This window comes from Scyliorhinus torazame, chromosome 23, assembly GCF_047496885.1.
Source record: "Scyliorhinus torazame isolate Kashiwa2021f chromosome 23, sScyTor2.1, whole genome shotgun sequence".
In the NCBI taxonomy this organism is placed as follows: domain Eukaryota; kingdom Metazoa; phylum Chordata; class Chondrichthyes; order Carcharhiniformes; family Scyliorhinidae; genus Scyliorhinus; species Scyliorhinus torazame.
In genome coordinates this window covers 16010382-17163814 of record NC_092729.1, presented here as the reverse complement: position 1 = coordinate 17163814, position 1153433 = coordinate 16010382, and the positions used below count along the sequence as shown (strand labels likewise).

At 48.7% G+C, this 1153433-nt stretch overlaps 1 protein-coding gene and 4 long non-coding RNA genes across 7 annotated transcripts; 2 read left to right on the top strand and 3 right to left on the bottom strand.

Moving 5' to 3' along the window:
* Positions 1–134850: 134850 nt before the first annotated feature.
* LOC140399708 (leukocyte immunoglobulin-like receptor subfamily B member 2) lies at positions 134851–185891 on the bottom strand. Of its 3 annotated transcripts, none has more exons than XM_072489236.1 (4): positions 185611–185891; positions 146076–146372; positions 140733–140843; positions 134851–135029 (listed from the first exon to the last, which is right to left on the bottom strand). In XM_072489236.1, exons 1-4 carry the CDS (start codon positions 185885–185887, stop codon positions 134989–134991), a joined length of 726 nt encoding a protein of 241 aa, XP_072345337.1. In that variant the 5' UTR covers positions 185888–185891; the 3' UTR covers positions 134851–134988. The 3 variants fall into 3 exon arrangements, with proteins under 3 accessions (XP_072345337.1, XP_072345339.1, XP_072345338.1); XM_072489238.1 differs by lacking the exon at positions 185611–185891 and adding an exon at positions 154984–155085; XM_072489237.1 differs by lacking the exon at positions 140733–140843.
* A 199952-nt stretch (positions 185892–385843) lies between these two features.
* LOC140399707 (uncharacterized) lies at positions 385844–389238 on the bottom strand. The gene is made up of 2 exons (XR_011937801.1): positions 388854–389238; positions 385844–386166 (listed from the first exon to the last, which is right to left on the bottom strand). It is a non-coding gene; the product is annotated as an uncharacterized lncRNA (long non-coding RNA).
* A 59730-nt stretch (positions 389239–448968) lies between these two features.
* Positions 448969–458042, bottom strand: LOC140399706 (uncharacterized). The gene is made up of 2 exons (XR_011937800.1): positions 457909–458042; positions 448969–449146 (listed from the first exon to the last, which is right to left on the bottom strand). It is a non-coding gene; the product is annotated as an uncharacterized lncRNA (long non-coding RNA).
* Positions 458043–636322: 178280 nt separating this feature from the next.
* On the top strand, positions 636323–655183 carry LOC140399705 (uncharacterized). The gene is made up of 2 exons (XR_011937799.1): positions 636323–636617; positions 654897–655183. It is a non-coding gene; the product is annotated as an uncharacterized lncRNA (long non-coding RNA).
* A 324-nt stretch (positions 655184–655507) lies between these two features.
* LOC140399573 (uncharacterized) lies at positions 655508–1145295 on the top strand. Its single transcript, XR_011937728.1, has 3 exons — positions 655508–655564; positions 1111480–1111529; positions 1145246–1145295. It is a non-coding gene; the product is annotated as an uncharacterized lncRNA (long non-coding RNA).
* Positions 1145296–1153433: the final 8138 nt, after the last annotated feature.

Here is a 1153433-nt window from a genome sequence, read left to right as displayed (position 1 = left end):
GGACGATAGTGACATTTAAGGGGCATCTTGACAAATACATGAATAGGATGGGAATAGAGGGATACGGACGCAGGAAGTGTAGAAGATTGTAGTTTAGTCGGGCAGCATGGTCGGCACGGGCTTGGAGGGCAGAAGGGCCTGTTCCTCTGCTGTACATCTCTTTGTTCTTTGTTCTTTGAGTCTTTTGTACGTTCCAGAAGGATGGGACAGTCGAAACCCTTGAGGAGTATAAAGAAAGTAGGATGGTACATAAGCGGGAAATTAGGAGGGCTAGAAATGGTTGTTGGTCAGTAGGATTAAGGTGAATCACGAAGCGTTTTATTCTGCTGTAAAAAGCAAAAGGGTGGCCAGGGAAAGGATTCGACCACTTAAGGAGAGTGGACAGGAATCTATGTGTTGAGCCAGAGGAAACGTGCGAGGTATTAAATCAGTACTTTGCATCAGTGTTGACCAATCAAAAGGGTTTTGTGGGAGATGATTCTTGGGTCGGGTGCGTCGACCGTCATGATCATGTTAACATCGAAAAGGAGGAGGTATTGGGTATTTAAAAAAATATTAAGGTAGATATGTTTCCAGGGCCAGATGGGATTTTCCCCAGAAATGTGACGGAAGCAAGGGAGGAAATTCTGTGAGCCTTGGCTGACATCTTAAAAATAATAATCTTTATTGTCACAAGTAGGCTTACCTTAGCACTGCATTGAGGGTACTGTAAAAATCGCCTAGTCGCCACATTGTAGCGCTTGTTCTGGTACACTGAGGGTGAATTCAAAATGTCCAAATTTCCTAACAACACGTCCTTCGGGACTTGCGGGAGAAAACCGGATCACCCGGAGGAAACTCACGCAGACACATGGAGAATGAGATAGCGGGAATCTAACCTGGGTCCCTGGTGCTGTGAAGCAATAGTGCTAACCACTGTGCAACCATGCTTCCCGTGTCCTGCCGTGCCGCCTTTGAATCCTCATTGGCTGTAGCTGAGTTCCCAAAGTACTGGAGAATGGCTAATATGAAAGCGCCGTTTAAGAGAGGTAGCAGCCATAGTCCAGGAAAATGTAGGCCGTTGAGCCTTACGTCTGTAGCAGGTAAATTATCGGAGAGAATTCTTAGGGACAGGATTTATACCCATTTGGAAACAAATGGACTCATTAGCGATAGAAACCATGTTTTTGTGAAGGGGAGGTTGTGCCTCAGTAACTTTGTCGAATTTTTGACGAGGTGACGAAGATGATTGATGAGGGGAGGGCGGTGTATGTTGTTTACATAGACTTCAGTAAAATCTTTAACAGGTGTCTCATGGCAGACTGGTACAAACAGTGACGTTCAACGGGATCAGATGTGAGTGGAAAGATTGATACAGAACTTGTTCGGCCATAGAAGGCAGAGGGTAGCAGTGGAAGAATGTTTTTCTGAATTTAAGGTTGTGACTAGTGGTGTTCCACGGTGATCTGTGCTCGGGTCATTTTGTTTGTAGTACACATAAACGATTTGGATGAACATGTGGCTGTTCTGATTAGTAAGTTTGCGGATGATACCAAGGTTGGTGGAGTGGCAAATAGTGTTGAAGATTGATAGAGGATATAGCAGGCCAAAGGTAGAACAAAGAACATATAGTGCAGAAGGCGCCAATTCGGCCCATCGAGTCTGCACCAACCCACTTAAGCCCTCACTTCCACCCTATCTCTGGAACCCAATAACCCCTCCTAAGCGTTTTGTCCACGAAGGACAATTTATCATGGTCAATCCACCTAACCTGCACGTCTTTGGCCTGTGGGAGGAAACCGGATAACCCGGAGAAAACCCATGCAGACAGGGGGAGAATGTACAGAGTCCACACAGACAGTGTCCCAGCGGGGAATCGAACCTGGGTTTCTGGTTCTCTGAACCCACAGGGCTATCCACTTATCCTACCTGGGCAGAGAAATGGCAAACGGACTTTAATGCACACAACTTGTGCATTAATACATTTGGGTAGGTCAAATATTGAGGGGAAATATACCGAAAATGGCAACACTCTTAAGAATATAGAAAGTCAAAAAGATCTGGCGTGCATGTCCACAGATCTTTGAAGGTGGCAACACAAGTGGACAAATTAGTCAAGAAAGCATTTGGAATGCTTGCCTTCATTGGACGAGGCATCGAGTAAAATTACTGCCACGTCATGCTACAGTTGTATTGAACCTTAGTAAGGCCACACTTGTAATATTGGGCACAATTCTGGTCGTCACACACCAGAAGGATGTGCAGTCTTTGAAGAGGGTGCAGAGCACCTTTACCAGGATGTTGCCTGGTCTGGAGGGTGTTAGCTAAGTGGAGAGGCTGAATTGACTCGGACTGTTTTCATTAGAAACACGGAGGTTGAGGGGTGACCTGACAGAGGTTTACAAGATTATATGGGGCATGTGATTGCCTGCATGGGCTGGCACTCTTTCCCAGAATGCAGAGGCTAGTCCCAGAGTTCTCCCAGTGAGCCAGAGAAGACACAGCCAGTGTGAGACAGCAAAGAGTGAGTTTGGGAATTTGAATCTAGGTGGGAATTGAATCCAATCAAATTGGTCAGGCAGCTCCTTTTAAATTTCAGGAGTTTAATTTAATTTAGATTAATCTAGAATTGTGCAGTGTAGGTTAACAAGGGCTGCCCCACCCACTCACATAACTGGTTGGCAGTTAAGTGTCAGTCACTTTAATCTACCTTGATCTAAAAGCAGGTGGGGAGGGGAGTCACCTCAGGACAATTTCAAGGGAGCAACTTGTAACTCACTCTCAGTGAGTTCTCCCAGTGAGCCAGAGAGAAGACAGACCCAGGAGTGAGATACAGCAAAAAGTGAGTTTGGGAATTTGAGTCTAGGTGGGAATTCGAAGCTGGTAGGGTGGTGGTGCTTTTTATCCCAGGTAAATAGTTTTTCTGTTTTCTTTTTCTTTTCATTGGTATGTTTATTTTTTTTTCCTTCGTTGTCTTTTTTTTTTAAATTGTAGTTGTTGGAGTTAACCAAAGGTTTACGACACGGCAGGATATCTCAGACCAGTGTCATGCTCCTCGTGTGCGATGTGGGAGCCCAGGGACACGTCCACTGTCCCTGGCTCCTTCACGTGCAAGAAGTGTGTCCAACTGCAGCTCCTGTTAGACCGCTTGACGGCTCTGGAGCTGCGGATGGAATCACTTTGGAGCGTCCGCGATGCTGAGTACATCGTGGATAGCACGTTTAGCGAGTTGGTCACACCACAGATGAAAGTTACTGAGGGAGATAGAAAATGGGTGACCAAAAGACTGAGCAAGTGTAGGAAGGCAGTGCAGATGTCCGCTGCTGTTATTTCCCTACAAAACAGATATACCGCTTTGGATACTGTTGAGGGAGATGGCTCACCAGGGGAAGGCAGCAGCTGCCAGGTTCATGGCACCGTGGCTGGCTCTGCTGCGCAGCTGGGCAGTAAGAAGCATGGCAGGGCTATAGTGATAGGGGACTCAATCGTAAGGGGAATAGACAGGCGGTTCTGCGGACGCAATTGAGTCTCCAGGATGGTATGTTGCCTCCCTGGTGCAAGAGCCGAGGAAGCACATTCCCTTTAGAGTGAAGGGCAAGGCTGGTAGAAGTAGGGAACCCTGGATGACTCGAGATAGTGAGACTCTGGTCAAAAGGAAGAAGGAGGCATATGACGTACATAAGCAACTGGGACCAAGTGGATCCCTTGAAGAGTATAGAGATTGTCGAAATAGAGTTAAGAGGGAAATCAGGAGGGCAAAAAGGGGACATGAAATTGCTTTGGCAAATAATGCAAGGGAGAATCCAAAGAGATTCTACAGATACATAAAGGGGAAAAGAGTAACTCGGGACAAAGTCGGGCCTCTTAAGGATCAACAAGGACATCTATGTGCAGAGCCACAAGAGTTGGGTGAGATCCTGAATGAATATTTCTCATCGGTATTCACGGTGGAGAAAGGCATGGATGTTAGGAAACTAAGGGAAATAAATAGTGATGTCTTGAGAAGTGTGCATATTACAGAGGAGGAGGTGCTGGAAGTCTTAAAGCGCATCAAGGTAGATAAATCCCCGGGACGTGATGAAATGTATCCCAGAATGTTGTGGGAGGCTAGGGAGGAAATTGCGGGTCCCCTAACCGAGATATTTGAATCATCGGCAGCCACAGGTGAGGTGCCTGAAGATTGGAGAGTGGCGAATGTTGTGCCCTTGTTTAAGAAGGGCAGCAGGGAAAAGCCTGGGAACTACAGACCGGTGAGCCTAACGTCTGTAGTAGGTAAGTTGCTAGAAGGTATTCTGAGAGACAGGATCTACAAGCATTTAGAGAGGCAAGGACTGATTCGGGGCAGTCAGCATGGCTTTGTGCGTGGAAAATCATGTCTCACAAATTTGATTGAGTTTTTTGAGGGAGTGACCAAGAAGGTAGATGAGGGCAGTGCAGTAGACGTTGTCTACATGGACTTTAGCAAAGCCTTTGACAAGGTACCGCATGGTAGGTTGTTGCAGAAGGTTAAAGCTCACGGGATCCAGGGTGAGGTTGCCAATTGGATTCAAAATTGGCTGGACGACAGAAGGCAGAGGGTGGTTGTAGAGGGTTGTTTTTCAAACTGGAGGCCTGTGACCAGTGGTGTGCCTCAGGGATCGGTGCTGGGTCCACTGTTATTTGTGATTTATATTAATGATTTGGATGAGGATTTAGGAGGCATGGTTAGTAAGTTTGCAGATGACACCAAGATTGGTGGCACAGTGGATAGTGAAGAAGGTTATCTAGGATTGCAACGGGATCTTGATCAATTAGGCCAGTGGGCCGACGAATGGCAGATGGAGTTTAATTTAGATAAATGTGAGGTGATGCATTTTGGCAGAACGAATCAGGCCAGGACCTACTCAGTTAATGGTATGGCGTTGGGGAGAGTTATAGAACAAAGAGATCTAGGAGTACAGGTTCATAGCTCCTTGAAGGTGGAGTCGCAGGTGGACAGGGTGGTGAAGAAGGCATTCGGCATGCTTGGTTTCATTGGTCAGAACATTGAATACAGGAGTTGGGACGTCTTGTTGAAGTTGTACAAGACATCGGTACGGCCACACTTGGAATACTGTGTGCAGTTCTGGTCACCCTATTATAGAAAGGATATTATTAAACTAGAAAGAGTGCAGAAAAGATTTACTAGCATGTTGCCGGGACTTGATGGTTTGAGTTATAAGGAGAGGCTGGATAGACTGGGACTATTTTCCCCTGGAGCGTAGGAGGCTTAGGGGTGATCTTATAGAGGTCTATAAAATAATGAGGGGCATAGATAAGGTAGATAGTCAACATCTTTTCCCAAAGGTAGGGGAGTCTAAAACTAGAGGGCATAGGTTTAAGGTGAGAGGGGAGAGATTCAGAAGGGCCCAGAGGGGCAATTTCTTCACTCAGAGGGTAGTGAGTGTCTGGAATGGGCTGCCAGAGGTAGTAGTAGAGGCGGGTACAATTGTGTCTTTTAAAAAGCATTTAGATAGTTACATGGGTAAGATGGGTATAGAGGGCTATGGGCCAAGTGCGGGCAACTGGGACTAGCTTAATGGTAAAAACTGGGCGGCATGGACTGGTTGGGCCGAAGGGCCTGTTTCCATGCTGTAAACTTCTATGATTCTATGAGTCTATGTCTCGGAGCGGCTGCAGGACATTCTGGGGGAGGGGAGGGTGAACAGCCAGCTGTCGAGGTGCACCTGGGCACCAACGATATAGGTAAAAAAGGGGACCATGTGCTACAAGCTGAATTCAGGGAGTTAGGAGTTAAACTAAAAAGTAGGAACTCAAAGGGAGTAATCTCAGGATTGCTACCAGTGCCACGAGTTAGTCAGAGTAGGAATGTCAGGATAGATAGGGTGAATGCGCTGCTCGAGAGGTGGTGCAAGAGGGAGGGATTCAAATTCCTGCGGCCTTGGAACCGGTTCTGGGGAGGTGGGACCAGTACAAACCGGAAGGTCTGCAATTGGGCAGGACTGGAACCGATGTCCTAGGGGTGGTGTTTGCTAGAGCTGTTGGGGAGAGTTTAAACTAATGTGGCAGGGGGATGGGAACCGATGCAGGATGTTGGAAGGTAGTAAAACAGGGACAGAAACAAAAGGCAGTAAGGGGGAAAGTATAAGGCAGAGAAGCCATAGTCAAAAATTTAAAAGGGCGACAGTACAAGGTACTGTGACTAAGGGGTGCTCAGTGAATAGTACCAGTAATACTGAAAGGAATAAAACGGAAAGTAAAAACATTAATGGTAAGCGACGCGGAACGTTGTTACATGAAGATATCGATTCAACGACAAGTAAAATTAGAAAATTTAAGAGGAAATATAACTGAGGAGAGGTTACTGATCGAGGTGTTAAGATTCAGAACAGAGGTAAAAAAGCCAACATAAGTGTACTTTACCTGAATGCTCGTGTTATTCGGATTAAGGTAAATGAGTTGATGGCGCAAATCGCGAATGACGATGATTTAGTGGCCATTACTGACACATGGTTGAAAAATGGTCACGACTGGGAGTTAAATATCCAAGGGTATCAAACTATTCGGAAGGGCAAAGTGGATGGTAAGGGAGGTTGTGTATCTCCGGGAAATAGTAAGGGATGACATCGGTGCTATGGAGAATAAGGTTGAATCCATTTGGGTGGAAATCAAGAATAGTAAGGCAAAAATGTCACTGATCGGAGTAGTCTAGAGGCCAACAATAGTAACAATATGGTGGGGCAGACTATGAACAAAGAAATAACGAATGCGTGTAGAAATTGTACAGCAGTTATGATGGTTTTTTAAAAATCTACATGTCGATTGGTTTAACCAGATCGGTCAAGGCAGCCTTGAGGAGGAGTTTATAGAATGTATCCACGATAGTTTCCTAGAACAGTATGTATTGGAACCTACGAGGGAACAAGAGGTCCTAGATCTGGTCCTGTGTAATGAGACAGGATTGATTCAGGATCTCATAGTTAGGGAACCTCTCGGAAGGAGCGATCACAATATGCTGGAATTTAAAATACAGATGGAGGGTGAGAAGGTAAAATCAAACACTAGTATTTTGTGCTTCATCAAAGGAGATTACAATGGGATGAGAGAAGAACTAGCTAAGTTAGACTGGGAGAAAATACTTTATGGTCAAACAGTTGAGGAATAGTGGAGAACCTTCCAAGCGATTTTTCACAGTGCACAGCAAAGGTTTATACCAACAAAAAGGAAGGACGGTAGAAAGAGGGAAAATCGACCGTGAATATCGAAGGAAATAAGGGAAAGTATCAAATTGAATGAAAACGCGTCCAAAGGAGCAAAGCTTACTAGACTAGAGACTAGAAGACTGTGAAATATTTAAGGGGCAACAGAAAGCTAATAAAAAAGTTATAAAGAAGAGTAAGATAGATTATGAAAGTAAACTTGCTCAGAATATAAAAACAGATAGTAAACGTTTCTACAACTATATAAAACAAAAAAGAGTAGCTAAGGTAAATTAGAGGATGAGAATGGAGATTTAATAATGGGAGATGAGGAAATGGCTGAGGAGCTGACCAGGTTTTGTGGGTCGGTCTTCACAGTGGAAGACAAAAATAACATGCCAGTGGCTGATGGAAATCAGGCTATGACAGGTGAGGACCTTGAGAGGATTGTTATCACTAAGGAGGTAGTGATGGGCAAGCTAATGCGGTTAAAGGTAGGCAAGTCTCCTGGCCCTGATGGAATGCTTCCCAGAGTGCTAAAAGAGATGGCTAAGGAAATTGCAAATGCACGAGTGATAATTAAACAAAATTCACTAGACTCTGGGGTGGTCCCGGCGGATTGGAAATTAGCAAACGTGACACCACTGTTTAAAAAAGGAGGTAGGCAGAAAGCGGGTAATTATAGGCCAGTGAGCTTAACTTCGGTAGTAGGGAAGATGCTGGAATCTATCATCAAGGAAGAAATAGCGAGTCATCTGTCTGGAAATTGTCCCATTGGGCAGACGCAGCATGGGTTCATAAAGGGCAGGTCCTGCCGAACTAATTTAGTGGAATTTTTTGAGGACATTACCAGTGCGGTAGATAACGGGGAGCCAATGGATGTGGTATATCTGGATTTCCAGAAAGCCTTTGACAAGGTGCCACACAAAAGGTTGGTGCATAAGATCAAGATGCATGGCATTAAGGGGAAAGTAGTAGCACGAATAGAGGATTGGTTAATTAATAGAAAGCAAAATTTGGGGATTAATGGGTGTTTCTCCGGTTGGCTAGTGGTGTCCCTCGGGGATCAGTGTTGGGCCCACAATGGTTCACAATTTACTTAGATGTTTTGGAGTTGGGGACCAAGGGCAATGTGTCCAAGTTTGCAGACGACACTAAGATAAGTGGTAAATCAAAAAGTGCAGAGGATACAGGAAATCTTCAGAGGGATTTGGATCGGCTAAGTGAATGGGCTAGGGTCTGGCAGATGGAATACAATGTTGACAAATGTGAGGTTACCCATTTTGGTAGGAATAAAAGCAAAATCTATTATTATTTAAATGATAAAATATTAAAACATGCTGCTGTGCAGAGAGACCTGGGTGTGCTTGGGCATGAGTCGCAAAAAGTTGGTTTGCAGCTGCAACAGGTGATTAAGAATGCAAATGGAATGTTGTCCGTCATTGCTAGAAGGATGGAGTTTAAGACGAGGGACGTTATGCTGCAATTGTATCAGGTGTTTGTGAGGCCACACCTGGAGTATTGTGTTCAGTTTTGGTCTCCTTACTTGAGAAAGGACGTACTGGCACTGGAGTGTGTGCAGAGGAGATTCACTAGGTTAATCCCAGAGCTGAAGGGGTTGGATTACGAGGAGAGGTTGAGTAGACTGGGACTGTTCTCGTTGGAACTTAGAAGGATGAGGGGGGTCTTATAGAAACATTTCTACAATTATGAAGGGAATAGATAGGATAGATGCGGGCAGGTTGTTTCCACTGGCGGGTGAAAGCAGAACTAGGGGGCATAGCCTCAAAATAAGGGGAAGAAGATTTAGGACTGAGTTTAGGAGGAACTTCTTCACCCAAAGGGTTGTGAATCTATGGAATTCCTTGCCCAGTGAAGCAGTACAGGCTCCTTCATTACATGTTTTTAAGATAAAGATAGATAGTTTTTTGAAGAATACAGGGATTAAGGTGTTCGTGCCAGAAAGTGGAGATGGGTCCACAAATGATCACCCATGATCTCATTGAATGGTGGAGCAGGCTCGAGGGGCCAGATGGCCTACTCCTGCTCCTAGTTCTTATGTTCTTATGGTCTTATTAGAGGGAATAGGTTTAAGGTCCGTGGGGCAAAATTTAGTGGAGATTTGCGAGGCAGTTTTTTTACGCAGAGGATGGGGAGTGCATGGAACCCGCTGCCAGGGGAGGTTTTGGAAACAGATACATTAACGGCATTCAAAAGGCATATTGACAAATACATGGATACGATGGTTATATCGGGCTACTGCACTAGGAAGTGCTGAGTATTTTGGCCACAGTTGATATCATGACTGCTAAAGCCTTGGAGAGCCGAAGGGCCTATCCCTGTGTTCAATTATTCCTTGTTCTTTGTTCAGTCAACAGTGCTTTTTCCTGGATGGTGTTGTGCTTCCTGAGTGTTGTTGGAGCTGCACTCATCCAGGCAAGTGAGGAAAATTTCAATATATCGTGACTTTTGCGTTGTCGACGGCGGACCGGCTTTGGGGGGAGGGGAGGGGGGGGGGGGGGAAGCGGGGGTTACGAGGTAAATTAATCGCCGCAGGATTACCAGTCTTTGACCTGCCCTGGTAGCCACAGTAGTAATATGGGCAGCCCAGTTCCGTTTCTGATCAATGGTAACCAAAACAATGTTGATTGTGGGGGATTCAACGATGATAATGTCATTTAATGCCAAAGGGTGGTAGTTAAATCCTCTCTTGGAGGAGCTGGTCATTGCCTGGCATTTGTGTGGCGCGAATGTAAGTTGACATTTGTCAGCCCAAGCCTGGATATTGTCTAGGCCTTGCTGCATTTGGACATGGACTGCTTCATTATCAGAGAAGTCGCGAATGGTGCTGAACATTGTGCAGTCATCCGCTAACATCCCCACTTCTGACCTTATGATGGAAAACAGGTCGCTGATGAAGCAGCTGAAGATGCTTGGGCCTAGGGCACTACCCTGAGGAGCTCCTGCAATGAGGTCCTGGAGCTGAGATGATTGACCTCCAACCACCACAACCAATTTATTTGTGCTAGGTATGACTCCAACTAGCGGAGAGATTTCCCCTGAATCCCATTGCCTCTAGTTCAGCTAGCGCTCATTGATGCCATACTCGGTCAAATTCTGCCTTGATGTCAAGGCAGTCACTCTCACCTCACCTCTGGTGTTCAGCTCTTTTGTCCATGTTTTAATGAAGGCTGTAAAGAGGTCACGGGCTAAGTGACTCTGGCAGAAATTGAACTGAGCGTCCGTGAGCAGGTAATTGCTGTGTAAGTGCCGCTTGATACCACTGTTGATGACTCTTCCATGGCTTTGCTGATGATAGCGAGTAGACTAAGGTGATTGGCTGGGTGCATTTGTCCTGTTTCTCGTGTACAGAACAAACCTGTGCAATTTTACACATTGCTGGGAAGATGCCAGTGAGTTAGCTGTACTGAAACCTGTTTGACTAGCTGTGTGGCAAATTCTGGAGAACAAGTATTCAGTCCTATTCCCGGAATTTTGTCATCGCCCATGGTCTTTGCTTTATCCAGTGTATTCAGCCGTTTCTTCATATCACGTGGAGTGAATGATACCGGCTGAAGACAGACATCTATGATGCTAGGGATCCCCGGAGGAGACATAGATGGTTCATCCATTGGGCACTTCTGGATGAAGATGTTTGAGAATGCCTCAGCCGTGTCTTCTGCACAAAAGTGTTGGCATCGTCCATCACCGAGGATGGGGATATTTGTGGAGCCTCCTCCTACAGTGTCTTCATGCCTCTCTGTGTAGCTATCTATCTATCTAGCTGTCTATCTATCTATCTATCTATCTATCTATCTATCTATCTATCTATCTATCTATCTGTCTATCTATCTATGCCTATCTGTCTATCTATGTATCTACCTATCATCTTTCTATGTATCGACCTATCATCTATCTATCTATCTATCTATCTATCTATCTGTCTGTCTATTTATCTCTCCTTCCCTGCCATCGGTGTGTCTGCCGGTCTGTCCATCGATCTATCTCCTGTCGATCAGTCTGTCCACCGCAGTTAAAGATGCAGAATTTGCGACCAAGTGACTTGTGAGGTAAAGCACCTGAAGGAAATTTGCACCAATAATGAAGTAATTCTCGACAAAAGAAAGTATTGATGTTTATACAACCACTCTCTACCCCCCCCCCCCCCGCCACCCCGCACCTGTTACGATTAATTAATGTGCGATGAGAGGGTTAGCTATTGCGATAAGTGCTGCATTTCGAATGTCATTAAAAATTCTGTGGAGTTCAGAAAGATCCTTTCACATAGGAATGTTGTAAAGGAAACCGCACTTCCTGTAGCGGGAAACACACCTGATATCTTTCTGCGAGCAATTGGGTAATTTTTCTAATTTGTTACACATGTCAGGAAAGGAAAGCATTTGGGAAACAGTGATAAGATTGGAATGAACCAGCAAGGGTTTGCGAAAGGAACTTTAACGAAGGCTTCCGATAGGTTTACGTAGCAGATGCTAGACTGGGCCTTTGGACTGTATTCGGGTTACATACGGCTGTGGTTTGCGAACTCGAAATATACAAGCCCTAATTGCGTTCTGTTCATGATGAGGTGCTGGAATAAATAATACTGGGGACAAAACTTGTTACGTATAGGGTGACGGGACTAAATGCACTCTTTCAAAGCGTATTGAGGACCGAAAACTAGCTCGGGGTCTAAGCTGTGTCCAAAACGCTGTTACGTTTCCCGGCGACGTGGGCAGCTGAAGTGAATGGGTCAGAAGATCAATGATTGTATTTATTGCAAATAAGCTTGATGTTATTCAACTAATGTGGCAGGGGGATGCGATCCAATGTAGGAAGTCGGAGGGAAGTAAAACGGGGCCAGAAAAAAAAAGCAGTAAGGGGGAAAGTGAAAGGCAGAGAAGCCACAGACAAAAATTAAAGAGAGCCAAAGTACCGGGCACAGTGACTGAGGAGAGTGTGAAAAGGGACGTGGCCAATGCAGGATTGAGGGTGTTGGACCTAAATGCGCACAGTGTACGGAACAAGGTAAATGAGCTTGTTGCACACATTGAAATTGGCTGGTACGATGTTGTGGGCATCACAGAGACGTGGCTCCAAGGGGATCAGGGCTGGGATCTAAATATCCAAGGACACATGTCCTATCGAAAGGACATTCAGATGGGCAAAGGGGGCGGGGTTGCATTGTTAGTAAGGAATTAAGTTTAATCGATAGCAAGAAGCGATATAGGATCAGGAAGGCATAGAATCTCTGTGGGTAGAGTTGAGGAATTGCAAAGGTAAAAAGACCCTGATGGGAGTTATGTACATGCCCCCTAGCAGTAGTCAGGATGTGGGTCAGAAAATAAATCAGGAGATAGAAAAGGTATGTAAAAAAGGCAATAGTACAATAATCATGGGGGACTTCAATATGCAGGTGGAATGGGAAAATCAGGTTGGTCGTGGATCCCAAGAAATGAAATTTGTGGAATGTCTAAGAAATGTTTTTTTGGTGCAGCTTGTGACAGAGCCTACTAGGGAACAGACAATTCTTGGTTTGGTGATGTGTAATGAGGCAGACTTGATTAGGGAACTTAAGGTGAAGGAACCCTGAGGGAGCAGTGACCACAATATGATAGAATTTACCCTGCAGTTAGAGAGGGAGATGCTGCAATCAAATGTAACATTATTACAATTAAATAAAGGTAACTACAAACACATGAGGGAGGAGCTGGCCAGAGTTAATTTGAGAAGGAACCGAGCAGGGAAGACAGGGGTTTTGGGGGATTATTCGGAGGGGCACAACAGAAATTTATCCCAAGGAGGAGGAAACAAACTAAGGGGAGAACAAGGCATCCATGGCTGACGAGGGATGACAAGGACAGCATAAAGGCTGAGGAAACAACATATAAAGTGGCGAGGATTAGTGGGAAACCAGAGGATTGGGAAGCCATAAAATCGAGCAGAGGACAACAAAAAAAGCAATATGTGGGGGGGGGGGGGGGAAGATGAGATATGAGTGCAAGCTGGCTAGTAATATAAACGGAGATAGGAAGAGATTTCTTCATTATATAAAAGGTAAGAGAGTGGCAAAAATAGACATTGGACCACTAGCAAATGTGGCTGGAGAAGTAATAATAGAAAACAAAGAAATGGCAGACGGACTGAATAGTTACTTTGCTTCGGTCTTCACGGTGGAAGACACCAATGGTATGACACAGCTCTAGGAGAACCAGGGGGCAGAGGTGAGTGCAGTGACCATTACTAAGGAGAAGATTCTGGGAAACTGAAAGGTCTGAAGGTGAATACGTCACCTGGACCGGGTGGACTACACCCCACGGTCCTAAAAGAGATAGCTGAGGACATTGGGAGGCATTAGTGATGATCTTTCAGGAATTACTGGAGGCAGGAAGGGTCCCAGAGGACTGGAAGGTAGCTGATGCAACACCACTGTTTAAGACGGGAGGGAGGCAGAAGACGGGAAATTTAATGCTTCGGTCATTGGTAAGATTTTAGGGTCTGTTATTTTATTTTAAATTTAGAGTACTCAATTCATTTTTTCCAGTTAAGTGGCAATTTAGCGTGACCAATCCACCTACCTTGCACATCTTTGGGTTGTGGGGACGAAACCCACGCAAACACGGGGAGAATGTGCAAACTCCACACGGACAGTGACCCAGAGCCGGGATCGAATTTGGGACCTCGGCGTCGTAAGACTGCAGTGCTACCACTGCGCCACCGTGCTACCCTTCGAGTCTGTTCTTAAAGATGAGATCGCGAAGCACTTGGAAGTGCATGGCAAAATAGGACTGAGTCAGCACGGCTTTGTCAAAGGGAGGTCGTGTCTGACAAATCTGTTAGAGTTCTTTGAGTGGTTAACAAGCAAGTGAGACAAAGGACATTTCCAGAAGGCCTTTGACAAGGCGCCGCATCGGAGACTGTTAACTAATTTAAAAGCCCATGGTGTTAAGGGTAAGATCCTGGCATGGATAGAGGATTGGCTGACTGGCAGAAGGCAAAGGGTGGGGATAAAGGGATTTTTTAAAGATGGCAGTAGTGGTGTGCCTCAGGGGTCTGTGCTGGGACCACAACGTTTTACAATATACATTAATGATCTGGAAAAAGGTACTGAAGGCACTGTTGCTAAGTTTGCAGATGATACAAAGATCTGTAGATGGACAGGTAGTATTGAGGAAGCAAGGGGGCTACAGAAGGACTTGGACAAGCTAGGAGAGTGGGGAATGAGGTGGCAAATGAAATACAATGTGTAAAAGCGTGAGGTTATGCACGTTGAAAGGAGGAATTTAGGCATGGACTATTTGCGAAATGGGGAAATGCTTCGGAAAACAGAAGCACAAAGGGACTTGGGAGTCGTTCACGATTCTCTTAAGGTTAATGTGCTGGTTCAGTCGGCAGTTAAGAAAGCAAATGTAATGTTAGCATTCATGTCAAGAGGGCTAAAATACAAGACGAGGGATGTACTTCTGAGGATGTATAAGGCTCTGGTCAGATCCCATTTGGAGTATTGTGAGCAGTTTTGGGCCCCATATTTAAGGAAGGATGTGCTGGCCTTGGAAAGGGTCCAGAGGAGGTTCACACGAATGATCCGTGGAATGAAGAACGTGTCGTATGAGGAACGTTTGAGGACTCTGGGTCTGTACCCGTTGGAGTTTAGAAGGGTGAGGGGGGATCTTATTGAAACTTACAGGATACTGCGAGGCCTGGATAGAGTGGACGTGGAGAGACTGTTTCCACTTGTAGGAAAAACGAGAACCGGAGGACACCATCTCAGATTAAAGGGACGATCCTTTAAAACAGAGATGAGGAGGATTTTTTTGAGGCAGAGTGTGGAAAATCTGTGGAACTATGTGTCGCAGAAGGCTGTGGAGGCCAGTTCACTGAGTGTCTTTGAGGCAGAGATAGATATGTTCTTGATTAATAAGGGGCTCAGGGTTTATAGGGAGAAGGCAGGAGAATGGGGATGAGAAAAATATCAGCCATGATTGATTGGCGGAGCAGACTCGATGGGCCGAGTGGCCTAATTCTGCTCCTATGTCTTCTGGTCTTTGTCAGTGTCCTTTCGTGGAAAATGAGAATGCAGTGTATTTCTGAAGCGATGAGCTCTTGGGAAGCAAATGAACAAGTCTCTGTGCGATTCTGAATAACCAGAAGCTATCATGTAGGTGCAGCCATATTGTATCAATGGGAATGGGATGATGGAAATGTTCTCATGGGGTTTTAAGCACAACGATGTATTTTTCAATTGCATTGATCCTCGGTGCGACTGCACCTGGAATATTGTGCCCGGTTTAGCCCCCTCCCCTCCCACACATCCCTCTTTCAAAATCGCTACTCTTGCCAGGCGGGGGTAGTACAGCGGGATTTGAAGAAACAACCGTGGGATGGTGAGATTGTGCTCTCAGATTTGATTGCGAAAACAGGCCCTGAAATCTGTACAGTTTCCAAGAGGTGACCTCAATGCATAGAACAATGAAATAGAACAGTACAGCACAGAACAGGCCCTTCGGCCCTCGATGTTGTGCCGAGACTTGCCCGAAACCAAGATCAAGCTAACTCCCTCCTTGTCATTCTGGTGTGCTCCATGTGCCGATCCAAGAACCGCTTGAAAGTTCCTAACGTGACCGACTCCAGTATCACAGCAGGCAATCCATGCCACCCCCTAACAACTCTCTGAGTAAAGAACCTACCTCGGTCATCCCTCCTAATTCTCCCACCCTGAACCTTATAGTTCTGCCCCTTGTAACAGCTATATCAACCCGAGGAAATAGTCTCTGAACGTCAACTCTATCTATCCCCCTCATCATCTTATAAACCTCTATTAAGTCGCCTCTCATCGTCCTCCGCTCCAAAGAGAAAAGCCCTAGCTTTCCTCATAAGACCTATCCTGCAAACCAGGCAGCATCCTGGTAAATCTCCTTTGCACCCTTTCCAATGCTTCCACATCCTTCCGAAAGTGAGGAGACCAGAACTGCACACAATACTCCTAATGTGGTCTCACCAGGTTCATGAACAGTTGCAGCGTAACCCCGCGGCCCTTAACCTCAAGCCCCTTGTTAATAAACGCTAACATACTAAAGGCCTTCTTCACGGCTCTATCCACTTGAGTGGCAACTTTCAGAGATCTGTGGACATGAACCCCAAGATCTCTCTCTTCCTCCACATTCATAAGAACCCTGCCATTGACTCTGTATCCGCATTCAAATCTTTGCTGCCAAAATGAATCAACTCGCACTTATCAGGGTTAAATTCCATCTGCCATTTTCTGCCCAGCTCTGCATCCTATCAATGTCTCTTTTCAGCCTACAACAGCCCTCCACTACATCCACTACTCCATCAATCTTGCTGTCATCAGCAAATTTACTGACCCACCCTTCTTGAACTATTCTGACCCGGGAGAGATTGCGGACGGGAGGTGATTTCGCACCAGGGGACAAAGCTTCCCACAATAAGGAGAAAGCCATTTCAGATATCTTCGGCAACAGTTTTGCTGAATCTTTGGAATTTCCTCATGCCCGGAGCTGTGGAAGTTGCGTCAATGAGCATAGTCAATAAAGTTATGGGCAACTTAATGTACATGACATGATATAACCAGGGGCTGGTTTAGCTCACTGGGCTAAATCGCTGGCTTTTAAAGCAGACCAAGGCAGGCCAACAGCATCGTTCAATTCCCGTACCAGCCTCTCCGAACAGGCGCCGGAATGTGGCGACTAGGGGCTTTTCACAATAACTTCATTAAAGCCTACTCGTGACAATAAGCGATTTTCATTCATTCATTTTCATTTTCATTTCATTCTGAGACAGGTGCTTTCAGGTAAGATTATCCACCATCATCTAATTGGATGGCAGATCACTTTCGACCTTCCCACAGCCTTGTAATTTCCATCAACTATTTAGATGGGGGACCCAAATGTTGCATTTTCAAGTTTGATGTTGACACTGAAATTGGTGGGAATGTGTGTGGTGAACAAGGTGAGAGACTTCAAGCTTTAAATGATACAACACATAGAATCCAGAAGAAAACTACTTGGCTCAACAAAAGCATGTCCATCCTCCTCCCAAACCGAAAAACCACCTAAACTTTACATTACTAAGGGGCAATTTAACATGGCCAACTCAACTCACCTGAACATATTTGGAGTGTTGGAAGAAACTGGAGGCTTCGGAGAGAGGCAGAGACTGTGTCAACTCCACCGAGACATACATCCAATGCTGAAATTGAACCCGGGTCCCTGGCACTGTGATGTAAAGGTGTGAACCATTGGACCCTGGGTAAATGGGAGAACACCTGAAAGGCAACGTGGATAAATGTGAAGTTCTCCACTTTGGCCGCAGAAACAGTATGGCAGAGTTTAAAGTAAATGTTGATAGATTTGGGAATCTCTTCCGCAGAACAGTCCTTGATGTCCCAGTGCACCAGTTACTGAAAGCAAGCGTACAAGTACAAGAGAAAGTTCGGAAGGCAAATTGAATGTTGACCTTCATTGCGAGAAGACTTCAGTACAGCAGCAATGGTGGCTTTCTGCAGCCGGACAGTACCCTGGTGAGACCACATCTGGAATATTATGGGAATTACTGGTCTCCTTACTGAAGAGAACAATATTCTTGCCAGAGATGGAGTGGAGCGAAAGTTCACAAGACTAGTACCTGGATAACAGGATTGTTGTATGAGGACAGATGGAATTAACTGGAATTAAGAAGAATGAGAGGGGACCTGATTGGAATTTAGACAGGTCTAGAGAGACTCGAGGCATCAAAGAGCTTGCTTCTGTTTGGCGGGTCTAGAACAAGGGGCCACAGTCTAGGTCGTAGGCCATTCCTGACCGAGATACGGAGGAATTTCTTCACTCAGAGCTGTGGTTTTCCTCGACCATGCCCCACCGCAGGTTTTGGAGAAGCAATCACTCAATATATTTGAGAAGGAAATAGATAGCGTTCTAGATTCTAAAGGTATCGAGGAATATGCGGAGAGCACCGGAGCATTGTGTTCACATAGAGGCTCAGCCATGATCCTGTTGAGAGACGGAGCAGGGTCGAAGGGTCAAATGGAATTCCCCTGTTCCTAATTTCTACGTTTCCCATTTTAATATTCAAAGAATACAAGGAATAATACAGCACAGGAGCAGGCCCTCCAGTCCTCCAAATCTGCCTCGAACATGATGCCTCTCGAAACTAAAACCATCTGCGCCTCTGGGGTCAGGTAGCCTCTACTCCCATTCTATTCATGTCCTCGTGTTGACGCCGCTTAAACGTTCCTGTCTTTCCTGCTTCCACCAGTTCCCCCAGCAGCGAGTTCCAGGCACTCAACACCCTCGCACCTTAAATCTGCGTTCCCTCGTAATTGACTCTTCCACTCTGGGAAATGAGCCTGACTATCAACTCCTTCCAGGCCACTGATAATTTGTGAATCTCGAACCATTCGTGTTAATCCAACCTCACATAATAGCTACTACCATGCATATCAGGCAACATACTCGGGAAGCCCATCAGTAACCTTTCCAAAGTCGCCTCAACTTCTGGTAGTGTGACAATCAGAATTGTGCACAATCGTCCAAGCATGTTCGCACTAAGGTTCTCTGCAGCTGCGGCATAACTTGTATTTTCTTATACGTATTGCCCCTGTCATTGAAGGCAAGCTTGTCATATGGCATCAAAGAGGTTCACAGCATGAAAACAGGCCCTTCGGCACAACTTCACCATGCCGCACAGTTTTTACCACTCAGCGTTTCCCAATTGCCTGCAATGGGTCATATCCCTCAATACCCATTCAATATCCATTTCTCCCATATAACTTTTTAAATGCTTCTTAACTACCTAACCACCCGTGTTGTCGTTGAATCCCCATGTTGTATTTGGGGAATTCACGATTCCGGTGCTTTCGAAATCGAGAGGCACTGGTGATATATTCCTCCTCGACACGGACGTGTCGTTTGCCTGTTTGGTCTGCAGCCAGAACATTGTGTACAACTGTCAAAACGTTGCCTCAACATTGTCTACGTCGATAGGAATCAGCACAATGTTTGCTTCAACATCTGAAGATGTAGCTTTTTAATTAATTCTAGGATTTCGGGGTCGCTCGCTGGGTCAGCATTAATTGCCCAAAAGTACACTGCAAAATGACATAGCGACGTTGATGGAGGAGACCGATTGGTGGCAGATGAAGTTGAATGCATACAGACGGTGACATAGTGGATAGCACTGCTGTCTCACAACGCCAGAAGCCCCAGCTCAATTCGGCCTTGGGTGACTCCCTATCTGGTGTTCGCACGTTCTCCCCCTGACTGTGTGGGTTTTCTCCGAGTGCTCCGGTTTCCTCCACACAGTCCAAGGATGTGCAGTTGAGGCGCATTGACCATGAAAATGTGCCCATTTTTGTCCAAATGTTTAGGTGGAGTTATGGGCCAAATTTTTTTTAGAGGATCGGAGGAGAATCGATTACCTGAATAGCCTCCACCTGCACTCTAGCGATCCTATGGATGCGAATACGTGGAAAATCATACATTTTGGGAAGAAAATGGAATGACAATGAGAACAAGGTGTAAAATAATAAAAGCGTTTGAAGAACAAAGGGGTCTGGGTGTATCTGTGCAGAGATCATTGAGGGTGGCAGGACCTGTGGAGAGAGTACAAAAGAGGGGGGTTTAAACTAATGCAGCAGGGGCATGGGAACCTCGATTGTAGTTTTAGGGTAAGGGAGAATGAGAGTATAGAGGTCAGGAGCACAGATTTGACGTCGCAGGAGGGGGCCAGCGTTCAGGTAGGTGGTTTGAAGTGTGTCTACTTCAATGCCAGGAGTATACGAAACAAGGTAGGGGAACTGGCAGCGTGGGTTGGTACCTGGGACTTCGATGTTGTGGCCATTTCGGAGACATGGATAGAGCAGGGACAGGAATGGATGTTGCAGGTTCCGGGGTTTAGGTGTTTTAGTAAGCTCAGAGAAGGAGGCAAAAGAGGGGGAGGTGTGGCGCTGCTAGTCAAGAGCAGTAATACGGTGGCGGAGAGGATGCTAGATGGGGACTCTTCTTCCGAGGTAGTATTGGCTGAGGTTAGAAACAGGAAAGGAGAGGTCACCCTGTTGGGAGTTTTTTATAGGCCTCCTAATAGTTCTAGGGATGTAGAGGAAAGGATGGCGAAGATGATTCTCGATATGAGCGAAAGTAACAGGGTAGTTATTATGGGAGACTTTAACTTTCCAAATATTGACTGGAAAATATATAGTTCGAGTACAATAGATGGGTCGTTTTTTGTACAGTGTGTGCAGGAGGGTTTCCTGAAACAATATGTTGACAGGCCAACAAGAGGCGAGGCAACGTTGGATTTGGTTTTGGGTAATGAACCAGGCCAGGTGTTGGATTTGGAGGTAGGAGAGCACTTTGGGGACAGTGACCACAATTCGTTGACGTTTACGTTAATGATGGAAAGGGATAAGTATACACCGCAGGGCAAGAGTTATAGCTGGGGGAAGGGCAATTATGATGCCATTAGACGTGACTTGGGGGGGATAAGGTGGAGAAGTAGGCTGCAAGTGTTGGGCACACTGGATAAGTGGGGCTTGTTCAAGGATCAGCTACTGCGTGTTCTTGATAAGAATGTACCGGTCAGACAGGGAGGAAGGCGTCGAGCGAGGGAACCGTGGTTTACCAGGGAAGTGGAAGCTCTTGTTAAGAGGAAGAAGAAGGCCTATGTGAAGATGAAGTGTGAAGTTTCGGTTGGGGCGATGGATAGTTACAAGGTAGCGAGGAAGGATCTAAAGAGAGAGCTAAGACGAGCAAGGAGGGGACATGAGAAGTATTTGGCAGGAAGGATCAAGGAAAACCCAAAAGCTTTCTATAGGTATGTCAGGAATAAGCGAATGACTGGGGAAAGAGTAGGACCAGTCAAGGACAGGGATGGGAAATTGTGTGTGGAGTCTGAAGAGATAGGCGAGATAATAAATGAATATTTTTCGTCAGTATTCACTCAGGAAAAAGATAATGTTGTGGAGGAGAATGCTGAGCCCCAGGCTAATAGAATAGATGGCATTGAGGTACGTAGGGAAGAGGTGTTGGCAATTCTGGACAGGCTGAAAATAGATAAGTCCCCGGGACCTGATGGGATTTATCCTAGAATTCTATGGGAGGCCAGGGAAGAGATTGCTGGACCTTTGGCTTTGATTTTTATGTCATCATTGGCTACAGGAATAGTGCCAGAGGACTGCAGGACAGCAAATGTGGTCCCTTTGTTCAAAAAGGGGAGCAGAGACAACCCCGGCAACTATAGACCGGTGAGCCTCACGTCTGTAGTGGGTAAAGTCTTGGATTATAAGGGACAAGATTTATAATCATCTAGATAGGAATAATATGATCAGGGATAGTCAGCATGGCTTTGTGAAGGGTAGGTCATGCCTCACAAACCTTATTGAGTTCTTTGAGAAGGTGACTGAACAGGTAGACGAGGGTAGAGCAGTTGATGTGGTGTATATGGATTTCAGCAAAGCGTTTGATAAGGTTCCCCACGGTAGGCTATTGCAAAAAATACGGAGGCTGGGGATTGAGGGTGATTTAGAGATGTGGATCAGAAATTGGCTAGCTGAAAGAAGACAGAGGGTGGTGGTTGATGGGAAATGTTCAGAATGGAGTACAGTCACAAGTGGAGTACCACAAGGATCTGTTCTGGGGCCGTTGCTGTTTGTCATTTTTATCAATGACCTAGAGGAAGGCGCAGAAGGGTGGGTGAGTAAATTTGCAGACGATACTAAAGTCGGTGGTGTTGTCGATAGTGTGGAAGGATGTAGCAGGTTACAGAGGGATATAGATAAGCTGCAGAGCTGGGCTGAGAGGTGGAAAATGGAGTTTAATGTAGAGAAGTGTGAGGTGATTCACTTTGGAAGGAATAACAGGAATGCGGAATATTTGGCTAATGGTAAAGTTCTTGAAAGTGTGGCTGAGCAGAGGGATCTAGGTGTCCATGTACATAGATCCCTGAAAGTTGCCACCCAGGTTGATAGGGTTGTGAAGAAGGCCTATGGAGTGTTGGCCTTTATTGGTAGAGGGATTGAGTTCCGGAGTCGGGAGGTCATGTTGCAGCTGTACAGAACTCTGGTCCGGCCGCATTTGGAGTATTGCGTACAGTTCTGGTCACCGCATTATAGGAAGGACGTGGAGGCTTTGGAGCGGGTGCAGAGGAGATTTACCAGGATGTTGCCTGGTATGGAGGGAACATCTTATGAGGAAAGGCTGACGGACTTGAGGTTGTTTTCGTTGGAGAGAAGAAGGTTAAGAGGAGACTTAATAGAGGCATACAAAATGATCAGGGGGTTGGATAGGGTGGACAGTGAGAGCCTTCTCCCGCCGATGGATATGGCTGGCACGAGGGGACATAACTTTAAACTGAGGGGTAATAGATATAGGACAGAGGTCAGAGGTAGGTTCTTTACGCAAAGAGTAGTGAGGCCGTGGAATGCCCTACCTGCTACAGTAGTGAACTCGCCAACATTGAGGGCATTTAAAAGCTTATTGGATAAACATATGGATGATAATGGCATAGTGTAGGTTAGATGGCTTTTGTTTCGGTGCAACATCGTGGGCCGAAGGGCCTGTACTGCGCTGTATTGTTCTATGTTCTATGTTCTATAAAAGCAAGGAAGTTATGATGAATTTACGAAAAACACCTGTTGGACCTCAGCTGGAGTATTATGTACATATCAAGGATGTGAACTCATTGGGGCGAGTGAGAAGAGGTTCACAAGAATGGTTCCAGCGATATCAAACTTCAGTTATGAGGTTTAGTTGTCGAAGTTGGGACTGTTGAGCTTGGAGAAATAAACGTTCAGAGGAGTTGGATGGCGATGTTTAAAATCACGAGGCAGCTGTAAAGAGTAGATATGGAAACACTGTTCCCACCGGTGAAGGGATTGAGAACAGAGTGGATCAGATTGAAGCATATTTGCAAAAGAAGCAAATGTGATATGAGGAGAACAAGAAGTACTTTATTGACAGGACCAATTGTTCGGTTCTGGAATGCTCTGCCTGGAAGGTGGGGACGGGATACAGTCGAAACATTCTAGACGGCATTCGACAATTACTGGAATATAAATAATATGAAGGAATGCAGGGACAAGACAGGGATGGCATTGAGTCATAATGCTATTTGAGGAGCAGTTGAAAAGACGATGGCCCAATGGCCACCTTCTGCACCACAGCAATCGTTTGATTCCGTCAGTATGACAACGTCCCCTTCCCATTTCTTTCCAAAATTACACATCACCGGGAAACGTGGTACAACTTGGAAACACAACTTAGCAAAGTCGAATGCCTGTCTTCAGTGCGTGATTAGCGTGGAATAGACGGCAGTGATAGCCAACCAGGCAGTCCAGAAACTTAATGTCAAGACCTCAATGAAGAACATAGAACATAGAACGATACTGCGCAGTATAGGCCCTTCGGCCCACGATGTTGCACCGAAACAAAAGCCATCTAACCTACACTATGCCATTATCATCCATTTGCTTATCCAATAAACATTCAAATGTCCTCAATGTTGGAGAGTTCACTGCTGTTGCAGGTAGGGCATTCCACGGCCTCACCACTCTTTGCGTAAAGAACCTACCTCTGACCTCTGTCCTATACCTATTACCCCTCAGTTTAAAGCTATGTCCCCTCGTGTCAGCCATTTCCATCCGAGGGAGAAGGCTCTCCATGTCCACCCATCTAACCCCCTGATCATTTTGTATGCCTCTAGTAAGTCTCCTCTTAACCTTCTTCTCGCCAACGAAAACAACCTCAGGTCCATCAGCCTTTCCTCATAAGATTTTCCCTCCATACCAGGCAACATCCTGGTAAATCACCTCTGCACCTGCTCCAAAGCCTCCACGTCCTTCCTATAATGTGGTGACCAGAACTGTACGCAATACTCCAAATGCGGCCGTACCAGAGTTTTGTACAGCTGCAACATGACCTCATGACTCCGGAACTCAATCCCTCTACCAATAAAGGCCAACACTCCATAGGCCTTCTTCACAAACCTATCAACCTGGGTGGCAACTTTCAGGGATCTATGTACATGGACACCTAGATCCCTCTGCTCATCCACACTTCCAACAACTTTACCATTAGCCAAATATTCCTGTTATTCCTTCCAAAGTGAATCACCTCACACTTCTCTACATTAAACTCCATTTACCACCTCTCAGCCCAGCTCTGCAGCTTATCTATGTCCCCCTGTAACCTGCTACATCCTTCCACACTGTCGACAACACCACCGACTTTAGTGTCGTCTGCAAATTTACTCACCCACCATTCTGCGCCCTCATCTAGGTCATTGATAAAAATGACAAACAGCAACGGCCCCAGAACAGATCCTTGTGGTACGCCACTTGTAACTGAACTCCACTCTGAACATTTCCCATCAAACACCACCCTCTGCCTTCTTTCAGCTAGCCAATTTCTGATCCACATCTCTAAATCACCCTCAATCCAGAGCCTCCGTATTTTTTACAATCGCCTACCATGGGGAACCTTATCAAACGCTTTACTGAAATCCATATACACCACATCAACTGCTCTACCCTCGTCTGCCTGTTCATTCACCTTCTCAAAGAACTCGATAAGGTTTGTGAGACATGACCTACCCTTCACAAAGCCATGCTGATTATCCCTGATCATATTATTCCTATCTAGATGATTTTAAATCTTGTCTCTTATAATCCCCTCCAAGACTTTACCACTACAGACGTGAGGCTCACCGGTCTATAGTTGCCGGGTTGTCTCTTCTCCCCTTTTTGAACAAAGGGACCACATTTGCTATCCTCCAGTCCTCTGGCACTATTCCTGTAGCCAATTATGACATAAAAATCAAAGCCAAAGGCCCAGCAATCTCTTCCCGGGCCTCCCAGAGAATCCTAGGATAAATCCCATCAGGCCCCGGGGACTTATTAATTTTCAGCCTGTCCAGAATTGCCAACACCTCTTCCCTACGTACCTCAATGCCATCTATTCTAATACCCTGGGTCTCAGCATTCTCCTCCACAACATTATCTTTTTCCTGAGTGAATACTGACGAAAAATATTCATTTAGTATCTCGCCTATCTCTTCAGACTCCACACACAACTTCCCATCCTTGTCCTTGACTGGCCCTACTCTTACCCTAGTCATTCGCTTATTCCTGACATACCTAAAGAAAGCTGTTGGGTTTTCCTTGATCCTACCTGCCAAATACTTCTCATGTCCCCTCCTTGCTCGTCTTCGCTCTCTCTTTAGATCCTTCCTCGCTACCTTGTAACTATCCATCGCCCCAACTGAAACTTCACACCTCATCTTCACATAGGCCTCCTTCTTCCTCTTAACAAGAGATTCCACTTCTTTGGTAAACCACGGTTCCCTCGCTCTACGCCTTCCTCTCTGCCTGACCGGTACGTACTTATCAAGAACACGCAGTAGCTGTTCCTTGAACAAGCTCCACTTATCCAGTGTGCCCTTCACTTGCAGATTACTTCTCCAACCTATCCCCCCCCCCAACTCACGCCTAATGGCACCATAATTGCCCTTCCCCCAGCTATAACTCTTGCCCTGCGGTGTATACTTATCCCTTTCCATCACTAACGTAAACGTCACCGAATTGTGGTCACTGTCCCTAAAGTGCTCTCCTACCTCCAAATCCAACACCTGGTCTGGTTCATTACCCAAAACGAAATCCAACGTGGCCTCGCCTCTTGTTGGCCTGTCAACATATTGTGTCAGGATATTTGTACAAAAAACGACCCATCTAATGTACTCGAACGAGATCTTTTCCAGTCAATGTTATGAAAGTTAAAGTCTCATATGTTGCCTAGTTTCTCGTTTGGTTGCATGTTTCACTTCCCTCTTTGTATTGCCCAACCTGACAACCGTGCCCACTGCATCCTGCTGTCAGTGGAGTTATATGATGGGAAAGGAAACAGACTCATCCAAACCCACAATGGGGAAGTTCGTTGTGGTCATTGCGATTAAACAGGTTTCATTGCTGAAAGTCCGCAGTTTCGGATCAAGTAAACAGCAATCTTAATGCCACGTTACATTTTCTGTCTCACATATATGTAGAGAGGCTGAACAATGAACACCTATGCTTCATTCGGCAATTAGCGAAACACACACACAAACACAAATGTATATATATATATAAAACACTTTCGATCCGGATCTTTCTGAAATAAACCTTGTTTCACGAAATCATCAGCTAATGGAGGCTGTTTGCCGCCATCAACAATCATTTCATCTTGGGACTTATATGGGTATTATTTTTTGGGTAAAAAATTGTCCTGAATTCATCAGGCTGCGTCGGCACGTGGTCAATGTGGGAGAGATCCCCAAGCCAGTACTGCAAGCTATAAATTGCAGCACACTCAATTCATAATGCAAGATTAGCATGACGACACATTGGTTAGCTCTTCTGCCTCTCAGCGCCAGCGACCCACTTTCGAATGTGGCTTTGGGGGACCGCCTGTTTAGAGTTTAAATGGTCTCCTTGTGTCTGTGCGGGTTTCCTCCGGGTGTTCCGTTTCCTCCCACAGTCCAAAGATGTGCAGGCTAGATTGACTTGCCATGATAAATTGCCCCTAATCTCCAAAGGTATGCGGATTCGGAGGATTGGCCAGGGTAAATTGTCCCTTAGTGTCCAAAGTTGTGTTGTTTTATGGGGACAGGGCGGGGGAGTCACCTAATGCAGGGCGCTCTTTCGGAGAGTCGATGATGACAGTAGTCCTTCAAAAACTGTCAGCATTCACTCATATCTCAGAAATGTTTTAAACATCATGGAATATATTCTATGAAGCTGAAGAATACAAGATGACATTTCCAACATAGGAGCAAATGATTATTTCTACAAACGTCCTGGTACATCATAATAAACACAGTGATTTACAGGTTTCCAATATTTCCCTGTTTCACAAAGAAAGAATGGGGCAAGATGACAGATTTCAGGAGGTGTATGCGTCGTTTAAAATTTGGGCTGGCTTATGCAGGTGCCAGCATTGGGAGTTTACATAAAATCATTGTATTCAAAGGAGGAGAGCTCCCACATTTATCAGACAGAGTTATGGCCAACTTGTCCAGAAAACTGATTTGCTTATGTTGACAGTTATCTGCACATCAATGGAATCGTGTGCCCCTGCAGGAAACACATCAATAGGGCGAGTTGCCTTCCAAAACTGTGCATTCCTCCAGTGCCTTAGTCAGCCGAAAGACAGCACTCAGTCATAACAGATCAATACATTAACAAGTTAAATATGGAGGCAGAAGTAAGGTGCGCTCCATGAGATCAGTGAAAAACAAACAATACTGGTTGGTTGGATAAAGTCGTCTGCTTAGCCTAGATGTGAAAATTTTCGGAGAGACAGCAATGTGCTGGATGTATGACTTTAGCTGTATAAATATAGTCAGATATTGAAATGTGCAGAGTGCCATATCGGATCCTTCTCTGGATTTGAACTCTCCCTACTGGCTGGAAGAATTCCGCAGTCTAAACCGGTACCCAAGTCTTCAATGATTAATTTGTGGAATTCATCCACAACAATTTAATGTCGTCGGCAGGATACTCTTATTGAATCGTCGGACTGGCTCTGCACAAAGGGAGCGCATCATTTATTTACCAAACATTCTGAGTGTTGCAAGCTTGCCTGAGGCCGGTCTGGTCAAGTATCATAAAAGTCTGTAGAGTAGAACTCACAACAGGAGGCAAATGGATAGATTGCAGAGCCATTTATATGGGCTAGACTGGCTGGAAATTGCGCAGGCGGCCGAGGCTCGGAGACAGACAGTAGTTGAAGTCACGTTGATAATGGAAGGGATAGTTCTAAACAGGTCGGAAGCCAGACCTCCATAGGATAGCCAAATGGGGCAGAATGGTGCTGTCGTGATGTAATATTGAAACATAGCTGGTATTTAGGAATCGAAAGTGAGGTTATATGAACAACGCTGAATTTAAAAATATTCATGATTTTTTAAAAAAGTCACTAGGACTGCAGAAAAGAGCAGAGAAGATACCTTCAGCACGAAAGAAAGTCCCAAAGAGCTTCAGGGCTTGACCCCGAGCTCTATAACAGAACAAGAGACTGAGATTATAGTTAAACGTACTAACTGAAGTCAGGAGACAAAATTGTATTAACTAGGAAAGGCCTCATTAACGAGCTTGATTAAAGAATAAGCCAACCTTGAGCGAGAGGTTACTGGTGTATTTTGATAACATCCCGAAAGATGTTCAGGAAGGAAATATTGAGTTGTATAAGGTTCTAAATACAGTCGGCTACAGGGATTGTGTGTTCGTGGCACAGTGCAATAAAAAGGATGAGGCGTTAATGGAACCGGTCAGTAATTTGAAAGAGAGACTGCCCCATTCGTTCAGCTCTATGGACAGGAAATACAAACCAGACTATATTACACAAGGTGCACAATAAGACCAACAATGGAACCCAGGAGAGCTATCGTGGCTCTGTAGAAGCCATGTTACTCTTTTAAAATGTGCACAGCTACTGGAGAGGTCCCGAAACAGATTTAGTAAGGAGTGGTGTAAAACAGATCCCTTTATATGTTGGATTACTAGGGTCAAAGCAGGAGACGTTTACCTACAATGCCCAAGTTGATGTCAAACATTATGTTGTGAAGGGGGGTGGTGATGCAAGAAATTAGAATGGGACAAAGAGTTAAAACGTTGAGAAAGTTGTGTTATGGTACATTGTTTGAACAAAGGTAGTGTAGGATTGTGTAACTGCAGGTCTGGGCTGCGCCCGTCCAGGTTCTGCAGAACAATTAACCCTTTCAGGAGACGTGTTATTTTTTTTTAAAAAATACCTCCACATAGCTTTTGCGTTTTCAATGCAAATTCTTAAAAAATAAAATCACAGGAAGGTTTTGAAAGATTAACGAACTAACGGCAACCTCAACCATAGATGGATGACCCCGCATCAAATTGTTGAGAAGCAGAAATGAAGCAATTTTACCACAAGAATAATGTGGAAAGACCGGCTGCTGGTTTTCTTACTGGCTTACAGCGTAGCGGTTACAGGAACATCTACTGGACTGGATTTCTGAACAAAGAATTTGCCCAAATATTCTCCGAACAGTTTCTGGCCGGTGAGAATATGTTGCAATTTAAGTAGTACAAGCTTATTATAATTTCCTCCGAGATCATTTCATAGTGCAGTACACACATATTGTCGGCACATAGCAGACTTGGGGTCATGTACACATTTTCCTGGATCGGAGGCCAGGGACACAGTGGCGAGTGACTCACCTCCTAATTCCTCACAGATGTCCATGGTGTGATAGAATACTTTCCACTTGCCTGTATTAGTGCTGCTCCACAAACAATCAAGAGGCTCGACATCACGGATCACAATGTAATCCGTTTGATCGATAACCAATCGTCAAATTTTACTCTCTCCACCATTGCAGGGCTATATCCTTTATCATCTAAATATTCATTTCAGGCGCTCTTGGAGGCTCATAAGAGAAAACCTTCCAAGAGCACTAACGCTCCCAATCCAGAACAGCAGGAGCAACGTACACATTAGATCAGGCCACCTGAAGGTTCCCTGACAAGCCGCTCACCATCTTAACTTATAAATGTAATACCGTTCCTTTATTGTCTCTCGGTGACATTTCTGGGACTTCCTGACTGGGAGGGGATGGGCCTCATGCTTCACCTCTTCAGATTCCGTGCAATCTCATCTTAGAAATGGCGCATGCTCCATGAAGCAGTATAGAAGATTTTCAGTCGAATGATAGCAGTGTTTCAGGAGTGCTGGTTACTTACACCACACGGGCTGCAATGGTAAAGGACACAGTTCAACACCATTTTATCAAGGGAAAGAAGGGGCTGCCATGAATGAATAAAGTACCAACATAAACACTATATCTCGCTTTTTTACGATTTAAGGAACCTCTTTTAAATCCATATCTGAACATTGCGTCCCTTTAATTCCTGTCTTGCTGGCTGTTCCAGCATTGCAGATTTAGGGTTTAAACTGCTGGCTTTCGGTTTTAATATCTCTCCCCCCCCCCGCACCCTAGCCCCCCTCCCCGTGCTTTATATGCTCGTTGAACTGGCCCAAAAGGATTCCCCCCCATGTTGTGTTCTGTGTGACAGGGTCACGTGAAGTAATTTTGATTGACTTGGCCGGCAGCCCGTTGGCGCTTTTGGAATTGCTGGTCTTGTTCGATTCTCGATTGATATTGCTGCAGTCCCTCACAACCTTCTGGACAAGAAGGCAGGATGCATTTTGGTTTTCATTCTCTGCTTTGACCTAGGAGGCAGCGCACAGTCAGCCTCGATTCTCGCTATCACCTCACTGCCTGTCGAGTTTTAATGCTTCCAGCCAGCCTCTGGAAGTGCCAGTGGAGGCTAAAGATCTCTTTCAGCTAAGGATTTGTGCCTGAACACCTTCCTCTTCCTGCACAACGTGGGAGCTGTTAGCAAGTAGTCATTTTGGTTATCATTAGGCAACTGTGGGGACACAGATCTGAATTCACTGTCACCTGTTGAATTCTTCCTGAGGTTACAGAACAAAGAGAGGGGCTGTTTTACAACTCATTCAAGAAGTTCCTCTTCAGAACTTCATTGTCACTCGGTGAGGGCTGGTTTTCCATCTGGTAGCCCTGACATAGAATTGCACAGTCTTGAGTGGAATCTTCTCTGTCAAGCCCAAGTCACTGAAAGTCAAGGCAACGTCCCAGGCGAAGCATTGTAACCTGGGCGTTCAAATTGAAGCCAAATGCTAGAACATGCAAACCAATCGATGGTACACAACACCTTGCATTCCGAGGTCACCAACTGCAAAGGCCGCTATGTCAGCAGCCAAGATTATCATATCTCCTCCTGTATAATTCCTATTATTTATATCCTTCCGCTTCCCCACTGTGTGACTTTCTTGTGGGAGTGTAGGGTAGAAGTGGTGTGATGCAAGTAATTGGATCAGCGGACTGTTGCTCTATTATTACCAGGATATATTTATATTTGCTATTGTTATGAATAAACTGTTTCTTTGTGTTTTTTCTGAGAAATATGGTGCTTGTAAGTCATTGTTGCATTCTTGAGTCAAATAACTCAGGAAGATTATTGGTCAGTTCACGTACGTTGGGGCTCTGGGGCCTGTGGGGTTGTAATCTACCGCGCACTAGCCGACGGTGTCATATCGAAGGACCTTAGATGGTCCTTAGCACTTTGAAAACAATGCCTTGTCTTTCTGACACATGTGCTCACACCAGTCCAACGCCGGCATCTCCACATCATTTCTGACACATGGTCACTGTTACGTGGGAACTCCGTCTGTCAATTTTCAAAGTGCAATTTCCGACATATTGTACAGTGATCATTTGCATTTCATCAATTTGAGTGGTGAATAATTTTGGCTCAGATTCACTGGATTGTTCCCCTGACCTTCGTCCAAATAATATTCTCTTCTGCCTTCACATGGGAGTGCAGAAAAGTTTCAATGCAGGAAGGATGACACATTGAAGCGTGTAATGTCCCTCAACATTCCCTATCATTCCTGAGTAGGATCCACAATATGAGTGTTGCCTATTCAGTACCACTTATATACAAGTATGGAATAAACCCAGACGTGAGCCAACTAAATGCACTTATTGAGCACAAATCATTGAATGGAAGAAACGGCGCACTTATGTATGGTAGCATTGTGGATAGCACAATTGCTTCACAGCTCCAGGGTCTCAGGTTCGATTCCCGCTTCGGTCACTGTCTGTGCGGAGCCTGCACATCCTCCCCGTGAGTGCTTGGGTTTCCTCCGGGTGCTCTGATTTCCTCCCACAGTCCAAAGATGTGCAGGTGGCCATGATAAATTCCCCTTAGTGTCCAAAATTGCCCTTAGTGTTGGACTGGGTTATGGGGATAGGGTGGAGGTGTTGACCTTGGGTCGGGTGCTCTTTCCAAGAGCCGGTGCAGACTCGATGGGCCGAATGGCCTCCTTCTGCACTGTAAATTCTAAGATGATATGATTTCCACCATGGGCAGAATGCGACTTGAATGAAAACCAACATTGTTTGAACAATGAACTGCTCACTATTTGAGCAGTTATTTAATCCTTCATTTGAATTGTAGAAGAGTGCATCAATACTGTATGAACCTTCCCAAAAATTCGCTGAACTTTATATCAATGGACAGTTCTATGAAGTGGACAATTTATGATGTGCAGGTTACGTAGATTGACCATGATATATTGCCCCACATGGTCCAAAGACATGCAGGTTAGGTGGACTGACGACGCTGAATTGACCCTAAGTGTTCAATATTGTTCAGGTTAGGTGGACTGACCCCTTAGTGTCCAAAGATGTGCTAGTTAGGTGGAGTGGTCATCTAAAATTGTCACTCAGTGTCCAAAGATGTGCAGGTTGGCTGGAGTTACCATTCCAAATTGACCCTTTGTGTCCAAAGGTGTGCAGACTAGGACGATTGGCCATACTGAATGTTCTCTTCGTGTTCAAAGATCTTCAGACTAAACTGATTAGCCGCGCCGAATGAACCCTTAGTGTGCAACGGTGTGCGGTTCACGTGGGATTCCGGGAATAGGTTGGTGGACTGGGCCTGGGTATGGTGCTATTTTAGCTTGTCGGTGCAGTTTTGATGGGCCGGATTTCCCCCTTCCGATCTGTAACTTAGTGATTCTATGCTTCATGTTTAAATTACACAGGTTCCCAGCAAACCAAAACACAGGGCGGACAAATGGACCATGAAACAATTGCGTTCTCCATAATGAGTTTTCCAGTGAGCATGACGACTGGTTTTCCTTTGTAGAAGGAATCGAAAGTAGGAAAAAAAAACATTTCACATTTAATCAAACCATTTATCAGAGATTACAGGATACACATCCTTGCACAGGGAACAGGAGTAATCTTGAACGTTCTTTGGAAAGGTCTGTCTAAGATGGCTCACTGGAAGTTGCAATGCTGCTGCCGGTAAAGTTTATTTAGCTTTGGGCGCCTCGACTCAGATTCTGCTCATTTTTATCAATTACATTCCACTGATCTAAGGCGTTCCGTACAAGAACCTACGTATACGACGTGCCAGGTTTTGGGCACATCAGAATGAATTCTATCGCGACACGAATATGCTCCCATCTGCAACGCACGCGTTATAAGCAATAAGAGATATCAACAAAAGCTTCAATATAGTTGAACAATAGGCTCGAAGGCGTTAATCTGTAAAAATTCTTAATCTTTACCAGCGAGGTTTTAAGCATAATTAGATATTGGACAGAAACGAAAATCTGATCATTGGAGTTGCACACCTGGGGTAAAACCATGCTTCATTCTGTGCTCAAATTGGGAAATCAGGTTTCGGAAAATGTGTCAGCTTCACAATTCTGCAATAAGGGAGTTCATTCCATCTGACACCATCCGAGGAAAAAGGCTCTCACTGTCCACCTTATCCAATTCTCTGATCATTCTGAATGCCTCAACTAAGTCACCTCTTAACCTTTTTCTCTCTAACGAAGACAGCCTCAAGTCCCTCAGCCGTTCCTCATAAGATCTTCCCTCCATACCAGGCAACAATCTGGTAAAACTCCTCTGCACCCTTTCCAATGCTTCCACATCCTTCCTATAATGCGGCGACCTGAATTGCACGCAATACCCCAAATGCGGCCGCATCAGAGTTGTCTATAGCTGCAACATGACCTCATGACTCCGAGACTCAATCCCTCTACCAATAAAACCTAACACACCGTACGCCTCCTTAACAACCCTCTCAACCTGGGTGGCAACTTTCAGGGATCTGTGTACCTGGACACCGAGATCTCTCTGCTCATCCACACTGCCAAGAATCTTACCATTAGCCCAGTACTCTGTCTTCCTGTTATTCCTTCCAAAATGAATCACCTCACACTTTTCTGCATTAAACACAATTTGCCACCTCTCAGCCCAGCGCTGCAGCTTATCTATGTCCCTCTGTAACTTGTAACATCCTTCGGCACTGTCCACAACTCAATCTGCAAATGTACTCACCCATCCTTCTACGCCCTCCTCCAGGTCATTTATAAAAATGACAAACAGCAGTGGCCCCAAAACAGATCCTTGTGGAAGACCACTAGTAACTGGACTCCAGTCTGAACATTTCCCATCAACCAGCACACTTTGTCTTCTTCCAGCTAGCCAATTACTGATCCAAACTGCCAAATCAACCTGAATCCTATGCCTCCGTGTTTTCTGCAGTAGTCTACCGTGGGGAACTTTATCAAACGCTTTACTGAAATCCATATACACCACATCAACTGCTTTACCCTCAACCACCTGTTTGGTCGCCTTCTCAAAGAACTCAATAAGGTTTGTGAGGCACGACCTACCCTTCACAAAATCGTGTTGACTATCTCTAATCAAATTATTCCTTTCCAGATGATTATACATCCTATCTAATATAAACCTTTCCAAGATTTTGCCCGCAACAGAGGTAAGGCTCACTGGTCTATAGTTACCGGGGTTGTTTCTCTCCCCTTCTTGAACAACGGGACAACATTTGCCAACCTCCAGTCTTCTGGCACTATTCCTGTAGGCAAAGATGACATAAAGATCAAAGCCAAAGGCTCAGCATTCTCCTCCATAGCTTGCCATAGAATCCTAGGATAAATTCCATCCGGTCCAGGGGACTTACCTATTTTCACACTTTCCAGAATTGCTAACACGTCCGCCCTATGGACCTCAAGGAGTTCTAGTCTAATAGACTGAATCTCAGTATTCTCCTCGACAACATTGTCTTTTTCCTGTGTGAATACTGACGAAAGATAATCGTATAGCAGGTCTCCTATCTCCTCGGACTCCACGCACAACTTCCCACTACAGTCATTGACTGGCCCTACTCTTACCCAGGTCATTCTTTTATTCCTGACATGTCTATAGAAAGCCTTAGGGTTATCCTTCATCATACCTGCCAAAGACTTCTTATGTCCCCTCCTGGCTCTTCTTAGCTCTCTCTTTATGTCCTTCCTAGCCCTGACTGACCCTTCATGTCTCATCTTTACATAAGCCTCCTTCTTCCTCTTGACAAGTGTTTCGACTGCGTTAGTAAACCACGGTTCCCTCGCTCGACCACTTCCTCCCTGCCTGACAGGGACATACTGATCAAGGACACGCAGTAGCTGTTCCTTTAACAAGCTCCACATTTCCATTGTTTACATCCCCTGCAGTTTCCCTCTCCACCCGATGCATCCTAAGTCTTGCCTCATCGCATCATAATTGCCTTTCCCCCAGATATAACTCTTGTCCTGCGGTATATACCTATCCCTTTCCATCACTAAAGTAACCGTAATCGAATTTTGGTCACTATCACCAAAGTGCACACCTACCTCCAAATCTAACACCTGTCCTGGTTGATTATCCAGTACCAAATCCAATATGGCCTCGCCTCTCGTTGGCCTATCTACATACTGTGTCAGGAAACCCTCCTTCCATACATTGGACAAAAACGGACCCATCTAAAGTACTCGAACTATAGCGTTTCCAGTCAATATTTGGAAAGTTAAATTCCCCTAACAACTACCCTGTTGCTTTCGCTCCTATCCAGAATCATCTTTGCAATCCATTCCTCTACTTCTCTGGAACTTTTCGGTGGCCCATAGAAAACCGCTAACAGGATGACCTCTCCTTTCCTGTTTCTAACCTCAGCCCATACTACCTCAGGAGATGAGTTTGCTGTCGGGCACTGTTTCCATAGACTATGTTACTGTACGGCACTGTTTAAATTTTGGTTACTGTAGTGCACTGTGTACAGAGTCTTTGTTTATAGCAGTGTACATTTTACATATGCACGGTTTACTGTAGGGCATGTTTGCACAGACTCTGTTTACAGTAGTGCACAGTATACGCAAAACTGCTTCCCGTAAGGTTCTGTTTACATACGGTTTGTTTTCACTCTGTTTACTGCAGGGCCCTGTTTACGTAGACTCTGTTTACAGCAGTGTACGGTTTACATAAACACTGTTTAGTGTAGGGCACAGATTACACAGACATTGTTAACAGCAGATTACGATTTACAGAAACACTGGTTACAGGAGGGCACTGATTATATAGACTCTTTTTACAGCAGTGTACGGTTTACATTAACACTTTTTACTAGAAGTCACTATTTAAAAAGGGTCTGTTTACATTAATCTAAGGATTACTTTCACTCTGTTTACTGTATGGTGCTGTTTAAATATTGTTTACTGGAGGGCACTTTTGCATAGACTTTCCAGTAGTGTACGGTTTAATTTCTCTGTTTACTGTAAGGCACTGTTTTCACCGACTTTCCTTACAGCAGTGTACATTTTACATACACACTGTTTACTGTAGTGCACCGTTTACATAATGTGGAGTTGGACTGCGGTCAGCACAGTAAGAGGTCCAACAGGTTTGTTTCAAATGACTAGCTTTTGGAGCACTGCTCAGTACAGCAGTGTACTTTTTACATAACAACTGTTTCCAGTAGGTCACTGATTACAAATACTCTGTTTACAGCTGTGCACGTAATACGTAAACGCTGTTTACCGTAGGGCTCTCATCGATGTACGGTCCACATTAGCACTGTTTACTGTTGGCACTGTTTACATAGACTGTTTACTGTAGGGCATTGCTTAAATACTGGTTACTGTTTGGCACTTTTTATATAGACTCTGTTAACTGTAGGGCACTGTTTAAATACTTTTTACTGTAACGCACTGTTTGCGTAGAACCTGTTTATAGCAGTTACGATTTACATAAACACTGTTTACTGTAGTATACTGTTTACATAAACTCTGTTTATAGCAGCGTACGATTTACATAAACATTGTATACTGGAGGGCACTGTTTACTTTGACTCCGTTTACAGCAGTGTACGGTGTATCTAACCAATGTTTTCTGTAGGGCATTGTTTACATAGTCTGTTTATGACAGTATAGGGTTTACATAAACACTGCTTACTGTCTTGTACTGTTTACATGGACTCTTAATACAGCAGAGTACGGTTTACGTTGACACTGTTTACTGTAGGCATTGTTGACAGAGACGCTGTTTTGAGTTGCGTCCGGTTTACATTAACACTGTATACTGTAGGGCAGTGTTTACATGGACTTTGTTTACAGCAGTATACGATTTAATAAAAACTGTTTAATTTACGGCACTGCTCACATAGAATTTATTTACAGCAGTCTACGGTTCACATAAACACTGTTTATTGTAGGGCACTGGTTACATTAACTCTGTTTACAGCAGTGCACATTTTACATAAACACTGTTTATTGTAGGGCACTGTTTACATTAACTCTGTTTACAGCAGTGCACATTTTACATAAACACTGTTTAATAGGGCACTGTTTAATAGACTCCGTTTACAGCAGTGTACGGTTTACATAAAAACTATTTACTGAAGGGGACTGTTACATAGACTCGTTTTCATTTCATACAGCAAGCCACGGCTTATATAAACACTTTATACTGCAGGTAACTGTTTTCATGGACTCTGATTACAGCAGCGCATGGTTAACTTTCACTCTGTTTATTGTAGGGCACTGTTTACATAGACCATGTTTACCGTATTGTACGGTTTATACAAACACTGTTTACTGGAGGGCACTGTTTACCTAGACAGTGTACGGTTTACATAAAAACTATTTACTATTGGGCACTGTTACATAGACTCTATTGAGAGCAGGGTATGGCTTATATAAACACTGTTTACTGGAGGGAACTGTTTACGTGGACTCTTTTTACAGCAGTGCATGGTTAACTTTCTCTCTGTTTACTCGAGGCCACTGTTTACATAGACAAGTTTTACCGTATTGTACGGTTGACGTAACCACTGTTTACTGTAGGGCACTGTTTAAATAGACCCTGTTTACAGCAATATATATTTTAAATAAAATCTGTTTACTGTACAGCACGGTTTATATAGAATCTGTTTCCAGCAGTATACCGTTTACACTGTTTGCTGTAGTGCTATATTTACAAAGACTCTTTTTACAGTAGTGTATGATTTACTTTAACATTGTTTACTACAGAGCACTGTGTACATAGACTCAGTTTGCAGTAGTGTACGGTTTACATAAATATTGTTTACAGTTGTGCACTGTTTACATAGACTGTTTAGCGTAGGGCACTGTTCACATAGTCACTGTTTACAGCAGTGTACGATTTACAGAAACACTGATTACTGTCGGGCACTGTTTACATAGACTCTGTTTACAGTAGTGTATGGTTTAATTTCACCGTGTTTACTGTCGGGCCCTGTTTACATAGACACTGTTTACTGTAGGGCACAGTTTAAATTTTGTTCACTGTAGTGCACTGTTTACATAGTCGCTGTTTACAGCAGTGTACATTTTACATAAGCACGGTTTACCGTACGGCATTGTTTACACAGATTCTTTTAACAATTGTGTACAGTTTACGTAAACACTGCTTCCTGTAGGGCTCTGTTTAGACAGACTCTGTTTACATTAGTGCACGGTTTACTTTCATTCTGTTTACTGCAGGGCATTGTTCACATAGACTCTGGTGACAGCAGTGTACGGTGTATCTAAATGTAGGACATTGTTTACATAGACTCTGTTTACAACAGAATGCGGTTTACATAAACACTGCTTACTGTAGTGCACTGTTTACATCGACTCTTATTACAGCAGGTTACTGTTTTCAAAAACGTTTTACTGCAGTGCGCTGCTTACAGAGACTCCGCTTACAGCAGTGCACGGTTTTCACAGACACTATTTACTGCAGGACACTGTTTACACGGAATCTTTTTACAGCAGAGGACGTTTTACGTCTGCACTGTTTACTGTACGGCGCTGTTTACATAAACGCTGTTTGCCGTGATCTCCGGTTTACATAAACAATGCTTACTGCAGGGCAGTGTTTACATGGACTTTGTTTACAGCAGCATACGACTTAATAAACTCTGTTTAATTGAGGGCACTGTTCACATAGAGTTGTTTACTGTGGTGTACGGTTCACATAAGTACTGGTTATTGTAGGGCGCTGTTTACATTCACTCTGTTTACAGTAGTTTACATTTTACATAAACACTGTTTGCAGTAGGACCCAATTTACATATACTCTGTTTACAACTTTGTACGATTTACAGAAACACTGTTTACTGTAGGACACTGTTTACATAGACTCTTTTTACAGTAGTGTATGATTTACTTTAACATTGTTTACTACAGAGCACTGTGTACATAGACTCAGTTTGCAGTAGTGTACGGTTTACATAAATATTGTTTACAGTTGCGCACTGTTTACATAGACTGTTTAGCGTAGGGCACTGTTTACATAGTCACTGTTTACAGCAGTGTACGATTTACAGAAACACTGATTACTGTCGGGCACTGTTTACATAGACTCTGTTTACAGTTGTGTATGGTTTAATTTCACCGTGTTTACTGTCGGGCCCTGTTTACATAGACACTGTTTACTGTAGGGCACAGTTTAAATTTTGTTCACTGTAGTGCACTGTTTACATAGTCGCTGTTTACAGCAGTGTACATTTTACATAAGCACGGTTTACCGTACGGCATTGTTTACACAGATTCTTTTAACAGTTGTGTACAGTTTACGTAAAAACTGCTTCCTGTAGGGCTCTGTTTAGACAGACTCTGTTTACATTAGTGCACGGTTTACTTTCATTCTGTTTACTGCAGGGCATTGTTCACATAGACTCTGGTGACAGCAGTGTACGGTGTATCTAAATGTAGGACATTGTTTACATAGACTCTGTTTACAACAGAATGCGGTTTACATAAACACTGCTTACTGTAGTGCACTGTTTACATAGACTCTGATTACAGCAGGTTACTGTTTTCAAAAACGTTTTTCTGCAGTGCGCTGCTTACAGAGACTCCGCTTACAGCAGTGCACGGTTTTCACAGACACTTTTTACTGCAGGACACTGTTTACACGGAATCTTTTTACAGCAGAGGACGTTTTACGTCTGCACTGTTTACTGTACGGCGCTGTTTACATAAACGCTGTTTGCCGTGGTCTCCGGTTTACATAAACAATGCTTACTGCAGGGCAGTGTTTACATGTACTTTGTTTACAGCAGCATACGACTTAATAAACTCTGTTTAATTGAGGGCACTGTTCACATAGAGTTGTTTACTGTGGTGTACGGTTCACATAAGTACTGGTTATTGTAGGGCGCTGTTTACATTCACTCTGTTTACAGTAGTTTACATTTTACATAAACACTGTTTGCAGTACGACCCAATTTACATATACTCTCTTTACAGCTGTGTACGATTTACAGAAACACTGTTTACTGTAGGACACTGTTTACATAGACTCTGTTTACAGAAGTATATGGTTTACTTTCACCCTGTTTGCTGTAGGGCACTGTTTCCATAGTGTCTGTTACTGTAGGGCACAGTTTAAATTGTGTTTACTGTAGTGCACTGTGTACATAGTCTCTATTTATAGAAGTGTACATTTTACATATGTACGGTTTACTGTAGGGCATGTTTGCACAGACTCTGTTTACAGTTGTTCTCAATTTACGTAAACACTGCTTCCTCTAAGGTTCTGTTTCCACTGACTGTTTACATTAGTGTACGGTTTGTTTTCACTATGTTTACTTCAGGGCCCTGTTTACGTAGACTCTGTTTACATCAATGTACGGTTTATATAAACACTGTTTAGTGTAGGGCACAGATTACACAGACATTGTTTACAAAGAGTACAATTTGCAGAAACACTGGTTATTGGAGGGCACCCATTACATAGACTCTTGTTACAGCACTGTACGGTTTACATTTACACTTTTTTTACCAGAAGGCACTGTTTAAAAAGGGTCTGTTTACATTAGTGTAAGGATTACTTTCACTCTGTTTACTGTATGGTGCTGTTTAAATACTGTTTACTGGAGGGCACTTTTACATAGACTGTTTCCAGTAGTGTACGGTGTAATTCCTCTGTTTACTGTAAGGCACTGTTTTCACCGACTTTCCTTGCAGCAGTGTACATTTTACATACACACTGTTTACTCTCGGGCACCGCTTACATAATGTGGAGATGGCGGCGTTGGACTGGGGTGAGCAGAGTAAGAAGTTCAACAGCTTTGTTTCAGATGACTAGCTTTTGGAGCACTGCTCAGTACAGCAGTGTACCTTTTACATAACAACTGTTTCCAGTAGATCACTGATTACAAATACTCGGTTTGCAGCAGTGTACGGATAACGTAAACCCTGTTTACCGTAGGGCTCTCATCAGTGTATGGTTCACATGAGCACTGTTTGCCTTTGCCACTGTTTAATTAGACTGTTTACTGTCGGGCATTGCTTAAATACTGGTTACTGTTTGGCACTTTTTATATAGACTCTGTTAACTGTAGGGCACTGTTTAAATTATGTTTACTGTAGTGCACTGTTTATATAGTCTCTGTTTACAGCGATGTACATTTTACATAAGCACGGTTTACTGTACAACATTGTTTACACAGATTATTTTAACAGTTGTGTACAGTTTACGTAAACACTGCTTCCTGTAGGGCTCTCTTTACACAGACATGTTTACATTAGTGCACGGTTTACTTTCATTCTGTTTACTGCAGGGCATTGTTCACATAGACTCTGGTGACAGCAGTGTATGGTGTATCTAAATGTAGGACATTGTTTGCATAGACTCTGTTGACAACAGCATAGGGTTCACATAAACACTGCTTACTGTAGTGCACAGTTTACATAGACTCTTATTACAGCAGGTTACGGTTTTCAAAAACGTTTTACTGCAGGGCGCTGTTTACAGAGACTCCTCTTACAGCAGTGCACAGTTTTCACAGACACTGTTTACAGCAGGACACTGTTTGCTCATACTATATTTACAGCAGAGTACGGTTTACGACGGCACTGTTTAATGTAAGGCGCTGTTTATATAAACGCTGTTTGCCGTGGTGTCCGGTTTACTGTTTACTGTCGGGCAGTGTTTACATGGACTTTGTTTACAGCACAGTAAAAAGTCTTACAACACCAGGTTAAAGTCCAACAGGTTTTTTTCAAACACTAGCTTTCGGAGCACTGCACCTTCCTCAGGTGAATGAAGAGGTATGTTCCGGAAACATATAGAAAGACAAATTCAAAGATGCAAGACAATGCTCAGAATGCGAGCATTTGCAGTTAATTAAGTGTTTACTGATCTAGAGATTGGGGTAACCCCAGGTTAAAGAGGTGTGAATTGTCTCAAGCCAGGACAGTTGGTAGGATTTCGCAAGCCCAGGCCAGATGGTGGGGAATAAATGTAATGCGACATGAATCCCAGGTCCCGGCTGAGGACGCACTCATGTGTGCGGTTCTTGCCTATATGTTTTTGCTCGCCGATTGTGGGTCGTCGCGCGTCCTGATGGCCGCCTTGGAGAAAGCTTACCCGGAGATCAGAAGCTGAATGCCCTTGACTGCTGACGTGTTCCCCGACTGGAAGGGAACATTCCTGTCTTGTTATTGTTGCGCGATGTCCGTTCATTCGTTGTCGCAGAGTCGCATCTTTCAGCGTCTGTAGATGTCTGTTACCCTCCTCCTCGTCTGAGCAGATCCTGTGTATACGGAGGGCTTGTCCATCGGGGATGGCTTATTTACTGTGTTTTGGGTTGAAGCTGGAGAAGTCGAGCATCGTGAGGTTATCCGTGGGCTTGCGGTAAAGCGAAGTGCTGAAGTGACCGTCCTTGATGGAGATGAATGTGTCCAAGAATGCAACTGATTTTGGAGAGTAGTCCATGGTGAGTCTGATGGTGGGATGGAACTTATTGGTGCGATCGTATAGTCGTTTCAGTGATTCTTAGCCGTGGGTCCAAAGGAAAAAAATCTCATCGATGCACCTGGTGTCTAACGTCGGTTGAATGTCCTGTACGGTGAGTAGGTCTTGTTCAAACTTGTGCATGACGATTTTGGCATATTGAGGTGCGAATTTGGTCCCCATGGTTGTTCTGTGCGTCTGGATGAAGAACTTGTTGTCGAAGGTGAAGACGTTGCGATCCAGTATGAAGCGGAGGAGTTGCAGAATTGCGTCTGGAGATTGGCAGTCGGTGTTGAGTACTGAAGCCGTTGCAGCAATGCCATCGTCATGGGGGATCCTGGTGTAGAGTGCGGAGACGTCCACTGTGACAAGGAATGTTCCTGGTTCAACTGGTGCATGGGTGCTGAGTTTCTGTAGGAAGTCCGTCGTGTCATGACAGAAGCGGGGCGTACCTTGCACAATGGGCTTCAAGATGCCCCCGATGTAGCCAGAGAGGTTCTCACACAGGGTCCCATTGCCTGAAACGATAGGATGGCCTGGTGTGTTGGCCTTGTGTATTTTCGGGAGGCAGTAGAGATCTCCAATGCGAACTTTGTTTACAGCAGTATACGATTTAATAAACTCTGTTTAATTTAGGGCACTGTTCACATAGAGTTGTTTACAGCGGTGTACGGTTCACATAAATACTGGTTATTGTAGGGCACTGTTTACATTTACAGTAGTTTACATTTTATATAAACACTGTTTACAGTTGGACACAATTTACATATACTCTGTTTACAGCAGTGTACGGTTTACATGAACAATATTTACTGTAAGGCACTGTATACATCGACTCTGTTTACAGCAGGCTACGGCTTTTATAAACACGTTTTACTGTAGGAAAATTTTGCATGCACTCTGGTTACAGCAAAGCATGGTTAAATGTCTTTCTGTTTACTGTAGGGCATTGTTTACATAGACCATCTTTACAGTATTGTATGGTTTACACAGACACTGTTTACTGGAGGGCACTGTTTACCTAGACTCTGTTTACTGTAGGGCACTATTTACATCGGCTCTGTTTACAGTTGCGTACGGTTTATTTTCACTCTGTTCACTGTTGGGCACTGTTTACATAGATCATAGAATTTACAGTGCAGAAGGAGGCCATTCGGCCCATCGAGTCTGCACCGGCTCTTGGAAAGAGCACCCGACCCAAGGTCAACACCTCCACCCTATCCCCAATACCCAGTAACTCCACCCAACATTAAGGGTAATTTTGGACACTAAGGGCAATGTATCATGGCCAATCCACCTAACCTGCACATCTTTGGACTGTGGGAGGAAACCGGAGAACCCGGAGGAAACCAACGCACATATGGGGAGGATGAGCAGACTCCGCACAGACAGTGATCCAAGCCGGAATCGAACCTGGGACCCTGGGGCTGTGAAGCAATTGTGCTATCCACAAGACTACCGTGCTGTCTCACTCTCTCCCCTCACACACTGTCTCTCTCTCCTCACACACTGTCTCACTCTCTCTCCTCACACACTGTCTCACTCTCTCCTCAAACACTGCCTCACTCCCTCCTCACACCATGTCTCACTCTCCCATCACACACTGTCTCACTCTCTCCTCACACACTGTCACACTCTCTCTCCACACACAATGTCTCACTCTCTCCTCACACACTGTCTCAATCTCTCCTCACAAACTGTCTCACTCTCTCCTCACACACTGTCTCACTCTCTCCTCACACACTCTCTCACTTTCCCCTCACACACTGTGCCATTCTCTCCTCACACACTGTCTCACTCTCTCCTCACACACTGTCTCACTCTCACCTCACACACTGCCTCACTCTCTCCTCACACACAATCTCACTCTCCCCTCACACACTGTCTCACTATCTCCTCACACACTGTCTCACTCTCTCCTCACACACTGTTTCACTCTCTCCCCACACACCGTCTCACTCTCTCCTCACACACTGTCTCACTCTCTCCTCACACACTGTCTCACTCTCTCTCATCGCACGCTGTCTCCCTCTCTCTCCTCACACACTGGCTCACACTCTCCTCACACACTGTCACTCTCTCTCCTCACACACTATCTCACTCTCTCTCCTCACACACTGTATCACTCTGTCCCCCTCACACACTGCCTCACTCTCTCCACTCACACCATGTCTCACTCTCTCCCCACACACTGTCTCTCTCCTCGTACACTGTCTCTCTCTCTCCTCACACACTGTTTCACCCTCTCCCCGCACACACTGTCTCACTCTTTCTACTCGCACACTGTCTTTCTCTCTCCTCGCACACTGTCGCACTCTCTCTACTCACACACTGTCTCACTCTCCTCACACACTGTCTCAATCTCTCCTCACACACTGTCCCACTCTTTCTCCTCACACGGTCTCACTCTCTCCCCTCACACACTGTCTCTCTCTCTCTCTCCTCGCACACTGTCACTCTCTCTCCGCACACACTGTCTCACTCTCTCCTCACATACTGTCGCACTCTCCCCTCACACACTATCTCACTCTCTCTCCTCACACACTGTCTCTCTCTCTCCTCACACACTGTCTCACTCTCTCCTCACACACTGTCTCACTCTCCCTTCACACACTCTCACTCACTCTCCTCACACACTGTCTCACTCTCTCCTCACACAATATCTCACTCTCCCCTCACACACTGTCTCACTATCTCCTCACACACTGTCTCACTCTCTCTCCTCACACACTGTCTCAATCTCTCCTCACACACCGTCTCACTCTCTCCTCACACACTGTCTCACTGTCCTCACACACTGTCTCACTCTCTCTCCTCACACACTGTCTCACTCTCTCTCCCCTCACACACTGCCTCACTCTCTCCCCTCACACACTGTCTCACTCTCTAATCAGAGACTGTCTCACTCTCTCCTCACACTCTGTCTCTCTCTCCTCACACACTGTCTCTCTCCTCGCACACTGTCTCTCTCTCTCCTCACACACTGTCTCACTCTCTCCCGGCACAGACTGTCTCACTCTCTCTCCTCGCACACTGTCTTTCTCTCTCCTCACACACTGTCTCATTCTCTCCTCACTCACTGTTTCTCTCTATCTCCTCACACAGTCTCACTATCACTCTCCTCACACACCGCCTCATTCTCTCTCATCACAAACTGTCTCACTCTCTCCTCACACAGTCTTACACTCCCCTCACACTGTCTCACTCTCTCCTCACACACTGTCTCTCTGTCCCTTCGCACACTGTCTCACTCTCTCCTCACACACTGTCTCACTCTCTCTCCTCACACACTGTCTCACTCTCTCCTCATACACGGTCTCACTCTCTCTCCTCACACTCTGTCTCTCTCTCCTCACAGTCTGTCTCTCCTCACACACTCTCTCTCTTCCCGCACACTGTCTCACTCTCTCCCCTCACACTCTGTCTCACTCTCTCTCCTCGCACACTGTCTCTCTCCTCACACACCACTGTCTCACTCTCTCTCCTCACATACTGTCTCTCTCTCCTCACACTCTGTCTCACTCTCTCTCCTCACACACTGTCTCACTCTCTCCTCACACAGTCTCTCTCTCTCCTCTCAAAATGTCTCACTCTCTCCTCACACACTGACTCTCTCTCTCCTCACACACTGTCTCACTCTCTCTCCCCTCACACACTGCCTCACTTTCTCCCCTCACACACTGTCTCACTCTCTCCTCACACACTGTCTCACTCTCTCTCCTCACACACTGTCTCACTCTCTCCCCTCACACACTGTCTCACTCTCTCTCCTCGCACACTGTCTCTCTCTCCTCATACACTGTCTCACTCTCTCTCCTCTCACGCACTGTCTCACTCTCTCCTCACACACTGTCTCTTTCTCTCCTCACACACTGCCTCACTCTCTCCTCACACATTCTCTCTCTCTCTCCTCACACACTGTCTCACTCTCTCCTCACACACTGTCTCACTTTCTCTCCTCACACACTGTCTCACTCTCTCTCCTCACACACTGTCTCTCTCTCTCCTCACACACTGTCTCACTCTTTCCTCACACACTGTCTCACTTTCTCCTCACACTGTCTTACTCTCTCTCCTCACACACTGTCTCACTCTCTCTCCTCACACACTGTCTCACTCTCTCTCTCCTCACACACTGTCTCACTTTCTCTCCTCACACACTGTCTCACTCTCTCTCCTCACACACTGTCTCACTCTCTCTCCTCACACACTGTCTCTCTCTCTCCTCACACACTGTCTCACTCTTTCCTCACACACTGTCTCACTTTCTCCTCACACTGTCTTACTCTCTCTCCTCACACACTGTCTCACTCTCTCTCCTCACACACTGTCTCACTCTCTCTCTCCTCACACACTGTCTCACTCTCTCTCTTCACACACTGTCTCTATCTCTCCTCACACACTGTCTCACTCTTTCCTCACACACTGTCTCACTTTCTCCTCACACTGTCTTACTCTCTCGCCTCACACACTGTCTCACTCTCTCTCCTCACACACTGTCTCACTCTCTCTCTCCTCACACACTGTCTCACTCTCTCTCCTCACACACTGTCTCTCTCTCTCCTCACACACTGTCTCACTCTTTCCTCACACACTGTCTCACTTTCTCCTCACACTGTCTTACTCTCTCGCCTCACACACTGTCTCACTCTCTCTCCTCACACACTGTCTCACTCTCTCTCTCCTCACACACTGTCTCTCTCTCCTCACACACTGTCTCACTCTCTCCTCACACACTGTCTCACTCTCTCTCCTCACACACTGTCTCACTCTCTCTCCTCACACACTGTCTCACTCTCTCTCCTCACACACTGTCTCACTCTCTCTCTCCTCACACACTGTCTCAATCTCTCCTCACACACTGTCTCACTCTCTCCCCTCACACACTGTCTCACTCTCTCCCCTCACACACTGTCTCACTCTCTCCCCTCACACACTGTCTCACTCTCTCCCCTCACACACTGTCTCACTCTCTCTCCTCACACACTGTCTCACTCTCTCCTCACACACTGTCTCACTCTCTCTCCTCACACACTGTCTCACTCTCTCTCCTCACACTCTGTCTCACTCTCTCTCCTCACACACTGTCTCACTCTCTCTCCTCACACACTGTCTCACTCTCTCTCCTCACACACTGTCTTACTCTCTCCTCACACTGTCTCACCCTCTATCTCCGCACACACTATCTCACTCTTCACTCTGATGGACGTCTCCTATTTGCTGCTGCCGGTTGACAGGCAGCAGTGTTAGCCAATGGGCACATAGTGGTACCGCCCCTCACGTCACGTCGCCGCTCGATTGGCTGACAGCGGCTTGACGCCAGGTTCACAGCGCTCTGGCTCTCGCGGGGGGGACTTGAAGGAGGCGGGCTCGTCAGCCGGAGCCCGCACCCCGTGACCGCCGTCTGCCAATCGGAGAGCGGGAGGTGCGGACAGTGCGCCTGCGCCGGGCTAAATTCGGGGCCTTCCCAGTAGCTGCAGAGCGGCTGTTGGAGCAACGCTAACATCATATTAAACTGGTGAGAAGGTGATGCCGGCACTGGGCAGGGCGCAGCGAGCAGCACGTTAAAGTTCAGCAGGTTGAATTCCAACAGGTTTGTTTCGAATCACTAGCTTTCAGAAAGTTCAGCTTCTGTCAGATCCTGTGCCGAGACTGATTCTACATCGATACATGTTGAGTGAATATTCTTTGTCACCATATGGCACTGATGCTCTCCTCTGATAACAATATAATCTCACCTCCATCTCGCCTCTAATTCTTGCCTGTCCTTCCTGATTATCCCTTGGATAAACAGTTCAAAACTTTGTCCACTTTTCAGCCTTGTTTCCATATTTACAATCGTGTCATGCCTGTATATCTGGATATACTCTGTTAATTAATCTACATTAACGGGAATTCTCCGTATATTCGGGTACTGTGCCGTTACATTTTCAACATTTTTACTCACAGTTTTATATTATGGCCCTATCTGCTGCGCGCTCATCTTTCCTCTTCTGAGGGCAGCACGTTGGCGCAGTGGTTAGCATTGCTACCTCACGGCTCTCAGGTCCTATGTTCGATCATTGCTCTGGGTGACTGTCGTGTGGAGTTTGCACATCCTCCCTGTGTTTGCTTGGGTGTCGCCCCACAACCCAAAGATGTGCAGGCTACCTGATTTGGCCATGCTAAATTGCCCCTTAATTGGAAAAAATGAAATGGGTTCTCGAAATTTAAGAAAAAATCTTTCCTCTCCTGTATTCTACTGTTCTCCATTTATATTTCCTCTCTGCTACTTTCTCCACAGAGATTCCCATTCCCCTGCCAGAAGTCAAAACTCTTCGCAGGAGTACTGGCAAGTACATCTGTGAGGATATCTTCCTCCGTCCTGCTCGGGCGGAGCACATCCATATATATCATAAGTTGCAAATGTCAGTTGATTAGAAGCATGTTAATTTGCAATATTCCATAAACTTGTTGGTTAAAACACAATCATTTTCAGGCTCACTCACTCCAGGCAAAACAGTTCTTGCTGCTGTCGTTCAAGAGACTCTTAAACGGACCCTCACGTCTCCTTAATACATGAAAGTCAATGGACTGAGAGATAGTGCTATGTGCAGCTTCTTGCTATGCGTTTTCTGTATTTAACACTGAGACATCGTACTTTGTGAAGGATATGATTGACAGCTTCAAATTCCTCGCTGTAAACATCACCAGCAATCTGCCCTGGTCCACCCACATCCGTGCCACGACCAGAAACGCATGACCGCGTCTCTGCTGCCTCAGGAAATGAAGGAAATGCCACATGCCCACAATGACTCTAAGCAATTGTACAGATGCAGCATCCTATCTGGCTGCATCACAGCCTGGTATGGCAAATACAACGCCCAAGATCTTACGAAACTGAGAGCCATGAACACTAGCCAGTCCATCACGCAAACCCACCTCTCATCCATCGCCTCTCTACACCTTCTGGTGCCTTGAGAAAACGGTCAGCATAATCAAATACCAATCCCACACGGGTCTCTTTCAACAACTTCTATCGGGCAGAAGATGCAGCTGTTTGAAAACTCGCATCAACAGATTCAGAAACAGTTTCTGCCAGGCTGCTGTATGCCCTCGTATGCGCTGAACTGATCTCTATGCATCTTCTCTATGTGGGGAATAACAGTCTATGCTTCACCCAATGTCTATATCTGGGTACTTACATCATGTATGTGTCGTATGTTTTATGTTTTTATTGTTTGGAGCGATCTGCCCCGACACTACGCAGAACTATATTTTCCCCTGTATTTTTGTACAGGTGACAATAAATCAGAAGTTAAATAACACTGAGATATGTTCTGTAGGAAACCTTTTGCTCAGTTTGTGCTGACATAACACTGAGAGATAGTTCTATGTGAAGTCTCTTGTGAGGATTTTACTGAAGATATTACTGAGAGATAATTCTATGTAAAGCCTCATGCTAAGGCTTTACGGTCCTTGATGAATTGTACACCGCTATAAACAACCCTTAAATGGGATACCTGGAGGCCTTGTTAATCGTGCCATCAGACATCAACTTGAAGAGTATACTGCCAAAACACATATCCAGTCACACCAGGGCCATACATCCTTGGCCACTGCAACACAAACATCAAGGGCGCCTCCCTCTCCATACCGCGATCATGCTTTAGGTATTCGAACCACAAAATGGTGAACCTTTTCCAGGCATATATGCAGAAGCGTAAGCGGGAGGATCTGGTTAAAAAGGCCGAACAATGCTGGTCAGAGGCAATGGCAGAGCTCATTGCAACTGGTTCAAGAGCTCAGCTACCATCCTGCCCGAAATTCCACTTCTGTCACACGCTCCACCAGTAAGTGCGCCGAAGATGATGTGACAAAGAAGGTGGTTTGTGCGTTCCCCAACCGGAAACCATGGTTCAACTCGGAGATCCACTCTCAACCGGGTCTGAGGCGTTCAGGACGGGTGACCCTGAACTACACGAGAAATCTAGGAACCCCAAATCTATCAAGGACACCAAAGACAATACAAGACTAAGCTTGATTCCCAGCCGAACGACACAAATCCTAAGCCCTTGGCAGGACTTAAACGGCAAAACAAAGCTGAGTAGAATCTCTGGCCACTGAGCATCCCTGGATGAAACAGTTTCGAGCAGGAAGCCAGAAGACCGCTGTCAACTGCGCCAGCAGCCTGGGACAAACGCAGATCTAATGTCTCAGCCTCAGAAGATATATTGGCCTTCTCGACAGTGAACCACCGAGCGCCACGGCACCTGCCGGAGTTCCAGCTCGTCCACACAGATCCCACGCGGACCAATTGGTGGGTGTGTTCGCGGACATTTTCAATCTCATCCGACTTTGTTCCAAGGTTCCCACCTGCTTCCAATGGACCACTATCATTCTCGTTCCAGAAAAGCGCAAGGCAACATGCCCAAACGTCTCGAAACCCGCGGCACTGGCATCAATTATCATGAAATGCTTCGAGAGGTTCGTCATGAACTCCATAGTTCCAGAGTACCAGATCCACTGAAATTGGCCCCCTGCCATAACCAGTCCACAGCAGATGCTATCACCAAGGCCCTACACTAACATCTGGAGCGCCGCGACAACTAGGACTCCTATGTCAGACTCCTGTTCATGGACTACAGCACCGCTCCTGCAGCATCCCAGCCAAGCTCATATTCAACTCCAAAACACAGGACTCCACTATTTCTTCTGCAATTGGATCCTCGCGTTACTGACCACAGGGCACAATCATTAAGGATAAATAAAACGCCCCATCTGCTATTGTCGTCAATACCGGGTCCCCACAAGGTTCCGTATTTAGTCTGCGACTATACTCGTTATACACATACGACTGTGTGGAGAAATGCGGTTCCAACTCAAACTCCAAGTTTCCTGATGAATCGGCCGTAGCAGGTCGGATCTCAAAAAACGACGCGTCGGACCGCAGGGAGCAGACAGAGAACTTGGTAGCATAATGCTATGAGAAACATCTCTCCTTCAATGCCACCAAAACTAAAGGGTAGTGTTGTGCACGGCCATATCTGCATCAATGGTCCGAGGTGGAGATGGTTCACAGCTTCATATTTCTCACTGTAAAAATCACCAACAATCAGTACCAGTCCTCCCACGTCGATCTCACCAAAAATGCAGCATAGCTCCCACATCTGCTTAGGGTATTAAGGGAATTCCGCATGTCCACATTGAATCTTATGAATTTTACGGATGCACCATAGAAAGCACTCTGTCTGGCTGCATCACAACTGCAACTATGGCAACTGCTCGGCCCTATACCATAAGAAACTGCATGGAGTCGCCAACACAGCCCAGTACATCACGCGAACTCACCTTCCATCCATTGAATCTGTCTACACCTCCCTCTGCCTTGGGGAAGCGGGCGGTTTATGCAAATACTCCATCAACTATCCTGTCTACCAACCTCTTTCTCCGAGAAGATACAAATGCCTGAGAACATGCACCAACAGATCGAGAAACAACTTCTTCCCCGCTGTTACCAGACTGCTAAATGACCCTCTCATGAAATGTACTTATTTTGGTATGCATCCTCTCTACATTTGTAGCACCACATTCCGTATGCCTGATTCGATATCTATGTATTTACGTCAAGTATTCATCATCTATTCTATGTTTTTCATGTATGGAGCGAAATGCCTGGACTCTACACAGAACTACACTTTTCACTCTACTTTGGGACAGGTGACAATAAGTCCAAAGCTAAATTTCACTGAGAGACAGTTATAGGTATCTTGCTAAGTCTGCGCTGCACATAAATCTGAGAGATAATTCTGTGTGAAACATCTTGCTGTGGTTGTGCTGTACACAACACTGGGATTCTTTCCAATTTGAGTTTGTGTTGTGCATAGCACTGAGAAATAGCTCTATGTGAAGCCTCTTACTAAGGTTGTACTATTCATAACGCTGAGAGATAGTTGTATTGAAAACTCATTGTTAATAATGCACCTTTTAAAACACTGAATTCTTGTTCTATGTGAAACTTCCTGCTATGGATGTACAGTACATAACTTTAAGAGATAGTTCGATATGAAGCCTCTTGCTAAGTGTGCTGTACATCACACAGTTGACATTTCTATATGAACTTGCTGCTCAGCACAGCACCAGGATCTCGGGTTCGATTCCCAGCCTGGGTCACTGTCTGTTCAGATTCTGCACGATTTTCCCTTGCCTGTGTGGGTTTCCTCCGGGTGCTCCGGTTTTCTCGCACAAGTCCCAAAGTCGTGTTTGTTATTTGAATTTGACATTCTAAATTCTCCCTCAGTGTACCCAAACAGGCAGCGGAATGTGACGACAAGGCAATTTTCACAGTATCTTCATTGCAGTATCAATGTAAGGCTACTTGTGACATTAATACATATTATAGATTATTATAAGAATATATTGTACATAACACTGAGAGATAGTTCTATGTGCAGATTCGTTCTAATTATCTGCTGTGCTGAACGACGAGATATCGTTCCATGTGAAACCTATTTCGAACGTTGTACTGTACACAATGGCGTGTTCAACAACATCTAGATTTCCCCAGACTCTGTCAATCCTAACTAAAGACACCCTCACCCCAGACCCACAACCACGATGACAAAAGGACCTATCATGTTGACAGGGAAAAATAAAGATTATGATCCGTTCATCAGCAATTCTAACCGTTCTATACATCACTGACACGCATACACCCGTTCTAGACTGGGTAAATATTCATCTCTATTCTAATATAAAAAGTGATGGATTGAAAGAAGTTAACAAAACCTGTTTGTTCAGTGACTGTAATTAATATCAGTCTCCAAGGATCCCAATCATGTCACTGGAGGGTTTCGCTCTGCTGTTAATAAGAGGTTCATTTGAAAGTGTTGTCCCAAACTGTCAGCGGGAGCATCAACTTCAACACGGGCAAAGTTCAGCGGCTGGAGAGAGACGGAGAGGAGGGATCAGAATCTTTTAAACAAGCGATCGAAACGTTGCAGAAATGGATCAGAATCTGAGGCCAATCGATGTGAACGTTCCAACAATGGAGAGGTCTTTATCCCTCGGTCTTTACTATATTTCGCAAAGTTGGATTTCATTAGAATCCAGGATTGAAGATGTACTTATGGTTATTCAAGCGGGATACTATCCGATGCTTGCTATTGTTGGTGTCCCTGGTAAGACCCTGTCCAGATATTAATTCTGTATTAATTCTATATAACCTGTTTAACTGTATCACTCTTCTTGTCATTTACTCTGCCCTATTTTTTGCTGCTGTTTCAGTGGATTCTCTAAATCTAATTACTGATTGTACGAATCATTGTTAAATGTTTTAGTGATTTTTTATACTCTCCCGTAGCGCCTCGTGAAATTGTTGTGAAGTCCCTATATGCAGCTACTGTATTGGTAATTCACGTTTCTTTCAGAAACATTTTTTCTTATTCAAGTCCCGAGAACATGGGCAATGACTTAAGTTCCACTCACAAACTCTGGTCCCTATCCAATGACCCCATTCCTGCACCTGAGCCTGGTGCAGACTGCAAACCATCTTTGCTCCCCTTTAACGTTGTGCAGATTTCTGATCTCATATCCACCCCATCGTTAATCATGTCTATTCTGACCTCCAGAATATCATCTACGGGCTCACGCCAGCTCGTTAATGTGATTTTCAGACAAGACTATTTCAATTCTCTGTTGACCAGCCTCCCAGTTACAAAGCTACAGAATCAAAGCTCATCTCAAACTATGCTGCCCATATCCGAATCTCTGACAAAATTCTGGTGCTCACTGACCTCTATCACCAGCCACTCTGGCATAGTCTTAATTTGATCATTTACCTAATCAATTCCCTCCAAGAAACTGACCGTCTGATTGTCCAACTCTATCTTCATTTCCCAAAACGTATCGGCGTGATCACGTTCCAATAGAGCGTGAAACTACGCCCCTACCCCCACAATCTTCCCGTCCCGATCCCAACATCATATTTCTCCCAAACATCCGCTTTCACTGAGGCAGCCCCTCCTGCGTCTGTTTTGTGTAAATCTCGATCCATGAATGGTGCAGCCACACTGCTGATCACTTCCAGTCTGGCTTGTCCATCTCCTCAGAGACGTCGTGTCAATGTGTATCCAGCTTGTGTGGGTAATGTGAAGCAGCTTCTGAAAGTCATATCAATTAGCTGTTTCTATCAATGTAGCAATCCCTATGACTCAACTGTCCAATTCGTGTGCTTCAATTCCACCTCCAATTTGTCACATTCCATGGTTCCATATATCCACAACACGTTATCTTTAACAATGTGTCAGAACCCATGTTTGTTCTGTCCCAGAGGAGATTGTGACTTACTTATATTATTGGAACGGTAGTGAATGTGTTGTGGATGAGTTTCTGGACGTTGTGTTGTGAACTTTTACGTATATTCAGGGAGCACATACATTCAGTGGACTTGGTGGCCCAGCTCTGGGCAAAGCATGGGGACCGTACTTCAGCATATCAGTGTCTGTAACATTGCCAACATAACACCATAAGACCAGAAATCATAGGAGCAGAAGTAAGGCCATTCGGCCCATCGAGTCCACTCCACCATTCAATCATGGATGATTTCAACTCCATTTACACGCTCTCTCTCCATAGCCCTTAATTCCTCGAGAAATCAAGAATTCATCAACCTTTCTCAAAGACACTCAACGTCCCGGCCTCCACCGCCCTCTGTGGCATTGAATTCGACAGACCCACTACTCTCTGGCTGAAGAAATTTCTCCTCATCTCTGTTCTAAAGTAATTCCCTTTTATTCTACGGCTGTGCCCCCGGGTCCTAGTCTCCCCTGATAATGGAAACAACTTCCCTACGTCCACCCTATCTAAGCCATTCATTTTCTTGTAAGTTTCTATTAGATCTCCCCTCAATCTCCTAAACTCCAATGAATATAATCCCAGGATCCTCAGACATTCTTCATAAGTTAGGCCTACCATTCCTGGGATCATCCGTGTGAATATTCTCCGCTGGACCCGCTCCACTGCCAGTATGTCCTTCCTGAGGTGTAGGGCCCAAAATTGCTCACAGTATTCGAAATGTGGCCCAACTCATGTTTTAGAAAGCTTCAGAAGTACATCCCTGCTTTTATATTCCAAGCCTCTTGAGATAAATGCAACATCGCATTTGCTTTCTTAATTACGGACTCAACCTGCAAGTTTACCTTTAGAGAATCTTGGACTAGGACTCCCAAGTCCCTTTGCACTTCAACATTATGAATTTTGTCACCGTTTAGAAAATAGTCCATGCCTCTATTCTTTTTTCCAAAGTGCAAGACCTCTCACTTGCCCACGTTGAATTTCACCAGCCATTTCTTGGACCACTCTCCTAAACTGTCTAAATCTTTCTGCAGCCTCCCCACCTCCTCTATACTACCTGCCACTCCACCGATCTTTGTATCATCGGCAAACTTAGCCAGAATGCCCCCAGTCCCATCATCTAGATCGTTAATAAATAAAGAGAACAGCTGTGGCCCCAACACTGAACCCTGCGGGACACCGCTCGTTACCGGTTGCCATTCCGAAAAATCAGCTTTTATCCCAGCTCTCTGCCTTCTGCTGGACAGCCAATCGTCAATCCATGTTAGTACCTTGCCTCGAATAACATGGACCCTTATTTTACTCAGCAGTATCCCGTGGGGCACCTTATCAAAGGCCTTTTGGAAGTCAAGATAGATAACATCCATTGGCTCTCATTGGTCGAACCGATTTGTTATCTCTTCCAAGAACTCTAACAGGTTTGTCAGGCACGTCCTCCCCTTACTAAATCCACGCTGACTTGTCCTAATCCGACCCTGCACTTCCAAGAATTTAGAAATCTCATCCTTAACAATGGATTCTAGAATCTTGCCAACAACCGAGGTTAGGCTAATTGGCCTATAATTTTCCATCTTTTTCCTTGTTCCCTTCTTGAACAGGGGGGTTACAACAGCAATTTTCCAATCCTCTGGGACTTTCCCTGACTCCAGTGACCTTTGAAAGATCATAACTAACGCCTCCACTATTTCTTCAGTTATCTCCTTTAGAACTCTAGGATGTAGCCCATCTGGGCCCGGAGATTTATCAATTTTTAGACCTCTTAGTTTCTCTCGCACTTTCTCCTTTGTGATGGCTACCATATTCAACTCTGCCCCCTGACTCTCCGGAATTGTTGGGATATTACTCATGTCTTCTACTGTGAAGACTGACGCAAAGTACTTATTTAGTTCCTCAGCTATTTCCTTGTCTCCCATCACTAGATTACCAGCGTCAGTTTGGAGGGGCCCAATGTACTTTTGCCTCCCGTTTGTTTTTAATGTATTTAAAGAAACTTTTACTCTCTTTCCTTATTTCTCTCTTTGTTATCCTCTGTTTGTTTTTGTAGCCTTCCCAATCTTTTGACTTCCCACTACTCTTTGCCACATTATAGGCTTTCTCTTTTGCTTTGATGCATTCCCTAAATTCCTTTCTCAGCCATGGCTGCCTACTCCCCCCCTCTCATTAACCTTTCTTTTCTTTGGGATGAACCTCTGTACTGTGTCCTCAATTACTCCCAGAAATTCCTGTCATTGCTGTTTCACTGTCTTTCCCACGAGGCTCTGCTCCCCGTCGACTTTCGTCAGTTCCTCCCTCATGTAGTTACCTTTATTTACCTGTAACACCTTTACATCTGATTCTACCTTCTTTCTTTCAAATTGCAGATTGAATTCTACCATATTATGATCACTGCCTCCTAAGTGTTCCCTTACTTTAAAATCTTTAATCAAGTCTGGCTCATTACATCACACTAAGTCCAGAATGGCCTGTCCCCTCGTGGGCTCCATCACAAGTTGTTCCAAAAAGCCCTCCTGTAAACATTCAATGAATTGCCTTTCCTTGGGTCCACTGGCAGCATTATTTACCCAGTCCACCTGCATACTGACGTCCCCCATGATCACTGTGACCTTGCCTTTCTGACATGCACTTTCTATTTCTTGGTGCATTTTGTGCCCCTGGTCCTGACCACTGTTAGGAGGCCTGTACATAACTCCCATTATGGATTTTTTGCCTTCGTGGTTCCTCAACTCTACCCACACAGACTCCACATCATCTGACCCTATGTCGTTTAGTGCTATTGATTTAATTTCATTCCTAATTAACAAGGCAACCTTGCCCCCTCTGCCCACCTCTGTCTTTTCGATAGGTTGTGAATCCCTGGATGATTAAATGCCAGTCCTGAACCCCCTGCAGCCACGTCTCTGTGATGCCTACCACATCATACCTGCCAGTCACAATCTGGGCCACAACCTCATCTACCTTGTTCCGTACACTGCGCGCATTTAAATATAGCACCTTTAATTCTCTATTGACTGTCCGTTTTTGTTTTCTTAGTGTGGTGGACCTTGGTTTACTGAGCCTTTCCATACACTGTGGCATATTTTGTGGATGTGGACTATCGTAGCCTCTCTTGGGTTATGTCTTTTCGTGCTTTTTTGTATTCCTAAGCAGCTACGCTTCCCACTGATTACTTCATCTCTTGGTTCCCTGACTTACCCTTCCTCGCCAATCTCTAGTTTAAAGTCTTATTGACCACCCTATTTACTCTTTTCGACAGAACACTGGTCGCAGCTCGGCTCAGGTGGAGACCATCCCAACGGTATTGGTCCCCCCTGTCCGAAAAGTGATGCCAGTGACCCATGAAAAGGAACCCCTCTTTCCCACACCACTCTTTCAGCCACGTGTTAACTTCCCTTATTTTGCCTCCCTATGCCAATTTGCACGTGGCGAGGGCAGTAATCCGGAGATTATGCCCCTTGACGACCTATTTTTTAATTTGAATCCTAGCTCTTTATAATCTCTAAACAGGTCCGCTTTCCTATACTTGCCTTTGTTGTTGGTAGCGAAATGGACCACAACAACTGGATCCTCCCCCTCCCTATCCAGTATCCTTTCAAGCAGGTCAGAGATGTCCCGCACCCTAGCACCGGGCAGGCAACATACCATGCGGGACTCTTTATCCTGCTCACAAAGGATACTATCTATCCCCCTGATAATAGAATCCCCTACAACTACAACTTGCCTATTTACTCCCTCCCCTTTAATAGCCTGCTGAACCATGGTGCCTTGGTCAGCTGACTCATCCTTCCTGAAGCCCTGTTCGCCATCCATACAGGGACCAAGTGCCTCATACCTGTTGGACAGGGGCAAGGGCGGAGGCTCCTGTGTTCCTGACTGCTGTTTCCCTTTACCTGCCTGACTTGCAGTCACACCCTGCTGTCCCTGGCCACTGGCAGTATTTAAACTACTTACTCTGACAGGTGTGACTGCCTCCTGAAACACAGTGTCCAGGTAAGTCTCCCCCTCCCCGATGTGCCTCAGTGTTTGAAACTCAGACTCCAGCTCATCAACTCTGAGCCGGAGTTGGAGTGGAGACTGCAGAAAGGAAAGCTCTGTAAAGAGAGAGGAGAGGAGGAGCGGTGTTTTACATCAATGCAGTAGTATTGTCGCTGAACTAGTAATCCAGTGATAAAGGGCAACACTCTGCGGAGACAGATTTCGCCATAGCAATTGGTGCAATGTGAATTAAATAAGAAACAAAGTGTGGAATTAAAACTCTAATGATCACCTTGAACCCATTGTCAATTGTTGCAAAAACCCATCAGGGTCAGTAAAGTCCCGTAGGGAAGAAAATCTGCCATCCTTCCCTGGACTGGCCGACAAGTAATTGCAGAATCATTGCAAAGCGGTTGAATCTGAACTGCCCTCTGAAACGGACGAGGAAGTTACTGAGTTGCATCAAAGTGCTAATAGTTCACAAAGAGGTAAAACTGGATGGAGCACCCGGCATCAACCGAGGAACCGGAAATAAACAACGGCAAACACAATCCTGTCGATCTGCAAAGTTCTCATTTGTTAAAATCCGGGAGATTGTGTGGAAGTTGGGAAAACGTCATCGGCAGGTAATATATCAGCTTCATGCGATCATAGACATTATTGTAGAGGGAGGATAATTGATGAAGCAGCTGAAGATGGATGGGCTAAGGGATGCCTAGGCTGGCATTGCCACCAGGAATACAGAGACCAGGACAGAAGTGGGAGAAACGCGAGGACGAGGAGGAGAACTGTTACTTTGTAAGAAGCTCCACAGGATTAACACATCCGCCTTGTCCCACAGTAACACATTATACGGGCAGAATGTCGTCCTAATTTCGTGTCTGAGAAGCTCCAGAGGACAAGCAACTTCCTCTTGCTCCTGAGTAACAGACTTTCAGGGCGAATGGTATGCTAACGTTACTGTGTAACAAGCTTGACAGGATAAACAAGGTTCTCCTGTTCCACAGCGACAGCCTCGTGCGGCTGAATTACCTCCTCCTTTTCATGCTGAGGAGGTCATTGGCTGACACGTGTGACACCTGAATGTAAATCGCCACTTAACAGCCCCGATATTACCCAGGATCTGCTGTGTACAGAGACGGACCGCTTCAGTATTTGAGTCACAAACGGTGCTGAACATTGTAATATCATTAGTGAACATTCCAAGTTATCTCCTCACGGTAAGTTCATTGATGAAGCAGCTGAAGATGTTTGAGCCGAGTTCACTCCCCTGAAAAACACAAGGGGTTACGTGATGGAGCCAAAAATCACAACCATATTTCTTTGTGAAAGGTATGTCTCCAATCAGAGGGGAGATTTCACTTTCTTTGCCGCTAATTCCTGTTTTGATCGGGCTCCTTGATTCCATACGCGATCAAATGCTGCTTTGATGTCACTTTAACTCTTACTTCAGTATGTTGTCCATGTTTAAAAGAAGGCTGCAATGATGTCAGAAGTTTAGTGATCCTGGCACAACCCAAACGTCTGTGAGTCGGTTATTGCTGAGTAAATGCTGCTTGATGGCACTGCTGATGACCCCTTCCATTGCATTGTTGATAATGGAGAGCAGACGGATGGTGCGGGAATTGTCCAGGTTGGAATTGTCCTGGACTTAGCATACAGTGCACACCTGAGCAACTTTATATATTGCCGGGTCGATGTCAGTGTCGCAGCCCTACTGGAACAACTTGGCTCGGGGGCAGGTTCTGGATCACACGCCCTCAATACTATTGCCAGAATATTGTCAGGGACCATAGCCTACACATTATGCAGTGCCTTCAGCTCTTTCTTAATATCATGTGCAGTGAATAATATTTGCTGAATATTATCTGCGATGCTGGGGACACTGGGGAGACCGAGATGGATTATCCAGTCTGTACGTATGGATGAAATGTTTTGCGAATGCTTCATCCGTGACCTTTGCATTGTGCTGGGCTCCCAGAGTAGTGAAGATGGGATACCTGTGGAACCTCCTGCTGCAAAGGTTTAGTTGCAGCATAAAAACAGACGCTTCGGCGCAACTTGCCCATGCAGCCCAGTTTTTACCAATAAGATAGGCCCAATTTGCTCCATATCCCTCTGTACCCGTCTTTCCCATATAACTGTCCAAATCCTTTTTAAAAGCCAAAATTGTACCTTCCTCTTTTACTACATCTGAAGGTCGTTGCAGACACTCACCACCCTCTTTGTGAAAATAATTCCCCCATGGACCCTTTTGCATCTCTCCCCTCTCACCTAAGCCTGCACTCTCTGATTTTTGACTCCACTACCCTGGGGAAAATATTGACTATCTACTTCATCTATGCCCCTCATTATTTTAGAAACCTCTACAATATTTCCGCTAAACCTCCTACGCTACAGGGGGAAAAAAGTCCCAGTCTATCCAGCCTCTCCTTAAAACTTGAACCATCAAGCCCAGGTAGAATCATATTAAATATTTTGTCCACTCTTTCTAGTTTAATAAAATACTGCCTATAATAGATTGAACAGAACTGTACGCAGTATTCCAAGTGCGGCCTTATTAATGTCTTATACTACTTCAACAAGACGTCCCAACTCCTGTATTCAATACTCTGACCAATGAATCCAAGTATGCCAAATGCGTTCTTCACCGCTTTGACAATCTGTGACTCCACTTTCAAGGAGCAATGGACCAGTGCTCCTATATCTCTTTGTTCTGTAAGACCCTCCAATACTCTTCCACTACTTGAGTAGGCCCTGCCCCGATTCGATCTTCCAAAATGCATTACCTCGCATTTATCTAAATTAAACTCCATATGTCGCTCATCGGCCCACTGGCCCAATTGATCAAGATCCCGGTGCAATCCGAGATAACCTTCTTCACTCTCCACTGTGCCACCAATATTGTTGTCATCCGCAAACGCACGAAACATGCCTCCTAAATTTTCATACTAATCATTAATACAAATGATGTTTAACTGCCCACCGCCATTCACGGCTGGATAAAACTGACAAGAAATAAAGAACATTACAGCACAGGAACAGGCCCTTCGGCCCTCCCACCCTGCGCCGATCCAGATCCTTTATCTAAACCTATCGCCTATTGCCCAAGGATCTACTTCCCTCTGTTCCCCGTCCGTTCATATATCTGTCCAGATGCATCATAAATGATGCTTTCGTGCCCGCCTCTACCACCTCCGCTGGCAAAGCGTTCCAGGCATCCACCACCCTCTCCGTAAAAAACTTTCCACGCACATCGCACTTAAACTTTACCACTCAATTGTGAGACTAGCGAAGATGAAAAACGACGCATACATAAGATCTAGAATACTTAAAACTGATGAAGCTTTGGAGGGATATCGGGAAAGTAGGACAAATCTCAAACGTGCAATAAAGAGGGCTCAAACCGGTCATGAAATATCTTTGGCTAACAGGGTTAAGGATAATCCCAAAGCCTTTTATTCGAATATTAGGAGCAAGAGGGTAACTAGAGAAAGGATTGGCCCACTCAAAGACAAAAGAGTGAATTTATGTGTGGAGTCAGAGGAAGTGGGTGAGATTCTTAAAGAGTACTTTGCATCGGTATTCACCAAGGAGAGGGACATGACGGATGTCGAGGCTAGGGGTGGATGTTTAAATACTTTAGGTCAAGTCGGCATAAGGAAGGGGGAAGTTTGGGGTATTCTAAAAGGCATTAAGGTGGACAAGTCCGCAGATCCGATGGGATCTATCCCAGGTTACTGAGGGAAGCGAGGGACGAAATAGCGGGGGCCTTAACATCTATCTTTGCAGAATCCTTGAGCACGGGTGAGGTCCCGGAGGACAGGAGAATTGCTAATGTTGTCCCTTTGTTTAAGGAGGGTAGCAGGGATAATCAAGGGAACTATAGACTTGTGAGCTTTACGTCAGTGGTAAGCAAACTGTTGGAGAAGATTCTGAGGATAGGATATATTCACATTTGGAAGAAAATAGACTTATCAGTGATAGGCAGCATGGGTTTGTGCAGGGAAGGTTATGTCTTACAAACCAAATAGAATTATTTGAGGAAGTGACAAAGTTAATTGATGAGGGAAGGGATGTAGATGTCAAATACATAGAACATTGAACATGACAGCGCAGTACAGACCCTTCGGGCCTCGATGTTGCGCCGACGTGTGAAACCGCTCTAAAGCCCATCTACACTATACCGTTATCGTCCATATGTCTATCCAATGACCATTTGAATGCCCTTAGTGTTGGCGAGTCCACAACTGTTGCAGGCAGGGCATTCCACGCCCTTACTACTCCCTGAGTAAAGAACCTACCGCTGACATCTTTCCGATATCTATCTCCCCTCAATTTGAAGCTATGGTCCTCGTGCCATCCGACGAAAAAGGTTATCACTGTCCACCCTATCCAATCCTCTGATCATCTTGTATGCCTCAATTAAGTCACCTCTTAACCTTCTTCTCTCTAACGAAAACAGCCTCAAGTCCCTCAGCCTTTCCTCATAAGATCTTCCTTCCATATCAGGCAACATTCTGGTAAATCTCATCTGCACCCTTTCCAATGCTTCAACATCCTTCCGATAATGCGGCGACCAGGATTGCACGCAATACTCCAAATGCGGCTGCACCAGAGTTTTGAAGAGCTGCAACATGACCTCATGGCTCCTAAACTCAATCCCTCTACCAATAAAAGCTAACACATCGTACGCCTTCCTAACAACCCTCTCATCCTGGGTGGCAACTTTCAGGGATCTACGTACATGGACACCGAGATCTCTCTGCTCATCCACACTGCCAAGAATCTTACCATTAACCCAGTACTCTGCCTTCCTGTTATTCCTTCCAAAATGAATCACCTCACACTTTTCTGCATTAAACTCCATTTGCCACCTCTCAGCCCAGCGCTGCAACTTATCTATGTCCCTCTGTAACTTGTAACATCCTTCCGCACTGTCCACAACTCCACCAACTGATCCAATTTCTGATCCAAACTGTTAAATCTTCCTGAATTCCATGGCTCCGTATTTTCTGACGTCGCCTACCGTGGGGAACCTTATCAAACGCTTTGCTGAAATCCATATACACCACATCAACTGCTTTACCCTCATCCACTTGTTTGGTCACCTTCTCAAAGAACTCAATAAGGTTTGTGAGGCACGACCTACCCTTTACAATCCCGTGTTGACTATCTCTAATCAAATTATTCCTTTCCAGATGATTATACACCCTATCTCTTATAAACCTTTCCAAGTCATTGCTCACAACAGAAGCAAGGTTCACTGGTCCATAGTTACCGGGGTTGTCTCTACTCCCCTTCTTGAACAAGGGGACAACATTTGCTATCCTCCAGTGACTATTCCTGTAGACACAGATGACTTAAAGATCAAAGCCAAAGGCTCAGCAATCTCCTCCCTAGCTTCCCAGAGAATCCTATGATAAATCCCATCCGGCCCAGGGGACTTAACTATTTTCACACTTTCCAGAATTGCTAACACCTCCTCCTTATGAAACTCAAGCTCTTCTAGTCTGACTGCCTGAATCTCAGTATTCTCCTCGACAACATTGTCTTTTTCCTGTGTGAATACTGGCGAAAAATATTCATTTAGCACCTCTCCTAGCTCCTCTGACTGCACGCACAACTTCCCACTACTGTCCTTGACTGGTTTAATCTTACCCTAGTCATGCTTTTATTCCTGACATATCGATAGAAAGCTTTCGAGTTATTCTTGATCATACATGCCAAGGACTGCTCATGGCCCCTCCTGGCTCTTCTTAGATCTCTCATTACGTCCTTTCTAGCTAACGTGTTGCTCTCGAGTGCCCTAACTGAACCTTCTTGTCTCATCTTTACATAAGCCTCCTTCGTCCACTTGACAAGTGTTTCGACTGCTTTAGTAAACCACGGTTCCTTTGCTCGACCACGTCCTCCCTGCCTGCCAGGTACATACATAATTAAGGACACGCAGTAGCTGTTCCTTGGATAAGCTACACATTTCCATTGTGTCCATCCCCTGCTGTTCTCCTCTCCATCCGATGCATCCTAAGTCTTGCCACATCGCATCATAATTGCCTTTCCACCAGGTATAACTCTTCCTCTGCGGTATATACCTATCTCTTTCCATCACTACACTAAACGTAATCGAATTGGGGTCACTATCACCAAAGTGCTCACTACCTCCAAATCTAACACCTGTCCTGGTTCATTACCCAGTACCAAATCCAATATGGCCTCGCCTCTCTTTAGCCTATCTACTTACTGTGTCAGGAAACCCTCCTGCACACATTGGACAAAAACGGACCCATCTAAAGTACTCGAACGATAGCGTTTCCAGTCAATATTTGGAAAGTTAAAGTCCCCCATAACAACTACCCTGTTGCTTTCAATCCTATCCAGAATCATCTTTGCAATCCTTTCCTCTACATCTCTGGAACTTTTCGGAGGCCTATAGAAAGCCCCTAACAGGGTGACCTCTCCTTTCCAGTTTCTAACCTCACCCCAAACTACCTCAGTAGACGAGTCCGCATCAAACGTCCTTTCTGCCACCGTAATACTGTCCTTCACTAACAATGCCACCCCTCCCCCTATTTTACCACGTTCCCAGAGCTTACTGAAATACCTAAACTCCGGCACCTGCAACAACCATTCCTGTCCCTGCTCTATCCATGTCCCCGTAATGGCCACAACATCGAAGTCCCAGGTACCAACCCTTGCCGAAAGTTCACCCACCTTATTCCGGATGCACCTGGCATTGAAGAAGACACACTTTAAACCACCTTCCTGCCTGCAGTTACACTCCTGCAACTTTGAAACCTTACTCCTGACCTCACTATTCTTAACCTCCTGTATTCTGGAGCTACAATTCAGGTTCCCTATCCCCTGCTGAACTAGTTTAAACCCTCCCGAAGAGCATTAGCAAATTTATCCCTCTGGATATTGGTACCCCCTGGACCAGGTGTAGACCATTCCGTTTGTAGAGGTCCCACCGACCCCAGAATGAGCCACAATTATCCAGAAATCTGAAACCCTCCCTCCTACACCATCCCTTCGCCATTTGTTCAACTCCTCTCTCTCCCTATTCCTCGTCTCGCTAGCACTTGGCACCGGTAACAACCCAGAGATAATGACTCTGTTTGTCCTAAATATAAGTTTCCACCCTAGCTCCATGAATTCCTACCTTACATCCCTATCCCTTGTCCTACCTATTTCGTTGGTACCTATCTGGACCACGGCTTGGGGGCTGCTCCCCCACCCGCTGATGGATTCCGAAAACACGAGCCGAGACATCACTTACCCTGGCACCTGGGAGGCAAAACACAAACAGCGACTATCTCTTGTTCCCACAGAATCTCCGACCCTGGACTTCAGTAAGGCGTTTGATAACGTTTCCCATGGCAGGTTTATTGAAAAGGTGAAGTGGTATGGGGTTCAGTGTGGACTAGCTAGAGGGATAAAGAACTGGCTGGGCAACACGAGTCAGAGAGTAGTGGTGGAAGGGAGTGTGTGTTTAAAAATGGAGTAAGTTGACAAGTGGTGTTCCACAGGGATCCGTGCTCGGACTAATGCTGTTGTGATATACATAACTGATCTGGACGAAGGTATAGGTGGTCTGATTCGCAAGTTTGCGGATGATACTAAGATTGGTGGAGTTGCAGATAGCGAGGAGGTCTGTCAGAGAATGCAGCAAAATATGGATCGATTGGTGAGTTGGGCAGAGAAATTGCAGATGGAGTTTAATCCAAGCAAATGCGAGGTGATGCATTTTGGAAGACCTAATTCAAGAGCGGACTATACGGTCAATGGAAGACTCCTGGGGAAAATTGAAGTACAGAGAGATCTGGGAGTTCATGTCCATTGTACCCTGAAGGTCGCAACACAGGTCGATACAGTGGTCAAGAAGGCATACAGCATGCTTGCCTTCATCGGATGGGGTATTGAGTAAAAGAGTCGGCAGGTCATGTTACAGTTGTATAGGACATTGGTTAGGCCACATTTGGAATATTGCGTGCAGTTCTGGTCGCCACATTACCAGAAGGATGTGGGTGATTGAGAGAGGGTGCAGAGGACGTTCACCAGGATGTTGCCTGGTATGGAGGGTGCTAGCTATGAAGAAAGGTTGAGAAGATTAGGATTGTTTTAGTTGGAAAGACGGAGGTTGAGAGGGGAACTAATTGAGGTCATCAAAATTATGAGAGGTATGGATAGGGTGCATAGCAACAAGCTTTTTCCAAGAGTGGGGGTGTCAATTATAAGGGGTCATGATTTCAAGGTGAGAAGGGGAAAGTTTAAGAGAGATGTAGGTGGGCAGTTTTTTTTATGCAGAGGTTGGTGGGTGCCTGGAACGCTTTGCGAGCAGAGCTGGCATAGGCGAGCACGATGGCATCATTTAAGATGCATCTAGACAGATATATGAACGGGCGGGGAACAGAGGGAAGTAGATCCTTGTAAAATAGGCGACATGTTTAGATAAAGGATCTGGATCACGCATGCTGGTAGAGCAGAAGGCCCTGCTCCTGTGCTGTAATTTTCTTTGTTCTTTGCTCTATTTATTTCGAACGATCCGTGCGTTCAGGTACAAATCCTGAGGTTTAGCCCTTTTAAAGATCCTTGCCCCGTCCGACTATTGCTTACAGTTTTATTATCTGAATCAGGCCCTTGATTTATCGGCCTATCATCTTTATTATTCTCCATGCTCTAATCCTGGTGTTCCAGGTTCTCCCGAATCTGAATAGTTACATAGGTTCCCACCCTCTGCCATATTAATTTGAACCCTCCCGAATCTCTCTGGCGAGAACTCCCAACAACGACTTCGGCTCCGTTCCTGTCCACGTGTAACCCCTCTAGATTTTCCTGGTCCGCCCTCCCCCAGAACCGGTCCCAGTGCCCCAGAAATCTGAAAACCTCCCGCTCACACCATCGCATCAGAAACGTATTCGTCCGACACAGCCGACTGTTTCTACTCTGACGGCTAGCATGTGGCAGTGGTACTAATTCTGCGATCACTGCCTTTGAGGTTCTACTTTTCAGGATGATTCTGAAGTCGCTGTATACGGCATTTCGGACCATTTCACTTGTTTTTCCTATGTCGCTTGTTCCAGTGTATACCACGACCACAGGCTGTTCACATTTCCCTCCATAATGTCCTTTCACCTCTGCAAGAAATCCTTGACCCGAGCACCAGGGAGGCAACATACAATCCTGGAGTATCGTTCATGGCCACATGAACGCCTAACTATGCCACTGACGATTGAATTCCCGAAAAACATTGCATTCCCACAATTTATACTCCTTCCCTCTGAGGTAGAAGCAAACGTGGTGCACCGTATTTAGCTGTTGCCGCTTTCCCCTGACAGGTCATCCCTCAACAGTATCCAAAGCGGTATATCTGTTTTGCAGGGGAACAGCCACATGAGATGTCTGCATTGCCTGCTTTGCTCTCGTTCTGAGCCTGGTGGTCACCAATGACCTTCCTGCCGGTGGGGTCTGAGCCCGTGGTGTGACCACCAGCGACGCCCACATCCCGGAAATGAATTCAAAAAAGGAAAGGTGTGGAGTCACGTTTCCTGAAAGTAGGGGATTGAGGTGCTGTATCCTCGGGAGAGGTGCGAGGATTTAGGGGTGGATGTTTTGGCCTCGGAAGTGTGTCTGTACATAGAGGGAGTGGGAGGGTGCCTGAATGGTCCAATGAGTCGCAAGGTGGGTCACAGCACAGGACTGGGAGTATATGGGTGGGTTGAAGTATGGACAGTGAAAGGTGTGGGTGGGAAGGAGGGAGGGTATCTGTGCACGGAAAGGAGTGGTAGGAAGGCAGTGCAGTCTGCACAAGGCAGGAAGTGGGAGGGAATGTGGCTGCACTGGACCGCAATGGGAGTCTGTAGAAGGAAGGGAATAGGAGGAAGGTAATGTGTCTGTACAGGCCAGAGATTGACAGGGAGGGAAGGAGAACCTCTGTATAAAGCAGGGAGTGGGAACTGCGGAATCAGGCTTTAAGGCATGGAGTGGTAAGGAGGGAGACTTTACAGGCCAAAGAGTGGGAAGAAGTCTGTAGCGGCCAGAGTGGAAGTGAGTAAGTGTGGACACGCCAGAGAGTGAGAGGGTTGGAATAATCCTGTCCAGAGCAGGCAGTGAGAGGGTGGGATTCTGTGAAGGCCACACAGTGAGTGGGAGGGAATGAGTCTGCACAGGGAAGAGATAGGCACGGTCTGAGTGTCCACAACATGTAAATGAAAGGGAGTGAGTCTCCATAGTGCCGGACGTTGGGGGGGAGGAGGTCAGTATGTGCAGGGCAGCGAATTCGAGGCGTGTGAGTCTGTACAGGCTATGGAGTGAGTGGATTGGAGTGTGTCTCTACATGCGAGGGAGTGCGAGGAAGCGGATGAGTATTTACAGGCCATGGAGTGAGTGGGATGGAGTGTGTCAGTCCAGATGAGGGAATACGAAGGAGGGGATGAGTCGGTACAGGCCAGGGGGTGAGTGGGATGGGAGTGTGTCTGTAAAGGCGGGGAATGCTAGGAAGGGGATGAGTCTCTACAGGTTGGGTGTTGTCTAGCGGATCATTAGGAGGTGGTCAGCAGCAACCCAGGGTGGGGGGAGGGGGAGGAGGGGGTGTACTTTGTGTTTACTACTGTGTTTAGGTAGTTGTAAGAGGTTTATTTATGCCTTCTTTGTTTTACTTTTTTCCGAAAGGGGGGGGGGGGGGGGGTTTGTTGAAAATACGTAAAAATTTGGATAAAAATATTTAGAAACAAAAAAGGATTGAGTCTCGACAGCCAAAGAGTTGGAGGCAGGAATTGAGTTTGTACAGCAGGGAGTGGGAGCGAGTCTGAATCGTCCAGAGAGTGGGAACAAGGTTGACAGCACAGGACAGTGAGTAGAAGGCAGGGTGTAAATATGGACAGTGAAAGGTTTGGCTGAGAAGGGATTGGGAGGGAGTCTGAAGGTAACAGAGACTGGCAGGATGGGAGAGAGTCTGAACGGGGCAGGTAGTGGGAGCGAGGGAAGGAGTGTGTGTGAATTGCAAGGAGGTGAGAGGGAGGGAGCCTGTATAGAGCAGGGGGTGGGAGGAAGGTAGACTGTACAGTCCAGATAGTGTGAGGGAGTAAATGAGAGAGCGAGAACAGGGCAGGGAGCAGAAGGGATGGATAATGCCTGTAGAGGACAGAGAGGGAGGGAATGAGCGAATCCGTAAAGGGCAGGGAGTAGAAGGGAGGGAGTCTGTAGGTTCCAGGCAGCGGCAGTGACGGTGTACATTGGTACAGGCCAGAGAGTGTTGGGGCGGGGGAGCCTGACAGGCCAGAAAGTGAGAGGGAGGGAGTGTACCTGAACAGGGAGTGGGGGTCTGTGGTTCATGGCACCGTGGCTGGCTTCGCTGTATAGAAGGGCGGGAAAAAGAGTGGCAGGGCTATAGTCACAGGGAATTCAATTGTAAGGGGAGTAGATAGGCGTTTCTGTGGTCGAAAACGAGATTCCCGAATGGTATGCTGCCCGGGTGCACGGGTCAGGGATGTCTCAGATCGGCTGCAGAACATTCTGAACGGGGACGGTGAACAGCCAGTTATCGTGGCGCATACGGGCACCAATGATGTCGGTAAAAAACGGGATGAGGTCCTACAAGCAGAATTCAGGGAGTTAAGGAGCCGAGTTAAAAAGTCGGACCTCAGAGGTAGTAATCTCAGAATTGCTACCAGTGCCACGTGGTAGTCAGAGTAGAAATGAAAGAATAGGCTGGATGAAGACGTGGCTTGAGAGATGGTGCAGGATGGAGGGGTTCAGATTTTTGGGACATTGGGACCGGTTCGGGGAAGGTGAGACTTCTACAAATTGGACGGTCTACATCTGAGCCAGACTGGAACCAAGGTCCTTGGGGGGTGCTTTTGCTAACCCTGTTCGGAAGGGTTTAAACTAATGTGGCAGGGGGGTGGGAACAAAATGAAGAGGTTAGTGGACCGTAAGGAGGTAGTAAGTACGACGTGTAAGGAACTAGATCATGAGGTCAGCGTGACTAAGAGGAAGAGTAGGTAGGGAGCAGATGATAAACGCAAATGGACTGGTGGTCTGAGGTGCATTTGTTTTAATGCAAGAAGTGTATTGGTAAGGCAGATGAACTTAGGGCTTGGATTGGTACCTGGGAGTATGATGTTATTGCTATTACTGAGACTTGGTTGAGGGAAGGGCATGATTAGCAACTAAGTATCCCAGGTTGTCGATGCTTCAGGCGGGATAGAGAGGGAGGTTAAAGGGGTGGAGGAGTTGCATTACTGGTCAGAGAGGATATCACAGCTGTGCTGAAGGAGGGCAGTATGGAGAACTCGAGCAGTGAGGCGATATGGGCAGAACTCAGAAATAGGAAGGGTGTGGTAACAATTTAATCGATTTACAGATGTCTGCGGGACACAAGGAGACCATTTGGCCCGTCCCCGGGCGAAGATGTCAACAGAAACGTCGGCTCAGGGTTTTTTGGCAGCTCAAGTGAATATATTTTTAAAATATTTTGATTGGCAAGAAAGAATTGCTGCAAAATAAATCAACTCTAAGTGACATATAGAATGCAGGAATGTCCCTTTAATAAGTACATGGAGCGTCCACACGGGAAAAGGGGACAGGTGGCTGCCACCTCGACCCTATAATGGTGCACTCGACCCTCTCCAGGGTATCAGAGCTGGGCTAGATCTCCCAACTAGGGGAGGGGAAGCCTTCCACCCCGTCAATCTCGCCTCCGAGCCATCGACGAGGCGAAAGACCCCTCGTATACAAGCGTTAAAGAAGGGATCCGGGATCTGACAAGTTTAGAGCAAAACCAGAAGGCATGATACCACGGCCCTCAAAACCAACATATGCACATATCCCCCACCCCTGAGGAAAATACCACTCATCCTTGCCCTGGCCAAGGCCGCCTTGTGCACCACCTTCAACTGGGTCAAGATGAGCCGCGCGCAGGGGAAGGTAAAGCTGACCCCGTGAACAGCCTCACTCCTGACTCTCCGAGGGTGCTGGAGGCGGGAACCCCTAAACCTTTCAGACGCATTCGGATGAGCATGTGGAGAGCCATCGTTATACAGGGCTACGGATCGATTGCTAGAAGATTTGATGAGGCTAGATAGGTGCTTGATGGACGGAACCGACATGATGGACCGAAGTGTCTCTTTCTATGCTGCCCTTTCACTCCACAACGGGAGCACGTCTTCGCTCTTCAAGAGGGCGACATCTCTAAACATCGCAAAGATGCAAATAGATTCCCTGCAGGGTGTTACATTCGGAAAGACAACTTTCTGCTTCTCGGACGTGTCCACCCTGAAGGCCAACACACCCGGTTTCTCCACAAATGCCTCCAGGCATTTTTAATATTATTATTAAATCCTGTTCCAGGCTACGGCCTGTTAAAAACTTGGAAAATAACTGATGTCCAGTGGCAAAGCAGCGGATGTTATTGCAAAACACCCGTCCAACCCAGACACTCACTCAATCCTGCACACAAATTCACCAACACTCTCACTGCCACACATTCACATATACACACACGCTCACACACACGCCAACACATATCCATGTAGACACCACAAACAGACCTGCACACTCACACCTGCGTTCAAAAACACACACACATATACATGTACTTACAGTGCCTCACACACACGCGGACGCGCCCTCACACACACATACATGGGAACACATTTACACACAAACATTGGCACACGCTCTCTCTCCACACACACCACACAAACACACACATGCATAGAAACAGACACTACACACACTCTTACATAGACGTGGACACACTCACCCTTATAGACAAACCCCAACACTCACACGCAGGCACATTCTCACACACACTCCTGAAAAACGCACACTCGCACATACACAAACACATACCTTAGCATACACAGGCACAGATGTGTAAAGTTATGTGCGTGTGATTCTGATATTCTCTCAAGGGGATGGATTCTGACATTTCCCATTAGAGGGTAGATTGGTAAAGGTTTATCTGTGTGCGATTCTGATATTTTGCATTATGGGGTAGACTGGTACAGGTGCTTCTGTGTGACCCTGTTTTTCCCCATTAGGGTAAAGGATTGGGAGGGTAGGGGTGGAGGGAGAGAACCAGGGTGAGAGAGAGTTAAACAGAGAGAGGGGGTTTGAGTAATGTTGGAGACGCAGTGGGAGAAATACATGGCTGTATCTGGATGCTGTGTTGCGGGTGAGTTTTCCTGCATTGTGGGACTGCCCGCGAGATCTCAGTGTGCAGAAATGTCTTCATTGTAACTTTAATCATTCACTCATTGACGAGTGGGGATACGACTTTTGGAATTTAGTTGTATAATACTAAAACATTCCAATGTTCACTCTGGTGGGGACATTTAATACAAATAGGAAGACAGGAGCCTTTCAGAGGGCATTTTAATCCAGCAATCCAGGGCCTGGATTGAAAAAGGCTGCAATTGGGGCTCAGTTTAATTCGCCAATCACAGTGTCCGAGGTTTGCTGTAATGAATGTCACGGTACCCGGTAAAAGCCCAGGGGGACGCTTGAATTGAATTTTATTGAGTTTCTGCTTGTAAATCCATCTTCTCTCTCTCTTTCTCTCTTTCTCTTCTCTCTCTCTCTCCCTCTCTATGTCTCTCTCTCTCTGCCTCTCTCCCTCTCTGCCTCCCTCTCCCACTCCCTTTCTCCATCTATCTCTCCCTCTATCTCCCTCTTTCCCTCCCTATCACCGTTTCTCCTTCTCTTTCTCGCTCTCCCTCTCCCTCTCTTTCTCCATGAATAAGAGAATGGAAAGAGAGGAAGGGGGACTGAGGGAAACAGGAATAGACAGCAGAATAGAGGTAGCATTTGATGGATGGATCTCAGGGGAGGGAGGGTGATAGTCAATTCTCCCCCAGACCCCCTTTATCATGGGATACTGTCGGTGAACTCTGTCTCTCATTCCCCTCTCCCCTCATTGGGAGATATTGTCTGGTGATTGTACTCGGGGTGTGTGCGTGCATGGGAATATCACATTCTGCAATGTGTGCATGTGGGGTCAGTTATCCGACGACAGTCCGATTCAGAATGAGAGTTCAGGGAATATTTGTTGAAACTCTCTTATTCCTCTGACATATTTTTTAAATGTCTGAAATAAAATATGACCATTTCGTAAACCTGGTTGTCTCAATATTTTTGAAAACATGAAAATACTGTATTTGCCAGTGCATCTATTACTTTAGAGAACATTTGCAGCCTTTATTCCCATTGTGGCTGCTCTTCCTCCTCCTCCCGACCGCCAGGGGCCCTATAGCTGTCCGTGCGGCGGCTGCTGCTCCTTCCAGGGTCTCCTCTTGACATCGCATCCCGTCCTTCCCACACATACAAAACGCAGGTTGAATGCCGGCCGTCACCAATGCAAGATGGCTGCCTACCGACTCCTAAAGAGAATGCAAGATATCTGCCTACAGTCTCCTATGGAAATGCAAGATGGCTGCCCACAGTCTCCAATGGGAATGCAAGATGTCTGCCTACCGCCTCCAATTGGAATGCAAGATGGCTGCCTACCGTGTCCCAGGCAATGCAAGGTGGCTGCCTGCGTCTCCAATGGGAATGCATGATGGCTGCCTGCCGTCTCCAATGGGAATGCAAGATGGCTGCCCACCGTCTCCAATGGGAATGAAAGATGGCCACCTACAGTCTCCAATGTGAATGCAAGATGGCTGCCAACATTCTCCAATGGGAATGCAAGATGGCTGCTGACCGTCACCCCGGAAATGCAAGATGGGCACCGAACTCCTCACCTCACAACACAAGATGGTCCCTCACCATCTGCCCAGCAACTCAAGATGGCCACCGAACGCTTCACTAGGTAACGCAAGATGGTCGCTCACTATCTCCCCGGCAAAGCAAGATGGCCTTCGAACGCCTCACCACGTAACGCAACATGGCAAATCAGGGTATGGTGGCTGGTGATGGGCACTTACACCGGCAGTGGCAGGAGAAAATAATGGCAAATATATGAAGGACTGGCAGCATATTTAGGTAGAGAAAACAGGTAACATTTCGAGTCCAGATGACTCTTTGTAAAGGTTTGACAAAGGATCATCTGGATTCGAAACGTTAGCTGTGTTCTCTCCTTTCAGATGGGAACGAACCTGCTGATATTTTCCAGCAGTTTCTCTTTTGGTTTGAGATTCGAGCATCCCCAGTAATTTGCTTTAAAATAGGAGGAGAGTGATGCCGTGTAGGAGGGTTTTCTGCTCAGGGTTTAATTAGTTGAATAATCGGAATAAGGGGAAATTTCAGCACATTCTGAAAATGTTGTCTGAACTGAGTCTGTGTCACGGCATAAATCGCAGTGTTTGTGCAGCAGCTAAGGAGCTGCAACATGAAGCCCAATTCCCCAACATAACTATCTAACGATATAGACGTAGACCTCAGATAAAACATCCGGATCCATATGGAATAAAACATTAACACTGACCACAGCAGGATGAAATTAGCCGAGATAATAAACAGTAAAATGATGGATTTCCTCCGACAATCCATCTCTGGGTCGCTGAGACTATCTCTACTGCTGTCAGCCCGCAGTCTCCTCCGGGCCCTGCTGCTCACGACAATGTGTCTGACGGTGAAAACATTCAGCAGCAGAATCAGGGCGAATGGAACACACGGGGTCAGAATGTGGTGGAGGAACTCGATTGTTGCCCAGACCGGAGAGAACTTCACAGTCAATGAGACAACACAAAACCAGGGTTCATTCCACAGCTGATAACAACGTAAGAACATAAAATACCAGAAAGTGTTCTTCAAACAGCTCAGCACAGTCACTGTTCCCAGAACCACAGCCGCCGTTTTCTCGCTGCAGTATTTACTTTTCAGCTTCGGGCAACAAATGGCCACGAATCGATCAAAGGTGAAAGTGACGGTGAACCAGACAGAACAGTCAGTAGCTGCATAAAGCAGGGCGGCGTGGATATTACACACGGGGATGAACCGCAGGAAATTAAACTGTTCAATAAAAATAATGGGAATGTGCCTCAATATCAAGTCGAGCACAACGACCAGTAGATCCCCCACTGCCATGGCCACAAGGTAACAAGTGACACATTTGGACAGTCCACAGTTGTTTCTCTTCAGGATCACAATTATGATGAGGTTCGCTGTGAGGAAGGGAAATTAACAATGACATTGATCATCATGCTGGGGAAGACATTACCAGTTTCATCGAAACCAAAGAGAAAACGTTGGAAAATCTCAGCAGATCTGGCAGCATCCATAGGGAGAGAAAAGAGCTAACGTTTCGAGTCCAGGTGACGCTTTGTCAAGTTTGACTAGTTCGACGGAGGTGGTGTTGACAAAGACAAACAAATGCACACAAAAACACTCTCACAGGCACAGAGATAAAAATACACACACTCACACACGCTGAGAGACACTAATGCAAACACTGACAGACACAGACACACATATATACACACTCACAGAGACAGAGAGAGGCGCGATTACAAAATATAGACATATATGTTCACACACTCACAGACATAGAGACAGAAATACACACACTCACAGACATAGAGATACAAATACACACACTCACAGACATGGAGACAGAAATACACACACTCACAGACATAGAGATACAAATGCACACACTCACAGACATGGAGACAGAAATACACACACTCACAGACATAGAGATACAAATACACACACTCTAAGAATCAGAGAAACACTGATTCCACTGATTCACCACTCTCTCGGTGAAGAAACTTCTCCTCCCCTCAGTCCAAAAGGGTTTACCCCGTACCCTCAAACTGTGATCCACAGTTCCGTACTCTCCCACCATCGGGACATACTTTCTGAATCTAGCCTGTCTAATCCTGTTCGAATTTTGCAATTTTCCACAGGACCCCCTCTCACTCTTCTAAACGTCAATGAATGTAATCCTAACCGATTTATTATCTCCTCGTATGACAGTCCCGCCATCTCAGGAATCACTCTGGTAAATCTTCGCTCCACTCCCTCCATAGCACGAAAATCTTTCCTCAGATAAGTGCACCAAAACTGCAGACAATACTCCAATTCCCGATATAGTTGCAGTCAATAAAAATAATAATCCTGGAACTCCCTCCCTTAGAGCACTGTCGGTGTTCCTACACCACGTGGACTGACCGATATCCATAAGCAATCCTGGAATTCACTCCCTATCCGCACTGACGTTGTACAGAAGCTACATGGACCGAATGATTAATAATAGCAATTATATTACGTATTAGCTGACAGCACTCTGGGTGTACCTATGCCACAGGGTCAGACTGATGTCCAATAAAGAAAATGGATCCCCTCCCAAACAGCACAGTGGGGTTGTTTTTTTAATTCATTTACGGGACGTGGGTGTCGCTGATTCGGCCCAAATATATTGGCCATCCCTAGTTGCCTAGTTGAAGATGGTGGTGAGTTGCCTTCTTGAAAAGCTGACGCCCTGCAGGGGTAGGTACACCCACTCTGCTTTTCGATAGGGAGTTGCAGTTTAGTGCCCCAGCGATAGTGAAGGGACGGCGATATGTATCCAAGTCAGGATGGTTACTGTTTTGGAGGGGAATCTCTAGGTGGTGGGGTTCCCAGCTCTGCTGCTCTTGTTCTTCTTGACAGCAGTGGTCGTGGGATTGGAAGGTTTAGTCTAACCAAACGTGCTATGTTGCGGCAGTGCATTTTGTAGATGGCACACACGGCTGTCACTGTCTGTGGAAGTGGAAGAAATCAAGCGAGCTGCTTTGTCTTGGATGGTTATTTCAGGACATTCTGGAATGGTCCACTCCAATCGCACGGACTACGAGGTAAGATCCGGGAAATCAAGACGGGTCATCATCGGATCTGAGGAAACAGCACAAGGCATCAGCTACCTCCAGAGGCCGGACAAAACAGCACATTGTTCCCAGGATTGCTTGAACCCAGACCAAACAGCACATTACACCATGCGGTCTGCTGAGGTTGGTCCAAACAGCACATGGCACCATGCGGTCTGCTGAGGCCAGTCCAAACAGCACATGGCACCATGCGGTCTGCTGAGGCCAGTCCAAACAGCACATGTCACCATGCGGTCTGCTGAGCCCAGTCCAAACAACACATGGCACCATGCGGTCTGCTGAGGCCAGTCCAAACAGCACATGGCACCATGCGGTCTGCTGAGGCCAGTCCAAACAGCACATGGCACCATGCGGTCTGCTGAGTCCAGTCCAAACAGCACATGGCACCATGCGGTCTGCTGAGCCCAGTCCAAACAGCACATGGCACCATGCGGTCTGCTGAGCCCAGTCCAAACAGCACATGGCACCATGCGGCCTGCTGAGGCCAGTCCAAACAGCACATGGTACCATGCGGTCTGCTGAGGCCAGACCAAACAGCACATGGTACCATGCGGTCTGCTGAGGCCAGTCCAAACACCACATGGTACCATGCGGTCTGCTGAGCCCAGACCAAACAGCACATGGTACCATGCGGTCTGCTGAGGCCAGTCCAAATAGCACATGGCACCATGCGGTCTGCTGAGGCCAGTCCAAACAGCACATTACACCACGCGGTCTGCTGAGCCCAGTCCAAACAGCACATGGCACCATGCGGTCTGCTGAGGCCAGACCAAACAGCACATGGTACCATGCGGTCTGCTGAGGCCAGTCCAAACAGCACATGGTACCACGCGGTCTGCTGAGGTCAGTCCAAACAGCACATGGTACCATGCGGTCTGCTGAGGCCAGTCCAAACAGCACATTACACCACGCGGTCTGCTGAGCCCAGTCCAAACAGCACATGGCACCATGCGGTCTGCTGAGGCCAGAATAAACTGCACATTGTACCATGCGGTCTGCTGAGGCCAGTCCAAACAGCACATGGTACCATGCGGTCTGCTGAGGCCAGTCCAAACAGCACATGGCACCATGCGGTCTGCTGAGGCCAGTCCAAACAGCACATGGTACCATGCGGTCTGCTGAGGCCAGTCCAAACAGCACATGGTACCTTGCGGTCTGCTGGGTCCAGTCCAAACAGCTAATGGTCCCATGCGGTCTGCTGAGGCCAGTCCAAACAGCACATGGTACCAGGTGGTCTGCTGAGGCCAGTCCAAACAGCACATGGTACCATGCGGTCTGCTGAGGCCAGTCCAAACAGCACATGGCACCATGCGGTCTGCTGAGGCCAGTCCAAACAGCACCTGGTACCATGGGGTCTGCTGAGGCCAGTCCAAACAGCACATGGTACCATGGGGTCTGCTGAGGCCAGAATAAACTGCACATTGTACCATGCGGCCTGCTGAGGCCAGTACAAACAGCACATGGTACCATGTGGTCTGCTGAGGCCAGTCCAAACAGCACATGGTACCTTGCGGTCTGCTGAGGCCAGAATAAACTGCACATTGTACCATGCGGCCTGCTGAGGCCAGTACAAACAGCACATGGTACCATGTGTTCTGCTGAGGCCAGTCCAAACAGCACATGGCACCATGCGGTCTGCTGAGGCCAGTCCAAACAGCACATGGTACCATGGGGTTTGCTGAGGCCAGTCCAAACAGCACATGGTACCTTGCGGTCTGCTGAGGCCAGAATAAACTGCACATGGTACCACGCGGTCTGCTGAGGCCAGTCCAAACAGCACATGGCACCATGCGGTCTGCTGAGGCCAGTCCAAACAGCACATAGCACCATGTGGTCTGCTGAGGCCAGTCCAAACAGCACGTGGTACCACGCGGTCTTCTGAGGCCAGTCCAAACAGCACATGGTACCATGCGGTCTGCTGAGGCCAGTCCAAACAGCACATGGTACCATGCGGTCTTCTGAGGCCGGAATTAAACAGCACTTTGTACCAGGGGGGTCTCTTGAGGCCGGACAAAACAGCACATTGTACCAAGTGCCTGCTGAGGCCGGACAAAAAAGCACATGGTGCCATGCGGTATGATGAGGTGAGTCAAAACAGCACATTGCACCAGGGGATTTGCGGAGGCCAGATTCAACAGCACATTGTACCAGGGGGCTCCTGAGGCCAGACCAAACAGCACATTGTACCAGGGGATCTGCGGAGGCCAGATTCAACAGCACATTGTACCAGGGGATGTGCTGAGGCCAGACTAAACAGCACATTGTACCAGGGGGTCTCCTGAGGCCAGACCAAACAGTTCATTGCACCAGGGGGTTTCCTTCTTTTATAATTGAAAGTGAAATCCATCTTCTTTTTCTAAGCCCCAGTAAGTATCCAGATAGTAAAATTATAAAATCCAAACTAACAGAAAATAAAGGGAAGCAAGGTGGCTGATATACAAGATTTACAAGAGGATCCTTACATATGAAATGAATGAAAAAATTAAAATCGCTTTTTGTCACAAGTAGGCTTCAAATAAAGTTATTGTGAAAAGCCCTTAGTCGCCACACTCCAGCGCCTGTTCGGGGAGGCTGCCGTGGGAATTGAACCGTGCTGCTGGCCTGCCCCCGGTCCGCTTGCAAAGCCAGCGATTTAGCCCTGTGCTAAACAGCCCTAGCGAATGGTCCTGACAGATGGCATCGGGACAAATCAGACCAATTTAGGCCACATCTCATCAGAAAAGATGCACTCCGTTGTGAGGACAGAGTATTCCTCTTGGTTTCCCGGGAGGTGTTTCCCCCCTAGAAAGACAGCCACTGCTGCAGGAATTACAGTGCACACTGTAAGTAACGTGCGAAATCTTTGTCTGTTTTGTGTTCCTCGTTTCAATCCCTCTCTCCGCAACTTTGCGGTTTCGTTTTGGAACGCGGAACTAAGCCAATTTGCTCAAACCAAAAACACTCCGTGTCTACTGCCTGCGTCCTTTTACTGCCTGTCCAGCTGGCTGGGTTGAAAATCACAGCCTTCTGTTTTTGAACTGAACCCACGCTGCAAGCTACTATTTGGACTGATCCCAGATCTCCCCTTTTCGCTAATTGGCACAGCCCGTGATGTCAGTTTGTTGGAATTGGCAAGCACCCAATAAATGTGGTTAAAATTCTGGAGCAGCGCCTTCTCTCGGTTGATGTTGGCGGGGCCATTGAGAACCTTCTGGAAGAAAGTCGGGTCTTGTGATGTCTACATTTTTTGTCCTGGGTTCCGAGAAATATCCAAGGATGAAGCAGCTTTACAACTCTCTTTCTCTCAGCTCTCTCTGCCCGGCGAGTTAAAGCGCTTCCAGCCACACCTGTGGAAATCACACCTGTTTGTAAAATTGCAGACAGCAGCGAGACCTGCGAAAGGAACTATTGGTTTAAATCTTCCACCACGTCTCCATCAATGTAATCCAAATAGCCTTCAGGCTCCGGCTGCATCCATCATTAGGTAATCACTGGCAACAAAGGTCGCTGCTCCGGCAGTAAAAAAGAAACACCTCACACCCATTAATCCCTGTTACCTACCCCCTCTCTCCACGTGTATCAGTCCTGGGATGCGGTTTGTGGAACAGTTTGATTAGCAGACAATTGCTCCATTCTTGTCATTGTTTATTCGTCCTTTCCTGTTATAAATAAACAGTTTGAATGCTTTATGTGGTGCCTGTAACTCATTGGAGCATTCCTGGGCCAAATATTTCAACAGGTTTGTAAGAATTATTTGATAATTCACATATGTCGCTACTCCGGGTCGAGGGAGACTGGAATTGATGGAACGCTCGCCCAGGGCTTCATATCAAGACCCTGGGGATAAAATATGGGAATGTTGGCCAGAAACTACATATGGTGACCCGGCATTCATAAGGATATTCAGCCACGGGAGCAGAGCAAACTTTGCCACACATGGTCCACCTGAATCCATTAAAGTACCTCGTCCTTCGTGGACGAGATTACATATTGAATTCACAGGCGCATTCCTGGGAGGAATATTCCTGATACTAGTGGATGCCCACTCCAAGTAGTTGGATATTCAGGAGGTGTGGGCTACAGCCGCACCTGCCACCACACACACTCTGCTTGGTATGTTTGCGATCCACGGCCTTCCAGGCAATGGTGTCTGACAATGAATCTACGTTCACCGGGGAGGAATTTCAGAACATTATAAAATAAACCACATCCATCACATTCAAACAGCCCTCCAGGAGCCGCCGTCGGGCGGATTAGCAGGAGAGCAGTTCAGAAGTTCAGTCTGTTGTGAGGAAGAAACCCAGCTAATCCAACTTGGCTAACTTCCTTCTTTGGTACAACACTACCCGCCTCCCCCTGCTTACAACCACTGGAGTTAGGTCGGCAGAGCGATTCATTTGTCACCAATACCAGAGTCATTCAGAACTCGTTTTCGCCACCTTGGCGGGGAAGCTGGAGACCACCCAATAGAAGCAGCAGAACTCGGTAAAAGGAAACAAAGAACAATGAACAAAGAAATGTACAGCACAGGAACAGGCCCTTCGGCCCTCCAAGCCCGTGCCGACCATACTGCCCGACTAAACTACAATCTTCTACACTTCCTGGGTCCGTATCCTTCCATTCCCATCCTATTCAGATATTTGTCAAGATGCCCCTTAAATGTCCCTATCGTCCCTGCTTCCACTACCTCCTCCGGTAGCGAGTTCCAGGCACCCACTACCCTCTGCGTAAAAAACTTGCCTCGTACATCTACTCTAAACCTTGCCCCTCTCACCTTAAACCTATGCCCCCTAGTAATTCACCCCTCTACCCTGGGGAAAAGCCTCTGACTATCCACTCTGTCTATGCCCCTCATAATTTTGTATACCTCTATCAGGTCGCCCCTCAACCTCCTTCGTTCCAGTGAGAACAAACCGAGTTTATTCAATCGCTCCTCATAGCTTATGCCCTCCATACCAGGCAACATTCTGGTAAATCTCTTCTGCACCCTCTCTAAAGCCTCCACATCCTTCTGGTAGTGTGGCGACCAGAATTGAACACTATACTCCAAGTGTGGCCTAACTAAGGTTCTATACAGCTGCAACATGACTTGCCAATTCTTATACTCAATGCCCCGGCCAATGAAGGCAAGCATGCCGTCTGCCTTCTTGACTACCTTCTCCACCTGTGTTGCCCCTTTCAATGACCTGTGGACCTGTACTCCTAGATCTCTTTGACTTTCAATACTCTTGAGGGTTCTACCATTCACTGTATATTCCCTACCTGCATTAGCCCTTCCAAAATGCATTACCTCACATTTGTCCGGATTAAACTCCATCTGCCATCTCTCCGCCCAAGTCTCCAGACAATCTAATTCCTGCTGTATCCTCAGACAGTCCTCATCGCTATCCGCAATTCCACCGACCTTTGTGTCGTCTGCAAACTTACTAATCAGACCAGTTACATTTTCCTCCAAATCATTTATATATACTACAAACAGCAAAGGTCCCAACACTGATCCCTGTGGAACACCACTGGTCACAGCCCTCCAATTGGAAAAGCATCTCTCCATTGCTACCCTCTGCCTTCTATGGCCTAGCCAGTTCTGTATCCACCTTGCCAGTTAACCCCTGATCCCGTGTGACTTCACCTTTTGTATTAGTCTACCATGAGGGACCTTGTCAAAGGCCTTACTGAAGTCCATATAGACAACATCTACTGCCCCACCTGAATCAATCATCTTAGTGACCTCCTCGAAAAACTCTATCAAGTTAGTGAGACACGACCTCCCCTTCACAAAACCGTGCTGCCTCTCACTAATACGTCAATTTGCTTCCAAATGGGAGTAGATCCTGTCTCGAAGAATTCTCTCCAGTAATTTCCCTACCACTGAAGTAAGGCTCACCGGCCTGTAGTTCCCGGGATTATCCTTGCTACCCTTCTTAAACAGAGGAACAACATTGGCTATTCTCCAGTCCTCCGGGACATCCCCTGAAGACAGCGAGGATCCAAATATTTCTGCCAAGGCCTCAGCAATTTCCTCTCCAGCCTCCTTCAGTATTCTGGGGTAGATCCCATCAGGCCCTGGGGACTTATCTACCTTATTATTTTTTAAGACACCCAACACCTCGTCTTTTTGGATCACAATGTGACCCAGGCTATCTACACCCCCTTCTCCAGACTCAACATCTACCAATTCCTTCTCTTTGGTGAATACTGATGCAAAGTATTCATTTAGTACCTCGCCCATTTCCTCTGGCTCCGCACATAGATTCCCTTGCCTATCCTTCAGTGGGCCAACCCTTTCCCTGGCTACCCTCTTGCTTTTTATGTACGTGTAAAAAGCCTTGGGATTTTCCTTAACCCTATTTGCCAATGACTTTTCATGACCCCTTCTAGCCCTCCTGACTCCTTGCTTAATTTCCTTCCTACTTTCCTTATATGCCACACAGGCTTCGTCTGAAACACGTCACGTAAAGTTGTCAACCTGGTCTTTCCATCAGGCCCACATTGGTTACCCGGCAGAATTGTGGTGAAGACTGGTCCAGTCTCATACATGTTGGAATTGCAAAGCAGACGAGTGAGGAAGTACTTGGACCATTTAAAGAGGTGAGAGGTCACACAGCCAATGTTTGAATAGTTGGAACCAGCTGGTATTACCACTGTCCCCGTTGCAGAGCCGGAAAAGAGGGAACTGGGGAGTTCCATGGAGGACCCGCCGATGACCCCGATGGAGCTGGAGAGATGGTAATCCACGAACTGCTGACAATGAAACTGTGCCATTGGTGGAGGATCCGGGTGGTGGACTGAGGCGATACACCATGCCTCCGAAGTTCCTGGGAGATCCATCCTCTGAAAGGCTGTTCTAAATTGCCTCTTTTTCATGTCTCAAGCTTTTCTGAGATAGTTGATGCAAAATGACTCATGTTTTATGTATGTTACTGAGGGACATTAATGGGTAGGAATGTAATAGCGCTGCTCATTTCAGGGGTGACCCCTTGCGATCCACGTGACCAGCTCGAGGCCTCTTATGTGTGAGCTTGGACTGCGACCAATGGGGGAAACGTGGGGAACCTGGAGCAGGGAGCCTGACACTGTGGACCCGTGAGTCCCAGAGTAAAAAGCTGCTTCAGATACCTCTGTGCCTGTAATTAGTTCCCCCATCCTTGTTCTCAATACACCCGAGTTGTTCTACAGGAAGTGTCCGCAGTGTTGCCTCAACCCACCAGTTTCAGGTTCACCGCTACTGAGACGGGCTTTTCAATTCCGGATACTGAGAAGGTCAATGAAGTTGTGATTGAAACGGCCACTGACAGCTCCATCCTCACCTCTGGTGTGAGGCTCCAGGTCGATTTGGAGGAGGGGATGCAGCACTGTGACCATCGCCATGTTGAATCAGAGTCACCTCAATCCTGCTCCTTCATTAGGTGTAGGATTGAGTTTGATTCGATCCATGAGCTCACAGAACCACGGAAACAGACATTGCACATTAATGCCCTTCGGCCCATCGAGTCTGCCATGACGCATGGAAAATAACTGGCCGACAGATCTAACCCATTTACTAGTACCAGGCCTATAGCCTTGAATTTTATGACGTGCCAAGTGCTCATGAAGGTGCTTTTAAAAAAAATTTGGAGTAACCAATTCATTGTTTTTTCAATTAAGGGGCATTTTGGCGTGGCTAATCCACCTACTTTGCAAACCTTTGGGTTGTGGGGGCGAAACCCCCGCAAACACAGGGAGAATGTGCAAACTCCACTTGGACAGTGACCCAGAGCCGAGATCGAACCTGGGACCTTGGCGCCATGAGGCAGCAGTGCTAACCATTGCGCCACCGTGCTGGCCTTTCAAGGTACGCTTTGAAGGATGTGAGGCAACTCGCCTCTACCATCCTCCCAGGCAGTGCGTTCCAGACCATCACCACCCTCTGGTAAAAAAGGGTTTTTCCTCAAATCCCTCCTATCACTACTGCCCCTTACCTTGAACTGTCTCCCCTCAAAACTTACGATTCAACTAATGGGCACAGCTACTACCTATCCAACCTGTTTATGCCGCCCATAATCTTGCACACCTCGCTCAGGTCGCTGACAGAGATCCTCGTTTATATATTTGTAATATGTCGATCGATGGGCGACTACCAGATGGATTAATCATTGAACGATTTATTTAATGTCAGCAATATAGAGAGTGAATGAGATAAAAGCTACCAGGATACAAGACTCCAAGTTCACAACTGGCGGGAAACCCGGGCTCCAGCCCCACGATTCACACGCTGCAATCCCAATAGCCGATCGAGTCTCATGACCCTCCCTGACCCATTAATTTACCATTTAATATCCACAAATAACAAAGGAACTACTTACAAAAATGTAAATCACATGTCTCTCAAAAGAGTCTCTCATAAAATCAGTCGTTCAGAGGACCGTAATCCCCTGAACGCGGCACAAATCATTGGCGAGTGCTTCGGAAGTAGAGCTGACTCGTATTAGGCCCTCAACGAGCTGAATATCGATAGGTGACGATGTTTCCATTCAGGGAGTTTTCTCACTCCGCCCGGAAGCTATGCTGGGTTTGTCCTCGGGGTAACTTGCAGCAGCATTACTTTCATCCACATCCATCTCACTGCCAGACAAGTCTACAAGGGGCAGATAGTTCCTGTAGCTCGGTGTGTGGTTCAATACTTCTTCAGTGGGCCAGGTGATTTTTTAAAAACATTCTCCCTTAAACCTTTATCTTCTCTGACACTTGGCCTTTTTTGGACACGACAGTTCCCAAAAATCTATTTGGTCCAGCTCCGAAATTCATCACATCAACCAAATCACCCTGCACAAATGTTCTTTCAACTTCCTTTAAACCACTGGGTGTTTGCTGCTCATTATGCTGGGCCTCCACCCACCCGACAGATTTGAAAAGACCAGTACAAATGTGTTCTGATATCTGTCCATCAGCAGTTCGCCGGGTATTGCACCCGTGGCAGTGTGAGGTATAGTTTGATAGGTGAGTAAGGACCGGGTCGATCTGAGTCTCAAAGTGGCAGATGCCTGCATTTTCATGATCGCCTTGAACGTCTCTAACAGCAGGTCGATTGGAAGCAGGGTGGTAGAGAGCTGTCCAACCATGTTGGGTACCGTGGGTCCTCATGAATGATAATACTGAAGACTTGTGCTCCAGAACTTGCTCCATCCCGAGACAAGCTGGTCCAGGACTGCTACAACACTGGCATCTACCCGGCAATGTGGAAAATTGCCCAGGTGCGTCGTGAGAACAAGAAACAAAACAGATCCAAACCAGCCACTTATCGTCCTATCAGTCTATTCTCCATCGTCAGCAAAGTGATGGCACGGTGCTATCAAGCACCAGCCACTCAGCAATAACCTGCTCACGGACGCTCAGTTGGCGTTCCGACAGGTTCACTCAGCTGCTGACCTCATTACAGCCTTGGTTCAAACCTGGACAAAAGTTCTGAATTGCAGAGGTGAGGCGTGAGTGACTGCCCTTGACATCAACGCAGCATTTGACCGAGTAAGGCATCAATGAGCCCTAGCAAAACTGGAGACAATGGGAATCAGTGGACGACTCTCCTCTGGTTGGAGTCATACCTGGCACAAAGGAAGATGGTTGTGGTGATTGGAGGTCAATCATCTCAGCACAAGATCATCACTGGAGGAGTTCCTCAGGGTAGTCTCCCAGGCCTAACCATCTTCAGCTGCTTCATTAATGACCTGCCTTCCATCATGAGATCAGAAGTGGAGATATTTGCGAATGACTGTATAATGATCAGCACCATTCGCAACTCCTCAGATAATGAAGCAGTCCGTGTCCAAATGCAGCAAGACCTGGAAAATATCCAGGCTTGGGCTGACAAGTGGCAAGTTATTCGCACCACACAAGTGTCAGGCAATGACGATCTCCTACAAGAATTTAATATCCCTTTGATATTAAATGGCATCACCATCGCTGAATCAACCATTATCAACATTCTGGGGGTTACCATTGATCAGAAATTGAATTGGACTAGCCACATTAATATTGTGGCTACCAGGGCAGGTCAAAAGCCAGGAATCCTACGGCGAGTAACTCACCTCCTGCCCCCAAGCCTCCCCCTCCCCCAAAGCCAGTCTATCACCTACAAGTCACAAGTCAGGATTGTAATGGAATACTCTCCACTTGCCGGGATGAGTGCAGCTCCAACAACACTCAATAAACTCGACACCATCCAGGACAAAGCAGCCTCGCTTGATTGCTTCTCCTGCGTCTATTGCTGCGTCCGGGTATTTGAATGCCCATGCCTGTACGCCCGCACTTACGGGAGGTCACGCTGTGTATGTGCGGCACACCAGTCACTTAAGTCGCTGGCTGGAGAGAAAGTTCCAGATCATATTTTCCTGAAGGAATCTGTTGAAGTCATTCCGTTTACTTTCGGGCCCTGTTTAAATATACACTGTTAACTATAGGGAGCTGTTTAAATAGACATTGTTTACAGAATGACACGATTTAAATACTGTAGTGGACTTTTAAAATAGACTGTGTAAACGTTAGAGAGCTACTTAAGGCCCTGTTAACAGTTGGACCCGGTTCAAATAGACTCTATTTACTGTACAATACTGTTTAAATAGATTCTGTTTTCTTTAGGGCACGGTAAAAAAATCTATTCAGATCATCGAAATAGACGCTGCTTACTGTAATTTACTTATTTACAGGATTGTGTTTACCAGAAGACTCTGGTTAATTACAGTCGGATTTCTTCATGTCGGCCACGTTTTAAACGGAGTCCGTTGACAGTAGAGGACTGTTAAAATATACTCTGAATTCTATAGGTCATTCTTTAGACCGTTTAATCTGGGGCACTGTTGATGTCGACTATGTTAACAAAGGACATTATTTAAAAATACTTCTTTTACTGTGGGATAATGTTTAAAGAGGAACTGTCGACTGTAGGATACGGCTTCATTCTACTGTATCTGTCCTGTAGAGCACTGTTTAAATACATTCCATTCACCGTCGGGCGCTGCTAAGAAATCTGTTTGAGGGTTCTGTTTTTAAAAAATGATTGCTATGAGTAAAGTAATACTGTAGGGTATCGTTTCTGTAGTTAGAGTTTACTGTATGTTACTGTTTCCATAGATGTTGTTTACAGTAGTTATGGTATACATAAACACTGTTTATTGTCGTGCTATGTTTACATACAATCGTTTTCCATTGGGCCCTCCTTCAAGTAAATTTACTGCAGGTCATTGTTTAATTACACTGTTTACTTTAGGGCAATGTTTCAACACACTCTTATTCCCGTAAGTCACTGTTTAAAAACAATCTGTATACTTCAGGGCTCTGTTCAAATATATTTCATTTACAGCAGGACACCATTTCAATAGATTGATCAGAAGAACACGGTAGCATGCCTCAATGAATACTGACCGGTGGCCCTAACGTCTATTATCATGAAATGCTTCGAGCGGAAAGTCATGAGATGGATCAACGGCAACATCCCAGACGGTCTCGGTCTATTGCAGGTTGCCTACCGTGGCAACCGATCCATAGCAAATGCTATCTCTCTGGCCCTACAATCAACTCTTAAACATCTGGACAACAAGGACACCTACGTCACTCTGCTGTTCATAGACTACAGCTCTGTCTTCAACACCATTATCCCAAAAGACGAATAACCAAACTCTGCAACCTTGGACTTGACCCCTCCCTGTGCAGCTGGATCCTTGACTTCCTCACCAACAGACCGCAATATGTCAGTTTAAGTAACAACACCTTCTCCACAATAGTCCTCAACACCGGGGCCACACAAGCATGTGTGCTCAGTCCTCCACTGTACTCCCTGTACACACACGACTTGTTGCGAGATTCAATTCCAATTCAATCTATAACTTGGCTGATGGTGCGACTGTGGTTGGTCTTATCTCAAACAACGATGAATCAGAATACAGAAAGGAGATAGATCACTTGGTTACATGGTGTACCGAACACAATCTCTCTCTAAATGCTGGAAAGACCACGGAACTGATTATCGACTTGAAGAAGCCGTCGGTTAATGATTTATATTATTATTGTTTACATTTATCAATATATATAAAGGAAAATAAAATAAAACGAAACTGATTTATATTTAAAATATTTATATATATTGCAGACGGCTGCGATATGGATGAACGGACATCGCACGACTCTCGCCAGGCAGGAATGTTCCCTTCCAGTCGGGGAACATATCAGCAGTCAAGGGCATTCAGCCTCTGATCTTCGGGTAAGCGTTCTCCAAGTCGACCTTCAGGACGCGAGACAACGCAGAATCGCCGAGCACAACTTATAGTCCAGTTCCGCACATATAAGTACGGCCTCAACTGGGACCTTGGATTCATGTCGCATTACATTCACCCTCCCACCATCTGGCCTGGGCTTACCAAATCCTACCAACTGTCCTGGCTTGAGACAATTCGCACCTCTTTGACCTGGGACTACCCCTCACTATGGCTCTGTAAAGGCTTAATTCCCTGCAATTGCTCGCATTCAAAGTATCGTCTTGCATCTTTGACTGGTCTATTTATATATGATTCTCGAATCCACCTCTTCATTCACCTGAGGGAAGAGCAGTGCTCCGATAGCTAGTGTTTGAAACAAACCTGTTGGACTTTAATCTGGTGTTTTAAGACTTACTATATGAAGTGAGTTTGAAGTCACAGGAGATTACTTTAACAATGGTTTAACATGAGGCTGTTAATTCCATTGCAGGAAGGATAATGGATAGAATGTGGTGCACACTCACTCTCCGGGAGATTGTCCGACTAAGGTATACGGGTTCGCTGGCCCCGGGTTCTCTGGGTTCTTGTGTCATTGATGCGCCCGATCCTAGATCATAAACTTAAATCACTCACTTGGCAGCTGTTTTTAAAAGTTGGGATTGCCCTTGTGTACTGGTCGCGGGAATTCCTTTGTGGATTTCCTTTTTCCGGACCTCCTCTTGCCGTCGAGTGTTCCCGAAAAACCGTGATCCTAGTTAATGTATTTAAACATTGCGAAACAGTTAACAAAGTCTATTTAAACAGTCACCTACAGTAAACTGAATCCATGTAATCATGCCCTAAAGTAATCAGTCTGTTTAAACAGTGCCCAGCAGCACACAGTCTGTTTAAAAAGTCAACTGCCGCAAATTGAATCTATTTAAACAAAGCCCTGCAGTAAATTGGATCCAATTACACAGCTCGATAACGAAAACCGAGTCTATTTAAACAGCCTCCCTGCAGTAAACAGATCATACAAACACCACTCCCGACGGTTGTGTATTTAAACAATAAAGTAAACTTTACACCGTGCTCTGCAGTAAACAACGTCTACATAAACGGACGCCTAAAATAAACAGCCTAATTAAGCAGTGCACTATAGGAATCAGACTGTATTCAAAAAGAGCTGTAGAGCAACCAGTGTTTATATGTAAACCGTGCACCGCATTAAAACAGTCGATGTTAACACTGTCCTACATTAAAGAGTCGATGTAAACTGTGCACTACGGTAAACAGTCACTGCAAACAGTTCCCAACAGCAATTAGAGTCGATGTAAACAGTGTCAAAACAGTAAACAATCGATGTAAATCGTGTCCTACTGTAAATAGTTTATGTAAACAGTGCACTACAATAAACAGAGGCTATATAAAACAGTGTGTATTGTCACGTGTACTGAGGTGCAATGAAAAGTATATTTCTGCACAGTCTATGTTAAAAGTGCCCGACAGTAAACAGTGTTTATCTAAACCGGACACTATTGTAAACAGAGTCTATGTAAACAGAGCCCAACAGTAAACAGTGTTTATCTAAAGAGTACACTATTGTAAACAGAGTCTATTTAAACAGAGCCTGGCAGTAAACTGTGTTTACCTAAACAGTACACGATTGTTAAAAAGAGTCTATGTAAACAGAGCCCGACAGTAAACAGTGTTTATCTAAACAGTACACTCTTGTAAACAGAGTCTATGCAAACAGAGCCCGACATTGCTGTAAACAGTTCTCTAGAGTAAACAGTATTAAACCTTACACCATTATAAACAGTCTATAAAAACAGTGCCCGGCAGTAAACAGTGATTCTTTAAACCGTGCACTGCTGTAAACAGTGATTTGTAAACCGCACCTTTCTGTAAACAGAGTCGATGTAAACAGTGCCCTGCAGTAAACAGTGTTCATGAAAACCGTACCTTGCTGTGAACAGAGTTCATGTAAACAGTGCCCCACAGTTAACAGGGGTTATATAAACTGCACAGCGCTGAAAACAGCCGAGAAAAAAGCGCCCTACCGTAAAGTGTTTTTGTAAACCGTACACTACAGTAAACAGTCTATGTAAACAGTGTCCTTCAGTAATCATGTTTATGTAAACGGTACACTGCTGTCAACATAGTCTATGTAAACAGCGTCCAACAGTCAACATTTTCTGTAAACCATACACTCCTGTAAACAGTGTCTTGTAACCAGTGACCTGCAGTAGCCAGTGTTTCTGTAAATCGTACACGGCTGTAACCAGTCTATGGAAACGGTGAACGACAGTAAACAATGTTTATGTAATCCGTTCACAGCGGTAAACAGAGTCTATGTAAGCAGTACCCTACAGCAAACACTGTTCATGCAAACTGCACACTGCTGTAAACAGCCTATGTAAACAGTGACCGACAGTAACCAGTGTTTATGTAAACCGTACACTGCTGTAAACATACTCTATGTACACAGGGTCCTACAGTAAACATTTTATGTAAACCATACACTGCAGTGAAAAGAGTCAATGTTTACAGTGCCTTACAGTAAACAGTGCTTATGTGAGCCGCACAGTGCTGTAAACTGTCCAAGTAAACATAATGCCCTATTGTAAACAGTGCTTATGTAAATCATCCCTGCTGTAAACAAAGTCTATGTAACCAGTGTCCTACAGTTAACAGTGTGTATGTAAACCGTACACTCCTGTAAGCAGAGTCAATATAAACAGTACCTTACAGTAAACATTGGATACATTGGATAGTCAGAGGCTTTTCCCCAGGGTAGAGGGGTCAATTACAAGGGGGCATATGTTTAAGGTGAGAGGGGCAAGGTTTAGATTAGATGTACGAGGCAAGTTTTTTACGCAGAGGGTAGTGGGTGCCTGGAACTCACTACCGGAGGAGGTAGTGGGAGCAGGGACGATAGGGACATTTAAGGGGCATCTTGACAAATATATGAATAGGATGGGAATAGAAGGATACGGACCCAGGAAGTGTAGAAGATTGTAGTTTAGTCGGGCAGTATGGTCGGCACGGGCTTGGAGGGCCGAAGGGCCTGTTCCTGTGCTGTACATTTCTTTGTTCTTTGTTCTTTGTAAACAGTGTGTATGTAAACCATACACTGCTGCAAAGGCTATATAAACAGTGCCTTACAGTAAACAGTGTTTATGTAAAGCGTGCACTGCTGTAGTCTATTAAAACAGTGCCCTAAAATAAACAGTGTTTAAGCAAAACATACACTCCTGTAAACAAAGTCTATGTAAACAGTGCCTTACAGTAAACAGTGTTTTTGTAATCCGTGCACTGCTGTAGACAGTCTATGTAAACAGTGCCCAATTGTATACAGTGTTTATGTAATCCGCGCACTGCTGTAGACAGTCTATGTAAACAGTGCCCTATTGTATACAATGTTTATGTAATCCGTGCACTGCTGTTGACAGTCTATGTAAACAGTGCACTATTGTAAACAGTGTTTATGTAAACCGTACACTGCTGTAAACTGAGTCAAGGTAAACAGTCCCTACAGTAAAAAGTGTTTTTGTAAACCGTACCTTCCTGTCAACAGAGTCTATGTAAACAGTGCGCTCCAGTAAACCGTGTTTATGTAAACTGTACACCACTGTAAACAGTCCATATAAATAGTTCCCTCCGGTAAACTCTTTTTGTAAACCGTACCGTCCTGTAAACAGTCTATTTAAACAGTGCGCTACAGCAAACAGTGTTTATGTAAACTGTACGACGCTGTAAACAGTCTATATAAACAGTGCCCTACGGTAAACAGTGTTTATATAAAACGGACACTGCTGTAAACAGTCTATGTAATCAGTGACCTACAGTAAACAGTGTTTATGTAAACTGTGCACTGCTGTAAACATACGCTATGTACTGAGCGTCCTACATAAACATTTTATGTAAACCGTACACTGCTGTAAAAAGAGTCTATGTTTACAGAGCCCTGCAGTAAACAGTGTTTATGTGAGCCGCACACTGCTTTAAACAGTCTATGTAAACACAATGCCCTATTGTAAACAGTGTTAATCTGAATCGTGCACTTCTGGAAAGAGTCCATGTAAATGGGGCTCTACAGTTAACAGTTTTTATTTAAACCGTGCGCTGCTGTAAACAGCGCCTATCTAAACTGACCTAGAAGTGTTAATGTAAACCATACACTTCTGCAAACTGAGTCAGTGTAAACAGTGCCCTACAGTAATCAGTTTTTAAGTAAACCATACCTTGCTCTACACAGAGTCGATGTAAACAGTGCCCTACAGTAAACACTATTTATGCAAACCGTATCATGCTGTAAACAGAGTCTATGTGAACGGGGTCCGACAGTAACCAGTCTTTAAGTTAACCGTGTCCTAAAGTGAACAGTGTTTATATAAACCTGACACTGTTGGAAACAAAGTAAATATAAACAGTGAACTACAGTAAAGAGTGTTTACGTAAACCATACACTGCTGTCAACGGTCTATGCAAACAGTGCCCTTCAATAATCAGTTGATATGTAAATCGTGCACTTCTCTAAGCTTTGTACGAAAACAGTACCCTCTACAAACAGTGTTTATGTAAACCGTATGCTACTGTAAACATACTCTATGTAAACAGCGTCCAACAGTAAACATTTTATTTAAACCGTACACTTCTGTAAAATAATCGATGATTATAGTGCCCTGCAGTAAACAGTGTTTACGTGAGCCGAACACTGCGGTAAACAGACTACGTAAACACAGTTCCCGATTGTAAACAGTGTTTCTCTAAACCGTGCACTGTTATAAACAAAGTATATGTAAGCAGAACCCTACAGTTCACTGTGTTTATGTAAACCAGACACTCCTGTAAACAGAATCCATGTAAACAGTGCCCGACAGAAAGCAGTGTTTATATAAACCGTACATTGCTGTGACCAGAGTCCGACAGCAATGTTTACAGAGTAAACAGTGACCAACAGTAAAGTATTTCTGTAAACTGTATACTGCTGTAAACAGGCTATGTAAACGGTGAACTACAGTACACAGTGTTTTTGTAAACCGTGCACTGCTGTAAAAAGTCTATGTAAACAGTACCATTCAGTAAAACAATGTTTGTTATACGTTCACAGCTGTAAACAAAGTCTATGTAAACAGTACCCGACAGCAAACACTGTTTATGCAAACTGTACATGCTGTCACCAGCCTATGTAAACAGTGCCCTACAGTAAACACAGTTTATGTAAACCGTGCGTGCTGTAAACATTCTGTGCATACAGTTCCTACAGAAAACATTTTATGTAAACCGTACACTGCCGTAAAAAGAGTCTATGTATACAATACCCTGCAGTAAACAGTGTTCATGAGAGCCGCACACTGCTGTAAACATTGTACGTAAACACAGTGCCCTGTTGTAAACAGTGCTTATGTAAAACGTACACTGTTGTCAACAAAGTCTTTGTAAACAATACCCTACAGTAAACAGTGTTACTGCTAATCGTGCACTACTGTTAACAGCGTCCATGTAAGCAGAGCCCTACAGTTAACAGCTCTTATGTAATCAGTGCACTGCTGTAAACCGAGTCTATGTAAACAGTGACTTACAGTAAACAGTGTTTATATACACAGTGCTTTGCTGTAAACCGAGTCTATGTAAACAGTACCATACAGTAAACAGTATTTATGCAAACAGTATACAGCACTGAACAGACTATGTAAACAGTGCCGTATTGTAAACAGTGTTTATGTAAACCGAGAACTGCTGTAAACAGAGTCAATGTAAACAGTGCCCTACCGTAAACATTGTTTATGTAAACCGTACCCTGCTGTAAGCAGTTTATGGAAACAGGGCCCCACAGAAACCATTATTTCCGTTTTCCGTACACTTCTGTGAAGTAAGTATATAAGCAGCGCCCTAAAGTGAACAGTATTAACGCAAACCGTAAACTGCTGTAAACAGTCAATATAAACAAAGCCCTATTGTAACCAATGTTTATATAAACATTACACTGCTGTAAGCAAAGTAAATGTAAAAAGTGCCCTACAGTAAACAGTGTTTACGTTAACCATACACTGTTGTAAACAGAGTCTGTGTAAACACTGCACTACAGTAAACTGTGTTTATGTACACCGTGCACTGGCGTAAACAGAGACTTGGTAAACAGTGCCCTACAGTAAACAGTGTTTACGTCAACCAGACACTGCTGTAAACAGAGTCTGTGTAAACACTGCACTATAGTAAACTGTGTTTATGTACACCGTGCACTGGCGTAAACAGAGACTTGGTGAACAGTGCCCTACAGTAAACAGTGTTTACGTTAACCAGACACTGCTGTAAACAGAGTCTGTGTAAACACTGCACTATAGTAAACTGTGTTTATGTACACCGTGCACTGGCGTAAACAGAGACTTGGTGAACAGTGCCCTACAGTAAACAGTGTTTACGTTAACCAGACACTGCTGTAAACAGAGTCTGTGTAAACACTGCACTATAGTAAACTGTGTTTATGTACACCGTGCACTGGCGTAAACAGAGACTTGGTGAACAGTGCCCTACAGTAAACCGTGTTTATGTACACCGTGCACCGCTGTGAACAGTCGATATAAACAGTGTCCTGCAGTAAAAAAAGGTGTTAATGCAAACCGTACACTCCTGTCTAAAGAGTCTCCGTAAAAACCGCCCCACAGTAAACAGTGTTCATGTGAGCCGGACACGACTGTAAACAAAGTCCATGTAAACAGTGCCAAGCAGTAAACAGTGTTTCTCTAAACCGTGCGCTGCTATAAACTGTGTCTTTATAAACAGTGGCCTGGAGTTAACAATGTTTATGTAAACCGAACACTGCTGTAAACAGTCTATGCAAACAGTGACGGACAGGAAACAGTGTTTATGTGAACTGTACACTGCTGTAAACAGGGTATGTAAACAGTGCCCTGCAGTAAACAATGTGAAAATAAGCCTTACACGGCTGTAAAAACAGTCTATGTAAACAGCGCCCTACAGTAAACAGTATTTAAATAGTGCCCTACAGTAAAATAATCGATGTAAACAGTGCCCTACAGTAAACAGAGTGAATGTAAACGGTGTACTGCTGTAAACAAAGTCTATATAAACAGTGCCTAACAGTAAGCTGAGTCTATGTAAACCGTGCACGACAGTAAACAGAGTAAAAATAATCCATACACAACTATAATCTGAATCCATGTGAACAGTGCCCTACAGTAAACAGTGTTTATCTAAAATGCGCACTGTTTGCACTTTACTGGTATTATGATGTTAGTGGTATTACGGAGACTTGGTTGAGGGAAGGGAAAGACTGGCAACTAAATATCCCAGGGTATACATTCTTCAGGAGGGATAGAGACGGAGGTAAAATGGGTGGGGCAGTTGCATTACTGGTCAGAGATGATATTACAGCTGTGATTAAGGAGGGCACAATGGAGGATTCGACCATGAGGCAATATGGGTAGAGCTAAGAAATAGGAAGGGTGCAGTAACATTGTTGGGACTTTACAGCAGGCCTCCCAAAAGCGAGCGTGAAGTAGAGGTACAAGTATGTAGACGGATTAAAAATGTAGGGGTAATAGGGTGGTCGTGATGGGAGATTTTAACTTCCCCAACATTGAATGGGACTCATGTAGTTTTGGAGGCGTAGATGGAGCAGAATTTGTAAGGAGCATCCAGGAGAGTTTTTTTTAGAGCAGTATGTAAATAGTCCAACTGTAAGGGGCCATACTGGATCTGGCATTGGGGAATTATCCCAGTCAGATGGTTGAAGTTTCAGTTGGTGATTACTTTGGGAATAGCGACCACAATTCTGTAAGTTTTAGAAAACTCATGGACAAAGACGAGAGTGGTCCTAAAGGAAGAGTGCTAAATTGGGGAAAGGCAAAGTATAACAAAATTTGGCAGGAGCTCGGGAATGTGGATTGGCAGCAGCTCTTTAAGGATAAATCTACATTTGAAATGTGGGAGTCTTTTAAGGAAAGGTTGATTAGAGTGCAGGACAGTCCCTGTGAAAATGAAGATGAAAATGGCAAGATTAGGGAACCATGGATGACGGGTGGAATTGTGAGACTAGCTATGATGAAAAACGAAGCATACATAATGTCTAGGCGACTTAAAACTGATGAAGCTTTGGAGGATTATCGGGAAAGCAGGACAAATCTCAAACGCGCAATAAAGAGGGCTAAAAGGGGTCAGGAAATATCTTTGGCTCACAGGGTTAAGGAAAATCCTAAATCCTTTTATTAGTATAGAGGGAGCAAGAGAGTAACTAGAGAAAGGATTGGCCCACACAAAGACAAAAGAGGGAATTTATGCATGGAGTCAGAGGAAATGGGTGAGATTCCTAATGAGTGCTTTTGTCGTGAAAATCATAATAAAGACACATTCCTCGAGGTTCGATTTCAGGAAATTTATTGACACAAATATACTTGTGGAAAGAGAGTGTTTCAGCTGCAAAGCCAAGGCACTGCACTCTGGGTTATGCAGTCAAAAACCATTATATTTATAGGTTGAAATAAATAACTTTGAAGGGATAAAGCTTGGGAACATACGCAAGAGGAAATATGAATGTTTTGCCCTTGGTTTAAAAACAATTCGAGTGCGCATTTTGGTCTCCTTCGGAAGAACAACTTATTATCATAATAAGGCCAGTATCACATACTAAGCAGTATTTGGTTTACATTACTTGACCTCCTTATTTTCGCTCAAAAGCAGTGTTAAAATATAGTTAAGATTCCCAGCATGCTTCTAAATTGGGAACTCATTAACTTCCCTTCCACAATTCCCTCCTTGCTGATCTTTTGATCAACACCTTTTAGTAAATTATCGTGTCCTCCATAGAGAAGAGTTGTTTATAATGTAAGGGGAATGGACGTATGACAGTTCCCTGCGTGTTATGAGCTGGTAGCAAGGAGGCAAGGCGGCTAGAGCTGTTCTCCCATGTTAGTACAATAAAAATATCTTGTGCAACATTAAAACAGTAACCATACGACAATCAAGATTACAACGGTGATTATAATCCAGAACATAATCCTCTGTCCTGACGATCCTAACCACCCAAAGCCATAGTGTCATCCCTCATTTTCATGTAATCTTGTCACCTCTCTACAAATGTGATCCACCAGATTATCAATTTTTCTGAGTTATCAGGGATGTATGTGCAACAGTCACTTCCAATCAGGGCACAAGTGCCTCCCTTTTCAGCTAACAAGAAATCAAGAGCCCTTCTATTCAGCAGGGAAACCGTTCTTATAGCAACCATCTCAGTTTCTATCTGGTTAACAGCTTCTGCAGTGTCATTAGCTACCTGCTCAAGGATGTCTCGTAGTTCGCATGCATTAGTGGCTATTCCTAGTGGTGGTATCATTATTCCCAGCATTTGTGCCCATGTCATAACACTGCGTGTCGTCCTGTGATGGGGATGGTCCTGCAATTGCTGAATGTGATGCACATAAGGGACTACCTATCCCAAATAGCAGGAGCCTTCCCAATTTTCTGCTGTGGCCAGAGATAAAATACGTGCCGTTCTATGCGGTCAGGCTTTCTTTACTATCAGTCATCATTAGTCTAATCGATCCCCTTCCCAGAAGCCTCCACTAGTTTGATTTTCAACTCCTGACCAATCAAAGATGAATAGTCCTTTAGCTGTAAGGTGGAACATAGGGGGTTGCAAATTCAAGTTCTGGTCTCACTGACTTCTGCCGACTGGGTAGGCCCCATATGGTTTATGTTTCTTAAAGCATATGCTTCCTTTTGGGACGCCAGTATAATTGGGAAGGATCAAACAGGGCGTTTGACGTGTTACATTAAACCTAGGCCCCCACCATTCCTCAAACGTATTCATATCGTATCCAGCCAATCTCCAATCGAACATACTCTGTGTATCTTCTCCACGTCCTGTACTATTTTGTCTTAGAGCCCATTCTGCTATCTCTTTACTGGCGAATGGGATAGGTCGCACAGGGAAGCCCTCCTCCAAGCATCTGGGAATTTGTGTACAAACCCAACAACTGAATTTATTTACCCTCTCTGCGTATGAGTGGGACATGTATATCAAGGTGTTAGTGTTCAGTTTACCCTCTACATGATGTTGGATTAATATGATAATATAAAAACATCAACGCCATCATTCTCTTCAGGTTAGCGTCTCACTAGTACTCTCAAAGTTCCGTATGATGTAGTTTACACGAGTTGCGTGGATCCCATCTGGATTTTCTTTTACTTTAACGGCTGTTCGGGTTGTTAGCAGCACTTGGTAGGGTCCATTCCACCTGGGAGAAAAATAATGTTTGTTTAGTGCTTTCACACCCACTTGATCTCCAGGTTTAAAGGGTGTGTATTACCCTCTTTTGGATGCATCTGAGCGTTTTGCACCTTTTCATGTTTTTGTTTTTTTTTCCAGCAGTTTCATACATGGCCTGGGCATATTTTAGTGACGCCTCATCTGCCCATATTAAGGCTACTGCCGCTGGAGTCATTGGTGGTTTAGTTTCAGTTGTCATGGGACGTTGCAATTATTTTCTCATTCGGGGTGAAACGATTTATCTGCTTTTGCAGGGCATACATTACTATGGGTATGGCATCTGGCCGTAGCAGCCCATTTTGTTGACGTACTTTTGTAACTGCAGTTTTAATTATTCCATTCGCCCTTTCCACCATTACTGAGGATTGCGGCTGATATTGGATATGCAATTTCCAGTCAAATCCCGTGGCTTGTGTTCGGGCTTTGGTCAATTTGCTAGTGAAATGAGTTCCCCTGTCACTGTTAATACCCATTGGTATCACAATCCCAGGATATTCGTCCTTCAACACTTCAGTTGTCTGATTTTCCACTGGTTTATCAACCACAGTAGGCATCACTCCCACCTGCGATCCAGCTCTATCGTTACCCAAGATAAACTGCATTCCTGGACAAGACAATTTCTCTATTACTCCTACTCCCACTTCACCTGGCACCTTCTTATCAATCAACTCTTGATCAGGCTGTACAATCTTTTGCACTTCCTTCGCTTTACCTGGGTTTTCCTTTACCACTTTAACAAACCCCACAGTCTTATCCTGTTTTACCACATCAGCCTTCCCAGTGCTGTTCTTCAACCACCAAGACTGTGACTTCACATGGCCTAGTTTATTACAGTGAAAACATTTGAAACTTTTCACTTCTTTTCCACCCTCCTGGATTTCTTTTTTAATCGGAGGTACACTCTCCTTATTATCTCCCATCAGATGACCTTTACCGTTACCACTTGAGTATTTCTCATGTCCCCAGTTTCTGTCCCTCACAGGCTGAAACTGATGTCGGAAACCAAGCTCTGATTTATGAAATAATTCATAATCATCTGCCATTTCTGCTGCTAATCTCGCAGTTTTAACCCTCTGTTCTTCCATATGAGTTCTCACTACATCTGGAATTGAATTTTTAAACTCCTCCAAAAGTATAATTTCTCTGAGAGCTTCAAACGGTCTATTTTCAAAGCCCTTATCCACCTATCAAAATTGTCTTGGTAGCAACCTGTTTTTAGCCAAGAGTGATGCTCCTGTAGAGAGGCTTGCTCCTGTGCCTGTTTTACCTTTGGTTCTGTTATTGTGGATGGAAGTTCAATTGCAGCTGCTAGCAGTTGTGGCTGCTGTTTGAGAGCCCCTTACTTTGCTATGTTATCAGCAAATCTATTGCCGCATGAGACTTCATCGTCTGCGGCAGTGTGCGCTTCGCACTTTAAAACGGCTTTCTTACTGGGCAGCTGAACAGCATCTAGTAAATTTAAAACCAATTTAGCATGTTTAAGAGGTTGGCCGGAGGAAGTTATGAATCCCCTGTTTTTCGATAACTAGCCAAAAACATGTACTACCCTAAAAGCGGATCGGGAATCAGTATAAATATTGACTGTTTTATTTTTAGCTAGAATGCATGCTTTAGTAAAGGCAAACTATTCTGCCGCTTGAGCAGACATTCCCGAAGGCAGAGCAAAAGCTTCCACTACCTTGAATGGAGTTACTATTGCATCACCGGCCAGGAGGGTCATATCATTTGGTCGATTTGCTGACCCATTGGTGAGAAAGATGATGTCTGGATTTTCTCGTGGGTGACTCAATAAAACAGGTCGAGAGGTTGTGGTGGCTTCAACCAATAGTAAACAGTCTTGATCATCCATATGTTCTGTTTCTGAGGGCGTGGGTAAGAGTGTAGCAGGATTGGCAGCTGGCGCTCGCTTGTAGGTAAAGTTGGTTTAAGGGTGGATTACTTCGTACCCAGTGTGTCGAGCCGCAGTAAAATGCTACGTTGCGGATGAATTATTTTTTCTCCTATGGCTGCTGTGGCTGCTACTGCTCTTGAGCAATTTGGCAGACCCTTTACCACAGCACATAGGGCCACCAAGTAAGCGGCAAGTGGTCTTTCCCCTCCTGAATGCTCTTGCACCAGGACCCCCTGTTGCAAATCCCCCTGCTTCATTCAAATAAAGAGTAAAGGTTTTGCTGAAATTAGGACGTCCCAAGGCAGGGGCTCTAATCAGGGCTTGTTTCAAATTACGAAATGCTTGCTCCCTCTCTGGGATTCAGGTAACAACTGAAGGGGCATCCTGCAGGGTAGCCTTTCGCAATACTGTGTCCATTTCTCTATCGTCCGGAGCCCACTGCCTGCAATCGCCTAACATTCCGAGGAAGGTAAAGGTTTCCTTTTTCGTGCGTGGAGTTGGCACCCTTGCTACAGCCTGTCTTCTTTCAGACCCAAGCCTCCGCTGTCCTTGCTGCAGCTGAAATCCCAAATACTGAACTGTCTCCTGACAGAATTGCAGCTTGTCCATTGAGACCATACGCCCTCTTTCTGCCAGATGTGGTAGTAACAAAAGGGTATTCTGTTGGCAAACTCGCCCTCCCTCTGAGGCTTTCAATAAATCGTCATCATATTGAGGGAATGTTGAGCCTGCCGACAACTGGCACTCGTCCAAGTCTCTTTTAATAGTGTTAATTCCGATATGTAAAGCAAATAGATGATGACTTTCTGGGTGCAATGGTATGGAGAAAAAGGCTGAGAAAGTCTCCGTTGTTGATGTTATAGAAGACAAAATGACATTTGTGTCCGGCACAAATGGAGCAATAGTGATAACAGTTTTATTGATGGTTGTAAGATCTTGCACAAACCACCACTCGTTGGGTCTTCCAACCTTTAGAATGGGGAGTATAGGGGGTTACAGGGGCTTTGTGTTCTCTTCAGCACCCCTTGCTGTCATCGTGCATTGGTCACTCCCTCTATCCCTTTTTCTGCTTCCAGTGTCAACCTGTATAGTTTTCAGCAGGGCAGGGCAATGTTCTTCTGTAACTGCACCCTGTGCACTGGGGCAGAATGTACTTTTCCAACATGATTTTTATGTTGGGCCCATAGATGTGCCAGTACCTGGGCCAGGATTGAAGGGAGTAAATGATGGCTCTCTCGGGGAGGTTGTTGTGTTTCAAATGTGGCGGGCCATTGTTCTTCTTTCCAGGTCACTTTGCCCTCCTGTTTGCCATAAAATTCTATCAGGCAATTTTGTCCGTCCATTTAAATATAAATCCCGTGTATTACTTTTTTCCTTTGGCCTCTTTGATCACTTCTCCTATTTGCTTTGCCTTAGCGGGATGTCATACGGCCAATGTTAAATGGGGTTCTGAAGGTAAACACATCCTAAAAAGGTCCCTCTCACTGTGGGTCAACTGTACTAACATTCCCTGTCCCACACTCCCGAAAAATAAAAAGGAGTGGCATGCAATGATGTCTGCTGTCCTAAGTGACTTTGCGTTTATAAATTGAATGCGTGCTCATCCTCACGAGCATAACAAGTCGTGCAATGGGTCACTATATTCTCTCATCTGGACTCTATCAGGTGTTTTAATAGATGTGCCCAACGATGATTAATCTTTTGTAAGACTTCCTGCAGTATAATTTTTTTTTAAACAGTGGTACTGTAAAGGTCAATGTTCAGCTGCCACCATAGAACACAGACACAGAGCGATTGGGCGTAGGCTCAGAAGTTATTACATTTTTCAGCTGGTGAGCTTGTATTTGAGACAGTTACATAAACATTCCATTTTCAATTCGATGTATTACCGCTCCTAATTTCCAGAGTGTCTTTCTGCCTAATAGGGTCAGGTGTCGCTAGTTGCGGGACATCCTTCCTGGGGGTTAAATGCTTCTTGGCCCCTTGCATGATTGCCTCTTTCCCTCTATTTGCTGACCAGTGTTCGAGGGACTCATTTCCTTCGTTCAAATGTTTATCATTATTGGGAACCATCCCCATTTATGCCGGGTGGGACTGCAATTCAAAGCTTCAAAGCTGACAAAGGTGCACCATAAGAGTATGTTGGAAGCAGCAACACATCACCTGGGAGTAGGCTATAAATAGCACAAATTTAAATCAATTTCCAATGATTGAATTTATAGGCATTAGCTATTCTTAGAGACGTATATTTTTTCTTTGTCAATTCAGAAAAGATCAACTGTCTGCTGAAATGGTGAATGGTTCCTGCAGAATCTCAGGGGCGGAGAACTTGGCATGTTGCCATTTACGTCTTTTCACATAATCTAAAAACTTATTCATCTTCAATTACTTTTATTCGTAAAGGCACTTTTTAAAAAACTGATCGTAATTTCCAATGTTTCCGTTCATTCGAGAAATCTCAACAAAAATCACTTAAGTTGTAATCTCGGACTCACAATGACAGACGATAAAAAATACAACCCACTTCATGCTTTGACTAAAATTAATTGGTTAAAGAAAACACACAGATTCTCACAGCTCACACATATCACAGTTAACCGTTAGCCTTATCTCACGGCTACAGACAAATCTCGCTTTTACCTTAATCTTCTATTTACTTTTACTCCCCTGTTTTTTTTCCGAAAGGGGGTCAGCTTCATTAGATTTCTATGCGGGACATGTAGGTTTTCCTGCCTCATTCTGTTGCTTTACGATTGTTTCTTTTCATTTTCTGACTCATTTTGACTCCCTTATCTGTCCTCTTTAAGGAGTTCACCTTCTTTCTCGCTCCGGATATCTTTACCAAGTCTTCGGGACGAACTGTGAGGGAGCGGCGAGTTTCGTGCTCATCGTTCCTTCTGCAAAATACTTTAGAACATATAAATAACAATAACAACAACCGCGGAAATCGGAAATCATTTACAAATACGACAGGGAGCGCACACCGCTGTTTATCCTTTCACGAACCTCGAAGTCTTTTTTAAAAAACAATTTTAGTCTCTGAGGCCACTTTTTCTTCCCATGCAGCTGTCATTAATTCAGTAATTAAGGTAACTCTCCGAGCATGAGTCACTGGTCAGTAATTAAGGCTGCCGAGCCGCAGACCCCCCTTTCAGCTGGGGACGCGCTTTGGCTCTCTCCCTTTCAGCTGAGAGAGTCCTGTTTAGAGATTCGGGGTTCACATCCCGTTAAATTAGGGAAACTGCAACGACTACGCCAATTTGTCGTGGAAATCATAATAAAGACAAATTCCTCGAGGTTCGATTTGAGGAAATTTATTTACATAAATTTACTTGTGGAGAGAGAGTGTTTCAGCTGCAAAGCCAAGGCACTGCACTCTGAGTTATGCAGACAAAAACCATTCTATTTATAGGTTGAAATAAACAACTTTGAAGAGATAAAGCTTGGGAACATACGCAAGAGGAAATATGAATGTTTTGCCCTTGGTTTAAAAACAATTTGAGTCAGCATTTTGTTGTCCTTCGGAAGAACACCTTATGAGAGAGCTAGTGTGAGAGAGGGAGAAAGCTGGAGAGAGAGGGAAAGAGAGAAAGCGAGAGAGAGGTAGAGAGAGTGAGACAGAGAGAGACCGAGTGAGAGAGAGAGATGCAGACAGAGAGATACATGGAGAATTAGATGCAGAGATAAATACAGAGTGAGAGTGCGATAGAGAGATAGTTCTATGTTGAACCTTTTGCTACGTTTGTGCTTTGCATGATAGCGAGAAATATTTCTGTATGAAACTTTCTGCCAGGATTGTGCTACACATGCGACTGAGAGGTAATTCCATTTTAAATTCACACTAACTCTGTGCTGTACATACATTGAGGCATAGTTCAATGTGACATAATTGCCAATTTTCTGTTTTACAAAACACTGAGAGATAGTCCTGTATGAATTATCTTGCTTTAGTTTTTGCTGTACATAACACTGCGACCTCATTCTTTGTGAAGGTCCTGCTAAAATTGTGCTGTACATAACACTGAGGGATAGGCAAATGTAAAGCTTCTTACCAATATTGCGCTGTACATTACACAGAGATATTTCTATGTGAAGCTGCTTGCTAAAATTGCAATCTACATAACACTGATTGCTAGTTCTATGTCAAGCTTCTTGCTAATGTTACAGTGAACATAACACTGCGAGATAGTCTACGTGTTGTTCTTGCTACGTTTGTGCTGTACAAAACACTGAGTGGTAGTTCGATGTGAAGTTCATGCTGAGATTGCACTGTACATAACACGGAGAGATAGTTCTGTGTGGAGCTTCTTGCGAATATTGCACTGTACATAACACTGACAGATAGTTCTGTGTGAAGGTCTTGCTAAGTTTGTGTTGTACATAACACTGAGAGATAATTATATATATATATTTATATATACATACATATAAATATATATGTATATATATAAAGAGAGAGAGTGAGAAATGGAATTTAAATTGAGAGAGAGAGAAAGAGAGGGAGGTAGAGATAGTTACCGAGAGGGATGGAGAGAGTTATACAGAGAGAGAGGGGGATCCAGTGAGAGAGATAAATGAAGATATAAAGAGAGAAAGCGAGTTCCAGAGAGAGATATACAGAGCGAGAAAAACAGAGAGCGAGAGCAAGACGGAGACGGATACAGAGAGACACATATAGAAAAATAGATACTGAGAGACATAGAGAGAGATGCACAGAGACATACATGTGTGTGTGTATATATATATATATATATATATATATATATATATATAGAGAGAGAGAGAGAGAGAGAGAGAGAGATAGAGGTATAGAGAGAGCAATAGAGAATATCCAGGGAAATATAGAGCGGGATACACAGACATATATACCGAGAGCGAGAGATAAATTGAGCTACAGAGAGAGATACAGAGATTGAGATACAGAGAAAGAGATACAGAGCGAGAGAGAGATACAGAGAGACAAAAAGAGAGAAGCGAAGCAGCGAGAGATGCACAGAGAGATATATAGAGGGAGAGAGATAGATCGAGCGATATAGTGAGAGAGATACAGGGAGATAGATACAGACATATATAGATAGAGAGAGAGAGAGAAGGATACAGAGAGATATAAAAAGAGAGATACACAGGGATAGGTTGATACAGCGAGAGAGATAGCGAGAACGATATAGAGAGCGAGTTACAGAGAGCGCGAGATAGGGAGTGATATATATAGAGAGATATACAGGTACAGAGAGAGATACAGAGAAAGATAAAGAGTCATGCAGAGAGAGACATGCAAAGAGAGAGATACACAGACAGAAATACAGAGAGAGAGATTCAGGGAGTGAGATACGGAGAGCGGTGCAGAGAGAGGTACCGAGAGAGATACCAAGCAAAGAGATACGGAGAGAGAGATACAGCGATATAGATACAGAGCGAGATATACAGAGAGAGTTAGAGAGAGGAATATATAGAGATAGATACAGACTGCGAGAGAGATAAATAGAGCTATACAGAGAGAGATACAGCGATTGAGATGCAGAGTAAAAGATACAGAGAGATAGAGACAAAGAGAGCGTGGCAGGCAAACAGCTAGGGATACACAGAGAGATATACAGAGAGAGATACAGTGAGAGATACAGTGAGAGAGATGGAGAGGAATGGATACAGAGAGAGATGCACAGTGATTATATACAGCAAGAGATAGAGACATGAACGAACTGAAAATCGCTTATTGTCACAAGTAGGCTTTAAATGAAGTTGCTGTTAAAAGCCCCGAGTCGCAATATTCCGGCGCCTGTTCGGAGAGGCTGGTACATAGGTATACACAGAGAGAGATGCAGAGAGAGATATACAGACGCAGAGAGATAAAGAAAAGGATTGAGAGAGAGGGGTGGGAGGGAGAGAATGAGAGAGAAAGAGAAAGAGAATGAGAAATACAGAGAGGCAAACAGAGGGCTTGAGACAGACATACAAAGAAAATGATACAAGTGAGAGATACAGGGAGCGAGATTCTGAGAACGATATAGAGAGAGGTACCGAGCGACAGACACCAAGCAGAGAGAGACAGGGAGATAGATACAGAGACATACAGAGAGAGAGAGGGAGGTACAGAGTGAGATACATATATAGAGACAGATATAGCGAGTCAGAAAGAGAAAGTCAGTGGATAGAGAGAGAGATACAGAGGGAGAGGGGTAGCGGGGGAGAGAGAGAAACAGAGATACATTGGGAGAAGTGCAGAGATATAGATACACGCAGAGAGAGATGCATATATATATATAGAGAGAGAGAGAGAGAGAAGTAGAGAGATACATAAAGAGTGAGATGCAGAGAGCGCGTGAAAGAGATATAGAGAGAGATCTAAAGATACCGATAGAGATATACAGAGAGCGACAGCGAGACAGAGACGGATACAGAGAGACACATTCAGAAAAATACAGAGAGCGCGAGATACAGAGAGACAGATATAGAGAGATATGGAGATACAGAGAAAGATATAGAGGCATGCATAGAGAGACATGCAAAGAGAGAGATACAGAGAGAGAGATACACCGACAGATATACAGAGGTTGAGTTCAGGGAGTGAGATACAGAGAGCGATACAGAGAGAGGTAACGAGAGAGAGAGATGGCAAGCAGAGAGATACAGAGAGAGAGATACAGAGAGAGAGATACAGAGAGAGAGGTACAGAGAGAGCTATAGGGAGAAATGTACAGGGAAATACAGAGAGGGATGCAGAGATCGAGAGAGAAATTGAGCTAAAGAGAGAGGTACAGAGAAAGAGATAGAGAGCGAGAGAGAGAGAAAGAGCGAGACAGAAAGGGAGACAGTGGAGCAGCCGGAGATACACAGAGAGATATATACAGAGAGAGAGATACATCGAGCGATACAGTGAGAGAGATACAGCGAGAGATATACAGACATATATATGTATACAGGTATATAGAGAGAGAGTTAGAGAGATATATATCAAGAAAGATATGCAGAGAGAGCTTGATAGAGAGAGAGAACCAGCTAGAGATACAGCGAGAGAGATAGGGAGAACGATAAAGAGAGCGAGATACAGAGAGTTCGAGATACAGAGAGAGAGATATGGAGAGATATACAGATATAGTGAGAGATACAGAGCAATATATAGGGTCATGCAGAGGGAGACTTGCAAAGAGAGAGATACAGAGAGAGAGATGCACAGACAGAAATACAGAGAGAGAGATTCAGGGAGTGAGATACAGAGAGCGAGACAGAGAGATACCAAGCAAAGAGATACAGAGAGAGAGAGAATCAGAGATATAGTTACAGAGCGAGAGGTAGAGAGATGCATAGAGAGTGAGATACAGAGAGAGCGAGATACACTGAGAGAGATGGAGAGATAAATATAGAGAGAAGTGCAGACAAAGATAGGGGGGACATAAATATATCTATATATAGAGAGATAGAGAGAGTGAGATAGAGATAGATACAGAGATAGAGGTACAGATAGAGCAATAGAGAGACATATACAGAGAGAGAGATAGAGAGCAATATATAGAGATAGATACAGACAGCGAGAGAGATAAATAGAGCTACACAGAGGGAGATACAACGATTGAGATGCAGAGTAAAAGATACAGAGAGATGGAGACAAAGAGAGCGTGATAGAGGAAGAGCGAGAGATACAGAGAGAGAGATACGGAGAGAGAGGTGCAGCATGCCAGATAGTAGGCGGGATAGAGAGGAATGGATACACAGAGAGATACACAGATATATATATAACGTAAGAGTTGGAGACAGAGATAAACACAGAGAGAGATCCAGAGAGAGATATACAGACGTGGAGAGATATAGAGAAGGATTGAGAGAGAGGGATTGGAGGAGGAGAATGGGCGACAAAGAGATGGAGAGAGTGAGAAACACAGAGAGACACACAGAGAGAGCTTGATGCAGAGCGGGAACCAGTTAGAGAGGTGCAGCGCGAGAGATACGGAGAACGGTGCAGAGAGAGCGAGATACAGAGAGCGCGAGATACAGAGAGCGCGAGACACAGAGAAAGAGATATAGAGACGGAGATAGAGATACTGAGAAAGATACAGAGGTATGCTGAGACAGACGTGCAAAGAGAATGATACAACGAGAGGGATAGAGGGAGCTTGATTCAGAGAGCGATACAGAGGGGGGTACCGAGAGATAGATTCCAAGCAGAGAGAGACAGCGAGATATATACAGAGAAATACAGAGAGAGAGGGAGGGACAGAGGGAGAAACGTATAGGTAGAGAGATATAGAGAGTCAGAAAGAGTGAGACAGTGGAAAGAGAGAGATACAAAGAGAGAGATATAGCGGGGGAGAGAGCTACACAGAGATACATTGGGAGAGGTGCAGAGATCTTGATACACACAGAGAGCGATGCAGATTCTACATATAGTGATAATGGCATAGTGTAGGTTAGATGGCTTTTGTTTCGGTGCAACATCGTGGGCCGAAGGGCCTGTACTGCGCTGTGTTGTTCTATGTTCTATGTTCTATATATGTACATACATATAGATGGAGAGAGAGAGGTAGAGAGACACATAAAGAGTGAGATGCAGAGAGCGCGTGAGAGAGAGATGTAGAGAGAGATATAGAGACACACAGAGAGAGAAGTACACAAAAGGATATAGAACATGTAGCGAGAGACATGCAAAGAGAGATATGCAGAGAGAGAGTGAGATACACAGACAGAGATACACAGAGATAGAAAGAGAGAGAGAGGGGGGGGTGGAGGGAGAGAATGAGAGAGAGAGAGAAAGAGAGAGTGAGAAATACAGAGAGACACAGAGAGAGAGCTTGATACAGGGAGAGAACCAGTTCGAGAGATGGAGCGCTGACGATATGGAAAAAGATGCAGAGAGAGCGAGATACACAGTGAGCGAGTTACAGAGAGAGAGATATCGAGAGAGATAGAGAGATACAGAGAGAGATACAGAGAACGATATAGAGCCATGCAGAGAGAGACATGCAAGGAGAGAGAGAGATACAGGGAGTGATATCCAGAGAGCGATACAGAGAGAGGTGCCGAGAGATAGGTACTAAGCGGAGAGATACAGAGAGATATACACATGGATATACATCAGAGAGAGAGGGAGGTATAGAGGGAGAGATGCAGAGGGAGAGAAGGGGAGAGACAGTGGATTGATAGAGATACAGAGATACATATAGAGTGGGAGAGAGATACAGAGTGGGAGATACATTAGGAGAGGCACAGAGATATAGATACACGCAGAGAGATATGCAGATGTATATTGAGAGAGCTAGAGTGAGAGAGGGAGAGAGCTGGTGAGAGAGGGAATGAGAGAAAGAGAGAGGTAGAGAGAGTGAGCCAGGGAGAGAGCGAGTGAGAGTTGCAGGTAGAGAGATACATGGAGAATGAGAGACAGATAAATACAGAGTGAGAGTGATATAGTGAGATAGTTCTATGTTGAACCTGTTGCTACGTTTGTGCTTTGCATGATAGCGAGAAATAGTTCTGTATGAAACTTTCTGCCAGGATTGTACAGCACATGCGACTCAGAGATAATTCCATGTTAAATTCTTACTAATTCTGTGCTGTACCTACATTGAGGCATAGTTCATTGTGACGTAATTGCCAATTTTCTGTTTTACAAAACACTGAGAGATAGTCCTGTATGAATTATCTTGCTTTAGTTTTTGCTGTACATATCACTGCGACCTAATTCTATGTGAAGGTCCTGCTAAAATTGTGCTGTACATAACACTGAGGGATAGGCAAATGTGAAGCTTCTTACTAATATTGCACTGTACATAACACTGAGAGATATTTCTATGTGAAGCTTCTTGCTAATGTTGCAGTGTACATAATACTGTTGGATAGTTCCATGCATAGTTCTTGCTAATGTTGCAGTGTACATAACACTGCGAGATAGTCTACGTGTTGTTCTTGCTAAGTTTGTGCTGTATATAACACTGAGTGATATTTCGATGTGAAGTTCATGCTGAGATTGCACTGTACATAACACGGAGAGATAGTTCTGTGTGAAGCTTCTTGCTAATATTGCACTGTACATAACACTGACAAATAGTGACATATGAAGTTCTTGCTAATATTACACTGTACGTAACACTGACAGACAGTGCTGTGTGACGTTCTTGCTAAGTCTGTGCTGTACATAACACTGAGAGATAATTATATGTGAAGTTCTTGCTAAGTTTGCACAGTGCGTAACTGAGGGACAGTTCTACGCGAAGTTCTTGCAATGTTTGTGCTGTACATAAGATTGTTCAACAGATGTAAAGTTCAACAAGATCCTTTATTTCAGCAGTCTCAATCAATCCTGATGATTTGATTCATTGTCACATGTACCGAAATACAGTGAAAAGTATTTTTCTGCGGCCGAGGAACGTACACAGTACGTACAAAATAGACACAACAATAATCAACAGAAAACATTGACAAATGGTACATCGACAACATAGTGATTGGTTACATTGCGAAACAAGGGGCCAAACAAAACAAACATAGCAGATACATGAGCAAGAGAACTTAAGATGACGAAAGAAACCTTCATCTGAGACACATAACCATGATAACAAAATGACCACTCAGCTATCCAAGGAAAATGTAAAGATTATGCTCAGTCCGCCAGCCATTATAACCGTTCCATCCCTCACTGAGTGTCATGCACCCCATTTAGACTGGGTAAATATTCCAATCTATTCCGATATTTTAAAAAATGGATTGAAATGTGTTACGTGAGCCTGTTTGTTCAGTGATTAATGTCAGTCTCCATGGATCCTAATTGTGCCACTGGAGGGTGTCGCTCTTCTATTAATAAGGGATTCCTTTCAATGTGTTATCCCAATCTATCAGCGGGAGCATCAATTCCAACACTAACAGAGATCAGCGGCTCCAGAGAGACCGAGAAGAAGCATCAGAATCTGAGAACAATAGATTGGAGCATTACAACAATGGATCAGAATGTGGGAACAATCGATCGCAACGTTCCAACAACGGATCCTAATCTGGGAATAATCGATCGGAACATTATAACAATGGACAGGAGTTTATTCTGGGGTGTTTATTGGCTTTCTAAATATCGGGTTTCATATGCAACCAGGATCAAATATGTACTCTGGATTATTCAAGGGGGATACTATCCGATCCTGGCCGTTGTAGGTGTCCCTGGTACGTTTTCCTGTTTATAATTCTATAAACCTCGTTTAACTGTATTACTGTTCTTGTCAATTATCTTGCCCTGTTTGATGCTGTTGTTTCAACTGAGTCTCCGAATCCAGGTTTCACTCTGCAACAACACTGCTAAACGTTTTAATGTTTTGATACTTCACCCCCTCCTCTGGCTCCGAGTGGAATTGTTGATAAGCCCCGATATGCAGCTGTTATATTTGTAATCCCCATTTTAAATGTATTACTCTCCTTATACAAATCACGGTAACATGGGCACTGACTTCAGTTCCATTCACAAACTCTGCCCCTATCCGCTGATCCCATGCCTGTACCTGAAGCTTGTCCAGACTGATTACCACCTCTGTTAACCTTTAGCCCTGAGCAGATTTCTGATCCATATCCATTCTGCCGTTAATCGTGTTTACTGTCACCTCCACAATATCCGCTGACACACCCGAGCTGTCAATGAGAATTGCAGACTCGGCTATTCCCATTTAGGGGCAGTACGGTAGCACAGTGATTAGCACAGTTGCTTCTGAGCTCCAGGGTCCCAGGCTCGATCCCTGGCTTGGGTCACTGCCTGTGCGGGGTCTGCACGTTCTCCCCGTGTGTGCGTGGGTTTCCTCCGGGTGCTCCGTTTTTGTCCCACCGTCCAAAGATGTGTAGCTTAGGTGGATTGGCCGTGATAGATTGCCCTTGGTGTGTAAAAATGTTGGATGCAGTTGTTGGGTTATGGGGATGTGGTGAAGGTGTGGGCTTAGGTAGGGTGCTCTTTCCGAGGCCGGTGCAGACTCGATGGGCCGAATAACCTTATTCAGAACAGCAAGTTCTATGATTCCATGCTGACCAGCTTTCCAGTTGCAAAGCTGCAGAATCTAAGCTCATCTCAAACTCTGCTGCCCACATTCCAACCTGTAACCAAATCCCCTCGAACCATCATCTTGTACTCACTGACCTTTATCACCAGCTGCTCTGGCAAAGCCTTGGTTGTCTCAATCATCTGATCCAATCCCACGATTACGTTGTCCGTCTGATTGGCCAAAACTCTATCCATTTGTCAAAACGTATCTGCTTGTTGACGTTTAAACAGAGCCTGAAAACAGAGCTTCCCGCCCCCCACAATCTCCCCGTCCCCAGTACCGCACACTTTCTCTCTCTGACACTAGATTTCAATGATACAGCCCCTCCTGTCCCTGTGCTGTGGAAATATCGATGCATAAATTGTGCATCCACACTGCTGCACTGCTGGTCACTTCCAGTGTAGTCTGTCCATCTCCCAGCTGCACAGATACCGTGTCGGGGTGTGTCCAGCTTGGGGAGGTAATGTGAGGCAGCTTCTGAATGTGACATCAGTGAGCTGCCTTCATATTAACTCACCTCTTACATCAGTGTGTTGTCCATGTTTGAACGAAGGCTACGATGATGTCAGCAGTCGAGTGATCCAGGCACAACACAAACTGAGCGTCTGTGAGCCGGTTATTGCTGAGTAAGTGCCGCTTGATTGTTTTGTTGTTGATCCCTTCCATCACATTGCTAACGGTCGACAGCAGACTGATGGGACGGCAATTTTCCAGGTTGGATTTGTCCAACTCTTCGTGTCAGGGCAGAGCTGCGCAATTTTCCACATTGCCGGGTAGATGCCAATGTTCTAGCTCTACTGGAGCAGCCTGGCTATGGGCCAAGTTGTGGGGCCACAGGTCGTCAGTCCTATTTCTGGAACATGGTCAGGGACCAGAGCCTTTTCAGGATCGTGTACCGTCAGCGGTTTGTTGATGCCATGTCGAGTGAATCAAGTTTGATGCCATCTGTGATATTGCGGACCTCCCGGGGATCATTCCATCGGCACTTTCGGTTGAACATCGTTGGGATTGCTTCATCCATGACTTTTACCCTGATATGCTGGTCTCCCCGATTATTGAAGATGGGGATACTTGTGAAACCTCCTGCTGGAATGGATTGTTTTAGTATCCACCACCATTCACGGCTGGCTGTGGCAGGACTGCTGAGTTTAGATCTGATCTGAGGGTTTTCATACCTCTGCTTCTCCTGTGTTGTAGCTTCAACAGGTTGCCTCCTCATTTTCAGCTCTGCCTGGTACTGCACCTGGCATGTTCTGCTGCACTCCTCATTGAACCAGGGAGGATTCCCTGGAGCGATGTGATTGGGAGGTTGGGGAATAGGATCAGCCATAAAGTTACAGTTTGTAGTTGTTACAATTCTGCTGCTGCTGATGGACAACAGCGTCTCATCAAAGCCCAGTTTTGAGGTGCTCGATCTATTTGAAATCAATGCTGTTTAATGCGATGGTGGTGCTACACAACACGATGGAGACTCTACTTAGAGCCAACCTGATCTCCATTCCTTCCCGGTCTGGCTGCGGCTCAGTATTGTTTTATTCAGTTACGTTGTGGGTGTCGCTGGCTCGGCCACCATTTACTGACAATCCCTTGTTACTCTGCATAAGATGGTGGTGCGCTGCCATCATGGCCTGTGTCATGGGAGTGTCGTTTTATGAATGGTTTTTGTCTTATCACAATGCTTCAGTGATATCATTGTGTGGATGGAGCTGAGTTGTGGTTGTGAGTTTTTTCGTTTCGCTTTCACATGTGGCTGCTGTGGACTACAGACAGAGAACAGAGGTTTTTTGGGCCTTCCACCCTATCTTCATTTTAAAAGCTGTTCCAGTCAGCTTGTTAACCTGAAAGAGGTAATTGCTCTCTGGAAGGATTTCAAATTTGTTGTTTGATAAGGGGAACAAAGTATCAGTAACAACAGTCTTATACAAGTGGGAAGGCCATATGCTGAAAAAAGGGTTTTTTGGTTTTACTTGGATTTTGTTAATGAATTGGAACAGTTAAAGGGGGGATTCATTAAGGGTTATACATAAATTACTGCAGCTGTGTGGGGTCTTAATTTTCGCAATTAATACAAATACTTGTTGTGTGTGCTTATACAAATGTTAACTACAGTCTTAGAAGAAAACTGTTTTTAAATTCAAACGCTAAAGAAGTCTGTTGAATACCACCTGAAAGGAAGGCTTTGTGCTCATCCTAGCCAATTTCAACATAAAAGTTGTAGGTCAGGTGGGCTTCATAATATACTTTGAAACTTTTTCAACCCTTGCCCATAACACCTGGTGCAGTCCCTGAGGTGTAGGTGGAGCCACGGTGCTGCTCTGGAGGGACTTCCAAGATTTTGACTCAGCAACAGAGAAGGAACGGCGAAGTATTTCCAAGTCAGGAAGGTGCGTGACCTGGAGGAGAACCTCCAGGTGGTGGTGAACCCAGGTATCTGCTTTTGTCCTTCGAGTGGTCAGGGTTGTGAGTTTGGAAGGTGCTGGCCAAGGAAGCTTGGCGAGTTCTGCATTGCATATTGGAAATGGTACACACGGCTGCCACTATACGTATGAATGTGTGGCTGTGAGTGTGAGTGCAACTGTGTGTGCGCGTGCGTTTGGGAATGGCTGGGTATGAGTCTGGTTGTGTATGCGTGCATGTGGGACTATATATGTGTGTGTCCGTATGTGTTTCTGTGTAGGTCTGAGTGTGGGTGAGAGTGTGTATTGGTGCGTGTGAGTTTGGGTGAGTGGGTTGTAGTATCTGGCGGGGCAACGTGTGCGTGGGAGCTTGTGTGTGTGTGAGATATGTGTGGGTGTGTTGGGTGTATGTGCAGTATTGTGTGTGGTGTGTGGGTAACTGCGCTTGTGTTGTATACATATATGTGCAGATATATTGGTGTGTGGCTGGCTGTAGGGTGTGTGTGAATGTGCGGGTGTGTTCGTATTTGAGTGTGGGTGTGTCTTGATGATTGTGTGGGTGACTATGTGTGTTTGATGGGGTGTGCGTATGGCTGTGACTATGTGTGCGTGTGCGTGCGCGAGTGTTTGTGTGGCAGATTAAATTTCCTTTGTATGTCTGTGTAGGTGTCTGGGGTCTGTTTGGGTATGTTTATGTGTGTGTGGGTGTGTTGTTGTGTGCATGTGCGTGTGTGCCTTGGAGTGTATGTTGGTGTTTGTGTGTTCGCGTTTGGGTGTGCATATGGTTAGTTTATGTTTGTGTGTGGGTGTGTAGATGTGGCTATACGTGCGTGGGTGCGTGAGCGTGACTTTGTGTGTGAGTGGTTGAGCGTGTGGGTGAGTGCGTGTTTGTGCATGATTGTGTGTGAGTGTGCGTATGCATGGAGTTGTGTGAGTGTGAGTGGGATAATGTCTGTCGGTATGACTGTGTGTGTGGGTGAGGGTTTTTGTGTTCATGTTTTGGAGCTTGTTTGCATAGTTGTGTGTTTGGTGTGCGTTTTGTGTGTGGGGGTGGCTCGGTTGTGATTGAATGTGTTTGTGTGTGAGTGTCTGAGAGTTTGGCTGTGTGCGTATGTGTGTGTGGGTGTTTCTTTGTTAGTTTGTGGGTAAGAGTGTGGGTATGTGGGGGTGTTTGTGGATGTGTGTGCGGATTCATGTATATGTGTGTATACTTATGTGTGTGTGGGAGGGTGACAGTCTAGGTGTGTCTGTGTGGGTGAGAGGACGCGTGTCTCTTTCTATGTCATTGATTGTATGAGAGTGTTTATTTGAGTGTGCGCGAGAGTCTCTGTATGCGTGTCGATGTGTGGGTAAGTGTCTGGATGTGTCTGGATGTCGTCTGGGTCCGGGTGTGTGTGCATTTCTGTGTGTGTGTGGCTGGCTATGTGTGGGTGGGATGTCTCGATATGTATCTGTATATGTGTGTGTATTTGTGGATGTGTGTCAGTGTCTGGGTGAGGGCGTGTGAGTGTGTGTGTGCATTTGTGAGTGTTGGTGTTTGTGGGAGCGTGTGCTGCGCGCATGTGTGGGTAGTTGTGCGTGTGTTTCTATGTGTGAGTGTGTGTAGCAATTTTAGTGTGCCTGTGAGGATATGTGTGAGTATATGCGTGGGTGGGTGTGTGAGTGTCAGTCTGTGAGTTTGTGTGAACATGTATGTGCGGGAGCTTGTGCGAGTAAGTACATAGAACAAAGAACATTACAGCACAGGAACAGGCCCTTCGTTCCTCCAAGCCTGCGCCGATCACGTGCCCTATCGAGACCAACCACCTGTATCCTTCTATCTCCCGTCTGTTCATGTGCCTTTCCAGATAAGTCTGAAATGTCGCTAACGTTTCTGCCCCAACCACCTCAGTTGTCAGTGCATTCCTGTCCACCACCACCGTCTGTGTAAAAAACTTCCCCGCACATCTCCATTGAACCTTTCCCCCCTCAACTTGATCTTGTGCTCCCTTGTAATTGTCATTTCCGCCCTGGGAAAAATCCTCCAACAGTTCATCCTATCTACACCCCTCATAATTTATAAACTTCTACCAGGTCGCCCCTCAGCTTGCGTCACTCTAAGGAGAACAATCCCAGTTTATTCAATCTCTCCGCAAAGCTAATGCCCTCCATAACTAGGCAATATACTGGTGAACCTTTTCTGTATTCTCTCCGAAGCCTCCACGTCCTTCTGGAAGTGCGGTGACCAGAATTGGACACAGTAGTCCAAATGTGGCCTAACCAACGTGCTATATAATCGCAACATAATTTTTTGAGCTTTCATACCTCGTCCTAGGAAGCCAAGCATGCCATATGCTTTCTTACCACCATTTCCACCTGTGCTGCCACGTTTTAGGATCTGTGGATTTGCACGCCCAGACCTCTCCGTGTCCCTATGCTCCTGATGGTCCTCCCATTTATTTTATAGCTCCCATCTGAATTGGTTAAAACAAAATGCATCACCACGCATTTCCCTGGGTTAAATTTGACCTGCCATTTCTCTGCCCAATTTTTCAGCCGACCTATATCCTGCTGTATTATTTGACAATCCACCACTATTCGCAACTCCGGCAATCTTAGCATCATCCGAAAACTTGCGAATCAGACCCGCTACGTTTTCTTCCAAATCATTTCTACATATTACAAACTGCAGAGGTCTCAGTACTGATCCCTGCAGATCACCACTGGTAACAGACCTCGATTCGGAAAAACACCTTTCCACTGCTACCCTTTGTCTTCAATGGTCAAGCCAATTCTGGATCCATCCAGCTGTTTCACCCCTGACCCCCATGTGATCTAATTTTTTGCACCAGCCTGCCATGAGGTACCTTATCAAATGCGTTAATAAAGTCCACGTAGAGAACAACCACAGCCTTTCCCTCATGAATCATTTTTCTCACCTCCTCAAACAAGTCAATCAAATTAGTGAGGCATGACCTCCCTCGTACAAAATCATGCTGTCTGTCGCTAATAATACCATTCACTTCCAAATGTGCATAGATCCTATCTCTGGGAATCTTTTCCGAAAAATTAATTATCACTGACATCAATCTCACGGGCCTATAATTACCAAGATTATCCTTGCAACCCTTCTTAAATAATGGTACAATATTGGCTATCCTCCAATCCTCTGGTATCTCACCTGTGGCCAATGAGGACACAAGGATTTCTGTCAGAGGCCCAGCGATTTCATCTCTTGCCTCCCTGAACAATCTGGGATAGATGCCACCTGGCCCTGGTTATTCGTCTAGTGCTTTGTAACACACCTAATACTTCCTCCCTCGTAATAACGAGTATTAGAGTGTGTGTGAGCAAGTGTGTGTTGGTGCATGTGGGAGTGAGCAGTTGAGTGTATGTGAGTTCGTGTGTTCTTGAGTGTGTATGTGAGTATATGTGCGTGTTAGAGAGTGCGTGTGCGTGCGAGAGTGTTTGTGGATGTCGGGTGTGCGTGTGGGTGTGCGTGCGTGTGCGTGTGTTTCTCTGCGCGTTCGGTTATGACTTCGAATATGTGCCTGTGTGCAGGTGTATGGGTGAATGTGTGTGTCTGCGTGTAAAGCTATGTGAGTGGGTGCGTGTGTGTGTGGGTATGTATATTTGGGGATCTGTGTGTGGGGGAACAGTTTGTCTGTGGGGGCGTTTGTTAGTGTGTGTCGGTCAGTGTGTGTGAGACAGTCTAAGTGTGCGTGTGAGTATTTGTGTGTGGGTGCGTGTTGCTGTGTCTGTTTGTTTGTGTGTGGGTGGGTGTTTGGATATGGGTGTGCATGATTAGGTGGGAGCATGATTTTTGTATCTATGGGTGCACATGTGAGTGTGGGTATGTGTGTAAGGGCATGTGTGCGTGGATGCGTGTTTAGGTGTAGGTGTGCCTATCAATTTGTTTGTGCGTGGCTGTCTGTTTGGGTGTGGCGAGGGTGTATGTGTGTGTGTTTATCGGCGTCTTTGAGTGTGTATGTGAAGGTATGTGTGCTAAATTGTCTGTGTAGTGGGGGGGGGGTGTTATGGGTACGTTTCTGTGTGTTTGTGTGTGTTTTTATGTGTGCCTGTGTTTGTGTCCCTCTCTTCTTCCAGACAGAAGAGGGCGGAAGAGACTGACCGGGATGCGTGGGGTCCTTAATTTGCTGGCTGCCTTGCCGAGGCAGTGTGGATTGTAGACCGAGCCAATGGATGAGAGGCTGGTTTGCATGATGGATTGGTGTGTATTAGTGTTTATGTGTGTCTCTGAGTGTGTGCATTTGTGTCGCTGTGTCTGTGAATGTGTGCATTACTGACTCTCTGTGTGTCTGCGAGCGTGCGTATTACTGTCTCTCTGTGTGTTTGTGTGTGTGTGTATTTCTGTCGCTGTGTCTGTGCGTGTGTTTATTCGTGTCTGTCTGTTTGTGAGTGTGTTTATATGTGTCTCTTTGTCTGTGAGTTGATCTATTAGTGCATTGTGTGTCTGTGAGTGTGTATTCGTGTCTCTGTGTGTTGGTGAGTGTCTGTATTTGTCTCTCCTTCTGTGAATGCATCTATTAGTGTCTCTGTGTGTTTATGTGAATGTGTATTAGTGTTTCTGTCTGTCTGTGTGTGTATTTCTGTCGCTGTGTCTGCGACTGTGTATGCGTGCATCTCTGTGTGTTTTTGAGTGCATATAATTGTGTGTCTGTGTCTGCGAGTTTATCTATTAGTGCGTCTGTGTGTCTGTGAGTGTATCTATTAGTGACTCTGTGTGTTTATGTGAGTGTGTATTAATGTTTATGTGTGTCTGTGAGAGTGTGTATTTCTAACGCTGTGACTGTGAGTGTGTGTATTCGTGTCTGTGTGTTTGTGAGTGTGTGTATTTGTGCCTCTGTGTCTGTGAGTGTATCTATTAGTTTCTCTGTGTGTTTATGGCAGTGTGAATTAGTGTTTATGTGTGTCTGTGAGTGTGCATTTCTGCCGCTGTGACTGTGTGTGTGTGTATTCATGTCTGTGTGTTTGTGAGTGTGTGCATTTGTGTCCCTGTGTCTGTGAGTGTATCCATAAGTGACTCTGTGTGTTTATGTGAGTGTGTATTAGTGTCGCTGTGTGTTTGTGAGTGTGTGCATTTGTGTCTGTGTCTTTGACTGGTTCTATCAGTGTCTCTGTGCGTTTATGTGAGTGGTTCTTAGTAGGTATGTGTCTGTGAGTGTGTGTATTTCTGTCGCTGTGTCTGTGAGTGTCTGTATTCGAGCCTATGTGCCTGTGAGTGTGTGTATTTGTGCCTCTGTAACTGTGAGTGTATCTCTTAGTGACTCTGTGTGTTTATGTGAGTGTGTATTAGTGTCGCTGTGTGTTTGTGAGTGTGTGTATTTCTGTCGCTGTGTCTGTGAGTATATCTATTAGCGTCTCTGTGGCTTTATTTAAGTGTGCATTAGTGTTTATGTGTGTCTGTGAGTGTGTGTATTTCTGTCGCTGTGAGTGCGTATATTCGTGTCTGTGTGTTTGTGAGTGTATGCATGTGTTTCTCTGTGTCTGTGAGTGTATCTATTGGTGTCTCTGTGTGTTTATGTGAGTGTGTATTAGTTTATGTGTGTCTGTGAGTGTGTGTATTTCTGTCGCTGTGACAGTGAGTGTCTGTATTGGTGTCTGTGTGTTTGTTAGTGTGTGTAGTTGTGCCTCTGTGTCTGTGAGTGTATCTATTAGCAACTCTGTGTGTTTATGTGAGTGTGTATTAGTATCTCTGTGTGTTTGTGAGTGTGTGCATTTGTGTCTGTGTCTGTGACTGTTTCTATTAGTGTCTCTGTGTGTTTATCTCAGTGTTTATTAGTATTTATGTGTGTCTGTGAGTGTGTGTATGTCTGTCGCTGTGTCTGTGAGTGTGTGTATTCGAGCCTATGTGTTTTTGAGTGTGTGTATTTGTACCTCTGTGTCTGTGAGTGTGCGTATTAGTGTCTCTGTGTGTTTATGTGAGTGTGTATTCGTGTCTCTGTGTGTTTGTGAGTGTATGTATTTGTGTCGCTGTGTCTGTGAGTGTGCATTAGTGCCTCACTGTGTTTGTGAGTGCCTGTAATTGTGTCTCTGTGTCTGTGAGTGTATCTATTAGTGCATCTGTGTGTCTGTGAGTGTGTATTCGTGTCTGTGTGTTTGTGAGCGTGTGTATTTGTGTCTGTGTGTGTGTGTGTGAGTGTATCTAGTATTGTCTCTGTGTGTCTGTGAGTGTGTGTATTACTGTCCCTGTGGGCCTGTGAGTGTGTATTGGTGTCTCTCTGTGTGTTTGTGAGTGTGTGCTTTTGTGTCTCTGTGTGTCCGTGAGTGTGTGCATTCGTCTCTCTGTTTCTCTGTGAGTGTGTGTATTTGTGCCCCTGTGTGTCTGTGAGTGTGTGTATTTGTGTCTGTGTGTGTCTTTAAGTGGGTGCATTAGTGTCTTTGTGTGACTGTGAGTGTGTGCATTAAACTCTCTCTGTGTCTGTGAGTGTGTATGTTTGTGTCTCTGTGTGTCTGTGAGTGTGTATTAGTGACTCTGTGTGTGTCTGTGAGTGTGTTTATCAGTGTATATGTGTCTATGAGCGTATGTATTAGTGTCTCTGTGTCTGTGAGTGTGTGTACTGGTGTTTATGTGCGTGTCTGTGAGTGTGTGTATTAGTGCATCTGGGTGTGGAAGTGAGTGTGCTTATTACTGTCTCTCTGTGTCTGTGAGTGTGTGTAGTAGTGTATATGTGTCTGTAGTGCCTTTGTGTGTCTGTGATTGTGTGTGGTAGTGTATATGTGTCTGTGAGTGTTTGTTTTCGTCTCTCTGTGTGTCTCAGAGTGTGCGTATTGGTGTATCTGTGTCTCTGTGAGTGTGTGTATTTATGTCTCTGTATGTCTGTGAGTATATATGTGTGTCTCCGTCTCTGTGAGTCTTCGTGTTTCTGTGTATTTGTGAGTGCATGCATTCATGACGCTCTGTGAGTGTGTGTGTTTGTGTCACTGTGTCTGTCAGTGTCAGCATTTGTGTCTTTGTGTGTGTCTGTGAGTGTGCGTGTTAGTGTATCTGTGTCTGTGTGTTTGTTTATTCGTGTCTGTGAGTGTGTGTATTTGTGTCTCTCTGGGAATGTGAGTGTTTGTGTTAGTGTCTCTGTGTCTTTGTGTTTGTTTATTCGTGCCTGCGAGAGTGTGTATTTGTGTCTCTCTGGGAATGTGAGTGTGTGTGTTCGTGTCTCTGTGTCTGTGAGTGTGTGTATTTGTTTTATTTTATTAACACCACCTCAATCACACTGGTAATGTCTTCCTTGGCCTGATGTATCATTTCATTGTTTATTTCCTTTCCTCTCAGTGAACATCATCACAATTGTGATCATGAAGAGGAAAAACTGTGGACTTTCCAAATGTGTCACTTGTTACCTGGTGGCGATGGCAGTGGGGGATCTACTGGTCGTTATTTTCGACCTGATATTGAGACACATTCCCATTGTCTTTGATGAACAGTTTAATTTCCTGCGGTCCATCCCCGTGTGTAATATCCACGCCGTCCTGCTTTATGCAGCCACTGACTGTTCTGTCTGGTTCACCGTCGCTTTCACCTTTGATCGATTTGTGGCCATTTGTTGCTCAAAGCTGAAAAGTAAATATTGCAGCGAGAAAACGGCGGCTGTGGTTCTGGGAACAGTGACTGTGCTGAGCTGTTTGAAGAACATTTTCTGGTATTTTATGTTCACAGGTCGGTATTGGCTGAAGAACGACCCCGGATTTTGTGCTCTCACAGATGATGTTAAGTTTTCTCCTGTCTGGGTAACAATCGAGTTCCTCCACCACATTCTAACTCCGTGTGTGCCATTCGGCCTGATTCTGCTGCTCAATGTTTTCACCGTTAGACACATTGTCCTGAGCAGCAGGGCCCGCAGGAGACTCCGGGCTCACAGCAGTGGGGACAGTCCCAGAGACCCAGAGATGGAGAGTCGGAGGAAATCCATCATTTTGCTTTTTATTATCTCGGCCAATTTCATCCTGTTATGGTCAATGTTAATGGTTTATTCTATGTGGAGCCGAATGTGGTATCTGGGGAATTACTCTGTATGGTTAGATTATTATGTTATGGAATTGGGCTTCATGTTGCAGCTCTTGAGTTGCTGCACAAACACTGCGATTTACGCCGTGACACAGACTCAATTCAGACAGCAGTTGAAGAATGTGCTGAAATTTCCCTTTGGTCCAATACTTCAATTAATTAAATCATGAGAGGAAAGCCCACCCACACGGCATCTCTCTCCTGCCAGTGCCGGTGAAACTGCCCATCACCAGCCAGCCTCGCCCTGAACTCATCCTAATGCCACCTTGTGTTACCTTTGGAGGTGGTCGGCGGCCATCTTACGTTTTGTGTGTTTGAGCGGCTGGGCCGGGGGTGCTGGGCCAGGAATTTACACCGGGACGAGCAGCAGCCTCCGCATGGGGATCTGTAGCGGCGCCTGGTGGCTGGGAGGAGGAAGAATAGGAACGGCGTCAGGCACAAGTTGGGCATGAATAATTCCCCCATTGGTGATCAGATAGGTGTGTGTGATTCTCCTAAGGCCCATCAGCTGGTCTGTGATTCCTAGACGACAGATCAGCTGGTTCTGAATGATTCCCACATGGGCGATCAGCTGGGGCTGCATGATTCCCACATGACCATTAAGCAGGATGTGTGGGATTCCTATCATTGCTGATCAGCTGGGTTTATATGCCTCCCCCATGGCCGATGAGCTGTGTGTGTGTGTGACAACCCCCATGGTGGAACAGTTGGGTGTACGTGTGATTCGCCCACGGCCGATCAGTTGGGTATGGGTGTGTGCACCCCTCCGGTAGATCAGCTGTGTAAGTGTGCTTCCCCCATGGTCGACCAGCTGGGTGTATGTGCCTCACCCACATCCGATCAGCTGTGTTTGTGTGCTTCACCCAGCTGCGTGTATGTGCCTCACCCACATCCGATCAGCTGGTGTGTGTGCTACCCCCATGGTCGATCAGGTGGGAGTTTGTGACTCCACCCCAATGGCCGACCAGCTGGTGTGTGTGCTTTCCCCATGGCCGATCATCTGTGTGTGTGTGTGTGACTCCCCAATGCCCGGTCAGCTGGGTGTGTGTGCCTTAGTTTGGGCTTGCGACAAAGCTACAGTGGAAATGCGGCTCTGTGTGATTAGATTGGCCTTGATGCAGGATTACTGGGACAAGAGGTCCTGATGGATTGGCTTGGAGATTGATCCAGGGCTACGGTGAGAGAGTGTGGAAGACCGATTAGTTTGGTCATTCATAGAGTGCTATCGGGAGAGCAGGGGCAGTGGGATTAATTTCAGACCCCATTTGGAATATTGTGAGCAGTTGTGGCATCCATATCAAAGGAAGATATGCGTGCACTGGAGAGGGTCATGAGGAGGTGCACAAGAATGATTCACGGAATGAAGGATTTGTCATACGGGGAGCTGTCGAGGTTTCTGGGTATGGGCTCGTTGGAGTTGAGGATGATGAGGTGAAAACTAATTGAAACTTACAGAATACTGAGAAGCCCAGATAGAGTAAACGCTCTGATGGGTTCTAACCCCCAACCTCTCTGCTGTGATCTGTCCCCCTCACTCTGCTGGGTTTTGCTCTCCCCCTCCATCTGCTGAGATGTGCCCACCCCACTGCTGGATTTCCCACTTCCATCTACTGTGTTCTGCCCCCCTCTGCTGTGTTCTGCCCCCTTCTTGTTTCTGCCCCCCCCCCCACTCTGCTGGGTTCTGCCCCCCCCTCTGCTGGGTTCTCCCCTCCATCTACTGGGTTCTGCCCCCACTCTGCTGGGTTCTACCACCCTCCTCTGCTGGGTTCTGCCCCCCCCTCTGCTTGGTTCTGCCCCCTTCTGCTGTGTTCTCCCCCTCCATCTACTGGGTTCTGCCCCCCTCTGCTGGGTTCTGCCCCCCTCTCCCTTCTCTGCTGGGTTGTGGCCCCCCTCTGCTTAGTTCTCCCCCCATGCTGGGTTCTCCTCCTCTATCTACTGGGTTCTGCTCCCCCTCCTCTGCTGAGTTCTACCCCCTTCTGCTGTGTTATGCCCCTCTGCTGGGCTCTCCCCCCCTTCTGCTGGGTTCTGCCCCCCCCCTCTGCTGGGTTCTGCGCCTCCGTCTGCTGGGTTATGCCACCCCCTCTGCCGCGTTTTGCCCCCCCCCCTCTGCTGGGTCTGCCACTTCTCCTGCTCGGTTCTGCTCCCCCTCTGCTGGGTTCTGCCCTCCTTCTGCTGGTTTCTGCCACCACCTCTGCTGGGTTCTGCCCCTCCTTCTGCTGGGCTCTGCCACCCCCTCTGCTGAGTTCTGCCCCCCTCTGCTGAGTTCTGCACCCCCTCTGCTGTGATCTGCTACCCCTGCTGTGACCCCCCCCACTCCTTTTCTCTGTTTTGCTCCCCCCTCACTCTGCTGGGTCCTGCCCCACCTGCTGTGTTTTGCCTCCCCCTCTGCTGGTTTCTGCCCCTCCACCTCTGCTGGGTTCTGCCCCTCCCCATCTACTGGTTTCTGCTCCCCTTCTCTGCTGGGTTCTGCCCCTCCATCTCCTGTGTTTTGCTCCCCCCTCTGCTTGCTTCTGCCCCTCCACCTCTGCTGGGTTCTGTCGCTCCCTACTCTGCTGCGTTCTTCCCCTCCACCTCTGCTGGGTTCTGCTCCCCTCCTTTGCTGGGTTCTGCCCCTCCTTCTCTGCTGGGTTATGCCCCTCCCCCTCTGCTGGGTTCTGACCCTCCCCCTCTACTGGCTTCTGTCCAACCCCCCTGTGCTGGGTTTCCCCCTAGCTGCTTATTTCCCCAAAATGTATTCACCCCCAAATTTTATTACCCCCTCAATTATATTCCGCCAAAATATTTCCTACCCAAATATCGCCCCCAAAATATCCCCCAAAAATATTTCCCCCAAAATAATATTTTCCCCCACCAAATTGACCCCCCCCCCCCCCAACCATATAACCACAGATCAATTTAGTATTTTTCATATGTTATTGCTATATGGATAGAGAGCTGGGGGTGTGGGCTTCTCCCCCTTACTAAACCCTGACCCACATGGAGACAGATTAAAATAAAATGACGGTGCAAATGCCTCCTGTGTGCCCCAGTATTTAATTTATTAAATACACCAAACCCATCCTGAACCTGCGTTCCCTCCTGCTCCCACACTCCGCCTTGTTCACTGGAATGCCTCACCCAATTCTTGGAGTGAAAATCCCACGAGTCTCCAACTCCCCCCAGAGACACTGAGACGCCTGACCGCCCCCCCCCCCCCCCCCACTCCCTTCAAAATAGACCCCAACCCTTGAGTAACCATACGTCAAGTGTATTCTGGGGGTGTAATAATGAAGGACAAATGTTATGGGCCAGGGTTTAGAAAACTCCAAAGTATATCATGGAGTTCACGCGACCTAAAAGTGTTGATTGATTTTGGTTACTTTGACCACAAGTGCCTGCCTTTCAGGTTTTATTCAGCAGAGGTCTCGCTTTTCAACAAAAAACAAGCTTTATTCTACAAACTTAGTTAACATTTGTATAACCACACACATGCAAGAATTTTTATCAACTACAAACATAAATATCCCTACAGTAATCTATTCCTAACCCTTAATGAATTCCCTCTTAACTGTTCCAATTTAATAACAAATCCCATAAACCCAAACCCCCTTTTCAAAGTTGCGGCCCAGCACATGGCATTCTTACAATCTTTACGACTTGGTATGGATGCTCTTGTTTCCTTTCCAAAACAGCAGGTTTGAATTCCTTCCACAAAACATTTAGCTCTTTTAAGTTATCAAGTAATCTCAAAACAGCTTTTAATTTAAAAAATATATATATTTTTTATTCTCCTTCTTTTTCAAATTTTCTCCCAAATTTACACCCACCAACAATAAACAATAATCCGTAACAAATATGTCAATCCGCATATCAATAAAAACGATCCCAACCTCCCATCAAACCCCAAACAGTAGCCCGCATGTTCACAGAAACAAATGACAAAAAGGAATCAGGAATCACACATAGTCGCCATTAACACACACAGCCCCCCACCCCACCCCCACCCCACTCCCACCCTCAAACCTCCCATCCACCCACCCCAGCTAATGTCCGATGTTATCCAGTTCTTGAAAGTTCATGAAGTATAATGCCCATGAATTGTAGAATTCCTCCATCTTTCCCCTCAGTTCAAACTTAACCTTCTCATGAGTGAAGAATTCCAACAGGTCCCCCCGCCACAGGGCACAGGGTGGCGAGGTTTCTCTCCAACCCAACAGAATCCGCCTCCGGGCGATTAACGAGGCGAAGGTGACAACATCTGCCTCCGCACCCGTTTCCAACCCTGGCTGGTCTGACACCCCGAATATGGCCCACCGAGGGCCCGGGTCCAGTTTCACGTGCACCACTTCAGAAATTACCCTAAAAATCTCCATCCAGTAATCCTCTAGCTTTGGACAGGGCCAAAACATATGAACGTGATTAGCGGCCCGACCCCGCAACGCTCACACACAACGTCTGCTCGTTCAAAGAATCGGCGCATCCTCGCCTTCGTGAGGTGCGGTCTTCACCTTCAGCTGTATCAGCCCCAACCTCGCGCACGAGGTGGAGGCGTTCACTCGCCGGAGCACCTCACACCAGAACCCCTCCTCTATATCGTCTCCCAACTCTTCCTCCCTCTTTGCTTTGATCCCTCAGTCCCTCAGGCCCCAAAGGCCGAAGGAACTCGGAAAGAAAGAACAACGGGGAAACCGCCGAAAAAGTCCGAAACATCGCGCACCAGCGGGAGCCTCTTCTCGACGCAGCCACCCCGCTCGCGAGCGCCACCAGAAGTACAGAATCTCACCGGAAGTTCAGAATCAAATCAGCTTTTAAAATGAAGATAGAGAGACACTTCTTTCAACCTCTGCAGTACTAAACCAGTTCAAACTCAAAGCGAAAGTAAAACTCAGAGCCACAGCCCAGCTCCACCAACACAATGACATCGCTGAAGCCATGTGATAGGACAAAAACATTTCTTAAAGGGACACTCCCATGAGACAAAGACACATTGACGTGACAGGGTTGAAATTGATTTATATACCATATTTATTTTGATGTTATCGTTACTATGATATAAACTACCAATGCCCTAATAAATTGTTCTTTAAAAAATTTTAATATTTTTCTCTCAGCTCTTGTATGGGGATTTCTCGTTGAGTAAAGATTCTCTTTGCGTCGTCCCAGCGTCAAAATCACCTCTCCTTGGGGAGAGAAAGAGCAACCTGGAAATTGATGAAAGCAAAACATTATTGAAATATAAAGACACAGCAAGATACCAAGAATACTCCCACTTCGATAGTCACAATCTCAGTTTTATAAAATCCATTTTATATACACGTCCAAACAATGGACCAATTTAATTGTTGAAAACACATCAAATCACACTGTGGATGGGGGACTGGATGGAGGGATGGTGGGGAATGGAGGGAGGTACTGGGGAATGGAGGGAGCGAGTGGCGAGTGTAGGGAGGTAAGTACACCAGTGGATTGGCAGTGAGTACTGACTGGAGACTCGCTCTCAGGGCCTGTGTCTCTTCCTCTTTTGTTTAATCACCAACTCCGACTGCCTCATTGGGAATAAAGGCACAGACACTAATGAACCCCCCTCCCAATCACTGTCCAACCGATTCTACCTGCACTTCAGGATTGGTATTTACCCTCCCCCTCCCATTTACTGTCCAACTCACCCGCTCTACCTGCTTACTCTAGTATTGGTGTTAATCCTTCCCCCCTCCGATTTACTGTCCAACTCACTCAACTACATGTCCACTCCAGGATTGCTGCTTAACCTCCGCCTCCCAGTCACTTCCCAACTCACCAACTCTACCTGCTCACTCCTGGACTGCTGTTTAACCTCCGCCTTCCATTCACTGCCCACCCACCACCCTACCTGCTCACTCCAGGACTGGTGTTTAACCTCCGCCTCCCATTCACTGCCCACCCACCCACCCTACCTGCTCACTCCAGGACTGGTGCTTCATCTCCCCCCTCCCATTCACTGCCCACCCACCACCCTACCTGCTCACTCCAGGACTGGTGTTTAACCTCCGCCTCCCATTGACTGCCCACCCACCCACCCTACCTGCTCACTCCAGGACTGGTGCTTCATCTCCCCCCTCCCATTCACTGCCCACCCACCACCCTACCTGCTCACTCCAGGACTGGTGTTTAACCTCCGCCTCCCATTCACTGCCCACCCACCCACCCTACCTACTCACTCCACTTTAACATATCAACAACAACAAGGCAACAATAACATTGTGTCAATATAACAAAACGTTTTTACTATCATGCAAACATTTCAAAAATAAAGGGAAATTGCAAATGCACGAGTGATAATTTACCAAAATTCACTAGACACTGGGGTGCTACCGGCGGATTGGAAATTAGCAAACGTGACACCACTGTTTGAAAAAGGAGGTAGACAGAAAGTGGGTAATTATAGGCCAGTGAGCTTAACTTCGGTAGTAGGGAAGATGCTGGAATCTATCATCAAGGAAGAAATAGCGAGGCATCTGGATGGAAATTGTCCCATTGGACAGACGCAGCATGGGTTCATAAAGGGCAGGTCGTGCCTAACTAATTTAGTGGAATTTTTTGAGGACATTAACAGTGCGGTAGATAACGGGGAGCCAATGGATGTGGTATATCTGGATTTCCAGAAAGCCTTTAACAAGGTGCCACACAAAAGGTTGTTGCATAAGATAAAGATTCATGGCATTAAGGGGAAAGTAGGAGCATGGATAGAGGATTGGTTAATTAATAGAAAGCAAAGAGTGGGGATTAATTGGTGTTTCTCTGGTTGGCAATCAGTAGCTAGTGGTGTCCCTCAGGGATCAGTGTTGGGCCCACAACTGTTCACAATTTACATAGATGATTTGGAGTTGGGGACCAAGGGCAATGTGCCCAAGCTTGCAGACGACACGAACATAAGTGGTAAAGCAAAAAGTGCAGAGGATACTGGAAGTCTGCAGAGGGATTTGGACAGGCTAAGTGAATGGGCTAGGGTCTGGCAGATGGAATACAATGTTGACAAATGTGTGGTTATCCATTTTGGTAAGAATAACGGCAAAAGGGATTATTATTTAAATGATAAAATATTAAAACATGCTGCTGTGCAGAGAGACCTGGGTGTGCTCGTGCATGAGTCGCAGAATGTTGGTTTTCAGGTGCAACAGGTGATTAAGAAGGCAAATTGAATTTTGTCCTTCATTGCTAGAGGGATGGAGTTTAAGACTAGGGAGGTTATGCTGCAATTGTATAAGTTGTTAGTGAGGCCACACCTGGAGTATTGTGTTCAGTTATGGTCTCCTTACTTGAGAAAGGACGTACTGGCACTGGAGGGTATGCAGAGGAGATTCACTAGGTTAATCCCAGAGCTGAAGGGGTTGGATTACGAGGAGAGGTTGAGTAGACTGGGACTGTACTCGTTGGAATTCAGAAGGATGAGGGGGGGGGGATCTTATAGAAACATATAAAATTATGAAGGGAATCGATAGGATAGATGCGGGCAGGTTGTTTCCACTGGCGGGTGAATGCAGAACTAGGGGGGGCATAGCCTCAAAATAAGGGGAAGTAGATTTAAGACTGAGTTTAGGAGGAACTTCTTCACCCAAAGGGTTGTGAATCTATGGAATTCCTTGCCCAGTGAAGCAGTAGAGGCTCCTTCATTAAATGTTTTTAAGATAAAGATAGATAGTTTTTTGAAGAATAAAGGGATTAAGGGTTATGATGTTCGGGCCGGAAAGTGGAGCTGAGTCCACAAAAGATCAGCCATGATCTCATTGAATGGCGGAGCAGGCTCGAGGGGCCAGATGGCCTACTCCTGCTCTTAGTTCTTATGTTCTTATGTTCTTATGTTCACTACCCTAACCTTTACATCTGATCAACTCCTCGAGAAATGCAATCACATTCCTTAGGCTCGACATCCCTCTGAGAAAACCATGGTGGCTATGACGGATCAAACGTAGCCTCTCCAAATGTCGATTAGAATTGCTGCTCCAGAATGTTCCAACTTATTAAGACGGTATTTTGAATCTTTTCATTTTTTATTTATTTTCTTTTACACTATTAATGCTTATGTCATTGACTCATTCAAGGTGTATTTTTTGAAATTTCAATTGTAGATGATTATTCTTCAATCCCTATGAGTGGTGAAGGGCTTTCCGATTTTTTCTACCTGTGACATTACTATATGAATTTGCAATAAAATATAACTTGCCCTGTGACATTCTTTAAAACTAGTCATATGCTTTCACTTAAAATAGGACATAACGTTCATGCAGTAAACGCTAAGAATGGAATCATGAGTGTTCTGTCTGCTAACTTTTGTTGTGTCAAATTAAAGTTTGATTGGTACAGAACTGGTCAGGTCATAGAAGGCAGAGGATAGCAATGGAAGGGTGCTTTTCTGATTGGAAGGCTGTGACTCGTGTTGTTCCGCAGGGATCAGTGCTGGGACCTTTTCTGTTCTTAGTATATGTAAATGATTTCGTGGAAAATGTAACTGGCCTGATTAGTAAGTTTACAGACGACACAAAGGTTGGTGGAATTGCGGATAGCGATGAGGACTGTCAGAGGATTCAGCAGGATTTAGATTGTTTGGAGACTTGGGCGGAGAGATGGCAGATGCAGTTTAATCTGGACAAATGTGAGGTAATGCATTTTGGAAGGTCCAATGCAGGTTGGGAATATACAGTGAATGGTAGAACCCTCAAGAGTATTGAAAGTCAGAGAGATCTATGTGTACAGGTCCACAGGTCACTGAAAGGGGAAACACGGGTGGAGGAGGTAGTCAAGAAGGCATACGGCATGCTTGCCTTCATTGGCCGGGACATTGAGTATAAGAATTGGCAAGTCATGTTGCAGCTGTATAGAACCTTAATTAGCCCACACCTGGAGTATAGTTTTCAATTCTGGTTGCCACGCTACCAGAGAAGGCTGTATAGAGGGTGCAAAAGCGACTTACCAGGATGTTTCCTGGTATGGAGGGCATTCGCTATGAGGAGAGGTTGAATAAACTCGGCTCGTTCTCACTGGAACGACGAATAGAGGGATTCGGACCCCGGAAGTGTAGAATTGTTTAGTTTAGACGGGCAGCATGGACGGCAGAGGCTTGGAGGGCCGGAGTTCCTGTCCCTGTGCTGTCCGTTACTTTGTTCTTTGTTCTTTGTTCTGACACACAATGATGTCTCCGACAACACTTTGCGAACTTTCTGAGGTGTGGGAAATGCTGTTTCCTTGGAGATATTGTCTCCTTTCCTCAATGGAAAATGTCCCCAAAGTCACAACCTTCAGCTTTTTGTAGAACTTGTGTTTCAGGACACGAGGGCAAAACATTTAATTTCCATTTACCTGATTATGCTATGTTGCTTGTGTTCTTTCTTTGTTTATTTGGCGATTCATTTTAAGATGTCATGTCCAAATATATTGTTTCCCTTGTACATGGAACAAAAAAGAAAGAAAAATACAGCACAGGAACAGACCCATCGGCCCTGCAAGCTTGCGCCGAGCATTCTTGCATTCTAACCGAAAACCTTCTCATCTGTCAGGGTCCGTATCCCTCAATTCGCATCCAATTCTGTATTAGTCAACACCCTTTAAACGTCACTACCGTACCTTCTTCCACCGCGTCCGCCAGCAGCGAGTTTCAGGCGTCAACTGCCCTCTGAAATAATTCCCCCGCACATATCCTCTAAACGTTGCCCCAGAACCTGATGTTTCGTTAATATTTCTTTGCTAATTTTCCGATGTGCCATACAATGCACAGGATTCTTGAATGCATTTCAATGCACTTGAAGATGATTCTAACCTTATCAGAAGTGCCATGATGGAAAATATCCCCAGGGATCAGCTTCAGCAGTCTGCTGAAGTGGTTAAATGTGTTTCAGGACAAAAGATCTAAAACAAAAATACATTGAACTGAATTTTTAAAAAAATGTATGTTGTTTATTTGTATATTTATTTTTTCATTTCAACATTTTCTATTGGAAATTAATTGTTTACCTCATATATGTAATTCCGTTATAATTATATTATATTTAAATTCGTCCGTATGCACATAAAGTTGCACACATATACACAAATAAACGCACACATTTTCGCCCACACTGACCCATTGAAACGTAAACACACATGCGGAGATATATCAGTCAGAGACATCGTACTGGTAATTGGCGAACCTGAATTACATCCTTTGCTGCATTTTTGAGCAATAACAAACTTAACTATGGTTAAAAGTCCCAGATTTGTGTGACATCTTTAATAGAGTTTTTTCACATTGTGATCTCTTCATTGTCGCTTCACATTGTTGTTTCACAATAAACTGCATCAGCATCGTCACCTGTCAAATACAAGGTGAATAATCGTGAGTAATACATCTCTGATATCATCCCGTCGTAATAACCTATACAGGCACACATTAATGGTCAACAATCTTCCCGATGCGCAATACCGCCATTGTGAAAAACAATCGTCTGCTTCCACGTCTTTCAGCAAGAACCCTGTGCGACGATTAGCTGTGGCAATTTCTCACCTGTTCAGTTCCTTTTTAATTATACTATGATTGCCGTCGTCTCGGTTGTCGCCTCGAGAGCGCGTTTTGAGAGTACATTCTACAATTTCATCCCTGTCAATATCGTAATTTTACTGCATCTGGAAGCAACATATATTAACTAACCAACTAAACAATTATAGACCACAGCAAGAAATTTCTACAATCAACTTACCTGCCTCTGAATTTATGTGGAAACTCTCGTGCGTAAAATTGATACCCCTCCTTCACTTTATAGAACATGGAACATTGAACATTACAGCGCAATACAGGCCCTTCGGCCCTCGATGTTGCACCGATCTGTGAAATCACTCTAAAGCCCATCGACACTAATCCATTATCGTCCAGATGACTATCCAGTCACCATTTGAATGCCCTTAGTGTTGGCGAGTCCACTACTGTTGCAGGCAGGGCATTCCACACCCTTACAACTCTCTGAGTAAAGAACATACCTCTGACATCTGTCTTATATCTATCTCCCCTCAATTTAAAGCTATGTCACTTCGTGCTAGACATCACAATCCGAGGAAAAAGACTCACTGTCCACCCTATCCAATCCTCTGAACATCTAGTGTGCCTCAATTAAGTCACCTCTTAACATTCTTCTCTCTAACGAAAACCGCCTCAAGTCCCTCAGCCTTTCCTCATAGATCTTTCCTCCAGACCAGGCAACATTCTGGTAAATCTCCTCTGACCCTTTCCAATGCTTCCACATCCTTCTTATAATGCGGCGACCAGAATTGTATGCAATACTCCAAATCCGGCCGCACCAGAGTTTTCTACAGCTGCAACATGACCTCATGTCTCCGAAACTCAATCCCTCTACCAATAAAAGCTAACACACCGTAAGCCTTCTTAACAACCCTCTCAACCTGGGTGGCAACTTTCAGGGATCTATGTACAAGGACACCGAGATCTCTCTGCTCATCCACACTGCCAAGAATCTTACCATTAGCCCAGTACTCTGTCTTCCTGTTAATCCTTCCAAAATGAATCACCTCACACTTTACTGCATTAAACTCCATTTGCCACCTCTCAGCCCAGCGCTGCAGCTCATCTAAGTCCCTCTGTAACGTGTAACATCCTTCCGCACTGTCCACAACTCCACCGACTTTAGTTATCATCTACAAATTTACTCACCCATCCTTCTACGCCCTCCTCCAGATCATTTATAAAAATGACAAACAGCAGTGGCCCCAAAACAGATCCTTGTGGTACACCACTAGTAACTGGACTCAAGTCTGAACATTTCTCATCAACCACCACCTTTGTCTTTTTCCAGCGAGCCAATTTCTGATCCAAACTGCTAAATCGCCCTGAATCCCATGCCTCCGTATTTTCTGCAGTCGCCTACTGTAGGGAACCTTATCAAACGCTTTTCTGAAATTCATAGACACCACATCAACTGCTTTACCCTCATCCACCTGATGGTCACCTTCTCAAAGAACTCAATAACGTTTGTGAGGCACGACCTACCCTTCACAAAACTGTGTTGACTATCTCTACTCAAATTATTCCTTTCCAGGTGATTATACATCCCATCTCTTATAAAGTTCCAATATGTTGCCCACAACAGAAGTAAGTCTCAGTGGTCTATAGTTACCGGGGTTGTCTCTACTCCCCTTCTTGAACAACGGGACAACATTTGCTATCCTCCAGTCTTCTGGCACTATTCATGTAGACAAAGATGACTTCAAGATCAAAGCCAAAGGCTCAGCAATTTCCTCCCTAGCTTCGGGGAGAATCCTAGGCTAAATCTCATCCGGCCCAGGGGACGTATCTATTTTCACACATTCCAAAATTGCTAACACCTACTCCTTATGAACCTCAAGCCCTTCTAGTCCAGGTGCCTGAATCTCGGTATTCTCCTCGACAACATTGTCTTTTACCTGTGTGAATACTGACGAAAAATATTCATTTAGCACCTCTCCTATCTCCTCGGACTCCAAGCACAACTTGCCACTACTGTCCTTGACTGGCCCTGCTCTTACCCTAGTCATTCGTTTATTCCTGACATATCTATAGAAAGCTTTAGGGTTATTTTTGACCCTACCTGCCAAAGACTTCTCATGTCACCTCCTGGCTCTTCTTAGCTCTCTCTTTAGGTCCTTCCTAGCTATCTTGTAACTCTCGAGCGCCCTAACTGAACCTTAATGTCTCATCTTTACATAAGCCTCCTTCTTCCTCTTGACAAGTGTTTCGACTGCTTTCGTAAACCACGGTTCCCTTGCTCGACTACTTCCTCTCTGCTTGACAGGTACATACTTATCAAGGACATGCAGTAGCTGTTCCTTGAACAAGCTCCACATTTCCATTGTGTCCATCCCCTGCAGTTTTCCTCTCCATCCGATGCATCCTAGGTCTTGCCTCATCGCATCAGAATTGCCTTTCCCCCAGATATAAATCTTGCCCTGCGGTATATACCTATCCCTTTCCATCTCTAAAGTAAACGTAATGGAATTGTGGTCACTTTTACCAAAGTGCTCAGCTACCTCCAAATCTAAAATCTGTCCTGGTTCATTACCCAGTACCAAATTAAAATGAAATGAATGAAATGAAATGAAAATCGCTTATTGTCACAAGCAGGCTTCAAACGAAGTTACTGTGGAAAGCCCCTAGTCGCCACATTCCGGCGCCTGTTCGGGGAGGCTCGTACGGCAATTGAACCGTGCTGCTGGCTTGCCTTGGTCTATTTAGACCTGTGCTAAACAGCCCCAGTGAAGTTACTGTGAAAAGCACCTAGTCGCCACATTCCGGCGCCTGTTCGGGGAGGCTGTTACGTGAATCGAACCGTGCTGCTGGCCTGCCTTGGTCTGTTTTCAAAGCCAGCGATTTAGCCCTGTGCTAAACAGTTTTTCCAAATCCTATATTGCCTCGCCTCTCTTTGGTCTATCTATTTACTGTGTCAGGAAACACTCCTGCACACATTGGACAAAAACAGACACAACAAAAGTACTCGAACTATGACGTTTCCATTCAATATTTGGAAAGTTAAAGTCCCCCATAACAACTACCCTGTTGCTTTCGCTCCTATCCAGAATCATCTTTGCAATCCTTTCCTCTACATTTCTGGAACTTTTCGGAGGCCTATAGAAAACCCCTAACAGGGTGACCTCTCCTTTCCCGTTTCTAACCTCAGCCCATACTACCTCAGTGGACGAGTCATCATCAAAGTTCCATTCTGCCACCGTAATACTGTCCTTGACTAATAATGTCAACCCTCCCCCTCTTTTACCACCTTCCCTGAGCTTACTGAAATATCTAAACCCCGGCAACTGCAACAGCCATTCCTGTCCCTGCTCTATCCATGTCTCCGAAATGGCCACATTATCAAAATCCCAGGTACCAACCCATGCCGCAGGTTCACCCACCTAATTCCGGATGCTCCAGGCATTGAAGAAGACACACTTTAAACCACATTCCTGCCTGCCGGTACACACCTGGAACTTTGAAACCTTACTCATGACCTCACTACTCTCTACCTCCTATATACTGGAGCTACAATTCAGGTTCCCAAGCCTTTGCTGAACTAGTTTAAACCCTCCAGAAGAGCATTAGCAAATCCGCCCCTCCCCCCAGGATATTGGTATCCCTCTGATCCAGGCGTTGACCATCCCTTTTGTAGAGATCCCACCGACCCCAGAATCAGCCCCAATTATCCAGAAGTCTGAAACACTTCCTCCTGCACCATCCCTGTAGCCACACGTTGAACTCCTCTCTCTCCCTGTTCCTCGACTCGCTATCACGTGGCACGGGTAACAACCCAGAGATAATAACTCTGTTTGTCCTAGATCTAAGTTTCCACCCTAGCTCCCTGAATTCCTGCCTTACAACCCTATCCCTTTTCCTACCTATGCCGTTGGTACCTATGTGGACCACGACTTGGGGCTGCTCCCCCTCCCCCTTAAGGATCCCGAAAGCACGATCCGTGACATCACGCACTCTGGCACCTGGGAGGCAACACACCAACCGCGAGTCTCTCTCGTTCCCACAGAATCTCCTATCAATCCCCTTAACTATGGAGTCTCCAATGACTAATGCTCTACTCCTCTCCCCCTTCCCTTCTGAGCAACAGGGACAGATTCTGAGCCAGAGAATTGTACCCCATGGCTTACCCCTGGTAAGTCGTCGACCCCCAACAGTATCCAAAGCGATATACTTGTTACTAAGGGGAACGAGCACAGGAGATCCCTAGACTGACTGCTTCCTCCCAGCCCCTTTCACCGTCACCCATCTATCTTTATTTTTCGGAGTAACTACATCCCTGAAGCTTCTATCTATGACCACCTCTGCCTCCCGAATGATCCGAAGTTCATCCAGCTCCAGCTCCAGTTCCCTAACGCGGTTTCTGAGGAGCTGGATACGGGTGCACTTCCCACAGATGAAATCAGCAGGGGCACTGACGGCGTCCCTCACCTCAAACATTCTGCAGAAGGAACATTGCACTACGTTCCCTGCCATCCCCTCTAGATAAAAAAAAGAAAAAGAAAGAAAGAGCTTACCTGTTATTCACTCCCCTTCTCAGCAAGCACTCACTCGGCAACCTCTGCGCCCCACAAGATAACACCTGAGGGAAAATAAAAGAAAAGCTACTTACCAGTCACTAGCCAGTCCCTTACCTGCAGGCTGTGACGTCACGGTTCAACTTCTTTCGACTTCTACCTGCCCTCGAGCCTTCCTCGTGTTCTTTACAGCGGTTGTTTTTTTTGGTCAGAGGAGGGGATACGGACGGAAACACTGAAGAAGTGTTCCGGGTTTAAGTGTCACTTGACAACAACTCCTCCACAAACTACCTTCAAGTAAGGGTGAGCACACGGAAGTATGCAAATTACCCCCGCAACAGCCAATCAGCAGCTCCGCTCTACTGCCCTCTGCTGGATAATTCAACATAATTCAATAACTATCTTTTTCCATTCACGGTTGAATTCCATCGCTACATGTTGCTGGCTGAATTTGGTGTAACTCTTTGTATTTGAGACATAGTGATCATTTTAGTTAACCTTACCATATTGATATTCCTGGTTTAGGTGAGATGTTCATCCCGAGTTCAACAGTGTGTTTTGAATAAATGTAAATCCAGCAGCTGCCGAATTTCAGATGGTATTGTAGTTAAATGTTAAAGGGAACTACGTACATATCTACTTAGTGGAAATGTGACTGATGTGTAAATGTTCAGATATCTGTCACGAGTAGCAATTTCAACTGGTTTTCTCAATAACAAGAAAGTATATGCATGTAAACACAGAACTATAATTATATATATACATTCAGTGTACATATACTTTAACAAATATATGTATTTCACATATCTTTTTTGACAATGACTGAGAACATATTGTCTGATTGTTTCGGACTCTATACGGCCTTATTTAAATTGACAGCATTCAATAACGAAGACTTAATACTTACTCTGTGAGTAGCAGTTTGCATTGGTATGTTACTATTATATCCAACATGAATTGATCAATCTATCCGGTAGGTTTTCAAACATACCTGCAGGAACTGGCTTTCTCTTGGTCGGAATAAACTCTCTTCCCAGAATAATCACGATTCCTAACACGATCAATGCAGCGAGACTGAAACGGATTGGGATTGAACTGGAAACTAAAAGATTATGAGGAGAAAATGAATGACCATTTTAGTGCGTCATAGGCCAGTAGTGAACGGGATGTGTTTTAACATTTCCATTAAATATTTTAGATTTTAGTTGAACTGAATTTCTAACAGCTCTCGTCGCTTGATTGGAATCCATGACTCCAGAAAATTGTCATGTGTTTCTCGATTACTAGTCGAGTGAACACGCCACTGCGCCACCGCTTGTCCCAGTAAATTGATGCATTCCCTACCTATCCAATAAACATAGAACATAGAACATAGAACAATACAGCGCAGTACAGGCCCTTCGGCCCACTATGTTGCACCGAAACAAAAGCCATCTAACCTACACTATGCCATTATCATCCATATGTTTATCCAATAAACTTTTAAATGCCCTCAATGTTGGCGAGTTCACTACTGTAGCAGGTAGGGCATTCCACGGCCTCACTACTCTTTGCGTAAAGAACCTACCTCTGACCTCTGTCCTATATCTATTTCCCCTCAGTTTAAAGTTATGTCCCCTCGTGCCAGCCATTTCCATCCGCGGGAGAAGGCTCTCACTGTCCACCCTATCCAACCCCCTGATCATTTTGTATCCTCTATTAAGTCTCCTCTTAACCTTCTTCTCTCCAACGAAAACAACCTCAAGTCCATCAGCCTTTCCTCATAAGATTTTCCCTCCATACCAGGCAACATTCTGGTAAATCTCCTCTGCACCCGCTCCAAAGCCTCCACGTCCTTCCTATAATGCGGTGACCAGAACTGTACGCAATACTCCAAATGCGGCCGTATCAGAGTTCTGTACAGCTGCAACATGACCTCCCGACTCCGGGACTCAATCCCTCTACCAATAAAGGCCAACACTCCATAGGCCTTCTTCACAACCCTATCAACCTGGGTGGCAACTTTCAGGGATCTATGTACATGGACACCTAGATCCCTCTGCTCATCCACACTTTCAAGAACTTTACCATTAGCCAAATATTCCGCATTCCTGTTATTCCTTCCAAAGTGAATCACCTCACACTTCTCTACATTAAACTCCATTTGCCACCTCTCAGCCCAGCTCTGCAGCTTATCTATATCCCTCTGTAACCTGCTACATCCTTCCACACTATCGACAACACCACCGACTTTAGTATCGTCTGCAAATTTACTCACCCACCCTTCTGCGCCTTCCTCTAGGTCATTGATAAAAATGACAAACAGCAACGGCCCCAGAACAGATCCTTGTGGTACTCCACTTGTGACTGTCCTCCATTCTGAACATTTCCCATCAACCACCACCCCCTGTCTTCTTTCAGCTAGCCAATTTCTGAACCACATCACTAAATCACCCTCAATCCCCAGCCTCCGTATTTTCTGCAATAGCCTACCGTGGGGAACCTTATCAAACGCTTTGCTGAAATCCATATACAACACATCAACTGCTCTACCCTCATCTACCTGTTCAGTCACCTTCTCAAAGAACTCAATAAGGTTTGTGAGGCATGACCTACCCTTCACAAAGCCATGCTGACTATCCCTGATCATATTATTCCTATCTAGATGATTATAAATCTTGTCTCTTATAATCCCCTCCAAGACTTTACCCACTACAGACGTGAGGCTCACCGGTCTATAGTTGCCGGGGTTGTCTCTGCTCCCCTTTTTGAACAAAGGGACCACATTTGCTGTCGTCCAGTCCTCTGGCACTATTCCTGTAGCCAATGATGACATAAAAATCAAAGCCAAAGGTCCAGCAATGTCTTCCCTGGCCTCCCAGAGAATCCTAGCATAAATCCCATCAGGTCCCGGGGACTTATCTTTTTTCAGCCTGTCCAGAATTGCCAACACCTCTTCCCTACGTACCTCAATGCCATCTATTCTATTAGCCTGGGGCTCAGCATTCTCCTCCACAACATTATATTTTTCCTGAGGGAATACTGACGAAAAATATTCATTTAGTATCTCGCCTATCTCTTCAGACTCCACACACAATTTCCCATCCCTGTCCTTGACTGGTCCTACTCTTTCCCTAGTCATTCGCTTATTCCTGACATACCTATAGAAAGCTTTTGGGTTTTCCTTGATCCTTCCTGCCAAATACTTCTCATGTCCCCTCCTTGCTCGTCTTAGCTCTCTCTTTAGATCCTTCCTCGCTACCTTGTAACTATCCATCGCCCCAACCGAAACTTCACACCTCATCTTCACATAGGCCTCCTTCTTCTTAACAAGAGATTCCAATTCCTTGTGTAAACCACCGTTCCCTCGCTCGACGCCTTCCTCCCTGCCTGACCGGTACATACTTATCAAGAACACGCAGTAGCTGATCCTTGAACAAGCCCCACTTATCCAGTGTGCCCAACACTTGCAGCCTACTTCTCCACCTATTCCCCCCCCCCCCCCCCCCCAAGTAACGTCTAATGGCATCATAATTGCCCTTCCCCCAGCTATGACTCTTGCCCTGCGGTGTATACTTATCCTAAAAGAATCCTTCATGATACTGAGCAATTCCATTCAATCACCTGTTAACATTCTCAAACTCCCCTGGGCGCGTGCGCTGTCCATGCCAACCCACGTGACCGAGTGACGTGACAGGAGGGAAATTAAATGTACTTTCAAAACACCTGACGACCTTGACTTAGCCCGATACATTGAAGTCATCAGGTTTATAAGTTTAATACCAACAATGTATTTTAACAGTACTGTAAGTACAATGACAAAAATATAACTGTCACTTTTCTCAGCTCAGCCCCCACTTTCCAAATAGCCCCCCCTACCACACACTGAGACACACTCACTCACTCAGACACAGACACACACAGACATACACGGGCTCACACACAGACACACACACGTAGTCACACTCAGACACACACGCACGGTGGCAGACAACATTGAGGAAAAGAGTTGTGGAGTGAGAACAAAGTAAAATAAAATAACATCGTGAAAGGATCTCTAAAGCATTGCGCCTGCTTTCAGTTCACGTCTTTCAAGAGTTCAAGATTTCGTTTTGATACTTATTCATTCTGGGCTTGAAAGGACATTTTCGGCGAATGGTGTCTACTTTCTTTTTGAATCAACATCATTTTAAATTAGGAGTAATGATATGTCAGGTGCTCACTGGTTTTTGAACAACAGACTAGTTTTTCTAATTCAGCAAGGAGCGAGAGAAAAAGAGCTCCTCCCCCTTTAAAGGTCGAATCTTCTGCCTAGCTTCTCAGAAGAATCGCACATGAACCAGTCACTGACTGTTGCCAGGCAGAACCGTATTACTCGCCAGCCCACAGACTGACGGGCAGCCACACGAAATGACGTCCTCCCAAGTTGGTTCTTATGATAGCCTCGGTGTCTCTCCGAAGTAGAAAACGTGGTAAGCACTGGCATGATGAACAGGCTTTTCTTCAGGCACATTTTAATTATGGGTCCACGGAACAAAATAATAAAATAAATGGTAGCATAAGGAACTGAAAAGGAGGGAATCTAACATAACTTCCCCCGTCCCGTCCCCCATCCCACCTGAAGGGATGAAACTTTATTTGAAGGACGTTTCAAACCAAGCAAGGTAACGCAAAAAACAAAGCGCACATCCATTTATCTATCCTTTCCCTCTACTTGTGTTGCCGGAATTCTTCTATCTGCCACTTACCAACTGTAAATAATTGAGAATCTATCCACCATAATCTGGTCCTTGTCAGGAATATAGGAAAACTTAATATTGAAACGTAGCATCAATGAATTCTAAAGGAGCCATCTTGCATCTGAGTTTTACATATTTCTATAAACCAGGGCAGATTATGGTTCTGAAAGATTAGGCTGTGTTTATTACCATACCGGACACATAACTCAAAATGATGAAGGGTCTTTAGCAATGCGCTTTCGAAATGGTGTCGACTTCCTTTGGCACGGATTTAATTTTCACTGAAACGTTTCCCACCAGTGTTTACTGCACTTTTGTTCAACTCTCTCAGAAACATTCCGCTAGAACTAATCACTGACTCTTGTCAGAGAGAAGACTGTCGCTGGACAACCCATAGGTTGCCAACAGACCAATCGAACCAACTTCCACCAATGCAGATCTTAATATTCACCCGGCGCCCGGGACACATGTAGCGCAATAGTAGCGCCAAGGACCTTGGTTCCAGAGATGCCCCGGGTCAGTCTCCGTGAGGAGTTCGCTCATTTGCCCCGTGTTTGTGGGAGTCTTAATACGAAAGGCCAAAAATGTGCAGGGTCCGTGGATTTGCCACGCTAAGTTGCCCTTTTGTTTAAAACCAATAGATTTACCCACCACCGAGGAGTTTCTATTTCCATCTCCAAAATACAAAAGCTGTGTCAAACAGGCCTGACGATCAGGTTGCTTCAGCTTGAGTCCACTGATTCTATACATCATGGTCCACGGGGGCAGCACGGTAGCGCAGTGAGTAGCACGCAGCCTCACAGCGCTGTGGTCCCAGGTGCGATCCCAGCTCTGGGTCACTGTCTGTGTGGAGTTTGCACATTCTTCCTGTATGTGCGTGGGTTTCGCCCCCACAACCCAAAACTGTGCAGAGTAGTTGGATTGTCCACGCTAAATTGCTCCTTAATTGGAAAAAATGAATTGGGTACTCTAAATTTATAGAAAATAAATAAAACATTATGAGTCCACGGAACAAAGAAAATTACATAAAATAAATGGGGCAAAGGGAAATCAAAAGGAATGTCTCTAACAACATGCTCCGCTCTCCATGTACGAATTGTAGCCATTTCTAAACTTGTGGCACATTACAAACAGTATTTTCCGTCTTTCTCCAATTTGGATAATTTACCCCAGTCTGTCTATCCTCCTCCCTCAGAATGGTGCTCTGTAAAAATGATCCTTCAACGGCAGCCAATCAGGAATGGAGTTGGCAAGGTGCTGGGATGTGGATCCTGTCTCAATGCATCTGCTGGTATTATGCAGCAGAGCTCTCAGTTTACATTTGGAAATATCTTGATTTTTGGCTTTGAAGCGTGGACTTCCCCATGACACAGCTAACCTGTGCCAACCAGGAGGCAGATGATTTATTGCTGCCAGATATTAGATCATGTACACATTTGATTCTCGGTGTAGTCTGTGCCAAGATTTAACACCAGAGCACTGTGTTCCTATTTTCATGTCAGCTTGAATTGCGAAGTGCACCGGTTAGTTTAACGAGATAACATCTCATGTCTGAATTAAAACAGGAACACATTATCCATAATCAGGTGGATATATTGACTGTGCATATCACTCACCTCTTACACTGATGCTCAAAGGGTCACTGGAGGTCGAGCATAGCCGGGTTCTGTTCACATCCGCTTCATATCGACAGGTATAATATCCTATTTTGGAGTGATCGATTTTATTGATGGTGAAGGTGACAGAATGCATTCCTGCAGCAGGAGATTTAACGTTGACAGAATTGGATTGTCCTTGTCTGTATAAGTAAAATGCAATCCCAGGTCTGTCCTGGGAGCTGGAGCAGTTAAACGTGACACTTTCACCGTCAGCAATAACATAGGAATCCACTGAGAAACGTGGTTTATTCAGACCTGCAGTTGGACAGAAAGAAATAGTGACGGTCATTACATATTCAACACTGAATCAGGTTATTAATATTCAGAACTTTAGTCGAATTACCTAATTGAAAAGGAGACAGAGATAACAGGGTGCTATAGAATGTGAAGGACTGATCAGTCAGGGAGGCAGTGGGGCCGTAGTACTGTCAATGGGTTGTGCTCCAGAGTCCCAGCGTTTTGATTTGGGGCACGGTGGCACACTGGTTATCACCGGTGTCTCACAGCATCTGGGACCCAGGTTCAATGTCGGCCTTGGGTGATTGTCACTGTGTAGTTTGCACATTCTACCCGTGTCTGCACGGGTTTCCCCCGGGTGCACAATACAAATATATGCAGGTTAGATGGAATGGCAGTGACAAACTGCCCTTAATGTCCGAGAGGTTAGGTGGGGTTAGAACATAGAACATAGAAAATACAGCACAGAACAGGCCCTTCGGCCCACGATGTTGTGCCGAACCTTTGTCTGGTCGCCACACTACCAGAAGGATGTGGAGGCTTTAGAGAGGGTGCAGAAGAGATTTACCAGAATGTTGCCTGGTATGGAGGGCATAAGCTATGAGGAGCGATTGAATAAACTCGGCTTGTTCTCACTGGAACGAAGGAGGTTGAGGGGCGACCTGATAGAGGTATACAAAATTATGAGGGGCATAGACAGAGTGGATAGTCAGAGGCTTTTCCCCAGGGTAGAGGGGTCAATTACTAGGGGGCATAGGTTTAAGGTGAGAGGGGCAAAGTTTAGAGTAGATGTACGAGGCAAGTTTTTTACGCAGAGGGTAGTGGGTGCCTGGAACTCACTACCGGAGGAGGTAGTGGAGGCAGGGACGATAGGGACATTTAAGGGGCATCTTGACAAATATATGAATAGGATGGGAATAGAAGGATACGGACCCAGGAAGTGTAGAAGATTGTAGTTTAGTCGGGCAGTATGGTCGGCACGGGCTTGGAGGGCCGAAGGGCCTGTTCCTGTGCTGTACATTTCTTTGTTCTTTGTTGTTTGTAGATTAATCATAGATTATCATTGAATCTACAGTGCAGAAGGAGGCCATTCGGCCCCCTGAGTCTGCACCAGCTCTTGGAAAGAGCACCCTACCCAAACTCAACACCTCCACCCAACACCAAGGGCAATTTGGACATTAAGGGCAATTTATCATGGGCCAATTCACCTAACCCGCACATCTTTGGACTGTGGGAGGAAACCGGAGCACCCGGAGGAAACCCACGCAGACACGGGGAGGACGTGCAGACTCCGCACAGACAATGACCCAAGCCGAAATCGAACCTGGGACCATGGATCTGTGAAGCAATTGTGCTATCCACAATGCTACCGTGCTGCCCTTAAGAACAAATAAATCTACACTATATAATTTTCCCGTAATCCATGTACCTATCCAACAGCTGCTTGAAGGTCACTAATGTTTCCGACTCAACTACTTCCACAGGCAGTGCATTCCATGCCCCCACTACTCTCTGGGTAAAGAACCTACCTCTGATATCCCTCCTATATCTTCCACCTTTCACCTTAAATTTATGTCCCCTTGTAATGGTGTGTTCCACCTGGGGAAAAAGTCTCTGACTGTCTACTCTATCTATTCCCCTGATCATCTTATAAACCTCTATCAAGTCGCCCCTCATCCTTCTCCGCTCTAATGAGAAAAGGCCTAGCACCCTCAACCTTTCCTCGTAAGACCTACTCTCCATTCCAGGCAACATCCTGGCAAATCTCCTTTGCACCTTTTCCAGAGCTTCCACATCCTTCCTAAAATGAGGCGACCAGAACTGTACACAGTACTCCAAATGTGGCCTTACCAAAGTTTTGTACAGCTGCATCATCACCTCACGGCTCTTAAATTCAATCCCTCTGTTAATGAACGCGAGCACACCATAGGCCTTCTTCACAGCTCTATCCACTTGAGTGGCAACTTTCAAAGATGTATGAACATAGACCCCAAGGTCTCTCTGCTCCTCCACAATGCCAAGAACTCTACCGTTAACCCTGTATTCCGCATTCATATTTGTCCTTCCAAAATGGACAACCTCACACTTTTCAGGGTTAAACTCCATCTGCCACTTCTCAGCCCAGCTCTGCATCCTATCTATGTCTCTTTGCAGCCGACAACAGCCCTCCTTACTATCCACAACTCCACCAATCTTCGTATCGTCTGCAAATTTACTGAACCACCCTTCAACTCCCTCATCCAAGTCATTAATGAAAATCACAAACAGCAGAGGACCCAGAACTGATCCCTGCGGTACACCACTGGTAACTGGGATCCAGGCTGAATATTTGCCATCCACCACCACACTCTGACTTCTATCGGTTAGCCAGTTCGTTATCCAACTGGCCAAATTTCCCACTATCCCATGCCTCCTTACTTTGTGCAGAAGCCTACCATGGGGAACTTTATCAAATGCCTTACTAAAATCCATGTACACTACATCCACTGCTTTACCTTCATCCACATGCTTGGTCACCTCCTCAAAGAATTCAATAAGATTTGTAAGGCAAGACCTACCCCTCACAAATCCGTGCTGACTATCCCTAATCAAGCAGTGTCTTTCCAGATGCTCAGAAATCCTATCCTTCAGTACCCTTTCCATTACTTTGCCTACCACCGAAGTAAGACTAACTGGCCTGTAATTCCCAGGGTTATCCCTAGTTCCTTTTTTGAACAGGGGCACGACATTCGCCACTCTCCAATCCCCTGGTACCACCCCTGTTGACAGCGAGGACGAAAAGATAATTGCCAACGGCTCTGCAATTTCATCTCTTGCTTCCCATAGAATCCTTGGATATAACCCGTCAGGCCCGGGGGACTTGTCTATCCTCAAGTTTTTCAAAATGCCCAACACATCTTCCTTCCTAACAAGTATTTCCTCGAGCTTACCAATCTGTTTCACACTGTCCTCTCCAACAATATCGCCCCTCTCATTTGTAAATACAGAAGAAAAGTACTCATTCAAGACCTCGCCTATCTCTTCAGACTCAATACACAATCTCCCGCTACTGTCCTTGATCGGACCTACCCTCGCTCTAGTCATTCTCATATTTCTCACATATGTGTAAAAGGCCTTGGGGTTTTCCTTGATCCTACCCGCCAAAGATTGTTCATGCCCTCTCTTAGCTCTCCTAATCCCTTTCTTCAGTTCCCTCCTGGCTATCTTGTATCCCTCCAATGCCCTGTCTGAACCTTGTTTCCTCAGCCTTACATAAGTCACCTTTTTCCTCTTAACAAGACATTCAACCTCTCTTGTCAACCATGGTTCCCTCACTCGACCATCTCTTCCCTGCCTGACAGGGACATACATATCAAGGACACGTAGCACCTGTTCCTTGAACAAGTTCCACATTTCACTTGTGTCCTTCCCTGCCAGCCTATGTTCCCAACTTATGCACTTCAATTCTTGTCTGACAACATCGTATTTACCCTTCCCCCAATTGTAAACCTTGCCCTGTTGCACGTACCTATCCCTCTCCATTACTAAAGTGAAAGTCACAGAATTGTGGTCACTATCTCCAAAATGCTCCCCCACTAACAAATCTATCACTTGCCCTGGTTCATTACCCAGTACTAAATCCAATATTGCCCCTCCTCTGGTTGGACAATCTACATACTGTGTTAGAAAAGCTTCCTGGACACACTGCACAAACACCACCCCATCCAAACTATTTGATCTAAAGAGTTTCCACTCAATATTTGGGAAGTTAAAGTCGCCCATGACTACCACCCTATGACTTCTGCACCTTTCCAAAATCTGTTTCCCAATCTGTTCCTCCACATCTCTGCTACTATTGGGGGGCCTATAGAAAACTCCTAACAAGGTGACTGCTCCTTTCCTATTTCTGACTTCAACCCATACTACCTCAATAGGGTGATACTCCTCGAACTGCCTTTCTGCAGCTGTTATACTATCTCTAATTAATAATGCCCCCCCCCCACCTCTTTTACCACCCTCCCTAATCTTATTGAAACATCTATAACCAGGGACCTCCAAAAACCATTTCTGCCCCTCTTCTATCCAAGTTTCCGTGATGGCCACCACATCGTAGTCCCAAGTACCGATCCATGCCTTAAGTTCACCCACCTTATTCCTGATGCTTCTTGCGTTGAAGTATACACACTTCAACCCATCTCCGTGCCTGCAAATACTCTCCTTTGTCAGTGTTCCCTTCCCCACTGCCTCATTACATGCTTTGGCGTCCTGAATATCGGCTACCTTAGTTGCTGGGCTACAAATCCGGTTCCCATTCCCCTGCCAAATTAGTTTAAACCCTCCCGAAGAGTACTAGCAAACCTCCCTCCCAGGATATTGGTGCCCCTCTGGTTCAGATGCAACCCGTCCTGCTTGTACAGGTCCCACCTTCCCCAGAATGCGCTCCAATTATCCAAATACCTGAAGCCCTCCCTCCTACACCATTCCTGCAGCCACGTGTTCAACTGCCCTCTCTCCCTATTCCTAGCCTCTCTATCACGTGGCACCGGCAACAAACCGGTTGCAGAGGTTACTGGGGTAGTGTCGGAGTGGGTCTCGGTTGTTCTTTCGGATGGTGTGTGCCGGTCCTCAGCTAATTCAAAATAGCAATCTTGACCTCAAGAAACGGCAAAAGGAATTGGACACTGTCGAGGTTAGAGGTTAGAGGACCTGCGGATATTCCTACAGACTTGTACTTGTACTGAAGGCATGCACCAAAGTACAGTGCAGTACAATTTGCCACATCAATAGCTCCGAAGTGAATACGGTCGGCAGTTTCAATACCTGGTCATCACCATCACCAGCAGTCTGTCCAGGTCCCTTCACTTTGACGCAAAAGTCAAGAAAGCCCAATTCATATCTTGTTACTGCCGAAGCTAAAAAAAGTCGTCATGTCTCCCTCAAATCTCACAAACTTCTGCAGATGTGCCATAGAACGCATCCTATCCGGTTGCATCACAGCCTGGTATGGCAACTGTTCGGCCCAAGATTGCAAGAAACTGCAGAGTGTGGTGAAATCAGCCCAACGCATCACGCAAGCTTGCCACCCCCACATTGATTCTGTCTACACCTCCCGTTGCCTCATGAATTCAGACAGCATTATCAGAGACCGCTCCCACCCAGCCATTGCCTTCATCCAGACCCTTTCACCAGGCAGGATACAGAAGTCTGAATACCCGCACATCCAGATATAGGTGCAGCTTCTTCCCCACAGCAACTAAACTCCTCAACAACTCTCCCTCGAACTGATGTGTTCCCTGTAAGAACACTATTCACGACGCCCTATGCTGCTCTTGCTCATATGTTTGCTTTGTTTGGCCCTTGTTCCGTACTTTTACCAATCACTATTTGTCGATGTACTACATGTGGATGTACTTAGTTGATTGTGCTTTTTGTCCACTATGTACTGTGTACGTTCTCTTGGTCGCAGAAAACTAGTTTCACTGTACTTTGGTACATGTGACAATAAATCAATCAATCAAGATATGTCCATTACACAGAAAAAGGACAAATCAAATCGGACAAATAATATCGCCAAATTTGCAGATGACACCAAGTTCGGTGGGAGGGTGAACTTCCTGCAGGTTGCAGAGATCCTCCGCTGTGATTTGGACAATTGAATAAGTGAGCAAATGAATGGTAGGTGCAGCATCATTTTGATGAACGCATTTGCATCCATTTCGTTCGGAAAAACAAGAGGGGGATACTATTATATGAATGTTCATAAATTAGGAGAGGGTAATGTACAATGAGACCCGAGTGCCCTTGCACAACAGTCCCTGAAGATCAGCAGAAAGATACAGCACGTGGTAAAGAAGGGAAATTATATTCTTGCAGGAGGATTCGGGTACAGGATCAGGGGTGTCTGGCTGCAATTGTACAGGGACTTGCTGAATCAGCAACTGGAATATGTTTTGCAGTTTTTGTCTCCTTATCTGAGAACGAGTCTTTGCTCTCGAGGGAGTATATCGAAAGCTTACCAGACTGATTCCTTGGATGGCGAGACTTACGAATGAGAACAGATTGCATCGGTTAGGATTGCATTCGCTGGAGTTCTGAAGAACGAGGGGGATCGCCTAGAAACCTATAAAATTCTAATAGGGCGAGACAGGGTGAATGCAGGAAGGATGTTCCCGATGGTGGGGGTGTCCAGAACGATGGGTCACAGCCCGAGGATACGGGTAGACAATTTGGGACAGAGATAAGGAGAAATCTACTCCCCCAGAAGTGGAGAGTCGGTGGAATTCGTTACCACTGGAAGCCAGTAGAGGCCAAAGCATTGTATGTTTTCAAAACCAGTTAGATATATGACTTCGGGTGAGGGAGATCGGAGAACATGCGGGTGCGTGAAACTCTATACATGATGGCCAGGTCTGTAAAGAGACTTGGAGGTCATTGACTCAAATGCTTCCAGGAATGAGGGACATAAGTTAGGACTAGCAAGTTGAACATCTCCCTTTCCCTTGGCAGTGCCAGGAATATTAAGACAACGTTTCCTGGAAATTACATAATAAATGATCTGTTTTGATGAAGTAATTGGGAAGTCGCTGGCAGAGTGATCTTCGAGTCAGCGAGTCGCATAACACAGAAACAGGCAATTCGCCCCACGTTGTCTATGCCGATCGAGCCCCAATCTGTACTAATTCCATTTAACAACTCGTGGTGCACAGCCTACTATGCCTCTGCGATGTAAGTGTTAGTTCAAATGCTACTGAAATGTTGCAAGTGTATCTGTGCACACCACCCTGTCTGTCAGCGCGATCCGACATTTCCACCACAGTCTGGGTATAAAGTAAAGTTTCCGCAGGTCCCCATACTCCATTTATTCCTCACGTTAACATTTTACCCCCTTAGCTTTGACACCTCTTCAATGTGGGAAAGATTCGGACCATCTATCCTATCTATCTCTCTAAATTGTTTGCACATCTCTCAGTTCTCCCCTCAGCATCCGCTACTGCGATGAAAACAAACACAGTCTTTCCTCAGAGCTGAAACGTTCCATCGCTGGCAACAACCTGGGGAATCTCCTCTGCACAGCCTCCAGTGCAACAAGTTCCTTCCGATGCTGTGGTGGTCAGAACTGCGCACAACATTCCTTCTGTGGCATGACAATTGATATATAAAGTTGGACCAAAGCTTCCGTGTTCCTATATTCTAAGCATCAGATAATGAAGGCAAGCATTCCGTATGTCTTCTTCACCACCCTGTTTACCTGTTCCTCCACCTCCAGGTATTCATGGACTCGTAGAGCAAAGTCGTTTCTTTCTTCAATACTTCCTCGGGATCTGTCGTTCATTTTGCTGATAATACGCCTAATAGAACTCCCAAAATGCATCGCCTCACACTTCTCAGGATTAAATTGCATCTGTCTTTGCTCTGCCAAACTCTCCAGGTGATCAATATCAGTCTGTCGCATGGCTATCCTCTTCACTATCATCACCACCAAATTCCGTGTCATCTGTATTCTGTATGCCTTCGGCATATACTTAATTTCTTGAATATACACATCAAGGGTCGCAGCACCGATCCCTGTCGTACACTGATGGTGACAGGTTTCCAATCACCAAAGCAACTCTGCCATCACCCTTTGCCTCCTGTTAACAACAAAACATTGAATACATTTTTCCAGCTTGAATCCAATGGCTTTAAACCTTTGGGGCAATTTTCCCAGTGGGTTCTTCTCAAATCACTCATTTATGTTCATGTTAACCACGTCAACTACCCTCAACAATATATTTATTTACCTTTTCATACAACTAAATGAAATTAGTTGGACAGGATGTTCCACCACCAATCCGCGCTGACTATCCCTGATAAATCGTTTTCTGTCCAAGCGTTGATTACTCCTGTGCCACGGGATCCCCCCCCCCACCCCCCCCCCCACCCCCCCCCCCCCCCCAACCACAATATTTCCGTACCAATAACGTACAGCCCTGTAAATACGTGGTATATCACTGCCGCGCTTTTTGAATGAAGGTGCCTCATTAGCGATCCTCCATCTGGCAATTCACCTGCGGTCAGCAAATACATAAATATCTCTGAATGGGCCCCCGCAATCTTCTCCATTGACTCCCAACGCAGCAAATATCCATGTCGTTAATGATGAAGCTGCCCGGGACAGATATACAAAAGACAAGGCTGACACAGTCACAACAATCTGCAGCAAGAAGTGCCGAGTGGATGATCCATCTCGGTCTCCTCTGGATGTCTTCAGCATCACAAATGTCAATGCGATTCATTCCACCTGCAGTACTCCCTAAATTCCTGCTGCAGGATCTCATCCCTTTGTCTGCCCATGTCAGTGGTAACGACATGCACCACGGCCACTGGCTAATCCCCTCCCACATCACACTGCTCTCAAGGCACAAAAAAGGAAATAAACAATTATACGGCCTGTTTCTGGCCACAGAAACGCAATCCGGCTTCCTTTACAATCGAGTCCGCGATGAGTGACGATCTCCCAATATTTTTCTCCTCCGCTGTGCACCCGCGCGGCCACTAACACAGCTATTGATTATTTAGCCTGAAAGGCCTCCTATCCCAATACTATCTAAGACGATATAGTTGTCTGAGATGGGGATGACCACATGCGTGTAACCCGTGCACTACCTGCCTCCGGCTACCACTCCACCTGACGGTCTGCCACTGCTTCTCCGCCTGGGCAACCATGACTTGTGTTGCGGCATGCTTGCTAAAAGTGATATCCACAACGTCATCATCACCACGGATGCTCAATAGTTCGTTCATGTGCAGCTCCCGTCATGCATTGCGGATAATCAGGAGCTGCAGTTGGACACAGTTCCAGTGATCAGAAACACGAGAAATGTCTCTGATCTTCGACATATTTCAGAAGGATCATTTCACAACGCTGAGTTCTCTTTCAAGATCCTTTAAAATACTTCTTAGATTCCATTAAATTCAGAGTACTGCTTACACAGGGGATCTTATTCTAAAGAGAATAGAGGTAAGTGGAAGAAACTCACACCTGAAATGAAAGTCACCAATCAGCGACCTGCATTACCGCATCTCACTTTCTGGATAGGGAAATCTCATTGGCCTCTGCCCCCACCTCACCGGCTGTTCTTGTTCTGGAGTACTCTGCAGTCATTTCACAAATGCGACTTTACTAACTAGAAGCAGCGCATCTGGTAGCAAGTTCCCAACCCAATCTTACCCCGAATCTTCAGACCAGCTCTGAATCGGCGTTTCTGAAGCTCGGACTGAGCCTGAACTCCGCACTCAGTAGTTTTCATCTTCGACTCCATACAGTTCAGTGGGAGGCCTTTTGGAACATCGAGTCTGCACCGACCCTCTGAAACAGTCCCACCTTATTACGATCACCCGCTAACACCACCAAAACTTTTGGATCCTAAGGGAAATTAAAGATGGCCAATCCACCTAATCTGCACATCATTGCACTGTCGGAGGAAATCGGGGCACTAGGAGGAAACCCACGCAGACACGGGGGGAAATGCAAATTCCACACAGACAGTCAGCCGAGACCCGAAATGGACCCGGGCCCCTGGCGCTGTGGGGCAGCAGTGCCAACCACTGTACCAATGCGCCGTCTATAACATTTTAGCTTTATCTTCTCCTGTTTGAATCAACACTGTTTTCACTCAACCCCAACACACTGTGGTTTATCCAAGCTGCACTGACAGTTCAGGAAAGCAACTCTGAAGCTGCCCTCCGCATCACAGCGTGCCCTAAACAAGGATTTTGATAACTGAATCAATCCAGTTGGGCAGTTAACCAGCTTCAGTACAGAGGGACACAGCTGACTCCTAATTCAGAAGCGCAATTAACTTACACCCAATCAAAACGAGCAGCTTTTAATTACATGACTAAATATGTAATTTTACTTTAAAATAGCGCACGAATTAAATTTAATTACCAATTACCGAAAAAAACAAATGCCTTGGATGCCTTGTTTTCAATTAAGCAAACATTCTCGTCCAGCCAAGCAGCTCTCACAGTGGTATGGTTACTGGATGAGTAACCTCGAGCCCCAGGGTAATGCGCTACGGACTAGTGTTCGAATTCCACCCAGCAGATAGTAAGATTTCAATTCAATTAACACCGAATGATGACCACGAAAAACGGAGCGGACTCACTAATAGACTTAAGGGAAGATAATTTGCCGGCCTTACGAGGTCTTACATACATGGGCAGCACGGTGGGGCAGTGTGTTAGCCCAGCTATCTCATGGCGCCTCAGTCCCAGGTTCGATCCCGGCTCTGGATTTTTGTGTTGTGGGGGCGAAACCCACGCAAACACGGGGAGAATGTGCAAACTCCACTTAGACAGTGAAACAGGGGCCTGGTTCGAACCCGGGTTCTCAGTGCATGAAATATCATTCAATACTAATGTTATAAACCAGCACATGGTTCACAAGCTACAGCTTGGCGATTTCAGTGCTTGTCCAGATTATTCTGAAAACTTGCTTTTACTCATATTCCAACGACACTTTGGGTGAAATAATGTTTATTATCAACTCCCCTCCGAACAATTCATTCCTCATCTGAAACATATCCCCTTTGGGATTCCCTGGGAAAAAATTATCACGATTCCCCCTATCTCTGCCTCTGAATATCTCTATCAGATCCTTCCCTCATCCTCCTCTGTTCCAGAGAAAACAAATAAAGCCTATCCAGAGTGTTTTCATAGTTGAAACGTTCTACCCAAGGCAGCATCCTTGTGAATTTCCTCTGCACCCGCTCCAGTGTAACCACGTCCTTCCGATGGTGTACCGATCAGAACTACACACAATATTCCATCTGTTGTCGAAGCAATGTACTAAATTTGTACCAATAACTATAACTCCCTGCTCCTTTATTCAAAGTTCCAGGTAATGAAGGCAAAGTTCAGCGTGTATTCTTCACTACTCTATCTACCTGTGCTGCCACGTCCAGGGAGCCATCGACTTGTCAACCAGAGATCCCCTGTTCCTCAATACTACCTATGGACTTACCGTATTACAATTGGGTATATCCTATCCTTATTAGCCTTCGCAAAAATCATCAGCTCACACTGGTCCAGAGTAAATTCCAACTGTTATGGCTGTACCCGACTACGAGCTGATCAATATGATTCTGTAGAGCAAGACTTTCCTTCTCACTATCCAGAATATTTCCAATGTCCGTGTCAACTGCAAACTTACTAATTATACCTTCTACTTTCACATCCAAGTCGTTTATGTAAATAAAAAACCAGCAATGGTCCCAGCAGAGATCCCTGTGGCACACAGCTGGTAAAAGGGTTTCAGTCACAAATGCAACCCTTTTATCAATGCAGTGAAATATGAGGTAATGCTTTTTGGCAGTCAAAACATGCGGAGACAATATAGAACAAAGAATATGGAGGATAGAACAGTACAGCACAGGACAGGCCCTTCGCCCACAAGGTTGTGCCGACCATGTATCCTAATCTATGATCAACCTGACCTACAGCGCTTCAATTTACTGCTGACCATGTGCCTGTCCCAGAGTCACATAAATGTCTCTAATGATAGGGCAGCCCGGGGCTCAGTGATAGCACTGCAGTTTCACGGCGCCGCGGTCCCATGTTCTATCCCGGCTCTGGGTCACTGTCCGTGTGGGTCATTCTGCCCGTGTTTGCGTGGGTTTCGCCCCCACAACCCAAAGATGTATAAGATAGGTGGGTTGAACATGCTAAATTGCCCCTTAATTGGAAAAAATGAATTGGGTACTATAAATTTATAAAAATTAAAAATAAATTTAAAAATATCCCTAATGATGCAATCCCCCTGTGAATGAAAGCCAACACAACACACGCCGTCTTAACAACCCTATCAACCTGTGTAAAAACTTTGAGGGATCTATGTACGTGGACCCCAAGATCCCTCTGTTCCTCCACATTTCCAAGAATTCTGCCTTTAACCCTGTATTCAGCATGAAGATTCGACCTTCCAAAATGAATCACTTCTCATTTATCAAGGTAGAACTCCATCTTCCACTTCTTAGCCCAGCTCTGCATCCTGTAAATGTCCTTTTGTAACCTTCAACAGCCCTCGACACTATCTACAACTCCACCAACCTCTGTGTCATCGGTACACTTACTAACCCACCCTTCCACTCCCTCATCCAAGTCATTTAAAAAAATCACAAAGAGCAGAGGTCCCAGAACAGATCCTTGCGGTGCACCACTTGTCACTGATCTCCAGGGGGAATACATTCCATCCACTACCACTCGCTGACTTCTTTCGGTCAGCCAATTCTGTATCCAGACAGCCAAATTTCCCTGCATCCCATGCCCCCTTACTTTCTGATTGAGTCTACCACGGGGAACCTTATCAAAACCTTACTGAAATCCATATATACTACATCCACGGCGCGATCATCATCAATGTGTCTCGTCACATCCTCAAAGAATTTAAGGAGGCTTGTGAGGCATGACATTCGCTTCACAAAGCCATGCTGCCTATCTTTAATCAAACTATGTTTTTCTGAATAATCATAACTTCTCTCTCTGGATCCTTTCCAGTAGTTTAGTCACCACAGACGTAAGACTGACTGGTCTGTAATTCCCTGGGATTTCCCCATTCCCTTTTTTGAGCATGGGAACCACATTCGCCTCCCTCCAATCATCCGGTACTACTCCAATGGAGAGTGAGGGTACAAAGATCATCGCCACTGGTGCAATAATCTCCACCCTAGTTTCCGTACTAATCTTGGGTATATCCCGTTAGGCCCAGGCGACTTATCAATCCTGAAACTTTAAACAATTTCCAGCACATCCTCCTTCTTAATATCAATACAGGCTCAATGGGACGACTTTGGGGTGAGTACAGGAGCAGAGGGAACTCGGAGTACAAGTGCATAATCCTCTGAAGGTGGCCAGAGAAGTTGAAACAGTTTTTAAGAAGCGTGGGTTAATAAATAAAGTACTTACAACACCAGGTTAAAGTCCAACAGGTTTGTTTCGATGTCACTAGCTTTCGGAGCGCTGCTCCTTCCTCAGGCGAATGAAGAGGTCTGTTCCAGAAACACATATATAGACAAATTCTAAGATGCCAGACAATGTTTGGAATGCGAGCATTAGCAGGTGATTAAATCTTTACAGATCCAGAGATGGGGTAACCCCAGGTTAAAGAGGTGTGAATTGTCTCAAGCCAGGACAGTTGGTAGGATTTCGCAGGCCAGATGGTGGGGGATGAATGTAATGTGACATGAATCCCAGGTCCCGGTTGAGGCCGCACTCATGTGCGCGGAACTTGGCTATAAGTTTCTGCTCGGCGATCCTGCGTTGTCAGGGGTCCTGAAGGCCGCCTTGGAGAACGCTTACCCGGAGATCAGAGGCTGAATGCCCTTGACTGCTGAAGTGTTCCCCGACTGGAAGGGAACATTCCTGCCTGGTGATTGTTGCGCGATGTCCGTTCATTCGTTGTCGCAGCGTCTGCATGGTCTCGCCAATGTACCACACTTCGGGACATCCTTTCCTGCAGCGTATGAGGTAGACAACGTTGGCCGAGTCGCACGAGTATGTACCGCGTACCTGGTGGGTGGTTGGTGTTCTCACGTTTAATAGTGGTATCCATGTCGATGATCTGGCACGTCTTGCAGAGATTACCATGACAGGGTTGTGTGGTGTCGTGGTCACTGTTCTGAAGACTGGGTAGTTTGCTGCAAACAATGGTTCGTTTGAGGTTGCGCGGTTGTTTGAACGCAGGTAGTGGGGGTGTGGGGATGACCTTGGCAAGATGTTCATCGTCATCAATGACGTGTTGAAGGCTGTGAAGAAGATGACGTAGTTTCTCCGCTCCGGGGAAGTACTGGACGACGAAGGGTATTCTGTCGGTTGTGTCCCATGTTTGTCTTCTGAGGAGGTCGGTCCGGTTTTTCGCTGTGGCACGTTGGAACTGTCGATCGATGAGTCGAGTGCCATACCCGGTTCGTACGAGGGCATCTTTCAACGTCTGTAGATGTCTGTTACGCTCCTCCTCATCTAAGCAGATCCTGTGTATACGGAGCGCTTGTCCATAGGGGATAGCTTCTTTAATGTGTTTAGGGTCGAAGCTGGAGAAGTGGAGCATCATGAGGTTATCCGTGCGTTTGCGGTAAAGCGAAGTGCTGAGGTGACCGTCCTTGATGGAGACGAGTGTGTCCAAGAATGCAACTGATTTTAGAGAGTAGTGGACTACTCTCCAAAATCAGTTGCATTCTTGGATACACTCGTCTCCATCAAGGACGGTCACCTCAGCACTTCGCTTTACCGCAAACCCACGGATAACCTCATGATGCTCCACTTCTCCAGCTTCCACCCTAAACACATTAAAGAAGCTATCCCCTATGGACAAGCGCTCCGTATACACAGGATCTGCTCAGACGAGGAGGAGCGTAACAGACATCTACAGACGTTGAAAGATGCCCTCGTACGAACGGGATATGGCACTCGACTCATCGATCGACAGTTCCAACGTGCCACAGCGAAAAACCGGACCGACCTCCTCAGAAGACAAACATGGGACACAACCGACAGAATACCCTTCGTCGTCAAGTACTTCCCCGGAGCGGAGAAACTACGTCATCTTCTTCACAGCCTTCAACACGTCATTGATGACGATGAACATCTTGCCAAGGTCATCCCCACACCCCCACTACTTGCCTTCAAACAACCGCACAACCTCAAACGAACCATTGTTTGCAGCAAACTACCCAGTCTTCAGAACAGTGACCACGACACCACACAACCCTGTCATGGTAATCTCTGCAAGACGTGCCAGATCATCGACATGGACCACTATTACACGTGAGAACACCACCCACCAGGTACGCGGTACATACTCGTGCGACTCGGCCAACGTTCTCTACCTCATACACTGCAGGAAAGGATGTCCCGAAGCGTGGTACATTGGCGAGACCATGCAGACGCTGCGACAACGAATGAACGGACATCGCGCAACAATCACCAGGCAGGAATGTTCCCTTCCAGTCGGGGAACACTTCAGCAGTCAAGGGCATTCAGCCTCTGATCTCCGGGTCAGCGTTCTCCAAGGCGACCTTCAGGACCCGCGACAACGCAGAATCGCCGAGCAGAAACTTATAGTCAAGTTCCGCACACATGAGTGCGGCCTCAACCGGGACCTGGGATTCATGTCACATTACATTCATCCCCCACCATCTGGCCTGCGAAACCCTACCAACTGTCCTGGCTTGAGACAATTCACACCTCTTTAACCTGGGGTTACCCCATCTCTGGATCTGTAAAGATTTAATCACCTGCTAATGCTCGCATTCCAAACATTGTCTGGCATCTTTGAATTTGTCTATATATGTGTTTCTGGAACAGACCTCTTCATTCACCTGAAGAAGGAGCAGCGCTCCGAAAGCTAGTGACATCGAAACAAACCTGTTGGACTTTAACCTGGTGTTGTAAGACTTCGTACTGTGCTCACCCCAGTCCAACGCCGGCATCTCCACATCATTAATAAATAGAGGCATAGAGTATAAAAGCAAGCAAGTGATGCTGCACCTCTACAAACGATTGGTCAAAGGGCGGCTCGTAGCACCGTGGTTAGCACTGTTGCGTATGGCGCCGAGGACCCAGGTTCGAATCACGGAGCTGGGTGACTATCTGTGTGGAGTTTGCACGTTACCCCGGTGTCTGCGTAGTTTTCACCAAAGATGTGTAGTTTAGGCGGATTGGCCGCTCAAAGTTGCCCCTCAATTGGAAAAACAATGATTGGGTCCTCTGAATTTATTTTTAAAATTGATTGGTCAGACCACATTTGGAGTACTGTATTCAGTTCGGGGCAAGGATGTTAAGGCCTTGGAGACAGTGCAGATGATATGATACCAGGAATGAAGATTTTTAGGCATTTTGGAATTTACAAAGATGAGGAATTTAGATACAATGGAAGATTGGAGAAACTGGGCTTGTTCTCCTCGGATCAGACAAGATTAGAGGCGAATATTGAGGTGTTCAAAATGCTGAACAATTTTGACAAAGTAAGACCATAAAACCATAAGGCATAGGAGCAGAATTAGGCCACTCAGCCCTTCGAGTCTGCTCCGCCATTCAATCATGGCTGATATTTTCTCATCCCCATTCTCTTGCATTATCCCCATACCCCTTGATCCCCTTATTAATCAAGAACCTATCTATCTCTGTCTTAAAGACACTCAGTGATTTGGCCTCCACAGCCTTCTGAGGCAAAGAGTTCCACAGATTCACCACCATCTGGCTGAAGAAATTCCTCCTCGTCTCTGTTTTAAAGAATTGACCCTTTAGTTTGAGATGGTGTCCTCTGGTTCAAATCTTTCCAACAAATGGAAACATACTCACCACATACACTCTATCCAGGCCTCGCAGTATCCTGTAAGTTTCAATAAGATCCCCCCTCATCTTTCTCAACTCCAACCAGTACAGACCCAGAGTCCTCAATCGTTCCACATCTGACAAGCTCTTCATTCCAGGGATCAATCTTGTGAACCTCCTCTGGACACTTTCCAAGGCCAGCACATCCTTCCTTAGATACGGGGCCCAAAACTGCTCCCAATACTCCAAATTGGATCTTACCAGAGCCTTATACAGCCTCAAAGGTACATCCCTAGTCATGTATTCTAGCCCTCTTGACATGAATGCTAACATTGCATTTGCTTTCTTAACTGCCGACGGAACCTGCACGTTAACGTTAAGAGATTCCTGAACTGTCCGTTTGTGCCTCTGATTCCCTAAACAGTTCTCTATTTAGAAAAGTGCCTATGCCTAAATTTCTCCTTCCAAAATACATAGCCTCACACTTTTCCACATTGTATTTCATTTGTCACTTCATTGCCCACTCTCCAAGCTTGCCCAAATCCTTCTGCAGCCCCCATGCTTCCTCTAACTACCAGTCCCTCGACAGATCTTTGTATCATCTGCAAACTTAGCATCAGTGCCTTCAGTTCCTTCGTCCAGATCATTAATGTATATTGTGAAAAGTTCTGGTCGCAGCAGAGGTCCCTGAGGCACAGCACTAGTCACCGGCCGCCTGCCATAATATACACCAATATATCATGGTACAGACACACACACTGATGGACACACACTGGGACCAATAAACACACACAACACCGCAGCCAATCACCAGTTAGAGCACAAAGACAGGGGGCATCAGGGATCCCGCTCATTCGAACTGCAGCTAGCTAGTAGGACATGAATCACAGCCGACGGGCCCGAGAGGCAGTGTACTGGCCCGGCATTAATGAAGACATAGCCAACACAGTGCTCAACTGCCCCACTTGTCAGCGCTTCCAGCCGGCCCAACCACGTGAGACACTGCAGCCCCATGAGTTGGTCACGTCACCTTGGACCAAGTTGGGCATCGACCTGTTCCACGGGCTGGGTAGAGACTATGTCCTGATCGTGGACTACTTTTCAAACTACCCGGAGGTGATACGGTTGCATGATATCACATCGTCTGCAGTCATCCGTGCCTGTAAGGACATCTTTGCTCGACACGGCATCCCATTCACAGTTATGTCGGACAATGGCCCTGCTTCACAAGCCAAGAATGGCCCAACTTTGCCAGGCAGTACAATTTTGCACATGTGATATCCAGTCCCCTGTACCCCCAATCCAAGGGCAAAGTGGAAAAGGGCGTCCATATTTTCAAACGGCTCCTCTGCAAGGCTGCTGATGTTGGGTCCGATTTCTACCTCGCCTTGCTGGCCTATCGCTCCGCCCCACTGTCCACTGGCCTGTTGCCACCCCAATTGCTCATGGGTCGTACCCTGAGGACGACGGCGCCGTCCATTCTTGTCCCATAGCTCGACCACGTTCCGGTCCTTCGACGGATGCAGCTGTCTCGTGCACAGCCCAAGGCGGCACGTGTCTCCCGTGCAGCTGATCTCCCTGCTCTGGCTACAGATGACAACGTCCACTTCCGTCTTCCGGATGGTGGCTGCTCTGCAACCGCTGTTGTCCTTCGGCAGGTGGCCCCCCGCTCGTTCCTGGTTCGTATACGAGATGGCTCCATTCTGCGCCACAATTGACGCGCCCTTCGTCTCGTTCCACGCTCGCTACGTCATCCTGCACTGTCGCCTCGCCCTCCTGATGACCCTGCCATGGACTATGCAGAGATCCCGGTCACTCTGCATCCTCCTCACTCTGACGCAGTCCAGCCCGCTCCTCAACCGGCGGCTCCCGAACCACACTTGAGGCGGTCTCCCAGAATTCGTCGCCCACCTCAGAGACTTAATTTGTGAACTTTGTGGACTTATAGATTTTCTGAATTGTTCTGTTCTTCCGTTTGATCTTTTACATGGTTTGTATATAGTGGTCATCTCGTTATTCTTGTTGCGTACTCTTTTTCTGCACCAGGCACCTTCCCATGTAAATAGCTTAGTTCTCATGTACATAGTCCTGTAAATATGTCTTTCACACACACGTAGTCAGGGACATTCTCACCATACACTATTTATTGCCACACATGTACGTTATTTTATAAAAGGGGGCGATGTCATAATATACACTAGTATATCATGGCGCAGACGCACACTGATGGACACACAGTGGGGCCAATCAACAAACACAGCACCGCAGCCAATCGCCAGTTAGAGCACACGCACTATAAAGACAGGAGGCATCAGAGTTCCCGCTCATTCGACTTCCAGCTAGCTAGTAGAGCAGAGCTCACAGCCTGCAGCACAGACATTCACCATGTGCCGAGTTCATCGACTGGTTAGGACAAGGCAAAGGTCTTTAGTTAAAGCTAGTATTGTGTGAACCCACAGTGAGAGTATATTAAACAGTTAATGATTCAATAAAACAGTGTTGCGCTATGTCAAGTGTTGGTGACCTGTATGTGTTCCACGGATCCAGAGCGCCCAACACAAGACTGCCATCCTGAAAAAGACTGCTTCATCCCCACTCTCCGACTTCTGCCAGTCAGTCAATCCTCCATTCTGCTTACACAAGTTGTTTCAGTGACTAGGGGTCATAATTTCAAGATGGTCAGCAAGAGACTTAGGAGTGAGATAAAAATAAGAATAATAATTACCTGTGTCATTTTCACAAGTAGGCTTACATTAACACTGCAATGAAGTTACTGCGAAAAGCTCCTATTCGCCACACTCCGGCGCCTTTTTGGATACACAGAGGGAGAATTCAAAATCTCCAAATTACCCAGCAACACGTCTTTCGGGAACTGCAGGAGGAAACCGGAGCACCAGGAGGAAACCCAAGCAGACACCAGGAGAACGTGCAGACGCCGCACAGACAGTGACAAGCGGGAAACGAACCTGGGACCCTGGCACTGTGAAGCTACAGTGTAAAGACTGTGCTACCGTGCCAAACGAGATGTTGTATGGGTTTTGAATGCGCTGCGTAGGGGAGTGGGAGAGGTGGATTCCATATGAATTCTATCTATATGAAAGTTATACATTTAGAGGGCTATGGAGATAGGCCTGGGGAACGGGAGCAGCTAGCATGGTCTTTTGGGAGTAGGAGCAGACACGATGGTTTGATTTGCCCTTTTCTATGCTGTAAATAACAAACAAACATGTAGCAAACAAAACACCCTATGATTCTTATTAACAAGCCAATTTTGATTCACATTTGCCAACTTTCCTTGGAATTTTTGGCCCTCCGTATTTTCGACCAACGTTCCATGTGGCACGCTGAACAAGGTCAAACTGAACTCGATGTAAATCTGAGCTGTGCTGCCCTCATCAATATGTTTCATTACCTTTTCAACAAAACGGAATTGAATTACTTAGAAAGGATCTCCGACGAACAAATCCATGCTGACCACCCATCATTAATAGCCGTGTATCTCAGTGTTGAGTAATCCTGTTGCGCAGAATTCTTTTTCCAGGAATATCCCGACAAATGACATGATGATAACTAGAATGGCCTGTTCTGACTGTCTTACCGTACTGGCTTTTTGAACAAAGGAATTACGTCTGCTATCTTCCAATCATCTGGAAGTTCACCTGTGGCCAGCGAAGATTTAGGTGCCTCTGTCAGTCCCGTGCAATATCCTCCCTTGCCTCCCATATCAGCTTTGGATAAATCTCATCAGGTTCTGGGGATTTATGTACCTTTATGACCGCATATATATCACAAACTTCATCCCTATTAAGCTTAACGTGCTCTAGTACGCTTCCGTTCAAATGTACACATTTAGCTACCTATCTCTTTCTCCTTAGCAAATACAGACGAACAATAGCCACTAACGGCCTCGTCCACGTCCTCTGGCGCAATGCACAGAGTGTACCTATGACCCCTAATGAGCCCCAATGTTTCTGTGATCATCCTCTTGCTCGTAGTATTCTTGTAAAATGCCTTGGGGCTTTCCTGAATGATAACCAACAATGATATGTTCTGGACCCTCTTCATCTGGACCACACTTATCTCTTTACAATAGTGCTCCCAGTACTTTGCCTTCCTTGGTGTGCAGCAGAACAAATTTTGGTGCCACGCTCATGGCTGCTGGTTCTGTCCACTGAGCGACAGACCCTCGCAATAGTATCCAACACGGTATATATGTTTGAGAGGGGCTGACCTTTTGTGACGTCTGCATCCCAGAGTGCTTAACGAGGTGGCTCTGGAAATAGTGGATGCATTGGTGATCATCTTCCGGGATTCCATAGACTCTGGAACTGTCCCTGAAGATTGGAGAATAGCTCACGTCACTCCGATATTCAAAAAAGTAGGTAGAGAGAAGGCAGGGAATTATAGACTAGTAAGCCGTCCATCGGTAGTGGAGAAAATGCTTGAATCCATTATACAGGACTTTATAGCGGAACATTGAGAAAGCAGTGGCAGGAACAGTCAGAATCTGAATGGATTTATGAAGAGAAAATCATGCTTGACAAATCTTTTGGCATTCTTAGAAGAGGTAACTAGTACAGTCGACAAGGGGGAGCCAGTCGATGTTGTATATTTGGACTTTCAGATGTCGTTTGACCAAGTCCCGCATAAGTGATTATTGTCCAAAATTAAAGCGCATGGGATTGGGTGAAATGTATTGAGGTGGATAGAAAACTGATTGGCAGAGAGGAAACAAAGAGTAGGGATTAATGGGTCTTTTTCAAATTGGCAGGCAGTAACCAGTGGGGTACCACAGGGATCGGTGCTGGGACCCCAGCTATTCATATTGCATATTAATGATTTGGATGAAGGAACAAAATGTAACATCTCAAAGTTTGCAGATGATTCCAAATTAGTTGGGAGGCGAATTGTGACGAGGATGCAGGGAACCTATAGCAAGATGTGGGCAGGTTAGGCGAGTGGGCAAACCAATGACAGAAGCAGTATAATTTGCATAAGAGTGAGGTTATTCATTTTGGAAGCAAAAACAGGAAGGCAGATTACTTCATGAATGGTTGTAAATTGGGAGAGGGGAGTGTGCAGCGGGACCTGGGTGTCCTTGTGCACCATTCGCTGAAGGTAAGCATGCAGGTGCAGCAGGCGTTAAAGAAGGCTCATGGTATGTTGGCCTTCATTTGAAGAGGTTTCGGGTATAGAAGTAGGGATGTGTTGCTGCAATTGTACAGGGCCTTGGTGAGGCCACACTTGGAGTAGTGTATGCAGTTTTGGTCTCCTTCCCTGTGGAAGGATGTTTTTGCTCTCGAGGGAGTGCAGCGAAGGTTTACCAGATTGATTCCAGGAACGGCGGGACTGTGGTATGAGGAGAGATTGACGAGGTTGGGAATGTCCTCGCTGGAGTTCAGAAGAATGAAGGGGGATCTCATAGAGCCTTATAAAATTCAAACAGGACTAGACAGGGTAGATGGAGGGAAGATGTTATCAATGATCGGCATGTCAAGAACGAGTGGTCACAGCATGAGGATTCAGGGTAAACCATTTCGGTCAGAGATAATGACACATTTCTTCGCACAAAGAGTGGTGGGCCTGTTGAATGAATTGCCAGAGGAAGTAGTTGAATATATTCAAGCGGCGGGTGTTTATAGCACTTGGAGAGAATGGGGTCAAAGGCGATGGGGATAAAGCAGGATTAGGCTATTGAGTTGGATGATCAGCCATGATCGCGATGAATGGCGGAGCAGGCTTGAAGGGCCAAAATGCCTCCTCCGAATCCTGTCTTCTATGTATCTATGTCCCTGTCCAATCCTCTTCCCTGTGGTCACGAAATGATTTTCTGACCTGCAGCCATTGCTTGCGGTACGACTAACCCGGAAAATGTGCTATTTACGATACCTTCAGCAGTACAGATGCTGCAGAGTGAGACCATCCGCCTCTTCAGTGGCACCATGCGGTCATTCAGGAGCTGCAGTTGGACACATGGAAGTGTCCCTGATTTCCCTCTATTGCAGGTGGATCATCCACGTGGCCGAATGCTCCGGCCGCACACTTAAAATGTGTTTAGTTTCCCTGGTTACGAAAGGGACAGTCCTCTATTTTAAATACGAACAACTCCAAAACAATGGTCCATGAAAGACTCAAACGGAAGAAACACCCACCTGATTGTCAGTCACCAATCTGGAGAGGTTCATCTCCGCCTCAATACTTCCTCACAGTTCAGTTCCCAAATACCGCCTCACCAACTGCAAACAAGCATCCAGTAATATTTGCTCAACCTTACCTCAGACGAACCACATCAGTTCCTTTGCTCTCTCTCTCGGTGTTTATGAAGCCTAGCCGCGCACTGCACCTGCCCGGACGGAATCTGAGCTCCGCACCAATTCTCCCTGTTTCAGAGAACTCCATTTTTACTCAAGTCCAGCTCGTGTTTAAACAAGAAACACTCACAGTGCAGTGAACAGCTCTGAGTGCCCGCTTTTTATACCCAATCCCCCAACTCAATGATGTTATAACTGGTTAAGCCCCAGTTATTCAGTTGAGATCGTCTTCGATGACTCCTGATTCTGAGAAGATTTTAGTTACGACATTAAATAACTAATGTAGCTTCAAAGTACGGCTGAAATTTAGTTTAGTTGCTATGAACACATTGCAACGTATCCTTTGAATGCGCTGTTTACATCCAACTCTAAAGCACTCGAGTTTACACAGCAGCATTCACAGTCACTGGATTAGTAAACTATAATGAATGTGTCTACTAAATTTCCACAGGCCATTCCAGAACGAAATATTACAGCGAGAAGATTGTGAAGAAATTACTTCAATTCTTACGAGATATGGATAACTCACATAATTACAATCGGATCAAGGGTCAGATTTTACCCCAAGGCTATTCAAAGATATGGATAGCTTATGACTAAAACAATTTAAATCAACTGCGTACCATCCAGATTCGCAGAGAGCGTAACAAAGGTGGCATCAGACAGTAAAGACAATGTTGAGGGCTTATTGTCAAGATTATACAGAGGATTAGGATAATGGAATTCCATTCATACTGTTCGCAATTAGGGATGCACCTAATGAGTCAACCAAATTCAGTCCTTTTGAAGTGATTTTTGGGCATGCGGTAAGAGAGCCACTTAAATTGATTCCGGAAAAAATGGTGAGTCAGCAGTCGGAACTTACATTATTGGATTATGTGTCAAATTTTACGGAACGATTAAATAGAGCAGGGGAATTGGCTAGACGACATTTAAAGGTTGCATAACATGTGATGAAACGGTAAGCGGAAGAGAAAGAAAAAGTTCGCAGTTTTGCCAGTGGAGATAACGATTTAGTATTGTTACCAGTGGTAGGTGAACCTTGAAAAGCTACGGTTTGTGGACCGGATCAGATTGAAAGGAAATTAAGTGAGGTGAATTATGTGGTAGGAACGCCAGATAGAAGGAAAACTCACCGAGTGTGTCATGTGAAGATGCTTTAAAGGTACTTTGAAAGGGAAGGAGAGCAAAAGGAAGAAGGTTTAATGATTCGAACTCAAAGTGAAGAACTGAATCCAGATGACTTTGAATTTGACATTCCTCAAATTAAATTGTAAAACGAGGATGTTCTTAAAAATTCGGATAAATTGTTGAGTTAAGTTCCAGAGGAAAGCCGAACTGACCTGAAAGAGTTATTGATATCACATGGGCCAGTTTGTGGAGATAGGTTGGCAAGTACTAAAATGGCTATACACGATGTAGATGTGGGGAAATGGTGTTCCTATCAATCAACATCTATATAGACTTAATCCTTTAAAATTGGCACAGGTTAACAAATAGATTGAAAGTATGCTTCAAAATGGCATAATTGAAGTGGGTTGTAGCCAATGGAACTCACCCATACTGAAAGTACCGAATCACGACAGTACCCAACGGTGTGTGTGAACTATAGAAAGGTGAATGCAGTTGCAAGAACGGACTCTTATCCTATCCCACGCTTAGAGGATTGCGAAAGTGGGACAATCAGCTTTTATTTCCAAACTGGATTTACTTAAAGGTTACTGGCAGGTACCTTTATCCGAAAGAGCGAAGGAGTTTTCAACTTTTGTGACTCCAGATGATGTATACCAATTCAACGTTGTGCCATTTGGCATGAAAAACGCCCCAGCCACATTTCAATGGTGAACTAACAAAGTTGTTTCAGGATTACCCAATTGTGCGGTGTGCATCGACGATCTAGATTTTTCAGCCAGACATGGAAAGAACATTTAAAGCATCTGATGGAGTTATTCGATCGACTGCAGGAGCATGGTTTGGTAGCAAACCTAGCCAAAAGTGAATTTGGAAAACCCAAGTCACTTTTCTTGGCCACAGAATCGGAGAGGGTCGAATGGTGCAACGGGCTGTGAAAACAACAGTTATTGGGGAGTTTCCAGTATCGTCGGCACGAAGGGAAATGATGCGACTTCTTGGCATGAGTGGAATTTACCGGAAAATTATGCCGAATTCCAGCAGTGTGGTCGCTCCGCTGACGGATTTGCCAAAGAAACGTAGCAAATTTCAGTTGTCAGCGGAGTGTCAACTGGCATTTGATGGCTTGAAGTCTGTGTTAGCCACTGCTCCTCTGTTAGCCATCCCAAATTATACCAAACCATTCAAAGTGACTGTTGATGCGAGTGATGTGGGCTGAGGTGCAGTGCTTCTACAAGACCATGACTAAGGACAAGCGAGGCCTGTTGGTTATTTTTCCAAGAAATTAAACCCGCACCAGAAGAAGTGTTCTCCGATTGAGAAGGAGACTTTGAGCTTGGATTTGGAGACGTTTTCACATTCGTGTGACCATTAATCTGTCTGAAACAATTAGAAAAACTGATGATAATCCATTGAGGTTTTTGGAGCGATTCCGGAATAACAATGCCGGACTGTTTCGATGGAGGTTACTGTTACACACATTTCATTAAAAAATAATACGTGTGCCAGGACGAGAAAACGTGATAGCCGATGCTTTGTCACGAATGTGATGAAGAGAAGCAGGTTCGGTGGAGGAAGACGAAGTAAAATGGATTATGTTGTTATACCTGTTTGCATCATTTGTTTTGTGAAACGTAAAGATATTTTACTGTCAGTATTTCTCAAAAGGAAAATAAAAAGGTGAAAAATGAAAGCATCTTAAAGTTGATGGTTTATTTTTTTAATCTTGGTGTGAGGTGTGAGGTGGATGTACTTTTTAGGAAATGGGCGTTTAGCAAATAGCTGCAGTGATGTCAGTGTTTGGCTGGGGCTGTGCTGTCTTTCAGTCTTTTACTTCGTTTTGAGCTGAAAAGCTGCTTTGTGGCTATGTTTTTGGTTTCGTTTTCAGATTTGAAGAGCTATTATCAAAGCAAACAAATGTGTAATGACCACTCTCGACAAGCTAAAGAATGTCTTCAGCTCACTTGATAATTTCAAAGAAATACCTGTTTATGGAGAGAATTTAAACCTGCTATCGTTGTTAAAAGGGTTTATCCTATGGATCTTGCTGGAAAAGGCATTGAGGGCTATCTATAGAGTATTGTATCTCTGGGGTTACGTGTGTTCGTAGTTGATAAGATGTTTACTGTGCGTTTCTTAAAATGTTAACTGTGTTCATAGAATAAACATTGTTTTGTTTTTTAAAAAATACTTATGGTCTCAGTTGCATAACTCATGGAGAGTGGACCCTTGTTCTCCCCATAAGCAACATCTATTAAAAGTCGTGGGACAGCTGAACTCCATGATATACTTCGGAGTTTTCTAAACCCTGGTCCACAATAAATGTAAGTATTCAGTTCTTCTGCCATTTCTCTGTTTCCTGTTATTACTTCTCCAGCCACATTTTCCAGTGGCCCAATATCTATTATTGCCTCTCTTACTTTTTTTATATCTTTTACATTGCTAGCTAACTTGCCCTCTGTTATAACCTGCCTACTTACCATTGGCTGGGGACTAATGACTATCCCACAATCCTGTGGGAGTATGAGCTTCCCCAATGAGGGGGGCGGAGAAACCACTAGTAAACTCCTAGTGTAAATAAGCTGGCAAGTTCAGGAACCAGCAGGAAGGAGTATGTAGCAAGGGAAGTTACTGCTACTGTTATGTATATATGTTATAGTAAATAAATGTTATTACTTTGTATCCTTAAAACTCGTGCTGGATTCTTCGTGGCCCTTACAAAACTGGCAACGAAGGTTAAAGTGAATAGCCGTCTACACTGCTGAAGCCACCTCCCTGAATTTTTGTTGGATACAGGTTGGAAGTTGTTTTCTATTATACCATGCCTCTGTACGGACGTTTGGATGTTTTTGATGCTGCGCTGGAAAGCTGGAACCAGTACACACAACGGATGCGTTGGGGCGCAACCCCTTCCGTCCGAAAACGTCCCTCCGCACCCCTGCGGTACTTTGGGCGAGGCAACATCCGGACCGACGCCAGTGGCCGTCGGACATTCCTCCCCGAAGGGAGCCTTCTCCAGAGCCAATGGATGAGGAGCCATGTCCATGTCAGACTTGTAGGCACCGACCCCGTCGCGGACGGCGGTCCTGGTGGCGCCAGAGGCGCCGTCGTTCCGACAAAAACTGGGACCAGCCCAGAGGCCATACCTTCCATGTGGATGAACCTGCGGCGACTACTTCTGAGGACGTGGAGACGGAGGATGACTGCCTGCAGTTGCATTGTGTGGCAGCTCCCCGTGTGGCCCCCATTAAGGTGACAGTACGGGTCAATGGCCACCCGCTTGAGATGGAGTTGGATACTGGCGCAGCGGTCTCCGTGATCGCCCAGAGGACATTCGACCGCATCAAGCAGGGTATACAGACTCTTACATTAACCGACTCACAGGCCAGGTTGGCCACCTACACGGGGGAACCACTGGACATTGCTGGAACTACAATGACCCCTGTTGTCTATGGACGCCAGGAAGGGCGTTTCCCACTTATCGTGGTGCGCGGCCATGGGCCCAGCCTGTTGGGTCGGGACTGGTTGCGCCATTTGCGGTTGCAATGGCAGCACATCCTCCAAACAATTTCTGAAGGGTTGACCGAGGTGCTAGGACGATACCCAGATGTATTCCAGCCTGGTTTGGGGAAAATAAAAGGGGCCGTAGCCCGTATCCAAGTTGAACCAGGAGCCACGCCGCGCTATTTCTGGGCGCGCCCAGTGCCTTGCGCCTTGCTCGAGAAGATAGAAGGTGAGCTCACTCGTTTGGAGAGTTTGGGTATTATCAGGCCCGTCTGTTTTGCTGACTGGGCAGCACCAATTGTACCTGTAATGAAGCCAGATGCCACAGTTCGCTTGTGTGGCGACTATAAACTTACAGTGAATACGGTGTCCCGATTCAACCGATATCCAATGCCTCGCATCGAGGATCTTTACGCGAAACTTGCACGTGGACTCTCGTTCACAAAATTAGATATGAGTCACGCCTACCTGCAGTTGGAGCTGGACCCTGCCTCCCGACCATATGTAACGATTAATACACACCGGGGCCTGTATTAATATACACAATTGACCTTTGGAGTATCCTCTGCCTGCGCAATTTTTCAACGTGTTATGGTGGACATTTTGAGAGGTTTACCACGTGTGGCTGTCTACCTAGATGACGTTTTGATTACAGGGACTCGGAGCAGGAACATTTGGAAAATCTGGAGGCTGTCCTTAGACGCCTTTCGGAGACTGGAGTCCGTTTACGTCGCACAAAGTGCGTATTTCATGCAAAGGAAGTAGTCTACCTAGGTTATCGGGTGGATCGCGAAGGTCTGCACCCCGTCGCAGAGAAGGTGCGTGCAATTCAACATGCCCCCCACCCCGGCTGACACTTCGCATCTTCGTTGTTTTCTCGGTCTCATAAACTATTACGGGAAGTTCCTCCCCAATCTGGCAACTACGCTGGCCCCTTTGCACCTTCTGCTAAAGAAAAATCACACCTAGGTTTGGGGTCAGCCGCAAGAAACCGCTTTCCGGCGGGTAAAGCAACAATTGTCGTTGTCTGGGTTACTAACCCACTATGATCCTGGAAAGCCTTTGCTCGTCACATGTGATGCATCCCCCTATGGTATTGGGGCCGTCCTGTCCCACAAGGTGGAGAACGGGGCCGAACGACCGATAGCTTTCGCCTCCCGCACATTGACTGCAGCGGAGAAAAAGTACGCGCAGATCGAGAAGGAGGGCTTGGCAGTAGTTTTTGCGGTGAAACGCTTCCACCAGTACGTGTACGGCCGCCATTTCACTATCGTGACTGATCATAAGCCCGTGCTGGGACTTTTCAGAGAGGATAAGCCAATACCGCCGATTGCTTCTGCACGGATCCAGCGCTGGGCTTTGTTGCTTGCTGCCTCCGAGTATTCTCTGGAGCACAAACCAGGTGCGCAGACAGCAAATGCCGACGCACTGAGCCGATTGCCTTTATCGACCGGCCCCATGTCGACCCCCACGATCGGTGAGGTGGTTGCCACCCTAAGTTTTATGGACACCTTGCCTGTCACGGCATCACAGATCCGTGAGTGGACCCAGACGGAGCCAGTCCTGTCAAAGGTTCGGCACATAGTCCTGTATGGTGGGCAGCATAGACAGCTCCCAGGCGAGTTGCAGGCATTTTCCTCCAAGCTGTCAGAATTCAGCGTGGAAGACGGCATCCTCTTGTGGGGGACGCGTGTGATTGTCCCGGAAAAAGGCCAGGAGCTGATACTATCAGACTTGCACAATGGGCATCCAGGTGTGACCAAAATGAAAATGTTGGCCCGGAGTTATGTCTGGTGGTCAGGCCTCGACACCGACATTGAGAAGGTGGCCCAAAACTGCTCCATTTGCCAGGAGCATCAGAAGCTTCCGCCGGCCGCGCCCCTACATCAGTGGTAATGGCCAGGGCGGCCTTGGGCAGATTTCGCGGGCTCTTTTCAAGGATCCATGTTCCTTCTACTAATTGACGCCCAGTCCAAATGGCTAGAGGTGCATAAGATGCAGGGGACAACGTCCTGTGCAACAATTGAAACAATGCGTCTATCGTTCAGTACGCATGGCCTCCCCGAGGTGCTGGTCACGGACAATGGCCCTCCATTCACGAGTGAGGAGTTTACGAGGTTCACGAAGATGAACGGCATCCGCCATATCCGCACTGCCCCTTACCACCCGGCTTCAAATAGGTTGGCAGAGCGCGCAGTGCAGACATTCAAAAGAGGCCTAAAGAAGCAGTCTTCCGGATCAATGGACTCGAGACAGGCTCGCTTTTTGTTTACGTACAGGACCCCCCCCCCCCCGCCACCCCCCCCCCCCCCCCCGCCGCCATGCAGTGACTAGGGTAGCTGCCGCAGAACTCCTAATGGGCCGGAGACGTCGCACCCGCCTTAGTATGGTTTTCCCGGACATTGGCGCAAAAGTACGCCACACACAAGAACGGCAGTGACAGGGATTTTCTAGGCATCGGCCGATTCGGCAGTTTGCACCCGTTCGGAATTTTGCTGGTGGTGCCCAATGGGTTCCTGGTGTAACCTTTCGCCAAACGGGCCCGATGTCTTACCAAGTGCAAGCCCAGGGTCGTCTCCAGCGAAAACATGTAGACCACGTTCGGTCCAGAAAACCATCCCCTCAAAAGATTCCCCGCCCCCGGGGCTCATTTCAACAGCCGCAGAGACCAGAGACAAGGGAAGGTAGTCCTCACAATCTTCCACTGGTGCCTCACTCGAAGCGTGCGCAGGTCTTTACGGGACCGAATGGAGATAGAGACGCTGACATGACGGAGGCAGCAGACTCTGACTCCGAGATGGAGACACAGGATGCATAAGAGGGGGAATCCTCGGGTCCACGGGCAGTGGATGTACAACCGCGCCATTCATCATGGATGCGCTGGTCTCCGTCTCGTTACACGCCGCCTGATCCACCGCTGTGTGCAAATGGTGTACGGCCTGCGGCAAAACGAGTCCGACGCCCTCCTTCGCCATGGTCTTCGGTGGATTCCTTGGACTTGGGGGGGGGGGGGGGGGGGGGTGGGGTAGGGGGGGATGTTATAACCTGCCTACTTACCATTGGCTGGGGACTAATGACTATCCCACAATCCTGTGGGAGTATGAGCTTCCCAAATGAGGGGGGCGGAGAAACCACTAGTAAACTCCTAGTATAAATAAGCTGGCCAGTTCAGGAACCAGCAGGAAGGAGTATGTAGCAAGGGAAGTTACTGCTACTGTTATGTATATATGTTATAGTAAATAAATGTTATTACTTTGTATCCTTAAAACTCGTGCTGGATTCTTCGTGGCCCTTACAAAACCCTCATATTTCATGTTCTCCCCCGTTTCTGTTTTTTTAGTAGTTGTCTGCTCGCTTTTAAAGGCTTCCCAATCCCCTGGCTTCCCACTAATCCTCGCCAATTTGCAACCTTTTATCTTTTGTTTTCATCTGATTCTTTACTTCCCTCGTCAGCCATGGATTCCTTATCCTCCCCTAAGCATGTTTCCTCCTCAATGGGATGAATTTATGTTGTGCCTCCCGAATAATCCCCAAAAGCTCCTTCCATTGCTGATCCATTGTTTTCCCTGCTAGGCGTCTTTTCCAATGAACACTGGCCGGCTCCTTCCTCATGTCGTTGTAGTTTTCCTTATTTAATTTTAATACCGTTACATCTGATTCCAGCAACTTCCTATCAAACTGCAGGGTAAATTCTAACATATTGTGGTCACTGCTCCCTAAGGGTTCCTTCACATTAAGTTCCCTAATCAAGTTACCTCATTACACATCACCAAACCCAGAATTGCCTGTTTCCGAGCAAGCTCTGTCGCAAGCTGCTCTTAAAAAAACATCTGTTCGGCATTCCACAAATTCCTTTTCTTGGGATCTGCAACGAAATTGATTTCCCCAGTGCACCTGCATATTGAAATCCGCCACGATTATTGCAATTTTCATGCGAGAGTGCCTTTAAGATCTGGATGATTAAGCAATGTACCTTTAAGAAAACAGTGATGTCATAGAGTGGGTGGAGCTCAGTTCAGTTCAGCCATTTTGCAGTTTGGTTTTGCAGTTTGAAAAGTTACTGGCTGGTTTTGCTGAGATCAGTTTAAAAGTGCCCGGCTGTTTTGCTGTGATCTGATTAAAATAAGAAAACCAGTGTGAGACAGCACCTTGAGAAGTTCTGGTTTGCTATGAGTTGGTTGGAGGCAGAAAGCCAGATGGAAAAAAGCAGGTTGTATGTGTCTGTATTTTCCCAGAGAGTTTGCAGGAAGAAAGCAAGTTTGCAGGAAGAGCTGAAGTTAACCGAGCTAATATATCTCTGCCATTCTACAGAAAAAATATATATCCTTTAACCTGATGCGATACTGTTTAAAGGTGTTGAGTCTCTTGGACGTTTGGAGGAACATTGTAAGGAGTTATTGGCTGTTGCAATATTTTCTGAGTTATCTTTGAAGTAAGGGGTGTTCAGAGATCCAATGTTTATTTCAGATGTTAGTTGAGTTCATGAAATAAACATTGTTTTGTGTTTAAAAACCCACGTGTCCATAATTGTAATACCACACCTAAGGAAAAAGCCGTGTGCGAGGAAAAGCAACAAATCCATTAAAGGGAGAGGTTGGTTGAACTCCATGATACATTTTGGGGTTCTAAAAAAGCCTCGCCCATAACAATTGGGGGCTCGCCCGGGATAAAAGTATATCTATTGGATTGGCTTTTGTGAACTTAAGGACAGTGAAGGCTTGTTGCTTTTCCGGTGCGGTATTTTAGTTCATGTGAGAGTGTTCTGAATAATGGCTCTTTCAGAAGCTCAGAAGTTTTTGGGGGTGGAGAATGTCACACGTAGTAGTTTACGGACAGAAACGAAAAGCAGACTGTTAGATTTGGCAAGAACATTGCAGTTAACATTACCTAACAAAATGCGAAAAGGTGAGGTAATTATGGCGGTGGTTAAGCATTTAAATTTGCCAAGATAGAGTTTGACTCATTGTAAATGGCAAAAATTCAGTTGCAAATTAAACAAATGGAACATGAGAGAGAATTAAAGCGGCTGACGTACGAGAGTGAGATAGAGGAAAAAGAAAGAGATAGAGAGAGAGGAAAAAGAAAGAGAAAGACAGAGAGAGGAAAAAGAAAAGGGGAGAGAAGAAAGGAGAAAAGAATGAATAGCCCTAGCAGAACAAAAAGAAAATGAAAGGGAGATACAAATCAGGGAAAACGATAAAGAGAGTCGAAGGTTTGTTGGGAATCTATTTAAATATGTCCAAGCATTGCCAAGGATTGAAGAGAAGGACGTGGAAGCCTTTTTCATTTCATTTGAGAATGTAGCTAAACAAATGAAATAGCCACAGGACATCTGCATGTTACTGATTCCAACAAAGCTGGTAGTTAGAGCTGGTGAAGTGTTTGCATCACTACCGGAGGAGGTACCTGGAACGTATGAAGAGGTGAAGAAATCCATCTTAAGTGCATGCGTGCTAGTGCCTGAATCTTACAGACAAAGGTTTAGAAATTTAAGGATAGAATTTGGTCAAACATGCATGGAGCTTGAAAGGCTCAAACAGAGTAATTTTGATAGGTGGATAAGGGCTTTGGAAATAGACCAAACGTTTGAAGCTCTCAGAGATATTATACTTTTGGAAGAGTTTAAAAATGAAATTCCTGATGTAGTGAGAACTCATGTGGAAGAACAGAGGGTTAAAACTGTAGGATTAGCTGCGGAAATGGCAGATGATTATGAATTAGTGCATAAATCAAAGATTGGTTTCCGACATCAGTTTCAGCCAGTGAGGGATAGAAACTGGGGACATGAGAAATACTCAAGTGGTAAAGGTAAAGGTGATCTGATGGGAGACAATAAAGAGAGTGTACCTCAGATTAAAAAATAAATCAAGGAGGGTGGAAAAAAAATGAAAAGTTTCAGATGTTTTCACTGTAATAAACTAGGCCATGTAACGTCACAGTTTTGGGGGGGGGGGTTGAGGAAAAGCACTGGGAAGGCTGGTGTGGTAAAACAAGATAAGACAGTGGGGTTTGTTAGAGTGGTAAAGGAAAGCCCAAGGGAAGCGTAGCAGGTGCAATCGATTGGACAGTCTGTTCAAGAAGTAATTGTTAAGAATGTGCCAGATGTATTTAAAGAATTTACTTGTGTGGGTAAAGTTTACTCATGTGTATCAGGAGCAGCAGGAAAAAAAGTCACAATAGTAAGAGATACAGAGGAGAGTCAATCTTTATTGGTATGAGATGAGGAATTATGTAGTTTGGGAAGAATGTTGCCAGAAAAGGTGGTGATTTGTGGAATTCAGGTTGAGAGGAGTAGCGTTCCATTATATAAGGTAAGGTTTGAAAGTCCAGTGAAGAGTGGTGACGTGGTAGTAGGAGTAATAGATAAACTACCTTGTCCAGGAATACAGTTTATCTTGGGTAATGATATGGCTGGACCGCAGGTGGGAGTGATGCCTACTGTGGTTGATAGGCCAGTGGAAAATCAGAGAACTGAATGTTGAAGGACGAATATCCTGGGATGTTTCAGGATTGTGTAGTAACAAGGTCGCAAAGTCACAGGTTAAGACAAGAGCAGAAATCAAGGAGTGAAGATGAAGTTGAAGTGCAATTATCAGAAACGAATTTTGATCTGATGGTTGAAAAAGAACAAGAACAGGTGGAGGAGGATCAGGCGGATATTTTTGGTTCTGGAAAATTGGCGGAGTTACAACAGAAAGATGTAGAAATAAAACGCATATATCAGAAAGCATATACGGAAGAGGAATCTGAGAGTATACCAGAGTGCTATTACTGTAAAAATGATGTCTTGATGAGAAAATGGAGACCTGTACATATGCAGACGAATGAAAAGTGGGAAGATGTTCATCAAGTAGTATTGCCGGTAAGGTACAGAAAGGAGGTGTTGCGAGTTGCACATGAGGTACCAGTGGGAGGTCATTTGGGAATAAGGAAAATGCAAGCTAAAGTCCAGAAACATTTTTATTGGCCTGGAATCCATAAATATGTAGTTAAATTTTGTCAATCATGTGACACATGCCAAGTGATAGGGGAACATCGAGTGGTGATAAAACCAGCGCCTTTAATCACCATTCCAGCATTTGGAGAACCTTTTACAAGGGTCCTAATCGATTGTGTAGGACCGCTTCCTAAAACAAAAAGTAGTAATCAATATCTTTTGACTGTAATGTATGTGTCTACTAGGTTTCCAGAGGCCATTCCAGTACATAATATTATAGCTAAAAGGATTGTGGAGGAGTTATTTAAATTCTTTACGAGATATGGAATACCCACAGAAATTCAATCGGATCAAGGGACGAATTTTCTTCAAAGTTAGTCAAAGAAGTTATGGACAGCTGAGGAAGAAAACTATTTAAATCAACTGCGTACCATCCAGAATCGCAGGGAACGCTAGAAAGGTGGCATCAGACATTAAAGACAATGTTGAGGGCGTATTGTCAAGATTATCCAGTGGATTGGGATAAAGTAATTCCATCCGTAATGTTTGCAATTAGAGATGCGCCTAATGAGTATACCAAATTTAGTCCTTTTGAACTAATTTTTGGTCATGAGGTAAGAGAACCACTTACATTGATTAGGGAAAAATTGGTGGGTGAGAAACAGGAAATTACACTATTGGATTACGTGTCAAATTTTAGGGAACGAGTAAATAGACCAGGTGAATTGGCTAGACAACATTTGAAAGTTGCACAATATGTGATGAAACGGGTAGCGGATAAGAAATGCAAAGTTCGTAGTTTTGCCAATGGGGATAAAGTTTTAGTGTTGTTACCAGTGGGAGGGGAGCCTTTAAAAGCTAGGTTTTGTGGACCGAATCAAATTGAAAGGAAATTAAGTGAGGTGAATTATGTGGTTAAAAACACCAGATAGAAGGAAGACTCACCGAGTGTGTCATGTGTATATGCTTAAAAGGTACTTTGAAAGGGAAGGAGATAAAAAGGAGGTTTTAATGATTCTAACTCAAAATGACGAGCCGAATCCAGATGGCTGAATTTGACATACCTCAAATTAAATTGGAAAATGGGGATGTTCTTAAAAATTGGGATGAATTGTTAAGTTACCTTCCAGAGGAAAAACGAACGGACCTGTAAGAGTTATTGATATCACATGGGAACGTTTGGAGAGTTAATTTGGGAAGTACTAAAATGGCTGTACATGATGTAGAAGTGGGAAATGCGGTTCCTATCAAATAACATCCATATATACTTAACCCTTTAAAATTGTCACAGGTTAACAGAGAGAGTGAGAGTATGCTTAAAAATGGCATAATTGAAGTGGGTTGCAGTCAGTGGAGCTCAGCCATAGTGGTGGTACCTAAACCAAACGGTACCCAACGGTTGTGTGTGGACTATCGAAAGGTGAATACAGTTACAAGAACGGACTTTTATCCTATCCCACCATTGAAGGATTGAATGGAGAAAGTGGGACAATTTGCTTTTATTTCCAACTTCCAGACATGGAAAGAACATTTAAAACATCGTGTAGAGTTCTTCGATCGACTTCAGGAGGCGGGTTTGGTGATGAACCGAGCCGAAAGTGAATTTGGAGAAGCCCGAAACACTTTCCTTGCGGAGTTTCCAGTACCCTCAAGACGAAGAGAAATAATGTGATCTCCTAGCATGAATGAATTTGATCGAACAGTTGTGCAAAGGTTTTGCGGCGTGATTACTCCACTGATGGACTTGCTAATGACACGTCAACAATTTCAATGGACAGCGGACTTTCAACAGGCATTTGACTACCTGAAAGCTGTGATCACCAATGTTCCTGTATTGGAGAATTGCAAGGGACTCTGTGGTCAGATTGAAATAAAGTATCTGATTCTGAAGAGAAATACCGAGGAGTAGAGGAATGGATGGATCGTGCAGAGACTTTGTTCAAAGAAGCTGTCAGTCGAGAAGGATTTCGGTTGGAGGAAGAAGAACAAAGATGAATGGACTATATTATTATACCTGTTTGAGTGTGTGGTTTTCTTTAAATGAAAATGTATATTTACTTTGTGCATTTCTTAATTGATGGTGCAAAGGTGAAAAATGAAACCATCTTGAAGTTGTTGGGTTTAATTTTCTTTGGGGGGGAGGTGTCATGCGAGAGTGCCTTTAAGAACTGGATATTTAAGCAATGTACATTTGAGAAAACAATGATGTCATAGAGTGCGTGGAGCCCAGTTCAGTTCAGCAATTTTGCAGTTTGGTTTTGCAGTTTGAAAAGTGCCTGGCTGGTTTTGCTGAGGGCAGTTTCAATGTGCCTGGCTGTTTTGCTGTGAGCTGATTAAAAGGAGAAAGCCAGTATGAGAAGTTCTGGTTCGCTATGAGTTGATTGGAGAGAGAAAGCCAGTTGGAAAAAGCAGGTTGTGTGTGTCTGTGTGTTTCAGAGTGTTTGTAGGAAGAAAGCAAGGTGCTGGAGCTGAAGTCAACCGAGCTAATAGATCTCTGCCATTTTACAGAAAAATATATATCCTTTAACCTGATGTGATACTGTTTAAAGATGTTAAGTCTCTTGGAAGTTTGAAGGAACATTTTAAGGAGTTATTTACTGTTGCAATATATTCTGAGTTATCTTTGTAGTAAGGGGTGTTGAGAGATCCAATGTTTATTTAAGATGTGAGTTGAGTTCATGGAATAAACATTGTTTTGTGTTTAAAAACCCACGTGTCCATAATTATAATCCCACAGCTAAGGAAAAAGCCGTGTGCTAGGAAACGCAACACATCCATTAAAAGCAGAGGTTGGTTGAACTCCATGATACATTTTGGGGTTCTGAAAACGCCTCGCCCATAACACAATATTGCCTTTTTCACTTGCCTTTTCTATCTCCTGATTTATTATCTGCCACACATCCTGACCAGTGCCAGGGGGCCTGTACATAACTCCCATCAGGTACTTTTACCTTTGCGATTCCTCAGCCTACCTGGAGATTCTATGCCTTCTGTCCCATACCGCTCGTTGCGATCGATTTATCTTCATTCTTACCAATAATGCAACCCCGCCCCTTTGACCACCTGCCTGCCCTTTTGATAGGACACATATCCTTGGATATATAGATACCAGTCCTGATCCCCCTGCAGCACCATCTCTGTGATGCCCACATCATCGTACCTGCCAATTTCAATGCGTACAACAAGCTCATTTGCGTTGTTCCGTACACTGTGTGCATTAACATACAACATCCTCAGTCCTGCATTGACTCCACTCTTCTCACACTTGTCACCCTCTTTGCTCTGCCTGCGGCTGATGTCGTTCTCTTATTTTGTTCTATGTTTCCCCTTCAGTTATTACACTTTCTACGCTAACGCTGAGGGGTTTCCAACCCCTGACATACTACGGTAAATCCTCCCGAGTGATTCTAGCAAACCTACCAGCCAAGATATTAGTGCCCCTGCAGGTGAGATGCGGCCCATCCTCCTTGTACAGGTTTCCTTGGATCAGAGAACATTAAGCGGCGAATATTCTGAACAATTTTGATAGGGTCAAGAGAATATTCCTTTTCCACTAATTGGTATGTCAGTGACTAGCGGTCACAATTACAAGACGGCAATCAAGAGAGCTATGAGTGATAGGTTTTTGGGGTTTTGAATGCGCTGCCTAGTGTTGGAGGTGGATTGCATTGGACTTTGCCGAAGAGAGCTGGATATATATTTGCAATTGATGAACATAAACATAGAACATGCAGTGCAGAAGGAGGCCATTCGGCCCATCTGGTCTGCACAGCAGGATACTGATCGGTTGGAGACTTCGGCAGAGAGTGCCAGATGGAGTCTGATGTGGACAAATGTGAGGTAATGCATTTTGAAACGTCTAATACGAGTGCGAAATAAGCAATAAATATCAGAACTTCCGAGGTAGTGAAAGGCACAGGGACCTGAGTGTACAGGTCGACAGGTAACTAAAAGTGAAAACGCAGGTAGAGAAACTCGGAATGTAGGAATATGTCAGGTTCTCCTTCATCCACGGCATTGAGCCTGAAGGATATGGAGGCTTTGGAGGGGGTACAGTGAGTTTACGATTATGTTGCTTGATATTGAGGATATTACCGGGGCAGCACGGTAGCATTGTGGATAGCAGAATTGCTTCACAGCTCCAGGGTCCCGGGTATGATTCCGGCTTGGGTCACTGTCTGTGCGGAGTCTGCACGTCCACCCCGTGTCTGCGTGGGTTTACTCTGGGTGCACCGGTTTCCTCCCACAGTCCAAAGATGTGCAGGTTCGGTGGATTGGCCATGATAAATTGCCCTTAGTGTCCAAAATTGCCCTTAGTGTTGGTGAGGTTACTGGGTTATGGAGATAGGGTGGAGGTATTGACCTTTGGTAGGGTGCTCTTTCCAAGAGCCGGTGCAGACACGATGGGCCGAATGGCCTCCTTCTGCCCTGTAAATTCTATGATATGACAACATGCCGATCTCCGAGACAAAGCTACAATTATCGGTCCGGAGATCTCAACTGGAGATAACCCAAATGAAGTCGAACTGCTGGTCATACGAACAAGGAGAATGAATGACGCGGTGGGTGCAGGTTGTAGGGTGATATTTGACAGTATATGCAGTAGATACCACTCCAGGGGGAAGGGGGTACGGAATTGGGCATTCGTTGATATAGGAAATCAATGGCACAGTCCGGTACTTTATGCCTGTAATAAACCCCCTCCGCCACAGGACTATGGTTTCACCTTAGCATATCAATTTCGCCCCCGAATGGATGAATCTTTCCCTACTAACATACCCATCACACCTTATCACCAATATCACCACGACCCGCTCCCCCGACCGGCTCCGAGTCCCAACGACCACAGTTGATGCACCGTCGGTGAAATCATGTCACATTCGGTCATTTACAGAATCAATCGTTGAGGAATGATATGGACACTCATTTAGAAATACTGTTCGCTTCTACCGTGCCACCTCGGTGACAGGGAGCCGCCCCAAATGAAAGTTACATTGTTATTGCCGTGAACCGGAGCTGAAATAATCAATACGAAAAGCACATAGAATAAACATAGAAGTTTCATTTAAATGTTATTTACCTGATATGGTCACCTCCACAGTCTCGCTCATTGGGGATATTAGCTGCCTACCACTGACGGAAATTTCATATTGACAGGCATATCGCCCTTCACTTCTTCTATCAGTGGCCCCGAATGTTCCAAAATTGTCGTTTCTGACAATTTGACGGGAGGACAAACGTTGTTTATCTTTGTAAAAATTGAAGTATTTTTCTCGATTATCTCCAGTAACTGTGCAGGTAATAGTGAGAGTCTCTCCTCTTACATATACTCCGGTTGATTGATCAAGGAATGCCATTGGCTTTTTTAGGGGATCTATGGTTAAGAGAAAGTGGATAGAATAGTTATAAATGTATCAGAAGAATACATATTAGGGCCATTGTTCGGACAAAAATCTCCATTGATCTGTCTGAAAGCACCCTGAGTCTCTGAGGATCACAGGCCACCATCTCCTTTTTTAGAGAGAGCTGATTGTTGGGATTTAACCTGCCGTTCACCACACCGCAGGCAGGGGGGACAGCTGACAGTGTGAGGTCACATGTATACTGTAGGTTGCCCGAGGGATACAACCCACTGTTGGCGTCTCTCTGGAAAACAAAACTGCCTCACAGTCCACTGAGCTGCTCCCTGACTAAATCCACAGGTTTGTTACAGGTGGTATTTTCAGCCTGAATTATGAAGCACAAGTCCCAGTGTGTATATAGCCACCTCGAATAGTGAAATGCACCCTCAATGCTGGCACCGGGGGATGTGTCAGTCTAGATTATAGAGATCTGGTACAAGACGATCTGTATCTAGCTCCAATAGTGTAGCAATCAATACTGGCAACGTCTGGAATGTCAGTCTGGTTTAATCTAGATAATATATACATGCGTGTCTCTCTCGATTAACCGGGTGAATATACATATCGAGACAAGGCCAAAATTATATGCACGGTGAATTTGCATGGAGACAATCCAAAAGAAGTTGAACTATTGGTCATACCAAGAAAGAGAGTGAATGACCAGTTGGATGGCTGGAGGTTGGAGAGTGGTCTTCTGGGCCAGGGTTTAGAGAACCCCAAAGTGCATCATGGAGTTCACCAGACCAACAACTTTTTGATTTTCATTTAGTGTACCCAATTCATTTTTCCAATTAAGGGGCAATTGAGCGTGACCAATTCACCGACCCTGCACATCTTTGGGTTGTGGGGGAGAAACCCACGCAAACACGGGGAGAATGTCCAAACTCCACACGGACAGTGACCCAGAGCTGGGATTGAACCTGGGACCTCGGGGCCATGAGGCAGCAATGCGCCACGGTGCTGCCCTACCTGACCCACAACTTTCAGTAGATTGTGGTAAGGGGAGCACACGGCCCACTCTACAGGAGCGGTACAGCAGAAATGGAAAAGGAATTTGAAAGCAAAACAATATTTATTCCATGAACACAAGTTAACCTTTATAAAACATAGCGAACATCTTAGCAACCATTCATTCATATACAACCCCTAAATAATACAACACTAAGTAATCCATGCTTTCCTTTTAACATCCATAAGACTTTTTAAAAAACTTAACAGAAGCACATCAGGTTTAAATTCCCGACTGAGAGCAGTTACCACTTTGAAAACCCCAAATGAACATTCATATGCTTGCAGGGATTCATACACATCCTGCTGTCATTTTAGCTTCTCCAAAATTAAAATGAAACCAAACCCACCCTTCAGCAAAAGCCTGAAGCGAAAGAAAAAGCTGACAGACAGCCCAGCTCGACCCACTCTCTGACATCACTGCAGTAATCAACATCCATTTCAGAAAGGTACTCTCACATGACAGTGGCGTTTAACTAAGCAACATATATCTCTCCATGGGGGCTGTACGATCGGAACTGTTCATTCGTTGGTACAGAAAATCAATGGCAGAGTCCGCTCCTTTCAAGCAATATTATGTAATCAACTCCTAAATCACAGGACTGTGATTTCACCGGAGCTAGCTAAATATCTCCCAGTGAATGCACCTTTCCCTACTAATATACCCCTCACACCCTGCATCAAATTTGACAACCACCCACTCCCCATACCGGCTCTCTGAGTCCCCAAATCCACAGCCGATGCACCATTGGTGAATTCATGCCACATTCTGTCATTTAGCGAATCAATCGTTGATGAATGAAATGGACACTCATTTAGAAATACTGTCGCTTCTACCGTGCAACCCCGCTGACACGGAGCCACCCCAAATGAAAGTTAAATTGTTATTGCCCTGAACCGGAGCTGAAATAATCAATACGTAAAGCCCACAGAATAAATATAGAATTTTCTATTCCATGTTATTTACCTGATATGGTCACATCCACAGTCTCGCTCATTGAGGATATTAACTGCCTACCACCGGCGGAAATTCCATATTGACAGGCATATCGCCCTTCACTTCTTCTATCAGTGACCCGGAATGGTCCAATTTTGTTCTTTCTGTCAATTTGACGCAAGGACAAACGTTCTTTATCTTTGTAAAAATTGAAGTATTTTTCTCGATGATCTCCAGTCACTGTGCAGGTCATAGTGAGCGTCTCTCCTCTTACATACACTCCGGTCCATTGATCAAGGACTGCCCTTGGCTTTGCCAGCGGATCTATGGTAAAGAGAAAGTGGACAGAATAGTAATAAATGTATCAGAAGAAGACATATTAGGGCCATTGTTAGGACAAAAATCTCCACTGATCTGTCTGAAAGCACCCTGAGTCTCTGAGGATCACAGGCCACCATCTCCTTTTTTAGAGAGAGCTGATTGTTGGGATTTAACGTGCCGTTCACCACACCGCAGGCAGGGGGAACAGCTGACAGGGTGAGTTCACATGGATACCGTAGGTTGCCCGAGGGGTACAACCCACTGATGGCGTCTCTCCGGAAAACAAACCGGTCTCACAGTCCACTGAGCTGCTCCCTGACTAAAGCCACAGGGTTGTTACAGGTAGTATTTATGAAGCACAAGTCCCAGTGTGTTTCTAGCCACCTCCAATAGTGAAATGCACCCTCAGTACTGGCACAGGGCGATGTGTCAGACTAGATTATAGAGCTCTGGTCGAAGACTATCTGTGTCTAGCTCCAATAGTGTCGCATTCAATACTGGCAACGTCTGGAGTGTCAGTCTGGATTAACTTGATAATATATATATGCGTGTCTGTCTGGATTAACCTGGTGAATATACATATATATATCCGAGACAACGCCAAAATTATATGTCCGGTGAATTTGCATGGAGACAATCCAAAAGAAGTTGAACTATTGGTCATACCAAGAAAGAGACAGAATGACGAGTTGAATGGCTGGAGGTTGGAGAGTGGTCTTCTGGGCATGGTTTCGAGAACCCCAAAGTGCATCATGGAGTTCACCTGACCAACAACTTTTTGTTTTTCATTTAGTGTACCCAATTCATTTTTCCAATTAAGGGGCAATTTAGCGAGACAAATTCACCGACACTGCACATCTTTGGGTTGTGGGGGCGAAACCCACGCAAACATGGGGAGAATGTGCAAACTCCACACGGACAGTGACCCAGAGCCGGTATTAAACCTGGGACCTCGGGGCCATGAGGCAGCAATGCGCCACGGTGCTGCCCTACCAGACCCACAACTTTTAATAGATTGTGGTAAGGGAAGCACACGGCCCACTCGACAGGAGCGGTACAGCAGAAATGGAAAAGGAATTTGAAAGCAAAACAATGTTTATTCTATGAACACAAGTTAAGCTTTCTAAAACATAGTGAACATCTTAGCAACCATTAATTCAAATACAACCCGCAAAGAATACAACACTAAGTAATCCATGCTTTCCTTTCAACACCCATACGACTTAAAAAAACTTTTAACAGAAGCACATCAGGTTTAAATTCAGTACTGAGAGCAGTTACCACTTTGAAAACCCCAAATAAACATTCATAAGCTTGCAGGGATTCATACGCATCCTGGTGTGATTTCAGTGTCTCCAAAACAAAAATTAAACCAGATCCACCCTGCAGCAAAAGCCTCAAGCGAAAGTAAAAAGCTGACAGACAGGCCATCTCCACCAACTCTCTGACATCACTGCAGTAATAAACATCCATTTCATAAAGGTACTCTCACATGACAGTGGCGTTTAACTAAGCAACATATAGATCTCCATGGGGGCTGTAGGATCGGAATTGGTCATTCGTTGGTACAGAAAATCAATGGCAGCGTCCGCTCCTTTCAAGCAATATTATGTAATCAACTCCGAAATCACAGGACTGTGAATTCATCGGAGCTAGCAAAATATCTCCCAGTGAATGCACCTTTCCCTACTAATATACTCCTCACACCATGCATCAAATTTGACAACCACCCACTACCCATATCAGCTCTCTGAGTCCCCAAATCCACAGCCGATGCTCCATTGGTGAATTCATGCCACATTCTGTCATTTAGAGAATCAATCGTTGAGGAATGATATGGACACTCATTTAGAAATACTGTCGCTTCTACCGTGCCACCCCGGTGACACGGAGCCACCCCAAATGAAAGTTAAACTGTTATTGCCCTGAACCGGAGCTGAAATAATCAATACGTAACGCCTACAGAATAAACATAGAATTTTATATTCTATGTTATTTACCCGATATGGTCACCACCACAGCCTCGCTCATTGGGGATATTAGCTGCCTACCGCTGACGGAAATTTCATATTGACAGGCATATCGCCCTTCACTTCTTCTATCAGTGGCCCCGAATCGTCCAGTTTTGACGTTTCTGTCAATTTGATAGGAGGACAAACGTTGTTGATCTTTGTAAAAATTGAAGTATTTTTCTCGATTATCTCCAGTCACTGTGCAGGTAATAGTGAGAGTCTCTCCTCTTACATATACTCCGGTCGATTGATCAAGTACTGCCCTTGGCGTTGCCAGCGGATCTATGGTGAAGAGAAAGTAGATATAATAGTTACAAATGTATCAGAAGAAAATATTTTAGGGCCTTTGTTATAAAAAAATCTCCATTGATCTGTCTGAAAGCTCCCTGAGTCTCTGAGGATCACAGGCCACCATCTCCTTTTTTAGAGAGAGCTGATTGATGGGATTTAACCAGCCGTTCACCACACCGCAGGCAGGGGGAATGGGTGACAGGGTGAGGTCACATGGATACCGTAGGCTGCCCGTGTGGTAACACCCACTGTTGGCGTCTCTCCGTACCTTAACCTGGCCTCACATCCAACTGAGCTGCTCCCTCACTCAAGCCACAGGGCTGTTACAGGCGCTATTGTCAGCCTGAGTTATGAAGCACAAGTCCCAGTGTGTACACAGCCACCTCCAATAATGAAATGCACACTCAATACTGGCACTAGGAGATTTGTCAGACTAGATTATAGAGCTCTTGTCCCAGACTATATGTATCTAGCTCCAATAGTGCATCACTCAATACTGGAGTGTCAGTCTGGATTAACCTAGCTCATATATATATGTGTCAGTCTGGATTAACATGGTGAATATATAGATGTATATCTCTGAGACAAAGCCAGAATTCTATGTACTGAGGATTTGCATTGAGACAATCCAAAAGAAGTTGAACTTTTGGTCACACCAACAAAGAGAGTGAATGACGAGGTGGGTGGCTGGAAGGTGGAGACGGGTGTTTAACGAAGCAACATGGAGCTCTCAATGGGGGCTGTAGGATCGGAATTGGTCATTCGTTGGTGCAGAAAATCAATGGCAGAGTCCGCTCCTTTCAAGCAATATTATGTCATAAACTCCGAAATCACAGGACTGTAATTTCACCGTAGCTAGCTGAATATCTCCCCCAGGTGAATGAACCTTTCCCCACTCGCACACCTCTCACACTCCGCCCCTCATTTCACCACCACCTCCTCCCCATACCGGCGCCTGAGTCCCCAGAGCCACAGCCGATGCACCATCGGTGAATTCATGCCACATTCTGTCATTTAGAGAATCAATCGTTGAGGAATGAAATGGACACTCATTTAGAAATACTGTCGCTTCTACCGTGCCACCTCGGTGACGGGCAGCCACCCCAAATGAAAGTTAAATTGTTATTGCCGTGAACCGGAGCGGAAATAATCAATAATCAAAGCTCACAGAATAAACAGAAGTTTCATTTCTATGTTATTTACCTGAAATGGTCACCTCCACAGTCTCGCTCATTGAGGATATTAGCTGCCTACCACCGACGGAAATTCCATATTGACAGGCATATCGCCCTTCACTTCTTCTACCAGTGGCCCGCATTGGTCCAATTTTGACGTTTCTGTCAATTCGACGGGTGGCCAAACGTTGTTTATCTTTGTAAAATTTGAAGTATTTTTCTCGATTATCTCCAGTCACTGTGCAGGTAACAGTGAGAGTCTCTCCTCTAACATACACTCCGGTCCATTGATCAAGGACTGCCCTTGGCTTTGCCAGCGGATCTATGGTAAAGAAAAAGTGGATAGATTAGTTCTAAATGTATCAGAAGAATACATATTAGGGCCATTGTTAGGACAAAAATCTCCATTGATCTGTCTCAAAGCACCCTGAGTCTCTGAGGATCACAGCCACAGATCAAAGAGAGAGCTGATTGTTGGGATTTAACCTGCCGATCACCACACCGCAGGCAGGGGGAACAACTGACAGGGAGAGGTCACATGGATACCGTAGGTTGCCCGAGGAGTACAACCCACTGATGGCGTCTCTCCGGAAAACAAACCGGTCTCACAGTCCACTGAGCTGCTCCCTGACTAAATCAACAGTGCTATCAAGCGGAATTTACTAAGCCATAACTTGCTCACTGCCGCTTAGATCCGGTTTACCACGGTTACTCATCTGCTGGCATCATTACAGCCTAGGGTCAAACAAGGAAAGACGAGCTGGAACCCAAACGATAGCTAACACTTTCATTGATATCGAAGGTCGAATATGGCTTCAAGGAGCCTTAGCAAAACTGGAGTCAATGGGAATGAGTTCTGAAACTGTCCTCTGTTTCGAGTCATACAAAGCGCAGTGTATGATGGTTGTGGTTGTTGAAGGTCACTCACATAATTGTCTGGACATCACTGCAGCTGTTCCTCAGGGTAGCGTACTAAGCCCAGAAACGGAACTGGACGAGCCTTACAAACACTGTGGCGACTAGGAATCCTGTGGCAAATAACTCAGAGTTGGAAATATATCGCTGTTTCTTCACTGTCCCAGTGTGAAGACCGGGGTATTTCCTCTCTAACGGTGTGTGCAGCACAAGGGACTGCGCTTCAAGAAGGCAACTCACCAACACATTCTGCAGCGACATTAGGGATTTGGAATAGATTGTGGCCCAGCCAGCGAAACCAACATCTGGGAAATAAGAATTTAAAAAGGGGTTGCATGGAGTGGGAGTTAAATGTGCTTTCCTCTGCCTCATGAGAGTGCGATCAAATCTGCTTAAATCGGCTCATTCACGTATTACCTCCGGTGCAGCCCTCCCTCATTCGTTCCACGGGTTTGGGGTGGGGGCTAGTGTCGGCGTGGATTATGAAGCTCAAGCCTGAAAGCATATACATCTACCCCGCCCAGTGCAGCCTTCTTCAGTACAGGCATCGAGGTTCGTGTCAGCCTGTGTTATGGATCTCAGCTCCTGAATTATTTACATCTACCTCCAAGAGTGCAGCACCTCCGCAGTAGCGGAAACGGACGGGCTGTAGAAGGAGTTCTGCTCCGGATTATCGACCTCAAACCCTAATTTCTTTATATCTAGCCCCTGACAGTGCAGCACTCTCTAAATACTCACGCAGCGTGGGAGTGACTGCGCCATCATGTGGCAATGATCACAGTCTGCAGTTCAGTTCCAGACCACATCATCTGTGGACTGGATTCTTCACACCTCCTCCTGATTGGCTCGTGTGGTCTTCTCTGGCTCATAGTTATAGATCAAGTATCCAGGCCCCAAACTTTCATGGATTCTGTCAGGATTTTATTCAATTAAAATGCTCCCTCTCAGTATCTGACCGAAAATGTTCTTACATTAGATGAAACAGGCTTTGTAAAATAACAATGAACTGAAGCAGTTATCTTAAAAAAAACACTGTTTTCAGTCCCTCACCTGCTATTGTTACAATCACAGATTCGCTCACTGTGGATGTTTTCTGATCATGCACACAATAAGAATAACACGCAAAATGTCCTCTATTGCCGATTGCAGCAAATGAGAAAGTTGCAGAGATGTCCTGTGTGGTAATTCCAGCACCGTTAAAATGTTGACCATCTTTGTAAACGTAGTAGGTTTTATCAGAATCACATGTCTGGCCGGTGCAGGTAATGGTGACATTCTCTTTTTCTAAATACACTCCAGTCGGTTGATCAAGTGATATATTTGCCTTTGTCCGGTGAACTGTGTTGACCGGAACAGAAATGACTGTTAAATAGATCATCAGGACTTCATGTACAGTGAGAATGTGATAACTCAGTAACTGCTGAACTGTGCTGGAGGGAAATGTTTGCTCCGGCATCTCATGTTGACCAATCTTACTTTAAGGAGTTTGGTTGCAAAGAAACAGTGAGTTATTTGAAATTGCAGAATACATTTCAGTAGCTCAGCTCAGCACGTGATACAGATATTTAAATGTAACTAGATCTGAAAGTAGTAAATAAAATAACAATAAATATAATAAATCAGTGGAATACCCTTTACCAAAGTGAGATGTTTGATCAGAAATATTTTCCTGGAAGTGAAGATTTATTTAGACGTAAATATTTATGTCAAGTACAACTGATTTAAAAATGTAATTTAAAACTGTGAAAATCTATTTTAATCTGTGCAATTTCAAACAATAGATTCTCTTCGCTGAAATAAGTACATACAATTATTACAGCGGCGAGTGACTCTGTCAAGACTGACAAACTCAAGCGGGGAATTAGGTGAGCTAAAAGTGGGCTTGAAATGTCATTGCCATTGGGTTTATTAAAATCCCAATGCATTTTATACATATGCGAGGAGCAAGAGGGTTTCTACGGAAAGAGTAGTCCCACTCCAGGACAAAGGAGGGAGGGCATCCTTGGAGTCAGAGGAAGTGGTTGATATCCTCAAAGAGTACTTTGCATCGGTCTTCACCAAGGACAGGAGCATGACGGATGTTGGGGTTGCGGATGGGTGGCACAGCAGTACAGTGTTTGGGTGGCAAGTTTGCACAGTGGCCGGCACTATTGCTTCACAGCTCCAGGGTCCCAGGTTAGATTCCCGCTTGGGTCACTGTTCGTGCGGAGTCTGCATGTGTCTCCATGGGTTTCCTCCATGTGCTCTGCATTCTCCCCACAAGCAAAAGATGTGCAGTTTAGAGGGATTAGTCATGATACATTGCCCCTTATTGCCTTAATAGTTAGGACGTGTTCCTGGGTTATCGGGATAAAATCGAGGTGTGGCCTTGAGTATGGTGCTCTTTCCAAAGGCCGGTGCCGACTCGATGGGCCGAATGGCCTCCTTGTGCACTGTAAATTATATGATTCTAAGGGTGTGTGAATAATAGAGGACGCGTCAGCGTAACGAAGGAGCAAGTGCTGGATATCTATCAATGCACTGTTAGACATGTGCCCTCTGCCAGATGGGATATATTCCAGGGTCATGGGAGTCAAAAGAGGTAAAACCGGGGGATTCCCCTGAAAGCTTTGCATTATTTTTGACCACAGGCGAGGTTCCAGAGGACTGGACAATAGCTAAATTCCCTTTGTTTAAGACGGTAAGCAATAATAAATGAGGTAACTATCGCCTGTTGAGCCTGACGTCAATGGCGAGGAAGCCATTGGAGAACTCCCGAGGGACAGGATTTATTCGCATTTGGAACCGAATGGACTTGTTAGTGACAGGCAACATAGTTTTGTTCGGGAGCAGTATTGTCTTATCAACTTCATTGAGTTTTTTTGAGGAGGTGCCAAAATTAATTCATGAGTGATAGGGGGGAGATGTCGTCTACATGGACGTTAGTATGGCGTTTCACAATGTCCCTCATGGCAGACTGCTAAAAAATATAAAGTTGCGTGGGAGTCGGGTGTGCTAGCTAGATTGTAAAAGAACTGGCTTGGCAACAGGAGAAATAGAGTAGTAGTGCAAGGGAGTGTTTGAGAATAGAGTTATGTAACTCGTGGTGTTCCAGGTGGATCAGTGCTTGGACTATATTTCTTTTTAATATATGCAAATGATGTGGAATAAAACTACGGTGCTCTGTTTAGCAAGTTTTCAGGGACCACTACGATATACGGGGTTGCAGATAGTGACGGGGTCTGTCAGAGAATACAGAATAATGATAGATCGGAGAGTTTGGCAGAGAAATGACAGGTGGAGTTCAATCCGGACAAATGCGAGGCGATGCATTTTCGAAAATCAAATTCAGGTGTGAATTATTGAGTAAATGGCAGAGCCCTTCAGAGCATTGACATACACTGAGATCTGGGCGTTCAGGTCCATATTTCTATGAAAAATGCAATGCAGGTGGGCAATGCGGTCAAGAAGACAGACAGTCTGCTTGCCTTCATCCGCCGGGGTATTGAGTACAATTGATGGCAGATCATGTTACAGTTATATAAAACCTTATTTAGGTCACATTTGGAATATTATGTGCAGTTCTGCTCGCGACTATACCAGATGGGCGTGGTTGGTTTGGAGAAAGTGCAAAGAAGGTGTTCTGAGGTATTGCCTGGTCTGGAGGGAGTTATCCCTGAGGAGAGGTTGCATCAACTCGGATTGTTTCCGTTTGAAAGACGGAGGCTGAAGGGTGACCTGATTGAAGTCTACGAATGTAAGAGAGGTATAGACATGATGAATAGTCAGAATATTTTTCCCAGGGTGGAAGGCTCAATTACAAGGCCGAGAGGCTCAACGTGAGAGGGGGAACGTTCAGGGGAATTGTTTTTCACGGAGACGGGGTTGGGCGCCGGGAACGCGGTGCCAGTGGAGGTAGTGGTGCCAGGCCGATAGCAACGTTCAAGACATATCTTGCTCAATACATGAACGGACTGAGAATGGAGGGACGCAGATCGCTTGGGCAATAAGTGCTAAGTGATAATCAGGAATCTGGATTGGCGCAGGCTTGGTGGGCCGAAGGAACTGTTCCTGTGTTGATATGTTATTTGTTTGTTCTAATTACTGCCCTCACGAATGGCCGTTTAGAATCTGCTGGGGATACTCTGCGAAGCGATGCATTCCATGGTGTGATGTTAATCTAAAAACAAAAGGAAGGCAGCAGTTGGAGCCAGCTATTATTTAAGGACCACTGACATATTCCGAGTTTGGATTTGTTGCGAAATGGAGGAAAACCGTACTTTGATGGCCTTCCTATGAATTTGCTTTCAGTGTCTATGTTAATAACCTCGTTCCAAACACCAGTCCGCCCTTGGCACCCTGTAAACTCGTTCCCCAGACACGAACTGGATCCTTCTCATTGATATCCGCCTGAGCTGACAGAGACACTTCACCATCTTGATATCATATTTGACCCTACGTTGATTTCTGCCCCCATTAATGCATCATTGCTCAGACCAAAAACGTCAATCTCCATGACATCCGCTGACTCCGCCCCTGTCTCAGCCCACCTGTCTGTCCTGCCTCCGCACATATGTATTTCAACTCTCACCCGGTGGAGAACACATCTGTCACACTGCATCAGAATGAATGTAACAGAATATCCGGTACCCTCAGCCCCAATGCAACCTAAGGCCCATTAATGTCGGACCTCCATTCTCTAAGAAAAAAATTGTGCTCCTCTAAACGAAAGCCAATGAATTGAAAACTGCCTGCATTAAAGAGGAAAATAATTATATTCCGCAACTCTCCATGTGTCATCCCTATCTGTGTTCTGTTCCCGAGCTCCTGAAACCCGCTGATCTCTCTACACCAATATAATTGTGTGCCTTAGAGCTCACTTAGACTTTCCATTACCCTGTAATGAGCTCCTGCAGCTGCTTTGGGACCCTGAGCTCTGGGGTTCGCCCCCTAAAACTCTCCGCTTGAGTCACTCCCCCTTGAAGACCTCCTTCTCGTCACAGTTTTTGCTAATCTCCAATGCCATCTCCATGCTCGGTGTTCAATGGATATTTGCTCCCTTGTGGCGTTTAGGACGAGTTACTGCAGTACTGCCACTGTATAAATAAAATAATGTTTGGTGAGGCCTTTGGATGGGAATGATATTGGTGGACAATTATCACCTTTGTCATGCACTTGACAGTGAGACTATTTCCCTTCATTTCTGCTCAGATGGCATGTGAGAAAATCTCAGGAGTAGAAGAAGCCCATTTCATGGGCGATTCTAACAAGCAATTACTCACTAGGTGAGTGTTTTAGATCTGCTAGAGCATCTGAGTTAGTTGTTAATTTCAGACATGAGGGTTATCGGTTTTGCAGTTTATTCGGTACTCCGAGGATAGGCCTCAATTGGACAGTGGAGCAGTTCGAAGACATGCAATGACACCTTTGAATGTGCTGTACATATACTTGGAATTGTAACTGCAAACATAAAATGAATACTCATATTTTACAGAACTTCAGCTGTTGCCAACTTGAAAACGACATGCCTCCCTCGTCATCCTCCCCCGGTGTGTGTGAATGGGTGACGTGTCAACAGAAAATACGGAATTTCCGGTCGCATTGACAATCAGGTCCTGCATTATCATTGTCAGTGTTGTAGCACGATGGGTTACAATATTCAGATCAATTACCATGGAAAAAAAGGATTGATTAAACAGGACAAGAATTAGTAGTTCAAGGCAGTTTATGAAATTGGAGAGATATGTCGCCACTTACTTTGTGAAACGCTCATTTCAATCAGGAAAATCACTGAAATTGAGAAAATAAGAATGAATAAAAGGAGCATCAACACCATTCCTAGAATTCTCGAAACAATGCCTGTTCCAATGCAGCGCCAAAGTGCCCGTTTCAGAGGCTTTGTTACTAAACACACATCCCGAATTCCCTGATATCCAGGCATTCCTTTTTGACGGCAGGTAAGCATCTGATTTTATTTTCAGCTTTGCTGTTGACATGTCAGGACGTACATTTCAGAGAAGCAGCTCGCTGTGGAGAAAAAAGTCCCTCTTATGCCCGTTTGTTTCTTGTGCCAATCAGGTTCTATTGAGTATCCTCTGGCTACCCACTATTCTGCACATAAAGATGATTTATCCTTATGCAATCAATAAATATCGATTATGATTTTGAAAACTTGAGTTAAAGCTCATCTGGATGTTCGCTGCTCGGGGGAAGACAAGCCCAGCGGCTCCAACACTGCAGTGCGGTTATTGGGGAATAAAAGACACTCGAGTGCCAATGCCTTCAGTCGGAAAGACTTTCCCCGGGGAAACGGTACCCAAAGATTGGAACTTTCCTCGACAAATTGCAATTGATCCACCGTCAAATACTAATTTTAAATCTCAGTTAAGGAGTTTTTTTTCGAAATGAAATGTATTACCATGTCTTTAGATATAAGAAGACAAGTAGCTGAGGGGACAGAGTTGCCATAGAGTTTTACAGGATACAGAGAGACCATTCGGTCCAGAGGTTCTGTGGCAGCCGTCTGGCACATATCTATTCTAATTCCATTTTCAGCAATTGGTCCCGAGACTTGTATGTTATGAAGTCTCAAGTGCTCACCTAAATACTTCTTCAATGTTGTGAGGATTCCCACCTCTTCCATCCTTCCAGGCAGTCAGTTCCAGATTCCCACCTTCCTCCTTGTGAATGTGGTATTCCCTCAAATTGCCTCGAAATGACATGTTCCTTACGTCATATCCCCTGGATATGTGCCCCTCTTCTCGTGGGGAAAGTTCCTTCCTGTATACGCTCTCTATGTCGCCAATAATGTTGGGCTGGATCATTCTCTGTAATGTGTCTCTGTCTCTGCCTTTGTCGCAGTCTCTCTGTATGAGTCTGTCTTTGTGTGTTTGTGCCTGTACGTCTCCCAGTGTGAGATTTGGAATTACTAATTAATCGTGGAACACTTCTAATTTTCAGCAACATGTTCTAACCCTCGAGCACCATATTCTCGGAGAAACGTTTCCCAGCTTCAGACCTGTCTGTGCGTTTTTGTGCGTGTATCTCTATCTGCGTATCTGTCTCTGCTAGCCTGTGTGATTGTTGTTGTCTCGCTCTCGTTCTGTACATATAGCTCTATGAGTACATAAAAAGCAAGAGGGTAGCCAGGGAATGGGTTGACCCATTGACGTGCAGGGGAGGGAAACTATATGTGGAGCCAGAGGAATTGGGCGAGGTATTAAATGAATACTTTGCATCGTAAGAGAAGCAATTTCATTTCATTTCAATTGGCGGATGTTGAGTCTGGAGAAGGATGAGTAGATAGCCTGGGTCACATTGAGATACAAAAAGACGAGTGTTGGGCGTCTTGAAAAATATTAAGGTGGATACGCCCTCAGGCTCTGATGGGATCTACCCAAGAATTCTGAAGGAGGCAAGAGAGGAAATTGCTGAGCCCTTAACAGAAACATTTAGATCCTCACTGTCTTCAGGTGATCTCCCGGAGGACTGAATAATAGCCAATGTTGTTCCTTTGTTTGAGAAGGGTAGCACTGATAATCCAGGCAACTACAGGCCGGTTAACATTACGTCAGTGGTAGGGAAATTACTGGATTGAATTCTTCGATACAGGATCTACTCCCATTTGGAAGCAAGGGGTCGTAATAGCGAGAGGCAGCACTGTTTTATGAAGGGGGTGTCGTGTCTCAATACTTGATAGACTTTTTCCAGGCGATCACAAAGATAACGGATGCAGGTAGGGCAATGGATGTTGTCTATATGGACTTCAGTAAGGCCTTTGACAAGGTCGCTCATGGCAGACTGGTACAAAAGGTGACTCACTCGGGATCAGAAGTGAGCTGGCAAGTTGGATACAGAACTGGCTAGGTCATAGAAGGCAGAGAGTAGCAATGGAAGGGTGCTTTTCTGATTGGAGGACTGTGACTAGTGGTGTTTCGCAGAGATCAGTGCTCGGACCTTTGCTGTTCATAGCATATATCAATAATTTGGAGGAAAATGTAACTGCTCTGATTAGTAAGTTTGCGGACGACACAAACATTTCTGAAATTGCGGATAGCGATGAGGACTGTCAGAGGATACAGCAGGATTTAGATCATTTGGATACTTGGGCGGAGAGAAGGCAGATGGAGTTTAGTCCGGACAGATATGAGGTAATGCATTTTGGAAGGTCTAATACGGGTAGGGAGTTTACAGTGAATGGTAGAACCCTCGAGAGTATTGGTAGTCAGAGAGATCCAGGTGTACAGGTCCACAGGTCACTGAAAGGGGAAACACAGGTGGAAAAGGTAGTCAAGAAGTAATACGGCATGCTTGCCTTCATTAGCAGGGGCATTGAGTATAAAGATTGGGAAGTCATGTTGCAGCTGCGTGGAACCTTGGTTAGGCCACACTTGGAGCGTAGTGTTCAATTCTGGTCGCCACACTACCAGAAGGATGTTGAGGCTTTGGAGAGGATGCAAACGAGATTTACCAGGATTTTGCCTGGTATAGGGGACATTAGATTTGAGGAGCGGTTGAATAAACTCGGTTTGTTCTCACTGGAACGAAGGAGGTTGAGCGGCGACCTGATAGAGGTCTACAGCGGCATAGACAGAGTGGATGGTCAGAGACTTTTTCCCAGGGTGGAGGGGTCAATTACTAGGGGGCGTAGGTGTACGGTGCGAGGGTCAAGGTTTAGAGGAGATGTACGAGGCAATTCTTTTACACAGAGGGTAGTGGGTGCCTGGAACTCGCTGCCGGAGGAGGTGGTGGAAGCAGGGACGATAGTGACATTTAAGGGGCAACTTGCCAAATACATGAATAGGATGGGAATAGAGGGATACGGACCCAGGAAGTATAGAAGATCGTAGTTTAGTCAGGCAGCATGGTCGGCACGGGCTTGGAGGGCCGAATGGCCTGTTCCTGTGCTGTACTTTGCTTTGTCCTTTATTCTTTTTTATGAGTCTTTCTGTTTATCTGTCTCTGTTTGCGCTGATGTGTCTTTATATTTCAGTCTTTGTGACAGTCTATGTGCCTCTGTCTTTTTTGTGTGCTCATGGATGTGTCTGTGTGAGTCTGTGTGTTAGTTTCTGTCTTTATGTTTGCCCACCTCCACTTGTCCGTTTGTGTGTATCTTTGTTCCTTTGGCTATCTGGGTGAATGTTTCTCTGTGTTAGCCTTGTCTTTCTCTGCGTCATTTGTCTGTCTCTGTGTCTGCTACGATCTGTGCCTGTCCCTGTATACTTACCTCTATTTGTCTCTGCATTTCTGTGTGTCTGTCACGATCTGTGTGTCTGTCCGTGTGTGCTGCTTACCTGTTTGTCTCTGACTTTCTGTGTGTCTGTCAGTATCTATGTGTCAGTCCCCGTGTGCTTACCTCTGTTTGTCTATGCCTTCCTGTGTGTCTGTCACTATCTGTGTGTCAGTCCCCGTGTGCTTACCTCTGTTTGTCTATGCCTTCCTGTGTGTCTGCCACTATTTGCGTGCCTGTCCCTGTGTACTTACCCCTTTTTGTCTCTGCCTTTCTGTGTGTCTGTCACTATCTGTGTGTTTGTCCCTGTGTGCTGTTTGATGTCTGTTCTCGTTTATTTACCACTCACTGTGTGACTGTCTCTCTGTACTTGGCTGTCTCTGTGACCTTCTCTGGCTGCGTGCCTTGAGATATTGGTGTCAATGTGTCTGCATTTGTCTGGAAGAACCATGATGGAATGGATACGGAAAGTGAGTTTCGGCTGCTAAAGTGAAGGATAAAAGCAAGACCAGAAAATAGTTTGCACATATGGATCCACACGTAATGTGTTCACTAAAAAACATTAATCTCCGCCGTCTGTACAGATTATTCAATTAGTTAAATCCAGGAGATGAAGCAGAACGTGCCGTTTAAATAATAAGAACCGAATATTGTTTCAATTTTCGGAATCTGGAATTAGTTTGTGCACTGTCCGAAACGCAACATGAAATCCATAAATGATGAAACAGAAATATTAGTGGATAGAACATTTTAACTTCCGCCTGGGTGTATTTTAGTGACAGTCAGCGTTTGTAACGGAAACCAGTGGTTTCAGATCAGAGACAGAACTCCTCATACAAAATAAACTTCACCATTGAGAGTGGAAGCAATGGGCCATCGGAAGTCTTGTTTACTGACCCTGTTGAACAATGCTTGGTGAAAATCTCTGTCAAATATTTCGAAAAAATTAAACAGATAATTCTTGAATAAATGGGCGTCATAAATGTCGGATTGATAGACTGAACCCCCCTGCACTTATTTATCCAGACTGATCCATACCTGCACGAATCCAATTATGTTTAACATATTTCAATATTAATTAACTCTTAAATGTTCCACACATATCGCAGAATATGTTACCATGCAGATATATTGCACTGTGCCGACGTGCTGGGGATTTTAGCGCCATGAAACTGATTAAAAAACATGGCAATATTATTCGACAAGGGATTTAAGAGGAAATGAAAAGCTAAAGTAAGCATTCGTCACTTGGGCTAGCAGACAGAGAGAGAGGGAGAGAGAGAGAGACAGACAGACAGATGGATACAGAATAACTGAGAGAGAGAAAGACAGAGTCAAACTTTGGAAGACCCCACATGTCAGATGCACCTACTTGTGACAATAAAGTTTGTTATTATGACAGCTGTCACCCATCTGTACCAGGGGTGTGACCAGGTGTCTAGAACGCCTCTTTGTGATGCTTTTCGTCACCTGAATGCTCCTCAATTGATCCAACTTCTGCTTCAACCGATTGAAGCGATATGTGAGGATCTGCAATTGGGTATACATACTGCAGATACACTTGATTTGAACGCTTGAACTGTCAAGGATTTCCCACATCTCACAGGCGAAGCATTTTAGCCCGCTTACTTACATTTCTAGCAGTAAGTAATCAATAAAAACATAATTACTCATTATATTTTTGTTTTTAATAAATTTAGAGTACCCAATAAATTTGTTGCAATTAAGGGGCAATTTAGTATGGCCAATCCACCTGCACTGCACATTTTCGGGTTGTGGGGGTGCAACGAACGTAAACACGGGGAGAATGAAACTCCGTACGGACAGTGACCCAGAGCCGGGATCGAACCTTGGACCTCGGCGCTATGAGGCAGCACTCCTAACCACTGTACCACCGTGCTGCCCAACTTACTTATTACGTTGTTATTAAATTAAGTTACAATTGCCTATATGGTCCCTGGTGCTTGATTTCTACCATAGATATTGATTGATAAATACAATAAACTCCACCCTCCTGTCTGTCGAGGTCAGGTCACAACTTCTCATCTCGGGTGGGCCCTTGCAAGTGATTTGTTTAGCCGCGAAAATCCCCACGCTAAATTTGTGCCGTAACCGGAATAAGTCTACGCCCTCAGGTTTAGTTGCTCCTTTTCAGAAGCAAGTAGCTCTGATGTTAACTGTATTTAGATGTTGAAATTGAAGTGTATTAGGTTACTAACATTGAATATATTTTGGAAGCATTAGATAGTGCGATCAAGTTGTGTTTTTCAGCAATTTACAAACTATATTAGCTGTCAATTGCAAAGAGGTTTCCTTAATATGAGTATGGTTAATTATGTGTTTAGATTAAAGTTTGTGTACCATACAATACACCTATTGAGCAGTATTAGTAATCTTGGAAGACTTGTCTGCGCTCATAGTCCCACAAATTGCAAATTCCAAATTGTTGGCAGCCTCCCACAGATCTCACACTATAGATTAGGTACCTATCATCTGACCTTGAGATCAGTGTTCCCATACTTGAAGCTTTAAAGTGGCATGTTTTAGCGAATAAATACGTCAAAAAGTAATTTAAAACAATATAAAAAATCCACTTTTTAAAAAGAAAAGCAGATTATTGGGAATTATAGGAATCTCACGGTGGATTGTCGGTGTCGATGATTGACGTTGTCCCCCTTGTGGGGGAGTCGAACTCAAAAGGCACTAATATCTGACTAAGACATCTCTCATTTTATACAGACATGGGGAGGTATTTATTCTTTCAGAGGGCAGTGAATCTGTGGAATTATTTACCGCCGATGTGTCCAACGGTTGGGTCGTGAAAAACATTCAGTGTTGAGATAGACAGATTTTTAATCAGTAATGGAATCGAGAGCTATGCGGAAAGAGCGGGAAGCGTGGTGTTGAGGATTATCACGTCAGCTCGGTCATGATCTAATTGAATGGCTCGATTAGCCGAATGGCCTACACCTGACCCTGTGGTCTTACCATAGAAATCATAGAATATAAAGTGCAGGAGGAGGCCAATCGACCCATCGAGTCTCCACCGGCCCATAAGAAAGGGTACCCCAGTTAACCCCACGCCTCCACCCTATGTCCATAACCCAGCAACCCCAGCTCATCTTTTTGGACACGAAGGTCAAATAATCTTGGCCGATCCGCCTCACCTGCACATCTTTGGACAGTGGGAGGAAACAGTAGCACCCGGAAGAAACCCACGCAGTCACGGGGAGAACGTGCAGACCCTGCACAGACAGTGACCCAGCGGGTAATCGAACCTGGGACCCTGGAGATGTGAAGCCACAGTGCTACCCACTGTGCTACCGTACTACGCGTTATGAAAGAATAGATTCTGGAAAAAAAATTGACCGTCCGAGCAGTCGCGTTTTTTTGCGTCGAATTATGAAGGAACCACTTTCGGATGAGTCGGCCAGTATTATAAAGGGTGACAGGCAGACTGCTCGATACTTCTGCCCGAGGACAGGGACTTTATTGGGTGGGGAGATATGACAATATGAGGGCTTTCTTCTTGGTGCACAGCAAGATTAATTGGCGGTTATAGATGTTTGGTAAATAACTAAAGCTGTTGACTGGCTGAAGGAGCAGTGGTTGTTAGCACTGGCATGTCTTTGATAATCAGACCGTTCTGATTGAAGTCTATTGAGAAAACAAGCGGGAGGTGGAGAGATTTGACAACAGGTTTGTATTCAGATATGTTTCCAAAGTTCTGAATGAGCTGGTGTGGGGTAAGACGTCATGTCCCTCTGAATATCCTATATCAGCCCGGTCTATTAGGAGTGGGCGTTCACGCGGAGGGGTGTGAGGGACCTCATCTTACAAATGGATGGACCACGAGAAATAGCGCCAAAGGTTAAAGACAATGAATTACCATGCAATGACATGGTACACCATGTATCATTTTGTGGGGAAGCGATCTTAGCATGAACATTTCAATATATGCTACTGACCCTTTCTGTGTGTCTGTCTCAGTCGGTGAGTCTGTGTTTGTCTATGTGGTGGTGTTTGTGCAGTGTGTCCAGGAAGCTTTTCTAACACAGTATGTAGATTGTCCGACCAGAGGAGGGGCAATATTGGATTTAGTACTTGGTAATGAACCATGGCAAGTGATAGATTTGTTAGTGGGGGAGCATTTTGGAGATAGTGACCACAATTTTGTGACTTTCACTTTAGTAATGGAGATGGATAGTGCGTGCAACAGGGCAAGGTTTACAATTGGGGGAAGAGTAAATACGATGATGTCAGACAAGAATTGAAGTGCATAAGTTGGGAACATAGGCTGTCATGGAAGGACACAAGTGAAATGAGGAACTTGTTCAAGAAACAGGTACTACGTGTCCTTGATATGTATGTCCCTGTCAGGCAGAGAAGAGATGGTCGAGTGACGGAACCATGGTTGACAAGAGAGGTTGAATGTCTTGTTAAGAGGAAAAAGGAAACTTATATAAGGCTGAGGCAACAAGGCTCAGGCAGGGCGTTGGAGGGATACACGATAGCCAGGAGGGAACTGAAGAAAGGGATTAGGAGAGCTAAGAGAGGGCATGAACAATCTTTGGCAGGTAGGATCAAGGAAAACCCTAAGGCCTTTTACACATATGTGAGAAATATGAGAATGACTAGAGCGAGGGTAGGTCCGGTCAAGGGCAGTAGCGGGAGATTGTGTATTGAGTCTGAAGAGATAGGAGAGGCCTTGAACGAGTACTTTTCTTCTGTATTTACAAATGAGAGGGGCCATATTGTTGGAGAGGACAGTGTGAAAGAGACTGGTAAGCTCGAGGAAATACTTGTTAGGAAGGAAGATGTGTTGGGCATTTTGAAAAACTTGAGGATAGACAAGGGCCTGACGGGATATATCCAAGGATTCTATGGGAAGCAAGAGATGAAATGGCAGAGCCGTTGGCAATGATCTTTTCGTCCTCACTGTCAACAGGGGTGGTACCAGGGGATTGGAGAGTGGCGAATGTCGTGCCCCTGTTCAGAAAAGGGAATAGGAATTACAGGCCAGTTTGTCTTACTTCGGTGGTAGGCAAAGTCATGGAAAGGGCACTGAAGGATAGGATTTCTGAGCATCTGGAAAGACACTGCTTGATTAGGGATAGTCAGCACGGATTTGTGAGGGCTAGGTCTTGCCTTACAAGTCTTATTGAAGCAGTGGATGTAGTGTTCATGGATTTTAGTAAGGCATTTGATAAGGTTCCCCATGGTAGGCTTCTGCAGAATGTAAGGAGGCATGGGATAGTTGGAAATTTGGCCAGTTGGATAACGAACTGGCTAACCGATAGAAGTCAGAGAGTGGTGGTTGAAAGGAAATATTCAGTCTGCATCCCAGTCACCAGTGGCATACCGCAGTGATCAGTTCTGGGTCCTCTGCTGTTTGTGATTTTCATGAATGACTTGGATGAGGGAGTTGAAAGGTGGGCCAGTAAATTTGCAGACGATACGAAGATTGGTGGAGTTGTCGGCTGCAAAGAGACATAGATAGGATGCAGAGCTGGGCTGAGAAGTGGCAGATGGAGTTTAACTCAGAAAAGTGTGAGGTTGTCCATTTTGGAAGGACAAATATGAATGCGGAAAATAGGGTTAGCGGTAGAGTTATTGGCAATGTGGAGGAGCAGAGCGATCTTGCCGTCTATGTTCATACATCTTTGAAAGTTGCCACTCAAGTGGATAGAGCTGTGAAGAAGGCCTATGGTGTGCTAGCGTTCATTAACGGAGCGATTGAATTTAAGAGCCGTGAGGTGATGATGCAGCTGTACAAAACTTTGGTAAAAAGAATATTCAGTTAGCACCTCTCCTATCTCATCGGACTGCACGCACAAATTCCCACTACTGTCCTTGAGTGGCCCTACTCTTACCCTAGTCATTCTTTTATTCCTGACATATCTATCGAACGTTTTAGGGTTATCCTTGATCCTACCTGCCAAAGGCTTATCATGTTCCCTTCTGGCTCTTCTTAGCTCTCTCTTTAGGTCCTTCCTAGCTAACCTGTAACTCTCGAGCGCCCTAACTGAACCTTCAAGTCTCATCTTTACATAAGGCTCCTTCTTCCTCTTGACAAGTGTTTCGACTCCTTTAGTAAACTACGGTTCGCTTTCTCGACCACTTCCTCCCTGCCTGACAGGTACATACTTATCAAGGACACGCAGTAGCTTTTCCTTGAACAAGCTCCACATTTCCATTGTGCCCATCCCCTCCAGTTTTCCTCTCCATCCGATTCATCCTAAGTCATGACTCATCACATCATTATTGCCTTTCCCCCAGATATAACTCTTGCCTTACATTATATACCTATCCCTTTCCATCACTAAAGTAAACTTAATCGAATTATGGTCACTATCACCAAAGTGCTCACCAACCTCCAAATCTAACACCTTTCCTGGCTCATTACCCAGTACCAAATCCAATATGACCTCGCCTCTCGTTGGTCTGTCTACATACTGTGTCAGGAAACCCTCCTGCACACATGGCACAAGAACAGACCCATCTAAAGTCCCGAACTATTGCGTTTCCAGTCAATATTTGGAAAGTTAAAGTTCCCCATAACAACTACCATGTTGCTTTCGCTCCTATCCAGAATCATCTTTGCAATCCTTTCCTCAACATCTCTGGAACCTTTCGGAGGCATATACAAAGAACAACAAAGAACAAAGAAATGTACAGCACAGGAACAGGCCCTTCGGCCCTCCAAGCCCGTGCCGACCATACTGCCCGACTAAACTACAATCTTCTACACTTCCTGGGTCCGTATCCTTCTATTCCCATCCTATTCATATATTTGTCAAGATGCCCCTTAAATGTCCCTATCGTCCCTGCTTCCACTACCTCCTCCGGTTGCGAGTTCCAGGCGCCCACTACCCTCTGCGTGAAAAACTTGCCTCGTACATCTACTCTAAACCTTGCCCCTCTCACCTTAAACCTATGCCCCCTAGTAATTGACCCCTCTACCCTGGGGAAAAGCCTCTGACTATCCACTCTGTCTATGCCCCTCATAATTTTGTATACCTCTATCAGGTCACCCCTCAACCTCCTTCGTTCCAGTGAGAACAAACCGAGTTTATTCAACCGCTCCTCATAGCTAATGCCCTCCATACCAGGCAACATTCTGGTAAATCTCATCTGCACCCTCTCTAAAGCCTCCACATCCTTCTGGTAGTGTGGCGGCCAGAATTGAACACTATACTCCAAGTGTGGCCTAACTAAGGTTCTATACAGCTGCAACATGACTTGCCATATAGAAAACCCCTAACAGGGTGACTCTCCATTCCTTTTTCTAACCTCAGCCCATTCTACCTCAGTAGACGAGTCCTCGTCAGACGTCCTTTCTGCCACCGTAATACTGTCCTTGACTAACAATGCCACCCTTCCCCCTCTTTTACCACCTTCCCTGTGCTTACTGAAATATCTAAATCCCGGCACCTGCAACAACCATTCCTGTCCCTGCTCTATCCATGTCTCCGAAATGGCCACAACATCGAAGTCCCAGGTACCAACCCATGTTGCAAGTTCACCCACCTTATTCCGGATACTTCTTGCATTGAAGAAGACACACTTTAAACCACCTTCCTGCCTGCCGGTACACTCCTGCAACTTTGAAACCTTACTCATGACCTCACTACTCTCAATCTCCTGTATACTGGAGCTACAATTCAGGTTCCCAAGCCCCTTCAGAACTAGTTTAAACCCTCCCGAAGAGCATTACAAAATCCCCCCAACCCGGGGGAGCCCCTCTGGTCCAGGTGTAGACCATCCCGTTTGTAGAGGTCCAACCGAACCCAGAATGAGCGCCAATTATCCAGAAATCTGAAACCCTCCCTCCTGCACCATTCCTGTAGCCACGTGTTCAACTCCTCTCTCTCCCTATTCCTCGTCTCGCTGTCACGTGGCACGGGTAACAATCCAGATATAATAGGGGCTGGTTTCGCACAGGGCTAAATTGCTGGCTTTTAAAGCAGACCAAGGCAGGCCAGAAGCACGGCTTAATTCCCGTACCAGCCTCCGCGAACAGGCGCTGGAATGTGGCGACTAGGGGCTTTTCACAGTAACCTCATTTGAAGCCTACTTGTGACAATAAGCGATTTTCATTTCATTCATGTCATTTTCATAACTCTGTTTGTCCAAGATCTAAGTTTTCACCCTAGATCCCTGAATTCCTGCCTTACATCCCTATCCCTTTTCCAACCTATGTCGGTGGTACCTATGTTGACCACGACTTGGGGCTGCTCCCCCTCCCTCCTAAGGATCCCTAAAACACGATCCGAGACATCACGAACCCTGACACCTGGGAGGCAACACACCAACCGCGAGACTCTCTCGTTCCCACAGAATCTCCTATCTATCCCCCTTACTATGGAGTCTCCAATGACTAATGTTCTACTCCTCTCCCCCTTCACTTCTGAGCAACATATTAATCTGTGTCTCTGTCTCACTCTGTGACTGTCACTATGCATTTGTCACATTCTGCTTAGCTGTCTCTGTCTGTCTATCTGTATTGATCTTTGTCTGTGTCTCTCGCTGTTGGCCCTGCTGTCACTACGCATTTCACACAATATGTGTAGCTGTCTGTGCTTCTATATCTATATTAATCTATGTCTGTGTCTCACTCTGTTTGTCCTGCTATCGCTATGCATTTGTCACATTCTGTTTAGCCGTCTGTACCTGTATATCTGTATTAATCTGTGTGTCACTTTGTTTGTCCAGCTGTCGCTATGCATTTGTCACAATCTATCAGCTGTCTGTGTCTGTCTATCAGTATTAATCTGTGTCTGTATGTCACTCTGTCCGACTATCCCTGTGCATTTGTCACATTCTGTTTAGCTGTCTCTGTCTATATTATTGTATTAATCTGTGTCTCTGTCTCACTCTGTCCGGCTGTCGCTATGCATTTGTCACATTCTGTTTCGCTGTCTGTGTCTGCATATCTGTATTAATCTGTGTCTCTGTCTCACTTTGTCCGGCTGTCTCTATTCATGTGTCACATTCTGTTTCGCTGTCTGTGTCTGTATATCTGTATTAATCTGTGTCTCTGTCTCACTCTGTCCGGCTGTCTCTATGCATTTGTCACATTTTGTTTCGCTGTCTAGTCTGTATAGCTGTGTTAACCTGTGTCTGCCTCTCACTCTGCTTATCCGGCTGTCTCTATTCATTTGACGCATTCTGTTTAGCTGTCTGTTTATAGATAGAGTTCACAGTGCAGAAGAAGGCCATTCGGCCTATCGAGTCTGCACCAGCTCTTGGAAAGAGCACCCTACCCAAGCCCACACCTGCACCTTATCCCCATTGCCTAGTAAACCCACCTCACACTAAGGGCAATTTTGGGCACTAAGGGCAATTTAGCATGGCCAATCCACCTAACCTGCACACCATTGGACTGTGGGAGGAAACCGGAGCACGCGGAGGAAACTCACTCACACGCGGGGAGAACGTGCAGACTCCGCACAGACGGTGACCCAAGCCGGGAATCGAGCCTTGGACCCTGGAGCTGTGAAGCAATTGTGCTAACCACTATGCTACCGTGCTCCCCATGTCTTTATATCTGTATTAATCTGTGTCTCTGTCTCACTCCTATTTTCCGGTTGTATCTCTGCATTTTTCTCATTCTGTTTGACTGACTGTGCCTCTATATCTGTATTAATCTGTGTCTCTGTCTCACTCTGTGTGTCCAGCTGTCTCTATGCATTTGTCACATTCTGTTTAGCAGTCTGTGCCTGTATATCTGTATTAACCTGGGCCTCTGTCTGTCGCTCGCTGTTTGTCTGTCCCAGTCTGTGTCTCTGTCTCTGTGTCAGTTTATGCCTGCCGATATCTGTATCCACCATCATTAAACGGCTGGCTGCATTCACCATAGAGTTTTTTTGTTGAACATGTGAAGGTTGCCGGATAAATGTTGACCACAAGCAGCAGCTACTGCACAGTGTGTACAAAAGGACATTAGTCTCCTCCCTCTGTACAGATCTCTATCTCAATGGTGTTAGCAGATTAAGCAGAATAATGGAGGAAGTGCAGTTTAAATTATTCGATCCGTTTCGTGCTTCAATTCAGTTTACAAGTGTAGTTTTGTAACTGTCACAATTTCAAACTTAGTGCATTAACGTAAAGAGTCCTCGATTAAGATTAACAAAAGCTTAAACATTTGAAAATGTATCTGGTTAAATTTAACAGAGTTGGTAAATATTATAACGGAAATCTGTGGTCTCAGATCAGAAATAGATCAACTCAGACAAAATAAACATCATTTTAACACATCACTGGAAAACAATGGGTCAGGGGAAGATGTTTTTTATAAGGCGAGTGAAGATACATTCTGAGAATCTTGTTTAAATAATTTGAACAAATTAAATAATTAATTACTGTACCGGGCATCACCAATAGTGGCGGACTTACAGACTGAATCCTCTTGCAATCACTCCTCCACACAGCTAAACGCAAGCTACTTTATATACAAATTGGTTACAAAATGTTCCACACAAATCTCAGGAAATGTTCATTAGCAAACACACTGCATTACACCAACGTGGTGAGGATTCAACCTGCAAAAATCACTGTGAACATTGTAAACACAGATTATCATTCAGTCACTAAATAAAAAAGGAAGCGTTCAGCTGGAGTGACGAATCGTTACTTGACAGCAGGGAGGGAGAGAGAGAGAGTGACAGAGAGAAAGTGAGAGAGAGAGTGAAAGCGAGAGAAAGAGGGAGAAAGAGAGAGAGAGAGAGAACATAGAACACAGAACATTATAGCGCAGTACAGGCCCTTCGGCCCTTGATATTGCGCCGACCTGTGAAACCACTCTCAAGCCCATCTACACTATTCCCTTATCGTCCATATGTCTATCCAATCACCATTTGAATGCCCTTAGTGTTGGCGAGTCCACGACTGCTGCAGGCAGGGCATTCCAGGCCCTTACTACTCTCTGAGTAAAGAACCTACCTCTGATATCTGTCCTATATCTCTCTCCCCTCAATTTAAAGCTATGCCCCCTCGTGCTAGACATCACCATCCGAGGAAAAAGGCTCTCACTGTCCACCCTATCTAATCCTCTGATCATCTTGTATGCCTCAATTAAGTCACCTCTTAACCTTCTTCTCTCTAACGAAAACAGTCGAGAGAGAGAGAGAGAGAGAGGATGAGAGTGAGAGTGAGAGAAAGAGAGAGAGAGAAAAAATGAATGAGGGACAGAGAGATAGAAAAAGACAGACAAACAAAGAAAGAGAGGAAGAGAGAGCGAGCGAGCGAGCGAGAGTGAGATAATAAATGAATGAAGGACAGTGAGACAGACGGAGGGGCAGAGGGAGATACACGAACAGACATAGAGGCAGACGGACAGATACAGCCACACAGAGAGAGAGAGAGGGAGAGAGAGAGAGGGTGAGAGAGACAGTGAGAGAAAAAGCGAAGGAGAGAGACTATGAATGAGGGACAGAGAGATAGACAGACTGGCAGAGAGAGCTGCACAAACAAACATAGAGGCAGACAGACAGATACAGCCATAAGGCGAGAGAGAGAGAGAGACCGAGAGACCGAGAGACCGTCAGGGAGAAGTACACACAGGATGATGGATACATGGACCCTCAGGTGGACAGATGGAGAGAGCCAGACAGACAGACAGACAGACGCGAGAGAATGATACAGAGAGAAACATTGTGTTTAAAGTAAATGAGGGAACAACCATCCAGGGATTTTTCGGCGAAAAAGTGGGAGGGAGCTAAAACCAAGACAGACAGTGTACAACACATACGGGACACATTTATAGAAGCGAAGAATTACAAGTCCCGTCAAATCTCAGGCCTTGAACCGCGGGTCTCAATGGAAGTGAACCACAGCGATAACAAATTCATTCGGTGTAATCTTCTGAAATCCCCGTCAGCCTGAATGAATGGAGCCGCTTTAAATCTTATTAATATTACACCGATATTCCAGGAAGGAGGGAGACAGTAGTTGTACGACTGTAGTTGTACAGTAAGCATTGTACTTCTGATTGTCTAACATCTGACATTGAGAAGAGTGTCCACATAGGCAAAATACTCAAACTACTGGTAATGTGGAAGACTCTGTGAAATAGTAAAGATTAAAGGCTCTCTAAACATAGAAAGATCAGATGAGAACATTATTGAGAAATATAGAATTGTCAAGAAAGGCTTGACAGGGTAAATGGGGAATGGTTGTTTCCCCTTAGAATCATAGAATCATAGAAGTTTACAGCATGGAAACAGGCCCTTCGGCCCAACCAGTCCATGCCGCACAGTTTTTACCATTAAGCTAGTCCCAGTTGCCCGCACTTGGCCCATAACCCTCTATACCCATCTTACCCATGTAACTATCTAAATGCTTTTTAAAAGACACAATTGTACCCGCCTCTACTACTACCTCTGGCAGCCCATTCCAGACACTCACTACCCTCTGAGTGAAGAAATTGGCCCTCTGGGCCCTTCTGAATCTCTCCCCTCTCACCTTAAACCTATGCCCTCTAGTTTTAGACTCCCCTACCTTTGGGAAAAGATGTTGACTATCTACCTTATCTATGCCCCTCATTATTTTATAGATCTCTATAAGATCACCCCTAAGCCTCCTACGCTCCAGGGAAAAAAGTCCCAGTCTATCCAGCCTCTCCTTATAACTCAAACCATCAAGTCCCGGCAACATCCTAGTAAATCTTTTCTGCACTCTTTCCAGTTTAATAATATCCTTTCTATAATAGGGTGACCAGAACTGCACACAGTATTCCAAGTGTGGCCGTACCAATGTCATGTACAACTTCAACAAGACGTCCCAACTCCTGTATTCACTGTTCTGACCAATGAAACCAAGCATGACGAATGCCTTCTTCACCACCCTGTCCCCTGCGACTCCACCTTCAAGGAGCTATGAACCTGTACTCCTAGATCTCTTTGTTCTATAACTCTCCCCAACGCCATACCATTAACTGAGTAGGTCCTGGCCTGATTCGATCTGCCAAAATGCATCACCTCACATTTATCTAAATTAAACTCCATCTGCCATTCGCCGGCCCACTGGCCTAATTGATCAAGATCCCGTTGCAATCCTAGATGTGAGAGAGTCTCGGACAAGAGGGCATAATCCCAGGTTCAGGACCGATCTTTTCAGAGATATGTGAGGAGGGATATATTCTCTAACGTGGCAGTGATCCTGTGGAATTCCATATTTCAGATGTCTGGAGACCTTGGCCGTTGACAAATACGAGGCTGAAATAAACAGACCTTTAATCAGTGAGGGAATCAATGATTATGGGGATAATCCAGAAAAGTGGGAGTTATTGATTAGCAGACCAGATCGGATATAATTTCATTGAGTTGTGAAATCGACTAGATGGGCCTCATGCAGTACTTCTTTCCTCCATGGTTTTATGAAATAAATAATTCTTTAAAAAGTCACCGGTCATGCCTGAACATGTCACCATTTCCAATTTTGAACAGGTACTTTAGGGAGGGTATCCAACAATTGATAGGGATGAAATGAGATTGATCCAATTGTATCAGGGAGGATGACACTTACTTTATATGGAGACAAATTATAATTACAGTTATTCTCCTCAGAGCACAGCAGGGCAAGATCATGCTTGGTAACGGACTCCCTTGAATATAATTATATTTGTGATACTGGGTGCTCCATTTATGTAAACTAGTAATATTCCATGGTAGGGATCAATAACCTCACATTATCTTCAGGAAAGTCCTCGAATTAAAGTAGTTTTAAACAACACACAAGCTCCATTTGCTGACTGAGTGCAATCTTTATAAAGACGAAGTGGTGCAGCTGCGTGGAGTGTGTGAGTGTAAACGTCACAGATCTTTACCGATCCATTCGTGTCCAGGAACAGACAAATCATGTGAATCTCAATGCCCTGGTTGCAATATGGAAAAGATGGAGGCATGGACTGTGGCAATTGAGACTGTGATATACAGTCTCCATTTCCACAGTCTATGCCTAGAGACAGAAACATGGGATGCAGAAAAAGGGACAACGAAATGGCTGAGCAACGGAGTACACACTTTGGTTCTGTCTTCACAAAAGAGGTCGCAAATCAGACACCAGAAATGTTGGAGAATGAAAGGTTTAGTGAGAGGGAAGAACTGAGGGAGATCAACATTAGTAGAGTAATGGTGCTAGGAAATCGATGGGATTAATGGTGGATAAATGCCCAGGGCCTGGGAATCTGCATCTCAGGCTGCTTTCGGATGTGGCTCTGGAAATACTGGATGCATTGGTGGCCATCTTCCGGGATTCTATAGACTCTGGAACTGTCCCTTCAGATTGGAGGGTAGCTCACGTCACTCCGATATTCAAAAAGGGAGGGTGAGAGAAAGCAGGGAATTATAGACCAGTAAGCCAACATCGGTAGTGGGGAAAATGCTTGAACTATTATCAAGGACTTTATAGTAGTGGGTGCCTGGAACTCACTACCGGAGGAGGTAGTGGAGGCAGGGACGACAGGGACATTTAAGGGGCATCTTGACAAATATATGAATAGGATGGGAATAGAAGGATACGGACCCAGGAAGTGTAGAAGATTGTAGTTTAGTCGGGCAGTATGGTCGGCACGGGCTTGGAGGGCCGAAGGGCCTGTTCCTGTGCTGTACATTTCTTTGTTCTTTGTTCTTTGTTTGTTATAGTGGAACACTTAGAAATCAGTGGCAGGATCAGTCAGAGTCAGCATGGATTTATGAAGGGAAAATCATGCTGGACAAATCTGTTCGAATTCTTTAAACAGGCAACCAGTACAGTCGACAAGGGGAAGGCAGTCGATGTGGTATATTTGGACTTTCAGAAGGCGTTTGACAAAGTCCCGCTAAAGCGATTTTGTACAAGATTAAAGCACATGGGATTGGGGGAAGTGTATTGAGGTGGATAGAAAACGGGTTGGCAGAGAGTAAACAAAGAGTAGGGATTAATGGGTCCTTTTCAAATTGTCAGGCAGTAACCAGTGGGATACCACAGGGATCGGTGCTGGGGCCCCAGCTACTCACAATATATATGAATAATTTGGATGAGGGAACAAAATGTAACATCTCAAAGTTTGCAGATGATACCAAGTTAGGTGGGAGGGTGAACTGTGACGAGGATGCAGGGATCCTACAGCAAGATCTGGACATGTTGGGTGAGTGGGCAAATCAATGGCAGATGCAGTATAATTTGGATAAGTGTGAGGTTATTCATTGTGGAAGCAAAAACAGGAAGACAAATTCCTAGGTGAATAGTTGTATATTGGGAGAGGGGAGTGTGCAGCGGGACTTGGGTGTCCTTGTGCACCAGTCGCTGAAGGTGAGCATGCAGGTGCAGCAGACGGTAAAGAAGGCCAATTGTACGTTGGTCTGCATTGAACAAAGAACAAAGAGCAAAGAAATGTACAGCACAGGAACAGGCGCTTCGGCCCTGAAAGCCCGTGCTGACCATGCTGCCCGACTAAACTACAATCTTCTACACTTCCTGGGTCCGTATCCCTCTATTCCCATCCTGCGAGAGATTTCGAGTATAGAAGTAGGTAGTGTTGTTGCAATTATACAGAGCCTTGGTGAGGCCACACCTGGAGTATTGTGTGCACTTTTGGTCTCCTTCTCTGAGGAAGGATGTTCTTTGCTCTCGAGGGAGTGCAGCGAAGGTTTACCAGACAGATTTCAGGGATGGCGGGACATATGAGGAGAGATTGACAAGGTTGGGATTGTTCTCTCTGGAGTTCAGAAGAATGAGGGATTATCTCATAGAGATTTATAAAAATATTTTTGCTTTTTTTATATCAATTTATACTATCCAATTATTATTTTTCTAATTAAGGGGCAATTTAGCGTGGCCAACCCACCTAACCTGCACATCTTTGAGTTGTGGAGGCGAAACATACGCAGGCATGGGGAGAATATGCAAACTCCACACGGACAGTGACCCAGAGACGGGGATTCGAACCCGGGTCCTCAATACCAGAGTCCCCGTGCGATCCATTGCGCTACATGCCGTCCTTAGACGTAAAACATTCTAACAGGACTAGACAGGGTAGATGCATGGAAGAGGTTACCAATGATGTGAGTGTCCAGAACCAGTGGTGACAGCCTGAGGATTCAGGGTAAGACATTTCAGACAGAGATAAGGAGACCTTTCTTCACACAAAGAGTGGCGAGCCTGTAGAATTCATTACCGCAGGAAGTAGTTGATGCTAAAACATTGAATATATTCAAGAGGCGGCTGGATATAGCACATGTGGAGAATGGGATCAAAGGCTATGGGGAAAAAGCAGTATTACGCTATTGAGTTGGATGATCAGCCATAATCGTGATGAATGGGGGAGCAGGCTCGAAGGGCCAAAAGGCCTCCTCCTACCGCCAACTTCTATGTATCAATGTATGTGAGAAATGACAAGGAAATTCTGCGCACAAAGAGCATTGCCTCTCATTAGTCTCCTCAGTCTACAGACCTCTATATCAATGGTGTGCTAACTCCAGCAGACTGAAGGAGGAAGTGAAGTTAATACATGTTGTCAGAGGTAAAACGCAGCCTGGTTTTCTCAAGAGGAGCGTTTGATTGTATAACTGATAAATTCATCAGCTCCTAACTGTATATACAGAGTCTTCCAGGAACGTACTCCTACAACAAAGACTGAGAAATTAAGCCAACGTTTTGAACGTGGTCGTTATTAAAGATAGCAGAAATAGCACTTAAGTGTCAGAGTGGAAAGAAAAGATTTGACCTCTGAGAGACTTCAGTTGAGAAAAGAGGAACTTAGCTGTTTCCATAAAGGACCATGACTCAGATCTAACAGAATAATCTAAATTAGACATTCCAGAACGTTCCATTATTGGCTTCAAGTGCTGCCCTTTAACTTAACTTCCCATATCACCGGAACCTCCTCCTTCATGACTGAATCATGCCATTGGTCAATGTCCCACCGCATAACCATATACATCATGAGAGCCAGTTTGAACTTGATTGCCTGTGCTGAGGACCACAGTTGTAATACTGAACTAAAGGCCTTTCTAGCTCTGTTTCTAGCTTTGCTATTTCCCCGCCCATTCCGCGCATGTTCACTTCGCTGCATTGAACACTGGTTCAGCAGCGTTATCACCACACTTGGTCAATGCTTCCTTTCTGCAGCTTTGGTACACTGAGCTGATTGGCCGTCACAGAGGACATCCAGGGCAACCAGATTCTCTGCTCTGTCCAGGCCACGGGCTGAACAGCAGTCTAATTTCCAGTTCATGGGTTCCTTCCGCTCAAAATCATCACAGAGTCAGCAGAGCCAGTTCAGTAGAATCGTCATTTAGATCTGAAATGTTAACTGCTTCTCACCACAGATGCTGCTGGACGTGCTGAACTTATCTGACATTGTCTTTATTCTCTTGTGATCGGGTCAGCATCCAGCTATAAAACCGGGAGGTCGGCCTTTATATCGATGTATGAAATGTGCAATTGAGGAGATGTTTTCCCCCCAGGGAGTGCACGGGATATAGAAGTTGATACTTTCCATATTAGCTGATGCTGGTAACATTCATGTCATTCAGGGGAAATTTGGTTGTAAACATTTGGCTGATACAAAAGAGTTAGAGGAAGTACTGATAAGGTTGTATGAACCAGTATAAGAGGTGGATGGTGTGGAATGTCAATGACAACACCTGAGCTCTTCGTCTGAATAACCTCTTTATCTACTATAAATACAAATAATTTCAATTGTACTGAGTCGTGAATTAATAGAGAATGCACGAACTGACAATCCATGTCTGCAGTTTAAGAACCCTTCACATATGATCAGTTGTAATTTAACACATACTACAAGACTCTCTCTCATCCGAGTGGGAAGTTTGTTTCAGGTCAAGAGAATTAGAACCTATCGTAGATATATTGTTGGCAAGACTTCAGTTTTAAACAATATTATTCTTCCAAAGTGTATCACACCTGTTAGAGCAGCAGCAGACAAGTTCACAGGACTTTATTTATTGATGTAATCTGAATTCCAGTCACATAAATAAATAAATACAGTTAATATTGCACCAGCACTTTCTCATCTAAACATGGATGGATGCATTTGTGGGCATCACATGGACTAAATTTGTTAGGTTGGAGGGTGTTATCAGACAATGTGCAACATTTGTCTGTACCTGAACAGAGTAACAAGTTACAACTTCAACTGCTTCAAGGTCTGAGAGAGAGATTAGGTTCAAGAGGTGGGTGATGGATATCACTAGAAATCTAATCCCAGGAAGGAAATTCCTGTGAGAGCAATTGGCGTGATGCATTGAGTTTCCAGACGGAATTCAGAACTGTCCGATACACAAAATGAATGGGCAAAAGTAGCGTACATGTGAACAGCAACGATTTCCTGGAATTAACTGAAAAGTCTTTTACATACGGAAGGAATAGAGCAATAAAGGAAGTCATTTCATGCTCTCGGGCAAGGTTTAAACAGGGGAACCACAAGGATCTGTGATCGGGCTCCAGCTGTTCACAATTTCTATCAAGGAATTTGGTGACAGGTATAAAGACAACAGCTGCAAATATGCTGTCAGCACGCAGCCAGGTGTAAAAGTCAGTTGAGTGGCGATGGAAGGATGAATCATGGGATTCTGAGAGGACAGGTGAGTGGACATCAACCTGGCGGATAGACCGTAATGTGTAAAAAATGTGATGTGTTCCGCTTTGGTTGGAAAAGCAGAAAGTCAGAGTTTTTACGAAATAGTGAGAGATTTGATATTAACATGGAAACGTAGAATATAGGTGCAGTCGTAGGGCATTCGGCCCATCGAGCCTGCACCACCATTCAATATGATCATGGCTGATCATGCAAATTCAGTATCCCACTCCCTATTGGTCTCAGTACCCCTTGATCCCTTTAGCCGCAAGGGCCAAATCCAGCTCCCTCTTGGATATATCCAACGTATTGGCCCCAACAGCTTTCTGTGGTTTGGAAAGCCACAAGTTCACAGCTCTCCGAGAAGACGTTCTTTCTCAGTTCAGTCCTGAATGGCTTCCCCCATTTTATTCTTAGGCTGTGGCCCCTTGTTCTGGACGACCCAACATCGGGAACATTCTTCCGCATCCAGCCTGCCCAGTTCCATCAGGATTTAATATGTTTCTATGAGATCCCATCGCTTTCTTCGAAACTCCAACTGAATACAAGCCTAGTTTATCCAGTCTTTCTTCATACACCAGCCCTGCCATCCTTGGAATTAATCTGCTGAATCTTCTCTTGACACCCTCAAAAGGAAGAATGTCCTTCCTCAAACTAGGAGACCAAATCTTCACGCAGTACTCAAGATGTGGCCTCTTCAAGGCCCTGTATAACTGCAGCAAGACATCCCTACTCTTATACTCAAATGTTCTCCCTCTGAAGCCCAGCATGCCATTCGTTTTCGTCACCGCCTGCTGTGTTCAACCATGACACCCAGGTCTCGTTGCACTTCCCCTTTTCCTAAACTGCCACTGTTAACATATTAATCATCATTCCTGCTTTGCCACCAAAGTGGATACCTCACATTTATCCACATCGTGTTGCAATTGGCAGGTATGTGCCCATTCCACCAGCCTGTACAAATCACCCTGCTGCCTATTTGCATCCTCCTCACAGCACACACTGCCACCCAGCTTTGAGTCGTTTGTAAATGTTGAGATACTGCTTGCAATTGCTTCGTCCAAATCACTGATGGATATTGTGAATAGCTGGGACCCCAGCACTGAACCCTGCGGTACATCAATTGCCGCTGCCTGCCACTCTGAAATGACCACTTTATTCCCACTCTCTGCTTCCTGTCTGCCAACTAGTTCTTTATCCACAATACCATGAGCTACAATATTGTCCAGCAATGTCTTTTCTGGGATCTTGTCAAAAGCCATTTGAAAGTCCAGATCCACAGCAACAACTGGCTCACCATTGTCCACTCTGAATAATAATTGGGCACATACTGAATAATTCCAGAAAATTGGTCAAGCATGATTTCCCTTCAGTAAATCCATGCCGATTTGGACCGATCCGTTCCCCACTTTCCAAATGCTCAGTTATTTCATTCTCAGGAACTTGGATGTCATTGGCCATATCTCACGAATAGCTGGCATGGAAATTCATTAAACAACTAGGATGTCAAAATGTACCGTGTCATTAATTGCAAGAGTGTTTTCGGACACTAATATAAATGTTTTCTTGCATTTAGAGAGAGCCATGGTGAAACAATATCCGCAGCTTTCCCTATAATTGTGGCCTTCTGGCATAAGAACAAATATATGTGCCACAGAAATAGTGGACTCGCTTCACGATATCCATCCCAGGGATTGCGTAGCTGTCCCCTCAGGAGACATTGATAAAAATGTGTTTGTGTTCTCTAGTGTACAGTTGCGAATGACAGATGATCCGACTGAACCAAGCATTATTCTCTAAGACTCGACAGGTGGATGGAGAATGCATGTTTCCTGGCAGCCTGGGGAGATTGTCTCTAAATTACAAGGAGACAATTTTAGACATAGATCAGGAGGACACTCGTCACTCAAAACCTGCTGACTCTTTAGCGTTCGCTCCGATAGACAGCAGGGTAGCATTGTGGATAGCACAATTGCTTCACAGCTCCAGGTTCCCAGGTTCGATTCCGGCTTGGGTCACTATCTATGCGGAGTCTGCACATCCTCCCCGTGTGTGCGTGGGTTTCCTTCAGGTGCTCCGATTTCCTCCCGCTGTCCAAAGATGTGCAGGTTAGGTGGATTGGCCATGATAAATAACCCTTAGTGCCCAAAAATTGCTCTTAGTGTTGGGTGGGGTTACTGGGTTATGGGGATAGGGTGGAGGTGTTGACCTTGGGTAGGGTGCTCTTTCCAAGAGCCGGTGCAGACTCGATAGGCCGAATGGCCTCTTTCTGCACTGTAAATTCTATGATAGAAAACTCTGGGCTAAATCCTTGGCATGTTGAAGATATATGTCGATAACTTTCGAGTATAAAATACATCAACCGATAACTAGAGAGTGAACGAACATGCTGTTATTGTGGAGGACCAGCTATGATCCTGTTGAGCGAAGGAGCAGTAACAAGGAGTTGAATGTCCTGTTCCTGCTCCTATGTTCCTATATTCCAATCAACTGCAGCTCCACACTGGGACTTTAACAGATGAACCCAAATATTAAATATTAGTTAATGAGGTCCCATGCTCCAACTGTTCAGAAATAATTATGCGACTGATTGATTTCGCGACCGAAAAATAGATGAGAGCAGAAATGTACACTGTAGAGATGGGAGATTTCTTCACAGATTACCAAACAGACTGTACAGTACAATTGGCGGAGTTCCATTATGGAATGGATGTATCTGTGAAAAGTGATCATGTATAGTGTGAAAGATGTAGATGGGGAGAAATATTCTGAGGAGTGTTGATAGCTGTTTTAATCAAGGACATTTGACTCCGCCCCCTCTGCAGACATACTGCTCAGTTTGTTGCTCATTTGTAGAATGGAGAATGAGGAGAAGGTTTTAAGACACGTTCATACAGCTGAGCCCTGACTGAAGTATCATTGAGGAAAGTTCAGTTGTGCAGACCGCAACACATACACTGGAAATTATCACACAGCTCCTGAAATTAGGGGATGTAACAGAGCCAGAAAGCACATCGAACATGCTGTCAACTGCCATTGTTATCAATGAGAGAAAAAGCACTGAGCATCAGACAGGAAGACTGTGGTTTCAACGCAAACTACATTCACGACAAAGAAAGAGGAACTTAGCAATTGTGAGAAAAGAAATTGACTCAAAGATAAAGGAACAGCTCCAAATATATGCAGCAGAAAATGTCACAATATTGTGAATAAAACAATTCCCACCAGCTTTGTCAATATATTGGCAGGATTTGCATTCACAAATGCAACATCCGCCTCCTCAATGTTTACCTGTTTGCACAGACACTGAGTGGGTTGGTTGACCTGTGGGGAAAAAAACCGCGACCTGTGGTAACACTGGCAACTACACCGCATGTTTCTTCCCCAGAATGGCGCAGAATTAAGTGACTCTGTCAATGCTTTTGGTCCACGATTCCTTCAAAGCTGCCGAAGCTGTGAGCTGATTGGTAGCGCCAGAAACTCAATTGACCGAAATAGGGGAATTGGGAGACGCAGTGCTGGCGAATCCAAATTTAATTAAATTATTACATAAGAATCTGGCTTACTTGATTCCAACCTAAGCTCAAAAGGATTAATGCCTTGAACACCATAACTGTTACAGTATCAGGACCGTGTTTATTTGCTATTTGCTCAAGAAAGTATGAAATCTAGTCATTCAATAGCATGAAGGTCTTAACATTCCACGAATGGCCCCTAACAGACGAAGAGGGAAGAACAATTCCACAAGTAGCACAAGGACATTGGAGGATAAAAGTAAGCGCAGGGTGTGAAGAGACTGAGAGATAAATGCGGAGCACAATAGACAGCTGAAAAACCGATTGCAAGGCTCCATTGTTTGTTCACATTAGAGATTGCATCTCAGTTATATGCTCAGCTCCAGCAATCGGGACAGGGAAGTTCAAAATATTCAAATTCTGAGAAGACAACTCAGCGTGAATCTAACTTTTGCTTCCGGTAAATTCTGATGAAATCATAGACGAATGACTCCATTCTACCTTCATATAAGGTAAGATCTCGGTACACCAGACTTGCCCTGCTGCCATTTTAATCCTAATAATGGCAACGTTTATTGCTAAATAATCTATTGATGGTTCTTGAAGGTTTCAACAGCTTTGACCCTGACTATTTTCTTTATCATTCTATAAATGGTTCAGACACATTTGTCAGATGATAGAATATCTACGACTTTTCTGTGAAATATCAGTGTCATTGTGAATAAATGGATTATACCTCCTTGAGCGACTCTGTCCTTGAACAAGGCAAGACAAAACAAAATAACTATATTCTCCAAACAGCACACAAGTATTCCATCTCTGCTAAAATTTCAGTTTGTCCAACTACTGATGGAAGAGGCTTGAATTCAACTCACGGCCTCTGAGAAGCCTTGATGCAGACCAGCTTATTTTCATAGAATTTCACACAATTTACAGTGCAGAAAGCGGCCATTCTGCCCATCGAGTCTGCAGCAGCGGCTCTTGGAAAGAGCACCGTACTTAAGCCCATCCCTTCACCTTATCCCAGTAGCCCATCAACCCCAGCTAACCTTTTTGGACATTGAGGGCAATTTAGCATGGTCAGTCCACCTAACCTGCACATCTTTGGACTGTGGGAGGAAACCGCAGCACCCGGAGGAAACCCACGTCGAAACGGGGAAAACGTGCAGACTCCGAACAGACAGTGACACAGGCCGGCAATCGAACCTGGGATCCTGGAGCTGTGAAGCAACTGTGCTAACCACTGTGCTACCGTGCTGCCATATTAATTCGACAAGTAGATACAATCTGTCACAAATAGAAGCGTTGATGTTTGATTCATAAATCAGCCCCCCTTTAACACGATTCTTGGGCAAGTGATTCTCTGCCTCACACATTGGTGGAAAGGACCCACTTGGTGTTTGAGCTCAGCAGTTATTTGGCGGTGTAACAGGCTAATTAAACACTATGTAAATCAACTGATAATATCCTCAGGTACATCCACTGATCAATGCAGTGTAACAGGGCCAGGAAGTCAGTCGAAGTAGCAGACACTCTCTTGGCTTGCTGCTGTCATCTAAATCGCGCCACGTTCCCTCAATCTAAAGCCAGCTTCACTTTTTCATTGCTGCTCACACAGAATTCAACACAGTTAAGTTCCTGGTCCGATAGTACAAACTAATGCAATCTCCACCACTGGTATTGCTTTAACACGCTCCGCTACCAGCGTTCTGACGCCTCGGGGCTCAGATCCACTATTCCTCTGCTAGTACACACACCAAGCAGAAGCCAAAAACACACTCGGATCAATAAAAGATTGCTTCACTACTCACCAAAGAATAGTAAGAGGACACCACCCACCATGTTCACTCTGAGGGACTTGAGGACATGTGAGTTGGAAGGACGGCGGGTAAGTGCCACTTCACAAAAATTCAAACCAGGAAATGTTAAATGAGAGAGGTTATATCTACTAGGAGGAAGTGACAGTTAAAGCCACAGTTAAAGCAACAGCGCTGAATTTTGCACAACAAAGGCTGAAACATTGATAAGATAATGTAATTTTCGAAAATGTTAACATTTGTAAGTTACACAATGATCATGTGTTCTTTCGGTTGTGGGGTTAAATGTAGCAGAAGTAACAACTTTAAACATTTGTGTTTGGTTGGAGATTGGTCTTCATCACAGTCAGGCATTCTGATTCTGTGAGGGACATTTCTTCACTTCAACCTCTTTTGGGATTGGCAGTACAGTAGCACAAGTGGAGAGCACTGTGGCTGCACAGCGCCAGGGCACCATGTTCGATTCCCCGCTGGATCACTGTCTATGCGGAGTCTGCACAGTTCTCCCCGTGTCTGCCATGGTTTCCTCCGGGTGCTCCGGTTTCCTCCCACAGTCCAAAGATGTGCAGGTTAGTTGGATTGGCCGTGCTACTTTGTCCTTAGTGTCCAAAAAAGGTTAGGAGAGGTTATTGGGTTATGGAGGTAGGATGATAGTGAGAGCTTAAATGGGTCGTTGCAGACTCGATGGGCCGAATGGCCTCCTTCTGCACTGTATGCTCGATGTTGTATGATAATGGACACGACCGCAATTTTCAAAAATGTTCCATTTGTAAAAGAATGAGCAATGGATAAGTTTGCAACTGGTGTGTATAATATGACCAGGAGTTGTCCAATCGAAACTTGGAACTGTTACAACTCTGCAAGAGGACATTCAGCCCATTTTGTCCATGCCAGCCGGGGAGACCGGGGTGCCTTTATAATCCCAACTTCTTGCACCCGATTCATAACCCTGTCGCTCACAAACATATCAGGTGCAGATGAGGGATTTTAAAGAAGGGTTTGGGGTCATGGACTCCACCATCAACTCGGGCAGCGATTTCAAGGCACCCACGAACGTCTGGGTGAAAATGTTCGTCCTCGTGTCCCCTCTACTCCTTCTACCACTTAAGTTGTAACTATGTCCCCTGGCTCCAGACTTCTCGACCAAGGGAAACCACTTTATTCTGTCCATTATTTCACATCCATTCATAACTTTGCACAGCACAATTAAGTCCCCCCTCTGCCTTCTTTGTACCAAAGAAAATAACCTCAAACTATCCAATCTATCATTGCAATTGCACGTGTTGAGCCCTGGCAACATTTTTACAAACTTCTGCTGCACTCTGTCCAGTGCAATTGTGGCCTTCCTGTAATGCGGTGACCATTACTCCAGTTGTGGCCTCACCAGTGTTTGATACAATTCCACCATTGGACCCTTGCTTTATATTCTATTCCTTTGCCAATGAAGCAGCACATTCCATGTACTTTCTTTCCTACCTTGCCGAATTGAACTGATACCTTTCGGGATCTGTCTACATGTACACCAAGCTCTCTTACTTCATTACCCTCTCAGTCTATTCCCATTTCTTGTGTACTCCCTAGAACTGCTTGTCCTCAATAAATGCTGACCTCACACTTCCCAATGTTAAATTACATCTGAGACTTGATCGCCCCTCCACTAACCCATCTATATCATTTTTGAGATTATAGATATCCTTCTCACTAACCACAACTCTGCCAATATTTATGTCTATAAGACCAAAAGGCAGAGGATTAGAAACCGGCCATTCGACTCATCGAGTCTGCTCCGTCATTCAATCATGTTATTTTTCTCATCGGTTTTCTCCTGCCTTCTCCCCATAACACCTGACCCCCTTATTGAACAAGAACCTATATATTTCTATCTTAAAGACACTCAGTGATTTGGCCTCCACGGTAATGTGAGGCAAATAGTTCCACCGGTTTTCCATCTTGTGGTTGAATAAATCCATCACATCTCAGTTTTAATGGATCATCCCTTCGGTAAGAGTCTGCGCCCTAGTGTTCTACATTTTTCCGACGAATGGAAACACCCTCTCCACGTCCACACTATCTAGAACTCTCAGTTTCCTGTAAGTTGCAATAAGATCCTCCCATACCTTCTAAACTCCTACGAACAAAGGCCAAAAAAATAACCCCTTTTCCCCCACCCCTCCGCCTTCTGCCAGTCAGCCAATCCTCCATCAATGCCAGGATCTTACCCTGAACAGCATGGGCTCTTAACTTATTGACTTTGTCAAATGCCTTCTGGAAACCTAAATCAATCACATCCACTGGTTCTCATTTGTCTAACTTCCTTGTTAACTACTCAGACATGTCCTCCACGTGAAGAGGCCTCTTTGATCATGCCTTCTCCAAGTACTCCACAATCTTCTCTTTAATTACGGACTCTAAAATCTTACTAATGACCGAAGTCAGGCTAACCGACCTATAATTTCCTGTCTTCTGCCTCCCACCCTTCCTAAACAGGGGTGTTAATTTACGCATTTTCCATTCCTCTGGGACCCTCCGTGCCACCAGTGATTTTTGAGAGATCATCACCAAAGCCCCCACAATCACCTCAGCTATCTCCTTCAGAACCCTTGGGGTATAGTCCATCCGGTCAGTTGATTCATCCACCCTCGGACGTTTCTGTTTCTCCAGAACGTTATCTTTAGTTTGAAGATAACGTTCTGGAGAAACAGAAACGTCCGAGGGTGGATGAATCAACTGACCGGATGGACTATACCATCAACTGTGCCCCCTGGAGCAGCACGGTGGTTCAGTGGTTAGCATTGCTGCCTGGCGGCGCCGAGGTCCCAGGTTCGATCCGAGCTCTCGGTCACTTTCCGTGTGGAGTTTGCACATTATCCCCGTGTTTGCGTGGGTCTCGCCCCCACATGCCAAAAATGCACTGGGTAGATGGATTGGCCACACTAAATAGCCCCTACATTGGAAAAAATGAATTGGGTACTCTAATTTAAAAAAAGAAAACTGTGCCCCCTGATTCTCGGTATGTTCTGGTACCCCACCGATGCCTTCCACCGAGAAGACTGATGTAAAGTGACTATTCGTTCTCCTGCCATTTCTTTGTTTCCGATTACGACTTCTCCATCCTCAGTTTTCGGTGGTCTAATGCCTGTTATCGCCTCTCTCTCTTACCCTTTATATATTTCCAAATACCTATTGCACCCTTCATTTGTATTACTGGCTATCTTATCCTCATACATTATCCTCTCCACCCTCATTGCATTTTTAATAATCCTTTATTCGCTTTGAAAGGCTTCCCAATCCTTTGGTTTACCACTAATACTCGCCACGTTGTATGCTTTGTATTTTGCTTTAAATCTTTCCTTGACTTTTCCCGCCAGCCCTGGATGCTTCGTCCTCCCCTTAGATGATTCCTCTTCCTTGGGATAAATTTCTGTTGTACCTCGCGAATATCCGGCAAGAAGCCCTGCCTTTGCTGCTCCACTGTCTTCCCTGCACGGCTCCACTTGTAATCAACTCTGGCCAGCTCCTCCCTCACGTAGTAGTTTCCTTGATTCAATTTCAAATACCGTTCCATCTGATTCTTTGTTCTCCGTTTAAAACGGTGGTAGTGGGCGGCCAGTTGCACAGTAGTTAGCACAGTTGCTTCACTGCGCCAGGGTCCCATGTTCGATTCCCCGCTGGGTCACTGTCTGTGCGGAGTCTGCATGTTCTGCCCGTGTCTGCGTGGGTTTCCTCCGGGTGCTCCGGCTTCCTCCCACAAGTCCCGAAAGATGCAGTGTTAGTGAATTGGACATTCTGAATTCTCCCTCTGTGTACCCGAACAGGCGCCGGGGTGTGGCGACTAGGGACTTTTCACAGTAACTTCATTGCAGTGTTAATGTCTGCCTACTTGTGACAATAAAGATTATAAAAAAGTAAAAATGCATTCGATCCTACTGTGATTTCTGCCCCCAAATAGTATCTTCACCTTAAGTTCCTTCGTTACGTCTGCCTCATTATACATCACCAAACCCAGAATTGTCTCCTTCCTAGTGCATTCTGTCCCAAGTTGCTCATAAAAATAATCTCTTAGACAGTCCACGAATTCCATTTCTTGGGATCCAGTAGCAACCTGATTTTCCCCTTCCACGTGCATCTTGAAGCCCCCCATGATTATTGTAATATTGTTTTTTTAGCAGCTGTTTCTATCTTCTGGTTTGGCTACTGCCCCAGATCCTGACTACTGCCTGGACATAACTCAAATCAGGGCCTTTTTTTCCTTTGCGACTCCTCAACGCCACCCAAAACACATTTTACGCCTTCTCACCCTGTATCTCTCCTGGCTATCGATTTAATTTCATTTCGAACAAACGATGCAAACTCGCTTTATCTGCCCATCTGCCTGTCCTTTCGACAGGCATATATTCTTGGACATTTAGATACCAGCCTGATTCCCTTGTACCTACGTCTCTGTGATGCCCACAACATCGTATCATCAGCCAATGTCATTGTGCATAAGAAGCTAATTTACTTTGTTTGGTATACTGCGCATATTTAGGTGCAAGACTCTCAGTCCTATATTGACCACCTCCCATCTCATATTTGTCCCAGTCTTTGCTCTGCATGAAGTTAGATTCCTGCCACCTTCGACAATCTCTGTTCTATTTCTTGTCACCTGCAATTTTGCAATCATGCCCCGCACGTTCATGTGTTATGTTAAAAGTAACGTGATCTTAAAAACAGAATTAAGTATATTAACACTTTAACAATCATCAGGAAAACCGTTCTGAAATGGAAGAAAAAACTTTAACTCGCGATGCACAGTTGCCACCATATATATTTCAACTAAGCATCCCAATACAGTTCACTGTCCACTCATAAATATAGTCAGCAATCAGATTTACTTCCTGTTCCGGTGCAGGCCTTTTGACAGAGACCCGTTCAGGAACAACGTGGAAATCATTCTGCTTTCACAGGCTTCAGTCCGATGACAAAACTGCCACAAAAATCATACAGACCTGGCTCTTCTCATCAATATATCATATTTGACCCAGTGGGATGTCTCATGTCCATTACCGCCGATTACACACCATCCTTCATTAATTAACTGTACCCGGTAAATCTCCATTCCATAAACCTTATTTCATTAGCACTGTACACGTAAACAAATAACTAGTTAATGTCAATGCCAAAAATCATATTTATAACTCTTTAATCACAGCGTTAGCAGACATATGGCCTGAATGTATTTGAACTCAGGACCGTTAACAACATTACCACAGCAATATAGAACAACTTCATACATTCACCACATCTCTTGCCGTGGAATGAAAACTCCATATGGTCATTCCCAAGGCTGCCCAAAACTAAAACAATTTAATTACAAAAGACTCGGCACAATCCCGCGTTCCTTTGTTGCTGTCAATACACGCGGGAATGTTTATTGTGACTGAGAGACTGAACCTGATTTCAGTTTGTATTAAATTGGAGCTCTCCCCATCTTACCCCATCACTCGCTCATCCAGTATCGGACATGCAGGCGGCATCAATGCCCATGGGGTTTATTTGCAGTGTCCCAGTTCACCTCAGTGGATCAGGACCCACGGGTCATGAAGTCCAGACAGAGCAATAATTATTTTTTAAATTTCTACGTTCGTGGGAATTGGTTGGTGAATTAATAGTACCGTGTCCGTGATTAATCCATCGGCAGCATCATTAACCCACAACTTTGTGAGCGGATGTTTGCAGTCAGGGGTTGTTCTGCTGTGTGTGGTGCCGTTGACTACCAGAGCGGTGTCTCCAAGCCTATCATTTCGGCTGGGAAACATGTGCTCGGTTGTGAGAGGAGTTATTCAGCTTCTCCAGACACGGAAATTAAATTGAAACTGAATAGAGAGAACAGGTGAAATTTCAAATGGGTCCATGTTTTTCATTGAGAATAATTGGTAACTTTGATCAGAAGTTCTGGGGAAGCCATGATGTTTTACATCAGGCCACGGCAGGTACATCTGTTCTGCTAATCTTTCCAAACGGTCATCTCCTATATGTGGTGCGGTGTTGTTAAATGCGTGTCATGGTGAACAGAGAGACATGAAATGTAATCTTTACGTGAAAAACCTTGCCACCAAAACGGCCAATACTGCTATCGGTAATTCGGAGAGGCACATTTAGTTTAACATCCGGCATTTCTACTTCGTCTGAAGTGAGAAGCTCATTGCAATACAGCTACAATCTTGCTGCTGAAATGATCAATCGTTGCAGCTTAGAAAACGTTTGAGCGACGGAGGTGTGGAAATCTAAAGGATTGTAAATTATTCTGAATACAGGTGTAGCTTTTTGCGAGTCCTGACCATTCTGTCATCTTCATTAATAAGAAGAGGGTGGTGGTGAAAAGGCCAGCATTGATGGCTTATCCTGAATTGCCCTTGGGATTGAGCTGTGTTCTTCATCAGCTGCCGTTCATATGGTGTAGGTACACCCAATGTGCTGTTGGAGAGAGAGATCCAGGATTTTGACAAAGCGATCTCGATATATAACAATAGTGACAGCGATAGCACATGATAGACTCTAGTGGTTTGATGGCTAGATCAGTAGACCATGATGGCTTCTCTTGTTGCAGATGTTGAAATCCACTTCCCAGCCCTTGGCACACAGTCGTAAACGTTATGGCAGTACTCATCCAGTTACTTTCATTCACTTACTTTTTATAATGTTGCTACGTTTCCCGCCTCTCCTTCCCTCCCAGTCAGTGCATTCCCGACTCCTAACACCCTCTGGGGTGTTGTCCTCTGATCCAGTCTGAGCCAATTGCCGCCCATTTTACAATAATGCTCCTCGATATTAACCCTGGAACTAAGGAGAACTGCGTGTCCCTATCTATCCTGTCTGTGCAACTCAGCTTGCTCCTCAGCCGTCTGTGTTCTGAATTAAAGAACACGATCCAATCTACCCTCTCTTCATAGCTGAAATTCTCCACCCTGGCAAAATCCTGGTGAAGCTGCACTGCACCGTCGATGGAGAGGCGACCAGAACAGCACACAGTACTGCTGCTTTGACCTAACGGGAGACTTGTGCAGTTCCAACATTAGCTCCCTGCTCTTATATATGGGGCACGGTTATTAAAGTCTCGTTTCCAGTGTGCCTTTTTACTAATCTCTTGAACTGTCCTGCCGCCTCTGGACAATAATCACAAGATCTGTATGTTCCTCTGAGCTTCTCGTATCCTATGATGCATTGCATACTCCCTTCTCTTTTACTCCTTCCAAGGTGCGTCACCTCTCATTTTTCAGAGCTAAATTACACCTGCCACTGGCCCATCTGACCAACCCGTCTATATATCCCTGCAGCAACAGTGGGCCAAGCACTGAACTCTGTGGTCCACCAGTGAACACCGGACTTCTTAACTCATTTTACCTATTGCCACTAAGTCAGTTTTGGATTCAACTTGCCAAGGGACACTGCAACCCACATGCTTTTACTTACTGTGTCAGTCTTGCAAGTGGGAACTTTGTCGAAGCCTTTGCTGGAATCCATATAAGCCACAACTTCTCTACCCTCACATATACACTCGATCACCTTCTCGAGAAATGCAATCACATTCCTGAGGCTTAACATCTCTCTGGGAAAGCCATGATGACTATCACTGATCAAACCCAGCCTCTCCAAGTGAAGATTAGAACGTCAGCTTCAGAATGGTCCCCCCGATTATGAAGGTATTTTGAAGCTTTTTGGAAAAAATTATTTTCTTTTATCAACTAATGATTTTGCTATTGACTCATTTGTTTTTTAATTTCATTTTTTATGATTGATGATGATTACAATACAATATGGACAAGTGTGCAGAGGTTTTCCTCAGATTTTGCTTCATATCTGTGACATTACTGTATAAATCTGCAATACTATATAACTTACCATGTAATAATCTTTTATAATAATCTTTATTAATGTCAACAGGAGGCTTACATTAACACTGCAATGAAGTTACTGTGCAAATCCCCGAGTCGCCACGCTCCAGCGCTGTACGGGTACACTGAGAGAGAATTCCGAATGTCCAATTCAGCTAACAAGCTCGTCGTTCGGGACTTGTGGGAGGAAACCGGAGCACCCGGGAGAAATCTACGCAGACACGAGGAGAACGTGCAGACTCCGCACGCACAGTGATCCAAGCGGGGATAGAAACTGGGACGCTGGAGCTGTGAACCAACAGTGCTAACCACTGTGCTGCATTCCGCCCGTTCTTTAAAAGTAGTCGTATGCTTTCAGTGAAAATACGAATTTAAAAGTCCTACGTTCCGACAGTAAAAGCGCAGAATGGAATCATGAGTGTTCTGCCTGATCAGTTTTTGATGTGTCAAATTAAATTTTGAAAACATGCAATTATGTCTCTGATGACTCTTTGCACACGATCTGAGATGTCGGAAAATGCTGTTATCTTGGAGATAGTCTGACATTGACATCAGTCTTAAAATAGGAAATGTCCCCACAGGCTCCAATTTGTGTTTCACGACATGTCATCAAAAACGTTAAAACATATGTACCTGATTATTCTCTGTTGTTTGTGTTTTTATTAGTTTATTTATTCTTTCATTCGGACATTTGCTGTTCAATTATGGTGTTTACTTTCTGTACAGAACAAATAACGAAGAAACGTACAACACAGGAACATGCACATCGGCCCTCCAAGTCTGCGCCGACAATGCTTGCAGTCCAACATAAAACCTTCTACACTTCCAGGATCTGTTTCTCCCTATTCACATCTTATTCATGTAATTATGAAGACACCCCTTAATCGTCACTACCGTACCTTCTTCCACCGCGCCCTCCAACAGCGATTTCCAGGCAAGAACTACCCTCTGTGTCGTTCTCCCTCAATTAATAGGTTATTCAGCGAAAATTATCTTGCATTTAAACTCACACATATGCACACAATGATTCACACAGCTGCACACATAAACACGCTCTTTCACATACACTGAGCTCCAGATGTGGAGAAGACGAGGTAGAGACAGCGTAATGATAGTTGGCTGAACTGACTTGGATGTTTTGCGGCAGATTTGTCCAATAACAGACTTGGGTAACGTCTTCAAAATAATTTTTTGTATAATGTGGTAGCTTCATTGTCCTTTATTACGCAATAAAACTGCATTGGCATCGCCACCTGTGAAAACGCTTGGCTGTGCCGTGCATTTTTGTGTAATTTCTCGTGGGCAACATTCACATTGTCGCTTTCTGAATCAGCAAGTGCATATTTCATGGATGAATTCGATTGGCAAGAGCTGTTCCTTGCATTTGATCAACTCTTTGTATTAGGGATAAGCGGATCAATTCAGTGAATATTACCAATTTAACAGGCGCTATTGCTGTGGTGATGTGTTTTTTCCTGATTCACACGAGTATTTTGAATAAATGCAGTTCCAGCTATTGGACATGGCATAAATGCATTTCAGATGATACTGGAGATAGAATTTAGAGGGAATAAATGACAAGACCACATAATGGAAGTGGCGATGCGTTGTAAATGTCCTGGTTTTTGTCACAAATGGCTAATGCAACTATTTTCTTTTCAGAAACACTATTGTGCAATATTTACCTGATATGTATGGTACTGATCAATAAAATTAATCTCGAGAAGAAATAGCTAATTGACCTGCATTTCAAGTTTCTGCACAACGTCTTCACGTTCTGATAATTTCCTGGCATCAGGCACCTCTTTCTGCCTCTATTACATTGAGGATGACTGAGGAAATGCTGCTTTTTCTGCTTCTGTATTGCATTAGGTCTGTATTAGAAAGAAGAAGGTTAAGAGGTGTCTTAATTAAGGCATACAAGATACATTTTTATCTAAAGTCTAGTCTTTCTTTTATTTAGTTAATTAACTTAAAAGTTGCTGTTTGGTTTAGAAGGAGGTGAATTTTCAATCAGCTTTAAACAAAGGTTCTACTTGTAGGTCCTTGCAGCTGGAGCTTGTTAATTAGTTAATTAGTTAATTAGTGAATTGCATTAAGCCAGTTTTCAGAGGCTTGATTCACAGTATAATAGTGATCCACCAGACTCTGTTTGCACTGAGTGCTGAATTTGGTACATTTGAGTGTTGTAGTGAGAATTTGGTGACTGAGGGAGTTAGGTGAGGAGGGAGTAAGGTTGTCCTTTCATTTAGTTTCCTTCATTTCCGCAAAGAGCGAGAAGGGAGCCAGGTGTTTACAGAAAGCGTAGCTGTCTGGGAGCACAGTTGGAGAGCGGAGGACCAGTTGGTCCACAGGGCAGCAATGTTCTGTAAGGTAAGAGGGGATGGAGACTAAGCCAGTTGCATGCTCCTCCTGTAGGGTGTGGATGGTGAGGGATACCATCGGTGTCCTGCTGACTATACCTGCGGGAAGGGCACCCAACTCCAGCTCCTCAGACACCGAGTTAGGGAACTGGAGCTGGAGCTGGATGAACTTCGGATCATCCGGGAGGCAGAGGGGGTTATAGAGAAGAGTTACAGGGAGGTAACCACACCTAAGGTACAGGACAACAGTAGCTGGGTTACAGTAAGGGGAAAGAAAATAAAACGGCAGACAGTGCAGGGATCCCTCGTGGCCTTTCCCCTTCAAAACAAGTATACCGTTTTGCATGCTGTTGGGGGGGGGGGGATGATGTACCGGGGGAAGGCCCTAGCAGCCAGGTCTCTGGCACTGAGTCTGGCTCTGGGACTCAGAAGGGAAGAGGGGGGGATGGAAAATCAATAGTAACAGGAGACTCAATGGTGAGAGGAATAGATAGGAGATTCTGTGGTCGCGAGCGAGACTCCCGGAAGGTATGTTGCCTCCCGGGTGCCAGGGATGTCTCGGATCGTGCCTTCAGGATCCTTAAGGGGGAGGGGGAGCAGCCAGAAGACCTTGTGCACATTGGTACCAACGACGTAGGTAGGAAATGGGGTGTGGAGGTAATAAACAAATTTAGGTAGTTTGGCTGGAAGTTAAAAGCCAGAACAGACAGAGTTGTCATCTCTGGTTTGTCGCCGGTGCCACGTGATAGCGAGGCAAGGAATAGGGAGAGACTGCAGTTGAATCCGTGGCTGCAGGAATGGTGTAGGAGGGAGGGCTTCAGGTAATTGGACAATTGGAACGCATTCTGAGGAAGGTGAGACCTGTACAAGCAGGACGGGTTCCATCTGAAGCAGAGGGGCACCAATATCCTGGGAGGGAGGCTTTATAGTAGTCTTCGGGAGGGTTTAAACTAATTTGGATGGGGAATGGGAACCGGATTTGTCGTCCAGCAACTAAGGTAGCCGATATTCAGGACGCCAAAGCGTGTCGCGAGGCAGTGGCGATGGGAACACTGACAAATGAGAATACTTGCAGGCACGGAGATGTGTATATTTCAACGCAAGAAGCATCAGGAATAAGGTGGGCAAACCTAAGGCATGGATCGGTACTTGGGACTACGATGTGGTGGCCATCACGGAAACTTGGATTGAAGAGGGGCAGAAATGGTTGTTGAAGGTCCCTGGTTATAGATGTTTCAATGAGATTAGGGAGGGTGGTAAATGAGGTGTGGGGTGGCATTGTTAATTAGAGATAGTATAACAGCTGCAGAAAGGCAGTTCGAGGAGTATCTGCCTACTGAGTTAGTATGGGTTGAAGTCAGAAATACAAAAGGAGCAGACGCCTTGTTGGGAGTTTTCTATAGGTCCGCCAATAGTAGCAGAGATGTGGAGGAACAGATTGGGAAACAGATTTTGGAAAGGTGCAGAAGTCACAGGGTAGTCGTCATGGGTGACTTTAACTTCCCAAACATTGAGTGGAAACTCTTTAGATCAAATAGTTTGGATGGGGTGGTGTTTGTGCAGTGTGTCCAGTAAGCTTTTCTAACACAGTATGTAGATTGTCCGACCAGAGCAGAGGCCATATTGGATTTGGTACTTTGCAATGAACCAGGGCAAGTGATAGATTTGTTAGTGGGGGAGCATTTTGGAGATAGTGACCACAATTCTGTGACTTTCACTTTAGTAATGGAGTGGGATAGGTGCGTGCAACAGGGCAAGGTTTATAATTGGGGGAAGGGTAACTCTGATGTTGTCAGACAAGAATTGAAGTGCATAAGTTAGGAACATAGGCTGTCACGGAAGGACACACATGAAATGTGGAACTTGTTCAAAGAACAGGTACTACGTGTCCTAGATATGTATGTCCCTGTCAGGCAGGGAAGAGATGGTCGAGTGAGGGAAACATGGTTGACAAGAGAGGTTGAATGTCTTATTAAGAGGAAGAAGGAGACTTATGTAAGGCTGAGGAAACAAGGTTCAGACAGGGCATTGGAGGGATACAAGATAGCCAGGAGGGAACTGAAGAAAGGGATTAGGAGAGCTAAGAGAGGGCATGAACAATCTTTGGCGGGTAGGATCAAGGAAAACCTCAAGGCCTTTTACACATATATGAGAAATATGAGAATGACTAGAGCGAGGGTAGGTCCGATCAAGGACAGTAGCGGGAGATTGTGTATTGAGTCTGAAAAGATAGGAGAGGTCTTGAATCAGGACTTTTCTTCAGTATTTATAAATGAGAGGGGCCATATTGTTGGAGAGGACTGTGTGAAACAGACTGGTAAGCTCGAGGAAATACTTGTTAGGAAGGAAGCTGTGTTGGGCATTTTGAAAACTTGAGGATAGACAACTCCCCCGGGCCTGACGGGATATATGCAAGGATTCTATGGGAAGCAAGAGATGAAATTGGAGAGCCGTTGGCCATGGACTTTTCGTCTTCACTGTCAACAGGGGTGGTACCAGGGGATTGGAGAGTGGAGAATGTCGTGCCCCTGTTCAAAAAAGGGAATAGGGGAAACCTTGAGAATTACAGGCCAGTTAGTCTAACGTCAATGGTAGCTAAAGACACTGCTTGATTAGGGATAGTCAGCATGGATTTGTGAGGGGTAGGTCTTTCCATACAAGTCTTATTGAATTATTTGAGGAGGTTACCAAGCATGTGGATGAAAGTAAAGCAGTGGATGTAGTGTACATGGATTTTAGTAAGGCATTTGATAAGGTTCCCCATGGTAGGCTTATGCAGAATGTAAGGGGCATAGGATAGTGGGAAATTTAGCCAGTTGGATAACGAACTGGCTAACCGATAGAAGTCAGAAAGTGGTCGTGGATGGCAAATATTCAGCCTGGATCCCAGTTACCAGTGGTGTACGCAGGGATCAGTTCTGGGGCCTCTGCTGTTTGTGATTTCCAATAATGACTTGGATGAGGGGTTGAAGAGTGGGTCAGTAAATTTGCAGACGATACGAAGATTGGTGGAAATATGAATACGGAATACAGGTTTAACGGTAGGGTCCTTGGCAATGTGGTGGAGCAGAGAGCTCTTGGGGTCTATGTCAATACATCTTTGAAAGTTGCCACTCAAGTGAATAGAGCTGTGAAGAAGGCCTATGGTGTACTAGCGTTCATTAAGAGGGATTGAATTTAAAAGACGTGAGGTGATGATGCAGCTGTAGCAAACCTTGGTAAGGCTACATTTGGAGTACTGTGTACAGTTCCGGTCGCCTCATTTTAGGGAGGATGTGGAAGCTTTGGAAAAGTTGCAAGGGAGATTTTCCAGGATGGTGCCTGGAATGGAGAGTAGGTCTTACGAGGAAAGGTTGAGGGCGCTAGGTCTTTTCTAATTAGAATGGAGAAGGATGAGGGGCGACTTGATAGAGGTTTATAAGATCATCAGGATAATAGATAGAGTAGACAGTCAGAGTCTTTTTCCCCGGGTGGAACAAACCATTATAAGGGGACATAAATTTAAGGTGAATGTTAGAAGATATAGGGGGGATGTCAGAGGTTGGTTCTTTATCCTGAGAGATAGTGGGGGCATGGAATGCACTGCCTGTGGAAGTAGTTGAGTCGGAAACATTAGGGACCTTCATGCTGCTATTGGATAGGTTTGCGGTAGAATGATATAGTGTAGATTAATTTGTTCTTAAGGGCAGCACGGTAGCATTGTCGATAGCACAATTGCTTCACAGCTCCAGGGTCCCACGTTCGTTTCCGGCTTGGGTCACTGTCTGTGCGGAGTCTGCACATCCTCCCTGTGTGTGAGTGGGTTTCCTCCGGGTGCTCCGGTTTCCTCCCACAGTCCAAAGATGTGCACGTTAGGTGGATTGGCCTTGATAAATTGCCCTTAGTGTCCAAAATTGCCCTTAGTGTTGGGTGGGGTTATTGGATTATGGGGATAGGGTGGAGGTGTGGGCTTGGGTAGGGTGTTCTTTCCAGGAGCAGGTGCAGACTCGATGGGCCGAATGGCCTCCTTCTGTACTGTAAATTCTATGATAATCTATGATAAATCTGGGTCAAAGGTTCCGCACAACATTGTGGGCCGAAGGGCGTGTTCTGTGCTGTATTTTTCTGTTCTATGTAAGATGATCAGTGGATTAGATAGGATGGACAGTGAGAGCCTTTTTCCTCGGATGGTGATGTCGAGCACGAGGGGACATAGCTTTAGATTGAGGGGTGCTAGATATAGGACAGGTATCAAAGGTAGGTGCTTTACTCAGAGAGTAGTAAGGGCGTGGAATGCTCTGCCTGCAACAGTAGTGGACTCGCCAACATTAACGGCATTCAAATGGTCATTGGATAACCATATGGACGATAAGGGAACCGTGTAGATGGGCTTTAGATTGGTTTCACAGGTCGGCGCAATATCGAGGGCCGAAGGGCCTGTACTGCGGTGTAATGTTCTCTGTTCTATGCTCCTATTCAATCTAAAGCATTCAATGATGAAGAGAATACCTATGTGTGACTCTACACACGTGCTTCCTTTGCCATTTGCAACATGAACTGGCAAATCCATTCAGCAGTTTTTCAAGCATGTCTGTTTCTTTCCCTTGATCGGGTTGCCCTCTGTGTCCAGGATAACCAAGATTCCGAAATACAGCAAAGGGACTAGACACAAACCAACTGGGATTGAGTCCATGAAATTAAGAAGTGAATGAGGAATGTTCAATTTCGATTCTTAAACAAAGCCACTGTGTCATCTTTCAGATAGTCCCTACGCTCCCCTCCCCGAAGAAGGAGAACGTGGTGATATTTTCACATGACATTAAGTAAAGTGGACAGACCGACTTTGCGATGACATTATTCAGTCTCCATTTCTCTGTGTTACCTCCTCTTCATGAAGTGGTCACATAATCCTGAGGCTGGGACTAATCACATTGGAAATCATTGGAAATCATACTCATCCCGGGGCAGGTCTGAACTTTCAATTTAGTTGAAGCTATTCAAAATATATATGTATATATATATATATGTGGAACGGTGACCGGAAAGTTATGTACTGTCGAAAAATAAACTACCTGGATGGCAGATGTTCTTCGGGGAAGGACACCTGGCTCCCTTACTTGCGCAGGAAACCCTGTTACTACAGAACCGCAGTGAAGTCAGGAGGAGGGACTCGCTTCAAGCAATTCTCACTGAACTATTAATCCAGAGATTCAGGATGTTTCTTTGGGTTCGGATCCCACTATGACAGATGGCGATGTTTGCTTTTATTGTTTATGTTAAACAATTAATGCTTTTGTGACCGACTCATTGAAAGTGTAATTTTAATTTCAATATTTATAATTGAAGATGATAATTATTCAATATGTATAATTGAATGTAGCTTTTCTTATTTGCTTTCAATCTATGAAATCAATATATAAATCTGCAATATTATATACCTTTAGGGGTCGCGTTATTTCAAACATATTCTTATGTTTTCATTAGGAATAACACATAAAATCCTGGTTTCTAACTGAAAAACCGATGGAATGTAATTCTGGGTATTTTGCCAAATCACATTTTGATGTGTCAAATAAAATCTTGATAACTCAGAATGATTTCGCTTTAATATTCCATTGCTAATTTACTCAGGAGTCATAAAATCCCTTGAAGAGGTGATGTGGAGATGCCGGATTTGGACTGGGGTGAGCACAGTAAGAAGTCTTACAACACCAGGTTAAAGTCCAGCAGGTTTGTTTCAAACACTAGCTTTCGGAGCGCTGCTCCTTCTTCAGGCGAATGAAGAGGTATGTTCCAGAAACATATATAGACAAATTCAAAGATGCAAGACAATGCTTGGAATACGAGCATTTCCAGTTGATTAAGTGTTTACATATCCAGAGATACGGGTAACCCCAGGTTAAAGAGATGTGAATTGTCTCAAGCCAGGACAGTGGGTAGGATTTTGCAAGTCCAGGCCAGATGGTGTGGGGTGAATGTAATTCGACATGAATCCCAGGTCCCGGTTGAGGCCGTACGCATGCGTGCGGAACTTGGTTATAAGTTTCTCCTCGGCGATTCTGCATTGTCGCGTTTCCTGAAGGCGTGCTCCGAAAGATAATGTTTGAAACAAACCTGCTGCCCTTGAAGAGAATTCTGAGTTAATCGGAAGTGTTAGAATGGAAGATGTCCCGTAGGCACAAACTTTCAGCGCTCTGCTGAAGTTCGGAAATGTGTTTCAGGACATAACAACAACAAAAAACACTTAACTTATTTTTCCTTTGTCTTGTTTATTGGTATATTTATAATGTAATGTCAGCATTATCCTTTACAAATTAATTGTTTACTTCATACATGTAATTCAATTATAATCGTCTTATGTTTAAATTCATTGGTATTCACAGAAAGTGGCACACAAATAAAAACACATATGTCCACGGTCACCAGCACATGGAAACATACACAGACATGCGGAGATATAACAGTCAGACATACCGTACAGATAATTAGCTCAACTGAATTAAAGAATTTGTTGCAGTTTTGTGCAATAACAAACATAACTGTGTTTAAAAGTACCAGACTTGTGAAACATCTCAAATACAGTGTTTTCACATTGTGGTCTCTTCATTGTAATTAATTACACAATAAACTGCATCAGCATCGTCACCTGTGAAATGAAAAGGTAAACAATCGTGAATAAAGCATCTCAAGTAAATGACGGGCAAAATCCGCATGCAGGTGCACCCAAGGCCTGCCGGGTGATTGCCATGGACGAAGGGGTGTGACTGATTGCAGCTTCTAGTCTGTTACATTGATGGCCCAGCCGCACGATGCCAGGTTCCAGGTCTGACCACCGTATGTAGCTCCTGGTTGTCATTTTCATTTCGAGATCCCCGTGTGCCCACTGCGTATGTTGGGTGTGGCCTGTCTGCGCTGGCTTGGAATGGAAATGTGAGCTCCCAATAGAATGATACCGTCCTCCACGCTGAGCATTTGGCCTCAAAAGCACGCAGCACCTTCGGCGGTTTCCCTTGTCGACGACCTTGCATGATGGCATGGTGCAACTTTCACAAGGCCGGGTCCTTTAAGGGCAGCACGGTAGCATTGTGGCTAGCACAATTGCTTCACCTCTCCAGGGTCCCAGGTTCGATTCCGGCTTGGGTCACTGTCTGTGCGGAGTCTGCACATCCTCCCCGTGTCTGCGTGGGTTCCCTCCGGGTGCTCCGGTTTCCTCCCACAGTCCAAAGATGTGCAGGTTAGGTGGATTGGCCATGATAAATTGCCTTTAGTGTCCAAAAGTGCCCTTGGTGTTGGGTGGGGTTACTGGGTTTTGGGGATAGGGTGGAGGTGTTGACCTTGGGTTGGGGGCTCTTTACAAGAGCTGGTGCAGACTCGATGGGCCGAATGGCCACCTTCTGCACTGTAAATTTTATGATTCACCGTCAAGTCGTGAAATTGTGAGGTGGTGAACGGCAAGGTAACACAATTGACGGCCGATATGACCTAATCGGTCAGTGGCGGAGATTGGGGGCGTCTTCAGCAGCGGGGGCCTGCTCAGGGCATCTGTGTGTGCGGACTGCTGCCCGGTTGATAATCGAACACGTGCTCACACGTCACTAACAACAGGGACCAACCTTGTAAGCAGGAAGAAGCTTTGGCGGAATTGCCTTGTCCTCGTGGAACAAGCAAATCAATGGCTTGTGATTCATTACGATCGATATCCACACACACATACTGGTGGAATGTCTTAACTGTCAAAACGGCGGCCATCCCTTCTTGCTTAATCTGAGCGCAACTGCGTTCCTCATCCGCCAAAGTCTGCAATGCGTACTCTATTTGTCTCTCCGTTTCGTCATCTCGGCAGTGGGATAACACGCCCCCTGTATGGGAAGGCATCACCAGTGACAAAACGAGACTTGTTGGGTTGTAGTGGGTCAACATGTCCGATGGCGACTATCGCTGCTTCCCTCTGGCGAGCGTTTCTTCTTGCGTCTCTCCCCACGCCCAATCCTGGAGCTTTATTCAATGGTGCAGGCAGCGGGGCGAGCATAGTCGCCAATTTAGGGATGAACTTCCCGGAACAATTCAGTCATGTTCTCGAGTGTAGGGGCTTGTTAAATTGCCCGCATCCTGGCGTCTACAGATCGCAAACCGTCCCGATCGACACAGTACCCTTAGTCCATGGCCTCTGAAATGTGGAAAATATATTTTTCCCTGTAACTGTGACACCTACCTCAGAAAACCGGCGGAGAACGTCCTCAAAGTTGCTCAGGTTCTCCTGTACGGTGGCCCCAGTGATCGGGAATCGGCCAAGTAACCCGTCACCTATGGAAGGCCTTAGAGGAGTTTCTCCATGAGTCTGAAGAATATCACAGGACGATGACCGCCTAACTGACAAAGTGATTATTGATTGAGGTCCCTATGGGCTTTAATAGTAATGCCTGTTGTGGAAGCCACGTCTAGCCAGAGTGGGAGCTCGCATTGCGCAACCCCTGGAGATGGTGGTGGAGGAGGAGGAGGCCCGGAGGGAAATGGCGCTTAGGGCTGACGACCCCGGAAATTGCGCAAACGCACACCTCAATTGTGACAGTGGTGTGAGCTAATAAGTTAACCCCCGGCTTCTAAGTGAGCCACCACAATGGTAGCGAGTCTACGGGAGCAGTGCAGGCTTAGAAGGCCATTATTCCCGCATATGTAACTCCTGACAGCCCAGCCACCGGTACCAGTGCCCAGCCCAATGTGGACTTTATCATTTCAGCAATCGTAAGTAGATAGGGCGTGGTGAAAGAGTGAGGTGGGATAAGGTGCTCACGCTCCGAGAAATAGAAATAGAGGAGCGAGGAAAGGAAGTTTCAGCGGGAGCAGTGCGGAAGTGGCTGCTGGTAGGTAAGTCTGTCCTTTAAAAGCACTTGTCTTTGCAGGGGCAGGCCAGTCGATTTCGGCGGGAGAACAGCTGGTGAGTCAGTTTCAGCGGGAGCAGTGCGGAAGTGGCTGCTGGGAGGTAAGTCTGTCCTTTAAAAGCACTTGTCTTTGCAGGGGCAGGCCAGTCGATTTCGGCGGGAGTGGAGCTGGCTGGTTAGTCAATTTCAGCAGGAGCTGAGATTTTTTTTTTTTTTAAGTTAGTGTTTTAGGCGGGAACAGGAAGTCGACCCGCGGACGTCTGGGAAGACCCTCACCAATAAATTCTGTTGGAGAGGAAACCCGAGACACTACACGTGTCTCCCACCCGCCCTCCTCCTCTAACCTAATAATAAAACCCATTGGTCTGAGGTAAGTACCATATTTTATTATGTTATTATTTTTTATAAAAAAATTAATTTAGTTGTTAGCCAGATCTTGGTAGAAAGTTAGAGGAATGGCAGGGAAGGGAGTGCAATGTTCCTCCTGCAGGATGTTTGAGGTGAGGGATGCAGTTAGTGTCCCTGCTGATTTTACCTGCAGGAAGTGCTGCCATCTCCAGCTCCTCCAAGACCGAGTTAGGGAACTGGAGCTGGAGTTGGAAGAACTTCGGGTCATTCGGGAGGCAGAAGGGGTCATAGATAGCAGCTTCAGGGAATTAATTACACCAAAGATTGGAGATAGGTGGGTAACTGTAAGAGGGACTGGGAAAAAGCAGTCAGTGCAGGGATCCCCTGTGGTCGTTCCCCTGAGAAACAAGTATACCGCTTTGGATACTTGTGGGGGGGGGGGGGGGGGACTTACCAGGGGTAAGCCATGGGTTACGGGCCTCAGGCACGGAGCCTGTCCCTGTTGCTCAGAAGGGAAGGGGGAGAAGAGCAGAGCATTAGTAATTGGGGACTCTATAGTCAGGGGCACAGATAGGAGATTTTGTGGGAGCGTGAGAGACTCACGTTTGGTATGTTGCCTCCCAGGTGCAAGGGTACGTGATGTCTCGGATCGTGTTTTCCGGGTCCTTAGTGGGGAGGGGGAGCAGCCCCAAGTCGTGGTCCACATTGGCACTAACGACATATGTAGGAAAGGGGACAAGGATGTCAGGCAGGCTTTCAGGGAGCTAGGATGGAAGCTCAGAACTAGAACAAACAGAGTTGTTATCTCTGGGTTGTTGCCCGTGCCACGTGATAGTGAGATGAGGAATAGGGAGAGAGAGCATTTAAACACGTGGCTACAGGGATGGTGCAGGCGGGAGGGTTTCAGATTTCTGGATAACTGGGGCTCTTTCTGGGGAAGGTGGGACCTCTACAGACAGGATGGTCTACATCTGAACCTGAGGGGCACAAATATCCCTGGGGGGGGGGGAGATTTGTTAGTGCTCTTTGGGGGGGGGGGGGTTTAAACTAATGCAGCAGGGGCATGCGAACCTGGATTGTAGTTTTAGGGTAAGGGAGAATGAGAGTATGGAGGTCAGGAGCACAGATTTGACGTCGCAGGAGGGGGCCAGTGTTCAGGTAGGTGGTTTGAAGTGTGTCTACTTCAATGCCAGGAGTATAAGAAACAAGGTAGGGGAACTGGCAGCATGGGTTGGTACCTGGGACTTTGATGTTGTGGCCATTTCGGAGACATGGATAGAGCAGGGACAGGAATGGATGTTGCAGGTTCCGGGGTTTAGGTGTTTTAGTAAGCTCAGAGAAGGAGGCAAAAGAGGGGGAGGTGTGGTGCTGCTAGTCAAGAGCAGTATTACGGTGGCGGAGAGGATGCTAGATGGGGACTCTTCTTCCGAGGTAGTATGGGCTGAAGTAAGAAACCGGAAAGGAGAGGTCACCCTGTTGGGAGTTTTTTATAGGCCTCCTAATAGTTCTAGGGATGTATAGAGGAAAGGATGGCGAAGATGATTCTGGATAAAAGCGAAAGTAACAGGGTAGTTATTATGGGAGACTTTAACTTTCCAAATATTGACTGGAAAAGATATAGTTTGAGTACAATAGATGGGTCGTTTTGTGTACAGTGTGTGCAGGAGGGTTTCCTGACACAATATGTTGACAGGCCAACAAGAGGCGAGGCCACGTTGAATTTGGTTTTGGGTAATGAACCAGGCCAGGTGTTGGATTTGGAGGTAGGAGAGCACTTTGGGGACAGTGACCACAATTCGGTGACGTTTACGTTAATGATGGAAAGGGATAAGTATACACCGCAGGGCAAGAGTTATAGCTGGGGGAAGGGCAATTATGATGCCATTAGACGTGATTTTGGGGTGGGGTGGGGGTGGGGGGGGGAGATCAGGTGCAGAAGTAGGCTGCAAGTGTTGGGCACACTGGATAAGTGGGGCTTGTTCAAGGATCAGCCACTGCGTGTTCTTGGTAAGTATGTACCGGTCAGGCAGGGAGGAAGGCGTCGAGCGAGGGAACCGTGGTTTACGAAGGAAGTGGAATCTCTTGTTAAGAGGAAGAAGGAGGCCTATGTGAAGATGAGGTGTGAAGTTTCAGTTGGGGCGATGGATAGTTACAAGGTAGCGAGGAAGGATCAAAAGAGAGAGCTAAGGCGAGCAAGGAGAGGACATGAGAAGTATTTGGCAGGAAGGATCAAGGAAAACCCAAAAACTTTCTATTGGTATGTCAGGAATAAGCGAATGACTAGGGAAAGAGTAGGACCAGTCAAGGACAGGGATGGGAAATTGTGTGTGGAGTCTGAAGAGATAGGCGAGATACTAAATGAATATTTTTCGTCAGTATTCACTCAGGAAAAAGATAATGTTGTGGAGGAGAATGCTGAGCCCCAGGCTAATAGAGTAGATGGCATTGAGGTACGTAGGGAAGAGGTGTTAGCAATTCTAGACAGGCTGGAAATAGATAAGTCCCCGGGACCTGATGGGATTTATCCTACGATTCTCTGGGAGGCCAGGGAAGAGATTGCTAGACCTTTGGCTTTGATTTTTATGTCATCATTGGCTACAGGAATAGTGCCAGAGGACTGGAGGACAGCAAATGTGGTCCCTTTGTTCAAAAAGGGGAGCAGAGACAACCCCGGCAACTATAGACCGGTGAGCCTCACGTCTGTAGTGGATAAAGTCTTGGAGGGGATTATAAGAGACAAGATTTATAATCATCTAGGTAGGAATAATATGATCAGGGATAGTCAGCATGGCTTTGTGAAGGGTAGGTCATGCTTCACAAACCTTATTGAGTTCTTTAAGAAGGTGACTGAACAGGTAGATGAGGGTAGAGCAGTTGATGTGGTGTATATGGATTTCAGCAACGCGTATGATAAGGTTCCCCACGGTAGGCTATTGCAGAAAATACGGAGGCTGGGGATTGAGGGTGATTTAGAGATGTGGATCAGAAATTGGCTAGCTGAAAGAAGACAGAGGGTGGTGGTTGATGGGAAATGTTCAGAATGGAGTACAGTCACAAGTGGAGTACCACAAGGATCTGTTCTGGGGCCGTTGCTGTTTGTCATTTTTATCAATGACCTAGAGGAAGGCGCAGAAGGGTGGGTGAGTAAATTTGCAGACGATACTAAAGTCGGGGTGTTGTCGATAGTGTGGAAGCATGTAGCAGGTTACAGAGGGATATAGATAAGCTGCAGAGCTGGGCTGAGAGGTGGCAAATGGAGTTTAATGTAGAGAAGTATGAGGTGATTCACTTTTGAAGGAATAGCAGGAATGCGGAATGTTTGGCTAATGGTAAAGTTCTTGAAAGTGTGGATGAGCAGAGGGATCTAGGTGTCCATGTACATAGATCCCTGAAAGTTGCCACCCAGGTTGATAGGGTTGTGAAGAAGGCCTATGGAGTGTTGGCCTTTATTGGTAGAGGGATTGAGTTCCGGAGTCGGGAGGTCATGTTGCAGTTGTACAGAACTCTGGTACGGCCGCATTTGGAGTATTGCGTACAGTTCTGGTCACCGCATTATAGGAAGGACGTGGAGGCTTTGGAGCGGGTGCAGAGGAGATTTACCAGGATGTTACCTGGTATGGGGGGAAAATCTTATGAGGAAAGGCTGATGGACTTGAGGTTGTTTTCGTTGGAGAGAAGAAGGTTAAGAGGAGACTTAATAGAGGCATACAAAATGATTAGGGGGTTGGATAGGGTGGACAGTGAGAGCCTTCTCCCGCGGATGGAAATGGCTGGCACGAGGGGACATAACTTTAAACTGAGGGGTAATAGATATAGGACAGAGGTCAGAGGCAGGTTCTTTACGCAAAGAGTAGTGAGGCCGTGGAATTCCCTACCTGCTACAGTAGTGAACTCGCCAACATTGAGGGCATTTAAAAGTTTATTGGAAAAACATATGGATGATAATGGCATAGTGTAGGTTAGATGGCATTTGTTTCGGTGCAACATCGTGGGCCGAAGGGCCTGTACTGCGCTGTATTGTTCTATGTTCTATGTTCTATAAGGGCAGAGAGAGCAAGGGGCACAGCGGGTGGAGGTGGAGGATTGCGGCACATGAGGGTCGGGTACCGTGGATGGGTTGGCGCCTGTGACAGGAGGCTCCTGTGAAACCTGTGGGCGCGAGAATAAGGGAGCGAAATTAATTGTGCAGCCCAGAAGCGGCCCAGCAAATGTACAGTCTGCACTCCCACTCTAATGGAAAACATGTGTCCTCCTTGCCTAATAAGCTGCTGGAGTTCCAAGTTTTTGACCCGCGAGGGCCTCAGCAAAGCCACTATAGACCAGAACCGCACCCACCCTGGAACACGCACACTGATGGAATGAGAAAATTCGGGCAGCATTGTGAAAAATCTGAACAGACACTTGAAGCCCAGGGTGCGGCGCTGCAGAAGATGGAGTCGCCCGTGTCCGACCATGTGTAGCAATCGGCCTCGTTGTAACCGGAACTTATCTTGGTGGCTGACAAACATAAGAAGCTGCATGGTAAGCTGGATGAAATAGAAAACCGCGACTGAAGCAAAGCCTTTGCACAGTGGCGCTTCCACAGGGTATCGATGCAATATGCTGCAGAACTGTTAGAGAAACTGGTGTGTGAGAGAGCCTTGGATCGTCGCCTCGAGCATCACCGAGCTCAGAGGGTGCTGAGAAGGAAAACTCAGGCAGGCGAGCAGACGGGGGCGATAGACGTGAAACTGCATCGATTGCTGACCAGGGAGAACATACTGAGATGGGCCAGACCACTGTGTGGGTCGCGGGATGATGTAAAATGGGTCACCAAATGGTCTCCAAGAATAATCCATAAGATCGTATGACCTTTTTTTCCCACAGTTCCCCTGTGTAAATTCTGGCTGAGGTGTAGTGTATGACCACGTGAAACTGATGTAAAGCCGATAGAGTGGATTTCTGCCTCTCTGGGTCACTGTTATAGTCACCGCCACTGACACAGCCTCCAGCAGACACTCTCGTTTCTGCAGCAGCTGATCATTCAGGTTGGTCAGCACGTGCAACAACTTTAAAAGAAAGAAAAATAATTACCTTTAAATGCATTTCCTGCAGACACTATTTCTGCATAGTTTGTTTCCAGCTGTGCTTCGCAATCTTTTTTTTTAAGCCTGCATCCCCACCCAAAACTAAGTGACTGCACAATGGAATATGCTTCCTTCAGAACCCCAGTCTGTTTCGCAAAGCAGAAGTGCTCTCTGGCAACGCAAGATGGCAGAATTAGCGTGAAGCTGGTTGGTGATAAGCAGTTTGAGCGGACAAGCTGAGGAGCGAGATTCTGTGTAACTGGGTTTTCCATTCAGGATCTAATAGATTCAAGAATTCGACGAAAGGGAAGTCTCAGCACATTCTTCAACTGCTGTCTGAACTGAGTCTGTGTCACGGCATATATCGCTGCATTTGTCCAGCAGCTCAGGAGCTGCAGCATGAAGGCTATTTCCAGAACATAATAATCTAAAAATACAGACTCATATCCCAGAAAATCCATCCGCCACCATATAGAATAAACCATTAACAATGACCATAACAAGATGAAATTGGCCGAGATAATGAACAGTAAAATGATGGATTTCCTTCGACTCTCCATCTCGGGGTCTCTGGGACTCTCACCACTGCTGTGATCCCGGAGTCTCCTGCAGGCCCTGCTGCTCATGACAATGTGTCTGACGGTGAAAACATTGAACAGCAGAATCAGGACAAGTGGAACACACGGGGTTAGAATGTGGTGGAGGAACTCGATTGTTCCAAAGAATTGAGATTCCATAATATCCATTGGGACAAAACAAAACCAAGGAGCGTTCCAGAGCACATATCGACCTGTTAACATGAAATACCAGAACATGTTCTTCAAACAGCTCAACACAGTCACTGTTCCTAGAATCACCGTTTTCTCGCTGCAATATTTACTTTTCAGCTTTGGGCAACAAATGGCCAGAAATCGATCAAAGGTGAATGTTACGGTGAACCAGACAGAACAGTCAGTGGATGCATAGATCAGGACGGCGTGGATATTGCACACGGGGATGAACCGCAGGAAACGAAACTGTTCCTTAAAAACAATGGGAATGTGTCTCAATATCAGGTCGAGAATAACGACCAGTAGATCTCCCACTGCCATGGCCACCAGGTAACAGGTGACACATTTGGACAGTCCACAGTTAGTTCTCTTCAGGGTTACAATTGTGATGAAGTTTACTGTGAGGGAGGGATATACACAATTAAATTATAGATCAGGATTGTGAGCACATTACCAGTTTAATTGTGGCGATGTTGCCACAGACAAACAAATAAACAAATCACCCCCCCCCCACAGACAGAAATGCACACACACTCAGATGCAGAGACACAAATGCACAGACTCAGAGAGACACAAATACGCACAGACACTGACACACAAACACAAATACACCACAGTCACAGAGACAGAAATGTAAACACTCATAGACATAGAGACACAAATACAATTTCTGACAGACACACAGCCACAACATACACTTACAGACACAGAGACATAACTGCACACAGTCACTGACACACAAACACAAATGCACATATGGATAGTGTACGTTACACTAGGTGATTGTGCGCTCAGTTGCAGCCTCACAGACATTTTGAGAAATAGAGTTATTATGACACTGTTTTAAAGAAAATGACCTGAATCCTATCAGAACTTTACAGAAGCTTGTTGTTGTTTTTGGAAGCTTCTTCTGCTCATATTTTAATTGCACTATTCTGCACTGCCTGAAAAGAAACTACCAATCTGCCCACAAACATCTTCTACTGGACAGCAGTGAGAGAGACTTCATGACGTCTGTCCACAGATCCAACTAACGCACAACTGCAAGTCTGCTTTTTTGCAAAATGCCTGATATCTCTGTTCCACACACTAATTACATATATTACCCAGGTGGGATCGTATTAGCCCCACAGGGAACACGCTTTGTATAAATAAATCTCCATTAGCCAAACTGATAATGATGGTTTAATTGTAGCCCTGTCTCCTTAAGACATGCACTCTGCCCGGAACAAGATGTGTGCACGAAGTGGCTCCAGGGGCAGCTCCTGGAAACTCACGATTCCGAGCTCGAGTGGCGACGGGAGACACTGTGGAGCACCTCGAGGCGGGTAGTCTCGTTGCTAACACGCATAAGGCGGTGGTCACACCGCAGGCTCAGACGCTGCAGGCAAGAAGTGATCTCGTGGGCCCATTCCCCTGCAAAACAAATTTTTCGTGTTGGACACTGTTCAGCAGAATGACCTCTCAGGCTCAAACAGCAACAACCAAATTCCTTGCACCATGGTTGGTACTGCTGCAGAGGGGAAGAGTAACACTTGTGTAAATGCAATAGTTATGTTATAGGGGATTTAACTGTCAGGGGAATGTGTAGGCGTTTGTGTGGCCGCAATCGAAACTTCACGATGATAGGAGGCCTTGCTGGTGCTCGGGGTCAAGGAACTCTTGTTGCGGTTACAGGACATGCTGACGGCGGAGGGAGAACAGCCAGTCGCCGTGGTACACGAAAGTGACAATTACAAAGGTAGAAAAATCAGAAGAGGTCCTAAAATCAGAATATAATGAGTTAGGAATAACGTTGAGAAGTCGGAACTCAAAGTTAGTGATCTCAGGAATATTAGCAGTGCCACGGGATAGCTAGAGTAGAAATAGCAGGATATCACGTATTAAGAATTGGATGAATTTAAGGTGTACGGTGGGGGGTTTCATATTCCTGGGACGTTCGATCCGGTTCGGGGAGGTGGGCCCAGTACAAACTGAAAGGTTTGAACCTGGTAGGACAGGGAATGTTGTCCTCGGTCGATCATTTGCTAGAGCGGTTGGGAAGGGCTTAATCTAAAATTGCACGGGAGCATGAACCTTGGAAGTGAGTCAGAAGACAAGTAAACGTGGACAAAAACAAAAGACAGAACAGGGATTACGAAAAGTCAGTGTACATTCCAATGGATAGTTTCAAAAAGTCCCACAGTGAAAACTGTTGGGAGAGAGACAAAGAATGCTAAAAAGACATGATTAAAGGTGTTGTGTCTTTATGTGAGGAGCATACACAATGCAACGAGCGAACTCATCGCACAAATAAATGTAAACGGGTATGGCAATAGCGGGATTACAGAACGTGGCTTAGAGTCACAAGGAATGGCGACTGAATGTCATTCCTTGTCATGTTGCAGCTGGAAAGAACCTTAGTTAGGCCACACTTGGAGTAGAGTGTTCAATTCTGGTCGCCACACTACCAGAAGGATGTGGAGGCTTTAGAGAGGGTGCAGAAGAGATTTACCAGAATGTTGCCTGGTATGGAGGGCATTAGCTATGAGGAGCGGTTGAATAAACTCGGTTTGTTCTCACTGGAACGAAGGAGGTTGAGGGGAGACCTGATAGAGGTATACAAAATTATGAGGGGCATAGACAGAGTGGATAGTCAGAGGCTTTTCTCCAGGGTAGAGGGGTCAATTACTAGGTGGCATAGATTTAAGGTGAGAGGGGCAAGGTTTAGAGTAGATGTACGAGGCAAGTTTGTTACGCAGAGGGTAGTGGGTGCCTGGAACTCGCTACCGGAGGAGGTAGTGGAAGCAGGGACGATAGGGACATTTAAGGGGCATCTTGACAAATATATGAATAGGATGAGAATAGAAGGATACGGGCCCAGGAAGTGTAGAAGATTGTAGTTTAGTCGGGCAGCATGGTCGGCACGGGCTTGGAGGGCCGAAGGGCCTGTTCCTGTGCTGTACATTTCTTTGTTCTTTGTTCTTTTGTCATGGGTTATTCATCAGTCAGGATGGACAGAAAAAAGGAAAAGACGGTGGAGTTGCAATGCTGGTTAAAGATGGATTTCAGTCAATTGTTGGGAAGCTTGTTCGCTCTGACAATGTCGGTTATCTATGTTAAGATCTGAGAAACCCCAAACATTCGTGGGCGTCATATATAGTCCCCAAACTGTAGTGCTAATATTGGGAATAGCATGAGACATGAAATTAGGTATGGATGCAACAAAGGAATCTGATCAATCATGGGTTTGGCAAATCAAATCAGCAATACCGTACATGGTGAATTCCTGGAGTACATATGAAATGATGTTATGGGCCAATACGTTGAGGAAGAAAGCGTAGGGAAGGCAATGCTAGACTGGCACTGTATAATGAACAGAATTAATTGGAAGGCAAGCTGTGCGAGACCCCTTTGAGACGAGCGACCATAATATGACAGAATTTGTAGATAAGATGGATGGTATCATGTTTGATTCTAAATCTAGCCTCCCGAAACTACGATAGCACGAGGCGCTATTTGTATATGATGCTTTGGGAAACGTTGCTTAAAGGGATGACCGTGGATAGACAATGGCAAACATTTAACGATTATATGGCACAACTTCAACAATTGTTTCTTCCTGTCTGGCACTAAACTGAAACAGCAAGATTTTCCAATCCATGGCTTACATGGGAAATGGACACAGTGTTACATCCAGGAAAGAAGCATAGAAATTGACCATGAAGCACAACAGATATGACGGTTGGGAATTGTTTAAAATTAAGAAGAGAAGGAAAAAGGGATTAATTGAGAAAGAAATACGAGTTATGTTCTGGGAATATAAAACATCCCGTGAAAAGCTACAGGTACATGAAGAGAGAAAGATTGGTGATGAAAAATGTAGGTCCCTTACGGTCAGAAACAGGGAAATGTATAATAGAGGGTCAATGAAATGGCTGATAAACTAAACACATGCCTTAGTTCTATCCTCCTGAATTAGGAAACAAATCAGATACATGAAATTTCGGGGAACGTAGGGTTTAATGAGAGAGAGAGGAACTAAAGGAGTTCAATATTAGCAGATAAATGGCGTTGATGAAATTGATAGATTGAAGTTTGATAAGTCCCCAGGCCTGATAATCTGAAGCCAGAGTAATTAAGCAAGTGGCTCTATCAATAGGAAATGCATTGGAGGTGATCTTACATTATTAAATAGACCTGGGGCAGTTTCTTCTGATTGAAGAGTATCTCATGTAACTCAAGTATTTGAAGGCTGGAGAGAAAATCGGGATTAATAGACCAGTAAGCCTGAAGTCAGCAGCAGGGAAAATTTTAGAAACGATTATCAAAGGCTTTTTAACATAGCACATAGTTCGTGGGTAAATGAATGTGAGATACAGTATAATTTGGGGCAATGGTAGTTTATAAACTTTCGTAGCAAAAAGTAGCAGGCAGAATATTATCAGAATGGCCATAAATAGCACAGGGTATTGAACAACGAGAACAACGCGTCCTTGTTCATCAGTTACTGAAGGTAGGCATGCAGGAACAGCAGGTGTAAAATAAGGCAAATAATATGTGGACTTTCACAGCGCGAGGATTCGTGTACAGGAGTAGGGGTGTCTTGCTGCAATTATAAAGCGCCTTGGTAAGGCCACACATGCAATATTGTGTGCAGAGTTGGTCTCCTTATCTGACGAAGGATGTTATTTCTCTAGTAGGAGTAGTGCGAAGGGTTTCCAGTTTGATAAAGTCCAGGCTATCAAGACGGCCCCACCCCGCGCAATGACATTGAGACCCTGTCGACCTTGGTCCTCTGTAATATTTGTGGCACGTTTATCGCCAATTCGGCCTCGCTCTTTGCACTGTTGCATATGTTCTTCCGGAAATATCAAAAATGGTGACGGGGCTCATCTCAGATCAGGCATTTGCGGCCCTAAAGCGAAATCTCCCAAACAACTCATAACGCACTCTGACCCAACTCGACCCCTGATTTTGACATGTGATGTTTCCCCTGATGGCACCGAAGCAGTGCGGACCCATGATTGAAATGGCAGCATGCAAAGATCCTCTATGTTCTCTTTGTATTTTTGACATTGTCTATCCACTGTCACCCCTTTAAGGGGCGTTTTCCAATCTACCACAGCCAACCTGCGACTCCTGACATCGTAGTTTCCTTTATTCAGATTCAAGACCATAATCTCAGATCAACTACCTTACCCCCCATCTTGATGAATCATTATTACATGTTATAATCGCTGATCCAGAAGGGATGTCGCACACCTAGATTGCCAATAATTTTGTTTCATCGCGCAGTACCCAGTCATGGAAGGCCTGTTCTAGAGTACGTTTCTCAGTGAAGCAGTAAAGGTAGATCGAATAAAAACGATATACTTCACTTCAGGAAGCACTGGGCACTGTCCGGCTGAAATTAGAAGGAAAACTGCGGTATTAGTGGGAATGTAACTTCCATCAAAAGTGTTTTTCTTGTGTATTTGCACAATATTTGGAGTTTTATTAGTCTTCTGGGATATTGCATTGAGAGCCTTGTTTTATTTCGGAGTGAGCGATAAGTTGATGTTATTTTTCACTCTCTATCCTTTGTGGGGGGAAGAGGGGAGCAAATGCGCCGCTTCCATTATGGTTCAGGTAGTTAAATGGAGTGAGATGGGAGAATAGAGGCAGCTGTCGAAATGATCTCATGTGGTTTGCGAAAATTCGCATATATACAGCGTTGGCGATTGGAGTTGTGTGGGGGTGGGGGGGGGGGTCTTTTTTATATATTGGGCATCAATACATATGCGGTTGAAGTGTTAGTTGGGAGAGGGAGTCAACGTGGGTGAGGGTTTAGTTTGCTGATGGAGATTACCGGATTCTCTTTGTCTCACTCGTGGGAGTGTTTGGCGGCCAATTTTGTGAGACTTCGGGCCCGCTTTTCTTCAGGAGGAACTCTTTAACGAGCTAATCACCATCAGTTGTGAGATGGTGGGGGGGAGGCGATGGTTCTTATTTCTCAACGCCGGGGAAGGGTGGAAACCTGAGTGTGTTCAGTCAAGTTGGTTCTGTGTTGTATAATACATTACTGTACTTTCTAATACCCGTATTTCCCACATTATTATTGGATGTTTGGTAATTGTCACGTGTCCCGAGGTACAGTGAAAAGCATTTTTCAGCGAGCAGCTCAACAGATCATTAAATACATGAAAAGAAAACAAAATAAAAGTAAATGCATAATAGGCAACACAAGGTAGACAACGTTACTGCATGAACACCGGCATCGTGTGAAGCAGACAGGGGGATAGTGTTAATGAGGTATATCCATAAGAGGCTCTTTTATGAGTCTGGTAACAGCAGGGAAGAAGTTGTTTTTGAGTCTGTCCGTGCGTATCCTCAGACCTTTGCGTCATTGTGCATTTTGTTTGCTTGTTATGAACGAAAACTTGTCAATAAAAATATTTTCACAAATAAGATGGCAAACGTGAAAATTATGTCAAGTGTTCCGTGGTGTAGTTGAAAGTGATACTGGCTTTCGAAGGATTTCTACAGAGACGTGGAGAAGGCGGCTAATCAGAATTCAGGCCATGGTCGTCCCGGCGATGGAGAGCAGGATGAGTCCTCGCCTGGTTCTGTCGCCCGTTTTTTCTCCCGTCTTGAATATGGCGGCGGTGACGGCCTCCGTGAGGTAAGTAGTAATTTATTCTCTACCCCGGATCTTCAGCAAGTGCTGATGGAGATGGCGGGTGATTTCTTCTCCACCAGTTCCTCATCTGTGGTTTTATCATGGTTTAAAAGTTGTTTTAAGTATTCTCTCCATCAAAACCCGATGTTTTCTCTGTTTCTCAAGTGGGGTTAATCGTGACTTCTCACCGGCCTTGGGAATTGGGTCCATATATTTCCCTGGTGTCACTGACGAAGGCCTGGGTGCCATGCTGGCCACCGAGGAGTTACTTAGCTTACTCAGTCCACCATTGGCTTCTGATTTCTCGAGTCTGTCTTTGTCCCGATGCCTCGGCTAATAAATGAGCTAATAAATGAGCTGTCCCTTTTCCTTGTTGATTATGAGTTTGTTCAGTAGAAGTGACGTTTCCACTACTTGTCCATGGGTTCCTGGACGGTGTGGTCGCTCCCTCCAAACGTGTCTTGGTGTTTCCTAATGTTGGAGCAGATGGCTTATTCACAGTTTCTGATTATGGCTGTGTGCAGCTTTTCCGGTCTTTCTCCATCCATTAGAATGGGCACTTTGGAAATTTTGGCGAAGATAATGTTGAAATCTCACTAGCACGCTTGGCTCTTTTTCCTGAGCTGTTTCTTCACCTTCTGTTGCTTCTGGTAGAGTTTGATGGGCACAGAGGAGCGGATGAGCCGGTGGTCTTTCCGACACTGGTTATCAGTGGTGATGAGGGCATCCGTTTGTTCTCCGGATCGGACAATGAATAAGTTGATCATTTGCCGGTGTATTTATCTTAGATGTCTCCAGGGCGTCTTCAACTGTCTTTTGTGGAACAGTTTGATGCTGATGACAACGTTGTATTGCGCGCATGTGACGAGCAGAAGAAAAGTGTTGGCGTTGGAATCGTCAACTCCTTCCTCTCTAATGGTTCCTTCTTTTCCAGATTTGGCAGTCACTCTAATACTGGCGTGGAAGTTCCCCAAGGAGGATCATCTTGTCTTCCTCAAAAAAGTTCGCAGAGATGGTGTTGAGGTTGGAGAAGAAACCTTCTTTGGACTCGTCATTGGCACGAAGGGGTGGAGCATAGACTTTCACGACCGTTGCCTGCTGGATCTTGGCAAGTTGTTGACGCAGGATTCCAGCGTCCATGTTGATGGTAACAGGGAGCTGTATCTCGCTCTGTATCTCTCCACCTGTATCTTTTTCTCTCTCTGTAACTCTTTCCTTAGCTCTCTCTCTATGTCTCTCAATCCGAAACTCTCTCTCTGTATATAGGTATATATTTATCTATAGAATATATTGATATATATATAGAGAGAGAGAACGAGAGAGCGCCAGGGGAAGAGAAATAAGGGGAAAGAGAAAGAGATACAGATACATATATACATAGAGAGAGAGAGGGGGTGCAGATGTAGAGATGCAGAGAAACAGATCCAGTGAGCAACAACGAATGCGGAATATTTGGCTAATGGTAAAGTTCTTGGAAGTGTGGATGAGCAGAGGGATCTAGGTGTCCATGTACATAGTTCCCTGAACGTTGCCACCCAGGTTGATAGGGTTGTGAAGAAGGCCTACTGAGTGTTGGCCTTTATTGGTAGAGGGATTGAGTTCCGGAGTCAGGAGGTCATGTTGCAGCTGTACAAATCTCTGGTACGGCCGCATTTGGAGTATTGCGTACAGTTCTGGTCACCGCATTATAGGAAGGACGTGGAGGCTTTGGAGCGGGTGCAGAGGAGATTTACCAGGATGTTGCCTGGTATGGAGGGAAAATCTTATGAGGAAAGGCTGGTGGACTTGAGGTTGTTTTCGTTGGAGAGAAGAAGGTTAACAGGAGACTTAATAGAGGCATACAAAATGATCAGGGGGTTAGACAGGGTGGACAGTGAGAGCCTTCTCCCGCGGATGGAAATGGCTGGCACGAGGGGACATAGCTTTAAACTGAGGGGTAATAGATATAGGACAGAGGTCAGAGGTAGGTTCTTTACGCAAAGAGTAGTGAGGCCGTGGAATGCCCTACCTGCAACAGTAGTGAACTCGCCAACATTGAGGGCATTTAAAAGTTTATTGGATAAACAAATGGATGATAATGGCATAGTGTAGGTTAGATGGCTTTTGTTTCGGTGCAACATCTTGGGCCGAAGGGCCTGTACTGCGCTGTATCCTTCTATGTTCTATGTTCTAAGTCTCTCTCCCGCTGTGTGTGTTTCGCTCACTGGAGATCTCTCTCTGTCTCTCTCTCTCTCGCCCGGTCTCTGTATATGCATCTCTTCGTGTGTGTAACTCTGCAACTCTCTCTCTGTACCTCGCTCTCTTTGTCTCTCTCTGTCCCTCGCTCTCTGTATCTCTCTCTCTCTCTGTTTCCCTCCCTCTGTATCCCTGTCCCTCTGTATCTATCTTTATATATATCTCTCTGTTTATTTTTCCAACTCTGTAACTATCTCCGTATCTCTCTATCCATGAAGTCGCTGTTGCTCACTGGATCTGTTTCTCTGCATCTCTACATCTGCACCTCTCTCTCTCTCTAAGTATATATTTATCTGTATCTCTTTCTCTTTCCCCTTATTTCTCTTCCCCTGGCGCTCTCTCGTTCTCTCTCTCTCTATATATATAAATATATTCTATAGATAAATATATATTTATATACAGAGAGAGAGTTTCGGATTGAGAGACATAGAGAGACAGGTGCAGATATATATATATATATATATATATATCTGTATCTCTCTCTCTTTCTGTATCTCTCTCTGTATCTCTGAATCTCACTTTGTATCTCTCTCTGTATCTCTCTCTGTGTCTCTCAATCCGAATGCCTTTCTGTCTCTCCCGCTGACTGGATCTATCTCTCTGTATATCTCTGCCTGGAACTCTCTCCATATCTCTCACTCAATGTGTCTCGTATTTATCTCGCTCTCTTTACTCTCTCTTTTCCTGTATCTCTCTAACAATATGGCTCTCTCTTTGTATCTCTTTCTCTGTTTGTCTCTCTTTGCATCTCTCCCTGTATCTCTCTCGGTCCTTGTATATCTCTCTCTGAATATCTCGCTGTATCTCTCTGTCTGTATCTGTCTCTCTATCTCTCTCACTCTGTATCTCTCTATCTCTATTTATATCTCTGTATCGCTTTCTCTCTCTGTATTTCCCTCTCTCTGCATTTCTATCTGTAGATTCCTCTCTGTATCTCCCCCTCTCTATTGCCCTCTCTATATTCATAGAATTTATAGTGCAGAAGTAGGCCATTCGGCCCATCGAGTCTGCACCGGCTCTTGGAAAGAGCACCGTACCGAACCGCTCACCTCCACCCTATCCCCATAACCCAGTAACCTCACCCAACACTAAGGGCAATTTTGGACACTAAGGGCCATTTATCATGGCCAATCCACCTAACCTGCACATCTTTGGACTGTGGGAGGAAACCGGAGCACCCGGAGGAAATCCACGCGCACAGGGGGATGATGTGCAGGCGCCGCACAGACAGCGACCCAAGCCGGGATCGAACCTGGGACCCTGGAGCTGTGAAACAATCTTGCTATCCACAATGCTACCGTGCTGCCCTTTAAAATTGGTGTGGGCGGTTTTGAGGAGTGGCTTCAAGTCCGCCCCGTTGCGTGTATCTTTTGGGCGATGTGCTTTGGCGGATTTGACAGCCAAAGGGTCTTACACCACTTCCTGCCATATACCTGATATGTCAGAAACCCTGCTCAAGTATACCTGGAACATCACTTCCCACACTGCCGCTCGAGCTGGGTTATATACACCTGCCTATGCTGCAGCAGACATATCACCAGCTGCTGCACTGCAGCTAGTGCATCAACACCTCGCAAATGATGTGGCTTGTTTGTTTTATTTTGTTACTTTGGATCGCTATCGAACAACTGTTGTCCATCTGTAAATGCCCATTAAATGGCGAAGTGTTCACCTCTCTCTTGCCCTGCTTCAGCCCATGTGGTGGATATGCACCCGCAACTGTTATAAAGGGAGTTCCCTGAATTGCACCATGTAATAGTGCAGTGATGGGAATGACGTTTCAGACCAGCCCCTTATGTGATTTTCAGATGAACTTGCTTGGGCAACTTGCAGCTGCAGCTTTGAGGTTGAGTTGAAAGAGAGAATTCTCTGCTCTCTCGATTCCAGCCCCGCATCTTTCTGATAATATTTCTCAATTTTTCCGCTACCTTGCCGAATCAACAGGCTCTTAATGCCTGATTTCCCCAGTCTAACAAGTATATATTCGCCGCTGAAAATAGAAGAGCACACTAGCTCAGCCGTGTTCTCGTCCCATATCTACACATGTTCCAATGTACTTCATACATCGGTGCCATCTACACGAGCATTTGGGCGGCAATACCATCCTCACCTCATAAACCTACGATCCACGCTACTCAACCCCCCCCCCCCCCACACCACCCCCACCCTCGCCCTACCCCTCCCCGCGTGAACGCTTTAACTGGTATATATCACCACCTCGACCAGATGTAGCAATTTAAATCCCAACATACCGTGTACATAGTACATGTAACCTATCTCCCGGCTCCTGCTGCATGTCAACCAAAGTCTCCCTGATACATCTACCCCTCCACGCTAATATATGCCGCCTCTAATGGTGCACCCTCATTATTCACCACGCCCCAAGTGCATCTGTTCACACACCCCTCGCATTGCACCTGGTATTCCTCCAACTTTGCTACCCACAGAATCTATTAAATGGCACAGCATAACGAACAATCTTGATATATGTACTTCGTCCTCTGTATAATCTAGTATATCGACCACAGTTACTGATACTATTGTTAAACTTGCTCCTCTTCCCATTTTCGAAGGGCGAAACAAAGATGACCAGAGGTCCTTTGCTATTTATTAAACATTGCGATCGTCACCGGCCCCGCTATTATCACAGCAGCACGCGCCCATCGCATGATGATGTTGTAATGTTTGATTCCATTTCAGTCATCGTAAGATTAACGTACAAATCGGCATGTGAAGACATTTTTCAACTGGTCTCTGAATTTGGTCTGTGTCACTGCATAAATACAAGTATTTGTGCAACAGCTCAGTAGCTGCAGCATGAATCCCACCTCTTGCACAAACTTATGTAGATACATTGCCTCATACCCCAAAAAATACATCCGGGTCCATATCGAATAAAACATAAACACCGACCATAAGATAATGAAATTGGCCGAGATGACAAACAGTAAAATAACGGATTTCCTTCGTATCGCCATCTCTGGGTCTCTGGTACTCTCCCCACTGCTGTGAGCTCGGAGTCTCTTGCGGGCTCTGTTGGCCACTAAAATGTGTCTGACGGTGAAAAGATTAAGCAGCATAATCAGGACGAATGGAACACCAGGTGTTAAAATGTAATGAAGGAACTCAATTGTTCCCCAGACCACAGAAAACATGTCCGTGATGGGCACATCACAAAACCAGGGTCGGTTTCCCCTATAATACGGACCTGACACCATGAAATACCAGGAAATATCCTTTAAACAGCTCAGTAAAGTCACGGTACCCAGAACAACAGCCGCCGTTTTTTCAGTGCAGTATTTCTGTTTCAGCTTCTTGCAGCAAATGGCGACATATCGATCGAAGGTTAAAGTGACGGTGAACCAGACAGAACAGTCAGTGGCTGCATAAAGCAGGACAGCGTGTATGTTACACATGGGGATGTTCAGCAAAAATTCAAATTGCTCCCGAAATACGATCGGAATTTGTCTCAATATGAGATCGAATATAACAACCGATAGATCCGCCGCTGCCATGCCGACGAGGTAGCATGTGACACATTTACAAAGGCCACACTGTCCTCGGGACAAGATCACAATCGCCACTATGTTGACTGTGTGGGAGAGAAAAAAACATGATTTTTATGATTCAGACTCGAAGCAAAATGACCAGTTTGCATAAGTATGAATTACATTGTGAAAGGCGTGACGAGCATGGAATGGATTAGAATAACTTGACCTGCACCAACCAACAGGAATGGCTGCCATGTAGGGAAAGCATGGCACATGCCCCGACAAAGTGGATAATGTTGGAATTGGCTGCCAAATACAGATCATAATCCTCACCTCGTTGTTTCCTTCCCTGGGTTAAACGTTGCCAATCTCTACACCACATCGTTTTCTCCTTCTTCTTGAGGCGTCCGCATGGGCCGACGATGGTTTGCTGCCTTCCATTGAGCAGGATTCTGCGGTAGCTGAATAGTCCAAACCGGGATCCAGACACTTTGTAGCAGGTTTGGCAGCTGGTGTTTAAGCAGTTGGTTGGGTGGTGCGCTCTGGATTCAGCGCGCTCCTTTCGCTCTGTACTCACGGCCTCTGCGTGCACTTTCTGTGACACTCCTGGTGATTGGCGCCTTCGTGGGTGCTTCATGTCCAGCTTGTGTGTTGTAAAACAAGCGAATACACGTACCCATGAGGATGTTACATTTATTTGTGGAGGCTTTCTGAGCGTCCGTGTTGCTTTTTCTGTGCCCTTTCAGTCACTGCTTGCTTTGGCGGTGTTTGGAGTAGAGCAATTGTTTCAGGAATCTCTTGCGTCGGGCATGTGAGTTGGACCTGATGTCTTGGTGATCGAACACTCTGTTCCCCAGCCATCCGATGACTGCCCTGTCACATTGCTGTCGCATCTGGATTTCATCGCGATATTTGCTCGGGCCAAGTTGTGGGGAATGATCCACATTGTCGAGTGGCTCACCATAGATCACCGTGGCAGGAGCGGGCCGGCAGACAAGCGTTGCTTTCCGGATATTTAGTCTGAGGCTCTTCTCCCAATTACCTCCGTGAAAGCGTCGATGATAATTGGTACCTCGGTCTATGAGTGCACATACACAGGGGACATCTGTGTACTGCAGCCCGATGACAAAAGTTGTGGTGGTCTTGGATCTGGCCTCCAGGCGTCGGAGGGTCAATATTTCACCCCTGTCCGGTAGATTAGTCCCACCCCAGCAGTGGATGTCAGGGCGATGAGTTGGAGTGCAAATAAGATGGAGAATGTTGTTGCTGCGATGACGCCGCACTGTTTGACCCAGGGTTGCACACTCAGAATTATACATAGATGCTGAATATTGGACCAGTGCTTTTTTACCACTGACATGTTGATAAATGTATCTACATTTTCCACCATCTTACACAATTGAACCGAGGGAAACCCTATAATGAAAGCTGAACTTGCATCCGAACTTAATGTGAGGTTCGGAGGAGGAGGAGCAGTCTCTGTCAGGGAGAGAACCTGAGAACATCTAAGACTCTCAGGAGGTAAGAAGGTAAGTAAGTGATTTTTACTCAATTTTACTTTTATACCTTTCTCAAATTGTCTGTGTGTGTGTGTGTGGGGGGGGGGGGGGGGGGGGGAACGGGGGACTGAAGTGACATCACAGAAAAGCTGTGGCCTGAGTGGCTGTTAGGGAATCTACACTAAATTTAAAAAATTAAGCATTGGTAACTAATTAAACATAATTACTTAATTATAATTTAGAGGGATATCTAAGAGATCGGAGAGTACTATATTTAGCTTTCGCATTTCTATTAGAAATCTAGTGCTATGAAACAGATAGTTAACAGTAACTTTGAAATTTAAAAAAATATATATATATATTTTTAAATTACATTTTAATTTTAATTAATTGACGCAATGTCAGTTAGGGTTGCAGTTCTCTGACTGTGAGATGTGGCAGGTCCGGGAGGCTTCCAGCGTCCCGGATGGCTTCATCTGCAGAAAGTGCACCCAACTGGAGCTCCTCACAGACCGCATGGTTCGGTTGGAGCAGCAATTGGATGCACTTCGGAGCATGCAGGTGGCGGAAAGCGTCATAGATCACAGTTATGTAAATGTGGTCACGCCCAAGGTGCAGGCAGAGAAATGGGTGACCACCAGAAAGGGCAGTCAGTCAGTGCTGGAATCCCCTGTGGTTGTCCCCCTCTCGACCAGGTATACCCCTTTGGATACTGTCGGGGTGGATAGCCTATCAGGGGAAAACAGCAGCAGCCAGAGCAGTGGCACCACGGCTGGCTCTGATGTTCAGAAGGGAGGGTCAAAGCGCAGAATAGTAATAGTAATAGGGGACTCTATAGTCAGGGGCACAGATAGGCGCTTCTGTGGACGTGAAAGAGACTCCAGGATGGTATGTTGCCTCCCTGGTGCCAGGGTCCAGGATGTCTCCGAACGGGTAGAGGGCATCCTGAAGGGAGAGGGCAAACAGGCAGAGGTCGTTGTACATATTGGTACTAACGACATAGGCAGGAAGGGGCATGAGGTCCTGCAGCAGGAGTTCGGGGAGCTAGGCAGATAGTTAAAAGACAGGACTTCGAGGGTTGTAATCTCGGGATTACTCCCTGTGCCACGTGCCAGTGAGGCTAGAAATAGGAAGATAGAGCAGCTAAACACGTGGCTAAACAGCTGGTGTAGGAGGGAGGGTTTACGTCATCTGGACCACTGGGAGCTCTTCCGGGGCAGGTGTGACCTGTATAAGAAGGACGGGTTGCATCTAAACCGGAGAGGCATAAATATTCTGGCCGCGAGGTTTGCTAGTGTCACACGTGTGGGTTTAAACTAGTATGGCAGGGGGTGGGCACGGGAGCAATAGGTCAGAAGGTGAGAGCATTGAGGGAGAACTAGGGAATAGGGACAGTGTGGCTCTGAGGCAGAGCAGACAGGGAGAAGTTGCTGAACACAGCGGGTCTGGTGGCCTGAAGTGCATATGTTTTAATGCAAGAAGTATTACGGGTAAGGCAGATGAACTTAGAGCTTGGATTAGTACTTGGAACTATGATGTTGTTGCCATTACAGAGACCTGGTTGAGGGAAGGGCAGGATTGGCAGCGAAACGTTCCAGTATTTAGATGTTTCAGGCAGGATAGAGGGGGATGTAAAAGGGAGGCGGAGTTGCGCTACTGGTTCGGGAGAATATCACAGCTGTACTGCGGGAGGACACCTCAGATGGCAGTGAGGCTATATGGGTAGAGATCAGGAATAAGAAGGGTGCAGTCACAATGTTGGGGGTTTACTACAGGCCTCCCAACAGCCAGCGGGAGATAGAGGAGCAGATCGGTAGACAGATTTTGGAAAAGTGTAAAAACAACAGGGTTGTGGTGATGGGAGACTTCAACTTACCCAATATTGACTGGGACTCACTTCGTGCCAGGGGCTTAGACGGGGCGGAGTTTGTAAGGAGCATCCAGGAGAGCTTCTTAAAACAATATGTAGACAGTCCAACTAGGGAAGGGGCGGTACTGGACCTGGTATTGGGGAATGTGCCCGGCCAGGTGGTAGATGTTTCAGTAGGGGAGCATTTCGGCAACAGTGACCACAATTCAGTAAGTTTTAAAGTACTGGTGGACAAGGATAAGAGTGGTCCGAGGATGAATGTGCTAAATTGGGGGAAGTGTAATTATAACAATATTAGGCGGGAACTGAAGAACATAGATTGGGGGCGGATGTTTGAGGGCAAATCAACATCTGACATGTGGGAGGCTTTCAAGTGGCAGTTGAAAGGAATTCAGGACCGGCATGTTCCTGTGAGGAAGAAGGATAAATACGGAACTTTCGGGAACCTTGGATGACGAGAGATATTGTAGGCCTCGTCAAAAAGAAAAAGGAGGCATTTGTCAGGGCTAAAAGGCTGGGAACAGACGAAGCCTGCGTGGAATATAAGGAAAGTAGGAAGGAACTTAAGCAAGGAGTCAGGAGGGCTAGAAGTACTTTGCATCAGTATTCACCAAAGAGAAGAATTTGGTAGATTTTGAGTCTGGAGAAGGGTGTGTAGATAGCCTGGGTCACATTGAGATCCAAAAAGACGAGGTGTTGGGTGTCTTAAAAAATATTAAGGTAGATAAGTCCCCAGGGCCTGATGGGACCTACCCCAGAATACTGAAGGAGGCTGGAGAGGAAATTGCTGAGGCCTTGACAGAAATCTTTGGATCCTCGCTGTCTTCAGGGGATGTCCCGGAGGACTGGAGAATAGCCAATGTTGTCCCTCTGTTTAAGAAGGGTAGCAAGGATAATCCCGGGAACTACAGGCCGGTGAGCCTTACTTCAGTGGTAGGGAAATTACTGGAGAGAATTCTTCGAGACAGGATCTACTCCCATTTGGAAGCAAATGGACGTATTAGTGAGAGGCAGCACGGTTTTGTGAAGGGAAGGTCGTGTCTCACTAACTTGATAGAGTTTTTCAAGGAGGTCACTAAGATGATTGATGCAGGAAGGGCAGTGGATGTTGTCTATATGGACTTCAGTAAGGCCTTTGACAAGGTGTCATGGTAGACTACTACAAAAGGTGAAGTCACACGGGATCAGGGGTGAGCTGGCAAGGTGGATACAGAACTGGCTGGGCCATAGAAGGCAGAGAGTAGCAATGGAAGGATGCTTTTCTCATTGGAGGGCTGTGACCAGTGGTGTTCCACAGGGATCAGTGCTGGGACCTTTGCTCTTTGTAGTATGTATAAATGATTTGGAGGAAAATGTAACTGGTCTGATTAGTAAGTTTGTAGACGACTCAAAGGTTGGTGGAACTGCGGATAGCGATGAGGACTGTCGGAGGATACAGCAGGATTTAGATTGTTTGGAGACTTGGGCGGAGAGATGGCAGATGGAGTTTAATCCGGACAAATGTGAGGTAATGCATTTTGGAAGGTCTAATGCAGGTAGGGAATATACAGTGAATGGTAGATCCCTCAAGAGTATTGAAAGTCAAAGAGATCTAGGAGTACAGGTCCACAGGTCATTGAAAGGGGCAACACAGGTGGAGAAGGTAGTCAAGAAGGCATACGGCATGCTTGCCTTCATTGGCCGGGGCATTGAGTATAAGAATTGGCTAGTCATGTTGCAGCTGTATAGAACCTTAGTTAGGCCACACTTGGAGTATAGTGTTCAATTCTGGTCGCCACACTACCAGAAGGATGTGGAGGCTTTAGAGAGGGTGCAGAAGAGATTTACCAGAATGTTGCCTGGTATGGAGGGCATTAGCTATAAGGAGCGTTTGAATAAACTCGGTTTGTTCTCACTGGAACGAAGGTTGAGGGGAGACCTGATAGAGGTATACAAAATTATGAGGGGCATAGACAGAGTGGATAGTCAAAGGCTTTTCCCCAGGGTAGAGGGGTCAATTAGTAGGGGGCATAGGTTTAAGGTAAGAGGGGCAAGGTTTAGAGTAGATGTACGAGGCAAGTTTTTTACGCAGAGGGTAGTGGGTGCCTGGAACTCGCTACCGGAGGAGGTGGTTGGAAGCAGGGACGATAGTGACATTTAAGGGGCATCTTGACAAATACATGAATAGGATGGGAATAGAGGGATACGGACCCAGGAAGTGTAGATGATTGTAGTTTAGTCGGGCAGCATGGTCGGCACAGGCTTGGAGGGCCGAAGGGCCTGTTCCTGTGCTGTACATTTCTTTGTTCTTTGTTCTTGAAGACATGTCCATTGAGGTCGTTGTTCAACTTAACGAGATAAAGGTTTGGTTTATTTTTCTGATTTTTAAATGCATCAGTTGATGTTATTGTGTCCACATCTTTCATTTCTGTTGTTGTAAGTTGCACCACTGCATTCTGTTTCTCCAAATCGGCTGCTAACACCGACATTCCCATCCCGGGTCTGTCCAGTTCCGGTAACTAAGCCCCTCGTTTATTCCCCATCCCCCTGCAAACAACCAATCATTTTGTAAGGGATCTTGCTAACTGCGTGAAAAACTTCCTCAACCCAAATGCCACATTCATGCGCCTAGAGTTCCTAACCTATCTCTCCCTGGACCAAACGTCACCAATACCAAATAAAATAGCGCAACTCACACAGTAACTGAACAGATAGTGCCATCTCCACTGCCAGAGCCTCAGATCATTGCCTCTCCAGGGCTCCTAACTTGGCATCTTCAAGTTCCTTTACTCTCCAGCTACGATGCCAGTGTTGGTTTGAATTCCACTGCCGGAGCCTTCGCTTCTCCCACCACGTTTCTGTCCACCAAGCACAGACAGCAGCTCCCTGGCCATGCTCATTGCCATTCTCTAGTGGCTGCTCTCCCACCGTATGTCTCCCCCTCATTTACCATCTCTACTACCTCGTCTGCATCACCACCATTTCCCCTCTCCCAACTTGCCTCAATTGACACTAACTGGCTTGCCTCCAAACTACTTTTTCTTCAAGTAGCTCTCCGAAAACTGGATCCTTTGCCAACACTTGCTCTTCAATGCCCTGTCCGAGATGCCCCCCATGAAACCTATCCTGACACCATCCGGCTTCTTCACCAACCTGCTCATCCGCCTCCAGCGCCTCTACACATCCCACTTCCTGTCTGCACTGGTATTTCTGCAGGGTGGGCGGTGGGGGGGGGGGGGGGCGGGGAGGGGCATCCGTGCGCCCCTTTTCTCCCCCTCCTCCCACGCCTTTACCCACCTCCCATTTGGCTTTCGGGATATTGTGTTACTCCCCAGCACCCATCTCGGCCTGGAGTATAGGAAACGTGAGCCCTTTTACCCGGACTCCTCTGCAGTGCGGTCCACTCTGGCGACCCCAGCTGTTCTCCATATTTGACCCGTTGCGCCCTCAGCTTCCAACGTCTACTATCCCCAATACGTGGACCCTCATGATCCCTGTATTCTGTATGTGCTGCACAGAGGATCATCCTGGATTTAGGAAGACGAGGGATATTTAAAGAAATCCGAGATATAGTTGGTGAGGGACGTATCCAAAGGTGACGGGATAATTGGGTATCGCCATGTATGGCAGGGCCAAAGAGCCAAGGAAAGAACCCTGCACTCAGTAGTCACAGGGCACTAAACGAATTCGAGGATGGGGAAAAAAGATACTGGACATTTTGTTGCGGGTGTGAATTAATAGGATTACAGCAGGACATAGACAGGATGCAGAGCTGGGCTGAGACGTGACAGGTGGAGTTCAGCCTTGATAAATGTGAACTGATTCATTTTGGAAGGCCGAATTTGACTGCAGAATACAGGGTTAATGGCATGATTATTGGAAGTGTGGAGGAACAGATGATCTTGGGGTCCACGTACGTAGATCCCTCCAAGTTGCCACCCAGGTTGATAGGGTTATGAAGGAGGCGTATGGCGTGTTGGCTTTTATTAACAGTGGGATTCGGTCTAAGAGCCGCGTGGTTTTCCTGCAGCTTTCTAAAACTCGAGTTAGACCACACTTGCAATATTGTGTCCAGTTCTGGTCGCCTCATTATAGGAAGGATGTGGATAATTTGGAGAGGGTACAGAGCAGATTTACCTTGATGCTGCCTGGACTGGAGGGCATGTCTTACGAAGAAGGGTTGAGGGAGCCAGCAGAGGTGGTGGAGTCGGAGTCATTAGGGACATTTAAGCGACTCTTGGACAGGCACATGGACAGTTGTAAATTGAAGGGATGTAGGTTAGGTTGGTCTTATATTAGGATAAATGGTCGGCACAACATCGTGGGCTGAAGGGCCTGTACTGTACTGTACTGTTCTATGTTCAATGTTCTAAGTTCTATGAATCGCTCTTTGATTTGCGAGTGGCCGGGGACGAGGTGGAGCACTGAAGCCCGGTCTTGAATCAGAAGTGAATTCTCCAGAGTTGTAAGTGACAAGGAAAGGTGTGCGGGTGGAGAGGGACAAGTTCTGTGACGTTCAGCCCAGCTGAATTTCGCTGTGAGAAGGGAGTCAGAGGTGAGGTAACGCGTGAGATGAAGTGATTCAGTGAAGTAGAGAGAATGATCTGAAGAGGAAGAGCGGGGGAAGTGATGGATGTGATGTCTGTGCCGTGGTAGCAGCGGATGTGTTGGGTTAAAGAGAGGCAGGTGCGAGATAATGATGGGGAACATTGGTAAAAAGGACAGAGGAAAGCTCGATGTACGTTCAACGTGAAAGAAGTGGTGCTGCTGAAATAATGTGTAGGAGGTGCCCAGCAGCATGCGTCCTGCGGATCTTTAGTAGCAAGAGTATTTTTAGCTGAAAATCAGGGACCACATAGTGGCACGGGTAGAGCAGAAAATATATGAAGATATGCTGATGAACCAGAGAAGGTAGCGGTGGCGGGTGGAGGACTACGAGATCATAAGACATAGGAGTAGAATTTGGTCACTCGGCCCATCGAGTCTGCGCCGCCATTCAATCATGGCTGATATTTTTCTCATCCCCATTCTCCTGCCACCTCCCTATAACCCCTGATGCACTTATTAATCAAGAACCTACCTATCTCCGTCTTAAGGCCACAGTGATTTAGCCTCCATAGCCTTCTGGGGCGAAGGGTTTCACAGATTCACCACCCTCTGGCTGAAGAAATTCCTCCACATCTCTGTTTTAGAGGATCGTCTCTTTAGTCTGAGATGGTGTCCTCCGGTTCTAGTTTTTCTTACAAGCGGAAACATCTTCTCCACGTCCACTCTATTCAGGCCACGCATTATCCTGTAAGTTTCCATGAGAGCTCCCCCTCATCCTTCTAAACTCCAACGAGTACAGGCACAGAGTCCTCAATCGTTCCTCATACGTTAAGCTCCTCATTCCAGGGATCATTCTTGTGAACCTCCTCTGGACCCTTTCCAAGGCAGCACATCCTTCCTTAGATACTGGGCCCAAAACTGCTCACAATACTCCAAATGGGGTCTGACCAGAGCCTTATAAAGCCTCAAAAGTACATTCCTGGTCTTGTATTCTAACCACCTCGACGTGGATGCTTACATTGCATTTGCCTTCCTAACTGCCGACTGAACGTGAGCGTTAACCTGAAGAGAATCGTGAACAAGGACGCCCACGCCTCTTTGTGCGTCTGATATAAAGAAGCCAAATGTGCCGAAAGGAAGGAATGCGTTGTGAACTGCAGCCGGGTTATTACATCAGGTGCAGTGACCAGCGAGAAGCCGGGGATACCAGGGCGGAAAGGCAGGGATGTGCTAAAGGGTGTTGAAAGGTGGAATGACTTTGGAGGATGTGACACAGAACAGTGGAGTTAGTGAGGTTATACAGGCGGAGTTACGGAGAGCAGGAAGCGGAGCCGGGCGTGGATGTGTTTGGGAGGGCTGCCTGGCCCGAAATGAAGAATGGGATGCTTTGTTGGATTATTGCTGAGCAAGGGAGAAAGTGGCGAGTGCTTTCAAACTCCTGCTAGTTCAAATCTATGTGCCTGTGAAATGCCACTGAAAGTGTCGATTTGCAATGAACAATACAGTGTAATAAGGAAATGTGGTGTGAGTTCCAGACGATTAGCATAATATTCTGATTGACTAGTCCCAGTAGAAACATCAGTATGCACCCCACTAATTCTGAATTTAAACCGGTGTGTGGGGTTTGCAGAAGGAATTATGTGGAATACTCCATTATTTGAGGCCCAAGGTCCGGGCCATTGTCTCTCTTGATCTCTGTACGTCAGCATTTCAGCAAAAACAATAACTGAGATTTCCTGACCGACCGTGAAGGTTAACAAGTAAAACATGGCACTGAGTCACATGGGGGTATACTGTCCAGTCGCTGGTCAAAGATGCTATTGCAAAGAACATATTTTATTGTGAAAATGCCGGTCAGAACGGCAAATATGTGTCAAGAGATTTGCAGAACTTTCGGCGCAGGCAAGTTAAGGCAAGGCGAGGATGTTGAAGGGATGTGTTTGAGAAAATTATTGGAGGAGCATGAAGCTATTGGGGTTTTGTAGATTCTAAAAGGATCAATTCGATGCTGTTAGGTCGGGGTGTATTGTTAAAACAAGCAGTTGAAGTTTATGATGAAGTTATTACAGCATTACTTTGTCATCAGGAGGTCAGTTCTTGCAAATTTGATCCATTTTTTAACACGTCTATGTACATTTCTCAAGGCAGAGCTGGTGATGTACTTCAGTGAGACATTCAACAAGTTCTCACATGATGACTATGATCGAGAAGGTAAGAACATCTGGGATCCAGGGCAATTTGAATGGTCGAACAAAATAGGCTTATTGGCTGCAGACAGAAAGTGATGGGCGATCACTGTTCCTGTGACAGGAAGCCGATATCCAGTCGTGCACTTCAGGAATTTGCGCTGCCTCCTCTACTGTTTTCAGTAAACATTGATGATGTACACATGAAAGTTGGAGGTACGATCTGTAGCATCGCAGATGCCAGGACAATTACTGGCGTGGCACAGTTGTTTCACAGCTACAGGGTTCCAGGTTCGATTCCCCGCTGGGTCACTGTCTGTGCGGAGTCTGCACGTTCTCCCCGTGTCTGCGTGGGGTTCCTCCGGGTGCTCCGGTTTCCTCCCACAGTCCAAAGATGTGCAGGTTTGGATTAGCTAAGCTAAATTGCCCTCAGTGTCCAAAAAGATTAGGAGGGGTTACTGAGTTACGGGGATAGGGTGGAGTTGTGGGCTTCGGTAGGGTTCTCCTTCCAATGGCCGGTGCAGATTCGATGGGCCGAATGGCCTCCTTCTGCGCTAACAATAGTCTGATTCTATGATAAACAGCGAAGACTTAGATTGCAGGGCGATGCAGACAGACTATTTAGATGTATAAAATAGTAGCAAAAATAACTTAACACTGTAAGATATGACGTAATGCATTTTGAGAGGACTAAAACGTCGAGGGTGGGCACAATGAACAGTCGGACAATAGGAAGCACAGAGGACCAGAGCGACCTTGGAATGCATCTCAGAAGATCCTTCAAGATGTCTGAAAAGTTCAATAAGGAGCTGAAAAAGGTATGTGAAATACTCGTTCTAATTAGTCCAGGTACAGAGTATAAGAGTAGAAAGGTTATGATGGATCGTATAAACCGCTCTTTGCCCCCAGCTGGAATACTCCTTAGTGCAGAGAAGGCCGTGATTTAAAGAACATTTAGAGAGGGTGTGAGAAAACATTTATCACTGAGGGGGCTGTTGGAATCTGGAAATCACTGCCTGAAACTGTCGAGACGGGAACATTCATGAGACTGCTCGGTGAACACTTTATTTATTTATTTTTCTCTAATAAATTTAGAGTGCCCAATTATATATATTTTTTCCAATTAAGGGGAAATTTAGCGTGGTCAATTCACCTAACCTCCACATCTTTGGGTTGTGGGGGTGAAACCCACGCAGACACGAGGAGAATGTGTAAACTCCACACAGACAGTAACCCAGGGTCGGGATTCGAACCCGGGTCCTCAGCGTTGCAGTGCCAGTGCTAACCACTGAGCCAACGTGCCTCGACGAACACTTTACACAACATAATTTGCAAAGCTATGACTGAGGAGCTGGTAAATAGGATAAGAACAGAGACATTCCTAAAGGCCGACGCAGACACAAATAGCTCTTCAAGGGCTATTTCTGCTTTGAAAGCGGCCACCTCATGTGCTGGCCAACGAGAAGTTCATAATCAATGAACATGTGACCACAGATTGTGAGGACAAGTGAAGTCAATTGATGAGTGTGTCTAAATGTAAGTGACAAAAAAATATGCAGTTAAATATCGTGCATAGCATGTGCAGCCGGGTAGAAATACTTACTGGGTACACCCATGATGGCTAGAAATGGATAATAACCAGCCTGAATAACTTTCAGTATGCACTCGAACCGCCATAACGCTGACATCCTTTCGTAAAATGAAAAAAGACAGAAAAGAGCCACGGATAAAGCTCTGTCGGCTGCTGTGACATTCCAATCTGATGTATTCAAATTCCCAGACATTTCTGTCACAGTCCAATGAATGTTGCTCTGACTCTGATTCATTGCTGGAACATTCAGTCGAGTATTCCACGATTCTCACCCAATTGTACAATACTAATCTGATGTTCTGAGATTCTATCCCTCATTAATCGACATATTTATAGGAGTGGGTATCTCTCCAGTGGCACAGATGGGTTCCAGCGAGACCGACATTAATTCCAGTCACGGAACAAACAGTTTCAGTCAACCACTTGCAACCCATTGTGTACCTTGATGAAGTGGAAGAATGTGCGGTAATGCTGGGATATCTGACGGTTACTGAGGAAAGGAAAATGGGAAATAGTGGAGGGAGGAAATATCACCGTTGAATCGAGATTGGTTATGTCAGTTGTTCAGGCTGATTGTCTGGTTCATAATAGTTGAGTACATTTGTTTTTAGTGGAAAGAGAAAAGGAGGGAAACACTGTGAATTCAGACAGTCCGTCTCGGTTACTCAGCTCGTCTTCCACAAGGCCTTGGGCAAATACAACAGTATTGTTTACTTGGCGGAAATGTTTTAATACAAGGCAATCCTCACCAATGTATGAATTGAAAAACATGTTAGATAAACATGATAACATTTTGATGTGGTAGCTGAAATAGACGAGGAGGTCACTGCTCAGGTTATGCGCATGTTATTGGAACTCAGGATATTTCGGCCCTGGTCAAAAAGAAGAAGGAGGCATGTAACATGCAGAGGCAGCTGCAATCACGTGGATCCTTTGAAGTGCATAGAGGTTGGCAGAGTAGCGTTATGTGTTGTGCGCCAACACCCAGACCGGCCATCGCTTCATCCGCAACCGTGGCCCCAGAGACGTCATCCACTTGCCGGCCTTCAACCCATCCATGGCGCAGTGCGGTCTGGACATCCACAGACCTGTGAAGCCAAACCATTGCTCGACACCGACCCGGAACGCTTGGCCGCGCAGACCCATCTACTTGACACAGGAACCGTAAGCAAGGAAACAAACCTTCCATCCACACACCGACCAGTGAATAACCTCATTGGACCCAACTATACCCTTAACACCGCATACCTCACCATCTCCTTGGCTCAAAAAGAAGCAGCCACTCCAGGAAGCGTAGAACACGTGCAGGCCTGCAGGTGAGAGTGAAACAACGCGGCCCCAAAGTCCCTCTGCCTCGCTTAGCCTAGCTAATGTCCAATCTCTGGAAAATAAGCAAGGCGAACTTACTGCCAGACTCACTTTTCAAAGAGAACTGAGGGACTGCTGTATGCTCTGCTTCACGGAGACTGCGCCCTACAACCAGAGGGATTAGCTGGGAACTACAATCAGGCCAAGCTCAAGCGCGTACTATAAAGTTACCACCAACACGCCACCTGTTCCACCAGAGGCCCAAACATCCTAGACCACTGCTACACAAATATCAAACATGCCTACACTCTATCGCCCGCCCACACTTTGGCAAATCTGACCACAAGGTTGTGCTCCTGCTCCCGGCTTAAAAGCAAAAGCTGAAGCGGGGGAATCGGTCAAAGAAAGTCGAGCATTGTTGGTCTGAGGAATCGATGATCTCCTATGGAACTGTTTAGAGTCAGTGGACTGGTTAGTATTTAAAAACTATGCGACCAGCGTGAACGAATACGCCATTACAGTAACTGACTTCATTAGTAAGAGTGTAGAAGACTGTGTGCCAAAGGAGCAAATCCGCATGCTTCCTAACCGGAAACCCTGGATGAACAGGGATATCCATTGCTGGCTGAAGTCCAGGTCTGAGGCGTTCAAGTCAGGCGACCCTGACCTGTACATGAAAGTCAGATATGATCTAAAGAAATTCATCAAAGATGCCAAAAGACAGCTCCGGACCAAGCTCGAGTCCTAGGCTAGCCAAACGAATCCCCGTGACAATGGCAAGGTTGCAAGACATAACGGGCTATCCGATGGAGGCATACATACTCGTCGGCTCCAATGCACCCCTCCCTGATGAGCTCAACGCATTCTATGCCCACTTTGAGCAAGAAGTCAGCGAGAACAAGCCCTCCACCCCCAGAAGCCGCGGATGAACTTGTATCAGAAATCACTGCGGACGTCAGAGCAGCCTTCGCGAAGGTAAACCGACGGAATGCCACCGGCCCGGATGGGGTGCCCGGACGAGCACCTAGATCTTGCACGGATCAGCTGGCGGGGGTATTTGCAGAAATCTTCAACCTCGTTTTACAACCATCTGAGGTCCCTATATGCTTCAAGAAGACGACCATCATCACAAAAGAAATCCAAGCAGCGTGCCTTAATGACTATCGTCCAGTGGCTCTGACATCCATCATCATGAAGCGCTTCCAAAGGTTAGTCATGGCACGAATCAACTCCAGCCTCCCGGATTGCCTTGATCCACTACAGTTCGCCTACAGCTGCAACATGTCCACGGCAGACGCCATGTCTATGGCCCTGCACTCTACCATGGAACATCTAGATACAAAGACACTTATGTCAGACTCCTATTTATCGACTACAGCTCAGCCTTCAACACCATCATTCCTACAAAACTCACCTCCAAACGCCGTGGCCGTGGCCTCGGCTCCGTCCCTCTGTGAGTGGATCCTAAACCTTTTAACCCACAGGCCACAATCAGTAAAGATATGCAACAACACCTCCTCCACGATCATCCTCAACACCGGTGCCCAACAAGGCTTTGTCCTCAGCCCCTTACGACACTCCTTGTTCACCTATGACTGTGTGGCCAAATTCCCCTCCAACTCGATTTTCAAATTTGCTGATGGCACCACCATAGTGGGTCGCATTTCAAACAATGACGAGACAGAGTACAGGAATGAGCTAGATAATTTCTGTGGCTGCTATGAAACCTACAACACGACACCCGGTGGGCATTAATCAGTAACTGGAAGTAACAGATTTCCATTAAAAAAAAACATTGATGGCTAATATTTTTGTGGAGGCTTTAGAAAGGGCGCAGAAGAGATTTACCAGCATGTTGCCTGGTATGTAGGGCATTAGCTATGAGGGGAGTTTGAATAAAATTGGTTTGTTTTCAGTGGAACGAAGGAGGTTGACGGGCGACCTGAATGAGGTCTACGAAATTATGAGGGGTTTCGATGGAGTGGATAGTCAGAGACATTTTCCCAGGGTAGAGGGGTCAATTAATAGGGGCCATAGGTTTAAGGTGCGAGCGGTAATGTTGAGAGGAGATGAACGACGCAATTTGTTTACAAAGAGGGCAGTGGGTGGCTAGAACTGCTGCCGGAGGAGGCGGTGGAAGCAGGAACGGAGGATTCCACCATCTCCTCCGGCAGGAGTGATGTTTAAGGGGCATCTTGACAAATACATCAATAGGGTGGCAATAGTGGGATACGGACCCCGAAAGTATAGACAATTTTAGTTTTGACGGGCAGTATGGTCGGCGTGGGCTTGGAGGGCCGAAGGGCCTATTCCTGTGCTGTACTTTTCTTTGATCTTTGTTCATTTTCGGAATTAAGTTTTGATCAAAATTTCAATAGTTTCCATTATGTGGTCATCATTTTCTGAAGTGAAACTATCACGTTTGCTGAACATACACAAACTCCCCTGTTTCATACTGGGCAGAAACATTAAAATTCTCTGCTCTGTAATCATGAGTCAAAGCTTCCTTGGTCCGATTTGCCGTTCAACATTAACACAACACGTCATCTCACAGCCATGTGACATTTACACTTCCACAGTCTTGAATGAGAATCTTTCTTTCCTGGCTCCACAGTGGGTGAGAGAGGGACAAACAGCAGGATTTTAGCCCAACTCTCCATTCAGGCGCTGCCAGCAGAACGCGGGACTGCCGCTTCACTCAGCGGGTTACTACCCATCCCGGGGGTACTCCAACCAGGAGCAAACCTCCCAATACACCGAGCACAGGCTCAGAAACAGGCAGCAAGATTATATCACGCTCACTTCACCTCCGAGCAGCATTTACACAATCCCTCAGTGAGTGGAACTTCCCTTGAGCTTCTTTAGTTCTATTCAGCTCCTGTGACCTCTATGGACAGAATAATTTCAGTTTGAAGTCATGTTGTCATCACGCCCCAAGATTTGGATCCAGATCTGGGAAATATTCCTGTCTGTGTGAGCAATAAAATGTGGCGGTATCGAAAGATAGCAGGCGACTCTAGAGCAACACGTAATTAGAAGAGAAATTGCAGAAACAGTGCAATGATTTAAAAGCATCTCGACGAGTGCTCCACACTTCCACAACGGAAAAAAGGCAGAGCTCCGTAGAGACCCTTCACGGTGCCTGAACCCCTCCATGGCGCCTAGAGACCCTTCACGGTGCCTGAACCCCTCCATGGCGCCTAGAGACCCTTCACGGTGCCTGAACCCATCCATGGCGCCTAGAAACCCTTCACGGTGCCTGAACCCCTCCATGGCGCCTAGAAACCCTTCACGGTGCCCAGAACCCCTCCATGGCGCCTAGAGACCCTTCACTGTGTCCTGAACCCCTCCATGGCGCCTGGAGACCCTACCCGGTGTCCTGAACTTCTCCATGGCGCCTGGAAACCCTTCACGGTGCCCTAAACCCCTCCATGGCGGCTAGAAACCCTTCACGGTGCCCAGAACCCCTCCATGGCGCCTAGAGACCCTTCACTGTGTCCTGAACCCCTCCATGGCGCCTGGAGACTCTACCCGGTGTCCTGAACCTCTCCATGGCGGCTAGAAACCCTTCACAGTGCCCAGAACCCCTCCATGGCGCTTCGAAACTCATCGCTGTGCCCTGCAGCGCTCCATGGCGCCTGCAGACCCTACCCGGTGTCCTGAACTCCTCCATGGTGCATGGACACCCTTCATGGTGTCCTGAACCCCTCCATGGCGCCTAGAAACACTTCACAGCTGTGGGTGGCTGCCTCGATTTTTCTTATCGACTGTAAACTTTGAGGGAATGAAAGTATCTGAGGAACAGGCAGGAATTGACATTGAGGCAGACGCTCAGCTGTGATCAAACTGATTGTTGGGGCAGGAGTGAGTGGCCGTGTAGTCTCCCAATGTTGTCATTTGCTATCAGTTCCAGTTGGCACAGCACTCGCAGCTCGCAACTGCGAGATAAGATTTTTAAGTTACATCTTTCGAATAATTATTTCAATATTCTGGGATACAGTTCAATTATCTGGTCTGCTCTGCCTGTGAGATTGGTGGAGGCAGATACAACAGTGGCTTTCAAATGTCAATGCGAGAAACGACTGGAATCAAATGCGTGTCTCTGGGGAAAGGATGTTCGAGTGGGATTGAATGATCTGCTTATCTAAAGAGCCGCTGAGGTTAAACGGAATGAATGTCCTCCGTCGGTATTTCACGTACTTTTAAGTTTTTAGTCACATCTGGCTGTGAGATGATGTGCACCAACACCTTGAATTTCCCCTGAATGTTACCCACCACGGCGAGTAGGATCACGGTAATCCGTTTCTACTGTGTCCATGCTTTAAGCCAGCGTCAGCTTTAGCTCACTGGTTACTTCACCGCATCGACTTAATTGTAAGTTCGGAACTGTCTCAACATGGGCGCTGATTGGCGTTTTTAATATTTCCAAAACATGTGTTTTTCACAAATAAAAGCAGCAGCACATTTATAATTGGAAGTTGGTGTATTTTGTTTAGAGGTTACATTAATCTGATTGAAAAAGATGTTTGTGCCACGTGTTTACTTTCTGACCTCACACTGCGGAAACCCAAGTTCGATTCCAGCTCTGTGCAATAACTGACCTATCACACATTGTCAATTAGTCACAACATAAATTGTGGAAAAGAGCATTAACAATTATCTATTATACATTTTGTGAAATTTCAGAACAAGATTGGTTACGCAGGCAAATTAATTAATCCATTTTTTGCCCAAGTGAAACGCTGTTTCTCAGATCTCCAAGAACGCTCAGGGAGTTCGAAAGCATCCCGGACCAAGCAGTGCGCTTGATTGCTCCTCCTGCCACAGGCATTCAAGCCCTCCAACAGCCATCCCAAAATGCACCGCAATAACTCAACAATTTTCCTCAGGCAATTGTCCCTTGGACAGCACCTGCCATACCTACGACCACTATCATTTTGAAGAACTAGAAAAGCCCCTACTTGGGACAACCACCAACTAGAATTTCCCCACGAAATCACTCACCACTCCCAGTTGGAACCATATAAACGTTCCTTCACGGTGACGGGGGAAAAAATCATTTAGCTTCCTCCCTAAAAGCACTTTGGGTTTACCCAATCTTCACGGACTGCAACGATTCAAGAAAGCAGCTCACCACCACCTTCTGAAGGGCAACTGGGAATGGGCAATAAATTCTGTCCTAACCAGCAACTCTCATATCCAGTAAAAGTGATATTTTTAATGCATTGGTGCTTTGAATTTCTGGGGCCTGGGATGAACTGTTCTCCTTTCTTTAAAAAAATATATTGAGTACACAGTTCATTTTTTCCATTATGGGGTAATTTAAGCTGACCAGCTCACCTACCTTGCGGATCTTTGGGTTGTGGGGGAGAAACCGACGCAAAAACGGGGATAATGTGCAAAGTCCACACGGATAGTGACCCAGAGACGGGAAAGAACCTGAGAATTCGGCGCCGTGAGGCAGCAGTGCTAACCACTGCGGCATTGCGCTGTCCCTGATTTTTCATTCTAACGGTGGAATGAATCATGTAACTTCTGCTTCAGAGGAACCTGGATCAAAAGTATTTCTAAGAGCATGAATCCTGGAAGACAGAAACAACGTGCTTGCTGCAGTAAGGTGGAAGGGAGTGGTGTGCAATGTATTCCAGCATGAAACGCGCTCTCCTCCTTTCTCTCTTCACCACCCTCCTTTATTCTGTTTCTGTTTTGTTTCTATTGGTATCGGGTGACGATTTGATTTTTTGTGGGACTCTTCAGCAAGATATTCTTCTGCATCTTTTTCTAGGCATGCACATTTTCTGACTTTGTTGCTTTTTGGAACCACTGCAAACATGATAAACAGTTGGAAATTCACAACATTGAAGGAGGCTCTTTGCTCCACAATTACTGTGTCTCTGCCCATTATTACTATTATAGACATGGCCAGATAATTGAAAACAGGAGTTTGGTCGTCTTGCTCAAGTTGTTCAAGGCATTGGGAAGGACACACTTGGAATACTGTGTACAGTTCTGGAATTTCGAAAAAATATTATTTAGGCAGAAGGAATGCAGAAAAGGTTTGCTATGCTGCTACGGGACTTGATGGTTAGAGTGATTAGGAGCGGCTGGATAGACTGGAACATGTTTCTTGGAGGCTAGTGGTGATCTTGACGACGGCTGTATAATAATGCGGGGAATAGATCAGGTAGATGTTCCCAAACGTAATGGAATCCAAAACTAGAGGGCATAGGTTTAAGGTGAGACGGGACTGATAGAAAAGGGCCCAGCGGAACAATTGTTTCACACAGAGGTTGGTGAGTGTCTGGAACGAGCTGGCTGAGGCAGTAGTAGAAGCGTCTGCAATTCTGCCCTTTAAAAAGCATTTAGATATTTATATGGAGAAGATGGGTATAGGGGAATAAGACCAAATGTGGGTAATTGGACAGGTTGTGTACAGTGCTGGGATACATAAAGGATATTATTTTGGGAGAAGGAATGCAGAAAAGGTTTGCTAGGCTGCTACGGGAATTAATGGTTTGAGTTAATAGGATCAGCTGGATATTCTGGAACTTTTTTCTTGGAGGCTCGGGGTGATCTTGACGACGGCTGTAAAATAATGCGGGGAATAGATCAGGTAGATGTTCCCAAAGGTAATGGAATCCAAAACTAGAGGGCATAGGTTTAAGGTGAGAGGGGGTTGATGCAAAAGGGTCCAGAGGAACAGTTGTTTCACACAGAGGTTGGTGAGTCTCTGGAACGAGCTGGCTCAGGCAGTAGTAGAAGCGTCTGCAATTCTGCCTTTTAAAAAACATTTATATAGTTATATGGAGAAGATGGGTAGAAACGAATATGACCAAATGTGAGCAATTGGACAGGCTTTGTGTAGGGAAAACTGGGCGGCATGGACAAATTAGGCCGAAGGCCCAATTTCCATGCTGTAAACGTCTGTGACTCTATAACCTGTCCCACCTTCCAGATCTGTTTCGCCGCATTTTCGAGCACTCCATCTGTATGTGCCAGTGTGTTTGAAATTTTGCTGTGGGTGACTGCCTCCATTTTTCTTATCGACTGTGAACTTTGAGAGAATGAAAGTATCTGAGGAACACGCAGGAATTGACATTGAGGCAGAAGCTCAGCTGTGATCAAACTGAAAGTTGGGGCAGGAGTGAGTGGTCGTGTCGTCTCCAAATGTTGTCATTTGCGATCAGGCCCAGTTGCCACAGCACTCGCAGCTCGCAGGTGAATATAACTGCGAGATAAGATTTTTAACTTACATCTTTGCAACAATTATTTCAATGTTCTGGGATACATTTAAATTATCTGGTCTGCGCTGCCTGTGAGATTGGTGGAGGCAGATACAACAGTGGCTTTCCAACTTCAATGCGAGAAACGACAGCAATCAAATGCATGTCTCTGGGAAAAGGTCGGTCGAGTGGGATTGAATGATCTGCTAATCTAAAGAGCCGCTGAGGTTCAACGGAATGAATGTACTCCGTCGGTACTTCACGCACTTTCAAGTTTTTGGTCACGTCTGACTGTGATATGATGTGCAGCGACACCTGGAGTTTCCCCTCAATGTTGCCCACCACGGCGAGTTTGATGACGGTAATCCTTTATATACAATGTGTCCGTGCTTTAACCCAGCGTCAGCTTTAGCTCACTGGTTACTTCACAGCATCAACTTAATTGTAAATTCGGACCTGTCTCACCGTGGGCGCTGCCTGGCGTTTTTTATATTTCCACATGTGTGGTGCGTAAATAAAAGCAGCAGCACATTTATAATTAGGAGTCGGTGTATTTTGTTCCAGGCTGCATTGATCTGTTTAAAAAGCAGCCTATGCCACGTGTTTGCTTTCTGGTCTCGCGCTGCGGAAACCCGAGTTCGATTCCAGCTCTGTACAATAACTGACCTGTCACACTTTGCCAATTACTCACTACATAAATGGAGGAAACGAGCATTAACGATTATCTATTACACATTTTTTGAAATTTCGAAACAAGATTGGTTACGCAGGCAAATTGATTAATCCATTTTTTTCACGTGAAACGCTGTTCCCCAGATCTCCAAGAACACTCAGGTAGTTCGAAAGCATCCAGGACCAAGCAGTGCGCTTGATTGCTCCTCCTGCCACAAGCATTCAATCCCTCCGCCACAGACATCCCAAAATGCACCGCAATAACTCCACAATGTCCCTCAGGCAATTGTTCCTTCGGCAGCACCTTCCAGACCTACGACCACTGTCATTCGGAAGAACTAAACAAGCCCCAACTTGGGAAAATCACCAACTGCAATTCCCCCTCCAAATCACTCACCACTCCCACTTGAAACCATATAAACGTTCCTTCACGGTAACGGGGGAAAATCATTTAGCTTCCTCCCTTAAAGCACGTGGGTGTACCCAAACTTCACGGCCTGCAACGATTCTAGAAAGCAGCTCACCACCACCTTCTGAAGGGCAACTAGGGATGGGCAATAAGTTCTGCCCTAACCAGCAACTTTCACATCCAGTAAAAGTGACCTTTTTAATGCATTGGTGCTTTGAATTTCTGGGGCCTGTATGAACTGTTCTCCAACCTTCAAAAATAAATATACAGTACCCAATTCCTTTTTTCCAATTAAAGGGCAATTTCGTGTCGCCAATTTACCTACCCTGCGCGTCATTGGTTGTGGGGAGAAACCCACGCAAAAACGGGAAGAATGTGCAAACTCCACACGGACAGTGACCCAGAGCCGGAATTGAAACTAAGAACTCAGCGGCGTGAGGAAGCAGTGCTAACCACTGAGCCATCCTGCTGTCCCTATTTGTCATTCTAACGGTGGAATGAATCATGTAACTTCTGCTTCAGAGGAAAGTACATTTAATGGATGTCGAACAGCATGAATCCTTGAAAATAGAAACAATGTTCTTGCTGCAGTAAGGTGGAAGGGAGTGGTGTGCAAAATACTCCAGCATTAAAGGCTCTCTCCCCCTTTCTCTCTTTACCATTCTCCTTCATTCTGTTTCTAATTTGTTTGTATTGGTATCGGGCGAAGATTTGATTAGCTGTGGTTCTCTTGAGCAAGATATTCTCTCCACCTTTTTCTAGGCAGGCGCAAGACATTGGGAAGGACACACTTGGAATCCTGTGTACGGTTCTGGAATATAGAAAGGATATTATTTAGGGAGAAGGAATGCAGGAAACATTTGCTAGGCTGCTACGGGACTTGATGGTTAGAGTTAATAGGATCGGCTGGATATACTGGAACATTTTTCTTGGAGGCTAGGGGTGATCTTGACGACGGCTGTAAAACGAAATGAAAACCGCTGATTGTCACAAGTCGGCTACAAATGTAATTACTGTGAAAATACCCTAGTCGCCACATTCCGGCGCCGGTTCGGGGAAAGTGTTATGGGAATCGAACCGTGCTGTTGGTCTGCTATAATCCAGCGACTTAGCCTTGTGCTAAACAGCCCCACAGAAACAATGGCGGGCATAGACCAGGTAGATGTTGCCAAACGTAATGGAATCCCAAACTAGAGGGCATCGGTTCAAGGTGAGAGGGGATTGATACATAGGTTTATACAAACAATTGTTTCACTGGTTTCTGTTTCTGTTTTGTTTCGATCGGTAACGGGTGAAGGTGTGATTTGCTGTCGGTCTCTTGAGCAAGATATTGTTCTACATCTTATTCCACTCAGACACATTCTGCGACTATTTTGCTTTTTGCACCACTGTAAACATGGTGAACAATTGGAAATTCACAACGCTGATGGAGGCTCTTTGTTCCACAATTACTGTGTCTGTGCCCATTGTTACTATGATCTAGTTACATGGTCAGATAATTGAATACAGGAGTTGGGATGTCTTGCTGAAGTTGTACAAGACATTGTGAAGGGCACACTTGGAATACTGTGTACACTTCTCGTCAACGTAATATAGAAGGAGGGCAGAAAAGATTTGCTCGGCTGCTACCGGACTAGACAATTTGAGTTATAAGGAACGGCTGGATAGACTGGAACATTTTTCTTGGAGGCTGGGGGTGATCTTGACGTCGGCTATAAAATAATGAGGAGCATAGATGAAGTAGATTTTCGCAAATGTAGTGGAATCCAAAACTAGAGGGCATAGGTTTAACGTGAGAGGGGAGAGATTCAAAAGGGTTCAGAGAGACAATTGTTTCACACAGAGGGTGGTGAGTGTCTGGAACGAGCTGGCAGAGGCAGTAATAGAGGCGTCTACAATTCTGCCTTTAAAAAGCATTTAGATAGTTATATTGAGAAGATGGGTATAGAGGAATATGACCAAATGTGGGCAATTGGACAGGGTTTGTGTAGTAAAAACATGGTCAAGTTAGGCCGAAGGGCCTATTTCCATGCTGTAAACTTCTATGACCCTCTGACCTGTCCCACCTTCCAGATCTGTGCCGCTGCAGATTCGAGTACTCCATCTATATGTCCAAATCGGTTTGAAATTTTGCTGTGGGTGTCTGCCTCGATTTTTCAGATCGACAGTGAACTTTGAGGAATGAAAGTATCTGAGGAACAGGCAGGAATTGACATTGAGGCAGAAGCTCAGCGGTGATCGAAGTGAATGTTGGGGCAAGAGTGAGTCTCCGTATGTTGTAATTTCCGATCAGTTTCAGTTGCCACAGCACTCGCAGATGAAGATATCTGCGAGATAAGATTTTAAAGTTACATATTTCCAACAATTATTTCAATATTCTGGGATACAGTTTAATTATCTGTTCTGCACTGCCTGTGAGATTGGTGGAGGCAGATATAACAGTGGCTTTCAAATTTCAATGCGAGAAACGACAGGAATAAAATGCATGCCTTTTGGGAAAGGTCGATGGAGTGGGATTGAATGAACCGCTAATGTAAAGAGCCGCTGATGATAAACGGAATGAGTGTCCTCCTTCGGTACTTCACGCACGTTTAAGTTTTTGGTCACGTCTGGCTGTGAAATGATGTGCATCAACACCTGGAGTTTCCCGTCAATGTTACCGACCACGGCGAGTAGGATCACGGTAATCCTTTATATAATGTTCCCATGCTTAAAACGACACAGCTTTAGCTCACTGGTTACTTCACAGCATTCATTTAGTTATAAGTCAGAACCTGTCTCACCGTGGGCGCTGACTGGCGTTTTTAAAATTTCCAAAACATGTGTGTTGCATAAAAAATGCAACAGCACATTTATAATTAGAAGTGGGTGTATTTTGTTTAGAGGTTGCATTGATCTGTTTTGAAAAGAGGCTTGTGCCACGTGCTTTCTTTCCGATCATATACTGCGAAAACCCAAGTTCGATTCCAGCTCAGTATATCTGACCTATCACACTCTGTCAATTACTCACATTGATTGCTCCTCCTGCCACAAGCATTCAATCCCTCCGCCACAGCCATCCCAAAATGCACCGCAATAACTCAACAAAGTTCCTCGGGCAATTGTTCCTTCGGCAGTACCTTACAGACCTACGACCACTAACATTTTGAAGAACTAGAAAAGCCCCTACTTGGGACAATCACCAACTGGATCTTCCCCTCCAAATCACTCACCGCTCCCACTAGGAACCATATTAACGTTCCTACACGGTAACGGGGGAAAAATAATTTTGCTTCCTCCATAAAAGCACGTGTGTGCACCCAAACCTCATGGACTGCAAAGCTTCAAGAAAGCAGCTCACCACCACCTTCTGAAGGGCAACGAGGGATGGTCAATAAATTCTGTCCTAACCAGCAGCTGTCATATCCAGTAAAAGTTATCTGTTTAATATATTGGTGCTTTGAATTCCTGGGGCCCGGGATGAACTGTTCTCCATTCTCGAAACAAAAATATCGGGTACCCAATTCATTTTTTCCAATTAAGTCCCAATTTAGCGTGACTAATCCACCTACTCTGCACATAATTGGGTTGTGGGGGCATAACCCACGCAAACACGGGGAGAATGTGCAAACTCCGCACAAAGAGTGACCCAGAGCCTGGATCGGACCTGAGAACACGACGCCATAAGGCAGCAGTGCTAGCCACTGCGCCACCGTCCTGCCCCTGTTCGTAATTCTAACGGTGGACTGAATCATGTAACTTCTGCTTCACAGGAAACTGGATCGAAGGTATTTCAAACAGCATGAATCCTGGAAGATAGAAACAATGTGCTTGCTGCAGTCAGGTGGAAGGTAATGGTGTGCAATGTATCCAGCAGTAAACGCTCTCTCCTCCTTTCTCTCTTTACCACTCTCCTTTGTTTCTCTTCTGTTTCTATTGGCATTGGGTGAAGATTTGTTTTGCCGTGGGTCTCTGAGCAAGACATTCTTCTACATCTTATTGCAGTCAGCCACATTTTGCGACTTTTTTTGCTTTTTACACGACTGTAAACATGATGAACAATTGGAAATTCACAACGCTGAAGGAGGCTCTTTGTTCCACAATTACTGTGTCTGTGCCCATTGTTACAATTCTACAGATACATGGTCAGAAATTGAGTACAAAAGATGGGACGTCTTGTTGAAGCTGTACACGACATTGGGAAGGACACAATTGGAATAATGTGTACAGTTCTGGTCACCGTAATATAGAAAGAGGGCAGAAAAGATTTGCTCGGCTGCTTCCGGTCTTGAAAAGTTGAGTTATAAGGACTGGCTGGATAGACTGGAACATTTTTATTGTAGGCATGCGGTGATCTAGACAACGGCTAAAAAATAATGACGGGCATAGATAAGATAGATTTTCCATGAGGTACTGGAATCCAAAACTAGAGGGCATAGGTTTAAGTTGAATGAGGAGAGAAACAAAATGGTCCAGAGGCACAATTGTTTCACACAGAGGGTGGTGAGTGTCTGGAACGAGCCGGCAGAGGCAGTAGTAGAGGCGCCTACAATTCTGCCTTTTAAAAAGCATTTAGATAGTTATATGGAGAAGATGGGTATAGAGGAATATGACCAAATGTGGGCAATTGGACAGGCTTTGGGTAGTAAAAACTAGACGGCATGGACAAGTTAGGCCGTAGGGCCTATTTCCACTCTGTAAACTTCTATGACCCTATGACCTGTCCCACCTTCCAGATCTGTGTCGCTGCAGTTTCGAGCACTCCATCTGTATGTCCAAATCGGTTTGAAATGTTGCTGTGGTGTCTGCCTCCATTTTTCTTATTGACAGTGAACTTTGAGGGAATGAAAATATCTGACGAACAGGCAGCAAATGACATTGAGGCAGAATCTCAGCTGCGATCAAACTGAATGTTGGGGCAGGAGTGATGGCCGTGTTGTCTCCCGATGTTGTCATTTGCTATCAGTTCCAGTTGCCACAGTACCCGCAGGTGAATATAACTGCGAGATCAGATTTTTAAGTTACATCTTTCCAACAATTATTTAAATGTGCTGGGATACATTTCAATTATCTGGTCTGCTCCGCCTGTGAGATTGGTGGAGGCAGATACAACAGTGACTTTCAAATTTCAATGCGAGAAACAACAGCAACCAAACGCATGCCTTTGGGGAAAAGTCGGTCGAGTGGGACTGAATGATCTGCTAATCTAAAGAGCTGCTGAGGTTAAACGGAATGAATGTCCTCCGACGGTACTTCACGCACTTTTACATTTCTGGTCACGTCTGGCTTTGTGGTGATGTGCAGCGACACCTGGAGTGTCCCCTCAATGTTACCTACCACGGCGAGTAGGATCACGGTAGACCTTTATATACAATGAGTCCCTGCTTGACGTCAGCGTCAGCTTTAGCTCACTGGTTACTTCACAGCATCAACTTAATTGTAAGTTTCAGCCTGTCTCACCGTGGGCGCTGCCTGGCGTTTTTTATATTTCCAAAACATGTGTGGTGCATAAATAAAAGCAGCAGCACATTTATAATTAGAAGTCGGTGTATTTTGTTACAGTCTGCATTGATCTGTTTTAAAAAGCAGCTTATGCCACGTGTTTACTTTCTGGCCTCTCGCTGCGGAAACCCGAGTTCGATTCCAGCTCTGCAGAATAACTGACCTATCACACTTTGTCAATTACTCACTACCTAAATGGAGGAAAAGAACACGAACGATTGATTATCTATTATACATTTTTTTGAAATTTCAGAACAAGATTGCTTACGCAGGCAAATTGATTAATCCATTATTTTCCACGTGAAACGCTGTTCCCCAGATCTCCAAGAACACTCAGGTAGTTCGAAAACACCCAGGACCAAGCAGTGCGCTTGATTGCTCCTCCTGCCACAAGCATTCAATCCCTCCGCCACAGCCATCCCAAAATGCACCGCAATAACTCAACAAAGTTCCTCAGGTAATTGTTCGTTCGACAGCATCTTCCAGACCTACGACCACTGTCATTTTGAAGAATTAGACAAGCCGCTACTTGGGAAAAACACCAACTGCAATTCCCCCTCCAAATCACTCACCACTCCCACTAGGAACCATATTTACGTTCCTTCACGGTAACGGGGATTTGTTTTTTAGCTTCCTCCCTTAAAGCACGTGTGTGTACCCAAACCTCACGGCCTACAACGATTCAAGAAAGCAGCTCACCAACACCTTCTGAAGGGCAACCAGGGATGGCAATAAATTCTGTCCCAACCAGCAACTCTCACATCCAGTAAAAGTGATCTTTTTAAAGCATTGGTGCTTTGCATTTCTGGGGCCTGGGAATGAACTGTTTTCCATTCTTTAAAAATAAATATAAAGTACCCAATTCCTTTTTTCCAATTATGGGGCAACTTGGTGTGGCCAATCCACCTACCCTGCACATCTTTTGTTGTGGGAGAGAAATCAACGCAAAACCGGGGAGAATGTGCAAACTCCACACGGACAGCGACCCAGAGACGGAATCGAACCTGAGAACGCAGCGACGTGAGGCAGCAGTGCTAGCCACTGGCCCATCCTGCTGTCCCCATTGTTCATTCTAACGGTGGAATGAATCATGTAACCTCTGCTTCAGAGGAAAGTGAATCCAATGCATTTCTAACAGCATGAAACCTTGAAGATAGAAACAATGTGCTTGCTGCAGTAAGCTGGAAGGGAGTGGTGTGCAATGTACTCCAGCATTAAAGGCTCTCCCCTTTTCTCTCTTTACCATTCTCCTTTATTCTGTTTCTGTTTTGTTTCTATTAGTATCGGGTGAAGATTTGATTAGCTGTGAGTCTCTTGAGCAAGATATTCTTCTACATTTTTTCCAGTCAGACACATTCTGCGACTTTTTTTCTTTTTGCTCCACTGTAAACATGATGAACAATTGGAAATTCACAAAGCTGAAGGAGGCTCTTTGTTCCACAATTACTGTGTCGGTGCCCATTGTTACTATGATCTAGTTACATGGTCAGATAATTGAATGCAGGAGTTGGGATGTCTTGCTGAAGTTGTACAAGACATTGTGAAGGACACACTTGGAATACTGTGTACTGTTCTGGTCACCGTTATATAGAAAGAGGGCAGAACAGATTTGCTCGGCTGCTACCGGACTTGACAGTTTGAGTTATAAGGAGCGGCTGGATAGACTGGAACATTTTTCTTGGAGGCCAGGGGTGATCCTGACGTCGGCTGTAAAATAATGAGGGGCATATAAATGAAGTAGATTTTCCCAAAGGTAGTGGAATACAAAACTAGAGGGCATAGGTTTAAGGTGAGAGGGGAGAGATACAAAAAGGTCCAGAGGAACAATTGTTTCACACAGCGGGTGGTGATTGTCTGGAACGAGCTGGCAGAGGCAGTAATAGAGGCGTCTACAATTCTGCCTTTAAAAAGCATTTAGATAGGTATATGGAGAAGATGGGTACAGAGGAATATGACCAAATGTGGGCAATTGGACAGGCTTTGGGTAGTAAAAACTAGACGGCATGGACAAGTTAGGCCGAAGGGCCTATTTCCATTCTGTAAACTTCTATGACTCAATGACCTGTCCCACCTTTCATATCTGTGTCGCTGCATATTCGAGCCCACCATCTATATGTCCAAATCGGTTTGAAATTTTGCTGTGGGTGTCTGCCTCGCTTTTTCTGATCGACAGTGAACTTTGAGGGAATCAAAATATCTGAGGAACAGGCAGCAAATGACATTGTGGCAGAAGCTCAGCTGTGATCAAACTGAAGGGCGATGGTTGATGGGACGTGTTCAGACTGGAGTCCAGTTACTAGTGGTGTACTACAAAGATCTATTTTGGGGCTACTGCTGTTTGTCATTTTTATAAATGACCTGGAGGAGGGCATAGAAGGATGGGTGAGTAAATTTGCAGATGACACTAAAATCGGTGGAATTGTGGACAGTGCGGAAGGATGTTACAAGTTACAGAGGGACATAGATAAGCTGCAGCGCTGGGCTGAGAGGTGGCAAATTGAGTTTAATGCAGAGAAGTGTGAGGTGATTCATTTTGGAAGGATGGGCTAATGGTGTACTGGGCAAATGGTTAGATTCTTGGCAGTGTGGATGAGCAGAGAGATCTCGGTGCCCATGTTCATAGATCCCTGAAAATTGCCACTCAGGTTGAGAGGGTTGTTAAGAAGGCGTACGGTGTGTTAGCTTTTATTGGTAGAGGGATTCAGTTTCGGAGCCATGAGGTCATGTTGCAGCTGTACAAAACTCTGGTGCGGCCGCATTTAGAGCATTGCGTGCAATTCTGGTCACCGCATTATAGGAAGGATGTTGAAGCATTGGAAAGGGTGCAGAAGAGATTTACCAGAATGTTGCCTGGAATGGAGGGAAGGTCTTATGAGGAAAGGCTGAGGGACTTGAGGCTGTTTTCGTTAGAGAGAAGAAGGTTAAGAGGTGACTTAATTGAGGCATACAAGATGATCAGAGGATTGGATAGGGTGGACAGTGAGAGCTTTTTTCATCGGATGGTGATGTCTAGCACGAGGGAACATAGCTTTAAATTGAGGGGAGATAGATATAAGACAGACGTCAGAGGTAGGTTCTTTAGTCAGAGAATAGTAAGGGTGTGGAATGTCCTGCCTGCAGCAGTAGTGGACTCGCCAACACTAAGGGTATTCAAATGGTAATTAGATAGACATATGGACGATAAGGGAATCGTGTAGATGGGCTTTAGAGTGGTTTCACAGGTCGGCGCAACATCGTGGGCTGAAGGGCCTGTACTGCGCTGTAATGTTCTTTGTTCTATGTTCTATGTGCTTCAGAGGAAACTGGATCGAAGGTATTTCTAACAGCATGAATCCTGGAAGACAGAAACAATGTGCTTGCTGCAGTAAGGTGGAAGGGAGTGATGTGCAATGTACTCCAGCATTAAATGCTCTCTCCTCCTTTCTCTCTTTACTACTCCTTTATTCTGTTTCTGTTTTGTTTATATTGGTATCGGGTGAAGTTTTGATTTACTGTGGGTCTCTTGAGCAAGATGTTCTTGTTCGTCTTTTTCCAGTTCTGCGACTTTGTTGCTCTTTGCAACCACAGCAAACATGATGAATAATTGGAAATTCACAGCACTGAAGGAGGCTCTTTGTTCCACAATTAATGTGCCTGTGGCCATTATTACTATGAATCAGATACATGGCCAGATAATTGAATACAGGAGTTGGGACGTCTTGCTGAAGTTGTACAAGAAAATGGGAAGGAGATAGTTGGAATACTGTGTACAGTTCTGGTCACCCTAAGATAAAAAGGATAGTATTAACCTAGAAAGAGGGCAGAAAAAATTTGCTAGGCTGCGACCGGACTTGATAGTTTGAGTTAAACGGAGCGGCTGGATAGACTGGAACATTTTTCTTGGAGGCAAGGGGTGATCTTGACGTCGGCTAAAAAATAATGAGGGCCATTGATGAAGTAGATTTTCCCAAAGGTAGTGGAATCGAAATATAGAGGGCATAGGTTTAAGGTGAGAGGGGAGAGATACAAAAGGGTCCAGATGAACAATTGTTTCACACAGAGGGTGGTGAGTGTCTGGAACGAGCTGGCAGAGACAGTAGTAGAGGCGTATACAATTCTGCCTTTTAATAGCATCTGGATAGTTATATGGAGAAGATGGGTATGGAGGAATATGACCAAATGTGGACAACTGGACAGGGTTTGTGTGGTAAAAACTGGGCGGCATGCCAAGTTTGGCCGAAGGGCCTATTTCCATGCTGTAAACTTCGATGACTCTATGACCTGTCCCACCTTCCAGATCTGTGTCGCTGCCGATTCGAGCGCACCATCTAAAGTCCAAATCGGTTTGAAATTTTGCTGTGGGTGTCTGCCTCGATTTATCTTAACGACAGTGAACTTTGAGGGAATGAAAGTATCTGAGGAACAGGCAGGAATTGACATTGAGGCAGAAGCTCAGCTGTGATCAAACTGAATGTTGGGGCAGGAGTGAGTGGCCCTGTTGTAATTTTCTATCAGTTCCAGTTGCCACAGCACTCGCAGCTCGCAGGTGAATATAACTGCGAGGTAAGATTTTTAAGTTACATCTTCCGAACAATTATTACAATGTGCTGTGATACAGTTCAATTATCTGGTCTGCACTGCCTGTGAGATTGGTGGAGGCAGATACAACAATGACTTTCGAATTTCAATGCGAGAAACACCAGTAATGAAATGCATGCCTCTGGGGAAATTTCGGTCGAGTGGGATTGAATGATCTGCTAATCTAAAGAGCCGCTGAGGTGAAACGGAATGAATGTCCTCCGTTGTTACTTCACGCATTTTTAAGTTTTTGGTCACGTCTGGCTGTGAGGTGATGTGCAGCGACACCTGGAGTTTCCCCTCAATGTTACCCACCACTGCGAGTTTGATCACGGTAATCCTTTATATACAATGTGTCCGTGCTTGACGTCAGCGTCAGGTTTAGCTCACTGGTTGCTTCACAGTATCAACTTTTGAGTAAGTTCGAGCCTGTCTCTCCGTGGGCGCTGCCTGGCGTTTTTTATATTTCCAAAACATGTGTGGTTCATAAATAAAAGCAGCAGCACATTTATAATTAGAAGTCGGTGTATTTTGTTGCAGGAGCATTGATCTGTTTAAAAAGGAGCTTATGCCACGTGTTTATTTTCTGGGCTCGCGCTGCGGAAACCCGAGTTCGATTTCGGCTCTGTACAAGAACTGACCTGTCACACTTTGCCAATTACTCACTACCTAAATGGAGGAAAAGAGCATTAACGATTATCTATTGTACATTTTTTGAAATATCGGAACAAGTTTGTTTACGCAGGCAAATTGATTAATCCATTTTTCCCCGTAAAGCGCTGTTCCCCAGATCTCCAAGAACAGTCAGATAGTTCGAAAGCATCCAGGACCAAGCAGTGCGCTTGATTGCTCCTCCTGCCACAGGCATTCAATCCCTCCGCCACAGACATCCCAATATGCACCAGAATAACTCAACAAAGTTCCTCAGGCAATTGTTCCTTCGGCAGCACCTTCCAGACCTACTACCACTGTCATTTTGAATAACTAAACAAGCCACTACTTGGGAAAATCACCTACTGCAATTCCCCCTCCAAATCACTCAACACTCCCACTTGGAACCATAAAAACGTTCCTTCACGATAACGAGGAAAAATCATTTAGCTTCCTCCCTAAAAGCATTTGGGTGAACCCCAAACTCACGGCCTGCAACAATTCAAGAAAGCAGCTCACCACCACCTTCTGAAGGGCAACTAGGGATGGGCAATAAATTCTGTCCCAACCAGCAACTCTCATATCCAGTAAAAGTGATATTTTTATGCATTAGTGCTTTGAATTTCTGGGGCCTGTATGAACTGTTCTCCAACCTTCAAAAATAAATATGCAGTACCCAATTCCTTTCTTCCAATTAAGGGGCAATTTCGTGTCGCCAATCCACCTACCCTGCACGTCTTTGGTTGTGGGGGAGAAACCCACGCAAAAACGGGAAGAATGTGCAAACTCCACATGGACAGTGACCCAGAGCAGGGATTGGAACTTAGAACTCAGCGGCGTGAGGCAGCAGTGCAAATGGAAATGACAACCAGGAGCTACATACGGTGGTCAGACCTGGAGCCTGGCATCGTGCGGCTGGGCGATCAATGTAACAGACTAGAAGCTGAAATCAGTCACACCCCTTCGTCCATGGCAATCACCCGGCAGACCTTGGGTGCACCTGCATTCGGTTTTTGCCCGGCATTTTCAGGGCTCAATGTTCTTTTTGATAGTGGATGTCCATGCCAAAACGTTAGACATCCAACGTATGCCATTCACCACTTCGACGGCTGCCACCGAGAAGGTAGGCCTCTCAATTAATAGACTTGACACCCTGGAGGTAATGGATAAAGATTTACTAGCGAGACAAACGGGAGGAATCACATCCATACCGCCGCAGACTGAACTTCCTCAAACAGTGTGACTGAACGAGCAGTGCAGACTTTCATGAGGGACTTGCAGAAACAGTCCATGCGATCCGTAGATACGAGGTTGGTATGTTTTTTTCTTCAGCTACCTTAACACAACACACATTACGACCAGAGCGGCACCGGAATAACTGCAGTTGGGCCGGAGGTTGATAACCCGCCTTAGCCTGGCGTTCCCCGAGATTGGCGGGAAAGTGCAATGGAATTCAGATCTTCAGAGGCAGTATTAAAGCAGGCAGATGCAGGACAGAGGTATTCAAACGGGAGACACGGTATACATCTGAACCTGTGGAGGGGGTGATATTGGGGATACTAGGAACCATGCTGGAATGGACGGGAACGGTATCTTGCATGGCATAAACACGGGAGTGGACGTGTAGCCATCTGGGATGGCCACTTCCAGAATACAAAATGGACAATTGCAAAGATTGCAGGGAAATATGGACAATGCTAAGATAGCAGGCAGGCACAGAATCTGTCTGCATATTGGAGAAACAACTCCAAGACGAGACTGAAACTGTAGGCCCATTAGCGTATGGATGGCCCATCTCCGTGAACAAAGGAAGATAATTAAGTCACCAATCTGGCCCCAGACCTCACAGCGCCAGTACCCCAAACCGAAAGCACAAGCAAAGCCAGGCCAACAGCCACCTAGTACACGCCCAGCCGTGAGGGCACCCACCCATTCATTGGTTAGGATCAATGCGAATGACCAAGAAACGGCCTAATTGCTTCGGGCCAATTTCAAGGCCCGCCAAAAGCGCGCGAAGCCCCCTTCAGTTATAAGAAGAAGGCCCCAAGAGAGAATCGCTCTCGTGGAATCGGCTCTCAAAGCGGAGAGACCCTTCCACCCTCTGCACCGGAAGCAAGTAAGTCTAATGTCAACGCACGAAACCAGACGGACGACCTTATCTCTTCCCGTCCACCACTTCGACCCCAGCAGCCACAGATCCGAACAACAGCCATTGTTCCTCTGACTGGGTGGGCGCCCGAAGCTAAATAAAGGCTTTAGCAGCAGTGATAGTTTAGTCTGTAGTATTTCGTGCATGAGTAGAACTTGCTGTGTGTGTAAATAAATAGTATTGACGTTGAACTAACTAACTGGTGTACCGGCTCTTCGATCAGTATTCGGGTTTGAACTCTGTGGCGGTATCGAAAGATACCTGGCGACTCTAAAGCATACGAAATTAGAAATAAGGAAGGCGACCATATTGACCGGCATATTCAGAAACAACCAAAGATAGCAAGATTTACTGGCGACCTCTGACGGGACTCGACCTAGAAGTGGCCTAATCACTCTGAGAAAACCCAAATTTGAATTGGAATCCAATTGGAAACAGAAAAATCACAAGTGTAAGAACAATACTGATCAAACCTCCAAGATTCGAAAGTCTGTTAATGCGTGAGTACTAACAGGGATTTAAGGTAAACCTGAGAAATTTTGTTGCGTAAAACAAGTGTGAGTTTGGTAGGCCGAATATTAGCGTAAGCCGTACCCGTGTTTACATCACCACTTCATCACCCTCTGTTCCAAATTCGGTGGACACCACAGAGATAGAGAAAAATGGCAATGAAGACAATGGAACGCCTTATGAACCCCCTGGAATTCGACGTTGCCGCGACCAGTAGATTAGGACAGTGTCCCGTATGGGAAGAAGAGATCAGAAAATATCTCAAAGGAAAAGCTTGGGCCCTATGGACTGAATTATGCGCCAATGACGAAACAGATCCCGGAGGTATAGGGCATACTTGGTGGGAGAACCTGGCAGAGATGCATAAGAAGAGCTTAGGGAAAGCTTGCAAGCTGATGGCAATCTTGTCCTTCTTGGCACAATTGCGAGGTACAAGAGGAGGTCGTGAGGACGCTCCATAGAGTGATTGAGGAGAAAGACAAGAGTAGTAAAGGAGATGTGAGTGGATATGAGAGAGAGAACAAGGAACTGTGAGAGCAGTTAGCGGCGAGGGACAAGGAGGTGGCTGATGCCAAGCGGGCACACCAGTCTTGTCTCGCCCATTTGAGCAGCTTTCAGTCCAAATATGACAAAGCCTACCAGGACACGCAACGCGCGGTGTCGGTAAGACAGGAAAATGAACAATAGGTCGACCAGTTGCAGGAACAGTGCAACAACTTAAAAGCAGCCCTCCGAGCGCTCCACACTTTCACAACGGAACAAAGGCAGAGCTGGTAGACCACGCAAAGTGCCGGAAGCAAATTGCAGTCTCTGGTTTCTGTTCAGAATGGGTTGCAGAGCACGTTCGGAACCCAGCTAGAGCAAGAAAAAGGCCCCGATTGGCAGGAGTTAAATGAGACTCCCCATAGATATGTACATGGGACATGTACATAGGAAAAACGCCAGAAACGAAAAGCACCCCAACCCCAAACTGAACAGGCAGAACACACCCCCATGAACCCTGTCACCACACAGCGCAGGTCCACAGCAGAAGGGAACACAGATTTCTTCCATACTAACCCGTTAACCGTCACTCAATTAAGAGACACGTCTGATAAAATAACACCGTTCTTACCCAATTCGGACCCCCACCAGTTCTTTGCAAGAGCAGGCGATCATGGTACGGCCTGGATGAAAAGGAGCAAGTGAAGCTCACAGTTTTAAGCCTCGACCCTTCAGTCGTGGCATCCCTTCCCGACCAACAGAATGTAGGAGTAGGCACCCTACAAGAAATGCACACAGCGATCGGCTATAACAAAATAGGCCTAAATAAGTGGAGGCAAAAGAAGAGAGAGCACCCCACAGCGTACGCTGAACGCTTGTGGATAGATTTCGCAGCAGTATTCGGAGAGTTAGCCCGCGCCCATTTGACCGTGGATAATATGGCCAAGTGGACATGAATCCTAGTCTCTCATGCGACAGAGGCATGGCAGAGAGTTGCGCAAGTTACGACCCCTCAGACGAGGCCCACAACGAGAATTGGGATTTGAAAAAATTGTCCCGTGCTTAGGAACAGTCCATCCAAGGCAAAACCGTGGGCAGCACGGTAGGATTGTGGATAGTGCAATTGCTTCACAGCACCAGGGTACCAGGTTCGATTCCGGCTTGGGTCGCTGTCTGTGCGGAGTCTGCACATCCTCCCCATGCGTGCGTGGGTTTCCTCCGGGTGCTCCGGTTTCCTCCGACAGTTCAAAGATGTGCAGTTTAGGTGGATTGGCCAGGATAAATTGCCCTTAGCGTCCAAAATTGCCCTTAGTGTTGGGTGTGGTTAAATGGGTTATGGGGATAGGTTGGAGGTTTTGACCTTGGGTTGAGCTTCCAACAGCTGGTGCAGACTCGATGGGCCGAATGCACTGTGAATTCTATGATAATCTATGAAAACCGCATTTTTAAAACCAGATGAAGAGCAGGCAGACATGCATCCAGTTAGGACGCACCAGGACCCCGCATGTGTAAATGAGGGCAGGAACAGCCCACAGCAACCCAAATCCCAAATTGTGGACAATTAGGACACTATGCACGAGAGTGCAATGCGCCCCAGAAGCACCAGAGAACCCAACAGACAGGCACCGTAATAAGAATGGGGCAAATCCAATCCATAGCGTTAGCGCCCGTTCTGAGAACGCAGACATTAACGGCACCGACTGACGGTGTTCGGGTTCCCCAATTTGGATCTGCGGCACCCTTTGGAACAAGTCCGGTAATCCGGTAGAAACAGGCAAAGCCCGGGGAAACACCATAGAATTTATTTGGGACACAGGAGGGTCCCGCACCACACTCCATTCCTCCACAATGTTTCAACGGGACACGTGGCCCACAACAGACACCATCACACTCAGTGGGTTTACAGGTCATTTACAACAGGGACACTTCACAGCCCCTGCAGCGATACAAAGAGGGAACATCACGACTAAACACCCCGTCGTTGTGGTCGATCTACCCCAGACAGCTGAACACATCCTGGAATTTACTTTTTGAGCTTCCACAACCTCTCATTTGATCCGGTGAATAAATGTGTGTGGAGAATGGCAAAGGCAGCACGAGCCCCCGCCACGCTCACAGTTGGAGAATATGCAAACAGAATCAGCGCAGTCGGAGATTTCTGGTTCGACACTCGAGCCATTAGTAAGGACAAACAGGTTAGGGAAGTCCTGCAGCAACACAAAGCAGCATTTGCACAGCACAAGCACGACTGTGGCAAGATAGCTTAGTGACCATTACAGGTCCCGACCCCAGACCCCAAAAGCAGTACGGTTTTACCCAAGAAGCAGAGGGAGAAATTTCAAAGATAATACAGCCTGGTTGATCAAGGCATACTCCGATCAGTAGCCTCCACGAATAATGCACCAATTTAGCCCGTCTGGAAACCCGATGGATCATGGCGACTGACCATTGATTACCGGGAACTGAACAAAGTAACCCCAGTAGCAGCCCCCACCGTAGCCACGAGTCCCGAGACCATGCTAAAAAAAGGGACTACAGTCAAAGTTGTTTTCGACTTTGAACATTAGCAAAGGCTTTTGGTCCATTCCATATGATAAAGCGTGCCAATAAATATTCGCCTTCATATTCCAGGGACAGCAATACACGTGGACGTGCCTTTCACAAGGCTTCCACATCCCCCCTCCATTTTCCACCGACAGCTGGCAAATGGATCAGCAAAATGTTCCCGACCCGTTTGTCTGGTCCAATATGTAGATGATATGCTACTACAGGCCAACACAAAGGGTGAGCACATTTCGCTTCTCGCCGAACATTTCGGACTCCGACAACAGAATGGATGTCACGTGAGCCCCAAGAACGCCCAGATTTTGCATGAAAAAGTGATTTACTTGGGTACAGTACTCACATATGGTAAACGCGAGATCGAGGAAAAGACAATTTATTCGATCGTCAATTTTCCGTGGATGCTTTAATAAGAGCCCTCAGCAAAGCCTCTCCATTACAGGTCCCATATCCACTTCCCCGTACGCATTCGAAGTAGCAAGCACCGTCCAAAGCCTTTCGGCCGTGCTCCTCCAAGAACGACATGATCGCTTAGGCCCCGTGGCATACGCCTCACGCGTGTTAGATTCTGTCGAGCAAGGATTTTCTGCCTGCGAAAGGCACCTGCTCGCAGATTTGTGGGCAGTACAATACTTCGCCGCCATGACAGGGCTCAACTCCATCGCCATTCTCACTGAACAGACCCCAACTCAGCTACTACTAGATGGTCGACTTAAGGATGGCACAGTCAGCCAGATCCGTGCAACCCGTTGGACCCTTCTTTTACAGGGGCGGGACATAACAGTTAAAAGAACCAAGACCCACACTTTCCGAGCCGATAATTTACAATATGCAGGTACCCCACACGAGTGTGCGATCATCTCCACTAAACATAATACAGGACCCTTTATGCCTAAGCCAACTCCCAGGAAAGCAGGTACTACACCCCAGAGACCCCAGCCCACAGACACGTGCGCACCCATTATAACCTATGTGGATGGCTCCTCCATAGTTTTAAATGGGAAAAAAATACTGGTTGCGGTATTTACGTAAGAGGACGCACAGGGACGCGGCCCAGAAGAGATTTTGTTGAAATTGCCAGGACACTTAGGCTCGCAGGCAGCAGAGCTGGCAGCCAGAGCGCACACTGTAGATCAACTCGACTCGTTTCCGAGCACAGCCGACATATATTCGGACAGTTTATATGTCTGCAACAGTTTAACCGAATTCCTACCCCTGTGGGAAAATAGAGGATTCGTTTCCGCAAACAGAAAGCCCCTACCCTCAGCCCCATTATTCCTACATATCCTAGAGACAGCTCAAGATAGGAAATACGGCATTATTAAAGTTCGTAGTCATCATCGTTCTCCCCCCCCCCCCATGTAACGTTAAGGCAGACGCCCTACCGAAGGCAGTTTCCAGACATGGTCACTTTTGGAACTCCCCGAAAGCGCCCCAGTGCACGCGGATCAGCTCTCACAGACCAACATTCAAGATTTGGCAAAGGCTCAAAAAGAAGATGAGAAGCTCAGGGAAGTTTTAAAAGGCAATTTCGCAGCCCCTTATGATAAGATTAAACGATAACCATACATGACGGTGTGATTTTAAAAGACGGCATTTATGTATTCCCTAGCCAGGACAAGAACCAAATTATTTGTCAGTTCCATGACAATCATGAGCACCAGGGCATTGAACCCACCCTAGCCCACCTCAGACCTTTCTGCTGGTGGCCTGATTTAAAAACCAATGTTACTCATTTCATTGAGAATTGCTTAATCTGTGCCCAGAACAATCCGGACAGATATGCAAGAAAAGCTCAGCTAAGTCACACCCCTATTATATAGGACCCCTACCCTCCTGCAGAAATTGTTTTCAGTAAGTGCCGCTGGTCATTGACACCTTCACAAAATGGGTGGGAGCTTTTACATGCAGAACAAACACTGCCAAAACGACAGCTAAAATCCTAACACAGCACATCTTTACAAGATGGGGCCTCCCACGCAGTATAGATTCCGATCAAGGCTCCCATTTTACAGGACGACTAATGAAAAACGTCCTCACAAATGTCGGAATAAAGCAAAAGTTTCATATAACATACCAGTCCCAATCAAGCGGCATTGAGAGGATGAACAGAACTCTGAAAGCCACCCTCAGGAAAATGGTGCAACAGCAAAATGGCACCTGTGACTCAGTTCTCCCCTTTGCACTGATGTTCATAAGAAACACGGTATCCACGTCCACAGGATACACCCCCCACACCCTCATGACCGGATGCCCCATGAAAGGGACAGAATATTTATTAGGACTGGATTTGGCCAGCCCCCCAGTCACCGCCCTCACGCATGAAAAATCAGTCCAGCAGATTAATGATGATGTGAAGGCAGCCCAGCTCGCTGCAGCTGTTAGACTTGGGACAGGGAAGAAGCAAAGCAGGGCTTGCATTGATAAAACGGTACACGCCACCGAGTTTGCTGTAGGGCAGCAAGGGAGGCTATCCCTATACAACCCCAGTTCATTCATCTCCCTCAAACCTTCCGGACCGTATTCCATCCCTGACAAAGTCTGTCACAAGATCACATATCCCAATGGCAAGTCTGCGTGGTTTCACACACACCAGCTGAAGACTTGTGGCTCGCAGAACAACCATGCACACCACATGTCGTTTGCAGCAGCAGATGAGCACGCACGCCCACGAATGACGCATTCCTATCCTCCCCAACCAGTCCAGCCCGTCCTCAGACACGACATCGACTCCAACTCCATAGGCACGTCTCCGTCTCTCCCTTCCTTCAACCAGCAGTGACAGCGACATCGACAGCCCCAGCACACCACGCTACGATTACACCTCTGCACCAGGCCCCAGTCCCAGGGATATCGAACATGATTCCAGCGACACCTTCGAGATAACATACATTAAATCCCCTGACCCAGACCCACCGCCCGACGATTATGGATTAACCCCTAGCAGCTCCAACCTCGACACAAGATTCTGGCACCGAGACAATTCATTCAGGCTCATCCGGAATGATGAGATGGACCCCAATTAGCCCCTCGCAGCTTTAGCAAACCTACTCCAATCAAGAGTATGGCAGCTGGGAGAAGATGAAGACATAGAGTCTGACTCCCACCAAACGAATCTCTTTGCGACTCTGTTTGCTACTGAGCAATGAGGTGTCCAGATGATGGTAAAAAGGAACCGATGGAGAGTTACAGTGTCCTTTCTGATGGAACCTGCACCATGTTTGTAATGTATGTTTGTTTGTTATTGTGAATGTTAAATGTTGTTTGTCCATTTCAAGATTTTCATGGCCCCCGCCACCACTCTTCCAACGCCAACTGGCAGTTAATGGAACTAGTTTGTCGGCAGACAACCAATCATAGTAACTCTCCTGATTTGAAGGTAATCACGAGAGGCAGCCCCCACGGCGACCGTTCCGTTCTTGCCGGTCGCTCAGGCAGTGGAGAAACTGCACTGGTCCCCGCTCTGCCTAAGGATCCTCCTCTGGTCAGCTACGCTCGGGTAGAGCACACACGGCACTGGTCACCATCCTACCCGGGGACTCGCTATTTGTAGTTTTAAATACTTTAAATGTTTTTCATTGCTTGAGTAAGGATAGTTCAGTAAAGGATAGTCAGAGGTTCCAGTTTTTTATTTTGTAATGCATGCCTGAATGTCATAGAGCCCCGTAGAAGGTTATAATGATGTATGGACATAAATAATTGAGGTAAAAGTTGCAATTCATAGGACAGAGCAGTGTAGAGCCTATAAAGTGCTTACGGGTGCCCAACTTGGGAAGAGAATGAAGACGACGCGGTTATTTGATCCTTCACGCTTCGCATTGAGGATCACAAGGCGGTAGTGTAGCCACCTGGGATGGCCACTTCAAGAATACAAATGGACATTTGCAAAGTTTGCAGGGAAAAATGGACAATAGTAAGAAAGCAAATAGGCACAGAGCCTGTCTGCATATTGGAGCCGCAGCTCCTAGACAAGACTGAAACTGTAGGCCCACTAGCATATGGATGGCCCATCTCTGGGAACAAAGGAAGATGCTTAAGTAACCGATCTGGCCACAGACCTCGCGGCGCCAGTTCCCCAAACCGAAAGCAGAAAACAAAGCATGCCAACGGCCACCGAGGACACACCCAGCCATCAGGGCACCCACCCCTTTATTGGTCAAGATCAATACGAGTGATCAAGATACGGCCCAATTGATTGGGCCAAGTTCAAGGCACACCCAAAAGCGCGCAAAGCCCCTTCAGGTATAAGTGGAAGGCCCCAACAGAGCATTGCTCTCTTGGACTTGGCTCTCACAGAGGAGAAACCCGTCCACCAGCTGCACCAGAAGCAGTCCAAGGTAAACGCTCGCTACCAGGCGGGCGACCTAAGCTGTTTCTCCTTCACCATTTCGACCCCAGCAGCCTCTGAACCCGACAACGGCCATTGTTCCTCTGACTGAGTGGGCGCCCGAAGCTAAGGAGAGGCTTTCGCAGTAGGGATAGTTTAGTCTGTATTTTTCCGTGCATGAGTAGATATTACTGTGTGTGTAAATAAATAGTATTGCCTTTGAACTAACTAACTGGTGGAACAACCTTTTGATCAGTATTCGGGTTTGAACCTTGTGGCGGTATCGAAAGATACCTGACGACTCTAGAGCAAACATAATTAGGATTAAGGAAGGCGACCATATTGACCGTCAGATTCAGAGCCAACCAAAGAGAGCAACACCTGCTAATGTTACGACAGTGACAGTGGGTCCCCCGACTTTTTTCCCATGGGAGTACTTCCGGTCCGCTCTCTCCCAACGACAGCGATGGGAAAATTGAAACAAGCAATTAATTTCTCCAAATTGTCATTTATTCATTTCTGTATATCTCTGAATGCATCGAAAAATCGAAACAAATGGATACTTCAGTACATTCAACAACTGCTCCCTGAAAATAGTTTGGGTCACGGCATAAATACAAGTGTTTGTGCAGCAGCTCAGGAGCTGCAACATGAGGCCAATTTCCAGAACAACATTACTCATCAATGCAGAATCATCTATCAAATAATATGTCCGTCTCCATATAGAATACACCATTAAAACTGTCCATAACAGGATGAAATTCAACGAGATAACGAACAGCAATATGACTGATTTTGTTCGACTCTCCATCTCTGGGTCTCTGGAACTCTTCGCAGCATTGTTTGCCCGAAGTCGGCTGCGGGCTTTACTGCTCACCACTATGTGTCTGATGGTTGCAACATTAAGCAACAGAATCAGGACGAATGGGACACACGGGGTCACAATGTGATGCAGAAACTCGATGGCTATCCAAACAGGAGATAATTGAGTGGCGAATGTTATAATACAAAAGCTGGGTTTGTTACTAATCGAGTACGAGTCTGACAACATGAAATACCAAAAAATGTTTTTAAAACAGCTCAGCACAGCCACTGTTCCGAGAACCACAGCAGCCACTTTCTCAGTGCAATATTTATTGCTCAGCTTCTGACAACAAATGGCCACAAATCGATCAATGGTGAAAACCACAGTAAACCAGACAGAACAATCCGTAGCTGCATAAAGAAAGGCAGCATGGATATTACACATAGGGATAAACCACAGGAAATTAAACCGCTCCCAGTAAACAATCGGGATGTGTCTGAATATTAGATCGATAATAATGACCAGTAGACCTGCTGCTGCCATGGCCAGCAGGTAGCGAGTGACACATCTGGAGAGCCCACAATTCCGAAGAGTCAGGGTCACAATCGTAGCGACATTAGCTGGAGGGAAGCAAAATAAACAGTGAAATTCTGCATGGAGAGAAAAACGTTAGTTTGACAGAACGATTATTGATCCGGTTCGAATATTATGTCGGCACGGTATACAGTGGTTGGTACTGTTCTTTTACAGTTCCAGGCCCAGGTTCGATTCCCGGCTTGGGGTCACTGTCTGTGCGGAGTCGTGACGTTCTCTCCGTGTCAGCATGGATTTTATTCTCCGGATGCTGCACTTTCCTCAAAGATGTGCAGGTTAGGTATATTGGCAATTCTAAATTGACCATAATGTCCAAAATGGTTTCGTGGGATTACTGGGTTACGGGGATAGGCTGAAGGCGTGAGCCTGGGTAGCGTGCTCTTTCCAAGGCCGGTGCAGACTCTATGGGCCGAATGGCCTCCTTCTGCACAGTGAATTCTATGATTGTATGAAATATGTCACCGAATCCAGTAACATTCCTAGGTGATTGCTTTGGAAAGGACACAGACGCTATTGGCTGATGGGAATTCATTGTGATGAAAACCTCGATGCTTTATAGAGGAGTGCAGAGAAAGTAGGAAGGTGATTAAGAGGGAAATTAGGAGGGCGAGGAATGATCAAGAAATCACTTGGCAAGGAAGATTTACGTGAATCCCAAAGCATCTAATTCGTGCGGGAAAAAAAGGCTGACCAGCAAAAGGATTGGACCGGTTAAGGTGAGTGGGGTATCTATATGTTGAACCAGAGGACGTGACGGGTTCTAAGTGAGTACTTTTCATCAGTGTTCACCAAGAAAAGGACTTTGTGGAAGACGATTCTTGGGTGAGGTGTGTGGATAGTCTGGGCCATGTTCAAATCAAAAAGGAGGAAGTATTGGGTCTTTTAAAATATATTAAAGTAGATCCATCTCCTTGGCCGGATGTGTTTACCCCAGAATACTGAGGGAAGCAAGGGAGGAAATAGCTAGGGCATTAACTGACATCTTTGTGTCCTCATTGGCCACTAGTGAGATACCACAGGACTGGAGAATAGCTGACGTGTTACCGCTGTTTGAGAAAGGCAGCAGCGATAATCCAGGAAATTATACGGCGTTGAGCCTCGCGTCGCCTGTAGGTAAATTATTGGACAGTATTTTCAGGGACAGGATTGATCCTCATTTGGAAAGAAATGGGCTAATTTGAGATAGACAGCATGGTTTTGTGAAGGCGAGGTCGCACCTCACCAAGTTGCTCAAGGTTTTTTGAGGAGGTGACAAAGATGATTCATGAGGGGAGGGCGGTGGATGTTATTTTCATGGATTTCAGTAAAACCATTGACAAAGAACAGCACGTGGCACAGTGATTAGCATTACTGCCTCACGATGCCGAGGTCCCAGGTTCGATCCCATCTCTCGGACGCTCTCTGTGTGGAGTTCGCACATCCTTCCTGTGTTTGCGTGGGTTTTGCCCCCAAAACCAAAAGATGTGCAGGATCGATGGATTGGCCATGCTAAATTGCCGCTTAATTGGTGGGACTACCTCCTGGAACACAAGGTACCTCTCCCCCTCACTGATCTGTCGCAACGCCTGAAACTCAGAATCCAACTCATCAACTGTGAGCCGGAGTTCCTCGAGCAACTAACACTTACTACACATGTGGTCACTAGATACCACAATGGGGCACATCAGCTCTTATATCATGCCGGAAGAACACCCCCCCCCCCTCAAGCTCTCATTTTTAAAATGTAATTTAAATTTTTTTAACATTTAAAGCATTTTTAATATTTCCCCATTACCTCAATATGAAGACAATATATAACAAGAAATTTCAAATGGATTTTCAAATTTGAACAGATTCCTTATTCGCCAAGGAAATCACACCTTCCTGTGATGACACTCTTCATGCCCCCCGTCCCCCAAGTCGGAAGAATGTGTCAGTGAATCATGAAACCTCTTTACATTCCCAAGGTCTGTTCGATAATCTCCTGCTCAGCTCTGCGTCCGATATTTCCGTTTCACCTTCAGCCAATTTCACCCAACTCCGTGTTTTCCACCCAACTGCCAAGCACTCTCGCCCTGCCAAGTAGCACTCACAGTGCAGAAAAACAATACTGCCAAACAGTGCAGACAAACAATACTGACTGGCTTCCCTGTTTATCGGCCTCAATATCCAATGCTCTGGAAACAGAATTAAACCAGTTGCACAATCCAACAGATACAGTTGAGTGTAACTCAGCTGAATCCTGTTTCAGGAATACAACTCGCCAAACGAGTAGCTTTCAATTACCCGATTTGAGGGCTAATTTAGCTTTCAATTGAAGATCAGTTTAATTGCTAGTTACCCCCTTAGAACCCGTTAGAACTCACCACTTGAACTTGCTGTATTTTACCCAGCTCTAAAGCACTCTCGTAACAATCTCAGCGCAGGCTCCTGTTGGCAGAGTGCGCCGGAGATTGCCACAATGAAGATATGTCTTTATATGTCACTTTACGTCAAAAAGATGGAAAGAACAGCCTTCAGTGGATAGATGTTGCAGAAATGTGGAAAAGGTTTATGAGCAGCGCGAAAGGGAATATATGTGCGCAATGCTTGCATCAGAAAAGAGTCTAAAAACAGCAGGTTAAAGTCCAACAGGTTGTTTCGAATCACTATCCCGCAGCGCAGCTCCTTCGTCAGGTGAGGAAGGACCTAAGGAAGGAGCTGTACTCCGAAAGCTAGTGATTCGAAACAGAACTGTTGGACTTTACCCTTGTGTTGCAAGATTTCTAACTGTGCCCACTCCCGTCCAACGCCGGCATCTCCACGTGATGCATCAGTATGGTGATTGAACAGAGGCAGGGATTTTCAGCGCGCTGCAGAGTTTGGTCATCTGACGTGTTCCGCTGATGGCATTGGAGTTCTCGAGTCCGACTTTAACAAAGACACATTTGAGAATATGTGAAGGGGTCTCTAAGTCAGAATTGGGGAAGTGATATTTTGGAGATGATATTATACAGTTTTGGTACTGGAAATGACGTGAGTTCGGAACTCTCCACCATGTGAAAGCAATTGCAGAGATTGTGAACTATATTATTTTAAGGCTCAGACATTGGACAGATCAGTGAAATTAGATTGATGGAGAGGTAAAGGTGTTTCAGATTGAACTTCACAAAATGCATTTTCACAACCAAATATCAATCAAACAAAATCCCGTGTTAAACAATGAATTGTAAAATTAATAGAGATATAGTTACTGACCAGGCACACCGAAAACAGCAAGGAAGGGATAGTAACCCGCCTGAATGACCTGGAGTGTGAAATAGATCCGTTTTTCCAATGACATCCATTTATAAAATGTAGAAAGTTGGTAAAGCGCGCCGAATAAACCCCTGTTTACTGTTGGAACATTCCAGTCTTTTGTTCTCAGATTCTGGCCAACTTGGATTGTTTCCAGATTTTCATCCATTGATGGAACATTCCTACCCACAGTTGTCAGATTCGGAAGCATTGTTGTATCATTCCAATCCATTGTTCTCACATTCACAGCCATTGTTGTAACATTCCAGGCTGCGAATCTCAGATTTCAATCTCTCCCCTCGCACCGACTGCAGCCACTGATCTCTCTCAGTTGCCAAAGCGATGCTGCCAAAGAGATTATGGGAGAACTCCTTGAAAGGAGTCTCGTTTTACAGAAAATGGAATCCCTCAAGGGAAACAATTTGGGTCCAGGGAGACTGATCCCATTTCCACTCCCTAAAATAGCAGTTAGTAGTAATTCAGCGATCCAGGGAAATGCTCTGGGGTCTGGGTTTGAATTCAACCAGGGCATTCTGAGAGATTGAATGCAATAAAGATCTGGAAATAAATTCCGATTGGTGGTCATAAAACCTTTTTCGATTGTCGTAAAAATCCAGCTGGTTCACTAATGTCCTTCAGGGAATAATAACAACGAGCAGTGAGAAAGCAGGTGCAGATAACTATTTTCAATGAGACAGGACTTTCATCAGACATTGACTAAAATCTAACAATCAGCCATGGATATCACAGTGACGCCGAGGAATTGAGGTGTGTACAGTGAACAAGAATAACCAGAAAGGAGAGACTGATAATCACTGTAGCAATCTCTGTAATGCCAACTGTGGTGAGTTTCGAGAGATCAACAATTCGGGACACAATTATTCTTTGTGACAAGATATGCGCACCACAAATGATACCAGATTGACTAATGCGTTCGTCTCACATGCAGCCCAAAATGGCCAGAAAGCTTGGGAATCTGTTGACCCTCCTGACTCAAGACATACTGTGACCTGGCTCCTTCACCATTTAACCCGAGCACGGCAAAGGGAAGCTCAGGCCACCGGGATCGCCCCCAACACGGCAAAATGTTGTTGTTCCAATTCAGGGACACAGGGCTATCTGGAAACATGACGGAGGACACAGAGAGATACTAATAAAGGTGCATTCCCCTCCCTATCCCGAGATACGCGGTCCAGATAAGATCCGTGGTGGACCCACAAGCCGGAGAAATGCCGCACCACCGAAAAGACCAGGATTAGCGTCAACCGGCCGGAGGTGTAATTGTGACCGACTCCGTCACTTCTTTCCCAGACCCTCGCGAACCTAACCAATATTCACAAGGTCCTGAGGAAACTCACCAGCTCTTGGACGCGCCGGCAGCAGCTCGGATGGCGCCAATATGCACGAAAGAAGAGTCGCCATAGTATTGAGAGGCGCAGGTTCCTGGCTCAATCACCCCACGCGCCCGCTATGTACTCAATGACGGTGTCAGGCCTCTGCAGAGTGGTTCCGCAGCGTCAAATTTGAGAATATAGGGCGTTTCCTAGTGAGCGTTGGGTAGGAGGCATCCAGCAAATGTTTATGGGATAGTGGACCACACTTAACACCAGCAGCTCACATCGAATTGAATGGTGCATTGAAAGGAAAATCATGTTGAGCGGTTTCAACGAGGTGCAGAAACTGACCCTTTGGAGTTTACATAGGAAGACATATTTATTTTCCATTCTGCTATCTTGAATGATTTATCTCCAGGACCGAACACAACTTAGATTTCGATCTAATGAGAAAGTTTAATTTATCCTGCAAAACAGCAAATTGCATTGTTTGACAAATGGATGGAGAGTTAAAAGCATCATCCACGATTTATGTGTGTAAATCCATGGACCAAATGTGTACCGTGAGCCAACTGCGCGTTCAGCCGGGCAAAATGTCAGGGTATCCCTCGGTGTAACATGTGCTCTGGAATCGAGATCCGGTTTCTACCCAACTCAATTATGGCAGTGCGGAATGTCAGGAGAGGTCGCTGGTGAGGGGCTGGACCAAAGCTCAGAAGTCATGTTGGTTTCCCAAACAATCAGGAGAACATGTGCCGAAAGTAATTTCCGGATTAATGGGGCAGGGTGTCCAGCTTCCTGTAGTCTCAGCAAATAATTCACCTATCTGTTCAATAAAGAAGCCGGATGTGTCCTGACCCCTAACTATCGACGACCGAAGACTGACTTACACAGCCCCTGTGACCTCCCCGCTGTCGTGAGCAATCCCGAGCTTTGGAAATAACGAACTACACAAGCCCGAAATGTTACAGTTTTAGATATCAGTGATAGATTTTTGTGAATTTCCTTAAGACGGGAACACCAATACAAATTTCCTTTCACCTTCCTGGGTCAACAGTGCACCTGCATATGTGGACCACAGGGATTTCACAATATTCCCATAATCCGAAACGGAAATTTTAGCGCAGTATGTAGACGCCCTTCTCCTCCAAAACGTAAGGAGAGAGGAACACTGAGATATCCTCAATGATTCGCGAGGCCTCCCCGCCATCCTGGGACAAAAAGTTAACCCAAAATTCTGGGATGATGAAAAGCCGGATGACAATTATAGCCGCTACGGTGACCTGTGTGAAACGAGAGGTAGAAAGGAAAAAGCTATAGACCAGCTGACAATCCCTATTAGCCCCGATTTAAAACACTTAAGATTGTATTTTAGGACTGTTATGATATTGTCTAAACCACTTGGACAGTTTTGGAACAAAGACCTTCACCATTGTTTTATTTACCAAACAAAGAACACCCCTTGGACTGGGACAGTGCTGTTCACACAGGTCATTCCTGAACTAAAAAGGCGCCAGCCGGACAGACATCGAATCCAGAATTGCATTTTGACATTCACGTAGCGGCGATGGACGCTACTATCTCTGCCTATCTAGTACAGGAAAGGCCCGGGAGGCTGGGACCGGCTGCGTCTGCGTCCTCACCCTTACGTCCGACACAACAGGAATATTCCAAATTTGAATGCCACGTACTGGCAGTTTCCGGGGCAATCCAACTTTTTACCTATATATTTGGCCTCAATCCACTAACTATTTTAGCAGAACTGACACCCCTCCAGTTATTATTAGATGGACGAATAAAAGATGGAATTATTAGACAGAATCACAATGCCCGATGAGAGTTAACGTGATAAGGTTAGGCCACTCCCGTTAACAGAAGTCTTGTACCCACTTTCCTTGTAGACATCAGTAATGCCGGGGAAGCGCTAGAATACCACTTTGTGGCAGCACCTAGTCCCAAGGGACCGATTCTGCCAAAACAAAGGAGGGGTAGTACCCAATAGCACATTAGAAACCAGAGAACAGTAGACAGACACAAAAACCCACTCACACATTGAATAGGCGGATCCTGGATTGATGATGGAGTGAGGGAATCCGGATGTTGCAATCATATGGAGAACTATCAAGGGCAGGTGCTGGAGGTAAGAACATCGAACCTATCCAGTGACATCAGCGCTCAGAATGTCTAATGAACAGCAGTAATATTTGTCGTCACCTACCCGGAATATTACCCCCCCCCCCCCACCCCCACCACATGACATTCTTTCAGACAGCATGTATGTTTCTCAAGTACTGACTGACTGTTCGCCGATATCGGAAGCTGGAGGATTTGTGTTAACCGATGAACAGCCTCTCCCGTCAACCACATTAACAAAATATGTAATCGAGAACGCGCAATGGCATTAAAGTGGGGTAATTAAGGCAATGACTCGCCATTGGCCCTCCCCAGCAGGCAATCTAAGTGCAGATCAGTTAGCAAAGCAAGAGGCCAGTGTGTTGTCCATAAGACCATAAGACAAAGGAGCAGAATAAGGCCTTTCGGAACATCGAGTCTGTCCGCCATTAAATCATGCCTGATAGTTTCTCATTCCCATTCTCCTGCTATCTCCCCATAACCCCTGATCCCCTTACTAATCAAGAACCTATTTAATTCTGCCTTAAAGGAACTCAATGATCTGGCATCCACAGCCTTCTGCGGTAAAGAGTTCCACAGATTCACCACAGTCTGGCTGAGGAAATCCCTCCTCATCTCAGTTTCAAATGTTCGTCCCTTTAGTCTGAGTTGGTGTACTCTGGTTCTAGTTTTTCCTACAAGTGGAAACATGCTCCCCACGTCCGCTGTATCCAGGCCTTGCAGTACCCTGTAAGTTTCAATAAGATTCCCCTCATCCTTCTAAACTCCTATGAGTACAGACCCAGAGTCCTCAACCGTTCCTCATATGACAATTTCTTCAATCCTGAGATAATTCTTGTGAACCTCCTTTGGACCCTTTCCAAGGCCAGCACATCCTTCCTCAGATACGGGGCCCATAGCTGCTCACAATACTCCAAATGGGGCCTGACCAGAGCCTTATACAGCCACATAAATGCAGCCCTGGTCCTGTATTCTAACCCTCTTGACATGAATGCTAACTTTGCATTTGCCCTCCTAACTGCCGACTGAACCTGCACATTGTCCAGGTACGTCAGGATCAAAGTGAGCGACCTATTCAATTCCAAAGGTAAGCGTTGATTTGAAACAGATTAGAGAGGTATCAAACCCGTTCTCATCACCCTTAAAGAAGTACAAGAGCATATTAGCCATCAGTTAGACGGACGAGTTCTTCAAGATGGACGATACATATTGCCAACCCCAGATCGAAACTGGTAATTTATCGATTTATTGAGGATTTAGATCATCATGCAATAGCAACAAGTGTAGAAAGAATGAAAAACTGATGTTGGAGGCATATTTTGGGAAATATATAAAGCATTATATTGAAAAGTGCTTGATATGTGCTCGGAAGCGCATTGACCGATACAATCTAAAGGAGAACTGGCATATACCAGGCGCATAGAGGGACCCTGGCCGAATTTACGAATTCATTGGGTGGATGATTTTGAGCTTTGTTTGAGGGTGGAGGTGGGGGGGGGGGTGGAGTGGCGGGACGCGGTTACAAATACATAAGCTAGTAATGATTGCTACGTTTAACAAATGGGTCAAAATAAATGGGTCTTCGCAAATAAGAACACATATCAGATCCCAGAAATGTTGACGAATGAAAGGGATAGTGAGAGGGAAGAACTGAGGGAGATCAACATTGGTAGAGAAATGGTGCTGGGAAAACTGATGGGACTGAAAGCAAATAAATTACCGGGGCTTGAGAATCTGCATCCCAGAGTGCGTAAGGAGGTGGCTCTGGAAATAATGGATGCATTGGTGGTCATCTTCCGGGATTCTATTGACTCTGGAACTGTACCTGCAGATTGGAGTGCAGCTCACGTCACTCCGTTATTCAAAAAGGGAGATAGAGAGAAAGCAGGGAATTATAGACCAGTAAGACTAACATCGATAGTGGGGAAATGCTTGAATCCATTATCAGTGTCTTTATAGCGGAACACTTAGAAATCACTGGCAGGATCAGTCTGATAAGCACGGATATGTGAACGCAAAATCATGCTTGACAAATTTGTTGAAATTTTTTGCAGTGGTAACCAGTACAGTCGACAAGGGGGAGCCAATCGTTGTGGTATATTTGGACTTTCAGAAGGCGTTTGACAAAGTCCCACATAAGAGATTATTGTGCAAGGTTAAAGCGCATGGGGTGGGGGAAATGTATTCCGGTGGATTGAAAAGTGGTTGGCAGAGAGGAAACAAAGAGCAGGAATTAATGGGTCATTTTCAAATTGGCAGGCAGTAGCTAGTGGGGTACCACAGGTATTGGTGCTGGGACTCCAGCTGTTCACAATACATATTAATGATTTGAATGAGGGAACCAAATGTAACATCTCAAAGTTTGCAGATGATATCAAATTAGGTGGGATGGTGAATTGTCACGAGGATGCAGGGCTCCTACAGCAAGATCTGGACAGCGGGGCGACTGGGCAAACCAATGGCAGGTGCAGGATAATTTGGGTAAGTGTTAGGTTATTCATTTTGGAAGCAAAAACAGGAAGTCAGATTAGTACCTGAATGGTTGTAAATTGGGAGAGGGGTGTACGCACCTGGACCTGGGTGTCCTTGTGCACCATTCGCTGAAGGTAACCATGTAGGTGCAGCAGGTGGTAAAGAAGGCTAATGGTATGATCGCCTTCATTGCAAGAGGTTTCGAGTATGGAAGCAGGGATGTGTTGCTCCAAATGTACAGGGCCTTGGTGAGTCCACACTTGGAGTGCTGTGTGCAGTTTTGGTCTCCTTCTCTGAGGAAGGATGTTCTCACTATCGAGGGAGTGCCGCGAACTTACCAGACTGATTCCAGGGATGGCGGGACTGTCGTATGAGGAGAGATTGACTAGGTTGACATTATTTTCGCTGGAGTTCAGAAGAATGAGTGGGGATCTCATAGAGACTTATAAAATCTAACAGGACTAGACAGGGTAGATGCAGGGAAGATGTTACCAATGATGGGTGTGTCCAGAACCAGGGGTCAAAGTTTGAGGATTCAGGGTTAACCATTTCGGACAGCGATAAGGAGAAATTTCTCTCACAAAGAGTGGTAAGCCTGTGGAATTCATTACCGCAGGAAGTAGTTGATGCTAAAACTTTGAATATATCCAAGAGGCGGCTGGATATAGCAATTGGGGAGAATGGGATCAAAGGCTATTTGGAGAAAGCAGGATTAGGCTATTGATTTGAATGATCAGCCATGATCGTGATGAATGGCGGAGCAGGCTCGAAAGGCCAAACGGCCTCCTCCTCCTATATTCTATGTATTGATGTATTCCCCTCAAGAGCAAACACCACAACGGTGACTGCTGATATACTGGTACATCATGTATTCACCCAGTGGGAACCTCCCAAAGTGCAGAATCTCAGCAAGGTTCACACTTTACTGCCCATTTCATGCAAGCCGTCATGAACATATTGGGAATACACCGAAACTGTCACATTACGTCCCTCCCACAGTCCTGTGGATCGTGAACCATAGGAAGAAAATTTTTAAAGCCATGAATCAGAAGAAAATGTACATACCGCACATGGACAGTGGGGCTGCCATTTGTTCTCATGTGTGTACGGGTTTCTATATCCGGAGCGACAGGATTCACTCCACATGACTTCATGACATGGCGATCCATTAACCGAATAAAGATCCCAAATTGGCCGGAATTGTCATCTATCAGTCACGAGAACAGCACGGATCTGATGTCTTTCAGAGGTCATTGACCAATGATGAGTAGTTCTTGGTGTAATTAACATGTTTGATATTTTGGACTTCATCTGTGGTCTTTATAATGTCTCCAGAAAATGTAACTCTAAAGAAAATTCAGTTTTTCTTCAGGTTTCAGAAGATGACGTCAGGGAACAGAGGCTGAAGCTGCTCTGTGACATGTGTCAGCAGAACACATGGTGGTTGCTGATGATTTCATTATCCTGCCGAATGGACCAGATCATCCTCAGTGTCTTCCATTAATGTTAGATATCAGAACATTTGGTTTATTGCAACGGTCACTGCGGTCCCCTGAGAAGGAGTCTGAATTTTTACTTCTCATTCCTTTCTCTCATCTCCTCACCTCTCTCGTCCTCAACTCTCTCTCCTATCTTCAATCCGACACTTTCTCTTTCTCTCCTTCACCATTATAAAGACGACAGGAATGGAGAGAGCATTTACCATTTTATACTCGATCAGAAATGAAAGCACAAAGCCGAATCCCCATGCAATATTATTGAGGTAATAATTGTGACTATATTAAATTATTTGAACTATTTCTCCTGTCTCAGACACAACTGGAATAGATTATTATCTGTTGGTTTGTAGTTCTCTAAAATAATTATTGCCACAGCATCTAGACTGGGACCATGGATATAACTGACTGTTGGGACCTGGGCGCCCAAACCCTGAGTGAAATTTGAAGAACCGCCTGTAACAGGCGCAATGAGCAGAGACTCATCACACTCACTATCCCCATTATTGGACCGTGTTTTTTTCTGTACCAGCTTTCTTGGTTACGTTTAATAAACAGCATTGAACATCGTCACTGGACACTGCGTCTGATGTAACTTACATTGAACATTCTTTATCCGGTGAATTTCAGACAGATTAAGCTGGTAAAACCGACCCAAGCTCGTGTAAACTGCCAATCTGTGCACATGTGTTGTTGCTTATTTGTCAAGGGGTTTTTAAGGAAACTTCAAATAACATTGACTGTAACCAATTGAAGCAGTTATATTTAATGGTGGTTCATCGCGATCTGAATGAAGCAATGATCAATGAAATGTGTAAACATCTCCAGGTTAATTTATTCATTCATTCTACCACATGCTTGTTTTTCAATAACTGTTGGGCAGGGTTTGTTCACGGAATCCTTTACCAGAATAATTTTTCGTGTGTCCTTGGCAACAATTTCAATCCATGTTCATGGAGTATTCTATCTGGAGATGGACTTTAATCTACAACCTTCTTCTCCGTGCCAGAGCGCTGTGTGTTCAAGTGACACACCGGGGCTTGTGCACAAAACATCCTCGCTGTCATTCCAGTGCAGTAATGAGGAGTGGAAGAGATTACAGAGAGAAGAGGCCATGGAGGGATTTGAAAACAAAATTTAAAAACTCACAAAAATAACAGAGTTTTCCTGGGAAAAGTGGGTTATTTCTGGAGTGTTATTCCTGCCAGTGAGAACGGTTCCTAAACAATTGAACTTTCATGAGTTGTGAGGGTTACATAATGAATGTGCAAAGAGATACGGATTGATTAAGTGCGTTAGCAAACATTTGCAGATGGAACATAAGGTAGGAAAATGTGTAAGCATGTCCAGTTTTAGTCGAACAAATAGATTAATCAGCATCTTATTTCAATTCATACATTTTTCGGAACTCTGAGGTACAGCGTGATATTTGTGCCATTTTCCATGAATCACAGAAGGTTAGCCTGGAAGCACAGTCAGTGGTTTGGAAGGTAATGGTATGTTGTGGTTTATTACAAGGAGGATCTAATACGGCAGGAGATTTTCTACAGTTGTACAACGCGCTGGTCAGACGAACTCAGGAATACCGGGATAAGGGGAATGCGGTCACCAGATTGTATATATGTTACTCACGCCACAGGAACTGCCAGACAAGTTGAGCTCCATCAGGTTTTTATGTTTTATTTCTGGTGTACTGTGTGTAGGTTCCATCTCTTTATATAAGGAAGATTATAACGGTATTAGATAAATGCACAATTAGAGTTAGATAGTGGCACAGTGATAATAAAACCATCTCTAAATCCAGTGGTTAGCATTGTTGCCTCACACCGCCTGGGACACGGCTTCTATTGCCGGCTTGGGTCACAGCCTGTGCGGAGTCTGCACGTTCCCCCCGTATCTGCGTGAGTTTCCTGAAGTACACCACTTACATCTCATTACCCCTACCCCAATTTATAATAAATATGGGGGAGTTCCCGACACTTTATGTGCGGTACTGCACAGCAAATTTACCAATATAGAGGGCATATCAACCTCACCCTCTGGTTTTACACTAAATATCAGCTCTCATTCTCCCACGGTATGTTTGATATGCCACACCCTCCTATCGTGCAAGTGGTTTATTTCTACCCCTCCACCAGGTTATCTGAGACATCTCACGACCCCCTCCACCCCGCAGCATTGTGGGCTCGAAGTCGGCTGTGGGCGTTGCTGCTCAGCACTATGTGTCTGATGGTTGCAATGTTAAGAAACAGAATCAGGAAGAATGGGACACTCGGGATCAGAATGTGATGCAGAAACTCGATGACAATCCAGAAAGGAGATATTTGAACAGCGAATGTTAGAATCCTAATAGCGTACCAGTCGGACAATAGGAAATACCAAAACAATGCTCTTGAAACAGTTCAGCACAGCCACGGTTCCGAGAACTACAGCAGCCACTTTCTCAGTGCAATATTTATTGTTCAGCTTCTGACAACAAATGACCACAAATCGAGCAAAGGTGAAAGACACAGTAAACCAGACAGAACAGTCCGTAGCTGCATAAAGAAATACAACATGGATATTACACACAGGCATAGACCACAGGAAATTAAACTGCTCCCAGTAAACAATCGGGATGAGTCAGAATATTAGATGGATAATAATGACCAGTAGATCTGCTGCTGTCATGGCCAGCAGGTAGCGAGTGGCACATCTGGAGAGCCCACACTTCCGAAGTGTCAGCGTCACAATAGTAGCTATGTTAGCTGGAGGGAAGCAAAATAATCAGTGACATTCTGCTTCTGGATGGAGAGAAAACCGTTAGTTTGACAGAATGATTATTGATCCGTCTCAAATATTAGGTGGGCACGGTATACAGTGGTCAGTACTGTTCTTTCAGAGCTCCAGGCCCAGGTTCGATTCCCGGCTTGGGTCACTGGCTTTGCAGAGTATTCACATTCTCCCCGTTTCTGCGCGGGTTTCCTCCGGTGCTTTGATTTCCTCCCACACTCCATTGATGTGCAGCTTCGGTATTTTGGCCGTTCTAAATTGTCCATAATGTCCAAAATGGTATGGAGGGGTTACTGGGTTACGGGTATAGGGTGGAGGCGTGGGCCTGGGCAGCATGCTCTTTCCAAGGCCGGTGTATACACGATGGGCCGAATGGCCTCCTTCTGCACAGTAAATTCTATGATTGTATGAATCGAGTTACATTCTTAGGTGGTTGCTTTGTAAAGAACACAGACGCTAATGGCTGGAGTGAATTCTTCTGGTGAAAATCTCGATTCTTTGTAGAGGAGTATAAAGAACGTAGGAAGGCGATTAAGAGGGAAATTAGTGGGGATGGGAAGGATCATGATTTGTACTTGGCAAGTAAGATTAACGTGAATCCCAAAGCATCTTATTCGTATATAAAAAACATGAGAGTGGCCAGCGAAAGGATTGGACCAGTTAAGGAGAGTGGGGGTATCTATATGTTGAACAGGAGGACATGTGAATGGGACTAAATGAGTACTTTGCATCAGTGTTCACCAATGAAAAGGACTTTGTGTAAGTTGATTCTTGGATAGGATCTGTGGATAGTCTAGATCTGTTGAAATCAAAAAGAGGAGGTATTGGGTATTTTAAAATATATTAAAGTAGATACGTCTCCTTGGTCGGATGGGATCTACCCCAGAATACTGAGGGAAGCAAGGGAGGAAATTGCTGGGGCCTTAACTGGCATCGTTTTATCCTCATTGGCTACAGGTGCGATCCGACAGGAATGGAGAATAGCTGACGTGGTTCCACTGTTTAAGAAAGGGAACAGCGATAATCCAGGAAACTGTAGGCCTGTGACCCTTGCGTCGGCAGTAGCTACATTATTGGACAGTATTCTCAGGGAATTGATTGATCTCCATTTGGAAAGAAATTGACCCATTTGCGACAGACAGCATGGTTTTGTGAAGGGGAGGTCGTGCCTCACTAACTTCGCCGAGTTTATTTGAGGAGCTGACAAAGATGATTCAAGAGTGGAGCGCTGTGGATGTTGTATCCATGGATTTAAGTAAAACCTTTGACAAAAGGCAGCACGGTGGCGCAGTGATGAGCGCAACCGCCTCACGACGCCGAGATCCCAGGTTCGATCCCGTCTCTGGGTCGCTATCAGTGTCGAGTTCGCACATGTTTGCGTGGTCGTCACCCCCAAAACGCAAAGATGTGCAGGGTAGGTGATTTGGCCATGGTAAATTGCCCCTTAATTGCAAAAAATGAATTGGGTACCTTATTTACTTTTTTAAAAATCCATTGACGAAGTGCCCCATCGCAGACTGGTAAAAAAGGTGAAGTCACACGGGATCTGAGGTGACGTAGTAAGATGGACACAGAACAGGCTCGGTCACGGATGGCAGAGGGTAGCAGTAAAGGGGTGTTTTTCTGAATGGAAGGCAATGGTCAGTGGTGTTCCACAGGGATCAGCGCTGGTGTTGGAGTATATAGGAACGATTTTGAGGAAAATGAAGCTGGTCAGATAAGTAAGTTTTTGGGTGACACATAGTTTGGTGGAGAGGCAGTTGTGTTGAGGATTGTCAGAGGATGCAGCAGGTCATATAGAGATTGGAGAATTAGATAGGGAAATGGTAAATGGATTTTAATCAGGATAAATGCGAATTTATACATGTTGGTAGATCTAACAAAGAGGGGAAATATGCAGTAAATGGCAAAATTCTTAGAATTAGAGAACGTCAGAGAGACCTGGTCATGCAGGCGCACAGATCTTTGAAAGTGGCAACAGACGTGGACAATGTAGTGAAGAAAGCAGACAGAATGCTTGTCTTCATTGGATGTGGCACCTCTTATAAATACCAGCAAGTCCTGGGTAGAAACTTGGTAAGGCCGGACATGGAATATTGTGCACAATACTGGACGCCACCTTACCAGAAGGATGTTGAGGGCTTTGGGGAGGGTGCTGAGGAGGTTTACCAGGATTTTGCCTGGTCTGGAGGGTGTTGGCTGTGCGGAGATGCTGAATAGACTGTTTTCATTTGAAAGACGGAGATTGAAGGGTGACCCGATAGAGGTCGACAATATCATGAGGGGCATGGACAGAGTGGATGGGTAGGCACTCTTTCCCAGGGTGGACGAGTCAGGCATCATGGGACATAGGCTTAAGGTCCGTGGGACAAAGTGTAGAGGATATGTGCGAAGCAGGTTTTTAACGCAGATGGTGGTGAGTACCTCGAACACGTTGCCAGGGGATGTTGTGAAAGCAAATACATTAACGGCGTTCAAAAGGCATCTTGCAAAAAACATTGATAGGATGGGTACAGAGGGATACGGCACAAGGAAGTGCTGATGGTTTTGGCAAAGGTTGGTATCATGACCGGTACAGGCTTAGAGGGCCGAGTGGCCTGTTCATGTGCTGTATTGTTCTTTGTTCTTTGTTCTAACCATGTCTAGGTGATCCCTTCCAAATCATACCCATTTGTATCTATTTGTGCTGTCGACTCATTGACCTTACAAGGAACATTTCCTCTGATTTCCAAGGCCAGCACATCCTTCCTTAGAGATGCCCAAATCTGCTCACAGTACTCCGAATGGGCCTTATACAGCCTCAGAATGTCTGGTCTTATTCTAGCCCTCTTGACATGAATGCTAACATTGCACTTGCCTTCTGAACTGTTTTTCAAACTTTTTTTCCAGGGACCCATTTTTAGCAAACGACCAACCTTCGGGACCCACGCCGGCCGGCCTTCGTGACCCAGGAAGGCAGTCATTCGTGACCCACCGTTTTTGCTTACCATTAATGCGAGAGCTGAGCCTGCTTGGTCCTCACAATCTCACTCCAAGCAGGTTCACAGGGGGAGAGGGCTATGCACATTTCGGGTGCAGGATTCAGCCGGGTCCTTTGTGCCGTCTTCATCTTAGTGAGGACGGAAAATCCAATCTCGTACACGGAGGTCGTTGTGAAGGGCAAAAGCAACAAAATGCTTGTTTTACTCAGATCCCGATACTCCTCGGAGACGCTACTCCAAAATGCTGACAGTTTGATTGACTCGTGCCGTGTTTTTAATGCGCTGTCAATACTGAGGCGCAGAAGTTCAGTCAGCTTCATTTGGAATCAGTCTATCCAGTCCATCTACACTTTCCTTACTAATGCTGTTTTCTTTGATGTCCCGTCGCAGTGTGGGGAGCATGCAGTGATTTTGACTTTGCATCGCAATTGCCAAACTTTCAATGAGATTTGGAAAGCTGCGATTTCTTCACAGAGCCGAAAGCAATCGCCATCATTCTCTTGCTATTTGAGGTTCAGTTCATTTAGAATTGAAAAGATGATAGTTATCATCCAAATTTCATCAGCAATCGAATTAGCCAGAGAGGACAATTTCTCCAGGAGGAAAGCGTGGAATTCGTACCTCAGTTCGTAAACTCTGAATATCTCCCCTGGTCAGTGATCATTACAGTAACTCTTCAAACGGCTGATGTCAGCCGTCATTGGGATTGACTGATCGCTGTATCGATTCAATGCTTTAATGTCGTCTCAATGGTCAGCAAAACACTTTCAGCCATCCTTCGAGGGCGACGATGTGATGCATTCCCATGGCTCTCATTATATCCCTTGCCAACCGTTCAGTTCAGTGCACGGTGAGACCATGAGGGATATAGACTCTCTCCAGATCCCTTGAGTAATGCTTAGGGATGCCAAAAAGATCGATAAAATAGCCTTGTTCATCATCAGTGATCACCGCGCCTAAAGCCGCAGCCATCCGCGATCGCACTTTGACCCCAGGTTCAGGTCCCAACACTCCGGGCCGCATGCGCACTGATGAACGCCGCAACGGCTGGTCCCGTGACCCTCCCAACACCAGCCCGCGACCCACCTGCGTGTTGCCACCTCCACTTTGAAAATGCCTGCTTTATAAACATTGTATCCGCGCCAGAAGCCAGCGTCAGCTTTAGCTCACTGGTTACTTCACAGCATCAACTTCATTGTAAGTTCAAACCTGTCTCACCGTGGGCGCTGTCTGGCGTTTTTAATATTTCCAAAATATATGTTTTGCACCGATAGAAAGCAGATCCAGATTTCTAAATTAGAAGTAGGTGTATTTTTGAGCGGTTGCACTACAATTATTTTTCAATGCGCCTTGTACCACGTGTTTACTTTCTGGCTCTCACTGCGGAATCCCAAGTTCGATTCCAGCTCTGCACAATAACTGACCTCTTTGATTTGCTTATAGTTATTATTCTCACATTATTCGTTTACAGTAAAAAGGATGGTTTCGTGCATGCTATAGAGAGAATGCAGACCGCACATAGGGAAGGAAGGAGCGACTGCAGAATGTAATGTTACAGTTATAGCTCGGGTGTAGAGAAAAGATCAACTTAATACAAGGTAGGTCCATTTTAAAGTCTGATGGCAGCAGGGAAGAAGCTGTTCTTGCGTCGATTGGTACGTGAGCTCAAACCGTTGTATATTTTTTCTGACGGAAGAAGGTGGAAGAGAGTTTGTCCGCGGTGCGCTGTGTCCTTAATTGTGCTGGCTGCCTTTCCAAGGCAGTGGGAATTATAGATACAGTCAATGGATGGGAGGCTGGTTTGCGTGATGGATTGGGCTACATTCACGACATTATGTAGTTTCTTGCGGTCTAGGGAAAGAGCAGGATCCATACCAAGCTGTGATACAACCAGGAAGAATATATTATATAGTGCATCTGTTGGTGAGAGTTGTAGCTGACATGCCAAATTTCCTCAGTCTTCTGAGAAAGTAAAGTCGTTGGTGAACTTTCTTAACTATAGTATCGGCATGTGGGGACCAGGACAGGTTGTTGGTCATCTGGACACTTAAAAGATTGAAGCCTTTGTACTTAATTCCCATTGATGTAGAGTGGGGCATGTTCTCCACTACGCTTCCTGAAGTCGATGACAATCTCCTTCGTTTTGTTGACATTAATGGAAAGATTATTGTCGTGTACCAGTTCACCATATTCTCTATCACACTTTGTCAATTATTCACACCTTAAATGGAGGAAAAGTGCATTAAGGCTATTTACTTTATTGATTATCTGATTTTATAATTTAGAAACGAGATTATGTCGTGGGAGTGTGCCTTTAAGAAAGGTTTTTGTCTCATCACATGGCTTCAGTGATGTCATTTTGTGGGTGAAGCTGAGCTGTGCTTGTGTGATCTTTTTATTTTCGCTTTCAATTTTGATTATTGTGGACTCAGACAGAGAAAAGAAGTGTTTTGGCTGTTTATCTATTTTCACTATTAATATCTGACTCAGTAAAAAAACAAAACATTGATTATAGTTATCTGCTTTGGAAAATTAAATAAATAAAGTTTTCTCTCCGGAATGGTTTTAAACCTGTCTGCTCTGGAGTCGGTGATCCACCCTTACCAGGCCTGTGCTGTACCCGGCAGGAAGATCTCTGATAGCCTCGCGCTACTCAGGGATACGATCGCCTACGTGCAGGACAGGAGGCTGGACACCTGCCTCATCAGACTTGACCAGGAGAAGGCTTTTGACAGAATATCGCACACCTACATGATGGATGTGCTCTCCAAAATGGGGTTTGGGGAGGGAATTCGCAAATGGCATACTGATCCAGTAGCCGGTAAGGAAGGCAAATGGTATGTTAGCCTTCATTGCAAGAGGTTTCGAATATAGAAGCAGGGATGTGTTGCTGTAAATCTGCAGGGCCTTGTTGAGGCCACACTAGGAACGTGCAGTTTTGGTCTCCTTACCTGTGGAACGATGTTCTAGCTCTCGAGGGAGTGCAGCGAACTTACCAGACTGATTCCAGGGATGGCGGGACTGTCATATGAGGAGAGATTGACTGGGTTGGCATCGTTCTCGCTGGAGATCAGAAGAATGAGTGGGGATCTCATAGAAACTTATAAAATTCTAACAGGACTAGACAGGGTGGATGCAAGGAAGATGTCACCAATGATGGGCGTGTCCAGAACCAGGGGTCACAGTCTGAGGATTCGGAGTAAACTATTTCGGACAGAGGTAATGAGACATTTCTTCACACAAAGAGTGGTGGGCCTGTGGAATTCATTACCACAGGAAGTATTGATGCTAAAACTTTGAATATATTCAAGAGGCAGCTGGATATAGCACTTGGGTAGATTGGGATCAAAGGCTTTTGGGAGAACGCAGGGTTAGGCTATTGAGTTGGATGATCAGCCATGCTCGTGATGAATGGCGGAGCAGGCTCGGAGGGCCAAAAGGCCCCCTCCTGCTCCTATATTCTATGTATCTATGAATTGCCCTCAAGAACAAACACAACAACGGTGACTGCTGATATACCTGAACATAATGTATTCACCCGGTGGGAACTTCCCAAAGTGCAGAATCTCAGCAAAGTTCATACTTTACTGTCCACTTCATGCACGCCGTCATGAGCTTATTGGGAATACACCGAAACTGTATCATTGCGTCCCTCTCACAGTCCAGTGGAAACGTGAAACATCGGAAGAAAATGTTGAAATCCATGAAGCAGAAGCAAATGTCCATACCCGCGCATGGAAAGTGGTGCTGCCTTTTGTTCTAATGTGTGTACAGGTGATATACCCGGAGCGACTGGATTCACTCCACATGACTTCATGACATGGCGATCCATTAACCGAATAAAGACGATAACTTGGCCGGAGTTTTCATCTGTCAGTCTCGAGAACAGCACGGATTTGATGTTGTTCATAGTTCATTGACCAATGGTGAGTATTTCTTGGTGTAATTAAGATGATTGATATTTTGGACTTAATCTGTGGTCTTTATAATGTCTCCAGAAAATGTAACTCCAAAGAAAATTCAGTTTTTCATCAGGTTTCAGAAGATGACGTCAGGGAACAGAGGCTGAAACTGCTCTGTGACATGTGTCAGCAGAACACATGGTGGTTGCTGATGGTTTAATTATCCTGAAAATGAAATGAAAATTTCTTATTGTCACAAGTAGGCTTTAAATGAAGTTACTGCGAAAAGCACTTAGTCGACACATTGCGGCGCATGTTCGGGTAGTCTGGTACGATAATTGAACCGTGCTGCTGGCCTGCCTTGGTCTGCATTCAAAACCAGTGATTTAGCCCTGTGCTAAACCAGCTCCTGCGGAATGGATCAGACCATTCTCAACGTATTCCATTAACGTTAGATATCAGTCAGCTTGGTTTATTGCAACGGTCACTGCGATCCTCTGAGAAGTAGTCTGAATTTGTACTCCTCATTCCTATCTCTCATTCTCCTCCCCTCTCTCGTCCTCAACTCCCTCTCCTATCTTCAGTCCTACACTCTCTGTCTTTCCTTCAGCATTATAAAGACGACAGGAATGGAGAGAGAATTTACCATTTTATACTCGATCATAAATGAAAAGACAAAGCCGAATCTCCATACAATACTATTGAGGTAATAATTGTGACTATATTACACTATATGAACAATTTCTCCTGTCTCAGACACAACTGCAATAGATTATTATCTGTTGGTTTGTAGTTCACTAAAATAATTATTGCCACAGCATCTAGACTGGGGCCATGGATATAACTGACTGTTGGGACCTGGGCGCCCAAACCCTAAGTGAAATTTGAAGAACCGCCTGAAACAGGCGCAATGAGCAGAGACTCATCACACTCATTATTCCCATTATTGGACCGTGGTTATTTCTGTACCAGTGTTCATGGTGACGTTGAAGAAACAGCATTTAACACCGTCACTGGCCACTTTGCGTCTGATGTAACTTACATTTAACATTCTTTATCCGGTGAATTTCAGACAGATTAAGCTGGTAAAACCAACCCAAGCTAATGTAAACTCTCAATCTGTGCACATGTTTTGTTGCTTATTTGTCAAGGGTTTTTTAAGGAAAGTTCTAATGAATTTGCCTGTAACCAATTGAAGCAGTTTTATGTAGTGGTGGTTCATCGCAATCTCAATTAAGTCATGATCAATGAAATGTGTAAACATCTACAGGATAATTTATTCATTCATTCTACCAGATGCTTGTTTTTCAATAAATGGTGGGTAGGGTTTGTTCACGGAATCATTTGCCTGAAGAATTTTTCAATCCATGTTCATGGAGTATTCTATCTGCAGATGGACTTCAAACTACAATCTTCTTCTCCGTGCCAGAGGCCTGTGTATTCAAGTGACACACCAGGGCTTGTGCACAAAACATCCTGGCTGGCATTCCAGTGTAGTAATGAGGAGTGGAAGAGATTACAGAGAAGAGGCCATGGAGGGATTTGAAAGCAAAATTTAAAACCTCACAAAAATAACACTAAGTTTTCCTGGGAGGAGTGGGTTATTTCTCGAGTGTTATTCCTGGCAGTGAGAGCGGTTCCTAAACAACAGAACTTTCACGAGTTGTGAGGGTTACATAATGAATGTGCAAAGGAATACGGACTAATTAAGTGAGTTAGCGAACATTTGGCAGATGGAACATAAGGTAGGAAAATGTGTAAACATGTCCAGTAACCCTTTATACACAATGAGTCCATACTTGAAGACACTGTCAGCTTTAGCTCACTGGTTACTTCACAGCATTAATTTAATTGCAAGTTCGAACCTGTCTCACCGTGGTCGCTTCCTGGCGTTTTTAATATTTCCAAAACATGTGTGTTGCATCAATAAAAGCAGCAGCACATTTATGATTAGAAGTAGGTGTATTTTGTTTCGAGGTTGCATTGATCAGTTTTGAAAAGAGACTTGTGCCACGTGTTTACTTTCTGACCTCACACTGCAGGAACTCAAGTTCCGTTCCAGCTCTGTATAATAACTGACCTATCACACTCTGTCAATTACTCACAATCTAAATGCAGGAAAAGAGCATGGACCATTATCGATTATACATGTTTTAAAATTTTGGAACATAAGAACATAAGAACTAGGAGCAGGAGTAGGTCATCTGGCCCCTCGAGCCGACTCCACCATTTAATGAGATCATGGCTGATCAAGATTGTCTACGCAGGCAAATTGATTAATCCATTGTTTTCCACGTGATACGCTGTTCCCCAGTTCTCCAACAACACTCAGTGAGTTCGAAAGCATCCAACACCAAGCAATGCGCTTGATTGCTCCTCCTGCCACAAGCATTCAATCCCTCCGCCACAGCCATCCCAAAATGCACTGCAATAACTCAACAAAGTTCCTCAGGCAATTGTTCCTTCGACAGCACCTTCCAGACGTATGACCACTAACATTTTGAAGAACTAGAAAAGCCTCGACTTGGGAAAATCACCAACTGGATCTTCTCCTCCAAATCACTCACCACTCCCACTCGGAACCATATTAACGTTGCTTCAAGGTAACGGGGGAGAAAATAATTTAGCCTCCTCCATAAAGGCACGTTGGGTATACTCAAATCTCAACGGCCTGCAACGCTTTCAGAAAGCAGCTCACCACCACCTTCTTAAGGGCAACTAGGCTTGGGCAATGAATTCTGTCCTAACCAGCAACTTTCACATCCAGTAAAAATTATCGTTTTAAAGCATTGGTGCTTTGAATTCCTGGAGCCTGGGATGAACTGTTCTCCATTCTTGAAAGAAAAATATCGGGTACCCAATTCATTTTTTCCAAATAAGGCGCGGTTTAGCGTGGCCAGTCCACCTACTCTGCACATCATTGGGTTGTGGGGGCATAACCCACGCAAACACAGGGAGAATGTGCAAACTCCACACAAACAGTGACACAGAGCCAGGATCGAAGCTGGCAACTCGACGCCGAGAGGCAGCAGTGCTAGCCACTGCGTAACCGTGCTGCCCGTTTGTCATTCTAACGGTGGAATGAATCATGTAACTTCTGCTTCAGAGGAAACTGGCTCGAAGGTATTTCTAACAGCATGAATCCTGGAAGATAGAAACAATATGCTTGCTGCAGGAAGATGGAAGGTAGTGGTGTGCAATGTATCCAGCAGTAAACGCTCTCTCCTCCTTTCTCTCTTTACCACTCTCCTTTATTCTGTTTCTGTTTTGTTTCGATCGGTATCGGGTGAAAGTGTGATTTGCTGTGGGTCTCTTGAGCAAGAGATTCTTCTCCATCTTATTCCAGTCACACACATTCTGCGACTTTTTTGCTTTTTGCACCACTGTCAACATGATGAAAAATTGGAAATTCACAAAGCTGAAGGAGGCTATTTGTTCCACAATTACTGTGTCTGTGCCCATTGTTACAATGATCTAGTTACATGGTCAGATGATTGAATACAGGAGTTGGGATGTCTTGCTGAAGTTGGACAAGACATTGTGAAGGACACACTTGGAATACTGTGTACAGTTCTGGTCACCGTAATATAGAAAGAGGGCAGAAAAGATGTGCTCGGCTGCTACCGGACTTGACAATTTGTGATATAAGGAGCGGCTGGATAGACTGGAACATTTTTCTTGGAGGCTGGGGGTGATCTTGACGTCTGCTAGAAAATAATGAGGAGCATAGATGAAGTAGATTTTCGCAAAGGTAGTGGAATCCAAAACTAGAGGGCATAGGTTTAACGTGAGAGGGGCGAGATTCAAAAGGGTCCAGAGGAATAATTGTTTCACACAGAGGGTGGTGAGTGTCTGGATCGAGTTGGCAGAGGCAGGAATAGAGGCGTCTACAATTCTGCCTTTAAAAAGCATTTAGATAGTTATATTGAGAAGATGGATATAGAGGAACATGACCAAATGTGGGCAATTGGACAGGCTTTGTGCAACAAAAACTGGGTGGACAAGTTAGGCCGAAGGGCCTATTTCCACGCTGTCAACGTCTATGACCCTATGACCTGTCCCACCTTCCAGATATGTGTCGCTGCAGATTCAGGCACACCATCTAATGTCCAAATCGGTTTGAAATTTTGCTGTGTGTGTCTGCCTCGATTTTTCTGATCGACAGTGAACTTTGAGGGAATGAAAGTATCTGAGGAACAGGCAGGAATTGACATTCAGGCAGAAGCTCACCTGTGATCAAACTGAATGTTAGGGCAGCAGTGACTATCAAATTTCAATGCGAGAAACAACAGCAATCAAATGCATGCCTTTGGGGAAAAGTCGGTCGAGTGGGATTGAATGATCTGTTAATCTAAAGAGCCGCTGAGGTTAAACGGAATGAATGTCCTCCGTCGGTACTTCACGCACTTTTAAATTTTTCCTCACGTCTGACTGTGAGATGATGTGCAGCGACACCTGGAGTTTCCCCTCAATGTTACCCACCACGGCGAGTTTGATCACGGTAATCCTTTATATAGAATGTGTCCGTGCTGCACGTCAGCGTCAGCTTTAGCTCACTGGTTACTTCACAGCATCAACTTAATAGTAAGTTCGGACCTGTTTCACCGTGGGCGCTGCCTGGCATTTTTATATTTCCAAAACATGTGTGGTGCATAAATAAAAGCAGCAGCACATTTATAATTAGAAGTCGGTGTATTTTGTTACAGTCTGCATTGATCTGTTTAAAAAGCAGCTTTTGCCACGTGTTTACTTTCTGGCATCTCGCTGCGGAAACCCGAGTTCGATTCCAGCTCTGTACAATAACTGACCTATCACACTTTGTTAATTACTCACCACCTAAATGGAGGAAAAGAGCATTAACGATTATCTATTATACATTATTTGAAATTTATGAACAAGATTGTTTACGCAGGCAAATTGATTAATCCACTTTTTTTCCACGTGAAACGCTGTTCCCCAGATCTCCAAGAACATTCAGGGAGTTCGAAACCATCCAGGACCCAGCAGTGTGCTTGATTGCTCCTCCTGCCACAAGCATTCAATCCCTCCGCCACAGACATCCCAAAATGCACCGCAATAACTCAACACAGTTTCTCAGGTAATTGTTCCTATGACAGCACCTTCCAGACCTACGACCCCTGTCATTTTGAAGAACTAGACAAGCCGCTACTTGGGAAAATGACCAACTGCAATTCCCCCTCCAAATCACTCACCACTCCCACTAGGAACCATATAAACGTTCCTTCACGGGAACGGGGATTTTTTTTAGCTTCCTCTCTTAAAGCACGTGGGTGTACCCAAACCTCACGGCCGACAACGATTCAAGAAAGCAGCTCACCACCACCTTCTGAAGAGCAACCAGGGATGGGCAATAAATTCTGTCCTAACCAGCAACTCTCCCATCCAGTAAAAGTGGTCTTTTTAAAGCATTGGTGCTTTGAATGTCTGGTGCCTGGGAATGAATTGTTCGCCATTCTGTAAAAATAAATATAGAGTACTCAATTCCTATTTTCCAATTAAGGGGCAATTTCGTGTGGCCAATCCACCGACCCTGCACATCTTTGGTTGTGTGGGGGATACCCACGCAAAACCGGGGAGAATGTGCAAACTCCACACGGACAGTGACCCAGAGACGGAATCGAACCTGAGAACACAGCGGCGTGAGGCAGCAGTGCTAACCACTGGGCCATCCTGCTGTCCCTATTTGTCATTCTAACGGTGGAATGAATCATGCAACTTCTGCTTCAGAGGCACGTGAATCGAATGTATTTCTAAGAGCATGAATCCTTGCAGATAGAAACAATGTGCTTGCTGCAGTAAGGTGGAAGGGAATGGTGTGCAATATACTCCAGCATTAAACGCTCTCTCCCCCTTTCTCTCTTTACCATTCTCCTTTATTCTGTTTCTGTTTTGTTTCTATTGGTGTCGGGTGAAGATTTGATTTGCTGTGAGTCTCTTGAGCAAGATATTCTTCTACATTTTTTCCAGTCAGACACATTCTGCGACTTTGTTGCTTTTTGCAACCACAGCAAACACGATGAATAATTGGAAATTCACAACACTGAAGGAGGCTCTTTGCTCCACAATTACTGTGCCTGCCCATTATTACTATTGTACAGATACATGGTCAGATAATTGAAGACAGGAGTTGGGACGTCTTGCTGAAGTTGTACAGGACATTGGGAAGGACACACTTGGAATACAATGTACAGTTCTGGTCACCCCCAATATAGAAAGGAAATAATTAACCTAGAAAGAGATCAGAAAAGATTTGCTGGGCTGCTATCGGACTTGATGTTTTGAGTTAAACGGAGCAGGTTGAATAGACTGGAATCACGCAATCACGGCCAATGATTCATTCCAGTCTACCCGGCTACTATGTGGAGTCACAACTGGCTGTGGGATATTACAGCTCTTGATCGAAAGTTTACATCAGGAGCCACCCAGGTGGTTGTCTATCGAGAAGATGTAGTAATTACAGGAATACATGAACAGGAGCAGTCAGCAAATTTTGAAGACATCTTAAAATGATTCAAGAAGGCCAGAATAATGCAAAAATGCAATTTTTGTCAGCTCAGGAAGTGATTTACTCAGGATTCAGGGTGGACACCAAAGGGCTAAATCAATTGTAGGAGAAAATCCAAAGAGATTAATGATGCTACTGCGCCCAAGCATGCGTCAGAATTGATTTTTCTGTTCGGAATAATGAACTACCACATTTTCCACATTGTTGTCACACTTACATTCAGGAAGTACCAGAGGTGGTGTTGGAAATAACATCAGAATGAAACGTTTCAACTGGGTAAAGGAGCTCGACAGTCACCCAGTCTCTTGTTCCACTTCTACCCATCAAAATAGATAACCCTTACCTGTGACTTTTCCCCTTTTGGAATACGGAAGGTTTTGACCAGAAGGTGGAAGTTGGTGCAGAAATGCCGATTACCAACTACTCGAAGACTTTGAGCAATGTTGAACAAGCTGACTCCCAGGGTCTGGCTATGCTATTCGGAGTCTAACAACTGCAGCAATGCGTCTCTGGACGACATTCCCTAGTTGTAACGGATCACAAGGTGTTATTTACAGAGGACGAGACCATTCCCGCCGTAACTTCAGCCAAGCTCTCACGCTAGGCTGTACTGTTACCTGCCGGCGAGTATATGGGTCAACATAGGCTGGGCACCCACATTTGGAATGAAGACAATGTGAACCGCCTTCCCCTACCTCAGAGTATATATCTGCCACTGGGGCCACAGCAGAACATTCTTGATTTGCCCTTCATTTGCACGTTGCCAGTGTCAGTGAGGCGGGTCAAACGTTGAACACAAAAGGACCATTTTTTTAATCTCGAGTCAACCACATGGCACTTCATGGCTGGCAGTGTGAGAATAGATCAGAATTGCTGCGACGCTTCAAGATAGGAAAAGGCAAGTTGAGTTGAGAACACGGGATACTATTGTGGGGAGCTCGGTTGGTCGTTCCCACTTCCACGAGGAAGCCGCAGTTGAATTGGAGATACATTGCACCCATCCTGGAATTGGCAAAATGATGCTCGCACGCAGTTGTATGCAATGGCCGGGGATGGACATTGCCATGAAGAATCTGGTCAAAAAGTGTGACCAGTATCCAATGCAGCAACATTTGTTGTCTGCTGCACCTGGGTACCTTTGCGTGTGCTCAGGTCGCCACTGGGTGAGACGACACTTCGAATTTGGTGGCCCAACTTTCAGATCCACGTCCTTAATTAACGTAGATGTCCAGTCCAAGTGTTTCTAAATACACAATATGATGTCCACATACTCATCAGCAATAGCAGACAACTTGCGACAGTCTCCAATCATGGGTGACCTCAGGTTCTGGCCTTCTATAATGGGACTGCATTTTCGAGTGAAGACTTTTAAAATCATTTTACTGGATGCGCGTGTCGCTGCTGAGGCCCTCATTTATTACCCACTCCGACTTGCCATTCAAAAGGTGGGTTGCCTTCTTGAACTGCTGCAGCTCTTGAGGTGTAGGTACACCCATTCTGCTGTTAAGGAGGGGGTTCCAGGATTTTGATCCAGCGACAATGAAGGAACGGCGATTGGGATTGCAGCGTGTGAATAACATAGAACATAGAACATAGAAAATACAGCACAGAACAGGCCCTTCGGCCCACGATGTTGTGCCGAACCTTTGTCCTAGATTAATCATAGATTATCATTGAATTTACAGTGCAGAAGGAGGCCATTCGGCCCTCTGAGTCTGCACTGGCTCTTGGAAAGAGCACCCCACCCAAACTCAACACCTCCACCCAACACCAAGGGCGATTTTGGACACTAAGGGCAATTTATCATGGCCAATCCACGTACCCTGCACATCTTTGGACTGTGGGGGGAAACCGGAGCACCCGGAGGAAACCCACGCAGACACGGGGAGGACGTGCAGACTCCGCACAGACAGTGACCCAAGCCGGAATCGAACCTGGGACCCTGGAGCTGTGAAGCAATTGTGCTATCCACAATGCTACCGTGCTGCCCTTAAGAACAAATAAATCTACACTATATCATTTTACCGTAATCCATGTACCTATCCAATAGCTGCTTGAAGGTCCCTAATGTTTCGACTCAACTACATCCACAGGCAGTGCATTCCATGCCCCCACTACTCTCTGGGTAAAGAACTTACCTCTGATATCCCTCCTATATCTTCCACCTTTCACCTTAAATTTATGTCCCCTTGCAATGGTTTGTTCCACACGGGGAAACAGTATCTGACTGTCTACTCTATCTATTCGCCTGATCATCTCATAAACCTCTATCAAGTCGCCCCTCGTCCTTCTCCGTTCTAATGAGAAAAGGCCTAGCACCCTCAACCTTTCATCGTAAGACCTACTCTCCATTCCAGGTAACATCCTGGTAAATCTTCTTTGCACCTTTTCCAACGCTTCCACATCCTTCCTAAAATGAGGCGACCAGAACTGTACACAGTACTCCAAATGTGGCCATACCAAAGTTTTGTACAGCTGCATCATCACCTCACGGCTCTTAAATTCAATCCCTCTGTTAATGAACGCGAGCACACCATAGGCCTTCTTCACAGCTCTATCCACTTGAGTGGCAACTTTCAAAGCTTCATGAACATAGACCCCAAGATCTCTCTGCTCCTCCACATTGCCAAGAACTCTACCGTTAACCCTGTATTCCGCATTCATATTTGTCCTTCCAAAATGGACAACCTCACACTTTTCAGGGTTAAACTCCATCTGCCACTTCTCAGCCCAGCTCTGCATCCTATCTATGTCTCTTTGCAGCCGGCAACAGCCCTCCTTACTATCCACAACTCCACCAATCTTCGTATCGTCTGCAAATTTACTGACCCACCCTTCAACTCCCTCATCTAAGTCATTAATGAAAATCACAAACAGCAGAGGAGCCAGAACTGATCCCTGCGGTACGCCACTGGTAACTGGGATCCAGGCTGAATATTTGCCATCCACCACCACTCTCTGACTTCTATCGGTTAGCCAGTTCGTTATCCAACTGGCCAAATTTCCCACTATCCCATGCCTCCTTACTTTGTGCAGAAGCCTACCATGGGGAACCTTATCAAATGCCTTACTAAAATCCATGTACACTACATCCACTACTTTACCTTCATCCACATGCTTGGTGACCTCCTCAAAGAATTCAATAAGATTTGTAAGGCAAGACCTACCCCTTACAAATACGTGCTGACTATCCCTAATCAAGCAGTGTCTTTCCAGATGCTTAGAAATCCTATCCTTCAGTACCCTTTCCATTACTTTGCCTACCACTGAAGTAAGACTAACTGGCCTGTAATTCCCAGGGTTATCTCTAGTCCCTTTTTTGAACAGGGGCACGACATTCGCCACTCTCCAATCCCCTGGTACCACCCCTGTTGACAGTGAGGACGAAATGATCATTGTCAACGGCTCTGCAATTTCATCTCTTGCTTCCCATAGAACCCTCGGATATATCCCGTCAGGCTGGAGCCCGGGTTTCCCGCCAGTTGTGAGTTTGGAGTCTTGTATCCTGGTAGCTTTTATCTCATTCACTCTCTATATTGCTGACATTAAATAAATCGTTCAATGATTAATCCATCTGCTAGTCGCCCTCGATCGTCATATTACAAATATATAAACCAGGCTCATCAATCCTGCAGCTATTTTGAAAAACAACTATATTACCGACATGACATGTAACTTTCCATGAAGATCACCGTGCTTCTGGTCACTCATAATTTCCTCGCTAAGAAGCAATGTTATTATCCGCCATTCTGACCTCTAGAAATGTCTTCATGTCGAACATTATACTGACTGCTCTATCACTCCAGGGTTCATTTCTCTCTCCTTTTATAAACAGGATGGGACATTAATAATCCTCCAGTCCCCTGGAACCACTCATATATCAATGAGGATTGAATATTACGGTTATTGTTGCCACTATTTTCAACATTCGATTCATCAGTCACTCTCACACAGCCAATCTAGCTGGTTAATCTTCTACTTCATTGTGATATAAAAAGTGTTGGATTGGAAGTGGTTAAATTAACCTGTTTGTTCAGTGACTGCAATTAATGTCAGTCTCCATGGGTCCTAATTGTATCACTGTGGCGGCGGGGGGGGGGGGGGGGGTTCACTCTTCTACTAATAAGGGATTCCTTTCAATGTGTTAGCACACACTGTCAGCGGGAGCATCAACAACAAGACTGACAGAGATCAGCGGCTGCAGAGAGGCCGAGAGGAGGGAGCAGAATCTGTAAGCAATCGATCGGAACGTTCCAGCAATTGATCGGAATCTGGCAAAAATCGATCGGAACGTGACAGCAAAGTATCAGAATCTGGGAACTATCGATCGGAACGTGACAGCAATGGAGCAGAATCTGGCAAAAATCGATCGGAACGTTACAACAATGGACAGGGGTTTCACCACGGGTCTGTTCTATTTTTCTTCCAACGGTTTGCCTTCATCAACTCTGTTCCTCGGCACACTTCTGATCATTCAAGCCGGATATTATCCTATCCTGGCTATTATTGGTGTACCTGGTAAGTCTCCCTGTTCATACATTTATTGCATGAACCATTTTAAGTGTATCTCGTCATTGACATGTTGGAAATATTGAATCCAAGTTCCCGTTCTAGTCACCCAGGCCAATCTCCATCCATTGGCTCCACTCCGCTCTCCGGTTGATGTTGGCGACTGTCCCACACTGCACACTCCCTTTGACACTGCAATTATGTATATCCAGATGTTCCCTACATTCCAAATGCATAAGGGCAGCACGGTAGCACAAGTGGATAGCACTGTGGCTTCACAGCGCCAGGGTCCCAGGTTCGAATCCCCGCTGGGTCACTGTCTGTGCGGAGTCTGCACGTTCTCCCCGTGTCTGCGTGGGTTTGCTCCGGGTGCTCTGGTTTCCTCCCACAGTCCAAAGATGTGCAGGCTGGGTAGATTGGCCATGATAAATTGCCCTTAGTGGCCAAAAAGGTTAGGACGGGTTATTGGATTACGGCAATAGGGTGGAAGTCAGGGATTAAGTGGGTCGGTGCAGGCTTGATGGGCCGAACGGCCTCTTTCTGCACTGTATGTTCTCTGTTCTATGTTCTATGTGTCTCTGTAATTTCCAGACTCGACTAATTAAATGATAGTCTCGTCGCGCAATTCATGTTACAAATCTACATGAAGCATAGCTCATCCACAACCTGCTGTCCATATACTAATCCTCACCCAATCCCAGTCACAGATCATTCCTGTGCTCATCGATCTACATTGGTTCCCAGTCTGGGCAGCATCTCACTAGCAATATTCTCATTCTGTAATTTAAATTCTCCACAATCTCACTCACCGATTTACACATCCCCATGTCAATTTCCAATGAATGTGAAATGAGTTCATTTCCATTACTTGCCTAGATCTGTTATTGTAGAGTCAGGAGAGATGCTGTGGACGGGTTTCTGGAGGTTGTCTTATGTCCTGCTGCAGACATTCAGGGAGGATAGAGGTTTGGGGACCCAGCTCTGGACATTGTATGAGGACTGTTGTTGCAGTGTATCTGGGTCTGTAACATGGCCAACAAATAAAGGCGAGGGTGCAGAGAGGAGAACCTCTTTGAAGAGAAGGGGTGGGGTGGGGGATGCTCTGTCCGACCAATCCAGGTTTACAAGAAAGGTTTGTCAACCAAGGAGCTCATGTTCGAGTTCAGTAGAATTTTGGCCACAGCTGAAGTAGTATTTGCATTTCTGATCGCCACATTACACAAAGGTTGTGATTGAACTGGAAGGAGTGTGGAGCCGATTCAGAAGGATGTTGCATGGGATGGAACATTTAAGTTATGAAAAGAGTTTGGATAGGCTGGGGTTGTTTCACTGTAACAGAGAGGACTGAGGGGCGACCTGAGCGAGGTGTGCAAGATTATGGGGGGGCATAAACAGGTTGGATAGGTAGTAGCTGTGCCCATTAGTTGAATCGTAAGTTTTGAGGGGAGACAGTTCAAGGTGAGGGGCAGTAGTGATAGGAGGGATTTGAGGAAAAACCCTTTTTTACCAGAGGGTGGTGATGGTCTGGAACACACTGCCTGGGAGGGTGGTAGAGGCGAGTTGCCTCACATCCTTCAAAGCGTACCTTGAAAGGGCAGCACGGTGGCGCAATGGTTAGCACTGCTGCCTCATGGCGCCAAGGTCCCAGGTTCGATCTCGGCTCTGGGTCACTGTCCAAGTGGAGTTTGCACATTCTCCCTGTGTTTGCGGGGGTTTCGCCCCCACAACCCAAAGGTGTGCAAAGTAGGTGGATTAGCCACGCCAAAATGCCCCTTAATTGAAAAAACAATGAATTGGTTACTCCAAATTTATGTTTTAAAAAGTACCTTCATGAGCACTTGGCACGTCATAAAATTCAAGGCTATAGGCCTGGTACTAGTAAATGGGTTAGATCTGTCGGCCAGATATTTTCCATGCGTCATGGCAGACTCGATGGGCCGAAGGGCATTAATGTGCAATGTCTGTTTCCGTGGTTCTGTGAGCTCATGGATCGAATCAAACTCAATCCTACACCTAATGAAGGAGCAGGATTGAGGTGACTCTGATTCAACATGGCGATGGTCACAGAGCTGCATCCCCTCCTCCAAATCGACCTGGAGCCTCACACCAGGGGTGAGGATGGAGCTGTCAGTGGCCGTTTCAATCACAACTTCATTGACCTTCTCAGTATCCGGAATTGAAAAGCCCGTCTCAGTAACGGTGAACCTGAAACTGGTGGTTTGAGGCAACACTGCGGACACTTCCTGTAGAACAACTCGGGTGTATTGAGAACAAGGATGGGGGAACTAATTACAGGCACAGAGGTACCTGAAGCAGCTTTTTACTCTGGGACTCACGGGTCCACAGTGTCAGGCTCCCTGCTCCAGGTTCCCCACGTTTTCCCCATTGGTCGCAGTCCAAGCTCACACATGAGAGGCCTCGAGCTGGTCACGTGGATCGCAAGGGGTCACCCCTGAAACGAGCAGCGCTATTACATTCCTACCCATTAATGTCCCTCTAAAATACATAAAACATGAGTCATTTTGCATCAACTATCTCAGAAAAGCTTGAGACATGAAAAAGAGGCAATTTAGAACAGCCTTTCAGAGGATGGATCTCCCAGGAACTTCGGAGGCATGGTGTATCGCCTCAGTCCACAACCCGGATCCTCCACCAATGGCACAGTGTCATTGTCAGCAGTTCGTGGATTACCATCTCTCCAGCTCCATCGGGGTCATCGGCGGGTCCTCCATGGAACTCCCCAGTTCCCTCTTTTCCGGCTCTGCAACGGGGACAGTGGTAATACCAACTGGTTCCAACTGTTCAAACATTGGCTGTGTGACCTCTCACCTCTTTAAATGGTCCAAGTACTTCCTCACTCGTCTGCTTTGCAATTCCAACATGTATGAGACTGGACCAGTCTTCACCACAATTCTGCCGGGTAACCAATGTGGGCCTGAATGAAAGACAAGGTTGCCAACTTTACGTGACGTGTTTCAGACGAAGCCTGTGTGGCATATAAGGAAAGTAGGAAGGAACTTAAGCAAGGAGTCAGGAGGGCTAGAAGGGGTCATGAAAAGTCATTGGCAAATAGGGTTAAGGAAAATCCCAAGGCTTTTTACACGTACATAAAAAGCAAGAGGGTAGCCAGGGAAAGGATTGGCCCACTGAAGGATAGGCAAGGGAATCTATGTGCGGAGCCAGAGGAAGTGGGCAAGGTACTAAATGAATACTTTGCATCAGTATTCACCAAAGAGAAGGGATTGGTAGATGTTGAGTCTGGAGAAGGGGGTGTAGATAGCCTGGGTCACATTGTGATCCAAAAAGACGAGGTGTTGGGTGTCTTAAAAAATATTAAGGTAGATAAGTCCCCAGGGCCTGATGGGATCTACCCCAGAATACTGAAGGAGGCTGGAGAGGAAATTGCTGAGGCCTTGACAGAATTATTTGGATCCTCGCTGTCTTCAGGGGATGTCCCGGAGGACTGGAGAATAGCCAATGTTGTTCCTCTGTTTAAGAAGGGTAGCAAGGATAATCCCGGGACCTACAGGCCGGTGAGCCTTACTTCAGTGGTAGGGAAATTACTGGAGAGAATTCTTCGAGACAGGATTTACTCCCATTTGGAAGCAAATGGACGTATTAGTGAGAGGCAGCACGGTTTTGTGAAGGGGAGGTCGTGTCTCACTAACTTGATAGAGTTTTTCGAGGAGGTCACTAAGATGATTGATGCAGGTAGGGCAGTAGATGTTGTCTATATGGACTTCAGTAAGGCCTTTGACAAGGTCCCTCGTGGTAGACTAGTACAAAAGGTGAAGTCACACGGGATCAGGGGTGAACAAAGAACAAAGAACAAAGAACAAAGAAATGTACAGCACAGGAACAGGCCCTTCGGCCCTCCAAGCCCGTGCAGACCATACTGCCCGACTAAACTACAATCTTCTACACTTCCTGGGTCCGTATCCTTCTATTCCCATCCTATTCATATATTTGTCAAGATGCCCCTTAAATGTCCCTATCGTCCCTGCCTCCACTACCTCCTCCGGTAGTGAGTTCCAGGCACCCACTACCCTCTGCGTAAAAAACTTGCCTCGTACATCTACTCTAAACTTTGCCCCTCTCACCTTAAACCTATGCCCCCTAGTAATTGACCCCTCTACCCTGGGGAAAAGCCTCTGACTATCCACTCTGTCTATGCCCCTCTTAATTTTGTATACCTCTATCAGGTCGCCCCTCAACCTCCTTCGTTCCAGTGAGAACAAACCGAGTTTATTCAATCGCTCCTCATAGCTTATGCCCTCCATACCAGGCAACATTCTGGTAAATCTCTTCTGCACCCTCTCTAAAGCCTCCACATCCTTCTGGTAGTGTGGCGACCAGAATTGAACACTATACTCCAAGTGTGGCCTAACTAAGGTTCTATACAGCTGCAACATGACTTGCCAATTCTTATACTCAATGCCCCGGCCAATGAAGGCAAGCATGCCGTATGCCTTCTTGACTACCTTCTCCACCTGTGTAGCCCCTTTCAGTGATCTGTGGACCTGTACTCCTAGATCTCTTTGACTTTCAATACTCTTGAGGGTTCTACCATTCACTGTATATTCCCTACCTGCATTAGCCCTTCCAAAATGCATTACCTCACATTTGTCCAGGTTAAACTCCATCTGCCATCTCTCCGCCCAAGTCTCCAGACAATCTAAATCCTGCTGTATCCTCAGACAGTCCTCATCGCTATCCGCAATTCCACCAACCTTTGTGTCGTCTGCAAACTTACGAATCAGACCATTTACATTTTCCTCCAAATCATTTATATATACTACAAAGAGCAAAGGTCCCAGCACTGATCCCTGTGGAACACCACTGGTCACAGCCCTCCAATTAGAAAAGCATCCCTCCATTGCTACCCTCTGCCTTCTATGGCCTAGCCAGTTCTGTATCCACCTTGCCAGTTCACCCCTGATCCCGTGTGACTTCACCTTTTGTACTAGTCTACCATGAGGGACCTTGTCAAAGGCCTTACTGAAGTCCATATAGACAACATCTACTGCCCTACCTGCATCAATCATCTTAGTGACCTCCTCGAAAAACTCTATCAAGTTAGTGAGACACGACCTCCCCTTCACAAAACCGTGCTGCCTCTCACTAATACGTCCATTTGCTTCCAAATGGGAGTAGATCCTGTCTCGAAGAATTCTCTCCAGTAATTTCCCTACCACTGAAGTAAGGCTCACCGGCCTGTAGTTCCCGGGATTATCCCTGCCACCCTTCTTAAACAGAGGAACAACATTGGCTATTCTCCAGTCCTCCGGGACATCCCCTGAAGACAGCGAGGATCCAAAGATTTCTGTCAAGGCCTCAGCAATTTCCTCTCCAGCCTCCTTCAGTATTCTGGGGTAGATCCCATCCGGCCCTGGGGACTTATCTACTTTAATATTTTTTAAGACACCCAACACCTCGTCTTTTTGGATCACAATGTGACCCAGGCTATCTACACCCCCTTCTCCAGACTCAACATCTACCAATTCCTTCTCTTTGGTGAATACTGATGCAAAGTATTCATTTAGTACCTCGCCCATTTCCTCTGGCTCCACACATAGATTCCCTTGCCTATCCTTCAGTGGGCGAACCCTTTCCCTGGCTACCCTCTTACTTTTTATGTAAGTGTAAAAAGCCTTGGGATTTTCCTTAACCCTATTTGCCAATGCCTTTTCATGACCCCTTCTAGCCCTCCTGACTCCTTGCTTAAGTTCCTTCCTACTTTCCTTATATGCCACACAGGCTTCGTCTGTTCCCAGCCTTTTAGCCCTGACAAATGCCTCCTTTTTCTTTTTGACGAGGCCTACAATATCACTCGTCATCCAAGGTTCCCGAAAATTGCCGTATTTATCTTTCTTCCTCACAGGAACATGCCTGTCCTGTATTCCTTTCAACTGACACTTGAAAGCCTCCCACATGTCAGATGTTGATTTGCCCTCAAACATCCGCCCCCAATCTATGTTCTTCAGTTCCCGCCTAATATTGTTATAATTAGCCTTCCCCCAATTTAGCACATTCATCCTCGGACCACTCTTATCCTTGTCCACCAGTACTTTAAAACTTACTGAATTGTGGTCACTGTTACCGAAATGCTCCCCTACTGAAACATCTACCACCTGGCCGGGCTCATTCCCCAATACCAGGTCCAGTACCGCCCCTTCCCTAGTTGGACTGTTTACATATTGTTTTAAGAAGCCCTCCTGGATGCTCCTTACAAACTCTGCCCCGTCTAAGCCCCTGGCACTAAGTGAGTCCCAGTCAATATTGGGGAAGTTGAAGTCTCCCATCACCACAACCCTGTTGTTTTTACTCTTTTCCAAAATCTGTCTACCTATCTGCTCCTCTATCTCCCGCTGGCTGTTGGGAGGCCTGTAGTATACCCCCAACATTGTGACTGCACCCTTCTTATTCCTGATCTCTACCCATATAGCCTCACTGCCCTCTGAGGTGTCCTCTCGCTGTATAGCTGTGATACTCTCCTGAACAAGTAGCGCAACTCCGCCTCCCCTTTTACATCCCCCTCTATCCCGCCTGAAACATCTAAATCCTGGAACGTTTAGCTGCCAATCCTGCCCTTCCCTCAACCAGGTCTCTGTAATGGCAACAACATCATAGTTCCAAGTAGTAATCCAAGCTCTAAGTTCATCTGCCTTACCCGTAATGCTCCTTGCATTAAAACATATGCACTTCAGGCCACCAGACCCGCTGTGTTCAGCAACTTCTCCCCGTCTGCGCTGCCTCAGAGCCACACTGTCCCTATTCCCTAGTTCTCCCTCAATGCTCTCACCTTCTGACCTATTGCTCCCGTGCCCACCCCCCTGCCATACTAGTTTAAACCCTCCCGTGTGACACTAGCAAACCTCGCGGCCAGGATATTTATGCCTCTCCGGTTTAGATGCAACCCGTCCATCTTATACAGGTCACACCTGCCCCGGAAGAGCTCCCAGTGGTCCAGATAACAGAAACCCTCCCTCCTACACCAGCTGTTTAGCCACGTGTTTGTCTGCTCTATCTTCCTATTTCTAGCCTCACTGGCACGTGGCACAGGGAGTAATCCCGAGATTACAACCCTCGAGGTCCTGTCTTTTAACTTTCTGCCTAGCTCCCTGAACTCCTGCTGCAGGACCTCATGCCCCTTCCTGCCTATGTCGTTAGTACCAATATGTACAACGACCTCTGCCTGTTTGCCCTCCCCCTTCAGGATTCCCTCTACCCGTTCGGAGACATCCTGGACCCTGGCACCAGGGAGGCAACATACCATCCTGGAGTCTCTTTCACGTCCACAGAAGCGCCTATCTGTGCCCCTGACTATAGAGTCCCCTATAACTATTACTCTTCTGCGCTTTGACCCTCCCTTCTGAACATCAGAGCCAGCCGTGGTGCCACTGCTCTGGCTGCTGCTGTTTTCCCCTGATAGGCTATCCCCCCCGACAGTATCCAAAGGGGTATATCTGTTCGAGAGGGGGACAACCACAGGGGATTCCTGCACTGACTGCCTGCCCTTTCTGGTGGTCACCCATTTCTCTGCCTGCACCTTGGGTGTGACCACACTTACATAACTGCGATCTATGACGCTTTCCGCCACCTGCATGCTCCTAAGTGCATCCAATTGCTGCTCCAACCGAACCATGCGGTCTGTGAGGAGCTGCAGTTGGGTGCACTTTCTGCAGATGAAGCCATCCGGGACACTGGAAGCCTCCCGGACCTGCCACATCTCACAGTCAGAGCACAGCACCCCTCTAACTGACATTGCGTCAATTAAATAAAATTAAAATTTGTCTTTTTTTTTTTTTTATAATACTTTTTTTAAATTTCAAAGTTACTGTCAACTATCTGTTTCCTAGCACTAGATTTCTAATAGAAATGCGATAGCTAACTATAATATTCTCCGATCTCTGGCTTAGATATCCTCTAAATTATAATTAAGTTATTATGTTTAATTAGATCCCAAATACTCAAAAAAATTTAGGTTAGAATCCCAACCAGCCACTCAGGTCACAGCTTTTCTGTGATGTCACTTCAGTTTCCCCCCGACACACACAATTTGAAAAACAGGTATAAAAGTAAAAATCACTTGCTTACCTTCTGAGATGTTCTCAGGTTCCCTCGCTGACAGAGACTGCTCCTCCACCTCCAATCCTTGACCTGCACAATGCTAATAATATAATAATATAATATGGCACTTACCTTACACCAATGGGTCTTATTATTAGGTTAGAGGAGGAGGGCGGGTGGGAGACACTACACGTGTAGTGTCTCGGGTTTCCTCTCCACCAGAATTTATTGGGGGGGGGGGGCACTTGCCAGAGGTCGAACTTCCGGTTCCCGCCGAAATCCAAAGGGCTGCTCCTGTAAAGGTAAGTGCTTTTAAACTAACTACTCACCTCCCAGAAGGCCCCTGCGCACCGCTGCCGCCGAAATCCAAAGGGCTGCTCCTGCAAAGGTAAGTGCTTTTAAATTCACTACTCACCTCCAAGAAGGCCCCTGCGCACCGCTGCCGCCGAAATCCAAAGGGCTGCTCCTGTAAAGGTAAGTGCTTTTAAACTAACTACTCACCTCCCAGAAGGCCCCTGCGCACCGCTGCCGCCGAAATCCAAAGGGCTGCTCCTGCAAAGGTAAGTGCTTTTAAATTCACTACTCACCTCCAAGAAGGCCCCTGCGCACCGCTGCCGCCGAAATCCAAAGGGCTGCTCCTGTAAAGGTAAGTGCTTTTAAACTAACTACTCACCTCCCAGAAGGCCCCTGCGCACCGCTGCCGCCGAAATCCAAAGGGCTGCTCCTGCAAAGGTAAGTGCTTTTAAATTCACTACTCACCTCCAAGAAGGCCCCTGCGCACCGCTGCCGCCGAAATCCAAAGGGCTGCTCCTGTAAAGGTAAGTGCTTTTAAACTAACTACTCACCTCCCAGAAGGCCCCTGCGCACCGCTGCCGCCGAAATCCAAAGGGCTGCTCCTGCAAAGGTAAGTGCTTTTAAATTCACTACTCACCTCCAAGAAGGCCCCTGCGCACCGCTGCCGCCGAAATCCAAAGGGCTGCTCCTGTAAAGGTAAGTGCTTTTAAACTAACTACTCACCTCCCAGAAGGCCCCTGCGCACCGCTGCCGCCGAAATCCAAAGGGCTGCTCCTGCAAAGGTAAGTGCTTTTAAATTCACTACTCACCTCCAAGAAGGCCCCTGCGCACCGCTGCCGCCGAAATCCAAAGGGCTGCTCCTGTAAAGGTAAGTGCTTTTAAACTAACTACTCACCTCCCAGAAGGCCCCTGCGCACCGCTGCCGCCGAAATCCAAAGGGCTGCTCCTGCAAAGGTAAGTGCTTTTAAATTCACTACTCACCTCCAAGAAGGCCCCTGCGCACCGCTGCCGCCGAAATCCAAAGGGCTGCTCCTGTAAAGGTAAGTGCTTTTAAACTAACTACTCACCTCCCAGAAGGCCCCTGCGCACCGCTGCCGCCGAAATCCAAAGGGCTGCTCCTGCAAAGGTAAGTGCTTTTAAATTCACTACTCACCTCCAAGAAGGCCCCTGCGCACCGCTGCCGCCGAAATCCAAAGGGCTGCTCCTGTAAAGGTAAGTGCTTTTAAACTAACTACTCACCTCCCAGAAGGCCCCTGCGCACCGCTGCCGCCGAAATCCAAAGGGCTGCTCCTGCAAAGGTAAGTGCTTTTAAATTCACTACTCACCTCCAAGAAGGCCCCTGCGCACCGCTGCCGCCGAAATCCAAAGGGCTGCTCCTGTAAAGGTAAGTGCTTTTAACCTAACTACTCACCTCCCAGAAGGCCCCTGCGCACCGCTGCCGCCGAAATCCAAAGGGCTGCTCCTGCAAAGGTAAGTGCTTTTAAATTCACTACTCACCTCCAAGAAGGCCCCTGCGCACCGCTGCCGCCGAAATCCAAAGGGCTGCTCCTGTAAAGGTAAGTGCTTTTAAACTAACTACTCACCTCCCAGAAGGCCCCTGCGCACCGCTGCCGCCGAAATCCAAAGGGCTGCTCCTGTAAAGGTAAGTGCTTTTAAACTAACTACTCACCTCCCAGAAGGCCCCTGCGCACCGCTGCCGCCGAAAACCAAAGGGCTGCTCCTGCAAAGGTAAGTGCTTTTAAATTCACTACTCACCTCCAAGAAGGCCCCTGCGCACCGCTGCCGCCGAAATCCAAAGGGCTGCTCCTGTAAAGGTAAGTGCTTTTAAACTAACTACTCACCTCCCAGAAGGCCCCTGCGCACCGCTGCCGCCGAAATCCAAAGGGCTGCTCCTGTAAAGGTAAGTGCTTTTAAACTAACTACTCACCTCCCAGGCCCCTGCGCACCGCTGCCGCCGAAATCCAAAGGGCTGCTCCTGTAAAGGTAAGTGCTTTTAAACTAACTACTCACCTCCCAGAAGGCCCCTGCGCACCGCTGCCGCCGAAATCCAAAGGGCTGCTCCTGCAAAGGTAAGTGCTTTTAAATTCACTACTCACCTCCAAGAAGGCCCCTGCGCACCGCTGCCGCCGAAATCCAAAGGGCTGCTCCTGTAAAGGTAAGTGCTTTTAAACTAACTACTCACCTCCCAGAAGGCCCCTGCGCACCGCTGCCGCCGAAATCCAAAGGGCTGCTCCTGCAAAGGTAAGTGCTTTTAAATTCACTACTCACCTCCAAGAAGGCCCCTGCGCACCGCTGCCGCCGAAATCCAAAGGGCTGCTCCTGTAAAGGTAAGTGCTTTTAAACTAACTACTCACCTCCCAGAAGGCCCCTGCGCACCGCTGCCGCCGAAATCCAAAGGGCTGCTCCTGCAAAGGTAAGTGCTTTTAAATTCACTACTCACCTCCAAGAAGGCCCCTGCGCACCGCTGCCGCCGAAATCCAAAGGGCTGCTCCTGTAAAGGTAAGTGCTTTTAAACTAACTACTCACCTCCCAGAAGGCCCCTGCGCACCGCTGCCGCCGAAATCCAAAGGGCTGCTCCTGCAAAGGTAAGTGCTTTTAAATTCACTACTCACCTCCAAGAAGGCCCCTGCGCACCGCTGCCGCCGAAATCCAAAGGGCTGCTCCTGTAAAGGTAAGTGCTTTTAAACTAACTACTCACCTCCCAGAAGGCCCCTGCGCACCGCTGCCGCCGAAATCCAAAGGGCTGCTCCTGCAAAGGTAAGTGCTTTTAAATTCACTACTCACCTCCAAGAAGGCCCCTGCGCACCGCTGCCGCCGAAATCCAAAGGGCTGCTCCTGTAAAGGTAAGTGCTTTTAAACTAACTACTCACCTCCCAGAAGGCCCCTGCGCACCGCTGCCGCCGAAATCCAAAGGGCTGCTCCTGTAAAGGTAAGTGCTTTTAAACTAACTACTCACCTCCCAGAAGGCCCCTGCGCACCGCTGCCGCCGAAAACCAAAGGGCTGCTCCTGCAAAGGTAAGTGCTTTTAAATTCACTACTCACCTCCAAGAAGGCCCCTGCGCACCGCTGCCGCCGAAATCCAAAGGGCTGCTCCTGTAAAGGTAAGTGCTTTTAAACTAACTACTCACCTCCCAGAAGGCCCCTGCGCACCGCTGCCGCCGAAATCCAAAGGGCTGCTCCTGTAAAGGTAAGTGCTTTTAAACTAACTACTCACCTCCCAGGCCCCTGCGCACCGCTGCCGCCGAAATCCAAAGGGCTGCTCCTGTAAAGGTAAGTGCTTTTAAACTAACTACTCACCTCCCAGAAGGCCCCTGCGCACCGCTGCCGCCGAAATCCAAAGGGCTGCTCCTGTAAAGGTAAGTGCTTTTAAACTAACTACTCACCTCCCAGAAGGCCCCTGCGCACCGCTGCCGCCGAAATCCAAAGGGCTGCTCCTGCAAAGGTAAGTGCTTTTAAATTCACTACTCACCTCCAAGAAGGCCCCTGCGCACCGCTGCCGCCGAAATCCAAAGGGCTGCTCCTGTAAAGGTAAGTGCTTTTAAACTAACTACTCACCTCCCAGAAGGCCCCTGCGCACCGCTGCCGCCGAAATCCAAAGGGCTGCTCCTGCAAAGGTAAGTGCTTTTAAATTCACTACTCACCTCCAAGAAGGCCCCTGCGCACCGCTGCCGCCGAAATCCAAAGGGCTGCTCCTGTAAAGGTAAGTGCTTTTAAACTAACTACTCACCTCCCAGAAGGCCCCTGCGCACCGCTGCCGCCGAAATCCAAAGGGCTGCTCCTGCAAAGGTAAGTGCTTTTAAATTCACTACTCACCTCCAAGAAGGCCCCTGCGCACCGCTGCCGCCGAAATCCAAAGGGCTGCTCCTGTAAAGGTAAGTGCTTTTAAACTAACTACTCACCTCCCAGAAGGCCCCTGCGCACCGCTGCCGCCGAAATCCAAAGGGCTGCTCCTGCAAAGGTAAGTGCTTTTAAATTCACTACTCACCTCCAAGAAGGCCCCTGCGCACCGCTGCCGCCGAAATCCAAAGGGCTGCTCCTGTAAAGGTAAGTGCTTTTAAACTAACTACTCACCTCCCAGAAGGCCCCTGCGCACCGCTGCCGCCGAAATCCAAAGGGCTGCTCCTGCAAAGGTAAGTGCTTTTAAATTCACTACTCACCTCCAAGAAGGCCCCTGCGCACCGCTGCCGCCGAAATCCAAAGGGCTGCTCCTGTAAAGGTAAGTGCTTTTAAACTAACTACTCACCTCCCAGAAGGCCCCTGCGCACCGCTGCCGCCGAAATCCAAAGGGCTGCTCCTGCAAAGGTAAGTGCTTTTAAATTCACTACTCACCTCCAAGAAGGCCCCTGCGCACCGCTGCCGCCGAAATCCAAAGGGCTGCTCCTGTAAAGGTAAGTGCTTTTAAACTAACTACTCACCTCCCAGAAGGCCCCTGCGCACCGCTGCCGCCGAAATCCAAAGGGCTGCTCCTGTAAAGGTAAGTGCTTTTAAACTAACTACTCACCTCCCAGGCCCCTGCGCACCGCTGCCGCCGAAATCCAAAGGGCTGCTCCTGTAAAGGTAAGTGCTTTTAAACTAACTACTCACCTCCCAGAAGGCCCCTGCGCACCGCTGCCGCCGAAATCCAAAGGGCTGCTCCTGCAAAGGTAAGTGCTTTTAAATTCACTACTCACCTCCAAGAAGGCCCCTGCGCACCGCTGCCGCCGAAATCCAAAGGGCTGCTCCTGTAAAGGTAAGTGCTTTTAAACTAACTACTCACCTCCCAGAAGGCCCCTGCGCACCGCTGCCGCCGAAATCCAAAGGGCTGCTCCTGCAAAGGTAAGTGCTTTTAAATTCACTACTCACCTCCCAGAAGGCCCCTGCGCACCGCTGCCGCCGAAATCCAAAGGGCTGCTCCTGCAAAGGTAAGTGCTTTTAAATTCACTACTCACCTCCAAGAAGGCCCCTGCGCACCGCTGCCGCCGAAATCCAAAGGGCTGCTCCTGTAAAGGTAAGTGCTTTTAAACTAACTACTCACCTCCCAGAAGGCCCCTGCGCACCGCTGCCGCCGAAATCCAAAGGGCTGCTCCTGCAAAGGTAAGTGCTTTTAAATTCACTACTCACCTCCAAGAAGGCCCCTGCGCACCGCTGCCGCCGAAATCCAAAGGGCTGCTCCTGTAAAGGTAAGTGCTTTTAAACTAACTACTCACCTCCCAGAAGGCCCCTGCGCACCGCTGCCGCCGAAATCCAAAGGGCTGCTCCTGTAAAGGTAAGTGCTTTTAAACTAACTACTCACCTCCCAGAAGGCCCCTGCGCACCGCTGCCGCCGAAATCCAAAGGGCTGCTCCTGCAAAGGTAAGTGCTTTTAAATTCACTACTCACCTCCAAGAAGGCCCCTGCGCACCGCTGCCGCCGAAATCCAAAGGGCTGCTCCTGTAAAGGTAAGTGCTTTTAAACTAACTACTCACCTCCCAGAAGGCCCCTGCGCACCGCTGCCGCCGAAATCCAAAGGGCTGCTCCTGTAAAGGTAAGTGCTTTTAAACTAACTACTCACCTCCCAGGCCCCTGCGCACCGCTGCCGCCGAAATCCAAAGGGCTGCTCCTGTAAAGGTAAGTGCTTTTAAACTAACTACTCACCTCCCAGAAGGCCCCTGCGCACCGCTGCCGCCGAAATCCAAAGGGCTGCTCCTGCAAAGGTAAGTGCTTTTAAATTCACTACTCACCTCCAAGAAGGCCCCTGCGCACCGCTGCCGCCGAAATCCAAAGGGCTGCTCCTGTAAAGGTAAGTGCTTTTAAACTAACTACTCACCTCCCAGAAGGCCCCTGCGCACCGCTGCCGCCGAAATCCAAAGGGCTGCTCCTGCAAAGGTAAGTGCTTTTAAATTCACTACTCACCTCCAAGAAGGCCCCTGCGCACCGCTGCCGCCGAAATCCAAAGGGCTGCTCCTGTAAAGGTAAGTGCTTTTAAACTAACTACTCACCTCCCAGAAGGCCCCTGCGCACCGCTGCCGCCGAAATCCAAAGGGCTGCTCCTGCAAAGGTAAGTGCTTTTAAATTCACTACTCACCTCCAAGAAGGCCCCTGCGCACCGCTGCCGCCGAAATCCAAAGGACTGCTCCTGTAAAGGTAAGTGCTTTTAAACTAACTACTCACCTCCCAGAAGGCCCCTGCGCACCGCTGTCGCCGAAATCCAAAGGGCTGCTCCTGCAAAGGTAAGTGCTTTTAAATTCACTACTCACCTCCAAGAAGGCCCCTGCGCACCGCTGCCGCCGAAAGCCAAAGGGCTGCTCCTGTAAAGGTAAGTGCTTTTAAACTAACTACTCACCTCCCAGAAGGCCCCTGCGCACCGCTGCCGCCGAAATCCAAAGGGCTGCTCCTGCAAAGGTAAGTGCTTTTAAATTCACTACTCACCTCCAAGAAGGCCCCTGCGCACCGCTGCCGCCGAAATCCAAAGGGCTGCTCCTGTAAAGGTAAGTGCTTTTAAACTAACTACTCACCTCCCAGAAGGCCCCTGCGCACCGCTGCCGCCGAAATCCAAAGGGCTGCTCCTGTAAAGGTAAGTGCTTTTAAACTAACTACTCACCTCCCAGGCCCCTGCGCACCGCTGCCGCCGAAATCCAAAGGGCTGCTCCTGTAAAGGTAAGTGCTTTTAAACTAACTACTCACCTCCCAGAAGGCCCCTGCGCACCGCTGCCGCCGAAATCCAAAGGGCTGCTCCTGCAAAGGTAAGTGCTTTTAAATTCACTACTCACCTCCAAGAAGGCCCCTGCGCACCGCTGCCGCCGAAATCCAAAGGGCTGCTCCTGTAAAGGTAAGTGCTTTTAAACTAACTACTCACCTCCCAGAAGGCCCCTGCGCACCGCTGCCGCCGAAATCCAAAGGGCTGCTCCTGCAAAGGTAAGTGCTTTTAAATTCACTACTCACCTCCAAGAAGGCCCCTGCGCACCGCTGCCGCCGAAATCCAAAGGGCTGCTCCTGTAAAGGTAAGTGCTTTTAAACTAACTACTCACCTCCCAGAAGGCCCCTGCGCACCGCTGCCGCCGAAATCCAAAGGGCTGCTCCTGCAAAGGTAAGTGCTTTTAAATTCACTACTCACCTCCAAGAAGGCCCCTGCGCACCGCTGCCGCCGAAATCCAAAGGGCTGCTCCTGTAAAGGTAAGTGCTTTTAAACTAACTACTCACCTCCCAGAAGGCCCCTGCGCACCGCTGCCGCCGAAATCCAAAGGGCTGCTCCTGCAAAGGTAAGTGCTTTTAAATTCACTACTCACCTCCAAGAAGGCCCCTGCGCACCGCTGCCGCCGAAATCCAAAGGGCTGCTCCTGTAAAGGTAAGTGCTTTTAAACTAACTACTCACCTCCCAGAAGGCCCCTGCGCACCGCTGCCGCCGAAATCCAAAGGGCTGCTCCTGCAAAGGTAAGTGCTTTTAAATTCACTACTCACCTCCAAGAAGGCCCCTGCGCACCGCTGCCGCCGAAATCCAAAGGGCTGCTCCTGTAAAGGTAAGTGCTTTTAAACTAACTACTCACCTCCCAGAAGGCCCCTGCGCACCGCTGCCGCCGAAATCCAAAGGGCTGCTCCTGCAAAGGTAAGTGCTTTTAAATTCACTACTCACCTCCAAGAAGGCCCCTGCGCACCGCTGCCGCCGAAATCCAAAGGGCTGCTCCTGTAAAGGTAAGTGCTTTTAAACTAACTACTCACCTCCCAGAAGGCCCCTGCGCACCGCTGCCGCCGAAATCCAAAGGGCTGCTCCTGCAAAGGTAAGTGCTTTTAAATTCACTACTCACCTCCAAGAAGGCCCCTGCGCACCGCTGCCGCCGAAATCCAAAGGGCTGCTCCTGTAAAGGTAAGTGCTTTTAAACTAACTACTCACCTCCCAGAAGGCCCCTGCGCACCGCTGCCGCCGAAATCCAAAGGGCTGCTCCTGCAAAGGTAAGTGCTTTTAAACTAACTACTCACCTCCCAGAAGGCCCCTGCGCACCGCTGCCGCCGAAATCCAAAGGGCTGCTCCTGCAAAGGTAAGTGCTTTTAAATTCACTACTCACCTCCAAGAAGGCCCCTGCGCACCGCTGCCGCCGAAATCCAAAGGGCTGCTCCTGTAAAGGTAAGTGCTTTTAAACTAACTACTCACCTCCCAGAAGGCCCCTGCGCACCGCTGCCGCCGAAATCCAAAGGGCTGCTCCTGCAAAGGTAAGTGCTTTTAAATTCACTACTCACCTCCAAGAAGGCCCCTGCGCACCGCTGCCGCCGAAATCCAAAGGGCTGCTCCTGTAAAGGTAAGTGCTTTTAAACTAACTACTCACCTCCCAGAAGGCCCCTGCGCACCGCTGCCGCCGAAATCCAAAGGGCTGCTCCTGCAAAGGTAAGTGCTTTTAAATTCACTACTCACCTCCAAGAAGGCCCCTGCGCACCGCTGCCGCCGAAATCCAAAGGGCTGCTCCTGTAAAGGTAAGTGCTTTTAAACTAACTACTCACCTCCCAGAAGGCCCCTGCGCACCGCTGCCGCCGAAATCCAAAGGGCTGCTCCTGCAAAGGTAAGTGCTTTTAAACTAACTACTCACCTCCCAGAAGGCCCCTGCGTACCGCTGCCGCCGAAATCCAAAGGGCTGCTCCTGCAAAGGTAAGTGCTTTTAAATTCACTACTCACCTCCAAGAAGGCCCCTGCGCACCGCTGCCGCCGAAATCCAAAGGGCTGCTCCTGTAAAGGTAAGTGCTTTTAAACTAACTACTCACCTCCAAGAAGGCCCCTGCGCACCGCTGCCGCCGAAATCCAAAGGGCTGCTCCTGTAAAGGTAAGTGCTTTTAAACTAACTACTCACCTCCCAGAAGGCCCCTGCGCACCGCTGCCGCCGAAATCCAAAGGGCTGCTCCTGCAAAGGTAAGTGCTTTTAAATTCACTACTCACCTCCAAGAAGGCCCCTGCGCACCGCTGCCGCCGAAATCCAAAGGGCTGCTCCTGTAAAGGTAAGTGCTTTTAAACTAACTACTCACCTCCCAGAAGGCCCCTGCGCACCGCTGCCGCCGAAATCCAAAGGGCTGCTCCTGCAAAGGTAAGTGCTTTTAAACTAACTACTCACCTCCCAGAAGGCCCCTGCGCACCGCTGCCGCCGAAATCCAAAGGGCTGCTCCTGCAAAGGTAAGTGCTTTTAAACTAACTACTCACCTCCCAGAAGGCCCCTGCGCACCGCTGCCGCCGAAATCCAAAGGGCTGCTCCTGCAAAGGTAAGTGCTTTTAAATTCACTACTCACCTCCAAGAAGGCCCCTGCGCACCGCTGCCGCCGAAATCCAAAGGGCTGCTCCTGTAAAGGTAAGTGCTTTTAAACTAACTACTCACCTCCCAGAAGGCCCCTGCGCACCGCTGCCGCCGAAATCCAAAGGGCTGCTCCTGCAAAGGTAAGTGCTTTTAAACTAACTACTCACCTCCCAGAAGGCCCCTGCGCACCGCTGCCGCCGAAATCCAAAGGGCTGCTCCTGCAAAGGTAAGTGCTTTTAAATTCACTACTCACCTCCAAGAAGGCCCCTGCGCACCGCTGCCGCCGAAATCCAAAGGGCTGCTCCTGCAAAGGTAAGTGCTTTTAAACTAACTACTCACCTCCAAGAAGGCCCCTGCGCACCGCTGCCGCCGAAATCCAAAGGGCTGCTCCTGTAAAGGTAAGTGCTTTTAAACTAACTACTCACCTCCCAGAAGGCCCCTGCGCACCGCTGCCGCCGAAATCAAAAGGGCTGCTCCTGCAAAGGTAAGTGCTTTTAAATTCACTACTCACCTCCAAGAAGGCCCCTGCGCACCGCTGCCGCCGAAATCCAAAGGGCTGCTCCTGTAAAGGTAAGTGCTTTTAAACTAACTACTCACCTCCCAGAAGGCCCCTGCGCACCGCTGCCGCCGAAATCCAAAGGGCTGCTCCTGCAAAGGTAAGTGCTTTTAAATTCACTACTCACCTCCAAGAAGGCCCCTGCGCACCGCTGCCGCCGAAATCCAAGGCAAGGTGGATACAGAACTGGCTAGGCCATAGAAGGCAGAGGGTAGCAATGGAGGGATGCTTTTCCAATTGGAGGGCTGTGACCAGTGGTGTTCCACAGGGATCAGTGTTGGGACCTTTGCTGTTTGTAGTATATATAAATGATTTGGAGGAAAATGTAACTGGTCTGATTAGTAAGTTTGCAGACGACACAAAGGTTGGTGGAATTGCGGATAGCGATGAGGACTGTCTGAGGATACAGCAGGATTTAGATTGTCTGGAGACTTGGGCGGAGAGATGGCAGATGGAGTTTAATCCGGACAAATGTGAGGTAATGCATTTTGGAAGGGCTAATGCAGGTAGGGAATATACAGTGAATGGTAGAACCCTCAAGAGTATTGAAAGTCAAAGAGATCTAGGAGTACAGGTCCACAGGTGATTGAAAGGGGCAACACAGGTGGAGAAGGTAGTCAAGAAGGCATACGGCATGCTTGCCTTCATTGGCCGGGGCATTGAGTATAAGAATTGGCAAGTCATGTTGCAGCTGTATAGAACCTTAGTTAGGCCACACTTGGAGTATAGTGTTCAATTCTGGTCGCCACAGTACCAGAAGGATGTGGAGGCTTTAGAGAGGGTGCAGAAGAGATTTACCAGAATGTTGCCTGGTATGGAGGGCATAAGCTATGAGGAGCGATTGAATAAACTCGGTTTGTTCTCACTGGAACGAAGGAGATTGAGGGGCGACCTGATAGAGGTATACAAAATTATGAGGGGCATAGACAGAGTGGATAGTCAGAGGCTTTTCCCCAGGGTAGAGGGGTCAATTACTAGGGGGCATAGGTTTAAGGTGAGAGGGGCAAGGTTTAGAGTAGATGTACGAGGCAAGTTTTTTACGCAGAGGATAGTGGGTGCCTGGAACTCGCTACCGGAGGAGGTAGTGGAAGCAGGGACGATAGGGACATTTAAGGGGCATCTTGACAAATATATGAATAGGATGGGAATGGAAGGATACGGACCCAGGAAGTGTAGAAGATTGTAGTTTAGTCGGGCAGTATGGTCGGCACGGGCTTGGAGGGCCGAAGGGCCTGTTCCTGTGCTGTACATTTCTTTGTTCTTTGTTCTTTGTTTCGTTTTACCGAGTTCTGCTGCTTCTATTGGGTGGTCTCCAGCTTCCCCGCCAAGGTGGCGAAAACGAGTTCTGAATGACTCTGGTATTGGTGACAAATGAATCGCTCTGCCGACCTAACTCCAGTGGTTGTAAGCAGGGGGAGGCGGGTAGTGTTGTACCAAAGAAGGAAGTTAGCCAAGTTGGATTAGCTGGGTTTCTTCCTCACAACAGACTGAACTTCTGAACTGCTCTCCTGCTAATCCGCCCGACGGCGGCTCCTGGAGTGCTGTTTGAATGTGATGGATGTGGTTTATTTTATAATGTTCTGAAATTCCTCCCCGGTGAACGTAGATTCATTGTCAGACACCATTGCCTGGAAGGCCGTGGATCGCAAACATACCAAGCAGAGTGTGTGTGGTGGCAGGTGCGGCTGTAGCCCACACCTCCTGAATATCCAACTACTTGGAGTGGGCATCCACTAGTATCAGGAATATTCTTCCCAGGAATGCGCCTGTGAATTCAATATGTAATCTCGTCCACGAAGGACCAGGTACTTTAATGGATTCAGGTGGACCGTGTGTGGCAAAGTTTGCTCTGCTCCCGTGGCTGAATATCCTTATGAATGCCGGGTCACCATATGTAGTTTCTGGCCAACATTCCCATATTTTATCCCCAGGGTCTTGATATGAATCCCTGGGCGAGCGTTCCATCAATTCCAGTCTCCCTCGACCCGGAGTAGCGACGTATGTGAATTATCAAATAATCCTTACAAACCTGTTGAAATATTTGGCCCAGGAATGCTCCAATGAGTTACAGGCACCACATAAAGCATTCAAACGGTTTATTTATAACAGGAAAGGACGAATAAACAATGACAAGAATGGAGCAATTGTCTGCTAATTAAACTGTTCCACAAACCGCTTCCCAGGACTGATACACGTGGAGAGAGGGGGTAGGTAACAGGGATTAATGGGTGTGAGGTGTTTCTTTTTTACTGCCGGGGCAGCGACCTTTGTTGCCAGTGATTACCTAATGATGGATTCAGCCGGAGCCTGAAGGCTATTTGGATTACATTGATGGAGACGTGGTGGAAGATTTAAACCAATAGTTCCTTTCGCAGGTCTCGCTGCTGTCTGCAATTTTACAAACAGGTGTGATTTCCACAGGTGTGGCTGGAAGCGCTTTAACTCGCCGGGCAGAGAGAGCTGAGAGAAAGAGAGTTTTAAAGCTGCTTCATCCTTGGATATTTCTCGGAACCCAGGACAAAAAATGTAGACATCACAAGACCCGACTTTCTTCCAGAAGGTTCTCAATGGCCCCGCCAACATCAACCGAGAGAAGGCGCTGCTCCAGAATTTAAACCACATTTATTGGGTGCTTGCCAATTCCAACAAACTGACATCACGGGCTGTGCCAATTAGCGAAAAGGGGAGATCTGGGATCAGTCCAAATAGTAGCTTGCAGCGTGGGTTCAGTTCAAAAACAGAAGGCTGTGATTTTCAACCCCACCAGCTGGACAGGCAGTAAAAGGACGCAGGCAGTAGACACGGAGTGGTTTTGGTTTGAGCAAATTGGCTTAGTTCCGCGTTCCAAAATGAAACCGCAAAGTTGCGGAGAGAGGGATTGAAAAGAGTAACACAAAACAGACAAAGATTTTGCACGTTACTTACAGTGTGCACTGTAATTCCTGCAGCAGTGGCTGTCTTTCTAGGGGGGAAACACCTCCCGGGAAACCAAGAGGAATACTCTGTCCTCACAACGGAGTGCATCTTTTCTGATGAGATGTGGCATAAATTGGTCTGATTTGTCCCGATGGCATCGGTCAGGACCATTCGCTGCACATATGTAAGGATCCTCTTGTAAATGTTGTATATCAGCCACCTTGCTTCCCTTTATTTTCTGTTAGTTTGGATTTTATAATTTTACTATCTGGATACTTACTGGGGCTTATAATTATAACATGAATTTCACCTTTAATTTTAAAACAAGGAAACCCCCTGGTAAAGTACACTGTTTATCCTGGCCTCAGGAGACTCGCTGATACAATGTGCTGTTTATTCTGGCCTCAGGCGACCCTCTGGTACAATGTGCTCTTTATTCCGGCCTCCGGAGACCCTCTGGTACAATATGCTGTTTATTCTGGACTCAGGCGACCCCCTGGTACAATGTGCTGTTTATTCTGGCCTCAGGCGACCCTCTGGTACAATGTGCTGTTTATTCCGGCCTCCGGAGACCCTCTGGTACAATGTGCTGTTTATTCCGGCCTCCGGAGACCCTCTGGTACAATGTGCTGTTTATTCCGGCCTCCGGAGACCCTCTGGTACAATGTGCTGTTTATTCCGGCCTCCGGAGACCCTCTGGTACAATGTGCTGTTTATTCTGGCCTCAGGCGACCCTCTGGTACAATGTGCTGTTTATTCCGGCCTCCGGAGACCCCCTGGTACAATGTGCTGTTTATTCTGGCCTCAGGAGACCCCCTGGTACAATGTGCTGTTTAGTCTGGCCTCAGGAGACCCTCTGGTACAATGTGCTGTTTATTCTGGCCTCAGGCGACCCCCTGGTACAATGTGCTGTTTAGTCTGGCCTCAGGAGACCCCCTGGTACAATGTGCTGTTTGGTCTGGCCTCAGGAGACCCCCTGGTACAATGTGCTGTTTGGTCTGGCCTCAGGAGACCCCCTGGTACAATGTGCTGTTTAGTCTGGCCTCCGCAGGCCCCCTGGTGCAATGTGCTGTTTAGTCTGGCCTCCGCAGATCCCCTGGTACAATGTGCTGTTTATTCCGGCCTCCGCAGACCCCCTGGCACAATGTGCTGTTTAGTCTGGCCTCAGGAGACCCCCGGTACAATGTGCTGTTTGCTCTACCCTTGGGAAACCCCCTGATACAATGTGCAGTTTGGACGGCCTCAGCAAACCGCATGGTGCCATGTGCTGTTTGGACTGGCCTCAGCAGACCGCGTGGTACCATGTGCTGTTTGGACTGGCCTCAGCAGACCGCATGGTATCATGTGCTGTTTGGACTGGCCTCAGCAGACCGCATGGTACCATGTGCTGTTTGGACTGGCCTCAGCAGACCGCATGGTACCATGTGCTGTTTGGACTGGCCTCAGCAGACCGCATGGTACCATGTGCTGTTTGGACTGGCCTCAGCAGACCGCATGGTACCATGTGCTGTTTGGACTGGCCTCAGCAGACCGCATGGTATCATGTGCTGTTTGGACTGGCCTCAGCAGACCGCATGGTACCATGTGCTGTTTGGACTGGCCTCAGCAGACCGCGTGATACCATGTGCTGTTTGGACTGGCCTCAGCAGACCGCATGGTACCATGTGCTGTTTGGTCTGGACTCAGAAGACCGCATGGTGCCATGTGCTGTTTGGACTGGCCTCAGCAGACCGCATGGTACCATGTGCTGTTTGGACTGGCCTCAGCAGACCGCATGGTACCATGTGCTGTTTGGACTGGCCTCAGCTGACCGCATGGTACCATGTGCTGTTTGGACTGGCCTCAGCAGACCGCATGGTACCATGTGGTTTGGACTGGCCTCAGCAGACCGCATGGTACCATGTGCTGTTTGGACTGACTCAGCAGACCGCATGGTACCATGTGCAGTTTGGACTGGCCTCAGCAGACCGCATGGTACCATGTGAAGTATGGACTGGCCTCAGCAGACCGCATGGTACCATGTGCTGTTTGGACTGGGCTCAGCAGACCGCATGGTGCCATGTGCTGTTTGGACTGGCCTCAGCAGACCGCATGGTGCCATGTGCTGTTTGGACTGGGCTCAGCAGACCGCATGGTATCATGTGCTGTTTGGACTGGCCTCAGCAGACCGCATGGTGCCATGTGCTGTTTGGACAGGCCTCAGCAGACCGCATGGTACCATGTGCTGTTTGGACTGGCCTCAGCAGACCGCATGGTGCCATGTGCTGTTTGGTCTGGGCTCAATAAATCCTTGGAACAATGCGCTGTTTTATCCGGCCTCAGGAGATCGCTGATGCCTTGTGCTGTTTCCTCAGATCCGCTGATGACCCGTCTTGATTTCCCGGATCTTACCTCGTAGTCCGTGCAATTGGAGTGGACCATTCCAGAATGTCCTTGAATAACCATCCAAGACAAAGCTGCTCGCTTGATTTCTTCCCCTTCCACAGACAGTGACAGCCGTGTGTGCCATCTACAAAATGCACCGCCGCAACACAGCACGTTTGGTTAGACTAAACCTTCCAATCCCACTACCACTGCTGTCAAGAAGAACAAGAGCAGCAGAGCTGGGAACCCCACCACCTAGAGATTCCACTCCAAAACAGTAACCATCCAGACTTGGATACATATCGCCGTCCCTTCACTATCGCTGGGGCACTAAACTGCAACTCCCTATCTAAAAGCAGAGTGGGTGTACCTACCCCTGTAGGGCCTCAGCTTTTCAAGAAGGCAACGCACCACCATCTTCAGAAGGGCAACTAGGGATGGGCAATATATTTGGGCCGAATCAGCGACACCCACGTCCCGTAAATGAATTAAAAAAACAACCCCACTGTGCTGTTTGGGAGGGGATCCATTTTCTTTGTTGGACATCAGTCTGACCCTGTGGCTGCACCCAGAGTGCTGTCAGCTAATACGTAATATAATTGCTATTATTCATCATTCGGTCCATGTAGCTTCTGTACAACGTCAGTGCGGATAGGGAGTGAATTCAAGGATTGCTTATGGATATCGGTCAGTCCACGTGGTGTAGGAACACCGACAGTGCTCGAAGGCAGGGAGTTCCAGGATTATTATTTTTATTGACTGGAACTATATAGGGAATTGGAGTATTGTCTGCAGTTTTGGTGCACTTATCTGAGGAAATTTTTTCTTGCTATGGCGGGTGTGGAGCGAAGATTTACCAGAGTGATTCCTGAGATGGCGGGACTGTCATTCGAGGAGAGAATAAATCGGTTAGGATTACATTCATTGACGTTTAGAAGAGTGAGAGGGGGTCCTGTGGAAAATTGCAAAATTCGAACAGGATTAGACAGGCGAGATTCAGAAAGTATGTCCCGATGGTGGGAGAGTACGGAACTGTGGGTCACAGTTTGAGGGTACGGGGTAAACCCTTTTGGACTGAGGGGAGGAGAAGTTTCTTCACCGAGAGAGTGGTGAATCAGTGGAATCAGTGTTTCTCTGATTCTTAGAGTGTGTGTATTTGTATCTCTATGTCTGTGAGTGTGTGTATTTCTGTCTCCATGTCTGTGAGTGTGTGAACATATGTGTCTGTATAGTTTGTAATCACGCCTCTCTCTGTCTCTGTGAGTGTGTATATATGTGTGTCTGTCAGTGTTTGCATTAGTGTCTCTCAGCGTGTGTGAGTGTGTGTATTTTTATCTCTGTGCCTGTGAGAGTGTCTTTGTGTGCATTTGTTTGTCTTTGTCAACACCACCTCCGTCGAACTAGTCAAACTTGACAAAGCGTCACCTGGACTCGAACTGTTAGCTCTTTTCTCTCCCTATGGATGCTGCCAGATCTGCTGAGATTTTCCAACGTTTTCTCTTTGGTTTCGATGAAACTGGTAATGTCTTCCCCAGCCTGATAATCAATGTCATTGTTAATTTCCCTTCCTCACAGCGAACCTCATCATAATTGTGATCCTGAAGAGAAAAAACTGTGGACTGTCCAAATGTGTTACTTGTTACCTTGTGGCCATGGCAGTGGGGGATCTACTGGTCGTTGTGCTCGACTTGATATTGAGGCACATTCCCATTGTTTTTATTGAACAGTTTAATTTCCTGCGGTTCATCCCCGTGTGTAATATCCACGCCGCCCTGCTTTATGCAGCTACTGACTGTTCTGTCTGGTTCACCGTCACTTTCACCTTTGATCGATTCGTGGCCATTTGTTGCCCGAAGCTGAAAAGTAAATATTGCAGCGAGAAAACGGCGGCTGTGGTTCTGGGAACAGTGACTGTGCTGAGCTGTTTTAAGAACACTTTCTGGTATTTTATGTTCTTATATCGGTATCAGCTGTGGAATGAACCCTGGTTTTGTGTTGTCTCAAGGACTGTGAAGTTCTCTCCGGTCTGGGCAACAATCGAGTTCCTCCACCACATTCTGACCCCGTGTGTTCCATTTGCCGTCATTCTACTGCTGAATGTTTTCACCGTCAGACACATTGTCGTGAGCAGCAGGGCCCGGAGGAGATTCCGGGCTGACAGCAGTAGAAATAGTCTCAGCGACCCGGAGATGGAGTGTCGGAGGAAATCCATCATTTTACTGTTTATTATCTCGGCTAATTTCATCCTGCTGTGGTCAGTGTTAATGTTTTATTCCATATGGACCCGGATGTTTTATCTGAGGTCTACGCCTATATCGTTAGATAGTTATGTTCGGGAATTGGGCTACATGTTTCAGCTCCTGAGCTGCTGCACAAACACTGCGATTTATGCCGTGACACAGACTCAGTTCAGACAGCATTTTAAGAATGTGTTGAAATTTCCCTTTATTCCGATTATTCAACTAATTAAACCCTGAGCATAAACCCCTCCTACACGGCATCACTCTCCTAATATTTTAAAGCAAATTACTGGGGATTCTCGAATCTCAAACCAAAAGAGAAACTGCTGGAAAATATCAGCAGGTCTGTTCCCATCTGAAAGGAGAGAACAGCGCTAACGTTTCGAGTCCAGATGATCCCTTATCAGACCTTTACAAAGAGTCACCTGGACTCGAAATGTTAGCTGCTTTCTCCACTTAAACATGCTGCCAGTCCGTCAGATATTTTCCAGTATTTTCTCCTGCCACTGTCGGTGAAAGTGCCCATCACCAGCCACCTTACCCTAATTTGCCATGTTGCGTTACCTGGTGAGGCGTTCGATGGCCATCTTGCGTTGCCAGGGAGAGAGTGAGCGACCATCTTGCATTACCTGGTGAAGCGTTCGGTGGCCATTTTGAGTTGCCGGGGAGATGGTGAGGGACCATCGTGTGTTGTCAGGTCAGGCGTTCGGTGGCCATCTTGCATTTCCGGGGTGACGGTCGGCAGCCATCTTGCATTCCAATTGGAGATGGCAGGCAGCCATCATGCATTCCCATTGGAGACTGTAGGTAACCAGCTTACATTCCCATTGGAGATGGCAGGCAGCCATCATGCATTCCCATTGGAGACTGTAGGTAACCATCTTGCATTCCCATTGGAGACTGTGGGCAGCCATCATGCATTCCCATTGGAGACTGTAGGTAGCTATGTTGCATTCTCTTTGGAGTCGGTAGGCAGCCATCTTGCATTGGTGACGGTCGGCGTTCAACCTGCGTTTTGTGTGTGTGGGAAGCACGGGATGCGATGCCAAGAGGTGACTCTGGAAGGAGCAGCAGCTGCCGCAAGGAGAGCTATGGAGCCAATGGCCGGCGGGAGGAGCAGGAGGAAGAGCAGCCACAATGGGAATAAAGGCTGCAAAAGTTCTCTAAAGAAATAGATGCCCTGGCAAAAGCATTATTTCTAAGTTTTTAAAAATATTGAGACAACCAGGTTTATGAAATGGACACATTTTCTTTCCAGACATGAAAAAAAACAGCGCCTACATTGAGAATGTGTCAGAGGAATAAGAGAGTTTCAGCAAAGCTTCCCTGAACTCTCATTCTGAATGGGACTGTGATCAGATAACTGACCCAACATGCACACATTGCAGGATTTGATCATCCCATGCACGCACACACCCCGAGTACAATCTCCAGATGATATCTCCCAATGAGGGGAGAGGGGAATGAGGGACAGAGTTCACCGACAGTATCCCATTATAAAGGGGGTCTGGGTGGGAATTGACTATCACCTTCCCTCCCCTGAGATCCCCCATCAAATGCTACCTCTATTCTGCTGTCTCTTCCTGTTTCCCTCACTCCCCCTTCCTCTCTTTCTATTCTCTTATTCATGGAGAAAGAGAGGAAGAGGGAGAGCGAGAGAGAGAGAGAAGGAGAAACGGTGATAGGGAGGGAGAGAGAGAGGCAGAGAGAGAGAGAGAGAGAGAGAGACAGACGAGGAATTTGAAACGAAATGGAAATGAATGAAATGAAATGAAATTCGCTAATTGTCACAAGTAAGCTTCAATGAAGTTACTGTGAAAAACCCCTAGTCGCCACATTCCGGCGCCTGTTCGGGGAGGCTGTTATGGGAATTGAATCGTGTTGCTAGCCTGCCTTGATCTGCTTTCAAAGCCATCGATTTAGCCCTGTGCTAAACAGCCCCATTTACAAGCAGAAACTCAATAAAATTCAATTTAAACGTTCCCCTGGGCTTTTACCGGGAACAGTGACATTCATTACAGCAAACCTCGGACACTGTGATTGGCGAATTAAACTGAGCCCCAATTGCAGCCTTTTTCAATCCAGGCCCTGTGAGAGCTGGATTAAAATGCATTCTGAAAGGCTCCTGTCTTCCCATTTGCATTAAATGTCCCCACCAGAGTGAACATTGGAATGTTTTAGTATTATACAACAAAATTCCAAAACTCGTACCCCCACTCGTCAATGAGTGAATGATTAAAGTTGCAATGAAGACATTGCAACAAGTCTCACCATGCAGGAAAACGCACCCGCACCCCCACATCCAGATACAGCCATGTATTTCTCCCAATGCGTCTCCAACATTACTCAAACCCCCTCTCTCTGTTTAACTCTCTCTCACCCTGGTTCTCTCCTTTCACCCCCATCCTTCTAATCCTTTGCCCTAATGGGGAATGACAGGGTCACACAGAAGCACCTGTACCAGTCTACCCCATAATGCAAAATATCAGAATCGCACACAGATAAACCTTTACCAATCTACCCTCTAATGGGAAACGTCAGAATTACACACATAAACCTCTACTAATCCATCCCCTGTAGAAAATGTCAGAATCTGAGAGTCAGGAGTGAGGCTGTTCACGGGGTCAGCGAGTAGGTCGTGTCTGACTAATTTTTTGAGGACGTTACCAGTGCAGCAGATAACGGGGAGCCAATGGATGTGGTATATCTGGATTTCCAGAAAGCTTTTGACAAGGTGCCACACAATAGGTTGCTGCATAAACTAAAGATGCATGGCATTGAGGGTAAAGTGGTAGCATGGGTAGAGGATTGGTTAACTAACAGAACGCAGAGAGTGCGGTTAATGGGTGTTTCTCTGGTTGGCAACCTGTAACTAGTGGGGTCCCTCAAGGATCAGTGTTGGGCCCGCAGTTGTTCACAATTTACATAGACGATTTGGAGTTGGGAACCAAGTGCAATGTGTCAAAGTTTGCAGACGACACGAAGATGAGTGGTAAAGCAAAAAGTGCAGAGGATACCGGAAGTCTGCAGAAGGATTTGGATAGGTTAGGTGAATGGGCTAGGATCTGCAAGTGTGAGGCTATCCATTTTGGGAGGAATAACAGCAGAATGGATTATTATTTAAACGGTAAGAAGTTAAAACATGCAGCTCTGCAGAGTGACCTGGGTGTGCTGGTGCACGAGTCGCAAAAAGTTGGTGTGCCGGTGCAACAGGTGAATAAGAAGGCTAATCGAGTTTCGTCTTTCATTGCTAGAGGGATGGAGTTCAAGACTAGTGAGGTTATGCTGCAATTGTATAGGGTGTTGGTGAGGCTGCATCTGGAGTATTGTGTTCAGTTTTGGTCTCCTTACATGAGAAAGGACATATTGGCACTGGAGGGAGTGCAGAGGAGATTCACTAGGTTGATCCCAGAGTTGAGGGGATTAGATTATGACGAGAGGTTGAGTAGACTGGGACTTTACTCATTGGAGTTTAGAAGGATGCGGGGGGGATCTTATTGAGACATATAAAATTATGAAGGGAATAGAGAGGATAGATGCGGGCAGGTTGTTTCCACTGGTCAGGGACACCAGAACTAGGGAGCATAGCCTCAAAATAAGGGGAGGTAGATTTAGGATGGAGTGTAGGAGGAACTTCTTCACCCGAAGGGTTGTGAATCTCTGGAATTCCTTGCCCATTGAAGCAGTTGAGGCTCCTTCTTTAAACGTTTTTAAGAAAAAGATAGATGCCTTTCTAAAGAATAAAGGGATTCGGGGATATGGTGTACGGGCCGGAGAGTGGAGCTGAGTCCACAAAGATAAGCCATGATCTCATTAAATGGCGGAGCAGGCTCGAGGGGCCAGATGGCCTACTCCTGTTCCTAGTTCTTATGTTCTTATGTTCTTCCCCTGCACTCGGCTCATCTTGATCCGGTTGAAGATGGTGCACAGGGCGGCCTTGACCAGGACAAGGTTGAGTGGTATTTTCCTCAGGGGTGGGGGATATGTGCATATGTTAGTTTTGAGGTGCGGGGTATCATGCCTTCTGGTTTTGCTCTAAACTTGCCAGTTCCCTGATCCCCTCTTTAACGCCATGACAGGGGGTCTTGGTAGCGAGCTGGAGCCTTGGCCACCGACTCACCTGGCGTTGTATACGGGGGTCGGAACGGGACGTCTTTCGCCTAGTCGATGCCTCGGAGGCGAGATTGACGGGCTGGAAGGCTTCCCCTCCCCTTGTTGGGAGATCAAGCCCAGCTCTGATACCCTGGAGAGGGTCGAGTGCACCATTACTGCAATCCTGCTTGATTGTTTTATTCTTCACGAGTTGGCTGCGGTGACCGTTGGAGATATGTGATTCACTCGTATCGCTTTTGCGAGCGCATATCTTGTGCGAAAAATGGCTCCCGTTGAAGGCAGCATTTGGACTTTTCAACGGGCAAACTTGTGAACTGAAACGATATGTGTTCTGTTCGCTGACCGAAGTATTGTACAACAAAATTGGTGCGGGCGGTTTTGAGGAGTGGTGTCAAGTCCGCCCCGTTGAATGCAACTTTTGAGCGATGTGCTTTGGCGGATTTGGCAGCCGCTGTGCCAACTTTCAAAAGGATCCCCCGTCGTTTTTCTGGAGAGGTACAAATTCCACGTGGGGGAATTGAACCCCGGTTTCCTGCGTGATAAGCGTGGATACTAACCACTACACTAACGGGGAACTGCGGTTTGATTTCCCCCAGTGCCCCACAGAGGTTTGCTTCTCCTCTAAAATCACTCGGTTCACTGCAGTTGCTCGCTCTGCCTGTGAAATCAGTAATTGCCGTGGCAAATAAATACTGTGTTAAATGAAGATGCTCCCAGATTAACTTTGGAAGACAGAATGCAGGAGCAGCCAAACGCTTCGGCGTGCGTTGAGCTGCAAATAGTGAGGCGGTTGTTCACTTCAGGCCCTGACATCTGCAGGAGGGCTCCTGGCTCAATTGCCAGCTCCTCACAGGAATATTCAGGCGATCTGTTCCAGAGACATGAGATGCAGCTGAAATTCGTCACCGAATTATATTTGGCTCCATTTAAAAAAAAAACGATTTGGATTGACCAGTTGCCTAAGCAGGCCCACTATTTATAAAGTCAGCAACGAACATTATACATCAGACTTTTGTGAAAATCAGGGATTCGTATATTTGTTTTTCGCAGAAAACACATTGAATTAAACTGTCTTACTCACCAACAGGACAGAGAATAAAGAGAGGTGGGATAGACAGGTTTCAAAATCACTAATCACGTCGACGGTGGGTACATTAGTTTCAGAAGTTTGGGGGACCAGGGGACAGTCTCTGCGGGACGGAGTCTGCATGGAGCATCAATGACGTTCAGTACACTGTAAGACAGATTTCATTTCCTGCTACTTCGTTATAATGGGAAGAGCAGTGAAGAAAAGATGAATAAAAGACAAATTTAGGAACCACGGGTAAGAAGGAGTGACTGTGCCTCACTTTACTAGACATTTCTTGGATTGAGAGTGGTGCGTGTTGAGAGGTGATCCAGTACTTGAAATTATTACATTTGGAGGACAGTTTTTGCATGTTAATCGTGGTTCGAAGACAGTTGTTTGAATATCGCAGGATGCAGATCACCTGCATCGGCGATTCTGTTCCTCACCAGTAGCCGTGAGTCACTGTCCGATCCTGCTTGGTTGTTTTATTATTCACGAGTTGGCTGAGGTGACCGTTGGAGATATGTGTTTCACTCGTATCGATCCCTCCCCTGACTAATTGAATATCCCGGTGTAAAGCCCCTAAACTCACTAATTCCCCCAGCCTCCGGACAGAGCATAGCCTGACTAATTCCCTTCCCTTTGAAAAGTCCCTACCCTGACTAATATCCCTCACTGTGACCACTCTGACGAATACCCCTGGGAGGCACGGTGGCATTTCGACCTAACGTGACTGCCTGTTTGGAGTTTGTAGTATTTCCCCGTGTCTGTGTGAGGTTCCTTCGGGGAATCCTGTTCCCTCCCGCAGTCTAAAGATGTGCAGGTTGAGTAGATTGTCCATGCTAGTTTACTGCTTCGTGTTTAAAAAGTTTACCTAGATACAGAGATACATAGAAGGTAGAAGCAGGAGGAGGCCTTTTGGCCCTTCGAGCCTGCTCCGCCATTCATCACCATCATGGCTGATCATCCAACTCAATAGCCTAATCCTGCTTTCTCCCCGTAGCCTTTGATCCCATTCTCCCCAAGTGCTACATTTAGCCGCCTCTTGAATATGTTCAAAGTTTTAGCATCAACTAGTTACTGTGGTAATGAATTCCACAGGCTCACCACTCTTTTTCTGACTAAATCTCTCCTTAACTCTGTCCGAAATGGTTAACCCTGAATCCTCAGACTGTGACCCCTGGTTCGTGACACACTCATCACTGGTAACATCTTCGCTGCATCCACCGTCTAGTCCGGTTAGAATTTTATAAGTCTCTATGAGATCCCCCCTCATTCTTCTGAACTCCAGCGAGCACAATCCCAACCCAGTCAATCTCTCATCATACGCCATGAGTCCCGCCATCCCTGGAATCAGTCTGGTAAACCTTCGCTGCACTCCATCGAGAGCAAGAACATCCTTCCTCAGAGAAGGAGACCAAAACTGCACACAATACTCCAGGTGTGGCCTCACCAAGGCCCTATATAATTGCAGCAACACATCCCTGCTTTTATACACAAAACCTCTCGCAATGAACATTGAACATAGAACATTACAGCGCAGTATAGGCCCTTCGGCACTCAATGTTGCGCCGACTAGTGAAACCACTCTAAAGCCCATCTACACTATTCCCTTATCGTGCATATGTCTATCCAATGACCATTTGAATGCCCTTAATGTTGGCGAGTCCACTACTGTTGCAGGCAGAGCATTCCACACCCTTACTACTCTCTGAGTAAAGAACCTACATCTGACATCTGTCTTATATCAATCTTCCCTCAACTCAAAGCTATGTTCCCTCGTGCTAGACATCACCATCAAAGGAAGAAGGCTCTCACTGTCCACCCTATCCAAACCTCTGATCATCTTGTATGCCTCAATAAAGTCACCTCTTAACCTTCTTCTCTCTAACGAAAACAGCCTCAGTCCCTCAGCCTTTCCTCATAAAATCTTCCCTCCATACCAGACAACATTCTGGTAAATCACCTCTGCACCCTTTGCAATGCTTTCATATCCTTCCTATAATGTGGCGACCAGAATTGCACGCAATATTCCAAATTCAGCCGCACCAGAGTTTTGTACAGCTGCAACATGACATCATGGCTCCGAAACTCAATCCCTCTACGAATAAAAGCTAACACATCGTACGCCTTCTTGACAAACCTCTCAACCTGGGTGGCAACTTTCAGGGATCTATGTACATGGACACCGAGATCTCTCTGCTCATCCACACTGCCAAGAATCTTACCATTAGCCCAGTACTCTGGCTTCCTGTGATTCCTTCCAAAATGAACCACCTCACACTTTTCTGCATTAAACTCCATTTGTCACCTCGCAGACCAACTCTGCAGCTTATCTATGTCCCTCTGTAACATGCAACATCCTTCTGTACTGTCCACAACTCCACCGACTTTAGTGTCATCTGCAAATTTACTCACCCATCCAGCTACGCCCCTCTCCAGGTCATTTATAAAAATGACAAACAGCAGTGGCCCCAAATCAGATCGTTATGGTACACCACTAGAAACTGGACTCCAGTCTGAACATTTCCCATCAACCACCACCCGTTGTCTTCTTCCAGTTAGCCAATTTGTGATCCAAACTGCTAAATCACCCTGAATCCCATGCCTCAGTATTTTCTGCAGTAGCCTACCGTGGGGAACGTTATCAAACGCTTTACTGAAATCCCTATACACCATATCAACTGCTTTATCCTCATCCACCTGTTTGGTCACCTTCTCAAAGAACTCAATAAGGTTTGTGAGGCACGACCTACCCGTCACAAAACCGTGTTGACTATCTCTAATCAAATTATTCCTTTCCAGATGATTATACATCCTATCTCTTATAAACCTTTCCAAGACTTTGCCCACACGGCTCTCTGGTCTATAGTTACCGGGGTTGTCTCGGCTACCCTTCTTGAACAAGGGGAGGAGATTTGCTATCCTCCAGTCTTCTGCCACTATTCCTGTAGGCAAAGATGACTTAAAATCAAAAGCAAAGGCTCAGCAATCTTCTCCCTAGCTTCCCAGAGAATCCTAGGATAAATCCCATCCGGCCCAGGGCACTTATCTATTTTCACACTTTCCAGAACTGCTAACACCTCCTCCTTATGAACCTCAAGCCCTTTTAGTCTAGTAGCCTGAATCTCAGTATTCTCCTCGACAACATTGTCTTTTTCCTGTGTGAATTCTGACGAAAAATATTCATTTAGCACCTCACCTATCTCCTCGGACTCCAAGCACAACTTCCCACTACTGCCCTTGACTAGCCCTACTCTTACTCTAGTCATTCATTTATTCCTCACATATGTATAGAAAGCTTTAGGGTTACCCTTGATCCTACCTGCCAAAGACTCATCATGTCCCCTCCTGGCTATTCTTAGCTCTCTCCTTAGGTCCTTCATTGCGAACTTGTAACTCTCGAGCGCCCTAACTGAACCTTCATGTCTCATCTTTACATAAGCCTCCTTCTTCCTCTTGACAAGTGTTTCGACTTCTTTAGTAAACCACGGTTCCCTTGCTCGACTACTTCCTCCCTGCCTGACAGGTACATACCTATCAAGGACACGCAGTAGCTGTTCCTTGAACAAGCACCACATTTCCATTGTGCCCATCCCCTGCAGTTTTCCTCTCCATCCGATGTATCCTAAGTCTTGCCTCATCGCATCATAATTGCCTTTCCCCCATATATAACTCTTGCCATGCGGTATATACCTATCCCTTTCCATGACTAAAGTAAACGTAATCGAATTGTGGTCATTATCACCCAAGTGCTCACCTACCTCCAAATCTAACACCTGTCCTGGTTCATTACCCAGTACCAAATCCAATATGGCCTCGCCTCTCGTTGGCCTATCTGCATACTGTGTCAGGAAACCCTCCTGCACACATTGGACAAAAACGGGCCCATCTAAAGTACTCGAACTACGGCGTTTCCATTCAATATTTGGGAAGTTAAAATCCCCCACAACAACTACCCTGTTGCTTTCGCTCCTATCCAGAATTATCTTTGCAATTCTTTCCTCTACATCTCTGGAACTTTTCGGAGGTCTATAGAAAACCCCTAACAGGGTGACCTCTCCTTTCCTGTTTCTAACCTCAGCCGATACTACCTCAGTAGACGAGCCCTCATCAAACGTCCTTTCTGCCACCGTAATACTGTACTTGACTAACAATGCCGCCCCTCCCCCTCTTTTACCACCTTCCCTGAGCTTACTGAACTATCTAAACCCCGGCAACTGCAACAACCATTCCTGTCCCTGCTCTATCCATGTCTCCGAAATGGCCATAACATCGAAGTCCCAGGTACCAACAAATGCCCCAAGTTCACCACCTTATTCCGGATGCTCCTGGCATTGACAAAGACACATTTTAAACCACCTTCCTGCCTGCCGGTACACTCCTGCAACTTTGAAACCTTACTCATGACCTCACTACTCTCAACCTCCTGTATACTGGAGCTGCAATTCAGGTTCCCAAGCCCCTGCTGAACTAGTTTAAACCCTCCTGAAGAGCATTAGCAAATGTCCCCCCCAGGATATTGGTACCCCTCTGGTCCAGGTGTAGACCATCCCGTTTGTAGAGGTCCCACCGACCCCAGAATGAGCCCCAATTAGCCAGAAATCTGAAACCCTCCCTCCTGCACCATCCCTGTAGACACGTGTTCAACTCCTCTCTGTCCCTAATCCTCGTCTCGCTATCACATGGCCGGGTAACAACCCAGAGATAATAACTCTGTCCTAGATCTAAGTCTCCACCCTAGCTCCCTGAATTCCTGCCTTACATCCCTATCCCTTTTCCTACCTGTGGCGTTGGTACCTATGTGGACCACGACTTGGGGCTGCTCCCCCTCCCCCTTAAGGATCCCGAAAACACGATCCGAGACATCACGCACCCTGGCACCTGGGAGGCAACACACCAACCGCGAGTCTCTCTCGTTCCCACAGAATCTCCTATCTATCCCCCTCACTATGGGCTTCAATGACTAATGCTCTACTCCTCTCCCCCTTCCCTTCTGAGCAACAAGGACAGACTCTGTGCCAGAGACCTGGAGCCCATGGCCTACCCATGGTAATTCTCCCCCCCCCCCCCAACAGTGTACAAAGCGGTATAGTTGTTACTAAGGGGAACAACCACGGCGGACCCCTGTACTGACTGCTTCCTCCCAGCCCCTCTCACCGTCACCCATCTATCTTTATTCTTCGGAGTAACTACATCCCTGAAGCTTCTATCTATGACCACCTCTGCCTCCCGAATGATCCGAAGTTCATCCAGCTCCAGCTCCAGTTCTCCAATGCGGTTTCTGAGGAACTGGAGATGGGTGCACTTCCCACAGATGAAATCAGCATGGACACTGCCAGCGTCCCTCACCTCAAACATTCTGCAGGAGGAACATTGCACGACCTTCCCTGCCATCCCCTCCAGATAAAAAAAAGAAAGAGCTTACCTGTTATTCACTCCCCTTCTCAGCAAGCACTCACTCAGCAACCTCTGCGCCCCGCACGATAACACCTGAGGGAAAATAAAATAAAAACTACTTACCAGTCACCAGCCAATCTGTTACCTGCAGGCAGTAATGTTACGGTTCAACTTCTTTTTACTTCTACCTGCCCGCGAGCCTTCCTCTTGATCTTTACAGCGGTTGTTTTTTTGTTTAGAGGAGGGGGAAGGGTGGGAAACACTGAAGAAGTGTTTCGGGTTGAAGTGCCACTTGACAACAGCTCCTATAAAAACCACCTTCAAGTTAGGATGAGCACACGGAAGTATGCAAATTTCCCTCGCAACAGCCAATCAGCAGCTCTGCTCTACTACCCTCTGCTGGAGTTCAACATACCATTAGCCTTTTTTACCACCTGCATGCTTACCTTCAGCGAATGGTGCACAAGGACAGCCAGGTCCCGCTGCACACTCCCCTCTCCCAATTTACAACCATTCAGGTAGTTATCTGCCTTCCTGTTTTCGTTTCTAAAGTCAATAACATCACAAATCGAAATTATACGACATCTGCCATTGAATTGCCCAGTCGTCTAACCTATCCAGATCATGCTGTAGGATCCCTGTATCCTCGTCACAATTCACCCTCCCATATAAATTGGTATCAGCTGCAAACTTTGAGATGTTCCATTCTATTCCCTCATCCAAATAATTAATATATATTGTGAATAGCTGGCGTCCCAGCACCGACACCTGTGGGACCCCACTAGTTACTGCCTGCCAATTTGAAAAGGACCCATTAATCCCTTCTCTTTGTTTCCTCTCTGCCAACCAGTTTTCTATCCACCTCAATACACTCTGAGATGCAGGTTCTCAGGCCCTGAGGATTTATCCGCCTTTATTCCCATCAATTTTCCCAGCACCATTTCTCTACTCATGTCGATCGCCCTCAGTTCTTCCCTCTCACTAAACCTTTCATTCTCCAACATTTGTGGTGTCTTCAATCAACTACTTCACTCTCCACCTGGATAAAAATTTATACCAGGTTATGGTCGCTCAACCCCAAGGGGTCTCGGTCAGCCAGATTGGCAAATACAGCCTTCTCATTACAGAGTACACAGACAAAGATGGCCTGCTCTCTAGTGGGTTCCTCCATATATTGGTCAAGAAAACCATCCCGTCTACACTCCAGGAATTCCTCCTCTGCGGCATCGTGGCTGATTTGATCTGCCCGATCTATGTGAATATTAAAATCACCCATGATCACAGAGTTTCCCCTGTTACATACATCTCTAATTTCTTGTTTAATGCCAATCCCAACCGCACCACTGCAGTATGGAGGCCTATGTGTGACACCCACTAATGTATTTTGTCCCTTGGTATTTCTGAACAGTACCCATACAGATTCCACATTGTCAGAGCTAATATCCTTTCGCACTACTGGTCAATTTCGTCTTTAACCAGCAGCGGCAGGCCACCATCTTTTCTATTCTGCCTGTCCTTCCTAAATATTGAAACCCCTAGGACATTCAGTTCCCATCCCTGTTCCCCCTGCAGCCATGTCTCTGCAATCCCAATGATGTCATATCCATTGATTTCTATCTGCGCGATTAGTTAATCAATTTCGTTGCAAATGTTCGGTGCATTAAGGCACGGAGCCTTTCAGTTTGTCTTTTTAACAAAGTTTTTCTTGCTCCCAATATTTTTCTCTATTGCCCTGTTTGAATTTTGCTCTCGGTTTCTCCACCTATCACTTCTCTTCTTCACTTTTCTCCCTTTTGCTTTTGTCCGCGCTCCCTCTTTCTCTGTCTGCTTGCATAGGTTCCCATCCCCCTGGCATATTAGTTTAATCCCTCTCCAATCGCACTGGCAAATAGCCCCCGAGGATATCAGTCCCAGTCCTGCCCAGGTGTAACCCGTCCTGTGTGTTGCTGGTCTCACCGCCCCCCGAACCGGTCCCAATGCCCCAGAAATCTGAAACCCTCCCCCTGAAACCATCTCTTCAGTCACGTAATCATCCTATATCCTGACATTTCTACTCTGACTAGCACGTGGCACCTGTAGTAATCCTGAGATCACTACCTTTCAGGTCCGATTTCTTAACCCGTCCTAATTCCCTGTATTCTGCTTTTGGGGATTCATCCCTTTTTTTAACCTATGTCGTTGAGGTGGGGACCTGGGTTACGGGGATATGGTGGAGGTCTGGGTTTAAGTAGGGTGCTCTCTCCAAGACTCGATGCGCCGAATGGCCTCCTTCTACACTGTAAATTCTATATTCTACGATCACTGATTGCAGAAATACCATGACTAATTTCCTTTTCACTGTGACAGATCTCAGACTGACCAATTCCTCCTGTCTGTGACTACACGGTACCATGGCTAATTCTGCTCCCCAGTTACCAGCCCCTACCCTGACTAATTAACCACTATGGTGGTTAATGCCCCCTCCCTGTGAACATCCACTACCTTAGTTAATTCCTCCTGCCTGTGAACTTAGCATCCCATGACTAATTCCAATCCCCTGTGATCAGCCCCTTTACTGGCTAATTATCATTTCCCTGTGAGCAGCTCCTTCCCTGACTAATTGCCTCGCCAGTGAAGAACCCCTACCCTGACTAATTGCCCTGCTAGTGAACAGCCCCTTCCCTGACTAATTGCCTCGCCAGTGAAGAACCCCTACCCTGACTAATTGCCCTGCCAGTGAACAGCCCCTACCCTGACTAATTCCCCTCCCTGTGAACAACCCCTACCCTGACTAATTCCCCTGCCAGTGAACAGCCCCTACCCTGACTAATTCCCCTGCCAGTGAACAGCCCCTACCTGACTAATTCCCTGCCAGTGAACAGCCCCTACCCTGACTAATTCCCCTGCCAGTGAACAGCCCCTACCTGACTAATTCCCTGCCAGTGAACAGCCCCTACCCTGACTAATTCCCCTGCCAGTGAACAGCCTCTACTCTGACTAATTCCCCTGCCAGTGAACAGCCCCTACCCCGACTAATTTCCATTCTTGTAAGCAGCAGCTACACTGACGAATTCCACCCCTGCTTTGAACCCCTACCAGTCTAGCAGTTGTACATTTTTTAGGCGTTGACAACTTCTTAGGCAAATTCATACCTTTCTGATCAACCAGAAAACAGCTCTGAGAAACTTGATCAAAAACTACACCTCTTTCGAATGGACAAGTGATCATCAGAGTGGCTTGATTTGAAATCGCAATTAACGACTGCACCTATAACAGCTTCTTTCGATCCAAATCGGAAGATGAAAATTTCTACTGATGCGAGTCAGGACAGAATAGGAGCTGTACTGTTGCAAAAAGACGATAGTTCGTCTTTAGTTCCTGTTGCATATGCATCTACTGCGATTACACCAACAGAATGTCGAAATGCTCAAATTGAAAAAGTGTGTTTTGGACACTAACAGGCGTATTTTCCACCTCGCTGGTGATGTCCTCTCGTTTTGGAATGGGATAGTGTTCCCTCATGATGCTCTTGTTGAGATCCTTGGGGTCCATACATATCCGTAGATCACCTGACGGCTTCTTCAAACAAAGGATCGAACTGACCCAGTCAGTCGGTTCAGTGACTCATGAAATCATTCCTTGTTGTTTGAGCCTTCCCAATTCTAGTTTTAGTCTTTCTTTTAGTGGAGCAGGAATTCTCCGAGGACGATGTACCAAAGATTTTGCATCAGTCCTCAACAGGACCTTACACTTGAACGGAAGTGTACCCACGCCTTTAAAGATATCTGCACTGAAAATCTGTGATTCTATGATTAAATGGTCTCTTTCGAGGAAGGAGTCATTTTCTAGCCTCCTATTAATGGAGAAAATGGTTGACATGGTCCTTGTTTAATGTCGTACATTGTTTCAATAATATCTGTTTTATTGTGTATACTGTTTTAACTCGCCGCTGTTTAATGTCAGACATTGTTTTAATAATCTGTTTGATAATGTATATTGTTTAAATGGTCCCTGTTTAATGTTGGACTTTGTTTCAATAATCTTTGTTTTTTTGTGTATATACTGTTCAAATGGTCTCTGTTTAATATAAGAAACAGATCGATTTCAGCGGGAGCGGTGGGCAAGTGATTTCTGGGAGGTAAGTGTATCCTTTAAAAACACTTACCTTCACAGGAACAGGCCAGTCGATTTCAGCGGGAGCGGTGCGCAAGTGATTTCTGGGAGGTAAGTGTATCCGTTAAAAACTCTTACCTTCACAGGAACAGGCCAGTCGATTTCAGCGGGAGCGGTGGGCAAGTGATTTCTGGGAGGTAAGTGAATCCGTTAAAAACTCTTACCTTCACAGGAACAGGCCAGTCGATTTCAGCGGGAGCGGTGGGCAAGTGATTTCTGGGAGGTAAGTGAATCCGTTAAAAGCTCTTACCTTCACAGGAACAGGCCAGTCGATTTCAGCGGGAGCGGTGCGCAAGTGATTTCTGGGAGGTAAGTGTATCCTTTAAAAAAAAAACACTTCTTTTCTGTTTTATTTTTTTCGACCCGGGGACTTCTGGGAAGAACCCCCTTCTCTCCCCCCCCCCCCCCCTCCCCCCAACCAATAAATTCTGGTGGAGAGGAAATCCGAGACACTACACGTGTAGTGTCTCCCACCCGCCCTCCTCCTCTAACCTAATAATAAGACCCATTGGTGTGAGGTAAGTGCCATATTATATTTTATTATATTATATTATTAGCATTGTGCAGGTCAAGGTTCGGAGGTGGAGGAGCAGTCTCTGTCAGGGAGAGAACCTGAGAACATCTAAGACACTCAGAAGGTAAGTAAGTGATTTTTACTCATTTTTACTTTTATAACTTTTTCAAATTGTGTGTCGGGGGAAATTGAAGTGACATCACAGAAAAGCTGTGACCTGAGTGGCTGGTTGGGAATCTACACTTAATTAAAAAAATTAAGCATTGGTAACTAATTAAACATAATTACTAAATTATAATTTAGAGGGGTATCTAAGCCAGAGATCGGAGAGTACTATATTTAGTTTTCGCATTTCTATTAGAAATCTAGTGCTAGGAAACAGATAGTTAGCAGTAACTTTGAAATTTAAAAAATATATATATTAAAAAAAAAAAAAAATTTAAATTTAAATTAATTGACGCAATGTCAGTTAGAGGGGTGCAGTGCTCTGACTGTGAGATGTGGCAGGTCCGGGAGGCTTCCAGCGTCCCGGATGGCTTCATCTGCAGAAAGTGCACCCAACTGGAGCTCCTCACAGACCGCATGGTTCGGTTGGAGCAGCAATTGGATGCACTTAGGAGCATGCAGGTGGCGGAAAGCGTCATAGATCGCAGTTATGTAAATGTGGTCACACCCAAGGTGCAGGCAGAGAAATGGGTGACCACAAGATAGGGCAGGCAGTCAGTGCAGGAATCCCCTGTGGTTGTCCCCCTCTCGAACAGGTATACCCCTTTGGATACTGTCGGGGGGGGGAGGTGGGGGGATAGCCTATCAGGGGAAAACAGCAGCAGCCAGAGCAGTGGCACCACAGCTGGCTCTGATGTTCAGAAGGGAGGGTCAAAGCGCAGAAGAGCAATAGTAATAGGGGACTCTACAGTCAGGGGCACAGATAGGCGCTTCTGTGGACGTGAAAGAGACTCCAGGATGGTATGTTGCCTCCCTGGTGCCAGGGTCCAGGATGTCTCCGAATGGGTAGAGGGCATCCTGAAGGGGGAGGGTAAACAGGCAGAGGTCGTTGTACATATTGGTACTAACGACATAGGCAGGAAGGGGCATGAGGTCCTGCAGCAGGAGTTCAGGGAGCTAGGCAGAAAGTTAAAAGACAGGACCTCTAGGGTTGTAATCTCGGGATTACTCCCTGTGCCACGTGCCAGTGAGGCTAGAAATAGGAAGATAGAGCAGCTAAACACGTGGCTAAACAGCTGGTGTAGGAGGGAGTGTTTCCGTTATCTGGACCACTGGGAGCTCTTCCAGGGCAGGTGTGACCTATATAAGAAGGACGGGTTGCATCTAAACCGGAGAGGCATAAATATCCTGGCCGCGAGGTTTGCTAGTGTCACACGGGAGGGTTTAAACTAGTATGGCAGGGGGGTGGGCATGGGAGCAATAGGTCAGAAGGTGAGAGCATTGAGGGAGAACTAGGGAATAGGGACAGTGGGGCTCCGAGGCAGAGCAGACAGGGAGAAGTTGCTGAACACAGCGGGTCTGGTGGCCTGAAGTGCATATGTTTTAAAGCAAGAAGTATTACGGGTAAGGCAGATGAGGTAGAGCTTGGATTAGTACTTGGAACTATGATGTTGTTGCCATTACAGAGACCTGGTTGAGGGTAGGGCAGGATTGGCAGCTAAACGTTCCAGGATTTAGATGTTTCAGGCGGGATAGAGGGGGATGTAAAAGGGGTGGCGGAGTTGCGCTACTGGCTAGGGAGAATGTCACAGCTGTACTGCGGGAGGACACCTCAGAGGGCAGTGAGGCTATATGGGTAGAGATCAGGAATAAGAAGGGTGCAGTCACAATGTTGGGGGTTTACTACAGGCCTCCCAACAGCCAGCGGGAGATAGAGGAGCAGATAGGTAGACAGATTTTGGAAAAGAGTAAGCACAACAGGGTTGTGGTGATGGGAGACTTCAACTTCCCCAATATTGACTGGGACTCACTTAGTGCCAGGGGCTTAGACGGGGCAGAGTTTGTAAGGAGCATCCAGGAGGGCTTCTTAAAACAATATGTAGACAGTCCAACTAGGGAAGGGGCGGTACTGGACCTGGTATTGGGGAATGAGCCCGGCCAGGTGGTAGATGTTTCAGTAGGGGAGCATTTCGGTAACAGTGACCACAATTCAGTAAGTTTTAAAGTACAGGTGGACAAGGATAAGAGTGGTCCTAGGATGAATGTGCTAAATTGGGGGAAGGCTAATTATAACAATATTAGGCGGGAACTGAAGAACATAGATTGGGGGCGGATGTTTGAGGGCAAATCAACATCTGACATGTGGGAGGCTTTCAAGTGTCAGTTGAAAGGAATTCAGGACCGGCATGTTCCTGTGAGGAAGAAGGATAAATACGGCAATTTTCGGGAACCTTGGATAACGAGAGATATTGTAGGCCTCGTCAAAAAGAAAAAGGAGGCATTTGTCAGGGCTAAAAGGCTGGGAACAGACGAAGCCTGCGTGGAATATAAGGAAAGTAGAAAGGAACTTAAGCAAGGAGTCAGGAGGGCTCGAAGGGGGTCACGAAAAGTCATTGGCAAATAGGGTTAAGGAAAATCCCAAGGCTATTTACACGTACATAAAAAGCAAGAGGGTAGCCAGGGAAAGGGTTGGCCCACTGAAGGATAGGCAAGGGAATCTATGTGTGGAGCCAGAGGAAATGGGCGAGGTACTAAATGAATACTTTGCATCAGTATTCACCAAAGAGAAGAAATTGGTAGATGTTGAGTCTGGAGAAGGGTGTGTAGATAGCCTGGGTCACATTGAGATCCAAAAAGACGAGGTGTTGGGTGTCTTAAAAAATATTAAGGTAGATAAGTCCCCAGGGCCTGATGGGATCTACCCCAGAATACTGAAGGAGACTGGAGAGGAAATTGCTGAGGCCTTGACAGAAATCTTTGGATCCTCACTGTCTTCAGGAGATGCCCCGGAGGACTGGAGAATAGCCAATGTTGTTCCTCTGTTTAAGAAGGGTAGCAAAGATAATCCAGGGAACTACAGGCCGGTGAGCCTTACTTCAGTGGTAGGGAAATTACTGGAGAGAATTCTTCGAGACAGGATCTACTCCCATTTGGACACAAATGGACGTATTAGTGAGAGGCAGCATGGTATTGTGAAGGGGAGGTCGTGTCTCACTAACTTAATAGAGTTTTTCGAGGAGGTCACTAAGATGATGGATGCAGGTAGGGCAGTGGATGTTGTCTATATGGACTTCAGTAAGGCCTTTGACAAGGTCTCTCATGGTAGACTAGTACAAAAGGTGAAGTCACACGGGATCATGGGGGAGCTGGCAAGGTGGATACAGAACTGGCTAGGTCATAGAAGGCAGAGAGTAGCAATGGAAGGATGCTTTTCTAATTGGAGGGCTGTGACCAGTGGTGTTCCACAGGGATCAGTGCTGGAAACTTTGCTCTTTGTAGTATATATAAATGATTTGGAGGAAAATGTAACTGGTCTGATTAGTAAGTTTGCAGACGACACAAAGGTTGGTGGAATTGCGGATAGCGATGAGGACTGTCAGAGGATACAGCAGGATTTAGATTGTTTGGAGACTTGGGCGGAGAGATGGCAGATGGAGTTTAATCCGGACAAATGTGAGGTAATGCATTTTGGAAGGTCTAATGCAGGTAGGGAATATACAGTGAATGGTAGAACCCTCAAGAGTATTGAAAGTCAAAGAGATCTAGGAGTACAGGTCCACAGGTCATTGGAAGGGGCAACACAGGTGGAGAAGGTGGTCAAGAAGGCTTACGACATGCTTGCCTTCATTGGCCGGGGCATTGAGTATAAGAATTGGCAAGACATGTTGCAGCTGTATAGAACCTTAGTTAGGCCACACTTGGAGTATAGTGTTCAATTCTGGTCGCCACACTACCAGAAGGATGTGGAGGCTTTAGAGAGGGTGCAGAAGAGATTTACCAGAATGTTGCCTGGTGTGGAGGGCATTAGCTATGAGGAGCGGTTGAATAAACTCGGTTTGTTCTCACCGGAACGAAGGAGGTTGAGGGGAGACCTGATAGAGGTCTACGAAATTATGAGGGGCATAGACAGAGTGGATAGTCAGAGGCTTTTCCCCAGGGTAGAGGGGTCAATTACTAGGGGGCATAGGTTTAAGGTGAGAGGGGCAAGGTTTAGAGTAGATGTACGAGACAAGTTTTTTATGCAGAGGGTAGTGGGTGCCTGGAACTCGCTGCCGGAGGAGGTGGTGGAAGCAGGGACGATAGTGACATTTGATGGGCATCTTGACAAATACATGAATAGGATGGGAATAGGGGGATACGGACCCAGGAAGTGTAGAAGATTGTAGTTTAGTCGGGCAGCAAGGTCAGCATGGAGGGCCGAAGGGCCTGTTCCTGTGCTGTACATTTCTTTGTTCTTGAAACTGTTTAAATGGCCATTTTTGCGGGGAAAGCACTATTAAAATCGGCTCTTTAAAGTACTTCTTTTAAATAATCTTTTAAATAATCTGTGCTGACTGGAGGTCACTATTTAAATGTTCTCCCTTTAATGTAGTGCAGGGCACTATTTTAGTTTCTCTGTTGAGTGGAGAACACTTTTTCAATCATCTCTTTTGAATGTCGGACTGTATTTAAATAGACGCAGTTTAATGTAGGAAACTGTTTAATTGATTTATTTAATGTGTGGCATTGTTTAAATGACCTCAAATTGTTGTAGTAGTTTGTATTTAATATTGTACATGGCTTAAATAGTCTCTGTTAAATTCAGGACACTGGTTAAATAAACTATTTCTAAAACGGCTATATTTTTAATGTTAGTTTTTTAATGTCCGCTTCATGTAGGACACTCATTCAAAGATCTTTTTAAAACTTCGTTCATGGGATGTGGGCACCGCAGTCTGTGCCATAATTTTCGGCCAATCCTCAATGTTGCAGCAGTTAATAGTCAACAACATTGCTGTGGGTCTGATGTCACATGTAGGCCGGACCAGGTAAAGGCGGCAGATTTCCTCCCGGAAGGACATTTGTGAACCAGATGGGTTTTTACGACAACAGACAATTGTTTCATGGTCGCCATCAGATTTCAGTGAATTCAAATGTCACCATCTGCCATGGTGGGACTTGAACCTGCGTCCCCAGAGCATTACTAAGGGTCTCTGAGTCTTTCCTTAACTAGTCCAATGAAAATACCACTATGCCACCGCCTCCCCTCTACACCTATTCCTGATTCCTTTTGGCAGTAACCGAATCTCGTCCCCACCCTCTCTTTGCCTTCCGCACCCAGTGACAGTCATTCCCATCTCTCCGAATCATTTCTAAACACACTGAGAATCGTCCTTAGCTCCTCATTCCCTCCCCACCCATTGAAAGTTACCTTGACCCCTGTCACCGCCGCTTTGCTATCCACTGAAACGTTTCCCAGCACCATCTGCACTCACTGGAAATTCCCCTCACTATTCTTCTCCCTCCGACCGTTCAAAATATCTTGTAGCAAGATCAATCCACCTGTGACGCATAAAACCTCTTCCCCTCCAGAGCGAATATCGTTCCGTCCGCTAAAACCTTTCCCAGTCCTCTACCTTTGCGGTAACCCACAACCACGCATGGTGTTCGGAACCCCCTGCCCCCCCCCCTCCCCCATGGCGACTAGAGACCCTTCACGGTGTCCTGAAGCCCTCCATGGCGCCGAGAGGTTCTTCACAGTGCCCTGAGCCCCTCCAGGGCGCCGAGAGAACCTTCACGGTTTCCTGAACCCCCCCATGGCGCCTAGAGACACTTCACGGTGCCCTGCCACCCCCCATAGCGCCTGGAACCCTTCCCAGCGCTCAGCCCTCCTCCATGGCGCAAAGAGGCCCATAATGGTGCCCTGCACCCATCTTTGGCGCCTGGAAACCCTTAACTGTGCTCTACACCCCTCCAAAGCGCCCAGAGACCCGTGCCGATGCCCTGAACACCTCCATGGCACCTAGAGACCCTTCATGGTGCACAGACCCCCTCCATGGTGCCTAGAGACCCTTCATGGTGCCCAGACCCCCTCCATGGCGCCCAGAGACCCTTCACGGTGCCCAGACCCCCTCCATGGCGCCTAGAAACCTTGCAAGGTGCCCTGAACCCCTCCATGGCGCCTGGAGACGCTTCACGGTGCCCAGACCCCCTCCATGGCGCCGAGACACCCTGCAAGGTGCCTGAACACCTCCATGGCGCCTGGAGACGCTTCACGGTGTTCCGAACAGTTCCATGGCACCTAGAAACCCGTAACTGTGTTCTGAAACACTCCATGGCGTTCAGAAACACTTCACCGTGCCTTGAACCCCTCCATGGCGCCTCAATGCAGTTCGCGGCGCCGAGAAACCGTTAACGGTTCCGGGAAAACTTTTGTGGTGTTCTGAAAACATCCGGGGTGCCCTGAAAAATGAAAGCAAACCTCAGCACCCACTGAACATTTCCTCCGCACTCTGATCTCCTGCACCATCCTCTGAATCACTTCACCATCCTCTTACTCACCCACTAAATCCCTCCCCTATTTTCTGAATCAATTGCCGAGCTCCAGAACCATTTCCATGGTTACCTTCTATCACTTCCAGACCCCCAGCTCGTTCTCCATAGCCCAGTACTTGAGACATCCTCACATGTAAGTGGTCAGAGAGCTGATATTGTGGCCCCCTATCTTATCTCAGACCATTTGCATCGACCTCCCCTCCCCTTTATCTGGAATGTACACATCTGTTCCCAGCCTCAATTCAAACCGGACACCTTCGCTACAGACAGCCTGATCCTGAGGGTTAACAAGACATGAAGCAGTGACCAATGCAGTAAGTTTTATTTCTGATTACAGGCCATTATCCAGACAGCAGGAATACAAGGTCAGGTGTTAGAGGAGTGAAGTAATAAATTAGCCTGTTGTCCAGGAAAGAAGCTTCCATTCAGAGAGAACATGGAGATCCCGGGTTGATGGTCGCCCCTCACTGGATCATTCATCTTTACCTTCAATACCGTTTTGACCATTCATCGTTCGATAGAATTTTTTTTTTCCGGGAAAGGGGAACGTCAGGTATCATCTTCTCAGTGATTGGCACATCACTGAGTCTGGTCACGTCACTCGGCGGATGTTTTGAACGATAACCCCCTAAAAGTAAAAGAAAACATGATGAAGGAATTAATTACGGGTTGATCAGCCTGATGGAGAACAATGAGAAAACAGAAAGCAGAATCTCTCAGCCGGACAGGGACACACTCGGCACAAAGCAGCAACATTAGGTTTGTTGTATATAATAATATTCCACAGTTTGCAGCCTCCCACTCGAGAACTTGAAAAAGCCCACTCCGTCTCCCCATCTCCTGGTCTGTACAAACTCCCTCCCTCCACCTCCTGGTCTGTACAAACTCACTCCCTCCACCTCCTGGTCTGTACAAACTCACACCCTCCACCTCCTGGTCTGTACAAACTCACTCCCTCCACCTTCTGGTCTGTACAAACTCCCTCCCTCCCTCCACCTCCTGGTCTGTACAAACTCACTCCCTCCACCTCCTGGTCTGTACAAACTCCCTCCCTCCCTCCACCTCCTGGTCTGTACAAACTCACTCCCTCCACCTCCTGGTCTGTACAAACTCACTCCCTCCACCTTCTGGTCTGTACAAACTCACGCCCTCCACCTCCTGGTCTGTACAAGCTCACTCACTCCACCTCCTGGTCTGTACAAACTCACGCCCTCCACCTCCTGGTCTGTACAAGCTCACTCACTCCACCTCCTGGTGTGTACAAACTCACGCCCTCCACCTCCTGGTCTGTACAAACTCACTCACTCCACCTCCTGGTCTGTACAAACTCACGCCCTCCACCTCCTGGTCTGTACAGACTCCCTCTACCTCCTGGTCTGTACAAACTCACCGTCTCCCTCCAACTCCTGGTCCGTACAAACTCACTCCCTCCACCTCCTGGTCTATACAAACTCCCTCCCTCCCTCCACCTCCTGGTCTGTACAGCCTCCCTCCACTCCTGGTCTGTACAAACTCCCTCCCTCCCTCCACCTCCTGGTCTGTACAGACTCCCTCTACCTCCTAGTCTGTACAAACTCACCGTCTCCCTCCACCTCCTGGTCTGTACAAACTCCCTCCCTCCCTCCACCTCCTGGTCTGTACAAACTCCCTCCACCTCCTGGTCTGTACAAACTCCCTCCCTCCCTCCACCTCCTGGTCTGTAGAAACTCCCTCCCTCCACCTCCTGGACTGTACAAATACACCCCCTCCAACTTCTGGTCTGTACAAACTCCCTCCACCTCCTGGTCTGTACAAACTCACTCCCTCCACCTCCTGGTCTGTACAAACTCCCTCACTCCCTCCACCTCCTGGTATTGACAAACTCACTCCCTCCAACTCCTGGTCTGTACAAATTCAATCCCTCCACCTCCTGGTCTGTACAAACTCACTCTCTCCCTCCACCTCCTGGTCTGTACAAACCCACTCCCTCCCTCCTCCTCCTGGTCTGTACAAACTCACTCCCTCCACCTCCTGGTCTGTACAAACTCCCTCCCTCCACCTCCTGGTCTGTACAAACTCACTCCCTCCACCTACTGGTCTGTACAAACTCACTCCCCCCACCTCCTGGTCTGTACAAACTCACTCCCTCCCTCCACCTTCTGGTCTGTACAAACTCACTCCCTGCCCCCACCTCCTGGTCTATACAAACTCACTCCTTCTACCTCCTGGTCTGTACAAACTCACTCCCTCCACCTCCTGGTCTGTACAAATTCACTCCATCCCTCCACATCCTGTTCTGTACAAATTCACTCCGTCCCTCCACATCCTGGTCTGTACAAACTCCCTACCTCCACCTCCTGGTCAGTACAAACTCCCTCCCTCCACCTCCTGGTCTGTAGAAACTCCCTCCCTCCAACTCCTGGTCTGCACAAACTGACTCCCTCCACCTCCTGGTCTGTACAAACTCACACCCTCCAGCTCCTGGTCTGTACAAACTCACTCCCTCCACCTCCTGGTCTTTACAAATTCACACCCTCAACCTCCTGGTCTGCACAAAGTCACTCCGTCCCTCTACCTCCTGGTCTACATCAACACACTCCCTCCCTCCTCCTAGTCTGTACAAACTCACTACCTCCCTCTACCTCCTGTACCGAAGTACAGTGAAAATTAAATGGGGAGAAATGGCTGATGGAGATGCTGATCCTGTCTTCACACACAGTCCACACTCTCACAATCTGTAGCAGTGTCAGTGACCAGAGCCCCAGAGGGGCAATTTCTTCACTCAGAGGGTAGTGAGTGTCTGGAATGGGCTGCCAGAGGTAGTAGTAGAGGCGGGTACAATTGTGTCTTTCAAAAAGCATTTAGATGGTTACATGGGTAAGATGGGTATAGAGGGTTATGGGCCAAGTGCGGGCAACTGGGACTAGCTTAATGGTAAAAACTGGGCGGCATGGACTGGTTGGGCCGAAGGGCCTGTTTCCATGCTGTAAACTTCTATGATTCTATGAATAAGGACAATGACAGAGTTTCCGGATCAATGATCCCACTTAGACCCAGCAACGTGCCCCGCTCAGTAACTTGTGGTTTCATTATTGATCCGTGTGGACCAGCTCACAAAACCAACAAGCCCCGCGAAGCACTCCGATAGTGACTAAAATATCAGAGATTTACCAATGGAGATTGTTTATCCTGAATTCTTCAGTTTGTTTTAGAATCTCACAATCCACATCTCTTAACCTATCAAACCATTGCATTCAAAGCAAATACAATCGATTTAAAATTAATCTGCATGAACCCCAGCGGCTTTAGTGTTGGAGAACGTTAAGAGATTCTTACTTCCTTCCATAATATCTGGTCTCGCTCCAGTAGGATTGCTCTGAGTCAGCACTAGAAGTACAAGCACCAGGAACAGCGCTTTCTGCATCTTCACTGGGGTCTGTCAGAGTTACGGTCAGAATGCTGGTGTAGATCTCTTCTCTATCTAATCGCGGAGTGTTGCTGCTTTTATAATCCCACGAGCGGGCGTGTCTGCTTCCTGGTGATATCATTGGAAACTGTGTTTTCCTTATTGCTGCCTTATTTCCATGAATGTCGCCTTGAGCAAAGCCAGATCCACACAGCTGTTTAGTTTAAAAATCTAAAGGGGACAGCAGTGTACCTCGCTAGTGTTCCACATGATGTGTTCCTCTTGCTGACAGCCTCTCCCTCCGAAATGAAGCTGTGCTTAGACTACATATGCAGACACAGTGCCTGTAAAAATGTTCATCAAAACCCCTGAATTTGGACGAACGTCCTTTTTTGTGAAGCACATCTGTATCTTAGATCCTGTCTCGTTGTGTAAGGCCATCTTCAGATCCCTATCCACATGTAGGTCCGGACACTGTAGCCCAGCACTCTTCAGACCGGAGACATTATTTCCGTGTCGTCCCTCCCTAGCACTTTTGTTAAAATGCATCACGTCACAATGAAGGAAAAGAAGAGCAAAGCAAATTACAGCACAAGAGCAGGCCCTTCGGCCCTTCAAGACTGCAGCCACTTTGCTGCCCGTCTGAAAGGCGCTTCTGTGGCCGCGAAAGGACTCCAGGTTGGTAGTTTGCCTCCCTGATGCCAAAGCCCTGGATGTCTCTGAGCGGCTACAATGCATCTTCAAACGGGAGGAAATCAGACAGAGGTCATTGCCCACATTGGCACCAATGACATAGGAGAAGGAGTAGCGAGGTCCTGTGACTGCAATTTACGCAGCTCGGTACAATATTAAAAAGCAAATCCTCTAGGGTAGTAATCTCAGGAATACTCCAGGCGCCATGTACTCGCAAGGCTAGCAACAGGGATATAGTGCAGATGAACACGTGGCTAAAGAACTAGTGCAGAAGGGAGGGCTTCAATTTTTTTGATCACTGGGATGTCTTCCACGGAAGGTGAGGTCTTACAATAAGGGCAGGTTACACCTGAACTAGAGGGGCACCAATATCCTGACTGGGAGGCTTGCTTGTATGCTATCTGTCTTACTTGTTATACTCCGTGCATTGAAGCAGATACACTCCAGACCTCCAGGCCCACTGAGTTCGACCTCCCTCAGCCTCCCCTTCCTGTTATCCTGGCTGACCCTGGTACCATGCTCATCCCCAGTCTCTACACTTGCTGGCGTACTGTCCTGATTCCCACCCCTGCCAGATTAGTTTAAACCCACCCGCACAATACAGCTGTAGATTGTTGGGCCTCCGGCAATATCCTGAGGAACTCCTGCAGCGATGCCCAACCATCGTACCTTCTGCCAGGTATGACTCCAACCAGCGGAGAGTTTTCCCCCTGATTCCCATTGACTCAAAGTGGAACATCATCTTCGTGTATTTCATGATGCCTTTCTTATATTCCTTTCTTTATCTCTGTCCCACATCCCGACTACTGCTCGGGGGTCTGTACTTAACTCCCATCAGGCTTTTTCCCCTTTCTACTCCTCAACTCTACCCACGCAGATTCTATGCCTTCCGACCCAATATCGCTTATTTCTATTAATTGAATTCATTTCCTTACTAACAATGCAGCCACGCTCCCTCGTCCCAGCTGCGTGTCCTTTCTGGAGGACAGAGATCATTGGCCACTTAAGTCCCAGCCCTGATCGCCTTGCAGCCACGACTCTGTGATGCCCCCAACATCGTACCGGCCAAATTTCAATTTGCGCGACCACCTTATTCACCTTATTTCGTATAACGCGCGCATTTAGGTGCAACCCCCTCATTCCAGAATAGACCGCCACCACCGCCCCACTCCGTCATCATATTTGTCCCCTCTTTTGCTTTAGCTAAAGTTGGATTCCTGCCACCTTCTCCTGTTGTACTAGGTGTTCTGGAAACTTTATTATCCTTTCTGGAGGCCTCGGCCCCTTTAATTAAATTAAAGTCTTCTCCATTAACCTGCGCTTCTACCTTCTCCTTTAACTTGGAGTTTCTAAACCACGCCCATATGTTTGGGTCGTGCCCGGCATTGGATGGGTTCTGGAGGGGGGTTGCGAGAACTATATCTAAGGTGGTGAAAGTCCAGGTCAAGCCAAGTTGGGGGCTAGCACTATTTGGAGTGGCGGACGAACCGGGTGTGCAGGAGGCGAAAGAGGCCGGCATTCTGGCCTTTGCGTCCCTGGTAGCCCGGCGGAGGATCTTGTTAGTGTGGAAAGATGCGAAGCCCCCCAGTGTGGAAGCCTGGATAAATGACATGGCAGGGTTTATCAAGTTGGAGAGGATAAAGTTTGCCTTGAGAGGGTCAGTGCAGGGGTTCTCCAGGCGGTGGCAACCGTTCCTAGACTGTCTCGTGGAGCGTTAGATGAAGATCGGTTCGCAGCAGCAGCAGCAACCCGGGGGGAGGGGGGCCATCTCTTTCGCGGGGGGGGGGGGGGGGGGGGGAGGCTGGACGGGGCAGGGGTTTTCCTGGGGGCACTTGAGCAAGAAAATACATAAATGTTCAGGAAAGTTAATCTGTGCGGGAGGAATCGAATGTACAAAGTTCTGTATTATGTCGATTTGATATGTTTATGTCTTGCTCGGCGACTTTTCTTTTCTTTCTGTTAGGGGGGGGGTTATATGGGTGAAAATTTTGTTGAAAAATTCTTAACAAAACATATTTTTAAATAAAAACTTGGAGTTTCTCATTCTTCAGACAACTGAAGCCCCCCCCCCTCACCCCTGCCCACGCCACTATTTAGTTAAAAGCCGCGCCGACAGCCCGTGTTGTGCCATTCGCCAAGAATCTGGTGCAAATATGGTTCAGATGAATGTGCCAATGTGACATGAATTTAAACCGATTTCTCCCAAAAGCAATCTTTACCTCCTTTATCTTATTTACCAGTACCAACTGTCATGTGAGAGTCCATTTAAGAAAAATGTGTTTCATCAAATGGCTACAGTGATGTCATTTGTGGGTGGAGCTGGAATGGAATTCTGCGTTTTACTTCCTGCGTTTTGAGCTGGAAGCTGTTTTTGGCTCTGTGCTTTAGTTTCACTTTCAGTGGGAGAGCTGCGTTCAAACCAAGCAGGTGTATACTGGTCTCTCTTTCTGTATGATAAACAAGATGTTCACATCACTTGATAATTTAAAAGTGATAACTGCTCTCTGTATCGAACTCAAACCTTCTACCTTTGTCAAAACGTGTTTTGGCTTATGGATGTTGTTTGGAAAGTTACTAAGGGTTACCCCGGAGTACTGTATCTTTTTGGTGGGTTATCAGTGTTGGTAGATGGTAAGATGTTTACTGTGGGTTTATAAAATGTTAACTGAATTCATGGAATAAACATTGTTTTGTTTTAAAAATACTTTAAATCTCTGTTGCATCACACCTGTAAAGTGGGCCCTTGTGCTCCCCATAACCAAAATCTATTAAAAGTTGTAGGTCGAGGTGAACATACTTTGGTGTTCTCTGAACGCTGGCCCATGTCACAATTAGCTCGTGGTTCAGATATCAATCCAGAGATTATTACCTTTTCAGTTGTCTCTTTTTTAAAATTCAGCTCTAGCTCTCACACTCTCTTAGCAGAAGCTCTGTCCTAGTTCTAGCTATTTCGTACCTACGTAGACCAGTAGAACTGGATCATTACCCTCCTACTCCGAGTGCACAGCTGTACCGCGGGAGAAGACCTGAGAGGGATCATGTAGCGAGGCAATGTGGGTAGAGATCAGAAACAGGTAGTGTACAGCCACAATTTTGGAGTTTTACTGTAGGACTCCCAACAGCCAGCGGGAGATAGTGGAGCAGATATGCAGGCAGATTTTGGAAAGGTATAAAAGGAACAGGATTGTTGTGGGGGTCATATTCACTGTCCATATATTTCATAGAATTTACAGTGCAGTAGGCCAGTCGAGTCTGCACTGGCTCTTGAAAAGCACCCTACCCAAGGTTAACACCTCCACCTTATCCCCATAACCCAGTAACCCCACCCAACACTAAGGGCAATTCTGGACACTAAGGACAAATTAACATGGCCAATCCACCTAACCTGCACATCTTTGGGCTGTGGGAGGAAACCGGAGCACCCGGAGGAAACACACGCACACACGGGGAGGATGTGCAGGCTCGGCACAGACAGTGACCCAAGCCGGGAATCGAACCTGGAGCCCTGGAGCTGTGAAGCAATTGTGCTATCCACTATGCTACCGTGCTGCCCGGTTGACTGGGACGCATTTATTTCCAGGGGTTTGGATCTATAGAACTTGTACGGAGCATCCATGTGGGCATCTTGAAACAATATGTAGATAGTCCAACTAGGAAAGGGAACGCACTGGATCTGGTACAGCGGAATGACCACGGCCAGGCTTTTGAAATTTCATTTGGGGAACATTACATGAAGAGTGACCATAATCTATTTTGTTTTAAGGTACTGTTAGACAAAGATAAGAGTTGTCCTCGGGTGAAGGTGCTAATTTGGTGGAAGGCTGATTATAACAATATTCGGCAGGAACTGAACAGTCCAGATTGGGAGACGGGGGTGGGGGAGGCGGATGTTTGGGAGTATATCAACATCTAGCATGTGGAACGGTTTCTAATGTCAGTTGAAAGGAAGTCAGGACCGGGATGATCCTGTGAGGAAGAATAAGAAGGACAAGTTTTGGGAACCTTGGATAACGAGGGATATTGTGAGCCTTGTCCAAAGTAAAATAAAGCATGTGTAAGGGCTGGATGGCTGGGAACACACAAAGCCTGTGAGGAATTTCAATAAAACAGGAAGGAACATACGCTAGGAGTCAGGGCTTAAAGGGTCATGAAAAACGTCATCGACAAACAGGATTAAATAAAAGCCCAAGTCTATTAGACATATATAATGAGCAAGAGATGAGCCAGGTAAAGGGTTGGCCAAGTCAAGGACAGCGGAGGGAATATCTGCTTAGAACCAGAGGAAATCGGCGAGGTACTGAATGAGTACTTTGCATCAGCATTCACCACAGAGAACGACTTGAGGAATGATGTGTCTGGGGAAGGGTGGGTTAAATTGGTCAGCTCAGGCTTGTAGAGCCGAAGGGCCTGTTCATGTGCTGTACCTTTCTTTGTTCGTCTTCACCCCAGATGAGATGGCCAAACCCCTGCCCCAGACAGCACCAGAACCTGCGAGATTATCGATCTTGGTTCCAGTAAATAATACCAATGCCGGTAACTGTACTCTCCCCGATGACGCCTCCATTTCTTTCTCCGCCGCCCCGCTCCCCACACACACTTTAACCGATCCCTGTACCATGGTCAATTTGGTCATCCTCTCTCCAGTCCCCGATTCCACCCACACAGGAGGAAAGAATGTCGAACTTTTTGGAGATGGACATGGGCTGAGGATCCTGTAACTCTACCTCCTGGACTCCTCCACCTGGATCTCATCCCTCTCCCCACATCACCCTTCTTATGTTACGTGTCTCTTAGTTCCTCAGCTAGGTTATATTCATGTCCCGTTTTTTGTAACCATATGTAATCATATATACATGACTCGTATTCCAGAACTCTTATTTATGTCTTAATTATTTATGACCTTATATTACCGATACTCCACTGAATTGTCTTCCAAAATTAGGTCTAAAAAATTATCTTTCTTCATATTGTTTAAATTAACTGGGAGCCTCCCTCACTCCAGGGATCGATGTCCAATAGGGGAATACACTCAGAATATCAGGAGCAACATTTGCCAAATGTTAAAATCTGTAAGATACGTCTACAATTTGACACAGCTGCCTCAGTTACAGAGACAGAGTGTCAAAGAGAATACCCTCAGCGGCTGAATATCCACAGGGTTTGGGAAAACAGAATTCAAAAGATCCAAAATCCTCTGAGATAAATATTGTTCACCTCGTTTCAGTCTTCAGTGGCGGCCCCTGAGACTGCGTCTCCCCTATCCAGATTGACCGGTTAGTGTCCACAGATACGGGTGGATATATCGCAATGCGGAGTAGGTATTTGAGTGAGACATGAGAGCAGAAGGACAGTGTACAGTTTATGGTATAAATAGTCTTCCTTATACAGGCACACAGAGTGTAAAGAACAGATTGAATTATCTCAGCCAAAAAGTCAACTTGGCTGTCACAACATGGCAGACATGACAGAGACATGACTGCAAGATGCTCACAACTAGAAAGGCTGACCAAACAGCTAATAAAATCCACAAAAACGGTGCCTGAAAGCAACCTCGCAAGTGAAAACATCGGCATCACAGGAAACATTTACAATTTTTAAGGAAAATGAGAAAAGTTAGAAGATATGTGGGCCCTTTTAAACTGAAATTGAGCTGTTTTCAATTAAAAGAAGGTGGTGACAGATATGCTGAAGGATGGATTGCTTTCAATATTTACAATAGAGGAAGAGATTGGCATGCCAGAGGTCTCAAGGACAATATTATTAAACAGGAGCAGGGATTTATTAAAATTCACACAGTCTGCGCATCACTAATGGAGAAATTACTAGTGTTGGAATGTGACAGATACCAAGGAATAGGCCCTTCCCATTCCAGGGGTTTTAAGGAAGGAGTTGGGAACATTGCAGATTCCTGAAATGACGAGTACCCGTGCTAGCAATTAACATGACCCTTATTCTGGAACTGTGTCTCCGAGTTCAACTAGTGAGCTCGTATGCATAATCCTCATGCTGTAAATGTGAGTCTTAGTTCTCCAGCGAGCTTATGTACATGACCATTAATCTGTAACCGTGTTTCTCAGTCACCCAGAGGTGTATGCACGTAATATATTTCATGTAACTGTCGCCAAATTCTCAAGCAAGCTTACTTACAGTACTCTTGTTCTGTAACTGGGCCCGCCAGTTCCACAGGGAGCTGACACATGTGACGTTTGTTCTGTAACTGTATCTCCTGGTTAACAGGCAGTATGTACACACGATCCTTACTCTGTAACTGTGTCTCCCAGTTAACAGGTAGTTTGTAAAAATGATCGTTATTCTGCAACGTTGTCTCCTAGTTCTATAGAGACATCATTTAAATGTCACTTGTTCTATTGCTGTTTCTCCTAGGTCGCTGCCTATGAAATTTTCAATGGTTTTAATATTCATGTCCAATTTTTTCCGACCTTTGCTTCTATATTTTCGTCTAAATTTTCTTGCAAACTTTGGCCTCAATAATGATCTTCCTTCACGTTATTTAAACTGTCTCGGATTCTGCCTCACCGACGGATCTGGTGAATAATTAAAGATCTCACAGGTAGACATCCTTTCGGAAGGAGCGGTCACAGTATGGTTGAATTTAAAATACAGATGGAGGGTAAGGAGCTAAAATCCTATTGCAGCTTCATCTGCTTAAGCGAAGGAGACGACACTGAGGGAGGAGTTGGCTAATGTAGACTGGGAGCAAATACTTCATGGTTGGACAATTGACGAAACGTGGAGTACATTCAGAGTTTATTCATAGTGCTCCGCAAAGGTATGTTGCAGTGAAAGTGAAGGAGTGGAGGAAAAGGGATAATCAGCTATGGATATCGAAGGGAAAATGTGAATAAAAATCCAAACAAAGTGGCAAAGATTAGTGGGAAACTAGAGCATTTGGAAACCTTTGCAAGTCAATAGAAAGCCACGAAAAAAGCAATAAAGAAAAGGAAGATAGATTAAGAGGCTAAAGTAGCTGAGAATATAAATGAAAAGGAGTGGCTAGGGTCAACATTGGTCCTTTCGAGTATGAGAACGGGATTTAATAATGGGAATTGAGGAAATGGCGATGGAGTGAACGAATATGTTGTGTCGGTCTTCACAGTATAAGCCACAAACAGCATGCCAATAATTAAAGGCAAGGAGGCTATGGCAGGTAAGGACGTAGAAACGATCATTGTCACTAATTTGATAGTGTTGGGTAAGCTATCGGGGCTACAGGTCCACACGTCTCCTGGCGGGGATATAGCAAATGCCTTTGTGGTAGTTTACCAAATGTCGCTGAACTCTGGGGCGATTCTGGCAGATTAGAAAACAGCAAATATGACGCCACTGATTTAAAAAGGAGGGAGACAAAAGGCCAGTTAGCTTAACTTCTGGAGTGGGGGAAATGCTTGAATCTATCATCAAGGAAGAAATACAGAAACATCTGGATCGAATTTGTCCCAATAGGCAGACGCAGCATGGGTTCATGAAAGGCCGGTCATGCTTCACTAGTTGTCTGGAATTCTATGAGGACATTACTAGCTCGGTAGACAACGGGGTACTGGCGGATGTGGGGATCTGAATTTCCAGAAGGCATTCGACAAGGTACCGCACGAAAGGCTGCTATGTCAGTTAAAGGTGTACGGTGTTACGGCTAATATATTAGCCTGGATAGAGGATTGGTTAACTGAAAGAAAGCAAAGATTGGGGAAAACAGTTTTTTTCTTGTTGGTGATCATTGGCTAGTTGTGTTCCCCGTGGATCAGTGTTGAGATCGCAATTGTTTACAATTTACATAGATAATTTGGAGTTTGGGACCAATTGTAATGTGTCAAAGTTCGCAGATGTCACTAAGATGAGTGTTGGAGCAAAGTTTACAGGACACTGATAGCCTGCAGAAGGTTGTAGATAGTTTAAGTCAGTAGGTAAGGATCTGGCAGGTGGAGTACATATTTGGTAAATGTAAGTCAATCTATTTTGGTAGGAATAAAGCAAAATGGACTATGATTTAAATGGTAAAAAAAATGCAGCATGCTGCTGTGCAGAGGGACCTGGGTTGCCATGTGCATGAATCGCAAAATGTTAGCTTGCAGGTTGAGCAGGTGATTAAGGCGGCAAATTATATGTAGTCATTCATTTCCAGAGGGATCGAATTTAAAGAACAGGGAGGTAATGTTGCAGCTGTACAAGGTGCTGGTGAGACAACACCTGGAGTAATCTGCACAGTTTTGGTGTCCTTCCTTGAGAAAGGATGTGCTGACATTGGAGGGGTGCAGAGGAGATCCGGCAGGTTTATTCTGGGGTTGAGACGTTTGTCTTTTGACGAGAGACTGAGTAGACTGTGACTATACTCATTGAAATTTAGAAGAATGAGGTGGGACCTTGTTGAAACATATGACGGGAATATAGGATAGAAGCAGGGAGGTTGTTTTCACTGCTGAGTGAACCTAGAACTAGAAGGCATAGCCTCAAAATATGGGTCAGCAGATTTAAGACTGAGTTTAGGAGGAACGTCTTCACCAAAAGTGTTGTGAATCTGTGGAATTCCCTGCCCAGTGAAGCAGTTGTTGCTGCCTCATTGAATCTTTTTTGAAGACAAAGATAGATATATCTTTGAACAGTAAAGGAATTAAGGTTTATGGTGAGCGGGAGGGTAAGTGGAGATGAGTCCACAAAAAGATCACCCACGATCTAATTGAATGGCGGAGCTGCTCGAGCGGCCAGATGGCCTATTCCTCTCTCTGGGTCTTATGTTTTTATTGTGTTCTTATGTCGAACAGTGAAATACTCTCAGCAGATCAGCAGAAACACTTGCAAACTATTCAAATACACCCGATACATTTGCAAGTTGACACGTCAGCCTCAGTTACAGAGACAGCCTGTCAAAGGTTATAGTCTCTGCGGCTGGACATGCACAGACATATGGGGTAGAACATTTAAAATATCCAAAATCATCTGAAATAAATAATATTCCCCTCGGTTCAGTCTTTAGTGCCTGCCCCTTACACTGAGATTGTATCACCTCATATCGGTCTCCCCGCATAGTGTACAGAAACGGGTGGATATGCCACTGTAAGATGAATATTAAACATTTGGGTAATGTATTAGAGATGAACACTTTGCAGTTTACAGTATCAACACTGTTCCTGATATAAACTGATGGAGTATGAAGAAAACTTTTCATGAACCCAGCCTCAGATTCAACTTGGGGTTGCAACGTGACAGCCAGAAAAGACATGTCTGGAGATGGTTGCAACTGTAAAGGGTGACAAAGTAGATAGTATAATCCGTAAAAATGGAGTATTGAAATAAACTCGCAAGTGAAAACAAAACATTCACAGAAAATGTGTAGTTTTATGTGGAAAAGGAGAGTGGTCGGAGAGAATGTGGCTCCTTGTAAATTCAAAATGGTTCTGTTCTCAACGAAAATAAAGTGATGAAAAACATGTTGCAGGATGAATGTGTTACAGTTTTCACCATTGAGGGCGCGGTTTCCATGTCAGGGAGCCCAAGAAAACTATTATTGAACAGGAGCAGGGACTGAAAAAAATTCAGTCGGGGTGTCACTAATGGTGAAATTAATAGTGTTCGAACGTGAAAACTCCCCACCAACAGACCGTTCCCATTTCAGGGTCTTCAAGGGGGGAGATACAAACACTGCAGATTCCTGAAATCAGTAGAACCCAGATACCTGAGATACAGACCATTGTTCTATAATTGTGTCTCCTAATTCCCCAGATGAATTATATGCATGACCCTCATTCTGAAATGTGGCTCCTAGTTCCACATACACATAGTATACCTGTCCCTTATTTTGTAACTTTGTCGCCTGGCTCTCTATATGACTTATACATATAACCCTTATTCTGTAACTGTCTCAGAGGTCCCCAACAAGGTTATTCAAATGACCCAGTTTCTGCAACTGTGTATTCTGGTAACAGTTAGGTAATATGCATGATTATATTTTTAAATATCTGTCTCCTAGTTTCCCACCTCGCTAATAAACATGACACCCATCCTGTAACGTGTATAGACTTTCCCCAGCTCGATTATCTGTACATTTGCCTCTTTGTACCCCAACTAATTTTTGTACATGATTCTTATTCTGCAACATTGTCTGCTTGTTCTCCAGGTAGAGTATATACATGTTTTCTGTAACTGTATCTTCTATAACCACCTGGCTTATATACATGACCCTTATTCTATAGCTGGCTCCTTGTCATTCTGTAACTTTGTCTCCTAGTTCCCCAGCTAACTTACATAGGTAAGGTTTTACTCTGTAACTGTGTCTGCTAATTCCCATCTAACTTTTATACATGACCCTTATTCTGTGCCTGTCGTGCCTCGTTTCCCAGCTAGTTTATATACAGGACCCTCATTTTGTACTCGTGTCTCCCATTCCCCAGCTAGCATGTTTAACTAAGCCTTATTATGTACCCGTGACTCCGAATTTCTCCATTTGCGTATATACATGACTCTTAGTGTGTACCTATGTCCCCTAGTGTCTCTATGTTCTCCAGCGACCATGAATACGTGGCACTTATTCTGAAACTGTCACCCAGTTCCCCAGCGAACTTACATACATACTCTTATTCTGCAACTGTGTCTCACAGTCCCGCAGCTAGCTTATAGAGATGAAACACGCGTTGTTAACTGTGCCTCCAAGTTCATAGAATTCACAGTGCAGAGGGAGACCATTTGGCCCATCGAGCCTGCACAGGCCGTTAGAAAAATCACCCTACTTTAAGTACACCTTCTTCCCGCAACCCAGTAACCCCACCCAAACCTTTTTGGACATAATGGGCAATTTAGCATGGCCACTCCACCTAACCTGCACATCCCCGGACCTTGGGAGAAAGCCGAAGCTCCCGGAGGAAACCCACGCAGACGTTGGGAGAACATGCAGACTCCGCACAGACAGTGACCGAAGCCAGGAATCGACCCTGTGACCCTGGCGTGTGAAGAAACAGTGCTAACCAATGTGTTCCTGTGCCACCCACTGACAGTGCGACCAAGTGACACTTACTCTCAGTAATAACCTGCTCGCTGACCCCCAGTTCGGTTCTACAGCAAGTGAATATGCATAACTCTTATTGTGTAACGGTGTCTCCCAATTCACCATTGTGCTTATACACTTTACACATGTTCTATAACTGCGACCCTGAGTTCTCCGGCTAGCTTATATATATGACGCTGATTTTGTAACTGTGTCTCCCGCTGCCCAGATAGCTCATATACATGACCCTTATTCTGTAACTATATATCCTGGTTCCCCAGCTAGTGATATCCATGGTCCTTATTTTGTAACTGTCCAGACAGTTGCTGAGGGAGATTTTATACGACCCTCATTGTGTATCTGTGTCTCCTAGTTCCCCAGATAGCTAGGTACACATGACCCTTATTCTCTAACTGTCTCTTCCAGTTCATCAGCGAGCTAATATACATGTTCCATTTCCGGAACTGTGTCTCCTAGTTTCACAGCTAGTTACCATACATAACTCTAATTCTGTAACTTTGTCTCCTCGTTCTGCAGGTAGCTTCTCTACATGGCCAGTGTTCTGTTACTGTGTCTCCGCCTTCTCCAGCGCGAATGTATACATGACTCTCACTGCAACTGTCACCCTGTTCCCCAGCAAACGTACATGCATACTCTTATTCTGTAATAGTGTCTCACAGTCCCCAAGGTAACAAACATGTATAAAACTCATTCTGGAACTGTGCCTCCGAGTTCTCCAGCGAGCTTATGTACATGACCATTACTCTGTAATGGTGTCTCTTAGTTCAACATCTAACCTACACGCATGATCACGATTCTGTGACTGTGTCTCCCATTTCCCAGCTGGCTTGTAAACCTAACAGTTATTCTCCACCTGCCACTTCCAATTTCCCCGCGTGTGATACACATGACCCTTATTATGTAATTGTATCTCCCAGTTCCCCAGCTAGATTTTGTGCATTTCTCTTATTCTGCAACTTTATCCCAGTTCACTGAGAGCTTTATATTGTGACCCTCGTTATCTAACGGTGTCTCAGAGTTCTCCAGCGACATTACATTAATAGATATGATTCTGTTATTGTCTCCCAGATCCTCCGCGACATTATATACATGACCGTTATTCTTCAACCGTGTCTCGCACTTGCACAGCTCGCTAACATACATGAGCCTCATTGTGTAATTTTGTCTCCTAGTTCTAAATAAATGACCCTTATTCTGCAACTGTCTGTCTTGGTTCCCCAAAAGCTTATACACATGATCTATATTCTGTAACTGCGACTCGTAGTTCTCCAACTAACTTATATACATGAGGTCTATTGTGTAACTGTATCTCCTGCTTCCCAAGGTAGCTTATATACATGAACCATTTTCAGTAATGTGTCAGCCAGGTCCTGAGCAAGTTTATATACATTACCCTCTGTATGTACCTATGTCTCCTAGTTCCCCAGCTAGCTCGGTATATTATTCCCTAGTTGTACCCCCTGGTTACCCAGCGAGGATATATCCATAATCCTTATTCTGTAACAGTGTCTCCTAGTTCCAGTTAGTTGGAAACATGATTCTTCCTCTGTAACTGTGTTTCCTTGGTCCTCAGTGAGCTTATACACCTGACCCTTATTTGTAACTGTACTCGTAGTTCCGTATCTAGCTCAGATCAATGACTTTGTTCCAATCTTGTATTTCCAAGTTATCCGGCTATGTATTTTGCCATGATTATTTGATTTATCTTCAATTAGTTCAGAGCAGTGCTTCCAAATTTTCCTCTAAATTTTTCACCAAAATTAGGTCGAAAGAACGATCTTCATTCACGTCACTTAGACTGACTCGGAAATAGGGGCCATGTAAATAATCGCACTGTGGAAGAGGAGGTGCAGTGACGAATAAGGTTCGTGTATATATGCCAGCTGGCATATGGCCCATATTATGTACAATTAGGATCAGGCAAACTACCCTTGGGTTGAGAAGTCAGCCACCAGAGGCCATAGGTTTAAGGTCAGTGGGGAAAAGTTTAGTGGAGATGTGCGAGGCAAGTTTTAATACACAGGATGATGAGTGGCTGGAACGTGTTATCAGATGAGGGTGTGAAAGCAGATCTATTAACGACGCTCAAAATGGATCTCGACAACTACATGGATAAGGTGGATATAGAGGGATACGGCACTAGGAAGTGCCGAGGGTTTTCGCTAAGTGTGGTATCATGGCCGTGAAAGGCTTGGAGGAGAAGGTCCTCTTCGTGTTCATTGTTTCCAAGTGAGCTTCTGTGGAACAATGAGACATGGTTACAAATCAAGGGTCATGTATCACAGCTACCTGGGGAACAAGGAGACACAGTTACAGAATATGGATCATTAAGATAAGCTTGCTGGGGAACTTGGAGAAACTTCCAGAATTAGGTAATGTAAATACGCTAGCTGGAGAACCAGGAGGCACGGGTGCAGAATAAGTCTCAAGTTTCAAAAGTAACGATGGACCGAGTAAAGACGGTTAAGAACGAAGGTTGGCGAGATAAGTTCAAAGGGGAACTCGGAGGTACAGAGACAGAATCACGGTCATGTGTACAGATTAGATGAAGAATTAGGAGGCACAAGATCAGAATAAGGGACAGGTAGATAATTGAATTGGGGAACATAGACATGCGCAGGGTCAGGTTGATGTGTATTAGCCAACTGAGAAGCTGAGAGGCCTATGTTCAGAAAAAGAGTCATGCATGCAAACGGATACAGAATAAGGATAATGTGTATCGCTGACTGGAGAAGTAGCAGAAAAAAAATTACAGAATCAAGGCCTTATATATAAGCCAGCTGGGAACTGGGAAATGCATTTACACATTTCGGGTCATGTCTGGAAACTAGATAATCAGGTTCCTGGGAGGTACAGTCTCGGAATAAGGGGCAGCCAGTAAAGTCTGTAAAAAGGGGCATATTACTTATTTCAGAGGATTTGGTATCTTTTGAATTTTCTACCCCAGAACTCTGTGAATTTTCTGCAGCAGAGGATATTACCTTTAACATGCTGTCGCTGTGACTGAGGCTTCTGTGTCAACTTGCAAATATATCTTATAGATTTGAATAATTTGCAATTGTTTCTGCTGATCTTCAGAGTGTATTTCCCTTTTGGACATTCATCCCTGGGGTCCGGGAGGCTCAGAGTAAGTTTTAATAACGTGACAAATATGTTTTTTAGACCTAATTTTACATGAAAACATAGAGTAACCTATGTAACCAAAGTTCCCAAGTAGTTGAAATTAAATATAATACTCTTTGAAAAATACATAACCAAAGAACCTGGAGACACTGCAATAGAAGACATACATTAATATGAGCTAGCTGAGGAAATTGGGCACACAGTTACAGAATACGAGTCATGTATGTAACCTCTATGGGGAGCGAGGAGACACGGTTAGTGAATAAGGTCGTACATATCAGCTAGCTGGTGAACTGGGAGGTACAGTAACAGAATAAGGGTCATGTATATAAGCTCGCTGGTGAAGTGACGGACCAACATTATGAATAAGGCTGATGAATAGCAGTATACAAATTGGCAAGTAATCCTTCATTTATATGGAACAGTTGTAAAGCCGCACTTGGATTATTGTGCACAATTCTGGTCGCCACACTGCCAGAATGATGTAGAGTGTGAAGAGGACAGTTATCAGGATGGTGCCCGGTTAGGAGGATGTTAGTTATGTGGAGAGGATGAATAGACTCGGACTGTTTTCATTAGAACCCCGGAGGTTGAGGGGCGAACTGATAGAGGTCTACAAGATTATGAGGGGCATGGATAGAATGGATGGGCAGGCACCCTATCCCAAGGTGGTGTCTACCACCAGGGGTCATGGACCTAAGGTCAGACGGGAAATTTTTAGAGGAGATCTGCGAGGCAGGTTTATTACACACAGCGTATAGAGTGGCTGGAACACGTTGCCAGGGGAGGTTGTAGAAACACATACTTTTGCGGCGTTGAAAAGGCATGTCGCAAATACATGGATCAGTTGGGTATGAAGCGATACAGCACGAGGAAGGGCTATGGATATAGGCCAAGTATGGTATCATCACCGGTACAAGCTTGCAGGGCCAAATGTCCTGTTCCTGTGCTATATTGTTTTTTGTTCTATATAAGCTCGCTGGGAAACAAGGCGATACGATTACAGAATAAGGTTCATGTATCTAAGCTAGCTTTGGAACATGGAGACTCAGTTACCGAATGATGTTCAGGTATTTACGTTATATGGGCATATGGAGATACCATTACTGAATGAAGAGCCATGTCTATAGACTGGCTAGGGAAATGGGAGACACAGTTACATCGTGTGGGCAATGTCAATACACAAGATTTTTAACTTGGAGACACAGGTGCAGCACGGGTCATTAAGTGAAGCTTGTTGGGAAATAGTAGAAACTGTTACAGACTGTGGCTATATTTCCAAGTCAGGGTGGTGAGTGACTTGGAGGGGAAATCACCAGGTAGTGGGTTTCCTCGCTATCTGAATTTTGCCCAGTCCCTGCTCCGGATTCAATTATTTGTCTCCTTGTATCGCTGGCATTTTGAACTCTTCCTCTCTTGTAAATACTGAAACCAAGTCATTAAAGGCATGTTTGTCGTGTCCTTATTTTAATTGGCAAATACACCATCAACAGTTAAAAAAGGACAACATTACATGTGACGGCTCTCCTTTTCATAATTAATTTCAAACGCTCCCTGTGATGATTCCTTGCGATTTTAGTTCCATGCTCTATTTATTTGTACTTTACTCTTGCTTGTTCACTGTTTACAACTGTGACAATCCTGCATCCACGATTCTATCATGGCTGCCATGTTGTCACACGGAAGTTCAATTTGTGGCTGGCGTCATTTAATCTATTCTTCAAACGTTTTGTGTGTGTCTGTACGAACAAAATTAATAATATCGTAAGCTAGACACAGTCATTCTGCTCTAATTTTGTTTTACCCAAACGCGGTAACTGTTGCTATTTCAGCGACTTATCCACGTTTCTGTACAGACACTAACCCGGGAGACGGATACTGCAAGATACAGACTCGGAACAAGGGGCAGCCACTGAAGTCTGTAAAAAGGGGCATATTATTTCATTCAGAGGTTTTGGGATGTTCTGAATTCTCTACCCCAGAACGCTGCGAATTCTCATCTGCAGAGGATATTATCTCTAAAAGGCTGTCTCTGTAACTAAGGCTGCTGTGTCAACTTGCAAATATACCTTCTAGATTTGAATTATTCGCAAGAGTTGCTGGTGATCTTCTGAGTGCATTTCCCTATTGGACATCGATGTCAGGGTGAGGGAAGCTCAGACTAAGTTTAAATAACGTTAAGAAATATAATCTTTTGGACCTAATTTTGGATGACAACTTAGAGGAAACAGCAAAGCTATGAAATTATTGAAAATACATACAATACTTCCATTAAAATACATAGTCATAGAACCTGGAGATACTGCAATATAAAACATGACATTAATAAGAGCTAGCTGCGGAAATGGGGCACACAGTTCCAGAATAAAGTTCATGTATATAAGCTCGCAGGTGAACTGGGAGACACAGTTAGAGAATAAGGGCCATTATATCAGCTCGCTGGGTAAGTGGCGAGCCAACTTAAAGAATAACGCTGATGTATGTCAGCATACAAACTGGCACTTCGTGCTACAGTTGTTTCGAAGCTATGTTAGGCCGCACATGCAATATTGAGCACGATTGTAGTCCCCAGAAGGATGGAGAGGCTTTGGGAGAGGGTTCAGAGTCGGGTTACCAGGATGTTGCCTGGTCTGCAGGGTGCTAGCTATGCAAAGAATCTCAATAGACCCGGACTGTTTTTATCAGAACCCCGGAGGATGATGACTAAGTCCGATGAATATCAGTACAAAAAGTCATCCTTCATGTGTTTGGAACCGCTGTAAGGCCTAAAGGATTATGAAGAGCATGCATAGAGTGGGTGAGCAGGCACTTTACTCTTGAGTGGATGTCAGCCACCAGGGGGCATAGGTTTAAGGTCAGTGAGGCAAAGTTTCGAGATGTGCGAGTCAGGTTTTATTGCACAGGGTGGTGAGTGCTGAAACGCATTATCAGATGAGGTTGTGGAATCAGATATATTAACGGCGTTCAAAATAGTCAACAACAAATACATGGATAAGATGGATATAGGTGGATGTGGCACGAGGAAGTGCTAAGTGTGGTATCATGACCGTGAAAGCATTGGAGGACCGAAGGTCATCTTCGTGTTCATTGTTCTACAGGAGCTCGCTTCGAGGAAACGATGTAAACAAAGGTTCGAAATCATTGAAATTAAATATAATACTCTTTGAAAAGTACATAACCAGAGAACTTGGAGACACTGCAATAGAAGACATATCATTAATATGAGCTAGCTGCGGAAATTGGACACACAGAATACGGGTCATGTATGTAACCTCGCTGGGCACCGAGGAGTGACGGTTATTGAATAAGGTCATGAATATCAGCTAGCTGGTGAACTAGGAGGCATTGTAACAGAATAAGGGTCATGTATACCAGCTCTCTGACGAAGTGATGGACCAACATTATGAATAAGGCTGATGAATATCAGTATACAAATTGGCAAGTCATCCTTGATTTATATGGAACAGCTGTAAAGCCGCACTTGGATTATTGCGCACAATTCTGGCCGACCACTGCCAGAATGATGTAGCGTGTGAAGAGGACGGTTATCAGGATGTTGCCTGGTCAGGAGGATGTTAGTTCTGTGGAGAGGATGAATAGACAAGGACTGTTTTCATTAGAACCCCGGAGGTTGAGGGGCGAACTGATAGAGGTCTACAAGATTATGAGGGGCATAGATAGAGTGGATGGGCAGGAACTCTATTCCAAGTTGGTGTCTGTCACCAGGGGTCATGTATTTAAGGTCAGTGGGGAAAAGTGTAGAGGAGATCTGCGAGGCTGGTTTATTACACACAGCATGGTGAGGTCGTAGAAGCAGGTACTTTCATGGCGTTCAAAAGGCATGTCGACAAATCATGGCTAGATTGGATATAGAACGATTCAGCACTAGGGAGTGCTATGGATTTTGGCCAAGTATGGTATCATCACCGGTACAAGCTTGCAGGGCCAAATGTCCTGTTCCTGTGCTATATTGTTTTTTGTTCTATATATGCTCCCTGGGAAACAAGGAGGTACGGATACAGAATAATGTTCATGTATCTCAGCTAGCTTGGGAACTGGGAGACTCAGTTATCGAATGATGTTCAGGTACTTAAGTTATATGGGGACATGGAGATACCATTACTGTATGAAGAGGCTGGCTATGAAAATAGGAGACACAGTTACATTGTGTGGGCAATGTAAATACACAAGATTTTTAACTTGGAGACACAGCCACAGCACGGGTTATTAAGTGAAGCTTGTTGGGAAATACTAGAAACAGTTACAGACTGTGGCTATATTTCCAAGTCAGGGTGGTGAGTGACTTGGAGGGAAATCACCCGGTAGTGGGGTTCCTAGATATCTGAATTTTGCCCAGACCCTGCACCTGTTTCAATAATATGTCTCCTCGTATCGCTGGAATTTTGAACTCTTCCTCTCTTGTAAATACTGAAACTGTCATTAAAAAGCACGTTTGTCATTTCCTTATTTTAATGGACAAATGCACCATCAACTGTTAACAAGGGACGACCTTCCATGTGACCACTCTCATTTTCATAATTAATTGCAAAAGCTCCCGATGATGATTTTGGTATTGCGAGTTTATTTTCATGCTCCATTTATTTGTATTTTAATCTTGCTTTGTCACCATTTACAACTGTGACAATCTTGCATTCATGATTCTGTCATGGCTGCCATCTTATAACCCACAAGCTAGGTTTTGTGGCTGGAGTCATTTAATCTATTATTTATACTCAGGATATGTACAAACAAGATTAATAATGCCGGAAGCTAGACACAGTCTTTCTGCTCTAATTTTCTTTGTTAACTATTGCTATTTCAGTGACTTATCCACGATTTTGTACAGACACTAACCCGGGTACTGGAAGATACAGTCTCGAAATACTAGTTTACCAGCAGGAGCCCCAATATAGTGACTTTGGGTGGGTGGATCAGCGAAGAGGAGGATGAGACAACAGTGCTATATTTCTATCACCCCCCAGTGGTGGACGTTAGACGTTGAACAGTCACTGCATCACGTTACCCTGGCCTATGACAGAACTGGACGAAACAGGGAGTTGGAGGACAAATACCCGCCATTACTTGAGACCGAATGGCCAGTCAAGGTTACAGCCACAGTCACGGGAAAAGAAGGTACAGCCGATTTTGTTACAATATCACCACATTTATGGCCACAGTCAGCTTCGGTAAGCCCTCATATTACACGTCAGGTCCATGACCAGTACCATGCCAGGGATATGGGGCCAATGGTCAGGATGGCAGTGGATCATTCAGATCCCACAGACTACGCACTTCAAGTCATGCCGGACGGCACTACCATAAAATATTTTTAGGTCCCTGAAACGATTAACACTCGACTGCAGCATCACAGGGGACATGATGTGTTGGAATATGTCAATCCACAGGTCTGGGCGGAATACCCATCACAAGTGGGAAAGACAAATGTTACACCTATTAAGGTGATGATTAAGGATCATGTAAAGCTACCTTCCATTCGACAATACCCCCTGAAATCTCAAGCTGCTCCATCAATAGATAAATTAATTCAAGAGCTGTTGAAACAGGGTATTTTGGTCCCTTGCCAATCAGAATGTAACACCCCCATACTTGCTGTGCCTAAACCAGCCAAACCAGACCAGTACCGATTAGTACAGGATTTACGTTCAATCAATGCCATCGCATAGCCATTACATGCTCTCACCCTCCAACCGGATATTAAGGTGTATAGCTCCCACTCGGTCATCGCACTCCTGAGGCAACTGCAGACTCAGCATCTTACCGCAGCTCGTCAGAATAGGTATGAGATATACCTTTTGAACAATCCACGTCTGACATTTAAATACTGTACCATTATCAATCCAGCCTGTTTTCTTAGTGGTCCCCCTGTCCATGAGGACGCGCCTGGTCACGACTGTTTAGCCTTGAATCAGGAAACTACCACAATAAGGGGCGATTTGAGTGACATTTCGTCAGAACAACCTGACATGATTATGTGTGGTCAAATATCCCACCGGGGTTTAGTTAATGACCTACTGCAGGCCCTCCTTATGCCCGCGCAGATTTCCGTTATTCAATGCGCTGCCCACACGAATGGTACAACCCCAGTTGACGTTGGTAATGAACGAGCAGATCGTGCAGCGCGAACAGCCGCGCAAATTGAGCAAGTGATGGTGCCTAAGATGTTAAGTCAGACTAAACGATCTACTATAAATATGTCTGCTTCTGACAAGTCAATGCCAACCATCCAAGACGTCATAAGGTTACAGGAGGACGCTCCTGAGAGTGATAAACAAATGTGGAAACGGTTAGGTTGTACATATGATTCTGTTTCCTCTTTATGGACCACGCCTGCACATCAGACTTTTATGTCTGATGTGCTGGCTTTATGGGCCATTGAATGTGTACACTTTGCAACTCATTGTGGGGCTCGAGGGACTAGTGATTTGTTGCTGGACACTTGGTGGCACCCTAAAATTCAGGGGTTGGCCCAAAGTATCAGTAATCGGTGTTTGATTTGTCAGCAATATAACACCGGAAAAGGTATCCCTTGTGGGAAGGGGCAAACCCCGTTTCCCAGTGGTCCCTTTGAGACGCTCCAAATGGATTACATTGAGTTGGAAAGGTGTCAATGTTATAAATATGTTTTGGTCATTGTGGATGTGTTCAGCAGATGGGTCGAGGCGTATCCGACTATCGATAATAAAGCTGCTACTGTGGTTAAAGTCTTGATGAGGGAAATCATTCCCCGGTACGGTATACCAGCTCAGTTAAGTTCTGATAATGGGCCTCATTTTATTGGACAAATTAACAAGGAGTTTTGCTCCCAGTTGGGCATACGTCAGCAGTTACACTGTGCTTACAGACCGCAGGCGGCCGGGTTGGTTGAGAGACACAATCAGACCCTCAAAACTAAATTGGCTAAATTAAGAGCAGACACGGGACTGACATGGCTTAGGTTGCTCCCCGTTGCCCTCTTCCAGCTGCGGGTTACACCTGCGGGACCAGCCCGGCTCTCTCCCGCCGAGATTCTCTATGGCAGGCCTCTTAGAACTCCTTGGAGCCTGCAGGTTCCCAGACGGGTTCAGTTTCATCAGATGACTGAAGAAATGACCACTTATGTTCTAGCCCTTACGCAAGTGCTCAAGGAACTCCATGGCCAAGTCCGCGCGGCTCACCAGCCATTGCCCCCAGTACCTAGCTCACTTTCAGTCCAGCCCGGTAGTTATGTCATGGTCAAAAATTGGACTAGGAAGGGGTCGGAGCCGCGATGGGACGGGCCCTTCCAAGTTCTCCTTACCACCCCCACAGCAGTTAAAGTGGAGGGGCGAAGTGCTTGGGTCCACCTACATCACTGTAAATTGAGTCCATCTCCACTACTGTAAAAGGTCGGATACGAACCTGCCTCCCTTCTCCAGTGCTATTTTACAGGCGTGGAGCATGATGGAGTGGCTCCGCATCGTCTGTCTGATATTTGGCCTCACTTCGCTTGGCGTGTTTTTGGCGATGGACATGGAAAAGGGGAATATTATGTATCTGTGTAGCCCCAACCAATCTACAAGGATACATCACCTATGCAAAGGTGATGTTCTTCGCTGCCCCCATATACGAGGACATGGTATCGACTCATGGAAGGTCATCAAAGTTAAGGAGAATGCAGGAGTCATGAAGCAGTTGCACCGGTCCCGGCGATGGGAAGGGAACATTATATGGACATTGCCTTGTTTTTGGAATACATGTAAATTTGATTTTGGATGTGTTAAGAGTGGTACAATAAAGGTAAAATCAGGCTGTCAGAAGAGTGTAGGAAGAGGCTATGAGAAAGAGAAAGGGACTAGAGAGAGGACGGGGCGTATGAGAAGGGAAGTACAGCTGGAACATAGGTTACCGGGAGATACACTTAAGTTAATTAAAGGCCAAACTGAGGAAAACTCGGGTAGTATGAATCTCTTCTACCAGATTTACCACCGTCTGTATGGCCAGGGACGGGTTGTCTGCTACCCAAACCCCGCAGCGGTGTCTAGGTTATTTTCTGTTTCACCGCTTTGGGGCACTCCCCAAACGGTGGTTCATTGTCAGCATTCCGAACCACTGCCCGATCAGGTCACTCCTTCTTACGATCCGGGTTCAGCACCACCGGCTATTTGCCTTCCCCTTCCTCGGGATAATTCCCATTCACAGTACGATAGGCTGCGACGGTGGAGGGCGTACATACCTAGCCACTTCACTCCCAATAGGGATTCCCGGTCGTACGAGAATTGCTTCCGCAGTGAAGGATATGGCTGTTTGCTGGTAGAGGGGGACACAAATATAACATGTCTGTTTCCCACCTGTACGGACAGGAGGTGCCATATCACCCAGGCGTCTGGCCAATGCGTTTGTTACAACACTTGCGTTCCATTGAACGCCGGCCTCCAGCTCCTCTGTGGCTGGGCGAATGTCTCTCATATCACTGTTGGGACTAGGGCTTTCCGCATTGCTGGGCGGCCCGAATGGGCATTTCAAAGTTGGATAAACTGGGAGGTGTGTGGGGTTCCTTGGCTGTCAGTGATCGGAATTATTGAATTTGCGGCCTTACCATCTTGGGAAATGAAACCTTGGGAGCCCTCGGGGCAATAACCAAGGAGTTGTCTCAGCTACGCTTGTTTGCAATGCAGAACCGGTATGCTCTTGACTATCTTCTGGCCCGTGAGGATGGGGTATGCGCCATAGTGCAGGGCAAGTGTATCATGGGAGTTCAGGACTTGACCGCTAACATCACTAAATTTATGGATCGCATACGGGATCACTTGGACGGAATGCAGGATCATGGCTCTTGGGGTAATTGGGGATTTGGGGGTTGGAAGGACTGGTTGATAAATATGGCCATGTATCTAGTGGTAGCTATCGGCTGCATCTTTGTGGGCCTGGCCATCCTTAAATGTGTGATGGGTAGAATGCGGGGTGCACTGGATCAGATCAACGCCCCTAAAAACTTAACTGTTAAAATCCATGAGGGTGAGGCAGATGAAGGGGCGCTAAGACAGGAATTGGAAATGCAGCGACGGATCTTTTTAGATGAGGAACCGTAGCTATGGATTGGATAGTTCGGTTATCATGGAATGATAAAAGGAGGGAATGACGAATGTGATATAAAATAGTTACTTTAGAGATATTAGTTAATGTAATGTAGAAATAAGCCACTTTGATTCTGGCAGATAGAGACAAAGGGATTTGAGACCGCATGGAAAAAGCAGGAAGAGGTGTGTCTATGAGAGTGATGCTGCATTGATAGGGGCCAGAGAAAGGGTTTGGAAGTGAGCCAATCAGAATAGATCAAACAGGTCAGGAGGATATAAGCTGACCGATGGGCGTCGAGTATGTGAAACTTGATAACATTTGTATTGATTTGCAGAGATCCCTTTGTCTCTTTGTTCATTCGCTTTCTGGGATGTAGGAGACTGGATGTCTCTTATGTTTCTGTGAGATGAATTAAGCTTGCAAGCTAAATAAAATAACTTATTTTTACGTGCGAATCCATCTCGACTTTTATTGAGGCCAGACTGACGGAGAAAGAAATTTGGGAATCAACAATCCTACTCGCCGTGGTGGGTAACATTCAGGGAAAACTCCAGGTGTTGATGCACATCACCTCACAGCCAGACGTGACCAAAAACATAAAAGTGCGTGAAGTACCGACGGAGGACATTCATTCCGTTTAACATCAGCGGCTCTTTAGATTAGCAGATCATTGAATCCCACTCGACCGAGCTTTTCCCAGAGGCATGCATTTGATTGCTGTCGTTTCTGGCTTTGAAATTTGAAAGTCACTGTTGTATCTGCCTCCACCAATCTCACAGGCAGTGCAGACCAGATAATTGAACTGTATCCCAGGACATTGAAGTAATTGTTGGAAACATGTAACTTAAAAATCTTATCTCGCAGATATCTTCATCTGCGAGTGTTGTGGCAACAGGAACTGATCACAAATGACAACATAGGGAGACTATGCGGATAATCATTCCTGCCCCAACAGTCAGTTTAATCACAGCTGAGCTTCTGTCTCAATGTTATTTGCTGCCTGTTCCTCAGATACTTTCATTCCCTCAAAGTTCACTGTCGATAAGAAAAATCGAGGGAGACACCAACAGCAAACTTTCAAACCTATTTGGACATATAGATGGAGTACTCCAGTCGGCAGCGACACAGATCTGGAAGGTGGGACAGGTGAAAGAGTCATCGAAGTTCACCGCATGGAAATAGGTGCTTTGGCCTAACTTGTCCATGCCTCCCAATTTTTACTACACAAATCCTGCCGATTGCCCACATTTGGTCATATTCCTTGATACCCATCTTCTCCACAAAATATCTAAATACTTATTAAAAGGCAGAATTGTAGACGGCTGTACTACTGCCAATATTTCAAACACACACCACCCTCAGTGCGAAAGAAATGTTCACCTGGACCCTTTTGTATCTCTCCCCTCTCACTTTAAACCTATGCCCTCTAGTTTTGGATTCCATTACCTTTGGGAACATCTACAATATCTATGTCCCGCATTATTTTATAGTAGCCGTCATGATCACTCCGAGCCTCCAAGAAAATTGTTCGAGCCTATCGAGCCTCTCCTTATAACTCAAAACATCAAGTCCGGTAGCAAATTAGCAAATGTTTTCTGCCCTCATTCTAGGTTAATAGCACCCTTTCTATATTAGGGTGACCAGAACAGTACACAGTATTCCATGTTTGTCCTTCCCAATGTCTTGTTCAAGTTCAGCAAGATCTCCCAACTCCAGTATTCAATTATCTGACTATGCATCTGTATAATAGTAATAATGGGCACAGACACAGGAATTGTGGAACAAGGAGCCTCCTTCTATGTTGTGAATTTCCAATTATTCATCATGTTTGCAATGGTTCCAAAAAGCAACAAAGTCTCAGAATGTGTCTGACTGCAAAAAATTAAGAAGTATATCTTGATCAAGAGTCTCACAGCGAATCTAATCTTCACCCGATACTAATAGAAACAAAACAGCAACAGAATAAAGGAGAGTGGTAAAGAGAGAAAGGGGGAGAGCGTTTAATGCTGGAGTACATTGCACACCACTCCCTTCCACCTTACTGCAGCAAGCACATTGTTTCTATCTTGCAGGATTCATGCTCTTAGAAATACCTTAGATCCAGTTTCCTCTAAAGTAGAAGTTACATGATTCATTCCACCGTTAGAACGACAAACAGAGACAGCACAATGGCCCAGTGGTTAGCACTGCTGCCTCACGACTCCGAGTTCTCAAGTTCGATCTCGACTCTGGGTCACTATCAACAAAGAACAAAAAATGTACAGCACAGGAACAGCCGACCATGCTGCCCGACTAAACTACAATCTTCTACACTTCCTGAGTCCGTATCCCTCCATTCCCATCCTATTCATATATTTGTCATATTTCATATATTTGTCAAGATGCCCTTTAAATATCAATATCGTCCCTGCTTCCACCACCTCCTCCGGTAGTGAGTTCCAGGCACCCACTACCCTCTGTGCAAAAAAACTTGCCTCGTTCATCAACTCTAAACATTGCCCTTCTGATCGTGTGGAGTTTGCACATTGGCCCCGTATTTGCGTTGGTTTCTCCCCCACAAGCAAGGATGTGCATGACAGGTAGATTGGCCACACGAAATTGCCTCTTCTTTGAAAAAAATGAATTGAGTACTCTATATTTATTTTAAAGAATGCAGAACAGTTTATCCCAGGCCCCAGAAATTCAAAGCATCAATGCATTAAAAAGATCACTTTTACTGGATTTGAAAGTTGCTGGTTAGGACAGAATTTATTGACAATTCCCAGTAGCCCTTCAGAAGGTGGTGGTGAGCTGCTTGCTTGAAACGTTGCAGTCCGTGAGGTTTGGGTACACCCAACATGCTTTTATGGAGGAAGCAAAATGATTTTTCCCCGTTACCGCGAAGGAACGTTTATATGGGTCCAAGTGGGAGTGGTGAGTGATTTTGAGGGGAAATTCCAGTAGCTGATTTTCCCAAGTAGGGGCTTGTCTAGTTCTTCAAAATGATAGTGGTCGTAGGTATGGAAGGTGCTGTCTTAGGGACAATTGCCTGAGGAAATTTGTTGATTTATTGCGGTGCATTTTGGGATGGCTGTTGGAGGGATTGAGTGCCTGTGGCAGGAGGAGCAATCAAGCGCACCGCTTGGTATGGGATGTTTTCGAACTCCCTGAGCGTTCTTGAAGATCTGGGGAACAGCGTTGGATTAATGGATTAATTAATTTGCCTGCGTAACCAATCTTGTTCTGAAATTTCACAAAATGTATAATAGATGATTGTTAATGCTCTTTTCCTCAATTTACGTTGTGAGTAATTGACAATGTGTGATAGGTCAGTTATTGTACTGAGCTGGAATCGACTTGGGTTTCCGCGGTGTGAGATCAGAAAGTAAAGACGTGGCATAAGCATCTTTTTCAAACAGGTTAGTGTTAGCTCAAAACAAAATACACCAACTTCCAATTATAAATGTGCTGCTGCTTTTATTTATGCAACACACATGTTTTGGAAATATTAAAAACGCCAAGCAGCGCCCATGGTGAGACAGGCCCGAATTTACAATTAGGTTGACGCTGTGAAGTAACCAGTGAGCTATAGCTGTCGCTTGCTTAAAGCACGGACACATTGTAGAAAAGGATTACCGTGATCCTACTCGCCGTGGTGGGTAACATTCAGTGAAAAATCCAGGTGTTGATGCACATCACCTCAAAGCCAGACGTGACCAAAAACATAAAAGTGCGTGAAGTACCGAAGGAGGACATTCATACCGTTTACCATCAGCGTCTCTTTAGATCAACAGATTATTCAATCCCACTCGACCGATCGATTCCCAGAGGCATGCATTTGATTGCTGTCGTTTCTGGCATTGACATTTGAAAGCCACTGTTGTATCTGCCTCCACCAATCTCACAGGCAGTGCAGACCAGATAATTGAACTGTATCCCAGGACATTGAAAAAATTGTTGGGAACATGTAACTTAAAAATCTTATCTACGCGGCAAATCACTCCTGCCCCAACATCCTCTCAAAGTTCACTGTCGATAAGAAAAATCGAGGCAGACACCCACAGCAAAATTTCAAACTGATTTGGACATGTAGATGGAGTACTCCAATCTGCAGCGACACAGATCTGGAATGTGGGACAGGTGATAGAGTCATCGAGGTTCACCGCATGGAAGTCGGTGCTTTGGCCTAACATGTCCATGACCTCCAGTTTTTCCTACACAAAGCCTGCCCGATTGCCCACATTTGGTCACATTCCTCTTTACCCATCTTCGCCACATAAATATCTAAATGCATTTTAAAAGGCAGAATTGTAGACGTCTGTACTACTGCCAATATTTCAAACACTCACCACCCTCAGTGCGAAAGAAATGTTCACCTGGACCCTTTTGTATCTCTCCCCTCGCACCTTAAACCTTTGCACTCTAGGTTTGCATTCCATTACCTTTGGGAACATCTACAATATCTATGCCCCGCATTATTTTATAGTCGCCGTCAAGATCACTCCGAGCCTCCAAGAAAAAATGTTCGAGCCTATCGAGCCTCTCCTTATAACTCAAACCATCAAGTCCGGTAGCAACCTAGCAAATCTTTTCTGCCCTCATTCAAGGTTAATAACATCCTTTCTATATTAGGGTGACCAGAACTGTACACAGTATTCCAAGTGTGTCCTCCCCAATGTCCTGTTCAAGTTAAGCAAGATCTCCAAACTCCTGTATTGAATTATCTGATCATGTATCTGTATAATAGTAATAATGGCGACAGACATAGTAATTGCGGAACAAAGAGCCGCTTCTATGTTGTGAATTTCCAATTATTAATCATGTTTTCAGAGGTTAAAAAGAATAACAAAGTCGCAGAATGTGTCTGACTGGAAATAATGTAGAAGAATATCTTGATCAAGAGACTCACAACTAATCAAACCTTCACACGATATCAATAGAAACAAAACAGAAACAGAATGAAGGAGAATTTTAAAGAGATAAAGGGGAGAGAGCGTTTAATGCTGGAGTATATTGCACACCACGCCCTTCCACCTTACTGCAGCAAGCACATTGTTTGTGTCTTCCAGGATTCATGCTCTTAGAAATACCTTAGATCCAGTTTCCTCTGAAGTAGAAGTTACATGATTCATTCCACCGTCAGAACGGCAAACAGAGACAGCACAATGGCCCAGTGGTTAGCACTGCTGCCTCACGCCGCTGAGTTCTTAGTTTCAATTCCGGGTCTGGGTCACTGTCCGTGTGGAGTTTGCACCTTTCTCCCCATTTTTGCGTGGGTTTCTCCCCCACAACCAAAGATGTGCAGGGTAGGTGGATGGGCGACACGAAGTTGCCCCTTAATTGGAAAAAAGGAATTGGGTCCTGCATATTTATTTTTGAAGGTTGGAGAACAGTTCATACAGGCCCCAGAAATTCAAAGCACTAATGCATAAAACGATCACTTTCATTGGATTTGAGAGTTGCTGGTTAGGACAGAATTTATTGCCCATCCTTAGTTGCCCTTCAGAAGGTGGTGGTGAGCTGCTTCCTTGAATCGTTGCAGGCCGTGAGTTTGGGGTACACCCAAGTGCTTTTATGGAGGAAGCTAAATTATTTTTCCTCTTTATCGTGAAGGAACGTTTTTATGGTTCCAAGTGGGAGTGTTGAGTGATTTGGAGGGGGAATTGCAGTTCGTGATTTTCCCAAGTAGGGGCTTGTTTAGTTCTTCAAAATGACAGTGGTCGTAGATATGGAACGTGCTGCCGAAGGAACAATTACCTGAGGAACTTTGTGGAGTTGTTGCGGTGCATTTTGGGATGTCTGTAGCGGAGGGTTTGAATGCCTGTGGCAGAAGGAGCAATTAAGCGCACTGCTTGGTCTTGGATGCTTTCTAACTACCTGAGCGTTCTTGGAGATCTGGGGAACAGCGCTTCGCGTGAAAAAAAATCGATTAAGCAATTTGCCTGCGTAAACAATCTTGTTCCAAATTTTAAAAAAATGTATAATGGATAATCGTTGATTCTCTTTTCCTCCATTTAGGTAGTGAGTAATTGGCAAAGTGTGACAGGTCAGTTATTGTACAGAGCTGGAATAGAACATAGAAAATACAGCACAGAACAGGCTCTTCGGCCCACGATGTTGTGCCGAACCTTTGTCCTAGATTAATCATAGATTATCATTGAATTTACAGTGCAGAAGGAGGCCATTTGGCCCCCTGAGTCTGTACCGGCTCATGGAAAGAGCACCCCACCCAAACCCAACACCTCCACCCAACACCAAGGGCAATTTTGGACACTATGGGCAATTTATCATGGCCAATCCACCTGCACTGCACATCTTTGGACTGTGGGAGGAAACCGGAGCACCCGGAGGAAACCCACGCAGACACGGGGAGGATGTGCAGACGCCGCACAGACAGTGACCCAAGCCGGAATCGAACCTGGAACCCTGGAGCTGTGAAGCAATTGTGCTATCCACAATGCTACCGTGCTGCCCTTAAAAACAAATAAATCTACACTACATCATTTTACCGTAATCCATGTACCTATCCAATAGCTGCTTGTAGGTCCCTAATGTTTCCGATTCAACTACTTCCACAGGCAGTGCATTCCATGCCCCCACTACTCTCTGGGTAAAGAACCTACCTCTGATATCCCTCCTATATCTTCCACCTTTCACCTTAAATTTATGTCACCTTGTAATGGTTTGTTCCACCCGGGGGAAAAGTCTCTACTCTCATCTATTCCCCTGATCATCTTATAAACCTCTATCAAGTCGCCCCTCGTCCTTCTCCGTTCTAATGAGAAAAGGCCTAGCACCCTCAACCTTTCCTCGTAAGACCTACTCTCCATCGAACTCGGGTTTCCGCAGCGCGAGCCCAGAAAGTAAACACGTGGCATAAGCTGCTTTTAAAACAGATCAATGCAGCCTGGAACAAAATACACCGACTTCTAATTATATATGTGCTGCTGCTTTTATTTATGCACGACTCATGTTTTGTAAATATAAAAAACGCCAGGCAGCGCCCACGGTGAGACAGGCTCGAACTTACTCGAAAGTTGATGCTGTGAAGTAACCAGTGAGCTAAAGCTGACGCTGACGTCGAGCACGGACACATTGTATATAAAGGATTACCGCGATCAAACTCGCCGTGGTGGGGAACATTGAGGGGAAACTCCAGGTGTCGCTGCACATCACCTCATAGCCAGACGTGACCAAAAACTTGAAAGTGCGTGAAGTAACAACGGAGGACATTCATTCCGTTTAACCTCAGCGGCTCTTTTGATTAGCGGTTAATTCAATCCCACTGGAACGACCTTTCCCCAGAGGCATGCATTTGATTGCTGTTGTTTCTCGCATTAAAATTCGAAAGTCACTGTTGTATCTGCCTCCGCCAAGCTCACAGGCAGTGCAGACCAGATAATTGAAATGTATCCCAGAACATTGAAATAATTGTTCGAAAGATGTAACTTAAAAATCTTACCTCGCAGTTATATTGACCTGCGAGCTGCGAGTGCTGTGGCGACTGTAACTGATAGAAAATTACAACACGGCCACTCACTCCTGCCCCAACGTTCAGTTTGATCACAGCTGAGCTTCTGCCTCAATGTCAATTCCTGCCTGTTCCTCAGATGCTTTCATTCCCTCAAAGTTCACTGTCGTTAAGATAAATGAAGGCAGACACCCACAGCAACATTTGGACAACCGATTTGGACTTTAGAAGGTGTGCTCGAATCTTCAGCGACACAGATCTGGAAGGTGGAACAGGTCATAGGGTCATCGAAGTTTACAGCATGGATATAGGCCCTTCCGCCTAACTTATCCATGCCGCCCAGTTTTTACGACACAAACCCTGTCCAGTTGTCCACATTTGGTCATATTCCTCTATACCAGTCTTCTCCATATAACTATCTAGATGCTTTTTAAAGGCAGAATTGCATACGCCTCTACTACTGTCTCTGTCAGCTCGTTCCAGACACTCACCACACTCTGTGTGAAACAATTGTTATTCTGGACCCTTTTGTATCTCTCCCCTCTCACCTTAAAACTATGGATTCCACTACCTTTGGGAAAATCTACTTAATCAATGCCCCTCATTATTTTATAGCCGACGTCAGGATCATCCCTAGCCTCCAAGAATAATCTTCCAGTCGATCCAGCCGCTCCGTTTAACTCAAATTATCAAGTCCGGTAGGAGCCTAGCAAATCTTTTCTGCCCTCTTTCTAGGTTAATAATATCCTTTCTATATTAAGGTGACCAGAACGGTACACAGTATTCCAACAGTGTCCTTCCCAATTTCTTGTGCAACTTCAGCAAGACGTCCCAACTCCTGTATTCAATTATCTGGCCATGTATCTGTATAATAGTAATAAAGGCCACAGACACAGTAATTGTGGAACAAAGAGCCTCCTTCAGTGCTGTGAATTTACAATTATTCATCATGTTTGCTGTGGTTGCAAAGAGCAACAAAGTCGCAGATTGTGTCTGACTGGAAAATGATGAACAAGAATATCTTGCTCAAGAGACCCACAGCAAATCAAAACTTGACCCGATACCAATAGAAACAAAACAGAAACTGAATAAAGGTGTGGTAAGGAGAGAAAGGAGGAGAGAGCGTTTAATGCTGGAGTACATTGCACACCACTCCCTTCCACCTTACTGCAGCAAGCACATTGTTTATGTCTTCCAGGATTCATGCTGTTAGAAATACCTTCGATCCAGTTTTCTATGAAGCACATAGAACATAGAACATTACAGCGCAGTACAGGCCCTTCAGACCTCGATGTTGCGCCGACCTGTGAAACCACGCTGAAGCCCATTTACACTATTCCCTTATCGTCCATATGTCTATCCAATGACCATTTGAATACCCTTAGTGATGTCGAGTCCACTACTGTTGCAGGCAGGGCATTCCACACCCTTACTACTGACTGAGTAAAGAACATTCCTCTGACGTCTGTCTTATATCTATCTCCCCTCAGTTTAAAGCTATGTCCCCTCGTGATAGACATCATCATTCGAGGAAAAAGGCTCTCACTATCCCACCCGATCCAATCCTCTGATCATCTTGTATGCCTCAATTAAGTCACCCCATAACCTTTTTCTCTCTAACGAAAACAGCCTCAAATCCCTCAGCCTTTCCTCATAAGATCTTCCCTCCATACTAGGCAACATTCTGGTAAATCTCCTCTGCACCCTTTCCAATGCTTCCACATCCTTCCTACAATGTGGTGACTAGAATTGCACGCAATACTCTAAATGCGGCCGCACCAGAGTTTTCTACAGCTGCAACTTGACCTCATGGCTCCGAAACTGAATCTCTCTACCAATAAAAGCTAACACACCGAACGCCTTCTTAACAACCCTTTCAACCTGAGTGGCAACTTTCAGGTATCTATGTACATGGACACCGAGATCTCTCTGCTCATCCACACTGCCAAGAATCTTACCATTAGCCCAGTACTCTGTCTTCCTGTTATTCCTTCCAAAATGAATCACCTCACACTTCTCTGCATTAAACTCCATTTGCCACCTCTCAGCCCAGCGCTGCAGCTTATCTATGTCCCTCTGTAACTTGTAACATCTTTCCGCACTGTCCACAACTCCACCGACTTTAGTGTCATCTGCAAATTTACTCACCCATCCTTCTACGCCCTCCTCCAGGTCATGTATAAACATGAGAAACAGCAGTGGCCCCAAAACAGATCCTTGTGGTACACCACTAGTAACTGGACTCCAGTCCGAACACTTCCCATCAACCACCACCCTTTGTCTTCTTCCAGCTTGCCAATTTCTGATCCAAACTGCTAAATCTCCCTGAATCCCATGCTTCCGTATTTTCTGCAGTAGTCTACCGTGGGAAACCTTATCAAACGCTTTACTGAAATCCATATGCACCACATCAACTGCTTTACCCTCATCCACCTTTTTGGTCACCTTCTCAAATAACTCAATAAGCTTTGTGAGGCATGACCTACCCTTCACGAAATCGTGTTGACTATGTCTAATCAAATTATTCCTTTCCAGATGATTATACATCCTATCTCTTATCAACCTTTCCAAGATCTTGCCCCCAACAGAATAAGGCTCTCTGGTCTATAGTTACCGGGGTTGTCTCTACTCCCCTTCTTGAACAAGGGGACAACATTTGCTATCCTCCAGTCTTCAGGCACTATTCCTGTTGACAAAGATGACTTAAAGATCAAAGCCAAAGGCTCAGCAATCTCCTCCCTAGCTTTCCAAAGAATGCTATGAAAAATCCCATCCGGCCCAGGGGACTTATCTATTTTCACCCTTTCCAGAATTGTTAACACCTTCTCCTTATGAACCTCAAGCCCTTCTAGTCTAGTAGCCTGAATCTCAGTATTCCCCACGAAAACATTGTCTTTTTCCTGTGTGAATACTGACGAAAAATATTCATTTAGCACCTCTCCTATCTCCTCGGACTCCAAGCACGACTTCCCACTACTGTCCTTGACTGGCCCTACTCTTACCCTAGTCATTCTTTTATTCCTGACATATCTATAGAAAGCTTGAGGGTTATCCTTGATCCTACCTGCCAAAGACTTCTCATGTCCCCTCCTGGCTCTTCTTAGCTCTCTATTTAGGTCCTTCCTAGCTAACTTGTAACTCTCGAGCGCCCTTACTGAACCTTCATGTCTCATCTTTACATAAGCCTCCTTCTTCCTCTTGACAAGTGTTTTGACTGCCTTAGTAAACCAGGGTTCCCTTGCTCGACCACTTCCCCACTGCCTGACAGGCACATACTGATCAAGGACACGCAGTAGCTGTTCCTTGAACAAGCTCCACATTTCCATTGTGCCCATCCCCTGCAGTTTTCCTCTCCATCGGATGCATCCTAAGTCTTGCCTTATAGCATCATAATTGCCTTTCCCCCAGATATAACTCTTGCATTGCGGTATATACCTATCCCTTTCCATCACTAAAGTAAACGTAATCGAATTGTGGTCACTATCACCAAAGTGCTCACCTGCCTCCAAATCTAACACCTGTCCTGGTTCATTACCCAGTACCAAATCCAATACGGCCTCGCCACTCCTTGGCCTATCTACATACTGTGTCAGGAAGCAGAAGTTACATGATTCATTCCACCGTTAGAATGAAAAAGTCGGGGCAGCACGGTGGCGCATTGGTTAGCACTGCTGACTCAGGGCGCCGAATTTTCAGGTTTGATCCCGTCTCTGGATCACTCTCCGTGTGGAGCTTGCACTTTCTCCCCGTTTTTGCGTGGGTTTCTTCCCCACAACCCAAAGATGTGCAGGGTAGATGAATTGGCCACGCTAAATTGCCCCGTAATTGGAAAAAATGAATTGGATACTCGATGTTTTTTTTAAAGAATGGAGAACACTTCATCCCAGGTCCCAGAAATTCAAAGCACCAATGTATTGAAAAGATCACTTTTACTGGATGTGAGAGTTGCTGGTTGGGACAGAATTTATTGCCCATCCCTAGTTGCCCTTCAGAAGGTGGTGGTGAGCTGCCTTCTCAATTCGTTGCTGGCCCTGACGTTTGGGTAAAGCCAAAGCGCTTTTCGGGAGGATCCCAAATGATTTTTCCCCGTTAAACTGCAGGAACGTTTATGTGGTTCCAAGAGGGAGTGGTCAGTGATTTGGAGGGGGAATTGCAGTTGGTGATTTTCCCAAGTAGCGGCTTGTCTGGTTCTTCAAAATGACAGTGGTCGTAGGTCTGGAAGGTGCTGTAATAGGAACAATTGCCCGAGGAACTTTGTTGAGTTATTGCGGTGCATTTTGGGATGTCTGTGGCGGAGGGATTGAATGCTTGTGCAGGAGGAGCAATCAAGCACACTGCTTGGTGCTGGGTGCTTTCGAACACCCTGAGTGTTCTAAGTGATCTGGGGAGCAGCGTTTCACGTCGAAGAAAATGGATTCATCAATTTGCCTGCGTAACCAATCTTGTTCCGAAATTTAAAGGAACCTATCATAGATAATCATTAATGCTGTTTTCCTCCATTTAGGTTGTGAGTAATTGACAAAGTTTGATAGGTCAGTTATTGTGCAGAGCTGGAATCGAACTTGGGTTTCCGCAGTGTGAGATCAGAAAGTGAACATGTGGCACAAGGCTCTTTTTTAAACAGAATAATGCAATCTCTGAAAAAAAAACACCTTTTTCTCATTATAAATGTGCTGCTGCTTTTGTTTATACAACACACATGTTTTGGAAATGTGAAAAACGCCAGGCAGCGCCGACGATGAGACAGGTCCAAACTTCCAATTAAGTTGATGCTGTGAAGTAACCAGCGAGCTAAAGTTGACGCGGGCATCACGCATGGACACTTTGTATACAAAGGATTTCCGTGATCATACTCGCAGTGGTGGGCAACACTGAGACGAGACTCCAGGTGTTGGTGCACATCATGTCACAGCATGACGTGACCAAACATTTAAAAGTGCGTCAAGTACCGACGGAGGACATTCATTCCGTTTAACATCAGCGGCTCTTTAGATTAGCAGATCATTGAATCCCACTCGACCGAGCTTTTCCCAGAGGCATGCATTTGATTGCTGTCGTTTCTGGCTTTGAAATTTGAAAGTCACTGTTGTATCTGCCTCCACCAATCTCACAGGCAGTGCAGACCAGATAATTGAAATCTATCCCAGAACATTGATATAATTGCTGGAAAGATGTCACTTAAAAATCTTATCTCGCTGTTATATTCATCTGCGAGTACTGTGGCAACTGGAATTGATAGCAAATGACAACATAGGGAGACGAGACGACCACTCACTCCTGTCAAAACGTTCAGTTGATCACAGTTGAGCTTCTGCATCAATGTCATTTCCTGTCTGTTCCTCAGATATTTTCATTCCCTCAAAGTACACTGTCGCTAAGAAAAATGGAGGCAGACATTCAAACCGATTTGAACATATAGATGGAGTGCTCGAATCTGCAGCGTGGCAGAGCTGGAAGGTGGGACAGGTTCTAGAGTCATAGACGTTTACATGATGGAAATAGGTCCTTCGGCCTAACTTGTGCATGTCGCCCAGTTTTTACTACACAAACCCTGTCCAATTGCCCACATTTGGTCATATTCCTCTACACCCATCTTCTCCAGATAACTATTTAAATGCTTTTTAAAAGGCAGAATTATAGACGCCTCTGCTACTGTCTCTGCCAGCTCGTTCCAGACACTCACCACCCTCTGTGTGAAACAATTCTTCATCTGGACCGTTTTGTATCTCTCCCCTCTCACCTTAAACCTACGCGCTCTAGTTTTGGATTCCACTGCCTTTGGGATAATCTACCTGATCCATACCCCCCATTATTTTATAGCCGTCGTCAAGATCACCCCTAGGCTCCAAGAGGAATATTTCAGTTTAAACAGCTCCTTATAACTCAAACTATCAAATCCGGTAGCAGCCTAGCAAATGTTTTCTGCCGTCTTTCTAGGTTAATAATATCGTTTCTATACTAGGGTGACCAGAACTGTACACAGTATTCCAAGTGTGGTCTTCTCAACGTCTTGTAAAACTTCAGCAAGACATCCCAACTCATGTGCTCAATTATCTGACCCTGTATCTGTACAATAGTAATAATGGGCAGACACAGTAATTGTGGAACAAAGAGCCTCCTTCAGTTTTGTGAATTTCCAATTATTCATCACGTTTACTGTGTTTGCAAAAAGCAGCAAAGTCGCAGAATGTGTCTGACTGGAAAAAATGTAGAAGAATATCTTGCTCAAGAGAACCACAGCTAATCAAATCTTCACCCGATACCAATACAAACAAATTAGAAACAGAATAAAGGAGAATGGTAAAGAGATAAAGGGGGGAGAGAGCCTTTAATGCTGGAGTACATTGCACACCACTCCCTTCCACCTTACTGCAGCAAGCACATTGTTTCTATTTTCAAGGATTCATGCTGTTAGACATACATTAGATGCACTTTCCTCTGCAGCAGAAGTTACATGATTCATTCCACCGTTAGAATCACAAATACGGACAGCAGGATGGCCCAGTGGTTAGCACTGCTGCCTCACGACGCTGAGTTCTTAGCTTCAATTCCAGCTCTGGGTCACTGTCCGTGTGGAGTTTGCACATTCTTCAGGTTTTTGCGTGGGTTTCTCCCCCACAACCAAAGATGTGCAGGGTAGGTGGATTGGCGGCACGAAATTGCTCCTTAATTGAAAAAAGGGAATTGGGTACTGTATATTTATTTTTGAATGTTGGAGAACAGTTCATACAGGCCCCAAAAATTCAAAGCACTAATGCATAAAAAGATCACTTTTACTGGATGTGAGAGTTGCTGGTTGGGACAGAATTTATTGCCCATCCCTAGTTGCCCTTCAGAAGGTGGTGGTGAGCTGCTTTCTTGAATCGTTGCAGGCCGTGAGGTTTGGGTACACCCACGTGCTTTAAGGGACCGTGACCGTGAAGGGACGTTTTTATGGTTCCAAGTGGGAGTGGTGAGTGATTTGGAGGGGGAATTGCAGTTGGTGATTTTCCCAAGTAGGGGCTTGTCTAGTTCTTCAAAATAACAGTGGTCGTAGGTCTGGAAGGTTCTGCCGAAGGAACAATTGCCTGAGGAACTTTGTGGAGTTATTGCAGTGCATTTTGGGATGTCTGTGGCGGAGGGATTGAATGCCTGTGGCAGGAGGAGCAATCAAGCGCACTGCTTGGTGCTGGATGTGTTCGAACTACCTGAGTGTTCTTGGAGATCTGGGGAACAGCGCTTCACGTGAAAAAAGTGGATTAATCAATTTGCCTGCGTAAACAATCTTGTTCCGAAATTTAAAAAATGTATCATAGATAATCGTTAATGCTCTTTTCCTCCATTTAGGTAGTGAGTAATCGGCAAAGTGTGACAGGTCAGTTATTGTACAGAGCTGGAATCGAACTAGGGTTTCCGCAGCGCGAGCCCAGAAAGCAAACACGTGGCATAGGCTGCTTTTTAAACAGATCAATGCAGCCTCTAACAAAATACACCGACTTCTAATTATAAATGTGCTGCTGCTTTTATTTATGCACGACTCATGTTTTGTAAATATAAAAAACGCCAGGCAGCGCCCACGGTGAGACAGGCTCGAACTTACTCGAAAGTTGATGCTGCGAAGTAACCAGTGAGCTACAGCTGACGCTGATGTCAACCACGGACACATTGTATATAAAGGATTACCGTGATCAAACTCGCCGTGGTGGGGAACATTGACGGGAAACTCCAGGTGTCGCTGCACATCATCTCACAGCCAGACGTGACCAAAAACTTAAAAATGCATGAGTTACCCACGGAGGACATTCATTCCGTTTAACCTCAGCGGCTCTTTAGATTAGCGATTCATTCAATCCCACTCGCTCGACCTTTCCACAGAGGCATGCATTTGATTGCTGTCGTTTGTGGCATTGACATTTGAAAGCCATTGTTGTATCTGCCTCCACCAATCTCACAGGCAGTGTCGACCAGATAATTGAAATGTATCCCAGAACATTGAAATCATTATTCGAAAGATGTAACTTATCAATCTTATCTCGCAGTTATATACAACTGCGAGCTGCGATTGCTGTGCAAACTGGAACTAATAGCAAATTATAACATTGAGTGACTGCACGACTCACTCCTACCACAACATGCAGTTTGATCACAGCTGAGCTTCTGCCTCAATGTCAGTTGCTGCCTGATCCTCAACACTTCCATTCCCTCAGAGTTCACTGTCGATAAGAAAAATCGAGGCAGACACCCACAGCTAAATTTCAAACCGATTTGGACATTAGATGGTGTGCTCGAATCTGCAGCGACACAGATCTGGAAGGTGGGACAGGTCAGAGAGTCATCAAAGTTTACAGCAGGGAAATAGGCCCTTCGGCCGAACGTGGCCATGCCGCCCAGTTTTTACTACACAAAGCCTGTCCAATTGCCCACATTTGGTCATATTCCTCTGTACCCATCTTCTCCATATGATTATGCAAATGTTTTTAAAAGGCAGAATTGTAGACGCCTCCATTACTGTCTCTGCCAGCTCGTTCCAGACACTCAACACCCTCTGTGTGAAACAATGGTTCCTCTGGACACTTTTGAATCTCTCCTCTCTCACCTTAAACCTATTCCCTCTAGTTTTGGATTCCACTAACCTTGGGAAAATCTACTTTATCAATGCCCCTCATTATTTTATAGCCGACGTCAAGGTCAACCCTCGTCTCCAAGAAAAATGTTCCAGTCAATCCAATCGCTTCGTTTAATTCAAAACATCAAGTCCGGTAGCAGCCCAGCAAATCTTTTCTGATCTCTTTCTAGGTTAATTATTTCCTTTCTATATTGGGGGTGACCAGAACTGTACATAATATTCAAAGTGTGTCCTTCCCAATGTCCTGTTGAACTTCTGCAAGACGTGCTGTCTTCAATAATCTGATCATGTATCTGTAGAATAGTAATAATGGGCAGACACAGTAATTGTGGAACAAAGAGCCTCCTTCAGTGTTGTGAATTTCCATTTATTCATCATGTTTGCTGTGGTTGCAAAAAGCAACAAAGTCGCAGAATGTGTCTGACTGGAAAAATTATAGCAGAATATCTTGCTTAAGAGACCCACAGCTAATAAAATATTCAGCCGATATCAATAGAAACAAAACAGAAACAGAATAAAGGAGAATGGTAATGAGAGAAAGGGGGAGAGAGTGTTTAATGCCGGAGTATATTGCACACCACTCCCTTCCACCTTACTGCAGCAAGCACATTGTTTCTATCTTCAAGGATTCATGCTGTTAGAAATACATTAGATTCACTTTCCTCTGAAGCAGAAGTTACATGATTCATTCCACCGTTAGAATGACAAATAGGGACAGCAGGATAGCCCAGTGGTTCGCACTGCTGCCTCACGCCGCTGAGTTCTCAGGTTCGATTCCATCTCTGGGTCACTGTCCGTGTGGAGTTTGCACATTCTCCCCGGTTTTGCGTGGGTTTCCCCCCCCCCCCCCCCACAACCAAAAATGTGCAGGGTAGGTAGATTGGCCACACGAAATTGTCCCTTAATTGGAAAAAAGGAATTGACTACTGTATATTTATTTTTACAGAATGGCGAACAATTCATTCCCAGGCCCCAGAAATTCAAAACACCAATGCTTTAAAAATACCAGTTTTACTGGATGGGAGAGTTGCTGGTTAGGACATAATTTATTGCCCATCCCTGGTTGCCCTTCTGAAGGTGGTGGTGAGCTGCTTTCTTGAATCGTTGTGGGCCCAGAGGTTTGGGTACATTCACGTGCTTTAAGGGAGGAAGCTAAAAAAAAAATCCCCGTTACCGTGAAGGAAATATGGTTCCTAGTGGGAGTGGTGAGTGATTTGGAGGGGGAATTGCAGTTGGTGATTTTCCCAAGTAGGGGCTTGTCTCGTTCTTCAAAGTGACAGTGGTCGTAGGTCTGGAAGGTGCTGTCATAGGAACAATTACCTGAGGAACTTTGTTGAGTTATTGCGGTGCATTTTGGGATGTCTGTGGCGGAGGGATTGAATGCTTGTGGCAGGAGGAGCAATCAAGCGCACTGCTTGGTCCTGGATGTGTTCGAACTACCCGAGTGTTCTTGGAGATCTGGGGGACAGCGCTTCACGTGAAAAAAATAGATTAATCAATTTGCCTGCGTAAACAATCTTGTTCCGAAATTTGAAAAATGTATAATAGATAATCGTTAATGCTCTTTTCCTCCATTTAGGTAGTGAGTAATTGACAAAGTGTGACAGGTCAGTTATTGTACAGAGCTGGAATCGAACTCGGGTTTCCGCAGTGTGAGATCAGAAAGTAAACACGTGGCAAAAGCTGCTTTTTAAAACAGATCAATGCAGCCTGGAACAAAATACACCGACTTCTAATCATAAATGTGCTGCTGCTTTTATTTATGCACCACACATGTTTTGGAAATTTAAAAACGCCAGGCAGCGGCCACGGTGAGACAGGCTCGAACTTACTCGAAAGTTGATGCTGTGAAGTAACCAGTGAGCTAAAGCTGACGCTGACGTCGACGTCGAGCACGGACACATTGTATGTAAAGGATTACCGTGATCAAACTCGCCGTGGTGGGAAACATTGAGAGGAAACTCCAGGTGTTGATGCACATCACCTCACAGCCAGACGTGACCAAAAACTTAAAAGTGCATGAATTACCGACGGGGGACATTCATTCCGTTTAACCTCAGCGGCTCTTTAGATTAGCGGCTCGTTCAATCCCACTCGATCGACCTTTCCCAAAAGGCATGCATTTGATTGCTATCGTTTCTGGTATTGACATTTGAAAGCCACTGTTGTATCTGCCTCCACCAATCTCACAGACAGTGCAGACCAGATAATTGAACTGTGTCCCAGGACATTGAAATAATTATTCGAAAGGTGTAACTTAAAAATCTTAACTCGCATTTATATTCATTTGCGACCTGCGAGTGCTGTGCCAACTGGAACTGATAGGAAATTACAACATAGGGAGACTACACGGCCACTCACTCCTGCCCCAACAATCAGTTTGATCACAGCTGAGCTTCTGCCTCAATGTCAATTCCTGCCTGTTCCTCAGATACTTTCATTCCATCAAAGTTCACTGTCGTTAAGATAAATCGAGGCAGACACCCACAGCAAAATTTCAAACCAATTTGGACATTAGATGATGTGCTCGAAACTGCAGCGACACAGATCTGGAAGGTGGGACAGGTCATAGAGTCCTAGAAGTTTACAGCGTGGAAATAGGCCCTTCGGTCTAAATTGTCCATGCCGCCCAGTTTTTACTACACAAAGCCTGTCCAATTGCCCACAGTTGGTCATGTTCCTCCATACCCATCTTCTCCATATAACTATCTAAATGCTTTTTATGGGCAGAATTGCTTTTGAGGGAAATGCTTCGATCAATTTGTTGAAAGTATCAACGGTTGCTGGCATATATATTTGTAACCCCTCCACCTCTCACCTCTCAACATAGCGCCAGATCATCCACAAAACAAATTTGCAAATTCGCCCAAGGCCCCTCTATGCGCCTGGAATAACTGAGTTCTCCTTTATGATCGTATCGGTCAATGTGGGCACATAATCAAGCACTTTTCAATATAATGCGTTATATATTTATCAAAACATGCCTCCAACATAAGTTGTTCATTCTGTCTGCAGTTCTTGCTGTTCCATGATTATCCCAATCCTCAATAAATTATGTATTACCCAGTTACAATCCAGGGTTGGCAACACGTATCTTCCATCTTGAAGACCTAGACCGTCCCTGATGTTCAACTTGTTTTTCTACTTCTTCAATGATGATGAGAATGGGTTCGAATGGGTTTCAAAACAAATTCTTCCTTTGGAATTGAATAAGACCCTAACTTCGAATCTGACGTACCGGGGCTGCAAACTGGCCCCTTGCTTAGCAAACACACCTGTATTTAGATTGACTGCTGGCGAGGGTCTTTGGCGAATCTTTACCTTAATTACCCCATATTGTTCTCCTTGGGCGTTCTCGATTACATATTTTAGTAAGGTGGTTGACGGGAGAGACTGTTCATCGATTAACACAAATCCTCCAGCTTCACTTATCCGCAAAAAGTCAGTCAGTCCATTAGAAACATACATGCTGTCTGAAAACATATCATGCGGTTGGGCGGGGGAGGGGGGGTGTTCCGAGTAGGTGACTGCAAATGTTACTTCAGTTCATTAGACACTCTGAGCGCTCATGGGGTAGGTTCACTGTTCTTGCGTCTATCACCTGGCCTTGACTGTTTACCATATGATTACCACATCCAAAATTCCCTCACACCATCCTCATTCGAGGAAATCTCTATTAGATGTTTTAGTGGGGTTTTGTGTCTGTCTGTTGCTCTCTGGTTTCTACCGGGCTATTGGGCATTACCCCTACTTCCCTCTTTTATTTTGGCGGATTTTGTCCACTGGCACTGGGTGCTGCCACACGCTGACAGTCTAGCGCTTCCCCGCCATTACTGATTTCTGCAGGGAAAGTGAGTGTAATACTTCTGTTAACGGGAATGCCCTTTCCTTGTAATGTTAACATTCATCGGCCTTTATGATCCTGACTAAAATGTCCGTCTCTTATGCGCCCGTCTAATAATAATTGCAGTTCTGCTGAAATAGTGAGTGGATAAGTGGCAATTACATAGGTATCCAATTGGACTGCCCAGGAAACTGCCAGTGTGCGGCGTTCAAATGTGGAAAATGCCTGTTGTATCGGACGTAAGAGTCAGAGATAGTATCGTCCATCGCCGCAACCGGAATGTCAAAGGTCATTCTGGATTCGGTTTGTCTGGCTGGCGCCTGAGTCAATGTCTTTTTAGTTCACGAATGGCCTGTGTGAACAGATCAGTCCCCTTCCAAGTGGAGTTCTTTTTTATTAGATCAGACAACGGTGAAGCTTTTTGTTCCAAAACTGTCCATGTGGTTTCAGCAATATCGTAACAATCCTAAAAACGAATCTTAAGAATTTCAAATGGAGGGTAAATGGAATTGGGAGGTGATCTATTGCCTTTTTCTTTCTATCTCTCGATTCGTCCAGGTCACCACAGCGCTGTTGTTGGTGACCCGGCTTTTCGTAATACCAGCGTTTTGGGTTAACGTTTTGTCCCAGGATGGCGAGAAGGCCCAGCAAATCATGCAGGATATCTCAGAGTTCCTCTCTCGGTACGTTTTGGGGGATAAGGCCGTCTACATATTGAATTAAATTTTTCGGTTTGGAATATGGGAATTTTATGAAATCCCTGCGGTAATCATGTACAAGTGGACTGACGACCCAGGAAGGTGAAGGGGAATTTGTATTGAGGTTCCCTTCTTAAGGAAATTGACCAATATCTATTACTGATATCCAAAAGAGTAACATTTCTGTCTTTTATTGTTCGTTGTATCAATATCTCCGGACTGCTCACGACCGTTGGGGCGGTCAAAGGGGTTGTTTTACTCATTTTTCGGTAGACGATACTCAGGGGCCAGGATTCATCCGGCAGCTTTACTGGCCAGATAGGTGAATTATTTGCTGAGACTACGGGAAGTAGGACATCCTGCCCCACTAATCCGATAAGTACTTACAGCAAATTTCTTCTGAGAGCTTATGGAACCCATATTATTTCTGAAGCTTTGCACCAGTCCCTCTATAGCGACCTCTGCTGACAATCTGCCGCTATCATATTTGAGTTGGGCTGAAACCGGCTCTCGATTTCAGAGCACTTGTTGCACTAATGGATCTCCTGACATTGTATCTTTCTGAACGCACCGTTTGCCCACGGCACACATTTGGTCCGTGTATTTTGACACAGGGATCGGGGATGATATATTTAACTCTCCATGAATTTATCAAACAATAAAGGATAAAATTAACTTTCACATTCGCCCGAAGCCTAGGATGTGTTCTGTCCTCGGGATAACTCACTCGAGAGCAGAGTGGAAAATCAATATGACTTCCAGTCGAAACTCTAAAGGGCCAGTTTTGCCACCTTTTTACAAGTGGCCGTTGGAACCGCTCAACATGAATTTCCTTTGTAAGCACCAAGTGTTGCGGGACCCTCCAGTATACCAAAGGCATTTAACTGGATGCCTCCTACCCAACCGTTCACTCGGAGGCGCCCTCTATTCACACATTTGACGCTGCAGAACCATTCTCTGTGTGTCCATCGCTCTCTCTGTGTGTCCCTCGCTCTCTGTGTGTCCCTCGCTCTCTGTGTGTGTCCCTCGCTCTCTGTGTGTCCCTCGCTCTCTGTGTGTGTCCCTCGCTCTCTGTGTGTCACTCGCTCTCAGTGTGTCCCTCGCTCTCTGTGTGTCCCTCGCTAACTGTGCGCCCCACACTCTCTGTGTGTCACTCGCTCTCTGTGTGTCTCCCGCTCTCTGTGCGTCCCTTGCTCTCTGTGTGTCACTCGCTCTCTGTGCGCCCCTCGTTCTCTGTGTGTCCCAAGCTCTCTGTGTGTCACTCGCTCTCTGTGTGTCCCTTGCTCTCTGTGTGTCCCAAGCTCTCTGTGTGTCACTCGCTCTCTGTGCGCCCCTCGTTCTCTGTGTGTCCCTCGCTCTCTGTGTGTGTTCCTCGCTCTCTGTGTGTCCCTCGCTCTCTGTGCTCCCCTCGCTCTCTGTGTCCCTCGCTCTCTGTGTCTTCCTCGCTCTCTAGGTGCCCATCGCTCTCTGTGTGTCCCTCGCTCTCTGTATCCCTCGCTCTCTGGGCGTCCCTCGCTCTCTGTGCATTCCTCGCTCTCTGTGCGTCTCTCGCTCTCTGTGTGCCCCCTGCTCTCTGTGTGTCCCTCGCTCTCCGTGTGTCACTCGCTCTCTGTGTGTCCCTCGCTCTCTGTGCGTCCCTCTCTCTGTGTGTCCCTCGCTCTTTGTGTCCCTCGCTCTGTGTGTCCCTCGCTCTCTGTGCGTCCCTCGCTCTCTGTGCGTCCCTCGCTCTCTGTGCATTCCTCCTCTGTGTGTTCCTCTCTGTGTGTCCCTCGCTCTGTGTGTCCCTCGCTCTCTGTGTGTCACTCAGTCTATGTGTGTCCCTCGCTCCCTGTGTGTCCCTTGCTCTCTGTGTGTCCCTCGCTCTCTGTGTGTCCCAAGCTCTCTGTGTGTCACTCGCTCTCTGTGCGTCCCTCGCTCTCTGTGCGTCCCTCGCTCTCTGTGCGTCCCTCGCTCCATGTGTGTCCCCCGCTCTCTCTGTGTCCCCTGCTCTGTGTGTGTCCCCCGCTCTCTGTGTGTCCCTCGCCCTGTGCGTCCCTCGCTATCTGTGCGCACCACTCTCTCTGTGTGTCTCCCCGCTCTCTGTGCGTCCCTCGCTCTCTGTGTGTTCCTCGCTCTCAGTGTGTCCCTCGCTCTTCTCTGTGTGTCCCTCGCTCTCTGTGTGTCCCCCGCCCTCTGTGTGTCGCCCGCTCTCTGTGTGTCCCTCGCTCTCTGTGTGTCCCAAGCTCTCTGTGTGTCACTCGCTCTCTGTGCGTCCCTCGCTCTCTGTGCGTCCCCCGCTCTCTGTGTGTCCCCTGCTCTCTGTGTGTCACTCGCTCTCTGTGTGTCCCTCGCTCTGTGCGTCCCTCGCTATCTGTGCGCCCCACTCTCTCTGTGTGTCACTCGCTCTCTTTGTGTCCCCCGCTCTCTGTGCGTCCCTCGCTCTCTGTGTGTGCCTCGCTCTCAGTGTGTCCCTCGCTCTTTGTGTGCCCCTCGCTCTCAGTGTGTCCCTCGCTCTCTGTGCGACCCTCGCTCTCTGTGCGACCCTCGCTCTCTGCGCGTCCCTCGCTCTCTGCGTGTCCCTCGCTCTCTGTGTGTCCCTCGCTCTGTGTGTCCCTCGCTCTGTGTGTGTCCCCCGCTCTCTGTGTGTCCCCCGCTCTCAGTGTGACTCTCTCTCTGTGCGTCCCTCGCTCTCTGTGTGTTCCCCCTCTCTGTGTGTCCCTCGGTCTCTGTGTGATCCTCGGTCTCTGTGTGTCCCTCGGTCTCTGTGCGCTCCTCGCTGTCTGCGCGTCCCTCGCTCTCTTTGTGTGTCCCTCACTTTTTGTGCACCCCTCGCTCTGTGTGTCCCTCGCACTCTGTGTGTCCCTCGCTCTCTGTGTGTCCCTCGCTCTCTGTGTGTCCCTCGCTCTCTGTGTATCCCTCGCTCTCTCTGTGTGTCCCTCGCTCTGTGTATCCCTCGCTCACTGTGTTTCCCTCGCTCTCTGTGTGTCCCTCGCTCTCTCTGTGTCCCTCGCTCTCTGTGTGTCACTCGCTCTCAGTGTGTCCCTCGCTCTCTGTGTGTCCCTCGCTCTCTGTGTGTCCCTCGCTAACTGTGCGCCCCACTCTCTCTGTGTGTCACTCGCTCTCTGTGTGTCTCCCGCTCTCTGTGCGTCCCTTGCTCTCTGTGTGTCCCTCGCTCTCAGTGTGTCCCTTGCGCTCTGTGTGTCCCAAGCCCTCTGTGTGTCACTCGCTCTCTGTGCGCCCCTCGTTCTCTGTGTGTCCCTCAGTCTCTGTGTGTTCCTCGCTCTCTGTGTGTCCCTCGCTCTCTGTGCTCCCCTCGCTCTCTGTGTCCCTCGCTCTCTGTGTCTTCCTCGCTCTCTAGGTGCCCATCGCTCTCTGTGTGTCCCTCGCTCTCTGTGTGTCCCTCGCTCTCTGTGTGTCCCTCGCTCTCTGTGTGTCCCTCGCTCTCTGTGCGTCCCTCGCTCTCTGTGCATTCCTCGCTCTCTGTGCATTCCTCGCTCTCTGTGCGTCTCTCGCTCTCTGTGTGCCCCCTGCTCTCTGTGTGTCCCTCGCTCTCCGTGTGTCACTCGCTCTCTGTGTGTCCCTCGCTCTCTGTGCGTCCCTCTCTCTGGGTGTCCCTCGCTCTTTGTGTCCCTCGCTCTGTGTGTCCCTCGCTCTCTGTGCGTCCCTCGCTCTCTGTGCATTCCTCCTCTGTGTGTTCCTCTCTGTGTGTCCCTCGCTCTGTGTGTCCCTCGCTCTCTGTGTGTCACTCAGTCTATGTGTGTCCCTCGCTCCCTGTGTGTCCCTTGCTCTCTGTGTGTCCCTCGCTCTCTGTGTGTCCCAAGCTCTCTGAGTGTCACTCGCTCTCTGTGCGTCCCTCGCTCTCTGTGCGTCCCTCGCTCCATGTGTGTCCCCCGCTCTCTCTGTGTCCCCTGCTCTGTGTGTGTCCCCCGCTCTCTGTGTGTCCCTCGCCCTGTGCGTCCCTCGCTATCTGTGCGCACCACTCTCTCTGTGTGTCACTCGCTCTCTGTGTGTCTCCCCGCTCTCTGTGCGTCCCTCGCTCTCTGTGTGTCCCTCGCTCTCAGTGTGTCCCTCGCTCTTCTCTGTGTGTCCCTCGCTCTCTGTGTGTCCCCCGCCCTCTGTGTGTCGCCCGCTCTCTGTGTGTCCCTCGCTCTCTGTGTGTCCCAAGCTCTCTGTGTGTCACTCGCTCTCTGTGCGTCCCTCGCTCTCTCTGCGTCCCCCGCTCTCTGTGTGTCCCCCGCTCTCTGTGTGTCCCCTGCTCTCTGTGTGTCACTCGCTCTCTGTGTGTCCCTCGCTCTGTGCGTCCCTCGCTATCTGTGCGCCCAACTCTCTCTGTGTGTCACTCGCTCTCTTTGTGTCCCCCGCTCTCTGTGCGTCCCTCGCTCTCTGTGTGTCCCTCGCTCTCAGTGTGTCCCTCGCTCTTTGTGTGCCCCTCGCTCTCAGTGTGTCCCTCGCTCTCTGTGCGACCCTCGCTCTCTGTGCGACCCTCGCTCTCTGCGCGTCCCTCGCTCTCTGCTTTTCCCTCGCTCTCTGTGTGTCCCTCGCTCTGTGTGTCCCTCGCTCTGTGTGTGTCCCCCGCTCTCTGTGTGTCCCCCGCTCTCAGTGTGACTCTCTCTCTGTGCGTCCCTCGCTCTCTGTGTGTTCCCCCTCTCTGTGTGTCCCTCGGTCTCTGTGTGATCCTCGGTCTCTGTGTGTCCCTCGGTCTCTGTGCGCTCCTCGCTGTCTGCGCGTCCCTCTCTCTCTTTGTGTGTCCCTCACTTTTTGTGCACCCCTCGCTCTGTGTGTCCCTCGCACTCTGTGTGTCCCTCGCTCTCTGTGTGTCCCTCGCTCTCTGTGTGTCCCTCGCTCTCTGTGTATCCCTCGCTCTCTCTGTGTGTCCCTCGCTCTGTGTATCCCTCGCTCACTGTGTTTCCCTCGCTCTCTGTGTGTCCCTCGCTCTCTGTCCGCACCTCGGTCTCTGTGTGTCCCTCGTTCTCTGTGTGTCCCTCGCTCTGTGTGTCCCTCGCTCTCTGTGTGTCCCTCGATCTCTGTGTGTCCCTAGCTCTCTGTGCACCCCTCGCTCTCTGTGTCCCTCGCTCTCTGTGTCTCCCTCGCTCTCTGTGTGTCCCTCGCTCTCTGTGTGTCCCTCGCTCTCTGTGTGTCCCTTGCTCTCTGTGTGTCCCTCACTCTGCGCGTCCCTCGCTCTCTGTGTCCCTCGCTCTCTGTGTGTCACTCGCTCTCAGTGTGTCCCTCGCTCTCTGTGTGTCCCTCGCTCTCCGTGCGTCCCCCGCTCTCTGTGTGTCGCCCGCTCTCTGTGTGTCCCTCGCTCTCTGTGTGATCCTCGCTCTCTGTGTGTCCCTCGCTCCCTGTGTGTTCCTCGCTCTCTGTGTGTCCCTCGCTCTCTGTATGCCCCTCGCTCTCTGTGTGTCCCTCGCTCTCTGTGTGTCCCTTGCTCTCTGTGTGCCCCTCGCTCTCTGTGTGTCCCTCGCTCCCTGTGTGTCCCTCGCTCTCTGTGTGTCCCTCGCTCTCTGTATGCCCCCCGCTCTCTGTGTGTCCCTCGCTATCTGTGCGCCCCTCGTTCTCTGTGTGTCCCTCGCTCTCTGTGTGTGTTCCTCGCTCTCTGTGTGTCCCTCGCTCTCTGTGCTCCCCTCGCTCTCTGTGTCCCTCGCTCTCTGTGTCTTCCTCGCTCTCTAGGTGCCCATCGCTCTCTGTGTGTCCCTCGCTCTCTGTATCCCTCGCTCTCTGGGCGTCCCTCGCTCTCTGTGCATTCCTCGCTCTCTGTGCGTCTCTCGCTCTCTGTGTGCCCCCTGCTCTCTGTGTGTCCCTCGCTCTCCGTGTGTCACTCGCTCTCTGTGTGTCCCTCGCTCTCTGTGCGTCCCTCTCTCTGTGTGTCCCTCGCTCTTTGAGTCCCTCGCTCTGTGTGTCCCTCGCTCTCTGTGCGTCCCTCGCTCTCTGTGCGTCCCTCGCTCTCTGTGCATTCCTCCTCTGTGTGTTCCTCTCTGTGTGTCCCTCGCTCTGTGTGTCCCTCGCTCTCTGTGTGTCACTCAGTCTATGTGTGTCCCTCGCTCCCTGTGTGTCCCTTGCTCTCTGTGTGTCCCTCGCTCTCTGTGTGTCCCAAGCTCTCTGTGTGTCACTCGCTCTCTGTGCGTCCCTCGCTCTCTGTGCGTCCCTCGCTCCATGTGTGTCCCCCGCTCTCTCTGTGTCCCCTGCTCTGTGTGTGTCCCCCGCTCTCTGTGTGTCCCTCGCCCTGTGCGTCCCTCGCTATCTGTGCGCACCACTCTCTCTGTGTGTCTCCCCGCTCTCTGTGCGTCCCTCGCTCTCTGTGTGTTCCTCGCTCTCAGTGTGTCCCTCGCTCTTCTCTGTGTGTCCCTCGCTCTCTGTGTGTCCCCCGCCCTCTGTGTGTCGCCCGCTCTCTGTGTGTCCCTCGCTCTCTGTGTGTCCCAAGCTCTCTGTGTGTCACTCGCTCTCTGTGCGTCCCTCGCTCTCTGTGCGTCCCCCGCTCTCTGTGTGTCCCCTGCTCTCTGTGTGTCACTCGCTCTCTGTGTGTCCCTCGCTCTGTGCGTCCCTCGCTATCTGTGCGCCCCACTCTCTCTGTGTGTCACTCGCTCTCTTTGTGTCCCCCGCTCTCTGTGCGTCCCTCGCTCTCTGTGTGTCCCTCGCTCTCAGTGTGTCCCTCGCTCTTTGTGTGCCCCTCGCTCTCAGTGTGTCCCTCGCTCTCTGTGCGACCCTCGCTCTCTGTGCGACCCTCGCTCTCTGCGCGTCCCTCGCTCTCTGCGTGTCCCTCGCTCTCTGTGTGTCCCTCGCTCTGTGTGTCCCTCGCTCTGTGTGTGTCCCCCGCTCTCTGTGTGTCCCCCGCTCTCAGTGTGACTCTCTCTCTGTGCGTCCCTCGCTCTCTGTGTGTTCCCCCTCTCTGTGTGTCCCTCGGTCTCTGTGTGATCCTCGGTCTCTGTGTGTCCCTCGGTCTCTGTGCGCTCCTCGCTGTCTGCGCGTCCCTCGCTCTCTTTGTGTGTCCCTCACTTTTTGTGCACCACTCGCTCTGTGTGTCCCTCGCACTCTGTGTGTCCCTCGCTCTCTGTGTGTCCCTCGCTCTCTGTGTGTCCCTCGCTCTCTGTGTATCCCTCGCTCTCTCTGTGTGTCCCTCGCTCTGTGTATCCCTCGCTCACTGTGTTTCCCTCGCTCTCTGTGTGTCCCTCGCTCTCTCTGTGTCCCTCGCTCTCTGTGTGTCACTCGCTCCCAGTGTGTCCCTCGCTCTCTGTGTGTCCCTCGCTCTCTGTGTGTCCCTCGCTAACTGTGCGCCCCACTCTCTCTGTGTGTCACTCGCTCTCTGTGTGTCTCCCGCTCTCTGTGCGTCCCTTGCTCTCTGTGTGTCCCTCGCTCTCAGTGTGTCCCTTGCGCTCTGTGTGTCCCAAGCCCTCTGTGTGTCACTCGCTCTCTGTGCGCCCCTCGTTCTCTGTGTGTCCCTCAGTCTCTGTGTGTTCCTCGCTCTCTGTGTGTCCCTCGCTCTCTGTGCTCCCCTCGCTCTCTGTGTCCCTCGCTCTCTGTGTCTTCCTCGCTCTCTAGGTGCCCATCGCTCTCTGTGTGTCCCTCGCTCTCTGTGTCCCTCGCTTTCTTTGTGTCCCTCGCTCACGCTATGTGTATCCCTCGCTCTCTGTGCGTCCCTCGCTCTCTGTGCATTCCTCGCTCTCTGTGCGTCTCTCGCTCTCTGTGTGCCCCCTGCTCTCTGTGTGTCCCTCGCTCTCCGTGTGTCACTCGCTCTCTGTGTGTCCCTCGCTCTCTGTGCGTCCCTCTCTCTGGGTGTCCCTCGCTCTTTGTGTCCCTCGCTCTGTGTGTCCCTCGCTCTCTGTGCGTCCCTCGCTCTCTGTGCGTCCCTCGCTCTCTGTGCATTCCTCCTCTGTGTGTTCCTCTCTGTGTGTCCCTCGCTCTGTGTGTCCCTCGCTCTCTGTGTGTCACTCAGTCTATGTGTGTCCCTCGCTCCCTGTGTGTCCCTTGCTCTCTGTGTGTCCCTCGCTCTCTGTGTGTCCCAAGCTCTCTGAGTGTCACTCGCTCTCTGTGCGTCCCTCGCTCTCTGTGCGTCCCTCGCTCCATGTGTGTCCCCCGCTCTCTCTGTGTCCCCTGCTCTGTGTGTGTCCCCCGCTCTCTGTGTGTCCCTCGCCCTGTGCGTCCCTCGCTATCTGTGCGCACCACTCTCTCTCTGTGTCACTCGCTCTCTGTGTGTCTCCCCGCTCCTTGTGCGTCCCTCGCTCTCTGTGTGTCCCTCGCTCTCAGTGTGTCCCTCGCTCTTCTCTGTGTGTCCCTCGCTCTCTGTGTGTCCCCCGCCCTCTGTGTGTCGCCCGCTCTCTGTGTGTCCCTCGCTCTCTGTGTGTCCCAAGCTCTCTGTGTGTCACTCGCTCTCTGTGCGTCCCTCGCTCTCTCTGCGTCCCCCGCTCTCTGTGTGTCCCCCGCTCTCTGTGTGTCCCCTGCTCTCTGTGTGTCACTCGCTCTCTGTGTGTCCCTCGCTCTGTGCGTCCCTCGCTATCTGTGCGCCCAACTCTCTCTGTGTGTCACTCGCTCTCTTTGTGTCCCCCGCTCTCTGTGCGTCCCTCGCTCTCTGTGTGTCCCTCGCTCTCAGTGTGTCCCTCGCTCTTTGTGTGCCCCTCGCTCTCAGTGTGTCCCTCGCTCTCTGTGCGACCCTCGCTCTCTGTGCGACCCTCGCTCTCTGCGCGTCCGTCGCTCTCTGCGTGTCCCTCGCTCTCTGTGTGTCCCTCGCTCTGTGTGTCCCTCGCTCTGTGTGTGTCCCCCGCTCTCTGTGTGTCCCCCGCTCTCAGTGTGACTCTCTCTCTGTGCGTCCCTCGCTCTCTGTGTGTTCCCCCTCTCTGTGTGTCCCTCGGTCTCTGTGTGATCCTCGGTCTCTGTGTGTCCCTCGGTCTCTGTGCGCTCCTCGCTGTCTGCGCGTCCCTCTCTCTCTTTGTGTGTCCCTCGCTCTCTGTGTATCCCTCGCTCTCTCTGTGTGTCCCTCGCTCTGTGTATCCCTCGCTCACTGTGTTTCCCTCGCTCTCTGTGTGTCCCTCGCTCTCTGTCCGCACCTCGGTCTCTGTGTGTCCCTCGTTCTCTGTGTGTCCCTCGCTCTGTGTGTCCCTCGCTCTCTGTGTGTCCCTCGATCTCTGTGTGTCCCTAGCTCTCTGTGCACCCCTCGCTCTCTGTGTCCCTCGCTCTCTGTGTCTCCCTCGCTCTCTGTGTGTCCCTCGCTCTCTGTGTGTCCCTCGCTCTCTGTGTGTCCCTCGCTCTCTGTGTGTCCCTCACTCTGCGCGTCCCTCGCTCTCTGTGTCCCTCGCTCTCTGTGTGTCACTCGCTCTCAGTGTGTCCCTCGCTCTCTGTGTGTCCCTCGCTCTCCGTGCGTCCCCCGCTCTCTGTGTGTCGCCCGCTCTCTGTGTGTCCCTCGCTCTCTGTGTGATCCTCGCTCTCTGTGTGTCCCTCGCTCCCTGTGTGTTCCTCGCTCTCTGTGTGTCCCTCGCTCTCTGTATGCCCCTCGCTCTCTGTGTGTCCCTCGCTCTCTGTGTGTCCCTTGCTCTCTGTGTGCCCCTCGCTCTCTGTGTGTCCCTCGCTCCCTGTGTGTCCCTCGCTCTCTGTGTGTCCCTCGCTCTCTGTATGCCCCCCGCTCTCTGTGTGTCCCTCGCTCTCTGTGTGTCCCTTGCTCTCTGTGTGCCCCTCGCTCTCTGTGTGCCCCTCGCTCTCTGTGTGCCACTCGCTTTGTGTGTCCCTCGCTCTCTGTGCCCCTCGCTCTCTGTGCCCCTCGCTCTCTGTTTGTCCCTCGCTCTCTGTACAATGTCCTGACACCGTTATCGATTACAAAGCGGGGCGTGGGTAGATTGAGTCAGCGGCGAGCGCTACTCAAAACGACGAAGATTCTTCTTTCATGCATGCTGATTACTTCGATCTCCTTCACGCCCGTCCGAGTTCTGGAGACTTTTCTCAGCTCCTTGTGAATAACGTTTAGTTTTGTGAGTTCCTCGGAAAGAAGTGCCGGAGGAGGTCACAATTATAACTCCGGCCGGTTGACGCTAGTCCTGGTCTGGTCGGTGGCGCGGGATGTGTCCTGCTTGTGCGTCCACCATGATTTTATTTGGACCGGGGTTCTCGAGATAGGGAGAGAAATGTAGCTTTATTATTATCTCTCTGTGTTCTCCGTCATTCTCCAGATTGCCCTATGTCCCTGAATTGGAGAGCAACATTTTGCCATTTTGGGGGCGATCCCGGTGGCCTGAGTTTCTCTTTGCCGTGCTCGGGTTAAATGGTGAAGGATCCAGGTCACAGTGTGTGTTGAGTCAGGAGGGTCAACAGATTCCCAAGCTTTCTGGCCACCTTGGGCTGCATGTGAGACGAAAGCATTCGTCAATCTGGTATGATTTGTCGTGCGCATGTCTTGTCATAACGAATAATTTTGTCCCGAGTTGTGATCTCTAGAAACTCACCAGTTTTTCTTACAGAGATTGCTACAATGATTATCAGCCTCTCCTTTCTTGTTCATCTCGTTCAATGTACAAAACTCAATTTCTCGGCGTCACTGTGATATTCATGGCTGATTGTTAGATTTTAGTCAATGTTGGATGCAAATCCTTTCTCATTGAAAATAGTTCACTGCACCTGCTTTCTCGCTGCTCAGGTTGTTATTGTTCCCTGATGGACATTAGTGAACCAGCTGGGGTTTAACCACAATCGAAAATGTTATTATGGTCATCGTTCGGCTTTTTATTGTAGATATTTATTGGATTCAATCCCTCCTAATGCCCTGGTTGAATTCAAACCCAGGGCCCCAGAACATTTCCTTGGGACCCTGAATTACTACTACCTGCTGTTTTAGGTAATGGTAATCGGATCAGGCTCCGTGGACCCAATTTGTTTCCTTTGAGAGATTCCACTTTCTTCAAAACGAGACTCCTTGCAAGGTGTTCTCCCATAATCTCTATGGCAGCATCACTTCGGCATCTGAGAGTTAAGCGGCTCCATAGGGTATGAGCGGAGAGATTGAAATCTGACATTCACAGCCTGGCATGTTACAACAATGGCTGTGAATGTGAGAACAAATTGCCCTCTAAACCATGCATCCTTACATTCTGCATGAGCCGACCATGGGGCACCTTATCAAGCTCCTTACTAAAATCCATGTATACCACATCAACTGCTCTACTTTAATCTCTGTACTTAGTTACATCCTCAAAGAATACAATCAAACTTGTGAGGCAAGACTTCCCCCTCACAAATCCGTGCTGACTATCCTGGATTAAGCTATATCTTTCCAAATGATCATCAATCATATCCCTCAGGACCCTTTCCAATAACGTACCGATGACTGAAGTGAGATTAACCGGCCTATAATTCCCAGGGTTATACCTATTCACTTTCTTTAACAAGGGGACAACATTCGCCTCTCTACAGTTTTCTGGCACTATTCCTGTGGACAATGAAGACATAAAGATCAAAGCCAAAGGCTCTGATATCTCATCCCTCGCCACCCAAAGAATCCTGGGATTTATCCCATCAGGCCGAGGGGACATATCTATCCGCAGGCTTCTCAAAATTTCTAACACATCTTCCTACCGATTATCTATCTCCTCCAGCCTACCAGCGTGTATCGCATATCCCCCTCTCCTTTGTGAACTCTGAAGTAAAGTATTCATGTAGGGCCTCTCCTATATCTTCAGACTCCATGCACACTTTCCCACTACTGATTCCTAACACAGTATGTAGATAGGCCAACAAGACGCAAGGCCGCAATGGATTTGGTACTGGGTAAAGAACCAGGCCAGGTGTTACATTTGGAGGTTGGTGAGCACTTTTGTAATAGTGACCTCAATTCGGTTACACTTACTTCAGCGATGGAAAGGGTTAGGTACATACCGCAGGGCAAGAGTTATAGCTAGAGGAAAGGCAATTGTGATGCGATTAGGCAAGACTTAGGATGCATAGGATGGGGAAGGAATCTGCAGGGGATGAGCACAATTGAAATGTGGAGCTTGTTCAAGGAACAGCTAATGCGTGTCCTTGATAAGTATGTACCTGTCAGGCAGGGAGGAAGTGGTCGAGCGAGGGAACCGAGGTTTACTAATGTAATTGCATCACTTATTAAGAGGAAGAGGCTTATGTAAAGACGAGTCGCGAAGGTTCTGTTAGGGCGCGTGAGAGTTACAATTTAGCCAGAGTGGACCTAAAGAGAGAGCTAAGAAGAGCCAGGAGGGGACATGAGAAGTCTTTGGCAGGTAGGATCAAGGAAAACCCCAAATGTATCTATATTTATGTCAGGAAAAAAGAACGACTAGGGTAAGAGTAGGTCCAGTCAAGGACAGTAGTGGGAAGTTGCGCGTGGAGTCCGAGGAGACAGGAGAGGCGCTAAATAAATATTTTTCGTCGATAGTCATACAGGAAAAAGACAATGTTGTCAACGAGATGACTGAAATACAGGCGACGAGACTAGACGGGATTCAGTTTCATAAGGAGGAGTTGTTAGCAATTCTGGAAAGTGTGAATATAGATAAGTCCCTGGACCGGATGGGATTTATCCTAGGATTCTCTGGCAAGCTCGGAAGGCGATTGCTGAGCCTTTGGCTTTGATCTTTATGTCATCATTGTCTAGAGGAATAGACCCATAAGACTGGAGGATAGCAAATGTTGCCCCCTTGTTCAAGAAGGGGATTAGAGACAACCCCGGTAACTATAGACCAGTGAGCCTTACTCCTGTTTTAGGCAAAGTCTTGGAAAGGATTACAAGAGATAGTATTGACAATCATCTAGAAAGGAATAATTTGATTAGGGATAGTCAACACGGTTTTGTGAAGGGTAGGTCGTGCCTCACAAGCATTATTGAGTTCTTTGAGAAGGTGACCAAACAGATGGGCGAGGGTAAAGCAGTTGATGTGGTGTGTATGGATTTCAGTAAAGCGTTTTATAACGTTCCCTACGTTAGGCTATTGCAGAAAATACGGAGACATGGGATTGAGGGTGATGTAACGGTTTGGTTAGAAATTGGTTAGCTGTGGTGGTTGATGGGAAATGTTCAGCCTACAGTTCAGTTACTAGTGGTGTACCACAAGGATCTGCATTCGGGCCACTGCTGTTTGTCATTTTTATAATTGACCTGGAGGAGGAGGTAGATGGATGTGTGAGTAAATTTACGGATGACACGAAAGTCGGTGGAGTTGTGTATAGTGCGGAAGGATGTTGCAGGTTACAGAGGGGCATAGGAAATCTGCAGCGCTGTGCTGAGAGGTGGAAAATGGAGTTTAATGCATAAAAGTGTTAGCTGATTCATTTTGGAAGGAGTAACGGAATAAAGAGTACTGGGCTAATGGTAAGATTCTTGGCAGTGTGGATGAGCAGAGAGATCTCGGTGTCCATGTACATAGATCCCTGAAAGTTGCCACCTAAGTTGATCGGGTTGTTAAGAAGGCGTACGGTGTTTTAGCTTTTTTTGGTCGAGGAATTGAGTGTCGGAGCCATGAGGTCATGTTGCAGCTGTACAAAACTCTGGTGCGACCGCATTTGGAGTATTACCTGAAGTTCTGGTCACCGCATTATAGGAAGGATGTGGAAACATTGGAAAGGGTGCAGAGGAGATTTACCAGGATGTTGCCTGGAGGGAAGATCTTATGAGGGAAGGCTGAGGGACTTGAGGCTGTTTTCGTTAGAGAGAAGAGATTAAGCGAGGACTTAAGAGAGGCATAAGAGATGATCAGAGGATTAGATAGGGTGGACAGTGAGAGCCTTTTTCCCCGGATGGTGATGGCTAGCACGAGGGGACATAGCTTTAAATTGAGGGAAGATGGGTATAGGAGGTAGGTTCTTTACTCAGAGATTAGTAAGGGCGTGGAATGCCCTGCCTGAAACTGTAGTGGACTCGCCAACATTAAGGGCATTTAAATGGTCATTGGATAAACATATGGATGATAATGGAATAGTGTAGATGGGCTTTAGATTGGTTTCACAGGTCGGTGCAACATCGAGGGCAGGAGGGCCTGTACCACGCTGAAATGTTCTATTGTTCTATTGGATTTATGAAGGGAACATCATGCTTGACAAATTTGTTGGAATTCATTTAAGATGTAACCAGTACAGTTGACAAGGTGGAGCCAGCCGATGTGGTATATTTGTATTTTCAAAAGTCATAAGATAATGTTTTGCAAAACTAAAGCGCATGGGATTGGGGGAAACGTATTGAGGTGGATAGAAAACTGGTTGGCAGAGAGGAAACAAGGAGTAGCGATTAATGGGTCCTTTTCAAATTAGCAGGCAGTAACAAGTGGGATACCACAGGCATCTGTGCTGGGACCCCAGCTATTCACAATGTATATTAATGATTTGGATGAGGCAACAAAATGCAACATCTCAAAGTTTGCAGATGATACAAAATTATTTGGGAGAGTGAACTCTGACGAGGATGCAGGTATCCTGCAGCGTGATCTCGACAGGTTGGGCGAGTGGGCAAATCAATGGCAGATGCAGTATAATTTGGATAAATGTGAGGCTGTTCATTTTGGAAGCAAAAACAGGAGACCTGATTATTACCTGAATGGTTGTAAATTGGGAGAGGGAAGTATCCAGCGGGACCTGGGTGTCCGTGTGCAACATTCGCTGAAGGTAAGGATGCAGGTGCAGCAGGCGGTAAAGCAGGCTCATGGTATGTTGACCTTCATTGCGAGATGTTTCCAATATAGAAGAAGGGATGTGTTGCTGCAATTGTACAGGGCCTTGGTGAGGCCACACTTGGAGTATTGTGTGCAGTTTTTGTCTCCTTCTCTGAGGAGGGATGTTCTTGCTCTTGAGGCAGCGCAGAGAAGGTTTACCAGATTGATTCCAAGGATGGCGGGACTGTCATATGAGGAGAGATTGATTAGGTTGGGATTGTTTTCGCTGGAGTTCAGAAGAATGAGGGGGGAATCTTATAGAAACTTATAAAATTCTAACAGGACTGGACCCGAAAGATGCAGGGAAGATGTTACCAATGATGGGCGTGTACAGAACCACGGGTCACAGTCTGAGGATACAGGGTAAACCATTTCGGGCAGAGATAAGGGGACATTTCTTCACACAGAGAGGGGTGAGCCTGTGGAATTAATTGCCACAGGAAGTTGTTGATGCTAAAACGTTGAATATATTCAAGAGGCGGCTGAATATAACACTTGGGAAGATTGAGATCAAAGGCTATGGGGAGAAAGCAGGATTAGGCTGTTGAGTTGGATGATCAGCCATGATTGTGATGAATGGCGGAGTAGGCGCGAACGACCATAAGTCCTCCTTCTGCTCCTATCTTCTATGTACCTACATATCTATGTATGCCGAAGGGCCTGTTCCTGTGCTGTCTTGTTCTTTATTCTTTTTGAATGCAAAATGCCGCCACAGCGATAACTTGGTCCACTAACCTGGCACTCGGGTGAGTTCTTACACCTTTTTATTAGCATGGAACTTCGTCAGTCTAGCAGAGGCAGGAGACATCGGCAGACAATTATAGGGTTCGTTAATGTTTTAAATTGATGGTGCTTAGCATTTTTATATTTTTTAAATGCATACTTAATGTAAGGAATATATATATATATATGTGTGTTTGTGAGTCTGTATATATCGAAGTCACAGAAGATGAATCATTATTTTCTTTAAACTTTGCTTTGGAATAAATACATTAATTCCATTTAAGCATCTATATTGGATGTGGTGATCACTCGATAACGGATACGATTGTCACGTGCCATCTTCTCAGTGATTGGCACATCACTGTATCTGGCCACGGCTTTCAGCCAATGTTTTCGAATATAACAAACTAAAAGTAAAAGAAAACATGATGAAGGAAGTAATTACGGGTTATTCAGCCTGATGGAGAACAATGAGAAAACAGAAAGCAGAATCTGTCAGCCTGACAGGGACACACTCGGCACAAAGCAGCAACATTACGTTTGTTGAATATAATAATATTCCACAGATTACAGCCTCACACCCCAAGACTTGATTAAACTCACTCCGTCTCTCCACCTCCTGTTCTGCACAAACTCACTCACTCCCTCCACCTCCTGGTCTGTACAAACTGACTCATTCACCTCCTGGTCGGTACAAACTCTCCCTCCCTCCACCTCCTGGTCTGCACAAACTCACTCCCTCCACCTCATGGTCTGATACAAACTCACTCACTCCACCTCCTGGTCTGTACAAACTTACTCCCTCCACCTCCTGGTCTGTACAAACTCACTCGCTCCACCTCCAGGTCTGTCAAAATTCCCTCCCTCCACCTCCTGGTCTGTACAAACTCACTCCCTCCACCTCCTGGTCTGTACAAACTTACTCCCTCCACCTCCTGGTCTGTACAAACTCACTCCCTCCACCTCCTGGTCTGTTAAAACTCCCTCCCTCCACCTCCTTGTCTGCACAAACTCACTCCCTCCACCTCCTGGTCTGATACAAACTCCCTCCCTCCACCCCCTGGTCTGTACAAACTTACTCCCTCCACCTCCTGCTCTGTACAAACTCACTCCCTCCACCTCCTGGTCAGAACAAATTCTCTCCCTCCACCTCCTGGTCGGTACAAACTCCCTCCCTCCACCTACTGGTCTGTACAAACTCCCTCCCTCCACCTCCTGGTCTGTACAAAAACTCCCTCTCTCTACCTTCTGGTCTGTACAGACGCATTCTTCCGTCCACCACCTGTTCTGTACAAAGTCACTCCCTCTCTCCACCTTCTGGTCTGTACAAACGCACTCCCTCTCTCCACCTTCTGTCTGATACAAACTCCCTCCCTCAACCTCCTGGTCTGCACAATCTCCCTCCCTCCACCTCCTGGTCTGATACAAACTCCCTCCCTCCACGTCCTGGTCCGTACAAACTCACTCACTCCACCTCCTGGTCTGTACAATCGCCCCCTCCCTCCACTTCCTGGTCTGCACAAAGTCCCTCCCTCCACCTCCTGGTCTGCACAAACTCACTCACACCACATCCTGGTCTGTACAAACTCCCTCCCTCCACCTCCTGGTCTGCACAAACTCCCTCCCTCCACCTCCTGGCCTGCACAATCTCCCTCCCTCCACGTCCGGGTCTGTACAAACTCAATCACACCACCTCCTGGTCTGTACAAACTCACTCCCTCCACCTCATGGAGTTTGTATCAGAATACAAAGTCCCTCCCTCCAGGTCCTGGTCTGTAGAAACTCACTCACTCCACCTCCTAGTCTGCACAAACTCCCTCCCTCCACGTCATGGTCTGCACAAACTCCCTCCCTCCAGCTCCTGGTCTGCACAAGCTCACTCCCTCCACCTCGTGGTCTGATACATACTCCCTCCCTCCACCTACTGGTCTGTACAAACTCACTCTCTCCACCTCGTGGTCTGTACAAACTCTCCCCCCCCCCCCTGCACCTCGTGGTCTGTACAAACTCACTCCCTCCCTCCACCACCTGGTCTGAACAAAGTCACTCCCTCTCTCCACCTTCTGGTCTGTACAAATTCACTCCCTCCACCTTCTGGTCTGTACAAACTCCCCCTCCCTCCACCTCCTTGTCTGCACAAACTCACTCCCTCCACCTCCTGGTCTGATAAAAACTCCCTCCCTCCACCCCTGGTCTGCACAAACTTACTCCCTCCACCTCCTGCTCTGTACAAACTCTCTCCCTCCACCTCCTGGTCAGTACAAATTCTCTCCCTCCACCTCCTGGTCGGTACAAACTCCCTCCCTCCACCTACTGGTCTGTACAAACTCCCTCCCTCCACCTCCTGGTCTGTATAAACACTCCATCTCTCTACCTTCTGGTCTGTACAGACTCATTCTTCCGTCCACCACCTGTTCTGTACAAAGTCACTCCCTCTCTCCACCTTCTGGTCTGTACAAACGCACTCCCTCTCTCCACCTTCTGGTCTGATACAAACTCCCTCCCTCCACCTCCTGGTCTGCACAATCTCCCTCCCTCCACCTCCTGGTCTGATACAAACTCCCTCCCTCCACGTCCTGGTCTGTACAAACTCACTCACTCCACCTCCTGGTCTGTACAAACCCCCCTCCCTCCACCTGCTGGTCTGCACAAACTCCCTCCCTCCACCTCCTGGTCTGCACAAACTCACTCACACCACATCCTGGTCTGTACAAACTCCCTCCCTCCACCTCCTGGTCTGCACAAACTCCCTCCCTCCACCTCCTGGTCTGCACAATCTCCCTCCCTCCACGTCCTGGCCTGTACAAACTCAATAACACCACCTCCTGGTCTGTACAAACTCACTCCCTCCACCTCATGGAGTTTGTATCAGAATACAAAGTCCCTCCCTCCAGGTCCTGGTCTGTAGATACTCACTCACTCCACCTCCTAGTCTGCACAAACTCCCTCCCTCCACGTCATGGTCTGCACAAACTCACTCCCTCCAGCTCCTGGTCTGCACAAGCTCACTCCCTCCATCTCGCGGTCTGATACATACTCCCTCCCTCCACCTACTGGTCTGTACAAACTCACTCTCTCCACCTCGTGGTCTGTAAACCCCCCCCCCCCCCCGCCCCTGCACCTCGTGGTCGGTACAAACTCCCTCCCTCCCTCCAACACCTGGTCTGTACAAAGTCACTCCCTCTCTCCACCTTCTGGTCTGTACAAACTCCCCCTCCCTCCACCCCCTGGTGTGCACAAACTCACTCCCTCCACCTCCTGGTCTGCACAAACTCACTCCCTCCACCTTTTGGTGTGTACAAAGTCACTCCCTCCACCTCCTGTTCTGTACAAACTCCGTCCCCTCCACCTCCTGTTCTGTACAAACTCCATTCCTCCACCTCCTGGTCTGCACAAAGTCACTCCCTCCACATCCTGGTCTGCACAAACTCACTCCCTCCACCCCCTGGTCTGCACAAACTCACTCCCTCCACCTCCTGGTCTTATACAAACTCCCTCCCTCCACGTCCTGGTCTGTAAAAACTCACTCACACCACCTCCTGGTCCGTACAACCTCCCTCCCTCCACCTCCTGGTCTGTACAAACTCCCTCTATCCACCTATTGGTCTCTACAAACTCTCTCCCTCCACCTCCTGGTCTGATACAATCTCCCTCCCTCCACCTACTGGTCTGTACAAACTCACTCCCTCCACCCCCTGGTCTGCACAAACTCACTCCCTCCACCTCCTGGTCTTATACAAACTCCCTCCCTCCACGTCCTGGTCTGTAAAAACTCATTCACACCACCTCCTGGTCCGTACAACCTCCCTCCCTCCACCTCCTGGTCTGTACAAACTCCCTCTATCCACCTATTGGTCTGTACAAACTCACTCCCTCCACCTCCTGGTCTGATACAATCTCCCTCCCTCCACCTACTGGTCTGTACAAACTCACTCCCTCCACCTTCTCGTCTGTACAAACTCCCCCTCCCTCCACCTAGTGGTCTGTACAAACTCACGCCCTCCACCTCCTGGTCTGTACAAATACTCCCTCTCTCTACCTTCTGGCCTGTACAGACTCATTCCCTCCGTCCACCACCTGGTCTGTACTAAGTCAATCCCTCTCTCCACCTCCTGGTCTGTAGAAACGCACTCCCTCTCTCCACCTTCTGGTCTGTACAAACGCACTCCCTCTCTCCACCTTCTGGTCTGTACAAACTCACTCCCTCCCTCCACATCCTGGTCTGTACAAACACACTCCCTCCGTCCACCTCCTGGCCTATACAAACTGACTCCATCCCTCCACCTCTTGGTTGTGTACAAACGAATTCCTTCCCTCCCACCCTCTCCTTTTCCTGTACAGACTCACACCCGCCCTGTCTCCCACACACCGTCTTCTACAGACTCCGCCCCTCCCTCCGACTCACTGAACTGCACAGAATAATTTCCCTCCCTCTCTATGATTTAAAGTGATCCTCGCTCAATATTGACCTCCCACTTTCTTCCCTAGACAGATTTTGTCTTTCTAACTCTCTGATGTCTGCAGAATTACTCCCTCTCTCACACTCCCTGGCCAATATGCAACCGGTCCCTCCATTCCACTTCCTGTCCTACACAGACTCCCTCCCACCCGCTAGTCTGCGCAGATACACTCACTCCCTCTGTCCCACTTCCTGCTGTGTTCAATCCTACTCCCTCACTCCCCCTCTCCGGTCTGTTGGTTTTCTCTCTGAACTGCAGAGCATCTCTGTGCGTTGCCTCAGGATGGAGAACACCACCCCCACTATTCAGGAACACAGAGAATAAAACTTATATTTAGAGAACTGTTCGCAGCACCCAAAGAATCAAAACAGTTTCAGTGACAGGGGACGTTTACTCAAGGACCAACAATGTTTACTCCGAAAACAGTGCGGTCAATCATTTCACAGACTATCTCACAAAATAGAAAATTAGATGTGAAGGATGTAGAGTTTCTGTTCACGTTCGCGCAGAGAGTGATGTTGGTGCAGGACAATGCGAGAACCCCAGCTCCACACAGAATAACGACAGCATAACACCCATATTCCCTCTCCGAGGAAGAGGTCGACAGGGTAACCATTTGCTGCTTCCTCCAGAACACCACACTTCCGCAGTGCTGAGCCCCATCTTTGCAGTGGAAAATCAGCCCACAACAATGCAGCAGTCACACAGTGCTGAGCCCCATGTGCTGGAGTGAGACATCAATACAAAATAATGCAGCGCTCCCGCAGTGCTGAGCCCCATGTACTGGAGTGGGACATCAATAAAAAACAATGCAGCGCTCCCGCAGTGCTGAGCCCCATGTACTGGAGTGGGACATCAATAAAAAACAATGCAGCGCTCCCGCAGTGCTGAGCTCCATGTACTGGAGTGGGACATCAATTCAAAACAATGCAGCGCTCCCGCAGTGAGACATCAATCCACAACAATGCAGCAGTAACACAGTGCTGAGCTCCATGCATTAGACTGGAACATCAATCCACAACAATGCAGCGCTCCCGCAGTGCTGAGCTCCATGCATTAGACTGGGACATCAAACCACAACAATGCCGCGCTCTCGCAGTGTTGAGCTCCATGTACTGGAGTGGGACATCAATCCACAACAATGCAGAGCTCCCGCAGTGCTGAGCTCCATGCATTAGACTGGGACATCAAACCACAACAATGCCGCGCTCTCGCAGTGCTGAGCTCCATGAATTAGACTGGGACATCAATCCACAACAATGCAGCGCTCCCCCAGGACTGAGCTCCTTGTACGAGAGTGGGAAATCTACCCACAACAATGCAGCGCTCTGGAAGTGCTGAGCTACATGTATTAGACTGGAACATCAATCCACAACAATGCAGCGCTCACGCAGTGCTGAACTCCCTCTATTAGGCAGGGACATCAATCCACAACAATGCAACGCTCCCGCAGCGCTGGGCTCCATGTATTAGACTGGGACATCAATCCACAACAATGCAGCGTTCCCACAATGCTGAGCTCCATGTATTAGGCAGGGACATCAATCCACAACAATGCAGCACTCCCACAATGCTGAGCTCCATGTATTAGGCAGGGATACCAATCAACAGCAATGCAGCGCTCCCACAATGCTGAGCTCCGTGTTTTCGACTGCGACATCAATCAACAACAGTGCAGCGCTCTCGCAGTGCTGAGCTCCGTGTTTTAGACTGGCGCATCAACCCACAATAATGCAACGCTCTCGCAGTGCTGAGCTCCGAGTTCTGGAGGGGGCATCTGCTTAAACAGTGCTGCACTCTGGAAGTGCTGAACGTCATGTACTGAAGTGGAGCATTAACACACATCAGTGCAGCACTCGCGCAGTGCTGAGCTTCATGTACTGGAGTGGACATTAACCCACAACAGTGCAGCGTTCGCGCGATGCTGAGCTCCAAGTATTTGAGTGAAACATCAAGACACAACAGTGCCGCACTCCCGCAGTGCTGAGCTCCATGTACTGGTGTGGGACATCAATCCACAACAGTGCAGCGTTCTCGCAGTGCTGAGCTCCATGTACTGGAGTGGAACATCAATCCACAACAGTGCAGCGTTCTCGCAGTGCTGAGCTCCATGTACAGTAGTGAAACATCAACCCCCAACAGTGCAGCACTCCAGCAGTGCTGAACTCTAAGTACTTGAGTGAAACATGAATACACAACAGTGCCGCACTCCCGCAGTGCTGAGCTCCATATCCTGGAGTGGAACATCAATATACAACAGTGCAGAATTCCCGCAGTGCTGAGCTCCGTGCGCTGGTGTGTGATCTCAACCCACAACAATGCAGCACTTGCGCAATGCTGAGCTCCATGTACTGGTGCGGGACATCAAACCACAACAGTGCAGCATTCCCGCAGTGCTCAGCTACATGTACTGGACTGGGACACCAACCACAACAGTGCAGCATTCCCGCAGTGCTCAGCTCCATGTACTGGACTGGGACACCAACCACAACAGTGCCGCACTCCCGCAGTGCTCAGCTCCATGTACTGGACTGGGACACCAACCACAACAGTGCAGCATTCCCGCAGTGCTCAGCTCCATGTACTGGACTGGGACACCAACCACAACAGTGCAGCATTCCCGCAGTGCTCAGCTCCGTGCACTGGGCTGTGACACCAACCACAACAGTGGAGCATTCCCGCAGTGCTCAGCTCCATGCACTGGACTGGGACACCAACCACAACAGTGCAGCATTCCCGCAGTGCTCAGCTCCATGCACTGGACTGGGACACCAACCACAACAGTGGAGCATTCCCGCAGTGCTCAGCTCCATGCACTAGTGCGGGACATCAAACCACAACAGTGCAGCATTCCCGCAGTGCTCAGCTCCATGTAATGGACTGGGACACCAACCACAACAGTGCAGCATTCCCGCAGTGCTCAGCTCCATGTACTGGACTGGGACACCAACCACAACAGTGCAGCATTCCCGCAGTGCTCAGCTCCATGTACTGGACTGGGACACCAACCACAACAGTGCAGCATTCCCGTAGTGCTCAGCTCCATGTACTGGACTGGGACATCAAACCACAACAGTGCCGCACTCCCGCAGTGCTCAGCTCCATGCACTGGTGCGGGACATCAAACCACAACAGTGCCGCATTCCCGCAGTGCTCAGCTCCATGCACTGGACTGGGACACCAACCACAACAGTGCAGCATTCCCGCAGTGCTCAGCTCCATGCACTGGACTGGGACACCAACCACAACTGTGCCGCACTCCCGCAGTGCTCAGCTCCATGCACTGGACTGGGACACCAACCACAACTGTGCCGCACTCCCGCAGTGCTCTGCTCCGTGCACTGGACTGGGACACCAACCACAACTGTGCCGCACTCCCGCAGTGCTCAGTTCCATGCACTGGACTGGGACACCAACCACAACAGTGCCGCACTCCCGCAGTGCTCAGCTCCATGCACTGGACTGGGACACCAACCACAACAGTGGAGCATTCCCGCAGTGCTCAGCTCCATGTCCTGGACTGGGACATCAACCACAACAGTGCAGCATTCCCGCAGTGCTCAGCTCCGTGTACTGGACTGGGACACCAACCACAACAGTGCAGCATTCCCGCAGTGCTCAGCTCCATGTACTGGACTGGGACACCAACCACAACAGTGCAGCATTCCCGCAGTGCTCAGCTCCGTGCACTGGGCTGTGACCTCAACCCACAAACATTCATCAACTCCCAATTTGGACAAAGACTGGCCCCAGTTATTGACAATGAATCATTTCACCCCTTGTCATATTTATTTAATCCACCTTCTCACCCCCACATCATTATGAAAGGGGCAGTGTTAATCCAGCTGAATGCATCTGGTTCAATCTATTTTCATCGCTCTACCCATTGATATTTTTCTTTTTGCTTTATTCTTCCGTGTGATATGGGCATTGTTGGCACGACCAGCATTTGTTTCCCATCCCCTGCACTTAGTTGCTGAGGGCCTTGCCAGACCATTCAAGTTGGTCTGGAGTCACGGGTAGGCCAGTGCGGCCCAGGAGATGACTCAACCAGATGGGTTTTAAAAGCAGCGACAATGATTTCATGATGCTGATAAGATTCAAATTCCATCGCCTGCCGTGGAAGAATTGGAAACCCGTTTCTCGGGATTGCGCGTTCAGTAACTATTCCACATCTCATAATGAAAAGGTCCCACCTGTCTGGGGACTTTTGCAATAGAAAACTTCAGCCTCGCTTCTAATTCCCCATTTCTACATCTGAGGCTAGACAATTAGTGTGGGGAGAAAGGGCCAGAAGGAGACCCTGACCCTATCCTCACACACAGTCCACACTTCACAATCTGTATCAGATGTCAGTGATCGGGAGCAGCAAGTGTGAATAAGGCAATGAGGACAATTTTAGGGTTTTCTATCCAGATCAATGGTCCCATTGAGATTCAGCAACGTCACCCCGCCCAGTAATTTCTGTTTTCAATATTGGCCTGTGTGGATCAGATCCCAACACCAACAAGCCTCACGAAGCACTCAGTGAGGAAACCACCAGAGAATTACTGAAGGAGATAGCTTGGAGTGAATTCTTCAGTTTGTTTTCGAATCTCACAATCTCTTAACCAATCAAACCATTACACTTCAAGAAAATGCAATCGATTTAAAATTAAGCTGTATGAACTCCAGCTGCTTTTGTATTGGCGAAATTTACAGATTCTTACTTCCTTTCTTGCTTGCTTTCGCTCCAGTAGGATTGTGCTGAGTCAGCACTAGAAGTACAAGCACCAAGAACAGCGCTTTCTGCATCTTCGCTGGGGTCTGTCAGAGTTACGGTCAGAGTGCTGGTGTAGATCTGCTCTCTATCTACTCACGGAGTTATGTTGCGTTTATAATCACACGAGCGGGCGTGCCTGGTTTCTGGTGATGTCATTTGAAAATTTGTTTTCCTGCGTGGTGCCTTATTTCTATGAATGTCGCCTTCAGCAAAACGATATCCACACACCTGTTTAGCCGAACAATTCAAAGGGATCTGCAGTGAATTTCGCTACTGTTCCACCTGGTGTGAGCCTGTTGCTGACAGCCTTTCCGTCGACCTTCAGGGAGCTGTGCTTAGAGTGCACATAGACGTATACTGCCTGTAAAAATGTTCATGGATTTGGATGAACTGCCATTTTTGGGAAGGGTAAGAGCACATCTGATATTAGAATTCCTATCTCGGTGTTTACGGCTATCTACATATGCTATCCATGTGCAGGTCCAGACATTGTGGGCACTCTTCATAATTGAGACATTATTTCCGTACACTCTCTCCCTGTAACTTTTGTGAAAATCCATCACCTCACATCTCTCTGTTTTATTTTCCAGCTGCCTCTTCCCTGTCCAATCTGCTGCCCCATGGATATCGTTTTGCAAGTGAATGGCATTATCCTCAGTGTTTGACTATTGCATCTTTCCATGACCAATTCGATACCCACCCCTTCCTGATCCCCATCCCGTCATATCACACACACATAAACAGCACAAAGCTTTCCCACATGAACGAGTGCAGGTGTTGAAGTTGGTGAATTAATGCGGTCACGGTGCAGAGGAAAATCAGCGATCACGTAACCAGGTCGCAGTATCGAAACCACTGTGCTTGTGACCAACGGGGCAGCATGAAAACACAGACAGAAGCTGCTCTCTGACTCAGTGCTGCAGTGAAAGCTCAGACAGAAGCTGCTCTCTGTCTCAATGCTGCAGTGAAAGCTCAGACAGAAGCTGCTCTGTGTCTCAGTGCTGCAGTGAAAGCTCAGACAGAAGCTGCTCTCTGTCTCAGTGCTGCAGTGCAAGCTCAGACAGAAGCTGCTCTCTGTCTCAGTGCAGCAGTGAAAGCTCAGACAGAAGCTGCTCTCTGTCTCAGTGCTGCAGTGAAAGCTCAGACAGAAGCTGCTCTCTGTCTCAATGCTGCAGTGAAAGCTCAGACAGAAGCTGCTCTGTGTCTCAGTGCTGCAGTGAAAGCTCAGACAGAAGCTGCTCTGTGTCTCAGTGCTGCAGTGAAAGCTCAGACAGAAGCTGCTCTCTGTCTCAGTGCTGCAGTGCAAGCTCAGACAGAAGCTGCTCTCTCTCTCAGTGCAGCAGTGAAAGCTCAGACAGAAGCTGCTCTCTGTCTCAGTGCTGCAGTGAAAGCTCAGACAGAAGCTGCTCTCTGTCTCAGTGCTGCAGTGAAAGCTCAGACAGAAGCTGCTCTCTGTCTCAGTGCTGCAGTGAAAGCTCAGACAGAAGCTGCTCTATGTCTCAGTGCTGCAGTGAAATCTCAGACAGAAGCTGCTCTCTGTCTCAGTGCTGCAGTGAAAGCTCAGACAGAAGCTGCGCTCTGTCTCAGTGCTGCAGTGAAAGCTCAGACAGAAGCTGCTCTCTGTCTCAGTGCTGCAGTGAAAGCTCAGACAGAAGCTGCTCTCTGTCTCAATGCTGCAGTGAAAGCTCAGACAGAAGCTGCTCTCTGTCTCAATGCTGCAGTGAAAGCTCAGACAGAAGCTGCTCCCTGTCTCAATGCTGCAGTGAAAGCTCAGACAGAAGCTGCTCTCTGTCTCAGTGCTGCAGTGAAGGCTCAGACAGAAGCTGCTCTCTGTCTCAATGCTGCAGTGAAAGCTCAGACAGAAGCTGCTCTCTGTCTCAATGCTGCAGTGAAAGCTCAGACAGAAGCTGCTCCCTGTCTCAATGCTGCAGTGAAAGCTCAGACAGAAGCTGCTCTCTGTCTCAGTGCTGCAGTGAAAGCTCAGACAGAAGCTGCTCTCTGTCTCAATGCTGCAGTGAAAGCTCAGACAGAAGCTGCTCTCTGTCTCAGTGCTGCAGTGAAAGCTCAGACAGAAGCTGCTCTCTGTCTCAGTGCTGCAGTGAAAGCTCAGACAGAAGCGGCTCTCTGTCCCAGTGCTGCAGTGAAAGCTCAGACAGAAGCTGCTCTCTGTCTCAATGCTGCAGTGAAAGCTCAGACAGAAGCGGCTCTCTGTCTCAATGCTGCAGTGAAAGCTCAGACAGAAGCTGCTCTCTGTCACAGTGCTGCAGTGAAAGCTCAGACAGAAGCGGCTCTCTGTCTCAATGCTGCAGTGAAAGCTCAGACAGAAGCTGCTCCCTCTCTCAGTGCTGCAGTGAAATCTCAGACAGAAGCTTCTCACTCTCTCAGTGCTGCAGTGAAAGCTCAGACAGAAGCTGCTCTCTGTCTCAGTGCTGCAATGAAAGCTCAGACAGAAGCTGCTCTCTGTCTCAATGCTGCAGTGAAAGCTCAGACAGAAGCTGCTCCCTGTCTCAATGCTGCAGTGAAAGCTCAGACAGAAGCTGCTCTCTGTCTCAGTGCTGCAGTGAAAGCTCAGACAGAAGCTGCTCTCTGTCTCAATGCTGCAGTGAAAGCTCAGACAGAAGCTGCTCTCTGTCTCAATGCTGCAGTGAAAGCTCAGACAGAAGCTGCTCTCTGTCTCAGTGCTGCAGTGAAAGCTCAGACAGAAGCTGCTCTCTGTCTCAATGCTGCAGTGAAAGCTCAGACAGAAGCTGCTCTCTGTCTCAGTGCTGCAGTGAAAGCTCAGACAGAAGCTGCTCTCTGTCTCAATGCTGCAGTGAAAGCTCAGACAGAAGCTGCTCTCTGTCTCAGTGCTGCAGTGAAAGCTCAGACAGAAGCTGCTCTCTGTCTCAGTGCTGCAGTGAAAGCTCAGACAGAAGCTGCTCTCTGTCTCAATGCTGCAGTGAAAGCTCAGACAGAAGCTGCTCTCAGTCTCAGTGCTGCAGTGAAAGCTCAGACAGAAGCGGCTCTCTGTCTCAATGCTGCAGTGAAAGCCCAGACAGAAGCTGCTCCCTCTCTCAGTGCTGCAGTGGAATCTCAGACAGAAGCTTCTCACTCTCTCAGTGCTGCAGTGAAAGCTCAGACAGAAGCTGCTCTCTGTCTCGGTGCTGCAGTGAAAGCTCAGACAGAAGCGGCTCTCTGTCTCAATGCTGCAGTGAAAGCTCAGACAGAAGCTGCTCTCTCTCAGTGCTGCAGTGAAAGCTCAGACAGAAGCGGCTCTCTGTCTCAATGCTGCAGTGAAAGCTCAGACAGAAGCTGCTCCCTCTCTCAGTGCTGCAGTGAAAGCTCAGACAGAAGCGGCTCTCTGTCTCAATGCTGCAGTGAAAGCTCAGACAGAAGCTGCTCTCTGTCTCAGTGCTGCAGTGAAAGCTCAGACAGAAGCTGCTCTCTGTCTCAGTGCTGCAGTGAAAGCTCAGACAGAAGCTGCTCTCTGTCTCAGTGCTGCAGTGAAAGCTCAGACAGAAGCTGCTCTCTGTCTCAATGCTGCAGTGAAAGCTCAGACGGAAGCTGCTCTCTGTCTCAGTGCTGCAGTGAAATTTCAGACAGAAGATGCTCTCTGTCTCAGAGCTGCAGTGAAAGCTCAGACAGAAGCTGCTCTCTGTCTCAGTGCTGCAGTGAAAGCTCAGACAGAAGCTGCTCTCTGACTAAGTGCTGCAGTGAAAGCTCAGACAGAAGCTGCTCTCTGTCTCAGTGCTGCAGTGATAGCTCAGACAGAAGCTGCTCTCTGTCTCAGTGCTGCAGTGAAAGCTCAGACAGAAGCTGCTCTCTGTCTCAATGCTGCAGTGAAAGCTCAGACAGAAGCTGCTCTCTGTCTCAGTGCTGCACTGAAAGCTCAGACAGAAGCTGCTCTCTGTCTCAGTGCTGCAGTGAAAGCTCAGAGGGAAGCTGCTCTCTGTCTCAGTGCTGCAGTGAAAGCTCAGACATAAGCTGCTCTCTGTCTCAATGCTGCAGTGAAAGCTCAGGCAGAAGCTGCTCTCTGTCTCAGTGCTGCAGTGAAATCTCAGACAGAAGCTGCTCTCTGTCTCAGTGCTGCAGTGAAAGCTCAGACAGAAGCTGCTCTCTGTCTCGGTGCTGCAGTGAAAGCTCAGACAGAAGCTGCTCTCTGTCTCAGTGCTGCAGTGAAAGCTCAGACAGAAGCTGCTCTCTGTCTCAGTGCTGCAGTGAAAGCTCAGAGAGAAGCTGCTCTCTGTCTCAATGCTGCAGTGAAAGCTCAGACAGAAGCTGCTCTCTGTCTCAGTGCTGCAGTGAAAGCTCAGACAGAAGCTGCTCTCTGTCTCAGTGCTGCAGTGAAAGCTCAGACAGAAGCTGCTCTCTGTCTCAGTGCTGCAGTGAAAGCTCAGACAGAAGCTGCTCTCTGTCTCAGTGCTGCAGTGAAAGCTCAGACAGAAGCTGCTCTCTGTCTCAGTGCTGCAGTGAAAGCCCAGACAGAAGCTGCTCTCTGTCTCAGTGCTGCAGTGAAAGCTCAGACAGAAGCTGCTCTCTGTCTCAGTGCTGCAGTAAAAGCTCAGACAGAAGCTGCTCTCTGTCTCAGTGCTGCAGTGAAAGCTCAGGCAGAAGTTGCTCTCTGTCTCAGTGCTGCAGTGAAAGCTCAGACAGAAGCTGCTCTCTGTCTCAGTGCTGCAGTGAAAGCTCAGACAGAAGCTGCTCTCTGTCTCAGTGCTGCAGTGAAAGCTCAGACAGAAGCTGCTCTCTGTCTCAGTGCTGCAGTGAAAGCTCAGACAGAAGCTGCTCTCTGTCTCAGTGCTGCAGTGAAAGCTCAGACAGAAGCTGCTCACTGTCTCAGTGCTGCAGTGAAAGCTCAGACAGAAGCTGCTCTCTGTCTCAGTGCTGCAGTGAAAGCTCCGACAGAAGTTGCTCTCTGTCTCAGTGCTGCAGTGAAAGCTCAGACAGAAGCTGCTCTCTGTCTCAGTGCTGCAGTGAAAGCTCAGACAGAAGCTGCTCTCTGTCTCAGTGCTGCAGTGAAAGCTCAGACAGAAGCTGCTCTCTGTCTCAATGCTGCAGTGAAAGCTCAGACAGAAGCTGCTCTCTGTCTCAGTGCTGCAGTGAAAGCTCAGACAGAAGCTGCTCTCTGTCTCAGTGCTGCAGTGGAAGCTCAGACAGAAGCTGCTCTCTGTCTCAGTGCTGCAGTGAAATCTCAGACAGAAGCTGCTCTCTGTCTCAGTGCTGCAGTGAAAGCTCAGACAGAAGTTGCTCTCTGTCTCAATGCTGCAGTGAAAGCTCAGACAGAAGCTGCGCTCTGTCTCAGTGCTGCAGTGAAAGCTCAGGCAGAAGCTGCTCTCTGTCTCAATGCTGCAGTGAAAGCTCAGACAGAAGCTGCTCTCTGTCTCAGTGCTGCAGTGAAAGCTCAGACAGAAGCTGCTCTCTGTCTCAGTGCTGCAGTGAAAGCTCAGACAGAAGCTGCTCTCTGTCTCAGTGCTGCAGTGAAAGCTCAGACAGAAGCTGATCTCTGTCTCAGTGCTGCAGTGAAAGCTCAGACAGAAGCTGCTCTCTGTCTCAATGCTGCAGTGAAAGCTCAGACAGAAGCTGCTCTCTGTCTCAGTGCTGCAGTGAAAGCCCAGACAGAAGCTGCTCTCAGTCTCAGTGCTGCAGTGAAAGCTCAGACAGAAGCTGCTCTCTGTCTCAGTGCTGCAGTGAAAGCTCAGACAGAAGCTGCTCTCAGTCTCAGTGCTGCAGTGAAAGCTCAGACAGAAGCTGCTCTCTGTCTCAGTGCTGCAGTGAAAGCTCAGACAGAAGCTGCTCTCTGTCTCAGTGCTGCAGTGAAAGCTCAGGCAGAAGCTGCTCTCTGTCTCAGTGCTGCAGTGAAAGCTCAGACAGAAGCTGCTCTCTGTCTCAGTGCTGCAGTAAAAGCTCAGACAGAAGCTGCTCTCTGTCTCAGTGCTGCAGTGAAAGCTCAGGCAGAAGTTGCTCTCTGTCTCAGTGCTGCAGTGAAAGCTCAGACAGAAGCTGCTCTCTGTCTCAGTGCTGCAGTGAAAGCTCAGACAGAAGCTGCTCTCTGTCTCAGTGCTGCAGTGAAAGCTCAGACAGAACCTGCTCTCTGTCTCAGTGCTGCAGTGAAAGCTCAGACAGAAGCTGCTCTCTGTCTCAGTGCTGCAGTGAAAGCTCAGACAGAAGCTGCTCTCAGTCTCAGTGCTGCAGTGAAAGCTCAGACAGAAGCTGCTCTCTGTCTCAGTGCTGCAGTGAAAGCTCAGACAGAAGCTGCTCTCTGTCTCAGTGCTGCAGTGAAAGCTCAGACTGAAGCTGCTCTCTGTCTCAGTGCTGCAGTGAAAGCTCAGACAGAAGCTGCTCTCTGTCTCAGTGCTGCAGTAAAAGCTCAGACAGAAGCTGCTCTCTGTCTCAGTGCTGCAGTGAAAGCTCAGGCAGAAGTTGCTCTCTGTCTCAGTGCTGCAGTGAAAGCTCAGAAAGAAGCTGCTCTCTGTCTCAGTGTTGCAGTGAAAGCTCAGACAGAAGCTGCTCTCTGTCTCAGTGCTGCAGTGAAAGCTCAGACAGAAGCTGCTCTCTGTCTCAGTGCTGCAGTGAAAGCTCCGACAGAAGTTGCTCTCTGTCTCAGTGCTGCAGTGAAAGCTCAGACAGAAGCTGCTCTCTGTCTCAGTGCTGCAGTGAAAGCTCAGACAGAAGCTGCTCCCTGTCTCAGTGCTGCAGTGAAAGCTCCGACAGAAGTTGCTCTCAGTCTCAGTGCTGCAGTGAAAGCTCAGACAGAAGCTGCTCTCTGTCTCCGTGCTGCAGTGAAAGCTCAGACAGAAGCTGCTCTCTGTCTCAGTGCTGCAGTGAAAGCTCAGACAGAAGCTGCTCTCTGTCTCAGTGCTGCAGTGAAAGCTCAGACAGAAGCTGCTCTCTGTCTCAGTGCTGCAGTGAAAGCTCAGACAGAAGCTGCTCTCTGTCTCAATGCTGCAGTGAAAGCTCAGACAGAAGCTGCTCTCTGTCTCAGTGCTGCAGTGAAAGCTCAGACAGAAGCTGCTCTCTGTCTCAGTGCTGCAGTGGAAGCTCAGACAGAAGCTGCTCTCTGTCTCAGTGCTGCAGTGAAATCTCAGACAGAAGCTGCTCTCTGTCTCAGTGCTGCAGTGAAAGCTCAGACAGAAGTTGCTCTCTGTCTCAATGCTGCAGTGAAAGCTCAGACAGAAGCTGCGCTCTGTCTTAGTGCTGCAGTGAAAGCTCAGACAGAAGCTGCTCTCTGTCTCAATGCTGCAGTGAAAGCTCAGACAGAAGCTGCTCTCTGTCTCAGTGCTGCAGTGAAAGCTCAGACAGAAGCTGCTCTCTGTCTCAGTGCTGCAGTGAAAGCTCAGACAGAAGCTGCTCTCAGTCTCAGTGCTGCAGTGAAAGCTCAGACAGAAGCTGCTCTCTGTCTCAGTGCTGCAGTGAAAGCTCAGACAGAAGCTGCTCTCTGTCTCAGTGCTTCAGTGAAAGCTCAGACAGAAGCTGCTCTCTGTCTCAGTGCTGCAGTGAAAGCTCAGACAGAAGCTGCTCTCAGTCTCAGTGCTGCAGTGAAAGCTCAGACAGAAGCTGCTCTCTGTCCCAGTGCTGCAGTGAAAGCTCACACAGAAGCTGCTCTCAGTCTCAGTGCTGCAGTGAAAGCTCAGACAGAAGCTGCTCTCTGTCTCAGTGCTGCAGTGAAAGCTCAGACAGAAGCTGCTCTCTGTCTCAGTGCTGCAGTGAAAGCTCAGACAGAAGCTGCTCTCTGTCTCAGTGCTGCAGTGAAATCTCAGACAGAAGCTGCTCTCTGTCTCAATGCTGCAGTGAAAGCTCAGACAGAAGCTGCTCTCTGTCTCAGTGCTGCAGTGAAAGCTCAGACAGAAGCTGCTCTCTGTCTCCGTGCTGCAGTGAAATCTCAGACAGAAGCTACTCTCTGTCTCAGTGCTGCAGGGAAAGCTCAGACAGAAGCTGCTCTCTGTCTCAGTGCTGCAGTGAAAGCTGACAGAAGCTTCTCTCTGTCTCAGTGCTGCAGTGAAACCTCAGACAGAAGCTGCTCTCTGTCTCAGTGCTGCAGTGAAAGCTCAGACAGAAGCTGCTCTCTGTCTCAGTGCTGCAGTGAAAGCTCAGAGAGAAGCTGTTCTCTGTCTCAGTGCTGCAGTGAAAGCTCAGACAGAAACTGCTCTCTGTCTCAGTGCTGCAGTGAAAGCTCAGACAGAAGTTGCTCTCTGTCTCAATGCTGCATTGAAAGCTCAGACAGAAGCTGCTCTCTGTCTCAGTGCTGCAGTGCAAGCTCAGAAAGAAGCTGCTCTCTGTCTCAGTGCTGCAGTGAAAGCTCAGACAGAAGCTGCTCTCTGTCTCAGTGCTGCAGTGAAAGCTCAGACAGAAGCTGCTCTCTGTCTCAATGCTGCAGTGAAAGCTCAGACAGAAGCTGCTCTCTGTCTCAGTTCTGCAGTGAAAGCTCAGACAGAAGCTGCTCTCTGTCTCAGTGCTGCAGTGAAAGCTCAGACAGAAGCTGCTCTCTGTCTCAGTGCTGCAGTGAAAGCTCAGACAGAAGCTGCTCTCTGTCTCAATGCTGCAGTGAAAGCTCAGACAGAAGCTGCTCTCTGTCTCAATGCTGCAGTGAAAGCTCAGACATAAGCTGCTCTCTGTCTCAATGCTGCAGTGAAAGCTCAGACAGAAGCTGCTCTCTGTCTCAGTGCTGCAGTGAAAGCTCAGACAGAAGCTGCTCTCTGTCTCAGTGCTGCAGTGAAAGCTCCGACAGAAGTTGCTCTCTGTCTCAATGCTGCAGTGAAAGCTCAGACAGAAGCTGCTCTCTGTCTCAGTGCTGCAGTGAAAGCTCAGACAGAACCTGCTCTCTTTCTCAGTGCTGCAGTGAAAGCTCAGACAGAAGCTGCTCTCTGTCTCAATGCTGCAGTGAAAGCTCAGACAGAAGCTGCTCTCTGTCTCAGTGCTGCAGAGAAAGCTCAGACAGAAGCTGCTCCCTGTCTCAGTGCTGCAGTGAAAGCTCAGACAGAAGCTGCTCTCTGTCTCAATGCTGCAGTGAAAGCTCAGACAGAAGCTGCTCTCTGTCTCAGTGCTGCGGTGAAAGCTCAGACAGAAGCTGCTCTCTGTCTCAGTGCTGCAGTGAAAGCTCAGACAGAAGCTGCTCTCTGTCTCAGCTCTGCAGTGAAAGCTCAGACAGAAGCTGCTCACTGTCTCAATGCTGCAGTGAAAGCTCAGACAGAAGCTGCTCTCTCTCTCAGTGCTGCAGTGAAAGCTCAGACAGAAGCTGCTCTCTGTCTCAGTGCTTCAGTGAAAGCTCAGACAGAAGCTGCTCTCTGTCTCAGTGCTGCAGTGAAAGCTCAGACAGAAGCTGCTCTCAGTCTCAGTGCTGCAGTGAAAGCTCAGACAGAAGCTGCTCTCTGTCTCAGTGCTGCAGTGAAAGCTCAGACAGAATCTGCTCTCAGTCTCAGTGCTGCAGTGAAAGCTCAGACAGAAGCTGCTCTCTGTCTCAGTGCTGCAGTGAAAGCTCAGACAGAAGCTGCTCTCTGTTTCAGTGCTGCAGTGAAAGCTCAGACTGAAGCTGCTCTCTGTCTCAGTGCTGCAGTGAAAGCTCAGACAGAAGCTGCTCTCTGTCTCAGTGCTGCAGTGAAAGCTCAGACAGAAGCTGCTCTCTGTCTCAGTGCTTCAGTGAAAGCTCAGACAGAAGCTGATCTCTGTCTCAGTGCTGCAGTGAAAGCTCAGACAGAAGCTGCTCTCAGTCTCAGTGCTGCAGTGAAAGCTCAGACAGAAGCTGCTCTCTGTCTCAGTGCTGCAGTGAAAGCTCACACAGAAGCTGCTCTCAGTCTCAGTGCTGCAGTGAAAGCTCAGACAGAAGCTGCTCTCTGTCTCAGTGCTGCAGTGAAAGCTCAGACAGAAGCTGCTCTCTGTCTCAGTGCTGCAGTGAAAGCTCAGACAGAAGCAGCTCTCTGTCTCAGTGCTGCAGTGAAAGCTCAGACAGAAGCTGCTCTCTGTCTCAGTGCTGCAGTGAAAGCTCAGAGAGAAGCTGCTCTCTGTCTCAGTGCTGCAGTGAAAGCTCAGACAGAAGCTGCTCTCTGTCTCAGTGCTGCAGTGCAAGCTCAGACAGAAGCTGCTCTCTATCTCAGTGCTGCAGTGAAAGCTCAGACAGAAGCTGCTCTCTGTCTCAGTGCTGCAGTGAAAGCTCAGACAGAAGCTGCTCTCTGTCTCAATGCTGCAGTGAAAGCTCAGACAGAAGCTGCTCTCTGTCTCAGTGCTGCAGTGAAAGCTCAGAAAGAAGCTGCTCTCTGTCTCAGTGCTGCAGTGAAAGCTCAGACAGAAGCTGCTCTCTGTCTCAGTGCTGCAGTGAAAGCTCAGACAGAAGCTGCTCTCTGTCTCAGTGCTGCAGTGAAAGCTCAGACAGAAGCTGCTCTCTGTCTCAGTGCTGCAGTGAAAACTCAGACAGAAGCTGCTCTGTGTCTCAATGCTGCAGTGAAAGCTCAGACAGAAGCTGCTCTCTGTCTCAGTGCTGCAGTGAAAGCTCAGACAGAAGCTGCTCTCTGTCTCAGTGCTGCAGTGAAAGCTCAGACAGAAGCTGCTCTCTGTCTCAGTGCTGCAGTGAAAGCTCAGACAGAAGCTGCTCTCTGTCTCAGTGCTGCAGTGAAAGCTCAGACAGAAGCTGCTCTCTGTCTCAGTGCTGCAGTGAAAGCTCAGATAGAAGCTGCTCTCTGTCTCAGTGCTGCAGTGAAATATCAGACAGAAGCTGCTCTCTGTCTCAGTGCTGCAGCGAAAGCTCAGACTGAAGCTGCTCTCTGTCTAAATGCTGCAGTGAAATCTCAGACAGAAGCCGCTCTCTGTCTCAATGCTGCAGTGAAAGCTCAGACAGAAGCTGCTCTCTGTCTCAGTGCTGCAGTGAAAGCTCAGACAGAAGCTGCTCTCTGTCTCAGTGCTGCAGCGAAAGCTCAGACTGAAGCTGCTCTCTGTCTCAATGCTGCAGTGAAAGCTCAGACAGAAGCCGCACTCTGTCTCAATGCTGCAGTGAAAGCTCAGACAGAAGCTGCTCTCTGTCTCAATGCTGCAGTGAAAGCTCAGACAGAAGCTGCTCTCTGTCTCTGTGCTGCAGTGAAAGCTCAGACAGAAGCTGCTCTCTGTCTCAATGCTGCAGTGAAAGCTCAGACAGAAGCTGCTCTCTGTCTCAGTGCTGCAGTGAAAGCTCAGACAGAAGCTGCTCTCTGTCTCAGTGCTGCAGTGAAAGCTGAGACAGAAGCTGTTCTCTGTCTCAGTGCTGCAGTGAAAGCTCAGACAGAAGCTGCTCTCTGTCTCAGTGCTGCAGTGAAAGCTCAGACAGAAGCTGCTCTCTGTCTCAATGCTGCAGTGAAAGCTCAGACAGAAGCTGCTCTCTGTCTCAGTGCTGCAGTGAAAGCTCAGACAGAAGCTGCTCTCTGTCTCAGTGCTGCAGTGAAAGCTCAGACAGAAGCTGCTCTCTGTCTCAATGCTGCAGTGAAATCTCAGACAGAAGCTGCTCTCTGTCTCAGTGCTGCAGTGAAAGCTCAGACAGAAGCTGCTCTCTGTCTCAGTGCTGCAGTGAAAGCTCAGACAGAAGCTGCTGTCTGTCTCAATGCTGCAGTGAAAGCTCAGACAGAAGCTGCTCTCTGTCTCAGTGCTGCAGTGAAAGCTCAGACAGAAGCTGCTCTCTGTCTCAGCGATGCAGTGAAAGCTCAGACAGAAGCTGCTCTCTGTCTCAGTGCTGCAGTGAAAGCTCAGACAGAAGCTGCTCTCTGTCTCAGTGCTGCAGTGAAAGATCAGACAGAAGCTGCTCTCTGTCTCAGTGCTGCAGTGAAAGCTCACACAGAAGCTGCTCTCAGTCTCAGTGCTGCAGTGAAAGCTCAGACAGAAGCTGCTCTCTGTCTCAGTGCTGCAGTGAAAGCTCAGACAGAAGCTGCTCTCTGTCTCAGTGATGCAGTGAAAGCTCAGACAGAAGCTGCTCTCTGCCTCAGTGCTGCAGTGAAACCTCAGACAGAAGCTGCTCTCTGTCTCAGTGCTGCAGTGAAAGCTCAGACAGAAGCTGCTCTCTGTCTCAGTGCTGCAGTGAAAGCTCAGACAGAAGCTGCTCTCTGTCTCAGTGCTGCAGTGAAAGCTCAGACAGAAGCTGCTCTCTGTCTCAGTGCTGCAGTGAAAGCTCAGACAGAAGCTGCTCTCTGTCTCAGTGCTGCAGTGAAAGCTCAGAGAGAAGCTGCTCTCTGTCTCAGTGCTGCAGTGAAAGCTCAGACAGAAGCTGCTCTCTGTCTCAGTGCTGCAGTGAAAGCTCAGACAGAAGCTGCTCTCTATCTCAGTGCTGCAGTGAAAGCTCAGACAGAAGCTGCTCTCTGTCTCAGTGCTGCAGTGAAAGCTCAGACAGAAGCTGCTCTCTGTCTCAATGCTGCAGTGAAAGCTCAGACAGAAGCTGCTCTCTGTCTCAGTGCTGCAGTGAAAGCTCAGAAAGAAGCTGCTCTCTGTCTCAGTGCTGCAGTGAAAGCTCAGACAGAAGCTGCTCTCTGTCTCAGTGCTGCAGTGAAAGCTCAGACAGAAGCTGCTCTCTGTCTCAGTGCTGCAGTGAAAGCTCAGACAGAAGCTGCTCTCTGTCTCAGTGCTGCAGTGAAAACTCAGAGAGAAGCTGCTCTGTGTCTCAATGCTGCAGTGAAAGCTCAGACAGAAGCTGCTCTCTGTCTCAGTGCTGCAGTGAAAGCTCAGACAGAAGCTGCTCTCTGTCTCAGTGCTGCAGTGACAGCTCAGACAGAAGCTGCTCTCTGTCTCAGTGCTGCAGTGAAAGCTCAGACAGAAGCTGCTCTCTGTCTCAGTGCTGCAGTGAAAGCTCAGACAGAAGCTGCTCTCTGTCTCAGTGCTGCAGTGAAAGCTCAGACAGAAGCTGCTGTCTGTCTCAATGCTGCAGTGAAAGCTCAGACAGAAGCTGCTCTCTGTCTCAGTGCTGCAGTGAAAGCTCAGACAGAAGCTGCTCTCTGTCTCAGCGATGCAGTGAAAGCTCAGACAGAAGCTGCTCGCTGTCTCAGTGCTGCAGTGAAAGCTCAGACAGAAGCTGCTCTCTGTATCAGTGCTGCAGTGAAAGCTCAGACAGAAGCTGCTCTCTGTCTCAATGCTGCAGTGAAAGCTCAGACAGAAGCTGCTCTCTGTCTCAGTGCTGCAGTGAAATCTCAGACAGAAGCTGCTCTCTGTCTCAGTGCTGCAGTGAAAGCTCAGGCAGAAGCTGCTCTCTGTCTCAGTGCTGCAGTGAAAGCTCAGACAGAAGCTGCTCTCTGTCTCAGTGCTGCAGTGAAAGCTCAGGCAGAAGATGCTCTCTGTCTCAGTGCTGCAGTGAAAGCTCAGGCAGAAGATGCTCTCTGTCTCAGTGCTGCAGTGAAAGCACAGACACAAGCTGCTCTCTGTCTCGGTGCTGCAGTGAAAGCTCAGACAGAAGCTGCTCTCTGTCTCAGTGCTGCAGTGAAAGCTCAGACAGAAGCTGCTCTCTGTCTCAGTGCTGCAGTGAAAGCTCAGACAGAAGCTGCTCTCTGTCTCAATGCTGCGGTGAAATCTCAGACAGAAGCTGCGCTCTGTCTCAGTGCTGCAGGGAAAGCTCAGACAGAAGCTGCTCTCTGTCTCATTGCTGCAGTGAAAGCTCAGACAGAAGCTGCTCTCTGTCTCAGTGCAGCAGTGAAAGCTCAGACAGAAGCTGCTCTCTGTCACAATGCTGCAGTGAAAGCTCAGACAGAAGCTGCTCTCTGACTCAATGCTGCAGTGAAAGCTCAGACAGAAGCTGCTCTCTGTCTCAGTGCTGCAGTGAAAGCTCAGACAGAAGCTGCTCTCTGTCTCAGTGCTGCAGTGAAATCTCAGACAGAAGCTTCTCCCTCTCTCAGTACTGCAGTGAAAGCTCAGACAGAAGCGGCTCTCTGTCTCAATGCTGCAGTGAAAGCTCAGACAGAAGCTGCTCTCTGTCTCAGTGCTGCAGTGAAAGCTCAGACAGAAGCGGCTCTCTGTCTCAATGCTGCAGTGAAAGCTCAGACAGAAGCTGCTCCCTCTCTCAGTGCTGCAGTGAAAGCTCAGACAGAAGCGGCTCTCTGTCTCAATGCTGCAGTGAAAGCTCAGACAGAAGCTGCTCTCTGTCTCAGTGCTGCAGTGAAAGCTCAGACAGAAGCTGCTCTCTGTCTCAGTGCTGCAGTGAAAGCTCAGACAGAAGCTGCTCTCTGTCTCAGTGCTGCAGTGAAAGCTCAGACAGAAGCTGCTCTCTGTCTCAATGCTGCAGTGAAAGCTCAGACATAAGCTGCTCTCTGTCTCAGTGCTGCAGTGAAATCTCAGACAGAAGATGCTCTCTGTCTCAGAGCTGCAGTGAAAGCTCAGACAGAAGCTGCTCTCTGTCCCAGTGCTGCAGTGAAAGCTCAGACAGAAGCTGCTCTCTGACTCAGTGCTGCAGTGAAAGCTCAGACAGAAGCTGCTCTCTGTCTCAGTGCTGCAGTGATAGCTCAGACAGAAGCTGCTCTCTGTCTCAGTGCTGCAGTGAAAGCTCAGACAGAAGCTGCTCTCTGTCTCAATGCTGCAGTGAAAGCTCAGACAGAAGCTGCTCTCTGTCTCAGTGCTGCAGTGAAAGCTCAGACAGAAGCTGCTCTCTGTCTCAGTGCTGCAGTGAAAGCTCTGAGGGAAGCTGCTCTCTGTCTCAGTGCTGCAGTGAAAGCTCAGACATAAGCTGCTCTCTGTCTCAATGCTGCAGTGAAAGCTCAGGCAGAAGCTGATCTCTGTCTCAGTGCTGCAGTGAAATCTCAGACAGAAGCTGCTCTCTGTCTCAGTGCTGCAGTGAAAGCTCAGACAGAAGCTGCTCTCTGTCTCGGTGCTGCAGTGAAAGCTCAGACAGAAGCTGCTCTCTGTCTCAGTGCTGCAGTGAAAGCTCAGACAGAAGCTGCTCTCTGTCTCAGTGCTGCAGTGAAAGCTCAGAGAGAAGCTGCTCTCTGTCTCAATGCTGCAGTGAAAGCTCAGACAGAAGCTGCTCTCTGTCTCAGTGCTGCAGTGAAAGCTCAGACAGAAGCTGCTCTCTGTCTCAGTGCTGCAGTGAAAGCTCAGACAGAAGCTGCTCTCTGTCTCAGTGCTGCAGTGAAAGCTCAGACAGAAGCTGCTCTCTGTCTCAGTGCTGCAGTGAAAGCTCAGACAGAAGCTGCTCTCTGTCTCAGTGCTGCAGTAAAAGCTCAGACAGAAGCTGCTCTCTGTCTCAGTGCTGCAGTGAAAGCTCAGGCAGAAGTTGCTCTCTGTCTCAGTGCTGCAGTGAAAGCTCAGACAGAAGCTGCTCTCTGTCTCAGTGCTGCAGTGAAAGCTCAGACAGAAGCTGCTCTCTGTCTCAGTGCTGCAGTGAAAGCTCAGACAGAAGCTGCTCTCTGTCTCAGTGCTGCAGTGAAAGCTCAGACAGAAGCTGCTCTCTGTCTCAGTGCTGCAGTGAAAGCTCAGACAGAAGCTGCTCACTGTCTCAGTGCTGCAGTGAAAGCTCAGACAGAAGCTGCTCTCTGTCTCAGTGCTGCAGTGAAAGCTCCGACAGAAGTTGCTCTCTGTCTCAGTGCTGCAGTGAAAGCTCAGACAGAAGCTGCTCTCTGTCTCAGTGCTGCAGTGAAAGCTCAGACAGAAGCTGCTCCCTGTCTCAGTGCTGCAGTGAAAGCTCCGACAGAAGTTGCTCTCAGTCTCAGTGCTGCAGTGAAAGCTCAGACAGAAGCTGCTCTCTGTCTCCGTGCTGCAGTGAAAGCTCAGACAGAAGCTGCTCTCTGTCTCAGTGCTGCAGTGAAAGCTCAGACAGAAGCTGCTCTCTGTCTCAGTGCTGCAGTGAAAGCTCAGACAGAAGCTGCTCTCTGTCTCAGTGCTGCAGTGAAAGCTCAGACAGAAGCTGCTCTCTGTCTCAATGCTGCAGTGAAAGCTCAGACAGAAGCTGCTCTCTGTCTCAGTGCTGCAGTGAAAGCTCAGACAGAAGCTGCTCTCTGTCTCAGTGCTGCAGTGGAAGCTCAGACAGAAGCTGCTCTCTGTCTCAGTGCTGCAGTGAAATCTCAGACAGAAGCTGCTCTCTGTCTCAGTGCTGCAGTGAAAGCTCAGACAGAAGTTGCTCTCTGTCTCAATGCTCCAGTGAAAGCTCAGACAGAAGCTGCGCTCTGTCTCAGTGCTGCAGTGAAAGCTCAGGCAGAAGCTGCTCTCTGTCTCAATGCTGCAGTGAAAGCTCAGGCAGAAGCTGCTCTCTGTCTCAGTGCTGCAGTGAAAGCTCAGACAGAAGCTGCTCTCTGTCTCAGTGCTGCAGTGAAAGCTCAGACAGAAGCTGCTCTCTGTCTCAGTGCTGCAGTGAAAGCTCAGACAGAAGCTGATCTCTGTCTCAGTGCTGCAGTGAAAGCTCAGACAGAAGCTGCTCTCTGTCTCAATGCTGCAGTGAAAGCTCAGACAGAAGCTGCTCTCTGTCTCAGTGCTGCAGTGAAAGCCCAGACAGAAGCTGCTCTCAGTCTCAGTGCTGCAGTGAAAGCTCAGACAGAAGCTGCTCTCTGTCTCAGTGCTGCAGTGAAAGCTCAGACAGAAGCTGCTCTCAGTCTCAGTGCTGCAGTGAAAGCTCAGACAGAAGCTGCTCTCTGTCTCAGTGCTGCAGTGAAAGCTCAGACAGAAGCTGCTCTCTGTCTCAGTGCTGCAGTGAAAGCTCAGACTGAAGCTGCTCTCTGTCTCAGTGCTGCAGTGAAAGCTCAGACAGAAGCTGCTCTCTGTCTTAGTGCTGCAGTAAAAGCTCAGACAGAAGCTGCTCTCTGTCTCAGTGCTGCAGTGAAAGCTCAGGCAGAAGTTGCTCTCTGTCTCAGTGCTGCAGTGAAAGCTCAGACAGAAGCTGCTCTCTGTCTCAGTGCTGCAGTGAAAGCTCAGACAGAAGCTGCTCTCTGTCTCAGTGCTGCAGTGAAAGCTCAGACAGAACCTGCTCTCTGTCTCTGTGCTGCAGTGAAAGCTCAGACAGAAGCTGCTCTCTGTCTCAGTGCTGCAGTGAAAGCTCAGACAGAAGATGCTCTCAGTCTCAGTGCTGCAGTGAAAGCTCAGACAGAAGCTGCTCTCTGTCTCAGTGCTGCAGTGAAAGCTCAGACAGAAGCTGCTCTCTGTCTCAGTGCTGCAGTGAAAGCTCAGACTGAAGCTGCTCTCTGTCTCAGTGCTGCAGTAAAAGCTCAGACAGAAGCTGCTCTCTGTCTCAGTGCTGCAGTGAAAGCTCAGGCAGAAGTTGCTCTCTGTCTCAGTGCTGCAGTGAAATCTCAGACAGAAGCTTCTCCCTCTCTCAGTACTGCAGTGAAAGCTCAGACAGAAGCGGCTCTCTGTCTCAATGCTGCAGTGAAAGCTCAGACAGAAGCTGCTCTCTGTCTCAGTGCTGCAGTGAAAGCTCAGACAGAAGCGGCTCTCTGTCTCAATGCTGCAGTGAAAGCTCAGACAGAAGCTGCTCCCTCTCTCAGTGCTGCAGTGAAATCTCAGACAGAAGCTTCTCACTCTCTCAGTGCTGCAGTGAAAGCTCAGACAGAAGCGGCACTCTGTCTCAATGCTGCAGTGAAAGCTCAGACAGAAGCTGCTCTCTGTCTCAGTGCTGCAGTGAAAGCTCAGACAGAAGCGGCTCTCTGTCTCAATGCTGCAGTGAAAGCTCAGACAGAAGCTGCTCCCTCTCTCAGTGCTGCAGTGAAAGCTCAGACAGAAGCGGCTCTCTGTCTCAATGCTGCAGTGAAAGCTCAGACAGAAGCTGCTCTCTGTCTCAGTGCTGCAGTGAAAGCTCAGACAGAAGCTGCTCTCTGTCTCAGTGCTGCAGTGAAAGCTCAGACAGAAGCTGCTCTCTGTCTCAGTGCTGCAGTGAAAGCTCAGACAGAAGCTGCTCTCTGTCTCAATGCTGCAGTGAAAGCTCAGACAGAAGCTGCTCTCTGTCTCAGTGCTGCAGTGAAATCTCAGACAGAAGATGCTCTCTGTCTCAGAGCTGCAGTGAAAGCTCAGACAGAAGCTGCTCTCTGTCCCAGTGCTGCAGTGAAAGCTCAGACAGAAGCTGCTCTCTGTCTCAGTGCTGCAGTGAAAGCTCAGACAGAAGCTGCTCTCTGTCTCAGTGCTGCAGTGATAGCTCAGACAGAAGCTGCTCTCTGTCTCAGTGCTGCAGTGAAAGCTCAGACAGAAGCTGCTCTCTGTCTCAATGCTGCAGTGAAAGCTCAGACAGAAGCTGCTCTCTGTCTCAGTGCTGCAGTGAAAGCTCAGACAGAAGCTGCTCTCTGTCTCAGTGCTGCAGTGAAAGCTCTGAGGGAAGCTGCTCTCTGTCTCAGTGCTGCAGTGAAAGCTCAGACATAAGCTGCTCTCTGTCTCAATGCTGCAGTGAAAGCTCAGGCAGAAGCTGATCTCTGTCTCAGTGCTGCAGTGAAATCTCAGACAGAAGCTGCTCTCTGTCTCAGTGCTGCAGTGAAAGCTCAGACAGAAGCTGCTCTCTGTCTCGGTGCTGCAGTGAAAGCTCAGACAGAAGCTGCTCTCTGTCTCAGTGCTGCAGTGAAAGCTCAGACAGAAGCTGCTCTCTGTCTCAGTGCTGCAGTGAAAGCTCAGAGAGAAGCTGCTCTCTGTCTCAATGCTGCAGTGAAAGCTCAGACAGAAGCTGCTCTCTGTCTCAGTGCTGCAGTGAAAGCTCAGACAGAAGCTGCTCTCTGTCTCAGTGCTGCAGTGAAAGCTCAGACAGAAGCTGCTCTCTGTCTCAGTGCTGCAGTGAAAGCTCAGACAGAAGCTGCTCTCTGTCTCAGTGCTGCAGTGAAAGCTCAGACAGAAGCTGCTCTCTGTCTCAGTGCTGCAGTAAAAGCTCAGACAGAAGCTGCTCTCTGTCTCAGTGCTGCAGTGAAAGCTCAGGCAGAAGTTGCTCTCTGTCTCAGTGCTGCAGTGAAAGCTCAGACAGAAGCTGCTCTCTGTCTCAGTGCTGCAGTGAAAGCTCAGACAGAAGCTGCTCTCTGTCTCAGTGCTGCAGTGAAAGCTCAGACAGAAGCTGCTCTCTGTCTCAGTGCTGCAGTGAAAGCTCAGACAGAAGCTGCTCTCTGTCTCAGTGCTGCAGTGAAAGCTCAGACAGAAGCTGCTCACTGTCTCAGTGCTGCAGTGAAAGCTCAGACAGAAGCTGCTCTCTGTCTCAGTGCTGCAGTGAAAGCTCCGACAGAAGTTGCTCTCTGTCTCAGTGCTGCAGTGAAAGCTCAGACAGAAGCTGCTCTCTGTCTCAGTGCTGCAGTGAAAGCTCAGACAGAAGCTGCTCCCTGTCTCAGTGCTGCAGTGAAAGCTCCGACAGAAGTTGCTCTCAGTCTCAGTGCTGCAGTGAAAGCTCAGACAGAAGCTGCTCTCTGTCTCCGTGCTGCAGTGAAAGCTCAGACAGAAGCTGCTCTCTGTCTCAGTGCTGCAGTGAAAGCTCAGACAGAAGCTGCTCTCTGTCTCAGTGCTGCAGTGAAAGCTCAGACAGAAGCTGCTCTCTGTCTCAGTGCTGCAGTGAAAGCTCAGACAGAAGCTGCTCTCTGTCTCAATGCTGCAGTGAAAGCTCAGACAGAAGCTGCTCTCTGTCTCAGTGCTGCAGTGAAAGCTCAGACAGAAGCTGCTCTCTGTCTCAGTGCTGCAGTGGAAGCTCAGACAGAAGCTGCTCTCTGTCTCAGTGCTGCAGTGAAATCTCAGACAGAAGCTGCTCTCTGTCTCAGTGCTGCAGTGAAAGCTCAGACAGAAGTTGCTCTCTGTCTCAATGCTGCAGTGAAAGAGCAGACAGAAGCTGCGCTCTGTCTCAGTGCTGCAGTGAAAGCTCAGGCAGAAGCTGCTCTCTGTCTCAATGCTGCAGTGAAAGCTCAGGCAGAAGCTGCTCTCTGTCTCAGTGCTGCAGTGAAAGCTCAGACAGAAGCTGCTCTCTGTCTCAGTGCTGCAGTGAAAGCTCAGACAGAAGCTGCTCTCTGTCTCAGTGCTGCAGTGAAAGCTCAGACAGAAGCTGATCTCTGTCTCAGTGCTGCAGTGAAAGCTCAGACAGAAGCTGCTCTCTGTCTCAATGCTGCAGTGAAAGCTCAGACAGAAGCTGCTCTCTGTCTCAGTGCTGCAGTGAAAGCCCAGACAGAAGCTGCTCTCAGTCTCAGTGCTGCAGTGAAAGCTCAGACAGAAGCTGCTCTCTGTCTCAGTGCTGCAGTGAAAGCTCAGACAGAAGCTGCTCTCAGTCTCAGTGCTGCAGTGAAAGCTCAGACAGAAGCTGCTCTCTGTCTCAGTGCTGCAGTGAAAGCTCAGACAGAAGCTGCTCTCTGTCTCAGTGCTGCAGTGAAAGCTCAGACTGAAGCTGCTCTCTGTCTCAGTGCTGCAGTGAAAGCTCAGACAGAAGCTGCTCTCTGTCTTAGTGCTGCAGTAAAAGCTCAGACAGAAGCTGCTCTCTGTCTCAGTGCTGCAGTGAAAGCTCAGGCAGAAGTTGCTCTCTGTCTCAGTGCTGCAGTGAAAGCTCAGACAGAAGCTGCTCTCTGTCTCAGTGCTGCAGTGAAAGCTCAGACAGAAGCTGCTCTCTGTCTCAGTGCTGCAGTGAAAGCTCAGACAGAACCTGCTCTCTGTCTCTGTGCTGCAGTGAAAGCTCAGACAGAAGCTGCTCTCTGTCTCAGTGCTGCAGTGAAAGCTCAGACAGAAGATGCTCTCAGTCTCAGTGCTGCAGTGAAAGCTCAGACAGAAGCTGCTCTCTGTCTCAGTGCTGCAGTGAAAGCTCAGACAGAAGCTGCTCTCTGTCTCAGTGCTGCAGTGAAAGCTCAGACTGAAGCTGCTCTCTGTCTCAGTGCTGCAGTAAAAGCTCAGACAGAAGCTGCTCTCTGTCTCAGTGCTGCAGTGAAAGCTCAGGCAGAAGTTGCTCTCTGTCTCAGTGCTGCAGTGAAAGCTCAGACAGAAGCTGCTCTCTGTCTCAATGCTGCAGTGAAAGCTCAGACAGAAGCTGATCTCTGTCTCAATGCTGCAGTGAAAGCTCAGACAGAAGCTGCTCTCTGTCTCAGTGCTGCAGTGAAAGCTCAGACAGAAGCTGCTCTCTGTCTCAGTGCTGCAGTGAAAGCTCAGACAGAAGCTGCTCTCTGTCTCAGTGCTGCAGTGAAAGCTCAGACAGAAGCTGCTCTCTGTCTCAGTGCTGCAGTGAAAGCTCAGACAGAAGCTGCTCTCTGTCTCAGTGCTGCAGTGAAAGCTCAGACAGAAGCTGCTCACTGTCTCAGTGCTGCAGTGAAAGCTCAGACAGAAGCTGCTCTCTGTCTCAGTGCTGCAGTGAAAGCTCCGACAGAAGTTGCTCTCTGTCTCAGTGCTGCAGTGAAAGCTCAGACAGAAGCTGCTCTCTGTCTCAGTGCTGCAGTCAAAGCTCAGACAGAAGCTGCTCCCTGTCTCAGTGCTGCAGTGAAAGCTCCGACAGAAGTTGCTCTCAGTCTCAGTGCTGCAGTGAAAGCTCAGACAGAAGCTGCTCTCTGTCTCCGTGCTGCAGTGAAAGCTCAGACAGAAGCTGCTCTCTGTCTCAGTGCTGCAGTGAAAGCTCAGACAGAAGCTGCTCTCTGTCTCAGTGCTGCAGTGAAAGCTCAGACAGAAGCTGCTCTCTGTGTCAGTGCTGCAGTGAAAGCTCAGACAGAAGCTGCTCTCTGTCTCAATGCTGCAGTGAAAGCTCAGACAGAAGCTGCTCTCTGTCTCAGTGCTGCAGTGAAAGCTCAGACAGAAGCTGCTCTCTGTCTCAGTGCTGCAGTGGAAGCTCAGACAGAAGCTGCTCTCTGTCTCAGTGCTGCAGTGAAATCTCAGACAGAAGCTGCTCTCTGTCTCAGTGCTGCAGTGAAAGCTCAGACAGAAGTTGCTCTCTGTCTCAATGCTGCAGTGAAAGCTCAGACAGAAGCTGCGCTCTGTCTCAGTGCTGCAGTGAAAGCTCAGACAGAAGCTGCTCTCTGTCTCAATGCTGCAGTGAAAGCTCAGACAGAAGCTGCTCTCTGTCTCAGTGCTACAGTGAAAGCTCAGACAGAAGCTGCTCTCTGTCTCAGTGCTGCAGTGAAAGCTCAGACAGAAGCTGCTCTCAGTCTCAGTGCTGCAGTGAAAGCTCAGACAGAACCTGCTCTCTGTCTCAGTGCTGCAGTGAAAGCTCAGACAGAAGCTGCTCTCTGTCTCAATGCTGCAGTGAAAGCTCAGACAGAAGCTGCTCTCTGTCTCAGTGCTGCAGTGAAAGCTCAGACAGAAGCTGCTCTCAGTCTCAGTGCTGCAGTGAAAGCTCAGACAGAAGCTGCTCTCTGTCTCAGTGCTGCAGTGAAAGCTCAGACAGAAGCTGCTCTCAGTCTCAGTGCTGCAGTGAAAGCTCAGACAGAAGCTGCTCTCTGTCTCAGTGCTGCAGTGAAAGCTCAGACAGAAGCTGCTCTCTGTCTCAGTGCTGCAGTGAAAGCTCAGACAGAAGCTGCTCTCTGTCTCAGTGCTGCAGTGAAAGCTCAGACTGAAGCTGCTCTCTGTCTCAGTGCTGCAGTGAAAGCTCAGACAGAAGCTGCTCTCTGTCTCAGTGCTGCAGTGAAAGCTCAGACAGAAGCTGCTCTCTGTCTCAGTGCTTCAGTGAAAGCTCAGACAGAAGCTGCACTCTGTCTCAGTGCTGCAGTGAAAGCTCAGACAGAAGCTGCTCTCAGTCTCAGTGCTGCAGTGAAAGCTCAGACAGAAACTGCTCTCTGTCTCAGTGCTGCAGTGAAAGCTCAGACAGAAGTTGCTCTCTGTCTCAATGCTGCAGTGAAAGCTCAGACAGAAGCTGCTCTCTGTCTCAGTGCTGCAGTGCAAGCTCAGAAAGAAGCTGCTCTCTGTCTCAGTGCTGCAGTGAAAGCTCAGACAGAAGCTGCTCTCTGTCTCAGTGCTGCAGTGAAAGTTCAGACAGAAGCTGCTCTCTGTCTCAGTTCTGCAGTGAAAGCTCAGACAGAAGCTGCTCTCTGTCTCAGTGCTGCAGTGAAAGCTCAGACAGAAGCTGCTCTCTGTCTCAGTGCTGCAGTGAAAGCTCAGACAGAAGCTGCTCTCTGTCTCAATGCTGCAGTGAAAGCTCAGACAGAAGCTGCTCTCTGTCTCAATGCTGCAGTGAAAGCTCAGACATAAGCTGCTCTCTGTCTCAATGCTGCAGTGAAAGCTCAGACAGAAGCTGCTCTCTGTCTCAGTGCTGCAGTGAAAGCTCAGACAGAAGCTGCTCTCTGTCTCAGTGCTGCAGTGAAAGCTCCGACAGAAGTTGCTCTCTGTCTCAATGCTGCAGTGAAAGCTCAGACAGAAGCTGCTCTCTGTCTCAGTGCTGCAGTGAAAGCTCAGACAGAACCTGCTCTCTTTCTCAGTGCTGCAGTGAAAGCTCAGACAGAAGCTGCTCTCTGTCTCAATGCTGCAGTGAAAGCTCAGACAGAAGCTGCTCTCTGTCTCAGTGCTGCAGAGAAAGCTCAGACAGAAGCTGCTCCCTGTCTCAGTGCTGCAGTGAAAGCTCAGACAGAAGCTGCTCTCTGTCTCAATGCTGCAGTGAAAGCTCAGACAGAAGCTGCTCTCTGTCTCAGTGCTGCGGTGAAAGCTCAGACAGAAGCTGCTCTCTGTCTCAGTGCTGCAGTGAAAGCTCAGACAGAAGCTGCTCTCTGTCTCAGCTCTGCAGTGAAAGCTCAGACAGAAGCTGCTCACTGTCTCAATGCTGCAGTGAAAGCTCAGACAGAAGCTGCTCTCTCTCTCAGTGCTGCATTGAAAGCTCAGACAGAAGCTGCTCTCTGTCTCAGTGCTTCAGTGAAAGCTCAGACAGAAGCTGCTCTCTGTCTCAGTGCTGCAGTGAAAGCTCAGACAGAAGCTGCTCTCAGTCTCAGTGCTGCAGTGAAAGCTCAGACAGAAGCTGCTCTCTGTCTCAGTGCTGCAGTGAAAGCTCAGACACAAGCTGCTCTCTGTCTCGGAGCTGCAGTGAAAGCTCAGACAGAAGCTGCTCTCTGTCTCAGTGCTGCATTGAAAGCTCAGACAGAAGCTGCTCTCTGTCTCAGTGCTGCATTGAAAGCTCAGACAGAAGCTGCTTTCTGTCTCAGTGCTGCAGTAAAAGCTCAGACAGAAGCTGCTCTCTGTCTCAGTGCTGCAGTGAAATCTCAGACAGAAGCTGCTCTCTGTCTCAGTGCTGCAGTGAAAGCTCAGACAGAAGCTGCTCTCTGTCTCAGTGCTGCAGTGAAAGCTCAGACAGAAGCTGCTCACTTTCTCAGTGCTGCAGTGAAAGCTCAAACAGAAGCTGCTCTGTCTCAGTGCTGCAGTGAAAGCTCAGACAGAAGCTGCTCTCTGTCTCAGTGCTGCAGTGAAAGCTCAGACAGAAGCTGCTCTCTGTCTCAGTGCTGCAGTGAAAGCTCAGACAGAAGCTGCTCTCTGTCTTAGAGCTGCAGTGAAAGCTCAGACAGAAGCTGCTCTCTGTCTCAATGCTGCAGTGAAAGCTCAGACAGAAGCTGCTCTCTGTCTCAGTGCTGCAGTGAAAGCTCAGACAGGAGCTGCTCTCTGTCTCAGTGCTGCAGTGAAAGCTCAGACAGAAGCTGCTCTCTGTCTCAGTGCTGCAGTGAAAGCTCAGACAGAAGCTGCTCTCTGTCTCAGTGCTGCAGTGAAAGCTCAGACAGAAGCTGCTCTCTGTCTCAATGCTGCAGTGAAAGCTCAGACAGAAGCTGCTCTCTGTCTCAGTGCTGCAGTGAAAGCTCAGAAAGAAGCTGCTCTCTGTCTCAGTGCTGCAGTGAAAGCTCAGACAGAAGCTGCTCTCTGTCTCAGTGCTGCAGTGACAGCTCAGACAGAAGCTGCTCTCTGTCTCAGTGCTGCAGTGACAGCTCAGACAGAAGCTGCTCTCTGTCTCAGTGCTGCAGTGAAAGCTCAGACAGAAGCTGCTCTCTGTCTCAGTGCTGCAGTGAAAGCTCAGATAGAAGCTGCTCTCTGTCTCAGTGCTGCAGTGAAAGCTCAGACAAAAGCTGCTCTCTGTCTCAGTGCTGCAGCGAAAGCTCAGACTGAAGCTGCTCTCTGTCTAAATGCTGCAGTGAAATCTCAGACAGAAGCTGCTCTCTGTCTCAGTGCTGCAGTGAAAGCTCAGACAGAAGCTGCTCTCTGTCTCAGTGCTGCAGTGAAAGCTCAGACAGAAGCCGCTCTCTGTCTCAATGCTGCAGTGAAAGCTCAGATAGAAGCTGCTCTCTGTCTCAGTGCTGCAGTGAAAGCTCAGACAAAAGCTGCTCTCTGTCTCAGTGCTGCAGTGAAAGCTCAGACAGAAGCTGCTCTCTGTCTGAGTGCTGCAGTGAAAGCTCAGACAGAAGCTGCTCTCTGTCTCAGTGCTGCAGTGAAAGCTCAGACAGAAGCTGCTCTCTGTCTCAGTGCTGCAGTGAAAGCTCAGACAGAAGCTGCTCTCTGTCTCAGTGCTGCAGTGAAAGCTCAGACAGAAGCTGCTCTCTGTCTCAGTGCTGCAGTGAAAGCTCAGACAGAAGCTGCTCTCTGTCTCAGTGCTGCAGTGAAAGCTCAGACAGAAGCTGCTCTCTGTCTCAGTGCTGCAGTGAAAGCTCAGACAGAAGCTGCTCTCTGTCTCAATGCTGCAGGGAAAGCTCAGACAGAAGCTGCTCTCTGTCTCAGTGCTGCAGTGAAAGCTCAGACAGAACTGCTCTCTGTCTCAGTGCTGCAGTGAAAGCTCAGACAGAAGCTGCTCTCTGTCTCAATGCTGCAGTGAAATCTCAGACAGAAGCTGCTCTCTGTCTCAGTGCTGCAGTGAAAGCTCAGACAGAAGCTGCTCTCTGTCTCAGTGCTGCAGTGAAAGCTCAGACAGAAGCTGCTCTCTGTCTCAGTGCTGCAGTGAAAGCTCAGACAGAAGCTGCTCTCTGTCTCAGTGCTGCAGTGAAAGCTCAGACAGAAGCTGCTCTCTGTCTCAGTGCTGCAGTGAAATCTCAGACAGAAGCTGCTCTCTGTCTCAGTGCTGCAGTGAAAGCTCAGACAGAAGCTGCTCTCTGTCTCAGTGCTGCAGCGAAAGCTCAGACTGAAGCTGCTCTCTGTCTAAATGCTGCAGTGAAATCTCAGACAGAAGCCGCTCTCTGTCTCAATGCTGCAGTGAAAGCTCAGACAGAAGCTGCTCTCTGTCTCAGTGCTGCAGTGAAAGCTCAGACAGAAGCTGCTCTCTGTCTCAGTGCTGCAGCGAAAGCTCAGACTGAAGCTGCTCTCTGTCTCAATGCTGCAGTGAAAGCTCAGACAGAAGCTGCTCTCTGTCTCAATGCTGCAGTGAAAGCTCAGACAGAAGCTGCTCTCTGTCTCAATGCTGCAGTGAAAGCTCAGACAGAAGCTGCTCTCTGTCTGAGTGCTGCAGTGAAAGCTCAGACAGAAGCTGCTCTCTGTCTCAGTGCTGCAGTGAAAGCTCAGACAGAAGCTGCTCTCTGTCTCAGTGCTGCAGTGAAAGCTCAGACAGAAGCTGCTCTCTGTCTCAGTGCTGCAGTGAAAGCTCAGACAGAAGCTGCTCTCTGTCTCAGTGCTGCAGTGAAAGCTCAGACAGAAGCTGCTCTCTGTCTCAGTGCTGCAGTGAAAGCTCAGACAGAAGCTGCTCTCTGTCTCAGTGCTGCAGTGAAAGCTCAGACAGAAGCTGCTCTCTGTCTCAATGCTGCAGGGAAAGCTCAGACAGAAGCTGCTCTCTGTCTCAGTGCTGCAGTGAAAGCTCAGACAGAACTGCTCTCTGTCTCAGTGCTGCAGTGAAAGCTCAGACAGAAGCTGCTCTCTGTCTCAATGCTGCAGTGAAATCTCAGACAGAAGCTGCTCTCTGTCTCAGTGCTGCAGTGAAAGCTCAGACAGAAGCTGCTCTCTGTCTCAGTGCTGCAGTGAAAGCTCAGACAGAAGCTGCTCTCTGTCTCAGTGCTGCAGTGAAAGCTCAGACAGAAGCTGCTCTCTGTCTCAGTGCTGCAGTGAAAGCTCAGACAGAAGCTGCTCTCTGTCTCAGTGCTGCAGTGAAATCTCAGACAGAAGCTGCTCTCTGTCTCAGTGCTGCAGTGAAAGCTCAGAGAGAAGCTGCTCACTTTCTCAGTGCTGCAGTGAAAGCTCAAACAGAAGCTGCTCTCTGTCTCAGTGCTGCAGTGAAAGCTCAGACAGAAGCTGCTCTCTGTCTCAGAGCTGCAGTGAAAGCTCAGACAGAAGCTGCTCTCTGTCTCAATGCTGCAGTGAAAGCTCAGACAGAAGCTGCTCTCTGTCTCAGTGCTGCAGTGAAAGCTCAGACAGGAGCTGCTCTCTGTCTCAGTGCTGCAGTGTAAGCTCAGACAGAAGCTGCTCTCTGTCTCAGTGCTGCAGTGAAAGCTCAGACAGAAGCTGCTCTCTGTCTCAGTGCTACAGTGAAAGCTCAGACAGAAGCTGCTCTCTGTCTCAGTGCTGCAGTGAAAGCTCAGACAGAAGCTGCTCTCTGTCTCAGTGCTGCAGTGAAAGCTCAGACAGAAGCTGCTCTCTGTCTCAGTGCTGCAGTGAAAGCTCAGACAGAAGCTGCTCTCTGTCTCAGTGCTGCAGTGAAAGCTCAGACAGAAGCTGCTCTCTGTCTCAGTGCTGCAGTGAAAGCTCAGACAGAAGCTGCTCTCTGTCTCAGTGCTGCAGTGAAAGCTCAGACAGAAGCTGCTCTCTGTCTCAGTGCTGCAGTGAAAGCTCAGACAGAAGCTGCTCTCTGTCTCAATGCTGCAGGGAAAGCTCAGACAGAAGCTGCTCTCTGTCTCAGTGCTGCAGTGAAAGCTCAGACAGAACTGCTCTCTGTCTCAGTGCTGCAGTGAAAGCTCAGACAGAAGCTGCTCTCTGTCTCAATGCTGCAGTGAAATATCAGACAGAAGCTGCTCTCTGTCTCAGTGCTGCAGTGAAAGCTCAGACAGAAGCTGCTCTCTGTCTCAGTGCTGCAGTGAAAGCTCAGACAGAAGCTGCTCTCTGTCTCAGTGCTGCAGTGAAAGCTCAGACAGAAGCTGCTCTCTGTCTCAGTGCTGCAGTGAAAGCTCAGACAGAAGCTGCTCTCTGTCTCAGTGCTGCAGTGAAATCTCAGACAGAAGCTGCTCTCTGTCTCAGTGCTGCAGTGAAAGCTCAGAGAGAAGCTGCTCACTTTCTCAGTGCTGCAGTGAAAGCTCAAACAGAAGCTGCTCTCTGTCTCAGTGCTGCAGTGAAAGCTCAGACAGAAGCTGCTCTCTGTCTCAGTGCTGCAGTGAAAGCTCAGACAGAAGCTGCTCTCTGTCTCAGTGCCGCAGTGAAAGCTCAGACAGAAGCTGCTCTCTGTCTCAGAGCTGCAGTGAAAGCTCAGACAGAAGCTGCTCTCTGTCTCAATGCTGCAGTGAAAGCTCAGACAGAAGCTGCTCTCTGTCTCAGTGCTGCAGTGAAAGCTCAGACAGGAGCTGCTCTCTGTCTCAGTGCTGCAGTGAAAGCTCAGACAGAAGCTGCTCTCTGTCTCAGTGCTGCAGTGAAAGCTCAGACAGAAGCTGCTCTCTGTCTCAGTGCTACAGTGAAAGCTCAGACAGAAGCTGCTCTCTGTCTCAGTGCTGCAGTGAAAGCTCAGACAGAAACTGCTCTCTGTCTCAATGCTGCAGTGAAAGCTCAGACAGAAGCTGCTCTCTGTCTCAGTGCTGCAGTGAAAGCTCAGACAGAAGCTGCTCTCTGTCTCAGTGCTGCAGTGAAATCTCAGACAGAAGCTGCTCTCTGTCTCAGTGCTGCAGTGAAATCTCAGACAGAAGCTGCTCTCTGTCTCAGTGCTGCAGTGAAAGCTCAGACAGAAGCTGCTCTCTGTCTCAGTGCTGAGTGAATGCTCAGACAGAAGCTGCTCTCTGTCTCAGTGCTGCAGTGAAAGCTCAGACAGAAGCTGCTCTCTGTCTCAGTGCTGCAGTGAAAGCTCAGACAGAAGCTGCTCTCTGTCTCAATGCTGCAGTGAAAGCTCAGACAGAAGCTGCTCTCTGTCTCAGTGCTGCAGTGAAAGCTCAGACAGAAGCTGCTCTCTGTCTCAGTGCTGCAGTGAAAGTTCAGACAGAAGCTGCTCTCGGTCTCAGTGCTGCAGTGAAAGCTCAGACAGAAGCTGCTCTCTGTCTCAGTGCTGCAGTGAAAGCTCAGACAGAAGCTGCTCTCTGTCTCAATGCTGCAATGAAAGCTCAGACAGAAGCTGTTCTCTGTCTCAATGCTGCAGTGAAAGCTCAGACAGAAGCTGCTCTCTGTCTCAGTGCTGCAGTGAAAGCTCAGACAGAAGCTGCTCTCTGTCTCAGTGCTGCAGTGAAAGCTCAGACAGAAGCTGCTCTCTGTCTCAGTGCTGCAGTGAAAGCTCAGACAGAAGCTGCTCTCTGTCTCAATGCTGCAGTGAAAGCTCAGGCAGAAGATGCTCTCTGTCTCAGTGCTGCAGTGAAAGCACAGACAGAAGCTGCTCTCTGTCTCAGTGCTGCAGCGAAAGCTCAGACTGAAGCTGCTCTCTGTCTCAATGCTGCAGTGAAAGCTCAGACAGAAGCTGCTCTCTGTCTCAGTGCTGCAGTGAAAGCTCAGACAGAAGCTGCTCTCTGTCTCAGTGCTGCAGTGAAAGCTCAGACAGAAGCTGCTCTCTGTCTCAGTGCTGCAGTGAAAGCTCAGACAGAAGCTGCTCTCTGTCTCAGTGCTGCAGTGAAAGCTCAGACAGAAGCTGTTCTCTGTCTCAGTGCTGCAGTGAAAGCTCAGACAGAAGCTGCTCTCTGTCTCAGTGCTGCAGTGAAAGCTCAGACAGAAGCTGCTCTCTGTCTCAGTGCTGCAGTGAAAGCTCAGACAGAAGCTGCTCTCTGTCTCAGTGCTGCAGTGAAAGCTCAGACAGAACTGCTCTCTGTCTCAGTGCTGCAGTGAAAGCTCAGAGAGAAGCTGCTCTCTGTCTCAATGCTGCAGTGAAATCTCAGACAGAAGCTGCTCTCTGTCTCAGTGCTGCAGTGAAAGCTCAGACAGAAGCTGCTCTCTGTCTCAATGCTGCAGTGAAAGCTCAGACAGAAGCTGCTGTCTGTCTCAATGCTGCAGTGAAAGCTCAGACAGAAGCTGCTCTCTGTCTCATTGCTGCAGTGAAAGCTCAGACAGAAGCTGCTCTCTGTCTCAGTGCTGCAGTGAAATCTCAGACAGAAGCTGCTCTCTGTCTCAGTGCTGCAGTGAAAGCTCAGACAGAAGCTGCTCTCTGTCTCAGTGCTGCAGTGAAAGCTCAGACAGAAGCTGCTCACTTTCTCAGTGCTGCAGTGAAAGCTCAAACAGAAGCTGCTCTCTGTCTCAGTGCTGCAGTGAAAGCTCAGACAGAAGCTGCTCTCTGTCTCAGTGCTGCAGTGAAAGCTCAGACAGAAGCTGCTCTCTGTCTCAGTGCCGCAGTGAAAGCTCAGACAGAAGCTGCTCTCTGTCTCAGAGCTGCAGTGAAAGCTCAGACAGAAGCTGCTCTCTGTCTCAATGCTGCAGTGAAAGCTCAGACAGAAGCTGCTCTCTGTCTCAGTGCTGCAGTGAAAGCTCAGACAGGAGCTGCTCTCTGTCTCAGTGCTGCAGTGAAAGCTCAGACAGAAGCTGCTCTCTGTCTCAGTGCTGCAGTGAAAGCTCAGACAGAAGCTGCTCTCTGTCTCAGTGCTACAGTGAAAGCTCAGACAGAAGCTGCTCTCTGTCTCAGTGCTGCAGTGAAAGCTCAGACAGAAACTGCTCTCTGTCTCAATGCTGCAGTGAAAGCTCAGACAGAAGCTGCTCTCTGTCTCAGTGCTGCAGTGAAAGCTCAGACAGAAGCTGCTCTCTGTCTCAGTGCTGCAGTGAAATCTCAGACAGAAGCTGCTCTCTGTCTCAGTGCTGAAGTGAAAGCTCAGACAGAAGCTGCTCTCTGTCTCAGTGCTGCAGTGAAAGCTCAGACAGAAGCTGCTCTCTGACTCAGTGCTGCAGCGAAAGCTCAGGCAGAAGCTGCTCTCTGTCTCAGTGCTGCAGTGAAAGCTCAGACAGAAGCTGCTCACTGTCTCAATGCTGCAGTGAAAGCTCAGACAGAAGCTGCTCTCTGTCTCAGTGCTGCAGTGAAAGCTCAGACAGAAGCTGCTCACTGTCTCAATGCTGCAGTGAAAGCTCAGACAGAAGCTGCTCTCTGTCTCAGTGCTGCAGTGAAAGCTCAGACAGAAGCTGCTCTCTGTCTCAGTGCTGCAGTGAAAGCTCAGACAGAAGCTGCTCTCTGTCTCAATGCTGCAATGAAAGCTCAGACAGAAGCTGCTCTCTGTCTCAGTGCTGCAGTGAAATCTCAGACAGAAGCTGCTCTCTGTCTCAATGCTGCAGTGAAAGCTCAGGCAGAAGATGCTCTCTGTCTCAGTGCTGCAGTGAAAGCACAGACACAAGCTGCTCTCTGTCTCGGTGCTGCAGTGAAAGCTCAGACAGAAGATGCTCTCTGTCTCAGTGCTGCATTGAAAGCTCAGACAGAAGCTGCTCTCTGTCTCAGTGCAGCAGTGAAAACTCAGACAGAAGCTGCTCTCTGTCTCAATGCTGCGGTGAAATCTCAGACAGAAGCTGCTCTCTGTCTGAGTGCTGCAGTGAAAGCTCAGACAGAAGCTGCTCTCTGTCTCATTGCTGCAGTGAAAGCTCAGACAGAAGCTGCTCTCTGTCTCAGTGCTGCAGTGAAATCTCAGACAGAAGCTGCTCTCTGTCTCAGTGCTGCATTGAAAGCTCAGACAGAAGCTGCTCTCTGTCTCAGTGCAGCAGTGAAAACTCAGACAGAAGCTGCTCTCTGTCTCAATGCTGCAGTGAAAGCTCAGACAGAAGCTGCTCTCTGTCTCAGTGCTGCAGTGAAAGCTCAGACAGAAGCTGCTCACTTTCTCAGTGCTGCAGTGAAAGCTCAAACAGAAGCTGCTCTCTGTCTCAGTGCTGAGTGAATGCTCAGACAGAAGCTGCTCTCTGTCTCAGTGCTGCAGTGAAAGCTCAGACAGAAGCTGCTCTCTGTCTCAGTGCTGCAGTGAAAGCTCAGACAGAAGCTGCTCACTTTCTCAGTGCTGCAGTGAAAGCTCAGACAGAAGCTGCTCTCTGTCTCAGTGCTGAGTGAATGCTCAGACAGAAGCTGCTCTCTGTCTCAGTGCTGCAGTGAAAGCTCAGACAGAAGCTGCTCTCTGTCTCAGTGCTGCAGTGAAAGCTCAGACAGAAGCTGCTCTCTGTCTCAGTGCCGCAGTGAAAGCTCAGACAGAAGCTGCTCTCTGTCTCAGAGCTGCAGTGAAAGCTCAGACAGAAGCTGCTCTCTGTCTCAATGCTGCAGTGAAAGCTCAGACAGAAGCTGCTCTCAGTCTCAGTGCTGCAGTGAAAGCTCAGACAGAAGCTGCTTTCTGTCTCAGTGCTGCAGTGAAAGCTCAGACAGAAGCTGCTCTCTGTCTCAGTGCTGCAGTGAAAGCTCAGACAGGAGCTGCTCTCTGTCTCAGTGCTGCAGTGAAAGCTCAGACAGAAGCTGCTCTCTGTCTCAGTGCTGCAGTGAAAGCTCAGACAGAAGCTGCTCTCTGTCTCAGTGCTACAGTGAAAGCTCAGACAGAAGCTGCTCTCTGTCTCAGTGCTGCAGTGAAAGCTCAGACAGAAACTGCTCTCTGTCTCAATGCTGCAGTGAAAGCTCAGACAAAAGCTGCTCTCTGTCTCAGTGCTGCAGTGAAAGCTCAGACAGAAGCTGCTCTCTGTCTCAGTGCTGCAGTGAAATCTCAGACAGAAGCTGCTCTCTGTCTCAGTGCTGCATTGAAAGCTCAGACAGAAGCTGCTCTCTGTCTCAGTGCTGCAGTGAAAGCTCAGACAGAAGCTGCTCTCTGTCTCAGTGCTGAGTGAATGCTCAGACAGAAGCTGCTCTCTGTCTCAGTGCTGCAGTGAAAGCTCAGACAGAAGCTGCTCTCTGTCTCAGTGCTGCAGTGAAAGCTCAGACAGAAGCTGCTCTCTGTCTCAATGCTGCAATGAAAGCTCAGACAGAAGCTGCTCTCTGTCTCAGTGCTGCAGTGAAAGCTCAGACAGAAGCTGCTCTCTGTCTCAGTGCTGCAGTGAAAGCTCAGACAGAAGCTGCTCTCTGTCTCAATGCTGCAGTGAAAGCTCAGACAGAAGCTGCTCACTTTCTCAGTGCTGCAGTGAAAGCTCAGACAGAAGCTGCTCTCTGTCTCAGTGCTGCAGTGAAAGCTCAGACAGAAGCTGCTCTCTGTCTCAGTGCTGCAGTGAAAGCTCAGACAGAAGCTGCTCTCTGTCTCAGTGCTGCAGTGAAAGCTCAGACAGAAGCTGCTCTCTGTCTCAGTGCTGCAGTGAAAGCTCAGACAGAAGCTGCTCTCAGTCTCAGTGCTGCAGTGAAATCTCAGACAGAAGCTGCTCTCTGTCTCAGTGCTGCAGTGAAAGCTCAGACAGAAGCTGCTCTCAGTCTCAGTGCTGCAGTGAAAGCTCAGACAGAACCTGCTCTCTGTCTCAGTGCTGCAGTGAAAGCTCAGACAGAAGCTGCTCTCTGTCTCAGTGCTGGAGTGAAAGCTCAGACAGAACCTGCTCTCTGTCTCAGTGCTGCAGTGAAAGCTCAGACAGAAGCTGCTCTCTGTCTCAGTGCTGCAGTGAAAGCTCAGACAGAAGCTGCTCTCTGTCTCAGTGCGGCAGTGAAATCTCAGACAGAAGCTGCTCTCTGTCTCAGTGCTGCAGTGAAAGCTCAGACAGAAGCTGCTCTCAGTCTCAGTGCTGCAGTGAAAGCTCAGACAGAAGCTGCTCTCTGTCTCAGTGCTGCAGTGAAAGCTCACACAGAAGCTGCTCTCAGTCTCAGTGCTGCAGTGAAAGCTCAGACAGAAACTGCTCTCTGTCTCAGTGCTGCAGTGAAAGCTCAGACAGAAGCTGTTCTCTGTCTCAGTGCTGCAGTGAAAGCTCAGACAGAAGCTGCTCTCTGTCTCAGTGTTGCAGTGAAAGCTCAGACAGGAGCTGCTCTCTTTCTCAGTGCTGCAGTGAAAGCTCAGACAGAAGCTGCTCTCTGTCTCAGTGCTGCAGTGAAAGCTCAGACAGAAGCTGCTCTCTGTCTCAGTGCTGCAGTGAAAGCTCAGACAGAAGCTACTCTCTGACAAAGTGCTGCAGTGAAAGCTCAGACAGAAGCTGCTCTCTGTCACAGTGCTGCAGTGAAAGCTCAGACAGAAGCTGCTCTCTGTCTCAGTGCTGCAGTGAAAGCTCAGACAGAAGCTGCTCTCTGTCTCAGTGCTGCAGTGAAAGCTCAGAGAGAAGCTGCTCTCTGTCTCAGTGCTGCAGTGAAAGCTCAGACAGAAACTGCTCTCTGTCTCAGTGCTGCAGTGAAAGCTCAGACAGAAGCTGCTCACTTTCTCAGTGCTGCAGTGAAAGCTCAGACAGAAGCTGCTCTCTGTCTCAGTGCTGCAGTGAAAGCTCAGACAGAAGTTGCTCTCTGTCTCAATGCTGCAGTGAAAGCTCAGACAGAAGCTGCTCTCTGTCTCAGTGCTGCAGTGAAAGCTCAGAAAGAAGCTGCTCTCTGTCTCAGTGCTGCAGTGAAAGCTCAGACAGAAGCTGCTCTCTGTCTCAGTGCTGCAGTGAAAGCTCAGACAGAAGCTGCTCTCTGTCTCAGTGCTGCAGTGAAAGCTCAGACAGAAGCTGCTCTCTGTCTCAGTGCTGCAGTGAAAGCTCAGACAGAAGCTGCTCTCTGTCTCAGTGCTGCAGTGAAAGCTCAGACAGAAGCTGCTCTCTGTCTCAATGCTGCAGTGAAAGCTCAGACAGAAGATGCTCTCTGTCTCAGTGCTGCAGTGAAAGCTCAGACAGAAGCTGCTCTCTGTCTCAGTGCTGCAGTGAAAGCTCAGACAGAAGCTGCTCTCTGTCTCAGTGCTGCAGTGAAAGCTCAGACAGAAGCTGCTCTCTGTCTCAGTGCTGCAGTGAAAGCTCAGACAGAAGCTGCTCTCTGTCTCAGTGCTGAGTGAATGCTCAGACAGAAGCTGCTCTCTGTCTCAGTGCTGCAGTGAAAGCTCAGACAGAAGCTGCTCTCTGTCTCAGTGCTGCAGTGAAAGCTCAGACAGAAGCTGCTCTCTGTCTCAATGCTGCAGTGAACGCTCAGACAGAAGCTGCTCTCTGTCTCAGTGCTGCAGTGAAAGCTCAGACAGAAGCTGCTCTCTGTCTCAGTGCTGCAGTGAAAGCTCAGACAGAAGCTGCTCTCTGTCTCAGTGCTGCAGTGAAAGCTCAGACAGAAGCTGCTCTCTGTCTCAGTGCTGCAGTGAAAGCTCAGACAGAAGCTGCTCTCTGTCTCAGTGCTGAGTGAATGCTCAGACAGAAGCTGCTCTCTGTCTCAGTGCTGCAGTGAAAGCTCAGACAGAAGCTGCTCTCTGTCTCAGTGCTGCAGTGAAAGCTCAGACAGAAGCTGCTCTCTTTCTCAGTGCTGCAGTGAAAGCTCAGACAGAAGCTGCTCTCTGTCTCAGTGCTGCAGTGAAAGCTCAGACAGGAGCTGCTCTCTGTCTCAGTGCTGCAGTGAAAGCTCAGACAGAAGCTGCTCTCTGTCTCAGTGCTGCAGTGAAAGCTCAGACAGAAGCTGCTCTCTGTCTCAGTGCTGCAGTGAAAGCTCAGACAGAAGCTGATCTCTGTCTCAGTGCTGCAGTGAAAGCTCAGACAGAAGCTGCTCTCTGTCTCAATGCTGCAGTGAAAGCTCAGACAGAAGCTGCTCTCTGTCTCAGTGCTGCAGTGAAAGCCCAGACAGAAGCTGCTCTCAGTCTCAGTGCTGCAGTGAAAGCTCAGACAGAAGCTGCTCTCTGTCTCAGTGCTGCAGTGAAAGCTCAGACAGAAGCTGCTCTCAGTCTCAGTGCTGCAGTGAAAGCTCAGACAGAAGCTGCTCTCTGTCTCAGTGCTGCAGTGAAAGCTCAGACAGAAGCTGCTCTCTGTCTCAGTGCTGCAGTGAAAGCTCAGACTGAAGCTGCTCTCTGTCTCAGTGCTGCAGTGAAAGCTCAGACAGAAGCTGCTCTCTGTCTTAGTGCTGCAGTAAAAGCTCAGACAGAAGCTGCTCTCTGTCTCAGTGCTGCAGTGAAAGCTCAGGCAGAAGTTGCTCTCTGTCTCAGTGCTGCAGTGAAAGCTCAGACAGAAGCTGCTCTCTGTCTCAGTGCTGCAGTGAAAGCTCAGACAGAAGCTGCTCTCTGTCTCAGTGCTGCAGTGAAAGCTCAGACAGAACCTGCTCTCTGTCTCTGTGCTGCAGTGAAAGCTCAGACAGAAGCTGCTCTCTGTCTCAGTGCTGCAGTGAAAGCTCAGACAGAAGATGCTCTCAGTCTCAGTGCTGCAGTGAAAGCTCAGACAGAAGCTGCTCTCTGTCTCAGTGCTGCAGTGAAAGCTCAGACAGAAGCTGCTCTCTGTCTCAGTGCTGCAGTGAAAGCTCAGACTGAAGCTGCTCTCTGTCTCAGTGCTGCAGTAAAAGCTCAGACAGAAGCTGCTCTCTGTCTCAGTGCTGCAGTGAAAGCTCAGGCAGAAGTTGCTCTCTGTCTCAGTGCTGCAGTGAAATCTCAGACAGAAGCTTCTCCCTCTCTCAGTACTGCAGTGAAAGCTCAGACAGAAGCGGCTCTCTGTCTCAATGCTGCAGTGAAAGCTCAGACAGAAGCTGCTCTCTGTCTCAGTGCTGCAGTGAAAGCTCAGACAGAAGCGGCTCTCTGTCTCAATGCTGCAGTGAAAGCTCAGACAGAAGCTGCTCCCTCTCTCAGTGCTGCAGTGAAATCTCAGACAGAAGCTTCTCACTCTCTCAGTGCTGCAGTGAAAGCTCAGACAGAAGCGGCACTCTGTCTCAATGCTGCAGTGAAAGCTCAGACAGAAGCTGCTCTCTGTCTCAGTGCTGCAGTGAAAGCTCAGACAGAAGCGGCTCTCTGTCTCAATGCTGCAGTGAAAGCTCAGACAGAAGCTGCTCCCTCTCTCAGTGCTGCAGTGAAAGCTCAGACAGAAGCGGCTCTCTGTCTCAATGCTGCAGTGAAAGCTCAGACAGAAGCTGCTCTCTGTCTCAGTGCTGCAGTGAAAGCTCAGACAGAAGCTGCTCTCTGTCTCAGTGCTGCAGTGAAAGCTCAGACAGAAGCTGCTCTCTGTCTCAGTGCTGCAGTGAAAGCTCAGACAGAAGCTGCTCTCTGTCTCAATGCTGCAGTGAAAGCTCAGACAGAAGCTGCTCTCTGTCTCAGTGCTGCAGTGAAATCTCAGACAGAAGATGCTCTCTGTCTCAGAGCTGCAGTGAAAGCTCAGACAGAAGCTGCTCTCTGTCCCAGTGCTGCAGTGAAAGCTCAGACAGAAGCTGCTCTCTGTCTCAGTGCTGCAGTGAAAGCTCAGACAGAAGCTGCTCTCTGTCTCAGTGCTGCAGTGATAGCTCAGACAGAAGCTGCTCTCTGTCTCAGTGCTGCAGTGAAAGCTCAGACAGAAGCTGCTCTCTGTCTCAATGCTGCAGTGAAAGCTCAGACAGAAGCTGCTCTCTGTCTCAGTGCTGCAGTGAAAGCTCAGACAGAAGCTGCTCTCTGTCTCAGTGCTGCAGTGAAAGCTCTGAGGGAAGCTGCTCTCTGTCTCAGTGCTGCAGTGAAAGCTCAGACATAAGCTGCTCTCTGTCTCAATGCTGCAGTGAAAGCTCAGGCAGAAGCTGATCTCTGTCTCAGTGCTGCAGTGAAATCTCAGACAGAAGCTGCTCTCTGTCTCAGTGCTGCAGTGAAAGCTCAGACAGAAGCTGCTCTCTGTCTCGGTGCTGCAGTGAAAGCTCAGACAGAAGCTGCTCTCTGTCTCAGTGCTGCAGTGAAAGCTCAGACAGAAGCTGCTCTCTGTCTCAGTGCTGCAGTGAAAGCTCAGAGAGAAGCTGCTCTCTGTCTCAATGCTGCAGTGAAAGCTCAGACAGAAGCTGCTCTCTGTCTCAGTGCTGCAGTGAAAGCTCAGACAGAAGCTGCTCTCTGTCTCAGTGCTGCAGTGAAAGCTCAGACAGAAGCTGCTCTCTGTCTCAGTGCTGCAGTGAAAGCTCAGACAGAAGCTGCTCTCTGTCTCAGTGCTGCAGTGAAAGCTCAGACAGAAGCTGCTCTCTGTCTCAGTGCTGCAGTAAAAGCTCAGACAGAAGCTGCTCTCTGTCTCAGTGCTGCAGTGAAAGCTCAGGCAGAAGTTGCTCTCTGTCTCAGTGCTGCAGTGAAAGCTCAGACAGAAGCTGCTCTCTGTCTCAGTGCTGCAGTGAAAGCTCAGACAGAAGCTGCTCTCTGTCTCAGTGCTGCAGTGAAAGCTCAGACAGAAGCTGCTCTCTGTCTCAGTGCTGCAGTGAAAGCTCAGACAGAAGCTGCTCTCTGTCTCAGTGCTGCAGTGAAAGCTCAGACAGAAGCTGCTCACTGTCTCAGTGCTGCAGTGAAAGCTCAGACAGAAGCTGCTCTCTGTCTCAGTGCTGCAGTGAAAGCTCCGACAGAAGTTGCTCTCTGTCTCAGTGCTGCAGTGAAAGCTCAGACAGAAGCTGCTCTCTGTCTCAGTGCTGCAGTGAAAGCTCAGACAGAAGCTGCTCCCTGTCTCAGTGCTGCAGTGAAAGCTCCGACAGAAGTTGCTCTCAGTCTCAGTGCTGCAGTGAAAGCTCAGACAGAAGCTGCTCTCTGTCTCCGTGCTGCAGTGAAAGCTCAGACAGAAGCTGCTCTCTGTCTCAGTGCTGCAGTGAAAGCTCAGACAGAAGCTGCTCTCTGTCTCAGTGCTGCAGTGAAAGCTCAGACAGAAGCTGCTCTCTGTCTCAGTGCTGCAGTGAAAGCTCAGACAGAAGCTGCTCTCTGTCTCAATGCTGCAGTGAAAGCTCAGACAGAAGCTGCTCTCTGTCTCAGTGCTGCAGTGAAAGCTCAGACAGAAGCTGCTCTCTGTCTCAGTGCTGCAGTGGAAGCTCAGACAGAAGCTGCTCTCTGTCTCAGTGCTGCAGTGAAATCTCAGACAGAAGCTGCTCTCTGTCTCAGTGCTGCAGTGAAAGCTCAGACAGAAGTTGCTCTCTGTCTCAATGCTGCAGTGAAAGAGCAGACAGAAGCTGCGCTCTGTCTCAGTGCTGCAGTGAAAGCTCAGGCAGAAGCTGCTCTCTGTCTCAATGCTGCAGTGAAAGCTCAGGCAGAAGCTGCTCTCTGTCTCAGTGCTGCAGTGAAAGCTCAGACAGAAGCTGCTCTCTGTCTCAGTGCTGCAGTGAAAGCTCAGACAGAAGCTGCTCTCTGTCTCAGTGCTGCAGTGAAAGCTCAGACAGAAGCTGATCTCTGTCTCAGTGCTGCAGTGAAAGCTCAGACAGAAGCTGCTCTCTGTCTCAATGCTGCAGTGAAAGCTCAGACAGAAGCTGCTCTCTGTCTCAGTGCTGCAGTGAAAGCCCAGACAGAAGCTGCTCTCAGTCTCAGTGCTGCAGTGAAAGCTCAGACAGAAGCTGCTCTCTGTCTCAGTGCTGCAGTGAAAGCTCAGACAGAAGCTGCTCTCAGTCTCAGTGCTGCAGTGAAAGCTCAGACAGAAGCTGCTCTCTGTCTCAGTGCTGCAGTGAAAGCTCAGACAGAAGCTGCTCTCTGTCTCAGTGCTGCAGTGAAAGCTCAGACTGAAGCTGCTCTCTGTCTCAGTGCTGCAGTGAAAGCTCAGACAGAAGCTGCTCTCTGTCTTAGTGCTGCAGTAAAAGCTCAGACAGAAGCTGCTCTCTGTCTCAGTGCTGCAGTGAAAGCTCAGGCAGAAGTTGCTCTCTGTCTCAGTGCTGCAGTGAAAGCTCAGACAGAAGCTGCTCTCTGTCTCAGTGCTGCAGTGAAAGCTCAGACAGAAGCTGCTCTCTGTCTCAGTGCTGCAGTGAAAGCTCAGACAGAACCTGCTCTCTGTCTCTGTGCTGCAGTGAAAGCTCAGACAGAAGCTGCTCTCTGTCTCAGTGCTGCAGTGAAAGCTCAGACAGAAGATGCTCTCAGTCTCAGTGCTGCAGTGAAAGCTCAGACAGAAGCTGCTCTCTGTCTCAGTGCTGCAGTGAAAGCTCAGACAGAAGCTGCTCTCTGTCTCAGTGCTGCAGTGAAAGCTCAGACTGAAGCTGCTCTCTGTCTCAGTGCTGCAGTAAAAGCTCAGACAGAAGCTGCTCTCTGTCTCAGTGCTGCAGTGAAAGCTCAGGCAGAAGTTGCTCTCTGTCTCAGTGCTGCAGTGAAAGCTCAGACAGAAGCTGCTCTCTGTCTCAATGCTGCAGTGAAAGCTCAGACAGAAGCTGATCTCTGTCTCAATGCTGCAGTGAAAGCTCAGACAGAAGCTGCTCTCTGTCTCAGTGCTGCAGTGAAAGCTCAGACAGAAGCTGCTCTCTGTCTCAGTGCTGCAGTGAAAGCTCAGACAGAAGCTGCTCTCTGTCTCAGTGCTGCAGTGAAAGCTCAGACAGAAGCTGCTCTCTGTCTCAGTGCTGAAGTGAAAGCTCAGACAGAAGCTGCTCTCTGTCTCAGTGCTGCAGTGAAAGCTCAGACAGAAGCTGCTCACTGTCTCAGTGCTGCAGTGAAAGCTCAGACAGAAGCTGCTCTCTGTCTCAGTGCTGCAGTGAAAGCTCCGACAGAAGTTGCTCTCTGTCTCAGTGCTGCAGTGAAAGCTCAGACAGAAGCTGCTCTCTGTCTCAGTGCTGCAGTGAAAGCTCAGACAGAAGCTGCTCCCTGTCTCAGTGCTGCAGTGAAAGCTCCGACAGAAGTTGCTCTCAGTCTCAGTGCTGCAGTGAAAGCTCAGACAGAAGCTGCTCTCTGTCTCCGTGCTGCAGTGAAAGCTCAGACAGAAGCTGCTCTCTGTCTCAGTGCTGCAGTGAAAGCTCAGACAGAAGCTGCTCTCTGTCTCAGTGCTGCAGTGAAAGCTCAGACAGAAGCTGCTCTCTGTGTCAGTGCTGCAGTGAAAGCTCAGACAGAAGCTGCTCTCTGTCTCAATGCTGCAGTGAAAGCTCAGACAGAAGCTGCTCTCTGTCTCAGTGCTGCAGTGAAAGCTCAGACAGAAGCTGCTCTCTGTCTCAGTGCTGCAGTGGAAGCTCAGACAGAAGCTGCTCTCTGTCTCAGTGCTGCAGTGAAATCTCAGACAGAAGCTGCTCTCTGTCTCAGTGCTGCAGTGAAAGCTCAGACAGAAGTTGCTCTCTGTCTCAATGCTGCAGTGAAAGCTCAGACAGAAGCTGCGCTCTGTCTCAGTGCTGCAGTGAAAGCTCAGACAGAAGCTGCTCTCTGTCTCAATGCTGCAGTGAAAGCTCAGACAGAAGCTGCTCTCTGTCTCAGTGCTACAGTGAAAGCTCAGACAGAAGCTGCTCTCTGTCTCAGTGCTGCAGTGAAAGCTCAGACAGAAGCTGCTCTCAGTCTCAGTGCTGCAGTGAAAGCTCAGACAGAACCTGCTCTCTGTCTCAGTGCTGCAGTGAAAGCTCAGACAGAAGCTGCTCTCTGTCTCAATGCTGCAGTGAAAGCTCAGACAGAAGCTGCTCTCTGTCTCAGTGCTGCAGTGAAAGCTCAGACAGAAGCTGCTCTCAGTCTCAGTGCTGCAGTGAAAGCTCAGACAGAAGCTGCTCTCAGTCTCAGTGCTGCAGTGAAAGCTCAGACAGAAGCTGCTCTCTGTCTCAGTGCTGCAGTGAAAGCTCAGACAGAAGCTGCTCTCTGTCTCAGTGCTGCAGTGAAAGCTCAGACAGAAGCTGCTCTCTGTCTCAGTGCTGCAGTGAAAGCTCAGACTGAAGCTGCTCTCTGTCTCAGTGCTGCAGTGAAAGCTCAGACAGAAGCTGCTCTCTGTCTCAGTGCTGCAGTGAAAGCTCAGACAGAAGCTGCTCTCTGTCTCAGTGCTTCAGTGAAAGCTCAGACAGAAGCTGCACTCTGTCTCAGTGCTGCAGTGAAAGCTCAGACAGAAGCTGCTCTCAGTCTCAGTGCTGCAGTGAAAGCTCAGACAGAAACTGCTCTCTGTCTCAGTGCTGCAGTGAAAGCTCAGACAGAAGTTGCTCTCTGTCTCAATGCTGCAGTGAAAGCTCAGACAGAAGCTGCTCTCTGTCTCAGTGCTGCAGTGCAAGCTCAGAAAGAAGCTGCTCTCTGTCTCAGTGCTGCAGTGAAAGCTCAGACAGAAGCTGCTCTCTGTCTCAGTGCTGCAGTGAAAGCTCAGACAGAAGCTGCTCTCTGTCTCAGTTCTGCAGTGAAAGCTCAGACAGAAGCTGCTCTCTGTCTCAGTGCTGCAGTGAAAGCTCAGACAGAAGCTGCTCTCTGTCTCAGTGCTGCAGTGAAAGCTCAGACAGAAGCTGCTCTCTGTCTCAATGCTGCAGTGAAAGCTCAGACAGAAGCTGCTCTCTGTCTCAATGCTGCAGTGAAAGCTCAGACATAAGCTGCTCTCTGTCTCAATGCTGCAGTGAAAGCTCAGACAGAAGCTGCTCTCTGTCTCAGTGCTGCAGTGAAAGCTCAGACAGAAGCTGCTCTCTGTCTCAGTGCTGCAGTGAAAGCTCCGACAGAAGTTGCTCTCTGTCTCAATGCTGCAGTGAAAGCTCAGACAGAAGCTGCTCTCTGTCTCAGTGCTGCAGTGAAAGCTCAGACAGAACCTGCTCTCTTTCTCAGTGCTGCAGTGAAAGCTCAGACAGAAGCTGCTCTCTGTCTCAATGCTGCAGTGAAAGCTCAGACAGAAGCTGCTCTCTGTCTCAGTGCTGCAGAGAAAGCTCAGACAGAAGCTGCTCCCTGTCTCAGTGCTGCAGTGAAAGCTCAGACAGAAGCTGCTCTCTGTCTCAATGCTGCAGTGAAAGCTCAGACAGAAGCTGCTCTCTGTCTCAGTGCTGCGGTGAAAGCTCAGACAGAAGCTGCTCTCTGTCTCAGTGCTGCAGTGAAAGCTCAGACAGAAGCTGCTCTCTGTCTCAGCTCTGCAGTGAAAGCTCAGACAGAAGCTGCTCACTGTCTCAATGCTGCAGTGAAAGCTCAGACAGAAGCTGCTCTCTCTCTCAGTGCTGCATTGAAAGCTCAGACAGAAGCTGCTCTCTGTCTCAGTGCTTCAGTGAAAGCTCAGACAGAAGCTGCTCTCTGTCTCAGTGCTGCAGTGAAAGCTCAGACAGAAGCTGCTCTCAGTCTCAGTGCTGCAGTGAAAGCTCAGACAGAAGCTGCTCTCTGTCTCAGTGCTGCAGTGAAAGCTCAGACACAAGCTGCTCTCTGTCTCGGAGCTGCAGTGAAAGCTCAGACAGAAGCTGCTCTCTGTCTCAGTGCTGCATTGAAAGCTCAGACAGAAGCTGCTCTCTGTCTCAGTGCTGCATTGAAAGCTCAGACAGAAGCTGCTTTCTGTCTCAGTGCTGCAGTAAAAGCTCAGACAGAAGCTGCTCTCTGTCTCAGTGCTGCAGTGAAATCTCAGACAGAAGCTGCTCTCTGTCTCAGTGCTGCAGTGAAAGCTCAGACAGAAGCTGCTCTCTGTCTCAGTGCTGCAGTGAAAGCTCAGACAGAAGCTGCTCACTTTCTCAGTGCTGCAGTGAAAGCTCAAACAGAAGCTGCTCTGTCTCAGTGCTGCAGTGAAAGCTCAGACAGAAGCTGCTCTCTGTCTCAGTGCTGCAGTGAAAGCTCAGACAGAAGCTGCTCTCTGTCTCAGTGCTGCAGTGAAAGCTCAGACAGAAGCTGCTCTCTGTCTTAGAGCTGCAGTGAAAGCTCAGACAGAAGCTGCTCTCTGTCTCAATGCTGCAGTGAAAGCTCAGACAGAAGCTGCTCTCTGTCTCAGTGCTGCAGTGAAAGCTCAGACAGGAGCTGCTCTCTGTCTCAGTGCTGCAGTGAAAGCTCAGACAGAAGCTGCTCTCTGTCTCAGTGCTGCAGTGAAAGCTCAGACAGAAGCTGCTCTCTGTCTCAGTGCTGCAGTGAAAGCTCAGACAGAAGCTGCTCTCTGTCTCAATGCTGCAGTGAAAGCTCAGACAGAAGCTGCTCTCTGTCTCAGTGCTGCAGTGAAAGCTCAGAAAGAAGCTGCTCTCTGTCTCAGTGCTGCAGTGAAAGCTCAGACAGAAGCTGCTCTCTGTCTCAGTGCTGCAGTGACAGCTCAGACAGAAGCTGCTCTCTGTCTCAGTGCTGCAGTGACAGCTCAGACAGAAGCTGCTCTCTGTCTCAGTGCTGCAGTGAAAGCTCAGACAGAAGCTGCTCTCTGTCTCAGTGCTGCAGTGAAAGCTCAGATAGAAGCTGCTCTCTGTCTCAGTGCTGCAGTGAAAGCTCAGACAAAAGCTGCTCTCTGTCTCAGTGCTGCAGCGAAAGCTCAGACTGAAGCTGCTCTCTGTCTAAATGCTGCAGTGAAATCTCAGACAGAAGCTGCTCTCTGTCTCAGTGCTGCAGTGAAAGCTCAGACAGAAGCTGCTCTCTGTCTCAGTGCTGCAGTGAAAGCTCAGACAGAAGCCGCTCTCTGTCTCAATGCTGCAGTGAAAGCTCAGATAGAAGCTGCTCTCTGTCTCAGTGCTGCAGTGAAAGCTCAGACAAAAGCTGCTCTCTGTCTCAGTGCTGCAGTGAAAGCTCAGACAGAAGCTGCTCTCTGTCTGAGTGCTGCAGTGAAAGCTCAGACAGAAGCTGCTCTCTGTCTCAGTGCTGCAGTGAAAGCTCAGACAGAAGCTGCTCTCTGTCTCAGTGCTGCAGTGAAAGCTCAGACAGAAGCTGCTCTCTGTCTCAGTGCTGCAGTGAAAGCTCAGACAGAAGCTGCTCTCTGTCTCAGTGCTGCAGTGAAAGCTCAGACAGAAGCTGCTCTCTGTCTCAGTGCTGCAGTGAAAGCTCAGACAGAAGCTGCTCTCTGTCTCAGTGCTGCAGTGAAAGCTCAGACAGAAGCTGCTCTCTGTCTCAATGCTGCAGGGAAAGCTCAGACAGAAGCTGCTCTCTGTCTCAGTGCTGCAGTGAAAGCTCAGACAGAACTGCTCTCTGTCTCAGTGCTGCAGTGAAAGCTCAGACAGAAGCTGCTCTCTGTCTCAATGCTGCAGTGAAATCTCAGACAGAAGCTGCTCTCTGTCTCAGTGCTGCAGTGAAAGCTCAGACAGAAGCTGCTCTCTGTCTCAGTGCTGCAGTGAAAGCTCAGACAGAAGCTGCTCTCTGTCTCAGTGCTGCAGTGAAAGCTCAGACAGAAGCTGCTCTCTGTCTCAGTGCTGCAGTGAAAGCTCAGACAGAAGCTGCTCTCTGTCTCAGTGCTGCAGTGAAATCTCAGACAGAAGCTGCTCTCTGTCTCAGTGCTGCAGTGAAAGCTCAGACAGAAGCTGCTCTCTGTCTCAGTGCTGCAGCGAAAGCTCAGACTGAAGCTGCTCTCTGTCTAAATGCTGCAGTGAAATCTCAGACAGAAGCCGCTCTCTGTCTCAATGCTGCAGTGAAAGCTCAGACAGAAGCTGCTCTCTGTCTCAGTGCTGCAGTGAAAGCTCAGACAGAAGCTGCTCTCTGTCTCAGTGCTGCAGCGAAAGCTCAGACTGAAGCTGCTCTCTGTCTCAATGCTGCAGTGAAAGCTCAGACAGAAGCTGCTCTCTGTCTCAATGCTGCAGTGAAAGCTCAGACAGAAGCTGCTCTCTGTCTCAATGCTGCAGTGAAAGCTCAGACAGAAGCTGCTCTCTGTCTGAGTGCTGCAGTGAAAGCTCAGACAGAAGCTGCTCTCTGTCTCAGTGCTGCAGTGAAAGCTCAGACAGAAGCTGCTCTCTGTCTCAGTGCTGCAGTGAAAGCTCAGACAGAAGCTGCTCTCTGTCTCAGTGCTGCAGTGAAAGCTCAGACAGAAGCTGCTCTCTGTCTCAGTGCTGCAGTGAAAGCTCAGACAGAAGCTGCTCTCTGTCTCAGTGCTGCAGTGAAAGCTCAGACAGAAGCTGCTCTCTGTCTCAGTGCTGCAGTGAAAGCTCAGACAGAAGCTGCTCTCTGTCTCAATGCTGCAGGGAAAGCTCAGACAGAAGCTGCTCTCTGTCTCAGTGCTGCAGTGAAAGCTCAGACAGAACTGCTCTCTGTCTCAGTGCTGCAGTGAAAGCTCAGACAGAAGCTGCTCTCTGTCTCAATGCTGCAGTGAAATCTCAGACAGAAGCTGCTCTCTGTCTCAGTGCTGCAGTGAAAGCTCAGACAGAAGCTGCTCTCTGTCTCAGTGCTGCAGTGAAAGCTCAGACAGAAGCTGCTCTCTGTCTCAGTGCTGCAGTGAAAGCTCAGACAGAAGCTGCTCTCTGTCTCAGTGCTGCAGTGAAAGCTCAGACAGAAGCTGCTCTCTGTCTCAGTGCTGCAGTGAAATCTCAGACAGAAGCTGCTCTCTGTCTCAGTGCTGCAGTGAAAGCTCAGAGAGAAGCTGCTCACTTTCTCAGTGCTGCAGTGAAAGCTCAAACAGAAGCTGCTCTCTGTCTCAGTGCTGCAGTGAAAGCTCAGACAGAAGCTGCTCTCTGTCTCAGAGCTGCAGTGAAAGCTCAGACAGAAGCTGCTCTCTGTCTCAATGCTGCAGTGAAAGCTCAGACAGAAGCTGCTCTCTGTCTCAGTGCTGCAGTGAAAGCTCAGACAGGAGCTGCTCTCTGTCTCAGTGCTGCAGTGTAAGCTCAGACAGAAGCTGCTCTCTGTCTCAGTGCTGCAGTGAAAGCTCAGACAGAAGCTGCTCTCTGTCTCAGTGCTACAGTGAAAGCTCAGACAGAAGCTGCTCTCTGTCTCAGTGCTGCAGTGAAAGCTCAGACAGAAGCTGCTCTCTGTCTCAGTGCTGCAGTGAAAGCTCAGACAGAAGCTGCTCTCTGTCTCAGTGCTGCAGTGAAAGCTCAGACAGAAGCTGCTCTCTGTCTCAGTGCTGCAGTGAAAGCTCAGACAGAAGCTGCTCTCTGTCTCAGTGCTGCAGTGAAAGCTCAGACAGAAGCTGCTCTCTGTCTCAGTGCTGCAGTGAAAGCTCAGACAGAAGCTGCTCTCTGTCTCAGTGCTGCAGTGAAAGCTCAGACAGAAGCTGCTCTCTGTCTCAATGCTGCAGGGAAAGCTCAGACAGAAGCTGCTCTCTGTCTCAGTGCTGCAGTGAAAGCTCAGACAGAACTGCTCTCTGTCTCAGTGCTGCAGTGAAAGCTCAGACAGAAGCTGCTCTCTGTCTCAATGCTGCAGTGAAATATCAGACAGAAGCTGCTCTCTGTCTCAGTGCTGCAGTGAAAGCTCAGACAGAAGCTGCTCTCTGTCTCAGTGCTGCAGTGAAAGCTCAGACAGAAGCTGCTCTCTGTCTCAGTGCTGCAGTGAAAGCTCAGACAGAAGCTGCTCTCTGTCTCAGTGCTGCAGTGAAAGCTCAGACAGAAGCTGCTCTCTGTCTCAGTGCTGCAGTGAAATCTCAGACAGAAGCTGCTCTCTGTCTCAGTGCTGCAGTGAAAGCTCAGAGAGAAGCTGCTCACTTTCTCAGTGCTGCAGTGAAAGCTCAAACAGAAGCTGCTCTCTGTCTCAGTGCTGCAGTGAAAGCTCAGACAGAAGCTGCTCTCTGTCTCAGTGCTGCAGTGAAAGCTCAGACAGAAGCTGCTCTCTGTCTCAGTGCCGCAGTGAAAGCTCAGACAGAAGCTGCTCTCTGTCTCAGAGCTGCAGTGAAAGCTCAGACAGAAGCTGCTCTCTGTCTCAATGCTGCAGTGAAAGCTCAGACAGAAGCTGCTCTCTGTCTCAGTGCTGCAGTGAAAGCTCAGACAGGAGCTGCTCTCTGTCTCAGTGCTGCAGTGAAAGCTCAGACAGAAGCTGCTCTCTGTCTCAGTGCTGCAGTGAAAGCTCAGACAGAAGCTGCTCTCTGTCTCAGTGCTACAGTGAAAGCTCAGACAGAAGCTGCTCTCTGTCTCAGTGCTGCAGTGAAAGCTCAGACAGAAACTGCTCTCTGTCTCAATGCTGCAGTGAAAGCTCAGACAGAAGCTGCTCTCTGTCTCAGTGCTGCAGTGAAAGCTCAGACAGAAGCTGCTCTCTGTCTCAGTGCTGCAGTGAAATCTCAGACAGAAGCTGCTCTCTGTCTCAGTGCTGCAGTGAAATCTCAGACAGAAGCTGCTCTCTGTCTCAGTGCTGCAGTGAAAGCTCAGACAGAAGCTGCTCTCTGTCTCAGTGCTGAGTGAATGCTCAGACAGAAGCTGCTCTCTGTCTCAGTGCTGCAGTGAAAGCTCAGACAGAAGCTGCTCTCTGTCTCAGTGCTGCAGTGAAAGCTCAGACAGAAGCTGCTCTCTGTCTCAATGCTGCAGTGAAAGCTCAGACAGAAGCTGCTCTCTGTCTCAGTGCTGCAGTGAAAGCTCAGACAGAAGCTGCTCTCTGTCTCAGTGCTGCAGTGAAAGTTCAGACAGAAGCTGCTCTCGGTCTCAGTGCTGCAGTGAAAGCTCAGACAGAAGCTGCTCTCTGTCTCAGTGCTGCAGTGAAAGCTCAGACAGAAGCTGCTCTCTGTCTCAATGCTGCAATGAAAGCTCAGACAGAAGCTGTTCTCTGTCTCAATGCTGCAGTGAAAGCTCAGACAGAAGCTGCTCTCTGTCTCAGTGCTGCAGTGAAAGCTCAGACAGAAGCTGCTCTCTGTCTCAGTGCTGCAGTGAAAGCTCAGACAGAAGCTGCTCTCTGTCTCAGTGCTGCAGTGAAAGCTCAGACAGAAGCTGCTCTCTGTCTCAATGCTGCAGTGAAAGCTCAGGCAGAAGATGCTCTCTGTCTCAGTGCTGCAGTGAAAGCACAGACAGAAGCTGCTCTCTGTCTCAGTGCTGCAGCGAAAGCTCAGACTGAAGCTGCTCTCTGTCTCAATGCTGCAGTGAAAGCTCAGACAGAAGCTGCTCTCTGTCTCAGTGCTGCAGTGAAAGCTCAGACAGAAGCTGCTCTCTGTCTCAGTGCTGCAGTGAAAGCTCAGACAGAAGCTGCTCTCTGTCTCAGTGCTGCAGTGAAAGCTCAGACAGAAGCTGCTCTCTGTCTCAGTGCTGCAGTGAAAGCTCAGACAGAAGCTGTTCTCTGTCTCAGTGCTGCAGTGAAAGCTCAGACAGAAGCTGCTCTCTGTCTCAGTGCTGCAGTGAAAGCTCAGACAGAAGCTGCTCTCTGTCTCAGTGCTGCAGTGAAAGCTCAGACAGAAGCTGCTCTCTGTCTCAGTGCTGCAGTGAAAGCTCAGACAGAACTGCTCTCTGTCTCAGTGCTGCAGTGAAAGCTCAGAGAGAAGCTGCTCTCTGTCTCAATGCTGCAGTGAAATCTCAGACAGAAGCTGCTCTCTGTCTCAGTGCTGCAGTGAAAGCTCAGACAGAAGCTGCTCTCTGTCTCAATGCTGCAGTGAAAGCTCAGACAGAAGCTGCTGTCTGTCTCAATGCTGCAGTGAAAGCTCAGACAGAAGCTGCTCTCTGTCTCATTGCTGCAGTGAAAGCTCAGACAGAAGCTGCTCTCTGTCTCAGTGCTGCAGTGAAATCTCAGACAGAAGCTGCTCTCTGTCTCAGTGCTGCAGTGAAAGCTCAGACAGAAGCTGCTCTCTGTCTCAGTGCTGCAGTGAAAGCTCAGACAGAAGCTGCTCACTTTCTCAGTGCTGCAGTGAAAGCTCAAACAGAAGCTGCTCTCTGTCTCAGTGCTGCAGTGAAAGCTCAGACAGAAGCTGCTCTCTGTCTCAGTGCTGCAGTGAAAGCTCAGACAGAAGCTGCTCTCTGTCTCAGTGCCGCAGTGAAAGCTCAGACAGAAGCTGCTCTCTGTCTCAGAGCTGCAGTGAAAGCTCAGACAGAAGCTGCTCTCTGTCTCAATGCTGCAGTGAAAGCTCAGACAGAAGCTGCTCTCTGTCTCAGTGCTGCAGTGAAAGCTCAGACAGGAGCTGCTCTCTGTCTCAGTGCTGCAGTGAAAGCTCAGACAGAAGCTGCTCTCTGTCTCAGTGCTGCAGTGAAAGCTCAGACAGAAGCTGCTCTCTGTCTCAGTGCTACAGTGAAAGCTCAGACAGAAGCTGCTCTCTGTCTCAGTGCTGCAGTGAAAGCTCAGACAGAAACTGCTCTCTGTCTCAATGCTGCAGTGAAAGCTCAGACAGAAGCTGCTCTCTGTCTCAGTGCTGCAGTGAAAGCTCAGACAGAAGCTGCTCTCTGTCTCAGTGCTGCAGTGAAATCTCAGACAGAAGCTGCTCTCTGTCTCAGTGCTGAAGTGAAAGCTCAGACAGAAGCTGCTCTCTGTCTCAGTGCTGCAGTGAAAGCTCAGACAGAAGCTGCTCTCTGACTCAGTGCTGCAGCGAAAGCTCAGGCAGAAGCTGCTCTCTGTCTCAGTGCTGCAGTGAAAGCTCAGACAGAAGCTGCTCACTGTCTCAATGCTGCAGTGAAAGCTCAGACAGAAGCTGCTCTCTGTCTCAGTGCTGCAGTGAAAGCTCAGACAGAAGCTGCTCACTGTCTCAATGCTGCAGTGAAAGCTCAGACAGAAGCTGCTCTCTGTCTCAGTGCTGCAGTGAAAGCTCAGACAGAAGCTGCTCTCTGTCTCAGTGCTGCAGTGAAAGCTCAGACAGAAGCTGCTCTCTGTCTCAATGCTGCAATGAAAGCTCAGACAGAAGCTGCTCTCTGTCTCAGTGCTGCAGTGAAATCTCAGACAGAAGCTGCTCTCTGTCTCAATGCTGCAGTGAAAGCTCAGGCAGAAGATGCTCTCTGTCTCAGTGCTGCAGTGAAAGCACAGACACAAGCTGCTCTCTGTCTCGGTGCTGCAGTGAAAGCTCAGACAGAAGATGCTCTCTGTCTCAGTGCTGCATTGAAAGCTCAGACAGAAGCTGCTCTCTGTCTCAGTGCAGCAGTGAAAACTCAGACAGAAGCTGCTCTCTGTCTCAATGCTGCGGTGAAATCTCAGACAGAAGCTGCTCTCTGTCTGAGTGCTGCAGTGAAAGCTCAGACAGAAGCTGCTCTCTGTCTCATTGCTGCAGTGAAAGCTGAGACAGAAGCTGCTCTCTGTCTCAGTGCTGCAGTGAAATCTCAGACAGAAGCTGCTCTCTGTCTCAGTGCTGCATTGAAAGCTCAGACAGAAGCTGCTCTCTGTCTCAGTGCAGCAGTGAAAACTCAGACAGAAGCTGCTCTCTGTCTCAATGCTGCAGTGAAAGCTCAGACAGAAGCTGCTCTCTGTCTCAGTGCTGCAGTGAAAGCTCAGACAGAAGCTGCTCACTTTCTCAGTGCTGCAGTGAAAGCTCAAACAGAAGCTGCTCTCTGTCTCAGTGCTGAGTGAATGCTCAGACAGAAGCTGCTCTCTGTCTCAGTGCTGCAGTGAAAGCTCAGACAGAAGCTGCTCTCTGTCTCAGTGCTGCAGTGAAAGCTCAGACAGAAGCTGCTCACTTTCTCAGTGCTGCAGTGAAAGCTCAGACAGAAGCTGCTCTCTGTCTCAGTGCTGAGTGAATGCTCAGACAGAAGCTGCTCTCTGTCTCAGTGCTGCAGTGAAAGCTCAGACAGAAGCTGCTCTCTGTCTCAGTGCTGCAGTGAAAGCTCAGACAGAAGCTGCTCTCTGTCTCAGTGCCGCAGTGAAAGCTCAGACAGAAGCTGCTCTCTGTCTCAGAGCTGCAGTGAAAGCTCAGACAGAAGCTGCTCTCTGTCTCAATGCTGCAGTGAAAGCTCAGACAGAAGCTGCTCTCAGTCTCAGTGCTGCAGTGAAAGCTCAGACAGAAGCTGCTTTCTGTCTCAGTGCTGCAGTGAAAGCTCAGACAGAAGCTGCTCTCTGTCTCAGTGCTGCAGTGAAAGCTCAGACAGGAGCTGCTCTCTGTCTCAGTGCTGCAGTGAAAGCTCAGACAGAAGCTGCTCTCTGTCTCAGTGCTGCAGTGAAAGCTCAGACAGAAGCTGCTCTCTGTCTCAGTGCTACAGTGAAAGCTCAGACAGAAGCTGCTCTCTGTCTCAGTGCTGCAGTGAAAGCTCAGACAGAAACTGCTCTCTGTCTCAATGCTGCAGTGAAAGCTCAGACAAAAGCTGCTCTCTGTCTCAGTGCTGCAGTGAAAGCTCAGACAGAAGCTGCTCTCTGTCTCAGTGCTGCAGTGAAATCTCAGACAGAAGCTGCTCTCTGTCTCAGTGCTGCATTGAAAGCTCAGACAGAAGCTGCTCTCTGTCTCAGTGCTGCAGTGAAAGCTCAGACAGAAGCTGCTCTCTGTCTCAGTGCTGAGTGAATGCTCAGACAGAAGCTGCTCTCTGTCTCAGTGCTGCAGTGAAAGCTCAGACAGAAGCTGCTCTCTGTCTCAGTGCTGCAGTGAAAGCTCAGACAGAAGCTGCTCTCTGTCTCAATGCTGCAATGAAAGCTCAGACAGAAGCTGCTCTCTGTCTCAGTGCTGCAGTGAAAGCTCAGACAGAAGCTGCTCTCTGTCTCAGTGCTGCAGTGAAAGCTCAGACAGAAGCTGCTCTCTGTCTCAATGCTGCAGTGAAAGCTCAGACAGAAGCTGCTCACTTTCTCAGTGCTGCAGTGAAAGCTCAGACAGAAGCTGCTCTCTGTCTCAGTGCTGCAGTGAAAGCTCAGACAGAAGCTGCTCTCTGTCTCAGTGCTGCAGTGAAAGCTCAGACAGAAGCTGCTCTCTGTCTCAGTGCTGCAGTGAAAGCTCAGACAGAAGCTGCTCTCTGTCTCAGTGCTGCAGTGAAAGCTCAGACAGAAGCTGCTCTCAGTCTCAGTGCTGCAGTGAAATCTCAGACAGAAGCTGCTCTCTGTCTCAGTGCTGCAGTGAAAGCTCAGACAGAAGCTGCTCTCAGTCTCAGTGCTGCAGTGAAAGCTCAGACAGAACCTGCTCTCTGTCTCAGTGCTGCAGTGAAAGCTCAGACAGAAGCTGCTCTCTGTCTCAGTGCTGGAGTGAAAGCTCAGACAGAACCTGCTCTCTGTCTCAGTGCTGCAGTGAAAGCTCAGACAGAAGCTGCTCTCTGTCTCAGTGCTGCAGTGAAAGCTCAGACAGAAGCTGCTCTCTGTCTCAGTGCGGCAGTGAAATCTCAGACAGAAGCTGCTCTCTGTCTCAGTGCTGCAGTGAAAGCTCAGACAGAAGCTGCTCTCAGTCTCAGTGCTGCAGTGAAAGCTCAGACAGAAGCTGCTCTCTGTCTCAGTGCTGCAGTGAAAGCTCACACAGAAGCTGCTCTCAGTCTCAGTGCTGCAGTGAAAGCTCAGACAGAAACTGCTCTCTGTCTCAGTGCTGCAGTGAAAGCTCAGACAGAAGCTGTTCTCTGTCTCAGTGCTGCAGTGAAAGCTCAGACAGAAGCTGCTCTCTGTCTCAGTGTTGCAGTGAAAGCTCAGACAGGAGCTGCTCTCTTTCTCAGTGCTGCAGTGAAAGCTCAGACAGAAGCTGCTCTCTGTCTCAGTGCTGCAGTGAAAGCTCAGACAGAAGCTGCTCTCTGTCTCAGTGCTGCAGTGAAAGCTCAGACAGAAGCTACTCTCTGACAAAGTGCTGCAGTGAAAGCTCAGACAGAAGCTGCTCTCTGTCACAGTGCTGCAGTGAAAGCTCAGACAGAAGCTGCTCTCTGTCTCAGTGCTGCAGTGAAAGCTCAGACAGAAGCTGCTCTCTGTCTCAGTGCTGCAGTGAAAGCTCAGAGAGAAGCTGCTCTCTGTCTCAGTGCTGCAGTGAAAGCTCAGACAGAAACTGCTCTCTGTCTCAGTGCTGCAGTGAAAGCTCAGACAGAAGCTGCTCACTTTCTCAGTGCTGCAGTGAAAGCTCAGACAGAAGCTGCTCTCTGTCTCAGTGCTGCAGTGAAAGCTCAGACAGAAGTTGCTCTCTGTCTCAATGCTGCAGTGAAAGCTCAGACAGAAGCTGCTCTCTGTCTCAGTGCTGCAGTGAAAGCTCAGAAAGAAGCTGCTCTCTGTCTCAGTGCTGCAGTGAAAGCTCAGACAGAAGCTGCTCTCTGTCTCAGTGCTGCAGTGAAAGCTCAGACAGAAGCTGCTCTCTGTCTCAGTGCTGCAGTGAAAGCTCAGACAGAAGCTGCTCTCTGTCTCAGTGCTGCAGTGAAAGCTCAGACAGAAGCTGCTCTCTGTCTCAGTGCTGCAGTGAAAGCTCAGACAGAAGCTGCTCTCTGTCTCAATGCTGCAGTGAAAGCTCAGACAGAAGATGCTCTCTGTCTCAGTGCTGCAGTGAAAGCTCAGACAGAAGCTGCTCTCTGTCTCAGTGCTGCAGTGAAAGCTCAGACAGAAGCTGCTCTCTGTCTCAGTGCTGCAGTGAAAGCTCAGACAGAAGCTGCTCTCTGTCTCAGTGCTGCAGTGAAAGCTCAGACAGAAGCTGCTCTCTGTCTCAGTGCTGAGTGAATGCTCAGACAGAAGCTGCTCTCTGTCTCAGTGCTGCAGTGAAAGCTCAGACAGAAGCTGCTCTCTGTCTCAGTGCTGCAGTGAAAGCTCAGACAGAAGCTGCTCTCTGTCTCAATGCTGCAGTGAACGCTCAGACAGAAGCTGCTCTCTGTCTCAGTGCTGCAGTGAAAGCTCAGACAGAAGCTGCTCTCTGTCTCAGTGCTGCAGTGAAAGCTCAGACAGAAGCTGCTCTCTGTCTCAGTGCTGCAGTGAAAGCTCAGACAGAAGCTGCTCTCTGTCTCAGTGCTGCAGTGAAAGCTCAGACAGAAGCTGCTCTCTGTCTCAGTGCTGAGTGAATGCTCAGACAGAAGCTGCTCTCTGTCTCAGTGCTGCAGTGAAAGCTCAGACAGAAGCTGCTCTCTGTCTCAGTGCTGCAGTGAAAGCTCAGACAGAAGCTGCTCTCTTTCTCAGTGCTGCAGTGAAAGCTCAGACAGAAGCTGCTCTCTGTCTCAGTGCTGCAGTGAAAGCTCAGACAGGAGCTGCTCTCTGTCTCAGTGCTGCAGTGAAAGCTCAGACAGAAGTTGCTCTCTGTCTCAGTGCTGCAGTGAAAGCTCAGACAGAAGCTGCTCTCTGTCTCAGTGCTACAGTGAAAGCTCAGACAGAAGCTGCTCAGTGTCTCAGTGCTGCAGTGAAAGCTCAGACAGAAGCTGCTCTCTGTCTCAATGCTGCAGTGAAAGCTCAGACAGAAGCTGCTCTCTGTCTCAGTGCTGCAGTGAAAGCTCAGACAGAAGCTGCTCTCTGTCTCAGTGCTGCAGTGAAATCTCAGACAGAAGCTGCTCTCTGTCTCAGTGCTGCAGTGAAAGCTCACACAGAAGCTGCTCTCTGTCTCAGTGCTGCAGTGAAAGCTCAGACAGAACCTGCTCTCTGTCTCAGTGCTGCAGTGAAAGCTCAGACAGAAGCTGCTCTCTGTCTCAGTGCTGCAGTGAAAGCTCAGACAGAAGCTGCTCTCTGTCTCAGTGCTGCAGTGAAAGCTCAGACAGAAGCTGCTCTCTGTCTCAGTGCTGCAGTGTAAGCTCAGACAGAAGCTGCTCTCTGTCTCAGTGCTGCAGTGAAAGCTCAGACAGAAGCTGCTCTCTGTCTCAGTGCTGCAGTGCAAGCTCAGACAGAAGCTGCTCTCTGTCTCAGTGCTGCAGTGAAAGCTCAGACAGAAGCTGCTCTCAGTCTCAGTGCCGCAGTGAAAGCTCAGACAGAAGCTGCTCTCTGTCTCAGTGCTGCAGTGAAAGCTCACACAGAAGCTGCTCTCAGTCTCAGTGCTGCAGTGAAAGCTCAGACAGAAGCTGCTCTCTGTCTCAGTGCTGCAGTGAAAGCTCAGACAGAAGCTGGTCTCTGTCTCAGTGCTGCAGTGAAAGCTCAGACAGAAGCTGGTCTCTGTCTCAGTGCTGCAGTGAAAGCTCAGACAGAAGCTGCTCTCTGTCTCACTGCTGCAGTGAAAGCTCAGACAGAAGCTGCTCTCTGTCTCAGTGCTGCAGTGAAAGCTCAGACAGAAGTTGCTCTCTGTCTCAATGCTGCAGTGAAAGCTCAGACAGAAGCTGCTCTCTGTCTCAGTGCTGCAGTGAAAGCTCAGACAGCTGCTCTCTGTCTCAGTGCTGCAGTGAAAGCTCAGACAGAAGCTGCTCTCTGTCTCAGTGCTGCAGTGAAAGCTCAGACAGAAGCTGCTCTCTGTCTCAATGCTGCAGTGAAAGCTCAGACAGAAGCTGCTCTCTGTCTCAGTGCTGCAGTGAAATCTCAGACAGAAGCTGCTCTCTGTCTCAGTGCTGCAGTGAAAGCTCAGACAGAAGCTGCTCTCAGTCTCAGTGCTGCAGTGAAAGCTCAGACAGAACCTGCTCTCTGTCTCAGTGCTGCAGTGAAAGCTCAGACAGAAGCTGCTCTCTGTCTCAGTGCTGCAGTGAAAGCTCAGACAGAAGCTGCTCTCTGTCTCAGTGCTGCAGTGAAAGCTCAGACAGAAGCTGCTCTCTGTCTCAGTGCTGCAGTGTAAGCTCAGACAGAAGCTGCTCTCTGTCTCAGTGCTGCAGTGAAAGCTCAGACAGAAGCTGCTCTCTGTCTCAGTGCTGCAGTGCAAGCTCAGACAGAAGCTGCTCTCTGTCTCAGTGCTGCAGTGAAAGCTCAGACAGAAGCTGCTCTCAGTCTCAGTGCTGCAGTGAAAGCTCAGACAGAAGCTGCTCTCTGTCTCAGTGCTGCAGTGAAAGCTCACACAGAAGCTGCTCTCAGTCTCAGTGCTGCAGTGAAAGCTCAGACAGAAGCTGCTCTCTGTCTCAGTGCTGCAGTGAAAGCTCAGACAGAAGCTGGTCTCTGTCTCAGTGCTGCAGTGAAAGCTCAGACAGAAGCTGGTCTCTGTCTCAGTGCTGCAGTGAAAGCTCAGACAGAAGCTGCTCTCTGTCTCAGTGCTGCAGTGAAAGCGCAGACAGAAGCTGCTCTCTGTCTCAGTGCTGCAGTGAAAGCTCAGACAGAAGCTGCTCTCTGCCTCAGTGCTGCAGTGAAATCTCAGACAGAAGCTGCTCTCTGTCTCAGTGCTGCAGTGAAAGCTCAGACAGAAGCTGCTCTCTGTCTCAGTGCTGCAATGAAAGCTCAGACAGAAGCTGCTCTCTGTCTCAGTGCTGCAGTGAAAGCTCAGAGAGAAGCTGCTCTCTGTCTCAGTGCTGCAGTGAAAGCTCAGACAGAAACTGCTCTCTGTCTCAGTGCTGCAGTGAAAGCTCAGACAGAAGCTGCTCACTTTCTCAGTGCTGCAGTGAAAGCTCAGACAGAAGCTGCTCTCTGCCTCAGTGCTGCAGTGAAAGCTCAGACAGAAGTTGCTCTCTGTCTCAATGCTGCAGTGAAAGCTCAGACAGAAGCTGCGCTCTGTCTCAGTGCTGCAGTGAAAGCTCAGAAAGAAGCTGCTCTCTGTCTCAGTGCTGCAGTGAAAGATCAGAGAGAAGCTGCTCACTGTCTCAGTGCTGCAGTGAAAGCTCAGACAGAAGCTGCTCTCTGTCTCAGTGCTGCAGTGAAAGCTCAGACAGAAGCTGCTCTCTGTCTCAGTGCTACAGTGATAGCTCAGACAGAAGCTGCTCTCTGTCTCAGTGCTGCAGTGAAAGCTCAGACAGAAGCTGCTCTCTGTCTCAATGCTGCAGTGAAAGCTCAGACAGAAGCTGCTCTCTGTCACAGTGCTGCAGTGAAAGCTCCGACAGAAGCTGCTCTCTGTCTCAGTGCTGCAGTGAAATCTCAGACAGAAGCTGCTCTCTGTCTCAGTGCTGCAGTGAAAGCTCAGACATAAGCTGTTCTCTGTCTCAGTGCTGCAGTGAAAGCTCAGACAGAAGCTGCTCTCTGTCTCAGTGCTGAGTGAATGCTCAGACAGAAGCTGCTCTCTGTCTCAGTGCTGCAGTGAAAGCTCAGACAGAAGCTGCTCTCTGTCTCAGTGCTGCAGTGAAAGCTCAGACAGAAGCTGCTCTCTGTCTCAATGCTGCAGTGAAAGCTCAGACAGAAGCTGCTCTCTGTCTCAGTGCTGCAGTGAAAGCTCAGACAGAAGCTGCTCTCTGTCTCAGTGCTGCAGTGAAAGCTCAGACAGAAGCTGCTCTCTGTCTCAATGCTGCAGTGAAAGCTCAGACAGAAGCTGCTCACTTTCTCAGTGCTGCATTGAAAGCTCAGACAGAAGCTGCTCTCTGTCTCAGTGCTGCAGTGAAAGCTCAGACAGAAGCTGCTCTCTGTCTCAGTGCTGCAGTGAAAGCTCAGACAGAAGCTGCTCTCTGTCTCAGTGCTGCAGTGAATGCTCAGACAGAAGCTGCTCTCTGTCTCAGTGCTGCAGTGAAAGCTCAGACAGAAGCTGCTCTCTGTCTCAGTGCTGCAGTGAAAGCTCAGAGAGAAGTTGCTCTCTGTCTCAGTGCTGCAGTGAAAGCTCAGACAGAAACTGCTCTCTGTCTCAGTGCTGCAGTGAAAGCTCAGACAGAAGCTGCTCACTTTCTCAGTGCTGCAGTGAAAGCTCAGACAGAAGCTGCTCTCTGTCTCAGTGCTGCAGTGAAAGCTCAGACAGAAGTTGCTCTCTGTCTCAATGCTGCAGTGAAAGCTCAGACAGAAGCTGCTCTCTGTCTCAGTGCTGCAGTGAAAGCTCAGAAAGAAGCTGCTCTCTGTCTCAGTGCTGCAGTGAAAGCTCAGACAGAAGCTGCTCTCTGTCTCAGTGCTGCAGTGAAAGCTCAGACAGAAGCTGCTCTCTGTCTCAGTGCTGCAGTGAAAGCTCAGACAGAAGCTGCTCTCTGTCTCAGTGCTGCAGTGAAAGCTCAGACAGAAGCTGCTCTCTGTCTCAGTGCTGCAGTGAAAGCTCAGACAGAAGCTGCTCTCTGTCTCAATGCTGCAGTGAAAGCTCAGACAGAAGATGCTCTCTGTCTCAGTGCTGCAGTGAAAGCTCAGACAGAAGCTGCTCTCTGTCTCAGTGCTGCAGTGAAAGCTCAGACAGAAGCTGCTCTCTGTCTCAGTGCTGCAGTGAAAGCTCAGACAGAAGCTGCTCTCTGTCTCAGTGCTGCAGTGAAAGCTCAGACAGAAGCTGCTCTCTGTCTCAGTGCTGAGTGAATGCTCAGACAGAAGCTGCTCTCTGTCTCAGTGCTGCAGTGAAAGCTCAGACAGAAGCTGCTCTCTGTCTCAGTGCTGCAGTGAAAGCTCAGACAGAAGCTGCTCTCTGTCTCAATGCTGCAGTGAACGCTCAGACAGAAGCTGCTCTCTGTCTCAGTGCTGCAGTGAAAGCTCAGACAGAAGCTGCTCTCTGTCTCAGTGCTGCAGTGAAAGCTCAGACAGAAGCTGCTCTCTGTCTCAGTGCTGCAGTGAAAGCTCAGACAGAAGCTGCTCTCTGTCTCAGTGCTGCAGTGAAAGCTCAGACAGAAGCTGCTCTCTGTCTCAGTGCTGAGTGAATGCTCAGACAGAAGCTGCTCTCTGTCTCAGTGCTGCAGTGAAAGCTCAGACAGAAGCTGCTCTCTGTCTCAGTGCTGCAGTGAAAGCTCAGACAGAAGCTGCTCTCTTTCTCAGTGCTGCAGTGAAAGCTCAGACAGAAGCTGCTCTCTGTCTCAGTGCTGCAGTGAAAGCTCAGACAGGAGCTGCTCTCTGTCTCAGTGCTGCAGTGAAAGCTCAGACAGAAGCTGCTCTCTGTCTCAGTGCTGCAGTGAAAGCTCAGACAGAAGCTGCTCTCTGTCTCAGTGCTACAGTGAAAGCTCAGACAGAAGCTGCTCTCTGTCTCAGTGCTGCAGTGAAAGCTCAGACAGAAGCTGCTCTCTGTCTCAATGCTGCAGTGAAAGCTCAGACAGAAGCTGCTCTCTGTCTCAGTGCTGCAGTGAAAGCTCAGACAGAAGCTGCTCTCTGTCTCAGTGCTGCAGTGAAATCTCAGACAGAAGCTGCTCTCTGTCTCAGTGCTGCAGTGAAAGCTCACACAGAAGCTGCTCTCTGTCTCAGTGCTGCAGTGAAAGCTCAGACAGAACCTGCTCTCTGTCTCAGTGCTGCAGTGAAAGCTCAGACAGAAGCTGCTCTCTGTCTCAGTGCTGCAGTGAAAGCTCAGACAGAAGCTGCTCTCTGTCTCAGTGCTGCAGTGAAAGCTCAGACAGAAGCTGCTCTCTGTCTCAGTGCTGCAGTGTAAGCTCAGACAGAAGCTGCTCTCTGTCTCAGTGCTGCAGTGAAAGCTCAGACAGAAGCTGCTCTCTGTCTCAGTGCTGCAGTGCAAGCTCAGACAGAAGCTGCTCTCTGTCTCAGTGCTGCAGTGAAAGCTCAGACAGAAGCTGCTCTCAGTCTCAGTGCCGCAGTGAAAGCTCAGACAGAAGCTGCTCTCTGTCTCAGTGCTGCAGTGAAAGCTCACACAGAAGCTGCTCTCAGTCTCAGTGCTGCAGTGAAAGCTCAGACAGAAGCTGCTCTCTGTCTCAGTGCTGCAGTGAAAGCTCAGACAGAAGCTGGTCTCTGTCTCAGTGCTGCAGTGAAAGCTCAGACAGAAGCTGGTCTCTGTCTCAGTGCTGCAGTGAAAGCTCAGACAGAAGCTGCTCTCTGTCTCAGTGCTGCAGTGAAAGCTCAGACAGAAGCTGCTCTCTGTCTCAGTGCTGCAGTGAATGCTCAGACAGAAGCTGCTCTCTGTCTCAGTGCTGCAGTGAAAGCTCAGACAGAAGCTGCTCTCTGTCTCAATGCTGCAGTGAAAGCTCAGACAGAAGCTGCTCTCTGTCTCAGTGCTGCAGTGAAAGCTCAGACAGAAGCTGCTCTCTGTCTCAGTGCTGCAGTGAAAGCTCAGACAGAAGCTGCTCTCAGTCTCAGTGCTGCAGTGAAAGCTCAGACAGAACCTGCTCTCTGTCTCAGTGCTGCAGTGAAAGCTCAGACAGAAGCTGCTCTCTGTCTCAGTGCTGCAGTGAAAGCTCAGACAGAAGCTGCTCTCTGTCTCAGTGCTGCAGTGAAAGCTCAGACAGAAGCTGCTCTCTGTCTCAGTGCTGCAGTGTAAGCTCAGACAGAAGCTGCTCTCTGTCTCAGTGCTGCAGTGAAAGCTCAGACAGAAGCTGCTCTCTGTCTCAGTGCTGCAGTGCAAGCTCAGACAGAAGCTGCTCTCTGTCTCAGTGCTGCAGTGAAAGCTCAGACAGAAGCTGCTCTCAGTCTCAGTGCTGCAGTGAAAGCTCAGACAGAAGCTGCTCTCTGTCTCAGTGCTGCAGTGAAAGCTCACACAGAAGCTGCTCTCAGTCTCAGTGCTGCAGTGAAAGCTCAGACAGAAGCTGCTCTCTGTCTCAGTGCTGCAGTGAAAGCTCAGACAGAAGCTGGTCTCTGTCTCAGTGCTGCAGTGAAAGCTCAGACAGAAGCTGGTCTCTGTCTCAGTGCTGCAGTGAAAGCTCAGACAGAAGCTGCTCTCTGTCTCAGTGCTGCAGTGAAAGCGCAGACAGAAGCTGCTCTCTGTCTCAGTGCTGCAGTGAAAGCTCAGACAGAAGCTGCTCTCTGCCTCAGTGCTGCAGTGAAATCTCAGACAGAAGCTGCTCTCTGTCTCAGTGCTGCAGTGAAAGCTCAGACAGAAGCTGCTCTCTGTCTCAGTGCTGCAATGAAAGCTCAGACAGAAGCTGCTCTCTGTCTCAGTGCTGCAGTGAAAGCTCAGAGAGAAGCTGCTCTCTGTCTCAGTGCTGCAGTGAAAGCTCAGACAGAAACTGCTCTCTGTCTCAGTGCTGCAGTGAAAGCTCAGACAGAAGCTGCTCACTTTCTCAGTGCTGCAGTGAAAGCTCAGACAGAAGCTGCTCTCTGCCTCAGTGCTGCAGTGAAAGCTCAGACAGAAGTTGCTCTCTGTCTCAATGCTGCAGTGAAAGCTCAGACAGAAGCTGCTCTCTGTCTCAGTGCTGCAGTGAAAGCTCAGAAAGAAGCTGCTCTCTGTCTCAGTGCTGCAGTGAAAGATCAGAGAGAAGATGCTCACTGTCTCAGTGCTGCAGTGAAAGCTCAGACAGAAGCTGCTCTCTGTCTCAGTGCTGCAGTGAAAGCTCAGACAGAAGCTGCTCTCTGTCTCAGTGCTACAGTGATAGCTCAGACAGAAGCTGCTCTCTGTCTCAGTGCTGCAGTGAAAGCTCAGACAGAAGCTGCTCTCTGTCTCAATGCTGCAGTGAAAGCTCAGACAGAAGCTGCTCTCTGTCTCAGTGCTGCAGTGAAAGCTCAGACAGAAGCTGCTCTCTGTCTCAGTGCTGCAGTGAAATCTCAGACAGAAGCTGCTCTCTGTCTCAGTGCTGCAGTGAAAGCTCAGACATAAGCTGTTCTCTGTCTCAGTGCTGCAGTGAAAGCTCAGACAGAAGCTGCTCTCTGTCTCAGTGCTGAGTGAATGCTCAGACAGAAGCTGCTCTCTGTCTCAGTGCTGCAGTGAAAGCTCAGACAGAAGCTGCTCTCTGTCTCAGTGCTGCAGTGAAAGCTCAGACAGAAGCTGCTCTCTGTCTCAATGCTGCAGTGAAAGCTCAGACAGAAGCTGCTCTCTGTCTCAGTGCTGCAGTGAAAGCTCAGACAGAAGCTGCTCTCTGTCTCAGTGCTGCAGTGAAAGCTCAGACAGAAGCTGCTCTCTGTCTCAATGCTGCAGTGAAAGCTCAGACAGAAGCTGCTCACTTTCTCAGTGCTGCAGTGAAAGCTCAGACAGAAGCTGCTCTCTGTCTCAGTGCTGCAGTGAAAGCTCAGACAGAAGCTGCTCTCTGTCTCAGTGCTGCAGTGAAAGCTCAGACAGAAGCTGCTCTCTGTCTCAGTGCTGCAGTGAATGCTCAGACAGAAGCTGCTCTCTGTCTCAGTGCTGCAGTGAAAGCTCAGACAGAAGCTGCTCTCTGTCTCACTGCTGCAGTGAAAGCTCAGACAGAAGCTGCTCTCTGTCTCAGTGCTGCAGCGAAAGCTCAGACAGAAGCTGCTCTCTGTCTCAGTGCTGCAGTGAAAGCTCAGACAGAAGCTGCTCTCTGTCTCAGTGCTGCAGTGAAAGCTCAGAAAGAAGCTGCTCTCTGTCTCAGTGCTGCAGTGAAAGCTCAGACAGAAGCTGCTCTCTGTCTCAGTGCTGCAGTGAAAGCTCAGACAGAAGCTGCTCTCTGTCTCAGTGCTGCAGTGAAAGCTCAGACAGAAGCTGCTCTCTGTCTCAGTGCTACAGTGAAAGCTCAGACAGAAGCTGCTCTCTGTCTCAGTGCTGCAATGAAAGCTCAGACAGAAGCTGCTCTCTGTCTCAGTGCTACAGTGAAAGCTCAGACAGAAGCTGCTCTGTGTCTCAATGCTGCAGTGAAAGCTCAGACAGAAGCTGCTCTCTGTCTCAGTGCTGCAGTGAAAGCTCAGACAGAAGCTGCTCTCTGTCTCAGTGCTGCAGTGAAAGCTCAGACAGAAGCTGCTCTCTGTCTCAGTGCTGCAGTGAGAGCTCAGACAGAAGCTGCTCTCTGTCTCAATGCTGCAGTGAAAGCTCAGACAGAAGCTGCTCTCTGTCTCAGTGCTGCAGTGAAAGCTCAGACAGAAGCTGCTCTCTGTCTCAGTGCTGCAGTGAAAGCTCAGACAGAAGCTGCTCTCTGTCTCAGTGCTGCAGTGAAAGCTCAGACAGAAGCTGCTCTCTGTCCCAGTGCTGCAGTGAAAGCTCAGACAGAAGCTGCTCTCTGTCTCAGTGCTGCAGTGAAAGCTCAGACAGAAGCTGCTCTCTGTCTCAATGCTGCAGTGAAAGCTCAGACAGAAGCTGCTCTCTGTCCCAGTGCTGCAGTGAAAGCTCAGACAGAAGCTGCTCTATGTCTCAGTGCTGCAATGAAAGCTCAGACAGAAGCTGCTCTCTGTCTCAATGCTGCAGTGAAAGCTCAGACAGAAGCTGCTCTCTGTCTCAGTGCTGCAGTGAAAGCTCAGACAGAAGCTGCTCTCTGTCTCAGTGCTGCAATGAAAGCTCAGACAGAAGCTGCTCTCTGTCTCAGTGCTGCAGTGAAAGCTCAGACAGAAGCTGCTCTCTGTCTCAGTGCTGCAGTGAAAGCTCAGACAGAAGGTGCTCTCTGTCTCAGTGCTGCAGTGAAAGCTCAGACAGAAGCTGCTCTCTGTCTCAGTGCTGCAGTGAAAGCTCAGGCAGAAGCTGCTCTCTGTCTCAGTGCTGCAGTGAAAGCTCAGACAGAAGCTGCTCTCTGTCTCAATGCTGCAGTGAAAGCTCAGACAGAAGCTGCTCTCTGTCTCAGTGCTGCAGTGAAAGCTCAGACAGAAGCTGCTCTCTGTCTCAGTGCTGCAGTGAAAGCTCAGACAGAAGATGCTCTCTGTCTCAATGCTGCAGTGAAAGCTCAGACAGAAGCTGCTCTCTGTCTCAGTGCTGCAGTGAAAGCTCAGACAGAAGCTGCTCTCTGTCTCAGTGCTGCAGTGAAAGCTCAGACAGAAGCTGCTCTCTGTCTCAGTGCTGCAGTGAAAGCTCAGACAGAAGCTGCTCTCTGTCTCAATGCTGCAGTGAAAGCTGAGACAGAAGCTGCTCTCTGTCTCAGTGCTGCAGTGAAAGCTCAGACAGAAGCTGCTCTCTGTCTCAGTGCTGCAGTGAAAGCTCAGACAGAAGATGCTCTCTGTCTCAATGCTGCAGTGAAAGCTCAGACAGAAGCTGCTCTCTGTCTCAGTGCTGCAGTGAAAGCTCAGACAGAAGATGCTCTCTGTCTCAATGCTGCAGTGAAAGCTCAGACAGAAGCTGCTCTCTGTCTCAGTGCTGCAGTGAAAGCTCAGACAGAAGCTGCTCTCTATCTCAGTGCTGCAGTGAAAGCTCAGACAGAAGCTGCTCTCTGTCTCAGTGCTGCAGTGAAAGCTCAGACAGAAGCTGCTATCTGTCTCAGTGCTGCAATGAAAGCTCAGACAGAAGCTGCTCTCTGTCTCAGTGCTGCAGTGAAAGCTCAGACAGAAGCTGCTCTCTGTCTCAGTGCTGCAGTGAAAGCTCAGACAGAAGCTGCTCTCTGTCTCAATGCTGCAGTGAAAGCTCAGACAGAAGCTGCTCTCTGTCTCAGTGCTGCAGTGAAAGCTCAGACAGAAGCTGCTCTCTGTCTCAGTGCTGCAGTGAAAGCTCAGACAGAAGATGCTCTCTGTCTCAATGCTGCTGTGAAAGCTCAGACAGAAGCTGCTCTCTGTCTCAGTGCTGCAGTGAAAGCTCAGACAGAAGCTGCTCTCTGTCTCAGTGCTGCAGTGAAAGCTCAGACAGAAGCTGCTCTCTGTCTCAGTGCTGCAGTGAAAGCTCAGACAGAAGCTGCTATCTGTCTCAGTGCTGCAATGAAAGCTCAGACAGAAGCTGCTCTCTGTCTCAGTGCTGCAGTGAAAGCTCAGACAGAAGCTGCTCTCTGTCTCAGTGCTGCAGTGAAAGCTCAGACAGAAGCTGCTCTCTGTCTCAGTGCTGCAGTGAAAGCTTAGACAGAAGCTGCTCTCTGTCTCAGTGCTGCAGTGAAAGCTCAGACAGAAGCTGCTCTCTGTCTCAGTGCTGCAGTGTAAGCTCAGACAGAAGCTGCTCTCTGTCTCAGTGCTGCAGTGAAAGCTCAGACAGAAGCTGCTCTCTGTCTCAGTGCTGCAGTGAAAGCTCAGACAGAAGCTGCTCTGTGTCTCAGTGCTGCAGTGAAAGCTCAGACAGAAGCTGCTCTCTGTCTCAGTGCTGCAGTGAAAGCTCAGACAGAAGCTGCTCTCAGTCTCAGTGCCGCAGTGAAAGCTCAGACAGAAGCTGCTCTCTGTCTCAGTGCTGCAGTGAAAGCTCAGACAGAAGCTGCTCTCAGTCTCAGTGCTGCAGTGAAAGCTCAGACAGAAGCTGCTCTCTGTCTCAGTGCTGCAGTGAAAGCTCAGACAGAAGCTGGTCTCTGTCTCAGTGCTGCAGTGAAAGCTCAGACAGAAGCTGGTCTCTGTCTCAGTGCTGCAGTGAAAGCTCAGACAGAAGCTGCTCTCTGTCTCAGTGCTGCAGTGAAAGCTCAGACAGAAGCTGCTCTCTGTCTCAGAGCTGCAGTGAAAGCTCAGACAGAAGCTGCTCTCTGTCTCAGTGCTGCAGTGAAAGCTCAGACAGAAGCTGCTCTCTGTCTCAATGCTGCAGTGAAAGCTCAGACAGAAGCTGCTCTCTGTCTCAGTGCTGCAGTGAAAGCTCAGACAGAAGCTGCTCTCTGTCTCAGTGCTGCAGTGAAAGCTCAGACAGAAGCTGCTCTCAGTCTCAGTGCTGCAGTGAAAGCTCAGACAGAACCTGCTCTCTGTCTCAGTGCTGCAGTGAAAGCTCAGACAGAAGCTGCTCTCTGTCTCAGTGCTGCAGTGAAAGCTCAGACAGAAGCTGCTCTCTGTCTCAGTGCTGCAGTGAAAGCTCAGACAGAAGCTGCTCTCTGTCTCAGTGCTGCAGTGTAAGCTCAGACAGAAGCTGCTCTCTGTCTCAGTGCTGCAGTGAAAGCTCAGACAGAAGCTGCTCTCTGTCTCAGTGCTGCAGTGCAAGCTCAGACAGAAGCTGCTCTCTGTCTCAGTGCTGCAGTGAAAGCTCAGACAGAAGCTGCTCTCAGTCTCAGTGCTGCAGTGAAAGCTCAGACAGAAGCTGCTCTCTGTCTCAGTGCTGCAGTGAAAGCTCACACAGAAGCTGCTCTCAGTCTCAGTGCTGCAGTGAAAGCTCAGACAGAAGCTGCTCTCTGTCTCAGTGCTGCAGTGAAAGCTCAGACAGAAGCTGGTCTCTGTCTCAGTGCTGCAGTGAAAGCTCAGACAGAAGCTGGTCTCTGTCTCAGTGCTGCAGTGAAAGCTCAGACAGAAGCTGCTCTCTGTCTCAGTGCTGCAGTGAAAGCTCAGACAGAAGCTGCTCTCTGTCTCAGTGCTGCAGTGAAAGCTCAGACAGAAGCTGCTCTCTGCCTCAGTGCTGCAGTGAAATCTCAGACAGAAGCTGCTCTCTGTCTCAGTGCTGCAGTGAAAGCTCAGACAGAAGCTGCTCTCTGTCTCAGTGCTGCAATGAAAGCTCAGACAGAAGCTGCTCTCTGTCTCAGTGCTGCAGTGAAAGCTCAGAGAGAAGCTGCTCTCTGTCTCAGTGCTGCAGTGAAAGCTCAGACAGAAACTGCTCTCTGTCTCAGTGCTGCAGTGAAAGCTCAGACAGAAGCTGCTCACTTTCTCAGTGCTGCAGTGAAAGCTCAGACAGAAGCTGCTCTCTGCCTCAGTGCTGCAGTGAAAGCTCAGACAGAAATTGCTCTCTGTCTCAATGCTGCAGTGAAAGCTCAGACAGAAGCTGCTCTCTGTCTCAGTGCTGCAGTGAAAGCTCAGAAAGAAGCTGCTCTCTGTCTCAGTGCTGCAGTGAAAGATCAGAGAGAAGCTGCTCACTGTCTCAGTGCTGCAGTGAAAGCTCAGACAGAAGCTGCTCTCTGTCTCAGTGCTGCAGTGAAAGCTCAGACAGAAGCTGCTCTCTGTCTCAGTGCTACAGTGATAGCTCAGACAGAAGCTGCTCTCTGTCTCAGTGCTGCAGTGAAAGCTCAGACAGAAGCTGCTCTCTGTCTCAATGCTGCAGTGTAAGCTCAGACAGAAGCTGCTCTCTGTCTCAGTGCTGCAGTGAAAGCTCAGACAGAAGCTGCTCTCTGTCTCAGTGCTGCAGTGAAATCTCAGACAGAAGCTGCTCTCTGTCTCAGTGCTGCAGTGAAAGCTCAGACATAAGCTGTTCTCTGTCTCAGTGCTGCAGTGAAAGCTCAGACAGAAGCTGCTCTCTGTCTCAGTGCTGAGTGAATGCTCAGACAGAAGCTGCTCTCTGTCTCAGTGCTGCAGTGAAAGCTCAGACAGAAGCTGCTCTCTGTCTCAGTGCTGCAGTGAAAGCTCAGACAGAAGCTGCTCTCTGTCTCAATGCTGCAGTGAAAGCTCAGACAGAAGCTGCTCTCTGTCTCAGTGCTGCAGTGAAAGCTCAGACAGAAGCTGCTCTCTGTCTCAGTGCTGCAGTGAAAGCTCAGACAGAAGCTGCTCTCTGTCTCAATGCTGCAGTGAAAGCTCAGACAGAAGCTGCTCACTTTCTCAGTGCTGCAGTGAAAGCTCAGACAGAAGCTGCTCTCTGTCTCAGTGCTGCAGTGAAAGCTCAGACAGAAGCTGCTCTCTGTCTCAGTGCTGCAGTGAAAGCTCAGACAGAAGCTGCTCTCTGTCTCAGTGCTGCAGTGAATGCTCAGACAGAAGCTGCTCTCTGTCTCAGTGCTGCAGTGAAAGCTCAGACAGAAGCTGCTCTCTGTCTCACTGCTGCAGTGAAAGCTCAGACAGAAGCTGCTCTCTGTCTCAGTGCTGCAGTGAAAGCTCAGACAGAAGCTGCTCTCTGTCTCAGTGCTGCAGTGAAAGCTCAGACAGAAGCTGCTCTCTGTCTCAGTGCTGCAGTGAAAGCTCAGACAGAAGCTGCTCTCTGTCTCAGTGCTGCAGTGAAAGCTCAGACAGAAGCTGCTCTCTGTCGCAGTGCTGCAGTGAAAGCTCAGATAGAAGCTGCTCTCTGTCTCAGTGCTGCAGTGAAAGCTCAGACAGAAGCTGCTCTCTGTCTCAGTGCGCAGTGAAAGCTCAGACAGAAGCTGCTCTCTGTCTCAATGCTGCAGTGAAAGCTCAGACAGAAGCTGCTCTCTGTCTCAATGCTGCAGTGAAAGCTCAGAAAGAAGCTGCTCTCTGTCTCAGTGCTGCAGTGAAAGCTCAGACAGAAGCTGCTCTCTGTCTCAGTGCTGCAGTGAAAGCTCAGACAGAAGCTGCTCTCTGTCTCAGTGCTGCAGTGAAAGCTCAGACAGAAGCTGCTCTCTGTCTCAGTGCTGCAGTGAAAGCTCAGACAGAAGCTGCTCTCTGTCTCAGTGCTGCAGTGAAAGCTCAGAGAGAAGCTGCTCTCTGTCTCAGTGCTGCAGTGAAAGCTCAGACAGAAACTGCTCTCTGTCTCAGTGCTGCAGTGAAAGCTCAGACAGAAGCTGCTCTCTGTCTCAGTGCTACAGTGAAAGCTCAGACAGAAGCTGCTCTGTGTCTCAATGCTGCAGTGAAAGCTCAGACAGAAGCTGCTCTCTGTCTCAGTGCTGCAGTGAAAGCTCAGACAGAAGCTGCTCTCTGTCTCAGTGCTGCAGTGAAAGCTCAGACAGAAGCTGCTCTCTGTCTCAGTGCTGCAGTGAGAGCTCAGACAGAAGCTGCTCTCTGTCTCAATGCTGCAGTGAAAGCTCAGACAGAAGCTGCTCTCTGTCTCAGTGCTGCAGTGAAAGCTCAGACAGAAGCTGCTCTCTGTCTCAGTGCTGCAGTGAAAGCTCAGACAGAAGCTGCTCTCTGTCTCAGTGCTGCAGTGAAAGCTCAGACAGAAGCTGCTCTCTGTCCCAGTGCTGCAGTGAAAGCTCAGACAGAAGCTGCTCTCTGTCTCAGTGCTGCAGTGAAAGCTCAGACAGAAGCTGCTCTCTGTCTCAATGCTGCAGTGAAAGCTCAGACAGAAGCTGCTCTCTGTCCAGGTGCTGCAGTGAAAGCTCAGACAGAAGCTGCTCTCTGTCTCAGTGCTGCAGTGAAAGCTCAGACAGAAGCTGCTCTCTGTCTCAATGCTGCAGTGAAAGCTCAGACAGAAGCTGCTCTCTGTCTCAGTGCTGCAGTGAAAGCTCAGACAGAAGCTGCTCTCTGTCTCAGTGCTGCAATGAAAGCTCAGACAGAAGCTGCTCTCTGTCTCAGTGCTGCAGTGAAAGCTCAGACAGAAGCTGCTCTCTGTCTCAGTGCTGCAGTGAAAGCTCAGACAGAAGGTGCTCTCTGTCTCAGTGCTGCAGTGAAAGCTCAGACAGAAGCTGCTCTCTGTCTCAGTGCTGCAGTGAAAGCTCAGGCAGAAGCTGCTCTCTGTCTCAGTGCTGCAGTGAAAGCTCAGACAGAAGCTGCTCTCTGTCTCAATGCTGCAGTGAAAGCTCAGACAGAAGCTGCTCTCTGTCTCAGTGCTGCAGTGAAAGCTCAGACAGAAGCTGCTCTCTGTCTCAGTGCTGCAGTGAAAGCTCAGACAGAAGATGCTCTCTGTCTCAATGCTGCAGTGAAAGCTCAGACAGAAGCTGCTCTCTGTCTCAGTGCTGCAGTGAAAGCTCAGACAAAAGCTGCTCTCTGTCTCAGTGCTGCAGTGAAAGCTCAGACAGAAGCTGCTCTCTGTCTCAGTGCTGCAGTGAAAGCTCAGACAGAAGCTGCTCTCTGTCTCAATGCTGCAGTGAAAGCTCAGACAGAAGCTGCTCTCTGTCTCAGTGCTGCAGTGAAAGCTCAGACAGAAGCTGCTCTCTGTCTCAGTGCTGCAGTGAAAGCTCAGACAGAAGATGCTCTCTGTCTCAATGCTGCAGTGAAAGCTCAGACAGAAGCTGCTCTCTGTCTCAGTGCTGCAGTGAAAGCTCAGACAGAAGATGCTCTCTGTCTCAATGCTGCAGTGAAAGCTCAGACAGAAGCTGCTCTCTGTCTCAGTGCTGCAGTGAAAGCTCAGACAGAAGCTGCTCTCTGTCTCAGTGCTGCAGTGAAAGCTCAGACAGAAGCTGCTCTCTGTCTCAGTGCTGCAGTGAAAGCTCAGACAGAAGCTGCTATCTGTCTCAGTGCTGCAATGAAAGCTCAGACAGAAGCTGCTCTCTGTCTCAGTGCTGCAGTGAAAGCTCAGACAGAAGCTGCTCTCTGTCTCAGTGCTGCAGTGAAAGCTCAGACAGAAGCTGCTCTCTGTCTCAATGCTGCAGTGAAAGCTCAGACAGAAGCTGCTCTCTGTCTCAGTGCTGCAGTGAAAGCTCAGACAGAAGCTGCTCTCTGTCTCAGTGCTGCAGTGAAAGCTCAGACAGAAGATACTCTCTGTCTCAATGCTGCTGTGAAAGCTCAGACAGAAGCTGCTCTCTGTCTCAGTGCTGCAGTGAAAGCTCAGACAGAAGCTGCTCTCTGTCTCAGTGCTGCAGTGAAAGCTCAGACAGAAGCTGCTCTCTGTCTCAGTGCTGCAGTGAAAGCTCAGACAGACGCTGCTATCTGTCTCAGTGCTGCAATGAAAGCTCAGACAGAAACTGCTCTCTGTCTCAGTGCTGCAGTGAAAGCTCAGACAGAAGCTGCTCTCTGTCTCAGTGCTGCAGTGAAAGCTCAGACCGAAGCTGCTCTCTGTCTCAGTGCTGCAGTGAAAGCTTAGGCAGAAGCTGCTCTCTGTCTCAGTGCTGCAGTGAAAGCTCAGACAGAAGCTGCTCTCTGTCTCAATGCTGCAGTGAAAGCTCAGACAGAAGCTGCTCTCTGTCTCAGTGCTGCAGTGAAATCTCAGACAGAAGCTGCTCTCTGTCTCAGTGCTGCAATGAAAGCTCAGACAGAAGCTGCTCTCTGTCTCAGTGCTGCAGTGAAAGCTCAGACAGAAGCTGCTCTCTGTCTCAGTGCTGCAGTGAAAGCTCAGACAGAAGGTGCTCTCTGTCTCAGTGCTGCAGTGAAAGTTCAGACAGAAGCTGCTCTCTGTCTCAGTGCTGCAGTGAAAGCTCAGACAGAAGCTGCTCTCTGTCTCAGTGCTGCAGTGAAAGCTCAGACAGAAGCTGCTCTCTGTCTCAATGCTGCAGTGAAAGCTCAGACAGAAGCTGCTCTCTGTCTCAGTGCTGCAGTGAAAGCTCAGACAGAAGCTGCTCTCTGTCTCAGTGCTGCAGTGAAAGCTCAGACAGAAGATGCTCTCTGTCACAATGATGCTGTGAAAGCTCAGACAGAATCTGCTCTCTGTCTCAGTGCTGCAGTGAAAGCTCAGACAGAAGCTGCTCTCTGTCTCAGTGCTGCAGTGAAAGCTCAGACAGAAGATGCTCTCTGTCTCAATGATGCTGTGAAAGCTCAGACAGAAGCTGCTCTCTGTCTCAGTGCTGCAGTGAAAGCTCAGACATAAGCTGCTCTCTGTCTCAGTGCTGCAGTGAAAGCTCAGAAAGAAGCTGCTCTCTGTCTCAGTGCTGCAGTCAGACAGAAGCTGCTCTCTGTCTCAGTGCTGCAGTGAAAGCTCAGACAGAAGCTGCTCTCTGTCTCAGTGCTGCAGTGAAAGCTCAGACAGAAGCTGCTCTCTGTCTCAGTGCTGCAGTGAAAGCTTAGGCAGAAGCTGCTCTCTGTCTCAGTGCTGCAGTGAAAGCTCAGACAGAAGCTGCTCTCTGTCTCAATGCTGCAGTGAAAGCTCAGACAGAAGCTGCTCTCTGTCTCAGTGCTGCAGTGAAAGCTCAGACAGAAGCTGCTCTCTGTCTCAGTGCTGCAATGAAAGCTCAGACAGAAGCTGCTCTCTGTCTCAGTGCTGCAGTGAAAGCTCAGACAGAAGATGCTCTCTGTCTCAATGATGCTGTGAAAGCTCAGACAGAAGCTGCTCTCTGTCTCAGTGCTGCAGTGAAAGCTCAGACATAAGCTGCTCTCTGTCTCAGTGCTGCAGTGAAAGCTCAGAAAGAAGCTGCTCTCTGTCTCAGTGCTGCAGTGAAAGCTCAGACAGAAGCTGCTATCTGTCTCAGTGCTGCAATGAAAGCTCAGACAGAAGCTGCTCTCTGTCTCAGTGCTGCAGTGAAAGCTCAGACAGAAGCTGCTCTCTGTCTCAGTACTGCAGTGAAAGCTTAGGCAGAAGCTGCTCTCTGTCTCAGTGCTGCAGTGAAAGCTCAGACAGAAGCTGCTCTCTGTCTCAATGCTGCAGTGAAAGCTCAGACAGAAGCTGCTCTCTGTCTCAGTGCTGCAGTGAAAGCTCAGACAGAAGCTGCTCTCTGTCTCAGTGCTGCAATGAAAGCTCAGACAGAAGCTGCTCTCTGTCTCAGTGCTGCAGTGAAAGCTCAGACAGAAGCTGCTCTCTGTCTCAGTGCTGCAGTGAAAGCTCAGACAGAAGGTGCTCTCTGTCTCAGTGCTGCAGTGAAAGTTCAGACAGAAGCTGCTCTCTGTCTCAGTGCTGCAGTGAAAGCTCAGGCAGAAGCTGCTCTCTGTCTCAGTGCTGCAGTGAAAGCTCAGACAGAAGCTGCTCTCTGTCTCAGTGCTGCAGTGAAAGCTCAGACAGAAGCTGCTCTCTGTCTCAATGCTGCAGTGAAAGCTCAGACAGAAGCTGTTCTCTGTCTCAGTGCTGCAGTGAAAGCTCAGACAGAAGCTGCTCTCTGTCTCAGTGCTGCAGTGAATGCTCAGACAGAAGCTGCTCTCTGTCTCAGTGCTGCAGTGAAAGCTCAGACAGAAGCGCTATCTGTCTCAGTGCTGCAATGAAAGCTCAGACAGAAGCTGCTCTCTGTCTCAGTGCTGCAGTGAAAGCTCAGACAGAAGCTGCTCTCTGTCTCAATGCTGCAGTGAAAGCTCAGACAGAAGCTGCTCTCTGTCTCAGTGCTGCAGTGAAAGCTCAGACAGAAGCTGCTCTCTGTCTCAGTGCTGCAGTGAAAGCTCAGACAGGAGCTGCTCTCTGTCTCAGTGCTGCAGTGAAAGCTCAGACAGAAGCTGCTATCTGTCTCAGTGCTGCAAAGAAAGCTCAGACAGAAGCTGCTCTCTGTCTCAGTGCTGCAGTGAAAGCTCAGACAGAAGCTGCTCTCTGTCTCAGTGCTGCAGGGAAAGCTCAGACAGAAGATGCTCTCTGTCTCAGTGCTGCAGTGAAAGCTCAGACAGAAGGTGCTCTCTGTCTCAGTGCTGCAGTGAAAGCTCAGACAGAAGCTGCTCTCTGTCTCAATGCTGCAGTGAAAGCTTAGGCATTAGCTGCTCTCTGTCTCAGTGCTGCAGTGAAAGCTCAGACAGAAGCTGCTCTCTGTCTCAATGCTGCAGTGAAAGCTCAGACAGAAGCTGCTCTCTGTCTCAGTGCTGCAGTGAATGCTCAGACAGAAGCTGCTCTCTGTCTCAGTGCTGCAGTGAAAGCTCAGACAGAAGCGCTATCTGTCTCAGTGCTGCAATGAAAGCTCAGACAGAAGCTGCTCTCTGTCTCAGTGCTGCAGTGAAAGCTCAGACAGAAGCTGCTCCCTCTCTCAGTGCTGCAGTGAAAGCTCAGACAGAAGCTGCTCTCTGTCTCAATGCTGCAGTGAAAGCTCAGACAGAAGCTGCTCTCTGTCTCAGTGCTGCAGTGAAAGCTCAGACAGAAGCTGCTCTCTGTCTCAGTGCTGCAGTGAAAGCTCAGACAGGAGCTGCTCTCTGTCTCAGTGCTGCAGTGAAAGCTCAGACAGAAGCTGCTATCTGTCTCAGTGCTGCAAAGAAAGCTCAGACAGAAGCTGCTCTATGTCTCAGTGCTGCAGTGAAAGCTCAGACAGAAGCTGCTCTCTGTCTCAGTGCTGCAGGGAAAGCTCAGACAGAAGATGCTCTCTGTCTCAGTGCTGCAGTGAAAGCTCAGACAGAAGGTGCTCTCTGTCTCAGTGCTGCAGTGAAAGCTCAGACAGAAGCTGCTCTCTGTCTCAATGCTGCAGTGAAAGCTTAGGCAGTAGCTGCTCTCTGTCTCAGTGCTGCAGTGAAAGCTCAGACAGAAGCTGCTCTCTGTCTCAATGCTGCAGTGAAAGCTCAGACAGAAGCTGCTCTCTGTCTCAGTGCTGCAGGGAAAGCTCAGACAGAAGCTGCTCTCTGTCTCAGTGCTGCAGTGAATGCTCAGACAGAAGCTGCTCTCTGTCTCAGTGCTGCAGTGAAAGCTCAGACAGAAGCTGCTCTCTGTCTCAATGCTGCATTGAAAGCTCAGACAGAAGCTGCTCTCTGTCTCAGTGCTGCAGTGAAAGCTCAGACAGAAGCTGGTCTCTGTCTCAATGCTGCAGTGAAAGCTCAGACAGAAGCTGCTCTCTGTCTGAGTGCTGCAATGAAAGCTCAGACAGAAGCTGCTCTCTGTATCAATGCTGCAGTGAAAGCTCAGACAGAAGCTGGTCTCTGTCTCAGTGCTGCAGTGAAAGCTCAGACAGAAGCTGCTCTCTGTCTCAGTGCTGCAGTGAAAGCTCAGACAGAAGCTGCTCTCTGTCTCAATGCTGCAGTGAAAGCTCAGACAGAAGCTGCTCTCTGTCTCAGTGCTGCAGTGAAAGCTCAGACAGAAGCTGCTCTCTGTCTCAGTGCTGCAGTGAAAGCTCAGACAGAAGCTGCTCTCTGTCTCAGTGCTGCAGTGAAAGCTCAGACAGAAGCTGCTCTCTGTCTCAGTGCTGCAGTGAAAGCTCAGACAGAAGCTGCGCTCTGTCTCAGTGCTGCAGTGAAAGCTCAGACAGAAGCTGCTCTCTGTCTCAGTGCTGCAGTGAAAGCTCAGACAGTAGCTGCTCTCTGTCTCAATGCTGCAGTGAAAGCTCAGACAGAAGCTGATTTCTGTCGCAGTGCTGCAGTGAAAGCTCAGACAGAAGCTGCTCTCTGTCTCAATGCTGCAGTGAAAGCTCAGACAGAAGCTGCTCTCTGTCGCAGTGCTGCAGTGAAAGCTCAGATAGAAGCTGCTCTCTGTCTCAGTGCTGCAGTGAAAGCTCAGACAGAAGCTGCTCTCTGTCTCAGTGCGCAGTGAAAGCTCAGACAGAAGCTGCTCTCTGTCTCAATGCTGCAGTGAAAGCTCAGACAGAAGCTGCTCTCTGTCTCAATGCTGCAGTGAAAGCTCAGACAGAAGCTGCTCTCTGTCTCAGTGCTGCAGTGAAAGCTCAGACAGAAGCTGCTCTCTGTCTCAGTCCTGCAGTGAAAGCTCAGACAGAAGCTGCTCTCTGTCTCAATGCTGCAGTGAAAGCTCAGACAGAAGCTGCTCTCTGTCTCAGTGCTGCAGTGAAAGCTCAGACAGAAGCTGCTCTCTGTCTCAGTGCTGCAGTGAAAGCTCAGACAGAAGCTGCTCTCTGTCTCAATGCTGCAGTGAAAGCTCAGACAGAAGCTGCTCCATGTCTCAGTGCTGCAGTGAAAGCTCAGACAGAAGCTGCTCTCTGTCTCAGTGCTGCAGTGAAAGCTCAGACAGAAGCTGCTCTCTGTCTCAGTGCTGCAGTGAAAGCTCAGACAGAAGCTGGTCTCTGTCTCAGTGCTGCAGTGAAAGCTCAGACAGAAGCTGGTCTCTGTCTCAGTGCTGCAGTGAAAGCTCAGACAGAAGCTGCTCTCTGTCTCAGTGCTGCAGTGAAAGCTCAGACAGAAGCTGCTCTCTGTCTCAGTGCTGCAGTGAAAGCTCAGACAGAAGCTGCTCTCTGTCTCAGTGCTGCAGTGAAAGCTCAGACAGAAGCTGCTCTCTGTCTCAGTGCTGCAGTGAAAGCTCAGAGAGAAGCTGCTCTCTGTCTCAGTGCTGCAGTGAAAACTCAGACAGAAACTGCTCTCTGTCTCAGTGCTGCAGTGAAAGCTCAGACAGAAGCTGCTCACTTTCTCAGTGCTGCAGTGAAAGCTCAGACAGAAGCTGCTCTCTGTCTCAGTGCTGCAGTGAAAGCTCAGACAGAAGTTGCTCTCTGTCTCAATGCTGCAGTGAAAGCTCAGACAGAAGCTGCTCTCTGTCTCAGTGCTGCAGTGAAAGCTCAGAAAGAAGCTGCTCTCTGTCTCAGTGCTGCAGTGAAAGATCAGACAGAAGCTGCTCACTGTCTCAGTGCTGCAGTGAAAGCTCAGACAGAAGCTGCTCTCTGTCTCAGTGCTGCAGTGAAAGCTCAGACATAAGCTGCTCTCTGTCTCAGTGCTACAGTGATAGCTCAGACAGAAGCTGCTCTCTGTCTCAGTGCTGCAGTGAAAGCTCAGACAGAAGCTGCTCTCTGTCTCAATGCTGCAGTGAAAGCTCAGACAGAAGCTGCTCTCTGTCTCAGTGCTGCAGTGAAAGCTCAGACAGAAGCTGCTCTCTGTCTCAGTGCTGCAGTGAAATCTCAGACAGAAGCTGCTCTCTGTCTCAGTGCTGCAGTGAAAGCTCAGACATAAGCTGTTCTCTGTCTCAGTGCTGCAGTGAAAGCTCAGACAGAAGCTGCTCTCTGTCTCAGTGCTGAGTGAATGCTCAGACAGAAGCTGCTCTCTGTCTCAGTGCTGCAGTGAAAGCTCAGACAGAAGCTGCTCTCTGTCTCAGTGCTGCAGTGAAAGCTCAGACAGAAGCTGCTCTCTGTCTCAATGCTGCAGTGAAAGCTCAGACAGAAGCTGCTCTCTGTCTCAGTGCTGCAGTGAAAGCTCAGACAGAAGCTGCTCTCTGTCTCAGTGCTGCAGTGAAAGCTCAGACAGAAGCTGCTCTCTGTCTCAATGCTGCAGTGAAAGCTCAGACAGAAGCTGCTCACTTTCTCAGTGCTGCAGTGAAAGCTCAGACAGAAGCTGCTCTCTGTCTCAGTGCTGCAGTGAAAGCTCAGACAGAAGCTGCTCTCTGTCTCAGTGCTGCAGTGAAAGCTCAGACAGAAGCTGCTCTCTGTCTCAGTGCTGCAGTGAAAGCTCAGACAGAAGCTGCTCTCTGTCTCAGTGCTGCAGTGAAAGCTCAGACAGAAGCTGCTCTCTGTCTCACTGCTGCAGTGAAAGCTCAGACAGAAGCTGCTCTCTGTCTCAGTGCTGCAGTGAAAGCTCAGACAGAAGCTGCTCTCTGTCTCAGTGCTGCAGTGAAAGCTCAGACAGAAGCTGCTCTCTGTCTCAGTGCTGCAGTGAAAGCTCAGAAAGAAGCTGCTCTGTCTCAGTGCTGCAGTGAAAGCTCAGACAGAAGCTGCTCTCTGTCTCAGTGCTGCAGTGAAAGCTCAGACAGAAGCTGCTCTCTGTCTCAGTGCTACAGTGAAAGCTCAGACAGAAGCTGCTCTCTGTCTCAGTGCTACAGTGAAAGCTCAGACAGAAGCTGCTCTGTGTCTCAATGCTGCAGTGAAAGCTCAGACAGAAGCTGCTCTCTGTCTCAGTGCTGCAGTGAAAGCTCAGACAGAAGCTGCTCTCTGTCTCAGTGCTGCAGTGAAAGCTCAGACAGAAGCTGCTCTCTGTCTCAGTGCTGCAGTGAAAGCTCAGACAGAAGCTGCTCTCTGTCTCAATGCTGCAGTGAAAGCTCAGACAGAAGCTGCTCTCTGTCTCAGTGCTGCAGTGAAAGCTCAGACAGAAGCTGCTCTCTGTCTCAGTGCTGCAGTGAAAGCTCAGACAGAAGCTGCTCTCTGTCTCAGTGCTGCAGTGAAATCTCAGACAGAAGCTGCTCTCTGTCTCAGTGCTGCAGTGAAAGCTCAGACAGAAGCTGCTCTCTGTCCCAGTGCTGCAGTGAAAGCTCAGACAGAAGCTGCTCTCTGTCTCAGTGCTGCAGTGAAAGCTCAGACAGAAGCTGCTCTCTGTCTCAATGCTGCAGTGAAAGCTCAGACAGAAGCTGCTCTCTGTCCCAGTGCTGCAGTGAAAGCTCAGACAGAAGCTGCTCTCTGTCTCAGTGCTGCAGTGAAAGCTCAGACAGAAGCTGCTCTCTGTCTCAATGCTGCAGTGAAAGCTCAGACAGAAGCTGCTCTCTGTCTCAGTGCTGCAGTGAAAGCTCAGACAGAAGCTGCTCTCTGTCTCAGTGCTGCAATGAAAGCTCAGACAGAAGCTGCTCTCTGTCTCAGTGCTGCAGTGAAAGCTCAGACAGAAGCTGCTCTCTGTCTCAGTGCTGCAGTGAAAGTTCAGACAGAAGGTGCTCTCTGTCTCAGTGCTGCAGTGAAAGCTCAGACAGAAGCTGCTCTCTGTCTCAGTGCTGCAGTGAAAGCTCAGGCAGAAGCTGCTCTCTGTCTCAGTGCTGCAGTGAAAGCTCAGACAGAAGCTGCTCTCTGTCTCAATGCTGCAGTGAAAGCTCAGACAGAAGCTGCTCTCTGTCTCAGTGCTGCAGTGAAAGCTCAGACAGAAGCTGCTCTCTGTCTCAGTGCTGCAGTGAAAGCTCAGACAGAAGATGCTCTCTGTCTCAATGCTGCAGTGAAAGCTCAGACAGAAGCTGCTCTCTGTCTCAGTGCTGCAGTGAAAGCTCAGACAGAAGCTGCTCTCTGTCTCAGTGCTGCAGTGAAAGCTCAGACAGAAGCTGCTCTCTGTCTCAGTGCTGCAGTGAAAGCTCAGACAGAAGCTGCTATCTGTCTCAGTGTTGCAAAGAAAGCTCAGACAGAAGCTGCTCTCTGTCTCAGTGCTGCAGTGAAAGCTCAGACAGAAGATGCTCTCTGTCTCAGTGCTGCAGTGAAAGCTTAGGCAGAAGCTGCTCTCTGTCTCAGTGCTGCAGTGAAAGCTCAGACAGAAGCTGCTCTCTGTCTCAATGCTGCAGTGAAAGCTCAGACAGAAGCTGCTCTCTGTCTCAGTGCTGCAGTGAAAGCTCAGACAGAAGCTGCTCTCTGTCTCAGTGCTGCAATGCAAGCTCAGACAGAAGCTGCTCTCTGCCTCAGTGCTGCAGTGAAAGCTCAGACAGAAGCTGCTCTCTGTCTCAGTGCTGCAGTGAAAGATCAGACAGAAGGTGCTCTCTGTCTCAGTGCTGCAGTGAAAGCTCAGACAGAAGCTGCTCTCTGTCTCAGTGCTGCAGTGAAAGCTCAGGCAGAAGCTGCTCTCTGTCTCAGTGCTGCAGTGAAAGCTCAGACAGAAGCTGCTCTCTGTCTCAGTGCTGCAGTGAAAGCTCAGACAGAAGCTGCTCTCTGTCTCAATGCTGCAGTGAAAGCTCAGACAGAAGCTGCTCTCTGTCTCAGTGCTGCAATGAAAGCTCAGACAGAAGCTGCTCTCTGTCTCAGTGCTACAGTGAAAGCTCAGACAGAAGCTGCTCTCTGTCTCAGTGCTGCAGTGAAAGTTCAGACAGAAGGTGCTCTCTGTCTCAGTGCTGCAGTGAAAGCTCAGACAGAAGCTGCTCTCTGTCTCAGTGCTGCAGTGAAAGCTCAGGCAGAAGCTGCTCTCTGTCTCAGTGCTGCAGTGAAAGCTCAGACAGAAGCTGCTCTCTGTCTCAATGCTGCAGTGAAAGCTCAGACAGAAGCTGCTCTCTGTCTCAGTGCTGCAGTGAAAGCTCAGACAGAAGCTGCTCTCTGTCTCAGTGCTGCAGTGAAAGCTCAGACAGAAGATGCTCTCTGTCTCAATGCTGCAGTGAAAGCTCAGACAGAAGCTGCTCTCTGTCTCAGTGCTGCAGTGAAAGCTCAGACAGAAGCTGCTCTCTGTCTCAGTGCTGCAGTGAAAGCTCAGACAGAAGCTGCTCTCTGTCTCAGTGCTGCAGTGAAAGCTCAGACAGAAGCTGCTATCTGTCTCAGTGTTGCAAAGAAAGCTCAGACAGAAGCTGCTCTCTGTCTCAGTGCTGCAGTGAAAGCTCAGACAGAAGTTGCTCTCTGTCTCAGTGCTGCAGTGAAAGCTTAGCCAGAAGCTGCTCTCTGTCTCAGTGCTGCAGTGAAAGCTCAGACAGAAGCTGCTCTCTGTCTCAATGCTGCAGTGAAAGCTCAGACAGAAGCTGCTCTCTGTCTCAGTGCTGCAGTGAAAGCTCAGACAGAAGCTGCTCTCTGTCTCAGTGCTGCAATGCAAGCTCAGACAGAAGCTGCTCTCTGTCTCAGTGTTGCAGTGAAAGCTCAGACAGAAGCTGCTCTCTGTCTCAGTGCTGCAGTGAAAGATCAGACAGAAGGTGCTCTCTGTCTCAGTGCTGCAGTGAAAGCTCAGACAGAAGCTGCTCTCTGTCTCAGTGCTGCAGTGAAAGCTCAGGCAGAAGCTGCTCTCTGTCTCAGTGCTGCAGTGAAAGCTCAGACAGAAGCTGCTCTCTGTCTCAGTGCTGCAGTGAAAGCTCAGACAGAAGCTGCTCTCTGTCTCAATGCTGCAGTGAAAGCTCAGACAGAAGCTGCTCTCTGTCTCAGTGCTGCAGTGAAAGCTCAGACAGAAGCTGCTCTCTGTCTCAGTGCTGCAGTGAAAGCTCAGACAGAAGCTGCTCTCTGTCTCCGTGCTGCAGTGAAAGCTCAGACAGAAGCGCTATCTGTCTCAGTGCTGCAATGAAAGCTCAGACAGAAGCTGCTCTCTGTCTCAGTGCTGCAGTGAAAGCTCAGACAGAAGCTGCTCCCTCTCTCAGTGCTGCAGTGAAAGCTCAGACAGAAGCTGCTCTCTGTCTCAATGCTGCAGTGAAAGCTCAGACAGAAGCTGCTCTCTGTCTCAGTGCTGCAGTGAAAGCTCAGACAGAAGCTGCTCTCTTACTCAGTGCTGCAGTGAAAGCTCAGACAGAAGCTGCTCTCTGTCTCAGTGCTGCAGTGAAAGCTCAGACAGAAGCTGCTATCTGTCTCAGTGCTGCAATGAAAGCTCAGACAGAAGCTGCTCTCTGTCTCAGTGCTGCAGTGAAAGCTCAGACAGAAGATGCACTCTGTCTCAGTGCTGCAGTGAAAGCTCAGACAGAAGGTGCTCTCTGTCTCAGTGCTGCAGTGAAAGCTCAGACAGAAGCTGCTCTCTGTCTCAATGCTGCAGTGAAAGCTTAGGCAGTAGCTGCTCTCTGTCTCAGTGCTGCAGTGAAAGCTCAGACAGAAGCTGCTCTCTGTCTCAATGCTGCAGTGAAAGCTCAGACAGAAGCTGCTCTCTGTCTCAGTGCTGCAGTGAAAGCTCTGACAGAAGCTGCTCTCTGTCTCAATGCTGCAGTGATAGCTCAGACAGAAGCTTCTCTCTGCCTCAGTGCTGCAGTTTGAAATCTCAGACAGAAGCTGCTCTCTGTCTCAGTGCTGCAGTGAAAGCTCAGACAGAAGCTGCTCTCTGTCTCAGTGCTGCAGTGAAAGCTCAGACAGAAGCTGCTCTCTGTCTCAGTGCTGCAGTGAAAGCTCAGAAAGAAGCTGCTCTCTGTCTCAGTGCTGCAGTGAAAGCTCAGACAGAAGCTGCTCTCTGTCTCAGTGCTGCAGTGAAAGCTCAGACAGAAGCTGCTCTCTGTCTCAGTGCTACAGTGAAAGCTCAGACAGAAGCTGCTCTCTGTCTCAGCGCTACAGTGAAAGCTCAGACAGAAGCTGCTCTGTGTCTCAATGCTGCAGTGAAAGCTCAGACAGAAGCTGCTCTCTGTCTCAGTGCTGCAGTGAAAGCTCAGACAGAAGCTGCTCTCTGTCTCAGTGCTGCAGTGAAAGCTCAGACAGAAGCTGCTCTCTGTCTCAGTGCTGCAGTGAAAGCTCAGACAGAAGCTGCTCTCTGTCTCAATGCTGCAGTGAAAGCTCAGACAGAAGCTGCTCTCTGTCTCAGTGCTGCAGTGAAAGCTCAGACAGAAGCTGCTCTCTGTCTCAGTGCTGCAGTGAAAGCTCAGACAGAAGCTGCTCTCTGTCTCAGTGCTGCAGTGAAATCTCAGACAGAAGCTGCTCTCTGTCTCAGTGCTGCAGTGAAAGCTCAGACAGAAGCTGCTCTCTGTCCCAGTGCTGCAGTGAAAGCTCAGACAGAAGCTGCTCTCTGTCTCAGTGCTGCAGTGAAAGCTCAGACAGAAGCTGCTCTCTGTCTCAATGCTGCAGTGAAAGCTCAGACAGAAGCTGCTCTCTGTCCCAGTGCTGCAGTGAAAGCTCAGACAGAAGCTGCTCTCTGTCTCAGTGCTGCAGTGAAAGCTCAGACAGAAGCTGCTCTCTGTCTCAATGCTGCAGTGAAAGCTCAGACAGAAGCTGCTCTCTGTCTCAGTGCTGCAGTGAAAGCTCAGACAGAAGCTGCTCTCTGTCTCAGTGCTGCAATGAAAGCTCAGACAGAAGCTGCTCTCTGTCTCAGTGCTGCAGTGAAAGCTCAGACAGAAGCTGCTCTCTGTCTCAGTGCTGCAGTGAAAGTTCAGACAGAAGGTGCTCTCTGTCTCAGTGCTGCAGTGAAAGCTCAGACAGAAGCTGCTCTCTGTCTCAGTGCTGCAGTGAAAGCTCAGGCAGAAGCTGCTCTCTGTCTCAGTGCTGCAGTGAAAGCTCAGACAGAAGCTGCTCTCTGTCTCAATGCTGCAGTGAAAGCTCAGACAGAAGCTGCTCTCTGTCTCAGTGCTGCAGTGAAAGCTCAGACAGAAGCTGCTCTCTGTCTCAGTGCTGCAGTGAAAGCTCAGACAGAAGATGCTCTCTGTCTCAATGCTGCAGTGAAAGCTCAGACAGAAGCTGCTCTCTGTCTCAGTGCTGCAGTGAAAGCTCAGACAGAAGCTGCTCTCTGTCTCAGTGCTGCAGTGAAAGCTCAGACAGAAGCTGCTCTCTGTCTCAGTGCTGCAGTGAAAGCTCAGACAGAAGCTGCTATCTGTCTCAGTGTTGCAAAGAAAGCTCAGACAGAAGCTGCTCTCTGTCTCAGTGCTGCAGTGAAAGCTCAGGCAGAAGCTGCTCTCTGTCTCAGTGCTGCAGTGAAAGCTTAGGCAGAAGCTGCTCTCTGTCTCAGTGCTGCAGTGAAAGCTCAGACGGAAGCTGCTCTCTGTCTCAATGCTGCAGTGAAAGCTCAGACAGAAGCTGCTCTCTGTCTCAGTGCTGCAGTGAAAGCTCAGACAGAAGCTGCTCTCTGTCTCAGTGCTGCAATGCAAGCTCAGACAGAAGCTGCTCTCTGTCTCAGTGCTGCAGTGAAATCTCAGACAGAAGCTGCTCTCTGTCTCAGTGCTGCAGTGAAAGATCAGACAGAAGGTGCTCTCTGTCTCAGTGCTGCAGTGAAAGCTCAGACAGAAGCTGCTCTCTGTCTCAGTGCTGCAGTGAAAGCTCAGGCAGAAGCTGCTCTCTGTCTCAGTGCTGCAGTGAAAGCTCAGACAGAAGCTGCTCTCTGTCTCAGTGCTGCAGTGAAAGCTCAGACAGAAGCTGCTCTCTGTCTCAATGCTGCAGTGAAAGCTCAGACAGAAGCTGCTCTCTGTCTCAGTGCTGCAATGAAAGCTCAGACAGAAGCTGCTCTCTGTCTCAGTGCTACAGTGAAAGCTCAGACAGAAGCTGCTCTCTGTCTCAGTGCTGCAGTGAAAGTTCAGACAGAAGGTGCTCTCTGTCTCAGTGCTGCAGTGAAAGCTCAGACAGAAGCTGCTCTCTGTCTCAGTGCTGCAGTGAAAGCTCAGGCAGAAGCTGCTCTCTGTCTCAGTGCTGCAGTGAAAGCTCAGACAGAAGCTGCTCTCTGTCTCAATGCTGCAGTGAAAGCTCAGACAGAAGCTGCTCTCTGTCTCAGTGCTGCAGTGAAAGCTCAGACAGAAGCTGCTCTCTGTCTCAGTGCTGCAGTGAAAGCTCAGACAGAAGATGCTCTCTGTCTCAATGCTGCAGTGAAAGCTCAGACAGAAGCTGCTCTCTGTCTCAGTGCTGCAGTGAAAGCTCAGACAGAAGCTGCTCTCTGTCTCAGTGCTGCAGTGAAAGCTCAGACAGAAGCTGCTCTCTGTCTCAGTGCTGCAGTGAAAGCTCAGACAGAAGCTGCTATCTGTCTCAGTGTTGCAAAGAAAGCTCAGACAGAAGCTGCTCTCTGTCTCAGTGCTGCAGTGAAAGCTCAGACAGAAGTTGCTCTCTGTCTCAGTGCTGCAGTGAAAGCTTAGCCAGAAGCTGCTCTCTGTCTCAGTGCTGCAGTGAAAGCTCAGACAGAAGCTGCTCTCTGTCTCAATGCTGCAGTGAAAGCTCAGACAGAAGCTGCTCTCTGTCTCAGTGCTGCAGTGAAAGCTCAGACAGAAGCTGCTCTCTGTCTCAGTGCTGCAATGCAAGCTCAGACAGAAGCTGCTCTCTGTCTCAGTGCTGCAGTGAAAGCTCAGACAGAAGCTGCTCTCTGTCTCAGTGCTGCAGTGAGAGATCAGACAGAAGGTGCTCTCTGTCTCAGTGCTGCAGTGAAAGCTCAGACAGAAGCTGCTCTCTGTCTCAGTGCTGCAGTGAAAGCTCAGGCAGAAGCTGCTCTCTGTCTCAGTGCTGCAGTGAAAGCTCAGACAGAAGCTGCTCTCTGTCTCAGTGCTGCAGTGAAAGCTCAGACAGAAGCTGCTCTCTGTCTCAATGCTGCAGTGAAAGCTCAGACAGAAGCTGCTCTCTGTCTCAGTGCTGCAGTGAAAGCTCAGACAGAAGCTGCTCTCTGTCTCAGTGCTGCAGTGAAAGCTCAGACAGAAGCTGCTCTCTGTCTCCGTGCTGCAGTGAAAGCTCAGACAGAAGCGCTATCTGTCTCAGTGCTGCAATGAAAGCTCAGACAGAAGCTGCTCTCTGTCTCAGTGCTGCAGTGAAAGCTCAGACAGAAGCTGCTCCCTCTCTCAGTGCTGAAGTGAAAGCTCAGACAGAAGCTGCTCTCTGTCTCAATGCTGCAGTGAAAGCTCAGACAGAAGCTGCTCTCTGTCTCAGTGCTGCAGTGAAAGCTCAGACAGAAGCTGCTCTCTTACTCAGTGCTGCAGTGAAAGCTCAGACAGAAGCTGCTCTCTGTCTCAGTGCTGCAGTGAAAGCTCAGACAGAAGCTGCTATCTGTCTCAGTGCTGCAATGAAAGCTCAGACAGAAGCTGCTCTCTGTCTCAGTGCTGCAGTGAAAGCTCAGACAGAAGATGCACTCTGTCTCAGTGCTGCAGTGAAAGCTCAGACAGAAGGTGCTCTCTGTCTCAGTGCTGCAGTGAAAGCTCAGACAGAAGCTGCTCTCTGTCTCAATGCTGCAGTGAAAGCTTAGGCAGTAGCTGCTCTCTGTCTCAGTGCTGCAGTGAAAGCTCAGACAGAAGCTGCTCTCTGTCTCAATGCTGCAGTGAAAGCTCAGACAGAAGCTGCTCTCTGTCTCAGTGCTGCAGTGAAAGCTCAGACAGAAGCTGCTCTCTGTCTCAATGCTGCAGTGAAAGCTCAGACAGAAGCTGCTCTCTGCCTCAGTGCTGCAGTGAAATCTCAGACAGAAGCTGCTCTCTGTCTCAGTGCTGCAGTGAAAGCTCAGACAGAAGCTGCTCTCTGTCTCAGTGCTGCAGTGAAAGCTCAGACAGAAGCTGCTCTCTGTCTCAGTGCTGCAGTGAAAGCTCAGAGAGAAGCTGCTCTCTGTCTCAGTGCTGCAGTGAAAGCTCAGACAGAAACTGCTCTCTGTCTCAGTGCTGCAGTGAAAGCTCAGACAGAAGCTGCTCACTTTCTCAGTGCTGCAGTGAAAGCTCAGACAGAAGCTGCTCTCTGTCTCAGTGCTGCAGTGAAAGCTCAGACAGAAGTTGCTCTCTGTCTCAATGCTGCAGTGAAAGCTCAGACAGAAGCTGCTCTCTGTCTCAGTGCTGCAGTGAAAGCTCAGAAAGAAGCTGCTCTCTGTCTCAGTGCTGCAGTGAAAGATCAGACAGAAGCTGCTCACTGTCTCAGTGCTGCAGTGAAAGCTCAGACAGAAGCTGCTCTCTGTCTCAGTGCTGCAGTGAAAGCTCAGACAGAAGCTGCTCTCTGTCTCAGTGCTACAGTGATAGCTCAGACAGAAGCTGCTCTCTGTCTCAGTGTTGCAGTGAAAGCTCAGACAGAAGCTGCTCTCTGTCTCAATGCTGCAGTGAAAGCTCAGACAGAAGCTGCTCTCTGTCTCAGTGCTGCAGTGAAAGCTCAGACAGAAGCTGCTCTCTGTCTCAGTGCTGCAGTGAAAGATCAGACAGAAGCTGCTCTCTGTCTCAGTGCTGCAGTGAAAACTCAGACAGAAGCTGCTCTCTGTCTCAGTGCTGCAGTGAAAGCTCAGACAGAAGCTGCTCTCTGTCTCAATGCTGCAGTGAAAGCTCAGACAGAAGCTGCTCTCTGTCTCAGTGCTGCAGTGAAAGCTCAGACAGAAGCTGCTCTCTGTCTCAGTGCTGCAGTGAAAGCTCAGACAGAAGCTGCTCTCTGTCTCAGTGCTGCAGTGAAAGCTCAGACAGAAGCTGCTCTCTGTCTCAATGCTGCAGTGAAAGCTCAGACAGAAGCTGCTCTCTGTCTCAGTGCTGCAGTGAAAGCTCAGACAGAAGCTGCTCTCTGTCTCAGTGCTGCAGTGAAAGCTCAGACAGAAGCTGCTCTCTGTCTCAGTGCTGCAGTGAAAGCTCAGACAGAAGCTGCTCTCTGTCTCAGTGCTGCAGTGAAAGCTCAGACAGAAGCTGCTCTCTGTCTCAGTGCTGCAGTGAAAGCTCAGACAGAAGCTGCTCTCTGTCTCAGTGCTGCAGTGAAAGCTCAGACAGAAGCTGCTCTCTGTCCCAGTGCTGCAGTGAAAGCTCAGACAGAAGCTGCTCTCTGTCTCAGTGCTGCAGTGAAAGCTCAGACAGAAGCTGCTCTCTGTCTCAGTGCTGCAGTGAAAGCTCAGACAGAAGCTGCTATCTGTCTCAGTGCTGCAATGAAAGCTCAGACAGAAGCTGCTCTCTGTCTCAGTGCTGCAGTGAAAGCTCAGACAGAAGCTGCTCTCTGTCTCAGTGCTGCAGTGAAAGCTCAGACAGAAGCTGCTCTCTGTCTCAATGCTGCAGTGAAAGCTCAGACAGAAGCTGCTCTCTGTCTCAGTGCTGCAGTGAAAACTCAGACAGAAGCTGCTCTCTGTCTCAGTGCTGCAGTGAAAGCTCAGACAGAAGCTGCTCTCTGTCTCAATGCTGCAGTGAAAGCTCAGACAGAAGCTGCTCTCTGTCTCAGTGCTGCAGTGAAAGCTCAGACAGAAGCTGCTCTCTGTCTCAGTGCTGCAGTGAAAGCTCAGACAGAAGCTGCTCTCTGTCTCAGTGCTGCAGTGAAAGCTCAGACAGAAGCTGCTCTCTGTCTCAATGCTGCAGTGAAAGCTCAGGCAGAAGCTGCTCTCTGTCTCAGTGCTGCAGTGAAAGCTCAGACAGAAGCTGCTCTCTGTCTCAGTGCTGCAGTGAAAGCTCAGACAGAAGCTGCTCTCTGTCTCAGTGCTGCAGTGAAAGCTCAGACAGAAGCTGCTCTCTGTCTCAGTGCTGCAGTGAAAGCTCAGACAGAAGCTGCTCTCTGTCTCAGTGCTGCAGTGAAAGCTCAGACAGAAGCTGCTCTCTGTCTCAGTGCTGCAGTGATAGCTCAGACAGAAGCTGCTCTCTGTCTCAGTGCTGCAGTGAAAGCTCAGACAGAAGCTGCTCTCTGTCCCAGTGCTGCAGTGAAAGCTCAGACAGAAGCTGCTCTCTGTCTCAGTGCTGCAGTGAAAGCTCAGACAGAAGCTGCTCTCTGTCTCAGTGCTGCAGTGAAAGCTCAGACAGAAGCTGCTCTCTGTCCCAGTGCTGCAGTGAAAGCTCAGACAGAAGCTGCTCTCTGTCTCAGTGCTGCAGTGAAAGCTCAGACAGAAGCTGCTCTCTGTCTCAATGCTGCAGTGAAAGCTCAGACAGAAGCTGCTCTCTGTCCCAGTGCTGCAGTGAAAGCTCAGACAGAAGCTGCTCTCTGTCTCAGTGCTGCAGTGAAAGCTTAGACATAAGCTGATCTCTGTCTCAGTGCTGCAGTGAAAGCTCAGACAGAAGCTGCTCTCTGTCTCAGTGCTACAGTGAAAGCTCAGACAGAAGCTGCTCTCTGTCTCAGTGCTGCAGTGAAAGCTCAGACAGAAGCTGCTCTCTGTCTCAGTGCTGCAGTGAAAGCTCAGACAGAAGCTGCTCTGTGTCTCAATGCTGCAGTGAAAGCTCAGACAGAAGCTGCTCTCTGTCTCAGTGCTGCAGTGAAAGCTCAGACAGAAGCTGCTCTCTGTCTCAGTGCTGCAGTGAAAGCTCAGACAGAAGCTGCTCTCTGTCTCAATGCTGCAGTGAAAGCTCAGACAGAAGCTGCTCTCTGTCTCAGTGCTGCAGTGAAAGCTCAGACAGAAGCTGCTCTCTGTCTCAGTGCTGCAGTGAAAGCTCAGACAGAAGCTGCTCTCTGTCTCAGTGCTGCAGTGAAAGCTCAGACAGAAGCTGCTCTCTGTCTCAATGCTGCAGTGAAAGCTCAGACAGAAGCTGCTCTCTGTCTCAGTGCTGCAGTGAAAGCTCAGACAGAAGCTGCTCTCTGTCTCAGTGCTGCAGTGAAAGCTCAGACAGAAGCTGCTCTCTGTCTCAGTGCTGCAGTGAAAGCTCAGACAGAAGCTGCTCTCTGTCCCAGTGCTGCAGTGAAAGCTCAGACAGAAGCTGCTCTCTGTCTCAGTTCTGCAGTGAAAGCTCAGACAGAAGCTGCTCTCTGTCTCAATGCTGCAGTGAAAGCTCAGACAGAAGCTGCTCTCTGTCCCAGTGCTGCAGTGAAAGCTCAGACAGAAGCTGCTCTCTGTCTCAGTGCTGCAGTGAAAGCTCAGACAGAAGCTGATCTCTGTCTCAGTGCTGCAGTGAAAGCTCAGACAGAAGCTGCTCTCTGTCTCAGTGCTACAGTGAAAGCTCAGACAGAAGCTGCTCTCTGTCTCAGTGCTGCAGTGAAAGCTCAGACAGAAGCTGCTCTCTGTCTCAGTGCTGCAGTGAAAGCTCAGACAGAAGCTGCTCTCTGTCTCAGTGCTACAGTGAAAGCTCAGACAGAAGCTGCTCTCTGTCTCAGTGCTGCAGTGAAAGCTCAGACAGAAGCTGCTCTCTGTCTCAGTGCTGCAGTGAAAGCTCAGACAGAAGCTGCTCTGTGTCTCAATGCTGCAGTGAAAGCTCAGACAGAAGCTGCTCTCTGTCTCAGTGCTGCAGTGAAAGCTCAGACAGAAGCTGCTCTCTGTCTCAGTGCTGCAGTGAAAGCTCAGACAGAAGCTGCTCTCTGTCTCAATGCTGCAGTGAAAGCTCAGACAGAAGCTGCTCTCTGTCTCAGTGCTGCAGTGAAAGCTCAGACAGAAGCTGCTCTCTGTCTCAGTGCTGCAGTGAAAGCTCAGACAGAAGCTGCTCTCTGTCTCAGTGCTGCAGTGAAAGCTCAGACAGAAGCTGCTCTCTGTCTCAATGCTGCAGTGAAAGCTCAGACAGAAGCTGCTCTCTGTCTCAGTGCTGCAGTGAAAGCTCAGACAGAAGCTGCTCTCTGTCTCAGTGCTGCAGTGAAAGCTCAGACAGAAGCTGCTCTCTGTCTCAGTGCTGCAGTGAAAGCTCAGACAGAAGCTGCTCTCTGTCCCAGTGCTGCAGTGAAAGCTCAGACAGAAGCTGCTCTCTGTCTCAGTTCTGCAGTGAAAGCTCAGACAGAAGCTGCTCTCTGTCTCAATGCTGCAGTGAAAGCTCAGACAGAAGCTGCTCTCTGTCCCAGTGCTGCAGTGAAAGCTCAGACAGAAGCTGCTCTCTGTCTCAGTGCTGCAGTGAAAGCTCAGACAGAAGCTGATCTCTGTCTCAGTGCTGCAGTGAAAGCTCAGACAGAAGCTGCTCTCTGTCTCAGTGCTACAGTGAAAGCTCAGACAGAAGCTGCTCTCTGTCTCAGTGCTGCAGTGAAAGCTCAGACAGAAGCTGCTCTCTGTCTCAGTGCTGCAGTGAAAGCTCAGACAGAAGCTGCTCTGTGTCTCAATGCTGCAGTGAAAGCTCAGACAGAAGCTGCTCTCTGTCTCAGTGCTGCAGTGAAAGCTCAGACAGAAGCTGCTCTCTGTCTCAGTGCTGCAGTGAAAGCTCAGACAGAAGCTGCTCTCTGTCTCAATGCTGCAGTGAAAGCTCAGACAGAAGCTGCTCTCTGTCTCAGTGCTGCAGTGAAAGCTCAGACAGAAGCTGCTCTCTGTCTCAGTGCTGCAGTGAAAGCTCAGACAGAAGATGCTCTCTGTCTCAATGCTGCAGTGAAAGCTCAGACAGAAGCTGCTCTCTGTCTCAGTGCTGCAGTGAAAGCTCAGACAGAAGCTGCTCTCTGTCTCAGTGCTGCAGTGAAAGCTCAGACAGAAGCTGCTCTCTGTCTCAGTGCTGCAGTGAAAGCTCAGACAGAAGCTGCTATCTGTCTCAGTGCTGCAAAGAAAGCTCAGACAGAAGCTGCTCTCTGTCTCAGTGCTGCAGTGAAAGCTCAGACAGAAGCTGCTCTCTGTCTCAGTGCTGCAGTGAAAGCTCAGACAGAAGCTGCTCTCTGTCTCAGTGCTGCAGTGAAAGCTCAGACAGAAGTTGCTCTCTGTCTCAGTGCTGCAGTGAAAGCTTAGGCAGAAGCTGCTCTCTGTCTCAGTGCTGCAGTGAAAGCTCAGACAGAAGCTGCTCTCTGTCTCAATGCTGCAGTGAAAGCTCAGACAGAAGCTGCTCTCTGTCTCAGTGCTGCAGTGAAAGCTCAGACAGAAGCTGCTCTCTGTCTCAGTGCTGCAACGCAAGCTCAGACAGAAGCTGCTCTCTGTCTCAGTGCTGCAGTGAAAGCTCAGACAGAAGCTGCTCTCTGTCTCAGTGCTGCAGTGAAAGATCAGACAGAAGGTGCTCTCTGTCTCAGTGCTGCAGTGAAAGCTCAGACAGAAGCTGCTCTCTGTCTCAGTGCTGCAGTGAAAGCTCAGGCAGAAGCTGCTCTCTGTCTCAGTGCTGCAGTGAAAGCTCAGACAGAAGCTGCTCTCTGTCTCAGTGCTGCAGTGAAAGCTCAGACAGAAGCTGCTCTCTGTCTCAATGCTGCAGTGAAAGCTCAGACAGAAGCTGCTCTCTGTCTCAGTGCTGCAGTGAAAGCTCAGACAGAAGCTGCTCTCTGTCTCAGTGCTGCAGTGAAAGCTCAGACAGAAGCTGCTCTCTGTCTCCGTGCTGCAGTGAAAGCTCAGACAGAAGCGCTATCTGTCTCAGTGCTGCAATGAAAGCTCAGACAGAAGCTGCTCTCTGTCTCAGTGCTGCAGTGAAAGCTCAGACAGAAGCTGCTCCCTCTCTCAGTGCTGCAGTGAAAGCTCAGACAGAAGCTGCTCTCTGTCTCAATGCTGCAGTGAAAGCTCAGACAGAAGCTGCTCTCTGTCTCAGTGCTGCAGTGAAAGCTCAGACAGAAGCTGCTCTCTGTCTCAGTGCTGCAGTGAAAGCTCAGACAGAAGCTGCTCTCTGTCTCAGTGCTGCAGTGAAAGCTCAGACAGAAGCTGCTATCTGTCTCAGTGCTGCAATGAAAGCTCAGACAGAAGCTGCTCTCTGTCTCAGTGCTGCAGTGAAAGCTCAGACAGAAGATGCACTCTGTCTCAGTGCTGCAGTGAAAGCTCAGACAGAAGGTGCTCTCTGTCTCAGTGCTGCAGTGAAAGCTCAGACAGAAGCTGCTCTCTGTCTCAATGCTGCAGTGAAAGCTTAGGCAGTAGCTACTCTCTGTCTCAGTGCTGCAGTGAAAGCTCAGACAGAAGCTGCTCTCTGTCTCAATGCTGCAGTGAAAGCTCAGACAGAAGCTGCTCTCTGTCTCAGTGCTGCAGTGAAAGCTCAGACAGAAGCTGCTCTCTGTCTCAGTGCTGCAGTGAATGCTCAGACAGAAGCTGCTCTCTGTCTCAGTGCTGCAGTGAAAGCTCAGACAGAAGCTGCTCTCTGTCTCAATGCTGCAGTGAAAGCTCAGACAGAAGCTGCTCTCTGCCTCAGTGCTGCAGTGAAATCTCAGACAGAAGCTGCTCTCTGTCTCAGTGCTGCAGTGAAAGCTCAGAAAGAAGCTGCTCTCTGTCTCAGTGCTGCAGTGAAAGATCAGACAGAAGCTGCTCACTGTCTCAGTGCTGCAGTGAAAGCTCAGACAGAAGCTGCTCTCTGTCTCAGTGCTGCAGTGAAAGCTCAGACAGAAGCTGCTCTCTGTCTCAGTGCTACAGTGATAGCTCAGACAGAAGCTGCTCTCTGTCTCAGTGCTGCAGTGAAAGCTCAGACAGAAGCTGCTCTCTGTCTCAATGCTGCAGTGAAAGCTCAGACAGAAGCTGCTCTCTGTCTCAGTGCTGCAGTGAAAGCTCAGACAGAAGCTGCTCTCTGTCTCAGTGCTGCAGTGAAATCTCAGACAGAAGCTGCTCTCTGTCTCAGTGCTGCAGTGAAAGCTCAGACATAAGCTGTTCTCTGTCTCAGCGCTGCAGTGAAAGCTCAGACAGAAGCTGCTCTCTGTCTCAGTGCTGAGTGAATGCTCAGACAGAAGCTGCTCTCTGTCTCAGTGCTGCAGTGAAAGCTCAGACAGAAGCTGCTCTCTGTCTCAGTGCTGCAGTGAAAGCTCAGACAGAAGCTGCTCTCTGTCTCAATGCTGCAGTGAAAGCTCAGACAGAAGCTGCTCTCTGTCTCAGTGCTGCAGTGAAAGCTCAGACAGAAGCTGCTCTCTGTCTCAGTGCTGCAGTGAAAGCTCAGACAGAAGCTGCTCTCTGTCTCAATGCTGCAGTGAAAGCTCAGACAGAAGCTGCTCACTTTCTCAGTGCTGCAGTGAAAGCTCAGACAGAAGCTGCTCTCTGTCTCAGTGCTGCAGTGAAAGCTCAGACAGAATCTGCTCTCTGTCTCAGTGCTGCAGTGAAAGCTCAGACAGAAGCTGCTCTCTGTCTCAGTGCTGCAGTGAATGCTCAGACAGAAGCTGCTCTCTGTCTCAGTGCTGCAGTGAAAGCTCAGACAGAAGCTGCTCTCTGTCTCACTGCTGCAGTGAAAGCTCAGACAGAAGCTGCTCTCTGTCTCAGTGCTGCAGTGGAAGCTCAGACAGAAGCTGCTCTCTGTCTCAGTGCTGCAGTGAAAGCTCAGACAGAAGCTGCTCTCTGTCTCAGTGCTGCAGTGAAAGCTCAGAAAGAAGCTGCTCTCTGTCTCAGTGCGGCAGTGAAAGCTCAGACAGAAGCTGCTCTCTGTCTCAGTGCTGCAGTGAAAGCTCAGACAGAAGCTGATCTCTGTCTCAGTGCTGCAGTGAAAGCTCAGACAGAAGCTGCTCTCTGTCTCAGTGCTACAGTGAAAGCTCAGACAGAAGCTGCTCTCTGTCTCAGTGCTGCAGTGAAAGCTCAGACAGAAGCTGCTCTCTGTCTCAGTGCTACAGTGAAAGCTCAGACAGAAGCTTCTCTGTGTCTCAATGCTGCAGTGAAAGCTCAGACAGAAGCTGCTCTCTGTCTCAGTGCTGCAGTGAAAGCTCAGACAGAAGCTGCTCTCTGTCTCAGTGCTGCAGTGAAAGCTCAGACAGAAGCTGCTCTCTGTCTCAGTGCTGCAGTGAAAGCTCAGACAGAAGCTGCTCTCTGTCTCAATGCTGCAGTGAAAGCTCAGACAGAAGCTGCTCTCTGTCTCAGTGCTGCAGTGAAAGCTCAGACAGAAGCTGCTCTCTGTCTCAGTGCTGCAGTGAAAGCTCAGACAGAAGCTGCTCTCTGTCTCAGTGCTGCAGTGAAATCTCAGACAGAAGCTGCTCTCTGTCTCAGTGCTGCAGTGAAAGCTCAGACAGAAGCTGCTCTCTGTCCCAGTGCTGCAGTGAAAGCTCAGACAGAAGCTGCTCTCTGTCTCAGTGCTGCAGTGAAAGCTCAGACAGAAGCTGCTCTCTGTCTCAATGCTGCAGTGAAAGCTCAGACAGAAGCTGCTCTCTGTCCCAGTGCTGCAGTGAAAGCTCAGACAGAAGCTGCTCTCTGTCTCAGTGCTGCAGTGAAAGCTCAGACAGAAACTGCTCTCTGTCTCAATGCTGCAGTGAAAGCTCAGACAGAAGCTGCTCTCTGTCTCAGTGCTGCAGTGAAAGCTCAGACAGAAGATGCTCTCTGTCTCAATGCTGCAGTGAAAGCTCAGACAGAAGCTGCTCTCTGTCTCAGTGCTGCAGTGAAAGCTCAGACAGAAGCTGCTCTCTGTCTCAGTGCTGCAGTGAAAGCTCAGACAGAAGCTGCTCTCTGTCTCAGTGCTGCAGTGAAAGCTCAGACAGAAGCTGCTATCTGTCTCAGTGCTGCAATGAAAGCTCAGACAGAAGCTGCTCTCTGTCTCAGTGCTGCAGTGAAAGCTCAGACAGAAGCTGCTCTCTGTCTCAGTGCTGCAGTGAAAGCTCAGACAGAAGCTGCTCTCTGTCTCAATGCTGCAGTGAAAGCTCAGACAGAAGCTGCTCTCTGTCTCAGTGCTGCAGTGAAAGCTCAGACAGAAGCTGTTCTCTGTCTCAGTGCTGCAGTGAAAGCTCAGACAGAAGATGCTCTCTGTCTCAATGCTGCAGTGAAAGCTCAGACAGAAGCTGCTCTCTGTCTCAGTGCTGCAGTGAAAGCTCAGACAGAAGCTGCTCTCTGTCTCAGTGCTGCAGTGAAAGCTCAGACAGAAGCTGCTCTCTGTCTCAGTGCTGCAGTGAAAGCTCAGACAGAAGCTGCTATCTGTCTCAGTGCTGCAATGAAAGCTCAGACAGAAGCTGCTCTCTGTCTCAGTGCTGCAGTGAAAGCTCAGACAGAAGCTGCTCTCTGTCTCAGTGCTGCAGTGAAAGCTCAGACAGAAGCTGCTCTCTGTCTCAGTGCTGCAGTGAAAGCTTAGGCAGAAGCTGCTCTCTGTCTCAGTGCTGCAGTGAAAGCTCAGACAGAAGCTGCTCTCTGTCTCAATGCTGCAGTGAAAGCTCAGACAGAAGCTGCTCTCTGTCTCAGTGCTGCAGTGAAAGCTCAGGCAGAAGCTGCTCTCTGCCTCAGTGCTGCAATGAAAGCTCAGACAGAAGCTGCTCTCTGTCTCAGTGCTGCAGTGAAAGCTCAGACAGAAGCTGCTCTCTGTCTCAGTGCTGCAGTGAAAGCTCAGACAGAAGGTGCTCTCTGTCTCAGTGCTGCAGTGAAAGTTCAGACAGAAGCTGCTCTCTGTCTCAGTGCTGCAGTGAAAGCTCAGGCAGAAGCTGCTCTCTGTCTCAGTGCTGCAGTGAAAGCTCAGACAGAAGCTGCTCTCTGTCTCAGTGCTGCAGTGAAAGCTCAGACAGAAGCTGCTCTCTGTCTCAATGCTGCAGTGAAAGCTCAGACAGAAGCTGTTCTCTGTCTCAGTGCTGCAGTGAAAGCTCAGACAGAAGCTGCTCTCTGTCTCAGTGCTGCAGTGAATGCTCAGACAGAAGCTGCTCTCTGTCTCAGTGCTGCAGTGAAAGCTCAGACAGAAGCGCTATCTGTCTCAGTGCTGCAATGAAAGCTCAGACAGAAGCTGCTCTCTGTCTCAGTGCTGCAGTGAAAGCTCAGACAGAAGCTGCTCTCTGTCTCAATGCTGCAGTGAAAGCTCAGACAGAAGCTGCTCTCTGTCTCAGTGCTGCAGTGAAAGCTCAGACAGAAGATGCTCTCTGTCTCAATGCTGCAGTGAAAGCTCAGACAGAAGCTGCTCTCTGTCTCAGTGCTGCAGTGAAAGCTCAGACAGAAGCTGCTCTCTGTCTCAGTGCTGCAGTGAAAGCTCAGACAGAAGCTGCTCTCTGTCTCAGTGCTGCAGTGAAAGCTCAGACAGAAGCTGCTATCTGTCTCAGTGCTGCAATGAAAGCTCAGACAGAAGCTGCTCTCTGTCTCAGTGCTGCAGTGAAAGCTCAGACAGAAGCTGCTCTCTGTCTCAGTGCTGCAGTGAAAGCTCAGACAGAAGATGCTCTCTGTCTCAATGCTGCAGTGAAAGCTCAGACAGAAGCTGCTCTCTGTCTCAGTGCTGCAGTGAAAGCTCAGACAGAAGCTGCTCTCTGTCTCAGTGCTGCAGTGAAAGCTCAGACAGAAGCTGCTCTCTGTCTCAGTGCTGCAGTGAAAGCTCAGACAGAAGCTGCTATCTGTCTCAGTGCTGCAATGAAAGCTCAGACAGAAGCTGCTCTCTGTCTCAGTGCTGCAGTGAAAGCTCAGACAGAAGCTGCTCTCTGTCTCAGTGCTGCAGTGAAAGCTCAGACAGAAGCTGCTCTCTGTCTCAATGCTGCAGTGAAAGCTCAGACAGAAGCTGCTCTCTGTCTCAGTGCTGCAGTGAAAGCTCAGACAGAAGCTGTTCTCTGTCTCAGTGCTGCAGTGAAAGCTCAGACAGAAGATGCTCTCTGTCTCAATGCTGCAGTGAAAGCTCAGACAGAAGCTGCTCTCTGTCTCAGTGCTGCAGTGAAAGCTCAGACAGAAGCTGCTCTCTGTCTCAGTGCTGCAGTGAAAGCTCAGACAGAAGCTGCTCTCTGTCTCAGTGCTGCAGTGAAAGCTCAGACAGAAGCTGCTATCTGTCTCAGTGCTGCAATGAAAGCTCAGACAGAAGCTGCTCTCTGTCTCAGTGCTGCAGTGAAAGCTCAGACAGAAGCTGCTCTCTGTCTCAGTGCTGCAGTGAAAGCTCAGACAGAAGCTGCTCTCTGTCTCAGTGCTGCAGTGAAAGCTTAGGCAGAAGCTGCTCTCTGTCTCAGTGCTGCAGTGAAAGCTCAGACAGAAGCTGCTCTCTGTCTCAATGCTGCAGTGAAAGCTCAGACAGAAGCTGCTCTCTGTCTCAGTGCTGCAGTGAAAGCTCAGACAGAAGCTGCTCTCTGTCTCAGTGCTGCAATGAAAGCTCAGACAGAAGCTGCTCTCTGTCTCAGTGCTGCAGTGAAAGCTCAGACAGAAGCTGCTCTCTGTCTCAGTGCTGCAGTGAAAGCTCAGACAGAAGGTGCTCTCTGTCTCAGTGCTGCAGTGAAAGTTCAGACAGAAGCTGCTCTCTGTCTCAGTGCTGCAGTGAAAGCTCAGGCCGAAGCTGCTCTCTGTCTCAGTGCTGCAGTGAAAGCTCAGACAGAAGCTGCTCTCTGTCTCAGTGCTGCAGTGAAAGCTCAGACAGAAGCTGCTCTCTGTCTCAATGCTGCAGTGAAAGCTCAGACAGAAGCTGTTCTCTGTCTCAGTGCTGCAGTGAAAGCTCAGACAGAAGCTGCTCTCTGTCTCAGTGCTGCAGTGAATGCTCAGACAGAAGCTGCTCTCTGTCTCAGTGCTGCAGTGAAAGCTCAGACAGAAGCGCTATCTGTCTCAGTGCTGCAATGAAAGCTCAGACAGAAGCGGCTCTCTGTCTCAGTGCTGCAGTGAAAGCTCAGACAGAAGCTGCTCCCTCTCTCAGTACTGCAGTGAAAGCTCAGACAGAAGCTGCTCTCTGTCTCAATGCTGCAATGAAAGCTCAGACAGAAGCTGCTCTCTGTCTCAGTGCTGTAGTGAAAGCTCAGACAGAAGCTGCTCTCTGTCTCAGTGCTGCAGTGAAAGCTCAGACAGGAGCTGCTCTCTGTCTCAGTGCTGCAGTGAAAGCTCAGACAGAAGCTGCTATCTGTCTCAGTGCTGCAATGAAAGCTCAGACAGAAGCTGCTCTCTGTCTCAGTGCTGCAGTGAAAGCTCAGACAGAAGTTGCTCTCTGTCTCAGTGCTGCAGTGAAAGCTCAGACAGAAGGTGCTCTCTGTCTCAGTGCTGCAGTGAAAGCTCAGACAGAAGCTGCTGTCTGTCTCAATGCTGCAGTGAAAGCTTAGGCAGTAGCTGCTCTCTGTCTCAGTGCTGCAGTGAAAGCTCAGACAGAAGCTGCTCACTGTCTCAATGCTGCAGTGAAAGCTCAGACAGAAGCTGCTCTCTGTCTCAGTGCTGCAGGGAAAGCTCAGACAGAAGCTGCTCTCTGTCTCTGTGCTGCAGTGAATGCTCAGACAGAAGCTGCTCTCTGTCTCAGTGCTGCAGTGAAAGCTCAGACAGAAGCTGCTCTCTGTCTCAATGCTGCATTGAAAGCTCAGACAGAAGCTGCTCTCTGTCTCAGTGCTGCAGTGAAAGCTCAGACAGAAGCTGGTCTCTGTCTCAATGCTGCAGTGAAAGCTCAGACAGAAGCTGCTCTCTGTCTCAGTGCTGCAGTGAAAGCTCAGACAGAAGATGCTCTCTGTCTCAATGCTGCAGTGAAAGCTCAGACAGAAGCTGCTCTCTGTCTCAGTGCTGCAGTGAAAGCTCAGACAGAAGCTGCTCTCTGTCTCAGTGCTGCAGTGAAAGCTCAGACAGAAGCTGCTCTCTGTCTCAGTGCTGCAGTGAAAGCTCAGACAGAAGCTGCTATCTGTCTCAGTGCTGCAATGAAAGCTCAGACAGAAGCTGCTCTCTGTCTCAGTGCTGCAGTGAAAGCTCAGACAGAAGCTGCTCTCTGTCTCAGTGCTGCAGTGAAAGCTCAGACAGAAGCTGCTCTCTGTCTCAATGCTGCAGTGAAAGCTCAGACAGAAGCTGCTCTCTGTCTCAGTGCTGCAGTGAAAGCTCAGACAGAAGCTGTTCTCTGTCTCAGTGCTGCAGTGAAAGCTCAGACAGAAGATGCTCTCTGTCTCAATGCTGCAGTGAAAGCTCAGACAGAAGCTGCTCTCTGTCTCAGTGCTGCAGTGAAAGCTCAGACAGAAGCTGCTCTCTGTCTCAGTGCTGCAGTGAAAGCTCAGACAGAAGCTGCTCTCTGTCTCAGTGCTGCAGTGAAAGCTCAGACAGAAGCTGCTATCTGTCTCAGTGCTGCAATGAAAGCTCAGACAGAAGCTGCTCTCTGTCTCAGTGCTGCAGTGAAAGCTCAGACAGAAGCTGCTCTCTGTCTCAGTGCTGCAGTGAAAGCTCAGACAGAAGCTGCTCTCTGTCTCAGTGCTGCAGTGAAAGCTTAGGCAGAAGCTGCTCTCTGTCTCAGTGCTGCAGTGAAAGCTCAGACAGAAGCTGCTCTCTGTCTCAATGCTGCAGTGAAAGCTCAGACAGAAGCTGCTCTCTGTCTCAGTGCTGCAGTGAAAGCTCAGACAGAAGCTGCTCTCTGTCTCAGTGCTGCAATGAAAGCTCAGACAGAAGCTGCTCTCTGTCTCAGTGCTGCAGTGAAAGCTCAGACAGAAGCTGCTCTCTGTCTCAGTGCTGCAGTGAAAGCTCAGACAGAAGGTGCTCTCTGTCTCAGTGCTGCAGTGAAAGTTCAGACAGAAGCTGCTCTCTGTCTCAGTGCTGCAGTGAAAGCTCAGGCCGAAGCTGCTCTCTGTCTCAGTGCTGCAGTGAAAGCTCAGACAGAAGCTGCTCTCTGTCTCAATGCTGCAGTGAAAGCTCAGACAGAAGCTGTTCTCTGTCTCAGTGCTGCAGTGAAAGCTCAGACAGAAGCTGCTCTCTGTCTCAGTGCTGCAGTGAATGCTCAGACAGAAGCTGCTCTCTGTCTCAGTGCTGCAGTGAAAGCTCAGACAGAAGCGCTATCTGTCTCAGTGCTGCAATGAAAGCTCAGACAGAAGCGGCTCTCTGTCTCAGTGCTGCAGTGAAAGCTCAGACAGAAGCTGCTCCCTCTCTCAGTACTGCAGTGAAAGCTCAGACAGAAGCTGCTCTCTGTCTCAATGCTGCAATGAAAGCTCAGACAGAAGCTGCTCTCTGTCTCAGTGCTGTAGTGAAAGCTCAGACAGAAGCTGCTCTCTGTCTCAGTGCTGCAGTGAAAGCTCAGACAGGAGCTGCTCTCTGTCTCAGTGCTGCAGTGAAAGCTCAGACAGAAGCTGCTATCTGTCTCAGTGCTGCAATGAAAGCTCAGACAGAAGCTGCTCTCTGTCTCAGTGCTGCAGTGAAAGCTCAGACAGAAGTTGCTCTCTGTCTCAGTGCTGCAGTGAAAGCTCAGACAGAAGGTGCTCTCTGTCTCAGTGCTGCAGTGAAAGCTCAGACAGAAGCTGCTGTCTGTCTCAATGCTGCAGTGAAAGCTTAGGCAGTAGCTGCTCTCTGTCTCAGTGCTGCAGTGAAAGCTCAGACAGAAGCTGCTCACTGTCTCAATGCTGCAGTGAAAGCTCAGACAGAAGCTGCTCTCTGTCTCAGTGCTGCAGGGAAAGCTCAGACAGAAGCTGCTCTCTGTCTCTGTGCTGCAGTGAATGCTCAGACAGAAGCTGCTCTCTGTCTCAGTGCTGCAGTGAAAGCTCAGACAGAAGCTGCTCTCTGTCTCAATGCTGCATTGAAAGCTCAGACAGAAGCTGCTCTCTGTCTCAGTGCTGCAGTGAAAGCTCAGACAGAAGCTGGTCTCTGTCTCAATGCTGCAGTGAAAGCTCAGACAGAAGCTGCTCTCTGTCTGAGTGCTGCAGTGAAAGCTCAGACAGAAGCTGCTCTCTGTCTCAGTGCTGCAGTGAAAGCTCAGACAGAAGCTGCTCTCTGTCTCAGTGCTGCAGTGAAAGCTCAGACAGAAGCTGCTCTCTGTCTCAATGCTGCAGTGAAAGCTCAGACAGAAGCTGGTCTCTGTCTCAGTGCTGCAGTGAAAGCTCAGACAGAAGCTGCTCTCTGTCTCAGTGCTGCAGTGAAAGCTCAGACAGAAGCTGCTCTCTGTCTCAATGCTGCAGTGAAAGCTCAGACAGAAGCTGCTCTCTGTCTCAGTGCTGCAGTGAAAGCTCAGACAGAAGCTGCTCTCTGTCTCAGTGCTGCAGTGAAAGCTCAGACAGAAGCTGCGCTCTGTCTCAGTGCTGCAGTGAAAGCTCAGACAGAAGCTGCTCTCTGTCTCAGTGCTGCAGTGAAAGCTCAGACAGAAGCTGCTCTCTGTCTCAATGCTGCAGTGAAAGCTCAGACAGAAGCTGCGCTCTGTCTCAGTGCTGCAGTGAAAGCTCAGACAGAAGCTGCTCTCTGTCTCAGTGCTGCAGTGAAAGCTCAGACAGTAGCTGCTCTCTGTCTCAATGCTGCAGTGAAAGCTCAGACAGAAGCTGATTTCTGTCGCAGTGCTGCAGTGAAAGCTCAGACAGAAGCTGCTCTCTGTCTCAATGCTGCAGTGAAAGCTCAGACAGAAGCTGCTCTCTGTCGCAGTGCTGCAGTGAAAGCTCAGATAGAAGCTGCTCTCTGTCTCAGTGCTGCAGTGAAAGCTCAGACAGAAGCTGCTCTCTGTCTCAGTGCGCAGTGAAAGCTCAGACAGAAGCTGCTCTCTGTCTCAATGCTGCAGTGAAAGCTCAGACAGAAGCTGCTCTCTGTCTCAATGCTGCAGTGAAAGCTCAGACAGAAGCTGCTCTCTGTCTCAGTGCTGCAGTGAAAGCTCAGACAGAAGTTGCTCTCTGTCTCAGTCCTGCAGTGAAAGCTCAGACAGAAGCTGCTCTCTGTCTCAATGCTGCAGTGAAAGCTCAGACAGAAGCTGCTCTCTGTCTCAGTGCTGCAGTGAAAGCTCAGACAGAAGCTGCTCTCTGTCTCAGTGCTGCAGTGAAAGCTCAGACAGAAGCTGCTCTCTGTCTCAATGCTGCAGTGAAAGCTCAGACAGAAGCTGCTCTCTGTCTCAGTGCTGCAGTGAAAGCTCAGACAGAAGCTGCTCTCTGTCTCAGTGCTGCAGTGAAAGCTCAGACAGAAGCTGCTCTCTGTCTCAGTGCTGCTGTGAAAGCTCAGACAGAAGCTGCTCTCTGTCTCAGTGCTGCAGTGAAAGCTCAGACAGAAGCTGGTCTCTGTCTCAGTGCTGCAGTGAAAGCTCAGACAGAAGCTGCTCTCTGTCTCAGTGCTGCAGTGAAAGCTCAGACAGAAGCTGCTCTCTGTCTCAGTGCTGCAGTGAAAGCTCAGACAGAAGCTGCTCTCTGTCTCAGTGCTGCAGTGAAAGCTCAGACAGAAGCTGCTCTCTGTCTCAGTGCTGCAGTGAAAGCTCAGACAGAAGCTGCTCTCTGTCTCAGTGCTGCAGTGAAAGCTCAGACAGAAGCTGCTCTCTGTCTCAGTGCTGCAGTGAAAGCTCAGACATAAGCTGTTCTCTGTCTCAGTGCTGCAATGAAAGCTCAGACAGAAGCTGCTCTCTGTCTCAGTGCTGCAGTGAAAGCTCAGACAGAAGCTGCTCTCTGTCTCAGTGCTGCAGTGAAAGCTCAGACAGAAGCTGCTCTCTGTCTCAGTGCTGCAGTGAAAGCTTAGGCAGAAGCTGCTGTCTGTCTCAGTGCTGCAGTGAAAGCTCAGACAGAAGCTGCTCTCTGTCTCAATGCTGCAGTGAAAGCTCAGACAGAAGCTGCTCTCTGTCTCAGTGCTGCAGTGAAAGCTCAGACAGAAGCTGCTCTCTGTCTCAGTGCTGCAATGAAAGCTCAGACAGAAGCTGCTCTCTGTCTCAGTGCTGCAGTGAAAGCTCAGACAGAAGCTGCTCTCTGTCTCAGTGCTGCAGTGAAAGCTCAGACAGAAGGTGCTCTCTGTCTCAGTGCTGCAGTGAAAGTTCAGACAGAAGCTGCTCTCTGTGTCAGTGCTGCAGTGAAAGCTCAGGCAGAAGCTGCTCTCTGTCTCAGTGCTGCAGTGAAAGCTCAGACAGAAGCTGCTCTCTGTCTCAGTGCTGCAGTGAAAGCTCAGACAGAAGCTGCTCTCTGTCTCAATGCTGCAGTGAAAGCTCAGACAGAAGCTGTTCTCTGTCTCAGTGCTGCAGTGAAAGCTCAGACAGAAGCTGCTCTCTGTCTCAGTGCTGCAGTGAATGCTCAGACAGAAGCTGCTCTCTGTCTCAGTGCTGCAGTGAAAGCTCAGACAGAAGCGCTATCTGTCTCAGTGCTGCAATGAAAGCTCAGACAGAAGCTGCTCTCTGTCTCAGTGCTGCAGTGAAAGCTCAGACAGAAGCTGCTCCCTCTCTCAGTGCTGCAGTGAAAGCTCAGACAGAAGCTGCTCTCTGTCTCAATGCTGCAATGAAAGCTCAGACAGAAGCTGCTCTCTGTCTCAGTGCTGTAGTGAAAGCTCAGACAGAAGCTGCTCTCTGTCTCAGTGCTGCAGTGAAAGCTCAGACAGGAGCTGCTCTCTGTCTCAGTGCTGCAGTGAAAGCTCAGACAGAAGCTGCTATCTGTCTCAGTGCTGCAATGAAAGCTCAGACAGAAGCTGCTCTCTGTCTCAGTGCTGCAGTGAAAGCTCAGACAGAAGATGCTCTCTGTCTCAGTGCTGCAGTGAAAGCTCAGACAGAAGGTCCTCTCTGTCTCAGTGCTGCAGTGAAAGCTCAGACAGAAGCTGCTCTCTGTCTCAATGCTGCAGTGAAAGCTTAGGCAGTAGCTGCTCTCTGTCTCAGTGCTGCAGTGAAAGCTCAGACAGAAGCTGCTCTCTGTCTCAATGCTGCAGTGAAAGCTCAGACAGAAGCTGCTCTCTGTCTCAGTGCTGCAGGGAAAGCTCAGACAGAAGCTGCTCTCTGTCTCAGTGCTGCAGTGAATGCTCAGACAGAAGCTGCTCTCTGTCTCAGTGCTGCAGTGAAAGCTCAGACAGAAGCTGCTCTCTGTCTCAATGCTGCATTGAAAGCTCAGACAGAAGCTGCTCTCTGTCTCAGTGCTGCAGTGAAAGCTCAGACAGAAGCTGGTCTCTGTCTCAATGCTGCAGTGAAAGCTCAGACAGAAGCTGCTCTCTGTCTGAGTGCTGCAGTGAAAGCTCAGACAGAAGCTGCTCTCTGTCTCAATGCTGCAGTGAAAGCTCAGACAGAAGATGGTCTCTGTCTCAGTGCTGCAGTGAAAGCTCAGACAGAAGCTGCTCTCTGTCTCAGTGCTGCAGTGAAAGCTCAGACAGAAGCTGCTCTCTGTCTCAATGCTGCAGTGAAAGCTCAGACAGAAGCTGCTCTCTGTCTCAGTGCTGCAGTGAAAGCTCAGACAGAAGCTGCTCTATGTCTCAGTGCTGCAGTGAAAGCTCAGACAGAAGCTGCTCTCTGTCTCAGTGCTGCAGTGAAAGCTCAGACAGTAGCTGCTCTCTGTCTCAATGCTGCAGTGAAAGCTCAGACAGAAGCTGATTTCTGTCGCAGTGCTGCAGTGAAAGCTCAGACAGAAGCTGCTCTCTGTCTCAATGCTGCAGTGAAAGCTCAGACAGAAGCTGCTCTCTGTCGCAGTGCTGCAGTGAAAGCTCAGATAGAAGCTGCTCTCTGTCTCAGTGCTGCAGTGAAAGCTCAGACAGAAGCTGCTCTCTGTCTCAGTGCGCAGTGAAAGCTCAGACAGAAGCTGCTCTCTGTCTCAATGCTGCAGTGAAAGCTCAGACAGAAGCTGCTCTCTGTCTCAGTGCTGCAGTGAAAGCTCAGACAGGAGCTGCTATCTGTCTCAGTGCTGCAATGAAAGCTCAGACAGAAGCTGCTCTCTGTCTCAGTGCTGCAGTGAAAGCTCAGACAGAAGATGCTCTCTGTCTCAGTGCTGCAGTGAAAGCTCAGACAGAAGGTCCTCTCTGTCTCAGTGCTGCAGTGAAAGCACAGACAGAAGCTGCTCTCTGTCTCAATGCTGCAGTGAAAGCTTAGGCAGTAGCTGCTCTCTGTCTCAGTGCTGCAGTGAAAGCTCAGACAGAAGCTGCTCTCTGTCTCAATGCTGCAGTGAAAGCTCAGACAGAAGCTGCTCTCTGTCTCAGTGCTGCAGGGAAAGCTCAGACAGAAGCTGCTCTCTGTCTCAGTGCTGCAGTGAATGCTCAGACAGAAGCTGCTCTCTGTCTCAGTGCTGCAGTGAAAGCTCAGACAGAAGCTGCTCTCTGTCTCAATGCTGCATTGAAAGCTCAGACAGAAGCTGCTCTCTGTCTCAGTGCTGCAGTGAAAGCTCAGACAGAAGCTGGTCTCTGTCTCAATGCTGCAGTGAAAGCTCAGACAGAAGCTGCTCTCTGTCTGAGTGCTGCAGTGAAAGCTCAGACAGAAGCTGCTCTCTGTCTCAATGCTGCAGTGAAAGCTCAGACAGAAGCTGGTCTCTGTCTCAGTGCTGCAGTGAAAGCTCAGACAGAAGCTGCTCTCTGTCTCAGTGCTGCAGTGAAAGCTCAGACAGAAGCTGCTCTCTGTCTCAATGCTGCAGTGAAAGCTCAGACAGAAGCTGCTCTCTGTCTCAGTGCTGCAGTGAAAGCTCAGACAGAAGCTGCTCTCTGTCTCAGTGCTGCAGTGAAAGCTCAGACAGAAGCTGCTCTCTGTCTCAATGCTGCAGTGAAAGCTCAGACAGAAGCTGCGCTCTGTCTCAGTGCTGCAGTGAAAGCTCAGACAGAAGCTGCTCTCTGTCTCAATGCTGCAGTGAAAGCTCAGACAGAAGCTGCGCTCTGTCTCAGTGCTGCAGTGAAAGCTCAGACAGAAGCTGCTCTCTGTCTCAGTGCTGCAGTGAAAGCTCAGACAGTAGCTGCTCTCTGTCTCAATGCTGCAGTGAAAGCTCAGACAGAAGCTGATTCCTGTCGCAGTGCTGCAGTGAAAGCTCAGACAGAAGCTGCTCTCTGTCTCAATGCTGCAGTGAAAGCTCAGACAGAAGCTGCTCTCTGTCGCAGTGCTGCAGTGAAAGCTCAGATAGAAGCTGCTCTCTGTCTCAGTGCTGCAGTGAAAGCTCAGACAGAAGCTGCTCTCTGTCTCAGTGCGCAGTGAAAGCTCAGACAGAAGCTGCTCTCTGTCTCAATGCTGCAGTGAAAGCTCAGACAGAAGCTGCTCTCTGTCTCAATGCTGCAGTGAAAGCTCAGACAGAAGCTGCTCTCTGTCTCAGTGCTGCAGTGAAAGCTCAGACAGAAGCTGCTCTCTGTCTCAGTCCTGCAGTGAAAGCTCAGACAGAAGCTGCTCTCTGTCTCAATGCTGCAGTGAAAGCTCAGACAGAAGCTGCTCTCTGTCTCAGTGCTGCAGTGAAAGCTCAGACAGAAGCTGCTCTCTGTCTCAGTGCTGCAGTGAAAGCTCAGACAGAAGCTGCTCTCTGTCTCAATGCTGCAGTGAAAGCTCAGACAGAAGCTGCTCTCTGTCTCAGTGCTGCAGTGAAAGCTCAGACAGAAGCTGCTCTCTGTCTCAGTGCTGCAGTGAAAGCTCAGACAGAAGCTGCTCTCTGTCTCAGTGCTGCAGTGAAAGCTCAGACAGAAGCTGCTCTCTGTCTCAGAGCTGCAGTGAAAGCTCAGACAGAAGCTGGTCTCTGTCTCAGTGCTGCAGTGAAAGCTCAGACAGAAGCTGCTCTCTGTCTCAGTGCTGCAGTGAAAGCTCAGACAGAAGCTGCTCTCTGTCTCAGTGCTGCAGTGAAAGCTCAGACAGAAGCTGCTCTCTGCCTCAGTGCTGCAGTGAAATCTCAGACAGAAGCTGCTCTCTGTCTCAGTGCTGCAGTGAAAGCTCAGACAGAAGCTGCTCTCTGTCTCAGTGCTGCAGTGAAAGCTCAGACAGAAGCTGCTCTCTGTCTCAGTGCTGCAGTGAAAGCTCAGAGAGAAGCTGCTCTCTGTCTCAGTGCTGCAGTGAAAGCTCAGACAGAAGCTGCTCTCTGTCCCAGTGCTGCAGTGAAAGCTCAGACAGAAGCTGCTCTCTGTCTCAGTGCTGCAGTGAAAGCTCAGACAGAAACTGCTCTCTGTCTCAGTGCTGCAGTGAAAGCTCAGACAGAAGCTGCTCACTTTCTCAGTGCTGCAGTGAAAGCTCAGACAGAAGCTGCTCTCTGTCTCAGTGCTGCAGTGAAAGCTCAGACAGAAGTTGCTCTCTGTCTCAATGCTGCAGTGAAAGCTCAGACAGAAGCTGCTCTCTGTCTCAGTGCTGCAGTGAAAGCTCAGAAAGAAGCTGCTCTCTGTCTCAGTGCTGCAGTGAAAGATCAGACAGAAGCTGCTCACTGTCTCAGTGCTGCAGTGAAAGCTCAGACAGAAGCTGCTCTCTGTCTCAGTGCTGCAGTGAAAGCTCAGACAGAAGCTGCTCTCTGTCTCAGTGCTGCAGTGAAAGCTCAGACAGGAGCTGCTATCTGTCTCAGTGCTGCAATGAAAGCTCAGACAGAAGCTGCTCTCTGTCTCAGTGCTGCAGTGAAAGCTCAGACAGAAGATGCTCTCTGTCTCAGTGCTGCAGTGAAAGCTCAGACAGAAGGTCCTCTCTGTCTCAGTGCTGCAGTGAAAGCACAGACAGAATCTGCTCTCTGTCTCAATGCTGCAGTGAAAGCTTAGGCAGTAGCTGCTCTCTGTCTCAGTGCTGCAGTGAAAGCTCAGACAGAAGCTGCTCTCTGTCTCAATGCTGCAGTGAAAGCTCAGACAGAAGCTGCTCTCTGTCTCAGTGCTGCAGGGAAAGCTCAGACAGAAGCTGCTCTCTGTCTCAGTGCTGCAGTGAAAGCTCAGACAGAAGCTGCTCTCTGTCTCAATGCTGCATTGAAAGCTCAGACAGAAGCTGCTCTCTGTCTCAGTGCTGCAGTGAAAGCTCAGACAGATGCTGGTCTCTGTCTCAATGCTGCAGTGAAAGCTCAGACAGAAGCTGCTCTCTGTCTGAGTGCTGCAGTGAAAGCTCAGACAGAAGCTGCTCTCTGTCTCAATGCTGCAGTGAAAGCTCAGACAGAAGCTGGTCTCTGTCTCAGTGCTGCAGTGAAAGCTCAGACAGAAGCTGCTCTCTGTCTCAGTGCTGCAGTGAAAGCTCAGACAGAAGCTGCTCTCTGTCTCAATGCTGCAGTGAAAGCTCAGACAGAAGCTGCTCTCTGTCTCAGTGCTGCAGTGAAAGCTCAGACAGAAGCTGCTCTCTGTCTCAGTGCTGCAGTGAAAGCTCAGACAGAAGCTGCTCTCTGTCTCAATGCTGCAGTGAAAGCTCAGACAGAAGCTGCGCTCTGTCTCAGTGCTGCAGTGAAAGCTCAGACAGAAGCTGCTCTCTGTCTCAATGCTGCAGTGAAAGCTCAGACAGAAGCTGCGCTCTGTCTCAGTGCTGCAGTGAAAGCTCAGACAGAAGCTGCTCTCTGTCTCAGTGCTGCAGTGAAAGCTCAGACAGTAGCTGCTCTCTGTCTCAATGCTGCAGTGAAAGCTCAGACAGAAGCTGATTCCTGTCGCAGTGCTGCAGTGAAAGCTCAGACAGAAGCTGCTCTCTGTCTCAATGCTGCAGTGAAAGCTCAGACAGAAGCTGCTCTCTGTCGCAGTGCTGCAGTGAAAGCTCAGATAGAAGCTGCTCTCTGTCTCAGTGCTGCAGTGAAAGCTCAGACAGAAGCTGCTCTCTGTCTCAGTGCGCAGTGAAAGCTCAGACAGAAGCTGCTCTCTGTCTCAATGCTGCAGTGAAAGCTCAGACAGAAGCTGCTCTCTGTCTCAGTGCTGCAGGGAAAGCTCAGACAGAAGCTGCTCTCTGTCTCAGTGCTGCAGTGAAAGCTCAGACAGAAGCTGCTCTCTGTCTCAATGCTGCATTGAAAGCTCAGACAGAAGCTGCTCTCTGTCTCAGTGCTGCAGTGAAAGCTCAGACAGATGCTGGTCTCTGTCTCAATGCTGCAGTGAAAGCTCAGACAGAAGCTGCTCTCTGTCTGAGTGCTGCAGTGAAAGCTCAGACAGAAGCTGCTCTCTGTCTCAATGCTGCAGTGAAAGCTCAGACAGAAGCTGGTCTCTGTCTCAGTGCTGCAGTGAAAGCTCAGACAGAAGCTGCTCTCTGTCTCAGTGCTGCAGTGAAAGCTCAGACAGAAGCTGCTCTCTGTCTCAATGCTGCAGTGAAAGCTCAGACAGAAGCTGCTCTCTGTCTCAGTGCTGCAGTGAAAGCTCAGACAGAAGCTGCTCTCTGTCTCAGTGCTGCAGTGAAAGCTCAGACAGAAGCTGCTCTCTGTCTCAATGCTGCAGTGAAAGCTCAGACAGAAGCTGCGCTCTGTCTCAGTGCTGCAGTGAAAGCTCAGACAGAAGCTGCTCTCTGTCTCAATGCTGCAGTGAAAGCTCAGACAGAAGCTGCGCTCTGTCTCAGTGCTGCAGTGAAAGCTCAGACAGAAGCTGCTCTCTGTCTCAGTGCTGCAGTGAAAGCTCAGACAGTAGCTGCTCTCTGTCTCAATGCTGCAGTGAAAGCTCAGACAGAAGCTGATTCCTGTCGCAGTGCTGCAGTGAAAGCTCAGACAGAAGCTGCTCTCTGTCTCAATGCTGCAGTGAAAGCTCAGACAGAAGCTGCTCTCTGTCGCAGTGCTGCAGTGAAAGCTCAGATAGAAGCTGCTCTCTGTCTCAGTGCTGCAGTGAAAGCTCAGACAGAAGCTGCTCTCTGTCTCAGTGCGCAGTGAAAGCTCAGACAGAAGCTGCTCTCTGTCTCAATGCTGCAGTGAAAGCTCAGACAGAAGCTGCTCTCTGTCTCAATGCTGCAGTGAAAGCTCAGACAGAAGCTGCTCTCTGTCTCAGTGCTGCAGTGAAAGCTCAGACAGAAGCTGCTCTCTGTCTCAGTCCTGCAGTGAAAGCTCAGACAGAAGCTGCTCTCTGTCTCAATGCTGCAGTGAAAGCTCAGACAGAAGCTGCTCTCTGTCTCAGTGCTGCAGTGAAAGCTCAGACAGAAGCTGCTCTCTGTCTCAGTGCTGCAGTGAAAGCTCAGACAGAAGCTGCTCTCTGTCTCAATGCTGCAGTGAAAGCTCAGACAGAAGCTGCTCTCTGTCTCAGTGCTGCAGTGAAAGCTCAGACAGAAGCTGCTCTCTGTCTCAGTGCTGCAGTGAAAGCTCAGACAGAAGCTGCTCTCTGTCTCAGTGCTGCAGTGAAAGCTCAGACAGAAGCTGCTCTCTGTCTCAGAGCTGCAGTGAAAGCTCAGACAGAAGCTGGTCTCTGTCTCAGTGCTGCAGTGAAAGCTCAGACAGAAGCTGCTCTCTGTCTCAGTGCTGCAGTGAAAGCTCAGACAGAAGCTGCTCTCTGTCTCAGTGCTGCAGTGAAAGCTCAGACAGAAGCTGCTCTCTGCCTCAGTGCTGCAGTGAAATCTCAGACAGAAGCTGCTCTCTGTCTCAGTGCTGCAGTGAAAGCTCAGACAGAAGCTGCTCTCTGTCTCAGTGCTGCAGTGAAAGCTCAGACAGAAGCTGCTCTCTGTCTCAGTGCTGCAGTGAAAGCTCAGAGAGAAGCTGCTCTCTGTCTGAGTGCTGCAGTGAAAGCTCAGACAGAAGCTGCTCTCTGTCCCAGTGCTGCAGTGAAAGCTCAGACAGAAGCTGCTCTCTGTCTCAGTGCTGCAGTGAAAGCTCAGACAGAAACTGCTCTCTGTCTCAGTGCTGCAGTGAAAGCTCAGACAGAAGCTGCTCACTTTCTCAGTGCTGCAGTGAAAGCTCAGACAGAAGCTGCTCTCTGTCTCAGTGCTGCAGTGAAAGCTCAGACAGAAGTTGCTCTCTGTCTCAATGCTGCAGTGAAAGCTCAGACAGAAGCTGCTCTCTGTCTCAGTGCTGCAGTGAAAGCTCAGAAAGAAGCTGCTCTCTGTCTCAGTGCTGCAGTGAAAGATCAGACAGAAGCTGCTCACTGTCTCAGTGCTGCAGTGAAAGCTCAGACAGAAGCTGCTCTCTGTCTCAGTGCTGCAGTGAAAGCTCAGACAGAAGCTGTTCTCTGTCTCAGTGCTACAGTGATAGCTCAGACAGAAGCTGCTCTCTGTCTCAGTGCTGCAGTGAAAGCTCAGACAGAAGCTGCTCTCTGTCTCAATGCTGCAGTGAAAGCTCAGACAGAAGCTGCTCTCTGTCTCAGTGCTGCAGTGAAAGCTCAGACAGAAGCTGCTCTCTGTCTCAGTGCTGCAGTGAAATCTCAGACAGAAGCTTCTCTCTGTCTCAGTGCTGCAGTGAAAGCTCAGACATAAGCTGCTCTCTGTCTCAGTGCTGAGTGAATGCTCAGACAGAAGCTGCTCTCTGTCTCAGTGCTGCAGTGAAAGCTCAGACAGAAGCTGCTCTCTGTCTCAGTGCTGCAGTGAAAGCTCAGACAGAAGCTGCTCTCTGTCTCAATGCTGCAGTGAAAGCTCAGACAGAAGCTGCTCTCTGTCTCAGTGCTGCAGTGAAAGCTCAGACAGAAGCTGCTCTCTGTCTCAGTGCTGCAGTGAAAGCTCAGACAGAAGCTGCTCTGTGTCTCAGTGCTGCAGTGAAAGCTCAGACAGAAGCTGCTCTCTGTCTCAGTGCTGCAGTGAAAGCTCAGACAGAAGCTGCTCTCTGTCTCAATGCTGCAGTGAAAGCTCAGACAGAAGCTGCTCACTTTCTCAGTGCTGCAGTGAAAGCTCAGACAGAAGCTGCTCTCTGTCTCAGTGCTGCAGTGAAAGCTCAGACAGAAGCTGCTCTCTGTCTCAGTGCTGCAGTGAAAGCTCAGACAGAAGCTGCTCTCTGTCTCAGTGCTGCAGTGAAAGCTCAGACAGAAGCTGCTCTCTGTCTCAGTGCTGCAGTGAAAGCTCAGACAGAAGCTGCTCTCTGTCTCACTGCTGCAGTGAAAGCTCAGACAGAAGCTGCTCTCTGTCTCAGTGCTGCAGTGAAAGCTCAGACAGAAGCTGCTCTCTGTCTGAGTGCTGCAGTGAAAGCTCAGACAGAAGCTGCTCTCTGTCTCAGTGCTGCAGTGAAAGCTCAGAAAGAAGCTGCTCTCTGTCTCAGTGCTGCAGTGAAAGCTCAGACAGAAGCTGCTCTCTGTCTCAGTGCTGCAGTGAAAGCTCAGACAGAAGCTGCTCTCTGTCTCAGTGCTGCAGTGAAAGCTCAGACAGAAGCTGCTCTCTGCCTCAGTGCTACAGTGAAAGCTCAGACAGAAGCTGCTCTCTGTCTCAGTGCTGCAGTGAAAGCTCAGACAGAAGCTGCTCTCTGTCTCAGTGCTACAGTGAAAGCTCAGACAGAAGCTGCTCTGTGTCTCAATGCTGCAGTGAAAGCTCAGACAGAAGCTGCTCTCTGTCTCAGTGCTGCAGTGAAAGCTCAGACAGAAGCTGCTCTCTGTCTCAGTGCTGCAGTGAAAGCTCAGACAGAAGCTGCTCTCTGTCTCAGTGCTGCAGTGAAATCTCAGACAGAAGCTGCTCTCTGTCTCGGTGCTGCAGTGAAAGCTCAGACAGAAGCTGCTCTCTGTCCCAGTGCTGCAGTGAAAGCTCAGACAGAAGCTGCTCTCTGTCTCAGTGCTGCAGTGAAAGCTCAGACAGAAGCTGCTCACTGTCTCAATGCTGCAGTGAAAGCTCAGACAGAAGCTGCTCTCTGTCCCAGTGCTGCAGTGAAAGCTCAGACAGAAGCTGCTCTCTGTCTCAGTGCTGCAGTGAAAGCTCAGACAGAAGCTGCTCTCTGTCTCAATGCTGCAGTGAAAGCTCAGACAGAAGCTGCTCTCTGTCTCAGTGCTGCAGTGAAAGCTCAGACAGAAGCTGCTCTCTGTCTCAGTGCTGCAATGAAAGCTCAGACAGAAGCTGCTCTCTGTCTCAGTGCTGCAGTGAAAGCTCAGACAGAAGCTGCTCTCTGTCTCAGTGCTGCAGTGAAAGCTCAGAAAGAAGCTGCTCTCTGTCTCAGTGCTGCAGTGAAAGATCAGACAGAAGCTGCTCACTGTCTCAGTGCTGCAGTGAAAGCTCAGACAGAAGCTGCTCTCTGTCTCAGTGCTGCAGTGAAAGCTCAGACAGAAGCTGTTCTCTGTCTCAGTGCTACAGTGATAGCTCAGACAGAAGCTGCTCTCTGTCTCAGTGCTGCAGTGAAAGCTCAGACAGAAGCTGCTCTCTGTCTCAATGCTGCAGTGAAAGCTCAGACAGAAGCTGCTCTCTGTCTCAGTGCTGCAGTGAAAGCTCAGACAGAAGCTGCTCTCTGTCTCAGTGCTGCAGTGAAATCTCAGACAGAAGCTGCTCTCTGTCTCAGTGCTGCAGTGAATGCTCAGACATAAGCTGTTCTCTGTCTCAGTGCTGCAGTGAAAGCTCAGACAGAAGCTGCTCTCTGTCTCAGTGCTGAGTGAATGCTCAGACAGAAGCTGCTCTCTGTCTCAGTGCTGCAGTGAAAGCTCAGACAGAAGCTGCTCTCTGTCTCAGTGCTGCAGTGAAAGCTCAGAGAGAAGCTGCTCTCTGTCTCAATGCTGCAGTGAAAGCTCAGACAGAAGCTGCTCTCTGTCTCAGTGCTGCAGTGAAAGCTCAGACAGAAGCTGCTCTCTGTCTCAGTGCTGCAGTGAAAGCTCAGACAGAAGCTGCTCTCTGTCTCAATGCTGCAGTGAAAGCTCAGACAGAAGCTGCTCACTTTCTCAGTGCTGCAGTGAAAGCTCAGACAGAAGCTGCTCTCTGTCTCAGTGCTGCAGTGAAAGCTCAGACAGAAGCTGCTCTCTGTCTCAGTGCTGCAGTGAAAGCTCAGACAGAAGCTGCTCTCTGTCTCAGTGCTGCAGTGAAAGCTCAGACAGAAGCTGCTCTCTGTCTCAGTGCTGCAGTGAAAGCTCAGACAGAAGCTGCTCTCTGTCTCACTGCTGCAGTGAAAGCTCAGACAGAAGCTGCTCTCTGTCTCAGTGCTGCAGTGAAAGCTCAGACAGAAGCTGCTCTCTGTCTGAGTGCTGCAGTGAAAGCTCAGACAGAAGCTGCTCTCTGTCTCAGTGCTGCAGTGAAAGCTCAGAAAGAAGCTGCTCTCTGTCTCAGTGCTGCAGTGAAAGCTCAGACAGAAGCTGCTCTCTGTCTCAGTGCTGCAGTGAAAGCTCAGACAGAAGCTGCTCTCTGTCTCAGTGCTGCAGTGAAAGCTCAGACAGAAGCTGCTCTCTGTCTCAGTGCTACATTGAAAACTCAGACAGAAGCTGCTCTCTGTCTCAGTGCTGCAGTGAAAGCTCAGACAGAAGCTGGTCTCTGTCTCAATGCTGCAGTGAAAGCTCAGACAGAAGCTGCTCTCTGTCTGAGTGCTGCAGTGAAAGCTCAGACAGAAGCTGCTCTCTGTCTCAATGCTGCAGTGAAAGCTCAGACAGAAGCTGGTCTCTGTCTCAGTGCTGCAGTGAAAGCTCAGACAGAAGCTGCTCTCTGTCTCAATGCTGCAGTGAAAGCTCAGACAGAAGCTGCTCTCTGTCTCAATGCTGCAGTGAAAGCTCAGACAGAAGCTGCTCTCTGTCTCAGTGCTGCAGTGAAAGCTCAGACAGAAGCTGCTCTCTGTCTCAGTGCTGCAGTGAAAGCTCAGACAGAAGCTGCTCTCTGTCTCAATGCTGCAGTGAAAGCTCAGACAGAAGCTGCGCTCTGTCTCAGTGCTGCAGTGAAAGCTCAGACAGAAGCTGCTCTCTGTCTCAATGCTGCAGTGAAAGCTCAGACAGAAGCTGCGCTCTGTCTCAGTGCTGCAGTGAAAGCTCAGACAGAAGCTGCTCTCTGTCTCAGTGCTGCAGTGAAAGCTCAGACAGTAGCTGCTCTCTGTCTCAATGCTGCAGTGAAAGCTCAGACAGAAGCTGATTTCTGTCGCAGTGCTGCAGTGAAAGCTCAGACAGAAGCTGCTCTCTGTCTCAATGCTGCAGTGAAAGCTCAGACAGAAGCTGCTCTCTGTCTCAGTGCTGCAGTGAAAGCTCAGACAGAAGCTGCTCTCTGTCTCAGTGCGCAGTGAAAGCTCAGACAGAAGCTGCTCTCTGTCTCAATGCTGCAGTGAAAGCTCAGACAGAAGCTGCTCTCTGTCTCAGTGCTGCAGTGAAAGCTCAGACAGGAGCTGCTCTCTGTCTCAGTGCTGCAGTGAAAGCTCAGACAGAAGCTGCTATCTGTCTCAGTGCTGCAATGAAAGCTCAGACAGAAGCTGCTCTCTGTCTCAGTGCTGCAGTGAAAGCTCAGACAGAAGATGCTCTCTGTCTCAGTGCTGCAGTGAAAGCTCAGACAGAAGGTCCTCTCTGTCTCAGTGCTGCAGTGAAAGCTCAGACAGAAGCTGCTCTCTGTCTCAATGCTGCAGTGAAAGCTTAGGCAGTAGCTGCTCTCTGTCTCAGTGCTGCAGTGAAAGCTCAGACAGAAGCTGCTCTCTGTCTCAATGCTGCAGTGAAAGCTCAGACAGAAGCTGCTCTCTGTCTCAGTGCTGCAGGGAAAGCTCAGACAGAAGCTGCTCTCTGTCTCAGTGCTGCAGTGAAAGCTCAGACAGAAGCTGCTCTCTGTCTCAATGCTGCATTGAAAGCTCAGACAGAAGCTGCTCTCTGTCTCAGTGCTTCAGTGAAAGCTCAGACAGAAGCTGGTCTCTGTCTCAATGCTGCAGTGAAAGCTCAGACAGAAGCTGCTCTCTGTCTGAGTGCTGCAGTGAAAGCTCAGACAGAAGCTGCTCTCTGTCTCAATGCTGCAGTGAAAGCTCAGACAGAAGCTGGTCTCTGTCTCAGTGCTGCAGTGAAAGCTCAGACAGAAGCTGCTCTCTGTCTCAGTGCTGCAGTGAAAGCTCAGACAGAAGCTGCTCTCTGTCTCAATGCTGCAGTGAAAGCTCAGACAGAAGCTGCTCTCTGTCTCAGTGCTGCAGTGAAAGCTCAGACAGAAGCTGCTCTCTGTCTCAGTGCTGCAGTGAAAGCTCAGACAGAAGCTGCTCTCTGTCTCAATGCTGCAGTGAAAGCTCAGACAGAAGCTGCGCTCTGTCTCAGTGCTGCAGTGAAAGCTCAGACAGAAGCTGCTCTCTGTCTCAATGCTGCAGTGAAAGCTCAGACAGAAGCTGCGCTCTGTCTCAGTGCTGCAGTGAAAGCTCAGACAGAAGCTGCTCTCTGTCTCAGTGCTGCAGTGAAAGCTCAGACAGTAGCTGCTCTCTGTCTCAATGCTGCAGTGAAAGCTCAGACAGAAGCTGATTTCTGTCGCAGTGCTGCAGTGAAAGCTCAGACAGAAGCTGCTCTCTGTCTCAATGCTGCAGTGAAAGCTCAGACAGAAGCTGCTCTCTGTCGCAGTGCTGCAGTGAAAGCTCAGATAGAAGCTGCTCTCTGTCTCAGTGCTGCAGTGAAAGCTCAGACAGAAGCTACTCTCTGTCTCAGTGCGCAGTGAAAGCTCAGACAGAAGCTGCTCTCTGTCTCAATGCTGCAGTGAAAGCTCAGACAGAAGCTGCTCTCTGTCTCAATGCTGCAGTGAAAGCTCAGACAGAAGCTGCTCTCTGTCTCAGTGCTGCAGTGAAAGCTCAGACAGAAGCTGCTCTCTGTCTCAGTCCTGCAGTGAAAGCTCAGACAGAAGCTGCTCTCTGTCTCAATGCTGCAGTGAAAGCTCAGACAGAAGCTGCTCTCTGTCTCAGTGCTGCAGTGAAAGCTCAGACAGAAGCTGCTCTCTGTCTCAGTGCTGCAGTGAAAGCTCAGACAGAAGCTGCTCTCTGTCTCAATGCTGCAGTGAAAGCTCAGACAGAAGCTGCTCTCTGTCTCAGTGCTGCAGTGAAAGCTCAGACAGAAGCTGCTCTCTGTCTCAGTGCTGCAGTGAAAGCTCAGACAGAAGCTGCTCTCTGTCTCAGTGCTGCAGTGAAAGCTCAGACAGAAGCTGCTCTCTGTCTCAGAGCTGCAGTGAAAGCTCAGACAGAAGCTGGTCTCTGTCTCAGTGCTGCAGTGAAAGCTCAGACAGAAGCTGCTCTCTGTCTCAGTGCTGCAGTGAAAGCTCAGACAGAAGCTGCTCTCTGTCTCAGTGCTGCAGTGAAAGCTCAGACAGAAGCTGCTCTCTGCCTCAGTGCTGCAGTGAAATCTCAGACAGAAGCTGCTCTCTGTCTCAGTGCTGCAGTGAAAGCTCAGACAGAAGCTGCTCTCTGTCTCAGTGCTGCAGTGAAAGCTCAGACAGAAGCTGCTCTCTGTCTCAGTGCTGCAGTGAAAGCTCAGAGAGAAGCTGCTCTCTGTCTCAGTGCTGCAGTGAAAGCTCAGACAGAAACTGCTCTCTGTCTCAGTGCTGCAGTGAAAGCTCAGACAGAAGCTGCTCACTTTCTCAGTGCTGCAGTGAAAGCTCAGACAGAAGCTGCTCTCTGTCTCAGTGCTGCAGTGAAAGCTCAGACAGAAGTTGCTCTCTGTCTCAATGCTGCAGTGAAAGCTCAGACAGAAGCTGCTCTCTGTCTCAGTGCTGCAGTGAAAGCTCAGAAAGAAGCTGCTCTCTGTCTCAGTGCTGCAGTGAAAGATCAGACAGAAGCTGCTCACTGTCTCAGTGCTGCAGTGAAAACTCAGACAGAAGCTGCTCTCTGTCTCAGTGCTGCAGTGAAAGCTCAGACCGAAGCTGTTCTCTGTCTCAGTGCTACAGTGATAGCTCAGACAGAAGCTGCTCTCTGTCTCAGTGCTGCAGTGAAAGCTCAGACAGAAGCTGCTCTCTGTCTCAATGCTGCAGTGAAAGCTCAGACAGAAGCTGCTCTCTGTCTCAGTGCTGCAGTGAAAGCTCAGACAGAAGCTGCTCTCTGTCTCAGTGCTGCAGTGAAATCTCAGACAGAAGCTGCTCTCTGTCTCAGTGCTGCAGTGAAAGCTCAGACATAAGCTGCTCTCTGTCTCAGTGCTGAGTGAATGCTCAGACAGAAGCTGCTCTCTGTCTCAGTGCTGCAGTGAAAGCTCAGACAGAAGCTGCTCTCTGTCTCAGTGCTGCAGTGAAAGCTCAGACAGAAGCTGCTCTCTGTCTCAATGCTGCAGTGAAAGCTCAGACAGAAGCTGCTCTCTGTCTCAGTGCTGCAGTGAAAGCTCAGACAGAAGCTGCTCTCTGTCTCAGTGCTGCAGTGAAAGCTCAGACAGAAGCTGCTCTGTGTCTCAGTGCTGCAGTGAAAGCTCAGACAGAAGCTGCTCTCTGTCTCAGTGCTGCAGTGAAAGCTCAGACAGAAGCTGCTCTCTGTCTCAATGCTGCAGTGAAAGCTCAGACAGAAGCTGCTCACTTTCTCAGTGCTGCAGTGAAAGCTCAGACAGAAGCTGCTCTCTGTCTCAGTGCTGCAGTGAAAGCTCAGACAGAAGCTGCTCTCTGTCTCAGTGCTGCAGTGAAAGCTCAGACAGAAGCTGCTCTCTGTCTCACTGCTGCAGTGAAAGCTCAGACAGAAGCTGCTCTCTGTCTCAGTGCTGCAGTGAAAGCTCAGACAGAAGCTGCTCTCTGTCTGAGTGCTGCAGTGAAAGCTCAGACAGAAGCTGCTCTCTGTCTCAGTGCTGCAGTGAAAGCTCAGAAAGAAGCTGCTCTCTGTCTCAGTGCTGCAGTGAAAGCTCAGACAGAAGCTGCTCTCTGTCTCAGTGCTGCAGTGAAAGCTCAGACAGAAGCTGCTCTCTGTCTCAGTGCTGCAGTGAAAGCTCAGACAGAAGCTGCTCTCTGTCTCAGTGCTACAGTGAAAGCTCAGACAGAAGCTGCTCTCTGTCTCAGTGCTGCAGTGAAAGCTCAGACAGAAGCTGCTCTCTGTCTCAGTGCTACAGTGAAAGCTCAGACAGAAGCTGCTCTGTGTCTCAATGCTGCAGTGAAAGCTCAGACAGAAGCTGCTCTCTGTCTCAGTGCTGCAGTGAAAGCTCAGACAGAAGCTGCTCTCTGTCTCAGTGCTGCAGTGAAAGCTCAGACAGAAGCTGCTCTCTTTCTCAGTGCTGCAGTGAAAGCTCAGACAGAAGCTGCTCTCTGTCTCAATGCTGCAGTGAAAGCTCAGACAGAAGCTGCTCTCTGTCTCAGTGCTGCAGTGAAAGCTCAGACAGAAGCTGCTCTCTGTCTCAGTGCTGCAGTGAAAGCTCAGACAGAAGCTGCTCTCTGTCTCAGTGCTGCAGTGAAATCTCAGACAGAAGCTGCTCTCTGTCTCGGTGCTGCAGTGAAAGCTCAGACAGAAGCTGCTCTCTGTCCCAGTGCTGCAGTGAAAGCTCAGACAGAAGCTGCTCTCTGTCTCAGTGCTGCAGTGAAAGCTCAGACAGAAGCTGCTCACTGTCTCAATGCTGCAGTGAAAGCTCAGACAGAAGCTGCTCTCTGTCTCAATGCTGCAGTGAAAGCTCAGACAGAAGCTGCTCTCTGTCTCAGTGCTGCAGTGAAAGCTCAGACAGAAGCTGCTCTCTGTCTCAGTGCTGCAGTGAAATCTCAGACAGAAGCTGCTCTCTGTCTCAGTGCTGCAGTGAAAGCTCAGACATAAGCTGTTCTCTGTCTCAGTGCTGCAGTGAAAGCTCAGACAGAAGCTGCTCTCTGTCTCAGTGCTGAGTGAATGCTCAGACAGAAGCTGCTCTCTGTCTCAGTGCTGCAGTGAAAGCTCAGACAGAAGCTGCTCTCTGTCTCAGTGCTGCAGTGAAAGCTCAGAGAGAAGCTGCTCTCTGTCTCAATGCTGCAGTGAAAGCTCAGACAGAAGCTGCTCTCTGTCTCAGTGCTGCAGTGAAAGCTCAGACAGAAGCTGCTCTCTGTCTCAGTGCTGCAGTGAAAGCTCAGACAGAAGCTGCTCTCTGTCTCAATGCTGCAGTGAAAGCTCAGACAGAAGCTGCTCACTTTCTCAGTGCTGCAGTGAAAGCTCAGACAGAAGCTGCTCTCTGTCTCAGTGCTGCAGTGAAAGCTCAGACAGAAGCTGCTCTCTGTCTCAGTGCTGCAGTGAAAGCTCAGACAGAAGCTGCTCTCTGTCTCAGTGCTGCAGTGAAAGCTCAGACAGAAGCTGCTCTCTGTCTCAGTGCTGCAGTGAAAGCTCAGACAGAAGCTGCTCTCTGTCTCACTGCTGCAGTGAAAGCTCAGACAGAAGCTGCTCTCTGTCTCAGTGCTGCAGTGAAAGCTCAGACAGAAGCTGCTCTCTGTCTGAGTGCTGCAGTGAAAGCTCAGACAGAAGCTGCTCTCTGTCTCAGTGCTGCAGTGAAAGCTCAGAAAGAAGCTGCTCTCTGTCTCAGTGCTGCAGTGAAAGCTCAGACAGAAGCTGCTCTCTGTCTCAGTGCTGCAGTGAAAGCTCAGACAGAAGCTGCTCTCTGTCTCAGTGCTGCAGTGAAAGCTCAGACAGAAGCTGCTCTCTGTCTCAGTGCTACAGTGAAAGCTCAGACAGAAGCTGCTCTCTGTCTCAGTGCTGCAGTGAAAGCTCAGACAGAAGCTGCTCTCTGTCTCAGTGCTACAGTGAAAGCTCAGACAGAAGCTGCTCTGTGTCTCAATGCTGCAGTGAAAGCTCAGACAGAAGCTGCTCTCTGTCTCAGTGCTGCAGTGAAAGCTCAGACAGAAGCTGCTCTCTGTCTCAGTGCTGCAGTGAAAGCTCAGACAGAAGCTGCTCTCTGTCTCAGTGCTGCAGTGAAAGCTCAGACAGAAGCTGCTCTCTGTCTCAATGCTGCAGTGAAAGCTCAGACAGAAGCTGCTCTCTGTCTCAGTGCTGCAGTGAAAGCTCAGACAGAAGCTGCTCTCTGTCTCAGTGCTGCAGTGAAAGCTCAGACAGAAGCTGCTCTCTGTCTCAGTGCTGCAGTGAAATCTCAGACAGAAGCTGCTCTCTGTCTCGGTGCTGCAGTGAAAGCTCAGACAGAAGCTGCTCTCTGTCCCAGTGCTGCAGTGAAAGCTCAGACAGAAGCTGCTCTCTGTCTCAGTGCTGCAGTGAAAGCTCAGACAGAAGCTGCTCACTGTCTCAATGCTGCAGTGAAAGCTCAGACAGAAGCTGCTCTCTGTCTCAATGCTGCAGTGAAAGCTCAGACAGAAGCTGCTCTCTGTCTCAGTGCTGCAGTGAAAGCTCAGACAGAAGCTGCTCTCTGTCTCAGTGCTGCAATGAAAGCTCAGACAGAAGCTGCTCTCTGTCTCAGTGCTGCAGTGAAAGCTCAGACAGAAGCTGCTCTCTGTCTCAGTGCTGCAGTGAAAGCTCAGACAGAAGGTGCTCTCTGTCTCAGTGCTGCAGTGAAAGCTCAGACAGAAGCTGCTCTCTGTCTCAGTGCTGCAGTGAAAGCTCAGGCAGAACCTGCTCTCTGTCTCAGTGCTGCAGTGAAAGCTCAGACAGAAGCTGCTCTCTGTCTCAATGCTGCAGTGAAAGCTCAGACAGAAGCTGCTCTCTGTCTCAGTGCTGCAGTGAAAGCTCAGACAGAAGCTGCTCTCTGTCTCAGTGCTGCAGTGAAAGCTCAGACAGAAGATGCTCTCTGTCTCAATGCTGCAGTGAAAGCTCAGACAGAAGCTGCTCTCTGTCTCAGTGCTGCAGTGAAAGCTCAGACAGAAGCTGCTCTCTGTCTCAGTGCTGCAGTGAAAGCTCAGACAGAAGCTGCTCTCTGTCTCAGTGCTGCAGTGAAAGCTCAGACAGAAGCTGCTATCTGTCTCAGTGCTGCAAAGAAAGCTCAGACAGAAGCTGCTCTCTGTCTCAGTGCTGCAGTGAAAGCTCAGACAGAAGCTGCTCTCTGTCTCAGTGCTGCAGTGAAAGCTCAGACAGAAGCTGCTCTCTGTCTCAGTGCTGCAGTGAAAGCTTAGGCAGAAGCTGCTCTCTGTCTCAGTGCTGCAGTGAAAGCTCAGACAGAAGCTGCTCTCTGTCTCAATGCTGCAGTGAAAGCTCAGACAGAAGCTGCTCTCTGTCTCAGTGCTGCAGTGAAAGCTCAGACAGAAGCTGCTCTCTGTCTCAGTGCTGCAATGAAAGCTCAGACAGAAGCTGCTCTCTGTCTCAGTGCTGCAGTGAAAGCTCAGACAGAAGCTGCTCTCTGTCTCAGTGCTGCAGTGAAAGATCAGACAGAAGGTGCTCTCTGTCTCAGTGCTGCAGTGAAAGCTCAGACAGAAGCTGCTCTCTGTCTCAGTGCTGCAGTGAAAGCTCAGGCAGAAGCTGCTCTCTGTCTCAGTGCTGCAGTGAAAGCTCAGACAGAAGCTGCTCTCTGTCTCAGTGCTGCAGTGAAAGCTCAGACAGAAGCTGCTCTCTGTCTCAATGCTGCAGTGAAAGCTCAGACAGAAGCTGCTCTCTGTCTCAGTGCTGCAGTGAAAGCTCAGACAGAAGCTGCTCTCTGTCTCAGTGCTGCAGTGAAAGCTCAGACAGAAGCTGCTCTCTGTCTCAGTGCTGCAGTGAAAGCTCAGACAGAAGCGCTATCTGTCTCAGTGCTGCAATGAAAGCTCAGGCAGAAGCTGCTCTCTGTCTCAGTGCTGCAGTGAAAGCTCAGACAGAATCTGCTCCCTCTCTCAGTGCTGCAGTGAAAGCTCAGACAGAAGCTGCTCTCTGTCTCAATGCTGCAGTGAAAGCTCAGACAGAAGCTGCTCTCTGTCTCAGTGCTGCAGTGAAAGCTCAGACAGAAGCTGCTCTCTGTCTCAGTGCTGCAGTGAAAGCTCAGACAGAAGTTGCTCTCTGTCTCAGTGCTGCAGTGAAAGCTCAGACAGAAGCTGCTATCTGTCTCAGGGCTGCAATGAAAGCTCAGACAGAAGCTGCTCTCTGCCTCAGTGCTGCAGTGAAAGCTCAGACAGAAGATGCTCTCTGTCTCAGTGCTGCAGTGAAAGCTCAGACAGAAGGTGCTCTCTGTCTCAGTGCTGCAGTGAAAGCTCAGACAGAAGCTGCTCTCTGTCTCAATGCTGCAGTGAAAACTTAGGCAGTAGCTGCTCTCTGTCTCAGTGCTGCAGTGAAAGCTCAGACAGAAGCTGCTCTCTGTCTCAATGCTGCAGTGAATGCTCAGACAGAAGCTGCTCTCTGTCTCAGTGCTGCAGTGAAAGCTCAGACAGAAGCTGCTCTCTGTCTCAGTGCTGCAGTGAATGCTCAGACAGAAGCTGCTCTCTGTCTCAGTGCTGCAGTGAAAGCTCAGACAGAAGCTGCTCTCTGTCTCAATGCTGCAGTGAAAGCTCAGACAGAAGCTGCTCTCTGTCTCAGTGCTGCAGTGAAAGCTCAGACAGAAGCTGGTCTCTGTCTCAATGCTGCAGTGAAAGCTCAGACAGAAGCTGCTCTCTGTCTCAATGCTGCAGTGAAAGCTCAGACAGAAGCTGCTCTCTGTCTCAGTGCTGCAGTGAAAGCTCAGACAGAAGCTGCTCTCTGTCTCAGTGCTGCAGTGAAAGCTCAGACAGAAACTGCTCTCTGTCTCAATGCTGCAGTGAAAGCTCAGACAGAAGCTGCTCTCTGTCTCAGTGCTGCAGTGAAAGCTCAGACAGAAGCTGCTCTCTGTCTCAGTGCTGCAGTGAAAGCTCAGACAGAAGCTGCTCTCTGTCTCAGTGCTGCAGTGAAAGCTCAGACAGAAGCTGCTCTCTGTCTCAGTGCTGCAGTGAAAGCTCAGACAGAAGCTGCGCTCTGTCTCAGTGCTGCAGTGAAAGCTCAGACAGAAGCTGTTCTCTGTCTCAATGCTGCAGTGAAAGCTCAGACAGAAGCTTCGCTCTGTCTCAGTGCTGCAGTGAAAGCTCAGACAGAAGCTGCTCTCTGTCTCAGTGCTGCAGTGAAAGCTCAGACAGTAGCTGCTCTCTGTCTCAATGCTGCAGTGAAAGCTCAGACAGAAGCTGATTTCTGTCGCAGTGCTGCAGTGAAAGCTCAGACAGAAGCTGCTCTCTGTCTCAATGCTGCAGTGAAAGCTCAGACAGAAGCTGCTCTCTGTCGCAGTGCTGCAGTGAAAGCTCAGATAGAAGCTGCTCTCTGTCTCAGTGCTGCAGTGAAAGCTCAGACAGAAGCTGCTCTCTGTCTCAGTGCTGCAGTGAAAGCTCAGACAGAAGCTGGTCTCTGTCTCAATGCTGCAGTGAAAGCTCAGACAGAAGCTGCTCTCTGTCTGAGTGCTGCAGTGAAAGCTCAGACAGAAGCTGCTCTCTGTCTCAATGCTGCAGTGAAAGCTCAGACAGAAGCTGCTCTCTGTCTCAGTGCTGCAGTGAAAGCTCAGACAGAAGCTGCTCTCTGTCTCAGTGCTGCAGTGAAAGCTCAGACAGAAGCTGCTCTCTGTCTCAATGCTGCAGTGAAAGCTCAGACAGAAGCTGCTCTCTGTCTCAGTGCTGCAGTGAAAGCTCAGACAGAAGCTGCTCTCTGTCTCAGTGCTGCAGTGAAAGCTCAGACAGAAGCTGCGCTCTGTCTCAGTGCTGCAGTGAAAGCTCAGACAGAAGCTGTTCTCTGTCTCAATGCTGCAGTGAAAGCTCAGACAGAAGCTGCTCTCTGTCTCAATGCTGCAGTGAAAGCTCAGACAGAAACTGCTCTCTGTCTCAGTGCTGCATTGAAAGCTCAGACAGAAGCTGCTCTCTGTCTCAGTGCTGCAGTGAAAGCTCAGTCAGAAGCTGCTCTCTGTCTCAGTGCTGCAGTGAAAGCTCAGACAGAAGCTGCTCTCTGTCTCAGTGCTGCAGTGAAAGCTCAGACAGAAGCTGCGCTCTGTCTCAGTGCTGCAGTGAAAGCTCAGACAGAAGCTCCTCTCTGTCTCAGTGCTGCAGTGAAAGCTCAGACAGTAGCTGCTCTCTGTCTCAATGCTGCAGTGAAAGCTCAGACAGAAGCTGCTCTCTGTCTCACTGCTGCAGTGAAAGCTCAGACAGAAGCTGCTCTCTGTCTCAGTGCTGCAGTGAAAGCTCAGACAGAAGCTGCTCTCTGTCTGAGTGCTGCAGTGAAAGCTCAGACAGAAGCTGCTCTCTGTCTCAGTGCTGCAGTGAAAGCTCAGAAAGAAGCTGCTCTCTGTCTCAGTGCTGCAGTGAAATCTCAGACAGAAGCTGCTCTCTGTCTCAGTGCTGCAGTGAAAGCTCAGACAGAAGCTGCTCTCTGTCTCAGTGCTGCAGTGAAAGCTCAGACAGAAGCTGCTCTCTGTCTCAGTGCTGCAGTGAAAGCTCAGACAGAAGCTGCTCTCTGTCTCAGTGCTGCAGTGAAAGCTCAGACAGAAGCTGCTCTCTGTCTCAGTGCTGCAGTGAAAGCTCAGACAGAAGCTGCTCTCTGTCTCAGTGCTGCAGTGAAAGCTCAGACAGAAGCTGCTCTCTGTCTCAGTGCTGCAGTGAAAGCTCAGACAGAAGCTGCTCTCTGTCTCAATGCTGCAGTGAAAGCTTAGACAGAAGCTGCTCTCTGTCTCAGTGCTGCAGTGGAAGCTCAGACAGAAGCTGCTCTCTGTCTCAATGCTGCAGTGAAAGCTCAGACAGAAGCTGCTCTCTGTCTCAATGCTGCAGTGAAAGCTCAGACAGAAGCTGCTCTCTGTCTCAGTGCTGCAGTGAAAGCTCAGACAGAAGCTGCTCTCTGTCTGAGTGCTGCAGTGAAAGCTCAGACAGAAGCTGCTCTCTGTCTCAATGCTGCAGTGAAAGCTCAGACAGAAGCTGCTCTCTGTCTCAGTGCTGTAGTGAAAGCTCAGACAGAAGCTGCTCTCTGTCTCAATGCTGCAGTGAAAGCTCAGACAGAAGCTGCTCTCTGTCTCAGTGCTGCAGTGAAAGCTCAGACAGAAGCTGCTCTCTGTCTCAATGCTGCAGTGAAAGCTCAGACAGAAGCTGCTCTCTGTCTCAGTGCTGCAGTGAAAGCTCAGACAGAAGCTGCTCTCTGTCTCAGTGCTGAGTGAATGCTCAGACAGAAGCTGCTCTCTGTCTCAGTGCTGCAGTGAAAGCTCAGACAGAAGCTGCTCTCTGTCTCAGTGCTGCAGTGAAAGCTCAGACAGAAGCTTCGCTCTGTCTCAGTGCTGCAGTGAAAGCTCAGACAGAAGCTGTTCTCTGTCTCAATGCTGCAGTGAAAGCTCAGACAGAAGCTTCGCTCTGTCTCAGTGCTGCAGTGAAAGCTCAGACAGAAGCTGCTCTCTGTCTCAGTGCAGCAGTGAAAGCTCAGACAGAAGCTGCTCTCTGTCTCAGTGCTGCAGTGAAAGCTCAGACAGAAGCTGCTCTCTGTCTCAGTGCTGCAGTGAAAGCTCAGACAGAAGCTGCTCTCTGTCTCAGTGCTGCAGTGAAAGCTCAGACAGAAGCTTCTCTGTGTCTCAGTGCTGCAGTGAAAGCTCAGACAGAAGCTGCTCTCTGTCTCAGTGCTGCAGTGAAAGCTCAGACAGAAGCTGCTCTCTGTCTCAGTGCTGCAGTGAAAGCTCAGACAGAAGCTGCGCTCTGTCTCAGTGCTGCAGTGAAAGCTCAGACAGAAGCTGTTCTCTGTCTCAATGCTGCAGTGAAAGCTCAGACAGAAGCTTCGCTCTGTCTCAGCGCTGCAGTGAAAGCTCAGACAGAAGCTGCTCTCTGTCTCAGTGCAGCAGTGAAAGCTCAGACAGAAGCTGCTCTCTGTCTCAGTGCTGCAGTGAAAGCTCAGACAGAAGCTGCTCTCTGTCTCAGTGCTGCAGTGAAAGCTCAGACAGAAGCTGCTCTCTGTCTCAGTGCTGCAGTGAAAGCTCAGACAGAAGCTGCTCTCTGTCTCAGTGCTGCAGTGAAAGCTCAGACAGTAGCTGCTCTCTGTCTCAATGCTGCAGTGAAAGCTCAGACAGAAGCTGATTTCTGTCGCAGTGCTGCAGTGAAAGCTCAGACAGAAGCTGCTCTCTGTCTCAGTGCTGCAGTGAAAGCTCAGACAGAAGCTGCTCTCTGTCTCAATGCTGCAGTGAAAGCTCAGACAGAAGCTGCTCTCTGTCGCAGTGCTGCAGTGAAAGCTCAGATAGAAGCTGCTCTCTGTCTCAGTGCTGCAGTGAAAGCTCAGACAGAAGCTGCTCTCTGTCTCAGTGCTGCAGTGAAAGCTCAGACAGAAGCTGTTCTCTGTCTCAATGCTGCAGTGAAAGCTCAGACAGAAGCTGCGCTCTGTCTCAGTGCTGCAGTGAAAGCTCAGACAGAAGCTGCTCTCTGTCTCAGTGCTGCAGTGAAAGCTCAGACAGAAGCTGCGCTCTGTCTCAGTGCTGCAGTGAAAGCTCAGACAGAAGCTGTTCTCTGTCTCAATGCTGCAGTGAAAGCTCAGACAGAAGCTGCGCTCTGTCTCAGTGCTGCAGTGAAAGCTCAGACAGAAGCTGCTCTCTGTCTCAGTGCTGCAGTGAAAGCTCAGACAGAAGCTGCTCTCTGTCTCAGTGCTGCAGTGAAAGCTCAGACAGAAGCTGCTCTCTGTCTCAGTGCTGCAGTGAAATCTCAGACAGAAGCTGCTCCCTGTCTCAGTGCTGCAGTGAAAGCTCAGACAGAAGCTGCTCTCTGTCTCAGTGCTGCAGTGAAAGCTCAGACAGTAGCTGCTCTCTGTCTCAGTGCTGCAGTGAAAGCTCAGACAGAAGCTGATTTCTGTCGCAGTGCTGCAGTGAAAGCTCAGACAGAAGCTGCTCTCTGTCTCAATGCTGCAGTGAAAGCTCAGACAGAAGCTGATTTCTGTCGCAGTGCTGCAGTGAAAGCTCAGACAGAAGCTGCTCTCTGTCTCAATGCTGCAGTGAAAGCTCAGACAGAAGCTGCTCTCTGTCTCAATGCTGCAGTGAAAGCTCAGACAGAAGCTGCTCTCTGTCTCAATGCTGCAGTGAAAGCTCAGACAGAAGCTGCTCTCTGTCTCAGTGCTGCAGTGAAAGCTCAGACAGAAGCTGCTCTCTGTCTCAGTGCTGCAGTGAAAGCTCAGACAGAAGCTGCTCTCTGTCTCAATGCTGCAGTGAAAGCTCAGACAGAAGCTGCTCTCTGTCTCAATGCTGCAGTGAAAGCTCAGACAGAAGCTGCTCTCTGTCTCAGTGCTGCAGTGAAAGCTCAGACAGAAGCTGCTCTCTGTACCAGTGCTGCAGTGAAAGCTCAGACAGAAGCTGCGCTCTGTCGCACTGCTGCTGTAGAATCTCAGAAGAAGGCTTCTCTCTGTCTCAGTGTAATAGGAAATATTATTGTATAGGTTAAATGAAATTAGATCAGAAGGACCGTATACAGCTTATGGCATTATTTATATTATTTCCATACAAATCGAGTATGAAAAATAGATTGAATGACTCCAGCTAGGAATGTAACTTCTGTGTTACGATATAGCAGCCAGGACAGACACATGGAAGCGAGATTGTCACACTTGTAAATGGTGACATACCAAGAGAAAAATACAGATAAATGGAGCATGAAAAAACACTCGCAATAATATCAAAATCATTACAAGAACTGTTTACAATTAAATTATATAAAGGAAACTGGTCGGAGAGAAGGTCGTTCCCTGTTAACTGTTACCTGTTAACTGTGCAGTCGTCAATTAAAATAAGGAAATGACAAACATACTTTAGAATGACTTTGTTTCAGTATTTACAAGAGAGCAAAAGTTTAAAATGACAGAGATACGAGGAAACATATTATTGAATCAGGAGCAGGGACTGAACAACTATTAGATAAATGGGAACCCCACCACTTGGAGATTTCCCTCCAACTCACTCACTACCCCGACTTGGAAATATGTCGCTGTTCCTTTGCTATCGTTGGGATAAAATTCTGGAACAATCCCTAACAGCACAGTGAATGTGCATACTCCTTAATGACTGCAGCGGTTCAAGAAGTCAACTCACACCAACCTCTGAAGGGCAACGAGGGAAGAGCAATAAATGCTGGTCTAACCAGCGACGCCCACATCCCGTCAATTAATAAAAGAATACCCGGGCGTCAGTAGCGGATAAATGAATAGGGCTGCAGTCTGTGAGATCCACAGGAACGTCCTTCCATTTATAGGGTCATTGTCAGTGGATGGGAACTTTTCAGATATCTAAATTACAATCTTCAAAAGATCTCTGTTTTTTGGAATTACCCCTTTGGATTGGAGAATTATACCTCCCGCTCCGTTATCTCATCAACGCGTCAGAGAGAAAAGGAGGAATTGGGCCCATTATCGGATCATCTGTTTTGACGAAGTGAATGGAGTTCACTCTGCAGAACAGGGTGTGTGAAAAGCTTGAAACGTCCCAGTTGAGCAGAGCGAGCTAACGTGGATTTGTACATTTCGCTCATGAGTGATACACATAATGGCTTTCAAGTAGAATTAAATTGCTGGGAAGGCGAATGATTACGGAGATTGATCAGATCGAGTTAAACTAAGAAATCGGGAAATCTGATTACCTACTTCCCAGGCACGACCCTGAATGTGTAAATGTGTTTCCTAGTTCACCAGATAGCTTTATACAGGGCCCTGATTCTGTAACCATATTTTGCTACTTCACCAGTCAGCTATGGGTGTCCCTTATTCTGTACAAGTGTCTCACAGTTTTTCCACTTGCTTATAAGTCTGACCATTATTCTGAACATGGGTCTTTCAGCTTCGCAGTTGGCTAATAAACATGATCGTGACCCTGCACCTGTCTCTTTTCCCCAGCTCAGTCTGTCCCTTATTATGTTCTTGTGCTTCCACGTCATCATCCAATCTGCAGACATGACCGTGATTCTGTCTCTGTATCTCTGAGTTCCCCTTTTGACTGAAATAGCTAACTTTCTTTCTGAACAATCTCCTAGTTCCACAGTTACTTCTTATTGACGAGACGCATTCTGCATCCTTTTCTCCTGGTTCCCCAGCCAGGGTCTTTACATTACCCACATTCTGTATCTGTGACTCCTCCCTAGCAGGCCGGGAACATGGCTCATTTTCTGTGTCTCCAATTCCCCAGCGAGCTTTGATAAATGACCCTTGTTCTGCAACCGTGTCTCCTTGTTCCAGCGAGCTTATATAGAACAATGTACAAAGAACAATACAATTCAGGAACAGGCCCTTCAGCCCTCCAAGCCGGTACCGGTCATGATACCACACTTGGCCAAAACCCACAGCACTTCCTACAACCGTCTCCCTCTAGCCCCATTCTATCCATGTGTTTGTCGAGATGCATTTTGAACGCTGTAAATGTATTTGCTTCCACAGCCTCCCCTGCCAACGCTTTCCAGGCACTCACCACCTTCTGTGTAATAAACCTGTCTCGCACATCTCCTCCAAACGTTGTCCCACTGACCTTAAATCGATTATGTCACGTGACGGACCCCACCTTGGGATAGAGTGCCTGCACATCAACTCTAGCCATGCTCCTCATAATCTTGTAGACCTCTATCAGGTCACCTCGCAACCTCCGTCTTTGTAATGAAAACCGTCCGAGTCTATTCCGCCTCTCCTCATAGCTAACCCCCTCCAAACCAGGCAATATTCTGATAAATCTCCTCTGTATCCTCTCCAAAGCGGTCCCATCCTTCTGGAATCTTGGCGACCAGAATTGTGCTCAATATCCCATGTGCGGGTTTTACATAGTTTCTTTACAACTGTGGGACGACTTGCCAGCTTTTATAATGATATCCATCAGCGTTATTATTTATGTTGTTTCTCCACTTCCCCAGCGAGCTTATATCCATTGCTCCTTATTCTTTAACTGTGTCTCCCAATTCACCAGCGAGCTTGTATACATGAACGTGATCTGTGACTGTGTGCTTCATTGCTGCAACTTACTTATATTAATGCCGTGTGTTCTATTGCAGTGTCTCCAGGTTCTCGGCCTATGTATTTTTGTGAAAGAAAAAATACATTTATCTTCAGTTATTTCATAGCTTAAGTAACATCGTTTCCTCTAAGTTGTCATCCAAGATTAGGTCCAAAAATGATATTTCTTAACGTTATGTAAACTTACTCTGAGCCTCCCTCACCCGAGGAATCGATGTCCAATAGGAAAATACACTCGAAAGAGCACCAGCAACTTTTGCAAATATTCAAATCTGGAAGATATATTTGCAAGTTGACACAGAAGCCTCAGTTACAGAGGTAGCCTGTTGAAGTTAATATTATCAGCAGCTGAATAACGCAAAGTTCTTGAATAGAGCATTTAGACGATCCAAAGCCTCTGGAATAAATGATATTCCTCTACAGACTTTAGAGGCTGCTGCTTACTTTGAGACTATCTTACAGTATCGATCTCCCGGGTTAGCGGACAGAAACGTGGATATGCTCATGAAATAGGAGTAGTTTACGTTTGGTAAATATAAAAGGGAGCAGAATGACAGTGTGTCACTTATGGCATTATTTACATATCTATAAACACACAGTGTATGAAGAATAGATTGAATGACTACAGCCACAAATGTAACTTGCCAGTTACATCAGGGCTGCCATAACAGGGATATATGGCTGCAAGATGGTCACAGCTGTAAATGGTGACAAAGTAGGATTAAGATATAAATGAATTGAGCGTGAAAATAAACTCGCAAGTAATATCAAAATCATCACAGGAAACCTTTGCAATTAAATTTTGTAAGGGGTAGTGGTCAGAGAGAAGGTCGCCCCCTGTTAACTTTTCATGGTGCATTTATCAATTAAAATAAGGAAATGACAGACATGCTCGAGAATGATTTTTTCAGTATTTACAATAGAGGAAGAGTTTAAAATGCCAGAGATCCGAGGAAACATATTATTGAATCAGGAGCAGGGACTGAACAAAATTTACTCTATCCGGGAAATAGTCGTGGAGAAATGAATGGTGTTCGAGATTGAAAGATTCGCAGAAACATGTTTCCAATTACAGGGACTCAATGTGAGAGGAATGGAACTTTGCAGATATCTGAGTTACAATCTTCAAAGGTTCTCTGGACTTGGGAATTACCAGCCGCTCCGTTACTTTAGCAACGTGACAGACTGAAAAGGGGAATTTGGGAGAGTTATCGGTACATTTGGCGTGGGTAAATAAATGGAGTTCACCCTGAAGGACAGGGTGTGTGAACAGCTTGAACTACCCAGCTAATCAGCACGAACGAGCGTGGATTTGTACAGTTTACTCATGGGTGATGCACAGCGGGACTAAATTATTGGGCAGGCGAATGTTTACGAAGGTTGATCAAAGTCATTTAAAGATGGAAACTGATCATGCAGTTTCCAGACATGACCCTGAATGTGTAACTGTGTTTAATAATTCCCCAGCTAGCCGATATTCATGACCCATTTTCTGTAACTTTTTCTGCTAGTTCTCCAGTCAGCTATATACATGTGCCTTATTCTGTAGCCGCTTAAATGCATGACCATTATTCTGAGCCTGGGCCTCTCAGCTCCTCAGATGGCTTCGAGACATGAACCGGGCCCTGCACCTCTCTCTGTTCCCCAGCTCGATTTTCTGCACGCCCCTTATGCTGTCCTTGTGCCTCCCACTTCATCATCCAATCTATATACATGATTCTGTATCTGTGTCTCCTACTTCCAATTTTAACTTATATAGCTATCCTTCATTCTGAACTGTCTCTTCTCGTTCCATAGTTACTTACAACTTGACATTCATTCGGCAACTTTGTCGTAGAACCCACCAAGTTTGCTTGTATACATGATGCTTTTTTTCTGTAAGTATATCTCCTTCTACTCAACTAGTAAATGCATATATAATCCATTTGAAACATTGTCTTCCAGTTCTACAGCTAGATTATATACATGATCCTTGTTCTGTTACCCAATCTCTTGCGTAAACGAGCTGACCTATGTGCATGGCCTTCATTACTGTAGTTGCCTCTTTGTCATTATGCAGCTGTGTCTCCTAATACCTCAGATAACTTATATTCATTACTCTCATTCTGTAAATGTGCTTCCTCGTTCCTCAGCTAACTTATATGTGCGACCGTTACTCTATCACTGTGCCTCAGAATCTCCCAGCTAGTTTATGGGCATGAGGTTTATTTTCTAACTGTGTCTACCCGTTTTCAAGTTATCTTCAGTACATGATCCGTATTATCTAACTGCGCCTACAAGTTCCTCAGCGAAATTTTATACATGGCTTTATTCTGCTAATGTGTTTCCCAGCTAGCTTATATAGAATCATAGAATAGAATCATAAAATTTACAGTGCAGAAGGAGGCCATTCGACCCATCGAGTAGGCACCGGCCCTTACAAAAAGCACGTATCTTACTTATCCACCGAACATAGTAACGCCCACTGAACATTTTTGGACACTAAGGGCAATTTAGCATGGCCAACCCACCTAACACGCATATGTCGGACTGTGTGAGGAATTCGGAGCACCCGGAGGAAGCCCAGGCAGACCCACCTGGGACCCCGGACCTGTGAAGCAACCATGCCACCGTGCTACCCTCCCATTATTGTGGAAAGGTGCCATCTGTATACACATTTAGCTCATATACTTGATCCTCGTCCTGTATGCGTGTCTGCTGGTTCCCCAACTCACGTACCTTACCCAAAGTCTGTAACTGTGTCTACAAGATCCGCCACAAGCTTATCTTAATGACCCGTGCTGTAGCTGTGTCTCCAGGTTAACAGGTTAGCGTATTTACATTGCCCACATTATGTAACTGTGTCTTCTAGATCCCTAGCAGGCCACTATACATGGATCTCCTTTCAGTAATGGCATCTCCATATCCCCAGGTAACTTAGATACTTGAACATCTTTCGGTAACTGTGTCTCCCTGTTCCCCAGCTAGCTTAGATACATTATCCTTATTCTGTAACCGTTTCTACTTGTTTCACAGCGACCTTATATAGAAAAAAAACCAAAGACCAAGATAGCACAGGAACAGGATATTAGGCCCTCCAAGCCTGTAACGGTCATGATACCACACTTGACAAAAACCCAAATCACTTCCCAGTGCTGTATCCCTCTACACCTGTTCTATCCATGTATTTATCGACATGCCTTTTGATCACCGTACATGAACCTGCTTCCACAACCTCACCTGGCACCGTGTTCCAGGCATTTACCACCCTCTGTGTAATAAACCTGCCTCGAACATCTCCTCTAAACTTTGCCCCACTGACCTTAAATCTACGGCCCCTTAGTGACAGACCCCAACTTCGGATAGAGTGCCTGCCCATACAATCTATCCATGCCGCTCATAATCTTGTACACCTCTTTCAGGCAGCCCCTCAACTTCCGGGGTTTGTAATGAAAACAGTCGGAGTCTATTCGGCCTCTCCACATAAAGAAACACTCTCCTGACCAGACAGCATGCTGGTACCATCCTCTGGACCATCTCCAAAGTGTCCACATCATTCTGGCATTGTGGCGACAAGAATTATACGCACGATCCCAAGGGTTGCCTTACAACACTTACATACTAACTGTAGGAAGACTTGTCAATATTTATACTGATATCCATCAGCCTTATTCATAACGTTCGTCCATCACTTCCGCAGCGAGCTTATACACATGAAAATTGTTCAGTTATTGTGTCTCCCAGTTCACCAGGTAGCTGATATGCACGACCTTATTCAATAACCGTGACTCCTCGATCTCCAGCGAGGTTACATACATGACCCGTATTATGTAACTGTGTGTTCAATTTCCGCAGCGAGCTCTTATTAATGATATGTTCTATTTCAGTGTCTTCAAGATCTCTGGCTATGTATTTTTCAAAGTTTATTATAATTATCTTCAATTATTTCGTAGCTTTGGTAACATAGTTTCCTCTAAGTTTTAATATAAAATTGGTCTACAAAAGATATGTCATCACGTTATTGAAACTTATTCTGAGCCTCCCTCACCCCAGGGATGAATGTCCAATAGGGAAATGCACTCAGAAGATCAGCAGAAACACTTGCAAATTATTCAAATCCAGAAGATATATTTGCTAGTTGACACAGAAGCCTCAGTCACAGAGATAGTCTGTTAAGATAATATGTTCTGCAGCTAAATATTCACAGGGTTCTGGGGTAGAGAATTCAGAATATCTCAAATCGTCTGAAATAAATGAAATCCGCCTTTTTACAGAATTTAGTGGTTGCCTCTTATCCCGAGCCTGTACCTCCCAGTACCGGTCTCCCGGGTTAGTGTCTGTACAGAAACGCTGATATCTCTCTGAAATAGGAAAACTTATCGTTTGGGTAAAATACAATTAGCGCAGAATGACAGTGCACAGCTTTTTGCATTCTTAATGTTGTTTGTACATACAAACAGAGTATGAAGAATAGATTGAATGACGCCAGCTACAAATTTAACTTGCAGGTTACAAGATGGCAGCCATGACAGAAACATGGATGCAAGATTGTCACAGTTGTAAATGGTGACAAAGCAAGTGTAAAATACAAATAAATGGACCATGAAAATAAACTCGCATGGATGTTAACATCATCACAGGGAGCTTTTGCAATTAATTATAAAAAGGACAGTGGGCTCATGGAAGGTCGTCCCTTGTTAACAATTGATGGTGCATTTGTCAATTAAGATAAGGAAATAACAAACTTGGTTTAGAATGACTTTGTTGCAGTACCTACAGGATAGGAATTGTTCAAAATTCCAGAGATACGAGGAAATATATTCGTGAATCAGGACTATGGAGTGGACAAAATTCAGATATCTGGGAAACCCACTACCTGGTGATTCCTCTGCAAGACACGCACCACTCTGGCATGGAAATAAATCGGCAATCTGTAACTGGTTCTACTCTTCCCCAGCAAGTTCTCCTGAATGCCAGCGCTGTAGCTGTGTCTCCAAGTTAACCAGCTAGCGTGTTTACAGCGTCCACATTAGGGGCTGGGTTAACACAGCGGGCTAAACAGCTGGCTTGCCAACCAGAATAATGCCAGCCGCGTGGGTCCAATTCCTGTACCAGCCTTGCCGAACAGGTACCCGCATGTGGCGACAGTAACTTCATTAAAGACTAATTGTGAAAATAAGCTATTACTTTATTATTATATAACTGTGTCTCCTATTTCCCCAGCTGGCGTACATGCACGACTCTTGCTTCAGTAACGCTGCGTCCATATCTCCAAGTAACTTAAATACCTGAACATCTTTCGGTAACTGAGTATCCTAGTTCCCCAGCTAGCTTAGATATATGACACTTATTCTGTAACCGCGTCTCCGTATTTCCGAGCGAGCTCATATGGAACAAAAAGCAAGGAAAATATAACACAGGAAAAGGATATTTGGCCCTCCATGCCTGTACTGGTCATGGCACCACACTTGGCCAAAACCCACAGCACTTCCTCGTGCTGTATCGCGCAGCACTCATCCTATCCATGTGTTTGGCGAGATACCTTTTGAACCCCGTAAATGTACCTGCTTCTACAATCTCCCCTGGTAACGCTTTCCAGGTACTCATCACCCTGTGTGTAATAAACCTGCCTCACACATCTGCTCTAAACTTTTCCCCACTGACTTTAAACGTTTGAACCCTGGTGACAGACCCCACCTTAGGATAGTGTGCCAGCCCTTTATAATACCATAAGACCATAAGACATCGGAGCAGAATTAGGCAACTTGGCTTGTCGAGTGTGCACTGCCGTACAATCCTGTTTGATACTTTCTCATCCCCATTCCCCTGCCATTTCGCCATAAAACCTAGTCCCTACTCTATCTATGCCCCTCATAATCTTGTAGACCTCTATCAGTTCACCCCTCAACCTCCGGGGTACTAATGAAAAAAGTCCAAGTCTATTCATTCTCTCCACCTGACTAACATCCTGTTGACCAAGCAACATCCTTTTAACCGCCCTCTTCACACTCTCCAAGGCGTCCACATCATTTTGCACAAGCCTCCAAGTCAGGGGTTGATTTAGCACAGTGGGCTAAACAGCTGGTTGTCAAAACAGGACCAGGCCAGCAGCGCGTGTTCAACGCCCGTACTAGCCTCGACGCACAGGCGCCGGAACGTGGCGAACATTGTTTTTTCTAAGTAAGTTCATACGAAGCCTACTTGTGATGATAAGCGATTTTCATTTCATTCGAAGTGCGGCCTTACAATGGTCTCATGGAAATTAAGGATGACTTGTCAATATTTATGCTGATATTCATCAGCCTTATTCATAACTGATCCACCTACAGTGCAGACTTTTTTTGCACTGAGTGCTGAATTTGGTGCATTTGAGTGCGATAGTGAGAGTTTGGTGACTGAGGGAGTTAGATGAGGATGAGTAAGGTGCTCCTTTCATTTCCTACATTTCCTCAAAGAGCGAGAAGGAAGCCAGGAGTTTACAGAGAGTGCAGCTGACTGGGAGCAGAGTCGGAAGGCGGAGGTCCAGTTGCTCCACAGGGCAGCTATATTCTGTAAGGTAAGAGGGGATGGAGGTTTGAGTTGCATGCTCCTTCTGTAGGGATACCACCGGTGTCCCCGCTGACTATACCTGCGGAAGTGCACCCAACTCCAGCTCCTCGGAGACCGTGTTAGGGAACTGAAGCTGGAGCTGGATGAACTTCGGATCGTCCAGGAGGCAGACGGGGTTAGAGAGAAGAATTACAGGGAGGTAACCACACCCAAGGTACAGGACAAGAGTAGGTGGGTTACACTCAGGTGAAAGAAAACAAACTGGCAGATAGTGCAGGGATCCCTCGTGGCCGTTCCCCTTCAAAACAAATATACCGTTCTGGATGCTGTTGGGGGGGGGGGGGATGACATACCGGGGGAAGGCCCTAGCGGCCAGGTCTCTGGCACTGAGTCTGGCTCTGGGGATCAGAAGGGAAGGGGGAGAATAAAAAACAATAGTAATAGGAGATTCAATGGTTAGGAGAATAGATACGAGATTATGTGGTCGCGAGCGAGACTCCCGGAAGGTATGTTGCCTCCCGGGTGCCAGGGCCAGGGATGTCTAGGATCGTGTCTTCAGGATCCTGAAGGGGAAGGTGAGCAGCCTGATGTCGTGGAACACATTGGTACAAACGACATAGGTAGGAAAAGGGGTGTGGAGTAATAAACGAGTTCAGGGAAATAGGCTGGAAGTTAAAAGCCAGGACAGACAGAGTTGTCATCTTTGGTTTGTTGGCGGTGCCACGTGATAGCGAGGCTAGGAATAGGGAGAAAGTTCAGTTGAACACGTGGCTGCAGAAATGGTGTAGGAGGGAGGGCTTCAGGTATTTGGATAATCGGAGCGCATTCTGGGGAAGGTGGGACCTGTACAAGCAGGACGGGTTGCATCTGGACCAGAGGGGCACCAATATCCTGGGAGAGAGGTTTTCTAGTACTCTTCGGGAGGGTTTAAACTAATTTAGCAGGGGAATGGGAACGGATTTGTAGTCCAGCAACTAAGGTTACCGATATTCAGGACGCCAAAGCGTGTAGTGAGGCAGTGGGGAAGCGAACACTGACAGAGGAGAGTACTTGTAGGCACGGAGTTGGATTGAAGTGTGTATTCTTCAACGCAAGAAGCATCAGGAATAAGGTGGGTGAACTTTAGGCATGGATCGGCACGGGACTAGATGTGGCGGCCATCATGTAAACTTGGATAGAAGAGGGGCAGAAATGGTTGTTGGAGGTCCCTGGTTATAGATGTTTCAATAAGATTAGTGAGGGTGGTAAAAGAGGTGGGGTGGCATTGTTAATTAGCAACAGTATAAAAGCTGCAGAAAGGCAGTTCGAGGAGTATCTGCCAACTGAGGCAGTATGAGTTGAAGTCAGAAATAGGAAAGGAGCAGTCACCTTGTTGGGAGTTTTCTATAGGCCCACCAATAGTAGCAGAGATGTGGAGGAACAGATTGGGAAACAGATTTTGGAGAGGTGCAGAAGTCATCGGGTAGTAGTCATGGGTGACTTCAACTTCTCAAATATTGAGTGGAAACTCTTTAGATCAAATAGTTTGGATGGGGTGGTATGTGTGCAGTATGTCCAGGAAGCTTTTCTAACACAGTCTGCAGATTATACGACAAGAGGGGAGGCCATATTGGATTTGGTGCTTGGTAATGAACCAGGGCATGTGGTAGATTGAAATGAAATGAAAATCGCTTATTGTCACAAGTAGGTTCAAATGAAGTTACTGTGAAAAGCCATATTCCGGCCCCAGATTGAGGAAGCTGGTACGGGAATTGAACCCGCGCAGTTGGCCTGCATTGGTCTGCTTTAAATGCCAGCAATTTAGCCCTGTAGTGGGGGAGCATTTTTGAGATAGTGACCACAATTCTATGACTTTCACTTCAGTAATGGAGAGGGATAGCTCCGTGCAACAGGGCAAGGTTTACAATTGGTGGAAGGGTAAATACGATGTTGTCAGACAAGAATTGAAGTGCATAAGTTGGGAACAGGCTGTCAGGGAAGGACGAAAGTGAAATGTGGAAGTTGTTCAAGGAACAGGTACTACGTGTCCTTGATATGGATGACCCTGTCAGGCAGGGAAGAGATGGTTGAGTGAGAGAACTATGGTTGACAACAGAGGTTGAATGTCTTGTTAAGAGATAAAAGGAGACTTATGTAAGGCTGAGGAAACAAGGTTCAGACAGGGTCCTGGAATTATACAAGATAGCCAGGAGGGAACTGAAGTAAGGGATGAGGAGAGCTAAGAGAGGGCATGAACAATCTTTGGCGGGTAGGATCAAGGAAAACCCCAAGGCCTTTTACACATATGTGAGAAATATGAGAATGACTAGAGCGAGGGTAGGTCCGATCAAGGACAATAGCGGGAGATTGTGTATTGAGGCTGAAGAGATAGGAGAGGTCTTGAACGAATACTTTTCTTCAGTATTTACAAATGAGAGGGGTCATAATGTTGGAGAGGACAGTGTGAAACAGACTGGAGAGCTCGACGAAACACTTGATATGTAGGAAGATCTGTTGGGCATTTTGAAAAACTTGAGGATAGACAAGTCTCACGGGCCTGACGGGATATATCCAAGGATTCTATGGGAAGCAAGAGATGAAATTGCAGAACCGTTGGCAATGATTTTGTCGGCCTCACTGTCAACAGGGGTGGTACCAGGGGACTGGAGGGTGGCGAATGTCATGCCCCTGTTCAAAAAAGGAAATAGGGATAACCCTGGGAATTACAGGCCAGTTAGTCTTACTTCGGTGGTAGGCAAAGTAATGTAAAGAGTACCGAGGGATAGGATTTCTGAGCATCTGGAAAGACACTGCTTGATTAGGGATAGTCAGGACGGATTTGTGAGGGGTATGTCTTGCCTTACAAGTTTTATTGAATTCTTTGAGGAGGTGACCAAGCATGTGGATGAAGGTAAAGCAGTCGATGTAGTGTACATGGATTTTAGTGATGCATTTGATAAAGTTCCCCATGGTAGGCTTCTGCAGAAAGTAAGGAGGCATGGCATTGTGGGAAATTTGGCCAGTTGGATAACGAACTGGCTAACCGATAGAAGTCAGAGTGTGTTGGTGGATGGCAAATATTCAGCCTGGAACCCAGTTAACAGTGGCATACAGCAGGGATCAGTTCTGGGTCCTCTGCTGTTTGTGATTTTCATTAATGAATTGGATGAGGGAGTTGAAGGGTGGGTCAGTAAATTTGCAGATGATACGAAGATTGCTGGAGTTGTGGATAGTGAGGAGGGCTGTTGTCGGCTGCAAAGAGACATAGATGGGATATAGAGCTGGGCTGAGAAGTGGCAGATGGAGTTTAACCCTGAAAAGTGTGAGGTTGTCCATTTTAGAAGGACAAATATAAATGCGCAATACACGGTTAACGGTAGAGTTCTTGGCAATGTTGAGGAGCAGAGAGATCTTGGGGTCTATGTTCATACATCTTTGAAAGTTGCCACTCAAGTGGATAGAGCTGTGAAGAACGCCTATGGTGCCCTAGCGTTCATTAACAAAGGGATTGAATTTAAGAGACGTGAGGTGATGATGCAGCTGTACAAAACCTTGGTAAGGCCACAATGGGAGTATTGTGTCCAGTTCTGGTCGCCTCATTTTAGGAAGGTTGTGGAAGCTTTGGAAAAGATGCAAAGGAGATTATCGAGGATGTTGCCTGGAATGGAGAGTAGGTCTTACGAGGAAAGGTTGAGGGTGCTCGACCTTTTCTCATTAGAACGGAGAAGGATGAGGGGCGACTTGATAGAGGTTTATAAGATGATCAGGGGAATAGAGAGAGTAGACAGTCAGAGACTTTTTCCCCGGGTGGAACAAACCATTATAAAGGGACATAAAAGAATGGTGGAAGATATAGGGGGGATGTCAGAGGTAGGTTCTTTACCCAGAGAGTAGTGGGGGCATAGAATGCACTGCCTGTGGAAGTAGTTGAGTCGGAAACATTAGGGACCTTCAAGCAGCTATTGGATAGGTACATGGATTACGATAGAATGATATACTGTAAATTAGTTTGTTCTTAAGGGCAGCAAGGTAGCATTGTGGATAGCAGAATTGCTTCACAGCTCCACGGTCCCAGGTTCGATTCTGGCGTGGATCACTGTCTGTGCGGAGTCTGCACATCCTCCTGTGTGTGCGTGTGTTTCCTCCGGATGCTCCTGTTTCCTCCTTCAGTCCAAAGATGTGCACGTTAGTTGGATTGGCCATGAAAAATTGCACTGAGTGTCCAAATTTGTACTTAGTGTTGGAGGGGGTCACTGGGTTATGGGGTGGAGGTGTTAACTTTGGGTATGGTGCTCTTTCCAAGCCAGTGCATACTCGATGGGCCGAATGGCCTCCTTCTGCATTGTAAATTCTATGCTAATCAATGCTTAATCTAGGACAAAGGACCGGCACAACATCGTGGAAGGGTCTGTTCTGTGCTTTATTGTTCTGTGTTCTATAACGTTGGTCCGTCAGTTCCCCAGCGAGCGTATATACATGAACCTTATTCTGTAACTTTGTCTCCTAAGTTGCTACTCAAGTGGATAGAGATGTGAAGAACGCCTATGGTGCCCTACCGTTCATTAACAAAGGGATTGAATTTAAGAGCCGTGAGGTGATGATGCAGCTGTACAAAACCTTGGTAAGGCCACAATGGGAGTATTGTGTCCAGTTCTGGTCGCCTCATTTTAGGAAGGTTGTGGAAGCTTTGGAAAAGATGCAAAGGAGATTATCGAGGATTTTGCCTGGAATGGAGAGTAGGTCTTACGAGGAAAGGTTGAGGGTGCTCGACCTTTTCTGATTAGAACGGAGAAGGATGAGGGGCGACTTGATAGAGGTTTATAAGATGATCAGGGGAATAGAGAGAGTAGACAGTCAGAGACTTTTTCCCCGGGTGGAACAAACTATTATAAAGGGACATAAATTTAAGATGAATGGTGGAAGATTTAGGGGGGATGTCAGAGGTAGGTTCTTTACCCAGAGAGTAGTGGGGGCATAGAATGCACTGCCTGTGGAAGTAGTTGAGTCGGAAACATTAGGGACCTTCAAGCAGCTATTGGATAGGTGCATGGATTACGATAGAATGATATAGTGTAAATTAGTTTGTTCTTAAGGGCAGCAAGGTAGCATTGTGGATAGCAGAATTGCTTCACAGCCCCAGGGTCCGAGGTTCGATTCCGGCGTGGATCACTGTCTGTGCGGAGTCTGCACATCCTCCTGTGTGTGCGTGTGTTTCCACCGGATGCTCCTGTTTCCTCCCACAGTCCAAAGATGTGCACGTTAGGTGGATTGGCCATGAAAAATTGCACTGAGTGTCCAAATTGGTACTTAGTGTTGGAGGGGGTCACTGGGTTATGGGGTGGAGGTGTTAACTTTGGGTATGGTGCTCTTTCCAAGCCAGTGCAGACTCGATGAACTTTGGGTATGGTGCTCTTTCCAAGCCAGTGCAGACTCGATGGGCCGAATGGCCTCCTTCTGCATTGTAAATTCTACGCTAATCAATGCTTAATCTAGGACAAAGGACCGGCACAACATCGTGGAAGGGTCTGTTCTGTGCTTTATTGTTCTGTGTTCTATAACGTTGGTCCGTCAGTTCCCCAGCGAGCGTATATACATGAACCTTATTCTGTAACTTTGTCTCCTAAGTTGCTACTCAAGTCGATAGAGATGTGAAGAACGCCTATGGTGCCCTACCGTTCATTAACAAAGGGATTGAATTTAAGAGCCGTGAGGTGATGATGCAGCTGTACAAAACCTTGGTAAGGCCACAATGGGAGTATTGTGTCCAGTTCTGGTCGCCTCATTTTAGGAAGGTTGTGGAAGCTTTGGAAAAGATGCAAAGGAGATTATCGAGGATTTTGCCTGGAATGGAGAGTAGGTCTTACGAGGAAAGGTTGAGGGTGCTCGACCTTTTCTCATTAGAACGGAGAAGGATGAGGGGCGACTTGATAGAGGTTTATAAGATGATCAGGGGAATAGAGAGAGTAGACAGTCAGAGACTTTTTCCCCGGGTGGAACAAACTATTATAAAGGGACATAAATTTAAGATGAATGGTGGAAGATATAGGGGGGATGTCAGAGGTAGGTTCTTTACCCAGAGAGTAGTGGGGGCATAGAATGCACTGCCTGTGGAAGTAGTTGAGTCGGAAACATTAGGGACCTTCAAGCAGCTATTGGATAGGTGCATGGATTACGATAGAATGATATAGTGTAAATTAGTTTGTTCTTAAGGGCAGCAAGGTAGCATTGTGGATAGCAGAATTGCTTCACAGCCCCAGGGTCCGAGGTTCGATTCCGGCGTGGATCACTGTCTGTGCGGAGTCTGCACATCCTCCTGTGTGTGCGTGTGTTTCCACCGGATGCTCCTGTTTCCTCCCACAGTCCAAAGATGTGCACGTTAGGTGGATTGGCCATGAAAAATTGCACTGAGTGTCCAAATTGGTACTTAGTGTTGGAGGGGGTCACTGGGTTATGGGGTGGAGGTGTTAACTTTGGGTATGGTGCTCTTTCCAAGCCAGTGCAGACTCGATGAACTTTGGGTATGGTGCTCTTTCCAAGCCAGTGCAGACTCGATGGGCCGAATGGCCTCCTTCTGAATTGTAAATTCTATGATAATCAATGCTTAATCTAGGACAAAGGATCGGCACAACATCGTGGAAGGGTCTGTTCTGTGCTGTATTGTTCTGTGTTCTATAACGTTGGTCCGTCAGTTCCCCAGCGAGCGTATATACATAACCCTTATTCTGTAACTTTGTCTCCTAGTTCAGCAGCTAACTGGCATACACGGCCTTTATTAATAAACGTGACTCCTCGGTCCGCAGCGAGGTTACATACATGACCCGTATTATGTAACTGTGTGTCCAATTTCCGCAGCTAGCTCTTATTAATGATATATCTTCTATTTCAGTGTCTTCAAGATATCTGGCATTGTATTTTTCAAAGTGTATTATAACTATCTTCAATTATTTCGCACCTTTGGGAACATAGTTTCCTCTCAGTTTTAAAATAAAATTGGTCTACAAAAGATCTTTCATCAATTTATTAAAACTTACTCTGAGCCTCTCTCACCCCAGGGATGAATGTCCAATAGGGAAATACACTCAGAAGATCAGCAGAAACACTTGCAAATTATTCAAATCCAGAAGATATATTTGCAAGTTGACACAGAAGCCTCAGTCACAGAGATAGTCTGTTAAGGTAATATCTTCTGCAGCTAAAAATTCACAGCGTTCTGGGGTGGAGAATTCAGAAGATCCCAAATCGTCCGAAATAAATAAAATCCCTCTTTTTACGGAATTTCTTCGCTGCCCCTTATTTCGAGTCTATACCTCCCAGTACCGTTCTCCCCGGTTAGTATCTGTACTTCTCCCCATCAACCATAGTCCCCACTCTATCTATGCCACTCATAATCTTGTCGACCTCCATCAGTTAACCCCTCAACCTGCGGGGTTCTAATGAAAAAAGTCCAAGTCTATTCATCCTCTCCACATGACTAACATCCTGCTGACCAAACAACATCCTGATAATCGTCCTCTTCACACTCTACAAAGTGTCCACATCATTTTCGTAGTGCAGTGACTCGAAATGTGCACGAGCCCACAAATCCGGGGGCTGATTAGCACTGTGGGCTAAACAGCTGGCGTCTAAAGCAGAACCAAGCCAGCAGCGCGGGTTCACTAGTACTAGTCTCCCCGCACTGACGCCGGAATGTGGCGACCAGGGGCTTTTCACAGCAACATCACTTGAAGCTAACTTGTGATAATGAGCGATTATCGTTTCATTTGAAGTGCGGCCTTACAACGGTTCCATGGAAATGAAGGATGACTTGTCAATATTTATATTGATCAGCCTTATTCATAACGTTGGTCCGTCACTTCCCCAGCGAGCTTATATACCCCTATTGTGTTGCTGTGTCTCCCAGTTCACCAGCTAACTGGCATACACGGCCTTAATTAATAACCGTGACTCCACGGTCCCCTGCGAGGTTACATTCATGACCCTGATTATTGTATGTCTAATTTCCGCAGCGAGCTCGTAATAATGATATGTGTTCTGTTGCAGTGTCTCCAAGTTCTCTGGTATATATTTTTCAAAGAGTTCCTTCAATTATTTCGGACCTTTGATTTCATAGTTTCCTCCAATTTTGTATCTAAAATTAGGTCTGAAACGGATATTTCTTCGCATTATTAAAACTTACTCTGAGCTCTCTTACCCCAGAGATGAATAAGCAATAGGGAAATACATTTAGTAGATCAACAGAAACGCTTGCAAATTTCTCAAATCGATAAGATAAATTTGCAAGTTGACACAGACGCCTCAGTCTCCAGACACAAGTTAACTTTGCGGGTTACAAGGTACCAGCCTGGACAGAAACATTGATTCAAGATTGTCGCAGATGTGAATGGTGACAAAGCAAGTGCAGAATACAAATAAATGGAGCATGAAAATAAACTAGCAAGGAATACTAAAATCATCACAGGGAGCGTTTGCAATTAATTATGAAAAGGACAGTGACACATGGAACGTCCTCCCTTGTTCACAATTGATTGTGCATTTGTCAATTAAGATAAGGAAATTACAAATATGCTTTAGAATGACTTTGTTGCAGCAGTTACCGATTAGGAAGAGTTCAAAATGCCAGGTAAACGAGGACATATGTTATTGTATCAGGAGCATGGACTGGACACAATTTAAATATCTAGGAAACCCACTACCTGGTGATTCCTCTTGAAGTCACTCACCAACCTGGCTTGGAAATGTATCGGCAGTGTGTAACTGGTTCTACTCGTTCCCCAGCAAGCTCACCTAAATGCCCGTGCTGTAGTTGTGTCTCCAAGATAACAAGCTAGCGTGCCCACGTTCGGGGCTGGGTTAGTACAGCGGGCTAAACAGCTGGCTTATAATGCAGAAGAATGCCAGCAGCGCGGGTTCAACTCCCGTACTCGCCTCCCGGCAGAAGCGCCGGAATGTGGCGAACAGCGGCTTTTCACAGTGACTTCATTTGAAGCCTACTTGCGATGATGAGCGTTTTTTATTTCATTTGAAGTGCGGCCTTACAACGTTTCCATGGAAATGAAGGATGACGTGTCAATATTTGTACTGATATTCATCAGCCTTATTCATAACGTTGGTTGGTCACGTCCCCGGGAAGCTTATATACATGATCCTTATTCTGTTACTGTGCCTCCCAGCTCAACAGCTAACTGGCATATATGGCCTTTATTAATAACCGTAATTCCTCGGTCCGCAGCGAGGTTACATACATGACCCGTATTATGTAACTGTGTGTCCAATTTAGGCAGCTAGCTCTTATTAATGATATGTCTTCTATTTCAGTGTCTTCACGATCTCTGGCAATTTATTATTCAAAGTGTTATCTTCAGTTATTTCGTAGCTTTCGGAACATAGTTTCCTCTAAGTTTTAATATAAAATTGGTCTTCAAAAGATATTTCATCACGTTATTAAAACTTACTCTGAGCCTCTCTCACCCCAGACTGAATGTCCAATAGAGAATTGCACTCAGAAGTTCAGTAGAAAGACTTGCAAATTATTCAAATCTACAAGATATATTTGCAAGTTGACACAGAAGCCTCAGTCACAGAGATAGTCTGTTAAAGACAATATCCTCTGCAACTAAAAATGCACAGCGTTCTGGGGGAGAGAATTCAGAATATCCCAAATCGTCTGAAATAAATAATTACCCCTTTTTACATAATTTATTGGCTGCCCCTTATACCGAGTCTGTACATCCCAGTGCCGGTCTCCCGGGTTAGTGTCTGTACAGAAACGTTGATATGTTACTGAAATATGAACATTTATCGTTTGGGTGAAATACAATTAGCGCAGAATGACAGTGCACAGCTTATTGCATTCTTAATGTTGTTTGTACATACACACAGAGTATGAAGAATAGTTTGAATGACACCAGCCATACGTTTAGCTTGCGGGTTACAAGGTGACAGCCTGGAGAGAAACATGGATGCAAGATTGTCACAGATGTAAATGGTGACAAAGCAAGTGTAGAATACAATTAAATGGAGCATGAAAATAAACTCGCATTGAATATTAAAATCATCACAGGGAGATTTTGCAATTAATTATGAAAAGGACAGTGGACTCATGGAAGGTCGTCCCTTGTTAACAATTGATGGTGCATCTGCCAATTCAGTTACGGAAATGAAACACATGCTTTCGAATGACTTTGTTGCAGTACTTACAGGATAGGAAGTGTTCAAAATGCCAGAGACACGAGGAAATATATTCTTGAATCAGTGGCATGGACTGGACACATTTCAGATATCTGGGAAACCCACTTCCTGGTGATTTCTCTCCAAGTTACTAACCACCCTGGCTTGGAAATATGTCCACAGTCTATAACTGGTTCTACTCGTTCCCCAGCAAGCTTATCTTAATGCCCGTGTTGTTGCTGTGCCTCCATGTTAACAAGCTAGCGTGTTTACATAGCACACGTTAGGGGCTGGTTTTGCATAGCGGGCTAACAGCTGGCTTGTAATGCAGAATAATGCCAACTGCGTGGGCTCAATTCCTGTGCCGGCCTCCCAGAACATGCGTCTGCATGTGGCAATAGTAACTTCATTGAAGCCTAATTGTGAAAATAAGCTATTTCTTTATTATTATATAGCCGTGTCTCCTATTTCCCCAGCCGGCCTACACGCATGACTCTTTTTTCAGTAATACTGTGTCCATATCCCTAGGTAATGCATTTTGGAAGGTCTAATGCAGGTAGGGAATATACAGTGAATGGTAGAACCCTCAAGAGTATTGAAAGTCAAAGTGATCTAGGAGTACAGGTCCACAGGTCATTGAAAGGGGCAACACAGGTGGAGAAGGGAGTCAAGAAGGCATACGGCATGCTTGCCTTCATTGGCCGGGGCATTGAGTATAAGAATTGGCAAGTCATGTTGCAGCTGTATAGAACCTTAGTTAGGCCACACTTGGAGTACAGTGTTCAATTCTGGTCGCCACACTACCAGAAGGATGTGGAGGTTTTAGAGAGGGTGCAGAAGAGATTTACCAGAATGCTGCCTGGTATGGAGGGCATTAGCTATGAGGAGCGATTGAATAAACTCGGTTTGTTCTCACTGGAACGAAGGAGGTTGAGGGGCGACCTGATAGATGTCTACAAAATTATGAGGGGCATAGACAGAGTGGATAGTCAGAGGCTTTTCCCCGGGGTAGAGGGGTCAATTACTAGGGGGCATAGTTTTAAGGTGAGAGGGGCAAGGTTTAGAGTAGATGTACGAGGCAAGTTTTTTACGCAGAGGGTAGTGGGTGCCCGGAACTCGCGACCGGAGGAGGTGGTGGAAGCAGGTACGATAGTGACATTTAAGGGGCATCTTGACAAATACATGAATAGGATGGGAATAGAGGGATACGGACCCAGGAAGTGTAGAAGATTGTAGTTTAGTCGGGCAGCATGGTCGGCATGGGCTTGGGAGGGGCGAAGGGCCTGTTCCTGTGCTGTACATTTCTTTGTTCTTTGTTCTTGTTTGTATAACTTAAAAATACCTGAACATCTTTCGGTAACTGTGTATCATAGTTCTATCAGGAATAAGGTTCGCAAGCTTCGAACATGGATTGGTACCTGGGACTGCAATGTTGTGGCCATTGCAGAGACGTGGATAGAACAGGGGCAGGAATGGTTGTTGAAGGTTCCGGGCTTTTGATGTTTCAATAAGATTAGGGAAAGGTGGTAACAGAGGTGGAGAAGTAGGATTGTTAATTTACGATAGTATAATGGCTGCAGAAAGGCAGTTTGAGGAGGATCTGTCTACCGAGGTAGTGTGGGCTGAAGTTAGAAATAGGAAAGGAGCGGTCACTTTGTTAGGGTTTTCTGTAGGCCCCCAAACAATAAAAGAGATGTGGAGGAAAAGCTCGCAATGCAGATGTTGGAAAGGCGCGGTAGTCACAGGGTAATTGCCATGGGTGACTTTACTTTCCAAATATTAATTGGAACCACCATAATTCGAATATTGTTGTCGGGGCTGTTTTTATCCAGTGTGTGCAGGAGGGTTTCCTCACACAAAATGTGGATAGACCTAAAAGAGGCGGGGCCATATTGGATTTGGGACTGGGTAATGAACCGGGCAAAGTGTTAGATTTAGTTGTGCGAGAGCACTTTGGAGATAGTGGCCACAATTCGTTGCCTTTCACGATAGCAATGGAGAGGGTCAGGAACATCCGGCAGGTCAAGGTTTATAACTGGGGGAACTGTACTTGCGATGCGATTAGGCAATAATTGGGGAGCATAAGATGGAAACATGAAATGCCAGGGAAAGGCACAATTGAGATGTGGAGCGTGTTCAAGGAGCAAATACTGCGTATGCTTGATATGGATGTCCCTATCAGGCAGGGAGGAAATGGTGAGGGAACCATGGTTTATAAAAGAGATTGAATGTCTTGTCAAGAGGAAGAAGGGGGCTTAAGCAAGGATGAGAAAAGAAGGTTCAGTTAAGGCACTTGCGGGATACAATATAGCTATCAAGGAGCTCAAGAAAGGGCTTAGGAGAGCTATGAGGGGGCATGAGAATTACTTGGCGAGTAGGATCAAGGAAAACCCCAAGGCTTTTTGCTCTTATGTGAGGAATAAAAGAATGACCACGGTGAAGTTAGGGCCGGTCAAGGACAGTAGTAGGAATATGTGCATGGAGCCTGAAGATATAGGGGAGGCCCAAATGAATACCTTTCTTCAGTGTTCACAAAGGAGAGCGGGCATGTTGTTGAGGAGGATAGTGCGATACAGGCTGGTAGGCTGGAGGAGGTAGATATTCGGAAGGAAGATGTGTTAGAAATTTTGAGAAGCCTGAGGATAGCTAAGCCCCATGGGCCTGATGGGATATATCCCAGGATTCCTTGGGAGGCGAGGGATGAGGTTGCAGAGCCTTTGGCTTTGATCTTTATGTCCTCACTGACTACAGGACTAGTGCCAGATAACTAGAGAGAGACGAATGTTGTCCCCTTAATCAAGAAAGGGAATAGGTATAACCCTGGGAATTATACGGCGATTAGTCTCACTTCGGTCATCGGTAAATTATTGCAAAGTGTCCTGAGGGATAGGATTTATGATCATTTGGAAAGATACAGCTTAATCCAGATTAGTCAGCACGGGTTTGTGAGGGGTAAGTCTTGCCTCACAAGATTGATTGTATTATTTGAGGAGGTAACTAACTGCATAGATGAAGGTAGAGCAGTTGATGTCGTATACATGGATTTTAGTAAGGCGTTCGATAAGGTGTCCCATGGTCCGCTCATGCAGAAAGTAAGGAGGCGTCGCAGAGGGGAAATTTTGGCCGATTGGATCAGCAACTGGCTATCACATAGAAGACAGAGGGTGGTGGTAGATGGTAATTTTTTATCCTGGAGCGCAGTCACCAGCGGTGTACAACAGGGATCAGTGCTGGGTCCTCTGCTATTTGTGATTTTTATCAATGACTTGGATGATGGAGTTGAAGGTTGGGTTAGTAAATTTGCTGATGACACCAAGATTGGTGGAGTAGTGGATAAGGTGGAGGGCTGTTGTAGGCTGCAAAGATACATTGATAGGATGCAGAGCTGGGCTGAAAAGTGGCAGATGGAGATTAACCCTGATAAGTGTGATGTGATTATTTTGGCAGGAAAACTTTGAATGCAGATTAGACGGTTAACGGTAGGGCTCTGAGGAATGTGGAGGCGCAGAGAGATCTCGGAGTTCATGTCCACAGATCTCTGAAAGTTTCCACCCAAGTTGATGGAACCGGGCAGAAAGCCTATAGTGTGTTAGTGTTTATTAACAGGGGGCTTGACTTTAAGAGCCGTGAGGTTATGCTGCAACTGTACAAGACTTTGGTTAGACCACATTTGGATTATTGTGTGCAATTCTGGTCACCTCATTATAGGAAGGACGGGGAAGCATTGGAAACGGTGCAAAGGAGATTTACCAGGATGCAGCCTGGATTGGTTGGTGAGTCTTATGAGGAAAGGTTGAGGGAGCTAGGGCTTTTCTCATCGGAGCGAAGGAGGATGAGAGGTGACTTAATTGAGGCGTATTAGATGATGACAGGTATCGATAGAGTGGACGTTCAGCGACTTTTTCCTCGGGTGGATGTCGCTTTTACAAGGGGGCATAACTATAAGGTTCATGGTGGAAGATATAGGAGAGATGTCAGAGGCAGGTTCTTTACTCAGAGAGTGGTTGGGGCGAGCTATGGTAGTGGAGTCGGACACTTCAGGAACTTTCAAGCGGTCATTGGATAGGCATGTGGAGTGCTCTAGAATGATTGGGAGTAGGTTGATTTGATATTAGTTTCAGACTAGTTCGGCACAATATCGTGGCCGAAGGGCCTGTACTGTGCTGTACAGTTCAATGTTCTATGTGCTATGTTTTCCAGCTAGCGTAGATACGTGACCCGTATTCTGTAACCTTGTTTCCCAGCGAGCTCATATAGAACAAAAAGACAAGAACAATGTAGCACAGGAACAGGACATTTGGCCCTCCAAGCCTGTACCGGTCATGACACCACACTTGGCCAAAACCCATAGCATTTCCTAGTGCTGTATCACTCTGGGCCCATCCTATCCATGTGTTTGTCGAGATGCCTTTTGAACACCGGAAATGTACCTGCTGCTACAACCTCCCATTTTATCGCGTTCCTGGCACTCACCACCCTGTGTGTAATAAACCTGCCTCGCACATCTCCTCTCAACTTTTCCTCACTGACCTTAAACGTATGACCCTTGGTGACAGACCCCGACTTGGGATAGTTTGCCTGCCCAACCATAAGACCAGACAACCATAAGACATCGGAGCAGAATTAGGCCACTCGGCTCATCGAGTCTGCTCCGCCATTCAATCATGGGTGATATTTTCTCATCCCCATTCTCCTGCCTTCTCCCCATAACGCCTAGACCCCAGTCTATCTATGCCCCTCATAATCTTGTAGACGGCTGTCAGTTCGCAACTCAACCTGCGTGGTTCTAATGAAACAAGTTTAAGACTATTCATCCTCTCCACATTACTAATATCCTGCTGACCAAGTAACATCCAGACAACCGCCCCCTTTACATCTATAAAACGTCCACATCATTCTGGTAGTGCGGTGAAGAAAAATGTGCACAACCTTCATAGTCTGGGGGCTGATTTAGCTCAGTGGGCTAAACAGTTGGCTTATAAAGCAAAACTAGGCCGGCAGCGCGGGTTCCATTCCGTATTTGCCTCTCCGCAATGCAGCAAACAGTGACTTTTCGCAGTAACTTAATTTGAAGCCTACTTGTGATAAGAAGCGATTTTCATTTCATTTGAAGTGCGGCCTTACAACGGTTCCATGGAAATGAAGAATGACTTGTCAATATTTATACTGATATTCATCAGCCTTTTTCATAACGTTGGTCCGTCACTTCCCCAGCCAGCTTATGTACATGGCCCTTATTCTGTTACTGTGTCTCCCAGTTCACCAGCTAACAGGCATGCACGGCCTTAATTAATAACCGTGACTCCTCGGTCCCCAGCGAGGTTACAACATGACCCCTATTCTGTAACTGTGTGTCCAATTTAGGCAGCCAGCTCATAATAATGATATGTGTTCTGTTGCAGTGTCTCCAAGTTCTCTGGTACGTATTTTTCATTGAGTATTATACTTGCCTTCAATTATTTCGGACCTTTAATTTCATAGTTTCCTCCAAATTTGTATATAAAATTAGGTCTAAAAAGGATATTTCGTCGCGTTATTAAAACTTACTCTGAGCCTTTCTTACCCCAGAGATGAATATCCAATAGGGAAATAGACTTAGACGATCAACAGAAACGCTTGCAAATTATTCAAATCGAAAAGATAAATTTGCAATTTGACACAGACGCCTCAGGCACAGAGACAGTCTGTTAAACATCAAATCCCGGGCAGCTGAAAATTCACAGCGTTCTGTGGGAAGGAAGTCAAAATATCCTAAATCCTCTGAAATACATAATATTCCCGGTTTTACAGACATTTAGTGGCTGCCCCTCATTCCGAGACTATCCCCCAGTCCCGGTTTACTGGGTTAGTGTCTGTTCAGGGACGTGGATTTGTCACTGAAATAGGAATAGTTATCGTTTGGGTGAAATGAAATTAGAGCAAAATGACGGTGCACAGCTTATTGCAGTATTAATGTTGTTTGTACATACAAACAGAATATGAAAAATAGATTGAATGACTCCAGCCACAAATTTAACTTGGGGATTACAAGATGGCAGCCATGACAGAAACATGGATGCAAGATTCTCACAGTCGTAAATGGTGACAAAGCAAGTGTAAAATAAAAATAAATGGAGCATGAAAATCAACTCGCGTGGCATATTAAAATCATCACAGGGAGCTTTTGCAATTAATTATGAAAAGGAGAGTGGTCAAATGAAAATTCGTCCCTTGTTAACAGTTGATGGTGCATTTGTCAATTAAAATAAAGAAATGACATAACATGCTTTAAAATGACCTTGTTTCAGAATTTACAAGAGAGGGAGAGTTCAAAATGCCAGAGACAGCCTCCCCGGACAGGCGCCGGAATGTGGCGACTCGGGGTTTTTCACAGTAACTTGATTTGAAGTCCACTAGTACAAAAAGCGAGTTTCATTTTCATTTCATTTTCATTTCAGACACGAGGAGACATATTATTGAATCAATAGCAGGGACTGGTCAAAATTCAGATAGCTAGGAACCCCACTACATGGAGATTCCCCTCCAAGTCACTCACCACCCTGACTTGGAAACATATCCGCAATCTGTAACTGTTTCCAGTAGTTCACCAACAAGCTGATTTTAATGAACCGTGCTCTAGCTGTGTCTTAAATTAACAAGCTAGCGTATTTACAAAGCCCACGTTATATATATATGTCTCCTATTTTCTTAGCCGGCCAATCTACACTCTCTTCTTTCAGTAATGATATCTCCATATCCCCAGATAACTTAAATTCCTTAACATATAACATATTTCGGGAACTGAGTCTCCCAGTTCCCCAGCTAGCTTAGATACATGATCCTTATTCTGTTACCGTATCTCCTTGTTTTTTCAGCGAGCTTATATAGAACAAAAAACTTAGAACAGTACAGCACAGGGACAGGACATTTGGTCCTCCAATCCAGTACCGGTGATGATACCACACTTGGCCAAAACCCACAACACTTCCTCGTGCTGTATCGCTCTATACCCATCCTACCCATGTACTTGTCGATTTGCCTCTTGAATGCCGTAAATGTACCTGCTTGTACAACCTCCCCTGGCAACGCGTTCCAGGCAGTGAACACCCTGTTTGTAATAGAACTGCCTCGCATATCTCCTCTGAACATTTCCACACTGACCTTAAACCTATGGCCTTAAATACCCACCTTGGGAAATTACCTTCCCATCCACTCTACCCATGCCCCTCATTATCCTGTATACCTCTACCACGTAGCCCTCAACCTCCAGGGTACTAATGAAAACAGTCCGAGTCTATTCACCCTCTCCACATAACTAACATTCTCCTGACCAGGCAACGTTCTTATCACCGTCCTCTTAGCACTGTCCAAAGCGTCCACATCATTCTGGCAGTGTGACTCCCAGAATAATGCGCACTATTCCAAATGACCCTAACAAACGTTCCATATGAATGAAGGATGACTTGTCAATTTTTATACTGAAATTCATCAGCCTTATTCGTAACGTTGGTCCGTCACTTTCCCAGCGAGCTTATAAGCATGGCTCTTATTATGTTACTGTGTCTCCCAGTTCACCCGCCAACTAACATGCACGACCTTTTCCAACAACAATGACCCCTCGGTCCCCAGCGAGGTTACATACATTACCCGTATTCTGTAACTATGTGTCCAATTTCCGCAGCTAGCTCATATTAATGATATGTCTTCTATTGCAGTGTCTCCAAGTTCTCTGGCTATGTATTTTTTAAAGAGTATTATATTTATATTCAATTATTTCGGAGCCTTGGTTCTATAGTTTCCTCCAAGTTTTCAGATAAAAGTAGGTCTAAAAAAGCTATTTCGTCACGTTATTAAAACTTACAAGATTGGTGGAGCAGTGGATAATGTGGAGGGCTGTTGTAGGCTGCAAAGAGACACTGATAGGATGCAGAGCTGTGCTGAAAAGTGGCAGATGGAGCTTAACCCTGATAAGTTTGAGGAGATTCATTTTGGTAGGACACATTTAAGTGCGGATTACCGGGTTAACGGCAGGGTTCTGAAGAACGTGGAGCAGCAGATCTCGGAGTTCATGTCCATCGATCTCTGAAAGTTGCCACCCAAGTGGATAGTACAGTGAGGAAAGCCGACCGTGTGTTCGCATTGATTAACAGGGGGATTGAGTTTAAGAGCCGTGAGGTTATGCTGCAACTGTTCAAGACCTTGGTCAGACCACATTTGGAGTATTGTGTGCAGTTCTGGTCACCTTATTGTAGGAAGGATGTGGAAGCATTGGAAACGGTGAAAAGGAGGTTTACGAGGATGCTGGCTGGATTGGCGGGTAGGTCTTATGAGGAAAGGTTGAGGGAGCTAGGGCTTTTCTCATTGGAGCGAAGGAGGATGAGAGGTGACTTAATTGAGGTGTGTAAGACGATGAGGGGGATAGATAGACTGGACGTTCAGAGACTTTTTACTCGGGTAGGTGTAGCTGTTACAATGGGGCATAAATATAAGATTCATGGTGGAAGATAGAGGAGGGATGTCAGAGGTAGGTTCTTTACTCAGAGACTGGTTGGGGCGTGGAACGCACTCCCAGCTATGGCAGTGGAGTCGGACACTTTAGGAACTTTCAAGCGGTTATTGGATAGGCATATGGAGTGCACTGGAATGATTGGGAGTCCGTTGATTTGATCTTAGTTTCAGACTCGCTCGGCAAAACATCGTGGGCGGAAGGGCCTGTACTGTGCTGTACAGTTCTATGTTCTGTGTTCGAATAACCGTGACTCTACGGTGCCCAGAGAGGTTACATACGTGACCCGTATTCTGTAACATTTCTTCAATACCGCAGCTAGCTCATATTAATGATATGTCTTCTATTGCCGTGTCTCCGCGTTCTCCAGCAATGTATTTCTCAAAGAGTATTATGTTTACTTTCAATTATTTCGGAGCTTTCGTTGCATAGTTTCCTCTAAGTTTACGTATAAAATAAGGTGTAAAAAAAGATTTTTCGTTTCGTTATTAAAACGTACTCTGAGCCTCCCTGACCCCAGGCATGAACGTCCAATAGGGAAATACACTCAAAAGATCAGCAAAAACACTTGCAAATTATTCACATCTATAAGACATATTTACAGGTTGACACCGAAGCCTCAGTCACAGAGACAGCCTGTTAAAGATAATATTCCATGCAGCTGAAAATTCACAGCGTCATGGGACAGTGAATTCAAAAGATCCCAAATCCTCTGAAATAAATACTATCCCCCTTTTTACAGGCTTTAGTGGCTGCCCCTCATTCTGAGACTGAGTCTCCCAGTGCTGGTCTCCCGGGTTAGTGTCTGTACAGAAACGTGGATTTGTCACAGAAATATGAAAGGTCATCGTTTGGGTAAAATAAAATTAGAGCAGAATGAAAGTGCACAGCTCATTGCATTATTAATGCTGTTTGTGCATACACACAGAGTATGCAAAATAGATTAAATGACTCCAGCCACAAATTTAACTTGCGGGTTACAACATGACAGAATCATGGATGCAAGCTTATATCAGCTGGTGACAAAGCAAAAGTAAATACAAACAAATGGAGCATGAAAATAAACTCGCAAGGAATACTAAAATCATCACAGGGAGCTTTTGCAATTAAATTATGAAAAGGAGAGTGGTCACATGGAAGGTCGTCCCTTGTCTAGGCAGATATATGAACAGGTGGCGAACAGAGGGAAGTAGATCCTTGGAAAATAGGTGACAGGTTTAGATAAAGGATCTGGATCGGCGCAGGCTGGGAGGCCGAAGGGCCTGTTCCGGTGCAGTAATTTTCTTTGTTCTTTGTTCTTTGTTCACAGTTGATGGCACCTTTGTCAATTAAAATAAGGAAATGCCAAACATGCTTTGTGTGTGGCATTGTTTGTCAAGGACAGTATTACGGTGGCAGAAAGGATGTTTGATAAGGACTCGTCCACTGAGGTTGAATGGGCTGAGGTTAGAAACAGGAAAGGAGAGGTCACCCTGTTGGGAGTTTTCTATCGGCCTCCGAAAAGTTCCAGAGACGTAGAGGAAAGGATTGCAAAGATGATTCTGGATAGGAGCGAAAGTACAGGGTAGTTGTTATGTGGAACATTAATTTTCCAAATATTGACTGAAAACGCTATCGTTCGAGTACTTAGATGGATCAGTTTCTGTGCAATGTGTGCAGGGGGGTTTCCTGACACAGTATGTAGATAGGCCAACAAGAAGCGAGGCCACATTGGATTTGGTACTGAGTAATGAACCAGGCCAGGTGTTAGATTTGGTGGGACGTGAGCACTTTGGTGATAGTGACCACAATTCGGTTACGTTTAATTTACCGATGAAAAGGGATAGGTATATGCCGCAAGGCAAGAGTTATAGCTCGGTGAAAGGCGATTATGATGCGATGAGGCAACACTTAGGATTCATAGGATGGGGAAGGAAATTGCTGGGGATGGGAACAATGTAACGTGGAGCGTGTTCAAGGAACAGCTACTGCGTGTCCTTGATAAGTATGTACCTGTCAGGCAGGGAGGAAGTGGTCGAGCGATGGACCGTGGTTTACTCAAGTAGTTGAATCACTTGTCAAGAGGAAAAAGGAGGCTTATGTAAATATGAGACGTGAAGGTTCAGTTATGGCGCTTGAGAGTTACAAGTTAGCCAGGAAGGATCTAAAGATAGAGCTAAGAAGAGCCAGGAGGGGCCATGAGAAGATTTGACAGGTAGGATCAAGCAAAACACTGAAGCTTTCTATAGATATGTCAGGAATAAAAGAATGACTAGGGTAACAGTAAGGGGACAGGAGCGGGATCTTTTGCGTGGAGTCCGAGGAGATAGGAGAGGCAGTAAATGAATAATTTTATTCAGTATTCACACAGGAAAAAGACAATGTTGTCGAGGTGAATACTGAGATACATGCTGCTAGACTAGACGGGATTGAGGTTCATAAGGAGGAGGTATTATCAATTCTGGAAAGTATGAAAGTAGATGGGCTAGATGGGATTTCTTCGAGGATTCTCAATGAAGCTAGGGAGGAGATTGCAGAGCCTTTGGCTTTGATCTTTATGTCGTCATTGTTTCCAGGAATAGTGCCAGAAGACTGGAGGATAGCAAATGTTGTCCCCTTGTTCAAGAGGGGGAGTAGAGACAACCCCGGTAATTATAAACCAGTGAGCCTTACTTCTATTGTGGGCAAAATCTTGGAAAGGATTATAAGAGACAGGATTTATAATCACCTGGAAAGGAATAATTTGATTCGGGATAGTCAACATGGTTTTGTGAAGGGTAGGTCGTGCCTCACAACCCGTATTGAGTTCTTTGGGCAGGTGACCAAACAGGTGGACGAGGGTATAGCAGTTGATGTGGTGTGTCTGGATTTCGGTAAAGCGTTTGATAAGGTTCCCCACGGTAGGCTATTGCAGAAAATACGGAGGCCAGGGATTGAGGGTGACTTGGCGGTTTGGATCAGAAATTGGCTAGTGTAAGGCGGCAGAGGGTGGTGGTTGATGGGAAACATTCAGCCTAGAGTTCAGTTACTAGTGGTGTACCACAAGGATCTATTTTGGTGCAACTGCTGTTTGCCATTTTTATAAATGACCTGGAGGAGGGCGTAGAAGGATGGATGAGTAAATTTGCGGATGACAGAAAAGTCGGTGGGGTTTTGGACAGTGCGTAAGGATGTTGCAAGTTACAGAGGGACATAGATAAGCTGCAGCGCTGGGCTGAGAGGTGCCAAATGGAGTTTCATGCAGAAAAGTATAAGGTGATTCATTTGGGAAGGAGTAACAGGAATGCAGATTACTGGGCTAATGGTAAGATTCTTGGAAGTGTGGATGAGGAGCGAGATCTCGGTGTCCATGTACATAGATCCCTGAAAGTTGCCACCCAGGTTGAGAGGGTTGTTAAGAAGGCGTACGGTGTGTTAGCTTTTATTGGGAGAGGGATTGTGTTTCGGAGCCATGCAGTCATGTTGCAGCTGTACAAAACTCTGGTGCGGCCGCAGTTGGAGTATTGCGTGCTGTTCTGGTTGCCGCATTATAGGAAGGATGTCGAAGCATTGGAAAGGGTAAAATCTGGGGCAAAATCCGGGAACTCCCTCCCGAACAGCACCGTGGGTGAACCTAAACCTGAAGGGCTGCAGCGGTTCAAGAGGGCAACTCGCCACGAACTTCTGAATGGCCATTAGGGATGGGCATTAAATTCTGGCATAACCAGCGACGCCTGCATACCGTCAATTTATTAAAAAAACATAGCCGTGTTTAAGTAGCGGAGAAATGAATGGGGTTAGAGTTTGAGAGAGCCACGCGGAACATCCTTCCATTTACAGGGTCTCAATGTGAGTGTATGGGAACTTTGCAGATACCTGAATTACAATCTTCAAAAGTTCTCTGGATTTGGGAAGTATCTTTCGGATTGGAGAATTACACATTCCGCTTCATTACGTCAGCAAAGTTCCAGAGTGAAAAGGGGAATTTGGGCCAATTATCGGAACATCTGTTTTGAGGAAATGAATGGAGTTCGCTCGGCAGGACAGCGTGTGAAAAGCTGGCAACGTCCCAGATGATCAGAGCGATTGAGCGTGGATTTGTAAAGTTTACTCATGGGTGATAAACGTGATGGAAATGTTTTCAAGCAGAACTAAATTACTGGGAGGCGAATTATTGCTGACGTTGATCATATTGAGTTAAAGAAGGAATCTGATTTCAGACATGACCCTGAATGTTTAACTGCGTTTCCCAGTTCCCAGCTAGCTTATGTAGAAGACCTTAAATCTGCATTTTATTTATTCTCCAGTCAGCTATACACATTACCCTTATTCTGTGTCTGCTTATATGCATGGCCCTGAATCTGAACATGGGCCTCTCAGCTTCTCAGTTGGCTAATATACATCAACCTGACCCTGCACATGTCTGTGTTCCCCAACTCAATTATCTACCTGTCACTTATTCAGTTCTTGTGTCTCCTACTTCTTCATCTAATCTTGATACATGACTGTAATTCTGTCTCTGTATGTCCGAGTTCCCCTTTTGACTTATATAGCTAACCTTCATTCTTAACTGTCTCTTCTCGGTCCACAGTTACTTTTTACACTTGAGACTCATTCTTCGCCCGTGTATCCTGCTTCCCCGGCTAGCGTATTTACATTACCTACATTTTGTAAGTATGTCTCCTAGTTCCCCAGCAAGCTTATCATAATGGCCCGTGTGCTGTAAGTGTGTCTGCTAGTTCCCCTGCAGGCCGATTTTCATGGCTCTTTTTCTGTAAGTGTCTCCTAGTTCCCCAGCTAGCTTTCATACATGATCCATAATTTGTCACCGTGTGTCCTTGTTTCCAAGCGAGCTTATGTAGAACAATGAACAGCGCAGACGAAGAGGACCAACGGTCCTCCAAGCCTTTCACAGTCAGGATACCACGCTGAGGGAAAACCCTCGGCACTTCCTAGTGCCGTGCCCCTCTATACCCATCTTATCCATGTATTAGTCGTTAACCCTTTTGAACGCCGTTAATATATCTGTTTCCACAACCTCATCTGACAACACGTTCCAGGCACTCGCCACCCTGTGTAATAAAGCCTGCCTCGCACATCTCCTCGAAACTTTGCCCCAATGACCTTAAACCTATGTCCCCTGTTGGCTGACTCGTCCACCCAAGAAAGAGTGCCTGCTCATCCACTATATCCACGCCCCTCATAATCTTGTAGACCTTTTTTAAGGTCATCCCACAACGTCCGGGATTCTAATAAAAACAGTCTGGGTCTACTCAACCTCTCCAAATAGCTAACACCCTTCAGACCTGGCAACATCCTGGCAAACCTCCTCTGCACTCTGTACGAAGCCTCTCCATCCTTCTTGGGACCAGAATTGTGCTCAATATTCCAAGTGCGCCTTAAATAAGTTCTATCCTACTGTTGCACGACTTGACATTTTTATGCTGATATACATCAGCCTTATTCTTTACGTTGGTTCGGCACTTACGCAGCGAGCTTATAGCCATGACCGTTCTTCTATAACCGTGTCTTTCAGTTCACTCGCGAGCTTACATATGTCAGCTTTATTGCCGAACTGTGTGTACCATTCCCGCAGCTCGCTCTTACTAATGTCATGTGTTCTACTGCAGTGTCTCCAAGTTCAATGGCTATGCATTTTTATGGAATTTTTATATTTTTCTTCAGTTATTTCATAGCTTTGGTTACATCGTTTCCTCGAAGTTGTCATCCAAAATTAGGTCTAAAAACTGATATTTCTTAACGTTATTTAAACTTACTCTGAGCCTCCCTCACCCCAAAAATCGATGTCCAATAGGAAAATACACTCAGAAGATCACCAGCAACTCTTCCAAATTGTTCAAATCTAGAAGAGATATTTGCAAGTTGACACAGAGGCCTCAGTTACAGAGACAGTCTGTTTAAAATAATATCCGCTGCAGTTGAAAAGGCACAGCGTTCTGTGTTAGAGAATTCCAAAAGTCGCAAATCCTCTGAAGTACATAGAATTGCCCTTTGTACAGACTTTAGTAGCTGCCCCTCATTCTGAGATGGTATCTCCAAGTGCCGGTCTCCTGGGTTAGTGTCTGTACAGAAACGTGGATTTGTCACTGAAATAGGAATTGTTATAATTTGGGTAAAAAAACTAATTAGTGCAGAAGAACACTGCACAGCTTATGGCATTATTAATGTTCTTTTCACAAACATACAGAGTATGAAAAATAGATTGAATGAATCCAGACACAGATTTAACTTGTGGGTTACAACATGGCAGCCTTAACAGAGAGCCGGCTGCAAGATGGTCACAGCTGTAAATGGTGACAAAGTGACAGTAAAATGCAAAGAAATGGTGCATGGCAATAAACTCAAAAGTAATATCAAACTCATCCGAGGAAATTTTACAATTAAAGTGTATATAGGGGAGTGGTCAGGCAGAAAGGCGTCCCTTATTATGAACATGGGACACTCAGCTACTCAGTTGGCTTAAATCATAAAATATATGACCCTAACCCTGCATCTGTCTCTGTTCCCCAACTCAATTATCTGCTGATATGATTCTGTAATTGTGCCTCCTGCTTCATCATCTAATCTATTTGCATGACCATGATTCTGTATCTGTGTCTCCTAATTCTCCTTTTTAACTATTTAGCTAACCTCCATTTTGAACTGTCTCTTCTAGTTCCACATTTACTTTTTATACTTGAGTCTCATTCTGCAACTTTGTCTTAGTTCCCCAGCAAGCTAAAATACATGATATTTTTTTCTGTAACTAAAACTCCGTCTAGCCCAGATATTTAATATAGATGATCCTTATTCTGAAACATTGTTTGATCGTGGTCCAGTTCTGCAATTGTATCTCCTCTGTTTCCCAGCAAATTTATATACGTGGTTTTTCTTCTCTATGGCTGTCTCCTTGTTCCTCAGCTAACATATGTACATTAATCTTATTCTGTAAATGAGCCTACTCGTTCCTCAGTAAACATATATACACGACCCTTGTTCCGTAACTGTGTCCCCAAATTCCCCAGCTAGTTTATAGTCATGACGCTTGTTCTGTAACTCTATCTTCCCGTTCTTCGTCGACCGTATTTGTATAATCGTTATTTTGCTAATGTTTCTCCAAGTTCTACATATACCTGACCATTATTCTGTTATTGGGCCTCCTAGATACACATTAAGCTGACATACATGGCCCTGATCCTGCATCCCTGGCTGCAGTTTCCCCAGCTAGCGTGTTTACATTGCCTACATTCTGTAACTGTGGCTCCTAGTTCACCAGCAAACTTATCTTAATGACCCGTATTCTGTAACTATGTCTCCTAGTTCCAGCAGGCATATATACATGGCTCTGTTTTGGTAATTGTGCCTCCAAATTCCCCAGCCAGCTGAGATCCATGACCTGGATTCTGTAACCGTGTCCCCATCTTTCCCAACGAGCGTACGTCGATCAAAGAACAATACTGCACAGAAACAGGACATTCAACCCTCCAAGCCTCCACCGGTCATGATAACAGCCTTGGCCAACACCCTCTGCACTTCCACGTGCCGTATCGCTCCATATCATTCTATCAATATATTTATCGAGATGCCCTACGAACGTCGTTAATGTATCTGTTCCACAACCTCCACTGGCAGCGCAAAACTTTGCCCCACGAAATCTAAACCTATGCTCCCTGGTGACTTATCCCTCAACCCTGGGAAAGAGTGTCTGCCCATCCACTCGATCCATGCCCCTCATAATCTTGAAGAGCTCGATCAGGTCACTCCACAATCTCCGGGGTTCTAATGAAAACAGTCCGAGCGTATTCAGCCGCTCCGCATAGCTATCACCCTCCAGACCAGACAACATATTGGTGAATCTCCTCTACAGCCTCTCCAAAACCTCCTCATCCTTCTGGTTGTGTGGTGATCAGAATTGTGCGCAATATTCCAAGTGCGGCCTTACTAAGCTCTATACAACTGGAGCATAACCTGCCAGTTTTTATCCTGATATACATCAACCTTCCTCTTTACGTTGGTCCGGCACAACACCTGCAAGCTTATATACATGACCCTTATTCTGTAACTGCGTCCCATGGTTCCCCAGCTAGGTTATATACACCGCCCTCGGTCTGAAACTATGCCTCCTGGTTCCCCAGCTCGAATATATACAGGAGCCTTATTCTGTAACTCTATCTATTCGTTACACAGCACGTTTATATACATGACCCTATTTCCGAGTCGGTGTAAGTCACGTGAATGAAGATAATTCTTTCGACCTAAGTTTGGTCGACAGCTTAGAGGAAATGTTGAAATAATGGAAGATAAATATAATAATCATTGGCAATTGCATAGCCGGAGAACGTGGAGATTGATTATTGAAACAAAGTCATTGATTTGAGCTAGCTACGGAACTATCAGTCACAGTTACATCTACGTGTCGTGTATATTAGGTCGCTGAGGACCAAAGAGGCACAGTACAGAGTAAGGATCATGTTTCCAACCAACTGTGGAACTAGGAGACACTGTTACAAAATTATGACCATGGATATATACACTCGTTGGGTAACCAGGAGATGACACTCGGGAATAAAAGTCATGTATACCTAGCTAGTTCGGGAACTAGGAGACATAGGTACATACTGAGGGCCATGTATATAAGCTTGCTCAGGAACTGGCTAACACTCTACCTGAAAATGGTTCATGTACATAAGCTAGCTTGGGAGGCAAGCGACGCAGTTATACAATAGACTGTATGTACGTAAGTTGGTTTGGGAAGTAGTAGTGGCAGTTACAGAATATAGATCATGTATAGGAGCTATCTAGGAACCAAGGCATACTGGTGAAGAATAAGAGTCATTTCTACAGAACTAGGAGACAAAGTTGCACAATGAGGCTCATGTATACAAGAACATAAGAACATAACAACTAGGAACAGGAGTAGGCCATCTGGCCCCTCGAGCCTGCTCCGCCTTCCATGAGATCATGGCTGATCTTCTGTGGACGCAGCTCCACTTTGCGGCCTGAACATCATAACCCTTAAACCCTTTATTCTTCAAAGAACTATCGATCTTTATCTTAAAAATATTTAATGAAGGAGCCTCAACTGCTTTACTGGGCAAATAATTCCATAGATTCACAACCCTTTGGGTGAAGAAGTTCCTCCTAACCTCAGTCCTAAATCTACTTGCGAGCTGTGCCAGTGGGAGACCGTTGCAGAATAAGGGTCATGTATATACGTTCGCTGAGGAACTTGGAGTCAATAACAGAATAATAGTTATTAATTTCAGCTCGCTGGAGAACTCGGAGACATGATGAGGGTCACTATATATAAGCTCTCTGTGAAGTGGGAGAAAGTTGCAGAATAAGAGAAATGCATAAACGCTAGCTGGGGAACTGGAAGATACAAATACATAATAAGGGCGATGTGTATAACAAGCGGGGGAATTGGAAATGGCTGGGAGAGAATAACTGTCAGGTATATAAGCCCTCTGGGAAATGGGAGACGCAGTTTCAGAATCGTGATCATGCGTGCAGGTTATCTGTTGAACTAAGAGACACCGTTAAAGAATAATGGGCATGTATATAAGTTCGCTGGAGAACTCGGAGACACAGTTTCAGAATCAGTTACATGTTTATTAGTTAGCTGCGGAACTGTGACACACTATTGCATAATAAGAGTATGTATATACGTTGGCTGGGGAACAGGGTGACAGTTGCAATGAGAGTCATGTATAGCTTCGCGCTGGAGAAGGCGGTGACACAGTAACAGAATACAGGTCATGTATATAAACGCCCTGCAGAACAAGGAGGCACAGTTACAGAATCAGGCACATTAACTAGCTGTGAAACTAGGACACACAGTTATGGAATTAGGGTCATTGTTCTGAGCTCGCTGGTGAACTGAGAGACACAGCTAAAGAATAAGGGCCATGTGTACCTAGCTAGCTGGGAACTACGAGACACAGATACATGACGAGGGTCATGTATAAAAGCGCCCTCAATAACTGGATAAACAGTTACAAAATATGGACAATATATATCAGCTAGCTAGAGAACCAAGGGTCGCAGTTACAGAATACGTGTCAGGCGTATAAGCCCAATGGAGAACTGGCAGTCAAAGTTCCAGAATAACAGTCATGTATACATTTTCGGTGGTGAACTGGGAGACACCGTTACAGTATAAGAGTCACATATAAGCTCGCAGTAGAACTTGGAGGCACAGTTAACATGGCGTGTTTCATCTCTATAAGCTAGATGGGGGACTGTGAGACACAGTTGCAGAATAAGAGTATGTATGTAAGTTCTCTGGAGAACTGGGTGACAGTTTCAGAATAAGGCCCATGTATGCATGCTCGCTGGAGAACATGGAGGCACTAGGGGGCATAGGCACACACTAAGGGCCATGTAGATAAGCAAGTGGATAAATTGGGAGTCACGGATACATTTGTTAAACACGCTAGCTGGGGAATGGGAGACACAGGTACAGAGCTGGCTTTTAAAGCAGACCAAGGCAGGCCAGCAGCACGGTTCAATTCCCGTAACAGCCTCCCCCAACAGGCGCCGGAATGTGGCGACAAGGAGCTTTTCACAGTAACTTCATTGAAGCCTACTTGTGACAATAAGCGATTTTCATTTTCATTTCAGAATATGGGCCATGTATAAAAGTTAGATGGGATCTAGCCGACTCAGTTGCAGAATGAACCTTATGTATGTAAATTAACTGGTGAACTAGGCGACACAGGTACAGAATAAGGGTCATGTATGTAAGTTTGCTCGGGAACTACGGAGACACAACTACAGAATGAGAAGAGCCAGCTATAGAAAAAAGGTCATGTATATAAGCCAGGTGGGTGTAGGAGATACAGTTATAAAAAATAGGGGTCATGTATATAATCTACCTGGAGAACCATCAGACAATGATGCAGAATAAGGATCATGTACATTAATTAGGTGCGGTAGAAAGAGGCAAATTTACAGAAAATAAATCACGTATATAATCTAGTTGGGGAACTAGATGTCAAAGTTACAGAAAGAGTGCCTTATATATAAGGTAGCTGGAGAACTAGGAGAGCTAGTGATCGGCAAATTGGCACAATGGTTAACACTGCTGCCTTATCGCGTCAGGAACACGGGGTTAGATTCCGACCTCGGCAGAGTCTCTGTTTGCACATGTTCTTCCTGTCTGCATGGATTTATTTCGGTTCTCCGCTTTCCTCCCACAGGCCAAAGACGTTTAGGTAGATTGGCTCTGGTAAATTGCCCTCGGCATAATTTCGGGGATAGGGCGAGGGATTAGGTCTGTTTAGGGTACTCTTTCAGAATGTCATCTGCACTGTAGGGATTCGATCAGTCGATGATACGGATATAGAATAAATGACAAATAGGGAAAGTAGAAGACCCTGTTAAAGAGTAAGGTCCTTCATGTAAACTAGCTGGGTAGCGGAATGATCCGGACGCAGAATCAAGGCCATGTATACAGATTAGTGGGGGCAGTTGGAGACGCAGATACTTCACGAAGCACGTGCAGACAAGCGAGCTGGGGAACGTCTATCCACAGTTATATGATGAGTGTCATGTATATTGAGTATAAGAATTGGCAAGTCATGTTGCAGCTGTATAGAACCTGAGTTAGGCCACACTTGCAGAAAAGTGTTCAATTCTGGTCGCCGCACTACAAGAAGGAAGTGGAGGCTTTAGAGAGGGTGCAGAAGAGATTTACCAGAATGCTGCCTGGTATGGAGGGCATTAGCTATGAGGAGCGGTTGAATAAACTCGGTTTGTTCTCACTGGAACGACGGAGGTTGAGGGGCGGCCTGATAGAGGTTTACAAAATTATGAGGGGCATAGACAGAGTGGATAGTCAGAGACTTTTCCCCAGGGTAGAGGGGTCAATTACTAGGGGCATAGGTTTAAGGTGAGAGGGGCAAGATTTAGAGTAGATGTACGAGGCAAGTTCTTTACGCAGAGGGTAGTGGGTGCCTGGAATTCGCTACCGGTGGAGGTGGTGGAAGCAGGGACGATAGTGACTTTTAAGGGGCATCTTGACAAATACATGAATAGGATGGGAATAGATGGATACGGACCCAGGAAGTGTAGAATATTGTAGTTTAGTCGGGCAGCATGGTCGGCACGGGTTTGAAGGGCCGAAGGACCTGTTCCTGTGCTGTACATTTCTTTGTTCTTTGTTCTTATATTAGCTCGATGGGAAACTAGGAGACATAATTGTAAAACTATAATCATGCATATTATCTAACTGTTACCAGACAATACAGTTGCAGAAGCAGTGGCATTTATATAATATAGTTGGGGACCTCTGAAACACTTACAAAATAAGTGTTATGTATATAAGTCATATGGAGAACCAGACTACATAGTTACAGAATAAGGGACATTAATATTATGTATACGGGGAACCAGGAGCCACAGTTCAGAATGAGGGTCATGCATATAATTATGCTGGGCAATTGGAGACACAATTACAGAACAATGGTCTGTATCTCAGCTATTTGGGTTCAACTGATTTCAGGGAGCTGCAGTGTTCCCATCTCCCTCCTTGAAGACCCTGAAATGGGAACGGTCTCTTGGTGGGGATCTGTCACATTCGAACGCTATTAATTTCACCATTAGTGATACCCCGACTATGATTTTTGTTCAGTCCCTGCTCCTGTTCAATAATAGTTATCTTGGGCTCTCTGACATGGAAACCTCGCCCTCAATGGTGAATACTGTAACAAATTCATCCTACAACATGTTTTCCATCTCTTTATTTTCATTGAGAACAGAATAATTTTGAATTTACAAGGGGCCACATTCCCTCTGACAACTCTCCTTTGCCACCTATAACTACACATTTTCTGTGTTTTTTTGTTTTCACTTGCGAGTTCACCTTAATAGTCCATCTTTACGCATTAGTCTACCTACGTTGTCACCCTTTACAGTTGTAACCATCTGCAGCCATGTCTCTGTTATGGCTGCCATATTGAAACCCCCAAGTTGAATTTAAGGCTGGGATCATTAAATGTTTTCTTCATACTCTATGAGTTTATTTCAGGAACAGTATTGATACTGTAACCTGCAACGTGTTCATCTCTAATGCATTACCCAAATGTTTAATATTCATCTTACAATTGCGCACCCACCCGTTTTTGTGCACTAAGCGGGCAGACCGGAAGAAGGTGGATACACTCTCAGTATAAGGGGCAGGCACTAATGACTGAAACGAGGGCAATATTATTTATTTCAGATGATTTTGGATCCTAAACATATTCTACCCCATAACGATGTGGCTGTCAAGCCGCAGCGAATATAATCTTTGACAGGCTGTCTCTGTAACTGAGGTTGATATGTCAACTTGCAAATGTATCTTGTGTATTTCAATAGTTTGAAGGTCTTTCTGCTGATCGCCTGAGAGTATTTCACTGTTCTACATAAGAACATAATATGAACACAAGAACCAGGAGTAGGCCTTCTGGCCCCTCGAACCTGCTTCGCCATTTAATAAGATCGTGGCTGATCTTTTTGTGGACTCAGCTCCACTTACTCGCCCGCTCACCATAAATCTTAATTCCTTTACTGTTCAAAGACTTATCTTTCCTTGTCTTAAAAAGATTCAACGAGGCAGCAACAACTGCTTCACTGGGCAGGGAATTCCAGAGATTCACAACTCTTTGCGTGAAGAGGTCCCTCGCCAACTCAGTCCTAAATCTGATCCCCCTTATTTTGAGGCTACATCCTTTAGTTCGAGATTCGCCCGGCAATGGAAATAACCTCCCTGATTCTATCCTATCTATTCACTTCATATGTTTCCACAAGGTCCGACCTCATTCTTCTAAACCTCAGTGAGTATTGTCCCAGTCTACTCAGTCTCTCCTCATAAGATAAACCTTTCAACTCCGAAATCAACCTGCTGAATATCCTCTGCACCCCCTCCAGTGTCAGCACATCCTTTCTCAAGGAAGAAGCCCAAAACTGTGCACAGTGCTCCAGGTGTCGCCTCACAAGCACATTGTACAGCTGCAACATAACTTCCCTGTTCTTAAAATTCCATCCCTCTGGCAATGAACGACAACATATCATTTGCCGCCTAAATTACCTGCTGAACCTGCAAACTAACATTTTGCGATTCATGCACATGGAAATTCAGGTCCCTCTGCACAGCAGCATGGTGCACCCCCCCCCCCCCATTTAAATCATAGTCCATTTTGCTTTATTCCTACAAAAATAGATTAACTCACATTTTCCAAACATGTACTCCATCTGCCAGATCCTTACCTATTCGAAAACTATCTGCAACCTTCTGCAGATTTTCAGTGTCCTCTGTAAATTCTGCTCCAACACTCATCTTCATGGTATCTGCCAACTTTGGCACAGTACAATTGGTCCTAAACTCCAAATCATCCAAGTAAATTGTAAACAATTGTGGCCTCAACACTGATCCATGAGGAACACCACTAGCCACTGATCACCAACCAGAAAAAAACTGTTTTCCCCAGTCTTTGTTTTCTCTCAGTTAACCAATTCTCCACCCATGCCTTTAACTGATGCAGCAGCCATTTGTGAGGCACCTTGCCGAATGCCTTCTGGAAATCCAGATACACCACATCCGCCAGTTCCCCGTTGACCACCGCGTTGGTAATGTCCTCATAGATTTCCAGAAAATTAGTGAAACATGACCTGCCATTCATTAACCCATGCTGCGTCTCCCTATTGGGAGAATTTCGATCCAGATTTCTCGGTATTTCTACCTTATTGATAGATTCAAGCATTCCCCCCACTACAGAAGTTAAGCGAACTGGACTCTGGTTAACCGTCTTTGGTCTATCTCCTTTTTAAATCAGTGGTGTCATATTTTCTGTTTTCCAATCTGCCGGAATCACGCCAGAGTCCAGAGACTTTTGGTAAATTCCCACAGGCGCATTTGCTATTTCCCCCGCCAGCTCTTTTAGTCCCCTGTGATGCATGTTATCAGGGCCAGGAGACCCTGCTGTGTACCTTCCGCCCCATTAGCTTGCCCAACACTATCTCCTTAGTAATAATGATCATTCCTACGTCCTCACCTGCCATAGCCTCCTTGCCATTAATCATTGGCATGTGATTTGTGCCTTCCACTGTGAAGATCGACATAAAATACTCGTTGACTCCCTCGCTGTTTCCTCAATTCCCATTATTAAATCTCCTTCTCATACTCTAAAAGACCAATGATGACCCTACCACTCTTTTTCCTTTTCTATTGGTGCCGAAACGTATGCTATATGTTTTTATATTCTTATATACTTTAGTCTCTTAATCTATCTTACTTTTATTTATTTATTTTTCGTGGCTTTCTATTGACTTATAAAGATATCCAAATCCTCTAGTTTCCCACTAATCTTTGCCACTTTTTTCGATTTTCATTCAAGCTTTTCCTTCGTTATCCATGGATGATTATTCCTCTTCCTACAATCCTTCCTTGTCACTGGTATATACTTTTTCGGAGCATTTTGAACCATCGCTTTGAAAGTCCTCCACTGATCCTCAATTGTCCCAACATAAAGTCTTTGCTCCCAGTCTACATTGGCCAACTCCTCCCTCAGTGTCGTCTCCTTTGTTTACGCACATGACGGTGGTGTAGGATTTTAACTTCTCACCCTCCATCTGTATTTTAAATTCAATCATACTATGACCGCTCCTTCCGAAAAGCTGGCTAACTGTGAGATTATTAATTATTCCTCGGATCATCGGTGAGGCAGGATCCGAGTCCATTTAAATAACGTGAAGGAAGATTATTATTTGGACCTCAGTTTGCAAGAAAGTTGAGAGGAAAATATATAAGCAAAGCTCTGAAATAATTGGACATGAATATGAAAACCATTGAAAATCACATCGGCGGAGACCTAGGAAACACAGTAATAGAATAAATAACATTTAAATGATCTCGCTACGGACAACGTTGCAGAATAACGGTCATGTGTACAAACTACCTGTTAACTAGGAGACATAGTTATAGAATAAGGATCATGTGCACAAACTGCCTATAAACTAGGAGACACAGTTACAGAATAAACGTCTTGTGTGTCAGCTCCCTGTGGAACTGGCGGACCCAGTTACAGAATAAGAGCCCTATAAGTAAGCTTGCTGGAGAATTTGGCGACACAGTTACATAAAATATATTACGTGCATAAACTATCTTGAAGACTGAGAGACACGGTTACAGATTAATGGTCATGCATATAAGCTTGCTGGAGAACTAAGAGTCACATTTACAGAATGTGGATCATGCATATGAGCTCGCCAGTTGAACTCGGAGACACAGGTACAGAATAAGGGTCATGATCATTGTTAGCACGGATACTTGTGATTTTAGGAATCTGCAATGTTTCCAGCTCCTTCCTTAAAGCCCATGGAATGAGAAGGACCTTTTCTTTGGTATCTGTCACATTCCAACACTATTACTTCCTCCATTAGTGATACACAGACTGTGTGAATTTTATTAAATCCCCGCTCCTGTTAATAATATTGTCCTTGATACCTCTGGCATGCCAACCTCTTCCTCTATTGTAAATAGTGAAAAGAATCCATACTTTATCATGTCTGTCGTCATCTTATTTTGATTGAAAACAGCCACATTATAAGTTTAAAAGGACCCACAAAACTTCTACCTTTTCTCATTTTCCTCATAAAATTGTAAATGTTTCTTGTGATGCCGATGTTTTCACTTGCGAGGTTGCTTTCAGGCACCGTTTTTCTGGATTTTATTAGCTGTTTGGTCAGCCTTTCTAGTTGTGAGCATCTTGCAGTCATGTCTCTGTAATGTCTGCCATGTTGTGACAACCAAGTTGACTTTGTAGCTGAGATAATTCAATCTGTTCTTAACACTCTGTGTGCTTGTTGCAAGGAAGACGATTTATACCATAAACCTCACATTGTCCTTCTGCTCCCATGTCTCACCCAAATACCTACTCCGCATTGTGACATATCCACCCATATCTTTACAGACACGAACTGGTCAATCTGCATCTGGGAGACACAGTCTCAGGAGCCGCCACTAAAGACTGAAACGAGGTGAACATTATTTATCTCAGAGGATTTTGGGACTTTTCAATTCTCTATTCCAAAACCCTGCGGATATTCAGCCGCTGAGGGTATTACCTTTGACACTCTGTCTCTGTAACTGAGGCTCATGTGTCAAATTGTAGACGGATCTTATGGATTTCAATATTTTGCAAGTGTTGCTCCTGATCTTCTGAGTGTGTTTCCCTATTGGACATCGATCCCTGGAGTGAGGGAGGCTCCTAGTTAATTTAAATAATATGGAGAAAGATACACTTTTCGACCTTATTTCGGAAGACAATTCAGCGGAAAATATGCAATATAACGTCTGAAATAATTAAGACATCAATAAGAGTTATGGAATACGGGTAATTTATATATGGCCACAAAAAAAATGGAACATGAATATAACCGAGCTGTGGAACTAAGCGACACGTAACATAAGAAGGTTCATGTGGGGAGAGAGATGAGTTCCAGGTAGAGGGCTCCAGGAGGTAGCGTTACAGCAACCTCAGCCCATGTCAATCTCCAAGAAGTTTGACGATCTTTCCCCCTGTGTGGACGGGAACGGGGACTGGAGAGAGGATGACCAAATTGACCGTGGTACAGGGATCGTTTAAAGTGTGTTCGTGGGGGAGGGGGGCAGCGGAGAAAGAAATGGAGGCGTCATTGGGAAGAGTATAGTTATGGGCATTGACATGCAGGCATTGGTGCCTGCCTGGCACACGGGTTCGGGCCATCTCATCTGCGGTGAAGACAAACACAGAACAAAGAAAGGTACAGCACAGGAACAGGCACTTCGGCCCTACAAGCCTGAGCTGACCAATGTAACCCACCCTTCCCCAGACTCATCATACCTCAAGTCGTTCTCTGTGGTGAATGCTAATGCAAAGTACTCATTCAGTACCTCGCCGATTTCGTCTGGTTCCATGCAAATATTCCTTCTGCTGTCCTTGACTTGGCCAACCATTTCCCTGGCTAATCTCTTGCTCGTTATATATGTCTAAAAGACTTGGGCTTTTATTTAATCCTGTTTGCCGATGGCGTTTTTCATGACCCTTTAAGCCCTGACTCCTCGAGTATGTTCCTTCCTGTTTTATTTAAATTCCTCACAGGCTTTGTGTGTCCCCAGCCATCCAGCCCTTACACATGCTTCATTTTACTTTGGACCAGGCTCACAATATCCCTCGGTATCCAAGGTTTCCAAAACTTGTCCTTCTTATCTTTTCTCACAGCATCATCCCGGTCCTGACTTTCCTTTCGACTTACATTAGGAACTATTCCACATGCCAGATGTTGATTTACTCGCGAACATCCGCCTCCCCCCAATCTGGACTGTTCAGTTCCTGCCGAATATTGTTATAATCAGCCTTCCACCAAATTATCACCTTCACCCGAGGTCAACTCTTACCTTCATCTAACAGTACCTTAAAACAAAATAGATTATGGTCACTCTTCATGAAATGTTCCCCGAAAACCTGGCCGTGGTCATTCCCCATTGCCAGATCCAGAACGGACACTTTCCAAGTTGGACTATCTACATATTGTTTCAAGAAGCCCACAGGGATGCTCCGTCCAGGTTCTACCAGATCCAAGCCCCTGGAACTAAATACGTCTGTCAATATATGGGCGTGAATAGGATCCCCCTACCTCCACCGCCCCCCCCCCCACCACAGTACAACTGTCCTGTTGCTTTTAAACCTTTCCAAAATCTACCTATATATCTGCTCCTCTATCTCCCGCTGGCTGTTGGGTGTCCTATAATAAAACCCGAAAATTTTGGCTGTACCTTACCTGTTTCTGATCTCAACCCACATTGCCTCGCTGCATGAATCCTCTCACGTCTTCTCCCGCGGTACAGCTGAGCACTCGGAGTAGGAGAGGAATGATCCAGTTCTAGTGGTCTACGTAGGTTGAATAAACTCGGTTTGTTCTCACTGGAACGAAGGAGGTTGAGGGGCGACCTGATAGAGGTCTACAAAATTATGAGGGATATAGACAGAGTGGATAGTCAGAGGCTTTTCCCCGGGGTAGAGGGGTCAATTGCCAAGGGGCATAGGTTTAAGGTGAGCGGGGCAAGGTTTAGACCTTGTACGAGGCAAGTTTTTTACACAGAGGGTAATGGTTGCCTGGAACTCACTACCGGGGGAGGTGGTGGAAGAAGGGACGATAGTGACGTTTAAGGGGCATCTTGAGAAATACAGGAATAGGATGAAAATAGAGGGATACGGACCCAGGAAGTGTAGAAGATTGTAGTTTAGTCGGGCACCATGGTCGGCACGGGATTGGAGGGCCGAAGGGCCTGTTCCTGTGCTGTACATTTCTTTGTTCTTTGTTTGACGTTGGCACGTTCATTTGAATCATACTTGCACCAGAGTCCTGCCGAATGGCACAACTCGGGCTGTAGGCAGGGCTTTTAACTAAATAGTGGCGCGGGGTGGGGCGGGGGGGGGGGGGGGGGGGCGGGTGCGGGTGGTGATTCAGTTCTATGAAGAATGAGAAACTCCAAGTTAAAGGAGAAGGTAGAAGTGCATTACAATGTGAGGACTTTAATTTAATTAAAGGAGCCGAGGCCTCCACAAAGGATAATAAAGTTTCCAGAACACCTAGTACAACAGTAGAAGGTGGCAGGAATTTAACTTCAGCTAAATAAAACGAGGGGACAAACATGATAACGGAGTGGGGCGTGGTGGCGGTCTATTCTGGAATGGGGGGTTGCACCTAAATGCGCGCGTTATACGAAACAAGGTGAATGAGGTGGTCGCCCCTCAAACTCCTTCGTTCCAGTGAGAACAAACCGAGTTTATTCAATCGCTCCTCATAGCTAATGCCTTCCATACCAGGCAACATTCTGGTAAATCTCTTCTGCACCCTCTCTAAAGCCTCCACATCCTTCTGGTAGTGTGGCGACCAGAATTGAACACTATACTCCAAGTGCGGCCTAACTAAGGTTCTATACAGCTGCAACATGACTTGCCAATTCTTATACTCAATGCCCCAGCCAATGAAGGCAAGCATGCCGTATGCCTTCTTGACTACCTTCTCCACCTGTGTTGCCCCTTTCAATGACCTGTGGACCTATACTCCTAGATCTCTCTGACTTTCAATACTCTTGAGTGTTCTACCATTCACTGTATATTCCCAACCATGCATTACCTCACATTTGTCCGGATTAAACTCCACCTGCCATCTCTCCGCCCAAGTCTCCAAACAATCTAAATCCTGCTGTATCCTCTGACAGTCCTCATCGCTATCCGCAATTCCACCAACCTTTGTGTCGTCTGCAAACTTACTAATCAGACCAGTTACATTTTCCTCCAAATCATTTATATATACTACAAACAGCAAAGGTCCCAGCACTGATCCCTGTGGAACACCACTGGTCACAGCCCTCCAATTAGAAAATCATCCTTCCATTGCTACTCTCTGCCTTCTATGACCTAGCCAGGTCTGTATACACCTTGCCAGCTCACCCTTGATCCCGTGTGACTTCACATTTTGTACTAGTCTACCATGAGGGACCTTGTCAAAGGCCTTACTGAATCATGTACACAACATCCACTGCCCTACCTGCATCAATCATCTTTGTGACCTCTTCGAAAAACTCTATCAAGTTAGTGAGAGACGTCCTCCCTTTCATAAAACCATGCTGCCTCTCACTATGTCCATTTGCTTCAAAATGGGAGTAGATCTTGTCTCGAAGAATTCTCTCCAATAATTTCCCTATGCTGACGTAAGGCTCACCCGCATGTAGTTCCCTGGATCATCCTTTCTACCCTTCTTAAACAGAGGAACAACATTGGCTATTCTCCAGTCCTCCGGGACATCACCTGAAGACAGGGAGGATCCAAAGATTAATGTCAAGGCCTCAGCAATTTCCTCTTTAGCTTCCTTCAGTATTCTGGGGTAGATCTCATCAGGCCCTGGGAACTTATCTAACTCAATATTTTTCAATGACGCCCAACACCTCGTCTTTTTGGATCTCAATGTGACCCAGGTTATCTACACACCCTTCTCCACACTCAACATCCATCAATTCCTTCTCTCTGGTGAATACTGATGCAAAGTATTCATTTAGTACCTCGCCCATTTCCCCTGGCTCCACACATAGATCCCCTTGCCTTCAGTGGGCCAACCCTTTCCCTGGCTACCCTGTTGCTTTTTATGTAAGTGTAAAAAGCCTTGGGATTTTCCTTAACCTTATTTGCCAATGACTTTTCGTGACCCCCTTCTAGCCCTCCTGACTCCTTGCTTAAGTTCCTTCCTACTTTCCTTATATTCCATACAGACTTCGTCTGCTCCCAGTCGTTTAGCCCTGACAAATGCCTCCTTTTTCTTTTTGACGAGGCCTACAATATCTCTCGTTATCCAAGGTTCCCGGAAATTGCCGCATTTATCCTTCTTCCTGACAGGAATATGCTGGTCCTGAAATCCTTTCAACTGACACTTGAAAGCCTCCCACATGTCAGATATTGATTTACCCTCAAACATCCGCCCCCAATCTAGGTTCATCAGTTCCCGCCTAATTAGTTTACCAATGCTTAATTTTTAAAATTTCGTGTAGGTTCCCAACCAGCCAATCAGGTCACAGCTTTTCTGTGATGTCACTTCACTCCCCCCCCCCCCCCCCCCCCCACACACACACACACAATTTGAATAGTAAAAATGAGTAAAAATCACCTTCCTTCCGAGGGTCACAGATGCTCTCTTGTTCTATCCCTTCTGATTGAAAGTTACAGGCCAAAAGAAAGAGAACAAAACAATAGGGAAAAAGCACCTTCTCCCACTCTGCACCGAATTACCTCACTGCACCAAATTACCAAGTTCCAAATTCCCACCATGGATGTGTCTCACTCAGGCTGTGTCTCTTTGACCTGCACAAAGCTTCGACTTCGAAAAGATGTAGCAACTGAAGACTGGGGATCCACGAGGAGCTGTGGGCCGTCAGCAGCAGCGGAATTGTATTCAACTACAATCTGCATCGTTATGGCCTGGGATATCCCCCACTCTACCATTATCACCAAGACAGGGGTTCAACCCTATTTCAATGAAGAGTGCAGGAGAGCATCAAAGGAGCAACACCAGGCGTACCGAAAAATGAGGTGTCAACCTGGTGAAGCTACAACACAGGACTATGGGTGTGTCAAACAGCATACGCAGCAAATAATAGACAAAACAATGTGATTCCACAATAAGCGCATGAACTCTAATCTCTGTAGTACTGCTACATCCAGCCGTGAATGGCGTTGGACAATTAAATAACTCACAGGGGGAGAGGACTTCACAAATATCTCCATAATAGAGGCGCCCAGCACGTATGTGAAAGAGACACAGCTGAGGCATTCGCAATCATCTTTAGCCAGATGTGCCGAGTGGATTACCTGTCTTGGTCTCCTCCGCAGGTCTCAAGCATCACAGATGTCAGTCGTCCGGCAATACGATTCGCTCCACGTGATCAGAAGAAACAGCTGAAGACAGTGGATTCTGTAAAGGCTATAGGGTTTGACAATATTCCGGCAAGAGTACTGAAGACTTGTGCTCCAGAATTTGCCGCACCCCTAGCCAAACTGTTCCAGTACAACGCCAACAATGGCATCTGCCCAGTAATGTGGAAAATTGCCCAGGTGTGTCCTGTACACAAGACACTGAACCCATCCAACGCAATCAGTTACCACCCTATCAGTCTACTCTCCATCATCAGCAAAGTGATGTAAGGAGTCATCAACAGTGTTATCAAGCGGCACTTACTCAGCAGTAACAGTTTCACCGATGTTCAGTTTCAGTGCTGCAAGTGTCACTCCACCCATGGCCTCATTACAGCCTCGGTTCAAACATTGACAAAAGAGATGACTGGCAGAGGTGAGGTGGGAGTGACGGCCTTTGATATCAAGGCAGTATTTGACCGAGTATGGCATCAAGGAGCCCTAGCTAAACTGAAGGCAATGGGAATCAGGGGGAAAACTCTCCGCTGGTTGGAGTCATACCTGGCAGAAAGTACGATGGTTGGACATCGCTGCAGGAGTTCCTCAGGATAGTGCCATGGGCCCAACCATCTACAGCTGCATTGTTCTGGTGGATTTAAACTAATTTGGCAGAGAGTGGGAGTCAGGACAGTACGCCAGCAAGTGTAGAGACTGGGGATCAGCATGGTACCAGGATCAATCTGGATAACAGGAAGGGGAGGCTGAGGGAGGTCGAACTCAGTGGGCCTGGAGGTCTGGAGTGTATCTGCTTCAATGCACGGAGAATAACAAATAAGACAAACACCATACTACAAACCTCCCAGTCAGGGTAATGGTGCCCCTCTAGTTCAGGTTTAACCCGCCCCGCTAATACAGGCCTCGCCTTCCGTGGAAGTCATCCCAGTGATCAAAAAAAACTGAAGCCCTCCCTCCTGCATCAGCTCTGTAGCCACGTGTTCAACTGCACTATATCCCTGTTGCTAGCCTTCCGAGTACATGTCACGTGGAGTAATCCTGAGAATATTATCCTAGAGGTCCTGCTTTATACTATTGTACCGAGTTGCGTAAATTGCCGTTGCATGACCTCTCTACTCCTTCTCCTATGTCATTAGTGCCAATGTGGACAATGACCTCTGTCTGATTTCCTCCCGTTTGAAGATGCATTGTAGCTGCTCAGAGACATCCAGGACTTTGACATCAGCGTGGCAAACTACCATCCTGGAGTTCTTCCGCAGCCACAGAAGAACCTTCCAGACGGGGAGCCAGGTCGCCGTAGTCTTGAAGGGCCGAACGGCCTGCTCCTATGCTGTACATTTCTTTGCTCTTCTTTTCATTCGTTGTGGCGTGATGCATTTTGACAAAAGTGATAGCGGGGGACTGCACGGAAATAATGTCTCCGCTCTGAAGAGCGCAGGGATTATCATAGAATTTACAGTGCAGAAGGAGGCCATTCGGTCCATCGAGTCTGCATCGGCTCTTGGAAAGAGCACCCTACCCAAGGTCAACACCTCCACCCTATCCCCATAACCTAGTAATGCCACCCAACACTAAGGGCAATTGTGGACATTCACGGCAAGTTATCATGGCCAATCCACCTAACCTGCACATCTTTGGACTGTGGGAGGAAACCGGAGCACCCGGAGGAAACCCACGCACACACGGGGAGGATGTGCAGACTCCGCACAGACAGTGACCCAAGCCGGAATCGAACCTGGGACCCTGGAGCTGTGAAGCAATTGTGCTGTCCACAATGCTACCGTGCTGCCCTTAAGTGTCCGGACCTACATGTGGATAGGCATCTGAAGATGGCCTTACACAACGAGACAGGATCTAAGATACAGATGTGCTATTAACCTTCATAAAAAAGTACGTTCGTCGAAATTCAGGGGTTTTGATGAACATTTTTACAGGCACTGTGTCTGTATATGTAGTCTAAGCACAGCTTCATTTCGGAGGGTGAGGCTGTCAGCAAGAGGAACACATCATGTGGAACACTAGTGAAGTACACTGCTGTCCCATTTAGGTTTTTCTGCTGAACAGCTGTGTGCGTCTGGCTTTGCTAAAGGCGACATTCATGGAATTAAGGCAGCATTAAGGAAAACACAGTCTCCAATGATATCACCAGGAAGCAGACACGCCCGCTCGTGGGATTAAAAAAGCAGCAACACTCCGTGATTAGATAGAGAAGAGATCTACACCAGCATTCTGACCGTAACTCTGACAGACCCCAGCGAAGATGCAGAAAGCGCTGTTCCTGGTGCTTGTACTGCTCGTGCTGACTCAGTACAATCCTACTGGAGCGAGACCAGATATTATGGAAAGAAGTAAGAATCTCTTAACATTCTCCAACGCTATTGCCGCTGGGGTCAATGCAGATTAATTTTAAATCGGTTGTTTTTTGTTTGAGTGAAACATGTTGATAGGTTTAGAGATGTGGATTGTGAGATTCTAATACAAAGTGAAGAATTCAGCAGAAAACATCTCCATTGGCAAATCTCTGATATTTTAGTCACTATCTGAGTGCATCGCGGGACTTGGTGGTTTAGCGAGCTGATCCACACGGATCAATAATGAAACCACAAGTTACTGAGCGGGGCACGTTGCTGGGTCTGAGTGGGACCATTGATCCGGATAGCAAACTGTGTCATTGTCCTCATTGCAGAATTCAGTTACTGCTCCCGGTCACTGACACTGCTACAGATTGTGAGAGTGTGGACTGTGTGTGAGGAGAGGATCAGAATCTCCATCAGCCATTTCTCCCACTTACTTTTCACTGTACCTTGGTGGAGGGAGGGAGTGAGTTTGTTCAGACAATTAGGTGGAGGGACGGAGTGACTTTGTACAGACCAGGAAGTGCAGGGAGTGAATTTGTACAGACCAGGAGGTGCAGGGAGTGAATTTGTACAGACCAGGAGGTGGAGAGATGGAGTGACTTTGGCCAGACCTGGAGGTGGAGGGAGGGAGTTTGTACAGACCAAGAGGCGGAGGGAGTGAATTTGTACAGACCAGGAGGTGGAGGGAGTGAGTTTGTACAGATAGGAGGTGGAGGAAGCGAGTTTGTACAGACCAGGAGCTGGAGTGAGTGAGTTTGTACGGACCAGGAGGAGGGAGGGAGTGAGTTTGCACAAACCAGGAGGTGGAGGGTGTGAGTTTGTACAGATCAGGTGAGGAGGGAGGGAGGGAGTTTGTACAGACCCCAAGGTGGAGGGAGGAAGTGAGATTGTACAGACCAGGAGGTGGGGGAGGGAGTTTGTACAGACCAGGAGGTGGAGGGAGGAAGTGAGTTAGTACAGACGAGGAGGTGGAGGGAGGGAGTTTGTACAGACCAGGAGGAGAAGGGAGGGAGTGCGTTTGTACAGACTAGGAGGTGCTGGGAGGAATGGAGTTTGTACAGACCAGGAGTTGGAGGAAGTGTGTTTGTACAGACCAGGAGGTGCAGGGAGTGAATTTATACGGCCAGGGGCAGGGGGGACGGAGTAAGTTTGTACAGACCAGGAGGTGGAGGGAGTGAGTATGTACAGACCAGGAGGTGGAGGGAGGGAGTTTGTACAGAGCAGGAGGTGGAGGGAGTGTGTTTGTCCAGACAAGGAGGTGGAGGGAGGGAGTTTGTACAGACCAGGAGGAGAAGGGAGGGAGCGAGTTTGTACAGACCAGGTGGTGGACAGAGGGAATGTGTTTGTACAGATCAGGAGGTTGAGGGAGTGAGTTTGTACAGACCAGGAGCAGAGGGGACGGAGTAAGTTTGTACAGACCAGGAGGTGGAGGGAGTGAGGATGTACAGACCAGGAGGTGGAGGGAGGGAGTTTGTACAGACGAGGAGGTGGGAGGGAGGAGTTTGTACAGATCAGGAGGTGGAGGGAGTGAGTTTGTACCGACCAGGAGGAGGATGGAGGAAGTGAGTTTGTACAGACCAGGAGGTGGAGAGAGGAAGATAGTTTGTGCAGACCAGGAGGTGCAGGGAGTGAACTTATACAGACCAGGAGGTGGAGCGAGGGAGTTTGTACAGACCAGGAGGTGGTGGCGGTGCATTTGTACAGACAAGGAGGTAGAGGAAGTGAGTTTGTACAGACCAGGAGCTGGAGGGAGTGAGTTTGTACAGACCAGGAGGTGGAGGGAGTGAGTTTGTACGGACCAGGAGGTGGAGGGTCTGAGTTTGTGCAGATCAGGATGAGGAGGGAGGGAGTGAGTTTGTAGAGACCAGGAGGTGGAGGGAGGGAGTGAGTTAGTACTGACGAGGAGGAGGAGGGAGGGTGTGAGTTTGTACAGACCAGGCGGTGGAGGGAGTGAGTTTGTACAGACCAGGAAGTGGAGGGAGGGAGGGTGTTTGTACAGACCAGGAGGTGGAGGGATGAAGTGAGTTTGTACAGACCAGGAGGTGGAGGGAGTGAGTTTGTACAGACTAGGAGGAGAAGGGAGGGAGTGCGATTGTACAGACCAGGAGGTGCTGGGAGGGAGTGAGTTTGTACAGACCAGGAGGTGGAGGAAGTGTGTTTGTACAGACCAGGAAGTGCAGGGAGTGAATTTGTACAGACTAAGAGGTGGAGGGAGGGTGTTTGTACAGACCAGGAGGTGGAGGAAGTGTGTTTGTACAGACAAGGAGGTGGAGGGAGTGAGTTTGTACAGACCAGGAGGAGAAGGGAGGGAGTTAGTTTGTACAGACCAGGAGGTGCAGGGAGTGAATTTATGCAGACCAGGAGGTGGAGGGAGTGGGTTTGTACAGACCAGTAGGACGGGGGACGGAGTAAGTTTGTATTGACCAGGATGTGAAGGGAGGAAGTGAGTTTGTGCAGACCAGGAGGTGCAGGGAGTGAGTTTGTACAGACCAGGAGGAGAAGGGAGAGAGTGTGTTTGTACAGACCAGGAGGTGGTGTGAGGGAGTGAGTTTGTACAGACCAGGCTGTGTTGGGAGGGAGTGAGTTTTTACGGACCAGGAGGTGGAGGGAGTGTGTTTGTACAGACAAGGAGGTGGAGCGAGTGAGTTTGTAAAGACCAGGAGGTGGAGGGAGTGAGTTTGTACAGACCAGGAGGTGGTGGGAGGGAGCGAGTTTGTACAGACCAAGAGGTGGAGGTAGTTTGTTTGTACACACAAGGAGGTGGAGTGAAGGAGTGAGTTGTTACCGATCAGGATGTTGAGGGAGTGAGTTTGTACAGACCAGGAGGTGGAGGGAGTGTGTTTGTACAGACCAGGAGGTGGAGGGAGGGAGTGAGTTGTTACCGATCAGGAGGTTGAGGGAGTGAGGTTGTACAGACCAGGAGGAGGGGGGAGGGAGTAAGTTTGTACAGGCCAGGATGTGGAGGGAGAAAGTGAGTTTGTGCAGACCAGGAGGTGCAGTGAGTGAATTTATACAGACCAGGAGGTGGAGTTTGTGGGTTTGTACAGACCAGGATGTGGAGGGGGGAGTGAGTTTGTACAGATCAGGAGGAGGGGGAGCGCGCGAGATTGCACAGACCAGCAGGTGGAGGGACTGTGTTTGTACAGACCATGAGGAGGAGGGAGTGTGTTTGTACAGACCGGGAGGTGGAGGGAGTGAGTGAGATTGTACAGACCAGGATGCGGAGGGAGTGAGTTTGTACAGACCAGGATGTGAAGGGAGTGAATTTGTTCACACCAGGAGGTGGAGGGCGGGACGGATTTTGTACAGATCAGGAGTTGGAGGGAGGGTGTGTGCTTGTACAGACCAGCAGGTGGAGGGATGGAGTGAGTTTGCACAGATCAAGGGGTGGAGGGAGATTGTACAGAACAGGAGGAGGAGGGAGGGAGTGAGTTTGTACAGATAAGGAGGTGGAGGGAGGGTGTTTGTACAGTCCAGTAGGTGGAAGGAGGGAGTTTGTACAGACCAGGAGGTGGAGGGAGGGAGTTTTTACAGACCAGGAGGTGGAAGGAGGGAGTTTGTACAGACCAGGAGGTGGAGGGAGTGAGTTTGTACAGACCAGGTGGAGGAGGGAGTGAGTTTGTACAGACCAGGAGGAGGGGGGAGTGTGTGAGATTGCACAGACCAGTAGGTGGAGCCAGTGTATTTGTACAGACCATGAGGAGGAGGGAGTGTGTTTGTACAGACCGGGAGGTGGAGGGTGTGTGTGAGATTGTACAGTCCAGGATGTATAGGGAGTGAGTTTGTATAGACCAGGATGTGCAGGGAGTGAATTTGTTCACACCAGGAGGAGGAGGGAGGAAGTGAGTTTGTACAGACCCGGAGGTGGGGGAGGGAGTTTGTACAGACCCCGAGGTGGAGGGAGGAAGTGAGTTTGTACAGACCAGGAGTTGGGGGAGGGAGTTTGTACAGACCAGGAGTTGGAGGGAGGAAGTGAGTTAGTACAGACCAGGAGGTGGAGGGAGGGAGTTTGTACAGACCAGGAGGAGAAGGGAGGGAGTGCGTTTGTACAGACTAGGAGGTGCTGGGAGGGATGGAGTTTGTACAGACCAGGAGGTGGAGGAAGTGTGTTTGCACAGACCAGGAGGTGCAGGGAGTGAATTTATACAGGCCAGGAGCAGGGGTGACGGAGTAAGTTTGTACAGACCAGGAGGTGGAGGGAGTGAGTATGTACAGACCAGGAGGTGGAGGGAGGGAGTTTGTACAGAGCAGGAGGTGGAGGGAGTGTGTTTGTCCAGACAAGGAGGTGGAGCGAGGGAGTTTGTACAGACCAGGAGGAGAAGGGAGGGAGCGAGATTGTACAGACCAGGTGGTGGAGAGAGGGAATGTGTTTGTACAGATCAGGAGGTTGAGCGAGTGAGTTTGTACAGACCAGGAGCAGGGGGGACGGAGTAAGTTTGTACAGACCAGGAGGTGGAGGGAGTGAGTTTGTACAGACGACGAGTTGGGAGGGAGGAGTTTGTACACACCAGGAGGTGGAGGGAGTGAGTTTGTACCGACCAGGAGGAGGATGGATGGAGTGAGTTTGTACAGACCAGGAGGTGGAGAGAGGAAGATAGTTTGTGCAGACCAGGAGGTGCAGTGAGTGAATTTATACAGACCAGGAGGTGGAGCGAGGGAGTTTGTACAGACCAGGAGGTGGAGGGAGTGCGTTGTACAGACAAAGAGGTAGAGGAAGTGAGTTTGTACAGACCAGGAGCTGGAGGGAGTGAGTTTGTATAGACCAGGAGGTGGAGGGAGTGAGTTTGTACGAACCAGGAGGTGAAGGGTCTGAGTTTGTACAGATCAGGATGAGGAGGGAGGGAGTGAGTTTGTAGAGACCAAGAGGTGGAGGGAGGGAGTGAGTTTGTACAGACCAGGAGGTGGAGGGAGTGAGTTTTTACAGACCAGGAGGAGAAGGGAGGGAGTGCGTTTGTACAGACCAGGAGGTGCTGGGAGGGAGTGAGTTTGTACAGACCAGGAGGCGGAGGAGGTGTGTTTGTACAGACCTGGAAGTGCAGGGAGCGAATTTATACAGACTAGGAGGTGGAGAGAGGGTGTTTGTACAGACCAGGAGGAGAAGGGATGGAGTTAGTTTGTACAGACCAGGAGGTGCAGGGAGTGAATTTATGCAGACCAGGATGTGGAGGGAGTGGGTTTGTCCAGAACAGTAGGAGGGGGGACGGAGTAAGTTTGTATAGACCAGGATGTGAAGGGAGGAAGTGTGTTTGTGCAGACCAGGAGGTGCAGGGAGTGAGTTTGTACAGACCAGTAGGTAGAGGGAGTGAGTTTGTACAGACCAGGAGGTGGAGGGAGGGAGTTTGTACAGACCAGGAGGAGAAGGGAGGGAGTGTGTTTGTACAGACCAGGAGGTGCTGGGAGGGAGTGAGTTTGTACAGACCAGGATGTGTTGGGAGGGAGTGAGTTTGTACGGACCAGGAGGTGGAGGGAGTGTGTTTGTACAGACAAGGAGGTGGAGCGAGTGAGTTTGTAAAGACCACGAGGTGGAGGGAGTGAGTTTGTACAGACCAGGAGGTGGTGGGAGGGAGCGAGTTTGTACAGACCAGGAGGTGGAGGGAGTTTGTTTGTACAGACCTGGAGGTGGAGGGAGGGAGTGAGTTGTTACCGATCAGGAGGTTGAGGGAGTGAGGTTGTAAAGACCAGGAGGAGGGGGGAGGGAGTAAGTTTGTACAGGCCAGGATGTGGAGGGAGAAAGTGAGTTTGTGCAGACCAGGAGGTGGAGGGAGTGAATTTATACAAACCATGAGGTGGAGTTTGTGAGTTTGTACAGACCAGGATGTGGAGGGGGGAGTGAGTTTATGCAGACCAGGAGGTGTAGGGAGTGAGTTTGTACAGACCAGTAGGTAGAGGGAGTGAGTTTGTACAGACCAGGAGGTGGAGGGAGGGAGTTTGTACAGACCAGGAGGAGAAGGGAGGGAGTGTGTTTGTACAGACCAGGAGGTGCTGGGAGGGAGTGAGTTTGTACAGACCAGGATGTGTTGGGAGGGAGTGAGTTTGTACGGACCAGGAGGTGGAGGGAGTGTGTTTGTACAGACAAGGAGCTGGAGCGAGTGAGTTTGTAAAGACCAGGAGGTGGAGGGAGTGAGTTTGTACAGACCAGGAGGTGGTGGGAGGGAGCGAGTTTGTACAGACCAGGAGGTGGAGGGAGTTTGTTTGTACAGACAAGGAGGTGGAGTGAAGGAGTGAGTTGTTACCGATCAGGATGTTGAGGGAGTGAGTTTGTACAGACCAGGAGGTGGAGGGAGTGTGTTTGTACAGACCAGGAGGTGGAGGGAGGGAGTGAGTTGTTACCGATCAGGAGGTTGAGGGAGTGAGGTTGTATAGACCAGGAGGAGTGGGGAGGGAGTAAGTTTGTACAGGCCAGGATGTGGAGGGAGAAAGTGAGTTTGTGCAGACCAGCAGGTGCAGGGAGTGAATTTATACAGACCAGGACGTGGAGTTTGTGAGTTTGTACAGACCAGGATGTGGAGGGGGGAGTGAGTTTGTACAGATCAGGGGGAGGGGGGAGCGCGTGAGATTGCACAGACCAGCAGGTGGAGGGAGTGTGTTTGTACAGACCATGAGGAGGAGGGAGTGTGTTTGTACAGACCGGGAGGTGGAGAGAGTGAGTGAGATTGTACAGAGCAGGATGTGGAGGGAGTGAGTTTGTACAGACCAGGATGTGCAGGGAGTGAATTTGTTCACACCAGGAGGTGGAGGGCGGGACGGATTTTGTACAGATCAGGAGTTGGAGGGAGGGTGTGTGTTTGTACAGACCAGGAGGTGGAGGGATGGAGTGAGTTTGTACAGATCAGGGGGTGGAGGGGGTGAGTTTGTACAGAACAGGAGGAGGAGGGAGGGAGTGAGTTTGTACAGATAAGGAGGTGGAGGGAGAGTGTTTGTACAGTCCAGTCGGTGGAAGGAGGGAGTTTTTACAGACCAGGAGGTGGAGGGAGGGAGTTTTTACAGACCAGGAGGTGGAAGGATGGAGTTTGTACAGACCAGGAGGTGGAGGGAGTGAGTTTGTGCAGACCAGGTGGAGGAGGGACTGAGTTTGTACAGACCAGGAGGTGGCGGGAGGGAGTGAGTTTGTACCGACTAGAATGTGGAGGGAGGGAGTGAGTTTGTACAGACCAGGAGGAGGAGGGAGCGAGTGAGTTTGTACAGACTAGGAGGTGGAAGGAGGGAGGTAATTTGTACCGACCAGGGTGTGGAGGGAGGGAGTGAGTTTTTACCGACCAGGATGTGGAGGGAGGGAGTGATTTTGTACAGACCAGGAGGAAGAGGGAGGGAGTGAGTTTGTACAGACCAGGAGGTGGAGGGAGGGAGTGAGTTTGTACCGACCAGGATGTGGAGGGAGGGAGTGATTTTGTACAGACCAGGAGGAGGAGGGAGGGAGTGAGTTTGTACAGACCAGGAGGTGGAGGGAGGGAGTGAGTTTGTACCGACCAGGATGTGGAGGGAGGGAGTGAGTTTGTTCAGACCAGGAGGTGGAGGGAGGGAGTGAGTTTATAAAGACCAGGATGTGGAGGGGGGGAGTGAGTTTGTACAGATCAGGAGGAGGGGGGAGTGTGTGATTGCACAGACCAGTAGGTGGAGGCAGTGTATTTGTACAGACCATGAGGAGGAGGGAGTGTGTTTGTACAGACCGGGAGGTGGAGGGAGTGTGTGAGATTGTACAGACCATGATGTGGAGGGAGTGAGTTTGTATAGACCAGGATGTGCAGGGAGTGAATTTGTTCACACCAGGAGGTGGAGGGAGGGACGGAGTTTGTACAGATCAGGAGGTGGAGGGAGGGTGTGTGTTTGTACAGACCAGGATGTGGAGGGAGGGAGTGAGTTTGTACAGACCAGGAGGAGGAGGGAGTGAGTGAGTTTGTACAGTCCAGGATGTGGAGGGTGGGAGTGAGTTTGTACCGACCAGGATGTGGAGGGAGGGAGTGAGTTTGTACAGACCAGGAGGTGGAGGGAGGGAGTGAGTTTGTACAGACCAGGAGGTGGAGGGAGGGAGTGAGTTTGTACAGACCAGGATGTGGAGGGAGGGAGGGAGTTTGTGCTTTTTCCCGACTGTTTTGTTCTCTCTCTTTCTTCGGGCCTCATTTTGGGAGCCGTTCGGAGGAGGAAGAGCAGTCTCTGTGAGTATAAAAATCTAACAGTAACTTCCTGTTTTCCCCAAAAAAAAGTGACGTCAGAGGGAAGCTGTGATCTGATTGGTTGATAGCAAATCTGCCCCAAATTTAAAAACATACACAGCGAAACTCGTAACCATAAATTGAACTAATTAACTAAGTGATGGCTGGTCAGGTGATGTGCTTGAGCTGCTTGATGTGGGAGCTGTCATATCCCATTGCGAGCTGCAGCGACCACATCTGCAGTAAGTGTTGTCTGCTCGAAGAGCTCTGGCTCAGAGTTGATGAGCTGGAGTCTGAGCTTCAAACACTGAGGCACATCCGGGAGGGGGAGACTTACCTGGACACTGTGTTTCATGAGGCAGTCACACCTGTCAGAATAAGTAGTTTAAATCCAGCCAGTGTCCTGGGGCAGCAGGGTGTGACTCAAATCAGGCAGGTAAAGGGAACCAGCAGTCAGGAACTCAGGAACATCAGCCCTTGACCCTGTCCAACAGGTATGAGGCACTTGCTCTCTGTGTGGATGGCGAACAGGGCTGCAGGAAGGATGAGTCAGCTGACCAAGGCACCATGGTTCAGCTGGCCATTCAAGGGGAGGGAGTAAATAGGCAAGTTGTAGTTGTTGGGGATTCTATTATCAGGGGGTTAGATAGTACCCTTTGTGAGCATGATAAAGAGTGCCGCATGGGATGTTGCCTGCCCGGTGCTAGAGTGCGGGTCATCTCTGACCGGCTTTAAAGGATACTGGAGAGGGAGGAGGAGGATCCAGTTGTTGCGGTCCATGTCGGTATCAACAACATAGGCAAGTCTAGAAAAGAGGACCTGTTTAGAGATTATAAAGAGCTAGGATTCAAATTAAAAACCAGGTCCTCAAGGGTCATAATGTCCGGATTACTGCCCGAGCCACGTGCAAATTGGCATAGGGAGGCAAGAATAAGGGAAGTTAACACGTGGCTGACCTAGCCAGTTCTGTATCCACCTTGCCAGCTCACCCCTGATGCCGTGTGACTTCATCTTTTGTACTAGTCTACCATGAGGGACCTTGTCAAACGCCTTACTGAAGTCCATATAGATAACATCCACTGCCCTACCTGCATCAATCATCTTAGTGACCTCCTCGAAAAACTCTATCAAGTTAGTGAGACACGACCTCCCCTTCACAAAACCATGCTGCCTCTCACTAATACGTCCATTTGCTTCCAAATGGGAGTAGATCCTGTCTCGAAGAATTCTCTCCAGTAATTTCCCTACCACTGAAGTAAGGCTCACCGGCCTGTAGTTCCCTGGATTATCCTTGCTACCCTTCTTAAACAGAGGAACATCATTGGCTATTCTCCAGTCCTCCGGGACATCCCCTGAAGACAGTGAGGATCCAAAGATTTCTGTCAAGGCCTCAGCAATTTCCTCTCCAGCCTCCTTCAGTATTCTCGGGTAGATCCCATCAGGCCCTGGGGACTTATCTACCTTAATATTTTTAAAGACACCCAACACCTCGTCTTTTTGGATCTCAATGTGACCCAGGCTATCTATACACCCTTCTCCAGACTCAACATCTACTAATTTCTTCTCTTTGGTGAATACTGATGCAAAGTATTCATTTAGTACCTCGCCCATTTCCTCTGGCTCCACACATAGATTCCCTTGCCTATCCTTCAGTGGGCCAACCCTTCCCCTGGCTTCCCTCTTGCTTTTTATGTACGTGTAAAAAGCCTTGGGATTTTCCTTAACCTTATTTGCCAATGACTTTTCGTGACCCCTTCTAGCCCTCCTGACTCCTTGCTTAAGTTCCTTCCTACTTTCCTTATATTCCCCGCAGGCTTCGTCTGTTCCCAGCCTTTTAGCCCTGACAAATGCCTCCTTTTTCTTTTTGACGAGGCCTACAATATCTCTCATTATCCAAGGTTCCCGAAAATTGCCGTATTTATCCTTCTTCCTCACAGGAACATGCCGGTCCTGAATTCCTTTCAACTGCCACTTGAAAGCCTCCCACATGTCAGATGTTGATTTGACCTCAAACATCCGCCCCCAATCTATGTTCTTCAGTTCCCGCCTAATATTGTTATAATTAGCCTTCCCCCAATTTAGCACATTCATCCTAGGACCACTCTTATCCTTGTCCACCAGTACTTTAAAACTTACTGAATTGTGGTCACTGTTACCGAAATGCTCCCCTACTGAAACATCTACCACCTGGCCGGGCTCATTCCCCAATACCAGGTCCATTACCGCCCCTTCCCGAGTTGGACTGTCTGCATATTGTTTTAAGAAGCCCTCCTGGATGGTCCTTACAAACTCCGCCCCGTCTAAGCCCTGGCACTACGTGAGTCCCAGTCAATATTGGTGAAGTTGAAGTCTCCCATCACCACAACCCTGTTGTTTTTACTCTTTTCCAAAATCTGTCTACCTATCTGCTCCTCTATATCCCGCTGGCTGTTGGGAGGCCTGTAGTAAACCCCCAACATTGTGACTGCACCCTTCTTATTCCTGATGTCTACCCATATAGCCTCACTGCCCTCTGAGGTGTCCTCCCGCAGTACAGCTGTGATATTCTCCCGAACCAGTAGCGCAACTCCGCCTCCCATTTTACATCCCCCTCTATCCCGCCTGAAACATCTAAATCCTGGAAGGTGTAGCTACCAATCCTGCCCTTCCCTCAACCAGGTCTCTGTAATGGCAACAACATCATAGTTCCAAGTACTAATCCAAGCTCTAAGTTCATCTGCCTTACCCGTAATACGTCTTGCATTAAAACATATGCACTTCAGGCCACCAGACCCGCTGTGTTCAGCAACTTCTGCCTGTCTGCTCTGCCTCAGAGCCCCACAGTCCCTATTCCCTAGTTCTCCCTCAATGCTCTCACCTTCTGACCTATTGCTCCCGTGCCCACCCCCCTGCCATACTAGTTTAAACCCTCCCGTGTGACACTAGCAAACCTCGCGGCCAGGATATTTATGCCTGTCCGGTTTAGATGCAACCCGTCCTTCTTATATAGGTCACACCTGCCCCGGAAGAGCTCCCAGTGGTCCAGATAACGGAAACCCTCCCTCCTACACCAGCTGTTTAGCCACGTGTTTAGCTGCTCTATCTTCCTATTTCTAGCCTCACTGGCACGTGGCACAGGGCGTAATCCCGAGATTACAACCCTAGAGGTCCTGTCTTTTAACTTTCTGCCTAGCTCCCTGAACTCCTGCTGCAGGACCTCATGCCCCTTCCTGCCAATGTCGTTAGTACCAATATGTACAACGACCTCTGCCTGTTTGCCCTCCTTGGGTGTGACCACATTTACATAACTGCGATCTATGACGCTTTCCGCCACCTGCATCCAATTGCTGCTCCAACCGAGCCATGCGGTCTGTGAGGAGCTCCAGTTGGGTGCACTTTCTGCAGATCAAGCCATCTGGAACGCTGGAATCCTCCCGGACCTGCCACATCTCACAGTCAGAGCACTGCAACCCTCGAACTGACATTGCGTCAATTAATTAAAATTTACTTTTTTTTAATTTTTTTAAAATATATATGTTTTTAAATTTCAAAGTTACTGTTAACTATCTGTTTCCTAGCACAAGATTTCTAATAGAAATGCGAAAGCTAAATATAGTACTCTACGATCTCTGGCTTAGATACCCCTCTCAATTATAATTAAGTAATTATGTTTAATTAGTTACCAATGCTTAATTTTTTAAATTTAGTGTAGATTCCCAACGAGCCACTTGGGTCACAGCTTTTCTGTGATGTCACTTCAGTTCCCCCCCCCCCCCCCCCGACACACACAATTTGAAAAAGGTATAAAAGTTAAAATGAGTAAAAATCACTTACTTACCTCCTTACCTTCTGAGTGTCTTAGATGTTCTCAGGTTCTCTCCCTGACAGAGACTGCTCTTCCACCTCCGAACCTTGACCTGCACAATGCTAATAATATAATATAATAATAACATAATATGGCACTTACCTCACACCAATGGGTCTTATTATTAGGTTAGAGGAGGAGGGCGGGTGGGAGACACTACACGTGTCGTGTCTCGGGTTTCCTCTCCACAAGAATGTATTGGTTTGGGGGGTGGTTCCCAGAAGTCCGCGGGTCGAAAAATATTAAACAGAAAAGAAGTGTTTTTTTAAGAGGATAAACTTACCTCCCAGAAATCACGAGCGCACCGCTCCCGCTGAATTCGACTGGCCTGTTCCTGTGAAGGTAAGTGTTTTTAAAGGATAAACTTACCTCCCAGAAATCACTTGCGCACCGCTCCCGCTGAAATCGACTGGCCTGCTCCTGTGAAGGTAAGTGTTTTTAAAGGATACACTTACCTCCCTGAAATCACTTGCGCACCGCCCGCTGAAATCGACTGGCCTGCTCCTGTGAAGGTAAGTGTTTTTAAAGGATACACTTACCTCCCTGAAATCACTTGCGCACCGCTCTCGCTGAAAGAGCCTAGTGGGAAAGACAGTAGAACAGCAATGGCAGGAATTTCTGGGAGTAATTGAGGACACAGTGCAGAGGTTCATCCCAAAGAAAAGAAAGGTTATCAGAGGGGGGGATTAGGCAGCCATGGCTGACAAAGGAAGTTAGGGAATGCATCAAAGCAAAAGAGAAAGCCTACAATGTGGCAAAGAGTAGTGGGAAGTCAGAAGACTGGGACGGCTGCAAAAACAAACAGAGGATAACAAAGAGAAGTAAGGAAAGAGAGGATCAATTATGGAGGTAGGCTAGCCAGTAACATTAGGAATGAGACTGAAAGTTTCTTGAAATACATTAAAACAAACGGGAAGCAAAAGAAGACATTGGGCCGCTCCAAAATGACGCTGGTGATCTAGTGATGGGAGACAAGGAAATAGCTGAGGAACTAAATAAGTACTTTGCGTTAGTCTTCACATTAGAAGACATGAGTAATATCCCAACAATTCAGGAGAGTCAGGGGGCAGAGTTGAATATGGTATCCATCACAAAGGAGAACGTGCTGGAGAAACTAAGAGGTCTAAAAATTGATAAATCTGTGGGCCCAGATGGGCTACACCCTAGAGTTCTAAAGAAGATAGCTGAAGAAATAGTGGAGGCGTTAGTTATGATATTTCAAAAGTCACTGGAGTCAGGGAAAGTCCCAGAGGATTGGAAAATCGCTATTGTAACCCCCCTGTTCAAGAAGGGAACAAGGAAAAAGATGGAAAATTATAGGCCAATTAGCCTAACCTCGGTGGTTGGCAAGATTCTAGAATCCATTGTTAAGGATGAAATTTCTAAATTCTTGGAAGTGCAGGGTCGGATTAGGACAAGTCAGCATGGATTTAGTAAGGGAAGGTCGTGCCTGACAGACCTGTTAGAGTTCTTTGAAGAGATAACAAATAGGTTAGACCAAGGAGAGCCAATGGATGTTATCTACCTTGACTTCCAAAAGGCCTTTGACAAGGTGCCTCACGGGAGAATGCTGAGTAAAATAAGGGGGTGAGTTTGTACAGACCAGGATGTGGAGGGAGGGAGGGAGTTTGTGCAGACCAGTAGGTGCAGGGAGTAAATTTATGCAGACCAGGAGGTGCAGAGAGTGAGTTTGTGCAGACCAAGAGATGGATCGAGTGAGTTTGTACAGACCAGGAGGTGGAGGGAGTGGGTTTGTACAGACCAGGAAGTGAAGGGAGTGTGTTTGTACAGACCAGGATGTGGACGGAGGGTGTTTGTACAGACCAGGAGGAGGGAGGTAGTGTATTTGCACAGACCAGGAGGTGGAGGGAGTGAGTTTGTTCAGACCAGGAGGAGGAGGGAGGGAGGGGGTTTGTACAGACCAGGAGCTGGAGGGAGGGAGTTTGTATAGACCAGGAGGTGGAGGGAGTGAGTTTGTACAGGCCAGGGGGTGCAGGGAGTGAATTTATAGACTAGGAGGTGGAGGGAGGGAGTTTGTACAGACCAGGAGGTGGAAGGAGGGATTCCGTTTGTACAGATCGGGAGGAGGAGGGAGTGAGTTTGTACAGACCAGGAGGTGGAGGGAGTGAGTTTGTTCTGACCAGGAGAAGGGGGGAGGGAGTTGGTTTGTACAGACCAGGATGTGCAGGGAGTGAATTTATACAGAACAGGAAGTGGAGGGAGTGAGTTTGTACAGACCAGGGGGTGGAAGGAGAGAGTCAGTTTGTACAGATCAGGAGGTTGAGGTAGTGAGTTTGCACAGACCAGGAAGTAGAGGGAGGGAGTTTGTACAGACCTGGAGGTGGAGGGAGTGAGTTTGTACAGACCTGGAGGTGGAGGGAGTGAGTCTGTACAGAACAGGAGGTGTCGGGAGAGAGGGAGTTTGTACCGACCAGGACGTGGAGGGAGGGAGTGAGTTTGTACAGACCAGGAGGTGGAGGGAGGGAGTGAGTTTGCACAGACCAGGATGTGGAGGGAGGGATTTGGTGCAGACCAGGAGGTGCAGGGAGTAAATTTATGCAGACCAGGAGGTGCAGAGAGTGAGTTTGTACAGACCAGGAGCTGGAGGGAGTGAGTTTGTTCAGACCAGGAGGAGGAGGGAGGGAGGGAGTTTGTACAGACCAGAAGGTGCAGGGAGTGAATTTATACAGACCACGAGGTGGAGGGAGTGAGTTTGTACAGACCAGGAGGTGGAGGGAGGGAGTGAGTTTGTGCAGACCAGAAGGTGGAGGGAGTGAATTTGTACAGACCAGGAGGTGGAGGGACGGAGTGACTTTGTACAGATCATTAGGAGGAGGGAGGGAGTGAGTTTGTACAGACCATGAGGTGGAGGGAGGGAGGGAGTTTGTGCAGACCAGAAGGTGGAGGGCCTGAGTTTGTAAAGACCAGGAGGTGGAGGGAGTGAGTTTGTACAGACCAGGAGGAGGAGAGAGGGCAGTGAGTTCGTACAGAACAGGATGAGGAGAGAGGGAGTGAGTTTGTACAGACAATGGAGTTGGAGGGAGGAAGTGAGTTTGTACCGAGCAGGATGTGGAGGGAGGGAGTGAGTTTGTACAGACCAGGAGGTGGAGGGTGGAAGGGAGTTTGTGCAGACCAGGAGGTGGAGGGAGTGAGTTTGTGCAGACCAGCAGGTGCAGGGAGTAAATATATGCAGACCAGGAGGTGCAGAGAGTGAGTTTGTGCAGACCAAGAGGTGGAGCGAGTGAGTCTGTACAGACCAGGAGGTGGAGTGAGTGAGTTTGTACAGACCAGGAAGTGGAGGGTCTGTGTTTGTACAGACCAGGAGGTGGACGGAGGGTGTTTGTACAGACCAGGAGGAGGGAGGGAGTGTATTTGCACAGTCCAGTAGGTGGAGGGAGTGAGTTTGTTCAGACCAGGAGGAGGAGGGAGGGAGGGAGTTTGTACAGACCAGGAGGTGAAAGGAGGGAGTTTGTACAGACCAGGAGGTGGAGGGAGTGAGTTTTTACCGACCAGGAGGTGCAGGGAGTGAATTTATACAGACCAGGAGGGGGAGGGAGTGAGTTTCTACAGACCAGGAGGTGGAAGGAGGGAGTCAGTTTGTACAGATCAGGAGGAGGGGGGAGTGTGTTTGTACAGACCAGGAGGTGGAGGGAGTGAGTTTGTACAGACCAGGAGGTGGAGGGAGGGAGTTTTTACAGACCAGGAGGTGCAGGGAGTGAATTTATACAGACCAGGAGGTGGAGGGAGTGAGTTTCTACAGACCAGGAGGTGGAAGGAGGGAGTCAGTTTGTACAGATCAGGAGGAGGAGGGAGTGAGTTTGTACAGACCAGGAGGTGGAGGGAGTGAGTTTGTTCAGACCAGGAGGAGGAGGGAGGGAGGGAGTTTGTACAGACCAGGATGTGCAGGGAGTAAATTTATACAGACCATGAGGTGGAGGGAGTGAGTTTGTACAGACCAGGAGGTGGAAGGAGGGAGTCAGTTTGTACAGATCAGGAGGTTGGGGGAGTGAGTTTACACAGACCAGGAGGTAGAGGGAGGGAGTTTGTACAGACCTGGAGGTGGAGGGAGGGAGTGAGTTTGTACCGACCAGGAGGTGCAGGGAGTGCATTTGTACAGACCAGGAGGAGGAGGGAGTGTGTTTTTACAGACCGGGAGGTGGAGGGAGTGCGTTTCTGCAGATCAGGATGAGGAGGGAGGGAGTGAGTTTGTACAGACCAGGAGGCGGAGGGAGGGAGTGAGCTTGTACCGACCAGGATGTGGAGGGAGGGAGTGAGTTTATACAGACCAGGAGGTGGAGGGAGTGGGTTTTACAGACCAGGAGGTGGAGTGAGTGAGTTTGTGCAGACCAGGTCGTGGAGGGAGTGCTTTTGTTACAGACAAGGAGGTGGAGGGAGTGAGTTTGTACAGACCTGGAGGTGGAGGGAGTGAGTTTCTACAGACCTGGAGGTGGAGGGAGTGAGTTTGTACAGAACAGGAGGTGTCGGGAGAGAGGGAGTTTGTACCGACCAGGATGTGGAGGGAGGGAGTGAGTTTGTACAGACCAGGAGGTGGAGGGAGGGAGTGAGTTTGCACAGACCAGGATGTGGAGGGAGGGACGGAGTATTTGCAGACCAGGAGGTGCAGGGAGTACATTTATGCAGACCAGGAGGTGCAGAGAGTGAGTTTGTGCAGACTAAGAGGTGGAGCGAGTGAGTTTGTACAGACCAGGAGGAGGGAAGGAGTGTGTTTGCACAGACCAGGAGCTGGAGGGAGTGAGTTTGTTCAGACCAGGAGGTGGAGGGAGGGAGGGAGTTTGTACAGACCAAGAGGTGCAGGGAGTGAATTTATACAGACCAGGAGCTGGAGGGAGTGAGTTTGTACAGACCAGGAGGTGGAGGGAGGGAGTGAGTTTGTGCAGACCAGGAGGTGCACGGAGTGAATTTATACAGACCAGGAGGTGGAGGGGGTGTTTGTACAGAGCAGGAGGTGGAGGGAGTGAGTTTGTACTGACCAGGAGGTGGAGGGTGTGAGTTTGTACAAACCTGGAGGTGGATGGAGTGAGTTTGTACAGAACAGGAGGTGGAGGGAGGGAGTTTGTACAGACCTGGACGTGGAGGGAGTGTATTTGTACAGACCAGGAGGAGGAGGTAGTGTGTTTGTACAGACCGGGAGGTGGAGGGAGTTAGTTTGTACAGATCTGGCTGAAGAGGGAGGGAGTGAGTTTGTACAGACCTGGAGGCGGAGGGAGGGAGTGAGCTTGTACCGACCAGGATGTGGAGGGAGGGAGGGAGTTTGTACAGGCCATGATGTGGAGGGAGGGAGTGAGTTTGTGCAGACCAGGAGGTGGAGGGCGTGAGTTGTACAGGCCAGCAGGTGGAGGGAGTGACTTTGTATAGACCAGGTCGTGGATGGAGTGAGTTTGTACAGACCAGGTCGTGGAGGGAGTGATTTTGTTGCAGACCAGGAGGTGGAGGGAGTGAGATTGTACAAATCAGGAGGTGGAGGGAGGGGAGTGAGTTTGTACAGACCAGGATGTGGAGGGTGTGAGTTTGTACAGACCAGGAGGTGGAGGGAGTGAGATTGTACAAATCAGGAGGTGGAGGGAGGGGAGTGAGTTTGTACAGACCAGGATGTGGAGGGTGTGAGTTTGTACAGACCAGGAGGTTGTTGGAGTGAGTTTGTACAGACCAGGTCGTGGCGGGAGTGAGTGTGTTCAGATCTGGAGCTGGAGAGACGGAGTGACTTTATTCAAATGTCCCTATTAGGGGCAGCGCGGTAGCATTGTGGACAGCACAATTGCTTCACAGCTCCAGGGTCCCAGGTTCGATTCCGGCTTGGGTCACTGTCTTTTCGAATTCTGCACATCCTCCCCGTGTCTGCGTGGGTTTCCTCCGGCTGCTCCCGTTTCCTCCCACAGCCCAAAGATGTGCAGGTTAGGTGGATTGGCTATGATAAATTGCCCTTAGTATCCAAAATTGCCCTTAGTGTTGGGTGGGGTTACTGGGTTATGGGGATAGGGTGGAGGTGTGGACCTTGGGTAGGGTGCTCTTTCCAAGAGCCGGTGCAGACTCGATGGGCCGAATGGCCTCCTTCTGCACTGTGAATTCTATGAAAGTCTTGGAGTGGGAGGCTGTAAACTGTGGAATATTATTATATGCAACAAACCTAATGTTGCTGCTTTGTGCCGAGTTTGTCCCCGTCACGCTGACAGATTCTGCTTTCTGTTTTCTCATTGTTCTCCATCAGACTGAATAACCCGTAATTAATTCCTTCATCATGTTTTCTTTTACTTTTAGTTGTTGGTCGTCCAAAAGGTGCGGTTTTCCACAAGCCAATCACTGGGGAGATGGCACGTGACTTTCTCCCTTCCCGAAACGATGATGGGTCAAAATCGGATTGAAGGTAAAGATGAATGATCCAGTGAGGGACGACCATCAACCCGGGATCTCCATGTTCTCACTGAATGGAAGCTTCTTTCCTGGACAACAGGCTAATTGATTACTTCACTCCTCTGACACCTGACCTTGTAATCCTGCTGTCTGGATAATGGCCTGTAATCAGAAATAAAACTTATTGCATTGGTCACTGCTTCATGTCTTGTTTACCCTCAGGATCAGGCTGTCTGTAGCGAAGGTGTCCGGTTTGAATTGAGGCTGGGAACAGATGTGTACATTCCAGGTAAAGGGAAGGGGACGTCGGTGCAAATGGTCTGAGATAAGATAGGGGGCCACAATATCAGCTCTCTGACCATTTACATGTGAGGGTGTCTCACAAGTACTGGGCTATGGAGAACAAGCTGGGGGTCTGGAAGTGATAGAAGGTAACCATGGAAATGGTTCTGGAGCTCGGCAATTGATTCAGAAAATAGGGGAGGGATTTAGTGGGTGAGTAAGAGGATGGTGAAGTGATTCAGAGGATGGTGCAGGAGATCAGAGTGTGGAGGAAATGTTCAGTGGGTGCTGAGGTTTGCTTTTATTTTTCAGTAAGAAGTCTTACAACACCAGGTTAAAGTCCAACAGGTTTGTTTCGATGTCACTAGCTTTCGGAGCGCTGCTCCTTCCTCAGGTGAATGAAGTGGTATGTTCCAGAAACACATATATAGACAAATTCAAAGATGCCAAACAATGCTTGGAATGCGACCATTAGCAGGTGATTAAATCTTTACAGATCCAGATATGGGGTGATCCCAGGTTAAAGAGGTGTGAAGTTTTCCGGGAACCGTTAACGGTTTCTCGGCACCGCGAACTGTATCGATACGCCATGGAGGGGTTCAAGGCACCGTGAAGTGTTGCTGGACGCCATGGAGTGTTTCAGAACACCGTTGCGGATTTCTCGCCGTCATGGAGGCATTCAGGACACCGTTCCGCGTATCTAGAACATAGAACATACAATGCAGAAGGAGGCCACTCGGCACATCGAGTCTGCACCGATCCACGTAAGTCCTCACTCCCACCCTATCCCCTTAATCTAATAACCGCTCCTAACCTTTTTGGTCACTCGGGGCAATTTATCAAGGCCAATCCACCTACCCTGCACGTCGTTGGAATGTGGGAGGAAACCGGAGCACCCGGAGGAAACCCACGCACACACTGGGAGAACGTACAGACTCCGCACAGACAGCGACCCAGCAGGGAATCGAACCTGGGACCCTGGCGCTGTGAAGCCACAGTGCTAGCCACTTGTGCTACCGTGCTACCCATGGGCACCGTGAAGGGTTTCTTGACGCCATGGAGGGATTCAGGGCAGCGTTACGGGATTCTAGGTGTCATGGAGTCGTTCAGGACACCGGGACGGGTCTCTAGGCGCCACGGAGGGGTGCAGGGCACCGTTAAGTGTCTCTAGGCGCCATGGAGGGGCTCAGGTAACCGTGAAGTGTCTCAAGGCGCCATGGAGGGGGTGAGGTAACCGTGAAGTGTCTCTAGGCGCCATGGAGGGGTTCAGCAAACCGTGAAGGGCCTCTGGCCGCCATGGAGGGGGTCAGGACACCGTGAAGGGTCTCTAGGCGCCATGGGCGTGAGGGGGGTTGTGTTACGAACACCGTGCGGGGTTGTAAGTTACCGCAAAGGAAGAGGACTGGGAAAGGTTTTACGGGACGCAACGATATTAGCTCTGGAGGGGAAGGGGTTTTATGCGTCACAGATGGATTAAAATAGCTACAAGATATTTTGAACGGTCGGAGGGAGAAGAATAGTGGGGGGAATTTCCAGTGAGAGCAGATGGTGCTGGGAAACGTTTCAGTGGATAGGAAAGCGGTGGTGACAGTGGTCAGGGGAACTTAAATCATTTCAATGGGTGGGGAGGGAATGACCGGCTAAGGAAGATTTTCAGTGTGTTCAAAAAGGATTCGGAGAGATGGGAATGACTGTCACTGGGCGCGGAAGGCAAAGAGAGGATGGGGAGGAGATTCGGTTAGTGACAAAAGGAATCAGGAATAGGTGTAGAGGGAGGCGGTAGCGTAGTGGCATTTTCATTGGACTAGTTAACCAAAGGCTCAGAGAGCTAAAGTAATACTCTGGGGACGCAGGAGAATTCCTGCTCCACTAAGAGAAAGATTAAAACTAGAATTGGGAAGGCCAAAACAACAAGGAATGATTTCAAGAGTCACTGAACCGACTGACTGGGTCAGTTCGATCATTTGTGTGAAGAAACCGTTAGGTGATCTACAGATATGTATAGACCCCAAGGATCTCAACAACAAAATCATGAGGGAACACTATCCCATTCCAAAACGAGAGGATATCACCAGCGAGGAGGCAAATACGTCTGTTAGTAGTCCAAGACAATCTTTTTCAATTTGAGCATATCGACATTCTGTTGGTGTCATCGCACTAGATGCATATGCAACAGGAACGAAAGATGAACTGTCGTCTTTTTGCAACAGTACCGCTCCTATTCTGTCCTGACTCGCATCCTTCGAAATTGTCGTCTTCCTATTTGGATCGAAAGATGCTAATATAGGTGCCGTTGTTAATTGTGATTTTCAACTAAGCCACTCTGCTTGATGATCACTTGTCCATTCGAAAGAGCAGGATTTTTTGACCAATTTTCTGAGAGCTGTTGTTCTGATTGATACAAAAAGGTATGAATTTACCTAAGAAGTTGACAATGCCTTAAAATCGTAGAAATGCTAGACTGGGCAGGGGTTCAAAGCAGGGTGTGGAACCCGTCAGTGTAGGTGCTTCTAACAAGAATGGAAATTAGTCGGGGTTGGGTCTGTACACAGGGAATGGGAAATAGTCGGGTTGGGGCATCTCATTAGCAGGTAATTTAGTCAGTGAAGGGGCTGGCCACTGGCAGGGGAATTAGTCAGGGTAGGGGCTGTTCACTGGCAGGGGAATTAGTCAGGGTAGGGGCTGTTCACTGGCAGGGGAATTAGTCAGGGTCGGGGCTGTTCACTGGCAGGGGAATTAGTCAGGGTAGGGGCTGTTCACTGGCAGGGGAATTAGTCAGGTAGGAGCTGTTCACTGGCAGGGGAATTAGTCAGGGTAGGGGCTGTTCACTGGCAGGGGAATTAGTCAGGGTAGAGGCTGTTCACTGGCAGGGGAATTAGTCAGGGTAGGGGCTGTTCACTGGCAGGGGAATTAGTCGGGGTAGGGGCTGTTCACTCGCAGGGGAATTAGTCAGGGAAGGGGCTGTTCACTGGCAGGGGAATTAGTCAGGGTAGGGGTTGTTCACTGGCAGGGGAATTAGTCGGGGAAGGGGCTGTTCACTGGCAGGGGAATTAGTCGGGGTAGGGGCTGTTCACTCGCAGGGGAATTAGTCAGGGAAGGGGCTGTTCACTGGCAGGGGAATTAGTCAGGGTAGGGGTTGTTCACTGGCAGGGGAATTAGTCAGGGTAGGGGCTGTTCACTGGCAGGGGAATTAGTCGGGGTAGGGCCTGTGCACTGGCAGGGGAATTAGTCAGGGTAGGGGCTGTTCACTGGCAGGGGAATTAGTCAGGGTAGGGTTGTTCACTGGCAGGGGAATTAGTCTGGGTAGGGACTGTTCACTGGCAGGGGAATTAGTCAGGGAAGGGGCTGTTCACTGACAGGGGAATTAGTCAGGGTAGGGTTGTTCACTGGCAGGGGAATTAGTCAGGGTAGGGACTGTTCACTGGCAGGGGAATTAGTCAGGGTAGGGGCTGTTCACTGGCAGGGGAATTAGTCAGGGTAGGGGTTGTTCACTGGCAGGGGAATTAGTCAGGGTAGGGGCTGTTCACTGGCAGGGGAATTAGTCGGGGTAGGGGCTGTTCACTGGCAGGGGAATTAGTCAGGGTAGGGGCTGTTCACTGGCAGGGGAATTAGTCAGGGTAGGGGTTGTTCACTGGCAGGGGAATTAGTCAGGGTAGGGGCTGTTCACTGGCAGGGGAATTAGTCAGGGTAGAGGCTGTTCACTGGCAGGGGAATTAGTCAGGGTAGGGACTGTTCACTGGCAGGGGATTTAGTCAGGGTAGGGGTTGTTCACTGGCAGGGGAATTAGTCAGGGTAGGGGCTGTTCACTGGCAGGGGAATTAGTCAGGGTAGGGGCTGTTCACTGGCAGGGGAATTAGTCAGGGTAGGGGCTGTTCACTGGCAGGGGAATTAGTCAGGGTAGGGGTTGTTCACTGGCAGGGGAATTAGTCAGGGTAGGGGCTGTTCACTGGCAGGGGAATTAGTCAGGTAGGGGCTGTTCACTGGCAGGGGAATTAGTCAGGGTAGGGGCTGTTCACTGGCAGGGGAATTAGTCAGGGTAGGGGTTGTTCACTGGCAGGGGAATTAGTCAGGGTAGGGGTTGTTCACTGGCAGGGGAATTAGTCAGGGTAGAGGCTGTTCACTGGCAGGGGAATTAGTCAGGGTAGGGGCTGTTCACTGGCAGGGGAATTAGTCAGGGTAGGGGCTGTTCACTGGCAGGGAAATTAGTCAGGGTAGGGGCTATTCACTGGCAGGGGAATTAGTCAGGGTAGGGATTGTTCACTGGCAGGGGAATTAGTCAGGGTAGGGGCTGTTCACTGGCAGGGGAATTAGTCAGGGTAGGGATTGTTCACTGGCAGGGGAATTAGTCAGGGTAGGGGCTGTTCACTGGCAGGGGAATTATTCAGGGTAGGGGCTGTTCACTGGCAGGGGAATTAGTCAGGGTAGGGGCTGTTCACTGGCAGGGGAATTAGTCAGGGTAGGGGCTGTTCACTGGCAGGGGAGTTAGTCAGGGTAGGGGCTGTTCACTGGCAGGGGAATTAGTCAGGACAGGGGCTGTTCACTGGCAGGGGAATTAGTCAGGGTAGGGGCTGTTCACTGGCAGGGGAATTAGTCAGGGTAGGGGCTGTTCACTGGCAGGGGAATTAGTCAGGGAAGGGGCTGTTCACTGGCAGGGGAATTAGTCAGGGTCGGGGCTGTTCACTGGCAGGGGAATTAGTCAGGGTAGGGGCTGTTCACTGGCAGGGGAATTAGTCAGGGTAGGGGCTGTTCACTGGCAGGGGAATTAGTCAGGGTAGGGGCTGTTCACTGGCAGGGGAATTAGTCAGGGTAGGGGTTCTTCACTGGCAGGGGAATTAGTCAGGGTAGAGGCTGTTCACTGGCAGGGGAATTAGTCAGGGTAGGGGTTGTTCACTGGCAGGGGAATTAGTCAGGGTAGGGGCTGTTCACTGGCAGGGGAATTAGTCAGGGTAGGGGCTGTTCACTGGCAGGGGAATTAGTCAGGGTAGGGGTTGTTCACTGGCAGGGGAATTATTCAGGGTAGGGGCTGTTCACTGGCAGGGGAATTAGTCGGGGTAGGGGCTGTTCACTCGCAGGGGAATTAGTCAGGGTAGGGGTTGTTCACTGGCAGGGTAATTAGTCAGGGAAGGGGCTGTTCACTGGCAGGGGATTAGTCGGGGTAGGGGCTGTTCACTGGCAGGGGATTAGTCAGGGTAGGGACTGTTCACTGGCAGGGGAATTAGTCAGGGTAGGGGCTGTTCACTCGCAGGGGATTAGTCGGGGTAGGGGCTGTTCACTGGCAGGGGATTAGTCTGGGTAGGGACTGTTCACTGGCAGGGGAATTAGTCAGGGTAGGGGCTGTTCACTCGCAGGGGAATTAGTCAGGGAAGGGGCTGTTCACTGGCAGGGGAATTAGTCAGGGTAGGGGTTGTTCACTGGCAGGGGAATTAGTCAGGGAAGGGGCTGTTCACTGGCAGGGGAATTAGTCGGGGTAGGGGCTGTTCACTCGCAGGGGAATTAGTCAGGGAAGGGGCTGTTCACTCGCAGGGGAATTAGTCAGGGTAGAGGCTGTTCACTGGCAGGGGAATTAGTCAGGGTAGGGGTTGTTCACTGGCAGGGGAATTAGTCAGGGTAGGGGCTGTTCACTGGCAGGGGAATTAGTCAGGGTAGGGGCTGTTCACTGGCAGGGGAATTAGTCAGGGTAGGGGCTGTTCACTGGCAGGTGAATTAATCAGGGTAGGGGCTGTTCACTGGCAGTGGAATTAGTCAGGTTAGGGATTGATCACTGGCAGGGGAATTAGTCAGGGTAGGGGCTGTTCACTGGCAGGGGAATTAGTCAGGGTAGGGGCTGTTCACTGGCAGTGGAATTAATCAGGTTAGGGATTGATCACTGGCAGGGGAATTAGTCAGGGTAGGGGCTGTTCACTTGCAGGGGAATTAGTCAGGGTAGGGGCTGTTCACTGGCAGGGAATTAGTCAGGGTAGGGGCTGTTTACTGGCAGGGGAATTAGTCAGGGTAGGGGCTGTTCACTGGCAGGGGAATTAGTCAGGGTAGGGGCTGTTCACTGGCAGGGGAATTAGTCAGGGTAGGGGCTGTTCACTGGCAGGGGAATTAGTCAGGGTAGGGATTGTTCACTGGCAGGGGAATGAGTCAGGGTAGGGGCTGTTCACTGGCAGGGGAATTAGTCAGGGTCGGGGCTGTTCACTGGCAGGGGAATTAGTCAGGGTAGGGGCTGTTCACTGGCAGGGGAATTAGTCAGGGAAGGGGCTGTTCACCGGCAGGGGAATTAGTCAGGGTAGGGGCTGTTCACTGGCAGGGGAATTAGTCAGGGTAGGGGCTGTTCACTGGCAGGGGAATTAGTCAGGGTAGGGATTGTTCACTGGCAGGGGAATTAGTCAGGGTAGGGGCTGTTTACTGGCAGGGGAATTAGTCAGGGTAGGGGCTGTTTACTGGCAGGGGAATTAGTCAGGGTAGGGGCTGTTTACTGGCAGGGGAATTAGTCAGGGTAGGGGCTGTTCACTGGCAGGGGAATTAGTCAGGGTAGGGGCTGTTCACTGGCAGGGGAATTAGTCAGGGTAGGGGCTGTTTACTGGCAGGGGAATTAGTCAGGGTAGGGGTTGTTCACTGGCAGGGGAATTAGTCAGGGTAGGGGTTGTTCACTGGCAGGGGAATTAGTCAGGGTAGGGGCTGTTTACTGGCAGGGGAATTAGTCAGGGTAGGGGCTGTTTACTGGCAGGGGAATTAGTCAGGGAAGGGATTGTTCACTGGCAGGGGAATTAGTCAGGGTAGGGGCTGTTTACTGGCAGGGGAATTAGTCAGGGTAGGGGCTGTTTACTGGCAGGGGAATTAGTCAGGGTAGGGGCTGTTCACTGGCAGGGGAATTAGTCATGGTAGGGGCTGTTCACTGGCAGGTGAATTAATCAGGGTAGGGGCTGTTCACTGGCAGTGGAATTAGTCAGGTTAGGGATTGATCACTGGCAGGGGAATTAGTCAGGGTAGGGGCTGTTCACTGGCAGGGGAATTAGTCAGGGTCGGGGCTGTTCACTGGCAGTGGAATTAGTCAGGTTAGGGATTGATCACTGGCAGGGGAATTAGTCAGGGTAGGGGCTGTTCACTGGCAGGGGAATTAGTCAGGGTAGGGGCTGTTCACTGGCAGGGGAATTAGTCAGGGTAGGGGCTGTTCACTGGCAGTGGAATTAGTCAGGGTAGGGGCTGTTCACTGGCAGTGGAATTAGTCAGGGTAGGGGCTGTTCACTGGCAGGGGAATTAGTCAGGGTAAGGGCTGTTCACTGGCAGGGGAATTAGTCAGGGTAGGGGTTGTTCACTGGCAGGGGAATTAGTCAGGGTAGGGATTGTTCACTGACAGGGGAATTAGTCAGGGTAGGGGTTGTTCACAGGCAGGGGAATTAGTCAGGGTAGGGGCTGTTTACTGGCAGGGGAATTAGTCAGGGTAGGGGCTGTTCACTGGCAGGGGAATTAGTCAGGGTAGGGGCTGTTCACTGGCAGGGGAATTAGTCAGGGTAGGAGCTGTTCACTGGCAGGGGAATTAGTCAGGGTAGGGGTTGTTCACTGGCAGGGGAATTAGTCAGGGTAGGGGTTGTTCACTGGCAGGGGAATTAGTCAGGGTAGGGGCTGTTCACTGGCAGGGGAATTAGTCAGGGTAGGGGCTGTTCACTGGCAGGGGAATTAGTCAGGGTAGGGGTTGTTCACTGGCAGGGGAATTAGTCAGGTAGGGGCTGTTCACTGGCAGGGGAATTAGTCAGGGTAGGGGCTGTTTACTGGCAGGGGAATTAGTCAGGGTAGGGGCTGTTCACTGGCAGGGGAATTAGTCAGGGTAGGGATTGTTCACTAGCAGGGGAATTAGTCAGGGTATGAGCTGTTCACTGGCAGGGGAATTAGTCAGGGTAGGGGCTGTTCACTGGCAGGGGAATTAGTCAGGGTAGGGGTTGTTCACTGGCAGGGGAATTAGTCAGGGTAGGAGCTGTTCACTGGCAGGGGAAGTAGTCAGGTAGGGGCTGTTCACTGGCAGGGGAATTAGTCAGGGTAGGGATTGTTCACTGGCAGGGGAATTAGTCAGGGTAGCGGCTGTTCACTGGCAGGGGAATTAGTCAGGGTAGGGGCTGTTCACTGGCAGGGGAATTAGTCAGGGTAGGGGCTGTTCACTGGCAGGGGAATTAGTCAGGGTAGGGGCTGTTCACTGGCAGGGGAATTAGTCAGGGTAGGGGCTGTTCACTGGCAGGGGAATTAGTCAGGGTAGGGGCTGTTCACTGGCAGGGGAATTAGTCAGGGTAGGGGCTGTTCACTGTCAGGGGAATTAGTCAGGGTAGGGGCTGTTCACTGGCAGGGGAATTAGTCAGGGTAGGGGCTGTTCACTGGCAGGGGAATTAGTCAGGGTAGGGGCTGTTCACTGGCAGGGGAATTAGTCAGGGTAGGGGCTGTTCACTGGCAGGGAAATTAGTCAGGGTAGGGGCTGTTCACTGGCAGGGGAATTAGTCAGGGTAGGGGCTGCTCACTGGCAGGGGAATTAGTCAGAGTAGGGGCTGTTCACTGGCAGGGGAATTAGTCAGGGTAGGGGCTGTTCACGGGCAGGGGAGTTAGTCGGGGTAGGGGCTGTTCACTGGCAGGGGAATTAGTCAGGGTAGGGGCTGTTTACTGGCAGGGGAATTAGTCAGGGTAGGGGCTGTTTACTGGCAGGGGAATTAGTCAGCGTAGGGGCTGTTCACTGGCAGGGGAATTAGTCAGGGTAGGGGCTGTTCACTGGCAGTGGAATTAGTCAGGTTAGGGATTGTTCACTGGCAGGGGAATTAGTCAGGGTAGGGGCTGTTTACTGGCAGGGGAATTAGTCAGGGTAGGGGCTGTTTACTGGCAGGGGAATTAGTCAGGGTAGGGGCTGTTCACTGGCAGGGGAATTAGTCAGGGTAGGGGCTGTTTACTGGCAGGGGAATTAGTCAGGGTAGGGGCTGTTCACTGGCAGGGGAATTAGTCAGGGTAGGGGCTGTTCACTGGCAGTGGAATTAGTCAGGTTAGGGATTGATCACTGGCAGGGGAATTAGTCAGGGTAGGGGCTGTTCACTGGCAGTGGAATTAGTCAGGGTAGGGGCTGTTCACTGGCAGTGGAATTAGTCAGGGTAGGGGCTGTTCACTGGCAGGGGAATTAGTCAGGGTAAGGGCTGTTCACTGGCAGGGGAATTAGTCAGGGTAGGGGCTGTTCACTGGCAGGGGAATTAGTCAGGGAAGGGGTTGTTCACTGGCAGGGAAATTAGTCAGGGTAGGGGTTGTTCACAGGCAGGGGAATTAGTCAGGGTAGGGGCTGTTTACTGGCAGGGGAATTAGTCAGGGTAGGGGCTGTTCACTGGCAGGGGAATTAGTCAGGGTAGGGGCTGTTTACTGGCAGGGGAATTAGTCAGGGTAGGGGCTGTTCACTGGCAGGGGAATTAGTCAGGGTAGGGGCTGTTCACTGGCAGTGGAATTAGTCAGGTTAGGGATTGATCACTGGCAGGGGAATTAGTCAGGGTAGGGGCTGTTCACTGGCAGAGGAATTAGTCAGGGTAGGGGCTGTTCACTGGCAGTGGAATTAGTCAGGGTAGGGGCTGTTCACTGGCAGGGGAATTAGTCAGGGTAGGGGCTGTTCACTGGCAGGGGAATTAGTCAGGGTAGGGGCTGTTCACTGGCAGGGGAATTAGTCGGGGTAGGGGCTGTTCACTGGCAGGGGAATTAGTCAGGGTAGGGGCTGTTCACTGGCAGGGGAATTAGTCAGGGTAGGGGCTGTTCACTGGCAGGGGAATTAGTCAGGGTAGGGGCTGTTCACTGGCAGGGGAATTATTCGGGGTAGAGGCTGTTCACTGGCAGGGGAATTAGTCAGGGTAGGGGCTGTTCACTGACAGGCGAATGAGTCAGGGTAGGGGCTGTTTACTGGCAGGGGAATTAGTCAGGGTAGGGGCTGTTCACTGGCAGGGGAATTAGTCAGGGTAGGGGCTGTTCACTGGCAGGGAAATTAGTCAGGGTAGGGGCTGTTCACTGGCAGGGGAATTAGTCAGGGAAGGGGCTGTTCACTGGCAGGGGAATTAGTCGGGGTAGGGGCTGTTCACTGGCAGTGGAATTAGTCAGGGTAGGGGTTGTTCACTGGCAGGGGAATTAGTCGGGGTAGGGGCTGTTTACTGGCAGGGGAATTAGTCAGGGTAGGGGCTGTTCACTGGCAGAGGAATTAGTCAGGGTAGGGGCTGTTCACTGGCAGGGGAATTAGTCAGGGTAGGGGCTGTTCAGTGGCAGGGGAATTAGTCAGGGTAGGGGTTGTTCACTGGCAGGGGAATTAGTCAGGGTAGGGGCTGTTCACTGGCAGGGGAATTAGTCAGGGTAGGGGCTGTTTACTGGCAGGGGAATTAGTCAGGGTAGGGGCTGTTCACTGGCAGGGGAATTAGTCGGGGTAGGGGCTGTTTACTGGCAGGGGAATTAGTCAGGGTAGGGGCTGTTCACTGGCAGGGGAATTAGTCAGGGTAGGGGCTGTTCACTGGCAGGGGAATTAGTCAGGGTAGGGGCTGTTCACTGGCAGTGGAATTAGTCAGGGTAGGGGTTGTTCACTGGCAGGGGAATTAGTCAGGGTAGGGTTGTTCACTGGCAGGGGAATTAGTCAGGGTAGGGGCTGTTCACTGGCAGGGGAATTAGTCAGGGAAGGGGCTGTTCACTGGCAGGGGAATTAGTCAGGGTAGGGGCTGTTCACTGGGAGGGGAATTAGTCAGGGTAGGGGCTGTTCACTGGCAGGGGAATTAGTCAGGGTAGGGGCTGTTCACTGGCAGGGGAATTAGTCAGGGTAGGGGCTGTTCACTGGCAGGGGAATTAGTCAGGGTAGGGGCTGTTCACTGTCAGGGGAATTAGTCAGGGTAGGGGCTGTTCACTGGCAGGGGAATTAGTCAGGGTAGGGGCTGTTCACTGGCAGGGGAATTAGTCAGGGTAGGGGCTGTTCACTGGCAGGGGAATTAGTCAGGGTAGGGGCTGTTCACTGGCAGGGAAATTAGTCAGGGTAGGGGCTGTTCACTGGCAGGGGAATTAGTCAGGGTAGGGGCTGTTCACTGGCAGGGGAATTAGTCAGGGTAGGGGCTGTTCACTGGCAGGGGAATTAGTCAGGGTAGGGGCTGTTCACGGGCAGGGGAGTTAGTCGGGGTAGGGGCTGTTCACTGGCAGGGGAATTAGTCAGGGTAGGGGCTGTTTACTGGCAGGGGAATTAGTCAGGGTAGGGGCTGTTTACTGGCAGGGGAATTAGTCAGGGTAGGGGCTGTTCACTGGCAGGGGAATTAGTCAGGGTAGGGGCTGTTCACTGGCAGTGGAATTAGTCAGGGTAGGGGTTGTTCACTGGCAGGGGAATTAGTCAGGGTAGGGGCTGTTCACTGGCAGGGGAATTAGTCAGGGTAGGGGCTGTTCACTGGCAGGGGAATTAGTCAGGGTAGGGGCTGTTCACTGGCAGGGGAATTAGTCAGGGTAGGGGTTGTTCACTGGCAGGGGAATTAGTCAGGTAGGGGCTGTTCACTGGCAGGGGAATTAGTCAGGGTAGGGGCTGTTTACTGGCAGGGGAATTAGTCAGGGTAGGGGCTGTTCACTGGCAGGGGAATTAGTCAGGGTAGGGATTGTTCACTAGCAGGGGAATTAGTCAGGGTATGAGCTGTTCACTGGCAGGGGAATTAGTCAGGGTAGGGGCTGTTCACTGGCAGGGGAATTAGTCAGGGTAGGGGTTGTTCACTGGCAGGGGAATTAGTCAGGGTAGGAGCTGTTCACTGGCAGGGGAATTAGTCAGGTAGGGGCTGTTCACTGGCAGGGGAATTAGTCAGGGTAGGGATTGTTCACTGGCAGGGGAATTAGTCAGGGTAGGGGCTGTTCACTGGCAGGGGAATTAGTCAGGGTAGGGGCTGTTCACTGGCAGGGGAATTAGTCAGGGTAGGGGCTGTTCACTGGCAGGGGAATTAGTCAGGGTAGGGGCTGTTCACTGGCAGGGGAATTAGTCAGGGTAGGGGCTGTTCACTGGCAGGGGAATTAGTCAGGGTAGGGGCTGTTCACTGGCAGGGGAATTAGTCAGGGTAGGGGCTGTTCACTGTCAGGGGAATTAGTCAGGGTAGGGGCTGTTCACTGGCAGGGGAATTAGTCAGGGTAGGGGCTGTTCACTGGCAGGGGAATTAGTCAGGGTAGGGGCTGTTCACTGGCAGGGGAATTAGTCAGGGTAGGGGCTGTTCACTGGCAGGGAAATTAGTCAGGGTAGGGGCTGTTCACTGGCAGGGGAATTAGTCAGGGTAGGGGCTGCTCACTGGCAGGGGAATTAGTCAGAGTAGGGGCTGTTCACTGGCAGGGGAATTAGTCAGGGTAGGGGCTGTTCACGGGCAGGGGAGTTAGTCGGGGTAGGGGCTGTTCACTGGCAGGGGAATTAGTCAGGGTAGGGGCTGTTTACTGGCAGGGGAATTAGTCAGGGTAGGGGCTGTTTACTGGCAGGGGAATTAGTCAGGGTAGGGGCTGTTCACTGGCAGGGGAATTAGTCAGGGTAGGGGCTGTTCACTGGCAGTGGAATTAGTCAGGTTAGGGATTGTTCACTGGCAGGGGAATTAGTCAGGGTAGGGGCTGTTTACTGGCAGGGGAATTAGTCAGGGTAGGGGCTGTTTACTGGCAGGGGAATTAGTCAGGGTAGGGGCTCTTCACTGGCAGGGGAATTAGTCAGGGTAGGGGCTGTTTACTGGCAGGGGAATTAGTCAGGGTAGGGGCTGTTCACTGGCAGGGGAATTAGTCAGGGTAGGGGCTGTTCACTGGCAGTGGAATTAGTCAGGTTAGGGATTGATCACTGGCAGGGGAATTAGTCAGGGTAGGGGCTGTTCACTGGCAGTGGAATTAGTCAGGGTAGGGGCTGTTCACTGGCAGTGGAATTAGTCAGGGTAGGGGCTGTTCACTGGCAGGGGAATTAGTCAGGGTAAGGGCTGTTCACTGGCAGGGGAATTAGTCAGGGTAGGGGCTGTTCACTGGCAGGGGAATTAGTCAGGGAAGGGGTTGTTCACTGGCAGGGAAATTAGTCAGGGTAGGGGTTGTTCACAGGCAGGGGAATTAGTCAGGGTAGGGGCTGTTTACTGGCAGGGGAATTAGTCAGGGTAGGGGCTGTTCACTGGCAGGGGAATTAGTCAGGGTAGGGGCTGTTTACTGGCAGGGGAATTAGTCAGGGTAGGGGCTGTTCACTGGCAGGGGAATTAGTCAGGGTAGGGGCTGTTCACTGGCAGTGGAATTAGTCAGGTTAGGGATTGATCACTGGCAGGGGAATTAGTCAGGGTAGGGGCTGTTCACTGGCACAGGAATTAGTCAGGGTAGGGGCTGTTCACTGGCAGTGGAATTAGTCAGGGTAGGGGCTGTTCACTGGCAGGGGAATTAGTCAGGGTAGGGGCTGTTCACTGGCAGGGGAATTAGTCAGGGTAGGGGCTGTTCACTGGCAGGGGAATTAGTCGGGGTAGGGGCTGTTCACTGGCAGGGGAATTAGTCAGGGTAGGGGCTGTTCACTGGCAGGGGAATTAGTCAGGGTAGGGGCTGTTCACTGGCAGGGGAATTAGTCAGGGTAGGGGCTGTTCACTGGCAGGGGAATTATTCGGGGTAGAGGCTGTTCACTGGCAGGGGAATTAGTCAGGGTAGGGGCTGTTCACTGACAGGGGAATTAGTCAGGGTAGGGGCTGTTTACTGGCAGGGGAATTAGTCAGGGTAGGGGCTGTTCACTGGCAGGGGAATTAGTCAGGGTAGGGGCTGTTCACTGGCAGGGAAATTAGTCAGGGTAGGGGCTGTTCACTGGCAGGGGAATTAGTCAGGGAAGGGGCTGTTCACTGGCAGGGGAATTAGTCGGGGTAGGGGCTGTTCACTGGCAGTGGAATTAGTCAGGGTAGGGGTTGTTCACTGGCAGGGGAATTAGTCGGGGTAGGGGCTGTTTACTGGCAGGGGAATTAGTCAGGGTAGGGGCTGTTCACTGGCAGGGGAATTAGTCAGGGTAGGGGCTGTTCACTGGCAGGGGAATTAGTCAGGGTAGGGGCTGTTCACTGGCAGGGGAATTAGTCAGGGTAGGGGTTGTTCACTGGCAGGGGAATTAGTCAGGGTAGGGGCTGTTCACTGGCAGGGGAATTAGTCAGGGTAGGGGCTGTTTACTGGCAGGGGAATTAGTCAGGGTAGGGGCTGTTCACTGGCAGGGGAATTAGTCGGGGTAGGGGCTGTTTACTGGCAGGGGAATTAGTCAGGGTAGGGGCTGTTCACTGGCAGGGGAATTAGTCAGGGTAGGGGCTGTTCACTGGCAGGGGAATTAGTCAGGGTAGGGGCTGTTCACTGGCAGTGGAATTAGTCAGGGTAGCGGTTGTTCACTGGCAGGGGAATTAGTCAGGGTAGGGTTGTTCACTGGCAGGGGAATTAGTCAGGGTAGGGGCTGTTCACTGGCAGGGGAATTAGTCAGGGAAGGGGCTGTTCACTGGCAGGGGAATTAGTCAGGGTAGGGGCTGTTCACTGGGAGGGGAATTAGTCAGGGTAGGGGCTGTTCACTGGCAGGGGAATTAGTCAGGGTAGGGGCTGTTCACTGGCAGGGGAATTAGTCAGGGTAGGGGCTGTTCACTGGCAGGGGAATTAGTCAGGGTAGGGGCTGTTCACTGTCAGGGGAATTAGTCAGGGTAGGGGCTGTTCACTGGCAGGGGAATTAGTCAGGGTAGGGGCTGTTCACTGGCAGGGGAATTAGTCAGGGTAGGGGCTGTTCACTGGCAGGGGAATTAGTCAGGGTAGGGGCTGTTCACTGGCAGGGAAATTAGTCAGGGTAGGGGCTGTTCACTGGCAGGGGAATTAGTCAGGGTAGGGGCTGTTCACTGGCAGGGGAATTAGTCAGGGTAGGGGCTGTTCACTGGCAGGGGAATTAGTCAGGGTAGGGGCTGTTCACGGGCAGGGGAGTTAGTCGGGGTAGGGGCTGTTCACTGGCAGGGGAATTAGTCAGGGTAGGGGCTGTTTACTGGCAGGGGAATTAGTCAGGGTAGGGGCTGTTTACTGGCAGGGGAATTAGTCAGGGTAGGGGCTGTTCACTGGCAGGGGAATTAGTCAGGGTAGGGGCTGTTCACTGGCAGTGGAATTAGTCAGGTTAGGGATTGTTCACTGGCAGGGGAATTAGTCAGGGTAGGGGCTGTTTACTGGCAGGGGAATTAGTCAGGGTAGGGGCTGTTCACTGGCAGGGGAATTAGTCAGGGTAGGGGCTGTTCACTGGCAGTGGAATTAGTCAGGTTAGGGATTGATCACTGGCAGGGGAATTAGTCAGGGTAGGGGCTGTTCACTGGCAGTGGAATTAGTCAGGGTAGGGGCTGTTCACTGGCAGTGGAATTAGTCAGGGTAGGGGCTGTTCACTGGCAGGGGAATTAGTCAGGGTAAGGGCTGTTCACTGGCAGGGGAATTAGTCAGGGTAGGGGCTGTTTACTGGCAGGGGAATTAGTCAGGGTAGGGGCTGTTTACTGGCAGGGGAATTAGTCAGGGTAGGGGCTGTTCACTGGCAGGGGAATTAGTCAGGGTAGGGGCTGTTTACTGGCAGGGGAATTAGTCAGGGTAGGGGCTGTTCACTGGCAGGGGAATTAGTCAGGGTAGGGGCTGTTCACTGGCAGTGGAATTAGTCAGGTTAGGGATTGATCACTGGCAGGGGAATTAGTCAGGGTAGGGGCTGTTCACTGGCAGTGGAATTAGTCAGGGTAGGGGCTGTTCACTGGCAGTGGAATTAGTCAGGGTAGGGGCTGTTCACTGGCAGGGGAATTAGTCAGGTTAAGGGCTGTTCACTGGCAGGGGAATTAGTCAGGGTAGGGGCTGTTCACTGGCAGGGGAATTAGTCAGGGAAGGGGTTGTTCACTGGCAGGGAAATTAGTCAGGGTAGGGGTTGTTCACAGGCATGGGAATTAGTCAGGGTAGGGGCTGTTTACTGGCAGGGGAATTAGTCAGGGTAGGGGCTGTTCACTGGCAGGGGAATTAGTCAGGGTAGGGGCTGTTTACTGGCAGGGGTATTAGTCAGGGTAGGGGCTGTTCACTGGCAGGGGAATTAGTCAGGGTAGGGGCTGTTCACTGGCAGTGGAATTAGTCAGGTTAGGGATTGATCACTGGCAGGGGAATTAGTCAGGGTAGGGGCTGTTCACTGGCAGTGCAATTAGTCAGGGTAGGGGCTGTTCCCTGGCAGTGGAATTAGTCAGGGTAGGGGCTGTTCACTGGCAGGGGAATTAGTCAGGGTAGGGGCTGTTCACTGGCAGGGGAATTAGTCAGGGTAGGGGCTGTTCACTGGCAGGGGAATTAGTCGGGGTAGGGGCTGTTCACTGGCAGGGGAATTAGTCAGGGTAGGGGCTGTTCACTGGCAGGGGAATTAGTCAGGGTAGGGGCTGTTCACTGGCAGGGGAATTAGTCAGGGTAGGGGCTGTTCACTGGCAGGGGAATTAGTCGGGGTAGAGGCTGTTCACTGGCAGGGGAATTAGTCAGGGTAGGGGCTGTTCACTGACAGGGGAATTAGTCAGGGTAGGGGCTGTTTACTGGCAGGGGAATTAGTCAGGGTAGGGGCTGTTCACTGGCAGGGGAATTAGTCAGGGTAGGGGCTGTTCACTGGCAGGGAAATTAGTCAGGGTAGGGGCTGTTCACTGGCAGGGGAATTAGTCAGGGAAGGGGCTGTTCACTGGCAGGGGAATTAGTCGGGGTAGGGGCTGTTCACTGGCAGTGGAATTAGTCAGGGTAGGGGTTGTTCACTGGCAGGGGAATTAGTCGGGGTAGGGGCTGTTTACTGGCAGGGGAATTAGTCAGGGTAGGGGCTGTTCACTGGCAGGGGAATTAGTCAGGGTAGGGGCTGTTCACTGGCAGGGGAATTAGTCAGGGTAGGGGCTGTTCACTGGCAGGGGAATTAGTCAGGGTAGGGGTTGTTCACTGGCAGGGGAATTAGTCAGGGTAGGGGCTGTTCACTGGCAGGGGAATTAGTCAGGGTAGGGGCTGTTTACTGGCAGGGGAATTAGTCAGGGTAGGGGCTGTTCACTGGCAGAGGAATTAGTCGGGGTAGGGGCTGTTTACTGGCAGGGGAATTAGTCAGGGTAGGGGCTGTTCACTGGCAGGGGAATTAGTCAGGGTAGGGGCTGTTCACTGGCAGGGGAATTAGTCAGGGTAGGGGTTGTTCACTGGCAGGGGAATTAGTCAAGGGAGGGTTGTTCACTGGCAGGGGAATTCGTCAGGGTAGGGGCTGTTCACTGGCAGGGGAATTAGTCAGGGAAGGGGCTGTTCACTGGCAGGGGAATTAGTCAGGGTAGGGGCTGTTCACTGGCAGGGGAATTACTCAGGGTAGGGGCTGTTCACTGGCAGGGGAATTAGTCAGGGTAGGGGTTGTTCACTGGCAGGGGAATTAGTCAGGTAAGGGGCTGTTCACTGGCGAGGGAATTAGTCAGGGTAGGGGCTGTTCACTGGCGAGGGAATTAGTCAGGGTAGGGGCTGTTCACTGGCGAGGGAATTAGTCAGGGTAGGGGCTGTTCACTGGCGAGGGAATTAGTCAGGTAGGGGCTGTTCACTGGCGAGGGAATTAGTCAGGTAGGGGCTGTTCACTGGCAGGGGAATTAGTCAGGGTAGGGGCTGTTCACTGGCAGGGGAATTAGTCAGAGTAGGGGCTGTTCACTGGCGAGGGAATTAGTCAGGTAGGGGCTGTTCACTGGCAGGGGAATTAGTCAGGGTAGGGGCTGTTCACTGGCAGGGGAATTAGTCAGGGTAGGGACTGTTCACTGGCAGGGGAATTAGTCAGGGTAGGGGCTGTTCACTGGCAGGGGAATTAGTCAGGGTAGGGGCTGTTCACTGGCAGGGGAATTAGTCAGGGTAGGGGCTGTTCACTGGCAGGGGAATTAGTCAGGGTAGGGGCTGTTCACTGGCAGGGGAATTAGTCAGGGTAGGGGCTGTTCACTGGCAGGGGAATTAGTCAGGGTAGGGGCTGTTCACTGGCAGGGGAATTAGTCAGGGTAGGGGTTGTTCACTGGCAGGGGAATTAGTCAGGGTAGGGGCTGTTCACTGGCAGGGGAATTAGTTAGGGTAGGGGCTGTTCACTGGCAGGGGAATTAGTCAGGGTAGGGGCTGTTCACTGGCAGGGAATTAGTCCGGGTAGAGGCTGTTCACTGGCAGTGGAATTAGTCAGGGTAGGGGTTGTTCACTGGTAGGGGAATTAGTCAGGGTAGGGGCTGTTTACTGGCAGGGGAATTAGTCAGGGTAGGGGCTGTTCACTGGCAGGGGAATTAGTCAGGGTAGGGGCTGTTCACTGGCGAGGGAATTAGTCAGGGTAGGGGCTGTTCACTGGCAGGGGAATTAGTCAGGTAGGGGCTGTTCACTGGCAGGGGAATTAGTCAGGGTAGGGGCTGTTCACTGGCAGGGGAATTAGTCAGGGTAGGGGCTGTTCACTGGCAGGGGAATTAGTCAGGGTAGGGGCTGTTCACTGGCAGGGGAATTAGTCAGGGTAGGGGCAGTTCACTGGCAGGGGAATTAGTCAGGGTAGGGGCTGTTCACTGGCAGGGGAATTAGTCAGGGTAGGGGTTGTTCACTGGCAGGGGAAATAGTCAGGGTAGGGGCTGTTCACTGGCAGGGGAATTAGTCAGGGTAGGGGCTGTTCACTGGCAGGGGAATTAGTCAGGGTAGGGGTTGTTCACTGGCAGGGGAATTAGTCAGGGTAGGGGCTGTTCACTGGCAGGGGAATTAGTCAGGGTAGGGGCTGTTCACTGGCAGGGGAATTAGTCAGGGTAGGGGTTGTTCACTGGCAGGGAATTAGTCCGGGTAGAGGCTGTTCACTGGCAGTGGAATTAGTCAGGGTAGGGGTTGTTCACTGGTAGGGGAATTAGTCAGGGTAGGGGCTGTTTACTGGCAGGGGAATTAGTCAGGGTAGGGGCTGTTCACTGGCAGGGGAATTAGTCAGGTAGGGGCTGTTCACTGGCAGGGGAATTAGTCAGGGTAGGGGCTGTTCACTGGCAGGGGAATTCGTCAGGGTAGGGGCTGTTCACTGGCAGGGAAATTAGTCCGGGTAGAGGCTGTTTACTGGCAGGGGAATTAGTCAGGGTAGGGGCTGTACACTGGCAGGGGAATTAGTCAGGGTAGGGGCTGTTCACTGGCAGGGGAATTAGTCAGGGTAGGGGCTGTTCACTGGCATGGGAATTAGTCAGGGTAGGGGCTGTTCACTGGCAGGGGAATTAGTCAGGGTAGGGGCTGTTCACTGGCAGGGGAATTAGTCAGGGTAGGGGCTGTTCACTGGCAGGGGAATTAGTCAGGGTAGGGGCTGTTCACTGGCAGGGGAATTAGTCAGGGTAGGGGTTGTTCACTGGCGAGGGAATTAGTCAGGGTAGGGGCTGTTCACTAGCAGGGGAATTAGTCAGGGTAGGGGCTGTTCACTGACAGGGGAATTAGTCAGGGAAGGGGCTGTTCACTAGCAGGGGAATTAGTCAGGGTAGGGGCTGTTCACTAGCAGGGGAATTAGTCAGGGTAGGGGCTGTTCACAGGCAGGGAAATTAGTCAGGGTAGGGGTTGTTCACAGGCAGGGAAATTAGTCCGGGTAGAGGCTGTTCACTGGCAGGGGAATTAGTCAGGGTAGGGGCTGTTCACTGACAGGGGAATTAGTCAGGTAGGGGCTATTCACTGGCAGGGGAATTAGTCAGGGTAGGGACTGTTCACTGGCAGGGGAATTAGTCAGGGTAGAGGCTGTTCACTGGCAGGGGAATTAGTCAGGGTAGGGACTGTTCACTGGCAGGGGAATTAGTCAGGGTAGGGACTGTTCACTGGCAGGGGAATTAGTCAGGGTAGAGGCTGTTCACTGGCAGGGGAATTAGTCAGGGTAGGGACTGTTCACTGGCAGGGGAATTAGTCAGGGTAGCGGCTGTTCACTGGCAGGGGAATTAGTCAGGGTAGGGACTGTTCACTGGCAGGGGAATTAGTCAGGGTAGAGGCTGTTCACTGGCAGGGGAATTAGTCAGGGTAGGGATTGTTCACTGGCAGGGGAATTAGTCAGGGTAGGGGCTGTTCACTGGCAGGGCAATTAGTCAGGGTAGGGGTTGTTCACTGGCAGGGGAATTAGTCAGGGTAGGGGCTGTTCACTGGCAGGGGAATTAGTCCGGTAAGGGGCTGTTCACTGGCAGGGGAATTAGTCAGGGTAGGGGCTGTTCACTGGCGAGGGAATTAGTCAGGGTAGGTGCTGTTCACTGGCAGGGGTATTAGTCAGGGTAGGGGCTGTTCACTGGCAGGGGAATTAGTCAGGGTAGGGGCTGTTCACTGGCAGGGGAATTAGTCAGGGTAGGGGGTGTTCACTGGCAGGGGAATTAGTCAGGGTAGGGGCTGTTCACTGGCAGGGGAATTAGTCAGGGTAGGGGTTGTTCACTGGCAGGGGAATTAGTCAGGGTAGGGGTTGTTCACTGGTAGGGGAATTAGTCAGGGTAGGGGCTGTTCACTGGCAGGGGAATTAGTCAGGGTAGGGGCTGTTCACTGGCAGGGGAATTAGTCAGGGTAGGGGTTGTTCACTGGCAGGGGAATTAGTCAGGGTAGGGGTTGTTCACTGGTAGGGGAATTAGTCAGGATAGGGGCTGTTCACTGGCAGGGGAATTAGTCAGGGTAGGGGCTGTTCACTGGCAGGGGAATTAGTCAGGGTAGGGGTTGTTCACTGGCAGGGGAATTAGTCAGGGTAGGGGCTGTTCACTGGCAGGGGAATTAGTCAGGGTAAGGGCTGTTCACCGGCAGGGGAATTAGTCAGGGTAGAGGCTGTTCACTGGCAGGGGAATTAGTCAGGGTAGGGGCTGTTCACTGGCGAGGGAATTAGTCAGGTAGGGGCTGTTCACTGGCAGGGGAATTAGTCAGGGTAGGGGCTGTTCACTGGCAGGGGAATTAGTCAGGGTAGGGGTTGTTCACTGGCAGGGGAATTAGTCAGGGTAGGGGCTGTTCACTGGCAGGGGAATTAGTCAGGGTAGGGGTTGTTCACTGGCAGGGGAATTAGTCAGGGTAGGGGCTGTTCACTGGCAGGGGAATTAGTCAGGGTAGGGGCTGTTCACTGACAGGGGAATTAGTCAGGGTAGGGGCTGTTCACTGGCAGGGGAATTAGTCAGGGTAGGGGTTGTTCACTGGCAGGGGAATTAGTCAGGGTAGGGGCTGTTCACTGGCAGGGGAATTAGTCGGGGTAGGGGCTGTTCACTGGCAGGGGAATTAGTCAGGGTAGGGGCTGTTCACTGGCAGGGGAATTAGTCAGGGTAGGAGCTGTTCACTGGCAGGGGAATTAGTCAGGCTAGGGGCTGTTCACTAGCAGGGGAATTAGTCAGGGTTGGGGCTGTTCACTGGCAGGGGAATTAGTCAGGGTAGGAGCTGTTCACTGGCAGGGGAATTAGTCTGGGAAGGGGCTGTTCACTAGCAGGGGAATTAGTCAGGGTAGGGGCTGTTCACTAGCAGGGGAATTAGTCAGGGTAGGGGCTGTTCACTAGCAGGGGAATTAGTCAGGGTAGGGGCTGTTCACTGGCAGGGGAATTAGTCAGGGTAGGGGCTGTTTACTGGCAGGGGAATTAGTCAGGGTAGGGGCTGTTCACTGGCAGGGGAATTAGTCAGGGTAGGGGCTGTTCACTGGCAGTGGAATTAGTCAGGTTAGGGATTGATCACTGGCAGGGGAATTAGTCAGGGTAGGGGCTGTTCACTGGCAGTGGAATTAGTCAGGGTAGGGGCTGTTCACTGGCAGTGGAATTAGTCAGGGTAGGGGCTGTTCACTGGCAGGGGAATTAGTCAGGGTAGGGGCTGTTCACCGGCAGGGGAATTAGTCAGGGTAGGGGCTGTTCATTGGCAGGGGAATTAGTCGGGGTAGAGGCTGTTCACTGGCAGGGGTATTAGTCAGGGTAGGGGCTGTTTACTGGCAGGGGAATTAGTCAGGGTAGGGGCTGTTCACTGGCAGGGGAATTAGTCAGGGTAGGGGCTGTTCACTGGCAGGGGAATTAGTCAGGGTAGGGGCTGTTCACTGGCAGGGGAATTAGTCAGGGTAGGGGTTGTTCACTGGCAGGGGAATTAGTCAGGGTAGGGGTTGTTCACTGGCAGGGGAATTAGTCAGGGAAGGGGCTGTTCACTGGCAGGGGAATTAGTCAGGGTAGGGGCTGTTTACTGGCAGGGGAATTAGTCAGGGTAGGGGCTGTTCACTGGCAGGGGAATTAGTCGGGGTAGGGGCTGTTTACTGGCAGGGGAATTAGTCAGGGTATGGGCTGTTCACTGGCAGGGGAATTAGTCAGGGTAGGGGCTGTTCATTGGCAGGGGAATTAGGCAGGGTAGGGGTTGTTCACTGGCAGGGGAATTAGTCAGGGTAGGGGCTGTTCACTGGCAGGGGAATTAGTCAGGGTAGGGACTGTTCACTGGCAGGGGAATTAGTCAGGGTAGGGGCTGTTCACTAGCAGGGGAATTAGTCCGGGTAGAGGCTGTTCACTGGCAGTGGAATTAGTCAGGGTAGGGGTTGTTCACTGGTAGGGGAATTAGTCAGGGTAGGGGCTGTTTACTGGCAGGGGAATTAGTCAGGGTAGGGGCTGTTCACTGGCAGGGGAATTAGTCAGGTAGGGGCTGTTCACTGGCAGGGGAATTAGTCAGGGTAGGGGCTGTTCACTGGCAGGGGAATTAGTCAGGGTAGGGGCTGTTCACTGGCAGGGGAATTAGTCAGGGTAGGGGCTCTTCACTGGCAGGGGAATTAGTCAGGGTAGGGGCTGTTCACTGGCAGGGGAATTAGTCAGGGTAGGGGCTGTTCACTGGCAGGGGAATTAGTCAGGGTAGGGGCTGTTCACTGGCAGGGGAATTAGTCAGGGAAGGGGTTGTTCACTGGCAGGGGAATTAGTCAGGGTGGAGGCTGTTCACTGGCAGGGGAATTAGTCAGGGTAGGGGCTGTTCACTGGCAGGGGAATTAGTCAGGGTAGGTGCTGTTCACTGACAAGGGAATTAGTCAGGTAGGGGCTGTTCACTGGCAGGGGAATTAGTCCGGGTAGAGGCTGTTTACTGGCAGGGGAATTAGTCAGGGTAGGGGCTGTTCACTGGCAGGGGAATTAGTCAGGGTAGGGGTTGTTCACAGGCAGGGAAATTAGTCCGGGTAGGGGCTGTTCACTGGCAGGGGAATTAGTCAGGGAAGGGGTTGTTCACTGGCAGGGGAGTTAGTCAGGGTGGAGGCTGTTCACTGGCAGGGAAATTAGTCCGGGTAGAGGCTGTTTACTGGCAGGGGAATTAGTCAGGGTAGGGGCTGTTCACTGGCAGGGGAATTAGTCAGGGTAGGGGTTGTTCACAGGCAGGGAAATTAGTCCGGGTAGAGGCTGTTCACTGGCAGGGGAATTAGTCAGGGTAGGGGCTGTTCACTGGCAGGGGAATTAGTCAGGGTAGGGGCTGTTCACTGGCAGGGGAATTAGTCCGGGTAGAGGCTGTTTACTGGCAGGGGAATTAGTCAGGGTAGGGGCTGTTCACTGGCAGGGAAATTAGTCAGGGTAGGGGCTGTTCACTGGCAGGGGAATTAGTCAGGGAAAGGGCTGTTCACTGGCAGGGGAATTAGTCAGGGTAGGGGCTGTTCACTGGCAGGGGAATTAGTCAGGGTAGGGACTGTTCACTGGCAGGGGAATTAGTCAGGTAGGGGCTGTTCACTGGCAGGGGAATTAGTCCGGGTAGAGGCTGTTTACTGGCAGGGGAATTAGTCAGGGTAGGGGCTGTTCACTGGCAGGGGAATTAGTCAGAGTAGGGACTGTTCACTGGCAGGGGAATTAGTCAGGGTAGGGGCTGTTCACTGACAGGGGAATTAGTCAGGTAGGGGCTGTTCACTGGCAGGGGAATTAGTCAGGGTAGGGGCTGTTCACTGGCAGGGGAATTAGTCAGGGTAGGGGCTGTTCACTGGCAGGGGAATTAGTCAGGGTAGGGGCTGTTCACTGGCAGGGGAATTAGTCAGGGTAGGGGCTGTTCACTGGCAGGGGAATTAGTCAGGGTAGGGGCTGTTCACTGGCAGGGGAATTAGTCAGGGTAGGGGTTGTTCACTGGCAGGGGAATTAGTCAGGGTAGGTGCTGTTCACTGACAGGGGAATTAGTCAGGGTAGGGGTTGTTCACTGGTAGGGGAATTAGTCAGGGTAGGGGCTGTTTACTGGCAGGGGAATTAGTCAGGGTAGGGGCTGTTCACTGGCAGGGGAATTAGTCAGGTAGGGGCTGTTCACTGGCAGGGGAATTAGTCAGGGTAGGGGCTGTTCACTGGCAGGGGAATTAGTCAGGTAGGGGCTGTTCACTGGCAGGGGAATTAGTCAGGGTAGGGGCTGTTCACTGGCAAGGGAATTAGTCAGGGTAGGGGCTGTTCACTGGCAGGGGAATTAGTCAGGGTAGGGGCTGTTCACTGGCAGGGAAATTCGTCCGGGTAGAGGCTGTTTACTGGCAGGGGAATTAATCAGGGTAGGGGCTGTTCACTAGCAGGGGAATTAGTCAGGGTAGGGGCTGTTCACTGGCAGGGGAATTAGTCAGGGTAGGGGCTGTTCACTGGCAGGGGAATTAGTCGGGGTAGAGGCTGTTCACTGGCAGGGGAATTAGTCAGGGTAGGGGCTGTTCACTGGCAGGGAATTAGTCAGGGTAGGGGCTGTTCACTGACAGGGGAATTAGTCAGGGTAGGGGCTGTTTACTGGCAGGGGAATTAGTCAGGGTAGGGGCTGTTCACTGGCAGGGGAATTAGTCAGGGTAGGGGCTGTTCACTGGCAGGGAATTAGTCAGGGTAGGGGCTGTTCACTGACAGGGGAATTAGTCAGGGTAGGGGCTGTTTACTGGCAGGGGAATTAGTCAGGGTAGGGGCTGTTCACTGGCAGGGGAATTAGTCAGGGTAGGGGCTGTTCACTGGCAGGGAAATTAGTCAGGGTAGGGGCTGTTCACTGGCAGGGGAAATAGTCAGGGAAGGGGCTGTTCACTGGCAGGGGAATTAGTCGGGGTAGGGGCTGTTCACTGGCAGTGGAATTAGTCAGGGTAGGGGTTGTTCACTGGCAGGGGAATTAGTCGGGGTAGGGGCTGTTTACTGGCAGGGGAATTAGTCAGGGTAGGGGCTGTTTACTGGCAGGGGAATTAGTCAGGGTATGGGCTGTTCACTGGCAGGGGAATTAGTCAGGTTAGGGGCTGTTCACTGGCAGGGAAATTAGTCAGGGTAGGGGCTGTTCACTGGCAGGGGAATTAGTCAGGGAAGGGGCTGTTCACTGGCAGGGGAATTAGTCGTGGTAGGGGCTGTTCACTGGCAGTGGAATTAGTCAGGGTAGGGGTTGTTCACTGGCAGGGGAATTAGTCGGGGTAGGGGCTGTTTACTGGCAGGGGAATTAGTCAGGGTAGGGGCTGTTCACTGGCAGGGGAATTAGTCAGGGTAGGGGCTGTTCACTGGCAGGGGAATTAGTCAGGGTAGGGGCTGTTCACTGGCAGGGGAATTAGTCAGGGTAGGGGTTGTTCACTGGCAGGGGAATTAGTCAGGGTAGGGGCTGTTCACTGGCAGGGGAATTAGTCAGGGTAGGGGCTGTTTACTGGCAGGGGAATTAGACAGGGTAGGGGCTGTTCACTGGCAGGGGAATTAGTCGGGGTAGGGGCTGTTTACTGGCAGGGGAATTAGTCAGGGTAGGGGCTGTTCACTGGCAGGGGAATTAGTCAGGGTAGGGGCTGTTCACTGGCAGGGGAATTAGTCAGGGTAGGGGTTGTTCACTGGCAGGGGAATTAGTCAGGGTAGGGTTGTTCACTGGCAGGGGAATTAGTCAGGGTAGGGGCTGTTCACTGGCAGGGGAATTAGTCAGGGAAGGGGCTGTTCACTGGCAGGGGAATTAGTCAGGGTAGGGGCTGTTCACTGGCAGGGGAATTAGTCAGGGTAGGGGCTGTTCACTGGCAGGGGAATTAGTCAGGGTAGGGGTTATTCACTGGCAGGGGAATTAGTCAGGTAAGGGGCTGTTCACTGGCGAGGGAATTAGTCAGGGTAGGGGCTGTTCACTGGCGAGGGAATTAGTCAGGGTAGGGGCTGTTCACTGGCGAGGGAATTAGTCAGGTAGGGGCTGTTCACTGGCGAGGGAATTAGTCAGGGTAGGGGCTGTTCACTGGCGAGGGAATTAGTCAGGTAGGGGCTGTTCACTGGCGAGGGAATTAGTCAGGTAGGGGCTGTTCACTGGCAGGGGAATTAGTCAGGGTAGGGGCTGTTCACTGGCAGGGGAATTAGTCAGAGTAGGGGCTGTTCACTGGCGAGGGAATTAGTCAGGTAGGGGCTGTTCACTGGCAGGGGAATTAGTCAGGGTAGGGGCTGTTCACTGGCAGGGGAATTAGTCAGGGTAGGGACTGTTCACTGGCAGGGGAATTAGTCAGGTTAGGGGCTGTTCACTAGCAGGGGAATTAGTCCGGGTAGAGGCTGTTCACTGGCAGTGGAATTAGTCAGGGTAGGGGTTGTTCACTGGTAGGGGAATTAGTCAGGGTAGGGGCTGTTTACTGGCAGGGGAATTAGGCAGGGTAGGGGCTGTTCACTGGCAGGGGAATTAGTCAGGTAGGGGCTGTTCACTAGCAGGGTAATTAGTCAGGGTAGGGGCTGTTCACTGGCAGGGGAATTAGTCAGGGTAGGGGCTGTTCACTGGCAGGGGAATTAGTCAGGGTAGGGGCTGTTCACTGGCAGGGGAATTAGTCAGGGTAGGGGCTGTTCACTGGCAGGGGAATTAGTCAGGGTAGGGGCTGTTCACTGCCAGGGGAATTAGTCAGGGTAGTGGTTGTTCACAGGCAGGGAAATTAGTCCGGGTAGAGGCTGTTCACTGGCAGGGGAATTAGTCAGGGTAGAGGCTGTTCACTGACAGGGGAATTAGTCAGGTAGGGGCTGTTCACTGGCAGGGGAATTAGTCAGGGTAGGGGCTGTTCACTGGCAGGGGAATTAGTCAGGGTAGGTGCTGTTCACTGACAGGGGAATTAGTCAGGTAGGGGCTGTTCACTGGCAGGGGAATTAGTCAGGGTAGGGGCTGTTCACTGGCAGGGGAATTAGTCAGGGTAGGTGCTGTTCACTGACAGGGGAATTAGTCAGGGTAGGGGTTGTTCACTGGTAGGGGAATTAGTCAGGGTAGGGGCTGTTTACTGGCAGGGGAATTAGTCAGGGTAGGGGCTGTTCACTGGCAGGGGAATTAGTCAGGTAGGGGCTGTTCACTGGCAGGGGAATTAGTCAGGGTAGGGGCTGTTCACTGGCAGGGAAATTAGTCAGGGAAGGGGCTGTTCACTGGCAGGGGAATTAGTCAGGGTAGGGGCTGTTCACTGGCAGGGGAATTAGTCAGGTAGGGGCTGTTCACTGGCAGGGGAATTAGTCAGGGTAGGGGCTGTTCACTGGCAGGGGAATTAGTCAGGGTAGGGGCTGTTCACTGGCAGGGAAATTAGTCCGGGTAGAGGCTGTTTACTGGCAGGGGAATTAGTCAGGGTAGGGGCTGTTCACTGGCAGGGGATTAGTCAGGGTAGGGGCTGTTCACTGGCAGGGGAATTAGTCAGGGTAGGGGCTGTTCACTGGCAGGGGATTAGTCAGGGTAGGGGCTGTTCACTGGCAGGGGATTAGTCAGGGTAGGGGCTGTTCACTGGCAGGGGAATTAGTCAGGGTAGGGGCTGTTCACTGGCAGGGGATTAGTCAGGGTAGGGGCTGTTCACTGGCAGGGGAATTAGTCAGGGTAGGGGCTGTTCACTAGCAGGGGTATTAGTCAGGGTAGGGGTTGTTCACAGGCAGGGAAATTAGTCAGGGTAGGGGCTGTTCACTGGCAGGGGAATTAGTCGGGGTAGGGGCTGTGCACTGGCAGGGGAATTAGTCAGGGAAAGGGCTGTTCACCGGCAGGGGAATTAGTCAGGGTAGGGGCTGTTCACTGGCAGTGGAATTAGTCAGGGTAGGGGCTGTGCACTGGCAGGGGAATTAGTCAGGGAAAGGGCTGTTCACCGGCAGGGGAATTGGTCGGGGTAGGGGCTGTTCACTGGTGAGGGAATTAGTCAGGGTAGGGGTTGTTCACAGGCAGGGAAATTAGTCCGGGTAGAGGCTGTTCACTGGCAGGGGAATTAGTCAGGGTAGGGGCTGTTCACTGACAGGGGAATTAGTCAGGTAGGGGCTGTTCACTGGCAGGGGAATTAGTCAGGGTAGGGGCTGTTCACTGGCAGGGGAATTAGTCAGGGTAGGGGTTGTTCACTGGCAGGGGAATTAGTCAGGGTAGGGGCTGGTCACTGGCAGGGGAATTAGTCAGGTAAGGGGCTGTTCACTGGCATTGGAATTAGTCAGGGTAGGGGCTGTTCACTGGCGAGGGAATTAGTCAGGGTAGGGGCTGTTCACTGGCGAGGGAATTAGTCAGGGTAGGGGCTGTTCACTGGCAGGGGAATTAGTCAGGGTAGGGGCTGTTCACTGGCAGGGGAATTAGTCAGGGTAGGGGCTGTTCACTGGCAGGGGAATTAGTCAGGGTAGGGGTTGTTCACTGGCAGGGGAATTAGTCAGGGTAGGGGCTGTTCACTGGCAGGGGAATTAGTCGGGGTAGGGGCTGTTCACTGGCAGGGGAATTAGTCAGGTAGGGGCTGTTCACTGGCAGGGGAATTAGTCAGGTAGGGGCTGGTCACTGGCAGGGGAATTAGTCGGGGTAGGGATTGTTCACTGGCAGGGGAATTAGTCAGGGTAGAGGCTGTTCACTGGCAGGGAAATTAGTCCGGGTAGAGGCTGTTTACTGGCAGGGGAATTAGTCAGGGTAGGGGTTGTTCACAGGCAGGGGATTTAGTCAGGGTAGGGGCTGTTCACTGGCAGGGGAATTAGTCAGGGTAGGGGTTGTTCACAGGCAGGGAAATTAGTCCGGGTAGAGGCTGTTCACTGGCAGGGGAATTAGTCAGGTAGGGGCTGTTCACTGGCAGGGGAATTAGTCAGGGTAGGGGCTGTTCACTGGCAGGGGAATTAGTCGGGGTAGGGGTTGTTCACTGGCAGGGGAATTAGTCAGGGTAGGGGCTGTTCACTGGCAGGGGAATTAGTCAGGGTAGGGGCTGTTCACTGACAGGGGAATTAGTCAGGTAGGGGCTGTTCACTGGCAGGGGAATTAGTCAGGGTAGGGGCTGTACACTGGCAGGGGAATTAGTCAGGGTAGGGGTTGTTCACTGGCAGGGGAATTAGTCAGGGTAGGGGCTGTTCACTGGCAGGGGAATTAGTCAGGGTAGGGGCTGTTCACTGGCGAGGGAATTAGTCAGGGTAGGGGCTGTTCACTGGCGAGGGAATTAGTCAGGTAGGGGCTGTTCACTGGCAGGGGAATTAGTCAGGGTAGGGGCTGTTCACTGGCAGGGGAATTAGTCAGGGTAGGGGTTGTTCACTGGCAGGGGAATTAGTCAGGGTAGGGGCTGTTCACTGGCAGGGGAATTAGTCAGGGTAGGGGCTGTGCACTGGCAGGGGAATTAGTCAGGCCAGGGGCTGTTCACTAGCAGGGGAATTAGTCAGGGTTGGGGCTGTTCACTGGCAGGGGAATTAGTCAGGGTAGGGGCTGTTCACTGGCAGGGGAATTAGTCAGGGTAGGGGCTGTTCACTGGCAGGGGAATTAGTCAGGGTAGGGGCTGTTTACTGGCAGGGGAATTAGTCAGGGTAGGGGTTGTTCACTGGCAGAGGAATTAGTCAGGGTAGGGGCTGTTCACTGGCAGGGGAATTAGTCAGGGTAGGGGCTGTTCACTGGCAGGGGAATTAGTCAGGGTAGGGATTGTTCACTGGCAGGGCAATTAGTCAGGGTAGGGGCTGTTCACTGGCAGGGGAATTAGTCAGGGTAGGGGCTGTTCACTGGCAGGGGAATTAGTCAGGGTCGGGGCTGTTCACTGGCAGGGGAATTAGTCAGGGTAGGGGCTGTTCACTGGCAGGGGAATTAGTCAGCGTAGGGGCTGTTCACTGGCAGGGGAATTAGTCAGGGTAGGGGCTGTTCACTGGCAGGGGAATTAGTCAGGGTAGGGGCTGTTCACTGGTAGGGGAATTAGTCAGGGTAGGGGCTGTTCACTGGCAGGGGAATTAGTCAGGGTAGGGGCTGTTCACTGGCAGGGGAATTAGTCAGGGTAGGGGCTGTTCACTGGCAGGGGAATTAGTCAGGGTAGGGATTGTTCACTGGCAGGGGAATTAGTCAGGGTAGGGATTGTTCACTGGCAGGGGAATTAGTCAGGGTAGGGGCTGTTCACTGGCAGGGGAATTAGTCAGGGTAGGGGCTGTTCACTGGCAGGGGAATTAGTCAGGGAAGGGGCTGTTCACTGGCAGGGGAATTAGTCAGGGTAGGGGCTGTTCACTGGCAGGGGAATTAGTCAGGGTAGGGGCTGTTCACTAGCAGCGGAATTAGTCAGGGTAGGGACTGTTCACTGGCAGGGGAATTAGTCAGGGTAGGGGCTGTTCACTGGCAGGGGAATTAGTCAGGGTAGGGGTTGTTCACTGGTAGGGGAATTAGTCAGGGTAGGGGCTGTTTACTGGCAGGGGAATTAGTCAGGGTAGGGGCTGTTCACTGGCAGGGGAATTAGTCAGGGAAGGGGCTGTTCACTGGCAGGGGAATTAGTCAGGGTAGGGGCTGTTCACTGACAGGGGAATTAGTCAGGTAGGGGCTGTTCACTGGCAGGGGAATTAGTCAGGGTAGGGGCTGTTCACTGGCAGGGGAATTAGTCAGGGTAGGGGCTGTTCACTGGCAGGGGAATTAGTCAGGGTAGGGGCTGTTCACTGGCAGGGGAATTAGTCAGGGTAGGGGCTGTTCACTGGCAGGGGAATTAGTCAGGGTAGGGGCTGTTCACTGGCAGGGGAATTAGTCAGGTAGGGGCTGTTCACTGGCAGGGGAATTAGTCAGGGTAGGGGCTGTTCACTGGCAGGGGAATTAGTCAGGTAGGGGCTGTTCACTGGCAGGGGAATTAGTCAGGGTAGGGGCTGTTCACTGGCAAGGGAATTAGTCAGGGTAGGGGCTGTTCACTGGCAGGGGAATTAGTCAGGGTAGGGGCTGTTCACTGGCAGGGAAATTCGTCCGGGTAGAGGCTGTTTACTGGCAGGGGAATTAGTCAGGGTAGGGGCTGTTCACTAGCAGGGGAATTAGTCAGGGTAGGGGCTGTTCACTGGCAGGGGAATTAGTCAGGGTAGGGGCTGTTCACTGGCAGGGGAATTAGTCGGGGTAGAGGCTGTTCACTGGCAGGGGAATTAGTCAGGGTAGGGGCTGTTCACTGGCAGGGAATTAGTCAGGGTAGGGGCTGTTCACTGACAGGGGAATTAGTCAGGGTAGGGGCTGTTTACTGGCAGGGGAATTAGTCAGGGTAGGGGCTGTTCACTGGCAGGGGAATTAGTCAGGGTAGGGGCTGTTCACTGGCAGGGAATTAGTCAGGGTAGGGGCTGTTCACTGACAGGGGAATTAGTCAGGGTAGGGGCTGTTTACTGGCAGGGGAATTAGTCAGGGTAGGGGCTGTTCACTGGCAGGGGAATTAGTCAGGGTAGGGGCTGTTCACTGGCAGGGGAAATAGTCAGGGAAGGGGCTGTTCACTGGCAGGGGAATTAGTCGGGGTAGGGGCTGTTCACTGGCAGTGGAATTAGTCAGGGTAGGGGTTGTTCACTGGCAGGGGAATTAGTCGGGGTAGGGGCTGTTTACTGGCAGGGGAATTAGTCAGGGTAGGGGCTGTTTACTGGCAGGGGAATTAGTCAGGGTATGGGCTGTTCACTGGCAGGGGAATTAGTCAGGTTAGGGGCTGTTCACAGGCAGGGAAATTAGTCAGGGTAGGGGCTGTTCACTGGCAGGGGAATTAGTCAGGGAAGGGGCTGTTCACTGGCAGGGGAATTAGTCGTGGTAGGGGCTGTTCACTGGCAGTGGAATTAGTCAGGGTAGGGGTTGTTCACTGGCAGGGGAATTAGTCGGGGTAGGGGCTGTTTACTGGCAGGGGAATTAGTCAGGGTAGGGGCTGTTCACTGGCAGGGGAATTAGTCAGGGTAGGGGCTGTTCACTGGCAGGGGAATTAGTCAGGGTAGGGGCTGTTCACTGGCAGGGGAATTAGTCAGGGTAGGGGTTGTTCACTGGCAGGGGAATTAGTCAGGGTAGGGGCTGTTCACTGGCAGGGGAATTAGTCAGGGTAGGGGCTGTTTACTGGCAGGGGAATTAGTCAGGGTAGGGGCTGTTCACTGGCAGGGGAATTAGTCGGGGTAGGGGCTGTTTACTGGCAGGGGAATTAGTCAGGGTAGGGGCTGTTCACTGGCAGGGGAATTAGTCAGGGTAGGGGCTGTTCACTGGCAGGGGAATTAGTCAGGGTAGGGGTTGTTCACTGGCAGGGGAATTAGTCAGGGTAGGGTTGTTCACTGGCAGGGGAATTAGTCAGGGTAGGGGCTGTTCACTGGCAGGGGAATTAGTCAGGGAAGGGGCTGTTCACTGGCAGGGGAATTAGTCAGGGTAGGGGCTGTTCACTGGCAGGGGAATTAGTCAGGGTAGGGGCTGTTCACTGGCAGGGGAATTAGTCAGGGTAGGGGTTGTTCACTGGCAGGGGAATTAGTCAGGTAAGGGGCTGTTCACTGGCGAGGGAATTAGTCAGGGTAGGGGCTGTTCACTGGCGAGGGAATTAGTCAGGGTAGGGGCTGTTCACTGGCGAGGAAATTAGTCAGGTAGGGGCTGTTCACTCGCGAGGGAATTAGTCAGGGTAGGGGCTGTTCACTGGCGAGGGAATTAGTCAGGTAGGGGCTGTTCACTGGCGAGGGAATTAGTCAGGTAGGGGCTGTTCACTGGCAGGGGAATTAGTCAGGGTAGGGGCTGTTCACTGGCAGGGGAATTAGTCAGAGTAGGGGCTGTTCACTGGCGAGGGAATTAGTCAGGTAGGGGCTGTTCACTGGCAGGGGAATTAGTCAGGGTAGGGGCTGTTCACTGGCAGGGGAATTAGTCAGGGTAGGGGCTGTGCACTGGCAGGGGAATTAGTCAGGCCAGGGGCTGTTCACTAGCAGGGGAATTAGTCAGGGTTGGGGCTGTTCACTGGCAGGGGAATTAGTCAGGGTAGGGGCTGTTCACTGGCAGGGGAATTAGTCAGGGTAGGGGCTGTTCACTGGCAGGGGAATTAGTCAGGGTAGGGGCTGTTTACTGGCAGGGGAATTAGTCAGGGTAGGGGTTGTTCACTGGCAGAGGAATTAGTCAGGGTAGGGGCTGTTCACTGGCAGGGGAATTAGTCAGGGTAGGGGCTGTTCACTGGCAGGGGAATTAGTCAGGGTAGGGATTGTTCACTGGCAGGGCAATTAGTCAGGGTAGGGGCTGTTCACTGGCAGGGGAATTAGTCAGGGTAGGGGCTGTTCACTGGCAGGGGAATTAGTCAGGGTCGGGGCTGTTCACTGGCAGGGGAATTAGTCAGGGTAGGGGCTGTTCACTGGCAGGGGAATTAGTCAGCGTAGGGGCTGTTCACTGGCAGTGGAATTAGTCAGGGTTGGGGCTGTTCACTGGCAGGGGAATTAGTCAGGGTAGGGGCTGTGCACTGGCAGGGGAATTAGTCAGGGTAGGGGTTGTTCACTGGCAGGGGAATTAGTCAGGGTAGGGGCTGTTCACTGGCAGGGGAATTAGTCAGGGTAGGGGCTGTTCACTGGCAGGGGAATTAGTCAGGGTAGGGGCTGTTCACTGGTAGGGGAATTAGTCAGGGTAGGGGCTGTTCACTGGCAGGGGAATTAGTCAGGGTAGGGGCTGTTCACTGGCAGGGGAATTAGTCAGGGTAGGGGCTGTTCACTGGCAGGGGAATTAGTCAGGGTAGGGATTGTTCACTGGCAGGGGAATTAGTCAGGGTAGGGGCTGTTCACTGGCAGGGGAATTAGTCAGGGTAGGGGCTGTTCACTGGCAGGGGAATTAGTCAGGGTAGGGGCTGTTCACTGGCAGGGGAATTAGTCAGGGAAGGGGCTGTTCACTGGCAGGGGAATTAGTCAGGGTAGGGGCTGTTCACTGGCAGGGGAATTAGTCAGGGTAGGGGCTGTTCACTAGCAGCGGAATTAGTCAGGGTAGGGACTGTTCACTGGCAGGGGAATTAGTCAGGGTAGGGGCTGTTCACTGGCAGGGGAATTAGTCAGGGTAGGGGTTGTTCACTGGTAGGGGAATTAGTCAGGGTAGGGGCTGTTTACTGGCAGGGGAATTAGTCAGGGTAGGGGCTGTTCACTGGCAGGGGAATTAGTCAGGGAAGGGGCTGTTCACTGGCAGGGGAATTAGTCAGGGTAGGGGCTGTTCACTGACAGGGGAATTAGTCAGGTAGGGGCTGTTCACTGGCAGGGGAATTAGTCAGGGTAGGGGCTGTTCACTGGCAGGGGAATTAGTCAGGGTAGGGGCTGTTCACTGGCAGGGGAATTAGTCAGGGTAGGGGCTGTTCACTGGCAGGGGAATTAGTCAGGGTAGGGGCTGTTCACTGGCAGGGGAATTAGTCAGGGTAGGGGCTGTTCACTGGCAGGGGAATTAGTCAGGTAGGGGCTGTTCACTGGCAGGGGAATTAGTCAGGGTAGGGGCTGTTCACTGGCAGGGGAATTAGTCAGGTAGGGGCTGTTCACTGGCAGGGGAATTAGTCAGGGTAGGGGCTGTTCACTGGCAAGGGAATTAGTCAGGGTAGGGGCTGTTCACTGGCAGGGGAATTAGTCAGGGTAGGGGCTGTTCACTGGCAGGGAAATTCGTCCGGGTAGAGGCTGTTTACTGGCAGGGGAATTAGTCAGGGTAGGGGCTGTTCACTAGCAGGGGAATTAGTCAGGGTAGGGGCTGTTCACTGGCAGGGGAATTAGTCAGGGTAGGGGCTGTTCACTGGCAGGGGAATTAGTCGGGGTAGAGGCTGTTCACTGGCAGGGGAATTAGTCAGGGTAGGGGCTGTTCACTGGCAGGGAATTAGTCAGGGTAGGGGCTGTTCACTGACAGGGGAATTAGTCAGGGTAGGGGCTGTTTACTGGCAGGGGAATTAGTCAGGGTAGGGGCTGTTCACTGGCAGGGGAATTAGTCAGGGTAGGGGCTGTTCACTGGCAGGGAATTAGTCAGGGTAGGGGCTGTTCACTGACAGGGGAATTAGTCAGGGTAGGGGCTGTTTACTGGCAGGGGAATTAGTCAGGGTAGGGGCTGTTCACTGGCAGGGGAATTAGTCAGGGTAGGGGCTGTTCACTGGCAGGGAAATTAGTCAGGGTAGGGGCTGTTCACTGGCAGGGGAAATAGTCAGGGAAGGGGCTGTTCACTGGCAGGGGAATTAGTCGGGGTAGGGGCTGTTCACTGGCAGTGGAATTAGTCAGGGTAGGGGTTGTTCACTGGCAGGGGAATTAGTCGGGGTAGGGGCTGTTTACTGGCAGGGGAATTAGTCAGGGTAGGGGCTGTTTACTGGCAGGGGAATTAGTCAGGGTATGGGCTGTTCACTGGCAGGGGAATTAGTCAGGTTAGGGGCTGTTCACAGGCAGGGAAATTAGTCAGGGTAGGGGCTGTTCACTGGCAGGGGAATTAGTCAGGGAAGGGGCTGTTCACTGGCAGGGGAATTAGTCGTGGTAGGGGCTGTTCACTGGCAGTGGAATTAGTCAGGGTAGGGGTTGTTCACTGGCAGGGGAATTAGTCGGGGTAGGGGCTGTTTACTGGCAGGGGAATTAGTCAGGGTAGGGGCTGTTCACTGGCAGGGGAATTAGTCAGGGTAGGGGCTGTTCACTGGCAGGGGAATTAGTCAGGGTAGGGGCTGTTCACTGGCAGGGGAATTAGTCAGGGTAGGGGTTGTTCACTGGCAGGGGAATTAGTCAGGGTAGGGGCTGTTCACTGGCAGGGGAATTAGTCAGGGTAGGGGCTGTTTACTGGCAGGGGAATTAGTCAGGGTAGGGGCTGTTCACTGGCAGGGGAATTAGTCGGGGTAGGGGCTGTTTACTGGCAGGGGAATTAGTCAGGGTAGGGGCTGTTCACTGGCAGGGGAATTAGTCAGGGTAGGGGCTGTTCACTGGCAGGGGAATTAGTCAGGGTAGGGGTTGTTCACTGGCAGGGGAATTAGTCAGGGTAGGGTTGTTCACTGGCAGGGGAATTAGTCAGGGTAGGGGCTGTTCACTGGCAGGGGAATTAGTCAGGGAAGGGGCTGTTCACTGGCAGGGGAATTAGTCAGGGTAGGGGCTGTTCACTGGCAGGGGAATTAGTCAGGGTAGGGGCTGTTCACTGGCAGGGGAATTAGTCAGGGTAGGGGTTGTTCACTGGCAGGGGAATTAGTCAGGTAAGGGGCTGTTCACTGGCGAGGGAATTAGTCAGGGTAGGGGCTGTTCACTGGCGAGGGAATTAGTCAGGGTAGGGGCTGTTCACTGGCGAGGAAATTAGTCAGGTAGGGGCTGTTCACTCGCGAGGGAATTAGTCAGGGTAGGGGCTGTTCACTGGCGAGGGAATTAGTCAGGTAGGGGCTGTTCACTGGCGAGGGAATTAGTCAGGTAGGGGCTGTTCACTGGCAGGGGAATTAGTCAGGGTAGGGGCTGTTCACTGGCAGGGGAATTAGTCAGAGTAGGGGCTGTTCACTGGCGAGGAAATTAGTCAGGTAGGGGCTGTTCACTGGCAGGGGAATTAGTCAGGGTAGGGGCTGTTCACTGGCAGGGGAATTAGTCAGGGTAGGGACTGTTCACTGGCAGGGGAATTAGTCAGGGTAGGGGCTGTTCACTAGCAGGGGAATTAGTCCGGGTAGAGGCTGTTCACTGGCAGTGGAATTAGTCAGGGTAGGGGTTGTTCACTGGTAGGGGAATTAGTCAGGGTAGGGGCTGTTTACTGGCAGGGGAATTAGGCAGGGTAGGGGCTGTTCACTGGCAGGGGAATTAGTCAGGTAGGGGCTGTTCACTGGCAGGGGAATTAGTCAGGGTAGGGGCTGTTCACTGGCAGGGGAATTAGTCAGGGTAGGGGCTGTTCACTGGCAGGGGAATTAGTCAGGGTAGGGGCTGTTCACTGGCAGGGGAATTAGTCAGGGTAGGGGCTGTTCACTGGCAGGGGAATTAGTCAGGGTAGGGGCTGTTCACTGGCAGGGGAATTAGTCAGGGTAGTGGTTGTTCACAGGCAGGGAAATTAGTCCGGGTAGAGGCTGTTCACTGGCAGGGGAATTAGTCAGGGTAGAGGCTGTTCACTGACAGGGGAATTAGTCAGGTAGGGGCTGTTCACTGGCAGGGGAATTAGTCAGGGTAGGGGCTGTTCACTGGCAGGGGAATTAGTCAGGGTAGGTGCTGTTCACTGACAGGGGAATTAGTCAGGTAGGGGCTGTTCACTGGCAGGGGAATTAGTCAGGGTAGGGGCTGTTCACTGGCAGGGGAATTAGTCAGGGTAGGTGCTGTTCACTGACAGGGGAATTAGTCAGGGTAGGGGTTGTTCACTGGTAGGGGAATTAGTCAGGGTAGGGGCTGTTTACTGGCAGGGGAATTAGTCAGGGTAGGGGCTGTTCACTGGCAGGGGAATTAGTCAGGTAGGGGCTGTTCACTGGCAGGGGAATTAGTCAGGGTAGGGGCTGTTCACTGGCAGGGAAATTAGTCAGGGAAGGGGCTGTTCACTGGCAGGGGAATTAGTCAGGGTAGGGGCTGTTCACTGGCAGGGGAATTAGTCAGGTAGGGGCTGTTCACTGGCAGGGGAATTAGTCAGGGTAGGGGCTGTTCACTGGCAGGGGAATTAGTCAGGGTAGGGGCTGTTCACTGGCAGGGAAATTAGTCCGGGTAGAGGCTGTTTACTGGCAGGGGAATTAGTCAGGGTAGGGGCTGTTCACTGGCAGGGGATTAGTCAGGGTAGGGGCTGTTCACTGGCAGGGGAATTAGGCAGGGTAGGGGCTGTTCACTGGCAGGGGATTAGTCAGGGTAGGGGCTGTTCACTGGCAGGGGATTAGTCAGGGTAGGGGCTGTTCACTGGCAGGGGAATTAGTCAGGGTAGGGGCTGTTCACTGGCAGGGGATTAGTCAGGGTAGGGGCTGTTCACTGGCAGGGGAATTAGTCAGGGTAGGGGCTGTTCACTAGCAGGGGTATTAGTCAGGGTAGGGGTTGTTCACAGGCAGGGAAATTAGTCAGGGTAGGGGCTGTTCACTGGCAGGGGAATTAGTCGGGGTAGGGGCTGTGCACTGGCAGGGGAATTAGTCAGGGAAAGGGCTGTTCACCGGCAGGGGAATTAGTCAGGGTAGGGGCTGTTCACTGGCAGTGGAATTAATCAGGGTAGGGGCTGTGCACTGGCAGGGGAATTAGTCAGGGAAAGGGCTGTTCACCGGCAGGGGAATTGGTCGGGGTAGGGGCTGTTCACTGGTGAGGGAATTAGTCAGGGTAGGGGTTGTTCACAGGCAGGGAAATTAGTCCGGGTAGAGGCTGTTCACTGGCAGGGGAATTAGTCAGGGTAGGGGCTGTTCACTGACAGGGGAATTAGTCAGGTAGGGGCTGTTCACTGGCAGGGGAATTAGTCAGGGTAGGGGCTGTTCACTGGCAGGGGAATTAGTCAGGGTAGGGGTTGTTCACTGGCAGGGGAATTATTCAGGGTAGGGGCTGTTCACTGGCAGGGGAATTAGTCAGGTAAGGGGCTGTTCACTGGCATTGGAATTAGTCAGGGTAGGGGCTGTTCACTGGCGAGGGAATTAGTCAGGGTAGGGGCTGTTCACTGGCGAGGGAATTAGTCAGGGTAGGGGCTGTTCACTGGCAGGGGAATTAGTCAGGGTAGGGGCTGTTCACTGGCAGGGGAATTAGTCAGGGTAGGGGCTGTTCACTGGCAGGGGAATTAGTCAGGGTAGGGGTTGTTCACTGGCAGGGGAATTAGTCAGGGTAGGGGCTGTTCACTGGCAGGGGAATTAGTCGGGGTAGGGACTGTTCACTGGCAGGGGAATTAGTCAGGTAGGGGCTGTTCACTGGCAGGGGAATTAGTCAGGTAGGGGCTGGTCACTGGCAGGGGAATTAGTCGGGGTAGGGATTGTTCACTGGCAGGGGAATTAGTCAGGGTAGAGGCTGTTCACTGGCAGGGAAATTAGTCCGGGTAGAGGCTGTTTACTGGCAGGGGAATTAGTCAGGGTAGGGGTTGTTCACAGGCAGGGGAATTAGTCAGGGTAGGGGCTGTTCACTGGCAGGGGAATTAGTCAGGGTAGGGGTTGTTCACAGGCAGGGAAATTAGTCCGGGTAGAGGCTGTTCACTGGCAGGGGAATTAGTCAGGTAGGGGCTGTTCACTGGCAGGGGAATTAGTCAGGGTAGGGGCTGTTCACTGGCAGGGGAATTAGTCGGGGTAGGGGTTGTTCACTGGCAGGGGAATTAGTCAGGGTAGGGGCTGTTCACTGGCAGGGGAATTAGTCAGGGTAGGGGCTGTTCACTGACAGGGGAATTAGTCAGGTAGGGGCTGTTCACTGGCAGGGGAATTAGTCAGGGTAGGGGCTGTACACTGGCAGGGGAATTAGTCAGGGTAGGGGTTGTTCACTGGCAGGGGAATTAGTCAGGGTAGGGGCTGTTCACTGGCAGGGGAATTAGTCAGGGTAGGGGCTGTTCACTGGCGAGGGAATTAGTCAGGGTAGGGGCTGTTCACTGGCGAGGGAATTAGTCAGGTAGGGGCTGTTCACTGGCAGGGGAATTAGTCAGGGTAGGGGCTGTTCACTGGCAGGGGAATTAGTCAGGGTAGGGGTTGTTCACTGGCAGGGGAATTAGTCAGGGTAGGGGCTGTTCACTGGCAGGGGAATTAGTCAGGGTAGGGGCTGTGCACTGGCAGGGGAATTAGTCAGGCCAGGGGCTGTTCACTAGCAGGGGAATTAGTCAGGGTTGGGGCTGTTCACTGGCAGGGGAATTAGTCAGGGTAGGGGCTGTTCACTGGCAGGGGAATTAGTCAGGGTAGGGGCTGTTCACTGGCAGGGGAATTAGTCAGGGTAGGGGCTGTTTACTGGCAGGGGAATTAGTCAGGGTAGGGGTTGTTCACTGGCAGAGGAATTAGTCAGGGTAGGGGCTGTTCACTGGCAGGGGAATTAGTCAGGGTAGGGGCTGTTCACTGGCAGGGGAATTAGTCAGGGTAGGGATTGTTCACTGGCAGGGCAATTAGTCAGGGTAGGGGCTGTTCACTGGCAGGGGAATTAGTCAGGGTAGGGGCTGTTCACTGGCAGGGGAATTAGTCAGGGTCGGGGCTGTTCACTGGCAGGGGAATTAGTCAGGGTAGGGGCTGTTCACTGGCAGGGGAATTAGTCAGCGTAGGGGCTGTTCACTGGCAGTGGAATTAGTCAGGGTTGGGGCTGTTCACTGGCAGGGGAATTAGTCAGGGTAGGGGCTGTGCACTGGCAGGGGAATTAGTCAGGGTAGGGGTTGTTCACTGGCAGGGGAATTAGTCAGGGTAGGGGCTGTTCACTGGCAGGGGAATTAGTCAGGGTAGGGGCTGTTCACTGGCAGGGGAATTAGTCAGGGTAGGGGCTGTTCACTGGTAGGGGAATTAGTCAGGGTAGGGGCTGTTCACTGGCAGGGGAATTAGTCAGGGTAGGGGCTGTTCACTGGCAGGGGAATTAGTCAGGGTAGGGGCTGTTCACTGGCAGGGGAATTAGTCAGGGTAGGGATTGTTCACTGGCAGGGGAATTAGTCAGGGTAGGGGCTGTTCACTGGCAGGGGAATTAGTCAGGGTAGGGGCTGTTCACTGGCAGGGGAATTAGTCAGGGTAGGGGCTGTTCACTGGCAGGGGAATTAGTCAGGGAAGGGGCTGTTCACTGGCAGGGGAATTAGTCAGGGTAGGGGCTGTTCACTGGCAGGGGAATTAGTCAGGGTAGGGGCTGTTCACTAGCAGCGGAATTAGTCAGGGTAGGGACTGTTCACTGGCAGGGGAATTAGTCAGGTTAGGGGTTGTTCACTGGCAGGGGAATTAGTCAGGGTAGGGGTTGTTCACTGGTAGGGGAATTAGTCAGGGTAGGGGCTGTTTACTGGCAGGGGAATTAGTCAGGGTAGGGGCTGTTCACTGGCAGGGGAATTAGTCAGGGTAGGGGCTGTTCACTGGCAGGGGAATTAGTCAGGGTAGGGGCTGTTCACTGGCAGGGGAATTAGTCAGGGAAGGGGCTGTTCACTGGCAGGGGAATTAGTCAGGGTAGGGGCTGTTCACTGGCAGGGGAATTAGTCAGGGTAGGGGCTGTTCACTAGCAGGGGAATTAGTCAGGGTAGGGGTTGTTCACTGGTAGGGGAATTAGTCAGGGTAGGGGCTGTTTACTGGCAGGGGAATTAGTCAGGGTAGGGGCTGTTCACTGGCAGGGGAATTAGTCAGGTAGGGGCTGTTCACTGGCAGGGGAATTAGTCAGGGTAGGGGCTGTTCACTGGCAGGGGAATTAGTCAGGGTAGGGGCTGTTCACTGGCAGGGGAATTAGTCAGGGTAGGGGCTGTTCACTGGCAGGGGAATTAGTCAGGGTAGGGGTTGTTCACTGGTAGGGGAATTAGTCAGGGTAGGGGCTGTTCACTGGCAGGGGAATTAGTCAGGGTAGGGGCTGTTCACTGGCAGGGGAATTAGTCAGGGTAGGGGTTGTTCACTGGTAGGGGAATTAGTCAGGGTAGGGGCTGTTTACTGGCAGGGGAATTAGTCAGGGTAGGGGCTGTTCACTGGCAGGGGAATTAGTCAGGGTAGGGGTTGTTCACTGGTAGGGGAATTAGTCAGCGTAGGGGCTGTTTACTGGCAGGGAAATTAGTCCGGGTAGGGGCTGTTCACTGGCAGGGGAATTAGTCAGGGAAGGGGCTGTTCACTGGCAGGGGAATTAGTCAGGGTAGGGGCTGTTCACTGGCAGGGGAATTAGTCAGGGTAGGGGCTGTTCACTGGCAGTGGAATTAGTCAGGGTAGGGGCTGTTCACTGGCAGGGGAATTAGTCAGGGTAGGAGTTGTTCACTGGCAGGGGAATTAGTCGGGGTAGGGGTTGTTCACTGGCAGGGGAATTAGTCAGGGTAGGGACTGTTCACTGGCAGGGGAATTAGTCAGGGTAGGGACTGTTCACTGGCGAGGGAATTAGTTAGGGTAGAGGCTGTTCACTGGCAGGGGAATTAGTCAGGGTAGGGGCTGTTCACTGGCGAGGGAATTAGTCAGGGTAGAGGCTGTTCACTGGCAGGGGAATTAGTCAGGGTAGGGGCTGTTCACTGGCAGGGGAATTAGTCAGGGTAGGGGCTGTTCACTGGCGAGGGAATTAGTCAGGGTAGGGGCTGTTCACTGGCAGGGGAATTTGTCAGGGTAGGGGCTGTTCACTGGCAGGGGAATTAGTCAGGGTAGGGGCTGTTCACTGGCGAGGGAATTAGTCAGGGTAGGGGTTGTTCACAGGGAGGGGAATTAGTCAGGGTAGGGGCTGTTCACTGGCAGGGGAATTAGTCAGGGTAGGGATTGTTCACTGGCAGGGGAATTAGTCAGGGAAGGGGCTGTTCACTGGCAGGGGAATTAGTCAGGGTAGGGGTTGTTCACTGACAGGGGAATTAGTCAGGGTAGGGGTTGTTCACTGGCAGGGGAATTAGTCAGGGTAGGGGCTGTTCACTGGCAGGGGAATTAGTCAGGTAGGGGCTGTTCACTGGCAGGGGAATTAGTCAGGGTATGAGCTGTTCACTGGCAGGGGAATTAGTCAGGGTAGGGGTTGTTAACTGACAGGGGAATTAGTCAGGGTAGAGGCTGTTCACTGGCAGGGGAATTAGTCAGGGTAGGGGTTGTTCGCTGGCAGGGGAATTAGTCAGGTAGGGGCTGTTCACTGGCAGGGGAATTAGTCAGGGTAGGGGCTGTTCACTGGCAGGGGAATTAGTCAGGGTAGGGGCTGTTCACTGGCAGGGGAATTAGTCAGGGTAGGGGCTGTTCACTGGCGAGGGAATTAGTCAGGGTAGGGGTTGTTCACTGGCAGGGGAATTAGTCAGGGTAGGGGCTGTTCACTGGCAGGGGAATTAGTCAGGGTAGGGGCTGTTCACTGGCAGGGGAATTAGTCAGGGTAGGGGTTGTTCACTGGCAGGGAAATTAGTCAGGGTAGGGGCTGTTCACTGGCAGGGGAATTAGTCAGGGTAGAGGCTGTTCACTGGCAGGGGAATTAGTCAGGGTAGGGACTGTTCACTGGCAGGGGAATTAGTCAGGGTAGGGGCTGTTCACTGGCAGGGGAATTAGTCAGGGTAGGGGTTGTTCGCTGGCAGGGGAATTAGTCAGGGTAGGGGTTGTTCACTGGCAGGGGAATTAGTCAGGGTAGGGGTTGTTCGCTGGCAGGGGAATTAGTCAGGTAGGGGCTGTTCACTGGCAGGGGAATTAGTCAGGGTAGGGATTGTTCACTGGCAGGGGAATTAGTCAGGGAAGGGGCTGTTCACTGGCAGGGGAATTAGTCAGGGTAGGGGCTGTTCACTGGCAGGGGAATTAGTCAGGTAGGGGCTGTTCACTGGCAGGGGAATTAGTCAGGGTATGAGATGTTCACTGGCAGGGGAATTAGTCAGGTAGGGGCTGTTCACTGGCAGGGGAATTAGTCAGGGTAGGGGCTGTTCACTGGCAGGGGAATTAGTCAGGGTAGGGGCTGTTCACTGGCAGGGGAATTAGTCAGGGTAGGGACTGTTCACTGGCAGGGGAATTAGTCAGGGTAGGGGCTGTTCACTGGCAGGGGAATTAGTCAGGGTAGGGATTGTTCACTGGCAGGGGAATTAGTCAGGGTAGGGGCTGTTCACTGGCAGGGGAATTAGTAAGGGTAGGGGCTGTTCACTGGCAGGGGAATTAGTCAGGGTAGGGACTATTCACTGGCAGGGGAATTAGTCAGGGTAGGGATTGTTCACTGGCAGGGAATTAGTCAGGGTAGAGGCTGTTCACTGGCAGGGGAATTAGTCAGGGTAGGGGCTGTTCACTGGCAGGGGAATTAGTCAGGGTAGGGGCTGTTCACTGGCAGGGAATTAGTCAGGGTAGAGGCTGTTCACTGGCAGGGGAATTAGTCAGGGTAGGGGCTGTTCACTGGCAGGGGAATTAGTCAGGGTAGGGATTGTTCACTGGCAGGGGAATTAGTCAGGGAAGGGGCTGTTCACTGGCAGGGGAATTAGTCAGGGTAGGGGCTGTTCACTGGCAGGGGAATTAGTCAGGGAAGGGGCTGTTCACTGGCAGGGGAATTAGTCAGGGTAGGGGCTGTTCACTGGCAGGGGAATTAGTCAGGGTAGGGGCTGTTCACTGGCAGGGGAATTAGTCAGGGTATGAGCTGTTCACTGGCAGGGGAATTAGTCAGGGTAGGGGCTGTTCACTGGCAGGGGAATTAGTCAGGGTAGGGGCTGTTCACTGGCAGGGGAATTAGTCAGGGTAGGGGCTGTTCACTGGCAGGGGAATTAGTCAGGGTAGGGGCTGTTCACTGGCAGGGGAATTAGTCAGGGTAGGGTCTGTTCACTGGCAGGGGAATTAGTCAGGGTAGGGGCTGTTCACTGGCAGGGGAATTAGTCAGGGAAGGGCCTGTTCACTGACAGGGGAATTAGTCAGGGTAGGGGCTGTTCACTGGCAGGGGAATTAGTCAGGGTAGGGGCTGTTCACTGGCAGGGGAATTAGTCAGGGTAGGGCCTGTTCACTGACAGGGGAATTAGTCAGGGTAGGGGCTGTTCACTGGCAGGGGAATTAGTCAGGGTAGGGGCTGTTCACTGGCAGGGGAATTAGTCAGGGTAGGGGCTGTTCACTGACAGGGGAATTAGTCAGGGTAGGGGCTGTTCACTGACAGGGGAATTAGTCAGGGTAGAGGCTGTTCACTGGCAGGGGAATTAGTCAGGGTAGGGGCTGTTCACTGGCAGGGGAATTAGTCAGGGTAGGGGCTATTCACTGGCAGGGGAATTAGTCAGGGTAGGGGCTGTTCACTGGCAGGGGATTAGTCAGGGTAGGGGCTGTTCACTGGCAGGGGAATTAGTCAGGGTAGGGGCTGTTCATTGGCAGGGGAATTAGTCAGGGTAGAGGCTGTTCACTGGCAGGGGAATTAGTCAGGGTAGAGGCTGTTTACTGGCAGGGGAGTTAGTCAGGGAAGGGGCTGTTCACTGGCAGGGGAATTAGTCAGGGTAGGGGTTGTTCACTGGCAGGGAAATTAGTCCGGGTAGAGGCTGTTCACTGGCAGGGGAATTAGTCAGGGTAGGGGCTGTTCACTGGCAGGGGAATTAGTCAGGGTAGAGGCTGTTCACTGGCAGGGGAATTAGTCAGGTAGGGGTTGTTCACTGGCAGGGAAATTAGTCCGGGTAGAGGCTGTTTACTGGCAGGGGAATTAGTCAGGGAAGGGGCTGTTCACTGGCAGGGGAATTAGTCAGGGTAGGGGCTGTTCACTGGCAGGGGAATTAGTCAGGGTAGGGGCTGTTCACTGGCAGGGGAATTAGTCAGGGTAGGGGCTGTTCACTGGCAGGGGAATTAGTCAGGGTTGGGGCTGTTCACTGGCAGGGGAATTAGTCAGGGTAAGGGCTTTTCACTGGCAGGGGAATTAGTCAGGGTAGGGGCTGTTCACTGGCAGGGGAATTAGTCAGGGTAGAGGCTGTTCACTGGCAGGGGAATTAGTCAGGGTAGAGGCTGTTTACTGGCAGGGGAATTAGTCAGGGTAGGGGCTGTTCACTGGCAGGGGAATTAGTCAGGGTAGGGGATGTTCACTGGCAGGGGAATTAGTCGGGGTAGGGGCTGTTTACTGGCAGGGGAATTAGTCAGGGTAGGGACTGTTCACTGGCAGGGGAATTAGTCAGGGTAGAGGCTGTTTACTGGCAGGGGAATTAGTCAGGGTAGGGGCTGTTCACTGGCAGGGGAATTAGTCAGGGTAGTGGATGTTCACTGGCAGGGGAATTAGTCGGGGTAGGGGCTGTTTACTTGCAGGGGAATTAGTCAGGGTAGGGGCTGTTCACTGGCAGGGGAATTACTCAGGGTAGTGGCTGTTCACTGGCAGGGGAATTAGTCAGGGTAGGGGCTGTTCACTGGCAGGGGAATTAGTCAGGGTAGGGGCGTTCACTGGCAGGGGAATTAGTCAGGGTAGGGGCTGTTCACTGGCAGGGGAATTAGTCAGGGTAGGGGCTGTTCACTGGCGAGGGAATTAGTCAGGGTAGGGGCTGTTCACTGGCGAGGGAATTAGTCAGGTAGGGGCTGTTCACTGGCGAGGGAATTTGTCAGGGTAGGGGCTGTTCACTGGCGAGGGAATTAGTCAGGTAGGGGCTGTTCACTGGCGAGGGAATTAGTCAGGTAGGGGCTGTTCACTGGCAGGGGAATTAGTCAGGGTAGGGGCTGTTCACTGGCAGGGGAATTAGTCAGAGTAGGGGCTGTTCACTGGCGAGGGAATTAGTCAGGTAGGGGCTGTTCACTGGCAGGGGAATTAGTCAGGGTAGGGGCTGTTCACTGGCAGGGGAATTAGTCAGGGTAGGGGCTGTTCACTGGCAGGGGAATTAGTCAGGGTAGGGGCTGTTCACTGGCAGGGGAATTAGTCAGGGTAGGGGCTGTTCACTGGCAGGGGAATTAGTCAGGGTAGGGGCTGTTCACTGGCAGGGGAATTAGTCAGGGTAGGGGCTGTTCACTGGCAGGGAAATTAGTCCGGGTAGAGGCTGTTTACTGGCAGGGGAATTAGTCAGGGTAGGGGCTGTTCACTGGCAGGGGAATTAGTCAGGGTAGGGGTTGTTCACAGGCAGGGAAATTAGTCCGGGTAGAGGCTGTTCACTGGCAGGGGAATTAGTCAGGGTAGGTGCTGTTCACTGACAGGGGAATTAGTCAGGTAGGGGCTGTTCACTGGCAGGGGAATTAGTCAGGGTAGGGGCTGTTCACTGGCAGGGGAATTAGTCAGGGTAGGTGCTGTTCACTGACAGGGGAATTAGTCAGGGTAGGGGTTGTTCACTGGTAGGGGAATTAGTCAGGGTAGGGGCTGTTTACTGGCAGGGGAATTAGTCAGGGTAGGGGCTGTTCACTGGCAGGGGAATTAGTCAGGTAGGGGCTGTTCACTGGCAGGGGAATTAGTCAGGGTAGGGGCTGTTCACTGGCAGGGGAATTAGTCAGGTAGGGGCTGTTCACTGGCAGGGGAATTAGTCAGGGTAGGGGCTGTTCACTGGCAGGGGAATTAGTCAGGGTAGGGGCTGTTCACTGGCAGGGAAATTAGTCCGGGTAGAGGCTGTTTACTGGCAGGGGAATTAGTCAGGGTAGGGGCTGTTCACTAGCAGGGGAATTAGTCAGGGTAGGGGTTGTTCACAGGCAGGGAAATTAGTCAGGGTAGGGGCTGTTCACTGGCAGTGGAATTAGTCAGGGTAGGGGCTGTTCACTGGCAGTGGAATTAGTCAGGGTAGGGGCTGTGCACTGGCAGGGGAATTAGTCGGGGTAGGGGCTGTTCACTGGCGAGGGAATTAGTCAGGGTAGGGGTTGTTCACAGGCAGGGAAATTAGTCAGGGTAGGGGCTGTTCACTGGCGAGGGAATTAGTCAGGGTAGAGGCTGTTCACTGGCGAGGGAATTAGTCAGGGTAGGGGCTGTTCACTGGCAGGGGAATTAGTCAGGGTAGGGGCTGTTCACTGGCGAGGGAATTAGTCAGGGTAGGGGCTGTTCACTGGCGAGGGAATTAGTCAGGTAGGGGCTGTTCACTGGCAGGGGAATTAGTCAGGGTAGGGGCTGTTCACCGGCAGGGGAATTAGTCAGGGTAGGGGCTGTTCACTGGCAGGGGAATTAGTCAGGGTAGGGGCTGTTCACTGGCAGGGGAATTAGTCAGGGTAGGGGCTGTTCACTGGCAGTGGAATTAGTCAGGGTAGGGGTTGTTCACTGGCAGGGGAATTAGTCAGGGTAGGGGCTGTTCACTGGCAGGGGAATTAGTCGGGGTAGGGGCTGTTCACTGGCAGGGGAATTAGTCAGGGTAGGGGCTGTTCACTGGCAGGGGAATTAGTCAGGCTAGGGGCTGTTCACTAGCAGGGGAATTAGTCAGGGTTGGGGCTGTTCACTGGCAGGGGAATTAGTCAGGGTAGGGGCTGTTCACTGGCAGGGGAATTAGTCAGGGTAGGGGCTGTTCACTAGCAGGGGAATTAGTCAGGGTAGGGGCTGTTCACTGGCAGGGGAATTAGTCAGGGTAGGGGCTGTTCACTGGCAGGGGAATTAGTCAGGGTAGGGGTTGTTCACTGGCAGGGGAATTAGTCAGGGTAGGGGCTGTTCACTGGCAGGGGAATTAGTCAGGGTAGGGGCTGTTCACTGGCAGGGGAATTAGTCAGGCTAGGGGCTGTTCACTAGCAGGGGAATTAGTCAGGGTTGGGGCTGTTCACTGGCAGGGGAATTAGTCAGGGTAGGGGCTGTTCACTAGCAGGGGAATTAGTCAGGGTAGGGGCTGTTCACTAGCACGGGAATTATTCGAAGTAGGGGCTGTTCACTGGCAGGGGAATTAGTCAGGGTAGGGGCTGTTCACTGGCAGGGGAATTAGTCAGGGTAGGGGCTGTTCACTAGCAGGGGAATTAGTCAGGGTTGGGGCTGTTCACTGGCAGGGGAATTAGTCAGGGTAGGGGCTGTTCACTAGCAGGGGAATTAGTCAGGGTAGGGGCTGTTCACTGGCAGAGGAATTAGTCAGGGTAGGGGCTGTTCACTGGCAGGGGAATTAGTCAGGGTAGGGGCTGTTCACTGGCAGGAGAATTAGTCAGGGAAGGGGCTGTTCACTGGCAGGAGAATTAGTCAGGGTAGGGGCTGTTTACTGGCAGGGGAATTAGTCAGGGTAGGGGCTGTTCACTGGCAGGGGAATTAGTCAGGGTAGAGGCTGTTCACTGGCAGGGGAATTAGTCAGGGTAGAGGCTGTTCACTGGCAGGGGAATTAGTCAGGGTAGGGGCTGTTCACTGGCAGGGGAATTAGTCAGGGTAGGGATTGTTCACTGGCAGGGGAATTAGTCAGGGAAGGGGCTGTTCACTGGCAGGAGAATTAGTCAGGGTAGGGGCTGTTTACTGGCAGGGGAATTAGTCAGGGTAGGGGCTGTTCACTGGCAGGGGAATTAGTCAGGGTAGAGGCTGTTCACTGGCAGGGGAATTAGTCGGGGTAGGGGCTGTTCACTGGCAGGGGAATTAGTCAGGGTAGGGGCTGTTCACTGGCAGGGGAATTAGTCAGGTAGGGGCTGTTCACTGGCAGGGGAATTAGTCAGGGTAGGGGCTGTTCACTGGCAGGGGAATTAGTCAGGGTAGGGGCTGTTCACTGACAGGGGAATTAGTCAGGGTAGGGGTTGTTCACTGGCAGGGAAATTAGTCCGGGTAGAGGCTGTTCACTGGCAGGGGAATTAGTCAGGGTAGGTGCTGTTCACTGACAGGGGAATTAGTCAGGTAGGGGCTGTTCACTGGCAGGGGAATTAGTCAGGGTAGGGGCTGTTCACTGGCAGGGGAATTAGTCAGGGTAGGTGCTGTTCACTGACAGGGGAATTAGTCAGGGTAGGGGTTGTTCACTGGTAGGGGAATTAGTCAGGGTAGGGGCTGTTCACTGGCAGGGGAATTAGTCGGGGTAGGGGCTGTTCACTGGCAGGGGAATTAGTCAGGGTAGGGGCTGTTCACTGGCAGGGGAATTAGTCAGGCTAGGGGATGTTCACTAGCAGGGGAATTAGTCAGGGTTGGGGCTGTTCACTGGCAGGGGAATTAGTCAGGGTAGGGGCTGTTCACTGGCAGGGGAATTAGTCAGGGTAGGGGCTGTTCACTAGCAGGGGAATTAGTCAGGGTAGGGGCTGTTCACTGGCAGGGGAATTAGTCAGGGTAGGGGCTGTTCACTGGCAGGGGAATTAGTCAGGGTAGGGGTTGTTCACTGGCAGGGGAATTAGTCAGGGTAGGGGCTGTTCACTGGCAGGGGAATTAGTCAGGGTAGGGGCTGTTCACTGGCAGGGGAATTAGTCAGGCTAGGGGCTGTTCACTAGCAGGGGAATTAGTCAGGGTTGGGGCTGTTCACTGGCAGGGGAATTAGTCAGGGTAGGGGCTGTTCACTAGCAGGGGAATTAGTCAGGGTAGGGGCTGTTCACTAGCACGGGAATTATTCGAAGTAGGGGCTGTTCACTGGCAGGGGAATTAGTCAGGGTAGGGGCTGTTCACTGGCAGGGGAATTAGTCAGGGTAGGGGCTGTTCACTAGCAGGGGAATTAGTCAGGGTTGGGGCTGTTCACTGGCAGGGGAATTAGTCAGGGTAGGGGCTGTTCACTAGCAGGGGAATTAGTCAGGGTAGGGGCTGTTCACTGGCAGAGGAATTAGTCAGGGTAGGGGCTGTTCACTGGCAGGGGAATTAGTCAGGGTAGGGGCTGTTCACTGGCAGGAGAATTAGTCAGGGAAGGGGCTGTTCACTGGCAGGAGAATTAGTCAGGGTAGGGGCTGTTTACTGGCAGGGGAATTAGTCAGGGTAGGGGCTGTTCACTGGCAGGGGAATTAGTCAGGGTAGAGGCTGTTCACTGGCAGGGGAATTAGTCAGGGTAGAGGCTGTTCACTGGCAGGGGAATTAGTCAGGGTAGGGGCTGTTCACTGGCAGGGGAATTAGTCAGGGTAGGGATTGTTCACTGGCAGGGGAATTAGTCAGGGAAGGGGCTGTTCACTGGCAGGAGAATTAGTCAGGGTAGGGGCTGTTTACTGGCAGGGGAATTAGTCAGGGTAGGGGCTGTTCACTGGCAGGGGAATTAGTCAGGGTAGAGGCTGTTCACTGGCAGGGGAATTAGTCGGGGTAGGGGCTGTTCACTGGCAGGGGAATTAGTCAGGGTAGGGGCTGTTCACTGGCAGGGGAATTAGTCAGGTAGGGGCTGTTCACTGGCAGGGGAATTAGTCAGGGTAGGGGCTGTTCACTGGCAGGGGAATTAGTCAGGGTAGGGGCTGTTCACTGACAGGGGAATTAGTCAGGGTAGGGGTTGTTCACTGGCAGGGAAATTAGTCCGGGTAGAGGCTGTTCACTGGCAGGGGAATTAGTCAGGGTAGGTGCTGTTCACTGACAGGGGAATTAGTCAGGTAGGGGCTGTTCACTGGCAGGGGAATTAGTCAGGGTAGGGGCTGTTCACTGGCAGGGGAATTAGTCAGGGTAGGTGCTGTTCACTGACAGGGGAATTAGTCAGGGTAGGGGTTGTTCACTGGTAGGGGAATTAGTCAGGGTAGGGGCTGTTTACTGGCAGTGGAATTAGTCAGGGTAGGGGCTGTTCACTGGCAGGGGAATTAGTCAGGTAGGGGCTGTTCACTGGCAGGGGAATTAGTCAGGGTAGGGGCTGTTCACTGGCAGGGGAATTAGTCAGGTAGGGGCTGTTCACTGGCAGGGGAATTAGTCAGGGTAGGGGCTGTTCACTGGCAGGGGAATTAGTCAGGGTAGGGGCTGTTCACTGGCAGGGAAATTAGTCCGGGTAGAGGCTGTTTACTGGCAGGGGAATTAGTCAGGGTAGGGGCTGTTCACTAGCAGGGGAATTAGTCAGGGTAGGGGTTGTTCACAGGCAGGGAAATTAGTCAGGGTAGGGGCTGTTCACTGGCAGTGGAATTAGTCAGGGTAGGGGCTGTTCACTGGCAGTGGAATTAGTCAGGGTAGGGGCTGTGCACTGGCAGGGGAATTAGTCGGGGTAGGGGCTGTTCACTGGCGAGGGAATTAGTCAGGGTAGGGGTTGTTCACAGGCAGGGAAATTAGTCAGGGTAGGGGCTGTTCACTGGCGAGGGAATTAGTCAGGGTAGAGGCTGTTCACTGGCGAGGGAATTAGTCAGGGTAGGGGCTGTTCACTGGCAGGGGAATTAGTCAGGGTAGGGGCTGTTCACTGGCGAGGGAATTAGTCAGGGTAGGGGCTGTTCACTGGCGAGGGAATTAGTCAGGTAGGGGCTGTTCACTGGCAGGGGAATTAGTCAGGGTAGGGGCTGTTCACCGGCAGGGGAATTAGTCAGGGTAGGGGCTGTTCACTGGCAGGGGAATTAGTCAGGGTAGGGGCTGTTCACTGGCAGGGGAATTAGTCAGGGTAGGGGCTGTTCACTGGCAGTGGAATTAGTCAGGGTAGGGGTTGTTCACTGGCAGGGGAATTAGTCAGGGTAGGGGCTGTTCACTGGCAGGGGAATTAGTCGGGGTAGGGGCTGTTCACTGGCAGGGGAATTAGTCAGGGTAGGGGCTGTTCACTGGCAGGGGAATTAGTCAGGCTAGGGGCTGTTCACTAGCAGGGGAATTAGTCAGGGTTGGGGCTGTTCACTGGCAGGGGAATTAGTCAGGGTAGGGGCTGTTCACTGGCAGGGGAATTAGTCAGGGTAGGGGCTGTTCACTAGCAGGGGAATTAGTCAGGGTAGGGGCTGTTCACTGGCAGGGGAATTAGTCAGGGTAGGGGCTGTTCACTGGCAGGGGAATTAGTCAGGGTAGGGGTTGTTCACTGGCAGGGGAATTAGTCAGGGTAGGGGCTGTTCACTGGCAGGGGAATTAGTCAGGGTAGGGGCTGTTCACTGGCAGGGGAATTAGTCAGGCTAGGGACTGTTCACTAGCAGGGGAATTATTCAGGGTTGGGGCTGTTCACTGGCAGGGGAATTAGTCAGGGTAGGGGCTGTTCACTAGCAGGGGAATTAGTCAGGGTAGGGGCTGTTCACTAGCACGGGAATTATTCGAAGTAGGGGCTGTTCACTGGCAGGGGAATTAGTCAGGGTAGGGGCTGTTCACTGGCAGGGGAATTAGTCAGGGTAGGGGCTGTTCACTAGCAGGGGAATTAGTCAGGGTTGGGGCTGTTCACTGGCAGGGGAATTAGTCAGGGTAGGGGCTGTTCACTAGCAGGGGAATTAGTCAGGGTAGGGGCTGTTCACTGGCAGAGGAATTAGTCAGGGTAGGGGCTGTTCACTGGCAGGGGAATTAGTCAGGGTAGGGGCTGTTCACTGGCAGGAGAATTAGTCAGGGAAGGGGCTGTTCACTGGCAGGAGAATTAGTCAGGGTAGGGGCTGTTTACTGGCAGGGGAATTAGTCAGGGTAGGGGCTGTTCACTGGCAGGGGAATTAGTCAGGGTAGAGGCTGTTCACTGGCAGGGGAATTAGTCAGGGTAGAGGCTTTTCACTGGCAGGGGAATTAGTCAGGGTAGGGGCTGTTCACTGGCAGGGGAATTAGTCAGGGTAGGGATTGTTCACTGGCAGGGGAATTAGTCAGGGAAGGGGCTGTTCACTGGCAGGAGAATTAGTCAGGGTAGGGGCTGTTTACTGGCAGGGGAATTAGTCAGGGTAGGGGCTGTTCACTGGCAGGGGAATTAGTCAGGGTAGAGGCTGTTCACTGGCAGGGGAATTAGTCGGGGTAGGGGCTGTTCACTGGCAGGGGAATTAGTCAGGGTAGGGGCTGTTCACTGGCAGGGGAATTAGTCAGGTAGGGGCTGTTCACTGGCAGGGGAATTAGTCAGGGTAGGGGCTGTTCACTGGCAGGGGAATTAGTCAGGGTAGGGGCTGTTCACTGACAGGGGAATTAGTCAGGGTAGGGGTTGTTCACTGGCAGGGAAATTAGTCCGGGTAGAGGCTGTTCACTGGCAGGGGAATTAGTCAGGGTAGGGGCTGTTCACTGGCAGGGGAATTAGTCAGGGTAGAGGCTGTTCACTGGCAGGGGAATTAGTCAGGTAGGGGTTGTTCACTGGCAGGGAAATTAGTCCGGGTAGAGGCTGTTTACTGGCAGGGGAATTAGTCAGGGAAGGGGCTGTTCACTGGCAGGGGAATTAGTCAGGGTAGGGGCTGTTCACTGGCAGGGGAATTAGTCAGGGTAGGGGCTGTTCACTGGCAGGGGAATTAGTCAGGGTAGGGGCTGTTCACTGGCAGGGGAATTAGTCAGGGTTGGGGCTGTTCACTGGCAGGGGAATTAGTCAGGGTAAGGGCTTTTCACTGGCAGGGGAATTAGTCAGGGTAGGGGCTGTTCACTGGCAGGGGAATTAGTCAGGGTAGAGGCTGTTCACTGGCAGGGGAATTAGTCAGGGTAGAGGCTGTTTACTGGCAGGGGAATTAGTCAGGGTAGGGGCTGTTCACTGGCAGGGGAATTAGTCAGGGTAGGGGATGTTCACTGGCAGGGGAATTAGTCGGGGTAGGGGCTGTTTACTGGCAGGGGAATTAGTCAGGGTAGGGACTGTTCACTGGCAGGGGAATTAGTCAGGGTAGAGGCTGTTTACTGGCATGGGAATTAGTCAGGGTAGGGGCTGTTCACTGGCAGGGGAATTAGTCAGGGTAGTGGATGTTCACTGGCAGGGGAATTAGTCGGGGTAGGGGCTGTTTACTTGCAGGGGAATTAGTCAGGGTAGGGGCTGTTCACTGGCAGGGGAATTACTCAGGGTAGTGGCTGTTCACTGGCAGGGGAATTAGTCAGGGTAGGGGCTGTTCACTGGCAGGGGAATTAGTCAGGGTAGGGGCGTTCACTGGCAGGGGAATTAGTCAGGGTAGGGGCTGTTCACTGGCAGGGGAATTAGTCAGGGTAGGGGCTGTTCACTGGCGAGGGAATTAGTCAGGGTAGGGGCTGTTCACTGGCGAGGGAATTAGTCAGGTAGGGGCTGTTCACTGGCGAGGGAATTTGTCAGGGTAGGGGCTGTTCACTGGCGAGGGAATTAGTCAGGTAGGGGCTGTTCACTGGCGAGGGAATTAGTCAGGTAGGGGCTGTTCACTGGCAGGGGAATTAGTCAGGGTAGGGGCTGTTCACTGGCAGGGGAATTAGTCAGAGTAGGGGCTGTTCACTGGCGAGGGAATTAGTCAGGTAGGGGCTGTTCACTGGCAGGGGAATTAGTCAGGGTAGGGGCTGTTCACTGGCAGGGGAATTAGTCAGGGTAGGGGCTGTTCACTGGCAGGGGAATTAGTCAGGGTAGGGGCTGTTCACTGGCAGGGGAATTAGTCAGGGTAGGGGCTGTTCACTGGCAGGGGAATTAGTCAGGGTAGGGGCTGTTCACTGGCAGGGGAATTAGTCAGGGTAGGGGCTGTTCACTGGCAGGGAAATTAGTCCGGGTAGAGGCTGTTTACTGGCAGGGGAATTAGTCAGGGTAGGGGCTGTTCACTGGCAGGGGAATTAGTCAGGGTAGGGGTTGTTCACAGGCAGGGAAATTAGTCCGGGTAGAGGCTGTTCACTGGCAGGGGAATTAGTCAGGGTAGGTGCTGTTTACTGACAGGGGAATTAGTCAGGTAGGGGCTGTTCACTGGCAGGGGAATTAGTCAGGGTAGGGGCTGTTCACTGGCAGGGGAATTAGTCAGGGTAGGTGCTGTTCACTGACAGGGGAATTAGTCAGGGTAGGGGTTGTTCACTGGTAGGGGAATTAGTCAGGGTAGGGGCTGTTTACTGGCAGGGGAATTAGTCAGGGTAGGGGCTGTTCACTGGCAGGGGAATTAGTCAGGTAGGGGCTGTTCACTGGCAGGGGAATTAGTCAGGGTAGGGGCTGTTCACTGGCAGGGGAATTAGTCAGGTAGGGGCTGTTCACTGGCAGGGGAATTAGTCAGGGTAGGGGCTGTTCACTGGCAGGGGAATTAGTCAGGGTAGGGGCTGTTCACTGGCAGGGAAATTAGTCTGGGTAGAGGCTGTTTACTGGCAGGGGAATTAGTCAGGGTAGGGGCTGTTCACTAGCAGGGGAATTAGTCAGGGTAGGGGTTGTTCACAGGCAGGGAAATTAGTCAGGGTAGGGGCTGTTCACTGGCAGTGGAATTAGTCAGGGTAGGGGCTGTTCACTGGCAGTGGAATTAGTCAGGGTAGGGGCTGTGCACTGGCAGGGGAATTAGTCGGGGTAGGGGCTGTTCACTGGCGAGGGAATTAGTCAGGGTAGGGGTTGTTCACAGGCAGGGAAATTAGTCAGGGTAGGGGCTGTTCACTGGCGAGGGAATTAGTCAGGGTAGAGGCTGTTCACTGGCGAGGGAATTAGTCAGGGTAGGGGCTGTTCACTGGCAGGGGAATTAGTCAGGGTAGGGGCTGTTCACTGGCGAGGGAATTAGTCAGGGTAGGGGCTGTTCACTGGCGAGGGAATTAGTCAGGTAGGGGCTGTTCACTGGCAGGGGAATTAGTCAGGGTAGGGGCTGTTCACCGGCAGGGGAATTAGTCAGGGTAGGGGCTGTTCACTGGCAGGGGAATTAGTCAGGGTAGGGGCTGTTCACTGGCAGGGGAATTAGTCAGGGTAGGGGCTGTTCACTGGCAGTGGAATTAGTCAGGGTAGGGGTTGTTCACTGGCAGGGGAATTAGTCAGGGTAGGGGCTGTTCACTGGCAGGGGAATTAGTCGGGGTAGGGGCTGTTCACTGGCAGGGGAATTAGTCAGGGTAGGGGGTGTTCACTGGCAGGGGAATTAGTCAGGCTAGGGGCTGTTCACTAGCAGGGGAATTAGTCAGGGTTGGGGCTGTTCACTGGCAGGGGAATTAGTCAGGGTAGGGGCTGTTCACTGGCAGGGGAATTAGTCAGGGTAGGGGCTGTTCACTAGCAGGGGAATTAGTCAGGGTAGGGGCTGTTCACTGGCAGGGGAATTAGTCAGGGTAGGGGCTGTTCACTGGCAGGGGAATTAGTCAGGGTAGGGGTTGTTCACTGGCAGGGGAATTAGTCAGGGTAGGGGCTGTTCACTGGCAGGGGAATTAGTCAGGGTAGGGGCTGTTCACTGGCAGGGGAATTAGTCAGGCTAGGGGCTGTTCACTAGCAGGGGAATTAGTCAGGGTTGGGGCTGTTCACTGGCAGGGGAATTAGTCAGGGTAGGGGCTGTTCACTAGCAGGGGAATTAGTCAGGGTAGGGGCTGTTCACTAGCACGGAATTATTCGAAGTAGGGGCTGTTCACTGGCAGGGGAATTAGTCAGGGTAGGGGCTGTTCACTGGCAGGGGAATTAGTCAGGGTAGGGGCTGTTCACTAGCAGGGGAATTAGTCAGGGTTGGGGCTGTTCACTGGCAGGGGAATTAGTCAGGGTAGGGGCTGTTCACTAGCAGGGGAATTAGTCAGGGTAGGGGCTGTTCACTGGCAGAGGAATTAGTCAGGGTAGGGGCTGTTCACTGGCAGGGGAATTAGTCAGGGTAGGGGCTGTTCACTGGCAGGAGAATTAGTCAGGGAAGGGGCTGTTCACTGGCAGGAGAATTAGTCAGGGTAGGGGCTGTTTACTGGCAGGGGAATTAGTCAGGGTAGGGGCTGTTCACTGGCAGGGGAATTAGTCAGGGTAGAGGCTGTTCACTGGCAGGGGAATTAGTCAGGGTAGAGGCTGTTCACTGGCAGGGGAATTAGTCAGGGTAGGGGCTGTTCACTGGCAGGGGAATTAGTCAGGGTAGGGATTGTTCACTGGCAGGGGAATTAGTCAGGGAAGGGGCTGTTCACTGGCAGGAGAATTAGTCAGGGTAGGGGCTGTTTACTGGCAGGGGAATTAGTCCGGGTAGGGGCTGTTCACTGGCAGGGGAATTAGTCAGGGTAGAGGCTGTTCACTGGCAGGGGAATTAGTCGGGGTAGGGGCTGTTCACTGGCAGGGGAATTAGTCAGGGTAGGGGCTGTTCACTGGCAGGGGAATTAGTCAGGTAGGGGCTGTTCACTGGCAGGGGAATTAGTCAGGGTAGGGGCTGTTCACTGGCAGGGGAATTAGTCAGGTAGGGGCTGTTCACTGGCAGGGGAATTAGTCAGGGTAGGGGCTGTTCACTGGCAGGGGAATTAGTCAGGGTAGGGGCTGTTCACTGGCAGGGGAATTAGTCAGGGTAGGGGCTGTTCACTAGCAGGGGAATTAGTCAGGGTTGGGGCTGTTCACTGGCAGAGGAATTAGTCAGGGTAGGGGCTGTTCACTGGCAGGGGAATTAGTCAGGGTAGGGGCTGTTCACCGGCAGGGGAATTAGTCGGGGTAGGGGCTGTTCACTGGCGAGGGAATTAGTCAGGGTAGGGGTTGTTCACAGGCAGGGAAATTAGTCAGGGTAGGGGCTGTTCACTGGCAGGGGAATTCGTCAGGGTAGGGGCTGTTCACTGGCGAGGGAATTAGTCAGGGTAGGGGCTGTTCACTGGCGAGGGAATTAGTCAGGTAGGGGCTGTTCACTGGCAGGGGAATTAGTCAGGGTAGGGGCTGTTCACCGGCAGGGGAATTAGTCAGGGTAGGGGCTGTTCACTGGCAGGGGAATTAGTCAGGGTAGGGGCTGTTCACTGGCAGGGGAATTAGTCAGGGTAGGGGCTGTTCACTGGCAGGGGAATTAGTCAGGGTAGGGGTTGTTCACTGGCAGGGGAATTAGTCAGGGTAGGGGCTGTTCACTGGCAGGGGAATTAGTCGGGGTAGGGGCTGTTCACTGGCAGGGGAATTAGTCAGGGTAGGGGCTGTTCACTGGCAGGGGAATTAGTCAGGTTAGGGGCTGTTCACTAGCAGGGGAATTAGTCAGGGTTGGGGCTGTTCACTGGCAGGGGAATTAGTCAGGGTAGGGGCTGTTCACTGGCAGGGGAATTAGTCAGGGTAGGGGCTGTTCACTAGCAGGGGAATTAGTCAGGGTAGGGGCTGTTCACTGGCAGGGGAATTAGTCAGAGTAGGGGCTGTTCACTGGCAGGGAAATTAGTCCGGGTAGAGGCTGTTTACTGGCAGGGGAATTAGTCAGGGTAGGGGTTGTTCACAGGCAGGGGAATTAGTCAGGGTAGGGGCTGTTCACTGGCAGGGGAATTAGTCAGGGTAGGGGCTGTTCACTGGCGAGGGAATTAGTCAGGGTAGGGGCTGTTCACTGGCGAGGGAATTAGTCAGGTAGGGGCTGTTCACTGGCAGGGGAATTTGTCAGGGTAGGGGCTGTTCACTGGCAGGGGAATTAGTCAGGGTAGGGGTTGTTCACTGGCAGGGGAATTAGTCAGGGTAGGGGCTGTTCACTGGCAGGGGAATTAGTCAGGGTAGGGGCTGTTCACTGGCAGGGGAATTAGTCAGGGTAGGGGCTGTTCACTGGCAGGGGAATTAGTCAGGCTAGGGGCTGTTCACTAGCAGGGGAATTAGTCAGGGTAGAGGCTGTTCACTGGCAGGGGAATTAATCAGGCTAGGGGCTGTTCACTGGCAGTGGAATTAGTCAGGGTAGGGGCTGTTCACTGGCAGGGGAATTAGTCAGGGTTGGGGCTGTTCACTGGCAGGGGAATTAGTCAGGGTAGGGGCTGTTCACTAGCAGGGGAATTAGTCAGGGTAGTGGTTGTTCACTGGCAGGGGAATTAGTCAGGGTAGGGGCTGTTCACTGGCAGGGGAATTAGTCAGGGAAGGGGCTGTTCACTGGCAGGGGAATTAGTCAGGGTAGGGGCTGTTCACCGGCAGGGGAATTAGTCAGGGTAGGGGCTGTTCACTGGCAGGGGAATTAGTCAGGGTAGGAATTGTTCACTGGCAGGGGAATTAGTCAGGGAAGGGGCTGTTCACTGGCAGGAGAATTAGTCAGGGTAGGGGCTGTTTACTGGCAGGGGAATTGGTCAGGTTAGGGGCTGTTCACTGGCAGGGGAATTAGTCAGGGTAGGGGCTGTTCACCGGCAGGGGAATTAGTCAGGGTAGGGGCTGTTCACTGGCAGGGGAATTAGTCAGGGTAGGGGCTGTTCACTGGCAGGGGAATTAGTCAGGGTAGGGGCTGTTCACTGGCAGGGGAATTAGTCAGGGTAGGGGTTGTTCACTGGCAGGGGAATTAGTCAGGGTAGGGGCTGTTCACTGGCAGGGGAATTAGTCGGGGTAGGGGCTGTTCACTGGCAGGGGAATTAGTCAGGGTAGGGGCTGTTCACTGGCAGGGGAATTAGTCAGGCTAGGGGCTGTTCACTAGCAGGGGAATTAGTCAGGGTTGGGGCTGTTCACTGGCAGGGGAATTAGTCAGGGTAGGGGCTGTTCACTGGCAGGGGAATTAGTCAGGGTAGGGGCTGTTCACTAGCAGGGGAATTAGTCAGGGTAGGGGCTGTTCACTGGCAGGGGAATTAGTCAGAGTAGGGGTTGTTCACTGGCAGGAAAATTAGTCCGGGTAGAGGCTGTTTACTGGCAGGGGAATTAGTCAGGGTAGGGGTTGTTCACAGGCAGGGGAATTAGTCAGGGTAGGGGCTGTTCACTGGCAGGGGAATTAGTCAGGGTAGGGGCTGATCACTGGCGAGGGAATTAGTCAGGGTAGGGGCTGTTCACTGGCGAGGGAATTAGTCAGGTAGGGGCTGTTCACTGGCTGGGGAATTTGTCAGGGTAGGGGCTGTTCACTGGCAGGGGAATTAGTCAGGGTAGGGGTTGTTCACTGGCAGGGGAATTAGTCAGGGTAGGGGCTGTTCACTGGCAGGGGAATTAGTCAGGGTAGGGGCTGTTCACTGGCAGGGGAATTAGTCAGGGTAGGGGCTGTTCACTGGCAGGGGAATTAGTCAGGCTAGGGGCTGTTCACTAGCAGGGGAATTAGTCAGGGTAGAGGCTGTTCACTGGCAGGGGAATTAGTCAGGCTAGGGGCTGTTCACTGGCAGTGGAATTAGTCAGGGTAGGGGCTGTTCACTGGCAGGGGAATTAGTCAGGGTTGGGGCTGTTCACTGGCAGGGGAATTAGTCAGGGTAGGGGCTGTTCACTAGCAGGGGAATTAGTCAGGGTAGTGGTTGTTCACTGGCAGGGGAATTAGTCAGGGTAGGGGCTGTTCACTGGCAGGGGAATTAGTCAGGGAAGGGGCTGTTCACTGGCAGGGGAATTAGTCAGGGTAGGGGCTGTTCACCGGCAGGGGAATTAGTCAGGGTAGGGGCTGTTCACTGGCAGGGGAATTAGTCAGGGTAGGGATTGTTCACTGGCAGGGGAATTAGTCAGGGAAGGGGCTGTTCACTGGCAGGAGAATTAGTCAGGGTAGGGGCTGTTTACTGGCAGGGGAATTAGTCAGGGTAGGGGCTGTTCACTGGCAGGGGAATTAGTCAGGGTAGAGGCTGTTCACTGGCAGGGGAATTAGTCGGGGTAGGGGCTGTTCACTGGCAGTGGAATTAGTCAGGGTAGGGGCTGTTCACTGGCAGGGGAATTAGTCAGGGTAGGGGCTGTTCACTGGCAGTGGAATTAGTCAGGGTTGGGGCTGTTCACTGGCAGGGGATTTAGTCAGGGTAGGGGCTGTGCACTGGCAGGGGAATTAGTCAGGGTAGGGGTTGTTCACTGGCAGGGGAATTAGTCAGGGTAGGGGCTGTTCACTGGCAGGGGAATTAGTCAGGGTAGGGGCTGATCACTGGCAGGGGAATTAGTCAGGGTAGGGGCTGTTCACTGGCAGGGGAATTAGTCAGGGTAGGGGCTGTTCACTGGCAGGGGAATTAGTCAGGGTAGGGGCTGTTCACTGGCAGGGGAATTAGTCAGGGTAGGGGCTGTTCACTGGCAGGGGAATTAGTCAGGGTAGGGATTGTTCACTGGCAGGGGAATTAGTCAGGGTAGGGGCTGTTCACTGGCAGGGGAATTAGTCAGGGTAGGGGCTGTTCACTGGCAGGGGAATTAGTCAGGGTAGGGGCTGTTCACTGGCAGGGGAATTAGTCAGGGAAGGGGCTGTTCACTGGCAGGGGAATTAGTCAGGGTAGGGGCTGTTCACTGGCAGGGGAATTAGTCAGGGTAGGGACTGTTCACTGGCAGGGGAATTAGTCAGGGTAGGGGCTGTTCACTGGCAGGGGAATTAGTCAGGGTAGGGGCTGTGCACTGGCAGGGGAATTAGTCAGGGTAGGGGTTGTTCACTGGCAGGGGAATTAGTCAGGGTAGGGGCTGTTCACTGGCAGGGGAATTAGTCAGGGTAGGGGCTGCTCACTGGCAGGGGAATTAGTCAGGGTAGGGGCTGTTCACTGGCAGGGGAATTAGTCAGGGTAGGGGTTGTTCACTGGTAGGGGAATTAGTCAGGGTAGGGGCTGTTCACTGGCAGGGGAATTAGTCCGGGTAGAGGCTGTTCACTGACAGGGGAATTAGTCAGGGTAGGGGCTGTTCACTGGCAGGGGAATTAGTCCGGGTAGAGGCTGTTCACTGACAGGGGAATTAGTCAGGGTAGGGGCTGTTCACTGGCAGGGGAATTAGTCAGGGTAGGGGTTGTTCACTGGTAGGGGAATTAGTCAGGGTAGGGGCTGTTCACTGGCAGGGGAATTAGTCAGGGTAGGGGCTGTTCACTGGCAGGGGAATTAGTCAGGGTAGGGGTTGTTCACTGGTAGGGGAATTAGTCAGGGTAGGGGCTGTTTACTGGCAGGGGAATTAGTCAGGGTAGGGGCTGTTCACTGGCAGGGGAATTAGTCAGGTAGGGGCTGTTCACTGGCAGGGGAATTAGTCAGGGTAGGGGCTGTTCACTGGCAGGGGAATTAGTCAGGGTAGGGGCTGTTCACTGGCAGGGGAATTAGTCAGGGTAGGGGCTGTTCACTGGCAGGGGAATTAGTCAGGGTAGGAGTTGTTCACTGGCAGGGGAATTAGTCGGGGTAGGGGTTGTTCACTGGCAGGGGAATTAGTCAGGGTAGGGGCTGTTCACTGGCGAGGGAATTAGTCAGGGTAGGGGTTGTTCACAGGGAGGGGAATTAGTCAGGGTAGGGGCTGTTCACTGGCAGGGGAATTAGTCAGGGTAGGGGCTGTTCACTGGCAGGGGAATTAGTCAGGGTAGGGGCTGTTCACTGGCGAGGGAATTAGTCAGGGTAGGGGTTGTTCACTGGCAGGGGAATTAGTCAGGGTAGGGGCTGTTCACTGGCAGGGGAATTAGTCAGGGTAGGGGCTGTTCACTGGCAGGGGAATTAGTCAGGGTAGGGGTTGTTCACTGGCAGGGAAATTAGTCAGGGTAGGGGTTGTTCACTGGCAGGGGAATTAGTCAGGGTAGGGGCTGTTCACTGGCAGGGGAATTAGTCAGGGTAGGGGCTGTTCACTGGCAGGGGAATTAGTCAGGGTAGGGGCTGTTCACCGGCAGGGGAATTAGTCGGGGTAGGGGCTGTTCACTGGCAGGGGAATTAGTCAGGGGAGGGGCTGTTCACCGGCAGGGGAATTAGTCGGGGTAGGGGCTGTTCACTGGCGAGGGAATTAGTCAGGGTAGGGGTTGTTCACAGGCAGGGAAATTAGTCAGGGTAGGGGCTGTTCACTGGCAGGGGAATTCGTCAGGGTAGGGGCTGTTCACTGGCGAGGGAATTAGTCAGGGTAGGGGCTGTTCACTGGCGAGGGAATTAGTCAGGTAGGGGCTGTTCACTGGCAGGGGAATTAGTCAGGGTAGGGGCTGTTCACCGGCAGGGGAATTAGTCAGGGTAGGGGCTGTTCACTGGCAGGGGAATTAGTCAGGGTAGGGGCTGTTCACTGGCAGGGGAATTAGTCAGGGTAGGGGCTGTTCACTGGCAGGGGAATTAGTCAGGGTAGGGGTTGTTCACTGGCAGGGGAATTAGTCAGGGTAGGGGCTGTTCACTGGCAGGGGAATTAGTCGGGGTAGGGGCTGTTCACTGGCAGGGGAATTAGTCAGGGTAGGGGCTGTTCACTGGCAGGGGAATTAGTCAGGCTAGGGGCTGTTCACTAGCAGGGGAATTAGTCAGGGTTGGGGCTGTTCACTGGCAGGGGAATTAGTCAGGGTAGGGGCTGTTCACTGGCAGGGGAATTAGTCAGGGTAGGGGCTGTTCACTAGCAGGGGAATTAGTCAGGGTAGGGGCTGTTCACTGGCAGGGGAATTAGTCAGAGTAGGGGCTGTTCACTGGCAGGGAAATTAGTCCGGGTAGAGGCTGTTTACTGGCAGAGGAATTAGTCAGGGTAGGGGTTGTTCACAGGCAGGGGAATTAGTCAGGGTAGGGGCTGTTCACTGGCAGGGGAATTAGTCAGGGTAGGGGCTGTTCACTGGCGAGGGAATTAGTCAGGGTAGGGGCTGTTCACTGGCGAGGGAATTAGTCAGGTAGGGGCTGTTCACTGGCAGGGGAATTTGTCAGGGTAGGGGCTGTTCACTGGCAGGGGAATTAGTCAGGGTAGGGGTTGTTCACTGGCAGGGGAATTAGTCAGGGTAGGGGCTGTTCACTGACAGGGGAATTAGTCAGGGTAGGGGCTGTTCACTGGCAGGGGAATTAGTCAGGGTAGGGGCTGTTCACTGGCAGGGGAATTAGTCAGGCTAGGGGCTGTTCACTAGCAGGGGAATTAGTCAGGGTAGAGGCTGTTCACTGGCAGGGGAATTAGTCAGGCTAGGGGCTGTTCACTGGCAGTGGAATTAGTCAGGGTAGGGGCTGTTCACTGGCAGGGGAATTAGTCAGGGTTGGGGCTGTTCACTGGCAGGGGAATTGGTCAGGGTAGGGGCTGTTCACTAGCAGGGGAATTAGTAATGGTAGTGGTTGTTCACTGGCAGGGGAATTAGTCAGGGTAGGGGCTGTTCACTGGCAGGGGAATTAGTCAGGGAAGGGGCTGTTCACTGGCAGGGGAATTAGTCAGGGTAGGGGCTGTTCACCGGCAGGGGAATTAGTCAGGGTAGGGGCTGTTCACTGGCAGGGGAATTAGTCAGGGTAGGGATTGTTCACTGGCAGGGGAATTAGTCAGGGAAGGGGCTGTTCACTGGCAGGAGAATTAGTCAGGGTAGGGGCTGTTTACTGGCAGGGGAATTAGTCAGGGTAGGGGCTGTTCACTGGCAGGGGAATTAGTCAGGGTAGAGGCTGTTCACTGGCAGGGGAATTAGTCGGGGTAGGGGCTGTTCACTGGCAGTGGAATTAGTCAGGGTAGGGGCTGTTCACTGGCAGGGGAATTAGTCAGGGTAGGGGCTGTTCACTGGCAGTGGAATTAGTCAGGGTTGGGGCTGTTCACTGGCAGGGGAATTAGTCAGGGTAGGGGCTGTGCACTGGCAGGGGAATTAGTCAGGGTAGGGGTTGTTCACTGGCAGGGGAATTAGTCAGGGTAGGGGCTGTTCACTGGCAGGGGAATTAGTCAGGGTAGGGGCTGATCACTGGCAGGGGAATTAGTCAGGGTAGGGGCTGTTCACTGGCAGGGGAATTAGTCAGGGTAGGGGCTGTTCACTGGCAGGGGAATTAGTCAGGGTAGGGGCTGTTCACTGGCAGGGGAATTAGTCAGGGTAGGGGCTGTTCACTGGCAGGGGAATTAGTCAGGGTAGGGATTGTTCACTGGCAGGGGAATTAGTCAGGGTAGGGGCTGTTCACTGGCAGGGGAATTAGTCAGGGTAGGGGCTGTTCACTGGCAGGGGAATTAGTCAGGGTAGGGGCTGTTCACTGGCAGGGGAATTAGTCAGGGAAGGGGCTGTTCACTGGCAGGGGAATTAGTCAGGGTAGGGGCTGTTCACTGGCAGGGGAATTAGTCAGGGTAGGGACTGTTCACTGGCAGGGGAATTAGTCAGGGTAGGGGCTGTCACTGGCAGGGGAATTAGTCAGGGTAGGGGCTGTGCACTGGCAGGGGAATTAGTCAGGGTAGGGGTTGTTCACTGGCAGGGGAATTAGTCAGGGTAGGGGCTGTTCACTGGCAGGGGAATTAGTCAGGGTAGGGGCTGCTCACTGGCAGGGGAATTAGTCAGGGTAGGGGCTGTTCACTGGCAGGGGAATTAGTCAGGGTAGGGGTTGTTCACTGGTAGGGGAATTAGTCAGGGTAGGGGCTGTTCACTGGCAGGGGAATTAGTCCGGGTAGAGGCTGTTCACTGACAGGGGAATTAGTCAGGGTAGGGGCTGTTCACTGGCAGGGGAATTAGTCCGGGTAGAGGCTGTTCACTGACAGGGGAATTAGTCAGGGTAGGGGCTGTTCACTGGCAGGGGAATTAGTCAGGGTAGGGGTTGTTCACTGGTAGGGGAATTAGTCAGGGTAGGGGCTGTTCACTGGCAGGGAAATTAGTCAGGGTAGGGGTTGTTCACTGCTGGGGAATTAGTCAGGGTAGGGGCTGTTTACTGGCAGGGGAATTAGTCAGGGTAGGGGCTGTTCACTGGCAGGGGAATTAGTCAGGTAGGGGCTGTTCACTGGCAGGGGAATTAGTCAGGGTAGGGGCTGTTCACTGGCAGGGGAATTAGTCAGGGTAGGGGCTGTTCACTGGCAGGGGAATTAGTCAGGGTAGGGGCTGTTCACTGGCAGGGGAATTAGTCAGGGTAGGAGTTGTTCACTGGCAGGGGAATTAGTCGGGGTAGGGGTTGTTCACTGGCAGGGGAATTAGTCAGGGTAGGGGCTGTTCACTGGCGAGGGAATTAGTCAGGGTAGGGGTTGTTCACAGGGAGGGGAATTAGTCAGGGTAGGGGCTGTTCACTGGCAGGGGAATTAGTCAGGGTAGGGGCTGTTCACTGGCAGGGGAATTAGTCAGGGTAGGGGCTGTTCACTGGCGAGGGAATTAGTCAGGGTAGGGGTTGTTCACTGGCAGGGGAATTAGTCAGGGTAGGGGCTGTTCACTGGCAGGGGAATTAGTCAGGGTAGGGGCTGTTCACTGGCAGGGGAATTAGTCAGGGTAGGGGTTGTTCACTGGCAGGGAAATTAGTCAGGGTAGGGGTTGTTCACTGGCAGGGGAATTAGTCAGGGTAGGGGCTGTTCACTGGCAGGGGAATTAGTCAGGGTAGGGGCTGTTCACTGGCAGGGGAATTAGTCAGGGTAGGGGCTGTTCAGTGGCAGGGGAATTAGTCAGGGTAGGAGCTGTTCACTGGCAGGGGAATTAGTCAGGGTAGAAGCTGTTCACTGGCAGGGGAATTAGTCAGGGTAGGGGCTGTTCACTGACAGGGGAATTAGTCAGGGTAAGGGCTTTTCACTGGCAGGGGAATTAGTCAGGGAAGGGGCTGTTCACTGGCAGGGGAATTAGTCAGGTAGGGGCTGTTCACTGGCAGGGGAATTAGTCAGGGTAGGGGCTGTTCACTGGCAGGGAAATTAGTCAGGGAAGGGGTTGTTCACTGGCAGGGGAATTAGTCAGGGTAGGGGCTGTTCACTGGCAGGGGAATTAGTCAGGGTAGGGGCTGTTCACTGGCAGGGGAATTAGTCAGGGTAGCGGCTGTTCACTGGCAGGGGAATTAGTCAGGGTAGGGGCTGTTCACTGGCAGGGGAATTAGTCAGGGTAGGGGCTGTTCACTGGCAGGGGAATTAGTCAGGGTAGGGGCTGTTCACTGGCAGGGGAATTAGTCAGGTAGGGGCTGTTCACTGGCAGGGGAATTAGTCAGGGTAGGGGCTGTTCACTGGCAGGGGAATTAGTCAGGGTAGGGGTTGTTCACTGGCAGGGGAATTAGTCAGGTAGGGGTTGTTCACTGGCAGGGGAATTAGTCAGGGTAGGGGCTGTTCACTGGCAGGGGAATTAGTCAGGGTAGGGACTGTTCACTGGCAGGGAAATTAGTCAGGGTAGGGGTTGTTCACTGGCAGGGGAATTAGTCAGGGTAGAGGCTGTTCACTGGCAGGGGAATTAGTCAGGGTAGGGGCTGTTCACTGACAGGGGAATTAGTCAGGGTAAGGGCTTTTCACTGGCAGGGGAATTAGTCAGGGAAGGGGCTGTTCACTGGCAGGGGAATTAGTCAGGTAGGGGCTGTTCACTGGCAGGGGAATTAGTCAGGGTAGGGGCTGTTCACTGGCAGGGAAATTAGTCCGGGTAGAGGCTGTTTACTGGCAGGGGAATTAGTCAGGGTAGGGGCTGTTCACTGGCAGGGGAATTAGTCAGCGTAGGGGCTGTTCACTGACAGGGGAATTAGTCAGGGTAGGGGCTGTTCACTGGCAGGGGAATTAGTCAGGGTAGGGGTTGTTCACTGGCGAGGGAATTAGTCAGGGTAGGGGCTGTTCACTGGCAGGGGAATTAGTCAGGGTAGGGGCTGTTCACTGACAGGGGAATTAGTCAGGGTAGGGGCTGTTCACTGGCAGTGGAATTAGTCAGGGTAGGGGCTGTTCACTGGCAGGGGAATTAGTCAGGGTAGGGGTTGTTCACTGGCAGGGGAATTAGTCAGGGTAGGGGCTGTTCACTGGCAGGGGAATTAGTCAGGGTAGGGGTTGTTCACTGGCAGGGAAATTAGTCAGGGTAGGGGTTGTTCACTGGCAGGGAAATTAGTCAGGGTAGGGGCTGTTCACTGGCAGGGGAATTAGTCAGGGTAGGGGCTGTTCACTGGCAGGGGAATTAGTCAGGGTAGGGACTGTTCACTGGCAGGGGAATTAGTCAGGGTAGGGGTTGTTCACTGGCAGGGGAATTAGTCAGGGTAGAGGCTGTTCACTGGCAGGGGAATTAGTCAGGGTAGGGGCTGTTCACTGGCAGGGGAATTAGTCAGGGTAAGGGCTTTTCACTGGCAGGGGAATTAGTCAGGGAAGGGGCTGTTCACTGGCAGGGGAATTAGTCAGGGTAGGGGCTGTTCACTGGCAGGGGAATTAGTCAGGGTAGGGGCTGTTCACTGGCAGGGAAATTAGTCAGGGTAGGGATTGTTCACTGGCAGGGGAATTAGTCAGGGTAGGGGCTGTTCACTGGCAGGGGAATTAGTCAGGGTAGGGGCTGTTCACTGGCAGGGGAATTAGTCAGGGTAGGGGCTGTTCACTGGCAGGGGAATTAGTCAGGGTAGGGGCTGTTCACTGGCAGGGGAATTAGTCAGGGTAGGGGCTGTTCACTGGCAGGGGAATTAGTCAGGTAGGGGCTGTTCACTGGCAGGGGCATTAGTCAGGGTAGGGGCTGTTCACTGGCAGGGGAATTAGTCAGGGTAGAGGCTGTTCACTGGCAGGGGAATTAGTCAGGGTAGGGGTTGTTCACTTGTAGGGGAATTAGTCAGGGTAGGGGCTGTTCACTGGCAGGGGAATTAGTCAGGGGAGAGGCTGTTCACTGGCAGTGGAATTAGTCAGGTAGCGGCTGTTCACTGGCAGGGGAATTAGTCAGGGTAGGGGCTGTTCACTGGCAGGGGAATTAGTCAGGGTAGAGGCTGTTCACTGGCAGGGGAATTAGTCAGGGTAGAGGCTGTTCACCGGCAGGGGAATTAGTCAGGGTAGGGGCTGTTCACTGGCAGGGGAATTAGTCAGGGTAGGGGCTGTTCACTGGCAGGGGAATTAGTCAGGGTAGGGGCTGTTCACTGACAGGGGAATTAGTCGGGGTAGAGGCTGTTCACTGGCAGGGGAATTAGTCAGGGTAGGGGCTGTTCACTGACAGGGGAATTAGTCAGGGTAGGGGCTGTTCACTGACAGGGGAATTAGTCAGGGTAGAGGCTGTTCACTGGCAGGGGAATTAGTCAGGGTAGGGGCTGTTCACTGGCAGGGGAATTAGTCAGGGTAGGGGCTGTTCACTGGCAGGGGAATTAGTCAGGGTAGGGGCTGTTCACTGGCAGGGAAATTAGTCCGGGTAGAGGCTGTTTACTGGCAGGGGAATTAGTCAGGGTAGGGGCTGTTCACTGGCAGGGGAATTAGTCAGCGTAGGGGCTGTTCACTGACAGGGGAATTAGTCAGGGTAGGGGCTGTTCACTGGCAGGGGAATTAGTCAGGGTAGGGGTTGTTCACTGGCGAGGGAATTAGTCAGGGTAGGGGCTGTTCACTGGCAGGGGAATTAGTCAGGGTAGGGGCTGTTCACTGACAGGGGAATTAGTCAGGGTAGGGGCTGTTCACTGGCAGTGGAATTAGTCAGGGTAGGGGCTGTTCACTGGCAGGGGAATTAGTCAGGGTAGGGGTTGTTCACTGGCAGGGGAATTAGTCAGGGTAGGGGCTGTTCACTGGCAGGGGAATTAGTCAGGGTAGGGGTTGTTCACTGGCAGGGAAATTAGTCAGGGTAGGGGTTGTTCACTGGCAGGGAAATTAGTCAGGGTAGGGGCTGTTCACTGGCAGGGGAATTAGTCAGGGTAGGGGCTGTTCACTGGCAGGGGAATTAGTCAGGGTAGGGACTGTTCACTGGCAGGGGAATTAGTCAGGGTAGGGGTTGTTCACTGGCAGGGGAATTAGTCAGGGTAGAGGCTGTTCACTGGCAGGGGAATTAGTCAGGGTAGGGGCTGTTCACTGGCAGGGGAATTAGTCAGGGTAAGGGCTTTTCACTGGCAGGGGAATTAGTCAGGGAAGGGGCTGTTCACTGGCAGGGGAATTAGTCAGGGTAGGGGCTGTTCACTGGCAGGGGAATTAGTCAGGGTAGGGGCTGTTCACTGGCAGGGAAATTAGTCAGGGTAGGGATTGTTCACTGGCAGGGGAATTAGTCAGGGTAGGGGCTGTTCACTGGCAGGGGAATTAGTCAGGGTAGGGGCTGTTCACTGGCAGGGGAATTAGTCAGGGTAGGGGCTGTTCACTGGCAGGGGAATTAGTCAGGGTAGGGGCTGTTCACTGGCAGGGGAATTAGTCAGGGTAGGGGCTGTTCACTGGCAGGGGAATTAGTCAGGTAGGGGCTGTTCACTGGCAGGGGAATTAGTCAGGGTAGGGGCTGTTCACTGGCAGGGGAATTAGTCAGGGTAGAGGCTGTTCACTGGCAGGGGAATTAGTCAGGGTAGGGGTTGTTCACTGGCAGGGGAATTAGTCAGGGTAGGGGCTGTTCACTGGCAGGGGAATTAGTCAGGGTAGAGGCTGTTCACTGGCAGTGGAATTAGTCAGGTAGGGGCTGTTCACTGGCAGGGGAATTAGTCAGGGTAGGGGCTGTTCACTGGCAGGGGAATTAGTCAGGGTAGGGGCTGTTCACTGGCAGGGGAATTAGTCAGGGTAGAGGCTGTTCACCGGCAGGGGAATTAGTCAGGGTAGGGGCTGTTCACTGGCAGGGGAATTAGTCAGGGTAGGGGCTGTTAACTGGCAGGGGAATTAGTCAGGGTAGGGGCTGTTCACTGACAGGGGAATTAGTCGGGGTAGAGGCTGTTCACTGGCAGGGGAATTAGTCAGGGTAGGGGCTGTTCACTGACAGGGGAATTAGTCAGGGTAGGGGCTGTTCACTGACAGGGGAATTAGTCAGGGTAGAGGCTGTTCACTGGCAGGGGAATTAGTCAGGGTAGGGGCTGTTCACTGGCAGGGGAATTAGTCAGGGTAGGGGCTGTTCACTGGCAGGGGATTAGTCAGGGTAGGGGCTGTTCACTGGCAGGGGAATTAGTCAGGGTAGGGGTTGTTCACTGGCAGGGGAATTAGTCAGGTAGGGGCTGTTCACTGGCAGGGGAATTAGTCAGGGTAGGGGCTGTTCACTGGCAGGGGAATTAGTCAGGGTAGGGGCTGTTCACTGGCAGGGGAATTAGTCAGGGTAGGGGCTGTTCACTGGCAGGGGAATTAGTCAGGGAAGAGGCTGTTCACTGACAGGGGAATTAGTCAGGGTAGAGGCTGTTCACTGGCAGGGGAATTACTCAGGGTAGGGGCTGTTCACAGGCAGGGAAATTAGTCCGGGTAGAGGCTGTTTACTGGCAGGGGAATTAGTCAGGGTAGGGGCTGTTCACTGGCAGGGAATTAGTCAGGGTAGGGGCTGTTCACTGTCAGGGGAATTAGTCAGGGTAGAGGCTGTTCACTGGCAGGGGAATTACTCAGGGTAGGGGCTGTTCACTGACAGGGGAATTAGTCAGGGTAGGGGCTGTTCACTGGCAGGGGAATTAGTCAGGGTAGGGGCTGCTCACTGGCAGGGAAATTAGTCAGGTAGGGGTTGTTCACTGGCAGGGGAATTAGTCAGGGAAGGGGCTGTTCACTGGCAGGGGAATTAGTCAGGGTAGGGGCTGTTCACTGGCAGGGGAATTAGTCAGGGAAGGGGCTGTTCACTAGCAGGGGAATTAGTCCGGGTAGAGGCTGTTTACTGGCAGGGGAATTAGTCAGGGTAGGGGCTGTTCACTGGCAGGGGGATTAGTCCGGGTAGAGGCTGTTTACTGGCAGGGGAATTAGTCACGGTAGGGGCTGTTCACTGGCAGGGGAATTAGTCCGGGTAGAGGCTGTTTACTGGCAGGGGAATTAGTCAGGGTAGGGGCTGTTCACTGGCAGGGGGATTAGTCCGGGTAGAGGCTGTTTACTGGCAGGGGAATTAGTCAGGGTAGGGGCTGTTCACTGGCAGGGGAATTAGTCAGGGTAGGGGCTGTTTACTGGCAGGGGAATTAGTCAGGGTAGGGGCTGTTCACTGGCAGGGGAATTAGTCAGGGTAGGGGCTGTTCACTGGCAGGGGAATTAGTCAGGGTAGGGGTTGTTCACTGACAGGGGAATTAGTCAGGGTAGGGGCTGTTCACTGACAGGGGAGTTAGTCAGGGTAGAGGCTGTTTACTGGCAGGGGAATTAGTCAGGGTAGGGGCTGTTCACTGGCAGGGGAATTAGTCAGGGTAGGGGCTGTTCACTGGCAGGGGAATTAGTCAGGGTAGGGGATGTTCACTGGCAGGGGAATTAGTCAGGGTAGGGGTTGTTCACTGGCAGGGGAATTAGTCAGGGAAGGGGTTGTTCACTGGCAGGGAAATTAGTCCGGGTAGAGGCTGTTTACTGGCAGGGGAATTAGTCAGGGTAGGGGCTGTTCACTGGCAGGGGAATTAGTCAAGGTAGAGGCTGTTCACTGGCAGGGGAATTAGTCAGGGTAGGGGCTGTTCACTGGCAGGGGAATTAGTCAGGGTAGGGGCTGTTCACTAGCAGGGGAATTAGTCCGGGTAGAGGCTGTTTACTGGCAGGCGAATTAGTCAGGGTAGGGGCTGTTCACTGGCAGGGGAATTAGTCAGGGTAGGGGCTGTTCACTGGCAGGGGAATTAGTCAGGTAGGGGCTGTTCACTGGCAGGTGAATTAATCAGGGTAGGGGCTGTTCACTGGCAGGGGAATTAGTCAGGGTAGGGGCTGTTCACTGGCAGGGGAATTAGTCTGGGAAGAGGCTGTTCACCGGCAGGGGAATTAGTCAGGGTAGGGGCTGTTCACTGGCAGGGGAATTAGTCAGGGTAGGGGCTGTTCAATGGCAGGGGAATTAGTCAGCGTAGGGGTTGTTCACTGGCAGGGGAATTAGTCAGGGAAGGAACTGCTCACAGGGAAATGAGAATTAGTGAGTTTAGGGGCTAATCACAGGTGTGGGGAATTAGTCATGGGATAGTAAGTTCACAGACAGGAGGAATTAACTATGGTTGGGGCAGTTCACAGGGAGGGGGTATTAACCACCGTAGTTGTAAATTAGTCAGGGTAGGGGCTGGTAACTGGGGTGCAGAATTTGTCATGGCACCGACTGGTCACAGGCAGGAGGAATTAGTCAATCTGGGATCTGTCACAGTGAAAAGGAAATTAGTCATGGTATTGTCTGCAATCAGTGATCATAGAATATAGAATTTACTGTGTAGAAGGAGGCCATTCGCCGCATCGAGTCTACGTCGGCCCTTGGAAAGAGCACCCTGTTTAAGCCCAGACCCCCACCATATCCCGGTAACCCAGATCCTCAACTAAACGACATGGGTTAAAAAAAAAGGACGAGGTCCTAAAAGCAGAATACAGGAAATTAGGACGGACGTTAAGAAATCGGACCTCAACGGTAGTGATCCCAAAATTAGTACAGGTGCCACGTGCTCGTCAGAGTAGAAATGTCAGGATGTATAGGATGAATACGTGGCTGAAGAGATGGCTTCAGGGGGAGGGTTTCAGATTTCTGGGGCATTGGGACCGGTTTGGGGGGCGGTGGGAACTGCACAAACTGGACGGGTTACACCTGGGCAGGACTGGGACTGATATCCCAGGGGGGTATTTGCCAGAGCGTTTGGAGAGGGATTAAACTAATTTGCCAGGGGGATGGGAACATATGCAAGGAGGCAGAGAAAGAGGGAGCACGGACAAAAGCAAAAGGTAGAAAAGTGAAAAAGAAAAGTGATGGGTGGAGAAACCGAGGGCAAAATTCAAACAGGGTAATAGAGAAAAATATTGGCAGCAAGAAAAACTTTGTGAAAATGACAAACATAAAGGCTCTGTGACTTAATGCGCGGAACATTTGCAATTATGTGGATTAACCAATCGAGCAGATAGAAATCAATGGATATGACATCATTGGGATGACGGAGACATGGCTGCAGGGGGAACTGGGATGGGAACTGAATGTCCCAGAGTTTTCAGTATTTAGGAAGGTTAGGCATAAAAGAAAAGATGGTGGTGTGTCGCTCCTGGTTAGAGACGAAATTAACACAGTAGTGCGAAAGTATATTAGCTCTGACAATGTGGAATCTGTCTGGGCACAGTTGTGAAATACTAAGGGAGAAAATATATTAGTAGGTGTCACATATAGAACCCGAAACTGCAGTGATGAGGTTGGGAATGGCATTAAACAAGAAATTAGAGATGCATGTAACAAGGGAATCTCTGTGATCATGGGTGATTTTAATCTTCACATAGATTGGGCAAATCAAATCAGCCACGATGCCGGAGAGGAGGAATTCCTGGAGTTTAGACGGGATGGTTTTCTTGACCAATATATGGAGGAACCAACTAGAGAGCAGGCTCTCTGAGACTGGGTACTATGCAATGAAGAGGGAGTTGTCGTGTTGGGTGTTCTCATGCACAAACGAACAAACATGGCTGGAAATGGTGTAACTCAATTTTATTAACAACTCAACTGTAACAACACACTGCTAACTTGGGTGCGTTCATTACCAGCTAATCTGTGGACCCTGTCCTATCACTATCTGGGTGAGGAACGCAGCACATGGTGAATGTCTGAGTGGCAGGCTCTGAGCTCGTTGCTCTGAGCTGGCTGCTGCTAGAATCCGCGGGAACTGTAGCGTCCCTGTTTTTATAGTGCGTGTGCGCTCACTGGTGATTGGCTGCGATGTTGTATGTGTGCTGGTTGGTCCTACTGCATGTCCATCAGTGTGTGTGTGATTGCACCATGATATTCTGATCTAAATATCATGAGAGCCACCATTGCCAATCTGGCTATACGAGACCCCTTGGGAATGAGCGACCATAACCTGATATAATTTTTTTATCCAGATGGAGAGTGAAGTAGTTGATTCGGAGACTAGGGTGCTGAATCTTGATAAATGTAACTATGAAGATATGAGGCGTGAGGGAGAGAGATTGGGAGAGTTACTTAAAGGGATGGAAGTGGATAGTCTATGGCAAACATTCAAGGAACATATGGGGGGACTACAGCAACTGTTCATTCCTGTCTGGCACAAAATCAAAGGGGGTAAGCAAACCGATCCACGGCTTATGAAGGAAACTAGAAATAGTACCCGATACAAGGAAGAAGCATACAGCTTGGCCAAGAAATTAATCTGTGGTTTGGGAACAGTTTAGAATTCAGCAAAGAAGGACAAAGGGATTGATTAAGAAGCGGAAAGTTCAGTACGAAAGGAAACTTGCAGGAAACATAAAGACTGACACGAATAGTTACTATAGAGGTGTAGCTATGTGACGAGGAAGAGATGAGTAATGAGAAATGTGGGCCCCCTACAGACAGAAACAGGGGAATGCATAATAAGGGACAAAGAAATGGATGAGCAATTGAATACATGCTTTGGTTCTGTCTTCACAAAAGAGCACAAAAATCAAATACCAGAAATGTTGGAGAATGAAAGGTTTAGTGAGAGGGAAGAACTGACGGAGATCGTCATTAGTAGAGAAATGGTGCTGGGAAAATTGATGGGAATAAAGGCGGATAAATCCCCAGGGCCTGAGAACCTGCATCTCTGATTGTATTGAAGTGGATGAAAGACTGGTTGGCAGAGAGGAAACAAAAATTAGGGATTAATGGGTCCTTTTCAAATTGGCAGGCAGTAAATAGTGGGGTACCACAGGTGTCGGTGCTGGGTCGCCAGCTATTCACAATACATATTAATGATTTGGATGAGGGAATAGAATGCAACATCTCAAAGTTTGCAGCTGATACCAAGTTATATGGGAGGGTGAATTGTGACGAGGATGCTGGGATCCTACAGCATGCTCTGGACGAGTTGGATGACTGGGCAAATCAATGGCAGATGTCGTACAATTCCGATAATTGTGAGTTATTCATTTTAGAAGCGAAAACAGGAAGATTACTACATGAATGGTTGTAAATTGGGAGAGGGGAGTGTGCAGCGGGACCTGGCTGCCCTTGTGCACCATTCGCTGAAGGTAAGCATGCAAGCGGTACAAAGGCTAATGGTATGTTGGCCTTCATTGCGAGAAGTTTCGAGTATAAAAGCAGGGATGTGTTGCTGCAATTGTACAGGGCCTTGGTGAGGCCACACCTGGAGTATTGTGTGCAGTTTTGGTCTCCTTCTCTGAGGAAGGATGTTCTTGCTCTCGATGGAGTGCAGCGAAGGTTTACCAGGCTGATTCCAGGGATGGCGGGACTGTCATATGAGGAAAGATTGACTAGGTTGGGATTGTGTTCACTGGATATCAGATAAATGAAGGGGCGATCTCATAGAGACGTATAAAATTCTAACAGGACTATAAAGGGTAGATGCAGGGAAGATGTTACCAGTGATGAGTGTGTCCCGAACCAGGGGTCACAGTCTCAGGGTGCAGGGTTAGCCATTTGGCACAGAGATAAGCAGACATTTCTTCACACAAAAAGTGGTGAGCCTGAGGAATTCAGTGCCACGGGAACTAGTAGCTGTTAAAGCTTTGAATCTATTCTAGACGCGGCTGGATATAGCACTTGGGGAGAAAGGGATCAAAGGCTATGGGAAGAAAGCAGGATTAGGCTATTGAGTTGGATGATCAGCCATTATTGTGATGAATGACGGAGCAGGCTCGAAGGGCCAAAAGGCCTCCTACTGCCCCTTTCTTCTATGTATTTCTTTATCTATGTAAACACGAAGCGGCAAACTAGCATGGCCAATCTCCCTAACCGGCACATCTTTGGACTGTGGGAGGGAACAGGATCACACGAAGGAGTCCCTCACAGACGCGGAGAAAAATTGCAAACTCCAAACAGGCAGTCACCGAGGTCGAAATGCCAACGTGCCGCCCAGGTATTCGTCAAGGTGTTCACCGTCGGGGTAGGGACCGTTCACAGGGGCTGTTTACAGGGTGGAGAAATTAGTCAGAGTCGGTGCAATTCACAGTGTGGGGCAATTTGTCAGTGTGGGGTCTGTTGACAGGAATGGGGATTAGTCAGGTTAGCGACTGATCACAGGAATGGGGATTAGTCAGGGTTGGGACTGTTCACCGGAATGGGGATTAGTCAGGTTAGCGACTGATCACAGCGTGGGGAAATTGGTCAGGTTCGCTACTGTTCACAGGGAGATGAAATTTGTGAAGGTATGGGCTGTGAACAGGGACAGGGGAAGTAGTCAAGGTAGGGGCTTTTCACAGCGAGATGAAATTAGTCAGGGTAGGGGCTGTGAACAGCAACAAGGGAAATTAGTCAGGGTGCCGGCTGTTTACAGGGAGATAGAATACGTCAGGTTAGGGGCTGTGAACAGGGACAGAGGGGATTCGTCAGGGTCGGGTCTTTTCACAGAGAGCGGAAATAGTCAGGTTGGGGACTGTTCACAGCTAGGGGGAATGAGTCAGGGTAGGCGCTGTCCACAGGGAGGGGGGACTTAATAAGGGTAGGGGTTGAACACAGTGCGGTGTAATTAGGTAGGTGAGGTAATGTTCACAGGGAGGAAGAACTCGTCTGTGTAAGGACTCTGCACATGGTATGGACTGTTCACAGGGAGGAGCAATTAGTCCAAATAGGGTCTGTTTACAGTGACACGGTGAATTAGGCAGTGATGGGGGGTGTTCACAGAGCTAGGGGCAATTAGTGAGAGTAGCGGGTGTTCACAGAGACAGGAAGAATTAGTCAGTAGGGGATATTTACAGAGACAGGGACAATTAGTCAGTCTGGGGAATGTTTACAGTTACAGGGTCAATTACTCAGGGTAGGAGGTATTCACAGAAGCAGAGGAATTAGGCAGTGTTGGGGCTGTTCACAGAGACAGGGGCAATTAGTCAGGGTAGGCGCTGATAACAGAGACATGGGGGATTAGTCAGGTTAGGGGTTATCACAGGGACAGGGGTAATTATTCAGGGTAGGGGCTGTGCACAGTGGCAAGGGGAATTAGTCAGTTCAGAGATTGTTCACAAGAACAGGGAAATTCGTCAGGGTAGGGGCTGTTCACAAAGAGGGGGAATTAGTTAGGGTTGGGGCAGTTCAAAGGGAGGCGGATTTGTCAGGGTAGCGGCAGTTCATAGGAAGGAGGATTAGTCATGGCTGGGGCTGCTTACAGTGACAGGGGCAATTAGTCTGGGTAGGGGATATTCACAGAGACATGGGGAATTACTCAGGTTCGGGGCTGTTCACAGAGACAGAGGGTATTACGTAGGTTCGGGGCTCTTCACATGGAGGTTGTATTATTCTTCCCAGTGACAGTTCACAGGAAACTGGAATTTTGCAATGTTGGGGCCTCTTCAAAGGGAGGGAGCATTTGTCGGGGAAATTGCTTTCCCCATGGTAATAAGAGAGTGTGGGTTTGGGAGAGTCGTGTTTGGAAAGATTGGCAGTGTTAGGAGGGGTTGTTTGGGATGTACTTGTCGAGCTCGAGCAAGAGCGATTTTATGAAACATGGAGTTAATCGAGAGAGGGGATTTGAAGAAAGCTGGGGTGGGAGTGAAAGGGTGTTTTCAGCGAGACTGGAATTTATAGATGCGGTTAGAGTTCGAAGGGAGGGAGTTAGAGGGGCTTGGGTGGATCTCTGGAGTTTTAATGGGAATGGAAGCTAGAGGAAAGCATGTTTGGAGTTAGGGATTTTGGGGGCAGTGGGACTTAGAAGGGCATTTTTAAGTGCAGGACAACTCTCGGATGATTAAGAGCTCGATGATTGAGATGCGGAGTTGGAGATAAAAGGAAAGTGCAGTTGAAGTGTGTGGGGGCGTTGGAATAATTGAGGAGTTTGAGGGAGGTGTTTGTGAGGGATTTGGTTAGTTAGATGGAATAAGTGAGTGTTGGGAGGATTCAGAGGGATTTTGCGGGAACAGTATTCTGGAGAGATTTAGGGTGTTCAACAGTTAGCACAAGATTGGTTAGAGCGAGGCGGTGCCTTACAGTGATTTAGAAGAGGTGAGTTGGTGTTACAGGAGGAGTGTGTGTTATTTAAGTGAGTAGGATTAAGGGGGAGAGAAAGTTGTGAAAAGAGATGGAATTATGGAGAGTGCGTTCGGGAGAATTTCAATAAAAGTGGAGTAAACGTGCAAGGAGAAGTTGGAACAAACCTTACGAGAGAGGGGTGATATATGGCAAGGGAAATATCCAGCACGCGGAGAATCTTCTGTGGGAGAAAAGCTGTTGGGGAGGAATGTGCCATGGAAGGAATCTGGTGGCGGGGCAATGTGGAGGAGGAGGAATTCGGTCGTTTGGGGGAGGGGTGCTGGGCGGGGTGCAATATTGGTGGACAGCAGAAAGAAAAGGCCGAAACAGACAATGAGAGAAAACAGGACAGAGAGAAAAGGTGTATCGGGAGAAAAGACAGAGAGAGAATTAAGACATGATGAGAGATGGATAGAGATAGAAAAGGACAGAGAGAGGGTAAGTAATACAAGACTAGATAGAGAAAGTGAGGGAAAGAGTGAACTGGAAGAGATAAAGAGCGAAACGAATCGACATGAAGCGTGATCGAATGAGAAAGGTTGAACTTTAATTTTATGAATTTGAGGAGACAATGGATGTCACGTCTCAGCTGTTATTCAGAAATCCATCTCCTGTTGAATTCTCTCAGAATGTGGAAATGGACCGAGAAGATAGAAGACAGACTCTGCCTGTCAGACTTCCCTTCGAGGAATACACCGGGAAATTAGTGAAAATGCTTCTGCAGACCTGATCCGGTTACTGGTATGTTGAATAGTATGTATTGCCACAGAAAGAAGTTCCACTAAACAACCACCGCTGTAGTTTGCAGGTAAATACTCTCTCTCAGCTTTGCTTGAGGGATGAGTGATCAGGCACCACGATCCAAAAAACACAAGACAGGCCCATAGGTTACCATGGGGAAAATATGTTGTCTCTGACTGATTGCGATTCTGCCCAGTAGCTCCTCTGGAATCAACCAGCTTAACTGCCGGAACGTAGCGCCATCTGTGCCTCATGGAAAAGCTGAGGGCTGATTGTTTTCTGCATATATTTTGGCATTTATATGGTCTTTCAACATTTCAGGTCAGAGGTAGGTTCCTTACGCAAAGAGCGGTGAGGCCGTGGAATGCCCTACCTGCAACAGTAGTGAACTCGCCAACATTGAGGGCATTTAAAAGTTTATTGGATAAGCATATGGATGATAATGGCATAGTGTAGGTTAGATGGTTTTTGTGTTTTGACTTCCCATGTCGGTGCAACATCGTGGGCCGAAGGGCCTGTACTGCGCTGTATCGTTCTATGTTCTATGTTCACTTCGTATCTACATCTATTTGCATTGAGTTTTTAATTATTTTTCTGTGGAGTAAGTTTCTAATAACCGTACTCTTTCTCTGAATCAGGAAAAGCAGTTTTATTTGTCTCTTTCCAAACAAAAGCTTTCAAAAGTTAACCTCGGGATTGTCGTTCATTTTAAATGACCCTTGCTTCAACCAAACGAGTGTGTTGAATGAGGCACTGTCGACAGCACTTTCCTCCTCACCCAGGACCATAACAAACTTGGGATACTGTTTGGTAATGTAACGATTTAGGACACCTATTCCCAGGACCACTCAGAACACTTGGGCGAACATGGAGAAACTGCATAAAATGGAAGGTAGATGAATAAATCCAGCAAGAGACGAAGGAATGTCGTTGAATAGTGCGACATCTTGAATGAATTTAGAATCCAATATCATGTAATCGGCTGTATTCATAGGGGACAAATTACAGGAGCAGATTTGTTACGTCGAACTAGTAACAATCTTGGCTGGAATATAGCGTCCACTTCCGGGTGCTGCGGTTCAGCAACGAGTTCAAAGTTCCCAGTGCTGAGGAGGTTCAGTTACTCAGTGAGATTGGAGATATATGTGGGTTTGCCTAGGCGTACTAACGTGTGAGAGGAAATGTGATGGAGGTATTCAGAATCATGATGGTGTGGAGGAGGTAGAGAGAAAGAGGTCCCATTTTTGAAAGAAGTGAGAACGAGCTGCTCTGGTTTAAATGAATGAGTAAATGAAGCAATTATGAGGTAAACGATGCTTCTTTCATACAGCACAAAATGGCCACAAATTGATCGAAGGTGAAAGTGAGGGTGAACCAGACAGAACAGTCTGAGGCTGTAAACTGCAGCACAGCTATAACACTGCACACAGGGGTGAGGTCCAGGAAATTCCAGCGGAAATAATAACGATTGATCTTGTTCAGAATGTGGTTCGTGATAATAGACATCAGATCCACCGTTGCCATGGCCACCAGGTAGCGATTGGTGCAGGTGGAGAGGCCACACTTTCGAAACAAAATCATAATTCCCAGTAAATTAACTGCCAGACAGAGAAGGGAGAAGAACCTGGAAATTATTGATGAAACATTTTTTGTAACCATCTGCAAGCTAATTCCACTGCCATGCTCTCTCTCCCCATAGCCCTGGATCAATGCCCAAAGCAATCCCACTCTCTCTCTCTGTTCCGATAGCCGTGTATCAATCACCCAACTAATTCCACTGCCACGCTCTCTCTCCCCATAGCCCTGGATCAATGCCCAAAGCAATCCCATTCTCTCTCTCTGTTCCGATAGCCGTGTATCAATCACCCAACTAATCCCACTGCCACGCTCTCTCTCGCCATAGCCCTGGATCAATGCCCAAAGCAATCCCACTCTCTCTCTCTGTTCCGATAGCCGTGTATCAATCACCCAACTAATCCCACTGCCACGCTCTCTCTCCCCATAGCCCTGGATCAATGCCCAAAGCAATCCCACTCTCTCTCTCTGTTCCGATAGCCGTGTATCAATCACCCAACTAATCCCACTGCCACGCTCTCTCTCCCCATAGCCCTGGATCAATGCCCAAAGCAATCCCACTCTCTCTCTCTGTTCCGATAGCCGTGTATCAATCACCCAACTAATCCCACTGCCACGCTCTCTCTCCCCATAGCCCTGGATCAATGCCCAAAGCAATCCCACTCTCTCTCTGTTCCGATAGCCGTGTATCAATCACCCAACTAATCCCACTGCCACGCTCTCTCTCCCCATAGCCCTGGATCAATGCCCAAAGCAATCCCACTCTCTCTCTCTGTTCCGATAGCCGTGTATCAATCACCCAACTAATTCCACTGCCATGCTCTCTCTCCCCATAGCCCTGGACCAATGCCCAAAGCAATCCCACTCTCTCTCTGTTCCGATAGCCGTGTATCAATCACCCAACTAATTCCACTGCCACGCTCTCTCTCCCCATAGCCCTGGATCAATGCCCAAAGCAATCCCACTATCTCTCTGTTCCGATAGCCGTGTATCAATCACCCAACTAATTCCACTGCCACGCTCTCTCTCCCCATAGCCCTGGATCAATGCCCAAAGCAATCCCACTCTCTCTCTCTGTTCCGATAGCCGTGTATCAATCACCCAACTAATCCCACTGCCACGCTCTCTCTCCCCATAGCCCTGGATCAATGCCCAAAGCAATCCCACTCTCTCTCTCTGTTCCGATAGCCGTGTATCAATCACCCAACTAATTCCACTGCCACGCTCTCTCTCCCCATAGCCCTGGATCAATGCCCAAAGCAATACCACTCTCTCTCTCTGTTCCGATAGCCGTGTATCAATCACCCAACTAATTCCACTGCCACGCTCTCTCTCCCCATAGCCCTGGATCAATGCCCAAAGCAATCCCACTCTCTCTCTCTGTTCCGATAGCCGTGTATCAATCACCCAACTAATTCCACTGCCACGCTCTCTCTCCCCATAGCCCTGGATCAATGCCCAAAGCAATCCCACTCTCTCTCTCTGTTCCGATAGCCGTGTATCAATCACCCAACTAATCCCACTGCCACGCTCTCTCTCCCCATAGCCCTGGATCAATGCCCAAAGCAATCCCACTCTCTCTCTCTGTTCCGATAGCCGTGTCTCAATCACCCAACTAATCCCACTGCCACGCTCTCTCCCCATAGCCCTGGATCAATGCCCAAAGCAATCCCACTCTCTCTCTCTGTTCCGATAGCCGTGTATCAATCACCCAACTAATCCCACTGCCACGCTCTCTCTCCCCATAGCCCTGGATCAATGCCCAAAGCAATCCCACTCTCTCTCTCTGTTCCGATAGCCGTGTCTCAATCACCCAACTAATTCCACTGCCACGCTCTCTCTCCCCATAGCCCTGGATCAATGCCCAAAGCAATCCCACTCTCTCTGTTAGTATAGCCCTGTATCAATTCCCAAATAATTCCCACTACCCCGCTCTCTCCCGGTAGCCATGGATCAATGCCCAAAGCAATCCCACTCTCTCTGTTAGTATAGCCCTGTATCAATCCCCAAATAATTCCCACTACCCCGCTCTCTCCCGGTAGCCATGGATCAATGCCCAAAGCAATCCCACTCTCTCTGTTAGTATAGCCCTGTATCAATCCCCAAATAATTCCCACTACCCCGCTCTCTCCCGGTAGCCCATTTTCAATCACCAATGAATCCCACTGCCATGGTTTCTCTCCCCATAGCCCTGTATCAATGTCCAAAGCAATTCCACTCTCTCTCTCTCTGTTAGTATAGCCCTGTATCAATCCACAAACGATTCCCAATGCCCCGCTCTCTCCCGGTAGCCCTGTTTCAATCACCAATGAATCCCACTGCCACGCTCTCTCTATCCATAACCCTGTATCAATGCCCAAAGCAATTCCACTCTCTCTCCCTGTTCGGATAGCCCTGTGTCAATCACCCAACTAATCCCACTGCCACGCTCTCTCCCCATGAACCAATGCCCAAACTAATCTCACTGCCCCTCTCTCTTCCCATAACACTGTATGAATGCCCAAACTAATGTCACTGCCTCGGTCTCTCCTTATAGTCTTGTATCAACCATCGCACCAATCACGCCGCCCTTTGCGTTCCCCCGAGCGCTGCATCAATCCCTAAACTTATCACACGACCTCGCTTGTTGCCCAGCGCCCTGGATCGACCCCTAAACTAATCCCACTGACTCAATTCTCCCCAAAGCCCTGTGTCAATTCCATGACGATTCCTACTATCTCGCAGTCTCTCCACAGTCCTGGATCAACCGTCAAACTAATATCACTGCCCAGCTCTCCCGGTGGCCCTCTATCAATTGAAAACTAATTGCACTGCTCCGCTGTCTCTCCCATAGTCCTGTATTCCCCCCAAATTAATCCCATCGCCATGCTCTCTTCCCTAAGCCTTGTGTCAATTCCTAACCTAATTCCAGTGCTCTGTTCTCTCCCTATAACTCTGTCTCAAATTCCCAAATTATTACCACTGCCGCGCTCTCTCCTCATTGCTCTTTATCAATCAGCAAACTACTCCCACTGCACCCGAGACGCCGTGTTCTTCCAGGAACGGCACAGGCGCCTCGGCACAATAAGCTAAGCTTCCCGGAATTAACGCAGGCGGATCAAAACTTCTCAGTATGCGAGAAACACCCACTATCGGTGTTGTGGGTAGTCCACCGATTCAGTTATAATGTCGGCCAAACCCCCAGCCCACCCCCGGCAATCCTCGCTAACCATACCCCCAGCCAACTACTGCTGAAACGGAGGATCAAAGACGGCACTGAGAGGCAGAATAGAATAAGCAGATGGACGCTCATGCTCCTGGGCACAGAAATTGCGGTCAAACAAAACCGAGTTCCCACCTCCAGAGAAGACAACCAAACCTGAGGGCGGGAGACGCACGGAAAAAATGTGCCAGTGATAAATGACCCCAAGGGGCCACTCCTGCCAAGGCAAAAGGGGGAATCTCCCAGGACAGCCGCACTTTAAAAACGTTTTCAGATGGGCCTTCCATTGTGGAAGAAGGATATCGAAAAACGGGCTGTGATATTTATGTGGAAGACCAGAAAGGCAAGCTCTGAGGGAAATAGCCTGAAAGCCACCCTCCACATGAGTGCCCAGGGTGCAGAGCCACCCCAACCTGATCCCAGGCTGCAGAGACGCCCAAGCTGTTCCCAGGCTGCAGAGCCACCCCAACCTTTTCCCAGGCTGCAGAGCCGCCCCAACCTGTTCCCAGGCTGCAGAGCCGCCCCAACCTGTTCCCAGGCTGCAGAGCCACCCAACCTGTTCCCAGGCTGCAGACCCACGCCAACCTGCTCCCAGGCTGCAGAACCGCCCCAACTGGTGCCCAGGCTGCAGAGAAACACCAACCTGTTCCAAGGCAGCAGAGTCAGCCCAACCTGTTCCCAGGCTGCAGAGCCGCCCAACCTGTCCCCAGGCTGCAGAGACACCCCAACCTGTTCCCAGGCTGCAGAGACACCCCAACCTGTTCCCAGGCTGCAGAGCCGCCCCAACCTGTTCCCAAGCTGCAGAGCCGCCCCAACCTGTGCCCAGGCTGCAGAGACACCCCAACCTGTTCCCAGGGTGCAGACCCACCCCGACCTGTTCCCAGGCTGCAGAGTCGCCCCAACTTGTTACCAAGCTGCAGAGCCAGCCCAACCTGTTCCCAGGCTGCAGAGCCACCCAACCTGTTCCCAGCCTGCAGAGCCGCCCCAACCTGTTCCCAGGCTGCAGAGACAACCCAACCTGTTCCCAGGCTGCAGAACTGCCCCAACTGGTGCCCAGGCTGCAGAGAAACACCAACCTGTTCCCAGGCTGCAGAGACAGCCCAACCTGTGCCCAGGCTGCAGAGCCGCCCCAACCTGTTCCCAGGCTGCAGAACCGCCCCAACTGGTGCCCAGGCTGCTGAGCCACCCAACCTGTTCCCAGGCTGCAGAGACACCCCGACCTGTTCCCAGGCTGCAGAGCCGCCCCAAACTGTTCCCAGGCTGCAGAGCCGCCCCAACCTGTTCCCAGGCTGCAGAGCCACCCCAAACTGTTCCCAGGCTGCAGACCCACGCCAACCTGCTCCCAGGCTGCAGAACCGCCCCAACTGGTGCCTAGGCTGCAGAGAAACACCAACCTGTGCCCAGGCTGCAGAGCCGCCCCAACCTGTTCCAAGGCAGCAGAGTCAGCCCAACCTGTTCCCAGGCTGCAGAGCCGCCCAAACCTGTTCCCAGGCTGCAGAGCCGCCCCAACCTGTTCCCAGGCTGCAGATACACCCCAACCTGTTCCCAGGCTGCAGAACCACCCCAACCCGTGCCCAGGCTGCAGAGCCACCCCAACCTGTTCCCAGGCTGCAGAGACACCCCAACCTGTTCCCAGGCTGCAGAACCACCCCAACCTGTTCCCAGGCTGCAGAACCACCCCAACCTGTTCCCAGGCTGCAGAGCCTCCCAACCTGTTCCCAGGCTGCAGAGACACCCCAACCTCTTCCCAGGCTGCAGAGCCTCCCAACCTTTTCCCAAGCTGCAGAGCCGCCCCAACATGTGCCCAGGCTGCAGAGACACCCCAACCTGTTCCCAGGCTGCAGAGCCGCCCCAACCTGTTCCCAGGGTGCAGACCCACCCCAACTTGTTACCAAGCTGCAGAGCCGCCCCGAGCTGTTCCCATGCTGCAGAACCGCCCCAACTGGTGCCCAGGCTGCAGAGAAACACCAACCTGTTCCCAGGCTGCAGAGCCGCCCCAACCTGTTCCCAGGCTGCAGAGACACCCCAACCTGTTCCCAGGCTGCAGAGCCACCCCAGCTTATTACCAAGCTGCAGAACCGCCCCAACCTGTTCCCAGGCGGCAGAGCCGCCCCAACCTGTTCCCAGGCTGCAGAGACGGCCGAGCTGTTCCCAGGCTACAGAGCCGCTCCAACCTGTTCCCAGGCTGCAGAGACACCCCGACCTGTTCCCAGGCTGCAGAGACGCCCCAACCTGTTCCCAGGCTGCAGAGACACCCCAACCTGTGCCCAGGCTGCAGAGCCGCCCCAACCTGTTCCCAGTCTGCAGAGCCACCCAACCTGTTCCCAGGCTGCAGAGCCGCCCCAACCTGTTCCCAGGCTGCAGAGCCGCCCCAAACTGTTCCCAGGCTGCAGAGACACCCCAACCTGTTCCCAGGCTGCAGAGACGCCCCAACCTGTTCCCAGGCTGCAGAGACGCCCCAACCTGTTCCCAGGCTGCAGAGACGCCCCAACCTGTTCCCAGGCTGCAGAGACACCCCGACCTGTTCCCAGGCTGCAGAGACGCCCCAACCTGTTCCCAGGCTGCAGAGACACCCCAACCTGTGCCCAGGCTGCAGAGCCGCCCCAACCTGTTCCCAGTCTGCAGAGCCACCCAACCTGTTCCCAGGCTGCAGAGCCGCCCCAACCTGTTCCCAGGCTGCAGAGCCGCCCCAACCTGTTCCCAGGCTGCAGAGACACCCCAACCTGTTCCCAGGCTGCAGAGACACCCCAACCTGTGCCCAGGCTGCAGAGCCACGGAAACCTGTTCCCAGGCTGCAGAGCCGCCCCAACCTGTTCCCAGGCTGCAGAGACACCCCAACCTGTTCCCAGGCTGCAGAGACACCCCAACCTGTGCCCAGGCTGCAGAGCCACGGAAACCTGTTCCTAGGCTGCAGAGCCGCCCCAACCTGTTCCCAGGCTGCAGAGCCACCCAACCTGTTCCCAGGCTGCAGAGCCGCCCCAACCTGTTCCCAGGCTGGAGAGTCAGCCCAACCTGTTTCCAGGCTGCAGAGACACCCCAACCTGTTCCCAGGCTGCAGAGCCGCCACAACCTGTTCCCAGGCTGCAGAGCCGCCCCAACCTGTTCCCAGGCTGCAGAGACACCCCAACCTGTTCCCAGGCTGCAGAGCCGCCCCAACCTGTTCCCAGGCTGCAGAGACACCCCAACCTGTTCCCAGGCTGCAGAGCCGCCCTAACCTGTTCCCAGGCTGCAGAGCCGCCCCAAACTGTTCCCAGGCTGCAGAGCCGCCCCAACCTGTTCCCAGGCTGCAGAGCCGCCCCAACCTGTTCCCAGGCTGCAGAGACACCCCAACCTGTTCCCAGGCTGCAGAGCCACCCCAACCTGTTCCCAGGCTGCAGAGCCGCCCCAAACTGTTCCCAGGCTGCAGAGCCGCCCCAACCTGTTCCCAGGCTGCAGAGCCGCCCCGAGCTGTACCCAGGCTGCAGAGCCACTCCGACCTGTTCCCAGGCTGCAGAGCCGCCCCGACTTGTTCCCAGGCTGCAGAGCCGCCCCAACCAGTTCCCAGGCTGCAGAGACACCCCAACCTGTTCCCAGGCTGCAGAGACACCCCAACCTGTTCCCAGGCTGCAGAGCCACCCCGACCTGTGTAAGGTTTTCGGGCAATTCGGCCCTTTTTGGACTGCCCAAGAATAAAACTCAGAGACTGTAAACTGACTTTTCAGCCAAGAGAACGAAACCAGTTTTCCCAGCAGGCTTGGTCCGCTGAGCTGAGTAGGGACATAAGTACATAAGTATTTACAAACCCCCCACTAGGAGCTACAAGGAAGAAGGAGCCAGACAACGAGATAACATCAAAACACAGACAAAGGGGCACGGGAATACACAGGAGGCTTGCCTGCAAGCAGGACAATGGGATGGTCATAGCCCCATGCAAATGTAAATGACCTGGCCTCCACCAGAGCAGAATCCAATTAACACCCCATCAACATAGCGAGGTGAGAATAGCAGCCATCTCCGGAGCAGCTGGAAGACACTGAAATTCTCCACAAGAGAGCCTAACCTCGTTATCCTAGAAAACAGACTGTCTGGGTTCAGCATATTGCGCTGGAAAAGCCCCTAGAAGATCAGCGGTAGAGAAAAACCAAGTTGGAGGCGGACCTGGGGGAGGTACTCCAATCTTGACAGAAGCTGCCGGCAGAAAAACCAAGTTGGAGGCGGACCTGGGGGAGGTACTCCAATCTTGACAGAAGCTACCGGCAGAAACTCACTGGAAGGAGGGGGCGGAGTCGGCGCCAAATTCAAATCGCGCAGGTCTGCCTCGCTGGAAGGGGCGGACCTGCGAGGAATACCCGGAAACATACAGCTCTGACCGGCTCAAAGGGGGCGGGACCAGCGGGAACTTTAAACCTTACCTTTTTCAATGCAAAAGGGGCTGGCCGATCACAGAACAAAGCCAGGTAAAACAATATAAAAGGGGCTGTTTTTTCGAGTGGGGGTCTCTTCGTTCTTGGCTCGACCTCTGCACCCCTGACTTGACCTCTGCAGCCTGTGACCGTAAGTACCCTGCAGCAGCTTGCGAAACTCCCTTGACTTTAATAGTGGTTGAGGCTTTGGGGAAGGGAACTTGTTTTGTGCCTTGTGCTATTGCTAAAAACTGTGTAATCATAAGAACTTTCGTTGTGTCCGTTATAGTACTTTTGAATAGACTTAGTTTGTGTTAGAGCATAAGATTTTATTATATTTTCTTCTGTTGATGATTTTGACCTGGGTTTTGCAATAAACCTTGATTTGATGATAATTGGAGTCGTTTAAATTCTTCAATCTTTCACCAGCGATCTCTGACCAAGTCATTGTTAAAATATTCCTCACCTTAATTCCGGGTTCAAGAATCGAGGGTCATCTTGAGCGATTCACTCAGGACAGACTGCTGGTTAGGAAATAAACAGCAGTGTCCTATTCTCTCTCTTGGGAAAGCTACTCTAGCGAAGTAGGAACCGGGTGGGTGTTGCACCACCGGCAAGAGAGAGAATCACCTGGGTATTGGTAGGGGTCTGGAGATCTGTGTGATATAAGCCTCAGGCTGCCGGTTAGGAATAAACGGCAGGCTTGATTCAGTGCTCTTTTCAGTGGAAGTGTCCCAGTGCGACATCCCCTGGCCTCTGAAGTTTCAGTGCCAGCTGGAGAGAGACACACACAGATACTCAAACCCCAGATATCGGCCCAGTAGTGGAGTAGCAGAGATGGCACCCTCTACACCTGTGCCCAGGCTGCAGAGCCGCCCCAACCTGTTCCCAGGCTCCAGAGCCACACCAACCTGTTCCCAGGCTGCAGAGCCACCCCAACCTGTTCCCAGGCTGCAGAGACACCCCAACCTGTTCCCAGGCTGCAGAACCGCCCCAACTGGTGCCCAGGCTGCAGAGACACCCCAACCTGTGCCCAGGCTGCAGAGCCAACCCAACCTGTTCCCAGGCTGCAGAGACACCCCACCCTGTTCCCAGGCTGCAGAGCCGCCCCGAGCTGTTCCCATGCTGCAGAACCGCCCCAACTGGTGCCCAGGCTGCAGAGAAACACCAACCTGTTCCCAGGCTGCAGAGCCGCCCCAACCTGTTCCCAGGCTGCAGAGACACCCCAACCTGTTCCCAGGCTGCAGAGCCACCCCAGCTTATTACCAAGCTGCAGAGACACCCCAACCTGTTCCCAGGCTGCAGAGACACCCCAACCTGTTCCCAGGCGGCAGAGCCGCTCCAACCTGTTCCCAGGCTGCAGAGCCGCCCCAACCTGTTCCCAGGCTGCAGAGACACCCCAACCTGTTCCCAGGCTGCAGAGACACCCAACCTGTTCCCAGGCTGCAGAGACACCCCAACCTGTTCCCAGGCTGCAGAGAAACACCAACCTGTTCCCAGGCTGCAGAGACACCCCAACCTGTTCCCAGGCTGCAGAGACACCCCAACCTGTGCCCAGGCTGCAGAGCCAACCCAACCTGTTCCCAGGCTGCAGAGACACCCCACCCTGTTCCCAGGCTGCAGAGCCGCCCCGAGCTGTTCCCATGCTGCAGAACCGCCCCAACTGGTGCCCAGGCTGCAGAGAAACACCAACCTGTTCCCAGGCTGCAGAGCCGCCCCAACCTGTTCCCAGGCTGCAGAGACACCCCAACCTGTTCCCAGGCTGCAGAGCCACCCCAGCTTATTACCAAGCTGCAGAGACACCCCAACCTGTTCCCAGGCTGCAGAGACACCCCAACCTGTTCCCAGGCGGCAGAGCCGCTCCAACCTGTTCCCAGGCTGCAGAGCCGCCCCAACCTGTTCCCAGGCTGCAGAGACACCCCAACCTGTTCCCAGGCTGCAGAGACACCCAACCTGTTCCCAGGCTGCAGAGACACCCCAACCTGTTCCCAGGCTGCAGAGCCGCCCCAACCTGTTCCCAGGCTGCAGAGCCACCCCAACCTGTTCCCAGGCTGCAGAGCCGACCCAACCTGTTCCCAGGCGGCAGAGCCACCCAAACCTGTTCCCAGGCTGCAGAGCCACCCCAACCTGTTCCCAGGCTGCAGACCCACGCCAACCTGTTCCCAGGCTGCAGAGAAACACCAACCTGTTCCCAGGCTGCAGAGACACCCCGACCTGTTCCCAGGCTGCAGAGACACCCCAACCTGTTCCCAGGCTGCAGACCCACGCCAACCTGTTCCCAGGCTGCAGAGAAACACCAACCTGTTCCCAGGCTGCAGAGAAACACCAACCTGTTCCCAGGCTGCAGAGACACCCCAACCTGTTCCCAGGCTGCAGAGACGCCCCAACCTGTTCCCAGGCTGCAGAGACACCCCAACCTGTTCCCAGGCTGCAGAGCCGCCCCAACATGTTCCCAGGCTGCAGAGCCGCCCCGACCTGTTCCTAGGCTACAAGACACCCGAACCTGTTCCCAGGCTTCAGAGCCACCCCAACCTGTTCCCAGGCTGCAGAGCCGCCCCGACCTGTTCCTAGGCTGCAGAGACACCCCAACCTATTCCCAGGCTGCAGAGCCGCCCCAACCTGTTCCCAGGCTACAGAGACACCCGAACCTGTTTCCAGGCTGCAGAGCCGCCCCAACCTGTTCCCAGGCTGCAGAGCCGCCCCAACATGTTCCCAGGCTGCAGAGACACCCCAACCTGTTCCCAGGCTGCAGAGACTCCCCAACCTGTTCCCAGGCTGCAGAGCCACCCCAACCTGTTCCCAGGCTGCAGAGACACCCCAACCTGTTCCCAGGCTGCAGAGACACCCCAACCTGTTCCCAGGCTGCAGAACCGCCCCAACTGGTGCCCAGGCTGCAGAGCCGCCCCAACCTGTTCCCAGGCTGCAGAGCCGCCCCAACCTGTTCCCAGGCTGCAGAGCCGCCCCAACCTGTTCCCAGGGTGCTGAGCCGCCCCAACCTGTGCCCAGGCTGCAGAGCCACCCCAACCTGTTCCCAGGCTGCAGAGCCGCCCCAACCTGTTCCCAGGCTGCAAAGACACACCAACCTGTTCCCAGGCTGCAGAGCCGCCCCAACCTGTTCCCAGGCTGCAGAGCCGCCCCGACTTGTTCCCAGGCAGCAGAGCCGCCCCGACCTGTTCCCAGGCTGCAGAGCCACCCCAACCTGTTCCCAGGCTGCAGAGCCGCCCCAACCTGTTCCCAGGCTGCAGAGCCGCCCCGACCTGTTCCCAGGCTGCAGAGACACCCCGACCTGACCCAGGCTGCAGAGCCGCCCCAACCTGTTCCCAGGCTGCAGAGCCGCCGCGACCTGTTCCAAGGCTGCAGAGACACCCCGACCTGACCCAGGCTGCAGAGCCGCCCCAACCTGTTCCCAGGCTGCAGAGACACCCCAACCTGTTCCCAGGCTGCAGAGCCGCCCCAACCTGTTCCCAGGCTGCAGAGACTCCCCAACCTGTTCCCAGGCTGCAGAGACACCCCAACCTGTTCCCAGGCTGCAGAGCCGCCCGAGCTGTTCCCAGGCTGCAGAGACACCCCAACCTGATCCCAGGCTGCAGAGACACCCCAACCTGTTCCCAGGGTGCAGAGCCACCCCGACCTGTGCCCAGGCTGCAGAGACACACCAACCTGTTCCCAGGCTGCAGAGCCGCCCCAACCTGTTCCCAGGCTGCAGAGCCACCCCTACCTGTTCCCAGTCTGCAGAGACACCCCAACCTGTTCCCAGGCTGCAGAGCCGCCCCAACCTGTTCCCAGGCTGCAGAGCCGCCCCGAGCTGTTCCCAGGCTGCAGAACCGCCCCAACTGGTGCCCAGGCTGCAGAGAAACACCAACCTGTTCCCAGCCTGCAGAGCCAGCCCAACCTGTTCCCAGGCTGCAGAACCGCCCGAACTGGTGCCCAGGCTGCAGAGCCGCCCCAACCTGTTCCCAGGCTGCAGAGCCGCCCCAACCTGTTCCCAGGCTGCAGAGACACCCCAACCTGTTCCCAGGCTGCAGAGCCGCCCCAACCTGTTCCCAGGCTGCAGAGACACCCCAACCTGTTCCCAGGCTGCAGAGCCGCCCCATCCTGTTCCCAGGCTGCAGAGACACCCCAACCTGTTCCCAGGCTGCAGAGCCGCCCCAACCTGTTCCCAGGCTGCAGAGACACCCCAACCTGTTCCCAGGCTGCAGAGCCGCCCCAACCTGTTCCCAGGCTGCAGAGCCGCCCCAACCTGTTCCCAGGCTGCAGAGACACCCTAACCTGTTCCCAGGCTGCAGAGCCACCCCAACCTGTTCCCAGGCTGCAGAGCCACCCCGACCTGTTCCAGGGCTGCAGAGCCACCCCAACCTGTTCCCAGGCTGCAGACCCACGCCAACCTGTTCCCAGGCTGCAGAGCCGCCCCAACCTGTTCCCAGGCTGCAGAGCCGCCCCAACCTGTTCCCAGGCTGCAGAGACACCCCAACCTGTTCCCAGGCTGCAGAACCGCCCCAACTGGTGCCCAGGCTGCAGAGACAACCCGACCTGACCCAGGCTGCAGAGCCGCCCCAACCTGTTCCCAGGCTGCAGAACAGCCCCAACCTGTTCCCAGGCTGCAGAGAAACACCAACCTGTTCCCAGGCCGCAGAGCCGCCCCAACCTGTTGCCAGGCAGCAGAGCCGCCCCAACCTGTTCCCAGGCCGCAGAGCCACCCCGACTTGTTCCCAAGCTGCAGAGACACCCAACCTGTTCCCAGGCTGCAGAGCCGCCCCAACCTGTTCCCAGGCTGCAGAGCCGCCCCAACCTGTTCCCAGGCTGCAGAGCCACCCCAACCTGTGCCCAGGCTGCAGAGCCGCCCCAACTGGTGCCCAGGCTGCAGAGACACCCCGACCTGTGCCCAGGCTGCAGAGCCAACCCAACCTGTTCCCAGGCTGCAGAGACACCCCAACCTGTTCCCAGGCTGCAGAGCCGCCCCAACCTGTTCCCAGGCTGCAGAGCCGCCCCAACCTGTTCCCAGGCTGCAGAGCCACCCCAACCTGTGCCCAGGCTGCAGAGCCGCCCCAACTGGTGCCCAGGCTGCAGAGACACCCCGACCTGTGCCCAGGCTGCAGAGCCAACCCAACCTGTTCCCAGGCTGCAGAGCCGCCCCAACCTGTTCCCAGGCTGCAGAGCCGCCCCAACCTGTTCCCAGGCTGCAGAGCCGCCCCAACCTGTTCCCAGGCTGCAGAGCCGCCCCAACCTGTTCCCAGGCTGCAGGGACACCCCGACCTGACCCAGGCTGCAGAGCCGCCCCGAGCTGTTCCCAGGCAGCAGAGACACCCCAACCTGTTCCCAGGCTGCAGAGCCACCCAACCTGTTCCCAGGCTGCAGAGACGCCCCAACCTGATCCCAGGCTGCAGAGCCACCCCAACCTGTTCCCAGGCTGCAGAGCCACCCAACCTGTTCCCAGGCTGCAGAGACGCCCCAACCTGTTCCCAGGCTGCAGAGCCGCCCCAACCTGTTCCCAGGCTGCAGAGCCGCCCCAACCTGTTCCCAGGCTGCAGAGACACCCCAACCTGTGCCCAGGCTGCAGAGCCACCCAACCTGTTCCCAGGCTGCAGAGCCGCCCCAACCTGTTCCTAGGCTGCAGAGACACCCCAACCTGTGCCCAGGCTGCAAAGCCACCCAACCTGTGCCCAGGCTGCAGAGCCACCCCAACCTGTTCCCAGGCGGCAGAGCCGCCCCAACCTGTTCCCAAGCTGCAGAGCCGCCCCAACCTGTTCCCAGGCTGCAGAGACACCCCAACCTGTGCCCAGGCTGCAGAGCCGCCCCAACCTGTTCCCAGGCTGCAGAGCCGCCCCAACCAGTTCCCAGGGTGCAGTGCCGCCCCAACCTGTTCCCAGGCTGCAGAGACACCCCAACCTGTGCCCAGGCTGCAGAGCCGCCCCAACCTGTTCCCAGGCTGCAGAGCCGCCCCAACCTGTTCCCAGGCTGCAGAGCCACCCCAACCTGTTCCCAGTCTGCAGAGACACCCCAACCTGTGCCCAGGCTGCAGAGCCGCCCCAACCTGTTCCCAGGCTGCAGAGCCGCCCCAACCTGTACACAGGCTGCAGAGCCATCCCAACCTGTACCCAAGCTGCAGAGCCGCCCCAACCTGTTCCCAGGCTGCAGAGCCACCCCAACCTGTTCCCAGTCTGCAGAGACACCCCAACCTGTGCCCAGGCTGCAGAGACCCCAACCTGTTCCCAGGCTGCAGAGCCGCCCCAAACTGTTCCCAGGCTGCAGAGCCGCCCCAACCTGTTCCCAGGCTGCAGAGCCACCCCAACCTGTTCCCAGTCTGCAGAGACACCCCAACCTGTGCCCAGGCTGCAGAGACCCCAACCTGTGCCCAGGCTGCAGAGCCGCCCCAACCTGTTCCCAGGCTGCAGAGCCGCCCCAACCTGTTCCCAGGCTGCAGAGCCGCCCCGACCTGTTCTAGGGCTGCAGAGAAACCCCAACCTGTTCCCAGGCTGCAGAACCGCCCCAACTGGTGCCCAGGCTGCAGAGAAACACCAACCAGTTCCCAGCCTGCAGAGCCAGCCCAACCTGTTCCCAGGCTGCAGAGCCGCCCCAAACTGTTCCCAGGCTGCAGAGACACCCCAACCTGTTCCAGGCTGCAGAGACACCCCGACCTGACCCAGGCTGCAGAGCCGCCCCAAACTGTTCCCAGGCTGCAGAGCCGCCCCAACCTGTTCCCAGGCTGCAGAGCCACCCCAACCTGTTCCCAGGCTGCAGACCCACCCCAACCTGTTCCCAGGCTGCAGAGCCGCCCCAAACTGTTCCCAGGCTGCAGAGCCGCCCCAACCTGTTCCCAGGCTGCAGAACCGCCCCAACCTGTGCCCAGGCTGCAGAGCCGCCCCAACCTGTTCCCAGGCTGCAGAGCCGCCCCAACCTGTTCCCAGGCTGCAGAGCCACTCCGACCTGTTCCCAGGCTGCAGAGCCGCCCCGACTTGTTCCCAGGCTGCAGAGACACACCGACCTGACCCAGGCTGCAGAGCCGCCCCAACCTGTTCCCAGGCTGCAGAGACACCCCAACCTGTTCCCAGGCCGCAGAGCCGCCCCAAACTGTTCCCAGGCTGCAGAGCCGCCCCAACCTGTTCCCAGGCTGCAGAGACACCCCAACCTGTTCCCAGGCTGCAGAGCCGCCCGAGCTGTTCCCAGGCTGCAGAGACACCCCAACCTGTTCCCAGGCTGCAGAGCCGCCCCAACCTGTTCCCAGGCTGCAGAGCGGCCCCAACCTGTTCCCAGGGTGCAGAGCCACCCCGACCTGTGCCCAGGCTGCAGAGACACCCCCACCTGTGCCCAGGCTGCAGAGACCCCAACCTGTGCCCAGGCTGCAGAGCCGCCCCAACCTGTTCCCAGGCTGCAGAGCCGCCCCAACCTGTTCCCAGGCTGCAGAGCCGCCCCGACCTGTTCCAGGGCTGCAGAGAAACCCCAACCTGTTCCCAGGCTGCAGAACCGCCCCAACTGGTGCCCAGGCTGCAGAGAAACACCAACCAGTTCCCAGCCTGCAGAGCCAGCCCAACCTGTTCCCAGGCTGCAGAGCCGCCCCAAACTGTTCCCAGGCTGCAGAGACACCCCAACCTGTTCCAGGCTGCAGAGACACCCCGACCTGACCCAGGCTGCAGAGCCGCCCCAAACTGTTCCCAGGCTGCAGAGCCGCCCCAACCTGTTCCCAGGCTGCAGAGCCACCCCAACCTGTTCCCAGGCTGCAGACCCACCCCAACCTGTTCCCAGGCTGCAGAGCCGCCCCAAACTGTTCCCAGGCTGCAGAGCCGCCCCAACCTGTTCCCAGGCTGCAGAACCGCCCCAACCTGTGCCCAGGCTGCAGAGCCGCCCCAACCTGTTCCCAGGCTGCAGAGCCGCCCCAACCTGTTCCCAGGCTGCAGAGCCGCCCCAACCTGTTCCCAGGCTGCAGAGCCACCCCAACCTGTGCCCAGGCTGCAGAGCCGCCCCAACTGGTGCCCAGGCTGCAGAGACACCCCGACCTGTGCCCAGGCTGCAGAGCCAACCCAACCTGTTCCCAGGCTGCAGAGCCGCCCCAACCTGTTCCCAGGCTGCAGAGCCGCCCCAACCTGTTCCCAGGCTGCAGAGTCGCCCCAACCTGTTCCCAGGCTGCAGAGCCGCCCCAACCTGTTCCCAGGCTGCAGGGACACCCCGACCTGACCCAGGCTGCAGAGCCGCCCCGAGCTGTTCCCAGGCAGCAGAGACACCCCAACCTGTTCCCAGGCTGCAGAGCCACCCAACCTGTTCCCAGGCTGCAGAGACGCCCCAACCTGATCCCAGGCTGCAGAGCCACCCCAACCTGTTCCCAGGCTGCAGAGCCACCCAACCTGTTCCCAGGCTGCAGAGACGCCCCAACCTGTTCCCAGGCTGCAGAGCCGCCCCAACCTGTTCCCAGGCTGCAGAGCCGCCCCAACCTGTTCCCAGGCTGCAGAGACACCCCAACCTGTGCCCAGGCTGCAGAGCCACCCAACCTGTTCCCAGGCTGCAGAGCCGCCCCAACCTGTTCCTAGGCTGCAGAGACACCCCAACCTGTGCCCAGGCTGCAGAGCCACCCAACCTGTGCCCAGGCTGCAGAGCCACCCCAACCTGTTCCCAGGCGGCAGAGCCGCCCCAACCTGTTCCCAGGCTGCAGAGCCGCCCCAACCTGTTCCCAGGCTGCAGAGCCGCCCCAACCTGTTCCCAGGCTGCAGAGCCACCCCAACCTGTTCCCAGGCTGCAGAGCCTCCCCAACCTGTTCCCAGGCTGCAGAGCCGCCCCAACCTGTGCACAGGCTGCAGAGCCATCCCAACCTGTTCCCAAGCTGCAGAGCCGCCCCAACCTGTTCCCAGGCTGCAGAGCCACCCCAACCTGTTCCCAGTCTGCAGAGACACCCCAACCTGTGCCCAGGCTGCAGAGACCCCAACCTGTTCCCAGGCTGCAGAGCCGCCCCAAACTGTTCCCAGGCTGCAGAGCCGCCCCAACCTGTTCCCAGGCTGCAGAGCCACCCCAACCTGTTCCCAGTCTGCAGAGACACCCCAACCTGTGCCCAGGCTGCAGAGAACCCAACCTGTGCCCAGGCTGCAGAGCCGCCCCAACCTGTTCCCAGGCTGCAGAGCCGCCCCAACCTGTTCCCAGGCTGCAGAGCCGCCCCGACCTGTTCTAGGGCTGCAGAGAAACCCCAACCTGTTCCCAGGCTGCAGAACCGCTCCAACTGGTGCCCAGGCTGCAGAGAAACACCAACCAGTTCCCAGCCTGCAGAGCCAGCCCAACCTGTTCCCAGGCTGCAGAGCCGCCCCAAACTGTTCCCAGGCTGCAGAGACACCCCAACCTGTTCCAGGCTGCAGAGACACCCCGACCTGACCCAGGCTGCAGAGCCGCCCCAAACTGTTCCCAGGCTGCAGAGCCGCCCCAACCTGTTCCCAGGCTGCAGAGCCACCCCAACCTGTTCCCAGGCTGCAGACCCACCCCAACCTGTTCCCAGGCTGCAGAGCCGCCCCAAACTGTTCCCAGGCTGCAGAGCCGCCCCAACCTGTTCCCAGGCTGCAGAACCGCCCCAACCTGTGCCCAGGCTGCAGAGCCGCCCCAACCTGTTCCCAGGCTGCAGAGCCGCCCCAACCTGTTCCCAGGCTGCAGAGCCACTCCGACCTGTTCCCAGGCTGCAGAGCCGCCCCGACTTGTTCCCAGGCTGCAGAGACACCCCGACCTGACCCAGGCTGCAGAGCCGCCCCAACCTGTTCCCAGGCTGCAGAGACACCCCAACCTGTTCCCAGGCCGCAGAGCCGCCCCAAACTGTTCCCAGGCTGCAGAGCCGCCCCAACCTGTTCCCAGGCTGCAGAGACACCCCAACCTGTTCCCAGGCTGCAGAGCCGCCCGAGCTGTTCCCAGGCTGCAGAGACACCCCAACCTGTTCCCAGGCTGCAGAGCCGCCCCAACCTGTTCCCAGGCTGCAGAGCGGCCCCAACCTGTTCCCAGGGTGCAGAGCCACCCCGACCTGTGCCCAGGCTGCAGAGACACCCCCACCTGTGCCCAGGCTGCAGAGACCCCAACCTGTGCCCAGGCTGCAGAGCCGCCCCAACCTGTTCCCAGGCTGCAGAGCCGCCCCAACCTGTTCCCAGGCTGCAGAGCCGCCCCGACCTGTTCCAGGGCTGCAGAGAAACCCCAACCTGTTCCCAGGCTGCAGAACCGCCCCAACTGGTGCCCAGGCTGCAGAGAAACACCAACCAGTTCCCAGCCTGCAGAGCCAGCCCAACCTGTTCCCAGGCTGCAGAGCCGCCCCAAACTGTTCCCAGGCTGCAGAGACACCCCAACCTGTTCCAGGCTGCAGAGACACCCCGACCTGACCCAGGCTGCAGAGCCGCCCCAAACTGTTCCCAGGCTGCAGAGCCGCCCCAACCTGTTCCCAGGCTGCAGAGCCACCCCAACCTGTTCCCAGGCTGCAGACCCACCCCAACCTGTTCCCAGGCTGCAGAGCCGCCCCAAACTGTTCCCAGGCTGCAGAGCCGCCCCAACCTGTTCCCAGGCTGCAGAACCGCCCCAACCTGTGCCCAGGCTGCAGAGCCGCCCCAACCTGTTCCCAGGCTGCAGAGCCGCCCCAACCTGTTCCCAGGCTGCAGAGCCACTCCGACCTGTTCCCAGGCTGCAGAGCCACCCCAACCTGTTCCCAGGCTGCAGAGCCACCCCAACCTGTTCCCAGGCTGCAGAGCCACCCCAACCTGTTCCCAGGCTGCAGAGCCGCCCCAACCTGTTCCCAGGCTGCAGAGACACACCAACTGGTGCCCAGGCTGCAGAACCGCCCCAACCTGTTCCCAGGCTGCAGAGCCACCCCAACCTGTTCCCAGGCTGCAGAACCGCCCCAACTGGTGCCCAGGCTGCAGAGCCACCCCGACCTGTTCCCAGGCTGCAGAGCCGCCCCAACCTTTTCCCAGGCTGCAGAGCCGCCCCGACCTGTTCCCAGGCAGCAGAGCCGCCCCAACCTTTTCCCAGGCTGCAGAGACACCCCAACCTGTTCCCAGGCTGCAGAGCCGCCCCAACCTGTTCCCAGGCTGTAGAGACACCTCAACCTGTTCCCAGGCTGCAGAGCGGCCCCAACCTGTTCCCAGGCTGCAGAGACACCCCAACCTGTTCCCAGGCTGCAGAGCCGCCCCAACCTTTTCCCAGGCTGTAGAGCCGCCTCAACCTGTTCTCAGCCTGCAGAGCGGCCCCATCCTGTTCCCAGGCTGCAGAGCCACCCCAACCTGTTCCCAGGCTGCAGAGCCGCCCCAACCTGTTCCCAGGCTGCAGAGCCGCCCCAACCTGTTCCCAGGCTGCAGAGCCACCCCAACCTGTGCCCAGGCTGCAGAGCCGCCCCAACTGGTGCCCAGGCTGCAGAGACACCCCGACCTGTGCCCAGGCTGCAGAGCCAACCCAACCTGTTCCCAGGCTGCAGAGCCGCCCCAACCTGTTCCCAGGCTGCAGAGCCGCCCCAACCTGTTCCCAGGCTGCAGAGCCGCCCCAACCTGTTCCCAGGCTGCAGAGCCGCCCCAACCTGTTCCCAGGCTGCAGGGACACCCCGACCTGACCCAGGCTGCAGAGCCGCCCCGAGCTGTTCCCAGGCAGCAGAGACACCCCAACCTGTTCCCAGGCTGCAGAGCCACCCAACCTGTTCCCAGGCTGCAGAGACGCCCCAACCTGATCCCAGGCTGCAGAGCCACCCCAACCTGTTCCCAGGCTGCAGAGCCACCCAACCTGTTCCCAGGCTGCAGAGACGCCCCAACCTGTTCCCAGGCTGCAGAGCCGCCCCAACCTGTTCCCAGGCTGCAGAGCCGCCCCAACCTGTTCCCAGGATGCAGAGACACCCCAACCTGTGCCCAGGCTGCAGAGCCACCCAACCTGTTCCCAGGCTGCAGAGCCGCCCCAACCTGTTCCTAGGCTGCAGAGACACCCCAACCTGTGCCCAGGCTGCAGAGCCACCCAACCTGTGCCCAGGCTGCAGAGCCACCCCAACCTGTTCCCAGGCGGCAGAGCCGCCCCAACCTGTTCCCAAGCTGCAGAGCCGCCCCAACCTGTTCCCAGGCTGCAGAGACACCCCAACCTGTGCCCAGGCTGCAGAGCCGCCCCAACCTGTTCCCAGGCTGCAGAGCCGCCCCAACCAGTTCCCAGGGTGCAGAGCCGCCCCAACCTGTTCCCAGGCTGCAGAGACACCCCAACCTGTGCCCAGGCTGCAGAGCCGCCCCAACCTGTTCCCAGGCTGCAGAGCCGCCCCAACCTGTTCCCAGGCTGCAGAGCCACCCCAACCTGTTCCCAGTCTGCAGAGACACCCCAACCTGTGCCCAGGCTGCAGAGCCGCCCCAACCTGTTCCCAGGCTGCAGAGCCGCCCCAACCTGTGCACAGGCTGCAGAGCCATCCCAACCTGTTCCCAAGCTGCAGAGCCGCCCCAACCTGTTCCCAGGCTGCAGAGCCACCCCAACCTGTTCCCAGTCTGCAGAGACACCCCAACCTGTGCCCAGGCTGCAGAGACCCCAACCTGTTCCCAGGCTGCAGAGCCGCCCCAAACTGTTCCCAGGCTGCAGAGCCGCCCCAACCTGTTCCCAGGCTGCAGAGCCACCCCAACCTGTTCCCAGTCTGCAGAGACACCCCAACCTGTGCCCAGGCTGCAGAGACCCCAACCTGTGCCCAGGCTGCAGAGCCGCCCCAACCTGTTCCCAGGCTGCAGAGCCGCCCCAACCTGTTCCCAGGCTGCAGAGCCGCCCCGACCTGTTCTAGGGCTGCAGAGAAACCCCAACCTGTTCCCAGGCTGCAGAACCGCCCCAACTGGTGCCCAGGCTGCAGAGAAACACCAACCAGTTCCCAGCCTGCAGAGCCAGCCCAACCTGTTCCCAGGCTGCAGAGCCGCCCCAACCTGTTCCAGGCTGCAGAGACACCCCGACCTGACCCAGGCTGCAGAGCCGCCCCAAACTGTTCCCAGGCTGCAGAGCCGCCCCAACCTGTTCCCAGGCTGCAGAGCCACCCCAACCTGTTCCCAGGCTGCAGACCCACCCCAACCTGTTCCCAGGCTGCAGAGCCGCCCCAAACTGTTCCCAGGCTGCAGAGCCGCCCCAACCTGTTCCCAGGCTGCAGAACCGCCCCAACCTGTGCCCAGGCTGCAGAGCCGCCCCAACCTGTTCCCAGGCTGCAGAGCCGCCCCAACCTGTTCCCAGGCTGCAGAGACACTCCGACCTGTTCCCAGGCTGCAGAGCCGCCCCGACTTGTTCCCAGGCTGCAGAGACACCCCGACCTGACCCAGGCTGCAGAGCCGCCCCAACCTGTTCCCAGGCTGCAGAGACACCCCAACCTGTTCCCAGGCCGCAGAGCCGCCCCAAACTGTTCCCAGGCTGCAGAGCCGCCCCAACCTGTTCCCAGGCTGCAGAGACACCCCAACCTGTTCCCAGGCTGCAGAGCCGCCCGAGCTGTTCCCAGGCTGCAGAGACACCCCAACCTGTTCCCAGGCTGCAGAGCCGCCCCAACCTGTTCCCAGGCTGCAGAGCGGCCCCAACCTGTTCCCAGGGTGCAGAGCCACCCCGACCTGTGCCCAGGCTGCAGAGACACCCCCACCTGTGCCCAGGCTGCAGAGACCCCAACCTGTGCCCAGGCTGCAGAGCCGCCCCAACCTGTTCCCAGGCTGCAGAGCCGCCCCAACCTGTTCCCAGGCTGCAGAGCCGCCCCGACCTGTTCCAGGGCTGCAGAGAAACCCCAACCTGTTCCCAGGCTGCAGAACCGCCCCAACTGGTGCCCAGGCTGCAGAGAAACACCAACCAGTTCCCAGCCTGCAGAGCCAGCCCAACCTGTTCCCAGGCTGCAGAGCCGCCCCAAACTGTTCCCAGGCTGCAGAGACACCCCAACCTGTTCCAGGCTGCAGAGACACCCCGACCTGACCCAGGCTGCAGAGCCGCCCCAAACTGTTCCCAGGCTGCAGAGCCGCCCCAACCTGTTCCCAGGCTGCAGAGCCACCCCAACCTGTTCCCAGGCTGCAGACCCACCCCAACCTGTTCCCAGGCTGCAGAGCCGCCCCAAACTGTTCCCAGGCTGCAGAGCCGCCCCAACCTGTTCCCAGGCTGCAGAACCGCCCCAACCTGTGCCCAGGCTGCAGAGCCGCCCCAACCTGTTCCCAGGCTGCAGAGCCGCCCCAACCTGTTCCCAGGCTGCAGAGCCACTCCGACCTGTTCCCAGGCTGCAGAGCCGCCCCGACTTGTTCCCAGGCTGCAGAGACACCCCGACCTGACCCAGGCTGCAGAGCCGCCCCAACCTGTTCCCAGGCTGCAGAGACACCCCAACCTGTTCCCAGGCCGCAGAGCCGCCCCAAACTGTTCCCAGGCTGCAGAGCCGCCCCAACCTGTTCCCAGGCTGCAGAGACACCCCAACCTGTTCCCAGGCTGCAGAGCCGCCCGAGCTGTTCCCAGGCTGCAGAGACACCCCAACCTGTTCCCAGGCTGCAGAGACACCCCAACCTGTTCCCAGGCTGCAGAGACACCCCAACCTGTTCCCAGGCTGCAGAGACACCCCAACCTGTTCCCAGGCTGCAGAGCCGCCCGAGCTGTTCCCAGGCTGCAGAGCCACCCCAACCTGTGCCCAGGCTGCAGAGCCGCCCCAACCTGTTCCCAGGCTGCAGAGCCGCCCCAACCTATCCCCAGGCTGCAGAGACACCCCAACCTGTTCCCAGGCTGCAGAGCCGCCCCAACCTGTTCCCAGGCTGCAGAGCCACCCCAACCTGTGCCCAGGCTGCAGAGCCGCCCCAACCTGTTCCCAGGCTGCAGAGCCGCCCCAACCTGTTCCCAGGCTGCAGAGCCACCCCAACCTGTTCCCAGGCTGCAGACCCACCCCAACCTGTTCCCAGGCTGCAGAGCCGCCCCAAACTGTTCCCAGGCTGCAGAGCCGCCCCAACCTGTTCCCAGGCTGCAGAACCGCCCCAACCTGTGCCCAGGCTGCAGAGCCGCCCCAACCTGTTCCCAGGCTGCAGAGCCGCCCCAACCTGTTCCCAGGCTGCAGAGCCACTCCGACCTGTTCCCAGGCTGCAGAGCCGCCCCGACTTGTTCCCAGGCTGCAGAGACACCCCGACCTGACCCAGGCTGCAGAGCCGCCCCAACCTGTTCCCAGGCTGCAGAGACACCCCAACCTGTTCCCAGGCCGCAGAGCCGCCCCAAACTGTTCCCAGGCTGCAGAGCCGCCCCAACCTGTTCCCAGGCTGCAGAGACACCCCAACCTGTTCCCAGGCTGCAGAGCCGCCCGAGCTGTTCCCAGGCTGCAGAGACACCCCAACCTGTTCCCAGGCTGCAGAGCCGCCCCAACCTGTTCCCAGGCTGCAGAGCGGCCCCAACCTGTTCCCAGGGTGCAGAGCCACCCCGACCTGTGCCCAGGCTGCAGAGACACCCCCACCTGTGCCCAGGCTGCAGAGACCCCAACCTGTGCCCAGGCTGCAGAGCCGCCCCAACCTGTTCCCAGGCTGCAGAGCCGCCCCAACCTGTTCCCAGGCTGCAGAGCCGCCCCGACCTGTTCCAGGGCTGCAGAGAAACCCCAACCTGTTCCCAGGCTGCAGAACCGCCCCAACTGGTGCCCAGGCTGCAGAGAAACACCAACCAGTTCCCAGCCTGCAGAGCCAGCCCAACCTGTTCCCAGGCTGCAGAGCCGCCCCAAACTGTTCCCAGGCTGCAGAGACACCCCAACCTGTTCCAGGCTGCAGAGACACCCCGACCTGACCCAGGCTGCAGAGCCGCCCCAAACTGTTCCCAGGCTGCAGAGCCGCCCCAACCTGTTCCCAGGCTGCAGAGCCACCCCAACCTGTTCCCAGGCTGCAGACCCACCCCAACCTGTTCCCAGGCTGCAGAGCCGCCCCAAACTGTTCCCAGGCTGCAGAGCCGCCCCAACCTGTTCCCAGGCTGCAGAACCGCCCCAACCTGTGCCCAGGCTGCAGAGCCGCCCCAACCTGTTCCCAGGCTGCAGAGCCGCCCCAACCTGTTCCCAGGCTGCAGAGCCACTCCGACCTGTTCCCAGGCTGCAGAGCCACCCCAACCTGTTCCCAGGCTGCAGAGCCACCCCAACCTGTTCCCAGGCTGCAGAGCCACCCCAACCTGTTCCCAGGCTGCAGAGCCGCCCCAACCTGTTCCCAGGCTGCAGAGACACACCAACTGGTGCCCAGGCTGCAGAACCGCCCCAACCTGTTCCCAGGCTGCAGAGCCACCCCAACCTGTTCCCAGGCTGCAGAACCGCCCCAACTGGTGCCCAGGCTGCAGAGCCACCCCGACCTGTTCCCAGGCTGCAGAGCCGCCCCAACCTTTTCCCAGGCTGCAGAGCCGCCCCGACCTGTTCCCAGGCAGCAGAGCCGCCCCAACCTTTTCCCAGGCTGCAGAGACACCCCAACCTGTTCCCAGGCTGCAGAGCCGCCCCAACCTGTTCCCAGGCTGTAGAGACACCTCAACCTGTTCCCAGGCTGCAGAGCGGCCCCAACCTGTTCCCAGGCTGCAGAGACACCCCAACCTGTTCCCAGGCTGCAGAGCCGCCCCAACCTTTTCCCAGGCTGTAGAGCCGCCTCAACCTGTTCTCAGCCTGCAGAGCGGCCCCATCCTGTTCCCAGGCTGCAGAGCCACCCCAACCTGTTCCCAGGCTGCAGAGCCGCCCCAACCTGTTCCCAGGCTGCAGAGCCGCCCCAACCTGTTCCCAGGCTGCAGAGCCACCCCAACCTGTGCCCAGGCTGCAGAGCCGCCCCAACTGGTGCCCAGGCTGCAGAGACACCCCGACCTGTGCCCAGGCTGCAGAGCCAACCCAACCTGTTCCCAGGCTGCAGAGCCGCCCCAACCTGTTCCCAGGCTGCAGAGCCGCCCCAACCTGTTCCCAGGCTGCAGAGCCGCCCCAACCTGTTCCCAGGCTGCAGAGCCGCCCCAACCTGTTCCCAGGCTGCAGGGACACCCCGACCTGACCCAGGCTGCAGAGCCGCCCCGAGCTGTTCCCAGGCAGCAGAGACACCCCAACCTGTTCCCAGGCTGCAGAGCCACCCAACCTGTTCCCAGGCTGCAGAGACGCCCCAACCTGATCCCAGGCTGCAGAGCCACCCCAACCTGTTCCCAGGCTGCAGAGCCACCCAACCTGTTCCCAGGCTGCAGAGACGCCCCAACCTGTTCCCAGGCTGCAGAGCCGCCCCAACCTGTTCCCAGGCTGCAGAGCCGCCCCAACCTGTTCCCAGGCTGCAGAGACACCCCAACCTGTGCCCAGGCTGCAGAGCCACCCAACCTGTTCCCAGGCTGCAGAGCCGCCCCAACCTGTTCCTAGGCTGCAGAGACACCCCAACCTGTGCCCAGGCTGCAGAGCCACCCAACCTGTGCCCAGGCTGCAGAGCCACCCCAACCTGTTCCCAGGCGGCAGAGCCGCCCCAACCTGTTCCCAAGCTGCAGAGCCGCCCCAACCTGTTCCCAGGCTGCAGAGACACCCCAACCTGTGCCCAGGCTGCAGAGCCGCCCCAACCTGTTCCCAGGCTGCAGAGCCGCCCCAACCAGTTCCCAGGGTGCAGAGCCGCCCCAACCTGTTCCCAGGCTGCAGAGACACCCCAACCTGTGCCCAGGCTGCAGAGCCGCCCCAACCTGTTCCCAGGCTGCAGAGCCGCCCCAACCTGTTCCCAGGCTGCAGAGCCACCCCAACCTGTTCCCAGTCTGCAGAGACACCCCAACCTGTGCCCAGGCTGCAGAGCCGCCCCAACCTGTTCCCAGGCTGCAGAGCCGCCCCAACCTGTGCACAGGCTGCAGAGCCATCCCAACCTGTTCCCAAGCTGCAGAGCCGCCCCAACCTGTTCCCAGGCTGCAGAGCCACCCCAACCTGTTCCCAGTCTGCAGAGACACCCCAACCTGTGCCCAGGCTGCAGAGACCCCAACCTGTTCCCAGGCTGCAGAGCCGCCCCAAACTGTTCCCAGGCTGCAGAGCCGCCCCAACCTGTTCCCAGGCTGCAGAGCCACCCCAACCTGTTCCCAGTCTGCAGAGACACCCCAACCTGTGCCCAGGCTGCAGAGACCCCAACCTGTGCCCAGGCTGCAGAGCCGCCCCAACCTGTTCCCAGGCTGCAGAGCCGCCCCAACCTGTTCCCAGGCTGCAGAGCCGCCCCGACCTGTTCTAGGGCTGCAGAGAAACCCCAACCTGTTCCCAGGCTGCAGAACCGCCCCAACTGGTGCCCAGGCTGCAGAGAAACACCAACCAGTTCCCAGCCTGCAGAGCCAGCCCAACCTGTTCCCAGGCTGCAGAGCCGCCCCAAACTGTTCCCAGGCTGCAGAGACACCCCAACCTGTTCCAGGCTGCAGAGACACCCCGACCTGACCCAGGCTGCAGAGCCGCCCCAAACTGTTCCCAGGCTGCAGAGCCGCCCCAACCTGTTCCCAGGCTGCAGAGCCACCCCAACCTGTTCCCAGGCTGCAGACCCACCCCAACCTGTTCCCAGGCTGCAGAGCCGCCCCAAACTGTTCCCAGGCTGCAGAGCCGCCCCAACCTGTTCCCAGGCTGCAGAACCGCCCCAACCTGTGCCCAGGCTGCAGAGCCGCCCCAACCTGTTCCCAGGCTGCAGAGCCGCCCCAACCTGTTCCCAGGCTGCAGAGACACTCCGACCTGTTCCCAGGCTGCAGAGCCGCCCCGACTTGTTCCCAGGCTGCAGAGACACCCCGACCTGACCCAGGCTGCAGAGCCGCCCCAACCTGTTCCCAGGCTGCAGAGACACCCCAATCTGTTCCCAGGCCGCAGAGCCGCCCCAAACTGTTCCCAGGCTGCAGAGCCGCCCCAACCTGTTCCCAGGCTGCAGAGACACCCCAACCTGTTCCCAGGCTGCAGAGCCGCCCGAGCTGTTCCCAGGCTGCAGAGACACCCCAACCTGTTCCCAGGCTGCAGAGCCGCCCCAACCTGTTCCCAGGCTGCAGAGCGGCCCCAACCTGTTCCCAGGGTGCAGAGCCACCCCGACCTGTGCCCAGGCTGCAGAGACACCCCCACCTGTGCCCAGGCTGCAGAGACCCCAACCTGTGCCCAGGCTGCAGAGCCGCCCCAACCTGTTCCCAGGCTGCAGAGCCGCCCCAACCTGTTCCCAGGCTGCAGAGCCGCCCCGACCTGTTCCAGGGCTGCAGAGAAACCCCAACCTGTTCCCAGGCTGCAGAACCGCCCCAACTGGTGCCCAGGCTGCAGAGAAACACCAACCAGTTCCCAGCCTGCAGAGCCAGCCCAACCTGTTCCCAGGCTGCAGAGCCGCCCCAAACTGTTCCCAGGCTGCAGAGACACCCCAACCTGTTCCAGGCTGCAGAGACACCCCGACCTGACCCAGGCTGCAGAGCCGCCCCAAACTGTTCCCAGGCTGCAGAGCCGCCCCAACCTGTTCCCAGGCTGCAGAGCCACCCCAACCTGTTCCCAGGCTGCAGACCCACCCCAACCTGTTCCCAGGCTGCAGAGCCGCCCCAAACTGTTCCCAGGCTGCAGAGCCGCCCCAACCTGTTCCCAGGCTGCAGAACCGCCCCAACCTGTGCCCAGGCTGCAGAGCCGCCCCAACCTGTTCCCAGGCTGCAGAGCCGCCCCAACCTGTTCCCAGGCTGCAGAGCCACTCCGACCTGTTCCCAGGCTGCAGAGCCGCCCCGACTTGTTCCCAGGCTGCAGAGACACCCCGACCTGACCCAGGCTGCAGAGCCGCCCCAACCTGTTCCCAGGCTGCAGAGACACCCCAACCTGTTCCCAGGCCGCAGAGCCGCCCCAAACTGTTCCCAGGCTGCAGAGCCGCCCCAACCTGTTCCCAGGCTGCAGAGACACCCCAACCTGTTCCCAGGCTGCAGAGCCGCCCGAGCTGTTCCCAGGCTGCAGAGACACCCCAACCTGTTCCCAGGCTGCAGAGACACCCCAACCTGTTCCCAGGCTGCAGAGACACCCCAACCTGTTCCCAGGCTGCAGAGACACCCCAACCTGTTCCCAGGCTGCAGAGCCGCCCGAGCTGTTCCCAGGCTGCAGAGACACCACAACCTGTTCCCAGGCTGCAGAGCCGCCCCAACCTGTTCCCAGGCTGCAGAGCCACCCCAACCTGTGCCCAGGCTGCAGAGCCGCCCCAACCTGTTCCCAGGCTGCAGAGCCGCCCCAACCTATCCCCAGGCTGCAGAGACACCCCAACCTGTTCCCAGGCTGCAGAGCCGCCCCAACCTGTTCCCAGGCTGCAGAGCCACCCCAACCTGTGCCCAGGCTGCAGAGCCGCCCCAACCTGTTCCCAGGCTGCAGAGCCGCCCCAACCTATCCCCAGGCTTCAGAGACAACCCAACCTGTTCCCAGGCTGCAGAGACACACCAACCTGTTCCCAGGCTGCAGAGCCGCCCCAACCAGTTCCCAGGGTGCAGAGCCGCCCCAACCTGTTCCCAGGCTGCAGAGACACCCCAACCTGTGCCCAGGCTGCAGAGCCGCCCCAACCTGTTCCCAGGCTGCAGAGCCGCCCCAACCTGTTCCCAGGCTGCAGAGCCACCCCAACCTGTTCCCAGTCTGCAGAGACACCCCAACCTGTGCCCAGGCTGCAGAGCCGCCCCAACCTGTTCCCAGGCTGCAGAGCCGCCCCAACCTGTGCACAGGCTGCAGAGCCATCCCAACCTGTTCCCAAGCTGCAGAGCCGCCCCAACCTGTTCCCAGGCTGCAGAGCCACCCCAACCTGTTCCCAGTCTGCAGAGACACCCCAACCTGTGCCCAGGCTGCAGAGACCCCAACCTGTTCCCAGGCTGCAGAGCCGCCCCAAACTGTTCCCAGGCTGCAGAGCCGCCCCAACCTGTTCCCAGGCTGCAGAGCCACCCCAACCTGTTCCCAGTCTGCAGAGACACCCCAACCTGTGCCCAGGCTGCAGAGACCCCAACCTGTGCCCAGGCTGCAGAGCCGCCCCAACCTGTTCCCAGGCTGCAGAGCCGCCCCAACCTGTTCCCAGGCTGCAGAGCCGCCCCGACCTGTTCTAGGGCTGCAGAGAAACCCCAACCTGTTCCCAGGCTGCAGAACCGCCCCAACTGGTGCCCAGGCTGCAGAGAAACACCAACCAGTTCCCAGCCTGCAGAGCCAGCCCAACCTGTTCCCAGGCTGCAGAGCCGCCCCAAACTGTTCCCAGGCTGCAGAGACACCCCAACCTGTTCCAGGCTGCAGAGACACCCCGACCTGACCCAGGCTGCAGAGCCGCCCCAAACTGTTCCCAGGCTGCAGAGCCGCCCCAACCTGTTCCCAGGCTGCAGAGCCACCCCAACCTGTTCCCAGGCTGCAGACCCACCCCAACCTGTTCCCAGGCTGCAGAGCCGCCCCAAACTGTTCCCAGGCTGCAGAGCCGCCCCAACCTGTTCCCAGGCTGCAGAACCGCCCCAACCTGTGCCCAGGCTGCAGAGCCGCCCCAACCTGTTCCCAGGCTGCAGAGCCGCCCCAACCTGTTCCCAGGCTGCAGAGACACTCCGACCTGTTCCCAGGCTGCAGAGCCGCCCCGACTTGTTCCCAGGCTGCAGAGACACCCCGACCTGACCCAGGCTGCAGAGCCGCCCCAACCTGTTCCCAGGCTGCAGAGACACCCCAATCTGTTCCCAGGCCGCAGAGCCGCCCCAAACTGTTCCCAGGCTGCAGAGCCGCCCCAACCTGTTCCCAGGCTGCAGAGACACCCCAACCTGTTCCCAGGCTGCAGAGCCGCCCGAGCTGTTCCCAGGCTGCAGAGACACCCCAACCTGTTCCCAGGCTGCAGAGCCGCCCCAACCTGTTCCCAGGCTGCAGAGCGGCCCCAACCTGTTCCCAGGGTGCAGAGCCACCCCGACCTGTGCCCAGGCTGCAGAGACACCCCCACCTGTGCCCAGGCTGCAGAGACCCCAACCTGTGCCCAGGCTGCAGAGCCGCCCCAACCTGTTCCCAGGCTGCAGAGCCGCCCCAACCTGTTCCCAGGCTGCAGAGCCGCCCCGACCTGTTCCAGGGCTGCAGAGAAACCCCAACCTGTTCCCAGGCTGCAGAACCGCCCCAACTGGTGCCCAGGCTGCAGAGAAACACCAACCAGTTCCCAGCCTGCAGAGCCAGCCCAACCTGTTCCCAGGCTGCAGAGCCGCCCCAAACTGTTCCCAGGCTGCAGAGACACCCCAACCTGTTCCAGGCTGCAGAGACACCCCGACCTGACCCAGGCTGCAGAGCCGCCCCAAACTGTTCCCAGGCTGCAGAGCCGCCCCAACCTGTTCCCAGGCTGCAGAGCCACCCCAACCTGTTCCCAGGCTGCAGACCCACCCCAACCTGTTCCCAGGCTGCAGAGCCGCCCCAAACTGTTCCCAGGCTGCAGAGCCGCCCCAACCTGTTCCCAGGCTGCAGAACCGCCCCAACCTGTGCCCAGGCTGCAGAGCCGCCCCAACCTGTTCCCAGGCTGCAGAGCCGCCCCAACCTGTTCCCAGGCTGCAGAGCCACTCCGACCTGTTCCCAGGCTGCAGAGCCGCCCCGACTTGTTCCCAGGCTGCAGAGACACCCCGACCTGACCCAGGCTGCAGAGCCGCCCCAACCTGTTCCCAGGCTGCAGAGACACCCCAACCTGTTCCCAGGCCGCAGAGCCGCCCCAAACTGTTCCCAGGCTGCAGAGCCGCCCCAACCTGTTCCCAGGCTGCAGAGACACCCCAACCTGTTCCCAGGCTGCAGAGCCGCCCGAGCTGTTCCCAGGCTGCAGAGACACCCCAACCTGTTCCCAGGCTGCAGAGACACCCCAACCTGTTCCCAGGCTGCAGAGACACCCCAACCTGTTCCCAGGCTGCAGAGACACCCCAACCTGTTCCCAGGCTGCAGAGCCGCCCGAGCTGTTCCCAGGCTGCAGAGACACCACAACCTGTTCCCAGGCTGCAGAGCCGCCCCAACCTGTTCCCAGGCTGCAGAGCCACCCCAACCTGTGCCCAGGCTGCAGAGCCGCCCCAACCTGTTCCCAGGCTGCAGAGCCGCCCCAACCTATCCCCAGGCTGCAGAGACACCCCAACCTGTTCCCAGGCTGCAGAGCCGCCCCAACCTGTTCCCAGGCTGCAGAGCCACCCCAACCTGTGCCCAGGCTGCAGAGCCGCCCCAACCTGTTCCCAGGCTGCAGAGCCGCCCCAACCTATCCCCAGGCTTCAGAGACAACCCAACCTGTTCCCAGGCTGCAGAGACACACCAACCTGTTCCCAGGCTGCAGAGCCGCCCCAACCTATCCCCAGGCTGCAGAGACACCCCAACCTGTTCCCAGGCTTCAGAGACACCCCAACCTGTTCCCAGGCTGCATAGCCACCCCAACCTGTTCCCAGTCTGCAGAGCCACCCCAACCTGTTCCCAGGCTGCAGAGCCGCCCCAATCTGTTCCCAGGCTGCAGAGCCGCCCCAACCTGTTCCCAGGCTGCAGAGCCACCCAACCTGTGCCCAGGCTGCAGAGCCACCCCAACCTGTTCCCAGGCGGCAGAGCCGCCCCAACCTGTTCCCAAGCTGCAGAGCCGCCCCAACCTGTTCCCAGGCTGCAGAGACACCCCAACCTGTGCCCAGGCTGCAGAGCCGCCCCAACCTGTTCCCAGGCTGCAGAGCCGCCCCAACCAGTTCCCAGGGTGCAGAGCCGCCCCAACCTGTTCCCAGGCTGCAGAGACACCCCAACCTGTGCCCAGGCTGCAGAGCCGCCCCAACCTGTTCCCAGGCTGCAGAGCCGCCCCAACCTGTTCCCAGGCTGCAGAGCCACCCCAACCTGTTCCCAGTCTGCAGAGACACCCCAACCTGTGCCCAGGCTGCAGAGCCGCCCCAACCTGTTCCCAGGCTGCAGAGCCGCCCCAACCTGTGCACAGGCTGCAGAGCCATCCCAACCTGTTCCCAAGCTGCAGAGCCACCCCGACCTGTTCCCAGTCTGCAGAGACACCCCAACCTGTGCCCAGCCTGCAGAGCTGCCCCAACCTGTTCCCAGGCTGCAGAGCCACCCCAACCTGTTCCCAGTCTGCAGAGACACCCCAACCTGTGCCCAGGCTGCAGAGACCCCAACCTGTTCCCAGGCTGCAGAGCCGCCCCAAACTGTTCCCAGGCTGCAGAGCCGCCCCAACCTGTTCCCAGGCTGCAGAGCCACCCCAACCTGTTCCCAGTCTGCAGAGACACCCCAACCTGTGCCCAGGCTGCAGAGACCCCAACCTGTGCCCAGGCTGCAGAGCCGCCCCAACCTGTTCCCAGGCTGCAGAGCCGCCCCAACCTGTTCCCAGGCTGCAGAGCCGCCCCGACCTGTTCTAGGGCTGCAGAGAAACCCCAACCTGTTCCCAGGCTGCAGAACCGCCCCAACTGGTGCCCAGGCTGCAGAGAAACACCAACCAGTTCCCAGCCTGCAGAGCCAGCCCAACCTGTTCCCAGGCTGCAGAGCCGCCCCAAACTGTTCCCAGGCTGCAGAGACACCCCAACCTGTTCCAGGCTGCAGAGACACCCCGACCTGACCCAGGCTGCAGAGCCGCCCCAAACTGTTCCCAGGCTGCAGAGCCGCCCCAACCTGTTCCCAGGCTGCAGAGCCACCCCAACCTGTTTCCAGGCTGCAGACCCACCCCAACCTGTTCCCAGGCTGCAGAGCCGCCCCAAACTGTTCCCAGGCTGCAGAGCCGCCCCAACCTGTTCCCAGGCTGCAGAACCGCCCCAACCTGTGCCCAGGCTGCAGAGCCGCCCCAACCTGTTCCCAGGCTGCAGAGCCGCCCCAACCTGTTCCCAGGCTGCAGAGCCACTCCGACCTGTTCCCAGGCTGCAGAGCCGCCCCGACTTGTTCCCAGGCTGCAGAGACACCCCGACCTGACCCAGGCTGCAGAGCCGCCCCAACCTGTTCCCAGGCTGCAGAGACACCCCAACCTGTTCCCAGGCCGCAGAGCCGCCCCAAACTGTTCCCAGGCTGCAGAGCCGCCCCAACCTGTTCCCAGGCTGCAGAGACACCCCAACCTGTTCCCAGGCTGCAGAGCCGCCCGAACTGTTCCCAGGCTGCAGAGACACCCCAACCTGTTCCCAGGCTGCAGAGCCGCCCCAACCTGTTCCCAGGCTGCAGAGCGGCCCCAACCTGTTCCCAGGGTGCAGAGCCACCCCGACCTGTGCCCAGGCTGCAGAGACACCCCCACCTGTGCCCAGGCTGCAGAGACCCCAACCTGTGCCCAGGCTGCAGAGCCGCCCCAACCTGTTCCCAGGCTGCAGAGCCGCCCCAACCTGTTCCCAGGCTGCAGAGCCGCCCCGACCTGTTCCAGGGCTGCAGAGAAACCCCAACCTGTTCCCAGGCTGCAGAACCGCCCCAACTGGTGCCCAGGCTGCAGAGAAACACCAACCAGTTCCCAGCCTGCAGAGCCAGCCCAACCTGTTCCCAGGCTGCAGAGCCGCCCCAAACTGTTCCCAGGCTGCAGAGACACCCCAACCTGTTCCAGGCTGCAGAGACACCCCGACCTGACCCAGGCTGCAGAGCCGCCCCAAACTGTTCCCAGGCTGCAGAGCCGCCCCAACCTGTTCCCAGGCTGCAGAGCCACCCCAACCTGTTCCCAGGCTGCAGACCCACCCCAACCTGTTCCCAGGCTGCAGAGCCGCCCCAAACTGTTCCCAGGCTGCAGAGCCGCCCCAACCTGTTCCCAGGCTGCAGAACCGCCCCAACCTGTGCCCAGGCTGCAGAGCCGCCCCAACCTGTTCCCAGGCTGCAGAGCCGCCCCAACCTGTTCCCAGGCTGCAGAGCCGCCCCAACCTGTTCCCAGGCTGCAGAGCCACCCCAACCTGTGCCCAGGCTGCAGAGCCGCCCCAACTGGTGCCCAGGCTGCACAGACACCCCGACCTGTGCCCAGGCTGCAGAGCCAACCCAACCTGTTCCCAGGCTGCAGAGCCGCCCCAACCTGTTCCCAGGCTGCAGAGCCGCCCCAACCTGTTCCCAGGCTGCAGAGCCGCCCCAACCTGTTCCCAGGCTGCAGAGCCGCCCCAACCTGTTCCCAGGCTGCAGGGACACCCCGACCTGACCCAGGCTGCAGAGCCGCCCCGAGCTGTTCCCAGGCAGCAGAGACACCCCAACCTGTTCCCAGGCTGCAGAGCCACCCAACCTGTTCCCAGGCTGCAGAGACGCCCCAACCTGATCCCAGGCTGCAGAGCCACCCCAACCTGTTCCCAGGCTGCAGAGCCACCCAACCTGTTCCCAGGCTGCAGAGACGCCCCAACCTGTTCCCAGGCTGCAGAGCCGCCCCAACCTGTTCCCAGGCTGCAGAGCCGCCCCAACCTGTTCCCAGGCTGCAGAGACACCCCAACCTGTGCCCAGGCTGCTGAGCCACCCAACCTGTTCCCAGGCTGCAGAGCCGCCCCAACCTGTTCCTAGGCTGCAGAGACACCCCAACCTGTGCCCAGGCTGCAGAGCCACCCAACCTGTGCCCAGGCTGCAGAGCCACCCCAACCTGTTCCCAGGCGGCAGAGCCGCCCCAACCTGTTCCCAAGCTGCAGAGCCGCCCCAACCTGTTCCCAGGCTGCAGAGACACCCCAACCTGTGCCCAGGCTGCAGAGCCGCCCCAACCTGTTCCCAGGCTGCAGAGCCGCCCCAACCAGTTCCCAGGGTGCAGTGCCGCCCCAACCTGTTCCCAGGCTGCAGAGACACCCCAACCTGTGCCCAGGCTGCAGAGCCGCCCCAACCTGTTCCCAGGCTGCAGAGCCGCCCCAACCTGTTCCCAGGCTGCAGAGCCACCCCAACCTGTTCCCAGTCTGCAGAGACACCCCAACCTGTTCCCAGGCTGCAGAGCCGCCCCAACCTGTTCCCAGGCTGCAGAGCCGCCCCAACCTGTGCCCAGGCTGCAGAGCCTCCCCAACCTGTTCCCAGGCTGCAGAGCCGCCCCAACCTGTGCACAGGCTGCAGAGCCATCCCAACCTGTTCCCAAGCTGCAGAGCCGCCCCAACCTGTTCCCAGGCTGCAGAGCCACCCCAACCTGTTCCCAGTCTGCAGAGACACCCCAACCTGTGCCCAGGCTGCAGAGACCCCAACCTGTTCCCAGGCTGCAGAGCCGCCCCAAACTGTTCCCAGGCTGCAGAGCCGCCCCAACCTGTTCCCAGGCTGCAGAGCCACCCCAACCTGTTCCCAGTCTGCAGAGACACCCCAACCTGTGCCCAGGCTGCAGAGACCCCAACCTGTGCCCAGGCTGCAGAGCCGCCCCAACCTGTTCCCAGGCTGCAGAGCCGCCCCAACCTGTTCCCAGGCTGCAGAGCCGCCCCGACCTGTTCTAGGGCTGCAGAGAAACCCCAACCTGTTCCCAGGCTGCAGAACCGCCCCAACTGGTGCCCAGGCTGCAGAGAAACACCAACCAGTTCCCAGCCTGCAGAGCCAGCCCAACCTGTTCCCAGGCTGCAGAGTCGCCCCAAACTGTTCCCAGGCTGCAGAGACACCCCAACCTGTTCCAGGCTGCAGAGACACCCCGACCTGACCCAGGCTGCAGAGCCGCCCCAAACTGTTCCCAGGCTGCAGAGCCGCCCCAACCTGTTCCCAGGCTGCAGAGCCACCCCAACCTGTTCCCAGGCTGCAGACCCACCCCAACCTGTTCCCAGGCTGCAGAGCCGCCCCAAACTGTTCCCGGGCTGCAGAGCCGCCCCAACCTGTTCCCAGGCTGCAGAACCGCCCCAACCTGTGCCCAGGCTGCAGAGCCGCCCCAACCTGTTCCCAGGCTGCAGAGCCGCCCCAACCTGTTCCCAGGCTGCAGAGCCACTCCGACCTGTTCCCAGGCTGCAGAGCCGCCCCGACTTGTTCCCAGGCTGCAGAGACACCCCGACCTGACCCAGGCTGCAGAGCCGCCCCAACCTGTTCCCAGGCTGCAGAGACACCCCAACCTGTTCCCAGGCCGCAGAGCCGCCCCAAACTGTTCCCAGGCTGCAGAGCCGCCCCAACCTGTTCCCAGGCTGCAGAGACACCCCAACCTGTTCCCAGGCTGCAGAGCCGCCCGAGCTGTTCCCAGGCTGCAGAGACACCCCAACCTGTTCCCAGGCTGCAGAGCCGCCCCAACCTGTTCCCAGGCTGCAGAGCGGCCCCAACCTGTTCCCAGGGTGCAGAGCCACCCCGACCTGTGCCCAGGCTGCAGAGACACCCCCACCTGTGCCCAGGCTGCAGAGACCCCAACCTGTGCCCAGGCTGCAGAGCCGCCCCAACCTGTTCCCAGGCTGCAGAGCCGCCCCAACCTGTTCCCAGGCTGCAGAGCCGCCCCGACCTGTTCCAGGGCTGCAGAGAAACCCCAACCTGTTCCCAGGCTGCAGAACCGCCCCAACTGGTGCCCAGGCTGCAGAGAAACACCAACCAGTTCCCAGCCTGCAGAGCCAGCCCAACCTGTTCCCAGGCTGCAGAGCCGCCCCAAACTGTTCCCAGGCTGCAGAGACACCCCAACCTGTTCCAGGCTGCAGAGACACCCCGACCTGACCCAGGCTGCAGAGCCGCCCCAAACTGTTCCCAGGCTGCAGAGCCGCCCCAACCTGTTCCCAGGCTGCAGAGCCACCCCAACCTGTTCCCAGGCTGCAGACCCACCCCAACCTGTTCCCAGGCTGCAGAGCCGCCCCAAACTGTTCCCAGGCTGCAGAGCCGCCCCAACCTGTTCCCAGGCTGCAGAACCGCCCCAACCTGTGCCCAGGCTGCAGAGCCGCCCCAACCTGTTCCCAGGCTGCAGAGCCGCCCCAACCTGTTCCCAGGCTGCAGAGCCGCCCCGACCTGTTCCAGGGCTGCAGAGAAACCCCAACCTGTTCCCAGGCTGCAGAACCGCCCCAACTGGTGCCCAGGCTGCAGAGAAACACCAACCAGTTCCCAGCCTGCAGAGCCAGCCCAACCTGTTCCCAGGCTGCAGAGCCGCCCCAAACTGTTCCCAGGCTGCAGAGACACCCCAACCTGTTCCAGGCTGCAGAGACACCCCGACCTGACCCAGGCTGCAGAGCCGCCCCAAACTGTTCCCAGGCTGCAGAGCCGCCCCAACCTGTTCCCAGGCTGCAGAGCCACCCCAACCTGTTCCCAGGCTGCAGACCCACCCCAACCTGTTCCCAGGCTGCAGAGCCGCCCCAAACTGTTCCCAGGCTGCAGAGCCGCCCCAACCTGTTCCCAGGCTGCAGAACCGCCCCAACCTGTGCCCAGGCTGCAGAGCCGCCCCAACCTGTTCCCAGGCTGCAGAGCCGCCCCAACCTGTTCCCAGGCTGCAGAGCCACTCCGACCTGTTCCCAGGCTGCAGAGCCACCCCAACCTGTTCCCAGGCTGCAGAGCCACCCCAACCTGTTCCCAGGCTGCAGAGCCACCCCAACCTGTTCCCAGGCTGCAGAGCCGCCCCAACCTGTTCCCAGGCTGCAGAGACACACCAACTGGTGCCCAGGCTGCAGAACCGCCCCAACCTGTTCCCAGGCTGCAGAGCCACCCCAACCTGTTCCCAGGCTGCAGAACCGCCCCAACTGGTGCCCAGGCTGCAGAGCCACCCCGACCTGTTCCCAGGCTGCAGAGCCGCCCCAACCTTTTCCCAGGCTGCAGAGCCGCCCCGACCTGTTCCCAGGCAGCAGAGCCGCCCCAACCTTTTCCCAGGCTGCAGAGACACCCCAACCTGTTCCCAGGCTGCAGAGCCGCCCCAACCTGTTCCCAGGCTGTAGAGACACCTCAACCTGTTCCCAGGCTGCAGAGCGGCCCCAACCTGTTCCCAGGCTGCAGAGACACCCCAACCTGTTCCCAGGCTGCAGAGCCGCCCCAACCTTTTCCCAGGCTGTAGAGCCGCCTCAACCTGTTCTCAGCCTGCAGAGCGGCCCCATCCTGTTCCCAGGCTGCAGAGCCGCCCCGACCTGTTCTAGGGCTGCAGAGAAACCCCAACCTGTTCCCAGGCTGCAGAACCGCCCCAACTGGTGCCCAGGCTGCAGAGAAACACCAACCAGTTCCCAGCCTGCAGAGCCAGCCCAACCTGTTCCCAGGCTGCAGAGTCGCCCCAAACTGTTCCCAGGCTGCAGAGACACCCCAACCTGTTCCAGGCTGCAGAGACACCCCGACCTGACCCAGGCTGCAGAGCCGCCCCAAACTGTTCCCAGGCTGCAGAGCCGCCCCAACCTGTTCCCAGGCTGCAGAGCCACCCCAACCTGTTCCCAGGCTGCAGACCCACCCCAACCTGTTCCCAGGCTGCAGAGCCGCCCCAAACTGTTCCCGGGCTGCAGAGCCGCCCCAACCTGTTCCCAGGCTGCAGAACCGCCCCAACCTGTGCCCAGGCTGCAGAGCCGCCCCAACCTGTTCCCAGGCTGCAGAGCCGCCCCAACCTGTTCCCAGGCTGCAGAGCCGCCCCGACCTGTTCCAGGGCTGCAGAGAAACCCCAACCTGTTCCCAGGCTGCAGAACCGCCCCAACTGGTGCCCAGGCTGCAGAGAAACACCAACCAGTTCCCAGCCTGCAGAGCCAGCCCAACCTGTTCCCAGGCTGCAGAGCCGCCCCAAACTGTTCCCAGGCTGCAGAGACACCCCAACCTGTTCCAGGCTGCAGAGACACCCCGACCTGACCCAGGCTGCAGAGCCGCCCCAAACTGTTCCCAGGCTGCAGAGCCGCCCCAACCTGTTCCCAGGCTGCAGAGCCACCCCAACCTGTTCCCAGGCTGCAGACCCACCCCAACCTGTTCCCAGGCTGCAGAGCCGCCCCAAACTGTTCCCAGGCTGCAGAGCCGCCCCAACCTGTTCCCAGGCTGCAGAACCGCCCCAACCTGTGCCCAGGCTGCAGAGCCGCCCCAACCTGTTCCCAGGCTGCAGAGCCGCCCCAACCTGTTCCCAGGCTGCAGAGCCACTCCGACCTGTTCCCAGGCTGCAGAGCCGCCCCGACTTGTTCCCAGGCTGCAGAGACACCCCGACCTGACCCAGGCTGCAGAGCCGCCCCAACCTGTTCCCAGGCTGCAGAGACACCCCAACCTGTTCCCAGGCCGCAGAGCCGCCCCAAACTGTTCCCAGGCTGCAGAGCCGCCCCAACCTGTTCCCAGGCTGCAGAGACACCCCAACCTGTTCCCAGGCTGCAGAGCCGCCCGAGCTGTTCCCAGGCTGCAGAGACACCCCAACCTGTTCCCAGGCTGCAGAGACACCCCAACCTGTTCCCAGGCTGCAGAGACACCCCAACCTGTTCCCAGGCTGCAGAGACACCCCAACCTGTTCCCAGGCTGCAGAGCCGCCCGAGCTGTTCCCAGGCTGCAGAGACACCACAACCTGTTCCCAGGCTGCAGAGCCGCCCCAACCTGTTCCCAGGCTGCAGAGCCACCCCAACCTGTGCCCAGGCTGCAGAGCCGCCCCAACCTGTTCCCAGGCTGCAGAGCCGCCCCAACCTATCCCCAGGCTGCAGAGACACCCCAACCTGTTCCCAGGCTGCAGAGCCGCCCCAACCTGTTCCCAGGCTGCAGAGCCACCCCAACCTGTGCCCAGGCTGCAGAGCCGCCCCAACCTGTTCCCAGGCTGCAGAGCCGCCCCAACCTATCCCCAGGCTTCAGAGACAACCCAACCTGTTCCCAGGCTGCAGAGACACACCAACCTGTTCCCAGGCTGCAGAGCCGCCCCAACCTATCCCCAGGCTGCAGAGACACCCCAACCTGTTCCCAGGCTTCAGAGACACCCCAACCTGTTCCCAGGCTGCATAGCCACCCCAACCTGTTCCCAGTCTGCAGAGCCACCCCAACCTGTTCCCAGGCTGCAGAGCCGCCCCAATCTGTTCCCAGGCTGCAGAGCCGCCCCAACCTGTTCCCAGGCTGCAGAGCCACCCAACCTGTGCCCAGGCTGCAGAGCCACCCCAACCTGTTCCGAGGCGGCAGAGCCGCCCCAACCTGTTCCCAAGCTGCAGAGCCGCCCCAACCTGTTCCCAGGCTGCAGAGACACCCCAACCTGTGCCCAGGCTGCAGAGCCGCCCCAACCTGTTCCCAGGCTGCAGAGCCGCCCCAACCAGTTCCCAGGGTGCAGAGCCGCCCCAACCTGTTCCCAGGCTGCAGAGACACCCCAACCTGTGCCCAGGCTGCAGAGCCGCCCCAACCTGTTCCCAGGCTGCAGAGCCGCCCCAACCTGTTCCCAGGCTGCAGAGCCACCCCAACCTGTTCCCAGTCTGCAGAGACACCCCAACCTGTGCCCAGGCTGCAGAGCCGCCCCAACCTGTTCCCAGGCTGCAGAGCCGCCCCAACCTGTGCACAGGCTGCAGAGCCATCCCAACCTGTTCCCAAGCTGCAGAGCCACCCCGACCTGTTCCCAGTCTGCAGAGACACCCCAACCTGTGCCCAGCCTGCAGAGCTGCCCCAACCTGTTCCCAGGCTGCAGAGCCACCCCAACCTGTTCCCAGTCTGCAGAGACACCCCAACCTGTGCCCAGGCTGCAGAGACCCCAACCTGTTCCCAGGCTGCAGAGCCGCCCCAAACTGTTCCCAGGCTGCAGAGCCGCCCCAACCTGTTCCCAGGCTGCAGAGCCACCCCAACCTGTTCCCAGTCTGCAGAGACACCCCAACCTGTGCCCAGGCTGCAGAGACCCCAACCTGTGCCCAGGCTGCAGAGCCGCCCCAACCTGTTCCCAGGCTGCAGAGCCGCCCCAACCTGTTCCCAGGCTGCAGAGCCGCCCCGACCTGTTCTAGGGCTGCAGAGAAACCCCAACCTGTTCCCAGGCTGCAGAACCGCCCCAACTGGTGCCCAGGCTGCAGAGAAACACCAACCAGTTCCCAGCCTGCAGAGCCAGCCCAACCTGTTCCCAGGCTGCAGAGCCGCCCCAAACTGTTCCCAGGCTGCAGAGACACCCCAACCTGTTCCAGGCTGCAGAGACACCCCGACCTGACCCAGGCTGCAGAGCCGCCCCAAACTGTTCCCAGGCTGCAGAGCCGCCCCAACCTGTTCCCAGGCTGCAGAGCCACCCCAACCTGTTTCCAGGCTGCAGACCCACCCCAACCTGTTCCCAGGCTGCAGAGCCGCCCCAAACTGTTCCCAGGCTGCAGAGCCGCCCCAACCTGTTCCCAGGCTGCAGAACCGCCCCAACCTGTGCCCAGGCTGCAGAGCCGCCCCAACCTGTTCCCAGGCTGCAGAGCCGCCCCAACCTGTTCCCAGGCTGCAGAGCCACTCCGACCTGTTCCCAGGCTGCAGAGCCGCCCCGACTTGTTCCCAGGCTGCAGAGACACCCCGACCTGACCCAGGCTGCAGAGCCGCCCCAACCTGTTCCCAGGCTGCAGAGACACCCCAACCTGTTCCCAGGCCGCAGAGCCGCCCCAAACTGTTCCCAGGCTGCAGAGCCGCCCCAACCTGTTCCCAGGCTGCAGAGACACCCCAACCTGTTCCCAGGCTGCAGAGCCGCCCGAACTGTTCCCAGGCTGCAGCGACACCCCAACCTGTTCCCAGGCTGCAGAGCCGCCCCAACCTGTTCCCAGGCTGCAGAGCGGCCCCAACCTGTTCCCAGGGTGCAGAGCCACCCCGACCTGTGCCCAGGCTGCAGAGACACCCCCACCTGTGCCCAGGCTGCAGAGACCCCAACCTGTGCCCAGGCTGCAGAGCCGCCCCAACCTGTTCCCAGGCTGCAGAGCCGCCCCAACCTGTTCCCAGGCTGCAGAGCCGCCCCGACCTGTTCCAGGGCTGCAGAGAAACCCCAACCTGTTCCCAGGCTGCAGAACCGCCCCAACTGGTGCCCAGGCTGCAGAGAAACACCAACCAGTTCCCAGCCTGCAGAGCCAGCCCAACCTGTTCCCAGGCTGCAGAGCCGCCCCAAACTGTTCCCAGGCTGCAGAGACACCCCAACCTGTTCCAGGCTGCAGAGACACCCCGACCTGACCCAGGCTGCAGAGCCGCCCCAAACTGTTCCCAGGCTGCAGAGCCGCCCCAACCTGTTCCCAGGCTGCAGAGCCACCCCAACCTGTTCCCAGGCTGCAGACCCACCCCAACCTGTTCCCAGGCTGCAGAGCCGCCCCAAACTGTTCCCAGGCTGCAGAGCCGCCCCAACCTGTTCCCAGGCTGCAGAACCGCCCCAACCTGTGCCCAGGCTGCAGAGCCGCCCCAACCTGTTCCCAGGCTGCAGAGCCGCCCCAACCTGTTCCCAGGCTGCAGAGCCGCCCCAACCTGTTCCCAGGCTGCAGAGCCACCCCAACCTGTGCCCAGGCTGCAGAGCCGCCCCAACTGGTGCCCAGGCTGCACAGACACCCCGACCTGTGCCCAGGCTGCAGAGCCAACCCAACCTGTTCCCAGGCTGCAGAGCCGCCCCAACCTGTTCCCAGGCTGCAGAGCCGCCCCAACCTGTTCCCAGGCTGCAGAGCCGCCCCAACCTGTTCCCAGGCTGCAGAGCCGCCCCAACCTGTTCCCAGGCTGCAGGGACACCCCGACCTGACCCAGGCTGCAGAGCCGCCCCGAGCTGTTCCCAGGCAGCAGAGACACCCCAACCTGTTCCCAGGCTGCAGAGCCACCCAACCTGTTCCCAGGCTGCAGAGACGCCCCAACCTGATCCCAGGCTGCAGAGCCACCCCAACCTGTTCCCAGGCTGCAGAGCCACCCAACCTGTTCCCAGGCTGCAGAGACGCCCCAACCTGTTCCCAGGCTGCAGAGCCGCCCCAACCTGTTCCCAGGCTGCAGAGCCGCCCCAACCTGTTCCCAGGCTGCAGAGACACCCCAACCTGTGCCCAGGCTGCTGAGCCACCCAACCTGTTCCCAGGCTGCAGAGCCGCCCCAACCTGTTCCTAGGCTGCAGAGACACCCCAACCTGTGCCCAGGCTGCAGAGCCACCCAACCTGTGCCCAGGCTGCAGAGCCACCCCAACCTGTTCCCAGGCGGCAGAGCCGCCCCAACCTGTTCCCAAGCTGCAGAGCCGCCCCAACCTGTTCCCAGGCTGCAGAGACACCCCAACCTGTGCCCAGGCTGCAGAGCCGCCCCAACCTGTTCCCAGGCTGCAGAGCCGCCCCAACCAGTTCCCAGGGTGCAGTGCCGCCCCAACCTGTTCCCAGGCTGCAGAGACACCCCAACCTGTGCCCAGGCTGCAGAGCCGCCCCAACCTGTTCCCAGGCTGCAGAGCCGCCCCAACCTGTTCCCAGGCTGCAGAGCCACCCCAACCTGTTCCCAGTCTGCAGAGACACCCCAACCTGTGCCCAGGCTGCAGAGCCTCCCCAACCTGTTCCCAGGCTGCAGAGCCGCCCCAACCTGTGCACAGGCTGCAGAGCCATCCCAACCTGTTCCCAAGCTGCAGAGCCGCCCCAACCTGTTCCCAGGCTGCAGAGCCACCCCAACCTGTTCCCAGTCTGCAGAGACACCCCAACCTGTGCCCAGGCTGCAGAGACCCCAACCTGTTCCCAGGCTGCAGAGCCGCCCCAAACTGTTCCCAGGCTGCAGAGCCGCCCCAACCTGTTCCCAGGCTGCAGAGCCACCCCAACCTGTTCCCAGTCTGCAGAGACACCCCAACCTGTGCCCAGGCTGCAGAGACCCCAACCTGTGCCCAGGCTGCAGAGCCGCCCCAACCTGTTCCCAGGCTGCAGAGCCGCCCCAACCTGTTCCCAGGCTGCAGAGCCGCCCCGACCTGTTCTAGGGCTGCAGAGAAACCCCAACCTGTTCCCAGGCTGCAGAACCGCCCCAACTGGTGCCCAGGCTGCAGAGAAACACCAACCAGTTCCCAGCCTGCAGAGCCAGCCCAACCTGTTCCCAGGCTGCAGAGTCGCCCCAAACTGTTCCCAGGCTGCAGAGACACCCCAACCTGTTCCAGGCTGCAGAGACACCCCGACCTGACCCAGGCTGCAGAGCCGCCCCAAACTGTTCCCAGGCTGCAGAGCCGCCCCAACCTGTTCCCAGGCTGCAGAGCCACCCCAACCTGTTCCCAGGCTGCAGACCCACCCCAACCTGTTCCCAGGCTGCAGAGCCGCCCCAAACTGTTCCCGGGCTGCAGAGCCGCCCCAACCTGTTCCCAGGCTGCAGAACCGCCCCAACCTGTGCCCAGGCTGCAGAGCCGCCCCAACCTGTTCCCAGGCTGCAGAGCCGCCCCAACCTGTTCCCAGGCTGCAGAGCCACTCCGACCTGTTCCCAGGCTGCAGAGCCGCCCCGACTTGTTCCCAGGCTGCAGAGACACCCCGACCTGACCCAGGCTGCAGAGCCGCCCCAACCTGTTCCCAGGCTGCAGAGACACCCCAACCTGTTCCCAGGCCGCAGAGCCGCCCCAAACTGTTCCCAGGCTGCAGAGCCGCCCCAACCTGTTCCCAGGCTGCAGAGACACCCCAACCTGTTCCCAGGCTGCAGAGCCGCCCGAGCTGTTCCCAGGCTGCAGAGACACCCCAACCTGTTCCCAGGCTGCAGAGCCGCCCCAACCTGTTCCCAGGCTGCAGAGCGGCCCCAACCTGTTCCCAGGGTGCAGAGCCACCCCGACCTGTGCCCAGGCTGCAGAGACACCCCCACCTGTGCCCAGGCTGCAGAGACCCCAACCTGTGCCCAGGCTGCAGAGCCGCCCCAACCTGTTCCCAGGCTGCAGAGCCGCCCCAACCTGTTCCCAGGCTGCAGAGCCGCCCCGACCTGTTCCAGGGCTGCAGAGAAACCCCAACCTGTTCCCAGGCTGCAGAACCGCCCCAACTGGTGCCCAGGCTGCAGAGAAACACCAACCAGTTCCCAGCCTGCAGAGCCAGCCCAACCTGTTCCCAGGCTGCAGAGCCGCCCCAAACTGTTCCCAGGCTGCAGAGACACCCCAACCTGTTCCAGGCTGCAGAGACACCCCGACCTGACCCAGGCTGCAGAGCCGCCCCAAACTGTTCCCAGGCTGCAGAGCCGCCCCAACCTGTTCCCAGGCTGCAGAGCCACCCCAACCTGTTCCCAGGCTGCAGACCCACCCCAACCTGTTCCCAGGCTGCAGAGCCGCCCCAAACTGTTCCCAGGCTGCAGAGCCGCCCCAACCTGTTCCCAGGCTGCAGAACCGCCCCAACCTGTGCCCAGGCTGCAGAGCCGCCCCAACCTGTTCCCAGGCTGCAGAGCCGCCCCAACCTGTTCCCAGGCTGCAGAGCCGCCCCGACCTGTTCCAGGGCTGCAGAGAAACCCCAACCTGTTCCCAGGCTGCAGAACCGCCCCAACTGGTGCCCAGGCTGCAGAGAAACACCAACCAGTTCCCAGCCTGCAGAGCCAGCCCAACCTGTTCCCAGGCTGCAGAGCCGCCCCAAACTGTTCCCAGGCTGCAGAGACACCCCAACCTGTTCCAGGCTGCAGAGACACCCCGACCTGACCCAGGCTGCAGAGCCGCCCCAAACTGTTCCCAGGCTGCAGAGCCGCCCCAACCTGTTCCCAGGCTGCAGAGCCACCCCAACCTGTTCCCAGGCTGCAGACCCACCCCAACCTGTTCCCAGGCTGCAGAGCCGCCCCAAACTGTTCCCAGGCTGCAGAGCCGCCCCAACCTGTTCCCAGGCTGCAGAACCGCCCCAACCTGTGCCCAGGCTGCAGAGCCGCCCCAACCTGTTCCCAGGCTGCAGAGCCGCCCCAACCTGTTCCCAGGCTGCAGAGCCACTCCGACCTGTTCCCAGGCTGCAGAGCCACCCCAACCTGTTCCCAGGCTGCAGAGCCACCCCAACCTGTTCCCAGGCTGCAGAGCCACCCCAACCTGTTCCCAGGCTGCAGAGCCGCCCCAACCTGTTCCCAGGCTGCAGAGACACACCAACTGGTGCCCAGGCTGCAGAACCGCCCCAACCTGTTCCCAGGCTGCAGAGCCACCCCAACCTGTTCCCAGGCTGCAGAACCGCCCCAACTGGTGCCCAGGCTGCAGAGCCACCCCGACCTGTTCCCAGGCTGCAGAGCCGCCCCAACCTTTTCCCAGGCTGCAGAGCCGCCCCGACCTGTTCCCAGGCAGCAGAGCCGCCCCAACCTTTTCCCAGGCTGCAGAGACACCCCAACCTGTTCCCAGGCTGCAGAGCCGCCCCAACCTGTTCCCAGGCTGTAGAGACACCTCAACCTGTTCCCAGGCTGCAGAGCGGCCCCAACCTGTTCCCAGGCTGCAGAGACACCCCAACCTGTTCCCAGGCTGCAGAGCCGCCCCAACCTTTTCCCAGGCTGTAGAGCCGCCTCAACCTGTTCTCAGCCTGCAGAGCGGCCCCATCCTGTTCCCAGGCTGCAGAGCCACCCCAACCTGTTCCCAGGCTGCAGAGCCGCCCCAACCTGTTCCCAGGCTGCAGAGCCGCCCCAACCTGTTCCCAGGCTGCAGAGCCACCCCAACCTGTGCCCAGGCTGCAGAGCCGCCCCAACTGGTGCCCAGGCTGCAGAGACACCCCGACCTGTGCCCAGGCTGCAGAGCCAACCCAACCTGTTCCCAGGCTGCAGAGCCGCCCCAACCTGTTCCCAGGCTGCAGAGCCGCCCCAACCTGTTCCCAGGCTGCAGAGCCGCCCCAACCTGTTCCCAGGCTGCAGGGACACCCCGACCTGACCCAGGCTGCAGAGCCGCCCCGAGCTGTTCCCAGGCAGCAGAGACACCCCAACCTGTTCCCAGGCTGCAGAGCCACCCAACCTGTTCCCAGGCTGCAGAGACGCCCCAACCTGATCCCAGGCTGCAGAGCCACCCCAACCTGTTCCCAGGCTGCAGAGCCACCCAACCTGTTCCCAGGCTGCAGAGACGCCCCAACCTGTTCCCAGGCTGCAGAGCCGCCCCAACCTGTTCCCAGGCTGCAGAGCCGCCCCAACCTGTTCCCAGGCTGCAGAGACACCCCAACCTGTGCCCAGGCTGCAGAGCCACCCAACCTGTTCCCAGGCTGCAGAGCCGCCCCAACCTGTTCCTAGGCTGCAGAGACACCCCAACCTGTGCCCAGGCTGCAGAGCCACCCAACCTGTGCCCAGGCTGCAGAGCCACCCCAACCTGTTCCCAGGCGGCAGAGCCGCCCCAACCTGTTCCCAAGCTGCAGAGCCGCCCCAACCTGTTCCCAGGCTGCAGAGACACCCCAACCTGTGCCCAGGCTGCAGAGCCGCCCCAACCTGTTCCCAGGCTGCAGAGCCGCCCCAACCAGTTCCCAGGGTGCAGAGCCGCCCCAACCTGTTCCCAGGCTGCAGAGACACCCCAACCTGTGCCCAGGCTGCAGAGCCGCCCCAACCTGTTCCCAGGCTGCAGAGCCGCCCCAACCTGTTCCCAGGCTGCAGAGCCACCCCAACCTGTTCCCAGTCTGCAGAGACACCCCAACCTGTGCCCAGGCTGCAGAGCCGCCCCAACCTGTTCCCAGGCTGCAGAGCCGCCCCAACCTGTGCACAGGCTGCAGAGCCGCCCCGACCTGTTCCCAGGCTGCAGAGCCATCCCAACCTGTTCCCAAGCTGCAGAGCCGCCCCAACCTGTTCCCAGGCTGCAGAGCCACCCCAACCTGTTCCCAGTCTGCAGAGACACCCCAACCTGTGCCCAGGCTGCAGAGACCCCAACCTGTTCCCAGGCTGCAGAGCCGCCCCAAACTGTTCCCAGGCTGCAGAGCCGCCCCAACCTGTTCCCAGGCTGCAGAGCCACCCCAACCTGTTCCCAGTCTGCAGAGACACCCCAACCTGTGCCCAGGCTGCAGAGACCCCAACCTGTGCCCAGGCTGCAGAGCCGCCCCAACCTGTTCCCAGGCTGCAGAGCCGCCCCAACCTGTTCCCAGGCTGCAGAGCCGCCCCGACCTGTTCTAGGGCTGCAGAGAAACCCCAACCTGTTCCCAGGCTGCAGAACCGCCCCAACTGGTGCCCAGGCTGCAGAGAAACACCAACCAGTTCCCAGCCTGCAGAGCCAGCCCAACCTGTTCCCAGGCTGCAGAGCCGCCCCAAACTGTTCCCAGGCTGCAGAGACACCCCAACCTGTTCCAGGCTGCAGAGGCACCCCGACCTGACCCAGGCTGCAGAGCCGCCCCAAACTGTTCCCAGGCTGCAGAGCCGCCCCAACCTGTTCCCAGGCTGCAGAGCCACCCCAACCTGTTCCCAGGCTGCAGACCCACCCCAACCTGTTCCCAGGCTGCAGAGCCGCCCCAAACTGTTCCCAGGCTGCAGAGCCGCCCCAACCTCTTCCCAGGCTGCAGAACCGCCCCAACCTGTGCCCAGGCTGCAGAGCCGTCCCAACCTGTTCCCAGGCTGCAGAGCCGCCCCAACCTGTTCCCAGGCTGCAGAGCCACTCCGACCTGTTCCCAGGCTGCAGAGCCGCCCCGACTTGTTCCCAGGCTGCAGAGACACCCCGACCTGACCCAGGCTGCAGAGCCGCCCCAACCTGTTCCCAGGCTGCAGAGACACCCCAACCTGTTCCCAGGCCGCAGAGCCGCCCCAAACTGTTCCCAGGCTGCAGAGCCGCCCCAACCTGTTCCCAGGCTGCAGAGACACCCCAACCTGTTCCCAGGCTGCAGAGCCGCCCGAGCTGTTCCCAGGCTGCAGAGACACCCCAACCTGTTCCCAGGCTGCAGAGCCGCCCCAACCTGTTCCCAGGCTGCAGAGCGGCCCCAACCTGTTCCCAGGGTGCAGAGCCACCCCGACCTGTGCCCAGGCTGCAGAGACACCCCCACCTGTGCCCAGGCTGCAGAGACCCCAACCTGTGCCCAGGCTGCAGAGCCGCCCCAACCTGTTCCCAGGCTGCAGAGCCGCCCCAACCTGTTCCCAGGCTGCAGAGCCGCCCCGACCTGTTCCAGGGCTGCAGAGAAACCCCAACCTGTTCCCAGGCTGCAGAACCGCCCCAACTGGTGCCCAGGCTGCAGAGAAACACCAACCAGTTCCCAGCCTGCAGAGCCAGCCCAACCTGTTCCCAGGCTGCAGAGCCGCCCCAAACTGTTCCCAGGCTGCAGAGACACCCCAACCTGTTCCAGGCTGCAGAGACACCCCGACCTGACCCAGGCTGCAGAGCCGCCCCAAACTGTTCCCAGGCTGCAGAGCCGCCCCAACCTGTTCCCAGGCTGCAGAGCCACCCCAACCTGTTCCCAGGCTGCAGACCCACCCCAACCTGTTCCCAGGCTGCAGAGCCGCCCCAAACTGTCCCCAGGCTGCAGAGCCGCCCCAACCTGTTCCCAGGCTGCAGAACCGCCCCAACCTGTGCCCAGGCTGCAGAGCCGCCCCAACCTGTTCCCAGGCTGCAGAGCCGCCCCAACCTGTTCCCAGGCTGCAGAGCCACTCCGACCTGTTCCCAGGCTGCAGAGCCGCCCCGACTTGTTCCCAGGCTGCAGAGACACCCCGACCTGACCCAGGCTGCAGAGCCGCCCCAACCTGTTCCCAGGCTGCAGAGACACCCCAACCTGTTCCCAGGCCGCAGAGCCGCCCCAAACTGTTCCCAGGCTGCAGAGCCGCCCCAACCTGTTCCCAGGCTGCAGAGACACCCCAACCTGTTCCCAGGCTGCAGAGCCGCCCGAGCTGTTCCCAGGCTGCAGAGACACCCCAACCTGTTCCCAGGCTGCAGAGACACCCCAACCTGTTCCCAGGCTGCAGAGACACCCCAACCTGTTCCCAGGCTGCAGAGACACCCCAACCTGTTCCCAGGCTGCAGAGCCGCCCGAGCTGTTCCCAGGCTGCAGAGACACCACAACCTGTTCCCAGGCTGCAGAGCCGCCCCAACCTGTTCCCAGGCTGCAGAGCCACCCCAACCTGTGCCCAGGCTGCAGAGCCGCCCCAACCTGTTCCCAGGCTGCAGAGCCGCCCCAACCTATCCCCAGGCTGCAGAGACACCCCAACCTGTTCCCAGGCTGCAGAGCCGCCCCAACCTGTTCCCAGGCTGCAGAGCCACCCCAACCTGTGCCCAGGCTGCAGAGCCGCCCCAACCTGTTCCCAGGCTGCAGAGCCGCCCCAACCTATCCCCAGGCTTCAGAGACACCCCAACCTGTTCCCAGGCTGCAGAGACACACCAACCTGTTCCCAGGCTGCAGAGCCGCCCCAACCTATCCCCAGGCTGCAGAGACACCCCAACCTGTTCCCAGGCTGCAGAGACACCCCAACCTGTTCCCAGGCTGCATAGCCACCCCAACCTGTTCCCAGTCTGCAGAGCCACCCCAACCTGTTCCCAGGCTGCAGAGCCGCCCCAACCTGTTCCCAGGCTGCAGAGCCGCCCCAACCTGTTCCCAGGCTGCAGAGCCGCCCCGAGCTGTTCCAATGCTGCAGAACCGCCCCAACTGGTGCCCAGGCTGCAGAGAAACACCAACCTGTTCCCAGCCTGCAGAGCCAGCCCAACCTGTTCCCAGGCTGCCGAGCCACCCCAACCTGTTCCCAGGCTGCAGAGACACCCCAACCTGTTCCCAGGCTGCAGAACCAGCCCCGACCTGTTCCCAGGCTGCAGAGACACCCCAACCTGTTCCCAGGCTGCAGAGCCGCGCCAACCTGTTCCCAGGCTGCAGAGCCGCCCCAACCTGTTCCCAGGCTGCAGAGCCACCCCAACCTGTTCCCAGGCTGGCTGCAGAGACACCCCAACCTGTTCCCAGGCTGCAGAGCCGCCCCAACCTGTTCCCAGGCTGCAGAGCCACCCCAACCTGTTCCAGGGCTGCAGAGCCGCCCCAACCTGTTCCCAGGCTGCAGAGCCGCGCCAACCTGTTCCCAGGCTGCAGAGCCGCCCCAACCTGTTCCCAGGCTGCAGAGCCACCCCAACCTGTTCCCAGGCTGGCTGCAGAGACAGCCCAACCTGTTCCCAGGCTGCAGAGCCGCCCCAACCTGTTCCCAGGCTGCAGAGCCACCCCTACCTGTTCCCAGGCTGCAGAGCCGCCCCAACCTGTTCCCAGGCTGCAGAGCCGCCCCAACCTGTTCCCAGGCTGCAGAACCCCCCCCCCCCCAACCTGTTCCCAGGCTGCAGAGACACCCCAACCTGTTCCCAGGCTGCAGAGCCGCCCCAACCTGTTCCCAGGCTGCAGAGCCGCCCCAACCTGTTCCCAGTCTGCAGAGCTACCCCAACCTGTTCCCAGGCTGCAGAGCCGCCCCAACCTGTTCCCAGGCTGCAGAGCCATCCCAACCTGTTCCCAGTCTGCAGAGCCACCCCAACCTGTTCCCAGGCTGCAGAACCGCCCCAAACTGTTCCCAGGCTGCAGAGCCACCCCGACCTGTGCCCAGGCTGCAGAGCCACCCCAACCTGTTCCCAACTGCAGAACCACCCCAACCTGTTCCCAGGCTGCAGAGACACCCCAACCTGTTCCCAGGCTGCAGAGACTCCCCAACCTGTTCCCAGGCTGCAGAGCCGCCCCAACCTGTTCCCAGGCTGCAGACCCACCCCAACCTGTTCCCAGGGTGCAGAGCTGCCCCAACCTGTTCCCAGGCTGCAGAGCCGCCCCAACCTGATCCCAGGGTGCAGAGACACCCCAACCTGTGCCCAGGCTGCAGAGCCACCCAACCTGTGCCCAGGCTGCAGAGCCACCCCAACCTGTTCCCAGGCGGCAGAGCCGCCCCAACCTGTTCCCAAGCTGCAGAGCCGCCCCAACCTGTTCCCAGGCTGCAGAGACACCCCAACCTGTGCCCAGGCTGCAGAGCCGCCCCAACCTGTTCCCAGGCTGCAGAGCCGCCCCAACCAGTTCCCAGGGTGCAGAGCCGCCCCAACCTGTTCCCAGGCTGCAGAGACACCCCAACCTGTGCCCAGGCTGCAGAGCCGCCCCAACCTGTTCCCAGGCTGCAGAGCCGCCCCAACCTGTTCCCAGGCTGCAGAGCCACCCCAACCTGTTCCCAGTCTGCAGAGACACCCCAACCTGTGCCCAGGCTGCAGAGCCGCCCCAACCTGTTCCCAGGCTGCAGAGCCGCCCCAACCTGTGCACAGGCTGCAGAGCCATCCCAACCTGTTCCCAAGCTGCAGAGCCACCCCGACCTGTTCCCAGTCTGCAGAGACACCCCAACCTGTGCCCAGCCTGCAGAGCTGCCCCAACCTGTTCCCAGGCTGCAGAGCCACCCCAACCTGTTCCCAGTCTGCAGAGACACCCCAACCTGTGCCCAGGCTGCAGAGACCCCAACCTGTTCCCAGGCTGCAGAGCCGCCCCAAACTGTTCCCAGGCTGCAGAGCCGCCCCAACCTGTTCCCAGGCTGCAGAGCCACCCCAACCTGTTCCCAGTCTGCAGAGACACCCCAACCTGTGCCCAGGCTGCAGAGACCCCAACCTGTGCCCAGGCTGCAGAGCCGCCCCAACCTGTTCCCAGGCTGCAGAGCCGCCCCAACCTGTTCCCAGGCTGCAGAGCCGCCCCGACCTGTTCTAGGGCTGCAGAGAAACCCCAACCTGTTCCCAGGCTGCAGAACCGCCCCAACTGGTGCCCAGGCTGCAGAGAAACACCAACCAGTTCCCAGCCTGCAGAGCCAGCCCAACCTGTTCCCAGGCTGCAGAGCCGCCCCAAACTGTTCCCAGGCTGCAGAGACACCCCAACCTGTTCCAGGCTGCAGAGACACCCCGACCTGACCCAGGCTGCAGAGCCGCCCCAAACTGTTCCCAGGCTGCAGAGCCGCCCCAACCTGTTCCCAGGCTGCAGAGCCACCCCAACCTGTTCCCAGGCTGCAGACCCACCCCAACCTGTTCCCAGGCTGCAGAGCCGCCCCAAACTGTTCCCAGGCTGCAGAGCCGCCCCAACCTGTTCCCAGGCTGCAGAACCGCCCCAACCTGTGCCCAGGCTGCAGAGCCGCCCCAACCTGTTCCCAGGCTGCAGAGCCGCCCCAACCTGTTCCCAGGCTGCAGAGCCACTCCGACCTGTTCCCAGGCTGCAGAGCCGCCCCGACTTGTTCCCAGGCTGCAGAGACACCCCGACCTGACCCAGGCTGCAGAGCCGCCCCAACCTGTTCCCAGGCTGCAGAGACACCCCAACCTGTTCCCAGGCCGCAGAGCCGCCCCAAACTGTTCCCAGGCTGCAGAGCCGCCCCAACCTGTTCCCAGGCTGCAGAGACACCCCAACCTGTTCCCAGGCTGCAGAGCCGCCCGAGCTGTTCCCAGGCTGCAGAGACACCCCAACCTGTTCCCAGGCTGCAGAGCCGCCCCAACCTGTTCCCAGGCTGCAGAGCGGCCCCAACCTGTTCCCAGGGTGCAGAGCCACCCCGACCTGTGCCCAGGCTGCAGAGACACCCCCACCTGTGCCCAGGCTGCAGAGACCCCAACCTGTGCCCAGGCTGCAGAGCCGCCCCAACCTGTTCCCAGGCTGCAGAGCCGCCCCAACCTGTTCCCAGGCTGCAGAGCCGCCCCGACCTGTTCCAGGGCTGCAGAGAAACCCCAACCTGTTCCCAGGCTGCAGAACCGCCCCAACTGGTGCCCAGGCTGCAGAGAAACACCAACCAGTTCCCAGCCTGCAGAGCCAGCCCAACCTGTTCCCAGGCTGCAGAGCCGCCCCAAACTGTTCCCAGGCTGCAGAGACACCCCAACCTGTTCCAGGCTGCAGAGACACCCCGACCTGACCCAGGCTGCAGAGCCGCCCCAAACTGTTCCCAGGCTGCAGAGCCGCCCCAACCTGTTCCCAGGCTGCAGAGCCACCCCAACCTGTTCCCAGGCTGCAGACCCACCCCAACCTGTTCCCAGGCTGCAGAGCCGCCCCAAACTGTTCCCAGGCTGCAGAGCCGCCCCAACCTGTTCCCAGGCTGCAGAACCGCCCCAACCTGTGCCCAGGCTGCAGAGCCGCCCCAACCTGTTCCCAGGCTGCAGAGCCGCCCCAACCTGTTCCCAGGCTGCAGAGCCACTCCGACCTGTTCCCAGGCTGCAGAGCCGCCCCGACTTGTTCCCAGGCTGCAGAGACACCCCGACCTGACCCAGGCTGCAGAGCCGCCCCAACCTGTTCCCAGGCTGCAGAGACACCCCAACCTGTTCCCAGGCCGCAGAGCCGCCCCAAACTGTTCCCAGGCTGCAGAGCCGCCCCAACCTGTTCCCAGGCTGCAGAGACACCCCAACCTGTTCCCAGGCTGCAGAGCCGCCCGAGCTGTTCCCAGGCTGCAGAGACACCCCAACCTGTTCCCAGGCTGCAGAGACACCCCAACCTGTTCCCAGGCTGCAGAGACACCCCAACCTGTTCCCAGGCTGCAGAGACACCCCAACCTGTTCCCAGGCTGCAGAGCCGCCCGAGCTGTTCCCAGGCTGCAGAGACACCACAACCTGTTCCCAGGCTGCAGAGCCGCCCCAACCTGTTCCCAGGCTGCAGAGCCACCCCAACCTGTGCCCAGGCTGCAGAGCCGCCCCAACCTGTTCCCAGGCTGCAGAGCCGCCCCAACCTACCCCCAGGCTGCAGAGACACCCCAACCTGTTCCCAGGCTGCAGAGCCGCCCCAACCTGTTCCCAGGCTGCAGAGCCACCCCAACCTGTGCCCAGGCTGCAGAGCCGCCCCAACCTGTTCCCAGGCTGCAGAGCCGCCCCAACCTATCCCCAGGCTTCAGAGACACCCCAACCTGTTCCCAAGCTGCAGAGACACACCAACCTGTTCCCAGGCTGCAGAGCCGCCCCAACCTATCCCCAGGCTGCAGAGACACCCCAACCTGTTCCCAGGCTGCAGAGACACCCCAACCTGTTCCCAGGCTGCATAGCCACCCCAACCTGTTCCCAGTCTGCAGAGCCACCCCAACCTGTTCCCAGGCTGCAGAGCCGCCCCAACCTGTTCCCAGGCTGCAGAGCCGCCCCAACCTGTTCCCAGGCTGCAGAGCCGCCCCGAGCTGTTCCAATGCTGCAGAACCGCCCCAACTGGTGCCCAGGCTGCAGAGAAACACCAACCTGTTCCCAGCCTGCAGAGCCAGCCCAACCTGTTCCCAGGCTGCCGAGCCACCCCAACCTGTTCCCAGGCTGCAGAGACACCCCAACCTGTTCCCAGGCTGCAGAACCAGCCCCGACCTGTTCCCAGGCTGCAGAGACACCCCAACCTGTTCCCAGGCTGCAGAGCCGCGCCAACCTGTTCCCAGGCTGCAGAGCCGCCCCAACCTGTTCCCAGGCTGCAGAGCCACCCCAACCTGTTCCCAGGCTGGCTGCAGAGACACCCCAACCTGTTCCCAGGCTGCAGAGCCGCCCCAACCTGTTCCCAGGCTGCAGAGCCACCCCAACCTGTTCCAGGGCTGCAGAGCCGCCCCAACCTGTTCCCAGGCTGCAGAGCCGCGCCAACCTGTTCCCAGGCTGCAGAGCCGCCCCAACCTGTTCCCAGGCTGCAGAGCCACCCCAACCTGTTCCCAGGCTGGCTGCAGAGACAGCCCAACCTGTTCCCAGGCTGCAGAGCCGCCCCAACCTGTTCCCAGGCTGCAGAGCCACCCCTACCTGTTCCCAGGCTGCAGAGCCGCCCCAACCTGTTCCCAGGCTGCAGAGCCGCCCCAACCTGTTCCCAGGCTGCAGAACCCCCCCCCCCCCCAACCTGTTCCCAGGCTGCAGAGACACCCCAACCTGTTCCCAGGCTGCAGAGCCGCCCCAACCTGTTCCCAGGCTGCAGAGCCGCCCCAACCTGTTCCCAGTCTGCAGAGCTACCCCAACCTGTTCCCAGGCTGCAGAGCCGCCCCAACCTGTTCCCAGGCTGCAGAGCCATCCCAACCTGTTCCCAGTCTGCAGAGCCACCCCAACCTGTTCCCAGGCTGCAGAACCGCCCCAAACTGTTCCCAGGCTGCAGAGCCACCCCGACCTGTGCCCAGGCTGCAGAGCCACCCCAACCTGTTCCCAACTGCAGAACCACCCCAACCTGTTCCCAGGCTGCAGAGACACCCCAACCTGTTCCCAGGCTGCAGAGACTCCCCAACCTGTTCCCAGGCTGCAGAGCCGCCCCAACCTGTTCCCAGGCTGCAGACCCACCCCAACCTGTTCCCAGGGTGCAGAGCTGCCCCAACCTGTTCCCAGGCTGCAGAGCCGCCCCAACCTGATCCCAGGGTGCAGAGACACCCCAACCTGATCCCAGGCTGCAGAGCCGCCCCAACCTGTTCCCAGGCTGCAGAGCCGCCCCAACCTGATCCCAGGCTGCAGAACCACACCAACCTGTTCCCAGGCTGCAGAGCGGCCCCAACCTGTTCCCAGGCTGCAGAGCCGCCCCAACCTGTTCCCAGGCTGCAGAGACACCCCAACCTGATCCCAGGCTGCAGAGCCACCCCTACCTGTTCCCAGGCTGCAGAGCCGCCCCAACCTGTTCCCAGGCTGCAGAGCCGCCCCAACCTGTTCCCAGGCTGCAGAACCCCCCCCCCAACCTGTTCCCAGGCTGCAGAGACACCCCAACCTGTTCCCAGGCTGCAGAGCCGCCCCAACCTGTTCCCAGGCTGCAGAGCCACCCCAACCTGTTCCCAGTCTGCAGAGCCACCCCAACCTGTTCCCAGGCTGCAGAACCGCCCCAAACTGTTCCCAGGCTGCAGAGCCACCCCGACCTGTGCCCAGGCTGCAGAGCCACCCCAACCTGTTCCCAACTGCAGAACCACCCCAACCTGTTCCCAGGCTGCAGAGACACCCCAACCTGTTCCCAGGCTGCAGAGACTCCCCAACCTGTTCCCAGGCTGCAGAGCCGCCCCAACCTGTTCCCAGGCTGCAGACCCACCCCAACCTGTTCCCAGGGTGCAGAGCTGCCCCAACCTGTTCCCAGGCTGCAGAGCCGCCCCAACCTGATCCCAGGGTGCAGAGACACCCCAACCTGATCCCAGGCTGCAGAGCCGCCCCAACCTGTTCCCAGGCTGCAGAGCCGCCCCAACCTGATCCCAGGCTGCAGAACCACACCAACCTGTTCCCAGGCTGCAGAGCGGCCCCAACCTGTTCCCAGGCTGCAGAGCCGCCCCAACCTGTTCCCAGGCTGCAGAGACACCCCAACCTGATCCCAGGCTGCAGAGCTGCCCCAACCTGTTCCCAGGCTGCAGAGCCACCCTAACCTGTTCCCAGGCTGCAGAGACACCCCAACCTGTTCCCAGGCAGCAGAGCCGCCCCGAGCTGTTCCCAGGCTGCAGAACCGCCCCAACTGGTGCCAAGGCTGCAGAGAAACACCAACCTGTTCCCAGGCTGCAGAGCCGCCCAAACCTGTTCCCAGGCTGCAGAGCCGCCCAAACCTGTTCCCAGGCTGCAGAGCAACGCCACGTCTCTCCCTCTCAGTCGATCTCAACCTCTCAGTCTTTCACCCTCTCAGTCTCTCACCCTCTCAGTTTGTCTCACCCTCTCAGCCTCTTTCCTCAGTCGCTCTCCATGTCAGTCGCTCTTACCCTCTCAGACTCTCTCACCCTCTCAGTCCCTCTCCCTCTCATCCTCTCTCTCTCTCAGTCTCTCTCACCCTCTCAGCCTCTTTCCTCTCAGTCTCTCTCCATGTCAGTCGCTCTCACCCTCTCAGCCTCTCTCCCTCTCAGTCTCCCTCTCAGCCCATCTCTCCCTCTCAGTCTCTTTCACCCTCTCAGTCTCTCTCTCCCTCAGTCGCACTCACCCTCTCAGTCTCTCTCTCCCTCTCAGTCTCTCTCTCCCTCTCAGTCTCTCTCTCCCTCAGTCGCTCTCACCCTCCGTCTCTTTCACCCTCTCAGTCTCTCTCCCTCTCTGTCTCTCTGCCTCTCTCCCTCTCAGTCTCTCTCTCCCTCTCAGTCTCTCACCCTCTCAGTCTCTACACCTCGCAGTCTCTCTCACACTCACAGCCTCTCACCCTCTCTGTGTCTCTCTCCCGCTCAGTCTCTCTCCCTCTCAGTCTCTCTCCCTCTCAGTCTCTCTCACCCTCTCAGTCTCTCTCCCTCTCAGTCTCTCTCTCCCTCTCTGTCTCTCTCACCCTCTCAGCCTCTCTCCCTCTCAGTCTCTCTCCCTCTCAGTCTATCTCACCCTCTCAGCCTCTCTCCCTCTCAGTCTCTCTCACCCTCTCAGTCTCCCTCACCCTCTCAGCCTCTCTCTCCCTCTCACCCTGTCATCTCTCTCCCTCTCAGCCTCTCTCTCTCTCAGTCTCTATCACCCTCTCAGTCTCTCACCCTCTCAGTCTCTCTCACCCATCACCCTCTCGCCCTCTCAGTCTCTATCCCTCTCAGTCTCTCTCTCCCTCTCAGTCTCTCTCCCTCACAGTCTCTCTCCCCCCCCCAGTCGCTCTCTCCCTCTCAGTCTCTCTCCCACACAGTCTCTCTCCCTCTCAGTCGCTCTCCCTCTCAGTCTCTCTCACCCTCTCAGTCTCTCTCCCTCTCAGTCTCACGCTGCCTCTCAGTCTCTCTCCGTCTCAGTCTCTTTCACCCTCTCAGTCTCTCTCCCTCTCAGTCTCTCTCCCTCTCTGTCTCTCTCCCTCTCAGTCTCTCTCTCCCTCTCAGTCTCTCTCCCTCTCAGTCTCTCGCTGCCTCTCAGTCTCTCTCCCTCTCAGTCTCTTTCACCCTCTCTGTCTCTCTCCCACTCAGTCTCTCACCCACTCAGTCTCTCTCTCCCTCACAGTCTCTCTCCCTCTCAGTCTCTCTCTCCCTCTCAGCCTCTCTGCCTCTCAGTCTCTTTCACCCTCTCAGTCTCTCACCTTCTCAGTCTCTCTCTCCCTCTCAGTCTCTTTCACCCTCTCAGTCTCTAACCCTCCCAGTCTGTCTCTCCCTCTCAGTCTCTCTCTCAGCCTCTCTCACCCTCTAAGCCTCTCTCCCTCTAAGTCTCTCTCTCTCCCTCTCAGTCTCTCTCCCTCTCAGTCTCTCTCTTCCTCTCAGTCTCTCTCCCTCCCAGTCGCTCTCACCCTCTCAGTCGCTCTCACCCTCTCAGTCGCTCTCACACTCTCTGTCTCTCTCTCCCTCACAGTCTCACTCCCTCTCAGTCGCTCTCACCCTCTCAGTCTCCCTCACCCTCTCAGCCTCTCTCACCCTCTCCCTCTCTCTCTCCCTCACAGTCTCTCTCCCTCTCAGGTTCTAACCCTCTCAGCCTTTCTCAGTCTCTCTCACCCTCTCAGTCTCTCTCCCACTCAGTCTCTCTCCCTCTCAGCCTCTCTCTCTCTCAGTCTCTATCACCCTCTCAGTCTCTCACCCTCTCAGTCTCTCTCACCCATCACCCTCTCTCCCTCTCAGTCTCTCTCCCTCTCAGTCTCTCTCTCCCTCAGTCTCTCTCCCTCCCAGTCGCTCTCACCCTCTCAGTCGCTCTCACCCTCTCAGTATCTCACCCTCTCAGCCTCTCTCTGGGGACTGGTTGCTGGCTTTTGCTGCATCGAATCCACTGAAGCTGACCACCAGAATATTCCTATGAGAAAATGGAAATTGATTCTTTAGCCGGTTTGCAGTTGGCAGAGGTTCAAGTGATGGACGGCTTCAACCTCAACACCTCGACTCAATATTTACACATCAGCACGAGGAAGAGTTTGGATGATCCTGCTTCATTCCATTCAAAATGTCGTGTTAAACTGGGACAAAGCAGTCAGAACCTTTAGAGAGGTTTCCAGAGTATATTTGGTTCATAATCACGGAAGCACAGGAAAATAATGTGCAGAATAGACACTTCGGCCCATCGAGTCTGCACTGCCGCATGGAAGGGATCTGATCGGCAAATGCTAATTCCATTTGCCATCAATTCAACCTTAGCTTCGAATGTTGAGACGTGCCATGTGTTATCGAGGTATTTTTGAAGGATCTGAGGGAACCCGCCTCTAGCGCCCTCCCAGGCCGTGCATTCCAGACCGTCACCACACTCTGATTAATGTTTTTCCCCCTCAAATCGCCCTGAAACCTCCGCATCTCACCTTGAAATTGTGTCCCCCTCATAACTGACACTACAACTAAGGGATCAGCTGTTCACTATCTACTCTGCTCATGCCCCTCATAATGCTTTACACCTCAATCAGGTCGCCCCTCAGTCTTCCCTGTTCCAGTCAAGGCAACCCAAGCCTATCCAACCTCGCTTATAACTTAAATATTCCATCCCAGGCAACATCCCGGTAAAACGCCTCTACACCCACGCCAGTGCCGTCATATCCTTCATATAATATGGCGACCGGAATTACAAACAGTACTCCAGCTGTGATCACCAATGTCTTGTATCTCCACCACGAATTTCTTGCTGGCCTAATTTGTTGCCAAGGAAAGTCCTGAAATCAAAGCCAAAACCAGACACTGTTGCAAATTATCGGACTTCAGAAGATAACTAAATTTCTCTCCGCCGCCAAGGGGATCCCTGAGCACCTGAGTTCCTCGTTAACACCCCCACTTGTTAAGTGGGAGACCCTGGTTCAATTCCCCAACGGGAACTCTGAAGTTGCCCAGGACCTCCACTGGCTGGTTTTCTCACACTGGCACATGGCCTGTCGATTCCAACTGGTGCACATCGCACAAAAGATGAACTCAGCAGCGCGGTCTGAACATTACTTCAAATCAACTATCACCAAAACCGTTGTGCAGTGACTGGGCACCTCATTTTGTATTCATACAACTCCCCGCGGAAAGTCAAAATCCTGTGCTGCACTCAACATGCAGCGTTTGCTGCAAACGACATTCAGTGCCATAAACACCGCCACAACTTTCCAGATCTTTGAAACGGTCAGGTCTGCCAATGAATTAATTATCAATAAAATCAACCAGGATCGAGCAGTGACGCACGGTTACTTATTCGTTGCAGAATCACACTTCCAGGTGACCTGCATACTGTGGCATTCAGCAAATATTAATCAAACTACAATGAATACCCAATAAACAGTGGACGGAAATCACAGTGGGCCCGAAATGTCCTGCACCATTCGCAACTTGAGTCGCTAGTGCGCCGCACATCCACGGCGTGACAACACAGGGAGTGCAGGCTGCGCGCTGGAAGTACGCGGCCTTTCACCTCCCGGCCGTGTCTGTTGCCAGCGCTGCGCTGGTGCTGTTGCCGCTGACAGAAAATGCAGTAACGACGTTAACTTGGGCCAATGATCACTCGCTAACCGGCGTGCTTGTCCACCTAAGACACTTCGTGCTACTGGTCACGGGTCACGAGGGCCCTTGCGTAGCCGATGACCCTGATCCTGCAGCCGCACCTTCAGTCACTCACTTGACAATGCTTTCGAAAAGGTGATATGGACCCCTGGGCGCTACGTCGCGGGTTTTCCTTTCTGAGTCTCCTGAACAATATTGTTTACAGAAAACAAGCAAAACTTTATGTTCCACAACTGGCCAGGGAGTCGATACCGCGCCTCAGTTCGTTCAAGTAAACAGGGGAACCAGATTTCAAATATTGGGGAAGATCACGTCCACATCTCAGTGGTATCTCGCTTCGTTTGATCAATGCAAGTGTTTAAATTGTAATCATCCGGAAAGGATGCGAGTTCCTGCAGAAGTGATCGTAACCTTCGGAGCGACTTTACCGGGTCGATCAGCAGGAAGCTCAGTGAACAAGGATTAGCATTTTTGCCTGTCAGTGCCAAATCTTTGTGGTGACAAATTGGAGCATGACGCCAGTGGGCCAGAACTTCCATGTATTAGCATCTGTCACCTATTCGCCTTTCCACACTCAAAACGCATTCTAGTTGGAAAGACACTCATTCGGTTAAACATCAGCCTCCCCGATACACAAAGTTAGACAGATATTTTCAGTTTGTTCTCATCTCTCAGAGTTTCCTGTTATTTTTGTACAGTGTGTGTACCTGTCCCGCAGATTTGATATTTTTGTGATGTGAAGTGAGAAGCCTACAAATAAATGTAGTTATGTTGAATCACGATTCACTATTAATAAATGTAAACGTTATTTGTATAATGATATTTGAGCATAAATAAAACCCTTTGATTTGAACAAATATACAAATCTCGTTATCCCCCCCCCCCCCCGCCCCCCTGAATTGATCAGCCATGCATCTATAACTCTGGTAGCATCATCACAGGGAATAGCTCCACATTAATCCGGCTCCCCTATCTGAAGGACATTTCCAGGACGGGGTACCTGGAAAGTGCGATTTCAAGAGTCGTTTATGTAATCGGTGAGATTTACTAACCTTTGAGCCGATATCAGCGCAAAATATTATGGTGCTAAAATCCAGGCTGCCTTTGCTCTGACGCAGATTCAGTCATTTCTAATCTGTTCTGTCCATTCCATCTCCCAGTGAACGTAGCAGCAACCATGATGCTGTCCCGTGGGAACTGTGGCCTCCCCAACTGATCCACTCGTTACCTGTTGGTCATGGCAACTGCGGACCACTGGTCCTTATTCCTGAGGTAATTCTCAGGCAGAACCCTTGTCATTTCCCAACACATGTTCCGTGGATTACCCGCACCTGCAGTGTTCATTCTGTTCATCTCCGTGCAGTGATAGCCTCTTCTGTCCAGTTTACGTCGTTTTCACATTTGATCGGATTTTCGCCATTTATTTTCAGAAGCTGAGATCTAAATATTTCACTTAGAAAATTGCGGCCGCTATGCTAACAACAATCGAAACGTTATTCTTTTTAAAGCACTTCCCACTGTATCAGATTTTAGAGAGAAGGGCTGCTGATTATGTACCATGTGACTGTGAGAATAAATATTATCGTGGCTGGGTTGGATTTAGACATTTTAAAATTGTTTTAACCCCATTGACAGCATTCGGTTTAATTCTGTTGCTCAACACTCTGACTGTCAGACATACTTTAATGGCCAGCTGAGTCGGTAAGGGACCACAAGTCAGAGCAAATGAGAGAATCATAGAGAGCCAGAGGTGGAAAGTGAATGAAGTCTATTTTACACGTCACCATTTCCAGCAGCTTCTTAAGTCTGTGGTTTGTGTATATATGTCTTTGATGTCACAAGTTACTCAGAGGAAGATATATTTATTTATTTTAAATAGTCGATTTTATGCTGTGGAACTGAAGTTCCTGGACAAGCACATTCATTTACTTCAAAAATAAAACGTAAGAGAGAGGCAAAAATAGATATCGGGCCACTGGTAATGAGGCTGGAGAAGTAATAATACGAACCAAAGAAATAGCAGAGGAACTGAAAAGTTACTTTACATCAGTCTTCCAAGTGGAATACACCAGTCGGTTTCCTGAGCTCCAGGAGACTCAGGGAACAGAGGTGAGTGTGCTGGCCATCAGTAAGGTTGGGAGTCTGGCAAACCTGAAAAGTCTGAAGATGGATAAATCCCCTGGACCGAATGGACTACACACCGCAATTCTAATGGAGATAGCTGAGCAAATCGAGGAGGCATTCGTCGTTATCGTTCAGTAATCACTGGGTTCCCGAAGCATTGGAAAGTAGTTAATGTAATACCGATGTTTAAGAAGGGAGGATGGCAGGAGACGCTACAGTATAGGTCGGTTTGCCTGACGTTGGTCATTGGTAAGATTTTAGAGTTCTTTATTAAAGATGATATCGTGGACTACTGGGAAGTGCATGATAAAATAGGACTGAGTAAGCATGGGGAGGTCATGTCTGACAATTGTTTTGAGGGTAATTATTAAAACTTACAGGATACTGCGAGGCCTGGATCGAGCAGACGAGGACAGCATGTTTCCAATGGTGGAAAAAAATGGTGGAACTCTACCGTTAACCCTGTATTCGCATTCATATTTGTCCTTCCAAAATGGACAAACTCACACTTTTCAGGGTTAAACTCCATCTGCCACTTCTCAGCCCAGCTCTGCATCCTATCTATGTCTCTTTGCAGCCGACAACAGCCCTCCTCACTTTCCGCAACTCCACCAATCTTCGTATCGTCTGCACATTTACTGACCCACCCTTCAACTCCCTCATCCAAGTCATTAATGAAAATCACAAACAGCAGAGGACCCAGAACTGATCCCTGCAGTACGCCACTGGTAACTGGGATCCAGGCTGAATATTTGCCATCCACCACCACTCTCTGACTTCTATCGGTTAGCCAGTTCGTTATCCAACTGGCCAAATTTCACACTATCCCATGCCTCCTTAGTTTCTGCAGAAGCCTACCATGGGGAACCTTACCAAATGCCTTACTAAAATCCATGTGCACTACATCCACTGCTTTACCTTCATCCACATGCTTGGTCACCTCCTCAAAGAATTCAATAAGACTTGTAAGGCAAGACCTACCGCTCACAAATCCGTGCTGACTATCCCTAATCAAGCAGTGTCTTTCCAGATGCTCAGAAAGCCTATCCTTCAGTACCCTTTCCATGACTTTGCCTATCACTGAAGTAAGACTAACTGACTTTAATTCCCAGGGTTATCCCTATTCCCTTTTTTGAACAGGGGCACGACATTCGCCACTCTCCAATCCCCTGTCACCACACCTGTTGAAAGTGAGGATGAAAATATCATTGCCAACGGCTCTGCAATTTCTTCTCTTGCTTCCCATAGAATCCTTGGATATATCCCGTCAGGCGTGGGGGACTTGTCTATCCTCAAGCTTTTCAAAATGCCCAACACATCTTCCTTCCGAACAAGTATTTCCACGAACTTACCAGTCTGTTTCACACTGTGCTCTCCAACAATATGGCCCCTCTCATTTGTAAATACAGAAGAAAAGTACTCGTTCAAGACCTCTGCTATCTCTTCAGACTCAATAGACAATCTCCCGCTACTCTCCTTGATCGGACCTACCCTCGCTCTAGTCATTCTCATATTCCTCACATATGTGTAAAAGGCCTTGTGGTTTTCCTTGATCCTACCCGCCAAAGATTTTACATGCCCTCTCTTAGCTCTCCTAATCCCTTTCTTCAGTTCCCTCCTGGCTATCGTGTATCCCTCCAACGCCCTGCCTGAACCTGGTTTCCTCAGCCTTACATAAGTCTCCATTTTCCTCTTAATAAGACATTCAACCTCTCTTGTCAACCATGGTTCCCTCACTCGACCATCTCTTCCCTGCCTGACAGAGACATACATATCAAGGACACGTAGTACCTGTTCCTTGAACAAGTTCCACATTTCACTTGTGCCCTTTTAATGACAGCTTATGTTCCCAACTTATGCACTTCAATTCTTGTCAGACAACATCGTATTTACCTTTACCCCAATTGTAAATCTTGCCCTGTTGCACGCACCTATCCCTCTCCATTACTAAAGTGAAAGTCACAGAATTGTGGTCACTATCTCCAAAATGCTCCCCCACTAACAAATTTATCACTTACCCTCGTTCATTGCCAAGTACTAAATCCAATATTGACCCTCCTCTGGTTGGACAATCGACATACTGTGTTAGAAAAGCTTCCTGGACACACAGCACTAACACCACCCCATCCAAACTATTTGATCTGAAGAGTTTCCACTCAATGTTTGGGAAGTTAAAGTCACCCATGACTACTACCCTGTGACTTCTGCACCTTTCCAAAATCTGTTTCCCAATCTGTTCCTCCACATCTCTGCTACTATTGGAGGGTCTATAGAAAACTCCGAACAAGGTGACTGCTCCTTTCCTATTTCTGATTTCAACCCATACTATCTCAGTAGGCTGATACTCCTCGAACTGCTTTTCTGCAGCTGTTATACTATCTCTAATTATCAATGCCACCACCGCCCCCCCCCCCCCACCTCTTTTATCACCCTCCCTAATCTTTTTGAAACATCTATAACCAGGGACCTCCAACAACCATTTCTGCCCCTCTTCTACCCAAGTTTCCGTAATGGCCACCTCACCGTAGTCCCAAGTACCGAGCCATGACTTAAATTCACCCACCTTATTCCTGATGCTTCTTGCGTTGATGTATACACACTTCAACCCATCTCCGTGCCTGCAAGTACTCTCCTTTGTCAGTGTTCCCTTCCCCACTGCCTCATTACACGCTTTGGCGTCCTGGATATCGGCTATCTTCGTTGCTGGACTACAACTCCGGTACCCATTCCCCTGCCAAATTAGTTTAAACCCCCCCCCCCCGAAGAGTACTAGAACGCCTCCCTCCCAGGATATTGGTGCCCCTCTGTTTCAGATGCAACCCGTCCTGCTTGTACAGGTCCCACCTTCCCCAGAATGCGCGCCAATTATCCAAATACCTGAGGCCCTCCCTCCTACACCATTCCTGCAGCCACGTGTTCAGCTGCACTCTCTCCCTATTCATAGCCTCGCTATCACGTGGCACCGGCAACAAACCAGAGATGACAACTCTGTCTGTCCTGGCTTTTAACTTCCAGCCTAACTCCCTAAACTCATGTATTACCTCCACACCCCTTTTCCTACCTACGTCGTTGGTACCAATGTGCACCACGACTTCTGGCTGCTCCCCCTCCCCCTTAAGGATCATGAAGACACGATCCGAGACATCTCTGGCCCTGGCACCCGGGAGGCAACATATTTTCCGGGAGTCTCGCTCGCGACCACCGAATCTCCTATCTATTCCCCTAACCATGTACACTTGTTTTGAAGGGGAACGGCCACGAGGGATCCCTGCACTGTCTGTTTGTTTGTTTTTTCCCCCTGACTGTAACCCAGCCATTCTTGTCCTGTACCTTGGGTGTGGTTACCTCCCTGTAACTCTTCTCTATCACCCCCTCTGCCTTCCTGATGGTCAGAGGTTCATCCAGCTTCAGCTCCAGTTCCCTCACACGGTCTTTGAGGAGCTGGAGTTGGGTGCACTTCCCGCAGCTATATTCAGCGGGGAAACCGGTGGTATCCCTCACCACCCACATCCTACAGGAGGAGCATGCAACTGGCCTAGCCTCCATCCCCTCTTACCTTACAGAATATAGCTGCCCTGTGGACCAACTGGATCTCCGCCCTCCGACTCTGCTCCCAGTCAGCTGCACTCTCTGTAAACTCGTGGCTCACTTCCTGGAAATGTAGGAAACAAAATCAAAGGAGCACCTTACTCCCTCCTCACCTAACTCCCTCAGTCACCAAACTCTCACTATAGCACTCAAATGCACCAAATTCAGCACTCCCTCAGTCACCAAACTCTCACTATAGCACTCAAATGCACCAGATTCAGCACTCAGTGCAAACAAAGTCCGCACTGTAGGGGATCACTTTTATACTGTGAATCGAGCCTCTGAAAACTGGCCTAATCCTATCAACTAATTAACAAGCTCCAGCTGTAAGTGCCTACAAGTAGAACCTTTGTTTAAAGCTGATTGAAAATTCACCTTCTTCTAAACCAAACAGCAATTTTTAAGTTACTTAACTAAATAAAAGAAAGACTATACTTTAGATAAATAGTCTTATACTCCCTCAGTCACCAAACTCTCAGTATCGCACTCAAATGCACCAAATTCAGCACTCAGTGCAAACTCAGTGTTATGCAACAGGGAACTTTTCAATACAAAATAATTCTTATTCTATGAACACAGTGACATCACGGCAGCTATTTGATAAACTCCCATTTCTTAAAGGTACATCCACATTCCAAGTAATAGAACAATATAATTTTTTAGATTATAGAAAGGGGCAAGATGTTGTTCCAAGTTTCCCCGGCCACAGTCCGCACCTTTAGGTTCTGGAGGAAAATTATCCACATCAACAGGCAGTTGATTTCCTTTAAACTTTCAAAGAAAATACGTCTTTATAATCTATGATTAATCTAGGACAAAGTTTCGGCACAACATCGTGGGCCGAAGGGCTTGTTCTGTGCTGTATTTTCTATGTTCTATGTTCTATGTCTGTAATTAATCTGTGTAGGTTTAATTTTGTATTAATGGGGTCGCAACAAGGCTAGTTAATGCGGAAGTGTTAAAATTAGTCTGAATGAAATTGATACGAATGTGAAAATGCATTTGTTTATTCTTCATATCCTGTGGACTTCGCTAGGTGGGCTATCGTTTTTTGACCATTCTTAAGCGCCATTGAGGGGGCAGTTAAGAGTCAACCACATTGCTGTTGGTCTGGAGTCACATGTAGGCCAGAGCAGATAAGGTCGGCAGATTTACTTCCCGAGAGCAGTGATTTTCAAAGTGGGGGTCGCGACCCGCGGTTGCCGTCTCAGTGTTTGTGTGGGTTATTTTCGACACATTAGGTTCTGTTTGATTAATATTCTCTGATTTAAACGCAAACTAGCTGGAGACTTAACTTACCCCATTCTAAGTAAGAGTCATTCCTAGCAAAAATTAGATTGAGGCACAATTCCAGGAAAACTCTTACCATCAACACCAACATGGGCACGATTCACCGGACTTCAAACAAAGTCTGTGAACGGCGCATGTGCCAGAATCTTTCTCTGTAGCTGCAGTGCTGAGAAACACCCAGTTACTGAATGGCACTTTCTCTCATGGTGGGGTGGAACTTATTGATGTCACCGTGTCGTCGTTTCAGTGATTCTTCGCCGTGGGTCCAAAGGAAAAAAGTCTCATCGATGTATCTGGTGTATAACGTCGGTTGAAGGTCCTGTGCGGTGAGTAGGTCTTGTTCAAACTTGTGCATGACGATTTTGGCCTATTGAGGTGCGAACTTGGTCCCCATGGTTGTTGTTTGCGTCTGGATGAAGAACTGGTTGTCGAAGGTGAAGACATTGTGATCCAGTATGAAGCGGAGGAGTTGCAGAATTGCGTCTGAAGATTGGCAGTTGTCAGTGTTGAGTACTGAAGCTGTTGCAGCAATGCCGTCGTCATGGGGGATCCTGGTGTAGAGTGGGGAGACGTCCAATATGACGAGGAATGTTCCTGGTTCAACTGGTGCATGGGTGCTGAGTTTCTGTAGGACGTCCGTCGTGTCATGACAGAAGCTGGGCGTACCTTGCACAACGGGTTTCAAGATGCCCCCGATTTAGCCAGAGAGGTTCTCACACAGGGTCCCATTGCCTGAAACGATAGGACGGCCTGGTGTGTTGGCCTTGTGTATTTTCGGGAGGCAGTAGAGATCTCCAATGCGGGGAGTACTTTGTTTACAACAGTATACGATTGAATAAACTCTGTTTAATTTAGGGTACTGTTCACAGAGAGTTGTTTACAGCTGTGTACGGTTCACATAAATACTGGGTATTGTAGGGCACTGTTTACATTTACAGTAGTTTACATTATACATAAACACTGTTTACAGTTGGACACAATTTACGTATACTCTGTTTACAGCAGTGTACGGTTTACATGAACAATATTTACTGTAAGGAACAATATAGATAGACTCTGTTTACAGCAGGCTACGGTTTTTATAAACACGTTTTACTGTAGGAACATTTTGCATGGACTCTGATTACAGCAAAACATGGCAACATTTCACTCTGTTTACTGTCGGGCATTGTTTACATAGACCATGTTTGCAGTATTGTACGGTTTACACAGACACTGTTTACTGGGGGCACTGTTTACCTACACTCTGTTTACAGTAGTGCGGTTTACTTTCACTCTGTTCACTGTAGGGCACTATTTACATCGGCTCTGTTTACAGTTGCGTACGGTTGGTTTTCACTCTGTTCACTGTTGGGCACTGTTTACATAGATCATAGAATTTGCAGTGCAGAAGGGGGCCATTCGGCCCATCGAGTCTGCACCGGCTCTTGGAAAGAGCACCCTACCCAAGGTCAACACCTCCACCCTATCCCCATAACCCAGTAACCCCAAACAACATTAAGGGCAATTTTGGACACTAAGGGCAATGTATCATGGCCAATCCACCTAACCTGCACATCTTTGGTCTGTGGGAGGAAACTGGAGCACCCGGAGGAAACCTACGCACACATGGGGAGGATGTGCAGACTCCGCGCAGACAGTGATCCAAGCCGGAATCGAACCTGGGACCCTGGAGCTGTGAAGCAATTGTGCTATCCACAAGGCTACCGTGCTGCCCCTAATAGACTATGTTTACGGCAATGTACGGTCACATAAGCACTGTTTATTTAGCGTAATGTTTACATCGACTTTGTTTACAGCACTGAACGGTTTACATATGCACTGTTTACTGTAGGGCACTGTTTACATAGACTCTGTTTACGGCATTGTACGGTTGACATAAACACTGCTTTGTCTCACCCTCTCCTCACACACTGTCTCACTCTCTCCCCTCACACTTTCTCACTCTCTCTCCTCACACACTGTCTCACTCTCTCTCCTCACACACTGTTTCTCTCTCTCTCCTCACAAACTGTCTCACTCTCTCTCCTCACACACTGTCTCACTCTCTCTCCCCTCACACTTTCTCACTCTCTCGCCTCACACACTGTCTCACTCTCTCCTCACACACTGTCTCACTCTCTCCTCACACACTGTCTCACTCTCTCTCCTCACACTGTCTCACTCTCTCTCCTCACACACTGTCTCACTCTCTCTCCTCAAACACTGTCTCTCTCTCTCTCCTCACACACTGTCTCACTCTCTCCTCACACACTGTCTCTCTCTCTCCTCACACTGTCTCACTCTCTCTCCTCAAACACTGTCTCACTCTCTCCTCACACTCTGTCTCACTCTCTCCTCACACTGTCTCTCTCGCTCTCTCTCCTCACACACTGTCTCACTCTCTCTCCTCACACACTGTCTCACTCTCTCTCCCCTCACACTTTCTTACTCTCTCTCCTCACACACTGTCTCCCTCTCTCCTCACACTGTCTCACTCTCTCCTCACACTGTCTCACTCTCTATCCTCACACACTGTCTCACTCTCTCTCTCTCCTCGCACACTGTCTCTCTCTCCTCACACACTGTCTCACTCTCTCTCCTCACACACTGTCTCACTCTCTCCCCTCACACTTTCTCACTCTCTCTCCTCACACACTGTCTCACTCTCTCTCCTCACACACTGTTTCTCTCTCTCTCCTCACAAACTGTCTCACTCTCTCTCCTCACACACTGTCTCACTCTCTCTCCCCTCACACTTTCTCACTCTCTCGCCTCACACACTGTCTCACTGTCTCCTCACACACTGTCTCACTCTCTCCTCACACACTGTCTCACTCTCTCTCCTCACACTGTCTCACTCTCTCTCCTCACACACTGTCTCACTCTCTCTCTCCTCACACACTGTCTCACTCTCTCTCCTCACACACTGTCTCACTCTCTCTCCTCAAACACTGTCTCTCTCTCTCTCTCCTCACACACTGTCTCACTCTCTCCTCACACACTGTCTCACTCTCTCCTCACACGCTGTCTCACTCTCTCCTCACACTGTCTCACTCACTCTCTCGTCACACGCTGTCTCTCGCTCTCCTCACACTGTCTCTCTCTCTCTCTCTCCTCACACGCTGTCTCACTCTCTCTCCTCACACACTGTCTCACTCTCTCTCCCCTCACACTTTCTTACTCTCTCTCCTCACACACTGTCTCACTCTCTCCTCACACTGTCTCACTCTCTCCTCACACTGTCTCACTCTCTATCCTCACACACTGTCTCACTCTCTCTCTCTCTCCTCGCACACTGTCTCTCTCTCCTCACACACTGTCTCACACTCTCCACTCACACACTGTCTCACATTCTCCACTCACACACTGTCTCACATTCTCTCTCCTCACACACTGTCTCACTCCCTCTCCTCACACACTGTCTCACTCTCTCCTCACACACTGTCTCACTCTCTCTCTCCTCACACACTCTCTCTCTCTCTCCTCATACACTGTCTCACTCTCTCTCCTCACACTGTCTCACACTCTCTCTCCCCTCACACTTTCTCACTCTCTCTCCTCACAAACTGTCTCACTCTCTCCCCTCACACACTGTCTCACTCTCTCTCCCCTCACACACTGTCTCACTCTCTCCTCACACACTGTCTCACTCTCTCTCTCCTCGCACACTGTCTCACTCTCTCTCCTCACACACTGTCTCAATCTCTCTCCTCACACACTGTCTCACTCTCTCCCCTCACACACTGTCACTCCCTCTCCTCACACACTGTCTCACTCTCTCCTCACGCATTGTCTCACTCTCTCTCCTCACACACTGTCTCACTCTCTCTCCTCACATACTGTCTCTCTCTCTCCCTTCACACACTGTCTCACTCTCTCTCCTCACACACTGTCTCACTCTCTCTCTCCTCGCACACTGCCTCACTCTCTCTCTCCTCACACCCTGTCTCACTCACTCTCTCCTCACACCCTGTCTCACTCTCTCCCCTCACACAATATCTCTCTCCCTTTCTCTCCCGACACACTGTCTCACTCTCTCTACTCGCACACTGTCTCTCTCTCCTCACACACTGTCTCACACTCTCCTCTCACACACTGTCTCACTCTCTCTCTCCTCACACACTGTCTCACTCTCTCTCTCCTCACACACTGCCTCACCCCCTCCCCTCACACACTGTCTCACTCTCTCTCTCCTCACACACTGTCTCTCTCTCTCTCTCCTCACACACTGCCTCACTCTCTGTCCTCACGCAATGTCTTACTCTCTCTCCTCACAGACTGCCCCACTCTCTCTCCTCGCACACTGTCTCACTCACTCTCTCCTCACACCCTGTCTCACTCTCTCCCCTCACACAATATGTCTCTCCTCTCTCTCCCCACACACTGCCTCACTCTCTCCCCCCTCGCACACTGTCTCTCTCTCTCCTCACACTGTCTCATTTTCTCCTCACACATTGTTTCTCTCTATCTATGATGTGGAGATGCCAGCGTTGGACTGGAGTGAGCACAGTAAGAAGTTTTACAACACCAGGTTAAAGTCCAACAGGTTTGTTTCGATGTCACTAGCTTTCGGAGCGGTGCTCCTTCCTCAGGTGAATGAAGAGGGATGTTCCAGAAACATATATGTAGACAGATTCAAAGATGGCAGACAATGCTTGGAATGCGAGCATTAGCAGGTGATTAAATCTTTACAGATCCAGAGATGGGGTAACCCCAGGTTAAAGAGGTGTGAATTGTGTCAAGCCAGGACAGTTGGTAGGATTTCGCAGGCCAGATGGTGGGGGATGAATGTAATGCGACATGAATCCCAGGCCTCGGTTGAGGCCGCGCTCATGTGTGCGGAACTTGGCTATATCGTTCTGTAGGAAACCTTTTGCTCAGTATGTGCTGACAGAACACTGAGAGATAGTTACATGTGAAGCCTCTTGTGAGGTTTTTACTGAAGATATTACTGAGAGATAATTCTATGTGAAGCCTCATGCTTTTACGTTAATCGTGCAATTTTTGTTAATCGTGCTATGAGACATCAACTTGAAGAGTATACTGCCAAAACACATATCCAGTCACACCAGGGCCATACATCCTTGACCACTGCAACACAAACATCAAGGGCGCCTCCCTCTCCATACCGCGATCATACTTTAGGTATTCGAACCACAAAATGGTGAACCTTTTCCAGGCATATGTGCAGAAGCGTAAGCGGGAGATCTGGTTACTCAGCTACCATCCTGCCCGAAATTCCACTTCTGTCACACGCTCCACCAGTAAGTGCGCCGAAGATGATGTGACAGAAAAGGTGGTTTGTGCATTCCCCAACCGGAAACCATGGTTCAACTCGGAGATCCACTCTCAACCGGGTCTGAGGCGTTCAGGACGGGTGACCCTGAACTACACGAGAAATCTAGGAACCCCAAAGCTATCAAGGACATTAAAGACAATACAAGACTAAGCTTGATTCCCAGCCGAACGACACAAATCCTAAGCCCTTGGGCAGGGCTTAAACGGCAAAACAAAGCTGAGTAGGATCTCTGGCCACTGAGCATCCCTGGATGAACCAGTTTCGAGCAGGAAGCCAGAGGACCGTTGTCAACTGCGCCAGCAGCCTGGGACAAACGCAGATCTAATGTCTCAGCCTCAGAGGATATATTGGCCTTCTCGACAGTGAACCACCGAGCGCCACGGCACCTGCCGGAGTTCCAGCTCGTCCTCTCAGATCCCACGCGGACCAATTGGTGGGTGTGTTCGCGGACATTTTCAATCTCATCCGACTTTGTTCCAAGGTTCCCACCTGCTTCCAATGGACCGCTATCATTCTCGTGCCAAAAAAGCGCAAGGCAACATGCCCAAACGTCTCGAAACCCGCGGCACTGACATCAATTATCATGAAATGCTTCGAGAGGTTCGTCATGAACTCCATAGTTCCAGTGTACCAGATCCACTGACATTGGCCCCCTGCCATAACCAGTCCACAGCAGATGCTATCACCAAGGCCCTACACTAACATCTGGAGCGTCGCGACAACTAGGACTCCTATGTCAGACTCCTGTTCATGGACTACAGCACCGCTCCTGCAGCATCCCAGACAAGCTCATATTCAACTCCAAAACACAGGACTCCACTATTTCTTCTGCAATTGGATCCTCGCCTTACTGACCACAGGGCACAATCATTAAGGATAAATAAAACACCTCATCCGCTATTGTCGTCAATACCGGGTCCCCACAAGGTTCCGTATTTAGTCTGCGACTATACTCGTTATACACATACGACTGTGTGGAGAAATGCGGTTCCAACTCAAACTCCAAGTTTCCTGATGAATCGGCCGTAGCAGGTCGGATCTCAAAAAACGACGATTCGGACCGCAGGGAGCAGACAGAGAACTTGGCAGCATAATGCTATGAGAAACATCTCTCCTTCAATGCCACCAAAACTAAGGGGCCGCTGAATGACTTTAGGAAGCGTAGTGTTGTGCACGGCCATTTCTGCATCAATGGTCCGAGGTGGAGATGATTCACAGCTTCATATTTCTCACTGTAAACATCGCCAACAATCAGTACTAGTCCTCCCACGTCGATCTCACGACCAAAAATGCAACATAGCTCCCACATCTGCTTAGGATATTAAGGGAATTCCGTATGCCCACATTGAATCTTACGAATTTTACGGATGCACCATAGAAAGCATTCTGTCTGGCTGCATCACAGCTTGTTCTGGCAACTGCTCGGCCCTGTACCATAAGAAACTGCATGGAGTCGCCAACACAGCCCAGCCCATCACGCGAACTCACCTTCCATCCATTTAATCTGTCTACACCTCCCTCTGCCTTGGGGAAGCGGGCGGTTTATGCAAATACTCCATCAACTATCCTGTCTACCAACCTCTTTCTCCGGGAAGATACAACTGCCTGAGAACATGCACCAACAGATCGAGAAACAACTTCTTCTCCGCTGTTACCAGACTGCTAAATGACCCTCTCATGGAATGTACCTATTTTGGTATTTATCCTCTCTACATTTGTAGCACCACAATCCGTATGCCTGATTCGATATTTATGTATTTACGTCAAGTATTCATCATCTATTCTATGTTTTTCATGTATGGAGCGAAATGCCTGGACTCTACACAGAACTACACTTTTCACTCTACTTTGGGACAGGTGGCAATAAGTCCAAAGCTAAATTTCACTGAGAGACAGTTATAGGTATCTTGCTAAGTCTGCGCTGCACATTAATCTGATAGATAATTCTGTGTGAAACATCTTGCTGTGGTTGTGCTGTACACAACACTGGGATTCTTTCCAATTTGAGTTTGTGCTGTGCATTGCACTGAGAAATAGCTCTATGTGAAGCCTCTTACTAAGGTTGTACTATTCATAACGCTGAGAGATAGTTGTATTGAAAACTCATTGTTAATAATGCACCTTTCAAAACACTGAATTCTTGTTCTATATGAAACTTCCTGCTATGGATGTACAGTACATAACATTAAGAGATAGTTCGATATGAAGCCTCTTGCTAAGTGTGCTGTACATCACACAGTGTGACATTTCTATATGAACTTGCTGCTCAGCACAGCACCAGGATCTCGGGTTCGACTCCCAGCCTGGGTCACTGTCTGTTCAGATTCTGCACGTTTTCCCCGTGTCTGTGTGGGTTTCCTCCGGGTGCTCCGGTTTTCTCGCACAAGTCCCAAAGTCGTGCTTGTTATTTGAATTTGACATTCTAAATTCTCCCTCAGTGTACCCAAACAGGCAGCGGAATGTGACGACAAGGCAATTTTCACAGTATCTTCATTGCAGTATCAATGTAAGGCTACTTGTGACATTAATACATATTATAGATTATTATAAGAATATATTGTACATAACACTGAGAGATAGTTCTATGTGCAGATTCGTTCTAATTATCAGCTGTGCTGAACGACGAGATATCGTTCCATGTGAAACCTATTTCGAACGTTGTACTGTACACAATGGCGTGTTCAACAACATCTAGATTTCCCCAGACTCTGTCAATCCTAACTAAAGACACCCTCACCCCAGACCCACAACCACGATGACAAAAAAACCTATCATGTTGACAGGGAAAAATAAAGATTATGATCCGTTCATCAGCAATTCTAACCGTTCTATACATCACTGACACGCATACACCCGTTCTAGACTGGGTAAATATTCACCTCTATTCTAATATAAAAAGTGATGGATTGAAAGAAGTTAACGAAACCTGTTTGTTCAGTGACTGTAATTAATATCAGTCTCCAAGGATCCCAATCATGTCACTGGAGGGTTTCGCTCTGCTGTTAATAAGAGGTTCATTTGAAAGTGTTGTCCCAAACTGTCAGCGGGAGCATCAACTTCAACACGGGCAAAGTTCAGCGGCTGGAGAGAGACGGAGAGGAGGGATCAGAATCTTTTAAACAAGCGATCGAAACGTTGCAGAAATGGATCAGAATCTGAGGCCAGTCGATGTGAACGTTACAACAATGGAGAGGTCTTTATCCCTCGGTCTTTACTATATTTCTCAAAGTTGGATTTCATTAGAATCCAGGATTGAAGATGTACTTATGGTTGTTCAAGCGGGATACTATCCGATGCTTGCTATTGTTGGTGTCCCTGGTAAGACCCTGTCCAGATATTAATTCTGTATTAATTCTATATAACCTGTTTAACTGTATCACTCTCCTTGTCATTTACTCTGCCCTATTTTTTGCTGCTGTTTCAGTGGATTCTCTAAATCCAATTATTGATTGTACGAATCACTGTTAAATGTTTTAGTGTTTTTTTATACTCTCCTCCAGCGCCTCGTGAAATTGTTGTGAAGTCCCTATATGCAGCTACTGTATTGGTAATTCACGTTTTTTTCAGAAACATTTTTTCTTATTCAAGTCCCGGGAACATGGGCAATGACTTAAGTTCCACTCACAAACTCTGGTCCCTATCCAATGACCCCATTCCTGTACCTGAGCCTGGTGCAGACTGCAAACCATCTTTGCTCCCCTTTAACGTTGTGCAGATTTCTGATCTCATATCCACCCCATCGTTAATCATGTCTATTCTGACCTCCAGAATATCATCTACGGGCTCACGCCAGCTCGTTAATGTGATTTCCAGACAAGACTATTTCAATTCTCTGTTGACCAGCCTCCCAGTTACAAAGCTACAGAATCAAAGCTCATCTCTAACTATGCTGCCCATATCCGAATCTCTGACAAAATTCTGGTGCTCACTGACCTCTATCACCAGCCACTCTGGCATAGTCTTAATTTGATCACTTACCTAATCAATTCCCTCCAAGAAACTGACCGTCTGATTGTCCAACTCTATCTTCATTTCCCAAAACGTATCGGCGTGATCACGTTCCAATAGAGCGTGAAACTACGCCCCTACGCCCACAATCTTCCCGTCCCGATCCCAACATCATATTTCTCCCAAACATCCGCTTTCACTGAGGCAGCCCCTCCTGCGTCTGTTTTGTGTAAATCTCGATCCATGAATGGTGCAGCCACACTGCTGATCACTTCCACTCTGGCTTGTCCATCTCCTCAGAGACGTCGTGTCAATGTGTATCCAGCTTGTGTGGGCAATGTGAAGCAGCTTCTGAAAGTCATATCAATTAGCTGTTTCTATCAATGTAGCAATCCCTATGACTCAACTGTCCCATTCGTGTGCTTCAATTCCACCTCCAATTTGTCACATTCCATGGTTCCATATATCCACAACACGTTATCTTTAACAATGTGTCAGAACCCATGTTTATTCTGTCCCAGAGGAGATTGTGACTTACTTATATTATTGGAACGGTAGTGAATGTGTTGTGGATGAGTTTCTGGACGTTGTGTTGTGAACTTTTACGTATATTCAGGGAGTACATACATTCAGTGGACTTGGTGGCCCAGCTATGGGCAAAGCATGGGGACCGTACTTCAGCATATCAGTGTCTGTAACATTGCCAACATAACACCATAAGACCAGAAATCATAGGAGCAGAAGTAAGGCCATTCGGCCCATCGAGTCCACTCCACCATTCAATCATGGATGACTTCAACTCCATTTACCCGCTCTCTCTCCATAGCCCTTAATTCCTCGAGAAATCAAGAATTCATCAACCTGTCTCAAAGACACTCAACGTCCCGGCCTCCACCGCCCTCTGTGGCAATGAATTCGACAGACCCACCACTCTCTGGCTGAAGAAATTTCTCCTCATCTCTGTTCTAAAGTAATTCCCTTTTATTCTACGGCTGTGCCCCCGGGTCCTAGTCTCCCCTGATAATGGAAACAACTTCCCTACGTCCACCCTATCTAAGCCATTCATTTTCTTGTAAGTTTCTATTAGATCTCCCCTCAATCTCCTAAACTCCAATGAATATAATCCCAGGATCCTCAGACATTCTTCGTATGTTAGGCCTACCATTCCTGGGATCATCCGTGTGAATATTCTCCGCTGGACCCGCTCCACTGCCAGTATGTCCTTCCTGAGGTGTAGGGCCCAAAATTGCTCACAGTATTCGAAATGTGGCCTAACTAATGTTTTAGAAAGCTTCAGAAGTACATCCCTGCTTTTATATTCCAAGCCTCTTGAGATAAATGCAACATCGCATTTGCTTTCTTAATTACGGACTCAACCTGCAAGTTTACCTTTAGAGAATCCTGGACTAGGACTCCCACGTCCCTTTGCACTTCAACATTATGAATTTTGTCACCGTTTAGAAAATAGTCCATGCCTCTATTCTTTTTTCCAAAGTGCAAGACCTCGCACTTGCCCACGTTGAATTTCACCAGCCATTTCTTGGACCACTCTCCTAAACTGTCTCAATCTTTCTGCAGCCTCCCCACCTCCTCTATACTACCTGCCACTCCACCGATCTTTGTATCATCGGCAAACTTAGCCAGAATGCCCCCAGTCCCATCATCTAGATCGTTAATAAATATAGAGAACAGCTGTGGCCCCAACACTGAACCCTGCGGGACACCGCTCGTTACCGGTTGCCATTCCGAAAAATCAGCTTTTATCCCAGCTCTCTGCCTTCTACTGGACAGCCAATCGTCAATCCATGTTAGTACCTTGCCTCGAATAACATGGACCCTTATTTTACTCAGCAGTATCCCGTGGGGCACCTTATCAAAGGCCTTTTGGAAGTCAAGATAGATAACATCCATTGGCTCTCATTGGTCGAACCGATTTGTTATCTCTTCCAAGAACTCTAACAGGTTTGTCAGGCACGTCCTCCCCTTACTAAATCCACGCTGACTTGTCCTAATCCGACCCTGCACTTCCAAGAATTTAGAAATCTCATCCTTAACAATGGATTCTAGAATCTTGCCAACAACCGAGGTTAGGCTAATTGGCCTATAATTTTCCATCTTTTTCCTTGTTCCCTTCTTGAACAGGGGGGTTACAACAGCAATTTTCCAATCCTCTGGGACTTTCCCTGACTCCAGTGACCTTTGAAAGATCATAACTAACGCCTCCACTATTTCTTCAGTTATCTCCTTTAGAACTCTAGGATGTAGCCCATCTGGGCCCGGAGATTTATCAATTTTTAGACCTCTTAGTTTCTCTCGCACTTTCTCCTTTGTGATGGCTACCATATTCAACTCTGCCCCCTGACTCTCCGGAATTGTTGGGATATTACTCATGTCTTCTACTGTGAAGACTGACGCAAAGTACTTATTTAGTTCCTCAGCTATTTCCTTGTCTCCCATCACTACATTACCAGCGTCAGTTTGGAGGGGCCCAATGTACTTTTGCCTCCCGTTTGTTTTTAATGTATTTAAAGAAACTTTTACTCTCTTTCCTTATTTCTCTCTTTGTTATCCTCTGTTTGTTTTTGTAGCCTTCCCAATCTTTTGACTTCCCACTACTCTTTGCCACATTATAGGCTTTCTCTTTTGCTTTGATGCATTCCCTAAATTCCTTTGTCAGCCATGGCTGCCTACTCCCCCCCTCTCATTAACCTTTCTTTTCTTTGGGATGAACCTCTGTACTGTGTCCTTAATTACTCCCAGAAACTCCTGTCATTGCTGTTTCACTGTCTTTCCCACGAGGCTCTGCTCCCAGTCGACTTTCGTCAGTTCCTCCCTCATGTAGTTACCTTTATTTACCTGTAACACCTTTACATCTGATTCTACCTTCTTTCTTTCAAATTGCAGATTGAATTCTACCATATTATGATCACTGCCTCCTAAGTGTTCCCTTACTTTAAAATCTTTAATCAAGTCTGGCTCATTACATCACACTAAGTCCAGAATGGCCTGTCCCCTCGTGGGCTCCATCACAAGTTGTTCCAAAAAGCCCTCCTGTAAACATTCAATGAATTGCCTTTCCTTGGGTCCACTGGCAGCATTATTTACCCAGTCCACCTGCATACTGACGTCCCCCATGATCACTGTGACCTTGCCTTTCTGACATGCACTTTCTATTTCGTGGTGCATTTTGTGCCCCTGGTCCTGACCACTGTTAGGAGGCCTGTACATAACTCCCATTATGGATTTTTTGCCTTCGTGGTTCCTCAACTCTACCCACACAGACTCCACATCATCTGACCCTATGTCGTTTAGTGCTATTGATTTAATTTCATTCCTAATTAACAAGGCAACCCTGCCCCCTCTGCCCACCTCTGTCTTTTCGATAGGTTGTGAATCCCTGGATGTTTAAATGCCAGTCCTGAACCCCCTGCAGCCACGTCTCTGTGATGCCTACCACATCATACCTGCCAGTCACAATCTGGGCCACAAGCTCATCTACGTTGTTCCGTACACTGCGCGCATTTAAATATAGCACCTTTAATTCTCTATTGACTGTCCGTTTTTGTTTCTTTGTGTGGTGGACCTTGGTTTACTGAGCCTTTCCATACACTGTGTCATATTTTGTGGGATGGGGACTATCGGAACCTCTCCTGAGTTCTGTCTTTTCGTGCTTTTTTGTATTCCTAAGCAGCTACGCTTCCCACTGATTACTTCATCTCTTGGTTCCCTGACTTTCCCTTCCTCCCCAATCTCTAGTTTAAAGTCTTATTGACCACCCTATTTACTCTTTTCGACAGAACACTGGTCGCAGCTCGGCTCAGGTGGAGACCATCCCAACGGTATTGGTCCCCCCTGTCCGAAAAGTGATGCCAGTGACCCATGAAAAGGAACCCCTCTTTCCAACACCACTCTTTCAGCCACGTGTTAACTTCCCTTATTTTGCCTCCCTATGCCAATTTGCACGTTGCGAGGGCAGTAATCCGGAGATTATGCCCCTTGACGACCTATTTTTTAATTTGAATCCTAGCTCTTTATAATCTCTAAACAGGTCCGCTTTCCTAGACTTGCCTTTGTTGTTGGTAGCGAAATGGACCACAACAACTGGATCCTCCCCCTCCCTATCCAGTATCCTTTCAAGCCGGTCAGAGATGTCCCGCACCCTAGCACCGGGCAGGCAACATACCATGCGGGACTCTTTATCCTGCTCACAAAGGATACTATCTATCCCCCTGATAATAGAATCCCCTACAACTACAACTTGCCTATTTACTCCCTCCCCTTTAATAGCCTGCTGAACCATGGTGCCTTGGTCAGCTGACTCATCCTTCCTGAAGCCCTGTTCGCCATCCATACAGGGACCAAGTGCCTCATACCTGTTGGACAGGGGCAAGGGCGGAGGCTCCTGTGTTCCTGACTGCTGTTTCCCTTTACCTGCCTGACTTGCAGTAACACCCTGCTGTCCCTGGCCACTGGCAGTATTTAAACTACTTACTCTGACAGGTGTGACTGCCTCCTGAAACACAGTGTCCAGATAAGTCTCCCCCTCCCCGATGTGCCTCAGTGTTTGAAACTCAGACTCCAGCTCATCAACTCTGAGCCGGAGTTGGAGTGGAGACTGCAGAAAGGAAAGCTCTGTAAAGAGAGAGGAGAGGAGGAGCGGTGTTTTACATCAATGCAGTAGTATTGTCGCTGAACTAGTAATCCAGTGATAAAGGGCAACACTCTGCGGAGACAGATTTCGCCATAGCAATTGGTGCAATGTGAATTAAATAAGAAACAAAGTGTGGAATTAAAACTCTAATGATCACCTTGAACCCATTGTCAATTGTTGCAAAAACCCATCAGGGTCAGTAAAGTCCCGTAGGGAAGAAAATCTGCCATCCTTCCCTGGACTGGCCGACAAGTAATTGCAGAATCATTGCAAAGCGGTTGAATCTGAACTGCCCTCTGAAACGGACGAGGAAGTTACTGAGTTGCATCAAAGTGCTAATAGTTCACAAAGAGGTAAAACTGGATGGAGCACCCGGCATCAACCGAGGAACCGGAAATAAACAACGGCAAACCCAATCCTGTCGATCTGCAAAGTTCTCATTTTTAAAATCCGGGAGCTTGTGTGGAAGTTGGGAAAACGTCATCGGCAGGTAATATATCAGCTTCATGCGATCATAGACATTATTGTAGAGGGAGGATAATTGATGAAGCAGCTGAAGATGGATGGGCTAAGGGATGCCTAGGCTGGCATTGCCACCAGGAATACAGAGACCAGGACAGAAGTGGGAGAAACGCGAGGACGAGGAGGAGAACTGTTACTTTGTAAGAAGCTCCACAGGATTAACACATCCACCTTGTTCCACAGTAACACATTATACGGGCAGAATGTCGTCCTAATGTCGTGTCTGAGAAGCTCCAGAGGACAAGCAACTTCCTCTTGCTCCTGAGTAACAGACTTTCAGGGCGAATGGTATGCTAACGTTACTGTGTAACAAGCTTGACAGGATAAACAAGGTTCTCCTGTTCCACAGCGACAGCCTCGTGCGGCTGAATTACCTCCTCCTTTTCATGCTGAGGAGGTCATTGGCTGACACGTGTGACACCTGAATGTAAATCGCCACTTAACAGCCCCGATATTACCCAGGATCTGCTGTGTACAGAGACGGACCGCTTCAGTATTTGAGTCACAAACGATGCTGAACATTGTAATATCATCAGTGAACATTCCAAGTTATGTCCTAACGGTAAGTTCACTGATGAAGCAGCTGAAGATGTTTGAGCCGAGTTCACTCCCCTGAAAAACACAAGGGGTTACGTGATGGAGCCAAAAATCACAACCATATTTCTTTGTGAAAGGTATGTCTCCAATCAGAGGGGAGATTTCACTTTCTTTGCCGCTGATTCCTGTTTTGATCGGGCTCCTTGATTCCATACTCGATCAAATGCTGCTTTGATGTCACTTTAGCTCTTACTTCAGTATGTTGTCCATGTTTAAAAGAAGGCTGCAATGATGTCAGAAGTTTAGTGATCCTGGCACAACCCAAACGTCTGTGAGTCGGTTATTGCTGAGTAAATGCTGCTGGATGGCACTGCTGATGACCCCTTCCATTGCATTGTTGATAATGGAGAGCAGACGGATGGTGCGGGAATTGTCCAGGTTGGAATTGTCCTGGACTTAGCATACAGTGCACACCTGAGCAACTTTATATATTGCCGGGTCGATGTCAGTGTCGCAGCCCTACTGGAACAACTTGGCTCGGGGGCAGGTTCTGGATCACACGCCCTCAATACTATTGCCAGAATATTGTCAGGGACCATAGCCTACACATTATGCAGTGCCTTCAGCTCTTTCTTAATATCATGTGCAGTGAATAATATTTGCTGAATATTATCTGCGATGCTGGGGACACTGGGGAGACCGAGATGGATCATCCAGTCTGTACGTGTGGATGAAATGTTTTGCGAATGCTTCATCCGTGACCTTTGCATTGTGCTGGGCTCCCAGAGTAGTGAAGATGGGATACCTGTGGAACCTCCTGCTGCAAAGGTTTAGTTGCAGCATAAAAACAGACGCTTCGGCGCAACTTGCCCATGCAGCCCAGTTTTTACCAATAAGATAGGCCCAATTTGCTCCATATCCCTCTGTACCCCTCTTTCCCATATAACTGTCCAAATCCTTTTTAAAAGTCAAAATTGTACCTTCCTCTTTTACTACATCTGAAGGTCGTTGCAGACACTCACCACCCTCTTTGTGAAAATAATTCCCCCATGGACCCTTTTGCATCTCTCCCCTCTCACCTAAGCCTGCACTCTCTGATTTTTGACTCCACTACCTTGGGGAAAATATTGACTATCTACTTCATCTATGCCCCTCATTATTTTAGAAACCTCTACAATATTTCCGCTAAACCTCCTACGCTACAGGGGGGAAAAAGTCCCAGTCTATCCAGCCTCTCCTTAAAACTTGAACCATCAAGCCCAGGTAGAATCATATTAAATATTTTGTCCATTCTTTCTAGTTTAATAAAATACTGCCTATAATAGATTGAACAGAACTGTACGCAGTATTCCAAGTGCGGCCTTATTAATGTCTTATACTACTTCAACAAGACGTCCCAACTCCTGTATTCAATACTCTGACCAATGAATCCAAGTATGCCAAATGCGTTCTTCACCGCTTTGACAATCTGTGACTCCACTTTCAAGGAGCAATGGACCAGTGCTCCTATATCTCTTTGTTCTGTAAGACCCTCCAATACTCTTCCACTACTTGAGTAGGCCCTGCCCCGATTCGATCTTCCAAAATGCATTACCTCGCATTTATCTAAATTAAACTCCATATGTCACTCATCGGCCCACTGGCCCAATTGATCAAGATCCCGGTGCAATCCGAGATAACCTTCTTCACTCTCCACTGTGCCACCAATATTGTTGTCATCCGCAAACGCACAAAACATGCCTCCTAAATTTTCATACTAATCATTAATACAAATGATGTTTAACTGCCCACCGCCATTCACGGCTGGATAAAACTGACAAGAAATAAAGAACATTACAGCACAGGAACAGGCCCTTCGGCCCTCCCACCCTGCGCCGATCCAGATCCTTTATCTAAACCTATCGCCTATTGCCCAAGGATCTACTTCCCTCTGTTCCCCGTCCGTTCATATATCTGTCCAGATGCATCATAAATGATGCTTTCGTGCCCGCCTCTACCACCTCCGCTGGCAAAGCGTTCCAGGCATCCACCACCCTCTCCGTAAAAAACTTTCCACGCACATCGCACTTAAACATTACCACTCACCTTGAAATTGTGACCCCTTGTAATTGACACCCCCACTCTTGGAAAAAGCTTGTTGCTATCCACCCTGTCCTTACCTCTCATAATTTTGTAGACCTCAATCAGGTCCCCCCTGAACCTTCGTCTTTCCAACGAAAACAATCCTAATCTACTCAACCTTTCTTCATAGCTAGCACCCTCCATACCGGGCAATATCCTGGTGAGCCTCCTCTGCACCCTCTCTAAAGCATCCACATTCTTCTGGTAATGTGGCGACCAGAACTGCACGCAGTATTCCAAATTTGGCCAAACCAAAGTTCTATACAACTGTAACATGACCTGCCGACTCTTGTACTCAATACCCTGTCCGATGAAGGCAAGCATGCTGTATGCCTTCATGACCACTCTATCGACCTGCGTTGGCACCTTCAGGGTAGAATGGATCTGAACACCCAGATCTGTCTGTACATCAATTTTCTCCAGCACTGTTCCATTGACCGTATAGTCCGCTCTTGAATTGGACCTTCCAAAATGCATCACCTCGCATTTGCCTGGATTGAACTCCATCTGCCATTTCTTTGCACAACTCTCCAATCTATCTATATTTTTCTGTATTCTCTGACAGTCCCACTCGCTATCTGCAACTCCACCAATCTCAGTATCATCTGCAAATTTGCTAATCAGACCACCTATACCTTCGTCCAGATCATTTATGGATATCACAAAAACAGTGGTCCGAGCACGCCTCCCTGTGAAACACTACGAGTCACCTTTCTCCATTTTAAGACACTCCCTTCCACCACTACTCTCTGTCTCCTGTTGTCCATCCAGTTCTTTATCAACCTCGCTAGTACACCCTGAACCCCATGCGACATCACTTTTTCCATGAGCCTGCCATGGGAAACTTTATCAAACGTCTCATTGAAGTCCATGTATATGACATCTACAGCCGTTCCCTCGTCAATTAACTTTGTCACTTCCTCAAAGAATTCTATTAGGATTGTAAGACATGACCTTCTCTGCACAAAACCATGCTGCCGATCACTGATAAGTCTATTTTCTTCCAAACGTGAATAGATCCTATCCCTCAATGTCTTCTCCAACAGTTTGCCTACCATTGATGTCAAGCTCACAGGTCTATAATACCCTGGATTATCCCTGCTACCCTTCTTATCAAAGGGACAACATTAGCAATTCTCCAGTCCTCCAGGACTTCACCCGTGCTCAAGGATGCTGCAACGAAGGGACAGCACGGTCGCATTGTGGATAGCACAATTGCTTCACAGCTCGATTCCGGCTTGGCGTCACTGTCTCCACGGAGTCTACACATTCTCCCCGTGTGTACGTGAGTTTCCTCCGGGTGCTCCGGTTTCCTCCCACAGTCCAAATATGTGCAGGTTAGGTGGATTGTCCATGATAAATTGCCCTTAGTGTCCAAAAGTGCCCTGTGTTGGGTGGGGTTACTGGGTTATGGGGATAGGGTGTAGGTGTTGACCTTGGGCAGCGTGCTCTTTCCAAGAGCCGGTGCAGACTCGATGTGCCGAATGGCCTCCTTCTGCACTGTAAATTCTATGATAATCTATGAAAGATATCTGTTAAGGCACCAGCTATTTCGTCCCTCGCTTCTCTCAGTAGCCTGGGATTGATCCCATCCGGACCTGGGGACTTGTCCACCTTAATGCCGTTTAGAATACCAGATGGTGGTGAATCTGTGGAAATCTTTGCCGCAGAAGACTGTGGAGGCCAAATCACTGCGTTTCTTTAAGACAGAGATAGATAGGTTCTTGATCAGTCAGGGGATCAGGGATTATGGGGAGAAGGCAGGAGAATGGGGATCAGAAGAATGTCAGCCTTTATTGAAAGGTGTTGGGCAGCACGGTGGCGCAGTGGGTTAGCACTGCTCTTTCAAGCACAGGGCTAAATCGCTGGCTTTGAAAGCAGACCAAGGCAGGCCAGCAGCACGGTTCAATTCCCGTAACAGCCTCCCCGAACAGGCGCCGGAATGTGGCGACTAGGGGCTTTTCACAGTAACTTCATTGAAGCCTACTTGTGACAATAAACGATTCTCATTTCATTTAATTTCACGGCGCCATGGTCCCAGGTTCGATACCGGACCTGGGTCATTGTCCGTATGGAGTTTGCACATTCTCCCATGTTTACGTGGGTTATACGCCCCCAGAAGCCAAAGATGTGCAACTCAAAGATGTGCGAAATTGCTCCTGAATTGGAAAGGATGAATTGTGTACTCTAAATTTCAAAATGCAAGATGGAATGCTGGAGCAGACTGGACCAGTAGCCTCAATATGCTCTTGTCTCTAATGGTCTTATGTGAGAGTGCGTGTGGCTGTATGTGCCTGGGGGGATATTTTGTGTGTGTTGGCAGTGGGGGCATGTGTCAGCATGTGTGTGAGAGTGTGCCTGTGTGTCTATTTGTGCGTGGTTAATTATGTGTGGAGGTGGGGGTTGCTACCTCGCTTAGTGTGGACGTGTTGTGTGTATGGCTGTGTATTGGCGTTTGTGAGCGCGTGTTTGTGTTTGTGTGCCGTTGTGTATGTCGGGGTATGTGTGTGTGTGTATGTGTAGGGGTATGTTTGAGTGTGGGTGAGGGTGAGTGGATGTGTAGGTGTGTGTGTTTATGTGTCTGGGTGCTCGTATGTGCTTATGGGGGTGTATATGTGTTTGTACGTATGTGCATGAATGTTCGAAGCTGTATTTGGGAATGTATCTGTCTGTGTTTGCGTGCGAGTCTTTGTGCGTGAGGTAATGCGCCTTTGCATGTGGTTCTGTGGGCGCATGTGTTTCTTAGAGTGTTTAGGTTTGTGGGTGAATGTCTGTGTGTTTGTGTCTATCTATGTGACTGGGTATGTGTATGTGTTGGTGACTGTGTGTTTAGGTGAGTGTTGCTGGGCGTGTGTGGGTATATCTGTGTGTGTCTGTGAAGTTGTGTCTGTGTCTGCGGGTGGGCAGCATGTTGGCGCAATGAGTTCGCCCTGCTGCCTCATGGCGCCGACGTCCCAGTTTCAACCCCGACTCTGATCACTGTCTGTGTCTAGTAGGGGCAGCACGGTGGCATAGTGGTTAATACAATTGCTTCACAGCTCCAGGGTTCCAGGCTCGAATCCCGGCTTGGGTCACTGTCTGTGCGAAGTCTGCACGTTCTCACCGTGTGTGCGTGGGTTTCCCCAGGGTGCTCCGGTTTCCTCCCACAGCCCAAAGATGTGCAGCTTAGGCGGATTGGCTTTGATAAATTGCCCTTAGAGTCATAAATTGCCCTTCGTGTTGGCTGGGGTTACTGTGTGTGGGCTTGGGTAGGGTGCTCTTTCCAAGAGCCGGTGCAGACTCGATGGACCGAATGGCCTCCTTATGCACTGTAAATGCTATGATAAATTCTATGATACCTATGAGCTTGTACATTCTCACCGTGTTTGCGTGGGTCTCGCCCCCACAATCCAAAGATGTGCAGGCTAGGTGGATTGGCCACGCTAAATTGCCCCTAAATTGGAAAAAATCAATCAGGTATTCTAAATTTATATTTTTAAAAAAGGTGTATGCGGGGTGAGGGAGGTGAGGGTGGTTTTGTGAGCGTGTCTAGGTGTAGGTCTGCGGACGGGTATTTGTGGTATCTATGAGTGTGTGTGGCTGTGTGAGTGCTTACGGATGCTGTGTGTATTTGTTTGGGTGTGTTTTGGTGAATGGGCATCTGTGAGTACATTTCAGTGTGCGCAGGTGCTTCGTGTATGAATGTCGGGCGTGTGAACGTGTGTGTGTGCCTGTCCAGCTGTGAATTCGTGTGTATATGTGCGTCTGTGTTTTAGTGTGAGTGTGTCTGTCGGTGAGTGTGCATTCATAAGGGTACGTGTGGGTGCTTGTGAAAATGTGTGTGTCTGGGTTGGTGCACGTGTGTGAGTTTGAGCTTGGGTGCGAGTGTGTGTGTGTGACTTTATGTGTGTGTTTGTTTGGATGCGGGTGGATGTGTGTGTGTGTTGCTTTGATATGTGTGTGGGTTTGTGTGTGTAACTGTGAGCGTGTGTCGGGGTGAGTGTATGCATATGTGTGTGTTTGGGCGTCTGGGTGCGAGTGTGTCAGGGTGTATATGTGTGTCGATTTGTGCATGAATGTTTCTGATTGTATGCGTGAGCCTGATTTTGGACGTGGGTGTGTTTTGTACCTGTCTGTGGGAGTTTATATGTGTGTGACTGTGTCAGTGAGTGTTTGTGAGTGTGCATTTGTGTGGGTGTGAGGGTGTGTGTCTGTGTGGTTGTGTTTATGTGTGGGATGGTGCGTGGGTTTCTGTGTGGGGGAGTGAGTCTCCGTTTCTGTGAGTGTGAGGGCTTGTGTGGACGTTTTGGGTGTATGGGGAAGTATGTGTTTGGCTGTGGGTGTGTGCATATGGCTGCCTGTGGGTGGGTGTGATGTGTGGATTACAGAGTGTGTGCGAGTGTGTATTTCCATGTGTCAGTTCCTGTACGAGTGTTTGAGTATTTAAGTGTGTTTATGGACATGTGTTTGTGTGTGAGGGAGAGGGTGTGAGTTAGTGCGTGTGGGTTTTTGTGTAAGATTGTGTCCATGTGTGGCTGTCCATGTGTGAGTGTGTATGTGTGAGGATCATTGCGTGAGAGGTGTGCGCGTTTGTGTGTTTGAATGAGTGTGTATTTGTGGATGTGTGGTGTGTGTGTTTTCATGTCTGTGTTTGTGTCTCTATGGGGGTATGTGATTATGGGTGAGTATGCAAGAGAGTATGTGTATATATGAGGGATGTGTGCGTGTGATTCTGGTGTGCCTGTGCTTGTGAGTGTTTGGATATGTATGCATTTGTGTATGTACGGCTGTGTGTTTCATGTGTCGGGAGGCAATATGTTTGTGGGTACTCTGAGTATGTGTGTGTCTGTGGGCTTCTGTGTGAGTGTGTTGGTGTAATTGTGGGGGGGGTGTACCTGAGTGTGTGTTGCTGAATGTGTGCGTGTGTAGTTGTGTGGGGGGTGGATGGCTGTTTGTTTGTGCATGTGAGGGGATATGTGTGTAGCTCTTTTTGTGTATTTTTGTGTGAGATGTGTTCAGTGAACGTGTATGTCTGTGTCGCTACATGTGTGTGTGTGTTTGTGCAGCGTGTGCCTGTGTGTGAGTGTGTGTGGGATTCTATGTGGAAGAATATATATTGGTGTCTGTGTGTATGACTTTATTTGTGTGTCTGGGAACATATGCATTTTGTGGGTATGTGTATGGTTCGTTTTCGTGTGTGTGTGTATGTCTGTGTGCTTGTGCCTGTGTGTGCCGCGTGCGTGGGTGAATGTGTGACTGGATGAATGTGTCGGCGTGTCTGTATGTATGGTGTGTGCGAGTGTGTGTGGGTCTTTGAAGGTTTTGTGGATATGTGTGTATGTGTGTGTGTGGGGAGGGTGCTTGTGAGTGTGTGGGTGTGTGCGTGAATATGTGTGTGCGTGTGACGGGTATATGTGTTTGAATGGGTGTGGTGTGAAATTCTGTATGAGTGTGTGTTAGTAGGTTTTGGTGTGTGTGGCTATGTGGAATGTATACATATGTGTGTGCAAGTGTATGTGCACAAGAGTGCATGAGTGTGTGTGGTTGTGGATGCCCATATGTGAGTGCTTGGGTGTACATGTGTGAGTGGGTGTGTGGGTGTTTAGCTGTGTATGCGAGTTTGTATGTGTGCATGCGTGTGGGTGTGTGGCTGTGTGAGGGTGTACGCGTTATTTTTGTGTGTTTGGGTGAGTGAATGTGCTTGTATTGGTATGTGCCCTGGTGTGGGTAAGAGTGAGTGAGTTGGTTTGTGAGTATTTGTCTCTAGTCAGTGTATGTGAAATTGTGTGTGATGTGTATGTGTGGGTGTGTAAGTGTGAGTGATGTGTAGGTGTGGGTGTACAAGTATGTTTGTGATTGTGTGAGTATGGGTCGGTATATGTACGCTTTTGAGAGTGTGTGTATGTGTGTCTGCACGTGGACATGTGTCGGAGTCTGTGCAGGTGTGTGTATTTGTGTTGATCTGTGAGTGTGTCCATTTGTGTTTCCATGTCTGTTTGTCTTTGTGTCTCTCTCTGAATACCTGGGAATGTGCATCTGTTAGAACAATAGAATCCCGAGAGCACGGAAGAAAGCGAATCGGCACACCATGTCTGCACTGACCCTTGGAAATAGCACTCTCCTCCCACGACCAACAGAAACCCGGAACCCAGTAACCTCATCTAACCTTTTGGAAAATAAGGGGAAAATTGGCCTGGCCAGTCCAGCTTAGCGTCACATATTCCGGCTGTTCGAGCAAACCAGAGCACCCGGATGTCACCCACACAGACACGGAGAGAAAGTACAAACTCCACAAAGACAGTCACCCGAGGCCAACATTGAACAAGGCTCCCGAGCGATGTGCGCCGGCAGTGCGCATCATTGTGTGACCGTCTGCCCCTCTTCTGTTCTCGTTAGTTTCTGTGGTTGTGTCTTTCTGTGTCTGTGAGAGTGTGTGTGTCTCTTTGTGACTGTGTGTGTGCATTTCTGCGACTGTGAGAGAGTGATGTTGTGTCTCTGTGTGTCTGTGAGTGTGTGAATTAGTGTCTAGATATGACTGTGAGTGTGTGCATTTGTCTGTCTGTGTGTCTGTGAGTATGTGTATTTCTGTCTCTGTGTGTCTGTGATAGACTGCATTTTTGTCTCTGTGTATTTCTGTCTGTGTGTCTGTGAGAGTGTATTTTTATCTCTGTGTGTCTGTCAATGTGTTTATTAGTATCTCTGTGTGTCTGTTAGCGTCTGTATTTGTCTCTCTGTATGTCCATGAGAGTATTTGCATCTCCGTGTGCCCGCGAGAGTGTCTCTACGTGTCTCTATGTGTCTGTGAAACTGTATATTAGTGCATCTGTGTGTCTGTGAGTTAATGTATTTGTGTCCCTGTGTCAGTGAGTCAGTGATTTCGTGTCTGTCTCTCTGTGAGTGTGTGTATTTTTATCTCTATGAGTCTGTTGGAGCGGGTATGTGTCTCAATGTGTCTGTGATAGTGTGTACTTCTGTATCTGTGTGTCGGTGAGTGTGTGTATCGGTGGCTCACGTGTGTTTGAGTGTATGTCTTTGTGCCTCGGTGAGAGTGGGTACTTGTGTCTCTCTGTGTCTGTGAGAGTGTTTATTTGTTTCACTATGTAATTCACTGGGTAAATTGAGTTTAAATCAGCCGTGATTGAATGGTGGAGTGGCCTCGATGGGCCGAATGGCCTTCCGCTCCTATGTCTTATGGTCTTATGGAGCTATGTGTGTGTTGTTGTGTCTCTCTGTGTCTATGAGTGGGTTTATTTGTTTCATTATGAGTGTGTGTTGTTGTGGCTGATTGTGTCTGTGAGCGTGTGAATTTGTCTGTGCGTCTGTGAGTGTGTAATTGTGCATCCGTCTGTCTGTGAGGGTGTGTCCTTGTGTCTCAATGTGAGTGTGTGTATTTTGTCTCTGTGTGTCTGGGACAAGGCTTTTTTGTATTTCTGTGTCCCTGAGAGTGTGTATTTGTGATTCTGTGTGTCTGTGAGAATGCGTATTTCTGTCACTGTGTGTCTGGGAATGTGCGCATTTCTGTCTCTGTGTGCCTGTGAGAGTCTGTATTTGTGTCTCTGTGTGACTGCGAGTGGGTGTTTCTGTGTCTCTGTGAGCCTGTTGGGGTGTGTAATTGTGTCGCTGTGTGTCTGGGAGTGTGTGCATTTGTGTCTCTGTGAGTCTGTGAATGTGTATTCGTGACTGTGAGTGTGTATCTGTTCTCTGTGTGTCTGTTGGGGTGTGTATTTGTGTCACTTTTTGTTGTGAGTGTGCATATTTGTGTCTCCGTGTGCCTGTGTGTCAGTGTGTGCATTTGTCTCTTTGTGTGCCTTTGAAAGTGTTTATTTGTGTCCCTGTGTGTCCCTGTGTTAGTGTGTGCATTTGTCTCCCTGTGTCTGTGAATGTGTGCATTTGTGATACGGTGCGTCTATGAGTATGTGTTTTCTGTTTCTGTGTGTCTGAGAGTGCGTCTATATTCGTCTTTGTGTGTCTGTGAGAGTGTATATTTGTGTCTCTGTGTGTCTGGGAGTATGCGTATTTGTACCTCTTTGTGTCTGTGAGAGTATGTATTTGTGTGCTTTTCTCCCGCTCATTTCCCTTGCTCCTCTCCCCCCCACCCCACCACCAATCCCGTTGAGAGAGAAGACAAGCCCGGAAACGAGGCAGCACAGTCACGCGCAAAACAGAAAGCGAATGTGCACAGTTCATGATCTTATTATGTGAAGATGCCGGCGTTGGACTGGGGTGAGCACAGTACGAAGTCTTACAACACCAGGTTAAAGTCCAACAGGTTTGTTTCGATGTCACTATCTTTCGGAGCACTGCTCCTTCCTCAGGTGAAGGAGTAATGCATGTGTAAGTGTGTATAGTCTGTGTGTATGTGTGTGTATTAATATATGTGCGTTTTTCAGTGTGGAGATTATGTGTGTGTGAGTGGTTGTATTAGTGCATCTCTTTGTCTGTGAGTGTGTGTATTTGTGTATGTGTGTGTGAGTGTGTCTATTCGTGTCTGTGAGTGTGTGCATTAGTGACATTAGTGACATTTGTGCGAGTGTGTGTATCAGTGTGTGTGTGTGTGAGTGTGTATTAGAGTATCTGTGTATCTGTGAGTGCGTGCATTTGTGTCTCTTTGTGTCTTTCAGTTTGTGTATTGTCCTGAGTGTGTTTATTTGTTTCTCTGTGAGTGAGTGTTTTAGTGTCTGTATGTCTGTTAGTGTGCTTATTTGTGTCGCTGCGAGTGTGTGTATTTCCGTGTCTGTGTCTGTGTGCGTGTATTTGTGCCTCTGTGTCTGTGTGTATTTGTGTTTTGAGTCCGTGTGTCTGAGTGTTTGTACTTGTGTCTCCGTTTGCCTGTATTTGGGTTTCTGTGCCCGTTGTTTTAATTCATTTACGGGATGTGGATGTCTCTTGTTCTGCAAGTATTTATTATCGTCCCTCGGTATCCTTCAGGTGGTGATGAATGGCCTTCTTGAATCACTGAAGTCATTGAAGTCATTGCATCTCACCTGAGGAAGGAGCAGCGCTCCGAAAGCTAGTGGCATCGAAACAAACCTGTTGGACTTTAACCTGGTGTTGTAAGACTTCGTACCATGATCTTATTGTCCTTGTTTGCGGTCTGTCCTCCGCTCTTTGTCCGATTATCCCTGTGTTTTCCGTCCCTGTGGCTTTTATTGCGGTTGCGGCTGTTCCTCCCCAGTTTGTTCGATCGAATGAACTCATTAGCCTCCGCTGAGGTGTTAAAATGCAGATCTTTCCCCTTGAATGCTCCCCAGAGTCTGGCCAGGAATAACATCACAAATTCCACCTTGCTTTTGGAAATGCCGATTGTGGCCCGTTGAACTCAGCCCTTGTTTTAGACAGGTGAGCCCCAATGTGCTGGTACACCCTCATGTTCCTCCGTTCCCCATGTGCTCGACCACTTTAGGATTTTGGCCCGGTCTTGAACCCCGTGTAACCTTGCAATAATCGCTCTGGGCTGCTCTCCGACTTTAGGCATGGTTTAGAGTGACCTGTGCGCCATGTCTATTTCTGGGTGAATGGGAATTCCTCCCTTCCCACTAACTTGCCCAGCATTTCTGCGATGTAACCTGTTGGGTCTCTGCCGTCTGTCCCATCCAACTGACCCACTATTCTAACATTCTGCCATCTGGACCTATTTTCCTGGTCCTTCATTTTCCCTCTTCGGCTCCCCTGGGTCGTACCAACCTTTTCACCTCAGCGTCCAGAGCTATCACCCTGCCGCTGTGATCTGAGGCGGCCCTCTCCAACTCCAGCATCGTTTTCTCCTGGGCCTCCACCTTGCTTCTCAGGCCTTTGATGGTCTGCTGCATTTTGTGTATTGTCTCCGCCAGCACCTCCTTCATCAGTGTGTGGAGCTCCGTACTCAGCGCCTCCTTTATGGCACTTAGTTCCTATTGTGGCACGTTTCTCCACTCCTCTGCCTGTGCGGGGGAGATGCTGTTCGCTGAGTCCTGCTCTCGCTTCGCTGTTTGGTCCGCCATCCCTTTCCCATACAGGGTTGCCCGAACCTCCTTCTCGTCTCGTCGGGGCGTCTGCCTGCTCTCCGCCGCCGCTTTTCCCACTCTGCTGTTGTTCCCTGCATCTCACCGTCTATTCACTTTGGAATTTTTCTTTCACTCTCACAGAGGGGGAATTTGTGTTTTTGTGTGCCGGTGAGTGTGTTTATTTATGTCTCTTTGAGTGTGTATTTGTGTCTCTGTGAGGCTCTGAGTCTGTTTATTTGTGTCTCTGTCTTTCTGTGAGTGTATTTATTTGTCGCTCGCTCTGTCTGTTAGTGTGTACGAGTATCTCTGTTTGTCTGGGTGTTGTATTTGTTCCGATCTGTGTCTGTGATTGTGTGTACTAATGTGTCTGTCTCTCTGTCTGTGAGTGTGTGTATTAATCTGTCTGCCTGTGAGTCTGTGTATTACTGCCTCTTTGTGTCTGTGAGTGTGTGTATTACTGCCTCTTTGAGTCTGTGAGTGTGTGTATTACTGCCTCTTTGTGTCTGTGAGTGTGTGTATTACTGCCTCTTTGTGCCTGTAAGTGTGTGTATTACTGCCTCTTTGTGTCTGTGAGTGTGTGTATTACTGCCTCTTTGTGTCTGTAAGTGGGTGTATTACTGCCTCTTTGTGTCTGTGAGTGTGTGTATTACTGCCTATTTGTGTCTGTGAGTGTGTGTATTACTGCCTCTTTGTGTCTGTGAGTGGGTGTATTACTGCCTCTTTCTGTCTGTAAGTGGGTGTATTAGTGTCTGCATGTTTATGTGAGTGCACGCATTAGTGTATCTGCGCGTGTCTGTCAGTGTGTGTATTGTCATCTGTCAGTGTGTGAGTGTGTACTAGTGTATATGCATGTGAAAGTGTGTATATTCTGTGTGTATGTGTGTGTATAAGTATATGTGCGTTTTTCAGTGTGGAGATTATGTGTGTGTGAGTGGTTGTATTAGTGCATCTCTTTGTCTGTGAGTGTATGTATTTGTGTATGTGTGTGTGAGTGTGTCTATTCGTGTCTGTGGTTGTGTGCATTCGTGACTCTTTGTGTCTGTGAGTGTGTGCATTAGTGACATTAGTGACATTTGTGCGAGTGTGTATCAGTGTGTGTGTGAGTGTGTATTAGAGTATCTGTGTATCTGTGAGTGCGTGCATTTGTGTCTCTTTGTGTCTTTCAGTTTGTGTATTGTCCTGAGTGTGTTTATTTGTTTCTCTGTGAGTGAGTGTTTTAGTGTCTGTGTGTCTGTTAGTGTGCTTATTTGTGTCGCTGTGAGTGTGTGTATTTCCGTGTCTGTGTCTGAGTGTGTGTATTTGTGCCTCTGTGTCTTTGTATTTCTGTTTTGAGTCCGTGTGTCTGAGTGTTTGTACTTGTGTCTCCGTTTGCCTGTATTTGGGTTTCTGTGCCCGTTGTTTTTATTCATTTACGGGATGTGGATGTCCCTTGTTCTGCAAGCATTTATTATCGTCCCTCGGTATCCTTCAGGTGGTGATGAATGGCCTTCTTGAATCACTGAAGTCATTGACGTGTATGTATACCAACCGTTCTGGGAGGAAAGGTGTTCCAGGGTGTTGCCCCAGTGAAAGAAGGGCAATATCTTTCCAAATCGGGGTGGTGTGTGACTTGGAGGAGAGCGTCCAGGTTATGCTATTCCCAGGTATCTGCTGCACGTTTCCTTCGAGATGGTAATGGTCGTGCGTTTGGAAGGTGTTATCTAGGGAATAAAGAGAAAAGAACAGTGCAGCAGAGGAACATGCCCTTCGGTCCTCCAAGACTTCGCCGATCACGTGTTCTTTTCAGTTCATCCTCCTGCATTATTCTATACCCTGTGCAGAAGGAGGTCATTCGGCCCATCGAGTCTGCACCGGCCCTTGGGAAGCACCCTCTACTTAAGCCCACCTCTCCACCCTATCCCCGTAACCCAGTAACCCCACCTAACCATTTTGGACTCTAAGGGCAATTTAGCATGGCCAATCCACCTAACCTGCACATCTTTGGACTGTGGGAGGAAACCGGTGCACCCGGAGGAAACCCACGCAGACACAGGGAGAGCATGCAGACTCTCATACAGACAGTGACCCAAGCCGGGAATCGAACCTTGGACCCTGGAGCTGTGAAGCAACTGTGCTAATCACTGTGCAACCGTACTGCTCAAGCTTGGAGGGCCGAATGACATGTTCCTGTGCTGAATTTTTCTTTTTTCTTTGTTCCATAGATAACACCTTCCAAACTCACAGCCACGCGTTCCTGTGTCGATCTAGATAATGTCGCTTACATATCTGCCTCAACCATCTACCGTGGCAGAAAATTCGAGGACACCAACACCCACTATGTAAAAACATTCACCCGCACATCTCCACTGAACACTTCCCCCATCACCTTGAACGTGTGGCCCTGTATAATTGTCATTTCCACCCTTGGAAATAGCCTCAAACCTTTCTATACACCTCATACATCTTTCAAGTTCAATTCGGTCGACCCTGAGCTCCGTATTTCTCGGGAGAACAATCCCAGTTTATTCAAACTCTCCTCATATCTACTACCCTTCAAACCAGGCAACATCCTGATACACCTTTTCTGTACTCTCTCCAAAGCCGCCACGTCCTTCTGGTAGGGCGCTGGCTTGAATTGGACACAGTACTCCAAATGCGGCCAACCAAAATTTATATAACTGAAACATAATTTGAGGAAATTTATACTTGATGCCCGGTCCGATGAAGGGAAGCAAGCCACATGCTTTTTTAATCACGATATCCGCCTGTGCTGCCACTTTAATGGATCTGTGGACATGCACGCCGCGATCTCTCTTTGTGTATATGCTCCAAATGGTTCTGGTGTTTATTTGTGGCTCCCACTTGAATTGGATCGAGCAAAATGCAGCACCGCGCATTTGCTCTGGTTAAATTCCATGTGCAGTTTCTCAGCCCAATTTAGTAGCTTGTCTATGACCTGCTGAATTCTCTGACAATCTTCATCATTCGTGAGTTCCTGCAGTTCAGTTTGTAGATGGTACACACGGCTGCCACTGTTCGTCGGTGGTCGACAGTTTGAATGTTTGTTGATGGGTGAGCAATCAAGTGGGTTGCTTTGTCCTGCTTTGTGTCGAGCTTATAGATTGTAGTTGGAGTTGCACTCATCAAGTTAAGTGGGGAGTATTCCTTCACACTCTCGACTTGTGCCGTGTAGATCGTGGACAGGTTTTGGGGGTCAGGAGGTGAGTTACTCGCCAATGGATTCCTATTCTTTCACATGCCGTGGTAGCCATAGTATTAATGTGACTAGTCCAGTTCAGTTTCTGATTAATGATAACCCCCACGATGTTCATTGTGAGGGATTCAGTGATGGTAATGCCATTAAATGTCAAGGGATGGTGTTTTGAAACTCTCTTGTAGGAGATGGTCATTGCCTGGCACTTGTGTGGCATAAAATCTACTTGCCACTTGCCAGCCCAAGCCTGGATGTTGTCCAGCTCTTGCTGCATTTGGACATGAACTGCTTCATTATCTGCAGAGACGCGAATGGTGCTGAACATTGTGCAGTCATCCACAAACATCCCCACTTCTGACCTTGTGATGGAAGGTAGGTTATTGATGAAGCTGCTGAAGATGGTTGGGCCAAGGACAGTATCCTGCGGAACTCCTGCTGTGGTGTTCTGGAGTTGATTTGATTGACTTCCAACCATCACAACCAACTTCCTTTGTGCCACCTATGACTCAAAGCAGCGGAGAGATTTCACCCCGATTCACATTGACTCCAGTTTAGCTCGGGCTCCTTGATGCCATACTCGCTCAAGTGCCGCCTTGATGTCAAGAGCAGTCACTCTCACCTCACCTCTGGCATCATCTGTTTTGTGCATGTTTGATCCAAGGCAGCAGTGATGTCAGGAGCAGAATGACCCTGACAGAACGCAAACTGAGAGTCCGTGAGCTTATTGCTGAGTAGGTGCCGCTTCATAACACTGCTGATGACAACTTCCAGCACTTTGCTGATGATGGAGAGGAGACTGATGGGGTGGTAATTGGCTGGGTTGGATTTGTCCTGTTTCTTGTGTGGAGGACACATCTGGGCAACTTTCCACATTTCGAGATATATGCCAGTGTTGTAGCTGTACTGGAACAGCTTGGCAAGAGGTGTGGCAAGTTCATGAGCGCAAGTCTTCAGTACTCATGCTGGGATATTTTCAGGGCCTATAGCCTTTGTAGCATCCAGTGCCTTCAGGCGTTTATTTATATTAGGTGGAGCGAATAATATTGGCTGAAGACTGATATCTGTGATGCTGTGGTCTCCGGAGGAGACCCAGATGGATCATCTACTCAGCACTTCTGCCTGAAGATTAATGCGAATGCCTCAGCCTTGTCATTTGCACTTAGGCTCCGGGCTCCTCCACCATTCACGTTGTGGATATTTGCGGAGGCTCCTCCTCGAGTTGTCCACCACCATTCGTGGCTGGATGTTACAGGACTACAGAGCTCAGGTCTAATGTATTTATTGTGGAATAATAATAGTTCTGCCTATTACTTGCTGCATATACTGTTTGGCACACAAGTAGTCCTGTGTTGTAGCTTCACCAGGTCGATAACTCATTTTTCGTTGTGCCTGATGTTACTCCTACCATGCACTCCTGCACGTCATTGAAGCAGAGTCGGTCCCCTTGCATGGTGATAATAGTAGAGTGGGGAATATGCCAGGCCATGAGGTTGCAGATTGCGGTTGAATAAAAGTATTCTGCTGTTAAGCGCCACCTGGCGGCCCAATCTGGATTTGCTAGATGTGTTCAAAGTCTACACATTTTGTGCCTTAGAGTGTTTGTATTTGAGTCTCATTGGGTCTATGCACTTGTGCTTTTGTGTCTGTGGTGTCTGTGAGCGTGTGAATGTGCGCATTTGTGTCTGAGGGTGTGCGTATCTGTGTGTATGTGTTTGTCTTTGTTAGCACCAACTCAATCAATCAGATAATGTCTTCCCCAGCCTTAAGTATAACGTAATTGTTTATTTCCATACATTTCAGTTAACATCATCACAACTGTGACCCTGAAGAGAAAAAACTGTGGACTATCCAAATGTGTCACTTCATACCTGATGGCCATGGCAGTGGGGGATCTACTGGTCATTATTCTCGATCTGATTTGGAGACACATTCCCATTGTTTTTAAGGAACAATTTACTTTCCTGCTGTCAACCCCCGTGTGTAATATCCACGCCGTGCTGCTTTATGCAGCCACTGACTGTTCTGTCTGGTTCACCGTCACTTTCACCTTTGATCGATTTGTGGCCATTTGTTGCCCGACTCTGAAATGTAACTATTGCAGCGAGAAAACGGCGGCTGTGGTTCTGGGAACAGTGGCTGTGGTGAGCTGTCTGAAGAACATTTTCTGGTACTTTATGTTCACAGGTTTGTATTGGATGGCGAACGAACCCTGGTTTTGCGGTGTCACGATAGATGTTTATTTCTCTCTGCTCTGGGGAACAATCGAGTTTATCCATTACATTCTAAACCCGGGTGTTCCATTTGTCCTGATTCTGCTGCTCAATGCTTTCACCGTCAGACACATTGTCCTGAGCAGCAGGGCCCGCAGGAGACTCCGGGCTCACAGCAGTGGGCACAGTGCCAGAGACCCAGAGATGGAGAGTCGAAGGAAATCCATAATTTTATTGTTTCTTATCTCGGCCAATTTCATTCTATTATGGTCAGTGTTAATGTTTTACACTATATGGGTCAGGATGGATCTCTTGGGGTATAAATCGCTACGGATCGCGAATTATGTTCTGCAATTGGGATTCATGCTGCAGCTCTTGAGCTGCTGTACAAACACTCTCATATACGCCGTGACACAGACTCAGTTCAGACAACAGATGAAGAATGTGCTTACAGTTCGCTTTACTCCGATTCATCAATGTGTAAAATCTTAAGAGGGAAAACCAGCCACACAAAATTACTCACCTCCCATTGGCCGCTCAAATTGTCCCATCATCAAACCCTCACCCTCACTGGAGGAACTAATTGCCTCCCAGATACACAGACCTGACATTTGCAATCAACCTATCCATCATCATGCTCCTTGATTCTGATTGGTCAGAAATCCGCGCAAGCGCCATCCAAACTTACCCATTCTTCAGTCAAACTGTCCACCATCGTTTTCGCTCAGAATAAAGTGGCGACGGTGGGAGGAAAGCGGGTGAATAACGTAATCGCCCATTAAGTGGTGATAGTCTGCAACGCACTGGCTGGGATGGTGGCAGAGGCGGGATGCCTCACATCCTCATAAAAACATTTGGTTGTGTACTTGCCACACTCGAACGTTTTGGCTTTGGGCCAAGAGCGGGATAGTGGGGTTAGGTGGGCATGTCAGGGCCTTTCATGCCTCCATGAAGACTCGATGGGCCGAAGGGAGGGAGGGAATCAACTATCAGCAACTATCAGAATCTCCGAACTGAATTTTGAAAGTGTCATCATTATTGGGATCTCCATGTGCACATGTTTCTGCAGAATTCCCTAAATTAACACAGTGGGCTCACTTTGAAAATTAATTCATCGACTGAAAAATAATCTCGAAGGCCCGGAATCAAAGTCCTTTAACTTAAAGCCGGTATAATACAGGAATAAACCTGTATTTTACGCCGAGACTTAAATGAGGGTGAGATGAAATTCGCAGCGTGCCATTTGAATTCAGTTTCCTGTGTTGGAGATTCTTAGATGATTGTGTGCGACCCTCTCTCTCTCCCTTCCAACGACTGGGATGAGAGATGCAGAGAGAGAAGGACAGAAAGAGTGTGAGGGAGGGGCGTGACATGAGAGGGAGATGAGAGAGAGGGAGAGCAGAAAGACAGAGGGAGGGTCGATAGAGAGGGAGACAGTGAAAAAAAGAGGCTTTCTCTCCCTTTCTGTCTATTTCCATTCTGCTCTCTCTCTCTGTCTTCTCAGCGTTCTGCCGATACCTATGTATCACTCCCCCGCTCTGTACTGTCTCGTTAACCCTTCAATCAATGTAAAACTTTCCAAGTACTGCAATTCTCCATCATACCTTTCTGGGGAATCCCTGATTTGGAACAAAACAGAAAATATGCTGACGGGGCGATTAAAATTCTCCGAACGGAATGGGCAGCTGGTTTTCCAATTTGAATATTGGGTTTAGCTCCTTCTGGGAACAGAGGGAATGTGTCTCCTGACTCGGGGTGACGCATTGCGTTCAGGGGTATGGGTATAGGGGATTAGGGGGATGGAGGAAGGAGCATACCAGGCTGGGGAAAGTATATCTCCCCCACCGTTCTGCCCACCTTACCGTCCCACCTTCGTAGGACTAAATTGCTGCTTGTGGGATCTTGCTGCGTATCAACTTAGCGACCACATAAATCAACATTACACTAGCTCACTGAGTGTAAAGTATATGGGATCGGGTGAGGGAGTCAGCCTGTAATGAATAGGCCGGAGCTTGGGTAAAGATTTGTCCTCAATCCCAGAGTGGTGCTTGCGTTTCAGACAGGGCAGTGGGACTGGCATGATTTCTGAGGGGGTTTGGGGGTTAAATGTCGCTTCCTCTGTCACTCCATGCTTCTACCTCTCCCTTTTGAGCCATTTATTTTTACATATAATCTTGTGACATATTTAAGAAAATATAAATTGGGATAATTTTAATTGACGGGTTGGTTTCGTGGGAGGGTGGAAGGTTAGTTCGGCTCCCACTCTCGCCCCATCCAGGGACGGGGGCTGAACTGTGGATGGGGGGGGGGGATAGTTCTCTTTAACTGGACGTGGGGGGAGGGGGGTGTTCTTTGTCCCTGAGGTTTAATGCAGCCTCTCTGAATGGCCTCAATTTTCAACCTGCGAACAAATTAGGATTTAGTGGCTTGTGCAGGAAGCATTTTGAATTGATTATTTGAGAGTCCCACTGTTCATTTCCCTCTCTTTCTCTCTGCCTGTCTGTATCCCACCATGTGAGAAACAGAGAGAGGGTAGACCCTCATTTCGCACTCACTTTAAACCTAACCCTCACTTAAAATTCACTTTGTATCTGGAAAACCCAGGTTTGTGTATTCACCTGCTTTGTAGACATGCTCTGTGCCATCCCCCTCTCCGTTTCATTTCCATCCACACATGAAGAAGAAATAAATTGACGGAAAGGAGGAGGGTGGGGTTAGAGAAGGAAACAGGTGAGGGAGAGATAAACAGAGATAAATGTAGAGTGTTGGGGTGGGGGGGGTTCAGAGGAATAAAGAGACACAGGATATGGGGGAGTCCTGCTCCTTTGTGACACTGCCTGCGGAATCCTGTTGTGCAGACTTCCCTCAATTGCCGCCTTACTCTTTAATTCACTGACTGCGGGTGGATCTGAGTGTGGAATTACACATATTAAACATGCCCAGTGTGTTGGGGACAGTTATTATAAATGGGAAGACAGGAACTTTTCAGACTTAATTCCAGGCAGGAACTTTTCAGATTTAATTGCAGCTCTCACACAGGGCCTGAAATGAAAAACTTTGCAATTGCACCCGGTTTAATTTGCCAATCGCGAATTAGTGTCCGTGGTTTCCTGTAATTAATGTCACGGTTCCTTGTGAAAGCCTAGGGAACTGTTTGAATTGACTTTTACTGAGTTTCTGCTTGTATATTGTCAGTCTCTCTCTTACTGTGTCTCTTTGTCTATCTCCCACAGTGAGATAAATTGTTGAAGAGAGAGAGAGAATAAAAGGAGGGAGTGAGGGAATCAGGTATAGATGGCAATAGAGAGGTGAACTTTGGTCGGTGGGCCGCGGGGCGTAGAGGGGGGTGCATAAAGACACAGCATCTGGGGGTCTGAAGTGTGGAGTCAGTGCCCAGCACTAGGCTCAGTGAGGTGGGGGTGGGTCGGGAAAGGGAGACTCCTTGACAACATTCTGGGAGTCCCTGATATGGGAAAAAATAGAAATAAATACTTGGAGGGAGGGAGTGCTGGGAACGTGGTTTTAATAATTCTCTGAAGGATAGGACAGCTGATTTATCAGTTTAAAGAGGAGGCTTTAGCTCTTTTGCGAATTAGAGTGGATGAGTGTCCAATCTCGGAATACCCATGGCGTTCACGGAGTTTGGGGGGGGGGGGGATATGGGTTTTGGAGGGAGGAATATAGCTGGCAAGAGAAGTAATATGTCCTTCCACCCACCCCTCGCCTTCCTGTCCCATCCAGATTGGATCTCTTTGCAGTCTGTGCATCAATTACCTGCGGCCTTTCCTGAAATGCAAAATGGCAACCACCCAATTAAAAAACCTCAGTCTCATTGAGTCCAAAGCAGTCTGGAGGGGGTGAGTTAGTGGATTTGAAATGAATAGGCCGGAGCCTGTGGAAAGGTTTGTCCTCAATCCTAAAGTGGTGTTTGTGCTTCAGACAGGATGGTGAGATTCGAGGTTTTTCTGATGGGTTTGAGGGTGAAATGTCCCTACCTCTGTCACTCCAGTTTCCACTCTCTCTTTCCAGGCATTTCTGTCTATATTTTATCCAACAATCAATGGAATAGGAAACTCCAATTTGATTTGTCGAGAGAGTGGGAGAGAGAGAGGGAGAAAGACAGAACGATAGTGGAGAGGGAGAGAAATAGTGAAAAATAAACGAGGAGAATTTAATGGAAGCGTCATGGGAAACTAGGGAGAGATGAGCAAACAGAATAGATGTGAGGTGAAGTGAGGGGGCACACGCACGGGGTCTGGGGGTGGGGATACGCTGTGTGCAGTCAGTGTCCGGTTACATTTTGTTTTCGAAAGTGCGATTTTACACAAACTACAAACCTGAGACAGTTGAACTGAAAATGTCTCTCTTTTAAATCTCTATCTCCTTTTGATGTATGTCGTTCTGCCTCTCCCTCTATCTCTAACTGCCCGTGTCGTTCCGATAACCTGTCTCTCCCTGCCTCTCTCTACCATTGACAAAAAAGCTGGCTTGTAATTGTTGCAGTAAAAGTTCCTAAAGTTGTCTCCAGCAGCGGTGGGAGGTGGCCGAGAACCTTTTTCTAGGACAACTAAAGAGGGGGAAACATGTAGCTGTCAGCATGTTGTTGTTTTGGGATCTTGCTGTGTTACAGATACCAGGTTAAAGTCCAACAGAGTTGTTTGGAATCACGAGCTTTCGGAGTGCAGCTCATTCATCAGATGAGTGTCTGTCCTGATGAAGGAGCTGCGCTCCGAAAGCTTGTGATACCAAATACACCTGCTGGTCATTAACCTGGTGTAGCAAGACTTCTTATTCTGCCAACCCGAGCCCGACGCCACCATCCCCACATCATGTGTCACAGATGGCAGTGGAAGTAGATTCCTCTGACACAGCTAGTCGCAGAAGCAGAGAGAATGAGAGACAGAAACTGGAGGAGGTGACAGATATTTCTTCAATTCTATTTTGTTATAACTTGAGAGTACCCAATTCGTTTTTTCCAATTAAGAGGCAATTTAGCGTTTCCAATCCATCTAGCCTGCACATATTTGGGTTCTGGGGCGTAACCCACGCAACACGGGGAGTGTGCAACTTTTATACGGACCGGGATCGAACCTGGGACGTCGGTGCCGTGAGGCGGCAGTGCTATGCACTGCGCCACCGTGCTGCCCCTGGAGGTGGCAGAATTGATGGAGAGAGAGAGACACACAGCTTGTTGGTCCTCTTGGGTTTCAATGAGGGGCGAGTCTGTTACGTTCTCTGTTATTGCCGATGTTATTGCAGATGCACACAGAAAATCGAGATCTTTGACTGGTAAGATAATTTAATAACAAGATCAACACATGGAAAGATAATTAACGAACTATAATACAAACGGAAACTGATATTAACATCCTCCTGGAGCTATTTCAAATGCGACTGTCCTCCAGTACGACCCACTACCGACTCTCGGATCCGTCCAGTCATGTGGCAGATGTCCACTGCCACCACCTGGTCAGAGGTCGTGCCGACAACTATGTTCTTCGAAAGATCACGATACACACCGATGAAGACATGCATAATCACCACAGTCAGTCTCCATTTTAATTCCGTTTTCCGAGGATCATCATGCGGGATGCGGGACTTTACTCATAAAATCATAGAATTTACAGTGCAGAAGGACGCCATTCGGCCAATGGAATCTGCACCAGCCCCCGAAAAGAGCACTCCCGCCAAGCCCAATCCTCCACCCTATCCCCATAACCCAGTAACCCCACCGAACCCGCTCTCTCTATCTTTGACTCCCTCGCTCTCTCTACCTCTGTCTCTGTGTAAACGCTTGTCACCTTTAAAAAGTGCTCGAAACAGATGGCTGTTGACTGAGAAATGTTCCACAGACTGAACCCAGGAAACATTTTGTCTTGTCATTATCAGTGGGTGAGGTGTGGTAAAATAGAGACAGCGAGAGCGGGAGGGGGGAACGTAATACAAAGATAGAGGATGGAGGGTGAGAAGAACAGTTAATATTAGAGGGGGAGAGAATGGGAATGACTGGGGAAACAGAGGCAGAGATAGCCAAACAGAACAGCTGTGGGTTGGGTTAGGGGATCAAAGAGCACGGGTCTGGGGGTGGGGGGTCACTGACCAGTTGCATCGTTTCAGAAAGTGTAACATTACAAGAACTGCAATCCTCAGACAGTCGATCGGATAATATCTTCTGAGGGAATGAACAGCTTCTTCTCTCTCTGTCTCATGATTCCTTCCGCAATCTGTGTCCCTCCCTCCCCCACCCACCACCACATGTGTCTCTCTATCTGCAGCTATTTCTCTGCATAATTCTTCTCAAATAAAATGATAAAAACACCACTGTGATTTGTCGTCAGTGAATTGGTGGACTAATGGGGGAAATAGATGGGGGGGGCGGATTGAGTGGGAGGTTGTTAAGAGAGAGACACAGGACCTGGGATGTCCTCCTGTCTCCATGCCCCAGCTGAGGTGTTTTCTGGAATCTTGCTATGCAATGCACATGTACACATTTTTAAAATAATTGTTTTCTGGGGGGATTTGAACAAAATATATATATACACAGAAGAGAAGGGAAATCGCACAAAACACAAAGCAAAATAAAGGAATACAATAACTGGAAGTGGATTATGTGCTAGCTCAACAACAGCAACAATATATCTAGCTCATAAGTAGGCATCTCTTTATGGGGGGGGGAACTGGGGAGGTACATGTACATTTGGGTGCCCGGGAACAATTACATCACACTTAGAGAGGACAATACGTGAATGGACCTGGTGTTGATGTTGTCGCTTGCTTCTCCCGGTTTTCACTGCCGTTGTCGTCCCGCGATCACCTCCGCTTTAGCCGCTCGCCCCGTCTTTCGCCCGTATTTTCCTTGTTCTCTGCTCCTGTAGATGCTAATTTTGTTATAGTTTCACGTGCCCTCCCTCCGGCTGTCAGTCTGTTGCCTCCCCTGGTTCCCCTCTATTGTATCCGGTCTCCTCCCTCTTCCTCCCCCCCCCCCCCTCTGCCCCATTACCCTCCCCTTCTCCTGTGGTTCGCCTTTCTTTTCTCTTGGGTTTAGCTGTTATCCCCCCTCACTCCTCCCCCGGTCTATCCCTCCCTCCCCCGCCTTGGCTACTTTCCCCTGATTCTTGGCTACCTGGTTATACTTCTGCTTATTCCTTGGCCACAAACAGGTCCCGGAACAATTTGGGGAATGGCTCCCACATTCTGTGGAAGCCGTCGCCTGACCCTCGGATGGCGATATTGAAGTTCTCATAGAGAGATTCTAAGAGGTCGGACAGCCAGTCTGCAGCTTAGGCGGACGATCAAGGAGGCAAAGGCAAGGGCGTCCTCCCTCTTCCCCCGGAATAGATTTGGCTGGTGTGAAACCCTGAAGATCGCCACTTTCGGGCATGGCTCCAACCTCATCGCTTCCACTTTGGACATTGCCTCGAAGAAGACTGTCCAGTACCCAGCCGGTTTGGGGCAATACCAAAACATGTGGGCGTGGTTGGCCGGGCCTCCTTTGCACAATTGGCATCTATCGTCCACCTCCAGGAAGAACTTACTCACACGAGTTCTTGTTAAAAGTGGGCTCTATGTACCACTTTTAGTTTCGTCATGCTGAGCCTTGCGCACCTGGAGGTGGAGTTTGCTCAATGCAGTGCTTTGCTCCAGAGACCCCACCCCATTTCAATCCCCAGGTCTTCCTCCTATTTCTTTCTTGTTTCGGCCAGTGCGGTGTCGGCCCTTTCTACCAGTCGGTCATGCATGTCGCTGCAGTTACTTTTATCTGGGATGCTTGCGTCCAGTAACTCTTTCAGTCATGTCTGTCGTAGCGGTTGTAGGTACGTCCTTCTCTCCTTTCGTAGGAGGTTTGTGAGTTGCAGGTACATTAGTAATTCCTCCTGGCTAGCTGAAATTTCTCCATCAGTTCGCCCAGTGTTGCGATCCTGCCGTCCGTATATAGGTCCCTGACTGTCAGTGACCCTACGTCCTGTTACCACGTTTTAAAGATGGCGTCAGTTAGCGCTGGTGCGAACCGATGGTTGTTCCAGGTGGGAGCTTTGTCCGATAATTTGGTTAGGCCATATTGCTGCCGTAGTTGGTTCCAGGGCTGGAGGGAGGCTATCACCACCGGGCTGCTGTAGTGTTTTTTGGGTAGGGATGGGAGTTCTGCCGTGGCGGGGGCCCGGAGTGAGGTCCCCTTGCAGGAGGCCTCTTCGATGCCCACCTACTCGGCTTCTGACTCCTTGATCCATCCCCGTCTTCGCGGAGCTGTAGCCGCCCAATGGTAGAGTTGTATGTTTGGGAGAGCTACCCCCCCCCCACCCCGGATTTTGTTCTTTTGTAGGACCTTCTTTGGGATCCTAGCACCCCCCCCCCACCCCTCCCCCCACACACACACACAACCCCCACCCCCGCCCCCCCCCCACCCCCACCCCACCCCCATACTAACGCCATAATAAGTTTGTTAGTGCTTTGAAAAATGGTTTGGGGATGTATATCGGAATGGATCTAAGTAGGATGAGGTACCTGGGCAGCACGTTCATTGTGATCGTCTGGACTCTCCCCGTGAGGGAGAGTGGGAGTATGTTCCATCTTTGCTGGTCCTTTTTTACTTCCTCTGTCAGACTGGTGAAGTTCCATTTGCGGATACCGCCCAGTCCTGCACTATTTGGATCCCCAGGTCGCGCAATTTGTGTTGGGCTTGTTTCAACGGCAGTCCAGTTAGCGCTGCCACCCTCCTTGTGGGAAGGTCTCGCTTTTGCTCATGTTGAGTGTGTTGCCCCAGAAGGCGCCAAACTCTTTCAGGAGCGCGATGATTCCGTCCATGCTGCTCTGTGGGTCCGAAACCTCGAGGAGCAGGTCATCTGCATAGAGTGAAACTCTGTGCTCTCTGCCTCCCCTTCGGATCCCCCTCCAGCTTTTTGCTGCTCTGAGCGCAATTGCTAGTGGTTCGATCACTAGAGCGAACAGCAGCGGGAACAGTGGGCATCCTTGTCTGGTGCCCCTGTGCAGTTGGATGTATCGGGAGTTGGTGTTGTTGGTCCGTACGCTCGCCATGGGTGTGCTGTCTCTGAGTTTTACCCAGGAGGTGAACCCTGTTCTAAGCCCGAACCGCTCCAGTACCTCTATGATGTATTTCCATTCGACTCTTCTCGTAAGCCTTTTCTGCGTCTAGGGAGACGATCACCTCTGGTGTTCTCTCCCCGGAGGGGGTCATTTTCACGTTTAGCTGGCACCTGATGTTCGAGGTTAGCTGCCTACCTTTGACAAAACCCGTCTGGTCCTCTGCGACCACTTCTGGTACGGAGTCTTCCATCCTTCTGGCTCGGATTTTGGCCAATATTTTGGAACAGTGGGTTAGTCCTGTTGCGTCACGGCGCCGAGGTCCCAGATTCGATCGCCTCTGGATCACTGTCCTTGTGGAGTTTGAAAATTCTCCCCGTGTTTACGTGGGTTTCGCCCCCACAGCCCAAAGATGTGCAAGCGAGGTGGATTGGCCAGAATAATTTGTCCCTTAATTGGAAAAACTGAATTGGTTACTCTAAATTTATTTTTAAAAACTAGTTAATTAATGTTTCAGAATTAGCGTCTTGTGACATGAATCTACTCTCTCACGAAACGTCATATGTTTGTTCAATTAAAAGAAAACTCAGCTGAACTATGTTACGACATCACTATCCCAAGGCGATCCCACCAGATATAAGTTAAAATCTTTGGGCATACGTTCCCTCAGAGTTCAACACAGTGCAACGGCAAGTGTCAAGAAGGCATCAATTACTTCACACTGGAAAATGCTGGAAACATTTGAAATGATCGCCAAAATATTCTACCTGATTCTGGCCATAATTGGTGTACCTGGTGAGTGACCATAAACCTTGATTTTGTGTAAATCTTTGTCTGAATTTACCTGTGGTTTTACTTTGTGACAGATACAGTTACATCTTTCGGGCACTGTTTCCACTCACCCGCTCGGTAAAATATTCTAGCTACAGTGAAATGTCTTGACGTTTATCTGTGCTTCTAGTCTGTTTCTCCAGCTTGTAATCAACACGTTTCTTACACAAAGGCTCCCTGAATTATTAAGCTACTGTATTTATTGGGAAATTGTCCTATCTTGAATCAGATCGCAGGGAAATCATACTCTCTGAAGCAAGTATAACTCATTTTTGTAAATATCAAAAACAGTGATCGCAGTGTTGAGGCTTAAGGAACACCTCTCTGAATGAACCTCATTTACACCGACTCCCTTTTTTCTTGTGGGGGGGGGGGGGGGGCGGTCGGTGTGTGACCAACTTGCTGTCCCTAATTACACTTGTTCTGTGATTAGTCATGATTCTGTCATGCTGCAATGACAAAATGCCTCTTTCAGTTAAACTGATGTGCACCTGCTCAGATATTCTACAATTTATGATAGTAATACAACAATACTGGTAATGTTGCTCAATGAAGACCGTGTTTTTCGCAAATGTGCTGATGACACTATAGCGCACTGGCACGTGTACAGTTCTTTGGGAATGTTATATCGTTAGTCAATCGTTTAATAACGTGTGTATCATTATGCATCAGAGAAGAATACCTCAGAGGTCGCCCCATTATATAGTAATGGTACTTTGGATTGAGTCAATCAAAATCGCAGTTATTTCCCTCTCTGAATAATTTACAAACACCTGGTAAAACTATGTTTCCGTTTTTGGATGGAAGTTCTTCTCTACTATTTGGCAGTGTGCCCCCCCCCCCCCCCCCACACACACACACCCGCCCCTCCAAACCCCGCGATGACTCCTTTCTCCCGTGCTCATGGAAAATGGTGATGTGATACTCACTGAGTTTGGTGGGTTCCTGGGATGTATTCTGATATGGACGGTGGAGTCAGACCCGGAGCTGACGTCTGACCCTCAGACGGATCAGATCAATGTGGAAGGTCAATTGGTCTCATAGTATTCTGACAATGAGTGTGGTTAAATACCGGGGAAGCAGCTCTGATGGAATGAAGAAGGAGAAGTATCTAAGGGCTCCTGATGGGAAGTCTAGTCGTGATATATTTGGATCATAGGATTGTATCTGATCGAGTAAATGTGGAGGAAAGTCGAGAGACCGTAAAATCCGCGTGATGGCCTCTATCAGTGTGAACTGCATCAGGAGTGGGTTATCGATCGCGAGTGGAGTCTAATCCTGCCGATCTTAATTTCTAGGAAACGCCTGATGTTCATGGTGTTTCGGACCCAGGTTAAAGCATCTAATGTTCAGGTGGGGCTGATCCTGAGGAAGGCATGGGCTGCGGGAGTGAAGGATGACCGTGGTGAGATTAATTTATGTTGAGAGGCGTCAGATATTGCAAGGGGTCTGATATTGGGTGGGAAGGCATATTATTCCCAACGAAGTTGTGATCATGTCCCTGGAAGGGTCCTGAGGGGGTACTGACGCTGGGGAGGTCAGAGCAGTGCTGTGGGTGAACTCAGCAAGGATACTCTCCCTGAAGTGTGTTCAACGTAATAATGGTCTTATCCCGATGATGTTCGGATTCTGAGCGGGACTGAATTGTGTGAGGCGAAAATGTGATGTTTCCTGATCCTTTAGGGTGATATGTGGTTGTGCGCGATCTCTTCCTGCATGTGTGAACATCCCTACACTGGTCCTTAAGAACGTCTGTTAAAGCCAGTGACATAGTCCCGTGGGTGGTCATATTTTGATGATCAGTCATGCTAAGGTACCTGTCACATGCGCCGGGAAGATGCTTGATCCCGAATGGGTTTCAAACCACAGGATTAACTGTGAAAGCGGGGAGATGGTATATTTCTGGTAAAAACGCTGAGGATTTGATTGATGTATTGATTGGTTTATTGTCACATCTACCGAAGTACAGTAAGTTCTGCGGCCAAGGGAACGTACGCAGTACATTCACAGTAGACAAAAGATCAAGCAACAGAGAACACCGACAATGGTTCATCAACACACAGTGGATGGTTGCAGTGCGCCTTAAGGGCCATACAAAGCAAATAGAGGAGCATTTTTTCATCCGGGGGTATGAATGTTACTGTGCTCTGATAATGTGGAGCGGAGTGTAAGTTAGGAGTGTCTGACCATGAAGGATTTTTGATCACAGGGTGGAACACTACACCTGATGACGTCTGAATATCAACGTCGGCATTCTATCCAATGTGGGAGTCTGATCCCAGGAATGGGCGGAGTTCTTAGCTTTGGGGAGCGACTGTTGTAGCGGTATGGTCACTGGGCTAATAATCCAGAGACCTAGCGTAGGGCGCTGGGGGTCTGGGTTCGAAACACTTGAGACAGGTTTTGGAATTGAATTCAGTGAAAATCAGGAATTAAAAGTCTAATGATTACCATAAACCATTATCGATTGTCGTAAAACCCCATCAGGATCTCTCATATCCTTTAGGGAGAGAATTCTGCCATCATTCTTGATCTGGCTTACATGTGCCTCCAGACCCACAGCAATGCGATTAAATCTACAGTGGTTTGCAATGTTGCCTCACAGCACCAGGATCCCCAGTGAAATTCCGACCTCGGGGGACTCTCTGTGAGGAGTTTTCACTTTCTCTCCGTGTCTCCGCGGGTTTCCTCTGGGCTGGCCTCCCACAGTCCAATGATGCGCAGGTTTGTTCTATTGGCGATGCTAATCTGCCCCTTAGTGATGTGTCGGTTGCTGGAGTAACGGGGACCAGTTGGCAGAGTTGACCTAGCGAGTGTGTTTTTTCGGACGGCCTGTGCAGACAGGAAGGGTCGAATGGCCTCCTTCTGCACTGTTGCGATTCGATGATTCTATGAAACTTCGTCTCATCCTGGTGAGTGTGCCTCTTCCTAATGGGGACGGGGACTCACCCTGAAGGAAATTCAATTTACAGATTTGTCAATTTCAGGTAGCTGGATTCTGATCGGTGGAAAGGTCTGTTTCCGAGAACCATCTGGTCCTCGTATCTGTCGCAACCTTTGTCAGAGTTCAATTGATGACTGTTTGGACCATCACATGAGTGCTTGAGTTTGGTGATTGGCTCGATACGCTATAATCGGAATGGGGAACCGTGCCGTGGAGGGTGCCATATTGCTGCTTAAGCGTTGCTGATTGTAATACACAATCCTGCTTCTTTGAGTATGAGGTGAGTGTCCTGAGGTGAAAACACGACAGCCGAATTTAGACTTGTGAAGCTGACTATATCTTGGAATACAAATCTTTGAGAAACAGAAATTAGATGCATAAGTAGGCCATTCGGCCTTTCGAGAATGCACCATAATTCAACATGAGCATGGCTGATCATTCAACTTCAGTATCCCGTTCCCGCTTTCTCTCCCTATCCCTTAATCCTTTAGCTCCAAGGACCTTGTCCAGCTCTCTTTGGAATATATGCAACGAACTGGCCCCAACAACTTTCTGTGATAGATAATTCCACAAGTTCACAACTCTGAGGCAAGCACCTATTTCTCATCTCAGTCCTGAATGCCTTACCCTGTATTCTTAGGCCGTGACCACGAGTTCTGCACGTCTCCAACATCGGAAACTTTCTTCCCGCACCGAGCCTGTCCAGCCCCATCAGGATTTGATATGTGTCTATGAGATGTCCGTTCATTATTCTAAACTCTGTTGAGTGTAAACCCAGTCGATCCAATCTTTCTTCATATGTCAGTCCTGCCATCCAGGGAATTAGTCTGGTGAAACTTCGCTGGACACCCTCAATAACAAGAATGTCCTTCCTCAATCAAGGAAACCAAAACTGCACACGATACCCAAGGTGTGACTTCACCAAGGCCCTGTATAACTGCAGCAACACATCCTTACTCTTAGGCTAAAATCCTCTCGCTATGAAAGCCAGCATGTCATTAGCTTTCCTTGCCTCCTACTGTAACTGCATGCCAACCATCAGCGACTGTTCCACCATGACACCCAGGTCTCGTTGCAATTCCCCATTTCCTGAACTCTCACCATATAGATAACAATCGGCCTTCCTGTACTTCCCACCAAAGTGGGTAACGTCACACTTACCCACATTATATCGCATTTGATAAGTATGTACCCACCCAGCCAGCCTGTCGAAATCACACTGCAGCCTCTTTGCAGCACACTTGCAGGCACCTTAGTGTCGTATGGAAATTTGAAGGTATTGCATGAAATCCCTTCATGAAAATCATTGATGTATATTGTTAACAGCTGGGGCCACAGCACTGAACCACTGCGCCACGAACCACTGCACGCCACTCAGCAAATAACCCGTTTTTTCCAACACTCCGCTTCCTGACTGCCAACCCATTCTCTATCACGTCAATACATTGCGCATAATCCCATGACCTCTATTTAACTCAATAATCTCTTGTCAAAAGCCTTCTTAAATTCCAACTTCCACTGGTTCACCGTTGTCTACTCCACTGGTCAGACCTTCAAACTATTCCAGAAGATTTGTGAAGCATCATTTTCCTTCAGTGAATCCCTGCTTATTTGGACCGATCCAGGCCCCATTTTCAAAATGCTCAGTTATTTCATTCTTACTAGTTTAGTCCAGTATTTTCCCCACTACCCATGTCAGGCTAACCGGTCTATAATTCCCCGTTTGCACTCTCCCCGCTAACTTAAAAAGAGTGGTTACATTAGCTCCCCTCCAATACATTGGAACTCTTCCGGACTCTATTGAATGCTAGAAAATAATCATGAATGGTTGCACTTTTTCGAGGGCCACTTCCTTAAGTACTCTGGGATGTCGAGCATCAGGCCCTGGGGATTAATCTCAATGTCAATGCAATTTCCTGATTAATAAGGATTTCCTTCAGTTTCTCCTTCATGCTGGACCGTCTGTCCCCGGAAGGCTATGATTATCCTCCTTTGTGAAAAAAGGTCTAAACTATTTCTTCAACTGGTCTGCCATCTCTTTGTTTCCCATTATGAATTCACCTGATTCGCACTGTAATGTGCGTACATTTGTCTTCACCACTCTTTGTCTCTTCGCTTATCTATAGTACATTTTGCAGTCACGTGTTATGTTCTGTGCACGCTTACTCTCGTACTCTGTTTTCCCCTTTACGAATTATACCCTTTGCCCTCCTGTGCTGAAATTTATATTTCGCCCATTCCTTAGGCTTGCTGGTTTTTCTGATTATTCATATGCCTCCACTTTGGCTTTAGCACTATGCCTAATTTTTTTTAGCCATGGCTGTGTCACCTTCCCCGATGTACTCTTGCGCCAGACAGGGATGCACACTTGTTGAAGTTCATATTTGTGTTCGCTAAATGTTTGCCATTGCCTATCCGCCGTCAACCCGTTCAGCATCATTTGCCAACTTCACCTCGCTAATGCACGTCTCGAACCATCAAAGTTAGCTTTCTTTAATTTCAGGCTCTATTCTCAGACTCAACTGTGGCACTCTCTATCTTAATCAATAACTCTACCTTATTAGGGTCACTCTTCCCGAAAGGAACTCGCACAACAACGTTGGTAATTAATATCGCTCATTGCACAATCTAGGATGGCCTGTTCTCCAGTTGGTTCCTCGACATATTGGTCGAGAAAACCATCCCTTAAACTTTCCACGAAATTAACCTCCATCGAATTGCTGCCAGTTCAATTAGGCTAATTAATATGCAGATTGATATCACCCATAATAACTGTTGTTCCCGTACTGCACGCATCTCTAATGTCCTGTTTGATGCCATCCCCAAACAACAACTGTTTTTTTGGTCTGCACTCAAATCCCACTGACGTGTTTTTGCCCTTCAGTGTTCCGCAGCTTCACCCATACAGATTTCACATCGTCAGGCTAATGTTCTTTGTTACTGTTGCGTGAATCTCCTCTTTAACCAGCAACGGTACCGCACCTCCCGTTCCTTTCCTTCTATTTTTCTGAATATTGAATACCACAGGACATTGGGTTCCTACCCTTGGTGACCATGGAGTCAGGTCTAGTGATCCCAATTATATCATCTCCGTTGATGATTGTCAGCGCAGAAAATTCATCAAACTTATTACAAATTCTCCTTGCAGACATAGAGCCTTCGTATATTCTTTTTGCCCATTTAGAATTATGATGTAATATGGCCCTTTTTCATTTTTGACTTTGGTTTCTCTGCCTTCCACTTTTCCTGTTACTACCTTTTGTTTCTGTCCCCACCTTACTTCCATCCGATCTCCTGCATCGGTTCCTAACCCCTGCCATATTAGGTTTAACCCTCCACAACAGCACAACACATTCTCCCCCGAGGACATCTGTTCCGGTCCTGCCCAGATGCAGACCATCCGTTTCGTATTGCTCCACCTCCCCCAGAGATGGTTCCAATGTCCTGAAATTTGAATCCTTCCCACTACCACCATCCCTCAAGCCACGTATTAATCTTAGCTATCCTGTCATTTCTACTTCACCAGCATGTGACACTGGTACTAATCCTGAGATTCGACATTTGAGGTCCTGCTTTTTTAATTAAAAACCTTACTCCCTTATTTCAGCTCGTAGGACTTCATCCCGTTTCCTGCCTGTATCATTGGTCCCCACATGCACTACGGCAGACGTCTGTTCACACTCTCCCCCAGAATGACCTGCAGCTGCAACGAGACATCTTTGACCCTTGCACCTGGAAGACAACTTGCCATCCTAAATCTAGATTGGGGCCGCAGAAACGTCTATCTATTCCCGTCATAATTGAATCCCCTATCACTATAGCTCTGCCACTCTTTATCCTGCCCTCAAATTCAGCAGGGCGAGGCACGGTGCCATGAACCTGGCTGCTGCAGCCTATCACTTGTGAACCATCTCACGACGCGGCACATTGGACAGTGGTTAGCACAGATGCCTCATTAGTGCCAGCTAGACGGGTTCAATTCCGGGCTTGATTACTCTCTGCATGAGTTTGTACATTTTCCCCATTTCCGTGTGGTCTTCCGTCGGGTGCTCAGGTCTCATCACTCAGCCCAAAGATGTGCAGGTTCGGTGGATTTGCCATGCTAAACTGATTGTTGTTGTCCAAAATGTTAGGTGGGGTAACTGTGACATGGTGAGGAAGTGGCATTAGCTGCTCTTTCCGAGGGTTTAAGAACAGTTGATGGGCCGAACAGCCTCCTTCTGGAGTGTGGGGGTTCCATTATCGTCTGTAAATTGCCAACACGTACCATGAGAGTAGTTGTCTGTCCGGCATTCCTCTAGTCTGCAGCAAAGCGGTTTGATATTAGGTGAGGGCCTAAATTGAGATGTGTACGAACATGAGAACACAGGGATATTCCTCGGACGAGGCTATTGGTCCAGTAAGGCCCACTCTTCCATTCACAGTGTCGTGGTAGATAAGCTTCCACTTACCCAGTTTTCTGTAGAATACCAATCTCCCTTGTCATCATTAGGATCTCGAAACCTATCGACATCTTTCTTGAACATGCTTAGTCATTGTTAGTCTGTTGTCGCCTGGGTAACAATTCCAGTATTTAACTTCCCCTGTGTGAAAACCCTCGTGGGCAGCACGGTAGCCTTGTGGATAGCACAATTGCTTCACAGCTCCAGGGTCCCAGGTTCGATTCCGGCTTGGGTCACTGTCTGTGCGGAGTCTGCACATCCTCCCCGTGTGTGCGTGGGTTTCCTCCGGGTGCTCCGGTTTCCTCCCACAGTCCAAAGATGTGCAGGTTAGGTGGATTGGCCATGATAAATTGCCCTTAGTGTTCAAAATTGCCCTGAGTGTTGGGTGGGGTTACTGGGTTATGGGGATAGGGTGGAGGTGTTGACCTTGGGTAGGGTGCTCTTTCCAGGAGCCGGTGCAGACTCGATGGGCCGAATGGCCTCCTTCTGCACTGTAAATTCTATGAAATTCTATGAAATCACAGATTTAGGAAACATGCCAATGCTTCCAATGTAACCGTATGTTGTGTCTCCTATTCTGGTCATCATGTCCACCGGAACACTATATCTACATCTAGCCAGTCAAACCCTGAACGAACTGTGCAAAGTCTAATGAGTACATCTGTTCTGCTTCGAAGCTCCAAGGACCAATTTTCCCAGTTTTCCCTCAGAAAATGATGTCCCACGCATGAGTCCCGTGAACTCACATTGCACGGCTACATCCTCCTTGAAGAATGAACTCGAAAGTTGTACACAACACTCCAATTAAAAGGATCTTCGTATTTGCAGCAGACATGCTGAATGATGCATTCAGCTTCCATTGGAATGTATGGGGTTATGGCATGTGGGATCCTAATTGCTTGTTGCACCTGTCTGCTGATGAATAAGGCCACAGTTGTAAATAAGGACACGTAGACCAATTATGACAACAACAATTTCTGAACAATCGCTATTACTAAAAAGCTATTCCCTTCCATTATGTTTGTACAAACTGGATAACGTCACATGTATTCACACTATGTTCGATTTTCCATTCGTTGCACATTCACTTAGCCCCTCCATATATTCTTCAAATGTACTGCCATGCTCCTCCCTTCGCAAGCCAATTGATAAACACAATATCTATTCTGAAAATGGCTTCCTTCTGTGCTGTAGTGATTTTGCGAATCTATAATATGCTCACAAAATCCAACAGGTGTGTCAAAACTGATCCCTCTTAGATCCAAGTTGACTTCCCAACCAAATTATTTTTCAGTGATATCAGGTGCTTTATAACAGACTCTAACATTTTCTCTGCTATAGAAGTCCAACTAACAGGTCTGTAGGTCTCAGGTTTCTCTGTCGCTCCATTTCTAAACAGTGGGGTAACGTTTCTGAATGTCTACTCTGCAGTTTTAATCTCTAACATATTCATCCTGTCCCAGAAACCTGTCATTTTTCAGCAAAACTGTCATTCGCAACTGTTGCAGATTTTGAACATATCGATCAACAACTTTCACTATGTTGAAATGTTCCTTTCTTACAGTTAATACCCTGGCAATTCTAATCCTGCCCCGTGGAAAGTGTGGCCTCTCTACTTGCACTACTCGCTACCTGGTGGCCATGGCAACTGCGGATCTACTGCTCATTATCACAGACGTCATTCTGAATCAGATCAATGCATATTACATGCCATTGAGTTTTCTGGACATAACCCCTGTGTGCAGTGTTAAGGGTGTACTGCTGAGTGCAGCCAGGGACTGTTCTGTCTGGTTCACCGTTACGTTCTCCTTTGATCGGTTTGTTACCATCTGTTGCCAGAAAATGAGAGCAAAATATTGCACCGGGAACACTGCCGCTGTGGTTCTAGCAACAACCGGCATTCTGCTCTGCTTGAAAAACATCCCCTGGTACTTTACGTTTACACCTTACGTGATAGTAGGCAATACACCGTGGCTCTGTTACACAAAGGTAATAACTTTAACTGACCCAATTTGGCAAGGATTTTATTGGTTCGAACGGATTTTAACGCCAGTCCTCCCATTTGTTTTAATTCTGTTGCTCAATGCACTGACAGTCAGATATGTTTTAGTGACCAGTCGAGTACGTCAGGGACTGAGGGCTCAGAATAATGGAGAGAATCGCAGTGATCCAGAAATGGAGAGCAGAAGGAAGTCTATGATTTTACTCTTCAGCATATCTGGGACCTTCATACTTCTATGGTTGTTGAATGTTATATCTTTCTTGTACAAACACATTCGAGGAATCGTTTATTTAAACGAATCTGAAGCTATATGTCAATATGTGGGATGGATGCTGCGTAATTTAAGTTGCTGCACAAACACATTTATTTACGGTGTCACTCAGTCAAAGTTCAGAGAGCAGGTCAAGAAGGCGGCAATGTATCCGGTTACATCAATTAATAAATTGGTCAACAAATATCACTTGTGATAGGATCTCACTGGCGAGAGTCAGTTGTACCAGTCGAACTAACTGAATTGAAGGTGCATCTACAAATTCGCAACAGACAAACGGCATATAACAACGAGGAGTGAACATTTATAGGTAAGAAGTCGGGCCTGCTGGAGTGGATCAATCCCTACCTCCACTCCTGACAGCCGCTTTCACCGAGCTGGGAGCACCAGGAACTGGCGACCGGCAGTCTCAGTAAAGGACAATGGTCCGTTGCTGCCGGGAGTTCCCTCAGCCAAACAGCCAGCTGTGACTGTGACCGACAGCTGGGACTGTCAGATCTCGGAAGTCATACTGCAAACATGCCTTCAGTCAGGAAGCAACATGCATCGCAGGCATTGTTTGAGGTTGCATTGTAATCCACAGCTGCATTCATTATGCATAGGTTTCCGCCAGCTGCCTATCAGATATCTGACGTCACGCTGGAGATTCATTCATCCAGCAAGCCACTCTCAGCCAATTTCTGAGTTTGCGATGTGACTGATAGCTGCATTCACCAAACAGAATATTCTAACGTTTGACTGATAACCAATCCAGATATCCAGCTGTTCATTCTTTGTAGCTTAGCCAATCAGGCAGCTCTGCCTAGTGAAATAAAACCATTTGATCATCTGAATCGTTCTTGCTCCCTGTTATTACAGACGCACATGTGGAAGAAATTATTCGGAGCCCCGTTTAAAATTTGTACCATTTAGTTTATATTTTTCATTAAAATTATTCCAAGGACAGGAAACGCATTACACTGGTTGGAGATTTCGTCTAAAATGTAAGGGGAGACTGTTCAGTAAAGATGTTAGGAAACACCGCATCGCTCAATGGCAGGTAGCGGTTTGCAACTCTCTCCACAACAGCAGTTGAAGCGAGAACAGTTGTTCATCTGAAATCAGAGAAATATACATTTTAAAAGGAGGGATAATGGATGACTCGGGATATTGAGGGATAATGGATGACTCGGGATATTGAGGCCATGGTCAAACGGAAGGAATCATCTGATATACATAGTCATCCGGGATCACACGAATCCCTTCAAGAGTATCGGGCTTGTCGGAGTAAAGAGAGAAATAAGGAGGGCAAGAAGGGGACAGGAGATTGTCTTGGCAGATAAGGCAAAGAAAATCCAAAAAAAGGTTTTACAGATACATAGAGGGTAAAAGCGTGACTAGGGAGAGGGTAGGGCATCTTAAGGATAAACAATGTCAACTATGTGCAGATTCACAAGGGATTGGAGATGTCCAAAATGAATATTTATCGTCAGTATTTGCTGCTGGAAATGCTACGAATGTTAAGGAAATAAAAAGCGATGTTTTGAAGAGTGCACATATTGCAGAGAAGTTGGTGTTGGAGGTATTGAAGCGCATAGAGATAGATAAATCCCAGGGACCTGATGAAATGTATCCCAGGGCGTTTAGGGGACGCGTGAGGAAATTGCCGCCCCTGGCTGAGATAATTGAATCACGACAGCCACAGGAGAGGCGCCTGACGATTGGAGGGTAGCAAATGTTATGCCCTTGTTTAAGAAGGGCTGTAGGGATAATCCCTGGAACTATCGAACGGTTAGCCTTACTTCTGTAGTGGGTAAATTGATATAAGGTATTCTCAGGGACAGGATCTACAGACATTTAGACAGGCAAGGGCTAATTTGGGAAAGTTAGCATCGTTTTGTAAGGGGAAAGTCATTTCTCACGATTTTGACTGAGGTTTTTGAAGGAGTAACCAGAAAGGTAGATGAGGGCAGTGCTGTCGACGTTGTCTCCCTGGACATTAGTAAGGCCTTTGACAAATTTCTCCATGGTACGTTGTTGCAAAAGGTGAAATCTCACGGAATCTAGCGGCAGGTAGCCAATTGGATACAAAATTGGCTTGGCGACCGAAATTGGCGGTGGAGGGTTCTTTCTCAAACTGGAGGCCTCTGGTCAGTGGTGTGCCTCAGGGATTGGTGCTGGGTCCACTGTTACTTATGACGTATATTAATGATTTGGATGAGAATGTAGGAGGCATTTTTAGGTAGTTTGCAGACAAACCCAAGATTGGGGCACAGTGGCTGGTGAAGAATGTAATATGAGCTTTCAACAGGATCTTGACCATTTGGGCAGTGGGCCGATGAATGACAGATGCAGTTTAATTTGACTAATTATGAGGTGATGAATTGATTCCCAGGGGCTGATAACCTAGATGAAATCATGGCACGAACTACTGAGTTAATTGCAGGCATTTGACTCACCTCTCTTTGGGTGAAGAAATGTTTCCTTATCTCTGTCCGAAATCCCAGAATCCTCAGACTTTGACCGCTGGTTCTATACACACCCACCATTGAGAACATATTCCTTGCATGTACCCTATCTAGTCCTGTTAGACGGCTCGATGAGATCCCCCTAATTCTTCTTAACTCAAGCGAGAACAATCCGAACCTAGTCAATCTCTCCTTATTTGCCAGTCACGCCATCCCTGGAATCAGCTTGGTAAACATTCGCATGCACTCCTTAGAGAGCGAGAACATCATCCCTCTGAAAGGAAGACCAAAACTGCACACAATATTCTAGGTGTGGCCTCACCAAGGGCCTGTATAAATGCAGCAATGCATCCCTTTGTCTATACTTGAAACCTCTCACAATGAAGGGCAACCTACCATTAGCCTTCTTTACCGCCTGCTGTACCTACATGCTTACCTTCAGCGATTGGTGCACAAGGACAAACAGCTCCCGCTGCGCACTCCCCTCTCCCAATTTACAGCCATCAGGTCGTAATCTGCCTTCCTGTTTTTGCTTCCAAAGTGAATAACCGCACACTTATCCAAATCATCTCCCATTGATTTGCCCACTCACCCAACATGTCCAGATCATGCTGTAGGATTTCTTCCTCCTTGGCACAGTTCGCCCTCCCACCCAACGTAGTACCATCTGCAAACTTTGAGATGTTACATTTTTCTCCCGGATCCAAATCATTAATATATATTGTGAGTTGTTGGGGCCCCAGCACCAATCACTGTGGAACCCCTCTAATTCCTGCCTGTCAATTTCAAAATGACTCATTGATTCCAACTCGTTATTTGTTCTCTGCCAATCAGTTTTCTAGCCACCTCACTACACTTACCCCTATCCATGCGCTTGAATTTCGCACAATTATCTCTTCAGCGGGACTTTGTAAAACGCTTTCTGAAATTCCAAATATTACGACATCGACCGGCTCCACCTTGTTAACTGTAATGATTACATCTTTAAACAATTCCAACTGATTTGTCAAGCATGATTTTTCCCTTCATAAATCCACGCTGACTCAGACTGATCCTGCCACTTCTTACGAAATGTTCCGGTATAAAATCCTTGATAATGGATCCAAGAATTGTCCGCACTCCCAATGTTAGGCGTACTGGTCTATAATTCCCTGATTTCTCTCTACCTCCCTTTTTGAATATTGGAGTGACATTGGCAACATTCCAATCTGAAGGGACTGTTCCAGAGTCGAGAGAATCCCGGAAGATGACAACCAATGAATCCAATATTTTCAGAGCCACTTCCTCAAGCACTCTGGGACAAAGTTTATCACGCTCTGGGGATTTATCCGCCTTCAATCTCATCAATTTTCCCAGCACGATTTCTCTACCCATATTGATCTCCTTCAGTTCTTTCCTTTCACTAAACATTTAATTCTCTAACATTTCCGGTATCTAATGTGTGTCCTCTTTTGTGAAGACAAAACCAAAGTATGTATTCAATTGCTGAGCCATTTATTTGTCCCTTGTTATGCATTCCACTGTTTCAGTCTGTAGGGTACCTACATATGCTGGTTACAATTCAGATGACTAACATGCAATAACATGAGCAGAAATGAATTACTTTAATTGCAGCTGCAAAATTTGACTTGTTCCTGTAAGCTTGATTTTGGGATTAGTTTCCCGGTAATTCAAAATTAGCTGGTCAAATTAAAGACCCGATGAAGATCGATGCACACGGTCTTGTGACACAGGAAGATAATTGACTAATCGGGTCCATGCAACGAGAAGTCCTTCAGAGATACTTGGTGAACCGGCCTTGGGTTGGGGTCGTGTAGGGATGGGAAGGGATGCGGTAGGGAACGGCGCAGGAGCACCGAATTAATTAGGACGATTTTTACATGAGCAGGAGGAACTGTTATCGAGATGCAATTGGAAAGAGGAGGAAAAGGAATACAGGGGCTTGTAATGGTACATGACACAACATCTCCGGATTAAGTAAGTGACTTGTAACGGGCTCACTCGGAGTAGTGAGTGGCACATTGAAGCAAAAATGAACACAGTTCCTGAAGCATGGACCGTGCAAGGAAATTTGACGCACAGCATTAAACGAGTCAACCACTGCAAACTGCACAAACAATTAAATGAACACTTGTGTGTGTGATTATATCCCATGGACTGAACTGTTTCAAAAAAGCTTCTGATAAGCACTTTCTAGGGTGGGGGGGGGGGAGTAGAGACAAACACAAACAACGTGTGCCTCACCAGCGGGGCTTAGATCCGGGGAATCATACCTAACATCCAAAATTTCGACGGTAACAATCACACATTTCGATCGTTTATTAATGTCAGTGTACACATTCTGCTCAGGAAGAAAGTAAAGAAAGTGTTACAAGATTAATAAGTGTATTGGTGAACATCCGAAATAAGGCCCAGTTGTGTATTTAATTTCATTGTTCCGTGCCTCGAGCGGTTCAACCTACAGTTAGATTTGTGCTGGACAGAGCTAGTTTTATGCATGGCAGTTGGGTAAAATCCAATTGTCTTCCTGTTGTATTTTGCTAGGACTGCAGCGTGAAGGGTAATTGAATAGACGAGCAGCGTTATTATTACAGTGTCTGAGCAACGGGCCTTGTTTGGTAGATAAACGCCCCTTTGTCATTACTTACACTGGAAGGCCGAGCAGTTGGACATGTGGGCAGAGGGAGAAGGCAGCTCCCACAGTCCTTCTAGAACTACATGGTGGAACAGCTCTTTCAGTCTTGCAGGAAGAAAAGCCATACAATGAAGTAAAGCGTATATAAAGTCCAATGCAGAACAGAGGAAGCTGGCAACATGGACAGGTTACTCCAGTAAAAGCCACACCGCACTGAAAATAACATTATATTTTGCAAGGCTGATATATATCTGCACTACTTCAGAACATGGGAATTCGGAGCCGAAGGAGGAAATTCAACTGTTCGACCCTGCTCCACCATTCTATCAGTTCGTGGCTGAATTCTTCCTGGCCTCAAATCCTCCTCCCTGGCTGTTCAACATATCTCTTTACCACGTTTATTAAAAATCAGAAATGTATATAAAACCTTCTTGAAAGCATTTCATGAGTCAGACTCCACCGTACTGTGGGGCAGGGAACTCCATAGATTCACCACCCAGTTCGCGAAGGATTTTCAACTCACATCAGTTTGAAGTCTACCGCCTCTCAACCCCAACCTGTGATGTATCGTTCTAGAGTGCACTACAGGGTGCGTTGGGGGGGGGGGGGGGGGGAGGGGGGGGGTGGGGCTTTGGTCTGGGTTCAGTTTCTCAATCTTTTTTCGTATTTTACACACCTCTAGCAGGCCCCTTTCACGCTTCTAAACTCCAGCGATTGTGAGGCTAAACTGTTTAATCGCTCCTCATACGTCAACTCTTTCACCCCCGGAATCAATCTGGAGAACCTGCTCTTAACTGCCTCCATTGCCACCTCTTCGTTCCCCAAATAAGGTATCCCAAACTGGACACAATGCATCAGATGAGGTCTCACCAACATCCTATACAATTCTAGCAACACTGCTTCACTTTTATACTCCAGTCGTTTTGCAATTCGCCTTTTTAATTACATGCTGTACCTGCATACAATTTTTGTTAAAGTCCTGAACACACACAGCCCGATCCCTCTGCCCAGGCACACCTTGAATTTGCTTTCCATTTAGATAATAATTTGTCTTCCTATTTTTCGGCCAAAGATGATAACCTCAAACGTTTCCACGTTAACTTCATTCACCATATTTTGGCCCAATGTCCTAACCTATCTCTATCCGCGTGTAAAATCGGTATCTCCTTTTCACTGCCTGCTTTCCCAGCTATTCTAGTATCATCCGCAAATTTTGCTATGTTAAACTCTGTCCCTGCTTGCAGATCATTTATATAGATTGTAAACAGTTCATGTTCGAGGACCGACCTCTGCGGCAGCATACCTGGTACAGTTCACCAGCCAAATAAGGATCCATGTATGCCGACGCTTTGATTTCAGTCAGTCAGCCAATCATCAATCAAATCTCATACTTTGCCCCAATCCCCATGATCTAACATTCTAGTTCAGTCTTTTATACGGCTCCTTGTGTAACGCCTTCTGGAAGTCTAGACACAACACACCACAGCTTCCCCATTATCCACTTTGCTGGTTACTTCTTGAAGAAACTGAAGCAAGCTTGTCACGCATATATTATTCTCTATAAAACCAGGGTGACAATGGTGTATTGAGCTTTGTCTTTCCAACTGTTTCGTCATCTCCTCCTTAATTATTGATTCCAGCAAATTCACCACCACAGAGGTCAACATTACTGGTCTTTAGTCTCCTCCTTTTTCCCCCTCTATCCCATTTGGAATAGCGAGATCAGTTAAAAATTAGAAAATTATGATATCGCCCTCACTGACAATGAGTGGCAAATGGCTCAAATTGCTTAACTCGATGAGAAAATCACTTCCGTTGCAAAATAAGCATCTGGGAAAAAGTAGAAAATTATGATCTCCACCTCACTGACAACAAATGGCAAATCAGTGAAAATGCTTCAATTGATGAGAAAATCACTTTGAATGTAAAATAAGCATCTGGTAAAAAGTAGAAAATGATGATATCCTCCTCACTTACAACACATGGCACCTATTGCTTAACTCGATCAGAACATCACTATGGTTGCAAAACGCATTTGACAAAAATTAGAAAATTATGATACCAGCCTCACTGCAAAGAAATCGCAAATCACACAACATGCTTCAATCGATCAGAAAATCAACAGTGTTAGAAAGTTAGCATCTGGCAAAAAGTAGAAAATTACTAAGTCACACCATCTGAATACAAATGGCAAATGACTCAAAAAGCTTAACTCGATCAGAAAATCACATTAGTTGCAAACACAGAGCTGACAAAAAGTAGTAAATTATGATCTCAGCCTCACTGAAAAAAATGGCAAATAACTGAAAAGGCTTCAATCAATGATAATATCACCTTGGTTGCAAAATAAGCATCTGCCAAAAGTAGAAAATTATGATATCCACCTGACAGAAAACAAAAGGCAAATGGTTCAATATGTTCAACTGGATGAGCACATCGCTTTGGTTGCAAAACACGCATTTGACAAAAAGTATAAACATCTGATATCCGCCTCAATGTAAAGAAATGGTAAATGGCGCAACATGCTTCAATCGATGAGAACATCACTTTGGTTGCAGAATACGTATTTTGGAAAATAGGAGAACATTATTATGATATCCGCCTCACTGACCACAAGTGGCAAATAAGTAAAAATGAGAAAATCACATAGGGGGCAAAACATGCATTTGAAAAAAAAAAGTAGAAAATTATGAAATCAACCCCACTGAAAACAAATGGCAAATAACTCAAAATGCTTCAATCAATGAGAAAATCACTTCAGTTGCAAAAACGCATCTGGGACTTAGTGGAAAATTATGATATCAGCCTCACTGAAAACATATATGCAATAACTCAAAATGCTTTAATCGACGAGAAAATAACTTTGGTTGCAAATAAGCATCTGGCAAACAGTAGAAAATGATGATACCTGCCTCACTGACAGCAAAGTCAAAACGTTCAGAGGAGGATGAGCCGTCTCTGTCAGGGAGAGAACCTGAGAACATCTAAGACACTCAGAAGGTAAGAAGGTAAGCAAGTGATTTTTACTCATTTTTACTTTTATACCTTTTTCAAATTGTGTGTGTCGGGGCGGGGGGGGGGTGGAACTGAAGTGACAGCACAGAAAAGCTGTGACCTGAGTGGCTGGGTGGGAATCTACAGTAAATTTAAAAAAATCCGCATTGGTAACTCATTAAACATAATTACTTAATTATAATTTAGAGGGGTACCTAAGCCAGAGATCGGAGAGTACTATATTTAGCTTTCACATTTATATTAGAAATCTAGTGCTAGGAAACAGATAGTTAACAGTAACTTAAAATTTTTTTTTTTTTTAATTTAAACTTTTAATTTTAATTAAATGATTCAATGTCAGTTCGAGGGGTGCAGTGATCTGACTGTGAGATGTGGCAGGTCCGGGAGGCTTCCAGCGTCCCGGATGGCGTCTCTGCAGAAAGTGCACCCAACTGGAGCGCTTCACAGACCGCATGGTTCGGTTGGAGCAGCAAGTGGATGCACTTAAGAGCATGCAGGTGGCGGAAAGCGTCATAGATCGCAGTTATATAAATGTGGTCGCACCCAAGGTGCAGGCAGAGAAATGGGTGACCACCAGAAAGGGCAGGCAGTCAGTGCAGGAATCCCCTGTGGTTGTCCCCCTCTCGAACAGGTATACCCCTTTGGATACTGTCGGGGGGATAGCCTATCAAGGGAAAACAGCAGCAGCCAGAGCAGTGGCACCACGGCTGGCTCTGATGTTCAGAAGGGAGGGTCAAAGTGCAGAAGAGCAATAGTCATCGGGGACTCTATAGTCAGGGGCACAGATAGGCGCTTCTGTGGACGTGATTTTTTTTTCTGTTTCTAATTTGTTTGTATTAGTATCGGGTGAAGATTTATTTAGCTGTGGTTCTCTTGAGCAAGATATTCTTCTACATTTTTTCAAGTCAGATACATTCTGCGACTTTGCTGCTTTTTTCAACCACAGCAAACGTGATTAATAATTGGAAATTCACAACACTGAAGGAGGGTCTTTGTTCCACAATTACTGTGTCTGCCCATTATTACTATTATACAGATACATGGTCAGATAATTGAACACAGGAGTTGTGATGTCTTGCTGAAGTTCTACAAGACGTTGGGAAGGACACACTTATAATACTATGTACAGTTCTGGTCACCCTAATATAGAAACGATATTATTAACCTAGAAAGAGAGCAGAAAATATTTGCTAGGCAGCTACCGGATTTGATGGTTTGAGTTATAAGGAGCTGTTAAACTGGAATATTTTTCTTGGAGCCGAGGGGGTGATCTTGACGACGGCTATAAAATAATGATGGTGGGGGGGTGGGGGGCATGGATCGGGTAGATTATCCCAAAGGTAGTGGAGTCCAAATCTAGAGCGCGTAGGGTTAAGGTGAGAGGGGAGAGATACCAATTGTTTCACACAGAGGGTGGTGAGTGTCTGGAACGAGCTGGCAGAGGCAGTAGTAGAGGCGTCTACAATGTTGCCTTTTAAAAAGCATTTAAATAGTTATATGGAAAAAATGGGTATAGAGGAAGATGACCAAATGTGGGCAATTGGACAGGATTTGTGTAGTATAAACTGGGCGACATGCACAAGTTAGGCCGAAGGACCTATTTATATCATGTAAACGTCTCTGACTCTATAACCTGTCCCACCTTCCAGCTCTACCTCGCTGCAGATTCGAGCACTCCATCTATATGTCCAAATCGGTTTGAATGCCTGCATCCATTTTTCTTCGCAATAGTGAAATTTGAGGGAACGAAAGTATCTGAGGAACAGGCAGGAAATGACATTGAGACAGAAGCTCAACTGTGATCAAACTGAATGTTTTGACTGGAGTGAGTGGTCGTGTCGTCTCCCTATGTTGTCATTTGCTATCAGTTCCAGTTGCCACAGTACTCGCAGATGAATATAACTGCGAGATAAGATTTTTAAGTTACATCTTTCCAACAATTATTTCAATGTTCTGGGATAGATTTCAATTATCTTGTCCGCACTGCCTGTGAGATTGGTGGAGGCAGATACAACAGTGGCTTTCAAATGTCAATGCGAGAAACGTCAGCAATGAAATGCATGCCTCTGGGGAAAGGTCGGTCGAGTGGGATTGAGTGATCTGTTAATCTAATGAACCACTGAGGTTAAACGGAATGAATGTCCTCCATCGGTACTTCACGCACTTTTAAATTTTCGGTCACGTCTGGCTGTGACATGATGTGCACCAACACCTGGAGTCTCGCCTCAGTGTTGCCCACCACTGCGAGTATGATCACGGAAATCCTTTATATACAACGTGTCCATGTGTGACGACCGCGTTAGCTTTAGCTCGGTGGTTACTTCACAGCATCAACTTAATTGGAAGTTCGAACCTGTCTCACCGTTGGCGCTGTCTGGCGTTTTTCACATTTCCAAAACATGTGTGTTGCATAAATAAAAACAGCAGCACATTTATAATTAGAAGAAGGTGGTTTCTTTTCAGAGATTGCATTATTCTGTTTAAAAAATAGCCTTGTGCTTCCTGTTCACTTTCTGATCTCACACTGCGGAAACCCAAGTTCGATTCCAGATCTGAACAATAACTGACCTATCAAACTTTGTCAATTACTCACAACCTAAATGGAAGAAAAGAGCATTAACGATTATCTGTGATAGGTTCCTTGAAATTTCGGAACAAGATTGGTTACGCAGGCAAATTGATTACTCCATTTTCTTCGACGTGAAACGCTGCTCCCCAGATCTCCAAGAACACTCAGTGAGTTTGGAAACACCAAGCAGTGCGCTTGATTGCTCCTCCTGCCAGATGCATTCAATCCCTCCGCCACAGACATCCCAAAATGCACCGCTATAACTCAACAATGTTCCTCGTCAATTGTTCCTCAGGCAGCGCCTCCACACCTCCGACCACTATTATTTTGAAGAACTAGACAAGCCCCTACTTGGGCCAATCACCAACTGGTATTTCCACTCCAGAGATTGCATTATTCTGTTTTAAAAGGAACCTTGTGCCATCTGTTCACTTTCTGATCTCACACTGCGGAAACCCAAGTTAGATTCCAGCTCTGTACAATAACTGACCTGTCCCACTTTGTCAATTACTCAGCCGAAATGGAGGAAAAGAGCATTAACGATTATCTATGATAGGTTCCTTGAAATTTCGGAACAAGATTGGTTACGCAGGCAAATTGATTACTCCATTTCCCTCGACGTGAAGCGCTGCTCCCCCGATCTCCAAGAACACTCAGGGAGTTCGAAAGCACCCAGCACCAAGCAGTGCGTTTGATTGCTCCTCCTGCAACAAGCATTCAATCCCTCCGCCACAGACATCCCAAAATGCACCGCTATAACTCAACAATGTTCCTCGTCAATTGTTCCTCAGGCAGCGCCTCCACACCTCCGACCACTATCATTTTGAAGAACTAGACAAGCCCCTACTTGGGCCAATCACCAACTGGAATTTCCACTCCAAATCACTGACCACTCCCTCTTGCGACCATATAAATGTTCCTGCAGGTTAACGGGGAAAAATCATTTGGCTTCCTCCCTAAAAGCACTTTGAGTTTACCCAAACGTCAGGGCCAGCAACGATTCAAGGAGGTAGCTCACCACCACCATCTGAAAGGCAACTAGGGGTGGGCAATAAATTCTGTCCCAACAAGCAACTTTCACATCCAGTAAAAGTGATCTGTTTAATACATTGGTGCGTTGAATTTCTGGGGCCTGGGATGAACTGTTCTCGATTCTTTAAAAAAAAACATCGAGTATCCAATGCATTTTTTCCAATTACCTGGCAATTTAGCGTGCCCAATCCATCTACCCTGCACATCTTTGGGTTGTGGGGAAGAAACCCACGCAAAAACGGGGAGAAAGTGCAAGCTCCACACGGAGGGTGACCCAGAGACGGGATCGAACCTAAAAGTTTGGCGCACTGAGCCAGCAGTGCTAACCACTGCGCCACCGTGCTGCCCTTATTTTTTCATTCTAACGGTGGAATGAATCATGTAACTTCTGCTTCCTGACACAGTATGTAGATAGGCCAACGAGGAGGCGAGGCCGTATTGGATTTGGTACTGGGTAATGAACCAGGACAGGTGTTAGATTTGGAGGTAGGTGAGCACTTTGGTGATAGTGACCACAATTCCTTTACGTTTACTTTAAAGATGGAAAGGGATAGGTATATTCCGCAGGACAAGAGTTATATCTGGGGGAAATGCAATTATGATGCGATAAAGCAAGACTGAGGATGCAACGGATGGAGAGGAAAACTGCAGGAGATGGGCACAATGGAAATGTGGAGCTTGTTCAAGGAACAGCTACTGCGTGTCCTTGATAAGTATGTGCCTGTCAGGCAGGGAGGAAGTGGTCGAGCAAGGGAACCGTGGTTTACTAAGGCACTCAAAGCACTTGTCAAGAGGAAGAAGAAGGCTTTTGTAAAGATGAGACATGAAGGTTCAGTAAGGGCGCTCGAGAGTTACAAGTTAGCTAGGAAGGGCCTAAAGAGAGAGCTAAGAAGATCCAGGAGGGGACATGAGAAGTCTTTGGCAGGTAGGATCAAGTATAACCCTCAATATTTCTATAGATATGTCAGGAATAAAAGAATGACTAGGGTAAGAGTAGGGCTAGTCAAGGACAGTAGTGGGAGGTTGTGCTTGGAGTCCGAGGAGATAGGAGAGGTGCTAAATGAATATTTTTCGTCAGTATTCACACAGGAAAAAGACAATGTTGTCGAGGAGAATACAGAGATTCAGGCTACTAGACTAGAAGTGTTTGAGGTTCATAAGGAGGAGGTGTTAACAATTCTGGAAAGGGTGAAAATAGATAAGTCCCCTGGGCCGGATGGGATTTATCCTAGGATTCTTTGGGACGCTAGGGAGGAGATTGCTGAGCCTTTGGCTTTGATCTTTAAGTCATCTTTGTCAACAGGAATAGTGCCAGAAAACTGGAGGATAGCAAATGTTGTCCTCTTGCTCAAGAAGGGGAGTAGAGACAACCCAGGTAACTATAGACCAGTGAGCTTTACTTCTGTTGTGGGCAAAATCTTGGAAAGGTGTAAAAGAGATAGGGTGTATAATCATCTGGAAAGGAATAACTTGATTGGACATAGTCAACACGGTTTCGTGAAGGGTAGGTCGTGCCTCACAAACCTTATTGAGTTCTTTGAGAAGGTGACCAAACAGGTGGATGAGGGTAAAGCAGTTGATGTGTTGTATATGTATTACAGTAAAGCGTTTGATCAGGTTCCCCACGGTAGGCTACTGCAGAAAATAAGGATGCATGGGATTCAGGGCGATTTAGCAGTTTGGATCAGAAATTGGGTAGCTGTAAGAAGACAAAGGGTGGTGGTTGATGGGAAGTGTTCAGAATGGAGTCCAGTTACTAGTGGTGTACCACAAGGATCTATTTTGGGGCCACTGCTGTTTGTCATTTTTATAAATGACCTGGAGGAGGGCGTAGAAGGATGGGTGAGTAAATTTGCAGATGACACTAAAGTCGGTGGAGTTGTGGACAGTGCGGAAGGATGTTACAAGTTACAGAGGGACATAGATAAGCTGCAGCGCTGGGCTGAGAGGTGGCAAATGGAGTTTAATGCAGAGAAGTGTGAGGTGATTCATTTTGGAAGGAATAACAGGAAGACAGAGTACTGGGCTAATGGTAAGATTATTGGCAGTGTGGATGAGCAGAGAGCTCGTTGTCCATGTACATAGATCCCTGAAAGTTACCACTCAGGTTGAGAGGGTTGTTAAGAAGGCGTACGGTGTGTTAGCTTTTGTTGGTAGAGGGATTCAGTTTCAGAGCCATGAGGTCATGTTGCAGCTGTACAAAACTCTGGTACGGCCGCGTTTATAGTATTGCGTGCAATTCTGGTCACCGCATTATAGGAAGGATGTGGAAGCATTGGAAATGGTGCAGAGGAGATTTACCAGAATGTTGCCTGGTATGGAGGGAAGATCTTATGAGGACAGGCTGAGGGACTTGAGGCTCATTTCGTTAGAGAGAAGAAGGTTAAGAGGTGACTTAATTGAGGCATACAAGATGATCAGAGGGTTGGATAGGGTGGACAGTGAGAGCCGCTTTCCTCGGATGGTGATGTCTAGCACGAGGGGGCATAGCTTTAAATTGAGGGGACATAGATATAAGACAGACGTCAAAGATAGGTTATTTAGTCAGAGAGTAGTAAGGGTGTGGAATTCCCTCCCTGCAACAGTAGTGGACTCGCCAACACTAAGGATATTCAAATCGTCATTAGATAGACATATGGACGATAAGGGAATAGTGTAAATGGGCTTTAGAGTGGTTTCACAGATCGGCGCAACATCGAGGGGTGAAGGGCATGTACTGCACTGTAATGTTCTATGTTCTATGTGCTTCAGAGGAAACTGGATCGAAGGTATTTCTAACAGCATGAATCCTGGAAGACAGAAACAATGTGCTTGCTGCATTAAGGTGGAAAGGAGTGATGTGCAATGTACTCCAGCATTAAACGCTCTCTCCCCCTTTCTCTCTTTACCACTCTCCTTTATTCTGTTTCTGTTTTGTTTCTATTGGTATCGGGTGAAGTTTTGATTTGCTGTGGGTCTTTGAGCAAAATATTCCTGTTCATCTTTTTCCAGTCAGACACATTCTGCGACTTTGTTGCTCTTTGCAACCACAGCAAACATGATGAATAATTGGAAATTCACAACACTGAAGGATGCTCTTTGCTCCACAATTACTGTGTCTGTGGCCTTTATTACTATTATACAGATACATGTCCAGATAGTTGAAGACAGGAGCTGGGACGTCTTGCTGAAGTTGTGCAAGAAATTGGGAAGGACACAGTTGGAATACTGTGTACAGTTCTGGTCACCTTAATATAGAAAGGATATTATTAACCTAGAAAGAGGGCAGGAAAGATTTGCTAGGCTGCTACCGGACTTGATAGTTTGAGTTAAACGGAGTGGCTGGATAGACTGGAACATTTTTCTTGGAGGCTGGGGGTGATCCTGACGTCGGCTATAAAATAATGAGGGGCATTGATGAAGTAGATTTTCCCAAAGGTAGTGGAATCCAAAACTAGAGGGCATAGGTTTAAGGCGAGAGGGGAGAGATACAAAATGGTCCAGAGGAACAATTGTTTCACACAGAGGGTGGTGAGTGTCTGGAAAGAGCTGGCAGACACAGCAGTAGAGGCGTATACAATTCTGCCTTTAAAAAGCATCTAGATAGTTATATGGAGAAGATGGGTATAGAGGAATATGACCAAATGTGGGCAACTGGACAGGGTTTGTGTAAAAACTGGGCGGCATAGACAAGTTAGGCCGAAGGGCGTATTTCCTTCCTGTAAACTTCGATGACTCTATAACCTGTCCCACCTTCCATATCTGTGTCGCTGCAGATTCTAGAACACCATCTAATGTCCAAATCGGTTTGATATTTTGCTGTGGGTGTCTGCCTCGATTTATCTTAACGACAGTGAACTTTGAGGGAATGAAAGTATCTGAGGAACAGGCAGGAATTGACATTGAGGCAGAAGCTCAGCTGTGATCAAACTGAATGTTGGGGCAGGAGTGAGTGGCCCTGTTGTAATTTTCTATCAGTTCCAGTTGCCACAGCACTCGCAGCTCGCAGGTCAATATAACTGCGAGGTAATATTTTTAAGTTACATCTTTCGAGCAATTATTACAATGTTCTGGGACACAGTTTAATTATCTGTTCTGCACTGCCTGTGAGATTGGCGGAGGCAGATACAACAATGACTTTCGAATTTCAATGCGAGAAACAACAGCAATCAAATGCATGCCTCTGGGGAAAGGTCGGTCCAGTGGGATTCAATGAATCGCTAATCTAAAGAGCCGCTGAGGTTATACGGAATGAATGTCCTCCGTTGTTACTTCACGCACTTTTACATTTTTGCTCACGTCTGGCTGTGAGGTGATGTGCAGCGACACCTGGAGTTTCCCGTCAATGCTCCCCACCACGGCGAGTGTGATCACGTTAATCCTTTATATACAATGTGTCCGTGCTTGACGTCAGCGTCAGCTTTAGCTCACTGGTTACTTCACAGCATCAACTTTCGAGTAAGTTCGCGCCTGTCTCACCGTGGGCGCTGCCTGGCGTTTTTTATATTTCCAAAACCTGTGCGGTGCATAAATAAAAGCAGCAGCACATTTATAATTAGAAGTAGGTGTATTTTGTTACAGGATGCATTATGAAAATAAGCCTATGCCACGTGTTTACTTTCTGGGCTCGCGCTGCGGAAACCCACGTTCGATTCCAGCTCTGTAAAATAACTGACCTGTCACACTTTGCCAATTACTCACTACCTAAATGGAGGAAAAGAACATTAACGATTATCTATTATACATTTTTTGAAATTTCGGAACAAGATTGTTCACGCAGGCAAATTGATTAATCCATTTTTTTCACGTGACGCGCTGTTCCCCAGATCTCCAAGGACACTCAGGTAGTTCGAACACATCCAGGACCAAGCAGTGCGCTTGATTGCTCCTCCTGCCACAGGCATTCAATCCCTCCGCCACAGACATCCCAAAATGCACCGCAATAACTCAACAATGTTCCTCAGACAATTGTTCCTTCGACAGCACCTTCCAGACCTACGACCACTGCCATTCTGAAGAACTTGACAAGCCCCTACTTGGGAAAATCACCAACTGCAATTCACCCTCCAAATCACTCACCACTCCCACTTGGAACCATATAAACGTTCCTTCACGATAACGAGGAGAAATCATTTAGCTTCCTCCCTGAAAGCACTTGGGTGTACCCTAAACTCACGGCCTGCAACGATTCAAGTAAGCAGCTCACCACCACCTTCTGAAGAGCAACTAGGGATGGGCAATAAATTCTGTCCCAACCAGCAACTCTCATATCCAGTAAAAGTGATCTTTTTATGCATTAGTGCTTTGAAATTCTGGGGCCTGTATGAACTAGTCTCCAACCTTCAAAAATAAATATACAGTACCCAATTCCTTTTTTCCAATTAAGGGGCAATTTCGTGTCGCCAATCCACCTACCCTGCACATCTTTGTTTGTGGGGAGAAACCCACGCAAAAACGGGGAGAAAGGTGCAAACTCCACACGGACCGTGACCCAGAGCCGGAATTGAAACTAAGAACTCAGCGGCGTGAGGCAGCAGTGCTAACCACTGGGCCTTCCTGCTGTCCCTATTTGTCATTCTAACGGTGGAATGAATCATGTAACTTCTGCTTCAGCGGAAAGTGAATCTAATGTATTTCTAACAGCATGAATCCTTGAAAATAGAAACAATGTGCTTGCTGCAGTAAGGTGGAAGGGAGTGGTGTGCAATATACTCCAGCATTAAAGGCTCTCTCCCCCTTTCTCTCGTTACCATTCTCCTTTATTCTGTTTCTAATTTGTTTCTATTTGTATCGGGTGAAGATTTGATTCGCTGTGGTTCTCTTGAGCAAGATATTCTTCTACATGCTTTCCTGTCAGACACATTCTGCGACTTTGCTGCTTTTTGCAACCACAGCAAACGTGATGAATAATTGGAAATTCACAACACTGAAGGAGGCTCTTTTTTCCACAATTACTGTGTCTGCCCATTATTATTATTATACAGACACATGGTCAGATAATTGAACACAGGAGTTGGAATTTCTTGCTGATGTTCTACAAGACGTTGGGAAGACCACACTTGGAATACTGTGTACAGTTCTGGTCACCGCAATATAGAAACGATATTATTAACCTAGAAAGAGGGCAGAAAAGATTTGCTAGGCTGCTACCGGATTTAATGGTTTAAGTTATAAGGAGCTGTTGAAACTGGAATATATTTCATGGAGCCTAGGGGTGATCTTGACGACGGCTATAAAATAATGGGGGGCATGGATCAGGTAGATTACCCCAAAGGTAGTGGAATCCAAAACTAGAGCGCGTATGTTTAAGGTGAGAGGGGAGAGATACAAAACGGTCCAGATGAACAATTGTTTCACACAGAGGGTGGTGAGTGTCTGGAACGAGCTGGCAGAGGCAGTAGTAGAGGCGTCTATAAATCTGCCTTTTAAAAAGCATTTAAATAGTTATATGGAGAAGATGGGTATTGAGGAATATGACCAAATGCGGGCAATTGGACAGGCTGTGTGTAGTAAAAACTGGGCGACATGCATAAATAAAAGCTGCAGCACATTTATAATTAGAAGTCGGTGTATTTTGTTGCAGGCTGCATTGATCTGTTTAAAAAGCAGCTTATGCCACTTGTTTGCTTTCTGGGCTCGCGCTGCGATAACCCGAGTTCGATTCCAGCTCTGTACAATAACTGACCTGTCACACTTTGTCAATTACTCACTACCTAAATGGAGGAAAAGAGCATTAACGATTATCTATTATACATTTCTTGAAATTTCGGAACAAGATTGTTTACGCAGGCAAATTGATTCATCCATTTCTTTCCAAGTGAAACGCTGTTCCCCAGATCTCCAAGAACACTCAGGTAGTTCGAAAACTGGAGTGTGGGGGTGGAGGGTATGATACTGGTGTGTGGCGGTGGAGGGTATGATACTGGGGTGTGGGGGTGGAGGGTGTGATACTGGGGTGTGGGGGTGGAGGGTGAGATTCTGGAGTGTGGGGGTGGAGGGTTTGATACTGGGGTGTGGGGTGGCGTGTGTGATGCTCGGGTGTGGGGGTGGAGGGTTTGATACTGGGGTGGGGGTGGATTGGGTGATACTGGGGCGTGGGGGTGGAGGGTGTGATACTGGGGTGAGGGGGTGGAGGGTGTGATACTGGGGTGTGTGGGTGGAGGGTGAGATTCTGGTGTGGGGGTGAAGGGTTGATACTGTGGTGTGGGGTGGCGTGTGTGATGCTGGGGTGTGGGGGTGGAGGGTTTGATACTGGGGTGGGGGTGGAGGGGGTGATACTGGGGTGTGGGGGTGGAGGGTGTGATTCTGGGGTGAGCGTGTGGAGAGTGTGATACTGGCGTGTGGGGTTGGAGGGTGTGATACTGGGGTGTGGGGGTGGAGGGTGTGATACTGGAGTGTGGGGATGGAGGGTGTAATACGTGTGTGTGGGTGGAGGGTGTGATACTGGGGTGTGAGGTTGGTGGATGCGGTAGTGGGGTGGGGGCTGTGAAACTGAGGTGTAAGGATAGAGGATGTAAGGGTGTGAGGTTGTGGCACTGGGGTGTGGGCTAGTTAGTTGATACTGGGGTATGGGGGGTGGAGGTTGTGATCCTGGGGTGTGCGGGTGGAGGGTGTGATATTGTGTGTGGGGGTGGGGTTGGGGCGATGGGGTGCAAGACTATCCCCAGCCAGTTGTACCGGAGGCCCACTCCCCAGCCAGCACTGTAAGTGTCTCTCCCCGCTGGCAGCCCTCCCTGTGCCCGTCTCCAGGCAGCCCCACGAGTGCATTCCTGCCAGGCGTGCCAGTTCCCTCCTGCCAGTGCGCTCCCAGGCAGCCTTCCCAGTGCTAACCACCATCCAGCCCTGCCAATGAACCCCCAGCCGACCCTGCCTCTGCCCTGATCCCCACACAATCCTGCCCGTGGACCCCCCACACTCCCACAGCCAGCCCTGCCACTGCTCCCCGCACCCCTCCCACAGCCAGCCCTGCCAGTGCTCCCCTCACCCCTCCCATAGCCAGGTCTGCCAGTGCTTCCCCACACCACCCCACAGCCAGCCCTGCCAGTGCTCTCCCACAGCCAGCCCTGCCAGTGCTCCCCCCCACAGCCAGCCCTGCCAGTGCTCTCCCACAGCCAGCCCTGCCAGTGCTCCCCCCCCCACAGCCAGCCCTGCCAGTGCTCCCCCCCCACAGCCAGCCCTGCCAGTGCTCTCCCACAGCCAGCCCTGCCAGTGCTCCCCCCCCCACAGCCAGCCCTGCCAGTGCTCCCCACCCACCACAGCGAGCACTGGCATTGCTCCCCCCACAGCCAGCCCTGCCAGTGCTCTCCCACAGCCAGCTCTGCCAGTGCTTCCCCACCCCTCCACAGCCAGCACTGCCAGTGCTCTCCCACAGCCAGCTCTGCCAGTGCTTCCCCACACCACCCCACAGCCAGCACTGCCAGTGCTCTCCCACAGCCAGCTCTGCCAGTGCCCCCCTCTCCGCATCCAGCGCTGGCATTGCTCCCCACCCCGCAGCCAGCCTTGCCAGTGCTCCCCCACTCCTCCACAGCCAGCAATGCCAGTGCTCCCCCCACAGCCAGCACTGCCATTGCTCCCCCCCACAGCCAGCCCTGCCAGTGCTCCCCACCCCCCCACAGCCAGCGCTGGCATTGCTCCCCCCCACAACCAGCCCTGCCAGTGCTCTCCCACAGCCAGCTCTGCCAGTGCTCCCCACCCCTCCACAGCCAGCACTGCCAGTGCTCTCCCACAGCAGCTCTGCCAGTGCTTCCCCACACCACCCCACAGCCAGCACTGCCAGTGCTCTCCCACAGCCAGCTCTGCCAGTGCTCCCCCACACCACCCCACAGCCAGCACTGCCAGTGCTCTCCCACAACCAGCTCTGCCAGTGCTTCCCCACCCCTCCACAGCCAGCACTGCCTGTGCTCTCCCACAGCCAGCTCTGCCAGTGCTTCCCCACACCACCCGACAGCCAGCCCTGCCAGTGCTCTCCCACAGCCAGCTCTGCCAGTGCTCCCCCCACAGCCAGCTCTGCCAGTGCTCCCCCCCACAGCCAGCACTGCCAGTGCTCTCCCACAGCCAGCTCTGCCAGTGCTCCCCCCCACAGCCAGCACTGCCAGTGCTCTCCCACAGCCAGCTCTGCCAGTGCTTCCCCACACCACCCCACAGCCAGCCCTGCCAGTGCTCTCCCACAGCCAGCCCTGCCAGTGACCCCCCACCCCTCCACAGCCATTTCTCCCCCCCCCCCCCCCCACAGCCAGCCTTACCAGTGCACCTCCCCCACCCCCACAGCCAATAAGGCCATGGTGCTGCCTCTGTTGGCGCCACCAGCTGTCACTCTGAAATCGGAGTTTCTGATTGGCTGCGGCGAAGGCGGTCTGAACGCGGAGTTTCTGATTGGTTGAACGTTCTGTCAGACAGTATTTCCAGTTCCCGGATTGGCTCCACTGTGTTGTCAGGTCGTATGGCCAATTGGCTGATTGGCTGAGGCCACTTTCATTTTGCAGCTGGAGTTCCTGATTGACTAACGGCCTGTCAGTCAGCAGCTAGAGATCCTGATTGGCTGAGGAGCTGTCCGTTAGCGGTTGGAGCTGCTGATTGGCTGAGAGGCTGTCAGTCAGCGGCTGGAGTTCCTGATTGGCTGAGGGGCGGTCAGGCAATGGCTGGAGCTGCTGATTTTCTCAGGGGCTGTCAGTCAGTGGCTGAAGCTGCTGATTGGCTGAGGGGCTGTTCGTCAGTTTTATTTACACATTAACATATTAATTTAATAATTGATGTAACCGGGTATTTCAGCGCGATCTTGATCTGTTCCCTGAACCTGGACTGAGTCACCACATAAATAAATGTGTTTGTGCAGCAATTTAAATCCAGCAGCATATATCCGACTTGTTGTAAATTATATTGAGGAAGGGTGAGGTTATGTAATCCTCTCACTTCAACACAGAAAAATTTAATAACAAACACGGTCCAGAGGAGAATGAAAGCTCCGGAGATGCTGAAGAGTAAAATCATTGACTTCCTTCTGCTCTCCATCTCTGGGTCGGTGCGATTGTCTCCCTGACTCTGAGTCCTCAGTGTCGTCCGGATTCGACTGGTGAGTAAAATGTGTCTGACTGTCAGAGCGTTGGTCAACAGGATTGAGAAGAACGGGATCAATGGGGTTAAAACCTTAACAAGCCAGTTATATCCAACCCATCCTGGGTCAGTGAAAACGCTGCTCTTTGTCCGACAGAACCACTGGACATTGTCGATTAACCCCCAAGGTTCATACGAAAAGTACACAGGGATGTTTTTTACAAAGAGCAGAAGGCCGCTTGTTGACAGAACCAAAGCCGCAGTTTTCCCGGTGCAATATTTAGTTTTCAGTTTCTGGTAGCGAATGGCCACATATCGGTCAAAGGAGAAAGTGAGGGTGAACCAGACAGAACAGTCCCCAGCTGCAGAGAGCAGAACTGCGCGAATACGACACACAGGGGTGATGTCCAGGAAATTCGGGGGGAAATAATAATAATTGATCCTGCCCAGTATGAGACGAGTGATAATAAACAGCAGATCCGCCATTGCCATGGCCACCAGGTAGCGAGTGGTGCAGGTAGAGAGGCCACACTTCCCCCGACAGAGAATCACAATTCCCAGTAAATTAACTGTCAGAGAGAGAAAGGAGAGACGCGGCAAATTATTGGATAATGAATCTCCCTGTCTGAACCAGGAGACAACTTCAGCATCAATATAATGGACAGTGGGCGGGTGGCAGTGTTGGGAGAGGAGTGGGCACAGAGATTAACATTGCAGGAAGGGAAGTAGAAAATATAACTCCAGTGCTGAAGATGGGGAATTGAGGGGGTGGGGGGGGGGGGGGGGGGGGGGGGGAAGAGGGTGAATTTCAGCCCTGTCAGTTTGATAGCAGTGGGAGGATACTGTTTATAATTCAGATACCTATTGGAGAGGTTACATTTCTCATTTAGTCTGATTTACAGGATTCACTCAGGCGGGCCAGGTTTCCCAAACCGGATACAAACATACCAGAGATTGTCATCCCTGCTCAATTATTGGACATCTCCCCGGATTGGACCGTTCCCTGCACGGGATTTCAGATGGGGTTGGACACCACTCCTGGTTTATTTGAATACTCCAAGACCAATGGAACAAATAAAACAAACGCAGGACCTTCACACTTCATAATCATGGGAGGTATAGAAATATATAATGTATAGTGCAAAAGGAGGCCATTCCGCCCGTCGAGTCTGCACCGGCCCTTGGAAAGAGAAAACCAGTTATGCCCACCCCATCCCCATCACCCAGTGACCCCCATCTAAATTGTTAGGAAACTAAACACAATTTATCATGGCCAATACACCGAACCTGAACATCTTTTTACTGTGGGAGGAAACCGGAGCACCCGGAGGAAACCCCCGCAATCACGGGGGCGGGGGGGGGGGAGAGGGGGGAGTGCAAACTCCGCACATCAGTGACCCAAGACGGGAATCGAACCTGGGACCCTGGAGCTGTGAATCCACTGTGGCAACCACTGTGCTACCGTGCAGCCCAGCCTGCCCAGAATAGAGTCTGTCCCATCTCCAGAACATTCCAAGGGATCACCCCTCACAGGTTTAGTCATTCGTAAAGCACCCGCTCCCAGGAATCCCCCATTGCCATGACTGGAACATCCCAACATCACTGTTCCCAGAAATCCATCCTCTCCCTGTTTAAAAACTATCCCTGCCAAGCTTTTGTCAGGAAATATTCCCTTTCCGGCATTGGACATTCCCCTGGGTTCATTTGCCGGAACAGACTCTCTCCAGATATGGACTCATTGCATTCGACAAAAAAGTATTGAAATTCCAAAACAAGGGCGTTAAGATGGAGGAGAAAGTTCCCAGTCTGAAGTTGTTGAAATTAAAGTTAGTCCTGCGGGATGTAACATCCGAATTGGAAGATCAGATGTTGCTCCTCCAGCTTGCGTTGGGCTTCGCTGCATTCTTGCCACAGGCCAAGGTCAGACATCTAGGCCTGAGAGCAAGATGCTGAGTTAAAATGGCCGCAACAGGAAGGCTGGGTTAATGCCTGGTGGCTGAGCGAAGGTGTTCCACAAAGCAGCCTCCCAGTCTTTGTTTAGTTTTCTCAATGCAGAGGAGACGGTATTGGCAGCAGCGAATACAGCAGAACAAATTGAAGGAACAGAAGTGAATCGCTGATTCCCCAGAAAGGAGAGTTTGCTGCTGAGAACCATGCGACAGGAGGAGGTCAAGGGACAGTTGTTGCACCGTCTCTGATTGCAGGGGAAAGTGCTGTGGGCAGGGACAGGGGTGTGAGGTGTGATGGGGAAGTGGACAAGGGTGTCGAGGAAGGAGCCGTACCTGAGGAATGCAGAAAATGTGTTCTGGGGGGAGGTTGGAGAGAGGTGAAGCTGTATTTCATGGTGACATCATGCTGAAGTTGGCAGAAATGGAGGAGGACTTTCCTTTCAATGTGGAGGCTGATGGTGTGGAAAGTGAGGATAACGGAACGCTATCATGTTTCCGGGAGGGAGGGGGATCTTTGAGGACAGAGGTGTGAGAAATGAATTGAGCACGATTGAGAGGCCTGTCAACAAAAGGAAGGTGGGGACAGCCCGGGTGAAGGAAAAGACAGACATGCCAGAAGGGCTATTTTCGAACACGTCATCATCAGAACAGAGGCGATGGAGGCGGAGAAAGTGGATGAATGAGGTGCAGTCTTTACAGGAAATAGGGTGTGAGGATCTGTACGCAACCCTCGTGTTGGAGAACAGATGTGCAGAGGGAATGGACATCCATTGTGAAGATAAGGCGGTTAGGGCCAGGAAAATGGACCTCGCTTATATGGCGTACGGCACCAGAGGAATCAGGAATCATATAATCCCTACAGTGCAGAAGGAGGTCATTCGGCCCATTAAATCTGCACCGAACTTCTGAAAGAGTACCTAAGCCAACTTTACTCCCCCCACCCTCTGACATTAACCCCATAATCTAACCTACACAGCTTTTTTAACAATAAGACACAATTTAGCATGGCCAATGCACCTAACTTGCACACCTTTGGACTGTGGGTGGAAACCGGAGCACCCGGAGGAAACCCACGAAGGCACAGAGAGAACGTGCAGACTCCGCACGGACAGTGACCCACGCCTGGAATCACTGGGCCACGGTTCCAGAAATGTCGGTGGAAAGGGACAGAACAGAGAAAAGTGTATTGCATCAAGATAGGAAGAAATGGGTTTGTTGGGGCTGGAACAGGCTGAAATAATGGGTCTACTGGGACTTTCCTATTTGTGGATTTTGGGAAGGAGGTAGACGCGGGAGGTCTATGCAGGATCTGTGGAGTTGCGGGACTATGATGACCTGGGCTGTGTCTCCAGAGTCGATGAGGTCAGTGAAAGTCCTGCAAACAATATCGTGATGTTCAGTGGTGGGTTCCGGGTCCAAGGGGAGTTGGCAGGATGTACCTGAGAGTTGGTGCTCAGCCTCTGTGAGGAACAGGTCAGCACACCAGCCAACAATGGCACCGCCCTTGTGAGCAGCTTAGATGACTCATTCAGGGTTGGATATTCGAGAAGGATTGGAGCAAGTTCAGAGGGAGACGGGATAGAGTGGGTGTGAGGAACAGAGACATTGAGACGGTCGATGTCGCATTAACTGATCCCAATGAAAAGATCAAGTGTTGATAGGAAGCCACAGGGTGGAATATATGTGGCGGGAAATTACTGGAGACGGATGGATTTGAAATATTCATATAATTGAACAAACATTGGAGTTCATTTCAGGATGAATAGACATGAGAAAAACATCACAAAGCCTGTACGAATACTGCACGATTGTGGGTTTTATTAATTGTCAGAGTGTAGGTGATATTAGTCTGTGTTGGAGCAGTTCAATAGAAAACAGATATCGAGACATTTCACTTCACGCAATAAATATAAAACCATCATCAAAACACAGCCAAACCCTTTCATTCAATTCCAAAAATAAAACAGCTAGAGAGAGAGAGACACACACACAGACAGACAGGGAGAGAGAGAGACACACACACACATACAGACAGGGAGAGAGAGACACACACACAGACAGACAGGGAGAGAGAGAGGCACACACACAGGGAGAGAGAGACAGACACACTCACAGACAGACAGGGAGAGAGAGAGAGAGAGCTCAAGAGAATGGAGCAACGGCGCACCAAATAAAGCACATAATTTCAACATAGAATGAACTTATTTCAGTTCAGTTCCTTACGCACACACAGTACAATTCTACACGGACAGATAGTCCCAGTAATAGATGGACAATTGGATCAAATATTCCACTCTGATGAGAGACCCACATTCAACACTACTATACTTCCAGTATAACTTCCTGTAATCCTTATTCACTACTGTCAGATATTCCACTCTGGATAGTGACCCAAACTCAGTGCAATTCGACACAGAAAGATGTTTCCACTGATCCTTATTCACTGCTGTCATATATTCCAGTCTGGTTAGTTATCCACACTACGTTTGATTTAATTCTTACTCCCACAACCTTCCTTCAGAGAGATTGCCTTCACTGAGACCCAATCTTACATTTTGCAAGATTCCATCAATATAACAACTTCATTGATCAGTGATCCCGTGAGTGACACACGGAGATTTATTGTGAGTTGACGAAAAGCATTCAAACCATGCTGAATGCTTTTTCATCAAGCATGTTGAAAGACATTTGACTTCAGTGAAGTACATCGTTGATTAGGTGTCTGTATAATTGTGAGCACGACATCAGGTTTAGACATTTTCAGTCACAGATTTAAATCAGAGTGCCGCTTACACACAGACTTACACAACTTCAATGGTAATAGTCACTTACCAGGAACACCAACAATAGCAACGATTGGGTAGAATATTTTCTCAGCAATATGAATTGGATAACGCATTTTCAGTGTGAAGTGATGTGTCCTTCGGGCTGTGACCACCTCTCTGTCTGAAACACTGAGGTTATATATTCCCAAAGACTTTAATTTATACCCTGAGGAACTACCTCAGGGATATTGAGGTTGCAACATCGTTGAACATATTTTTCAAAAATGTGAATAAACACATTACGAAATTGGGTTCAGTGAAAGCAAATATTACTTTTTGAGTGCGTGAAGAGTTTCCAAATGCTGGACTGTGTTCATCACATGGATCAACTATCAAAAACTGAAAGGCGGAAAAGAAGGGCTCTTGATCTTTCCATGGATCAGTTAGTGCGACATCGACCGTCTCAATGTCTCCGTTCCTCACACCCACTCTATCCCGTCTCCCTCTGAACTTGCTCCAATCCTTCTCTGATATCCAACCATGGACTAGTCACCTAAGCTGCTCACAAGGGCGGTGCCATTATTGGCTGGTGTACTGACCTCTTCCTCACAGAGGCTGAGCACCAACTCTCAGGTACTTCCTGCTACCTCCCTCTGGACAGGGCCCCACCACTGAACATCACGATATTGTTTCCAGGACTTTCACTCACGTCATCGACTCTGGAGACACAAACTCGGTCATCAGAGTACCGCAACCCCGCACATCATTCATCGACCTCCCGCTTCTACTTCCTTCCCAAAGTCCACTCAAACAACATCAGTCCCATTTTTGGATCGCGGACTGTTTCAGTGATATCCCTCACTCGACGGTGACCATTTAGTGATTCAGTTCCAATTGTCAGTGTGTTTCTCTGGGTGGTTCCACTGAACTCTGGGGTGTTGCTGCATCTTTAACTGTGACCATTCAGTGATTCGGTTCCAATTGTCAGTGTTTTTCTCTGGGTGGTTCCACTGCACTCTGGGGTGTAGCTGTCTCTGTAACTGTGACCATTCAGTGATTCAGTTCCAATTGTCAGTGTTTTTCTCTGGGTGGTTGCACTGCACTCTGGGGTGTAGCTGCCTCTGTAACTGTGACCATTCAGTGATTCAGTTCCAATTGTCAGTATTTTTCTCTGCGTGGTTCGATTGCACAATGGGTTGTAGCTGCCTGTGTAATTGTAACCACTCAGTGATTCAGTTCCAATTGTCAGTGTGTTTCTCTGGGTGGTTCCACTGCACTCTGGGGTGTAGCTGCCTCTTTAACTGTGACCACTCAGTGATTCAGTTCCAATTGTCAGTGTGTTTCTCTGGGTGGTTCCACTGCACTCTGGGGTGTAGCTGCCTCTGTAACTGTGACCACTCAGTGATTCAGTTCCAATTGTCAGTGTGTTTCTCTGGGTGGTTCCACTGCACTCTGGGGTGTAGCTGCATCTTTAACTGTGACCATTAGTGATTCAGTTCCAATTGTCAGTGTGTTTCACTGGGTGGGTCCACTGCACTCTGGGGTGTAGCTGTCTCTGCAACGGTGACCATTCAGTGATTCAGTTCCAATTGTCAGTGTGTTTCTCTGGGTCGTTCCACTGCACTCTGGGATGTATCTGCCTATGATCATTCAGTGATTCAGTTCCAATTGTCAGTGTGTTTCTCTGGGTGGTTCCACTGCACTCTGGGGTGTAGCTGTCTCTGTAACTGTGATCATTGAGTGATTCAGTTCCAATTGTCAGTGTGTTTCTCTCGGTGGTTCCACTGCACTCTGGGGTGTAGCTGTCTCTGCAACGGTGACCATTCAGTGATTCAGTTCCAATTGTCAGTGTGTTTCTCTGGGTTGTTCCACTGCACTCTGGGATGTATCTGCCTGTGATCATTCAGTGATTCAGTTCCAATTGTCCGTGTGTTTCTCTGGGTGGGTCCACTGCACTCTGGGGTGTAGCTGCCTCTGTAACTGTGGCCATTCAGTGATTCAGTTCCAACTGTCAGTGTGTTTCTCTGGGTGGTTCCACTGCACTCTGGGATCTAGCTGTCTCTGTAACTGTGACCATTCAATGATTCGGTTCCAATTGTCAGTGTCTTCTCGGGGTGGTTCCACTGCACTTTGGGGGTGTAGCTGTCTCTGCAACTATGACCATTCAATGGTTCAGTTCCAATTCTCAGTGTGGTTCTCTGGGTGGGCCCACCACAATCTGGGGTGTAGTTGCCTCTTAAACTGTGACCATTCAGATATTAGATTTCAGTGGGTTCAAAGTAAGCATACAGACAACATTTCTATGAAATGATAATCTGGAACTATTTAAAGTCCAAATTATTTGATTCCAAATGTACATCTGACACAGTTTCTGAAACAAAGAAAGCATTTTGAATCATTGGAACCTCAGAAACCTCAGAGCCTGCAGAAACTCATCACATCATAGAGCAGCATTGAAACATATTAAGCTGTGAAAAGTAATACACTGTCCCTAAATGATTCCGGTCCTGCATCTGATACACAAAATTAAACTGGGAGAAAGACGGGACGACGTGTGGAGGAAGAGAGAGTGAGCTAATTTGTGAAATGTCCCGACAGAAAATAGAATGATAGAGAAATTGGGTGGAAGAGAAAGAGGATGGGAGAAATAAAAGATCAAACGAGAGAAGGACATAGATTGCCTGAGAGAACGGAAAGGGAAGAGAGCGGAGACATAGCGGGCGAGTGGATGAGGGGGGTAGATGGCGTGGGAAGGATGGCGTGTAAAATACTGACACAACATAGAAGTAAGTCATCTCCGCCATAATATCTGGAGTTTCTGTGAGTAACTGAGGGAGGCAGAGAGCGTGAAACAGGCAGGGGTTTGAGTCAGGGAGGGAGCGTGCGAGAGGAGATGTGTGAGAGACGGAGGAAGTGTGAGCAAAGAACAAAGAACAATGCAGCCCTTCGCTCTCCACGCCTGTACCGATCATGATACAAACCTTGACCAAAATCCTCAGCACTTCCTTCTGCCGTATCCCTATACCCATCCTATCCATGTATTTGTCTCGATGCCTTTTGAATGCCATTAATGTATCTGTATCCACAACTTCCCCTGACAACGCGTTCCAGACACTCACCACCCTTGCCCCCTGGTGACTGACCCCCTTCACCCTGGGTACGAGTGCCTGTCCATCCACTCTATCCATGCGCCTCATAATCTTGTAGACCTCGGTCAGGTCGCCCATCAACCTCCGTTGTTCGAATGAAACTAGTCCCAGAATATTCAGACTCTCCACATAACTAACACCATCCAGACCAGGCAGCATCTTGGTAAAACAGCTCTGTACCCTCTCCAAAAACCTCGACATCCTTCTGGTAGTGTGGCGACCGGAATTGTGCATGCTATTCCAAGTGCGGCCTTATCTATACAACTGCAGCATGACTTGCCAATTTTTATTCTCGATACCCCCTCCAATGAAGGCAAGCACGGTAGCATTGTGGATAGCACAATTGCTTCACAGCTCCAGGGTCCCAGGTTCTATTCCGGCTTGGGCCACCGTCTGTGCGGAGTCTGCACATCCTCCCCGTGTGTGCGTGGGTTTCCTCCGGGTGCTCCGGTTTCCTCCCAGTCCAAAGATGTGCAGGTTAGGTGGATTGGCCATCATAAATTGCCCTTAGTGTCCAAAAATTGCCCTTAGTGGTGGGTGGAGTTACTGGGTTATGGGGATAGGGTGGAGGTGTTGACCTTGGGTAGGGTGCTCTTTCCAAGAGCCGGTGCAGAATCGATGGGCCGAATGGCCTCCTTCTGCACTGTAAATTCTATGCTAAGTATGCTTTCATGACTATCTTGACCACTTGTGTTGCCACCTTCAAATATCTGTGGACCTGCACGCCCAGATCTCCTTGACTTTCTATATTCCTTAGAGTTTTACTATTTACGCTATATTTTCCCTCTATGTTAGAACTACCAACATGCATTACCTCACATTTGTCTGGATCAGACACCATTTGCGACTCGTATGACCAATTATCCAACCTGTTGATGTCCCGTTGTGTCCTCTCGCAATCCTCACTATTATTTGCCGCTACGCCAACCTTGATGTCATCCATGAACTTACTAATCAGAGCAGTTACATCTTCCTCCAACTCGTTTATGTACACTACAAACAACAGAGGCCCCAGCACCGATCACTGCGGAACACCACTAGTCACAACCTTCCTTTCAGACAAACACCATTTTACTGCTACTCTTTGCCATTTGTGACCGAGTCAGTTCTGTATCCATCTTTCCAGCTCACCTCTAATCGCGTGTGACTTCACCTTGTCAAAGCCTTTACCGACATCCATGTGAACATAGAACATAGAATATAGAACATACATTGTAGAAGGAGGCCACTTGGCCCATCGAGTCTGCACCGACGCACTTAAGTCTTCACTTCCACTCTGCCCCTGTAACCCATTAACCATTCCGAACATTTTTCATAGAATTTACAGTAATAGGAGGCCATTCTGCCCATAGAGTCTGTCCCGGCCCTTACAAAGAACACCCTACTCAAGCCCACGTATCTACCCTATCCCCGTAATCCCCACTTCCCCTTTTTGGACACTAAGGACACTTTAGCATGGCCAATCCACCTAACCTGCACGTCTTTGGACTGTGGGAGGAAACCGGAGCACCCGGAGGAAATGCACGCAGACACGGGGAGAACGTGCAGACTCCGCACAGACAGTGACCCAGCACGGAAGAGAATCTGGGATCCTGGCGCTGTGAAGCCACAGTGCTAGCTACTTGTGCTACCGTGCTACCCTAAACAACATCCACCCTATCCCCTCATCCGGTTTCTTCGGTACTCCCTCAGAAAAACTCGATCAAGTTAGTGAGGCACGAGCTCCCCTTCCGATAACCATGCTGTCTATCGCTAATGAGTCAATTTGTTTCCAAATCGGTATAAACCCTGTTCCTGAGAATTCTCTCCCATAATTTACCAACTATCGACGTGAGGCTCACATGCCTATGGTTTCCAGGATTATCCCTACCACCTTTCTGAAACAGCGGTACCACATTAGCCATTCTCTAGTCCCGTGGGATTCCACCTGTAGCCAATGAGGATACATAGATGTCAGTAAAGGCCACAGCAATGTCGTTCCTTGATTCCCTCAGTATTCTGCGGTAAATCCCTTCAGGCTCGGGAGATTTATCTACCTTAATGTTTAAAAAATATTTTTATTGACATTTTCAATTATTAACATCAACCGTTTGAGTGTAATATTTACAGCACATGCGGTTCATATATACATACAATCGTAGTTGGTGTTTCCTCTCCGCCTTCCCCTCTGCCCTCCCGCTGGCCGCTCCTTGTCATACTCCTCTTTCGTTCACGGTGTTCTGTCCACTCGCTCCTATTCTCCCCTTCCCCCGTACCCCTTATGTATTCTGTTGTTGGCATTGTGGGTTCTGGGGGAGGGGGGTTGCGGTGGGGGGGGGGGGGGGGGGGAGGTTGGAAGAAAAGGGTCTTCCACATGATCCAAACTATCCACACACCCTACCCAAGAATCAACTTCCACAAAGTCCCTTTCTTTGGTGAACACTGATGCAAAGTGTTCATTTAGAACCTAGCCCATTTCCTCTAGCTCAACACATAGATTCCTCCCACTGTCCTTAAGTGGTACAATCCTTTCGCTGCCACTCTCTTTCTTTTACATATGAATAAAAGGTTTAGGATTCGCCTTAATCCTACTTATCAAGGACTTTTCATGACCACTCCTAGCCCTTCTAATTTCCCGCTTCAGTGCCTTCTTACTTTCTTTATAATTTCTTGTTGGGGGTGCACGGTATCATTGTGGATAGCCCAATTGCCTCGCAGCTCCAGGGTCCCAGGTTCGATTTCGGCTTGGGTCACTGTCTGTGTGGAGTCTGCACATCCTCCCCGTGTGTGCGTGGGTTTCCTCCGGGTGCTCCGGTTTCCTCCCACAGTCCAAAGATGTGCATGTTAGGTGGATTGGCCATGATAAATTGCCCTTAGTGTCCAAAATTGCCCTTAGTGTTGGGTGAGGTTACTGGGTTATGGGGATAGAATGGAGGTGTTGAGCTTGGCTAGGGTGCTCTTTCCAAGAGCCGGTGCAGACTCGATGGGCCGAATGGCCTCCTTCTGCACTGTAAATTATATGATTTTTTAATAAGTTATGATTCCTCTGAAGTGTTTCGACGGCCTCCACCCTTGGAGACCGTACACATCTCTTTTTGGAGAGGTTTACAATATCCTTTATTATCCAAGGCTCCCTGAACCCATATTATCCTTGGTTCTCTCAAGCACGTGACTTTTTTTATTCCTAACCAACTGTCGCTTGAAAGGCTCCCACATGCCCGATGTTGCTTTACCTTCCAACATTCTAAATTCTTCAATTCCTGTCTAATATTACTGTAACTTGTCTTTCCCCAGTTTAGCAACTTAACGCGAGTTGCATCCCTATCCAAAAAGTACCCTTAATTGTAACGAATTGTGATGACTACTCTCAAAATGTTCCCCTACTGAAAACGCAACCACCTGTCCAGGCTAATTTCCAAATATGAATGAGATAGAGAATCTGATGAACTGGTCCGACGACAATAATCTCTCCCTCAATGTCAACAATACGAAGGAGATTGTCATGGACATCAGGAAGCGTCGTGGAGAACATGCCCTTATGTACATCAAAGGAAACGAAGTAGAAACGGTCAAGTTTTTAGGTGTACAGATCACCAACAACCTGCCCTGGTCTCCCCATGCCGACACTCTTGTTAAGAAAGCCATCAACGACTGTACATTCTCAGAAGACGAAGGACATTTGGCATGTCAGCTACGCCTCTAACCAACTTCTACAGGTGCACATAGAAAGTAATCTTTCTGGTTGTATCACAATTTGGAATGGATCCTGCTCTGCCGAAGACCGCAGGAAACGATAGAAGGTCGTGAATGTCGCCCAATGCATCACGCAAACCAACCTCCCATCCATTGATACTGTGTACAATTCTCACTGCCTCGGAAAGGCAGCCAGCAAGATTAAGGACCCCACACACCCCGGACTCTCTTCCACCTTCTTCTGTTCGGAAAAAAGACCAAAGTTTGAGGTCACGTACCAACCGACGCAAGAACAGATTCTTCACTGCTGCCAGCAGACTTTTGAATGGACCAACCTTGTATTAAGTTGATCTTTTCTCTACAACTTGTTATAACTAACATTATATTCTGTTGCCTCTCCTTCTTTCCTTATGTACGGTATACAATGTTTGTACAGCATGCAAGAAACAATAATTTTCTTTGTATACTAATACATGCAACAATAATAAATCAAATCAAATCACAATCAATACTAGGTCCAGTACTGCCCCTTCCCTAGTTGTACTATCTACATATTGCATCATACAGCTTTTCTGGATACACCTTGCGAACTCTATTCATTCCAAACCCCTCGCACTAAGTGAGTCCCAGTCAATATCGGGGGAAATTAAAATCTCTCAACACAGCGAACCTGTTACTTTTGCACATATTCACAATCTCTCTACCTATCTGCTCCTTTATCTCTCGCTGGCAGGTGGAGGGGGGGGGCTGTAATAAACCCCCAACATTGTGATTGCCTCCTTCCTCTTCCTGATCTCTACCCAGAATGCCTCATTGTAAGAGCCCTCCAAGGTGTCCTCCCGCAAGTACGGCTATAATATTTTCCTCAACCAATAATGCTACTCCCCCACCCTTTTTACATACACCCTCTGTCTCTTCTGAAGCATCTATATCCTCCAACGTTCAGCTGTCAATCCTGCCCTTCCTTGAACCGTATTGCTGTGATCGGCACAACATCAGCATACCAAACACTAATCGGTGTTCTCAGTTCATCTACCTTACCTTCCATGCTTTTGGCGATCAGAATAATGCAGTTCAGACCAATGCGTTTGAGCAGGCAGTGTGATGTTGTTCTCGTACTTCTATTCTCTATTTCCCCTTTAGTTATATGACTTTCTCAGCGAACGCTCTGGTTCCCATCCCCCTGCCATACTACCTTCAATCCTCCAGAGTGACTCTTCCTTGCCAGGCGATTGGTGCTCCTCCAGTTTAGGTGCAACGCATCCTCCTTGTCCAGGTCCCACCTGCCCCAGAAGTGATCCCAATGGTCCAGAAATCTGAATCCCTCCCTCCTACACCACCAGTTTAGCCACGTATTTAACTGCAAAACCCTCCGATGTCTAGCCTCACTTGCACGTGGCACGGTGAGTAATCCTTAGATTACAACCCTAGCAGTTTTTTTTAGCTTACTGGTTAACTTCCTGAACTCCTTCTGCAGGATCTCATCACTGTACCTGCCGATGTCGATAGTACATATGTGTACTACGACCTCCGGCTATTCACTCTCTCCCATAAAAATGCTTTCTGCCCTGGGCAGCGTAGTGGTGCAGTGGTTAGCATTGGAACTGCGGCGCTAAGAAGCCGGGTTCGAATCCCGGCCCGAGGTCAGTGCCCGTAACACCACTGTTTAATAAAGGAGGTAGGCAGAAATCGGGTAATCATAGACCAGTTAACTTAACTTCAGTAGTAGGGAAGATGCTGCAAACTATCATCAAGGAACAAAAAGCGAGGCATCTGGATGGAAATTGTTCCATTGGGCAGACGCAGCATGGGTTCAAAAAGGGCAGGTCGTGCCTAACTAGTTTAATGGAAATTTTGGGGACATTACCAATGCGGTAGTTAACGGGGAGCCAATGGATGTGGGATATCTGGATTTCCAGAAAGCTTTTGACAAGGTGCCACACAAAAGTTTGCTGCAGAAGATAAAGATGCATGGCATTAAGGGTAAAGTAGGAGCATGGATAGAGGATTGGTTAATTAATAGAAAGCAAAGAGTGGGGATTAATGGGTGGGTCTCTGGTTGGCAATCAGTAGCGAGTGCTGTCCCTCAGGGATCACAATTGTTCAGAATTTACATAGATGATTTGGAGTTAGGGACCAAGTGCAATGTGTCCGAGTTTGCAGATGACGCTAAGATGAGTGATAAAGCAAAAAGTGCAGAGGATACCAGAAGACTACAGAGGGATTTGGATAGGTTAAGTGGATGGGCTAGGGTCTGGCAGACGGAATACAATGTTGCCAAATGTGAGGTTATCCATTTTGGTAGGAATAACAGCAAAAGGAATTATTATTTAAATGATAAAATATTAAAATAAGCTGCTGGGCAGAGAGTCCTGGGTGCACTAGTACCTGAGTCTCAAAAAGTTGGTTTACAGGTGCAACAGGTGATTCAGAAGGCAAATGGAGTTCTGGCCTTCATTGCTGGAGGGCTGGAGTTTATAACTAGGGAGGTTATACTACAATTATAGAAGGTGTTGTGAGGCCACACCTGGAGTATTGTGTTCAGTTTTGGTCTCCTTACCTGAGAACGGACGAAATGGCGCTGGAGGGTGTGCAGAGGAGATTTACTAGGTTAATCCCAGAGTTGAGGGGATTTGATTACGTGGCGAGATTGAGTGCACTGGGACTGTACTCGTTGGAATTTAGAAGGATGCGAGGGGGGGAGGGGAATCATATAGAAACATATAAAATTATGAAGGGAATAGATAGGATACATGCGGGCAGGTTGCTTCCACTGGCGGGTGAAAGCAGAACTAGGCGGCATAGCCGAAAAATAAGGGGAAGTAGATTTAGGACTGATCTTAGGAGGAACTTCTTCAACCAAAGGGTTGTGAATCTATGGAATTCCTTGCCCAGTGAAGCAGTTGATGCTTCTTCATTAAATGTTTTTAAGATAAATATAGATAGTTTTTTGAAGAATAAAGGGATTAAGGGTGATGATGTTCGGGCCGGAAAGTGGAGCTGTGTCCACGAAAGATCAACCATGATCTCATTCAATGGCGGAATAGGCTGGAGGGGACAGATGGCCTACTCCTGGTCCTAGTTCTTACGTTCTTACGTTCTGTACCTGCCCTGAGAGTGTTTGATGGTGACAGTGCAGAGGGATCTTTACTCTGCATCTAATCCTGTGCTGTATCTGTCCTGGGAGAGTTTGAAGGGACAGTGTAGAGGGTGCCTTATATGTATCTAACCCCGTGTTGTACATGTCCTGGGAGTGATTGATGGCCACAGGGTAGAGGGAGCTTAATTTTGTATCTAACCCCGTGCTGTACCTGTCCTGGGAGTGTTTGATGGGGAAAGTGTAGCGGGAGCTTTACTCTGTATCTAACCCCGTGCTGTACCTGTTCTGGGAGTGTTTGATGGGGACAGTGTAGCGGGAGGATTACTCTGTATCTCACGCCGCACTGGACCTGCCCTGGGAGTGTTTGATGGGTACACTGCCGAGGGAGCTTTACTCTGTGTCTAATCCCGTGCTGTACCTGTCCTGGGAGTGTTTGATGGGGACAGTGTCGAGGGAGCTTTACTCTGTATCTAACCCCGTGCTGTACCTGTCCTGGGAGTGTTTGATGGGGACAGTGTCGAGGGAGCTTTACTCTGTATCTAACCCCGTGCTGTACCTGTCCTGGGAGTGTTTGATGGGGACAGTGTAGAGGGAGCTTTACTCTTTATCTAACCCCGTGCTGCACCTGGCCGGGGAGTGTTTGATGGGGACAGTGTTGAGGGAGCTTTACTCTGTATCTAACCCCGTGCTGTACCTGTCCTGTGAGAGTTTTTGATGGGACAGTGTAGAGAGAGCTTTACTCTGTATCTAATCCCGTGCTGTACATGTCTTGGCAGTGCTTGATGAGGGAAAGTGTAGAGTGAGCTTTACTCTGTCTAACCCCGTGCTGTACCTGTACTGGAAGTGTTTGATGTAGACAATATAGACCGAGCTTTAAAACATATGTTTTCAAGCTTTGAGTACTATCGGGGGGAATAGCCTATCAGGGGAAAACAGCAGCAGCCAGTCAGTGGCACCACGGCTGGTTCTGATGTTCAGCAGGGTCAAAGCGCAGAAGAGCAATAGTCATAGTGGACTCTATAGTCAGGGGCACAGAGATGCGTTTCTGCGGACGTAAAAGAGATTCCTGGATGGTATGTTGCCTCCCTTGTGCCAGGGTCCAGGATGTCTCTGAACGGGTAGCGGGAATCCTGAAGGGGAGGGCAAACAGGCAGAGGTCGTTGTACATATTGGTACGAACGACATAGGGAGGAAGGGGACCCGCAGCAGAAGTTCAGGGAGCTAGGAAGAAAGTAAAAAGACAGGACCTCAAGGGTTGTAATCTCAGGATTATTCCCTGTGCCACGTGCCAGTGAGGCTAGAAATAGGAAGATAGAGCAGCTAAATACGTGGCTAAATAGCTGGTGTCGGAGGATGGGTTTCAGTTATCTGGACCACAGGGAGCTCTTCCGAGGCAGCTGTGACCTTCATAAGAAGGACGGATTGTATTTGCAGTGGAGAGGCATAAATATACTGGACGCGAGGTTCGCTAGTGTCACACGGGAGGGTTTAAACTAGTATGGCAGTTGTTGGGCACCGGAGCAAGAGGTCAAAGAAATGAGGGAGAACTAGGAAATAGGGCCACTATGGCTCTGAGGAAGAGCAAACATAGAGATGTTGCTGAAAACAGCGGGACTGGTGGCCTGGAGTGCATATGTTTTAATGCAAGAAGTATAACAGCTAAGGCAGATGAACTTAGAGCTTGGATTAGTGTTTAGAACTATGATGTTGTTGCCATTATAGAGACCTGGTTGAGGGAAGGACAGGATTGGCAGCTAAACATTCCAGGATTTCGATGTTTCAGGTTGGATAGAGGGGGAGGAAACAGAGCCAGAGGAGTTGTGCGACTGGTTAGGGAGAATGTCACAGCTGCACTGCGGTAGGACACCTCAGACGGCAGCGAGGCTATGTAGGTAGAGATCATGAATAAGAAGGATACAGTCACAATGTTGGGGATTCACCACAGGCCACCAGCAGCCAGAAGGGCATAGAGGAGCAGATAGGTAGACAGATTTTGGAAAAGATGAAAAGTAATAGGGTTGTTGTGATGGGAAACTTTACCTTCACCAAAATTAACTGGGACTCAATTAGTGCTAGGGGCTTGGACGGGGCAGAGTTTGTAATGAGCATCCAGGAGGGCTTCTTAAAACAACATGCAGATAGCCCAACTAGGGAAGGGGCTGTACTGTCCTGGTATTGGGGATTGAGACCGTCCAGGTGGTAGAAGTTTCAGTAGGGGAGCATTGCGGAAACATTGACCATAATTCAGTAAGTTTTCAAATGATGGTGGACAAGGATAAGAGTGGCCCTGGGGTGAATGTGGTAAATTGGGGGAAGCCTAATTATAACAATAAGAGGCGGTAATTGAAGAACATAGGTTGGGGCGGATGCTTGAGGGTAAATCAACATCTGACATGTGGGAGGCTTTCAAATGTCAGTTGAAAGGCATTCAGGACCGGCATGTTCCTCTGAGGAAGAATGATAAATATGGCGAATTTCGTGATCCTTGGATAACGAGGGATATTGTAGGCCTCGTCAAAAAGAAAAAAGGAGGCATTTGTCAGGGCTAGAAAGCTGGGCACAGACGAAGCCTGTGTGGAATATAAGGAAAGTAGGAAGGAACTTAAGCAAGGAGTCAAGAGAGCTAAAGGAGGTCACGAAAAGTCATTGGCAAATTGGTTTAAGGAAAATCCCAAGGCGTTTTACGCATACATAAAAAGCAAGAGGGTAACCAGGGAAAAGGTTGGCCCACTGAAGGACAGGGGATGAATCTGTGTGGAACCAGAGGAAATGGGCGCATACAAAATGAATACTTTGTATCAGTATTCACCAAAGAGAAGGAATTAGTGGATGTTGAGTCTGGTGAAGGGTGAAGATAGCCAAGGTCCCATTGAGATCCAAAAAAAGGAGTTTTTGGGCGTCTTGAAAAATATTCTGGTGGTTCAGTCCCCGGGGCCTGTGGAAACTACCCAAGAACACTGAAGGAGGCAAGAGAGGAAATTGTTGAGGCCTTGTCAGAAATCTTTGGATCCTCACTGTCTTCAGGTGATGTCCCGGAGGACCGGAGAATAGCCAATGATGTTCCTTTGTTTAAGATGGGTAGCAAAGATAATCCAGGAAACGACAGGTCGGTGAGCCTTAAGTCAGTGGTAGGGAAATTACTGGAGAGAATTCTTCGAGGCAGGATCTACTCCCATTTGGAAGCAAGGGGTCGTATTCGCGAGAGGCAGCACGGTTTTGTGAAGGGAACGTCATGTCTTAATAACTTGATAGAGTTTTTCGAGGAGCTCACAAAGATGATGCAGGTAGGTAGTGGATGTTGTCATATGGACTTCAGACAAGGTTCCTCATGGCAGACTGGTACAAAAGGTGAAGTCACACGGGATCAGAGGTGAGCTGGCAAGGTGGATACAGAACTGGCTAGGTCATAGAAGACAGAGACTAGCAATGGAAGGGTTCATTTATGACTGGAGGGCTATGACTAGTGGTGTGGCACAGGGATCAGTGCTGGTACCTTTGCTGTTCGCAGTATATATAAATGATTTGGAGGAAAATGTAACTGGTCTGATTAGTAAGTTTGCGGATGACACAAAGGTTGGTGGAATTGCGGATAGCGATGAGGACTGTCAGCGGATACAGCAGGATTTAAATCGTTTGCAGACTTGGTCGGCGAGATGGTAGATGGAGTTTAATCTGGACAAATGTGAGGTAATGCATTTTGGAAGGTCTAATACAGGTAGGGAATATACAGTGAATGGTAGAACCCGCAAGAGTATTGACAGTCAGAGAGTTCTAGGTGTACAGGTCCACAGGACATTGAAAGGGGTAAACAGGTGGAGAAGGTAGTCAAGAAGGAATACGGCATTCTTTCCTTCATTGGCCGGGGCATTGAGTATTAAAATTGGCAAGTCATGTTGCAGCTGTATAGAACCTTATTTCGGCCACACTTGGAGTATAATTTCCAATTGTGGTCCCCACACTACCAGAAGGATGTGAAGGCTTTAGAGCGCGTGCAGAATAGAGTTACCAGGATGTTGCCTGGTATGGAGGGCATTAGCTATGAGGAGCGGTTGAATAAACTTGTTTGTTCTCACTGGAAAGAAGAAGGTTGAGGGGCGACCTGATCATGGTCTACAAAATCATGAGGGGCATAGACAGAGTGAATGCCAGAGACTTTTTCCCAGGATAGAGGGGCCAATGACTGGGGGTGGGGGGGGGGCATATGTTTAAGGTGCGAGGGGCAAGGTTTCAAGGAAATGTGCGAGGGAAGTTTTTTTACACAGAGTGTAGTGGGTGCCTGGAACTCGCTGCCGGAGGAGGTGGTGGAAGCAGGGACGATAGTGACTTTTAAGGGGCATCTTGACAAATGCATGAATATAATGGTAATAGAGGGATACGGACCCCGGAAGTGTAGAAGAGTTTAGTTTTGGCGGGCAGCATGGTCGGCGCAGGCTTGGAGTGTCGAAGAGCCTGTTCAAGTGCTGTACTTTTCTTTGTTGTTTGTTCCTTGTATCACACCCTGTGCTGTACTTCTCCTGGGAGTGTTTGATGGGGACAGTGTAGAGGCAGCTTTAATCTATATCTAACCCCGTGCTGTACCCATGCTGGCAGTGTTTGATGGGGGACAGTGTAGAGGGAGGTTTACTCTGTATCTAACCCCGTCCTGTACCAGTCCTGGGATGTTGCGATGGGACAGTGTAGAAGGTGCTTTATTCTATATCTGCTGTCCGAGTGCAGTTATACCGACACTAGGTGAGGCAACACCTTGAATATTGCGTGCAGTTTTACTCTCCCTACCTAAGAAGGGTAGAGTTGCCATTGGGAAGGTTTTTTTCGCCTGATAGCTGATTGTTGGCACTGTACTACGAAGAGAGAGAGGAACAATTGTGCCCAATTTCAGATCTGATGGAAACGCATTCAATTCTTGCAGGGAAAGACAGACTAGAGGCAGGAAGGATGTATTACCTGGTTCGGGAGCCAAGGAGCAGGGGACACAGTTCAAGGATACGGGATAGACCATTTATAGGACTAAGATTAGGAAATATTTCTTCACTCAGAGGGTAGTCAGCCTGTGGAATATTCGACCCCAGAAGGCAATGGAGGCCAAGTCACTGAATTAATTGAAGATAGAAACATATATATATATTTGATTTTAATGGCAGCAAGAGGAATGTGGAGGCAGCGGAATATGACAGTGAAATCGAGGATCGGTCATGATCACATTGCATAGCGGAGCAGGCTCGAAGGGCCGAATTGCCTACACCAGCTCCAAATTTCCATCACCCTTCGTCTGTTCGTCCCTTTCTGCCCCACTGGCCCCGTGTCTCCCTCTCTGCCCCTGTGTCTGTCTCTTTGTCTGTCTCTGTGCGCCACTCTGTCCGTGTCCCTCTCTCTGTCTCCCTCTGCCTCTCTATCTTTGTCCGTCTTTCTGTATTCTTCTCTCTTTGTCAACCTCTCCATGTCCTTCTCTCCGTGTCCCTATCGCCATGACTCGCTCGCCGTGTATCTCTCTCCACGTATCTCTTTCCATGTGTTTCTGTCCGCTTCTTTCACTGACCCTCTCACTGTGTCCCTCTCTGTTTACATCTCGCTCTCTGTATTTATCTCTGAATATATTCTTCTCTATATCTCTGTGCGTCTGCCTTTATGTGTCTGTCTGTGTGTGTGTGTCTCTCTCTCCGGGTCTCTCACTCTCTCTTTCTCACTCTCCCTGTCTCTGTGTGCCCCCTCTCTCCCATCCTGTGTTTCTCTCCCTCTCACTCTGTATACCTGAAACTTCCGTGCAGTTTAAGAGATGAGCAGTTTTTCCACAGAATTTGAGAAAAAATTGCAAGGACTTTGAAATAGACTTTAAAACAATTTGGGCAAAATTTATGAATGTTTCGTTCTTTGGAAAAATGTCTCTAAAAAAACTGCTGAAATCAATTCCTACTTCATATATTTCTGGAAATGTGAGTATGTTTTATATTTACAGGGATATGGGGTTGGGAATGTTTGAATGGACATTTCTGTTTTGTGCCGAAGTCAAGTGTAAATTTACCTACAGAAGCTATTTACAGTATGTGTCCGGAGACGGTGAATTGTTTCAGTGATGTTGATGTCTCCGACACATCAGAAACACAAAGTAAATATTTTTGAAAAAGAGAGAGAGCAGGAAATCCCTACAATTAAGTGTGAGGTCTAATCGGTTTCTGCCGCGCTCTTGGTCCTACCTTCGAGCGGCAGAGTGGTTTGCGCTACTGCCTCACAGCTCCAGGGACCGGGTTCAATTCCGGCCTCGGGTCACTGTCTGTGTGGAGTTCGAACTACTTTCCAGTGCCTGTGTGGGTTTCATCCGGGAACTGCGGTTTCCTCTCACAGTCCAAAGATGTGCAGGTTAGGTGGATTTGCCATGATCAATTATCCCTTAGTGTGCAGGTATTGGGTATGGGGATAAAATGGAGGCGAGGGCATAAGTGGGGAGGTCTTTCTAAGGGCCGGTGCAGAATTGATCGGCCAAATGGCCTGCTTCTGTACTGTTAATCCCATGATTCTCTCTGTGTCACTGCAGTGCTGCAGGAGGCCATTCGACCCATCGATTCTGTACAGGACTCCGAAAGGGCACTCGCCCTCGGTCCAAGCTGCATCGTACCCCGTGGTCCTGCACATTTATCATGGCCAATCCCCCTAACCTGCACATCGCTGGACTTTAGGACGAAGCCGGGTCACCCGGAGGAAACCCACACAGACACGGGGAGAAAGTCTCTGCACACAATCAGTTTCTAAGGTTTGGAATTCATCAGGGAGCATGGCATTTTGAGGCAAACGAATCCCTATCTGGAACTCACTCTTGGGAATCTGTTATTCTGTATGAAAGATCATAAGACATTGGAGCAAAATTAGGCCACTCGGCCCATCAAGTCTGCTCTGCCATTCAATCATGGCTGATTTTTTTCTCATCCCCAGTCTTCTACATTCTCCCCATAACCCCTGATCCCCTTATTAATCAAGAACCTATCTATCTCCATCTCAAAGACACTCAGTGATTCGGCCTCCGCAGACTTCTGCGGCCAAGAGTTCCACAGATTCACCACCCTCTGGCTGAAGAAATTCTTCCTCATCTCTGTATGAAAGGGTCGTCCCTTTAGTCTGAGATTGTATCCTCTGGTTCTAGGTTTTCCTGCAAGTGGAAACATCCACTCCAAGTCCATTCTATCCAGGCCTCGCAGTACATGTGAGTTTCAATACGATTCCCCCTCATCCTTCTGAACTCCAATGAGTACAGACCCAGAGTCCGCAACCTTTCCTCATATGACAAAACCTTTCATTCTCCAAGGATCTTCCTTGTGAACCTGCTCTGGACCCTTTACAAGGCCAGGATATTCTTCCTTAGATACGTGGCCGAAAACTGCTCACAATAGTCCAAATGGGGTCTGACCAGAACCTTATAAAGCCTCAGAAGTACATCTCTGGTCTTGTATTCTAGCCCTCTTGACATGAATACTGACATTGCATCCTAACTGCCTATTTGACATGCCCATTAACCTCAAGAGAATCGTGAACAAGGATTCCTAAGTTCCTTTGTGCTTCTGAATTTCTGTTCCTCCAGTTCCCTTCCAAAGTGCATAACGCCAAACTTTTCCACATTGCATTCCATCCGCCACGTCTTTACCCATTCTGCTTCCCTATGCAAACCCTTCTGCTTCCCGCCTGATTCTTCAGTACTATCTGTCCTTTTACAGATCTTTGTATCATCTGCAAACGTAGAACAGTTCCTTCTTCCAGGCGGTTTCTCCTTTCACATTTGTTTGTCCCCATCTTGTCACAGCGATTCTTCTTTGCTCATTCTGACCCCCCTCACCTCCCGGTTTATTAAGTCCGACATTACCATAAGACATAGGCCCATCGAGACTGCTCCGCCATTCAATCATGGCTGATAATTTTCTCAACCCAATTCTCGTGCCTTCTCCCCATAACCCCTGACCCCCTGATTAATCTGTTCTTCTGTAGGACCATTCCGCACGCTACCACGCATCTAATGTCCGCTTTTGATGGGTCGTCACTTGTGCAGGCAATTGGACCTTGTTTCGCTGGGGTAGGATCGGTGACAAGCAGGAACAGACCAGAGCGAAGACAGCCAGGCCCGTGTGAGAATTTATCTATGTCTGAATCACACTCAGTGAATTGCCCTCCAAAGCCTTCTGCGGTAAAGAGTTCCACAGATTCACTACCCTCTGGCTGAAGAAATTCCTCCTCATCTCTGTTTTAAAGACTCATCCCTTTCGTCTGACGTTGTGTCCTCTGCTTCCAGCGTTTCCTACAAGTGGAAACATCCTCTCCACGTCTACTCGCTCCAGGCCTCGCAGTATCCTGTAAGTTGCAATAATCGTCTACACGTCCTGGGTCCGTATCCCTCTATTCCCATCCTATTCATGCATTTGTCAAGATGCCCCTTAAATGTCACTATCGTCCGTGCTTTCACCGCCTCCTCCGGTAGCGAGTTCCAGGCACCCACTACCCTCTGCGTAAAAAAACTTGCCTCGTTCATCTACTCTAAACCTTGCCCTTCTGTCGGTGTGGAGTTTGCACATTGGCCCCGTATTTGCGTTGGATTCTCCCCCACAAGCAAAGATGTGCATGATAGGTGGATTGGCCACACGAAATTGCCCCTTATTTGAAAAAAATGAATTGAGTACTCTCTGTTTATTTTTAAAGAATGCAGAACAGTTCAACCCACGCCCCAGAAATTCAAAGCATCGATGTGGACGGGGCCGATGTGGTGGCCTTTGCCACATTGATCGCACAGAGGCTAATATTATTGGAAGGGAAGTCAGAAGATCCGCCAAAAATATCGACATGGTTGAGGGATATTGCGGAATTCCTTAAACTTGAGAAACTAAAGTTAGCCCTTTGTGGCTCAGGTGGGGGGTTCTGGACGAGATGGAAGCTGTTCTTGTCTCTATTTACAGATCTGTTTGTTGCCAGTGGGTAAAGGGAGGGAAGTGGGGAAAGGTTTAATGGAAATAAAGGAATAAATCTCAAATGAGGAGAATAGTATTTTGTTTGTGTTGTGACTGATTGTTTGTATTTTGTTATGTCCGTCCTCATCGGAATGATAATATTTTCAAAAAACACAGCAATAATGACCACATTTTAAAAAAATTAGCTCACGGACTGCAAAATGGGTTTGAAGGTCTTGAGTTAAAAGTCTTAAACTTAAAGGTGGGAATGAGGGAGTTAATTCATCCTTTCCACAGGGGACGTGGGGGAATTTTCCACCATGATCACATTTCTGATTGTGGAATCTTATTGTGCAATCAATATGCCTGCTGTCAGTTTGTACATGTTCAAGTAGAAAGAGAGAAAGAAATCCATCTTCGGAGACTCTGAACTTAATTTTGAAAGTGCCACCATTTTTGGGGCTCTTCCTGTGCACAAGCTGCCTGCAGAATTCACCAAATTAAAAACAAGGTGAGAGAGGAGCGTGAGGGGCGAGTTAACAGAAAGCAGTTGGGGTTATCAAACTGACCGTTTTCATTGAATATAAATTGTTTCATTATAAATTCTAATCTGAGGAATTGACATCAGAGGATTTCAGTGAAAGATCTCATTGAACCTCCTTGTCTAATAAAATGATGTTGTTGCCGATGACCCTGTATTTATTCAGGAATAAACTTTACATCTCACAGAGTGAGTAAATGAAATTGAATCCAAATTTCTCAAGCAGCTCATTAAAGAAATCTGTCCGTGAACAACAAGTAAAATATGAATTGAAACTTTGCAATGAGCTTTGTTTGTCTGGCCAGGAATCTTCTCTCAACATGGAAGCAGGAATGAAGTTGTGTTTAACTCACATTCTGTGATTTCTTGCTGGTTTTTACTCATTCTATGGAAAGCCTTCCTAAGGCGACAGACGAATGGTCATTCCCAACATGTCAGAAATTCAGAGGGAACAAATGTCAAACAAAGACAGAAATAACGACAGGACATTGTGAATCTGTGGCTGTCTGCTGAATTAACATAACCATCGACAGGACAAGTGTCTTCCTTAGCAGATACAGGAAACACACCGAGGGGGACATTCCTGACAGAAAGTCGGGGGTGGGGACAGCACTGGATGTGAAAGTTGCTGGTTGGGACAGGATTCGGATGCATTGCCCATTCCCAGTTGCCCTTCAGAAGGTGGTGGTGAGCTGTTGTTTTGAAACGTTGCAGGCCGTGAGGTTTGGGTACACCCAACGTGCTTTTATGGAGGAAGCTAAATGACTTTTTTCCCCCGTTACCGCGAAGGAACGTATATATGGATCCAAGTGGGAGTGGTGAGTGATTTTGATGGGAAATTCCAGTTGGTGATTGTCCCAAGTAGTGGCTTGTCTAGTTATTCAAAATGATAGTGGTCGTAGGTATGGAAGGTGCTGTCTAAGGGACAATTGCCCGAGGAAATTTGTTGCGTTATTGCGGTGCATTTTGGGATGGCTGTTGGAGGGATTGAATGCCTGTGGCAGGAGGCGCAATCAAGCGCACTGCTTGGTCCTGGATGCTTTCGAACTCCCTGAGCGTTCTTGAAGATCTGGGGAACAGCGTTTCACTTGGACAAAAAATGGATTAATCAATTTGCCTGCGGAACCAATTGTGTTCCGAAATTTCAAAAAATGGATAATAGATGATTGTTAGTGCTCTTTTCCACAATTTACGTTGTGAGTAATTGACAATGTGTGATAGGTCAGTTATTGTAGAGAGCTGGAAACGAATTTGGGTTTCCGAAGTGTGAGATCAGAAAATAAAGACGTGGCATAAGCATCTTTTTCAAACAGGTTAATGTTAGCTCAAAACAAAATACACCAACTTCCAATTATAAATGTGCTGCTGCTTTTATTTATGCAACACACATGTTTTGGAAATATTAAAAACGCCAGGCAGCGCCCATGGTGAGACAGGTCCGAACTTACAATTAAGTTGATGCTGTAAAGTAACCAGTGAGCTAAAGCTGACGCTGGTTTAAAGCACGGACACATTGTAGAAAAGGATTACCGTTATCCTACTCGCCGTGGTGGGTCACATTCAGGGAAAACTCCAGGTGTTGATGCACATCATCTCACAGTCAGACGTGACCAAAAACATAAAAGTCCGTGAAGTACCGAAGGAGGACATTCATTCCGTTTAACATCAGCGGCTCTTTAGATTAGCAGATCCTTCAATCCCGCTCGACCGACCTTTTCCCAGAGGCATGCATTTGATTGCTGTCGTTTCTGGCTTTGACATTTTAAAGCCACTGTTGTATCTGCCTCCACCAATCTCACAGGCAGTGCAGACCAGATAATTGAACTGTATCCCAGGACATTGAAAAAATTGTTGGAAACATGTAACTTAAAAATCTTATCTCGCAGATATTTTCATCTGCGAGTGCTGTGGCAACTGGAACTGATCGCAAATTACAACATAGGTAGACTATGCAGATAATCATTCCTGCCCCAATATTCAGTTTAATCACAGCCGAGCTTCTGCCTCAGTGTAATTTGCTTCCTGTTCCTCAGATACTTTCATTCTATCAAAGTTCACTGTCGATAAGGAAAATCGAGTCAGACACCCACAGCAACATTTCAAACCGATTTTGACATATAGATGGAGTACTCCAATCTGCAGCGACACAGATCTGGAAAGTGGGACAGGTGATAGATTCATCGAAGTTCGCCGCATGGGAATAGGTGCGCCGGCCTATCTTGTCCATGCCTCCCAGTTTTTACTACACAACTGCCCGATTGCCCACATTTGGTCATATTCCTCTGTGCCCATCTTCTCCACATAAATATCTAAATACTTATTAAAAGGCAGAATTGTAGACGGCTGTACTACTGCCAATATTTCAGACACTCACCACCCTCAGTGCGAAAATATGTTCACCTGGACCCTTTTGTATCTCTCCCCTCGCAACTTAAACCTTTGCCCTCTAGGTTTGGATTCCATTACCTTTGGGAACATCTACAATATCAATGCCCCGCATTATTTTATAGTCGCCGTCATGATCACTCCGAGGCTCCAAGAAAAATGTTCGAGCCTATCGAGCCTCTCCTTATAACTCAAACCATCAAGTCCGGTAGCAAACTAGTAAATATTTTCTGCCCTCATTCTAGGTTAATAACATCCTTTCTATATTAGAGTGACCAGAACTGTACACAGTATCCAAGTGTTTCCTTCCCAATGTCTTGTTCAAGTTAAGCAAGATCTCCAAACTCCTCTATTCAATTATCTGACCATGTATGTGTATAATAGTAATAATGGCGACAGACACAGTAATTGCGGAACAAAGAGCCGCTTCTATGTTGTGAATTTCCAATTATTCATCATGTTTGCAGAGGTTAAAAAAAACAACAAAGTCGCAGAATGAGTCTGACTGGAAAAAATGTAGAAGAATATCTTGATCAAGAGACTCACAGCTAATCAAATCTTCACCCGATACTAATAGAAACAAAACAGAAACAGAATAAAGGAGAGTGGTAAATACAGAAAGGGGGAGAGAGCGTTTAATGCTGGAGTACATTGCACACCACTCCCTTCCACCTTACTGCAGCAAGCACATTGTTTCTATCTTCCAGGATTCATGCTCTTAGAAATCCTTTGATCCAGTTTCCTCTGAAGTAGAAGTTACATGATTCATTCCACCGTTAGACCGACAAACGAGACAGCACAATGGCCCAGTGGTGAGCCCCGCTGCCTCACGACGCCGTGTTCTCAAGTTCGATCTCGGCTCTGGGTCACTGTCAACAAAGAACAAAGAACAAAGAAAGGTACAGCACAGGAAAAGGCCCTTCGGCCCTCCAAGCCCGTGCTGATCATGCTGCCCGACTAAACTACAATATTCTACACGTCCTGGGTCCGTATCCCTCTATTCCCATCCTATTCATGTATTTGTCAAGATGCCCCTTAAATGTCACTATCGTCCCTGCTTCCACCACCTCCTTCCGTAGCGAGTTCCAGGCAGTCACTACCCTCTGTGTAAAAAAACTTGCCTCTTTCATCTACTCTAAACCTTGCCTTCTGTCCGTCTGGAGTTTGCACATTGCCCCGTATTTGCGTTGGATTCTCCTCCACAACCAAAGATGTGCATGATAGGTGGATTGGCCACACGAAATTGCCCCTTATTTGAAAAAAATGAATTGAGTACTATATATTTATTGTTAAAGAATGCAGAACCGTTCATTCCTTGCCCCAGAAATTCAAAGAATCAATGCATTAAAAAGATCACTTTTACTGGATGTGAAAGTTGCTGGTTAGGACAGAATTTATTGCCCATTCCCAGTTGCCCTTCAGAAGGTGGTGGTGAGCTGCTTTCTTGAAACGTTGCAGTCCGTGAGGTTTGGGTACACCAAACGTGCTTTTATGGAGGAAGCTAAATGATTTTTTTCCCCCGTTACCGCGAAGGAACGTTTATATGGGTCCAAGTGGGAGTGGTGAGTGATTTTGATGTGAAAGTCCAGTTGGCGATTTTCCCAAGTAGGGGCTTGTCTAGTTCTTCAAAATGATAGTGGTCTTAGGCATGGAAGGTGCTGTCTAAGGGACAATTGCATCAGGAAACTTGTTGAGCTATTGCGGTGCATTTTGGGATGGCTATTAGATGGATTGAATGCCTGTGGCAGGAGGAGCAATCAAGCGCACTGCTTGGTACGGGATGCTTTCGAACTCCCTGAGCGTTCTTGGACATCTGGGGAAGAGCGTTTCACTTGGACAAAAAATGGATCAATCATTTTGCCTGCGGAACCAATCTAGTTCTGAAATTTCACAAAATGTATAATAAATGATTGTTAATGCTCTTTTCCACAATTTACGTTGTGAGTAATTGACAATGTGTGATAGGTCAGTTATTGTACAGAGCTGGAATCGAACTTGGGTTTCCACAGTGTGAGATCAAAAAATAAAGTCGTGGCATATGCAACTTTTTCAAACAGGTTAATGTTACCTCGAAACAAAATACACCTATTTCCAATTATAAATGTCTGCTGCTTTTATTTATGCAACACACATGTTTTGGAAATATTTAAAACGCCAGGCAGCGCCCACGGTGAGACAGGACCGAACTTACAATTAAGTTGATGCTGTGAAGTAACCAGTGAGCTAAAGCTGGCGCTGGCTTAAACCACGGACACATTGTAGAAAATGATTACCGTGATCCTACTCGCCGTGGTGGGTAACATTCAGGGAAAACTCCAGGTGTTGATGCACATCACCTCACAGCCAGACTTGACCAAAAACATAAAAGTGCGTGAAGTACCGACGAAGGAGGACATTCATTCCGTTTAACCTCAGCGGCTCTTTAGATTAGCAGATAATTCAGTCCCACTCGACCGACCTTTCCCCAGAGGCATGAATTTGATTGCTGTCGTTTCTGGCATTGACATTTGAAAGTCACTGTTGTATCTGCCTCCACCAATCTCACAGGCAGTGCAGACCAGATAATTGAACTGCATCCCAGGACATTGAAATAATTGTTGGAAACATGTCACTTAAAAATCTTAGCTCGCAGATATCTTCATCTGCGAGTGCTGTGGCAACTGGAACAGATAGCAAATGAGAACATAGGGAGATTATGCGGATAATCATTCCTTCCCAAACATTCAGTTTGATCACAGCTGAGCTTCTGCCTCAATGAAATTTGAGCCTGTTCCTCAGATACTTTCATTCCCTCAAAGTTCACTGTCGATAAGAAAAATCGAGGCAGACACCCACAGCAAAACTTTAAACCGATTTGGACACATAAATGGAGTACTCCAATTTGCAGCGACACAGATCTGGAAGGTGGGACAGGTGATAGAGTCATCGAAGTTCACCGCATGGAAATAGGTGCTTTGGCCAAACTTGTCCATGCCTCCCAGTTTTTACTGCACAAAGCCTGCCCGATTGCTCACATTTGGTGATATTCCTCTGTACCCATCTTCTCCACATAAATATCTAAAAACGTTTTAAAAGGCAGAATTGTGGACGGCTGTACTACTGCCAATATTTCAAACACTCACCACCCTCAGTGCGAACAAATTGTTCACCTGGACACTTTTGTATCTCACCCCTCTCACCTTTAACCTTTGCCCTCTACTTTTGGATTCCATTACCTTTGGGAATATCTACAATATCTATGCCCCGCATTATTTTATTGTCGCCGTCATGATCAATCCGAGCCTCCAAGAAAAATGTTCGAGCCTCTCCTGATAACTAAAACCATCAAGTCCGGTAGCAACCTAGCAAATCTTTTCTGCCCTCATTCTAGGTTAATAATATCCTTTCTATATTAGGGTGACCAGAACTGTACACAGTATTCCAAATGTAATGCATTAAAAAGATCACTTTTACTGGATGCGAAAGTTGCTGGTTAGGACAGAATTTATTGCCCATTCCCAGTTGCCCTTCAGAAGGTGGTGGTGAGCTGCTTTCTTGAAACGCTGCAGTCCGTGAAGATTGGGTAAACCCATCGTGCTTTTATGGAGGAAGCTAAATGATTTTCTTTCCCGTTACCGCGAAGGAACGTTTATATGGGTCCAAGTGGGAGTGGTGAGTGATTTTGAGGGGAAATTCCAGTTGGTGATTTTCCCAAGTAGGGGCTTGTCTAGTTCTTCAAAATGATAGTGGTCGTAGGTATGGAAGGTGCTGTCTCAGGGACAATTGCCTTAGGACATTTGTTGAGTTATTGCGGTGCATTTTGGGATGGATGTTGGAGGGATTGAATGCCTGTGGCAGGAGGAGCAATCAAGCGCACTGTTTGGTCTGGGATGCTTTCGAACTCCCTGAGCGTTCTTGGAGATCTGGGGAACAGCGTTTCACTTGGACAAAAAAGTGATTAATCAATTTGCCTGCGGAACCAATCTTGTTCTGAAATTTCACAAAATGTATAATAGATGATTGTTAATGCGCTTTCCCACAATTTACGTTGTGAGTAATTGGCAATGTGCGATAGGTCAGTTATTGTACAGAGCTGGAATCGAACTTGGGTTTCCGCAGTGTGAGATCAGAAAATAAAGACGTGGCATAAGCATCTTTTTCAAACAGGTTAATGTTACCTCTAAACAAAATACACCAACTTCCAATTATAAATGTGCTGCTGCTTTTATTTATGCAACACACGTGTTTTGGAAATATTAAAAACGCCAGGCAGGGCCCATGGTGAGACAGGTCCGAACTTACAATTAAGTTGATGCTGTGAAGTAACCAGCGAGCTAAAGCTGACGCTGGATAAAAGCACGGACACATTGTAGAAAAGGATTACCGTGATCCTACTCGCCGTGGTGGGTCACATTCAGGGAAAACTCCAGGTGTTGATGCACATCACCACACAGCCAGACGTGACCAAAAACATAAAAGTGCGTGAAGTACCGAAGGAGGACATTCATTCTGTTTAACATCAGCGGCTCTTTAGATTAGCAGATCATTGAATCCCACTCGACCGACCTTTTCCCAGAGGCATGCATTTGATTACTGTCGTTTCTGGCAATGACATTTGAAAGACACTGTTGTATCTGCCTCCACCAATCTCACAGGCAGTGCAGACCAGATAATTGAGCTGTATCCCAGGACATTGAAATAATTGTTGGAAACATGGAACTTAAAAATCTTATCTCGCAGATATCTTCATCTGCGAGTGCTGTGTCAACTGGAACTGATCGCAAATGAGAACATTGGGAGACTAGGCGGATAATCAGTCCTGCCCCAACATTCAGTTTAATCACAGCTGAGCTTCTGCCTCAATGCCATTTGCTGCCTGTTCCTCAGATACTTTCATTCCCTCAAAGTTCACTGTCGATAAGAAAAATCGAGGCAGACACCCACAGCAAAATTTCAAACCGATTTTGACATATAGATGGAGTACTCCAATCTACAGCGACACAGATCTGGAAAGTGGGACAGGTGACAGATTCGTAGAAGCTCACCGCATGGAAATAGGTGCGTCGGCCTAACTTGTCCATGCCTCCCAGTTTTTACGACACAAAGCCTGCACGATTGCCCACATTTGGTGATATTCCTCTGTACCCATCTTCTCCACATAAATATCTAAATACTTATGAAAAGGCAGAATTGTAGACGGCTGTACTACTGCCAATATTTCAAACACTCACCACCCTCAGTTCGAAATAAATGTTCACCTGGATCCTTTTGTATCTCTCCGTTCGCACCTTAAACCTTTGCCCTCTAGGTTTGGATTCCATCACCTTTAGGAACATCTACAATATCTATGCCCCGCATTATTTTATAGTCGCCGCCATGATCACTCCGAGGCTCCAAGAAAAATGTTCGAGCCTATCGAGCCTCTCCTTATAACTCAATCCATCAAGCCCGGTAGCAACCTAGCAAATCTTTTCTGCCCTCATTCTAGGTTAATAACATCCTTTCAATATTAGGGTGACCAGAACTGTACACAGTATTCCAAGTGTGTCCTTCCCAATGTCTTGTTCAAGTTAAGCAAGATCTCCAAACTCCTGTATTCAATTATTCAACCATGTATCTGTATAATAGTAATAATGGCGACAGGCACAGTAATTGCGGAACAAAGAGCAGCTTCTGTGTTGTGAATTTCCGATTATTCATCATGTTTGCAGAGGTTAAAAAAAACAACAAAGTCGCAGAATATGTCTTACTGGAAAAAATGTTGAAGAATATCTTGATCAAGAGACCCACAGCAAATCACACCTTGACCCGATACCGATCGAAACAAAACAGAAACAGAATAAAGGAGAGTGGTCAAGGGAGAAAGGGGGAGAGAGCATTTAATGCTGGAGTACATTGCACACCACTCCCTTCCACCTTACTGCAGCAAGCACATTGTTTCTATCTCCCAGGGTTCATGCTCTTAGAAAGACCTTAGATCCAGTTTCCTCTGAAGTAGAAGTTACATGATTCATTCCACCGTTAAACTGACAAACGAGTCAGCACAATGGCCCAGTGGTTAGCACTGTTGCCTCACGACGCCGTATTCTCAAGTTCGATCTCGGCTCTGGGTCACTGTCAACAAAGAACAAAGAAATGTACAGGACAGCAACAGGCACTTCGGCCCTCCAAGCCCGTGCCGACCATGCTGCCCGACTAAACTACAATCTTCCACACGTCCTGAGTCCGTATCCCTCTACAAAGAACAAATAACAAAGAAATGTACAGCACAGGAACAAGCCCTTCGGCCTTCCAAGCTCGTGCCGACCATGCTGCCCGTCTAAACTACAATCTTCTACACTTCCTGGGTCCGTATCCCTCTATTCCCATCCTATTCATGTATTTGTCAAGATGCCCCTTAAATGTCACTATCGTCCCTGCTTCCACCACCTCCTCCGGTAGCGAGCTCCAGGCACCCACTACCCTCTGCGCAAAAAACTTGCCTCGTACATCTACTCTAAACCTTGCCCCTCTCAACTTAAACCTATGCCCCCTAGTAATTGACCCCTCTACCCTGGTGAAAAGCCTCTGACTATCCACTCTGTCTATGCCCCTCATAATTTTGTAGACCTCTATCACGTCTCCCCTCAACCTCCTTCGTTCCATTGAGAACAAACCGAGTTTATTCAACCGCTCCTCATAGCTAATGCCCTCCATACCAGGCAACATTCTGGTAAATCTCTTCTGCACCCTCTCTAAAGCCTCCACATCCTTCTGGTAGTATGGCGACCAGAATTGAACACTATACTCCAAGTGTGGCCTAAATAAGGTTCTATACAGCTGCAACATGACTTGCCAATTCTTATACTCAATGCCCCGGCCAATGAAGGCAAGCATTCCGTATGTCTTCTTGACTACCTTCTTCACCTGTGTTGCCCCTTTCAATGACCTGTGGACCTGTACTCCTGGATCTCTTTGACTTTCAATACTCTTGAGGGTTCTACCATTCACTGTATATTCTCTACCTGCATTAGACCTTCCAAAATGCATTACCTCACATTTGTCCGGATTAAACTCCATCTGCCATCTCTCCGCCCAAGTCTCCAAACAATCTAAATCCTGCTGTATCCTCAGACAGTCCTCATCGCTATCCGCAATTCCACCAACCTTTGTGTCGTCTGCAAACTTACTAATCAGACCAGTTACATTTTCCTCCAAATCATTTATATATACTACAAAGAGCAAAGGTCCCAACACTGATTACTGTGGAACACCACTGGTCACAGCTCTCCAATTAGAAAAGCGTCCTTCCATTGCTACTCTCTGCGTTCTATGACCTAGCCAGTTCTGTATCCACCTTGCCAGCTCCCCCTGATCCCGTGTTACTTCACCTTTTGTGCTAGTCTACCATGAAGGACCTAGTCAAAGGCCTTACTGAAGTCCATATAGACAACATCCACTGCCCTACCTGCATCAATCATCTTAGTGACCTACTCGAAAAACTCTACCAAGTTAGTGAGACACGACCTCCCCTTCACAAAACCATGCTACCTCTCACTAATACGTCCATTTGCTTCCAAATGGGAGTAGATTCTGTCTCGAAGAAAGCTCTCCAGTAATTTCCCTACCACTGAAGTAAGGCTCAGCGGCCTGTAGTTCTCTGGATTATCCTTGCTACCCTTCTTAAACAGAGGAACAACATTCGCTATTCTCCAGTCCTCCGGGACATCCCCTGAAGACAGTGAGGATCCAAAGATTTCTGTCAAGGCCTCAGCAATTTCCTCTCCAGCCTCCTTCAGTATTCTGTCGTAGATCCCATCAGGCCCTGGGGGCTTATCTACCTTAATATTTTTAAGACACCCATCACCTCGTCTTTTTGGATCTCAATGTGACCCAGGCTATCTACACACCCTTCTCCAGACTCAACATCTACCAATTACTTCTCTTTGGTGAAGACTGATGCAAAGTATTCATTTAGTACCTCGCCCATTTCCTCTGGCTCCACACACTTGTCTATCCTTCAGTGGGCCAACCCTTTCCCTGGCTACCCTCTTGCTTTTTATGTACGTGTAAAAAGCCTTGGGATTTTCCTTAACCCTATTTGCCAATGACTTTTCGTGACCCCTTCTAGCCCTCCTGACTCCTTGCTTAAGTTCCTTCCTACTTTCCTTATATTCCACGCAGGCTTCGTCTGTTCCCAGCCTTTTAGACCTGACAAATGCCTCCTTTTTCTTTTTGACGAGGCCTACAATATTTCTCGTTATCCAAGGTTCCCGAAAAGTGCCGTATTTATCCTTCTTCCTCACAGGAACATGCCGGTCCTGAATTCCTTTCAGCTGACACTTGAAAGCCTCCCACATGTCAGATGTTGATTTGCCCTCAAACATCCGCTCCCAATCTATATTCTTCAGTTCCCGCCTAATATTGTTATAATTAGCCTTCCCCCAATTTAGCACATTCATCCTAGGACCACTCTTATCCTTGTCCACCAGTACTTTAAAACTTACTGAATTGTGGTCACTGTTCCCGAAATGCTCCCCTACTGAAACATCTACCACCTGGCCGGGCTCATTCCCCAATACCAGGTCCAGTACCGCCCCTTCCCGAGTTGGACTGTCTACATATTGTTTTAAGAAGCCCTCCTGGATGCTCCTTACAAACTCCGCCCCGTCTAAGCCCCTGGCACTAAGTGAGTCCCAGTCAATATTGGGGAAGTTGAAGTCTCCCATCACCACAACCCTGTTGTTTTTACTCTTTTCCAAAACCTGACTACCTATCTGCTCCTCTATCTCCCGCTGGCTGTTGGGAGGCCTGTCGTAAACCCCCAACATTGTGACTTCACCCTTCTTATTCCTGATCTATACCCATATAGCCTCACTGCCCTCTGAGGTGTCCTCCCGCAGTACAGCTGTGATATTCTCCCGAACCAGTAGTGCAACTCCGCCTCCCCTTTTACATCCCCCTCTATCCCGCCTGAAACATCTAAATCCAGGAACGTTTAGCTGCCAATCCTGCCCTTCCCTCAACCAGGTCTCTGTCATGGCAACAACATCATAATTACAAGTACTAATCCAAGCTCTAAGTTCATCTGCCTTACCCGTAATACTTCTTGCATTAAAACATATGCACTTCAGGCCACCAGATCCGCTGTGTTCAGCAACTTCTCCCTGTCTGCTCTGTTTCAGAGCCCCACTGTCCCTATTCCCTAGTTCTCCCTCAATGCTCTCTACTTCTGACCTATTGCTCCCGTGCCCATCCTATTACCATCCTATTCATGTATTTGTCAAGATGCCCCTTAAATGTCACTATCGTCCCTGCTTCCACCACCCCCTCTGGTAGCGAGTCCAGGCACCCACTACCCTCTGTGTAAAAAAACTGGCCTCGTTCATCTCCTCTAAACCTTGCCTTCTGTCCGTGTGGAGTTGCGCATTGGCCCCATATTTGCATTGGATTCTCCCCACAACCAAAGATGTGCATGATAGGTGGATTGGCCACACGGAATTGCTCCTTATTTGAAAAAAAAACGAATTGAGTACTCTCTGTTTATTTTTAAAGAATGCAGAACAGTTCATCCCAGGCCCCAGAAATTCAAAGCATCGATGAATTAAAAAGATCACTTTTACTGGATGTGAAAGTTGCTGGTTGGGACAGAATTTATTGCCCATTCCCAGTTGCCCTTCAGAAGGTGGTGGTGAGCTACTTTCTTGAAACGTTGCAATTCGTGACGTTTGGGTACACCCAACGTGCTTTTATGGAGGAAGCGAAATGATTGTTTACCCGTAACCGCGAAGGAACGTTTATATGGGTCCAAGTGGGAGTGGTGAGTGATTTTGAGGGGAAATTCCAGTTGGTGATTTTCCCAAGTAGGGGCTTGTCTAGTTCTTCAAAATGATAGTGGTCGTAGGTATGGAAGGTGCTGTCTAAGGGACAATTGCCAGAGGAAATTTGTTGAGTTATTGCGGTGCATTTTGGGATGGCTGTTGGAGGGATTGAATGCCTGTGTCAGGAGGAGCAATCAAGGGCACTGCTTGGTACAGGATGCTTTCGAACTCCATGAGCGTTCTTGGAGATCTGGGGAACAGCGTTTCACTTGGACAAAAAATGGTTTAATCAATTTTCCTGCGGAACCAATCTTGTTCTTTAATTTCACAAAATGTATAATATATGATTGTTAATGCTCTTTTCCACAATTTACGTTGTGAGTAATTGACAATGTGTGATAGGTCAGTTATTGTACAGAGCTGGAATCGAACTTGGGTTTCCACAGTGTGTGATCAGAAAATAAAGTCGTGGCAGAAGCATCTTTTTCAAACAGGTTAATGTTAGCTCTATACAAAATGCACCAACTTCAAATTATAAATGTCTGCTGCTTTTATTTATGCAACACACATGTTTTGGAAATATTAAAAACGCCAGGTAGCGCCCATGGTGAGACAGGTCGGAACTTACAATTAAGTTGATGCTGTGAAGTAACCAGTGAGCTAAAGCTGACGCTGTCTTAAACCACGGACACATTGGAGAAAAGGATTACCGTTATCCTACTCGTAGTGGTAGGTCACATTCAGGGAAAACTCCAGGTGTTGATGCACATCACCTCACAGCCAGACGTGACCAAAAACATAAAAGTGCGTGAAGTACCGAAGGAGGACATTCATTCCGTTTAACATCAGCGGCTCTTTAGATTAGCAGATCATTCAATCCCGCTCGACCTACCTTTTCCCAGAGGCATGCATTTGATTGCTGTCGTTTCTGGCTTTGACATTTGAAAGCCACTGTTGTATCTGCCTCCACCAATCTCACAGGCAGTGCAGACCAGATCATTGAACTGTATCCCAGGACTTTGAAATACTTGTTGAAAACTTGTAACTTAAAAATCTTAACTCGCAGTTATCTTCATCTGCGAGTGCTGTGGCAACTGGAACTGATCGCAAATTACAACATAGGTAGACAATGGGGATAATCATTCCTGCCCCAACATTCAGTTTAATCACAGCCGAGCTTCTGCCTCAGTGTAATTTGCTTCCTGTTCCTCAGATACTTTCATTCCCTCAAAGTTCACTGTCGATAGGAAAAATCGAGACAGACACCCACGGCAAAATTTCAAACCGATTTGGACATCTAGATGGAGAACTCCAATCTGCAGCGACACAGATCCTGAGGTGGGGCAGGTGATAGAGTGGTCGATGTTCACCGCATGGAAATAGGTGCTTTGGCCTAACTTGTCCATGCCGCCCAGTTTTTACTACACAAAGCCTGCCCCATTGCCCAAATTTGGTCATATTCCTCTATACCCATCTTCTCCACATAAATATCTAAATACTTTTTTAAAGGCAGAATTGTAGACGGCTGTCCTTCTGCCAATATTTCAAACACTCTCCACCCTCATGCGAACAAAATGTTCGCCTGGACCCTTTTGTATCTCTCCCCTCTCACCTTAAACCTTTGCCCTCTAGTTTTGGATTCCATTTCCTTTGGGAACATCTACAATACCTATGCCACGCATTATTTTATAGTCGCCGTCATGATCACTCCGAGCCTCCAAGACAAACGTTCGAGCCGATCGAGCCTCTCCTTATAACTCAACCCATCAAGTACAGTAGCAACCGAGCAAATATTTTCTGCCCTCATTCTAGGTTAATAACATCCTTTCTATATTAGGGTGACCTGAACTGTACACAGTATTCCAAGTGTGTCCTTCCCAATGTCTTGTTCAAGTTCAGCAAGATCTCCAAACTCCTGTCTTCATTTATCTGACCACGTATCTGTATAATAGTAATAATGGCGACAGACACAGTAATTGTGGAACAAAGAGCCGCTTCTATGTTGTGAATTTCCAATTATTCATCATGTTTGCAGATGTTAAAAAAAACAGCAAAGTCGCAGAATGTGTCTGACTGGAAAAAATGTAGAAGAATATCTTGATCAAGAGACTCACAGCTAATCAAATCTTCACCCGATACTAATAGAAACAAAACAGAAACAGAATAAAGGAGAGTGGTAAAGAGAGAAAGGGGGAGAGAGCGTTTAATGCTGGAGTACATTGCACACCACTCTCTTCCACCTGACTGCAGTAAGCACATTGTTTCTGTCTTCCAGGATTCATGCTCTTAGAAATACCTTCGATTCAGTTTCTTCTGAAGTAGAAGTTACATGATTCATTCCACCGTTAGAACGACAAACAGAGGCAGCACAATGGCCCAGTGGTTAGCACTGCTGCCTCACGACGCCGTGTTCCCAAGTTCGATCTCGGCTCTGGGTCACTGTCAACAAAAAACAAAGAAGTGTACAGCACAGGAAAAGGCCCTTCGGCCCTCCAAGCCCGTGCCGACATTGCTGCCCGACTAATCTACAATTGTCTATTCTTCCTGGGTGCGTATCCCTCTATTCCCATCATATTCATGTTTTTGTCAAGATGCCCCTTAAATGTCACTATCGTCCCTACTTCCACCACCTCCTCCGGTAGCGAGTATCAGGCACCCACTACCCTCTGTGTAAAAACGTGCCTCATACATCTACTTTAAACTTTGCCCTTCTGTCCGTGTAGAGTTTGCACATTGGCCCCGTATTTGCGTTGGGTTCTCCCCCACAACCAAAGATGTGCATGATAGGTGGATTGGCCACACGAAATTGCCCCTTATGTGAAAAAAATGAATTAAGTACTCTATATATTTTTTAAGCATGCAGAACAGTTGATCCCAGGCCCCAGAAATTCAAAGAATCAATACATTAAAACGATTACGTTTACTGGATGTGAAAGTTGCTGGTGAGGATAGAATTTATTGCCCATTCCCAGTTGCCCTTCAGAAGGTTGTGGTGAGCTGCTTTCTTGAAACGTTGCAGACTGTGAGGTTTGGGTACACCCAACGAGCTTTTATGGAGGAACCTAAATGATTTTTCACCCCGTTACCGCCAAGTAACGTTTATATGGGTCCAAGTGGGAGTGGTGAGTGATTTTGAGGGGAAATTCCAGTTGGTGATTTTCCCAAGTCGGGGCTTGTCTAGTTCTTCAAAATAATAGTGGTCGTAGGTCTGGAAGGTGCTGTCTAAGGGACAATTACATGAGGAACTTTGTTAAATTACTGCGGTGCATTTTGGGATGGCTGTTGGAGGGATTGAATTCCTGTGGCAGGAGGAACAATCAAGCGCACTGCTTGGTCCTGGATGCTTTCGAACTCCCTGAGCTTTCTTGGAGATCTGGGGAACAGCGCTGTACTTGGACAATAAATGGATTAATCAATTTGCCTGCGTAACCAATCTTGTTCTGAAATTTCACAAAATGTATAACAGATAATTGTTAGTGCTCTTTTCCACAACTTAGGTTGTGAGTAATTGACAATGTGTGATAGGTCAGTTGTTGTACAGAGCTGGAATCGAACTTGGGTTGCCGCAGTGTGAGATCAGAAAATAAAGACGTGGCATACGCATCTTTTTCAAACAGTTTAATGTTATCTCTAAACAAAATACACCAACTTCCAATTATAAATGTCTGCTGCTTTTATTTACGCAACACACATGTTTTGGAAATATTAAAACGCCAGGCAGCGCGCATGGTGAGACATGTCCGAACTTACAATTTAGTTGATGCTGTGAAGTAACCAGCGAGCTAAAGCTGACGCTGAGTTAAAGCACGGACACATTGTAGAAAAGGATTACCGTGATCCTAATCGCCGTGGTGGGTAACATTCAGGGCAAACTCTAGGTGTGGGTGCACATCCTCCTTTCCCCAGAGACATGCATTTGATTGCTGACGTTTCTCGCATTGAAATTCGAAAGTCACTGTTGTATCTGCCTCCACCAATCTCACAGGCAGTGCAGACCAGATAATTGAACTGTATCCCAGGACATTGAAATAATTGTGGAAAAGGTGTAACTTAAAAACCTTATCTCGCAGTTATCTTCACTTGGGCAGACGTAGACACATAAGGCATAGGACGCTGGAAACATTGCACTCAGTTAAAATTGTATAACGCTTGAATCATTTATTATATTTACGATAGGTCCCGAACAATAGAAGGCCTCTACCCAGCCGAAGCATGATGAAGCATGTCAGCCTGCTACGTTTTTATTGTGATTTTTCTGAATATGCTTTCTGTCACCAAATGTTCTCACATGAAACATGCTATCATTAAGAATACCTTTCTGGCTTTACAATATGAATATGCACAGGTAACAAATGCCTCCTCCTGTTGGGGATTTGCGCACATCCCGAACCGGGTAGATAACGGAATCCCCTTATGGGCAATGCCCCTTAATTATACCGAACGAATAAATGTGTGGTTCTTTGTTAATAGTACAGATACGGACGTACAGTTGCCCAATATGGAGGCACAAGGATTTTGGGGACTCATTCGGTTCACTGGATGGTACATCCCGCGCTTTGATCGAAATTAGGGACTTGCTCCTTTCAAAGAAGTTTCAGACCTTAAACTAACCAGTATCGCTGCCCCTCCATGGCTCCGGGCCGACCACAGAAGAGGTTAACGGTTAGCAGCCCTAATTGGAGAGGGTGTTGCTTTTTAGCTCATGGCGTTCCGCACATTAGGAAGGCTACGACTCTGATCCAGTCCCCGGCCCTTCGGAACCGTCGTGGCATTACCGAAGTGCAACGGTTGTGGATAATAGCCTTTCCACCATATAATCACGCAAAATCAGCAAGAGAGCTAATAAACATGGCCTCCGCACTCGAGAGACTGTCTAACGAAATTGCATTAGCTCTCAGTGAGGGCAGCCAAGCGCTTCAGATCATATCAACAGAATTAGTGGCAGAGAGAACTATTGCCTGACAGATTCGCTTGGCGTTGGATTTTATTCTGGCGGAGAAGGGGGGAACATGTGGCATTGTAGGAAGAGAGTGTATCACTTACATACCAGACTCCTCTGAAAACATCACTGGTTTGGTAGTCCATATTCGCAAGGAGGCCTCAAAGGTCCTGGCAATTGGGCCGGAGTTTCACGACTACAACTCAGGAGCGGGTGGCTGGTTGAAATGGCTATTTGGGGGCTCATGGCGATCACACCTGGCGTACGGAGTTATCTTAATTGCTTCCCTTTTGGGAACATATTGCCTAATAAGTGTATGCTTAAACTCCTGCTGCAAAGTCATGGCAGCACTGATCGCGCCTGTAGCAAGTGCTAATGTCGTGACACTCCCTGAAATAATGGCAGGTGGAAAGGTGCATCAGTACTAATTCTGAGGGGTGATCTTTGAATCACATGCACAGTGTACATACGGAACATTTGGGAGGTTACATACCCCGAAGGCCGTACATCTTTACGACACACCCTGCAGCCCTCGTATCGTTTCATTTTGGCCAGTTGGAGTTCTATAAACATCTTCCATGACCAATGGAAGCGGATTTCGATGAGAAAACACTGTCTCTCACATTATATTCAATTCTGTCTCTCACATTATATTCAATCCTGTCTCTCACGTTATATGACTGTGGGACTTATTGGTGGGGAATCCTGTTTTTTGCATTATACATCTAAGCCTTAACCATGTTGCAAATTTTAGCTAACCTCGCAGCTCGATGTGCTTTCTGTGTCTGCTAATGAAGACAACCCTGTGTGCAAAACAAATGACTAATCGCCAGGTGCTGACCCAGAGGCAATAGACTATTCACAAACGTTGCCCGACGTCTAAATGCCTTAAGATAACCCTGCTCGGCCCGGCTAGCTATGAGCCAAAGAATTAGCAACAACAGGAAAATCCTGTACATTACAAACTAATAACCATTTATGGCAAGGACTAAGATAATGGAGGACAAATTAATTGCATGTAATGAATTGTGACGCGAATAAAGGCGATTGGCTGTCTGTAAATGAGATTACAAACTGATTTCGCTTTTGAATCTGTTTATTAACCCGTGTGAACCTTAGCTCAAGTGAGAAAGGGTGCTGCCGTTAGGCTGCGGAGTTTCCGGCCTTTTGTTGCTAACTTTTGGTTGGTTCAATTGGCTCTGTTTTATAACCTTTGCCCTAGAGTCGCCAGGTATCTTTATGATACCGCCACGAGGTTCACGTTCATGTAATGATCAATAACTCAACACACCAATTAATAAGATTCAAATCAAAAGACATTTATTATACACAGTAAATCGCTACTCATGCATAAACTCTATTTTCTAGGCTATTCCTATAACTAAAAGGCCTATACTTAGCTTCTGACTGGCCCACCAGGTCAGGGAAACAAATGGTCTTTCGTTCATGTCCTGAGTCTCTGGGATTCAAAAGCTGGTATGGACTGGTAGCTAGGAGCGCCTATCTGGTAGCGAGCGTTGACTTGAGACTTACTTGCTTCGAGGCAACAAGACAGGTCACTGTCAAGTGTAGGTTCAAGTTGCTGAGTGACCATGCCAAAGAAGAACGATTAGAGCTTGAGGGCTTTACTTTATAGTCCCCAGGGGCTTCCCGCCCTTCGGGGCGGACCCCGTACCTGGTTCCAAGTGATTGGACTACTTTCCGATCACTTGGATCGATTTCTCCAATGCTGGAGCAGTTCCCTGATCGCTGGGCGGTCCCTGTGTCCGTTGGCCTTCCTTTGTCTTGGCTCCTTCTGGCGCTGAGGAGTCTGGCTTGGCTTTGTTTACCTTAGCTGTTGCCATTGTGCCTGGTAATCGCACATGACTATGTAGATGGCTGCTACATTACTATGCAGATTGCTGCTAGATTCGGTGCTGTCTGGTTGTTTTGCAGGTTCCAATATACATGATTTCTGTATTTGCTAGTCTTTGCCTGTGTTGGCTGAATTTCACTTCAGCCTTTGCGGTTCTCCATTTTAGGTCGGGAAGTGGCCAACGGAGGTGGCTACACATCCTCCTTGTGATCCTAACACGAAGCGTCAAGGATCACATAACTGCGTTGTCTTCATTCCCTGACCCGGCGAAAACTCTTCCGTGGCCTCTACACAGACCACAACTATGCAAGAACATTTTTAACTAACAAATTCTAAGTAGCGCTATGTCAAAACAGGGACATGCATTACAAAATTTAAAAAAAACGGTTACTCTAACTGTCCTTTATAAACTACACTCACTCAAACATTCAGTCACACTAACTTCCTAAACAATAGAAATTGAAAGCAGCATTTACATTTTTCCTGTCTTGGCAGTCAAGCACAGGGTTGTACAATCTTTCCATTTCTTTATTTATAGAAGAACGCAAACGAATGTCCTTTATTATAGATCGATGGGTTCGGGGGCCTGGTGAAAACCGAAAATAGCGGATCTCATTCTGTGTCATTGGGCGCGAGCGCGGTCGGCTCTCCCTCTCCATTCTCTCACCCGGATAGTCTGCACGATGCTGCAAAGAATCGCCAACACTAGAAGGGATTCGACTACGTAGGAAACGGCCACGTTATGAGCTTATCATACCATGATGGTGTATCGGAGACTATCTCGGGGTTCTGTGTGCTATGGTGAAGTGAATCATTAACGGCTGGGGTTGGGGGGGGGGGGGGGGGGGTTGGTGTCAGGGGGTTCGCTTTCGCGCGCAACCGAATACAAATTGCAATAACGAAAAACACGTATATCGTCTTCATTGTTGTCTGCTTCTTTCTCTTCTCTTCTCTTCCTTTCCGTTTCGTCTCCTGGAGCTTCTGGGGTTCTGTGGGATCAAGCAGAGTGTCTGATACTATCTTGGTTAACATCTCGTGCGGTAGTATGTCTGTCCTTTAATGCCAATTCTCCCTTTATGATTTGTCACCATGTGTGACTCCCTCATTTAAAAAAAAAACGAATATTCAGGACTGAAATATTCGCCTGAAAACAAAACAAAACTTTTTGACCCAAAAGTGCCGAAATGAGGTGCGTATGGGCCGCGCCGGGTAAGAATTGGATGGAATCCCCGGGTAGGATGGCGACCAATACCGTGTGTGCTCCACCCGAGCGTAGCTGACCAGAGGGGGGGGGGGTCCTCAGGCAGGGCGGAGGCCAATGCCGTTTCTCCACTGCCTGAGCAACCGACAAGAACGGGCAAAAATGTAGTCATGAGGGGGGGGGGGGTTGTCGTAAATGTTCTACCTTTGAACCAGAAGGGCAGTTATGAACGGGTGTCTGGCAAGCTCTCAGCGGTTCCTGCCGATGAGTGTGCTGGCAAGTTCTCATAGGTTTCTGCAGACAAATAAGGCGTGGGGCCGTGGGGAAAAAAAATCCGATCTTACAAACAACATTTATCATGCTGCAGGTTCCATCAGAAAGGACACTGTTTTCTCCCAAGCGGTTCCTCTTTAAAACATCACCTGGACACCTCAGTTATCAGTTGCGAACAGGGTTGCAAAGGGGTTCTCGTTTTGGGAGTCTGACTCAAAGTCGTCATCTTCTCCCAGATGCCATACTCTCGAATGTATAAGGGCTGATAGGACTGCATGGTGCGATTTGGGGTACATCGCGTCATTCCGGACGTGCCTGTATGAGTTGTCGCGGTGCCAAAAGCTGGTGTCTAGTTCTGTGGGGATGGAATCGTCATCGTAGGGCGGTGGTGTTTGGTGGGGTTTATTGAGGAATGTGATGAGAAAGGGATCATTCGAATCGTGGTCAGATTCGCTGGGTGTGGGTCCTGTTGCATGGGGATAGCACGGAGGCGTGCTGTGGCTATCGTTACAGTCGCTGTCGCTGCTGCTGTCTGTTGGCGTTCCGGGGCGGAGTCTAGAGATCGGGTGTGGAGTCGAGGGCGAGTCCATGGATGTGCTGGGCGTGTTGGGGGGGGGGGGGAGGTGTAGGGATACGTTGGCTGTGGGCGGGGTGGGGTCTGCTGCGTCGAGCATGACGTGGTGTGCGTGGTTGTACTCTGGGCCATATGCCTTAAGCTGTTTGATATGGAACCACGCAGTCTTTCCGTTGGGGTACTTGATTTTATGGACGGAGGGGCTTACTTTGTCCGCAATGGAGTACGGACCCGAATATTTCGGTGACAGGAATGTGCTGGGGTTGTAAATTGAGAGCATGACCTGCTGTCCTATCTCAAACTCAGTCGCATGCACTGTCTTGTCGAAACAAGCCTTGCTCTCTTTCTTCCGTGTGCCTAATTTTACTGCGGCTGCGAGCTGAGCCATTTTTACATTCTCCACTTCACTGCGTTCTCGTGTGTGAGGGCTGTCACTTCAGGGCTGGTCAAGTCCAATCCTAATAAAAATTCTGTGCCTTTCATGGGGTGTCCGGTCATAAGAGTGTGTGGGGTGTAACCTGTGGATGTTGAGACATTATTTCTCAAAAACATCAGCGCAAAAGGGAGGACTGAATCCCAAGTGGCGTTGTTCTGTTGGGCCATTTTTCTGAGGGTTGATTTTAGGGTCCGATTCATGCGCTCCACGATACCACTTGACTGGGGGTGCTATGCAATGTGGAATTTTTGGGTAATGCCAAATATCGTCAGGACGTTCTTCATGACACGCCCCGTAAAATGGGAACCTTGGTCGGATTCAATGCTGTGGGCGAGTCCCCATCTCGTAAAGATGTGGTGGGTTAAGATCTTTGCGGTGGTCTTTGCCGTGTTCGTTCTGGATGGGAATGCCTCTACCCATTTCGTAAAAGTGTCTATGACGACTAGTACGTATTTGTAACCATTCCTGCAAGGGGGCAATGGTCCTATAAAATCGATCTGGAGGTTAGTCCAGGGGCCGTTAACGGGGCGGCTGTGACTAAGTTGAGCCTTCTTGGCGTATCTGTCCGGATTGTTCTGGGCACAGATAAGGCAATTCTCAACGGAGTGCGTTACATCCTCTTTTAACTTGGCCACCAACAGAGCTGCCTGAGGTGGGCTGAAGTGGAATCAATTTCCTGACGTCCATGTCTGTCATGGAATAAAAAAATGAGCTGATTCCTGTCCTGTTCAGGAACCAAATAAAGAGTGTCCTTTAACACCACACCGTCATGTGTGGTCAGTGCATTTTTAAACCTATCATAGGGTGCTGCAAATTGTCCTTTTAAAATCTCCCTGAGATTGCTATCCTGCTTCTGGGCCTGCACTAAATCCTCGATATTAGTCTGTGAGACCTGAACTGCATTTACTGGTGCGCTTTCGGGGTACGTTCAAAAATATCTATGCCTGGAACCTGCTTTTGCCAGTGCGTCGGCCTTTACATTTCCAGGGGGGGAGGAACGGTGGTGACTTCGAACTTTAACGATTCAGAATGTCCTGTTCTGTGCATTTTCTAAAATGTGGCGGAGCAATGGGGCTGATGGGAGGGGCTTTCCGTCTGCGGAAAAAAATCCTCTTGCTTTCCACAGGGGTAGGAATTCTGTAAGGCTGTTGCAGACATAGAGGCGGTCCGAGTACATGTCTGCTGGGCTGGGGAAGGATTCTGGGTGATCTATAATATACACAAGGCTGCTAGTTCTGCCGCCTGTGCATCTAAGTGGCCTGGTAGCTTGAGCGATATTTCTTCTTGGGTGCGTCCCTGCGCGTCCTCGACATAAATGCCGCATCCTGTAATGCGCTTCCCTTCTAATACTGTGGAAGACCCATCTACATATATTCTTAAAGATTCGCATGTGTCTGTATGCTGGGGGCTCTGCGGTGAAGTTCAGGGGGCCTGTGTTGTAGTGCGGTGTGATGGTGTCACATTCATGGGGGGTGCCTGGGTACTGAAGGATAGCGGCTAAGAAAGTGTGGGTCTTGGTTCTTTTAACAATGATGTGCCGTCCCTGCAAAAGAAGGGTCCATCTAGCTGCTCTAATGTGGCTAACTGTACCGTCCTTAAGTCGTCCGTCAAGTAAACGTTGGGTGGGGATGTGTTCTGTGAGGATTGTGATGTGGTTTAGTCCGGTTATGTAAGAAAAATACTGAACTTCCCAAAAAACTGCGAGAAAATCCCTGCTCCACAGGATTTATAAGTCTGGAGGCGCAAGCCATGGGTCTAAACTGTTCGTGCCGTTCCTGGAGGAGCACAGGCCGAAAGGGTGCGGTCTGTGCTAGCTATCTCTATAGCGTAAGGGGAAAGTGGGTCTGGAACTTGGCGTGCGGGAGCTGTAATGAGGGCTCTTTTCAAAGCATCCACAGCATCCGTGTGTTGCGGAAGCCATTCCCAAGGGACTCCTTTCTTTAGGAGTTCCGAGAGGGGTGCTGTCTTGCTGGCGAAACAGTCAATGTGGTTTCGGCAGTAGCCATCCAGTCCTAAAAACGACCGGAGGGCTGAAACATTCTGGGGAAGGGGCAATTTGGCAATCGAGTCAATTCTTTAGTGCTCGATCTCGCGATTACCATGCGTGATAATCGTTCCCAAATACATCACTTTGTTTTCCAAAATCTGGGCCTTTTGTGGTTTACTTTACAACCAATTTTCTGTAGGAGTTCGGACATAAGCTCGATGTGCTCTGCCTTAGTGTCTGTCTGCAGTAATAGGGCGTCCACATACTGGACCAGACATTCGGGGCGAGAAAATGTCGATAATCCATTTGCCAGCTGTCGGTGGAAAATGGAGGGCGAGTTGTGGAAGCCTTGTGGCAGGCATGTCCACGTGTACTGCTGATTTTTAAAAGTGAAGGCAAACTTGTATTGGCACGCTTTTGCCAATGGAACGGACCAGAATCCATTACTGATGTCCAAAACCGTAACGTATTGTGAGATGAGTCCCTGTTTGAGCATGGTCTCGGGACTTGTGGCTACCGTGGGGGCTGCTGCGGGGGTGACTTTGTTGAGTTCCCGGTAATCGATGGTCAGTCGCCATGATCCATCGGGCTTTCTCACTGGCCAAATCCGGGCATTATTAGTGGAGGCTGCTGATCTGAGTACACCCTGCTCTAATAAGCTGTCGATCACTTTTGCGATTTCTCCCTCTGCCTCTTGGGGAAATCCTTATTGCTTTTGGTGTCTGTGGGTCAGGTCCTGTGATTTGTACTGAACCAGTCATCCGGCCACAGTCGTGTTTCTGGGTCGCGAATGCTGTCCTGTTCTTTTGTAAAACTTCCCTAACCTGCTTGTCCGTGCTAATTATGGTCGGGACAAACCAAAATTCGCCGACTGCGCTAATCTTGTTTGCATATTCTCCTATTGTGAGCGTTGCGGATTTTGCCATTCTCCAAACACACTGGTTGACTGAATCAAAGGACAGGCTGTGGGAATTCATAAAATCGATGCCCAAAATGTGTTCTGCTGTGTGGGGCAGGACGACTAAGACTGTGGGGTGCTTGGTGGTGATGTTGCCGATTTGAATGGGTACAGGGGCGGCGATGTGTCCCTGTTGTGAGTGGCCTGTGAAGCCACTGAGGCTGATGGTGGCTGTAATGGGCCACGTGTCTTTCTGGAATATGGTGGAGGAATTGATTGTGGCTGTGTCACAAAGAAATCCGTTGGGCTGCCCCCGTATCTTTGCTGCAACTACTGGTCGGTCGTACCTATCCCAAAGGGTGTCGCAGACTCAACTGGGGGAGCCCGAACACCGTCAGTCTGTCCCGTTCAGGTCTGCTTGGTCTGAACGGCTGCTCACACTATGTATGGGCTCTGTCCCATTCTTAGTCAGAGTGCCTGCATGCTGGGCTCTCTGTGGCTTTCGTGGGGCATTGCATTCTCGTGCAAAGTGTCCTAACTGTCCACAGTTGTAACACTCCTGAGGATTTTGTGGGGGGGGGGGGGGGGGGGGGCTGTTCCTGCCTTCGTTCACCGCTTGGATGTCCGCTCCTGCCTGCTGTTCCTCGGGTTTCCTGACTGCGGATTTGTTTTGTACTGCTTGCTCCCAGGTGCGGGACAATCTTTTTAAAACCCATTTTTCATTGTGGGCTTCCTCTGAGGGGTCATAATTTGTGCAGGCTTCTTGTCCTGCCTCTGTGGCATGGGAGATAAGGGTGCGGGCCATACCGTCTTGGGTCAAATGGGCGCATTCTAAATTTCCAAAAACTGCTGTGAAATGAATCCACAAGCGTCCAGCAAACGCTGTGAGGTGCTGGGTTTTCGTTTGCCTGCACTTGTTGAGGCCTTCTACGGGGTCACCCCTGTTATACCGATCGCGTCTAGGATCGTGGTATGCATTTCTGCAAGGGACCCTCCTCCTACCTTCTGTTGGTCGGGAAGGGCGGCTGCGCCCGAAGGGTCTAAACTCAAAACTGTGAGCTTCACGTGCTCTCGCTCATCCCGGCCGGATGTGGTAGCTTGCTGTTTTACTCTGGCAAAGAAGTGGTGGGGTTCTGAGGTGGGGAGGAACGGTTTGATTTTATCGCACGCGTCCCGTAATTGGGTCACTGTTAAGGGGGTGGTGTACAGAAATTCTGTGTCGTCCGATGTGGCTGTGCGGTGGGTGATGACTGGGTTCATTGGAGCCTGAACTATCTGGTCTGTTGTGGGTTGGGGCGCTTTTCTCTTCTGGGGCTTTCACTGCGCACATGTTCCCTGAACATATCTCTGCACTGTCTCACTCAATTCTTCCCAATCAGGGCCGGCTTCCTCATCTAACTGTGATCCAAAGTTTTCCTGGCAACCTTTTTGAACTGAAAGCAGAGACTGCAGTTCTGAAATCTGCTTCCGGCACTTTGCGTGATCTAATGAGGTCTGCCTGTGCTCCATGGTAGGAGTATGGAGTTCTCGTAGTGCTGCTTTCAGTTCGCTACAATGCCTTTGCAATGCCTCTACCTGCTTCCCTGCTTCCTCTCGTACCAGGACTGCACGCTGCGTGTCCTGATAGGCCTTTTCGTACTGTGTCTGGCAGCTGCTGAGGTGCGCCTGACAAGACTGGTGTGCCAATTGGCATCATCCACCTCACCGTCCATTGCTGCTCACTTCCTTCTTAATTCTAGGTTCTCTTTCTATATCTCGCGCACATCGACCTTACTCATTCGCTGTGCCTCCTCTATCTCTCAGCGGAGGGTCCGAACGAACTCGTCTGTGCCTCGCAAAAGAAAAATGGAAAGTCACTTATTGTCACAAGTAGGCTTCAATGAAGTAACTGTGAAAAGCCCCTAGTTGCCACATTCCGGCTCCTGTTCGGGAAGGCTGGTACGGGAATTAAACCGTGCTGCTGGCCCGCCTTGGTCTGCTTTCAAAGCCAGCGATTTAGCCCAGTGAGCTAAACCAGTCCCTGTGCCATTGTGCCAAACAGGACACGATTGCCATTGGCTTGCGAGCTTTTCCCAAGCTTTTCTTATGGATTTCGCTCAGGTTCTCCCACCAAGTATGTCCTATACTCCCGGGACCTGTTTCCTCATTTTCACAGAATTCGCTCCAAAGAACATAGAACATTGCAGCGCAGTACAGGCCCTTCAGCCCTCGATGTTGTGCCGACCTGTGAAACCACTCCAAAGCCCATTTACACTATTCCCTTATCGTCCATATGTCTATCCAATGACCATTTGAATGCCCTTAGTGTTGGCGAGTCCACTACTGTTGCAAGCAGTGCATTCCGCACCCTTACTACTCTCTGAGTAAAGAACCTACCTCTGACATCTGTCTTATATCTATCTCCCCTCAATTTTAAGCTATGTCCCCTCGTGCTAGACATCACCATCCGAAGAAAAAGGCTCTCACTGTCCACCCTATGCAATCCTCTGATCATCTTGTATGCCCTAATTAAGTCACCTCTTAACTTTCTTCTCTCTAACGAAAACAGCCTCAAGTCCCTCAGTCCTTCCTCATAAGATCTTCCCTCCATACCAGGCAACATTCTGGTAAATCTCCTCTGCACCCTTTCCAATAATTCAACATCCTGGTGCTGTTTAGCACAGGGCTAAATCGCTGGCTTTGAAAGCAGACCAAGGCAGGCCAACAGCACGGTTCAATTCCCGTAACAGCCTCCCCGAACAGGCGCCGGAATGTGGCGACTAGGGTGGGTTTCCTCCGGGTGCACCGGTTTCCTCCCACAGTCCAACAATGTGCTGGTTAGGTGGATTGCTCATGATAAATTGCCCTCAGTGACCAAAAAAGGTTAGGAGTGGTTATTGGGTTACGAGGATGGGATGGAAGTGAGGGCTTAAGTGGGTCGGTGCAGACACGATGGGCCGAATGGCCTCCTTCTGCACTGTATGTTCTATGTTCCAATAACCTGCTTTTTTAACTTATACTCGGGGCCTTGACAGCACCCTTTCTCACTTGAGCTAAGGCTCACACGGGTTAATATACAGATTCAAAAGCGAAGTCAGTTTGTAATCTCATTTACATAGAGCCAATCGCCTTTATTCGCGTCACAATTTATTACATGCAACTAATTATTCCTCCATTATCTTAGTCGATGCCATAAATGGTTATAAATCATTGACTCTGGTCTACAATGTAGTTGGGGCATATTGCAACCATTGACCTGGAAAACGTCTCTTTAGGTGGCGTTTCCATTTGCTGTGTTCAGGGAATGGATCCGCATTATTTCTTGAGTTCAGTATGTTCACATTATCGATGAAATTAAGTCACTGTGCAAATCCCCCAGACGCTACATTCTGGCGCCTGTTCAGGTACACAGAGGGAGAATTCACAATATCTAATTCACCTGACAAGCACATCCTTAAGGACTTGTGGGAGGAAACCAAAGGATCCGTGGGGAAACCACGCAGGCACGGCGATAATGTGTAGGCTTCACAGTGAGACAAGTCGGGAATCGAACGCGGGTCATTGGCGCTGAAAGCAATAGTGCGAACGACTGTGCCACCGTTCCGCTGCCACATCTTTGCCACCCTACTATGTACGTTATCAGGTCCGGGGACCTTGTGTGCTCTTAATCCCAATAGTTTGTTCAGTTCAGTTTCCCTATTGATGCGGATTCTTCTCAGTTCCTCCCTTTCTATTACCTGGAAATTCCCGTTCAATAGGAATGGTACTGGTGTCCTCCACAGTGGAAATTGAGGACATTTTTAATCTTTGTAATGACTTTGATCTCTTTGTTTAGTCATGAATGTTTTTTACTCCTCTTAACATCGTTCTTCCTCACTGGGTAACATTTTACTTGTGAGCATTTTCTTGAACAACTGACACTACTCATCAGCTGCCCTATCTTTTTTACCTTCCTGCTCACTCTACGTGGGCCAAATTTGTCTTCATTCCGATGTCATTTTCCTTGGTTTAACTCCATAATGCAAGTGTAGGACTCCACTTCCTCGCGTCAAACCGGATTTTGAATTCGATCATATTACGTTCACTATTTTCTAGAGGATCCTTAACTGTGAGGTCAGTAATTAATCCCTCGTCATGACAGAGTTTCCAATCCAGAGCAGCCTGCTCTCTGGATGGTTATAGGATACTGCGAGGCCAGGATAGAGTGGATGTAGAGAGACTGTTTCCACTCCTTGGAAAAGGTAGAACCAGACAGCGCAATCTCAGAGGAAAGGGGCGATCCTTTTAAACAGAGACGAGGAGGGATTTCTTCAGCCAGAGGGTGGTGAATCTGTGGATTATTTTGACGCAGAAGTCTGTGGAGGCCAAATCACCGAATCACAGACTCTCTCTCTCGCTCTTTGTCTTTGTCTCTGCTTCACTCACTTCCTCGTTCCATGTTTCGCTATGTGCCTGAGTCTCTTCCCTTGCCCTCATCTCTACATTTAGCTGTCACACTTTCTCTCTCCTCCCTGCCTCACTCTCTTTCTCATTTCTCTTCCTCGCCATTGGCCGCAATTTGGCTGCCGTAGTTCCCCGATTATTATCTCTCTGGCTCACAGTCTCGCTCTCCATCTCTCCTCCTGTCTTTCTCTCTGCCTCACTCCCTACCTCTCTATCGCAATATGCCTCAGCTTCTGTCTGTCTTTCAATATATCTCAACAACCTCTCTCTACAACCCTGTCTGTCTGTCTCTCTCTCACTTACACTGTCTCTTCCTTTCTCTGTCTCTTTCACACTTTTCTGCCTACCCCCCCCCCCCCCGATTTCTCACGGCTCTCTCTTTCTCTCTCTCTCTGTCGCCCTTTCTGTCCCGAATCTTGACATGATTACGGTAAAAGAACAGAATAAAGAACAAATTAAATTACACTACATGAACAGGCGCCTCGGCCCTCCAAGCCTTTAGTGATCATGCTGCCACTCTGAGCTAAAATCCCCTCCCATTCCGTGGACCATATCCCTCTATTCTCATCCTATTCATGTATTTATTAATTCGTCCCTTAAGAGTCCATTTCGTATTTTCTAGGCAGCGAGTTCCATGTACCCACCATCCGCTGTGTACACTTGCCTCGTACATCCCCTTCAAACGTTGTCCCTCGCACGTTAATCCTTTGCTCGTAGTAATTGACTTTTCCAACCTGGAGAAAAACTTTTCACACTCCATTCTGTCCATGCCCCTCATAATCTTGTAGATATCTATGAGGTCTCCCTTCAATCTCCATAGTTCTCCTGACCAGAAACCAGGTTTTCCCCAGATCCTTTGACCTTTGATACCTGCCCTGCTCCCAGAGATTTTCGACAACGCTGTGTGCACATCATCTGTCACCTCACTCTCTTCGTCCCCACTGGAATCTAGGATACTTGTCCCATCCGTGAGAGGGCTGATGACGATGGCCAGGCTGGCTGCTCAATGGGAACAATGGATTGTCAAATGATTGGTGTTTCTGTCCAGTCAGCGTCCGTGATCCGCTGATGGAACATCAGCCCGGCCAATGAAACGGCAGACATTCCAGGAGAATGGTGAGTGTCTGTGACTATGGATAGTTTTCATACCAGTGATTGAAGAGACATGCCCGGTGAATGGGGTTTCCACTCAGGATTTAATGAATTGAAACATTTGGTAATTGGAAATGTCAGCATATTCTTCAACTGCTGTCTGAACTCAGCCTGTGTAACGACATAAATTGCAGTGTTTGTGCAGCAACTCAAGAGCTGTAGCATGAAGCCTAATTCTTGAACATAATCATCTAACCCCACAGTAATATATACAAAAAAACTCATCCGTTTCCAAATCGAATAAAGCATGAACATTGACCATAAAAGGATGAAATTGGCCGAGATAATAAACAATAAAATAATAGAGTTCCTCCGACTCTCCATCTCTGGATCACTGGGTCTCTCCCCACTGCAGTGAGCCCGGAGTCTCCTGCGGGCCCTGCTGCTCAGGACAATGTGTCTGACGGTGAGAACATTGAGCAGCAGAATCAGGACAAATGGAACACACGGGGTTAGAATGTTGTGGAGGAACTCGATTGTTGTCCAGAACAGAGAGAACAGAACATCATCTGTGATCTCACAAAACCAGGGTCGGTTCAGTAACCAATAACGACCTGTTAACATAAAATACCAGAAGATGTTCTTCAAACAGCTCAGCACAGTCACTGCTCCCAGAATCACAGACGCCGTTTTCTCGCTACAATATTTATTTTTCAGCTTTGGGCAACAAATGGCCACAAATCGATCAAATGTGAAAGCGACGGTGAACCAGACAGAACAGTCAGTGGCTGCATAAAGCAGGACGGCGTGGATATTACACACGGGGATGGACCACAGGAAATAAAACTGATTTTTAAAAGCAATGGGAATGTGTCTCAATATCAGGTCGAGGAAAACAACCAGTAAGTCGCCAACGGACATAGCCACCAGGTAACAAGTGACACATTTGGACAGTCCACAGACTTTTCTCTTCAGGATCGCTATTGTGATGAAGTTCACTGTGAGGAAGGGAAATACACAATTAAATTATACATCAGGCAGATGAAGTGATAACCAGATTGATTAAGGTGGTGTTGACAAAGATAAAAAACACAAATACACACTTACAAACAAAGATACACAAATACCACCCGCACACAGACTCACACCCACACAAGCACACACCGAGAAGCACCGTTTGTCTGTCAGACTCGCCAACACATTCTCACCCACTCTCACTTTCTCACACTCCTCACACACACAAAAACACAAAGACCCGCATACCCGCCACACACCCATAACCGCCACACACCCATACCCCCCCCACACAAACATGCACAGAGACAACCATATTCACTCACCTGCATGCACCCGCACTTCAACATACCCACTCACATATCCACATCTAAATAGATACATTCACAAGCACACTGACACCCACATAGAAAAACAAACCTACAAAAGCATAGTCATCGACACACACATTCACTCACGCACACTGAGGCAAGCATACATCCAAACACGAGCACACACATGTATACACATACAAACGCACCCCACTCTTATGCTGCACGCAGAGTCTATTAAAAACACCACAAACAACCATATACCCACGCAAACAGAATCACACACACCCAGCAGAGGGCAGTAGAGCGGAGCTGCTGATTCGCTGTTGCGCGGAAAATTTGCATTGCGGCCATCGTATGTTGAAGGTGGTTTGTGAAGGAGCTGTTGTCAAGTGACAGTTAATTCCGAAACATTTCTTCAGTGTCTCCCTCCCTGCGCCTTCTCTAATAAAAAAAAAAGACAATCACTGTAAGGATCCGAGCCGAGTAAAGATCAAGAGGGAGACTTGAGGGCAGGTAGAAGTAGAAATAAGCTGAACCGTGACGTCACAGCCTGCAGGTAATTGATTGGTTGGTGACTGGTAAGTACTTTTTCTTTTCTCTGAGGTGTTATCGTGCGGGGCACAGTGGTTGCTGAGTGAGTGCTTGCTGAGAAGGGGGGTAACTTTTTCAAAAACTTACTATTTGGAGTTTCCAGCTGAATCCGGTCGGAGTGAGGACAGAGTGACTGCTGGGTAACTGGTAAAGATTTAAATTGTTTGAACAGGCCCATAACAGCCGATTGCTGTTCTCGTGTGGGGCGCTATGATTGCTGGTTACGTGTTTTATTTTTACCTGTATTTAAGTGGGCAATTTCTAAACCCTAGACACTACGCTTGTTGTGTCCCCCACCCTTCCAACTCCTTTAACCTAAGGGGTGGAGTGAATAACAGGTACGCTCTTTCTTTCTTTTTCTTTTTTTTATCTGGAGGGGATGGCAGGGAAGGTAGTGGAATGTTCCTCCTGCAGAATGTTTGAGGTGAGAGACACCGTCAGCGTCCCTGCTGATTTCACCTGTGGGAAGTGCACCCATGTCCAGCTCCTCAGAAACCGCGTTTGGGAACTGGAGCTGGAGCTGGATGAACTTCGGATCATTCGGGAGGCAGAGGTGGTCATAGATAGAAGCTTCAGGGATGTAGTTACTCCGAAGAATCAAGATAGATGGGTGACAGTGAGAGGGGCTGGGAGGAAGCAGTCAGTGCAGGGATCCTCTGTGGTCGTTCCCCTCAGTAACAAGTATACTATTTTGGATACTGTTCAGGGGGACGACCTACCAGGGGTAATCCGCGGTGAATGGATCTCCAGCACTGAGTCTGTCCCTGTGGCTCAGAAGTGAAGGAGGGAGAGCAATAGCTATTGGGGACTCGATAGTTGGAGGGACAGATAGACGGTTCTGTGACAGCGAAAGAGACTCACGGCTGGTATGTTGCCTCCCGGGTGCCAGGGTCCGTGACGTCTCGGGCCGTGTTATCAGAATCCTTAAAGGGGAGGGGGAGCAATCACAAGTCGTGGTACACATCGGTACCAACAACATAGGTAAGAGAATGGACGGGGATTTAGAATAGGAATTTAGGGAACGAGGGTGGAAGCTGAGAGCCAGGACAGACTATGTTGTCATCTCTGGTTTGTTGCCGGTGCCACATGCTAGTGAGGTGAGGAACAGGGAAAGAGTGCAGATCAACACGTGGCTGCAGGGATTGTGTAGGAGGGAAGGTTTCAGATACGTGGATAATTGGGAGCACATTCTGGGGAAGGTGGTACCTGTACAGACAGGACGGTTTGCACCTGAACCAGAGGGGCACCAATATCCTGGGAAGGATATTTGCTCCGCCAATTCGGGGGAGGGAGGGGAGGGGGAGGCGGGGGGGGGGGGGGGGGAGGTGGGGGGGGGGGGGGGGGGAGGGGGTTAAACTAATTTGTCAGGGGGCTGGGAAAACGAACGGTAGTCCAGAAGCCAGTGTTGAGAGTAGTGAGGTACTGAGGAGGGTATCAAGGTCGCAGGAGTGTTCCGGCAGACAGAAAGGTGGGTTGAAGTCTGTCTACTTCAATGCAAGGAGCATCGGGAATAAGGAAGGTGAACGCGGAGCGTGGATTGGTACTTGGGACTACGATGGTGTGACCATTACGGAAACATGGTTACAACAGGGACAGGAATGGTTGTTGAATGTTCCGGAGTATAGATGTTTCATTAAGAGTAGGGAAGATGGTAAAAGAGGTGGAGGAGTAGCATTGTTAACCAAGGATAGATTAACGGCTGCAGAAAGGCAGTTTGAAGGGGATCTGCCCATGAGGTAATATGGGCCGAAGTTAGAAATAGGAAAGGAGAGGCTACATTGTAAGGCGTTTTCTATAGACCCCCAAATAGTAATAGAGATGTGGAGGAAGAAATTTCAAAAGAGATTATGGATTGGTGTGGAGGTCTCAGGGTAGTTGACATGGGTGACTTTAACTTTCCAAATATTGATTAGAACCTCTGTAGGTCGAACAGTTCGGATGGGGCAGTTTTTGTACAGCGTGTGCAGGAAGGTTTCCGGACACAATATGTGGATTGGCCGACAAAAGGCGGGTGGTGGTGGTGGGGGGGGGGGGGGGGGGGGGGCAGGCACATTGGATTTGGTACTGGGTAATGAACCGGGCCAAGTGTTAGATTTGTTTGTGGGAGAACACTTTGGAGATAGTGACCACAATTTGGTGTCTTTCACTATTGCAATGGAAAGGGATAGGGCCATACGGCAGGGCAAGGTTTATAATTGGGGAGGGGTAATTATGATGCGTTCAGGCAATAATTAATGAGCATAAGACGGGAACAGAAACTTTCAGGGATAAGCACAAATGAAAAGTGGAGCTTGTACAAGGAACAAATACTGCCTATCCTTGATAGGCATGTCTCTGTCACGCAGGGAGGAAAAGGCCGTTTGAGGGATCCATGGTTCACACAAGAGGTTGAATATCTTGTCAAGAGGAAAAAGGAAGAGTATGTAGGATGAGAAATCAAGGTTCAGTAGGGTCGCCTGAGGGTTATAAGGCAGCAGGAACGAGCTGAGAAAAGGGCGTAGGAGAGCTAGGAGGGGACACGAGAAGTCCTTCACGGGTCGGATCAAGGGAATCCCAAAGCATTTTACTCGTCTGTGAGAAATAAAAGAATGACCAGGGTGAGAGTAGGGCCGGTCGAGGACAGTGGTGGAAACTTGTGCATGCAGTCAGAAGAAATAGGAGAGGCGTTGAATGAATACTTTACTTCAGTGTTCACAAAGGAGAGGGGCCATGTTTTTGAGGATGAAAATGTGATTCAGGCGGGAAGGCTGGAGCAGGTAGATGTTCTGAGGAAGGATGTAGTGGAAATTTTGAAAAACGTGACGGTCGACAAGTCCCCTGGGCCAGATGGGATATATCCAGGGACTCTTTGGGAGGCAAGGGATGAGATTGCAGAGCCTTTGGCTTTGATCTGTGGGACCTTGCTGACGACAGGGACAGTGCCAGAGGATTGGAGAGTGGCAAATGTTGTCCCTCTGTTCAGGAAAGGGAATATGAATGACCCTGGTAATTATAGGCCAGTTAGCCTTCCTCAGGTGGTCGGTAAGATAATGGAAAAGCTCCTCAAGAATAGGATTTATGACCATTTGGAAAGATGCAGCTTAATCCGGGATAGTCAACACGGATTCGTGAAGGGTAGGTTTTGCCTCACAAATTTGATTGAATTCTTTGAGTAGGTAGCTAAGTGTGCAGATGAAGGTAGAGCAGTTGATGTCGTATACATGGATTTTGGTAAGGCGTTTGATAAGTTTCATGGTTGGCTCATGAAGGAAGTAAGGAGGTGTGGGATAGAGGGAAATTTGGTTGGCCAATTGGATGAATAACTGGCTATCACATAGAAGACAGAGGGTGGTGGTGGACGAAAAATGTTTGGACTGGAGACTAGTTACCAGTGGTGTACCACAGGGATCAGTTCTGGGTCCTCTGCTATTTGTGATTTGTATCAATGACTTGGAGGAGGGGGCTGAAGGGTGGGTCAGTAAATTTGCTGATGACACCAAGATTGGTGGAGTAGTGGATGAGGTGGAGGGCTGTTGTAGGCTGCAAAGAGACATTGATTGGATGCAGAACTGGGCCGAAAAATGGCAGATGGAGTTTAACCCTGATAAGTGCGAGGTGATTCATTTTGGTAGAAAAAACTTGATTGCGGATTACAGGGTCAACGGCAGGGTTCTGAGAAATGTGGAGGAACAGAGATATCTTGGGGTTCATGTCCACAGATCTCTGTAGGTTGCCACTCAAGTGGATAGAACCGTGACGAAGGTGTGTGTTATAGTGTGTTAGCGTTTATTAACATGGGGCTTGAGTTTAAGAGCCGCGGGGTTATGATGCAACTATACATGACCCTGGTGGGACCACATTTGGAGCATTGTGTTCAGTTCTGGTCACCTCATTATAGAAAGGATGTGGAAGCATTGGAAAGGGTGCTAAGGAGATTTACCAGGATGCTGCCTGGTTTGTAGGATGGGTCTTAAGAGGAAATGTTGAGGGAGCCAGGGATTTTCTCTTTGGAGCGGAGGAGAATGAGGGGCGACTTAATAGAGGTTTATAAGATAATGAGGGGGATAGATATTTCCTCGGGAGACTATTTCCTCGGGAGGATTAAGCTGTTACAAGGGGGCATAACTATAAGATTACGGGTGGGAGATACAGGAGGGATGTCCGAAGTAGGTTCTTCACTCAAAGATGTGGCCATGATAAATTGCCCTGAGAGTCCCACATATTCAGTGGGGTTACTGGGTTATGGCGATAGGGCGAGGGCATGGCTTAAGAAGTGTGGTACAGACTCGATGGGCCGAATGTCTTCCTATTGAACTGTACATTCTATGATTCGCGTAGCCACACACACAGAAATACACCTACACACAGACACCCAGTCGCATAAGCATGCAAACCCACATACATACACTTATATACAAATGAAAACACCTACACACAAACACTGACACACACACACAACAATGAATCACTGACACACATACGCCCACAGACAAACACACGAATACACACACAAACAGTCCTCACATCCACTCACACAAGCCACTCGAATATACAGCAGTACACACAGATTCGCCCGCGTATACACACTCACACAAATATCCCCCCCCACACACACATACAATGACTCCCACAAGTAAACAATCAAACACACACGAGCTCACAGACACACACACATTCACACCAACACCCAAGGGCGCATACAGTCATACAAAGAGACCCAGATACAAAAGCAGACAGATACCCGTCCCCACACACCAACCAGCCACACCGCATCCCCACACATATGCTCGAACCCACACACGCACACAGTCAAACGTATGCACACACACAAACATCCACACACACGTATACTGCCCCCCCCCCCCCCCACCACCACCAAGTAAACAATCAAACACACACGAGCGCACGTACACACATACACAAACACATACACGACAGACATGGACACACATATTCGCAGACACACACCCACGCACATCACACAGACCAAGACACAAAATCAGACAGATACCCAGACACATGCACACAACCAGGCACACCCGATGCCCATACACATACACGCTCGAACACACATGAAAACTCTGGCTGTCACACAGACTCTCTCTCACACAGACACATATACGTATACACAGACAGACAGACGGACACACACAGAAGCTCTGTCATTCACACCCTCCCACACACACCCTCACACAAACACGAACGCAAATAAGCGCATCTACCCTCACCTGCACACACTCATCGACACACCCTCTCACATCCCCACATCTACACACACACAGATTCATATACCAACACTCATATGCACGAGTATACATAAACCCCCCCCCCTCATACACACACACACTCACACACGCACACTACAACCACCCACTGACACGCACTTAACCCACACATACACAACTCTGACTCCCACACACACGGAAACATGTACCATGTACAAAGTCGCCCAGGCACCCAGCCACACGCGCACTTTGTTCTGGGGCAGATTAGAAGAATCTTCAAAATGTATTATGGAGTTCCCCTGACCTATAATTATTGTTGAATAGGCTGGCTGGGCACAAGAGCCTTCTCTTGAGGTGCGATTTAACAGTCTTCTTCGACACATTAATCAAAATAAGCTTTATTCTAAGAATTTAGCTAACATTTATATGAACAAACAGCAAGACATTATTTTCAATTACAAACCTAAAGACGCAATACAGCTGCAGTAATCTATGTATAACGTTTAATGATTTACCCCTTAACTGTTCCAATTTAAACACAATATTGCATAACCCAAAAAAAAAATCATTTTTCAGGGCTTATCCCAGACTCTGCATTCTCACTTGAATAAGACTGGCTTTACCTGTAATTCGGACCTCATCCCACCAACAGGTTTAAACCCTTCCTGAAAGCAAACTTTCTCTTTAAAGTTACCAGAATATAGCAGGTAGCTCTATTCATTTTTTTTTTACTGGAACAGATATTTAAAATGAAAATAGAGAAACAGAAACAAAATACTTCTTTCTCCCTGAGTCCACTGCAGTCAAAAGTGAAAGTTAAAGAAAGAAAACCTCACAGCCACAGCTCAGCACGACCCAAAAAATGACATTACTGAAGCCATGTGATAAGACAAAAACAGTTCTCAAAGGGACACTCAATTAACAACGCACACAACCCCAGAAATACCCAACCACACACAAACAGACACAATCACATACGCATGCTCACCCCACACACAAATTTACACTGACCCACACGCGCTTACAGAAACACATACAGGCCAATACACACCTTCGCACACCAACACAAACACACAAAAACACAGGGATACACAGTCACACAGGAACACACAATGGCGCGCACAACGCAGACACACACTCGCCCACACACATACTCACAACCACTCACACACTCATTGCCCTTTGACCCAAAGCCATATAGACCTATAAACACACATAAACACGCACACGGATAACTAAGCACCCACGATATTAACTCACATAAAAACACCGACACACAAATACTGACACACAGTCACAAACACTCACACAAATACACCCTTACACTAACACAAACAAACACACCCTCACGTTAGCTTTCACACGCACACAAACACCCACAGACACACGCTCTCTCACACACACTTAGACACATTTACGCAGACACAATCACACACACCCAAGCGCATGCGCAGACACACACAAACACGCACTCACATAGACGCTTGAAGACACATGCGGACACCAACAGCACTCTCTATCTCTCTCTCTCTATATATATATCCTAACTCTCTCTCACACACACATGCTGACAGACAAGCAAAATACGCCCCTAGCGATTAACTAGGTGAAGGCTAAGGCATCTGCCCCCGTGCCCGCTGCAGCTCGTGCTCATCCTAAAATAGGTTTTAGGGGGCCGGGCGACACACGCACAGGTCGGACCCCTAGACTTTTCCTGAGTACCGACCTCCAAATATGTTCGAGTTTCGGAAAGGACAAAAACATGGGAACACGATATTCGGGGGCCCTCCCACATCGCTCACAGATATCCTCTACCTCCACGACCAGCTGGTTTGTCCTTGATTCAGTGAGGTGAGCACTACACTACCTTCAGCTGTATCAGCCCCAGCATCACAGATGAAGTCCAGGCATTCACCCTCCGTAACATCTCACAGCACAGTCCCTCTTTTAGCACCATCGCCAGATCCTCTTCCCATTTCATATTTATCCCCATCCATGGACACCCAATCCTCCTCCAGGATCATTCCGTAAATGTCCGAGACGACTCCCTTCTGCACTCCTCCCACTGGAAATACTTTCTCCAAAAGCTAAAGTACCGGCTCCACCAGGGACGGCGGGATCAGTTTCCTGACCAAACCCCTCTCACCTGCATATCCCTAAACTCCTCTCACTGTAAATCCATATGTGTCTGAACACTTATAGACTCGGAAATCGTCCCCCAAGAAACAAATCCTTCATTTCACTGATTCCCTTCTCTTCCGTACTCCTAAACCTTGGTTGCAACCTCCCTGATCTGAGCAGGTGATTCCCCCTAATCAGCATATCCCCTTTCCCAGCCCTCAAATTGAAGTGTCGCTTTAACTGCCCCAAATCCTCAGTGTGGCCTCGAACACCTTACCCTCCGAGTATTTCCCTGGGCCATCGGGAGCGCTGCCGTTGCCAACCGCCACAACACTGACACCCGGGATGAGCCCACCCTCATCCTGTTCCACAGAGCCCACCCCATGCCTATCATCAGAGCCCGTCTCCATCCTTATCCTCAGAACTCACCCTATCCTTACCCACGTGCCCGTCTCCATCCTTACCCACAGATCTCACCCCCATCCTTACCAACGGTGCCCGTCTCCATCCTTACCCACAGATCTCACCCCCATCCTTACCAACGGTGCCCGTCTCCATCCTTACCCACAGAGCCCACACCCATCCCTATCTTCAGAGCCCGACTCCAATCCTATCCACAAAGCCCAGGCCCATTCTCACCCACAGAGACCGTCTCCATCCTTACCCACAGAACACCCACCCATTCTTACCCACAGAGCCCGTCTCCATTCTTATCCACGGATCCCGCCTCAATCCATATCCACAGAGCCCGTATCCATCCTTACCCACAGAGCCCGTCTCAACCCTTTCCCACAGAATACAGCCCCATCCTTACCCACAGAGACCGTCTCTATCCTTACCCACAGCACACCCACCTATCCTTACCCACAGAGCCCGTCTCCATTCTTATCCACGGAGCCCGCCTCAATCCATATCCACAGAGCCCGTATCCATCCTTACCCACAGGCCCCTTCCCTTCCTGACACCATCCTCACACATTCTCAGCGTTTACCCCCCCCAGTAATGGTAAAGCGAGTTCGGGAGGCACAGTCGCCGCTCTGTAATGCCATCTTTCTAATTCTGGTGAGCCCCTCCCACAAAAAAAAATATGAATGAGATCAACTTATCCACGCCCTTGATGAACGATTTTGGTAGAACTGCGGGCAGCACTGGCACAGAAACAGCGGTAATACATTCACTTTGACAGCCTGTTCCCGGCCTGCCAATGGCAAAGAAAGAATGTTCCACCTTGTCAAATCAACATTCACACTCCCCACCAAGATGGGTTACAGTTTCCTCTAACAAGTCCCGAAAGACGTGCTTGTTAGGTGAATTGGACATTCTGAATTCTCCCTCAGTGTACCCGAGCAGGCGCCGGAATGTGGCGACAAAGGGTGTTTGTGAAACTGGAGGCCTGTGACCAGCTCAATTTCTCAACATCAGTGCTGGCTCCATTGTTATTTGTTAGTTATCCTTCTCATTTGCATGAGCATTTAGGAGGCATGGTTAGTAAGTTTGTAGATTGGTGGCATGGTGGTCATTGAGGAAGGTTATCTCAGATTGAAACTGGACATTAATCAATTGGGCCAGTGAGACGAGGAATAGCAGATGGCGTTTTATATAGACAAATGTTAGGTGATGCATTTTGGGAGATCGAATCATGGCAGGACCTACTCAGTTAATGGTAGGGAGTTGGGAAGAGTTAGACAACAACGTGATCTACGAATGCAAATTCGTAGCTCCTTGAAAGTGGAGTCCCAGGAGGACAGAGGGGCGAAGAAGGCATTCGGCATGCTTTGTTTCATAGGTTAGAAAATTGAATACAGAAGTTGGGACATCTTGCTGAATTTGTACAAGACATTCGTAAGGCCACACTTGGAATACTGTGTACAGTTTTGTCCCCCTGTTATAGAAAGGATATTATTAAACTAAAAAGTGTAAAGAAAAGATTTGGTGGGATGCTGCCGGGACTTGATGGTTTGAATAATAAGGAGAGGCTGGGGAGACTGGGACTTTTTCCGTGGAGCATAGGAGGCTCAGGCATGAACTGATTGAGGTCTACTAAATAATGAGGGCATAGCTAAGATAGAGAGTCAACCTGTTTTCCACAAGGTAGGGGGTCTAAAACTATAGGGGAGAGGTTTAAGGTGAGAGGGGAGAGATACTAAATAATCCAGAGAGGCAATGTTTTAACACAGAAGATGGTGATTGTCTGGAAACAGCTGCCAGAAGCAGCAGGAGAGGCGGATACAAGTTTGTCCTTTTCCAAACATTTAGACAGTTATTTGGCTAAGGTGGGTATAACGGGACAGGGATCAAATGCGGGCAATTGAGGCCAACGTAGTGGGTAAACTTGTGTGGCATGGGCAGGTTGGAGGGGCGGGCATGTTTCCATGGTATCAACATTCATGATTCTGACTCTATCAGCATGCCTGCTTCTTCTTGGCCAATTTGTAGACGGGACATGTAGCGCCCATTGATTCTGACCAGATGTTCCAAGAGTCGGTTGATGAGTTTGGTTTGATGTCAATTTCAATCCCATGCGTCCTGCAATGATAGTTGGGTTTTTCTCTACAGCGGAATATTTGATCTCCACCAAAATCGCTCAGCTGCCCTTCACCTGTTTCTTCGGTCTCTTGCTTCGCAACAACATCATTGTTGAACAGTTTGAGTTCACGGCCACAAACGGAGCTCTCCGTTCTGACCAGCTGTGTTCCTCGTTATCCATAAGGGTTCGTTCATTCCAGGTTCTGAAATTCAGTTTCGCTTTGATAATCTGACCCCAGGTAAATGAGTTACTGGTTGTTGCCAGTTTCGGATCGGAAATATGCCGAAATATTTTCGGCACCTTTTTCTTCCATGTTCTCATACATGGTGAGCAGAGAGCAGGCTGGAGGGCTGCTCAGTCATGACGGTAGCAGGCGAAACGCTCTTTTGTTCTTATCTCAAGAGCTATAAAATTGAATAAAACTCCACCACCAACGTTCCGGTCTGAAGTTCGGGTCTTGGCGATCTAACTGTCCTTTCTGATGGTCACAGAGGATTTGCTGTGTGTAGGGTTAGTGCTGGTTTGCTCTGAGTAGACGCCTGATGCAGGGTGTGCTGAATGTATGAATTTCAGATATATTATATTTTGTGTATTTGGTGCAGTAAGGGTTAAAACTCTTGTGTCGTTAGTGTGTGTAGAACGGCTGCGTCATAGTGTCGAAAACAAAAAATTCAGATTTGCAAGACAGCGAGAATTTTGGGCAACAACAGATGCAATGAAGGTTTTGTAAACGTTTGGGCTAATGGATTTTTGTTTCTATCAAGAGGTTTCCGTCTGGATTAGTTAATGAGCAACGTTCTGTTCAGTTTAGTGAGATGATGTCGGAAATGGGTGGAGCCAGAACCAGTTTACGAGGCAGTCAGGTGCTAAGGGTCAGGGCTTGTTCCTGGTTGGAAGTTGAGCTGTCACAATTTTGTGAAAAAATGAAGACGAGATTTTGAATTAATCTGACAGTGCTCGTTTTTTAAAGAAGTCTCCAAACATCTCTCTTTCTCAAACTAAAGTTTTCAATACAGCTCTGTACAGTCCGTATTCCTGACTACTGACGGTGGATTGGGATCTGAGATTGTTTCTTTGTTTGAGTGGGAAGATAGAGCAGTGACGGGCTATTGTGGCACCGTATTGATTAGCATTTCTAAAGGGGCAATCGAACGCTATTTTCTTGTTTGATGCTAACTATGTTTGTTTTACTTTTAGCAATAAAGTTAGTTTTAGTATACCATTTCCATATTTTCCGAACATTGTTCCTGGAGCGTATCCTTTCAGCACTGTTTACAATATTGAGATACATTTTTGGGGTTTCTGTCCAGTATTCACCCACAGTTGGGTCTGGTGCGGATCGCAATAGCGACATTTATGAGGTGGATCGGCCGTTGTAGATCAGAAGACAGCGGGTCGTTAATCGAGGGTCGGTCCAGTTCCTGTGACAATGCGAACATCGATCACAGCGAAACGCCCACTGATGCAGTTTTCATCCGACGGGGCAGACATTAACCTATACGGGTAACGTCTACCTCATCCGGCGTTGGGGAGTTGTTATACTTTGCTCGTGTCTGGTTCCTCCCTTCCAAAATGGGACGGCACGCTAGCACAGTTGATAACAGTGTTGCTTTACAGCTCTAGGGTCCTGGTTAGATTTCCTTCTTGGGTAACTGTCTGTGCAGATTCATCCCTTTCCAGTGTTTCTGCGTGGTTTTCCTCCGGGTGCTCCGGCTTCCCCCCACAAGTCCCGATAGACGTGTTGTTCGGTGAATTGGAAATTATGAATTCTCCCTCCCTGTACCCGGACAGACGCCGGTGTGTGGCGACTAGGGGTCCATCACAGTAACTTCATTGCAGTGTTGATGTAAGCCTACTTGTGACACTAATAAAGATTATTGTTCAAAGACAGGTGTGGATCATCCTGTGGAAGCATTCTCCTGTTAACCCCCGTTTGACTCTTGTTTTCTCTCTCTTACTTTCTATTGTATGTTTGCTCGTGGCTGAGACAATTGAGAAAATAGTGGCCCAGATTGAGTTGCCAAAAGTGAATCTTACATTACTCCTGCAGTACAAATTGAAGGGATGAGCACAGGAAGTTTATGCTTCCATGTCAGAGGAGGTCTATAAGAGTTATCAGGCGGCAAGAAAGGTTCATGTCGATGGACACGAATTGTTTTCCGAAGTATACAGGAAAGAATTTTGGAATTTAGGGATAGAATCAGGACAGACTTAACCAGAATTTCAAAGGGATATACATAAACATTTTAATAGATAGGTACCATTTCGAGATGAAACTGCCTTTGAGGCTCTGGGAGAGGTCATTGTCTTCGAGGAGCTGAAGAACTGGTGACCTTCAATAATGAAACCCATGTTGAAGATCAGATGGTGCAATCTGCTGGCGAAACAGCAACAATGGCTGACAAGTATGCACCAATCCAGTGATTTTCAAAGTGGGGGTCGTGAACCACGGATGGGTCGGAGGATCGTGGCACATGGGTCGCCAAAAGGACACCGGAAAAGATTCTCAATGATCGCCTGACCATTTTTCCGTTTTCTCACGAGGTAAAATCTCACTGCAGTACAGTGTATGGCCACACCGCACTGATGTAGAACATGGGACCATGGACACCCTTGCCACTTTGGTCTAAAATATAGTTGGTGCCGTTTGCAGACAGTGACCTGTAACGTTCTCTTTGGGTGGCCTTTCCATCTACTGTGTTCAGACTGTGGATCTGTATAAATTTCTTAATATCAGTGTGTCACTAACAACCCCCGTGTGTGCTTTACCATTCTCTGAGTTAGGCCTGACCTACAGTATCCATCAACCGGACTAGCCCCTATGTCCACTCGCTCAATTTCTGAATTGCCTCTCCGCACCTGGGCTCGTCTCCCTCAATCTCGTTTTCTTGTATTTTGCAATGAATTTGGACTAGCTAATTATTTGTTTTTCCAATTCAGGGACAATTTCGCGTGACTAATCCACTTTTCCTGCCCATTTTAGGGTTCTGGAGGTGAAACCCAGGCAAACCAGGGGAGAATCTGCAACCTCCACACGGAGAGGGACCCGGGGCCGGAATCGAACCCAGGTCCTTAGTGGTTTGAGGCAGCAGTGCAGATCAATGCGCCACGGTGTCGCCCATTCTCCTTCTAAAACGCTTAACTTTCCATCTGCTCTACAGCCTCGATCCACCCCGTCTTCCGAGATACTCATCTCCAAGCATCCATCTCTGCCGTGTGACTACATGGACTTCATCAGCTGAATTTGTTCATCGACAGCAAGGACTTTTGCTTCTAACTTTATCGGATCTCCAATTGTTCGCCAAAGATGGCATTAACTGTGGACAAAGCTACACTCAGATATACAGGGCCTGGTAAAATGTCGCAGGTGGATGGAATGGAATGTGCCTACACATTTTGGACATTGTTCAACTGAGCTGTGCCCAACATTGTTTTTTTAAATGTTTTCAGTATGTTGTATGTTTACATGGGAAACGGTATTGACAGGCGTCCAGTGATATGCTGTCTGGCGGCGCTTTGAATTCATCCGTTAGGGCTCCTCTTTCAGAAGTGCGAGGTTTATGTTTAATTTCCAATCCGATGTCATGTTAGTGTTTGACCGAATGTGTACGACGTTGTTAAAACTAAACAATATTGAGCCTGTTAAAATTTCCAGCGCTTGTAAGCATTTTTCCAAATGCTAATAATTGCTGTGAAGAAATTAAATAATCAAATGATCCTCAGTCGTAGCCTTGAGCAATGTGTCAGGATATTACTGTCCTCCATGGTGAAACAGCAGTGCAAATTACAATGTTTACATTTAATGATATAGAAGTGCCAACAATGAGTGCGACGTTTTGAACAGTAACTGTGCAGAATCTGTGCTGACTGTGGTGTGGGTCGCTAGTTGGCCATTCTATAAAAATTGGTTGCCGGAAAAAATGAGTTTCAGAAACACTAGTGTAGATGCACTGACCAATCAAGTGACGCTATGATGTTTTTTGCCACACTGCTGCCAGGTTGTTGATGCCATGCTCTAGGCATTAATAATCATTTGGAAGGTCAGTTCGAGGGCTTCTGCCATCTGTTGCTGAATGGAACATCTGAAGTGGAACCTCTGGACCATAATGGATTCTAAAGATTTATCCTGTTTTATTCTCCGTGCCATTGCACACAGGAGGTGGTTTGGCAATTATGGGATGGGCAATATCTAGTCATGTAAATTACACATCCCGTGAAATATAAAATTAATGTCTGTGTCCTCATTATGGTGATGATATGAAGGGCACAGCAGAACTCCATGTATACTCCATGGACCCCTGCTCCAGGTGTACAAGAAGCTTCACTCCGAGCCGTTCAGGAACCACAAGTATTGTTTTATCACATCGGTGGTGTCCCTGGTGGTGCCATTGCACTTGCATGCACGTGTTATTTTCACATGATTGGTTTTCAGGGGGGAGTGGGGAGGGGGAGGGATTTGCACCATGAAACGAAGGGGCACCCGTCATGGTGGCGGAGCGGTGGGTCCATGGTTAGAACTGGTGCCTCACAACAACAGGGACCAGGGTTCGATTCCGGCTGTCTGGTGAGAATATGCAATTCCCTCCCTTGTCTTCGTGGGTTTCGTCCAGGTGCTCCGTTGTCCTCTCACTACACAATGATGTGCAGGTTAGGTGGACCGGATATGCTCAATTGCCCAGGGGGTGTTCCAATGCTGAAGTGGGGGATTTAGCACAGGTGAGAGTGCTCTTTCAGAGGGTCGGCGCAGACTAGATTGGCCGAATGTCCTCCTACTCCCCTTTAGGGAGTCTATGATTCTGAATCTGAGAAACTATCTTCTGGGCGCCCTGAGGGTCTGACGAAGTTAGGAGTGACTGACTGTTCCTGAATGAAGGAGTGGAGACTGCTGCCAGGATACTGGACATTCGCCAACATGATGTACTACACATGGTCACACACCAACCGTACATTAATGGAGTGAGTGTTCATTCAGTTCCTCTGCCTCTCCCCATTGACACGGCGACGCGGAAGAGGCGCAGGCACCATCAGGAATTCCACTATCCAGGGAATACCAAGGGATCTCTGATCCTGATTTTCCAGGCTAAGGGAGAAAACAGACTTTATCAGTAAGTGTGTCGAGGACGGTGTACCAAAGATACGGCCGTTCCGCACTCGGACGCCCAGGCTCAGCCAAAAGGTCCACTCCCTGCTGAAATCCCCGACCGAGTCGTTCAGGTCTGACGACCCTGACCTATATTAGAAACCTCGGTACAACGTACGGAAAACCATCAGGGACGCCAAAAGTTAATACCGCATCAAACTAGAATCTCAGGTCAACGGCAGTAACCCACGACGACTCTGATAAAGCCTACACGAGATGACAGGCTACAAAGCAAAGCCAGGTCGACTATCTGGGGCTGGACTATCCCTCCCCGATGGTCGAACAGGTTCTGTGCCCGCTTTGAGCAGTCAGCCAATGCATCAGTGCCAGCCGCCCCAACAGCCATGGGCACGCTCATATCTACTATTACAGACTCAGAGGTAAGAGCCTTCTTCTTGAAAATGATTACGTGGAAAGTAAAGGGCGCCAACGTAGTCCCTGGATGAGCACTCAATGCCCGCATGGACCAGCTGGCGAGATAATTCGCAGATATTTTCAACACCTCACTCCTTCGCCCCGAGGTCATCACCTCCCTCAAGTAGACCACCATTATACCAGTACCCAAGAAGACAAGGTAGAGTGCCTGAACCACTACCGACTGAAGGCCCTGACGTCTGTTATCATGAAATGCTTCCAGCACTCGTCATGAGACCGCTATTGATGTGGGCATCAACCCCGAAGAAGTGGGTCACTGCAGAAAAGTCATTTCTTTTTGAGCAAAACCAAGGGGCAAATTAAGACATGTTGCTGAGACAGGCAGGGCGTGCTGAGTCTAAGAAACAATTCCAGTCACGAACAAGGAGAATAAATCTGATGAACAGAAATTCACAAGTTGAATATGAAAAAGAAATGAAATAAATGAAAGTGAGCAAACCCGTTTCAATAGAAATCGTTCTCATTGATAACGGGCGATCAGTAAGTTCGATGCAAGGATGTCCACCATAGTTGTGAGATAACAAACATTGTGATATTATCAAGGAAGAATGCAGCCTTTGAATTTGACAAGTAGAAACACCAAACTAGCGACGGATGCAAGGGAAAGCTTGAGGATTCATCGAACAACCGCAATTCTAGTGTCATTCAAAGAACAAAGAAAATTCCAGCACAGGAACAGGCCCTTCGGCCCTCCCAGCCTGCGCCGATCCAGATCCTTTATCTGAACCTGCCTTCTATTTTCCAATGATCTACATCCCTCTGTCCCCCGCCCGTTCATATATCTGTCTAGATGCACCTTAAATGATGCTATCGTGCCCGCCTCTACCACCTCCGATGGCAAAGCGTTCCAGGCACCCACCATCCTCTGCATAACAAACGTTCAACGCACATCTCCCTTAAATTTTCACCCTTCACATTGAAATCGTGACCCCTTGTAATTGACACCCCCACTCTTGTAAAAAGCTTGTTGCTATCCACCCTGTACATAACTCTCATAATTTTGTGGACCTCAATCAGAATTCCCCCCCCCCCACCCCCGCCCCCCGCAACCTCCGTCTTTCCAACGAAAACATTCCTAATCTACTCAATCTTTCGTCATAGCAAACACCCTGCATATCAGGCAACATCCTGGTGAACCTCCTCTGCAGCCTCTCTAAAGTTTATCATATAATTTACAGTGCAGATGGAGGCCATTCGGCCCATCGAGTCTGCACCGGCTCCTGGAAAGAGCACCCTACCCAAGGTCAACACCTCCACACTATCCCTATAACCCAGTAACCCCACCCAACACGAAGGGCAATTTTGAACACTAAGGGCAATTTATCATGGCCAATCCACCTAACCTGCACATCGTTGGACTGTGGGAGGAAACCGGGGCATCCGGAGAAAACCCACGCACACACGGGGAGGATGTGCAGACTCCACACAGACATTGACCCAAGCCGGAATCGAACCTGGGACCCTGGAGCTGTGAAGCAATTGTGCTATTCACAATGCTACCGTGCTGCCCTACCTCTCCGTACCCCACCTCTTCATTCACCCGAGGAAGGAGCACTGCTCCGAAAGCTAGTGATTCGAAACAAACCTGTTGGACTTTAACCTGGTGTTGTTAAACTGTTTACCAAATTCCCGGCTGAGCACTGAAATGTCATAATATTCAAGACAAGTGTCAAGAGCTGGGACTCGCGGGACTAGTGTGGGTTAGATGATGTTTATCTTTTTTCCCTGCAGGCTTGTTTGGTCCAAGGGCCTTTTCTGTACTGTCCGATTCTTTGAAGGCCATCCCGCCCTTTCCAGAATGAAGCAAATAATCGTGACCGAAAGGAATCATGTCAAATCAGACCAACTTGGAAGTCACACATGCTTGCCATCCGTCCATTGATTCTGTCTACACGTCGCACTGCCTCAGGACGGCAGACAGCATTGGCAAAGACCCCTCCAGACCCTTCCATCAGGCAGCAGATACAGAAGTCTGAAGACTCACACATCCAGACATAGGAACAGACCGTTCCCTCGAGATAATCTCGTCCACTCCTCCACCATATCCAGTACCTCTCCCAGCACCCATGGCACCGTCCCATGCAATCGCTGAAGGTGTGACACCTGCCCCTTTCCCTCTTCCATGCTGAACATCCCAAGCCCAAAACACTCATTCCAGGTTAAGCAGCGTTTCACTTGCACCTCTTCTAATCTGGTCTATCGCATTCGCTGCTCCCAATATGGTCCTCCCTATATCGGAGAGGCCAAACGCAGACTGTGTGAAAGCTTTGCTGAGCACCTTCGGTCTGTGCGCATTCAGGTCCTGGATCTTCTCGTTGCTTGCTATTTTAACACAAGACCCTACGCCCATGATCACATGTCTGTCCTCAGCCTGATACAATGTTTCAGTGAAGCGCGGCGCAAGCTCGAGGAACAACATTGCATCTTCCAGTTCGCCACGCTATAATCTTCCGGTCTCAACATCGATTTCTCCAACTTCAGATGATTAGCTCTACCCCACCTAGACCCATTTGTTTTCATCCCATTTATTTCAACTGTCTCTTACCATTTATTTCTTTCTTGTCTTTCTTAGTACACACTTAACCCCACCCCCCCAATCTTATCCACATTTCCTTACCCCTTCTCCCCTTTGCATCTCCCTTCCCTTCCCCCCCACATCTCCATCTGTCCCAGTTTAACCTCTGATGCTAGTTTATCTCCTGTTTGGCCTCTCACATCTTTTGTTCTTTCTGGGGACTGCCATTAACACTCTTTTCCCTTGGTTTCTGTGGCTATTGCACGCCGTTTCCCTGGGTTTCTGTGGCTGTTAGCACCCCGTTTCCCTGGGTTTCTGTGGCTATTAGCACCCCGTTTCCCTGGGTTTCTGTGGCTATTAGCACCCCGTTTCCCTGGGTTTCTGTGGCTATTAGCACCCCGTTTCCCTGGGTTTCTGTCGCTGTTAGCACCCCGTTTCCCTGGGTTTCTGTGGCTATTAGCAACCCGTTTCCCTGGGTTTCTGTCGCTGTTAGCACCCCGTTTCCCTGGGTTTCTGTGGCCATTAGCACCCCTTTTCCCTGGCTTTCTGTGGCTTTGCTCATGTACTGCATATTTGGTCCATGTTCCGAACTGGAACCAATCACTAGTTGTTAACGTACCATTTGACTCTGTCGATTATTCTTCTGCCTACTATGTACGTACTGTGTACATTCCCTTGGCTGCACAAAACATGCTTTTCACTGTTCTCCGGTACATGTGACGATAAATATCAATCAAAGCTTCGATCATGCCTTATCAGAAAAGATGGGTTCCGTGGTGAGACCAGAATCTGACTCTGCGCTTCCCCGGTGGTAATTCCACCCCCACCAATACAGCCGCTATAGCAGGAGTTAAACAGGGAACACTCTGTTCAAACAAAGATGGGAATGTTGGTCATAAACTACATTTGGTGACGCAGCATTGATAAGGACATTGACGTTTTCTGCCAGGCACAGCAAACGTCTCCACCCAGGACGGACCGTTCGTTGACAAGGTTAATTTTGATTTCGCTGCTGCTTTCTTCGGCAGAATGTTCCTGCACCGAGTGACCGCCCAGTCCAAGTGGTGGGGTGATTAGGGCATCGGGACAGTATCCTCAGCAGCCACCGTAGACACTCTACATTGAATGGCTGTGATCCAAGGACACCCTGGGCATTAGTGTCCTACAATGGCGCTGCATTCACCAAGGGATATTTTCAACGCTGTGTCAAACCAAATGACATCCACTACATCCAAACAGCTCCGTATCGCCCGGCCTTGGGCGGGTTAGCAGCGGTCAGCTAAGCCATTCAGTTCGCAGTGAAGAAGCAACCAAACAGACCATTGCGCATTAAATTGGTAAATGTCCTTCTCTCGGAGAACGCTCCACGACACGCCCCCCTCCCCCCCGCCCCTGCCCCCCGCTCTTCCCACTACTCGACTCACGCCCGCAGAGTTATTAATTGGTCGAGACGATTAGCCCTCGTTTTCCCCAATAATGCAATAAGGCGAAAGGTGCATTGGGCTCCCAGTACAGACAGCGTGACTCGGCAAAGGGAGACATGTTATTTAAACTCGGTGACCTGGTCTGAGAAATAAACTGCTTCAGACCCACTGTGGTTACCCGGCAGAATTGTGGTCAAATCTGTCCCAGTCTTGTACATGATGGATTTGCAAGGCGGGCAAGTGAAGAAGTATGCTGACCATGTAAGGTGCTGATCGGACACACGCCCACTGTCATAACAGCTGGAGCCATCAGGCATCACCACTGACCCTGTGGCGGAGCTGACCAGAAGTGGGCAGCACGGGAGCATAGTGGTTAGCACAAATGCTTCACAGCTCCAGGGTCCCAGGTTCGGTTCCGGCTTGGGTCACTGTCTGTGCGGAGTCTGCACATCCTCCCCGTGTGTGCGTGGGTTTCCTCCGGGTTCTCCGGTTTCCTCCCACAGTCCAAAGATGTGCGGGTTAGGTGGATTGGCCATGCTAAACTGCCCATAGTGTCCAAAATTGCCCTTAGTGTAGGGTGGGGTTAGGGTGGAGGTGTGGACCTTGGGTGGGGTGCTCTTTCCGGGAGCCGGTGCAAACTCGATGGGCCGAATGGCCTCCTTCTGCACTGTAAATTCTGTAAAAAATTCTGTAAGTCATGGAGAGTTCGGTAGAGAACCCGCCGATGACCTCTGAGGGAGCTGGAAAGGGTGCGCCTCCGAAGTAGTGCTCGAATCCTTCAGGTAACCTCCTCCTGCTCTCAACGACAATATCTCACTGGTGGATGAGCAGAATTAGGGACTGAGGCGCTGCACCATGTTTCAGAAGCTGCTGACAGATTAACTCTATCAAGGACAGTTCTGGACGTTCACACTGTCAGCTCTCAGCCTTTTCTCCTCCATGGTTGGCTGGAAATGTTGTCTCAATGTTACTGAAGGACGTTAGGGCGAGGAGTGCGACAGCGTTTTGAAGGGGTGATACCTTGTGGTCCACGTCATCAGGTTGGACCGATCCTGGATGAAAGCTCGAACTCCGGTGAATGGGGAAAGAGTGAGGAGGGGGAGGCGGCTGGGGGCAGGGGCCCGAGCTGAGCGGTTTCGGGTGTCGAGAGAAAATAGCTGTTCCACTTAACCCTGTCCTTGTTCTCAATAAATCAGTTACGTTATACAAAAGTCTCCGAGTGCTCCCTCAAACCACTACACTTTAATCGTTACCATTCCTGAAACGAGGTTTTTAATGCCAGGTGCAGAGAAGGTCAATAAAATGATGACCGCAACGGCCATTGATAACACCATTCTCACACTGGTGTGAGGCTCCAGGTCATGTTTAATGAGGTGACACATTTCTGTGATCACCTCCATGTGAATCAGAGTCCGATCGCAGTCGGCTCCTGGGTTAGCTGTAGGTTGGCAAATCGTTCCTGTAAACCCTGCGGTGGGTAGAACAGACACCGTACTTATCTCCCCTTACAGAGCTTCCACTCTCTGCAGCACCTGCTCCACATGATGGCCAAGCTGTAGGTCCAGATACACTGTATCTACAGTCCTCACAGCTCGTCCAGAGATGGATCACAGAACCCTTTGTTCTCCCTGAATGTATGCGGCAGCTCACAACACAACATCCAGAAACCCATCGGCAGAACTTCCATTAACTTTCCAATAAGAGAACTGGACAAGAAATACAAATTGATTAATGTTCACATTCATTGGAAATGGAGAAGGGGGTGATATAAATTAGCGGTGAGACAGAATTTCAATCACAGAATAGGAGATATTGATATTCAGATGCTGCCAGACTGGGAACCAATGTAGATCAGAGAGCACCGGGATGATAGGTGACTGGCATTGGCTGAGAGTTAGGATATGGACAACAGAGTTGTGGATGATCTGTGCTCCATGAAGGTTTGTAGCATAACTTGTGTGACTAGAAGATCATGGGAATTGTCAATCTGGTTTAAACAATGACACAAATTATAGTTTATTCTGCAGCTAGGTGAGGCAGGGTGTCGACGGCATGTGGGCACGATTGTAAGTGTTGAGCACACATTTGAATAAAGTATGTCAGTGTCAAAGGGAGCGTGGATTGTGAATAACCTCCATATCAACCAGAGCGCGGAGTGGAGACGCTGGATACCGACTGAAATAAGTGACTGGGACTGAAGCATACTGATTGAATCTTTCCAAGATGTAAATTATGAGAGAAATGTTGCACTTTCAGTAGATTATACAGTGAATAACTGGACAATGAGACTTACCAGTTACACCAACAATAGCCAGGATAGGATAGTAACCCACTTGAATAATCATAAGTGCGCCTTTGATCCGCAATGGTATATAACCAGAAGAAATATAGTAAAATCCCTCGTATAAACTCCTGTCCATTTTTGTAATGTTCCGATCGATCGTACTCAGATTCTGATCCATTGTTGTTACATTCCGAGTGATTGTTCTGAGATTCTGATCCAATGTTAGAATGTTCCGATCGATTTCTTAGATTTTGATTCCTTCTCTGGGTCTCTGCTAGTGTTCGAGTTGATGCTCCCGCTCTCATAGTATGGGGTAACACATCGAAATGAATTCCTTATTAATAGAAGAGGACAATTCTCCAGCGACCCAATTATGATTCATGGAGACTGATATTAATTGCAGTCACTAAACAAACAGGTTTTGTTAACCCCTTTCAATCCAAAACTTTTAAAATCACAATGAAGTAAAAAAGGGATCATTTCTCCAGGCTAGGAGGCTGGGAACACACGAAGCAAGTGTGCAATACAAGGAAAGTAGAAATAAAATGAAGCATTGAGTCACGAGGGCTAAAGTCTTTGGCCAGCAGGAGTAAGGAAAATCCCAAGGCTTTTGATACATATATAAAGAGCAAGAGGGTAGCCAGAGAGAGGGTTGCCTCACGCAAGGACAGGGGTGGGAATTTGCGTGGAGTCAGAGGTATTACATGAGTTCTTTGTGTCAGTGTTCACCAAAGATAAGGACTTGATGGATGATGAGTCTGGGTAAGGGTGTGCAGATAGTGGCTGTTATGTCGAGGTCAAACAGGAGCAGGTATTGAGTTTTGAAAAGCATTAAGCTAGACACGTTCATGGGACCTTATGGGAAGTCGCCTGAGGGAGGCAATGCAGGGAATTGCGGGGCCTTGAGAGGAATGTTTATATCCTCACGGGCTACAGGGCAGGTCGTAGAGGATTGGAAAATGGCCAGTGTTGTTCCTTTGTTTCAGAAGGGTAACAAGGATACACCAGGTAATTACCGGCTGGTGAGCCTTATGGCAGTGCTAGGGAAATTATTGGAGGGGATTCTTCGAGACAGAATTTACACAATTTGGAAATAAGTGGAACGCATTAGCGAGAAGCAACATGGGTTTACGACGTGGAGGTCGTGTCTCACTAACTTGATCGTGTTTATCGAGGAAATGACGAAGATGATTGATGAGGGTAGGGCATTAGATGGACTTCAGTAAGGTCTTTGACAAGGTCCCTCATAGCAGACTGGTATAGAGGATGAAGTCGCACGGGGTCAGAGGTGTGCTGGCAAGATTAATACAGAACTGGAAGAGCAGCACGGTGGCACAGTGGTTGGCGTTGCTGCCTCAAGGTGCCAATTTCCCAGGTTCGATCCCGGCTCTGGGTCATTGTCCGTGTGAAGTTTGCACATTCTCCCCGTGTTTGCATGGGTTTCGCCCCCACCACGCAAAGATGTGCAGAATAGATGATTTGGCCACGCTAAATTGCCCAGTAATAGGAAATAAATGAATTGGGTACTCTAAAAAAACAACGTTTAAATAAAAAATAAATGGCTCGGTCGTAGAAGACAGAGGGGAGCAGTGGAAACGTGCGTTTCTTAATGGAGCCCTGTGAATATTGGCGTTCGAACGGAATAAGTGCTGGGACCATTACTGTTTGTAGTATCTGGAAATGATTTGGAGGAAAATGCAACTGGTTTGATTAGTAAATTTGCGGATAACACAAGGTTTCGAGGAATTGCGGATAGTGATGAGGACGGTCAGAGGATACAACAGGATATAGAACGGTAGGAGACTTGGGCGTTGAGATGGCAGCTGGAGTTTATATACGGACAAATGCGAGGTAATTAATTTTGTAAAGTGCAATACAGGTGGAAAATATGCAGTAACTGGCAGAACCCTGAAGAGTATTAATAGGCAAAGGGATCTGGGTGTCCAGCTACATACGTCACTGAAGGTGGCAACGCAGCTGGGGAAGATCGTCAACAAGACATAATGCATGCTTTCCTTGATCGGCCGGGGCATTGAGTTTAGAAATTGGCAAATGAGTTACGTGGCACTTGGAATATAGTGTTATATTCTGGTCGCCACACTATCAGAAGGATGTGGAGACTTTGGACAGGGAGCAGACACGATTTACCACGATGCTGCCTTGTCTGTAGGTCATTAGCTATGAGGAGAGGTTGTAGAAACGTGGTTTGTTCTCATTGGATCGACGGAGATTGTGGGCGACCTGATAGAATTCTACAAGATTGTGGGGGGCATGGACAGAGTGGATAGTCAGAAGTTTTTTTTAACCAGAGTTGATGAAACAATTACTGGGGGCGGGGGGGGGGGGGCATAGGTTTAACGTGCAGGGGGAATGGTTTAAAGAAGATTTCGAGGCGAGCTTGTTACACAGAGGGTGGTTCGTACCTGGTACCCACTGCCGGGGGAGGGAGTGGAACGATATACGATAGCACCTTTTAAGGGACATCTTGACAAATACATGAATATGATGGGAATAGAAGGATATGGCACCAAGAAGGGTAAGTGGCTTTTGTTCAGAAGGGCAGCACGACCGGTGCAGGACTGAAGGGCAGAAGGTATTGTTCCTGTGCTGTAATTGGCTTTGTTCTTTGAAGTAGAAGGTAAACACGGTCTGGTTTGTAAGTATGTGAGTAACTGAGGGATGAAAAGCTGCAAATAGCGGAAACACTGACCGCAATATTAAATCCTCCTTTGATAGGTGCGTCGTTTCAGGTGACTAGACGATTATCATTGTCAAGACGCCCCTTAAACGTCACTCTCATATTTGTTTCCACCACCTCTTTCGGCTGCAAGTGCCAGACCCCATCATTTAGAAAGGGAGAAATAGAGATTGTCAGGCACCATCATTTACAAAGGGAGAAATAGAGAGACAATTCGGTTTATGTTGGTTGAACTCGATGAACGATGGAGGGAGGGGGCGAACTGATGGAAGTCCAGAAAATTGTGAGGGATATGAACAGTGGTTAGTCGCTTTTTTCGAGGGTGGAAGAGTCAGTTACTCGGGGACATAGGTTTTAGGTGCGAGGGGTACAGTTTCGAGCAGATGTGCAAGGCAGGATTTTTACACAGTGGGTAATGGGAGCCTGGAACTCGCTACCAGAGGAGGCGGTGAACGCAGCTACGACATTTACTTTTTAGGGGCGTATCGACTCCTTCATGAATAGGATTGGAGCAGAGTGAAAGGCACTCCGGAAATGTAAAAGGATTTAGCTTAGACGGTGCCATGGTCGGCGGAGGCCTGGAGGGTTCAATGGCCTGTTCCTGAACAATACTTGACTTTGTTCTTTGACAAGGCAGTCAGTACAATCTTAGCCGTGGGAAAATGTCTACAGGTCAGAATGGAGGACAGGAATATCGCTTCTCAGTGAGGCAATGGTGTTTATGAGTGACCAGAAGCGCGGCTATTGTTCAGGAAAATCGCATTTAATGCCCTTAATCTAGTTTCTTTTCAAAGAAACTGAAGGGTTGATAAGGATACCGATCTTCATTCACGCACTTGTCGTATCTTGATCGACCAGTGACCTCTCGCTGGATTAATGTATAACTTGCATTTAAAGTAAGCAGTACGGAAAGCGAATAAGATAAAAAGCCTCCAAACTCCAGACTGGCGAGGAACCGCGCGCCGCCCTCAGGTTTCACAGGCTCAGACCCATTGTCTAATTGAATCACATTGTGCCCCATGATTCTTGCTTCTTTACGGGGAAGGCTACCATAGCCCTCCCCGATAGTCCCTGATTAACATTCTCAAAGAACAAATACACTACTTACAAAAATGTACAACACACATCTTTCAAAGCAGTCCCTTATGGCAGCGTCTTTCAATCTCAGAGTTACGACCTTGGTCAGACGCGGCAATCTCGACCGCGGGTGAAGCGTCCACCGGCTTCCCGCGATGATCTTTTCGGAATTCCGGCCCCGAAAGATCGTTAAATACAAACGATGGAGTTTTCCCGCCAGAAGCGGTGGCAGAGGACTAGTCACGAGCGCGGCACGTACACTGAAGTCACGCGCCATCTGCACCCCTGATTTGGCCGCAAGGTCGTGAAGGAGAGATTCCTCCATTTGCAACTGTCAGCAATCCAGCAACAGGACTGTGTGAAGAATATAACATGTCTCATTGTGTAATAAGGAAGAGAGAGCCAGCGTCACAAATAGGCCAAGATCTCACAATTGAATCTTTTGGAGCGAGCTTTACAGGAGAGTCCAGGACAAAGCAGCCCTGGTGTGAGCTGTATCCAGGACTCCAGGACTTCTGAGTAATACCCAACAAAGAAAATAACGGAAATCGAGGACAAAGAAGACTAAAAATAATTCAATGATGTGTGTTGTCTTAATTTTGCCAATGAGAACCAGGATGTTAATACATATGTGTTGTATGGGGGGAGGTACTGTTAATACAAAGTTTAAAACCCTCAAAATCTCAAACATGGCGATTTCGAGGACAAACCTCTTTGGTTCAAAGCATGCAACGAGAATTTAAATCGTCAGCTAAAGTCCTCAGCAGAAATGTTACATCGAATGACAAACAAAGCAAATTAGGTTCTGAGGATGAAGCAGGTTCACCGGTTGCATTAAATATAAGAAATAACGGTGGGCCACGGAGGTCGGCAAGGGTGGGTCGCGAAGATCAGATGGCTGGATTGTGAAGGTCAACCAGCATTGCTCGTGAAGGCATGTTTCCCGAAGTTTAGCCATTTGGTAAAAGTGGGTCTCGGGAAAAAAGTTTGAATAACACAATCTCACAGCGTCAACCTGTCAGGGGACTTATAGATCTTTTGAAAGCGACACAATTGCATCGGTATTCACCAAGGAGAGGGACATGACGGATGTTGAGGTTCGGGATGGATGTTTAAATACTCTAGGTCAAGTCGGCATAAGGAAGAGGGAATATTTGGGTATTCTAAAAGGCATTAAGGTGGACAAGTCCCAAGGTGCGGATCGGATCTATCCCAGGTTACTGAGGGAAGCGAGGGACGAAATGGCTGGGGCCTTAACATATATCGCTGCAGCATCCTTGAGCACGGGAGAGGTCCCGGAGGACTGGAGAATTGCTAAGTTGTCCCTTTGTTTAAGAAGGGCGGCAGGGATAATCCAGGGAATTATAGACCTGTGAGCTAGACGGCAGTGGTAGGCAAACTGTTGGAGATGATACTGAGGGATAGGATCTATTCACATTTGGAAGAAAATAGACTTATCAGTAATAGGCAGCATGATTTTGTGCCGGGAAGATCATGTCTTACAAACTTAACAGAATTCTTTGAGGAAGTGACAAAGTTAATTGATGAGGGAAGGGATGTAGATGTCATATACATTGACTTTAGTAAGGCGTTTGATAAAGTTTCACATGGCAGGTTGATGGAAAAAGTGAAGTCGTATGGGGTTCAGGGTGTACTAGCTAGATGGATAAAGAACTGGCTGGGCAACAAGAGACAGAGAGTATTGGTGGAAGGGAGTGTCTCAAAGTGGAGAAATGTGACTAGTGGTGTTCCACAGGGATCGTGCTCCGACCACTGTTGTTTGTGATATACATAAATGATCTGGGCGATGGTAGAGGTGGTCTGATTTGCCAGTGTGCAGGTGATACTAAGATTGGTGGAGTTGCAGATAGCGAGGGGGACTGTCAGAGAATACAGTAAAATATAGATAGATTGGAGAGTTGGGCAGAGAAATGGCAGATGGAGTTCAATCCAGGCAAATGCGAGGTGATGCATTTTGGAAGATTTAATTCAAGAACGGATTATACGGTCAATGGAAGAGTCCTGTGGAAAATTGATGTACAGAGAGATCTGGGAGTTCAGGTCCATTGTACCCTGAAGGTGGCAACGCAGGTCGATAGAGTGGGCAAGAAGGCATGCAACATGCTTGCCTTCATCGGACGTGGTATTGGGTACAAGAGTCGGCAGGTCATGTTACAGTTGTATAGGACTTTGGTTTGGAATACTGCGTGCATTTCTGGTCGCCACATTACCAGAAGGATGTGGATGCTTTCGAGAGGGTGCAGAGGAGGTTCACTAGGACGTTGCCTGGTATTGAGGGTGCTAGCTATGAAGAAATGTTGAGTAGGATTGTTTTCGTTCGAAAGACGGAGGTTGAGGGGGGGGGGACCTGTTTGAGGTCTACAAAATTATGAGAGGTATGGACAGGGTGGATCGCAACAAGCTTTTTCCAAGAGTGGGAGTGTCAATTACAAGGGGTCACGATTTCAAGGTGAGAGGGAGAAAGTTTAAGGGAGATGTGCGTGGACAGTTTTTTACGCAGAGGGTGGTGGGTGCCTGGAACGCTTTGCCAGCGGAGATGGTAGAGGCGGGCACAATAACATCATTTAATATGCATCTAGACAGATACATGAACAGGCGGGGAACAGAGGGAAGGAGATCCTTGGAAAATAGGCGACATGTTTAGATAAAGGATCTGGATCGGCGCAGGCTGGGAGGGCCAAAGGGCCTATCCCTGTGCTGTAATTTTCTTTGTTCTTTGTTCAATTTACTTTCGAGAGCATCAGCAGTGAAGCTGACTGGCATTTGGCCCTCAACGGGCTGATACTTAATTGGCGATGATGAAACTATTCTGGGATATTACCAGCACCCCAGAAACAATCCTGACTTGGTCCTTGGGGAAGTTTGCAGCAGTATTACTTTCATTCGCATCCATATTACTGACAGGTCTTGTCAGTAATACCTGTGAAAACAGACCCTTTTTCTGGGACAAGACCTCAGATGGCCCACGGCTGGAGAAAGTCTGCACAATTTACCCACCATTGCTTGTGAAGTTGTGGACATCATTTATTGTATTTCCAGTCACTTGGACTGTGCATTTCGAATAAACAAGAACATGGTGCCATAAATGGGCCACCAATGTCGACGTGCAAGTGTTGCGAGATTTAACGCCGGTCGCATTGCTTGAGCAGATTCTTCAGGTTGATGTCCATCCTGGGTCATCACGCGTAGCTGCGTACCAGCATCATCAAATTTGTCATGCCAGAATTGGCGGAGTGTTGCTCCTGTCACAATAGTTTATTTGCGGGAGTGGGAATGACCACCCAAGCCCCCCACAATAACACGGTGAGTTCACAACTTAACTCATCTGCTCTTAACTGGAAGGGTCGCAGTAATTCAAATATATTATCACACTGCCAGCCATGAAGGACCATGTCCTTGACTCGAGATAACAATGGGTCCCTTTGTGTTCATTGTTTGACCAGCGACATTGACACCTGTGGGACCGTTGCAGGCGATGCTATGACACACTTGGCGAGTATGCGGTCATTCAGGACTCGAAACGTTAGTTCTTTTCTCTCCATACTGACTGACCTGCTGAGATTTTCCAGCATTTTCACGTTTGGTTTCAGATTCCAGACTCTGCAGTAATTTGCTTTTATCCAGCCTATCTGGCCCTGGAGTCCCAACAGAAGTGACAACCAATTAATCCTGTAAAGTTTCGGAGCTATTTGGCCCTTGACTGCTCAAAGGACTTACAGGCACCAGCTTTATAAGTAAAACACATCAGATGTGTATTTATAATATAAATAGAGACGTTATGTATTGATTATACTGGAATAAAAGTCTGCGAATCTATTACCATCTCCTTTCAGCGTTCCACCCTATATGGAAACATACACTACATGCACAGGTAGAGAGAGTCGGAGTGGGGAAATAAAAGTGGATTAATGTGAAATGGATGATCTGCGTCCTTGCTTCGATTGCTTATGTTGCTTTTTTCAACTCACTGCCCTTCCAAGGTTATTTTTTTATAATGGCCCTACCTTCAGCTGTTCCTGAACTGAAAACTCTTGTCATTCAATCTGAGCGTAGAGAGAGAAAGATCTTTAATTTCAACTCTGAGAAATTACAGGCGACAGACAGAGCTAAGCGATTCTGCATTGAACGCATCAGATCTAAGATCTGTAGTTCTGCAACATCCAGCCGTGAATGGTGGTGGTCAATTCAACAACTCACTGGAGGAGGAGATTCTACAAATATTCTCATCCTCAATTATGATGGGGCCCAGCAATTTTGTGCAAAAGATAAACTGAGTAATTCGTAAAAATCTTCAGACGGATGTGCCGAGAGAATGATCTATCTCGATCTCCTCCAGAGGTCCCCAGCGCCGCAGATGACAGTCTTCAGCCAATACGACTCACTCCACGTGATACCAAGAAAATGCTGAAGGCACTGGATACTACAAATGCGATGGGTACTGACTACATCCTCTTAATAGTACTGAAAACTTAGAACGTAGATCATAGAACAGTGCAGCACATTACAGGCCCTTCAGCCCACGATGTTGTGCCGACCAGTTGTCCTAAACTAAGATCAACCTAACGTACACTCCTTCAATTTACTGCTGTCCATGTGCCTGTCTAAGAGTCGCTTAAATGTCCCTAATCACTCTGACTCCACCACCTCTGCGGCAGTGTATTCCACACACCTGTACACGTCTGACTAAAGAACATACCACTGACATCTCCCCTGTACCTTCCTCTAATTACCGTAAAATTATGTCCCCTCCTGACAGCCATTTCCACCCTGGGGGAAAGTCTCTAGCTATCCACTCTATCCATGCCTCTCATCACTTTGTACACCTCTATCAATTCACCGCTCTGCCTTCTTCGCTCCAGTGAAAAAAAGCCCTAGCTCCCTCAACCTTTCGTCATATGACATGGTCCCTCGTCCAGGCAGCATCCTGGTAAATCTCCTCTGTACCCTCTCCAAAGCATCCACATCCTTCCAATAATGAGGCTGCCAGAACTGGACACAATATTCCAAGTTGGTCTAACTAGAGTTTTATAAAGCTGCAGCAAAACCTCGAAGCTCTTAAACTCAATCCCCCTGTTAATGAAAGTCAACACACCATATACCTTCTTAACAACCCTATCAACCTGGGTGGCAACGTTGAGGGATCTATGTCCGTGAACCCCAAGATCCCTCTGTTCATCCACGCTTCCAAGAATCCTGCATGTAACCCTGTATTCAGCATTCAAATTCGACCTTCCAAACTAAATGACTTCACATTTAGCAAGGTTGAACTCCATCTGCCACTTTTTAGCGCAGCTCTGCATTATGCCAATGTCCTGTTGTAACCTGCAACAACCTTCAACAGCATCTACAACTCCCCCAACATTTGTGTCATCGGCAAACTTACTAACCCACTCTTCCACTTCATCAGCCAAGTCATTTAAAAGAGCAGAGCAGAGGTCCCAGAACAGATCCTTGCGGTGAACCACTGGTCACCGACCTCCAGGCGGAATACTTTCCATCCACTACCACTCGCTGTCTTCTTGCGGCCAGCCAATTCTGTATCCAGACAGCCAAATTTTCCTGTGTCCCACGCTACCTAACTTTCTGAATGAGCCTACCATGGGAACCTTATCAAATGCCTTACTGAAATCCATGTACACCACATCCACTGCCTCACCTTCATCAATGTGTCTCGTTTCATCCTGAAAGAATTCAATGAGGCTTGTGAGGCATGACCTGCCCCTCACAAAGCCATGCTGACTATCTTTAATCAAACTATGTTTTTCGAAATAATCATAAATCCTATCTGTCAGAATCCTTTCCAAAAAAACTGCTCAGCAAAGACGAAAGACTGATGGGTCTGTAATTCCCAGGGATTTCCCTATTCCCTTTTCTTGAATAGGGGAACATCATTCGTCTCCCTCCGATAATCCGTTATTAGTGCAGTGGAGAGTGAGCACGCAAAGATAATCGCCAACGGCGCAGCAATCTCCACTGACGCCCCCTGTAGTAACCTTGGGTGTATCCCGTCAGAGCCAGGGGACTTATCGATCCTGATGCTTTTCAACATTTCCAGCACTTCCTCCTTCTTAATATGAAACTCTTCGAGTCTATTAACCTGGTTCACTGTTATCATGGGCAACAAGGTCACTCTCTCTAGTGATATCTGAAGCAAAATATTCATTTAGGCCCTCCCCATCTCCTCAGACTCTAGGCACAAGTTCCCTCCACTATCCCTGATCGGCCCTCCTCTCACTCTGACCATCCTCGTATTTCTCATATAAGTGTAGAACGCTTTGGGGTTTTCCCTAATCCTTTCCGCCAGGGCTTTTTCATGCCCCCTTCTAGCTCTCCTCAGTCCATTTATGGGTTCATTCCTGACTACCCGGTAACCCTCTGGAGCCGAGTCAGATCCTTGCTTCCTCAACCTTACGTAAGCTTCCTTCTTCCTCGACTAGAAACTCTACTTCACTTGTCATCCAAGTCTCCTTCACCGTACCTTTCCGTCCACGTCTCAGTGGGACAAAACTATCCAGCACTCGCAGCAAGTGCTCCTTAAACAATCCCCACATTACTTTGTGCATTTCTCCAAGAACAGTTGTTCCCACTTATGCCCCTCAGCTCCTGTCTAATAGCAGTATAATTTCCCCTCCCCCAATTAAATACCTTCCCATACTGTGTGTTCCTATTCCTCTCCATGACTATGGTCAAGGTCAAGGAGCTGTGGTCACTGTCACCGAAGTGCTCTCCCACCGAGACATCTGACACCTGACCATGGTTCATTGCCGAGCAACAAGACCAATATTATCTCCCCCCTAGTGGGCCTATATACATATTGAGTCAGGAATCCTTCTGTACACACCTGATAAAATCTGCTCCATCCAAACCATTTGCACTAAGGAGGTTCCAGTCAATATTAGGGAAGTTCAAGTCACTCATGTGAACAATTCTGTTACTTCTGCACTTTTCCAAGACCTGCCGCCATATCGGTTTCTCTATCTCTCTGCTGCTATTGGGATGTCTATAGAAAACTCCCAATAAAGTGACTGCTCCTTTCTTGTTTTTGACTTCCACCCATACTGACTCAGGAGACGGAGACAACCCCTCCTGAACTACATCCTTTTCTGCAGCTATGGTGCCCTCCCTCATGAACAGTATCACCCTCCCTCCTCTTTTATCGTCCTCCATATTCTTCTGAAAACATTTGAACTCCGGAACATCTAACAACCATTCCTGCCCCTGTGAAATCCATGTCTCCGTAATGGCCACAACATCGTAGTTCCAAGTACCGATCCACGCTCTAAATTCATCTCCCTTATTCCTGACACTCCTTGCATTGAAACAGACACACTTTAACCCATTCCACTGAGTATAACTTTGCTCTATGAACTGTCTATCCTTCCTCACAGACTTGCTGCATACTATTTCTGCCTATTCAACAGCTACCCTATCTCTGATCCATAGCTCTGGTTCCCAACCCCCTGCCGAACTAGTTAAAACCCTCCCGAAGAGCTCTCGCAAACCCCCAACCCTGGATATTGGTGCTCCTCCAGTTTAGGTGCAATCCGTCCTTCATGTACAGGTCTCACCTTCCCGAGAAGATATCACAATGATCCACATATCTGAAGCTATCCCTCCTGCACCAGTCCTGTAGCCACGTGTTCAGCTGCGCTCGCTCTCTGTTCCTTGCCTCACTTGCACGTGGCACCGGTAGCATTGCTGAGATCACGAGTCTGCTTGTCCTGCTCTTTAGCTTCCAACCTAACTCCCTACAATCACTTTTTAGATCCTCCACCCTTTTCTTAGCTATGCCATTGGTGCCGCTTGTGCTCTATAACTCGATGCACGCCGAGCCAGCTGTCCAAGTAGAGCTACAACATCGGCGTCTACCCGGCAATGTGTAAAATTGCCCAGGTGTGTCCTTTACGCAAGACATAGGACTGATCTAATCCAACCAGTCAGTCTACTCTCCATCATCAGTAACATGATGGAAGCAGTCATCAACAATGCAATCTATTGGCACTTATTCACGGACCCTCAGTTTGAGTTTCACCAGGTTTACTCAGCTCCTGAGCTCATTACAGCCTTGGTTCAAAAATGGACCAAAGCGTTGAATGCCAGAGCTGAGGTGAGAATTACTGCCCTTGACAACACGGCAGCTTTTGACCGAATATGGCATCAAGAAGCCCACGCTAACCTGGAGTCAATGGGAATCGGGGGGGGGGGGGGGGGGGGGGGGTTGTGGGGGGGGGGGGGGGGGTGCGGGGGCGGGGGGGGAGGGGGGGGCGGACTGGTTGCTGGCTTCTGCTGCATCGAATCCACTGAAGCTGACCGCCAGAATATTCCTGTGAGAAAATGGAAATTGATCCTTTAACCGGTTTGCAGTTGGCAGAGGTTCAAGTGATGGACGGCTTCAATCTCAACACCTCAACTCAATATTTACACATCAGCACATGAGGTGGAGTTTGGATGATCCTGCATCATTCCATTCAAAATGTCGTGTTAAACTGGGACAAAGCAGTCAGAACCTTTAGAGAGGTTTCCAGAGTATATTTGGTTCATAATCACGGAAGCACTGGAAAATAATGTGCAGAATAGACACTTCGGCCCATCGAGCCTGCTCTGCGGCATGAAAGGGACCTGATCGACAAATGCTAATTCCATTTGCCATCAATTCAACCAATGTTGAGACGTGCCATGTGTTATCGAGGTATTTTTGAAGGATCTGAGGGAACCCGCCTCTAGCGCCCTCCCAGGCCGTGCATTCCAGACCGTCACCACACTCTGATTAATGTTTTTTCCCCACAAATCGCCCTGAAACCTCCGCATCTCATCTTGAAATTGTGTCCCCCTCATAACTGACACTACAGCTAAAGGATCAGCTGTTCCCTATCTACTCTGCTCATGCCCCTCATAATGCTTTACACCTCAATCAGGTCGCCCCTCAGTCTTCCCTGTTCCAGTCAAGGCAACCCAAGCCAATCCAACCTCGCTTATAACTTAAATATTCCATCCCAGGCAACATCCCGGTAAAACGCCTCTACACCCACGCCAGTGCCGTCATATCCTTCATATAATATGGCGACCGGAATTACAAACAGTACTCCAGCTGTGATCATCAATGTCTTGTATCTCCACCACGAATTTCTTGCTGGCCTAATTTGTTGCCAAGGAAAGTCCTGAAATCAAAGCCAAAACCAGACACTGTTGCAAATTATCGGACTTCAGAAGATAACTAAATCTCTCTCCGCCGCCAAGGGGATACCTGAGCACCTGAGTTCCTCGTTAACAGCCCCGCTTGTTAAGTGGGAGACCATGGTTCAATTCCCCAACGGGAACTCTGAAGTTGCCCAGGACCTCCACTGGCTGGTTTTCTCACACTGGCACATGGCCTGTCGATTCCAACTGGTGCACATCGCACAAAAGATGAACTCAGCAGCGCGGTCCTGAACATTACTTCAAATCAACTATCACCAAAGCCTTTGTGCAGTGACTGGGCGATTGATCATCGGACGGGGAACCTCATTTTGTATTCATACAACTCCCCGCGGAAAGTCAAAATCCTGTGCTGCACTCAACATGCAGCGTTTGCCGCAAACAACATTCAGTAGCATAAACACCGCCACAACTTTCCAGATTTTTGAAACGGTCAGGTCTGCCAATGAATTAAATTATCGATAACATCAACCAGGATCGAGCAGTGACGCACGGCTGCTTATTCGGAGCAGAATCACACTTCCAGGTGACCTGCATACTGTGGCATTCAGCAAATATTAATCAAACTACGATGAATACACAATAAACAGTGGACGGAAATCACAGTGGGCCCGAAATGTCCTGCACCATTCGCAACTTGAGTCGCTAGTGCGCCGCACATCCACGGCGTGACAACACAGGGAGTGCAGGCATGCGCGCTGGAAGTACGCGGCCTTTCACCTCCCGGCCGTGTCTGTTGCCAGCGCTGCGCTGGTGCTGTTGCTGCTCACGGAAAATGCAGTAACGACGTTAACTTGGGCCAATGATCACTCGCTAACCGGCGTGCTTGTCCATCTAAGACACTCCGTGTTACTGGTCACGGGTCACGAGGGCCCTTGCGTAGCCGATGACCCTGATCCTGCAGCCGCACCTTCAGTCACTCACTTGACAATGCTTTCGAAAAGGTGAGATCGATCCCTGGGCGCTACGTCGCGGGTTTTCCTTTCTGAGTCTCCTGAACAATATTGTTTACAGAAAACAAGCAAAACTTTATGTTCCACAACTGGCCAGGGAGTCGATACCGCGCCTCAGTTCGTTCAAGTAAACAGGGGAACCAGATTTCAAATATTGGGGAGGATCACGTCCACGGGCAGCACGGTAGCCTTGTGGATAGCACAATTGCTTCACAGCTCCAGGGTCCCAGGTTCGATTCTGGCTTGGGTCACTGTCTGTGCGGAGTCTGCACATCCTCCCCGTGTGTGCGTGGGTTTCCTCCAGGTGCTCCGGTTTCCTCCCACAGTCCAAAGATGTGCGGGTTAGGTGGACTGGCCTTGATAAATTGCCCTTAGTGTCCAAAATTGCCCTTAGTGTTGGGTGGGGTTAGTGGGTTATGCGGATAGGTTGGCGGTGTTGACCTTGGGTATGGTGCTCTTTCCAAGAGCCGGTGCAGACTCGATGGGCCGAATGGACTCCTGCTCTGTAAATTCTATGATAAACCTCTATGATCTCAGTGGTAACTCGCTTCGTTTGATCAATGCAAGTGTTTAAATTGTAATCATCCGGAAAGGATGCGAGTTCCTGCAGAAGTGATCGTAGCCTTTGGAGCGACTTTACCTGATCGATCAGCAGGATGCTCAGTGAACAAGGATTAGCAGTTTTACCTGTCAGTGCCAAATCTTTGTGGTGACAAATTGGAGCATGACGCCAGTGGGCCAGAACTTCCATGTATTAGCATCTGTCACCAGTCGCCTTTCCACACTCAAAACGCATTCTAGTTGGAAAGACACTCATTCGGTTAAACATCAGCCTCCCCGATACACAAAGTCAGACAGATATTTTCAGTTTGTTCTCATCTCTCAGAGTTTCCTGTTATTTTTGTACAGTGTGTGTACCTGCCCCGCAGATTTGATATTTTTGTGATGTGAAGTGAGAAGCCTACAAATAAATGTAGTTATGTTGAATCACGATTCACTATTAATAAATGTAAACGTTATTTGTATAATGATTTTTGAGCATAAATAAAACCCTTTGATTTGAACAAATATACAAATCTTGTTATTTCCCCCCCCCCTCCCCCCCGCCCCCCTGAATTGATCAGCCATGCATCTATAACTCTGGTCGCATCATCACAGGGAATAGCTCCACATTAATCCGGCTCCCCTATCTGAAGGACATTTCCAGGACGGGGTACCAGGAAAGTACGATTTCAAGAGTCGTTTATGTAATCGGTGAGATTTACTAACCTCTGAGCCGATATCAGCCCAAAATATTATGCTAAAATCCAGGCTGCCTTTGCTCTGACGCAGATACTATGCTTCAGTCATTTTTAATCTGTTTTGTCCATTCCATCTCCCAGTGAACGTGGCAGCAACCGTGATGCTGTCCCGTGGGAACTGTGGCCTCCCCAACTGATCCACTCGTTACCTGTTGGTCATGGCAACTGCGGACCACTGGTCCTTATTACTGAGGTAATTCTCAGGCAGAACCCTTGTCATTTCCCAACACATGTTCCGTGGATTACCCGCACCTGCAGTGTTCATTCTGTTCATCTCCGTGCAGTGATAGCCTCTTCTGTCCAGTTTACGTCGTTTTCACATTTGATCGGATTTTCGCCATTTGTTTTCAGAAGCTGAGATCTAAATATTTCACTTAGAAAATTGCGGCCGCTATGCGAACAACAATCGAAACTTTATTCTTTTTAAAGCACTTCCCACTGTATCAGATTTTAGAGAGAAGGGCTGCTGATAATGTACCATGTGACTGTGATAATAAATATTATCGTGGCTGGGTGGATTTAGACATTTTAAAATTGTTTTAACCCCATTGACAGCATTCGGTTTAATTCTGTTGCTCAACACTCTGACTGTCCGACATACTTTAATGGCCAGCTGAGTCGGTAAGGGACCACAAGTCAGAGCAAATGAGAGAATCATAGAGAGCCAGAGGTGGAAAGTGAATGTAGTCTATTTTACACGTCACCATATCCAGCAGTTTCAAAAGTCTGTGGTTTGTGTATATATGTCTTTGATGTCACAAGTTACTCAGAGGAAGATATATTTATTTATTTTAAATAGTCGATTTTATGCTGTGGAACAGAAGTTCCTGGACAAGCACATTCATTTACTTCAAAAATAAAACGTAAGAGAGAGGCAAAAATAGATATCGGGCCACTGGTAATGAGGCTGGAGAAACCTGAAAAGTCTGAAGATGGATAAATCCCCTGGACCGAATGGACTACACACCGCAATTCTAATGGAGATAGCTGAGCAAATCGAGGAGGCATTCGTCGTTATCGTTCAGTAATCACTGGGTTCCCGAAGCATTGGAAAGTAGTTAATGTAATACCGATGTTTAAGAAGGGAGGATGGCAGGAGACGCTACAGTATAGGTCGGTTTGCCTGACGTTGGTCATTGGTAAGATTTTAGAGTTCTTTATTAAAGATGATATCGTGGACTACTGGGAAGTGCATGATAAAATAGGACTGAGTAAGCATGGGGAGGTCATGTCTGACAATTGTTTTGAGGGTAATTATTAAAACTTACAGGATACTGCGAGGCCTGGATCGAGCAGACGAGGACAGCATGTTTCCAATGGTGGAAAAAAATGGTGGAACTCTACCGTTAACCCTGTATTCCACATTCATATTTGTCCTTCCAAAATGGACAAACTCACACTTTTCAGGGTTAAACTCCATCTGCCACTTCTCAGCCCAGCTCTGCATCCTATCTATGTCTCTTTGCAGCCGACAACAGCCCTCCTCACTTTCCACAACTCCACCAATCTTCGTATCGTCTGCACATTTACTGACCCACCCTTCAACTCCCTCATCCAAGTCATTAATGAAAATCACAAACAGCAGAGGACCCAGAACTGATCCCTGCAGTACGCCACTGTTAACTGGGTTCCAGGCTGAATATTTGCCATCCACCACCACTCTCTGACTGCTATCGGTTAGCCAGTTCGTTATCCAACTGGCCAAATTTCACACTATCCCATGCCTCCTTAGTTTCTGCAGAAGCCTACCATGGGGAACCTTACCAAATGCCTTACTAAAATCCATGTGCACTACATCCACTGCTTTACCTTCATCCACATGCTTGGTCACCTCCTCAAAGAATTCAATAAGACTCGTAAGGCATGACCTACCCCTCACAAATCCGTGCTGACTATCCCTAATCAAGCAGTGTCTTTCCAGATGCTCAGAAAGCCTATCCTTCAGTACCCTTTCCATGACTTTGCCTATCACCGAAGTAAGACTAACTGACTTTAATTCCCAGGGTTATCCCTATTCCCTTTTTTGAACAGGGGCACGACATTCGCCACTCTCCAATCCCCTGTCACCACACCTGTTGACAGTGAGGATGAAAATATCATTGCCAACGGCTCTGCAATTTCTTCTCTTGCTTCCCATAGAATCCTTGGATATATCCCGTCAGGCGTGGGGGACTTGTCTATCCTCAAGCTTTTCAAAATGCCCAACACATCTTCCTTCCGAACAAGTATTTCCACGAACTTACCAGTCTGTTTCACACTGTGCTCTCCAACAATATGGCCCCTCTCATTTGTAAATACAGAAGAAAAGTACTCGTTCAAGACCTCTGCTATCTCTTCAGACTCAATAGACAATCTCCCGCTACTCTCCTTGATCGGACCTACCCTCGCTCTAGTCATTCTCATATTCCTCACATATGTGTAAAAGGCCTTGTGGTTTTCCTTGATCCTACCCGCCAAAGATTTTACATGCCCTCTCTTAGCTCTCCTAATCCCTTTCTTCAGTTTCCTCCTGGCTATCGTGTATCCCTCCAACGCCCTGCCTGAACCTGGTTTCCTCAGCCTTACATAAGTCTCCATTTTCCTCTTAATAAGACATTCAACCTCTCTTGTCAACCATGGTTCCCTCACTCGACCATCTCTTCCCTGCCTGACAGAGACATACATATCAAGGACACGTAGTACCTGTTCCTTGAACAAGTTCCACATTTCACTTGTGCCCTTTTAATGACAGCCTATGTTCCCAACTTATGCACTTCAATTCTTGTCAGACAACATCGTATTTACCTTTTCCCCAATTGTAAATCTTGCCCTGTTGCACGCACCTATCCCTCTCCATTACTAAAGTGAAAGTCACAGAATTGTGGTCACTATCTCCAAAATGCTCCCCCACTAACAAATTTATCACTTGCCCTGGTTCATTGCCAAGTACTAAATCCAATATTGCCCCTCCTCTGGTTGGACAATCTACATACTGTGTTAGAAAAGCTTCCTGGACACACAGCACTAACACCACCCCATCCAAACTATTTGATCTGAAGAGTTTCCACTCAATGTTTGGGAAGTTAAAGTCACCCATGACTACTACCCTGTGACTTCTGCACCTTTCCAAAATCTGTTTCCCAATCTGTTCCTCCACATCTCTGCTACTATTGGAGGGCCTATAGAAAACTCCGAACAAGGTGACTGCTCCTTTCCTATTTCTGATTTCAACCCATACTATCTCAGTAGGCTGATACTCCTCGAACTGCTTTTCTGCAGCTGTTATACTATCTCTAATTATCAATGCCACCACCCCCCCCCCCTCCACCTCTTTTATCACCCTCCCTAATCTTTTTGAAACATCTATAACCAGGGACCTCCAACAACCATTTCTGCCCCTCTTCTATCCAAGTTTCCGTGATGGCCACCTCACCGTAGTCCCAAGTACCGAGCCATGACTTAAGTTCACCCACCTTATTCCTGATGCTTCTTGCGTTGATGTATACACACTTCAACCCATCTCCATGCCTGCAAGTACTCTCCTTAGTCAGTGTTCCCTTCCCCACTGCCTCATTACACGCTTTGGCGTCCTGGATATCGGCTATCTTCGTTGCTGGACTACAAATCCGGTACCCATTCCCCAGCCAAATTAGTTTAACCCCCCCCCCCCCCCCCGAAGAGTACTAGAAAGCCTCCCTCCCAGGATATTGGTGCCCCTCTGTTTCAGATGCAACCCGTCCTGCTTGTACAGGTCCCACCTTCCCCAGAATGCGCGCCAATTATCCAAATACCTGAGGCCCTCCCTCCTACACCATTCCTGCAGCCACATGTTCAGCTGCACTCTCTCCCTATTCATAGCCTCGCTATCACGTGGCACCGGCAACAAACCAGAGATGACAACTCTGTCTGTCCTGGCTTTTAACTTCCAGCCTAACTCCCTAAACTCATGTATTACCTCCACACCCCTTTTCCTACCTACGTCGTTGGTACCAATGTGCACCACGACTTCTGGCTGCTCCCCCTCCCCCTTAAGGATCATGAAGACACGATCCGAGACATCTCTGGCCCTGGCACCCGGGAGGCAACATATTTTCCGGGAGTCTCGCTTGCGACCACCGAATCTCCTATCTATTCCCCTAACCATTGAATTTCCGACAACTATTACTTTTCTATTCTCCCCCTTCCCTTCTGAGCCCCAGAGCCAGACTCAGTGCCAGAGACCTGGCTGCTAGGGCCTTCCCCCGGTAGGTCATCCCCCCCACCCCCCCTCAACAGCATCCAAAATGGTACACTTGTTTTGAAGGGGAACGGCCACGAGCGATCCCTGCACTGTCTGTTTGTTTGTTTTTTCCCCCTGACTGTAACCCAGCCATTCTTGTCCTGTACCCTGTAACTCTTCTCTATCACCCCCTCTGCCTCCCTGATGGTCAGAGGTTCATCCAGCTTCAGCTCCAGTTCCCTCACACGGTCTTTGAGGAGCTGGAGTTGGGGGCACTTCCCGCAGCTATAGTCAGCGGGGACACCGGTGGTATCCCTCACCACCCACATCCTACAGGAGGAGCATGCAACTGGCCTAGCCTCCATCCCCTCTTACCTTACAGAATATAGCTGCCCTGTGGACCAACTGGATCTCCGCCCTCCGACTCTGCTCCCAGTCAGCTGCACTCTCTGTAAACTCGTGGCTCTCTTCCCGGAAATGTAGGAAACAAAATCAAAGGAGCACCTTACTCCCTCCTCACCTAACTCCCTCAGTCACGAAACTCTCACTATAGCACTCAAATGCACCAAATTCAGCACTCCCTCAGTCACCAAACTCTCACTATAGCACTCAAATGCACCAGATTCAGCACTCAGTGCAAACAAAGTCCGCACTGTAGGGGATCACTTTTATACTGTGAATCGAGCCTCTGAAAACTGGCCTAATCCTATCAACTAATTAACAAGCTCCAGCTGTAAGTGCCTACAAGTAGAACCTTTGTTTAAAGCTGATTGAAAATTCACCTTCTTCTAAACCAAACAGCAATTTTTAAGTTAATTAACTAAATAAAAGAAAGACTATACTTTAGATAAATAGTCTTATACTCCCTCAGTCACCAAACTCTCAGTATCGCACTCAAATGCACCAAATTCAGCACTCAGTGCAAACTCAGTGTTATGCAACAGAGAACTTTTTAATACAAAATAATTCTTATTCTATGAACACAGTGACATCACGGCAGCTATTTGATAAACTCCCATTTCTTAAAGGTACATCCACATTCCAAGTAATAGAACAATATAATTTTTTAGATTATAGAAAGGGGCAAGATGTTGTTCCAAGTTTCCCCGGCCACAGTCCGCACCTTTAGGTTCTGGAGGAAAATTATCCACATCAACAGGCAGTTGATTTCCTTTAAACTTTCAAAGAAAATACGTCTTTATAATCTATGATTAATCTAGGACAAAGGTTCGGCACAACATCGTGGGCCGAAGGGCCTGTTCTGTGCTGTATTTTCTATGTTCTATGTTCTATGTCTGTAATTAATCTGTGTAGGTTTAATTTTGTATTAATGGGGTCGCAACAAGGCTAGTTAATGCGGAAGTGTTAAAATTAGTCTGAATGAAATTGATACGAATGTGAAAATGCATTTGTTTATTCTTCATATCCTGTGGACGTCGCTAGGTGGGCTATCGTTTTTTGACCATTCTTAAACGCCATTGAGGGGGCAGTTAAGAGTCAACCACATTGCTGTTGGTCTGGAGTCACATGTAGGCCAGAGCAGATAAGGTCGGCAGATTTACTTCCCGAGAGCAGTGATTTTCAAAGTGGGGGTCGCGACCCGCGGTTGCCGTCTCAGTGTTTGTGTGGGTTATTTTCTACACATTAGGTTCTGTTTGATTAATATTCTCTGATTTAAATGCCAAACTAGCTGGAGACTTAACTTACCCCATTCTAAGTAAGAGTCATTCCTAGTAAAAATTAGATTGAGGCACAATTCCAGGAAAACTCTTACCATCAACACCAACATGGGCACGATTCACCAGACTTCAAACAAAGTCTGTGAACGGCGCATTTGCCAGAATCTTTCTCTGTAGCTGCAGTGCTGAGAAACACCCAGTTACTGAATGGCACTTTCTCTCATGGTGGGGTGGAACTTATTGATGTCACCGTGTCGTCGTTTCAGTGATTCTTCGCCGTGGGTCCAAAGGAAAAAAGTCTCATCGATGTATCTGGTGTATAACGTCGGTTGAAGGTCCTGTGCGGTGAGTAGGTCTTGTTCAAACTTGTGCATGACGATTTTGGCCTATTGAGGTGCGAACTTGGTCCCCATGGTTGTTCTTTGCGTCTGGATGAAGAACTTGTTGTCGAAGGTGAAGACATTGTGATCCAGTATGAAGCGGAGGAGTTGCAGAATTGCGTCTGAAGATTGGCAGTTGTCAGTGTTGAGTACTGAAGCTGTTGCAGCAATGCCGTCGTCATGGGGGATCCTGGTGTAGAGTGCGGAGACGTCCACTGTGACGAGGAATGTTCCTGGTTCAACTGGTGCATGGGTGCTGAGTTTCTGTAGGACGTCCGTCGTGTCATGACAGAAGCTGGGCGTACCTTGCACAACGGGTTTCAAGATGCCCCCGATTTAGCCAGAGAGGTTCTCACACAGGGTCCCATTGCCTGAAACGATAGGACGGCCTGGTGTATTGGCCTTGTGTATTTTCGGGAGGCAGTAGAGATCTCCAATGCGGGGAGTACTTTGTTTACAACAGTATACGATGGAATAAACTCTGTTTAATTTAGGGTACTGTTCACAGAGAGTTGTTTACAGCGGTGTACGGTTCACATAAATACTGGGTATTGTAGGGCACTGTTTACATTTACAGTAGTTTACATTATACATAAACACTGTTTACAGTTGGACACAATTTACGTATACTCTGTTTACAGCAGTGTATGGTTTACATGAACAATATTTACTGTAAGGAACAATATAGATAGACTCTGTTTACAGCAGGCTACGGTTTTTATAAACACGTTTTACTGTAGGAACATTTTGCATGGACTCTGATTACAGCAAAGCATGGCAACATTTCACTCTGTTTACTGTCGGGCATTGTTTACATAGACCATGTTTGCAGTATTGTATGGTTTACACAGACACTGTTTACTGGGGGCACTGTTTACCTACACTCTGTTTACAGTAGTGCGGTTTACTTTCACTCTGTTCACTGTAGCACACTATTTACATCGGCTCTGTTTACAGTTGCGTACGGTTGGTTTTCACTCTGTTCACTGTTGGGCACTGTTTACATAGATCATAGAATTTGCAGTGCAGAAGGAGGCCATTCGGCCCATCGAGTCTGCACCGGCTCTTGGAAAGAGCACCCTACCCAAGGTCAACACCTCCACCCTATCCCCATAACCCAGTAACCCCACCCAACATTAAGGGCAATTTTGAACACTAAGGGCAATGTATCATGGCCAATCCACCTAACCTGCACATCTTTGGTCTGTGGGAGGAAACTGGAGCACCCGGAGGAAACCTACGCACACATGGGGAGAACGTGCAGACTCCGCGCAGACAGTGATCCAAGCCGGAATGGAACCTGGGACCCTGGAGCTGTGAAGCAATTGTGCTATCCACAAGGCTACCGTGCTACCCCTAATAGACTATGTTTACGGCAATGTACGGTCACATAAGCACTGTTTATTTAGCGTAATGTTTACATCGACTTTGTTTACAGCACTGAACGGTTTACATATGCACTGTTTACTGTAGGGCACTGTTTACATAGACTCTGTTTACGGCATTGTACGGTTGACATAAACACCGCTTAGTCTCACCCTCTCCTCACACACTGTCTCACTCTCTCCCATCACACTTTCTCACTCTCTCTCCTCACACACTCTCACTCTCTCTCCTCACACACTGTTTCTCTCTCTCTCCTCACAAACTGTCTCACTCTCTCTCCTCACACACTGTCTCACTCTCTCTCCCCTCACACATTCTCACTCTCTCGCCTCACACACTGTCTCACTCTCTCCTCACACACTGTCTCACTCTCTCCTCACACACTGTCTCACTCTCTCTCCTCACACTGTCTCTCTCTCTCCTCACACACTGTCTCACTCTCTCCTCACACACTGTCTCACTCTCTCCTCACACACTGTCTCACTCTCTCCTCACACTCTGTCTCACTCACTCTCTCGTCACACGCTGTCTCTCTCTCTCCTCACACTGTCTCTCTCGCTCTCTCTCCTCACACACTGTCTCACTCTCTCTCCTCACACACTGTCTCACTCTCTCTCCCCTCACACTTTCTTACTCTCTCTCCTCACACACTGTCTCACTCTCTCCTCACACTGTCTCACTCTCTCCTCACACTGTCTCACTCTCTATCCTCACACACTGTCTCACTCTCTCTCTCTCTCCTCGCACACTGTCTCTCTCTCCTCACACACTGTCTCACTCTCTCTCCTCACACACTGTCTCACTCTCTCCCCTCACACTTTCTCACTCTCTCTCCTCACACACTGTCTCACTCTCTCTCCTCGCACACTGTTTCTCTCTCTCTCTCCTCACAAACTGTCTCACTCTCTCTCCTCACACACTGTCTCACTCTCTCTCCCCTCACACTTTCTCACTCTCTCGCCTCACACCCTGTCTCACTCTCTCCTCACACACTGTCTCACTCTCTCCTCACACACTGTCTCACTCTCTCTCCTCACACTGTCTCACTCTCTCTCCTCACACACTGTCTCACTCTCTCTCTCCTCACACACTGTCTCACTCTCTCCTCACACACTGTCTCACTCTCTCCTCACACGCTGTCTCACTCTCTCCTCACACTCTGTCTCACTCACTCTCTCGTCACACGCTGTCTCTCTCTCTCCTCACACTGCCTCTCTCGCTCTCTCTCCTCACACACTGTCTCACACTCTCTCCTCACACACTGTCTCACTCTCTCTCCCCTCACACTTTCTTACTCTCTCTCCTCACACACTGTCTCACTCTCTCCTCACACTGTCTCACTCTCTCCTCACACTGTCTCACTCTCTATCCTCACACACTGTCTCACTCTTTCTCTCTCCTCGCACACTGTCCCTCTCTCCTCACACATTGTCTCACACTCTCCCCTCACACACTGTCTCACATTCTCTCTCCTCACACACTGTCTCACTCCCTCTCCTCACACACTGTCTCACTCTCTCCTCACACACTGTCTCACTCTCTCTCTCCTCACACACTGTCTCTCTCTCTCCTCATACACTGTCTCACTCTCTCTCCTCACACTGTCTCACACTGTCTCTCCCCTCACACTTTCTCACTCTCTCTCCTCTCAAACTGTCTCACTCTCTCCCCTCACGCACTGTCTCACTCTCTCTCCCCTCACACACTGTCTCACTCTCTCCTCACACACTGTCTCACTCTCTCTCTCCTCACACACTGTCTCACTCTCTCTCCTCACACACTGTCTCAATCTCTCTCCTCACACACTGTCTCACTCTCTCCCCTCACACACTGTCTCACTCTCTCCTCATACACTGTCTCACTCTCTCTCCTCACACTGTCTCACACTCTCTCTCCCCTCACACTTTCTCACTCTCTCTCCTCACAAACTGTCTCACTCTCTCCCCTCACACACTGTCTCACTCTCTCTCCCCTCACACACTGTCTCACTCTCTCCTCACACACTGTCTCACTCTCTCTCTCCTCACACACTGTCTCACTCTCTCTCCTCACACACTGTCTCACTCTCTCTCTCTCCTCGCACACTGTCTCTCTCTCCCTTCACACACTGTCTCACTCTCTCTCCTCACACACTATCTCACTCACTCTCTCCTCGCACACTGCCTCACTCTCTCTCTCCTCACACCCTGTCTCACTCACTCTCTCCTCACACCCTGTCTCACTCTCTCCCCTCACACAATATCTCTCTCCCTTTCTCTCCCCACACACTGTCTCACTCTCTACTCGCACACTGTCTCTCTCTCCTCACACACTGTCTCACACTCTCCTCTCACACACTGTCTCACTCTCTCTCTCCTCACACACTGTCTCACTCTCTCTCTCCTCACACAGTGCCTCACCCCCTCCCCTCACACACTGTCTCACTCTCTCTCTCCTCACACACTGTCTCTTTCTCTCTCTCCTCACACACTGCCTCACTCTCTGCCCTCACGCAATGTCTTACTCTCTCTCCTCACAGACTGCCCCACTCTCTCTCCTCACACACTGTCTCACTCACTCTCTCCTCACACCCTGTCTCACTCTCTCCCCTCACACAATATGTCTCTCCTCTCTCTCCCCACACACTGCCTCACTCTCTCCCCCCTCGCACACTGTCTCTCTCTCTCCTCACACTGTCTCATTTTCTCCTCACACATTGTTTCTCTCTATCTATGATGTGTAGATGCCGGCGTTGGACTGGAGCGAGCACAGTAAGAAGTTTTACAACACCAGGTTAAAGTCCAACAGGTTTGTTTCGATGTCACTAGCTTTCGGAGCGGTGCTCCTTCCTCAGGTGAATGAAGAGGGATGTTCCAGAAACATATATGTAGACAGATTCAAAGATGCCAGACAATGCTTGGAATGCGAGCATTAGCAGGTGATTAAATCTTTACAGATCCAGAGATGGGGTAACCCCAGGTTAAAGAGGTGTGAATTGTGTCAAGCCAGGACAGTTGGTAGGATTTCGCAGGCCAGATGGTGGGGGATGAATGTAATGCGAAATGAATCCCAGGTCTCGGTTGAGGCCGCGCTCATGTGTGCGGAACTTGGCTATATCGTTCTGTAGGAAACCTTTTGCTCAGTATGTGCTGACAGAACACTGAGAGATAGTTACATGTGAAGCCTCTTGTGAGGTTTTTACTGAAGATATTACTGAGAGATAATTCTATGTGAAGCCTCATGCTTTTACGTTAATCGTGCAATTTTTGTTAATCATGCCATCAGACATCAACTTGAAGAGTCTACTGCCAAAACACATACCCATCACACCAGGGCCATACATCCTTGACCACTGCAACACAAACATCAAGGGCGCCTCCCTCTCCATACCGCGATCATACTTTAGGTATTCGAACCACAAAATGGTGAACCTTTTCCAGGCATATGTGCAGAAGCGTAAGCGGGAGATCTGGATAAAAAGGCCGAACAATGCTGGTCAGAGGCAATGGCAGAGCTCATATGCGACTGGTTCAAGAACTCAGCTACCATCCTGCCCGAAATTCCACTTCTGTCACACGCTCCACCAGTAAGTGCGCCGAAGATGATGTGACAGAAAAGGTGGTTTGTGCATTCCCCAACCGGAAACCATGGTTCAACTCGGAGATCCACTCTCAACCGGGTCTGAGGCGTTCAGGACGGGTGACCCTGAACTACACGAGAAATCTAGGAACCCCAAAGCTATCAAGGACATTAAAGACAATACAAGACTAAGCTTGATTCCCAGCCGAACGACACAAATCCTAAGCCCTTGGGCAGGGCTTAAACGGCAAAACAAAGCTGAGTAGGATCTCTGGCCACTGAGCATCCCTGGATGAACCAGTTTCGAGCAGGAAGCCAGAAGACCGTTGTCAACTGCGCCAGCAGCCTGGGACAAACGCAGATCTAATGTCTCAGCCTCAGAGGATATATTGGCCTTCTCGACAGTGAACCACCGAGCGCCACGGCACCTGCCGGAGTTCCAGCTCGTCCTCTCAGATCCCACGCGGACCAATTGGTGGGTGTGTTCACGGTCATTTTCAATCTCATCCGACTTTGTTCCAAGGTTCCCACCTGCTTCCAATAGACCACTATCATTCTCGTTCCAAAAAAGCGCAAGGCAACATGCCCAAACGTCTCGAAACCCGCGGCACTGACATCAATTATCATGAAATGCTTCGAGAGGTTCGTCATGAACTCCATAGTTCCAGAGTACCAGATCCACTGAAATTGGCCCCCTGCCATAACCAGTCCACAGCAGATGCTATCACCAAGGCCCTACACTAACATCTGGAGCGTCGCGACAACTAGGACTCCTATGTCAGACTCCTGTTCATGGACTACAGCACCGCTCCTGCAGCATCCCAGCCAAGCTCATATTCAACTCCAAAGCACAGGACTCCACTATTTCTTCTGCAATTGGATCCTCGCCTTACTGACCACAGGGCTCAATCAGTAAGGAGAAATAAAACACCTCATCCGCTATTGTCGTCAATACCGGGTCCCCACAAGGTTCCGTATTTAGTCTGCGACTATACTCGTTATACACATACGACTGTGTGGAGAAATGCGGTTCCAACTCAAACTCCAAGTTTCCTGATGAATCGGCCGTAGCAGGTCGGATCTCAAAAAACGACGAGTCGGACCGCAGGGAGCAGACAGAGAACTTGGTAGCATAATGCTATGAGAAACATCTCTGCTTCAATGCCACCAAAACTAAGGGGCCGCTGAATGACTTTAGGAAGCGTAGTGTTGTGCGCGGCCATTTCTGCATCAATGGTCCGAGGTGGAGATGGTTCACAGCTTCATATTTCTCACTGTAAACATCGCCAACAATCAGTACTAGTCCTCCCACGTCGATCTCACGACCAAAAATGCAACATAGCTCCCACATCTGCTTAGGCTATTAAGGGAATTCCGTATGCCCACATTGAATCTTACGAATTTTACGGATGCACCATAGAAATCACTCTGTCTGGCTGCATCACAGCTTGTTCTGGCAACTGCTCGGCCCTGTACCATAAGAAACTGCATGGAGTCGCCAACACAGCCCAGTCCATCACGCGAACTCACCTTCCATCCATTTAATCTGTCTACACCTCCCTCTGCCTTGGGAAGCGGGCGGTTTATGCAAATACTCCATCAACTATCCTGTCTACCAACCTCTTTCTCCGGGAAGATACAACTGCCTGAGAACATGCACCAACAGATCGAGAAACAACTTCTTCTCCGCTGTTACCAGACTGCTAAATGACCCTCTCATGGAATGTACCTATTTTGGTATGTATCCTCTCTACATTTGTAGCACCACAATCCGTATGCCTGATTCGATATTTATGTATTTACGTCAAGTATTCATCATCTATTCTATGTTTTTCATGTATGGCGCGAAATGCCTGGACTCTACACAGAACTACACTTTTCACTCTACTTTGGGACAGGTGAAAATAAGTCCAAAGCTAAATTTCACTGAGAGACAGTTATAGGTATCTTGCTATGTCTGCGCTGCACATTAATCTGATAGATAATTCTGTGTGAAACATCTTGCTGTGGTTGTGCTGTACACAACACTGGGATTCTTTCCAATTTGAGTTTGTGTTGTGCATAGCACTGAGAAATAGCTCTATGTGAAGCCTCTTACTAAGGTTGTACTATTCATAACGCTGAGAGATAGTTGTATTGAAAACTCATTGTTAATAATGCACCTTTCAAAACACTGAATTCTTGTTCTATATGAAACTTCCTGCTATGGATGTACAGTACATAACATTAAGAGATAGTTCGATATGAAGCCTCTTGCTAAGTGTGCTGTACATCACACAGTGTGACATTTCAATATGAACTTGCTGCTCAGCACAGCACCAGGATCTCGGGTTCGATTCCCAGCCTGGGTCACTGTCTGTTCAGATTTTGCACGTTTTCCCCGTGTCTGTGTGGGTTTCCTCCGGGTGCTCCGGTTTTCTCGCACAAGTTCCAAAGTCGTGTTTGTTATTTGAATTTGACATTCTAAATTCTCCCTCAGTGTACCAAACAGGCAGCGGAATGTGACGACAAGGCAATTTTCACAGTATCTTCATTGCAGTATCAATGTAAGGCTACTTGTGACATTAATACATATTATAGATTATTATAAGAATATATTGTACATAACACTGAGAGATAGTTCTATGTGCAGATTCGTTCTAATTATCAGCTGTGCTGAACGACGAGGTATCGTTCCATGTGAAACCTATTTCGAACGTTGTACTGTACACAATGGCGTGTTCAACAACATCTAGATTTCCCCAGACTCTGTCAATCCTAACTAAAGACACCCTCACCCCAGACCCACAACCACGATGACAAAAGGACCTATCATGTTGACAGGGAAAAATAAAGATTATGATCCGTTCATCAGCAATTCTAACCGTTCTATACATCACTGACACGCATACACCCGTTCTAGACTGGGTAAATATTCACCTCTATTCTAATATAAAAAGTGATGGATTGAAAGAAGTTAACAAAACCTGTTTGTTCAGTGACTGTAATTAATATCAGTCTCCAAGGATCCCAATCATGTCACTGGAGGGTTTCGCTCTGCTGTTAATAAGAGGTTCATTTGAAAGTGTTGTCCCAAACTGTCACCGGGAGCATCAACTTCAACACGGGCAAAGTTCACCGGCTGGAGAGAGACGGAGAGGAGGGATCAGAATCTTTTAAACAAGCGATCGAAACGTTGCAGAAATGGATCAGAATCTGAGGCCAATCGATGTGAACGTTACAACAATGGAGAGGTCTTTATCCCTCGGTCTTTACTATATTTCTCAAAGTTGGATTTCATTAGAATCCAGGATTGAAGATGTACTTATGGTTATTCAAGCGGGATACTATCCGACGCTTGCTATTGTTGGTGTCCCTGGTAAGACCCTGTCCAGATATTAATTCTGTAATAATTCTATATAACCTGTTTAACTGTATCACTCTTCTTGTCATTTACTCTGCCCTATTTTTTGCTGCTGTTTCAGTGGATTCTCTAAATCCAATTACTGATCGTACGAATCATTGTTAAATGTTTTAGTGAATTTTTATACTCTCCCGTAGCGCCTCGTAAAATTGTTGTGAAGTCCCTATATGCAGCTACTGTATTGGTAATTCACGTTTCTTTCAGAAACATTTTTTCTTATTCAAGTCCCGGGAACATGAGCAATGACTTAAGTTCCACTCACAAACTCTGGTCCCTATCCAATGACCCCATTCCTGTACCCGAGCCTGGTGCAGACTGCAAACCATCTTTGCTCCCCTTTAACGTTGTGCAGATTTCTGATCTCATATCCACCCCATTGTTAATCATGTCTATTCTGACCTCCAGAATATCATCTACGGGCTCACGCCAGCTCGTTAATGTGATTTCCAGACAAGACTATTTCAATTCTCTGTTGACCAGTCTCCCAGTTACAAAGCTACAGAATCAAAGCTCATCTCAAACTATGCTGCCCATATCCGAATCTCTGACAAAATTCTGGTGCTCACTGACCTCTATCACCAGCCACTCTGGCATAGTCTTAATTTGATCACTTACCTAATCAATTCCCTCCAAGAAACTGACCGTCTGATTGTCCAACTCTATCTTCATTTCCCAAAACGTATCGGCGTGATCACGTTCCAATAGAGCGTGAAACTACGCCCCTACGCCCACAATCTTCCCGTCCCGATCCCAACATCATATTTCTCCCAAACATTCGCTTTCACTGAGGCAGCCCCTCCTGCGTCTGTTTTGTGTAAATCTCGATCCATGAATGGTGCAGCCACACTGCTGATCACTTCCAGTCTGGCTTGTCCATCTCCTCAGAGACGTCATGTCAATGTGTATCCAGCTTGTGTGGGTAATGTGAAGCAGCTTCTGAAAGTCATATCAATTAGCTGTTTCTATCAATGTAGCAATCCCTATGACTCAACTGTCCCATTCGTGTGCTTCAATTCCACCTCCAATTTGTCACATTCCATGGTTCCATATATCCACAACACGTTATCTTTAACAATGTGTCAGAACCCATGTTTGTTCTGTCCCAGAGGAGATTGTGACTTACTTATATTATTGGAACGGTAGTGAATGTGTTGTGGATGAGTTTCTGGACGTTGTGTTGTGAACTTTTACGTATATTCAGGGAGCACATACATTCAGTGGACTTGGTGGCCCAGCTCTGGGCAAAGCATGGGGACCGTACTTCAGCATATCAGTGTCTGTAACATTGCCAACATAACACCATAAGACCAGAAATCATAGGAGCAGAAGTAAGGCCATTCGGCCCATCGAGTCCACTCCACCATTCAATCATGGATGATTTCAACTCCATTTACCCGCTCTCTCTCCATAGCCCTTAATTCCTCGAGAAATCAAGAATTCATCAACCTGTCTCAAAGACACTCAACGTCCCGGCCTCCACAACCCTCGGTGGCAATGAATTCGACAGACCCACCACTCTCTGGCTGAAGAAATTTCTCCTCATCTCTGTTCTAAAGTAATTCCCTTTTATTCTACGGCTGTGCCCCCGGGTCCTAGTCTCCCCTGATAATGGAAACAACTTCCCTACGTCCAGCCTATCTAAGCCATTCATTTTCTTGTAAGTTTCTATTAGATCTCCCCTCAATCTCCTAAACTCCAATGAATATAATCCCAGGATCCTCAGACATTCTTCGTATGTTAGGCCTACCATTCCTGGGATCATCCGTGTGAATATTCTCCGCTGGACCCGCTCCACTGCCAGCCTGTCCTTCCTGAGGTGTAGGGCCCAAAATTGCTCACAGTATTCGAAATGTGGCCTAACTAATGTTTTAGAAAGCTTCAGAAGTACATCCCTGCTTTTATATTCCAAGCCTCTTGAGATAAATGCAACATCGCATTTGCTTTCTTAATTACGGACTCAACCTGCAAGTTTATCTTTAGAGAATCCTGGACTAGGACTCCCAAGTCCCTTTGCACTTCAACATTATGAATTTTGTCACCGTTTAGAAAATAGTCCATGCCTCTATTCTTTTTTCCAAAGTGCAAGACCTCGCACTTGCCCACGTTGAATTTCACGAGCCATTTATTGGACCACTCTCCTAAACTGTCTAAATCTTTCTGCAGCCTCCCCACCTCCTCTATACGACCTGCCACTCCACCGATCTTTGTATGATCGGCAAACTTAGCCAGAATGCCCCCAGTCCCATCATCTAGATCGTTAATAAATAAAGAGAACAGCTGTGGCCCCAACACTGAACCCTGCGGGACACCGCTTGTTACCGGTTGCCATTCCGAAAAATCAGCTTTTATCCCAGCTCTCTGCCTTCTGCTGGACAGCCAATCGTCAATCCATATTAGTACCTTGCCTCGAATAACATGAACCCTTATTTTACTCAGCAGTATCCCGTGGGGCACCTTATCAAAGGCCTTTTGGAAGTCAAGATAGATAACATCCATTGGCTCTCATTGGTCGAACCGATTTGTTATCTCTTCCAAGAACTCTAACAGGTTTGTCAGGCACGTCCTCCCCTTACTAAATCCACGCTGACTTGTCCTAATCCGACCCTGCACTTCCAAGAATTTAGAAATCTCATCCTTAACAATGGATTCTAGAATCTTGCCAACAACCGAGGTTAGGCTAATTGGCCTATAATTTTCCATCTTTTTCCTTGTTCCCTTCTTGAACAGGGGGGTTACAACAGCAATTTTCCAATCCTCTGGGACTTTCCCTGACTCCAGTGACCTTTGAAAGATCATAACTAACGCCTCCACTATTTCTTCAGTTATCTCCTTTAGAACTCTAGGATGTAGCCCATCTGGGCCCGGAGATTTATCAATTTTTAGACCTCTTAGTTTCTCTCGCACTTTCTCCTTTGTGATGGCTACCATATTCAACTCTGCCCCCTGACTCTCCGGAATTGTTGGGATATTACTCATGTCTTCTACTGTGAAGACTGACGCAAAGTACTTATTTAGTTCCTCAGCTATTTCCTTGTCTCCCATCACTAGATTACCAGCGTCAGTTTGGAGGGGCCCAATGTACTTTTGCCTCCCGTTTGTTTTTAATGTATTTAAAGAAACTTTTACTCTCTTTCCTTATTTCTCTCTTTGTTATCCTCTGTTTGTTTTTGTAGCCTTCCCAATCTTTTGACTTCCCACTACTCTTTGCCACATTTAGGCTTTCTCTTTTGCTTTGATGCATTCCCTAAATTCTTTTGTCAGCCATGGCTGCCTACTCCCCCCCTCTCATTAACCTTTCTTTTCTTTGGGATGAACTTCTGTACTGTGTCCTCAATTACTCCCAGAAACTCCTGTCATTGCTGTTTCACTGTCTTTCCCACGAGGCTCTGCTCCCAGTCGACTTTCGTCAGTTCCTCCCTCATGTAGTTACCTTTATTTACCTGTAACACCTTTACATCTGATTCTACCTTCTTTCTTTCAAATTGCAGATTGAATTCTACCATATTATGATCACTGCCTCCTAAGTGTTCCCTTACTTTAAAATCTTTAATCAAGTCTGGCTCATTACATCACACTAAGTCCAGAATGGCCTGTCCCCTCGTGGGCTCCATCACAAGTTGTTCCAAAAAGCCCTCCTGTAAACATTCAATGAATTGCCTTTCCTTGGGTCCACTGGCAGCATTATTTACTCTGTCCACCTGCATACCGACGTCCCCCATGATCACTGTGACCTTGCCTTTCTGACATGCACTTTCTATTTCGTGGTGCATTTTGTGCCCCTGGTCCTGACCACTGTTAGGAGGCCTGTACATAACTCCCAATATGGATTTTTTGCCTTCGTGGTTCCTCAACTCTACCCACACAGACTCCACATCATCTGACCCTATGTCGTTTAGTGCTATTGATTTAATTTCATTCCTAATTAACAAGGCAACCCTGCCCCCTCTGCCCACCTCTGTCTTTTCGATAGGTTGTGAATCCCTGGATGTTTAAATGCCAGTCCTGAACCCCCTGCAGCCACGTCTCTGTGATGCCTACCACATCATACCTGCCAGTCACAATCTGGGCCACAAGCTCATCTACCTTGTTCCGTACACTGCGCGCATTTAAATATAGCACCTTTAATTCTCTATTGACTGTCCGTTTTTGTTTTCTTAGTGTGGTGGACCTTGGTTTACTGAGCCTTTCCATACACTGTGTCATATTTTGTGGATGGGGACTATCGTAGCCTCTCTTGGGTTATGTCTTTTCGTGCTTTTTTGTATTCCTAAGCAGCTACGCTTCCCACTGATTACTTCATCTCTTGGTTCCCTGACTTTCCCTTCCTCCCCAATCTCTAGTTTAAAGTCTTATTGACCACCCTATTTACTCTTTTCGACAGAACACTGGTCGCAGCTCGGCTCAGGTGGAGACCATCCCAACGGTATTGGTCCCCCCTGTCCGAAAAGTGATGCCAGTGACCCATGAAAAGGAACCCCTCTTTCCCACACCACTCTTTCAGCCACGTGTTAACTTCCCTTATTTTGCCTCCCTATGCCAATTTGCACGTGGCGAGGGCAGTAATCCGGAGATTATGCCCCTTGACGACCTATTTTTTAATTTGAATCCTAGCTCTTTATAATCTCTAAACAGGTCCGCTTTCCTAGACTTGCCTTTGTTGTTGGTAGCGAAATGGACCACAACAACTGGATCCTCCCCCTCGCTATCCAGTATCCTTTCAAGCCGGTCAGAGATGTCCCGCACCCTAGCACCGGGCAGGCAACATACCATGCGGGACTCTTTATCCTGCTCACAAAGGATACTATCTATCCCCCTGATAATAGAATCCCCTCCAACTACAACTTGCCTATTTACTCCCTCCCCTTTAATAGCCTGCTGAACCATGGTGCCTTGGTCAGCTGACTCATCCTTCGTGAAGCCCTGTTCGCCATCCATACAGGGACCAAGTGCCTCATACCTGTTGGACAGGGGCAAGGGCGGAGGCTCCTGTGTTCCTGACTGCTGTTTCCCTTTACCTGCCTGACTTGCAGTCACACCCTGCTGTCCCTGGCCACTGGCAGGATTTAAACTACTTACTCTGACAGGTGTGACTGCCTCCTGAAACACAGTGTCCAGGTAAGTCTCCCCCTCCCCGATGTGCCTCAGTGTTTGAAACTCAGACTCCAGCTCATCAACTCTGAGCCGGAGTTGGAGTGGAGACTGCAGAAAGGAAAGCTCTGTAAAGAGAGAGGAGAGGAGGAGCGGTGTTTTACATCAATGCAGTAGTATTGTCGCTGAACTAGTAATCCAGTGATAAAGGGCAACACTCTGCGGAGACAGATTTCGCCATAGCAATTGGTGCAATGTGAATTAAATAAGAAACAAAGTGTGGAATTAAAACTCTAATGATCACCTTGAACCCATTGTCAATTGTTGCAAAAACCCATCAGGGTCAGTAAAGTCCCGTAGGGAAGAAAATCTGCCATCCTTCCCTGGACTGGCCGACAAGTAATTGCAGAATCATTGCAAAGCGGTTGAATCTGAACTGCCCTCTGAAACGGACGAGGAAGTTACTGAGTTGCATCAAAGTGCTAATAGTTCACAAAGAGGTAAAACTGGATGGAGCACCCGGCATCAACCGAGGAACCGGAAATAAACAACGGCAAACCCAATCCTGTCGATCTGCAAAGTTCTCATTTTTAAAATCCGGGAGCTTGTGTGGAAGTTGGGAAAACGTCATCGGCAGGTAATATATCAGCTTCATGCGATCATAGACATTATTGTAGAGGGAGGATAATTGATGAAGCAGCTGAAGATGGATGGGCTAAGGGATGCCTAGGCTGGCATTGCCACCAGGAATACAGAGACCAGGACAGAAGTGGGAGAAACGCGAGGACGAGGAGAACTATTACTTTGTAAGAAGCTCCACAGGATTAACACATCCGCCTTGTTCCACAGTAACACATTATACGGGCAGAATGTCGTCCTAAAGTCGTGTCTGAGAAGCTCCAGAGGACAAGCAACTTCCTCTTGCTCCTGAGTAACAGACTTTCAGGGCGAATGGTATGCTAACGTTACTGTGTAACAAGCTTGACAGGATAAACAAGGTTCTCCTGTTCCACAGCGACAGCCTCGTGCGGCTGAATTACCTCCTCCTTTTCATGCTGAGGAGGTCATTGGCTGACACGTGTGACACCTGAATGTAAATCGCCACTTAACAGCCCCGATATTACCCAGGATCTGCTGTGTACAGAGACGGACCGCTTCAGTATTTGAGTCACAAACGATGCTGAACATTGTAATATCATCAGTGAACATTCCAAGTTATGTCCTAACGGTAAGTTCACTGATGAAGCAGCTGAAGATGTTTGAGCCGAGTTCACTCCCCTGAAAAACACAAGGGGTTACGTGATTGAGCCAAAAATCACAACCATATTTCTTTGTGAAAGGTATGTCTCCAATCAGAGGGGAGATTTCACTTTCTTTGCCGCTGATTCCTGTTTTGATCGGGCTCCTTGATTCCATACTCGATCAAATGCTGCTTTGACGTCACTTTAACTCTTACTTCAGTATGTTGTCCATGTTTAAAAGAAGGCTGCAATGATGTCAGAAGTTTAGTGATCCTGGCACAACCCAAACGTCTGTGAGTCGGTTATTGCTGAGTAAATGCTGCTTGATGGCACTGCTGATGACCCCTTCCATTGCATTGTTGATAATGGAGAGCAGACGGATGGTGCGGGAATTGTCCAGGTTGGAATTGTCCTGGACTTAGCATACAGTGCACACCTGAGCAACTTTATATATTGCCGGGTCGATGTCAGTGTCGCAGCCCTACTGGAACAACTTGGCTCGGGGGCAGGTTCTGGATCACACGCCCTCAATACTATTGCCAGAATATTGTCAGGGACCATAGCCGACACATTATGCAGTGCCTTCAGCTCTTTCTTAATATCATGGGCAGTGAATAATATTTGCTGAATATTATCTGCGATGCTGGGGACACTGGGGAGACCGAGATGGATCATCCAGTCTGTACGTGTGGATGAAATGTTTTGCGAATGCTTCATCCGTGACCTTTGCATTGTGCTGGGCTCCCAGAGTAGTGAAGATGGGATACCTGTGGAACCTCCTGCTGCAAAGGTTTAGTTGCAGCATAAAAACAGACGCTTCGGCGCAACTTGCCCATGCAGCCCAGTTTTTACCAATAAGATAGGCCCAATTTGCTCCATATCCCTCTGTACCCGTCTTTCCCATATAACTGTCCAAATCCTTTTTAAAAGTCAAAATTGTACCTTCCTCTTTTACTACATCTGAAGGTCGTTGCAGACACTCACCACCCTCTTTGTGAAACTAATTCCCCCATGGACCCTTTTGCATCTCTCCCCTCTCACCTAAGCCTGCACTTATTGACGATCTACTTCATCTATGCCCCTCATTATTTTAGAAACCTCTACAATATTTCCGCTAAACCTCCTACGCTACAGGGGGAAAAAAGTCCCAGTCTATCCAGCCTCTCCTTAAAACTTGAACCATCAAGCCCAGGTAGAATCATATTAAATATTTTGTCCACTCTTTCTAGTTTAATAAAATACTGCCTATAATAGATTGAACAGAACTGTACGCAGTATTCCAAGTGCGGCCTTATTAATGTCTTATACTACTTCAACAAGACGTCCCAACTCCTGTATTCAATACTCTGACCAATGAATCCAAGTATGCCAAATGCATTCTTCACCGCTTTGACAATCTGTGACTCCACTTTCAAGGAGCAATGGACCAGTGCTCCTATATCTCTTTGTTCTGTAAGACCCTCCAATACTCTTCCACTACTTGAGTAGGCCCTGCCCCGATTCGATCTTCCAAAATGCATTACCTCGCATTTATCTAAATTAAACTCCATATGTCACTCATCGTCCCACTGGCCCAATTGATCAAGATCCCGGTGCAATCCGAGATAACCTTCTTCACTCTCCACTGTGCCACCAATATTGTTGTCATCCGCAAACGCACGAAACATGCCTCCTAAATTTTCATACTAATCATTAATACAAATGATGTTTAACTGCCCACCGCCATTCACGGCTGGATAAAACTGACAAGAAATAAAGAACATTACAGCACAGGAACAGGCCCTTCGGCCCTCCCACCCTGCGCCGATCCAGATCCTTTATCGAAACCTATCGCCTATTGCCCAAGGATCTACTTCCCTCTGTTCCCCGTCCGTTCATATATCTGTCCAGATGCATCATAAATGATGCTTTCGTGCCCGCCTCTACCACCTCCGCTGGCAAAGCGTTCCAGGCATCCACCACCCTCTCCGTAAAAAACTTTCCACGCACATCGCACTTAAACTTTACCACTCACCTTGAAATCGTGACCCCTTGTAATTGACACCCCCACTCTTGGAAAAAGCTTGTTGCTATCCACCCTGTCCTTACCTCTCATAATTCTGTAGACCTCAATCAGGTCCCCCCTGAACCTTCGTCTTTCCAACGAAAACAATCCTAATCTACTCAACCTTTCTTCATAGCTAGCACTCTCCATACCGGGCAATATCCTGGTGAGCCTCCTCTGCACCCTCTCTAAAGCATCCACATTCTTCTGGTAATGTGGCGACCAGAACTGCACGCAGTATTCCAAATTTGGCCAAACCAAAGTTCTATACAACTGTAACATGACCTGCCGACTCTTGTACTCAATACCCCGTCCGATGAAGGCAAGCATGCTGTATGCCTTCATGACGACTCTATCGACCTGCGTTGGCACCTTCAGGGTAGAATGGATCTGAACACCCAGATCTGTCTGTACATCAATTTTCTCCAGCACTGTTCCATTGACCGTATAGTCCGCTCTTGAATTGGACCTTCCAAAATGCATCACCTCGCATTTGCCTGGATTGAACTCCATCTGCCATTTCTTTGCACAACTCTCCAATCTATCTATATTTTTCTGTATTCTCTGACAGTCCCACTCGCTATCTGCAACTCCACCAATCTCAGTATCATCTGCAAACTTGCTAATCAGACCACCTATACCTTCGTCCAGATCATTTATGGATATCACAAAAACAGTGGTCCGAGCACGGCTCCCTGTGGAACACTACGAGTCACCTTTCTCCATTTTAAGACACTCCCTTCCACCACTACTCTCTGTCTCCTGTTGTCCATCCAGTTCTTTATCAACCTCGCTAGTACACCCTGAGCCCCATGCGACATCACTTTTTCCATGAGCCTGCCATGGGAAACTTTATCAAACGTCTAATTGAAGTCCATGTATATGACATCTACAGCCGTTCCCTCGTCAATTAACTTTGTCACTTCCTCAAAGAATTCTATTAGGTTTTTAAGACATGACCTTCCCTGCACAAAACAATGCTGCCTATCACTGATAAGTCTATTTTCTTCCAAACGTGAATAGATCCTATCCCTCAATGTCTTCTCCAACAGTTTGCCTACCATTGATGTCAAGCTCACAGGTCTATAATACCCTGGATTATCCCTGCTACCCTTCTTATCAAAGGGACAACATTAGCAATTATCCAGTCCTCCAGGACTTCACCCGTGCTCAAGGATGCTGCAACGAAGGGACAGCACGGTCGCATTGTGGATAGCACAATTGATTCCCAGCTCCAGGGTCCCAGGTTCGATTCCGGCTTGGGGTCACTGTCTGCACGGAGTCTACACATTCTCCCCGTGTGTGCGTGAGTTTCCTCCGGGTGCTCCGGTTTCCTCCCACAGTCCAAATATGTGCAGGTTAGGTGGATTGGCCATGATAAACTGTCCTTAGTGTCCAAAAGTGCCCTGAGTGTTGGGTGGGGTTACTGGGTTATGGGGATAGGGTGGAGGTGTTGACCTTGGGCAGCGTGCTCTTTCCAAGAGCCGGTGCAGACTCGATGTGCCGAATGGCCTCCTTCTGCACTGTAAATTCTATGATAAACTATGAAAGATATCTGTTAAGGCACCAGTTATTTCGTTCCTCGATTCTCTCAGTAGCCTGGGATTGATCCCATCCGGACCTGGGGACTTGTCCACCTTAATGCCGTTTAGAATACCAGATGGTGGTGAATCTGTGGAAATCTTTGCCGCAGAAGACTGTGGAGGCCAAATCTCTGCGTTTCTTTAAGACAGAGATAGATAGGTTCTTGGTCAGTCAGGGGATCAGGGATTATGGGGAGAAGGCAGGAGAATGGGCATCAGAAGAATGTCAGCCTTTATTGAATGGTGTTGGGCAGCACGGTGGCGCAGTGGGTTAGCACTGCTCTTTCAAGCACAGGGCTAAATCGCTGGCTTTGAAAGCAGACCAAGGCAGGCCAGCAGCACGGTTCAATTCCCGTAACAGCCTCCCCGAACAGGCGCCGGAATGTGGCGACTAGGGGCTTTTCACAGTAACTTCATTGAAGCCTACTTGTGACAATAAGCGATTTTCATTTCATTTCATTTCACGGCGCCGTGGTCCCAGGTTCGATACCGGACCTGGGTCATTGTCCGTATGGAGTTTGCACATTCTCCCATGTTTGCGTGGGAAGCCAAAGATGTGCAACTCAAAGATGTGCGAAATTGCCCCTTAATTGGAAAGGATGAATTGTGTACTCTAAATTTCAAAATGCAAGATGGAATGCTGGAGCAGACTGGACCAGTGGCCTTAATATGCTCTTGTCTCTTATGGTCTTATGTGAGAGTGCGTGTGGCTGTATGTGCCTGGGGGGATATTTTGTATGTGTTGGCAGTGGGGGCATGTGTCAGCATGTGTGTGAGCGTGTGCCTGTGTGTCTATCTGTGCGTGGTTAATTATGTGTGGAGGTGGGGGTTGCTACCTCGCTTATTGTGGACGTGTTTGTGTGTATGGCTGTGTATTGGCGTTTGTGAGCGCGTGTTTGTGTTTGTGTGCCGTTGTGTATGTCGGGGTATGTGTGTGTGTGTATGTGTAGGGGTATGTTTGAGTGTGGGTGAGGGTGAGTGGATGTGTAGGTGTGTGTGTTTGTGAGTCTGGGTGCTCGTATGTGCTTCTGGGGGTGTATATGTGTTTGTACGTCTGTGCATGAATGTTCGAAGCTGTATTTGGGAATGTATCTGTCTGTGTTTGCGTGCGAGAGCCTGTAGGAGTCTTTGTGCGTGAGGTAATGCGCCTTTGCATGTGGTTCTGTGGGCGCATGTGTTTCTTAGAGTGTGTAGGTTTGTGGGTGAATGTCTGTGTGTTTGTGTCTATCTATGTGAGTGGGTATGTGTATGTGTTGGTGACTGTGTGTTTAGGTGAGTGTTGCTGGGCGTGTGTGGGTATATCTGTGTGTGTCTGTGAAGTTGTGTCTGTGTCTGCGGGTGGGCAGCATGTTGGCGCAATGGGTTCGCCCTGCTGCCTCATGGCGCCGACGTCCCAGTTTCAACCCCGACTCTGATCACTGTCCGTGTCTAGTTGGGGCAGCACGGTGGCATAGTGGTTAATACAATTGCTTCACAGCTCCAGGGTTCTAGGCTCGATTCCCGGCTTGGGTCACTGCCTTTGCGAAGTCTACACGTTCTCCCCGTGTGTGCGTGGGTTTCCCCAGGGTGCTCCGGTTTCCTCCCACAGCCCAAAGATGTGCAGCTTAGGCGGATTGGCTTTGATAAATTGCACTTAGAGTCATAAATTGCCCTTCGTGTTGGCTGGGGTTACTGAGTGTGGGCTTGGGTAGGGTGCTCTTTCCAAGAGCCGGTGCAGACTCGATGGACCGAATGGCCTCCTTATGCACTGTAAATTCTATGATACCTATGAGCTTGTACATGCTCCCCGTGTTTGCATGGGTCTCGCCCCCACAATCCAAAGATGTGCAGGCTAGGTGGATTGGCCATGCTAAATTGCCCCTAAATTGGAAAAAATCAATCAGGTATTCTAAATTTATATTTTTTAAAAAGGTGTATGCGGGGTGAGGCAGGTGAGGATGGTTTTGTGAGCGTGTCTAGGTGTAGGTCTGCGGACGGGTATTTGCGGTATCTATGAGTATGTGTGGCTGTGTGAGTGCTTACGGATGCTGTGTGTATTTGTTTGGGTGTGTTTTGGTGAATGGGCATCTGTGAGTACATGTCAGTGTGCGCAGGTGCTTCGTGTATGTATGTAGGGCGTGTAAACGTGTGTGTGCCTGTCCAGCTGTGAATTCGTGTGTATATGTGCGTCTGTGTTTTAGTGTGAGTGTGTCTGTCGGTGAGTGTGTATTCATAAGGGTACGTGTGGGTGCGTGTGAAAATGTGTGTGTCTGGGTTGGTGCACGTGTGTGAGTTTGAGCTTGGGTGCGAGTGTGTGTGTGTGACTTTATGTGTGTGTTTGTTTGGATGCGGGTGGATGTGTGTGTGTGTTGCTTTGATATGTGTGTGAGTTTATGTGTGTAACTGTGAGCGTGTGTCGGGTTGAGTGTATGCATATGTGTGTGTTTGGGCGTCTGGGTGCGAGTGTGTCAGGGTGTATATGTATGTCGATTTCTGCATGAATGTTTCTGATTGTATGCGTGAGCCTGATTTTGGACGTGGGTGTGTTTTGTACCTGTCTGTGGGAGTTTATATGTGTGTGACTGTGTCAGTGAGTGTTTGTGAGTGTGTATTTGTGTGGGTGTGAGGGTGTGTGTCTGTGTGGTTGTGTTTATGTGTGGGATGGTGCGTGGGTTTCTGTGTGGGGGAGTGAGTCTCCGTTTCTGTGAGTGTGAGGGCTTGTGTGGACGTTTTGGGTGTATGAGTCAGTGTGCGTTTGGCTGTGGGTGTGTGCATATGGCTGCCTTGGGGTGGGTGTGATGTGTGGATTACAGAGTGTGTGCGAGTGTGTATTTCCATGTGTCAGTTCCTGTACGAGTGTTTGAGTATTTGAGTGTGTTTATGGACATGTGTTTGTGTGTGAGGGAGAGGGTGTGAGTTAGTGCGTGTGGGTTTTTGTGTAAGATTGTGTCCATGTGTGGCTGTCCATGTATGAGTGTGTATGTGTGAGGATCATTGCGTGAGAGGTGTGTGCGTTTGTGTGTCTGAATGTGTGTGTATTTGTGGATGTGTGGTGTGTGTGTTTTCATGTCTGTGTTTGTGTCTCTATGGGGGTATGTGATTATGGGTGAGTATGCAAGAGAGTATGTGTATATATGAGGGATGTGTGCGTGTGATTCGGGTGTGCCTGAGATTGTGAGTGTATGGATATGTATGCGAGTGCATTTGTGTGTGTACGGTTGTGTGTTTCGTGTGTCGGGAAGCAATATGTTTGTGGGTACTCTGAGTATGTGTGTCTGTGGGCTTCTTTGTGAGTGTGTTGGTGTAATTGTGGGGGGGGGGGATGTACCTGAGAGTGTGTCGCTGAATGTGTGCGTGTGTAGTTGTGTGGGGGTGTATGGCTGTTTGTTTGTGCATGTGAGGGGATATGTGTGTAGCTCTTTGTGTGTATTTTTGTGTGAGATGTGTTTAGTGAACGTGTATGTCTGTGTCGACACATGTGTGTGTGTGTTTGTGCAGCGTGTGCCTGTGTGTGAGTGTGTGTGGGATTCTATGTGGAAGAATATATATTGGTGTCTGTGTGTATGACTTTATTTGTGTGTCTGGGAACATATGCATTTTGTGGGTATGTGTATGGTTCGTTTTCGTGTGTGTGTGTATGTCTGTGTGCTTGTGCCTGTGTGTGCCGCGTGCGTGGGTGTATGTGTGACTGGATGAATGTGTCGGCGTGTCTGTATGTATGGTGTGTGCGAGTGTGTGTGGGTCTTTGAAGGTTTTGTGGATAAGTGTGTATGTGTGTGTGTGGGGAGGGTGCTTGCGAGTGTGTGGGTGTGTGCGTGAGTATGTGTGAGCGTATGTCCGGTATATGTGTTTGAATGGGTGTGGTGTGAAATTCTGTATGAGTGTGTGTGAGTGGGTTTTGGTGTGTGTGGCTATGTGGAATGTATACATATGTGTGTGCAAGTGTATGTGCACAAGAGTGCATGAGTGTGTGTGGTTGTGGATGCCCATATGTGAGTGCTTGGGTGTACATGTGTGAGTGGGTGTGTGGGTGTTGAGCTGTGTATGCGAGTTTGTATGTGTGCATGCGTGTGGGTGTGTGGCTGTGTGAGGGTGTACGCGTTATTTTTGTGTGTTTGGGTGAGTGAATGTGCTTGTATTGGTATGTGCCCTGGTGTGGGTAAGAGTGAGTGAGTTGGTTTGTGAGTATTTGTCTCTAGGTCAGTGTATGTGAAATTGTGTGTGATGTGTATGTGTGGGTGTGTAAGTGTGAGTGATGTGTAGGTGTGGGGGTACAAGTATGTTTGTGATTGTGTGAGTATGGGTCGGTATATGTACGCTTTTGAGAGTGTGTGTATGTGTGTCTGCACGTGGACATGTGTCGGAGAATGTGCAGGTGTGTGTATTTGTGTTGATCTGTGAGTGTGTCCATTTGTGTTTCCATGTCTGTTTGTGTTTGTGTCTCTCTCTGAATACCTGGGAATGTGCATCTGTTAGAATAATAGAATCCCTAGAGCACGGAAGAAAGCGAATCGGCACACCATGTCTGCACTGACCCTTGGAAATAGCACTCTCCTCCCACGACCAACAGAAACCCGGAACCCAGTAACCTCATCTAACCTTTTGGAAAATAAGGGGAAAATTGGCCTGGCCAATCCAGCTTAGCGTCACATATTCCGGCTGTTCGAGCAAACCGGAGCACCCGGATGTCACCCACACAGACACGGAGAGAAAGTACAAACTCCACAAAGACAGTCACCAGAGGCCAACATTGAACAAGGCTCCCGAGCGATGTGCGCCGGCAGTGCACGTCATTGTGTGACCGTCTGCCCCTCTTCTGTTCTCGTTAAGAACAAAGAACAAAGAAATGTACAGCACAGGAACAGGCCCTTCGGCCCTCCAAGCCCGTGCCGACCATACTGCCCGACTAAACTACAATCTTCTACACTTCCTGGGTCCGTATCCTTCTATTCCCATCCTATTCATATATTTGTCAAGATGCCCCTTAAATGTCCCTATCGTCCCTGCTTCCACTACCTCCTCCGGTAGTGAATTCCAGGCACCCACTACCCTCTGCGTAAAAAACTTGCCTCGTACATCTACTCTCAACCTTGCCCCTCTCACCTTAAACCTATGCCCCCTAGTAATTGACCCCTCTACCCTGGGGAAAAGCCTCTGACTATCCACTCTGTCTATGCCCCTCATAATGTTGTATACCTCTATCAGGTCTCCCCTCAACCTCCTTCGTTCCAGTGAGAACAAACCGAGTTTATTCAATCGCTCCTCATAGCTTATGCCCTCCATACCAGGCAACATTCTGGTAAATCTCTTCTGCACCCTCTCTAAAGCCTCCACATCCTTCTGGTAGTGTGGCGACCAGAATTGAACACTATACTCCAAGTGTGGCCTAACTAAGGTTCTATACAACTGCAACATGACTTGCCAATTCTTATACTCGATGCCCCGGCCAATGAAGGCAAGCATGCCGTATGCCTTCTTGACTACCTTCTCCACCTGTGTTGCCCCTTTCAATGACCTGTGGATCTGTACTCCTAGATCTCTTTGACTTTCAATACTCTTGAGGGTTCTACCATTCACTGTATATTCCCTACCTGCATTAGCCCTTCCAAAATGCATTACCTCACATTTGTCCGGATTAAACTCCATCTGCCATCTCTCCGCCCAAGTCTCCAGACAATCTAAATCCTGCTGTATCCTCAGACAGTCCTCATCGCTATCCGCAATTCCACCAACCTTTGTGTCATCTGCAAACTTACTAATCAGACCAGTTACATTTTCCTCCAAATCATTTATATATACAAAGAACAACAAAGAACAAAGAAATGTACAGCACAGGAACAGGCCCTTCGGCCCTCCAAGCCCGTGCCGACCATACTGCCCGACTAAACTACAATCTTCTACACTTCCTGGGTCCGTATCCTTCTATTCCCATCCTATTCATATATTTGTCAAGATGCCCCTTAAATGTCCCTATCGTCCCTGCCTCCACTACCTCCTCCGGTAGTGAGTTCCAGGCACCCACTACCCTCTGCGTAAAAAACTTGCCTCGTACATCTACTCTAAACTTTGCCCCTCTCACCTTAAACCTATGCCCCCTAGTAATTGACCCCTCTACCCTGGGGAAAAGCCTCTGACTATCCACTCTGTCTATGCCCCTCATAATTTTGTATACCTCTATCAGGTCGCCCCTCAACCTCCTTCGTTCCAGTGAGAACAAACCGAGTTTATTCAATCGCTCCTCATAGCTTATGCCCTCCATACCAGGCAACATTCTGGTAAATCTCTTCTGCACCCTCTCTAAAGCCTCCACATCCTTCTGGTAGTGTGGCGACCAGAATTGAACACTATACTCCAAGTGTGGCCTAACTAAGGTTCTATACAGCTGCAACATGACTTGCCAATTCTTATACTCAATGCCCCGGCCAATGAAGGCAAGCATGCCGTATGCCTTCTTGACTACCTTCTCCACCTATGTAGCCCCTTTCAGTGATCTGTGGACCTGTACTCCTAGATCTCTTTGACTTTCAATACTCTTGAGGGTTCTACCATTCACTGTATATTCCCTACCTGCATTAGCCCTTCCAAAATGCATTACCTCACATTTGTCCGGATTAAACTCCATCTGCCATCTCTCCGCCCAAGTCTCCAGACACTCTAAATCCTGCTGTATCCTCAGACAGTCCTCATCGCTATCCGCAATTCCACCAACCTTTGTGTCGTCTGCAAACTTACTAATCAGACCAGTTACATTTTCCTCCAAATCATTTATATATACTACAAAGAGCAAAGGTCCCAGCACTGATCCCTGTGGAACACCACTGGTCACAGCCCTCCAATTAGAAAAGCATCCCTCCATTGCTACCCTCTGCCTTCTATGGCCTAGCCAGTTCTGTATCCACCTTGCCAGTTCACCCCTGATCCCGTGTGACTTCACCTTTTGTACTAGTCTACCATGAGGGACCTTGTCAAAGGCCTTACTGAAGTCCATATAGACAACATCTACTGCCCTACCTGCATCAATCATCTTAGTGACCTCCTCGAAAAACTCTATCAAGTTAGTGAGACACGACCTCCCCTTCACAAAACCGTGCTGCCTCTCACTAATACGTCCATTTGCTTCCAAATGGGAGTAGATCCTGTCTCGAAGAATTCTCTCCAGTAATTTCCCTACCACTGAAGTAAGGCTCACCGGCCTGTAGTTCCCGGGATTATCCCTGCCACCCTTCTTAAACAGAGGAACAACATTGGCTATTCTCCAGTCCTCCGGGACATCCCCTGAAGACAGCGAGGATCCAAAGATTTCTGTCAAGGCCTCAGCAATTTCCTCTCCAGCCTCCTTCAGTATTCTGGGGTAGATCCCATCAGGCCCTGGGGACTTATCTACCTTAATATTTTTTAAGACACCCAACACCTCGTCTTTTTGGATCACAATGTGACCCAGGCTATCTACACCCCCTTCTCCAGACTCAACATCTACCAATTCCTTCTCCTTGGTGAATACTGATGCAAAGTATTCATTTAGTACCTCGCCCATTTCCTCTGGCTCCACACATAGATTCCCTTGCCTATCCTTCAGTGGGCCAACCCTTTCCCTGGCTACCCTCTTGCTTTTTATGTAAGTGTAAAAAGCCTTGGGATTTTCCTTAACCCTATTTGCCAATGCCTTTTCATGACCCCTTCTAGCCCTCCTGACTCCTTGCTTAAGTTCCTTCCTACTTTCCTTATATGCCACACAGGCTTCGTCTGTTCCCAGCCTTTTAGCCCTGACAAATGCCTCCTTTTTCTTTTTGACGAGGCCTACAATATCACTCGTCATCCAAGGTTCCCGAAAATTGCCGTATTTATCTTTCTTCCTCACAGGAACATGCCTGTCCTGTATTCCTTTCAACTGACACTTGAAAGCCTCCCACATGTCAGATGTTGATTTGCCCTCAAACATCCGCCCCCAATCTATGTTCTTCAGTTCCCGCCTAATATTGTTATAATTAGCCTTCCCCCAATTTAGCACATTCATCCTCGGACCACTCTTATCCTTGTCCACCAGTACTTTAAAACTTACTGAATTGTGGTCACTGTTACCGAAATGCTCCCCTACTGAAACATCTACCACCTGGCCGGGCTCATTCCCCAATACCAGGTCCAGTACCGCCCCTTCCCTAGTTGGACTGTTTACATATTGTTTTAAGAAGCCCTCCTGGATACTACAAAGAGCAAAGGTCCCAGCACTGATCCCTGTGGAACACCACTGGTCACAGCCCTCCAATTAGAAAAGCATCCCTCCATTGCTACCCTCTGCCTTCTATGGCCTAGCCAGTTCTGTATCCACCTTGCCAGTTCACCCCTGATCCCGTGTGACTTCACCTTTTGTACTAGTCTACCATGAGGGACCTTGTCAAAGGCCTTACTGAAGTCCATATAGACAACATCTACTGCCCTACCTGCATCAATCATCTTAGTGACCTCCTCGAAAAACTCTATCAAGTTAGTGAGACACGACCTCCCCTTCACAAAACCGTGCTGCCTCTCACTAATACGTCCATTTGCTTCCAAATGGGAGTAGATCCTGTCTCGAAGAATTCTCTCCAGTAATTTCCCTACCACTGAAGTAAGGCTCACCGGCCTGTAGTTCCCGGGATTATCCTTGCTACCCTTCTTAAACAGAGGAACAACATTGGCTATTCTCCAGTCCTCCGGGACATCCCCTGAAGACAGCGAGGATCCAAAGATTTCTGTCAAGGCCTCAGCAATTTCCTCTCCAGCCTCCTTCAGTATTCTGGGGTAGATCCCATCAGGCCCTGGGGACTTATCTACCTTAATATTTTTTAAGACACCCAACACCTCGTCTTTTTGGATGACAATGTGACCCAGGCTATCTACACCCCCTTCTCCAGACTCAACATCTACCAATTCCTTCTCTTTGGTGAATAGTTTCTGTGGTTGTGTCTTTCTGTGTCTGTGAGAGTGTGTGTGTGTCTCTTTGTGACTGTGTGTGTGCATTTCTGCGACTGTGAGAGAGTGATGTTGTGTCTCTGTGTGTCTGTGAGTGTGTGTATTAGTGTCTAGATATGACTGTGAGTGTGTGCATTTGTCTGCCTGTGTGTCTGTGAGTATGTGTATTTCTGTCTCTGTGTGTCTGTGATAGACTGCATTTTTGTCTCTGTGTACTTCTGTCTCTGTGTGTCTGTGAGAGTGTATTTTTATCTCTGTGTGTCTGTCAATGTGTTTATTAGTATCTCTGTGTGTCTGTTAGCGTCTGTATTTGTCTCTCTGTGTGTCCATGAGAGTATTTGCATCTCCGTGTGCCCGCGAGAGTGTCTCTACGTGTCTCTATGTGTCTGTGAAACTGTATATTAGTGCATCTGTGTGTCTGTGAGTTAATGTATTTGTGTCCCTGTGTCAGTGAGTCAGTGATTTCGTGTCTGTCTCTCTGTGAGTGTGTGTATTTTTGTCTCTATGAGTCTGTTGGAGTGGGTATGTGTCTCAATGTGTCTGTGATAGTGTGTACTGCTGTATCTGTGTGTCGGTGAGTGTGTGTATCGGTGGCTCACGTGTGTTTGAGTGTATGTCTTTGTGCCTCGGTGAGAGTGGGTATTTGTGTCTCTCTGTGTCTGTGAGAGTGTTTATTTGTTTCACTATGTAATTCACTGGGTAAATGGAGTTTAAATCAGCCGTGATTGAATGGTGGAGTGGCCTCGATGGGCCGAATGGCCTTCCGCTCCTATGTCTTATGGTCTTATGGAGTTATGTGTGTGTTGTTGTGTCTCTCTGTGTCTATGAGTGGGTTTATTTGTTTCATTATGAGTGTGTGTTGTTGTGGCTGATTGTGTCTGTGAGCGTGTGAATTTGTCTGTGCGTCTGTGAGTGTGTAATTGTGCATCCGTCTGTCAGTGAGGGTGTGTCCTTGTGTCTCAATGTGAGTGTGTGTATTTTGTCTCTGTGTGTCTGGGACAAGGCTTTTTTGTATTTCTGTGTCCCTGAGAGTGTGTATTTGTGATTCTGTGTGTCTGTGAGAATGCGTATTTCTGTCACTGTGTGTCTGGGAATGTGTGCATTTCTGTCTCTGTGTGCCTGTGAGAGTCTGTATTTGTGTCTCTGTGTGACTGCGAGTGGTTGTTTCTGTGTCTCTGTGAGCCTGTTGGGGTGTGTAATTGTGTCGCTGTGTGTCTGGGAGTGTGTGCATTTGTGTCTCTGTGAGTCCGTGAATGTGTATTCGTGACTGTGAGTGTGTATCTGTTCTCTGTGTGTCTGTTGGGGTGTGTATTTGTGTCACTTTTTGTTGTGAGTGTGCATATGTGTGTCTCCGTGTGCCTGTGTGTCAGTGTGTGCATTTGTCTCTTTGTGTGCCTTTGAAAGTGTTTATTTGTGTCCCTGTGTGTCCCTGTGTTAGTGTGTGCATTTGTCTCCCTGTGTCTGTGAATGTGTGCATTTGTGATACGGTGCGTCTATGAGTATGTGTTTTCTGTTTCTGTGTGTCTGAGAGTGCGTGTATATTCGTCTTTGTGTGTCTGTGAGAGTGTATATTTGTGTCTCTGTGTGTCTGGGAGTATGCGTATTTGTACCTCTTTGTGTCTGTGAGAGTATGTATTTGTGTGCTTTTCTCCCCCTCATTTCCCTTGCTCCTCTCCCCCCCCCCCCCGCCCGCCCCACCCCACCCCCAATCCTGTTGAGAGAGAAGACAAGCCCAGAAACGAGGCAGCACAGTCACGCGCAAAACAGAAAGCGAATGTGCACAGTTCATGATCTTATTATGTGGAGATGCCGGCGTTGGACTAGGGTGAGCACAGTATGAAGTCTTACAACACCAGGTTAAAGTCCAACAGGTTTGTTTCGATGTCACTATCTTTCGGAGCGCTGCTCCTTCCTCAGGTGAAGGAGTAATGCATGTGTAAGTGTGTATAGTCTGTGTGTATGTGTGTGTATTAATATATGTGCGTTTTTCAGTGTGGAGATTATGTGTGTGTGAGTGGTTGTATTAGTGCATCTCTTTGTCTGTGAGTGTGTGTATTTATGTATGTGTGTGTGAGTGTGTCTATTCGTGTCTGTGGTTGTGTGCATTAGTGACTCTTTGTGTCTGTGAGTGTGTGCATTAGTGACATTAGTGACATTTGTGCGAGTGTGTGTATCAGTGTTTGTGTGTGTGTGAGTGTGTATTAGAGTATCTGTGTATCTGTGAGTGCGTGCATTTGTGTCTCTTTGTGTCTTTCAGTTTGTGTATTGTCCTGAGTGTGTTCATTTGTTTCTCTGTGAGTGAGTGTTTTAGTGTCTGTATGTCTGTTAGTGTGCTTATTTGTGTCGCTGCGAGTGTGTGTATTTCTGTGTCTGTGTGTGTGTATTTGTGCCTCTGTGTCTGTGTGTATTTGTGTTTTGAGTCCGTGTGTCTGAGTGTTTGTACTTGTGTCTCCGTTTGCCTGTATTTGGGTTTCTGTGCCCGTTGTTTTAATTCATTTACGGGATGTGGATGTCTCTTGTTCTGCAAGCATTTATTATCGTCCCTCGGTATCCTTCAGGTGGTGATGAATGGCCTTCTTGAATCACTGAAGTCATTGAAGTCATTGCATCTCACCTGAGGAAGGAGCAGCGCTCCGAAAGCTAGTGCCTTCGAAACAAACCTGTTGGACTTTAACCTGGTGTTGTAAGACTTCGTACCATGATCTTATTGTCCTTGTTTGCGGTCTGTCCTCCGCTCTTTGTCCGATTATCCCTGTGTTTTCCGTCCCTGTGTCTTTTATTGCGGTTGCGGCTGTTCCTCCCCAGTTTGTTCGATCGAACGAACTCATTAGCCTCCGCTGAGGTGTTAAAATACAGATCTTTCCCCTTGAATGCTCCCCAGAGTCTGGCCAGGAATAACATCACAAATTCCACCTTGCTTTTGGAGAGTGCCGATTGTGGCCCGTTGAACTCAGCCCTTGTTTTAGACAGGTGAGCCCCAATGTGCTGGTACACCCTCATGTTCCTCCCTTCCCCATGTGCTCGACCACTTTAGGATTTTCGCCCGGTCTTGAACCCCGTGTAACCTTGCGATAATCGCTCTGGGCTGCTCGCCGACTTTAGGCATGGTTTAGAGTGAACTGTGCGCCCTGTCTATTTCTGGGTGAATGGGAATTCCTCCCTTCCCACTAACTTGCCCAGCATTTCTGCGATGTAACCTGTTGGGTCTCTGCCGTCTGTCCCATCCAACTGACCCACGATTCTAACATTCTGCCATCTGGACCTATTTTCCTGGTCCTTCATTTTCCCTCTTCGGCTCCCCTGGGTCGTACCAACCTTTTCACCTCAGCGTCCAGAGCTATCACCCTGCCGCTGTGATCTGAGGCGGCCCTCTCCAACTCCAGCATCGTTTTCTCCTGGGCCCCCACCTTGCTTCTCAGGCCTTTGATGGTCTGCTGCATTTTGTGTATTGTCTCCGCCAGCACCTCCTTCATCAGTGTGTGGAGCTCCGTACTCAGCGCCTCCTTTATGGCACTTAGTTCCTATTGTGGCACGTTTCTCCACTCCTCCGCCTGTGCGGGGGAGATGCTGTTCGCTGAGTCCTGCTCTCGCTTCGCTGTTTGGTCCGCCATCCCTTTCCCATACAGGGTTACCCGAACCTCCGTCTCGTCTCGTTGGGGCGCCTGCCTGCTCTCCGCCGCCGCTTTTCCCACTCTGCTGTTGTTCCCTGCATCTCACCGTCTATTCACTTTGGAATTTTTCTTTCACTCTCACAGAGGGGGAATTTGTGTTTTGTGTGCCGGTGAGTGTGTTTATTTATGTCTCTTTGAGTGTGTATTTGTGTCTCTGTGAGGCTCTGAGTCTGTTTATTTGTGTCTCTGTCTTTCTGTGAGTGTATTTATTTGTCGCTCGCTCTGTCTGTTAGTGTGTACGAGTATCTCTGTTTGTCTGGGTGTTGTATTTGTTCCGATCTGTGTCTGTGATTGTGTGTACTAATGTGTCTGTCTCTCTGTCTGTGAGTGTGTGTATTAATCTGTCTGCCTGTGAGTGTGTGTATTACTGCCTCTTTGTGTTTGTGAGTGTGTGTATTACTGCCTCTTTGTGTCTGTGAGTGTGTCTATTACTGCCTCTTTGTGTCTGTGAGTGTGTGTATTACTGCCTCTTTGTGTCTGTAAGTGTGTGTATTACTGCCTCTTTGTGCCTGTGAGTGTGTGTATTACTGCCTCTTTGTGTCTGTAAGTGGGTGTATTACTGCCTCTTTGTGTCTGTGAGTGTGTGTATTACTGCCTATTTGTGTCTGTGAGTGTGTGTATTACTGCCTCTTTGTGTCTGTGAGTGGGTGTATTACTGCCTCTTTCTGTCTGTAAGTGGGTGTATTAGTGTCTGCATGTTTATGTGAGTGCACGCATTAGTGTATCTGCGTGTGTCTGTCAGTGTGTGTATTGTCATCTGTCAGTGTGTGAGTGTGTACTAGTGTATATGCATGTGTAAGTGTGTATATTCTGTGTGTATGTGTGTGTATAAGTATATGTGCGTTTTTCAGTGTGTATATTATGTGTGTTTGAGTGGCTGTATTAGTGCATCTCTTTGTCTGTGAGTGTGTGTATTTGTGTATCTGTGTGTAACTGTGTCTATTCGTGACTGTGGTTGTTTGCATGAGTGACTATTTGTGTCTGTGAGTATTAGTGTCCGTTTGTGCAAGTGTGTGTATCAGTTTGTGTGTGTGTGAGTGTGTATTAGAGTATCTGTGTATCTGTGAGTGCGTGCATTTGTGTCTCTTTGTGTCTTTCAGTTTGTGTATTGTCCTGAGTGTGTTTATTTGTTTCTCTGTGAGTGAGTGTTTTAGTGTTTGTGTGTCTGTTAGTGTGCTTATTTGTGTCGCTGTGAGTGTGTGTATTTCCGTGTCTGTGTCTGAGTGTGTGTATTTGTGCCTCTGTGTCTGTGTATTTCTGTTTTGAGTCCGTGTGTCTGAGTGTTTGTACTTGTGTCTCCGTTTGCCTGTATTTGGGTTTCTGTGCCCGTTGTTTTTATTCATTTACGGGATGTGGATGTCCCTTGTTCTGCAAGCATTTATTATCGTCCCTCGGTATCCTTCAGGTGGTGATGAATGGCCTTCTTGAATCACTGAAGTCATTGACGTGTATGTATACCAACCGTTCTGGGAGGAAAGGTGTTCCAGGGTGTTGCCCCAGTGAAAGAAGGGCAATATCTTTCCAAATCGGGGTGGTGTGTGACTTGGAGGAGAGCGTCCAGGTTATGCTATTCCCAGGTATCTGCTGCACGTTTCCTTCTAGATGGTAATGGTCGTGCGTTTGGAAGGTGTTATCTAGGGAATAAAGAGAAAAGAACAGTGCAGCAGAGGAACATGCCCTTCGGTCCTCCAAGACTTCGCCGATCACGTGTTCTTTTCAGTTCATCCTCCTGCATTATTCTATACCCTGTGCAGAAGGAGGTCATTCGGCCCATCGAGTCTGCACCGGCCCTTGGGAAGCACCCTCTACTTAAGCCCACCTCTCCACCCTATCCCCGTAACCCAGTAACCCTACCTAACCATTTTGGACTCTAAGGGCAATTTAGCATGGCCAATCCACCTAACCTGCACATCTTTGGACTGTGGGAGGAAACCGGTGCACCCGGAGGAAACCCACGCAGACACAGGGAGAGCATGCAGACTCTCATACAGACAGTGACCCAAGCCGGGAATCGAACCTTGGACCCTGGAGCTGTGAAGCAACTGTGCTAATCACTGTGCAACCGTACTGCTCAAGCTTGGAGGGCCGAATGACATGTTCCTGTGCTGCATTTTTCTTTTTTCTTTGTTCCATAGATAACACCTTCCAAACTCACAGCCACGTGTTCCTGTGTCGATCTAGATAATGTCGCTTACATATCTGCCTCAACCATCTACCTTGGCAGAAAATTCGAGGACACCAACACCCTCTATGTAAAAACATTCACCCGCACATCTCCACTGAACACTTCCCCCATCACCTTGAACGTGTGGCCCTGTATAATTGTCATTTCCACCCTTGGAAATAGCCTCAAACCTTTCTATACACCTCATACATCTCTCAAGTTCAATTCGGTCGACCCTGAGCTCCGTATTTCTCGGGAGAACAATCCCAGTTTATTCAACCTCTCCTCATATCTACTACCCTTCAAATCAGGCAACATCCTGATACACCTTTTCTGTACTCTCTCCAAAGCCGCCACGTTCTTCTGGTAGGGCGCTGGCTTGAATTGGACACAGTACTCCAAATGCGGCCAACCAAAATTTATATAACTGAAACATAATTTGAGGAAATTTATACTTGATGCCCGGTCCGATGAAGGGAAGCAAGCCACATGCTTTTTTAATCACGATATACGCCTGTGCTGCCACTTTAATGGATCTGTGGACATGCACGCCGCGATCTCTCTTTGTGTATATGCTCCAAATGGTTCTGGTGTTTATTTGTGGCTCCCACTTGAATTGGATCGACCAAAATGCAGCACCGCGCATTTGCTCTGGTTAAATTCCATGTGCAGTTTCTCAGCCCAATTTAGTAGCATGTCTATGACCTGCTGAATTCTCTGACAATCTTCATCATTCGTGAGTTCCTGCAGTTCAGTTTGTAGATGGTATACACGGCTGCCAACTGTTCGTCGGTGGTCGACAGTTTGAATGTTTGTTGATGGGTGAGTAATCAAGTGGGTTGCTTTGTCCTGCTTTGTGTCGAGCTTATAGATTGTAGTTGGAGTTGCACTCATCAAGTTAAGTGGGGAGTATTCCTTCACACTCCCGACTTGTGCCGTGTAGATCGAGGACAGGTTTTGGGGGTCAGGAGGTGAGTTACTCGCCAATGGATTCCTATTTTTTCACATGCCGTGGTAGCCATAGTATTAATGTGACTAGTCCAGTTCAGTTTCTGATTAATTATAACCCCCACGATGTTCATTGTGAGGGATTCAGTGATGGTAATGCCATTAAATGTCAAGGGACGGTGTTTTGAAACTCTCTTGTAGGAGATGGTCATTGCCTGGCACTTGTGTGGCATAAAATCTACTTGCCACTTGCCAGCCCAAGCCTGGATGTTGTCCAGCTCTTGCTGCATTTGGACATGAACTGCTTCATTATCTGCAGAGACGCGAATGGTGCTGAACATTGTGCAGTCATCCACAAACATCCCCACTTCTGACCTTGTGATGGAAGGGAGGTTATTGATGAAGCTGCTGAAGATGGTTGGGCCAAGGACAGTATCCTGCGGAACTCCTGCTGTGGTGTTCTGGAGTTGATTTGATTGACTTCCAACCATCACAACCAACTTCCTTTGTGCCACCTATGACTCAAAGCAGCGGAGAGATTTCACCCCGATTCACATTGACTCCAGTTTAGCTCGGGCTCCTTGATGCCATACTCGCTCAAGTGCCGCCTTGATGTCAAGAGCAGTCACTCTCACCTCACCTCTGGCATCATCTGTTTTGTGCATGTTTGATCCAAGGCAGCAGTGATGTCAGGAGCAGAATGACCCTGACAGAACGCAAACTGAGAGTCCGTGAGCTTATTGCTGAGTAGGTGCCGCTTCATAACACTGCTGATGACAACTTCCAGCACTTTGCTGATGATGGAGAGGAGACTGATGGGGTGGTAATTGGCTGGGTTGGATTTGTCCTGTTTCTTGTGTGGAGGACACATCTGGGCAACTTTCCACATTTCGAGATATATGCCAGTGTTGTAGCTGTACTGGAACAGCTTGGCAAGAGGTGTGGCAAGTTCATGAGCGCAAGTCTTCAGTACTCATGCTGGGATATTTTCAGGGCCTATAGCCATTGTAGCATCCAGTGCCTTCAGGCGTTTATTTATATTAGGTGGAGCGAATAATATTGGCTGAAGACTGATATCTGTGATGCTGTGGTCTCCGGAGGAGACCCAGATGGATCATCTACTCAGCACTTCTGCCTGAAGATTAATGCGAATGCCTCAGCCTTGTCATTTGCACGTAGGCTCCGGGCTCCTCCACCATTCACGTTGTGGATATTTGCGGAGGCTCCTCCTCGAGTTGTCCACCACCATTCGTGGCTGGATGTTACAGGACTACAGAGCTCAGGTCTAATGTATTTTTTGTGGAATGATAATGGTTCTGCCTATTACTTGCTGCTTATGCTGTTTGGCACACAAGTAGTCCTGTGTTGTAGCTTCACCAGGTCGATAACTCATTTTTCGTTGTGCCTGATGTTACTCCTATCATGCACTCCTGCACGTCATTGAAGCAGAGTCGGTCCCCTTGCATGGTGATAATAGTAGAGTGGGGAATATGCCAGGCCATGAGGTTGCAGATTGCGGTTGAATAAAATTATTCTGCTGTTGAGCGCCACCTGGCGGCACAGTCTGGATTTGCTAGATGTGTTCAAAGTCTACACATTTTGTGCCTTAGAGTGTTTGTATCTGAGTCTCATTGGGTCTATGCACTTGTGCTTTTGTGTCTGTGGTGTCTGTGAGCGTGTGAATGTGCGCATTTGTGTCTGAGGGTGTGCGTATCTGTGTGTATGTGTTTGTCTTTGTTAGCACCAACTCAATTATTCAGATATTGTCTTCCCCAGCCTTAAGTATAACGTAATTGTTTATTTCCATACATTTCAGTTAACATCATCACAACTGTGACCCTGAAGAGAAAAAACTGTGGACTATCCAAATGTGTCACTTCATACCTGATGGCCATGGCAGTGGGAGATCTACTGGTCATTATTCTCGATCTGATTTGGAGACACATTCCCATTGTTTTTAAGGAACAATTTACTTTCCTGCTGTCAACCCCCGTGTGTAATATCCACGCCGTGCTGCTTTATGCAGCCACTGACTGTTCTGTCTGGTTCACCGTCACTTTCACCTTTGATCGATTTGTGGCCATTTGTTGCCCGACTCTGAAATGTAACTATTGCAGCGAGAAAACGGCGGCTGTGGTTCTGGGAACAGTGGCTGTGGTGAGCTGTCTGAAGAACATTTTCTGGTACGTTATGTTCACAGGTTTGTATTGGATGGCGAACGAACCCTGGTTTTGCGGTGTCACGATAGATGTTTATTTCTCTCTGCTCTGGGGAACAATCGAGTTTATCCATTACATTCTAAACCCGGGTGTTCCATTTGTCCTGATTCTGCTGCTCAATGTTCTCACCGTCAGACACATTGTCCTGAGCAGCAGGGCCCGCAGGAGACTCCGGGCTCACAGCAGTGGGCACAGTGCCAGAGACCCAGAGATGGAGAGTCGAAGGAAATCCATAATTTTATTGTTTCTTATCTCGGCCAATTTCATTCTATTATGGTCAGTGTTAATGTTTTACACTATATGGGTCAGGATGGATCTCTTGGGGTATAAATCGTTACGGATCGCGAATTATGTTCTGCAATTGGGATTCATGCTGCAGCTCTTGAGCTGCTGTACAAACACTCTCATATACGCCGTGACACAGACTCAGTTCAGACAACAGATGAAGAATGTGCTTACAGTTCGCTTTACTCCGATTCATCAATGTGTAAAATCTTAAGAGGAAAAACGAGCCACACAAAATTACTCACCTCCCATTGGCCGCTCAAATTGTCCCATCATCAAACCCTCACCCTCACTGGAGGAACTAATTGCCTCCCAGATACACAGACCTGACATTTGCAATCAACCTATCCATCATCATGCTCCTTGATTCTGATTGGTCAGAAATCCGCGCAAACGCCATCCAAACTTACCCATTCTTCAGTCAAACTGTCCACCATCCTTTTCGCTCAGAATAAAGTGGCGACGGTGGGAGGAAAGCGGGTGAATAACGTAATCGCCCATTAAGTGGTGATAGTCTGCAACGCACTGGCTGGGATGGTGGCAGAGGCGGGATGCCTCACATCCTCATAAAACATTTGGTTGTGTACTTGCCACACTCGAACGTTTTGGCTTTGGGCCAAGAGCGGGATAGTGGGGTTAGGTGGGCATGTCAGGGCCTTTCATGCCTCCATGAAGACTCGATGGGCCGAAGGGAGGGAGGGAATCAACTATCAGCAACTATCAGAATCTCCGAACTGAATTTTGAAAGTGTCACCATTATTGGGATCTCCCTGTGCACATGTTTCTGCAGAATTCCCTAAATTAACACAGTGGGCTCACTTTGAAAATTAATTCATCGACTGAAAAATAATCTCGAAGGCCCGGAATCAAAGTCCTTTAACTTAAAGCCGGTATAATACAGGAATAAACCTGTATTTTACGCCGAGACTTAAATGAGGGTGAGATGAAATTCGCAGGGTGCCATTTGAATTCAGTTTCCTGTGTTGGAGATTCTTAGATGATTGTGTGCGACCCTCTCTCTCTCCCTTCCAACTACTGGGATGAGAGATGCTGAGAGAGAAGGGCAGAAAGAGTGTGAGGGAGGGGCGTGACATGAGAGGGAGATGAGAGAGAGGGAGAGGAGAAAGACAGAGGGAGGGTCGATAGAGAGGGAGACAGTGAAAAAAAGAGGCTTTCTCTCCCTTTCTGTCTATTTCCATTCTGCTCACTCTCTCTCTGTCTTCCCAGCGTTCTGCCGATACCTATGTATCACATCCCCGCTCTGTACTGTCTCGTTAACCCTTCAATCAATGTAAAACTTTCCAAGTACTGCAAGTCTCCATCATACCTTTCTGGGGATTCCATGATTTGGAACAAAACAGAAATAAATGCTGACGGGGCGATTAAAATTCTCCGAACGGAATGGGCAGCTGGTTTTCCAATTTGAATATTGGGTTTAGCTCCTTCTGGGAACAGAGGGAATGTTTCTCTTGACTCGGCGTGACGCATGGTGTTCAGGGGTATGGGTATAGGGGATTAGGGGGATGGAGGAAGGAGCATATCAGGCAGGGGAAAGAATATCTCCCCCACCGTTCTGCCCACCTTACCGTCCCACCTTCGTAGGACTAAATTGCTGCTTCTGGGATCTTGCTGCGTATCAACTTAGCGACCACATAAATCAACATTACACTAGCTCACTGAGTGTAAAGTATATGGGATCGGGTGAGGGAGTCAGCCTGTAATGAATAGGCCGGAGCCTGCGTAAAGATTTGTCCTCAATCCCAGAGTGGTGCTTGCGTTTCAGACAGAGCAGTGGGACTGGCATGATTTCTGAGGGGGTTTGGGGGTTAAATGTCGCTTCCTCTGTCACTCCATGCTTCTACCTCTCCCTTTTGGGCCATTTATTTTTACATATAATCTTGTGACATATTTAAGAAAATATCAATTGGGATAATTTTAATTGACGGGTTGGTGTCGTGGGAGGGTGGAAGGTTAGTTCGGCTCGCACTCTCGCCCCTTCCAGGGACGGGGGCTGAACTGTGGATGGGGAGGGCGGATAGTTCTCTTTAACTGGACGTGGGGGGAGGGGGGTGTTCTTTGTCCCTGGGGTTTAATGCAGCCTCTCAAAATGGCCTCAATTTTCAACCTGCGAACAAAATAGGATTTAGTTGCTTGTGCAGGAAGTATTTTTAATTGAGTTATTTGAGAGTCCCACTGTTCATTTCCCTCTCTTTCTCTCTGCCTGTCTGTATCCCACCATGTGAGAAACAGAGAGAGGGTAGACCCTCATTTCGCACTCACTTTAAACCTAACCCTCACTTAAAATTCACTTTGTATCTGGAAAACCCAGGTTTGTGTATTCACCTGCTTTGTAGACATGCTCTGTGCCATCCCCCTCTCCGTTTCATTTCCATCCACACATGAAGAAGAAATAAATTGACGGAAAGGAGGAGGGTGGGGTTAGAGAAGGAAACAGTTGAGGGAGAGATGAACAGAGAGGGGATGTAGAGTGTTGGGGGGGTCAGAGGGATAAAGAGACACAGGATATGGGGGAGTCCTGCTCCTTTGTGACACTGCCTGTGGAATCCTGTTGTGCAGACTTCCCTCAATTGCCGCCTTACTCTTTAATTCACTGACTGCGGGTGGATCTGAGTGTGGAATTACACATATTAAACATTTCCAGTGATTTGGGGACAGTTATTATAAATGGGAAGACAGGAACCTTTCAGACTTAATTCCAGACAGGAACTTTTCAGATTTAATTGCAGCTCTCACACAGGGCCTGAAATGAAAAACTTTACAATTGCACCCGGTTTAATTTGCCAATCGCGAATTAGTGTCCGTGTTTTCCTGTAATTAATGTCACGGTTCCTTGTGAAAGCCGAGGGAACTGTTTGAATTGACTTTTACTGAGTTTCTGCTTGTATATTGTCAGTCTCTCTCTTACTGTGTCTCTTTGTCTATCTCCCACAGTGAGATAAATTGTTGAAGAGAGAGAGAATGAAAGGAGGGAGTGAGGGAAACAGGTATAGATGGCAATAGAGAGGTGAACTTTGGTGGGTGGGCCGCGGGGCGTAGAGGGGGGTGCATAAAGACACAGCATCTGGGGGTCTGCAGTGTGGAGTCAGTGCCCAGCACTAGGCTCAGTGAGGTGGGGTGGGTCGGGAAAGGGAGACTCCTTGACAACATTCTGGGAGTCCCTGATATGGGAAAAAATAGAAATAAATACTTGGAGGGAGGGAGTGTTGGGAACGTGGTTTTAATAATTCTCTGAAGGATCGGACAGCTGATTTATCAGTTTCAAGAGGAGGCTTTCGCTCTTTTGCGAATTAGAGTGGATGAGTGTCCAATCTCGGAATACCCATGGCGTTCACGGAGTTCGGGGGGGGGGGATATGGGTTCTGGAGGGAGGAATATAGCTGGCAAGAGAAGTAATATGTCCTTCCACCCACCCCTCGCCTTCCTATCCCATCCAGATTGGATCTCTTTGCAGTCTGTGCATCAATTACCTGCGGCCTTTCCTGAAATGCAAAATGGCAACCACCCAATTAAAAAACCTCAGTCTCATTGAGTCCAAAGCAGTCTGGAGGGGGTGAGTTAGTGGATTTGAAATGAATAGGCCGAAGCCTGTGGAAAGGTTTGTCCTCAATCCTAAAGTGGTGTTTGTGCTTCAGACAGGATGGTGAGATTCGAGGTTTTTCTGATGGATTTGAGGGTGAAATGTCCCTACCTCTGTCACTCCAGTTTCCTCTCTCTCTTTCCAGGCATTTCTGTCTATATTTTATCCAACAATCAATGGAATAGGAAACTCCAATTTGATTTGTCGAGAGAGTGGGAGAGAGAGAGGGAGAAAGACAGAACGATAGTGGAGAGGGAGAGAAATAGTGAAAAATAGACGAGGAGAATTAAATGGAAGCGTCATGGGAAACTAGGGAGAGATGAGCAAACAGAATGGATGTGAGGTGAAGTGAGGGGGCACACGCACGGGGTCTGGGGGTGGGGGATACGCTGTGTGCAGTCAGTGTCCGGTTACATTTTGTTTTCGAAAGTGCGATTTTGCACAAACTACAAACCTGAGACAGTTGAACTGAAAATGTCTCTCTTTTAAATCTCTATCTCCTTTTCATGTATGTCGTTCTGCCTCTCCCTCTATCTCTAACTGCTCGTGTCGTTCCGATAACCTGTCTCTCCCTCCCACTCTCTACCATTGACAAAAAAGCTGGCTTGTAATTGTTGCAGTAAAAGTTCCCAAAGTTGTCTCCAGCAGCGGTGGGAGGTGGCCGAGAACCTTTTTCTAGGACAACTAAAGAGGGGGAAACATTTAGCTGTCAGCATGTTGTTGTTTTGGGATCTTGCTGTGTTACAGATACCAGGTTAAAGTCCAACAGAGTTGTTTGGAATCACGAGCTTTCGGAGCGCAGCTCATTCATCAGATGAGTGTCTGTCCTGATGAAGGAGCTGCGCTCCGAAAGCTTGTGATACCAAATACACCTGCTGGTCATTAACCTGGTGTAGTAAGGCTTCTTATTCTGCCAACCCGAGCCCGACGCCACCATCCCCACATCATGTGTCACAGATGGCCGTGGAAGTAGATTCCTCTGACACAGCTAGTCGCAGAAGCAGAGAGAATGAGAGACAGAAACTGGAGGAGGTGACAGATATTTCTTCAATTCTATTTTGTTATAACTTGAGAGTACCCAATTCGTTTTTTCCAATTAAGGGGCAATTTAGCGTTTCCAATCCATCTAGCCTGCACATATTTGGGTTCTGGGGCGTAACCCACGCAACACGGGGAGTGTGCAACTTTTATACGGACCGGGATCGAACCTGGGACGTCGGTGCCGTGAGGCGGCAGTGCTATGCACTGCGCCACCGTGCTGCCCCTGGAGGTGGCAGAATTGATGGAGAGAGAGACACACAGCTTGTTGGTCCTCTTAGGTTTCAATGAGGGGCGAGTCTGTTACGTTCTCTGTTATTGCCGATGTTATTGCAGATGCACACAGAAAATCGAGATCTTTGACTGGTAAGATAATTTAATAACAAGATCAACACATGGAAAGATAATTAACGAACTATAATACAAACGGAAACTGATAATAACATCCTCCTGGAGCTATTTCAAATGCGACTGTCCTCCAGTACGACCCACTACCGACTCTCGGATCCGTCCAGTCACGTGGCAGATGTCCACTGCCACCACCTGGTCAGAGGTCGTGCCGACAACTATGTTCTTCGAAAGATCACGATACACATCGATGAAGACATGCATATCACCACAGTCAGTCTCCATTTTAATTCCGTTTTCCGAGGATCATCATGCGGGATGCGGGACTTTACTCATAAAATCATAGAATTTACAGTGCAGAAGGACGCCATTCGGCCAATGGAATCTGCACCAGCCCCCGAAAAGAGCACTCCCGCCAAGCCCAATCCTCCACCCTATCCCCATAACCCAGTAACCCCACCGAACCCACTCTCTCTATCTTTGACTCCCTCGCTCTCTCTACCTCTGTCTCTGTGTAAACGCTTGTCAACTTTAAGAAGTGCTCGAAACAGATGACTGTTGACTGAGAAATGTTCCACAGACTGAACCCAGGAAACATTTTGTCTTGTCATTATCAGTGGGTGAGGTGTGGTAAAATAGAGACAGCGAGAGCGGGAGGGGGGAACGTAATACAAAGATAGAGGATGGAGGGTGAGAAGAACAGTTAATATTAGAGTGGGAGAGAATGGGAATGACTGGGGAAACAGAGGCAGAGATAGACAAACAGAACAGCTGTGGGTTGGGTTAGTGGATCAAAGAGCACGGGTCTGGGGGTGGGGGGGGGGTCACTGACCAGTTGCATCGTTTCATAAAGTGGAACATTACAAGAACTGCAATCCTCAGACAGTCGATCGGATAATATCTTCTGAGGGAATGAACAGCTTCTTCTCTCTCTGTCTCATGATTTCTTCCGCAATCTGTGTCCCTCCCTCCCCCACCCACCACCACATGTGTCTCTCTATCTGCAGCTATTTCTCTGCATAATTCTTCTCAAATAAAATGAATAAAAACACCACTGTGATTTGTCGTCAGTGAATTGGTGGACTAATGGGGGAAATAGATGGGGGGGGGGGGTGGGTTGAGTGGGAGGTTGTTAAGAGAGAGACACAGGACCTGGGATGTTCTCCTGTCTCCATGCCCCAGCTGAGGTGTTTACTGGAATCTTGCTATGCAATGCACATGTACACATTTTTTTAATAATTGTTTTCTGGGGGGATTTGAACAAAATATATATATACATAGAAGAGAAGGGAAATCGCACAAAACACAAAGCAAAAAAAAGGAATACAATAACTGGAGGTGGATTATGTGCTAGCTCAACAACAGCAACATTATATCTAGCTCATAAGTAGGCATCTCTTTATGGGGGGTGGGGGGGCTGGGGAGGTACATGTACATTTGGGTGCCCGGGAACAATTACATAACAATTAGAGAGGACAATACGTGAATGGACCTGGTGTTGATGTTGTCGCTTGCTTCTCCCGGTTTTCACTGCCGTTGTCGTCTCGCGATCACCTCCGCTTCAGCCGCTCGTCCCGTCTTTCGCCTGTATTTTCCTTGTTCTCTGCTCCTGTAGATGCTAAGTTTGTTATAGTTTCACGTACCCGCCCTCCGGCTGTCAGTCTCTTGCCTCCCCTGGTTCCCCTCTATTTTATCCGGTCTCCTCCCTCTTCCCCTCCCCCTCCCTCTGCCCCCTTACCCTCCCCTTCTCCTGTGGTTCGCCTTTCTTTTCTCTTGGGTTTAGCTGTTATCCCCCCTCACTCCTCCCCCGGTCTATCCCTCCCTACCCCGCCTTGGCTACTTTCCCTTGATTCTTGGCTACCTGGTTATACTTCTGCTTATTCCTTGGCCACAAACAGGTCCCGGAACAATTTGGGGAATGGCTCCCACATTCTGTGGAAGCCGTCGCCTGACCCTCGCATGGCGATATTGAAGTTCTCATAGCGAGATTCTAAGAGGTCGGACAGCCAGTCTGCAGCTTAGGCGGACGACCAAGGAGGCAAAGGCAAGGGCTTCCTCCATCTTCCCCCGGAATAGATTTGACTGGTGTGAAACCCTGAAGATCGCCACTTTCGGGCATGGCTCCAACCTCATCGATTCCACTTTGGACATTGCCTCGAAGAAGACTGTCCAGTACCCAGCAGGTTTGGGGCAATACCAGAACATGTGGGCGTGGTTGGCCGGGCCTCCTTTGCACCATTGGCATCTATCGTCCACCTCCAGGAAGAACTTACTCACACGAGTTCTTGTTAAAAGTGGGCTCTATGTACCACTTTTAGTTTCGTCATGCTGAGCCTTGCGCACCTGGAGGTGGAGTTTGCTCAATGCAGTGCTTTGCTCCAGAGACCCCACCCCATTTCAATCCCCAGGTCTTCCTCCTATTTCTTTCTTGTTTCGGCCAGTGCGGTGTCGGCCCTTTCTACCAGTCGGTCATGCATGTCGCTGCTGGATGCATCTGGGATGCTTGCGTCCAGTAACTCTTTCAGTAATGTCTGTCGTGGCGGTTGTAGGTACGTCCTTCTCTCCTTTCGTAGGAGGTTTGTGAGTTGCAGGTACATTAGAAATTCCTCCTGGCTAGCTGAAATTTCTCCATCAGTTCGCCCAGTGTTGCGATCCTGCCGTCCGTATATTGGTCCCTGACTGTCAGTGACCCTACGTCCTGTTACCACGTTTTAAAGGTGGCGTCAGTTAGCGCTGGTGCGAAGCGATGGTTGTTCCAGATGGGAGCTTTGTCCGATATTTTGGTTAGGCCATATTGCTGCCGTAGTTGGTTCCAGGACTGGAGGGAGGCTATCACCACCGGGCTGCTGTAGTGTTTTTTGGGTGGGGATGGGAGTTCTGCCGTGGCGGGGGCCCGCAGTGAGGTCCCCTTGCAGGAGGCCTCTTCGACGCCCACCTACTCGGCTTCTGATCCCTTGATCCATCCCCGTATTCGCGTAGCTGTCGCCGCCCAGTGGTAGAGTTGTAGGTTTGGGAGAGCCACCCACCCCCCCCACCCCCCCCACCCCGGATTTGTTCTTTTGTAGGACCTTCTTTGGGATCCTAGCACCCCCCCCCCCCCACCCCCAGCCCCCCCCCCCCCCCCCACCCCCACCCACACCCCCATACTAACGCCATAATAAGTTTGTCAGTGCTTTGAAAAATGGCTTGGGGATGTATATCGGAATGGATCTAAGTAGGATGAGGTACCTGGGCAGCACGTTCATTGTGATCGTCTGAACTCTCCCCGTGAGGGAGAGTGGGAGTGTGTTCCATCTTTGCTGGTCATTTTTTACTTCCTCTGTCAGACTGGTGAAGTTCCATTTGTGGATAGCGCCCAGTCCTGCACTATTTGGATCCCCAGGTCGCGCAATTTGTGTTGGGCTTGTTTCAACGGCAGTCCAGTTAGCGCTGCCACCCTCCTTGTGGGAAGGTCTCGCTTTTGCTCATGTTGAGTGTGTTGCCCGAGAAGGCGCCAAACTCTTTCAGGAGCGCGATGATTCCGTCCATGCTGCTCTGTGGGTCCGAATCCTAGAGGAGCCGTTCATCTGCATAGAGTGAGACTCTGTGCTCTCTGCCTCCCCTTCGGATCCCCCTCCAGCTTTTTGCTGCTCTGAGCGCAATTGCTAGTGGTTCCATCACTAGAGCGAACAGCAGCGGGGACAGTGGGCATCCTTGTCTGGTGCCCCTGTGCAGTTGGATGTATCGGGAGTTGGTGTTGTTGGTCCGTACGCTCGCCATGGGTGTGCTGTCTCTGAGTTTTACCCAGGAGGTGAACCCTGTTCTAAGCCCGAACCGCTCCAGTACCTCTATGATGTATTTCCATTCGACTCTTCTCGTAAGCCTTTTCTGCGTCTAGGGAGACGATCACCTCTGGTGTTCTCTCCCCGGAGTGGGTCATTTTCACGTTTAGCTGGCACCTGATGTTCGAGGTTAGCTGCCTACCTTTGACAAAACCCGTCTGGTCCTCTGCCACCACTTCTGGTACGGAGTCTTCCATCCTTTTGGCTAGGATTTTGGCCAATATTTTGGAACAGTGGGTTAGTCCTGCTGCGTCACGGCGCCGAGGTCCCAGATTCGATCCCGCCTCTGGGTCACTGTCCTTGTGGAGTTTGAAAATTCTCCCCGTGTTTACGTGGGTTTCGCCCCCACAACCCAAAGATGTGCAAGCGAGGTGGATTGGCCACAATAATTTGTCCCTTAATTGGAAAAACTGAATTGGTTACTCGAAATTTATTTTTAAAAACTAGTTAATTAATGTTTCAGAATTAGCGTCTTGTGACATGAATCTACTCCCTCACGAAACGTCATATGTTTGTTCAATTAAAAGAAAACTCAGCTGAACTATGTTACGACATCACTATCCCAAGGCGATCCCACCAGATATAAGTGAAAATCTTTGGGCATACGTTCCCTCAGAGTTCAACACAGTGCAACGGCAAGTGTCAAGAAGGCATCAATTACTTCACACTGGAAAATGCTGGAAACATTTGAAATGATCGCCAAAATATTCTACCTGATTCTGGCCATAATTGGTGTACCTGGTGAGTGACCATAAACCTTGATTTTGTGTAAATCTTTGTCTGAATTTACCTGTGGTTTTACTTTGTGACAGATAGAGTTACATCTTTCGGGCACTGTTTCCGCTCGGTAAAATATTTTAGCTACAGTGAAATGTCTTGACGTTTATCTGTGCTTCTAGTCTGTTTCTCCAGCTTGTAATCAACACGTTTCTTACACAAAGGCTCCCTGAATTATTAAGCTACTGTATTTATTGGGGAATTGTCCTATCTTGAATCAGATCGCAGGGAAATCATACTCTCTGAAGCAAGTATAACTCTTTTTTGTAAATATCAAAAACGGTGATCGCAGTGTTGAGGCTTAAGGAACACCTCTCTGAATGAACCTCATTTACACCGACTCCCTTTTTTCTTGCGCGGGGTGGGGGGGGGGGGCGGTCGGTGTGTGACCACCCTGCTGTCCCTAATTACACTTGTTCTGTGATTAGTCATGATTCTGTCATGCTGCAATGACAAAATGCCTTTTTCAGTGAAACAGATGTGCACCTTCTCAGATATTCTACAATTTATGATAGTAATACAACGATACTGGTAATGTTGCTCAATGAAGACCGTGTTTTTCGCAAATGTGCTGATGACACTATAGCGCACTGACACGTGTACAGTTCTTTGGGAATGTTATATCGTTAGTCAATCGTTTAATAACGTGTGTCTCATTATGCATCAGAGAAGAATACCTCCGAGGTCGCCCCATTATATAGGAATGGTACTTTGGATTGAGTCAATCAAAATCGCAGTTATTTCCCTCTCTGAATAATTTACAAACACCTGGTAAAAATATGTTTCCGTTTTTGGATGGAAGTTCTTCTCTACTATTTGGCAGTGTGCCCCCCCCTCCCCCACACCCCCGCCCCTCCACACCCCGCGATGACTCCTTTCTCCCGTGCTAATGGAAAATGGTGATGTGATACTCACTGAATTTGGTGGGTTCCTGGGATGTATTCTGATATGGACGGTGGAGTCAGACCCGGAGCTGACGTCTGACCCTCAGACGGATCAGATCAATGTGGAAGGTAAATTGGTCTCATAGCATTCTGACAATGAGTGTGGTTAAATACCGGGGAAGCAGCTCTGATGGAATGAAGAAGGAGAAATATCTAAGTGCTCCTGATGGGAAGTCTAGTCGTGATATATTTGGATCATAGGATTGTATCTGATCGAGTAAATGTGGAGGAAAGTCGAGAGACCGTAAAATCCGTGTGATGGCCTCTATCAGTGTGAACTGCATCAGGAGTGGGTTATCGATAGCGAGTGGAGTCTAATCCTGCCGATCTTAATTTCTAGGAAACGCCTGATGTTCATGGTGTTTCGGACCCAGGTTAAAGCATCTAATGTTCAGGTGGGGCTGATCCTGAGGAAGGCATGGGCTGCGGGAATGAAGGATGACCGTGGTAAGATTAATTTATGTTGAGAGGCGTCAGATATTGCAAGGGGTCTGAAATTGGGTGGGAAGGCATATTATTCCCAACGAAGTTGTGATCATGTCCCTGGAAGGGTCCTGAGGGGGTACTGACGCTGGGGAGGTCAGAGCAGTGCTGTGGGTGAACTCAGCAAGGATACTCTCCCTGAAGTGTGTTCAACGTAATAATGGTCTTATCCCGATGATGTTCGGATTCTGAGCGGGACTGAATTGTGTGAGGCGAAAATGTGATGTTTCCTGATCCTTTAGGGTGATATGTCGTTGTGCGCGATCTCTTCCTGCATGTGTGAACATCCCTGCAGTGGTCCTTAAGAACGTCTGTTAAAGCCAGTGACATAGTCCCGTGGGTGGTCATATCTTGACGATCAGTCATGCTAAGGTACCTGTCACATGCGCCGGGAAGATGCTTGATCCCGAATGGGTTTCAAACCACAGGATTAACTGTGAAAGCGGGGAGATGGTATATTTCTGTTAAAAACACTGAGGATTTGATTGATGTATTGATTGGTTTATTGTCACATCTACCGAAGTACAGTAAGTTCTGCGGCCAAGGGAACGTACGCAGTACATTCACAGTAGACAAAAGATCAAGCAACAGAGAACATTGACAATGGTTCATCAACACACAGTGGATGGTTGCAGTGCACCTTAAGGGCCATACAAAGCAAATAGAGGAGCATTTTTTCATCCGGGGGTATGAATGTTACTGTGCTCTGATAATGTGGAGCGGAGTGTAAGCTAGGAGTGTCTGACCATGAAGGATTTTTGATCACAGGGTGGAACACTACACCTGATGACGTCTGAATATCAACGTCGGCATTCTATCCAATGTGGGAGTCTGATCCCAGGAATGGGCGGAGTTCTTAGCTTTGGGGAGCGACTGTTGTAGCGGTATGGTCACTGGGCTAATAATCCAGAGACCTAGCGTAGGGCGCTGGGGGTCTGGGTTCGAAACACTTGAGACAGGTTTTGGAATTGAATTCAGTGAAAATCAGGAATTAAAAGTCTAATGATTACCATAAACCATTATCGATTGTCGTAAAACCCCATCAGGATCTCTCATATCCTTTAGGGAGGGAATTCTGCCATCATTCCTTGATCTGGCTGACATGTGCCTCCAGACCCACAGCAATGCGATTAAATCTACAGTGGTTTGCAATGTTGCCTCACAGCACCATGATCCCCAGTGAAATTCCGACCTCGGGGGACTCTCTGTGAGGAGTTTTCACTTTCTCTCCGTGTCTCCGCGGGTTTCCTCTGGGCTGGCCTCCCATAGTCCAATGATGCGCAGGTTAGTTCAATTGGCGATGCTAATCTGCCCCTTAGTGATGTGTCGGTTGCTGGAGTAACGGGGACCAGTTGGCAGAGTTGACCTAGCGAGTGTGTTTTTTCGGACGGCCTGTGCAGATAGGAAGGGTCGAATGGCCTCCTTCTGCACTGTTGCGATTCGATGATTCTATGAAACTTCGTCTGATCCTGGTGAGTGTGCCTGTTCCTAATGGGGACGGGGACTCACCCTGAAGGAAATTCAATTTACAGATTTGTCAATTTCAGGTAGCTGGATTCTGATCGCTGGAAAGGTCTGTTTCCGAGAACCATCTGGTCCTCGTATCTGTTGCAACCTTTGTCAGAGTTCAATTGATGACTGTTTGGACCATCACATGAGTGCTTGAGTTTGGTGATTGGCTCGATACGCTATAATCGGAATGGGGAACCGTGCCGTGGAGGGTGCCATATTTCTGCTTAAGCGTTGCTGATTGTAATCCACAATCCTGCTTCTTTGAGTATGAGGTGAGTGTCCTGAGGTGAAAACACGACAGCCGAATTTAGACTTGTGAAGCTGACTATATCTTAGAATACAAATCTTTGAGAAACAGAAATTAGATGCATAAGTAGGCCATTCGGCCTTTCGAGAATGCACCATAATTCAATATGAGCATGGCTGATTATTCAACTTTAGTATCCCGTTCCCGCTTTCTCTCCATATCCCTTTATCCTTTAGCTCCAATGACCTTTGGAATATATGCAACGAACTTGTCCCAACAACTTTCTGTGATAGATAATTCCACAAGTTCACAACTCTGAGGCAAGCACCTATTTCTCATCTCTGTTCTGAATGCCTTACCCCGTATTCTTAGGCCGTGACCATTAGTTTTGCACGTCTCCAACATCGGAACCTTTCTTCCCGCATCGAGCCTGTCCAGCCCCATCAGGATTTGATATGTGTCTATGAAATATCCGTTCATTATTCTAAACTCTGTTGAGTGTAAGCCCAGTCGATCCAATCTTTCTTCATATGTCAGTCCTGCCATCCAGGGAATTAGTCTGGTGAAACTTCGCTGGACGTCCTCAATAACAAGAATGTCCTTCCTCAAACGAGGAAACCAAAACTGCACACGATACCCATGGTGTGACTTCACCAAGGCCCTGTATAACTGCAGCAACACATCCTTACTCTTAGGCTAAAATCCTCTCGCTATGAAGGCCAGCATGCCATTAGCTTTCCTTGCCTCCGACTGTAACTGCATGCCAACCATCAGCGACTGTTCCACCATGACACCCAGGTCTCGTTGCAATTCCCCATTTCCTGAACTGTCATCATATAGATAACAATCGGCCTTCTTGTATTTCCCACCAAAGTGGGTAACGTCACACTTACCCACATTATATCGCATTTGATAAGTATGTTCCCACCCAGCCAGCCTGTCGAAATCACACTGCAGCCTCTTTGCAGCACACTTGCAGGCACCTTAGTGTCGTATGGAAATTTGAAGATATTGCATGAAATCCCTTCATGCAAATCATTGATGTATATTGTTAACAGCTGGGGCCACAGCACTGAACCACTGCGCCACGAACCACTGCATGCCACTCAGTAAATAACCCGTTTTTTCCAACACTCCGCTTCCTGACTGCCAACCCATTCTCTATCACGTCAATACATTGCGCATAATCCCATGACCTCTAATTAACTCAATAATCTACTGTCAAAAGCCTTCTTAAATTCCAACTTCCACTGGTTCACCGTTGTGTACTCCACTGGTCAGACCCTCAAACTATTGCAGAAGATTTGTGAAGCATCATTTTCCTTCAGTGAATCCATGCTTATTTGGACCGATCCTGGCCCCATTTTAAAAATGCTCAGTTATTTCATTCTTACTAGTTTAGTCCAGCATTTTCCCTACTACCAATGTCAGGCTAACCGGTCTATAATTTCCCGTTTGCACTCTCCCTGCTCACTTAAAAAGAGTGGTTGCATTAGCTACCCTCCGATACATTGGAACTCTTCCGGACTCTATTGAATGCTGGAAAATAATCATGAATGGTTGCACTTTTTCGAGGGCCACTTCCTTAAGTAGTCCGGGATGTCGAACATAAGGCCCTGGGGATTAATCTCAATGTCAATGCAATTTCCTGATTAATAAGGATTTCCTTCAGTTTCTCCTTCATGCTGGACCGTCTGTCCCCGGAAGGCTATGATTATCCTCCTTTGTGAAAAAAGGTCTAAACTATTTCTTCAACTGGTCTGCCATCTCTTTGTTTCCCATTATGAATTCACCTGATTCTCACTGTAAGGTGCGTACATTTGTCTTCACCACTCTTTGTCTCTTCGCTTATCTATAGTACATTTTGCAGTCACTTGTTATGTCCCGTGCACGCTTACTCTCGTACTCTGTTTTCCCCTTTACGAATTATACCCTTTGTCCTCCTGTGCTGAAATTGATATTTCGCCCACTCCTTAGGCTTGCTGGTTTTTCTGATTATTCATATGCCTCCACTTTGGCTTTAACACTATGCCTAATTTCTTTTAGCCATGGCTGAGTCACCTTCCCCGATGTACTCTTGCGCCAGACAGGGATGCACACTTGTTGAAGTTCACCTTTGTGTTCGCTAAATGTCTGCCATTGCCTATCCGCCGTCAACCCGTTCAGCATCATTTGCCAACTTCACCTAGCTAATGCACGTCTCGAACCATCAAAGTTAGCTTTCTTTAATTTCAGACTCTATTCTCAGACTCAACTGTGGCACTCTCTATCTTAATCAATAACTCTACCTTATTAGGGTCACTCTTCCCTAAAGGAACTCGCACAACAACGTTGGTAATTAATATCGCTCATTGCACAATCTAGGATGGCCTGTTCTCCAGTTGGTTCCTCGACATATTGGTCGAGAAAACCACCCCTTAAACTCTCCAGGAAATTAACCTCCATCGAATTGCTGCCAGTTCAATTGGGCTAATTAATATGCAGATTGATATCACCCAGAATAACTGTTGTTCCCGTACTGCACGCATCTCTAATGTCCTGTTTGATGCCATCCCCAAACAACAAGTGTTTTTTTGGTCTGCACTCAAATCCCACTGACGTTTTTGCCCTTCAGTGTTCCGCATCTTCACCCATACAGATTTCACATCATCAGGCTAATGTTCTTTGTTACTGTTGCGTGAATCTCCTCTTCAACCAGCAACGTACCGTTCCTTTCCTTCTATTTTTTCTGAATATTGAATACCACAGGACATTGGGTTCCTACCCTTGGTGACCATGGAGTCAAGTCTAGTGATCCCAATTATATCATCTCCGTTGATGATTGTCAGCGCAGAAAATTCATCAAACTTATTACAAATTCTCCTTGCAGACATAGAGCCTTCGTATATTCTTTTTGCCCATTTAGAATTATGATGTAAAATGGCCCTTTTTTATTTTTGACTTTGGTTTCTCTGCCTTCCACTTTTCCTGTTACTGCCTTTTGTTTCTGTCCCCACCTTACTTCCATCCGATCTCCTGCATCGGTTCCTAACCCCTGCCATATTAGGATAACCCTCCACAACAGCACAACAAATTCTCCCTAAGGACATCTGTTCCGGTCCTGTCCAGATGCAGACCATCCGTTTCGTACTGCTCCACCTCCCCGAGAGATGGTTCCAATGTCCTGAAATTTGAATCCTTCCCACTTACACCATCCCTCAAGCCACGTATTCATCTTAGCTATCCTGTCATGTCTACTATCACCAGCATGTGACACTGGTTCTAATCCTGAGATTCGACCTTTGAGGTCCTGCTTTTTAATTAAAATTCTAACTCCCTTATTTCAGCTTGTAGGACTTCATCCCGTTTCCTGCCTGTATCATTGGTCCCCATATGCACTACGGCAGACATCTGTTCATACTTTCCCGAGAATGACCTGCAGCTGCAACGAGACATCTTTGACCCTTGCACATGGAAGACAACTTGCCATCCTAAATCTAGATTGGGGCCGCAGAAACGTCTATCTATTCCCGTCATAATTGAATCCCCTATCACTATAGCTCTGCCACTCTTTTTCCTGCCCTCAAGTTCAGCAGAGCCAGACACGGTGCCATGAACCTAGCTGCTGCAGCCTTTCACTTGTGAACCATCTCAAGACACGGCACGTTGGACAGTGGTTATCACAGATGCCTCATTAGTGCCAGCTAGACGGGTTAAATTCCGTGCTCGGTTACTCTGCATGAGTTTGTACATTTTCCCCATTTCCACATGGTCTCTCTTCGGGTGCTCAGGTCTCATCACTCAGTCCAAAGATGTGCAGGTTCGGTGGATTTGCCATGCTAAACTGATTGTTGTTGTCCAAAATGTTCGGTGGGGTAACTGACTTGGTGAGGATTAGGTGCTCTTTCCGAGGATTGAGGAACAGTTGATGGGCCGAACAGCCTCCTTCTGGAGTTTGGAGGTTCCGTTATCGTCTGTAAATTGCAACACGTACCCTGAGAGTAGTTGTCTGTCCGGCATTCCTCTAGTCTGCAGCAAAGCGGTTTGATATTAGGTGAGGGCCTAAACTGAGATGTTTACGAACAGGAAAACACAGGGATATTCCTCGGACGAGGCTATTGGTACAGTAAGGCCCACTCTTCCATTCACAGTGTCGTGGTAGATAAGCTTCCACTTACTCAGTTTTCTGTAGAATACCAATCTCCCTTGCCATCATTAGAACCTCGAAACCTATCGACTTCTTTCTTGAACATGCTTAGTCATTGTTAGTCTGTTGTCGCCTGGGTAACAATTCCAGTGTTTAACTTCCCCTGTGTGAAAACACCCTCGTGATCACAGATTAGGAAACATGCCAATGTTTCCAATGTAACCGTCTGTTGTGTCTCCCATTCTGGTCGTCATGCCCAACGGAACACTATATCTACATCTAGCCAGTCAAACCCTGAACGACCTGTGCAAATTGTAATGAGTACATCTGTTCTGCGTCGAAGCTCCAAGGACCAAGTTCCCCAGTTTTCCCTCAGAAAATGATGTCCCACGCACGAGTCCAGTGAATTCACGTTGCACGGCAATATATTAGCTACATCCTCCTTGAAGAATGAACTCGAAAGTTGTACACAACACTCCAATTAAAAGGATCTTCGTATTTGCAGCAGACATGCTGAATGATGCATTCAGATTCCATTGGAATGTATGGGGTTATGGCATGTGGGATCCTAATTGCTTGGTGCATGTGTATGCCGATGAATAAGGCCACAGTTGTAAATAAGGAGACATAGACCAATTATGACAACAATTTCTGAACAATCACTATTACTAAAAAGCTATTCCCTTCCATTATGTTTGTACAAAGTGGATAACGCCACACATATTCACACTATGTTCGATTTTCCATTCGTTGCACATTCACTTAGCCCCTCCATATATTCTTCAAATGTACTGCCATGCTCCTCACTTCGCAAGCCAATTGGTAAACACAATATCTATTCTGATAATGGCTTCCTTCTGTACTGTAGTGATTTTGCGAATCTATAATATGCTCACAAAATCCAACAGGTGTGTCAAAACTGATCCCTCTTCGATCCAAGTTGACTTCCCAACCAAATCATTTTTCAGTGATATCAGGTGCTGTATAACAGACTCTAACATGTTCTCTGCTATAGAAGTCCAACTAACAGGTCTGAAGGTCTCAGGTTTCTCTCTCGATCCATTTCTAAACAGTGGGGTAGCGTTTCTTAATGTCTAGTCTGCAGTTTTAATCTCTAACATATTCATCCTGTCCCAGAAACCTGTCATTTTTCAGCAAAACTGTCTTTCGCAACTGTTGCAGATTTTGAACATGTCGATCAACAACTTTCACTATGTTGAAATGTTCCTTTCTTACAGTTAATACCCTGGCAATTCTAATCCTGTCCCGTGGAAAGTGTGGCCTCTCTACTTGCACTACTCGCTACCTGGTGGCCATGGCAACTGCGGATCTACTGCTCATTATCACAGACGTCATTCTGAATCAGATCAATACATATTACATGCCATTGAGCTTTCTGGACATAACCCCTGTGTGCAGTGTTAAGGGTGTACTGCTGAGTGCAGCCAGGGACTGTTCTGTCTGGTTCACAGTTACGTTCTCCTTTGATCGGTTTGTGACCATCTGTTGCCAGAAAATGAGAGCAAAATATTGCACCGGGAAAACTGCGGCTGTGGTTCTAGCAACAACCGGCATTCTGCTCTGCTTTAAAAACATCCCCTGGTACTTTACGTTTACACCTTACGTGATAATAGGCAATACACCGTGGCTCTGTTACACAAAGGTAATAACTTTAACTGACCCAATTTGGCAAGGATTTCATTGGTTCGAACGGATTTTAACGCCATTGCTCCCATTTGTTTTAATTCTGTTGCTCAATGCACTGACAGTCAGATATGTTTTAGTGACCAGTCGAGTACGTCAGGGACTGAGGGCTCAGAATAATGGAGAGAATCGCAGTGATACAGAAATGGAGAGCAGAAGGAAGTCTATGATTTTACTCTTCAGCATATCTGGGACCTTCATACTTCTATGGTTGTTGAATGTTATATATTTCTTGTACAAACACATTCGAGGAATCGTTTATTTAAACGAATCTGAAGCTATATGTCAATATGTGGGATGGATGCTGCGTAATTTAAGTTGCTGCACAAACACATTTATTTACGGCGTGACTCAGTCAAAGTTCAGAGAGCAGGTCAAGAAGGCAGCAATGTATCCGGTTACATCAATTAATAAATTGGTCAACAAATATCACTTGTGATAGGATCTCACTGGCGAGAGTCAGTTGTACAGTCGAACTAACTGAATTGAAGGTGCATCTACAAATTCGCAACAGACAAACGGCATGTAACAACGAGGAGTGAACATTTATATGTAAGAAGTCGGGCCTGCTGGAGTGGATCAATCCCTACCTCCACTACTGACAGCCGCTTTCACCGAGCTGGGAGCACCAGGAACTGGCGACCGGCAGTCTCAGTAAAGGACAATGATCCGTTGCTGCCGGGAGTTCCCTCAGCCAATCAGCCAGCTGTGACTGTGACCGACAGCTGTGACTGTCAGATCTCGGAAGTCATACTGCAAACATGCCTTCAGTCAGGAAGCAACATGCATCGCAGGCATTGTTTGAGGTTGCATTGTAATCCACAGCTGCATTCATTATGCATAGGTTTCCACCAGCTGCCTATCAAATATCTGACGTCACGCTGGAGATTCATTCATCCAGCAACCCACTCTCAGCCAATTTTTGAGTTTGCGATGTGACTGATAGCTGTATTCACCAAACAGAATATTCTAACGTTTGACTGATAGCCAATCCAGACATCCAGCTGTTCTTTCTTAGTAGCTTAGCCAATCAGGCAGCTCTGCCTAGTGAAATAAAACCATTTGATCATCTGAATCATTCTTGCTCCCTGCAATAAATAAACAGACGCACATGTGGGAGAAATTATTCGGAGTATGGTCCCGTTTAAAATTTGTACCATTTAGTTTATATTTTTCTTTAAAATTATTCCAAGGACATGAAACGCAATACACTGGTTGGAAATTTAGTCTAAAATTTAAGGGGAGACTGTTCAGTAAAGATGTTAGGAAACACCGCATCGCTCAATGGCAGGTAGCGGTTTGCAACTCTCTCCACAACAGCAGTTGAAGCGAGAACAGTTGTTCATCTGAAATCAGAGAAATATACATTTTAAAAGGAGGGATAATGGATGACTCGGGATATTGAGGGATAATGGATGACTCGGGATATTGAGGCCATGGTCAAACGGAAGGAATCATATGATATATATAGTCATCCAGGATCACACGAATCCCTTCAAGAGTATCGGGCTTTTCGGAGTAAAGAGAGAAATAAGGAGGGCAAGAAGGGGACATGAGATTGTCTTGGCAGATAAGGCAAAGAAAATCCAAAAAAAGGTTTTACAGATACATAGAGGGTAAAAGCGTGACTAGGGAGAGGGTAGGGCATCTTAAGGATAAACAATGTCAACTATGTGCAGATTCACAAGCGATTGGAGATGTCCAAAATGAATATTTATCGTCAGTATTTGCTGCTGGGAATGCTACGAATGTTAAGGAAATAAAAAGCGATGTTTTGAGGAGTGCACATATTGCAGAGAAGTTGGTGTTGGGGGTATTGAAGCGCATAGAGATAGATAAATCCCAGAGACCTGATGAAATGTATCCCAGGGCGTTTAGGGGACTCGTGAGGAAATTGCCGCCCCTGGCTGAGATAATTGAATCACGACAGCCACAGGAGAGGCGCCTGACGATTGGAGGGTAGCAAATGTTATGCCCTTGTTTAAGAAGGGCTGTAGGGATAATCCCTGGAACTATCGAACGGTTAGCCTTACTTCTGTAGTGGGTAAATTGATATAAGGTATTCTCAGGGACAGGATCTACAGACATTTAGACAGGCAAGGGCTAATTTGGGAAAGTTAGCATCGTTTTGTAAGGGGAAAGTCATTTCTCACGATTTTGACTGAGGTTTTTGAAGGAGTAACCAGGAAGGTAGATGAGGGCAGTGCTGTCGACGTTGTCTCCATGGACATTAGTAAGGCCTTTGACAAAGTTCTCCATGGTAGGTTGTTGCAAAAGGTGAAATCTCACGGAGTCTAGCGGCAGGTAGCCAATTGGATACAAAATTGGCTTGGCGACCGAAATTGGCGGTGGAGGGTTCTTTCTCAAACTGGAGGCCTCTGGTCAGTGGTGTGCCTCAGGGATTGGTGCTGGGTCCACTGTTACTTATGATGTATATTAATGATTTGGATGAGAATGTAGGAGGCATTTTTAGGTAGTTTGCAGACAAACCCAAGATTGGGGCACAGTGGCTGGTGAAGAATGTAATATGAGCTTTCAACAGGATCTTGACCATTTGGGCAGTGGGCCGATGAATGACAGATGCAGTTTAATTTGACTAATTATGAAGTGATGAATTGATTCCCAGGGACTGATAACCTAGATGAAATCATGGCACGAACTACTGAGTTAATTGCAGGCATTTGACTCACCTCTCTTTGGGTGAAGAAATGTTTCCTTATCTCTGTCCGAAATCCCAGAATCCTCAGACTTTGACCGCTGGTTCTATACACACCCACCATTGAGAACATCTTCCTTGCATGTACCCTATCTAGTGCTGTTAGACGGCTCGATGAGATCCCCCTAATTCTTCTTAACTCAAGCGAGAATAATCCGAACCTAGTCAATCTCTCCTTATTTGCCAGTAACGCCATCCCTGGAATCAGCTTGGTAAACATTCGCATGCACTCCTTAGAGAGCGAGAACATCATCCCTCTGAAAGGAAGACCAAAACTGCACGCAATATTCTAGGTGTGGCCTCACCAAGGGCCTGTATAATTGCAGCAATGCATCCCTTTGTCTATACTTGAAACCTCTCACAATGAAGGGCAACCTACCATTAGCCTTCTTTACCGCCTGCTGTACCTACATGCTTACCTTCAGCGATTGGTGCACAAGGACAAACAGCTCCCGCTGCGCACTCCCCTCTCCCAATTTACAGCCATCAGGTCGTAATCTGCCTTCCTGTTTTTGCTTCCAAAGTGAATAACCGCACACTTATCCAAATCATCTCCCATTGATTTGCCCACTCACCCAACATGTCCAGATTATGCTGTAGGATTTCTTCCTCCTTGGCACAGTTCGCCCTCCCACCCAACGTAGTACCATCTGCAAACTTTGAGATGTTACATTTTTCTCCCGGATCCAAATCATTAATATATATTGTGAATTGTTGGGGCCCCAGCACCAATCACTGTGGAATCCCTCTAATTCCTGCCTGTCAATTTCAAAATGACTCATTGATTCCTACTCGTTATTTGTTCTCTGCCAATCAGTTTTCTAGCCACCTCACTACACTTACCCCTATCCATGCGCTTTAATTTCGCACAATTATCTCTTCAGCGGGACTTTGTAAAACGCTTTCTGAAATTCCAAATATTACGACATCGACTGGCTCCACCTTGTTAACTGTAATGATTACATCTTTAAACAATTCCAACTGATTTGTCAAGCATGATTTTCCCTTCATAAATCCACGCTGACTCAGACTGATCCTGCCACTTCTTACGAAATGTTCCGGTATAAAATCCTTGATAATGGATCCAAGAATTGTCCGCACTCCCAATGTTAGGCTTACTGGTCTATAATTCCCTGATTTCTCTCTACCTCCCTTTTTGAATATTGGAGTGACATTGGCCACATTCCAATCTGAAGGGACTGTTCCAGAGTCGAGAGAATCCCGGAAGATGACAACCAATGAATCCAATATTTTCAGAGCCACTTCCTCAAGCACTCTGGGACAAAGTTTATCACGCTCTGGGGATTTATCCGCCTTCAATCTCATCAATTTTCCCAGCACGATTTCTCTACCCATATTGATCTCCCTCAGTTCTTTCCTTTCACTAAACCTTTCATTCTCTAACATTTCCGGGATCTGATGTGTGTCCTCTTTTGTGAAGACAAAACCAAAGTATGTATTCAATTGCTGAGCCATTTCTTTGTCCCTTGTTATGCATTCCACTGTTTCAGTCTGTAGGGTACCTACATATGCTGGTTACAATTCAGATGACTAACATGCAATAACATGAGCAGAAATGAATTACTTTAATTGCAGCTGCAAAATTTTACTTGTTCCTGTAAGCTTGATTTTGGGATTAGTTTCCCGGTAATTCAAAATTAGCTGGTCAAATTAAAGACCCGATGAAGATCGATGCACACGGTCTTGTGACACAGGAAGATAATTGGCTAATCGGGTCCATGCAACGAGAAGTCCTTCAGAGATACTTGGCGAACCCGGCCTTGGGTTGGGGTGGTGTAGGGATGCGGTAGGGAACGACGCAGGAGCACCGAATTAATTAGGACGATTTTTACATGAGCAGGAGGCACTGTTATCGGGATGCAATTGGAAAGAGGAGGAAAAGGAATACAGGGATTTGTAATGGTGGATGACGCAACATCTCCGGATTAAGTAAGTGACCTGTAACGGGCTCACTCGGAGTAGTGAGTGGTACATTGAAGCAAAAATGAACACAGTTCCTGAAGCATGGACCGTGCAAGGAAATTTGACGCACAGCATTAAACGAGTCAACCACTGCAAACTGCACAAACAATTAAATGAACACTTGTGTGTGTGATTATATCTCATGGACTGAACTGTTTCAAAAAAGCTTCTGATAAGCACTTTCTAGGGGGGGGGGGAAGTAGAGACAAACACAAACAATGTGTGCCTCACCAGCGGGGCTTAGATCCGGGGAATCATACCTAACATCCAAAATTTCGACGGTAACAATCACACATTTCGAGCGTTTATTAATGTCAGTGTACACATTCTGCTCAGGAAGAAAGTAAAGAAAGTGTTACAAGATTAATAAGTGTATTGGTGAACATCAGAAATAAGGCCCAGTTGTGTATTTAATTTCATTGTTCCGTGCCTCGAGCGGTTCAACCTACAGTTAGATTTGTGCTGGACAGAGCTAGTTTTATGCATGGCAGTTGGGTAAAATCCAATTGTCTTCCTGTTGTATTTTACTGGGACTGCAGCGTGAAGGGTAATTGAATAGACGAGCAGCGTTGTTACAGTCTCTGAGCAACGGGCCTTGTTTGGTAGATAAACGCCCCTTTGTCATTACTTACACTGGAAGGCCGAGCAGTTGGACATGTGGGCAGAGGGAGAAGGCAGCTCCCACAGTCCTTCTAGAACTACATGGTGGAACAGCTCTTTCAGTCTTGCAGGAAGAAAAGCCATACAATGAAGTAAAGCGTATATAAAGTCCAACGCAGAACAGAGGAAGCTGGCAACATGGACAGGTTACTCCAGTAAAAGCCACACCGCGCTGAAAATAACATTATATTTTGCAAGGTTGATATATATCTGCACTACTTCAGAACATGGGAATTCGGAGCCGAAGGAGGAAATTCAACTGTTCGACCCTGCTCCACCATTCTATCAGTTCGTGGCTGAATTCTTCCTGACCTCAAATCCTCCTCCCTGGCTGTTCAACATATCTCTTTAACACGTTTTTTAAAAATCAGAAATATATATAAAACCTTCTTGAAAGCATTTCATGAGTCAGACTCCAACGTACTGTGGGGCAGGGAACTCCATAGATTCACCACCCAGTTCGCGAAGGATTTTCAACTCACATCAGTTTGAAGTCTACCGCCTCTCAACCACTACCTGTGATGTATCGTTCTAGAGAGCACTACAGGGTGCGTTGGGGGGGGGTTGGGGGGGGGGGGGGGGGGTTGGGGGGGGGGGGCTTTGGTCTAGGTTCAGTTTCTCAATCTTTTTTCGTATTTTACACACCTCTAGCAGGCCCCTTTCACGCTTCTCAACTCCAGCGATTGTGAGGCTAAACTGTTTAATCGCTCCTCATACGTCAACTCTTTTACCCCCGGAATCAATCTGGAGAACCTGCTCTGAACTGCCTCCAGTGCCACCTCTTCGTTCCCCAAATAAGGTATCCCAAACTGGACACAATACATCAGATGAGGTCTCACCAACATCCTATGCAATTCTAGCAACACTGCTTCACTTTTATACTCCAGTCTTTTTGCAATTCGCCTTTTTAATTACATGCTGTACCTGCATACAATTTTTGTGAAAGTCATGAACACACACAGCCCGATCCCTCTGCCCATGCACACCTTGAATTTGCTTTCCATTTAGATAATAATTTGTCTTCCTATTTTCCGGCCAAAGATGATAACCTCAAACGTTTCCACGTTAACTTCATTCACCAAATTTTGGCCCAATGTCCTAACGTATCTATATCCGCGTGTAAAATCGGTATCTCCTTTTCACTGCCTGCTTTCCCAGATATTCTAGCATCATCCGCAAATTTTGCTATGTTAAACTCTGTCCCTGCTTGCAGATCATTTATATAGATTGTAAACAGTTCATGTTCGAGGACCGACCTCTGCGGCAGCATACCTGGTGCAGTTCACCAGCCAAATAAGGATCCATGTTCTGTCAGTCAGTCAATCATCAATCAAATCTCATACTTTGCCCCAATCCCCTATGATCTAACATTCTAGTTCAGTCTTTTATATGGCTCCTTGTGTAACGCCTTCTGGAAGTCTAGACACAACACACCACAGGTTCCCCATTATCCACTTTGCTGGTTACTTCTTGAAGAAACTGAAGCAAGCTTGTCACACATATATTATTCCCTATAAAACCAGGGTGACAATGGTGTATTGAGCTTTGTCTTTCCAACTGTTTCGTCATCCCCTCCTTAATTATTGATTCCAGCAATTTCACCACCACAGAGGTCAACATTACTGGTCTTTAGTCTCCTCCTTTTTCCCCCTCTATCCCATTTGGAATAGCGAGATCAGTTAAAAAGTAGAAAATTATGATATCGCCCTCACAGACAATGAGTGGCAAATGGCTCAAATTGCTTAACTCGATGAGAAAACCACTTCCGTTGCAAAATAAGCATCTGGGAAAAAATAGAAAATTATGATCTCCACCTCACTGACAACAAATGGCAAATAAGTGAAAATGCTTCAATTGATGAGAAAATGACTTTGAATGCCAAATAAGCATCTGGTAAAAAGCTTCTCTGCAGAAAGTGCACCCAACTGGAGCTCCTCACAGACCGCATGGTTCGGTTGGAGCAGCAATTGGATGCACTTAAGAGCATGCAGGTGGCGGAAAGCGTCATAGATCGCAGTTATATAAATGTGGTCACACCCAAGGTGCAGGCAGAGAAATGGGTGACCACCAGAAAGGGAAGGCAGTCAGTGCAGGAATCCCCTGTGGTTGTCCCCCTCTCGAACAGGTATACCCCGTTGGATACTGTCGGGGGGATAGGCTATCAGGGGAAAACAGCAGCAGCCAGAGCAGTGGCACCACGGCTGGCTCTGATGTTCAGAAGGGAGGGTCAAAGCGCAGAAGAGCAATAGTAATAGGGGACTCTATAGTCAGGGGCACAGATAGGCGCTTCTGCGGAAGTGAATTTTTTTTCTGTTTCTAATTTGTTTGTATTGGTATCGGGTGAAGATTTGATTCGCTGTGGTTCTCTTGAGCAAGATATTCTTCTACATTTTTTCCAGTCAGATACATTCTGCGACTTTGCTGCTTTTTTCAACCACAGCAAACGTGATGAATAATTGGAAATTCACAACACTGAAGGAGGCTCTTTGTTCCACAGTTACTGTGCCTGCCCATTATCACTATTATACAGATACATGTTCAGATAATTGAACACAGGAGTTGGGATGTCTTGCTGAAGTTCTCTAAGACGTTGGGAAGACGACACTTATAATACTATGTACAGTTCTGTTCACCCTAATATAGAAACGATATTATTAACCTAGAAAGAGGGCAGAAAATATTTGCTAGGCTGCTACCGGATTTGATGGTTTGAGTTATAGAAGCTGTTAAACTGGAATATTTTTCTTGGAGCCTAGGGGTGATCTTGACGACGGCTGTCAAATAATGGGGGGGGGGGGGGCATGGATCGGGTAGATTATCCCAAAGGTAGTGGAATCCAAATCTAGAGCGCGTAGGGTTAAGGTGAGAGGGGGGAGATACCAATTGTTTCACACAGAGGGTGGTGAGTGTCTGGAACGAGCTGACAGAGGCAGTAGTAGAGGCGTCTACAATTTTGCCTTTTAAAAAACATTTAAATAGTTATATGGAGAAGATAGGGATAGAGGAAGATGACCAAATGTGGGCAATTGGACAGGATTTGTGTAGTATAAACTGGGCGACATGCACAAGTTAGGCCGAAGGATCTATTTCCATCATGTAAACGTCCATGACTCTATAACCTGTCCCACCTTCCAGCTCTGCCTCGCTGCAGATTCGAGCACTCCATCTATATGTCCAAATCGGTTTGAATGCCTGCCTCCATTTTTCTTCGCGATAGCGAACTTTGAGGGAACGAAAGTATCTGAGGAATAGACAGGAAATGAAATTGAGGCAGAAGCTCAACTGTGATCAAACTGAATGTTTTGACTGGAGTGAGTGGTCGTTTCGTTTCCCTATATTATCATTTGCTATCCGTTCCAGTTGCCACAGTACTCGCAGATGAATATAACTGCGAGGTAAAGTTTTTAAGTTACATCTTTCCAACTTCCAACAATTATTTCAATGCTCTGTGATAGATTTCAATTATCTGGTCTGCTCTGCTTGTGAGATTCGTGGAGGCAAATACAACAGTGGCTTTCAAATTTCAATGCGAGAAACGACAGCAATGAAATGCATACCTCTGGGGAGAGGTCGGTCGAATGGGATTGAATGATCTGCTACTCTAAAGAGCCGCTGAGGTTAAACGGAACGAATGTCCTCCGTCAGTACTTAATGCACTTTTAAATTTTTGGTCACGTCTGGCTGTGACATGATGTGCACCAACACCTGGAGTCTCGCCTCAGTGTTGCCAACCATAGAACATAGAACATAGAACAATACAGCGCAGTACAGGCCCTTCGGCCCACGATGTTGCACCGAAACAAAAGCCATCTAACCTACACTATGCCATTATCATCCATATGTTTATCCAATGAACTTTTAAATGCCCTCAATGTTGGCGAGTTCACTACTGTAGCAGGTAGGGCATTCCACGGCCTCACTACTCTTTGCGTAAAGAACCTACCTCTGACCTCTGTCCTATATCTATTACCCCTCAGTTTAAAGTTATGTCCCCTCGTGCCAGCCATATCCATCCGCGGGAGAAGGCTCTCACTGTCCACCCTATCCAACCCCCTGATCATTTTGTATGCCTCTATTAAGTCTCCTCTTAACCTTCTTCTCTCCAACGAAAACAACCTCAAGTCCATCAGCCTTTCCTCGTAAGATTTTCCCTCCATACCAGGCAACATCCTGGTAAATCTCCTCTGCACCCGCTCCAAAGCCTCCACGTCCTTCCTATAATGCGGTGACCAGAACTGTACGCAATACTCCAAATGCGGCCATACCAGAGTTCTGTACAGCTGCAACATGACCTCCCGACTCCGGAACTCAATCCCTCTACCAATAAAGGCCAACACTCCATAGGGCTTCTTCACAACCCTATCAACCTGGGTGGCAACTTTCAGGGATCTATGTACATGGACACCTAGATCCCTCTGCTCATCCACACTTCCAAGAACTTTACCATTAGCCAAATATTCCGCATTCCTGTTATTCCTTCCAAAGTGAATCACCTCACACTTCTCTACATTAAACTCCATTTGCCACCTCTCAGCCCAGCTCTGCAGCTTATCTATATCCCTCTGTAACCTGCTACATCCTTCCACACTATCGACAACACCACCGACTTTAGCATCGTCTGCAAATTTACTCACCCACCCTTCTGCGCCTTCCTCTAGGTCATTGATAAAAATGACAAACAGCAACGGCCCCAGAACAGATCCTTGTGGTATTCCACTTGTGACTGTACTCCATTCTGAACATTTCCCATCAACCACCACACTCTGTCTTCTTTCAGCTAGCCAATTTCTGATCCACATCTCTAAATCACCCTCAATCCCCAGCCTCTGTATTTTTTGCAATAGCCTACCGTGGGGAACCTTATCAAACGCTTTGCTGAAATCCATATACACCACAGCAACTGCTCTACCCTCGTCTACCTGTTCAGTCACCTTCTCAAAGAACTCAATAAGGTTTGTGAGGCATGACCTACCCTTCACAAAGCCATGCTGACTATCCCTGATCATATTATTCCTATCTAGATGATTATAAATCTTGTCTCTTATAATCCCCTCCAAGACTTTACCCACTACAGACGTGAGGCTCACCGGTCTATAGTTGCCGGGGTTGTCTCTGCTCCCCTTTTTGAACAAAGGGACCACATTTGCTGTCCTCCAGTCCTCTGGCACTATTCCTGTAGCCAATGATGACATAAAAATCAAAGCCAAAGGTCCAGCAATCTCTTCCCTGGCCTCCCAGAGAATCCTAGGATACATCCCATCAGGTCCCGGGGACTTATCTATTTTCAGCCTGTCCAGAATTGCCAACACCTCTTCCCTACGTACCTCAATGCCATCTATTCTATTAGCCTGGGGCTCAGCATTCTCCTCCACAACATTATCTTTTTCCTGAGTGAATACTGACGAAAAATATTCATTTAGTATCTCGCCTATCTCTTCAGACTCCACACACAATTTCCCATCCCTGTCCTTGACTGGTCCTACTCTTTCCCTAGTCATTCGCTTATTCCTGACATACCTATAGAAAGCTTTTGGGTTTTCCTTGATCCTTCCTGCCAAATACTTCTCATGTCCCCTCCTTGCTCGTCTTAGCTCTCTCTTTAGATCCTTCCTCGCTACTTTGTAACTATCCATCGCCCCAACCGAAACTTCACACTTCATCTTCACATAGGCCTCCTTCTTCCTCTTAACAAGAGATTCCACTTCCTTGGTAAACCACGGTTCCCTCGCTCGACGCCTTCCTCCCTGTCTGACCGGTACATACTTATCAAGAACACGCAGTAGCTCATCCTTGAACAAGCCCCACTTATCCAGTGTGCCCAACACTTGCAGCCTACTTCTCCACCTTATCCCCCCCCCCCAAGTCACGTCTAATGGCATCATAATTGCCCTTCCCCCAGCTATAACTCTTGCCCTGCGGTGTATTCTTATCCCTTTCCATCATTAACGTAAACGTCACCGAATTGTGGTCACTGTCCCCAAAGTGCTCTCCTACCTCCAAATCCAACACCTGGCCTGGTTCATTACCCAAAACCAAATCCAACGTGGCCTCGCCTCTTGTTGGCCTGTCAACATATTGTTTCAGGAAACCCTCCTGCACACACTGTACAAAAAACGACCCATCTATTGTACTCGAACTATATCTTTTCCAGTCAATATTTGGAAAGTTAAAGTCTCCCATAATAACTACCCTGTTACTTTCGCTCATATCCAGAATCATCTTCGCCATCCTATCCTCTACATCCCTAGAACTATTAGGAGGCCTATAAAAAACTCCCAACAGGGTGACCTCTCCTTTCCTGTTTCTAACTTCAGCCCATACTACCTCGAAGAAGAGTGCCCATCTAGCATACTCTCCACCACCGTAATACTGCTCTTGACTAGCAGCGCCACACCTCCCCCTCTTTTGCCTCCTTCTCTGAGCTTACTAAAACACCTAAACCCCGGAACCTGCAACATCCATTCCTGTCCCTGCTCTATCCATGTCTCCGAAATGGCCACAACATCGAAGTCCCAGGTACCAACCCATGCTGCCAGTTCCCCTACCTTGTTTCGTATACTCCTGGCATTGAAGTAGACACACTTCAAACCACCTACCTGAACACTGGCCCCCTCCTGCGACGTCAAATCTGTGCTCCTGACCTCTATACTCTCATTCTCCCTTACCCTAAAACTACAATCCAGGTTCCCATGCCCCTGCTGCATTAGTTTAAACCCCCCCCCCCCCCCAAAGAGCACTAACAAATCCCCCCCCCCATGATATTTGTGTCCCTCAGGTTCAGATGTAGACCATCCTGTCTGTAGAGGTCCCAACTTCCCCAGAAAGTGCCCCAGTTATCCAGAAATCTGAATCCCTCCCGCCTGCACCATCCCTGTAGCCACGTGTTTAAATGCTCTCTCTCCCTATTCCTCATCTCACTATCACGTGGCACGGGCAACAACCCAGAGATAACAACTCTGTTTGTTCTAGTTCTGAGCTTCCATCCTAGCTCCCTGAAAGCCTGCCTGACATCCTTTTCCCCTTTCCTACCTATGTCGCTAGTGCCAATGTGGACCACGACTTGGGGCTGCTCCCCCTCCCCCCTAAGGACCCGGTAAACACGATCCGAGACATCACGTACCCTTGCACCTGGGAGGCAACATACCAAACGTGAGTCTCTCACGCTCCCACAAAATCTCCTATCTGTGCCCCTGACTATAGAGTCCCCAATTACTAATGCTCTGCTCCTCTCCCCCCTTCCCTTCTGAGCAACAGGGACAGACTCCGTGCCAGAGGCCCGTACCCCATGGCTTACCCCTGGTAAGTCCCCCCCCCCCCACAAGTATCCAAAGCGGTATACTTGTTTCTCAGGGGAACGACCGCAGGGGATCCCTGCACTGACTGCTTTTTCCCAGTCCCTCTTACAGATACCCACCTATCTCCAATCTTTGGTGTAACTAATTCCCTGAAGCTGCTATCTATGACCCCTTCTGCCTCCCGAATGATCCGAAGTTCTTCCAACTCCAGCTCCAGTTCCCTAACTCGGTCTTGGAGGAGCTGGAGATGGCAGCACTTCCTGCAGGTAAAATCAGCAGGGACACTAACTGCATCCCTCACCTCAAACATCCTGCAGGAGGAACATTGCACTCCCTTCCCTGCCATTCCTCTAACTTTCTACCAAGATCTGGCTAACAACTAAATTAAATTTTTATTAAAAAAATAATAATATAATAAAATATGGTACTTACCTCAGACCAATGGGTTTTATTATTAGGTTAGAGGAGGAGGGTGGGTGGGAGACACTACACGTGTAGTGTCTCGGGTTACCTCTCCACCAGAATTTATTGGTGAGGGTCTTCCCAGACGTCCGCGGGTCGACTTCCTATTCCCGCCTAAAAAACTAATTTTAAAAAAAAGAAAAATTCTCAGCTCCTGCTGAAATTGACTAACCGGCCAGCTCCACTCCCGCCGAAATCGACTGGCCTGCCCCTGCAAAGACAAGTGTTTTTAAAGGACAGACTTACCTCCCAGCAGCCACTTCCGCACAGGTCCCGCTGAAACTGACTAACCAGCTGTTCTCACGCCGAAATCGACTGGCCTGCCCCTGCAAAGAGAAGTGCTTTTAAAGGTTGACTTACCTCCCAGCAACCTCCTTCCGCAATGCTCCCGCTGAAACTGACTCACCAGCTGTTCTCACGCCGAAATCGACTGGCCTGCCCCTGCAAAGACAAGTGCTTTTAAAGGTTGACTTACCTCCCAGCAACCTCCTTCCGCAATGCTCCCGCTGAAACTGACTCACCGGCTGTTCTCACGCCGAAATCGACTGGCCTGCCCCTGCAAAGACAAGTGCTTTTAAAGGTTAAATTACCTCCCAGCAACCTCCTTCCGCAATGCTCCCGCTGAAACTGACTCACCAGCTGTTCTCACGCCGAAATCGACTGGCCTGCCCCTGCAAAGACAAGTGCTTTTAAAGGTTGACTTACCTCCCAGCAACCTCCTTCCGCAATGCTCCCGCTGAAACTGACTCACCAGCTGTTCTCACGCCGAAATCGACTGGCCTGCCCCTGCAAAGACAAGTGCTTTTAAAGGTTGACTTACCTCCCAGCAGCCACTTCCGCAATGCTCCCGCTGAAACTGACTCACCAGCTGATTCTCCCGCCGAAATCGACCACTGCGAGTATGATCACGGAAGCCCTTTATATACAACGTGTCCATGTGTGACGACCGCGTCAGCTTTAGATCGCTGGTTACTTCACAGCATCAACTTAATTGGAAGTTTGAACCTGTCTTACCGTCAGCGCTGATGGCGGTTTCCACATTTCCAAAACATGTTTGTTTAAACTAGTATGGCAGGGGGGTGGGCAAGGGAGCAATAGGTCAGAAGGTGAGAGCATTGAGGGAGAACTAGGGAATAGGGACACTGTGGCTCAGAGGCAGAGCAGACAGGGAGACGTTGCTGAACACAGCGGGTCTGGTGGCCTAAAGTGCATATGTTTCACTGCAAGAAGTATTACGGGTAAGGCAGATGAACTTAGAGCTTGGATTAGTACTTGGAACTATGATGTTGTTGCCATTACAGAGACCTGGTTGAGGGAAGGGCAGGATTGGCAGCTAAACGTTCCAGGATTTAGATGTTTCAGGTGGGAGAGAGGGGGATGTAAAAGGGGAGGCGGAGTTGCGCTACTGGTTCGGGAGAATATCACAGCTGTACTGCGAGAGGACACCTCAGATGGCAGTGAGGCTATATGGGTAGAGATCAGGAATAAGAAGGGTGCAGTCACAATGTTGGGGTTATACTACAGGCCTCCCAACAGCCAGCGGGAGATAGAAGAGCAGATAGGTAGACAAATTTTGGAAAAGAGTAAAAACAACGGGGTTGTGGTGATGGGAGACTTCAACTTCCCCAATATTGACTGGGACTCACTTAGTGCCAGGGGCTTAGACGGGGCGGAGTTTGTAAGGGGCATCCAGGAGGGCGTCTTAAAACAATATGTAGACAGTCCAACTAGGGAAGGGGCGGTACTGGACCTGGTATTGGGGAATGGGCCAGGCCAGGTGGTAGATGTTTCAGTAGGGGAGCATTCCGGTAACAGTGACCACAATTCAGTAAGCTTTAAAGTACTGGTGGACAAGGATAAGAGTGGTCCTAGGATGAATGTGCTAAATTGGGGGAAGGCTAATTATAACAATATTAGGCGGGAACTGAAGAACATAGACTGGGGGCGGATGTTTGATGGCAAATCAACATCTGACAAGTGGGAGGCTTTCAAGTGGCAGTTGAAAGGAATACAGGACCGGCATGTTCCTGTGAGGAAGAAGGATAAATACTGCAATTTTCGGGAAACTTGGATGACGAGAGATATTGTAGGCCTCGTCAAAAAGAAAAAGGAGGCATTTGTCAGGGCTAAAAGGCTGGGAACAGACGAAGCCTGCGTGGAATATAAGGAAAGTAGGAAGGAACTTAAGCAAGGAGTCAGGAGGGCTAGAAGGGGTCACGAAAAGTCATTGGCAAATAGGGTTAAGGAAAATCCCAAGGCTTTTTACACGTACATAAAAATCAAAAGGGTAGCCAGGGAAAGGGTTGGCCCACTGAAGGATAGGCAAGGGAATCTATGTGTGGAGCCAGAGGAAATGGGCGAGGTACTAAATGAATACTTTGCATCGGTATTCACCAAAGAGAAGGAATTGGTAGATGTTGAGTCTGGAGAAGGGGGTGTAGATAGCCTGGGTCACATTGTGATCCAAAAAGACGAGGTGTTGGGTGTCTTAAACAATATTAATGTAGATAAGTCCCCAGGGCCTGATGGGATCTACCCCAGAATACTGAAGGAGGCTGGAGAGGAAATTGCTGAGGCATTGACAGAAATCTTTGGATCCTCGCTGTCTTCAGGGGATGTCGCGGAGGACTGGAGAATAGCCAATGTTGTTCCTCTGTTTAAGAAGGGTAGCAAGGATAATCCCGGGAACTACAGGCCGGTGAGCCTTACTTCAGTGGTAGGGAAATTACTGGAGAGAATTCTTCGAGACAGGATCTTCTCCCATTTGGAAGCAAATGGACGTATTAGTGAGAAGCAGCACGGTTTTGTGAAGGGGAGGTCGTGTCTCACTAACTTGATAGAGTTTTTCGAGGAGGTCACTAAGATGATTGATGCAGGCAGGGCAGTGGATGTTGTCTATATGGACTTCAGTAAGGCCTTTGACAAGGTCCCTCATGGTAGACTAATACAAATGGTGAAGTCACACGGGATCAGGTGTGAGCTGGCAAGGTGAATACAGAACTGGCTGGGCCATAGAAGGCAGAGAGTAGCAATGGAAGGATGCTTTTCTCATTGGAGGGCTGTGACCAGTGGTGTTCCACAGGGATCAGTGCTGGGATCTTTACTCTTTGTAGTATATAGAAATGATTTGGAGGAAAATGTAACTGGTCTGGTTAGTAAGTTTGCAGACGACACAAAGGTTGGTGGAATTGCGGATAGCGATGAGGACTGTCGGAGGATACAGCAGGATTTAGATTGTCTGGAGACTTGGGCGGAGAGATGGCAGATGGAGTTTAATCCGGACAAATGTGAGGTAATGCATTTCGGAAGGACTAACGCAGGTAGGGAATATACAGTGAATGGTAGAACCCTCAAGAGTATTGAAAGTCAAAGAGATCGAGGAGTACAGGTCCACAGGTCATTGAAAGGGGCAACACAGGTGGAGAAGGTAGTCAAGAAGGCATACGGCATGCTTGCCTTCATTGGCCGGGGCATTGAGTATAAGAATGGGCAAGTCATGTTGCAGCTGTATAGAATCTTAGTTAGGCCACACTTGGAGTATAGTGTTCAATTCTGGTCGCCACACTACCAGAAGGATGTGGAGGCTTTAGAGAGGGTGCAGAAGAGATTTACCAGAATGTTGCCTGGTATGGAGGGCATTAGCTATGAGGAGCGGTTGAATAAACTCGGTTTGTTCTCACTGGAACGAAGGAGGTTGAGGGGAGACCTGATAGAGGTATACAACATTATGAGGGGCATAGACAGAGTGGATAGTCAGAGGCTTTTCCCCAGTGTAGAGGGGTCAATTACTAGGGGGCATAGGTTGAAGGTGAGAGGGGCAAGGTTTAGAGTAGATGTACGAGGCAAGTTTTTTACGCAGAGGGTAGTGGGTGCCTGGAACTCGCTACCGGAGGAGATGGTGGAAGCAGGGACGATAGTGACATTTAAGGGGCATCTTGACAAATACATGAATAGGATGGGAATAGAAGGATACGGACCCAGGAAGTGTAGAAGATTGTAGTTTAGTCGGGCAGCATGGTCGGCGCGGGCTTGGAGGGCCGAAGGGCCTGTTCCTGTGCTGTACATTTCTTTATTCTTTGTTCTTTGCATAAACAAAAGCAGCAGCACATTTATAATTAGACGAAGGTGTGTTCTTTTCAGAGATTGCATTATTCTGTTTTAAAAAGAGCCTTGTGCCACCTGTTCACTTTCTGATCTCATAGTGCGGAAACCCAAGTTCGATTCCAGCTCTGTACAATAACTGACCTACCATACTTTGTCAATTACTCACAACCTAAATGGAGGAAAAGAGCATTAACGATTATCTATGATAGTTTCCTTGAAATTTCGCAACAAGATTGGTTACGCAGGCAAATTGATTAATCCATTTTCTTCGACGTGAAACGCTGCTCCCCAGATCCCAAGAAGACTCAGGGATTTGGAAAGCATCCAGCACCAAGCAGTGTGTTTGATTGCTCCTCCTGCCACAAGCATTCAATCCCTCCGTCACAACCATCCCAAAATGCACCGCTATAACTCAACAAAGTTCCCCGGGCAATTGTTCCTCAGGTAGAACCTCCACACCTCCGACCACTATCATTCTGAAGAACTAGACGAGCCCCTACTTGGGCCAATCACCAACTGGAATTTCCTCTCCAAATCACTGACCAGTCCCTCTTGGAACCACATAAACGTTCCTGCAGGTTAACGGGGAAAAATCATTTGGTATCCTCCCGAAAATCACTTTGGGTTTACCCAAACGTCAGGGCCAGCAACGATTCAAGAAAGCAGCCAACCACCACCTTCTGAAGGGCAACTAGGGATGGACAATAAATTCTGTCCCAACCAGCATCTCTAACATCCAGTAAAAGTGATCGTTTTAATACATTGGTGCTTTGAACTTCTGGGGCCTGGGATGAACAGTTCTCCATTCATTAAAAAAAAACATCGAGTATCCAATTTATGTTTTCCAATTACGGGGCAATTTAGCGTGGCCAATTCATCTACCCTGCTCATCTTTGGGTTGTGTGGAAGAAACCCACGCAAAAACGGGGAGAAAGTGCAAGCTCCACACGGAGAGTGACCCAGAGACGGGATTGAATCTGAAAATTTGGCGCCCTGAGTCAGCAGTGCTAACCACTGCGCCAGCGTGCTGCCCCTGTTTGTCATTTTACCGGTGGAATGAATCATGTAACTTCTGCTTCAGAGGAAACTGGATCGAAGTTATTTCTAACAGCATGAATCCTGGAAGACAGAAACAATGTGCTTGCTGCAGTAAGGTGGAAGGGAGTGATTTGCAATGTACTCCAGCATTAAACGCTCTCTCCCCCTTTCTCTCTTTACCACTCTCCTTTATTCTGTTTCTGTTTTGTTTCTATTGGGATCGGGTGAAGTTTTGATTTGCTGTGAGTCTCTTGAACAAGATATTCTTGTTCATCGTTTTCCAGTCAGACACATTCTGCGACTTTGTTGCTTTTTGCAACCACAGCAAACATGATGAATAATTGGAAATTCACAGCACTGAAGGATGCTCTTTGCTCCACAATTAGTGTGCCTGCCCATTATTACTATTCTACAGATACATGGTCAGATTATTGAAGACAGGAGTTGGGACGTCGTGCTGAAGTTGTACAAGAAATTGGGAAGGACACAGTTGGAATACTGTGTACAGTTCTGGTCACACTAAGATAGAAAGGATATTATTAACCTAGAAAGAGGGCAGGAAAGATTTGCTGGGCTCCTAGCGAACTTGATAGTTTGAGTTAAACGGAGCAGCTGGTTAGACTGGAACATTTTTCTTGGAGGCTAGGGATGATCTTGACGTCGGCTATAAAATAATGAGGGGCATTAATGAAGTAAATTTTCCCAAAGGTAATGGAATCCAAAACTAGAGGGCATAGGTTTAAGGTGAGAGGGGAGAGATTCAAAAGGGTCCAGATGAACAATTGTTTCACACAGAGGGTGGTGAGTGTCTAGAACGAGCTGGCAGAGGCAGCAGTAGAGGCGTATACAATTCTGCCTTTAACAAGCATTGAGATAGTTATATGGAGAAGATGCGTATAGAGGAATATGACCAAATGTGGACAACTGGACAGGCTTTGTGTATCAAAAACTGGGCGGCATGGACAAGTTAGGCCGAAGGGCCTATTTCCACGCTGTAAACTTCGATGACTCTATGACCTGTCCCCCGTCCAGATCTGTGGCGCTGCAGATTCGAGCACACCATCGAAAGTCCAAATCGGTTTGAAATGTTGCTGTGGGTGTCTGCCTCGTTTTATCTGAACGACAATGAACTTTGAGGGAATGAAACTATCTTAGGAACAGGCATGAAATTACATTGAGGCAGAAGCTCAGCTGTGATCAAACTGAATGTTGGGCAGGAGTGAGTGGCCCTGTTGTAATTTTCTATCAGTTCCAGTTGCCACAGCACTCGCAGCTCGCAGGTGAATATAACTGCGAGGTAAGATTTTTAAGTTACATCTTTCGAACAATTATTACAATGTGCTGGGATAGATTTCAGTTACCTGGTCTGCACTGTCTGTGAGATTGGCGGAGGCAGATACAACAGTGGCTTTCGAATTTCAATGCGAGAAACAACAGCAATCAAATGCATGCCTCTGGGGATAGTTCGGTCGAGTGGGATTGAATGATTTGCTAATCTAAAGAGGCGCTGAGGTTAAACGGAATGAATGTCCTCCGTTGTTACTTCACGCACCTTTACATTTTTGGTCACGTCTGGCTGTGAGGTGATGTGCAGCGACACCTGGAGTTTCCCCTCAATGCTCCCCACCACGGCGAGTGTGATCACGGTAATCCTTTATATACAATGTGTCCGTCTTTGACGTCAGCGTCAGCTTTAGCTTACTGGTTACTTCACAGCATCAACTTTCGAGTAAGTTCGAGCCTGTCTCACCGTGGGCGATGCCTGGCGGTTTTTATATTTTCAAAACATGTGTGGTGCATAAATAAAAGCAGCAGCACATTTATAATTAGAAGTCGGTGTATTTTGTTACAGTCTGCATTGATCTGTTTAAAAAGCAGCCTATGCCACGTCTTTACTTTCTGGGCTCGCACTGCGGAAACCCGAGTTCGATTCCAGCTCTGTACAACAACTGACCTGTCACACTTTGCCAATTACTCACTACCTAAATGGAGGAAAAGAGCATTAACGACCTTCCAGACCTACGACCACTGTCATTTAGAAGAACTAGACAACCCCCTACTTGGGAAAATCACCAACTGCAATTCCCCCTCCAAATCACTCACCACTCCCACTTGGAATCATATAAAAGTTCCTTCACGGTAAAGGGAAACAAATCATTTAGCTTCCTCCCTTAAAGCACGTGGGTGTACCCAAACCTCGGGGCCCACAACGATTGAAGAAAGCAGCTCACCACCTTCTGAATGGTAACCAGGGATGGGCAATAAATTCTGTCCCAACCAGCACCCCTCCCAACCAGTAAAAGTGATCTTTTTAATGCGTTGATGCTTTGAATTTCTGGTGCCTGTTCTCCAATCTTCAAAAATAAATATACAGTGCCCAATTCCTTTTTTCCAATTAAGGCGCAATTTCGTGTGGCCAATCCACTACCCTGCACATCGTTGGTTGTGGTGGAGAAACCCACGCAAAATTGAGGAGAATGCGCAAACTCCACACAGACAGTGACCCAGAACCGGAATCGAACCTAAGAACTCTTCAGCGTGAGGCATTTAATGCTAACCACTGGGCCATCCTGCTGTCCCTATTTGTCATTCTAACGGTGGAAAGAATCATGTAATTTCTGCTTCAGAGGAAAGTGAATCTAATGTATTTCTAACAGCATGAATCTTTGAAGATAGAAACAATGTGCTTGCTGCAGTCAGGTGGAAGGGAGTGGAGTGCAATATATTCCAGGATTAAACGCTCTCTCCCCCTTTCTCTCTTTACCATTCTCCTTTATTCTCTTTCTGTTCTGTTTCTATTGGTGTCCGGTTAAGATTTGATTAGCTGTGGGTCTCGTGTGCAAGATATTCTTCTACGTTTTTTCCAGTCAGACACATTCTGCGACTTTTTTGCTTTTTGCAACCACAGCAAACATGATGAATAACTGAAAATTCACAGCACTGAAGGAGGCTCCTTGTTCCACAATTACTGTGCCTGTGGCCGTTATTAATATTCTACAGATACATGGTCAGATTATTGGATACAGGAGTTGGGACGTCTTGCTGAAGTTCTGCAGGACTTTGGGAAGAACACACTTCGAATACTGTGTACAGTTCTGGTCACCCTAAGATAGAAAGGATATTTTTAACCTAGAATGAGGTCAGAAAAGATTTGCGAGGCTGCTACCGGACTTCATGATTTGAGATATAAGGATCGGCTGGATAGACTGGAATATTTTTCTTGGAGGCTAGGGATGATCTTGACATCGGCTATAAAATAATGAGGGGCATAGATTAAGTAGATTTTCCCAAAGGTAGTGGAATCTGGAACTAGAGGGCATAGGTTTAACGTGAGAGGGGAGAGACTCAAAAGGGTCCAGAGGAACCATTGTTTCACACAGAGGGCGTTGAGTGTCTGGAACGAGCTGGCAGAGGCAGTAATGGAGGCGTCTACAATTCTGCCTTTAAAAAGTATTTACATAGATATATGGAGAAGATGGGTATAGAGGAATATGACCAAATGTGGGCAACTGGGCAGGCTTTGGGTAGTAAAAACTCGGCTGCATGGAGAAGTTAGGCCAAAGGGCCAATTTCCATGCTGTAAACTTCGATGACTCTCTGACCTGTCCCACCCTCCACATCTGTGTCGCTGCAGATTCCAGCACACCAACTAATGTCCAAATCGGTTTGAAATTTAGCTCTGGGTGTCTGCCTCGATTTATCTTAACGACAGTGAACTTTGAGGGAATGAAAGTATCTGAAAAAGGCAGGAATTGACATTGAGGCAGAAGCTCAGCTGTGATCAAACTGAATGTTGGGCCAGGAGTGACCGGCCTTGTAGTTTCCTTATGTTGTAATTTGCTGTCAGTTCCAGTTGGCACAGCACTCGCAGCTCGCAGATGAATATAACTGTGAGATAAGATATTTAAGTTGCATCTTTCGAATAATTATTTCAATGTACTGGGATACAGTTCAATTATCTGGTCTGCACTGCCTGTGAGTTTGGTGAACGCAGACACAGCAGAGGCTTTCAAATGTCAATGCGAGAAACGACAGGAATCAAATGCATCCCTCTGGGGAAAAGTCGATCGAGTGGGATTGAATGAACGGTTCATCTAAAGAGCCGCTGATGTTAAACGGAATGGATGTCCCCCGTCTGTAATTCACGCACTTATATGTTCTGCTCACGTCTGGCTGTGAGATGATGTGCACTAACACCTGGAGTTTCCCGTCAATGTTACCGACCACGGCGAGTAGGATCACGGTAAAAATTTATTAAAAATGTGCCCATGCTTGAAACCGACGTCAGCTTTAGCTCGCTGGTTACTTCGCAGCTTCAACTTAATTAGAAGTTCGAACCTGTCTCACCGTCGGCGCTGCCTGGCGTTTTTCACATTTCCAAAACATGTGTGATGCCTAACCAAAAGCAGCAGCACATTTATAATGAGAAGAAGGTGTTTTTTTTCAGAGATTGCACTATTCAGTTTTAAAAAGAGCCTTGTGCCCCCTGTTCACTTTCTGATCTCACACGCGGAAACCCACGTTCGATTCCAGCTCTGTACAATAACTGACCTGTCACACTTTGTCAATTACTCACACCCTAAATGGAGGAAAAGAGCATTAACGATTATCTATGATAGGGTCCTTGAAATTTCGGAGCAAGATTGGTTACGCAGGCAAATTGATTAATCCATTTTCTTCGATGTCAAACGCTGCTCCCCCGATCTCCAAGAACATTCAGGGAGTTCGAAAGCGTCCAGCACCAAGCAGTGCGTTTGATTTCTCCTCCTGCCACAAACATTCAATCCCTCTGCCACAGACATCCCAAAATAGACCGCTATAACTCCTCAAAGTTCATTGGGGAAATGTTCCTCAGGCAGCACCTCCACACCTCCGACCACTATCATTTTGAAGAACTAGACAAGCCCCTACTTGCTTGGGCCAATCACCAACTGGAATTTCCCCTCCAAGTCACTGACCACTCCCTCTTGAAACCACATACACGTTCCTGCAGTTTAACGGGGAAAAATCATTTAGCTTCCTTCTGAAAATCACTTTGGGTTTACCCAAACGTCAGGTCCAGCAACGATTCAAGAAAACAGCTCACCACCACCTTCTGAAGGGCAACGAGGGATGGGAAATAAATTCTGTCCTAACCAGAAACTCTCACATCCAGTAAAAGTGACCTTTTCAATACATTGGTGCTTTGAACTTCTGGGGTCTGGGGATGAACTGTTCTCCATTCATTAAAAAAAACATCGAGTATCCAATTCATGTTTTCCAATTACGGGGCAATTTAACGTTGCCAATTCATCTACCCTGCACATCTTTGGGTTGTGGGGAAGAAACCCACGCAAAAACGGGGAGAAAGTGCAAGCTCCACACGGAGAGTGACCCAGAGACGGGATCGAACCTGAACATCTGGCGCTGTGAGACAGCAGTGCTAACCACTGCGCCTGCGTGCTGCCCCTATTTTTTCACTCGAACGGTGGAATGAATCATGTAACTTCTGCTTCAGAGGAAACTGGATCGAAGGTATTCTAACAGCATGAATCCTTGAAGATAGAAACAATGTGCTTCCTGCAGTAAGGTGGAAGGGAGTGGTGTGCAATGTAATCCAGCATTAAACGCTCTCTCCCCCTTTCTCTCTTTACCACTCTCCTTTATTCTGTTTCTGTGTTGTTTCTATTGGTATCGGGTGAAGTTTTCATTTGCTGTGAGTCTCTTGAGCAAGATATTCTTGTTCATCTTTGTCCAGACAGACACATTCTGCGACTTTGTTGCTTTTTGCAACCACAGCAAACACGATGAATAATTGGAAATTCACAGCACTGAGGGAGGCTCTTTGCTCCACAATTACTGTGCCTATGCCCATTTTTACTATTCTACAGATACATGGTCAGATTATTGAATGCAGGAGTTGGGACATCTTGCTGAAGTTGTACAAGAAATTGGGAAGGAAACAGTGGGAATACTGTGTACAGTTCTGGTCACCTTAATATAGAAAGGATAATATTAACCTAGAAAGAGGGCAGAAAAGATTTGCTATGCTCCGAGCGGACTTGATAGTTTGAGATAAACGGAGCGGCTGGATAGACTGGAACATTTTTCTTGGAGGCTAGGGGTGATACTGACGTCGGCTATAAAATAATGAAGGGCATTGATGAAGTAGATTTTCCCAAAGGTAGTGGAATCCAAAACTAGAGGGGATAGGTTTAAGGTGAGAGGGGAGAGATACAAAAGGGTCCAGGGGAACAATTGTTTCACATAGAGGGTGGTGAGAGTCTGGAACGAGTTGACAGAGACAGGAGTAGAGGCGTATGCAATTCTGCCTTTTAAAAGCATTTAGATAGTTATATGGAGAAGAATGGTCTCGTGGAATATGACCAAATGTGGACAACTGGACAGGCTTTGTGTATCAAAAACTGGGCGGCACGGACAAGTTAGGCCGAAGGGCCTATTTCCATGCTGTAAACGTCGATGACTCTATGACCTGTCCCACCTTCCATATCTGTGTCGCTGCAGACTCGAGCACACCATCTAATGTCCAAATCGGTTTGAAATTTTGCTGTGGGTGTCTGCCTCGATTTATCTTGACGACAGAGAACTTTGAGGGAATGAAAGTATCTGAGGAACAGGCAGGAATTGACATTGAGGCAGAAGCTCAGCTGTGATTAAGCTGAATGTTGGGGCAGGAGTGAGTGGCTGTTGTAATTTTCTATCAGTTCCAGTTGCCACAGCACTCGCAGCTCGCAGGTCAATATAACTGCGAGGTAAGATTTTTAATTTACATCTTTCGAACAATTATTACAATCTTCTGGGATACAGTTCAATTATCTGTTCTGCACTGCCTGTGAGATTGGCGGAGGCAGATACAACAGTGGCTTTCAAATTTCAATGCGAGAAACAACAGCAATGAAATGCATGCCTCTGGGGAAAGGTCGGTCGAATGGGATTGAATGATCTACTAATCTAAAGAGCCGCTGAGGTTAAACGGAATGAATGTCCCCCGTTGTTACTTCACGCACCTTTACATTTTTGGTCACGTCTGGCTGTGAGGTGATGTGCAGCGACACCTGGAGTTCCCCCTCAATGTTTCCCACCACGGCGAGTTTGATCACGGTAATCCTTTATATACAATGTGTCTGTACTTGACGTCAGCTTTAGCTCACTGGTTACTTCACAGCGTTAACTTTCGAGTAAGTTCGAGCCTGTTTCACCGTGGGCGCTGCTTGGCGTTTTTTATATTTCCAAAACATGTGTGGTGCATAAATAAAAGCAGCAGGACATTTATAATTAGGAGTCGGTGTATTTTGCTACAGGCTGCATTGATCAGTTCAAAAAAGCAGCTTATGCCACGTGTTTACTTTCTGGCCTCTCGCTGCGGAAACCCGAGTTCGATTCCAGCTCTGTACAATAACTGACCTGTCACACATTGCCAATTACTCACTACCTAAATGGAGGAAAAGAGCATTAACGATTATCTATTATACATTTTTTGAAATTTCGGAACAAGATTGTTTACTCAGGCAAATTGATTCATCCATTTTTTTACCTGAAACGCTGTTCCCCAGATCTCCAACTACATTCAGGGAGTTCGAAAACATCCAGCACCAAGCAGTGCGCTTGATTGCTCCTCCTGCCACAGGCATTCAATCCCTCCGCCACAGACATCCCAAAATGCACCACAATAACTCAACACAGTTCCTCAGGCAATTGTTCCTTCGGCAGCATCTTCCAGACCTACGACCACTGCCATTCTGAATAACTAAACAAGCCCCTACTTGGCAAAATCACCAACTGCAATTCCCCCTCCAAATCACTCACCACTCCCACTTGGAACCATATAAACGTTCTTTCACGATAACGAGGAGAAATCATTTAGTTTCCTCCCGAAAAGCACTTGAGTGTACCCCAAACTCACAGCCTGCAACGATTCAATAAAGCAGCTCAACACCACCTACTGAAGGGCAACTAGGGACGGGCAATAAATTCTGTCCCAACCAGCAACTCTCATATCCAGTAAAAGTGATATTTTTATGCATTATTGCTTTGACTTTCTGGGGCCTGTATGAACTGTTCTCCAACCTTCAAAAATAAATATACAGTACCCAATTCCTTTTTTCCAATTAAGGGGCAATTTCGTGTCGCCAATCCAGCTACCCTGCACATCTTTTGTTGTGGGGGTGAAACCCACGCAAAAACGGGAAGAATGTGCAAACTCCACACGGACAGTGACCCAGAGCCGGAATTGAAACTAAGAACTCAGCGGCGTGAGGCAGCAGTGCTAACCACTGGGCCATCATGCTGTCCCTATTTGTCATTCTAACGGTGGAATGAATCATGTACCTTCTGCTTCAGAGGAAAGTGCATCTAATGTATTTCTAACAGCATGAATCCTTGAAAATAGAAACAATGTGCTTGCTGCAGTAAGGTGGAAGGGAGTGGTGTGCAATGTACTCCAGCATTAAAGGCTCTCTCCCCCTTTCTCTCTTTACCATTCTCCTTTATTCTGTTTCTAATTTGTTTGTATTGGTATCGGATGAAGATTTGATTAGCTGTGGTTCTCTTGAGCAAGATATTCTTCTACATTTTTTCCAGTCAGACACATTCTGCGACTTTGCTGCTTTTTGCAACCACAGCAAACGTGATGAATAATTGGAAATTCACAACACTGAAGGAGGCTCTTTTTTCCGCAATTACTGTGTCTGCCCATTATTACTATTGGACAGATACATGGTCAGATAATTGAGCACAGGAGTTGGGATGTCTTCCTGAAGTTCTCCAAGACGTTGGGAGGGACACAGCTGGAATACTGTGTACAGTTCTGGTCACCTTAATATAGAAACGATATTATTAACCGAGAAAGAGGGCAGAAAAGATTTGCTAGGCTGCTACCGGATTTGATGGTTTGAGTTATAAGGATCTGTTTAAACTGGAATATTTTTCTTGAAGACTTGGGGTGACCTTGAGGACGGCTATAAAATAATGGGGGGCATGGATCAGGTTGATTATCCCAAAGGTAATGGAATCCAAAACTAGAGCGCGTAGGTTTAAGGTGAGAGGGGAGAGATACAAAACAGTCCACATGAACAATTGTTTCACACAGAGGCTGGTGAGTGTCTGGAACGAGATGGCAGAGGCAGTAATAGAGGTGTCTACAATTCTGCATTTGAAAAAGCATTTAAATAGTTATATGGAGAAGATGGGTATAGAGGAATATGACCAAATGTGGGCAATTGGGCAGGCTTTGTGTACTAAAAACTGGGCGACATGCACAATTTAGGCCGAAGGACCTATTTCCATCATGTAAACGCCTATGATTCTATAACCTGTCCCACCTTCCAGCTCTGCCTCGCTGCAGATTCGAGCACTCCATCTCTCTGTCCAAATCGGTTTGAAAGTCTGCCTCCATTTTTATTCGCGATCGTGAACTTTGAGGGAACGAAAGTATCTGAGGACTAGACAGAAAATAACATTGAGGCAGAAGCTCAGCTGTGATCAAACTGAATGTTTTGACAGAAGTGAGTGGTCGTGTTGTCTCCCTATGTTGTCATTTGCGATCAGTTCCAGTTGCCACCGCACTCGCAGATGAGTATAGCTGCGAGATAAGAGTTTTAAGTTACATCTTTCGAACAATGATTACAATGTTCTGGGATACAGTTCAATTATCTGGTCTGCACTGCCTGTGAGATTGGCGGAGGCAGATACAACAGTGACTTTCGAATTTCAATGCGAGAAACAACAGCAATCAAATGCATGCCTCTGGGGAAAGGTCGTTCGAGTGGGATTGAATGATCCGCTAATCTAAAGAGCCACTGGGGTTAAACGAAATGAATGTCCTCCGTTTTTACTTCACGCACTTTTACATTTTTGGTCACGTCTGGCTGTGAGGTGATGTGCAGCGACACCTGGAGTTTCCCCTCAATGTTCCCCACCACGGCGAGTTTGATGACGGTAATCCTTTATATACAATGTGTCCGTGCTTGACGTCAGCGTCAGCTTTAGCTCACTGGTTACTTCGCAGCATCAACTTTCGAGTAAGTTCGAGCCTGTCTCACCGTGGGCGCTGCCTGGCATTTTTAATATTTCCAAAACATGTGTGGTTCATAAATAAAAGCAGCAGCGCATTTATAATTAGAAGTCGGTGTATTTTGTTGCAGGCTGCATTGTTCTGTTTAAAAAGCAGCTTATGCCACGTGTTTACTTTCTGGCCTCGCGCTGCGGAAACCAGAGTTCGATTCCAGCTCTGTACAATAACTGACCTATCACACTTTGCCAATTACTCACTACCGAAATGGAGGAAAAGAGCATTAACGATTATCTATTATACATTTTTTGAAATTTCGGAACAAGATTGTTTACGCAGCCAAATTGATTAATCCATTTTTTCCCCGTGAAGCGCTGTTCCCCAGATCTCCAAGAACATTCAGGTAGTTCAAAAGCATCCAGGACCAAGCAGTGCGCTTGATTGCTCCTCCTGCCACAAGCATTCAATCCCTCCAACAGCCATCCCAAAATGCACCGCAATAACTCAACAAAGTTCCTCAGGCAATTGTTCCTTCGGCAGCACTTTCCAGACCTACGACCACTGTCATTTTGAATAACTAAACAAGCCCCTACTTGGGAAAATCACCTACTGCAATTCCCCCTCCAAATCACTCACCACTCCCTCTTGGAACCATAAAAACGTTCCTTCACGATAACGAGGAAAAATCATTTAGCTTCCTCCCTAAAAGCACTTGGGTGTACCCTAAACTCACGGCCTGCAACAATTCAAGAAGCAGCTCACCACCACCTTCTGAAGGGCAACTAGGGATGGGCAATAAATTCTGTCCCAACCAGCAACTATCATATCCAGTAAAAGTGATCTTTTTATGCATTAGTGCTTTGAATTTCTGGGGCCTGTTTGAACTGTTCTCCAACCTTCAAAAATAAATATACAGTACCCAATTCCTTTTTTCCAATTAAGGGGCAATTTCGTGTGGCCAATCCAGCTACCCTGCACATCTTTGGTAGTGGGGGAGAAACCCACGCAAAAGTGGGAAGAATGTGCAAACTCCACATGGACAGTGACCCAGAGCCGGGATTGAAACTAAGAACTCAGCGGCGTGAGGCAGCAGTGCAAATGCAAATGACAACCAGGAGCTACATACGGTGGTCAGACCTGGGGCCTGGCATCGTGCGGCTGGGCCATCAATGTAACAGACTAGAAGCTGCAATCAGTCACACCCCTTCGTCCATGGCAATCACCCGGCAGACCTTGGGTGCACCTGCATTCGGATTTTGCCCGGCATTTTCAGGGCTCAATGTTCTTATTGATAGTGGATGTCCATGCCAAAACGTTAGACATCCAACGTATACCATTCACCACTTCGACGGCTGCCACCGAGAAGGTAGGCCTCTCAATTAATAGACTTGACACCCTGGAGGTAATGGATAAAGATTTACTAGCGAGACAAACGGGAGGAATCACATCCATACCGCCGCAGACTGAACTTCCTCAAACAGTGTGACTGAACGAGCAGTGCAGACTTTCATGAGGGACTTGCAGAAACAGTCCATGCTGTAGATACGAGGTTGGTATGTTTTTTTCTTCAGCTACCTTAACACAACACACATTACGACCAGAGCGGCACCGGAATAACTGCAGTTGGGCCGGAGGTTGATAACCTGCCTTAGTCTGGCTTTCCTCGAGATTGGCGGGAAAGTGCAATGGAATTCAGATCTACAGAGGCAGTATTGAAGCAGGCAGATGCAGGACAGAGGTGTTCAAACGGGAGACACGGTATACATTTGAACCTGTGGAGGGAGTGATATTGGGGATACTAGGAACCATGCTGGAATGGACGGGAACGGTATCTTGCATGGCATAAACACGGGAGTGGACGTGCAGCCATTGGGATGGTCACTTCCAGAATACAAAATGGACAATTGCAAAGATTGCAGGGAAATATAGACAATGCTAAGATAGCAGGCAGGCACAGAATCTGCCTGCATATTGGAGAAATAACTCCAAGACGAGACTGAAACTATAGGCACAATTGCGTATGGATGGCCCATCTCCGTGAACAAAGGAAGATAATTAAGTCACCGATCTGGCCCCAGACCTCACGCGTCAGTTCCCCAAACCGAAAGCACAAGCAAAGCCAGGCCAACGGCCACCTTGTACACGCCCAGCCATGAAGGCACCCACCCATTCATTGGTTAGGATCAATGCGAATGATCAAGAAACGACCTAATTGCTTGGGGCCAAGTCCAAGGCCCGCCAAAAGCGCGCGAAGCCCCCTTCAGATATAAGAAGAAGGCCCCAAGAGAGAATCGCTCTCGTGGAATCGGCTCTCAAAGCGGCGAGACTCTTCCACCAGCTACACCAGAAGCAAGTAAGTCCAATATCTACGCACGAAACTAGACGGACGACCTTAGCTGTTCCCCTGTACCACTTCCTCCCCAGCAGCCACAGATCCGAACAACAGCCATTGTTCTACTGACTGAGTGGGCGCCCGAAGCTAAGTAGTAGCAGTAATGATAGTACAGTCTGTAGTATTTAGTGCATGAGTAGAACTTGCTGTGTGTGTAAATAAATAGTATTGACTTTGAACTAACTAACTGGTGTACCGGCTCTTCGATCAGTATTCGGGTTTGAACCTTGTGGCGGTATCGAAAGATACCTGGCGACTCTAAAGCAAACGAAATTAGAAATAAAGAAGGCGACCATATTGACCGCCATATTCAGAAACAACCAAAGAGAGCAACATTTACTGGCGACCTCTGACGGGACTCGACCTGGAAGTGGCCTAGTCACTCCGAGAGAACCCAAATTTGAATTGGGATCCAATTGGAAACAGGAAAACCACAAGTGTAAGAACAATACTGATCAAACCTCCAAGATTCGAAAGTCTGTTAATGCATGAGTACTAACAGGGATTTAAGGTAAACCTGAGGGATTTTGTTGCGTAAAACTATTGGGAGTTTGGTAGGCCGGATATTAGCATAAGCCGTACGCGTGTTCACATCACCACTTTATCACCCTCTGTTCCAAATTCGGTAGACACCACAGAGATAGAGAAAAATGGCAATGAAGACAATGGAACACCTTATGAACCCCCAGGAATTCGACGTTGAAGCGACCAGTAGAGTAGGACAGTGTCCCGTATGGGAAGAAGAGATCAGAAAGTATCTCAAAGGAAAAGCTTTGGCCCTTTGGAGTGAATTCTGCGCCAATGACGAAACAGGTCCCGGAAGCAGAGGGCATACTTGGTGGGAGAACCTGACAGAGATCCATAAGAAGAGCTGAGGGAAAGCTCGCAAGCCGATGGCAATCGTGTCCTGCTTGGCACAATTGCGAGGTACAAGAGGCTGTCGTGAGGATGCTCCATAGAGTGATTGAGGAGAGAGACAAGAATAGTAAAGGAGATGTGAGTGGATATGAGAGAGAGAACAAGGAACTGTGAGAGCAGTTAGCGGCGAGGGACAAGGAGGTGGCTGATGCCACGTGGGCACACCAGTTTTGTCTCGCCCACTTGAGCAGCTTTCAGTCCAAATATGACAAAGCCTACCAAGACACGCAACGCGCGGTGTCGGTAAAACAGGAAAACCAACAACAGGTCGAGCAGTTGCAGAAACAGTGCAACAACTTAAAAGCAGCTCTACGAGCGCTCCACACTTTCACAACCGAGTCAAGGCAGAGCTCGGTAGACCACGCAAAGTGCCGGAAGCAAATTGCAGTCTCTGGTTTCTGTTCAGAATGGGTTGCAGAGCAGGTTCGGACCACAGCTCGAGCAAGAAAATAGCCCCGATTGGCAGGAGTTAAATGAGACTCCCCATAGATATGTACATGGGACATGTACATAGGAAAAACCCCAGAAACGAAAAGTACCCCAACGCCCAACTGAACAGGCAGAACACACCCCGATGAACCCTGTCACCACACAGCGCAGGGCCACAGCAGAAGGGAACACAGATTTCTTCCACACTAACCCATTAACCGTCACTCAATTAAGAGACACGTCTGATAAAATAACACCGTTCCTACCCACATCGGACCCCCACCAGTTCTTTGCAAGAGCAGGCGATCATGGTACGGCCTGGAAGAAAACGAGCAAGTGAAGCTTACAGTTTTAAGCCTCGACCCTTCAGTCGTGGCATCCCTTCCCGACCCACAGAATGTAGGAGGAGGCACCCTACAAGAAATGCACACAGCGATCCTAGATGCGATCGGCTATAACAAAGGAGACCCCGTAGAAGGCCTAAACAAGTGGAGGCAAAAGAAGAGAGAGCACCCCACAGCGTATGCTGAACGCATGTGGATAGATTTCACAGCAGTATTCGGAGAGGTAGCCCGCGCCCATTTGACCATGGATAATATGGCCAAGTGGACTCGAATCCAATTCTCTCATGCGACAGAGGCAGGGCAGAGAGCTTGCACAAATTACGACCCCCTCAGACGAGCCGCACAACGAGAAATGGGTTTTGAAAAGATTGCCCGTGCTTAGGAACAGTCCATCCAAGGCGAAATCGTGGGCAGCACGGTAGCATTGTGGATAGCACAATTGTTTCACAGCTCCAGGGTCCCAGGATCGATTCCGGCTTGGGTCACTATCTCTGCGGAGTCTGCACATCCTACCCGTGTGTGCGTGGCTTTCCTCCGGTTACTCCGGTTTCGTCCCACAGTCCAAAGATGTGCAGGTTAGGTGGATTGGGCAGGATAAATTGCCCTTAGTGTCCAAAATTGCTCTTCGTGTTGGGTGGGGTTACTGGGTTATGGGGGTTGAGTGGAGGTGTTGGCCTTGGGTAGGGTGCTCCTTCCAACAGCCGGTGCAGTCTCGATGGGCCGAATTGCCTCCTTCTGCACTGTAAATTCTATGATAATCTCTGAAAACCGCATTTTTAAAACCAGATGAAAAGCAGGCAGACATGCATCCAGTTAGGACGCACGAGGACCCCGCATGGGTAAATGAGGGCAGGAACAGCCCACAGCAACCCAAATCCCAGGAGTGTTACAATTGTGGACAATTAGGACACTATGCACGAGAGTGCAATGCGCCCCAGAAGCACCAGAGAAACCAACAGACGGGCACCGTAATAAGAATGGGGCAAAGCCAATCCATAACGTTAGCGCCCGTTATGAGAACGCAGACATGAACGGCACCGACTGACGGTGTACGGGATCCTCAACTTGGATCTGCGACACTCTTTGGAACAAGTTCGGTTGTCCAGTAGAAGCAGGCAAAGTCCGGGGAAACACCATAGAATTTCTTTGGGACACAGCAGGGTCCCGCACCACACTCCATTCCTCCACAATGTTTCAACGGGACACGTGGCCCACAACAGACAATATCGCACTCAGGGTTTTTACAGGTCATTTACAACAGGGACACTTCACAGCCCCTGCAGCGATACAAAGAGGGAACATTACGACTAAACACCCCGTAGTTGTGGTCGATCTACCCCAGACAGCTGAACACATCCTGGAATTGACTTTTTGAGCTTCCACAACCTCTCATTTGATCCGGTAAATAAATGTGTATGGAGAATGGCAAAGGCAGCACGTAAAACCGCCACGCTTAGAGTTGGAGAATATGCAAACAGAATCAGCGCAGTACGAGGCTTCTGGTTCGACCCTCGAGCCATTAGTCAGGACAAACAGGTTAGGGAAGTCCTGCAGCAACACAAAGCAGCATTTGCACAGCACAAGCACGACTGTGACAAGATAGCTTAGTGAATATTACAGGTCCCGACCCCAGACCCCAAAAGCAGTACGGTTTTCCCCAAGAAGCAGAGGGAGAAATGTCAAAGGTAATACAGTCTGGTTGATCAAGGCGTACTCATATCAATAGCCTCCACGAATAACGCACCAATTTAGCCCGTCAGGAAACCCGATGGATCATGGCGACTGATCATTGATTACCGGGAACTGAACAAAGTAACCCCAGTAGCAGCCCCCACCGTAGCCACGAGTCCCGAGACCATGCTAAAAAAGGGACTACAGTCAAAGTTGTTTTCGATTTTGAACTTAGCAAAGGCTTTTGGTCCATTCCATATGATAAAGCGTGCCAATATATATTCGCCTTTATATTCCAGGCAATACACGTCGACATGCCTTTCACAAGGCTTCCACATCTCCCCCACCATTTTCCACCGATAGCTGGCAAATGGATCAGCAAAATGTTCCCGAACCGATTGTCTGGTCCAATATGTAGATGATATGCGACTACAGGCGAACACAAAGGGAGAGCACATTTCGCTTCTCGCCGAACTTTTCGGACTCCTGCAACAGAATGGATGTCAAGTGAACCCCAAAAAGGCCCAGATTTTGCATGAAAAAGTGATTTACTTGGGTACAGTACTCACATATGGTAAACGCGTGATCGAGCAAAAGATGATTGACTCGATCGTCAAATTGCCGCTTCCCCATAACATAACAGCTCTCCGGTCATTTCTAGGACTGGTTGGCTACTGCCGAAACCACATTCACGGTTTTGCCATAAAAGCAGCGCCCCTATCCGAACTTCTCAAGAAACAAGCGCCTTGGGAATGGCTTCCACATCACACGGATGCCGTGGATGCATTAAAAAGAGCCCTCAGCACAGCCTCCGCATTACAGGTCCCATTTCCACTTCCCCGTACCCATTCGAAGTAGCAAGCACCGTCCGAAGCCTTTCGGCCGTGCTCCTCCAAGAACGACATGATCGCTTAGGGGTATACGCCTCATGCGTGTTAGATCCTGTCAAACAAGGATTTTCTGCCTGCGAAAGGCACCTGCTCGCAGATTTGTGGGCAGTACAATACTTCGCCTACATTACAGGACTCAACCCCATCACCATTCTCACTGAACAGACCCCAACTCAGCTACTACTAGATGGTCGACTTAAGGATGGCACAGCAAGCCAGATCCGTGCAACCCGTTGGACCCTTCTTTTACAGGGGCGGGACATAACAGTTAAAAGAACCAAGACCCACACTTTCCTAGCCGATAATTTACACCATGCAGGTACCCCACACGCGTGTGAGATCATCTCCACTAAACATAATACAGGATCCTTGATACCTAAGTGAGCTCCCAGGAAAGCAGGTACTACACCCCAGAGACCCCAGCCCACAGACACGTGCGCACCCATTGTAACCTATGTGGATGGCTCCTCCATAGTTTTAAATGGGAAAAGAAATACTGGTTGCGGTATTTACGTAAGAGGACGCACAGGGACGCCCCCCAGAAGAGGTTTCGTTGAAATTGCCAGGACACTTGGGCTCGCAGGCAGCAGAGCTGGCAGCCAGAGCGCACATTGTAGATCAACTCGACTCATTTCCGACCACAGCCGACATATATTCGGTCAGTTTATATGTCTGCAACAGTTTAACCGAATTCCTACCCCTGTGGGAAAATAGAGGATTCGTTTCCGCAGACAGAAAGCCCCTACCCTCACCCCATTATTCCTACATATCCTAGAGATAGCTCAAGATAGGAAATACGGCATTATTAAAGTTCGTAGTCATCATCGTTCTCCCCCCCCCCCTCCGGTAACGTTAAGGCAGACGCCCTACGGAAGGTAGTTTCCAGACATGGTCACTTTTGGAACCCCCCGAAAGCGCCCCAGTGCACGCGGATCAGCTCTCACAGACCAACATTCAAGATTTGGCAAAGGTTCAAAATGAAGATGAGAAGCTCAGTGAAGTTTAAAAAGGCAATTTCGCAGCCCCTTATGATAAGATTAAAAACGCGATAACCATACATGACGGTGTGATTTTAAAAGACGGCATTTATGTATTCCCTAGCCAGGACACGAACCAAATTATTTGTCAGTTCCATGACAATCATGGGCACCGGGGCATTGAACCCACCCTAGCCCACCTCAGACCTTTCTGCTGCTGGCCTGATTTAAAAACCAATGTTACTCATTTCATTGAGAATTGCTTAATCTGTGCCCAGAACAATCCGGACAGATGTGCAAGAAAAGCTCAGCTAAGTCACACCCCTATTATATAGGACCCCTACCCCACCCCACCCCCTCAATTGCAGAAATTGTTTTAAGTATGTGCTGCTGGTCATCGACACCTTCACAAAATGGGTGGGAGCTTTTACATCCAGAACAAACACTGCCAAAACGACAACTAAAATCCTAGCACAGCAGATCTTTACAAGATGGGGCCTCCCATGCAGTATAGAGTTCGAACAAGGCTCCCATTTTACTGGACGAGTGATGAAAAACGTCCTCACAAATGTCGGAATAAAGCAAACGTTTCATATAACATACCAGCCCCAATCACGCGGCATTGAGAGGATGAACAGAACTCTGAAAGCGACCCTCAGGAAAATGGTGCAACAGCACAATAGCACCTGAGACTCAGTTCTCCCCTTTGCGCTGATGTTCATAAGAAACACGGTATCCAGGTCCACAGGATACACCCCCCACACCCACATGACCGGACGCCCCATGAAAGGGACAGAATATTTATTAGGACTGGATTTGGCCAGCCCCACAGTCACCGCCCTCACGCATGAAAAATCAGTCCAGCAGATTAATGATAATGTGAAGGCAGCCCAGCTCGCTGCAGCTGTTAGACCTGGGACAGGGAAGAAGCAAAGCAGGGCTTGCTTTGATAAAACGGTACACGCCACCGAGTTTGCTGTAGGATAGCAAGGGAGGCTATCCCTATACAACCCCAGTTCATTCCTCTCCCCCAAACCTTCCGGACCGTATTCCATCTCTGACAAAGTCAGCCCCTCTGTACACAAGATCACAAATCCCGATGGGACGTCTGCGTGGTTTCACATAAACCAGCTTAAGACTTGTGGCTCGCAGAACAACCATTCCCTTTGCACACCACATGTCGTTTGCAGCAGCATATGAGCACGCCCCGCCCACGAATGATGCATTCGTACCCTCCCCAACCAGTCCAGCCCGTCCTCAGACACGACTTCGACTCCAACTCCATAGGCACGTCTCCGTCTCTCCCTTCCTTCAACCAGCAGCGATAGCGAAAGCGACAGCCCCCAGCACACCACGCTACGATTACACCTCTGCATCAGGCCCCACTCCCAGTGATACTGAACACGATTCCAGCGACACCTTCGAGATAACATACATTAAAGCCCCTGACCCAGACCCACCGCCCGACGATTATGGATTAACCCCTAGCAGCTCCAACCTCGACACAAGATTCTGGCACCGAGACAATTCGTTCAGGCTCATCCAGAATGATGAGATGGACCCCAATTAGCCCCTTGCAGCTTTAGCAAACCTACTCCAGTCAAGAGTATGGCAGCTGGGAGAAGATGAAGACATAGAGTCTGACTCCCACCAAACGAATCCCTTTGCGACTCTGTTTGCTGCTGAGCAATGAGGTGTCCAGATGATGGGAAAAAGGAACCGATGGAGAGTTACGGTGACCTTTCTGATGGAACCTGCACCATGTTTGTAATGTATGTTTGTTTGTTATTGTTCAGAAACCGCATTGGGGAACTGGAGCTGGAGCTGGATGAACTTCGGATCATTCGGGAGGCACAGGTGGTCATAGATAGAAGCTTCAGGGATGTAGTTACTCCGAAGAATAAAGATAGATGGGTGACGGTGATAGGGGCTGGGAGGAAACAGCCAGTACAGGGATCCGCTGTGGTCGTTCCCCTTAGTAACAACTATACCGCTTTGTACACTGTTTGGGGGGGGGGGGGGGACTTGAGGCTGTTTTCGTTAGAGAGACTTACCATGGGTAGGCCATGGGCTCCAGGTCTCTGGCACAGAGTCTGTCCTTGTTGCTCATAAGGGAAGGGGGTGAGGAGTAGAGCATTAGTCATTGAAGCCCAGTGAGGGGGATAGATAGGAGAATCTGTGGGAACGAGAGAGACTCGCGGTTGGTGTGTTTCTTCCCAGGTGCCAGGGTGCGTGATGTCTCGGATCGTGTTTTCGGGATCCTTAAGGGGGAGCAGCCCCAAGTCGTGGTCCACATAGGTACCAACGCCACAGGTAGGAAAAGGAATAGGGATGTAAGGCAGGAATTCAGGGAGCTAGGGTGGAGACATAGATCTAGGACAAACAGAGTTATTATCTCTGGATTGTTACCCGTGCCATGTGATAGCGAGACGAGGAATAGGGACAGAGAGGAGTTGAACACGTGTCTACAGGGATGGTGCAGGAGGGAGGGTTTCAGATTTCTGGCTAATTGGGGCCCATTCTGGGGTCGGTGGGACCTCTACAAACGGGATGGTCTACACCTGGACCAGAGGGGTACCAATACCCTGGGGGGGGGGGGGGAATTTGCTAATGCTCTAAGGGAGGGTTTAAACTAGTTCAGCAGGGGCTTGGAAACCTGAATTGCAGCTCCACTATACAGGAGGTTGAGAGTAGTGAGGTCATGAGTAAGGTTTCAAAGTTGCAGGAGTGTACCGGCAGGCAGGAAGGTGGTTTAAAATGTGTCTTCGTCAATGCCAGGAGCATCCGGAATAAGGTGGTGAACTTGGGGCATTTGTTAGTACCTGGGACTTCGATGTTGTGGCCATTTTGGAGACATGGATAGAGCAGGGCCAGGAATGGTTGTTGCAGGTGCCGGGGTTCAGATATTTCAGTAAGCTCAGGGAAGGTGGTAAAAGAGGGGGAGGGGTGGCATTGTTAGTCAAGTACAGCATTATGGTGGCAGAAAGGACGTTTGATGAGGGCTCGTCTACTGAGGTAGTATGGGCTGAGGTTAGAAACAGGAAAGGAGAGGTAACCCTGTTAGGGGTTTTCTATAGACCTCCGAAAAGTTCCAGAGATGTAGAGGAAAGAATTGCAAAGATGATTCTGGATAGGAGCGAAAGCAACAGGGTAGTTGTTGTGGGGGATTTTAACTTCCCAAATATTGACTGGAAACGCCGTAGTTCGAGTACTTTAGATGGGTCCGTTTTTGACCAATGTGTGCAGGAGGGTTTCCTGACACAGTATGCAGATAGGCCAACGAGAGGCGAGGCCATATTGGATTTGGTACTGGGTAATGAACCAGGACAGGTGTTAGATTTGGACGTAGGTGAGCACTTGGGTGATAATGACCACAATTCGATTACGTTTACTTTAGTCATGGAAAGGGATAGGTATATACCGCAGGGCAAGAGTTATATCTGGGGGAAAGGCAATTATGATGCGATGAGGCAAGACTTAGGATGCATCGGATGGAGAGGAAAACTGCAGGAGATGGGCACACTGGAAATGTGGCGCTTGTTCAAGGAACAGCTACTGCGTGTCCTTGATAGGTATGTACCTGTCAGGCAGGGAGGAAGGAGTCGAGCAAGGGAACCGTGGTTTACTAAAGAAGTCGAAACACTTGTCAAGAAGAAGAAGGAGGCTTAGTAAAGATGAGACATGAAGGTTCAGTTAGGGCGCTCGAGAGTTACAAGTTAGCAATGAAGGAGCTAAGGAGAGAGCTAAGAATAGCCAGGAAGGGACATGATGAGTCTTTGGCAGGTAGGATCAAGGATAACCCGAAAGCTTTCGAGACATATGTCAGGAATAAATCAATGACTAGAGTAAGAGTAGGGCTTGTCAAGGGCAGTAGTGGGAAGTTGTGCTAGGAGTCCGAGGAGATAGGTGAGGTGCTAAATGAATATTTTTCGTCAGAATTCACACAGGAAAAAGACAATGTTGTCGAGGAGAATACTGAGATTCAGGCTACTAGACTAAAAGGGCTTGAGGTTCATAAGGAGGAGATGTTAGCAGTTCTGGAAAGTGTGAAAATAGATAAGTCCCCTGGGCCGGATGGGATTTATCCTAGGATTCTCTGGGAAGCTAGGGAGAAGATTACTGAGCCTTTAGTTTTGATTTTTAAGTCATCTTTGCCTACAGGAATAGTGCCAGAAGACTGGAGGATAGCAAATCTCCTCCCCTTGTTCAAGAAGGGTAGTCAAGACAACCCCGGTAACTATAGACCAGAGAGCCTTGTGGGCAAAGTCTTTGAAAGGTTTATAAGAGATAGGATGTATAATCACCTGGAAAGGAATAATTTGATTAGAGATAGTCAACACGGTTTTGTGACGGGTGAGTTCTTTGAGAAGGTGACCAAACAGGTGGATGAGGATAAAGCAGTTGATATGGTGTATAGGGATTTCAGTAAAGCGTTTGATAAGGTTCCCCACGGTAGGCTACTGCAGAAAATACTGAGGCATGGGATTCAGGGTGATTTAGCAGTTTTGATCAGAAATTGGCTAACTGGAAGAAGACAAAGGTTGGTGGTTGATGGGAAATGTTCAGACTGGAGTCCAGTTTCTAGTGGTGTACCATAAGGATCTGATTTGGGGCCACTGCTCTTTGTCATTTTTATAAATGACCTGGAGGAGGGCGTAGCTGGATGGGTGAGTAATTTTGCAGATGACACTAAATTCGGTGGAGTTGTGAACAGTACGGAAGGATGTTACACGTTAAAGAGGGACATAGATAAGCTGCAGCGCTGGGCTGAGAGATGGCAAATGGAGTTTAATGCAGAAAAGTGTGAGGTGATTCATTTTGGAAGGAATAACAGGAAGCCAGAGTACTGGGCTAATGGTAAGATTCTTGGCAGTGTGGATGAGCAGAGAGATCTCGGTGTCCATGTACATAGATTCCTGAAAGTTGCCACCCAGGTTGAGAGGTTTGTCAAGAAGGCGTATGATGTGTTAGCTTTTATTGGTAGAGGGATTGAGTTTCGGAGCCATGATGTAATGTTGCAGCTGTACAAAACTCTGGTGCGGCTGAATTTGGAATATTGCGTGCAATTCTGGTCGCCACATTATAGGAAGGATATGAAAGCATTGCAAAGGGTGCAGAGGAGATTTACCAGAATGTTGCCTGGTATGGAGGGAAGATTTTATGAGGAAAGGCTGAGGGACATGAAGATGTTTTCGTTAGAGAGAAGAAGGTTAAGAGGTGACTTTATTGAGGCATACAAGATGATCAGAGGATTGGATAGGGTGGACAGTGAGAGCCTTCTTCCTTTGATGGTGATGTCTAGCACGAGGGGACATAGCTTTGAGTTGAGCGTAGATAGATATAAGACAGATGTCAGATGTAAGTTCTTTACTCAGAGAGTAGTAAGGGTGTGGAATGCTCTGCCTGCAACAGTAGTGGACTCGCCAACATTAAGGGCATTCAAATGGTCATTGGATAGACATATGCACGATAAGGGAATAGTGTAGATGGGCTTTAAAGTGGTTTCACAGGTCGGCGCAACATTGAGTGCCAAAGGGCCTCTACTGCGCTGTAATGTTCTATGTTCAATGTTCATTGCGAGAGGTTTTGTGTATAAAAGCAGGGATGTGTTGCTGCAATTGGAAGGGCCTTGGTGAGGCCACACCTGGGGTATTGTGTGCAGTTTTGGTCTCCTTCTCTGAGGAAGGATGTTCTTGCTCTCGCTGGAGTGCAGCGAAGGTTTACCAGACTGATTCCAGGGATGGCGGGACTGTCGTATGAGGAGAGATTGACTAGGTTGGGATTGTGCTCGCTGAAGTTCAGAAGAATGAGGGGGGATCTCATAGAGACTTATAACATTCTAACCGGACTAGACGTTGGATGCAGCGAAGATGTTACCAGTGATGAGTGTGTCACGAACCAGGGGTCACAGTCTGAGGATGGAGGGTTAAGCATTTCGGACAGAGTTAAGGAGAGATTTAGTCAGAAAAAGAGTGGTGAGCCTGTGGACTTCATTACCACAGGAACTAGTTGATGCTAAAACTTTGAACATATTCAAGAGGTGGCTAAATGTAGCACTTGGGGAGAATGGGATCAAAGGCTATGGGGAGAAAGCAGGATTAGGCTATTGAGTTGGATGATCAGCCATGATCGTGATGAATGGCGGAGCAGGCTCGAAGGGCCAAAAGGCCTCCTCCTTCTTCTATCTTCTATGTATCTCTGTATCTAGGTAAACTTTTTAAACACGAAGCAGTAAACTAGCATGGACAATCTACCCAACCTGCACATCTTTAGACTGCGGGAGGGAACAGGATTCCCCGAAGGAACCTCACACAGTCACGGGGAAATACTGCAAACTCCAAACAGGCAGTCACGTTAGGTCGAAATGCCACCGTGCCTCCCAGGGGTATTCGTCAGGGTGGTCACAGTGAGGGATATTAGTCAGGGTAGGGACTGTTCAAAGGGAAGGGAATTAGTCATGCTATGCTCTGTCCGGAGGCTGGGGGAATTAGTGAGTTGAGGGGCTTTACACCGGGATATTCAATTAGTCAGGGGAGGGGTCGATACGAGTGAAACACATATCTCCAACGGTCACCTCAGCCAACTCGTGAATAATAAAACAACCAAGCAGGATCGGACAGTGACTCACGGCTACTGGTGAGGAACAGAATCGCCGATGCAGGTGATCTGCATCCTGCGATATTCAAACAACTGTCTTCGAACCACGATCAACATGCAAAAACTGTCCTCCAAATATAATAATTTGAAGTACTGGATCACCTCTCAACACGCACCACTCTCAATCCAAGAAATGTCTAGTAAAGTGAGGCACAGTCAATCCTTCTTAACCGTGGTTCCTAAATTTGTCTTTTATTCATCTTTTCTTCACTGCTCTTCCCATTATAACGAAGTAGCGGGAAATGAAATCTGCCTTACAGTGTACTGAACGTCATTGATGCTCCATGCAGACTCCGTCCCGCAGAGACTGTCCCCTGGTCCCCCAAACTTCTGAAACTAATGTCCCCACCGTCGACGTGATTAGTGATTTGGGAACCTGTCTATCCCACCTCTCTTTATTCTCTGTCCTGTTGGTGAGTAAGACAGTTTAATTCAATGTGTTTTCTGCGAAAAACAAAGATACGAATCCCTGATTTTCACAAAAGTCTGATGTATAATGTTCGTTTCTGACTTTATAAACAGTGGGCCTGCTTAGGCAACTGGTCAATCCAAATCGTTTTTTTTTAAATGGAGCCAAATATAATTTCGTGACGAATTTCTGCTGCATCTCATGTCTCTGGAACAGATCGCCTGAATATTCCTGTGAGGAGCTGGCAATTGAGCCAGGAGCCCTCCTGCAGATGTCAGGGTCTGAAGTGAACAACCGCCTCACTATTTGCAGCTCAACGCACGCCGAAGCGTTTGGCTGCTTCTGTATTCTGTCTTCCAAAGTTAATCTGGGAGCATCTTCATTTAACACAGTATTTATTTGCCACGGCAATTACTGATTTCACAGGCAAAGCGAGCAACTGCAGTGAACCGAGTGATTTTAGAGGAGAAGCAAACCTCTGTCGGGCACTGGGGGAAATCAAACCGCAGTTCCTCGTTAGTGTAGTGGTTAGTATCCACGCTTATCACGCGAGAAACCGGGGTTCAATTCCCCCACGTGGAATTTGTACCTCTCCAGTAAAACGACGGGGGATCCTTTTGAAAGTTGGCACAGCGGCTGCCAAATCCGCCAAAGCACATCGCTCAAAAGTTGCATTCAACGGGGCGGACTTGACACCACTCCTCAAAACCGCCCGCACCAATGTTGTTGTACAATACTTCGGTCAGCGAACAGAACACATATCGTTTCAGTTCACAAATTAGCCCGTTGAAAAGTCCAAATGCTGCCTTCAACGGGAGCCATTTTTCGCACAAGATATGCGCTCGCAAAAGCGATACGAGTGAATCACATATCTCCAACGGTCACCGCAGCCAACTCGTGAAGAATAAAACAATCAAGCAGGATTCCAGTAATGGTGCACTCGACCCTCACCAGGGTATCAGAGCTGGGCTTGATCTCCCACCTAGGGGAGGGGAAGCCTTCCAGCCCGTCAATCTCGCCTCCGTGCCATCGACTCGGTGAAAGACGTCCCGTTTCCGACCCCCCGTATACAACGCCAGGTGAGTCGGTGGCCAAGGCTCCAGATCGCTACCAAGACCCCCTGTCATGGCGTTAAAGAGGGGATCCGGGAACTGGCAAGTTTAGAGCAAAACCAGAAGGCATGATACCCCGCACCTCAAAACTAACATATGCACATATCCCCCACCCCTGAGGAAAATACCACTCATCCTTGCCCTGGTCAAGGCCGCCCTGTGCACCATCTTCAACCGGATCAAGATGAGCTGAGTGCAGGGGAAGAACATAAGAACTAGGAACAGGAGTAGGCCATCTGGCCCCTCGAGCCTGCTCCGACATTTAATGAGATCAGGGCTGATCTTTGTGGACTCAGCTCCACTCTCCGGCCCGTACACCATATCCCCGAATCCCTTCATTCTTTAGAAAGGCATCTATCCTTTTCTTAAAAACGTTTAAAGAAGGAGCCTCAACTGCTTCACTGGGCAAGGAATTCCAAAGATTCACAACCCTTTGGGTGAAGAAATTCCTCCTACACTCCGTCCTAAATCTACCTCCCCTTATTTTGAGGCTGTGCTCCCTAGTTCTGGTTTCCCTGACCAGTGGAAACAACCTGCCTGCATCTATCCTATCTATTCCCTTCATAATTTTATATGTCTCAATAAGATCCCCCCGCATCCTTCTAAACTCCAATGAGTACAGTCCCAGTCTACTCAACCTCTCGTCCTAATCTAATCCCCTCAACTCTGGGATCAACCTAGTGAATCTCTTCTGCACTCCCTCCAGTGCCAATATGTCCTTTCTCAGGTAAGGAGACCAAAACTGAACACAATATTCCAGATGCGGCCTCACCAACACCCTATACAATTGCAGCATAATCTCACTAGTCTTGAACTCCATCCCTCTAGCAATGAAAGACAAAACTCGATTAGCCTTCTTAATCACCTGTTGCACCTGCACACCAACTTTTTGCGACTCGTGCACCAGCACACCCAGGTCCCTCTGCACAGCAACATGTTTTAACATCTTACCGTTTAAATAATTATCCATTCTGCTGTTATTCCTCCCAAAATGGATAGCCTCACACTGCCAGACCCTAGCCCATTCACCTAACCTACCCAAATCCTTCTGCAGGCTTCCAGTATCCTCTGCACTTTTTGCTTTACCACTCATCTTAGTGTCGTCTACAAACTTTGACACATTGCACTTGGTTCCCAACTCCAAATCGTCTATGTAAATTGTGAACAACTGCGGGCCCAACACTGATCCTTGAGGGACCCCACTAGTTACAGGTTGCCAACTAGAGAAACACCCATTTATCTCCACTCTCTGCTTTCTGTTAGTTAACCAATCCTCGACCCATGCTACCACTTTACCCTCAATGCCATGCATCTTTAGTTTATGCAGCAACCTTTTGTGTGGCACCTTGTCAAAAGCTTTCTGGAAATCCAGATATACCACATCCATTGGCTCCCCGTTATCTGCTGCACTGGTAACGTCCTCAAAAAATTAGTCAGACACGACCTACCCGCTGACCCCGTGAACAGCCTCACTCCTGACACTCAGAGGGTGCTGGAGGCAGCCCCAAAACCTATCAGAAGCATACGGATGAGCATGTGGAGTGCCCTCGCCATACAGGGCTACGGAGTGGTTGCTAGAAAATTAGATGAGGCTAGATAGGTGCTTGATGGCCGGAACCGACATGATGGTTTTTCTATGCTGCCCTTTCACCCCACAACGGGAGCACGTCATCTCTCTAGAAGAGGGCGACATCTCCAAACATCGCAAAGCTGCAGAGCTTCCCTGCAGGGTGTTACATTCGGAAAGACAACTTTCTGTTTTTTGGAGGTGTCCACCCTGAAGGCCAACACACCCGATTTCTCCACAAATGCCTCCAGGCGTTTTAAAAATTATTATTAAATCCTGTTCCAGGCTACGGCCTGTTAAAAACTTGGAAAATAACTGGTGTCCAGTGGCAAAGCAGCGGATGTTATTGCAAAACATCCATCCCACCCAGACACTCACTCAATCCTGCACACAAATTCACCAAACTCTCACTGCCACACATTCACATATACACACACGCTCACACACACGCTAACACATATCCATGTAGACACCACAAACAGACCTGCACACTCACACCTGCATTCAAAAACACACTCACACCTATACATATACTTACAGTGCCTCACACACACGCGGGCGCGCCCTCACACACACATAAATGGTACGCATTTACACACAAACATTGGCACACGCTCTCTCCACACACACACACTCACACAAACACTACACACACATGCATAGAAACACACACGACACGCACACTCACATAGACACACTGACGTGGACACACTCACACTTATAGACAAACTCCAACACTCATGCACACAGGCACATTCTCACAAACCCTCCCCAGAAACACAGTCTCACATACACAAACAGACACCTTAACAACCTTAGACACAGATCCGTAAAGGTATGTGCGCGTGATTCTGACATTTTCTACAGGGGGTGGATTAGTAGAGGTTTATGTGTGTAATTCTGACATTTCCCATTAGAGGGTAGATTGGTAAAGGTTTATCTGTGTGCGATTCTGATATTTTGCATTATGGGGTCGACTGGTACAGGTGCTTCTGTGTGACCCTGTCATTCCCCATTAGGGCAAAGGATTAGGAGGATGGGGGTGAAAGGAGAGAACCAGGGTGAGAGAGAGTTAAACAGAGAGAGGGGGTTTGAGTAATGTTGGAGACGCAGTGGGAGAAATACATGGCTGTATCTGGATGTGGGGGTGCGGGTGCGTTTTCCTGCATGGTGAGATTTGTTGCAATGTCTTCATTGCAACTTTAATCATTCACTCATTGACGAGTGGGGGTACGAGTTTTGGAATTTAATTGTATAATACTAAAGCATTCCAATGTTCACTCTGGTGGGGACATTTAATGCAAATGGGAAGACTTTCAGAATGCATTTTTATCCAGCTCTCACAGGGCCTGGATTGAAAAAGGCTGCAATTGGGGCTCAGTTTAATTCGCCAATCACAGTGTTCGAGGTTTGCTGTAATGAATGTCAATGTTCCCGGTGAAAGCCCAGGGGGACGTTTGAATTGAATTTTATTGAGTTTCTGCTTGTAAATGGGGCTGTTTAGCACAGGGCTAAATCGGTGGCTTTGAAAGCAGATCAAGGCAGGCTAGCAGCACGGTTCAATTCCCATAACAACCTCCCCGAAAAGGCGCCGGAATGTGGCGACTAGGGGCTTTTCACAGTCACTTCATTGAAGCCTACTTGTGACAATTAGCGAATTTCATTTCATTTCATTCATTTCCATTTCATTTCATTTCAAATTCCTCGTCTGTCTCTCTCTCTCTCTCTCTCTGCCTCTCTCCCTCTCTCTCTCCCTCCCTATCACCGTTTCTCCTTCTCTCTCTCTCGCTCTCCCTCTTCCTCTCTTTCTCCATGAATAAGAGAATAGAAAGAGAGGAAGGGGGAGTGAGAGAAACAGGAATAGACAGCAGAATAGAGGTAGCATTTGATGGGGGATCTCAGGGGAGGGAAGGTGATAGTCAATTCCCACCCAGACCCCCTTTATCATGGGATACTGTCGGTGAACTCTGTCCCTCATTCCCCTCTCCCCTCATTGGGAGATATTGTCTGGAGATTGTACTCGGGGTGTGTGCGTGCATGGGATGATCAAATTCTGCAATGTGTGCATGTGGGGTCAGTTATCCGATCACAGTCCCATTCAGAATGAGAGTTCAGGGAAACTTTGCTGAAACTCTCTTATTTCTCTGACACATTCTCAATGTAGGTGCTGTTTTTTTTCATGTCTGGAAAGAAAATTGGTCCATTTCAGAAACCTGGTTGTCTCAATATTTTTAAAAACTTAAAAATAATGCTTTTGCCAGGGCATCTATTTCTTGAGAGAACTTTTGCAGCCTTTATTCCCATTGTGGCTGCTCTTCCTCCTCCTCCTCCCGGCGGCCATGGGCTCCATAGCTCTCCCTGCGGCGGCTGCTGCTCCTTCCAGAGTCACCTCTTGGCATCGCATCCCGTGCTTCCCACACACACAAAACGCAGGTTGAACGCCGAACGCCACCAATGCAAGATGGCTGCCTACCGACTCCAAAGAGAATGCAACATAGCTACCTACAGTCTCCAATGGGAATGCAAGATGGCTGCCCACAGTCTCCAATGGGAATGCAAGATGGCTGCCTACCGTGTCCCAGGCAATGCAAGATGGCTGCCTGCGTCTCCAATGGGAATGCGTGATGGCTGCCTGCCATCTCCAATGGGAATGTAAGATGGTTACCTACAGTCTCCAATGGGAATGCAAGATGGCTGCCGACCGTCACCCCTGAAATGCAAGATGGCCACCGAACGCCTGACCTGACAACACAATATGGCCCCTCACCATCTCCCCGGCAACTCAAAATGGCCACCGAACGCTTCACCAGGTAATGCAAGATGGTCGCTCACTATCTCCCCGGCAACGCAAGATGGCCATCGAACGCCTCACCAGGTAACGCAACATGGCAAATTAGGGTAAGGTGGCTGGTGATGGGCACTTTCACCGACAGTGGCAGGAGAAAATACTGGAAAATACCTGACGGACTGGCAGCATGTTTAAGTGGAGAAAGCAGCTAACATTTCGAGTCCAGGTGACTCTTAGTAAAGGTCTGATAAGGGATCATCTGGACTCGAAACGTGAGCTCTGTTCTCTTCTTCCAGATGGGAACAGACCTGCTGATATTTTCCAGCAGTTTCTCTTTTGGTTTGAGATTCGAGAATCCTCAGTAATTTGCTTTAAAATATGAGGAGAGTGATGCCGTGTAGGAGGGGTTTCTGCTCAGGGTTTAATGAGTTAAATAATCGGAATAAAGGGAAACTTCAACACATTCTTAAAATGCTGTCTGAACTATGTCTGTGTCACGGCATAAATCGCAGTGTTTGTGCAGCAGCTCAGGAGCTGAAACATGTAGCCCAATTCCCGAACATAACTATCTAACGATATAGACGTCGACCTCAGATAAAACATCCGGGTCCATATGGAATAAAACATTAACACTGACCACAGCAGGATGAAATTAGCAGAGACAATAAACAGTAAAATGATGGATTTCCTCCGACACTCCATCTCCGGGTCACTGAGATTATTTCTACTGCTGTCAGCCCGCAGTCTCCTCCGGGCCCTGCAGCTCACGACAATATGTCTGACGGTGAAAACATTCAGCAGTAGTATGAGGGCAAATGGAACACACGGGGTCAGAATGTGGTGGAGGAACTCGATTGTTGCCCAGACCGGAGAGAACTTCACAATCAATGAGACAACACAAAACCAGGGTTCATTCCACAGCTGATACCGATATAAGAACATAAAATACCAGAAAGTGTTCTTAAAACAGCTCAGCACAGTCACTGTTCCCAGAACCACAACCGCCGTTTTCTCGCTGCAGTATTTACTTTTCAGCTTCGGGCAACAAATGGCCACGAATCGATCAAAGGTGAAAGTGACGGTGAACCAGACAGAACAGTCAGTGGCTACAAAAAGCAGGACGGCGTGGATATTACACACGCAGATATTCCGCAGGAAATAAAACTGTTCAATAAAAACAATGGGAATGTGCCTCAATATCAAGTCGAGCACAACGACCAGGAGATCCCCCACTGCCATGGCCACAAGGTAACAAGTCACACATTTGGACAGTCCACAGTTTTTTCTCTTCAGGATCACAATTGTCATGAGGTTCACTGTGAGGAAGGGAAATTAACAATGACATTGATTATCAGGCTGGGGAAGACATTACCAGTTTCATCGAAACCAAAGAGAAAACGTTGGAAAATCTCAGCAGTTCTGGCAGCATCCATAGGGAGAGAAAAGATCTAACATTTCGAGTCCAGGTGACGATTTGTCAAGTTTCACTAGTTCGACGGAGGTGGTGTTGACAAAGACAAACAAATGCACACAAATACACACTCACAGGCACAGAGATAAAAATACACACACTCACACACGCTGAGAGACACTAATGCAAACACTGACAGACACACATATATACACACTCACAGAGACAGAGAGAGGCGTGATTACAAACTATACAGACACATATGTTCACACACTCACAGACATGGAGACAGAAATACACACACTCACAGACATAGCGATACAAATACACACACTCTAAGAATCAGAGAAACACTGATTCCACTGATTCACCACTCTCTCGGTGAAGAAACTTCTCCTCCCCTCAGTCCAAAAGGGTTTACCCCGTACCCTCAAACTGTGACCCACAGTTCCGCACTCTCCCACCATCGGGACATACTTTCTGAATCTCGCCTGTCTAATCCTGTTCGAATTTTGCAATTTTCCACAGGACCCCCCTCCCACTCTTCTAAACGTCAATGAATGTAATCCTAACCGATTTATTCTCTCCTCGTATGACAGTCCCGCCATCTCAGGAATCACTCTGGTAAATCTTCGCTCCACTCCCTCCATAGCAAGAAAATCTTTCCTCAGATAAGTGCACCAAAACTGCAGACAATACTCCAATTCCCTCTATAGTTGCAGTCAATAAAAATAATAATCCTGGAACTCCCTCCCTTAGAGCACTGTCGGTGTTCCTACACCACGTGGACTGACCGATATCCAAAAGCAACCCAGGAATTCACTCCCTATCCGGACTGACGTTGTACAGAAGCTACATGGACCGAATGATTAATAATAGCAATTATATTACGTATTAGCTGACAGCACTCTGGGTGTACCTATGCCACAGGGTCAGATTGATGTCCAATAAAGAAAATGGATCCCCTCCCTAACAGCACAGTGGAGTTGTTTTTTTTATTCATTTACGGGACGTGGGTGTCGCTGATTCGGCCCAAATATATTGCCCATCCCTAGTTGCCCTTCTGAAGATGGCGGTGAGTTGCCTTCTTGAAAAGCTGAGGCCCTACAGGAGTAGGTACACCCACTCTGCTTTTAGATAGAGAGTTGCAGTTTAGTGCCCCAGCGATAGCGAAGGGACGGCGATATGTATCCAAGTCAGGATGGTTACTGTTTTGGAGGGGAATCTCTAGGTGGTGGGGTTCCCAGCTCTGCTGCTCTTGTGCTTCTTGACGGCAGTGGTCGTGGGATTGGAAGGTTTAGTCTAACAAAACGTGCTATGTTGCGGCAGTGCATTTTGTAGATGACACACACGGCTGTCACTGTCTGTGGAAGGGGAAGAAATCAAGCGAGCAGCTTTGTCTTGGATGGTTATTTCAGGACATTCTGGAATGGTCCACTCTAATTGCACGGACTACAGGGTAAGATCCGGGAAATCAAGACGGGTCATCATCGGATCTGAGGAAACAGCACAAGGCATCAGCGATCTCCAAAGGCCGGACAAAACAGCACATTGTTCCCAGGATTGCTTGAACCCAGACCAAACAGCACATGGTACCATGCGGTCTGCTGAGCCCAGTCCGAACAGCACATGGTACCATGCGGTCTGCTGAGGCCAGTCCAAACTGCACATGGCACCACGCGGTCTGCTGAGCCCAGTCCAAACAGCACATGGCACCACGCGGTCAGCTGAGGCCAGTACAAACAGCACATGGTACCATGCGGTCTGCTGAGGCCAGTCCAAACAGCACATGGTACCATGCGGTCTGCTGAGGCCAGTCCAAACAGCACATGGTACCATGCGGTCTGCTGAGGCCAGACCAAACAGCACATGGTACCATGCGGTCTGCTGAGCCCAGTCCAAACAGCACATGGCACCACGCGGTCAGCTGAGGCCAGCCCAAACAGCACATGGTACCATGCGGTCTGCTGAGGCCAGTCCAAACAGCACATGGTACCATGCGGTCTGCTGAGGCCAGACCAAACAGCACATGGTACCATGCGGTCTGCTGAGGCCAGTCCAAACAGCACATGGTACCATGCGGTCTGCTGAGGTGAGTCCAAACAGCACATGGTACCATGCGGTCTGCTGAGGCCAGTCCAAACAGCACATGGTACCATGCGGTCTGCTGAGGCAAGTCCAAACTGCACATGGTACCATGCGGTCTGCTGAGGCCAGACCAAACAGCACATGGTACCATGCGGTCTGCTGAGGCCAGACCAAACAGCACATGGTACCATGCGGTCTGCTGAGGCCAGACCAAACAGCACATGGTACCATGCGGTCTGCTGAGGCCAGACCAAACAGCACCTGGTACCATGCGGTCTGCTGAGGCCAGTCCAAACTGCACATGGTACCATGCGGTCTGCTGAGGCCAGTCTAAACAGCACATGGTACCATGCGGTCTGCTGAGGCCAGTCCAAACAGCACATGGTACCATGCGGTCTGCAGAGGCGAGTCCAAACTGCACATGGTACCATGCGGTCTGCTGAGGCCAGGCCAAACAGCACATGGTACCATGCGGTCTGCTGAGGCCAGTCCAAACAGCACATGGTACCATGCGGTCTGCAGAGGCCAGTCCAAACTGCACATGGTACCATGCGGTCTGCTGAGCCCAGTCCAAACAGCACATGGCACCATGCGGTCAGCTGAGGCCAGTCCAAACAGCACATGATACCATGCGGTCTGCAGAGGCCAGTCCAAACTGCACATGGTACCATGCGGTCCGCTGAGGCCAGTCCAAACAGCACATGGTACCATGCGGTCTGCTGAGGCCAGTCCAAACAGCACATGGTACCATGCGGTCTGCTGAGGCCAGTCCAAACAGTACATGGTACCATGCGGTCTGCTGAGCCCAGTCCAAACAGCACATGGCACCATGCGGTCTGCTGAGGCCAGTCCAAACAGCACATGGTACCATGCGGTCTGCTGAGGCCAGTCCAAACAGTACATGGTACCATGCGGTCTGCTGAGCCCAGTCCAAACAGCACATGGTACCATGCGGTCTGCTGAGGCCAGTCCAAACAGCACATGGCACCACGCGGTCTGCTGAGGCCAGTCCAAACAGTACATGGTACCATGCGGTCTGCTGAGGCCAGTCCAAACAGCACATGGTACCATGCGGTCTGCTGAGAACAGTCCAAACAGCACATGGTACCATGCGGTCTGCTGAGCCCAGACCAAACAGCACATGGCACCATGCGGTCTGCTGAGGCCAGTCCAAACAGCACATGGCACCACGCGGTCTGCTGAGGCCAGTCCAAACAGTACATGGTACCATGCGGTCTGCTGAGCCCAGACCAAACAGCACATGGCACCATGCGGTCTGCTGAGGCCAGTCCAAACTGCACATGGTACCATGCGGTCTACTGAGGCCAGTCCAAACAGCAAATGGTACCATGCGGTCTGCTGAGGCCAGTCCAAACAGCACATGGTACCATGCTTTCTGCTGCGGCCAGTCCAAACAGCACATGGTACCATGCGGTCTGCTGAGGCCAGTCCAAACAGTACATGGTACCATGCGGTCTGCTGAGCCCAGTCCAAACAGCACATGGTACCATGCGGTCTGCTGAGGCCAGTCCAAACAGCACATGGCACCACGCGGTCTGCTGAGGCCAGTCCAAACAGTACATGGTACCATGCGGTCTGCTGAGGCCAGTCCAAACAGCACATGGTACCATGCGGTCTGCTGAGCCCAGTCCAAACAGCACATGGTACCATGCGGTCTGCTGAGCCCAGACCAAACAGCACATGGCACCATGCGGTCTGCTGAGGCCAGTCCAAACAGCACATGGCACCACGCGGTCTGCTGAGGCCAGTCCAAACAGTACATGGTACCATGCGGTCTGCTGAGCCCAGACCAAACAGCACATGGCACCATGCGGTCTGCTGAGGCCAGTCCAAACTGCACATGGTACCATGCGGTCTACTGAGGCCAGTCCAAACAGCACATGGTACCATGCGGTCTGCTGAGGCCAGTCCAAACAGCACATGGTACTATGCTTTCTGCTGAGGCCAGTCCAAACAGCACATGGTACCATGCGGTCTGCTGAGGCCAGTCCAAACAGCACATGGTACCATGCGGTCTGCTGAGCCCAGTCAAAACAGCACATGGCACCACGCAGTCTGCTGAGGCCAGTCCAAACAGCACATGGTACCATGCGGTCTGCTGAGGCCAGTCCAAACAGTACATGGTACCATGCGGTCTGCTGAGCCCAGTCCAAACAGCACATTGCACCACGCGGTCTGCTGAGGCCAGTCCAAACAGCACATGGTACCATGCGCTCTGCTGAGGCCAGTCCAAACAGCACATGGCACCATGCGGTCTGCTGAGGCCAGTCCAAACAGCACATGGTACCATGCGGTCTGCTATGGCCAGTCCAAACAGCACATGGCACCATGCGGTCTGCTGAGGCCAGGCCAAACAGCACATGGTACCATGCGGTCTGCTGAGGCCAGTCCAAACAGCACATGGTACCATGCGGTCTGCTGAGGCCAGTCCAAACAGTACATGGTACCATGCGGTCTGCTGAGGCCAGTCCAAACAGCACATGGTACCATGCGGTCTGCTGAGGCCAGTCCAAACAGCACATGGTACCAGGCGGTCTGCTGAGCCCAGTCCAAACAGCACATGGCACCACGCAGTCTGCTGAGGCCAGTCCAAACAGCACATGGTACTATGCTTTCTGCTGAGGCCAGTCCAAACAGCACATGGTACCATGCGGTCTGCTGAGGCCAGTCCAAACAGCAGATGGTACCATGCGGTCTGCTGAGCCCAGTCCAAACAGCACATGGCACCATGCGGTCTGCTGAGCCCAGACCAAACAGCACATGGCACCATGCGGTCTGCTGAGTCCAGTCCAAACAGCACATGGTACCATGCGGTCTGCTGAGGCCAGTCCAAACAGCACATGGTACCATGCGGTCTGCTGAGGCCAGTCCAAACAGCACATGGTACCATGCGGTCTGCTGAGGCCAGTCCAAACAGCACATTACACCACGCGGTCTGCTGAGGCCAGTCCAAACAGCACATGGTACCATCCGGTCTGCTGAGGCCAGTCCAAACAACACATGGTACCATGCGGTCTGCTGAGGCCAGTCCAAACAGCACATTGCACCACGCGGTCTGCTGAGGCCAGTCCAAACAGCACATGGTACCATGCGGTCTGCTGAGGCCAGTCCAAACAGCACATGGCACCATGCGGTCTGCCGAGGCCAGTCCAAACAGCACATGGCACCATGCGGTCTGCTGAGGCCAGGCCAAACAGCACATGGTACCATGCGGTCTGCTGAGGCCAGTCCAAACAGCACATGGTACCATGCGGTCTGCTGAGGCCAGTCCAAAGAGCACATGGTACCATGCGGTCTGCTGAGGCCAGTCCAAACAGCACATGGCACCATGTGGTCTGCTGAGGCCAGTCCAAACAGCACATGGCACCATGCGGTCTGCTGAGGCCAGTCCAAAGAGCACATGGTACCATGCGGTCTGCTGAGGCCAGTCCAAACAGCACATGGTACCATGCGGTCTGCTGAGGCCAGTCCAAACAGCACATGGCACCATGCGGTCTGCTGAGGCCAGGCCAAACAGCACATGGTACCATGCGGTCTGCTGAGGCCAGTCCAAACAGCACATGGTACCATGCGGTCTGCTGAGGCCAGTCCAAAGAGCACATGGTACCATGCGGTCTGCTGAGGCCAGTCCAAACAGCACATGGCACCATGTGGTCTGCTGAGGCCAGTCCAAACAGCACATGGCACCATGCGGTCTGCTGAGGCCAGTCCAAAGAGCACACGGTACCATGCGGTCTGCTGAGGCCAGTCCAAACAGCACATGGTACCATGCGGTCTGCTGAGGCCAGTCCAAACAGCACATGGCACCATGCGGTCTGCTGAGGCCAGTCCAAACAGCACATGGCACCATGCGGTCTGCTGAGGCCAGTCCAAACAGCACATGGTACCAGGTGGTCTCCTGAGGGCGGAATTAAACAGCACTTTGTACCAGGGGCCACTCCTGAGGCCGGACAAAAAAGCACATGGTACCATGCGGTATGATGAGGTGAGTCAAAACAGCACATTGTACCAGGGGGCTCCTGAGGCCGGAATAAACAGCACATTGCACCAGGGGGTCTGCGGAGGCCAGATTCAACAGCACATTGTACCGGGGGTCTGCTGAGGCCAGATTCAACAGCACATTGTACCGGGGGTCTCCTGAGGCCAGACCAAACAGTTCATTTTACCAGTGGGTTTCCTTCTTTTAAAATTGAAAGTGAAATCCATCTTCTTTTTATAAGCCCCAGTAAGTATCCAGATAGTAAAATTATAAAATCCAAACTAACAGAAAATAAAGGGAAGCAAGGTGGCTGATAGACAACATTTACAAGAGGATCCTTACAGATGAAATGAATGAAAAAATTAAAATCGCTTTTTGTCACAAGTAGGCTTCAAATAAAGTTACTGTGAAAAGCCCCTAGTCGCCACACTCCGGCGCCTGTTCGGCGTGGCTGCCACGGGAATTCGTGCTGCTGGCCTGCCCCGTGCTGCGGACCGCTTTCAAAGCCAGCGATTTAGCCCTGTGCTAAACAGCCCCAGCGAATGGTCCTGACCGATGGCATCGGGACAAATCAGACCAATTTAGGCCACATCTCATCAGAAAAGATGCACTCCGTTGTGAGGACAGAGTATTCCTCTTGGTTTCCCGGGAGGTGTTTCCCCCCTAGAAAGACAGCCACTGCTGCAGGAATTACAGTGCACACTGTAAGTAACGTGCGAAATCTTTGTCTGTTTTGTGTTCCTCTTTTCAATCCCTCTCTCCGCAACTTTGCGGTTTCGTTTTGGAACGCGGAACTAAGCCAATTTGCTCAAACCAAAAACACTCCGTGTCTACTGCCTGCGTCCTTTTACTGCCTGTCCAGCTGGCTGGGTTGAAAATCACAGCCTTCTGTTTTTGAACTGAACCCACGCTGCAAGCTACTATTTGGACTGATCCCAGATCTCCCCTTTTCGCTAATTGGCACAGCCCGTGATGTCAGTTTGTTGGAATTGGCAAGCACCCAATAAATGTGGTTTAAATTCTGGAGCAGCGCCTTCTCTCGGTTGATGTTGGCGGGGCCATTGAGAACCTTCTGGAAGAAAGTCGGGTCTTGTGATGTCTACATTTTTTGTCCTGGGTTCCGAGAAATATCCAAGGATGAAGCAGCTTTAAAACTCTCTTTCTCTCAGCTCTCTCTGCCCGGCGAGGTAAAGGGCTTCCAGCCACACCTGTGGAAATCACACCTGTTTGTAAAATTGCAGACAGCAGCGAGACCTGTGAAAAGAACTATTGGTTTAAATGTTCCACCACCTCTCCATCAATGTAATCCAAATAGCCTTCAGGCTCCGGCTGAATCCATCATTAGGTAATCACTGGCAACAAAGGTCGTTACCACGGCAGTAAAAAAGAAACACCTCACACCCATTAATCCCAGTTACCTACCCCCTCTCTCCACGTGTATCAGTCCTGGGAAGCGGTTTGTGGAACAGTTTAATTAGCAGACAATTGCTCCATTCTTGTCACTGTTTATTCGTCCTTTTTGTTATAAATGAACAGTTTGAATGCTTTATGTGGTGCCTGTAACTCATTGGAGCATTCCTGGGCCAAATATTTCAACAGGTTTGTAAGAATTATTTGATAATTCACATACGTCGCTACTCCGGGTCGAGGGAGACTGGAATTGATGGAACGCTCGCCCAGGGCTTCATATCAAGACCCTGGGGATAAAATATGGGAATGTTGGCCAGAAACTACATATGGTGACCCGGCATTCATAAGGATATTCAGCCACGGGAGCAGAGCAAACTTTGCCACACACGGTCCACCTGAATCCATTAAAGTACCTGGTCCTTCGTGGACGAGATTACATATTGAATTCACAGGCGCATTCCTGGGAAGAATATTCCTGATACTAGTGGATGCCCACTCCAAGTAGTTGGATATTCAGGAGGTGTGGGCTACAGCCGCACCTGCCACCACACACACTCTGCTTGGTATGTTTGCGATCCACGGCCTTCCAGACAATGGTGTCTGACAATGAATCTACGTTCACCGGGGAGGAATTTCAGAACATTATAAAATAAACCACATCCATCACATTCAAACAGCCCTCCAGGAGCCGCCGTCGGGCGGATTAGCAGGAGAGCAGTTCAGAAGTTCAGTCTGTTGTGAGGAAGAAACCCAGCTAATCCAACTTGGCTAACTTCCTTCTTTGGTACAACACTACCCGCCTCCCCCTGCTTACAACCACTGGAGTTAGGTCGGCAGAGCGATTTATTTGTCACCAATACCAGAGTCATTCAGAACTCGTTTTCGCCACCTTGGCGGGGAAGCTGGAGACCACCCAATAGAAGCAGCAGAACTCGGTAAAAGGAAACAAAGAACAAAGAACAAAGAACAAAGAAATGTACAGCACAGGAACAGGCCCTTCGGCCCTCCAAGCCCGTGCCGACCATACTGCCCGACTAAACTACAATCTTCTACACTTCCTGGGTCCGTATCCTTCCATTCCCATCCTATTCATATATTTGTCAAGATGCCCCTTAAATGTCCCTATCGTCCCTGCTTCCACTACCTCCTCCGGTAGCGAGTTCCAGGCACCCACTACCCTCTGCGTAAAAAACTTGCCTCGTACATCTACTCTAAACCTTGCCCCTCTCACCTTAAACCTATGCCCCCTAGTAATTGACCCCTCTACCCTGGGGAAAAGCCTCTGACTATCCACTCTGTCTATGCCCCTCATAATTTTGTATACCTCTATCAGGTCGCCCCTCAACCTCCTTCGTTCCAGTGAGAACAAACCGAGTTTATTCAATCGCTCCTCATAGCTTATGCCCTCCATACCAGGCAACATTCTGGTAAATCTCTTCTGCACCCTCTCTAAAGCCTCCACATCCTTCTGGTAGTGTGGCGACCAGAATTGAACACTATACTCCAAGTGTGGCCTAACTAAGGTTCTATACAGCTGCAACATGACTTGCCAATTCTTATACTCAATGCCCCGGCCAATGAAGGCAAGCATGCCGTCTGCCTTCTTGACTACCTTCTCCACCTGTGTTGCCCCTTTCAATGACCTGTGGACCTGTACTCCTAGATCTCTTTGACTTTCAATACTCTTGAGGGTTCTACCATTCACTGTATATTCCCTACCTGCATTAGCCCTTCCAAAATGCATTACCTCACATTTGTCCGGATTAAACTCCATCTGCCATCTCTCCGCCCAAGTCTCCAGACAATCTAATTACTGCTGTATCCTCAGACAGTCCTCATCGCTATCCGCAATTCCACCGACCTTTGTGTCGTCTGCAAACTTACTAATCAGACCAGTTACATTTTCCTCCAAATTATTTATATATACTACAAACAGCAAAGGTCCCAACACTGATCCCTGTGGAACACCACTGGTCACAGCCCTCCAATTGGAAAAGCATCTCTCCATTGCTACCCTCTGCCTTCTATGGCCTAGCCAGTTCTGTATCCAGCTTGCCAGTTCACCCCTGATCCCGTGTGACTTCACCTTTTGTATTAGTCTACCATGAGGGACCTTGTCAAAGGCCTTACTGAAGTCCATATAGACAACATCTACTGCCCTACCTGAATCAATCATCTTAGTGACCTCCTCGAAAAACTCTATCAAGTTAGTGAGACACGACCTCCCCTTCACAAAACCGTGCTGCCTCTCACTAATACGTCAATTTGCTTCCAAATGGGAGTAGATCCTGTCTCGAAGAATTCTCTCCAGTAATTTCCCTACCACTGAAGTAAGGCTCACCGGCCTGTAGTTCCCGGGATTATCCTTGCTACCCTTCTTAAACAGAGGAACAACATTGGCTATTCTCCAGTCCTCCGGGACATCCCCTGAAGACAGCGAGGATCCAAATATTTCTGTCAAGGCCTCAGCAATTTCCTCTCCAGCCTCCTTCAGTATTCTGGGCTGGATCCCATCAGGCCCTGGGGACTTATCTACCTTAATATTTTTTAAGACACCCAACACCTCGTCTTTTTGGATCACAATGTCACCCAGGCTATCTACACCCCCTTCTCCAGACTCAACATCTACCAATTCCTTCTCTTTGGTGAATACTGATGCAAAGTATTCATTTAGTACCTCGCCCATTTCCTCTGGCTCCGCACATAGATTCCCTTGCCTATCCTTCAGTGGGCCAACCCTTTCCCTGGCTACCCTCTTGCTTTTTATGTACGTGTAAAAAGCCTTGGGATTTTCCTTAACCCTATTTGCCAATGACTTTTCATGACCCCTTCTAGCCCTCCTGACTCCTTGCTTAAGTTCCTTCCTACTTTCCTTATATGCCACACAGGCTTCGTCTGAAACACGTCACGTAAAGTTGTCAACCTGGTCTTTCCTTCAGGCCCACATTGGTTACCCGGCAGAATTGTGGTGAAGACTGGTCCAGTCTCATACATGTTGGAATTGCAAAGCAGACGAGTGAGGAAGTACTTGGACCATTTAAAGAGGTGAGAGGTCACACAGCCAATGTTTGAACAGTTGGAACCAGTTGGTATTACCACTGTCCCCGTTGCAGAGCCGGAAAAGAGGGAACTGGGGAGTTCCATGGAGGACCCGCCGATGACCCCGATGGAGCTGGAGAGATGGTAATCCACGAACTGCTGACAATGAAACTGTGCCATTGGTGGAGGATCCGGGTGGTGGACTGAGGCGATACACCATGCCTCCGAAGTTCCTGGGAGATCCATCCTCTGAAAGGCTGTTCTAAATTGCCTCTTTTTCATGTCTCAAGCTTTTCTGAGATAGTTAATGCAAAATGACTCATGTTTTATGTATGTTACTGAGGGACATTAATGGGTAGGAATGTAATAGCGCTGCTCTTTTCAGGGGTGACCCCTTGCGATCCACGTGACCAGCTCGAGGCCTCTCATGTGTGAGCTTGGACTGCGACCAATGGGGAAAACGTGGGGAACCTGGAGCAGGGAGCCTGACACTGTGGACCCGTGAGTCCCAGAGTAAAAAGCTGCTTCAGGTACCTCTGTGCCTGTAATTAGTTCCCCCATCCTTGTTCTCAATACACCCGAGTTGTTCTACAGGAAGTGTCCGCAGTGTTGCCTCAAACCACCAGTTTCAGGTTCACCGCTACTGAGACGGGCTTTTCAATTCCGGATACTGAGAAGGTCAATGAAGTTGTGATTGAAACGGCCACTGACAGCTCCATCCTCACCTCTGGTGTGAGGCTCCAGGTCGATTTGGAGGAGGGGATGCAGCACTGTGACCATCGCCATGTTGAATCAGAGTCACCTCAATCCTGCTCCTTCATTAGGTGTAGGATTGAGTTTGATTCGATCCATGAGCTCACAGAACCACGGAAACAGACATTGCACATTAATGCCCTTCGGCCCATCGAGCCTGCCATGACGCATGGAAAATAACTGGCCGACAGATCTAACCCATTTACTAGTACCAGGCCGAAAGCCTTGAATTTTATGACGTACCAAGTGCTCATGAAGGTACTTTTTAAAAAAATTTGGAGTAACCAATTCATTGTTTTTTCAATTAAGGGGCATTTTGGCGTGGCTAATCCACCTACTTTGCACACCTTTGGGTTGTGGGGGCGAAACCCCCGCAAACACAGGGAGAATGTGCAAACTCCACTTGGACAGTGACCCAGAGCCGAGATCGAACCTGGGACCTTGGCGCCATGAGGCAGCAGTGCTAACCATTGCGCCACCGTGCTGGCCTTTCAAGGTACGCTTTGAAGGATGTGAGGCAACTCGCCTCTACCACCCTCCCAGGCAGTGCGTTCCAGACCATCACCACCCTCTGGTAAAAAAGGGTTTTTCCTCAAATCCCTCCTATCACTACTGCCCCTTACCTTGAACTGTCTCCCCTCAAAACTTACGATTCAACTAATGGGCACAGCTACTACCTATCCAACCTGTTTATGCCGCCCATAATCTTGCACACCTCGCTCAGGTCGCTGACAGAGATCCTCGTTTATATATTTGTAATATGTCGATCGACGGGCGACTACCAGATGGATTAATCATTGAACGATTTATTTAATGTCAGCAATATAGAGAGTGAATGAGATAAAAGCTACCAGGATACAAGACTCCAAGTTCACAACTGGCGGGAAACCCGGGCTCCAGCCCCACGATTCACACGCTGCAATCCCAATAGCCGATCGAGTCTCATGACCCTCCCTGACCCATTAATTTACCATTTAACATCCACAAATAACAAAGGAACTACTTACAAAAATGTAAATCACATGTCTCTCAAAAGAGTCTCTCATAAAATCAGTCGTTCAGAGGACCGTAATCCCCTAAACGCGGCACAAATCATTGGCGAGTGCTTCGGAAGTAGAGCTGACTCGTATTAGGCCCTCAACGAGCTGAATATCGATAGGTGACGATGTTTCCATTCAGGGAGTTTTCTCACTCCGCCCCGAAACTATACTGGGTTTGTCCTCGGGGTAACTTGCAGCAGCATTACTTTCATCCACATCCATCTCACTGCCAGACAAGTCTACAAGGGGCAGATAGTTCCTGTAGCTCGGTGTGTGGTTCAATACTTCTTCAGTGGGCCAGGTGATTTTTTTAAAACATTCTCCCTTAAACCTTTACCTTCTCTGACACTTGGCCTTTTTTGGACACGACAGTTCCCAAAAATCTATTTGGCCCAGCTCCGAAATTCATCGCATCAACCAAATCACCCTGCACAAATGTTCTTTCAACTTCCTTTAAACCACTGGGTGTTTGCTGCTCATTATGCTGGGCCTCCACCCACCCGACAGATTTGAAAAGACCAGTACAAATGTGTTCTGATATCTGTCCATCAGCAGTTCGCCGGGTATTGCACCCGTGGCAGTGTGAGGTATAGTTTGATAGGTGAGTAAGGACCGGGTCGATCTGAGTCTCAAAGTGGCAGATGCCTGCATTTTCATGATCGCCTTGAACGTCTCTAATAGCAGGTCGATTGGAAGCAGGGTGGTAGAGAGCTGTCCAACCATGTTGGGTACCGTGGGTCCTCATGAATGATAATACTGAAGTCTTGTGCTCCAGAACTTGCTCCATCCCGAGACAAGCTGGTCCAGGACTGCTACAACACTGGCATCTACCCGGCAATGTGGAAAATTGCCCAGGTGCGTCGTGAGAACAAGAAACAAAACAGATCCAAACCAGCCACTTATCGTCCTATCAGTCTATTCTCCATCGTCAGCAAAGTGATGGCATGGTGCTATCAAGCGCCAGTCACTCAGCAATAACCTGCTCACGGACGCTCAGTTGGCGTTCCGACAGGTTCACTCAGCTGCTGACCTCATTACAGCCTTGGTTCAAACCTGGACAAAAGTTCTGAATTGCAGAGGTGAGGCGTGAGTGACTGCCCTTGACATCAACGCAGCATTTGACCGAGTAAGGCATCAAAGAGCCCTAGCTAAACTGGAGACAATGGGAATCAGTGGACGACTCTCCTCTGGTTGGAGTCATACCTGGCACAAAGGAAGATGGTTGTGGTGATTGGAGGTCAATCATCTCAGCACAAGATCATCACTGGAGGAGTTCCTCAGGGTAGTCTCCCAGGCCTAACCATCTTCAGCTGCTTCATTAATGACCTGCCTTCCATCATGAGATCAGAAGTGGAGATATTTGCGAATGACTGTATAATGATCAGCACCATTCGCAACTCCTCAGATAATGAAGCAGTCCGTGTCCAAATGCAGCAAGACCTGGAAAATATCCAGGCTTGGGCTGACAAGTGGCAAGTTATTCGCACCACACAAGTGTCAGGCAATGACGATCTCCTACAAGAATTTAATATCCCTTTGATATTAAATGGCATTACCATCGCTGAATCAACCATTATCAACATTCTGGGGGTTACCATTGATCAGAAATTGAATTGGACTAGCCACATTAATATTGTGGCTACCAGGGCAGGTCAAAAGCCAGGAATCCTACGGCGAGTAACTCACCTCCTGCCCCCAACCCTCCCCCTCCCCCAAAGCCAGTCTATCACCTACAAGTCACAAGTCAGGATTGTAATGGAATACTCTCCACTTGCCGGGATGAGTGCAGCTCCAACAACACTCAATAAACTCGACACCATCCAGGACAAAGCAGCCTCGCTTGATTGCTCCTCCTGCGTCTATTGCTGCGTCCGGGTATTTGAATGCCCATGCCTGTACGCCCGCACTTACGGGAGGTCACGCTGTGTATGTGCGGCACACCAGTCACTTAAGTCGCTGGCTGGAGAGAAAGTTCCAGATCATTTTTTCCTGAAGGAATCTGTTGAAGTCATTCCGTTTACTATAGGGCCCTGTTTAAATATACACTGTTAACTATAGGGAGCTGTTTAAATAGACATTGTTTACAGAATGACACGATTTAAATACTGTAGTGGACTTTTAAAATAGACTGTGTAAACGTTAGAGAGCTACTTAAGGCCCTGTTAACAGTTGGACCCGGTTCAAATAGACTCTATTTACTGTACAATACTGTTTAAATAGATTCTGTTTTCTTTAGGGCACGGTAAAAAAATCTATTCAGATCATCGAAATAGACGCTGCTTACTGTAATTTACTTATTTACAGGATTGTGTTTACCAGAAGACTCTGGTGAATTACAGTCGGATTTCTTCATGTCGGCCACGTTTTAAACGGAGTCCGTTAACAGTAGAGGACTGTTAAAATATACTCTGAATTCTATAGGTCATTCTTTAGACCGTTTAATCTGGGGCACTGTTGATGTCGACTATGTTAACAAAGGACATTATTTAAAAATACTTCTTTTACTGTGGGATAATGTTTAAAGAGGAACTGTCGACTGTAGGATACGGCTTCATTCTACTGTATTTGTCCTGTAGAGCACTGTTTAAATACATTCTATTCACCGTCGGGCGCTGCTAAGAAATCTGTTTGAGGGTTCTGTTTTTAAAAAATGATTGCTATGAGTAAAGTAATACTGTAGGGTATCGTTTCTGTAGTTAGAGTTTACTGTATGTTACTGTTTCCATAGATGTTGTTTACAGTAGTTATGGTATACATAAACACTGTTTATTGTCGTGCTATGTTTACATACAATCGTTTTCCATTGGGCCCTCCTTCAAGTAAATTTACTGCAGGTCATTATTTAATTACACTGTTTACTTTAGGGCAATGTTTCAATACACTCTTATGCCCGTAAGTCACTGTTTAAAAACAATCTGTATACTCCAGGGCCCTGTTCAAAGAGATTTCATTTACAGCAGGACACCATTTAAATAGATTGATCAGAAGAACATGGTAGCGTGCGTCAATGAATACTGACCGGTGGCCCTAACGTCTATTATCATGAAATGCTTCGAGCGGAAAGTCATGAGATGGATCAACGGCAACATCCCAGACGGTCTCGGTCTATTGCAGGTTGCCTACCGTGGCAACCGATCCATAGCAAATGCTATCTCTCTGGCCCTACAATCAACTCTTGAACATCTCGACAACAAGGACACCTACGTCGCACTGCTGTTCATAGACTACAGCTCTGTCTTCAACACCATTATCCCAAAAGACGAATAACCAAACTCTGCAACCTTGGACTTGACCCCTCCCTGTGCAGCTGGATCCTTGACTTCCTCACCAACTGACCGCAATATGTCAGTTTAAGTAACAACACCTTCTCCACAATAGTCCTCAACATCGGGGCCACACAAGCATGTGTGCTCAGTCCTCCACTGTACTCCCTGTACACACACGACTTGTTGCGAGATTCAATTCCAATTCAATCTATAACTTGGCTGATGGTGCGACTGTGGTTGGTCTTATCTCAAACAACTATGAATCAGAATACAGAAAGGAGATAGATCACTTGGTTACATGGTGTACTGAACACAATCTCTCTCTAAATGCTGGAAAGACCAAGGAACTGATTATCGACTTGAAGAAGCCGTCGGTTAATGATTTATATTATTATTGTTTACATTTATCAATATATATAAAGGAAAATAAAATAAAACGAAACTGATTTATATTTAAAAGATTTATATATATTGCAGACGGCTGCGATATGGATGAACGGACATCGCGCGACTCTCGCCAGGCAGGAATGTTCCCTTCCAGTTGGGGAACATGTCAGCAGTCAAGGGCATTCAGCCTCTGATCTTCGGGTAAGCGTTCTCCAAGTCGACCTTCAGGACGCGAGACAACGCAGAATCGCCGAGCACAACTTATAGTCCAGTTCCGCACATATAAGTACGGCCTCAACTGGGACCTTGGATTCATGTCGCATTACATTCACCCTCCCACCATCTGGCCTGGGCTTACCAAATCCTACCAACTGTCCTGGCTTGAGACAATTCGCACCTCTTTGACCTGGGACTACCCCTCACTATGGCTCTGTAAAGACTTAATTACCTGCAAATGCTCGCATTCAAAGTATCGTCTTGCATCTTTGACTTGGTCTATATATATATATGATTCTCGAATCCACCTCTTCATTCACCTGAGGGAAGAGCAGTGCTCCGATAGCTAGTGTTTGAAACAAACTTGTTGGACTTTAATCTGGTGTTTTAAGACTTACTACATAAAGTGAGTTTGAAGTCAGAGGAGATTACTTTAGCAATGGCTTAACATGAGGCTGTTAATTCCATTGCAGGAAGGATAATGGATAGAATGTGGTGCACACTCACTCTCCGGGAGATTGTCCGACTAAGATGTACGGGTTCGCTGGCCCCGGGTTCTCTGGGTTCTTGTGTCATTGATGCGCCCGATCCTAGATCATCAACTTAAATCACTCACTTGGCAGCTGTTTTTAAAAGTTGGGATTGGCCCTTGAATACTGGTCGCGGGAATTGCTTTGTGGATTTCCTTTTTCCGGACCTCCTCTTGCCGTCGAGTGTTCCCGAAAAACCGTGATCCTAGTTAATGTATTTAAACGTTGCGAAAAAGTTAACAAAGTCTATTTAAACAGTCACCTACAGTAAATTGAATCTAGGTAATCATGCCCTAAAGTAATCAGTCTGTGTAAACAGTGCCCTGCAGCACACAGTCTGTTTAAAAAGTCAACTGCCGCAAATTGAATCTATTTAAACAAAGCCCTGCAGTAAATTGGGTCCAATTACACAGCTCGATAAAGAAAACCGAGTCTATTTAAACAGCCTCCCTGCAGGAAACAGATCATAAACACCACTCCCGACAGTCGTGTATTTAAACAATAAACTAAACTTTACAGTGCTCTGCAGTAAACAACGTCGACATAAACGGATGCCTAAAATAAACAGCCTAATTAAGCAGTGCACTATAGGAATCGGACTGTATTCAAAAAGAGCTGTAGAGCAACCAGTGTTTATATGTAAACCGTGCACCGCATTAAAACAGTCGATGTTAACACTGTCCTACATTAAAGAGTCGATGTAAACTGTGCACTACAGTAAACAGTCAATGTAAACAGTTCCCAACAGCAATTAGAGTCGATGTAAACAGTGTCAAAACAGTAAACAAGCGATGTAAATCGTGTCCTACTGTAAATAGTTTATGTAAACAGTGCACTACAATAAACAGATGCTATGTAAAACAGTGTGTATTGTCACGTGTACTGAGGTGCAATGAAAAGTATATTTCTGCACAGTCTATGTTGAAAGTGCCCGACAGTAAACAGTGTTTATCTAAACCGTACACTATTGTAAACAGAGTCTATGTAAACAGAGCCCAACAGTAAACAGTGTTTATCTAAAGAGTACACTATTGTAAACATAGTCTATTTAAACAGAGCCTGACAGTAAACTGTGTTTACCTAAACAGTACACGATTGTAAAAAAAGTCTATGTAAACAGAGCCCGACAGTAAACAGTGTTTATCTAAACAGTACACTATTGTAAACAGAGTCGATGCAAACAGAGCCCGACAATAAACAGTGTTTACCAAAACAATACACGATTGTAAAAAGAGTCTATATAAACAGTGTCGTACAGAAAACAGTCTATATCAACTGGACATTGCTGTAAACAGGGTCTTTGTAAACAGTTCTCTAGAGTAAACAGTATTAAACCTTACACCACTATAAACAGTCTATAAAAACAGTGCCCGGCAGTAAATTTGAAAGGGAGTTGAGGAAAAACTACTCCCAAAGGGTTGTTAAACTGTGGAATTTTTTACCCCAGAGTGAGGTGGATGCTGGGACAGTGAGTTACTTTAAAAAGGAGTTAGACAGATTTTTAATTGGTAAAGGATTGAAGGGTTATAGAGAACGGGCGGGGCGGTGGAGTTGAGGTCAGGATGGGATCAGCCATGATCACATTAAGGGTGTTAGGCTCGGGGGGTTAAATTGCCTACTCCCGCTTCTAGGTCATGTGTTCTAGGGAGGAGATGCCCTGGCTGATTTCGCCATCCAGCTCTTGGCCTGGAGCACTGGAGGTAGAACATGAGGAACATATCAGCCATGATATGATGGCGGAGCAGACTCGACGGGCTGAATGGCCGAATTCTGCTCCAATATATCTGATGAACTTATATATCGACCACAGATAACTTGATGTATTTATCTGAGAGGAATCCTCAGTCTCCCCTTATTCTGCATATCTTAATTGTCAAAGAGATCGGCTGATATTAAAATGATTTGTTCCGATCGAAGGGCAGTTTGTTAATCATTGACATATTTTCTTAGGATGCATTCCCCTAACTGCAAAAGAGTAAGCCGACATTTCACATTCACACAACATTACTGCTGATTGTTTATGATCACTAACAGCCTGAATGTTAGATTTACTTTTATACAGACAGGAAACGCCGTGCATCTGACGGATGCTGACATTGCCATTCAATTTAATCCGGATAATTTGTGCTCCTGGGGCATCTGACTTTCCTGATTGGGTTGACTACATACAATTTAACCAGATTTGTTGATATTTTGTGTTTGCCGTATTGGGAAATGTACACGGACTATGAGATTATGAGAATTGTGTACTGTGATTCGGTATTTGTGGTGAGGAGACATCCATGTATATATACGCAGCTATGTTGCATTGCGATTGAACTAATGAACTTCCCAGGAATATTGCAATGTGATGGTTTATGGGTTGATTAATGCAGTGAAAATAAAATTCGCAGTGAAATATTCAGATAGCCACGTTGCAAGGGAGCAACAAACCGAACATGAGCATGGAAATGCCCACACAGCCAGGTGTTTCCTGTTCCTTCAGACAACAGCAAAACATACAGTGACAGTTCTGAGCCTCTGCACACTGCGAGCTGTTTTTCTCATACTGGGCGTGTGGGCGTCTTTCTTGATTGCAAGCAATGCCTTGCCAGAAAGCAAATTCCTTCTTGTTAGCAGTGAACGCATTGCCTCCCGCCCGCTAAAGTTCAACAAGTGTAAAATTCCATATTTCGTTATTAACATTCAATGTAGCCATATGTTCTGATCTTGCTGGGAGTCACTACCTGATCATATTTCCTTATAATATTTTGCAAGCCATATCACCTATATATGGTATGTCGTTCTGCAACACTGCTCGCAGCTGGAGATCATAAAGTCTTCAGCTCAGTAATCAGCTCATAAATCTGTGTTTGTAAAATAAAAAGATCCCTTCATTGCTGTTTACATACAGAACGAAATTGACAGTGAGAGCTCAGACTTCAGTGCCGCATTTGGTAAAGACTTAAAACAAGGAGGCCCCTTTGCTACTCTCGGGAAAACCCATTCTCCAGTTTCTCCACAATTGTAACTGATATGTTCCAGTTTCTTTTAAATAACGTCAGTCACATCCTGACCGCTTTCTTTTTGCCAATGGTATTTACTTAGCTAAAAGGAAAATTCATGTTGTGAATGCTGCAAATTTGAAATATGAACTGACAATGCTGCAAATACGGGTAAGGCCAAACGCCATTCACAGAAAGGCAAACGGATTATATGATCAGCCACGTGACTTTTTATTAGAACATGAAAATTGATGTTCTCGCAATTTGCATTCTCACAGAGACATTGAAAGGGGAATTGACGCAATAGGTTAAAAGGACTGAAGAGAACCTCTTAGAATCCGGACAGTACAAAATGAGGCTATTTGGCCCATCGAAGCTCATGTGAGCCTTCGAAAGAGCTCCCCACCTAGATCCACTGCCGAGCTCAATCCCTGATCCCATAACCGGTATATGGACACTAATGGACAATTTAGAATGGTCGATCCACCTCACCTGCACATCTTTGCATTGTGGAGGAAACCAGGAAACCCGGAGGAAACCCAAGAGGAAAGTCCTTCTTGTTAACAGTGAACACATTGCACTCCCTCCCGCTACAGTTCAACAATTCCATATTTCGTTATTACGATTCAATGTATCAGCATGTTCTGATCTCGCTGAGAGCCTCACTGCCTGATCATGTTTCCTTATAATATCATGGGGAGAACGTGAAAACTCTACACAGACAAGGCTGGAAGTGTCCCTCGAGCTCTGGGGCCGCAGTGCTTACTACTGGGGCCGCGGTGCTTACCACTCTGCCACCGAGCCGCTTTCAGGTGATCAGCAGCAGTGACTAAATAAAGAGCAGTTTTAACTTATCTGATCAAAAATGAGGTCATTAAATTCCGGATTTCGTTGCGCTTCATGGAGTCCGAGGCGGAGGAGAGAGAAAGATCAGTGGTGGTGCAGGACAGAAAGTTGGATTGTGAACTGACTGGGAGCTCAGTCTCACACCCGGAGATAACAGAGCGTCTCAGCAAACAATGTGATGATTTGTTTAACATTCCGCATCGTGCATATAAATAAATTAGCAGTTACAAATAGTGGACGATTTTATTTTGGATGGCGGGTTTACGGAACTGACAGGTCAGAGAGAGAACGTGAAAGCGCAGCTGCTGCACATCCGCCACTTCAAACAAATGTGTCCTTGAATGATAAGAGCGTGTTCTTCATGCGGCAACAATGGCGCAGATCTCGAGGAGGGAAGGTTGTGCGCCAAATTCTAAAAGTAGGGAAGCGGTGAGTATATGTCTGGTAGCATTGCATAGAATATAGCCACAGAATATAGCATAGAATATATCTTCCACAGACCCCAAGAGGCCAACAGCAAACCCAAGCAGACTACCAATGAACCGGAACAGCAGACCGATGCGGCAGCCGAAGAGGAAAGAGTCGAATTGGGCCCCTCCGGAAGGCCGCTGCCTTAGACTCGACATGGATGCTCAAGCCGTCAGGAGTCGCGTCAATGCCAGATTCACCAGTCGCATTCACAAGACAGCCCCGCCCGTCACCCAAGCACAACGCAATGCCATCCGCGCTCTCAAGACCAACCGCAGCATCGTCATCAAACCAGCAGACAAAGGGGGGCCACTGTCGTACTGAACAGAACGGACTACTGCAAAGAAGTATACCGACAACTGAACAACCAAGAACACTACAGACAGTTACCCGCAGATCCGACCAAGGAACACATCCGCCAACTTAACAGACTGATCAAGACCTTGGATCCAGATCTTCAGAGCACCCTACGTGCTCTCATTCCACGTACTCCCCGCATTGGAGATCTCTACTGCCTCCCGAAAATACATAAGGCCAACACACCAGGCCGCGCTATCGTTTCAGGCAATGGGACCTTGTGTGAGAACCACCCTGGCGACATCGAGGGCATCTTGAAAGCCATCGTACAAGGTACGCCCAGCTTCTGTCGCGACACGACGGACTTCCTACAGAAACTCAGCACCCATGGACCAGTTGAACCAGGAACATTCCTCGTCACAATGGACGTCTCGGCACTCTACACCAGCATCTCCCATGACGACGGCATTGCTGCAACAGCCTCAGTACTCAACACCGATAACTGCCAATCTCCAGACGCAATTCTGCAACTCATCCGCTTCATTCTGGATCACAACGTCTTCACCTTCGACAACAAGTTCTTCATCCAGACGCGCGGAACAGCCAAATTCGCACCCCAATACGCCAATATCTTCATGCACAAGTTTGAACAGGACCTACTCACCGCACAGGACCTTCAACCGATGTTATACACCAGATACATCGATGACATTTTTTTCCTTTGGACCCACGGCGAAGAATCACTGAAACGACTACACAATGACATTAATAAGTTCCATCCAACCATCAGACTCACCATGGACTACTCTCCAAAATCAGTTGCATTCTTGGACACACTCGTCTCCATCAAGGACGGTCACCTCAGCACTTTGCTTTACCGCAAACCCACGGATAACCTCATGATGCTCCACTTCTCCAGCTTCCACCCTAAACACATTAAAGAAGCCATCCCCTATGGACAAGCGCTCCGTATACACAGGATCTGCTCAGACGAGGAGGAGCGTAACAGCCAACTACAGACATTGAAAGATGCCCTCGTGCGAACGGGATATGGCACTCGACTCATCGATCGACAGTTCCAACGCGCCACAGCGAAAAACCGGACCGACCTCCTCAGAAGACAAACATGGGACACAACCGACAGAATACCCTTCGCCGTCCAGTACTTCCCCGCAGCGGAGAAACTCCGTTATCTTCATCACAGCCTTCAACACGTCATTGATGACGATGAACATCTTGCCAAGGTCATCTCCACACCCCCACTACTTGCCTTCAAACAACCGCGCAACCTCAAACGAACCATTGTTTGCAGCAAACTACCCAGTCTTCAGAACAGTGACCACGATACCAACGTTGTCTCCCTCATACGCTGCAGGAAAGGATGTCCCGAAGCATGGTACATTGGCGAGACCATGCAGACGCTGCGACAACGAATGAACGGACATCGCGCAACAATCACCAGGCAGGAATGTTCCCTTCCAGTCGGGGAACACTTCAGCAGTCAAGTGCATTCAGCCTCTGGTAAGCGTTCTCCAAGGCGGCCTTCAGGATGCGCGACAACGCAGAATCGCCGAGCAGAAACTTATAGCCAAGTTCCGCACACATGAGTGCGGCCTGAACCGGGACGTGGGATTCATGTCGCATTACATTCATCCCCCACCATCTGGCCTGCGAAATCCTACCAACTGTCCTGGCTTGATGCAATTCACACCTCTTTAACCTGGGGTTACCCCATCTCTGGAAAGATTTAATCACCTGCTCATGGTCGCATTCCAAGCATTGTTTGGCATCTTTGAATTTGTCTATATATGTGTTTCTGGAACATACCTCTTCATTCACCTGAGGAAGGAGCAGCGCTCCGAAAGCTAGTGACATCGAAACAAACCTGTTGGACTTTAACCTGGTGTTGTAAGACTTCTTACTGTGCTCACCCCAGTCCAACGCCGGCATCTCCACAGCATAGAATATAGCGGCAGATGCAAATAATGAGGCCTGAAAATGGAGGCTTTTGATTTGTATTTTACGGAGAATGAAAATATTACCACGGTGAAGACAGGGATGCGAATGAGAGAGATTACAGCTCTATGCTGTGGAAATTAAGCATTGGATGTGCGACACTCCTGGTGGAAGAGAATACACAATGGAGAAAAATGGAATTCACAGCAGAAGTACCGTTGTGGACGGTGTGATTGTCAGTAAGGAAGTGAGAGAAACTAATAATTTGGTAGTTAGGAAAAGCCTGCTCCCAGGAGCAGAATTATTCAAAGTAACTGTGATCAGTTTACTAAAAGTACAGAGTTGTTGACAGGGATATTAACTGGCATTTCCCTCCGCCTCGATATTTGTCCCCATGCTCCCAGCTCTACCCCTCGCTGAGGCACATATTCTGTAAGCATTGTTACACCAGATATATTCCCTTCCATCACAATGACAGATCCTCCGGATCAATACGTTCTGTCCTCAGTTACCGAGAACATTCGCTCGCCTTTCTGTGTGGAAATCTTGGGTCATCACAGATGATCTCGGAAATTTTCGTTTTGGGAGATCGCTGTATCAATTAACTGTCCCTCCCAATCTAACAGCAATAACTAAATTGAACACCAAAACGTTAGCAAAATTAATTCGCTGTACTCTCCTACATTCGTATCACCACAAAAATAATCAAATACGAACAGAACGTTAAGTCTCCGATGAACAAGTGGAATGAGGTTGTGCTCCGTTGGCATTCAGGTTGCTATGGAACTGTCCTCTGTTAGAGAGGGAGATGGAGCATGAACTAGGAAAACAAATGATATGTTGGCCTTCATTGCAAAAGGATTTGCGTTCAGAAGTAGGAATGTGTACTTCAGTAATACAAGGCCTTGGTGAGACCAGAGCTGGGGTATGAGGTGGAAATTTGCAGGAAGTATATACTTTCCGTAGCGGGAGTGCAGCGGAGGTTCACTGGGCTGATAATACGGTTGGCGGGACTCTTTTCTGAGGAGAGATCGGTTCGACTGGGCTTGTACTCACTACAGTTTGGAAGGATGAAAGGAGATCGGGTTGCAAGGTATACAATTCTAACAGGGCTGGGCAGACTGGATGCAAGGAGGATGTTTTCCCTGGTTGGCGAATCATTCTCTGGATACGGGATTGACAATTTAGGACTGAGATGAGGAAAGATTTCTTTACTCAAACGGTATTGAACCCATTGAATTCGCTGCCACAAAAAGCTGTGGGGGCAAAGGAAACGGAATGTACAAAAGCAGTTGGTATTTATTTTACATTTTACTGGAATCGAGGGTTATGGGGGAATGCAGGAATATGATATTGACATCGAGGATCAGGCCTGATCATACTGAATGGAGTAGCGGGCTCAAAGGGCCGAATAGCCTATCCGTGCTCCTAACTTCTATGTTTCTCCGTATCTCATTGCCTTCATTGAAAAGGGAGTGAACTCTTTAAACTACACCTCTACAAACTCACTGTGACAGTCTCTGTTGTCGTGGTGTTTTCACTAATGGTCCAGATTTGGAATTCGGCAGCATATTAATCTAGGACAAAGGTTCGGCACAACGCCGTTGGCCGAAGGGTCTGTTCTGTGCTGTATTTTCTATGTTCTATGTTCGAGTTACCGAATTATATCACAATCAGGCGCGTGAATTCTAGACAAAGAACATGACAATGTAAATACCGTCCTGAGTGTGCATATGGAATCCATTTTGAGAAACATTTAAACCAATAGGACGCAGAGAGGTAAGAATAACACAAGGCATTTCAGGTTGCAATTGATCAGGTAAGAGCGGCCAGTATAATTAACATTTTAATAATATGTGCTTACAACGCTTGCAGTTTGTAATTGACAGCAAACACTATACACCACACGTCAACGCATTTAATAAAATCAAATGTGGAGAGAGCTTTATAGGGGTGCAGTGGGTTAACCAATCCAATGTTGCCCTGTTTGGACATAAGGCGACCAATGTGTCTCTGAAATTACAAATATATATGTTCTTAACATACTTAGTTCCATGAACAAACATACATTCGAAGCAAATGCATGAATTATTCCCCTGATTTGATTCAAAACCTTGTACAGAATGATATGGAATATCTTTCAAAACATGTGACTACATTTGAAGGCTCGCATTGATGTCTGGAATACTCAATGCAGTGCGTTCCGCAGTTGGGAGAAACATGACGGTTAATCTAATTATTCTCTTGCGGGAATTTCCTCGGGCAGACAGGGTGTAGGGGATAGAACCACAGAAAAGGTACAGCACAGAAGGAGGCCATTTGACCCGTCTTGCTCATGCCGGCCCGATGAGACCCAGGTTTCCTATCTAATATGGACGATAAGGGAATAGATGGGCTTTAGAGTGGTTTCACAGATCGGCGCAACATCGAGGGCCGATGGGCCTGTACTGTGCTGTAATGTTATATGGTCTATGCTCTATGTTCTAATCCCACCTTCCTACATCTGGCCCATAGCCCTACAGCGTAAAGCAATTAAGGTGCAGAAAGCGGTACATTGAAGAAAGTTTGAACGCCTCTTCCTCCACTACCTACGCGGGCAGGTAATTCCTGACACCTACTATCCTCTGCTTAAAGCAAATCTGCCTCATGTCCCCTCTGCACATTCTGCCACTTGTCCTGAATCTATGCCCATTGGTACAGAATTCTCCATCAAGGGAAACAATGTTATTCTAGCTACACTATCTCTTCTCCTCATAATTGTGCACACTTCAATAAAGTCAACGCTCAACCTTCTTTGTTCCAGGGAAAGGAACCCTAACCTATCCAATCTCTCCACGTAACTGCATTGATCTAGCCCTGGCAACATTTTTATAAATGTCCTCTGCGCTCGCTCCAGTACAATTACACCCTTCCTATAACGTGGTGCCCAGAACTGTACACAATGCTGCAATTGTATTCTCACCAGTGTCGTTTACAATTATATCCTTATTTTTTATTAATTCTATATCCTTGCCAATGAAGGAAAGTATTCCATATCTATCTATTTAAATAGCATGGGACTGGGGGAAATGTATTGAGGTGGATAGAATACTGGTTGGCAGAGACGAAACAAAGAGAAGGGATTAATGGAACCTTCTGTATTGGTAGTTAGTAACCAGTCGGGTACTACATGGATCGGTGCTGGGACCCCAGCTATTCACAAGAAATATTAATAATTTGGATGAGGGAACAAAATGCCTCATCTCAAAGTTTGCAGATGATACCAAATTAGGTGGGAGGATGAATTGTGACGAGGATGCAGGGATCCTACAGCACAATCTGGACAGGTTGGGCGAGTGGGCAAACCAATGGCAGATTAAATATAATTTGGCTAAGTGTGAGGTTATTCATTTTGGAAACAAAAACAGGAAGGCAGATTACTACCTGAATGGTTGTAATTTGGGAGAGGGAAGTGCGTAGTGGGACTTGGGTGTCCTTGCGCACCATTCGTTGAAGGTAAACATGCAGGTGCAGCAGGCGATAAAGAAGACGTATATTGACCTTCATTGCAGGAGGTTTCGAGTATAGAAGCAGGATGTGTTGCTGTAATTGTACAGGGCCTTGGTGAGGCCACACTTGGAGTGTTGTGTGCAGTTTTGGTCACCTTCTCTGAGGAAGGATGTTCTTGCTCTCGGGGGAGTGCAGCGAAGGTTTACCAGACTGATTCCAGGGATGGCGGGACTGCCATATGAGGAGAGATTGACTGTGTTGGGATTGTTCTTGTTGGAGTTCATAAGAATGAGGGGGGGGGGGGAGAATCTCATATAGACTTATAAAATTCGAACAGGACTAGACAGGGTAGATGCACGGAATATGTTAGCAATGATAGGTTTGTCCAGAACCGGGGTCACAGTCTGAGGATTCAGGGTAAACCAGTTCGGACAGAGATAAGGAGTCACTTCTTCACACAAAGAGTGGTGAGCCTGTGGAAATCATTACCACAGGAAGTAGTTGATGCTAAAGCTGTGAATATATTGAAGAGGCAGCTGGATATAGCACTTGGGGAGAATAGGATCAAAGGCTATGGGGAGAAAGCAGGATGAGGCTATTGAGTTGGATGATCAGCCATGATCGTGATGAATGGCGGAGCAGGCTCGAAGGGCCAAAAGGCATCCTCCCGCTCCTATCTTCTATGTATCTATGTATGTATCTATATGCCTTCTTTGGAACATTGCCTACTTGGACTGCTACCTTTAGGGACCTGTGCACTTGTACACAAAGATTTCTCACTTTATCAACAATTCTCAATATATTTCCATTTATTATGTACTCTCTATAACTGTTTGGCCTACCTTAATGCATGATCTCACACTTCTGTGCGAAAATCCATCTGTCACGTTACAGCTCACCCCACCATCCATCTCTATCGTTTACACTATCCCCTATTCGGCAAATCTTTGTGTCGTCCGAAAATGTCCCAATCACGTTCACGTCCAAATCGTTAGAATATAACACAAACAGTAAGCGCCCCGGAACCGTGCCCTTGGATTATCACTTGAAACAGCTTTCCATTCGAAAGGGCAACGCTCGGCCATATTTTCTGTCACTAAGCCAACATTTTATTCCGTTTTCCACATTACTCTGTATCCTATGGGCTTCTTTGTTGCCCTACCTGCCATACGAGGCCTTGCCAAACGCCTTGCTAAAATTCATGGGTACCAAATGCACCACACCAGATTCGACAATTCCTCTTGCAACTGCCTCGAAGATTTCTATCAAATTTTTCAGGCACCGATTTCCTTTCCAAAATCCATGCTTATCTTTCTTGACTAGTCCAGGCCTTTCTATGTGAAAGTTACTCCTCGCTCTCAGGATTGATTCTACTAATTTGCCCACCGCCGACGCAATACTAAGTGGTCTGGAATAGTTTGGCATTTCCTTTGATCCCTTTATAACAATTGAAATACATTTTAATTTCTCCAGTCCTCCTGTACCTCCCTTCGTCTGGTGAAGATTGCAAAATCATCCTCAGAGCATCTAATAGTACTTAATCTCTCTTTATGATTATCACATCCAATATGTCACAGTGCTTCTCCTGTACTGATATATTTGCATCACACATTTCTATTGTAAATATGGAGACAGCATGTAATTTAAACCCGTATCCACAGTTTCTGCATCCAGAAGTTCTAGATTTGGCAGAAACAATCTTTGGAGGGAAAATTAAAATGACAGCAGGTGCAGTATTCCAAAGTGATGGGGGCGGAGGGGGTGGGGCGGGCTGGAAGGGCCGGATTGTTCTTGTATGGTTAGGGTGTGTGAAGATTGAGATGGGGGGGGGGGATGTTTACCATACCATGTTGATGTCATTGTCTATGTTATGTTTATCAGCAAATTCACATACCTTAATAAAAATATGTTTTAAAAACCAATCTTTGGAGGGGACATTTATACTTTCTACATTTAGGATCACCCTGTTCTAATGCTTCCCACTGCTTTTCCACTTATTTATCCTCTGGCAGTGCTGTCTAATCCACCTCTGCCAAGTCCCTTCTCATTTCTGCAACAGCTGCCTTCCGCAAGTTCAACATTTTTACTCCTGCTTTATATCTGTTGTTTTCCATCGTAGTACGAAACCTATTTGAATTGTGATCAGTATGCCAGATATGGTCGTCAATTGTCATTTCACCCACTTGACCTTCTTTTTTCCCGAGACTAGGTCTACTATTGCATCTGTCTTTGGTTTGTCACGAATAGGTTGAAAAAAATCCCTGGACATACTACATTAATCTTTCTCCCTCAGTGCCCCTTATATTGTTGGAATCCCAGTTGACATTAGGAGAGTCAAGGTTTCCTCTAATTATTGCCTTCGTGTTCTTATAGGCAGAGAACTGCCTACATATTTACTCTTGTATCTACATTTCACTATTTGGGGGGTCCGTAGTATATTCCCAGTAGTATTTCTGTCCCTTTTTATTCTCAGCCCAACACATAAAACCTCGATTGTTGCTGTTGCTGTGTTTTTTGAAAATATTTTCATTCCGATGAGGACGACAGAACAACATAACAACATACAAACAATCAGTCAGTCACAACACAAACAAAATACTATTCTCCTCATTTGACATTTATTCCTTAATTTCCATTAAACACTTCCCCTCTTCCCTCCCCTTACCCACTGGCAACAAACAGATCTGTAAAAACAGAGAAGAACAGCTTCCATCTCGTGCAGAACCCCCCACCTGAGCCACAAAGGGCTAACTTTAGTTTCTCAAGTTTAAGGAATTACGCAATATCCCTCAACCATGTCGATATTTTTGGCGGATCTTCTGACTTCCCTTCCAATACAATTAGCCTCTGGGCGATCAATGTGGCAAAGGCCACCACATCGGCCCTGTCCTCATCTATTAGTCCCGGTACTTCCGACACCCCAGAAATTGCCTCATGTGGTCCCAGTAATATTTCCACCTCCACAACTTTTGTTCGTGTTTTAAATAGCGAGAGCCGGAAGCCCAATAATCGTGGACGTGACCAGAAGCTGTGGACGTGGTTCACTGGTCCTCCTTTACACTCTCACATTTATCTTCTTCCTCTGTGAAGGATCTGCTCGTTCGTCCCTGTGTCATATCGCCCCTGTGTACATCCTTGAATTGTATCAAGCCCATTCGAGCACGTGAAGATGTCGCATTGACCCTGTGTATAACCTCACTCCACAGTCCTCATTCCAACGCCACGTCCAACTCTCCCTTCCACTTTTCTTTCATCTCTTCAATCGCTGCTTTCTTTCTGTCCATCAGCCACCTGTAAATGTTAGTAATTCTCCCATCACCAACTCAGCTGGGAGGAGCAATTTATCCAGCAGCTTGTTCTCTGGTTGGCAACGAAAGAGGACAACTCCTTTTTCACCAAGTTTCATCATTGAAGATAATTAAACTTCACCTCCCTCGGCATTTTATGTTTCTCCCTCAATTCTTCAAATCTACTTTCCAACAACAAGTCTGTAACCTGTCTCAGCCCAGCTTTATGCCACTGTTTAAATATTGTATCCAGTCTTGCCGCCGGGGTGAATCGGGGATTTCCATAAATAGGGGCTCGCACCGTCAAGTTTACCAAAGCAAAATGGCGTCTCCGCTTGCTCCAGATGTTGAAGGAAGATGCCAGCACCGGGCTTTGTGTAAACTTCCCCGGGGGAAATGGGAGTGGGGCCGCAGCGAAAGTCTGCAAACTAGCCCCCTTACACGATGCTTACTCCACCTGTACCCATTCCGCTTCTTCCTCTCCCCACCATTGTCGAATCTTCTCCAAATTCACCGCCCAATAATAATACAAAAGATTGGGAAGCACCAACCCTCCCACCCACCCATTCTTTTTAAATGTGTGCTGGTCCTTTTGAAGAGAAATCCAAAATCTCCTTCCATTTACTGATGGAGAAGTGATCTGCCGCATTTTCTATCTGTTTAGAGCAGGGTGTCTGTGTGAGGGTAAGTGTGTTACTGTGTGTGTGGACTTTTCTCTATCTGTCTATCTGCCAGTCGCCCTGGTCCAAGATTCTATTTCTCTCTCCACAGATGCTGCCTGACGTGCTCAGTATTTACCGCATTGGTACAAGAGCGAGGAGGTAAGGCTGAATTTATACAAGACACTAGTTAGACCTCAGCTGGAATATTGTGGACAGTTCTGGGCGCCACACTATAGGAAGGATGTGAACACACTGGAGCGAGTGCAGAGGAGGTTCACAAGAATGGTTCAGGGATGAGAAACTTCAGTGATGAGGATAGATTGGAGGTTGGGTCTGTTCTCCATGGAGAGAAATGTCCAAGTGGAGATTAGATAGAGGTGATCAAATTCTTGGGGTGCCGGACAGAGTAGACAGGGAGAAACTGTTCCCACTATTAAGAAGCTCAAGAACGAGATGGCACAGAATTAAAATGAATTGGAAAAGAAGCAAATATTTGTGAGAAAATGGAAACAGTATAGTGTAGAGAGAGCCATGCTCGGTATCACACCCCGTGCTGTACCTGTCCTGGGAATGTTTGAGAGGAAAAATGCAGAGGGAGCTTTACTCTGTATCTAACCCCGTGCTGTACCTGTCCTGGGAGTGTTTGATGGGTCAGTGTAGAGGGAGCTTTACTCTGTATCTAACCCCGTGCTGTACCTGTCCTGGGAGTGTTTGTTGGGGACAGTGTAGAGGGAGCTTTACTCTGTATCTAACCCCGTGCTGTACCTGTCCTGGGAGTGTTTGATGGGGACAGTGTAGAGGGAGCTTTACTCTGTATCTAACCCGGTGCTGCACCAGTCCTGGGAGTGTTTGATTGGGACAGTGTAGAGCGAGCTTTACTCTGTATCTTACCCCGTGCTGTACCTGTCCTGGGAGTGTTTGATGGGGACCGTGTAGAGCGAGCTTTACACTGCATCTAACCCCGTGCTGTACCTGTCCTAGGAGTGTTTGATGGGTACAGTGTAGAGGGAGCATTACTCTGTATCTAACCCCGTGCTGTACCTGTCCTGGAAGTGTTTGATGGGGACATTGTAGAGGGAGCTTTACTCTGTATCTAACCCCGTGCTGTACCTGTGCTGGGAGTGTTTGATGGGCACAGTGAAGAGAGAGCCTTGCTCGATATCTAATACCGTGTTGTACCTGTCCTGGGAGTGTTTGATGGGCACAGTGTAGAGAGAGCCTTGCTCGATATCTAATACCGTGATGTACCTGTCCTGGGAGTGTTTGCCAGGCACAGTGTAGAGGAATCTTTGTCTAACCCCATGATGTACCTTTGCTGGTCGTGTTTGACGGAGTTTCAAAATCTCAAATAAATGTCTTCTATTAGTTTCTCCATACCTCTGTTTCTGCTTCTCTCTCTGTCTGTCTGGGAATATTGTCAGAACAAAATCCACGATCAGCAGTCAGCCATTTTAAGTTACTTAATGGTGGCCATTTTAGGTGAGCACAGCACAGTCATTTCTGACATTTGTACACGTTGGTACAACAAAATCCTGATGGAAAGAGTCTGATTTAAACAGTGATTTGTTGGGGAATGTGGATGTAGAAAGGGAGCTGGCTGTCCTTGTACACCAGTCACTGAAAGTGGAGAGGGGGGTGCAGCAAGCAGTTAAGAAGACCAATGATATGTTGGCCTTCATTGAAAGAGGGATTTGAGTTCAGAAGTGGAGATGTCTTACTGCAGTTACACAAGGCCTTGGTGAGACCACACCTGGAGTATTGCGTACAGTTTCGGTCTCCCTGACTAAGAATGGATATAGTTGCCAGAGAGGGAGTGCAGCGGAGGGTCAATCGGCTGATAGGGATGTTGCCGGACTGTCCTACAAGGAGAGATTGGTTTGACTGTGGCACAGTGGTTAGCACTGCTGCCTCACCGTGCCAGTGACCCGGGATAAATTCCGGCCTTGTGTGACTGATTACGTGGAGTTGGCAGTTTCTCCCCGTGTGTGCGTGGGTTTCCTCCGGGTGCTCCGGTTTCCTTCCACAGTCCAAAGATGTGCAGGCTAGGTGGAATGGTCCTGCTAAATTACCCCTTAGTGTCCAAGAAAGATTGTTTAGATTAGGTTAAGGAGCTATTGGGATAGGGCGGGTGACTGAGCTTACATAGAATGCTGTGTCAGAGGGTTGGTGTAGATTCGATGGGCAGAATGGCCTCCTTCTGCATTGTAGGGATTCTATGATTGTGCCTGTATTCACTAGGGCCTAGAAGGATGTGAGGAGATGTTGGCCGTGCTAAATTGCCCCTTTGTGGCCCAAAGGTTAGGTGGTGTTACTGGGGTTATTTGGATAGGGTGGAGGCATGGGCCTGGGTAGGGTGCTCTCTCCGAGGGCCAGTGCAGACTCGATGGGCCAAATGGGCTACTCCTGCAATGTATATTCTATGATTCTGTGAGCTCTGATTATTACATTCCAACAGCGCTGTGCAGAGTATACACAGAGATGGAGATTCTGAATATTGAATTAATGTATTCTGTTATTTTCCCCATCTTCTCTGTCTCTGCACCTCTCTATCTCTCTCTCTGGGAATCTGTCTAAACAAATCCACGATCAGCAGTCTGCCATTTTAAGTTACTGAACGGTGGCCATTTTATGTGAGCACAACACTGAGACAATTCGGACAGTTGTCCAAGTTAGTGTCAAACAAAAACTGAAGGAAAGAGTCAAATTTAAATGGTGATATGTTGGGCAATGTGGATGTACAAATGGAGCTTGTACACCAGTCACTGAAAGTGGAGAGGGGGGTGCAGCAAGCAGTTAAGAAGACCAATGATATGTTGGCCTTCATTGAAAGAGGGATTTGAATTCAGAAGTGGAGATGTCTTACTGCAGTTATACAAGCCCTTGGTGAGACCACACCTGGAGTACTGTGTACAGTTTCGGTCTCCCTAACATAGAAAGGATAGAGTTGCCAGAGAGGGAGTGCAGCGGAGGGTCAATCGGCTGACAGGGAGATTGCCGGACTGTCCTAGGAGGAGAGATTGGTTCAATAGGACCCGAACGAGCCCTGTTTCTCCAACCTAACCCTGGAGATCTAATCCCACATTCCTGGTGATTTCTCCACTCTCAAAGATGGAAAGATATTGACCAAGTTTAAAGCAGAAATTGACAGCTTTCTAAATCCCAATGACATAAAGGGACATGGGGATAGTGTTGGGGAAAAGACATTGAAGTGAAGATATTTCACAGCTGGATTCACAGAATACAGACAGCAAAGTATCTTAAATTTTGGAAGAGCCACAAATGTTGTGAAACATTTGGGAAATGATTAGAAACAGTTTGGGCTGAGATCTCCTCAGTGACCTGTGTGCAGACCCCACCCCCGACTTTCTGTCAGGAATGTTCCCCTCGGTGTGTTTCCTGTGTCTGCAAAGGTAACACTTGTCCTGTCTATGGTTATGTTAATTCAGCAGACAGCCACAGATTCACAATGCCCTGTCCTTATTTCTGTCTTTGTTTGACATTTGTTCCCTCTGAATTTCTGACATGTTGGGAATAACCATTCGTCTGTCGCCTTAGGAAGGCTTTCCATAGAATGAGTAAAAACCAGCAAGAAATCACAGAATGTGAGTTAAACACAACTTCATTCCTGCTTCCATTTAGAGAGAAGATTCCTGGCCAGACAAACAAAGCTCATTGCAAAGTTTCACTTCATATTTTACTTGTTGTTCACGGACAGATTTTTCACTGAAATCTTCTGATGTTAATTCCTGAGATTAGAATTTATAAAGAAACAATTTGGATTGAATGAAAACGGTCAGTTTGATAACCCTAATGTCCTGACTGCCTCACGTCCTGGCACCCTCACACCATCACACCCTCATGTCCCCTAACCCTCACATCCTGACCCACTCACGTCCCCGAACCTCAGATCCTGACCCGCTGTGTACCTCTTTCTCTGTGTCTGTCCCTCACTCTCTCCGTGTGCCCACCTCTCTCTGTCCCTCTCTCCCTCTGTGTCCCTGTTGCTCTCAAAGTGTCCTCTCACTCTATCCCTCTCTTTCACTGTCTCCCTCTTTCTCTCTGTGTCACTCTCCCTGTCGCCCTCTCCCTTTCTGTATCCCCCTCTCTCTGTCCCCCTCTCTCCCTCTCCCTCTATCTCTATCCCTCTTTCTCTTTGTCCCACTATCTATCACTGTGTACATCTCTCTCTCTTTCTATCACTCTATCGCTCACTGTCCTTCTCTCGCTGTGTCCCTCGCTCTTGATGTGTCGTCGCTCTCGCTGTGTCCCTCGCTCTCACTGTGTCCCTCGCTCTCACTGAGTCCCTCGCTCTCTGTGTATCCCTCACTCTCTGTGGGCCCCTCACTCTCTGTGTACCCCTCACTCTCTGTGCGTCCCTCGCTCTCTGTGCGTCCCTCGCTCTCTGTGTGTCCCTCGCTCTCTGTGTGTCCCTCGCTCTCTGTGTGTTCCTTGCTCTCTGTGTGTCCCTCGCTCTCAGTGTGTCCCTCGCTCTCTGTGTATGTCCCTCGCTCTCTGTATGTGTTCCTTGCTCTCTGTATGTCCCTCGCTCTCTGTGTGTGTCCCTCGCTATCTGTGCATTCCTCTCTCTCTGTGAGTCCCTCGCTCTCTGTGTGTCCCTCGCTCTGTGTGTCCCTCGCTCTCTGTGTGACCCTCGCTCTCTGTGTGTCCCTCGCTCTCTGTGTGTCCCTCGCTCTCTGTGTGTCCATCGCTCTCTGTGTGTCCCTCGTTCTCTGTGTGTATCCCTCGCTCTGTGTGTGTCCCTCGCTCTGTGTGTCCCTCGCTCTGTGTGTCCCTCGCTCGCTGTGTGTCCCTCGCTCTCTGTGTGTCCCTCGCTCTCTGTGTGTCCCTCGCTCTCTGTGTGTGTCCCTCGCTCCCTGTGTGTCCCTCGCTCACTCTGCGTCCCTCGCTCTCTGTGCGCCCCTCGCTCTCTGTGTGTCCCTTACTCTGTGTGTCCCTCACTCTCTGTGCGTCCCTCGCTCTCTGTATTTCCCTCGCTCTCTGTGTCCCTCGCTCTCTGTGTGTCCCTCGCTCTCTGTGTATTCCTCGCTCTCTCTGTGTCCCTCACTCTCTGTGTTTCCCTCGCTCTCTGTGTGTCCCTCACTCTCTGTGTGACCCTCACTCTCTGTGTGTGTCCCTCGCTCTCTGTTTGCCCCTCGATCTGTGTGTGTGTTACTTGCTCTCTGTGTGTCCCTCGCTCTCTGGTGTGTCCCTCGCTCTCTGTGCATCCCTCGCTCTCTGTGAGTCCCTCGCTCTCTGTGTGTGTTCCTTGCTCTCTGTGTGTCCCTCGCTCTCTGTGTGAGTCCCTCGCTCTCTGTGTGTCCCTCGCTCTCTGTGTGTCCCTCGCTCTCTGTGTGTCCCTCGTTCTCTGTGTGTCCCTCGCTCTCTGTGTGTGTCCCTCGCTCTCTGTGTGTCCCTCGCTCTCTGTGCGTCCCTAGCTCTCTGTGTGTTCCTCGCTCTCTGTGTGTCCCTCGCTCTCTCTGTGTCCCTCGCTCTCTGTGTGTCCCTCGCTCTCTGTGTGTCCCTCGCTCTCTGTGTGTTCTTCGCTCTCTGTGTGTACCTCACTCTCTGTGTGTCCCTCACTCTCTGTGTGTCCCTCGCTCTCTGTGTGTGTCCCTCGCTCTCTGTCTGTGTTCCTCTCTCTCTGTGCACCCCTCGCTCTCTGTGTAATTCGCTCTCTGTGTGTCCCTCGCTCTCTGTGCGTCCCTCGCTCTCTGTGTGTCCCTCGCTCTCTGTACGTCCCTCGCTCTCTGTGTGTCCCTCGCTCTCTGTGTGTCCCTTGCTCTCTGTGAGTCCCTCGCTCTCTGTGTGTTCCTCGCACTCTGTGTGTCACTGGCTCTGTGTGTGTGTGTCTCGCTCTCTGTGCACCCCTCGCTCTCTGTGTCCTTCGCTCTCTGTGTGTCCCTCGCTCTCTGTGCGTCCCTCGCTCTCTGTGTGTCCCTCGCTCTCTGTGTGTCCCCCGCTCTCTGTGTGTGTCCCTCGCTCTCTGTGTGTCCCTCGCTCTCTGTGTGTCCCTCGCTCTCTGTTTGTCCCCCGCTCTATGTGTGTGTCCCTCGCTCTGTGCGTCCCTCGCTCGCTGTGCGTCCCTCGCTCTGTGTGTGTGTCCCTCACTCTGTGCCTCCCTCGCTCTCTGTGTGTGACCCTCGCTCTGTGCGTCCCTCGCTCTCTGTGCGTCCCTCGCTCTCTGTGTGCCCCTCGCTCTCTGTGTGTGTCCCTCGCTCTGTGCGTCCCTCGCTCTCTGTGCGTCCCTCGCTCTCTGTGCATCCCTCGCTCTTTGTGTGTCCCTCGCTCTCTGTGTGTCCCTCGCTCACTGTGTGTCCCTCGCTCTGTGTGTCCCTCGCTCTGTGCGTCCCTCGCTCTCTGTGCGTCCCTCGCTCTCTGTGCGTCCCTTGCTCTCTGTGTCCCTCGCTCTGTGTGTCCCTCGCTCTCTGTGCGTCCCTCGCTCTCTGTGTGTCCCTCGCTCTCTGTGTATTCCTCGCCCTCTGTGTGTCCCTCACTCTCTGTGTTTCCCTCGCTCTCTGTGTGTCCCTCACTCTCTGTGTGACCCTCGCTCTCTGTGTGTGTCCCTCGCTCTCTGTGTGTCCCTCGCTCTGTGTGTGTTACTTGCTCTCTGTGTGTCCCTCGCTCTCTGGTGTGTCCCTCGCTCTCTGTGCATCCCTCGCTCTCTGTGAGTCCCTCGCTCTCTGTGTGTGTCCCTTGCTCTCTGTGTGTCCCTCACTCTCTGTGTGAGTCCCTCGCCCTCTGTGTGACCCTCGCTCTCTGTGTGTCCCTCGCTCTCTGTGTGTCCCTCGCTCTCTGTGTGTCCCTCGCTCTCAGTGCGTCCTTAGCTCTCTGTGTGTTCCTCGCTCTCTGTGTGTCCCTTGCTCTCTGTGTCCCTCGCTCTCTGTGTGTCCCTCGCTCTCTGTGTGTCCCTCGCTCTCTGTGTGTTCTTCGCTCTCTGTGTGTACCTCACTCTCTGTGTGTCCCTCACTCTCTGTGTGTCCCTCGCTCTCTGTGTGTGTCCCTCGCTCTCTGTGTGTGTTCCTCGCTCTCTGTGAACCCCTCCCTCTCTGTGTAATTCGCTCTCTGTGTGTCCCTCGCTCCTTGTGCGTCCCTCGCTCTCTGTGTGTCCCTCGCTCTCTGTACGTCCCTCGCTCTCTGTGTGTCCCTCGCTCTCTGTGTGTCCCTTGCTCTCTGTGAGTCCCTCGCTCTCTGTGTGTTCCTCGCACTCTGTGTGTCCCTCGCTCTGTGTGTGTGTGTCTCGCTCTCTGTGCACCCCTCGCTCTCTGTGTCCTTCGCTCTCTGTGTGTCCCTCGCTCTCAGTGCGTCCCTCGCTCTCTGTGTGTCCCTCGCTCTCTGTGTGTCCCTCGATCTCTGTGTGTCCCTCGCTCTCTGTGTGAGTCCCTCGCTCTCTGTGTGACCCTCGCTCTCTGTGTGTCCCTCGCTCTCTGTGTGTCCCTCGCTCTCTGTGTGTCCCTCGTTCTCTGTGTGTCCCTCGCTCTCTGTGTGTGTCCCTCGCTCTCTGTGTGTCCCTCGCTCTCTGTGCGTCCCTAGCTCTCTGTGTGTTCCTCGCTCTCTGTGTGTCCCTTGCTCTCTGTGTCCCTCGCTCTCTGTGTGTCCCTCGCTCTCTGTGTGTCCCTCGCTCTCTGTGTGTTCTTCGCTCTCTGTGTGTACCTCACTCTCTGTGTGTCCCTCACTCTCTGTGTGTCCCTCGCTCTCTGTGTGTGTCCCTCGCTCTCTGTGTGTGTTCCTCTCTCTCTGTGCACCCCTCGCTCTCTGTGTAATTCGCTCTCTGTGTGTCCCTCGCTCTCTGTGCGTCCCTCGCTCTCTGTGTGTCCCTCGCTCTCTGTACGTCCCTCGCTCTCTGTGTGTCCCTCGCTCTCTGTGTGTCCCTTGCTCTCTGTGAGTCCCTCGCTCTCTGTGTGTTCCTCGCACTCTGTGTGTCACTGGCTCTGTGTGTGTGTGTCTCGCTCTCTGTGCACCCCTCGCTCTCTGTGTCCTTCGCTCTCTGTGTGTCCCTCGCTCTCTGTGCGTCCCTCGCTCTCTGTGTGTCCCTCGCTCTCTGTGTGTCCCCCGCTCTCTGTGTGTGTCCCTCGCTCTCTGTGTGTCCCTCGCTCTCTGTGTGTCCCTCGCTCTCTGTTTGTCCCCCGCTCTATGTGTGTGTCCCTCGCTCGCTGTGCGTCCCTCGCTCTGTGTGTGTGTCCCTCACTCTGTGCCTCCCTCGCTCTCTGTGTGTGTCCCTCGCTCTGTGCGTCCCTCACTCTCTGTGCGTCCCTCGCTCTCTGTGTGCCCCTCGCTCTCTGTGTGTGTCCCTCGCTCTGTGCGTCCCTCGCTCTCTGTGCGTCCCTCGCTCTCTGTGCATCCCTCGCTCTTTGTGTGTCCCTCGCTCTCTGTGTGTCCCTCGCTCACTGTGTGTCCCTCGCTCTGTGTGTCTCTCGCTCTGTGCGTCCCTCGCTCTCTGTGCGTCCCTCGCTCTCTGTGCGTCCCTTGCTCTCTGTGTCCCTCGCTCTGTGTGTCCCTCGCTCTCTGTGCGTCCCTCGCTCTCTGTGTGTCCCTCGCTCTCTGTGTATTCCTCGCTCTCTGTGTGTCCCTCACTCTCTGTGTTTCCCTCGCTCTCTGTGTGTCGCTCACTCTCTGTGTGACCCTCGCTCTCTGTGTGTGTCCCTCGCTCTCTGTGTGTCCCTCGCTCTGTGTGTGTTACTTGCTCTCTGTGTGTCCCTCGCTCTCTGGTGTGTCCCTCGCTCTCTGTGCATCCCTCGCTCTCTGTGAGTCCCTCGCTCTCTGTGTGTGTCCCTTGCTCTCTGTGTGTCCCTCACTCTCTGTGTGAGTCCCTCGCCCTCTGTGTGACCCTCGCTCTCTGTGTGTCCCTCGCTCTCTGTGTGTCCCTCGCTCTCTGTGTGTCCCTCGCTCTCAGTGCGTCCCTAGCTCTCTGTGTGTTCCTCGCTCTCTGTGTGTCCCTTGCTCTCTGTGTCCCTCGCTCTCTGTGTGTCCCTCGCTCTCTGTGTGTCCTTCGCTCTCTGTGTGTTCTTCGCTCTCTGTGTGTACCTCACTCTCTGTGTGTCCCTCACTCTCTGTGTGTCCCTCGCTCTCTGTGTGTGTCCCTCGCTCTCTGTGTGTGTTCCTCGCTCTCTGTGAACCCCTCCCTCTCTGTGTAATTCGCTCTCTGTGTGTCCCTCGCTCCATGTGCGTCCCTCGCTCTCTGTGTGTCCCTCGCTCTCTGTACGTCCCTCGCTCTCTGTGTGTCCCTCGCTCTCTGTGTGTCCCTTGCTCTCTGTGAGTCCCTCGCTCTCTGTGTGTTCCTCGCACTCTGTGTGTCCCTCGCTCTGTGTGTGTGTGTCTCGCTCTCTGTGCACCCCTCGCTCTCTGTGTCCTTCGCTCTCTGTGTGTCCCTCGCTCTCTGTGCGTCCCTCGCTCTCTGTGTGTCCCTCGCTCTCTGTGTGTCCCCCGCTCTCTGTGTGTGTCCCTCGCTCTCTGCGTGTCCCTCGCTCTCTGTGTGTCCCTCGCTCTCTGTTTGTCCCCCGCTCTCTGTGTGTGTCCCTCGCTCTCTGTGTGTGTGTCTCGCTCTCTGTGCACCCCTCGCTCTCTGTGTCCTTCGCTCTCTGTGTGTCCCTCGCTCTCTGTGCGTCCCTCGCTCTCTGTGTGTCCCTCGCTCTCTGTGTGTCCCTCGCTCTCTGTGTGTGTCCCTCGCTCTCTGTGTGTGTTCCTCGCTCTCTGTGAACCCCTCCCTCTCTGTGTAATTCGCTCTCTGTGTGTCCCTCGCTCCTTGTGCGTCCCTCGCTCTCTGTGTGTCCCTCGCTCTCTGTACGTCCCTCGCTCTCTGTGTGTCCCTCGCTCTCTGTGTGTCCCTTGCTCTCTGTGAGTCCCTCGCTCTCTGTGTGTTCCTCGCACTCTGTGTGTCCCTCGCTCTGTGTGTGTGTGTCTCGCTCTCTGTGCACCCCTCGCTCTCTGTGTCCTTCGCTCTCTGTGTGTCCCTCGCTCTCTGTGCGTCCCTCGCTCTCTGTGTGTCCCTCGCTCTCTGTGTGTCCCTCGTTCTCTGTGTGTCCCTCGCTCTCTGTGTGAGTCCCTCGCTCTCTGTGTGACCCTCGCTCTCTGTGTGTCCCTCTCTCTCTGTGTGTCCCTCGCTCTCTGTGTGTCCCTCGTTCTCTGTGTGTCCCTCGCTCTCTGTGTGTGTCCCTCGCTCTCTGTGTGTCCCTCGCTCTCTGTGCGTCCCTAGCTCTCTGTGTGTTCCTCGCTCTCTGTGTGTCCCTTGCTCTCTGTGTCCCTCGCTCTCTGTGTGTCCCTCGCTCTCTGTGTGTCCCTCGCTCTCTGTGTGTTCTTCGCTCTCTGTGTGTACCTCACTCTCTGTGTGTCCCTCACTCTCTGTGTGTCCCTCGCTCTCTGTGTGTGTCCCTCGCTCTCTGTGTGTGTTCCTCTCTCTCTGTGCACCCCTCGCTCTCTGTGTAATTCGCTCTCTGTGTGTCCCTCGCTCTCTGTGCGTCCCTCGCTCTCTGTGTGTCCCTCGCTCTCTGTACGTCCCTCGCTCTCTGTGTGTCACTCGCTCTCTGTGTGTCCCTTGCTCTCTGTGAGTCCCTCGCTCTCTGTGTGTTCCTCGCACTCTGTGTGTCACTGGCTCTGTGTGTGTGTGTCTCGCTCTCTGTGCACCCCTCGCTCTCTGTGTCCTTCGCTCTCTGTGTGTCCCTCGCTCTCTGTGCGTCCCTCGCTCTCTGTGTGTGCCTCGCTCTCTGTGTGTCCCCCGCTCTCTGTGTGTCCCTCGCTCTCTGTGTGTCCCTCGCTCTCTGTGTGTCCCTCGCTCTCTGTTTGTCCCCCGCTCTATGTGTGTGTCCCTCGCTCTGTGCGTCCCTCGCTCGCTGTGCGTCCCTCGCTCTGTGTGTGTGTCCCTCACTCTGTGCCTCCCTCGCTCTCTGTGTGTGTCCCTCGCTCTGTGCGTCCCTCGCTCTCTGTGCGTCCCTCGCTCTCTGTGTGCCCCTCGCTCTCTGTGTGTGTCCCTCGCTCTGTGCGTCCCTCGCTCTCTGTGCGTCCCTCGCTCTCTGTGCATCCCTCGCTCTTTGTGTGTCCCTCGCTCTCTGTGTGTCCCTCGCTCACTGTGTGTCCCTCGCTCTGTGTGTCCCTCGCTCTGTGCGTCCCTCGCTCTCTGTGCGTCCCTCGCTCTCTGTGCGTCCCTTGCTCTCTGTGTCCCTCGCTCTGTGTGTCCCTCGCTCTCTGTGCGTCCCTCGCTCTCTGTGTGTCCCTCGCTCTCTGTGTATTCCTCGCTCTCTGTGTGTCCCTCACTCTCTGTGTTTCCCTCGCTCTCTGTGTGTCCCTCACTCACTGTGTGACCCTCGCACTCTGTGTGTGTCCCTCGCTCTCTGTGTGTCCCTCGCTCTGTGTGTGTTACTTGCTCTCTGTGTGTCCCTCGCTCTCTGGTGTGTCCCTCGCTCTCTGTGCATCCCTCGCTCTCTGTGAGTCCCTCGCTCTCTGTGTGTGTCCCTTGCTCTCTGTGTGTCCCTCACTCTCTGTGTGAGTCCCTCGCCCTCTGTGTGACCCTCGCTCTCTGTGTGTCCCTCGCTCTCTGTGTGTCCCTCGCTCTCTGTGTGTCCCTCGCTCTCAGTGCGTCCCTAGCTCTCTGTGTGTTCCTCGCTCTCTGTGTGTCCCTTGCTCTCTGTGTCCCTCGCTCTCTGTGTGTCCCTCGCTCTCTGTGTGTCCCTCGCTCTCTGTGTGTTCTTCGCTCTCTGTGTGTACCTCACTCTCTGTGTGTCCCTCACTCTCTGTGTGTCCCTCGCTCTCTGTGTGTGTCCCTCGCTCTCTGTGTGTGTTCCTCGCTCTCTGTGAACCCCTCCCTCTCTGTGTAATTCGCTCTCTGTGTGTCCCTCGCTCCATGTGCGTCCCTCGCTCTCTGTGTGTCCCTCGCTCTCTGTACGTCCCTCGCTCTCTGTGTGTCCCTCGCTCTCTGTGTGTCCCTTGCTCTCTGTGAGTCCCTCGCTCTCTGTGTGTTCCTCGCACTCTGTGTGTCCCTCGCTCTGTGTGTGTGTGTCTCGCTCTCTGTGCACCCCTCGCTCTCTGTGTCCTTCGCTCTCTGTGTGTCCCTCGCTCTCTGTGCGTCCCTCGCTCTCTGTGTGTCCCTCGCTCTCTGTGTGTCCCCCGCTCTCTGTGTGTGTCCCTCGCTCTCTGCGTGTCCCTCGCTCTCTATGTGTCCCTCGCTCTCTGTTTGTCCCCCGCTCTCTGTGTGTGTCCCTCGCACTCTGTGTGTCCCTCGCTCTGTGCGTCCCTCGCTCTCTGTGCGTCCATCGCTCTGTGTGTGTGTCCCTCACTCTGTGCCTCCCTCGCTCTCTGTGTGTGTCCCTCGCTCTGTGCGTCCCTCGCACTCTGTGCGTCCCTCGCTCTCTGTGTGCCCCTCGCTCTCTGTGTGTGTCCCTCGCTCTGTGCGTCCCTCGCTCTCTGTGCGTCCCTCGCTCTCTGTGCGTCCCTCGCTCTTTGTGTGTCCCTCGCACTTTGTGTGTCCCTCGCTCTCTGTGTGTCCCTCGCTCTGTGTGTCCCTCGCTCTGTGCGTCCCTCGCTCTCTGTGTGTCCCTCGCTCTCTGTGCGTCCCTCGCTCTCTGTGTGTCCCTCGCTCTGTGCGTCCCTCGCTCTCTCTGTGCGTCCCTCGCACTCTGTGCGCCCCTCGCTCTCTGTGCGCCCCTCGCTCTCTGTGTGTGCCCCTCGCTCTGTGCGTTCCTCGCTCTCTGTGTGTCCCTCGCTCTCTGTGTGTCCCTCACTCTCTGTGTGACCCTCGCTCTCTGTGTGTGTCCCTCGCTCTCTGTGTGTCCCTCGCTCTCTGTGCATCCCTCGCTCTCTGTGAGTCCCTCGCTCTGTGTGTGTGTTCCTTGCTCTCTGTGTGTCCCTCGCTCTCTGTGTGAGTCCCTCGCTCTCTGTGCATCCCTCGCTCTCTGTGAGTCCCTCGCTCTGTGTGTGTGTTCCTTGCTCTCTGTGTGTCCCTCGCTCTCTGTGTGAGTCCCTCGCTCTCTGTGTGACCCTCGCTCTCTGTGTGTCCCTCGCTCTCTGTGTGTCCCTCGCTCTCTGTGTGTCCCTCGTTCTCTGTGTGTCCCTCGCTCTCTGTGTGTGTCCCTCGCTCTCTGTGTGTCCCTCGCTCTCTGTGTGTCCCTCGCTCTCTGTGTGTTCTTCGCTCTCTGTGTGTACCTCACTCTCTGTGTGTCCCTCACTCTCTGTGTGTCCCTCGCTCTCTGTGTGTGTTCCTCGCTCTCTGTGCACCCCTCGCTCTCTGTGTAATTCGCTCTCTGTGTGTCCCTCGCTCTCTGTGCATCCCTCGCTCTCTGTGTGTCCCTCGCTCTCTGTACGTCCCTCGCTCTCTGTGTGTCCCTCGCTCTCTGTGTGTCCCTTGCTCTCTGTGAGTCCCTCGCTCTCTGTGTGTTCCTCGCACTCTGTGTGTCCCTCGCTCTTTGTGTGTGTGTCTCGCTCTCTGTGCACCCCTCGCTCTCTGTGTCCTTCGCTCTCTGTGTGTCCCTCGCTCTCTGTGTGTTCTTCGCTCTCTGTGTGTACCTCACTCTCTGTGTGTCCCTCACTCTCTGTTTGTCCCCCGCTCTCTGTGTGTGTCCCTCGCACTCTGTATGTCCCTCGCTCTGTGCGTCCCTCGCTCTCTGTGCGTCCCTCGCTCTGTGTGTGTGTCCCTCAGTCTGTGCCTCCCTCGCTCTCTGTGTGTGTCCCTCGCTCTGTGCATCCCTCGCTCTCTGTGCGTCCCTCGCTCTCTGTGTGCCCCTCGCTCTCTGTGTGTGTCCCTCGCTCTGTGCGTCCATCGCTCTCTGTGCGTCCTTCGCTCTCTGTGCGTCCCTCGCTCTTTGTGTGTCCCTCGCACTTTGTGTGTCCCTCGCTCTCTGTGTTTCCCTCGCTCTGTGTGTCCCTCGCTCTGTGCGTCCCTCGCTCTCTGTGCGTCCCTCGCTCTCTGTGCGTCCCTTGCTCTCTGTGTCCCTCGCTCTGTGTGTCCCTCGCTCTCTGTGCGCCCCTCGCTCTCTGTGTGCCCCTCGCTCTGTGTGTCCCTCGCTCTCTGTGTATCCCTCGCTCTGTGCGTCCCTCGCTCTCTCTGTGCGTCCCTCGCACTCTGTGCGTCCCTCGCTCTCTGTGCGCCCCTCGCTCTCTGTGTGTGCCCCTCGCTCTGTGCGTTCCTCGCTCTCTGTGTGTCCCTCGCTCTCTGTGTGTCCCGAGCTCTCTGTGCATCCCTCGCTCTCTGTGTGTCCCTCGCTCTCTGTGTGTGTCCCTCGCTCTCTGTGTGTCCCTCGCTGTCTGTGTGTGTCCCTCGCTCTCTGTGCGTCCCTCGCTCTGTGCGTCCCTCGCTCTGTGTGCGCCCATGCGCACGGTAGCATTGTGGATAGCACAATTGCTTCACAGCTCCAGGGTCCCAGGTTCGATTCCGGATTGGGTCACTGTCTGTGCGGAGTCTGCACATCCTCCCCGTGTGTGCGTGTGTTTCCTCCGGGTGCTCCGGTTTCCTCCCACAGTCCAAAGGTGTGCAGGTTAGGTGGATTGGCCTTGATAAATTGCCCTTTGTGTCCAAAATTGCCCTTAGTGTTGGGTGGGGTTGCTGGGTTATGGGGATAGGGTGGGGGTGTGGGCTTGGATAGGGTGTGCTTTCCAAGATCTGGTACAGACTCGACGGGCCGAATGGCCTCCTTCTGCACTTTAAATTCTCTGACAAACTGTGATCGCTCTCTTTGCGTCCGCCGCTGTCTGTATGTCCCTCGCTCTCTATATGTCCCTCACTCTCTGTGTGTCCCTCGCTCTCTGTGTCTCTCGCTCTCTTTGTGTCCCTCGCGCTCTGTGTGTCCCTCGCTCTCTGTGTGTCCCTCGCTCTCTGTGTGTCCCTCGCTCTCTCTGAGTGTCCCTCGCTCTCTGTTTATCCCTCGCTCTGTGTGTCCCTCGCTCTGTGTGTCCCTCGCTCTCTGTGTGTCCCTCGCTCTCTGTGTGTCCCTCGCTCTCAGTAGTCCCTCACTCTCTGTGCGTCCCTCACTCTCTGTGTGTCCCTCGCTCTCTGTGTATCCCTAGCTCTCTGTGTCTCCCTCGCTCTCTGTGTCTCCCTCGCTCTCTGTGCGTCCCTCGCTCTCTGTGCGTCCCTCGCTCTCTGTCTGTCCCTCGCTCTCTGTGTGTGTCCCTCGCTCTATGTGTCCCTCGCTCTGTGTGTCCCTCGCTCTCTGTGTGTCCCTCGCTCTCTGTGTGTCCCTCGCTCTCTGTGTGTCCCTTGCTCTCTGTGCGTCCCTCGCTCTCTGTGTGTCCCTTGCTCTGTGTCCCTCGCTCTCTGTGTGTCCCTCCCTCTCTGTGTGTTCCTCACTCTCTGTGCGTCCCTCGCTCTCTGTATGTCCCTCGCTCTCTGTGTCCCTCGCTCTCTGTGTGTCCCTCGCTCTCTATGTATTCCTCGCTCTCTGTGTGTCCCTCACTCTCTGTGTTTGCCTCGCTCTCTGTGTGTCCCTCACTCTCTGTGTTTCCCTCGCTCTCTGTGTGTCCCTCACTCTCTGTGTTTCCCTCGCTCTCTGTTTGTGTCCCTCGCTCTCTGTGTGTCACTCGCTCTGTGTGTGTGTTACTTGCTCTCTGTGTGTCCCTCGCTCTCTGGTGTGTCCCTCGCTCTCTGTGCATCCCTCGCTCTCTGTGTGTTCCTCACTCTCTGTGTGTCCCTCGCTCTCTGTGCGTCCCTCGCTCTCTGTGTGTCCCTCGCTCTCTGTGTGTCCCTCGCTCTCTGTGCGTCCCTCGCTCTCTGTGTGTCCCTCGCTCTCTGTGTGTCCCCTGCTCTCTGTGTGTGTCCCTCGCTCTCTGTGTGTGTCCCTCGCTCTCTGTGTGTCCCTCGCTCTCTGTTCGTCCCCCGCTCTCTGTGTGTGTCCCTCGCACTCTGTGTGTCCCTCGCTCTGTGCGTCCCTCGCTCTCTGTGCGTCCCTCGCTCTGTGTGTGTGTCCCTCACTCTGTGCCTCCCTCGCTCTCTGTGTGTGTCCCTCGCTCTGTGCGTCCCTCGCTCTCTGTGCGTCCCTCGCTCTCTGTGTGCCCCTCGCTCTCTGTGTGTGTCCTTCGCTCTGTGCGTCCCTCGCTCTCTGTGCGTCCCTCGCTCTCTGTGCGTCCCTCGCTCTCTGTGCGTCCCTCGCTCTTTGTGTATCCCTCGCACTTTGTGTGTCCCTCGCTCTCTGTGTGTCCCTCGCTCTGTGTGTCCCTCGCTCTGTGCGTCCCTCGCTCTCTGTGCGTCCGTCGCTCTCTGTGCGTCCCTTGCTCTCTGTGTCCCTCGCTCTGTGTGTCCCTCGCTCTCTGTGCGCCCCTCGCTCTGTGCGTCCCTCGCTCTCTCTGTGCGTCCCTCGCACTCTGTGCGTCCCTCGCTCTCTGTGCGCCCCTCGCTCTCTGTGTGTGCCCCTCGCTCTGTGCGTTCCTCGCTCTCTGTGTGTCCCTCGCTCTCTGTGTGTCCCTAGCTCTCTGTGCGTCCCTCGCTCTCTGTGTGTCCCTCGCTCTCTGTGTGTGTCCCACGCTCTCTGTGTGTCCCTCGCTCTCTGTGTGTGTCCCTCGCTCTCTGTGCGTCCCTCGCTCTGTGCGTCCCTCGCTCTGTGTGTGCCCATGAGCATGGTATCATTGTGGATAGCACAATTGCTTCACAGCTCCAGGGTCCCAGGTTCGATTCCGGATTGGGTCACTGTCTGTGCGGAGTCTGCACATCCTCCCCGTGTGTGCGTGTGTTTCCTCCGGGTGCTCCGGTTTCCTCCCACAGTCCAAAGATGTGCAGGTTAGGTGGATTGGCCTTGATAAATTGCCCTTTGTGTCCAAAATTGCCCTTAGTGTTGGGTGGGGTTGCTGGGTTATGGGGATGGGGTGGGGGTGTGGGCTTGGATAGGGTGTCCTTTCCAAGATCTGGTACAGACACGACTGGCCGAATGGCCTCCTTCTGCACTTTAAATTCTCTGATAAACTGTGATCGCTCTCTTTGCGTCCGCCGCTGTCTGTATGTCCCTCGCTCTCTATGTGTCCCTCGCTCTCTGTGTGTCCCTCGCTCTCTGTGTCTCTCGCTCTCTGTGCGTCCCTCGCTCTCTGTGTGTCCCTCGCTCTCTGTGTTTCCCTCGCTCTCTGTGTCTCCCTCGCTCTCTCTGAGTGTCCCTCGCTCTCTGTTTATCCCTCGCTCTCTGTTTATCCCTCGCTCTGTGTGTCCCTCGCTCTGTGTGTCCCTCGCTCTCTGTGTGTCCCTCGCTCTCTGTAGTCCCTCGCTCTCTGTGCGTCCCTCGCTCTCTGTGTGTCCCTCGCTCTCTGTGTATCCCTAGCTCTCTGTGTCTCCCTCGCTCTCTGTGTCTCCCTCGCTCTCTGTGCGTCCCTCGCTCTCTGTGCGTCCCTCGCTCTCTGTCTGTCCCTCGCTCTCTGTGTGTGTCCCTCGCTCTGTGTGTCCCTCACTCTATGTGTGTCCCTGGCTCTCTGTGTGTCCCTCGCTCTCTGTGTGTCCCTCGCTCTCTGAGTGTGTCACTCGCTCCCTGTGTTTCCCTCGCTCTCTGTGTGTCCCTTGCTCTGTGTGTCCCTCGCTCTCTGTGTGTTCCTCACTCTCTGTGTGTTCCTCACTCTCTGTGCGTCCCTCGCTCTCTGTATGTCCCTCGCTCTCTGTGTCCCTCGCTCTCTGTGTGTCCCTCGCTCTCTATGTATTCCTCGCTCTCTGTGTGTCCCTCACTCTCTGTGTTTCCCTCGCTCTCTGTGTGTCCCTCACTCTCTGTGTGTCCCTCGCTCTCTGTATGTGTCCCTCGCTCTCTGTGTGTCCCTCGCTCTGTGTGTGTTACTTGCTCTCTGTGTGTCCCTCGCTCTCTGGTGTGTCCCTCGCTCTCTGTGCATCCCTCGCTCTCTGTGAGTCCCTCGCTCTTTGTGTGTTCCTTGCTCTCTGTGTGTCCCTCGCTCTCTGTGTGAGTCCCTCACTCTCTGTGTGACCCTCGCTCTCTGTGTGCCCCTCGCTCTGTGTGTCCCTCGCTCTCTGTGTGTCCCTCGCTCTGTGCGTCCCTCGCTCTCTCTGTGCGTCCCTCGCACTCTGTGCGTCCCTCGCTCTCTGTGCGCCCCTCGCTCTCTGTGCGCCCCTCGCTCTCTGTGTGTGCCCCTCGCTCTGTGCGTTCCTCGCTCTCTGTGTGTCCCTCGCTCTCTGTGTGTCCCTCGCTGTCTGTGTCCCTTGCTCTCTGTGCATCCCTCGCTCTCTGTGTGTCGCTCGCTCTCTGTGTGTGTCCTCGCTCTCTGTGTGTCCCTCGCTCTCTGTGTGTGTCCCTCGCTCTCTGTGCGTCCCTCGCTCTGTGCGTCCCTCGCTCTGTGTGCGCCCATGCGCACGGTATCATTGTGGATAGCACAATTGCTTCACAGCTCCAGGGTCCCAGGTTCGATTCCGGATTGGGTCACTGTCTGTGCGGAGTCTGCACATCCTCCCCGTGTGTGCGTGTGTTTCCTCCGGGTGCTCCGGTTTCCTCCCACAGTCCAAATTTGTGCAGGTTAGGTGGATTGGCCTTGATAAATTGCCCTTTGTGTACAAAATTGCCCTTAGTGTTGGGTGGGGTTGCTGGGTTATGGGGATAGGGTGGGGGTGTGGGCTTGGATAGGGTGTCCTTTCCAAAATCTGGTACAGACTCGACGGGCCGAATGGCCTCCTTCTGCACTTTAAATTCTCTGACAAACTGTGATCGCTCTCTTTGCGTCCGCCGCTGTCTGTATGTCCCTCGCTCTCTATATGTCCCGTGCTCTCTGTGTGTCCCTCGCTCTCTGTGTCTCTCGCTCTCTTTGTGTCCCTCGCTCTCTGTGTGTCCCTCGCTCTCTGTGTGTCCCTCGCTCTCTGTGTGTCCCTCGCTCTCTCTGAGTGTCCCTCGCTCTCTGTTTATCCCTCGCTCTGTGTCTCCCTCGCTCTGTGTGTCCCTCGCTCTTTGTGTGTCCCTCGCTCTCAGTAGTCCCTCGCTCTCTGTGCGTCCCTCACTCTCTGTGTGTCCCTCGCTCTCTGTGTATCCCTAGCTCTCTGTGTCTCCCTCGCTCTCTGTGTCTCCCTCGCTCTCTGTGCGTCCCTCGCTCTCTGTGCGTCCCTCGCTCTCTGTCTGTCCCTCGCTCTCTGTGTGTGTCCCTCGCTCTGTGTGTCCCTCGCTCTGTGTGTCCCTCGCTCTCTGTGTGTCCCTCGCTCTCTGTGTGTCCCTCGCTCTCTGTGTGTCCCTCGCTCTCTGTGTGTCCCTCGCTCTCTGTGTGTGTCACTCGCACCCTGTGTGTCCCTCGCTCTCTGTGTGTCCCTTGCTCTGTGTGTCCCTCGCTCTCTGTGCGTCCCTCACTCTCTGTGCGTCCCTCGCTCTCTGTGTGTCCCTCGCTCTCTGTGTGTCCCTCGCTCTCTGTTCGTCCACCGCTCTCTGTGTGTGTCCCTCGCACTCTGTGTGTCCCTCGCTCTGTGCGTCCCTCGCTCTCTGTGCATCCCTCGCTCTCTGTGTGTGTGTCCCTCACTCTGTGCCTCCCTCGCTCTCTGTGTGTGTCCCTCGCTCTGTGCGTCCCTCGCTCTCTGTGCGTCCCTCGCTCTCTGTGTGCCCCTCGCTCTCTGTGTGTGTCCTTCGCTCTGTGCGTCCCTCGCTCTCTGTGCGTCCCTCGCTCTCTGTGCGTCCCTCGCTCTCTGTGCGTCCCTCGCTCTTTGTGTATCCCTCGCACTTTGTGTGTCCCTCGCTCTCTGTGTGTCCCTCGCTCTGTGTGTCCCTCGCTCTGTGCGTCCCTCGCTCTCTGTGCGTCCCTTGCTCTCTGTGTCCCTCGCTCTGTGTGTCCCTCGCTCTCTGTGCGCCCCTCGCTCTTTGCGTCCCTCGCTCTCTCTGTGCGTCCCTCGCACTCTGTGCGTCCCTCGCTCTCTGTGCGCCCCTCGCTCTCTGTGTGTGCCCCTCGCTCTGTGCGTTCCTCGCTCTCTGTGTGTCCCTCGCTCTCTGTGCGACCCTCGCTCTCTGTGTGTCCCTCGCTCTCTGTGTCTCCCTCGCTCTCTGTGTCTCCCTCGCTCTCTGTGCGTCCCTCGCTCTCTGTGCGTCCCTCGCTCTCTGTCTGTCCCTCGCTCTCTGTGTGTGTCCCTCGCTCTGTGTGTCCCTCACTCTGTGTGTCCCTCACTCTCTGTGTGTCCCTCGCTCTCTGTGTGTCCCTCACTCTCTGTGTGTCCCTCGCTCTCTGTGTGTGTCACTCGCTCCCTGTGTGTCCCTCGCTCTCTGTGTGTCCCTTGCTCTGTGTGTCCCTCGCTCTCTGTGTGTTCCTCACTCTCTGTGTGTTCCTCACTCTCTGTGCGTCCCTCGCTCTCTGTATGTCCCTCGCTCTCTGTGTCCCTCGCTCTCTGTGTGTCCCTCGCTCTCTATGTATTTCTCGCTCTCTGCGTGTCCCTCACTCTCAGTGTTTCCCTCGCTCTCTGTGTGTCCCTCACTCTCTGTGTGTCCCTCGCTCTCTGTATGTGTCCCTCGCTCTCTGTGTGTCCCTCGCTCTGTGTGTGTTACTTGCTCTCTGTGTGTCCCTCGCTCTCTGGTGTGTCCCTCGCTCTCTGTGCATCCCTCGCTCTCTGTGAGTCCCTCGCTCTTTGTGTGTTCCTTGCTCTCTGTGTGTCCCTCGCTCTCTGTGTGAGTCCCTCGCTCTCTGTGTGACCCTCGCTCTCTGTGTGTTCCTCGCTCTCTGTGTGTCCCTCGCTCTCTGTGTGTGTCCCTCGCTCTCTGTGTGTCCCTCGCTCTCTGTGCGTCCCTTGCTCTCTGTGTGTTCCTCGCTCTCTGTGCGTCCCTCGCTCTCTGTGTGTCCCTTGCTCTCTGTGTCCCTCGCTCTCTGTGTGTCCCTCGCTCTCTTTGTGTTCTTCGCTCTCTGTGTGTACCTCACTCTCTGTGTGTCCCTCACTCTCTGTGTGTCCCTCGCTCTCTATGTGTGTCCCTCGCTCTCTGTGTGTGTTCCTCGCTCTCTGTGTAATTCGCTCTCTGTGTGTCCCTCGCTCTCTGTGCATACCTCGCTCTCTGTGTGTCCCTCGTTCTCTGTGCGTCCCTCGCTCTCTGTGTGTCCCTCGCTCTCTGTGTGTCCCTTGCTCTCTGTGAGTCCCTCGCTCTCTGTGTGTTCCTCGCACTCTGTGTGTCCCTCGCTCTGTGTGTGTGTGTCTCGCTCTCTGTGCACCCCTCGTTCTCTGTGTCCTTCGCTCTCTGTGTGTCCCTTGCTCTCTGTGCGTCCCTCGCTCTCTGTGTGTCCCTCGCTCTCTGTGTGTCCCCCGCTCTCTGTGTGTGTCCCTCGCTCTCTGTGTGTCCCTCGCTCTCTGTGTGTCCCTCGCTCTCTGTTTGTCCCCCGCTCTCTGTGTGTGTCCCTCGCACTCTGTGTGTCCCTTGCTCTGTGTGTCCCTCGCTCTCTGTGTGTCCCTCACTCTCTGTGTGTTCCTCACTCTCTGTGCGTCCCTCGCTCTCTGTATGTCCCTCGCTCTCTGTGTCCCTCGCTCTCTGTGTGTCCCTCGCTCTCTATGTATTCCTCGCTCTCTGTGTGTCCCTCACTCTCTGTGTTTCCCTCGCTCTCTGTGTGTCCCTCACTCTCTGTGTGTCCTTCGCTCTCTGTATGTGTCCCTCGCTCTCTGTGTGTCCCTCGCTCTGTGTGTGTGTTACTTGCTCTCTGTCTGTCCCTCGCTCTCTGGTGTGTCCCTCGCTCTCTGTGCATCCCTCGCTCTCTGTGAGTCCCTCGCTCTCTGTGTGTGTTCCTTGCTCTCTGTGTGTCCCTCGCTCTCTGTGTGAGTCCCTCGCTCTCTGTGTGACCCTCGCTCTCTGTGTGTCCCTCGCTCTCTGTGTGTCCGTCGCTCTCTGTGTGTCCCTCGTTCTCTGTGTGTCCCTCGCTCTCTGTGTGTGTCCCTCGCTCTCTGTGTGTCCCTCGCTCTCTGTGCGTCCCTAGCTCTCTGTGTGTTCCTCGCTCTCTGTGCGTCCCTCGCTCTCTGTGTGTCACTTGCTCTCTGTGTCCCTCGCTCTCTGTGTGTCCCTCGCTCTCTGTGTGTGTCCCTCGCTCTCTGTGTGTCCCTCGCTCTCTGTGCGTCCCTAGCTCTCTATGTGTTCCTCGCTCTCTGTGCGTCCCTCGCTCTCTGTGTGTCCCTTGCTCTCTGTGTCCCTCGCTCTCTGTGTGTCCCTCGCTCTCTGTGTGTTCTTCGCTCTCTGTGTGTACCTCACTCTCTGTGTGTCCCTCACTCTCTGTGTGTCCCTCGCTCTCTATGTGTGTCCCTCGCTCTCTGTGTGTGTTCCTCGCTCTCTGTGTAATTCGCTCTCTGTGTGTCCCTCGCTCTCTGTGCATAACTCGCTCTCTGTGTGTCCCTCGTTCTCTGTGCGTCCCTCGCTCTCTGTGTGTCCCTCGCTCTCTGTGTGTCCCTTGCTCTCTGTGAGTCCCTCCCTCTCTGTGTGTTCCTCGCACTCTGTGTGTCCCTCGCTCTGTGTGTGTGTGTCTCGCTCTCTGTGCACCCCTCGCTCTCTGTGTCCTTCGCTCTCTGTGTGTCCCTTGCTCTCTGTGCGTCCCTCGCTCTCTGTGTGTCCCTTGCTCTGTGTGTCCCTCGCTCTCTGTGTGTCCCTCACTCTCTGTGTGTTCCTCACTCTCTGTGCGTCCCTCACTCTCTGTATGTCCCTCGCTCTCTGTGTCCCTCGCTCTCTGTGTGTCCCTCGCTCTCTATGTATTCCTCGCTCTCTGTGTGTCCCTCACTCTCTGTGTTTCCCTCGCTCTCTGTGTGTCCCTCACTCTCTGTGTGTCCTTCGCTCTCTGTATGTGTCCCTCGCTCTCTGTGTTTCTTCGCTCTGTGTGTGTGTTACTTGCTCTCTGTCTGTCCCTCGCTCTCTGGTGTGTCCCTCGCTCTCTGTGCATCCCTCGCTCTCTGTGAGTCCCTCGCTCTCTGTGTGTGTTCCTTGCTCTCTGTGTGTCCCTCGCTCTCTGTGCGAGTCCCTCGCTCTCTGTGTGACCCTCGCTCTCTGTGTGTCCCTCGCTCTCTGTGTGTCCGTCGCTCTCTGTGTGTCCCTCGTTCTCTGTGTGTCCCTCGCTCTCTGTGTGTGTCCCTCGCTCTCTGTGTGTCCCTCGCTCTCTGTGCGTCCCTAGCTCTCTGTGTGTTCCTCGCTCTCTGTGCGTCCCTCGCTCTCTGTGTGTCACTTGCTCTCTGTGTCCCTCGCTCTCTGTGTGTCCCTCGCTCTCTGTGTGTGTCCCTCGCTCTCTGTGTGTCCCTCGCTCTCTGTGAGTCCCTCGCTCTCGGTGTGTGTTCCTTGCTCTCTGTGTGTCCCTCGCTCTCTGTGTGAGTCCCTCGCTCTCTGTGTGACCCTCGCTCTCTGTGTGTCCCTCGCTCTCTGTGTGTCCGTCGCTCTCTGTGTGTCCCTCGTTCTCTGTGTGTCCCTCGCTCTCTGTGCGTCCCTAGCTCTCTGTGTGTTCCTCGCTCTCTGTGCGTCCCTCGCTCTCTGTGTGTCACTTGCTCTCTGTGTCCCTCGCTCTCTGTGTGTCCCTCGCTCTCTGTGTGTTCTTCGCTCTCTGTGTGTACCTCACTCTCTGTGTGTCCCTCACTCTCTGTGTGTCCCTCGCTCTCTATGTGTGTCCCTCGCTCTCTGTGTGTCCCTCGCTCTCTGTGTAATTCGCTCTCTGTGTGTCCCTCGCTCTCTGTGCGTCCCTCGCTCTCTGTGTGTCCCTCGCTCTCTGTGCGTCCCTCGCTCACTGTGTGTCCCTCGCTCTCTGTGTGTCCCTTGCTCTCTGTGAGTCCCTCGCTCTCTGTGTGTTCCTCGCACTCTGTGTGTCCCTCGCTCTGTGTGTGTGTTTCTCGCTCTCTGTGCACCCCTCGCTCTCTGTGTCCTTTGCTCTCTGTGTGTCCCTCGCTCTCTGTGCGTCCCTCACTCTCTGTGTGTCCCTCGCTCTCTGTGTGTCCCCCGCTCTCTGTGTGTGTCCCTCGCTCTCTGTGTGTCCCTCGCTCTCTGTGTGTCCCTCGCTCTCTGTTTGTCCCCCGCTCTCTGTGTGTGTCCCTCGCACTCTCTGTGTCCCTCGCTCTGTGCGTCCCTCGCTCTCTGTGCGTCCCTCGCTCTGTGTGTGTGTCCCTCACTCTGTGCCTCCCTCGCTCTCTGTGTGTGTCCCTCGCTCTGTGCGTCCCTCGCTCTCTGTGCGTCCCTCGCTCTCTGTGTGCCCCTCGCTCTCTGTGTGTGTCCCTCGCTCTGTGCGTCCCTCGCTCTCTGTGCGTCCCTCGCTCTCTGTGTGTCCCTCGCTCTCTGTGTGTCCCTCGCTCTCTGTGTGTCCCTCGCTCTCACTGAGTGTCCCTCGCTCTCTGTTTATCCCTCGCTCTGTGAGTCCCTCGCTCTGTGTGTCCCTCGCTCTTTGTATGTCCCTCGCTCTCTGTGTGTCCCTCGCTCTGTGTGTCCCTCGCTCTGTGCGTCCCTCGCTCTCTGTGCGTCCCTCGCTCTCTGTGCGTCCCTTGCTCTCTGTGTCCCTCGCTCTGTGTGTCCCTCGCTCTCTGTGCGCCCCTCGCTCTCTGTGTGCCCCTCGCTCTGTGTGTCCCTCGCTCTCTGTGTGTCCCTCGCTCTGTGTGTCCCTCGCTCTCTGTGTGTCCCTCGCTCTGTGTGTCCCTCGCTCTCTGTGTGCCCCTCGCTCTGTGTGTCCCTCGCTCTCTGTGTGTCCCTCGCTCTCTGTGCGTACCTCGCTCTCTGTGCGCCCCTCGCTCTCTGTGTGTGCCCCTCGCTCTGTGCGTTCCTCGCTCTCTGTGTGTCCCTCGCTCTCTGTGTGTCCCTAGCTCTCTGTGCGTCCCTCGCTCTCTGTGTGTCCCTCGCTCTCTGTGTGTGTCCCTCGCTCTCTGTGCGCCCCTCGCTCTCTGTGTGTGCCCCTCGCTCTGTGCGTTCCTCGCTCTCTGTGTGTCCCTCGCTCTCTGTGTGTCCCTAGCTCTCTGTGCGTCCCTCGCTCTCTGTGTGTCCCTCGCTCTCTGTGTGTGTCCCTCGCTCTCTGTGTGTCCCTCGCTCTCTGTGTGTGTCCCTCGATCTCTGTGCGTCCCACGCTCTCTGTGTGTCCCTCGCTCTCTGTGTGTGTCCCTCGCTCTCTGTGTGTCCCTCGCTCTCTGTGTGTCCCTCGCTCTCTGTGTGTCCCTCGCTCTCTGTGTGTGTCCCTCGCTCTCTGTGTGTCCCTCGCTCTCTGTGTGTGTCCCTCGCTCTCTGTGCGTCCCTCGCTCTGTGCGTCCCTCGCTCTGTGTGTGCCCATGAGCATGGTATCATTGTGGATAGCACAATTGCTTCACAGCTCCAGGGTCCCAGGTTCGATTCCGGATTGGGTCACTGTCTGTGCGGAGTCTGCACATCCTCCCCGTGTGTGCGTGGGTTTCCTCCGGGTGCTCCGGTTTCCTCCCACAGTCCAAAGATGTGCAGGTTAGGTGGATTGGCCTTGATAAATTGCCCTTTGTGTCCAAAATTGCCCTTAGTGTTGGGTGGGGTTGCTGGGTTATGGGGATAGGGTGGGGTTGTGGGCTTGGATAGGGTGTGCTTTCCAAGATCTGGTACAGACTCGACGGGCCGAATGGCCTCCTTCTACGCTTTAATTCTCTGATAAACTGTGATCGCTCTCTTTGCGTGCGCCGCTGTCTCTATGTCCCTCGCTCTCTATGTGTCCCTCGCTCTCTGTCTCTCGCTCTCTGTGTGTCCCTCGCTCTCTGTGTGTCCCTCGCTCTCTGTGTGTCCCTTGCTCTCTGTGTGTCCCTCGCTCTCACTGAGTGTCCCTCGCTCTCTGTTTATCCCTCGCTCTGTGAGTCCCTCGCTCTGTGTGTCCCTCGCTCTCTGTGTGTCCCTCGCTCTCTGTAGTCCCTCGCTCTCTGTGTGTCCCTCGCTCTCTGTGCGTCCCTCGCTCTCTGTGCGTCCCTCGCTCTCTGTGTGTCCCTCGCTCTCTGTGTATCCCTAGCTCTCTCTGTCTCCCTCGCTCTCTGTGTCTCCCTCGCTCTCTGTGCGTCCCTCGCTCTCTGTGCGTCCCTCGCTCTCTGTGCGTCCCTCGCTCTCTGTGAGTCCGTCGCTCTCTGTGTGTGTTCCTTGCTCTCTGTGTGTCCCTCGCTCTCTGTGTGAGTCCCTCGCTCTCTGTGTGACCCTCGCTCTCTGTGTGTCCCTCGCTCTCTGTGTGTGTCCCTCGCTCTCTGTGTGTCCCTCGCTCTCTGTGCGTCCCTAGCTCTCTGTGTGTTCCTCGCTCTCTGTGCGTCCCTCCCTCTCTGTGTGTCCCTTGCTCTCTGTGTGTCCCTCGCTCTCTGGTGTCCCTCGCTCTCTGTGTGTCCCTCGCTCTCTGTGTGTCCCTCGCTCTCTGTGTGTCCCTCGCTCTCTGGTGTCCCTCGCCCTCTTTGTGTCCCTCGCTCTCTGTGTGTCCCTCACTCTCTGTGCACCCCTCATTTTCTGTGCCATCGCTCTCTGTGTGTCCCTCGCTCTGTGTGCGTGTCCCTCGCTCTCTGTGTGTCCCTCGCTCTCTGTGTGTTCCTCGCTCTCTTTGTGTCCCTCGCTCTCTGTGTGTCCCTCGCTCTCTGTGTGTCCCTCGCTCTCTGTGTGTACCTCGCTCTCTGTGTGTCCCTCACTCTCTGTGTGTCCCTCGCTCTCTGTGTGTTCCTCGCTCTCTGTGTGTTCCTCGCTCTCTGTGTGTCCCTCGCTCACTGTGTGTCCCTCGCTCACTGTGTGTCCCTCGCTCACTGTGCGTGTCCCTCGTTCTCTGTGTGTCCCTCGCTCTCTGTGTGTGTCGCTTGCTCTCTGTGTGTGTCCCTCGCTCTCTGTGTGTGTCCCTCGCTCTCTGTGTGTGTCCCTCGCTCTCTGTGTGTGTTCCTCGCTCTCTGTGTGTGTCCCTCGCTCTCTGTGTGTGTCCCTCGCTCTCTGTGTGTTCCTTGCTCTCTGTGTGTGTCCCTCGCTTTCTGTGTCTGTCCCTCACTCTCTGTGTGTCCCTCGCTCTCTGTGTGTCCCAGCTCTCTGTGTGTCCCTCGCTCTCAGTGTGTCCCTCGCTCTCTGTGTGTGTTCCTCGCTCTCTGTGTGTCCCTCGCTCTCTGTGTCCCTCGCTCTCTGGGTGCCCCTCGCTCTGTGTGTCCCTCGCTCTCTGTGTGTCCCTCGCTCTCTGTGTGTCCCTCGCTCTCTGTGTGTCCCTCACTCTCTGTGTGTCCCTCGCTCTCTGTGTGTCCCAGCTCTCTGTGTGTCCCTCGATCTCTGTGTGCGCCTCGCTCTCTGTGTGTCCCAACTCTCTGTGTGTCTCTCGCTTTCTGTGTGTGTCCCTCGCTCTCTGTGTGTTTCCCTCATTCTCTGTGTGTGTCCCTCGTTCTCTGTGTGTGTCCCTCGTTCTCTGTGTGTGTCCCTCGCTCTGTGTGTGTCCCTCGCTCTCTGTGTGTCCCTCACTCTCTGTGTGTCCCTTGCTCTCTGTGTGTCCCTCGCTCTCTGTGTGTCCCTCGCTCTCTGTGTGTGTCCCTCGCTCTCTGTGTGTCCCTCGCTCTCTGTGCGTCCCTAGCTCTCTGTGTGTTCCTCGCTCTCTGTGCGTCCCTCGCTCTCTGTGTGTCCCTTGCTCTCTGTGTCCCTCGCTCTCTGTGTGTCCCTCGCTCTCTGTGTGTCCCTCGCTCTCTGGTGTCCCTCGCCCTCTGTGTGTCCCTCGCTCTCTGTGTGTCCCTCACTCTCTGTGCACCCCTCATTTTCTGTGCCATCGCTCTCTGTGTGTCCCTCGCTCTGTGTGCGTGTCCCTCGCTCTCTGTGTGTCCCTCGCTCTCTGTGTGTTCCTCGCTCTCTTTGTGTCCCTCGCTCTCAGTGTGTCCCTCGCTCTCTGTGTGTCCCTCGCTCTCTGTGTGTACCTCGCTCTCTGTGTGTCCCTCACTCTCTGTGTGTCCCTCGCTCTCTGTGTGTTCCTCGCTCTCTGTGTGTTCCTCGCTCTCTGTGTGTCCCTCGCTCACTGTGTGTCCCTCGCTCACTGTGTGTCCCTCGCTCACTGTGCGTGTCCCTCGTTCTCTGTGTGTCCCTCGCTCTCTGTGTGTGTCGCTTGCTCTCTGTGTGTGTCCCTCGCTCTCTGTGTGTGTCCCTCGCTCTCTGTGTGTGTCCCTCGCTCTCTGTGTGTGTTCCTCGCTCTCTGTGTGTGTCCCTCGCTCTCTGTGTGTGTCCCTCGCTCTCTGTGTGTTCCTTGCTCTCTGTGTGTGTCCCTCGCTTTCTGTGTCTGTCCCTCACTCTCTGTGTGTCCCTCGCTCTCTGTGTGTCCCAGCTCTCTGTGTGTCCCTCGCTCTCTGTGTGTCCCTCGCTCTCTGTGTGTGTTCCTCGCTCTCTGTGTGTCCCTCGCTCTCTGTGTCCCTCGCTCTCTGGGTGCCCCTCGCTCTGTGTGTCCCTCGCTCTCTGTGTGTCCCTCGCTCTCTGTGTGTCCCTCGCTCCGTGTGTCCCTCACTCTCTGTGTGTCCCTCGCTCTCTGTGTGTCCCAGCTCTCTGTGTGTCCCTCGATCTCTGTGTGCGCCTCGCTCTCTGTGTGTCCCAACTCTCTGTGTGTCTCTCGCTTTCTGTGTGTGTCCCTCGCTCTCTGTGTGTTTCCCTCGCTCTCCATGTGTCCCTCATTCTCTGTGTGTGTCCCTCGTTCTCTGTGTGTGTCCCTCGTTCTCTGTGTGTGTCCCTCGCTCTGTGTGTGTCCCTCGCTCTCTGTGTGTCCCTCGCTCTCTGTGTGTCCCTTGCTCTCTGTGTGTCCCTCGCTCTCTGTGTGTCCCTCGCTCTCTGTGTGTCCCTCGCTCTCTGTGTGTTCCTCGCTCTTTGTGTGTCCCTCACACTCTGTATGTGTCCCTCGCTCTCTGTGTGTCCCTCACTCTCTGTGTGTCCCTCGCTCTCTGTGTGTCCCAGCTCTCTGTGTGTCCCTCGATCTCTGTGTGCGCCTCGCTCTCTGTGTGTCCCAACTCTCTGTGTGTCTCTCGCTTTCTGTGTGTGTCCCTCGCTCTCTGTGTGTTTCCCTCACTCTCCATGTGTCCCTCATTCTCTGTGTGTGTCCCTCGTTCTCTGTGTGTGTCCCTCGTTCTCTGTGTGTGTCCCTCGCTCTGTGTGTGTCCCTCGCTCTCTGTGTGTCCCTCGCTCTCTGTGTGTCCCTTGCTCTCTGTGTGTCCCTCGCTCTCTGTGTGTCCCTCGCTCTCTGTGTGTCCCTCGCTCTCTGTGTGTTCCTCGCTCTTTGTGTGTCCCTCACTCTCTGTATGTGTCCCTCGCTCTCTGTGTGTCCCTCACTCTCTGTGTGTCCCTCGCTCTCTGTGTGTCCCAGCTCTCTGTGTGTCCCTCGATCTCTGTGTGCGCCTCGCTCTCTGTGTGTCCCAACTCTCTGTGTGTCTCTCGCTTTCTGTGTGTGTCCCTCGCTCTCTGTGTGTTTCCCTCGCTCTCCATGTGTCCCTCATTCTCTGTGTGTGTCCCTCGTTCTCTGTGTGTGTCCCTCGTTCTCTGTGTGTGTCCCTCGCTCTGTGTGTGTCCCTCGCTCTCTGTGTGTCCCTCGCTCTCTGTGTGTCCCTTGCTCTCTGTGTGTCCCTCGCTCTCTGTGTGTCCCTCGCTCTCTGTGTGTCCCTCGCTCTCTGTGTGTCCCTCGCTATCTGTGTGTTCCTCGCTCTTTGTGTGTCCCTCACTCTCTGTATGTGTCCCTCACTCTCTGTGTGTCCCACGCTCTCTGTGTGTCCCTCGCTCTCTGTGCATCCCTCGCTCTAGAACATAGAACATAGAACATAGAATAATACATCGCAGTACAGGCCCTTCGGCCCACGAAGTTGCACCGAAACAAAAGCCATCTAACCTACACTCTGCCATTATCATCCATATGTTTATCCAATAAACTTTTAAATGCCCTCAATGTTGGCGAGTTCACTACTGTAGCATGTAGGGCATTCCACGGCCTCACTACTCTTTGCGTAAAGAACCTACCTCTGACCTCTGTCCTATATCTATTACCCCTCAGTTTAAAGTTATGTCCCCTCGTGCCAGCCATTTCCATCCGCGGGAGAAGGCTCTCACTGTCCACCCTATCCAACCCCCTGATCATTTTGTATGCCTCTATTAATTCTCCTCTTAACCTTCTTCTCTCCAACGAAAACAACCTCAAGTCCATCAGCCTTTCTTCATAAGATTTTCCCTCCATACCAGGCAACATCCCGATAAATCTCCTCTGCACCCGCTCCAAAGCCTCCACGTCCTTTCTATAATGTGGTGACCAGAACTGTACGCAATACTCCAAATGCGGCCGTACCAGAGTTCTGTACAGCTGCAACATGACCTCCCGACTCCGGAACTCAATCCCTCTACCAATAAAGGCCAACACTCCATAGGCCTTCTTCACAACCCTATTAACCTGGGTGGCAACTTTCAGGGATCTATGTACATGGACACCTAGATCCCTCTGCTCATCCACACTTTCAAGAACTTTACCATTAGCCAAATATTCCGCATTCCTGTTATTCCTTCCAAAGTGAATCACCTCACACTTCTCTACATTAAACTCCATTTGCCACCTCTCAGCCCAGCTCTGCAGCTAATCTATATCCCTCTGTAACCTGCTACATCCTTCCACACTATCGACAACACCACCGACTTTAGTATCGTCTGCAAATTTACTCACCCACCCTTCTGCGCCTTCCTCTAGGTCATTGATAAAAATGACAAACAGCAACGGCCCCAGAACAGATCCTTGTGGTACTCCACTTGTGACTGTACTCCATTCTGAACATTTCCCATCAACCACCACCCTCTGTCTTCTTTCAGCTAGCCAATTTCTGATCCACATCTCTAAATCACCCTCAATCCCCAGCCTCCGTATTTTCTGCAATAGCCTACCGTGGGGAACCTTATCAAACGCTTTGCTGAAATCCATATACACCACATCAACTGCTCTACCCTCATCTACCTGTTCAGTCACCTTCTCAAAGAACTCAATAAGGTTCGTGAGGCATGACCTACCCTTCACAAAGCCATGCTGACTATCCCTGATCATATTATTCCTATCTAGATGATTATAAATCTTGTCTCTTATAATCACCTCCAAGACTTTACCCACTACAGACGTGAGGCTCACCGGTCTATAGTTGCCGGGGTTGTCTCTGCTCCCCTTTTTGAACAAAGGGACCACATTTGCTGTCCTCCAGTCCTCTGGCACTATTCCTGTAGCCAATGATGACATAAAAATCAAAGCAAAAGGTCCAGCAATCTCTTCCCTGGCCTCCCAGAGAATCCTAGGATAAATCCCATCAGGTCCCGGGGACTGATCTATTTTCAGCCTGTCCAGAATTGCCAACACCTCTTCCCTACGTACCTCAATGCCATCTATTCTATTAGCCTGGGGCTCAGCATTCTCCTCCACAACATTATCTTTTTCCTGAGTGAATACTGACGAAAAATATTCATTTAGTATCTCGCCTATCTCTTCAGACTCCACACACAATTTCCCATCCCTGTCCTTGACTGGTCCTACTCTTTCCCTAGTCATTTGCTTATTCCTGACATACCTATAGAAAGCTTTTGGGTTTTCCTTGATCCTTCCTGCCAAATACTTCTCATGTCCCCTCCTTGCTCGTCTTAGCTCTCTCTTTAGATCCTTCCTCGCTACCTTGTAACTATCCATCGCCCCAACCGAAACTTCACACTTCATCTTCACATAGGCCTCCTTCTTCCTCTTAACAAGAGATTCCACTTCCTTGGTAAACCACGGTTCCCTCGCTCGACGCCTTCCTCCCTGCCTGACCGGTACATATTTATCAAGAACACGCAGTAGCTGATCCTTGAACAAGCCCCACTTATCCAGTGTGCCCAACACTTGCAGCCTACTTCTCCACCTTATCCCCCCAAGTCACGTCTAATGGCATCATAATTGCCCTTCCCCCAGCTATAACTCTTGCCCTGCGGTGTATACTTATCCCTTTCCATCATTAATGTAAACGTCACCGAATTGTGGTCACTGTCCCCAAAGTGCTCTCCTACCTCCAAATCCAACACCTGGCCTGGTTCATTACCCAAAACCAAATCCAACGTGGCCTCGCCTCTTGTTGGCCTGTCAACATATTGTTTCAGGAAACCCTCCTGAGATTAGAATTTATAATGAAACAATTTATATTCAATGAAAACGGTCAGTTTGATAACCCCAACTGCTTTCTGTTACCTCGCCCCTCACGCTCCTCTCTCACCTTGATTTTAATTTGGGGAATTCTGCAGGCAGCTTGTGCACAGGAAGAGCCCCAAAAATGGTGGCACTTTCAAAATTAAGTTCAGAGTCTCTGAAGATGGATTTCTTTCTCTCTTTCTACTTGAACCTGTACAAACTGACAGCAGGCATATTGATTGCACAGTAAGATTCCACAATCAGAAATGTGATCATGGTGGACAATTCCCCCACGTCCCCTGTGGAAAGGATGAATTAACTCCCTCATTCCCACCTTTAAGTTTAAGACTTTTAACTCAAGACCTTCAAACCCATTTTGCAGTCCGTGAGCTAATTTTTTAAAAATGTGGTCATTATTGCTGTGTTTTTTGAAAATATTATCATTCCGATGAGGACGGACATAACAACATACAAACAATCAGTCACAACACAAACAAAATACTATTCTCCTCATTTGAGATTTATTCCTTTATTTCCATTAAACCTTTCCCCTCTTCCCTCCCCTTACCCACTGGCAACAAACAGATCTGTAAATAGAGACAAGAACAGCCTCCATCTCGTCCAGAACCCCCCACCTGAGCCACAAAGGGCTAACTTTAGTTTCTCAAGTTTAAGGAATTCCACAATATCCCTCAACCATGTCGATATTTTTGGCGGATCTTCTGACTTCCCTTCCAATACAATTAGCCTCCGGACGATCAATGTGGCAAAGGCCACCACATCGGCCCCGTCCCCATCTATTAGTCCCGGTACTTCCGACACCCCAGAAATTGCCTCATGTGGTCCCAGTAATATTTCCACCTCCACAACCTTTGTTACTGTTTTAAATAGCGAGAGCCAGAAGCCCAATAATCGTGGACGTGACCAGAAGATGTGGACGTGGTTCACTGGTCCTCCTTTACACTCTCACATTTATCTTCTTCCTCTGTGAAGGATCTGCTCGTTCATCCCTGTGTCATATCGCCCCTGTGTACATCCTTGAATTGTATCAAGCCCATCCGAGCACGTGAAGATGTCGCATTGACCCTGTGTATAACCTCACTCCATAGTCCCCATTCCAACGCCACGCCCAACTCTTCCTTCCACTTTTGTTTTATTTCCTCAATTGCTGCTTTCTTTCTGTCCATCAGCCAGCTGTAAATGTTAGTAATTCTCCCATCACCAACTCAGCTGGGAGGAGCAATTTATCCAGCAGCTTGTTCTCTGGTAGGCAACGAAAGAGGACAACTCCTTGTTCACCAAGTTTCATCATTGAAGATAATTAAACTTCACCTCCCTCGGCATTTTATGTTTCTCCCTCAATTCTTCAAACCTACATTCCAAGAACAAGTCTGTAACCTGTCTCAGCCCAGCTTTATGCCACTGTTTAAATATTGTATCCAGTCTTGCCGCCGGGGTGAATCGGGGGTTTCCATAAATAGGGGCTCGCACCGTCAAGTTTACCAAAGCAAAATGGCGTCTCCGCTTGCTCCAGATGTTGAAGGAAGATGCCAGCACCGGGCTTTGTGTAAACCTCCCCGGGGGAAATGGGAGTGGGGCCGCAGCGAAAGTCTGCAAACTAGTCCCCTTACACGATGCTTACTCCACCTGTACCCATTCCGCTTCTTCCTCTCCCCACCATTGCCGAATCTTCTCCAAATTCATAGCCCAATAATAATACAAAAGATTGGGAAGCACCAAACCTCCCACCCACCCATTCTTTTTAAATGTGTGCTGGTCCTTTTGAAGAGAAATCCAAAATCTCCTTCCATTTACTGATGGAGATGTGATCTGCCGCATTTTCTATCTGTTTAGAGCAGGGTGTCTGTGTGAGGGTAAGTGTGTTACTGTGTGTGTGGACTTTTCTCTATCTGTCTATCTGCCAGTCGCCCTGGTCCAACATTCTATTTCTCTCTCCACAGATGCTGCCTGACCTGCTCAGTATTTTCCGCATTGGTACAAGAGCGAGGAGGTAAGGCTGAACTTATACAAGACACTAGTTAGAGCTCAGCTGGAATATTGTGGACAGTTCTGGGCGTCACACTATAGGAAGGATGTGAACACACTGGAGCGAGTGCAGAGGAGGTTCACAAGAATGGTTCAGGAATGAGAAACTTCAGTGATGAGGATAGATTGGAGGTTGGGTCTGTTCTCCATGGAGAGAAATGTCCAAGAGGAGATTAGATAGAGGTAATCAAATTCTTGGGGGTGCCGGACAGAGTAGACAGGGAGAAACTGTTCCCACTATTAAGAAGCTCAAGAACGAGATGGCACAGAATTAAAGTGAATTGGAAAAGAAGCAAATATTTGTGAGAAAATGGAAACAGTATAGTGTAGAGAGAGCCCTGCTCGGTATCACACCCCGTGCTGTACCTCTCCTGGGATTGTTTGAGAGGAAAAATGCAGAGGGAGCTTTACTCTGTATCTAACCCCGTGCTGTACCTGTCCTGGGAGTGTTTGATGGGGACAGTGTAGAGGGAGATTTACTCTGTATCTAACCCCGTGCTGTACCTGTCCTAGGAGTGTTTGATGGGGACAGTGTAGAGGGAGCATTACTCTGTATCTAACCCCGTGCTGTACCTGTCCTGGGAGTGTTTGATGGGTCAGTGTAGAGGGAACTTTACTCTGTATCTAATCCCGTGCTGTACCTGTCCTGGGTGTGTTTGATGTTGACAGTGTAGAGGGCGCTTTACTCTATATCTAACCCCGTGCTGTACCTGTGCAGGGAGTGTTTGATGGGCACAGTGTAGAGAGAGCCTTGCTCGATATCTAATACCGTGTTGTACCTGTCCTGGGAGTGTTTGATGGGTACAGTGTAGAGAGAGCCTTGCTCGATATCTAATACCGTGTTGTACCTGTCCTGGGAGTGTTTGATGGGCACAGTGTAGAGAGAGCCTTGCTCGATATCTAATACCGTGTTGTACCTGTCCTGGGAGTGTTTGATGGGCACAGTGTAGAGAGAGCCTTGCTCGATATCTAATACCGTGATGTACCTGTCCTGGGAGTGTTTGCCAGGGACAGTGTAGAGGAATCTTTGTCTCACCCCATGATGTACCTTTGCTGGTCGTGTTTGACGGAGTTTCAAAATCTCAAATAAATGTCTTCTATTAGTTTCTCCATCCCTCTGTTTCTGCTTCTCTCTCTGTCTGTCTGGGAATATTGTCAGAACAAAATCCACGATCAGCAGTCAGCCATTTTAAGTTACTTAATGGTGGCCATTTTAGGTGAGCACAGCACAGTCATTTCTGACATTTGTACACGTTGGTACAACAAAATCCTGATGGAAAGAGTCTGATTTAAACAGTGATTTGTTGGGGAATGTGGATGAAGAAAGGGAGCTGGCTGTCCTTTTACATCAGTCACTGAAAGTGGAGAGGGGGGTGCAGCAAGCAGTTAAGAAGACCAATGATATGTTGGCCTTCATTGAAAGAGGGATTTGAGTTCAGAAGTGGAGATGTCTTACTGCAGTTACACAAGCCCTTGGTGAGACCACACCTGGAGTATTGTGTACAGTTTCGGTCTCCCTAACTAAGAAAGGATAGAGTTGCCAGAGAGGGAGTGCAGCGGAGGGTCAATCGGCTGATAGGGAGGTTACCGGACTGTCCTACAAGGAGAGATTGGTTTGACTGTGGCACAGTGGTTAGCACTGCTGCCTCACTGTGCCAGTGACCCGGGATAAATTCCGGCCTTGTGTGACTGATTACGTGGAGTTGGCAGTTTCTCCCCGTGTGTGCGTGGGTTTCCTCCGGGTGCTCCGGTTTCCTTCCACAGTCCAAAGATGTGCAGGCTAGGTGGAATGGTCCTGCTAAATTACCCCTTCGTGTCCAAGAAAGATTGTTTAGATTAGGTTAAGGAGTTATTGGGATAGGGCGGGTGACTGAGCTTACATAGAATGCTGTGTCAGAGGGTTGGTGTAGATTCGATGGGCAGAATGGCCTCCTTCTGCATTGTAGGGATTCTATCATTGTGCCTGTATTCACTAGGGCCTAGAAGGATGTGAGGAGATGTTGGCCGTGCTAAATTGCCCCTTAGTGGCCCAAAGGTTAGGTGGTGTTACTGGGGTTATTTGGATAGGGTGGAGGCGTGGGCTTGGGTAGGGTGCTCTCTCCGAGGGCCAGTGCAGACTCGATGGGCCAAATGGGCTACTCCTGCAATGTATATTCTATCATTCTGTGAGCTCTGATTATTACATTCCAACAGCGCTGTGCAGAGTCTACACAGAGATGGAGATTCTGAACATTGAATCAATGTATTCTGTTATTCTCCCCAACTTCTCTGTCTCTGCATCTCTCTATCTCTCTCTCTGGGAATCTGTCTAAACAAATCCACGATCAGCAGTCAGCCATTTTAAGTGACTGAACGGTGGCCATTTTAAGTGAGCACAACACTGAGACAATTCGGACAGTTGTCCAAGTTAGTGTCAAACAAAAACTGAAGGAAAGAGTCAAATTTAAATGGTGATATGTTGGGCAATGTGGATGCACAAATGGAGCTTGTACACCAGACACTGAAAGTGGAGAGGGGGGTGCAGCAAGCAGTTAAGAAGACCAATGATATGTTGGCCTTCATTGAAAGAGGGATTTGAATTCAGAAGTGGAGATGTCTTACTGCAGTTACACAAGGCCTTGGTGAGCCCACACCTGGAGTACTGTGTACAGTTTCGGTCTCCCTAACATAGAAAGGATATAGTTGCCAGAGAGGGAGTGCAGCGGAGGGACAATCGGCTGATAGGGAGATTGCCGGACTGTCCTCGGAGGAGAGATTGATTCAATAGGACCCGAACGAGCCCTGTTTCTCCAACCTAACCCTGGAGATCTAATCCCACATTCCTGGTGATGTCTCCACTCTCAAAGATGGAAAGTTATTGACCAAGTTTAAAGCAGAAATTGACAGCTTTCTAAATCCCAATGACATAAACGGACATGGGAATAGTGTTGGGGAAAAGACATTGAATTGAAGATATTTCACAGCTGGATTCACAGAATACCGACAGCAAAGTATCTTAAATTTTGGAAGAGCCACAAATGTTGTGAAACATTTGGGAAATGATTAGAAACAGTTTGGACTGAGATCTCCTCAGTGACCTGTGTGCAGACCCCACCCCCGACTTTCTGTCAGGAATGTTCCCCTCGGTGTGTTTCCTGTATCTGCAAAGGTAACACTTGTCCTGTCTATGGTTATGTTAATTCAGCAGACAGCCACAGATTCACAATGTCCTGTCGTTATTTCTGTCTTTGTTTGACATCTGTTCCCTCTGAATTTCTGACATGTTGGGAATAACTATTCGTCTGTCGCCTGAGGAAGGCTTTCCATAGAATGAGTAAAAACCAGCAAGAAATCACAGAATGTGAGTTAAACACAACTTCATTCCTGCTTCCATTTAGAGAGAAGATTCCTGGCCAGACAAACAAAGCTCATTGCAAAGTTTCACTTCATATTTTACTTGTTGTTCACAGGCAGATTTTTCACTGAAATCTTCTGATGTTAATTCCTGAGATTAGAATTTATAAAGAAACAATTTGGAATGAATGAAAACGGTCAGTTTGATAACCCTAATGTCCTGACTGCCTCACGTCCTGGCACCCTCACACCATCACACCCTCATGTCCCCTAACCCTCACATCCGGACCCACTCACGTCCCCGAAACCTCAGATCCTGACCCGCTGTGTACCTCTTTCTCTGTGTCTGTCCCTCACTCTCTCCGTGTGCCCACCTCTCTCTGTCCCTCTCTCCCTCTGTGTCCCTGTTGCTCTCAAAGTGTCCTCTCACTCTATCCCTCTCTTTCACTGTCTACCTCTTTCTCTCTGTGTCACTCTCTCTGTCGCCCTCTCCCTTTCTGTATCCCCCTCTCTCTGTCCCCCTCTCCCTCTATCTCTATCCCTCTGTCTCTTTGTCCCACTATCTATCACTTTGTACATCTCTCTCTCTTTCTATCACTCTATCGCTCACTCTCCTTCTCTCGCTGTGTCTCTCGCACTTGCTGTGTCGTCGCTCTCTGTGTGTGTCCCTCGCTCTGTGTGTGTCCCTCGCTCTCGCTGTGTCCCTCGCACTCGCTGTGTCCCTCGCTCTCTGTGTGTCCCTCACTCTCTGTGTGTCCCTCGCTCTCTGTGTGTCCCTCGCTCTCTGTGTGTTCCTTGCTCTCTGTGTGTCCCTCGCTCTCTGTGTGACCCTCGCTCTCTGTGTGTTCCTCGCTCTCTGTGTGTCCCTCGTTCTCTGTGTGTGTCCCTCGCTCTGTGTGTGTCCCTCGCTCTGTGTGTCCCTCGCTCTGTGTGTCCCTCGCTCTGTGTGTCCCTCGCTCTCTGTGTGTCCCTCGCTCTCAGTGTTCCTCGCTCTCTGTGTGTCCCTCACTCTCTGTGTGTCCCTCGCTCTCTGTGTGTCCCTCGCTCTCTGTGTGTCCATCACTCTCTGTGTGTCCGTCGCTCTCTGTGTGTCCCTCGCTCTCTGTGTGTCCCTCGCTCTCTGTGTGTGTCCCTCGCTCTGTGTGTGTGTTACTTGCTCTCTGTGTGTCCCTCGCTCTCTGTGTGTCCCTCGCTCTCTGTGCATCCCTCGCTCTCTGTAAGTCCCTCGCTCTGTGTCTGTGTTCCTTGCTCTCTGTGTGTCCCTTGCTCTCTGTGTGTGTCCCTCGCTCTCTGTGTGACCCTCGCTCTCTGTGTGTCCCTCGCTCTCTGCGTCCCTCGCTCTTTGTGTGTCCCTCGCTCTTTGTGTGCCCCTCGCTCTCTGTGTGTCCCTCGCTCTGTGTGTCTCTCGCTCTGTGCGTCCCTCGCTCTCTGTGCGTCCCTCGCTCTCTGTGCGCCCCTCGCTCTCTGTGTGCCCCTCGCTCTGTGTGTCCCTCGCTCTCTGTGTGTCCCTCGCTCTGTGCGTCCCTCGCTCTCTCTGTGCGTCCCTCGCTCTCTCTGTGCGTCCCTCGCTCTCTGTGCGTCCCTCGCTCTCTGTGCGTCCCTCGCTCTCTGTGTGTGCCCCTCGCTCTGTGCGTTCCTCGCTCTCTGTGTGTCCCTCGCCCTCTGTGTGTCCCTCGCTCTCTGTGTGTGTCCCTCGCTCTCTGTGTGTCCCTCGCTCTGTGTGTGTGTCCCTCGCTCTCTGTGTGTCCCTCGCTCTCTGTGCGTCCCTCGCTCTGTGCGTCCCTCGCTCTGTGTGCGCCCATGCGCACGGTATCATTGTGGATAGCACAATTGCTTCACAGCTCCAGGGTCCCAGGTTCGATTTCGGCTTGGGTCACTGTCTGTGCGGAGTCTGCACATCCTCCCCGTGTGTGCGTGGGTTTCCTCCGGGTGCTCCGGTTTCCTCCCACGGTCCAAAGATGTGCGGGTTACGTGGATTGGCCTTGATAAATTGCCCTTAGTGTCCAAAATTGCCCTTAGTGTTGGGTGCGGTTGCTGGGTTATGGGGATAGGGTGGGGGTGTGGGCTTGGATAGGGTGCTCTTTCCAAGATCTGGTACAGACTCGACGGGCCGAATGGCCTCCTTCTGCACTTTAAATTCTCTGATAAACTGTGATCGCTCTCTTTGCGTCCGCCGCTGTCTGTATGTCCCTCGCTCTCTATGTGTCCCTCGCTCTCTGTGTGTCCCTCGCTCTCTGTGTGTCCCTCGCTCTGTGTGTCCCTCGCTCTCTGTGTGTCCCTCGCTCTCTGTGTGTCCCTCGCTCTTTGTGTGTCCCTCGCTCTCTGTGTGTCCCTCGCTCTCTGTGTGTCCCTCGCTCTCTGTGTGTCCCTCGCACTCTGTAGTCCCTCGCTCTCTGTGCGTCCCTCGCTCTCTGTGTGTCCCTCACTCTCTGTGTATCCCTAGTTCTCTGTGTGTCCCTCGCTCTCTGTGTCTCCCTCGCTCTCTGTGCGTGCCTCGCTCTCTGTCTGTCCCTCGCTATGTGTGTGTGTCCCTTGCTCTGTGTGTCCCTCGCTCTGTGTGTCCCTCGCTCTCTGTGTGTCCCTCGCTCCCTGTGTGTCCCTCGCTCTCTGTGTGTGTCCCTCGCTCTGTGTGTCTCTCGCTCTCAGTGTGTCCCTCGCTCTTTATGTGTCCCTCGCTCTCTGTGTGTGTCCCTCGCTCTGTGTGTCCCTCGCTCTCTGTGTGTCCCTCGCTCTGTGTGTATGTCCCTCGCTCTGTGTATCCCTCGCTCTCTGTGTGTCACTCGCTCTCTGTGTGTGTCCATCGCTCTGTGTGTCCATCGCTCTCTGTGTGTCCCTCGCTCTCTGAGTGTGTCCCTCGCTATCTGTGTGTCCCTCGCTCTCTGTGCGTCCCTCGCTCTGTGCGTCACTCGCTCTGTGTGCGCCCATGCGCACGGTATCATTGTGGATAGCACAATTGCTTCACAGCTCCAGGGTCCCAGGTTCGATTCCGGATTGGGTCACTGTCTGTGCGGAGTCTGCACATCCTCCCGTGTGTGCGTGGGTTTCCTCCGGGTGCTCCAGTTTCCTCCCACAGTCCAAAGATGTGCAGGTTAGGTGGATTGGCCTTGATAAATTGCCCTTAGTGTCCAAAATTGCCCTCAGTGTTGGGTGGGGCTGCTGGGTTATGGGGATAGGGTGGGTGTGTGGGCTTGGATAGGGTGCTCTTTCCAAGATCTGGTACAGACTCGACGGGCTGAATGGCCTCCTTCTGCACTTTAAATTCTCTGATAAACTGTGATCGCTCTCTGTGCGTCCGCCGCTGTCTGTATGTCCCTCGCTCTCTATGTGTCCCTCGCTCTCTGTGTGTCCCTCGCTCTGTGTGTCCCTCGCTCTCTGTGTGTCCCTCGCTCTTTGTGTGTCCCTCGCTCTCTGTGTGTCCCTCGCTCTCTGTGTGTCCCTCGCTCTCTCTGAGTGTCCCTCGCTCTCTGTGTATCCCTCGCTCTCTGTGTATCCCTCGCTCTGTGTGTCCCTCGCTCTGTGTGTCCCTCGCTCTCTGTGTGTCTCTCGCTCTCTGTAGTCCCTCGCTTTCTGTGCATCCCTCGCTCTCTGTGTGTCCCTCACTCTCTGTGTATCCCTAGCTCTCTGTGTCTCCCTCGCTCTCTGTGACTGCCTCGCTCTCTGTGCGTGCCTCGCTCTCTGTGCGTCCCTCGCTCTCTGTCTGTCCCTCGCTCTCTGTGTGTGTTTCCTTCGCTCTGTGTGTCCCTCACTCTCTGTGTGTCCCTCGCTCCCTGTGTGTCCCTTGCTCCCTGTGTGGCCCTCGCTCTCTGTGTGTGTCCCTCGCTCTGTGTGTCCCTCGCTCTCAGTGTGTCCCTCGCTCTTTGTGTGTGTCCCTCGCTCTGTGTGTCCCTCGCTCTCTGTGTGTGTCCCTCGCTATGTGTGTATGTCCCTCGCTCTGTGTACCCCTCGCTCTCTGTGTGTCCCTCGCTCTCTGTGTGTGTCACTCGCTCTGTGTGTCCCTTGCTCTCTGTGTGTCCCTCGCTCTTTGTGTGTCCCTTGCTCTCTGTGTTTGTCCCTCGCTCTGTGAGTCCCTGGCTCTCTGTGTGTCCCTCGCTCTCTGTGTGTGTCCCTCGCTCTCTGTGTGTGTCCCTCCCTCTATGTGTCCCTGGCTCTCTGTGTGTCCCTCGCTCTCTGTGTGTGTCCCTCGCTCTGTGTGTCCCTCGCTCTCTGTGTGTCCCTCGCTCTCTGTGTGTCCCTCGCTCTCGGTATGTCCCTCGCTCTCGGTATGTCCCTCGCTCTCTGTGTGTCCCTCGCTCTCTGTGTGTGTCCGTCGCTCTGTGTGTCCCTCGCTCTGTGTGTCCCTCGCTCTCTGTGTGTCCTTCGCTCTTTGTGTGTCCCTCGCTCTCTGTGTGTGTCCCTCGCTCTGTGCCTCCCTCGCTCTCTGTGCGTCCCTCGGTCTCTGTCTGTCCCTTGCTCTCTGTGTGTGTCCCTCGCTCTCTGTGTGTGTCCCTCGCTCTCAGTGTGTCCCTCGCTCTCAGTGTGTCCCTCGCTCTCAGTGTGTCCCTCGCTCTTTGTGTGTCCCTCGCTCTCTGTGTGTGTCCCTCGCTCTGTGTGTGTGTCCCTCGCTCTGTGTATCCCTTGCTCTCTGTGTGTCCCTCGCTCTCTGTGTGTGTCCCTCGCTCTCTGTGTGTCCCTCGCTCTCTGTGTGTCCCTCGCTCTCTGTGTGTCCCTCGCTCTTTGTGTGTCCCTCGCTCTCTGTGTGTGTCCCTCGCTCTGTGAGTCCCTCGCTCTCTG

What these genes read in the sequence shown, in the direction of transcription:
- LOC140399708 (XM_072489236.1), bottom strand. Translation starts at nt 185,887, where the DNA reads ATGGCATTCCTTGATCAATCAACCGGAGTATATGTAAGAGGAGAGACT. An exon ending in TGTGGAGGTGACCATATCAG is followed by an intron (nt 146,373 to 185,610) that starts GTAAATAACATT and finishes GTCCAACTGCAG; the next exon opens with GTCTGAATAAACCACGTTTC. An exon ending in TTTGAGCATCAGTGTAAGAG is followed by an intron (nt 140,844 to 146,075) that starts GTGAGTGATATG and finishes ATAATCTTTTAG; the next exon opens with TTTCCAGTTCAATCCCAATC.